Source organism: Vanessa cardui, chromosome 26 (genome assembly GCF_905220365.1).
Source record: "Vanessa cardui chromosome 26, ilVanCard2.1, whole genome shotgun sequence".
Lineage (NCBI taxonomy): Eukaryota > Metazoa > Arthropoda > Insecta > Lepidoptera > Nymphalidae > Vanessa > Vanessa cardui.
Window position 1 is genome coordinate 290,777 of NC_061148.1, and position 1,048,614 is coordinate 1,339,390.

A 1,048,614-nucleotide genomic window follows, 5' to 3' on the forward strand; every position below is an offset into this window, starting at 1 on the left:
AAATAAATAAATGAATAAAGGAAATACTAAGTTTCTTGTCGGTTCTTCTCGGTAGAATCTATTTACCGAACCGGTGGTGGTAGCTTCACTTAATACAGTTCTTAAATTTCATCGAAATTCTGCCACATATGCACTCCACCAACCCACATTGGAACAGCGTGGTGGAATATGTTCCAAACCCTCTCCTTAATGGAAGAGGAGGCCTTATCCCAGCTGTGGGAAATTTACAGGCTGTTACTTTACTTTAAAAAAAATGATTTAATATATTTGATATGAACGAACATAATACACTTTTATACAAAGACTTAACTGTTGACTAAAACGATCACCAAAACTAAAAATTCACGTTCAATTGTATTCTTCTTTCTTTTTTTAATTTTAAAGCCTTCGAATGGCGAACTGCTGGATAGACTTGCTTTTGTGGAGAAGGATTTAAAGATCAATCAACGACTGTGAAGCGAGCGAGTACAAACGGCTCAATATTTATTTAAATACCCGAAGTTCCCTCTGTGTTTTCCTTCCATGAGATAAACGGTAAAGTATCCAACTCAGCACTAAATCGTTTGAAAAATATATAACAATGCAACAGTTTGTAAACGACTGCAGGCTACATTCCTCTAAAGAAGAAGACGTGAAATTTTCACCACGCTGCTTCTGTGTGGGATGGTGGAGCATTTCTCCATCGTCGTCAAACATATATCACATTTGTAATTCAGTTGAACTTGTTTATATTTGAACCCAAAATCAAAGTTAACATTTGAATGTTTTAACAATAAAGCCATGAAGGCTCTTAAAAGATATAAAGGTATCTAAGCTAAAACCACTCGATAGATATGTTTATACATGTTATTATTAATTTCACTTTATTTAATTCGAATAAACTGTGACAAAAGCGGATTTTTTGTATTGGATAATTATAATGCTTACGCTTGACAATCATCATACATCAGGTAGGTATCGTTGCAGGATAAAACGCACTCTCCAACTGTTTATTATATAGGAGAACTTTGTACGAGTTCGTGTAAGCAGGAGGATGTAAAATTTTGGTTCCCAAGGATATCATTGATGTTAAGAGTTGTTAACATTTCTTCCAGTGCCAATGTATGCCATAGGCGATGTTGTTACCGGTTACAACGAATGTCCCATTAGTGCAAACGCTTATACATTTTATATAAACGTGATGACAATTGCCAAATCTGCACGAATCGCGTGATTTCAACGCCGCAAAGCCTTGTTTTAAACAATCTATTATATTAATAACAATAGACACACATACACTTACATTAACACTAAAAACGCAATGTAGAAAAGTTAAAGGAACCAAAATGTAGGGCATGGTACTTCAAGCTTGTCTTTACCGAATTCTGTTGACCTGAAGAGCACGCACACAGACGCGAAACAACCCCTGTGTACGGCACACACCCACACAGCCCCTGGGCCGGGCGCACCAAGCTTCAGTATCGGTTTGACCGCCGTGCGGTGCGGACGTGTCGCGTGTTCGAATGATATTACGTACGATTTCATGCGGTTAACAATTCTGTGATTTAAATAAAATAAACGCGGGAAGTGCTCTCTGTGATACGATGGAATACAATTGATGTGTGTGTGATCTGATTTTGGAACGTAGAAAAAAATGTAAGTTATTTTTGTGATTTGTGGTTTGTCCGTTTCGATTTCACGTTTCGTATAAATAAAGTGCCGATTATCACATGTTGACAGCGTATTTACCTAAATTTGAGTATTATTAGACAGTGCGATTTATTAAAGTTCACAGTAAAACGTGAAACAAACTGTTAAGAAATATTGTGAAATGGAAATTTTGATTTTCCCGATTGTTATATTTTTTTATCATTAATTAAATTTTTATTTGAATATATTGGATATAATATTATTATAATTAATGCATGCGATATATATTTTTTTATAAATCTCCAAATTTCTTTTTATGATTTTATATCATATTAAAATAAGCTTCGAACTTTAAGTGCATTATAGAAAATTTATTCCTGCTTCCCATACATACAATTACATTAAAACGAAATGACTAACATACAGATTTAGTGTTGGAGAGCGAACGGCCAACAATTTAATTTGCTCTACATAGAGCTTTACACAAAATCTTTGCTAGATTATTTAACGTGCGCTTCTGATGTTTTTAAATTTAGAACTCTTTGGAAATATAATTTTGTTACAATACAATAGAATACATACATACAGTTACTGAAACGAATTCGATTTTTATTTAAATATCGAACACTTTGGACAGTAAATTAAATAAAAAAAAATGTAATGTATTTGAGAATATGGACATGACTTCGTATAAATTGGCATTTGTGAGAATGGTTTATAAATAAACGGAGAAATGTAGAAGTTTTTGATAAACGATTTTGCAGTAAAAATCTTGATATATACGTTTGTTTATCATATTAGATATGTCTCAATGTGCTTCTTACGAGAATACACATAAAATGCTTTAAATTATAGTATTAATAAATACCTTTATTTAATATTAAAGTTATTGATTTCAGGATTTACCATGTTTTTTATTTTTGTTCGGTGGAGTGTAGTGGAGTGGAGTGGTAAATATCGCGAAATCAATAACTTTAATAATAAAAATAACCATGTTAATTTAAAACCTTTATTTACGATATATACTTATTATTGTTTGTTGTTATAAAAGTTTTTGATTCGAAAACATTTTAATTGCTAAACAATATTGATATACGAGTTACAACTTATGTTTCTGTACTTGCGTTTGTAATTAAATTTCTGAAAATTTGCAAATAATTTTTGATCTAACAATAATAAATTGACAATATCGTATCTACATTATCTATACTGATAATATAAATGTGAAAGTAACGCTGTCTGTCTGTCACATTTTCAAGACTAAACTAATGAATCGAATTTGATGAAATTTTGTGTAAAGCAAGTTTGAATACGACAGGTCACAGGATATAGGTTACTTTTTCACCTAACTCATGATAACCGAACTCCCTAAAATGCGATCGAATTCGCGGATGTAAGCTAGTCAAGATAATACAAACAAATTGAAAATATACTTAATTCAATAAAAATAAAGCTGAGGAGAGTCTAGTAAATCAGTAATTACTCATTTCCACCAAAATTATAACTTAGGAATCATTATTAATATTTATATGTTTTCTGAAAATCACCTACCAACCGGGGGCTTTTTTATCATCTGTAATATATTGCGACACATTTTATCCTTTTGTGTGTATTATTCATTATTAATAAGTACCTCCCACTCAATTTTAATAGGCCAAGTTATTTTTAACATACCCTATTAAAATTTAAAGCTCATATCAAAAATAACATTGGTAAATAAATAAAATTACTGAATACATGATTATATTAAAGAAATATAAAACATTATTCGAGGCTCATATACTTTAATAGGCTTTCGAGAGCAATTTTAAATCGTCGTAAAAGGTTAATCAAGTATACTACCGCCAGCGGTAGTATTTAGAACTTTTTTGTTCTGATCTGAAGAGATTGAGCCAGTATAGCACAAGGCCATAACATCTTAGTTCACAAGGATGGTGGCAAATTGCTTTACATGACTTACCTAAATTATAAAAGTAAAGTAACAGCCCGTAAATTTCCCACTACTGGGATAAGGCCTCCTCTTCCTTTAAGTAAAGAGTTTGGAACATATTCCACCACGCTGTTCCAATGCGAGTTGGTGGAATGCACATGTGGCAGAATTTCGGTGAAATTAGAAACATGCAGGTTTCCTCACGATGTTTTCCTTCTCTGCCGAGCACGAGATGAATTATAAACACAATTTAAGCACATATATACAGTGGAGCTTGCCTGGATTTGGACGCGCAATCATCGGTTAAGATGCACGCGTGTTACCACTGGGCCATCTCAGGTCATAACTACATCATCATAGATGATTAAAATTTCATACTGGTGATGACTGCTTACCATCTGGTGATACATTTACCGGCTTACCTGTACAATAAAGCCTTACTCGAATATAAATGAAATATAATTTCAGCAATATTATTTATGGAATATTAATACGCAAATAAAATGTGTACAAAATATTTCGAACCGACTCGGATTCCGCATCACGCTCAAGATGTCCCCATTACACTAAGTGATATTAAGTTACGTGTTCAAGCTTAAGATACATTAGCTTAAGATCATTTCTATTAATAACAAAACAACAACAGCCTGTAAATTCCCACTGCTGGGCTAAAGGCCTCCTCTCCCTTTGAGGAGAAGGTTTGGAACATATTCCACCACGCTGTTCCTATGCGGGTTGGTGGAATACACATGTGGCAGAATTTCTATGAAATTTGTCACATGCAGGTTTCCTCACGATGTTTTCCTTCACCGCTGAGCATGAGATGACTTATAAAGACAAATTAAGCACATGAATCAGCGGTGCTTGCCTGGGTTTGAACCCGCAATCATCGGTTAAGATGCACGCGTTCTAACCACTGGGCCATCTCGACTCACTGTCTGTCTGTTGTCGACTTCTATTAATATTTGACTATTAAATATTATATATGAATGTTTTTATTGTTACATAAACACACTCGTGGTTCCCACGAATTCTGATGAATTTTATTAAAATATATGAAATTCTACGATAAATCCATCATCAATGGGCGTGGTGGATTAAGCTCTAATCCTTTCCCAAAAAGCTTTTATGTATATTTTATTAACAAACATACAAAGATGATTGAAAAACATATGACATAATAAACATGAATGTATTTATTCTCAATAGACGAGCTTAAATTAAAAAAGTCCGCGCTGCAAAAACGAGCTTCTGTCGCGAAATTTTCCAAACTTATTTATTAGTATGAAATATCGTTCATATCGGACAACGTCATAACCAATTCCACATAGTGCTACATATTTGCATTTATATCGTGGATTTAAGTAAGGAAATATATATATTTTAATTTGAGCTTAAAAATAAAAATACAACGCTTTATTCGAGTGAGCTTTTACAAGCACTTTTGAATCATTTTGAATCATTTTATGGGATTCGTTTAAATGTTAAAATGTGTTTGTAGTTTTGGATTTTAACGCGAGGAAATGGCAAGAAAGTCATAGTCAATACATGTGTGACAAGATGTTAAAATATCAACGAATAATAACTTCACGCTTTCTTATCAATACAAGGTTTTAGTACACACATATTATGTATATGTATGTATGTGTGTGCTAGATTAGAATTGTGTTTTGTGTTTTTTTTCATTATACAGTGTTATTTATGGTAAGTGGTCACCATCACCCATAGACAAAGACGCTGTAAGAAATATTAACTTTTCCTTACATCGTCAATGTGCCATCAACCTTGGGAACAAAGATGTTATGTCCCGTGTGCCTGTAGTTACACTGGCTCACTCACCCTACAAACAATAACACAACAATACTAAGTACTGTTATTTGGCAGTAGAATAACTGATGAGTGGGTGGTACCTACCCAGACGGGCTTACACAAAGCCCTACCACCAAGTATTATTGCTATTAATTAACTTGTTAGTTATTAAACCATTTACTTGGAGACTAGGCCATTGCTTTCTACCTTCGTATGTTACAGCCTGTAAATATTCCACTGTTTACTAATAACTTAGCTAAGACCTGCTCTTCCTTTTAAAGAGAAGGTTGGAATCCTACTCCTCCACGCTACCCCAATGAATATACAAGTAGAAGAATCTCATTGAAGTTAGTCACAGTCAGGTTTCCTCATGAAATTTTTCTTCACCTTCAAGCACCAGTAGAATTAAAAAATATATAGTTAGTACATAAAAATTTAATGGTCCTCACATGGATTTGAATCCGCTATCAGTTAAGATGCATGGGTTCTAACCTTTGGGCCATTTCGGCTCGACAAATCTTTTCTACACAAATCCTTAGATATTCCCTTCTTACGGACATCACTCCTGACTAATTTTCACTGTTAGTTAAGTAGCATTTCCCTTATAGGTGCATATTAATATTTAAGATTTCTAGTACATGAAATTGCAATGCGAAATTAGAGATTTTCATAGGAATGCCAATTATTTGAAGAAACATGTTGGATTTGTGAAGTCATGAGTGATTTATGACCGATAGAAAAACGATGATAGCTTCGATGTTTTTGTGTAGTTATAAGCTGTTTAAGAGATTTTCGGAAATCGCACCCTAAAAGTTGTAAGTTTTGCATGAGATAATTTATAATCAAAAGTTATACATATACACATATTATGTTGAATTATGTATGTTCTTCTTCTGAAGTTATATCGATACATAAAAAAAATAAATATATCTACACTTTTATTAAATATAGGATTCGAATTAAGACCCTCGGTCCACATCTTTAAAAACCTGCTACTAACCCAGGCAGGCAAAATTAAGACAAATCAAACGAGCAACATAAATAACAGTTTAGAATATAAAATGTAATATAGATATTAAATTACATCACATTGCACCGGTTTGTCTGAATATAATATCGGTATAAAAATTACATCCGGAAATAGGTCGAGTGTTTTGTAATGGGAATTCCTCATAATAAGATTATGCAATTGTGCCTTTTCATATATAATTTAATTGTATTTGTATATTATAAAGGTCTTTTATTTTTTGTGGTTCAATTTTAATATTTTAGGTTCGGAACATCACGGTGTTCCAATACAGGTTGGTGGAATATGTGGCAGAGTATAAATGAAATTAGACACAGGCATTATTGCTGCATTACATTGCAGGTTTCCTTACCGCCAAGTACGAGATGAATTATAAAGACAAATTAAGCGTATGAATATTCAGTAGTTTGGGTTTGAACCCGCTATCAGCGGTTAAGATACACGCGTTCTAACCACTGGACCATCGGCTCTTTGTTTCTGAGGCTCTTTAATTTGTCAATATATAATTTCCTTCACTATTTTCAATTCTTATGAGTAATTTCTACTAAGTTACCCCAAGGATCAGATGTAAGATGTTCTTAGTATTTTAGCGTGTAATTACAATGCTCTTCCACCAGCTGAAAAATATATTTTACTAAACTCACTGTAGATAAATATAACGTCGATGTTTTTTCTCATCTTAAAATTATTTGTTCGTAAAACGAAAGCGCTTCGTCATCGCGTTTAAATCAGGCAACATTAATCATAATAAAATTTAACCAATTCTTATTATATGTGTTGTCAGTATGTATCTCATAATTTCTTCGTACAAGTATATAGTATGGATTATTTTGCTGAAAATGAGAAGAAATTTTTTTTTATAATCTATAGTTTAGATTCTAAACTAACATTTTAACTCGACCTCCATGGTCGAGTGGTGTGTGCACCGGTTTTTATGGGTACGCCACTCTGAGGTCCCGGGTTCGATTCCTGGCCGAGTCGATGTAGATTACCATTAGTTTTCTATGTTGTCTTGGGTCTGGGTGTTTGTGGTAGCGTCGTTACTTCTGATTTCCATTTCACAAGTGCTTCAGCTACTTACATTGGGATCAGAGTAATGTATGTGATGTTGTCTCTTATTTAAAAAAAAAAAAATAAAAATTATAAATTCGAAAGTAACGCAATCTGTTTGTCTGTCAATCTGTCTGTCTGTCTTTCACGACCAAACCGCTTCACCGAATTTGACCAAATTTGCTATGAAGCAAATTTGAACTCCAAGAAAGGGAATAGGCTACGTCTTTTGCTTAATCCATGACAATCAACACCCTAAAACACGAGCAAAACCATGGGCGACAACTAGTATCTAATAAGCTGTTAAAATGAAGTCATAGAATATCATTTATCAATATCAATTATATTAATAGCTGCGCGACGCAGTGTCACGCGCTTTCATTTTGGAATATTGACGTGACAAGCGTGAATTTCACGCTGTATAGATAACTATCTATAGGCTCTGCGCTTGTGTGTGTGCATGTGAGATACATCACATTATATAGTTAATTATTTGATATAACAATTCGATAGCTTTTGTTGTTGTGTTTTGTTAAGCGCTGCGATGTTTCAAGGTCAAAATTGTTTGCTTTACACTTAAACAATTAATTGACGCATTTCTAACGCACAAAAGTAAATCAAATGAAAAGGATTTATTCAATATACGAGCATAATATGTACTTATTGATTGTCAAATTAAGAATGAACTCGAAAAACAAAATACTGTGAAATAATTTCAGCATGTTTGTATATTTGTAATTTTTTTCATAACATTTTTCAATTTAATAATTGGAAGACGGCAAACTTTAACTCGTCGCCCCTTAAATATATTAATTACTTGAGTCATAAGATATAATCGTGTTATAAGCGTATTTATTTTAAAACTAATCTCATATTAATCCCAAGTTAATCTAAAGTTTTACCAACATTGAGCAGTTTAAAGGTGATTTTTTTTATCAAATGTTTGCTTTGACGACGTATTAAAAATTTAAAAAAAAAATCTTCGAAACTTACGTAGCTTCGCATCTAGTTCTTTTGAGATGAGAAAATATATATTTTGCTACAAGCTAAGCAAACCACTATGTTATATGGATAATGTTTTTATGTTATATTTAATCAGCAAAAGTAACAATATTTGTCCTGTCCGTGTAAATATACGAACATTCATGGCGATCGCTTGTACTGTATAAACGTATATTTGCGGTAGTTAGACACCTAGAGGGGAATTTGAATTAACTAAATAATATAAAATCTCCTTCATTCAAAAATATGTAAATAAAAAAAAAGTTGTGCTCATACAGCAAATTATTTTTATTTCTATCACCTAATGATATATCATCACCGCCGATACACTGCTAAACTCTGTAAGAAATATTAAGCATTCCTGACATCACCAATATTAATCAACCTTGGGACCTATGATATTTTGTCCCTTAATATAGGCAATATAATTAGAATTGATGTTTGACGGTATGTGATGAGTGGTACATATTCAAGCAGGCTTTCACAAAATCATCCAATAAGTACAGAAGTAGTAATAATAAGACGATCGCCTCCTGGCTATTTCTATTCATATGTAATATATGTATATAACTAGTTTGACAAGAAATAAGACCTACAGAGTTTCTTTCACCGGTTCTTCTCAGGTCTGGGTGTTTCCTTTTCCGAACCGGTGGTGTGTTTATTTGACTATCAATAAGTTAGTGTAATGCTTAAATATTGAAGGAATTTGAGTTTGAATAGATACTGAGATGCTTATCTTTGAAGCTGCAACAATATCAGTGAGCCATGTAGAAAATCTTGGTATGCTCTAAGACCGAATTCACAATATTGAAATCCAAAGAGCAACCAAAGAAAATAGTGCTGAACATCTTTGATTAGGCGAGGTCACGAAGGGCTAAAATAAGGAATGGAGCGTTGGACGTCCACACCGCAAAATTGTCATGATACAAATCTGGAGCAGATGGCTTGCGGAGTTGCATACCCAACATTAGGATAAAAAAGACTTTGAATGAGAACGACGATGAACGTTTTGTAAACAAATTATTTGATCTAAGCGTGTATGTTTTGTATAATCTCTCTCTCTCTCTCCTGTGAATTTATCATTCCCATCTGATGGTGGGGTCTGCCTTCCTTTTCTTTTGCTTACACTTCGCTTTATTTGACGAATCGTTTTCAGTAACATTGCAGGAACTAAGATCTTTTCTGACCACATCCATCCATCTGGTTTTTAGGTCGCTCTCTGTATAAGTCTTGTATAAGAATTCTATATATTTAATCATAGCTAATATTTGGCTAATCCTAGCGTCAAACGCGTCCTCGCGTCTCAATAGTTGAACTATGCTTCATTTCAAACTAAGAAAAAACAAAAGAAAAAAAATTAATACATAATGCCTAAAATTAAATGAACACAACTATTTATAACACATTCAAGGAAATGACACAGACTATATATTGAATCATAGCTAAAAATTATGTGAAATACGCTTTAGCTTTCTACTTTAGACAATATATAAGAGAATTCACGAACAAAACGCAGCAAAATATAGAAATACATTAATATTTTTCATCGGAATACAAATGAAAAACCGAACTTCCGAACACAAATATTTTGATGGTAGAAACAGAATTTTTAATTTAGAAATTTAGGTCAGTGCGAGATTTATACGCTGTAGAACCGATTCGTATTGTAAATTGTTTAAAATTAAAATTGTTATTGTGGACTTTTGTTATGTGTCCATCTGTCTGTCATTATGTTTATAACACACACACACGTAAACGACATAGAACAACTTTAAATTAAAAAAAAATACTGGCACACAGTAGTCGTGATATAAGTAAAACCTCCTTGCATGAGAAAAAAATCATTCAAACGCTATGTCTGGAAACGTCAGTCTTTAATGCGACCTTGTAACTTTATTCTTATCGCTTCTAAAACTTTTAAATCGCATCCCAAACTCTTTACGTTGCAAAAGAGACATTTGAAGATGTTAATGATGAATTTAAGTTTGACCTTGAAATTTTGGTCTCACACCAAAGAGGTTTGATATCGTGTCATGAGCAATTTGCGTTAAATTGAGATTATGGAGAACTTGTTTTCAAATTTGTCCTTGAAATTTTTGTCTCACTACACCTATTGAAGTTTCATTTCACGTTTACAAATGATTCATACTAAAACGCTGAATTCGTGAAACTTGCAATAATATTTAACCTTGAAATTTTACACTCCGAACTTAGCTGAAACACCAGTGTAGTTACTGAATACATTTCTAAAATTCATTTTCGACGATTTTTTATGTTGTGGCGTTTTCTATATCTTTTAACACAGAGTTGTGTTTTTAATTTTCGAAGTGTAACTTCTTATGTGGCTATGCGATGGTTGATGAATGAAGTATAATTGAGAGTAAAATTTAGAGTTATGGCGTAAAGAAAAATGGAAAGAGAGTTGTTTTCTTGAGAGACGTCTTACTTGTATCACATTCACAACGCTGGATACGTTTATAATAACGAAATAAAAATTACTGACGTCAATTAAAAAAAATATATATATTATTAAACGTAATATATTTAATGTAGCAATAATAAAGACCTAATTAAACTACTTATAATATCGCATATCCAAGAGAACCCACAGAAGTATTATCAGCGAGAAATTTATAAACGCGATTATATATCTTAACGCCTTGAGAATAAATACCATATTCCAACGAGAGTTGATGTGTGGCCCCACTGCAAGCGACATATAGGTCAAGTATAGCAAAGCGTATCCGTTCCACTTTAAGTTAATACCTGACCGGTTTAAAATGGTATAACTTTAGTGGCATTTGCAGTGAAGATATGAGCTTTTTAAGTCGGTCTTATTATTGCGTAGAAGTGAAAGAATGGCTATTAAGTGTGGGAGCTATATTTAGTTTGAAAGAATTTTGTGTATGGAAATTCTTTTCTTTTCAAACTCTTAATAAGATAAGTCGGTATAATAGCGGTTCTTAAATGTTTTTTTAATGACAATAACGTGGGCTATATTGTTCGCTATTTTTCACTACGCAAAGATATTTTCTCTCGAAACTAAAATATTTAAGATCATATTACAATTACTGTCATACTTAAGACTAATATGGCAAATCAACTTTGTCTATTTGTGGCATCATCGCGATTAAATAATTGAAGCGAGCGTAGTGAAATTTGATACAGGGGTAAGTTGGGTGGAGGCATGTATAAATAATTCGATTAGCAGGATTTACTGAAGTATTAATCTACGTGGATAATACGACAAGGAATTGGCATTGATTTTATTGGTGCATTGAGTACAGTACCACTTTGTAGGACACATAGGAAACACATATGTAAGATATAGCTTCATATTTCCCACGGCCTCGCTCGTGAATGAAGTTGTCGGTAGTTGTTTGTTAGCATATGTAATAAATTCTAGTTGTAAAAGTATAAGAAACAAATGACTATCACATTTATCATATTACGATGTACTAAATAATTAAAATCGATTGTATGAATCTTGAATGTTAAATTATTATTTTCTTTGTAATATGTCCTAAATGAGTGACTGTTCTTAATGCTTAAGTTCCGGCGGTAGACTCTAACGGGACTATCCATTTTATGCAGGAGATTTGCGAGTGCGAAGATAGATGTATTCTTTATTCAAACAGTTCTTAATTGATTGGACGATACTACGTCCCGGAAAAGAGTTAGCACTAGCGCGCACTGGTAACTTTTGTCACGGTGACTGTTTCGTCACTCTTGTCAAGTCCGTGAATATGTACAGATGCAGACACAAATGTCACCCAATTGTCACGTCGTAAACTGCGCGCACCTCCATACGTATTCACGGAATCGACAAAAGTGACGAAACAGTCACCGTGACAAAAGTTACCAGTGCGTGATAGTTCTTACGATACTGGGAAAGAACGAACAGCATGACATATATTTCGAGATATAGGACTGTAAACATTCCGAGTTTTTCAACTACATTACTACTACAATTTTGTAAAATTATTGAGTAATTGTGTTCAAAGACTCGAACCAAGTTTGAATGTATATACTTGGGATTTACATCCTTTTTATTATTTATTTACAACGAGACTCAATACACCCAATAGTCGAACTACACTTTGTTATAAATATACTATCGGCCCGCCCCGGATTCGCATGGATGCAATACTAGAATTTGTTTATTTATGACATCATATTAAAAACTTCTAAAATATATTAAATTCATGCGTGTTTATTTACTATATTGTTCATGTATTGTACACAAAATCTTCCCCTCGAATCACTCTATCTATTAAAAAAAACCCGCATCAAAATCCGTTGCATAGTTTTAAAGATTTAAGCATACAAAGGGATATAGGGACAGATAAAGCGACTTTGTTTTATACTATGTAGTGACATCTATAAATAAAAAATATTTTTTTTTTAAAAACAATTTTAGAACCGCTTTTGAAATCGCGATAACTGGCACTGAACTCGCTGACACCGCTTGTTACGGATTCGAAGTTCTAACGAGCCCTCTTGGCCAAACTAAGCTTCCGACTGGTGACAGGCTAAATATATCCAAGTCTGAGATACAATCGTGTTTAAGATACAAACCGGCCTGTATGTTATACTAAACAATATTCATAGAGGTCTGACATCAACTATATGAATTTATTAATTTATCTTTATGTGTAATATTCGTTTCATATGTATTTCATATTAATTACGTCATTAAATAAAAATCATCACGCACGAACATATATGAACCTAAAAAACATACACACATTCACAAAACACACACACGTACATAAACAAGATCTTTACAATGGCAGAAAGAAGTTTGTAAGTTGATAGTGTTAATAAACCCGTGCTTCGAAAAACACGTAAAGCGGCCTTGCGCCGGAACACTATATGGTTTTGGTGGATTGCTGTTTGATTGGATTATATGAACCTATATGTAGGAATGATGGAATAGAGAGTACACGTTTCATGTATTTTTTATGTTATAGCTAGGCAAGATCAACAAGCAGGCAATTGGCGCTGTAAGAAATATATTTTTTTTATTTATTTTTTTTCTTTTTTTTGTGGTATAGGTTGGCGGACGAGCACATGGACCACCTGATGGTAAGTGGTCACCATAGACAATGACGCTGTAAGGAATATTAACTATTTCTTATATCACCAATGTGCGATCAACCTTGGACACTAACAAAATCTCTCTTGAAATTGTGGTATCTGGGCTTGTGCAAAACCCTACCAAGAAAACCCAGTGTTAATATATTGAGTATATATTATTGAGCATTACACATATCCAGTGTAGTCCCTCTTCTCCGTTGAGAATATCTGCCTTACTAAAACCGGTTCGGAGGTCATCATTAGCCGGCATTAACCAAGATGGGTTTGCACAATATCTTCACACAAATTAGTACATCGTGAAAGTAAAAATCATTTTATATACAACTTAAGCTTCTCTTTAAAACGTCGTGAACATTTTTCAACTTAAGCACAAGTTACGTCAGTTAACATGAGCACCTAAGTAGCTATTCATTACTTTATTACTTAGCGCTCTCGCCAGTGAAGATGGGAACATTTTTATCACAACCTTTCGTAGATCTTAGACTTTAATGTCTTAGTACTGTCAGTCTAGGTAGTTCCCACTCACTAGTTATTCTATTTTCAAAAATCAAATCAGAATCAATACTTTATTTAACTAAGCTTCCTATAATCACACGTAATTAAATCGAAATCAAAATCAAAATAAACTTTATTCAAGTAGACTTTTACAAGCACTTTTGAATCGTCATTTAATAATTAAGTGAAGCTACCACTCGTTTGGAAAGTAAATTCTACCGAGAAGAACCGGCAAGAAACTCAGTAGTTATTCTTTTTCAACAGTTAATACAGTTTTAGTTAAATATATGTATCCTGCCTGGAAGTCAACAGGTATTAGCTCCACGTTTTTTTTTATCATGTATTAAATCTTGTATCGAATAATATGCATTTTTATCAATGTATGTTTTACAAACGGTTTGAATTTACGAAACGACAAAATTAAAAATGTCTAATAAAAGATATATGTAAATTATTGAATACAAAAATTACATAACATGCATAAAATTTATACCCCTAGAGCACTCAAGCATAATGTAGTTTCCTCCACGTGAAAACTTATTATGAATCATATAATATACAATACATATATGTTACTATAGATATCATTAATTATATCGGACATTTAATTGATACTATTATTTTTTACTTAGCAATCGAAGTATTTTTTTATTTAAATACATTTTTGGCGCCGAAAAATACATTTATATTATTTATCAGTAGAATGTTGTAAACTCACGCGTGTGACAACCGGTGTTATTAATAACATACTAGTTTTATTTTGATAGCGTGATGTCAAACCTGTGAACACATCGCCGTGGAAATTATATTATTGTATGTTACGAATTATACGGTTTCCAAGATATTTTCGTGCCGTAGAACTAATTCGATTCGTACCAACATGTATTAGCAATGATCTTTTATAAAGCGTTACACAAAATTATTTAAGCTTTGAATCAGCGACGTTTGTTTATAGTATTAATACAATTTGACTCAAACATTTCACAGTACATACAAGCCAGTGTACATCAGGCACAAGTGTCATAGCATCTCAGTTCCCAAGGTCGGTGTAGTATTGATATAAGCGATACTTAATATTTATCTTTATAGTTCCGATTCTATACTAAATATACTATAGAATTTGTTTATTTACGGCATCATATTAAAAACTTCTATAATTATCAGTGTTTCTTTACTATATTATCCATGTATTGTATACAAAAACATTCCTCTCGAATCACTCTATCAGCATACTAAAGAAACAGACAGTCGTAAGCGACTTTGTTTTATACTACGTAATGATATCTAAGGGTACATTTTAGTGGGCTTACTAGTACATCATTACACGGTATAAAACAAAGTGGCTTACGACTGTCTGTTCCTATAGTATGCTGATAGATACTATAGTCTATGTTGGGCTTCATCCCAATGAGTATGAGGTAGTGGCACGGTCATGCTCTGAGATATCTCAAAAGAAAACTTTACTTACACACGAATTTATATACATACATACACACACACTCATGAAATCTTACATACAAAGTCACACAACCACACAGAACACACACCAGACGAAAAATTTCAACACTTGATAGTGACTTCAGTGTTAATTTTTTTTTATTCAAGTTGTCACGACATTCGGAAATGTCCACCAGTGGAACCCTAATTTATGACGACATACATAGCAAGTAATCGCCAGATCTAACCGCGGATCATAATGATTAGAAAATAATTGTTACGTTTTTTTCAGTTTTTGTAATAAAATGTGTTCTAGTATTTTCATATTATTAATTTTATTAGGACTTTGCTAAAACCCGACTGGTTATATAGTCCCCACTCATGAGATATTACACTGGGAAAAAGCAATGTATGCCAGTGTAACTAGTCACAAAAGGGACGAAACATTTTAGCTCCTAAGGTGAAGCTTACCATGAAATATCCCGCTTGTACGTACAACTCTAATAACTAAATTATAATAATAAGAATAAAATATCAGCAAGTGTCAATAGGAATAGTTTTAACTTATATCAAACTAGCTGCGCCCGCGGCTTTGTACGCCTTTGAATATAACAAAAAATATATATTATTGTAGCCTAAGTTACTCCCTATTATATCAGTTATCTGCCAGTCGAAATCGATACAGCCATTCCAGAGATTAAAACAGACAGACACCCAGACAGACAGAGCGACAAAACCTGTAAAAAATGTAATTTTGGTATACTTATCGTGTATAAATACATATACATTGAGTAAAAAAGGGCTATTTTAATATTACAAACAGATATTCCAATTTAATTATATGTATAGATAGGATTGAATAGTGCAAAAAAATTGTAATCATTAAAAAATCCAGTGCATACTTTACATAAATATTTTATCAAGGCGGTTCAATGGTGTAACACAAAAATCAATGTTTTCCGAAATCCGTCCAGCGTCCACAACGGGGTCAACCGCGCGCCTATAAATACTTCCACGGATCTATTTAGTCCAGGAACTTGTTCGCGAAACGCATATGTCATGTGCTATTTTATAAATAAATTACTCCGACTGATGTTTGTGAAATGGTTTACTTATTTAATGTATTTATTCATGTCGAATTTTATGCTGATGTTTTAGTATTAATACTTAATTGATAACACAGAAATGATTGTTGGATTGTTACTTGTGAGATGACGTCAGATTGGAACGCATGGAAGAAGAAGATATCAGGTGATGATGAACTTATTTTCTTAATTTATAAAATATATTTAACGTGGTGGTACGGCTTTGTGCCATCCCGTATGGGTAGGTACCATCCACTCGTCAGATATTCTACCGCCAAACAATAGTACAGAGTGAATAACCCAGTGTAACCACAGGCACAAGGGACTTAACATCTTAGTTCCTAAGATTGGTGGCGCATTGACGATGAAAGGTATGGTTATTGTTTCTTACATTGCCATCGTCTATGGGCGGTGGTGACCACTTACCATTATGTGGCTCATATGCTCGTCCGTACCCAGTAGCATAAAAAAATGCCAACGATCGTCGAATAAAAAAATTATATGTCCTTCCCCCGGGCTCAAACTATTTCCATAAAAAAATGTTTTGGAGAAAAAATAAACTTAAACTGAAAAGTTTATTTCAAATATCTAATGGCACCAGAACAAATTAGTTTAGATTATTTTTTTTCACAGGGAAAGAAAACTATTTAGTTATAGACCAGGTGACAAAATTAAATATGCGATTGTATTTGTAAAAGTTTATGAAAATCAATTCCAAGATTATTTAGGTTTGAAGCCTCGGTCGCATCCGTAAAAAAATAAATAAGAATTTATGAATACATTGCTATTATTAATACATTTTAAAACATATATTTTTTAAAAAAATATTATTATTACAATACAAAATTATTGAATAATAGTAGTTTCGTTACAAACACTTCACTGGAAAGTTATATCCACAAGTTACGTAAGAATCTCTGCTCAAAGTTTTACATAGTAATGCTCTTATATATAAATGTGTATTATTAGGACAGTAAAGTTCATTTTGTTCATAGTTTAGTTCTCTTTAAATAAAAAGTTATGCGTCGTAAAACATGTAATAACGAATCTCCTTTACGCTAACCTTGACTTTATTACGTTCGTATATCTCATAAACCTAATTTTATCTACTAAATAGCTAACCTTTAGGGCGACTTCCATTCGACTTTCATTTTTTTTTACAGATTTAGCAATAAAATGTGTTCTGGTATTTTTATCTGATTTATTTTATTAGTCGAAGGGCTTTGTGACATCTCACCTGATTATAGTACCCACTCATGATATACTACACAGTGAAACAGCAATATTTAGGTATTTTATCCCGGTTTGAAAGCAGAGTAATCCAGTGTAACTGGTCACTTATGGGGCATAACATTTTAGTCCCTATGGTAAGTTGGCTTACCATGAAAGGACTAACTCGCCTGTCCAACAAACTAAGTAAATATTATAATAAAAACAACATGACTTTTTTTATCAGGTTGTGTGGTGCATTCTTAATCACATCTCAAAATGACCAGTGAAACCTAAATATCATAGTCAGCAGACAATAGATATAAAGAATATTTCTTGCGTTAGCAATATCTATGAGCTAAGTGCACATTTACCGTAACATGCCGCGTTTACAAAAAAACGACTGCTTTTTTCCTGTGTTTTCTCTATCTATCTTTCGTTTATATTTTAATAGTAATGCTTTGAGTGTGCTGATTTCTTCATGATCATTACACAGGATAAAACAAAGTCGCTTACCGATCTATGTCCCTGTGTAAAGCATGTCTTTAAAATTATGCAACGGATTTTTATGCGGTTTTTTTTTTAATAGATAGATTTATACGAGAGAAGGGTCTTTGTATAACACAATACATTGAAAATATATTAAATAAATAAATTCTTTAGCACATTTAGTATCAGCATTGCACCCGTGCGTAGGCGGGGCTGGTCACTAGTACTTTACATAGAAGTAACAATTATAATAACAAATCAAATCAATAGCTATGAGTTGACATAACATCATTATTTTATCCAGCTAATTGTATTCTAAAACACCTCTCAAGTCTCATTGTAAATTTTGTTTCAAAACTAAAAAGTAAGGAAGGTCGTGTCTGGATCGTGGCCGATAAAATTAATTAAGATAATATATTTAGTAACCAAAATAGTTATGAGTAATGAATGAAGTAAGTTAATGGTGAAAATAATACCGTTAGAGGCCACTGCGACGGTCAGTTGGGTATTGGCTAGCTTCCAGATATGACCTCAGTGAAGAAAGCGGTACAAGTCATGAGGGGTAGCGGGTTGTATTATTATTTGGGATATATTGGCATTTATTTTTATATTTAATTCTATTAATATCGAGATGGTTATGTTTTAAATTAATGGCGATTTATGTGATATAGGTATTTATTAATTTTATAGAATTTATATCTATATTTTCTGAGAATCTCGGGTGACTTATGATTTGATTTGTTATCCTAAATATTAAACTTTTGAGAAAGTCTGGAGTTTTTTTCAGAATATTACTTCAACTTTTACGCAGAAAACTTAGAAGTTATTTCGATATACAGCTTCAATACAGATGGTTAGATTCGTATGGGACAGTTTCCCTCCACTTCTATTCAGGATATATAATGTAAACACTATATATAAATATAAAATTTGTTGTATGTATATGAAAGAACTTTATATTTTTAAAGTTGGAAAAGAGTACCTTAGAAGCAACATCTATGACCTGTGGTCGCTTAACTGAGAAAACGTATAAATTAATATTTATGTTGTTCTATTCAATACAAGAACCTTACATTATTTTCAGGATGGAAAACTTTCCAAGGATTTTCTATTTCCGTATATCGTGAATTTAATAATAAAAACAAAAGAATTACATCAAATCGAACGAATGAGTTGGAACGTTCACTGAAGATGTACATTGAAACTCGATAAATTAACGATAAAACATTGAACTCTCGAATACTAATCGAATTGAAAAAGAACTAATCAAGATGTTTGCTTTTCCCGATGAACTCCACATCGCACAGTCGCTTGGTATATTTAAGAAATTAAGATTAAGCCGACGTTTAAAACTACATCATTATACTAATTGCTCTCATTAGTTGAGACCGACTTTCCGCTATGTTCTCGGTTAAAATCGTTCAGACCTGATTTACTTTAAATATATATTTAAAAAAAAACTCTTTCAGCAATTTCTTGTTAACATTTCTTTGTTAAATTTTATAATTAAGAATATTTTCTCTATTTAAAATGTGATAGTTTAAGTCTGTGACTTGCGCCGATACATAAAACAAACGCCTCACCGAAATGAAACTGGGAATGTAATGAAAAATGCTATAGTTTTGAAATCTTATAGTAAATAATAATAGATTTTAAGATCATTGCGAGAGAGTTGAGAATAGTCTTCCAAGTTTTATATCCAATGTCAATTTTCTTTCAATAAAACAGATGAAAGTTTATTTGATCGGAATCGACTCGCTTCTGATATATTTCATCTGCTCGATTTAATAATTATAACAATATATTGAAATTCACATCTTAATTTCTTGTCTTTATTACCCAATATCCTTTATGTATCCCTGACAACGTCTTTACATGACTTGACTATCCAATTGACGATGATCAATTGGATAGTAAAGACATAATGCGTAACAAACAACCAAACTCACATATATGTTTATAATTAGGTAGGACCTTGACTTTGTAGCAACATAAAAGTAACGCGTCATTAAAAGTCTTACTGGCAAAGGCATAAGCTGATAGTAAGGACGTTTTAGAACTAATTCCATCATGACGTTTCAATATTGGTTAGGGAATACACAGGTTGGTATTGCAGGGCGATTTGGTACATGCAGGTTTCCCGTCGATGTTTTTTTTCACAAAAAGTAGTTAAGATTTTCTTCCCTTTATCTAGGTTTTTGTCCTTTATCTAATTGTATATTGCAATTATTATATCTAATTTAATAATTGCAATATACAATTTATTATACAGTAGTTATTAATCAGATTTGAATGGAAATTTAATTAAAAACGAACAATTAAAGTTTAATGCGACATAATTATTCTCTGTACATTTTTTACTCTTCAAAACCATCAAACGTAAAACGGTGTTTCTGTTAAAAGCAATACAGTTGTTAAAGAATTAAAAAAAAATACGAAATAAAAATACACGCAGTATCAATTAAAATAAATGCATACCATTTATTCCTTACACTGACCTAATTTCGAGCTTGCGTCATGTATATTTTTTACCAAAAACATAAAAAGTCTATTTCTGCATTCGCCTCCTGGCCTATCATTTTTTGGCGCGACTTCAACTATAACCCGACTATTTTCGGTCGGGGTTACGGGAACATTTATTACGAAGGTGTAAAGTGTATTATCGATTGGCACGGGTGGCGCTTTTAACTGCGCGGTTAAGCGGAATCGGTTTGCATACATCGCGTACTATGTCATTCCTGTTGCGTTGAAAAAATGATCAAGTCTACAATGTTGTAAGAGGCATGTTGTATGTTTAAATTAATATTTTTGAATCAGTTATTCGAACGAACGAATTCAATACGTTGTTTCCGAATAAATGTTTTTTTTTTTTGCTTATTTTTATTATTATTTCGTGTCAGGCTGATAGGGCTATATAGTAAGTTCTTACTATATGGTAAATGATATCATCAAATCGTCAATAACCTTGCGAACTAAGATGTTTTGTCTCTCTTCTGTGGTGACACTGGCGAAACCTTTAAACTGGAAAACAACAATATAAATAATTGCTATTATTTATATTGTTGTTTTCCAGTTTAAAGGTTTCGCCAGGTTCGATACATGGGACATAATATGACGGTAATCCCTACCCACATGGGTTATATACCAGCTATGCCAGCGTGAAATTTATAAATCTTTACCTATCCAATCCAATCCATCAGCCCATTTCCGTCCACTGCTGGACATAGTTCCTTCAATTGCACGCCACTGAGATCGTTCTTGGGCTACTCGCATCCAGCTCCTGCCTATAGCAAAAAAATCTTTACCTATAGCAAAAAAATCTCAAACCCACTTCATTACGAGGGGTGAATTAAAATAGTAACCAATCTTTCTCGGAACTCAAACAATGGTCATACGAAATATCATCTATATCGGTTCAGCAGTGCATGGCCCATTGGTTAGAACGCGTGCATCTTAACCGATGATTTCGGGTTCAAACCCGAGCGAGCACCACTATATATATGTGCTTAATTTGTGTTTATAATTCATCTCGTGCTCGGCGTTGAAGGAAAACATCGTGAGGAAACCTGCATGTGTACAATTTCATTGAAATTCTGCCGCATGTGCATTCCACCAAACCGCATTGGAACAGTGTGGTGGAATATGTTCCAAACCCTCTCCTTAATGGGAGAGGAGGCCTTTAGCCCAGCAGTGGGAATTTTACAGGCCGTTACTTTACTTTACCATAATATCTGACGGTTTCTTACAAATAAGTTCTAATATATTATACCTAACGTATTATTTAAGGCTTGTGGTCCTATATGTTTGACGCGTATTTTATTTGTCAGAGACTTTTTAGTCAGTCTTAATTCAATGCCGTGGCATTGCTCAATAAATATACAAGACGGATGGAATAATATGTAAAGGAAAATTCAAAATATTCCAAGGTAACTTCAAATTACAAAACAGATATTCGTAAGACTGTCCAGAGGCGGGATCCTGACATTATCCAAGTCTGTTCATTGTTACGGGATATTGTAATTGTGATAATAGCACTTAATTTAATTCAGCAAAAGGATTATTTCCCTGTGAGTCAAACCAGGTGACTTTGGTCATGTAGGGTAACCATGTTTATGGTTACGTAATGGAACATTATTAATGTACCTTCTGAATGAAACGATCGCCTATTAGCTATTTCATTTCATATTAAATTGTGTATATAATATATGAGACAAAAAAAAACTCGCTGAGTTTCTTTCGCCGGTTCTTCTCAGGTCAGGGTATTTTCTTTTCCGAACCGGTAATGTTTCAATTGACCATCAATTAGAAAGTGTAATGCTTCTATATTGAATAAAATAATTTGAGTTTGAGTTGAGTTTGATACTTACTAATAATTTTATGTATTGTTAATATTTCTGTAAATTATGTTGAACTACTGAATACATTTTCGGAAGCTTAAATATATTGATCTTGCTAATGTTATGAGTACGATATGAGAGTGACGGCCGATTGGTTTTCAATTAAATTTAAACATAAATTATTTGTGGTCCTGTTGCTTTTGTTGGACAAAGAGATCCTCTTCCATAAGAAGCCTTACTTGAATATAAAATAAATATTCTATGATAAAATCCTTGAAATGTTTATCACTAAATAAATAAATAAATATGAGACAACATCACATACATTTCTCTTATACCAATGTAAGTAGCTAAAGCACTTGTGTTATGGAACATCAGAAGTAACGACGGTACCACAAACACCTAGATCCAAGTCAACATAGAAAATTAACGAGAATCTACATCGACTCGGCCGGGAATCGAACCCGGGTCCTCGCAGTGGCGTACCCATGATAACCGGTGTACACACCACTCGACCACGGAGGTCGTTTAGCAAATACAAAATTATTATTCTGTTCAATCACAGTACATTTGATCCACTATATCGCGAGCGAAGTTACATTTGACAAGTAATTTTGAATAAAAGGCGAACAGCATGACCGAATACAAAAAAAAAACTTCTATGCCTCCAAACGATATTGAATTTCAGTTAAATATTGTATGAAAACATATTCCTTTAATTTTACACGAAACATTTTATCCCAAAAGAAAAAAAATTACAAAATACATTTATAAATTAAGTTCGTTACTGGGTTCAGTACATTTTAAGCAACAATTAATAATTCCCAAATAGTTCTAACTCGATGGTCATCCTAACCACAGCTGTGAAGGGTCTGTAATTAAAACGTCCGTCTTATTTATAATCCACTAAACAATTACACGAATATCCTATATATTATGTAATAACAATTCAAAATATCTCAATCCTTATTACAATTACATAAGGTCTAACACTCTGTATCATATTATCTTAAAATGTGTTTAGATAAAATCGACCTTATGTCCAAATATATAGTAATTATTTTAGCTTAAATACATAGGTAATTATGTTGGTGAATTTCACAAGAAACATTTAAGATTTTATAATATCGTTATATTTATAGATATAAATATAACGATACTGTTATAAAATTTGTGGAAAACAGTCTATATGTGGATATATATTTTGTGTCGATTAACTAAACGAGCCAAACCACGTGTAACTTATAAAACTATTGTTATTCGTATCTCTATAAAGCTATTTATATGAGTATATATAAATGTATATGTTTTAAACGACTTGTTATATATATATATAATATATTCATGAGGCAATATAACATAACATGGCCGCCATTACTAAAATACAGCGCGGAAATCGTAAAGTAAAATTGGGCAGTCATTTCACAAATTGCATTTGACCTGAGCCCGGGCGATATTAAATTTGTGAATATTTATTATATAATTTGCATTCAATCTTTGCATCCATCGGTTGATTTAACAAGAAGTCATTCCCTTCCGAATTGTGTTAAAATCTACACGCCCATAATCCCGAACCCCTGCGATCAGTTTTCTCGCGTCTTGTGGAGTTTGAGCAATTACGAAGCTGGAAATCGTTCAAGCTCTCTTCAGATTCTAACTCATAGTCTCAGCTATATAATTCAACGTGAATTAGGACAAAAGCTGACATGGCCCAGTGATTAGAACGCGTGCATATTAACCGATGATTTCGGGTCTAAACCCAGGCAAGCACCACTATATACATATATGTGCTTAATTCATCTCGTGCTCGGCGGTTAGGGAAAAAATCTTAAAGAAACCTGCACATGTGTCTAATTTCATCGAAATTCTGCCACATGCGCAACACCGTCAACACCGTGGTGGAATATATTCCAAACCCTCACCTTGATGGGACAGGAGCCCTTAACCCAGCAGTGGGAAATTTACAGGCTGTTACTTTACTTTTTTTTAGGACATCATCTATATTAATATTATAAATATGATTCTGTCTGTCTGTCACTCATTTACGACCAAACCTTGAACTGAATTTGATGATATTTGGTATGAAGCAAACTTGAATTCCAAGAAAGGACATACCCTAATTTATTGCCTGACACATGACAACCAACAGCCTAAAACTTATAAATAAAAATTAATGTTTCATAATTTGTTTCTGATGAAATCTATAACAATTTTGTTTAAGTTTTTCATTGTTTTCTTTTATTTTACACTCGTGATACCTCTTACCGCCTAGTAAGCTTTTTCTGCTCTCTAATATTAAATCTTTGTTAAATCACAGCAGTTTTATGAATTGTAATCAAGAATTATCTGTATTTTCTGTACATCAATGCTTAGCTTAAAATGAGACCATAACCAATTTCCTATGTGCTTTATCGTCCCATAATTATTGGCACAAAAATCGACTCACGCTATTAATATATAAGATGTAACAATAAAAAAAAACAATGGAAAGCTATTTATATTCATACAAGAGTTGACAATGAACGAAAAGTCGATGTTTTATAAATACGTAATTACTATTGTATTTTATAAAACAAGCAGTGCAATAAATTTGATCTTCATTTAATTTAATACCATAACATGCCTGTAAAGTATATGATATAGAGTTTACTTCATTGAAGAGTATTTTGGTTTTCATTTAATCAGCTGTACTCTGAGACAGGCACATTTTTAAAATACAGCTAACACTATTAAAATACGGCATACAAGATCATATTGATGATAAAATCTTAACGGATGGTCTCGGGTTCAAACCCAGACAAGTACAATTGAACTCACATGTTCTTAATTTGTTCATTTCGAGCGTGGTACTGAAGGAAAACATCGCGAGGAAACCTGCATGTATTTAAATTCAACGAAATTGTATCACATGTGAATCCATCAACCTTTCTTCAAAGGAAGAGGAGGCCCTTAGCCCAGCCGTTTGTTGAAGAAAATCTTAATTTTGATCTAGTTGTATCTTAAGACAGAAACAGTGAAAAATTCAGCTTCATGTAAGAATAAGAAGACGTTTTTACTAGAAAACGTTTTATTTTTATTCATATCCTTCATTTACACGTAAAATTACTCATATATTAAAAAAGTAAAGTAAAGTAACAGCCTGTAAATTTCCCACTGCTGGGATAAAGCCTCCTCTTCCATTAAGGAGAGGGTTTGGAATATTCCACCATGCTGTTCCAATGCGGGTTTGTGGAATGTATATGTGGTAGAATTTCGATGAAATTAGACACATGCAGGTTTCCTCACGATGTTTTCCTTCACCGTCGAGCACGGGATGAATTATAAACACAAATTAAGCACATATATATAGTGATGCTTACCTGGGTTTGAACTCGCAATCATGGGTTAAGATGCACGCGTTCTAACCACTGGGCCATCTTGGCTCCTTATATGTTATATATGTACATAAAGGGTACAATAGCACGACCTTGAAATATTATTCACGTCGCGCTAAGTTTTAGTTGAGTAACAATACGCTCGGTTGGAGTTGCGATAGGTTAGTGTATCAAAATGTTGAGCTATAACTTATATTTGCTTGATTATATTTTCGGTACATTTTGTTTCCTCTAAATACGAGCAAATGATCGCTTTTATAGCATCAGCCGGGCTTGCCAAGTGAACTGCGGTCGGTAGCATAATACGTACTGTTTATGATGATATTTTGATGAAATTTCTACGGTTATTAGGTGGTAGTTTGGATAAATTGTGGATTGGCAAATACATGTGCCTATGAGCTATGAATTTTAAAATATTGTCCCTATATATTGGAGCCAAGATGGCGTAGTGGTTAGAAATCGTACATCATAACCGATGATTGCGGGTTCAAACCCAGACAAGCACCACTAAATTTTCATGTGCTTCATTTGAGTTTTTAATTCGTGGTTAACGGTGAATGATAAAATTGTGAGGAAACCATGTGTCTAATTTCAACGAAATTCTGCCACATGTGAATCCATCAACCCGCATCGGAGCATGGAGGAATATGCTCCAAACCTTCTCCTTTGTTGTTGTTAATTGAATTGATGAGAATTAAGATATACTCTTTGTTGCAATACTAAACGAACATACCATTCAAACGGGAATTCAGCAATATACAAAATTAACCAAAATTATTTTGACAAAGTTCTATCATCAGTACATTAGAACGCGATGAAGACGCGATAAACTTCAGACGTCTATTCCTATTGATCTTAACAAATTCCTGTCGTATAATACTCTACTATTGTGTGTATGTTCAAACTTCTATCACATTGATTTGCCAAAGTTCTATCATCATAACACGGCTTAAAAAGTTTGGCCAATCTAGTATGACAAAGTCCAGTCATTTTTATCAATTAAATATATCTAAAACACATGCATGAATTTAACAAACCTGGTTTTAGCGAGTGAACACCTCAAACAATGTTCCTTCAGAACGGATGTATTAAATTTGAAATTTTGATTCGCAAACTTCCTACACTTGATGTTTACTTTATATAAGGGTGTGGTCACACTGTCATACATACATGAAAACCTGTAGACTTCCACAAAATCGCTTATAAAATGCATATGAAATTTCTTTTAGGAGTGTAGTTTGTTTCTGACTTTTTTGGAAATTAGATGGACAAATGTTGATAAGTATTATCAGCAACTATTTAATTTGATCATTAATAAATATTATGAAGTGTTTATGAGAAAGTTTCAGAGACCGATCTAAAATAATAATCAACAAGATTGGAACGCGTGCATCTTAACCGATGATTGTGGGTTCAAACACAGGCAAGCACCAATAACTATTCATGTGCCTAAATGTAATTATAATTCATCACGTGCTCGACGGTGGAGGAAAACTTTATCAGGAAATGCATGTGTCTATGTTCCAAAATCTTAGCCCAGCAGTGGGAATTTTACAGGCTGTTGTTGTTGTTGTTGTTGTCTCATAGTCTAAGGGTAGGTCCATCAATACTTTATGTCTCTTAAAGCAAAGCTGAGCTAATTTGAGCTGTTTTGTAGACTTAGCAAGACATAGAAAACGCTCAGGAAAATTGAATAATTTAAACAATACGCTAACTAACACACCACGAGTTTATACAAAAGCAATGGGCGTCACCAGTTTTGACACAAACTTCGACTCGAATTCGCAGGAGTTTCAGAAGCAAATATTTATAATTATACCTTTCCTTTTTAAAGTTTATTTTACACTAACTGATACTTCATAATTAAAAAAATATAAAAACATAAGTTTTCATGTTAAGAGTGTAAAATGTTATTTCCATACAATGAAATCCTACAAGAAACATACAATTAGCTTCATTTTTTTTTTTTTTTTTTTTTTTTTTTTTTTTTTTTTTTTTTTTTCATAAGTTCAATATGACAAATGTCATTGTTATAATCAGTAAGGATTATTTAAGTGTGAAATTTTTGGTTGGTTGGATGGGTACCCCATTCCGAGGGTTCAAGTCTCAAACGAGTCGATGTAGAAAAAGTTCATTAGTTTTCTATGTTGTGTTGGGTCTGGATGTTTGTGGCACCGTCGTTACTCCTGATTCTCCATAACACAAGTGCATTAGCTACTTACACATTGGGATCAGAGTAATTTATGTGATGTTGTCCAATATATATTTAATTGTGCCTTATAGTAAAGTGCAAATAATTTTCTTATTTTTAGGGCCAAATAACAACCACAAAATCTATACATACGTATAATACGATACAATTTAGATGTAGTATCGACAAAATTCGTAAAACCGATCACATCCAAATTAAGTACGCTATCCTAAATTATCATATGACCTATTATATTCGACAATTTGACACGTCACTGATGCGAGAATCTATAGCGACGAATATCGTCGAGTGGCGCGATAGGAAGCTATTTCTATTGGTTGTGTAAATCGGTAGGAATCGGTTCGATTGAATTTGCCATAACATCTAAGTTGTGTCGTACTATAGATACTTGTGTCAAACAACTTGCTACAGGTAAAGTATCAAAATTGTTCTGAATAACGGACACTTTAGTCTCCGAGAAGCTTAATGAATCCGAGTTGCTTTGCTTAATTTTACCGAAGGCCGAGACGAGAGGTTGTCTTACAAAGTATCATTTCGTTGTTGTTGATGTAAAATATATACAATTTATTTTAATCGCATTTAAGAAGAAATAACACAAATGAAAACGGCTCGGACAGGATGGGAAGTGTATCTTCCTTTCTTCATCTTTAAGTTTTTTATTAATAATAAAAAACTTAAAGATGAATTTGTCAAGCATTTTATTCGCGTAATAAATATATTTCTGAAAATATTTATTACTAAATATATAGAAACTTAATTCTTAAGTAATCAGTGTTTCTTTACTATATTGTCCCTGTATTATATACAAGCACTTTCTTCTCGAAACACTCTATATATTAAAAAAAGCAACATCCAAATCCATAGCGTAATTTTAAAGATCTGAGCGTACATAGTGACAGACAACGGTAAGCGACTTTTGTACTATAAACTATGTAATCATAATGATTCTATATTAATTTGAAAGTCTTTTAAATACCCAATGAAGTGAAAATATCAAACATCGTATGATATTCTGAAAATATGAAGATAAAAAAGAGTAGTTTCCGTTATATTAGAATCAAAAAAGACTCAGATGGTAACAGATCTTGACAACTCTTAACTGGAATTAAATGGGTTTAAATTCACTGTAACTTCCAACAGGAGTCAACATGTAGGATAGTTTTAGCTCGAATCAAACTGTAGTTCTCAAAGGATGGCTAAACAACTATTTCCTCATATCCAACGCAAATAAACTCGACTGACAACTTATTAAAATAAATACTAAACTATCCTGGGGACGAATAAAGTGTACAAGGGTTTGCTTATGATAAAATTAACGACACTTCTATGTAAATTAGTAGAAGGTATTAACTAGTGAGCTTGCTAGGGTGGTTTTTTTATGGTATAGGTTAGGTAAGTGGTCACCATCACCCATAGAAAACGAAGCTGTAAGAAATATTAACTATTACTCACATCGTCAATGTGCCACCAACCTTGGGAGCTAAGGTTATGTCCCTTGTGTCTGTAGTTGCACTGGCTCACTCGCCCTTCAAACCGGAACACAACAATACTGAGTACGGTTATTTGGCGGTAGAATAACTGACGAGTGGGTGGTACCTACCCAGACGGGCCTGCACAAAGCCCTACCACCATGTAGACAGTATAATTATATACATATACACTAGATGCCACCCTCGGCTTTTGTTTGTAATGTGTTAGGCAAAAAAAAAGTAGTGAATGACCCTTCTTGGAGTTCAAGTTTGCTGCATACTAAACTCCATCAAATTAGGTTTCACTGTTTGGTAGTGAAAAAGTGTCAGACTGACAGAGTTACTTTCACATTTATAATTATTATAAGCATTAATTAAATAGTTTGGTTATAATATGCAAATTTACGTAGGTTTTTCTATATGAGATTAGTAAGATACGTACTTTAGTGATAAAGCCGCCCAGTCATAGTGTAACCACTAATAGTGTTAAGTTCATTTCCGTTATTATTCCCTCTGCAATAATATTGATTGACTCGCTGTACCGGCGATTTCGTCAGCGTTTGAGTTTTAACCGTGTTTGTATAGTTATACAAGCTATATAGCACTGCAAGTTATGTCATAATCGTTTCAGGTATTTCACAGATGAGATGGAACAAACAGACAGACTGACAAAAATAGTAAAAAATGATATTTGATATATGTACCATGCATACGTATGCATTTAGTAAAAAGTGGTTATTACATTAGAAAAGATATTAATATTCATTATTTCATTTAACATATCAAATTTTATCTACATGTACTTTTATTACCCAACTTAAAAAAGACAAGAAATACGTTTTATTTGATTTGATTTGAAAATAGAAGTTTTATAATATAATTTCTCAGGGAGCACATCAACTCGTTAAATGTGTCGCGCGATGAGAATGATAGAATGAAGACTGTAGAACTAGTAGCAGTACTTGTTTTGTACATTACTCTCTTATAATAGCAGTTGGCTTATTGTTTGACCTTCAAATCGGAAGTCGGTTCGGAGGAGAAAAAACAAAACAATTGACCTATCATTGCCATATGTCTATAGCTGTATAATCCATGTTTAAATTTAGAAACAAAATAATCCAACAAAAGTATTTTGGAAAATTCTTTAAAGAATTTTGTAGGTATAAGTTCCTACCAACCTGTACATATTACGCTTTTTAGTGACCACATCTCATTTGATCAAGACTTTGGATCTTATCCTAGCACGTGTATTCTCGTGATCATCTTTAAATTGACCTTTGTGTTGTTCACATTATATTTGTAAAATGTCATATCTATATGATAGTCAGAATTTGGCTTAAATACCCATAGAATTTTTGTTCTATTCATCATTGGTAGAAATCATTGTTATAAATTCATAGTACAAGATCAAGCCGGTATATAGAAAAATATTTATTGCAATCGAAGTTAGGAGGTAGCTGAAATACTTGCTCAAATGTTTCTAGAAGCAAAGAACAAAAAAAATAAATGTTTCTTATGGATTAGACCGTGTCTCCCTTTAAAGGCTTATTACACCGTTCTGCATACATGTTGATTAGCAGATAGATAAGTAGATTTGCATCTGACCCATCCAGGTTTCAATAATAATTCAACGATAGCTTTTGAACTCACAATTATTGCTTAAAATTCACGCAAAACCCAGTCGTAATGAAACTTCACAAGTTCCAAGCGGTATAATTATTTGATGACTCGACTAAAAACGATACATTCGTTTAATCTAACTTCACGTGGAGTTCGGAGAAAGATCAAAGGATATATTTCATTAATCATTCTATGTTAGTTAAACACACCTGCTTGACTTCTTGATTAGTTTTAAAGTGCTCCCGATTTCCATAATCATGGAACACTTGTTTTTCTAAACCATTACTGATGTTCTTCATATCTTGATGATATGCTAGGTTTTTACTAACCCTTGCTCATCATCTACATCTGTCGGAAAACAGGATTTAGAGATCGTACATGGAAACTGGAACCTAAATGGTTGATCCACTTATTTGAGTCGAGATGGCGAGATAATTGTGCGTTGATACTAAGGCAAGCACTTGTTGATTGTTCATGTGCTTAATTTGTCTTTTTAATTCATCTCGAGCTTAACAGTGAAGGAAAACATTATGAGGAAACCTGCATGTGTCTAATTTCCTAGAAATTATGCCACATGCGTATTCCACCAATCCGCATTGGAAAAGCGTGGTGGAATATGTTTCAAACCTTCAAAAGAAAGCATTAACGCAGCAGTGGGAAATTTACAGGCTGCTGTTAATTAAGCATAAATGGTATCATAAAGAGTTTGATCCTGCGCCTAAAATAAACAAAATAAATAGATAAAGGTTGATTCCAATTAATAAATGAAGAGAATATTATCCTTATTATATCGATGATTGGAAGCTTCGAAGTATTATTAGAAGCGTCAGTCATAAGGTATAAGGCTGTAATACATATGGAATTTAATTTTGTTTCACGGACGGACTATTAATAGAGTTAAATAAGACCCTCGGAATTGCTTCGGGCCGAACCTTTTGCCCTTATGTTGTCAATTTAATATGTAGCGTCCTGTTCTGTAATTAAAATAATTAATATATTCATAGCACCAATGTTCAAGAAACTAACTTTGTTTATATTAAAGGAATATTTCAGTGAGGCCTCTAGTATAATGCGGTTAAGCTGTTTTGGCCCGTCGATAATAATATTTTATGGAAATTATTATTTTTCATTTGGGTGCCTAAGTAAATAGGGGGTAAATGGGGGGGTGGGTCATTTGTTGTCCCCTAGAAGTGAGTTAATTCGCTTTGGGGTAATGATCAGAATTACTTTCATTTGGTGAGGTTTTGTGCAAACCCGACTGAGTAGGTACCACCCACATATATTCTACCGTCAAGCAGCAATACTTGCAATTGTTATGGTGGGTAGGTGAGCCAGTATTACTTGCTACAGTTATAATGGATATAATATCTTAGTGACCAACTTTGGTGGATTGGATCACGTTATTGATGTAAGGTATAGTTAATGCTTCTTACAGAACCAATTCGCGATGGTGACCACTAACCATGAGATAATGATTTGGACCACCTACATCCAACTATCTTCAAAAAACTAAAAAATCACCAGATGATAAGTAATTACCATCGTATCTATATCATCAAGTTAAACATCTGTGGTCCTAACTCCTAGATGAGCCCACGATCTCCAATCAAGAAGCATGTTTTCAATCCACTAGTCCATTCTTACCGTGGAAGGACCCCTCGTAATATCTAGTATCTTCAAAAAACTACTGTCGTTGAAATACTTAACAATTTCGAAACTGCGTCCCCATTTTAAAATATACACAAAACCTTTGTCGTCTCTTTGTTGCGATTCTCACTGACGGCTTTTTTGATATTTATAAAAATGAAACGTTCCACTAAAAGGCTATGTCGAAATGAATTGTTGCATGACCAGCACCGAGCAACTTTCTATTTATCTTAGGTGGATGAAAATCTCTATAGAAATGGGAATGTTTATCTCTATACGTTAAAAGATAATAAAAGATAAGGTTAATGTATGAAATAAATTTTAAGTTCACAGAAATACACTGTTTGTTTTAAGACTATGAATTACAATAATTAAATATATAAATAAATAATTAAACAATACGAAGTAACGACGGCACCACAAACACCCAGACCCAAGACAACGTAGAAAACTAATGAACTTTTTCTACATCGACTCGGCCGGATCCAACCCGAGACCTCGGAGTGGCGTACCCATGAAAATCGACATACACACTTTTTGATGTAGTTATTAGTAACTGTAATTCTAGGAATTTGTATTGTATTACGTGCAACTCAGAAGACAGAATGAAAGGCTGTTGCATTGGAAAATTTGTTTCAAAACTTTGCAAAAGAATTATTATTTAGCTTCGTATTAAAATCATATTTAAGAGTTATTATGATTTCGAATAAATTACAAAAACTTATTTTAATCGTACAAAAAGGATATATTTAATTATCAAAAAGAGGAGTTACAAATGTTTATTATATTGAAAGTATCACAAAATCGGAAAGAAATGGCTGAGACTAATGCTTACGTTTTACATAAAATGCAACCAATCACAATTCCAAGGCACCTGTGTACCAGTTGGTCAACTATTTTATATTGGTTACGGTACAAGCTAAAAGCTATTGCTTTTAGCTTGTACCGTAACTATGTTTAGTTACTTTTGTGTGTGTGTTACTATGTTTAGTTAGTAAATATGTTTAGTTGAAAATTGTAGTTGAAAATAATTGGAATATATTCCACAAAACGTATAAAGTGCGAGCTGATACACAATTGGTAGAAGTTCATCCGATAGATTTGGATGTACATGATTTTGTCTTTCACACATGATTCTCTGAATGATACAGAAATGTAAGAAATTAATGACACTAGATCCTTACTAGTCTTTAATAACTAATACTATTTTTAATGTTTTGTTTATTTTATACCGTTTGTTGATAGATATCGCCCAACTGAGAGGATCTGTGCGAGAAACAGATGGGATATTTCTTTTCGTATGACAGGCAAATGAAAAGCAATACTATCCTTACATTTCCAAAGTTCCATTACCTTGGGCACGAAGATGTTATGTCTCTTGTGACTGTAGTTACACTTGCTCAACCTTGAAACCGGAACACAACAAGATTGAGTACTGCTGTTTTGGACGTAGAATTTCTGATGTGTTTGGTACACATCAGAAATTCTACGTCCAAAACAGCAGTACTCCAAAGGACCTTGAAGAAAATGAATCTTAAAAGGCGTTTCATTTCTATAATTTAATATTATTTCAAAAGCCGCTGGATTTGTTTTCACCTTCAATATGCATATAAACATTTAATCGCTTCAGCGCTTTACTTGTGGAACAGCTTACAGAGCGGTATTAGGATTTGTGGGTTCTGTCGACTCGTCATATCCAATACTTTATATCCTTATTGTAATTGAAATATTAGCCTTATTAGAAATTATTCTGTAATCAATGTTAGATTTGTTAAGATAATTAGCTTGGTATGTTTTAGCAAGTAGTAGTTAGTTAAGTAACTCTGTTTGTCTATATATCTTTCGCTCTTTCACGGCCGAACCGCTGAATCGAATTTTATAAAATTTGGTATGAAGCAATCTTGAACTCCAAGAAAAGGCTACTTTTTTGCCTCACACATGACAACCAACACACTAAAACGCGAAAGAAAACGCGGGCGAATACTATAAATAAATCACGACGATGGAATTAGTACCTGTTGTTAGTATTCCTTGATTTTTATATTTTATACTATTGTCATCCCTAATACACTAGCCTACCTGCTACAGGCTATATAAGGTGTGCAATTCCAAGACAAGGGTCCACTTATCAGCTCGCGCTGGACGGTCATCATGCTGTCGGCACGATAGATAATTAATATTTCGCTAATTGTTATTATCGACAGCCAGTTTAATAAAAGTTATTGTTAAATTCTTTATTTTGTTACAACATAAAATAAGAGTGTTTTGTTGGTAGATTATTTTTAATAAATTACCACTTCTGATTCTTATACCATGTTATTTATTGAAAAGAATTTATAGTGAATTTGATGTTAACAATCCATGGAATCAATATTCTGTTTATGTGTGTTTTTTTAATGTAGGAGTTTTTAATCTGTTAATTATGAAATTAATTTAGTAATGGTATCACTAAATTTAATCGGTAATAAATAACAGTTGCGGGTAAAACACGATTTTATCAATGTGACTTATGGTCATCGTGTCCACCCCAATGAGCTGTAACTCGATGGTTTTCGAGTAGCCATTGAAAAGCATCACTATATATCTCCTACAGTGGCATCATTCTAGGTTGAACTACATTTTTTGTTAGGTTGGAATTATTGGTGGCAAGGCTACCTGCAAACCTGCTTCGGTGGATTGCATTTATCACAAAATCGTCATCAGCAATGCTTAGTATCGTTGTATTCCAGTTTTAGGGATGATTGTGCCTATCGATCAATCTATCAATCAAACTAAACTTTATTCAAGTAGGCTTTTACAAGCACTTTGGAATCGTTTACAATTAATGAAGCTACCACCGGTTCGGAAAGTTGATTCTACCGAGAAGAACCGGCAACAAAATCAGAAGTTACTACTCTTTTTTAACGTTTAAAAATACCGGCCACAAGGGATTATACGCCTGTTGCTTTTACAATTTAAAAAATATATTTTTTGTTACAGTGTCCAATATATACAGGCAGTTGCAACTACTAACCATCAGCTACCCCGGTTTACAGTCTACCTATATAAGAATAGAGAAATATGTATTGTCATCAAAACATTATCAGCTAAGATTATCAGTTAGTTCTTTTAATTTACAGGCTTTCATTTTACAACTATGATTTAATACACTAGAAGCTCACGAATTAGATTCACCAGTTACCACTATCACAATTGTTACAAAACAATACCAACTTCCCTTCAAAGGGAGAAAGGCCTTAGCCCAGCAGTGGGAAATTTATAGGTTGTTGTTATTGTTATATATTTCGTGCTATTATATTCATTTGAAGCTATACCATTTATGGGCGGCGCAGTATGCGTCCTGAATCCGTTGCGCTCGTAGCAAATTCTCGAAGTGTTTGAACCTGTCCGGTCAGCTAGACCATATATATACCACATATAGGACCATATATAGGACGCACACATGATCAAATGCGTTACTGGCTAAACCACGTGCGCAGCGAGCTGCCAGTCAAGACGCTTAAGCTGGAATCCGATTGTTCCTTTACCGTTGATTTTCCTTATTTCATTTAGATACGTCTTTAAAAAATTTAAACAAACCAAACCAAATTAATTATTATTTAAACGATACAACTAATTAGTATATTTTATGAAGTATTATTACACTTTACACTTTGTATATTAAGCATTATATTTTTAATCTGGCAATACTAACATTAACAGATACTCGTAGTGGCGGGAAGATTGTTGCTTGTATATATATTTTTAGCTGCGTATCAAGTAAATCATTATTTAAAATGCTTAATAAGTTATATAAGAGAACCTAATAAATATGATTTTCTTTCTGAGATAGGAGAAAGTTCTTATAGTAGAACATTGGCATTTGGCATACAAATTATTTATTTCAATGCCAATCCAACAATCATTTATTCATTACAGCGAATATTCTTTAGCATGAATGTTTTATTACCACTATCTAACACGATTACTATCCCCTATTACAGGAGTGGTAGAAATGTTCCAAAGCTCTTGAAGAACATCGTTTAGACCTGTAGCATTGACAGGTAAACAGGTCACCTACCTAAATGTCAATTCGCACGCACGTGCAAGTTGCTTATGATTTTATTATTTTGCCATTTCGATTAATTAATTCGCTATCGATATTTGCTGCACCATTAAGTTACTCAATCGAATTAATTAAATCAAGGTAACGCAATATCATATTATAATATGCACTGAATTGATGCCGGAATTCAATACATCACGTGCGTAATTAACATATTTATGAAATAACTTCGATATAATGTTTGGTGGTAACCGATTAGTTCGTGTTATAGCGTGTTTATAATTCGATTCACATTATTTTTAGGGTTACATACCCATCCGTCCGTCTGTCTGTCACCAGGCTGTATCTTAAGAATCGCAATAGCTAGTAAAGTAAAGTAAAGTAACAGCCTGTAAATTTCCCACTGCTGGGATAAGGCCTCCTCTGCCATTAAGGAGAGGGTTTGGAACATATTCCACCACGCTGTTCCAATGCGGGTTGGTGGAAAGCACATGTGGCAGAATTTCGATGAAATTAGACACATGCAGGTTTCCTCACGATGTTTTCCTTCACCGCCGAGCACGAGATGAATTATGAACACAAATTAAGCACATATATATAGTGGTGCTTGCCTGGGTTTGAACCCGCAATCATCGGTTAAGATGCACGTGTTCTAACCACTGGGCCATCTCAGCTATTTTCGATCGCTAGACGTTTGAACTTTTCGCAAATTATATATTTCTGTTGCCGCTATAATAATAAATACTAAACATGAAATAAAATTTTAAAGGGGGTTACCGTACCAGAAACTTCATTTTTTGGATATTTTCGCTTGATATTGTTTAACTAGTCAGTGGTACAGCACCCTTCGTGCGCAAATCCAACTTGCACTTGTTCTAATTTATTAACTTGCATATGTTGGCAAACTGTAAATACATTGGAATCTACTACTATGGAATACTTTCAGATTCCAAGCTGTTATTGAAAATTTTTCAATAGAAAAATACAATTGCTGCCCATCTGTCTAACACGGCATTTAAATCTGGAACCTTGGCCTTACATCTACTATAACGTGATGCCAATGAACGAATACTTTTCGCACTTAAAAAAATAAAAACAATTATTCTATCATAATCGTTCCATCGCTTTGTTAGTATATAATAAGAGCTAGAAATTATTCAAGGGTTAATATACTAGTTTATTTTTAATTACTTGTGGTTGTTTGCGGTTCTTTGGCGGAGTCCACATTCCTAACTAGTTCAACCGCCACCATAATAAGCGACATACACAACAACATAACTTCTGCTCGGATTAGCTATGTCTAATAATTTATTTGTTTCGGCGGAAGAATAAAAAAGTGTTTTACTTTAAATTTAAATTTGAAATTGGTATTATTTAATTCTAAAGATTTGCTTTCATAATTTGTCCTATTAGTTTTATTGTACCTTATCTTTTTTGTGTTCAACATTTTTTTTTTTAAGTAATAGATGGAAGATCTTTGGCGCTGTAAAAAATATCAACCATTCCCACAAAACCGATGGTCACCATCCAGATAAGACAAAGCTGTGGTGACCACTGACCATCACGTGGTACATTTGCTACCTATAAAAAAAAATGCGTATATTGCTAATTATATAGTGGTGCTTGCCTGGGTTTGAACCCGAAATGATCGATTAAGATGTATGCGTTCTAGCCACTGGGCCATCTCAGCTCATACATTTTATTAAACGTCAAGTAATATTTCCAAATGAAAATGACTTTAATATGTAAATAGTCTTTAGTGACGTATATCTGTTTAGGTTTTGTGAACAGTGCAATGTCACTCTGATCCGACGCCAGTTACCAAACAGATCTGCCGAAAAGCAATCATTATTCATATCAGCAATCACGGTCAACTGTCACTGTTACCAATAATTCCTACGTAACGGCCTATTTGACAAATATATTCACATAATGTGATGGTTTCAAAGTGTGACCCGTTTACAATATATCGATACGATTAATATTTATTGTAAATAAGTGAAACTTCTTTAATGTTAATTTTCTATATAGTCTAGAAACGAATGCCCTTTAACTTATGCAACAGAGTTGCATACGATTTATTTTTAAATCAAAATAAAACATCTTTATATGCAATGAGTGTAAAGTTTCAAGGTCGGATCGGTTTTCGAACTAAATCGACTTAGTTCCGATTTTGATTTTTAAATTATTTTAGCTTTGAAACAAAATGTGACAAATGCCAGAAAAAATTACTCTATTTTTAAATAGTCACGTAAAGTTACAAGTAATTATATGACAAATCACAGCACTGAACGTTGAAATACTGGGCACTTATCTGAAATTACTCGGTTAACATTCAATAAGCACCTGTACTGAAACCACGCCGGACAATCGTGACCCAGACTTTGTATACAATACAGTGACTATTTTTTACTTTCGGTGAAAAAAATAAAGTTCCATACCATATAACCCTACACAATACCAAACCATACGTACCATTGAGTTGAATTTGATACCATATAGTCTTGTTGATATGATGCATACATTTTTTTATTGTGATTGTTACTGTCTCACTCAAATTAAACCAAATCAAAATATACTTTATATGAGTAAGCTTTTACAACCACTATCAACTTGTCATTTAACAACTATATTAAGTGAAGTATATTCAACCGAGAAGAACCGACAAGAAACTCAGTAGTTACTCTTTTTCAACATTTAAAAATACAGTTATGTTAGTTAACTATGTATGTAATAGGTACCTACTCCACCTTAATACTGAAAAAAATAAAGTTCCATACCATATAACCCTACACAATACCAAACCATACGTACAATTGAGTTGAATTTGATACCATATAGTCTTGTTTTGGCCCGTCGATAATAATATTTTATGGAAATTATTATTTTTCATTTGGGTGCCTAAGTAAATAGGGGGTAAATGGGGGGGTGGGTCATTTGTTGTCCCCTAGAAGTGAGTTAATTCGCTTTGGGGTAATGATCAGAATTACTTTCATTTGGTGAGGTTTTGTGCAAACCCGACTGAGTAGGTACCACCCACATATATTCTACCGTCAAGCAGCAATACTTGCAATTGTTATGGTGGGTAGGTGAGCCAGTATTACTTGCTACAGTTATAATGGATATAATATCTTAGTGACCAACTTTGGTGGATTGGATCACGTTATTGATGTAAGGTATAGTTAATGCTTCTTACAGAACCAATTCGCGATGGTGACCACTAACCATGAGATAATGATTTGGACCACCTACATCCAACTATCTTCAAAAAACTAAAAAATCACCAGATGATAAGTAATTACCATCGTATCTATATCATCAAGTTAAACATCTGTGGTCCTAACTCCTAGATGAGCCCACGATCTCCAATCAAGAAGCATGTTTTCAATCCACTAGTCCATTCTTACCGTGGAAGGACCCCTCGTAATATCTAGTATCTTCAAAAAACTACTGTCGTTGAAATACTTAACAATTTCGAAACTGCGTCCCCATTTTAAAATATACACAAAACCTTTGTCGTCTCTTTGTTGCGATTCTCACTGACGGCTTTTTTGATATTTATAAAAATGAAACGTTCCACTAAAAGGCTATGTCGAAATGAATTGTTGCATGACCAGCACCGAGCAACTTTCTATTTATCTTAGGTGGATGAAAATCTCTATAGAAATGGGAATGTTTATCTCTATACGTTAAAAGATAATAAAAGATAAGGTTAATGTATGAAATAAATTTTAAGTTCACAGAAATACACTGTTTGTTTTAAGACTATGAATTACAATAATTAAATATATAAATAAATAATTAAACAATACGAAGTAACGACGGCACCACAAACACCCAGACCCAAGACAACGTAGAAAACTAATGAACTTTTTCTACATCGACTCGGCCGGATCCAACCCGAGACCTCGGAGTGGCGTACCCATGAAAATCGACATACACACTTTTTGATGTAGTTATTAGTAACTGTAATTCTAGGAATTTGTATTGTATTACGTGCAACTCAGAAGACAGAATGAAAGGCTGTTGCATTGGAAAATTTGTTTCAAAACTTTGCAAAAGAATTATTATTTAGCTTCGTATTAAAATCATATTTAAGAGTTATTATGATTTCGAATAAATTACAAAAACTTATTTTAATCGTACAAAAAGGATATATTTAATTATCAAAAAGAGGAGTTACAAATGTTTATTATATTGAAAGTATCACAAAATCGGAAAGAAATGGCTGAGACTAATGCTTACGTTTTACATAAAATGCAACCAATCACAATTCCAAGGCACCTGTGTACCAGTTGGTCAACTATTTTATATTGGTTACGGTACAAGCTAAAAGCTATTGCTTTTAGCTTGTACCGTAACTATGTTTAGTTACTTTTGTGTGTGTGTTACTATGTTTAGTTAGTAAATATGTTTAGTTGAAAATTGTAGTTGAAAATAATTGGAATATATTCCACAAAACGTATAAAGTGCGAGCTGATACACAATTGGTAGAAGTTCATCCGATAGATTTGGATGTACATGATTTTGTCTTTCACACATGATTCTCTGAATGATACAGAAATGTAAGAAATTAATGACACTAGATCCTTACTAGTCTTTAATAACTAATACTATTTTTAATGTTTTGTTTATTTTATACCGTTTGTTGATAGATATCGCCCAACTGAGAGGATCTGTGCGAGAAACAGATGGGATATTTCTTTTCGTATGACAGGCAAATGAAAAGCAATACTATCCTTACATTTCCAAAGTTCCATTACCTTGGGCACGAAGATGTTATGTCTCTTGTGACTGTAGTTACACTTGCTCAACCTTGAAACCGGAACACAACAAGATTGAGTACTGCTGTTTTGGACGTAGAATTTCTGATGTGTTTGGTACACATCAGAAATTCTACGTCCAAAACAGCAGTACTCCAAAGGACCTTGAAGAAAATGAATCTTAAAAGGCGTTTCATTTCTATAATTTAATATTATTTCAAAAGCCGCTGGATTTGTTTTCACCTTCAATATGCATATAAACATTTAATCGCTTCAGCGCTTTACTTGTGGAACAGCTTACAGAGCGGTATTAGGATTTGTGGGTTCTGTCGACTCGTCATATCCAATACTTTATATCCTTATTGTAATTGAAATATTAGCCTTATTAGAAATTATTCTGTAATCAATGTTAGATTTGTTAAGATAATTAGCTTGGTATGTTTTAGCAAGTAGTAGTTAGTTAAGTAACTCTGTTTGTCTATATATCTTTCGCTCTTTCACGGCCGAACCGCTGAATCGAATTTTATAAAATTTGGTATGAAGCAATCTTGAACTCCAAGAAAAGGCTACTTTTTTGCCTCACACATGACAACCAACACACTAAAACGCGAAAGAAAACGCGGGCGAATACTATAAATAAATCACGACGATGGAATTAGTACCTGTTGTTAGTATTCCTTGATTTTTATATTTTATACTATTGTCATCCCTAATACACTAGCCTACCTGCTACAGGCTATATAAGGTGTGCAATTCCAAGACAAGGGTCCACTTATCAGCTCGCGCTGGACGGTCATCATGCTGTCGGCACGATAGATAATTAATATTTCGCTAATTGTTATTATCGACAGCCAGTTTAATAAAAGTTATTGTTAAATTCTTTATTTTGTTACAACATAAAATAAGAGTGTTTTGTTGGTAGATTATTTTTAATAAATTACCACTTCTGATTCTTATACCATGTTATTTATTGAAAAGAATTTATAGTGAATTTGATGTTAACAATCCATGGAATCAATATTCTGTTTATGTGTGTTTTTTTAATGTAGGAGTTTTTAATCTGTTAATTATGAAATTAATTTAGTAATGGTATCACTAAATTTAATCGGTAATAAATAACAGTTGCGGGTAAAACACGATTTTATCAATGTGACTTATGGTCATCGTGTCCACCCCAATGAGCTGTAACTCGATGGTTTTCGAGTAGCCATTGAAAAGCATCACTATATATCTCCTACAGTGGCATCATTCTAGGTTGAACTACATTTTTTGTTAGGTTGGAATTATTGGTGGCAAGGCTACCTGCAAACCTGCTTCGGTGGATTGCATTTATCACAAAATCGTCATCAGCAATGCTTAGTATCGTTGTATTCCAGTTTTAGGGATGATTGTGCCTATCGATCAATCTATCAATCAAACTAAACTTTATTCAAGTAGGCTTTTACAAGCACTTTGGAATCGTTTACAATTAATGAAGCTACCACCGGTTCGGAAAGTTGATTCTACCGAGAAGAACCGGCAACAAAATCAGAAGTTACTACTCTTTTTTAACGTTTAAAAATACCGGCCACAAGGGATTATACGCCTGTTGCTTTTACAATTTAAAAAATATATTTTTTGTTACAGTGTCCAATATATACAGGCAGTTGCAACTACTAACCATCAGCTACCCCGGTTTACAGTCTACCTATATAAGAATAGAGAAATATGTATTGTCATCAAAACATTATCAGCTAAGATTATCAGTTAGTTCTTTTAATTTACAGGCTTTCATTTTACAACTATGATTTAATACACTAGAAGCTCACGAATTAGATTCACCAGTTACCACTATCACAATTGTTACAAAACAATACCAACTTCCCTTCAAAGGGAGAAAGGCCTTAGCCCAGCAGTGGGAAATTTATAGGTTGTTGTTATTGTTATATATTTCGTGCTATTATATTCATTTGAAGCTATACCATTTATGGGCGGCGCAGTATGCGTCCTGAATCCGTTGCGCTCGTAGCAAATTCTCGAAGTGTTTGAACCTGTCCGGTCAGCTAGACCATATATATACCACATATAGGACCATATATAGGACGCACACATGATCAAATGCGTTACTGGCTAAACCACGTGCGCAGCGAGCTGCCAGTCAAGACGCTTAAGCTGGAATCCGATTGTTCCTTTACCGTTGATTTTCCTTATTTCATTTAGATACGTCTTTAAAAAATTTAAACAAACCAAACCAAATTAATTATTATTTAAACGATACAACTAATTAGTATATTTTATGAAGTATTATTACACTTTACACTTTGTATATTAAGCATTATATTTTTAATCTGGCAATACTAACATTAACAGATACTCGTAGTGGCGGGAAGATTGTTGCTTGTATATATATTTTTAGCTGCGTATCAAGTAAATCATTATTTAAAATGCTTAATAAGTTATATAAGAGAACCTAATAAATATGATTTTCTTTCTGAGATAGGAGAAAGTTCTTATAGTAGAACATTGGCATTTGGCATACAAATTATTTATTTCAATGCCAATCCAACAATCATTTATTCATTACAGCGAATATTCTTTAGCATGAATGTTTTATTACCACTATCTAACACGATTACTATCCCCTATTACAGGAGTGGTAGAAATGTTCCAAAGCTCTTGAAGAACATCGTTTAGACCTGTAGCATTGACAGGTAAACAGGTCACCTACCTAAATGTCAATTCGCACGCACGTGCAAGTTGCTTATGATTTTATTATTTTGCCATTTCGATTAATTAATTCGCTATCGATATTTGCTGCACCATTAAGTTACTCAATCGAATTAATTAAATCAAGGTAACGCAATATCATATTATAATATGCACTGAATTGATGCCGGAATTCAATACATCACGTGCGTAATTAACATATTTATGAAATAACTTCGATATAATGTTTGGTGGTAACCGATTAGTTCGTGTTATAGCGTGTTTATAATTCGATTCACATTATTTTTAGGGTTACATACCCATCCGTCCGTCTGTCTGTCACCAGGCTGTATCTTAAGAATCGCAATAGCTAGTAAAGTAAAGTAAAGTAACAGCCTGTAAATTTCCCACTGCTGGGATAAGGCCTCCTCTGCCATTAAGGAGAGGGTTTGGAACATATTCCACCACGCTGTTCCAATGCGGGTTGGTGGAAAGCACATGTGGCAGAATTTCGATGAAATTAGACACATGCAGGTTTCCTCACGATGTTTTCCTTCACCGCCGAGCACGAGATGAATTATGAACACAAATTAAGCACATATATATAGTGGTGCTTGCCTGGGTTTGAACCCGCAATCATCGGTTAAGATGCACGTGTTCTAACCACTGGGCCATCTCAGCTATTTTCGATCGCTAGACGTTTGAACTTTTCGCAAATTATATATTTCTGTTGCCGCTATAATAATAAATACTAAACATGAAATAAAATTTTAAAGGGGGTTACCGTACCAGAAACTTCATTTTTTGGATATTTTCGCTTGATATTGTTTAACTAGTCAGTGGTACAGCACCCTTCGTGCGCAAATCCAACTTGCACTTGTTCTAATTTATTAACTTGCATATGTTGGCAAACTGTAAATACATTGGAATCTACTACTATGGAATACTTTCAGATTCCAAGCTGTTATTGAAAATTTTTCAATAGAAAAATACAATTGCTGCCCATCTGTCTAACACGGCATTTAAATCTGGAACCTTGGCCTTACATCTACTATAACGTGATGCCAATGAACGAATACTTTTCGCACTTAAAAAAATAAAAACAATTATTCTATCATAATCGTTCCATCGCTTTGTTAGTATATAATAAGAGCTAGAAATTATTCAAGGGTTAATATACTAGTTTATTTTTAATTACTTGTGGTTGTTTGCGGTTCTTTGGCGGAGTCCACATTCCTAACTAGTTCAACCGCCACCATAATAAGCGACATACACAACAACATAACTTCTGCTCGGATTAGCTATGTCTAATAATTTATTTGTTTCGGCGGAAGAATAAAAAAGTGTTTTACTTTAAATTTAAATTTGAAATTGGTATTATTTAATTCTAAAGATTTGCTTTCATAATTTGTCCTATTAGTTTTATTGTACCTTATCTTTTTTGTGTTCAACATTTTTTTTTTTAAGTAATAGATGGAAGATCTTTGGCGCTGTAAAAAATATCAACCATTCCCACAAAACCGATGGTCACCATCCAGATAAGACAAAGCTGTGGTGACCACTGACCATCACGTGGTACATTTGCTACCTATAAAAAAAAATGCGTATATTGCTAATTATATAGTGGTGCTTGCCTGGGTTTGAACCCGAAATGATCGATTAAGATGTATGCGTTCTAGCCACTGGGCCATCTCAGCTCATACATTTTATTAAACGTCAAGTAATATTTCCAAATGAAAATGACTTTAATATGTAAATAGTCTTTAGTGACGTATATCTGTTTAGGTTTTGTGAACAGTGCAATGTCACTCTGATCCGACGCCAGTTACCAAACAGATCTGCCGAAAAGCAATCATTATTCATATCAGCAATCACGGTCAACTGTCACTGTTACCAATAATTCCTACGTAACGGCCTATTTGACAAATATATTCACATAATGTGATGGTTTCAAAGTGTGACCCGTTTACAATATATCGATACGATTAATATTTATTGTAAATAAGTGAAACTTCTTTAATGTTAATTTTCTATATAGTCTAGAAACGAATGCCCTTTAACTTATGCAACAGAGTTGCATACGATTTATTTTTAAATCAAAATAAAACATCTTTATATGCAATGAGTGTAAAGTTTCAAGGTCGGATCGGTTTTCGAACTAAATCGACTTAGTTCCGATTTTGATTTTTAAATTATTTTAGCTTTGAAACAAAATGTGACAAATGCCAGAAAAAATTACTCTATTTTTAAATAGTCACGTAAAGTTACAAGTAATTATATGACAAATCACAGCACTGAACGTTGAAATACTGGGCACTTATCTGAAATTACTCGGTTAACATTCAATAAGCACCTGTACTGAAACCACGCCGGACAATCGTGACCCAGACTTTGTATACAATACAGTGACTATTTTTTACTTTCGGTGAAAAAAATAAAGTTCCATACCATATAACCCTACACAATACCAAACCATACGTACCATTGAGTTGAATTTGATACCATATAGTCTTGTTGATATGATGCATACATTTTTTTATTGTGATTGTTACTGTCTCACTCAAATTAAACCAAATCAAAATATACTTTATATGAGTAAGCTTTTACAACCACTATCAACTTGTCATTTAACAACTATATTAAGTGAAGTATATTCAACCGAGAAGAACCGACAAGAAACTCAGTAGTTACTCTTTTTCAACATTTAAAAATACAGTTATGTTAGTTAACTATGTATGTAATAGGTACCTACTCCACCTTAATACTGAAAAAAATAAAGTTCCATACCATATAACCCTACACAATACCAAACCATACGTACAATTGAGTTGAATTTGATACCATATAGTCTTGTTGATATGATGCATACATTTTTTTATTGTGATTGTTACTGTCTCACTCAAATTAAACCAAATCAAAATATACTTTATATGAGTAAGCTTTTACAACCACTATCGACTTGTCATTTAACAACTATATTAAGTGAAGTATATTCAACCGAGAAGAACCGACAAGAAACTCAGTAGTTACTCTTTTTCAAAATTTAAAAATACAGTTATGTTAGATAACTTTGTATGTGATAGGTACCTACTCCACCTTAATACTGAAGGAGCATGTTATATAATTTATACTAATATTATAAATGTGAAAGTAACTCTGTCTATCTGTCGCTCTTTCATTACCTAACCACCGAAAAAACAAATTTCATTAAATTTGGTATTAAGCAAATTTGAATTCCTAGGAAGGACATTGGCTACATTTTGCCTAACACATGACAACCAAACCCCTAAAACGCGAAGAAACAGGCGACAACTAGTATTACCTATAAACGAGACTTATTTTTATAAATTGTTAAAGTGCGTTTTGTTGGCGTCAGTTAATTGCTAGATAAGCTTCGCTTCATAGATTCACCGTGTCTAAATTTAGCCTGATGACGTGACAAGCGGGAAGCTCATGCTCCTGCAGTTCATTAAAATGCAAGGTTACAACGAAACGGTATCGTGTAAACGTCTCAAAACCACTCGCTCCGAGCACAAATATATTAAAGATTATATAGGTCGTGCATCGTATCGCCGGCGTTCTATTATTTATCATCTGTGCATGAGCTCACCGCCCGAGAATTGTACATGAATTTTATGATGGAAGTACTATTCCAAGATTAAATAATTATATTGTGAAAAAATTATAGCATCCTGTCTGATTATTATTTTAATTACATCAGGGATTTAGTTACATATTCCCGAGCTTAACATATCGACCCGGCTTTGCATGAGTGCAATACTGATATTAAATATACTACAGAATTTGTTTATTTATGACATCACACGGGAAACTAATGAAATTATCAGTATTTCTTTACTATATTGTCTATGTATTGTGTACGAAATCCTTCCTCTCGAATTACTCTATCCATTAACAAAAAACCGCATCAAAATCCGTTGCGTAAATTTAAAGATCTAACCGTAATGATAAGAAAGGTACTGAAGTAGAGTTGCCTAATCGTAAGTGCCACCAAAACCAATAGATATTTGGTCGTTTTGGAAATGGGATATTATGACCTTGGTAGTTATACTAACAGAACAATACTAAGTATTTATACTTGACGTGTTTTAATACGTCATCAGTGCTGGTACTAAACCAAACTTACTTGGACAAAGTCCTAAACTTTATATTAACTAATTACATTATAACACTTTACGATATAAAAATACAATGTTTATTTATTCGTACCAATGTATGTATACAATGTATCCAAAATATGACACACCTGAATTTTATTTAAAGGTTGTGGATTTAGGGGCATGTATTATGTACTGATTCTTTATATACTTGATTTCTGTTTGTAATAACTCTGTCTGGAATACATTGCTAGCCTTCTTTGAATATACGAGTAATCTTCCGATACTTCACATTCATTGTAAGCCTAACTTCGAAAAATAAATTTCGATCACACAAACCGCCACCGCAATATTAAACTCTGAATGGGTCATTAATAATGATTGTTGATACTCTCGACCGCAACAAGTTTAAATATTCAATTAATTTATTTTTTGACAATTGATTGTTATTAATAAGAAAAACCAAAATTATTGTCATTGTTATACGGTGCTTATCTGGGGCACATTTTCTTTTATGTCTATAGAATTGGACTTTGAACTTTATATATATAAATATAACAACCTTTTTTTATATAAACCGGTTCAAGTAAGTTCTTTTAGATGAAGCTCTCGTGCTCGCAAGCGGACGGCAGCGTTTCACGCCATTCGTCGATTGCTCGAATTTCCTATGTCTTCCTAAACTACATTTTTACTATATTTATTACTATTATTTTAAAACAACATAAATTTCCCACTGTGGGACTAAGGCCTCTTCTCCATTCGAAAAGAAGGTTTGGAGCACGCTTCTCCAATGTTTGTTGGAATCACATGTAGTAGAATTTCGTTTCAATCCGAGATTATCGGTTCAGATGTACCCGGTCTAACCACTGGGTAATATCAGCTCTTTTGACGTGATGTATTATAGTATTTTATTTATCTACTTGTATGCAATTGTTCTTTTTGCTTGTTTCAATACAGCTTTTTTTATTCTAAATTGATAATAAGTACACAATGCACTAACACAACTTGACCATACCTTTATTATTTTAATGCAATTTATGTATTAATGGGTACTGATAACAAAAAAAAACTAGGCGAAAATAAGAATAATCAATATAATATTAAGGTAAAGAAAGTAGCAGTCTACAAATCCTGACGCTGGACTAAAAACCCAGCTGGACTCAAGATGTTTTCTTCACAGGAAGAGATAAACTATAAATTGACCTATTATAATAATTGTGGCGCTGTACGAAACCAAAGCGCGGATACTAAATAATTGTCTATGAAACCGGATAGAAAGGTTATTATGGTTATTTTGAATTGTTAGGAAATTGTAACTACGGAACGGAAGGCTACCGTTTAATGCAAAAGTTTTCACAGACCTTATTTTGCAAAGGCAGCGTGATTTTGTAAGGCCAGCGTTACTCACGTGTGAAATTTTGAAATGCGACTCATGATGGTTTTAATTTTGGCCCAGTGGTTAGAACGCGTGCATCTTAACTGATAATTGCGGGTTCAAACCTAGGCACCACTGAATATTCATGTGCTTAATTTGTGTATATAAATTCATCTCGTGCTCGGCGTTAAAGAAAAGCATCACAAGGAAAGTAGCATGTGTCTAATTTCATAGAAACTCTGTCATGTGTTTATGCCATGAAACCGCATTGGAACAGCGTGGCATATGTAAACTTTCTCCTCAAAGGTAGTGGAGGCCTTAGTCCAGCAATAGGAAATTTACAGGCTGTTGTTATTATTGTATTCTATACATTTTTTAATTATTACACTCCAATTTACGCTCCCGTTTTGCGGAGCTTCGAGTTTCTTTTTACAGAGCACTTCGTTGTTTGAAGTCATATGATATTTATAGCAGTAGATATTTATAAATATATGAAATGTTTCAATAAAAATGAATTAAACTTTACACTTATTACCTTAAAATTTATTCCTGCGTTGATCATATGGCTTCAATACATTTGAAGCTTCAATATATTTTGGGCCATACCAGGGTCGACTTATTTGAAAAGTTTATGAATCCTACCTATTAATTCATTTTAACACCAGTCAAGTACCATTCCCACGGCCATAAATTACAATGTAAGATCATTTATATATACCAAATAAAGATATGGAACCAAAATTGATCCCTATGAAACTCCCATTCTAAATACACACCTAGCAGTCTGTCTTATGATGTTCATATTTGTGTTATGATACACAATTATATCAAGACCTACCTTTAATAATATAGTGATAATAATAGATAGAATACATTATATAAAAACATTCGTGTGTCCTACAATCGAACTCTTCGTAAAAATCTAAATAATTCGAAATAGAATACCAAGAATCAAGAATGTACAAATATATTTGTGTGATTTTCTCTCCTGCGTATATGTATATGTCTTAGCAAACCCGCTTCAATGTAGACCTCTAATGAAAACTTCGTTAATCCAAAACTTTCCCTGAAAAGGTATTTAATTTGGGAGATTCATAGAATTATATTTTAACTGTTGAGGATAAAATGTTTTATCAGAAACCAAATTAAGTCTAAATTTACAAAACACATTTTCAAAAAAGAATCCCTGATATAAACCGTCCACATTTTAACTAGGTAAAATAATCGATTTATTTTTCTACGAAAGATTTTTATCGTAAGCTAGTAACTGTCCGTGGCTGTACCCGCGTGTTAAAATACAGGTAAGATAATCTAACGAAATATTATAGAAGACGTAAACACCAAATAAATAATTTATACATATTTTTAGCAGCCAGAAGGAAGCGCGGTAATACACAAAGAGTATCACAAACAAATACTGCAAACTTTAATAATAAAATAACATCAAGTCAAATCAAAATGGCGCACGTGACCTTAATCACGACAAACCCCAATTACCACCATCGTCCGTACCACCGATAACCAGACAAATCTCACAATACTTCCGAGTTATTTTTCCATCATATTATTGGCGATGCATAAAAACTCCTTTCATATACATGAAAACTCCTTACAATATATATAATTAAAAAAGAAATAAACCAACTCTATCAATAAGACAATATAGAAATAAAAATATTCCTTATTCAAGCAGTCTCATAATACATCCATTATTGAATTATCATGATACAAAATGAAATGTACAGCTACTTATCCGTTCGGAAAATATATTATATTAAATAGAATCGACAAGTCGCTCAGTAGTGGCTCTTTTTCAACAGTACATACGTAATTGGATACCACTGCGCTATTAATTATCCTGCTTGAAAATCTATAAGAGCGAACTCATTTTTTATCTTTTATTATAATCTTTTCCGCGTACGTTTCATTAACTAATCTTTTTAACGTGAGATTTAAATTAATTATTCTTTATTTAAATTAAATAATAACTTTACTATACTGTATTTAGAAATTCAGATGAATAAATATAAATATAAATATATGAGACAACATCACATACATTACTCTGATCCCAATGTAAGTAGCTAAAGCACTTGTGCTATGTAAAATCAGAAGTAACGACGGTACCACAAACACCCAGACCCAAGACAACATAGAAAACTAATGATAATCTATATTGACTCGTCCGGGAATCGAACCCGGGACCTCGGAGTGGCGTACCCATGAAAACTGGTGCACACACCATTCGACCACGGAGGTCGTCAAACATTAATTCAGAATGTGTCGTGAACGTGTCATAAAAGTAACAAGCAATTCACATATTACATATGATAACAATATGAAATTATACTTACAAAGTGACCACTTACCATCAGGTGGCCCAACCGTCCGCCAACCAATAGCATAAAAAAAGTTTAAGCATGCTCCAACTGTGTTTTTTTTGATTCTTTTCCCACTGTGCTATATCCTAGAGCAAGCATGTGTGTGCAAAACAATGTACAAATTTCACCACTGGCCTTGAATTTGAACCTAGGACCTCTAGATTTATTAACTTATAGACTTGACCAGCGAGGTTAAATAAAACACAAGTAAATATATATAACCTTATATAGATTATATAACATTCCGTGGTCTACATTTACGCTTCACGTTTTAAATGTTGGAATTGTAAACAAATTATATAAGGTCAGTGAGCAGAGGCAAACAAAAATTAAGGCTTTTTCTAAGCGTTAGCTTTCTATGTAAATAAATTTATAAAAAGAGTTTATTTATATTTAAATAAGGAAATAACAATAGGTGTTGAATTAAAGCGTTAACACGATACCGTTTGCAGATTCATTTTATTTTAATTTCACACTTGGTGAAATCGAGAGCAGAAATGACCCAGTGGACAGAACGGGTGAACCAATGGACAGAAAGCAACACTGAACTGTCATGTATTTAATATGTGTTTATAATTCATGTCATGCTTGATGGTGAAAGAAAATATAGGAAACCTGTGTGTGACTAATTTCATATAAATTCTGCAACATGTGTATTCCACCAACCCGCATTGGAGCAATCAGGAATATGCTCCAAACCTTCTCCTCCAAGAGAGTAGGTCTTAGCAAAACAGTGGGAAATTTACAGGCTGTTGCTGTACTGTATGTACTTATAAACTAGTCTTAGTTTTTCGAATCAAACCAGTCTCAGAATTGATAAGATTTTGCAACACACAAAATAATATACAGATATATCAACAGCAAATATGATATGAATATATCTATATGTAAAATACCAATCACAAACATAATTGCCTGTCACAATCAGAATTCAAAGTCAGTAATCATCAACTAGCAAATGATTTCTGTTAACAGGATATCAGCTGAGCAAAACTGAGCATAGTTAATGGAAAATTTTGATTAAATATAGGATTAAAATCCTTGAGAGTTTTAATTTACGCAATGTACTCGTTTTATCTGGTCAGTGTGACGCCACGCCAGGAATAGCCTTAGTACCAGCAATGCGTCTATTTATGTCCGGGTAACATTCTTCAGAGCTTTGAGCTTTCAGACCGCGCGGAGCTTTTTATCGAAGAGTGAAAATATATTTTTTTTATTTTATATAACTTAAATTATTTAACAATTTAAAAAAATAAATGGAATTCCTTTTTTAAAAAAGAAATTATTATATAACTACACATGAAATATTAAATATAAATATATCGACAAAAACAACTTGTAAATTTCCCACTGCTGGCCTAAGACCTCCTCTCCCGTTGAGGTGAAGGTTTGGAACATATTCCACCTCGCTGTTCCAATGCGGTAGGTGGAATGCACATATGGCAGAATTTCGATGAAATTAGACACATGCAGGTTTTCTCACGATGTTTTCCTTCACCGTCAGCCATAAGATAAATTATAAACACAATAAAGCACATATAAATTGTGGTGCTTGTCTGGGTTTGAACCCGCAACAATCGGTTGAGTTGCACGCGTTCTAACCAATGTGCCATATCATATGTGCATTTTTATTTATACATATATATTAATACGTGAGCGAGTAATCGTAAGTTACGTTCAAAAACATTATTAAATTTAAATAAATGTCTCTGATTTCTTTCCAAGAACGATGTTTTCTTCATATTCTCAGTTTCAAAAGCGCTTCAAAGAAATTTACTAACAATATCCGGAGGAAGCAACATTTTTTCTCGGCTAATTGTCGAATGACGGCTTTTGACGGTCCTCGTTATTTGTTTGAAAAATCTTTGCCATTATTGTATAGGAATATGTTTATTTCGAGGACACTTTGTATTACATCAAGTATTTACTTAAATGAGGAAAACATATATACTTATTACGTATCAAAATCAATATTTGTTCTATATCACATTAAATGTTGATTATAAATAATGAAAAGTTGTTTTAAATAAATTTTATTAAAAAAATATCAAATACAAAGTTAAGCCAATTACAATATTGTATTTGAAATTATGCTTTATGTAGTTTGAGATACGGTTTGATTTCTTTTAAATGAACAATAAAATATAATTGTAGAAAATTACAAATAAATTTAAATTTCGAATGAGACCATTATTGATGAAAAAGATACATTTATATCACTTAATTAATAAAGAGAATCGATAAACACATGTTTATAAGTTAATTTACCTCTTTTTTATAATATTCAGGACAACAAATGCACTTTTTATATTTAAATAAATAATATGAAATGAATGCTAAGAAAACAAAAACAACGATGAATGTAAAAGAAAACTTCGAAACTTTTAAAATAAAATTGTACCATGTAGAGTCTGGATAAGTAAATAGTTTTTGTTAAACGGAAAGTGCTTTAAAAATATATTTTTTTCTTTTTCAGATCCCGCGGTTTGAATGACGAAATGAAATAAAATCCGAGCTCTAAGTGAAAACCACTGTGTGTCAGTGTTGTAGTGCATTTCTGTAATGGTGTGAGTGAGCGTCACATATACACGATGGTGATGAAAATTTTGCTAGTTTTGCTGACGGTCGTCGCTTGTCACTTCGCCGCCGCTGAAAGAGGTACGTTTTTATTTGTCATATTATTTATGATATACGGTTATATTTGGTTCGAACTGGTATGAGAGTCAGTTTTAACTAGTTCTAACCGGATTTAGAATAAGCAGAAAAAAATTCAATCCAGTCAAGTTTTCATCACTTATATGTAAAAGGTCATAAGTTTAATTCGTACTTTATACTTTTCCAATAAAAATGTTTTATATACTTGCATGGGTTCACCCATACATTAACATAATTTCATTGTATGTACACATTCATAAGCATATAATTGAGTCAGTATCAATAAAGCGTTTAAACAAACAGGTCGTTCTCATTACCTAAACGCGATACTCACAAACCACCTGGCCTCCATAAAACTATCAATTCTAAATGGTGTGTGGTACCAAACCCAAATATCGTTTTGGTCCTTCGAGCCGGATCTGAACCAGCGACCTATATGAAATAATGTATGTCATTTATTTATAATTAAAAGATATGCCTTGTCGATCGACGATATATATTCTATTAATAAATGATAATGTACGCAAAAATATGTAACTCAAATAAATATCGGCCGTAGGCGTTCTCCTTCGTAACATAATTGTTATAATTACTACAAAATGTTTCGTATTTTTTAAAACAAAAATATGAAATAAAACTTTTGTTCGAAATTCGTTTAATGATTTCGCAACGAAATTGCGTATGAATAAATACTGCGGTGTAATTTTAAAATAACAAGATTTTATTACATTTTTTATAACTAACGTCATATATATTTTTAAAATTATAAATATATAAATACTCTTTCACTTATTTCGAGAAATTTCATATCAATAAAGTCCATTTCACGAGTATAACTCCTTCGAAACAAAATACTCGAACCTTATTGGTCAATGTGTACAGCTACAGATAAGTGAGACGAATCAGGCGTGAAAGGCAATTCTAAGAATTGATTTAGTCAATGAAAGTAACGCATATTAACCAATGGGTGCACAAGGGATTGCCTTTGGGAGCTCGTTTTCAACCGACTTCAAAAAGGAGGAGGTTATCAATTCGTCTGTTTTTTCTTTTTTTTTTTTTTTATGTTTGTTACCTCATAACTTTTCACTGGGTGGACCGATTTTGATATTTTTTTTTTTGTTTGAAAGGTATTGCTTCCCGTGGGGTCCCATTTTTTTTTATTTTTTTCCGATGATGGTATCCATATGAAAACGACATAAGTCTTAAATTTGCATTATGTATATGCGCGACAAATAGGTGAATAACTGAAAATCACGTTAACCAATTTTGATATTTCTTTTTTTATTATAAAATATATACTTCAAGGGTAATTTGGTGAAGCTTTGGTAAGGTTCTGAGCACAGGATCCATGGCAAAGTAACGGAACGAAAAGGAACGGAACAATTCTGAGGAGCACGTTAGCGATACTCGGTCGAATCTTTTATTTATAGGTTATTTGGATATTTGAGTCACCTTCCGTATTGTGGTGGTGGTGTTTATGTAATTATCATAGTCGAATATTATAATCAACTAGCTACCCACCCCGGCTTCGCACGGGTGCAATACTGATACTAAATATACTACAGAATTTGTTTATATACGACATCACATCGCAAACTTCTAAAATTATCAGTGTTTCTTTACTATATTGTTCATGTATTATATACACAAACCTTCCCCTTGAATCATACTATCTTTTAAAAAAAAACCGCATCAAAATCCGTTGCGTAGATTTAAAGATATAGGAACAGAGAAAGCGACTTTGTTTTATACTATGTAGTGATGGAACTCCTATACGGCTCGCAGTTAGGGTGCGATATGGGGCAGAATTTCTTACTATCTTTAATCAAATTTTGTGTATGTGATGTGATGTCATATGATGTACGAAATATAGTTGGTCTTTTTCAAAGTTTTTTTGCTGAGTTCGATTACAGCTCTTTCGAGGGATCCTTGTAGTTCACACCGCGTGACGTATTAAATCCGCATTTTCGAAAGTCTATTTTTGCTTTATTCGCAAGTTTCCTTTGAAATTGTCCTCGAAGTAGTTTCTGACTTATATAAACGGAACGCTTAATCTATCCATATTAAAAAAAATTAGTTAGTCAACATCAGCTTCACTTAAAATCAAAAAATAAATAAAATTTTAACAAAAAGAAAAACCGACTTCAAACAAAACACTATTTTAAAACAAATGAATATGCACGAAAAAGTAAGAAAAATAATTGCGTATTCAACATATTTTTTAGAGTCTTCCTAAGTTAAATGAAATGAAAAATATTAGACTACTTAAAAGTCGATTAACGATTATATCATGTAGTTATAATTATTGTTATATTTGGAGTCGGTGTCAGCCAATAAAACCCTACAGTATATCTATCAAAAAACATCACGAGAATACTTTAACAAATATGTTTTTTACAAATTACCTTTTACACAATAATATACTGGATGGCACCGTGGCTGACACCGGCTCCAAATATACCAATAACTATAACTACATGATATAATCGTTAATCGACTTTTAAGTAGTCTAATATTTTTCATTTCATTTAACTTAGGAAGACTCTAAAAAATATGTTGAATACGCAATTATTTTTCTTACTTTTTCGTGCATATTCATTTGTTTTAAAATAGTGTTTTGTTTGAAGTCGGTTTTTCTTTTTGTTAAAATTTTATTTATATTTATAGGTTTTTTGGATATTTGAGTCACTTTCCGTTTTTTGATAGATATACTATAGGGTTTTCTTGGCTGACACCGAATCCAAATATAGCAATAACTATAACTACGTTATATAATCGTAAATCGACTTTTAAGTAGTCTAATATTTTTCATTTCATTTTACTGAGGAGGACTCTAAAAATATGTTCAATACGCAATTATTTTTATTACTTTTTAGTACATATTCATTAAGATAGTGTTTTGTTTGAAGTCGGTTTTTCTTTTTGTTAAAATTTTAATGGAATATAAAATAGGTACATACACCGAATTCAGACTGCAGAAGTTAAGGATTAAGGTTCAAACCTGGATCTATAAAAACGTTATTGGTTTTTTTGTGAAGCACGCTTGAACTCCAAGGTACATAGCCTGTGTACAATCGGGGTAAGAAAAGGTTCATCACCTTACGATCTATTTTCGTGTGCTCAGTGTGAGGTAAGCAATCTGCTTTACCGATCGAGAATGACATATTGCGTCGCAATGATTTGATGTTTAGATCCAAAAGGTACTAAGAGCTTAAGACTTGATAAAGGAATTAATTTTAAAATTGACGAAGGTTTTCTTACTCTGACTATACCTTACCTGCCTACTTCTTATGCCGAACACTAATGATAAACCCATAAAACACAAGTGAAGGTCACGACTAGTAATTGTAGCTAGTGAATAAAGCAAACAAAAAATCCCATATATTTTTTAACATATAAATAGTCAATAAAGATTCCGTAAACGCGATAAAAATGACGTATTTTTTATAACAGTTTTCTGAACGTAACAAAAAGATAAAAGAGCGAAATCAAATGGTATCCCTTGGATAGATTATAGTCGGAGCAATCAATCAAGCACCGAAAAGGTTCATTGTGAGCGCTATAATAGATAATGTTAAAAGTTATAGATGTCATTAATCATTTCGTTTGTTGTAATAACGCCATCTTTATATACTTTTTATTTATTTTGAAATTTAAGGTGGCTTACGTTTCTTATAAATCCAAGTAAACATTTGATTATTGATGATAAAACTTTCAAAGTCGAATTTGAGTTCGAAGTTACATCTTAGAAAATATATTTATTGAATAGCATGTACTTTATTTAATATAACAAAATAATAACAACAACAACAGTCTGTAAATTTCCCACTTCTGGGCTAAGGCCCGCTCTCCATTTGAGGTAAAGGTTTGAAAGATATTCCACTACGCTGTTCCAATGTTTGGTCGAATACACATGTGGCAGGATTTCTATAAAATTAGACGCATGCTGGATTCCTCACGATGTTTTCCTTCACCGCTGAGCACGAGATGAACTATAAACACAAATTAAGCACATGAATATTCAGTGGTGCTTGCCGGGTTTTGAACCCACAATCATAGGTAAAGTTGCACGCGTTCTAACCGGTGGACTATTTCGGCTCTTGGGTTGGTGAATAACCAAGAGCTAAATATTATACGACATATGCAGACTTCCTCACGATATTTCGCTTCATCATCGAGCATGAGATTTATACTTATATAATAAAATAACATTTAATTTGAGTAAATTTGATGATGAGTTTGTTTTCCACTTTGAGTCTTGAAGCAGACCGTGCTCTAAGTACCTTAGTTGCACTTTATTTCACGATTTGTTTTTCACAACAAACAAACAATATTGTAACTTAAACAACATCAACTGTTGCGACATCTCTTAAGATCGTTTAAAGCTTCTTTAAATTAAAAATAAAGTTCCACGGTCTTATTTATGAATGTTTCATTTTTCATTGTTTTCTGACTCTATCATCATTAACTTCAAATTCGAAAGAATAATGTGACTTCTTCATCGTCTTCTTTTCTCTTCGTTCTTGGTGGTAGGGCTTTGTGCAAGCCCGTCTGGGTAGGTACCACCCACTCATCAGTTATTCTACCGCCAAATAACAGTACTCAATATAGTTGTGTTCCGGTTTGAAGTGTAAGTGAGCCAGTGTACCTACAGGTCAAGGGACGTAACGTCTTAGTTCTCAAGGTTGGTGGCACATTGACGACGTAAGGAATAGTTAATATTTCTTACAGCGTCATTGTCTATGGGTGATGGTGACCACTTACCATCAGGTGGCCCATATGCTCGTCCGCCAACCTATACCATAAAAAAAGACAGACAGAGTTACTTCTGCATTTATAATATTAATAGAAATATAATATTAATAGAAATATTTTAATAGAATCAATGTTTTAATGGATTTTTATATTAATTAATAAATGTTTTACACAAACAAAAAAACATACATTGTACATTAAAATGTTACGAATCGTATATCGTTGATATATAATACCTCTTTTGTTTGTTCTAGAGTTATTATACGTAAGCGATAGTCTGTAACGATCATTTTTTAAAAAACATCACGAAGTGAGCTTAAAAGCTTTCAGGAGTTTTAGTGTGTCCAACTCCGTGACGTCAAATAAAATAAATGGATAAGCTGTGGGATTATTTACATGGACTTTTAATTTTATATACTCTCATAATATTAACACGAACTCGTCAGTGGACACTACCTTTACTGAGTATTACTGCTACTACCACTATATATATATATATATATATATATATATATATGTGCTTTATTTGTGTTTATAATTCATCTCTTGCTTGACATTAAACCATTTGTACCATCAACGTCCGTACAACATTTAAATATAAATAAATAAATACATACTACTTAGAAAACATCACATACATTACTCAGATCCCAATGTAAGTAGCTAAGCACTTGTGTTATGCAAAATCAGAAGTAACGACGGAACGACGACAACCATACACAAGACAACATAGAAAACTGATGAACTTTTTCTTAATCTACTCGGCCAGGAATCGAACCGAACCTCGGAGTGGCGTAGCCTTGAAAACCAGTGTACACTACTTGATCATCATCGGATCAAAAGAGTATAAAATATGAAAAGAGCAACTATGCGAGTTCTTGCCGTTTCTTCTCGCTAGAAGCTACTTTCCGAAACGGTGGTAGTATTTAATTATTGACGATTCAAAAACGCTTCATTATGAAATTCACTTGAATAATATTGATTTTTCCAAACCGATACGACATGGGAACTTTCAAGAAAAGAGCGTACTCCTTTCTTAAAGGCCGGCAACGCACCTGCAAGCCCCTCAGTGTTGCAGATGTCCATGGGCGGTGGTAGTCACTTTCCATCAGGTGAGCCTTATGCTCGTTTGCCACCTATCTCATAAAAAAAAATTGATTTGATGTGATAAAACTCCTACAAATAAAAAAAGTAGAGTAACGAGTTAAGAAATTAATGCCTAACATAATACGAATTATTACCAGAAAATTCTACAGGATTGCACAAGTACAACAGTAGACATAAACCAGCAATATCGCAATTATAAGTGACTAAGCCTTCAAACTTTCCTTAATCCTTCTAATACAATATTATGCTTCAAAGTTGGGAACTTTGTGACCTCGACAACCACGTTTTTAGAAATTGAACTCTATGACTATTGTGATAGGGTATATCTTCCTAAAGCAGTTCATTATATTTGAAATAATTGTCAGTTTGGTATCATGTTGACTAATGCTGTAATTACTGTTTTGAATGATCGTCTCTATGATTAGCGGCTCTGTCGATAATTTTCTTCTCAGTATAATTATTACTTATTAATGGGAGTTTGGAGTATTAAGATATTAATGTCGTCGAAAATGTAATATTATCTATATTAATTTTACAAATGTGGAAGTAACTCCGTCTGTCACGGCCAAACCAATCACCAAATTTGATGAAATTATTAAGTATGAAGCAAAGTTTAATTCCAAGAAAGGACATAGGCTACTTTTGTTTTCCTAACACATGACAATAATCACCTTAAAATGCAAGCAAGCAACAGCCTGTAAATTCCCACTGCTGGGCTAAAAGCCTCCTCTCCCTTTGAGGAGAGGGTTTGGAACATATTCCACCACGCTATTCCAATAGAATAGCAGCCTGAAATATTTTACGTTGATAAGCAAACCTTATAAATTGTGTCGGAAAATCGTCTGTAAAAATGGCTCAAGGTCGAAAATAACTGTCTTACTCATAGTTAGTAAGAGATGGCCCAGAGGATAGAACGCGTGCATCTTAACCGATAATTGCGAGTTCAAACTCAGGCAAGAATCATATAATATTCAGGTGCCTAATTTGTGTTTATAATTCATCTCGTACACGGTGATGAAGGAAAACATTGCGAGGAAACTTGCAGGTATCTTAATTAGTAGAAAACCAATATCGCAATGCTAAATGAAAACCGTCATATTACAGTATTCCATCTATTCATATCATTCAATTTCATTTATCATTTTATTGTACTAATAAATACCAAGTACCCAAAACACAATTTAGAGAAATCACTTCGTCTGAATATAATTTTATTCCAATATATTTGCTGTCTTGTTGATTGTCAATTATGAATATATGAATCGCCCGTTTATTGAAGAAGGCTATAACTTCACGCTTCAACGCACACGAGATCGCGAATAATATTGTGTTATGGAATGGTAAAGAAGCTCCCAGGGCTAATGCGAGGCGTGATACTTAATTTGACTTCAAAATTATGCCACCCATGAATCAATAAAACGCGGAAGGAAATGACTTCATATAAAAGTAAATCAGCCGCAAGATTGCCCAAGATTGCGGGGAATTTAAATAATATGAAATATTCGCGTTACGTACTAATGTGGAAATATTCACAAATTTAATATCGCCCGGGTTCAGGTCAAATGCAATTTGTGAAATGACTGCCCAATTTTACTTTACGATTTCCGCGGTGTATTGAAGTAACGGCGGCAAAATATTTATTTCATCAATGAACGTGATTTTTTTTTTCATGAGTTATTTTTATTTTATCTGTTATTGATAAAAAAAGAATATGTATTTTTTGTAAAACTTGTCTTTTATATTCAAAATGTATTTTATGATAAATATTATTGTATTTTTATTTTTAAAGTTGAAAAATATTGTTATAAACAAAAAAAGTAAAATATATTACTTCTGTCGTAATATTTACCATATTTACAGTATTTAATTACAATAAAATGTATATTTATTTATATTACAATAGATCTCTGAGTGGATATCAGAGATTGACAACAGATCCAGATCATATGATAAAATTCTTTAGAGACCAAAAAAAAATAAAGAAACAGGTGAAAGATATATAAAAGCGAAAATATGACTCCCATTTCTGATACAAAAGCCTCATAATTATTTAACATCAGCGTGAGTTTGAAAAATGAAATGTCTGTTGTCTTTCAAAATAGAAAGTTTAATATATATGTAATTATACTGATACTTGCGTGGGCGAGTGTTCCTGCCCACGCGTTAACCTAACGTTTTCATTTGCGTAATGAGATTTGTTGAATCCTTACACGTTTCAAAATTTTCAAGTAGCCGCAAGTAATTTCTAGTTATTAAATAATTTGGAAAATAGGAAATATAATGTATATATATATAGATATATATACAAAAATATATATGACAATTTAGTACGATTGTTGACGTGAAAATTTGATGCCTTGGGTAGTCTTGCGAGGAAAGACGGTGACATTACTCTCTATATCTCTATCTCTTGCTCTCTACTCTACTACTGCCTTTCTGTGCGTGTATTGTAAACTTCTGTACCATTTATTATTTTATACTCTAAGTTTTTAGTTATTTTAGTTATTAACTTGTATGAAAGAATGTTTCATTAAACATCATTCATGCCAACAAAATAATCTTATTATTAATTGAATCTCCATTTTCATTTAACGTGTCATGTATCTACTCGTTGTTTTAGACCCCTTATGTATGCTAAATAATAGTTAAAATATTTACTAACATAGTTTTTTAAGCCTGTAACTAACACTGTGGATATTTATCTGTTAAAAAACATTTATTATTATTATAAATCACCGATAGCAAAAACGATATATACAAATCTTTTCATAATAGTTATTTAAATGTGTATATATGTTTTGCTTCCAACGGTACCTCAGTCATTATTCGTTATTTTATCGAAATCCCTCCGGGACGGAACGATTCGTGTGTTTCTCTCCTAACTAGTAATTCAACCTTAATTTGGAGATTATTGGCGCTATTTTTAAGTAAACTGCAAATTTAGTTCCAAGCTTATACAAATATATTTAAACGTATTTAATATATAAATCAATATGCTAAGTCTATTTCCTTTATGAGGTTGGATTGGTAAAGTCTGACTGTCTGTTTTATTGTATATTTGTTACCTCACCAAGAATAATAAGCTGTAGTTAATGTTAATACTCATATAAGTGAGATCCTATCAAAAATATAAATGTAAAATGAGAGCCAAATTCAGAATTATGATGTATACCTTGGTTGTGACTTCAATGACAAAAGAATTGAGATCTAAATGGGTGCAAAGTACAATTGTCCTTCCTGAAATTTATTTATAACTACATAAAATATAATTTCTTCCTATAACTTAGAATATTAATTGTAGCATAAGATCTGTCTTAGCTTTTATTACTTGAACTTGGCTGGCACGCTACTGCGTGTCTAGATGTTAAATTCTTTTGGGAAATTAATGATCTTGTACTTTAATAAAAAATCAAGTTTATTCTAATGATTTTTATCGTATAAATAGCGTGAAACTAAACCAGAAACAATAGAATGACGAAATTTTTGCAAAATATTATTTGAACGCGATTGTAGTCACATGGAACAGCTAGCATATTTAAGATATATATTTAATATATTTGTAATAATAACAATGATCTAACTACAGGTGTACTTAAACAAACTATTTTAGAGATTAAAATTCTTGGGGCGTAATGAGAATCAAACTACAAGGTCGAATGGAAACAGCGTTCTATATTTATGGTTTTAATGAAACGCTTCTAACGTAAAAGATCTTATGTTACAGTACTGAGTTAATGAAAGCGCAGACAATGAACACTCAAATATCTTCAAATGTTATCAATCTCATATCAATATTGGATCCACTTTAAGAACAATATGTTATTACTAGCTATTACCCGCGGCTTTGCCTGGGAAATTGATTTTATTTCCTGAATTTAACTCCAAACTCTATTTCTGGGGACGACCCCTTAGGGACAGAATTTCCAAATTTCTCTCCTTAGTAGGCGTCTACTTAATAAAACGATCGTCCTCACCAAATTTCAAAGCCCTAACTTTTATAGTTTACGCTTGGTGATGATGAATCAGTCAGTCAGAATTTGTTATTTTATATTTAAAACATTATCTTAAATCACCCCAAAAATTCTGTTTAATTTCTGAAATTTAATTTTTTCTCAAAGGAGACGCCTTGAAGTTAAAAAAAGCACCTCATCTGGATCGTATTCATTTCTAATTTCGGTTCTACCCGATCTAACTTCATTAGAGTCTTTAAAAGACCAATCTTCATTTGCATTCGAGAAAAATAAGCTTAAACCTTCTGGTAAATTCGAAACACGTTCTTCTGGTATTAAAGAAAACAACGGCCTATTTATTTACTTCGTTCCGTTTTCCGTTTCATAATTATTCTCATGTTTCTTTGAAAATTTTAGATAAGGAAAGAATTTTCTTTTCTATAATGGAAATAAGCGTATGTACACAAGAAATTAGATACGAAACGTCTGAAGGAATTTCATTATGTTCCGTTTGAAATAACAAAAATTCTAATTATTTAGAATTTGCATTTTACCCTCATGTATTAATAGACTAAGAGCCTGGATCGGCAGACTTACGGTATAATATCAAACTCCATATTACTACCAGGTATACTGCTTCACCTGCTATTGGGGATATGAGGGGTCACTGTTCCCGTCGAGGGTTCCTTTGAGCATTCCGTGCAGTCGAAAGGCAAAACATGAACCTGACAGTAATATAGAGTTTGCTAAAATACCGTAAGTCTGCCATCACTGGCTCTTAGACTATAAGTCATGTAAGGTTGTCGTGTCATTTGTATGGGGCGTTTAACATTTTATTATGCTTATAATTATTTAAACGACATAGAAGCTAATATACTTCAGCGCCATCTGGCGATGAGTGACAAAGAGTAAACTTTTATGATGATCAAACATACCATCATTGAACTGTCTAATATAATCAATGGCACCAATAAAACCATTTAATATGTTATACATATATAATTGCACTGACGCATTTAACATTTGAACCAGACGGAATATGATAACACGAACTTTGTTTAAAGTACCAGCTTGTAAATTTCCCACTGCTGGGAGGCTCCTCTCCCATTGAGAAGAGGGTTTGGAACATATTCCACCATGCTGTTCCAATGCGGGTTGGTGGAATACATATGTGGCAGAATTTCGTTGAAATTAGACACATGCAGGTGTCCGGTGTGTCAGGTGTCACAAAAACGCAGAGCTAGAAACGAATTATATACACAAATTGAGCTCATGAAAATTCAGTGGAGCTTGCTTGGATTTGAACCCGAAATCATCGGTTAAGATTCACGCGTTCAAACCACGGCGCCATCTCAGCTGTGAACTTTGTTTGGCGGTGGAATAATTATTCCAATGGTGGCATTTTCCCAGAATATATTAAAAGAAATCTTATCATAGATAAGAAATGGATACAGATAGTTTTTGACTTAAAAAAAAAGTTTCTATAATGCTTAGGATGATAAGAAAAGAAAGAGCTACCGTTCTTTATAAGCATTGGTGAAATATCTTCTTCTTACACTAGTTCTAGCCAATAAATTACATGACAGTGCGAATCCTGAATTTTCAAAGCTTTTCCCGTGTCGCCGATCGTATTTAAGTCCTAAATTACCAAGTAGTGTCGCCGTTACTGTCACTTGAAATTTACGATCTTCTGAATTTCACCTAATGAGAAAGATATAGGTGAAAGACGGCTATCGCTTAATCTCGCATAGTAATTGCGTCAACCCTTTTCTTAGGTTTAATAAAGTGCTTTTAAGTTAGTCGTTACTATTCTCCTATTTTTGATTGTGAATAGCAAAAAAAATAAAACAATCCTGTAAAAAATTAACAGTTCTTCAGAAAATTTGGAATTTAAGTCATCAAGCTGTTCCAGTGTATGTAAATACTCATGTGGTAGTATTTTACATGACGCATACGCGTTACTTAGATGTTTTACTTCATAAGCGACTTAATCGATCGAGACGAGATGAATTATTATCACAAATCAAGTAGATGAAAATTCAGGGACGCCTGTCTATATAATTTGCTATGTTATTTACTGGGCCATTAAAAATGTTATCTTTTTTTGTATACATGAGCAGTATTACTTGGAAAATTTCAGATTAATTAAATCTATTTACAACTAAAAAAAATTTCATAATCCACTACTTTACCACTACTAAGGAAAGACATTTTATTCTATTTAGAATTATGTTTTAAATGAAGATTTTAGAGTTTGGTCCAACAACAGCTTCATTGCAGGTCTTGTCAAGATGTGAGCCCAAGATTTTTGATATACACTTTTTTTAGGTCCTTTATCGCTGAACTGAAATTATATCGGGTTTTTAAGATTACGATCCACGTGTTCTAATAAATAAATAAATAAATGTTGAACAACATCACATACATTACTCTGATTCCAATGTAAGTAGCTGAAGCACTTGTGTTATGGGAAGTCAGAATTAACAACGGTACCATAAACATCCAAACCAGTGAATTGAACCCAGAACCTCGTTCGTCGACCAAGGAAGTCTTCAAATTCTATTAACGGGACCATCTCATGTGTCACGTGATGTCTATAATCACGAACAAAAAAGATATACCGACCCTATAGACCAGTGTTGTTCTCAATATAAGGGGTGATGTATATTTTTAACAAAAGCAATTTTTATCTTATGTGACCCCTTCTTATCAGGTATTTTTCATTTACCAATATAAAAGACCTAATTCAAGCTCCTACATTTAATCTTAATCCTCAAAGTTTTCGTACCCAATCTTAATGGAAACACTCATAAAGTAAATATATGTATTAATTAAACAGTGTGTGAGTTCATTACATAATGTAGACAGTCAATTAAGATTCTCTTTGTGTGTTTAAGAGAATTAGTTTAAATTGGGATGAATTCATTTTTAATGTTTACTGTGATTATGGTGAATATTTTATAATAAGCGAAACCTCACTTGGTTTGAAATACATGAAAAGAATAAAAAATAATATATTATAAGTACTAAGCATGATGAGATGTTATTACACCACGCTGCTACAAATGATGATATGCATGTAGCAGACATTCGTTTCACATAGTATGCAGGTATCCTTACAGGGTTTTATTTAACCACTAAATACATGGACGCTCAGTAATCTTTATTTAAGATCCATGTATTTATCATATCTAGTCTGCTTAAATATTTATTTATATTGACAAACTGTATACATATCATTACAGGACGGTGTCCTAATTCGAAATTACAGCATTTTAAACAACAATATTTAAAATATCTATCTATGGTATAGTATAATAATATCTAAGTTGTATTTTATATATTTCAAGCAGCAATTATTGTGAGTTCACTCAGGCTGCGACAAAACAAATCCACTCTGTCTGCTATCACATTGAGAGTACGTAACGTGCGCGTCAGTGGTGCTTCCTTGAGCAACTTGGTTCGCCCGGTGGGCACCGCTAGCAACGACGGTCGATGTCTCCGCCACACATCTATCTGGAGCGCACAGACTCAACTGGCTGGCATCAGCATTATAGACTACACCAATAAGAGTATGTTTTATAAAAATATGATGTACTCTTTTCACTGGTTACAGTGCTAGTTCATTTCTTATCTGGAGAGATTCTGATTCAACAAAATTAAATTCTGATGCTTCGAGCATTCTTCTCTTCATTGGTATTTTTATTAAGTCCTCTCTAAGAATGGTTTTATTTGTTATCTCTTGCTTAAGAACGATAAGATTGAAATTTTGGGCAAAACCCTCCTTTACATTTGAGATACATATAATATATTATAGCAACATGTCCCACGCCAGCGTTCTCGTTACATTCGTAAATCACCCCAGCGCTAGTGTGACCTCAATTTATAAGACAGCAGGACAAGTTTACGAGGGTGGCTCTGAGCGAATTTTACATCTGCACAAGATTTACTGGCTGGTTTTCTTTGATTTATTAGTCAACTCTTATGTCACTCGGCTGAGGTAGCTTCTAACTCGTACGATGATTTTCAATTGACGTTATGTGTTTCAATATAACAAAATGAAATATCTACGAATTTAGGAATGTTCCTTTTGCTAGTACTGTATCTGGTACCGTAGGGTATACATAACACAGTCTTTGTACCTATTATCTGTTCTTCAACGCTATAATTTAAGTTTTAAAATCAATTCGATATAATATATGGGTTATTTATCTGACTAAATCAAAGGAACGATCAAATTAACATAGGACACATATAATAAAATTATTGCTTCTAATCACAAATTAAGATCAGTTTTTAGATATAAAAAAAACTGAATTAGAAATAGAATTCCATATAATAACAATGTCGAAGTATTTCATATAATATTATTTAATAGAGACACACAAATTTACAATTTAAGAGAAACAAGATAGATATCCATACTAAAAAACGTAAAATGGAACGCAATCCTTTAATTTGGAAGAAAGAATTCGTTGTTTTATTTTATTTCGAAATTCAAAAATCATAGCAGAAGTCGTAACACTCACGTCCTAGTTTTACGCTCAAGGTGCTTAGCCAATTAAGCCATGTGTCCAATTGGCTGCCGGAACGACACTCTCGCTACGTACGTTGAGTCTATTTGGTCTACACACACAGCCAGCGAGTGTGTGTGAATTAACTGCTGGCGGCGCGATAAAACACTTTTTCGACGAAAGTTTAGAAAGTTGCAGGAAAATTGTTGAAATGTACATACCCTTTAAAAGATTATTATTTTTAGTTTCCATGAATGTAACTATAAGAAACGACCTAGTGTTTAGAAGATTTTATTTTAATCAGTAATTTAGGAGCTGAGATGGCCCAGTGGTTAGAACGCGTGCATCTTAACCGATGATTGCGGGTTCAAACCCAGGCAAGCACCAATATATATATGTGCTTCATTTGTGTTTATAGTTCATCTCGTGCTCGACGGTGAAGGAAAATATCGTGAGGAAATAGCATGTGTCTAATTTTAACGAAATTCTGCCACATGTGTATTCCACCAACCCACATTGGAACAGCGTGGTGGAATATGTTCCAAACCCTATCCTTAATGGAAGAGGAGGCGTTATCCCAGCTGTTACTTTTTTTTTACTTTACAGTAAGTTTGGGTATTAAATCCAAAAACAAATTATGCTGTCGTTGTTGGATAAGTAAGTATAATGTGTTTTTAATTTGTGTGTCTAATTCAACTGGTCTTAGCGGTGGTAGGACAAAATCGTGACTCACCTACAAAAATGACTCTCGAAAGTAGAGGAGATCCCAATGGGATATTAATGATATTTAAGTCTCTGCCAAACCTAAAAGTTTGAATAATAGGTGCCTTTATTAAACCAAAAAAAATACACGTTGAATAATTTTTAATCATCTCTAAAGGCTATAGACGGTGCCGAAAGATCGTACTTATTCCATTTGCTGGTAAAATACTGAAATATAAAAAATGATTTTTATAAAAACAAAATCACTAATAACAAAGTTGTTCGAAATGTAAAGACTCGCTAACAAGACTATCTTGTGAAGCGAATTATATCCAATTTTGAAGCCGAAGTAGAAATCTTTGTACAATATAAAAACATTACTAATGAACTCTCAAAAATTTATAAAAAATACAATTGATATTGTTCACAATTCACTCATCTTTATCATATAGATAACATTCAAATAATAGGTAACTGTAACAGCCTGTAAACTTCCCATTAGTGGACTCAGGCCTCTTCTCCCATTAAGCGGATTTGGAACATATTCCATCACGCTGTTCCAATGCGGGTCGGTGAAATGCACATGTGCCAGAATTTCGATGAAATTAGACACCGGCGAGCTCGAGATGAATTATAAACACAAATTAAGCACATAAATATTCAGTGATGCTTGCCTGGATTTGAATGTACGTAATCATCGGTTAGATGCACGCATTTTAACCACTGGGCTCTACTGATACCAAAAAAATGTCATTTTATATATGTCATAATATATATTAAAGGCGAATTATGGTCGTAGTTGTATGTCGAGATTGATAAGGTCGGGTCTTGACTTAATCAAACTAATTTGGTCACTCTAGAGCGATATTGGACCGGTCTGGAGACGTAAGTGATTCAGAAACCACAAAGTGTCCTCAGGTTGTATCGTCAAAGCCTTTTGGCGATAACGCTCTGGTTTTAATTAATTAAAACAATATGCTGGAAGATCCTCAAGATTTTGGAAGGAAATTTGAAGATGTCTTAATGGTATTAAAGTTTAAATAGATTTATCTTGAAATTAGTGATACAGAGTTTAGACTGACCGGTTACGGATATCATCATTGATTAATCTTTTGTATAATTATAGTATTGGTGTCAGTTATTATTCGCCAAACAGAAAAAAATAATTTAAAATAAGATAAAATATTTTTCCTTTTAGTAAACTGTTATAAATGACGCCCTCCAAAGTTATGGTGTACACTGCTTTTCATGGGTACGCCACTATGAGGACCGGGGTCGATTCCCGGCCGAGTCGGTGTAGAAAAAGTTCATTAGTTTTCTATGTTGTTTTGGGTCTGGGTGTTTGTAGTACCGTCGTTTCTTCACATTTATCGTAACACAATTTAGCTTACTTACTAACGATTCAATAATATATTTTTAAACAATATTTCTTGACAGTTTAAATACACATGAGCGTTGACAATAATGAACGAATGATTAATACGCTCCATATAATAGTAAGCAGTGCATGTACACGCACACATGAATGAAACTGCATTAAATGTTTTGCCAATTCCGCGATACAAAGGCATTGTTTAAATTAAAGTTAAATAAAACAGTTCATAAACAATATGTAAAGTTCTATTTGCTGAGTAATGTAATTTAATTTTGTCGCTCATTACTTGTTCTGTTTAATGTAAAACTTTAGTATTAAAAGTCCGATTTATATTGGAGCTTTTATTAAGGGCTGCTTTACGTAATACTATTGAGCCGAGATGATTATAAAACTATTGAAGTGTCCATCTGTTTGTAAAATTCTATACACGGTACCTTTACCAAAATATATTTTTTACAATTTTTGTATGTCTGTCTGTTTTCAACCGACTTCCAAAAGGAGGAGGTTATCAATTCGTCTGCATTTTTTTTATGTTTGTTACCTCATAACTTTTCACTGGGTGGACCGATTTTGATAATTTTTTTTTTTGTTTGAAAGGTAGTGTATTTTTTTTTCTGATGATGGTATCCATGTGAAAACGGCATAAGTCTTAAATTTGCGTTATGTATATGCGCGACAAATAGGTGAATAACTGAAAATTACGTTAACCAATTTTGATAATTATTTTTTTATTATAAAATATATACTTCAAGGGTAATTTGGTGAAAGTTTGGTAAGGTTCTGAGCACAGGATCCATGACAAAGTGACGGAACGGAAGGGAACGGAACAATTCTGAGGAGCACGTTAGCGATACTCGGTCGAATCTTTTATTTATAGGTTATTTGGATTATTTGGACCGGCTCCAAATATAACAATAATTATAACTACATGATATAATCGTTAATCGACTTTTAAGTAGTCTAATATTTTTCATTTCATTTAACTTAGGAAGACTCTAAAAAATATGTTGAATACGCAATTATTTTTATTACTTTTTCGTGAATATTCATTTGTTTTAAAATAGGGTTTTGTTTGAAGTCGGTTTTTCTTTTTGTTAAAATTTTATTTATTTCCAGCAATCTCTGGTTTTATTTTAGAATTATATATAAAGTAATAATAATGTCACGCTGCAAATATTCAGACACTCTTACTCCGCTATAACGGCGAATAATATTCAAACGCGAACGAACTCGTCGGCAAAGCTAGTATAAATTGTTAACAGGTAAGTGTCACGTGATCTATACAGATTTAATCAACGGAGATAAAAGCGATTCCATCTCCGTACGAAGAAGAACAAAATACCTATAATTAATTTAATTCATTCATCAGCCATAATGGATTATCTTCATTACTTCTTAAGAGATCATTCCGTATTATTTGATCCCTTAAAAAAATAAGTATCATTTCTACATTCATTTAGAGTAAGAATAATTCCTCGCATTAATTTACTTCGCTTGCTCAGCTTAAGGTTAAAAGGTGACTCGAGGGATTTCAGCAACTGTAAGGGAAGATAAGGTAAGTTGTCCCTGTTTCTAGATGAAACGCTGACCCACAATTAATAGCTATGTTAAGAAAACGTTATGAAGATTTGCGAGTCTTGTTAATATTATTAAAAAAAAAGAAAAAAATCTTATTTATTACTATAAATTGGATTTTCTTTTCGACGGAATTGATTTTGTCAACATCTCTCAAAGAAGGCTTTGGTTCAACAGTGGGATGTGTATATACTGTTTCTTTACTCTTTTAAAATTAAAATCAATTTCAAAATAAATTTTATTCAAGTTGGCTTTTACAAGGACTTTTGAATCGTCATTGAACAATTAAGTGAAGCTACCACCGTTTCGGAGAGTAGATTCTACCAAGAAAAATCAGAAAGAAACTCAGTTTTAACGCTTTTCAACCGACTTCCAAAAGGAGGAGGTTATCAATTCGTCTGTATTTTTTTTTTTTTTTTTTTTTTTTTTTTATGTTTGTTACCTCATAACTTTTTACTGAGTGGACCGATTTTGATAATTTTTTTTTTGTTTGAAAGGTAGTGCTTCCCGTGGGGACCCATTTTTTTAAATTTTTTTTCCGATGATGGTATCCGTATGAAAACGACATAAGTCTTAAATTTGCATTATGAATATGCGCGACAAATATGTGAATAACTCAAAATCACGTTAACCAATTTTGATGATTCTTTTTTTATTATAAAGGATATACTTTAAGGGTAGTTTGTTGAAAGTTTGGTAAGGTTCTGAGCACAGGATCCATGACAAATTAAGGGAACGGGAGGGAACGGAACAATTCTGAGGAGCACGTTAGCATTACTCGGTCGAATCTTTTATTTATGGGTTACTTGGATATTTGAAACACCTTCCGGAACGTGGTTATGTTCATGTAATTGTCATAATCGAATATTATAATCAACTAGCGACCCGCCCCGACTTCTCACGTGTGCAATACTGATACTAAATGTACTAAAGAATTTGTTTATTTACGACATCACATTGCAAACTTCTAAAATTGTCAGTGTTTCTTTACAATATTGTTCATTTATTATATACACAAACCTTCCTCTTGAATTACACTATCTATTAAAAAAAACCGCATCAAAATCCGTTGCGTAGTTTTAAAGATATAGGGACAGAGAAAGCGACTTTGTTTTATACTATGTATTGACGGAACTCCTAAACGGCTTACAGTTAGGGTGCGATTTGGGGCAGAATTTCTTTCTGTCTTTAATCAAATTTTGTGTATGTGATGTGATGTCATATGATGTACGACATAGCATACGAATAGCTCTTTTGCAAAGTTTTTTTACTGGGGTCGATTACAGCTCTTTCAAGGGTGGTACCTTGTAGTTTATGCCGCATGACGTATTAAAGCCGCATTTTCGAAAGTCTATTTTTGCTTTATTCGAAAGTTTCTTTTGAAATTGTCCCTGAAGTAGTTTCTGATTCATATAAACAGCACGCTTAATCTATCCATATTAAGAAAAAAATGTTAGTCTACATCAGCTTCACTTAAAATAAAAAAATAAATAAAATTTTAACAAAAAGAAAAACCGACTTCAAACAAAACAGTATTTTAAAACAAATTAAAATGCACTAAAAAGTAATAAAAAAAATTGCATATTTAACATATTTTTGAGAGTCCTCCTAGGTAAAATTAAATGAAAAATATTAGACTACTTAAAAGTCGATTTACGATTATATAATGTAGTTATAATTATTGCTATATTTGGAGTCGGTGTCAGCCAACCCTATACTATACCAATCAAAAAACAATACGAGAATACTTTAAGAAATGTTTCTTACAAATTACCTTTTATACGATATTATACTGGGTCAATCAAGAGGCTCGTATCGCTTCTTTCTTTTGATTGTTGAAGCGTGTGCCTGTGGCTGACACCGGCTCCAAATATAACAATAACTATAACTACATTATATAATCGTAAATCGACTTTTAAGTAGTCTAATATTTTTCATTTAATTTTACCTAGGAGGACTCTCAAAAATATGTTAAATATGCAATTGTTTTTATTACTTTTTAGTGCATTTTAATTTGTTTTAAAATACTGTTTTGTTTGAAGTCGGTTTATCTTTTTGTTAAAATTTTATTTATTCAACATTTAAAAACATTACTTTTTTCAATAGAGCTATTTGAAATATATAATACGTGTCACGAGATCTGAAAGCGTGTAATTTAAATGCTAATAAAAAGTCAAATAAATTGAATTAAGTTTCTTCAACTCTCAAACATTTAAGACTATTGAATTAAGTAAAGCGTCTAAGTTATCTGCAGAGGTAATTGTAAGTTCGCTGTTTATTATATAAAGAGTTCAACGAACAGTTGTATATATACAGTACGCTTAAACTTGATTCTCAGAATATTATAGCATTATTAAAACGGTAAATTTATGGAATATTTTATACTAGAGGTGGGACTGGACTGCTATGGGGTTAATTTTAGGACCCAATTTATTCAATTTCCCTAACATTGGATAAATTCATGAATTTAAAATGATTGCTGTCATTTATGATATTGCTATTTTTGGTTAGGTGAGATAGATTAAATTATTGAAAATTTTATGTATATTAGCTGTGACTGCGTCTTTATGTGCTTTTGAATTTAACAATAAAGTTATTGTAGTATTCTAAGTTACTTCATATTACATCAACTTTCTGCCAGTGAAAGTCCCGGCGAAATCGGTCCAGGCGTTCCAGAGCCATAACAAACAGACACATAAACGGACACACAACAAATTAAAAATTGTTAGTTTTTTTTGTTATATATAACGATGATTTCTTTTATATTACAAACAGACACTCCAATTTTATTATATGAATGCCGAGATGACTCAGTGGTTAGAACGTGTGCATCTTGTCCGATGATTACGGGTTCAAATCCAGGCAAGCACCACTGAATATTCATGTGCTTAATTTGTGTTTATAATTCGTCTTGTGCTCGGTGGTGAAGGAAAACATCGCGAGGACACCTACATGTGTCTAATTTTATAGAAATTCTGTTACATGTGTATTCCACCAATTCGCATTGGAAAAGCATAGTGTAATAAGCTCCAATCTTTCTCCTCAAAGGGAGAGGAGTAGTAAGAAATTTACAGGCTGTTGATGATGATTGATGAATTATTTATTTTAATTCTTAAAATATAAGTAAATATAATCATATATTAATACAAAAGTACGTCATGTTATTGTGAATATTTAGTTAAACATTGACACAGCAGTATCGTTGATAAACGGCGTGATTTTGTTTCGTCCGTAATACATTTTAATAGGTGAAAGCTTAAATGAGCATTATAGTAAATAACTCTCTGTAATATAACCGCCGCAATAAATAACCAACCAATTTTATCATGATCCTATATGTCTTGTCAATTGCGACTTCATTAAATATTAATGTTATTTTATTATTTAATGATTCAGTTATTTAATTACTGTTCTTAAGCAAAGGGTTCAAAATATAGTAGAGGTCTCAATAAAAATTGAGACCTCTACTATATTTTGAACTTTTCTTCCATCACCCATAGACAATGACGCTGTAAGAAATATTAACTTTTCCTTACATCGTCAATGTGCCACCAACCTTGGGAACTAAGATGTTATGTCCCTTGTGCCTGTAGTTACACTGGCTCACTCACCCTTCAAACCGAAACACAACAATACTGAGTACTGTTATTTGGCGGTAGAATAACTGATGAGTGGGTGGTACCTACCCAGACGGGCTTGCACAAAGCCCTACCACCAAGTGGTGGTGAGAATTTATTGCTAACTTGTAGTCGACCGCGGCTTCGCTCGTGTTTGTCATGTGTTAGGCAAAAAAGTAGCATATGTCCTTCCTTGGAGTTTAAGTTTGATACAACCACAAATTTCATCAATTTTCATTGATTTGGTCGAGAAAGAGCGACAGACAAAGTTACTTGCTCCTTTATAATACTAGTATAGATTACTTTGTCTCCTGCGTGTCAGAGTTTGTTTCTTCGTGTTTCCATGATATTGATACTCAACTCTAAGAGCAGACGCGAGCAAGGATTTAATAATATCATTTTATATTTCAAAATGCTATGCGCGGTATCTTAAAAATTTAGCTCCGTAAGGTTTAACTGGATCAAATATTTGTGCCGAAAAATTCATCACCTTCCTCGCGCGTTGGCCTAAAATATTTTATCTATGAAGTTTAAAAGCTTAGGTTATATTCACTGTTTCGAAACAAAATATGTGTTTGAAATAGAACTGATTGCCATCATTGAAGTTCTACATTACAATTACATATCATTATCATTACATATTATAAAACAAAGTCGTTTACCGCTGTCTGTCAAGCAAGCAAACTTACAGGACAGACATCGGGAAGCGACTTTGTTGTGTACTATGTAGTAATATTAATGAACATGTTATATAAACCCGTACTTCACGTGTGAAGCCAGCTGATAGATTGATATTAATTCAAGATGAAGGTCATATGAAATATCTTTAAGCCCTCCTTTATTTACTTGTTAATTTATTCAGTCACGTTAGTTCTTTATATTACGAGAGTTAAGTGACTAAAAATTGTCAGATACTATTACCCCAAAACTGTACGAAACGATGGATTATCTACTTCGAAAGTCTGATATCGAATATTTTATGTAAGAATTATATTGGTAGATTTTTTATTTTGTTCATGTAAAACGTAAATTAAATGTTTATCAAGTAAGTAGTGTTGATAATCAGGTTGATGGAAAAATTGCGGCGCCATTCTCGGATAATTATGTTAGTACGAGTATATCTTCTTTTTAGGCTGCGTGTGCAAATTCAAGCTTGTCCTGAAATGCTTTCAGCGATATTTTGACCGGCTTCTTCAACACTCTGTCCTCGATTAGGCTCAGGGCAGTCGGAATATATAGTTCTGTTATATTTTGAATCTGTCCGGATTAGCGGGTAGGCAATCGACCGCATAGTCTTTAAAATCGAGTTTGTCTTGTACTATTATAAAATAATGAAATTAGGTAGGCTTGGATTATCATTTTGTTGTACCACGCTTCTAGACAAAATACTATTTTAATCTATCATGGTTGTTACGATCGTTTTTATTTCACGTAATTATTTATTAAATTTAATTTTGGGTTACATTTTGTACTTTTTCGCCAACAAAAGAAGCAACAACAGCCTGTAAATTTCTAAGTCTAAGGCCTCCTCGCCCTTTGAGGAGAAACTTTGAAACATATTCCATTTTTTCACTCGTTCAATAATTATCCAATCAGTGATTTTCCTCCAGTTTCAGGAAAAATAAATAAATTCATATTAACTTTCATCACATAATAACAATGAATACAGTAACTCCGTAGATATTATTTGGACAAAAGAGAACAAAAATATATAAACAGAGGCTACAGAGTAGTTTTATCAAAAAAGTCTATGAAAATACCCAATAGTAATGCTTTATTAAAAACACTTGCCAACAACAACAATTTGGAGCAGAAAAACATTTTAATTAGAAAGGAAATTAAAGTAAGTGAGGGAACATGTCAGCTGCTCCATTTATTTAGACGATTCGGATGAATCAGCGTCGCCTTAGATAAAAAATTAGTCTACTTCCACTATTAATGCTAAGACTACGCGGGCGAGATTACGCACTTTGAACGAAATGGCAATAACTACATAAATTAATTGTACAATTGTCTGTTTTATTTTGATTACGCTGACTGCACCTCTAAAAAAAATTATTCACCAAATATTCTTGTGAGAATGTTCTGAAAACAAAAAGATTGACTATGTGCACCAAATTGTACAAGTAAAATGTATAGTAATAATATATATTAATAATTTGTATGAAAATGAAACTTTGTTAATCAAATCACAATATTTTTTACTCTCGTAGGCTCATAAAGGTTATTTTAAATGGTCATGTTACGGTGTTGAAATGAATTTATAGCCTTCTATATTTTCAGTTCGGATAGTATATTCTACTGAGAAGCATCAGTAATAATCTCAATATCTTTTCCACCATTTTAAAGACAGGCTATCCTGCCCAGAAATCATCATCATCATCATTTCAGCCGAAGGGCATAGGCCTCCCCAAAAGATCGCAACAATGCCCGGTCTTGTGCAGCCCGCAACCATCTGCTTCCCGCAACCTTCACCAGATCGTCGGACCATCTTGTGGGGGTCTAACCACGCTGCGTCTTCCTTCTTCCTTCTCGAGCTCGTCGGCTCCCAGAAATTAATATAAATAAAAAATCACTGCATTTTTGTCATAACGTAATTTGACAAACATTTTTAGTATTCATTGTGAGTGTCTTCTATGCCACCGGGTCAAGTTCTATCATCGGTTGAGAAAATATTTGTATAAATCTTATAGATGTTTGTATTTCCGAAGTCACGATGTAGAGTTCTTAAAAGAGGATTTTTAAGTCAGATGTATACGAGTATATTTATTTTGTTAAAGTGTAGGGATACTGTCATGACAGGGGTAGTCTATAATTGACTAGCCTGTTCAGGATTCGAATCGATCAAATAGAAAGTTCTAGATTTTAGTGTCGAGTTATACCGGTTCGGATTTTGGAGGTTAAATGTGTCTCAAAAGGCATGTTAACTCTTTCGTCATGTAGGATTATAACCGATTTCATCTCATCGGACTTTAAGTATGTAAGAATAATGACTTCTGGGCTGCATCATATAGGAAAATATCAACATGACATTTTTATCATGTTCATAGTTTTTAAACCGACTTAAAAAAGGTGGACCTTTATTTTTTAGTGTTAAGTAATATTAATTTGTTTTTCAACGGTTTTTTTTGAGATGGCCCAGTAGTTACAACAAGTGCGTCTTAACCGATGATTTCGGGTTCAAACCAGCACCGCTATATGTTTGTGCTTAATTTTTATAATTCATCTCTTGCTCGGCGGTTAAGGAAAACATCGTGATGAAACCTGCACATGACTAATTTCATCGAAATTCTGCCCCTTGTGTATTCCGCCAACCCGCATTCGAACAGCGTGGTGGAAGATGTTCAAACCCTCTCCTTAATGGAAGAGGAGGCAGCCCAGCAGTGGGAAATTTACAGGCCATTATTGTTACTGTTACTGTAATTTGTTTCCCTTCGTTAATTTTTGTATTTATCTGTAATTATATTGAACACAAAGCTCGATTTATTATTACAAATACAAATACACAAATCAGATATAATACAATCTAGTCTAGAATCTACTATTGGACGTAGTATTTTGTTTTATCAGTTTCAGAATTAATCTACAACGGTACTATTTGAAATATCTAATTGTACTTCATAAGCAACAACAATGTTGTCATTAATTTTAGTCATTACATTGAATTTAGAATTATTATTGCATGATTGGTTCCGTGATAAACGCGTTTGTTGACAATTACGCTACCGATTTGAATTATTGGGATTGATTTCAATATACGAGTAACTACAGAGTTTATTTATTACACGAATGTGTAGGTACTAGCTGTGTCGGCGACTTCGTGCACTTTTTAATTTAACAATGTTATTGTTTCTATTCAGAGTTTTATGATAACTTTTTAATTCAGTATTAGGCAGTTTTTCTGATATTAAATCGTTGGAGGATCGCCTGCGCGCGGACTGGACAGTATGTTGATACTACTATTAAATTGTTAAAAATATAATTTTGGTAAATATACCGTGTATACATATGCATTTATTAAAAAGCGGTTATTTTAATACTACAAGCAGACACTCCAATTTAGAATATGAAATAAATTTTGATAAGAGTGAATCTAATTCACTAGAAACTCTGATCATGAAATAGAAGAATTGTAAACTCCGTTCTTTGCTGAAGACAGGCGGCAGTATTCTCCTTAGAGAAGACGAGTGTCTTTAGTCGAATCTCCTAGACGTTATGATGTATATATAGTACGACACAGCTTAGATGTAGCATCGGCAAATTCAATAAAACCGATTACTGCCGATTTATACAAACAATAGAAATACCTCCCTATCGCGCCATTCGATCCTATTCGTCACTTTAGATCCCGCGTCAGTTCAAACTCAAAAATATTAGGTCATATAATATTACAAGTTATTACGTTTGTGTAAATATCATATTCACATAAGATAAATATTGATAATTTGGGATAGCGTACTTTATTTCGGATGATGATGGATGAATTTTGCCGATTCTACATCTAAGTTGTGTCGTACTATACTTTAGAAACATTGCGTGTGCAAAGCGGATATAATAAGAGAATTCCCACGATTTGTCTATTATATCTTCACCTAGACTGTATACAAAGTTCGTTGGCACTTGTGAATCACTATAATGCTAGTATATTATGTAGGTTAAACACAAATATATATTTTAACTTCAACAAAACCGACTAAGTTGACACTTTACACTATTTTGCTTTTAATTTCTTATTTAATCTAGCTTACTTAATTTTATACCATCTAGAAAAATATATCAAATACTAGTCGTCAACAGCTTTGCTCCCGTATTATGGTGTTCGTTGTCATGTGTTAGACAAAACGTGGCCTATGTTTTTCAAATTTCATCAAATTCGGTTCAGCGGTTTGTTCGTGAAAGACAGACAGTGTTACTTTCCAGTTACAATATTAATATAGATTTATTTTGTATAGAATTAATTTTAAGTATTTGATGTTATCAAACATCGTTATCGAATAGACTTATTCACATTGGTTTATTAGAGATAAAGTTTACTATTAAAATTAAGCATGTTTCTAGTTTTCTTTAAGTTATATACACGTAAAACTTCAATTCTATAAAATCAGGTAAAGATAAAAACTAACCTTATTACGCAATTCTATATATAACACAAACCCACTTCTGATTAAGAACATAGATTCTGAGGAGAAGAACTATCAAGAAACCAAATTAACTTCATCAAAAACTTATAATTATTTAAATAAACGCGAGAGAAACAGCGGTTATACGGCAGTTTCTAAGTATAAATCGCTACCCAATTTTCTAGTTTCAAAAGCGATTGGATTTTCTCCTCAACAATATTGCATATATGTCGAGTCCACTCACATTACATAGCGCCGTGTAGATCCAGCGCTACTTTGCGGGAACACTTAATTCTAAAGGACACTTCCAATCTATCCCTCCTCAATGACACCATCAATCTTGAGATACGGATTACAGTTCCCCAATAAATACTTTGAAAGTACTAGGACAATGGAGCATTCAAACTTGGTGCGGAAATCGTTTTTGGATTATCGACCTTATGTGTATAGCAATACGATTGTTACGGGCGAAACATGTGTGGAGTTGAGGAATTTGTTATTATTTTGAGGGTGTATTAAAAGCTCAACGTATTGAGGAATTCTAAAGAACATAAGTCTATGAGATGGAGTCCTCAAGATGTTATACACATTGGCGGCAGGAAAATTTCAACTTGGCCTTTTAATAGTAAGATTATAATTTATTCGAACATCTAAAATTCCGCAAACAATGAACTCTAGATCAGTTTATTTTTTGTAGTGACATTACATGTGTATGTAATTCGTAATAATTGTGTAATTATTCTCATGCCCAGTGATGGAAAACGCCGTGAGGAAACCTAGAAGTGTATTAACCCCAGTAGCATCAAAGTCACATACAAAAGGGCGTATACTTCTAATTTTGATCAATAGATATAGAGTTCCGGTGTTATAAGATAGTAGCAAGCCGTCCCGGCTTCGCACGGGAGCAATAATCATAGTAAATATACCACAGAATTTCTTTATTTACGACATCACATAAGACACTTCGAAAAATATCAGTATTTCTTTACTATATTGTCCATGTATGATATACAAAACCTTCCCCTATAATTACTCTATTTATTAAAAATACCGGATGAAAAACCGTTGTGTCGATTAAGCGATATTAGTAAACATATCTTCATCGTATCCGTTTTACTACTACAGATAAAAAAAAGGATTCTCCGTTTCCTCCTCAATCACCTGCCTGGATCGAATCCAGTAAAACTTGGCATTAAGATGTGCATTCGTATGGATGTTTCTTAAAATTTGAACAATGGCTGAAAATAAAGAACGAACGATATTACTATTCAGAAAGAACAATAACCATAAAAGAAAACAGGTTGTAAATCTATCACTGCTGGTTTGCTATTCCGATAATGAGAAATATCGAAGCGAATTCCACTACGCAGATACACTTCGGTGTATTGGATAATGTATAATACTAACTAACGTCCGTAACTTCGCTCACAATTTTAAGATTTTCCGGCCCTAAACTCAAAGCTCTTAAAATAAAGCAACGCCAGATTTTTTAACAATACGTTAAATTTTTCGTCATATTCTATCCAATAAAAATAAGGTACTGCTGTTATTGTGATGCTGACTGTTTAAAGGACCTGTAAGTACATAAAAAATATCGATAATATGAATATATATGAAGAGCCTAATAACGCGTTTATTTAAGAAAAAACATATGATAAGAAATATAAATGAAACAGCGAAAGATAAATATAATTGTATAAAAGGAAAGATAGATTATGTTGATACAAGGCAAAAATACTTTACTAATTTTATTTTATTATATGTCATGATTGTGATTCTTGAATCGAATGAGTATTTTCATTAATTCATATTTGATTACAAATACGAGTATAATTGTAATAAACCGCACCAGACCCATTTATCAGCTCAACATAACAACCCATTATTCTAACCCTTTCTGAAGGAAATAAACCTGAAACATTTGCGAAAAAAAAACATTTATCACGACAATGGGACCCGTTAACCAATTTATTCGGCAATGCTACAAACGAATTGATTTAATCCCTTGTATCATATACATTACTGATTTAAACTCGAAATTGAGATGTTGCTATGAGTTGACGGGGTAATGTATGTTGGATGGAGAATTCGCGTCGAGCTGGAGGAAGTTTGTGGTGGCTCAAGTAGCGGGGTGTCATGAAATTACTGCGTTTCGTAGACGATAATACCGCTCCAAGACGGCCTCGGTTTGAAAGGGTGTTACGTAACACCGTAAGGTATTGCCTTGGAGTTATTTATTGTAATTTACTTTGTGTTACACTAAAGAGGTTCATATTTAAGCTAACCTCCTTTAAATACTAGTATTTCATCGAAACGTTGCTTCGGAATTTCACTTACTTTTTTTTTTGGGATCTATGGAAGTAACATCTTAACATGTTCTAGTAATTAGCACAAAAACTGTAGTAGACTACATAGCTAACATTCTCCAATAGTTTGATCTCGTTGATTTCTACCAAACTTAGATACATAATTGTGTTTATAATTTATCTCATGCTCGTTTGAAGGTAAACAAAGCAAGGAATCCGCTGAGTATCAGATAAAGATCTTCCAAACGTGATTCGATAAACTCAGCCCTAAACATCGTGGTGATTTATACGTTTTCTAGCTGTTAGCCATTTTGTTTCAAATACAGATGGCGCCACTGTTGCTTAAGAAGGATAATTGCATGACTTTTGAAAATTCGACGCTTCCCTCACTGGGATGTTTCACTCAATTGGAAAACACCCAAGGCGTAGTAACCGAGGGGTACGTTTTACTTGCGTCGCATTTTTTGCTATAATCTCTCTGTAATAGCTGAATTTTAATATAAGATTGTTGCTTTTTTATCGCCTCTTAGGTTACCAGATGAAGAATGATTTATGCGCCGTTGTAAAAATAAAATTATTAATAAGATTGTTTCTTTAAACACTACTCTTTTACATTAACAACATGTAAATTTCCCACGTCTGGGCTAAGACTTTCTCTCCTTTTGAGGAGAAGGTTTGGAGTATTTCCTACCACGCTGCTCCAATGCGGGTTGGTGGATACACATGTGGCAGAATTTCGTTGAAATTAGTCACATGCTGGTTTCCTCACGATGTTTTCCTTCACCGGCGAGTACAAGATGAATTATAAACACAAATTAAACACATGAAAATTTTGTCGTATTACCTGTGTTTGAACCAGCAATGATCGGTTAAGATGCACGCGTTCTAACCACCGGGCCATCTCGGCTCTTTAGAAAACTATAAATCGTTTTTCAAAGAAGCTAAAATATCCACGAATAAAAGAGACAAGAATTTTAATGAGAAAGTAAAGAAACGTTTTGTACTTAAACCCTGTAATGATGGCACGACTGAATAAGCACATTCTAGGTAAAGGAAGGAATTGTAAATAATAATAGTATTTGAAGCTGTTAAAAGAAATCAGTTATATTATTTAACTAGCGACCCGCCTCAGTTTCGCACGGGCAATACTGATACTAAATATAATACAGAATTCGTTTATTTACGACATCACATTGAAAACTTCTAACATTATCAGCGTTTCTTTATTATATTGCCCATGTATTATCATATACAGACAAAAACCTTCCTCTCGAATCACTCTATCTATTAAAAAAAACTGCATAAAAATCTATCTAGATCTAAGCGTACATAGGGAAAGACATCAGTAAACGACTTTGTTTTATACTATTTAAAAAAGATGATAACTTCCTCACGTCACGGTGTAAGATACGCCCTTATAATCTTCAATTTAGTTATGCTGTAAACATATACAACATGTACAACGCTGGGTTATAATGTAGGCGTTTAAGTTCATATGAAGCGATTACTTCTTATTCATCTTGTATTCACTGTCTGCCCGTGTGTCGACTCTAAATGAGATGTTTTATTTCGTGATTTATTCGCTTCGTGTAGACTTGTGAAGAGCAATTATTGTGTACGTTTATTATTATTTCAAATATCAAATATACATATAATCATAGCATAATGTGTATAACATTCAAACGATTTATTTTTATTTATATATTAGTTTAATTAGTTATGTAGAAATATATGTATACCGAATTAAATAGAAAGTGCTTTTATAAGAATTATCTTCATCTTGAAAACTCAGTTACTCACATATTCATCAGTTATTCTATCGTCAAAGAGTACTTAGTACTATTATACTACGACTCAAGTATGAGTGACCCAGTGTAACTACAATGCCGTGTTCTCGTTTAAAGAATGAACAAGGAATATAACAGCTTAAGTTATCTGAGAAATGTATAGCTTAAGTTTTTTACTTGGTGGAAGGGCTTTGTGCAGGCCCGTCTGGGTAGGTACCACCCACTCATCAGTTATTCTACCGCCAAACAACAGTACTCAGTCTTGTTGTGTTCCGGCTTGAAGGGTGAGTGAGCCCGTTTAACTACAGGCACAAGCGACATAACATCTTAGTTCCCAAGGTTATTGCATTGACGATGTAAGGAATGGTAAATATTTCTTACAGCGTCATTGTCTATGGGTGATGGTGACCACTTACAATCAGGTGGCCGATATGCTCGTCCGCCAACCTATACCATAAAAAAGTATATATTTTAGAGAACTAATATATAATATATATTTATAGAGTTTATAGGTTGGGGGACGCTTATGATGTCTTCTTTAATTTAAATTAAACAAATATTTATCGATGTTTGGGATTTTATGATCTGGAAGTCAATATATGTATTTTAAAATATTAAATGCATGTATTACCTTTGTTATAAGGAAAAATACCTCCCAAAGGATAGTCGGGATATTTATTACAGAACCGTTGCTTTTGTAACGAACTCCCTATGTATATGTGCGTGCTTATATACTTTTATATGTTATGTATATCATGAGCGAATATTGACGCTCTGCAATATCTTTTATATATGGTGATATATTACAAATAACGAGTGTGGTGAGCTTGTGGTCGTTTAAATATTTATTAAAACATTATGTGTACTACATGAAAGTACATAATTAATCAAATATATTTTTTAATATAATGAATATAATTTTAATAACATGATATTCATAATCAACTGCAAATAATACTTAAACAATACTTCGAACTTATAAAAGAGATAATATCAGTTTTTTAACGTAAGTGCTATTTTTTCTTTTCCTCAAAGGGAGATGAGACTTTAGCCCAGCGGTGGGAATCTTGCAGACTGTTGATGTGATGATGAAACGGCAAGCATTCCAAATTAAAAATTACTATTCAAATTGATGCAAAAATGACAGAGCTCTAAGTTTTATATTAGTTTTACATTTGCTATATAAAAAAAATACCGAAATGAGAAACTCCTTTTTTGAAGTCGGGTATTAGGACTTTGTGCATAATATTGTACTACTTAAATCGATTTCCGATTTTTAGCTAGAATTATGTTCAAAATGTACAATTAAAAAATGTAATTATATATAATGACTTCTATTCTTTTTGTTTATTTTAATAACGGTCGTTAATTGGTTTTTGATTTTTTAATAAATTGTACTTAAATTCCGACTTGGACTATTGTCTCCCTTATTGCTTCCTGCTTCTTTATATGTTATTTTATTGTTTTTTTAATATTACTTTGCTATTGTACTGTTCGCGTCCCGAAAATGTCAACTCAAAATTTTATTATATCGTTTAAATAAAATAAAAATGATCATTTAATAATCTGCCGTGTGCCGAGCGGTTAAGATTTATTTTTGGTCGTAAACAATTCCCGAAGGCGTTGGCTTTGAACGTTGAATAACAATATGATGAAAGTAGGGACAAATTACGGATTTAACGCATTTATTTCAGAAACAGACCACGACCTCTTACTTTTCATGACATAGTACACAAACACAGTAACACTCTGTAAATTTCCCACTGGAGGTTTGGAGCATAATCCGCATGTGTTGGTTAGATACACATGTGGTACAATTTCGTTGACATTGTACACGTCATGCAGGTTTTCTCACGATATTTTCCTTGATCACCGAGCACGTGATGAATTATAAACACAGCACATATATTATAAACACAAATGAAAATTCAGTGGTGCCTATCCAGGTTTGGACCCACTATCATCAGTTAACGTGCACGCGTTCTAATTATTCATTTACTTGATGTGTATTTATAATCCATCTCGTGCTCGATGGTGAAGGAAAACATCACGAGGAAACCTGCATGTGTCTAATTTCATCGAAATTTTGCCTCATGTGTTTCCACCAACCCGCAGTCCAACAGCGTGCTTTAGCCCAGCAGTGGGAAATTTACTGGCAAAATTAAATATTCATATCAAGGATCAGCTCCCAGATAGACTTGTACAAAGTTCAACCACCAACTAAAAATATAAAAGACGTTTCTGATGCTAAAGACAGAAATAAGAGGTTACAAATAATGTATACTAAAAACTATGTCACATATAACTTATATGTATTCAAATTGTCTTAGCTGAATAAGAGAAAAACTCCACCTTGAATATAGTAAGCATTTTCGTACGTTTGATAAAATTATCATAAGAAAATAGTTTTCGGTCGGGCTGTTTCGGAGATAATACTTAGGATTTAGATAGAGACATGTTCTGGGCGACCTTTGCGACCCTAAACAACTAACACGAGGACACATGATAAGGGAAATAGTTATTTCTGTTCGGTGGAATTTATGTATAACTTAAAAAACTAGTATGCTAAACTGTGCTAAAGCCTAGTCTTCATTTGAGAAAGTTACCACATTTTATAACGCTGCGTTAGCACACGGTGAATGATACAGATTTGTATTTAAAAGATGCATTTCCTCTGAGTATTTCTGTTTATCAATCATGATATGAATATAATAATAATCAATTAATTATTAAAAGTATAACTTCTCGCTTTATTTATTTTTTTGCTGAAAGGATTTTACAGATAATTGCGATACAACGGCAAAATGCTGCTAATCAATCCAACCGGCTAAGATAACACAGTAACTATTTTTAATTCATATTTATATACATTTAAGGACTATGTTAATAATTCATATGTAAACAAAACATAATATCTCATTTATGAAAATTCATTGATATTTGTCGGTGAATCCACTATGGTCACAACATTTATAGACATTGGGGGTTTTATAAAATATTTACTATTTCCTACATCAACAATGTGCCACCAACCTTGGGCTCTAAGATATCATGTCCCTTGTGCCTGTAGTGATATTGGCTTATCTATCCTTCTAAATTGAGTAAACAATACCAAATATTGATGTATGATATATAATTTATGTTGTATGTAATTATGAAGAAGTACCAAACCAAAGAAAATTATAGTGTACCTATAACCCTGTAAATATTCAAATGATCAATTATTGGGTCATTTGCGTTTTGTTATAATGAATTTATTTAACACCACAAATAATAGCCAAATGTATACATATATAGCGACTACACATAGTAACTAAGTTTAACAGGGGAACATTTTTATTCGTTATTCATTTCAGATTCAGCAATGAAGCATAACGTCGTATGGCACATAAAAATTATAATTTTCTCGATAAGAATCGAACCCGCAATATTTGGTTAAAATTCATCTGTTATAACCATTAAACCCTTCTGGCTTTATTAAAAACATAATACCTAACTTTAAAAACGTATGTAACATAAACAAAAAATAATACATTCTGTTCCATACAAAGGGAAGTTATTTCTGATGAGCATTCCTTAGAGACCATAGCGTTACTAATAAAGATTCAAAAGGAATCTTAATTACTTTCTGGTAACTGAGAAGCCTTTAGACTTTTGACAGTTTATAGGACTTTAAAATTCTCCCCAATAAACTACAAGAAGTCGGAATTAAAATATTTCGATTATGTTTTAATTTATAACTACTTTAATGAAGTTTGCTCATACAAATAATTTGTCTAAGTGACAATCCGTTATAAATGTAGATCCTACTGAGAAAACTTGTTAATTGTTATTATACTTTATTGTACAAAATACAAAAATCTTAGATATAGAAGTAAAAAAATAACTTGAAACAAAAAATGGAAATCATTCTCATAACAAAACTATAAGCAATTATTTTATATGTGCACAATGGGCAGATTTATGGTTAATTAGCCATTTCTTCAAACCCAAAACCTCGAATATAACTCAGTGCTCTTATTCACCTATCATAGTGTTAAAATATCTTATACATTTTTAATGTATCCTGAATGATTACATTGAGTATCAATAAATACTATCTCCAAGTTATTTTATAATTAATATAATATAACTGCCGAGAGCCCAGTACTTAGAACCTACCACCTCGTTCTATTTGTCGTCACAAACATCATGTTTGGTAACATCGGAAGAGTAGGAAGGTAAAATCTTTAGCGAACACATCAGTCTATTTAGTTACAGATCGTTCTCTGGGTCTGAACCCTCTAATGTTAAGATTTATAGTTGCATTTACTGTGAACTCTGGAGGCCTTCGAAAGGTGCCCAAATCAGCGCAGATTTCCTTGGAATTTGTCAGCGATGTCATGCAATTGGTTCATAACAACAACAACAGCCTGTAAATTCTTACTGCTGGGCTGAAGACCTCCTCTCCCTTTGAGGAGATGGTTTGGAACATATTCCACCACGCTGTTCCAATGCGGGTTGGTGGAATGTACATATGGTAGAATTTCTATGAAATTTGTCACATGCAGGTTTCCTCACGATGTTTTCCTTCACCGCTGAGCACGAGATGAATTATAAAGACAAATTAAGGACATGAATCAGCAGTGCCTGCCTGGGTTTGAACCCGCTATCATCGGTTAAGATGCACGTGTTCTAACCACTGGGCCATCTCGATTCATTTTGTCAATTTTGGTAACTTCGCACATCCACCGAAGTATCTTATTCAGCAACTTGCATGGCCTGCCATGTTTCGCTATTACTGGTGAGGACTGGTCTCATACATAAAAGAAAATAGAATTTAAGTGGCGTAACAAGTATATAAAAAATGGATAGCCAAGGGCATATCAAATTAACAGAACCCTCACAACGGAATACCACAAAGAAGTCAAGGTCCATACTCCAAATTGTGTTCAACTTGACTTCACTTCCATACTCCGAATAGATTTTCGGGATGAGCATTAAAAACTCTTTTACGAATGGCTGACTCTAAATGAATAGGCCGCTAAAACTGCCGTGACGTCGAATTTTCCGCCTGTCTAAGTTCCAAAAGGTTCAACTAATCCATCCGATTATAAATATTCGTTGCCTACTAGCGAAACGTTTAAGCCGTTTTATAGAATTACATTGTGGAATTAGTTTGAATTAATTTCTTAGTGGATCTTGAATTTTGACAGGTTTAGAGTTAAAGGCTTTAGAACGGGAATCGTTTGTTTTTGTATGTCCCGAATCGCTTGAACTAGAATTTACTGGTGTTATTTTACATTTATTAAAACAGCAATGAAGTTGTCTTAGAACCCTTCTTTTCTTTAAGAATTACGGAACCCTAAAAACGAATTGAATTGAAATTCAAAAAAGACAATTGAGAGTAAATACAAATAGCCGGTCTAGCAAAACGTGGTGCATGTTTTCTTCGTACGTTAATATAATTAATTAATTAATGAGCCGAGATGGCCCAGTGGCTAGAACACGTGCATCTTAATCGATGATTTTGGGTTCAAACCCAGGCAAGCACCACTATATACATATATGTGCTTAATTTGTGTTTATAATTCATCTCGTGCTCGGCGCGGTGAAGGAAAACATCACTGGAAACCTGCATGTGTCTAATTTCATCGCTTCATTTCATTTCATCAATTCTGCCACATGTGCATCCACCAACCCGCATTGGAACAGCGTGGTGGAATAATATGTTCCAAGCCCTCTCCTTAATGGAAGAAGAATCCATTAGCCCCGCAGTGGGAAATTTACAGGCTGGTACTATGTACTTTTTTTAATAATAAATAATTAAAGTGATGGAAGGAAATTGTATTCGTTTTTAATATTCTAGTTGCTTTTGTTGCTTATAACAAAACAACGAGCGATCTAATATTTCAAATTTTCAAGATTTTAAACATTATAATTGACGCCACGAAATTGCAAGTAAGATACTTGAGTGAAGTGAGCAGCAATTTCAAATGTAACGCTATGACATATGTATTCGTCAGTCCGCATTGCAGTAGCTCGGCGGATTAAGCCTTAAATCCTTCTCCGTGATTGAGGCCAAAGTCTTGCAATGAGACACTTACAAACACAAGTTTGTTAGCACGACATAATAATGGCATTCCTCTCTTAACATTTATGTTAGATATTTCGACTCATGTTTGAGGTTCCGTATTTTTGAAAGGAAAAAGGAACCCTCATAATACTTTCGTCTGTCCAAGTATCAAGAATCTTTCTGACAGGAATACGAAGAGTTATAATTAATCCTACATACTGAAAAATCAAACCTTTATTATATTTGCTTGATCTTTTATTTACAATTGTGTAAAAGATTTTAAAAAATCATTGACCACATAAGTCTCCTGATATCATCATCCGCCTGCCCTTATCCCAATTTTACTTGGTGTCGGAGCAGCATGTCTTCTTCCATATTTCTCTATTTATTTATTTGTTTATTTATGTACCAACAGAGTATACAGAAAATTATATAAATGAAAAATGTGTACAAAGGGATAACTTATCTCTAACAAGAGATCTCTTCCAGAAACCTTGAATCTAGTGGAGATTATCTGTAATACATATTTATGGTGTAGGTACAATATCAATTAGTTTTATATTATTATGTCTATCTGACCTCATCTCACAAGTAATAATCTTTCTGGTCATATCTTCTTCCACACAATCCATACATCGTTTCTTTAGTCGTCCCTTGCCTCTATATCCATTCACATCCATAGTCCAGACCTTCTAAAGAGGATAGGAAGAAGGTAAGAAATAAGTCTTCTGATATTTCTTGCCTATAAAGAAAAATTATATTGTTTTATAGCATTTATATCGTGTTACTTTCTTCTTTCAAACTTAAAATTTGTTTTCGTTGTATATTTCCGTAAAGTGGAAGTTTAGGTGAATTTAATTAACGACGGCGTTAGACAATTCTAATTAAGGCGATACACAATATAACGTAATTATGCAGACGTTACATCGATACCAGGTGTAGCCGACTAACCAATCAGAGACGTATGAAAAATATATAGAATTTGACATTTTTTAATGTTTTCCTACATTTCAATGGTAAGAACACGTAAATATTAAAGTAACTTGAATAGTAAATACGAGTAGATACAAAAAAAGTCATTCGCTCTCTAATTTCTATAAGTTGTTTCTTTCCAAACGAGTGGTAGATTTTTTTCTGGACAGTTAATTAGTAAATTGTAATGCGTTTTATTTTAAAATGACTGTCCCAAACACTTGCTAGGACAGATTAGTTGATGGAACTCCAAATCGGAATACTTATTATAGTATTTTTGTTTTACGGTTAGAAATATAACATCTTCATTCCCAAGATTAGTGGTTGATATGGTTAAAATAAATATGATTATAATTTATAATAATAAATATGAGACAACATCATATACATTACTCTAATTAATCCCAATGTAAGACCTAAGACAACATAGAAATCTAATGACAATCTACATTGAATCGGCTGGCAATCGAACCCGGCACCTCGGATTGGCGTACCCATGAAAACCGGTGTACACACCACTCGACCACGGAGGTCGTCAATAATATTTCTTGCATTTCAATGTCTGTAACCGGTGGTGTCTTACAGTCAACCTCAACTTAAACCATGAGAAACTCGTACTAAGCCCAATTCTTCTCTCAAGATCTCTACATATACACTGGCCAGCAGTTGGACACGACATGACATTACGTAGTCACTTTTTACAACTGAAACAATTCTAATACATACAAATAATTTCTTAGATATACAAGATGAAAGTCGGCACGTGTTCATTTTGCATAATAATAACTGTTAACATTGAGCGTTTTAATCACATTCGAGCTTCGTAAATGTATTCTGCGACCGTTAAAGACAATGTGTTCTCAAATCCCCTACAATTGGAGCGTTTCTGAGTTTTTACAGAACGCACTCAACTCAAGTATGAGTATAAAGGCGGCTGCACAATGGATGTTTTAACCAACTTAAATTAAGCACGACAATTTTTTTACGAGTGTTTATTTAACTTTGGCATAATGGGTGCAAATAGTCATCACTACATAGTATAATACAAAGTCGCTTTCTCTGTCCCTATATCCTTATGTATGCTTAAATCTTTAAAACAATGCAACGGATTTTGATGCGGAGTGGTTTTTTTAATAGTTTTTTTATGGAACAATTTGGCCCATACAAAATGACGCTGCAAGAAATATTAACTATTCCTTAGACCGTCAATGCACCACCAACCTACAACAAGCAACCAAGGGACATAGTAACTTAGTTCCCAACTAAGATACTATGTCCCTTGTGCCTGTAGTTACACTGGCTCACTCACACTTCAAACCGGAACACAACAATACTGCGTACTGTTGTTTAGCGGTAGAATATCTGATGTGTGGGTGGTACCTACCCAGGCGGGCTTGCACAAAGCTCTACTACCGAGTGGAGTGATTTAAGAAGAAGGTGTATAATGCATGGCAAATTTAGTAAAGAAACACTGATCATTTTAGAAGTTCCTACTGTGATGTTATAGTTTTTGGAAACAAATTGTCAAATATCAGAATAGTTTGATAGGGTTGAAATTCGTCTCAGGATCCAATAAATGGCGTGTGGAATGATTTACCGTCTAGCCTAGTCATAGATCTCAAGGACCTGGTTTTAATCCCCGAGTCGATCAATGTTAATTTATAGGGAACTCAGGAGCAGGCAGGAGTCCCACGATTCATCGTATGCGAAAATGCTACTTAAAAAACATCGTTAAGTAAATTTAAGTAAGCAAAATATTCTTGTGTATTCCAAAATACAAGCAAACAAGTTTATTAAGAACACCGCAGTATACCGAGCTCTGAGATTTTAAATAACCCGAGAGTACAGCACTTTATTACTTCAAATCTCCACATATTCCATGCTGATGGATTTGTAGAAGCGTCTAGAATTTACAGAATTACGTGACGTTTTCAGAAATATAGCATACATTAATAAACATATACTAACTTCTTCCTATAGGCTATTAATGACACATTTCGATATTTGAGCAGATATAGCCCAGTAATCGCACAATGGTTCAAGTATTTTTATCCGTCAACCCATCTTGGAGCAGCATGAAATAAGCTCCAAAAACCGAAGCCGATGTCTGAAGCGGGATATTTACTGACTGTTTGTTTACTTTTTATATATCATTTATTTTATCTTATGGGTTTCCAAGTACAAATACTCTATTAATATACTATTTATATATACCAAATGTATATAGTCGTATTATATCCAATTTAAATTGGCTATTGATCTCGAATGTATTTTTTTATGTACTTTTATGTCTAATACTAAAAAATATTGTATGATGGCAAAAAAGGCGACTTAAACAAAAATATATGAAAACAGACTATGCATTATTCAGCAGAAAAATACCCAAATCAAATTGTCACGTCAGTGTAAATTCACCCTAACCCTCCCCTAAAGATTACGTGTTAGTCGATCAAATCAAATTGTCTCAGTCTGCTTCACCCGGGAGTCGAATTGGGGACTGGGGTGAGTAACGACATTGTCCCACTAATGCCCCGGATATATGAGCCCCATGTCTTGTTATCCTGATGAATCCTGGAATGAATCCAATTTAGATTTGGATTAATTATGATCACTTTAATAATAGTTGGGATTCAATACGAGCCTCGGTCAAACCAGTGTAAGCACCTGATGCTTCATTGTGCTTAGTTTTTATTTATAATTCATATCGTGTTCTGGAACGATAACATATCGTAGACGTATGTGTTAAATTTCATTATAATTCTGCAACAAGTATATCCAATGTTTCTAATACAATAATTTTCATGTGAAAAATTGTTGTATTATTCAGTACTAAACAAGTTAAGTAATTGATATGTATATAGTTTAAGTTAGTATATATAAATCATATAAAATGTCATTTAGGTAATTTTTTTAAAAATTACTTGATTAAAAAAGGAAACACTTAAATAACTTCATATTATGTTTGAAGTTCTTGCGTGGAGATCTACGTCCACTCATAATAAATATATATCATTCTGGTGAAGTGGTATTATAATAAAAAATATTAATGAATATCCACCGAAACTCACGGCCATATACGTTAAATATCAGAAAGTCTTAAGCGACATTGACTATAATAAATAAAAACACTTTAAAACCAAACACATTAGAATTGTTTATCGAACACACTCTTAAAAATTTCAAGAGTGACAAACGGTTCCTTACAAAATTACAAAGTCGCCAGATTTCAGATTTCCATATAATTACATAAAAGACGTGAATTATGGAGGCAAGAAAACAAATGGAGAGGGTCACGTACTGAAAGGGCGATAAAAAGATCGTCACCATGTCTAAGTAATGGTTGTCCATAAAATATCTGAAGGCCGATACGTGGGGGACACTTTATTGTGTTTCTGTGATAAGGAAGTTTCCAAATGTGAAATAAAAGAAATAAACGTTAAGCCATTTCAGTCCCTTTCTGACGCTAAATATAACATACCTACTCCTATATATGTTGTGGATTTTTCGGGATTTAGTTATGTACATAGAGTATATTTTCCTATGTAAGGTAACGCACCTGCAAGTCTACCGCTGTTTCAAATGTTCATGGGTGCTAGTGGCCACTCTTTATCAGATCAAACAAATAATATATAACAACGCTGCTCGTTTGGAACTTTTGCAATAAGTATGATAATTCTCAAGACATAATGATGTAGCTTCAAATTAAATTTAATCGTAAATTATGACGATTTAAAAGCGCAGATGAGATATCATTTATCTAACTCTGATGGTAATTTTACGTGTAGGGTCTTTTTTATGGTATAGGTTGGCGGACGAGCATATGGGCCACCTGATGGTAAGTGGTCACCATCACCCATAGACAATGACGCTGTAATAAATATTAACTATTCCTTACATCGTCAATGTGCCACCAACCTTGGGAACTAAGATGTTGTGTCCCTTGTGCCTGTTATACTGGCTTACTCACCCTTCAAACCGGAACACAACAATACTGGGTACTGTTATTTGGCGGTAGAATAACTGATGAGTGGGTGGTACCTACCCAGACAGGCTTGCACAAAGCCCTACCAATAAGGGTATGTGTTTCTAAATGAAAAGATTCCATAGTGATTAGTTGAAAATACAAATAAAATACAAGTCGTAAAATATTTTTCGAAGGAAGTAATCCAAGAATGTAAAGATTACGAAAGTAAAGATGTTAATAAATTAAGAGATGAAGCGAACGCAACGCTTAATTCAGTAGACAAGAGAAATGAATCTAACTATTGTGTGTTCAACGAGTGAAAACGCAAAACAAAAGAAACGTAACGTAATATTAAATGAATCGCTTATGCCGTCATAAACCCGCGGGAATCCATAAAAACGTTACAACATAATCTACCGAAAATCCTTTAAGGAGAGTCAGAAGTTTTTTGATCCGACAAATTTCTTCGCATTCGCTCTTTTTATGCGAATGTTGTCACTGAATAAATGCAATTCTCCGCTATACTTTCGGATTTCTGAAACGAATTTCGACTTATGGAATGGGAAATATGCGGTTTTGTACTTGGTGATATCGCTTCGTGCAAAACTGATACCGATGATATTTGTAGCGCTGTTTTTCATCGTAAATGGTTAGTGAACGATTACAGGCACGAGATAGATAAAATTTTGGTAAAACATTATAATTATTTTTACAGCATTACTAAAGGTCTAAGACACAGCCTATGTTTAATGGTTTTTTGTCATTTGATTTGCAAAAAATAATGGTCTAATGCGACTAAAAATCAATTCAAAATTTGCTATTATTCAGCACTTAAATTTGGAAATGAAAATAGAATTTCTTCTAATTATTGTATTAACAACATAGACATCGTTTAAAACGAATGCATTACTGAAAATTATTATCAATTTGGTCCTTAATTTTAAATAAACTACTCAACATAACCGGATAAGTAATGACCTAATAAATAACATTTTTAAAATTGAATTTAATGCTTACTTTATTCGAATGGTATGCCGCTGTTCCAGCGCGGTGTCCTTGAAGCAAGGAGACGTATAAATCAACAATAAAGTGACAAGTCTCCTTATGTTGTTTATTTTCTTTACTCCGTGAAAGTGTTCAAATACTCGGATAGAATGTTTAAGATATAACGTATTGTATATTTGTAAATAATAAGAAAATATCTATGAATTTTGAACAGCTTTGGAGATTATTCTTTATCTGTTTCGTAGGGATATCGTATTATTTTGATCCAAGTATGATATAGAACTTTCAGGATTCTCAGAGGCTCTTGAGTCGTATCTTATCTATACATATAATAAAATTGGAGTGTCTGTTTGTAATATTAAAATAGCCCATTTTTTACTCAATGCATATACATTTATATACGGTACCTATACCAAAATTAAATTTTATATATATACATATATTGTTAACTTCAAACGCGTACAAGGTTGCGGGCACAGCTAGTATCTTATAATAGCGACCCTCCCCAGTTTCGCGCGGGTGCAATGCTGATACTAAATATACTATAGATTTTTTTGTGTCTCTTTACTATATTGTCCATGTATTATATACGAAAGCCTTCCTCTCGAATCACTCTATCTTTTAAAAAAACCGCATCAAAATCCGTTGCGTAATTTTAAAGATCTAAGCATATGTACATAGGAACAGAGGGAGGTAAGCGATTTTGTTTTATACTATGTAATGATGTATATCAATTAGTATATATATGTATTAAGTTAAAACTATAACTTATATTAGCATCAGCGTGTTTTTGACTTCTGATTACTTTTGTCTCAAATAACTATTATTAATATATTAATACGTATATTAATACATACTTTTAAATTAAAATATCATTTTTCTTACATAGATATCAGATGAATTATAAATACGAATTAACAGTTTATCCTGGACTTAATTACTAATAACGTTTGTATCGGGTTCTCGTATCTCTTATCAACAACTGCTTTTTATGTCTATATGCTGAAATGCCAATTTTATGTCAGTACATCCAAAGACTAATCAACGATTTTATGATTAATAGTAATATAAATAATGGGATGATATAAAAAGTTTCCTTTCTTGACATCATCAATGTGATCATTCTGTTTACAACCAATCTCGTAAACGCTTTTCAAATGACAGATAAATGGATCTGTAGGCTTAATGGTTGCATCTAGATTTATGAGGGGGGAGCAATGGGGTTCAACTTTATCGAATAAATATTTGTTTATTTGTAAGTGGACATTTGAAAGGAATATTTGGGTTTAAATTATTATGTGAATATTATAATGAGGTTTTGCAATTAAACCACAGAGCACGACTCTGAAAATTTATTGACGTTTTATTAATGGCGAAAAATTTTGAAGAAGCAAGTTTGGAAACGTATTGGAAAGGTGTACATCGCTTTTCGGTTAGCATCCGATCTCTCTATTATCGTTAGAATGCCATGCTTTTGTAACACTCGTTTATGAAGAATATATACCAATAAAATATATTTTTTTTAATAATATGTTTATTTGATCATTTATAATATACAATCTATCACTAGCCCAACTTTTTCAGTTTCAATAATAAATATAAATAGCTTGTACTATAAATAGTTTAGAGTGTTCAAAGGCTCGCCTATTATTTGTATTTTAGTTAATTGTATTTGAAATTGTAAATTTAAACAACTTACAAATTAATTATCCGATTAATAAAAAAATATTTGACGCAAATCATGTTCTATTTTAGGAATGTTTGTTCTACGTCAAATAACGACAAGGTATTTTAGTTTTCCAAATTACAAAGCCAGTTATCTAGAGGTATAAAAATAATAACCTTTCGCTATTAAAGCTGCTGTTTTATTGAATATATAACAGAAATCAAATATTTTCACAGTGACATTTTTTAATGACATTGGGAAAAACACTTGATCAATAGTCCCATATGTGAGTCAGAATACTTATTTAAAATATTGTAGGTTTTTCTAAGTTTGAATCGGAAGTATGATCAAATGAATGTGCTCAACCGTATTTACAAAAGCATAAAACGGTATGTTCTTGGATTAAGCGCTATTCAGAGCAGCAGTTCAACCGATTATGTCATTCTTTGGTCAATAAATTGTATTAATACTTTCGCCACGATCCGCAAATTACTTTATAAGTCCGAATAAATCCGAACTCAAACAGTTCCAAGTTAAATCGTCTCGACATTTATTTACACGCAGAACTTTTCTTCTTACTAGTCGGACTATCTCTGATACCAGTTTCAAGTTAGTTGATATTTTGTTTACTACTTCCTCTTCGCGTTTTCTTTAATCAAGTTTCGAAGTTTATAAGTATTTGCCGAGTTTGCTTTGGTTCGGTTTTAACATCGGCTACCGAGGATTGGCGGTTAATTCGTATCGAAAGCAGTAAAATTGCTAACGGCTTAAAGGATTCTAACTTTTTGTAATCTTAAGATTATGTACTTTTTTGCGAGACTAAACAACGAATAAACATTTTTAAGGGTTTTATGCTAATGTTTGATACTGGCTAACTACTGAATCTTTAACCATAAATACTGTTGTTTTAAAAAAATAAAAACCATAGATAATACTATTAATAATCCTATACTGATTGATGATTGCCTTGAATGTTTGTACCTGTAACATTTTGATAAGTCGCTATGTCATCTATTACTTTACAAATTAGTAAGAGAGGAATCCATGAACTTATTATTCTAGATATTCTAGTACTGAGGATTTTCGTTATAGTGTTCTTAATAAATTTACACATTTTAAAATATATTTATAAAATCACGATAGAATGATCAAAACGTTTATTATATAAGATTATACGGACGATAAAAGAGCTTGCAGTATTCCTGTTTATATTATAGATTTGTTTGTATAATTATGATTATATATAATTATGTACGATTGATTAAGCAGACTAATTTTCTTGACAGTTTTTGTAAAATATACATTTCAAAGTTGTGGTAACTGTATCTTATCTTGTAATATAACAATTTTAACGTACGTATGTAGGAGTTGAATCGAATGAAGAATATGTTATAGTTTCGTTATATATATGTATACGTACATACAGTTATATACCAATAAAAATTTTTTTTACAGTTCTTATAGTATCAAATAACTGTCACCGAATAAAATTCCAATTTTGAAATAATATCATCGCATGAAACGCAGATATGTTGGTACAAACTACATTCGCCTTTTGATGTATTCCGCCAATTAAGCGTCGCAGCGAATATCTAGGACATTGAAATTCTCGATAGGATATACATGTATTGGGCGGTCGTCGCCTCGAACCAATAACTCTTTAAAGTTTACTGGTAGTTTCTATAGTATTACTAATCCTATGAACGTAACGAGGCAAAAGCTCATGTAGTGGAAAACATTGATCATATAGAGAGCATACGTCCTTCAACAAACAACAACAGCCTGTAAATTTCCCACTGCTTTTCTAAGGCCTCCTTTCCCTTTTTCAGGAGAAGGTTTTTGGAACATATTCCCAATGCGGATGGTGGAATACAAATGTGGCAGAATTTCTATGAAATTCGACACATGCAGTTTTCCTCACCCTGTTTTTCCGCCGAGCACGAGATGAATTATAAACACAAGTTAAGCACATGAATATTCGATGGTGCCTGCCTGGGTTTGAACCCGCAATCATCGGTTAAGATGCACGCGGTGTAACCTCTGGCCCACCTCGGCTCAAGTCCTTGCTGCTTTATTATGATGAAACAGTCTTTGGTAACAATGGTATCCTTCAAACGTGAGATAAACTTAAATTGCATATTCAGCCATATTTTGGAGCGGACCCATCTTAAAATCTACACAATTTATAAGTAGTATAACCATTTATTTCATTGGAGATAGATATTACCTCTTCTTGTAGAATATTTTTTATAGAATCTACACTCCAAGCCGTAAGTAGATTTCAAATAAAATCTGTTCAAATAGAATACCATAGAAAAAAAAATTGTGACTTTTTATTATTATATATAGCCCATATGTAATTGTATGATCATCGCAAACGTGATATTAACAAACTCCCACACCAACTAAATCCGTACGGATGGCATATTTAATAAAATTGTAGGTGTAATCCGCCGAGTTGCCGATAATACATTTCATTTTGACTTATTTATAATTCAACTATATTTATAGTTTACAGGTTAAAAGTATATAACAATGAAGGTATGTAGGTAGAGTATTTTATAAAGCAACTTTCATACTTTACGAGTACACTCAGTAACAGCATGTAAATTTCCCACTGCTGGGGATAAGGCCTCTACCACTGTGAAGAAGGTTTGAAACATATTTCACCACGCTGTTCTAACGTGGAATGCACATGTGGCAGAATTTCGATGAAATTAGAAACATGCAGGTTTCTTCACGATGTTTTCCTTTACCACAGAACACAAGATGAGTTATAAACAAATTGCCCAGTGGTTAAAACGCATGCAACCGATGATTGCGGGTCCAAACCCAGACAAGCACCACTGCATATTCATGTGCTTATTTTACCATCATGTATAGCTAGCTTTAAAATCTTTATTATTCTGTATTGTTCTTAATTCTCAATAATACTTTAAATGCCGTAACTGTTTTGAATATTTATTTGTATATAGAAAAACACAATCTTTCTTGTGAAAAATTCTTATATCATCATTAATAATAATGATGATACATCAATGTTTGGTCCAATTATAGAATCGATATAATTAGTACCAATGAGTTACTTTAATATAGTGCCTCTATTTCAATATGGCGTCGCATTTCCGGAAAATAAACGTCTGATGTCAAATACAAGTTCTTACTTCAGAAATATCTATGTATATTTTATTAAAACCGCTATTAAAACGTATACGTCAAAAATTGATCTGTTCGCGTTCATATTTAATACTATTCCGAACGAAATGACGTCACGTGACGTCGGAATAAAGCCACTCGTGATCTGAAAAGAATTTTAAATTTAGTAACTATGTTACCGATATATTTAAAAAATCAATGATTGATTTGTTCTTGTGTTAAACGGACTTAAATGGTCTGACGTAGTGGTTAGTACGTGAATAGACAAGCTGGTTTTCATGTGTTCATATTTATGTGAAAAAGACACATGAGAGATGACCAATGATCATTGGTCTTACATTATAAATACGAAAGTTTGTGAGGATGGATGTGTTAGAAGTACTTCTTTTTGCTAATATATGTATTTATATTATAATTATATATTTAATAAAATCATAGTGTATCCGTTTTCGTAAAAGTGTAATCGATATTAAACCGTCATTGGTATGGCTGTATTAAATAATACATGATGTTTTCCCGCGTAGACGGATTATTAAAAAAACAAAAAAGAGTCGCGCATGGAAACGACATTTAAAAATTATTGTAAAAATTCCATTTCTTAATAATATAAAAAATAAAACCAACTATAAATAAATACAATACATTCTACGTATGGCGTATTTATTAGATGTATGTAAGTTTTTCACAAAAGCTACTGGACGGATTTGGATGAAATTTTATGACAATATAGGTTATATATCAGAATAACACATGGGCCATAATTTATAATGAGTTTATGTAATTTGGTCGGGGCAGGTCGCTAGTAATATCTATAGTGATCAATTCGCATTAAGACAGCGTACTCTAAGCTCCAAAACCTTCCAACTTCTTGGAACCAATTCTTGAAAAAGAGAGACCTCAAGCAGTGACAGGTTTATTAACATTAACAGTCATTCATTCCTTTGTAATAAGTCTTGATTATTTGTTCATTCCTAATGCTTTCATACCTCATCTACTCAACATCGTCATATGTTATCAAGAGAAAAATAGGAGGATATGTCAAGAGTATAATATAATAGGTGGTAGCTTCACTTAATATTGTTGTTAAATAACGATTCAAAAGTGCTTGTGAAAGCCTACTTGTAAATTATAATTATTATAAGTATATAATGATTTTGAGTTCATAGGGTATCCTCCCGTGACTTGGCAACTCTCGAAGATTTGTGATTATATAGTAAAAGTAAAAGTAAAGTAACAGTAAAGTAACAGCCTGTAAATTACCCACTACTGAGCTAAGGCCTCATCTCCCAATAAGAAGAGGGTTTGGAACATATTCCACCACGCTGTGCGGGATGATAAGAGGTGAGATGAATTATAAACACAAATTAAGCACATAAGAGATATACATACTCGTATATATAGTGGTGCTTGCCCGGGTTTGAACCCGAAATCATCGATTAAGAAGCACGCGTTCTAACCACTGGGCCATCTTGGCTTGTAATTATATAATTCCAAAAATTGCTACAAATCTATCCATCGAAATATACCAAAACTTTATAAACATCTATAATATTTCTCACCTGATCCAAATAGTAGCAGAATATATCTAAATGTTCCGTTGCTTGAGCCATTCACAAATGATTACTCACTCAGTATTCTATAGAGAAACTACACCAAATTTAGGGGAGGAGAGATTACAGGGTAACGTGTCGAAATGAATCATTGGCGAGGAGATAAGGGGGTTGTGACGTCAGCGGGTTTTTATAGGGGCGCTTTATGTACAGGTTTAATGTTTTGTCTGAGGATTACTCTGTCATGTTTAGTTCGACTCTCTTATTTGATTATTACTTCTGTTTCTCTTGTCAAATAATTAATGGTTCATTTGTTTATTTCCCTATTAAATTTTATATCGTTGTTATTAATTTTATTTAAATCTTTCTATAGTTTCTTTGATGGTGAAATTCGTAATGGAATAATAAATAAAATTCTTTTACAATTGGAAGCAATGCTTTGATTCTAGCTTAGTAGCATTGGATAAAATGTTAATATTTTTAAATAGTTTAATATTTAAACAAACAAGCTTAACCATATAAGGTTGACAATAATAAATTCTGGATAAAATCAGGGCGAAAAATAGTAAATATATCGAATTACTTCAGAGTCTGAACGCCGGCCTTTGTCTAGAGACGTGACCTAATTTACAAGAAACAACCTATTTCTCTCGAAACTACATTACCTAACGACATTTCAAACGAAAATCACTCTAAACACCCTCCAAACAGAGCCTGGTTAGCACGCAAATAAAATTTGGCAGTCTTGATTGGATACGGCGGACCTAAACCCGATTGGGCCATTAGAATTTGAACTTTATTGTTATTGCTGTAAAGATTGATTCAATTGAACGAAGATTTCGTACATTTTCTTACATGAAACAATGCTATTTTTTTCTTGCAATGTAAACGAATTTGGACTTTATTGCTCTGATTATAGATGCGCTTGCGTCAGCATTCGCTGTTGGGTTTAGTAGAGGGCATTTGGTTTCAATCATTCGCGGGATAAAATTTGGGATATCTTTCCGATATCTATCGCGTTTCCTTGATTTTAAGACATTGACGTAGGTCACTCTATATTACTGAATCTCTCTGAATCACTGTTAAGAATAAGTAACGATTCGAAATGCAAAACGGTTTGCTTATCTGTGTGAAATATTACTTTGTGATGCTAAAAAGGTTACAATTTTATATTTCTTAATGTTTTAGTATAAATTTAAGTTCTATATATTTTTTAAAAATGTTTCTGGATTGGTAATTTGATTATTTGATAGTTTTAAGTTTCACTCTTCGTATAATATTAAATAGGTAAGCATTTTTTTTCAAAAAATATTGTTTGAAAATATGTAAATATTATAAAGATAATGTAATTATTTATCCTTTAAAAATAATATAAGTTATACATTTATTTATCCAATAAAGCCATTAAGTACGGTACACAAACAGTTTTTATGTTGTGTTGACAATTTCTGTTCAAGACCTAACGGTATCAATCCCAAGATGTAAGTACTCATCGATTATATCATTAATCGTAATATACACATCACGGTCATAAATAAAAAAACAAATTCCGATTTTTGTTGTTTTAATTACATTGAGAGCCTGTTGCTAAGAGTTGAGAGCATTTTAATATACATATAACGACAAATATTACATGTAAGCCTGTAAATTTCCCTCTGCTGGGCTAAGGAGTCATCTCCCTTTGAGGAGAAGCTTAGGAGCATATTCCACCACAGTTCCACAATCCGGGTTGGTGGATTCACATGTGGAGGAAATTCGTTAAAATTAAACACATGCAGGTTACCTCACCATGTTTTCCTTCACCGCCGAGCTAGAGATGAATTATAAGCTCTAATCTAAGCACATGAAAATTATCACTTTCAACTTTCCTTTCAGAGATTTCTTCGTGAGGATAATAGTAAGGATAGAATCCTGCATTATTCACTGTAGAACATGCTGTGTGTGCTGTGCTCTGTTATAGAGAGTTTCTCGGATTCGATAACTCAAAAATTGTTCAATTTTGGATCATGTATACGGTTGGTTAAAATTCTTGCAAATAGTCACCCCTATTACCTCCTAACGTACATGCGTCGAATTACCAATAACCCTGATTATTCAAGTCAACCTTTCGATATTTTTCAAACTTTGCAAATCAATTAAGGAATTACAAATATTCCTATTTGCACTTATCTATCTTTTTAAGCTTATCGCTCGTATTAGGAGTTAAAACGACTATAGCCAGAGGGGTCAGAATCGATTCAGCGACTTTTAGATAGCTTCGGCCTGTAAACCATTGCGCTATCGACGCTTTAAACTCTAACGCTTTTATTATTCAATATGTAAATATCAAAGACCACTCCACACTTTGCAGTAAATAAAAAATCATGTACCTTATGAATGTTTATTTGTAAAAGATTGAATAAACATAAATATGATAAAAGCGAACCCCTATATAATCCAGCTAAAAATTTCCCATTCACGACATTACGCTGCCGAATTTCTAAACGACAAATATAAACGTCTATGACAGATAACATTATTTCGTTTTCACAATGGAGGCCGTATCGAGACCAGAAATGGACCAGGTTTAATTTATACAGGGTGTTTTTCATTATTCGCTCGAATGAAGTATGGTAAAGAAAGCTCGTTATTGGGTTGTAAATTTCGTTTTATATCTTTATTTATTCTGTGCCAGCGTGTTGGATCGCATCTTTGCTCGCGAAATGTTAAAGGGAATTAAAAAAATTAACTGTTACTATTAAGATTTTATTGTTATTCTCTTGGTAGAATCTACTTTCCGAACCGGTGGTAGCTTCACTTAATTTTAAAATGACGATTCAAAAGTGCTTGTAAAATCCTACTTAAATAGAGTTTATTTTGATTTGATTTGATTTGATTTAAGAAACACAGAGCACTTGTTTGTCTTAATACAATAAAAATTTTAACAAAAAGAAAAACCGACTTTAAACTAAACACTATTTTAAAACAAATAAATATGCTCTAAAAAGTAATAAAAATAATTGCGTATTCAACATATTTTTAGAGTCCTCATTAGTAAAATTAAACGGAAAATATTAGACTACTTAAAAGTCGATTTACGATTATATAATGTAGTTATAGTTATTGTTATATTTGGAGCTAAACGAACAGACGAATTGATAACCTCCTCCTTTTTGAAGTCGGTTGAAAAATGAGACATTTCATTACCATGGTTATACATATCATAGTTTTATGTTGTATGTATTAATGCATATACCAGGTTAAGGTAAGTTTTAATTTCATTTTACTTAAAACTCTAAGAAAAATTTTGAATACGTAATTATTTTTTTTACTTTTTAGTGCATATAAATTTGTTTGAAATAGTGTTTTATTTGAAGACTTTGTTTTTTAAATTTAATTTAATATTTATAAAATGTAATAATGTTAATCAATAATTCATTTTAATAAACACATAACTCGATAAGTTATTTATTATGATATTATTATTGGAGGATTAAATACTAGAATAATTAATATAATGTATTAATAACATTATGATTAATTTTGAATTATAGATTAATTACAAATTATGAATAGTCAATTTACTCGTATTGTGGCCTTGTTCAATGGCTGGGTTTATATAAAGTCTGCACGGGAGAGGCAGCGGACGTGCTGATCATCCCGCAGTCTCTCTGTTTTCCGTGCTGATGGCGGCCAACACAGGGTTTTTAGTGAGTACAATCTCACATAACCCGACATCCCCCCCAGAAGTGTATCTATGAAGATTTTCCCTGTGTGAAAAAAAAGGTTTATATAAAGTCTAAACCTCGAAGTTCCTGGGATAACTCTTTGTTATCCCCATTGGGAGTTGGAAGGTGGACTTACAATTATCCGTAAGCACGTCATGCCGTTTATCCAGTCTTTAAATTTTTTTAGACGTATTGTATTTGTCATCCTATTGGATTATGAGGGTGTAAGAACAGGAAACATGGCTGATGTTTTTGTACACACTAGCATACTTCATTTCTTCAAGGCCGTTACAGAATCGCTTGCGTATACTACCGTGACGACCTGTCAAAAATCCCTCTTTGAATTGTCGTCGTTGCTGAAATTACTATTTACTTGACGATAGGGGCTTGCAAGCCCTTGTGAGTAGGTATAACCAACAGGTTTCACGTTAGCCAAGCAGCGAAAGCTCGGATTGTTGAAAGAAAGAAAAGAAAGAAAGAAATGTTTATTAGGACACGAGACACAATGACAAGATTAAAAAGTATAAAATAATTATAAAAAAGAAAAACAACAAAATTGTCGTGTTCCGCTTTGAAGGCTGAGTGAGCCAGTGTAACTACTGCAAGGGACATAATGACATAGTTTCCAAGGTTGTCCGCACATTGGAGTTGTAAGGATTTATAAAAATTCCTTACGACGCCAGTGTCTATAGGTGGTAATCTTATTTATCATTTAATAAAATAATAGTCCGAAGGATATGAGAGCTTTTGATTCGTAAACAACCCTCTCTCTCTTAATCTCAATCTTAAGACAACAATGTCTAAATAAAACTGGACGTGTGCATAGAATCACTGTCTGATAACTTTCGCCCAAAATGATTTCCCTTTAATTAAAACCTGTTCCGTACTTTTCCGTCTGATCATTTCATTTTTTGTTCTCTGTTTTTCAGAGGTCGATATTGAAAAACTGATTCACGCGATCGCCCCACGCCTTTTGTTTACACGCTCATATTTATAAACTACCCTAAAACATCGTTACAAAAACAACCTAAACTCGTTAAGTTAGAGTTCATATTGGTTCAACGAAAAAAATAAGACAAAAATGAACCTTCATTTCCTAAATCACTGATTGAATTTAACGTGGAGCTGTTGTTCTTGGTAATGGGTTTGATTCGGGTATTATTGAATTTTTTTATTCCATTTTAATATTTGCTCCTGATCGCTGGTAAGGATTTGTTTGGAGAAAAGGTGATTTTTGTAATACGTTAATTCCAAGAGACCCGTCTGTTCGCTGTCTTTTGATTTAATGCTTTTATAGATCTACAAATAAATTTTGATAATGATTTGATCTTTGTTGTCTTTGGTTTGAAATCTTTTGTCTGTTATATCAGCCTAAGATTAATATTGAAAATCTTTATTTAAAATTTGAGATACTATAAATTTATCAAATTTGTTTTGCCTTGAATTCTATTGTTGTAGGTCTTAATTCTAGATCAGGCTTTGGTGTTCACACACTTATTAAGTGCAATAAATCCGTGCAACCGTGTATACCACGAGTGGAGTTAAAATGTAATAATTGAATGTGTATGGATGAAAAATATAAAATTAGAATTAAACGTAAACAACGTATGCCTCGGAATGTAGATTCAGTTTTAAAACATACGGATAGGTTGTAATGGAACCGACAAGAAGTCTGACGAAACCATTACAAACAATAAAAATTCTCTTAATTAACTCGTAACGTTAAAAAAAACAATAACTTGAAAATAATTCCACTAAATCCACCTGGAAAATGAAAGGCTCTTAATTAACGTACAATTCCAAATTCATTCCAACCACACTGATCCAGCAAAATGCCATAACAGAGAGCGATCATTACTCAATAAAAAAACCAATAGAATCGCACGATGCCTCACGTACTGACGATATTTCAGTTTTCCGCTAAAATTTAGACATTTCGTGGAGACGTGCTTGGAAGAAGCGTGTGATATACGGATTTTATTACCGGTTTAATATTCAGAGGCTAGAAGTATTGCTTCGCTAATAAATAGCTTTGGTATCATCGTGCTTTCATTTTCTAGAATGCTGATAGAGAATTCCAATTTATAAATAAAAAAATGTTATTGAAATGATTGAGAACACTCTTACTTTACTAGAAACGTTTTATAACTGAGTACACTCTAGGCTTTACTAGTCTAGTGTACGGGTTATTTGAGTACCAAGAAGTTTTTATATTTATGATAATTTAGTTTATGTAATGTATAAAAAAAATGTTTTAGTATAATAGGTAGTATGCACCACATTAAAGCAACGTTTGGAATAAGCATACTTCCTTAAACAGATAAGATGAGGAACGATTCTTTTTTTATTATTATAAAAATGGTCCTTCGAGCCGGATTTGATTGTTTTATTTTTATTTCGACTACGTAGAAAAGCTAGGTAAATGCATGGAACATCTGATGGTGAGATATATCTGCTACCCATAGATATAATTTTTTTAATTTCTTTCACCCGTCCTACCGGAACACAGCAATACGTATTGCGTAGAATATTTAATTATGTATGGGCCAAACTTACTCCTCAAAGGGAGAGGTGGCCTTAGCCCAACAGTGGGAAATTTACAGGCTGTTGTTGTTTTGACTAGGTGGTATCTATTAGTCGTAATATTTGTGTTTAAGTTGATTTATATTTAAATAAATATTAATATAATTATAAAGTGCATGGTTTGCAGCGTTCAATACATGCTGGATGTTTTATCCTATTATGGTTACGGAATTATATTATCTAACGTGTACGTTTAAATTTGCATCTCGTTTGGGGATTTCGCGCAACGAAATTCCATAAATGTATATTTACGTGAACACATTTGTGTGTGTTACATGGGGATATATGTGTGTGTATGTGAAATTAGCATTCAATTTATTAATGGTAGTGTTACTGTCGTAATGTGATTGAATTATGTCATAGATTTTTTTTTGCGTTTTCAATGTGGAAAAGTTATGTCAATTCTTAAGGCATGAGTATAAGTCACAACATAGTCCAAACTCACAACATAGTCTGTGTAGCCTCGTATTCGTTGTTATGTTTTTGTATTTTAATTCAGAATCATTTATTCATTGTTTATTTATTACTTTTTACGTGACATCTATCAACATTGTGTTTTTTTTTTTTGGAATAGGTTTAAGGTAAGTAGTGACCATCACCCATAGACAATGACGCTGTAAGAAATATTAACTATTCCTTATATCGTCAATGCGCCACCAACCTTGGGAACTAAGATGATATGTCCCTTGTGCCTGTAGTTACGCTGGCTCACTCAACCTTCAAAGCGGAACACAACAATACTGCGTACTGTTGTTTAGCGGTAGAATATCTGATAAGTGGGTGGTACCTAGCCAGACGGGCTTGCACATCATTAAGAAATTGTTAACTAATATTAAGTTTGTATAATTCAATGGAAAACAGTAATTGGCTCTGCCTGTATACGGAATTTTTAATGTTTATATTTTGTATAACATGTTGTTTGAAAATAAATAAATCAACAAAAAACTTTAAAAGACACATGATTGAACAATAAACTATTATAAAACGTAGTATATAAAGCTATAAAATATAAACAGTATAAAATTATAAAAACGACAAGGAATACTGAAATAACACTTCCCTGAGTTTTATATGAGTAATTTAAATTTAATTTTAAATACCTTGTGGTGTTATTTCTGCCTTGAAAAGAACAAGAGCTCAGTCTTTCTAGTTCTTGTCATTAGAAACTACATTCCAAACCGTTGGTAGTCTTAAATTTAATTTAATCTTTGTTTATTTAAAAGTACTCGTAGTAGACTACGTGAAATATTCGATTTCTTTTTTTATACTTTTTTACATAAATATTGGCCAACATTACGTACATTACTCTGATTCCAATGTAAGTAGCTAAAGCACTTGTGTTATGGAAGATCAGAAGTATCGACGGTACCACAAACACCCAGACCTGGGACAACATAGAAAACTAATGAACTTTTTCTACATCAACTTGGCTGAATCGAACTCAGTACCTCGGAGTGGCTTACCCATGAAAACCGGTGTACACACAACTCGACCACGGAGGTCATCGTATTTATATTTTGATTCATAGATAGAAATATATGTATATGGATGAAAAGCGTTAGTGAATGCACAGTAATTGCGTGATAGAGTAGCTAATTAAGGTGAAATTGTATAATAACTTTACTGTTTAACCTTTGAAATAATATAAAATATTTAAAGAAACATTGCAATGCCGTTCGTAGCAATTACAAAAGAAATTGCCTTTTAATTGCGGACTTTATGTTTTTTTTTTATTTCAAGTATATTTATTAGTCGCTTAAATCGTAGTCACATTCGAAATAGATGATTAAATTAGTTTTAATTGACTAGTAATTTACTCTGTGGTTAGATATAAACCGTGGCCACTGATCGAGCGATTCCAGTACTAAACTTCAAACGGGCTACTAAAACGTTATTGGATTTCACTGAAAGTTTATTATTTTGGGAGTCAAAGTCAAGAAACCTGCATATGACAAATTTTAAAGAAATTCTGCCACATGTGTATTCCACCAACCGGCATTGGAACAGCGTGGTGGAATACGTTCCAAACCTTCTCCTCAAAGGGAGAGGAGGCCCAGCAAATTTACAGGCTGTTGTTGTTGTTGTTGTTGTTATTTATTTATTTATGAAACAGAACTGTGCGCATATCATTATATGATATGATTGTTCCAATTTTATATTACAGGACGATTAATAACAATATTTATAATAAGTCTCTACGTCACTAAGGCTGCAACAAAATAAAACCCTGTCTGATATAACATTGAGAGTACGTAACGTGCGCGACAGTGGCGTCTCCTTGATCGACTTGGTTCCTGTTGGGAACTGCTAGTAACGAGGGTCCATGTCTAAGCCAAACTGTCTGGGGCACAAATACTGGCCTAATACATCAGCATTATGGACCTGGATACCTCGATACCTCTCGATATCTTAAATATATAGATTACTAGTCGCCCGCGGCTGAGCTCGCATTTTAGGGAGCGCGATTGTCATTTGTTAGGCAAAAAACAAACTAGGAGTTCAAGTTTTCTTCACACCAAATTTCATCAAATTTTCTTTATTGGTTAGGTTGTAAAAGACAGACGGACAGAGTTACTTTCACATACATAATAATAATCCCTTCTTACCCTTATCCTTGTATTAAGTGCTGTAAATGCCTGTAGTGGTGTATCACACTGCACTGGTCCGTGTACTTTTATTACATAAGTGTTTTTGTGTATATGCCGATGGTGTTTCAAATAAATAAATAAATTAAGTGTGAACACTCCCGAGCCTCTGATAACACGTTAAGCTGTTTTTTCTCGCGCATGACGTCATTCCGGTAGTTTTTAGTGAGGTAATAAAAAGAGCACCTGTGCTGGCCCGGGTTCTTGCGCTTTATTAACCGACTTCAAAAAAAGGAGGAGGTTCTCAATTCGTCGGGGCCTTTATTTTTTTTTTTTATTTTTATGTATGTTACCGAATTACTCGAAGATGGCTAAGCCGATTTGGACAATTCTTTTTTTGTTTGAAAGGGCATGTTTTACAGGTGGTCCCATTGTCAGGAGATCAGGATCTGATGATGGGATCCTGGCGAAATCGAGGGAACTCCTCAAATTTTATAGGCACACCTATAGTGATTATATATGCTCCCGAAAAGTGACATTTGATGAAGTGGAACTGATGATGAAGACCACAACTGGTAATCAGAACCTATTAGTAAGTAACTACTTTACGGGTTTAGTTCTATTTCTTTAAGATAGTCTTCAAGCAATTGATGTTAGTAAACATGCATATGATGAAGTCTAGCTATGGTGGATTACCAGGAGAATTCCTCAATGGTTAACGGCATTGCATCAAATCAAATCAAATCAAATCAATTTTATTCAAGTAAACTTCACAATGAAGCGTTTTTGAATCGTCAATAATCAAATACTACCACCGTTTCGGAAAGCAGCTTCTAGCGAGAAGAAACGGCAAGAAACACGCAATTTTTAATCACCTTTTGAAGTCGGTGCCAACAAAGTAAATAAATTCCTATATTGAAATCATTTAATTTGTATCGATAGTAAGGTTTGTCCAATGGTATCATCTATACAATAAATAGATTTAGTTTTTGTATGTATGTATTATGTACCTATATTAGCAATGTTGGCACCGACTTTGAGAGGTGATTAAAAAATCGTAAATTGGATATGGATGTAACTGATTATTTTTTTCTTTTTAGTTCATTTTTGAAGGCGGTTTTTCATTTATTTATAAAAACTTATAATACGTAATACGTCCTTGATTTGTCTCCCTTCAGATTGGTTTGTGTGACACCAATGTCAGGGCATCATCTTCGTTATGCTTTATAATAGTGAATTTAAGTTTAGTAATTGAATTTTTGATTTAAATACTCTGCCTCGCTTACTTATTGACAATATAATAGCAGATTACTTATTGAGGATAGCCATTGAATGTTTGCGCAAATATTGGTCACCAAGACCAACAGCCACGGCCAAACTTAGCGAATTAAAAAAATCATTCGCTGTACATTTTCCTAGGTATCATTTATGAACTGCGTTTGAGAAAATGATTTTAAACACTTGATGTGCTCGAGAGAGTAAGTTTCATGGTTTGGTGCTAGTCCTTGCCTTTTAAGGCACGCGGTAATTAAAACGTAGTGTTTAAAGTGTAGCCTGTAGTGTACTCTCAGTAATGAAAAAGGTGCAAACATTTATCACTTTTGTGTCTTAGAAAACGTAATATCGCTGTTAGTTTTTCTTGCTTTGTGCGATAAGTGTGCGGCTTTCAGTACTAGGCTTACTTCTGCACACTTGCGATGGAAGTGTCTCATAGTTTGTCTAAGAATTCAGTGATTTAACGGCGACGTTTGGACTGCAATTAAAGCAAGATTCAATGTCGTAATCTTGTGTGTTTCGAGAACCTAATTTGTGTTTTCATGTAATGCTTTTTTGAGGAACATATTACGATGTTGTAATCTACAGATTAGTAGTACTTTAGTAGTGTGACGCGTTGTCAAACTCAAACTCAAATTACTTTATTCAATATAGAAGCATTATACTTACTTATTGATAGACAAATTAAATAATCGGTTCGAAGAATTGATCTATTGGAATATAATTTCGGTTAGATAAGTTTGTTATTTTAATTGGTATTTTTACAAATATATCTTTTTATAGAATGAGCGATATTTATGTTAATGTAAGTTGTTGAATTTTTGATGGTGTCTTGAGTCATTTTATATAATATGATAAATTTAATAATGAACGACAATTAAAATAGTTTTTAAAATAAACTCGTCTCAAGACTATTTTGTCTTCCGTGTATAGCTCCCAGTCAGACACTTGAAAATCTCTCGCAAACAGAAGCTTTGAGGAACGGCGCGAATTTGATATGCTTGCTTGACTTTAGCTCTGCTATTTAAACTAGTAAAGCAGTTTTCAGTTTGTGTTTGTTTGAGAAACTAAAAGTATAATAATAAAAGTTTCACACTTAAATATTTCTATGAAGTACTGTAGCTTACATAAGATACTAAGTAGGAAGTTTATTTACGAAGGTTTGATGAGTTCATAGTACAGTCAGATTAAGAAAACCTTCGTCAGTTTACAGCGTCATTCCCTTGTCCAGTCTTAAACTCTTAGTACCTTTTGAATCTAAACATCAAATAATAGGTAAAGGAGATTATCGCTTATACTGAGCACACGAAATTAGATATTAAGGTGATGCATCTTTTCTTATCCCGACTGTATATTGTAAAATATTTTTTGTGTTGGTGGTAGAACTTTGTGCGGGCTCTGGATATCACCCATTTACCAGATATTATACAGCTAAGCAGTCGTACTCGCTATAATTCTGTTCCTGTATGAGAGAGAGCCATAACATCTTAGTTCCCAAGGTGTATGAGTATTGGCAATCTTAGTTCCCAAGGTGTGTGGGGTATTGGCAATTAAGGTTATAGTTGATGACATGATGACAACTTATCAGGTGGCCAATTAGGATGCCCGCCTACCTATATAAAAAAGTCCTAACATAATTAATCAATCATGATCTATATATAGTTTGTTTAAGGGCCTAGATGTCATTTTTGTTCTCGTTACCAAAAATAACTGGAGAAAACGGTAATGATGTATGTACCTGTAATTGGACCATGTTGGGCTCAAATGTACCAACCCACACAATCTATAACATTCTTGTTTTACCTTTATTAGTGAATTTGTTATTGGGTACATTTCTACCCAACTTAAGTGGATCGTTCCGTATGATTTATAAGAAATTAATATCAGAAGTATAATTATTCTTCATAATATTGTGTATGTACATATATACATGTGAAACATTGCTAGCGACCTTCCCCGCATTCGCACGGGTGCCATACTGATATTACATAAATTATTTTGAAGACTTTTTTAAGGTACATTACTGTATTATATTATTTTGATCTATCTTATTGGATTCAGCCAGCGTTTGCAATGTAAGCACCAAAAATGTGTTTATTTACGACATCACATAAGAAACTTCTACAAATATCAGTATTTCTTTACTATATTGTACAAAAACCTTCCCCTCAAATCACCCTGTAAAAAAACTGCATCAAAATCCGTTACGTCATTTAAAAGATCTAATCATACATAGGTACAGACAGCGGTAAGTGACTTTGTTTTAAACTATGTAATGATGTATCATGCTATATATTTAGCACTATACATTGTTTCGTTTTATGATAGTGAGAATCTCTTTTTCGAAGCACGTCAAGCATTTCTCGATAAAGATTTCCTACTGTGGATTCTCAAGAACTAGACGAATGTATGTATGTATATCTGCCACACACTGGCAGAAGTTTTATTCTCACACAGGGTTGATTAAGTACAGGATGTACAGCGTTACCTATTTAACTGCTATGATGCTTAGGAAAATTGAATTTTCTTAATATCGAAACGTAATTAATTTTTGGCAAGACCCTGTCTTGAACCCATCACACAAAGGTTACAAAATCTTCTTATAATCACCTTATATATTAAAACAATTTTCCCTTTATTTTTTCTTAATACAACCAAATTGAATTGCTATACGTTTTTCTTATCCTTCTTATTCTAAACCGACCCTTTCGTTTTATCCGCATAAATGACACTCTTAGCTATCCTCTGTAAACTGAATACGTCTTAAGGAGCGTAAAGCCGCTAAAATGTAAGTTTATGTTTGTTATTGCTTAAGGGAAAGCTGATGTCGGAGGGTCGGAGATGCGATGATATAAATAAAATCGCTCGTGGCAGAATTTCATACTACTCGAAGGTTTCCTTACAATCTATTTTTATGTCAAGGGTGACAAAAAATATTATAAGCACAACTTAACCTTTAAGTACTGACGTGCATTTTTTGTAACGTTAGTACCGACGTGAGGCCTGAGAGGCCGCGTATATAATATCAGTTTTTTTATGACAAAAGTATGAGTTGAAAATTTTTTCTTAGATTATGTTGAAAACTAAAGGGTTTTACGAAAAAATGAGCATAGAAATAAATTCTACTTAACGAAACGTGTATAACACAATAATATTATTTGGCTTCAATTTCGGGAAAAATTTAGACCATTCGATATAAAAAATCAAAACACAAAAAATACTCCTTTCAGAATAGCAAAAAATAGCATTTCTCACTTATGACTAATATAACTCTTAGATAAAAAATAATATATTGACATAAACCTTCTGAATAAAAAACATCCACAGTCCAACTACTCCTTAAATTTTAAGCCCTATCAGGTCACACTTGTTTAGCGCACTACAAACAAACGTATTGATTACACGAATAGTATGTATAGATCGATTTTTTTTTTAATTTAGGTTGGTGTGAAAGAAAATATGAAGCTGAGGAGACACAATTCTTGACTTCCACAGCTTCAACCACTCTTGCCAAACTCATTCTACGTTCACGTGCAACCTTAGGCTACAAAGTCTTGAAAAAGATTGGTTTCTTGAAGTCTCTTTGTCAAAGATACCTCTCCAGCAGTTGGAGTAAAGTATCCATAAGAAAACAAATAAATAGATATTAAAGTCCGTTTTCAAATATTATCGTACATACGTCTGGGCAATTAATAAAACCGTTAAACTAATCATTGTTGACACAAAAGTATTACAATGTTCCCCTAACTGTTATCGACAAACATATCATACCAATATCGATACCTTCTTAATCAAAATGGCCGCCTTCCATAGACGCGAAGCTCCACTGGAATGTCATTAACAAGACACACTTTTCATAGACCTTTAGAAACAATATCACATTGATTTATCGTTTAAAAATAAACGCCGCTTGACGTCATTGCCTATTAAGTATCCAATGATCACGCGACACTTGACTTATTTCTGTAACAGTATCATTAATTATTTTGGTACCTATTTCTTTCATTTAATTTCGTTAATCTATATGTAATGGTAAGGCTAGTGCTTCCCGGATGTAACTTAAAAGTAAAATATTTGAAGTGAAAAGTCATGAGTATAAATCTTTATCCAATATATTTTAATTAAGTAGGCTTTTACAAGAAATTTTTGAAATGTCATTTAACAATTTACATTAAGTGAACCACCGGTTCAGAATGCAGATTCTATCGAGAAGAACCAGCATGAAAATTAGTAGTTACTCTTTTCCAACATTAAAAATACAAAGTCTTGTTAGTTAAATACAATTATATATATGAATTGGTATATTTATTATATATTTTCTAAGCAATTTTCTTTTATATCCTCGAATCATGGATAGACATGATAAGTGTAATTATTTTAAATTATACCATAAAAATGTAAAGGACAAACAGTGTATCTACATAAATCACATTAGGGAAGAGTCCGAATAAGGAATATATAAGTAAAAATAAACTTCTTAAGTCTGAAGCATCACTTTATAGTTACATACCTAACGTATGGTATGCGTAGTGGTGACTTACCATCACAAATCAAATTTACATTGAATATACATCAAAATTAAATAAAGTAATTTTAAAACTATTATGTACCTACGTGTCAAATATGCACATTTTTTTCAGCAGTTTCCCGCGGCTTTCCTAGTGTGGAAGTTTCGTATATTTACAGATTAACAACTCAGAGGTTTTTTCACGCCCTTAGGGGTAGAATCTACATAAACGCTTAAATACGTTTCTACTTATTTTTTTTTAATTAAAATATGACGGAGTGCCATACAATCTTTCAATACCTATTTCACTCCCTCAGGGTTATAATTTCCAAATTCTTTAATAGTTTTCACTCGGCGACAATGGACCAGTCAGTCATATTATTTTATAAGTATAGATTCAAGCATTTCTTTGGTCAAGTTACTATGAGTAATTATACAGATAGATATTTTTTTGTATATAAAACAAATCAAATCTTTCGTTACGACGATGACCTTACGCTTCTCAACACGAGTGTTTGCGTGTGAGCGCTAAGCGCCTAACCGACTGTCGGTTATACGGAGTGTTAAGCTTTATCAACACGCTCGTATTTATGCAGCCTAAAATGTTTCAGATTTTCAGACACGGATATTGAATTTAATATTATAATAGCCTTAAACATTCGATAGCAAATAAGAACAAATTTCGCAAACTGTAATTGAGAACAAGAAAGTTAAGTGCTATTCCCAACTTGAACTCACAAGCTTCGTTCACGATTCTTGTGTTCTTACCACTGGACTACATAACAATACAGTAAACAGTAACAGCCTGTGAATTTCCCACTGCTGGACTAAAGGCCTCCTCTCCCATTTTTTGGAGAGGATTGGAACATATTCAACACACTGCGCTGTTCCATTGCAGGTTGGTGGAATACACATGTGGCAGAATTTCTATGAAACTTGACACATGCTGGTTTCCTAACGATGTTATTCTTCACTTCAATCAGTGGTGCTTGCCTGGGTTTGAACTCGGAATCATCGGTTAAGATGCACGCGTTCTAACCACTGGGCCATCTCGGCTCTTACCAGCTCATAATCCAATGTAATGAATAGGATATTTCAATCAACGGTAAAGTTTCCACGGGAACAATATAACCTGACATTATAACAACGCATTATATAACGTATGGATTGTGTTTCCGAACATTCAGGAAATCATAGCAATTCTACTTTTTTTAAGCCTAAGACAAAGATTCACATTTGCCGTACCTTATAGACGATGGGAAAATGACTAACTATGATATTACAATCAATTATATACCCTATTTAAATACACTATAAGTGCATAATCGTTTGAAGTCATTTTAACATTATAGTGCATTCGATTTTAAATTTTATGTTCGAGATAGTTAAACTTAAATTGGATTGCAGATTTTCAATGTATGTCTTAAGCAAGTTTCGTGGGAAAATTCGCTCCATTGTTTTCCCTGTTCTTTGTAACCTTCGGTCTAATTCGGTTCAATGAACCGGTCCGTGACGTGTTAAATTATTTTTAGAGGCGAATTTTTAATGTTCGCTCTCTTCGCTAGACTTAAATCTCTTATCAGATATTGAATATTTTTTCATTTCTTTGACCAAATATTATGAGATTTATGTTTAAAAATCCTGATACTTACGGTCAGGAAACTACAATTGTAGTAAATTACTAGATGTACTTTACACAAACTCATCACAAATTTTACTATCACTAACTCCCTCACATCATCTTAAGACAAATTTAATCTAAATCATTCCAACGGTTTCAACGTGAAGACAATGTCCCTTTCGTATTCAAAATCAAAATCAAAGTAAACTTTATTCAAGTGGGCTTGTACAAGCACTTTTGAATCGTCATGTAACAATTAAGTGAAGCTACCACCGGTTCGGAAAGTAGATTCCACCGAAAAGAACCGGCAAGAAACTCAGTAGTTATTCTTTTAACTTTACATTAAAGTATTAGTAGAGATATAAAAAAAATATGTATGCCGACGAATCATTAATATTTTGAAGATCCTGAACCTTCTACAGCTCAATAGAAGAAATGACTGATTAATTGGCTGATGATGAGTCTTAAGTATTCACATAATAAATATTTAAAGAAATTTTACATCAAATCGACGAAAACAAATTATATTTTCTAAATGAAACCTTGAAATTGTTCGGTAATCAAACAATGCTCACATCTCCGCCTTAATGGTGATTCGTTCAGACATGAAAAAAGTTGAGTGCTTTCGAATATCGCTCATTTTCTCTCTGGGTGATGTCATAAAAAAAAAAAAAAAACATTTCTGCACCGTCTCCAAGAGAGAATGTCAAGAACATACATACGGAAAGATCTATAACAAAGCTGTCTACAAGACCAAATTTTGAAAAGATTGGATAGACTTTGTAATGGGCTAAATATATATTTGAATATATATTTATTTGAAATATATACTAATTATTATATTATGCTATATTTGAATATATATTGGGCTAAAATAATGTGCTAAAATAAGCCCATGTAGGGCTTATTTTAGCACAATCAATGTCAATTCAATCAAATTTAATATCCTTCATATAAAAATAAGTTGTTAATTCAGTAATCTTTATATCTCTACATTTGATAGGCTATTTATTGAGAATGGTTACTTACTTAATTTAGTTGTATATGCTCGCGTTTTAGCGTGTTGGTTGTCATGCGTCAAGCAAAGAAATACCCAAGTTTGCTTCATACTAAATTTCATCGAATTCGGTTCAGCAGTTTCGTCGTGAAAAAGTGACAGAGAGGTAGATATATTTACTTTCACATTTGTAATAAAACTACTCACACAACATTAATTTATGTCACTATATATTACTTTATCAATCGATACATACTCGTATATTCAAAATCAAAATAAACTTTTTTCAAGTGGGCTTTCACAAGCACTTTTGAATCGTCATTTAACAATTAAGTGAAGCTACGACCGGTTCGGAAAGTAGATTCTACTGAGAAGAAGAAGATTCTACTTGTATCGAATAATACGCCTTTTTTACCAATGTATTTTTATAAACGATTTGAATTTACGAGACGGCAAAGTTAAAAATGTCTGCGGAGTTTTATTATAGAAATGGATACCTTGCCCCAAGGAAGATTTATTATTTATCCGCTTATAGTATATAAATTACCTATATTAACCTTTTACCGCCCATCTACGAATGTAGCTTTCTTCTCCCTTGCCCGTTTAAAATCAACCGCCTTTTGTTTTTCTCGTGCCAGGCAGTACCAGTCGCCGCACCACGCCACGAGAGGAAGTGACGGGAGTCCCACTATACTGTGTCGATAACCGAATCAATAATCATACTAATAAATGTTATTTGAATTAAAAAATCAAAATTGTACTATATATTATTATTTCTATTAAAATTATATAAGTATATTTAAAATCATGACACATTTATAATATGAATGTAGTTTTTTTATGATATATTATTATATATTTTTATGATTATCTCATATAAATATGAGACAACATCACGTACATTACTCTGATCCCAATGTAAGTAGCTGAAGCACTTGTGTTATGGAAATCGGAAGTAACGACGGTACCACAAACACCCAGACCTAAGACAACATAGAAAACTTATGGTAATCTACATCGACTCGGCCGGGAATCGAACCCGGTACTTCGGAGTGGCGTACCCATGAAAACTAATGTACACACCACTCGACCAGGGAGGTCGTCAAAACAATATTAGTTTCAATAAAATATCTTCACAAGATCGTATCTGATTCAGCTGCGGTATCGCCGTATCGAGGACCACAGAACACAATGTGTATTGGAAATCGCTACAGCCATTGTCTTAGTTAATTGCAAAGTCAGTAGCACCGCTTTCAATCCAAGTTTAATCCGTAGTTTAAAATTGTGATTTTATGTTTATTTATAGACTATCTTTGCCGGCGACTCTGACTGACGTCGACTGAATTTAACAAAGTGTTGTAGCCTAAGCTACTTGCTATTACATCAGCTATCTGACATGAAAGTACCATCAAAATTGGTACAGCCGTTCCAAAAAAACAGATAGACAAAAATTGTAAAAAGTGTTATTTTGGTATTTGTACTGTGTATACATTCATATGCATTTAGTAAAAAGCGGGTATTTTAATATTACAAACAGACACTGCAATTTTATTATATGTATAGACGTTAGTGCTGTATCTTCTTTTTTCAAATCTCTAATCATTGATGAAAGAGTGAGTGAAAATTTTATTTAACTAAACAACGTAAACTATTTAGTGGGCATCAATACCCAGAGTTATTGGCGTATGGAATATTCATAATTTCTTAGCCAACCATTGCGTCACCAGCTATAGTAGCTTAATGTACCCGCCCAGTCTTAACTTTGAATCACATACTCAAACCGGAATAAACTAATACTAAATATCACTGCTTTATGGTAGGATAAAATATGAATGGGTGGTACCTACCTAAGCGGTTTTGCACAAAGCTTTACCATTAAGTAAGGTAATTTGCGCTAGAAGTATTGACTAAACCATTAACTACTAAATAAATCCGTCATTGAACTCGAAGTCCAGAATTTAAAATACAGAATTATTAACAAGATACTTATCAGTAACATAATTTTGTTTACTAGCGACACGCCCCGACTTCGCACGGTTGCAAGACTATCATCAGTGTTTCTTTACTATATTGTACATACATTTCTGGTTTCGAACGGATACAATACTGATACGAAATACACTACAGAATTTGTATATTTAGGACATCACATTAAAAACTCAAAAATCAAAAAAAAACAAAATAAACTTTATTCAAGTGGGCTTTTACAGGCACTTTTGAATCGTCATTCAAACTTCTGAAATTATCAGTGTTTTACTATATTGTGCATGTAATATATACAAAAACCTTCCTCTCTAATCACTCTATCTATTAAAAACCGCATCAAAATCCGTTGCGTAGTTTTAAAGATTTTAGCATACATAGGGATATAGGGACAGAAAAAGCGACTTTGTTTTACACTGTGTAGTATTTCCTCATTCAACTAAATAGTAACCACAGTTTCATATTTTTAATGTAAAAATGTACGCAGACTTCGCGGAGTCGGAAACAACTCCAACAAAGTTTGAACATGCTTATAAAATAGAAAACAAAATTATTATTTATAAACTATTTGTCGTCGAACTATTCTGAAATTGTTTTAAAACATTAATTCTATATTATTATTTAGTTGATTTTTTTTATTTACTTTATCTATACTTCTTTACTAACATTATAAATGTGTAAGTAACTCTGTTTGTCTGTCGCTCCATCACTACCAAACCACTGAACCGAATTTGATAAAATCAAAATCTAAATGAAAATAAACTTTATTAAAGTAGGCTTTTCGTCATTTAACAATTAAGTGAAGCTACCGCCGGTTTGGAAAGTAGTTTAGAAAAACCGGGAGAAACTCAGTAGTTGCTCTTTTTCAACATTTAATAAATATAGTTATGTTAGTTAAATGCAATTAGATATGTGATATCAAGTAAATTTTAATATCGGGAAAACATGTGACAACCAACAACCGTAAACGCAAATGAAAGCGCGGGCGATTACTAGTATTATATGAAAACATTATGCGGAGGGCTCTACATGTTCTAGATATCTGCAGCCAAAAAAATATAACATAATACAGCTATCGTAACGTTCTCCTGATCGATTTGATTTGCCATTTCACAGCTTAACTAATGAAGTAATAATGCCGAGTATAGTAGTGTAGCTTCAGATAAACAGGAACATCAAATATGGTTTACAATATTTATTTTTACAGTTTTCTTTACAATCATCCATTATCTTCCGTATTTAAAGGCAGATTAACAATTCCCATGTCAAATTTAATAATATTCTATTTCTACTTTTATTTATAAAAATGTCAAACAAAAAAGTATTCATTATATTCATATAATTCTGTGACTGAATATAGCTCAACAACTAGAAGTTATATAACATTTAATGATTATATTTAAAATACTTTATAGGCTTACAGTAGGGTACAAGTGTAATACATTCTCATATCTTTTGAGATGATTATTCCAACACGGGAAGAATCGAGATTCAGAACTAACATCGTAACGTACTGTCTGAAGTACGGAAGTGTAGGCTCTGTCAACTTTCAATAATCTCGAGTCGTAGCACGATAGGTTTTTTTGGTTTATTTTGCTTGGAAGCAAAGCAGTATGGCTATCAACATTGTTTTTCCTGACACAAGTAAACAATGTTTTTTGAGGTTTTTCCGAACCTATACGTATTGGGAACCTTCAAGAAAGGAGTACTCCTTCCTTAAAGGTCGGTAACGAACCTGCAAGCTCCCCGGCGTTGTAGATGTCCATGGATGGCTGTAGTCACTTTCCATAAAGTGATACTCCTGCTCGTTTACCAAATCAAATCAAAATAAACTTTATTCGAGTAGGCTTTTACAAGCACTTTTGAATCGTCATTTCACAATTAAGTGAAGTTACCACCGGTTCGGAAAGTAGATTTGACCGAGAAGAACCGACAAGAAACTCAGTAGTTACTCTTTTTTAACATTTAAAAATACAAAGTAATGTTAGTTAAATACAATTATTTAAATTAATATATCCTGCGTGGAAGTCAACAGATATTAGCTCCACGCTTTTTTATCATCTCTAAAATTAAAATCTTGTATTAAATATGCTTTTGCTCTACCAATGTATTTTTTACAAACGATTTTAATTTACTAAACGTTACAAAGTAAAAAATGTCTGCTGTCAAAAAACACATAAAAAAAAACAGTCTGTATGTAATTTCTATATATGTTACTTTGATCATCATTTAAGGCCGACATACGTCGATTAATATACAATCCACGTAAAGCATTCGTAAGTGAGATTTAAATACATACAGCGCCATCTATTATTCTACAGTTGAAACACCCATTCTCAATGTTACCGGCTCTCATCAAAGGTATGAATGCCATTAATTTATTCTATCTTTAATTGGCAGACTTCATTTACCTGCCTTTGATTATATTTCATTCTATTGCCAATACTCAATGGAGAGTGAAAACGAGTTTCATACAAAGAGATCATTATTGTATTAATTCTTTTAGCATTTGTCTCATTAGAATTGCTTTTTAAATAAAAAAAAAATTACGACTGTAAGACTTTCCTTGCTTAGGTTTTATATATTAAAAAAAGTAATATAATTTTTAATTGACCTAATATGTAAAGTATGTTTTATATGACAATATTATTAATAACTACATATTTATATCCTCCTTGAGATATGAGACGGCTGTCGTTGAAATATTTCAAAATGAGATATTTTTTACTATTTGTGCCTCGTGAACATATTCGTAGATAATGTCGAAATATCGAGCTCCACCAAATAAAAACAAAAGAAATATACTAAATATCCCCCTTCAAATACTTGTAGTATAATATTTTAATTCATTCAACAACCATTTTACTTAAATTAGGGGGAAAGACAAATCTACGTGATAGAAAAGCATATTCTAGAATGTACATGTCAAAAAAAAACAGTGGAGTATTAAAAATAAAGGGCTATTAATTTTACCATAACAAAAAAACTTTGATTTTCTCATATACAAACGAATGGGTCCAATAAACGAAATCATAACAATCCTTCCATCAGATAAAATAACACATTTCAAAGGACTCTCATCAACTTAAAAAGTCCAACAATAAAATTGACTCAATTCTTCATACACATGAAAAATTAAATCCTTATTTTTTTAAAGGTTTTCTGGACGGTGAAAGAACGAATGTTCAATCTGTGTGTAAATAAATATAAAACGCATTAACCTCCTCTGTGTAATCGTGTAAACAAAACAAAAATAAACTCATACAAATATGTTTTTTAGTTTTAATCTAAACTGCAGTATTTTTAAACAGAAAGTAATTCAAGCCGGTGAAAGCATTTGCATCGCTTAAAATAGCTTAAATTCGTGTTTTAGCGTAATTTGTGTAATTTACACAGCGTAATAGCTTAAAAGATAGCGTCTTAAGCTATTTTCTTTGAAAAGCCGGATAAAGGTCCACCCACACTTTATTTATGAGGTAGTTTTAGGATAATCACATACTATTTATCCGTTTACAGACTGTAATATGCATGGTTAGTTAAATATGAGGGTGGTTCCACACGGGACTATGTTTCAGACGAATTTGTAACATGATATGAGTCGTATAAAATAGTCTTTGTACCGTCCGAATCTAAGGTGTTAATATTTTGACGACCTCCGTGGTAGAGTAATGGGTACACTGGATTCCATGGATACGCTACTCCGATGTCCCGAGTTCGATGCCCGGCCGAGTCGATTAAAAAAGTCCGTTAGTTATTCTATGTTGTCTTGAAGAATACCTTACCTGAACTCTATCCGGTTCTGTTGGATTGTCATTCCGTCGATTTAAGAAATACAGGAAGAAGAGTGTGTTGAAAGTCAAACTCAAATAGGCACTAGATTTCTTCTACTGAGTTGGTTTCCATTTTTGATCAAATGAAACATGTTTTTTTAAAACAATTATTACCTTTTGTTATTAACAATATGACTAATGATTTCTTTTTTTATCAGGTACGTTCGCATCCATAGCAAGCATTCATAATCGTAAGTCAAACACTTGACAAATAAAATAATGGTATTTAAAAAAAAAAGAGTAAACAAACGAAAAAACCGTTAGCATACGTTTCAATTAAAATTTAATCAACGGTTAATTTTGAAATATGAACGTCGAAAATTGAATAACAAACATTTGTTAAAAAATATATATGTGTGTATTTTTTTTTTTCCGTGAAACGAACTCACTCCGAATGAAATGTAAATACCGGTTTTATTTCGTTCCGATTTGACGAATGCGAAAATTTTATAACGAATTTTACGGTTTTACACATTTCAGTAATTATTGTTGGGCATTCATACGACGACAACAGCCTGTCAATTGGCCACTGCTGGGCTAAGGTATCCACTCCCTTTGAGGAGAAGGTTTGGAACAAATTCCACCACGCTGTTCCAATGTGGGTTGGTGGAGTACACATTTTTTTTATGACGTAGGTTGCAAATGAGCAGGAGGCTCACCTGATGGAAATTAACTACCACCGCCCATGGACATCTGCAACACCAGGGGACACCTGCAAGCAGGTGCGTTGCCGGCCTTTAAGGGAGGAGTACGCTCTTTTCTTGAAGGTTCCCATATCATATCGGTTCACACATGTGGTGAAATTTCTACGAGATTAGATACATGCAGGTTTCCTCACGATGTTTTCCTTCACCGGGCTGGAATATTGTTACATAAGTGTTCTCAAAGATGTCGAGAAAGGAGAAGCGACTTCATTTTTTTTAATATTACTTTTTCCCTGGGTGTCATTAATATGGCTCGAGGCGGACGCATAAATTCCAATTTTAACGACACCTGCCGTCGCGGATGGTTTTATGCAGTGGTTGATCGCGAGCTGCGAGACTGTTTATCTGCTACGGAAAATGTTTTTAAATGTTTGCCTTATGTAATTTATTACTTATTAACGATAATTTATTTTTCACAACCGACAACGAAAAATGATCCACACCTGGCCGTAACTCTAATAAAAATTAAAACACTAATAAATAAAGCATATTATTCATTATTAGAATCTAATTAATAATAATAAAAAAATGTAGACTTATGTTTTTACAAATTCTAGGCAGGATATATATATATATTTAATTGTACCTTATAAAAATATTCTTACGATTCTATTAACTACTGACCGCCTTGCAAGTTTTTATTGGTAGCATATGATTTTGGCATCTCCTTTCCAAACCTGTAGCTTATATATATTCAATCAAGATTCCAATAGCAGTCTGTAATTAGGAAATCGCAAATATGTTCATGTACTATGAGATGTACAATGGTGACTAAACCACGCAAAACGTTGAGACTAAGATACGCTTGTGTGCGATTGCCTCCAAAACGATACTTGAAAATAATGGAATAAAGATTGCGCACACATTTGTGCAACATATTCCTTAAGTATGGCTGATCTACCGATATAAGACGTTTGATTTGTATGATGGATTTCTTAAATATATATAATATATATGGTAATAATTATTACGCAAACAAATAAAGGTAGTTTAACCCCAACACTTTAAGTTTCGCCCGGTAGGTAAGAGTTCCGGAGGCCCGATCCCCTTCACCCAAAACTTGATGGTTGTGCAGAATATGGTTAAATTACCCCAGAAGGGTACCATCTGCGACGGCGCTAGAGAACTCCTCTCTGGGCATCCATCATCAGGACGTACACAACCTGAGCAGGGATGCCCAGACTGCCCTCCAAATTCTGGAGGGGGCAATTTTGCGCTCGCTACTGTTCGATAGGCCTGCAACGCACCTGCAAGCCCCCGGTGTTGCAGATGTCCATGGGCGGTGGTGATCGTTTTCCATCAGGTGAGCCTCCTGCTCGTTTTCCCCCTATAACGTAAAAAAGCTATCTTTATGATTTTATTTGTTTGTTATGGTAACTGATCGTCATGAAATATGCCATACACGTCCGAACAAAACATAACATCCCCCAATTACATATCCAAGCAAAGCCACAAGTGCAAACTAGTATCTTATATCAATAACGTTTAAACGAGTGACTTAAATAAATATATCCCGCACAGACACAACCTTGTACCAACTTTAATGTAGATATAGATTTTTTTACAGCTGAAAAACAATTAAAATCCAATCACTCTTTCTTAGGACAGCCGTTGTCATAGATTATAAAGCTTGTCATTATTGTTTTTACTTTTTAAATATTCATTTATTCCACGACAGGGAATGTTTCAAGGACAAAAACAGTTGGAATATTCCGTAAATATTGCTGGGCAAAATTGTCCTGTCTTATTAAGTAATCTGGTTTGGATATTACTCCACCATACCACTTCATTGTTTGGTAGCAATATAATTTTATTTCCTCATGACATTTTCATGGGCATGAATTAAATTTAATTATTAGAAACAAAAAAGTTCAGTGATTAGAACAGCGTTTAATTTGACTAATGATTGTAGTTACAAATTCACTACAATATTTTCATGTGCATAATTTGAGTTTATACATGTCATTTTTGGCGGAGAAAAAATATCATGAGGATACCTCCATATGCTTAATTTCAATGAAGTAATGCTGTACACGTGGAACAGTTTGGTGGAATGATCTTCAAAACCTCATCAAAAGGAGAGGAAGCATTAATCTAGTAGTGAGAAATTTACAAGCTGTTACTTTAGGATATTAGTTATTATATACATCAATAAGACCCATTAATAAGTTGCTGGGATGTTTTAGTGAATTATAAAATATTCGTTAGGATACAAATACCCTACCATTTTATCAAATAATGCTCAACCAACACGTCTGCGATGAATCGCTTGCCAAGTCTCTTTGTCCCCAGAAGATGCGTTTGACCCTTAACGTGTGGCCGGTGGCTTACTGACGCATCAACGTCACAAGAACCTCGCTTGGTTAAGCCCTGGAATTAATTCCTTTAATATTAAATCAAGTTTAACACACGATAACACAATATCAGTAATTATTGATAACTATTAGGTAAACTAATTATACATAAACTATTCGTATTATGGATAGTTCCGCAAATTATGGGATGTAGGATGGTACACTAATTGACCAGGGTCAAATTGCAGGTGATTACTGGCTCACTATAGGGTAAGGGAACAAAAATGTTAGATGTTTGGCGTTATAATGGCTGGTCAAATAAACATTTAATTTGTTTATATACTATTAAGGAATGTAATGCTTTTGCCAATGATTTTTCCAGATCGATAAAATTATGGAACCTTTGAGAAAAGAGCTAGTTGATTTATTTTTATTGACGGAAATGCACATAGCTTCTTTCTTTTTCTGGCTGGTTTTTTTGGTATAATCTACTTTCCGAACCTATTCCTTACATCGCCTATGCGCCACCAACCTTGGGAACTGAGAGGCTATGTCCCCTGCGCCTGTAGTTCACTCACTCACCATTCAAATTGGAACACAACAATACTGAGTACTGTTGTTTGCCGTAAAATATCTGATGATTGAGTGGTACCTACCCAGACGGGCTTGCATAAAGCCCTACTACCAAGTAAATTTTCAAGATTTACAACTTATTACTGTTATAGTGGTCAGAATACAATATTACTAAGTATTCTTGCTTGGCGGTAGAATATATGCATATACCTATGCAAACGAATTTGTTCAAAGCCCTACCAACAAGTCTAATCACTCACTGAAATAAGTATATATATTAATGACAATAATTATGAAGAGGTAATTATTTTTTCCATCCCCAAAACTCCACTTAAGTAATCAAAGCAGAATTTAACTTATAATAAAACGTCTTTTATATAAATAAATCAAAGATTTTTTTGTTAAAGCTATTACACGGTCCAATAATCTGCTTCAAGCACGCATAAAGGGACATTAATTATGATTCAAATATATTTTTATAAATCCCTTGATTATTTATAATTCTATTTTGACTAATTGCTCGCTTTTGATTTGTAAAAGCGATTATTTTTACTAGAATGATTACATTATAATTGATTTTTATATTTTTCTTTATATTTTATACAAATACCGATTAATTTATGTTAGTATTAATGTGGATTGACATTAAAGTAAAATAGTAAAGTAACAGCCTGTACATTTCCCACTGCTGGGATAAGGCCTCCTCTTCCATTAAGGAATGGGTTTGGAACATATCCCACCACGCTGGCCCAATGCGGATTGGTGGAATGCACATGTTGCAGAATTTCGATGAAATTAGACACATGCAGGTTTCCTCACGATGTTTTCCTTCACCGCCGAGCACGAGTTGAATTATAAATACAAATTAAGCACACTTATTTACTAATGACAATGACATTACTAAAGGCTAATTTATCCTAGCTTATCAATTATTTATAAAAGAAAATATATTAGTAGTAACAGCCTGTAAATTTCCCACTGCTGGGCTAAGGCCTGTTCAGCCTTTGAGGAGAAGTTTTGCGGCATATTCCATCATGCGGTTTTACATGTGGCTGAATTTCGTTGAAATTAGACACATGCAAGTTTCCTCACAATATTTTCCTACACTGCCGAGCTCGAGATGAATTATAAACACAAATTAAGTACATGAAAATTTAGGAGTGCTTGCCTGAGTTTAAGCCCACAGTAATCGTTTAAGAAGTACGGATTGGAACCATTGGACCAAATCTTAAGAAATATATTTTTTTAAACCTACATACACAATTATTAGACAATAGTTATTACGTCGTTGAAGCTATTGATCTCGATTCGATAGCATCGAAGTCAAATCTGATATTTATTTTTGTATCATGGAAAATATTTCAGATAATCGAATTCATCATCATCTCAAATTTGATATGATATAATTAGCAATATCGTGATGTCATCAAACTAAATATGAAACAATATTGGAAGTAACATTGAGAATATTCCAGACCACCAAAATTCCACCTTCGAAAATCAAATCGACGTAAACATTAGCATCATTGACGTCAGCGCCAGTTATAGCCAGGTCAAATATAATGAATATTATGTAACATTGAAAATTATCTAGATAAATATCTAGGTATATTGAATATCAAAATGACGTAATTACCAAATTCATTGACGTCATCAACAGCAAACATAACATAAGATCAAATCCGATACTATTTTTAGCACAGAAAATTAACAATTGCTGAAATGGCCTTGTGGTAAGAAAGCGTGCAGTTTAACTGATGATTGTAGGTTCAAACTCAGACAAGGAAAACATCGTGAGGAAATCTGCATGTGTAAAATTTCAACACAATTCTGCCACATGCGAATCCGCTAAACCGAATTGGGGCAGCGTGGTGAAATATGCTTCCAACCTTCTCTTCAAAGGAAGAGGAGGTCTAAGCCCAGCATTGGGAAATATACAGGCTATTACTGTACTGTACTGTAGATAAATAACCGAACAACCAAAAATTTTTGTAACTGTCATAGATAATTGACAAATTCGTATGAAAAGTTGGGGTGAAGAGCTAGTTTACAAAACATTCCACCCGTACTCTCAATTCCGTTGTAATTTGCCGAGACACTTCAGTCTCACCTAGTTTCTGAAGTTAATTCAAAAGGCGTTAGCTCGAAGAAAATTTAAACAACACTTCTGAATGGGTCTGAAAATCCGTTTAGTGGGAGTCGAGGACCCAATAGAAATGAAATGCCAAATAGTAATTTGGTTCCTTCCATTTCTTTTGTATTAATCTAAGGGTACCTATAAGTTGGTAATAAAATAAACAAAATCAAAATTACTGTAAATCCTATTTAATTATTTATTAATGAGTAGTTGTCGCCCGCGGCTTCACTGGCGTCGTATGTGGTTGGTTGTCGTGTGTTTGGCCAAAAAAGTATCCCATGTCATTCCTCGACTTTCAAGTTTAGCTTTATGCCAAATTTCATCATTTTTAGTTCATTTGTTTGCTAGTGAATGACTAATACTGAATAGCGACAGACGGATAGAAGGAGTTACTTTCGCATTTATAATATTAATATAGATAATTCTGAATATTTTCAAACGTAAAACTTATGAAAGAAAAACGTTACCCCGACTCTTTAGCTACTTGCCGATTTTTATCTAAATCTACGTTTCATTTGTTTTATGAGTTGGAGATAAAGTATATTTTTAATTCGCATAAAAGTGTGTATATTTAGCGTCTTATTCTGATTACTTCTTATCAATTATTCAATCCTTATCTAAGTAATATTGCAACCTTATTTTAACGGTGTATCATTAATTAATGAACAAGACGTAACAAATACACCAAATTATGCAAATCAACATGCTCATTCAATTACATGCATATGAATAATTACTTAAGAGTAATCTGAGGTGAGTTCACTTAGAGATAATCCAGACGATTGAATCATCGTAATATTATAAATAACATATCAGTGGTGTTGAAGTAAGGGGATGGAATCAAATAACGATGCAGCTGGATCATGCTCTTCTCTCTTTAGATACATAATAGGGTAGTGTTTATTTATAGAAGAATATGCAGACGACAAAAAAAGCGTGGACTTAATACTTGTTCACTTCCAGGCATGATAAATTAGATACACACATATATATATATTTGTATTTAGATAACATGACTGTACTTTTAAATATTGTAAGAGAGTAACTACTGAGTTTCTTGCCGGTACTTCTCGGTAGAATCTACTTTCCGAATCGGTGGTAGCTTTACTTAATTGTAAAGACGATTCAGTAGTGCTTATAAAAGTACTGATTTTGATTTACATAATACAACCCCTTATGTCACTCCGTTTCTATAATAAAATTCAGCAGACATTTTTAACTTTACCATTTCGTAAATTCAAATCGTTTTTAAATACATTGGTAAAAAGGACATTATTCTATACAAGATTTTATAGATGATAAAAAAGCGTGGAATTAATGCCTGTTGACTTCCAGACAAGATATATTAAATACATATATAATTGTATTTAATTAACATGACTGTATTTTTAAATAATAAAGAGTTACTACTGGTTTTTTTGCCGGTCTCCTCGGTAGAATCTTCTTTCAAACCTGGTGGCAGCTTTAATTATAATAGTTGTTATATCTCCATTCAAAAGAACTTGTAAAAGCACTAATTTTGATTTTTTTGATTAATATAATGAACTCCATATATCACGTATGCATTTGTTAAAGAACTTGATCTATAATTTCCTGATTCCTTTAGAAGTACATATAATTATAATTTTTATTTTCTAAAATTCTGTACATAAATTAAATCACAATTTTCACGTAGGTTTTGAGTTAGAAATATCCAATGTTTGCATATACAGTCTTGTCAATGCTACATTCGTTTTAGGTCTATAAATTGAAATTTCACAGCAAACAGGATATAATATCAACATGATGTAATAAAAGATATTGAAGCAAACTCTGAAATTAAAAATAATCAAAATAAAAATCTCCGTTAGTAAAATTTGTGACGTTATCTCTCATGTTACTGAAATTTCAACTAAACTATTTAATTTTTTTGTAATAGAATATTGGTGAAAACGACCATACATTCTAAATAGGCAGCGATCAAATATTCCACCAAATATTTTAAATGAAGTACCCCAGAGATTAAAAATAAAGAAGGCTTTAAGACACTTCCTTGTGGAACACAATATAAAACACTTATATTTTTCTCTTTGCTTTTTGTTAGATAGATAATCTTTTAATGGATTCAAAGATAAGCCTCTAATTCCAACTTCTTCTAATTCGTATACAAGGATTGAGACTGGAATAGTATCAAATGGTTTTATAGATCAACGAATACTTAAACTAGATTAGAGATGCAAAATTTTCTATGTTTTTGAATTCATCAACATCAACAGCCTGTAAATTTCCCACAGCTGGGCTACGGCCTCTTCTCCATTTGAGGAGAAGGTTTGGAACATATTCCACTACGCTGTTCCAATGCGGGTTGGTGGAATACACATGAAGCAGAATTTCTTTGAAAATAGTCACATGCAGGTTTCCCGACGTTTTCCTTCACCGCCGAGCAAGAGATGAATTATAAATAATTATAAATTAAGCATATGAATGTTCAGTGATGCTAACCTGGGATTGAACCCGCAATCACCGGTTAAGTTGCACGCGTTCTAACCACTTTGTCATCTCGGCTCACATCTTGTTGAATTAAATACATGAAAATATACGTTATACTCAATAGTTTATAAATGAAAATGAAGCTAATTTATTTTTAACATGACCATTTCATTTGAGTTCATTGAAGATGTAAGTGCATATAACAGACACAAATAAAAATAATATCTTTAATGCTGATCACATAGGATGGTATAGTAGAGTAATATTTTATAAAAGTATCCCACTTTAAGCTCTAATACTTAAAAGATTTCAGTACAATGAGGCTAAAAAGAATCTTTTCACATTACCAAAGACATAAGTGCAATATCAACTGTAAACGAATACTTTGATGCCACACACAAGACGGGACACAACCACTCAACTAAGAACTTTGATTTACTAACTACAGTAACTCATGCGAAGGATACTAGAGTTCATTAAAAATTGGTTACATGAAAACGTCCAAATAAAAGTGAACCCTCTGACAAAGTCACCAGACCCTTTTACGGTCCAAGTTATGTAGAAAGATCGGGGGTGGGTGGACCAACCAAAACTAGTCAGCACACTAACAGAACATCAGAAGAGAAAATTGTTCTCAGCGGACTTGGGATAGTTAAAAAGAATTGTAGGACATTTGCGTCATTATGTTTTGTTTGTTATTGTCTCAGGAATAGGGTTTAAATTGAAATACGAGTCACAAAGGCATACTCATTTAGTTTTAAGTTTTGTTCTTATTACTTTGTATTCAAATCCAATTCAAAGTCTGTTTCTTGTTTAAATACAAGCGGAATAAAGTAGTGGTTTTTTGTAAACAATTTTAAAAGTATAAATACGTGGAAATCATTTGGTTTTCATGTAACGTGTTTTATTTACAACGGAAAATATTTTTACATTTCTCTAATGAACATGACTTTTATATAAGTTGTCAGCAGGACAAATATTATAGTTTAAAAACATTTATGGAAAAGTATGTTTCACAAACTCTGACTGAGTCTGATGAATACAATTGAGGCTGTATCGCGACCAATCAAGTCTCGATAGCGCAGCGGGATAAGGGCCACTTAACGTAGTTAAACTTGCAGGTTCCATTCTGACCCAACCCCTCTAACCTATTGTCGTACTCATCAGCTTCACATACTTACTTTAGTATGCCATTCAAAAATAATTTGAAAGGAAACATAAGTCTACCAAATTCAAAGAGAAGACACTGTACGTCTCTTCTAAGCCCTTTTAGGTAGGTTTATATTCCATCTTCAAATAGTACCAAATAATTCATTTCATGGATCCAATTTAATTTTTAAATAATGTTATTTAAAATAAGGAGCATATTAATTTTGAATCCATATAAAATCATCTTTGTTACATAGTATAAAACAAAGTCGCTTATATCTGTCCCTATGTATGCTTAGGTCTTTAAAGTTACACAACGGATCTTGATGCGGTTTTTTTTTAATAGAGAGAAAGATTCGAGTGAAAGGTTTTTGTATATAATGCAAGGAAAATATAGTAAAGTAACACTGATAATTTTAGATGTTTCTAATGTAATGTCGTAAGTCGTAATTCTGTTGAATATTCAGTATCAGTATTGCTCCCGTGCGAAGGTGGGTTAGGTTAGGTTAGTGTCTAACAATTCTTAACATCGATATAAATAGCTTCTAATAAAATATATCTATCGTCGAGAACAGTTAATCATTTTTAAAGATACTTGTTGTTAATAGACAACAGTTGAAGATAAATATTATCCTGAGAAATTAAGGAGTACCCAAAGTATTATCCAAGCAGCTCAATTAATATGTTAATTTCAAATAGTGGTCGCCTCCGTTAAATATAAGTTTATTAAAATTATTTATTGTTTTCAGACATTAAAGTGAACTTACACTTTGAACAAAGAGCGTTAATAAGTCAGTTTTAAGCGTAACTCTTTGATTAAACTTATAAAGTACTATTAAAATCAAACAAGCGTATTGTTTTGTAATTGCTTTCAATTAATTATAACTTCTAACTTGTTAGCGCGAGGGAATAATTTATTTAATTCGTAATGTATGAAATACGACTTAATATAATGTCTGTAAACATTTATGACTTCAATTATTATTGTTGCTCAGGGGATTATAATTAAAGAAACTTATAACTATTATAAAAACTGGCAAGAGACCTGGTGGTCAGTTGTCAGTCGCTACCACTCATTGATATTGAAAATGTCAGAATTAATAAGAATTCCTTATACCGCCAATGCGTTACCAACTTTGGGTACAAAGTTATATGTTGAGGTATGATATAGGCTGGCGGACGAGCATATGGGCCACCTGGTGGTAAGTGGTCACCACCACTCTTAAACAATGGTGTATGTACACCAATGTGTCACCAACCTTTGGAACTAAGGTGTTATGTCCTTTGTGCCTGTCATAGGCACAAGGGACATAACATCTGGCTCACTCACCCTTCAAACCGAAACACAACAATACTTAGCACTATTTTTTGGTGGTAGCTACCCAGACGAGCTTGCACAAAGCCCTACCACCAAGTATTGTGTGGCTGATGTACTGGTAACTTATACTGGTAAAGTACCCTCTGTGCCAAATCAAATATGTAACAAAATATTGTCCTTAGCCAGATTTAAACGCGTGACCTTCGGGACTGGGTAAACATGTTCACCAACGCGTTTATATTAATTAATATGGAATGATAATTAATATGTTAATTATGCTATTTAATTATTCTGTTTGTCTATTGTATTATTATTTTATTTATTTAACTATGCCTATGTACACATATATTTTAATTGTGGATATAATATTTTGGAGGTCAAAAGTTACCTTATTCACTATTTCTTAGAATTAGTGACGTATTTTCAACGAAACCCTATAACCCGGCGAACCCAACACAATCGTTAAAGCCAAGTCAATCCTTGAACACAATATCATGTCTAGTACTTCGAAAAACTTAGTCTTATGTAATCGAAATCGAAGGACAGACTGTGTCTTTTATTATACACATACTATACTTACATTGCATGAGATGTCAATGTCACACATTTATCGAGCAGCATTGGACCAGCATAGTGTAACTCCAAGATTTATCTTTAAATTTAGACGAGTGTATCTGTGGAACTTTTACATAGTGTTACTTTAAGTGATTTTTCTATAAACTTATAGGAAATTTATAGGTCGTATGAACAAGCATATTCTTTTTTTTTTACTACGTCTTGTCCTCTTCTACTGCTTCTTCTAATTGATGGGTTTAATTTAAGTTTCTTGCTAATTCTTCATTATTAAGATCAACAAAGAGCCTTAGTCCGAAAATACCAAAAATATCGAACATATATATAAATAAATCCACTGTTTTTGTCATAGATTTATGAAGTATTCTTTAAAAAAAAAATCAGAATTATTTAACTGATTAAAAATTAAAACAGACAATCACTTCCGACCTATACTGATAAAAACAATAGGAAGGCAAGTTAGCAACTGATTTTAGATCACTTTCTCTGCCTTAGATGTCGTCACTTTAAGTGTGAGCTATTCCACTCAGCAACCAGATCAATCATAATACACCCACACAACTCCTAATAGAGAAATACGATATAAAAACCCCTATTAAAGCGACGTTATATGCGAAAGTGATTCCTGGGCGTCACAAAATTACGGACGCATACTTCAGATTTTTAGTGGATAGTTTGGCGCTGAGCCAGGAATCCCACATACCACCCTGTTTAGTGAAGAGCAATGCGTAGATTATTTTTTCGATGAGAAAATATCAGAGCATGTATAGACGATCTCTATGGTCGAGGTTAGTTGGGTGTTCATGGGTACGCCACTCCGAGTCGATGTAGAAAAAGTTAATTTGTTTTCTATTTTGTCTTGGGTCTGGGTGTACTGTCGTTACTTCTGATTTTCCATAACACAAGTGCATTAGCTACTTCAGGATCAGAGTTATGTATGTGATGTTGTCCAACATTTATTTAATTATTCATATTAAGTTCGCAGTCCGTTATTAACCAAGGATATTTAAGCTTTAATTCCAAGTGTTTTTATAAATGGATCGCCTTAGCGCCACTAGCTGTGACAGCGCGTTGCGCTATCCAACACGCGTTTACGATACCTTTTATATTCTCACATAAAACAGTCGTAAACTGCTTGGCAGTTCCACTACATCATGTTTATAGCAGTTCGTACAATAAAACTGTGTTATCTTGTCCCTTAAACCGAACGTTGTGTCAATATATTCAGGTAAATCGTCCGTTAAACTAAAATAAACTATTTACTATGGCAATAAAGTTCAAAATTGACTGTTATTTTATAAGGTACTCAGCGGGGTGGGGTGACTGTAATAATGCTTGATATAAGATTTTTTTCTATCTAAATTATTTGGGTTTAATGGTTAATTTAATGTAATGGAAATTTTATATGAATTTTCTTGAAATTAATGGCGCATAAGATTAAGAATAGGTTCATTTAGGAAATAGCTATTGAAAAATGAAATAAACCAATGTAGCATAACCAAATTCTAGATTCCTGAATAGTACTGAAAAATTATCCACAAAAAAGCCTAATGTAAAAATAATGACTTAGTGTTGACCTGAACTGAGTCTCAATCCAGGACCTCGTGTTCTATGGACTCATAATCTAAACTAGACCCAAAACAGCCAGATAAAGGAAATAATTTCTTAGTTTCCGAACATGGCGCATTCGTGATGTAATTCATTTTTAATATTACTTCATTGTCTTTCTGCCGTGTTGACGTTTTCATGATACGTATCCAATTTTACAGGCCACCCTATTATTATGAATAATAAATATATAGTCACGGTTTTATTGAAAAACATATATAGTCCTTAAATCTAGATAAGGAAAGTTATTTTAATCGAACACATTACTAGTTTGCTCATAAGAGGTTATATGGATTAGATGGCTATCGCTAGAGAAAGTTTTAGACCCTTTCAGAATATCGGACCCTGAAATTCGGGTTGCTCTTAATAAAATAGGCGACTGTTGTGTTGGTCTAGTGCCTCGTATGTCTGTAGGTCAAAGATCGCAGTGTAAGCTCACCTCGGGGAAATTAAAATGAATGTGTCAGTCAAGACGATAAAAAAATTTAGGTACTGGAGCGGTGATCGACTATATTCTTATAATATCTTGGGGATCTTTGAAGCTTATTTCACCACGTAACGTACTTCGGAAGATATCCTAATGGTTGATTGTCATCCGACCTAAATAAACAAACACGAGTGAACATTACTACAGATCAGCAACCGCCTGTGAATTTCCCACTGCTTGGCTAAAGTCTCCTCACCCACTAAGGTGAAGGTTTCAGAACATATTTCACGCTGTTCCAATGCGGGTTGGTAGTATACACATGTGGCGGAATTTCTATGAAATTAGATTAGACACAGGTAGGTTTCCTTAGGATGTTTTCCTTCACCGCTAAGCCCGAGATGAACTATAAACACAAATTAAGCACATGAATATTCAAAATGCTTGCCTGGGTTTTAACCCGAAATCATCGGTTAAGATGCACGCGTTCTAACCACTGGGCCATCTGAGCTCTAACATAACTTCAGGACGTTATAATTTAAAAGACATGCATCCAAGTATGAACCTATACTTTATTCAGGTAGATTCTTATGCCCACATTTCAAAAGGACATCAGTGTCACCAGTTCTAGTTGTAATTTTTTTCGAGAAAAACACAAGACTTTGTAATATAATGCTCTATAATATAACATGCCTAATTTATGGATGTTTTTTGTACATAAGGCTCAAAATTATTAATTGGGAAAGTTTAAAATATTCGCGGTATTTTGTATAAGAAACGAATACCTTGCCTTGGAAGGATTTATTGACTTTGTTGAGTCATAAACTCGATCGTATTACTGCTCGCAGTCATAATTTATTAAAGCGATTTTAATTATTTAAAATAATCACAATAATATTGTTACTACACTATTATTTAGAACAACTAATATATAAATAGTTTCAAGAGTGTAAATATGTCTGTTTCATATTTTGTAGAATAAAAAAAAATTTCAATACCTGTAATGTAAATAAAATAACAAATAGCAGATTATAAATAACAGAATATTTTATCGTTAAAACCATTGATGAAATTTCTAAATTTGTTTTAAATAAAATTAACGAACCAAACAAGAACGTTTCTAGAAAGAAAACTTAAGAAGTAAAATGAGAAATAAGAGTTGGAAATAGCGAACGGTATTACGTCCAAAGAAATTAATTAAATCGACTAAGCGAATATTAGCAAACTTTGACAAATCGATCATTAATCTTAAGAGAGGGAAAAATAGATTTGAAAGCCAACGTTTTGCTTTCATTTTAGAGGTGAGAATTAATTGTTTAAAATCTGTGAGAGCAAAATTTCATATTGGTTGAATGTAGTATGTCCAACTTTAACTTATACTGTTAAACTTAATCTTGAATAATTTTTTATCGTCGTCATTTATATAATCACTACATACTATATAACAAAGTCGCTTTCTCTGTCCCCATATATCTATCTATGCTTAAATCTTTAAAACTACGCAAGGGATTTTGATGCGGTCTTTAATAAAGTTATTTGAGAGGAAGGTTTTTGAATATATTACATGGACAATATAGTAAAGAAATATTGATTATTTTGGAAGTTTTTAATGTGATGTAAATAAACAAATTCTTTAGTAAATTTAGTATCAATATTACACTTTCGCGAAGCCGGGGCGTGTCGGTAGTGTTAGATAAAATCCTTATTTCATGTGTTTAACAAGAGCTTAAAATTTATTTAGCGTTGAACTTTGTATTTATAGACACAGGTACAGTGAGAGTAAGAAAACCTTCGTCAGTTTTTAAATTCATTCATGTATCAAGTCTTAAACTCTTAGTACCTTTTGAATCTAAACATCAAATCAATTCGACGCAATATGTCATTCTCGATCGGTAAAGCAGGTTATCGCTCATACTGAGCACACGAAAATAGATCTTAAACTGACGAACCTTGTCTACCCCGATTGTACATTACAATCTTTAATATCTAGAAATACGTTGCGTTAATTACAAATCGAGCAAACGACGACGGGTGACTGTAAGAGATTTTTTTATTAAAAAAAGTAACGTGGGTACTTTATTCCATTTTTTCGTCATCGACCTTCATATAAATTAAAAGTGAGGGAGTCGAATCCCTACAGACAAAAAGGGTTAAAAGGGTCATTGTTATTTGTTTGTGCACATGAATTTATAAAAACTCCTAAAGCGTTTTCAATTAAGACCTATATGGACATAAATTTTGATTTCAATTCTGTTGAAATCATAAATATTTGCTTTTTATTTATGGAAGTAATCGGTATGATTCGATTCGAATTAAATTCAACTTTATTGCAGTTTATTAAAGGCACTTTTTGATTGATCAAATATGCTGTCAATGCTTTAAAATTTTCAAATTATACGAAAAAAATAACAGCGACAAATTATTTTCTTAGTTATTAAATATTTAATGCTTGTATTTGAATTTTACATACATATTTACTTGGCTTTGTGCAAGCCCGCCTTGGTAGGTACAACCCACTCATCAGATATTCTACCGCTAAACAACACTACGCAGTATTGTTGTATTCCGGTTTGAAGGGTGAGTGAGCCAGTGTAACTGAAGGCACAAGGGACATAGCATCTTAGTTCCCAAGGTTGGTGGCGCATTGACGATGTAAGGAATAGTTAATATTTCTTACAGCGTTATTGTCTATGGGTGATGGTGATCACTTACCATCAGGTAGCCCATATGCTCGTCCGCCAACCTATTCCATAAAAAAATGTATAAAAAAAACGATTACAAATTCTTATAATCTAATAATAGATATTCTTGTCTCTATTCTATTCTTATAATCTTACGATATTTCTATACAAATTAATATAATTTACCGTGACTGTTTGTGAATTTAAAATATCGGCATTTAAAGTTACATTATAAAAGAGGCAACTAATATTTTGTCTACAGAGTTCTGAACAAAATATACAAAAAGATTATTACAGTCAAGATTTTAAGATAATCTTAGGCTTTATTTAATTAAATTCTATCGAGTGTATTTAAAGTTACAACATCTTAAAGTTCAAATATTTAACGCTAAATTAGTCTTAATAGTTCATAATTAACATCAATCTTACTAATTTCAAAAATTATCGAAATACAAATTTCACTCCACTAAAACAGCGACCGTATGTACATATACATGTACATATACAAGATAATATAATCGAATATGTTAATTTTGTATACTTCAAAATGTGAATTATTTACGATTGGAAATTTAATAATGTATACTAATGTGAATTTATGGAATTTATTAATTAATAGTTCAAATATCATATTTTGATAACGAACATGTTTATCGAAATTATTATTTTATAGTTTTATATAATATGACATCATTGCCTATATGAATTTAAAAGGAATAAATTTGTTCAAATTATGCAATCATTTAATTATTTACGATATTTAATCTTCTACAATATAGCCCATTTAGTTTGTGTTATCTAAAAACAAGAATAATACGTTTCTAAAATGGGTATTTTTTATTTCGATAATAAATAGTCTTTCTAAATTTGAATTTAAAAACGTTAATACTATTAATATAACAAATTTAATGTTTAAAGAATATTCTTGTTAATACTCTTCAAAAATACCTTAGTATTGTTCTGCTAGAGAAAACCCAAGAGACATTTCTAAAACAAGTATTTTATAGCTCTTATCGCAAACGTAATAAGGACGAAAATGAAACAAATATTACTGCTTTTGGTACTATCATTTATCCGATATTACCGTAGCATATGTAGCCGTAGCTCGTAGCACGTAGCAGATAACACTGCAACGTAGCCCGGCTACGAAATATAGGACCATGATAAGAATAGACGTCTTTTTCAGCTAAAGATTTGCGAAGGTATGTAACTAGTTGGGCAAGTTGTGTAATAATTTCAGCCTTAAATTAATATGAAGGCTTTAAAATTTAATTTAAAATTTTATTTAATTATATATTTTTTGAAGCGACTCCTTGTGACTCCTTTTGGGTTTAAGTAATTGGCTTAGATTCGTTACTTGAATTTAAAATAATTCGTATAATTATGCTTTTATTCTTTAAGCTTGGCAACGACTCTGAAAAGCTTTGAAGTTATATACAACCTTTTTATAAAAACCGGTGAGTTGATGTTCAATTCATAGAGGTATTTTTGTATTTTTAAGTCGGTCATTTTTTTAATTCTTTTTTCAAATTTATTGTAAGAATCAAAGAGAAAAGCAGTTTCAGTCTTGAAGAGTTTTACCCAAAACATAACCAAAATGCAGTATTATTATAGCAACTCAAATAGCTTATTACCTTATGAAAAAATATATATAACGACATCATTTAAAATTTATATCAAAGAGTTGAGAAAACAATTATAATTATCTATTCTTAATCTGTATTTACTAAATAAATCTTCCTGCACCGATTACATAAATAACAAAAAATATACTTAAAAAAATGCCAAAATACGAAAAAAATTAAGTACTCTCAAATTGGCCATAACGATGAAATGGAAACACATACATCAAAACGCTCAATAAAAAAATAATACTCCTTTAACACAATACAATTATTACAAAGGAATCAAACAATCGACACTGAAACGCCGACACAACAACACAACTACACAAAAGGTTCAACTCTCAGTCAGCCCTTAGGAAGGGATCAAAGCCTCGATCAGGCATCAACACCTGACAAAAGCAAAAACTGAACTAATCATTTCAACTGAACTCGGACTACAGTTAAAATAACGATAGTTTTAGAGGTTAGTCCAAGTTAAAGGAACCAGGACAATTTTAATATTAAGTTAGATATTTATGAGAGCCGAGACGGCCCAGTGGTTAGAACGCATGCACTGGGCCCGCAATCATCGGTTAAGATGCATGCATCTTAACTGATGATTGCGGGTTCAAACCCAGGCAAGCACCACTTAATATTCATGTGCTTTATTTGTGTTATAATTCATCTCGTGCTCGGCGTTGAAGGAAAACATCCTAAGGAAACCTACCTGTGTCTAATCTAATTTCATAGAAATTCCGCCACATGTGTATACTACCAACCCGCATTGGAACAGCGTGAAATATGTTCCAAACCTTCCCCTCAAAGGGAGGGGAGGCCTTAGCTTAGCAGTGGAAAATTTAGAGGCTGTTTTAGTTGTTATTGTTGCTTCGGAAATTGTATATCCGATTTTTTAATGTTTCAAAGTTCTAAAGTATTACACGATGATGCTGAGTTTACATATTTATATTATAACTTTAGACTTAAAGTATAATCGCTTCAATTTCAAGACTTACTCCAAGCCGCAAGCAACTCGTGGAGTAAGCACAGCGCACGACTCCCTCCGGTTAATCGCGCTTGTTCGACTGTTTATCTTGCAGTACCTCAAGGATTCATCAAAGCGTTTTAGAGCTGCACTATGCCGTAACTAAAACAATTTAACTTAGGTAAAATTCATTTTGCATTTCTTTACCGGAGTTAAAGTTTTACTTGATATTATTTTATTATTTATATTTCATTTTCTAAGTGAAATATCGCTTGAGAGATACCGTATATGTTCTCTTAAACAAATACATATGAAAAAACATATCCGTTAATGTTTAAAAACTGAAGGATTGAAATCGTAAATGGAATATTTTGTATATTTAAATGAAATGGTTCCAGCAGGAAATCAATGATGTTCTAGTAAAAAGATATGCTATTAACGCGCGAAAAGTGAAGACTAGAGTTACTTTCCCATTTATAATATTAGTACATATATTTCATATCACTTTCACAATGGTGTTTTCCGGTCAGTTACATTTCGTTCGAAGCTAACACGGGTTGTGTTTATATAGGCGCAGTGAGTTCGGGCGTCTCTAAAATAAACTAAATACGTGAATTTTCTCATGCAAACGACCCTTAGCCTTGCTTGGCTGAGCGATTTACCTTTTTCTATATATATTATTCAGTCATGAACATGCTGTAATAAATTAATCATATTTTATTCATTAAATGCTACGTAATTAAAGATCTTTGAGAAAAAAGCAAAAAAAGTAAGTAAAGTAAGAGTCCGTAATTTTCACACTGCTGAGATAAGGGATGCCCTTCCATTAAGGAGAGGGTTTGGAACATATTCCACCACGCTGTGCCAATGAGGGTTGGTGGAAATCACTTGTGGCAGAGTTTTGATGAAATTAGACACATGTAGGTTTCCACTGCCGAGCCCGAGTTGAATTATAAACACAAATTAAGCACATATAAACAGTGGTGCTTGCCTGGGTTTGAACCCGCAATCATCGTCTAAGATGCACGCGTTCTAACCACTGGGCCATATCAGATCTTTGAGATTCAATAATTAATTTTATAAGAATTATTTACCATTTCTTCCATTGTAAATACGCTAACCTTGAAACTAAGACATAAATAAACTGGTGTTGTAATAAGCTGCATCAGTGCTACTACTTACAGGTGGTCTCACCATGCACTATCATATTACACACTGTAATTATTAAAAATATAAATAAAACATAAGCATTATAATAAAAAATAAGGAGTTAAATACATAATTATTTAAACTATTGTGTAATAAATAATAAAACCAATAACAAAAACTATGTAACTAGAATTGAGCAAAAATTCTTTACGCAATTAAAATTACGCAAGGCGGCAAGAGCTGGATGCGAGTAGCCGGAGAAAGACCACAGTGGCGTGCACTGGGAGACGCCTATGTCCAGCAGTGGACAAAAACGAGCTGATGATGATGATGATGATGACGAATCTTCTTTTTTTTTTCGATTGATTCAATATATAATTTAGAGTCGAGATGGCCCAGTGGTTAGAACACGTGCATTTTAACCGATGATTGCGGGTTCAAACCCAGGCAAGCACCGCTGTTTCATGTGCTTAATTTGTCTTTATAATTCATCTCGTGCTCAGCGGTGAAGGAAAACATCGTGAGGAAACCTGCATGTGACAAATTTCATAGAAATTCTGCCACATGTGCATTCCACCAACCCGCATTGGAACAGCGTGGTGGAATATATTCTAAACCTTCTCCTCAAAGGGAGAGGAGGCCTATAGCCCAGCAGTGGGAATTTACAGGCTGTTGTTTGTTGTTGTATAAGGATTTATTCTTTACAGTGCCAACATATAAACAAGTGGATGTTTATCAGGTAACCTATATGTCGTCGACCTATATATCAAATAAAATAAGCATTACATCCCCGGATTCTGTCGCTACGATTTTTTCGTGACTAAAACTTATTCACGTAATTCACCCTTCGCAATATTCCATCGACAAAATATTTGCTGCTAAGAATATTTCGGTAATGGGTCTATTATGTCGTTTTGTGTGAAGAACCACGAATGAATGAATGGACGCGCCAATGAGTGAACGAATATAACGCTTTTATTTCTCGTGTGTGATTAGTTCTTTGACACGCTAACGGTATATATACGTACATATACATAATTGTATCCTTATTTCGGTCCGATTTTATTCAGAGAATTAATAGTCGAATTTCATAGCCACGTTTCGTTTGATATTTATTTGGTGGTAAGAATATCATGATGAGTGAGTGATATCTAATCTTGCTTGTATTTCTATACAATTTGATTAGATTAGATACCACTCACTCATCAGGTATGATATCAGTTAATTGCAAACACAAGGGCCAGAACATATCAGCTCGCAAGATTAGTGGCTTTTTAGTTTCTAGTTAAATAAGGACTAATTTCTTAAAAAAAAGTAAAGTAACATGCCTGTACATTTCCCACTGCTGCGATAAAGCCTCCTCTTTCATTAAGACAGGGTTTGAAACAAATTCCACCACTCTGTTCCAATGCGGGATGGTGAAATAATTTCTTACGGTACCAATATCTTAATAGAATGGTGACTATACATCAGATATCTCAATTGCCAATCAGCCTAAGGAACACTATAAAAAATAAGCCCGTTACGTCTGTTTTAAAAAAATATAGAAATTTAATGTTTTGTGCCTATTAATTAAACAATTAGTATTATATCAAAAGATATTTTCACCTGTAGTCTGAGAAATAGCATGCCTATTAGTTAATACAACTATATATACTGAACAAGCATTCATTTGTTTCATTTAGTTTATTAATAGGTGAACATTAAAGTGTAATTTAATATATCAAATGGAATTCTGTTTATTCCGGTTAAAACCGGATTAAAAATTTGTTTAGACGTATTGAAAGATAATATTTACGCAATTAACAATACATCGTAGCCAACATCTCCCTACCGTAATAAAGATTAGCGTAAAATCGTCATATATTATTACAATAGCGATCAACCTAATCCAATAAACGGGTGATGAAATAAGGGTAACGTTTCATTGGATATAATGCTATATAAAGCTATAATCAACTAAAAAAATATTCTTTATTTTTGGGTAAGAATTTTGTCAAAGTCGTACCAAAAGGCGTTATCTTCGAGTCATTTAGTTGTACAGATTATAATTGGTGTAAATATTGATATCTAGTAGTTACCCGCAGTTTTGCTCGCGTGGTAGTTGAATATATACATTATAACATGAAATATTTCATGAATTTAAGAAACCTTTGTATAACGTTGGTATTTAATATTTTTAACTTAAAAAATGATGAACTTTCATGCAAACTTCGAATCCTTATTTCACCGCCTTAGGGGTCGAATATCTAAAATTAGTGTTTAGCCTTCCTTAGTGGGTCTACTCAGTAAAAATATCTTATTCACTAAATTTCAAGGCCCTAAATTTAATAGATTATGCTCAGCGGCGATGAATCAGTCAGTCAGAACATATATTATAATATATAGTCTCTATAAGATTATACCTTTAGAAGATTATGACAAATCTGAAAATATACGTACATATATAACGTATAACAGGGTAAAATCTGAACGAGTAAAGTTATTTCAGGGGGTAAACTGTACAGTGATTGTTATCTTCAAGAGACAGTCGAGGAGAGTAGGCAGCAGGGTGCAATGACTGGCGTATCTTATCTCTACGTGTTTCTTTTTTCAACGATATCTCGTCAACAAAGAGCCTCTTCGTTAGCGACAACGTAATGGATCTGAAATGGCAACTTCTTGCAACGTTTTGCAACTCTTCTGAAATATACATTTGTTTCTGAAGAACTTACGTCTGTGAGTAAGTGTATCAATATTTTTTATATCCATAATAGTCTTATTGTGGGTATAAAATATGGAAGTGTTATAGAAAAAAATCCAATTATTTTCCAAACTCTGTGTTGCTTACAAAAAGAAGTATTTGATAGGAGAGAAATATTCATACAAACATATGACATGGCTTTCACATTACAGAACTATGCACAGTATCACCACCATTGTCATCAAATGTATATACATTGTCATAAGCCGGGGCGGGTCGCTAATAATAATGTATAATTTAAGTGGAACCACGCATATCCTAAATTAGTTCTTCTTAATTTGTTTTAAACAATATACTCATGTAGTATATCTACATGATGGAAAATGTATAAATTTAAGTGAATATAATCTTTTATTAAAATTAATATATAAACATTATTATTGGTAATGTATTTTTAACGTAATGTACTATTAAATTTGACTGGAAGATACTTCCTAGATATCATTATGTCTGCCTACATACTTTTTACTTGCCTCATGTAATAATAATTTTGATAAATACCATATAAAAAATTAAATTGAAATACACAGTAAAACAATATTTATGGCGTCATATAGTGCGAGTTTTGTACCATGTAGACAGCCTACCTAATCCCGTGAGCACGGACTGCAAATTAAATTAGACAAGCGTCGGTCAGAACGAGGTGAACGTACGAATGAATGAACGATTGAATTAAAACGATTCGTCAATTTGTGTCTGGTTTAATTTTTGAAAATTTTCTGACAATTTTTTGGATATTTGTCATAATTATCTTGTTGTGGATGCTTCTTTTAACATGTAAAATATAATTGTTGGTTATTATATTTCAATTTGATGTAGGTCGTTATATTTCCTTATTATCTTTGACAGCTTTTATTTCATCATCATCCTCCTGCCTTTATCCCTTCCATACTTCTCTGTCAGACGTCATCTCACAAGTAACATTCTTTCTATCCATATCGTCTTTCACACAGTCCATCCATCGTTTCCTCGGTCGTCCTCTACATCTATATCCGTCCACATCCTTGCTCAATGTCTTCCTCACATTATGTTCATCATTCCTCCGCATTACATGGCCCCTTGAGCTTGGCCTTGATGATTGACAGCTTTTATTTATCAGTTTATTTTATTTATAAAATATTTCAATCAATTAAGACATCATTAATTTTCTGTGTTTCATATCTGCCGGGCCTCCTGTGATGTCTTGAAAATTTTAATCTAAGAGAGTCTGTGAGATATATTTTATTTTTATTTTAAGTTACAAGTTAATTATTTCTTGGAATTCTAAATTAAAACCTACACAAACAAAAAAAACAATACTCAAGCACTTAGGTACGAATTTGCCTCCCTAAAATAGTGGCGTAATATGTAGGTTCATTCATTCATATAAGACCCTACAATGTTGGAGATTTTTTAAGATTTTGTTGTATGTAGAAGAGTTCCAAGACTGGTGGTACATTGGATAGGTGAGAAATGGCTTTAACTTCAAATTAATATATAATTATATTAGATAAGTTTTAATAATTTAATGAGTAATAACAATTATCATCACAAAATCATATCATACCCTAAATGTTGGTCCAGGAAAAAGCCTTATAAGGAGTTTCCGTTACTTAAAAGCCTTACTGCGTATCACGTGATTCACTATAATAAACTCAAAGTACCGTCACATTTAATATCAATTATTATAATTACTGAATTGATTAAAACATTCAATAAATAATGTAAGAGTTTCTTTTTTAATTATTTTTACTTAAACTGTCACCAAGATCCGAGATGGGTCAGTTGTGAAGGAAAACATCGTGAGGAAACCTGGATGTATCGTAAAAATTCTGCCACATATGTATTCCTCCAACCCTCATGGGAACAGCGTGGTCAAATACTTTCCAAAACCTTCTCCTCAAGCAAGAGGAGGCCTTAGCCCAGCAGTGGGAAATATACAGGCTCTTGTTTTTGTTGTTGTACTCTCTCCCAGTCAATGAACAATTAACAAAATAATAAATCATTACCAATGTTTAATTCATGAGTAAAATGGTTAATTGAACTAACATAATATATAATTAGGATTAATTAAAAAAAACAGTTACTCTAAATCCTATTTTCAATACAAATTCGTGCGTCAAATAACGCATCCCTTATCGTTAAACAGAGCCGAAATATATGCGTAATAATTTAAATTGACGTTGTATTAAACCTATCAAAATATTAGCATGGTAAAATCACCTCTATTACGAAAACATAAAGCCTATATTGCTTTTCTTTAATTTGAGCAGGATATGAGTTGTCTGTTTAATTTTCTCTTGTATTAAGATCTTGCATTACGGTGACATTAATCACTTTGATTCCGTGTTGTAGATGATGGATTACAAGTTTTATTAAATTTTATGTAAATATATCAACCATGCAGTAAATGAGCCAGTATAATAAAAAAACACAAGGGACATAACATCTTAGTTTCCAAGGTTGGTGGGGTAATATCGGAGTTAAGAATGGTTAATATTTCTTACAGCATCATTATCTATGAGCTGTGATCACCTTTGTTCACAGGTAGGCCATTTGTCCGTCCTTATATGTCATAAAAAAGTTGATATTTACAAATATTGTTCGTGAATACTAAAAAAGAGATATAAGCAATGAATTAGCAATGAGATTTTCCACATAGATTTAGAAATTAAATGTATTTATTTGTTAATAAATATCAATTTAAATATTTAAATTAATGACTTCTTAATGTGTTGCTGACGTCACAGTAACTATTTTGATCTGACAGGTTTTCAGCTTATAGAATAAAAGACGACGAAGATCCAACTCAATCTATCAAACTAATATATTACAATAGTTTTAAATAAACAAATATTATGTAGGACTTATTGTAAAATAAAATATTGTTCCAAATTCGAAATATTTTAAGTAGCAAAGTATTCAGCTTACGCCAAAAATTTGTCTCTCAAAGAAAACAATTGAATTCGGAAAGATACAGAATAAACAAAGGCGGAGAATGAACAAGATAGAAATATCATTAATTACCGATGTTCCGACGTTTAACTCGAGACCAGAAACATGGAAATCTCGAACTTCGCTCATTTTCATCTCTTAAACCATCCATAAAACTTTACGCCTGCAACTTTTCACATTTGGCAGCCATATTTGACAATTAACCTTTAAAAATTATCCCTCACAAATGTGGGTTAGTTTTGGCGAACTTCAAAAAAATATCTGCCATAGAACTTTCGACCTTATGCCTTTTGAAATAGAATAACATTAAACGAATTCATATTTTGCATATGCTAAACACGGATGGTGGGATATAACAATTCCGTTATTTATAACTCGTTTTAAATGTAGTGGCGAATTCTTGCTTTTACAGAAGTTTTCTAACAATTTAATGTCAGTGTTTTAAATATTTTTGAGTACATTTCGTTGTTTTCACTTGAGTTTTTATGGCATATGTATATTCAAATAATAAAAATGAAATAAGTGGTTTTTTATTATAAATTATCAACCTTCGCACGGCTTCGCATGGGAGCAATAGGAGATACCAAAATATACTACAGTATTTGTTTATATACGACATCACATTGGTATCTTCTAATATTATCAGTGTTTCTTTACTATATTGTCCATTAATTATAAACAAAAATCTTCCTCTCGAATCACTCTATCTATTAAAAAAACGGCATCAAAATCCGTTGCGTAATTTCAAAGATCTAAGCATACATAGGGACAGACAGCGGGAAGAAACTTTGTTTTCTACTATGTAATGATATCACTGCCGTTACTAAATACAGTATGCAGTTTAAATCGCTTGGTCACCTGTGTCGGTTTGTTGATGTACCAATTATATTCAATGAAAATGTTTAGTTTAATTTATTATTATATGTGAGAAGTAAATTAGTTGTCACATTGCGTTATTACAAATTCCGGCTTTTGGCTACAGCCGTCCCAGCTAATAACAGATTTACGCTGAATTGCATAAATAAATAATAATGTCTGTGGATGAAAACAGGTAGCTCTTAAAAATTCACCTTAAATTACCCATTGTGAGATGTGAGATATTTTGTCGTTCATATCGAAAATATTACTCGTAATTTTTCCTATATGAACTATTTTTTTCTGTGATCATTATCAGATATTCTTGATCTATATTGGGCATACATATAACTAGCAGGCCTATCCAGTTTGATACTCAATAAACTACAGAATATCTTGAATAAAAACATTAAAACAAAAACCGTTTCGTAATTTTGAAAATCTAAGCATACAGGGACAGATAGACAACGAGAAGTTGTTTAAGTTTTTATATACATATTTTCATCGAGGATAAATAAACGATAGCTCAAAATCTTAGTACATTCGTTGAGATAATTTTTAATAGATATAATGTATCGATAAACACCTTAAATTATGTAAAACAATAAATTAAATGTTAATCGTAACAACATTCGTATTTAACGCTCAATATGTCGCATAAATTCTCAAACCTAACGTTTTGATTCTGATTTAATTGTGGGATTATGAATTAATACCGCGGAAAGCAATAATTTCGACCACATTCGACCATCATTCGTTGATGAATTAGCGAAGTGAAATCGTAACAGATTTCAAATCATGGTCGTAGTTATGTGGTTGTGGTCAAGTATTGGATACCGTTGATTTAAATTTCGATCGAGAAATGTAATTATGGTTTATTTAATTGACGGGATATTTGAAGATACGTTTAAATAACACGGACTGTTAAATGTTGTTGAAACGTCGGTTTTGAATCAGGCAATTAATCAAATTAATTTTGTTCAAGTGAACTTCACAATGAAGCGTTTTTGAATCGTCGATATTTAAATGCTAAAAACGTTCTTAAGCTATTCTTTACCTCGCACAACCACTCTGTGGAACTAGACTTGCAAGAACCTGCAAGAAAAGAGGTACGCTCTTTTTTTACTTAAAGGCTGGCAACGCACCTGCAAGGCCCCCGGTGTTGCAAATGTCCATGGGCGATGGCAGTCACTTTCCATCGGGTGAGCATATATGACATATGACAATTTTCCATATAACATTAAAAAAAAAAAAAACGTTTCGGAAAGCAGACTTGAGCGAGAAGACACGATAAGAAACTCGAAAACTTGCTTAAATAAACAGATTTACAATTTTACAAAAATGAGTGTCCTGTGATGGAACCCGATCGTAAATCAAAGGATTTTTTCTAAGAAATATTCTTTTAATGAATAATAAGTTTTATTTATTTATTTAGTCTGAATAAACTTTTTCAATTTAGTAAATATTAAATTGATTATATTTCCCGGTATTTTATTATGTATGCGAATATCATTGCCCAAACTGGTAGTTCAGTTTGCGTTATTATATCGAAAATAATATTCAGTAATTTAAATATATTATTTGTTTTATTTAAGCCCTAGTGTAGTGGTGTATTTATGCTTGAAGGCATTCTGTACCAATCAATCTTTGGCTTAATCAAAAGTATTTAATTGGTAGAAAACGTTTACATGTAGCTTGGTTACCGTCAAGTAGTATTACTCAGTATTGTTGTGTTCCGGTTTAAAGGGTGAGTGAGCCAGTGTAACTACAGGCACAAGGGATATAGCATCTCACTCCTCAAATATTATTGAATAAAATTCTTTTCTTGAAGTTGGTTGAAAAACTTAAATAAAGTAACCCGCATGGAAGTAACATAGGGGTATATTCTCGAAAAATAGTGGGAAATTTAAAGGACGTTAATTTAGTTTACACTTAGAAATAGGAGTCAAGATGGCCCAGCGGTTTAAACCCAGGCAAGCACCGCTGATTCATGTGCTTAATTTGTCTTTATAATTCATCTCATGCTCAGCGTTGAAGAAAAACATCGTGAGGAAACCTGCATGTGACAAATTTCATAGAAATTCTGCCACATGTGTATTCCACCAACCCGCATTGGAACAGCGTGCTGGAATATGTTCCAAAACTTCTCCACAAAGGGAGAGGGGGCCTTTAGCCCAGCAGTGGGAATTTACAGGCTATTGTTATTTAGAAATGTATATAAAGTATAAAACATTTATAAGATAAGCTTTATTGACTAGTTGTAAGATACTTGTAGTCATCAATAACCTATTAAAAAGCATTTTACACAATTTTACAGCGTCTTCGCTATAATTTACTCCTATAAAACTCGCTTCAATCTTCTCAGCAATTCCAACGTAATTTGAGGACAAATGACCAACAGATACTTATCTATACATATAAAATTTAAGTGTCTGTTTGTAATATTAAAAGCCCTTACAATATAGCGAAAATTATGCGTTAAATTGCAATTATACAATATCACAGTTCACAATATTCCGACAGTTTACAATCTGTATCGTCAGATTGTAATCTAACGATTTTTGTAATCTTACGGTGACTGTGACTTACGGTGACACGTTACATATATCAAAATATTATTTTTTACAATTTTTGTTTGTCTTTTGGTTCCGGCTAATCTCTGGAACGGCTGGTCCGATTTGACCAGACTTTTTCTGGCAGATAACTGATATACAACAACAACAGCAACAAAAGCCTATAAATTCCCACTGCTGGGCTAAAGGCGTCCTCTCCCTTTGAGGAGAAGGTTTGGAACATATTCCACCACGCTGTTCCAATGTGAATTGGTGTAATACACATGTGGCAGAATTTCTATGAAATTTGTCACATGCAGGTTTCCTCACGATGTTTTCCTTCACCGCTGAGCATGAGATGAATTATAAAGACAAATTAAGCACGTGAATCAGCGGTGCTTGCCTGGGTTTGAACCATCAATCATCGGTTAAGATGCACGCGTTCTAACCACTGGGCTATCTCGACTCAACTGAAATAACAAGGAATAACTTTGGCTACAATATATATTTTTTTGTTAAATTGAAATGCGTACGGTCCCGGGCACAGCTAGTCATCTTTAATATCAGTAAGATCTTCAATCCTGGCAAACTTAAGAGGAACTTAAAAAAACTGACGTTGATTCGATAATTTAATAAAAATTTATGTAATCAAAAGTGATCGAGACGAAAGTTCTGAATAAATTGATGCTTAAAAGCATTTAAAACATTTCAATCATTCTGATTCAATTATAGAAACGTCAGTTACATTTTAATAAAACTGAAAAAGATATTATGAAAGAAATTTGCCTCCTCGCTTAACGAAGCAAGTTATATCACGACCTTCATGGTCGAGTTGTGTGTACGGTTTTCATGGGTACGCTTCCGAGGTCCCGGGTTCGATTCCCGGCTGAGTGAAAATAGATAAAGTTAATTAGTTTTCTCTTCTCGCGGCTTCTCTCGCGTGTTGGTTGTCATGTGTTAAGCATTTCTTGAAGTTTAAGTTTGCTTCAAACCAAATTTCATGCAATTCAGTTTAGCGGGTTGTTCGTAAAAGAGCTACAGACAGACAGAGTTACTTTATATTTATTAGATTAATATAGATGGTACAACATTGTGAAGAATAAAGTAATGATATTATCAAAATAAGTCAAAAAGGCACTTAAAAGTGAGTTTTGAATCGTTATTTTAAATGTTTTATGTTAAATATAAAGATAATTATAATTTTATTAAGAAACTCAATGATAACTCATTCGTTTAATTATGTATCATACGTGAAAATTAACTTAACAAAATCCTTTTTATTTCTATTATTGTTAAAATGAGATTAAAATTCTATAATCCGCAAGAATTTTATGAAAGAAACGCATACCTGGCTCAGGAATTTATAGACTTACTGACTAAACCTGGGATAAAGCTAAAATTGCCGGCTACCTATAAATTTATGAAAATTCATAAAAATATGGAATTTCTAATTAAACAAGACGTTACGGATCTTCAAAATGTGAATACTTTAATATAAATTATCCAATATGATCTACGCACTGTAGCCTTATTTCATTATACGACAAATCTAAATTGTACCTTATTGCGACGGTTTTAGGATTAAATTCCTATGTTTCCTTTTCCTTAAAAGATAATAAAAGCTCAGAAAAATGATCAGTCTTCACACATTGTAATAAGTACCTTAATCTTTAAATATTAAAGTTGATTATTACCTGTTGTTTGTAAATCCGCAATCGTGCAAGAATGAACCTTATCTGTACGGAAATACAGTTTATATATTGTATTTTATTTTAACTGTGATACATTATCTTGGAAATAGATGCAAAATTTGGGCTTCCCTGTATTCAAATACGAATAAATCTCAACCCTAAGCCTATCGTGATAAGATTTGAATTTCAATACTATGCTATTGGATCATTTATCAAGTGGGATAGAGAACGTCAGCTTCTGATATTCGTAACGATAGCCCCAAAAAGGTGATATTTTACACCAAATATACTCTCTTTATATACGATAATTTAGCAAAATCATATAAAATTTTACTCTAGTTCTCTTTCGAAGCTTAATACTTTTCTTGAAGTACCCAAATATTAAAATGGGAACCAGTAGTTTTTTTAAAAAAATCTAACACATGGAAAAATCTACATATTGTTGATTATCAGACAGCATGCCGTAATCGTTTAATCGAACAGAGTTGCTTGTTGGTTCATCTCCAGTGGTAGAACCCTTCCTTAAAGGCCAGCAAAGCACCTGCAAACACCCCGGTCTTGCAGATGTCCATGGGCGGTGGTGATCGCTTTCCATCAGGTTAGACTCCTGCTCGTTTGCCCCCTATAGCATAAAAAAATAAATAAATCCTACATTTATTTTAAATACACTAATTTACAAGTACGATTCAAATATGCTTGTAAAGGCGGACCAATAAAGTATATGACTTAGTGGAATTAAGGTAATAAGATAATATAAAATGGGAATGAAATGTTTATTAAAAGGGAAAATTTAAACCACGTAAACCACAATCAGACCGAACAAGCGTTGAAGCTTAACCATTCGAGGGTTCGATATTAAAAGTAACAGGTTGAGGCAATCAATGGAATCTGTTTTTAAAATCTTTACTCTTCATTTAAATAACAGCCAATACGGCTCAGTGTAAATATAATGGGTTCAAATTAACATAAATACTTGTGCTTCATAATATTAAGTATTATTACCAAAATAAATTGGCGAAAAAAGTTCCAAGCTTCTCCCTTACGAGAAGATTCGATATATATTTACGAGGTATTAAATTACTTGATAATATAAATATAAATGACAGCAATATTATGATTATTAGTACCTGAGACAAAATTATTACTTTTACAAAATTTGATTACCAATCTGGTTCGTAGAAAGCTGACATACTCACCTATGTCTCATATAGAAGAGATTTTGTATAATTGAAAATTAAAAACAAAACAACATTAAGTTCCATTTATTTACCAAATAGTTTTTATATAAAATTGTCTAATTTGACAATGGCCATCTGATGGTAAATGATCACCCTAATAAACCATTTGCATCGCCAATTCGTCACCAGCCTGGGCATCTAAGCTATGATGTGTTGTGTTTGTTAAACCAGTTCAGTCAAGCGTCAAAACCAAACAACAATACTCAGTATTCCTACATGTCGGTAAAATATCTGATGAGTAAGTGATACCCAAATGAGCTTGCTTATAATCCTACCTCCGAGTAAATTGAAACTACAGAACATTTAATTCCCAAACACATTAAATGTGTTCCATTTAATAGAAGACATCACTTAGACGTTCACGTTAAAATAACAAATAAATCAACACCGTGATGTTAGTTCCATGTAGCGGTTCCGATATGAAGCAAAAAGGATTGTACCGGGAGATTTATTATTGGGATTTTTTGTGATTTATATCCCCTATGGTGAAGTATTGGCAAAGTTGGCCATTGTATCGAATTTATGTAGTTTTATTTGATATGGATTAAAGATACTGTATATTAAACGTTACAAATATTTGGATAATTCTTGATAAAAGGAATAAAAGTTATATCTTCCGTGGCTCCTTATCTCTAATTTTTTTTATATAATAGCTGAAGAGAGTACGATTATCTAATGTTAAATGGTTAATAATCTTCGCCCACAGACATTGCCTCTGGGAACTTGGGAACCAAGATTTTATGCCCCTTGCGCCTGTAATTACTGTAGCTCACTCACCTTTCAAACAGTTGTATATATGGCTCTTAGCTGGTAGAATATCAAATGAGTTCTTCTTTAATGAAGCCTTGGACCATTGCCCGTTAGGTCTTAAGCAGAAGGAGTAGCTTATTTCCTTACTTGGAGTCGTAGATTTTTTCATAACAAGTTGCATCAAATTCGGTACAGGGTAATTTTGCATTTACAATAATAGTATAGATTATTTCCACACCAATATACTTGCTGATAAACTTTAATATATTTTCGGGATCCAATCTCAGTCTCCACCCTTTTACGAAATCCCAATCACAAAGTATGTGACTGGACCCATATCACTAATAAGTTTTACACAAAATTGAATCTTGATGCCCACAAATTAAGGTCTAAATTAACACAATCGAATTAAAACCAAAATAATAACAATTGGTAAATCATTAACCTGAGAGTCAATTAACGATACGTAATGGTTTCGGACACGCGAATATTCAATTAAAAGGTATTTCCAATGCTTTTTAATGTAATTTGAACTCTATTTCTAGATGATTAGGGTTGAAACGATACATTTATAATAATTAACTTTTCGTTTCCATTTGTCTAAGTTTCCAGAAATCGTTACGGAAACGCAGGAATTGTGACGATTCTTTATTGGAAATGCTTTTTGCAATAATTTAAATAAACGAGAACTTCAAATTGGAAAATAATCAAGAATATGAGAGAACATTTTCAGCAAATGAAATTTGATGCAAATACGGATACAAATTAAATCAAGCAATTTAAATAATGTAAATTTTAAAATCAAAATGCGATCAATGGGGCAGCGACGTGGAATGGCGCGTCACTTTTTCCTCAAGAAGACATAAATATCTTTAAAAATCTTGGTTCAGCGATGGGCCAACTGTTACTTAACAATATGAAATCAAATAAAATTTGAAAAATGCAATGCTTTACCAAGTCGTTAAAAGGTCTACAGATTATCAATTTATATGGTGGTAGGGCTTTGTGCAAACCCTTCTTGGTAGGTACCATCCACTCATCAGTTATTCTACCGCCAAATAATAGTACTCAGTATTGTCGTGTTCCGGTTTGAAGGGTGAGTGAGCCAGTGTAACTACAGGACAAGGGACATAACATCTTAGCTCTCAAGGTTGGTAGCACATTGACTATTTAAGGAATAGTTAATATTTCTTACAGCGTCATTGTCTATGGGTGTTAGTGACCACTTACCATCAGGTGGCCCATATACTCGTCGGCCAACCTATACCATAAAACAAAAAACAAACAAACATCAAATTAATGAACTACAGAATTATAGGTCTTCGATGATGGTACAGAATGTAAACTATTTGACGCACAATATATCTGAGCCGGGTGGTTAGAACGCGTGCATCTCAACTTTATTGTTCTTGTACTTAGTTTTTCTTTATAATTCATCTTGTACTCAGAGGCGTAAAAAACATCATGAGGAAAGCTGCATGTGTCTAATTTCATAGAAATTCTGCCACATTTATTTCCACAAAACCCGCATTGGAAGAGCGTGATAGAATATGTTCTAATTCTTCTCCTCTAAGGTAGAGGACGCCTTAGCCCAGCTGTGGGAAATTTACAGGCTGTTATTGTTGTTTGTTGTATGAATCTTTACTTAATGATAAATACCGTTTTGATTTTAGAGTAATTTCAATTGTTTTAACGGTTTACACGGACAAGCCGATATTAATTTAGATTCATTTACCGATTACAACTGATAAATGATTAAGTCTGGCAATGTTAATAAACATGGAAAATTTATGCAGTTCAAAATTTAATTCGTACTTCAACTAAAATTTAAAAAAATATTTTTTCAGATTTCGACAAATGATATCATAACATTTTAAATTAACATGGTAATTTGCAATGTACTTTATTTTTAGTTGGTTGAGCGATATTCCGACATTATCTACAAATGTCTTGTTCACGAGAATATATGCTATTGGTTGCTAGACGAGTATATAGGCCACATGATGGTAAATGGTTACCAACGCACATAGACAATGGCGCTGTAAGAACCATTAACCATTTCTCTCATTGCCAATGCGCCACAATCTTTGGGAACTCAGATGTTATGTCCCTAGTACACTATGCCTTTAGTTACACTAGTTTACTCACTCTTTAAACCGGAACACAACAATACCAAACACTGTTGTTTGGTGTTAGAATATTTGATGTGTGGGTGCTATTTACCCAGAAGGGCTTGCACAAATCCCTACCTCCAAGAATCATAAAATATCCCGTATTAAATAAATAGCTGCAATAAATGATATCATTTCAAGGTCAATTTTATATCTATTTGTTTCAATTGATGATATTTTATGAAATAATTCTGTCAGTATATGACACGAGCATTTCTCGAGAGCTCTCCAAAATTACATCGACAGTACGCCCTCAGCTGAGCCGTGTAAGGCACACGATACACCATGTAATCTGTCTAGTTCTAAAACTTTAGTACCGAAGTCGATCCATCACTGTCACGGTTTAGTTTGGTATCAGGTGTGACGGGCGATGTTTGCACGAAACGTACGCGGGTGAGACAACATTACATTTTTACACGGGTAATATGTTTTTACGTCATCTGTATGACAAAGCAAAAAAATATATAAATAATTTATAAAACATTAAACCGATTTCAAAATTAGAAACAGCTAGGAAAAATGAAAATAAATATGAAATTACTGAACCGATTTTAATGAAGTTACATTGTTCCCGTTGTGCAAAAACATACAAACATATACTTACGAAATTTAGCACATGTGCTTGAAAGCCTAAATGAGTCATCATACAATGTTACAAACTCAAAACTCAAATCAAACTGAAATAACTTTATTCAGATCGTCGAATTAACTACCACCGGTTCGGAAAAGGAAATACCCTGACCTGAGAAGAACGGATGAAAGAAACTCAACGGGTTTTTTTTGTCAAATTAATTAAATACACATAGTATATATGAATAGAAATAGCCTGGAAGCGATCTTTCTACAATATGCTAACAAAACTATGTGAATTACCTTTTCTAAGATATTCTGTTATTTATTTTGGATTCGATAATTTTCCACAGAGACTTTGACTTTTCCCATTCTAGGCATCTTGACTGTCGACTACGTATTACAATAGAATTTCGAGACAACATAATAGTTCTCAGAAACATTTAGATTCGTTTGATGTTAATCTAAACGTAATTTAGTCAGAATTCAATTAAATCGTTTGAAGATCTTTCTCATAAAGCGTTTGTAATTTATTTGGAAATAAGGAGAATTCAATTTTAATTGAAAACCAATATTTTTATACATTACTAACTACTTTAAAATAGTTAGGAATAGTAGTTATTACTGGCTAACTAGCATAACTCACAATGCAGTTTGTGAGGAAGTACTAGATACCTAAACTTGTTGAGAAGCCCATATCGCCAATATTATCCCACCAAAAAGCAAAAAAAGTAGTCTACATCCTAGGGACTCAAGCATACTTCGTATCTACCCCACAGACAGACGATAGGACTGACGGACTTATAACATTAGTACATGTATAAATAATAAATATTTCTTTTATTTTCAGGTAAGGAATAGCGGTAGCTGACATACTCTATGATGAAATAATTAATGGATTAGTGTAAGAAAGTTTGGATCGCACTAATTTCAAGTAAGTAAAATTTATTAGCACAGACACGCGTCCAAATGGCTTATTTAAAACTAGATGTGCCCGTGACCTTGTACGTGTTTGAAATTACAAAAAAAAAAAAAAATATTGTAGCCTAAGTTACTCCTTATTGTATCAGTTATCTGGCATTGAAAGCCCCCGTAGAAATCGGTCTATTCAAAGATTAGCTGGAGACACGGGAAACAGACAGACAAACAAAAATTTTAAAAAATGTTATTTTGGTATATGGACCGTGTATACATACATATGCATTGAGTAAAAATGTATTTTAATGTTTCAAACAGACACTCCAATTTATTTTAATTATATTCGCTATTCTTTTTTCAATATGATAATTAAAGAACATACTTCTAAAACACAAAGTGTTTTTGGATATTTTCATAATAACAGTGGGTCACAATGCCCTTGACTTAGTTTACGGTCATAGAGCCTGTAGGAATGACGATCGAACTTAATGAATGTAAAAAAAAGTAAAGTAACAGCCTGCTGGGCTAATGGCCTCCTTTCCCATTAAGGAAAGGGCTTGGAACATATTCCACCACGCTGTTCCAATGCGGATTGGTGGAATGCACATGTGGCAGAATTTCAATGAAATTCGACACATGCAGGTTTCGTCACGATGTTTTCCTTCACCGTCGAGCACGAGATGAATTATAAACACAAATTAACCACATATATATATAGAGGTGCTTGCCTGGGTTTGAACCCGAAATCATCGGTTAAAATGCACGCGTTCTAACCACTGGGCCATCTCGAAATTTCTGCTTGGGGCTTAATTGCAGAGTAACTTTAGATTAAAGCAACAATTTGTAATGTTGCAAACAAAAAAACAACAACGCCACAACTTGCAACAAAATTATAAACTTAAACCCATTAATGCCCAGTTTCGTCCAAAGTGATCTAAAATTTTGCAGATATATTTATGTGCTTACTGATTTCTTCAAGTCTGTAATTAAAATAGTGGAGAAGAGTAATCAATGAGTTTTTGTCGGTTGTTCTTGGTAGCATCTACTTCCCAAACCAGTGGAAGCATTAATGTAATACTACTCTGTATCTTGACAACTCAAAATAATTTTTACGAGGTTACTTGAATTTTTTATATGGATGGATTTTAAAACTGTCACCAAAATTTAAATTTAGTTTTCGGAGATATTAAAATATATATTAGAAGACATATAACTAAGGGTGCACGTTTGAAGATAATTATACATAATATTAGCTTTACTATATTAGTAGTGGCCAGGTTTACTAAAGACGGAGAGCTTCATACGTTACTGATTATAATATAATATTTGTCTTTCTGACTAGAATTAAGAGCCGGAAACGTATAGTGAATATTACACGTGGATCTTAACTGAGAACTAAACGCATTGTTCACCTCCCTTTTGACTAGTACTTCAATCTATAATTATATATTACTAGGTGCCGCACTTTTGCTCGCGTTTTAGGTAACACGTAGCCTAAGTCCTTCATGTTTGCTTTACACCAAATTTCATCAAATTCAGTTCATTGGTTTGCTAGTGAATGACTAATACTAAATAGCGACAGACAGACAGACTGATTTACTTTCACATTTATAATATTAATCTAGATTATTCTTTATTATATATTCATGAAACGACCAGAAACTTTAAAATGTCAAATTTGCTGGGCGTTCCACAATGGGCACATTTATACACCAAAACAGTATAGTGGCATAAAGACCCAAGTAATATCAAAACTCCATATAGATGAGACGTCTATGAAATTTTCAAATTATTTTTACATGGAGTCAGTTACGCTAATCTCTATACCCTCATGAGATCGTGATTAACAGAAACCGCATGATCAACTTCGAACAATACAACGATAGCAGACTTTTTCCCCTCTCTAATTGCTACTGGTTGTGCTGTGGTTGGAGTTTCATTGTGACGCCATAATTGCTCGTAGAAGAACCGATTAACTGGAGCCAATTTTTACTAATAATTGGTATTTATATCTGTACTTATTATAAGCCTATAAGGTATGTTAAATATTATATTTCTAAATAATCAATAAAGGTTGTATAACTTCTAGCTGTTGAGTGATATTCAGTCAAAGAATTATATAAATGTAATGAATACTTTTTGGTTTGACATTTTTATGAATAAAAGAAGAAATAGAATGTTATTGAATTTTACATGAGAATAGTTAATCTGGATTTAAATACGGAAGATAATGGATGATTGTAAATAAATATTGTAAAATATATTAAATATTGTTAATTATTTTATGTTCCTGTTTATCTGAAGCTGGATCTACATTATATTATAGCTAATGCTTGTGATATGACATTGATGCATTACATTAACTGGTTTGATTCCATTTTCAAATGGTTTCAATTTAAAGCGGATGAAACTGCAAAAGGTAATTATATGATCAAATCAAAATATACTTTATTGAAGTTGTCTTTGAGTGCTTTTTCAAATGAATACATTTACAATTCTGTTCTGTATACTAATTAGTGTCATGTGATGGAATCCGAGCCCAGGCGTTTTTTTCTAAAAAGTACTCTTTTAATGAATGATAACGGCCTGACCATCATTTCCAAGATCTAAAATAAGAGAAGCAAGAGAAATATACCAACGCCATATTGATGAGATCATCAACATCGAAAATATTACCAATTAATATGGAATAACGACTCAGAATATTTACAATTAAATCATGCGATATGTACAATTGTTAATTAAAAACGCGAAACGATTTCGGAATAGTGCCGTTCCATTATGTTTAATTGGCGCCTTTTGTGTAATATGTATCGGACGTTAATTCGGCGATAATTGAAGAGCTTATGCTATTCGGTATGTCCAAGTATTATTTCAAGGCATTTCAAATTAATTGCCATCAATTTGTGCGTATTTCAACGCTACATATTGCGACGTGATAAATTTTAATTGGTCGTTTTGGAACACCGTAAGAGAACTCTCTCTTACATTGCTTACAGATTAAACTGGAATTAGTTACGCAAGGAAAAAGCCGTTAGGTTCCTTCAGACGATATTTCCCTCCATTTTTCTGTTTCTCTTCATATGTGTAGGAGCATATTCCAACACGCTGTTCCAATGCATGTTAGTAGATACAAACGTGGCAGAATTTCGTTGAATTTACATACATGCAGGTTTCCTCACGATATTTTCCTTCACCGGCGAGCACGAAATGAATTATCAACGCAAATTAAGTACATTAAAATTCAGTGCTTGCCTGGGTTTGAACCCGCAATCATCAGTCATGATGAGCATGTTCTAACTCTTACCTTACCTTACTGACCTACTAGTTCACAGTTGACGAAACATCGCATTAAAGCATACTTAGTTCACACGTCACTAGGACACAGCTAATATCAAAATGACGTCATACGTCAAAGTCAAATGATGAAAGAAATACGTCATTCGGTTAACGATTGTAAGTAAATGATGAAAAAAATCACATTTGAAAACCGGAGCGGGTTGCTAGTTTACATAATATTTAGCACAAGCAACTTCTTTTTAACTGTGTTTTCCACGAATCACCACACTTTATGCATTTCTTGAATTCCCATATTGCTTAATATTTATCCTCCCAAACAGCAATACTAATTGGTTGACTGAGGCAATGTAATTACAGGCACAGGGGACATAACATCTTCGATTCTGTGGCTGGCGTAAATTGACGTTGTTACCACAGTCAATTCCGAACACAAGACGTAAGACAAATAAACAACTATGGCATTAAATTAATGCAACATAATTGGTCCAGATCTTAAAATATTTAAGCTAGTCATAATGTTATAAACATGGACGCTTTGATAATTAACCAATCGGAACCTTGGATTATAAAAGTTGCATATGCAAAAGTTATTAGGAAATCGCATGGTTTATCATCTAAAGATTGTTATCTTATCTATCTTATCTTAAAAAATCTTTAGATAAAAGTCTTTAGATTATTATTTTTTGAATTAATTATTTGATGTCATCAGACTATAAGAAATAAATATGAGCATCTATTCTAATATTATCTTTGAGTGGTGGGGATGGCATTAGTTTCAGGACCACTTGCCGCCCCCCGACATATTAAATAAAAAAATAAATAAATAATTTATCATATTTCTTATAGTTATGTAATACTGTTATAGATATTTGTGTGTGGTGGTGACTATTGGACATGGTCTATTTGACCACAGGTCTTTTCATAGAAGATTTACGTATTCTTCTGCCGTAATTCTTCTCTCCTTACAATATTAACTTTAGTTTTTGAAATTCTCTATAAACGTCACTATTTTCGTTATAAGATGTAAGATCAAATAAGAGATCATTTCAAACTTTGAGAAACAATTCTTATGAAATAATAATGTTGCAGTTTTATAAAACACAGACAGTTAGTTAGGCGCCAGTTCCGTTTACATCTCCCGATACAACTACACATTTCATCCGAACTAGATATTGCTATGAAATTGATTTCTCAGTGTCGTGTAAACCCACTAGTACAAGATACAATGACACACTCGCTATCAATAAATCCAATTACATAATAGCAGTTTCTACTTTATAACAATGGATATAAGGTCGAGTTTTAAATAAATTAATTTCCCAATGGTACAGGATTTTCATAATTTACGGCTGTGCTATAAAGGGTGTAGTGATTTGTTAGGTTGGAACGTTATAAATCAAAGGCTCGGAACACACCTGGATTTGTAAACTTCGATTGGCCTAAAGGTCAGTTTTAGACAGTTTTTGTATTAGTTCAGTGATTTATTGCGGAAACTTCAAAGTTTGTTTAAAAGATTTGCCGGATAGAGCCTATTGCGCAAAGCATTCGTTCTTGTAATTGATAAGAATTTAATGATTACGTCATAGATTATGTCATTGTTTGGTAAAACCAATGACAGCTAATTTCATTCAATCGACATTTCGACGTTCAGTCTAAGAATTAAATAAATTATGTAGTTATTCAAACTCGTATCAAAATTTATTCATCTAAAACAGTTAATTAATTAAATATATAAAATTACTTGACGTTTAATCTATACTCAACTCTTTCACGACCAAACCGCTGAATCGAATTTGATGAAATTTTGTAACGGACTATACTATATACATGAGAATGAATGTGATTGATTTAATACATTTTTTTTTTTAAAGTATGTTGTAGAGCAACTATCCGGGTTCAATATAAGTCGTCGGTGAACCATATAAAGCACGTATTAAAATGTAATCAAAATTGGTCGCGTTGTTTTGGAGATATTAAAAACATGCATACATACATACATACACACATAAATACATATACGGAAACATAAAAACATACATAGAGATTACATTACATAGTAATTGAATACATATACATGTAATAAATAAGGATGATAAAAGGAATGGCATTATAATAAACATACTTTTTTTTAATATACATTATTGTGGATAACGTTCGTGTAATAAATAATATGTTTCATGTATTGATTTTAACGTTAGACCGCGCCGAATGTCATACTCATCGCCAGGCATATATAGGGGCTATGATGCCCAGCGACTCGGTGCAATTTGAACGCGCGGAGCGACGCGCTCGCTGCACCGGCCGCGTGCAATAATACAAATTATTATTACAAATGACGGTATGGCAGGCCGTCATATAAATGAATGTTCTCAATGAGACATCATATATATTATATAAAATTTAATAATGATATCAATATGATATAAAACGGTTTGATGGTGGCCGTATTGAAAATATTTAATTGCAAATACGTATGTACGGGGCGATACATACTGATGTCAGAGGTTTACCTCAATGACTATTAATTATGGAATATACTATATTGAAGAGTTTACTCTTCTTGTAAAACTGTGTCGATCGACGGACGCAAGTTCGTAAAGCGGTCGTTCTAAGAAATCTATAAATATTATCAGAAAACAAGTTTGCATACAAACATTGTTTTGGTACGATCACAGGTTTGCTGTGATGATTGACGAACATAAGTTCGTGTAACAATTAAAATCTAAACTCTTCTTGTAAAACTGTGTCGATCGACGGACGCAAGTTCGTAAAGCGGTCGTTCTAAGAAATCTATAAATATTGTCAGTAAACAGATTGCATACAAGCATTGTTTTGGTACGATCACAGGTTTGCTGTGATGATTGACGAACATAAGTTCGTGTAACAATTAAAATCTAAACTCTTCAATGTAAAACTGTGTCGATCGACGGACGCAAGTTCGTAAAGCGGTCGTTTTAAAAAATCTATAAATATTATCAGACATATGCATAAAAGCATACTTATTGGTACGATCACAAAGACGATGATCTATTTGTTTTAAGATTATTATTGTTTAATAACAAAACCTTTATAATATATTTGTATTGTGCACATGCATAATGATCGCGCACGAATACTGTACTGCATATACTCTGGTGGATTCTTGATGATTCGACGCTTGGTTTGAGGCTGTGCGGCTTGATCGCTGCATTAGTGTCCCTCGTGGCGATGTCGTCTTGAATTTGCTTCGGTGATACAGTTGCGGGGTTTGAGGTTACTGTATAACGTCTTCGGCGATACGGTAGTGTCCCCCCTTCTGTTGCCGAGGAGGCTGCCTATGTGAGATGGTTTCGGGGTTCGAGGTTACTGTATAACGATATGGTAATATCCCTCACTCTGTCTTACTGGGTTGCTAGAGTAGTGTATGTACTATGTGGTACTGAGCTATGGCTGGTTGACGTTACGATGGCGTTGTTGATGTCTTTCATCAATCGGTAGTACCAGTATCACGACCGAATGCTGCAGGGCGTTGCGGAGGCTGTAATAAGCTGAAGTGATACGTTCATGCAGTGACGGGCTCAAATAATGGATTTCATCCAGGCTGCAATAACTATATACACAATCATGGCGCACTAATCGTTTTATACGAGAAGTGTCGTTTGTAGCAAAATGTTCGTCCTTTTAGGGACGCCCCTTTAGTTTAGTGTTAAGAATATCATACGAGACATGAAGTAGGACACCTAATTTAGTTATAAGTCTGCATATCACATTGAAATTGATTATCACATGCAATTAATGATCTGTGCTTTGTGCTGGTTTGGGTAAACTAGTATCGGGTGTGTGCCTGTTGTAGGTTGAAGTTAAGTTTTATATCCACTTTAGGTTTAAGTAAAACGAAATATGTGAAGCGTATAATAGGTTTATAAGCTAGTTAAGGAAACGTACGGTTTAGATATAAGTCTTAGTTTTAAGTTTTAGTTATAAGAGAGTACGGCGATAACGATCACACAACTATACGGTTATGATGTATATATTTATACTTTATAATCTACTACGGTAGAAAATATAACAAATTGTGTTATATTCACTCGTATGATTCCTACGCGGTAATCTATGAGTTTCATCGAATTTTATTCCACTATGTTTGGAATTATTACGTATTATATATATACGATATAACAACACTCTGCGTTAGTGGATATTTGAACGAAATACGTATTCCTTACATTAGGCCGCCTGACAGTGCGCTTGAACTGGTATGAGAGACAGTGATTTGATGCTGTGATAATCCAGGGTTGAACCCATGGCTACAGTTTTCCTCAGCGATAACTGGTTTACTATTTATGAGACTTTGATCCTCACATTGATTATTATTTTTGTGGCATTGGCTACTCTTTATACACCTCAGTTACGACTGTGAAAACTACCGAACCACGGTTAAGTTTATAAGTAAGACTATGAGTCTTCTATACACCTCAGCTACGGCTGTGATATCTGCTGGACTACGGTCTAGTTTATTAATAAGACAATAATATTTTATACACCGCAGTTACGACTGTGAAAACTACCGAACCACGGTTTAGTTTATTAGTAATACTATGAGTCTCCTATACACCTCAGCTACGGCTGTGATATCTGCTGGACTACGGTCTAGTTTATTAATAAGACAATAATATTTTATACACCGCAGTTACGACTGTGCAAACTACCGAACCACGGTTTAGTTTATTAGTAAGACTATGAGTCTTCTATACACCTCAGCTACGTCTATGATACCTGTTGGACTTTAGTTCCACTTTATACGTATATTATTTTACAAAGTGTGTGCGCACTATAAAAGTGCACGTCCCATGTTCGAGGAAGGTTCGCCGATCAATGGTTGGAATCTACTGTTGATGGCGGGCGCGGTGCCAATTCAACCTCCCCCCCACTTTTATATTTTTCAAAATTAGTTAAATATAAAATGATGGGTTGGAGCGACATCCTTCAGCTACTCGTAAGAGGTGCTAAAGGAAATGGGACCGGAATCTCATACATCTGATTATTTATTATTTTTTTTTTAATTAAACAAATTATTATTATAACACGTATTTAAATGATTAACCTAGTTTTATTTGACTCCGCTATAGTCGATTGAGCATGTGATCTCTGACGCTCTAAAAGAACACGGTTATTACGCATACATAACGTATATTGGGTCCAAACCATCTAGACGAAATCACGAGCCAAAACGCAATTTAAAATAAAAACGTAAAATTATATATTAATACTTTAGGTAGGGATTAGTTACAATTTCGTATGAAGCAAATTTGAATTCCAAGAAAAGACATAGCCTTCTTTTTTAACTAACACATGACAACCAAAACCTAAAACGCGAGTAAAGCCGCGGGCTACTATTAGTAATGTTATAAACTACCTTAAAAATGAGGTTATCAATTCCATTGGTTCAACCGTTTCGGAACCAATTACAGATTTTTCGTAGGTATGTTCTCGAATTGGTCACCAATAACTTTATACACAATTATTGAAGTAGTATTTGTATTTATACATATTATATAAATTGATAATAAGTGTATTTCTATTTGAAATTAATTATAAGTAATAGTAATATTATTTGACAATCATTTTATAGGTAATGTACAGTATTCATCTCAATCTGGTTCTGCCTCTGAATTAATGTCTGTCAAAACTTTTCTTTCAGTATTGAAAGCATCAATAACATGTACAATACTTTTATAAATTTAAAAATACAAATAAGAACGGTTATAGTATTTTACAAAAACAAAAAAAAACGAAATTCTTTCATACGATATCATTACATAGTAAAGATAAATAAAAATAACGCTGTCGTCACATTAAAAGCGTTCAAACGTAAAACACAACACATTAAACCGGTCATGTACACTCGCGCGAAAAAGTGTTATCGCAGAACAAAATGGAGCACATCCGTCCGCTATCTCCGTATACATTTTTACTCGCGATTTTACGAGAGCCGCGCCGTCGGACATCAATTCCGTTCAGTAACGGCCGCAGCGCGTATACATTGTTGTGTGCGCCTGTACCCAAATGTCGATTGAAATTACGCTGTTATTCATATCGTGACATATAAACGAACCTTTTTTTTTGTTTGCTATCGGATTTTGATTTACTAACAAAATGTTGAATTTTAATGGAGTGCGCAGCGCCCCGTTTATATGGAGAAGATTAATTTATTTTTATTTTTCGTGGAGTTTATGACTCAATCAAGCAATTTTTGTTTTGGAAAGTAGACTTTTACGACCAATTACGTATAATTACTTTTAAAATATTATATTAATCGTAACGTTTTTATGTGCGACTTAAAACTCTATCGAAAAAAAGACGATTGTAGATTTTGGTACCTTCCAAAATGAAATCAATCGTATCGAAAACCATGTATGTATCTTATACCATCTTATCAATTCTCAGTTTTATTGGCATTATATTAAGGTCGACTTTCGATCAATGGGCGTCTAGTATTTATTAAACAGTACATAATGCAAGTAATTCAATTAAACACACGCACACCATCATCACCCACGCAGTGCTTCCAGGATGTTTACATTACAAATCATAGCAACCATCACCTCATGGCGTCATTATAACATGATTCCGATGAATCGAATCATAATTTGTATGTTTAATAATAACCGAACTTCGACCATGGCGGTGAATCTCAAAGATCACCGTGCGTGGGAGACCATGATAGTGGGGAAGGGAATGCGCAAACAGAAATTTCCTATGTTATAGTTATAGATACTCATATAGTCCAATGTGATGCAAATTTGAGTTAATCAGAGAGAGAATAGGAGACAAAAATCTGGCCAAGAAATAGTGGCCCAGTGGTTAGAACGCGTGCATCTTAACCGATGATTGCGGGTTCAAACCCAGGCAATCACCGCTGTTTCATGTGCTTAATTTGTCTATAATTCATCTCGTGCTCAGCGGTGAAGGAAAACATCGTGAGGAAACCTGCATGTAACAAATGTCATAGAAATTCTGCCACATATCCATTCCACCAACCTGCATTGGAACAGCGTGGTGGAATATGTCCCAAACCTTCTCCTCAAAGGGAGAGGAGGCCTTTAGCCCAGCAATGGGACTTTGGGAATTTACAGGCTGTTGTTGTTGCTATGGTAGTTCAGAGCTATGCTCTATTTTTTTTATGTTGTTGCAAACGTGTCATTGTCTTACCTAATGGAATGTGATCACCACCGCCCATGGACATCCACATCACTGGGCTTACATGTGCGTTGTCGGCCTCTAAAGAAGGAGTACGCTCTTGATGGTTCCCAAGTGGTATCGGTTTGGAAGATCAGGGATGAAAGCTGGTTAGTCAGTGTGATAAGAAATTGGCGTTAGTTATCAAAACGAAGATCTCTATTTCGTTTTGTGTGTGTGTGATACAGTGTGTTCGTAATTAAGCGATCTATCGATATGTATCTTGTCCTTCTAATTACACTGGCTCAGTTACTATTCAAAGTGAAACACACAATACGTATCGTTGTTTAGTGGTAGAATTATTCATAGAGTGGGGACATCGACTAAACGGGTTAGTACAAAGCTCTACGAATGAGATAATTTGCAAGAGCGATAATTGTTACTATCAGATGTACCCCTAATGTAAATTAAGCAGCCTGAAAATGTTTTACTGCTGGACTTTTTTCTTTGAGAAACATTGGGTCTCATTCCACCACGCCGAAAAGAAGATTCTTTGATACACAGCTGAGTTGCGTTCGACGGTTCTTCTCAGGTCCTACGCGTTATATTCTATATTCAATAAAGATTTTTGACTTTGATTTTGACATGTATGAATATGTGACGGACGCAAGCTGATATTTTGATCACCCTCGAGTATTTCAACGCCTTTTTCATCATTACATAGTATAAAACAAAGTCGCTTACCGCTGTCAGTCTGTACGTATGCTTAGATCTTTAAAATTACGCAGCGGATTTTTATGCAGTTTTTTTTCTAATAGATAGAGTGATCCTAGAGGAAAGTTTTGGACAGTATAGTAACGAAAAAAGAAAAAATCTGTAGTATATTTAGTATCAGCATTGCACCCGTGCGAATCATGGGTACGGTCACGCTAGTTTTATTGATAATAATATTATGTTTGTCCAGATTGGAACCCGCGAACAAGAATAAGATCAAGTTTCCTATCCAGTAGGTCAACTGAACTTCTCACATGTGCCTGAAATATAAATAATTGAAATCAATGCATTGAACATCATGAATTATTCGATCCGACTGATCTGCATTGGAATAGTTGAGTCGTATGTAATATCTAATTATACCGAATTATTCTCTGCCCCAAATAGCACTGACGTGTTCCGTTGATGCGAATTGTGAATATTTTCAGCTGTAACGATCGGATGCGTTGTGTACGACCACAATGCTCAGGGCTGCCTGGATTCCACAGCTTCCAATTTTGCGTGATATTCATGAAATTATGTTCAAAGTAAGGCAAATAAAATGATGTGTTTATGATGAAAAAACATGAGACAAATAAGTGCATCTGCTATACAATACAAATTTATTAGACAAATTCGTAAAATTATTGTGCGCAATATGTGCAGATTTAATAGACGTTTTGATGAGAATTAAGAAAAATGTCTTCTTAAGTAAATTATTAATTGTAAGCATATTTTATTTGCTTATGGGTCATTTTATGCCCTACAAAATTTTTCTTTGGAATTGAAAAATTGAATATTTTTATACGTAAAATTAACATAAATTACTTTATGTGGTATATATAGACAATTTAATAAAAAAATAATGGAAAGAAAGCACGAATATTGGCACAAGTTGACTGCGGTTTATATTATACCAAGATTAAATAATTTTGTCAACGGTACAAATGTGTCCAGTACTTAAGAAGATTTTAAACGTAAAGTTATAAAAATAATGTAAAAATATACATGGAACTTTCACATTCATGATTCTCACAATTTCATGCCCAGAAATAATACAATAATATATGTACATAACTTGATGAGAACCTTAGGCTGTTTTTGTTTATTTTTGTAATAGCTTACTATGAATGATGAAAGAAATGACCAGCAGTGAATCATTAAATATCCAAGGTATGCTAACATCCACAAAATGATTATTTAAAATTTATTCGTAAACAATATTACGTACAGTACATTTGAAATGTTTACTTTTTTATTTCGTTTGACAACCCTAAAAATGTAGGTCAGATCAGAGAATCGATCACAATACCAACGCTTCTGATAAAGTGGATAAATACAAGCTAATAATAGCACGGGTGCCAGATTTGACAAATTTTTGTAACCAAAATCATATCGTATCGTATAATCGTATCACTACGATTTATGCACTAGCTGTGCCCGCAACTACGTGCGCGTTTGAATTAAACTGAAAATTATAGTAAGTAGCTTAAGATACTCCTTATTACATAAGCTACCATTGCCAGTACCAGTAAAAAATAGTCCTACAAATTCGTTGACAGACAGACGTACAAAAATCCTAAAAAATGTTATTTCAGTATATTTACCATGTATATAAACATATGCATTTAGTAAAAAGCAGTTATTTTAATATAACAGCAAGTCACTCCAATTTATATGTATAGATATATACAATGTACGAGTATGTCATCATTTCATAGTGTAAAACGGAGTTGCTTACCATTGCCTGTTCCTATGTATGCTTAGATCTTTAAAATTGTGCAACGGATTTTGATGCAGTTTTTTTAATAGATAGAGTGATTCGAGAGGAAGGTTTTTGTATGTAATACATGTATAATATAGTAAAGAAATATTGACAATTTTAGAAGATTCCAATATGATGTCGTAAATAAACAAATTCTGGAAGCTATTTAGTATCAGTATTGCACCCGTGCGAAGTCAGAACTGTTCGCCAGGTCTTAAGCTAGTGTACAATTAAGGAATTTGGTATGAGCCTAGACTTAATGGTAAAACTTCGTGCAAGGCCCTCAGGTTAGGTACTATCGACTCATCACTTGTTCTAATTACAGGCAAAGGGTCCCTTTCAGCTAAGTTATCTCACACACCGTCAAAGTCTATGGCTACCCAGAGATCAATTATCATCAGGTGGCCTTTGCAACAAACGGTACAGAATTTGACTCCAGTATTCGTACTTACAGATTCTTTAAGAACATTTTCAAATGTAACACAAGCAGTCGGTATAGGTATAGTATAGGTATAGTGTAATATATGGGTAATTATTTTTAAATTTAAGTCGCATTAGAAAAGCTACGTTGTTTAAGCTTGACGTAAAAGAGGAATCGGGTAGGTTACTATTTAGTGGTGTTTTCCATCTATAGATATGGGCAAGGCAAATACGAAGCCTTTAAGGTTTCGTTTCCATATTTCCCGGCAATTTTGAATTTGAAACTGTTCTATATTCGAATGTGTTCCAATTTTGAATCTTAAAACAGTTGAAAGTATTAGCATTAATGATTTGAATCTTTACGTAAACTACGTACGAAAATGAAGATTTGTAAAGAAAATAAATGTTCGCGCTATAATTTATAATAATATATAATTTTCTAGTATTGCCTGGGTCTACCTACACTAGTTTAGGGCCAAATACATACAGACCAAGTTGTGTGACCAATTATTATTTGCTAGTCCTCTAACAGTAGTATTTCCAAAAAATAAACAATGAAGGTTTAAAGTATGAAAGTGGCACCAGCATTGAGTTATTATTGGTCTCATTGATATTTTAATTTTGCGTTCTAAGGTGAAGGAAATCACTGTGATATAACATCAGATAATATTCTGCCACATGTCCATCCATGAATTACAAATGGAAAACCTTGGCATTAAATTGAGACATTTACTTTATTAAACTTTTTTATACAACAAAACTAAAGTTTAATGTAACGTGCCCCAATAAAATAATCCTCATCATTTATCTCTGTCGCTCATTAGCGAACAGCACACGCTAGAAAGGAAAAAAAGAGGGGGAGATGTCAATTACAAAAAAAGCAAAGGAAGTCGGAGTACATTGATTGATGAACACAAATATCTGGAAATGTAAACGGACCTTTATGTCGGAACTAGTTTTTTGTAAATATTATTTGTAGAATATATAATTGTTATAGCAACTTTATAATTTTTGGAACATATGGACTTAAGTATTATTGTTATTGTCTCAGAGAAAAACTGGCGATGTTTGCCAGGATTTGAACTCGTGATCTTCAGATAGGATTCACGTGTTCTATTCCCTAGTTAAGTTAATGGCTTAATATTATATTAATGATATTTGATAAGTGGCAGAGGTTATACGAGAAAGTCTGAATAGGTAACACTGACACATCAAATTCTCAGCATTTTCATGGCATCGGCGATGTAAAAAATGGTTAATATTTATGGGGTGATGGTGACCATTTACAGACATTTGCCCCATTAGCCCGACCATTTATATATTTATTAATTAAATTAATATTGAAATGACCCAGATATATACTATCAATGTTTCTCGCGCTTGTAATTTGATAGACTCGTCTGAAACCAACCAACTCAAAACGGAGCATTCTTGTTTATTGATATCGTATGATGCATAAATAGGGTCCCGCAAAAAATGATAATAGACCACCTATCCAAGATATTTATGAAGAAGTCAAGACAAATACACATAACGCAAGATAACGCCATTCTATAGCTATGATCTCACAAATGGCGACACAAAATCCGTGAGAAACTACACAATAACAATATTATCAAATGCAACGAAGCGTGTAATGCTATGTATATTACCGAATATCCCAAACGAATTTCGGCCTTATGATCATGCAATAGAGGCATTAATCCCATGAACTTCCAAATTTTGAATCGGTCTATACTATCTCGGAACAATTTTCTAAACAGTGTATGTCGTATTTATATGGCAATAGAGTTCATTTTCATGGCTCGTTCCTGTAAATATAGCGCAAATATGAATCTTATTGATATGAGTATAAGGTATATGAAAACACTTAGATTTTAAATGCAATTTCGAATGCACTTAGCTAAGAAAGGAAATGTGCTTGGATTTTGAATTCTATCACATAGAGTTTAAGTGCATATTTACTTGGTATTAGTTTAACTTAATACCTGGTTGGAAGCGAAATTAGGTAGTTTTCGCGAGTGGCTTTGCCTGCAGTTTGCTTCGATTTCCTTGTTTTAATACAATTGTTTTTGAATACCTTTTTGTAACCACTTAGTTAAACAAGTCAATGAACGTCGGAAACCACATGTCATGGACCAATTTAAAAGACCTCAGATACAATGTCATCTTATACTATTAATTCGAGATGAAAAGGTTCATCTTGTGATGGTTTTTGAAACATAATACTTGAAGCCTTTGAAGGGATGTAGGGACTTTGATGGTTGTTTTTCTTTGATATTTTGCTATAAAAAGGATATTGTTACTACTAAATCTTGAGGTCATATTTTTTATGGAATAACAACTGTTTGATGAAAAAAATATTCCACTTCGCAGATGGGAGGTAATTTTATAATTTTAATTCGTACTAGTCTAATGTAACAAGCAATAGACTTACGTTGCTTTCATTATAATATTAGAAATTTTAAATAATTCGATCCCAGAACTTAGAGTATATTTAAGGGACCATAATTAACTATCTGACAAAACAAATATATTGTATCAAATCAAAATGCACTTTATTCAAGTAAGCTTTTACAAGCACCCTTGAGTCGTCATTTAAACTTAAGTGAAGTTAACTTGATGCCACCACCGGTACGAAATGTAGATTCAACTGAAAATAACTGGCAAGAAAATCATTAGTTACTTTTTTTTTAATGTCAATCAATATTTGATGTGTTTTAAATAATCTTCTTGTGACACGCAACACACAAACACTCAAGAATCGTTTTAAATCAAACTTAAATTTACAGCGTATTTGATTATAAAAACAGACTCGTATGAATCGAATTCAAATTTAATTGTTTATCAATTTAGATTTGATTAACGGGAATTTGTTGTAGGAGCAGTTAATGTACAGTGAGAGTAAGAAAATCTTCGTCAGTTTTAAAATTCATTCCATTATCAAGTCGTCAACTTTTAGTACCTTTTGTGACTAGCACTAAACATATAAAATTAAACTTACATTGTATGATAACTAGGTTCAAAATAATGTAATATCTTTTAAATTAGATAGATTATCTTCTACTGAATTGTCAAAATATGTCTAACGGTGTCATATATTCTCGATCGGTAAAGCAGATCGCTCATACTGAGCACACGAAAGTAGATATTAAGGTGGCGAACCTTTTCTTACCCCGACTATACAAAAATAATTTCGCGTAGATTGAACCTGGAACCCACAGCCAGATAAGCTAGCCACACCACTAAACAATACACTTAAGAATACACCTATTTTATAATGATGTAGGTGAGAATGAGCTGAGCCAACGAAGCATATCGTGTAATAATATTCCGAGCATGCTCCGTGGGAATTGTAAGGTCATCGCCTATAAAAAATCTTTTATATACCAAGACCACTATATCTACTTTATATTAAACTTTAATATATCTCGTGGTTTTACTTGAAATATATACAGACCGTTATATGTATATGTAACTAACGAAAAAGTAGTTTATAATATTTGATATAAATATTCGTAGTATTTTTCTAATGGCTTTGCACTGTAAATAGATTTTGATTAATTTATGATACAATGTTTCACTTAGACGCATCTCCATATGATATATGTTATGGGCTACCTGACGTTAAGGGGACACAAACACACATAAACGTTGGCTCAACCTTCGAAACTAGATTATTATATTACCTGTAGTTCCAGTGGTTCAGTGATCCTTCAGTTCGGAATATAACAACATTAAGTATTGCTGATTGTTGGTAGAATATATGATGGGTAGATGGTACCTACCCAGACAGCGTTGCAAAGTAATATATATACTCGATAACAACAAATACATTACTCTGATCCTAATGTGAGTAGCTAAAGAACTTGCATTATGGAAAATCAGGAGTAACGACGGCACCACAGACACCCAGACCCAAGACAACATCTAACCCGGGGCCTCGGAGTGGCGTACCCATGAAAACCGCTAACTATTCGATCAAGGAGGTCGTCTATACATTTTTTTTTTTCGAATAAAGCAAATGTTTGTTAACATACAGCCAAATATTAATAAAAATTCTACACAATATTATAAATTTAAACTGTTTTTTTTTATTAAATACTTGATTAAGCAACATTGTTGTAAGCGGAGCGTAACACACGTTCGTACGAACGCGTCCCGTGGGAAAGCTACTAGGGAGACATGAGGTAGCAGCTGTTTCGCGAATAGTGTTAGTTACGTCATTTGCATGGAAAATTAGTCGAGTTTTACATCTGAATAAATTTACTCGAGGTTTTAAAATCGTTTTAGAACTGTGTTTAATTCAATTTACACTTTAAAAAATGGATCTCTTGCTTAGATTTAGGGATTTTTTGGCCAAAGTATTTTGTAATGGTGGTTGAGGCGCTGCTTTAACTAGATATGAATTAAGTCGTGAAATGTGACTGAGACTGTTATTATATAAGTTCAATATATATACATCAAAGTGATAGTACAGAATCTGAAAATAGTAAAAAATACAAAAGTAAAGCCTAGGAATATTACATTACTCGCAAAGGTATCTTCGCTTTTTTATGAGAAGTTGCAGTTCTTTCCGTCCCGCTGCCTCGATGCAGATTCATGAATTCTTTTATAGAATAGGTTGGCCGACGAGCATATGTGACACCTGATGGTAAGTGGTCACCATCACCCATTGGCAATGACGCTGTAAAAAAATATTATCTATTCCTTACATCGGCAATGCGCCACCAACCTTGGGAACTAAGATGCTATGTCCCTTGTGCCTGTAGTTACACTGGCTCACTCACCCTTCAAATCGGAACACAACAGTACTGAGTACTGTTATTTGGCGGTAGAATAACTGATGAGTGGGTGGTACCTACCCAGGCGGGCATGCACAAATCCCTACCACCAAGTTAGGATTACTTAGTTATGATTTACTATAATTTTAATGTCTTCCATCGAACAAAAAATATATTAATATAAGCATATGCTATTTTTTTGTTGTTTGTCTGAATTTTAACTCGAAACTTTGACTATTATTCAGAAGTACAAGGTAATGATTGATATTGATTAATAATGTGGTTGAGATCAGCAAACACGCCTGTGTAGATACCACCGACTTATCATATTACCACCAAACAGCAATACTTAGTATTGTATAGTTTAAGGGCTGCAACAACAGCCTGTAAATTCTCACTGCCGGGCTAAAGGTCTCTCCTCTCCCTTTGAGGAACATATTTCACCACGCTTTTCCAATGCGGGTTGGTGGAATACACATGTGGCAGAATTTCTATGAAATTTATCACATGCAGGTTTCCTCACGATGTTTTCCTTCACCGCTGAGCACGAGATGAATTATAAAGACAAATTAAGCACATGAATCAGCGGTGCTTGCCTGGGTTTAAACCCGCAATCATCGGTTAAGATGCACGCGTTCTAACCAATTGGCCATCTCGACTAAAGGCTGAGTGAGCCAGAATTTATTACATAAGTTATATCACCACTTCACTGTCAGTGTTGGTGATATGAAGGCACATATTTCTTACGCCTTTATACCACATATTATTAACCAGTCTGTCTGCCTAGCAATTATATATTTATACTTTCATATTGAAAGTCAGTTTAAGTCAGATTTTATCTCACTCATTAGTACATTTAGATTTCGATCAGATGTGCCAATGTTTTTCCCACATATACATCTGTCCTATATAGTATATATAACTTTTTAAGCTCGGAATGTTATTACATTTTTATATAACAATATATACGTCGAAGAGGATTTTCATTTGATACTAGTTGTTGCCCCAGACTTCTAGGTGATGAGCATACAAATTAGTTTGTGTCCTTTTTTAAGGTTCCAGCTTGCTTCAACGGTTTGACGGTTGATCAGATGTACAGACAGACGAATTATTTAATAGTTATTAGTTATGTGTAATAGTTATTAGTTAGTATAAGAATTTTCGTGGAACACAAAAAAACAATGTTTATCAAATTGGCAAATTGTGGTTTAAATAAACAAAATCGAATGTACTCCAAAATCGTTTTTAAATTTAATATAAAATCCCAAACAAATCTATTTAAAAGTGCTGTCGAAATATAAATATTTCATTGTGCGATGATATCTGACAAAATCAAAAACCATTAAAAAAAAACATTATTTAAAAAATACTTGAAAGACATTTATGAAATAAGTTAAGCTTAAAGCAGAAATAAGTTAAATTTATTGACGAAACAAAAGACGCGAATAAGGAAATTGTTAAGAAATAAAAACCGTTGGAGGCGTTAAAAGTACACACAAAGGCTGACCATCCGGCCGTGAATCCTTAGCGTGGCTACCGCTGTCGCGCGTCCGTTGTAAAAGCCTTATTATACCTTACGATACGAAAGCGACCACTTGTGCAAAAAGACAATAGGCTATTTGACAATGCGAAAAATAAATTGTGAATTATTGTAATCAGTGTATATTATGAGTTTAAAAATGGTTATTTACTAAAGTTGAAAATAATACTTAATTTATTCAAAAATCCATAAATAAAAATGCATTTTTCAAACGTTTGTCACGTGCCACAAAACGCTCCTGATTGGCCGGGCTTATGATGAAGTCACTTTCTTGTAAACTTTGCTTTTCTACTATATGTACCACAGATTAAAATACAGCAAAGTGACGTCACCGACCCCATTGCAGTGCCATATTGTGTAGTAGTGTTTTTGCGCGATATTTAAATATGGAATTTTTAATATGATATTTTTCGGCAAATATATATTAGAAATAGAAAACACCACTTTTACTGGGTTCTTTGTTCCAAGCTTAGGAGGTCCAACGACTTATTTAATTACTAATAATTTTTGAGTTTATTATAGAGCCCATTAAAACGACATGATTAATATAATTATGTATAATATGCAATATACAAATAAATATTATAGTTATTTAATATGATAATAATTATTCAATATTAAATGTATTTTAACAATTCAAGGAATGACATACGAATACCATTCTATTCTGAAATTGTAATTTATTTATAATAATATATTTCAAAACTCTTCTTTAGAGGAGGCCTTCACTTTCACCTGAGGCGGGGTTCTTGCTAAAAATACTATATATTGTAAAAAGTAGTATGTATTACCTTTCTTTTTCTTAATAGTCATAATACTTCTTTTTTCGAAATTGTACTTAAAGCAGCATTGTGCAAGAAATAAAAGGCTTTTTTACTATTATTTTATTTATTTCAAAACTATAAATCTCATCCGAATAAGTATCAAATTCGTAACAAAATAATATAACGTTTTATAACACGACACGACTTTTTGTCGCACGTTGTAAAAGTAGCCTCAAGGAGTGCGCGTTCGGGCGTAAATCCTGTGGTGACGGCTCATACAAGGTCACGTGGTAATGGTATTAGTCTTGAGAAAGTTCGAAGTAAGTAATGTGTTTTATATAAATATCTATATAAGCTTATATCGACGGCTTTGTTGTGCAATCTAATAATCCTTTAATGTACAGACTTACAAAGAAATAGAAAGGACTTTATGTCGAATTGCTTTACTTTCACTAACGATATTTATTGAAAACGCTCTGTAAGTTTTTTGTTGTTGGTTAATGACAATGATAATAATATTATTCCATGTTAATTTAGTAGCGATCTCGATTAAAGCCTTGATTATCAATAAACATAATATACTTTACTCAAGTACGCTCTTCAAAGTATTTTCGAATCCCGAATTAACCCGCCTATAACTGGCTTGGAATATAGATACCGCATAGAAAACCTAACAATCAATTTGTAATATATTAAGTAGTAGTATGTGAAAAGTCATTTGTGTAGTCAAAATACATCCTTTTTCATTACATAACAATATTACATAACACATCATGCTTATACTAACTGAACTGATGTTTATTGAATATCTATTAAACTAGCTACCTGCCTCGACTTCGCACGGTTACTTGATTTGTATCCTTATTATTATTATATAGTTTCACCCAAAACATACATCCTCACAAACAAGACCATAAAAAAATAGATACAATCAAGAAATTCAATGAATTTTGTGAGACAGCTATTTCAAGTATTGTTGTTTTATATTGTATTTAAAAAAAAACATTCAAAAAAAGAATAATGTCGTGTTAACCATTGGTTTTTTTTGTAAGCGGCTCTGTCACTTAAACTTTTAATAATACAATCCAAGGCATAATATTACTATTAAAACTGTCTGTATTCCAACCGATGTTGGCATTGTAACTGTATCTCTCAACCCTCTACACGCTCCACTCAGCCGTGAATCCTATAACGAACGTTAACAGTGGATATGATAAGGAACTTGAATAAAAAACACTCCCCTCAGTGCGTCAGTCTTTGACGCCATGTTTAATTTGTGTGATGACGCCAAACGATGTCAATCTCTTTAGAAGTTCATCTACATAACAGTGATTTAGGATCTATGTACTGTGTGTGAATGTTAACGAAAGATTAGTATTACATTTATTTATGAGACACTAGCCCGTCCCTTTTATTTGTATTTTTTTATTGCCTTTTTTCTATTTCAAGTTATTTACACAAATCCCATAATAGATTACATACTAACCTGACACCTAAACCTTACTTATAAATTCTTCTATTTATTTGTGAAAGTCGCACTTATCATTATTTATTATACATAAACAGATCTTAGCTGAAGTTAGAACTCGTTGTCTTTGAAGAACTTTATGCAAGGCCGTTTAGGTGAGTAATACCACTCATCAGATATCTATACCACCAAACATCTCTCCATAACACTTCAGCCCCAAATGGGATTAAAATCAAGGATCTCGAGGTCTGCAGTTTTATCAGCTAACCACTAAACTCATGAGGCAGTTAATTAAATATATATGAAGTCCATTGAATATGTATTTGTAATAGTTCATTGAGTAGTGAAGGAAAATTATTATGAGGATACCTGCGGTTTCTGAAAAAATTCTGTCAAATATCATGAACGTGGTCTTCAAGAGGCTTCTCATTAATGTTTTATAATTATCAAAATTTTGTTTATTTATTTTTTATTTTCGTTATGTTATATATTCTTACTCATTGCATTTAGATTTATAAGTACATTTATTTATTTTATATGTATTGATAATATAATTTATTAATTTATGTATAACTTTTGTATTCTATATAGATAGACTCATATTATTTTATTAATTAGTACAGCACCACTCACCTTATATTCTATGACCTATCCTACACTTTCGGTTGCCTGGAAGAGATCGCTATGTAGCGATAAGGTCGCCAAAATTGTACGCTTGTTCTATCAAGGCCAAATCAATGTTATGTTTATATTTTTCTCTGTGGTGTACAATAAAAGAATGAGCTGAACTATACCTCTTCAAGGATCATTGCTCAGCACTCTCACCGCTATTTATAAGCTGTACATTTACAAACTTTAAAATAAAACTAATTTACATGTCCAAGAATTGTACGAATTCCTTGAAAAAATTTCAAACTTTAATTGTAATAGTGAAATTTATTTGTAAGTAAAATTTTAACATCCTATTCCAAGAGGGACCACTAACTTTGCTTTCAGTGAAGGGAAAACAACTTCTAGATTTACCTACAGTTTTGAAATTCAATTTCACCTCCACTTCCTTACGAATGGTTATATTAAAGGCGTCTTCGAAAACGTCCCAACTACAAGATATTCAAATGGTAGAACTTCTTTTTTTATCCATTTTGTAAAGTCCATTAACGTAAATAAAACTTTATCATATTGCACGTTTCTGGGTGTTACTTGCTTGAATTGTGGTCAGATAGTGCTTGGATTATTTTATGGAAAAGTTTTTCTATTAAATACAATTCAGATATTTTATGCTATTGCTTGGCGAACGAGCATATGGGCCATCTGATGGTAAGTGGTCACCAACGCTTATAGACAATGGCGCTATAAGAATTATTAACCATTCTTTTCATCGCCAATGCCACCAATCTTGGGGAATTAAGATGTAACGCCCCTTGTGCCCGCACTGGCTCACTCACCTTTCAAACCAGAACACAACAATACCAAGTACCCCTGTTTGGCGGTAAAAATATCAGATGCTTGCACAAAGCCCTACCACCAAAAAAGCCCGCCATATTGTTGTGTTCGGTTTAAAGGGTGAGTGAGCCAGTGTAACTACAGGCCCAAGGGAAATAGCATCTTGGTTCCCAAGGTTAGTGGCGCATTGACGATGTAAGGAATAGTTAATATTTCTTACAGCCTCATTGTCTATGGATTATGGTGACCACTTAACATCTCGTGGCCCATATGCTCGTCCGCCAACCTATTGCATAAAAAATGAGTCAGTACACAGGCATAAGAATCATAACAACTTAATTCCCAAGTTTGCATTAGAGATATGGGGAATGGATAAAATTTCTTACAGCCTTAATATTGGAGAGCGATGAAGACCATCCATGATTCGATGCTATATTTGCCCGCCATAAAAGCCGCCTCAATCCTGAAAGTCAGTAAAACTAGTCAATTACAGAAATAGAAAGAGACACGTATAATAAAACAAGGAATCACATCGCATGACGTCAGCATCCTCAGCTTTCGAATCAGGACGCACGAGATAACCATTGTAGCATGAAAGGATTCAGAATTTTGGAACTGTGAAATTGAATCCGTCGTCGGGAGTCACACTAAATGTCGTCTGTTTCTTACGTTATGTGATTTAATTTGCCTGCTCGTTGGAGCGATTATTGCGTGAAATGACTCGACTATATAAGTGATATACTTATTGATGCAAAGTATGTGAATTTTCTGCAAGATTTGTATCTGCAAACGATTTAGGGCATTATTGACTTGAAGTATTATCATAGCAGTTTTACCAATATCATAAGTAGACAGATATTTAGTACTATATATTTCATTTACAAAATATCTTCTTATGGTCATATTTATTGAGGTAGCTATATATCAAAATACATTTTAGTATACATAAATGTATAGTTTTTTATTATACTTTAGTATAAATACTCTTATATTATAGCTTCTATCTCTTCTCTGTATCTACATCTGCATTTCTCTTTTGGTTTTAAGCTTCTATCACCAAAGGTCTGTGAGAGATCGCTATAAGCAATATGACAGCCTGTGCACACCATTTATTCTATTTTTTTTTGTATTTATCTTCTGTATTCATATGTTTTGCTATAGTATCTTAAATAAAATAAATACAATTACTATGTATACTTATTTAATATCACTATACACAGAGACACATACCAGATCACAAAATGAAGTTTGAGTTTGTCCTCACAGAATTTACCATTTTCTATGACAGTGTTATAAGCAGGGGAATAATAAATCACTCAGCCCAAATGCTACACTAACTTACATGGTCACACTTTGTATGATATATCTTTATTTTTTTCAGTATAGACATTAGAGAAACGCAGACGAAATAGATTTTAATATCGTAGCTTATAACGTATAGGGCTATATATGATGATATAAAAAAGAAATAAGTAATTTTGTATGATGCCGCCCTGGGTTTTCACGAATGCAATGAATAAAGAAAAAGACATAATTTTTGATACAACTATTTTTTAAATTGGATCATTAGTTCCGAAGATTACTTGCTCAAAATCAAAATAAACTTTATTCAAGTGGGCTTTTACAATCACTTTTGAATCGTCATTTAACAATTTAGTGAAGCTACCACAAACTACATGCTACATACAAAAAGATATTTTACTTCATTTTTATATCAATAAATATATTGTATATGACTATTATAAATGCGAAAGCAAGTCTTGTTAACTCTTCAAGCTTAAATCGCTGAAACAATTTTGATTAAATTTGGTACAGAGATAGTTTGAATATCAGGACATTTTTTTTTAAATTTACCCTATAAGGGGGTGAAATGGGGTTTGTGGGTAACTACAGGTAAATCTTGACAATAAAACGTTCGCTGATTTATTTCTTATGTTGAAAATTGTAACTGATAATTGTAATTTAGACAAATATGATTACACTAATATACTTATACGGCTTCTGCACCGGGTAACTCATTTTCCGGACCAGTGGTTATTTTAATTGACTTTAAAAAAGGAAGATATTATAATATGTGAGACGTGTGTTGTTTTATTATGTTCGCCGTTTACTCAGAGACGGCTAGACTGCCGGATACCTTTAGTCAATTATGTATTGTATACATATAAAACCTTTTTTAATAAAAACTCAGCAAAGCTTTCATATTCAGTATAATTTATTTTCTATCTTATTATTTTTTTCTTTGCTTAAGCACATGAAAACCGTGTATGTATGTTATCCAAGTTTAAGATTCACCGTTAGGTCATATTGGGTCTACAGTCTGAGTTTCTTCTAAGTTCTAATATATTAATACTTTACACAGTAAGAGTACAGTAATGTATTTTTAGGATTCCAAAATCTTCCATATCATTTTTGAAAATCCAGTCTCTAACCTCGTAGCAATTTGTATACAATTTCATGATACCCAGTTGAGTGGTTATAGCAATCTTAACAAACAAACACACATACATTTATAATATTAGTTAACATCAAAAGAAAATTTCCGAGCAGAATATTAATTTATTACGATAACTTAATAAAATACCAGGATATTACCGAGAAGCTTTATACACGATTTTTATTTAATCGTTTTTATTAAAAAAAGTATGATTTATTATGTTTCCAGTGGAGAGTCTTCACGACTGTTCCGTATAATTCCATCTTATTTAATTCCCCTCGTAGACATGAAGTTATCTTAATATAAAATTTCTTAGATTTTATGAGACATGCTTCAAGCTTCGACGCTAATTAAAACGCCTGACGATTTGAAATTTGTATAAAAATGGCGTTCGTCAACCCGTAAATATCTACCCGTCCTCGAGCACTCTCTGCATTCAACCGGGCTCGTATCGTAAGTGGTCCTCCGGGCCCCCTTCTATTATTTTAGAAGGGCCTTTTACAAATTCAAGTCTTGAGAAAAATAAGAAACTCCTGGCTCATTTTAACTCCCATTCTTAGTTTCATTTCTGTAACCATTAATTATTTTTGTTTTTGTTTTTTTTTTTTTTTTTGAATTCGTTACTCTGAATGGAATTTTTAAAACGCATCATGTTGATGAGGCTTTATGTGGGTATATTCAGGTGACATCACTCATTTAGTAATATGTTTACCGTCACTATCAATGATGACGAAAAAACACAGAATGGCGAAGAAGTTCAGTAGTTTTGATCGTTCCCGACATAAATCAAAACGTAATACTGTGTAAAACTAATTGGTTCTAGAGGCTTCTTTCGCATTCTATAGGTTGGTGAAAGTTGTAAAAAATAATCCATGGCATTCCTCTAGAAAGATCTAAGCTTGCACTAACCAAATTTTATCTACTTTGTTTGATAAAAAACAGCGGTTTATTCGTAACAGATAGATAAGATATACAGAATTATTTCAAGTTTAAAATATTACAAAGGAAAAATTTTTTTTATAGATAACATATACAGGGATAACATATACAGGGTTACATACAAAATTATTACAAATAGTCACCCCTATCACCTCCAAACGGATATACGTCGAATTACCAATAACCCTGTATATGTATAATAGACGAGATACACATAAGTCACAGCCTACCCGAGGATATATTTGTATAGGACTTTCCTATAAATTATTCATAAAATGTAAGCAACAAATTATTCACATTTGTTACACGAAGGATCATTTCAGTCAATTTGTCTCCCAATTAATTCAATTCATACCTAAACTTACAGAATAGGCACGCGTATATAATATATAAAACTGCCCCAGGTACCTTTGAAAGTATGAATACCTGAATTTCGTAATTAATCCGTAACGTTAACAACCGTTCTCCACTTAAATAGTGAATGAAAATGGGCTGTTTTTTCTCCTGTGAAAAAATGAATGGGTACACCTGAAACTTACCCATTCAACCGAGTGAATGCCACTTTTGAGCCTTACGGGGTAATAGCTTGGTCTATTGCGTTCATTGTGGGATATATCATTGGTTCAGTACATGCTTATTGCGTCTTGAACAACCCTTCGTAATTATAAATTAGAATACGCAATCACTTTATAGTTCATTCTATTTAGTGATTTTCTAATCAGATTTGCTATCGGATTTTAGCCCTTAATACGATATGAAATAGTGATAGAATCATCTGCAGTCCAGTTGTAAGTTACAACATATTGAATGGTATTAAAACATCTATGTGATTGTAAAATGTGGCCATCAAATGTCTACACATATAAAACCTCCTTTAAAAATAATCGAACTCAAAATATTCTTAATTTAAATAGAACTTTTAAATCATCTGACAACTTCAGTAGTTACTTGTTTCCACCATTTTAATTACAGAGTACAATATGTCAATAAAATACAATTATTTTCTATAAATATATCTGCCAAAAAAAACACTAAGTTCACGCTTATTTCATCTTAAATATTTAAGACCATATATCTTGTTTTGAGTAATACACTTATATATATTTAGCAATATTTTTAATGATGTATATGTTCTGTAATTTTAATAAATTATTGGTATAAAAAATAAAAACATTGAGTCTTGGTAATAAATTGAATACATAAAGGTATTTTCATAGTTATCGTTTTTTTTTTTTATATTAAACTGCACAAACGTAGATTTTATATATGACTAGTGTTGTGACGTAAATTAAAAAAAAATATGTAATTGGAATGACATAGATTGCCTAATATGGCTCTCGTATTCAGCTGCGGGCGGTATTGTTGAATCTCGTTACGATTTCATTTTATATAATATTTCTTATTCAATATAGCTTCGAAATTTAAATAATAAAAAAAAATGACAATCTAAAAATATATTTCATATTTCGAACACGATGTTGAAAATGAGATGATGAAAAAAGTGCGGCCATTTCGACCGTCGAAATATTTATTTATAGAGGTAGGTGGATGAAGGGTTGACGTGCTAATGGATAAGGCTGGGTGTACATTAACCTGATACGGGATAGGAATAGTTTCGCCGGAATCCTTCTAAAAGACTGCATGTATAATATATGACTGATGTGTGAATACTAAAACACATTTGATGTAGTAGTATTGACGGGTCTATGAATACGGATCGAAACGTTTTCCACACTTGCTATTTCAATACTGCATAAATTACGTAATCCATATGTTTACATGGGCTATCTGTATTCGAGGGCTATTCGAGCAATCTATAATAAGCCCAAAAGATTAGTTAAGATGAAAATTAAAAATTTAAAATAATAACCAACGCTTCTCAATTTATTTTTGACAATGTTGTGGATGTGCAGAAAGTCATAATAAATTAAAAAAATAATAACAGCCTGTAAAACGACTGGGCTATGTCGACTCGAAATCAAAGGAATCGAAAAATACAAATTAGTACGTAGTACCTTTTAATACTAGGCCATATATTTGCATACATTTTTACAACAATATATCAAAAAACATTCGAAACCATTAATTAAGTACATTGAAGTGGATCGTTAAATAGACAGATTTGATTGATTGCACACTTTTGAATTGAGATGTTCACCTCCTATTTCCGGGGTGTTTGTTTTCGAAACGGCGAAAGATTCTGACAATCAAATAAGCAAGTAGGTAAAACTTCTAAACAGATTAATAAATCAAGCTGAGATGGCCCAGTGGTTAGGACACTTGCACCTTAACCGATGATTGCGGGTTCAAACTAGGCAAGCACCACTATACATATGTGCTTAATTTCTGTTTACAATTCATCTCGTGTTCGGCGGTGAAGGAAAACATCGTGAGGAAACCTGCATGTGTCTAATTTGATCGAAGTTCTGCCACATGTGTATTCCACCACGCATTGGAACAGCGTGGTGGAATATGTTTCAAACCATCTCCTTAATTGAAGAAGAGGCCTCATTCCAGCAGTGGGAAATTTCCAGACTGTTACTTATAAATAAATTGTAATACATATTATTCTATTTTCTTACGCAGTGCACCCCAGTTAACTTCTCAGTCGGCAAATTTTACTCCAAAATCTTGAACAATCAACGCCATTTTTCAACTAATTTACACAAAACCTCAATGAATTATACATCTAAACCCTTCTCATGAATCACTTTGTCCATTAGTGAAAACCATGTTGAAACGCGTTCGGATATTTTTGGGTTTATCGCGTTCAGACAAATATATGCGGTGTATTAATGCAGTACTTTTATATTTACTTGTGCATAAGTTCACTTGTTATGGGATGTCGAAATTTTTTAGTGGCAATAGGACCTTAATAAATTAACGACCTCCGTGGTCCTGGGTTCGATTCCCGGCTGAGTAGATGTAGATTATCATTAGTTTTCTATAATGACTTGGGTCTGGGTGTTTGTGGTACCATCGTTACTTCTGATTTTCAATAACACAAATGCTTTAGATACTTACTTTGGGATCAGAGTAATGTATGTGATGTTGACTGATATTTATTTACTTATTTAAATAAAAAAATTAACAAAAAAAAAACGACTTCAAACAAAAGACTATTTTAAAACAAATAAATATGTAATAAAAAGTAAAAAAAATAATTCCGTATTCAACATATTTTTTAAAGTCCTCCTAAGTAAAATGAAACTTAAAAGTCGATTTACGATTATATATGGTAGTTATAGTTATTGTTATATTTGGAGCCGGTGACACCGGCTCCAAATATACCATATAGCCAAGAAGTAGAAGAGAAAAAGTTATGAGGTAACAAACATAAAAAAAGGAAAATACAGACGAATTGATAACCTCCTCCTTTTTGAAATCGGTTGAAAGAAGCGGGTTATATTGCAGGGAAACACAACTTAACTCACATTGATTAACATCTGAGTTTCTTGACGGTTCTTCTTGACATAATCTGCATTTAAGACAATGATCTCCATGGTCGAGTATGTATTTGAGTAGTTAATTATTTCCCTATGTTGTCTTGGATCTGGATGTTTGTGTTTTCCATAACACAAGTGCTTTAGCTACTTACATTGGGATAAGAGTAAAGTATGTGATGTTGTCCAATATTTATTATCTACTTTTTTTTACATGACAACTAATACCCTAAAACGTGAGAGATTATATTATATAAAAACCTGAGGTCGGAAATCGGGTATCAATTATCAATGACTTCCACAGTGTTACTATACTAGAAATTCACTCGAAATTATCAAAACGATTTCGTAGCAAACAAATTTCCTTACATGTCCGCATATGAAGAAGGCACGGTACGCTATTGGATGCAAAATTTATTGCCCATCGCTTCACAGGCTGCTTACTAGGCAGCGAGCTTACTTAATAAAATTGCACACTGCTCGATATTTAGAACTGTCTGCAGTTTATTTGAATAATGGTCTGGTCGGTGGATTGCTCGCACCTGTTCGTGAGTGACGTTGAGGTACTTACGACCTTTATACTTCGTAGAACAACATCTCGACGTTGACGTGACATGGCGTCCATTAAACAAAACACTCGTGATAGCGTGACGTTGCGTGTCATTGATAATAATGTTAATGCTAATTATAACCACGGCGTAGTAATGTAATTCTAAATAGTAGTTTAATTAAAAACATAATTGCCCTCGTTAGTCTAGTAGCTTTGGTTCGTAACAAAAATATATGGTTTTACCGTCGAGAAATTAGTAGTAATTACGCTTGAAGGTTTGTTATCTCATAGGTAGGTGGGCTGACAGTTGGGCCACGTGATGTTAGTGATCACTGCCCATAGATATTGGCCTAATTATTCTTCATATCTCTTATGCACCTACTATATATTATTATCATTTATATTTGCCTATAATGATACTCGCCTCGCTACCTACCCTTCATGCCCATACTGGTAAAATATTTGATGAGTGGCTTGTAACTTACCTTGAACTTATAAGAAATTCAACCACTAAATGAAGAGAACACAAAAGAATGACTTCGTGCACCAAAACCACGCACCGATGATGGTGGTACCCTTAAAACAGAGCACCCTATCTGAAAACAGGTAGTATGACAGCATTCGTACATTTATATAATAAATCAAATTGTAAATGAATGATTATCGTAGAGAAATTTTTCAGATTTCAACAAAATTTACTTCGTATAAAATTATCGCTTCGATAATTAGTTTCTAGACGATGAATAAAACTTGGTAAACGAGCATTTTACTTTTAAGCTTCCAAGTTTAATAAATATTCAAAAAAATCATCACTTAAATCTACAACTCAAATGTTCCTCAAGTATTAAGTAAAACATTCTTAAAGCTTTTAAGCCCTTTAAGCCTTTTGAGGGTGTATGCATGCCCTTCCATGTGCACGCATGCGCGTTTAATTTTTAATTTATTTGCTTTCTTTTAAAACATTTAAGTCGCTTCTCGAGTTTTCTGTATGTTATTTTTATGTATATTACAAGAAGCAAAGTTAGTGAACAAATAGATTTTTAGTATTATCAAGGAACTTATATTATATAAAATATATGTATAGTCAAGTCATTTATAAGACAACGTATTTATAAAATATTAGCTAAGAGATGGTACGCACGGTAAATTTTTAAGCTATTGCCCATACTTAATTATTATTAAGACTGTATGCGTCTTTTAAATCGAAGCAATGTCAATGATAAAACAATTGAAAAAAATGTCTAATTACAATGAAATTTTAACTCATATGTATCCATCAACCTGCATTGGAGCAGCGCAGTGAAATAAACTCCAAAAGTTCTCCAAACAGAAAATACCTGTGGCCATAATGGGACAGTTACAGACTTACTTTATTTTATTTTTATCGTTTATATAGATTTTCGTTGATGCATCAAAGATATGAAAGCATACCCACATAAAGAATACCATACCTTTAATGAAGAATACAGGTATAAAACTTTCTCCAGGAAAAATAAAGATATGTGCCAACTGTAATCGACGTTTAAGGGCGTCTTCTCGCCGAGAGCATTTGCCTGTAACGTCACAATCTGTCACTCCATTTTGAGCATTTACCTGTAGACGAGTCAAATTGTATCCATACAGGTTTCGCATTGTAGATGTTCAGATCTCACCTGTGTAATGCTCGAATCTGAATCGTGAAACGCAGGCGAATACAACCGGAAAGACTACCCCAAGTCTATTCATTCAAACACAGACATACCAACATCCATCCATGTATACATACATATATTATGGTTTATCAAACAAACGTCAACATGAAATTACAATTGTCCGCAGCGGTGTCCCGGCGAATGGTCGAATGAAAAATATTCAGTGTTTTAATTCAAATGGAAATTTAGTACATTTGAATTCAAATGAGGACAAAATGTCGCGTGAATTATTGTCAGTTCTTGTGCGAAATTCTCTTTGGATTTATTAAGGCTCTTTTATGTGACTGGACATACAATTATGATGCCCCGGTAGCTCAGCGGACTATTTAGATGGTACTACACTAAACCCAGGTGATCTTTTTTTATGGTATAGGTTGGCGGACGAGCATATGGGCCATTTGAAGGTAAGTTGTCACCATCACCCATAGACAATGACGCTGTAAGAAATATTAACAATTCCTTATATCGTCAATGTGCCACCAACCTTGGGAACTAAGATCTTATGTCCCTTGTGCCTGTAGTTACACCGGCTCATTCACCCTTCAAACCGGAACACAACAATACTGTTTTTTGGCGGAAGAATAAGTGATGAATGGGTGGTACCTACCCAGACAGGCTAGCACAAAGACATAGATCAGACATATTCTTTTAGAAAAAAACATTCGTTCGAGGGAGTGTTCCTTTCTAAGCGGAATTCCAATACGCAATATTTTGGGGTAATTCATTAATGACTTTATTTTTACTATCGTTAACATTTTTGTTTGGATGTGTCTTTTTAAATCAAAGAACAAATTATAAGATTCAATATAAACGAAAAAAAAAAACATCTGATTCCGTTTTAGTATTTAGTTAGACACTTATGGAGTTATGGAACGGGTCTAAGATACTTTATATATGTTCAAGGCATTTCTGTGAACTTCAAAAGGGCACAATTAATTTTTAGTCAGTTGGAAAAGAACCTCAGATATGTGATGAACCGGCGAAAGAAATTCAGTGGGATTTAATATTCGATTAATAATTGTTTATAGTAATTATTTGACAGATTTTTTATATTATCTAAAATATAACTCTGTGTTACATTTTACTACAAAAACAAATAACTAGTATGATTTTATTTGCCATAAAAACTACACATATTGCGATTTCCAACTTGTTCCGTCACATTTTCAAACTACATCGTAATGAACGTTAAAAACTCGAAAAACTTTATCGTTTGATACTTAGTAAGTCCTGTGTTACGTTTCAAAACTATGAGCACCAGTTTACATAACATTTATTAATGAGGAACAGTGGTACGTGAATACGCATACGTGTGTTTGCAATAAATTTGCAAGGCCTTGTGACGTCACATATACAATCTGTACTAATATTAAAGTAAATCTCTCTGTCGCTCTTTCACTACCAAACGAATGAATTTATGAAATAACATAGCCTACTTTTTTGGCTAACATATGACAACCAACCCTTAAAACGCAAGCGAAGCCACAGGCGATAACTATGTATATTAACTAAACCACGCGTTAGAATTAGAAGCCCATGAATATTATGAATCTCTTGATTATGAAAAGAAAACAGAGAGAATAATCAAACTGAAAGTAAGGGTTGAATATAATTCTATCATCCAGCCATCCATCAAAGTGCATTGGAATAGTGGAGTACTCCCCAAACTCATTCCTTAATATGTCCTTATATATCTTTTTCAAAATCGGTCTTTGGCAAGACGGTATTAACAGTTCCTTCATTAATAAGTATCCTTCGATTGAAAAAAAGAAATAATATTCAAAAATCGAATCCATATACATAAGAAACGTCATGTATATCGAATCAATAAAAATAATTAAATGTTCTGTAAAGCAACGAATATGAACAATACGCTTTTATAATTTCTTGAATAATTCATTCAATTCAGAATATTTATATCAGTTGTTCTGAATAAATGTATTACTAATTTATACTTGTATTAATAAAAAGGCAAACAGATGCTTGATATGTGGTTTCTTCTGCGCTCAATCAAATACAAAGGCATTACTCATACCTTTTTTGCTTCTACGCCCCTGGTAGTAGAATTTAGCTGTTCATTTCCCACTGCTGGGCTAAAGCCTCCTCACCCTTTGAGGAGAATATTTGGAACATATACCGTCTTGCTATTCCAAAGCGGGTTGGTGGAATACACAGTTGGCATAATTTATATGATATTAGACACATGCAGGATTCATCACGATATTTTCCTGGACCGCAGATCACGAGATTAATCATACAGACAAATTAAGCACATAAATATTCAGTGGTGTTTGCCTGGGTTTGAACCCGCAATCATCGGTTAAGATGCACGCGTTCTAACCACTGGCAATAGAATTATTAATACTTGTTTTATCCATTTAAAAATAGCCAAAGGTAAGCAGAGAGGGACTGCCCTTTTTTGGCTTAGTAAATTACAAATAGACAGACAGACATTTCAATTTTATATACATATGTACAGATAAGCCTGTACATTTCCTTTCGTAACATTGTAATTAAGCACTTCAAATCTTATGATTAAGCTCATAATTAGAGCTCGCAGTTCCTCTCGACCATCTCTTCAAAATTCACGGACAAAAAACGGCTTAATACTGAAATCGACAAATTTCTTTTCAACGGACTAGTTCGAGTTGGGATTTTTGTTTTATAATGCCGTGTCATCTAGATTTAGTTTGCTGGTTTCACTGTAATAGTTAGATTCGAAAACCTTTAGAAATAACCATTGGGTTTCTTTTTAATTTGGTATATAAGGTAGAGTTTGTCACACTCGGTCAAGACATTCCATTTATGGCTTGAAGGTTGTTTTTCTATCCATACTTTTGGATCGACCTTTCTCTATTGCAGATGGTTGTGTTCATTGCCTAATAACCATTATCAGAGGAGTAAATTTTGACTAAAAGAAGGCAAATTCTGTTTTTATAATGTTTGGATTTTTTCCATAATTTTCTCGATAAGTTTTGGTATATGAGGTGTCGTTACATTTGTGTGTGGTAAGAGACTTGTGATGGCGTATTTCTGATGAAATTCTGTGTCATATATATTACTAACCGACATTTAAGAATAGCTATGAAATAAGCTTTAGCGAATCGAGATGGCCCAGTGTTTAGAACGCGTGCATCTTAACCGATGATTGCCGGTTTAAACCCAGGCAAGCACCGCTCATTAATGTGCTTCATTTGTCTTTATAATTCATCTCGTGCTCAACGGCGAAGGAAAACATCGTGAGGAAACCTGCATGTGACAAATTTCATAGAAATTCTGGCACATGTGTATTCCACCAACCCGCATTGGAACACCGTGGTGGAATATGTTCCAAGCCCTCTCCTCAAAGGGAGAGGAGGCCTTTAGCCCAGCAGTGGGAATTTACAGGCCGTTGTTGTTGTTGTTGTTGTAAGCTTTACAAAGCCTAACCTATCCAATCATATCCAACACAATTTCGAAAAAGTTTATATCGATCGCGAAAAAGTAACTTAACTGCAAAAAAAGCAACTACAAATACACGTATGTATATTTTAGTTAGCAAAATTGTAACTCACCGACACGCTTCGTCAAAGTTTCAAATATTTCAAATTCATTTCGCGAGCGTGCTAGTTCGTGTCGACAAAATATTTACGGAATTAACAGAAGCGATCGCTATTGTAAAGTGATCGAACACTGGAGACTTATAAATATTTATTTGGCTTAAAATGAATTCGCGTAAAATTATTTGGAAAATTTTCAATCATGTGATGGTTGTAGATGAATCTCTGATCGCGAAGAGAATACAATTGTACATACATTGTCAAACTCATACTTGTGATTATTTCTAAAGATCTAATTTTGGATACGGTAGCTATTCTCAAGTGCAAAGCTACGTGCAATCGTTTGTCCTTACCTAGAAGTGCCTGTATTTCTTTCTTCTTATCCGAATGGACGGTCTTACGGACGGAAGGATTTCTAGGTCTAAAAGATCAAACCTAAGTATCTCAAAAGCCGTTAAGTCACATGCAAAATTAAAAAGTATCAAATGCAAATTAGTATCATTAATACGTAGTACAAAACAAATACACTTACTGCTGCTCAATCTTTAAGATAAATCTGGTTTCTTTTATAGATAGATTGATTAAAGAGGAGGGTTTACATGTATAAAACATGCAAAATATAGAAGAGAAACACTGATAATTTCAGAAGTTTGTAATGTGATAGCGCAAATAAACACATTTTTTGCACTTAAATTGCAAATGATGACTGCATCGCGATAGATCAAAATAATGTATTATGTATTGTATGTATGCATGTATGTATATATTGTATATCTTTTCTAGCTCTTTAAAAAACTATACGATGGTATATGTTTAACTCTTAAGGATAACCCTCAATAATCATTTTTTATCCTTTACTTTTTAACGAGAAGTAATGGCTGGTTTTTGAAACCATTTTAAGCAATAAAGTATATTTAACCCTTACATAATGTCATGTAACATATTTAGTGTCAGTATTGCACTCGTGCGAAGGCGGTTCGGGTCGCTAGTTACGTTATAAAATCGACAATGTGTGATTGCGCAAATAAATCCCAGGAATGTGAACGGTGTGATGTCTGGTTGTTTAGAATATTTTTCCGTTATTCAATAATACTTTCAGCGTTTTTGAAATATGAAACATTTCTGTGAATACATACAGTAACATACAATCCGACTGTGTTGATTTGTTTTGCGTGAGATTTATCGAAATTTGAATTGTGTATACGTTTTTTTCTTTACGTATAAATAATCTATAGTGTGTATGAAACTATTTATAAACATACATACGTAATTAATGGATATAAATACATATTTGAACTGCTGGGTTAAATCTATTTTCTGCCTTCAAGGAGAACATTTGGAGATAATTACACGACTATGGTACTTTGTGGAAAATAGTCTGGGTAGGGTAGTCTACTATTATATTATTGTGTTCTATTAAGAGTAAAGAGTGAGTCAGTGTAGCTATCGTCATAGACAAGGGACATAACACCTTAGTTAGTAGTAGGGGTATAAGAAATTATGACTATTCCTTACGGTGCATTTTCATCACCTTACCATCAGGTTGCGTTATTACCCGATCCCCATACCCATTTCATAAGAATTTCAACTAATATAATCTTCCACCTAGACAAGATTGTATAAATAATGAATGACTATATAAGAAGCCTGAAAGTAGCATCAATCACAGAAAGGGTTAAAGAAAACCGTTTAGGCTAGGACATGTTAGAAGTAGAGAGGAACACTGTACTTAAAGAGAGATGTATATGAGTATAGAGAAGATGGAGAAGAGGATTTGAAGGATATGAGATGGATGTGAACGTTCAGATGACGAGATCATAGAGGAGAAAGGGGAAGAATGACATGCTGCTCCCCCCAAATAGGTTCTGATACGGGCAGGAAAAAGGAAATAAATTACTTGGAATAAGTAATAAATATGAGTTTTAAATGTAATAATTGCAAAGTTACAAGTAACTATTCATAGTCGTAGCGAACACCCTGAAGTAAGTACGAATTGATTTTGCAGAGACGGAAAATCTTTTAATTTTATTATAAAATAAAATTAATCAAAAGCTTATAAAGTTCTTCGAATCTATAACGGTATGAAATGGAAATCAGCGATTTTCATGTCCACAGTTTCCCAAAGTATTAAGCCTCGGGAAGGATTATTTCTCCAAGAATAACATTTTGATTAATTTTATACTAGCCTTCTTAGATTCACGAAAAATCTTTTTTACGAGCCCATTTTATGTGGTCAGTAGTTCGTTATTGCAATATTTTGCTTTACAATATTTTTAATTTTTAAAATGTATTCTCAAATTAAAAAGATTTATATCTTTAATGGCAGTATACAGCTTTAATCAACACCTTGTTTTTAATAATATCTTATCTATATTTATAATAAAATTGTACTGTCTGTTTGTAATATTAAAGTAACTGCTTCTGACTAAATGTCTATATACAAGTACATATACCAGAATAACTTTTTTCAATTTTTGTCTGTCTGTTAGTTTCTTTCGATTAATCTCTAGACTAGATGGACCGATTTTGACGGGACTTTTACTTGCAGAAAGATGTAATAAGGATTTGCCTCCCTTTAAAGAGAAGGTTTGGAACATATTCCACCACGTTGTTCCAATGCAGGTTGGAGGAATACACATGTGGCGGAATTTCTATGAATTTAGTATAAGCACACGAATATTCAGTGGTGCTTGCGTGGATTTGAACCCGCAAACGTCGGTTAAGATGCACGCGTTCTAACCAATGAGCCATCTCGGCTCATCTTATCGAAGTTATCAAAGTTTCATTACAATCTGATAACTGTTAATTAAACGCATACTGTCTGCAGCTCAGTATGAGTTGCTTGTATTATATGAAGTTGTTTGTAAACTATTATCCGATAATAGTTTCCAGGAATACTTGGTATTTTTGTATTCTGCTTCAAAGTCATGGAGTACCCATACTCCTTTAGCTGGGAGATAAGGTTTTAAATCCCAAGATTTCTGCTACTATATATGTAATAATAGAGCCCTTTATTTCCAAAATTTACACTAGATAAAAGTTTACACAGGAATTAAAGGCCTAACGTAAAGGCCTCATCCAGTTCTTTCCACTGCTGCCTGTCTGCTGCTGCTCTGATCCAAAAGGGTCCTAGGGTCAATTTTAGTTCATATTCCCATCTTCTTACTTTGTGACCTCTACTCCTTACTCCATCTCTTGGGTACCAAACTGTCACTTGTTTGCTCCATTTTTCTATTTTACAGCGAAGCATATGTCAAGTCCATCTCCATTTAAGTTGATCGATTCTTGAGAGTATATCCGTCAGTTTAGCTGCTATATACATATGTAGGAAATCATGAATAATTTGACCTCGTAAAAGGTTGTGACCATTTAATAACACATTTGATCCATTCCAGATTTTTCTTTTATACTGCAGTACTATCGAGTAGCTATTTGGAATGGCATAATCAAAAATTTCGAGTATTTTGATTCCTCATTTCCCAGCGCACAGTCGAGATGTGGAATGCCCTTCCACTCCAGTGTTCCATTGTCTGGTTATCCTAAACATTACAATCCGGCTAGGTATGCTCTACTTGAGATTGAACCAGTATTTATCATCAGCTATATAAGATAGGTATTTTTCTAATCTTCTCCTATTATATGGGGATATGTTAAACAGGTATAGAAATCAAAATATCAAAATTAAAATATACTTCATTGTAGTAGTCTTATAATCACTTTTGAATCGTCATTTAATAAGTATACTAAGTGGATTAAAGTAGATTTAGAAACCGGCAAGAAACTCACCTTTTTGTCGTCTGCATAATCTTGTATTAAATAATACGCTTTCTTTACCAAAGTATTTTTTAAAAATGATTAAATTCCATGAAACGGCAAAGTTAAAAATATCTGTTGATATTTTAGACAATCTCGTTATTTTTATACTCATTTCCAGGTTTAGTTGTGACAAAGTTCCACAATGTTATCCGCATAACTCCATTAAAAGTATAGTTACTAAATATACGTTCGGTTTTACGCAAAGCTTAAAACATTTAGACAGGTCAGCGTAAAGCAATATACGTTTAATTTGACAACATTTAAACACTCCGACTTGTCTGATTCTAGATTAGTTTTAAACTCATTGTCAGTTATAGTTAGGGAAACTCAATGTAGCATTGTATGTCTAGTGTTCGCACGTGTGACCTAACTTTACAATAGGATTTGTTAAATTACTAAATACCTCCATTGTTGGGGGTGCAAAATTTTGTTTAAAACATTTAAAAATATCTGTCTGTCTGTTATATATATTTATGCTAGAAGTCGTCCGCGGCTTTCATCGCGTTTTAAAGGCTCGATTATTATGTGTCCGTCAAAACAGTAGGCTATGTCCTTCCTCGGTGTTCAAACTCAAACTCGAATTGCTTTATTCAATATTGAAGTATTACACTTTCTTATTGATGGTCAATTGAAACACTACCACCGGTTCGGAAAGAAAATACCCTGACCCGAGAAGAACCGGCGAAAGAAACTCAGCGGGTTGTTTTTTTTTTGTCTTATGTATTATATAAATAAACAATTTAATATGAGATGAAATAGCCAGGAGGCGATCGTTTCATTCCCAAGGTGTGTTATCGATCATAAACTCATTAATTGTATAATAACCTTTTGCACACAAGCGTTCCTTAATATTTTTCTTTAATTTGGCAACAGAGGCATTTTGAACGCTTTCTGGGATCCTGTTGTAAAAACGTATACATTACCCCACAAAGGAGTTACTGACTCTATGCAGTCGAGTAACAGGAGTAACAAGTTTGTGTTTGTTCCTTGTACCAATGCTATGAGTATCACATTTTCTCATAAAATCATTAATATTTTTTCGTACATACATAAAATTGCAGAATATATATTGAGAAGAAACAATTAATATCTTGATTTCTTTAAATTTATTCCTTAACGATTCTTTAGCTCCTAGGTTATGTATTGCGCGAAAAGTCCTCTTCTGCAGCACAAATATAGACATGACATTATACTGTGAAAGTAACTGAAATATACTAAGTGAGCCGTATCAACATCGATACATAATCTATTTTTTTTAAACGCAAATGCCGGAGTCTACTACTACATACATACCTACATACATACCACAAAATCTACTAGCCAATCCGTTAATTCAAGTTTGCTTCACACCGAAATCAAATAAAGTTCATTGGTTATCGGAAAGAGCGACAGACTGATAGAGTTCCTTTCACATTTATAATATCAAGCATCTTTACGATATTTTAGGATAGATATATTTACTCGCAAATAGCAAACAATGAGGCTCAGCTAAACTTGTTATTATTAAAAAAAAGCAAAGAAACCTCAAATTACACGTTACTGATTTTTCAGTTTGACACGACACGTGCTGTCATTAGTACTATATACTTTAAGTATGAATGTTTTATTTGATTCAATTCTAGCTGTCCTTGGAACTTTGCTTGTCTTTTAGGGGATGGACGTTACTTGTTAGGTATTAAAAGTAGTCTATGATCTTTCGAGTAATTCCATCTTGCTTTCTACTAATTTTGGAACAGTGGTTTGACTGTAGAACAACAGAGAGAAAAAAATACTTTCAAATAAATAATTTTGCAAGTTGCAACACAAAAGTAACTCTGTCAGTCTGTCTGTCATTCTTTGGCTACCAAATTGCTGAACCGAATTTGATGAAATTTGGTAGGAAGAAAACTTAAACTCCAAGAAAGGAAATATTAAACTTTTGTCTGACATGACGACTAACATTCTAAAACGCGAGCGAAGACGGGTGATTAGTAGTTTTACATATTTTGGCTGTGTGTAACATGCTGACAATAGGATACGAATTCATTGCACGTATTAATATACAGATAGTCATCTTGCCTTCTACAAGTATGAAAATAAAATAACAGGCTGCGTATGATCCCCTGGGTATCCCCTTCCTCACTTGAGGAGAAGGATTTAGTTGGAGACATATGTAACAGAATTCTTAATTCAAATTAATATAATGTTATAAAAAAATATATTATTATTTATTATTGACAAATATTATTATTTTAAAATTTATTATTATTTATTATTTTTCAGTCAATTCAAGTATAAAATTGAAAGATGTAACTGTTTTGTTGCTAAATTTTGTACTAATAGATTATATATATATATATAGATTTTTAAGAAAAACATTGTCTTATTAACACCGTTATATTAATCTTATTATTAGTTATGTTAAAAGTTATGGATTCAATAACAGTAAGCATAGCACTGTAACTTACCGAGTACTGTACCATCTCTCATTATATATAGTTCTATATGACCAATGTTAAACTTTTGAGAGTTGAATTAAAAATACATTATTAATTACGGAATAAAACTGAGGTAAAAGTCCTTTATCGGAATGAATAGTTCAATTTGCGAGTAAGTTGAATCAATACGCTGTTCCGTCGGAGATCAATGAATAGAATTATAGAAAATTTACATACGTAAGTTAGAAAGATTTAAATACGATTGAAATAGTTTGAAATACAAAGCGAAAGATTTTCCGTTTAGAAAAAGTTAAATTATCAAAGAAGTTCTTATATATATATATATATATATAAATGTTGATACCGTGAAACTTAACCAATAGTGGGTAGGAAGCTGTGAGTATCACGAACTTAAAGAAGACTAGATAGAACATGTCTATTGGATAGTAAAATGTAAACGTATAATAAAATTGGAGTGTCTGTTTGTAATATCAAAATAGCCCTTTTATACTCAATGCCTATATTTACACGGTACATATTATATAACAAAATAACATTTTTTACAATTTTTGTTTGTCTGTCTGTTTGTTCCTCTGAAAGAGCTGGACCGATTTTGACGGTACTTTCTCTGGCAGATAACTGGTATAACAAGGAGTAACTTAGGCTACAATTATGTTTTTTTGTTAAATTCAAACGCGTACAAGGTCGCGGGCACAGTTCGTAATAATAATAAACTTGTAATCCCTAGTTTCCGTTTGCATATGGCAAAGAGAACGTTTTTGGCCAATGGTATACGCATATATAATAAGATACCGGAAAATATAATCAAATTATCATTTACAAAATTTAAAAAGATTATCAAGACCAATTTAATAAATTAATGTCAATAAGATTAATTTATTAATTTGGTTCATTAAAAGAGTACTTTTTAGAAAAAAGTACCTGGAGTTAGTCTTGGGTACCAACACAGAACAGCATTGTAATTCTGTCTATTTGATAAATAAAATTTTAACAAAAAGAAAAACCGACTTCAAACAAAACACTATTTTAAAACAAATGAATATGCACGAAAAAGTAATAAAAATAATTGCGTATTCAACATATTTTTTAGAGTCTTCCTAAGTTAAATGAAATGAAAAATATTAGACTACTTAAAAGTCGATTAACGATTATATCATGTAGTTATAGTTATTGGTATATTTGGAGCCGGTGTCAGCCACGGTGCCCTTGCCCCAACAATCAAAAGAAAGAAGCGATACGAGCCCCTTGATTGATCCAGTATATTATTGTGTAAAAGGTAATTTGTAAAAAACATATTTGTTAAAGTATTCTCGTATTGTTTTTTGATAGATATACTGTAGGGTTTTATTGGCTTTTATTTTGATTTTAAGTGAAGCTGATGTTGACTAACTAATTTTTTTTTAATATGTATAGATTAAGCGTTCCGTTTATATGAGTCAGAAACTACTTCGAGGACAATTTCAAAGGAAACTTGCGAATAAAGCAAAAATAGACTTTCGAAAATGCGGATTTAATACGTCACGCGGCGTAAACTACAAGGATCCCTCGAAAGAGCTGTAATCGAACTCAGCAAAAAAACTTTGAAAAAGACCAACTATATTTCGTACATCATATGACATCACATCACATACACAAAATTTGATTAAAGATAGTAAGAAATTCTGCCCCATATCGCACCCTAACTGCGAGCCGTATAGGAGTTCCAACACTACATAGTATAAAACAAAGTCGCTTTCTCTGTATCTTTAAATCTACGCAACGGATTTTGATGCGGTTTTTTTTAAAAGATAGTGTGATTCAAGGGGAAGGTTTGTGTATATAATACATGAACAATATAGTAAAGAAACACTGATAATTTTAGAAGTTTGCGATGTGATGTCGTATATAAACAAATTCTGTAGTATATTTAGTATCAGTATTGCACCCGTGCGAAGCCGGGGTGGGTAGCTAGTTGATTATAATATTCGACTATGATAATTACATAAACATAACCACATTACGGAAGGTGACTCAAATATCCAAATAACCTATAAATAAAAGATTCGACCGAGTATCGCTAACGTGCTCCTCAGAATTGTTCCGTTCCCTTCCGTTCCGTTACTTTGTCATGGATCCTGTGCTCAGAACCTTACCAAACTTTCACCAAATTACCCTTGAAGTATATATTTTATAATAAAAAAAGAATTATCAAAATTGGTTAACGTGATTTTCAGTTATTCACCTATTTGTCGCGAATATACATAATGCAAATTTAAGACTTATGTCGTTTTCACATGGATACCATCATCGGAAAAAAAAATAAAAAAAATGGGACCCCACGGGAAGCACTACCTTTCAAACAAAAAAAAAATTATCAAAATCGGTCCACCCAGTGAAAAGTTATGAGGTAACAAAAAAAAAAAAAAAAAAAAAAAAAAAAAAAAATACAGACGAATTGATAACCTCCTCCTTTTGGAAGTCGGTTGAAAAGAGCAACTATGCGAGTTTATTGCCGTTTCTTGGAAACGAAACTGAAGCAGTAGTAGTATTTAATTAAGCGATTCAAAAGCGCTTCATTGTGAAGTTTACTTGAATAAAATTGATTTGATTTATATAAAAACCGATCCTGTCACATTTTAAATACCTAACCTATAATGATGATGACGTCACCATACTTGAATATCATGAAATGATTTTAAAAGTTACACATATCTGAGAAACAAAAGTTACCAATGGTATTTGACTCGATTTATTGCGCTAAAAGAGTTCTTATATTTTATAATGGTATAATTACACGAACGAACAAAAAGTATTTCGTCATGTGTGGCACATTTGGTCGAACGGATGGTCACATCTATTCTTCTCTAGATCTAGTAAGCACCAATCGAACGATCCTCAGGTATATATCGTGAGAAAACTTCCATATGTAATATGAAAAACTGTTTATATATAAACTAATCACTGTTGAGGAAGAAAAGCCTAAGCGCCACAATTATATCATTGCGAAATGACCTTTAAATTTTTCTTGCTACTTTATACTTTCGCTCAGCAACAGAACTTTAATAGGTTATCACTAGTCGTGATAAGATTGCAATCAATCACAATATGAATTATATTAGCGGAATTTTATGAAGTGGCAATAACTCTCATTGTTCTCTTGTCGTTAAATAAAAATACATTGTTAGAAGCACTAAATCTTATAAGTATAAAAGAGTTTACATTGTTGGGTTATGGGTCTTACAAAGATATACTATGAATACTGGACAAAGAGGAATTTTCTTATCGAAATATGTTCTACGGTAATTGTTATTAAAAATATAATTAAAAAAAAAAGATTATTGTAAATTGTTTAATTAAATATTATTAATAAACTAGCGGCCCGCCCCGGTTTCGAACGGAACATAAGATTCTTTTTATATTTACGATTTATTTATATATGTTTTGTTGCCTTTTCTCGAGATGTTTAACAATTGTCGTTGTATTTCAACTTTTTTATACAAAAACCTCAATCTATATTAATATTATAACTGTGAAAGTAACTCTGTCTGTCTGTTTACTGCTTTTTCACGAACAAATGACCAAACTCCAAAAAATGACATAGGCTACTTATTTGCCTGACCCATGACAACTAACACCCAAAATCGCGAGCGGTTACTAGTAAATAATAAACCTAAATCTTCGTTATGAAGCCTATAGTCTATTATTGAAAACCGCATGAAAAACTGTCGAGTAGTTTTGGAGTTTGGACTTTGTTTTATAATATGTAGTGATAAATAAGAGTTAATATATAAACATAGGGTTCTGTTAGTACAATAAATATTTTTGTATGTATAGAAACGAAATAAATATTGTACGCAGCACTCCCACTAGGGAGTATAAAGAGACACGTGGTTTGTTGACATAAGAGAGCGCTATGTTTCCGCCACGGCCCAAGGCGCACCAAAATATACTTAAAATAAACACGTTCCATTTTTAAATTGATTTTAATGTATATTTTTTATTTTCAGGTAACTTGACTTGATTGTATAATATTCAACGAGGTTGGTGAGTTCTTTCAAAAATTCCAATGGCAACTTATGTTTTCCTGTACTGTGTCATATCCTAAGATTCGAAAATAAAAAATAGATCATCGAAAAGATAAAATAATAAATGCATCCGTCAAGCTGCCAGTAACATTAGTCCAGGAAATGGCAAGGACATTCCCATGTTTTACAAAGCTTGGTGGAAAAAGTTTAAGTAACGTGTAGACGTTGATCCTGTCATATTTCGTGTCGTAATAACGAGATATCCAGTCGAATAATGAGATGGTTTTGTGACGAAGACTTGACAGCACCCCATATTTGTCCAATGCTGGCTAAGGCCTCTCCAAATGCACGCCATGCCAAACTTGACACACACTTGTGTATTATGTCCTATTTATATTATTGTATGAGTTGGCTGATCTTTGTTCATAATTTAACGAATAACATGTACAATAGCATATTAGAAAACGTTGTCAAATCATTTAATTGGTGTTCTTTTTGAAAGCCCGCCTACTTGGGTATCACCAAAAATCTAGTGCCAAACAGCAGTACTTTTTTTATGGTATAGGTTGGCGGACTAGCATATGGGCCACCCGATGGTAAGTGGTCAACATCATCCATAGACAATGACGCTCACTTACCCTTCAAACCGGAACACAACAATATTGCGTACTGTTGTTTATCGGTAGAATATCTGATGAGTGGGTGGTACCTACCCAGACGGGCTTGCACAAAGTCCTACCACCAATTAAATGATTTGACCAGAACTTATCGTTGGTACGTTTTTAATAAGATAAGATCTTGGTTCCTTATTGTATTGGTAACATGAAATAGTTTATGTTCCTTACAAAATTGAATCTTTTCTAATATCTGTCATTAAAAAAAACAAATCACAAATTCAAGAATATCTTGAGTCCCAATAACTGTTACTACTACATATGTTTAAGACAGAAATGTCTTAAGTGCCTGTATGCGTACATGCAATACAAGTCATTCAATATTTTTTATCATTTTAATTACATTCTATTTATTATATAAAATGCTATATACGTTCAAGTTAAGATTGAGATTGACTAGCTGAGAATTCGTGTTAACTGTTTGGGAAATACTTCATTTGTTGTGCAATGAAATAAAAAATAAATAAATATAATGTAGTTTCACTGTGTGCTTCCAGCGACATGGCCACAGAGTAGCCTACACTGTAAATAGTTGGCGGCTTTGTAAGGCTCCGACGAATTCGTGATCAGACTTCGCTGGCTTAAAAGATTTACGCAGACTCACTTGAATTTTTCAGAGAAACTTTAAATCGTTTTTAAGTTAAATCCAGATAACGGCATGCGAATATTAATGTTTTATTTTTCTTTTCGAAATTTTCTCGTGAACTTTAATAAAGTTAAAAAATGTCGATGGAGTCGATGGCTTTGGAATAATAATGTATTTTGATAACTTATTTACATCATTTTGGAATGCGGCCTACTTTAAATCATAGCTGAGTCCAATATAATGTAAGCTATACTAACTACGAGCCGAGATGTCCCAGTGGTTTCGGGTTCAAACAGGCAAGCGCCATTGTATATATGTGCTTAATTTGTGTGTATAATTCATCTCGTGCGGTGAAGGAAAACATCATGAGGATCATCTAATTTCAATGAAATTCTACCACATGTGCATTCCACCAACCCGCATTGGAACAGCGTGGTGGAATATGTTACAAACCCTCTCCTTAATGGGTGATGAGGCTATTAGCAGCATTCCCAGCAGTAGGAAATTTACAGGCTCTTACTTTTTTTACTATACTAACTATACTAATATCATTGTGAAAGTAATCTCTGTATTTGTGTGTCTGTCGCTTTTTCACTGCCAAACCTCAAAACTGAATTTGATGAAATTTGGTATGAAGCAAACTTGAGTTCCAAGAAAGGATATGGGCTACTTTTTTGACCACCGACCCCTACAACGCGAGCGAAGGCGCAGGCGGCAACTAGTGTTATAACACTTTATTATTCATAGCAAACATAACACACATAAATCTATGCAGTAAGAAAATAATGTATTGTGAAACGAGCGGACTTATGACTAGTCATTTCTTTCAGGCAACTAAATCTGTCATTGATCATAAAAAATCTGTAGCGATTACCTTGCCTTGGGATGTACATGTAACCCAATGTGTAAGCGACCTAGAGTACTATAATGTTAGAATTTAAGATTACTGGCTGGCACCTACCTACCTAAATCAAAGTCAAAAATCTTTATTAAATATGGAAGTGTTACACTTGCTTATTGATAGTCAAAAATCTTCCACCGGTTCGGGTTTTACCACCTGGACCTGAGAAAAACCGGCGAAAGAAACTCATCTTATATTTATTTCCGACTTGCACAAGGCGCTACTCAAGTAAACTAACTTTGGAAATAACATAAAGCTATTTTATTATGTACAACATATTGGTAGGATAATTATCTAGACAACATACAGCATATTATACCTGATTGTTATATAAATAAACAAACATATAAAATTACAGTAATGATGTCGAAACAAATAAAAACTTCGACACGTTTCAGCCCACCATTACAATTTAACCCCCTAATGCATAAGACATAAGGTTGAATTTCCTAACGATAAATTAATGCAACATAAACCATTATTGCGATTATATTTACGATGGCAATTTACTTTCAGTGTGAACTTCTCTTTATTTACTTATAGCTTTGATCGGTGGGTTTACTTGCGGTAATTTTGTTTTGTTTATGTAATTTATTCGTGGCTATCATTTGAGAGGTTGTCAGGTGTTCTGCCTGCGTTCCAAGAATCATCAAATTTGGTTTAGCATATGTATGTATACCATAACGTTTTTTACCATGTAACATAACGTTTTTTTAACGTTTTTTTGTACCTGATTTTGAACCCACAATCATAGGTTACACGCGTTCTAACCATTGGGTCATCTCAGCTTTTTTGCGAACGCTAGTTTACTGATAAAAAAAACGAGTAATAGGCCGTACTTGTTACAGTTTCTTTTTAGGACTTAACTGGGAAAATATTCAATTATACCTTCAATATCTTGATGAGAATTTATAGAAAATATTTCTATTAAAGTTTCCAAGTCTGAATAAAAACTTATTCGATTTTAATGACCGTCTAGCCGAAGTTTTAGAGAGCAATCGATTTACTAGAAATGAATTTGCATAAGTTAGGCTTTTTAAGTATTATAAAACATGTTATGGGTATGAAGTCGTATCCTTCAATGCGTCTGGTATATGCTCATTGTAGGGTCTCATTACAGGAAAATGTACTTTATTCTATACACATTTATGTTGTTATTTGATTGTTCGGTCCAGTAACTAAATACGTATAGGTTTGGCTAATAAGTTTACTGAGATTTGTATGATGAAAAATTCACAGTCCGAGAGTCTCGTTAGAAATGAGTTTATTCTCATGTCTCGTAAAGCATTCCTGAACTCTACGGACTTTTTGTATCATTATGAGAATCAGGGAAGAAGAGTGTAGCTGTGTTTACGTACACACTTAAAGGCCGGCAACGCAGCTGCAAGGTCCCCTGTGTTGCAGATGTCCATGGGCGGTGGTAGTCACTTTCTCTCAGGCGAGCCTCTTGCTCGTTTGCCACCTATAACATAAAAAAACACTAGGACACGATAATGCGCAATTGATTGGTCTTAAGATTCGCTACCGTATAGAAGATATCTTTTTAAGGATGAAAATAATTTCACCAGACACTGCATGTATGTTCAATTGTTACTGTATGTCTTCTAAACTACCAATAATTTGAATGATAGCAGTAGCAGCGTCTTAATTGTCTGATTAAAAGCTGATATCACATAATTTTAAACTGCATCCTCCAGGAGTCATAAAGTCTTGCTTTCATAAAAACCCAATGTATATAAAAGCGAAAACGTTCACTGATTAATCATAAATTGTCAGAAACTGTAACACCTACAAACTTGAGGCAGAGGTTCCTTACAGGATGTAGATGTTGACTAAATATTTATGAAATCGGGTTTTAGGAAACTCTGTCTCATGAACGGGAATTGGAAGTTTGTGTTTTATAGTATATTATATCCAGTATTCTGTAAAATAAAAAGTGTATGGAAATTTTTAATACAAGTCAGATTTATAGAAAATGAACCAGTCTATCTACTAACATCCCTGCCTCTAGAACTGCTAAAAGTAGTTTTAATACAAATTTCTTTTTTAATAAAGTATCTCATCACTTAAATACAGATAATATAAAACACAATAGAAAGTTCTTATACAGTACAGAGTTTTTATGTCTATCATTAAATAAGTATGTAAAACTTTTATCCCATCCCTGATACGAAACATCCATCAATGTTAGACAAATCCTTCCATTGTAACACGCTCAACAACTTCACGAAAGTTTATAAAACTTTCAATGTTATATACCTATGTTATGTACTGCTACTCATATCATAAATCTGTAATAGGATGATGTTATATTACATTGTTCCAGCTATGTAGCTCTTCGGATGGAAATATTCCATTGCTGATTGCGAATATTTGTGTGGTAGAATTCCATTGAAATTATACATATCTACGTTTCTGGTGGATGGTTTATGGTGATAGGGCTGTGTACTGACCCATCTAAATAGGTACCATCCATTCATCAGATATTTAACAACCAAGCAGGAGTGTGCTGTACCACTGGGAACAGTAATATACTGTGTTCCGGTTTGAAGATTGAATGAGCCAGTTTAACTACCGGCACACATATCTTAGTTCGCAAGGTTGATGGCACATAACCGATTTAAGGAATGATTAATATTTAGACTTACAGTGCCATTATCCATGGGTATTGGTGACCACTCACCACTAGGTGGCCCATTTAATATTATTAAAATAAACATTGACCCCAATTCGATCGAATCTACGGACGTAAACTGTTCACTAAACAAATAAAAGTGGCATAAACCATGATGATATTTGTATTGTATAATACACGTTACAATTCAATGAAAACGCCTCACAATATTACCGAAATTCCATTAAAAATATCCACATCCTTCAGCCGTGAGCATTGAATTATAAAATGCCAAGATTTCAAAAGGAAATTCCGTATTCTCAATTCCAGTATATAATGTAGGAGTTTCGAATCGCAACATAGCTTGGATTCTATTAAGAATCATTTTATATTTGAATATTGCCACCTGACATCGTTTCAGGAATACAGGATCTCTGAATTTGAGTACAATTTTAAATCCAATACACTTTTTTGCTTCTTATTATTATAGATGTTCCAGTATATTGAGATCGTAGCTTCGTTCACCTATGGTCACGTGTTATTTCCAACGGCAGTAAACACATATAATCTTAAATCTGCAATTGATTTGAGACTGTTATTTTGATTTCGAATAGTTATCATTTCAGATGATTGTGAATATTTCATTGGAGTTTTAGAAATAAAAACAAAAACAATTAGCAATGGAAAACTGTTGCCTTATAAATAACTGGCAATCCCGCCCAGTTTATTAATTAAGAACTATTTATATATTTGCTGTTTATATGATTTCTTATGGATTGTCATTTACCAAATGTATAAATCTGTCTGTACTTATTTTCTCATTAGAATAGGCCAGATATACTAAAAATATATATTGGCAGTGTATAATATATTACAAGACCAGTATTGGCACACTAACAAAAAAATATATATGACGAAGCCTTAAAAATATATTTAAGTCAACACTTGCATTGTTTTCCGCCAAAACTTTGTATATCGCATTATACGAACATACATCTCTCAATATTAAAACACTTAAACTACAACGACGCCATTACTGAGACGATTTCAAGCAAAAATGATTCTTATTGTCACATATTTATACACGACACCTACACATTTTCTTTGCATTGCTATAAAGAACAGAGGTCTTTTATTACTAGCAACGCGTTATTAAAAGACATCATTCCAAACTGCCTACAATAAACAACCCATTTTAGGCGCCCTCTATAAGATTTATAACCGCAACGCGAATTTTATATCCATCCCTTTCTATCGCATACACATAAAGTGATTGTATCTCTTTCATCACTGAAAGCGTTCTGGATTTAATTCGGCTAAAAGCAACAATTTATAACTCTGCGAACGTCATACTGTAAGTTGCCAAATGCGTCCAAAACTCTGTTTCAACAAATTGGTACTTTGGGTTCTTTTAATGTCGCGATTAAGACTTGATTATTCTTTTTCAAGTGTATTTTATGTTAATAAAATAATACTAATAATTTCTTAATTGTCACTCCATTTTATACTGGGACTTTATATGAGAGATTAATATTTGATTTTCTTGTATTGAAAACAGATGTTCTAATAATATGTTTACTGTCATATACGTTTCATAAACTCAAATTGATTCTGCACATTATTCAATACAATATTATACAGACGATAAAAAACGTAGAATTAATACTTGTCGACTTTCAGGATATATTACATACATATATACATAAATAATTATATTTAACTAATATGACTATATTTCTAAATGTTGAAAAAGCGTTACTCCCGACTTACTTGCCTGTTCTTCTGGGTTGAATCTACAATCCAAACCGCTGGTAGCTTTACTTAATTATAGTTGTTTAATAACAAATCAAAGGCAACTTGAATAAAGTATATTTTGATTTTGATGTTTAAATTGTGCGTGTTACACATATGAGAGATCTAACATGTTATCTTCCAGACTTGAAAACATTTTATGGAATAGCTTGGCGGACGAGCTTATGGGCCACCTGATGGTAAGTGGTCACCATCACCCATAGGCAATGACGCTGTAAGAAATATTAACTATTCCTTACATCGTCTATGCGCCACCAACCTTGAGAACTAAGATGCTATGTCCCTTGTGCCTGTAGTTACACTGGCTCACTCACCCTTCAAAACGGAACACAGCAATAATGCAGTATTGTTTTTTATCGGTAGAATATCTGATTTGTGGGTGGTAATGGTAGCCCAGGCGGGCCTGCACAAAGTCCTGCCAGTTGCCACCAAGTAAATGTAAAGAATGATGAATATATTTTACCACAAGGAGGTACGTTAGCTCTTCTTGTCTTTTCAATGAGATTTGTCTTTGTCATTATAAACTATCAATTTAATCAAATCTTACATATTACAGAATTCCATTCAATACATCAATGTCTATACTACACACTCCTTGTGGGTAAGACTCTTATCCTGCGACGATAAACGACATGAATACTTGAACAAAATATGTTTTGACCACTCATCCGTTTCATTGAGATTTTTCAGCCTAAAATGAATAAAAATATGTTCATAATGAAATAACGTGAAAAATAAAAACAGTTTTAAAAAAATACAAAACGTTTAAGGCTCGAAATTCCATGATTGCCCGTTAAAATCGTGACCAAAGGAATTTTTAAACACATCACGAACCTTTTTGAATTTTATCAATATTTCGAACGAAAATACGATTTACTTTTAAATAATTTTATTATGAGAACGTTTTAAATTTTGGCACCGGCGGTTCGCACGCGTGTCACACCGTTTAAGTTTTAGGACGAAAGGCTGTATTCCGTGGGCGTATGTCCAAGAATGTTCGTTCTTTTGTCCGAACGATTCAGCTCGAAAATCTAAATATACTACCTAATATATACTAACGAATCTCCTCTGTTTCGTGCCATTTATTGTACTTTTTTACGGTATTGACTAGTTAGATTTTCTGGTTAAGGATAGCATAATTACAGTTTAATTTTTGATATTAAAACCGCAAAAAAAAATGGGAAGCAAGGGGAAATTTACAGGCTGTTGTTGTTATTGTTTGTATATAAAATTTAGCTACCTATACCACATAGCTGCTGCTGGGCTTATGCCTCCTCTTTCTTTGAGGAGAAGGTTTGGAACATATCCCACCACGCTGTTCTAATGCGGGTTAGTGGAATACACATGTGGCAGAAATTCGATGAAAATAGACACGTGAGGAAACCCATCCTCACGATTTTTACGTTCATCATTTTTTCAATCATCGGTTAAGATGCACGTGTTGTAACCACTGTGCCATCTCGACTCTTGTTTGGTATTAAAACGGTTTATAAACTTTGCCACCTGATGATACCACATAGAGACATTGCATGAAATACACTACATTCTTAATAATTACCACACCACCAACCGTGGGACTTTGAAATGGTATTTGAAACATACATACCTTAAGCAACATAAGTTATTGTGTAGAGAAAGTCAATCTAGTGATTGGGCTATTCTACCCAAACGGGGCAATACATAACCCTCTCGTCGAAGTTTTGATATTCTGTAATAAAACAGTAATATGTGTTTCAGTTTAAAGGGTGAGTAAGCACACAAGGGCAATAACAATAAAGAAGCCTATTCAGGGTACAAGAACTAGTTAATAATTTATGCCGTGTCTATAGTTTATAGTGATCACTCGCTAACAAATGGTCCATTTAAACATCTGCCATGTAGCTATAAACATAAAATGTTGTGACACTATATTAAATATAAATCCGAGCATTACCTCAATTTACATAAGTGTATCACAGTGTACGTGTGACGTCACAGATCTGACACAGATCTAGTAAAGTCACAGAAGTATCACTTAAATATTCACTTCAATATCATTATTTGTTTCATAAATATACACATTTAATAAAATTTGAGTGACATTTTGTATTAAAATAACCGCTTTTTACTAAACGCATATGAATATCAGTCCTAATAATAAAAAAAAATTTTTGTACCTCGGTTTGTTCCGGCTAATCTCTGGCACAGCTTGACCGATTTTATAGGACTTTCAAAAGCAGATAGCTGATGTAATCAGGAGTAACTTAGGCTACTTTTTATACTCAATAAATTAAAGTAAAGTCTAATATAAATAAAATTAAATATTTTTATCTTAAGCGTAATTTTAAAAGTTATTAGTTCATTATCATATTATTTGCAATACATATTTTCTTACGTTTATATAAAATCGAAATACTGGAAGTTCTTTGTTGAAATTTGTCCCTTTGATGACACGTCAGATCATATTTGTCACGACACTGGCGTTACTGTCGTAAACGGGGAAGTTTCTCGTCGTAACTTTCCGAAAATATGAACTGACGGATATAGAAATGACTTACAGTATATTTCACAGAAAAGAAATCGATATATGTATTCAATGCAACTAGGACCTCAAAATGTGTATAGATTTTAGAAAATTATAGATTTTTTTAGAAAGAAAGAAAGAAAGAAAGAAAGAAAGAAAGAAAGAAATGTTTATTAGGACACAGTACATAATAAAAGAATAAGAAGTATAAAAATTTAAAACAAGGAAAGAAAAAACAACAAAAAATTATATACATGTAAACAAATCAAACACATAAAAACAAAACTTAGTATTTTTTATTAAAAACTATATTTAGATAATCAAATACAGTTCACTTGGTGAAAGGGCCTTGTGCAAGAACTTTTGGGTAGGTACCAACCACTCATCATATATTCTGGCGCCACTCAACAATAGGTAGAGTTGTTATATTCTAATTTTAAGGCAAAGCTAGGTAAGCCAGTGTAATAAGGCAGATAAACATCTTAGTTACCAAGATGGTAGAGCATTGGCTACTTAAAGAATGTTTTTTATTACAATTCCAATATCTATTCACTACCATAAAGTAACTTCTTACACAGTCAATTTTCCTGAGATACTAAAAATCTACCTAGAAATGACAAGACATATAAAAATAAAGGTCTAATACTAGTCGAATATATAAATAAACTTTTCTTATAATGTATGTCATATTATATTTTGGTGTACAGAGTGCACTATCCAGTAAAACTAATTCCGAGTACTGTCGTTGTATATTTCGTTGTGGTTTACGATTTCCGCAGCACATCATAAATAAGAAAACTTACCGCTCAGAGTTATGCCGTTTCCTTGAAGAATTAACTTTTTATTTGACCTCTGTTCCTTTACTTGGGAATATTTTCTTCTGCTAATGGCTCGTATTGTTCAAACTTACCCCATTTATATTTTACTGGCAAAATCCGGCGGACGACGTATCCGTATATACATTACTAGATTGTAAGGACCAACAGCTTATAATATTCACTATCAGATTATAAAAGGCAGCAGATAAAGCACATGCAACATTAAAGAGCAGGAATACAATTTAATTTAATTATTGACGTATCAAAAAAACATTTCGTTTCTCATTATTATTCCTTTTCAATTTATTTGCTTTTCGCAAATGTTTCGCATCGGTCAGGACATAATAGTTTCGATTACATCAGGTACTTAGCGGAAATTTACATCCAATCAACATAGAAGCAGCAAGGTTCACCTTATCCCAAGAGTAGAGCTCAAAACCCTGCAATGTGTTAAGATATTTTTACTCTTATTCTTATGTTAATAATAATTAGTATTAAAAGCAAATTACATGTCACTTGTTACTGTTCGTTTATTGACAACGTTGCTTCATTCTAAAAAGTAAAAGACAATTTTATGGAACATCGCAACATTTGATGGTACAAGATTTAGACGACAAAGATGTTACGTTTATGACATCTTGCAAACGCAATATGGTTGTGAATTTTGGAACAAAGAATACTCATCTTTATTGCGCATTATGTACAAAGTTTACAACCTATGAAACAACAAAGAGGTTTTATGGTTGAATCAAAATACATTGAATGGATCAAGTGATCTTCGAAACGTGTACCTATTTACGTTGTTATAGATACCTGGTGGTGGATCTTTAGGTATGGTATCACTAGATGGAATATGACTGGTAGCTACTATAAAGATAATAGCAATACTTGGTATTGTTATATTCCAGTTTAAAGGGTGAGGCAAATATGTAAAGGCCACAGAACATCTAAGTTCCTAAAATCGATGGCACATAATGTACGCTACATTTATTGCCCTATTCGATATCAATGTCAATCAGTAACGGTATCCTAATGGTCCACTTACCATCAGGTTATCTATTTGACAAATTACTTATATTTTTTGATATTGAAAACTCAGAAGTAACTTAATTCGACGGTTAGATAATTACTTCAAAAGTTAGTTAGCTAAACTGTATGGCTATATTTCAATATACCTATAAAAATACTGGTTTTTACATAGAAATTATTTTAATCTAATACTGGGTAAAATTTCAAACTTCTATAAATGTAATAATAAACCTATGTATCTCAACTAACAAATCACTGGTCACGAACATTGTTTTGTTAAATCTATATCAATAGCAATAAATCTACAAGCTTTTTTTTAGTTAAGTGAAATCTTTTAAAAGCGAGTACCAACTGATGTAATGTATGACATTTAGTGAAGCTTTTGACAGTGTGAACCATTTATTTCTATTTTACCAATTGGTTGGTGGTGGATTATCTTGATTGCAGTCTTATTTATAGCAACAAGCGTTCGAATTAGTTATCAGTGGTATATTTTGAGCAACTATTCATTGCGTACCACAAGGTGCTATTCTTTAGCCAATTATTTTCAATGTCTCTATTAACGATATTGGAATTATATTGAAAATCAGACGAACTGGCATGTTTGTCATAGGAATATAATATTAACTTACCAAATATATATTGTTATATATTCTGACAGCAGTGATTTGTTAAAAAATATTCATTTGAATGTACTCGTATAACTCGCAAAAGTGCTTGCAGCTTTTTCACATTCCACGATCTAAATCGAATCTAGGACACGCCGCTGCACTGCCAAGGGCCTGCAGGTTATACAATATGCACTCTGAAAAACATTTTGAACAGGACAATAATGCTATTAAATTATTTAAATTTGAAAAAAAAAACTTTTTCAATTTTAAAGCAGTTTTATTGTATTTTTGCTTACTCTGTATTTAAATATTTAGTTTACTACGTTTGTTTATATTTTAAAGTTTTCGTTTATTACGTATAAGCTGTAATTATAGTATTTAACATAATTAGTATTTTAAGTGTGTCTTTTGTTTGGTCCCTGATTCTTTTCAACAAATGAAGCAGTCCACAAGATAAATTCAAATGCCTATCAAACATCTGTACAAATCTAGAAAGGCCGCGAATCTAGTACGAATTCAAAAATGGAATCCTTGCATCTGACAGAGCTGAGATATCGACACATCGGACACATTCGATTCCGCTCAATACACAGAACTGCCGCATCCTTATTTATGCAGCTTATTCCAGCGTCGAGAGCTGTTCACAACAGCTTTATATCTGGTATAATATTTTTACATGCATCAAGTATTTTATTTTTTCGTGATTTTTTTGTAATAAATCAGCAATTAAGTCAATGAAGCTATGAAAAACAGACACCAAATTATTGCTCCTGTTACTCGAATGTATATATTTATTATATATCTCTTCTATGGGTCATTTTCTTTCTGTTTCACGGTGTTTTGGAAATAGTACAATAGTCGAACAGCAAAAATAAATAATAATGTCTAATGAATGTTTGACTCATTATTTTTTTTCCAGACTTAGTTTTCTAGTCTAAAGTCGCATTTTTTGTAATACTACTGGACTACTTTTGAAGGATTTTTAACTACAGGTCACCCCTATTTAAAATTAACTTAATGAATTTCCAAAATTAATGACTTATATGAAGATACCACTTAAGATAGATGATGTTTGTTCAATTTTTAAATTGTAATTTCGTTAAAATTTCAAGTGTTCTAACCACTGGGTCAGTTCAGAAGAGCATTCTATTCCCATGTGCATCTGTCTATATTATTATGACAAAATTTACACATTTAACATTTGAAAATTTCATGAATGGACACGACTGGCACAGTTTTATTATGTATATACATGTATAAAGGCGAACAATGAATACACGATCGCTTGAATGCCACGTGCTCTCTTGAATCTTAAATGTAGCGAGTTTAACTCGACGGACTCGTATATACGAAGCTGTTCTTGAATCGAAATATATTTAATCTTTTATGTAAAAATGATGATATATTTGTATGAGAATAGGCTGTGAAGCTGTTTTACTAAAAAGGTCGGCACATATAATGCTTTTCATTTTCTTCCACTTTATTGGAACTTCTGCCTATATTAGTGTGCAGCACATTTTTCTATACCATATATTTTCGTCTTTGAAATCTTATACTTATTAAAGAGCTGAGATGGTTAGAACACGTGCATCTTAACCGATGATTACGGGTAAGCACTACTATATATATATATATGTGCATAATTTGTATTTATAAATCATCTCGTGCTCGGCGGTAAAGGAAAACATAGTGAGGAACCCTGCATGTGTCTAATTTCATCGAAATTCTGCCACATGTGCATTCCACCAACCCGCATTGAACAGCGTGGTGGAATATGTTCCAAACCCTCTCCTAATGGAAGAGGAGGCCTTAGCCCAGCAGTGGGAAATGTACAGGCTGCAATTGTACTTATTAAAGTCAATCCCAGGTTGGGTCGATAAAAAGTTAAAAGGCTTTTTATCGGGAAAAATCAGTCCAAATTCTTTGTGTCAAAAACTCGTACAGCATTGGATTTTTCCGGTCATATTTTCCATACATTTACCATCCGAATTTTGAAAGTGAGGAAGTAAAAATTGCAACTACGTTTTCGGACACATTTGAGCACCCTAATATGTCCTGCATAGTTTCCTGGTCACCCTTGCGATAGCCACCGTTATTGAGATCGATCAGGACAACACCATTCACATAATTTGGCAATTTTACTAATCTTGTTCGATCGAGTATTGAGTTTATCATTTCAAATACCACTTTTTCATATTCAATTATTATTTACTAGAAAATAACGTTACCTGATATAATTCTAAAAATAGCGTCTTCACTCTCTTCGTTACGAAGGCTTCCTTTAAACTCAAAGTATTCATGTCTTGTAGTTTTAACCGTGCGTTAGTAATCAGTCAGGCAGGATATTGCCTTTTATATGTAGTCAGAAACGTTGTCAATGGAAATTGAATCCGTATCAGATTCAATTCTCAGTTTTAACAGCTCTCTGGGCACGCGATCTTCTTAAGTAGTTTCGTTCGATTATAATTATGTAACTCGCAGTCTGTTTCAAATTAAATTTTAATTATATTAAAATTCACGTTGCATACACAAGGATTATAATTTATTCTACCACGTTTCAAAATGACAGAATCTCATCTAACACATGCAAGGTAACGGTTACATATATAAAGAACTAGTCATTTGTTCGTTTTTAGGGTTTTTTGGTTGTCATGTGTCAGGCAAAAAGTAACCTGTCTCCTTTTTTGGAATTCGTGTTTCATCATCATCATCATCATCATCAACCCGTACCCGTCCACTGCTGGACATAGGCCTCTTCAAGTGCACGCCACTGTGGTCTTTCAACATTCGTGTTTGCATCATACAAATTTCATCAAATTTGGTTCAGCGGTTGGTCGTCAAAGATTGACAGATAGATAGACAAAGTTACTTTCACATTTATGATATTAATATTGATTTCAACTCCTCAAAAGGAATATTATCGTTTTGTTTTTATAAATATTTGTCTTGCAGCTCATCAACATCAACTCTATTATAATTTGAGTGACTTCCTCAAGATTTCCAATTAGCTGTAAACACAGAAGTCTTTAACTATTTCACTGGAAACGCCACGTAATGCAATGCCGATATAACTGTTTGCAATCTACGTATTTTATCGATCGTAAAACTTCAGAAACGGAAATTGTTTTAAAAGACATCATGTACTATTTTCAAATACGAATGGGTGATGGTTAATGATTGTGTCTGATTACGTATACATATTTGAATAGCAATAAAAAATGTTTTGGAAATTTTTGTATTGGTGTTTGATCTTTTTGCAAGCCCGCGTGAGTAGGTAACACTCACTCTTGAGATAATTCATACAATGTTGTGTTCTAGTTTTAAGGATGAATTAGCCAGTGTATATGCAAACTCAAGAGATATAACTCCTCAAACGCAAGGCGCATTGGCATAAGGAATGCGTAATATTTCTTACAGTGCCAATATTTATTCAATATTTATGGGGTATGACGACCACTTGCTATCAGCGCTTAAAACGATACACAGTATCACGTTAATTATATCTAATCACAAAACAATAATCTTATATTTCGATATTAAGGTCCAATAAGCCATGATTGATAAGGGATTTTATACCTAAAGTTATAACTAGTTATTATTAGTTTTCCAATAACCATGAACCTGATATAAGTAGTACTAATGTTCCATATTATATGACCACAATATCGAAAGAGATAAAAACAAAGATATCATATAAAGGAGAAACTCAAGAGAAATCGACACATCACATCAATCAACGCAAAAATCACAATATCATACAACGAAATCAAACGAGATTAAAAACGTGAGAACGCAAGAGCCAAAATACATATTTATTGGAATCGGGATGTTTATTACAACAATATATTTATACATTTACAGCCTGCAAAATTCCCACTGCTGACCTTAAGCCTCCTTTCTACCTTTTAGGAGAAGGTTTGGAGAAATAGACATGAGGAAGAATTTAGGTGAACAGAATGTGAATTAGACACATGCAGGTTTCCTCACGATGTTTTCCTTCACCTCCGAGTATGAATTGAATTTTAGCTCCAAGTGCACGACTAATGAATTCAAATTGAATCAATCGTTTCCCTTGATTGATTCATATGTGCCATCATCATACGCAACTTCTGCGATACTTTCCTTCCAAGCACGAGAACAGTTCAGCTGTGCTAGCTCAGGCTATTCAGCATTCAGTATTATAGTACATTATAAGACATTAATACACGCCGTCTTATTGCCTCTGGTAACTGGCGGGCTAATTAATATATCGCAGAGGATCGGAATTGCAATGCAACGGAGAAATGCTGTGAGAATTCTTGCCAACATTCCACGCGGTCATGGTTTGTGCAGTATGTATTCTGATTTTTATTTGTATACTAGCGACCCGCCCTGGCTTCGCATATTCGTCTGTATATTTACGACATCATTTTAGAAACTTCTAAAATTCTCAGTGTTTCTTTACCAAACTGTCCATATACACAAGAAAGAACCTTCCTCTCGAAACATTCTATCTATTATTAATAAAAAACCGCATCAAAATTCGTTGTATATTTTTAAAGATCTAGGCATCCATAGGGACTGACACCGTAAGCGACTTTGTTTTATACTATGTAATGATAAGCTTTCATTGTACATAGTTTACAACTATCTGACAAAAATCTACAGAATTTCAGTACCATTTCATCTCTGCTTGTCAAATTATTTTCTATTTTGGTAACTATTGATTCGCAAAATTCGCGAAAAGTTAAAATAATAATAGTTTCAATTATCTAAACTTCCAATACTATACATTCCAATTTGAACGTTTAAGGTTAGGAATGAAATCTGGTCCAATACTAGAAATACCTAAAGGATCAAATGAAGGTTGCTTACAAATTAATTGGGAAGGTACCACTGATAACGTATTCTACTTTAGTAATACTTAGTATTTTTGTGATTCAGCTTATAGGATGAATTAGTCAGTATAACTGTACAAGGGACATAAAATCTCAGTTCCTAATGTTGGGCATTGTTCAAGACTCCTCATTTGCGTGTGAGCCTATCCAAAAAAAAATAGTAGGTTTTCGAAATTTCACGATTGATTCGGACATCAAGTATCAAAACTATTTCTTATAAACATAAAAAATGACGTCATTCTAATCTAAATCTTCCTCGAATTATTTAATTCCGAAGTTTGTCGAAAATTCCATTTATACTAAAAATAGATTTTGATCAGAGTAAGCGCTATTTATTTCTTTGTTTTAAACTAAAAACAAAGTCCTTTGTGTATCGACCGTTTAGAACTGTAGTGTCCTTCTGGAACTAAGATTTATGAGTGACCTGTTGAAATTCAACTCACCCCGTACTTAGTGGATTGCTTTCGGAATCCTTGGACTTTGTAAATGATCGTGGATTAAGTATCTGGATTTTTGTTCTTTGTTTGAATTTGTATTACTGTGACATAGTTGTATTTGGAAATCGAAAATATATAAATAGTTTATTGTTAAGGTGTTTTTTTGGGGCTTTTTTTAACCGATGACTGCGGGTTCAAACCCAGGCAAGCACAGCTGATTCATGTGCTTAATTTGTCTTTATAATTCATCTCGTGCTCAGCGGTGAAGGAAAACATCGTGAGGAAACCTGCATGTGACAAATTTCATAGAAATTCTGCCACATTTGTATTCCACCAACCCGCATTGGAACAGCGTGGTGGAATATGTTCCAAAGCTTCTCCTCAAAGGGAGAGGAGGCCAATAGCCCAGCAGTGGGAATTAACAGGCTGCTGTTGTTGTTGTTGTAAGGTTTTTTTAAGGTTATATGCCACGTGAGAAGTGTTTATGGCAAAGTTAATATCATATAATATCATATTTTGATAGTAGCAAAAGACTGAACACAAAGTAAAATAAAATTCTTGTACCTGAATAAAAAGTCTTTTAATAGTGATTATATAATTATTTACACTTTGGATCAATCTATATATATAATAAAATTGGAGTGTCTGTTTGCTATATTACAATAACTGATTTTTATTAAATGTATATGTATAAAAAGCAGTGTACAGGTATATATAGCAAAATAACATTTTTTTTTAATTTTTCTCTTTCTCTTTATCCGTCTGTTTGTTAGACAAGACAATAATTATTATTTTTTACCAAATGTGAAGTGTTTTAGTACTTATACGACACAACGTTGATAAAACATTATGTAGATTTTGAAAATAACAATTTCTGATTACATCGATGATTTTTAATGAATTTATCTCGATTTTATTTAGACAATTCCTATGATTTAGTAACTAAACCAATAAAGTCCTTAAATCCAACATAGTAACAAAATTTCAATTTGAATACAGATGGCAAATAATAAGATCCATTCATTCAACAGCCATTGATTCAGATGTTAGCGTCACAGACATTAACGTAACATGGACGAGAATTAAAATTAAATGTTTTCTATTAAGTTTCAAAGAACCAAAAGACCGGGAACAAAATGAATGAAACAAGTTCCATGAGTCGTATTTCAAAGTTTAAAATGAAACCGTTGCCTTCAGTAACAAAGGAGTTTACGAACTTAAGAAGGATTTTAGACGCAAATAGAATTATGCATAAAAAACAGTGTGACGTTAAGGTGTTTTAATTAATTAACATTACTCAAAACTAGCTAAATTCCTAATTCGAAGCTGTAATTAAATGTAATGAAAATGTATCAATTGAAATATTACGGTATCTACCAAGTATAAAGCTTGCCTCAGAACGCCTCGTTCTACCAGTAATTTAATTTTGGAATATTTCTGGAGATATTTTTGAGTATGCGTGTGTGTGTGTGTATTATTAATTTAAAAAGCTCTGTTATTTTACTATTTTCAAGCGATCATAGTTTTTCTCATATGCGAGTCCTTTTAAAGTTAGGTATGTTTCTTTTACTACTACTGTTTCAATAAATAAATATTTTGTTTATAAGTATTCTGTTATACAAAACACTTATTTGTTTTTTTAATTAGTTTGCCACTAAGGCGCAAAGCTAAGGTCCACTGCTAGTAATTTTTTCTTTATTCTTTATGGAATAGGTTGGCGGACGAGCATATGGGCCAGCTGATGGTAAGTGGTCACTATCACCGAAAGACAATGACTCTGTAAGAAATATTAACTATTCCTTACATCGTCAATGCGCTACCAACCTTGGGAACTAAGATGCTATGTCCCTTATGCCTGTAGTTACACTGGCTCACTCACCCTTCAAACCGGAACACAACAATACTGCGTACTATTGTTTAGCGTTAGAATATCTGATCAGTGGGTGGTTCCTACCTAGGCGGGCTTGCACAAAACCCAACCACCAATATATAGTATATAATAGAAATTTTCAAATTAAACACATAAAACAACGATTATTGTATTTGGTATTTTAATTAATTTAATAAAATTATTATTGATGGTAAAACATACAAGTATTTATCCTATTAAAACACCTCTGCGAAATTAAAAACAAATAAGGTTTTATATATGAAAAATGTTGTCCGATGATCATAATTTTATGGAACTAATTTTGATAATAAATTCAAATTAAGAACAAAAAAAGCGAATGCACAAATTATCTTCCCTCACATTTATATTAAGCAAAAAAAAAATAGTCGAAAAAAAAAAGTTCCAGAAAATTCCAGAAAATGCTAATACAGACGAATGCAATAAAATATATCTGGAAGCGGTCCCAAAGGATACCGAGAAAGGAATGACACTATCAAAAATGTTATTCCGTTGAAAGTGACGCTTCGGGCGTCGACTGGAGATAACGAGACATACGTTCAGATAGAATGAACGTACTCCGAGATACTGCTGTTGTGTCAAATTATCCTTAAATCTCAAAAAAATCCAACGTATATTACTTTCAATGTTTGGGATATTTTCTTTATTCAAGTAGACTTATCAAAGCAATTTTTATCGTGTACAACACGTGTTCCCGAATTGAAACAGCGTTGTCGAAAATGTCCAAACCCTCTCCTCAAAGAGAGTAGTTCTTAGCTCAGCAGTGGAAAAATTTAAATAAATAAATATCAGACAACATCACATACATTACTCTGATCCCAATGTAAGTAGCTAAAGCACTTGTATTATGGAAAGTCAGAAGTAATGATGGACCCAAGACGGCATAGAAAACTAATGGTAATCTACATCGACTCGGCGGGGAATTGAACGCGGGACATCGGAGTGGCGTACCCATGAAAACCGGTGTACACAAATTTCGACCACGGAGGTCGTCAAAAAATTTTACCGGCTGGTGTTGTTGTTATACTGTTGAATTGAATGTACAGCAACCTCCAGTTCAGAAAATAAATTCTACCGAGAAGTACCGTCAAGAAACTCATTAGAGACTTTTTTCCAATTATCTAAATTACATTGCCATTTTCGGTTACCAAACGCAATGCGATATGAATGCAATATTATTAAGCTGTTTTTGTTTTATGGAATAGGTTGGCGGATGAGCATATGGGCCACCTGATGGTAAGTGGTCACCCTCGCCCATAGACAATGACGCTGTAAGAAATATTAACTATTTCTTACATCGTCAGTGAGCAACCAACCTTGGGAACTAAGATGCTATGTCTCTTGTGTCTGTAGTTACACTGGCTTACTCACTCTTCAAACCGGAACACAAAAATACTAAGTACTTACTTGATACTAAAGTTGTTTAGCGAATATCTGATGAGTGGGTGGTACCTACCCAGGCGGGCTTGCACAAAGCCCTACCACCAAGTAAACACCTCTTTAATGCTCAGGCCACATCGCTACTTTGAGAGACCCTGACTTCTTCACCATTTTCAGAATAACGACGGCTTCTTACTGGCAAATAATGAGACGCAGTATTCATTCTACTACAACAGATACCATTGGTGACCTTTTCTCAAAATTTTGGAATAGTCTGTGGTAGTCATACATTATTTTAATTAATGTTTTTTTTTCTTTCTTTAAATTCAAACATTTTAATGTCTGTATATTAACTATGGATTTTATTAATAACCTGAAATAAAAGTTATTATTATTAATATAAATAAAATTTTAACAAAAAGAAAAACCGACTTCAAACAAAACAGTATTTTAAAACAAATTAAAATGCTCTAAAAAGTAATAAAAATAATTGCATATTTAACATATTTTTGAGAGTCCTCCTAGGTAAAATGAAATGAAAAATATTAGACTACTTAAAAGTCGATTTACGATTATATAACGTAGTTATAGTTATTGTTATATTTGGAGCCGGTGTCAGCCACAGGCACACGCTTCAACAATCAAAAGAAAGAAGCGATACGATTGATTGTTGAAGCGTGTGCCTGTGGCTGACACCGACTCCAAATATAGCAATAATTATAACTACATTATATAATCGTAAATCGACTTTTAAGTAGTCTAATATTTTTCATTTCATTTTACCTAGGAGGACTCTCAAAAATATGTTAAATATGCAATTATTTTTATTACTTTTTAGAGCATTTTAATTTGTTTTAAAATACTGTTTTGTTTGAAGTCGGTTTTTCTTTTTGTTAAAATTTTATTTATTTTTTGATTTTAAGTGAAGCTGATGTAGACTAACATTTTTTTCTTAATATGGATAGATTAAGCGTGCCGTTTATATGAATCAGAAACTACTTCAGGGACAATTTCAAAAGAAACTTTCGAATAAAGCAAAAATAGACTTTCGAAAATGCGGCTTTAATACGTCATGCGGCATAAACTACAAGGTACCACCCTCGAATGAGCTGTAATCGACCTCAGTAAAAAAACTTTGCAAAAGAGCTATTCGTATGCTATGTCGTACATCATATGACATCACATCATATACACAAAATTTGATTAAAGACAGAAAGAAATTCTGCCCCAAATCGCACCATCGTCAATAGATAGTATATAACAAAGTCGCTTTCTCTGTCCCTATATCTTTAAAACTACGCAACGGATTTTGATGCGGTTTTTTTTAATAGATAGTGTAATTCAAGGGAAAGGTTTGTGTATATAATAAATGAACAATATAGTAAAGAAACACTGACAATTTTAGAAGTTTGCAATGTGATGTCGTAAATAAACAAATTCTTTAGTATATTTAGTATCAGTATTGCAATCGTGAGAAGTCGGGGCGGGTCGCTAGTTGATTATAATATTCGATTATGACAATTACATGAACATAACCACGTTCCGGAAGGTGATTCATATATCCAAGTAACCCATAAATAAAAGATTCGACCGAGTATTGCTAACGAGCTCCTCAGAATTGTTCCGTTCCCTCCCGTTCCCTTAATTTGTCATGGGTCCTGTAATGAGAACCTGACCAAACTTACACCAAACTACCCTTAAAGTATATCCTTTATAATAAAAAAAGAGTCATCAAAATGGGTTACCGTGATTTTGAGTTATTCAGATATTTGTCGCGCATATACATAATGCAAATTTAAGACTTATGTCGTTTTCATACGGATACCATCATCGGAAAAAAATAAAAAAAAAATGGGACCCCACGGGAAGCACTACCTTTCAAACAAAAAAAAAATTATCAAAATCGGTCCACCCAGTAAAAAGTTATGAGGTAACAAACATAAAAAAAAAAAAAAAAAAAAAAAAAAAAAAAAAAAAAATACAGACGAATTGATAACCTCCTCCTTTTTGAAGTCGGTTGAAAACTATAATACATAATAATATAATATTATCGTACTGTTTAATGTAAATGATGTGGTGTTTGCAAATTAAGCGAGGCGGGCATTAGGGAAATATAATCAGATCCCGTGGTGGGCGGCACAATGGTCATGTTAGAATATCAAATCAAAATATATTTCATTCAATTAAATTTTACAAGTTTTTTGAATCGTCAATTAACAACTATATTTAGTAAAGCTTGCATATAGAAAGCAACAATATAGACAGTTAAATTCCTGGAGGAGGATATACTACTTTTTTAATTCACCACTTGAGTGGGTATATTAGGGGGTAACTGTTTGTATTCTGTAGGTGAAATTTTATAAATTTCATATGGCTATAATATCAGGTCCAATTTCGTAGTTGATGTTAAATATTGCAATTGAAAAGTAAATTAATTAATTAACGGTAAATGAATGTGGTCTTAATATGTCTTTATCACACTTATCTGTGATTGGATAAGCTTCCAACTGTCTCTGTCAGTTGTAAATACTTCTTCAATAACTGATCTATCAAATCATAAAGGCGTGATAATCATAAATGCATCATAATAATTCAATAAAAAAATATTTGAATTATTATCATTCATATAACTCACGCACACATAAACATATTTAAGTATGAGTGTCACTCACACCAATGCAAGTCAAACTTTTAGCGTAAAACGCAGCTTTGTAGTTGATTAGATCTTGCCTTAATATTGCAACTAGTAGTTGTCCGCGTTTTAGGGTATTGGTTTCGCATGTGTTATGCAACAAAAGTAGCCTATGTCCTTTCTTGGAGTTTAAGTTTACTTCATACCAAATTTCATCAAATTCGATTCAGCAGTTTGGTCTTAAAGACCAACACACAGACAGACCGAGTTACTTTCACATTTATAATATTAAATATAGATAATCGCATTACGGCGGGCTTATACGAATTTTTATAGGGATTTATTTTATGTATAAACTATTTTTTATACGTAGATGATGAATAAGCTAACCATTCTTTTAGTCTGTGTGTATTCCGAGATAAAGGCACTCTCAGAGTGCGCGATGCGGGGATCTAACATCTTTTGTTTATTTCGCGGCGCATAATTTATTTTACTTTATATTCTAAGAGTTCAAAGTAGAAGAAACAACTCTAATTAAATAACTATTCCTCGAATTACATTATTATTTTCTCGTTGTTGTTTTATGCAGTTTTATACAAAAAAAACGTACAAATATCATTATGAATGTAGCATATTTATATGTACAGTCGGGGTAAGAAAGAACCTTAAGGTCTATTTTCGTGTGCTCAGTACGAGCGATAAGCTTTTCCGATCGAGAATGACATATTGCGTCACAATTATTTGATGTTTAGATTCAAAAAGTACTAAGAGCTTAAAACTTGATAAAGGAATGAATTTGAAAACTGACGAAGGTTTTCTTACTCTGACTGTACATAGAAAATATAGTCTGAAAATTGAGAATAGTATGCCTTGTTACAACAACAACAACAACACCAGCCTGTAAATTTCCACTGCTGGGCTAAAGGCCTCCTCCCCCTTTTGAGGAGAAGGTTTGGAACATGTTCCACCACGCTGTTCCAATGCGGGTTGGTGGAATACACATGTGGCAGAATTTCTGTGAATTTTGTTACATGCAGGTTTCCTCACGATGTTTTCCTTCACCGCTGAGTACGAGATGAATTATAAAGACAAATTAAGCACATGAATCAGCGGTGCTTGCCTGGGTTTGAACCCGCAATCATCGGTTAAGATGCACGCGTTCTAACCACTGGGCCATCTCGACTCAGTCCAAATATACATGAATGCCTTGTATTCATGTATATTTGGACGAATAGTGAAATATTTTTTATAATGGACGTTATGGTCCCGCTTATAACTCGTCATTTAACAAACTCACTAAATTAACACTCTATTTATAATATATATTTAGTTAGGATATAAAATTTAATAAAGAGTTATTTATTTTAATTAAAAAAGTGTTATTTTAAGTTTATTTAATTTAACTGTTTGTTTTATTTCAGGTAACATTTATTTTATTATATCCAACGATTGGTGAGTTAATTAAAATATGTACATAAACATACATTTTTCAAATACATATATAAAACACTCTTTCATAATACATAGTCATAATGTTTCGTTTCATCATTCTGGATCGAGTAAAGTTATGCCTCCTTATTATCAGTACACCTATAAACGACGGTTTTAAAAAGTACCATTAGTCAGGACAGAAATCCTGATTGCTGTGTTCTAGTTCGAAAGATGAGTGAGCCAGTGTTACTACAGGCACAAGGGACATAACATCTTAGTTCCCAAGGTTGTTGGCGACGATGTAAGCTTGAGCATTTAATGTCAGATGTCAAACTATATCAAGTAATTTATAGACCTGATTAAACTATAGGGAAAGTTTATTAAACAATAAATTAATTTTAAACATAACACGAACATTATTTAAAAGTAATCAATGAATTTGATGGTTATTAATTAATTAAACACAAGCTAATTACAGAGTATTCAATATTTGTTCTACATAACTCACATAGCTACCAAAATATAAATTTAGTCTTAATTAAGGCTTGTACGTCAATGTATTAATTAAGAGACTTTAAATAGAGGCGTCTGTAACGCACCAGCCCACTTCTGGGCAAACAATGTCTTGAAATTTGGAGTATATACACGGTGCTCCACTATGTGCTAAATGCTTTCGGAAATTGAGCCTTACTAGTATCACTTTAAACTGCATTATCTTATAGTAACATTATGGCGGTTAAGTTTTTTATTACTTCTACTATCACTATAAATATATGATAGAATTTTTAAAAGACACATTTATATCTCAGAAAACAAATTATAGACAAAATAAGTTTTTGGTTACGAAAGCGTTTTGTTTTTCGTATTCCATCCTCTAAGCCACGTCAGTTATCTAAATATCAATATTATATCTAGTAATTTGTTTAATTAAGCCAGTATTTAATAAACACGTGGGTATTTCTGAACTTAATTGATCCAACTCTAGAGAAAACCCTTTCAGAATAAATTAGCCCGCAAGACACCATTAACGGGGTCTTATGTTTTGAACATATTCTTTGATTACTAATAGCATTATAGCATATACTACAGCTCGTCTTGAGCACTGGGCACTTCATCTCGTACTCATTTCTTTCTTTTTCACAAGGCTTGGTAAAACAAAAGAGGACTACCTGGAACCACTGATGGTCTGCTGTAACTACAGCTCATTGATTTTTTTTTTATTCCTTACGTCACCAATTCACCACCAACCTTAAGAACTAAGATGCTATTTTCCTTGTGGAACACGGGATCACTCACCCTTCAAGCCTGAACAGAATAGTACTGTTGCTGCTTAAGTAAGCAGTAACGTACGTGATAATTGACTGGTACGTACCAAGACTTCATGTAAACTAAATCTACATCGTCTCTGTTGTAGAAGAACAATCGTAAGAGTTCGAAAATCGTTTATAGTAAAAAAATAAAATAAACAACAACAAAAAGTAACATTTCGAATATGTTTCTATGTGTGGTTTTATTTTCACGTAGGATCATATCAATAATAAGCCATACAATTAATGGAAAGGCACACCATAGCCATAGGCAAACGTCTGCGAAGATGTTTACAAGTATACAATTAGCAATAATTAGCAAACAGAAATATACTCCCTATTTCCACTGCCTCGAATAGAATCCAAGATCAGGAACAGTAGTTGAAACCAGAATTTCCAAATCGAAAGAGAAATTCAACGGAATATTTCTGCACACACACTAAAATTACGTAGCTACTTCAAACATTGCTAGATGAAATCATTTTGCATAAAATACAAGCAGAAATAATATCCAGCTTCTATGACGTCACATCATGAATATCACGCTAATGTTGATAAAACATATGTAGTATTCTATGGTAATTCAACTCTGGCGCTACTACTGGAACTAGAACGAAACGCGATGCCAAAACAACAACAATAACAACAGCTTGTAACTTTCCCAGTGCTGGGCTCAGGCCTTCTCTCCCGTTGACGAGATTAGGAAAATTCCACCACGGTGTTCCAATGCGGGTTGGTGGAATGCAAATGTGGCATAATTTCTATGAAATAAGACACATGCAGATTTCTTCACGATGTTTTCCTTCACCGCCGAGCACGAGATGAATTGCAAACATAAATTAAGCACATGATTATTATTATTTTATTTATCATTTTGTTAACACTACCTACGACGTGACGTACGTAGCTACTGGCGATCAAAGAATACCAGCGTTGAAGCTCATTTAACAATGGTTTCAACACAAGCTGAGTGATTTACCAATTTGGGCATCACATTATTTTTGTCTTTTGTTACTTTATAGAATTTTTTTTATGATTTGTAGGACGTGTATGTCCAAATAAAGATTTATTTGATTTGATTTGAATATTCAGTGCTTGCTTGAGTTTGAACCCGCGATCATCGGCCTGATGTGTTCTAACACTGGGCCATCTCACCTCAATTCTCGTTCGTACACAATCACATCGTAATTAGAATATCCTAGCTAGCTTGATTAACAACGCCCTCATATAGACAGCTGGAGCTTGCACGGCACCGTGACATGTTAACTATACCACACGCCGAGCTTGACATCGTGATCGCTAAACGACGTGATCAACCGCCTGACAGCTTGAAATGAATCCCTTATTGGAAAGAAATATGGATTTGTGTTACTGTTTGTTTAATTAATTTGATTGCAATTTTAAACAGTTCAACAATGTTGTTTTGTGATTAAGCGTTTATTGATAGTGTCATTAATGATGCATGCATGTGCTGAATTAATTATGAAATAATTGTAACTTAAGTTCCATGTTCTCTCTTTTAAAGAGATGTGAAGCTTCTTCCATCACGCTGCTCCAATTATTTTCAGTTTCTTTAAGATGTCATCCTTCAATGCTGAACGTCCTTTATTTTTATAATGCTATCCTAACAAACCTGATAACATTATTAAATTATTATAGCGTCAAATCCAATTTCATCAGAGATCTTGAAAATATTGGAAATCGTGTTGAAAGATTCTGTAACATACATACAGATCAAGTTTAAAAAAGCATGTAAAAACCATAGTCAAACTGTATATGTAAAAATGGCTCTATCTGTCTATCTGTTACACTTTCTAAGTCACTAAACCTATTTTGATAACATTCGATTCAAGGGCGTAAATTAATTTTTAGTTAGTACTCGAGGAAAAAAAATTCAAAATTATTTATGGTATTGTTTGGCGGACGAGTAATGGGATACCTGATGGTAAGGGGTCACCACTGCCCGTAGACAATGGCGCTGTAAGAAACATTAAACATTCCTCACATTGTGAATGCGCCACCTACCATGGGAACTAAGATAAAGTAAAGTAAAGCCTGTAAATTTCCCACTGCTGGGCTAATGGCCTCCTCTCCCATTAAGGAGAGGGCTTGGAACATATTCCACCACGATGTTCCAATGCGGGTTAGTGGAATGCACATGTGGTTGAACTTCAATGAAATTAGACACATACAGGTTTCCTCGCGATGTTTTCCTTCACCGCACGAGATGAATTATAAACACATTAAGCACATATATATATATATATATATATATATATATAGTGGTGCTTGCCTGAGTTTGAACCCGAAATCATCGGTTAAGATGCACGTGTTCTACCAAGTACTGTTGGTTGGCAGTAGAATATCTGATGAGCCGGTAGTAAAAAAGCCCTACCATTAAGTAAACTAAGCCCTACCACCAATTATGATGTTGGTTTGTTTGCTGTGAAGGATAATAAATTTCTGGCATGTAATGATCGTAAATATTGTTTCAAGTTAAATTTAAACAAACCTCGTTTCACTCACCTGATGAGACACATCGATACGTGTCGCCAGCAGACGGACGTGTTGACCCGCGCCGCCCGTCACGTCACGCGATAAAACGTGATCACCACACGCCGTGACAAAGTAATTGACAGTTCGAAATTATATTCGAAGCGGACTTATTTGAAATTGTAATGAAAGCTGTTATGTATTAACTTGTTTTTCTTCTTATATAAAAGTAGTTTTTAACTTGTAAGTAATCCTTACAGCTATAACCTGTCAGTTGCTCACTGCTGGGCTAAGGCCTCTTCTCCCTTTGAAGGAGAAGGCTAGAACATATTCCACCACGTTGTTCAAATGCAGGTTGGTGGAATCCTCAATCCATACTTTCTCGCCAAAACTACTGGTAAGATTTAAATGAAATTTGATACACAAATAGTCTAGAGCCTGAAAAAGGACAAAAGCCATTTTTTTGGAAAAAATGGATAAGACCTCTTTGTACACCAATCATCAACGTAATATAAAGTTAATTTGTAAACATATTCATATTCTGCTAGAGCAAAGCCAAAACAGCTAGTCTTGTATAATATATTACAGCTTGACCAACTTCTCGGCTACAGATTGTTACTACATTTTTTTCGTTCATTTTTCGACAACTTGGGTTGCTCGGGATTTGCGGGTTTATATTAGATCAATGAGGCAAGTTGCTGTTTCTATACTTTGGCAACACTGACCAACTCCTATCATAACAGTAGTCAGATCTGTGTGTATATGTAATCTATTATTAAATAAGATTAGGAATTGTTTTACTCTTATCTGCATTTTTCCAGTGGTCATGTCAATTCAATATTCATCACAGTAATGGCTGTTTTCATAGTCTTATACTAATCTATATTGTATAATCGAGGTTGTACCACTTAATCGATTTATGCAACACTGCAGTGAAGATGATACAGATTACAATCTAAATTATACTTTATCACAAAGAGATAAAGCTCAAATTATAAAAATAGAATTGGTTCCTAAGGAACATGAAAATTCAATTCTAGTTCACGCAACAGTAACTACAAAGGAAAATTAAATTTTAACTTCATCTAAAATCTTTTGGAAATAATTTTGGTTCTTTGAAGGTAATCTTTTAAGGGTATTTAAGTGTGTTATTTTGACTTCACTTTGGATCAAGAGAAAACCAATGATTAAGTAGAGCAGAACTAAATAACAAAAGAGGCAATAATCTAACGTAATTCTATTGTTTTTAAGTGAAATTTCTATTATTTGTGTAAGCGACTTCAAACGTTTATTTTGGTCAGTTTCTCGTACATTTTATAAGCTTTTCAGATGATTAAACTATATTTAAATTATTTAAAAAGAACAGTGGACCTATTCTATAAAAATAAACTCCAAATTCACCGTGAAAAGATCAATAAATGTCAGGAAGTGACATGAAGCATCAAACGCTATTTTGATTATCGCTGAGTCGGTATACAAAATTCCACCAGTGAGTTACGAAGTGAGAAAAACAATCTTATTCATATTCTTCCTTGTTCATATTAAATTGTTAATTCGTGTATTTTATAATCAGTCCACACATATGTATATACTAGCTGTGCTCGCGACCTTTTACTCGTTTGAAACTAACAAAACAAAATATTATTGTAGCCTAAGTTGCTCCTTATTATAAAAGTTATATGCTAGTGAAAGTCCCGTCAAAATCGGTCCAGCCGTTCCAAACATTAGCCAGAACAAACAGACAGACAAAAATTGTAAAAAATGTTATTTCGGTTTATGTACCGTGTATAAACATATGCATTGAGTAAAAAAGGGCTATTTTAATATTACAAACAGACACTCTAATTTTATTATATGTATAGATAATACTAGTATATACGCTTATATTTGTTGTATAAAGCAAAGATTTAATGCAGTCCTAATATAGATCAGGGAAAGCGCGTAGAAACGGCGAGTTAACCTTGTATAATCCTCATTTTAAGCTTGAAGTAATTTCGTCAAATTGATGCGATAAATTTTGGAAAAGACGATCCAGAATGCGTGTGGATCCAATTACAACTCCCAAATTTACAACTTCAGACTTTATATTTTTTTTTATTTTATGGTATAGGTTGGCGGGCGAGCATATGGGCCACCTGATGATAAGTGGTCACCATTACCCATAGACAATGAAGCTGTAAGAAATATTATCTATTCCTTACATCGTCAATGTGCCACCAACCTTGGGAACTAAGATGTTATGTCCCTTGTGCCTGTAGTTACACTGGCTCACTCGCCCTTCAAACCGGAACACAACAATACTGAGTACTGTTATTTGGCGGTAGAATAACTAATAAGTGGGTGGTACCTACCCAGACGGCTTGGCTGACGGTAGGGCTTGCACCTGCCACTAAGTAAATATGATTGTACTGTGTAGTATATGATTGTACTTTTTCTTTTTAATAAATTTCACTCTTCAAAAACCTAAGACAATACAGTTTTAGCTGAGTTGGTAAGAGATGCAGGTCCGACCTGCCAAAACAATTCCAAGCGCCATTTAATGTTCAATTAAGAATAATAGTAATGATTGAAGTTTTAATGTAATCTCTTATCTTTGAGGATAATTTTGAATTGCTTAAAGTATTTAAATAATAACAGATTTACATTTGGGCAGGGATTTCTTTAATAAGTTATTTATGACATTTTATGAAATGTCTAAATGGCAGCAAATTAAATATAATTTCTGTAAACGAGTCTATAATTTTGACCGATTTAAAAAAAGGAGATTATAAGTGCGACGTGTATGTATTTAACATAGTTAGAGTTGAATAATATTTAAGTATGATAATCCATTTTGGCTTCCAAGCACGTGTGGTTATTTTCGTAAGTATACACTTACTTACTGTATGTTTATCCATGAATTTCTCGAATTTCACCCAAAAGTCTAATCGAGATTAGGTACTCTTCATCTTGGGAACAGTATAAGTTTCATTAAAATCGGCCGAGTAGTTTCAGAGATATACGTAAATTACACGTAAAAACATATAGGTAGGTAGTTGTTTAGTAATTATTATTGTTATATTTAGTTAACTGGCTGTTTTAAATATTTAGGTCGGTTTAATTTTTTTATAAATTATAATTCAGTATTCGATTATTATGATAAATAATTAATCGTGTATAGTGAATATATCATTAGTGTAATATCGTAACTAAACGTATACAAACATATAATCGTTTAATATAACGCTCATTACACTGTGATGATAGGTTCAAATAGATTGATATGAACATAGACTTGCGAAGAAATAGAGGTGACAATCACAAGTTAATATTTAATTTTGTAGAAATAAATTCTCAAGAAAAAAAAAAAAACAAATATAAATAAATATCAAAACATGCAATAGCCTGATGATTTAAAGTAAATTCTTCCAGACAACCTCTATTAAAGAGAGGTTACAATTCCTTTGATCATGTTTTTTATCTTCAATCGATGTCACTTTAAATTATTTTTAAAGATATTTTAATAAATTTTTTACTTGCATTTTAGGGTGTTGGTTGTCATGTGTCAAGCAAAAAAGTACCCTATGTCCCTATGTCTTGGAGTTCAAGTTTGCTTCATACCAAATCTCATCATAATCCGTTTAGCGGTTTAGTCGTGAAAGAGCGACAAACAGACACAGCTACTTTTCACATTTTATATATAACAAAATAAATCTTCCGTACTCTTTATATACGTATATAATATTCATAGCTATTGTGTGTATAAGCTGGAACAACGCCGGTTGTGTGTTCAAACGTAATCCTGTAACCGCGTTGGATTACGCCGTTTTAATCTGACACGAATGAATAGGCCTTTATTACAGATTGTTCTCGATCGCTGCTGATTTAAAGTAAAATATATTAAAGATGCTTCAACTTTATTATGTATATATCACGACATTGTATAAAACAAAGTTGCTTTCTCTGTCCCTATATCCCAATGTATGCTTAAATCTTTAAAACTACGCAACGGATTTTGAAGCGACATTTTTAATAGACAGAGTGATTTGAGGGGAAGGTTTTTGTATATAACTCATGGACAATATAGTTGATGTTGATGATTTTAGAAGTTTGTAATGTGATGTAGTAAATAAACAAATTCTGTAGTATATTTTGTATCAGTATTGCACCCTTGCGAAGCGGGGGCGGTGCGCTAGTGTATAACAAAATCAATGCCCCATTTTGTACACCGAATACATAAATTCTTAGATTAAAAAGCAAATGGAAAACATTATGTAACTTATTGTGAAACAATATTTAATTGTATAAAGTGGAAACTAGTTTTGACTGTATGTTTGTCTGTTTCATTTTGATGAAATTGTATAAGAAACTTGAACCTATAGGATAGGCAGTTATGTCCTCCGCTCGAGACAAATGGTTCCGGTAGGTGAAGCAAATAGTTTCGGTGTTAGTTTGTTTATAGAAATAGATAAAAAAACTTTTTTCTTACATAGTGTACTAGCGACCCGATTTGGCTTCGCACTTGTATCATATTATGACCAAATAACAAAAAATCATTATAAATTGTTTCCTATGTGTTATTCTGATGTAAAGCCTATGTTACTTTAAAATGTCATCCAAATCCGTTTCCTTATCGAGTTACACCCTTGTCGAGTTATAGCAGAAAGCAATATACGTCCACAGCAAATGTCCATTAACAGGATTTCACTGCGATTCATCAGAAATTTTGACACGTACAAAAGGTTTACTGCCACATGATCTAAGTGTCTTCTACCTCCCAGTGGAGCACTTACTCTGGGACCTTTGTTAACTGACGTGTAAAGTCGGGTCTACACTGCCATCTCGATGAACACACAGAGAATATTTAAAATTGGAAGCTAAGACTGGGTATCCAGTAATCAAAACATATGTATGTAATGATGTATCTCAATAAATAATCTTTACTAACCTGATTATTATCCATTTTATAGCTTCTGGTTCTAATCAAGATAGTCAGTTCATGATCAAGAAAGGTGCATTAAAAATTAGAAGTGACAATACATAAAATTATTAGTAAAGGATTGTTTATAAACCGTTAAAAACGGAAAGAAAGAGACAAAATGGTCGTGAAACAGAGGGATATAGCGCTTCTTCCTTTTCTGACGATTTATGCCAATTCATTTGAATGAAAGTCGCGTAACAAAATTTCGTTTAAAAAAATGCTATTATTATTTAAGTCTACGCAAAACAAGCTGTAAATTTCGAGTTTTTGATAATGTTAAATTCATAAATGACATAAACGAAATATCTTAGCATTGGAAAGTCAAACCAATCACATAATATTTAAATATAAAATTTACATTGGAAAATATTTTCCAATGAAAATATAATTTATATAATAATACGCTGTGAAATTTAAATTACCGAGACCGTCCAAAAATGATGATAATGTCAGTTCATTACACAGATAATGGGTCGCGATAGTTACTCATGATGCAAGCAGTGCGATAAAAATATTGGACATTTCGAATTTCGAATTTTAATGATTATATAACACTTACAATTTAGGTAGCTCATAGGTTTCAAGTAAATTATTAGTAATATTGGACTCGTCAAACTAGAGGCTTTTATCAGTAGCATCAACGGATCAAATCCAGATGTTCTAAATGATTGTATTGGCATCAATATCAGTTGCAAAATTTGAAATCCATATGACAATTTCAAGTAGATTAATTTTAGAGGATTTGTTTAGAGAGATTTGGATATCTACTGACATGAAGCTTATACTAAGAGTGTATATTTTTTTGTTATTTTGTTCATAATTTATTGGATAACAGAAATTGACAGAATATTGGTAACCATTAGTAGAATTAATAATTCAGTCACCATTAACCTAGAAATTGTCATATAAAAATAATCACTGCTGGAACTAGTCATCTCCTTTTGAGGAAAAGGTTTTGAATGCTACTTGGTTACATACGATAGATTTTCATGAGGTATGTGTATCTTTACGATGTTATCTTTCACAATGCGGACAAGAAAAGAGGAATCTTATACAAAAATTAAGAATTTTAGTTAAGATTTGTATATTTTAACCAGATTGTCCATTTTGTTTGTTAGCTATAGCTTGTGTTCATAGCTGTCAAACCACTATCATATCGGTCATGATTTTTAAACTGATTGCTATCTACTTAAAACCTCTTTCAGTTATCTGATTTATAATCAAATTTAATTGAAATTTTATAACCGACGAATTATTCGTCAATTTAAAATTCGAATTCGAAAAATGTATTAAAAAGTATTTAACGAATTCAGAATTCAGAAATGGTTCCTGTTACAAAAATTTAAAATTTGAAAATAGAATACGACGAAAATATTTTTGTCTAAACCATTATTCGTCAGAACAATCTAGACTTTTCCATTTACAGAAAACATTTAAATTCGAACCAATTATAGACGAGTCAGAACTTATCAGCGTTATTCGTTTCCTGTTCAAAAATGTCCAACTTTCAGGTGACATTTGCAGACATATTTGCAAAGGCTTTTTGAACTCACTCATTTTTATCTATTTCGGCTGCAAAATATTTACAGCCAGCAGCAGTACCAAGTACAAATCTGATATTTGGGGATTTTTATAGTCTGTGTTGGATAGGTAAGTCTGTAAATATATCTCCTAAGCTTTGTCTGCTTCTTGCTGTTAAATAATTTAAATCCATTTTACTTCGATTTTTAAATCGAAAAAAAATAGTGATCAATAAGGAATATTCATCAATACACTTATTGTATTTTGATTTGAAGGCAGTATATGTATAAATTCAATCATACTTAATTGTCATAATCTGTAACTGGAATTGAGGAAAAGAGTAACTGGTGAGTTTCTTGCTGGTTCTTCTCGGTAGAATATTCTTACCAAACTAATGAAGGCTTTGTATTTAATTCAACCATGTAACATGACTTTTTTATGAGGCTATTTGAATAAAGAATATTTTGATTTTAGCTGAATAATTCTTTAATTAAAGTAGTAGTAGTAAATATTCGATTGAAGTCATATTACAATTTAACTAATCTCATAATCTTTACATAGTATAAAACAAAGTCACTTTCTCTGTCCCTATATCCCTATGTCTTTAAAACTACGGAACGGATTTTGATGCGGTTTTTTTAATAGATAGTGTTATTCAAGGGGATGGTTTATGTATATAAGAAATGAACACCATAGTAAAGAAACGCTGATAATTTTAGAAGTGTGCAACGTGATGTCGTAAATAAACAAATTCTGTGGTATATTTAGTATCAGTATTGAACCCGTTCGAAGCCGGGGCGGGTCGCTCGTATCTTTATAAAAAAAGTATTTGTAAAGTTATAGTAAAGTCACCAGTACCTTTACAGACGCTTTGTGTGTGTGTGTGCCTTCGTCGTATCTTTTGTAAAACAATCTCTCACGTTCGTATTTCAAACCAAAACAACCGAAACACAGTAATACGCAATATAGCTAAGTTTAGACAAACGTATACCAAACTTTGTCACTATTAAAGGAGACAGTAAGTTATTCAAATACCGTCTCCTCTTAAGATTAACGTTTGTCAAATTGTCTTCCGACCACAGACTGTATACAATGTCGACTAAAAATAGTCTTAAACAAATGAATTTCTAAGATCAAAAATACAAATTAACTATAGTATCAGGCCGATTAGGTCGTATTCTTTTGTATGTAATGTGAATCTGTCTGTTTGTTACACTTTTTCTTCTTAATCACTGAGCCAATGTGGTCTTGAGCCTCGAGGACAAATATAGGCGACATTTTTACCCTCAAGGGGTAAAGTTTTAGAGGGTTGGAATGCAAGTTTTTGTCACAAAGGTACAAAAGAAGCCGCAGGCCCAGTTACTTTTAAATAAAATTAATCTATTCTAATATTATTAAGAAGATCGATTTAGTTGTGTTTAAATAATTAATTTTGAAATAATAAATAAATTTCAATAATAATTTGCCTAGAAACAACACTGACGATATTTTATTTCAAGCTAGTTTATATCAAAATATTGAAGAACACTTTTCAAAGTGAGTTATTTTTGTTGTTTATCTATTATTTATAGCCAACTGAAACCTCTCTAAAACTCAAGAATACGGTCAGCCTTAATAAATATTTGATAATAGATTTTAAAGTTTGGTAAAAAATACGAATGAGATGTATATGGAAAGTACGGACGAAGCATTGATATTTTAAATACATTTTGTCTATGTATGTATGTATTTTGTACATCAAACGTGTCAATTATGTCAAAAGTATCAAGATCATTTCCTTTTGGAATTATTGGTACTATTTGACAGTTAAGTCTAGCTTGGAGCAACGCGCGCTTATTGGTCAATTGATCAAATCAAATAGCGCGGCTTCCTGTTACACATTTGTTTCTCTTTTATGCTATAGTTTTGCGGACGCACATATAGGCCACTTGATGGAAAGTGATCACCACCGGCCATAGACATTGGTGCTGTTAGAAATATTTACTGTTCCTTGCATCGCCTAATTAAAATGTTATTTCACTTGTGCATGTAGTTACCCTCCAAACCAGAACACAACAATACTGGGTACTGTTGTTTGATTTAATATTTGATCAGTGAAGGGTACCTACTCAAACGGGCTTGCACATACCGCTACCACCAAGTAAAGGAACACATTTTCGTTTCATTTTACAAAATCACTCGCAAAGATTTCTCTTAATAGTTACACAAAAAATATTGCACAGCATTTCTTTTTGTTTTGATTATACAACGTATGCATACGATTTTGTAACCTTTATTATGAAAACATGCTAATACGTATGTACATAATTATAATTTTAAGTAACCCTCGTAAGAAATCATAATTTTAAATTTTAATAAGGTCCAAATTTCAAATCCAGCCACAAAGCCTTTACATACCTTACTAGAAATAAATAAAAATACCGAACTAGTTTTAGTTATTCATTTAAAATTCATAAATAAATATCTACAAACTCCATTTACAAAAGCTTACTAAAGTGTCACTTATAGCGGGACACGGTTTCAGTTTGAAATTAATCTATCTAACAGGGCGCAAAGGATTACGTACGGAACCTGTACCTATTCAATTAAAATCTACATTAGTTTTAGTGTTTAGCTTATCTAAAATTATCTTTTATTAATTGAAATTAAAATTGTAACTGGTGAAGCAGACATTGAAAATAAAAACCTATATAACAATTTCGAAGTGTTAAATGCATTTAGATTTAGCTTAGGAATGAAGTCTTTTCTTAATTTTTTATTACTTATAAACTCAAACTCAACTCAAACTCAACTCAAACTCAAATTCTTTTATTCAACATAGAAGCATTACACTTACTTATTGATGGTCAAATTAAACACTACCGCTGGTTCGGAAAAAGAAAACACCCTGACCTGAGAAGAACCAGCGAAAGAAACTCAGCGGGTCTTTCTTTTGTCAAATTAATTAGATTCATAACATTATAGTAGTAGGGAATCGTGTAAGGCAATCTGGGTAGACAGATCCACTTTCCCCTGTTGACTTCCAAGCAGGATATATTAATTAAAATAAATGTATTAACTAACATGACTTTGTATTTTTTAAATGTTGAAAAAGAGTAACTACTGAGTTTCTTGCCGGTTCTTCTCAGTAAAATCTACTTTCCGAACCGGTGGTAGCTTCACTTAATTGTTAAATGACGATTCAAAAGTGCTTGTAAAACTCCACTTGAATAAAGTTTATTTTGATTTTGATTTTGACTCATACTAGAGATGTTGTGGATGCTAATTTTATCACATCAAAATTTGCAGATGTAGATCTGCTAGTAGCAGAAATTAAAATTTGGAGCATACTTGATGTCAGAACCCTTGACAGATGCGAATATTAGCAACATCCCTTATTCATACTACCACTATTACTTTACTTTTACTTTACTTGTATTATATTCTACCGCCTTTCAACAATACTTAGCATTGTTGTGTTTTATTTTCAACCGACTTCCAAAAGGAGGAGGTTATCAATTCGTCTGTATTTTTTTTTTTATGTTTGTTACCTCATAACTTTTCACTGGGTGGACCGATTTTTTTTTGTTTGAAAGGTAGTGCTTCCCGTGGGGTCCCATTTTTTTATTTTTTTCCGATGATGGTATCCATATGAAAACGACATAAGTCTTAAATTTGCATTATGTATATGCGGGACAAATAGGTGAATAACTGAAAATCACGTTAACCAATTTTGATAATTCTTTTTTTATTATAAAATATATACTTCAAGGGTAATTTGGTGAAAGTTTGGTAAGGTTCTGAGCACAGGATCCATGACAAAGTGACGGAACGGAAGGGAACGGAACAATTCTGAGGAGCACGTTAGCGATACTCGGTCGAATCTTTTATTTATAGGTTATTTGGATATTTGAGTCACCTTCCGTAATGTGGTTATGTTTATGTAATTATCATAGTCGAATATTATAATCAACTAGCTACCCACCCCGGCTTCGCACGGGTGCAATACTGATACTAAATATACTACAGAATTTGTTTATATACGACATCACATCGCAAACTTCTAAAATTATCAGTGTTTCTTTACTATATTGTTCATGTATTATATACACAAATCTTCCCCTCGAATCACACTATCTTTTAAAAAAAACCGCATCAGAATCCGTTGCGTAGATTTAAAGATATAGGGACAGAGAAAGCGACTTTGTTTTATACTATGTAGTGATGGAACTCCTATACGGCTCGCAGTTAGGGTGCGATATGGGGCAGAATTTCTTACTATCTTTAATCAAATTTTGTGTATGTGATGTGATGTCATATGATGTACGAAATATAGTTGGTCTTTTTCAAAGTTTTTTTGCTGAGTTCGATTACAGCTCTTTCGAGGGATCCTTGTAGTTTACGCCGCGTGACGTATTAAATCCGCATTTTCGAAAGTCTATTTTTGCTTTATTCGCAAGTTTCCTTTGAAATTGTCCTCGAAGTAGTTTCTGACTCATATAAACGGAACGCTTAATCTATCCATATTAAAAAAAAAATAGTTAGTCAACATCAGCTTCACTTAAAATCAAAAAATAAATAAAATTTTAACAAAAAGAAAAACCGACTTCAAACAAAACACTATTTTAAAACAAATGAATATGCACGAAAAAGTAATAAAAATAATTGCGTATTCAACATATTTTTTAGAGTCTTCCTAAGTTAAATGAAATGAAAAATATTAGACAACTTAAAAGTCGATTAACGATTATATCATGTAGTTATAATTATTGTTATATTTGGAGTCGGTGTCAGCCAATAAAACCCTGCAGTATATCTATCAAAAAACAATACGAGAATACTTTAACAAATATGTTTTTTACAAATGACCTTTTACACAATAATATACTGGATCAATCAAGGGGCTCGTATCGCTTCTTTCTTTTGATAGTTGGGGCAAGGGCACCGTGGCTGACACCGGCTCCAAATATACCAATAACTATAACTACATGATTTAATCGTTAATCGACTTTTAAGTAGTCTAATATTTTTCATTTCATTTAACTTAGGAAGACTCTAAAAAATATGTTGAATACGCAATTATTTTTATTACTTTTTCGTGCATATTCATTTGTTTTAAAATAGTGTTTTGTTTGAAGTCGGTTTTTCTTTTTGTTAAAATTTTATTTATAGAGGATAAGTTATGCAAGTCAATGTTTCAAGGGAAGAGCAGAGATGGCCTAGTCGTTAGAACGCGTCCATCTTAACTGATGATTTCGGGTTCATAACAAGGCAAGCACCACTATATATATATATATATATGTGCTTAATTTGTATTTATAATTCATCTCGTGCTCGGCGGTGAAGGAAAACATCGTGAGGTAACCTGCATGTGTCTAATTTCATCGAAATTCTGCCACATGTGCATTCCACCAACCTGCATTGGAACAGTGTGGTGGAATATGTTCCAAACCCTCTCATTTATGGGAGAGAACGCCTTTGCCCAGCAGTGGGAAATTTACAGGCTGTTACTTTACTTTACTTTTTTACTGTTTCAAGGGACGTGACTTCTAAGCGAAGGTTCATTGTGCACTGGTGATCTAAGAAGTGGTTGATAATCCTTATAATGCCAATGTTTCTGAGCGGTGATGACCACTTAACACGTTGACTTATTTTCTCGCATGACTATATTTAAACAAAGTATCGAGAAAGCCAATTGGTTATATATTAAAAATGTTACCTTATTGTTAGTATTGTACTATCAAGCCATTTGAGTCGTTATAACTGTAATATCATAATAACAGGGAAATTCTTCGTCACCCCTCAGTAGACGAGAGCCGTTATATGGCTGTTGAGTCACCGTTGGGCAATTTGCATATCGTAACATTACTATTATTTCTTATAACGCGTTAAATGCGCCTCCCTTTTCTTGTTTCAACAAAACACTCGTCCAATTCGTAGCAATATAAATAAATATTGGACAACATCACATACATTACTCTGATCCCAATGTAAGTAGCTAAAGCACTGTGTTATGGAAAATCTTAAATAACGACGGTACAAACACCCATGACATCACAAAGATTATGAACTTTTTCTACATCGATTCGGCCGGGAATCGAAATCGGGACCTCAGAGTGGCGTTCCCATGAAAGCCGGTATACACACTACTCGACCACGGAGGTCATCGAATATTTATTTTTCTGCTATTTGCTTTTATTTTGAACTTGCAATTTTTTTTCATTTTCTTTTATAAATATTAACTACGCGGTTAGGTGGATATCTGAAATCGTTTCGAGGCCACTGACAGCGTGTGAAATCAGTTTTAGATTTTCTAGCTGGCTTTTTCGGTTTCGTAGTGTGAGTGCAAATAAAAGCATAGTCTATTTATACTGAAGAGTGAGTGCACTCACCCTTTGTTAAAATTTTCCCAACGATCATATGTTAACACAAATCGTTACGTACTTGCTTTCAGATTATTAATTCAATTAAGAAGTTTATCTAATCATTATCGTTGTTACAAGTACACACAAACAGGGAGTGGAAGTTTTGTCAAATGCCTAACAGCGAGGTGACTTGAGCAACTCTGAACATACCTCGCTTACCGAGTTATTTGCATATTGAATTAATGTTGTGGAAACATTAGGGAACTCCTTGGTAGAATCTATTAGATACTATTGATTATCTATTATTTGGATAATATCTGTTTAGGTAACTTTCGCCATTAGGTAATAGAGCGTCGGAAATGTTGGAGATGGATTAGAGATATCTACAGATATGTGCACTACAGTAATTTGTTTCACAGATATCTAGTAGTGCTATAAGATACTAGTTATCTCACGTGGCTTCGCTTACGTTTTAGGGGTTGGTTGTCAGGTGTTAGGAATAAGGGTTTGCTTCATAGGAAATGTCACTAGATTCGGTTTAGTCAGAGTAAAAGATCAACAGACAGACAAATTGTAGACTGTTGATGTTCCAAACGTCAAACAACATAAATTCTCTTATCAATATTACCATTCATTGATGGTTGCGTTTAAATCCAAGCAAGCGTCAGAAACTGTTCAGACAAACCAGAAAGATAACTAAATAATAATATTAATCACGGGTCACCCGCGAAAAACCAATGACAGATTTTGTTTTTTTTTTTTTATTTACGGAATAGGTTTCCGGACGAGCATATGGGCCACCTGATGGTAAGTGGTCACCATAATCCATAGACAATGACGCTGTAAAAAATATTAACTATTCTTTAAATCGTCAATGAGCCACGTAACTTGGGAACTAAGTTACTGTATCCCTTGTGCCTGTAGTTACGAGTACACTGGCTCACTCACCCTTCAAACCGGAACACAACAATATTGCGTACTGTTGTTTAGCGGTAGAATATCTGATGAATGGGTGGTACCTACCCAGGCGGGCTTGCACAAAGCCCTACCACCAAGTAAATAAAATATTAAATAATTAAAATAAAAGTTTGTTTAGATTTAATGTCATTGTAAGCTACAAATCATTCTTATTGGCGCTAAAAGTTTTTTTAACAACAGCCTGTAAATTCCCACTGCTGGGCCAAAGGCCTCCTCTCCCTTTGAGGAGAAGGTTTTTGGAACATATTCCACCACGCTGTTCCATTGCCGGTTGGTGGAATTCACATGTGGCAGAATTTGTATGAAATTTGTCACATGCAGGTTTCCTCACGATGTTTTCCTTCACCGCTGAGCACGAGATGAATTATAAAGACAAATTAAGCACATGAATCAGCGGTGCTTGCCTGTGTTTGAACCCGCAATCATCGGTTAAGATGCACACGTTCTAACCACTGGGCCATCTCGACTCTCAATCTGTTCAGACTTATAAAAATCGGCTAACGCTATCAATATATGAGATTAGTATGTAGACATAAGAATACTGACATAGTTTCAAATTTACTTATAGAACATTAAGGGTATATAATATATCAAGTTCCTTGAGTCATTAATGATGCGGTATATAGAACAATTAAAATTAATTGCGCTGGATACAAAAGACGTTTATTCTAAGCAAGGCGAACAAACATTTATACATATTATATCAACCGTAATGAGGACGTATATGAGTTTATTTTTCAATTTTAATAATTTATTTCTGTCGTGTTATGAGAATTCTGAAATCCGAACATTTTTCCAGGAAAATCATAATGGAAGTTATCAGTAATGATTTATTTTTAACAGGCTCTTATTTTATATGACTATGTTACAGGATTCGTTAATGTATTTATGTATTATGTATTCTTACTAGTGAAGGTAATTACGGAATAAATTATACGTGTACTTTGAGTAGGTAGGCAACACTGGATTTTGATGTGCCTAATATTTGTTTATAGTTCTTTGTTATTCGTATTTATTTATTTATTATGCCCATCAACAATTACTACACTTATACGTATTATACATAGAACATTATTATTTTAGTTAATATAAAGTGTGCGACTCTTTAAGACTACCACGGCGTGCATTTAAGATACATAAAACAAGTATATAATTTTTTAGTTAGAACACGTGCATCTTAACCGATGATTCCGAGTTCAAACCCAGGCGAGCACCACTACATATATGTGCTTAATTTGTGTTTATAATTCATCTGGTGCTCGGCGGTGAAGAAAAACACCGTGAGGAAACCTGCATATGTCTAATTTCATCGAAATTCTGCCACATGTGCATTCCAATAACCCGCATTGGAACAGCTTGGTGGAATATGTTCCAAACCCTCTCCTTAATGGAAGAGGAGGTCATTAACCCAGCAGTGGCCAATTTACAGGCTGTTACTTTACTTTACTATAGATTTAACTACATACATTTCATTTGATAAATAAAGCATTAATATTGGACAATTTAGGACAAAATCACGAGAAACTTGGGGATGTCGATAAAAAATTGTCATCATTACATTTATACAACTATAGTACTAGCATTGAAGCAAATATTCTCCTTGAGAATATGAGACCTTACTCTATTGGTTTCTTACTGTATTTATTTACTATAAGTAACAAATAGATATTCATATTCAATATAAGACTCGTGATTTCGTCGAACATAACATGGCTGTTATCATAGCTCCGTAAACGAGAAAAAGGTAAAATATCAAACCGAATCACATTTCAACCGACATATCGCAGGCAATTCCCAATAATTTATGTCGGGCGAGAGACAAAAAGTGTCTACAAATCACCTTCGTTGCTGAGAGGACGATTTCTCATAAGGATTGCCTCATGATAGCGCGTGATGGTTTACGAGCCACCGATAGCTTCGCGGTGGATATATCGATATCAAATACTACCTATGTTTCCACTTAAATTATTGGAAAAATCTAGAGACAGGTTTTTAGTTGTTATTACCAAATGGCTTGGCGTTTAGGGTGATTGGGTAAGAATAGGATAAGAATCTTTGTTTTTAATAAGCTATTTGATAATGCGAAAAATAAATTGTGAATTATTGTAATCAGTGTATATTATGAGTTTATAAATGGTTATTTACTAACGAAACTTGAAAATAATACTTAATTTATTCAAAAATCAATAAATAAATATGCAAATTTTCAAACGTTTGTCACGAGACACAAAACGCTAATGATTGACCGGGCTTATGATGAAGTCACTTGTTAACCTTGCTTTTCTACTATATGTACCACAGATTAAAATACAGCAAAGTGACGTCACCGACCCCATTGCAACGCCATATTGTCCAAGTAGCGTTTTCGCGCTTTATTTGTATATGGAATTTTTATTATGATATTTTTCAGCAAATGTACTAGAAATAAAAAAATCAACTTTTACTGAGTTCCTTAACATCTACTAAATAATATAAAATGGATTTAAAAAAAACAGTCAAATAGCCTATTGTATTGTCAGTGATTGTATTATTCGCACAGAATATTTTCGAAAATGTATGATGTAGATATACAGTTTTTAATTTATGTTTCTTTTGATCAATAATTGATTTGTATGTATTATGTGTATGTTGTTAGACTAGCTTATTTAAACTTTTACACGAAAATTCTGAATATTTTGACGGTATTTCACAAATCGACTACCAAACATATTATGACTTAATCAGAAAAATTACAGTCAATTGTCATAACCAGTTATTAAAAGCCATAAAAGTATTTAGTTCTTTTATAGATGTTGTGGTTTAATTTTTTCGTGTTTCTGAATCACAATATCATTTGTCACAAAAAATATATATAAGACTAGTAATACTCGAACTGAGATGGCCCAGTGGTTAGAACGCGTGCATATTGACCAATTATTGCGGGTTCAAACCCAGGAAAGCACCACTATATATATGTGCTTAATTTGTGGTTATAATTCTTCTCGTGCTCAGGCTGTTACTTTACTTTTTTACTTTCTTTTTTAGTAATACACATTATTAAAGTATTCTGTATTGAGAGCGAGTGGTGTTAGATTCAGACATTCAGTATTAGTAACGTTATGTCACAATTATTTAACTATTCATTTGATAATTGACTCCTGTCATAGAGACCTAATATTTTAAAATCAAATATCTTTAAGAGTTGCGTGATAAGTCGATACAAGCTGAAGCGTCATTGCAAACACATGCACGTATATCTTTGAATATGTATCCAATATATTTTATCCAACACGCACGTTACGACATCTACTAAACATAGCCGGGCTATATATCATAACGGGCTATAAGGCATCTCGTACGTCATGTGTGAAGTGTTACGAGGGTATTTTAAATTAATCGCACATTTGAATCCAATAGGCACAACATTAAGACAATGTTATTAGATAATAATGGTGTGTTCAAGTATTATTGGTTATGGATATTTAGTTTAACTAGCTGTAAAGCATGTGTATGATGTATGTTATGTGCAACTCTTGCAGATCCAAATCAATAACTAAATCTATATTAATATTATAAATGTGAAAGTGACTTTGTCTGTCTGTCTGTTGCTCTTTCACGACCAAATTGCTGAACCGATTTTGATAATATTTTTTTTAAGAAAAGGTTTGCGGACGAGCATATGGGCCACCTGATGGTAAGTGGTCACCATAACCTATAGACAATGACGCTGTAAGAAATATTAACTATTCCTTGCATCGTCAATGCGCCGATAACCTTGGGAACTAGATGCTATGTCCCTTGTGCCTGTAGTTCCACTGGCTCACTCACCCTTCAAACCGGAACACAACAATACTGCGTACTGTTGTTTAGTGGTAGAATATATGATGAGTGGGTGGTACCTACCCAAGCAGGCTTGCACAAAGCCCTACCACCAAGTAAATATATATATATATAAATATAATATTATGAAGCAAACTTGTACTCCAAGAAAGGATCTGTGCTATTTTTTTGCTTGATATATTATATCCAACAACCTAAAACGCGATCAAAGCCGTAGGCGACTACTAGTAGTCTTATAAAATAGCCACAAGATGAGACAGTCACTGACAATCGTTAATATTTCTTACCGAATAAATGAAACCTATGTATCTATCAATCAAAAAGATAACATATAATTTTCAACAAAATATTGTTCAGTCAAGATATTCACTTATTTAAAAAATATCAGCAACGAGAAACAATACACAATTTTACAAAAAGTCAAACTGACGTCACTGAAACCACAGAATCGAAAAGATTTTTCCATTGATATAAAAAGGAAATTTATCAAAAAATAACGTTATTTTAAGCGTTTACGTCTAAATGTGTCAACAAATAAAAGTGAAACTAGAGTTTGTAGACGGGGCTTTTAGAATAACACGGCTGATTAATAACGCAAGTGTCACATTAAACGCAGACGTACATATTTTCAGCGCTAACATCATTATTAATAGTGGGCTCTTCGTATTTTGACAAACGTTTTTACGACGGATATTTTTTATGGGTATACACATACATATAAACTTAGTCTAGTCTACATTTGAAACGTATAAAGTCTTTTCAATATTTATTTTTACTAACAGAAAGGGTTACTAGTTAATTTATTGTCCGTTCTTCTTATAGTATCTACTTTACCGGTGGTTTTTCACATAATTCTAAGCTGAGACATGACGATTCATAATTGTTTTTTTGAGCCTACTTGAGTAAAGATTATTTATCTTTTACCCGCACCACCTTGATGTCCGAAAATCCTCAACAACATGATTTTTAAGACATTTCTGCCTCGCACAACCACTTTGTATAACCAGCTTTCGCATGCGATTTTGCCGAACCAATACGACTTGGGAACTTTCAAGAAATGAGCGTACTCCTTCCTTAAAGGCCGGTAATACACCTGCAAACCTTCCAGTGTTGCAGATGTCCATGGGCGATGGTAATCACTTTCCATCAGATGAGTTTCCTGCTCGTTTGCCTTCCCAAGCTTTGCCCATATAAAATTAAAAAATCCTATGTGCAGAGAAGCATTGTTATTGCGTTGACATTCATAGAGGCAGTGTAGTATCAGCTTTCTGGGTATAACGTCACAGTATCATTTTTGGAATGGCGTGTTTTATCTATAATTAATAACCAATGTATCGATTTATTTAATTAGGTTTAGTATATTATTAGTCTTCGTTGCAATCTGTAAAAGTTTCTTCTGTATTTTTTTAATAACTCGCACCAAAAATACATGTCGCATCAACTTTATACTCATAATACATCAAAAATTTGAAAGTAGAATGTTTTTGTAATGATAGTCAAAGCAACCTCAAAAATTAATACAAACACACAATACTTATAACCAAATTAACCCACACTATCGTAAGAAAAATCACATCGAAACCAAATTCGTAATTCTTGCGCAATTTTTTCATATGTGAAATTGAAGCGACCCGAATTACCACCGTCGAGGCTGTTATGTCGGCGCTGACGTCATTATTTACGTCATCATTTCCATGTTATGGCAGTTTAGGCGTTAACAGGGCGGTGGATTTGTGTTTAGTAGGTTGAATGAATAAAGTTTTGATGTTTTCGCCAGGGAATTGTGGTCTTAGTTATTCTTTATGAGTTTATTTACGTTAAACCATACTCGATTGCTACATTTATATATGATTGATGATAATTCTTCCCAATATGATTCTTATTTTAAAATTTGGAACAGTTGAAATATTAATGATTCATTTGATTTGAGAATTTATATAAAAGGTGGTACGCATATTGAGCTTTGGAGCATTCAACGTAACCAGCCCATTTTTTTTTAATCAACTTACAAATTTTATGCATTTATCTCTCGCTAATCCGTTTGCAAATTTTGGGCTTTAATGAGTTTCTTATAGACCTAATTATTAAAATGTTTCTTTTTTATTTCGAACTAGCCTTTGAAATATTTCCTATAAAAAAAAATCAGTTAAAATATATCTTTGAACATACATAAAAAACTAACAAATTGAGAGCCTCTATTCATCCAAGATGTTAAAAAACGTGTTCCATTTTATAAACTTTCATACAAAAAATGTCAACGCGTACCGCTCATTATAATAAGGGGTAAAAATGATGATCCAAGTTTTGTTTAACGAGCGCTGCAAACTTTTAATTCCGAGGTAATATAATACGATAATTTCAACTTTGCATCCCATTTTTAATCTAGTTGGAGAAGATAACATCTTGTTTGCATTTTTGAGTACATATTCTTTATGGAGCTAGTTATAAGTTCATAGTTACTGTTAGTTATATCCACTGAAGTTTTTACACGAAGATGGATAGATAATGTTAGTCTTTTGAATCGGAACCTTATGCCTCTACAGGATATCAGGAGGTAATTATTATAGAAAATCGATTGGATGGTCTAGTGGCTAACTTACATGGTCGCAGATTTCAAGGTCCGCAAAAACTCCAAATAGGTTAGGGCTTTTTTGAAAAAGACTGGTACTATTTAGTTATACCAAAAAACAGCTATTCTTGGTCTTTGTTGTATTATGATTTAAAGAGTAGAAATTCAAGAGTTTCTTGAAGTATTTAGACTAAACTTTTTGCAGTCGAATCTGATTTGCTATTATTTAGATAATTAGAGTTATGAATATATAGAAAGAGCACATATATTTTCGAACACATTTTGGTAGTTGGGATGGTTTCCCAAAAATTATGGTGCATTAACAATGTAACGAATGGTTAATATTTCTAAATGATGACCATTTACCATTAGGTGGCCTATATTCTAGGCCGTATTATTATCAAGTCCTTGTAAGCAGATATCAGTCTTATTCATCAAATCACAACACAAGACCATATATCTCTTTAGCTATTAAGCCCGTTGCAAGTTATTGGTCCCTCAAGGCTCGTAGCGTAAAGCTATCGCGAAGGCAAAGAAAAGTAAAGAAGGCAACAAACAAATGAAAAAAAAGTAACATGCTTGGCTTTGTAATATTAGTATTTATTTATAGTGTAACTAACCCGTCCCGTCTTCGAACAGGTGTTATGCTGATACTAAATATACTACATAATGTCTGTATATATTGTTCACAGTTTTTCAGTCATTAGACCGCTATGTTCCTGTATTTGAAATCCGTAATACTTTCGAAAATATTCATTTAAATTTCATACTACTCTATCTTAATCTAAGATCTATTTTAAGGTGAAGAATACTAGAGTACATTCTTTTGATCTATCTCGTAGGGTTTTGCTAGCGTTGTTATCAGTGTTTCTCTACTGTATTATGCATTTATTATAATATATAAATCTTTCTCTTAAATCTGTTAAAATAACTGCATAAAAATCCTTTTTTTAATTGTAAAGATCTAAGTATAACTAGAGACAGACTTTGTTTTATACTATGTAATGATGATGATATAGTTGCCAATGGAAAAATATATTACACATACTTTAAAACTTGTATTAAATAACAAATATTATTACATAAAGTTGGTACCAATATTTGTGAAATTGGAACAAATTCACAAATCAATCTTTACATTGGACGATCGCGAGTAAATAAGAAAATACTCAGCGCATCCATAACGAAGTTACCACAACAGCGGTACAAAATTTACTTCAGATGTTGGCTGCATTTCAAACAAATTAGCTGATCTTTCCTTGGCTGGTTATATCAAAAGTTTTCAGTTGAGTTAGCTGAATGTAGTTTTAACTTGGTTTAATGATCTTGTATCCTAGTCGGGGTTCTAATATGATTAGGAACAGTTTAAGTGTTGACATGCTGGTAATTAGCAGCCGAATGGTTTTAAGAATAGCCCTTCTGGGTAAGAAAATATAGAGATTAGACAACATCACATACATTCTGATCCCAATGTAAGTAGTTAAAGTACTTGTGTTATGGAAAATGAGAAGTAAAGACGGTACCACAACACTCAGATCCAAGACAACACCTAAAACCAATGAACCCCTTCCTCATCGACTCGGCCGGGAATTGAACCCGTGACCTCGGAGTTGAACCCATGAAAACCGGCGTAAACACTCGACCACAGAGGTCATCAAGTACCTATATTCTACCCCTAAGCAACAATATTTGGTAGTTCTGATCTAGTTTAAAGAGTGACCAGTGTAACTTAAGGTATAAGGAGTATAACATTTTAGATCCCACGTGTGTTGTCTAGGCATGTGTGTGTGTAGCTTTAGGATCAGAGTGATGTATGTGATGTTGTCCAATATTTTAATTTATTTATTCAAGATCGTGTCGATTATTATAGAACATCTATCCTCTAGTAAATAAAATTCTGTAAAGCAACATAAGATGTCAGAATGTAAGTTTAACCCTTTCAGATTCCACGGCTACAGACCGTAGGCGTTTCTTGTTTAAAACGAGAGTGTGAATTTGACCCCAGCAGAACTTTCCGTGTTGCGAGTGAAAGTTTTAATTTGCTGGTTATGTACAGTCAGCGTATTATGCATGTTAAGGATTTTGTTTGAGTACAGTTGGAAACAAAAATGATTTAGCGATTTTGACGTTTATTTTGTTTTCATTTTTAAGTAACTTTATCCGCGTTATATATTTTATTTATTGTTACTTTGATTTTAACTTTGAATTGTTTGTTTTTGTGCTGTCTACTTCTAATATTTACTGAATATTAAAGCTGTACCTCATGTAGCTTTAAATAAATTATTTAATGTGAAAAATTTATTACCTGTTATGATGTATGATACATGTCGAAACAACTACTAATGAAATTGAATATCGAAGTTAACTAAAGATTGAAATTGTCTTTGAAAATCAGCTTATAGTCTTGATAAATTATCTGGGTAAATACAGATAGCAAAACATATTGTGGAGCTATAAAAATACCAATCATATGCAACTGGAATAAATAAATTCATTAAAAGACATTTATTTAATTTCTTTTGCTGACCCTACGAATGAAATATCAGGAATCCCCTTCAATATACGGCGAGACGTGATTAATACGAGTTGTTTGCAGTTCAGTGAAAAATGTTAACTTCGCAAAGTTTTCACCTTAATATATGTAGTCATCTTTGCATTTTAAATTCCCCAAGCCTCGCTATATGTTAGAGAGACTATTTAATTTTAATATTAAAGCAATTTTCTCATCTCGCCATTATTTATTTTGACAGCGTTTGAATAAAATGTGTGTTGAATTTTGTTTGAGATTTTCAAATCGAAATATTCTATATTGTACTTCAATAAACATACATATACATCAGTCATGCTTAAGAAAGATGCTCAAGAGATGCTTTATTGCTAAAACAGTGATGTCTTCCAGGCAACCTTAAGGTAGAGGAAAGAAACTGATAAAAAAGGGTGTGCATAGCTGAGATAAACACAATATATAAATATTTACAATGAAAATAATGTATAGTAATTGATATCTAACAATAAGAAAAATATGCACATATAGTATGTATATATTTTTTCTGCTTGGGTGATTCTGGATTACGACAACTCATAAAAGTATATTGAGTCATCTAAGTCACTGCTCCTTACATTTGGTTTACCATTTTACAATTTTATGCTATTATTATGTTAGCATATGGGCCAACTTATGGAAAGTGGTCACCAACGCCCATAGACAATGGCACTGTAAGAAAAATTAAGCATTCCTTTCATCGCCAATGCGTCACCAACCTTGGGAACTAAGATGTTATGTCCCTTGTGCCTATGGTTATCTGTTATTCTCAATTTTACTTATTATCCAAACCAATTATTTCTGACAGAGGATTAATACGTTTTTCAAGAGCTAAAGTTATTAATAAACCCAAAACATTGTTTTGCTCTCGATATTTGAAAAACGGAAGTATATTTGCTAATTAATAGCAAAGTATTCCAATATATATATTTAATAAGGAAATAGGATGTTCTTATATTAATATGTAAAATTAAAAATAAACCTTTTATTTAGTCTCCTTTTAACAATAATATCAGCTTAAAAACAGAAGACTGTCAACATTTTTAATTATATATGGATATAGAGGAAGGGGACGATCGAAGAAACGGTGGATCGATTTTGTGAAAGATGATATGGCAGAAAAGAAAGGCAGGCAGTAAGGCAGTATGGAAGAAGAAGACATGGCGCGCTGACCCCAAGTAGATTGGGATAAGGGCAGGAGGATGATGACGATGGCAAAGTTTTTAATTAATTTGAAGAAATTCTTACACAATTCGTAAACAGTCAAAATCCACATGTTAGTATTGCTTTTTAAAATAAATTTTATCACGTTGTGACACTTAATTCGATGAAATATTTTTTGGTGTATTTCTGGCTTCATATTAGTAGTCTTTTTCTGAACCCCTAGCTTAATTTTCACGATTTCCATTCGTGGTTAAGACGTGAAAACTAGCTTTCGAATTTTTAATAAGCGCAAGGATATAGCACATTTAGAAATATGTTTAAAACCATTAAATAGCACAAAATATGAATCACACAAAGTCCGACGAGTTTATGGACATAAAAATATTATTTATATTTTCAAAATGGCATCTGTATCATATTTCTGCTGCTCGCTTCCGGAAATGACGTGAAGGATGGATCTTGTTTTGTTACTTTCCTTTGTATTTTAATGGGGATACTTGGGTAGTGGAGGAAATGGGGCTTTATATAAATAATGATTTTTCAGCGTTGTGTTATGAAAGTTCCAGCTATTCTCGCAAATTAATTATGGTGATAACTAATCCTTGCATGACTGGCTGGGTATATTCGGGTACCATCTCAAGTACTCGATCAAGAAAAAGGAATATACTGTAAATGTCTCATTTCTTTCTTTTGAAACTTCCATCGTGCTAACTAGATTGTTTAGTCATCAGCATTTTTTTCTAGATTCGAATTCATAGCCCACATGTATCTTGTGCACTATAATTTCCTTTGCCGTCTTTGAGATTGACTGACCTAGCCAAAATTCAGCGACCAATTCACCAAAGTTACAAGTTTACATCCTCTGGGATGCACCATTGGGATTTCCACCAATTCTAGAAAGAAATTTATTTTGAAATCTCTAAAATATAAAAAGAAATTCTTGGACATATTTATCTATCATTTTAAATTGGAGAAACCTTTATGGTTTAATTTGATATGATATTAACGTAGGCTTTGCTGATATTTTTTATCTGTATCCGTCTTAATAATTAAAAATTGAAGATCAAATTTCTAAATATTGTCTATTAAATGACATAAAATAAACTAACATAAATAAAAAAGAAATCTTACTCAGACATAACATTATTTTTAGATAGCGCAGCTGGTTGGAAAAACATATTTCTGCCCCAATATATCAGTGTCGGTCAAGAAATACAAAAAAGAAGGTATTATATGTACAAAGATAATATTTTAACACTCAATCAAACTCAAATTCCATTATTCAACATAGAAGCATTACACTTACTTATTGATTGTCAAATAAACACTACCACCGGTTCGGAAAAAGGAACACCCTGACCTGAGAAGAACCGGCGAAAGAAACTCAGCGGGTCTTTTTTTTTTTGTTATAATTTTTTGTCAAATTAATAAGGTACATAGTAGTATATGATTAGAAATAACCAGGAGGCGATCGTTTCATTCCCAAGGTGTGCTATCAAACATAAACTCGCTAATTGTATAATAACCTTTTGCACACAAGCGTTTCTTAATAATTTTTTTAAATTTGGCAACAGAAGCATTTTGAACGCTTTCTGGGATCCTGTTGTAGAAGCGTATACATTGCCCCACAAAAGAGTTACTTACTTACTTACTGCCTATGCAGTCGAGTAACAGGAGTAACAAGATTGTGTTTGTTCCTTGTACCAATGTTGTGAGAATCACATTTTCTCATAAAAACATTAATATTTTTCCGGATATACAAAACATTAAAAAACTTTCATAACAATTCATCTTCATATATATCTAGATATTCTAAGTTACAATTCTCCAATGTAAAAATCCACCGAATAAACTGTCTTTATTCTCGTCGCCTGTTCACGTTTCATATGACCGTCATTTCCCATCTGTCAATGAAGACATCAATTATTCTAGCACGTTTTCAGAATAACTATGGAACTCTCCGTTTCGAAATGCTCGACCTGGCCCAGTGGTTAGAACTCGTGCATCTTAACTGATGATTGCGAGTTCAAACCCAGGCACCAGTGAATATTCATGTGCTTAATTTGTGTTTATATTTCATCTCGTTTGTGGTTAAGGAAAATATCGTGAGGAAATGTGCATGTGTCTAATTTCATAGAGATTCTGTACCATGTGCATTTCACGAACCCGCAATGGAACAATGTTTCAAACCTTTTCCTGAAAGGGATAGTCCAGCAGTGGGAAATTAAGAGGATCTTAATGAAAAAAAATATGTCTTGTTTTCTAGTAGGGCTTTATTTTAAAGACTACAAAATATTCATTATTTCATACGATACAGTGTTAAAAATAAAACGCTGTCTACTCAGATTATTGTTGGTTCAAGCTGGAACGTAGAGTAAATTATACTAAAATATTTGATATTAAGTGTTAGTAAAGTTTTATATTTCATTTACCCTCTAACTTGGTACCTTTTCAGTAAACTAATACGTGGTATTAAATATGAAATTATTTATTGTAAGATTTTTTTTAAAAATATTTAATAGTGGTAGGTTTGGGTTTAGGAAGAGATGGAACCAAATTCAAAATGAATGAACTGAATTGTGATATATAAACAAGTGTAATACATAACGCTTGTATTTTATGTCATAATACTTTATAAGTATTTATACATATATAATAAAATTGGAGTGTCTGCTTTTTACTTAACGAATATGTATGTATACACGGTGAATATACACACATTTTTTTATCATATTTGTCTGTCTGTTTGTTCCGAGATGAGTCGAGATGGCCAAGTGGTTAGAGGGCGTGCATCTTAACCGATGATTGCGGGTTTAAACCCAGGCCAGCACCGCTGATTCATGTGCTTAGTTTGTCTTTATAATCACATCGTGAAGAAACCTGCATGTGACAAATTTCAAAGAAATTCTGCCACATGTGTATTCCACCAACCCGCATTGGAACAGCGAATTTACAGGCTGCTGTTGTTGTTGTTGTTGTTGTTCCAACTTATCTCTTAGCCGGTTGGACCGATTTTTGATATTTTTAGAAGTTTCTAATGTGATATTGAAACAAATTCTATTATTCGTATTGCACCTTTGCGAAGTCAAGGTATACCATATATATCATAATTCGTTATAATTACAGTTACTTTACACCCTAACACGAAATTTGTATTTAAAAAACAAACAATCTGTTTTAAAAACAAAATCACATTTATAAAAGCCTGTATAAAGTGTAACGTACACCCGTTATGAAAGTTGAGGGAAACTCGTCAAATAAAAGCAGGTGTTGTGGACAAACGCGTCGGGATTGACGCGGGCAATGTTACGTGTACTAATTAGTGTTGAACAAACAAACAAACATACAAAAACGTAAACAGCCGCTTTGTTCGACGTAATGAGATATATTCGTCGGAAATTTCGTCTGTGACAGTTCAAATTTCGACATATTAAATGTCGACATATGAAGCGAAATTTAATTTCATATTTTTCGCTCGAAATTCAAACGCGATATTAAATGTTAGAGGTATTTATAATCTTTGTGTATAAAATAAAATATACGTGATACGTTTTATTATAAAAAGTTTTAAATTTCGAATTTTGATTAAAAATTCCATTAAAAAAAAGTGCTGGCACAGTAAGATCTATCACTCACATAAAAATTAAATGTATACATACATACTTAAAATATATACAATTATGTACTAAAACTAGTTACTGTATAAATATTGAACGCGTGGAATGGTGGCAAGAATGCTAGCAGCATTTCGCCGTTGAATCGCAATTCCGATACTCTTTGCAAAAAACGAATCAGCCCTCCTGTCACCAGTGGAGGCAATGAGGCGAGGTGTTATACTTTTGATGAATATACATAATATTATACTCATACTATATATAATATACATTGTCGACCTCCGTGGTCGACTGGTGTGTATATCGGCTATCATGGGTACGCCACTCCGAGGCCCCGGGTTCGATGAGTCAATGTAGATTATCATTAGTTTTCTATGTTGTCTTGGTTGTGGGTGTTTGTGGTACCGTCGTTACTTCTGATATTCCATAACACTAGTGAGTTAGCTACTTACATTGGGATCAGAGTAATGTATGTGATGTTGTCCTATATTTATTTATACTTTATATGAATTATTACATCACATAATGTCGTAGATATGTTTTGGGTTTGATATGCTTTGTTAATTAATCTTTGTTAAACTTTAAATGAAATGACATAAAAGTAATGGATCCATGACAGGTGACAGCGACATTTAAACCACCCACCCAACACGTTTTTGTAGTCAGGCAACTGATGGTAAATGGTCACGAATAGATATGACAACGCAAGAAATATTAACTATTCCATACGTCGTCAAAATGCCACCATCATTGGGAAAGGCAAATTTTACATTATTATTTTCTTGGTGGTAGGTTTTTGTGCCCGTCTGGGTGGTACCCAGTCATCAGATTTTCTATCAAACAACAGTACTCAGTATTTGTAGTGTTCCGGTTTGAAGGGTGAACATAACATCTTAGTTCCCAAGGTTGCTGGTGCACTGACGATACAAGGAATGGTTAATATATCTTAATTATCAATGTGCGGTGGTCACCACTTACAGTCAAGTGGCCCAAATGCTCGTCCACCAACATAAAAAATAGAGCACAAAGGGGTAGATATTTTTTTCTTAGAGATATAACAATATCTCTTTGCCCATAATTTTATTAGCTTACACACTTTCCTAACAGAAATACGAGAATAACTAGAGGTTGCTATAACCCAGACTTGTGTAAATCTAAATCAGACCGCAGACAAATTTAACTTTGCCACTTAATAAATTCAAAGCATTTGTAAAAAATACATTACTACTGCCTGTTCCTATGTATTCTTAGATGTTTTCATCGTCAAGTAGCAATAATATAAGCAATAATACTTTTGTGTGACCCAGAGTAACTGCAGGTACATCTTAGTTATGGGAACTATGGTTGGTGGTGGTCCCAATTGCTTAGATCTTTTAAACTACACAATGGATTTTGATGCGATATTTTTTAATACACAGATTGGAAAGGAAGATTTTTATGAGTAATACATGGACAATATAGTAAAGAAAAACTGATGATTTTAAAGTAAAGTAACAGCCTGTACATTTCCCACTGCTGAGATAAGGCCTTCTCTTCCATTTTGGGTTTGGAACATATTCCACCACGCTGTACCAATGCGGGTTGGTCAAATGCACATGTGGCAGAATTTCGATGAAATTAGACGCATGCAGGTTTCCTCACGATGTTTTCCTTCACCGCCGAGCAAGAGATGAATTATAAACACAAATTAAGCACATACATATAGTGGTGCTTGCCTGGGTTTGAACCCGCAATCATCGGTTAAGATGCACGCGTTCTAACCACTGGGCCGTCTCAGCTCTGATGATTTTAGAAGTTTTTAATGTGATGATTTAACTTTACAAATTCTGTAGTATATTTAGTATCAGTATTACACCCGTGCGAAGCCGGGGCGGGTTGCTAGTCCAAGTATAAGCGTATCAAACGAGATCGGACGTTGCGATAAACGAAGCCTGCCGTCCATTTCGTGGGATTACTTAGTTTAAGTATTCTTATTTATACTGCAGTATCTGTCCGGTATCGGCTGGGAGATTGCGAATGAAATATTGAAATGTATTGAATCTAACAGTCCACGAAATTTCGACTGATATACGGTGGACCAAATCGATTCTGACAACCTTGCGTTTTATTCCGTCGGTGGATAAAATTCTGACAAGCAAATATTTTGTCATCTCATAGGAATTCATTTAAAAAAATAAGCACAATTGTTTGCATGTTTTGAGTGCGATGATATCATTTATTTTTATTTTTTCTTGATGATAATAATGTAATAATGATCGGTCAGTTTAGTCTTAAGACGTGATAGCCTAATAAGGTGTTACTAGGTAGGCCTTTGTCGTTGTAAGCAAGGCCGTCTGGGTAGATCAATCCACTAGTCATATATTCAACCTTCAAACAATAATACTCAGTTCCAGTTTGAAGAATACGTCAGCTGTTATAACTAAAGACAACAAGGGGCATAACATCTTAAATACCAAAATTGACGACACATTAGGTTTTTAAGGAATGATAATATTTCGTACTGCGCCAATATCTACCAATGACAGCACTTATCGTGTGAAATAAAACCTCTAATCTATTAAAAAAAGAAACAAATGTTACATCAGACTGTAACAGTTTATTTTGGCAACACAAACGAAACTAGCCGCGAATCTGATATGAATTCAAGAATGGAATCCTTGCATCTGACAGAGTTGAGATATCGACACATCGGTCACATTCGATTCCGCTCAATACACAGAACTGCCGCATCCTTATTTATGCAGCTTATTCCAGCGTCGAGAGCTGTTCACAACAGCTATATTTGTGGAATGATATTTTACAGCGGAATAATAATAATAAAATAAAACGAATACAAAAAATGTGTATTTTCGACTATTAACAAGAGAAAAAATACATGGATGTAAGTTTCACAAACACCTTCGCAATTACAGTTGACAAGATTAATTTTTATATAGCTTAAGATTCAATTTGTTCCTAATGTAATAACATTGTATAAAAAAAGTCGCTTACCGCTGTCTGTCCCTATGTATGCTTAGATCTTTAAAATTACGCAACGGATTTTGATGTGTTTTTTAATAGATAGAGTGATTCTAAGGGAAGGTTTTTGTAGATATAAAATACAAAAATAATACAGTAAAGGAACAAGAAAATATTTGTAGTATATTTAGTATCAGCTTTGCACTTTGCAGCCGTGCGTAGCTGGGACGCGGTAGAATTTAAATCAGTACCTAGTTACTATTTTATACGAACAATAACATTACCTTAGATCAAAATCCTTTAAGTTATTTATATAATACGACCAAATCTTTTTTTAAACATTTATAACAGAAAGCCTTAAATTAAGTAGATGAACCCTTCCCAGTGGTTAGACCTCGTGAATTTTAATCAACGATTGGCAACAAGTACTTTTGAGTTTTCGGGTGTTAAATTTGTATTTATTATTCACCATTTATATACGTAGTAAGATACTCTGCATTCACATAGTTCTTTAAATCTTCTCAAGAGCAGACTTTTGACCAGCAATGTGACATTTAGAGGCAGACTCTCAAATAGGCCACGTTGGTTGTACATTGACCATCAGTGTACCACCAATCTTGGTAAGATATTATATCCTTTATTCCTGAAGCGACACTGATCCACTCACCCTTCAAACCAAAACACAATACTACTAAGTACCTATAACTAATATCAGAATATATTATGAATGGGTGGTATCCTAGTTGACTTTCAGCTTTAAGCCTGGCGGTAGGGCGGTAATGCGTTTGCTTTAAATCCGTGTTGTGACCTAAAGTTAGCAACTAAATGACCTAAGTGATCCTTAACAGAAACAGCACACATCTATTCAGTTAATCGAAGCGTTGGCGACATAAATAAGTATCGGGCTTGACTTAATGGGCTCGTATGTCGCGCGATCCAATTGATACTTCAATACGACCTCAGTCGAGTTACGGGTACAGCGGTTTTCATGGGTACGCCACCCCGAGGTCCCGGGTTCGATTCCCGGCCAAGTCGATATAGAAATAGTCCATTAATTGTCTCTGTCGTCTTCGGTCTGTGTTGGTACCGTCGTTACTTCTGATTTTGTATAATATTAGTGCTTTAGTTATTTACATGGAGATATGAGTATTTTTTTTTATGAAATAGTTGGCGAACAAGCATATGGGCCACCTGATGGTAAGTGGTCACCATTACCCAGACAATGACACTGTAATCTATCCCTTAAATCGTCTATGCGCCACTAAGCTTTGGAACTAAGATGTTATGTCCCTTGTGCCTGTAGTTACACTGGTTCACTCACCCTTCAAACCGGAACACAACAATACTGAGTACTGATGTTTGGCGGTAGGTTTTATCACAATATACAACTATAAAAACAAGTTTTACCGCGACATGAAAACTTGGATGTTTTTGAACGTCGAAGGCGGTTAATCACAACGAAACTTCGACTATTATGTCAAGCGGTTACGGATGATTGCCAAAAAGTATCCGAGTTTCTGGATTAGCCGCCGATTTATGTAGCGTTGACGGTAATGTCTCGGATAATATTCCGGACGTTTCACGCAACAACTGATTTCGGAGTTTAACGCTGTTGTGATCTTTTTATAAACGAGGCATTTATCATGTCTTTTGTCTAAGTAGCCTATACGAAGCTACACATACGCACACATGTATAAGAAAGTCCACACTAATATTATAAATGCGAAAGTAACTTTGTCTGTCTCGCTATCATGCCAAAACGACTAGTCCGATTTAAATGAAATTTGGCACACAAATAGTCTAAAGCCTGAGAAAGGGCATGCTTTTTAATTGGAAAAAGTATTGTTAACAAAGAGGTCTTATATCAATGTAATATTTTAAGTTAGTTTATAAATACAATCCCATTAAATCGCAAGCACACATCTAGTAAAATAATTTAAAAGTTAAGTTCTTTTTTTTGGAATGATTTCTGTTTCTTCTTAGTTACCGTCAAAATAGTAAAACTTGGTATTAATGTAAGCAGCAGAGGCAGAAATGGAGGATCGGAGTAAGCTTAAGTAATAATAGGTATAAAGGACAGAGGTATATTACAGGAACAACTACTGTTTCATTGGTATAGGTGCATAGATACAAGGCCACTGAGCCGATAGATTGGTCTTGTATTTTTCTGACACATAATTCTGGAAGTTGGTAAAGTGTGTACTTCTATCGAAATCACGTAATGCCATTAGTGTTGCGCCTGAACTCTTTACAATGGTGTTTAATTTGTAATCCTATCGGAAAATAAGAGTGAAAGAATAGAGACCTCACTGAAAGAGAAAGAGAGGCAGAAGAGCTGTTTCCGTACATCTATACACCCTTGTGCACTGTACTATAGGATATATTAGTATGTTAGGATGTCTTAATTAATTCGTCTCTCTTTAGATTTATAGCTGTGATCGTAATCGGTCAGGACGACATCTTCAGCAACAGTGTTTCTGACGTCGTCCTGACCAAACTTCGATTACAATTCACTTAAAAACTCAACTCAAAAATCTCATATACAGAACTAGCGACCCGGCTTCGTACGGGTGCAATACTGACACTAAATATATTATAGACTTTGTTTTTCTACGACATCACATTAGATACTTCTAAAATGATCCAGTGTTTGTTAACTACATTGTTCATGTATTATATACAAAAACCTCCCTCTTGAATCACTCTATCTATGAAAAAAGAACATCACAATCCGTTGCGTAGTTTAAATGATTTAAGCATATATTGGGATGTAGGGACAGAGAAAGCGACTTTGTTTTATATTATGTAATGATGTTACATTTGTCTTTACAATTAAAAATATTAATCAAACCGTTCAAGCAGCAAGCCTCACTAAAATGCGTAATTAAGAACCGTTGATACAAGTCCTGTTTTAGAGGTCAGAATTGAGTTACCAAGTTACAATCGTGTGTGAAAATGAACAAAGTTATATAATAAAAAACTCGTTCAACAAAAGGTTGTGTTTCTGATTTGAAAAAGTTTTTTTTTCGCTTTACTTTGTTAAATTTTCTTAGTAGATATCATTATATGTTATATTATTTTAGATCCATACTGAAACATAGTAGCAAGAGCGTCATCGTTACATAATAATTTATGATCCGTAATGAAACATAGTATCAAAAGCGTCATCGTCATATAATAACAGATTATACTTTGTATGAGCACTATATTTAGTAGAATATATCATAATTACATCCGTGGAAAGATCTTTTATAAAACCGACTTCTTAGAAAACTACAATCAATATAAATTAAGAAGTAAAAGTTTCCATTAATACTTTTAATTAAATTTTTAACGATGGATATAATAACGTTTTTATTATTTTAAATGTCATACTTGCCTTATAATACACGAAGATTTTATTGTATACCATGACTTGATAAAAAAAAGGCCACCTGATAGTAAATAGTCACCAGTGACCGAAGAAATTGGCATCGTAGGAAATATTAGCCCTTAAAACGCCAGTACGCCACAAACCTTGGAAACAAAGATTTTAAATCCATTGTGCCTGTAGGTGCACTGGCTTACTCACTCTAGAAATAGGAACACTGCATTGCTTGGTATTGGTGCATACACTAACCCTTACTACCAAGTTGATGGTTTGATGTCTGTAAAAGACCAGGAGGCTAATTGCAACTAAATTTAATGATTAAATTCTAATTAGGTTAGAAATTATCGGCAATAACATTGTATAAAGCTATTATAATAATTTATGTTTGGACTATGAACAAAAATATAAAACATACCTAAGAGATAGACGAATGACTCCAAATGAATATGATTCAATAAAATGTCTGCCCATAATTGAATGTACGATAAATAAACGTTTTCGTACATTCAATCAACCTTTCAACTGCCTCTTCCAAATATAAAACTACCTTCTTATAAATATATAAACAAAGCAATTCATATATAATATTTTTTATCGAAGCACCAAATAATCGGTCATCTAGGTATCATTATTTAAAGAAATATACACTCACAATACATATAAATTGTACCATGTTAAGAATTCTTTTATCTTGTTAATATTGTGTACCTCAAGGAGCTGAGATGGCTCAGTTATTATAACGCGTGTATCTTAACGTTGGAGAGGAGGCGTTATCCCAGCAGTGGGAAATTTACAGGCTGTTACTTTTTTTTACTATTGTGTACTTCATTAATTATTATTTTAATATTTTATTATATCAAAGCAAAACAATAAACAAGACAATTACGACTAAGTTATCTTTTAATATCAGTCGCTTTAACTTAAGACTCTTGAAATAGAAATCATTCTTTTGAAATAAAGATAAATGTCTCGCAATTAGCTTAACGGCTTATTTTCATTTAATATTTATAAAACTGTCTACTTCGTCTAGATATTCCGCTCGTACCGAAACTTATAACAAAGGATACTCAGTGTAATTGGTGACAAATAATTGCGAAAACATTTCAAAAGTTAAATGACCTCTTACAAGCCACTTGCCTCCTCGAAATATAGTTACTTTTCAACTAAAATTCCCCAATAAATATCTGTCACATTCGACCTTTTAAAAACTATAGCAATAAAAAAGAAATATTCCTGAGAAGTTCACCCATAAAAGTGCAAGTCTGTAATTGGCCGACGTTTCGCCGAAAATTTATGTGACGTTCGGCGTTTTTCGGCAAAAGTCGGTCGTCTTCGGCAATCTTGATTTGAGAAGTTCTAGAGTCGAGTCTTGAAATTTATGGCTCGGAACCACCTTGGAGTATTTTATGATTGGTCCAACATGGATATGAATATCTAACAGCAAATTTGCTTCAAATTATAAACTTTTGTTTTTCTTATTTTAGATTTTATTTTTTTCCTGTTTATTTTGTTTTGAAGCAGTCAATAAATCCTGCATATACATCTGAAAAATAGTAATTTCTCTCAAAGCAATAATACTTCTTAATTCAAATTCAACTCTATCCTGTTGTGTGTGCTCTTAAAGTAAACAATTATTCCATAAAAATCTACTTCTCTGATTCTTTTAAATTTAAACAAACTAAAATTTCGAAACAAATCAGGAAATCTAATAAATTTCCAAATTCAAAAAAGGCAAAATCTTGTTTACATGAAGTGTTAAATAAAACGTAAATTGAATATTGTCCAATAAACGGCAAACTCGAAATGTATTACAAATGTAATTGTGAAAGGTTTAACAATATTACGGCTGTAATCTGTAATCCTCCGGGTCCGGAACGGACAAGAGGTCAACTGACCTAAGTTTATTTAATTTGGGATGGAAATCCGTTGTTTGAAACTGTTGAATTTCATCCAATGATATCTTGAATTTGAGAAGCGTCCAAATGGAAATGCTTTCCGCCATCTTCTCTATACATTTTTGAAAAGCCGTTGTTGCCCATAATTATGCTACTTTTTATATAAGTGCAAATCTCCTGTAGTAGGGCTTTGTGCAAGCCCACCTGAGTAGGTACCACTCATCAGATATTCTACCGCTAAACAAAAGTACGCAGTATTGTTGTGTTCTGGTTTGAAGGGTGAGAGAGCCAGTGTAACTACAGGCACAAGGGACATAGCATCTTAGTTCCCAAGCTTGGTGGCGGATTGACGATGTAAGGAATAGTTAATATTTCTTACAGCGTCATTGTTTATGGGTGATGGTGACCGATTACCATCAGGTGGCCCATATGCTCGTCCGCCAACCTATAAAATAAAAAAGTGCAACTATTAAAACGATAAATTGCTTTAACTATAGAATAACAGATACCTGATGCTGATGCTTTCTTTGAAGACGCAGAGTATTCTAATAACTCTTATCTAGCAATCAACAAAAGTCATGAAAGGATAAACTTACTCAGGAACGAAACGTCACAAAGATACTAACATTTCTTGTATAATAAAATATCACAACGAAGCTCCTTCGGGCTAAAATATTTTATTTTAAATTAACACGATCATTTTTATTATTACAGTTATACAGTTTTTAACTTTGCCGTTTAGTAAATTCAAATAGTTTGTGAAAAATACATTGGTAGAAAAAGCATATTATTCAATTCAAGATTTCATAGATGATAAAAAAGCGTGGAGCTAATATCTGTTGACTTCCACGCAGGATATATTAATTTAAATAATTGTATTTAACTAACATGACTTTGTATTTTTAAATGTTAAAAAAGAGTAACCACTGAGTTACTTGCCGGTTCTCGGTAGAATCTACTTTCCGAATCGGTGGTAGCTTCACTTGGTTGTAAAATGACGATTCAAAAGTGCTTGTAAAAGACTACTTGAATAAAGTTTATTTTGATTTGATTTGAAAATACGGGATATTTACCATGTATTTTAGTTTTGTTTGGTAAAGCTCGATGTTTTGTAGTTTTAAAGATTTAAGCGTACATAAGGATATGGGGACAGAGAAAGCGACTTTGTTTTATACTATGTAGAGATAAGGTGTGTCTATAATGCTTCGTAAACAGTTTTCATGTCAAATAGTCTAATTTAATCGCGAAATTTTAATATTGTTACCAAGTTCCAGGTTTTGATGTATGATGCCGAGTCACGAAATTATATATTAATTAACGTGTCGTGTTGTGGTATATTTAACAACTTGAGCATTTAAAACGGCTGAAGTTTCAGCGCGATAAAACTTTTAATCTACCATTAATGTAGTGCCAGCAACGGAATTTTACACGTTCAAAAAGATGTATGAAGAAACTTGGGTAGCGTCAGCATAAAATTTATTAAGACGATATTTTATTTTGATGACACTTTTTAGAAATAATTTTCGCATTTAAAAATGTTGGTTATAACATTTCCTTACTGTTTTATATGAAAATTAATAATATTAATATCAGTTAAAGTTTGTATTAATTGAGCCGAGATGGCCCAGTGGTTAGAAGGCGTGCATCTTAACCGATAATTTCGGGTTCAAACACAGGCAATACCACTATATATGTGTGCTTAATTTGTGTTTATAATTCATCTCGTGCTGGGTGGTAAAGGAAAACATCTTGAAGAAACCTGCATGTGTCTAATTTCATTGAAATTCTGCCACATGAGCATTCCTCCAACCCGCATTGGAACAGCGTGGTGGAATATGTTCTAAGCCCTCTCCTTAATGGGAGAGGAGGTTATTAGCCAAGCAGTGGGTAATTTACAGGCTTTACTTTCATCTAATGCTTTGTGATGTTGTGTTCTAGAGACCATCATGATTACGTTTCAACCTTCGAATAAAAATGTTTGAAAATTATTCAATGTTATACATCAATGTTATTTGTACAAAAATAAAAATAATTGAATATAATAAGAACTATCTTTTGAAGCGTTGTGAATGAATTACACACTCGGTATATAATGATTATGTACTTCCCCAATGCTTTTATTTATAGGCCTTATTTTTTTGTAACAGTATGTTTTGTTGACGGTACATAATCATAAGTTAACATCGCGATAAATTAATAGATATCATTAACAAGACTTGTTCAAACTTATGGAAATGTAACATATATTTCATAAAGCTGTTCAAATATATACAAACTGTTTGAAAGACTTACATTAAATTTAAGTACATAGTTTAAAAGTCCTTTTAAAATATTGTCAGGAATATTGTAAGGTACAATAAAATCAAAAATCTTTATGTACAGTTAGGGTAAGAAAAGGTTCGTCACCTTAAGATCTATTTTCGTGTGCTCAGTATGAGCGATTATCTGCTTTACCGATCGAGAATGACATATTGCGTCGCAATGATTTGATGTTTCATTTAGATTCATAAATAAAATTTTAACAAAAAGAAAAACCGACTTCAACCAAAACACTATTTTAAAATAAATAAAAATGTACTAAAAAGTAATTAAAATAATTACATATTTAACATATTTTTGAGAGTCCTCCTAGGTAAAATGAAATGAAAAATATTAGACTACTTAAAAGTCGATTTACGATTATAAAAAGTAGTTATAGTTATTGTTATATTTGGAGCCGGTGTCAGCCAACCCTATACTATATATATCAAAAACAATACGAGAATACTTTAAGAAATATGTTTCTTACAAATACTATAAAAAAATACAGAAGAATTGATAACCTCCTCCTTTTTGAAGTCGGTTGAAAATGTACTAAGAGTTTAAGGCTTGATAAAGGGATGAATTTGAAAACTGACGAAGATTTTCTTATTTTGACTGTACATGTACTATACTGTTTTTCTTAAATATTTTATATCATGTTTTATGTCTTTAACTATTTATATTTTATCTTATATACAATTTATCATTCTTCAATTACATTCAATATCAAAGCTCAAACAATATCCAGTAATTTCTCTCACAAATTGTTTATTTTCGTTAATTATTTGTTAATTTTATTTCCTGGAAAAACAACCGCCGCACATTTTAACATGAAAGCTAATTTATTTATTACTACTAGTCGCCCGCGGCTTAGGGTGTTGGCTGTCACGTGTCAGGTACAGCCTATGTCCTTTCTTAGAGTTTAAGTTTGCTTCATGCCAAATTTTAATTTGTAAGCTGAGATGGCCCATTGGTTAGAACGCGTGCATTTTAACCGATGATTGCGGGTTCAAACCCAGGCAAGCACCGCTATATATATATGTGCTTAATTTGTGTTTATAATTCATCTCGTGCTCAACAGCGTGGTGGAATATGTTCCTAACCCTAACTAACATATAGTGCGACACAACTTAGATGTAGCATCGGCAAATTCAATAAAACCTATTACTGCCGATTTATACAACCAATAGAAATAGCTTCCTATCGCGCCATTTGACGCTATTCGTCGCTATAGATTCCTGCGTCAGTTCAACTTAAGAAAGCAAGTGCATGTAAATCGATGTGTCAAATTGACGAATAAATTTGGTCATGTGATATTACAAGTTATTATGTTTGTGTAAAGATCATATTCACATAAGAAATAAACATTGATAATTTGGGATAGCGTGCTTAATTCGGATGTGATCGGTTTTACGAATTTAGCCGATGTACATATAAGTTGTATCGTACTATACATTTTTAAAACTAAAGTACATTTAATTATGAATTCCAACTAAACCAAGTCTAGTTAGTCGAAAATCTTAGAAGTCTAGTAAGTGAGCTGTGATCCGGAACTCGTCTACTAAGACACGTTCTTGTAATCGAATATTACACTAGCAGTTTTTACGGCTTTCCTCGCGCAGTTTGACCTACTTTACGCCTTGTGTTATCACGACGGTATACCTTGCTAAAAGTAAAATACATATATAAGAAAGTATATTTACTCTTATACCTAAAATTTTGCCAGTTTAGAATGTTTTGTTAATTTAAGTTTTTTTCTACGGAAAAGTTCATTCTTTTTTTAATATAATATTACCTATAGATATTAAAAAGTCTTGTGAAAGGCACTGAATCGAAATAAAAACAAAATAAACTTTATTCAAATAGGTTTTTACGAGTACCTTTGAATCGTCATTTAACAATTAAGTAAAGCTACCGGTTCGGAAAGTAGATTCTACCGAGATGAACCGGCAAGAAACTCAGTAGTTACTCTTTTTCATCATTTAATAAACACAAAGTCATGTTAGTTAATACAATTATTTAAATTTGATATATCCTGCCTGGAAGTCAACAAGTATTAATTTCACTCTTTTTCATCTTATACAAAATCTTGTATCGAATAATATGCCTTTTTTACCAATGTATTTACGAAACGGCAAAGTTAAAAATGTCTGAACTATTTGAAGAACCAGTGTAGTTCCAGGCACAAATGGCACAACACCTTATACTGGAGGCGCAGTAGTGATGTAATTTTACAAATGTGAATGTAACTGTCTGTCTGTCTGTTGCTCTTTTAAACCAATGTACCGAACTTGAACTCCTTAGATATATACTTCTTTTGTCTAACATATGAAGACCAACACGCTAAAAGAAGAGAAGCCGCGTGCGACAACTACTCATTAATATATCAGCGTTAATATCTTAAATATGGAGCCGAGATAGCCTAGTAGTTGGACCGCGTGCATCTTAACCGATGATTGCGGGTTCAAACCCAGGCAAGCACCGCTATATATATGTGCTTAATTTGTGTTTATAATTCATCTCGTGCTCGGCAGTGAAGGAAAACATCGCGAGGAAACCTGCATGTGTTTAATTTCATCGAAATTCTTCCACATGTGCATTCCACCAACCCGAATTGGAACAGCGTGGTGAAATATGTTCCAAACCCTCTCCTTAATGGAAGAGGAGGCCTTATCTCAGCAGTGGGAAATTTACAGGCTGTTACTTTACTTTTTACTCACTTTAATATCTTCAAGCGATGGTCACGTTAGGACGTCCATAGTCTACCTAAGAATTTCATATAAATAAATACCGTTTCAAATCACTTGTTCAGCACTCTCACTCAATTCCACCAAGTCTGGGATTAAGTGGGATTTAATCCGCCTCTTGTTTGTTGAGACACGTCCCGGTAACTCAATAACACGCTTGTGTGGCAGAAACATAAACTTCACTAGTAAAACAAATGGTTTCACAATATTAAATAAATAAAATCCTTGTTGGTGTACGGAGCTTTGTTTATGTAATTCGTTGTACATATTCGGTGTTTATCAGCTGTTTAAATTTGGGTTTTAAGATGAACGGTTATTTATGATCCAAGGAATATATAAAATTAATTAACTAAGATACAAAATTACTATTTTTAAGTGATCAGATTTCAATTGCAAAACATAACAAAGCCGAACCACATTGATGTCCGAAAATCCACAACAGCGCGATTACTTAGACATTTTCTGCCTCGCACAACCACTTTGTGGCACCACCTTTCCCCGGCGGTTCTTCCGAACCGATACGACATGGGAACCTTCAAGAAAAGAGCGTACTCTTTTCTTAAAGGCCGTCAACGCACCTGCAAGCCCCATCTGTTGCAGATGTCCATGGGCGGTGGTAGTCACTTTCCATCAGGTGAGCCTCGTGCTCGTTTGCCACCTATGTCATAAAAAAACAACAATGTTATTGATTGGTTAGTGTACATAAAAAAGATTAGATTAAAGTTAACATTCAGTATTGCTCAGATTTCAATCTATGTCTTCAATTAAGATTCATATGTTCTAACCAGTGGGTCATCTTAGTGTATATTTCTCTTATCAATATTAATAATTATCTGCGTCTTTTAATTTTTTACTTGTTCATCCCTTTTTTATTTAGACTGTGTTTGACGAGTTATTAATTTAAGAACTTAATTAAAATACGATATTATAGTGAAATCTTATTTCAATATTAATATTATGTTGATAATAATAATCTTCTTGAGCCGGGATAGCCCATTAGACCGCATGCATCTTAACCGATGATTCCGGGTTCAAACCCAGGCAGCACCAATGAATCATGTGCTTAATTTGTGTTTATAATTCTTCTCGAGCTCGATGGTAAGGGAAAACATCGTGAGGAAACCTGCATGTGTCCAGTTTCAACGAAATTCTGCCACATGTGAATCTACTATGCTGCTAACCTCCTCAAAAGGAGAGGCCTTAGCCCAGCAGTAAATTTACAGGCCGTTATAATTTTTAATAATCTTCTTAAAATTTATTCCGAGTTAATACTCAAGAATAATTATTCAGACAAGACAGTCGCAGACAGTCTGATCGACCTTGTATATATTTGCGGCTAACCAGCTATTAGTTACACAGTTCTAATATCACATGTCACATGTCTAATGCAGAACACGGTATAAAACTGTTATAAGTTATAAGATGATAGCGGATTTGATGAAATTAAATACATATATACTACTAGGCATTTTCAACATAACATATTATAAAATAAATAAAATTTTAACAAAAAGAAAAACCGACTTCAAACAAAACACTATTTTAAAACAAATGAATATGCACGAAAAAGTAATAAAATAATTGCGTATTCAACATATTTTTTTGAGTCTTCCTAAGTTAAATGAAATGAAAAATATGAGACTACTTAAAAGTCGATTAACGATTATATCATGTAGTTATAGTTATTGGTATATTTGGAGCCGGTGTCAGCCACGGTGCCCTTGTCCCAACAATCAAAAGAAAGAAGCGATACGAGCCCCTTGATTGATCCAGTATATTATTGTGTAAAAGGTAATTTGTAAAAAACATATTTGTTAAAGTATTCTCGTATTGTTTTTTGATAGATATACTGTAGGGTTTTATTGGCTGACACCGACTCCAAATATAACAATAATTATAACTACATGATATAATCGTTAATCGACTTTTAAGTAGTCTAATATTTTTCATTTCATTTAACTTAGGAAGACTCTAAAAAATATGTTGAATACGCAATTATTTTATTACTTTTTCGTGCATATTCATTTGTTTTAAAATAGTGTTTTGTTTGAAGTCGGTTTTTCTTTTTGTTAAAATTTTATTTATTTTTTGATTTTAAGTGAAGCTGATGTTGACTAACTAATTTTTTTTAATATGGATAGATTAAGCGTTCCGTTTATATGAGTCAGAAACTACTTCGAGGACAATTTCAAAGGAAATTTGCGAATAAAGCAAAAATAGACTTTCGAAAATGCGGATTTAATACGTCACACGGCGTAAACTACAAGGATCCCTCGAAAGAGCTGTAATCGAACTCAGCAAAAAAACTTTGAAAAAGACCAACTATATTTCGTACATCATATGACATCACATCACATACACAAAATTTGATTAAAGATAGTAAGAAATTCTGCCCCATATCGCATCCTAACTGCGAGCCGTATAGGAGTTCCATCACTACATAGTATAAAACAAAGTCGCTTTCTCTGTCCCTATATCTTTAAATCTACGCAACGGATTTTGATGCGGTTTTTTTTAAAAGATAGTGTGATTCAAGGGGAAGGTTTGTGTATATAATACATGAACAATATAGTAAAGAAACACTGATAATTTTAGAAGTTTGCGATATGATGTCGTATATAAACAAATTCTGTAGTATATTTAGTATCAGTATTGCACCCGTGCGAAGCCGGGGTGGGTAGCTAGTTGATTATAATATTCGACTATGATAATTACATAAACATAACCACATTACGGAAGGTGACTCAAATATCCAAATAACCTATAAATAAAAGATTCGACCGAGTATCGCTAACGTGCTCCTCAGAATTGTTCCGTTCCCTTCCGTTCCGTTACTTTGTCATGGATCCTGTGCTCAGAACCTTACCAAACTTTCACCAAATTACCCTTGAAGTATATATTTTATAATAAAAAAAGAATTATCAAAATTGGTTAACGTGATTTTCAGTTATTCACCTATTTGTCGCGCATATGCATAATGCAAATTTAAGACTTATGTCGTTTTCACATGGATACCATCATCGGAAAAAAAAAAATAAAAAAATGGGACCCCACGGGAAGCACTACCTTTCAAACAAAAAAAAAATTATCAAAATCGGTCCACCCAGTGAAAAGTTATGAGGTAACAAACATAAAAAAAAAAAAAAAAAAAAAAAAAAATACAGACGAATTGATAACCTCCTCCTTTTGGAAGTCGGTTGACAAAGTCGCTTACCACTGTCCATCTCTATGTATGCTTAGATCTTTAAAATTACGCAACGGATTTTGATAAGGTTTTTTTGATAGATAGAGTGATATGAGTTTTTGTATATAATACATGGACAATGTAGTAAAGAAACACTGATAATTTTAGAAGTTTGTAATGTCATGTCGTAAATAAACAAATTCTGTAGTATATTTAGTGTCAGTATTGAACCTGTGCGAAACCAGGGCACTAGTTTTGTTATAAAGCAGCTTGTCAAACACAGCGCGTCAGATTAAATCTTATGTTTTACTCCAGGATAAGCCGGTTTCTAAAATAATTATTAAAATTGATAAAGGCTAGATTGTAGACTCAATCAATTACAACCAAAGTAATCCATCCTCTTTCTAGTATTGGTATATGTATGTAGATTTATATATACAATTGTGATTTTTTTTCGATTCAATTTCTATTTAGACCACACAGCGCTACCACGCGATAAACACAGAAATGTTATTTCTGAAAAAAAAAGCCTTAATTCCGTCGCTTGAGAAATTTTCTGTTTATTCTGTTATATAATAGGATTTTGTAAAACCTATTTAAGTGTAATTCTATTACCGATACAACTTTATCTCGGGAAATTAGTAAATGCTTGCGTTTGTTTTGTTTATTCTCTCATTTCTAAAACATATACACATATAACTAAACTGTGGTGTCTGTTTGTAATATTAAAATAACCGCATTTTACTATATGTATATGTATAAACGGTACATATACCAAAATAACATTATTTACAATATTTGTTTGCCTTTCTATCTGACTGTTTGTTACGGCTAATCTCTGAAATGGCTAGACCGATTTTGACGAGATTTCCACTGGCAGATATCTGATACAATAAGGAGCAACATAGGCTAGTTTTATTAAAGAATGATATATAAAATAATTATAAAATCAATCAATCAATCTGCAATGTGCCTCCCACCAATGACTCAATATCTCACAGCTAATAAGTTATTGTAAATTCTGTGAGTTAAATTCAAACGTACGACGTCGCGAGCTCAGGAGATTTATATTTACACACACAAACGTAAATATAGATGTTGTCTATGTAGTGTTTAGGTAAACATTGTATTATCTCGTACTCTCATTATTGATCTGATATTCAAAGACACTATAGCTGATACACATACGTTTATTTACCCCTAATTGTTGCCCTCGGCTTCGTTTGAGTTATAGCGGTATACATATGGTATAAAAATAACACAGCCCTTAAAGTTCACTTGCTTCTAACTTATTTTCATCAAATTTAGTTTAGCGGTTTGAACGTGTAAAGCAACAGACAGACTTGCTTTCACGTTTGTAATATTAGTATAGATGGGCTGTATTATTTAAACCTTAGAAGTTCTATAAGAATATTTGAAATTCGAAGCCTTCACAAAACTATGAAACGAAATTTTTGTATGCTGTTCTAGTGTATATTGGCGAATATTAGATCAGTCAAATATTCATTCCATAGGTGATAATGGTGAAAATTTATGATATAAAAATCAAAATAAACTTTATTCAAGTAGGCTTTTACAAGCAATTTTGAATCGTCATTTTACAATTAAGTAAAGCTACCATCGGTTCGGAAAGTAGATTCTACCGAGAAGAACCAGCAAGAAACTCAGTAGTTACTCTTTTTCAATATTTAAAAACAAAAAGTACAAAGTCATGTTAGTTAAATACAATTATTTAAATTAATATATCCTGTTTGGAAGTCAACGGGTATTTAAACTCTCATATGCATCGTGCATAAGCATTTTAGACCATCGCGTTTTTTCGTTCTATTTTCAAAATCGGATAACACTGTATGTAGGCAAAAAATTTAAATGACTCTAAGCATAACTGCATTGTGGTAGAGTTTTGACATTCAATAAATACTGGTGGCGAGATTTCGCTTTTATTCAACAGAGTTTTAGGAATTTCGTGACCAATGATAGGTTTTGTTTTGATTTAATTTCACTGAAAACTAGCAACATATGTTTGCACGTTTTCAATTTATTTTATTATTATGCAGTTGTAGTTCTGCTTTCTATATGGCCAGTACCGTTTTTGTTACATCGTTATAATCTAGTAAATTGTAATCAAGAATCTACGATTCTTACCGTAACCGATGTACAGCTATCGTCAGCAAAAATCGGCTTTCTCAGCGAATCATCTGGATTTGAAGCCACACTCTCAATCTAATACAACTACATTTGTGCATAGGACTGGAACTTAATTATAAATGATAATAATATTACGATGTATAATCCCCTATAATTCACTTTTCAATTATAATAATTTGATTATGAATTTCAAAAGCTATATTTCCACATAAATCACACATTGAAATACTAACTCAAATATCAAAATTTAATACAGTTGATACAAAAGCTAATTTAGTAACACACATACAATGAACACACATTGAAACGAACGCATACATTGTATAAATATCGTGGCGATTCAAATTGCACACACACATCCAAGAATAAATACATTCATAAAAACTTACACGCACACATAAATATCATAATGACTCCACTCCAGTTCACTCGCGTTATATAACAGATAGGTTCGTGTAATGCCTCGTTCTGATAAAGTAATACTGCGTCCATAGGAAACAAATACCGTACGCTTCTGCAGTTACCAGTACAAATACTGGCTCCGATGTTTTAAATAACTCCGATCCACCATTTAATTGAATGTGACATTCCGGGATCGGCGGGAATCCCGGGATTATTCGTTTTCGGTCGCTGCTGGACGCGTTTGTTTTAAATAACGTTGTTTTTCAATAGATATCCGGTTATTTCCGGTTTTTATAGAAATGATAAGCAATTTAGTATCATTTGTTAGTTTTGCGACTTTATTTTAAACCACTTTTATGCTCGTTTGAGAGTATATCTTCTGCTATTATAGGTAATTCTAATGTACAAAATTTATATTATATAAACATGCTAGTTCTGGCTTCGAGATTTCGCTAGTTTTGTAGCTGTTCCCCAGATGTCAAGAATAAAAAAAATAGCCTGTATACTTTCTTGGACTTTTAGCGTTTTTTGGACAAAATTACATCAAATTCTGTTCAGTGGTTTGGTCGTGAAAGACCTACTGATAGAAATAGAAAGATAAGCAGAAGAGATAATATTTAATTAATAATATCAGAATAGATTTTACAAATATGACGTATTCAAATTATACTATATTAATAAGCGATATGAGATACATAGGTCTCCCCTTAGGCTTTAAAACGTAAACACATACTTTGCCCTATTACTGAATTATACTCTATTGCATACATAGAGTCAAAACCCAATTGTATCAATATAAATTAAAACCACAAAAACATTAAAAAACAATTTCAATAAAACACACCACAATAGATTTTTAAAGCCATTTATACACTGTTTGTTGCAAAATGTGTTTATAAAATAAAGAATATGATCATTTACTTGGTGGTAGGGCTTTGTGCTATCCCGTCTGGGTAGGTTGTGTCAGTACTCAGTATTGTTGTGTTCCGTTTTGAAGGGTGAGTGAGCCAGTGTAACTACAGGCACAAGGGACATAACATCTTAGTTCCCAAGGATGGTGGCACATTGCGATGTAAGGAGTAGTTAATATTTCTTACAGCGTCATTGTCTATGGGTGATGGTGACCACTTACCATCAGGTGGCCCATATGCTCGGCCGCCAATCTATACCATAAAAAAATATATATTGACTGTACGTATATCAATATAACATATAGACTCAAGTTACTGGCACTCGAGGGCTGGAAGAAATCTCTTAAAGAGATAAGCTTTCCTTTGTAAAATGTTTATTTTTCATCTTTCATCTGCGTAATATCATGATCGCTACAATTATAATAAACTTAATATAATATCATATGATAAATATGTACATAGAAAATACTGCTTAGTAATTTTGCTTAAACAAATGCTATTTCAATATCAGAATGTAATTAAATCATTATTGAAACAGTTAAATAAGTCTTTTTTCAAATGAACGCGTTATAGGAATCTTAACGTTTTTAATAAAATTGTTATACAATAAAATATATACATCTTGTTTAAAAACCAAATAATACTAACACCATGTTCTATCGAGATAGATCATAGTGTTTGTGTTATCTATATTAATATAATAAATGTGAAAGTAACTCTATCTGTCTGTCGCACTTTCACGACCAAACAATTAATGAACTGAATTTGATGAAATTTGGTGTAAAAAATACTGGAATTTCAAAAAAGTATTTCAAAAAGGAAAAGCAGAACTACGTTTTTTGCCTAACACATGACAACCCTAAAGCTAATGATATCTAAGATGATATTTTTAATCATAATTTTAATATTTTTCACGTCAAATTGAAATCAGTAGAATCGTGAACGCTTAACCTAATACCCTGTTTTCTGACCACACTCAGAATTCTCTGAACTGTGACTACAAAAGCCTTTTCAACAATGACATTGTAAATAATTCGACTGCACGACAAAATTCAGCTGAAACGTACTTCGTTTTTAAATAACAACTTATTAAAATTTTCTATTTTACTGCTGAATTGGGAAGCACAAACGCCACAGGCAACGGTTTCTGGGTTCAAGTCCCGAGTCAGGGCAAATAGTTATCGATTTATCGAAAATACATGCAGGTCACCTAGAAGTTGGTGTTAATTATTTTTAGCCATGTCAGGTTCTTCCAGTGTTATTCGAATATAAGTTAGGGTATGGAGAGCTCACTTGTCTTAAAAAAAAATGTCGTGTAGATTTGATAAAGGGCGTTTAATAATTTGTATTTTTGTTCGCAGATCATGCATCAGCACTGGCCGGGAATACCGCTCGCTTAAGATGCCGTATAGATGGCAAGTCCTGTGGTGAGATGCACAGCATAAAATGGTACAAAGCTGATACAAGAGTCTACGTATACTCTGCCTCTAAAGATGCAGCGATCAACCGACCTGAAGGAGATATGATGGACAGGTATGTATATTATTTATTTTAAAATACAGGACTTCATTCGAATTCTAAAATCATGAAACTATTAATATTAATACAACTTAGTATTGCAGAGATGGTCAATTTGAGATTAATATAATGAGCCTGATTTAAATAATTAGCAAAGTATATTATGAACGCGTTGCTATATATTTTAATCAGGCACTAAATTACAATGAGTATTAAAATGACTCAAAATGTTTTTGTCACTTCATAATAGCGATTGTATCGTTTTCATACTGACTTTGAATTTAAATGTCAGAATGAATACTATTGAATTACAGCTTTGATCTTTGTTTGAGGACGTGCTGTTAAAATGTTTATAAAATATGACATAACAATGTTCATTGTATAAGGTTACTGTGACGTGTCGTATTCAAGATACACATTTGAAAATTGGGGAATAAATTATTCATAGGTATTTCAAGATTTTTATTATATTATTTTAGTAAAGTTTTATAAGAGCCCACCTCTCTATAGCCTTAGCCCAAGCATCTGTTTGCAATATAATGTAACAACTCTATCTATACCAAAACACTCTGCTTTTTATCGAATATGTCAGCTGCCTTCTGCCATTGAAATAGTCTGCCCCATCTACCCACCAAAAGGAAATATTTTTATATCGCTTGCACAGTCTTTCCAGTACTCGCAGGAATATACATAATATAATTTGTTTATGTCTTGTCCAGCAAGTATTCTAAACGGTATCAAGGGACGTGCACCCGTTTGAGTTAAGCCTTTACTAAGATCATTTGGATAGTCAACGTACAGCCATTGAATGTTTTTAACAGGAGAAGATTACACTACAATAGTTGATATGTGTAACGTACAAATGTTCTCTCTCTCTCTCTCTCTCTCTCTCTCTCTTCAATAGAAAGAGAGAAGTCCATCTGTGATACTTACCTTGAATACGTAAATATATCACCAAAGAGTATTAAATTTTATATACCTTTAAATTTTATCTTCATAATATGACCTCGCATTTTTACTTATCCTAGTTTCCGTCACGTTCTGACATAAATGTTTTAACTGAAGTTGCTCTTGTTATTATATAAAGGAAGTGTGCTAAATTATCATGTGGGTTGAATCGTAATTTTGGGCTTTTGATAAATTTAAATGAAATAAAATATATAATTCTTTTTAAAAATAGTTTAATTGTCCACTTTAAAAATTAGACATTCGAAATTTAAAATACGTTAATTATATCGTTCGGAATGCTAGTAATGTAATAAAATATCTAGAGTAAAATAAAAAAACATTTTTAGTATGAAAAAATATTAAAAAAACTTTTACCGGTTTTTCTGAAAACTTGGTAATTTATCGTTTGTTTTTGTTTCTTACAAAATGAACGATGATTTTTTTAGGGTACTTGGTAATCTGGTGGTATTTAAAATTTAACATAATTTATCATGCATTACAAAAAATGTAAATATTGTAACTAGGTGGTAGACTATTCCCCGTAATATATTATACCACCTTATCTTCGTTGTGGAATGATTTGAAAAGTGAGCTAGTGTAACTACAGACAAAAGGACAGCTTAGTTCCAAAATTTAAACCCCCAAAAAAACCATACCCTCAAAAAGATGGATACAGATGTTTTCATACAATTTAAGTAAAGTAAAAGTAAAAAAAAGTAAAGTAACATTCTGTACATTTCCCACTGTTGAGATGAGGTCTCCTCTTCCATTAAGGAGAAGGTTTGGGAACCTATTCCAATGCGGGTTGGTGGAATGCACATGTGGCAAAATTTCGATGAAATTAGACACATGCAGGTTTCCTTACGATGTTTTCCTTCACCGAAGAGGACGAGATGAATTTTAAACACTATTTAAGCACATATAAAGTTCCAGATATAAATTAAGCATATAGTTAAGCATATAGTGGTGCTTGCCTGGGTTTGAACCCGCAATCATCGGTTAAAATGCAAGCGTTCTAACCACTGCGTCATCTCAGCTCCTACAAACAATTTCCTGAACTATAAATTTAAATAACGACAAATGTGACCAAAATAGAGACGTATGCATTTTTTTTATCCGTAAAAATACATCACTAGAAGATAAACAAAGAAATCATATAAAATTTAACTCCTCTAGAATATGAAAATGATTCAATATATTATTTTAATTTATTTACGTTTGTCGCCCGTCCGTCTACAATAAAAATGCATTAAGAAATAAATTTGCATAATTTCGATCTTTATTGCAATTTAATTGACTTTATAGAACTTTTTCAACGTAAACTTTTAAACGTAGTGTAGGACGTCCTCAGGCACGGTGGAGTGACGATATACGCAAGGCGGCAGGCAGGAGCTGGATGCGAGTAGCCGGAGAAAGACCACAGTGGCGTGCACTGGGAGAGGCCTATGTCCAACAGTGGACAAAAATAGGCTGTTGATGATGATGATGATGATAGAACTTTTTCGCAAAATTCTTCCAGACATTGTCCCGCTCCAGTACTTAAGGTAGATTTATCATGTTATTTGGCAGTCTTCCAGGATGGAAGTAATTTAATTCAACTCAGAAATTAGCGAAATTAGCTCAAAAAATATCAGATATTTAAGCGGAACGTATATTTCTATATTAAGTGGTCAAATTTTGGTAACGCTTCCTTAAAAACGCTCTCATTTATCCACATTTAAATGCAGTGTTGAAAATCTTTGGCGTGTTGGAATTAAATCAGCAAATGTTCTGCATACAATAACAGCAGCCTGTAAATTTCCCACTGCTGGGCTAAGGCCTCCTCTCCCTTTTGAGGAGAAAGTATGGAACATATTCCACCACGCTGTTGCAATGTGGGTTGTGGGAACACACATGGGGCAGAATTTCTAAGAAATTAGATACAGATTTCTTCACGATGTTTGCCTTCACCGCCGAGCACGTCATGAATTATAAAAACAAATTAAGCACATGAATATTCTGTGGTTCTTGCCTGGGTTTGAAAACGCAATCATCAGTTAAGATGCACGCGTTCTACCCACTGGGCCATCTCGGCTCTTCTACATGCATAATTTAATAAAGTGAGAAAGAAAGCAGAACGTATCAGTCTCATTACTGGATAATGATCCTGCTTAGGATTTTGGAAAGACAAATAAGCAAATCATATGACACTTCAAGGGGCAATTCAAGCGTTTCCAATCAGTGAATTTAAAGGTATACTGGCTTAATTATCTGATGTATAATTTTACATGGATTGATGTCTAATAATTTCTTCTTACAATATGTAAAGAGCTGAAATAATCTATTGAAAAGAATACATTAATACATTGTAGGTGCTGATCTTATCAAGCATTTCGTTTTGAAATACAGTATTCATAATTGATCTTACCGATTCAAAACCTCGTGAAACCTGCACGTAGCAGAATATTGCAACATGCGTATCTATCAAAGCGTATGGAAGACGCTGAAGTAAGCTCAAAATCATCTCAGCGCCGAGAAACATTAACCGGCTTTTACTAACCAATTATAAAATAATTCCAATTTATTAAGCAGTTACGTTCAAGGCGCTCTATCTTTTTATATAGTTAAGCTACTAAGTTATGTAAGTTATAATACCATATTATATATACTGGTATTAAAATTGTGTGCCAATAAAATGCCAATCTAGATGAATATATAAAAATTATGATATCGATACCACACAAAAATGACAGACCTATATGTATGTGGTCTAAGTAATTCACTCACACAGACACATGAAATAGCTTGTACGTCGTGTTTACCGGTCAGTTATTGCCGTATACTAAGAACACCGGTTATGTCAATCAAATATGAGTATACAAATACTAGCGGTATTACTTGAACAATAAAGCGGTTAATGCCTTGAATAATTTACACTAAACATCGATCATTGTTGTAGGGCTGTTAGATTTGAGAAAATATCCGGAATTGTACATAATTTCCTGTAGAGGTCATTGACTTGAACATTTGATGTTTGTGATGTTCAGTAATTACGTAATACGGAACGAAATAAATCGGCCAATGAAGACATAACAATTACGCCATAAAAATATGGTATCGGTTTTTTATGAATTATGTATCTGATACCCAAAATGCCAAATAATGCCAGTGCCGCGGCATTGAAAATACAAGTTGCCTTTACGATCGCCGACTTTCGAATGAAAAATGGCATTTAAAAAAAGAGAATATGTAATATTTAGAAAAATATTACAAATCTCTTTTCCTTGCAAGTAACTCAAAAAAACACATGTAACTCAAGTGAAACTGTTTATTTAAAAATGCTACCCTAAAATAGATGGAACATATAATAATATATTTATTTCCACTTTTAAAATAAATCAAAACAAACTGTCTGCAAATTCCTGGAAATTATTAACCGATATTGGACAACCCTAATTCTAAATGTCATGCAGAATTTGTAAATGGGTTCTTGTTACGCGAAAATGAACATTATGTACGGGTGTTAAGAGCTTTTACACACGCAAACATAACTAAAGGTTCGTTGTAAAACTAATAGAATGTGGAATGAGATCCAAATGGCGTGTCTATTACGTGTGATTGCTATTAGTTATTTATACTTGTTATCAAATGCCAGGATTAAATAGACGGTATTTACCCGGAAAATATTTATGTATTTTAGGGTTGGATGTTTTGTTATTTTCGTCGGCTTATTTTTTAATACACGACTTGTACTGTTTTGTTCTTTGAGAATCTGTGCTTTTGGGGATAACGTTTTCTCTAAAACTCGGAAACTATTATTATTACAACTACACAAAAACAACGGCCTTAAATTTCCAACTGCTTGGCTAAGGCCACATTTCCCTTTGAGAAGAAGGATTGGAACCTATTTCACCACGCTATTCCAATGCGAGTTGGTGGAATACACATGTGGCGGAATTTGTATAAAATAAGACATATGCAGGTTTCCTCACGATGATTTCTTTCACGGCCGAGCTCGAGATGAATTATAAACAAATTACAAGTATATTTTATGCTTTTTCTGCCGTGCATAACCACTGTGGAACCAGCATTCCTAGCGATTATACCATACCGATACGACTTTGGAACCTTCAAATAAAATATATTGAAGATATCCATGGGCGATTGTAGTCACTTTCTTTCAAGAGAGCCTATTTTGCAACCTCTATCATAAAACAACTATAAATTTCTTTTTCAAAAATCATCATTGGCATTATTTTACACCATCATTGCTCCCGATAACCCTTTAGTTCATTCTGATCATATAATTTTGTAATATTATTATTTAAGCAGATATTACTATAAGAATTAAAAGCATAAACAGTTACTGCTTTTATTGATTGCATTCAAACCAACGACTCGCTTTAATGCAAATGTCCTAACCACTGAGCTAACTAAAATAAAAAAATAAAAACAAATCTGAATTTATTTATTTGTATTATAAGGTTATAATACATATTATTTCCATTATAATTACCAAATCGTTTCCATTTAAAACAATTTCCCACAAAGAGCTACTTAATCTCCATGGAGGATTTAATTGGAGATTGATCTTTTCCATAAATATTAACAAAGTTAAAGCATAAAGCCATATAGTCAATGTACTGCCAACTGGTGGAATTAACTTGTTCTCTCATGTCTGCAGTTACTGGAAACTTTATACAAATTGCTTATTTGCAATTCGTTCTGTGTTTAAAATGAATACATGTTATTTTCCTTTTTTATATTAACGGGTATTAATAAACGAAAATAATTAATAATTTACTTTGATTAATAATATTCATCTCATGTTCGGTGAGGTAAATATGAGGATTTTATATGATAGTTAAATTATAAAATATGTACATTCAGCAACCTACAATTAAGAAGCCCAATTAACGATCTTTTTTTTCAAAATGGGAGGGCGACTGTATCAACATAAAACAGCTATACAAAAAGCCATTATGATGCTAGTGATATAATACAAAAATGTGCAAATAAAATAAAGAAGATGGCCGCTGATGAGTAAGACTGATGATGTGATTGGTTAGAGAAGAACGGAAGAGAGATAGACATTTCCGCCTTTAATAAGAAGGAACCAATAAAAAAAGATATTTTAAAAATAGATTAACAAGTAACACAGTCCCATCCAGTTTTTTACTGTTTTTCTACGGTTTATTATTTGTAGAATGTACATTTTAAACCGTTAGGGTTATACGCTTTATTTAGTCAGTGAGTCATGAGTACCTTCATGGAGTTCAAACTTCATAACACATCAAATTCGGTTCAGTTCAGTTAAGGCGAGAAAGAGACAAACAGATTGAGTTACTTTCGCATACGTAATATAAGTATCGATAAATTCATAAAAAATATTTCTCAACATTCGTATCTCTCAATAAAATCGCCTGCGAATGAAGTTGAAACTGTGTTTGTACGTATGAAATAAGTTCCGAATGTCAGTATGAATATATGTTTCTCATTATCACTTTTATAAACAAAATAATACAATGATTTCGTTGTTTTGAAAACAAACTTTATTGTTGGCAGTTTTCATATTTGCACATACGAACTTTGTCGTTGAGCTCGTAGCTATTTCGTAGCACGTCTACGGATTCGTAGCACTCGTAGCTTTACATATGGCTTATAATAATGACTTTTGAAAGTCAGAACTTGTAGTTTGTATAGAGTTTGTATCTTAAAGAACCTGTGCAAGTGTAGGTAGTGAAGTAATACAAAAATTATGTAATTATTTATATACATACATATATTTATTAAGCGTCGTTTTCCGAGCGTAAGTTTTAAAATTTAGGGTCATATTATTTGATGACCCTAAGTAGGATGTGTAGATTTTATTGGGTAATTAATTTGTAGGAAGTAATTTTCGAAATTCTGTCCCTGTGGGGGTGAAATACAGGTTGTAAGTTTGTATGGAACTTTTTAAGTTAAAAACATGAAATAAATTACACACCAATGTGGTACGCAAAGAAATCTATATTTAACGTAATATCTTAAGTAAATCTGTATATATATTCGAAATATTATTGTTTATATTTTACACTGTACTACCGGGCCAATATTTAATAATTCAAAACAATGGACATTATTTGACTACACTGTGATTTATACAACTTTTCACACGTGCTGTGTGCCTTAAGTGCTGTGCGCCAGATCCATTCAAATCAAACATCTTGGAATAAAATTTATTCCGTCTTTCCTACTCTTACCAGACCATACTATTAAAGATACTATTGGTTTAAGGCATTTAAATAAGCTTATGACTTATATGTATATATATTACAGACGATGAAAAAGCTTACTAGTAGTTACTATTTTACACTACTGAGTGTCTTGCCGGTTCTTCTCAGTAGAATCTACTTTCTGAAGCGGTGGTAGCTTCACTTAATATGTTTGTTAAATGACGAGTCATAAGGGTTTTTAAAAGCCTACTTAAAGTTTATAAGTATAAAGTATATTTTGATTTTATGTACTAAGGTAAATTTATGTAACAAAAGTATATACTTTTCTTTTATAAATAGTTAAAAAAGGAAACCTTATATTTTTTAATAAGACGAAGAAGAGATAATGAAAGCCGCACAAATCTATCAGAGATATTTCAATTTGAGTCCAAGGATTATAGGCAATAGCTTCAGAGTGATATACTTATTTAGCTATAATGAAATCGTGTCTACATCTAATAATTACAAGATAACTTACCTGGCTCATTCAGTATAGGAGTTTGAAAGTTATCATTTCTCACATTCTATTTTCTTGGAAGGCATGTAATTGTTCCTGTGTCTAAACTCTGAATGACGGAATAGACAGGGCGTTTGTAGTTTTGCAAGTAATTCTATGCTATAATATCACCCAGTATCTAAACACATGGTATCAGAATGACCGGCGTTTGAAATAAACTTAAGGCATTTCTAGTTTTTCTACCGGGAAACTCAGTAGATACTCTTTTCTCACTTTTTAGAACTTTTTACAAAGTTATTCAACCAACTCAATTTTCAATCTCAACTCATATTTCGATATGTTTACGTGTACATGCGGTATGTATATGTTACACTAAAATAACGTGTGCATAACGTATAAAAACATTAGCACACATACAAATAACACAAAATATATTCAAAAGTACGAATATACCTATTCCTGTAGCGCGGTTTTACCAACTTGCCTAATGCTTTTAAAATATTTACGCGGGTTCCGTCCATGCCGTCTGTTCGTGTAATTATAGACTAAGGTTCTGTTAAAGGATTTATAATATAACTGACGCTATCTATATCGACATTATATACTATTGGAATTGTTCTTACGAAAAAACTATTCTTCATGGTTTGAAAATATTTTGCCGCTGTTAGAGTAATTATTTCATGCCTTTTTTGTTATATATAAGTTCGTTTCAATTGACACTGTGTTACAGATAAGGAAGAATCCATAGAATCACCAATAAAATATCTAAAGACTCGAAGGAGAAAACAAAATTTATAGTGCTAGTAATTTAATAACATTTTTTTTCTATGTTAAACCTTAACAACTTTCATTAGTGCTCCTGTGGGTTGATAAATTATTGAGCAACACGATTCAATGGGCAATAATTTGTAACTCATTTGCCAAATTATATTTAATCTCACTTTATGTTGAAAAATATAGTAATAAAAATAGGTTTGTAATATTAACGAGACCTTACTTCATCAATACGCCTCAAACATTAAAAACTGAGGTGTTATACCTCTTGTGCCTATAGTTACAATGGCTCACTCAATACAAAACATTGCTATTTGTTAGCAAAATATCTGCTTGCACAAAACTGTAAAAAAGCGGTTACGGTAAAATGCAATAATCGTAGATGTTTTTGCCCACATCTCAACGATTTCTCGTTAAAATGTGATAACTTCTGACCAATAGTCCAAAAAACGCTCCCTAATATCTAAAGTTACCGAATGGAGTCACGGGCATAGTTCGTGTATTACGACGACATTAACTAGAATCTAGTATTTGTCCGGCTGTAGCAGCGACACTAGTAACTTGATTAACTAAGTTGCTGATAATGTCGCTACGTGACAGTGAACTGGTCACGTAAGTTGTGTGGTACAAGTTCCAAACTTAAGCCTTTATAAATACATATATTGTATATAATTATATTACTAGTAGTCGCCCTACTTGACTAAAAGCAGCCTATGTCCTTTCTTCGAGTTCAGTTCTTTGGTTTGCCACCACGCTATTCCAATGTAGAATGCTCATGTGGCAGAATTTCGATGCAATTAGACACATGCAGGTTTCCTCACGATGTTTTCCTTTATCGCCGAGAACGAGATTAATTATAAACACAAATTAAGCACATATATATAGTGGTGCTTGTCTGGGTTTGAACTCGCAATCATCGGTTAAGATGTATGCGTTCTAACCACTGGGCCATCTCAGCTTAAATTTTTAGATTACACAGATCTGAATAAATGTAAAGGCAATTTTTCAAGCTTATCTGCTATTTTTAATAAACTTTGAACGACTTCAAAATCAGGAGTGACATAATTTTACTGGATGTTGTTTAAACTGATTTGGAGAACATTTTTTTATGAATTCAGCCCAAAAAAAGCTTTTAAGTTTTTGTTTACGTAAATAAAGAAATGACTTCAAACTTGTACCACGCGATAAAACTACGTGGAATTTAAATTTATATAACTTAAGTCCTTCGAGTTATGAGAATTAGTGTCCGCACTTTGTACCAATCCTTGTTGCTCTGACTATACAATGGTCACTTTAAAACATACTAAATATACTAAAAGAAATTATTTGTTGAACAACTATATTGCATCAAAATCATAAAGTAGGCTTTTACAAGAACTTTTGAATCGGCATTTAACACTTGTATTAAGTAAAAGCTAAAGCTACCACCAGTTCGAAATGTAGATTCTACTAATAATAACTTATAGTTACGCTTTTTCAACACTCAATACAGTCATATAGTTAAATACAATTATATATATAATGTTTGTTTCTGTTAAGTATTTATTACTATTTCTGAAACGATTGCCTCGTGAATACTACTTGCTAACATTTTACTTGTAAATGCCGTAGATAGGTTAGCTTATTTGCGTACCACCCACTTGCATATAGTTTTGTCCCCGTTTAAGGAACGTGAGCCTCAATTCCCAAGGCATTAGGACAGATAAAGGTATAATTAATATTTCCTACAGTGTCTACCAGTTTGAATTAGTATTTGTGTGGGTATTGTGTAAGGACTAAGGAATCAGTGTATCCAAAATTTTGTGTAAAATATCCTGCATAGAAATTTTAAACGAATAACTGTCATAGCCTGAATCAGTCAGAAAAACCTTTAAACATTATATGAAATATATAATTTTAAATAATGAATTTATTTAATGAAAAATATATTTATTGTTATAAAATCCAAATGTGAAATTTTAAGCTATAGATATAATCTGTCAAAAACGTGGACTCATAAAAAATATATAAATTTAATGTTAGACAATTCTCAAGTATATAATATCTGGTAATGAGAGATAAAATGGCCTAGTGATTCAAAGGATCAAACTCTGGTGGATATTAGAGACATTTCAATTACTTAATTCGTATCAGTGATTCATGTCATGATCGCCATTTAAATATGCATCTGATATTCACCAATCCACATCGAAGGACCACTGAGGCATGGGTTCTTAAACCTTTTCCTCGAGCTAAGTAACCGTAGCCCAGCCGTGGCTAGTTTACAGATTAATATTTCACCAACTATACAAGATAAAATCACAAAGTTCAAAACAAACCAACACTTTACCCCAGTAATCATTACAACTAAGCTAATTAGTGTGAAATGCAGTTAAAACTAACTTCTAGCTGTAACTGTTAAGGAAACAGGCGTAACAACAGTTAACTTTAGTAAAATGTTTTAGTAATAACAATTAGTGGCTATGATACCTATTTCGTTTTGCTATGTTCAATCACGAGGCCGTTTACTCGATTACGTTGCAGAGTTGGGTTACGTGTTTAACCCGCTTTTATCCAAAGAAGACTCATTATGAGTATAGAATTAATTCGTAATATCTGATTGTTATTTAAAAGAATAGTTTTTGGATTTTCTGTCATATTTTGCAAAGCAGGGCTGATAGATATTAGTAATTGTGGATATTAATCTCGTTGTAAATTTAAAGAGGAGCCTTGTGAGTTTTTGGTCGTTTATTATCACTGGAGGCTGTTTTTAAAAACAGTGGTAGGATGGAAGTCTTGGGGATCAATTCCGATATGACTTGGGAACCTTCTATGAAAGAACGTACTCCTTCCTTAAAGTCTGGTAACGTACCTGCAAGCATCCCGGTGTTGCAGATGTCCATAGGCGGTGTTAGTCATTTTCCATACCTGTTTTAAAATAAGAATAAATAATAATAAATATTGCAAAATTTTGTTTTAAGCTCCTTTATGATTAATCATTTATTTTAGCAAAATTCACATTATTAAAAACTCTAATATATATATCGTTTTAGTAAGTGTAGTGTAGTTGTCTCCTTCTCTCACAATTAAATTCAAATCTAAAAGAAGAAGATAGCAGGATTACAAATCACCCCTAAAACATTTATCAATGATCGAAAATTGTGTACTGAATATTTCTAACAGAACTGCTACAGTATTCAATACAAAATCAGTATCAAATATACCAAGAACATGTTACGTATTTGTGTTGCAATGCGACATTACCCGATTCTGCCTCCAATAGCGGACCATGAGTCCATTAACAAGCCTAATTGCGCCGTCCGTTTGTGCCTCGAGATATCTGTAATGGCCGGACAGATTTCCACTGCAATACAAACGGTATTTGAAAAATTGTTTTGTCAACGTTTTTCGATGGAAATAGGTTTCAATGGTCTATTGAATTTGGTCGGATAATAGTTCACTATTCGTGATATCTGTTGTAATTATGAACGCTATTTCATCATAATTCTTTGTGGGTAATCAAATAAACAATAGGCTGCTTATTTTTATCCATGATTTTAGGAATTCGTTAAAAAACTGTCAAGGGAAACAGATGTGATTTAAAGTTCTTGTAAAACCTACTTGAATAGAGTTTATTTTGATTTGATTTGATTTGATTTGGTACCAATGACCAGTGATCGTTAATTTACATTTACTTATTAATTTACATTAATTGGTATTGTCAATTACTGATTACCGCCTTCATGGTTTTCTGTTTGACCTAAACGTTGATTTCATCTACCCTCTGTCTCATTTACTTTATAGTGGTCAATAAAGTATATAAACAAAAATTTACAAGCATTTATTTCCAGTTGATTTTTCCACCTAAATAACATACTAACGAATTAAAACGTTTATCGGGAACGTTCGGAAATTCAGACGCGAAGTCCGCACGGTACTTTATCCTAAATCTCGATGTCATTACGAGACCGCTGGACACATCGATTTGTAATGCATATAGAACCAGTAATTGGATAATTCAATGCATTGGGTACAGTGGGCTCGGATTTAAAATGTATTTTCAGATCGTTTAGAGTTCAATTCTATTTCGATTAATATGTTTAAAATTTTTTGAGGGATTTTCGAATGGTTCTAAATTTGAAAATTATTTTTGAATTTTTGCATGAAAAAAAAAAACAAATCGAATAAGTGATTGGTATATATGTAAAGTCATTATATTAACCAAAGGTCTTAGAGATCCTATATGCGATAAGACCGCCTTGGTACACCATTTGTTAAATATTTTTGCTTACTTATGTGTTATGCAATCAGTATTAAATCAATACTTAATATTATAAATGTGACAGTTACTCTGTCTGTCTGTTTCTGTCTGTTGTCTGTCGCTCCTACTAAACCAATGAACCGAATTTAATGAAATTTGTTATAAAACTTGAACTCTAAGGAAGGACATAGACTAACTAGTAAATCAATAAATAAATTTCCTCTCTTATCAATCCGAAAATTTTGGCAAAAACTACCAATTGCCACTGTCACATATACCTTCGAACTCTTCTCCACTGAAACGAACTTCATATTACCATTGTACTATTAATAATATCACGAATATGAGAATCAAGATCATTTCTTCCACGTACGTGCAAATTATGGAATGGTCTTCTCCCAAACGTTTTCTTGGGACGCTATAATCTCAAACTTTAAACGTTCAAGGCCGACATCACACCATTCCCTTCATGTTAAAGTTGCCCAGAGTGGATCAAGTGAACTCCCTATATTTATTAAAGTTATTGATATCGGGATATTTACCATGTTTTTTTTTTAATTTTTATATCGATATTTCGACATTATCTACGAATGTCTTGTTCACGAGACGAGTCTCGTGTAACCATGTTAATCCAAATTCAGAGTGTGTCTCAATAAAATTTTAACGTGATATTTTATTATTAATACAACAATAAAAACTTTAGCTTATAAGCTTTTTCCTAATTTTAATTTGTATTTTTACTTCACGTATTCATTTGTATTTTACATAAAAGTAATAACTTTTTCACTTTTATTTTCTTTATGTTTAAAATTATTTTTTCCTGTACATGCTGTGGTCTCCCATAATTGAAGGAGCACATAAGTTGTGTAACCTTTATACCGTTTTATTTTGAATGTGTAATTAGTGTGTATACTTTGTTGGGGACTCATAAATAAATAAATAAAATCCCTATATTTGGTTTAACCCCCAATAAGTTTTGTATCCCCTATAGTTTTTATATCACTCTAAAAAAAATTTCATTAGTGATTACCGTCATTATTAAGCAGTGAAATCCTCTCGTTCATTGATATTATAATTAGCACCGATAATTACGATTACCCACGGAACCGTACGAATCAAATTTTCCAAGCAAAGCGAAATCCCAGTCTACTAATGTAGGTAGTGAAATTTGCCGATACCAGCTGAATTGGCTGTGAAGCGATAATTACTCCGACTATTTTGAACATCGGCGGAAATAGTTTAAGTATAATCGAATAAAGTATATGGAGACGGCCATGATGGGATAGGATCTGTCATTTCCGGTTTAAATGATTAAACAGCTAGAGAAGTTATAGAACAAATAGAAATATTAACTATTCCTTGCACTGCACTATAGAGCCGAGAGGGCCCAGTGGTTAGACAAGTGCATCTTAACCGACGATTTCGGGTTCAAACCCAGGCAAGCACTAGTGGTGCTTAATTGTGTTTATATTTCATCTCGTGCTCGGCGGTGAAGGAAAACATCGTTAGGAAACCTGCATGTGTCTAATTTCATAGAATTTGTCACATTCTGCCACATGTGCATTCCACAAACCCGCATTGGAACAGCTTGGTGGAATATGTTCCAAACTCTTTCCTCAGTAGGAGAGGAGGCCTTAGCCCAGCAGTGGGAAATTTACCGACTGTTACTTTACTTTTAGTAAAATTGTATATCCCAAATAGCACAATTGTTATGACTTTGTCTTCCCCTCCCAACCCTACGCCAAGAAACATTAAAGAAATAGTTACATTAAATAACATAACCGAAAATAAAATATCATTAACATAAGTATTAAAATCGTTAAATGTTTAAATATATACAAATATGAATTAAAAAAAGTTACCGTATAAATATTAAAGCGTGGAATGGTAACAAGAATGTTAGCAGCGTTTCCCAGTTAAATCGCAATTACAATCTTTTGGGTTAAAAACGAACCAGCCCTCTATCACCAGTGGTGGCAATAAGGAGAGGTGTTATATTTTGTAATGAAAAAAAAATAATAAATAATAAAACTATACTGGAACGTTAAGGTAGTGCTTTTATATCTGATAGCGCCTCAGGATATGAAGTCTTGTCCACCCAAAACCTATATATTTAACAATGTGCATATTTCCTAAAATGATGGAAAATAAATTTTAATAAAAAACTAAGTGTAAAGCTTATCCATATGTTATAAAAATAATTTCTATGGTCCCAAAATTTCTCGAGGAAGATTAAACGCCTTCTATAAATTTATGTCTGGGACGTTTAAACTATTAGGTGCCTTCGGATTCCCAACAATCCTTTCATTGAAAACAGCCTTAGACTTAATAATTTAGTACTAATTATACGCTTGGATAACTTGTGAATATGTACATGTTGGAATAATGATTTGTTAATTAGTATATTAGTTTATTAATAGGATTAGTCAATTTTTGTCTTAGAGATTATAAGATGATAACTCCATATAAAAGATCGGTTATGGTCTCACTTTAAAGAGAAGATTCTTGATTGAAATTAACAATATTGGCGCTTAGGCTGTTTAAAAATAACAAATATAAAACGTGCAAACAGACGTCGTCAGTGAAATTAAATCAAGACAAAACCTGTCATAGCTTTTAAAATATTACTAGCATTACTTTATGGAAGATAATTTCTTATAAAAGACACAGAAAATATACACAGTTTGATACAGATAAGGAACAAACAGCTTCAGATTTTGTTAGAAGTATTATTTAAATTTAGGACTCCTATGAACCCTTCGAGCCGTATGGAACATATTTATCTCAAGGTAATTGTTAAACAAATTGATATTAGACAATTCCATAGAATTTTACTTGGTGGTAGGGCTTTGAGAAAGCCCGCGTGGGTAGGTACCACCCACTCATCAGTTATTCTATCACCAAATAACAGTACTCAGTATTGTTGTGTTCCGGTTTGAAGGGTGAGTGAGCCAGTGTAACTAAAGGCACAAGGGAAATTGGCCATGCACGGTATTGGTAATATTTCGGAGTGCCAATGACTACCAGTGTGGCTACCAATTTAGCATAACACATACATAATACTCTAATTTCAATAATACTATTCAAAGGTACTGTAAATTTTCCTAAGCGTCGTATTCCCTACATGGAGACACTACTTTATCCTATTAAATAAGAGATACATTTCGTAGGAATACCGAGACGATAGTATAGAATTAAGATCTTAAACATACCTTCACAGAAAGATTCACGCGAAAATGTTTTCATTCTAATTTAGTTCTTAATTCCTTGTACTAAAGTGTGTTTTTGTTTGATACAGTAGTTTACCTTGAAGCAGGTTTGAAGCGATAGTGTAAATTATGTGTCTCTAGAATTTGTAGTTTGTTCTCGTTTGTAATTCTTTCCTTAATAATAATTTAAATACAACTAAATATATAAATCGAGGAAAACATATTAAATATATATAAAAAAGTTAAATTCTCTTGAGGAATAAACTTAAAAAAAAAAATGAACATTATTACGATAGTATTCCACTCCACTTAACCCTTATCTGGTCATGGGGTCCATGACGCCACACTTTGAATAAAAACTTTCAGAACCAAAATTTCAAACCAAGTTTATTATGAATAAATAATACTTTGATAAAATTTGTAAAACCGTTTCATAAGAAAATCATTTCTAAATTCTATGATCTATATATTTTCGAATATTATCGACCCTTTTCTAGCACGTATAAGAACGCGCAATCTATTATAATCAACTACAATCCAAAAAACACACTGGACGATTTAGATAAAATTCCAAATAAAATTAAATATTCTGAAAAAAAAACATGAACCATAAAATTCAATTCTTACAAGCAATTATACTTCCGAAACTATCGAACATATACCGAGCACTTCCAAAAGCCACTTCAAGCTATTCCCCATTGAGATAACATCCAAAATTGAAACTGGAACACTGCAAGTTGAAAAAATATAAGTCGTTAGCATGCCTTACGTAGTTCGAACCAGTTCTATCTGGATCGAACCGGAATTTTCCAGCGTATATCGATTGAGGTCAAAGTGTAGGTATTTATGTTTTATTTATTAATGCATCAGTATTGCGCTCGTTTAGCCACATTCCTGCCCTTTAACTTTTTACAGATCCAATTTAGGTAAAAAAAAGTCGGAGTCGGTAAGAGTCGCTTCACAGCGACTGGTCGGAATTGCTGTTTTATTACCGGCGACACCTTTTAAATTGGTACGTTGACTGGGCGTGAAAAAATGTGACGTAGTTTTCTAATACTATTTTTTTTAAATATAATCGTTTTATATCAACGAATACTAGAAAGGCAGAAGTTTTTCTGTTATAGACGTCTACATCTTAATTGAAGAGTTAAGGATAAGTCAGCAATCCAAATCCAAAAACAATTTTTAAAAATATGTAATTAATTTGCGAAAAGGAATAACTACAAAGTTCCGTTCAGATTTTTCTAGGTAGAATCTGCATTTCAAACTGTTATAGACTTCAAGTTTATTCCACGGCGGTGCATCATTTTGAAGTTGGAGAAATATACTTGCCAGATTTTCATACACAGGATTGCACAGGCATATTCCCTCAAGATATGTTACGCATGTATTTAGTCATCATTTTTAAGCAAACATTAACTATGTTAAGTAAAGTTTTAAAGAAATAAGCTGAAGATATACCATTCTTAACTTCATCTAATATTATTAAAAAATAAAAGCAATCAAATTTTCGTGATCTAATTTGGAGTAATTTAACTTTCGAGAAACAGAGACAAACTTATTGAAACTAAAATTCAAAGGTATTCTAATTGACTTTTGTAATTACTTTTCAAATTATTTCATGCTTGCCCTACTTAGATTCAGTTTGTGACGAGATTCTAAACGTACTCTCTTGTACTTTTATCGTTTTTGTGTTATTGTTTATAATAACATCTGTTGGGTCATAAAAGGGATGAATGAAACTGTAAGTAGCGGAGATGAAAATGCTGAGAGGAATATGTGATACGCGAATGGATAGAGTAAAAAATGAGTATATGAAAGGAAGTTTGAAAGGGGCACCGATAGCCGAGAAGTTATGTGGAAGGCGGCTATCATGGTTTGGTCATATTATGGGGAGCAATGAGGAACATATTTTGAGGAAGGCTTTGAGGCATGAATATGGATGGATATAAAGGAAGTGAATGACCAATGAAACGATGGATGATTGGAAAGAATATTACTTGTGAGATGACGTCAGATAGGGTACTATGGAGGAAGAAGACAAGGGCATAAGGATGATAATATTAAAGATATGAAATAATGGATTCCTATTCTAATGTTTATCATACGCAAAACTTCGATCTCACCTTCTCTTCAAATTGTTAGGTTTGTATAAATTAGTGATTTTCGTTACGTAAGGAAACTATTCATGATTCAGAGTTTTCAATTATGAATGAAGTTTGTATAAGCAAGCTTCTACCAACGTTCAATTAAAACCATCCGCCCAAAATATTGGCATTGTAAGAAATATTAGGCATTCCTCACATAGCCAATAGACCTACCTAGGAAGTTAAGATGTTATATACTTTATGGCGTTAGATTCACTGGCTCCAACTGGTTCAAACCAGAATACAGCAGAGTAAAAATTGACTTGATGGCACAGACTTGAATTTTGTTAGCACAAAGCACTACCATTAAAAAAGACTCACGATTTCTGAATCGAAAACCGGCATGATTTTTCCATATTCACAGTACTCTGTGACGTATTATTCCGGACCTTCTGACATGTCTTGCGAGTTGAAGTCTTCCATCGGTCTTCCCAATGTTTTCCGAAGCCTCATGTATGGTACAAAACGCTTGCAACATCTCGTCTCCATATATTTCTCTTATCTTACCCATGAGAAATTGCTCTTGTCCCAGGAATTGTAAACTAACGATCTTCAATATATACAGTCGGAGTAAGAAAACCTTCGTCAGTTTTCAAATTAATTCCTTAATCAAATCTTAAAATCTTTGTACCTTTTGAATCTAAACGTCAAATAATTGCAGCGTAATATGTCAATCTCGATCGGTAAAGCAGATAATCGCTGATATTGAGCACACGAAAATAGATCTTAAGGTGACGAAGCTTTTCTTACCTCGACTGTATATAGAAAGTATACAAATAAAACAAATATCTCTTGTATTTTAACTTCGGTAGCGATTAAGAATTTCAAAATTAAAACTGCAATATATTTTCGCCAGCGGACTTTATGAAACATAGAATTGCTCTAGCGTCAATACGAAATGTGATATCTTCAAAACGATTTCCACCGAGTACAATATGAAGTTAATATTGTGCTTGGATTCTATTTCAAGGAAATAATATAAAATGTAGACGGTAAGGATTGTTTTTAAGGATTCCGTACTTTCTTAATTTCCACATAAGTTTTGTGGATATTGTTTCTTTAACCTGTATTCATTTTAAAAGGAACGCGAAATTCAGAACAGAATTTTTAAAATTCAAAAGGTAATATGTAACATTTTCTGTTTGATCAAAGTCAATTTAATTAATAAACGATATAAGAATCAAAATGGAAAATCACTTTAATTAAATAATCAGTTCAAATGAAACTAATTTATAAGAACTATTATGACGATGCTTTCTATTGCAATAATAATGATATAATTTAACTTATCATATGTTTTAAGCCCAGCTGTGACAATTTGAGTAAAATATATATATTTATATCATGATTGTAATCGATTAGGCATTTCAGATACTATAATTAATTAAGGTATACGAAATTACATTGATTCCAAGTAATTAGAATAATAAGTATAACACTTCACTAGTTTCACTAATAACGTTAAAAGTTATTATAGAGCACTGATCGATACATTTTCATTACGGCCCTACTCAGCTTTTAATAAGGCTTGGAGTCTAATCAACAAAGCTGTCTATAACTACATTTCGTTTAAGATAGAATTTCGATCGACTCATCGTAGTTATACATCGACTCAAAAACATCATTGTCAAAAATGTCGTAACAGTCAACAGTAATGCATACAATATGGCTATGAATAAAAGTTACATAATACGTTCTTTCTTCAAAAAACCACTTCGCTTTACACGTAAAAACGATTAACAGTAACGTATCCGACTTCCGTCCGATATAAAAATCCTTTTTAACCGCTTTCAGAATAAACACGTGGCTGTATTCAGTACGCGTTGACCAAACAGTTTTGTTAGGCGCGGACACTGTTTATTGTCACCCTAAGGGCAAACTGGAATACATAGCCCACTGGTACAAGTTATAAGCGGACTGCGAATAAGGATTTTGAATTATACTTTTCACATTGGTACACTAGAGGTATTCTGTAAGGAGACACTCGAAACTCACCGCAGAATACGCCCGTGAAATCTCAGAATGTCATACATGCCATTGACATGACACATGAGTGAATACTAATATTTTATACTAACTAGCGACATACCCAAAATGACCATCGGTTAAAAAATAAAACCAAGATCGGCTTCATTAAAGTGCTCTAGGGAAGGCCTATCTCCGGATGTATGAACACCTGCTGATAATGGTGGTATCGAAATGGAAGTATCTGATGAGCCAGAAATATTAATAAATTACTTCTATTTGAATTTTAATTATGTCATATTCAAGAAAATAAATGATAAATATGATATTTTACGTAAAACCCAGACAAGTAAATCATCTCATCAGTTTTGTTCCGAAAAATCTACATTCAAAACCGGTAATAAAATTACATTCGATAAAATCTTGTAAAGTGACAAAGTTGCATTTAAGAGCTAATTAGTACGAACCAATCAGGTGGTAATATATTAAGTTTTGATATTGAAAACAGCCAATCAAACACATGATAATTAGTCAACAACCAATCAAATACATGTTTTTTTTGTTTGATTGGTCAAACAGTTCGAAATACTTTTTAAGTCTCCAGCTTCTTAACAATACTGTTCTACCAAATAAAGTCAGGAATGGATCTCCAATAATCCGTTAATCGCTGTTCACTTGAGTCACACTCCTGGAACGGACCCTAAATAAATACCTATCCACGTTACGAATACAGAGCTCCGAGATTTACCGAAGAACCATTCACCAGCACGTTTGGGTGTTTCTTTGCATAATCGTATATAATGGCTATGTGTTCAATTTAACGATATTATATTACACGGACGAAAATATAGACAATGGATTTATTTCGACGATATAATACGAGCATGCAATACAAGACTATGTGTGTATTATATCTGGGACAGTAAATTTGAATTTAGAACATGACTGTAGAACATTGAACGTAGATAAAAAAAATCAAAGAAATCATGGAACCGTTTTAAAAGTGTGTGTACGTGATACACACACACACACATAATCAAATAGACTATAACTTCGGTATCAATTAAAAATATTGATGTTTGTCTTAAGTCTAGGACATTACGTGTTTAAATGAGCTTTAAACTAGTTGGTTTAAGTAAACTTGACTCATGTGAACACATCTGATTTATATTTGGTTAAGATAGTACTTAGAAAGCATGCTTCGAGGAATGCGGCTTCAAACCCAGACAAGGACCATTAAAATTCCACATCATGCTCAATTTATGTTGTGAATTCATCTCTTGGCGGTGAAGGAAAACTTCGTGAAAAAACCAGTAACCAGTGTAAATAAAAATCTGCCACATATTATATATATAATTCACTAACCGGCATTGTTTCTCCAAAGTCTTCTTTCTCCAAAAGTGAGAGGAGTCCCTAGCCCAATAGTAGAACATTTACAGGCTATTAGCTTTTTTTTAATTCACAACTAGTTAATGTTAGTATGTAACTATGATGACCCAGTGATTAGAACGTGTGCATCTTTACCGATTAATTTGGGTTCAAACTCAGACAAACACCACTATATGTAAGTGCTTAATTTGTGTTTATAATTCATCTCGTGCTGGGTGGTGAAGAAAAACATCGTGAGGAAACCTGCATGTGCCTAATTTCATCAAAATTCTGCCACATGTGCATTCCACCTTGAATATGTTCCAAAGCCTTCCCTTAATGAGAGAGGAGGCCTTAGGCCGGCATAGGGAAATTTACAGGCTGTTACTTTGTTACTTTTACTTTAATGTAAGTTTTACAAATTTTCTCCTTTTAATTTGGACAAAGCAAACAGTAGCATTGCAAACCAACGAACCGTTGTACGTTACCGAAACATCCACAAAGAAAACAGCATTACGCGATAATTAAAATTTACCCAACAATGGCTTGATTTGGAAAATGTGGACACAGTTGAAACAGGCTTAACATATTTATAACGTGGCTACGAATTCGCATAACACATTAACATATATTATTTTAAAGTTAATGTGATTGGAAACGCACGTTTTACCGCGTACAAGGTAACGCGGGTTATTCAATTTTTGTATATATTTTTTACGTAACAAAAACTTGACCTCTGAATAACTTTTGGGTAACTACGTGACAAGGATGTAATAAATTTAATGGGGTAAATATTTCTTGAAGGACCATTGAATATTGAGAGTTTGGTCGTCTGTGGTTTAAATAGGAAATAAGGTTTATTTAATAATTTACGTGTAAAAACTCTTTGGTATATAATGGATAAATTGTAAGAATGGACGAGGAAACCTCACCAAAATACAAAAGACATAATAATGCACGAGATTGTCTTTTTTTATGGAATAGGTTGGCGAACGAGCACATGGGTCTGATGGTAAGTGGTCACCATCACCCATGGACAATGACGCTGTAAGAAATATTAACTATTCCTTTTATCGTCAATGCGCCACCAACCTTGGGAACTAAGATGCTATGTCCCTTGTGCCTGTAGTTACACTGGCTCACTCACCCTTCAAACCGGAACACAACAATACTGCGAACTGTTGTTTAGCGGCAACTACAGTCACCGTGTCACACACAGATGCAATCTTTATTTCTTCACTGTTTTAATCTGATGGAACAACTAATGTAAACAATCAGAAAGTTTGACGACCTCCGTGGTCAAGGCACACTGCACACTGGTTTTCACTGGTACGCGAATCCGTGGGTTCGATTCCCGAAACGATGTACAAAAAAGTTCATTAGTTTTCTATGTTGTCACGGGTCTGGGTGTTAGCGGTACCGTTGTTACTTCTGTCTTTTCACAACACAAGTGCTTTAGCTCCTCACATTGAGATCACACACACACACGACCAACGGTTCTACAGCCCTTTAGTAGAAATTATTAGTAACTAGCTTTTACCCGCGACTTCGTTCGCGTGGACTTCAGGTTCGTCCGTCTAGTCTAGTAATCGCTTAAAATCGCTTCGTAAATAATCCATTATTTCTCGTACAAAGTAAAGGATAAAAAATGGTTATTGTGGGTTATTCCTAAGAGATAAACATATACCATCACGGACTTTTTTGTAGACCTTTTTAAGTTGTACAATACTGTAGTACGTTATTTTGATCTATCTGTAGGATTCAGTCAGCGTTTGCAATGTAAGCGCAAAAAATGTGTTTTTTTACGACCTCACATTAGAAACCTCAAAAATTGTAGCCTATGTGTTATTCTGATGTATAAGCTATATTGTGGTAAAGTTTCATTCAAATCCATTCAGTAGTTTTTACGTGAAAGAGTAACAAACATCCATACATACAAACTTTCGCCTTTATAATAGTAGTAGGATTATATACTACATATCTAAACTATGTATACATACTTGTGAACTCTTCAAGTCAATTAAGCAGGTGCCTAAACTTTACATAGTTTAAAAGAAAGCCGCTTATTGCTCTTTGTCCCTATGTATGATTAGATCTTTAAAATTACACAACGGATTTTTAAACGTATAATACAGTAGACAGTGATTGTTTTACAGGTTTCTGAAGTGATTTCGTGAATAAACACATCGATTGCGATTACATTGCAAACGCTGGCTGAACCCTACGAGATAGATCAAAATATTGTAGTACAGTATTGTACACGTTACATAGGTCTTCAATTCCACGATGGTAGGCTTTCTGAAGACATTCTGTAGTATATTTAGTATCAGCTTTGCACCCGTGCAAAGTCGGAACGAATTGCTAATCATAACATATAAAATGGATGGAATCCGTATAAAAATATAATAAAATACGTTTATAAGATATACCGAATCATATTATCCTGCCAATAACAAAAATGTCTATAAATATTCAGTCAATTGCTAACGAGACGTAAACGCGTCCAAAATATCAAATATAGTAAATTTATTAAAGCCTTAACCAGTCAAGTGTATGCCATTTGACCCAATAAATTCATAAACTAAGTATTTTCGTATGACACAACCTATATAAAGAACGGCTTTATCACGTATTTACACAGTCTTGATTTCAGAATTCATTGCTAAGTTCGAGTGTTGACTTCAGATCAGTATTGCATTGTATAAAACAAAGTCGCTTAACACTGTGTGGCTCTATGTATGCTTAGATCTTTAAAATTACGCAACAGATTTTGATACGGTTTTTTTATAATAGATAGACTGATTCGAGAGGAAGGTGTATGTTTATAATGCATGGACGATACAGTAAAGAAATACTGTCGATTTTAGATGTTTATAATGTGATGTGGTAAATAAACAAATTCTGTTGTATATTCAGTATCAGCATTGCACGTTCAAAGCTAGGGTGGATCGCTAAATATAACATAGTTAACATACTTCTTTTTTTATTTGATTGTGTGCTTAACGAAATGAAAGAGCGGTACGTGGGCTGTGGTTGAACAGGATAAACATAATATATAAACATATTAATGCCCTAACATGGTTAGGACCGGAAGAACGTAACGTACGTAAAAAATAAACGTGACTCCTCTTCCACAGAGTAATGTATGAACGAGTACTTTTTAAATATATTTTGGTAAGAATTTAAATTGCGTCGAATACGTTATTTGCGGTTTGTTGAAGGTGCTCTCGAATTTTTCTTCACCTTTGTTTATACAGTTGGCTAAGTGAGGGGCATTTTTAATTTATAAAGCTGTGGCTTCAAATTAAATGTAATCCCATTTTCCTTACATTTTCAAGTAATTTTATTTCCAACGAGCTTTTAAAGGTTTCGTGTGGAAAATGATTATATTTTTTATCGTTACGTTTTATTATTTAAATTGTATGTGAATAGTTAATTGTAGCAACAATTACAAGTTTGATTCTGATTTATTGGAACGTTTGTATTTACTTCTGAAATTCAACCTTTGAAGATGATGACTATTCATAGGACAGACAACTTCTGCTGTCTATGCTTTCGATTAATATAGAATATCAATAATCTGTGCTAATATTATAAATGTGAAAGTAACTCTAGTTTGTCTGTCTGTCTGTCGTTCTTTGACTATAAACCAATAAACCCAATTTTTATGAAATTTGGTATAAAGCAAACTTGAACTGCAAAAAATGACATAGGCTACTTTTTTACCTAACACTTAACAACCTGGGCCTTAAAACGCGTCCCAAACCGTGTGCGGCAACTAGTATAGAAATAATTGTTTATATGTCAATATATATTCTTGGTAAGATTTTGTGCAAGCATTTCCAAGCACTACTAACTCATCATGTATTCTATCACCACACAGCAACACTTATTAATACTAAGTTCGGCTTGAAGGATGAGTTAGCTAGTTTAACTAAAGGCAAAAAGAACAGAACATCATAGTTTCGGAGGTTGTTAGCACATTCGTCAAAAAAAGCTTAGGTTAGATTAGATTTGTTCGGTAGCCCATTTGCAAGTCAGAATAACCGTTAAGAAATGGTTTTATATATTTATATTTCTTAAAATATATTGGAACGATTTCATCCCATACCAAATTCAGGCTAAAACATACTCTGCGTGCTCAAGGGACACATCTTAACATATAACTCACTTAGATAAGGATTTATGTCATCCTTTTATCTCACACAGTACATGTGTAAGAAATGTTTTTGATATCTTTGGAATCACACATCAGCAGGCTCGTTTTGGTAGTAAAATTTATATTAATGTAAGACCAAGTTACCTTCATTGCTTTGATATACATTTTAAAACAATATTTTGACAGCAGTCTTTCCCTTTTTAAACGACTTTTATAAAAAGAAGGTTATCAGTATGATATGTATCAAAATCAAATCAAAATCAAAATATATTTATTGTTCTTACATCAAAATACATATCTCACAGAGGCCCTGTAACCCTAAACTAGGAAAATCCGTATCTTAGGGGCCAGTGACTTCCCAATCAATGTTTTAGCTCGACTTTAAATTTAATGCTTAAATCGATAAAAAAAAAACAATTTAATGCTAAAATTGCATAAAATAAATAGAAATAGTGTACGAATAAAAAGAGAAAAAAGACAAGAAAACACAAACAAAAAAAAATATGTTTAAGTAATGTGTAAAGCAAATTTTACTACCTATAATTAATATATGCATGCATTCGTGTGTGTGCGTGTGTATATGTGTGTGTGTGCGTGTGTATGTGTGTGCACGTAGCATTGTTAGAATTTAATTATATTCGAGTATGATGATCTATTTAGGTACTTCCAAGTTCGTATCCACGAATTTTTCGAAAACTTAAAGTCGTATTGAAATGATCATTTTTAATCTATGTTACTTACATTTCAACTTAGGGATCAGTGTAATTTTTATTAAAATCGGTCTAGTCTATCATAGATACATATTTTTTATTTTTAGTTCACTAGCTGTTTATTATTCTTAAGTCGGTTTAACTATGTAGTTATAAAAATATTTTTTTCTTAACACATCAAACACTGTTAAGTCTATCTAAAACATTTTTTAATTACATAATGGTCCATTACTTTTTCCGAGCAAAACCGAATATAACATTCGCCATCATCATCCTCCTCTATTCTAAATCTACTTGGGGTCAGCGCAGCGTGTTTTCTCCTTCCATACTTCTCTGTCCGACGTCATCTCACAACTAACATTCTTTCTAACCATATCGTCTTTCACACAATCCATCCATCGTTTCTTTAGTCGGCCCATACCTCTCTTTCCATCCATATTCACGCTCAAGGCCTAAAATAAGAGTATAACATCCTTAGGAAAAAACTGGTTTAATCCAGTAGAAAGCGGATACAACTAAATTCGAACTGGAAATTAAAAAACAAAACCGTGAATCAAATATTATCCAAATTGATGATAATGTAACGTAACCGAATCGAGTACTTCTCGAATTTTCAATTGAAGAACAAAAAGCGATTCTAATTGGCACAATGAAATGGTACATAGAAATGAGATCCGAATAAAACAGTGCAATCGAATTTCGAACGTCGATTAGCATAAAATCGATACATCAAGTAATTGGCGATATAGCAGAATCTATTACTATTGTTAGAGAGGATACTAATTCAGGCTTTTACGGTTTTTTTTTATCGTTTTGCATTCACGATTCGAGTACGATGCTCTAACGTGGAAAATCGAAGAGATTTATCGGGCATTTTGAATGCTCTGTTTGGAAAGTCTCCAATCAGCCTGATAAATCTTTTGTCATTTTTACTGAAGTGCTGAATGAATTATTCAAATCATCGACGAGATTTTGTTATAATGTTACGTCTCCTGATTGGTTGTCATCACGTAATATTATTTCTATCGACATATTTCCCTCCCTATTTATCTGAATTATGCATTAATTAGTATATTTACTTTGAAGATTGATTTCAATTTGAATCAAATTAGTTGGTTCGTTGGTTGTCAAAAAAATATTGGTACTGATCATAATAAAAATACATCTTAATATTCAAATGACGACCTCCGTGGTCGAGTGGTTTGTACACCGATTTCCATGGGTACGCCACTCCGGGGACCCGGGTTCGATGTAGATCATTAGTTTTCTACGTTGTCTTGGGTCTGGATATTCGTGGTACCTTAGTTCCTACTGATTTTTCATAACACAAGTACTTTAGCTATTTACATTGGGATCAGAGTAATGTAGGTAATGGTTATATTTATTTATTTATAAATAATTTCATTATTAACAAGTTTACCATTTAATAGAACTACAGTTCAAGTGTCAAGCACATTTTGTATTCGTTTAATCTCATCGTACAGTGGAATGGCAATCTTAGACAGAGCAATCAGGCTTTAGAAGCAAAGTATTACCAACATATTCTGATCCATGAAAGTAAAAAAACAATGACTGCATTGGGAATTTCTTGACAAAACAACTCTATACTGTTCTTTGACCTGTCTCGAGGTTTGATGACCTAATGATTATAAGACTTCAGCCAGACAAGGATGATGACGCCACACCTTTAGACGTACTATGCTTACTGATGATTCAAAATTCTTTAGTTAATTAGTGTGAATATTTTATAACATTTTTATATATAAGATTTTAACTGGGCCATAGTTGATTAATTGAACTGAGTTTTGATTGCTTGAACCCGCAATCATTACAGAATCACTGAAAATTCATGTACTTATTTTGTGTTTATAATTCATCTCGTGCTCGGCGGTGAAGTAAAACATTGTGAGGAAACTCGAATGTGTACAACTTCATAGAAATTCTGCCACATGTGCATCCCACCAACCCGCATTCGAACAGCATGGTGGAAAAAGCTCCTAACCTTCACCTGAAAGGGAGAAGAGGTTTTAGCCCGGCAGTGGGTTACACACTATTGTTGTTGTTTTTTTGTACAAGATTTTGTGTTCTACAATTTTTTTATGGTATAGGTTGGCGGACAAGCATATGGGCCACCTGATGGTAATTGGTCACCATCACCCATAGACAATGACGCTTTAAGAAATATTAACTATTTCTTACATCGTCAATGTGCCACCAACCTTGGAAACTAAAATGTTATGTCCCTTGTACCTGTAGTTACACTGGCTCACTCACCCTTCAGACCGGAATATAACAATACTGAGTACTGTTATTTGGCGGTAGAATAACTGATGAGTGGGTGGTACCTACCCAGACGGGCTTGCACAAAGCCCTACCACCAAGTATTTGTATATACAAGACTTAAGTTACAAATTTTCAAGTAAATTCTGACGTAATAACGTACCGACAACAAGCACTTAAATAATTTGCAAATGAATACAGAAATACTTGCACAACAATACACATAGTAGAGGTTCTTGAGTTTAAGTATACATAAATACTCTAGAAATAGGTACTATTGTTGTTCACATCGTTGAAGTGTTTCAAACTATTTAGTTTAGACCGGTATTAACAAGCTCAGGCTTGTTTTGAAAGTTGGATAACACTAATGATGCACTTTGGAAGTGCGCGCTCTTAAACTAGCCCCAAGGAACTGAAATTTAATTATGAAGCTATGAATATCAAATTTTAATATATAAAGACGCATTTTGTTGAGACAAAGTGGCATTTCTTGGTAATCGCTTCAAGCTTGAATAGCTTAACGGTGGAAATGTAGACTAGTGAAGTACACAGGTTCTATTCGGTCCTCCCTGCCTCACCAGCCCTGCGTCTAATTTGAGGCCTTAAAAATAATATTTTTATAAATAGAATGGAAATAATATTTTGAGTCATTTTTCTATATCCTTTTTATTCTTTAGGTATTAGCATATCAAACAATTAATGTTTTTACATAAGAACTACAAATATGAATTAAAATTAGTAACTGTATGAAACTTGACCGCGTGGAATGGAAGAATAGAAGAAATCTTTTGTTTGAGATAAATAAGTTTACATGTATATGTTTTTATAAAATCTTTTGCAGATTTAAAAAAAGAAAGATCATCAATTGGGTGCAATGACCTTTCAATACTTTACAACCTTTCTCATTTTTTTTTATTTTGTGATTGGTCTCGTTTAAATTTGACAAAAAAATATATATTTTCACTGATTTTAATATGTAACTTTTACATAATCTTGAACGTAACATCAGTGGACTTTACACCACGAATACTCCTACTGTTTTAGTTTCTACATCCCTTCGATATTAATAATACTCGTGAAAGTTTAGAATTTCTGTAATAGTTTACTCAGTGTTCACCACTAAAACATACTGGAAATTTTCTCAACAACTACTAAAATAGAATTGATTATATCGCCTTACATATGCTGTTAGAGCTGAGATGGCCGAGTGGTTAGAACGCGTGCATCTTAACCGATGATTTCGGGTTCAATCCCACTAACACCATATACACATATGTGCTTCATATATGTGCTTAATTTGGGTTTTTTGTAATTCATCTCGTGCCAGTGAAGAAAAAAGTGAAGGAAATCTGCATGTGTCTAATTGCATCGAAATTCTGCCACATGTGCATTCCATTCCACCAATCCGCATTAAAACAGCGTGGTGGAATATGTTCCAAATCTTCTCCTCAATGGGAGAGGAGGCCTTAGCCCGACAGTGGGAAATATACAAGCTGTTACTTTACTTTTACTTTTTACTTTACATAATTATGCTGTAAGTTATTAACCATTATGAATTTAATTTATATACGACATACGTTTCTCTACGAAATCTTCGCATTTTGTTCGTGGAATTTTGACAACTATTGCTATATACTATATATACAAGTATTGCTTGCAATCAAAGATTTTATTAATCATTACATAGTAAAAAAAAAAAAGTTGCTTACGCAACGGATTGTTATGCGGTCTTTTTAAGTAGATAGAGTGATTCGAGAGAAAGGTTTTAGTAAAAAAAACATGGACAGTATAAGTAAAGAAATACTGATAATTTTTGAAATTTCTAATGTGATCTCGTAAATAAACAAATTCTGTAGTATATTTATATTTCATTATTATCATTATATTTATAGTACATTCAGTATTTTATCCGTGCGAAACCGGGGCGGGTCACTAGTTGTTATTAAATTTAATGTTCACACTCGTTTGTGGTAAAATATTGAGTTTATTTATCAGAATAGATCATCTTTTAAATTCTGTTATGTCCCTAAGTTAAGTTAAAATAATAAAACACAATGTTATGATTAAATATTCTTTCACATTGTTTCAGGTAAGCAGAATCGTTTAATATCTGTTCAAAGCGTAAGAAAATATTGGTAATGTATATATGTCATCTTATTTTTTGTACTGTTAAAGTAAATTAGAAGTAAATGTTCCTCTGCGAGACAACAGCCTTCTTTACCTTTTTGATAGATATCAAAAAGTAAAGAAGACCTACCAGATGGTAAAGCAGACAGATAGTTGGAGTAATATTTCTTCTTAAAAGGAAAAAGGACAAAAATGGTTCTGGATTTTCAGGTAGTTCTTCAGGATAGCTACCTTAATCATATAGAAGAATGATTTACATGTGCAGCCTTTTAGCAGATGAGCTAGAACATATTGATCTTAAGTCGTAATGTCATTACCACTAGATTTGATAGTTGGTTGGCTGATGGAACTTAATTCGGATGACGAATTAAAACTATAAATGAAGACCAAAGGTTTAATTTGGCAATAATCATTAAGCTTTGGATTTATTAATATTGTACGTGGTAGTTGAAATAACATTACAAGGTACACTTTTGTCTACAAGTATACAAACTCCAGTGGAGTAACGTTATGAATAGGCCTTAAATGTCCCTTAAATAGATTTTGCCCTTCAAACATGCGACAAAATCAAAAATCAAAATGAAATTAAACTTTATTCAAGTAGGTTTTTACGAGCACTTTGGAATCGTCATTTAACAATTAAGTGACGCTACTACCGGCTCGGAAAGTAAATTCTGTCGAGAAGAGCCGGCAAGAAACTCAGTAGATACTCTTCAGTCTGATGATATATGTCTCTCTGTCTAGTAGACAGACAGGCAGGCTGTTACTTTACCAAATTGCTGATCTGACCAACTACTCAGTTATACCTTTCAATTATACAAACTCTCATAACAAAAACTAAGAAATTTCAGAGGATTAAACAAAAAACTTGGTACAAACTAATTAACAGTTAAACCCTGCTTTGTCTGATAAGAGTGAGGAATTGTGGAAGTTTGAATTCGTTTTAAATGATAACAAATTAAATATGGTTCTTGACTGTGGGAAAATTAATACTTTCATTTCATTTCCTGAGAACGCCAGAATTAATTTTCATCAAGGAGTTTTTATTACAACTATATAATTTTTCGCACAAATACAGGTTAATGTAACCCCATTTTTCTGAAGCCATATTGATGAAGCGCTTATAAACTAATACTAGTGCGTCGCCCGTGAATCATTGAGTTTGTTTAAAAGATTTTTTTAGATTGTTTTTACAACAGTTAGTTTCAAAATAACCATATAAAAAATTAAATTAATTTGTTTAATATCAAATAGTATACATTAGTTCAGTTAGAAGTGGAGTTAGTTGTAATTTACTTTAATTGTTTATGTTTCCATTTTTTTTATAAAGTTATAGTACTGCTCTCTAACCCTATGGTCACCCTGTAACCAGTAACCGTTTCGCTCTCTAAAATTTTTTCTTTGTTATAATTGCAATCAATAATTCTCTTTAGTTTTTGCATATCTACGGTTGAAGCTCTTTGGGATAAGACCATAACCGATCTTTTATGTGCAGCTTTCGTTCCAAAATCAATGGGACATTTTTTTCTTAGTATGAGATATTCTACTTACGATATACATATATAATACATAAGATTATAAATTTTATTATTTATTTACATAATGAAAATCACTAATTATGAACACAGACCAGACTAGACCTATTTATTAAAATTAGCCGCCAAAATTGTTCCAGACACTTTCGAGTTAAAAAAAAAGGAATAATCTATACAAATTACAATAATATCCTAGCGGACACTCGAAATGTACTTCGACTTTATAATTGTTGGAAGGCTTCAATAAAATACAAGAATAAATTAAATCAATGCAATTTTATTCTCCAATCAACAGTAATTATTGTGGAGAGAGAATGAGGGCGTTTAAGTGATTCCAAATAAAGTAAAAGAAAAGTTGGAATCCAAAAGTTTCCCCCACTTAAAATACGCGTCGTCTGAATATTATTTAGCTTTACTAACCGCTTATCACACTGTTGTGTAATTATAATATATTGTTTACATTTAATCACCATGTATTATAAAACAAAATCCCCCAGCCGAGTCTGTTTGTCTGTATGTTCGCGATAAACTTCTAAACTACTGGACGGATATTCATGCGGTTTTCATTCATAGATAGAGTAATTCATAAGCAACGTTTAAGTATATAATTTATTAGGGTTATTATGTAAATATGTTGAAATAGAACAACAATTGTTAAACGTGTCGGAAGTAAGTAAGAAGGGAAAATTAAAATGAAACTTATTTGAGACCATGAATAGCTGGGACGGGTCATTAGTGTATATTTATAAATTACTTGTTTTACCTAAGTGGGGTTGTCAGTCAGAAATGCTATGATCAAATATGTTAATTTCTCCTACTGATCCTTAATTACTAAAACGTAATATACACTGATAACATAGGCTCAGAAATTGCTGTTTGATTGTTACTTAAAATTATCATCACATTATTACAATTATGTTAGTATTGGTAAGGCTTCTTGCATCTAGACATCTTGTTAGGTACCACAAATTTATCAGATATTACTTAATATTATTGTATTACGATTTGAAGTTTTACATTATTATCTATACTCAGTGGTGAACACTTACCATCTAGTGACCCATTTGCACTTCAAATCCTATAAACGGACGATACTAATCAAACAAAGAGTGTTTGTAATATTTATTTAAATACAATTCGTGACTTTAAATCAATAGAATCATCCTCGTAATGTAACCAAGAATTACAAACACGCATCGGTGTAAATGCGACCCACAAAGACACAATGCATAAAGAAGGCAAAACTTGGCATCGCGTTATAACTTCTTGATTTTTTTTTCTCACTCAGCGCTGGTATTTTAAGTTTCACCAAAGCATTGTTGTTCGTAAGAATCGACTTAGCGCTTTACGCTTGAAGATATTTGAAGATAAAAACCGTGTTAATTTTGTTTGATTTATGAAGAAAATATAAATAAAACTTAATAATCTGAAAGCGCGGTTTCAATAAAATATTGCTTATTTAAGATAAGCTTTTGACGATCTCAGTGGTCGAGAGTTGTGGACACCGGTTTTCATGGTTACGCCACTCCGAGGTCCCGGTTTCGATTCCCGATCGAGTCAATGTAGATTATCATTAGTTTTATATTCTGTCTTGGGTCTGGGTGTTTGTGGCACCGTCGTTACTTCTGATCTTCCATAACACAAGTGCTTTTAGCTACTTACATTGGGATCAGAGTAATGTATGTGATGTTGTCTCATTGCCTCATATTTATAATAAAAAAGAATCAATACGAATTGGAAAATCTTCAAGAAAAGAACTTATCTTAATCCTTAAAGTCTAGCAACGCACTGCTAATTCCCTGGTAAGGTAGATGTCCACATTCGCCACATTTCCTATTTGTCAAGGCACTCACGCAATAAAAAATATTACATATTTTTAAAACACAGTTTAACAGGTAATTTATATTAAGAAAAAAGTACATATGTAAAAAAGGACTCGCCGTGTTTTCTGATATCAGTTATCCTTATAAAAATGTTATTTGCGTCTTTATTGATATTAGCTCTATAAATATATTACTATTTTTTTTATTTAGTGACAGTAAATAAACACAGGATTTATATTTGACATACAACTTTAACTAATAATGGAATACAAAAAGAAGTAAGTGAGGCAAGTATTTAAGAACAATCAGTAACTAACTAAAATTCGCAGAAACTACATAGAAGTGCTATAAAAGGAACATATTATACATATATATATATGAGACCGATGATAAGGGTTGGTACATATCTATTGGGTAGGTAGCATTTTGCAATAATTTGTATCAATGTTATGCTAGATTTGGCTACGGATATCAAGTTTTACTACTGATATTTTTATAGTAACACTAGTATTTATCTTTTGCATTTAACATAGCCTTCATACATGTAAGCAAGCCATGAGTATTTATAATATTTATAATAATCGGATATTTATGTAGTAAGGCTAAGGTCATGAAAAGTAAAGTCTATATCCAACTACTGCCCTAAAACTCAAGTTTGAAATATATTCTACCACGCTGTTTCTACAATTTCACATAAATACTAATACGAAAGTACATTCGGGGTAAGAAAAGGTTATGAGCTATCTGCTTTACCGATGAATGACATTGCGTCGCAATGGTTTGATGTTTAGATTCAAAAGGTACTAAGAGTTTAAGACTTGATAAAAGAATTAATTTTTCAAACTCAGACTCAAATAACTTTATACAGTATAGAAGCATTACACTTTCGTATTGATGGTCAATTAAATCAATACCATCGGTTCGGAAAAGAAAACACCCTGACCTGAGACGAACTGGCGAGAGCAACTAAGCAGGTTTTTTTGTCGCATATATTATATAAACTTAATTTAATAAATTTAATATGAAATGAAATAGCCAGGAGGCGATCGTTTCATTCCTAATGTGTGCAAATTGTTATCATAAACTCATTAAATGTATAACCTTTTGCACACAAGCGTTCCTTAATACATTTTTTTAATTTAAAAACTGACGAAGGCGTTCTTACTCTGGCTGTACAAATGTAATAATATTAATTCATAAAAGAATATATGTTATATGTTAAATATGATATACATTTGAAAGACTCGAATAAAACAAATTCTCCGCTATTTGGCTGGATCGAGTGCCCAGCATCCCTCAGCATGATAAGGGTGTCATAATTCTTACGAGACTAGTGTTAAGGGCACGGTACGATTGTAAGCGATTTGCGATTATTAAAATTACAGCGAATAGCGCATGCTAATTTTGTCTTAAGATCGTGAGTACAAAAGGTAGTAAGTAGTTCCCACTTTCCGTGGATATTAATACCGTATGATTTGTTAATGAATTCTTTTAAAACCAATGTACGCCGACCAATATCTCATTATATATGCTATGACCCTTGTATCTGTAGTTATATTAGCTTAGTCGCCTTTAAATCCGAACAGAAAAATACATAGAATTGCTGCTTGTTGGTAAAACAATTTTGGGCGGCCTTGCATAAAACCTGAGCAACTTTTCTACGATTTTGTATAAATTGTATTTATATGTCTGAACACCTATAATTAAGTATTACCTAAAATTCAATTTTTTACCGCCAAATAAAAATACTTATTAATCTTGTATTTCGGTATGAAGGGTGGTTAAGAACAAATACAGAGAAATGCCATCTTAGTTTCCCAGGGTTGATGTAGATATCTAAAAAGTTTAGATTTATATAACTCGTTAATTTTTATGAAATAGGTGAGCGGACGAGCAAATTGACTTACCTCGTGGTAAGTGGCCACCATCGCCCATAGACAATGACGCTGTAAGAAATTTTACACATTCATTATTCGCGAAAGCACCAGCAAACTTGGGCATTAAGATGTTATGTCCATTATACCTGTAGTTACACTGGCTCACTCACCCTTCAAACCGGAACACAACGGTACTGGGTATTGCTGTTTGGCGTTTGAATATCTGATAAGTGGGTGGTACCTCCCCTACGAGAGAGCCTTGCACAAAGCCCTACCACCAAGTGATGTATTGATCTTCATTCCTTCTGTCAACATGGCTATGCATAATTAAAAATTTATTTAAAAATAATCAAATGTAAAACACAATTATTAATCAAACCCATTGATATTACATTACTTTAAAACAAACTAAGTAACTACTACAACTCTAACAAAATGAAACATCTTATTATGTTAAAAGTATACATGATTATATAGCCTTTTCACATGCAAATTTCATTTAATCGCGATCTATTCACACAAACCCTTAACCTTAGTCCTTGGATTTACATACCGCATTTCACCCCGGCCTACTCAGAGTACGGTTGATTTATGCCGCGTCTCCCCTGTCTTAAGATATGCCTTTGATTATAAGAGGAAGCGACTTAGGAACTAAGCTGGATTTAATTAAACACACAAATTTCGACAAAGTTCTTTGCTATACTATAATTATTACATAGTATAAAACTAAGTCGCTTACCGCTGTCTCTATGTATGCTTAGATCTTTAAAATTAAGCAACGGATTTAAAAGCGCTTTTTTTAATAGATGTAGTGATTCGAGAGAAAGGATTTGTATATAATAAATGGACAATATAGTAAAATTTTATAAGTTTCTAAAGCGATGTCGTAAATAAACAAATTCTGTTGTATATTCATCAGTATTGAACCATTTTTATTTCGGACATTTACAGATACAGTTATATACATTAAGAGACTGTAAATTTCCCACTGCTGTTCACATGCGGGATGGTGGAATACATATGCGGCAGAACTTCGATGAGATTAGACACATGCAGGTTTCCTCACGATGTTTTTCTTCACCGCCGAACTCGATATTATAAACACAAATTAAGCACATATTCAGTTGTGCTTGCCTGGATTTGAACCCGTAAACATCGGTTAAGATGCATACAACCTAAACTCAGGCCATCTCGGCTCATTATCGAAGATTATCATCTACATATAAACAAACATACGTCTTTAAAGCATCAGTAGATTCCATCTTATTGCTAGAGACAAAATAGTATAAGTATTCATCAAAAAATGCATGATTGCTTTATATTATATTCTCCAGTAGCAAGTTTGATTTGTATTTTCAACTAGCTGTGCCCGTGACCTTGTACGCATTTGAATATAAAAAAATGTTATTATAGCCTAAATTACTCCCTATTCTATCAATTATCCAATGGTCCAGCCATTTCAGAGATAAGACGAAACAAACAGACAGACAGACTGACAAAAATTGTAAAAAAAAAAATATTTTGTTTTATGTACAGTGTATACATACATATGCATTGAGAAAAAAGGGCTATTTTAATATTACAAACAGTCTAATTTTATTAGATGTATAGATAATCGTTATATCTTGTACCACACAGCAATGGCCCCAGTTGTCGCTGGAGAAATGGTGAGTTTTACTTTTTTCCCCTCATGTGACAGTTTTTCAATGTCTCCGAAACGATTTGATTTATTTCCTCTCACGAGTTCTTCCTAATTGATACGGATATTTCCACCGAATTTCCGAATGTTCGGATCATAATATTTTTTTGTCGTCGTCGTAAATACTCAAATTGCACGTTGTCTTATTATTTGATGCTAATATTTTATTTCTATCTCATTACAAGTATAATGATGTTTTGTATGACTCGTATGCCTTTTTCCAATATTTATTACATAGTAATAAACAAAGTCCCTTACCGCTATCTGTCCTTATGTATGCTTAGATATTGATGCGGTTTTGAGAGACCAAGACACAGTAGCATGCGAAAGCGAGCGTGACGCCCACTGATGAGACGGAGGCCACTAGGTTTTTAGTGGGTATGCTCGGCCCACGCGGTGCGCACAGGGCATACTGGACACCGGCAAGTCCCGCTAATAACAATACTATGAACTCAACTTTCAATCAGTAATCCAGTTGCGGTGATCCATTATAGTGATGAGCTCAACATTGACAGGCTAGGAATCCTGTATTTACGACTACAGTACTTTTTTAACAAATAAACATTAATTATTGATATCGTTTTCGCATAAAGTAACAGCCTGTAAATTTCCCACTGCTGGGCTAATCGCCTTCTCTCCCATTAAGGAGAGGGCTTTGAACATATTCCACCACGCTGTTCCATTGCGGGTTGGTGGAATGCACATGTGGCAGAATTTCAATACGACGCATAGCATTCGTCTTATTCGTGAAATGTCATCACTTCTACGGAGGTACGCTGTTATGCGAATGCCTTCTAAGTGTCATAACAAATACAATCAACTAATTGTCAAGCGCGACTTCGCACGCGTTTTATGTAGTTGTTAAGTATTAAGCAAAAAAGTAGCCTATGTCCTTCCTTGGAGTTTAAGTTTGCTTTCAGATTTCCATCAAATTCGGTTCAGTAGTTTGGTAGTGAAAGACCGACGAACAGATAGACAGAGTTACTTTCACATTTATAATTTTAGTATGGCTTTGCATATATCGTTTGCTGAGTTCATACAGAAAGTATTACAGTAACTTTAAAACAATGAATGCTTTAGCAATAGAATGATTATCGACGACCTCCGTGGTCGAGTGGTGTGTACACCGGTTTTCAAGGGTACGCCACTCCGAGGTCCCGGGTTCGATTCCCGGCCGAGTCGATATAGATTATCATTAGTTTTCTATGTTGTCTTGGGTCTGAGTGTTTGTGGTACCTTCATTACTTCTGATTTTCCATAACACAAGTGCTTTAGCTACTTACATTGGGATTAGAGTAATGTATGTGATGTTGTCTCATATTTATTTATAATTAATTTAAAAAAAAGAAGTGCCGATCAATTAGCATTGCGTGGACCAGTCCGCTATATAATAAAAAGAGCCAATCATAAAGAGGACCAAGTTCAAATGTCCCGTTGCTAAAACCGGAGCTGAGATGACCCAGTGGTTAGAACGACGGATATACCGATGAGACTGAATAACCAATGATTTCGGGTTTCAAACCCAGGCAAGCACCACAAAATATAAGTGCTTAATTTGTGTTTATAATTCATGTCTTGGTCAGCGGTGAAGGAAAACATCGTGAGGAAACCTGAATGTTATCTAATGTCATCGAAATTCTGCCACGTGTGCATTCCACTAACCCGCATTGGAACAGCGTGGTGGAACATGTTCCAAACCCTCTCCTTCCTGGGGAGGAGGCCATAGCCCAGCAGTGGGAAATTTACAGGCTGTTACTGTACTGTACTGTTGCTAAAACCAAAGAGTAATTACTCACTCAGCCCAAATGTTACGCCAAGTTAAGTCGTTACACTTTGTACGATATAACGTGATTTGTCACGTTTTAGTATTGACATTAGAGGAACGTGGGGTGAAATTAACTTGTGATGTCAGCAATACGTTCATCCAAGTCTATGTGATTCGAGCAACGTTACTCTAAACACAGGAATACACGTGTATGTACATTGATTCATACAAACTAGGTGCATGGTACTGTATGTCACACATATACGATTGATTAATATATCAATTCATATAATTAAATATAAGACAACAGCAGTATTGGTCTCTTAATATCTCGCAGCATCTATCATGTAGCTACATTATCAATGATTTTATCATCAATTAATATATTCGATGATTTACAAGTTATGCGAAAATAAATTTAAATGTAATTACAATTATAATATATAATATTTATTTTGGAAAGTATAAGCTTTTGAATTGCATCATTAAATCCAATCGAAATATTATGTTTCAGATTTTGCGGAAAATTGATGTTATTTTTTTTTGTTCAAAGATTCCACTGATAATAAGTTATGTATAATATGTTGTAAGGAGAGGTTAATATTTCTTACGGCGCAACAGTTTATGGGCGATAGTGATCAATCACCATCACTTATTTTTCTGCCGCTTACCTATTTTATAAAAATAATCTAGTTTCGTAGTATTTTTTCAGGTAGTGGATTAAAAAAATACACCCACAGATAGAGGTCACTAAATATTATTTCACATTTATTTAACTCGAACTAAGATATATATTTTATAATATATATAAGTACTTTTATCACATTTTTATATACTTTTTATACTTACATACTTCAATTCACTTACTTTTATTTCCTACGTGACCATTTCTTTTCAACCGACTTCCAAAAGGAGGAGGTTATCAATTCGTCTGTATTTTTTTTTTTTTTTTCAACCGACTTCCAAAAGGAGGAGGTTATCAATTCGTCTGTATTTTTTTTTTTTTTTTTTTTTTTTTTTTTTTTTTTTTTATGTTTGTTACCTCATAACTTTTCACTGGGTGGACCGATTTTGATAAATTTTTTTTTGTTTGAAAGGTAGTGCTTCCCGTGGGGTCCCATTTTTTTTATTTTTTTTTCCGATGATGGTATCCATGTGAAAACGACATAAGTCTTAAATTTGCATTACGTATATGCGCGACAAATAGGTGAATAACTGAAAATCACGTTAACAAATTTTGATAATTCTTTTTTTATTATAAAATATATACTTCAAGGGTAATTTGGTGAAAGTTTGGTAAGGTTCTGAGCACAGGATCCATGACAAAGTAACGGAACGGAAGGGAACGGAACAATTCTGAGGAGCACGTTAGCGATACTCGGTCGAATCTTTTATTTTTTTTTTTTTTTTTTTTATGTTTGTTACCTCATAACTTTTCACTGGGTGGACCGATTTTGATAATTTTTTTTTTGTTTGAAAGGTAGTGCTTCCCGTGGGGTCCCATTTTTTTTATTTTTTTTTCCGATGATGGTATCCATGTGAAAACGACATAAGTCTTAAATTTGCATTACGTATATGCGCGACAAATAGGTGAATAACTGAAAATCACGTTAACAAATTTTGATAATTCTTTTTTTATTATAAAATATATACTTCAAGGGTAATTTGGTGAAAGTTTGGTAAGGTTCTGAGCACAGGATCCATGACAAAGTAACGGAACGGAAGGGAACGGAACAATTCTGAGGAGCACGTTAGCGATACTCGGTCGAATCTTTTATTTATAGGTTATTTGGATATTTGAGTCACCTTCCGTAATGTGGTTATGTTTATGTAATTATCATAGTCGAATATTATAATCAACTAGCTACCCACCCCGGCTTCGCACGGGTGCAATACTGATACTAAATATACTACAGAATTTGTTTATATACGACATCACATCGCAAACTTCTAAAATTATCAGTGTTTCTTTACTATATTGTTCATGTATTATATATACAAACCTTCCCCTTGAATCACACTATCTTTTAAAAAAAACCGCATCAAAATCCGTTGCGCAGATTTAAAGATATAGGGACAGAGAAAGCGACTTTGTTTTATACTATGTAGTGATGGAACTCCTATACGGCTCGCAGTTAGGGTGCGATATGGGGCAGAATTTCTTACTATCTTTAATCAAATTTTGTGTATGTGATGTGATGTCATATGATGTACGAAATATAGTTGGTCTTTTTCAAAGTTTTTTTGCTGAGTTCGATTACAGCTCTTTCGAGGGATGCTTGTAGCTTACGCCGCGTGACGTATTAAATCCGCATTTTCGAAAGTCTATTTTTGCTTTATTCGCAAGTTTCCTTTAAAAATTGTCCTCGAAGTAGTTTCTGACTCATATAAACGGAACTCTTAATCTATCCATATTAAAAAAAAATTAGTTAGTCAACATCAGCTTCACTTAAAATCAAAAAATAAATAAAATTTTAACAAAAAGAAAAACCGACTTCAAACAAAACACTATTTTAAAACAAATGAATATGCACGAAAAAGTAAGAAAAATAATTGCGTATTCAACATATTTTTTAGAGTCTTCCTAAGTTAAATGAAATGAAAAATATTAGACTACTTAAAAGTCGATTAACGATTATATCATGTAGTTATAATTATTGTTATATTTGGAGTCGGTGTCAGCCAATAAAACCCTACAGTATATCTATCAAAAAACATTACGAGAATACTTTAACAAATATGTTTTTTACAAATTACCTTTTACACAATAATATACTGGATCAATCAAGGGGCTCGTATCGCTTCTTTCTTTTGATTGTTGGGGCAAGGGCACCGTGGCTGACACCGGCTCCAAATATAACAATAATTATAACTACATGATATAATCGTTAATCGACTTTTAAGTAGTCTAATATTTTTCATTTCATTTAACTTAGGAAGACTCTAAAAAATATGTTGAATACGCAATTATTTTTCTTACTTTTTCGTGCATATTCATTTGTTTTAAAATAGTGTTTTGTTTGAAGTCGGTTTTTCTTTTTGTTAAAATTTTATTTATTATAATTTATATTTGTAGAAACATTTAATAGAAAGTACTACACTGTTTCCTTATTAGCTGTAAGCTTTCCTTATTTAATAATGAAACAATCATTATCATTACTTTATAGTGAAAACAGTCCTAGCATATGCAAAATTAAATGACTATTTATTGTATTACTAATACATAAGTACTCGCCCACAGCTTCGTTCGCGTTTAGGAGCTTATAACTAAATGTTAGGCATAATGTATTCTTACTTAGAATTTCGCATTTTTTTATAGCAAATTTCATCTTAATCTGGCAACATTACTTTCACATTTATATCATGATGGCCTCTATGGTTGAGTTGTGTGTACGCCGGTTCGATTTCCAGTCGAGTAAATGTAGAAAAATATCATTAGTTTTCTACGTTGTCTTGGGTCTGGGTGTTTGTAATACCGTCGTTACTTCTGATTATTCATAATGCTTTAGTAAAGTAAGTAATATTAAGCTTTAGTAATATAAGTAATATTGGAATCAGAGTAATATATGCGATTTTATCCAATATATATTTACATATAACATTAGTATAGATGACAAGATATAAATGTACATGTTGTACATTTATATCCGCAGTGATAATAAATTATTTGTAAGTCTTTGACCTACAAAACGAAAGCTACACACAAACACGCCCATAGTAAATGACATCCATAAAATAAAAGGTATAAATAAATGATTCTCATACTTTTAAAGGATTTGGCGATGTGACAAGTGCTTTATTTACTTAAAAAACCTGCCGCCAGAAACACACGTAATTCTTAAGACGATAATCCTCTGAAAGCCGCTTGTTTACTGTGTCGAGCCATGAACTTGGATTAACTTATAGAAAGGTACGATTTTTATAAAAATATTGTTTAATCTTTTGTCAGGTTAAAATGTTTTGTTAGGCCTAATAAAGTCTGTAATGTTTTTTTTTTATTGAAAATCAATTAAGATTTTTTTTGGTGGATTATCAATTTTCACGAGAATTTTTAAAGGGATTATGAGTCAAATATTTATTAACTACTTAAACAAAAATATTTGCCATAGTATTTTAGTATCCTTTTGATGTTAAAATCTATGGAAAAATGTTAATACACATTGATGATTTTTTTTCAGAACCGACATTTGAAATAAGCGTTCTTAATGCTTTCTTCCAATAGGTTCGTATGTACGCTAAATTCTCATACTCCACGATTAAACTTAGTATAAAGCTGGGAATAACCACCAAGAAGTTTAATTAAATTTATACAATATCATTAACACATCATACATCCGCTGACTCGCTTCATCGAAGACCACACCGTCGCTCCATGAGGAACGCCATAACCCTTTGCCTAGAGAGAAAAATGTATTTTCATGAATACTACAACAAACAACAACAACAGCCTGTAAATTCCCACTGCTGGGCTAAAGGCCTCCTCTCCCTTTGAAGAGAAGTTTTGGAACATATTCCACCACACTGTTCCAATGCGGTTTGGTGGAATACACATGTGGCAGAATTTGTATGAAATTTGTCGCATGCAGGTTTCCTCACGATGTTTTTTAGCACGAGATGAATTATAAAGACAAATTAAGCACATTGATTCATGTGCTTGCCTGGGTTTGAACCCGCAATCATCGGTGATGATGCACGCGTTCTATATGAATACTAACTCCATGCTTTTTAATCATCTATTGATCTCGTAAATGTTGTGTCTTTATTTATAATTAAAAGTAATGACGTAACTATGTACAGAATTACTATAATGCTTAAGTCGCTATATGTTAATCTCGTGGCCACAACCTTGTGTGTTAATCTGGGTTCCTGTGAGCTTTGAAGCTAAGTCTTTAAAAATTGCTCAACCTCACAGATGGTTTCATATCTCGCCAATAACAAATTACTGTTCTTTTTGTACAATAGTTTTCTTGTGGAATATTTCTTATTATTTACATTTCATTAATTGAAAAATAGATAATAATTATTTTTAAATTTGAAAGACAGACAAGCATAGGCACTTTTTGTTTGAATTTAACGTGTATAAACAAACACCAAAAATGACATAAATAAAAAATTAAGATGTTTCCCGCCACTAATTTGTGTCAACAATATGTCTTAAGATTCCTTTTGTCTCTTAATATGATATGTGATATCACGATAGTTTATGATGTTATACATACACACCGCCATACTACCGACATACAAATATCTTAGGTACTTATGAATTTAATTTTACACTTTTAAATATTTCAATATCGTGTTTATAAAAAAGTAATGAAAATATCATAATGTAAGTTTTATTTTTTATTTTATTAGAACTTGGCGTTGCTCTACTGTGCTCCTTGCAGATGCGTTATTAAAACATGCTTGTGTTTTTTTATACGTTTTTCTAGAACGTTATTACAATGCAAGTGTCAGGGTTCATTATATTTAATATTATTTCAAGAAGATAGTTAATATGAATATTTATATATGTATTACGAGAACGACTTTTACGATTTTTGAAAACCTATAATAATACTAAAACTTAAATTCTATAAAAAAATTACTTCTACTAAATTTATTATAATTTTTGCGTTCGATCCAGTTCGTTCGTTAAATTTAAGGACTCTAAATATGTCATTCTTATGCAATGCTTACTTGGTGGTAGGGCTTTGTGCAAGCCCGTCTGGGTAGGTACCACCCAATCATCAGTTATTCTACCGCCAAATAACAGTACTCAGTATTGTTGTGTTCCGGTTTGAAGGGTGAGTGAGCCAGTGTAACTACAGGCACAAGGGACATAACATCTTAGTTCCCAGGGTTTGAGGCACATTGACGATGTAAGGAATAGTTAATATTTCTTACAGCGTCATTGTCTATGGGTGATGGTGATCACTTACCATCGGGTAACCCATATGCTCGTCCGCCAACCTATAACATAAAAAAAAATATGGACGTGAGGCTGCATTTGAAGATGTAGAAGACGCGTTCATTGATCCCGAATGTGTCTAAGGGAAATTATGAACTTCCAATGTTAGAATTCCCCTTCCTTTGGAAGGCTTAGCTTACTCCTACGTCGCTTCAATGGCTAATGGTCACATGTAGCAGGTTTTCATCTGCTACGGTTTTCTCCACGATGGTTTCCTTCACCGGCGAGCAAGATATAAAAAAATATTTTTTATTTAATTCGACAACCTCCGTGGTCGAGTATGTACACCGGTTTTAATGGGTACGCCACTCCGAGATCCCGGGTTCGATTCCCAGCCGAGTCGATGTAGAACAAGTTCATAAATTTTAGATGTTGTTTTAGATCTGGGTGTTTGTGGTACCGTCGTTACTTCTGATTTTCCACAACACAAGTGCTTTAGCTACTTACATTGGGATCAGAGTAATGCATGTTATGTTTTCCATTATTTATATTTATATACACTTGAAACCATTGGTTTCAATTCATCTGCTAACCACTAATCATAACGACTTCATCACAAGCACAATTCATTGAGCGAAACCGCGCAAAACAACTCACATACAACAGTGATGGATCCATTTGAAATTTACTTAAATAAATGTCATATTTCATAAAAATATGACAAAAGAATAAAGGTTGATCGATACGAGCCGCAGATGTGACTAATTTCATTACGCGACAAATAAATTACCTCATACAGCGACGGAAGCAACTTTATTAATAATAATTGATTATATCTTAATCGCTCACATATACAAGGATATATACGCAGTGTAATAAATCGCTTACTAAACCAGAAGTCGAACCAATTATTTATGTAAAAGTAAGGTGTAAAATAACAGTCTGTATATATTGATCTATTAGGCTCAAGCTTCTTCTCCCTTTGAAGAAAATGTTTAGAGTTGATTCCACCATGCTGCTCTTCTGCGGGTTAGTGTAATTCTAGTGTAAATTAGGCTTTATATAAGCTCCTCTGGGTAGGTACCACCCAACAACAACAACAGCCTGTAAATTCGCACTGCTGGGCTAAAGGCCTCTGGCCTCTTCTCCCTTTTGAGGAGAAGGTTTGGAACACATTCCACCACGCTGTTTCAATGCAAGTTGGTGGAATACACATGTGGCAGAATTTTTATGAAATTTGTCACATGCAGGTTTCCTCACGATGTTTTCCTTCACCACGAGATGAATTATAAAGACAAATTAAGCGCATGAATCAGCGGTGCTTGCTTGGGTTTGAACTCGTAATCATCATTTAAGATACACGCGTTCTAACCACTGGGCCATCTCGACTCTAAAGGTACCACCCACTTATCAGATATTCTATTGAAAAACTACAGTAGTCATTATTATTGTCTTTCGGTTTGAAGGGTAAGTGAGCCAGTGTAACTATAGGCACGAGGGACGTAACATCTTGAGAAGTGGTTAATAACTCATATACATAATACAATATAAAAGAAAACATTGCCCATAGGCAGTGGACTCACCAGTCCATTTCAAAGTCTACCTATGTGATATGGAAAAATATGTTGCCACATCTGATAAATAATTTGAATAAATACTTAACCAGCTTTAACGCAGATGGAGCAGCAGCATAAGAAATAACCTTTAGGCAATTTCGAATGTTTAACGACTCAAAATGGATTTAATCAAACGCTTTATTATTATTATCGTCTTAATTTTCATGGTTCTTTTTGAGAACGCTTCAATCTACCTCGTATTTATTTAATTGCCCTCCCACTCCCCTACAACCTTACGCTTTTAGATCTCCCCCCTGAAAGTCGTAAACCATGGCCTGTGAGACTATACCGATGAGGCCATCAGTACTAACAGCTCGCATTGCTATTTTGAACATATTCTTAGAAAAGTCTCATAAGGTCATGAAGGCGATAAATTGTGAATATTTGATATAGAAACTGCATAAATATTTTATCATAGCTAATTTTAATTATATAATCTTTATTATATAATTAAAATTAGCTATGATAAATTTGAGTCGAGATGGCCCAGTGGTTAGAACGCGTGCATCTTAACCGATGATTGCGGGTTCAAATCCAGGCAAGCACCGCTGATTCATGTGCTTAATTTGTCTTTATAATTCATCTCGTACTCAGCGGTGAAGGAAAACATCGTGAGGAAACCTGCATGTGACAAATTTCATAGAAATTCTGCCCTATGTGTATTCCACCAACCCGCATTGGAACAGCGTGGTGGTGGAATATGTTCCAAACCTTCTCCTCAAAGGGAGAGGAGGCCTTTAGCCCAGCAGTGGGAATTTACAGGCTGTTGTTGTTGTTTGTTGTAATCTTTATTAAAGAAAGATGATAGTAACTCTATCTCCCTGTCGCTCTTTAAAGACCGCTAAACAGAATTCGATGAAATTTGGTTTGAAGCAAACTTGAAATTCAAGAAAGGGCATAGGCTACTTTTTTTTTCAAACACATGACAAAATTTGCTGCTGCAGCTCTCCTGGAAATTACTTCACAGGTAAAGAGAGAGATCTTGCCCTACAATCCCTTTGTAAACATACTAGACGCCCCGATCTGTTCCCGTTGACAGTTTCAAGGCTAGTGGGGTCATCGTTAAACATACACTGAAAAAAATCATGCTAACGCCTTCGGCAGCTCAAGGTCATCCCGGCCATCTGAAACAAATTAACCCTTTACCTAAAAAAACAATACAGAACAAGTAAACCCTTCAGCTTGTCGTCATTTTATTAACTTTGAGTTTATTATATTCTTTATTTATATATAGTTGTTACTCACGGCTTGGCTCGCGTAGAATACGAATAAATTTACAAATTAACTTAAAATATTAATTTGATGATTGGTATACAAAGAGGTACCTCTTTGTTTCAAAAAAATCCTATGTCCTTTATAAGGCTCTAGACTATTGGGGATCCAAATTTTTCAAATCAAATCAAATCAAAATAAACTTTATTCAAGTAGGCTTTACACGCACTTTTGAATCGTCATTTTACAATTAAGTGAAGCTACCACCGGTTCGGAAAGTAGATTCTACCGAGAAGAACCGGCAAGAAACTCAGTAGTTGCTCTTTATTAACATTTAAAAATACAAAGTCATGTTAGTTAAATACAATTATTTAAATTAATATATCGTGCGTGGAAGTCAACAGATATTATTAGCTCCACACTTTTTTATCATCTATAAAATCTTGTATTGATTAATATGCTTTTTCTACCAATGTATTTTTTACAAACGATTTGAATTTACGAAACGGTAAAGTTAAAAATGTCTGCGGAATTTTATTATAGAAGCGGATACCCTGCCCCAAGAAGAACTTATTGACTTTGAGCCCAGTAGTTTTGGAGTGAAAGCGAGACAAATAGACAGACAGAGTTACTTTCGCATTTATAATATTAGTATGGATGAAATGAGGAACATAATAATCATTTAATTTTAATCTTTTAAGCGTCTGACTCCATATTATACATAGCGTCAAAGCAACATAAAAATATAATTTTATTTTCTTCTAAGCACATTTTCATTGACCCAAAATACTTTAATATTTAAAATAAGCTGTCTTGGTTGCACTTGTTTATGGTAATTGTCTTCGTTGGTAAAATGTTTTGGACACTCAGTCTGATATCGGTTGTTTATATAAACCTATTTCCTGACCAGATAATAAACCTCTTTTACCATAAAATAAAATATATTACATTTAAATTCAAAAACCGAAGCGTTTTACTTGATAACTTTCCAAATATTTATTTATATGATATGAAACCGTTAGAGTGCAATCTTGCACTTTAATGCTGTATATTTTTTTATCTGATTAGATACATACATATATGTATGTTAGATATCACTGTACATTATTGTATTTTAAATATATTGTTTTTTCATTGTTATTTATTTACATATTATGTTTTTATTTGCTATGTGCAGCCCTTCCTCTTTCTATATCTGTTTATTTCCTCTACCATAAGGGTATTGAAGAGATAACTGTTTTAGCGATAAGGCCGATTCTTGCGCATCTTAAACTTGACTAATCTATGTGATTACTGATGTACAATAAAGAGTAGTTTGATTACCGCTACACAACAGTACGCAGTATTGTTGTGTTCCGGTTTGAAGGGTGAGCCAGTGTAACTACAGGCACAAGGGACATAGCATCTTAGTTCCCAAGGTTGGTGGCGCATTGACGATGTAAGGAATAGTTAATATTTCTTACAGCGTCATTGTCTATGGGTGATGATGACCTACCACCAGGTGGCCCATATGTTCGTCCGCCAACCTATTCCATAAAAAAAGAATTTTGATTTGATTTTGATGTACGAGAATTAAATAAATTAATACAATTCTCAATGGATTCTCCACGTAAGAACGCGGTCGTCTGCTAGGCAATACATAATTTACATACCACTAAAAGGCAGGTTGTATTAACAGTTTATGGCTGTGGGGGTGGCTTTATGGTGTCATAAAATTTGTACCCAAACCCATTGTACGTACAATCATATGTGCTACGCTTTCTTAACCAACTGCGCAGCCATTAATGGTAATGCCACACTTCTTGTAGCGGCTTCTTTAAAATTTTAGGGATCGGTTGTATGGTGTTAGGGAAAAATACTTAGAGTTGTGGTTTGCTTCATAGCTAGTCAAATTCTGACTTAGATCTTGGAGTATTAAAACCTACATTTAAATTATAGAATCTCACCTTACTGCCTCGATTGGTGAAAGGACGGCTGCTGCTAGCATTCTTGCTACTATTCCACGCGATCAAGCTTTATATCGTAAAAAAGTTTTTAGTATAAAGAATGGAAACATAATAATGTATGTTACATGTTGTTATGTCTACATATGTTATGTAGGTATAAAATCTAACAATACACACAAAACATGTATAATTAATTCCAGTTCATACGTCAAAACTAACTTCAAAGTTGAGTTAGCCAATATACATACTTACACACGTTATTTCCAATTAACAATATTTTCTTTAATATTATTTTAAATTTTTAATGTATTTTTTATGAATCTGCGTGACGTTTTATGGTCCATAACCTTACTCGATAAAAAAAACTATATAACACGATAGGATAGCTTTAATTGGTTTCGTATTTTCATGTATAAAAAAGTAGCTTTAGGTAATGAGCTATATATTATTATAATCTATATTTATATTATAAATATGAAAGTAACTCTATCTGTCGCTTTTTCGCGACCAAACCGCTGTACCGATTTTGATGATATTTGTTATGAAGCAAACTTAAATCCCAAAAAAGGACATAGGCAAATCTTTTTGCTAAAACGCAAGCAAAGCCACGAGCGAACACTAGTGTTGTATAAATGAAAACAAAGTGAAAACAAATGATGCTATAAATTACAGCAACATACAATGCATATTGCTTGCTAATAAAACATGATATAAAATATTTGTATACAATTAACGACACATAATAGTATTTTATGAGTATTTTAACGTAAGTCGTATCGCGCTATTTTATTGCCGAGATTACTACTGGAAATAACCTACATATTTAGACTTCACACGGATTCCATATTGATCGGTTATTTAACGATTTTGTTATAGAGTCTGTAATTTAAAAGTAACTACAATAATTAGTTATATATATAAATTAAAAATAACTAATCGACTCAAATGAAATTATTTCATTAAATATGGAAGAAATACACTTATTTATTGTCAAATTAAACGTTATCGGTTTGAAAAAGAAAAAAGCATAACCTGAAAGAATCGGCGTCAGAAACTCAGTACATTAATGTAATGCTAAAATAAAAGTAGCCTAAGTTACTCCTTATTACATAAGCTATCTGACAGTGAAAGTCCCGTCAAAATTGACGACCTCCATCGTCGAGTGGTTCGTACACCGGTTTTCATGAGTACGCCCATCTGAGGTCCTGGGTTCGACGCCCGGCCGAGTCGATGTAGATTACCATTAGTTTTCTATGTTGTCTAGCGTCTGGGTGTTTGTGGTACCATCGTTATTTCTGATTTCCATAACACAAGTGCTTCAGCTACTTGCATTGAAGATCAGAGTAATGTATGCGATGTTGTCTCATACAAAAATTAAAAAAAACTGACATTTGGTGTGTATACCGTGTATATACATGCATCTGTTAAGAATGAGAACGCAGTTCTCAAAATTTCACAAATGAAATCACAAATGAATTCTTCATTTTTTAACCACAAATCCACTTCAGCTCTTAACGTCTCATAATAATTATTTAACATTAGCTCGTAATAATATTAAAGGTGAACGAGTAAGACAAAGCGTAAGAAAAGGGCAATTCGACAAAGAGAATTATATCAAATTTAACGACCCTTAGCAGCCTTTTTAGACCATCGTTTCACTTCCGAATGTAAAGTAAGGTGCTAATGACTCAGATAAGTTTATTTAATGCAGTTAGCGAAGAAACCCTTTGATAATATAATTTACTAGCAAAGGTAGACATTATCCTGTATATATAGTTCGTATATCGTATTCGATCGCTTGAACAGCTAAATTTGGAGCGCTGCAGCGCTGTATAGTTGAGAGTGTAGTATAAAAACCTTCTTGGTGAAATTCAAACAATTCTTTTTCCAATTTGTTTTTAATTTCAAACACATTGTGTAACAAAATCCATGTTTATCTACAGATAAAAATACTATTCAGTGCCTATATCGAAATAAAATTATTATAATATATTTATTGTAAATATATTTTTGAGTTATAATTTTATAATATACATTTATAAGGATGCAAGCGGTTCAGTATACAAACTCCACCAAGAGCAAGCAAGCAAGAAACTTAGTTGTTACGTCCTTTACAATATTTGAACTATAAGGTTTCTATATGATTTAACACATTGTTTTTTATTGTATATATTGGCGGACGAACATATGGGTCACCTGATGGTAAGTGGTCACCATCACCCATAGACGATGACGCTGTAAGAAATATTAACTATTCCTTACATCGTCAATGCACCACCAACATTGGGAACTATGATGTTATATCCCTTTTGTCTGTAGTTACACTGGCTCACTTATCCTTCAAACTGGAACACAACAATACTGAGTATTGGGTGGTACCTACCCACAAAACCCTACCATCAAGGTTCCAGAGAGAGATTAAAATCAAAAGAGTAACTTTAAAAAAATAATAATAATAATATTTGTTATCTTTGCAATTGATATACATAAAAATAAATTAATAAATCATGCTACTTTATTAGTATTAAAATACTTTAAAATAAAAAAAAAAAGTAATTTGAATAACGTCATGTAACATAATAAACATACTACGAAGCCTTGTCAAAACCATTCAGAAGTCAGTTTAAGCTCATCAAGCTCATCAGGATCACAAAACTTAACTAAGGTTAACTAGTTTCAATAAGTATTAAAAAACGAGGGAAATTTTAATCCCTCAATAACACATGTCAACTAAACAATGATATGATTAAATTTATTTACATTACAAAACGCGACTAAATAAAAAAGACACAACATTATAATATTCTAAGAAATGTAAAGAAATATCAATATAATGGTAATAGGAAGGAAAAATTCCGTCCCTAATAATCAAACTTCTGGAATAAGGGTAACGAAAACAATTGGAAAAGTCATCGGGCTGGCGGCGATTTTATGCGTCAATAGACCGAGACTCGGAAGAACCGACCTACTTTACTACTTACCCGGTTTTTAAGACGTGTACACGAAATAAAAATACTCAAAAGAAATCCCAATATTTCTTTACAACTTATTGTGTATCTGTTTTAAAATCTTATCTTATATATCTTGAGAGCCGAGATGGCCCAGTGGTTAACGCGTGCATCTTAACTGATTTCGATTGATGATTTCGGGTTCAAACCCAGACATGCATCATTGAATAATCATGTGCTTAATTTATGATTATAATTCATCTCGTGATCGGCCGTGAAGGAATGCGTGTGTCTAATTTCATAGAAATTCTGCCACATGTGTATTCAACCAACCCGCATTGGAACAGCGTAGTGGAATATGTTCCAAACCTTCTCCTCGAAGGGAGAGGAGGCCCAGCATTGGGAAATTTACAGGCTATTGTTGATTTATAAGTATATTTTAATGGCGGGTTGAAGTAAATAAACAAGTTTGACCTTGGATTAATACGTCATCACTGCTCAAGTTCTGAAATAATCCTTGGATTACTATGGATTCGTAAAAAAGGTCGTTTTGAATATTGGCAAAGTTACCTGAACTTTGGAAGTAATATTAAAATGGATATAAGTTGTTGAGAGGTATAAAGTTGTACCATCATTACATTGTTCCTATGTATGCTGAGATCTTTAAAATTACGCAACGGATTTTGATGCGGTCTTTTTAAAATAGATAGTGTGATTTGAGAGGAAGGTTTTAGTATACAATACATGGAAAATGGAAAAAATCATTTTGAAGTAGAAAAATACCATGAATCAGTATTAAAGAAAATGCTAAAGGAATCATATACTTATACTTTCTACCTGTCTTCGCCAAGACTAAACTTATTACTGGATTAAACCTGCAATCATCGGTTACCGGGAAAAGCTTAGGACCATCGTATACAAAAATATTATGACAGCAATACTGATGGTTGATAAATTCCGTGGTCGAATAGTGTGTACACCGGTTTTCATGGGTAAGCCACTCGGAGGTCCCGGGTTCGATTACCAGCCAAGTCGATGTAGAGAAAGCTCATTAATTTTCTATGGCGTCTTGGGTCTGGGTGTTTGTGGTACCGTCGTTACTTTTGATTTTCCATTACTACTACTGCTACTTACATTGGGATCAGAGTAATGTATTCAATGTTGACTAACATTTATTTAAAAAAATAAATAAATCCGACAAGTAAAAAACCTTGTAGGACCATTTCCGTCACCGCGAGTCAATTCATCTTTCGTTGGGCAAGATGCCCGCGCCCATAATAAAATCCCGCAAATTCATTTCGCTTTGCCAATTAATAAATTCAAATTTCATATTAAAAACACATTTTATATTCAACTTAATAATTAAGAATTTTAAGTCATAGTTATAAGTGTTAATTGTAATACATATATACTAGCCGGGGAACCGTACATTCGAATAAAATTACACACAGACACACCCACACACATATACCAAGTTCACACGCACAAGCACTATTTATACTTTATATAGTTATCAAAATACATATTTATTAGATTAAATACATATTATATACATATTTATTATATTAGAGTCTATAGACTCTAATATAAGATTTTTTTTGTAATAATACATATTTAAGATCCTTCAAATAATCTTGTATCAATTTAGGCTTATGGGCTTGGTTGAGCTGGTGTTCAGAATCCACCTTTTCTGGTACCCGTCGTTCCAACAGATATATCTTATCTATGTAACTTGATTGCTGGAAAATAACCTATTGAACTACTTCAGAGTTCTTCTTGGTAATATTTAGACTTAAAAGTACAGTCAGAGTAAGAAATCCCTCGTCAGTTTTTAACTTAATTCCTTTATCAAGTCTTAAACTCTTACTACCTTTTGAATCTAAACATCAAATCGTTGCGACGCAATACTTCATTCTCGATTGGTCAAGCGGATTATCGCACATACTGAGCACACGAAAATAGATCTTAAGGTATAAACAGTATATATCACCAAGCTGGAAGAACTAGAAAACAGAAAATATCAAGTTAATTGTGCCGACCTGCTTCGTCTAAAATATTATTAAACCCCTTTGAAAATTAAAGAAAATAATTTTACGATGTTCCATCAGAAGCATTGCCAGTATTAACTAGATTAAACTGGTTTTATTTGATATTTATCTTTCAAAATAGGAAGGTCCATTTCAATTGTATGGATGTACGCAACTTTTAGAAACACAACGACAGGACCTATTTTTATGGAAGGGTTTTATTAGGGTATTGTTATACACATACAAACAATAACACATTTATATATACGGAATATATACATTGAGAGTTACAACAACAACAGTCTCTAAATTTCCCACTGCTAGCCTCCTCTCCTTTCAAAAAAATCAAAATCAAAATAAACTTTATTCAAGTAGGCTTTTATAAGCACTTTTGAATCGTCATTTTACAATTAAGTGAAGCTACCACCGGTTCGGAAAGTAGATTCTACCGAGAAGAACCGGCAAGAAACTCAGTAGTTACTCTTTTTTAACATTTAAAAAATACAACGTCATGTTAATTAAATACAATTATTTAAATTAATGTATCCTGCTTGGAAGTCAACAGGTATTAACTCCACACTTTTTTATCATCTATAATATCTTGTATCGAATAATATGCTTTTTCTACCAATGTATTTTTTACAAACAATTTGAATTTACTAAACGGCAAAGTTAAAAATGTCTGCGGAATTTTATTATAGAAACGGATACCTTGCCCCAAGAAGGATTTATTGACTTTGCGGAGTCGGAAACTTGGCGTTATAAGCTTATCCTTACTCCTAGTGCACATACAATGATTATCACTGATTTTATCAAAGTGATCAATGTTACTGTGAATATACATAATATTGTTGTTAATATATTGCGACGCAACAGTGAGTATTCCCACTTTGTTAAAAACATCCCGAAGAGAGTCTCTAGCTCCAAGATTATAAATAAACCGAATTGCTCTCTTTTGTAAAATAAAGACAGATTCAATATCTGCAGCGTTACCACAAAGTAATATTCCATATGACATAATACTGTGAAAATAACCAAAATAAACTAAACGAGAAGAGAAGTTTTGGAATTCCACCACGCTGTTCCAATGTGGGTTGGTGGAATACACAATTTGGCAGAATTACTATGAAACATGCAGATTTCCTCACAATGTTTTCACCGCCGAGCGCGAGATGATTTATAAACACAAATTAAGCTCATGAATATTCAGTGGTGCTTCTCTGGGCTTGAACCCGCAATGATAGATTGAGATGCATTCGTCTAACCACTGGGCCATCTCGGCTCGATAAGGTACATTTAAATCAGAATTTTAATATAGCTACTCACTAATTTGTGATCACATCGGATCGTCGCAAGAATGCTTGCGCTGAATTGCATTTCCCTTTCAAGTAGTGAAAAAAGCATCATTCTTCTTGTCGCCATTGGGTCCAATAAGAGCTATATTTTTTGCATTGTATGTATGTAATACCTTTTAACCGCCTTCATTAATAGGAGGAGGTTCTTAAACCGACGCTATCTGTGTGTAATATCAATAATCGTTTTCACTACATGTATGCATGTACGTATACCAAAATAACATTTTTATATAATCTTTGTCTGTCTGTCTGTTTTTTTTTCGGCTATTTTCTAGAATGGCTAGTCCGATTTTTACAGGACCTTCTCTGATAGAAAGTTGATGTAACTTAGGCACAATACAGATCGCAGATTTTACTATTACTTATAAATTCTGTATTAGGGAACTTTTACGATATAGCTTTATTGGTAGGAGACGTCGTTTTACAAACAGACACTCCATTTTTATTATGTGTATAGATCGTTTTATAATTATAGTAGTTAATATTACATACCAAATTTTAACAATTCACGGTCTTGTCTGCATACAAACCAATCAAATCTAATCATTTTCATTCAAGTAAACTTTACAATGAATCGTTTTTGAATCGTCAATAATTAAATACCACTTGAGGTTCGACTTTATTGATACAGAATACAGGAATGAATACTATATGAGAAAGAAGCTGGTTACAAATAATATTGTACTAGAACAGCGTATAACAATAGCACATTGCTTATAACAGCTACCTGGCGAGCTATTTATCTCAGAAGAGCATCATCTCTCATTGTATAACAGTCTTACCAGCATCAGGATTACCTTCTCGTGCATATATCAAGCTCATTGCAAGCATAAATGCATAATGTAAACCAGCTTATTTAACAGAAATATGCTATCAAAGTACACATATTAATGAGGATGGATCCAATATCCGTTATCGAATGCAAAATGAAAAAACTCAATATACTTTATTCAACTAGGCTTTTACAAGCACTTTTGAATCGTCATTTAACAACAACAACAGCCTGTAAATTCCCACTGCTGGGCTAAAGGCCTCCTCTCCCTTTGAGGAGAACGTTTGGAACAAATTCCACCACGCTGTTCCAATGCGGGTTGGTGGAATACACGTGTGGCAGAATTTCTATGAAATTTGTCACATGCAGGTTTCCTCACGATGTTTTCCTTCACCGCTGAGCACGAGATGAATTATAAAGACAAATTAAGCACATGAATCAGCGGTGCTTGCCTGGGTTTGAACCCGCAATCATCGGTTAAGATGCACGCGTTCTAACCACTGGGCTATCTCGACTCATTTAACAACTAAGTTAAGTAAAACTACCACCGGTTCGGAAAGTAGATTTGAGGTGACACTTACTATCAGATTTCCTGTTTGACACAGAAATAATTGGCGCTGTTGTTGCGCACGTGTAATTATATTTCTAAACACTATTTCTGCTTCACACAACTTTGTGTGTATTTTTCTGAACCGGTACGACTTGGAATCCTTCAAGAGAAGAGCGTACTCTTTCGTTAAAAGCCGGTAGCGTACCTCCAAGCGCACCCGTGTTGCAGATGTCCAAGGGTGGTATCCACTTTCCATCACGTGACCGCGCCGTTCATTTATCATCTATAACATAAAAAGAAATAGTATATAGACAAGGATTATAACATCTTAGCTACTAAGGGATTGTTATTACCTGTCAGTTTGTCCATCTATACTGGTTGATTAAGTTACCTTATCGGTTTAAATTCTGAATTTGAATATTTGAAAAAGTTGAATAATATTTTAAAATAAGAACAGAAACAAATTATTCATCATGAGTCTCTAGTATATTAATAAAGTATCAAATAATATAAAACGTATAAATCGTTCAGTTCAAAGATAAAATTGTTAAAGATTCTATTTGTAATTTCCCAAATTAATCATGACAAGCGTCAATCACTAAATATTTTGACCCGAATGTTCGTCTAAATTTATATACCATTGTACAACTCGACCGATACATTTCCAAATAGCGTAGGTCAGTCATAAATAGAAATTTCCGTGACGTAAACTCGGAATGATAAACAAGAATAATGTTGAATCGAAATGATAATAAACTTTCCAATTAAGCGCGCTTTAATAATACAAATAAATAATCTCGATTGGTTTCTAAGAAAGTTGGACGATACTAAAATTCATTCATTCAATATTAATTCATCATTTTCATCTTCCTGTCCTTATCTTTCTTCCATGTTTTACTGTCATTCTCATGATATGGCTGCAAAGAATGTCAGATAACGAATCACAGAAAAACAACAAAATAACTGTTTAACTAAAATTTGGTATGAAGTAAATTTCAACTCCAAATAATACTATTTTTAGCTAACATATGCCAACCAAGCCCCTAAAATGCATGCGGAACCGCGGGCGGACGGTTTTGATTTGAAATATTTACATAAAGTAGCAAGCAGCCTGTAAATTTCCCACTGCTGGGCTAGGGCCTCCTCTCCCATTAAGGAGAGGGTTTTTTGATCATATTCAACCACGTTGTTACAATGCGGGTTGGTGGAATGCACATGTGGCAAAATATCAATGAAATTAGACACATGTAGGTTTCCTCACGATGTTTTCCTTCACCGCCGAGCACGAGATGAATTATAAACAAAAATTAATAATGGTGCTTGCCTCGGTTTTAACCCGCAATCATCAGTCATCTCAGCTCATATTTACATAACTACATGTAAATTAATAAACCACAACATCATGTATATATATTAAAATAATACACATTATATACTAATGGCTTGTGTAATATATAGCCTATAATTTGCATTAAAGGGAGTCAATTAGTCACAAACGTAATTCGATACCTTCATTAAGCTAACGATGACTATAAGCAACAAGATATAATCTTATATATTAATCTACAATAATAATATAATACGCGATACTACGTCATTACCATGTACAATAATAAAGCCAAATATATGGACCATAGATAATCCGATCGCTGGTATGCTTAGAGGTCATTCCACTTGGTCTTGGAACTCTGTGCAGTCCATAAGTACCAACCACTCATTATATTTATATATATAGTAACACCCTAATTTTCCACGGCTGGGATAAAGGCTCTTCTCCCTTTATTTTTCCCTTTTTTTGAAGGCTATATTCTACCACGCTGCTTCTATGCGGGTTGGTGAATTCACATGTGGCAGAATTTCGTTGAAATTAATCAAGTTGAAAAAGTCGCTGCTACTACAGTCCACAGATTAAATAATAAATGTCAGTGCTCTCAGCTTCCAACCTAATGAAAAATCAGACGTTGATTATAAGCAGACTTTTACCTCAAGTTTGAACGAACAGGTGTGTATTTTTCGTACACACTTTCTTGCTGATGCTGAGCGACTATCAGAGGAGACCTCTGCTTATTAGCCAATCGGTGTCGGAGTATTTTTTATAAAAGACTGCTGAATGTTAGTGATTACCCATTGATGAAAAAGTCACTATATTCAAAACAGTAAACTGCGTGACGCTAGCTAACAGTCTGAGGCAGATTTTACATAAAATATGTACAATACCTAACCCCCCATTTAAAATAAATTAGAAGTAAAATATATAGAACAACTTTCTTAAATAAAATGGTACCAAATTACCTTGTCCTTCTAATTACACTTACTCACCCCTTAATTGGAACATAACAAAACGAAGCATTGCTATTTGATGCAATGAATGCTAGAGTATGGTACCCACTTACGAGCAAAGCGCTACCACCGATAAAAGAGCACTAGAGTATCCATACTGAAAGAGACCATACTGAAAAGCAATATAGAATATCTTACTCAGCTCTTAACTATAATAAATTTCATATGTTAAGCTAGACTTAATATCCTATGACGTAAGTTATATTTAAGTCCAAAGTTTTTTTTTTTATATAAGGCTGAAGGCAATGGCTATTTTCCAGTCCGTAAGCCATTTAAAAGCTATCATAAAATGTCAGTCTTTATGTTGGGTGTCGTAAAAGTTTTAAATATCCTCTCGTTTAGAAATATAAACTTGCTTATTTAAGATAATAGCGGAGGCTACATAGCTTCCTCCATTGAATTTGAATAAAGAATTTTCAGCATGGATATGCTAAAACATTCTGATCATATTATTGGTTCTGCTAGGTTTTTGAATCTTGGACTCGAGATCTCAAATCAAATCAAAATAATCTTTATTAAAGTAGGCTTTTAAGACAAGTACTTTTGAATCGTCATTTTACAAGTGAAGCTACCACTGGTTCTGAAAGTAAATTTTACCGAGAAGAACTGGCAAGAAACTCAGTAGATACTCTTTATAACATTAAAAAAATACAAAGTCATGTTAGTTAAATACTATTATTTAAATTAATATATCCTGCTTGGAAGTCAACAGGTATTAACTCCACGCTTTTTTATCATCTATAAAATCTTGTATCGAATAATATGCTTTTTCTACCAATGTACTTTTTACAAACGATTTGAATTTACGAAACGGCAAAGTTAGAAATCTGACTATGACACTGGATATTGCTCTAGCGTCGTAGTCTTAGTCGAGATTGATGGAATAATCGTATTGTTCTTTGTAAATGTAATTTAGAATCATCCGATAAACAAGAATGCCGATTAATTATTTAACCACGACAAAAACAGCACACTCATTCAGATACAATTAACTCGAACTGATCCTAACAAAAGTTTTCCTTATTATAGGAAAGGTTTATCAATGTAATAAGTGAAATCGTATTGATTCAAATTAATGAGGAAAACGAGTTTTTTTGTGGCATATGGCGAACGAGCATATGGACCAACTGATGGTAAGTAATCACTACCACCTCTAGACAATCTTTACATCTCCAAAGTACCAGTAATTTTGGGTAATGTGATGTTATATCCTACAGTTGCACTGGCGCGTGCAAACTTTCATCCGGAACACAATAATACTGAGTACTATTGTTTGGCGGTATGAATGTCTGGTGAGTTGGTGGTACCCAACCGGGCTTGCACAAAGCCGTACCACCAAGTAAAGTGATCTATAAAGTGAAACAAAGTAGCAATTAAACATGAATATTAAAATCTTTATTTAACGTGATGTTACACAACGATAAAAATGGGGAAAAATTAAACATACATTGGCCGATAAATGACCTTCGATCATAATATATACTACTGATACTGTAGAACTCTGTCATTGCATAATACGTTTTAAAAGTAACAACTTTCAAGGTTACGTCCTCGACTGTAGAAATTCAAGGTCAAATTTTAAAAAAGAAATTAAATTTTTCGCTGAAAATGCAGATAATGTTATATTGTTTTTTTTTTAAAGATACATTTACATTAACAAAACAGTTCAGTTGCAAAACTATTACACATAGTTACGATGAAAGTTTAAAGCTTTGTAAGCTCGGTCTAAATATACATTGTTGTGTTAGAACGAGAAAGCTCAAGAGAGCTTCATTCAACATATGATTATGAAACTTATACGTCAAGTTACAATTAGTGAGAAATATTTTCATAATATGTGAAAGTAACTCTGTTTGTCTGTCTGTCGTTCTTTCACGACCAAAACTTTGAACCAACTTTGATAAAATTTGGTATGAAGCAAATTTTAATTCCGAGGAAGGACAAAGGTTACTTTTTTTTGCGTAACACATGACATCCAACATATATATATGAAGATAATTATTTCATGGTCGGCAACACTACATGAAAATTTCGTATGATATTGTCCTGTATCCTGGTAGGCTAGTGCCACTAAAGGCCACAAGTCACAAATACATCCCTATATTCTCCATGTTTGTGTGATCGATTTCATCACGACGTCAAAAAACGTCACTTGTAGAGAAGACATATTGTATACTTAAGCCTTAAAATACTGTATACAATTACACTAATAATCCTATGGGACAGCCCTGATGGAAGGAGAGTGATCAAGCCAAAACATACCATTAGCTTTACCGTCTTTTGGATTACTGCATAGTATAAAACAAAGTCGCTTCCCACTGTTTGTCTGTTCCTGTGTGTTTAGATTAAAACTACGCGACGGATTTTGACGGATGGATGCGACTGTTTTAATACATTGATTGATTTAAAAGGAAGCTTTCTATGTATAACACACGCATAATTTACTAGAGAAACACTGAAAATTTGCTGTCGTAAATACGCACATTTTTTGGGATTACATTGCAAACGCTTGCTGAACTCTACTATATAGATAAAATAATATGGTATCATGCATCTTGGTACACCTTAAAAATGTCTATAAGCATCAAGTGAAGCCGGAGCATATATATATTCTAATTACATAACAGTAACAGCCTGTAAATTACCCACTGCCTCCTCTTCCATTCAGGACAGGGTTTGGAACATATTCCAACACGCTTTTAAATAAAACTAATTATAACGGATGAATCGCGTATATTATTTTTAAACATCCCGACGTTTCGAGCACTTTGCAGTGTTCGTGGTCACGGGTAGACTAAGATGACATTTGTCTATTTGAAGAACAAAGGAAATATTATTAACAACTACCGCCAACGATTTCTCAATTGATATCTTGAGTAACGTTCCGGTTGCACGCAGAAGGCACTAACTGTATCTTTAGGTCTTGCAGTCTGTTGGATTTGGGATTTTAAATTTTTAATAAGTGGATCCCAGGTGTTAGAAAGTCTCCAACCATCTTCTCTATTGAAGTTCGGATGTTTTTGAATTTCAATAGCCTCGCGTATCATTCTAGGAATGAATCTGTGTTCTCTAGCGAGGATCTGTGGTTTATCAAATCGGATAAAATGGTTAGGTTTATCCAGAGCATGTTCACAGACTGCAGACTTAGAAGAACGCCTATTTTTGACATCTCCTATATGTTCCTTGACCCTATGTGCTCGAAACGTCGGGATGTTTAAAAATAATATACGCGATTCATCCGTTATAATTAGTTTTATTTAAATGTGTAATAATCGCGAAAATTTAAGACAACATTATTCCAACACGCTGTTCCAATGCGGGTTGGTGGAATGCACATGTGGCAGAATTTCGATGAAACACATGCAGGTTTCCTCACGATGTTTTCCTTCACCGCCGAGTACGAGACAAATTATGAGAAAATTAAGCACATATATATAGTGGTGCTTGCCTGGTTTTAAACCCGAAATCATCGATTAAGATGCACACGTTCTAACAACTGGCCCATCTCAGCTCTAATTTAAACAACTCACATTTACATAACTCGGGTTTGAAATTTTCAACAACTTTTTAATGATCAGTCTCAGATTTCCAAGATTTTTATGTCTGTATGAACTACTTATATCACCTATATAGTTACTTAGTCAAACGATGAAGCATCCCTTCTTTAATAAAGTCTAACTGCATAAAACGTTTCTATGAAATATATTAAAAGTTTGATATGAAAGTTAGTAACAAGTAAACAACGAGAAGCCTCGGGTATGAAGGCTCGGCAGCAACGCTACAACTTGTTCGAGTTTCCTGAAATTTGTTTTAACATATCTCAGAGAAGTAATATTATAATTTTTACTTATATCTTTATTTAACTGTATGTTGTTTGCTGTTTTATTACTTACTAGTTTTCGCTCGCCTGCTATATTCCTTTACGGTTATATATTTTAGGAACCAAAAATATTAGTATCTTATACTGGGGTTCAAGCTTGCTCATCAACTCCGGTTGATTGGTTTAGCCGTAAAAATCTAACAGACAACTTTCACATTTTTAACATTTTTATGGATATGGTTTTTTTTTAAAAAAAACTTATATTTTTTTCTTTCGTACCATTTTTCCCACATGGTCACTAATCGTTCTATTTCAACTTATATACCCAAAAACCTTAAACATTTATATATCTAAACCTTCCTCATGAATTCCTCTATCTATTAATGAAAACCGTATGAAAATCAGATCTCTAGTTTTGGAGTTTATCGCAAACATACAGACAGACAGACGTAGCTGGGGGACTTTGTTTTATAATATGTAGTGATAGGTAAGTGCACTATTGGGAGGTCAACACCGCACGCTTTAACAGTTGAGAGATATATCCGGAATCGCCAAGCGTTACCAATCTTGGAATCTTAATAGTCCTTTATGTCCCTTATGCGCGCCTAAGCGCGTTGCTAATAATATTATACCTAGCCTTAGAAGAGCTCTCCTCTTTTTCAGTCTTGCCTTTTATCTAAACGAGTAATGAGAAACGATACACTTGTGTGAGAAGATGCAGACAAAATCGAATATTGACATTTTGGCATCGAATTTTCTCCCTAAAATCAAATCAAAACATATTTTATTCAAGTAGGTTTTTACAAGCACTTATGAATTGACATTTAATAACTATGTCAAGTGAAGCTACTACGGTTCGGAAAGATTCTACCGAGAAGAACCAGCTATAAACTCAGTAGTTAATCTTTTTCAACTTACTTAGTCACCTTTAAAATTGTCTACCATAAATATTGGCAAGGATGACTTTATACCCAAATAGAAGGTTACTTACCATCGAAACTACCCTGAACGTGAAAAGATTTGTTGATAAAATTTATACCGACAAATCTGAGTGTTGTTTGTCGAAATCCCGTTACTTTAGGCTAAGTTAAACTTGCTCCAACTGATCTTCATTCAAACCTACGGAAATCACTACATAGTACAAAACAAAGTCGCTTTCTCTGTCACTATATCCCTATGTATGCTTAAATCTTTAAAACTACGCAACGGATATTGATACGGTCTTTTTAATAAATAGAGTGATTCGAGAAGAAGGTTTTTATATATAATATGTTGACAATTAAGTAAAGAAACACCGACAATTTTAGAAGTTTCTATTGTGATATGATCATTGTCGAAGAGTCGAGATGGCCCAGTGGTTAGAGCGCGTGCATCTTAACCGATGATTGAGGATTCAAACCCAGGCAGGCACCGCTGATTCATGTGCTTAATTTGTCTTTATAATTCATCTCGTGCTCGGCGGTGATGGAAAACATCGTGAGGAAACCTGCATGTGACAAATTTCATAGAAATTCTGCCACATGTGTATTCCCCGCATTGGAAATGCGTGGTGGAATATGTTCCAAACCTTCTCCTCAAAGGGAGAGGAGGCCTTTAGCCCAGCAGTGGGAATTTGCAGGCTGTTTTTGTTGTTGTTATTGTTATTGTTGTGATCATTGCACCCGTGCGCAGCCGGGGCGAATCGCTAGTAAGCTGAAAAAACAAACAAAAAGTGACACTACACGATGAGGTAGAGAAAAATATATTTCACTGAACAAAAAACGGAAAAGTTGATTCATTAAAAACCTTATTAGGTTTCCGCGTAATCCAAAGATTCGGAGTTTAATAATAAAATTTTACAAACTCACAACTTTTCTACAGTTGTTTTCGCTCGTAGTCTAACAATTTACCAGATTGAGTTAAGTTAAATTAATCCGTTAATTTTATGATTAAATTAAGTTTCACTACATTTTTTATAATAAATGTTCCTTGAAAACAAATTCGTAGTAAATGATTATAATCGTTTTTATGCACAATAGGGGGCTAGAAATAGTTTTCCATCCTATTTGGTGAAATGATTTCTTCAAACACGGGACAGCAAAATCTAATTCAAATATACTGTATACTCTATACTTTATATTTTAAAATTAATCTTTATCTGTATACTAGTAGTCGCCCCCAGCTTTGCTCGCGTTTTTTGGTGTCACGTGTCAGGCAAAAAAAGTAGCCTTTCATGGAGTTCAAGTTTGTTTCATACCTAATTTAATCAAAATCGGTTCCGTCGTGAAAGAGAGACACACGGAGGGAGCTACTTTCACATTTATAATATTAAACATTATATTATATTAATTTATAATATTAATTATACATGTAGTAGTGACAAGGTATCGAGAAAATGAAGCACAGGTTCAATATATATATACACGTCAATTAATCTCTATGTCCCTTATGGAAAATCAACACACGAACCAAAATCGTTTGATATGCAGAGGTCTACCAGTGTAAACATTTTAGAAGATTACTATATACAAACATACGAACAAGTGGTACCTCTACATAATATTAGATACTTTTATTAACATAAGAATTAATAACATTAAATGTTTAAATATATATAGATATGAACTAAAACTAGTTACTGTATAAATCTTGACTCCTGTCACCAGTGGAGGCAATGAGGCGAGGTGTTATACTTTTGATGAAATATTAGTATAGATAATAAGTGCAAATTTTGTTTCAGGATGTCAATCGCTCACGAACCGAACGCCACTTACGCTGAGCTGGTGATTACAAACGTGCAGCCTGACGACGAAGGCGTATATCGCTGTGAGATAACCTACCTACAAGTTGGCGAAGACTGCAACACAGTACAAGTCACCGATTTTCATACATACAGTAAGTCGTTATATTATACATTTAATAATTAGTCCCTTAAAGGATGGATTAATTAGTTACGGAACTGTACAAGTATAGTTTGGACTTTAAGCACAGGTAGGGCCTGTAATTACTGTGGCTCATTAACTCTTACAATGGAGCTTGTAGTAATTACAGGCACTTCATGATTTTTGAGCTGTTTTTTACTTAAAGTGGCAAAAACAGGTAGCTTAGTGTATTATTTTTTTATTAGTTCTGTTAATCGTCACTAGATTTCTTTTTTCCAATGTTAAAAGAGCTTAAGTACTGTTATGTCCATAACTGAATGTGGGAATCGGTTTCTCATTGCCGAACTAGAGGTAGCATCACCCATTTATCAGTAAATTACTTTTTCATGGTAAAGGCTTGCGGACGAGCATATGGGCCAGCTGGTGGTAAGTGATCACCATTACCCATAGACAATGAAGCTGTAAGAAATATTAACTATTCCTTACATCGTCAATGTGCCACCAACCTTAGGAACTAAGATGTTATGTCCCTTGTGGCTGTAGTTATACTGGCTGACTGCCTGGTATTGCAAACTATTATAACATACAAATAAGATGAGATTTTTTGTTACAATTTATCTTATAGAGTTTTCTGTTCTTTACTATTTTTTCCATTATATTAAAACCTTTACTTAATGGATGACATAATTTCCCAACGCGTACATACTTTATTTGCTAATCGTTTACGAATACTCGAAACAAATACATAATTATATCAATTTAATTAGAGTTATTTGTTTCGTCAGATCTCAAGTTTAAGTGGTTTCAAAAACACTATCGTCACAGGAAATTAAACAATGTTGTCAGCTGTTACAAAAGCTCGTGTTTTGTGCAACATTGTATCCCTTGCTTAATTAAGTTAAGTAGTAATATGTTACATTTCGTTCGCTGAAAACATTGCGTAGTTGTCATTTCAAGGTTTAGTGCTATCAACGTACAATATTGTATTCGTGTTGGAATTTTAATAAGACCATATGTCATTTCTTTTAATGTACATAAGATTAGTAGTGTATTTATAATTTTAAAATGGTGTTGCTTCATAAAAAAAACAACATCCTTAAAGGCCGGCAACGCATCTGAAATCCCCCTGATATTACAGATGTCCATGGGTGATGGTAGTCACTTTCCATCATTTGAGCCTCATGCTCGTTTGCCACCTATTAAATAATAAAAAAAAAACAAACTCAAAAATGAAGAATTTTCATATTAAAGATAGACCAAAGACGCGTACAATATGTTCGTGGGGATACCAATTTTTATTCGTATACATTTACCCATATTTAATTTATGGTGTAAAATACATTGTTGTCAATTTACCAAGAACCATAGGATCTAAAATATTATTTGTGTCTCTGATTGTAATTGAGCATAAATTATAGGCTGATTATTAAATAATATAAACGAATACTAATATCTATGCAACGTTTACAAGAGTACACGCCACAGTGCAAGCTGTTACGCGCAAACGCAGTGTGGACTAAGCTCAAGGTCAGTATATTCGCGTAGTGAGTTGCTGTGTTTTGCGCGAGCATACTCTGGGTTGCGCATAAGAGCCTATGTGTTATAGTGTTGTATGTGTGTTGTTTAATGAAATTACCGTTAGCCGTCTTAAATTTTTTTTTTGTGTATATACAATAATAACGCATTTACAAACTCGAAATATCATGTTTAAGTATTGAGTTTACCAGAGTTGAAACATTACAGTCGAATTAATGTGATTCAATTTGATTTCAAGTCTGTTCATACTTGCTAAATCATTTTAGATTAAACAATCGATCGACTATAACGCAATATCATGAATCAAACCCCTTATATAAATATAATATTAATAATATCTTATACGAAATGAAATGTTGTATATACAATGAATAGGTCAGTCCAAAATATATTTATTATTTCAGTAACAGAGGCTAGAAGACCAATATTTTATATACAGGGATAATTCTTAACACGTACCGTAAGTAGCTGAGTCAATCGAAATGAACCAAATCCGTTTTAGTGTTGTGTCTTACTAGTGACAGGACATAAATATCGATTCGACATCGATGAAATATTTTCATATGATTTTTGCTACAATTTTAACTTATGTATTGATGCATTTATATATAATATATTGTATAGGTATGCACGCTGGTGTTAAATATTAAAATATTTTTGTTCGAACACTGATTAATTAATTTAAGTGTTAATGTTATGGTTGGTTCTCATTTCAGAGGTTTAAAGCTCATAAACGAACAAATACAAATATTTTATTCAGAAATATTAATTAACTTAAATAGACAAATAAATAAATAGTATTAGTACTCATTTTTAAAATATCACAATAAAATTTAAAGTCATAAAACAAACTTGAATCATGTTGAAAAACACATACCAATAAAATATATAGTAGAAATATACAGTCGATAAACTCTGCGACAACTCAAAAACGTTACATCGTAAAACAGTGACCCTCCCAATACAAATAAAACTATCGACATGATAAATATCGACAATATTCAACTCTATTTTCAACAGCACATTCCGACTAGGATATTGCGATCGTACCACCCGAGGCGATGAGATTTCATCGTTATATTTTATCTCTTTCATACAACACATTTTTTATACATTCGTCTCTTTTACTCGACTATGAAGAGGAATGGTATATTTTATTTGATACTTGGTTATTTTGAGTTTTCTTATGGTTCAAGATTATTTCCTCCGATGCTGTAGGTGTTTGTTTTATTTTTACTATACATTTTACTTAATGTTACATTGTACTTACAGTGTTACAGTGTGTTAAAAAGTTGAGTATTAATACATTCTCACGCTTATTCGCGCAAAAAAGTTGCGTATTTAAGCAAGTGCGTATGAGTGGCATGTTGATGTGGTGTTCAATTTTTTTATGAGCAAATATTTTTATTAGACGATTTAATTTGATTAGTTTAATAACATAAATATTACTTAAATGAAGAACTTTTTACCGTGAGCCATGAAAATATAATACAGCACTTAAATCCCACAGGCAATAAAAATATCTCAAGAATATTTTATTTATTTCTACTTGTATTTAAAACCACTAAAACATGTGATATTCAAGAAGTCAACATCAACATCAACCTCAACAGCCAATAAATTTCCCACTGCTGGGCTAAGGGCTCCTCTCCTTTTGAGGAGAAGATTCTGAACATATCCCACTACGCTGCTCTAATGCGTGTTTGTGAAAACCACATGTGGCAGAATTTCTATGAAATTAGACATATGCAGGTTTACTCACAATGTTTTCCTTCGCCGAGCACGAGATGAATTATAAACACAAATTAAGCACATGAATATTCAATAGTGCACGCGTTCTAACCACTGGGTCATCTCGACTCAAGAAGTACTCTGGTACAATTGAAATTGATGACTGCGCAAAACGGACTGCGCAAATAAGCAGTTGCGTGTAACCGAGCAATAACAATCAATTGTTAATTATTTCACTCCTCGTTAAATTAGACGTTGCACGGTTATTTTCACGTATCGAAATTATGATCGCTTATTTTCTCATAACGATAGAAAGTATGTATATAAACAATTTAAAAAATCTTAGAAGCGCCATATTAGTATTACACAGAATGCATATAAGGCATTCCATATGTAGAATTTTATTTGTCAGAATTGGATTCAAGTTATTTTGCAAAAAAGACAAAGCATCGCATACAGCATAAATGTTCCACCAAATAATAAATGAGACGAGAAAGAAAATAATTACGAGTAAATTATAGGAAAGCAATATAGTTTAACCCTTAAATAGATTTCGCGGTCCATGTAGCCCTTTGTCAGACGAAACGAGGCAATTAATGTAATTAATCGGTGGGATAAAGCTACACACTCACAAAACATATAGCGCTATACGGTACTATGTAATGCTATGCAGTTTCTCTTTATTAGATAAATTAATATTTTTTATAACATAAGTGGTTTGTCAAACCACCTCAAATTCTATTATCACCATTACCCACAGAGAAAAATTGTGAAATATGTTAATTTTTCCTTCCATTATTATCAATGCACCACCAACCTTGTGGTCTCAAATATTACGTCTCTTGTGCCTGTATTTATATTGGGTCATTGACCCTTCAGTCCGGAACATAGAAATAATAAATAAGGCTGCTACTTGGTGGTAGAATATATGGTAAGTGGTTGTCGAGCTCTCACAAAATCCTATCACGAATTAAAAATTTAAAAATAAAAAAATAGGGAACTGGATGACTTAATATGCTACTTGATGATAAACTCTCATTTTTATTTACATCTTTAAGCATATTGAATTGGAATTAAGTAGTATTCTAATATCTTTTAAATGTAATTTAATGTATTATGATCATGATATATATGACGTTACGTAAAATTCAGAATATCAAAATACAAGGTGAAATTCAGCGCAAACATTGATAAAACTAGCTCTTACCCACTTCTTTGCTCGCGTAGAATATGAATATATTTTCAAATTAATTTTAACTATTACGTTGATGATTAGTATACAAAGAGATATCACATTTTTGTTTCCAAAACAGTAGTTTATGTCTTTTCTCAGGCTCTAGACTATTGGTATACCAAATTTCATTTAAATCGGTTTAGTTTTTCCATGAAAGTGAGACAGATAGACAGAGTTACTTACATATTTATGTTATTAGTATGGATTACAATTTCCTAATAGATGAAAGAAATTACAGAGATTGTTGATTACTTAATTATATGCAAGAAATTCCATCCGCCATGCAGATTGCCTGCACAAGATTAAATTATACAAATGGACGTTTATTATGATTTGAACCTATTACTTCCGCTTGAAATTTACATATTTTATCCTTTGGTCTACTACTCGATACTAGAATATCTATGCTCTTGATAAAAAATTGTATCGAGCTATATCGCTTTGTATTTAAGTGGATAGCCAACCTTAAGATAGTTCGGGTTTGGGTAATAGCTTAAATATATTGAAACTATTTAATTCAAGGACAGAAATCCACTCATGATTAAGTAACGAAGTTATTGAAGCAATATCGACTGAAATCAGCATAAAATATATTAACTATTATTGAATTAAAATATAAGAGATATGACGATAAGACGACCTCCATGGTCGAGTGGTGTGTACACCGGTTTTCATGTGTACGCCACTCCGAGGTCCTGGGTTCGATACCCAGCAGAGTCGATGTAGATTATCATTAGTTTTCTATGTTGTCATGGCTCTGGGTGTTTGTGGTACCATCGTTACTTTTGATTTTCCATAACACAAGTGCTTTGGCTACTTACATTGGGATCAGAGTAATGTATGTGATGTTGTCACATATTTATTTATTTATAAGAGATACTCTAATCGGAAGAAAATCTTGCAAAACCACCCAGTAGACGGAAACCACGTGGTGGATTAAATCGCGAATTTATTTTCTTGGAGATCTTTACGTAGCTGTAATATCACTGAGTGTTGACTATGATTTTTATGAAATAGGTAGACAGACTGACATATTAGTCACCATCACCAATCAGTAGCGGATTTACAAATCTGCCGCTAGTAGGCTAGTAGGCTATTCAAGTTTTACCGCCCCTACTTTTTTTTGCAACATTTATGATTTGTGTCGATCATCCTCATTACATCGTTTTCTTCCCGTTAGTAGTATGAATATAAACTGTGTGATATTTCTGTCAGTTACTAGATTATTGTTCCAACCCGCTATGTAGTGACGAGTATATGGATTACGGACGTAATGTGTATACTTATAATTATGAGTTTTTTTTTATTTCTGTAAGATAATAAAAAAATTGGGCTAAATTTGTCGCTTCTCTATATCTGCCGACCTAGGCCCCAGCCTACTTAGCCTATTCGGACGACATCCATGGTCGAGTGGTGTGTACACCGGTTTTCATGGGTCGCCACTCTGAGGTCCCGGGTTCGATTCTCGGCCGAGTCGATGCATATTACCATTAGTTTTCTGCGTTGTCTTGGGTCTGGGTGTTTGTGTCCGTCGTTACTTCTGATTTCCATTATACAAGGGCTTCAGCAACTTACATTGGGATCAGACTAATGTATGTGATGTTGTCTAATATTTATATTTATTTATATTTATTGATAAATCCGAAATGGTCACCGATCATGGACATTAAAAATTTGATTTATTTCTTACAGCGTCAATGCGCCACCGACCTTGGAGCTGAGATGTTATGTCCCTTGTGCCTGTAGTTACTTTAATTTGCTCACCTTTTTCCTCAGTACATAACAATACTAATCATTGCATGACAGTAGTACAAGATGAACTTGGTGGATTTTGGACATGGCAACCATTACCAGGGGGAAACTAACCATTTTTGATTATTGATTCATTCTGTCACCATATGTATATAGAGTTTTGTATCAAAGATTTCCAAGTGCTAATCGATAAGATTAAATCTTTTGTTTATTATAAAGTTAACGTTCTCTTCGAGAACACTAATCTCCTTTCCAATCTGAAAATTTCATAAAACAATAATAAAATGTAAATTAATTCAATAGCTATTAAATAACAACGTCGAAAATACATTAAAATCTCATCTTAACGAAATACGGCGCTGTTGTCGGTCGATTGAGAATATTCTTAATTTACATACAAATGTAAATTTTACTAAGTAATTGTTAAAATAAGATGGGGTTCGATGTACCCCGAGGTGATCTCGGGCTGATTTCACGGCGTTTACGGTTTAAGTGGTCGTTTGAGGTCCTTAATTTATTAACGAGATGACAATCCCAGACCTTAAATATATAAGGGTATTTGTTTAAGTCTGGACAGACTTACTCGTGCTATCACAAATATATTTTACTTTACTTAATAATTATTATTAGTAGTCAAGAAAATCCTCTCGAAACTATCGGCGTTTTGACAAAAGAAAGTTTAAAAGCAATGTTTCTCAAGATCACATGAGGAGAAACAAGGAAACATTGATAATAATATTATTTATTTATTTGAATTTTTTAATTTTAATTATTCGTTAACCATAAATTAAGAGGAATAAAAGGCGGACTTAATAACAGAAGGCATCTCTCTCTGCCAGTCAATCAGAAAACCATGGAGGCGATAATCATTAATTGACAATACTAAAAACATAGGTACATACTTCTTTTATATACTATATAAAACAATATATTATACAACAACAACATATTGTTGTTGTTGAATAGTATATTGCTTGTTGTCTTTAAGACAAGACCATAATCAATCTACGTATAGCTATCATCCCATAATCATTGGGACGAAAATTGGGTCACGCTATTAATATAATTAAGATAAGATTACATTATAATTCAAAAAAGCACGGACACAATATAATATTACAGGTAGAGTGAAAGATTAAAATGATCAGTGGCCTGAAATCTTATTAATTAACTATCCCTAATACTAGTCAATGGGACACCCAGCTGGAGAAATCAATCTCATCAATCAATCAATCCATCAATCAATGTTATATGCCTTGTGTCTGTAGTTATACTTCCTCAGTCGCCCTTCAAACAATATTAAGTATTACCATTTAACGATTGTTGTCGAACTCTGTGGTCGAGTGGTGTGTACACCGGTTTTCATGGGTACGCCACTCCGAGGTCCTGGGTTCAATTCCCGGCCGAGACAATGTAGATTATCATTAGTTTTCTATGTTTTCTTGGGTCTGGGTGTTTGTGCCGTCGTTACTTCTGATTTTCCATAACACAAGTGCTTTAGCTACTCACATTGGGATCAAAGTAATGTATGTGATGTTGTCTCAATAACTAATCTAGACAGTATTCACACTGAGTCATATTAATAAATTCCTTTGTAACCAGGAATATTTCCATAAAAAAAGTAAGAGTAAACTAAAAAGAATTTACCATTTTGAAATAAATTCAATTGAACTAAAACTAACTGTAAACTCCATGGGAATCTCTGAAATAAATCACCCCTAAAGGCGGCCGAAAGTTTTCAATCGCTAAAGAGTTAAATTAAAAATGTTTTTTTCTGAAAATTTTACATAACCAAGTTCAATCGAAATGTTTACCAGACGTCTACTTAGCTAACGTAGATATTCTTTTAACTTATTTAAAAGAGGTTTTATAACAATTTTAAAATAGGTTTTTATAAGAATTTTGTGTCTGTAATATTAAAATAACCAGGTACTAAATACATACTAGGTACATATACCAAAAAAGTTTCTTTTTTCAAATTTTTGTCTGCTTATTTATTCAAAGGAAACGGGCAAGAATTTGCTCGCACAGGTAGTTCAAAACAAAATAGTATGGTAGGAGAAATAGTCCTAATCTTTATACATAATTATGACTTGCATTTTCTATAAAATACCATTACAATTATTTGAATACAGTTATTGACATTACTTAAAAATAACTACTGCCAAAAGCTTGCTTTCCCCATTGAATCGCTGTTCCAAAAATTTGGGCAAAAAATTGACCAATCAGCTGTGAAGGCAATGGAACGGGGTATCATACGTTCAATAAAAAATATTCATTATTATTCTTAAGAAATAATACTCAATTGGAAATAAAAGATGAAAAGTTAATATACATCATTCAATCAATAATGATCGATTATCATCCATGTGATACTCCTCGTTAAGTAAGGGCGATTGCGATTGAAAAATTCAAATTGAAAGTACTTTCAGTAAAGAAACGTTACACTTTATTTCAATTGTCAAAGTAAAAACGTCCACCGGTTAGCAAAAGAAAATCTTCTGAGAAGAATTTCATTCCTGAGTTATCTTCTACGATCTCCTAATTTTATAACCTTTTGCACGCAAGCGTTCCATAATATTCTTTCTAAATTAAGAAACAAATTAGACGAGACGTTTCCACCTTAAATAGTAAATTCAATTTACACTAAACTCTATTACAGTCAAGTTGAAGAACAAACCGAGCTGTTGGGTGGAAATATATTTGTAAAATAATAAGTAACTCGCTCAACTGGACACAGTGTACCACGTTTCCTGGACACACTTACTCACTTTAACGTTATCGTGCGAAACATCATACATCATACCCATTGCGCGCGTTGTTCTGAACATCCGCTTCCTCGCTATAACCATAGCGCAATGTATAATGTGAATTTTGTTGTCTTTTCACACGATGGATTGTAGGTACCATTTCTTTTTGGCCTATTTGCGAACATATTTCATATTGGAAAGTAGGTCATATTTTCTTTGATGTTTTATTTTGATGAATGTAAATGTTTTTTTTGAAGATATAGCTTCATTTGTAATTAACTACTGAACTCAGATAGTTTGCTTGTTTCACTCTTTTACATGTACTTGACTGTCTGATCAAGTCATTTCACACGACACCATACAAAATTAAAATATAATTATTCACTTTTTAATCGTCAAACAAAAAACAAAAAAAAAGTAACACAAAATTAATAAAATACAAAAATAAAAAAGTAGATTTAAAGTGTCGTACAACGGGCGGACTTATGGCTTATTAGCCATCTCTACCAGACAACCCAAATATATCAAGTGAAGCTAATACCAATTCGGAATGTAGATTCTACCGAGAAGAACCGGCAAGAAAATCAGTAGTTACTTTTTTCCACATTCAAAAATAAAAACTCGTGTTACTTATATACAATTTATGTATGTAGTGATGTAGAACAAAAATTAAATACTATTAACGTCACACAAGTTATCCTTTTCTTAGTCCTTTCTTTTGAGAAGGTTTAGTTCTTACATCAGGCTGAATTGTAGATCAGTGGAAATACACTGACCTTCTTACAGATTTCTCCCAGTATACGACTTCATCATTGAAAGTGATATGTTTTATAAATACAACCTCCGTAGTCAAATGGCGTGTACACCAGTTGTCATGGGTACGCCACTCCTAGGTCCAGGCTTTGATTCTTGGCTGAGTCGATGTAGAAAAAGTTCATTAGTTTTCTATGTTGTCTCAGATCTGGGTGTTTCTGGTGCCGTCGTTACATTTTATTTCCCATATCATCACTTTAGTTACTTGCATTGGGATCAGACTAACATATGTGATGTTGTCCAATATTTATTTGAATTAGAATATTGTTTTGTATAATATCCCATCAATAATTTAAACATGGCGATTTTTACAGCCGCCATTTTGGATGTCTGATCTCCATTCGATACTAGCAGCATAGTCAGTTTTGTAATCTTCTAGTTGCCTAATGAAGCTTGTCAGCTAAGTTATACTAGGCATGTTATATAGACAAGGAAGATGTGTATGGCCCCTCATTACTAAGCAGTGATGTCTTCCAGGAACCTTAAGGCAGGACAAAGAACAAGCTAATAAAAGCGTGTTAGAAGATGTAGCGTAGGACATGAAATGTAAACCAATCTTCTGCAGCTATAAAGCATTTATTAAATAAGAAACACAATTAGTAACGTGAGCTAGTAATTGATTTTCTTTTTAATCTAGAGACTATTAATTTTAAAATATTTAACATATCCTAAGATTTACCAAGTGAATTATGTAACTAATGAAATATAAATAAATAATGAGCAATTCAAATCCCAAACCTTTTCGAAAATTGTAAATCTTAAATTTTACTGGAACATCTAAAGATTTACCATAGTTTGTTGTTTTACAGGAACATATATGTATGTTCTTATATTATAATTGTATCTTTTTACTTTATATATTCCTGTCCTAAAGTCTTTATCACCAAAAATTGTCTGTGTGAGATCGCTATAAGCAATAAGACCGCCTTTGCGCACTATCTATCCTAATATTCTGTTTTTTTTTTGTGTGTGTATTAATGTATCGCGTAAAACGTTTTAAATAAAATAAATATACGTGTAAAATCAAAATACACCAACAATTAAAATTGATAGCGAACAATATCGAATTATCATAATTTAGATATCTAAGTACATCTACGTAAGTACTAAGTATCGGCCTCGTCACAGGGATTGGAAATCCGTTCCCTGTTATTACACATCAAACAATATTACAGCCTTTCAAACACTTTGTAGTTTGACGTCTTGTTAATTAAAAAGTGCTATTCTCGTTCATATCTCACTCGCAAAACGTTTAAAAAGGATTAATGTGATACGCTATTTTGATGCGTGTATCCTTTAAACATCATAATTATTATAGTCAATATCGGATGTCACTATTTGACATATGACGTTTTTTTTTAACGTTTCGAGTTTATTCTTTATAGCGAACGAAATCTATACATGTAATTGGATTAGAGTTTCCGTTTGTAATATTAAAAACTGCTTTTTACTAAATGCATACATATGCATACACGGTACATATACCAAAATAACATTGTTTACAAATTTTATCTGTCTGTTTCGTTTTTCCAGCTAATCTCTGAAACTACTAAATCGATTTTGAGAAATGAAAAATGAATGGAGAAATTAGCCTACAAAATAACTTTTTTGTTAATATAAAATTTATTAAATAGATTTTATGTGTTGTCTGTACAATCGCATGGGTTGTGTTATATTCATCAGTTGTGGTTAGTATAAGTAACAGTCCGGAGTCTTGAAGTCGGAAGTGTATGATATACAGGAGTACACATATGTTGGCGCATACTATATGTCCTGCGTCGTTAGCTGGAACCAAAATCTTACTCCAATTCCTAAGGGTTACAATTGCTAGACTGAATCCAAATGCAGGACCGATGATAACGTTACGTTCTTTCTGAGGAATGACTGACATGATGAGGACTGTTGTGATAACGACATTAGATATTACTAGTAGTTGCCCGAGGCTTCGTTCGCATTTTAGGGTGTTGACCCTTTCTTGGAGTTCAAGTTAGCTTCATACCAAATTTCATCAAATTTAGTGCAGCGGCTTGGTCGTGAAAGAGCGACAGATAGACAGAGTTACTTTCACATTTATAGTATTAATATAGATCATTGTGCAAATACATAAATGGTAAATGGGCGAATTGGGCACCAATCATTGGTGCTGTGAAATATATCAACAACAACAACAGCCTTTAAATTCTCACTGCTGGGCTATAGGCCTCCTCTCCCGTTTAAGGAGAAGGTTTGGAACATATTCCACCACGCTGTTCCAATGCGGGTTGGTAGAATACACATGTGGCAGAATTTCGATGAAATTTGTTACATGCAGGTTTCCTCACGGTGAAGGAAAACTCCTTCACCTCTGAGCACGAGATGAATTATAAAGACAAACTAAGCACATGAATCAGCGGTGCTTGCCTGGGTTTGAACCCGCAATCATCGGTTATGATTGCACGCGTTCTAACCACTGGGCCATCTCGGCTCTATCGATATTAACCATTCCTCAAATCGCCAATGCGCCAACAGACTTGGAAACTAAAGCGTTTTGTCCCTAGTGTCTGTTGTAACTAATCAAATACCTCTAAACCCACTGAACCCACCAGGCTTATGATAATAAACAGGTTCCGTATAAAGTCGTATCAATATTTTATTCACTAACGGTTTTCCGTTTTAAATATGATTCAATTTTTCCACTTGATTTATTTCCATTTGACGTTCATGAAAAGGAATTATTTATGAAAGTTTTAACAGATTTACTGTTTGGTTTCAGTTTTGAGGTTTTATTTTACGATAGATTATTTTATTTACAAATGGTCGGCTATTCACGAAAATATTACATGTATTTAATTATATAACAGTATCATTAATTTTAGTTTCAATGACAATGTGAGTAATGATAGCCTAGTAAATGGACACTTAGGTATAAATAGAGTTGAGTTTAAATGTAGTCAAATACATTTTTTATTCATTAACAGCCTGTAAATTTCCTGCTTTGTTCCGGCCTCTTCTGTCTTTGAGAAAATGGCTGAGAGCATGTCCCACCTCACAAATTGCTACCAGTATAATTGGTGCATGGTGAAAGGAAAGGGCCGAGATAGTTAGAACGCGTGCTCCTCGATGATTGCGAGTTGAATACTCATCATGACTATTTCGTCTTATTGTTTATTTTGATTTTCACTTGGTGGTAGGGCTTTGTGCAAGCCCGTCTGGGTAGGTAACACCCACTCATCAGTTATTCTACCGCCAAATAACAGTACTCAGTATTGTTGTGTTCTGGCTTGAAGGATGAGTGAGCCAGTGTAACTACAAGTACAAGGGACATAACATCTTAGTTCCCAAGGTTGGTGGCATATTGACGATGTAAGGAATAGTTATTAGTTATATTTCTTGCAACGTCATTGTCTATAGGTGATGGTGACCACTTACCATCAGGTGGCGCATATGCTCGTCCGCCAACCTATACCATAAAAAAATCTTTTAAATTTACTATTTAAAGATATCAATTTTTATCGAAATCAAGTTATTATGTAACTAATCCGACGGATGGCTACGATCTCAGTTAATTTTTAATCAATTTTTCTCTCCAAAATCGCCAGAACTTTGCTTGTAAATATTTTATGTACGTTTGGGTATTACGTTAGCTTTTACCGATTTTGATGCTTTTTATTCGCACTGGATTCAATGGAATATTGGATTCTATGGATTTTTATTTAGTTGAAAAGTTTAAGGGAATTTTTTAAAATATCAGTATACAAAAATAATAATAATATAGGTTAGCAAACGAGCAGATGGGCCACCTGATGTTAAGAAGCCATCATCGACAATAGAAAATGGCGCTGTTAGAAATATGAACCACTAGTTATCGCATGCAACTTTGCTCGCATTTTAGTCTGATGGTTGTCATCAACATACAGCAGACAGACAGACATAGTATATATTAGTATAGATTCCTTATATCGTTACAACAACAACAGCCTGTTAATTTCCCACTGCGCGACTAAAGCCTCGTCTTCCGTTAAAGAGAAGATTTGGAACACATTCCACCATGCTGTTCCAGTGCGGATTGGTGAAATTATATCGTCACCAATCTTAAGTATTAAGACGTTATGTTATTTGTAGCTGTTATTACTGACTCACTCACCCTTCAAATCAGTTATATATCTGATAAACGGGTGATACCCAAAAAGTTAAAAAAGCCCAACCAATATACATAAAAATCATTGTTATAATTAGTTTGACTATAAGCCAATCTATAGAGCATTAACAATTACTCAACTCTACTAAACTCTACTAGAATCTACTAGTATAAAGTCTACGAAGAAATTGTTATCAAAATCAACATTTAAACACAGAAGTGTAAACTAAAACAACTAACAAATTCACATTGCAGGTGTTTTCTAATACTGCTATTCCGGAATCTGAATGTTTCATAAGACAAATGTCCCCAAGACAATTTCAGACAGTGATCTAGCTAAGCTAGGTTTCCTAGGTATTGTGCCCGATGTAGGTCATGCACAATGGCCTATTGTTCTCAATGGAAACCTTTACAATTGCAATTAAATTTTTCTTTTAATTTATATTTCTTCACGATCTTAGCTTTTGATTTGAGTTTGTTACTAATTATAAATTAACAAGTTTATGAGGCTACTTATAAAAATCGTTGTTCGAACATAAATAAAAAAATCTTCTTCAATATTTTATATTAATTTCAAATGAAAAAAAAAAAGAAATAGTATTAAAAATATTAAATACTTTAAAAATGTTGTACCCAACATCGCAAGCATTACTTATATGTATGCACGTAGCTTGTGTTATGGAAAAGCAGAAGTAGCGACGGTACCACAAACACCCAGACCCAAGACAACATAGAAAAATAATGAACTTTTCTAAATCGACTCGACCGAGAATCGATTCTCGTCTATATGAAAACCGGTGTACACACAAGTCATCGTTGTTCGAACATAAATAAAAAAATCCATTTAATTAAAATACGTAAAGTAAAGTAACAGCCTGTAAATTTCCCACTGCTGGGCTAAGGCCTCCTCTTCCATTAAGGAAAGGGTTTGAAAGATATTTCACCACGATGTTCCAACGCGGGTTGGTGGAATGCATATATGTAGGTTTCCACACGATGTTTTCCTTCACGGTCAAGCACGAGATGAATTATAAACACAATTTAAACACATATGTATATATAGTGATGCTTGCCTGGGTTTGATCCCGCAATCATCAGTTAAGATGGACGCGTTCTAACCACTGGGCTATCTCAAAGTACGTAAATAACAGTAAAATGATATATTACTATGAAATTTCGAATAAACACATTATCATCATTATATATACTTGAGTCGGTTAATACGAAGTAGTTCAATTTGATATTTTTGATAATTCGAGAGTCACTGTTAAATCAACTTTATAGTAAGGCAATAATAACCAAATAGACTATTTATTAAATGTGTGTAATAAACATTTTTAAAATGATCGCCACATCCAATGAGAAGTCGTAATCGCTTGGAGTTTCAGGTCTTGATTTAGTGATGTCTTTTATAGATAAAATTTGTCGATAAAATTACTATAAATGTTGGTTTATATTTTAGGTACAGTTTTATAACTCATGGAATGTTTATAAAATCATACTTAAATATTAGGAAAGAGGAATATTAAAAAAGATTAGCAAGTGTCAACCACTTTTTTTTTACTTCATAAAGATGTCTTTATGAACTATCAATGTCACTTACGTAAAGATGCGGTACCTCGCATACTCACAGACGGTTACCATAGATTAATATATTCAGAATTACTAACATATATTTAACTGACACGACTGTATTTAACAACTTATTTAATGTATCATTTCAATTTTAAATTTGACAAGTCGCCAGTTTTTTGTTGTAAGTAAATAAATAATACTTCAGACGCACCAGATAAAAAAGAAACGAGGAAATAGAATCTCGCTAGAAATTCTCATAGAATTTAAAAAGTTTTGCTTCAAAACTGGAGCAAAGATTATTAATATAACTCTATATCAATGTCAGAAGGAATTGTTGATGCATTTTTCGTATTTTACACGGAGTTGCAACGCTGTATTTATTAATTGGAACAGTTGCGTTTTTCCGAGATGTTTTCCCGTGGAAATATAAAATTTGCCTGTAGATTTATAAACGTTTTATGAGGCTCATCACTACTTCAAATCATAAATGAATACTTTTTAAATTCAAACAAAATATATAAAATAAAAAAAAATCTTTACATATCGATAGTTTACTACCCATCACTAATAAATGGAAGGGACGTCTCATTTCACGTGACATTACTCGAGTTGACCCGCGCAATGACCATGGAATGGTCCAAGAATCAAACAATTTTATATACATTTATGTACTTTTATTATTCATAACGCTTTTATATTTATATTTAATTAATCTTTTAAACATTATACATATTTTCAGACTCTCAATATTTTATATTTAATCTTAATTTGTAAAAAAAAAACACAGAATATAGAACTAAAAATATTAAATACTTATATTGTACAAAATCGCAAGCATTACTTATATGTATGTACATAGCTAAAGTACTTGTGTTATGGAAAATCAGAAGTAGTGACGGTACCACAAACACCCAGCCCCAAGACAATATAGAAAATTTATTAACTTTTTCTATATCAACCTCGGAGTGGCGTACCCATGATAACCGGTGTGCACACTCAACCACGGTCGTCACTTGCCAATATAAAAGTCATATTAAACGTTATCGCTACAGCCTATAACTTATAAAGAGTTTAAATTCAGACGTTTCCCTGATTACATGTGATATGTGTGGTGCCCTTTGACACTTAACATTTAAGCGAAAAAAACGTTTCGCTCATAACATTCACAATAAATACTCTTTATAAAATAAAATAAATTAAAACACGTATACGTCCCAGTACGGTCGAGAGATTTTTTGCTTTTGAAATACTTCAGTTTGATGATTAAATTATATTATGTACAGTTGTTACTGATTCAGATACAGCTCGTTTAACTACAAGCATGAGGGTCATGGTATATTACTTCCCAAGATTAGGGTGTATCATTACATAGTATAAAACAAAGGCGCTTACCGCTGTCTGTCCCTATGTATGCTTAGATCTTTGAAATTACGCAACGAAAATTTATGCGTTTTTTCAACCGACTTCCAAAAGGAGGAGGTTATCAATTCGTCTGTATTTTTTTTTTTTTTTTTTTTTTTTTTTTTTATGTTTGTTACCTCATAACTTTTCACTGGGTGGACCGATTTTGATATTTTTTTTTTTGTTTGAAAGGTAGTGCTTCCCGTGGGGTCCCATTTTTTTTATTTTTTTTTCCGATGATGGTATCCATGTGAAAACGACATAAGTCTTAAATTTGCATTATGTATATGCGCGACAAATAGGTGAATAACTGAAAATCACGTTAACCAATTTTGATAATTCTTTTTTTATTATAAAATATATACTTCAAGGGTAATTTGGTGAAAGTTTGGTAAGGTTCTGAGCACAGGATCCATGACAAAGTAACGGAACGGAAGGGAACGGAACAATTCTGAGGAGCACGTTAGCGATACTCGGTCGAATCTTTTATTTATAGGTTATTTGGATATTTGAGTCACCTTCCGTAATGTGGTTATGTTTATGTTATTATCATAGTCGAATATTATAATCAACTTGCTACCCACCCCGGCTTCGCACGGGTGCAATACTGATACTAAATATACTACATAATTTGTTTATATACGACATCACATCGCAAACTAATAAAATTATCAGTGTTTCTTTACTATATTGTTCATGTATTATATACACAAACCTTCCCCTTGAATCACACTATCTTTTAAAAAAAACCGCATCAAAATCCGTTGCGTAGATTTAAAGATATAGGGACAGAGAAAGCGACTTTGTTTTATACTATGTAGTGATGGAACTCCTATACGGCTCGCAGTTAGGGTGCGATATGGGGCAGAATTTCTTACTATCTTTAATAAAATTTTGTGTATGTGATGTGATGTCATATGATGTCCGAAATATCGTTGGTCTTTTTCAAAGTTTTTTTGCTGAGTTCGATTACAGCTCTTTCGAGGGATCCTTGTAGTTTACGCCGCGTGACGTATTAAATCCGCATTTTCGAAAGTCTATTTTTGCTTTATTCGCAAGTTTCCTTTGAAATTGTCCTCGAAGTAGTTTCTAACTCATATAAACGGAACGCTTAATCTATCCATATTAAAAAAAAAATTAGTTAGTCAACATCAGCTTCACTTAAAATCAAAAAAATAAATAAAATTTTAACAAAAAGAAAAACCGACTTCAAACAAAACACTATTTTAAAACAAATGAATATGCACGAAAAAGTAATAAAAATAATTGCGTATTCAACATATTTTTTAGAGTCTTCCTGAGTTAAATGAAATGAAAAATATTAGACTACTTAAAAGTCGATTAACGATTATATCATGTAGTTATAATTATTGTTATATTTGGAGTCGGTGTCAGCCAATAAAACCCTACAGTATATCTATCAAAAAACAATACGAGAATACTTTGACAAATATGTTTTTTACAAATTACCTTTTACACAATAATATACTGGATCAATCAAGGGGCTCGTATCGCTTCTTTCTTTTGATTGTTGGGGCAAGGGCACCATGGCTGACACCGGCTCCAAATATACCAATAACTATAACTACATGATATAGTCGTTAATCGACTTTTAAGTAGTCTAATATTTTTCATTTCATTTAACTCAGGAAGACTCTAAAAAATATGTTGAATACGCAATTATTTTTATTACTTTTTCGTGCATATTCATTTGTTTTAAAATAGTGTTTTGTTTGAAGTCGGTTTTTCTTTTTGTTAATTAATAGATAGTATGTTTCGAGAGGAATGCTTTTGTATATACTACATGCACAATTTATTCACGAAATACTGATATTTTTGGAAGTTTTTAATGTGATATCGTAAATAAACAAGCTCTGTAATATATTTAGTATCAGTAGTGCGCAGTGGCGTAGCTAGGTGAGGAAGGGCCCCGGTGCATAGAAAAAGAAAGTGCATTTAAAATTATAGATACCAAATAAGAAATCTTGTGCGCAGGGTTATGATTTTCTAGCTTCAGAAGCTTAAGGTTTGGTTTAGAGGGCCCCCTGAACTCCGGGGCCCTGGTGCACTGCACCACCTGGCCCTACGATAGCTACGCCATTGGTAGTGCGCCCATGCGAAGCCGGTGCGGGTCGCTAGTTAGTTATACGAACAACGTATTTTACAATAGTATAACAGTACCAATGTTCAGGACCAATGTATTGGATAAGAGGGGGGAGGTGTTGTAGGCTGCCCGCTATTGAGTGTTTTTCTTGCTTCCAACTAGATCAATAAGATTTCAAACTATTTTCAAATCAAAATCGTATTGTTTACCAAACGCAAATTTTCAAACTTAACAATAACTGCGCGTTCGAACTTAGTTTTGACGTCGGTAATGTAAATCTTGAAGCCTTATCGAACTGTGTTAAATTCAAATACATTTGTTAGTGAATTGCAAAGGTAAACGTTTTAGTTATGTATTTTTGAGATTATAATGTAAAATGAATTTACTGAATCTGCTTGTAGCCGCTGAAAGAGCCAGATAGAACAGTGGTTAGAATGTGTACATTTTAATCAATGAATTATCATGTACCAAATGTCGGTGAGGTAAAACATAGTGAGGAAATCTACATGTGTCATTTCAATAAAATTCTACTACATGTGTTTTTACACATTCCTCCAACCTGCATTGGAACAGCGTGGTGGAATATGTTCCAAACATTCTCCTCAAAGGGAGAAATTTACAGGCTGTTGTTGTTTGAAATCATCATCATCATATAACTAAAATACTAGATGAACTACATTTCATTTCAAAAATCAACAACAAATATTATACATAACAAGATCAGTAGTATAATTTATCATGTAAATGATAGCCAAAAAAATAAATTCAGTAAAAAAAATTTAAAGAATTAGTAAAGTCATGACTTAAAAAATTTAATTAATTAAAAAATTAATAATAATCATAAAAGCAGTTTCGACAAAGGTTAATTTAAATATTATTTATTTAAATAGGCCATCACAAACGCTTTTTAATCGTCATTTTACAACTTATTTCGAAACGCAAAAATATTATGTCATCAACTTCAATTAATTACTTAACCAGATAATCCTCTATAACCCTCAGCAATTAAGCTCCCTGAAGGGGTAGAACCGTTAAATCGTTAAATCATTGAGAGAAATACGTTCCTCTATTAAAATGTAATTTTATTTCAAACGGAACAAATGCTTAGATTTGCGAGGCAATCGTAATGTACTTAGCCTTATCTGAGAGGGGGAAAAATGTCGGGAACCATGTCCGGAGCTGGGAGCCGGTATCTCACTCAAGGCATGACGTTTGATTAATTCGCATAAATTGACAATTGTTCAAAGAGTATTTAATTATTTTCCAACCAAAAGAGGAAACCGGATGGCCTTGAATTGACGCGATATCTTTGTACCCGACTAGGTAGATTAGCACCTCCTCATCAGATATGGCATCGCCAAGTAGAAATACTTAGTACTGTTTTGATACGGCTTCAAGGATGCAATACAGATATATAACATCTCAGTTCCCAAGCTTGTTGACGTAAATTATTTGGCATGGTTAATTTTTTTTACTGTGCCAATCTTATGGACAGCGGTGACCATTTACCATCAACGACGATAAACTGGCTACCCACCTGGCTTTGCACGAGTGCCTTCTAGACAGAGGTAATGAGAATTGCACTTAGAAATAAACAAATTTAGTTATAACGTTTAGCTATAAATATGTCTAAAGGAGAAGTATGAATATATAAGGCACCTAAAAACTCACCCCCTCCTCTCTCTCCCGCAAACAAAGGGGAAGACAATTGCGAAAAATAATATTTCATAAACAACAAACGGCCAAATATAACAAATAATTCAAAATACCGTAGCGTCTTACAATTTCAAAGATATTCGGAAACAAAATATCAATTTATATCCGCGCTTCTGACATAAATATGGTTCTCATCTTCAGCTCAGATGTACGGAACTAATGCGGGAAAATGCATCGAATTACAAGCGATCGTATGAAGCATTACGAAATGCAAAACGATTTGATAAAAAATAAACAGGGATATCGTCTATCCATTATGAGAAAACTTGGTGACATGGCTTTGCGTGGGCCTTTCGGATACCCAATTATTTGATAACTACTATGATACTAGTCGTTGCCCGCGCGCTCACATTTGTTGTTGGTTATCATGTGTAAGGCAAAAAAGTAGCCTATGTCCTTCCTTGGACTTCAAGTTTGCTTCATACCAAATTCATCAAACTCGGTTCAGTGGTTTGATCGTGTGAGAGCGACAGACAGACTGAACAAGACATTTATAATATTAGTGAAGATTAAAATTATTTGTGGCAAATATCATAAAATTTGCATGCCCATAAAGGTCGTGTAAACTCATAGGAAAAAAATGCATTTGAATGGATGATATCTTTTGTTTAGTTAATTACAAGTACAACAATGCAAATAATTACTTTTTTTAAATTCGATTCTCTGAATAAATATATTTGAAAAAAGTTATATAAAATACTTCCCTTTAATTTATGGTAAGTTAATCGGAAGTACTTTATAGAAACAGGAAGTATTAATAGTAATTCGATTAAAAAATTCATAATAAATTCGTATTTTTAGTATTTCCAGTCTTGTCTATCTTCAACGTGAATCCACAATTTGTCTTACAAAACAGAATACCCTTTCAACAGCCAACTTGTCTGCTTATTCGAGCGATATTTCGCTTAAAACGGAACAGAATTTTGGCGTGAAAGAAAACTTAAATCTGCGTCGGATCTTTGGTTTAAAATATGGAAGATAGTTTATGTTTGTATCTGTTTTGCCTTTATTTTACTAGAACGTTTCGATGTGTTTGTAATATTATTCCATTTGCGTTTTCGAAGTATAGCCTGTTCGTGATTGGAATGATATTTGAATCTGTAAAATGAATACTTATATCAGATAAACTCTTTCGTAAGTGATCTATAATTGGGCAAATATCTTTATCCTTCAACACAATATTATAAAATATGAAATATTTAACCAATTCCATCATGTCTTAAGATGAGGAGACTTTTCATACCACTTTAGCCTTTTTCAAGCCAGTCAAACTTGCATGAAAAAGGGTCAAAGGAAAGTGAAATGCAATTTCATTTTATACTCCGTCTTTACAACTCCAAATTACATTAAACGAATGTCTTTAAATTCAATTTACTTGGTGGTAGGGCTTTGTGCAAGCCCGTCTGGGTAGGTACCACCCACTCATCAGTTATTCTACCACCAAATAACAGTACTCAGTAATGTTTTGTTCCGGTTTGAAGGGTGAGTGAGCCAGTGTAACTACAGGCACAAGGGACATAACATCCTAGTTCCCAAGGTTGGTGGCACATTGACGATGTAAGGAATAGTTAATATTTCTTACAGCTTCATTGTCTATGGGTGATGTTGACCACTTACCATCAGGTGGCCTATATGCTCGTCTACCAACCTAAACCATAAAAAAAATTCGTTTTGAATGAAACTCCAAAATTTCTATCAATATATACAGTACATATACATGGTATAATATAGAAAGCACAAAATGTAAATAATCTTTTGATTGATTGGAATGAATTGGATATTTCTTGTGCACGATGTTAAGCCGTTATCCGTTAGGTCAACTGGATCCAATAATAGGTTGTCGCAACTATCGATACTAATAAACGAGCTCTGAATCCTTAATTAGCTGATAACAATACTAAAGAAATAGGTCAAGTTGATTAGCCCTATTTCCAACTCAAATGCAAAAGAGAAAAGTATTCAATCTAGACGATGAAAGTATTTGAAGACATTAAAAATGCACAATCATCGTCTATTGCAGAAAAAAGCGAGAAAATGAGAAAAGAGGTTACATGAAGCGAACATTAAAAAGATAGTTCTAATTAAAATCCAAGAAATGTTGAAACCAACCCAAATTACAGTGAAATCGACCACAAAGAAAAAGGCATTATTTGAGTTGAAATTGCAGACATATCTTGTGAATTCAAACATACCGAATATCACGCCTACCCTGGAATCTGGCCAGATTTGGTAAATAAATATGTATGGAAAACCACACCCTCGAATGTAAAATACGGTTCAAGGAAATTTAAAGGCATCACTAGGTATAGAAAATAATGTTCTATATATTTTCGCTGGAGAATGAGAGACGTCAATTTAAAGTTAAGGTTTTGGTACCGTAATAAAAATTGAGCCAAAATTTGTAAATTTCAATATGAAGTTTGATTTGCAATCAAACTACCAAAGTTTATCGAGTAATTGAAAGATCGATACGCACAAAACCATTCATTTAGATTCAATAAATTAATAAAATAAATCAAGAAACGGAGGTTTATCGTACTTCTGCTTAAAATAATACTGATGATGTCAAGATATTATTAACATTTGTCTTTTAATCGTGTGTAAAGATCGTGGGAAGACGTCAGAAATTAAACTGCAAAAATTGAGCACTCTATTTTTGGGTTATAAAAAAAATTAATAACCTCCTCCTTTTTGAAGTCGGTTGAAAATTAATTTCTATGCTGAATATACATAAAATTGTAATTCTGTAACCGCAACTTACCAAAGTCGATATCCAATCCACTAAAATAAAACAACAAACTGAAATCAAATGCATCACCAGCCAAGAAAAGTATACCCAAAGATTTATTTCAGGCCATTTCGGTGATTATCTCAACAACGATTCGGCTGGAAAAATGTCTTGAACTGTTATCTTCTGGGTTGATGCCAAGAGCTCTTGTTGTATATAATATTACTGTATCCTTTTTATGTCACACGTTGTAAATAGATTTCGTATGGGATATTGATGGACCTGCATTATCTGGATTTGGCGTCGAATGATAAATATTCACGACCTCTTTGGAATTGTATGGAGATTTTCATAAACAAAATGATATTAAAAACTGAACTTCAATATATTCATATCATACTTACGAGATGGCCCACTGGTTATAACGCGTGCATCTTAGCCGATGATTGCGAGTTCAAAACCAGACTGGAACCACAGAATATTCATGTGCTTAATTTGTGTTTAAAATTCATCTTGTGCTCGGCGTTGAAAGAAAACATCTTGAGGAAACCTTCATGTGTCTTATTTCATAGAAATTCTGCCACATGTGTATTCCAAAAACCCACATTGGAACAGCGTGGCGGAATATGATTCGAACCTTCTCTTTGAAGGGACAGGAGGTTTTAGCCCAGCAGTGGGAAATTTACAAGCTGTTGTTGTTGTTGTAAATCTATTAAAGGGAAAAAATTTAAGTAAAAAGAAATTTTTGATCAAACACAAAAATGTCTCTAAAAATTCTTCAAAAAGAATCAAACTTAACGAACAAACGGTGTTCAAATTAGACACTAATTTAGAAGTCACCAGACGATAAGTAAATACGCTTGAAATGTTTCAGGGACAAATATAATTGTCTTGAAAAATATCTTTGGCTCGTGGTATTTCAAAACATTTCTGTCTCCAATCAAAGAGGTCCTTAGACATGATGCTGCATTCAAGGATAGAGGCGCTCATTACGATTTTTATTACTAACGAGATGTGGACGATATTTCGATTTTCTTCCTTGTGGTCTAGACGTTAATGCAATTTTATTTACAAAGGAAATGCAAATTATCCTCTAAGCACTTACGACCTTATTAATAAATGACGTACACTGGGTGAATAGCTACGTCATTATTTCTTTACCCGAGCAAACCACTGTAGTTTTATGAGCTTAATTTATATTTCTTAAACATCGTTAAGCAGTGGACGAAAATAGGCTCAATGAAAGATTGTTGAAGAAATGCGTGTGCAATATAATCCACCAACAGTCAAGCTGTGTAGTGGGCTTATCTCTAAATCCTCTAGGCTAGAAAATGAGGAGGACTTTGACCTCGGACCTTGCATTAATTAAATGTGATTAGAACTGAAGGACATCTCTTTTCCGAAAATTCATCAAAATTCTAAACAAATATAATTAATGTTTCTGCTTTGACCAATTACAGTTTGTTAAGATTGTAAATGAGAAATTATTTTCCTGTATTTGCGAAAAGCGCCACAATGTTTCTATGAATAATTTGATACTAATTTTGTATTTTTTATGCTATTGTTTGGCAGAGTATATGGGCCACCTGATGGTAAGTGGTCACCACCAACCATAGACAATGGCGCTGCGCCATCAATCTTGGGAACTAAGATGGTATGTCCCGTGTGCCTGTAGTTATATTTGTATGTAATGACACATTTATTTTATCTATATGAATTTGGGATATAAATCAAAAACAATTGCTAATATGTTGATTCAATTTAGACTATCTTATTTGCAGAATAAATGTCAAAGCATAATTCTCCTACAATTTTAATTGGACAAAGCTGGAAATAAAAGCTAGTCAACTATAAAACCTTATAAAGTAGAGCCTCTTAACTTAGATAGTAGTCCAAGTATAAATTCAACTTTAAAAAGTAATTGCTTACTTGATTTTAAATATATTTATTCAGATTTATCTTATAGTAACTGTAGTTGTACTATAGTATAAGATTCTTTATGCACTAACAACCCATCTCAAATTCGCATAGGTAAATTTGATAAAAAGTTTTTCCAATTTTTCTTCTTAAAATATAATATTCCAAAAATCCTTTCTTATCAGATACCAACTTTATAAAATAAACCTACCTTTAAAGTTTCCAGCTTTCTAGACGCAGTAGTATTATTAAACAACCACCAAGTGTTATTGTAGGTTGTTGCACCACCCACCCATTTTATGATACCACCAAGCAATAATACTTAGTATTGTTGTGTTTTGGTCTGAACAGTTAGTAAGTCAGAATTATTATAAGCACAAGTGATATAGCGCCTTAGTTGGTGGCGATATCTTTTTAATATTTCTTACGGTGCTATGGGTGGTGGAGACTTACCATCAAGTGGTTCACTTGACCGTCCGACTACCTATATAATAAAAAAATCATAAAATATAGCAAAGATTTCATTAGCAAGCATTTTCTTGGTGGTAGGGCTTTGTGCAAGCCCGTCTGGGTAGGTACCACCTACTCATCAGTTATCCTACCGCCAAATAACAATACTCAGTATTGTTGTGTTCCGGTTTGAAGGGTGAGTGAGCCAGTGTAACTACAGGTACAAGGGACATATCATCTTAGTTCCTAAGTTTTTTGGAACATTGACGATGTAAGGAATAGTTAATATTTCTTACAGCGTCATTGTTTATGGGCGATGGTGACCACTTACCATCAGGTGTCCCATGTGCTCATCCGCCAACCTTTACCATAAAAAAAGATAAATGATTTTATAAGTATGGTTAGATTTGTTTTTGCTATCTCAAATTTATTTTTGTTATTGCTTGAAATCACTTATTATATTTAAAAACAAAGTGACTCTACAATAAATTATAAAATAAACTCTAGATTGTAATAATTTTTACGTTTATCAAAACATAATATAATACTGTAGTACGTTTATATTTGTAAGTCTTACTGGTATCGCACTTGGACAAACTTTTGACAATTTAATAAAAAAACTTTAACGGTGAAGTTACACTTGTTAGGTAGTTGAATTAAATTTAAAATTTCAAAACTCGACCAGCACGAGTACCTTTACATTGAAAAACTAAAACGTTGAGACTTTACATTAAACAGTTATTATTTTACCTTCAAATAACTGAAATTTCTTTATCGTAATGCAATAGGTGAGTGTGTCAATATAGTAATTATAGGCACTTACAACAACAGCGGCTAAAGGCTTCCTATCCCTTTAAGGAGAAGGTTTGGAACTTGTTCCAATGCGGGATGGTGGAATACACATGTGGCAGAATTTCTACGAAATTTGTCACATGCAGGTTTCCTCACGATGTTTTCCTTCACCGCTGAGCATGAGATGAATTATAAACACAAGTTAAGCACATGAATCAGCGGTGCTTGCCTGGATTTGAACCCGCAATTATCGGTTAAGATGCACGTGTTCTAACCATTGGGCCATCTCGACTCCGTCTTATATATAAGCACTTAACCTTGAATATATTATCTTATGTACTATCTACTTGAGAAAGCCTATATCTAGATCCGAAATACAGCGCGATTTTTAAGACATTTTCTGCTTCGAACACCTACTCTGTGGAACCAGCTTTCGCCGGCGGTTTTTCGGACCCGATATGACTTTTGAACTGTCTCCTTTTTTTTCTTTTTGAATCGGAAATCATGAAGATTACTGTTCAAACTTATGTTTTCAAATTATTGTATCAAATTTCGAATTCGAATTGTCGAATACATTTAAAAAACACACACAAACACTTACACAGTATTTTAAAAGTTTACATAAATTCAAACAGCTGTAAATTAACACAGATCTATAAATATATAGAAGTCTCTATTTTATAAAAATACCTTATATTTTTCAACTTCAAATTCGGTATATTCCGTAGGTATTTGCTTCGACTCGTAAGAAATCTGTCGAACGCAACGTTCTGGTGGCATCCAGCAGCCGACTGCTAGTGATGCCAATTTATAATATCGATATGACGGGAAAGATTTGGACGAATGCATGATATTTGCATTTAAAAAAAGAAAATATTATGTAATTAATAAATTACGAATTTCTTTTTTCAGTATGAAATTTTCGAATGTATTATTAATTTACACGATGGGTCTCGGTGTTACAATTAATAGATCGAAAAATTAAGCGGAATTATGTCTTAATTAAAATTTCGATTTATATTTTTATAAGTGGCAATATCTTCGGATGAAAGGGATTTCTCATCAGGTAGCCGCATTTCTCGTGTACCTATACGGTATCAATTTCTTCCAATTTCAATAACCAAATGGATTTTCCGTTTAGTCGAATAAAAATAACTTTCCATATGGGTTCATAAATAACGGATCATCACGAAAATGAAAATTGATTAAAAAATTAAAAAAAAAATTAATCGATGTCGTCCTTTATTCGTGTAATTTGTTAAAGAATAAAATAGGGACGGAACTTACTGCATCACACTACTCTGCACTGAATTGGTGGATACACAAGGGGTAGATTTTCATCCGACATAATCAGTTCATCACCACCTCACTTTATATGTATGTCACATAGAGTAAGCTACAAATATTATATAAGTAGATTTTTTGACCGATACTACATCGCCTCTTATCGATAACGCAGGCGTGGCTGCATTACTTATGGCGGTAGGCCAACTTCACATCGATATATCGCAACACTAATGTGCTAGTTCCGATCATGAGATTTATCGTAACGGAACTACATTTAGTCACGTTTGAGATACAGTACGATATCTTTATTGGCTCTCAGTGGACTTAAAATGTAAAAGATTTATCTTAATATATTTGAATCTAGCATTTAGATTTTAGAATTTATATTCCATTCTATTTAAATTTAATGCATTCTCATTCCCATTTAATATTAACAGATCATTTAATACTAGTAGTAGCCCGCGGCTTCACTTGCGTTTTAAGGTGTTAGTTGTCATGTGTTAGACAAAAACCTAGCCTATATCCTTTCTGTTTTGTCGTGAAAGACTGACGCACAGACAGATAGTGTTACTTTCATTTTTATTATATTAATATAGATTTTAGAATAATATATAACCAGTTTGATAAACAAATCTAACATACACGCACACTAACATAATTACTTTAATAGCATGCTTAAAAGCATGCTACCCGATCATACGGATTCTGCTATCACGAGCGCATTTTTATACGATAGCTAGAGTTGATAAAATCTTGAAACCGAATGTGATTGTTCTAAATATATTTATGAAACCTTTAGGTTACTGGTCAATAACTATCATATACTAGTTAACAATTAAATGTTGTAACAATTTTTGTAAAAATGAAATAAGTATTTTCTAAAAGGTAAATAATAGGAGATAATATTTTTTCTCAACGAGATTGTTTTGTATAAATAAAACGAAATCGTCAAGGGACGCCAAGCAGACGAGAAAGATAAATAAAAAATATAGAGTCTTTTGAATAAAATAAATATATTTTTATTATAATTGGACCATTGTGCGTTTAGTACAAGTAATTGTTGTTAAGATTTAAACGAGAAAATTGAAGTCATGACATGATCGTAAAATAACAAGCATGATACTAAAGTGTATAGCTTTACATACTTTACACATACATATATACTAAGATTACTATAACTACATTCTTAATTGGACTGGCAAATCGGCAAATTGACAACACCAACTATAAAATATAAACCATTTCATACATCAACTATACAGCAAATCTTGGAGATAATTAAATACCTCGTGCCTTGTTACACTGACCCACTCACGCTTTAAACCTGAACACTATTATACTAAGCGTATTGGCGGTAGAATATATTGTGAGGTATAGATGGTAACTGCTCAGATAAAGTTGCACAAACTGCAAAAAATATAAATCAAAATATACTTTATTCAAGTAGGCTTTTACAAGCACTTTTGAATCGTCATTTACCAGCAGATTTCACAATATATCTATAATAGAATGAATATAAGATTTTTTATGCTATTGCTAGGCGGATAAGCACATGGGCCACCTGATGGTAAGTGGTCACCACCGCCCACAGACAATGGCGCAGTAAGAAACATTAACCATTTATTTCATCACCAATGAGCCTTGGCAACTAAGATGCTACGTCCCTTGTGCCTGTAGTTACACTGGCTCACTCATCCTTCAAACCGGATCATTAAGAACTATTGTTTGGCGGTAAAATATCTGATGAGTGGGTGGTACCCAGACTGGCTTTCACAAAGCCCTACTTCCAAGTAAAATATATAAATATAGTATTACGGTTAGTTCCGATCAAATGGAATTTTTCCCAAAATCTTCATACTATTGACTTTTCAATCCGGAAGTGAGATGGCGTCACCTTCATCCGACCGAGACCGGAAACGTCAAACTTTACATCGGCTTCCTGTTATTGAATTTCAAACTAGTTTCACGTTACGGATTCACTTCATTTTCCAATTTTAAAACGGGAAAGTAGTTTTTGCGGCTTTTACGAATAAATTGGAATATTATGCAGCGATGTTTTGTGAACGAGATTTATTTAAGAAATATATTAAAGTTTATGTTTTGCTCAATCTGAGTAAATGGCCAAGCAGCATACCCATTATATATGAATTTATTCTCAAGACAGATTCACTTACATGAAACGCCTTAAAGATGCTTAGTTAACAGATACAATAAAATCACTGTGTGTATTTTAATCGCTACAAAAGTGGGTATTCTCTAAAATATATTTTGAGAGTTGCGAATTGAACCCGTTAACTGAGCTCACATTTTTATATAAGATAATCTATATACATATAATAGAATTGGAGTGTCTGTATGTAATATTACAAAAGAACTTTTTTACTCAATGTATACACGGTACATATATTGTCTATTTTTTTCGACTAATCTCTGGAACGAAATTTCGTCAGTACGCAACAATAATTTTTTTTGAAATTGAAACTCCCCTAAAAATATAAGAAATATAATTAGTCAACCTTTCCAAATAGGAAAATTAACTACGTTCTCACGTTCTATCGCTTATGAAAATGAATGAAAATATATTGTTAGAATCAGAAGTGGAAATCACTTTAAAAAAACAACAATCGTTTTTCTAATACAGTTTAATTATTTTAACAATTTACACAATTAGCTTTAGACTGATTGTGTAAATTTTCCCTGCCTCGCACAACTACTTTGTGGAACCAGCTTTCGGCGGTTTTTCCGAACCGATACGACATGGGAACCTTCAAGAAAAGAGCGTACACCTTTCTTAAAGGCCGGCAACGCACCTGCAAGCCCCCTGGTGTTGCAGATGTCCATGGGCGGTGGTAGTCACTTTCCATCAGCTCACCTGATGGAAAGTGACTACCACCGCCCATGGACGCCCCTCCAGCTCGTTTGCCACCTATATCATAAAAAAGACCTAAGAAATAGAACATCAATTACACATAAATAAAATTTTAACAAAAAGAAAAACCGACTTCAAACAAAACACTATTTTAAAACAAATGAATATGCACGAAAAAGTAATAAAAATAATTGCGTATTCAACATATTTTTTAGAGTCTTCTTAAGTTAAATGAAATGAAAATAATTAGACTACTTAAAAGTCGATTAACGATTATATCATGTAGTTATAGTTATTGATATATTTGGAGCCGGTGTCAGCCACGGTGCCCTTGCCCCAACAATCAAAAGAAAGAAGCGATACGAGCCCCTTGATTGATCCAGTATATTATTGTGTAAAAGGTAATTTGTAAAAAACATATTTGTTAAAGTATTCTCGTATTGTTTTTTTGATAGATATACTGTAGGGTTTTATTGGCTGACACCGACTCCAAATATAACAATAATTATAACTACATGATATAATCGTTAATCGACTTTTAAGTAGTCTAATTATTTTCATTTCATTTAACTTAAGAAGACTCTAAAAAATATGTTGAATACGCAATTATTTTTATTACTTTTTCGTGCATATTCATTTGTTTTAAAATAGTGTTTTGTTTGAAGTCGGTTTTTCTTTTTGTTAAAATTTTATTTATTTTTTGATTTTAAGTGAAGCTAATGTTGACTAACTAATTTTTTTTAATATGGATAGATTAAGCGTTCCGTTTATATGAGTCAGAAACTACTTCGAGGACAATTTCAAAGGAAACTTGCGAATAAAGCAAAAATAGACTTTCGAAAATGCGGATTTAATACGTCACGCGGCGTAAACTACAAGGATCCCTCGAAAGAGCTGTAATCGAACTCAGCAAAAAATCTTTGAAAAAGACCAACTATATTTCGTACATCATATGACATCACATCACATACACAAAATTTGATTAGATAGTAAGAAATTCTGCCCCATATCGCACCCTAACTGCGAGCCGTATAGGAGTTCCATCACTACATAGTATAAAACAAAGTCGCTTTCTCTGTCCCTATATCTTTAAATCTACGCAACGGATTTTGATGCGGTTTTTTTTTAAGAGATAGTGTGATTCAAGGGGAAGGTTTGTGTATATAATACATGAACAATATAGTAAAGAAACAGTGATAATTTTAGAAGTTTGCGATGTGATGTCGTATATAAACAAATTCTGTAGTATATTTAGTATCAGTATTGCACCCGTGCGAAGCCGGGGTGGGTAGCTAGTTGATTATAATATTCGACTATGATAATTATATAAACATAACCACATTACGGAAGGTGACTCAAATATCCAAATAACTTATAAATAAAAGATTCGACCGAGTATCGCTAACGTGCTCCTCAGAATTGTTCCGTTCCCTTCCGTTCCGTTACTTTGTCATGGATCCTGTGCTCAGAAACTTACCAAACTTTCACCAAATTACCCTTGTAGTATATATTTTATAATAAAAAAAGAATTATCAAAATTGGTTAATGCGATTTTCAGTTATTCACCTATTTGTCGCGTATATACATAATGCAAATTTAAGACTTATGTCGTTTTCACATGGATACCTTTCAAACAAAAAAAAATTATCAAAATCGGTCCACCCAGTGAAAAGTTATGAGGTAACAAACATAAAAAAAAAAAAAAAAAAAAAAAAAAAAAAATACAGACGAATTGATAACCTCCTCCTTTTGGAAGTCGGTTGAAAATCAAAATTAAACAATAAGATATAACATAACCATTACTTATTTTAATAACTAACGTTTATCACTTCATATACGTATATAGCCCTCGTTTGTGAAGATACCCTTTTCCTGTTACAATATATTAAAACATTTTTAATAACCCTTCAAAGGTTTTAGAATTGATAACAGAGTTCCTCGTTTCCCACTCATTATTCAAACGTTAGAACCCTGTCACATTAACTTTATAATTGTATCATAGTTATGAAACGTATTTTAACCAAATTTTCATACAGCTGGCTGTGCATGAAAATTTCGGAACTGTGACCTAATTAGCGAGAAATAATCATGCCGTAATCAACGCTTTGGCTATTGTCGCATCTAGTTTTACATAGATGTTGAGAAACTAGATGTGCCTTTTATTTTGTTAACTTGCTATTTCTCTTTTTACTGTTTAGGCATATGACTACACTCCACTTGATGTTGATTGGAGTATGACACATCTTGTCGAAGACCTCGAGTTTTCGTAAGGCTGTTTCGATACAATTCCTTAGATGAAGGTCGTTAGTACCCAGGATGGAAAAGTTTTCTTCTTATCACCAACGTAGTGCTACGTAGAACAAGAAGGTGAAAAATGTGACGTTTTTGAAGTGCAAGCGTTTTATTCGCATTAAACTCGACAAGATTATCGGAGCTGTATTTGGAAATGAGTTCTAATATCCTACCTAGTTCAACAACAAGATCCCTCTGCTTCTCGCTAGTTTCTCTCACCAGGATTTTGCGCCTCTTTTGTAATCTCAGTGCACAATGTAACAAACACTCTAACTAACCTAGCGTCAAAATTTTCACAATTTACTTTCTTATTGAATTGTAATCCGATCGGATTTATCTGAAATCTGTTGAAAGATATTTGCAATTCGAGAAAATTAAATGACACTACTTACTATGATCACCTCTTCTTAATACACGTACGTTTCCCATTGACGTTCCACATTCAATAATTGTTCGTAACATATAACATCCATCGTATGAGATACAACATTAAGACCACCGATTAATCGCTGTGAACCATCGATACCCTGTATGAAGGAGACTTCACTTCTGGCTAACGCTTCGAACAGTAAAAAAATAGTAAAGTAACAGCCTGTAAATTTCCCACTGCTGAGATAAGGCCTCCTCTTCCATTAAGGAGAGGGTTTGGAACATATTCCACCACGCTGTTCTAATGAGGGTAGGTGGAATGTACATGTGGCACAATTTCGATGAGATTAGACACATGCAGGACACATTTCCTCACGATGTTTTCCTTCACCGCCGAGCTCGAGATGATTTATAACATAAATTAAGCACATATATATAGTGGTGCTTGCCTGGGTTTGAACCTGGGCCTTCTCAGCTCTCTCTCTCTCTCTCTCAGCTCGAACAGACACTAGGCTAATTTGTTCAGAGAATAAATTTAATCTCTTTACTTCTTGTGATTAATAAATAGTTTAAGCATTAGAACGTTTTATTTGCGCCTCTTAGGTTCTGTATTTGTAACAAGTACGCGTATAATTTTCGTAAACAACGCACAACCGATCCAGTGATAACTATATCGTGTATTTCATTGTTAATTTCAATACTATCTCAGTATCGCAGCTGCACTTAATAAATAATAGCAATTCCCAAATACAGGTCACATTTGTGCACTAAATTTATTTGTTTATTGTTTTGTACATTGTAGGTGTGAAGATAGCGGAAATAACTGTTGAATTTATGCCGTCTATTGTACAGAAATGAAAATTGTATATTAATTTGGTCTATGTTTGAGATTACTGTGATGTTTGTGGTGGTTTATTTTGAAAAGATATATACATTCGTTTGACAAAAATTGAAGATTACTGATGTTTTGGTTAGCAATAAACGAGAGCTTCCTTTGGAGACATCTTTCAACGAAGTTGCTATCGCTTTATACTATGTATTAAACTACAGATACAATAAAATAAACAATATTTGAGAATAGTTAAATGACAATAAGAAATTTGTTGTTAAGACACCGTGTGAATATAAAAGATTACAATAATTAAATTTACTTTTTTTTTATCAAACCGAAACAAAAAGAAAGAAAAAAATATAAAAGTAGTACGCTCTTTTCTTGAAAGTTCCCAAGTTGTACCAGAAAAATCGCCGGTGAAAGCTGGTTCCACAGAGCGGTTGTGCGAGGCAGAAAATCTCTTAAAAATGGCGCTGTTGTGGATTTTCGGACATCTAACTTAGCATTTACTTTAAATAACAAATAAAAATATTGGTTAATATGAAATTATGTAAGAGATTTTACTAGATTTTACTTTAGAATCGAAAACCGTTCCTCTTGAAATGTATCGACTCTGCGAAGTCAAAAATTTGGTGTTTAAAGTTTATCTTTACTTCACGAGATACAATGATTGATCGATTCGTAATGCTTGCTTTGAATGCTTTAAAATGTTATCATAATCGTTATTTTATTATGATACAGCATAACAGTAGTACGACACAACTTAGCTGTAACGTCGGCAAAATTCGTAAAACCGATCACATCCGAATTAAGTACGCTATCCCAAATTAACGATATTTATTTCTTATATGAATATGATCTTTACACAAACTTAATAACTTGTAATATCATATGAACTAATATATTCGTCAATTTGATACGTCGATTTATATGCACTTGCTTTCTCGAGTTTATTTGACGCGGGAATCTATAGCGACGAATAGCGTCGAATGGCACGATAGGGAACTATTTCTATTTGTTGTAAAAGTCGGCAGTAATCGGTTTTATTGAATTTGCCGATGCCACATTTAAGTTGTGTCGTACTATACATAATTGTAACAAGGATACATCTGTATTGATCTTGTTGCAAGTACTGCATGAACACTTTAAATATGTAAGTAACTGTCTGTGTGTCACTCTTTCACGACCAGACCGCTGAACCGAATTTGATGAAATTTTGTTTGATAAAAGTTGAAATCCAAGAAAGGAATATCAAATTTTTCTTTAACTTCTGTACACACCCTACTGACTACTCTCCTACACTATTCTGGGTTGGCTGGCAGAAAATGCTGTTATAGCGTTAAGTCCGCCCTTTGTACATGTTTTATTTGTGCAATAAAGAATAATAAAAAAAAAGGGCATAGGCTACTTTTTTGCCTAACACATGACAACCAATACCCTAAAACGCGACCGAAACCGCGGCAACTACTATTTGTAAATAATTTTCTTTATAATCCATTATCCTTCAATATTGTATAATATTATCTTTACATAGCGTTTTTAATCATTTTAAACGCTGATTTATGTTACAAAGAAACAACCTCGTAAAAAATCCTAAGCAAATTACTTTAATTTACGACCGATGGCCATTTTAATATGGTGTCGTTCTTATCTCGTGTTTTATGGTTGTTGATATATTTTTTCGTCATTTTTAATTTTTGTTAAGTCTATATGTATATAATAGGATATAATTGAGGGTTCTTTATATAATTTTCACTAGCTGTGCCCGCAACTTCGTGCGCATTTAAATTAAACAAAAATATTATTATTCAGCTGATTTTAGTATAACTTATTAATTCCATATTTCGCATATACCTACACAAAATATTTAAAAATTCCTCTATTTCCTAAATGGATAATTTTTTTTAGTAGACTTATTGCAAAATGTATTCATATAAAATTTTTGGTGTAGGTACGATTTTCATCTCGCACGTGAACATGCAATGTATAGGACAACCTATGGGTAAAACACTTAGTTAAATCTATATCAGCTTGTCACAACAAAACTAAAAGTTTTTGTGATATCAAGTCGTTGATGCCACCTGACGTAAAAACAGAGTAGTGACATGAGGGCGCAGTATTTGGATATTTCAGCGTGACTATGTAATTGTTTTATATGTAATTCTAAAATAAAAGTAGCCTAAGTTGCTCCTTATAACATCAGCTATCTGCCAGTGAGTGACCCGTCAAAATCAGTCGAGCCGTTCCAGAGATAAGCCGGCACGATCAGACTGACTGTTAGACAAAGATTGTAAAAGTATCTAGCCTTACAACTTTAGAAGCTTCTAATCCTACAAGATATATCAAAGTAATCTGTAGCGGTTTGTATAGTTTAATGATACAAAGCTATGGATTTTTTATGTATTGTCATTCTGCAGTACATTTAGTATCAGTTTTGCACCCGTGCGAACCCGGGTCGGGTCGCTAGTTTCTTATACATTACCAGCCAAATACGTTTAATGTAATATGAATTTTTAAAATCAATTTGCTCTCTGACCAACCAAAAGCGAGCTTCGAAATTAGGTCATAGGCTTATCAGCGAAGCCTAGGTCTAATATATGTGGCATGTGTTTTGGCGGACCGCCTGAAAACCTTGTGTTTACTGAATGTCCTAGGTATTATATGCTTACATGAATATTCAGTGCAGCTTGACCGGTAACTTGCTTTCCTATCACGGTATTTCGTGCTCTGATTTCTGTTATGAGCTTCATATATAAATGACCCTGATGGGCCAGTGGTTAGAATATGGGCATCAAAACGAGTTCAAATCCTGATAAGCACTATATTCGTGTTCGTGTTCATGTGCTTAACTTTTAGGATTATGTACCTTTAAAGGAAAATTGATACCCGTATTTTTGTCTGTCCATCAAATCAATATTTTCTCAGGAAGCTGATAACAGCAGGAAAATATCGCAATCATTTTGTATAGCCAACAACAAACAACAACAACAACAGCCTACTAAATTCCCACTGCTGGGCTAAATGCCTCCTCTCCCTTTGAGGAGAAGGTTTTGGAACATATTCCACCACGCTGTTTCAATTCGGGTTGGTGGAATACACATGTGGCAGAATTTCTATGAAATTTGTCACATGCAGGTTTCCTCACGATGTTTTCCTTCACCGCTGAGTACGAGATGAATTATAAAAACAAATTAAGCACATGAATCAGCGTTGCTTGCCTGGGTTTGAACCCGCAATCATCGGTTAAGATGCACGCGTTCTAACCACTGGGCCATCTCGACTCTTGTATAGCCGTTTACACCGAATTTCCAAAACATTCACAAAGGGACGAACACATCACCTATACGGTACTTCCTGTTAACCTAAAATTATTTGTATGTTTTTGGCATTTGGCAAAGAGCGCGACTCCGAATCGAACTAGCCCGGTTTTGTCTATAATTCATCTCATGTTACATACAAATTTCCATTCACACAGATAGAAATCTGTATATAACAACCTTATTACGGCATTAAGGGAGTAAAACAGAACGATGCTAAATTTGAACCAATAGAATTGATCGAAATCGCACCTGTCTGTTTTTTATCTTCTTAATTAAGACAAAGGACATTGCTTGTTTTTTTTATCACTTGTACTGCACAAAGTAATCATAGCATCGGGACATAAGACATAACGCCTATCACACATACTGGTGTTTGCATCTGGGCAAAGCCGGGAGCGGAAAGTAGTATATCATAAGGACAACAAAGTAAGACGCAATACACATAAGTTAACTCGTTATCAAAAGCTTAAGTTATAAATTAATATCTAGCCTTAACTTAAAGATAACTCAAACTTCACACATGAGCACGAAATTCCGAATGTAATTAGGGACATTTCGAACATATGGCGAAAATTTATGTAAATATACCCCGACTGTGAATTACAATTTAAATTTGAATAATTATTTACGTAAAAGTAGTTTCGTCTGGAAAGTTTTTATATTTTCAATAATAAACTTCAATTTTATAATTAAATGAAAATTTGATAGAAGAAAAAAAAACAAGTTTATTTTAGTTTATATTTCATCATTAGAACGATACTTTGTATTTATTAAAGTCATTAAATTAATATTTACTTTTTTTTTATTTTCTAAGAATAGACAAAGGAATTTTTGAAAAAGAGAAAAATTTTATAAATTTTCTCAAATTTAATATCATCGATTTTATTTTTTTAATATAAATCGAGTCAAAGATCTCTCGTAAAGGGATCGTTCGAAATATTTCATCAAATATTTGTACAAAATTCATAAAAATGTATTTCATGTGGAATTCATCAAACAAAAACTCTTTATTTGGGTTTCACAACTTTAAAATGAAAAAAGTACGCATCTCCGAATATGCCTTTCAAACGATTGCAAATTTGTTTTCTCCTGAGGCAATATTCAAGTCAGAGAGATGCCATATAAAATGTAACCTTATAAATACTGGGTTAAGGTTTACGATCAAATGGCGAACAATGTACATTTCAATGTAGAATCAACATAACTCATTCCTTGCAGAAACTTGACAAAAGTTGAAATTTTATCGAAATTCGAAATATTTCCTCAACATCGAGAGTCCGGATGATTTAGTGATAAACTTTTGTATATACAATGGGTACGATTCGTTACAAACTTCATACCGTTATGACCCTTGTGTTTATCAATAACAATTTATGAATATTATTTGTGACTATTGATTTTCTTAAAAATATTACCTTAAATTTGGCACTGATTTGAGTTTTGAGCACTCGATATGAACATAGTAAGCAAACATAATATATGGTTATGGGTTTAAACTATGTACAAATAATTTGTATACTTACGATATGTGACAATGTACAGTCGGTGTAAGAAAAGGTTTGTCACCTTGAGGTCTATTTTCGTGTGCAGTACGAGCGATAATCTGCTTTACCGATTGAGAATGACATATTGCGTCACAATGATTTGATGTTTAGATTCAAAGGGTACTAAGAGTTTAAGACTTGATGCAATGAATTTGAAAACTGATTGTACATCGACTTAATTCATAACCAAAACTTAATGTTTTATCCGGTTTGAACCGACCAGTTTTGGTCAAGTATCAGCCAGCAGAGCCTTTATATTTGACAGCTATAAACTAATCAAATCAAATTCTGTTATTAAAAATAGAAGTATTACACTTAGTTATTGATAGTATAATTAAATACGACTCCAGAGTCAGAAAAGAGAATACAAATTGATTACTTATATTCAATTCATGAACATTATTTGAAAAATAATAATCCGTGTATTACACAAGTGTTCTTTCTTTTTTTTATTCGGCAGTAAAATTCCTTATAAATAACAAAATATAAATAAAATTAATTAAAGTCTTTTTTTGTTTAAACTATGTTAATTAAACAGATATAATAATTCCAGCTTCTTATGTTCAATTCACTAACGATATGTTATGAGTTATGTTTGTGTACCATTGCTTACGACTTCGCTCCCCTAACCTAATTCACACATCAAACAGACCTAAATCTCATACGAAATTAATTCCAAACGCCACAATAATACAAAGTGAAACAAAACTACGAAACGCTGACAAATAAGCGCTATGACAGATGTCAACCGGCGTCAGTTTTCCCGCCAATTTAGATAACTGTCATGGCGGATCGTACATGCAATAGTAATATTTATTTTATTGATTTCTCAAATGTTTTTATTAGATTTATTCTATAGGCATAACATTTTACTTTTTTACATAACAGTGATAAATAAATAGATATTATATTTAAAAAAACATACATCTAAAGAATTTACTCCTACAATGTTATTCAAATAGCCTAAATATTTACTGAATGACTTACAATAATTATAATTTTAAGTTAAATATCTCAAAAATGTTTTTCTATAGTAAGAAGACTTCACCGAGATCACTATTTTTCGTGATTCTAGTTCTAAATTAATATATATAAGAGGCGCCTTTTGTTTACGACCAATCTGTCATCACCACTCGATATTGTGTACAAAATGAACTGAAAAATAACTATGAAAAATCCAATCGAATAAACTTATATCCTATCAATCAAAACAAAACACAAACAAATCCATTATTCTGCTTACTTACGGCCCTTGTCACAGTTTCATAAAAAAAAATAAAGGAAGTTGACAGCTACCGCGTGACAGTTTCCCATTTGGCGCGATATTTGACAGATGCGTCATTGAATAGTTTTTTTTTTTTTGTTGTCGATTGTGACTTTCGAATTCATCATATTCTGCCAACTTCGTTCTAAATAAACAACCATTTTCAAATATTGATAAAAACAGTGTTGAATAAATGTTGTTTTAATTTTAAATACTTCCAATTCAATTATGATTTCTATGATAATAATATTTAAGCGTTGTCAGAAGTATTTCATAAATATAATATTATCGTAGTTACCTTAACAATTTATTACTATAGAACATTTTATATAAATGGTTTTTTTTGTTATTATAAATAAATGTTTTTATATAAATAAACTAGCGACCGTCCCGGCTTCGCCCGGGTTCACTACTGATACTAAATATACTAAAGATTTTTTTTTTATTTACGACATCACGTTACAAACTAAAATTATCAGTGTTTCTTTACTTTTTTGCCCATGTATTATATAATAAAACCTTCCTCTGGAATCATTAAAAGTTTAAGCATACCTGAGGATATAGGGACAGAGAAAGCGTCTTTGTTTTATACCATGTAGTGATATGTCACTGTCAGTGGTTCTTTCATAATATAATCGAATCCGAAATCACGTCTTTGCAATTCGATTGTGTAAAGAATCGTCAACCGAATCAATACATCATAATTATTTATTAAAAAATGTAATTCCAGTAAGAAAATTACGTAAAACAAAATCAGAGCAATCAAGTAATGACATTAAGTAGACTCCCCGTGATTGGACGAAAAGGGATGACGTATGGAAAAGTGTTCGAAATTTGAAGTGTTTGAATTTCGAAATAAAAAATACCGTTACAAGGAAAAGCAAGCAATTGACGTTTTGTAAGGTGTTTTTAACCGATTATTAAATAAGGGGGTCTATCAATTCGACTTGTATATATAACATTTTTAGAATTATATTTGAGTATGATAAGTGCATGTTTGTGTGTTTGTCCACGAATTTCTCGAAAACTAAATACATATTGAGATGATCATTTTTAATATATCACTTCAACTTAGGGAACAGTGTAAGTTTCATTAAAATTGGGCTTGTAGCTTCATATATATATATATATATGAAGCATATATATATACTAGCTGTTTCTAATTTTGAAGTTTTTTAAATTTTTTCCTATAAATTATTTTACATTGTATCTCTTATTGAAAATATCAAAAGTAATTGATAGTTGTTTTATATTCATGTATTATATAAAATTAGTTCTTTGTTGTCAACTTTTAACTATAAATGGAGTGAATAGGGTGAGAAAGGGTGAATAGGGTGAACATGAGCGGACTTTATACACCATTACAATTTTATACTAAACGTTGATTATGACTTCAATAATTTATTTGTATAACAATATGGTCAAACCTTATGATGATTATTTACTCAACAACATAATAAATAAACTTTATGAAATACTATAGTCAACAGTACCCTTTATTATTACGCTATATCTTAAGACACATTCTGATACGACATGAAGGAGTTCAAATGCAGGATAAACAGCTATGAACACAATAAATTTATAACACGATAGAGAACAGGTAATATTTAGCTTAATAAACCTATAATTCCTTATATAAGTATGTGGTCATTACAAGGAAATACTCATTTACATATTTTTTTATGGTATAGGTTGGCGGACGAGCATATGGGCCACCTGATGGTAAGTGGTCACCATCGCCCATAGACAATGACGCTGTAAGAAATATTAAGTATTCCTTAAATCGTCAATGCGCCACCAACCTTGGAAACTAAGATGTTATGTCCCTTGTGCCTGTAGTTACACTGGCTCACTCACCCTTCAGACTGGAACACAACAATACCGAGTATTGTTATTTGGCGGTAGAATAACTGATGAGTGGGTGGTACCTACCCAGACGGGCTAGCACAAAGCCCTGCCACCTATTTGTTTTTAACATTCACTTGTTAAAAACAAATCATCATCCTCCTGCCCTTATCCCAATTTTATTTGGGGTCGGCGCAGCGTGTCTTCTCCTTCCATACTTCTCTGTCAGACGTCATCTCACAAGTAACATTCTTTCTAACCATATCGTCTTTCACACAATCCATCCATCGTTTCCTTGGTCGTCCTGTACCTCTATATCCATCCACATCCATGTAATAACAAATAAAGAATTAAAAACCTCACTTTAATAAACAAAACGCTGTACCAACTAAATAGTCTTTCAGCGGAATAAATAAAAAACATCAAGCACTTTGTCTACGCGAGTGTACTTTTCAAAACGAGGAGAATAATGACAAGGCACACTTAAAGCTTTTAAGCTCGTTAGCGAGCGTTTGGTGTTTCAAAAATAAATTAATAAATTGCTAATAAGAAAAAATGAAGTCACTTTGTTTTCATTTAATCATATTACAAACAATTAATAAATTATATTAAAAGCATTTACTTGGTGCAGCTTTGTGCTAGCTGTTTGACAGTGTACCACACATACATATACTTACCATACAAACAAATTCCGCTAAATAATTATACTTAGTATTCTTATATCCCAACCAAACCACTGATGTAGAGGCACGAGTAAGCATCTAAGTTTTATGGTAGCATAAGTCGTAACTTTATAATTACTTTCATAATAATATAACTATTTTTTTAATATTGGAAAGCATCACATACATTACTCTGATCCCAATGTAAATCAGAAGTAACGACGGTACCGCAAACACCCAGACCCAAGACGACATAGAAAACTAATAAGCCCTTCTACATCGACTCGGCCGGGAATCTAACCCGGGACCTGAGTGTGCCGTACCCATGAAAACCGTTGTACACACCACTCGACCACAGAGGTCGTCAAAATTTGATTCAGAATGATCTTAACTTTATTTTTTGTCCACAGTAAAACCTAAATCAGTTGAAGTCAGAACCGGAGATGGGCTGGTGTTATCTGAAGGGGCAGTCTTCGGGCCTTTATTGGAGAGGACGAAAGTCAACATCACTTGCTTGGTGGTGGGTGGCAAGCCCCAGCCGAAGATCACGTGGTACTTCAACGGAAAAGAGAAATTAGACGGTAAGTCGAAACCATCACTATTACTAGTTATTATGCGCGATAACCTCCTAAACTACTGAACCGATAATCATGCGATTTTCATTAATAGATAGAGGGATTCATAAGGAAGGTCTAAGTATATAATTTATAAGTTGAAATAGAACGACAATTTTTAAACATGTCGGAAAAATGCAAAAAAAAAGTTATAAATACAAGGTAAAAATATTTAAAAATGTTATGTCCACCCGTGCGAAGCCGGGACAGATCACTAGTGAATAACAAATAAATGAAATCGTTTGATAAATCTCTTATTTAATTTTGTCTCAGTTAGTTGTTTTTTGATGTTTATCTAAAAAAACTTCTACCAGAAGATTCTGTTTTAAACTATTTGTATACAATATTATATCTACTTTCTTATTCGTATATTATAAATAGATAAAGACAAAACAGTTCAGTATATTTCTCTCAGTTATTTTGATTTTGTAAAACCACGTTCAATAAAAGCACACAAAGTTAAGTCAGGCTATCTCACATTTTCAAAACGACAAATAAATAACAAATACAGTTATTGTTTAATGTTACAAATTATATATTTACAAACGAAAGAGAATTATTTATTTTGGTTTAAATTAAGGAGAGCAGTTGGCTAATGGTATTAAGAGGTCGGACCTCACATTCTGATTATTCAAATTTTAATTCCTTCTAGAAAAACGATTTAGAAAAACAGAATGATATAGCTATTTAAGGGCGATTTTTTTTGTGCTATTGGTCACCACCGCCAACAGACAATGGCACCATTTCTTTCATCGCCAATCCGCCACCAACCTTGGGAACTAAGATGTTATGTCCCTTGTGCCTGTAGTTACACTGGCTCACTCACCCTTCAAACTAGAACACAACAATACCAAGTACTGTTTTTTGGCGGTAAAATGTCTGATGAGTGGTTGGTACTTACCCATACGGGTTCGCACAAAGCCCTATCACCAAGTATATGATGATGATTTGTTCTTCCTTCTTTATAGATGTATGTAATCCTTTGTGTGTGGCTTCCTGTGCCATCTGAATAAAAGTGATCTGCTTATATATATCATATATACAAGAAAAAATACCCTTCACCACTTTGAATGGTGGGTGGCTTCACTTAATATAAATAAAAGTTATTTAACTACGATTCAAAAGTGTTTGTAAAAGCCTGCTTGAATAAAGTATATGGGGACTTTTTTGCCGAAATCTTCATAATTCGTTTGACAAATTTTTGCCGACTACTAAATTAATACCGCGCACCAAATTAGCAGATATATAATTAGTTTCATGGATGTGTTTTCATACCTATTCCATTATCTAACTGGGCCGTTGAGGACTTAAATCGAACCGGTTATCTGCCGATAAATTACAAATCGCTGCTAATTCTCCATTCAATAGAGAATTTGATTTGGTTTAGCCTGTTTAGTGGGAGTTTGGCGTACAATCAGGGCATTATCTAGGCACTTGGTCAGAATTTGGTGTTAATTTTTATAATGCACTGACTGAAACTCTGGGCTTTTATATTTGATGTTTTTGTCTTAATACTAATAGTTCCGATATTATTGGAAATTCGTCATAGAATATATCAAATGTGAAAGTAATAGGTACAGATTATAGATACAAAGATATTTTCATTGAATTCGTTTAAGTAACAAATCTTCTGTTTAAAAACTAGCCAAGTACGAGTTGGACTATTGTTTTGTCCCATTAAATAATTATTATATTTGGTATTTTGTTTTTGCTGTTATAGTGACAACAGAAATACATAATTTGTGTAAAATTCAATTGTCTGACTATAGCGGTTTTTGGGATACAGCCTGGTGACAGACAGACGGTCGGAAAGACATCGAAATCTTAGAAATAGGATCACGAGTATGAGTATGAGTATAGCTGTTCTTGAGATACAGCCTAATGATAGATAGAAGGACGGACAGACAGCAAAACCCCAATTTTACCATTTAAGTACGGAACCCTAAAAAATAGAAAAAAGGTTATTTTTTTAAATCCTTTGTATATATTTATTATGAATAGTAACATTTAAAACAACAGAACCGTGCTGAACTGGAGCGTGAAACGAAACGCGATGTGTTTACCGCGGGGACGCGGATTCGATTCCTATTTATTGTATCCGCACCGCCTCTGAATACAAAGTGTTTGTTTATTTCGAACCGGTTTAAAACTTTATTTATTTACTAACGCTTGCACGTAGATTGATTTTTGGTTATATTTTTTATAACTTCGTTTTTAGTTACATTTTAGTTATTTGTGGTTTATTGAATATTTAAAGGATATACTAGACTGACAAGTTTTCTCTGTAACGATGGCAATTGGAAAAATGTATTTGCCCCGTTTGTTTTTACTATCATTCGTCTGTCTGTATATTTGTTCTGTCTTATCGCAGATACGACTGGACCGATTTTGCTGAGACTTTCAGTGGTAAATAACTGATATAATAAGGAGTAACTTAGGTTGCAACGATAACTTATTTTGTTAAATTCAAACGCGAACGAAGTCACTGGCCAAGCTTTTATACAATATGTATTTAAATTTGACTTTAAAGATTATCATTGAAAAAAGAAAATTTCTTTACAATTTTAAAGTCAAATATGCATAAATACGTATACGTAGTAATTAGGTCAACGCTACCAAAACCGCCAGTTCCGATTACTGCTTTTGATGTTTCATTCCCTTCTAAATAACTTTAGAAAGAGTTTCATTGATAAAAAAAAAAGATATAAAAATTGTGTATATTAAATGGTTTGAATACAATTTTTGTAAAGGCAGTAGGAAATGATTCTCTTAAATGCCAATGATTACTGACACTAACCAAAGACTGTAGGTTCTACTAGACTAAATAAATCTTAATTGCCAATAGTAATAGTAAAACAAATCACTATTTATTAAACGATACTCATCTACAGAATTTCAGCTCAAGTAAACCTTAAAGTAACAATAAAGTAACAGCCTGTAAATTTTCCACTGCTGGGATAAGATGCATGTGTTCTAACCACTGCGCCAACTCAGCTCAAAAACCTTAAGTTAGACTAAGTCTTCTTTAAGATAAGCATATCTGTGTGACATTTACAAGCTATTACTAAGTGATTCGAGCGCAAAAAATACCATTAGCTATATTAATGACATTCAATATTGGAAAATCGATTTGAAAAAAATTAACGAGATCTCATTTGTCAAACTTGAAGCGAATATATTAAAACCATGACTACAACGTTATGGTAACGATCAAGATATACGCAAAGCTTACCACCTCATATATGTATGTAAACTGATCTGTCCCGGCTTCACATGGGTAAAATACTGATACTAAATATCTTAGAAAACATGTTTAGAAACCTCTAAAATAATCAGCGTTTCTCTACTATATTGTGCATCGTCACTACACAGTATAAAACAAAGTCGCTTTCTCTTTCCCTATATCCCTATGTATGCTTCAACAACAACAACAACAACAGCCTGTAAATTCCCACTGCTGGCCTTAAGGCCTCCTCTCCCTTTGAGGAGAAGGTTTGGAACATATTCCACCACGCTGTTCCAATGCGGGTTGGTGGAATGTACATGTGGCATAATTTCTATGAAATTTGTCACATGCAGGTTTCCTCGCGATGTCTCCCTTCACCGCTGAGCACGAGATAAATTATAAAAACAAATTAAGCACATGAAACAGCGGTGCTTGCCTAGGTTTGAACCCGCAATCATCGGTTAAGATGCACGCGTTCTAACCACTGAGCCATCTCGACTTTTTTAATGCTTAAATCTTTAAAACTACGCAACTGATTTTGATGCGGTTTTTTTTTTAATAGATATAATGATTGACGAGGAAGGTTCATATGTAGATATGACTGAAAAAGATAAGATTAACAAAACACTACTCATTTTAGAAGTTAAAAAGTACTGTCTTATGTTTTCTTGCGCTTAAGTTGCGTTTCATTTCACCCGTGCGAAGCCGGGGCGGTGTATAATAGATGTAAACCTTCCTCTTGAATCAATCTATATATTTAAATAAAACCCCATATTTTAAATAACCACAACACGCCGAAATCCGTTGCGTAATTTTAAAGATCTAAGCATATAGAGGGAAGTGACTTTGTTTTATACTATGTAACGATGATGACAAATTTGATTAAAATTAGCAACATCTGGGTCTTTAGTTGTATTTCCCTCTAAACTTGTGACAGGCTTGGTTACCAATTTATAATCTAAATAGTTAGGTTTTGACACTTCAATCTAGTAAATTTCAAAGTCAAATACTTCATTTAAATATGCCATAATAACTATAGCACGAGGGACATAACATCTTAGTTGTCAAGGTCAGCGGCTTGTTGGAGATGAAAGGAATGGTTTATATTTTATAATGGGACCACACTCCATGGCTGTGTTAATAGTCATCAGATGCCATTTGCAATATACATACATCATTAAAAAAATCGAGATTAAATAATATCAAATTTAATCATCCACTAAGATGATCAAGAAATCCAAAAGTTACATTTTCATAAACAAATTAGATAGATCTGTTATAAATAAATATTGGACAACATCTCATACATTACTCTGATCCCAATGTGCTAGCTAGCTAAAGCACTTGTGTTAAGGAAAATCAGAAGTAACGACCGTACCACATCCAGACCCAAGGAAACATAGAAAACTAATGAACTTTTCGGAAAGTCGGAAAGCGAACCCGGAACCTCGGAGAGGTGTATCCGTGAAAACCGGTGTACACACTACTCGATCACAGAGGTAATCAAATTTAAATTATTTGCAAAACGTTTATACGAAAATCAACTAATTCAAACATGACGCTTCGTCTATAATCTATATTTAATATTAAATTCGTTCATATATTTTAATTAGTTGAAGATTATCAATTTTTATAGCAAAACTCCTTTGAAGTCTAAATAGCATCGAGTAAAGAAATATTTTAAAACATCACATTGATATTGGAAAAATATTCCTGGATCATGTTTAGTATTCCTCAAACGCGCTTGATGTACAGCATGCCGTCACGATGCATTTCTGATCTTCGGTTTGCTTTTGGATGTCGGTTACTTTGTATGTTAAGAGGAATTCCTTCTTTATTACATGTTGTTAAAAACGTGTCAGGCGAAATCGAAGTGAGAATGTTTCACGTAATACGAGTGAGACTTAAAATAGCAAAGAGTTTTGCAATGATATCCAACGTTTTTGGAATTTAAGGTGATGTTAACGAAGAGTAAGATTTTGGAATTATATTTATAGAGCCGAGATGGCCCAATGGTTAGAACTCGTTAATCTTAACCGATGATTTCGGGTTCAAACCCAGGCAAGCACCACTATATATATGTACTTAATTTGTGTTTATAATTCATCTCATGCTCGGCGGTGAAGGAAAACATCGCGAGGAAACCCACATGTGTCTAGTTTCATTGAAATTCTGCCACATGTGCATTTCACCAACCCGAATTGGAATAGCGTGGTGGAATATGTTCCAAGCCCTCTCCTTAATGGGAGAGGAGGCCATTAGCCCAGCAGTGGGAAATTTGCAGGCTGTTACTTTACTTTTTACTTGATTATAATATTATAAATGTGAAAGTAACTCTGTCTGTTTGTCTGTCGCTGTTTCAAGACGAAACCACTGAACCGAATTTGATGAAATTTGGCATGAATCAAACTTGAACTCTAAGAAAGGAGATATACTGCTTTTTTGCCTATTGGCAAACATGGCAACACCGTAAAATGCGAGCGAAGCCACGGACGACTAATAGTTTTACATAAGGAACCAAAATAACTGGTCATTTGTTAAGTACTTTTTCAATTTTAACTATCCATATAAAAATCTAAATAAACTTTATTCAAGTGGGCTTTTACAAGCACTTTTGAATCATCATTTAACAAATAATTGAACCTACCACCGGTTCGAAAAGTAGATTCTACCGAGAAGAACCGGCAAGCAATTCAGTGGTTACTCTTTTTCAGCATTTAAAAAATACAATCATGTTAGTTAATACAATTATTTAAATTAATATATCCTGCCTGGATGTCAACAGTTATTATATATAATTGGTATATTTTAAGATGCCCCAGAAATTATTGTCTATAACACGTTTTCCAAGGCACTTTTTCTGGATATTTTTGTCTTAAGGAAATATGGGAGTGGGAGTATAAAAAATATGTTCACGCTCAAACTTATACACCACAATACTGTAATCAGTGTTATGGTTTTTGGTACAGCCGAAATTGGTTAAAAAGACAAGATGACCACAAACATCTGGCTAAGGTTACTGATTACAATTGAACATCTGTTTTCAGTGTATTTTTTCTATAACTTTATCATAAACATCTAGTTTGAAGCGATTGATCTGAATACATCAGTTCAAGTGATATTCAGCAACGTAATCCAAGTATTCATGACGGTTTTAACCCTAAACGACCTTATTTGATAGCCTTAATTCCAATGGGGATGTTTAAATATTAATAATAGTCAAATATACAATCAGATCAGATGTCTCAGCTATTGATTGTGACTATATTAATGAAGTTGTCGCTTAACTACTAGAATACATAATATTTGAAAAACATAACTTCATATTACTCGAATAATTTCTATCAATGTCAATTATTATATGACGTTCCCATCATCACGTGAGCCTTGAACAGATCTGGTAATTCTGGTAGTGTGGAATATCAAAATACTTAGTAACAGAAACAGCTTGTAAATTTCCCACTGCTGGGCTAAGGCCTCCTCTCCCATTAAGGAGAGTGTTTGAAATATATTCCTCCACACTGTTCCAATGTGGGTTGGTGGAATGTACATGTGGCAGAACTTCGATGAAATTAGACATGCAGGTTTCCTCACGGTGTATTCCTTCACCGCCATTTATATAGTGGTGCTTGCCTGTGTTTGAACCAGAAATCATCGGCTAAGATGCATGTTGTTGCAACCACTGGGCCATCTCAGCTCATCAAATACTTAAACTATTACCAAAATATGCCCTCACTTTCAATTAATTTTAAAAATTAACTGACCTATTTGAACGAGGCATAATTTTATTTATTTTAATGCTTTATTGCACAATACAAAAGTATTAACAAAAGGCGGGCTTAATGCTACTGCATTCTCTACCAGCCAACCTTAGGATGTACAAGAAAGAATGATATAGGTGTACAAAAAACATAATTATCAGGATAGTAGTTCTCTTGCAACGCATTCACCTCCCAAGAGATCAGCCAAGCAATTTTGATATCTAACCGCTTGTAATACAAATGATCCACTTATTCTTACGATATCTCGAATTACTTCTATGAATATATAAAGGTCTGTCCGTTGGTCGAACGAGATGTCGTTTATTTAATATGATTTTTATCTAGCAACATTTGGCTCTGTACAGAATAATATTGTTTCTATAGAATTTGACGGTGATGGTCACTGAATAGACAATGTTAGTGGTAATCGAAGGTCATCGGATCCTGAGACAACAACAAGAATATTATCACTTGTTTGTTTCTCCAGATTGGCAATAATGGACAATATTTCCAATGTTGAGGTCTGTTACCTCGTAAGTTAATGAGTATACCAGCAAGGTACTCTTTAAAAAATTGTACAGCTATAATAAATAACGAACGACTGTTATAGAAATGTTCTGTATCAAACGCAAACTGCATCACTACATAGTATAAACTACTACTTTCTCTGTCCCTATATGTATGTCAAGCATGTATGTCACCTATGTATATAGGGATATCATTAAAACTACGCAACGGATTTTGATGCGGTGTTTCTTAAAACAAAGTGTGTTTCTAGAGGAAAGTTTTTATATATAACACATGAATTATTGTTGACAAATACTGATAAAATTTTAGAAGTTTCTTATGTGATGTCGTAAATTAATAAAAACTGTAGTATATTTAATATCAGTATTGCACCCGTGGGAAGTCAGGCGGGTCGCTAGTTCAAATTTAATCAAACAAATACATATTGAAAACGTATTACCTAATAAGAATAGTATGACAAAATATTTGGCAAAGGAAGATCTTCGAAATCGTCAAACGCAAATCGTCGGTAATAGCGCATCCATACTAAAAACATCTCACCTGTCTCACGCCAAACAAGAGCTCGTTCAACCATCACTGCCGTTTTTAGCTCCACCGCGCTTTTACCGTCGAAATCTTGAAATTCTTCCGAGAATTTCTATGTATTTGACATGCATTGCCAGAGTTCTCGACGATATATAAAGTGCTCGAATCCTTAAACATTTTTCACTTTACGCTCCTGTTTCGACGAGTTATTTTATTTATGCTTTAAACAAAGATATTGACAGATCGCTCTGCGTTCGCCGAGTGAGAAATCTTCCGTCAAAGTGTTGTATAACGTTCTTCTGTTCACGATCAGAGCGAAGTAAAACAACCTATACATATCTGTGCTATATTTATGAAGCTTGCTTTTCATTTTACCGAGATGGCAGTGGTTAGAATGCATCTTAGCCAATAATTTCGGGTTCAAACCCAAGCAAGCACCATTGAATATTCATGTGCTTAATTTTTGTTTATTCATCTCGTGCTCGGTGGTGACGGAAAACATCGTGAAGCATGAAGAAGCATGAATATAATTTCATAGAAATTTTGCCACATGTGTATCCATCAACTCGCATTGGAGCAGCGTAGATATGCTCCATTCCTTCTCTCTCAAAGAGACTCCCTTAGCTCAGCAGTGGGAAATTTACAGGCTGTTGATGATGATGATGACTTTTTTATTAACCCACTAATTTCTTGTACAACTACACATTCTCATATTTTCGCTAGAAGCAAGTAACCTATTTTCGCTAGTAATGTATCCACACTAAGCGCGTGTTTGTACACCATTTCAACGGCTGCAATTGCAGATCAGCTTTTGAGGTCATTCCTTTCCTGAACTAGATCAGACCCGTTTTTGTTCAAATTCCCGTAGCGTTTTATGTGGAAAACTTCTAAAGTAATATTTTTGTGTGGTTTCTCTATTAACCCAAAATAAGTTATTGTCGAATATAGCACGCTATTGATCCAAAAAATATGAATTTATAATAAATGTGAAACAATCCGTTGTAGTGTATAAGTGTATTAATATTTAGTTAATGAGATATACAGTCAGAGGCAGAAAGCCTTCGTCAGTTTTCAAACTAATTCCTTTATCGAGTCTTTAACTCTTAGTACCTTTTGAATCTTAACATCAAATCATTGCGACGCAATACGTCATTCTCGATCGGTAAAGCAGGTTATCGCTCATAGTGAGCACACAAAAATAGATCTTAAGGTGACGAAACTTTTATTACCCCAACTGTACATAGTATTGTCTCCTCCATGATATGTTTAACGCCTGCGTAATAGCAACACAGACTTATAAAATAAAACAATGTTATTTTTATGAAATAGAATTTAAATTAACATTAATTATACACACAAAGGGTATATTATCATAATTATATTATAAAGAGGTATATTCTTTTTGTTTTATGAGATAGCGTTTATTTTCACAGTGAAAAGATTTCGTAGCGAAAAACTGATTAAATACTAACATTTCTTAAAAATACACTGGCTTTAGTTCTACTTGTATAAATTCCATTCAGATTAATATTTTATAACTAAGATATATATGCTATGGTATGCCTCGACTATTCGTATATGTAAATATTTTTATAAGGAAGGTTAAATATATTATTTACGTTTTAAAGTAGCTCTTAAGCTTAATTATAAACAATTACAAAATTGAAATTAAAATAAACCAGTTAACATTACTTCATTTGATTATTTACTGTTAGATGATTTCTATCATAATTATAGAATTATTTGCACCACACTTTTCTAAGTGTGGCACTTAGTGTGGTAGCTTTAATACAACTCTGAAAACTGGTTTAAAAGTCTGATTCAAAAGTGCTTGTAAAAACCTATATTAAATAAACTATATTATGATTTCGATTTTTATTCAAAAATTGTATTAGTTAACTTTCGCTTGAAGGGACCCAACAATCATAATTAATATCATACTTAATAAGAATCAGAATAATTTCACCCCATGGAAGAATTTCATCCATATTGCATGACTCACCTAACTTGACAGGAATTATAATCACAATGATATCATCATGTGCAAAATCGAAATCAAAGCCAAAGTCTTAAAAATTTTACTTGACAATTTTTTACTGTTAGAAAAACTTAAACTGGATTGGAATTCACGACCCCCAGTTCACCACGTACCACTGTACCATATCTGTCCTAATCAAATTGTTCTCGAATAATCTTTAACGAGCAGAACAGTTTAAAAACTTTCCAAATTTATACGAGGTGTTATCTGACATGCAGATTTTGCAAACTTTGAACGTCAAAGCCGTTTGATGAAAGTTTCGTTATTGAGAGAGTTGTGAATAATCATTACATTTATATCGCTTTCATGTATATAAGGATAAAAAGTGCCGAATTAACATAGGGTTATATTCTCGTTGGACTTTTAGAATTAAACTTAATACATAATTTACTTGGTGGTAGGGCTTTGTGCAAGCCCGTCTGGGTAGGTACCACCCACTCACTAGTTATTCTACCGCCAAATAACAGTACTCAGTATTGTTGTGTTCCGGTTTGAAGGGTGAGTGTAACTACAGGCACAAGGAACATAACATCTTAGTTCCCAAGGTTGGTGGCACATTGACGATGTAAGGAATACTTAAAATTTTTTACAGCGTCATTGTCTATGGGTGATGGTGACCACATACCATCAGGTGGCCCATATGCTCGTCCTTCAACATATACCGTAAAAAAAAACTTAAAGCGTCTAAATATTCGTGATAATTTGTGCAGGCTGTGTACGCAAAACCTGGTTAGAACTCAGAAGATCTTCTCTGAGATTTGAAGATTACGACAATTGTATTATGTTGTAATATTTTGTTGGACTATAAATAAATAGGGTATATAAAAATCTTTATTATGTATCAAAATTTATAGTGATCTGATAGGGTTTACATAGGAAAAATTTTGTCGACCGATATACCTCATACATTTTATTTAAAACAAAGATATTTGGCTGCTCCACAAAACATTTGAGGGCCTTAAATTCATTATTACCAATAAGAATAAGTCGATTCAACACATGATCGATTAAAATCAATTTACGTGTAAAATTATAAATTCAAATCCAGACTACACTTGAAATATATCGAATGTCGAATAGGAAAATCTTTAAACTCATCTCCCGTATCTAAATAAAACGTCCGAATGGAACAATCCAGAAAAAAATTCTATCTGAACTGCAATATCGAATATCAGGGAAACCTAGTCGCTGTTGGATCGAATATTTTCTGCGCAGTTTACTCAACGAAAAAAAGGCGAAAAAAAAAAATTGAGGGCAAACCATGAAAGGTAACGAAATTCAAACATGGGGAGTTTATTGAAAACTACAGCATGAAAATTTGAATGTGGCAGTTTAAGCCGTTTTTCTAAAGTGTGTTCTTGTAAACGTGAACCTATATACCTTTAAAGAAAAATATCTCGTCTGTGCTTTTGAGGGGCGAGGATTTTCTTCCTCAGGAGTCAATTGTCAAAAATCAGGTCATTCTTACCATAAAAAATGTATTGTCATCGGAACGAAACCAACATACGAAATTCGGAACGGAAACTTCGAGGGATAAAGGGAAGTGGTTTACTTTAGCTGGCAACATTTGACCTAAACAAACTAACGTTGCAAGTTAAATAAAACCTTGTAAAAATGGAGGTAGAAACTTTGTTACACTTATTTTGATCACGATAAATCATTATTTTTTTACTAACTAATTATAATTAAAGAATCTGAGATGATAATGATCTACACAACTACTTCACGCTTAGCTTTAGGGCTGTGTGCAAGGCTTTTTGCGTTGGTACCACCTATTTATCAAATATTCTTCTGGCCATCAGCAATTCAGGTAGGAACTGTGTTCAGGTTTAAAGGATGAATTATTCAAATTACACACACATAAGATATCCCATCTTACTTCTCATGATGAGTGGCGCATTTGCTAAACCAGAAATGGTTAATATTCCTTACAGCGCCCATATAAATGGGCGGTGGTGACCATCATCTCTATCACCCTATTTTTGTCCACTGTTGGACATAAGCCTCTCCATATTCACGCCACTGGTCTTTCTCCGGCTAACTCGCATCCAGCTCCTGCCTGCCTTCTTGAGACGTTTTTGGTGACCATCAGATGGGGTAAATGCCCATCCGCCTATAGCATATCTCTAAACGGGAACCAAGCCTTTACTAACAATCCCACTCTTGAAGTTACACAAATTGGCAACAAATATGGAAAAGATTACATCTGATCTTTTTGAAATGAAGAGACTTCGGTACCGAACATCCTAAAAGTTACTCAATGTATTTCATGGAAAAGGTTTTTATATGATTTAGTTCAATGAAACTTTCCGGTACGCAGCACACGTATATAACAAGATACAAACGCATATGACATATCCATTTCTATAATAAAATTCCACAGACATTTTTAACTTTGCCGTTTCGTAAATTCAAATCGTTTGTAAAAAACACATTGGTAGAAAAAGCATATTATTCGAAACTAGATTTTATAGATGATAAAAAAGCGTGGAGTTAATACCTATTGACTTCCAAGCGAATATATTAATTTAAATAATTGTATTTAACTAACATGATTTTTTATTTTTTAATTGTTAAAAAGAGTAACTACTGAGTTTCTTGCCGATTCTTCTACTTTCCGAACCGGTGGTAGCTTCACCTAATTGTAAAATGACGATTCAAAAGTGCTTATAAAAGCCTACTTGAATAAATTTTATTTTGATTTTAATTTTTTTTACTATAATATACCTATGTTTCTGTAGTTAATGTCATATGGCATATCTGACGGATAGGATTTTTCTTTTCGTCCACCTTAAAGGTTATTTACCACACGCATAAAGTCTAATCAAAACAAAGATTTAAACAATAAGAAAAATCACTTTACGATTTTACTTTGTTAAACTTGCCTCATCCAAAAACGCTTCCTCTGTGAAGAGCGTTGGAGTGGTAGCTTGTAGAGAATTCCTTTAAGCCTGTACCGTTGGCATAAAGGTTGAACCTATCTATCATGTAAATATAGGGGAAAATTGTAAAAGAGGAAGCTGTAGAGGACGAGAAGGATGCCTCTTTCATTATATTAAAGGCCTACATAAAGATAGTATGAAGACTATTATGGATATATGTTACAGTAGTTAAAACACTTGAATCGTAAACGAGTATTAATGTTTTTGAAGCTGAGCAAGCATTATATCAGTTATAAGTTCACTTCTTATAATTCGGTGTTTATATTTTACTAGAGACTCGCTCAGCTTCGCACGGGTCCAATACTAATACTAAATATACTACATAATTTGTTTATTTATGCCATCACATAAGAACCTTCTAAATTTATCAGTGTTTCTTTACTATATTGTTCATGTATATACAAAAACCTTTCGCTTGAATCAATCTATATATTAAAAAAAACGCATCAAAATCCGTTGCGTAATTTTAAAGATCTAAGAATACATACAGACAGGGCAGGACAGACTTTGTTTTATAATATGTAAAGATAAAGATATCTCTCACGGCGATGTTTTTCAAAAGATCATAGCTAAAGAAAATACACAGGAATGTATTCTGTATTCCCTAACTGACGTAATCCGATGTATGTAGCTGTGGGATACCTACTCAATAGATATCATGTTTTACGTTCTTACTGAGGCACGAGGATGATTACTACTGACAAACTCTTATCCTGCGCTGTTCCTGAGAATACATTGAATGAAAAACCTTAATGACGTTACTCAAATCGTCATGTCTTGTACTTAAGCCTTTTTACACACTGGGTTAATAAGATGCCTTCAAATTCAGGTGTTTATTTCGCTTTGAACCAAAATTTAATTTGCTGGTAACATCTAACAGCGTCCAAAGTACTTTTATTTCGTTTTCAACAAACGTCAATCAATTGTCATATAAAATTCATTCAAAAATAAACGATAAACTTTTAGAGCGGCCGGTCGTGTCATTCACACACCGGTCTGAACGAGTTTAAATTCAAATTTTTCATGTCATTCCGATGAATGTTGAAGTATCCATTGATATCGGACAGCGTGAAAAAAGACGGAAACGCTGACGAATTCATTGTCCCTATAAATACAGCCAATACTATAAAGGTTACCTTCAATTTCTAAATCTATTACAAATTGTTTTACGTACATATATAAATGATTTTACGTGGTAGTTGGCTATTGAGAAAGCCAGTCTTATAACATACTAGCGGCCCGTCCTGGCAACGAACGGGTGGGGCAAATTTTTTTTTTATATTTTTGATGCGTTTTTCCGGCATGTTTAATAATTGTTGCTTTTTACCTCAATGTTTCTATTTCAACTCCTTTACGCAATAAAACTTAATTATATACCTAAGCTTTATGAACACTTCTTTTTTTTATAAATTAGTGAAAACTGCATAAAAATCCACTCAGAAGTTTTGGAGTTTATCGCGAAAATACACTAATACAACGGGGGACTTTGTTTTATAATATGTAGTGATTATATCACTGATCAGTAACGCTCAGTATGATTGTATTTCGACGTAAAGGACATTTGAAACTGAGGAATCCTGTATTTTACATAATATCCTAAAATTAGTATTAAAAAAAAACCTTTTCCTAGCATGACATAATGCTTGGTGTGATTCAGCCTCATAACCATCGGTGATTCGTAATTGAATTAGCTTCTTCTTAAAAGCAAACATTTCTTTAAATGTGTGTGTAAAAGATTTACACACATTAAAGATAAATAAAATGTATTTCACACACACGCTAACATTTTAATTATTAGAATTAAACAAAATGCAAGAACCTTAGTTTAAAGCGGTAACGTTTTAATCAGTGCAGGCTATTGTCAGCGCTCCAAATAAAATACAACGCACGGGACTAATCTTAAGCATCGGTTGGAATCGAAAACATAGACCTTACTGGATGTCCTATACAATTATTTAGCTAACATTTATTTTATCGTATGTCTTATCTGGTAATGAAGTAGGTTTAATTTATTGTTATATATTTTCTAATTGCTCATTTAAGTTTGTTTTACAAATTGTGTTTAATGGAATATTTGTCACAAATATCTGACAACCTCCGCGGTCGAGTGGTGTTTACACCAGTTTTCATGGGTACGCCACTCCGAGGTCCTGGGTTCGATTCCCGGCTGATTGTAGATTATCATTAGTTTTCTGTTGTCTTGGTTTGTGGTACCGTCGTTACTTCTGATTTTCCATAACACAAGTGCTTTAGCTACTTACATTGGGATCAGAGTAATGTATGTGATGTTGTCTCATATAATTTTCATTTTTTTTATTAACTATTACGGGAATATCGTGATATTGGTAGAAGAGACACATTATTAATTTTTAATAAACGTTACACTCCCGCTTTTTTCGAAAGGAGGAGAAGGCTAAGGCCTGTAAATTTTCTTTGGAAATTGAAAGAAATTGGAAAATTTACAGGCTGTTATTGTTCACTATGTGCGGTATCCATTCCAGAATTTTATGTCTTCGAATAAAATCACAAAAGCGGACTACGCTAAGCCATTGTCGATTTATTAATTTAATTAAAATTCTCTCACATTCAGTTCGTGTATAATAAAGATAGTTTAACGTATCACAACATATTATCAAACAAAATACCCCTGGCCGCGTCTGACTGTTTATATGTTTGCGATGAACTCCAAAATTACTAAACGGATTTTTATGTGGTTTTCGCTAATAGACAGAGGAATTCATAAGGAAGGTTTAAGGTTTTATTATAAATAAGTAAACATGTCGAAAGAAGCAACAAAAAATATGTAAATAAAAAGTAAAATTGTAAAAACGAACTTATGTCCACCACTGCGAAGACGGGATGGGCGCTTGTATAATAATAATTATTGAATATTAAAATGCTTAAAATGTTTTAGATTAATTTATTTCTTTTGCCAAATTGCAATCAAATATTACCAATTGCAACCAATAGTAAGTCGTAAGGACTGTCCATGGACAATAGTAGTGTAAAAAGTAGTAAAGTAAAGTAACAGCCTGTAAATTTCCCACTGCTGGGATAAGGCCTCCTCTTCCATTAAGGAGAGGGTTTGGAACATATTCCACCTCGCTGTTCCAATGCGGGTTGGTGGAATGCACATGTGGCAGAATTTCGATGAAATTAGTCTCATGCAGGGTTTCCTCACAATGTTTTCCTTCACCACCGAGTACGAGATAAAATATAAACACAAATTAAGCATATATACATACAATGGTGCTTGCCTGGATTTGAACCCGCAATAATCGGTTGAGATGCACGCATTCTAACCACTGGGCCATCTCAACTCAATAGTGTAAGAAATGTTAACTATCCCCTACACCCGTTAATGTACCACCAACCTTGTGTACTAAGATTACCATCATCTTAGTACCCAAGGTTGGTAGCACATTCAGACTAGAACACAACAACAACACAACAATAGCGACAATTATTATGATATATTAGATATAATTAATGGATGGTACCTAAAGATATATAGTTGGTTATCATGTGTTAGGAAAAAAAGTATGTCCTTTGTTGGAGTTCAAATTTGCTTCCTACCAAATTTCATGAAATTCGTTTCAGCGGTTTGGTCGTGAATAATGTATCTTTAACAATCATTTAACTTGATTTGTAAGTTCCTGTGTGTTAACCATTATTCTATTTTCTAACAGATTAAGCTGAACTTATGTGTAAAATACACATAAGTTTGCTTAAAGTTAGAAGTTTGACTTTTCACACAGACAAACTGACAATTATAGAATTATGGAACGCAATGAAACGTGTATATGTAATTAAACTGGCATATTTGCCATAAAAATTATTACTCAAAGTATGATCATATTTTGGTTTGTAAGGAGAAAACGACAATTGTGACATGAACAAAATCCGGAAGCCTTACTAGATCCACTTACCAACTAAATATTATTTTACTTAATTAGCACTATTCCAAGCAAGTGCATACATGCTAGTAGAAATAATTTCTTGTTATCAAAACAAAACATAAAACCTAAACCTGAGCCGGCGACAAGGGAAATCAAATGCTCTGAGTTTAATTAAAATTAATTAAAATTCGTAATGAAATAGCTCGCGGCATTAGTTCTATCTCTTAATATGCATTGTGTTCCACCTAATTATAGCTTCTATAGCGTACTAAAGCTTAACGAGCTTAGAACTATTCTGCATTCAGAACTAGATTTCTAAATAATAGCATAAAATAAATAAGCGCTTAAATTAAATATAAAAAATAATTAAACAGCAACTTTGTCTTGTCAAGAGTCTAATGACAATCTTCCAATTTGACAAAAATTTGATGAAATAAACTCCAAATATAGTCTTCGAAGAAAGTAGAAACTTGCCTAATTGTAGACTTCGAGATAGTAATAATAATCTGATCTATTGGAGTCATTCCTTACTCACTGTTCTCCAGTTTACAGTTTGGTATTCATAAACTCACTTTTATTTTAACACAGAAAGCAGTCATACTCAATACGTACAAAAATTCTTATCCAATATTTCGGAAATTCTTATCCAATGATTAGGTAGTCCTAAGCGATTATTATTCTGTTTTGGTTAATTTCCGCAAAAAAGAAAAATGAACCTCGATAAAACTGGAGCGGTGGATATTAAAATAAATAAATAATAATAATATATTTTCTCAATGAAAATGTGAGAGTATGTTGCAATTACAGTTTTATGCACAAATACAAAATAAATCGAAACAGTAATCCGTTTTACGTCAAAATCTGTTTCACGTGCCAGGTCCTCCAGGACTTTTTTTCTGAATACAAATGATCTGAATGAATCCAACTCCAACTGTTTAGCTATGGAAGATAATTGACTCCACATCAAATCACTGATGATATCTGATTTAGTGGTATTTTATGCAATCACGATTGGTACATTTTTGAATGCTAGCAGAATTTCTCATTTGAATTCTAATACCGATCCCCTGGGAAAAACTGTTCGAGCCCTGTCACCAGTGGAGGTAATTAGGCGACATAATATACTTTTAAAAGTTTTTGCACAGCTACAAGTCGAGATGGCCCAGTGGTTAGTGGTTAGATTGTGGGTTCAAACCCAGGCAAGCACCACTGATTCATGTGCTTAATTTGTCTTTATAATTCATCTCGTGCTCAGCAGTGAAGGAAAACATCGTGAGGAAACCTGCATGTGACAAATTTCATAGAAATTCTGCCACATGTGTATTCCACCAACACGAATTGGAACATCTTGGTGGAATATGTTCCAAACCTTCTTCTCAAAGGGAGGGGAGGCCTTTAGCCCAGCAGTGGAAATTTACAGGCTGTTGTTGTTTGTTGTTGCACAGTTACTCTAAGATTCAAGTAATATATTTTCCCTCGAAGATGGGTAATGTAACATATCAGCGTGTGTATCCGAAGGACGAAGATCCATATCCATATTAGCGATTCACAAGAGAAGTTGCATCTCGTAATTGAGTTCTGGACCGCATGCTTTGTCGCCAGATTCCGCTTCTAATAGAAGACTATATGTCGGGTCCAAGTTTAATGAAATAGCGGAACAGCGTACATTCCAGCTAAATTAAACGTTGATTGTTCGTGTAATGATTTAAGTTTTAGATTTGTTTGGGTACTTTTTGATACCTGTCAAATCAGAAGAAATAAAGTTATATAATGTAAAGCCTTTTTTATTTTCTATTTTAAATAAATAATGAGAAGATCAGTACTGGCTGAACCCAGCGCGTTCTTGCGAAGGTTTTTCAGTACGTAATGCATATAATCAGGCTCAAGTCTGTGACCTTGTTGTTTAATAAAATGCTCAAATATGCACTAGAGAGCATGCTCACGAATACGCCTGCTTGCCATTTTATTGCGCTTTAAATCGCTTTAGCGCTTGAAGAGTCGTTCCATATGCGTTATTACTTTATGTCAAGTTGGATACATTTAATTATATATTTTTTTAATAATAATATATGTCTCTCGTGGCTTGAGTGTGACTCAAAGCTCACCAACTTGTGGAGATTTTAGCCGTATTGACGGAAACTTGGTCCAAAGTTGTCGTAGAGGGCTCACGGTTATTATTACACTTCCGTCAGTGCGCTGTTTTCGTCTAACTGACAACTAACTCACTACATAAGTAAGATATACTATGGGAAACTTTTGAATTCAATGAACATATAATTCCCAAGACGTTTAGATTAATACGAACCAACCGTGGAACGCTGTGTGAATTAAATTTAAGTGTGCTAATAAAGTTGGCGTTAATTAATTCGTTTTATGAAGCAAACAAACCAATTAGACAAACTCCAGATTTATTTTACTAGATTAGATAGATTTGGAGCTATTTCCAACCATGTGGGAGGGGGGATGCAATTTGTTTGAATAATGGCATGAATAATAAATACAAATTATACTTGAAATTTCAGTTGACATATTTGGTTAACGTCTTAGAACCATTAGGTCAGCTTGGATGTAACAATTAATAATAGCTATAAATTATAAATCTTTCCAAGAAATTGAATCCATATTATTAATAGTAGCAATTCGTAAACAGCTTGTTTATTATTATTTAATTTAATTACTGAATAAATATAAGAGGTTCTCAAAAAACGATTTGAAGGAAATGGTTTGAAGTTAATTAAAAAATGGCAATGCTGTTACAATTACAATAATTATAATCATCTTAGTTATGAGTGTAATTAACGTACCGTTTTATCTGAATTTATATTTCCCGATTCATAAGGTGAGCTATATTGGGTTATAATAGAAAATATGAAGCGAATCCTTAAATATCCATTGATTCGGCGGTGAAATAAACTCCAATCCGTTTACAAAGGAGGGGATATCTTAGTCCAACAGTGGAATTCTTACATATTACTTAACGCTTACGGACACAAAAATTCTGTAAAGGAATTTCCTTGAAAAAAAATCCAGATGATATAAAACAGTGAAAAATTCAAAGCGAAATAAAAATTCTTCGAGAATATTTCGAAATCTGCGAAAGAGTTTGCTAACTTTTAAAGAGCACTTTATAGATCTCTGAATAAATGATTGAATTTAAACCCATTCCGAGTGTGAAAACTGAGATTTCTCACAATAATGCACACAAAACTTACCACTCCAAGAATGAAGAGAATTCGGTAAGGACTAGACCTCGACTTTCCTTTCAAATGGATGGTGTTATGCAATATAGGGTCATTTTTAGTTTAGTATTTTGGGTAATTTTCCTTACTGGATTGAGAAATGGTATGCCTAAGGTCATAACAACTATCTTCCAAAGATCTTTGGACAGGTGATAGATATATTTTGTTCTTGGAAGAATACTACACTACCACTTGGTGGTGAGGCTTTGTGCAAGCCCGTCTGGGTAGATACCACCCACTCATCAATTATTCTACCGCCAAATAACATTACTCAGTATTGTTGTGTTCCGGTTTGAAGGGTGAGTGAGCCAATGTAAGTACAGGCACAAGTGACATAACATCTTAGTTCCCAATGTTGGTGGCACGTTGACGATGTAAAGAATTAATATTTCTTACAGCGTGATTGTCTATGGGGATAATGACCACTTACCATTAGGTGACCCATATGCTCCTCCGCCAACCATAAAAAAATATATATATTTCTTAATATATAATAATATATTAAGCCTTGGTTTTGGATTATTATGGATAATGAATGAATATCCGAATATTTTTTTAATTAATTTATTTGATTACACACATATGTAAATTCTAAATCCTTCACAAAATATTTGGCAGATAACGTTCCATTTTCATTGTTCAACGGTAATTTTCCATCAGGATTTTCTTTTAACAAATCACATATTATGTTAATAAACTGTATTTATAATATAATTTGTTTCAAAACAACACTGCACGAAACCGTCCAATGTGAGACCACATTTTGTGTTTCTCTCGATCCAATAATACTTGACGCCTCGTTCAAAAATCCGGATAGAATTCTGAAAAATACTAAAATAAGATAGAAAGGAAGAAATATACAGTTCTTGGAATTTTATCTATATATATTAGACTAGAAGTTTTATTTTTTAATTATCAAATTTGTACATACCTGTCTTATATTCTTGCTTTTCTATTCTTTGTAATACACGTGAACCTACAGCTTCAAAATATATTACTATGTATCTACCGAGTTTCTTGCCGGTTCTTCTCGGTAGAATCTACTTTCCGAACCGGTGGTAGCTTCACTTAATTGTAAAATGACGATTCAAAAGTGCTTGTAAAAGCCTACTTGAATAAAGTTTATTTTTATTTGATTTGATTAGACTATGACTTTTAACTTCTTCTAATAATTGTTTTCTGCTGCTATTATTATTATTTGTATTCTATGATAGTTGTGTTATAATAATGTCGTTGTCGTGGATACAATTTTATTTTCTTTCCACCGACCCTATTAATTCTTTAATTGAATTTAAAGTTTTTGTTTATTCGTGCACCAATTTTTAGTAATGAGTTTCTTCTCTCAAAGCTACTTGAATAAAGTATGAATTGATTTTAATTTTAGTATATTTGATTTTGAGTATTTCGAAATTACTAACTTAAATCTGAATACTAATCAGACTTTTTAGAATCAGAATTTTTTAAAATTAATGTTGGTAACTTTCATTACACAAACTCTTGATCCTAATCTATATCTGATCTATAGTTGTAAAGCTACTAGATTCAGTTGATAGACTTCAAAACTAATAATAAAAATCAAATTAAAGTCTGTCCAGCCTAAATAGCAGTATATTTCGTAAACATAAACACTCAAACCATGCCCCTAATTACAATTTAATTAACACATAACAAAACTATCTTAGATATATCAACGTGAAACTGAAAAACAATTAACAAACTAATAAATTCAAAAAGTTAGAAACAGCGTTTTAGGGAAATCGCAAAACGATTTTAAATACAAGGGACTTTATATTTATTGCGTTTGTACAAGAGAAGTTATAATATTATCTCTGTTTGTACGTACCCTTACTGATCTTTATATTTTATACATTTATGTGTAATATTTGAACTGGTAAAAGGGCCAACACTACCTATAGACAAAGTCTCTGTAAGAGTTATACTTAAAACACGCTAGATGAAAACATTGTGTCGGGCTTTTGAAGGAAAAAATAAATCGTAAATTATTATGACAATGTGTTTCAATTGCACATCAGGATGATAATGACGATTTAAAGTACTTTCTTAATATCCCGAAACTGGGCAAAGATATCGAGAAATAGAAAAACGCTTTTTCAAACAGTGAGCCAATGTGATGATAACAGATGTGTGAGATTTACAACTGACACGTGTCAGCATATTTTCTTTCCCCACTGAGCAGGAAGCTAATAAACAATTAATGATTGAGTTCTTCATAATTTATAATAGTAAAATAATAATAAATAATAAATATGAGACAACATCACATACATTACTCTGATCCCAATGTAAGTAGCTGAAGCACTTGTGTTATGGAAATCAGAAGTAACGACGGTACCACCACCACCCACACCCAGACCCAAGACAACATAGAAAACTAATGGTAATCTACATCGACTCGGCCAGGAATCGAACCCGGACCTCAGAGTGGCGTACCCATGAAAACCGGCGTACATACCACTCGACCATGGAGGTCGTAAAATAAAATCATGAGCGTACTCGAATAAACTGACATATTATTTAGATTTTTGGTTGCAGTGGAGTTCATAAAATATTTCTAAGCCCACTGCTGTTAGCTTATGAATGCTCGAGGTTTGATAACGATTTGTAAACACACCAGCCTTTTGTTGAACCAGTTAAACAAAGCAACTAAGACGATGAGCTAGCTAAAACTCATACCGTCAGCAAAACAATCCTATCTCGGTTCAAAATATTTCATTAATTATTTTCTCTCCCCAAAAATTATGATAAAACCAATTTGTTAAATCAAATCTTATACCATAACATTATTCCCAAATAACGACTAGTTTATAATTAAGAAAATATTTTCCATTTTTATCCTGATCGTTTAGGATAAAGGATAGGATAGGATAGGATTTTATTGATAACTAGCTGTACCCGCAACCTTGTACGCCTTTGAATGTTACAAAAAAAATATTATTGTAGCCTAAGTTACTCCCTATTATATCAGTTCATCTGCCAGTAAAAGTCCCGCCAAAACTGGTCCAGCAGTTCCAGAGATTTTATTGTCCACGTATTATACACAAAAACATTAATCTCGAATCACTCTATTAAAAAAAATCGCATCAAAATCCGTTGCTTAATTTTAAATGTCTGAGTATACATAGGGACAGATGAAAGTAGGTGACTTTGTTTTATGCTATGTAATTATTAATGATTATTCCTCTTTCAGCTCGAACGATAACCGACCAATCATCAGTTCAACACGTCCTCCCCCTCACAGTCACCCGAACGGAATTGGGAGGGCAGCTGACGTGCAATGTTTCCTCTGCAGCTCTGGATTCGCCGATATTGCGGAGAGTGAAACTTGACGTCAAAGGTAAGTTCTTTTTAAATGACTCGGATTTTTTTTTTTTATGTTATAGGTTGGCGGACGAGCATATGAGCCACCTGATGGTAAGTAGTCACCATCACCCATAGACAATGACGCTGTAAGAAATTTTAACTATTCCTTACATCGTCAATGTTGGTGGCACATTGACGATGTATATGTACCTTGGGAACTAAGATGTTATGTCCCTTGTGCCTGTAGTTACACTGGCTCACTCACCCTTCAAACCGGAACACAACAATAGTGCGTACTGTTGTATTATCATAGTTTTAAAATTGGAACAGCAAATTTATGTAGATGAATTTAAATTAGAAATCGAATTTCGAACGTTTAAAATCTCATGTCAGTCAATGTCGAAAACGATATTAATTAAAAGAAACTATGTGTTGACGAAACAGTTAATAATAAAACAGAAACTTTTTGTTCATAAAAAATTAGTCGCCGAGCAATCAAATAAATTGAATATTTTGAGTATAATAGTAATAATAATCAAGAACGAACGATACTTGGTTTAAATAATGATTGATAAAGTCGAGTTGCATATACGAAGAAAAAAACAAAATTACTGTTGCAAATACCCAAGAAGTATTTCTATTGTTCCTGTAGTTAACTGGCTTTCACACAAACCAGGAACAACATTACTAAGTAATACTGTTTAGCGGTAGAATATCTGATGAGTACCCACTCAGATCTAGCCAGACGGACTTACACAAAGCCAAAAATTATCATCAGGCTTACCATTAGGTAGACCATTTCCTTGGGACGAAGGATCCTATACTGGAAAAAAATGTATTACCCAATAACAATTTGTTCGTAGTTCAATAATTGGCACTGAACATTGTATCCTTAATAAACTTCTGATAAATCAGAGCGGTTTGCGAAACTAGTTTTTGTGTTAACTTAAATTCACTTTTAACCGTCATTACACAAAAGTTTTCTAATTTACTTAAAAGCACAAAATAATTTGTAACGTAATTAATCGGTGAAATAAATGTTCAAGTAAACAATTTAACAAAGTTTATTTAACTCGAATCATGTTTAAGGAATGAGAGATGGATGAAAGTAATTTACTGTGGCCATGAAATATTCTTAGGCTAAAGTAAAAGTAACTTATAAATGTCTCAGTGCTTTTTTTTTCGTTGGAAAAATGCGTTACTCACTTCCCCCACGTAATGGAAGGCGGGGGGGTGCTCCCCGCTGTCCTGGACGCCTAGTGCGCCAAGGTCCACCGGGTTTACCCACTAAAAAACCAGCGGTACCCTCTCCGTCTTTCGGGGAGGGCCTGTGGATGAGTTGTGGAACTTACTTCACCACGTTAGGCCAATGTGACAACTCACATTACGTATGCAGGATTCCCCGCAATATTTCAGTTTCAAATTTTATTTTGTATGTAGTATAACGATAAATTAACAATTACCAAATAGTACATCTTTTACATGATGCTTATTAATTAACTGATTGTCATCCTGCCCATTATTTCGACTATGAATAATTTCAAGGAGAACTAGCCATCTGCATATGACATATGAAATGCATATGTTTCCTCACTATCAGACTCTAATGGGTAGGCAAATCCCAAACAATTGGAGAGAGTTCCAGAGCCGTCCAATGCTTTACGTGTTTTCTGAAACATGACACTGTTCTACCAACTTCCAAGTTTCCAGCTGTAACTGGGGACTTATCAAGAGAAAAATACAATTATCGTTCTGTTTTTGAGTTTGAATCCAGAACCTTGAGATGTGCTTAGCGGGACAGTTAGACCTACGAAAAAATAATCACAAAGATCTTACACGAGATTTATTTCCAAAATGACAAAAACAGTTGAAGCATAAATAAAAATTATCAAAAGTTTTCCACCCTTTTTAAATCATCTTATAACTTTTCACTTAACTCCCTCGAATTCGTCCCAGCCTAGTAATATTTAACGTTTTTGCGCGTTTTAATTTCGCGAAGAAATAAATTTTCATTAAGAACATTGCTTGATACCAAGTAATTAATGGACGTAATTATCCCGGACACGAGAGATAAGAAAGGTTCCGTAGCTATTTTAGCTAATACTCTTTGAACGCGTTTACTTTTGGTTAGGCGTCGTATTTTATCGACTTATTGTTATATACGAAAAATTAAGTAATAGCCTGATATAGATTCCGCTTTTATTAAGAAGAAAGATAAATTATTTTTTATCTTTTTATAATGTTGATTGAAAAATGGGCATTTTCGAGAGCCAGTGATTATAACGCACACATCTTAACCGATAATTGCCTGAATTTTCATGTGCTTAATTTGTGTTTATAATTCATCTCGTGCTCAGCGGTGAAGGAAAACATCGTAAGGAAACCTGCGTGTGATTAATTTCATCAAAATTCAGCCACATTTGTATTCACCAACCCGCAATGAACATATACTCAATATACTGTTTACTTCTCCTTAGTGGGAGAGGATGCCTTAGCACAGCAGTGGAAAATTTACCAGTTGTTAAGGTAAGGGCATTTGGGGTAACTGCCACTGAACCGAATTTAATGAAATTTGGTATGAAGCAAACTTGAGCTCCAAGAAAGGACATAGCTACTGTTTTTGCCTGACAAATGACAACCAATCTCTAAAACACGAGTGAAGCCACGGATGACAACCAGTATAAAATAAATAGAAATAGCCAGTAGGCGATCATTTCGTTCCCAATTGTAATGATTGATTTACACAACACGACATCACAACGTGTAACGGAACGACATCGTAACGTGATTCTATCTGGTAGATTTGCTTCTTTTGTCTAAGATCTGTATTTATGTCATACACAAACATGTCCGATATCTCGCTTCAAAGGAACACAATTATACGAACCTACATCTAATTAGGAACTAATTAAGCTTACTATAATATATATTCTCTTCCATTTACTATATTATATAGATTAATTAATATTAACAGATATTATATTGAAAGAAGTAAATACCGGGCTACTTAGTAGTTCTTTTCGGAAGGATTACATTCCGAAACGGTGGTAGCTTCACTTAATATAACATATAAAATGACGATTCAAAATTGCACGTATAAGCCTACTTGAATACAGTATGTTTTTTTAATTTTTTATTAAAAAAAAATAGCTATTATTGAATATTCGTGTTTTATTATTTCGTTTAGTGGTTGATTTCGATTATAGATCACGTTTCTTAATTCAAATTCTTGATTCGATAAACAAAATAACAATATTAATTTTATTTTACTATTGGAATTTTCATCATTAAATTGTGTATCACGGAGTTAGTTTCACTTAATATAGTTGTTTTAAGACTCAAAAGTGCTTGTCAAAGCCTTGAATTAAGTATATTTTGACTTTTATCTTAGGTATCAGTGTTAATTGCTAAAGTGCTTATTAGAAATTTAGTGAAATATGCTTATGTTATTATTATTTCAATTATTTTATACGGGATTATTGATACAGCTTGATATTTCGATAATATCTACGAATGTATTTAACTTTGAAATTTTATTAACATAAGAATTCATAACATTAAATGATTAAATACATACAAATATGCACTAAAACTAGATATAGTATAAATCTTGACCGCGTGGAATGGTGGCAAGAATGCTAGCAGCATTTTTATTCAATCGCCATTCCGATCCTCTGGGCAAAAAACGAACCAGTCCTCCTGTCACCAGTGGAGGCAATGAGTGTTTTGATGAAAAATGTCTTGTTCGCGAGAACTTTAGTGTTCCGTTGTTAATAACTAACAATAAAAATAACCATGTTAATTTAAAATGTTATGTCATTATTTCAGTGACTTTCAAAATTGTTCATATAATACTGAAAGTTTTCATATACATATATAAGAAGGCGGAAGAGTCAATGGTTCACCTGATGGTCTGACCTGAATTATATACTATACATTGGCACTGTAAAAAATATTGTTCATTCCTTAATTCGCCAATACGCCGTCAAACATAAAAGCTAAGATGTTATGTCCCTTTTGCACAGACACAAAGAGTAACTACAAAGTAACTACGGAGTTACTCTGGGTTGTTCAAATCGGAACACAACAACAACAAGTATTACTGCTTGGCAATAAAATATAAGATGAGATACGGACACCTCCGGGCTTGCATATAAATCAAAATAAACTTTATTGAAGTAGGCTTTTACAAGCACTTTTGAATCGTCATTTTACAATTAGGTGAAGCTATCACCGGTTCAGAAAGTGGATTCTACCGAGAAGAACCGGCAACTCAGTAGTTACTCTTTTTCAACATTTAAAAAATACAAAGGCATGTTAGTTCATACAATTATTTAAATTAATATATCCTGCAGCAGCAGCAGCAACAGGTATTAACTCCACGCTTTTTTATCATCTATAAAATCTTGTATCAAATAATATGCTTTTTTTACCAATGTATTTTTTACAAACGATTTGAATTTACGAAACGGCAAAGTTAAAAAATGTATAGCCTCACCAAGTACACAGTATCAGTATATAGGATAGTGACGTATTTATGTCAAAGATATAAAATTAATTACAATTCTTGATGATATACGTTGAAAGAAATAAATAAAGTGAAAATCTTCGGAGTGATTTATGACGTCATCGATAAAGATGTACCGAAAAGTGACACTTGAGTAGTTACTTCCTCAAATTCATTTATCACTCCACTTTATATACCGTCCAACCGACCCGCCTATCGACCCTGTCGATATTGCAAGGTGGTAAAATTTCCGACCCCTGATGTGCTAGTGATGTAAAAGATATCGATGTTTATCATATTTTATTTTTCGTTTCAAATGAAATTGGTTATTATTCATTCGAAATTTAAAATGAATTCGTTTATGAATACATTTTGATATTTGATGGGTGATTTTTTATGGAATTATATTGAATTACTTGTTAGGTAGCATAAATATTATAGATATATATTTATCTTTTGTACAGTAGTAACAGTAACAGCCTGTAAATTTCCCACTGCTGGCAAAGGCCTCATATGCTCATAAACTTCTCTTCCTTTGAGATGAAGTTTATGAGCATACTTTCCGAACCGGTGGTAGCTTTATTTAATTGTAAAATGACGATTCAAAAGTGCTTGTAAAAGCCCACTTGAATAAAGTTTATTTTGATTTGATGTGATACACCCCCCCTCCCCTTTTCAATGCGGGTTGATAGGTGAATCCATGTGGCACATTTTCGGTTAATTTTGACATATGCAGGTTTACTCATGATGTTTTCCTTCATTACCAAGCTCGAGATGAATTATAAAAACAAAATAAGCATATGAAAACTCGCAATCATTGATGAGAATATACGTTCTAACCACTGGGTCCTATCGGCTCACAAAAAGCAGGCTTTCTAAAAATATTTCTTACCTGATGATAAAATAAGCGATTTGTTGCTGAGAATTTTCAAAAAACCAAAAACACCTAATCATTCATTTATATAAGCCCTACCACTAAGGCGGTAGAACTTTGCAAATCTGTGTTGGCAGGTACTGACCACTGTTATTCTACCGCTCGCATTGCTTAGTATTGTTGTGACGATTCGCATTGCAGTAACCCAGTGGAACTTAAAACACAAAGGACATACAATCGTAGATCCCAAAGATGGTGAAGGTGATATATGGAGAGATGGTGACTTACCCAGTGGCCCATATGACATAAAAACTCCATTCGAATAATTATAATTTGAAGTCAGTTCAATGTAATTTAAATAATATTTGTTTGTAATGAAATTGTAGAAGGCTTTTAATTTTAAAACATCATTATTAATACTCGATGTTAAATTATGATAATAATATTCCCGGCTCAACATCGCTCCGTAAATATATTTAAACGAAATTAAATGTACATGAATTAATGTTTCATAGCATGTCATTCCGTATCATTGTTATCTTGATGTTGTCAAGGATACCTACATATTAACAGTGAAGGTTTTTTCTACTACTAAAGATAGATAAAAATAGAAAGCCTATTTATTAAGAAGGGTTTAGAAATTTGTTAAATATATAACACAATGCTTCGAACTATCAGGACGGTAAGATATACTACAAAGTAACAGTGGTCGTGTAATGTTATTATATATCATATTGTAATTGTATATTATGTCCTTTTAGAATAATTTCCTATGATTGATTATTTAAATATTAAATTATTTAAAATAAATATATGTATCAGAAATAACATGTCCCAAGATGATCATATATATATAAAGAACATAGTAAATACGCACACATACACAAAGGAGTAGAGAGCACCGGCAGATAGAGTCATTATGTCGTAAGAGTTCTACGGAGATATCGGATATATTACAACAACAACAACAACAGCCTGTAAATTCCCACTGCTGGGCTAAAGGCCTACTCTCCCTTTGAGGAGAAGGTTTGGAACATGTTCCACCCCGCTATTCCAATGCGGGTTGGTGGAATGCACATGTGGCAGATCCTCACGATGTTTTCCTTCACCGCTGAGCACGAGATGAATTATAAAGACAAATTAAGCACATGAGACAGCGGTGCTTGCCTGGATTTGGACCCGCAATCATCGGTTAAGATGCACGCGTTCTAACCACTGGGCCATCTTGACTCCCGATATATTACGCATTAATAATAAACTGTAATTTTAGATAACTTATTATAGATAGTAACAGAAAAAAACAATGAAAACCAAAATAATATTACTTATGAATAACAAAAGTGAATAGTAACTAGAATAGCCTCGATAGAATCCTTGAGTATCAACGCTTATTTGAAATTACTAAAGACAAAAGTTTTTTCAAACGTTCTTCGCCGAATTTGAATCTGTGATCTTACGTTATAGACATTTCTACCTCAGATAATCTACACTCTTTATAAGTTTAGTTAAATTAATGTATTATTTGCACGTTATGAATCAATCTATTTGATATCATAAATGTAATTTATATGCGCAAATCAAATTCGAATTTACGATATTATATTTATTATATCAGTGAAATTCAAACATGTAAACTTAATGTACATTTATTATAGTGTAGTAGGTATAGTATCTACGACTAAATATGTATAACTGAAAAAAAAAACATTTATAAAATGTTATAAACGTGAAAGTAACTCTTTCTGACTGTCGCTCTTTCACGACCAAACCGCTGAACCGAATTCGATGAAATTTTGTATGAAGCAAACATTAACTCCAAGAACCAACACCCCTAAAACGCAAGTGAAGCCGCGGGCGACTTCTAGTATATAATATTATTCAAGTAAGAAATTATGAAATAAAAGAAAATATATTTATCGATATAAATTATAGTTAAAGGTACATCACTAGCGAACACTATCTTGCCACTTATTAGCAATACAGTCTCGCAATTTATCGGGTGGGCTCAGAAAATTGCTCGGCGGTGTACTCCGAGTGAGCTAAGTGATGGCTTAATGTGCTCTTATATGTAAAATATAGGGAACGGTCTATACTTTCGAATGCCACTAAATGTACACCGCAGGCGTATTGGTAATATTTCTCTTGGCATGTGACGTCACACGTGGCTCGTGCTATCACTGAATTATAAGCTTCGAACTAACTTACTCATAACAAAACGATTTATGAGTTATTAAACAGTTGTATTTGTATTTATAACCTTTATATGTTCCATCGTTGGGTTACAAGCACTTTTGAATCGTCATTTAAAAACTATATCAATAGACCACTGGCTTGGAAAATAGGTTCCGAGTAAGTAACTCAAAAGTCACTCATTTTCAATATTTAAAAATACATACATACATACTAGGTGGTAGGGCTTTGTGCAAGCCAGTCTGGGTAGGTACCAAGCACTCATCAGTTATTCTACCGCCATATAATAGTACTCAGTATTGTTGTGTTCCGGTTTGAAGGGCGAGTGAGCCTAACTACAGGCACAAAGGACATAATATCTTAGTTCCCAAGGTTGGTGGCACATTGACGATGTAAGGAATAGTTAATATTTCTTACAGCGTCATTGTGTATTGGTAATGGTGACCACTTACCATCAGGTGGCCCATATGCTCGTCCGCCAACCTATACCATAAAAAGAGTCATGTTAGTTGAATATACTTACATACTAAAAGTCAAGAAGTATTAATTCCACGCTTTTTTATCGTCTGTATACATGGGCAGGCTTTCTCATAACGGCATCGAAAATAACATGCATTTTATTATATACACAACTTTGCCTGAAAAATAAGTGACACTTATATTTATATGGGTTTATACTTACGACCTCACTATCAATCAAGCCTATAGTAATAAAATTATCATAGTAATGTCGATATTCAATTTTTCTCACATAATGTATTCTGCGTTAAACTTAAAAAGTAAATCTTTAAATAAAACCAAACTTATCACTCGGCATTATTACCTAGAGCTAGATAGCTATCATCTTAATCGATGATTTCGGGTTCAAACCCAGGAAAGCACCACTAAATATATGTGTTAATTTGTGTTAATAATTCATCTCGTGCTCGGTGGTGAAGGAAAACCTGCATGTGTGTAATTTCATCAAATTTCTGCCACATGTGCATTCCACAAACCCGCATTGGAACAGCGTGGTGAATATGTTCCAAACCCTCTTGTTAATGGAAGGGGAGGCCTTAGCCCAGCAGTGGGTAATTTACAGGTTGTTACTTTACTTACTATTATGACCTACCTTTGCGTATATTTACTAACAAATAAATATTATAATATTTGCATCACAACCAAATGAACGATGGTTGTGTGAAAGAAGATATTGTGTCAGAAAGAGAAGTGTAGAAGTAGAGGATATGCATACCGATTCCAAATAAAAATTGGGTTGAGGGCAGGAAGATGATGATGATTACCACAATCACAAGGTTACATCTGATTTATCTGTTTTATATAACACATTTAAGTTGTTTCTATAAATTACCATTAATTGATAGACTGGATTGGTTTCCAATAAATTTAAAGAACTGTTAAACTATTGAAGATATACATTTCGGGATATTTACCATGTTTTTTATTTTTGTTCGGTGGAGCTCGATATTTCGACATTATCTACGAATGCCTTGTTCACGAGACTGAAGTTTGCGGGTAGATATTGATAATGTTAGAAGTGTCCATATCGAACTACCTCCTTTTTCGTACTTTTGCTGCTGTGAAGTGGTGACCGGTGTTTATAAATTCCTGTCTGATGCAACACAATTAAATGAAAAAAAAAAAACTTTAACAGCAACAGCTACTTGGTGGCAGGGCTTTGTGCAAGCCCGTCTGGGTAGGTACCACCCACTCACCAGTTATTCTACCGCAAAATAACAGTACTCAGTATTGTTGTGTTCCAGTTTGAAGGGTGAGTGAGCCAGTGTAACTACAGACACAAGGGACATAACATCTTAGTTCCCAAGGCTGGTGGCACATTGACATTGTAAGAAATAATTAATAATTCTTACAGCGTCATTGTCTATGGGTGATGGTGACCGCTTATCATAAGGTGGCCCATATGCTCGTCCGCCAACCTATACCATAAAAAAAAGAAAAATTAATAATATCTAAGTCACAAAATACAATTACGATCGAGACATACTTGAAAATCGTAATAGAATACAGTTTCCCTCAGTCCCCATTCCCAACCCTCTTGTACTCAAATTACGAAACAGCTTAAACAAACAATAAATATCCAAGTTTGCGCAGGACATTAGTTGAGTTAAAGCGATTACTTGCTTACAAACATCGATATATCGACTGTTCTCAATTTATAACATGACCGCACTATTTATTTCGACAGAGTCGGATCGTGGTATTTATTTAATGGGACATCAAATAATCTTATTACGATAAATAATGTTATTATTTTCTAACAAGATGATTGCTTATATATATGGTAGACGAGGATGATGTACAGTATAACATTGTTTACTTAGATATCTTATTATATAATAAAAGAACTATAACAATACTATAAGCTTATTAAATTTCGAAAATCCAATTACATTAAGTCGTTCTTTTTTTGAAATTCTGATCAAAGACGACCTCCGTGGTCGAGTGGTGTGTACACCAGTTTTCATGGGTACGCCACTCCGAGGTCCCGGGTTCGATTCCCGTGGGTCTGTGTGTTTGTGGTACCGTCGTTACGTCTGATTTTCCATAACACAAGTGCTTTAGCTACTTACATTGCGATCAGAATAACGTACGTGATGTTGTCTCATACAAAGTCAAATTTCACTTTAATTTGAATTGTGATTGGTTGATGCAAGCATGACGTCATTTTAGACCAATGAGCGCTTAGTTTTTAATCTTACTTAAAGTTGTGTGTGTTGATAATCATACATATGAAAGCCTCACACCTATACCATTTGGCTAAACGAATATTTTTTTTGTCGCCTCCTCTCTGTTTCTCTTTAAAAAAAATAAAAAAAAAATACTGTTTTTTAAGTATAAAAAGAGTCCATCAATGTGTAATTTAGATGGAGCGCACGCTATTATTTAATTAATTAGAAAGAGAAAGAAAACCAAATTCCTCGTGAAGACGCCATCTAAAAATTATTTTGTTAATTACATTAATAAAAGCCAGTTAATAAAGGCATAAATGCTAATTTCACGTACCCTGTACAAAAGTATCGCAGATATAGCCTTTATAGGATACTTATTTTAGATGATACTTTTTTGGGAAAACTGATATAAGATACTTATCTGTAACTCATGTAGCATTTTATGGTGTTATCATCTCACGCTACCTCACGACGAACAAAAGAAAGCTCATAAATGTTTAATATGTGTATAATTAAAAGATTCCCACCCTTTAAAATATTATTTAAAAACATATTTTTTCTAAATTTGAGGTACAATGTTTATATTAATATTTACATTGAGGATTTGTTTGGCCTTATATAATGTAGCTAAGAAATTTAAAAGAAAAATACAAAACGATTCATGTTTTTAACACAAAATACACATAGGTTGAATTTAAAAAAATGTTAAAAAAAAATTTTTATGTAATTTAGAAATATTTTTATCAACCCGACCTCGTATTTGAACCAATGATCTATGGCCTCATATCCAGCCATAACACCAAGAGGCAGTTATATACAATCGTCATAATTAAATAATTTAAAAGACACAAAAACAAATCAAATCAATACAAATACATACACAAGTAGTAGACTAAATCATAAAGTAATAAAGCAACTAAGAATAAATGCAAACCGCATAAATAATTACATTTAGAGATATTATAAATAGTATCGTATATAAATATACAAATAAGTATTGTTAAAAGGCATTGACTACTTTATAATAATTGTTACATAATAAAATATTTAATTACACAAGCAACTACGACCCTGGTTTTGAGATATATGGGTAGGTCAAAACCCCTTACAGTGTAAGTAATGGGCCAATCATCACATTCAATGGTTTTGAGATTGGTTCGAATTATAAGTTAATAGCGTTTTTCATTCAATTACAACGTCATTTTTGACACATGATATTGACATTTCAGTCTACGTCACAACTATTGTTAATAACAACAGGCACAAGGGACATATCATCTTCGTTCCCAAGGTTGATGGCACATTGACAATGTAAGGAATAGTTAATATCTTTAACTGCGTCATTGTCTATGGGTGATGATGACCACTTTCCATCAGGTGGCCCATAAGCTCGTCCGCCAACCTTTACCATAAAAAAATAATAATAGCAAATCGGCCTCCTGATAATAAGTGGTCAGTGATGTCCATACTTTTACGCCGTATTTGATTTTAGTTATTTTTTCCATAAATAATGCGTCACCTACCTTGGCAACTGACATGTTATGTCCCTTTAGTTACATAATACAAAATTACCTGTCGATCTACTTTTCTACATTACTATATATTTTCTTCTTGTTCGTGCTGGACAAATCTCTTTACTGCCAACCGGATTCCATCCATCATCATTCCATCTTTCCTAATTAGATAATTTTCAGCGAATTTTCAACAGCTTTATATCTACTTCGTATAATAATGTTCCATAAAATAATATCCTAAATCTCAATTAATACAGTAGTTGGGATTCTTGAATCCTATCCAGAAGAGAGGTAAATACAAATGGGTTGGGCAATACAAAAGTTTACTCAAGCTTGATTTATTTTATTCGTGCTTGGCATTGAAGGAAAACATCGTCAGGAAACCTAAGTCTTGAATGAAATCTCAATATAATTCCAAATAATTTTAGCATGAACAATATTTTTCTATTATTTCTGCAAAATAAGCTAGCTGTCACCGGTCGAGGTGACGATGTAAGGAATCTGTAAACTTGGACCAGTGCCTATTTCATAAGTATTAGGCCGCAGGCGTTTCAAGGAGACCTAACGTAAATAATAGTCTAGGCGTGTCAATTACTTTTTGATTGCCTTTGATTTTGGACGCTGTCTGCTGAGGAAATATCTACTCCCATATCGAATATCCTTGTTAGGACTGGTATATCCTATAAAATTAAGAAGATGTAATACTTTTAGATGTGTTGGGATTTTGTAGAGCTACTTAAATTGGATGTATTTTTAGTCAACTTTCGATTTTGTTCTCGTGGAAGGTTTGTTTTAGTATCTTGTTTGGATGACAGACAGGAAAATCAAACCCAAAATATATTTTATTCAAGTAGGCTTTTACAAGCACTCTTGAATCGTCATTTAACAACTACATTAAGTGAAGCTACCATCTGTTCTGAATTAACCTTACTTACTCATTATTGTATCAGCTGAACCAATGAAAGTCCCGTCTATATTGGTTCCAAAGATTAGCCGGAAAATTGCATGTGCGCTTTGTAAAAGGCGATTATTTTTACGTTACAAACAGACACACCAATTTTATTATACGTATAAGTATATTAAATAATATTTGAATTCATTGTAAGCCAAAAACAAAATCATGGACAAAATTATTTATTAACAAATGAATTAATTGGTACAAATATTTTCATTAATTACATTTGTTCGCTCATTAAAAGTATCTTCAGTAAGTTATGATGATAGAGGCCGGGGTAATGAAATTATTTTTCGATTACCGAAGAATTGCTATTATCAACCGATCGAGCAGATGGCGTCTACATCACGCTTCACGAGACAACTATACATATAATAAAGTTAGAGTGTCTGTTTGTAAGATAAAAAAAAAACGCTTTACTAAATGCATATGTATATGTAGATATAGATCGCTATGTAGCGATAAGGTCGGTAATGAGTATAATAGGCTACAGCATTTTTTGTTTTGTTAAATTAAAACGCGCTCGGAGTCGCGGGCGCGGCTTGTATTAACAATAAAACCAGCTACATATTGTTTTTATCGTCAATATATCTTTGATTAGTTGTAATATGAAGTTAATTTTTCTTATGTTTTTATGATAATAATAAATTTCTTGCTTATTGGAGTATGAACGTCGACCTTAATTAACTAGATACGTAATCTTCTTATATGGGAACTATATGTCATAGTTACAAGATATATTTAGGGTAGGGTTTGTGTCAACCCCTATTAGTAGGTACCAGCCTATCATCAGATCAACAACCAAACAGTTGTTGGTATTGTGTTCTCATTCGAAGGGTGAGTGAGCCAGTGGTATGTACGTGTGAATGTAGCACGAGGGATATTATATAGCTATACGACCAATGACAATTCATCATCATCATTCAACCTATATCATTAATAAGGGAGTATTCACTCTTAAGTATATATATATATATATATATATATATATATATATATATATATATATATATATATATATATATATATATATATATATATATATATTTATTTATTTATGTACAATGAACTCAATCTCCTCATTTCAAGCATAAAATTAGTCAGGACGGCTGCTCTTAAGAAATTTTCAAAATGATCAACTACGCAAGACAAATAATAGCACACTATCCCGCATTTTCATAAACCGATACAGGAAATCACACAAAACCAACAATAGTTCTGGCGCTGGACAAATAGCCTTACAAAGTCTTCGAAGTATAGAGCTTCCAACTTTTAGACACCGTTTAAATTCTAAGAAAATTCAGTCAGAAAAACCTTTAATCGGCCTGACCTAGGATTTGGAAACAGGACATTTACACGCTAGATCAAAAGGCAGTCCTGAATTTAACCCACTAATTAGTAACACAGCAACACTATGCCGGAATTCGAACGTAGTCTGAAATAATTTAAAAATTAAAAAATATTTTAAAGGCAGTTTTAACTTGGGCATTTGTTATGTTCGACAAACAACAGCAGCCTGTAAATTTTGGCCTCCTCTCCCATTAAGCAGAAGATTTGGAACATATTCCACCACGTTGTTCCAATGTGGTTAGGTGGAATTCACATGTGGTAACATTTCTATGAAATTAGACACACGCAGGTTTCCTCGCGATGTTTCCCACACTGCCGAGCGCAAGATAAATTATGATCACAAATTAAGCACATGGGTTTGAACCCGTCATTGAAATCATCAATTAAGATGCTCTAACCACTGCGCCATCTCAGATCTTCGCTGGCAAATTAATAATTTTAATTTTATTAAATGAAGCATATTTCTCCGGAAATGATTGCATAAGTAATTAATAAGGCAGGAGATTGTGTTCGTTGATTACCAAGATATCAATTTAATTGTACATTATATGATTTTCGACTGTATTCCCTCTGTTACAGGCACACGCAGTATATTAACTCAGGATAAAACTGATTAACAGCGATTATTTAAAATTTAACGAATTTTAACATGATTCATGGATACACTTATGAATTATTTTGATGTTGATAAATTTAATGGAAAATATCAATATGTAGAAACATTAAACAGCTCAGTTTCATTTACTGTTCATCATCATATAAAGTTTTATTGTAATAAGAAAATGCAAATTAATTCAAGATAAATCTCACCCTTTTGAGGGGAAACTTTTGGAGCCTACTCTACCAAACTGCGGTTTAGTGGAAGTAAGACAAGTTTCTAAAAATACAAAATTGAGTCATATGATATCTTATTTATATAAATATCTTGTCAAAATAATAGTAAAAATAAAACCATTTAAATACATTAGCGTTGAAATAAAATGAAACGATAATTATTTGTTGAATATATGCATAATACGATGAACTTAAAAACATCAGTCATGATCATCCTCCCCTTATCACAATTTCATTTGGGGTCGGCCCAGCATGTCTTCTCCTTCCATACTTCTCTGTCAGACGTCATCTAACAAGGAACATTATTTATAACCGTTTCTTGGGTTAGTAAAAATTATAAGTCATCATTTCTAATATTCGTCTTTTTTCCACAGTTCCACCAAACAAGATCGCCATAACTGGAATAAAGGATCACGCAACCCAGGGCACCCTGCTGACTCTGATGTGCAAAGTGTCCGGCGCACGTCCCGCTGCGAGCATCGAATGGTTCAACGGCACGCAGAAGCTCACTCCAGATAACCGTAACATACAGGTGAGTTCTGAATCACATACATATATAAGTTCTTAAGATAAGTACCAAATTTGATCATCCCAGACATTGAGGAACCTGCCTGTCTGTAAATTTCCTACTGACAGGGCTAAAGCGTTCTTTTCCTTCGAGGAGAAGGTTTGAACCATATCCCACACGCTGTCCCAAGTATGGGTTCTCTTTCGCGATGTCATATGACAATCGTGAGGATTGTGATTGGGGATTTAGGACGTTTTCTATTCTCTAAAATAAGCCTATTTTTCAAGAGTGTCTCAGTCACGATCAACAGGACATATTTTGTAAGGTTTGTTGACTGACTTAAACAGCTCACCCATGGTATTCATATATAAAACACTGATTTCCTGCAGCTTCACTTGCATGTGTTAAGAGGGAGTCAGTTATGTTGTACTCTTCTGTACCTCTGGCAAAATTTGCGCAAAATTTTATGAGGAATAGTTCGATACTAATAATGTCTTTCGCAAGTTTAATCCTGAACGATTTTGACTACAGTCACTTATCTCAAGAAGACAGACGGATAGCTTTTAAGTAAAACATATTAATTATTATTTGACAATGTAACAAATGTTACCACATTTTAAAAGCGACATTAATGTCATTTGCATTCGGCCTCGTAACCGGGCCGTTATTATTACCCTGATCAAACAAACTCTACGATATAAAGGACTGTGTTTAAAGTCAACCCGAGTTCTCTTAAAATAACAATTTTAAGTTTAATTACTGACTAATTTATAACGGGGCAAAGTTTTGTACAAATCGACAACCATTTCAAGGTACGTTGGATTAAACGCTTACCACACTAACCTTTTTAATCGCGCGTTTTAGAACTATAATGTTTTGACATGAATAATCTTTGAAGGGCTAGGGTAATAAATATATAGGTGAGGGTTTGAAGGGCTTGTAAACATTATTCCATTAATGGACAATATAATACAATACTCTCGACTTCTTTTTAGGAGAATAAAGGTAAATATCCTTTTGCTAGAACACAGTGAACACAGACCATTAATTCCATCGTCTGCATATCTGTATTACAGATGATTCGAATTTACGAAACGGCAAAGTTAAAAATATCTGCGGAATTTCATTATAGAAACGGATACCTTGCCCCAAGAAGGATTTATTGACTTTGCGGAGTAAAACATAATCTACCGTCGAGGCAAATAAAAGAACGCTAAATAGTAACATAAATAAAATCGTAAAGTAAATAGTTATATTGTTCCTGGGTGTGTCACAGATACACTAAGATGCAATTAATTATCACACCACTACATATTATAAAACAAAGTCCTAAGGCCGCGTTCTATCTATATGTTCGCGATAAAATCCAAAAGTACTAAACAGATCTTCATGAGGTTTTCACTAATGACAGAGGGATTCATAAGGAAAATTAAAGTACATAATTTAACAATGTTATTCTGTAAATAAGTTGAAAAGGAATATAAAATATAAAAAAAGGACTTATGTTATTGAACTATGTTAGTCGTTAGTAGTAGGTATTATAAACGACACGTACACACAAGGGAGAATAGTGCGTCATACCACATGCCGTGACGTCATAAGACGCCATACCCTAATAGACGTTTCACAGAAAACGCGATTTAAAATCAGCAGTGAGTGAACATTACATCTTAAATGGGGAAACTTTTCTAGAATTAAGACAAACGCATTTGAAATAATTAAATTAGGGTCCCGCCAGCCCCTTCGCGAAACCCGAGCTCGCGGAACCGTGTCATCTAATTCGGATTGATTAATTAATGAAGCACTTAAACACTTTGTTTTTCAATGAAGTTATTTCATTTGTATGTCTTATAGGTTTTATGATGAAAGTAGTTTACATATCTAATATCTATAAAGAACAAACAATAATTACAGTCTATCAATTTCCCACTGCTGGGCTAATGTCCCTTTGAGGAGAAGGTTTGGAGCTATTTCCACCACGCTGCTCCAATGCGGTTTGGTAGATTCATATGTGCAGAATTTCGTTGAAATTAGACACATGCAGGTTTCTTAACGATGTTTTCCTTTTCCACCCAGCTTGAGATGAACTATAATCAATCAATAATCAAACCACTGGGCCATCTCGGCTCAGTATTTATATGTTACACATATATATATATATATATATATATATATATATATATATATATATATATAGTATTACTAGTTTGCCTAACCCTAGTTTATTGAAGGTAATATCGTACACCTTGTACGATATTGAACCCATGAATGTTAGCAAACGTGTACGACAATCTGGTGGATCTAAATAAACAGTAGTTTTTTTTACATATTTAAATGGCGTTTGTCTTCCATATCACCTGATGGAAAGTATAGATAAAGACGAAGGTGGTTCACGCCTATCCAAAAGAAACCTGTTCACTGTACTCTTAAAGACTCCGGAGTTCAAATTATTGGAAGTATATAAAAAAATAGACGCAGGCAGGTCGTTCCAAATACCAAAAACTCTTACCAAAAACGACCTGACAAATCGTTTAGTAATAACGTAGTTGCCTGGTTTGCCTTGAAATTGGTTGCCGTAATTCTAATTGGTCAGGGCGACATCATTTTACCCTATAAACATATTGATTATAATGATCAATGCCGCAAATAAAATACTCACGTTTTTTGCATTGACTGTTAGAACTTAACACTGCAGATTGAAAATCGAAATACATGTTATGTCATTCAATTCAAAATTGAACATTATTTATTTTTTAAATTGCTGTCAAAAGTTTTACCGGATTTATCCAGCAGATATTACATAACATCAAGATACAATTGGTAACAGTTTTAAAATTTCAGTTTTCTATTTATATTCCCCCAAAAGGGGAAAGTTTTAGTGAATCAAATTTTTTTAAATTGTAATCATTTCTAGTTTGTTTAAAGTCTTTGTTTTTTTTTTCGATGTTTCTGAAAAATCCCACCATTGTCGCTGCTACTAATTTAAAAAGAAAATCAATAGAAACTCCTTACAACAGTTCCAAGAATTGCACTAACAGTCATTTCCAGATTACGGCTTAATATTAAAAATTAAAATCAGTAACTGGTTTTTTTTTTCTTTTAATTTCGTTTCTTTAATTTAAAAATGGATCCGAAATGTTAACAGTCAGTTGTGTATAAAATGCTATACATCTTAATATAAAGCCAAATGGCTTGGCCGGAACGAATATTACGCGGTCCAAGCGCCACCCACCTGCAACTGGAGACACGGAACAACAAATATATGGAGACGTTCTCACTATACATATTTTTTATCTATATTAATATTATAAATGTGAAAGTAACTCTGTCTGTCTGTCGCTCTTTCACGACCAAACTGCTGAACCGAATTCAATGAAATTTGGTATCAAAACAAAGTACGAATTCAAAGAATGGACAGGCTCCTTTTCTTACCTAACACACATGACAACCACCACTTCAAATTTAACAACCATAACTGACTAGATTTACATATTTATCAAAACTACAATGGTGTTATATTAAAAATTTCTATGTTCGACAAAAAATCCAAAAGCTTACTTAAAATCAAAAAGACACTATTACATACCGATGGAATGAACATTACATTCATATTTATTATTGTATTTTTCTATTTAAAGTAAAGTAAAAAAGTTTAAAGTCGTCTTAAATTTTCGCCATTACACATTAAAATAAAACTAGCTATAACGGATTTGAATCGCGTATATTAATTATTTTTAACATCCCTACTACTGTCTACCCGTGACCACGAACGCTGTAAAGTGCTCGAAACGTCGGGATGTTAAAAATAATTAATATACGCGGTTCAAATCCGTTATAGCTAGTTTTATTTCAAGTTTAAAGTCGTCTCCATTCTTCTCTATATTCCAACCCCAGCGGCCGTCGCCAATAAGTCAAATTCAATAACTTCCACAAATGAAACGTCACACTTGGTTTCTCACCGAAAGGGATTTTTACTTGAAAGCTATTTATCTGAATTTAATCAGAATTGATTAAAAGGGTTTCCGTCAATATTGTCAAGGAAATAATGAGATTGCCTTCATTGTTCATTCTATGAAGTTGAAATTACAAAAAATACTTTATTAGTGAGCATTTTCTTCGAGAAAGAAGTAACTATGTTGTATTCAAGTCAATTAATTACGTAGTATTTTAATGATATACTATGTGTAATAATATTATTATAATTTACATGTTGATGTTGATTGAGCCGAGGTGGCCCCGTGGTTAGAACGCGTACATCTTACCGAGTTTGCGAGTTCAAACCTGGGCAAGCGCCACTTATTTTTATGTGCTTAATTTGTGATTATAATTCATCTCGTGCTCGGCGGTGAAGGAAAACATCGTGAAGAAACCTGCATGTGTCTAATTTCATCGAAGTTCTGCCACATGAGCATTCCAGCAACCCGCATTGGAACAGCGCGGTGGAATATGCTCCAACCCTTCTCCTCAAAGGGAGAGGAGGCGTTGACCTAACAGTGGGAAAAATACAGGCTGTTACTGTACTGTACTGTACATTGCGACTTATCTCGCTTATAAGGGCTTGTTGGTGGTTGAGAGGTGATGATGATGATGATTAACGTCGGGAATGCGTAACAGTCAAGATTTGCGTAACGAACAAGCCCAGATTTGAACCCGCAATCGTCGATTAAGATACATGTGTTCTAACCACTGAACCATCTCTGCTCTTGCACACAACACAACACAACAACCTGTAAATTTCCACTGCTGGGCTAAAGGCCTCCTCTCCTTTTGAGGAGAAGGTTTGGAACATATTACACCACGCTGTTCCAATGCGGGTTGGTGAAATACACACGTGGCAGAATTTCTATGAAATTTGTCACATGCAGGTTTCCTCACGATGTTTTCCTTCACCGCTGAGCACGAGATGAATTATAAAGACAAATTAAACACATGAATCAGCGGTGCTTGCCTGGGTTTGAACCCACAATCATCGGTTAAGATGCACGCGTTCTAACCACTGGGCCATCTCTGCTCTTGCATAACTTAAAAATGACTAATACTTCACTGAGTAGTATAAATATCAATAAAGATTTTATCTAAAATTTTAATCATCGTTAATTGAGATATTACATAATTAAGGCGCAAACAATTTAATTAAAAATACATCCCTTAAGCCCTCTATCCTTTAATGTCAACTTTGAATGGGGATTTCGTTACGCGAAAACTTTAGATCCTTTGATAAAATAAAGTTTAGATAAAAAACAACTTCTTCAAAAAAATAATCAAACGGAGTCTAATCTTTGTGTTGAGTGGACATAACGTCTAAGATACTTTTTTTACATAAATTTATTTAACTTAAGCCCGTAGGTAGGTACCACCCATTCATCAGATATTCTACCGCTAAACAACAGTACGCAGTGTTGTTGAGTTCCGGTTTGAAGGATGAGTGAGCCATTGTAACTACACGCTCCTTCTTTGGAGTACAAATTTGCTTCATACTAAATTTCATCAAATTCGATTCAGCGGTTTGGTAGTGAAAGATCGACAGACAGACAAAGTAACTTTCACATATAATATTAGTATAGTTTTACAACTACAATGAATATTAATCAATAACTACTAGTAGTACACGATAATAGATAAGCTTTTAAAAGTTCTTTTATCTTTTGTTTCCTTCGATTGCAATATACATATCATATATACATATTTTGTTGGTGGTAGGGCCTTGTGCAAGCCCGCCTGGGTAGGGACCACTCATCAGATATTCTACCGCGAAACAACAGTACGCACTATTGTTGTGTTCCGGTTTGAAGGATGAGTGAGCCAGTGTAACTACAGGCACAAGGGATATAGCATCACAGTTCCCAAGGTTGCTGGCGCATTGACGATGTAAAGAATAGTTAATATTTCTTACAGCGTCATTCTCTATGGGTGATGATGACCACTTAACATCAGGTGGCCCATTAGCTCGTCCGCCAACCTATTCCATAATATATATATATATATGTATATATATATTTCTTAATGAAATTACAAATAAGTGAAGACGCGGACCCAGCTAGTATTTGAACGTTATCCATTAACTATGACCCACATTACCCGACTAAGATACGGAGTCGCGTAAGAAAGAAAGCAAATAGTTTTCTTTATAAACTTCTTTGTGATTATTTTAATCGAGGACATCTCTGTAAATGTGGCTCGTTACTCATTCTCTCATTTACTTCAAGCTGCGCAACTTAATGTACCGACGCATATCACAGGATCTAGCGATAAATAAATAGGATTTATACAAAAAACGACCTCCGTGGTCGAGTAGTGTGTACACTTTTCATAGGTACGCCACTCCCGAGTTCGATTTCCGGCCGAGTCGATGTAGGAAAAGTTCATTAGTTTTCTATGTGTTCTATGTGTTGTGTGTGTGTTTGTGGTACCGTCGTCACTTCTGATTTTCCATAACACAAGTACTTTAGCTTTGGCTACTTACATTGGGATCAGAGTAATGCATGAGATGTTGTGCAATATTCAAAAAAAAAAATCTTTGAATTGTCCAGTCGAAATAGCCCTAAAGGTTACAAAATTACCATGAATGTATGTTGATATGTAGATGTATGAAATTCTTCGACGTCGATTACGAATAATTATTAACTCAGATGCTTTTGTTGTATTTGTGAGGTGTGAACGCCGTGACATAACGAGTCACGTGATCGGAATCGCTTGAAGGGACAACTGTCACATTATATTAATTCTTTTCGAGAGCGACAAGTCGGAGGCTAAATATTATAAGAAGGAGAGATACAGTTCGGGCCTTCCAAACGGGACCTTTGGTTCACACAACTTTTTTAATTACTGCTAAAATGATATACCTACTTTATAAATTGTTACTGAATATAATACAGGAATTGTCATAATTGTCATACTGTATTGTTGTACTAAATTGCCTGAGACCTACGCCCTGAACCTTGTACCAGAATATCCTACTGATAACGAGCCTGCCACTGATCTTTCGTAGCCGCCGTCATATATATAAAATTTAATAACGCTACCTCGCATCCCTTGCGTCGGAATTATAACGGTTTTTTTTTGTGTGAGATCCGGGAAAATTGCCCGATTCCAGTTTTTGTTGTAGACGTTCCACTAACCGTACTTTATTACAGATACTCAAAAATAACGACTTTATTTGAACCATCACATAGACGACGCTTTATTTCAAAAGGAATGTACTCCAAACACAGCCTCTGAATCTTCATTATTTAAGATAAATACAATTTAAAGTTTCCACGGTGTAAGATCACAGATTCAATTGAAAACCCAGCAATTTGATAACATAGTTACGTTTATAAACAATATTTAAATTGATCTTGAATTTATAAAGCGTTTGTTTGATCGTCTACGTAGCATGATTAGAGCTAATTCCACTACGCTGCTACAATACGGGTTGGTGGTGTACATATGTTAAAAATTTCATTGACATTAAATACATAAGGTATCCTTGTGATGTTTCCCTTCACTACTTTGATGATTATAAACACAGATTAAATATTAGATGTACGCGTTCAAAAAATATAGTCCATTTCGGAGTCTTAGTTAGTCTATAGTTAAATACCAATAACCTATAATATTATATTATGGTTTACGCCAGTTTTATGCCAGTTTATGCCAGTTAATCACAAATATAGGAAAATGTAAATGTATCTTAAAACCTATAGTTAGTTCTGAGGCATGATCTAAAGGCCAGCAGTGTTTAAGAATAATTTTATCACCAACCTTCTGAAAATATATTTAAATGCCATATTTGTTATCTCGCTTCTACACACAATATTCTAATATCAAAATTCGAAACGTAATCATTGCTATATCACTCTAGGTTATTTCGAATATATTCCATTTTCGAAAATATACCAACCAACCAATTACTATTTTTTTATGGTATAGGTTGGCGGACGAACCATATGGCCACCTGATAAGTGGTCACCATCACCCATAGACAATGACGCTGTAAGAAATATTAACTATTCCTTACATCGTCAATGTGCCACCAACCTTGGGAACTAAGATGTTATGTCCCTTGTGCCTGTAGTTACACTGGCTCACTTACCCTTCAAATCGGAACATAACAATACTGAATACTGTTATTTGGCGGTAGAATAACTGATGAGTGGATGGTACCTACCTAGACGGGCTTGCACAAAGCCCTACCACCGACTATATATTTCGATCTATACAGATATCAGGTACATTTGATCAGATACAAAATTTGTACTAATTTCACCCTCTCTTAATAAACACATATGTAAATATAAAAAGCCTTTTCAATATGAGCACATTAATCTATCAAGTCTCAGTGTCTTTAATTAAGAATCCCTTTGCACAGGAAATTAAATTTTCCAACCCGACATATGTGTTACTGGAAGCGTTCACTCGCGATGTTTGTAAATATATTACTTATATTATATATGTTAATAATTAATTTTAATTATATAAAATCGAAATTAAACACATACACAATTGATCATATATTTATATGTATATGTAATATATACAACACATATGTTTGTTATTTATTATTCGGCTTTATGAAAGGAAAACATCTGTGATAATAAAGCTTTGATTGTTTAAAATGCAAAATTGCATATATATCATTACAGGACATAGGCGTCTCAATTCGATATTACAGCACGTTTAATAATAATATTTAAGATAAGTCTCTACGTTATATAGAGTGTATTCCAGGTGGCAATTCTTATGAGCGCACTCGACCAACATCATCCTCCTCACATTATCCCAATTTTATTTATGGTCGGCTCATCATGTCTTCTTTCATACTTGTCTGTCTGACGTCATCTCATAAGTAACATTCTTTTCAGGTGTATCTGTGGATACCCTTTTTCAAAAACAAAATCAAAATATATTTTATTCAAGTATACTTTTACAAGCACTTTTGAGCCATTTAACAACTATTTTAAGTGAAGCTACCACCGGTTCGGAAAGTAGGCTCTATCGAACCAGCAAGAAACTCAGTAGTTACTCTTTTTCTCCAATGATACCATTATATACCTAAAACTACAACCAGTGTCTCTCTCATTATAAATTATAACATTTGAATTTATACCCTGAACTTCTTTTTTTATTATATTTTCGTTACATCATAAATTTTGTGGAATACGCTGACGACAGTTATGACAAGGGAAAATAAAAACGTCCAAATGTTCGTATATTTTTATTTTGTCTTAATATACGATGGAATTGCATTGTTACGTTATTTTCGCAATCAGAATCGTGCTCGAGGTTTTGATTGGGAATAATAATAAATAAAAATATAAATAACAAATTGCATTTTATATCGAATAATTTAAAAAAAAAACAATTGTCTTTTTGGCGCGAAATTTTTTGGTACAGCTTCAAAATATAAACATCAATATGAAATGTTTATAGTTAAAATATAATATGACAATCTATAATTTCATAACTTATAGATCCAAATCAGGGATCTTCAAATATATTTATTTTAAAATTACACTGTAAAAGTTGTTCCGTGGAGTACAAGCTTTTCATACCAAATTCACTTCAGTAGCTTTCTCGTGAACAAGCAGATAGACAGAATTTTTATTGCATTTATAGTATAAATATCGTGTTATTTTAAGTACGTTATTACGTTTGACAATGATGCTCCAATCTCTCTATCTTTTGTTACAATGCCAATCGTCCAATTGTTTTCTAATGACAGCTCAATCATTTTCAAAATAAGAAATAGTGTCCGTCTCCGCAAAAGCCAATAAGTCCTTCTTGGGGCAAGGTATCCGTTTCTATAATAAAATTCCGCAGACATTTTTAACTTTGCCGTTACGTAAATTCAAATCGTTTATTAAAATACATTGGTAAAAAAGGCGTATTATTCGATACAAGATTTTATAGATGATAAAAAAGCGTGGAATTAATACCTATTGACTTCCAAGCAGGATATATTAATTTAAATAATTGTATTTAACTAACATGACTTTGTATTTTTTAAATGTTGAAAACTGAGGTTTTTGTTGTAGCTTCACTTAATTTAAAAATGACGATTCAAAAGTGCTTATAAAAGCCTACTTGAATAAAGTATATTTTATTTTTTTGTTATCTGCCAGTATTAAATGCTATGCCATATAAAATAATATAAATTACAGATATACAAATTATTGATCAATTATTAACAATAATAATTGTATATAATAAAGAATTCAATAGTTTCTGTTATATTCATAATATGTAATAATAATGTCAGATAATTAATAATATAGAATTACATAACACCGTATTGGAGGCTGGGGTTAATCTCTACCAATTGTCATCATAAAGATTTTTCTGGGACAACTGTATAATTAAACGATTTTATGGATTTAAAATAAAACCAGTTATAACGGGTTTGAATCGCGTATATTAATTATTTTTGACATTCGACGACATTTGACGTTCGTGGTCACGGGTAGACTGTCGAGAGCTCGAAACGTCGGGATGTCAAAAAGAATTAATATACGCGATTCAAATCCGTTATAACTAGTTTTATTTTGAAAATTTAAGACAACACGATTTTATGGATTTTAATTTCACGTGTAAACATTAGAATCAAATATCTTATCAACAATGAATGCGACATCAATTTTCTCTACATCGCAAATGGTGGTGAATTAGGTTGGTGCAATTTTTCATCCTGTCAGCGAGGAGTTCTTTGAGATGAAGTGATCGACGTGCGCTAATTTACCCCACTCTACCCTAAGGGGAACTTTAGACATAAAAGTTAATAGCATATAACATATATTATATGACATTATATGCTTTATGGTTAATAAAACTATTATAAGACAATTTTTTTATGGTATAGGTTGGCGGACGAGCATATGTGCCACCTGATGGTAAGTGGTCGCCGTCACCCATAGACAATGAAGCTGTAAGAAATATTAACTAAGATGTTATTTCCCTTGTGCCTGTAGTTACACTGGCACACCCTTCAAACCGGAACACAACAATACTGAGTACTGTTATTTGGCGGTGGAATAACTGATGAGTGGATGGTACCTACCCAGACGGGCTTCCACAAAGCCCTACCACCAAGAAATGTGTGACAGTTTACCTTTGAAGGCTTATATTTTATTAAAGTAGGCCCTACAAAGAGTCATCATCGCAATTTAGATTCTATCAATAAGCAACGTCCAATAAACTTTATAGTTACACTTTACTACATTAAATACAAAGTTATGTCAATTCAATAATATATCATGTCTGAAAGTCAACAAGTCTTTGAGTCAAGATATCTGTGAATTTTAAATAGATTATTTCTAATTCATCACATGTACAAAGATTAAAATAATTATTGAAAGGAAACCGTCATATATTAGTTAATTATTGCTACGTGTATCTGGTTGGAGGACAGCGTATTCGAATATGCTGCAAGTCTTTCCATTATATATTTACGTAAATACGGGATATAAACGGACCATAATACTTTTTTTTATCATATCCAGTATTTGATTTATTCATCAGGTAATATCAGGTGGTATTATTAATAACAGAGTATAATAAAACAATTATTATTAATAAATTAAAAAAGTTATAACATCTATTGTATAAAAAACTAACCGCCCGTTTCGGCTTTGCACAGGTGGTGGTATTTATAAGTTTTTATTGCTTTGACCAACATGTTAGTTAGTAATGCTGTTTGGTGTACAGGGTGTGGGTTAGGCAAGATTCACTTTAAGATCTATTTTCGTGTGCTCAGTATGAGCGATAATCTGCTTTACCGATCGAGTATGACATATTGCGTCGCAATGATTTGATGTTTAGATTCAAAAGGTACTAAGAGTTTAAGACTTGATAAAGGAATTAATTTGAAAACTGACGACGGTTTTCTTACACAGACTGTACAATGCGCTACAAAGTAGAAATCTTATTACATAAAAAAATCTGATATGGATACTATATTAAAACAGGTAAGTCTGGAACAACCTTTAGTCTAGAAAATCTAGCAGAACGCGTCCCTCATCATTAATCACTCGGGTTAAAAATTAATTTTCTTTTATAAAACTTCCATCGAAGCAATCAATTTTCTTCGATAAATTAAAATAGATATATTTTATTAATTACTAAGGATGATAGAGAAAAATATTGTTTGCTCATCTAGAATTTCAACATAATTTGAAAAATAAATAAATTAACACCTGGGCAAAGATCACTTGGTGGTAGGGATTTGTGCAAGCCCGTCTGGGTAGGTACCACCTACTCATCAGTTATTCTACCGTCAAATAACAGTACTCAGTATTGTTGTGTTCCGGTTTGAAGGGTGAGTGAGCCAGTGTAACTACAGGCACAAGGGAAATAACATCTTAGTTCCCAAGGTTGGTGGCACATTTACGATGTGAGGAATAGTTAATAGCGTCATTGCCTATGGGTGATGGTGACCACTAACCCTCAGGTGGCCCATATGCTTGTCCGCCTACCTATAACATAAAAAAAAGATCTAAGCTCCTCCTAAAAATGTTTGAATTTTACAAATATCCTATCGACGCCTACCCGCCCCGCCTTCGCATACTTATAGATATCTATATTAATATAATAAATGTGAAAGTAACTCTATCTGCCGCTCATTTACGACTAAACCGCTGTACCTATTTTGATGAAATTTGGTATGAAGCTAACTTGAGCTCCAAGAAAGGACATAGGCTTCTTTTTTTATCTATCACATGACAACCAACACCCTGAAATGCGAGTGAAGGCGGGCGATTACTGGTACTAAAGATACTAAAGAATGTCATAATATACAAAGTTCATAGCTGGCTGAGATGGCCCAGTGGTTAGAACGCATGATCTTAACCGGTTTCGAAGATATTACAGATTTAAAATGCAGGAACATAGCGGTTTGTATTATTTAATGACAAAAAACTATGTAAAGTAAAGTAACAGCCTGTAAATTTCCCACTACTGGGCTAATGGCCTCCTCTCCCATTAAGGAGATGGTTTGAAACATATTCCACCACGCTGTTCCAATACGGGTTGGTGGAATGAACATGTGGCAGAATTTCAATGTAATTAGACACATGCAGGTTTCCTCACGATGTTTTCCTTCACCACCGAGTACGAGATGAATTATAAACACAAATTAAGCACATATATAATATACATACATATATATATGTGCTGGGTTTGAACCCGCAATCATCGGTTAAGATGCACGCTTCCTAACCACTGGACCATCTCGACTCTCTAATATGTTAACCATACTTTATATCATCAGTCACCAACCTTGGTAGCTATGTTATGCCTTTAGTGTTTGGTTGTTGGGTCACCCTTCAAACCGGAATACAACAATACTATGTTGTTTAACGGTAGAATATAATATGATGATTGAATAGTAGATAGACCCTTATACATAGATTTCACAGAGCCTTACAAAGTATGTTGTATATTATTAAATTTGTTTTTATAAATATATACTGATATACAAACCTCTTTTATAAATGAATTTTACGTAAAAACTAACCGTTTTAATTAACAGCGTAATTTGAACGAGCTGTTTTAATTATTAAAAGAAAATACATAGACTAAGATTTTTACTTAAAATTCAAACTTGAGTAAATAGAAATTCTAAATGCTAATTTTATTTTTCATGTTACAAAATTAAATTTAGTATGTTATTTTGATTCTACTTATATTATCAAAAATATCTAAAGTTAAAGTAATATATAAAATGTATTCAAAAATGATCCAATCAAAAATTTTAACGTCCAAAAAAGAAAGTGACTTTGACAATATAAATAAAAGAAAAATTTCAAAGAAAATGTCGAAACACTAACAGCTCTACAATATAAATACAAAACATTTGTGACTTGAAAATACCATGAAATGCAGCCTACTATCGTAATCGGATTAAGGCGTAGTAATGTTTTGATGTCGATAATATATTATATCGATAAACTATATCTGTATCTAATTTTATAGAGTAAATTGACATAAATATGATTATGATGGTTGAAATATTATGCTGACCAATTAAAAAGAGATATAAAGATAGTATATTTAATTATTAGGGTATATACCCGATGTGACATATATTTATTTTGATCGATATAATATACCTATATAATATATATTTTACTGAACAAATTTCTTTAGAAAAGTACAATTTAAAGTATTAAGTCTAAAATTTTTAAACTCTGGTGAACCGTTTTGTGGAAAATAAAATGATGAAAATTTTAAATAATGTACATTTTTAAATAAAAGCCAAGCCAAGTGGGGGAATTATTTACGAATGTTTGATATATTATGTAGGCGATGCATTTGATACGGAACCAAAATATTCAAGGTCATGATGATTGGCTAATCGATTACAAAGCCTTAGAAAATAAACAAAAGGCGATATGATGGAAATGATATATGTGGAAAATGGGATGTAACCGGATGTTAACGTAAAACAAAAGGTCATGGAAACCTCTACCCATTAAAACGGAAAACATTATTCATATGTATATTTATAGTAATAAAACTAATTTAATAAAACCATTCTAAAATATAATAGTAGTAAAGTGTATTTAACTTCTATACATACATATAAAACTATCGATAAATTTTATCGACAACCATCCATCCCTATAGAGAACAACAAGAAAGAGTAACTAAAACTCGGCCAAAGTGAAATTCCAACCAATTAGTTCCTTAAAAGCGTTGAAAAATTTCTTCATGGAATATACTGTACGCGATATTTTCAGGCTGTAAACATTTATCTAGATTATTTTAATAGTGTTTACTAGTATTGGCCTGAGATGGCCCAGTGGTTAGAACGCGTGCATCTTAACCGATGATTGAGGGTTCAAAACCGGGCAAGCACCACTATATATATGTATATGTGCTTAATTGTGTTTATAATTCATCTCGTGCTCGGCAGTGAAGGAAAACATCGTGAGGAAACCTGCATGTGTCTAATTTCACAAAATTCTGCCACATGTAAATCCACCAACCCGCATTGGATCAGCGTGTTAAAATATGTTTCAAATCTTCTTCTCAAATGAGAGGATTCCTTAGCCCAGCAGTGTGAAATTTACAGGCTGTTGTTGATATTGTAAAAAAAATGATCGATCTTGTGGGTGCTTACAGGGTGTACCAACGAATTATATTGTATACGTTGCTTGCGTGGAGTAGAGACCAAGGCGGGATGGGTTTACCTATAACGCCGATAAGAGTTACGTTACGCGCCAATGGAGTTTTCGCATCAATAAATAACTCAAACACGTTTTGAATGTTATTTGTGTGATAAACAAACAAACATACATATATATACAATAAGACCAGAAATGATAGTTTTTCATCTTAAAATTGATATCCTAATGCTCAATCAAATGTTTCATCATTAAATGATTATGTCTCTGTATACTTAGATCTTTAAAATTACGCAACGGATTTCGATGCGGCTTCTTTAATAGATAGAGTATTTGAAGAGGAAGGTTTTTGTATATAATACATGGACAATATAGTACAGAAACACTGAAAACTTTAGAAGTTTCTAATGTAACTTAAATAAACAAAGCCTGTAGATATATTCAAACCATTTTGTATCAGCGTTGCACGCGAGCAAAGCAGGGCGGGTCGCTAGTATATACGTACGTGTAACACTTTATTGAGATATACTCAATATATATATATAATACGATAAAATGTAAATAATTTGTTTTTGTCTGAAGAAGTATCTGCAAATCCCAACCCAAGTGCCAAGCGCTAAAATGTTTACACACTTGCTTACTTACTTGGTGGTAGGGCTTTGTGCAAGCCCGTCTGGGTAGGTTAAGTAGGTACCACCCACTCATCAAATATTCTACCGCCAAACAACAGTACTTGGTATTATTGTGTTCCGGTTTGAAAAAACCAGTGTAACTACAGGCACAAGGGACATAACATCTCAGTTCCCAAGGTTAGTGGCGCATTGGCGATGAAAGGAATGGTTAATACTTACAGCGCTATTGTCTATGGGCGGTTACGACCACTTGGTGGTCCATATGCTCGTCCGCCAACTAATAGTATAAAAAACACAAAAAGGAACCGAATTATACTATGTAAGGCATCTGAGCAGCCTTGGATAATTTTAAGGCAGTTATACTTTTAAAAACAGGTGTTATCTATATATCCATATTATATGTAACTCTCATTAATAATATTGTTTTCTTTGTTTCATGTTTGGCTGATCAGAATAAGGAATTCGAATCGGTAAGTAATTTTATTTATTCTTAATAAAAACTAGGCTTACAAAAAAGATGAGAATTTATAAATCATACTAGAATGATAGTAGCTCTGTCTATCTATCTGTCACTCTATCACGATCAAACCGCTGAACCGAATTTGATTAAATTTTGTGTGAAGCAAACTTGAACTCAAAGTAAGGAAAAAGGAATTTTGACATTTTTTTGCCTAACACGTGACATATCTTAGTAAATAAAAAGAAATATAAAAGAAAGTTTTTATTTTGATATTTCTATAATATTATATAATAAAGTAAAGGTCCGCAAACGAACTAAGCAATAAAAAACAAATTTTGAACCTTGTCAAAACAAACCGCTTCAAAACGCTTGGAGCGGAATTTGTTCCAAATTATGCAAGTTTCCTCAGCGCTGACCAAATATGTCCTGTATATATCAACGAATCGTTAAAGATATAAATATATAATAAATAACCATTGTAATTATTTGTTTGTGTGTTTGTTTCAATAACGTTAAAATATGGTACCACCTAATACCACCATAAGAATAAAAAAGTCATGACAAACTCTTCTCTTTCTCATTTTGTAAATAATCCCTTTGAGGAGTAAGTATGTAGGATTTTCTACCACGCTGCTACAATGCCGGTTGGTGGATTCAAATGTGGCAGAAATTCGTGTAATGTACGTTTCTTCATGTTGTTATCCTTCACCTGACAAAATGATTTATAAGCACTTGAATATTTAGCGGTGCTTGCCCGGATTTGAACACGGAATCATCGGTTAAGATGCACGACCTAACCACTGGACCATCTCTGTGCTTCAATAAATCATTGAATAATAAATAAGCGTCAACAAATTATATAATTATAAATATGTAACAACAAAATACAGTCAGAGGCTTACCCCAATAAATTAATTTGAAACTTTCTTCAAACAAGTGAACATTAAAATAATGAAGTAACAACAGTGACACGTTACACGCCCACATCCCTTATTGTTTATGCATAACTCATTAATTGTTATCTAAAATGCAAATACTTTGGCTGAACTTTGTCATTCGATCGCTGGAAGAGATTAATCTCAATTAAATTCTGAAGTTGGAAATGTACCCATTAAACTGGTACCAGGGTAAATGCGATTGGTAGACGAAATCTTGATGGTAGGGCTTTGTTACTTTAAATATAAATATTGAACGACATCAAATACTTTACTCTGATCACAATGTAAGTAGCTGAAGCACTAGTGTTATGGAATATCAGAAATAACGACGATACCTAGACCCAAGACGATATAGAAAATTAATGAACTTTTTCTTCATCGACTCAGCCAGGAATCGAACCCGGGACATCGGAGTGGCGTACCCATGAAAACGGGTGTACAAACTACTCAAACACGGAGGTCAACTTTGTAATGGTATTATCTAGTTTGAAGGCTAAGTCGGTGTAACTACAGGCATAAGACAGCATCTTAGATCTCATGGTTGATGTCGCATTAACAATGTCCGATATGGTTAAGTTGATGAGTCATAACGATTGCTTCCCATCAGATGGCTTGTTCGCTATTCTGCTTACATACTTTACATTAAATAATTACCAATAAAACGATGGATGGATTGTGTGAAAGATAGCTGGAAATAATGTGCTTGTGAGATGACGTCAGATAGGAAAGTATGGAAGAAGACATGATGCGCTGACCCCAAATAAATTAAGATAAGGGCAAGAGGGTATGAAAACTTTGATTCAAAAAAAGTATTAAAAAAACGAGAGCCGCTTACGCTTTCTGTCCTTGAAGATCCTTTACGAGTTTGTTGCTGCTCATATGACGCATTTTCAACCAACTCGTGTCATCAAATATCTGCCATGTTAAAATCAACGTCTTCTAGTTATCATAATATGCTCGACTTATGGACCTTTTACAATCTGTAGATGTTATTTAGAGGGTATTAGTTAAATAGTTCTGTATTCTTCTTTCAAATGTCAAATCAATGATGACAAAAAGAGAAAAATAATCAAGGGACATCAAAGATGAAACCATTTATGTTTAAGTTGACACTATAATTATCATTTGTATTATGGTTCGATATAAATCTCGTCGTTCTTGAAGCTGTCACTTCCATTAATTCTATATCCGCAACGAAACTTCGTAAAGATAGACTGACAGTTCAAAATTGTTAAGAGCCTCAAGGGTGCGCAATTAAAATTTTATACCAACAACTCGGTATAAACTGTAGGCCGCATTAAATACTAACTTTTAAATTGTTACATTTCTTGATGGTACGTCAAAAACATTTGAAGGAACACTTTCCACTTAATGCAGCTTTTGTTTGTGTTTAATTATTCACGTTAAGATTTTACACAAATTCATTTATAACACACTAGCGTGAATACAATTTCCACCAATGAAAAATCGATCTTAATCCTGGCTAGATAGAATATCGTAATGTTTCGTTCTAGTTACAATTCCAAATTCAAAATAGATATTTTTTGTTTTTGAAATAAACGTTACCATTTTATAAGTGTTATTTAAGGTTGTGAAGAACGTATAAAGATAAAATTAGTACCAAACACTCACTTCACTTGGAGCTATGAAAAAATCAGACCTCTTCTCCGCAATGCAAAAATATGGCCGTTTGTGTCACGTATCCCATACATTGGCGACGGGAATCAAAATCTATAGGGCACTTTCCGTTGATTGAGAATAATAAAATTTGGTAAGAAGCAATACCTTGTAGAAAAAGTATAGGAAATAGCCGAAAACCGTAAATTTGCTACAGAAGTGTCTGATTATCTGGAAATACGGAACCCTCCCTAAATTACCGGACACTATTTTATAGTACTTCTAAGATGTAATTGGTTTAAAGTGATATTTCGTAACCTGCAAGATCGTATAACATGACCAAATTAAGTATTCATCTTGACTATACTTAGTCGTATTATCATGCTAGCGTATTATCTATATTGATATTATATCTGTGAAAGTAACTCTGTCTTGCCTTTCGCTTTTTACTCACCAAACCGCTGAACCGAATTTGATGTAATTTGGTACGAAGCAAACTTGAACTCCATGAAAGGACATAGGCTACTAATTTCGCCTAACACATGACAACCAACACCCTAAAACGCGAGATAAACCGCGGGCGAAAACTAGTATAATAATATTTTTTGTCATTTTCAGAGCGACAAAACATTCGAAACACAATCGAACCTGACATTCGAAGCGACGCGTTATGAAAATGGAAGAAAATTCATCTGCAAGGCTGTGAATGACGTCATGCTGGAGACGAAAGATCATCCAATACATGCAACGCTTGAATTGGAGATTTGGTGTAAGTGTATCGATTACTTTTAAAATAAGCTATTTTTTTTTTTATTTTAAGAAATAGGTTGGCGGACGAGCGTATGCGCCACTGATGGTAAGTGGTCACCATCACCCATAGAGATTGACGCTGTAAGAAATATTAACTATTCCTTACATCGTCAATGCGCCGCCAACCTTGAGAACTAAGATGCTTAGTCCCTTGTGCATGTAGTTACACTGAACACAACAATACTGCGTACTGTTGTTTAGCGGTAAAATGTCTGATGAGTGGGTGGTACCTACCCAAGCGAGCTTGCACAAAGCCCTACCACCAAGTAAGCCACACAAAAAAACATGTTAATGAGAGTACTATGCTTATTATTTGACTATTTTTAAAAGTAAGTCTGCACTATGATCTAGGAAATCTGCTGCGAATCCTACACTGCTCTTGTGTCTTAGCTTGCTGTTTTCCTTCTCCAAACATAATATCAATTATAATAACAATTGAAACATAAACTAGTACCACCCTAGATTTGATTATGCATATTAGATTCGTATTTGACTCCACTGAATCAGCCTAGAAAGAATTTAATTGCAAGACTTAGAAGAAGAAGAGAAGGCATTTTAAGAAGTCACAAACACATTGCTGCAGATATTTGTTTGAAAAAAGAAAAATATGTTCTAGTCCAGATTATATACACTTTATCATTAATAGAAATCTATTCAAATTTCAGATCCACCAATCGTCCATGTCGGTCCACCCAACATCACAGTCGTTGAAGGACAGAAGATTCTTCTCAAAAGCGAATACGAAAGCAACCCGTCATCACTAACAGAAGTCATCTGGTAGGTTTCAGTTATTTTAGAACAGAATTACGATTTTTTACAGTTTCCAACACCACTAAAGGAAAAAGGAACATCATATTCGTTGTAAGTGTTGCTGTTTGTGTAGAGCATAATAAAAGTCACTAACTAGTTCACGATTTATTAACGAGACGGTACAATTATACGGACTGTGACTCACTTGATAGACACTCTGTTTTACATATGCAATGCTTCGACTTTTATACATGATATGCCAAAGTGTATGAGATACACAGATGTGAAATATTTTATTCATAGAATATGTAACTTTACTAACTGTTTACTTTAATACCTATGTGCATATACGGCACATAAGTATATATGTTTGTTCATCAAGAACCTTCAAGAAGGTTACTTGGAGCTAAAAAAAATCAAACTTCTAAATGTACGCGACCAAGGATGTGACCTTATATGTTATATGTCCCATTCGTAAAGAAGATACTCCGACCTAGAATCATGAAATTTGTAAATATAGTAGGTAATAATAAAGGTAGGTACAGTAGGTTTATTTAAGTATTGTAGGACTCAACAGAGCACGTTAGCTACATCTAGATGCTTAGGAAATCAAAGCCGAAGAACAAATATCACCGATTTCAGACAAATAATACGTAGTGCATATTAATCTATTCATATAATAAAATTGGATGGTCTGTTTGTAATATTAAAATAGCCCTTTTTTACTCAATGCATATGTATTTATACACGGTACGTATACCAAAATAACATATTTTACAACTTTTCTCGGCCTGTCCGTCCCTTTGTTCTGGCTAATGGAACGACTGGGCCAATTTTGACGAGACTTTCCATAGATATTTGACCAATAAAGAATACTAATGTAACTAAACCTACGTTTGGATTTAAAGATGTCAATAATCAAAAGTCTAATTAATGAAATTCTAATGAAAGTACGTACAATAGAAACACATCATTCTCTTTAATTTCCTCAAGTTGGATAAACAGTCGTTTCTAATCTAAATGCGAGTAATAAAAACATCAAAGTGAATCCAAACGTATTAAATTAAATACATACGCTAAGTTCGGTCGGAGATAAATTTCAAGTAATCGTCTTAAAATAAAGAATAAAGAATCTTATTTCTCGCTTGGTTGGAACGTAATACGTAGTTATGTTTTAGAGATCCTTGTCTATTAAATAAGAATCTATCTGAAAAATAATTAAATTGTAGCCAAATTCGGACATCACTATATTATGACCAAAACTGTTATATAACGGGTTTTGTTCTACAGTAATTTGGGGTAACAGTCGTTTACAACGACTCCAAACAAATATATTTGTATCTTATATGTGCTTTTGGAGGTGCTTGAATAAAGACAAACTCCCAAATCAGTGAAGATCCACCCATCGACCATCAAGAACCATCAGAATTGGTAGAGTTTTTCAAATTGCCCTTCAATAATTCGATGCCAAGCATTTATATGCATATTCAGCAAAATCACATAAATCAAATCTTTGATAAGATACAAGAAAAGAAAGAGCAGAAAATATGTGGAGATACACTCGTACTATTTATAAACGAATATTGGTCGGTCTCTTGATGTACATATATTGTATGTTTTGACGTACCTCCGTGGTCTTGGGTCTGGTTGTTAGTGGTACCGTCTTTACTTCTGAGTGCTTTAGCTACTTACATTAGGATCAGATCTCAGTCTAACGTTGTTCCATAAAAATTAAACATACGGAACCCTTATCATAAAATAATTATATCGCAATAAAACTAAGTTCAACATAGCAAGTTTATAACATATTCTGTAAGAAAGATAATTGCATATCAGCCTCTTATTTGAGATACTGAAGAACTTTAGCTTATCGTAATTATTTTATTCAAAGAATCCTATTATTCATATATTTTCTTTGAAACTAATGAATATTTAATATTAAATTTTATAAGGGAAAGCGTAAAATTTTAGGTGACGAGCATATGGGCCACCTGATGGTAAGTCACCATCACCCATAGACAAAGATGCTATAAGAGATATAAACTATTCCTTACATTGTCAATGTGACACCAACCTTGGGAACTAAGATGCTATGTTCCTTGCACCTGTAGTTACACTGGCTCACTTACCCTTTAAACCGTAACACAACAATACTGCGTAATGTTGTTTAGGCGGGCTTGCACAAAGCCCTACCACCCAGTAATATATTTCTTATACACAAATATAATATTCAAACCCTAGGGTTTTCGCTAGTGTATCGAATTTCCCGTCTCGTCAAACTATCATAGTGAGGGATTAGTGAGTGCTCCTTATTTAATGATCATCTGTGTTCTATAATATATCGTTACATAATATAATTAAGTGTTTAATAAATCACCAAGAATTCGTGACAAAGATGAAGTCAGTACTATTATAATCACAGGGCATTATTTTCGATTATATTTCAGAATTCAAATTAATGTTAAAAAATGAGTAATAAACTATGTTATACTGTACCAATATTCGACAAAGCATAACTATAATTGTATATGATTTTTACATGTAATTTGATTTTGATTAATAAAGAGTAACGACTACAACAACAATAAAAAAACGGCCCGTAAATTTCCCACTGCTATTAAGTTAACATATCCCATTTGAGAAGAAGGCTTGGAACATATTCCACTACGCTGTTCCAAATGCGGGTTGTCGGAATAACCGTGTGGCAGAATTTCTATGAAATTAGACACATGCAGGTTTCCTCACGATGTTTTCCTTAAACACCGAGCACGAGATGAATTATAAACAAAAATTAAGCACATGAATATTCAGCGGTGCTCGCCTGGGTTTGAACCTAACCACTGGGCAATCTTGGCTCGGAGTTACGATTAAATTTCTTGCAAATTTCCCTCAATTATATCAAACTTCTCAAACGGCGGCAGCTTGATAAAATAACCTTGTTAATTAAAGACTCAAAAGTGCGTGTAAAAGCCTACTCGAATAAAGTATTATTGATTTTGATTTAGAAGCGATTGGAACGATTTCCAATTAATATGACGTGTCATACAACGACTCATCCCGAGTCTAGGGTTTGTAATTAATTATCGGAAAGTTGGAAATGGTCTTAATCTCGTTATTTGCATACGAAGAGAATTTATCGAAGCTAACTTTTCTGCTTATGATGTATTGTGAAGGTTGTCTGAAAAACCTTTAATTTTTAACAATCAGTGATCCTCTCTTAAGTGTTAAATGATATCTGACAAATACTGATTCCTAAGTCCAAAATATCATATCTTTTACAATTCTAGGGAATAATTGTCCAATGACGAATGGGCCTCAAGTTTTAAAGTCAAACAAACATAGCTAACTATATAATTTCTACTTTTTATAAATGTATACCAACAAACAAAACGTAAAGTTTCTTACTTAAATAATTTAAAACCGAACTATGTAGATTATGTACCTTAAAATTTAATTACATTACTTTTATTTGATTTTAAACTAAAAACTCATTGAATTGGTTTCAATTTTTCTACTAACAATTCTTGCTACAAATATCTTAAGATGAAATCAAATAATCCGAATGAAATTCGTTTTTCGTTCGAACTCAAAAATTGCGGTGAAAGTTGGAAACCCGCTTTGTGTAACACAAATAGAAATTTTCATTTGATTCGATACACTAGACCACACCAAATAACAAAATATTTCTGATGCTCGATTGTTATTTACATATATGGCTGTTTGTTAATTAACTTGATTTTAGTACTTGTAAAATTTATATCAACAAAAAAAAATGATTTGATTTGGGTTACACGTTAATTAGCTCTTAACGTGACAGATCTGTATTAATATTATAAATGTGAAAGTAACTCTGTCTGTCTGTCGATCTTTCACGACCAAACCGTTGAACAAAATTCAAAGAAATTTGGCAATGAAGCAATGAAGCAAATTTGTAAGGAAGGACATAGGCTACTTTTTTGCCTAACTCCTGATAACCAACACCCTAAAACGCGAGCAACGCCGCCTAACAACTAGAAGTTAGATAAATCTGAATTTGTATGTTAGGTGATCATTATTTCCTCTTAATATTGTTCGTTCTACGTGTATGCCTTTTATTTGTCTACGCTGTGTAAAAGTAAATCTCACTGAAATAGTAAAACTTACTTCAAAATATTGTGAACCAAAATCTTATGAAACAAATTTAATTCACAAAAATAATAATTGATGTACATCTAAATACAGAGTCAAGTGATTATCAATTAGATTGACAAGGCACAACTAACTAATGAAATGTCCCTTGTATCTGTAGTTTCACTTGCAACATCCTTCAAATCTGAACTCAACAATACTAAGTATTATTGTTTAACGGAATATTCTGTGAACACTCAGTAATATCAACAATTATGATGTAAAGGCATCGTTTAGTATAACTCCTATGACTTTATGAAAAAATCCGTAACAACGACCAAACATTTTTATACCAAATATTTAACGATGCTTTAAGATAAAATTTTGTTAATAAGCTTGAATAATTAACAACATTAGAAAAAAAATCTACTCCACGTACTTTACGTTTAAATAGTTAATTCAAACAATCGTCATTCTCATTTTCAGGTTTCGCGACGGTAAAAAGGTGAACGTCAACAATTCACACTACCAGGGCGGTACCATCGACCAGCACTCTCTCATCATCCTCGACGCCAGCGGTGACGACATGGGAAATTATACCGCATCGCTTGCTAATACGGTCGGAAATGGCACAACGAACGAAACGATCAGTGTTAATGTACTATGTAAGTATTACCAAATATGGACAATAGTCACACTAACTAAAGGCTCTGCAACGCAACTGCAAAAGTTCAAATTTAGGTAGTAAGTTGCCTTTTATGACGATATATTTGACGACCTCCGTGGTCGAGTGGTGTGTACACCGGTTTTCAAGGGTACGCCACTCCCAGGTTCCGGGTTCGATTCCCGGCCGGTTCGATATAGATTATCATTAGTTTTCTATGTTGTTTTGGGACTGGGTGTTTGTGGTACCTTCGTTACTTCTGATTTTCCATAACTCAAGTGCTTAAGCTACTTACATTGGGATCAGAGTAATGTATGTGATGTTATCTCATATTTATTATTTATTATATTTTCTTTATTTAATTATATGTCATAAATATAAATAAGAAAAGTTTCCGACTAATTGGGAACCTTCTTTTTTTCTCTTTCTTTCTACATTTTAAGACTGCTTAAAATTAAATTTGAGATGTTGTTGTTATAACATATTACTTCGAAAGGAAGAATGGCTGATATGTCTCATTGAATAGAACGGATTATCAAATTGGAAATTGTTCAAAAAGCCTAATTAGTTATTGGAATTAAAGAAACAATTTTAGTTAAACGTAGATTGATAATAAGTTATCTTTTCCTAGTATCGTGACACTAATAAGCTGCCCTTACAAAATATGTCCAAATTGAAATAATTTCTAAACTTAATCTTTTTTTACTATTTTATAGTTAAGCCTCAAGTCCGCCTTATCATGAGCTCACCAAGCCCCATCTTGGAAACTGACCACAAGAACGTGACACTCACGTGCGAGGTGGTGACTGGAAACCCTTCAATCCTGGATGAAGTCATATGGTATCTGGACGGCGAAGTGCTGAAACATCTGCCAGAGTGTAATGGCACTGACGGTGAGAAAAATAAATTTATAATTTTTTGATATTGGAGTATTGAACGCTTACCCTTTTTATCAGTCCTGGGTCCTATCATCAACTGCCACGAACTGACTGAATCTTACATAATAATCAAATGTTCGATATTTTCGTCTACCTTTGTGCGTTAACCTACTTAAAATTTGGGAACACACATGGAAATTAAATATGAGATTATACAAATATTATTATTTTTTTGTCATTTTACTGGAAGTACCAGTACAATTCAAATGTAGTTTACATGATATTATTGAGCTTCTATAATTCCTAAATAAATTACCCATGTGATAATAATGTATCTACTCAAACTATTAACGAGAAGCGCTGGACGGTTTTGACTAAAATTCCTTAACTTCAATTTACTCTTAAAGTTATTAATTTCGGTATATTTACCATGTTTTTTATTTTTGTTCGTTGGAGTAGTCTCGTGAACAAGACATTCGTAGACAATGTCGAAATATCGAGCTCCACCGAACAAAAATAAAAAACATGGTACATATCCCGAAATTAATAACTTTAATAATAAAAATAACCATGTTAATTTAAAATCTTCAATTTACTCTATCTAATAAATATGATGATTACCATTACAGATGCTCTTTGCAATGAAGTGGACCCATCAATGCTACTCCTCCAGGACACCACCAAGAGTTTCCATGGAAACTACTCTTGCAAGGGAAAGAACTACGCTGGTTGGGGTAACGAGAGTGAAAAGACGGAGCTTGTTGTTAATTGTAAGTCATATATCAATATATTAAAGTGGATTAATTAAACTATTGGACTTGTTTTATGGTATAGGTTGGCGAACAAGCATATGGGCCACATGATGGTCAGTGGTCACCATCACACATAGACAATGAAGCTGTATGAAATATTAACTATTCCTTACATCGTCAATGTGCCACCAACCTTGAAAACTAAGATGTTATGTCCCTTGTGCCTGTACACCGGCTCACTCACCCTTCAAACCGGAACACAACAATACTGAGTACTGTCATTTGGTGGTAGAATAACTGATGAGTGGGTGGTACCTACCCAGACGGGCTTGCACAAAGCCCTACCACCAAGAACTCAACTCATTATGAAGAAACTCTAAGTGTTTAGGTGCTTGCAATGTATTTATAATTTGTAAAGAAAGCAAAACAAAATAAATTAGTCAGTCATCAGTTAAGACCTAGAATTGAACAAAGTATTTTCTACTATTTGTCAAAAAAATGAGCACAATGCATTTCACTTGTCAATATTTTCCTTTAAAACTGAAAACTGTATGTAACAATTGAACACTTGTAAGATAAAATGGTGCTCGTTTGCTAAATCATCTTATCTTAAAAGATTAAAAGGGACGCTAAAATTTTCTCAGATCCTCCCGGACCGGCAAAATTGACATACTCTCCATGGCGAGTTATCAAAGGGAAGTCTCTCGTTCTCAGCTGCAGCATACAAGAAAAGGGACGACCGGAAACACACAGGTATAATTTAACAATGATCTCATGAGTCCATGTTGAAAGATAGGTCATTAATATGATGTTTCAACGTATCTTAATACTCGAAAATTTTGAATCTGATGGACTACGAGTTCGATCAATTACATTATTCTATCAGACCTGCGTATATGGTGCGCTATCATAGGAGACCATTAAGCTTGTAATTCAAAGATGACGACCTCCGTGGTCCAGTAGTGTGTACAGTGCTGTACAGTTTTCACGAGTACGCCATTGCGAGATCCCGATTCGATTACCGGCCGAGTTGATGTAGAAAAAGTTCATTAGTTTTCTATGTTATCTTGGGTCTGCGTATTTTTGATGTCGTTACTTCTGAGTTTCCAAACCACAAGTGCTTGAGCTACTTCCATTGGAATCATACAGATGTATATAGACATAAGTAATGTATGTGATGTTGTCCAATATTTATGTATTCATTATTATCTGAATATATTAAGCATTGTTATTAATATAAGTACGTCCGTGTAGGTTCCGCTGGCTTCGAGGCAGTCGTGCGATCAGCGACATTGTGTCTCAGAACTGGACCATCGATCCAGTTACTCTCGACCACCGTACCAACTTCTCGTGCAGAGGAATCAACTCGGGCGGAGACGGGCCGCAGGCAATAGTCAATATCGATGTCTTAGGTAAGTAATGTTTATCAGGTAAATTATAATTGACTCTTACCTTAAAGGTAACTGACCGTATTTTGTGGAATCAATAGTACTTTAGCGTAAGTAGTCATGGATTTAGCTAAATACATATAAACGTATCATACTTTTATGTTCCAGCACCACCAAGTTTCAAATACGCCATGAACCACTATAGCGGAGCTTTGTATAAATCTCAGGTAAGTTTCATTTAATATTATTAATTAATTATTTATTTAAAGTTTAACTCCAATGTAGTTTTACAGTTTAATCATTTAAAAGTGTATTTATAAAAATAAAAATTTTTAAAAAACACAAAAGCATACAAAAATACTAAAATTATTTAAAACGGGATATTTAGTATGTTTTTTGGTGAAGCTCGATGTTTCGATATTACCTATGAATGCCTTGTTCACTAGACTGTTTCGTATTCACCAAATAAAAATAAAACCTTGGTTACTATCCAGTTTTAAATATATATAGTAATAGAAATAACCATGTTAATTTAAAATCTTGCATACGAAAAATACTTAAAAACATAAACATATGTGCGTTAGAAGTAAACTCCTTTATTAATTGATTTATTTTGTTTTAGTGATTATAATATTTTTTACCTGTATGAAAATTTATTACAGAATATATCGCTATCGTGTACAGTGGAGTGTGCTCCACTGTGTACTGTGGAATGGCTCAAAGATGGCCAACGCATAGATCCAGAGAAAACAGACAAGTATTACGTCGTGGAAAGGAAAATAGAACCTCAAGTCAATAGAAATGACTTTGAGGCCACAGAATCTACTTTGGTAAGACTACGTTTATTTGATAGGAGTTCTTTATTCAATTATCATTTTTGCCCTTCACTACGGAAACTATTATATTTCAATTGATGGATATCTTAGAATCGACACATTTATCAAGGATTATTATGGGAAGACTCCTTTCTCTAGGAACAAGCATCCGAGCAGGTTTCTTTCTATAATCACGATGAACCCAAATAGGCTTAGCAGGAGAAATGTCGATTATGGGTGATTATACTTAATTAATAATCAAATACAATAATTTTTGGACTTATTCCGGGAGTATAAAAATATTTACAACTAGCCGAGCAACTAGGCTTGGCACGGGTGCAGTTTTTTAATAAAAATGATATAAAAATCTTATCATTGTGTGGTTTCCCCTTGCAAACATACAAATTTTACATCTTAGTAATGTTAGTGTATATTTACTGCCATCTTGGTCTAGTAGCTCAATAAATTAAGAAACAGTACAAAGGTTAAGATCCAGGTCAGGTAAAAATATGGGTTTTTGAAAAATTTTAAGTAACAGCCGCAGTCAGTTAATTTGAAATATATGCACTCCCGTGCCTCGGTAAAGTGTTTAGTCCTGCGTCTGAAATCATTCCAGACTTATCAAGTCACACAGTTAATTCCTTCAGAATTTACTGTGTACTTTTATTTGTGCACTATAATATGTGCTAGGTAGCTTCTCCTTTGGGATTTGCTGCCATTGACAAAATCAGTAAAGAACATTCACCAACAATTAACCTATCCTGTGGTAACCTGTCCTGTCGCAGCACTGGAACATGTCAGCGTGGCCGGGCGGCGTGCTGTCCCGCGGCGACTCCGCGCGTTACGCGTGCCGCTCGTCGCGCAACGACGCCGGCCCGCCCGTCACCAGCACCACCAACTTCGCTGTCGAATGTCAGTACACACTAGTAGATACTAGTCAATTACACACACACACACACACACACACACACACACACACACACACACACACACACTCACACACACACAAACACACACACGCACGCACGCACGCACGAACGCACACACACACACACACACACACACACACAGTCGACATATATCACGTGAAGTGACAGAACATAATAACAACATTACCTATAATAATGACTTTACTTGAATGATACCGTAACACAATCAGACGAATATAGAGTATATGTAACTTCAAAATACCTTTTATTATTAAGAAAATATATGAAGTTGTTTTAATGTTATATTCAGTTGATAGACTAATATTTTATGCGGTATATGATTGATTACCACTAAAAAAAAATCATTAATACAAATTATTTATTCAAGTCAGATTTATAAGTCGATGAAGTTCCAGTTACTATCATGTACACTTTAATAATGTCAATGTTACAGATGAACCAGAGAACATAACAGTCACACCGAGCGTCGTGTCAGTCATCGAAAACGAAATACCAGCGAAAGTCGTATGCTCAGCCAAGTAAGAAAATATTTTAACTTTCAACCTTCTTAACCGCGCGAGTATTCTACCCAGTGACGATGTAGAGACCATAAAGTTCAACAGCAACATACACATAGATATATATCTTCAGTTTCGAGCTGAGTTAGTTATATATTTATATTTGACGACCTCCGTGGTTGAGTGGTGTGTACACCGATTTTTATGGGTACGCCACTCCGAGGTCCCGGGTTCGATTCCCGGCTGAGTCGATGTAGATTATCATTAGTTTTCTATGTTGTCTTGGGTCTGGGTGTTTGTGGTACCATCGTTACTTCTGATATTCCATAACACAAGTGCGTTAGCTACTTACGTTGGGATCAGAGTAATGTATGTGATGTTGTCCTATATTTATTTATTTATATTTTTTTACAAAGGAATGCTATGCAGTAGTTTTATCTAGCATTGTTCCATCCTATGAATCAATGCATATATAAAACCATTGCAGCTGTATTAGATCACATTGATATTATATATTCTACGTAAGAAGTAACAATGTAACTCCAATATAAAACTGAAACAAAGTCAGGAAAGATTTTATTTATTTATTTAATGCCACACTGTATAAATATCATTACAGGATTTTAGTACCTTAATTCGATATTACAGCACTTTAAAAAAAAAAATTAAAACATCTATCCATGTTATAATAATATATATAATACTAAATTGTATATGATATATTCCAAGCAACAATTATTGTGAGTTCACTCAGGATGCAACAAAACAAATCCACTCTGTCTGCTATCGCATTATCAAAATCAAAATAAACTTTATTCAAGTAGGCTTTTATAAGCACTTTTGAATCGTCATTTTACAATTAAGTGAAGCTACCACCGGTTCGGAAAGTAGATTCTACCGAGAAGAACCGGCAAGAAACTCAGTAGTTACTCTTTTTTAACATTTAAAAAATACATTGTCATGTTAATTAAATACAATTATTTCAATAAATGTATCCTGCTTGGAAGTCAACAGGTATTAACTCCACGCTTTTTTATCATCTACAAAATATTGTATCGAATAATATGCTTTTTCTACCAATGTATTTTTTACAAACGATTTGAATTTACTAAACGGCAAAGTTAAAAATTTCTGCGGAATTTTATTATAGAAACGGATACCTTGCCCCGAGAAGGATTTATTGACTTTGCGGAGTCGGAAACTTGGCGTTATAAGTTTATCCTTACTTCTAGTGAATATACAATATCATTAATTCAAGATTTATACAGTAACTAGTTTTAGTTCATATTTGTATATATATATTTAAGCATTTAATGTTGTTAATTCTTATGTTAATAAAGATTGTTTCTATTAATAGTGCATAAACAATATCATCAATATATCATGAGTACGTATTATTATAAATCGCTATACGTGGTCGCTAGCGGTTTCCCGATGCCTAACTACGCGTGGCGGCGCGAGCGCGCGTCGAAGAGCGCGGCGCGTGCGCACAACGCGAGCGCGGCGCTGTCCACATCCAGTACGCTGCTGCTGCCCGCCGCCGCGCGCGCGCACGCCGGCCGCTACGTGTGCGAGGCCTACAACCGCCACGGCGCCGTCAACACCACCGTGTTACTCGACGTCATGTGTGAGTGCCGATATGTGACCTTGATAAATGCCGATATGTGACCTTGTAAATGACCTTGAAACGTTTTAATCGAAACCTGTAACGTACGTCAATAAATCTAAATATGCTGCAGATATCATGTTGTTAAAACTTAATAAAGCTTGGGACATGCACAATGTTTAGAACATCATCTTAACTGATGATTGCTGGTTTATGTGAATCACTGAATATTCATGTGCTTAATTGGTATTTATAATTCATCTCATGCTCGGCTGTTAAGGAAAACCTCGTGAGGATTCATGTGTCTAATTTCATAGAAATTCTGCCACATGTGTATTTTACTAACCCCGTATTGGAACAGTGTGATTGAATATGTTCCAAACCTTCTCCTCTAAAATGAGAGGCCTTAGCCCAATACTGGGAAATTTATAGACTGTTATTGTTACTTAATAATTGATTTCAATAATCCATACGTTTAATCGTCACTCCTATAATTTTTTCCAGTTATACCGGAGTGTGGAATAAAGCAAATAGAGATGGAAGGCGATCAAGTCTTAGTTTGCACAGCGCACGCTAATCCTTCAGAGGTAAGTTTTCATTAACATCAAAAAAGTATAACTACTGATTTTCTTGCCGGTTCTTCTCGGTAGAATCTACTTTCCGAACCGGTAGTAGCTTCACTTAAAATAGTTTTGAAATGACGATTTAAAATTGTATTGTATACAAGTAAGTTACTTTTAACCCATTTTATGGTAAGTAAATACTTTTGGTAATATTTACTTGGTGGTAAGATTTTCTGCTAGCCCGTCTGGGTAGGTACCACCCACTCATCAGTTATTCTACCACCAAATAACAGTACTCAGTATTGTTGTGTTCCGGTTTGAAGGGTGAGTGAGCCAGTGTAACTACAGGCACAAAGGACATAACATCTTAGTTCCCAATTTTGACGATGTATGGAATAGTTAATATTTCTTACAGCTTCATTATCTATGGGTTATGCTGACCACTTACCATCAGGTGACCCATGTGCTCGTCTGCCAACCTATACCATAAAAAAATTGAGGTAGATACCACAGATTCTGAGTCAAACAACCAATTTACTCACTGAGTGAATCGAAGTTTGGTATCGTATTGGCCGTGTCATAATCCAATGACAAGTGATGACTTTCTCAATCTTTCCACTACGAATATATCATTTTATATCAACGTTCCAAAACAAGCGATCTGAGTCGTCATGTCCCTTGTCTAAATTTACATCATCTATATTTACAGACACTCGCTCACTCGCATTCGAATCATAATGATGCAACATAGTTCTATTTAAATACATGATACGTTAACAGTTCATTTGGAAAAAAATTGGAAGATTTATTTGTAAAGCATATCGTGATATGTTCCCAAAGAAATGAGTGATTTTCCAAGTATTTTAAAGTTCGTAAATACATGTGGTTTTCCTAGGTATCGTTCTCGTGGAAGTTGAAGAACGACAACGATAGCTTGTCTGACGAGAAGATCTGGCAGAGCGGACCGCAGAGCTTCTTGCGTCTGAGCGCGCGTGTGTCCGTATACCGTACATACTTGTGCGTGGCGAACAACAGTGTGGGAGTGTCCCGGCCTTGTGAGCGAGACGTTATGGGTAAGAAAGTTATGTTATGGGAATTAGAAAAGATTTTTAGTTATGAATTTAATTGATTGCCGACTTCAGTGGTCAAGTATTGTGTACACCGATTTTCATGGGTACGCTCGTCTGAGGTCCTGGGTTCGATTCCCGGCTGAGTCGATGTAGATTATCATTAGTTTTCTATATTGTCTTGGGTCTGGGTGTTTGTGGTACCGTCGTTACTTCTGATTTTCCGTAACACAAATGCTTTAGCTACTTACATTGGGATCAGAGTAATGTATGTGATGTTGTCTAATATTTACATTTATATTTATTTATTGGTTTTATTATCTATACCACGGTATGTTCTGTTATCATATTGTAAATATATAGTTAGACATTGTTTTTAATGAGTGATTTTGTCCTGCAGCCAACTTGGAAAGCTATAGTGAGTACATAGAAAAAAGGATTGAATAAATTCCCTTATACAATTCCCTCCTTTGTTCTAATCTATTTAACGATTTAATTTAAGGAGGTACATATTACAAACATAGCGATTTGTAAATATAATCGACTTTCAAGATCTAAAATGGTTTCGAAATCTTTAATTTAGTTAAAACTTAGTTGCTTTAAGATCTGTAAAATAGTTCATCCGATAGATCGCGGGTATACCGTTAAACTGTTGCTTACACGTACAGAAATGGACACTAACACCAATTAAAATAAATTATCATATATGTAACTCTAATCAAAGAATTCACCGCATTCTAATTTTCTGAAAGCAAATTGAATATTGTACAAGAGACAATAGCCTAGGAATCAGATATTTTCAGACTATTTAATATTTCACACACAATTCTATGTTTGTATTTGATTGGATGTAAAATAGTTACTCATTCGTATTTTATCTAATCAGGTACCAAAGTGTGGTGGCGTGACCAACAGAAGTTGATGTTGATCGGTGGTATCGCGCTTGCTGTTCTCGTGGTGACGGTCATACTATGTGTACTCATCATATGCATCTGTCGCAGGATGCGCGCTAAGTCCAAATGTGAGTTCCGTTACTTTGTGTTTATTGCTTATTTTGTGAACATGACTTTGACCACGAAAAGATTGACTGTTTATAGTTATGGCACTTTTTCTTTCTTTTATTTTAAATAGATAGATGAGGTGAGAGAAGATTAAACTATTTTTCTCAAATCATGAAGTAAAAATTTTACTTCAAAAATATTTTTCACAGGCTCTCATTTCATGGTCAAGTTACTGTTGTTACAGCTAATTGTTGTTTTCGATATGTCATTGTTGTCTATTTGTTTATTACCATAATTCATCACTTTTAATATAATAATAATTTCATACGATGTCTGTGATTGTTGTTGATGTTACTGACGTTTGTTTTTTCATTTGTTTTCGTGGTCGCTGCCTTCTTAAACACTAAACACGGAATACTAACATAATTATAGATAATAATCCCGTCGAACTCGAGGAGAGAGAAAAGTAAGTATCCATTATTTTTTTCATTTATAACTTATTTGAGAATGATTTATTTTATCCCCGCTAATAGATCATTGATATATCTTAATTATGTACATAGAACCAAAGCTATATTATTATTATCTGTTTTGGTTGTATGTTCATTGTGTTATTTTATTTCTTATACATTCTTATCATACAATATATTGTTATCATTCATAATATATTCAATATCAGATATAATCATATTTTGTTCTTTCCTCAGATTTAAAACAAGTATTATATATGTATTCAATTATAATATTATAGTAGTGTAGACTTAACATTGTATCGTATTATATATTAGATACTGAAGTTCTTTGTTTGTAATTAAAATTTTCAGCCACGCCATTGGTCCGAGCAGATTCTTGGCACACATTGTCAATGCCTCCGTCAAGGTCACCTCTAATAGTGCCCGCACTTCGCTCTTAGTCTAGTCGTGATCAAGGATATACAAGGTCGCTGATCGTGCGTTCCAATTTTTCATGACCACGAGACATTGAGTCAAGAAATTTTTAAACGCACGATACCGTTTGAGTTTTCGGCTGTATTTAGCTAAATGCTTGGACCAACGGCCTCTCTAGAACCCTTTTAGGGCTTTCTAACATCCATAATCTGATAACGATGCATGTTTTTATCGATACTATACAAATTAACACAGTTTTGATAGGATTTATATCATTATATAATTTTTTATTCTTGCGTAGGTTCCTAACCGCTCTAACACCAGATGTTTTGAGACTGACGACAATAAATACTTCAGGTATACATACTAACAAATATTTATATTCTTCATAGATGGAGAATGCTTTCTTATTGTTTACTGCTATGTTTCTTCGAACTGTTGCATTACTGCCGTTTCGTGTTTGATGGGAATTTTGTGTTTTTGTAGATATAAAATTAATGTAGTATGTTAAAAAGTTTTATCACTGCATGGAGATTTCGGAAAGCATTCTTCTTGTTTTATTTATGTATCTTCTTTGTACTGTTTATTTATTAAATATTTATATATTTATTGTATGTTATGTACTTTCATCATGAATATAATATGATATCAACATCATTATATAAATGTTTTTATATTAATTTTATAAATATTTTTGGTTTTTTAATTCTGTATTCTGATTCAAATTTTTTATTAAAATTTTTATAAGATGAAGACACCAAATAATAATTTGTTTTGAATGTTTTAAAACCAGAATACAGTATGAATATATCATAAAATACTTATAAATCATCTCAGCTCCCTAACAAGATTTTGTTTTTATGTTTTTTTTAAACAGTCCGGATGGTAGCTGTCTAAACGAAGTGTCCATAGCTCAGTCTATTATATCACAAGCTTTACCCGCTTTATCACCGCGTTTAAATTTATCATTCAGTCCCAAATCACCAGATAGAACTAGACTAGTTGAATCACAGAGCTATCCTCATAATTTAGAAATGACAATCAATGAAAGATCAAATAATTCACAAACTAGCGTCATACAATCAGACACAAATGACGAAAATATCCAAGTTAATAAAGAAGCTGGAATAGAAAATTCTGAAAATCAGAAAAATGAACCTAAAATTGATACGAATAAGGTTCAAACTGTAGTGACGCCAAATAAATGGCCTTTAAAACCAGGAGTTTTAGTACATGTAAATTCTAATCATACGCTCAGTCCAAAAAATCAAGCGAGATTACATAATAGACCACAAACAGATAATAATACAGACGAAAATAACTTGGGATTATTAGAAAGAACTAGAAATGAAGAAACAAGGGTAACGCCTAAACCTGAATATTCTAAAAAGGCCGGGAAACCTAGAAAGAATACACAAAATGTTGTCACGGGAATTTTAAAGACTCTAAGACGCAAAAGTGATTCTTCTGACGATGAAAGTGGAAAGTATAAGAAAATTAATAAATCTAATAAAAGGGCTGTGTCACTCGTGACTCTAAACAAAAGCTACGGACCAAAAAGAAGTATACGATCTTTTTTTCTAAGTGAAACACCAAACGTGATTGTTACTGAAGGAGGTAGATATCATAAAGATTTAACGGTATATTGAACACCGACGTGTGAGATTATATTTTAAATTTATCACTGAGAACTATCATCTAATTTCTTTGTTCCCTTATGAGCCATATTTTTTGTATGATTTCATTGTTTATTTTCCTGTTTCATACTTACAAATATCATCTCATACATGATCACACATCACTATCAGAATATATTTAACGCACTGCTTTCACATTCAATTGATCACGAGATATGTTTAATTTAGTTCTGAGAAAACGTTTTGCACAAAAATACTTTAACAATATTTTTTTTGCATGAGCATTGTGTATCCTAATTCTTTTAATTGCTTTTTATTACTTTTATAATTTTTTTTTTGTTTTGATTGATGGCATGATTTTAGTTGTATCGTTTAAAAGACCTGATAGAATTTGCACAACGAATGGTAAAATTGAACTGACCAAAGAACCGCCGAGAGTCACAAGAAAACGAAAGAAACCTGGCGACAGTAAGTAGATGCACGTGTTTATGCTTTACTTGACGTGACATTTTTGTTTGTACTTGAAGCCAACATTGACGTGTGGAGTGTTTTAAACACTTATGGCATTTATTTCGTGTGTTTGTACAGATTTACGAAATGTTAAATAAAATATTATTCAATATAATTTTTTAAAATAAATTATATATTATTAATGAAGGAAATCTAGATAAATATAGTGTTAAAAAACTCCTTTCTGAAGTTAAAATATTCATAATAAATATAGTTCTTGATTTATAATTTTGGTTTACACTTTCAGGCCCACCTACGAATGGCGTAGATAATGCAGCAAACGGCAACCTAGGAACGGACAACCCTGGTCTCTACGAGAACCTGCCGTTCCACGGTCTCCAGCAACCTCCTAATAAAGTATGTTGACATAAAAATACCAAACCAACAGATTTTTAACATACAAACATTGAAACATAAGAAAGAAAAGAAGTTTTTATTATCCTTCTCTGTTAAAACTTGAGATGATGATAACGCCTTGTTGTGTCAAATAAATAATCATAAAAAGATTAATATCAATTACATTGAAGCTCTTTTTCTTTCTTAAAAATTTATTTAATTTAATAACTCATTATTTTAATTTAATCATTAGATCTCGTATTTTTTTGTTTTATGCTTTTTCTATTAATTTGCATTTGTTTTTTTTTTTTCATGTTTTGTTTTGGCATGAATAACAGCCTGTACAAGCGATACAACCTAGAGTTGTAGAAACTAACCAAAAAACAACGAAAGGGATCGAAGCCTTGCAAAAACAATTGACAACGAATCCATCATTTACCCCCCGGATCGTATGTCCACCATTCGTACAAAACTCAATAAGTTACCCTATAACCCCTTCGAGTACGCAATATCAGTATGGAATACCAGTACTATCGCCAATACAGCAAATGTATCCCTTGCACCAGACAGTATTACTTAATCCATACTTACCACCAATGCCACCGTCGTATTTAAAGCAGTTTCCAACTATAGAAGAGGAAACTATAGATCAAGATAGAAAAAAATTTAGCTCATTGAACACTAGAAATTTTAAATCAAAACCACCCAAGTTTCAATCAATGAGAATAGTTAGAAAAAGAAATATAGAAAGATTTTATCCCAATACAGAGTATGGAGAAAATTTCACTGAAATCAACAATAACAAAAACAATTCAGATTCAGACAATGATAAAATAGATTCCGAAGATAATATTTACGAAAACTTTCCATCGCTGCTCAAAATAAATTCTAATATTAGTGGTGTAGAACATTTTGAAAATTTAACAGACTCGATACAGGTTTGCGAAGAAAGTGTGAACCAAATTAGTGCTTCAACGTCATCATTAAATAGACCAATCCCAGCTCCAAGAACTAAACTGTCACCAATAAAACCTACATCGACGTCTGATCATGTTTATGTTAATTTATCGATGCCACTAATAAAAACTGGTTACACTAAATCACACGACACAGTTGATGCACCTATGAGGTCTTCAAAGTCCGAAGAAAATGTGTCGAAAGCGAGATTTCAAAGAAATGAAAATAAAAATACTTTAAGCATTCCAAAGAGAACGTTAAGTCTAAAGAATATAAATGATGAACAAACAAATTCAGACGAAGATCAAGTAAGAATAGACAAAGAGAAGAGTCCTACAAAGCCCAATATAATTGGAGCTACGCCAAAGAGAACCACACCAATAATGTTACCGTCTACTTCGTTGGTTAAGTCTGTTGTAAGTCAGTTGAATGAGCAAGGGATGAACCGAGCTAAACAACCAATAAAACAAGTGATAGTACCAAATAAAACTTTACAAATACCAAAATTATCGGAAAAACCGATACCAAAAAGAACTTTAGTGCAACGTAGTAATTCTGTACAAATTAGTTTGCCAAATGATAGTGAGATCGTTCAGGTATAAGCGCTTTGTATGTTTTCGTTTTTTTCTTTCATTTATCACTTCATATAACATACTTGATGTTTAACATACTAACATAACTAACCTCTCATTTCCAGAATACTAATATACTACAGCAGCAATATCTTCAGAAAAGAAATCATTTCACAAATCTTAGTTCGAAAGGAAAAAATAAGAAAAATTTCCAAATACCTTTACAAAAACATCACAGCTTTTGCTACTTTCAACCGATAAGAGTAGATAAGAGAATACCCGTAGATCAAGAACGTTCATACAACAACACGATAGGTCCAATGATATACCAGCCTCCTGAAACCCAGTATTACACAAAAACATTAAACAGAACTCGAGAAAAGCATAGTCAGAAATTAAATCGATTAAAAAAATCCGAAAGTCTGCGAGAAAAGCTATCATGTGTAGGAGTATATGATAACTACGAGAAACCCAATTACCCAGAACCAGAATACAACGATTCAGAAAGAAAATCATACTTGCAACTACTTAAAGGGAATTACATATCAAATTCAACGAGAAACTTAGGTCCCGAACACAATTACAACACAAATTTTAACACAGTGGGCCCAAAGGACGAACGGCCTAAGCATAAAAAATTAGTTTACGCAGATTTAGCTTTAGGTAATCATAATTTAAAATTTAAGAATACAGTCAATTCAAATAGACATTTATACGATACGTATACTATAGGTAACGTCGATAATCCTAATAAAGATACTAACAGTAGTTATAAAAGTAACGTACCGAGTAGCCAAAGAAAGAATAGTCAACAGAGAAGCGACTATGCAACTCTGAAGTTCAATGAAATCGACGTCTAAAGGTAAGCCAATGATTTGTATGACCTAACAAATAGTTACTAATGATGTTATTACGTTAATTTGTATTTGATTTTAAAGATTTGGAATATCTAAGTCTCGTCTGTAATTCAGCAGATTTTTTGTCCATAGCTTAGTAATTATGTACGTCAAATATATGCATGATTTTGGACACAATTTTCAAGGCTTCTAGCACAATAATATTCAAACTAATCTAGATAATTGTTTACTATTTTGACAATCAGCATTTGGGGTTAATTTTTACGTACAACTTCAAACTCCTCATCCATAAGTTCTTATATATTTTTGTTATATATTTCGATAAATGTCTTATTTGTATAGTATATATTTTTCATCTCTTATATGCTGAAGAACAATGGTAATATCGAGTCCTATTATTCCAACAACAACACAAGTTTTAATAAGGATAAATCCCATCGAAACCTTTCCAAACATTTGACGAAGTTACGAATTATAATTTTCATTTGACAAATTAAATATGTTAGACCATGAAATTAAGCAAAGTAGAACCTTTATAGTGTAACGTATTTGAATTATGAAACAGTCTAGTGTTTTCTGATTAGATACTGATATCATGTAAAATTTTCAATTGTCACTATCAAACTATAGATATCACTGAATACTTCCTAAGCAGACAGACGTAATATACATATACTGTATATGCATACTAATATCGACAAAGAAAACCTCAAACTTAAATTTTGATTTTGTCTTGTAATAAGACACGCCAATGAAATGGACAGCAATGTCTCAAAATGCGTTCATTTCTTATTATTTCGTTAAAATGTTTGTTCCTTCTTATAAAGCAACCTTCACACATAATCTAAATATAATAGGACTTGCTTTCTTACAAAAAAAATCTATCCAATTATTAACTTTAATAATTAAGCATGTATGGTGACGTGACGTTTGTCTTTCTGTTTATAGGAACGCTTTGCCAAGAGCGACACGTACATTTTTTAGAAGAAGGTAATATTTATAAACATTCTCTAACTGTATCTAACGCTAAGCGAGCTGTATTTAATTATATTTTGTATATGTTTATATGTTATATTGTAATCATATAGCTTCGCAGGGTGGTTTAACTAATTCTCGTTTTTTTTTTTAAATATATATATTTTATTTTCATTTACAAAAACAGCCTACAAATTTCCCACTTCTGAGCTAAGGCCTTTTCCTTTGAGAAGAAGGTTTGGAATATTCCACCACACTAATCCAATGCGGTTTGGTGTACATTTAAATAAACACTGACTGACAAATTAAATTGTTTTTAATTTATATAAATATAATTTCAAAAATAATAATTTTATAGTTATTTACAGTTATAATTAAGGCCATAGGAAAAGTTTCTAATATAAAACATTTTCATAACAATTTTTATGTAAATATTAGTAATTAAATATTTTTGTCTTCCTGTCATAAACCAATTAATAATCTAATACCGAAATTTCCTTTCTTCGTTCATTAACATGTTTGAATATTATAATCCAATAAACTTATGCAAATATCTGCTGAATATAAGACGTATTTTAGAATAACATTCAAAAATTTTATTATTAATTATTTTACGACTGAATTAAAACCTAGACGTATCTAGAAACGAATTCACGATATTTTTTTTAATTTTTGTCATGTAGGTATATTTTTCTTTATTAAAGGTATACTGAGTAAGCTTCCTTATGATAAGAATTCACTGCTAATGGTGAAGAAATATTAACCATTCCTTACATCGCCAAAACTACCAACCTTGAGAACTAAGATGTTAAGTACCTTAAATCAGAACACAATATATTGCTGTTTGGCAAAAGAATTTATGATGGCACCGATCTACCTTGCTCGCAGCACTACCACACATGTGGTAGATCTTATCTCAGATTATAAAATGAAAGGCAGATGGACCGTTCGAAACAATATATCGAAGTATTAATAATCAATTTTCTGCGAGCGCCATCTTCCTTTTGTTTTTTTTATGGTATAGATTGGCGGACGAGTATATCGGCCACCTGATGGTAAGTGGTCACCATCACCCATAGACCATGAAGCTGCAAGAAATATTAACTATTCCTGACATCGTCAATGCGCCACCAACCTTGGGAACTAAGATGTTATGTCCATTGTGCCTGTAGTTACACTCTCACTCATCCTTCAAACCGGAACACAACAATACTGCTTACTGTTGTTTAGCGGTAAAATAACTGATGAGTGGGTGGTACCTACCCAGACGGGCTTGCACAAAGCCCTACCACCAAGTTTTGTTTTGTCTACACTCCCTGACATAAAAAGGGTCCACATGTAGTTTTTTATATATTAATAATTCAATTGTAATTGATGTTCAATTATATGTTTTTTCACAGCCTTTCAGAATAGAAGACCAGTTCATATATGCAGATGCTGACATGAAAGATTACGGGCCAATCAATTACAAGGCGGCTTCAATATACGCCCAAATGAAAAAAGTCAAAAATCAACAGAAATTACAGGAGATCTATGAAAAGGAACATCCTGAGGAAGATATGCTATGATCAATGTTAATCAAATAGGTCTTTGTCACTGAAATTCGATGTCTTGATTTGAAATGAAATTTAGAAAAAATATTAGATTAATTGTAACAATTTTGTATTTAACTACGAAACTAATTTATTTTTGTTTTATATCTAATTAACATCTTGACCAAGAAATATTACTAATTTGTTAGTTATTATGTATTCTTCGATGGTATAAAGATCGTACTGGAAATTGTTTTGAATATATCAAGACTGTTTATAAACGAAAATTATAATCTACAAAGAAAAATATGACCCCCACTCTGTACAGCTCACTCGGTGTTGTAAATAATGTAGTTTTTTCATATACTTTAATGTCACATAATTCCACCATCAACACTTATAATTTTGATTATCCCGACACACTTGGGTAGTTACTTTTCTTTACTAACTTTCTTACTTATGGATGTGAAATAAAAAAATTTAATTTATTAATTTAATCATTTGATATTTGTTTAATCTATAATGCCTTGGCATAAGAATTAAACTTTAGAAAATAAAAAAAAAAAAACTGTCAAAAATAATTTAATCAACTTTTTAAATTTCGAATTCTAGAATTCGTTTTTTAAAATAATAATTTTTAATTCACATCTTTAAGTTGAAAAGTCCGCAACAGCGTAGGCAAGCTTCAGTAGGGAACACTGCTAGTTTTATCACCGTCCGTCCATACGGGAATTCTGGAAACCTAGTTGATTTAGCTAAACCCATTTCTGTAAAAAAACTAGTGTAAAATATACTTAAATGTATAGTTAAAATGTTTCTATCGCATAAGTAGAGTAGCGCGGCGCGATAGTCGCGCGACAAAACGTAGTTGTGTTCACGGATAAGTTTATACGAAATAATGGCCCGTAGTGTAATCGGCATTTATTTTTTGAACGCTTTGAATTTTTGTTAATTTTAAACATTTAAGTTTTATATTAAATATATAACTCTATCAGAAAACTTTACAAGACAAAGTTTTACCATTTTTATTTTGATATTTAATTACTAAGAAAATTGTACATGATATTCTACACTAATCTTTTTGAGATATTCAAAGAAATATATATGCAAATAAGAAAGTGAGTTGGTTTGTACACTTCGACTCAATTCATCATCAAATAGGTTCAAAACCCCTCCCCTAATAAGTGGGCAAATCTGCAAGCCAATATTATTTTGTAACGGATACATTGCGAGCATAAAATGGTGTTGTTGTTAGTTTTCTGATAGAGATTCTTTAATGTAATTTTAATATAATTTCGTTCGGTTTGAACATTTTGTGAGACTTAACAATTTTTTTTTTAATTTATTCTACTAATGTAAATAAAAATGTAAGTGTAATTTTTGTACGTGTTCATACTTTTTTGGTATCGTTATTTTATTTTAACAAAATTTGTATGTTTGATTCCATTTTCAAATTTAACGGTTGTTTATTAAAACACAGCACACTAGTGAATAAGTATTAAAAGGAACGGATTGAATTCGACAATTTAAAAATAATACTTTTTTTATATTCGAAATTTAAATTAAAATATTAATTCCATTTGAAAATAAATTTAAATTAGAAATGATTCTAAATTTAAATATAAATAATAAATGTCAAATTCAATCCGCGTTGCGAATCTAGGTGAAAATAAAACGTAACAGATTTTGTACATAATGAAACTTGTTAAAATATTGTCAGATAGTATTAATAAATAATTTATGGATTTTGTTATATTGTTTCATTTTTAGAACTTGTTCCATTTTTAAATATATCCTTAGTGTTTTTTATTGGATTTTTTTTAAGTAAGTTAAGTATTTAATTGCTATTTTCATTTTACTTAAAAAATATATTTTTTTGAACTAGCAATCAGCCTCACAATAATTTTTAATTACAGAAATAATTAAACGGGCTTAAAAATATTTGAACTTTATATTTAATATTATATTTAATATATAGAATGTATTTAACAAAATTATAATATCCTTTTAAACTCTAAATCAGCGAAATAAAATAAAAGTATTTTTTTAAGCCATTAGTTTAACTATCAAAGAGAATAAATATTTCACGTAATTTTTTTTTTTATTAACTTAACTTAAACTGATAAATAAGTCTATTAGACTTGTTTAAAATTGTTTTAATCAAAGGGATATAATTTTAGTTTTTTTTATAGCCTTAAAATTAAACCTATGGTTAAAGAAAAAAATATTTTTTTTATTTTTAGTGGATCTAAATAAAAGCTTGTTTTTTAAGAAGTTATTTTTACCTTTCATTTATTATTTCACCATATATGTGCAGCATTTATCACAGATCTGATTTTTCTTCGAAATATGAATATTACAGTCAGGTGACGATTACATATCTATTAAAATTATCATAAATACATATAGGGATATATATATGTATTAACATTAAATTATTAAATATATACGAGGATGAAATAATAAGTGGAATGGTGAGAAGAATGTTAGCAGCATTTCCCCGTTGAATCGCAATTCCGATCCTCTGGGCATACGAACGAACCAGCCCTGTCACCAGTAGAGGCTGCTGAGGTGTTATAGATTTAATTAAGCTTTTTTACTATTACTCTAAGGGCTTCAGCAGCAAATGATGTTGACACTAATTTGTCTATTAATTCCCAGCTATTCAAAAAATGAAATATCAAAACCAAAATATCCTTTATTCAAGTAGGTTTATTCCAAGCATTTTTGAATCGACATTTTACAATTAAGTGAAGCTACCGATTCGGTAAGTAGATTCTACCGAGAAGAACCGGTAAGAAACTCAGTAATTACTCTTTTTCAATATTTTTAAAATACAGTTGTGTTAGTTAAATACAATTATATTTGTATTTAATATATTGTTACATTAAAAATTATTTTCATAATTTTAACTTTTTTTTTTAAATTATATAAAACGTCAAAAAAGTGTCAATTCGCTAAATTCCGTGCCATTGACCCATTTCCCACTTAATTTACGTCGGTGTTGCTAGTATAACGCTTCAACTTGGCATTTTCTAAAATTTTAATTAATAAAATAAATTACATTTATTTTAAAGGTACATTAAAACAATTATTAAAATAAGATTTTAATCATCTAATTCATTTGTTGAATTTGATTAGAGGTCATTTCACATCGTTTCAGATTAATTTAATAGCTGTCTTCCAGTTTAAAGGTTAGTTCTTCGATGTAGGTGTCGGAGTCTAGTTATGATAAATTTACTTTGCCTCATATTTGGCTTTTCTTAATTTTAATAATTATTCCAAAATTATTTCCCTGATTTAATTATGGATATAATTCCTTTTTCATTAAGGGTATTTTGGTGGTGATACTGGTCACACTCGTTAACCTTTCAAAGGTTCGTGAACTTTCGATTTCGTTCTTTTTGAATTTTGCAACTATCGGCTTCACACCGATTCCAAACTTCCAATTCGATATACTGAATATATCGAATTTATATTAACAATGAAGTTTTGAAGTTTGACAGAACTTTATATCATGTTTACCGACTCGTAAAAATTTGACCCTTTGAAATGGTTCTCCGGAGTTGAGATCGTCAATTTGTGTAAGCAGGACTTTGAACCTCCAGAAGGAGGTTTTTTTTTTTTTTATTCGGATTTACCCACCATGTGGACTTCTCGAATGGAAATATTAAGAGTGAACAGCTCCAGGTTCCTGGTTGAGTGTGCCCAGATAGCGGCTGGTGCAACTCTAAGGACGGTAGGCCTGTTCCCTGAGCCGTTGTCGGTATCCACGTGTAGCTGGAAACTTTGGTGATGTACCCCCTTTCAATTATATTATAAATTTCGTTTACACCGGTCTGGCGAACGGTGTATTCTTTCAAACCACATCAACTAATTTATTCGTCAGTGGCGCCTAATTTTCAACCTTAAATTTTAGATTAGTAACATTGAATTTTCAAGCTTGCCTTTTATCCCAAGTGACCCACGCTGAGTCTAGCTGGCATAATTTTATATAATAATCATTATAAGAAGTAACATAAGTAACTAGTAAATTAAGTAATTGGTTGTTTATAATACTATGTTACTGTGCATTAAAAATTTTATAACCTAATATTGTTTCTTTACACCCAACCACCCAGAAAGGTAACAATATCTTGCCTAGAAGTCAACGATGTAGATTCGGTTTCGTCCACGAATCATTCTCAAAGAATAGCCAAATGTGGTGAAGATTTGTGCTCAAGTTTTCTTTATATATAAAATAGCTTTCGGTTCCCTACGACATTGGTAATATTCCTTATATTTCCATTGCACAGTAAACCTTTGGAACTAAGATATGTCTTGTGCCTGTTACACTGGCTTACTCATCTGATGAATAGTTGATACCTACTAAAACGGGTTTGCATAAAGTCCTATCATATATCACAGTCCAGCTGATATCTCTATTGTCTCACTCAGACACCAGAGAAGGATTCTATTCCAGATAGGCTTTATGTGCCATCCTTAAAAACATTATTAACGCGGGCCAAACAGCCTCTGGTAATTATACCGGCGCATTGAAAAAGAATCGGGCCCTCACCCCCTCTTTCCTATCCCTCTTTAACTAATATCAATAAGGGTAAACTATATTTTTTTTATTTTTTATGGTATAGGTTGGCGGACGAGCATATGGGCCACCTGATGGTATGTGGTCACCGTCGCCCATATACAATGACGCAGTAAGAAATGTTAACTATTCCATACATCGTCAATGCGCCACCAACCTTGGGAACTAAGATGCTATGTCCCTTGTGCCTGTAGTTACACAAGGTAAACTATAAATAAAATAATGGTAAAACTATAGATACCAAATAAGAAATCTTGTGCGCAGGGTCGTGATTTTCTAGTTACAGAAACAGAAGGTTTAGTGCTTCAGCAGCAGTTCATCAGTTTTAACTGATGATTTACCGGATTAGTAAGATTAGTAAGCTGAAGTGGCAGTGGGTTGGTCATATTTGTCGTAGAACCGACAACCGTTGGGGAAAACGTGTTCTAGAGTGGAGACGGGCACGGTGGAGTGACGATATACGCAAGGCGGCTGGCAGGAGCTGAATGCAAGTAGCCGGAGAAAGACCACAGTGTCGTGGACTTGGAGAGACCTATGTCCAGCAGTGGACAAAAACGGGCTGATGATGACTGTCAGAGAAATTCAACAATTTTTCTTTTGTCGAATCTCAAGTTTTAGGAAATTTTTACTCTAAAAAATATATATCATATTACAAGGATAATAAAACAAAATAACCATTTATTATTTTAAAATATTTATTTAAGACAAAACCTAAGCTAACAGTATCACAGTCATGCTTTTACTAAAAGTAATTTAAACTTAGTTTTACACTATATTATTATACAGTCATATATTGTAGTATATATATGTAAAATGCTCTTTTTTCTGGGTCAACCACGTGGTAACTATGTCGATATGGCACTATGACCAATCAATGCAAACTCCTTGGATTGCTTAGGCTATTTTTTCCTTCCATTTATTATATCCTCTGAGAAGTGGACTGATACTAACAATATAAAGCAAGAAAGTATGAATTACATTTTGTTTTATTTAATCTGTGGAGTTTTTCTAATTAATTTGAAATTCGCACTTGAATTATTGCATTATCAGAAAGTGAATTTATATGCCTTCTGGCTGACTTTATCACTGCATAGCTAAGCCAAGAACAGATTTAAGTAGAATGTATTCATTTAAACATCGATAACTATAAACACATGAGTTTTCGAAATGGAGAATTATTTCAATAGTTCTATTTGACTTTCATAAGAATATTCAAACGACTTAAATATGCTATGAGCTCTCTATCTCAGTAAGTTAAGCTAATCTCAAGTTGAGCTCCACAATCTGATGTAACATCGACTATACTATGTTTTCACTTACTTGATTGTTAACATAATATAATATAACAAAAAAATTGTTGTGATTGTTGTCTGTTACATAACTTTACTTTAAAATGTACACAGTCGTCGTTACTTCTCAAAAGATCGAACTTGTAATATGAATTTGCTTTAACAAAACTAACTCCACTAAGCCTAGTGTTACAATGAATTTGAACTTTTTAGGACTGTTATTTATGTAATTTTTTTTTATAAACATGTTAAATTAAGCACTAAGTTTAAGTATATGCTTAATTATTGTACATTTTTTTATTGATATGATAACTTAAGACTTTACATTAATATATTTCATAGTTGAGCATTTTAGAGCAAGCCATTGTACAGTTAGAGCAAGAAAACCTTCGTCAGCTTTCAAATTAATTCCTTTATCAAGTCTCAAACTCTTAGTACCTCTTGAATTTAAACATCAAATCATTGCGACGCAACATGTCATTCTCGACCGGTAAAGCAGATTATCGCTCATACTGAGCACACGAAAATAGATCTTAAGGTGACGAACCTTTTCTTACCCCGACTGTACAGTATCGGTTTCTTTTGATTGAATTGTGTGCGTTTTCCTTTGCATGTGTGTAAATGTTTGTGTTTATAAAAGATGACAAGTATTATGACAATTCAGCTAGTATTTTACATTATTTCTTAGTAAGGCACTTTAGGTCAATGCATTGTATGAATTTGAAGTAATTTGCGTTGATTTGTGTTTGTGTGTGTATGTGTGTGTGTCTTTGTGTATATGATTTTTTTATATGAATGGATGTATTTTATCGATTTATATTATTTCTAACCGAATACTTAATCTATACATAGTATATACATTTATTAAAAAATAATTCGAATAAAAATCAAAATATTTCCTAAAGATATAAAACTTGGGGTGACTCTAGCAGCCTTAAGGATGGAACATACTCGCGCGACAAAGCATCGCAGCGTTTATAAAGCTTCGTCTACATCTTCGCTATAAAATATATTGACATATATCTTATATCGCTCAACTTGATCGCGCTAGTGTGTTCCGATCTCTTACATGTCTAGTTCCTTAGATTATTTTATTTAAGTCTCAAATTAAGTAGAAGTCGTATTGACCTCTCCCGAAGTATACATAATCTGAGCACCACTTTCTAGCTTGTAAGTCTGTTGAGCAGCATGCTGGGTACGCCAGTTTGGACTTTGTGAGTTTGGCACACCTCTGGCAGAGATCTAGAAGCTCGTCCTGGAAAAGAAGAGCAAAGTTAAAGTATAGTCACACCTCTTCCTTTGAAACGGTTTTGGTGGCAATTCCGGCTCTAATGCCCTGTGGGCAGACAACTTGACACATACAAGTTTTCTCAGTATATATTCCTTTACTATCGAGAGCGAAATGGATCATGCCCAAGCACATTGAAATTCAGTAGTGCTTATCTGGGTTAGAACCCGCAATCGACAGTTAATATACACAGTCTAACTACTTGGCCATCTCTGTAACTTGGCAATAAGGGATACAGAAACGGTCATAGGCCATATTTCTATAACTAATAAACATATTAAATTCTTACATCTGTATGACATTCAGCTGACTCGGTGAATACACCGCTACCGGGTGCCAGCCAGGGTGGTCGCGCGTTCGATTCTCGGACGACAGCCGCTATACACACCACTATGAACAGCATCGCTACACCGTTTTTCTGTGAACAAAATAAAAGTATTTTATTAAATTATTGAAGTATACTAGTGTACAATCCAGTGATGTAATCCACTGCTGTTAATTGACGGATATGGCTACTACTTATTTTGCTTTTGAACGTTAAAAATCTCTACAAAAATGGATCCAATTTTCAGTTACTCCCCATACAGGGGGTGTAACTCAGTGGTAGAGTGTCTGCTTCGCATGCTGAAAGTCCTGGGTTCAAATCCCAGCACCTCCAACTTACATATCAACTATATTACTTTTATGATAATTTACTTTTTGAACTTCATAATTAAGTTAAAATGTTTGATGTTATGACACTTAATTTTAAAGTAAGTTAAACTTAGAAAAAATATGTTACTTATAAACGCTTATGGTACTTGTTTCAATTGAGAATTTAGAAACAGTTCGAAATCCGCAAAGAAGTCGTAGGACCGTTAGGGCTGAATTTCAAATCCTGAAGAACTGGTGTCCCGTCGGTAAAATGGGACCAAAGTAGGATTGTTAATAAGACATTGAATGGCATCTAATTACGCTTTAAAAGAGTTATCTATGTAATGAAATGACATTTCATTATGCCAAATTTGCTGCGCTCCACGCGTTTTTAATCTGTAACTGAAAGTCAGTTTGCCGCGCATTTGATGGTTGAATGACAGAATGACAGATAATGTTTAGATTACTTTGAACTTTGATTTTGTAAGAAAATAAAGACATATAAAGAGGAGGCGATATTAGTGAACTTTAAATGTCGTTTCTTTGTATTTTCAGGTAAGATAAAAGTATAATTGTAATAGTTTAATGATAATTGTTATGATATTGTAAAGGCGTGTTAAATAAAACAAAACTTTGTATTTTCAGAGAAACAATTTGTGGTTTATTTTGAGCATCCTCAATAACCTATCTTATATCTATATTAATATTATAAATATGAAAGTCTCTCGCTCTTGCACTACCAAACCGCTGAACCGAATTTACTGAAATTTCGTATGAAGCAAACTTGTAGTCCAATAAAAGATAAAGGCTAATTTTTGCCTAACACAAACGAACCGTGGTTAGCTAGTCATATATATAATGAGTATTTCAACGTATCAAAAAAGCTTATTTAACTAACTAAACTGGATCGAGATGGCCCAGTGGTAAGAACGCGCGCATCTTAACCGATGATTGCGGTTTCAAACCCAAGCAAGCACCGCTGATTCATGTACTTAATTTGTCTTTATAATCCATCTCGTGCTCAGCGGTGAAGGAAAACATCGTGAGGATAGGACAAATATCATAGAAATTCTGCCACATGTGTATTCCACCAAACCGCATTGGAACGCGTGGTGGAATATGTTTCAAACCTTCTCCTCAAAGTGAGAGGCCTTAAGCCCAGCAGTGGGAATTTACAGGCTGTTGTTGTTGTACAATCAAAGTCAATCAAGAGTATACCATTAAAATTATTGGACGTCAAAACAGCGGTTTCTTGTTATTATTTATCACTACGGCCAAAACCCTCTTAAATATATTCCGAGTATTGATATTGATATCTTAGCAAACATAAACAAAACAAGCAATAAATAAGGAAAATATTTTAAAGATTTCATGGCATATTGTTCTAGAAATGTATCGTTTGCCAATCAAATGCCAACGACCTGTATCTAGTATGTGAATGTTTAGCTAAGATTTTGGGTCATATAATGTTGTCTTAAATTTTCGCGATTACACATTTAAATAAAACTAGTTATAACGGATTTGAATCGCGTATATTAATTATTCCCGACGTTTCGAGCACTTTACAGACTGTCCCGTGACCACGAACGCTGTAAAGTGCTCGAAACGTCGGGAATAATTAATTTACGCGATTCAAATCCTTTATAACTAGTTTTATTTCATTATGGGTCATAGCCGACAGTATGCTTCGCTAAAATATCATATACTAGATTATTTCTTTGGTTTATTATTTACTCTTCTTCTATACATATAATAAAATGTGTGTCTGTTTGTAATATTAAAAAAGTCACTTTAAATGCATATGTATGTGTAAATGGTGTATAAACATAAGACAGTATAACATGTCATTTTTTTCAGTTTTCTCTATCTGTCTTTTTATTTCGGCTAATCTCTGGAACGGCTGGACCGATTTTGATGGGATTTTCAGTGTCGGACATATTTTCATTAAATTAGCGCGCATGAAATTGCGTGCATATCTTATGTAACTATTTCATAAACGTTGTTAATATAAAACACCTATAATACCATACGTAAAGAATAAACTTGTAACCCCCGGTTTCCGTTTGCATACGGTAAATAGAACGTTTTTGGGCAATGGTATACGCATATATAATAAGATACCGGAAAATATAATCAATTTACCATTTTTAAAATTTAAAAAGATTATTAAGACTAAATTAATAAATAAATCATATTATTCATTAAGAGTACTTTTTAGAAAGAAAGGCCTGGAGTTAGGCTCGGGTTCCATCATTAGACACTAATTACTGTAAATAACAGCATTGTAAATCTGTTTATTTGAAAAGAGCAACTATGCGAGTTTCTTGCCGTTTCTCCTCGCTAGAAGCTGCTTTCCGAAACGGTGGTAGTATTTAATTGTTGACGATTCAAAAACGCTTCATTGTGAAGTTTACTTGAATAAAATTGATTTGTAAACGCTAAACATGGCCAACCGTTGAACTGTCTGTTATATATGATCACATATATATACACATATATATGTATGTTTTTAAATTTTGTATATATATATATATATATATATATATATACATATAGATATGATTACATTTTATAGATCTAATATCGGAATATCTCGATAATACGGATTTTGCGGATACACGTTGTAGACTATAAAAGCATTTTATAAATCGTCTACAATTGTGCACAGGTGTCAATCGAGATTATCCTGCACCTGCACGAAATTATTACTTTGGATTAATTTGATAATGATTATATTTGATGACCTCCGTGGTCGAGTAGTGTGTACACCGGTTTTCACGGGTTCGATTCCCAGCTGAGTCGATGTAGAAAAAGTTCATTAAATTTCTGTGTTGTCATGGGACTGAGTGCTTTAGCTACTTACATTGGGATCACACTAATGTTTGCGATGGTGTCCGATATTTATTATTTATTTATTTTATTTATTATTTATTTATGTTAGATTATATATCAGAAGGTTAGCAGACGCGTAAATTGGCAAATTTCTTGCATCTCTTGCAAACTCAGTTAAAAAGTCGCATGTGCCTGTAGTTACACTGGCTCACTAACCATTCAAACCGGTACAGACTACAATATTAAAAGTGGGTGATACCTACCCACATAGGTTAACTTCAACCTACCACGACAATATCTTGACATCTACATCTACATGCATATCTCGTGATCATTATAGATAAATATAAAATAATCCAACGCAATGAACCAGCATTGGTTTTTTCATCTAATTATATAAATTGAATCAAATCTATAACTAACATAAATGCAAAAATAACTGTATCTGCTGCTATTTCAAGGGAAAACTAAACCGGATTTGATGAAATTTGGTATAAAACGAGCTTGAACTCCAAAGAGGTCATAGGCCTACCCTTAAAACTTGAATGCAGACACAGGCGACACCTAGTATTTTTTAAATTCTAGTTGTACTGCACAGTAATGTTGTACGAATACATCAGCAATATTTTTTTAAAGATTAGGACGTCAGAATATTTGATAAAATCATAAATATTACCCTTCCCAAGAGTAGAGGTTTTTGCTCATTGTAATGAGCTGTAGCTCATATCGTAATAACCAACATGATAGTTGCTATGTTTTATTACGTCATTGAATACATATATGTTATCTGTGTTATCTTCATGATATAAACGGTCCATTGACGACTTCGCTACCGACCAGCTGCCTAAACCGTCATATGACTACTTATTGTATCATATTACAATACATATGAGTATATATCGCAAATGAATTTCTGAATTAACAGCTTTCAATATTTATTGAGTGTCTTCTGAGTGAAATCAGAACTCAAATACTAAATGTGAATTGAGGATCTGAGGATTATCGAAGCGCCTTAAAAGCTTAATCGAATACTGCACAACAATTATAATCAAAATATACTTTAAGATGACGAATGAAAGAATTATTGATCCAGGAAATTCTAATTTTATTTGGAACAATGCCTTACATATCGTAACAAAACGAAGACAACTATAGCGCGATTTAAAATACTACTAATGCCATCTATTAATGACAACAAATAAAAATAGTTTGATTGACATAAACATGAACATGCCGCCCGCCAAAGGGCGTTAGGCTTATTAACTAATAACTATTAAAAAAAAGTAACTAATTAAATTATAATATAAACTTTGACTACTACATAAAATATTTTACTAATCCTCAATTTGTAGTAAACACAGCTTGTGAATACACTGTTTGACTCATAGAAGCACTTTCTAATCGTATTGCTTCAGTTCTGAATTAAAAGCTTTCATTGGTTCGGATAGAAGATTCAATTGAGAAGAACCAACAAGTAGTTATTCTCTTCCACCATTTAAATTACTGAATTATATACTAAGTCCACGCTGTCTAACATAAATTATAAACTACTATTAAGTAACACTCCTTATTTATCAATGTATTTTATATGAGCTTTAATTTTTTAATATAATATTATTAAACAAAAGAAAACCGTGTCCCATGAAGGATGTACTAACGTTGTTAAGTCTGAAGCCAGGCGTTATAAGTTTATCTTAGCTTCTCGTGTCAATACAATGATACCAAATATATTTAGAACAAAAATCCTCGTAATGATTTCACGAATACAACAATAATATCATGAGTAGATGATGTTTGTCCAAACAGTTACTTAATCAATAAAATTTATTACAATTGATAAAACAATGGGGTTGATAAAGTAAGATATTTGGGTCAGTGTTGTTTTCGATATGTACCATTGTAAATATTATTGGGTCAATAATGACGCTTGCTTCTGATACAATGATTGTGAAACAATCATCCATTATACTTGTATTATCTTGATGGTACCGTCCTTAGCGAAATGGTCCAGAGTTATGGAACAAATCACGTGGATCATGAAGATCATGGGTTCAAATAAATGACTTTGTATTTTTAAATGTTGAAAAAGAACTACTGGATTTCGTGTCGGTTCTCCTCAGCAGAATCTATATTCCGTTTTATTATATATTCGTTTAATATAATGTTTATTATGAACTTTTTAATATGGTTTTTGAAAGCTTATTTGAATAAGGAATATTTCAATTTAGATTTTTAATTTTGAAAATTATTGACAGTAATAATATATTATGGAATGCTATAATCTTAGAGAATGATGAGATGCCGCGCGTTATGGGAGAGGTTATACTATATAGGTACGCTACGTAATCTCACATTTTTTAAATTTAGACTATGAACGTTATAAGTTTGAATATTATCTTACAACTAGCTTTACCCGCCCGCTTCGCTGGGCATTACATAAATGTTAAATTAACACCCTCTAAATTTCCCACTGCTGGGCTAATGCCTATTCTCCCTCTGAGAAGAAAGTTTTCGAGCATATTTCACCACGCTGATCCAATGCGGGTTGGTAATTTCCCAATGAAATTCGGCTAAATGTGTATTTATACATTCATTAGTACATCTATACATTTCATTCAATTTAGACACATAGGTTTCCTTCACCGTCGAACAGTTTGAAATTTAGTTGCTTGACCGGGCTTTGAACTCACAATCATCGGTTAAGTTGCACGCCTATTAACCGTTGGGCCATCTCGGCTCATCTGGTCGATGAGCATTTGTCACAGCAAAATTAATTTTCGCTTTGTAATTAATTTTTGATCATTAACGATGCATAAATAACAAAGGAATAAATAAAGAAACATGCGAGATTTTCTTTATTTAATGTTCGTCATCTATTTCCCCTTTTTCAATGAAGTTCTCGACAGGCTGCAGATTGTTCATGAAACCCATAAACTTATTTGTTACATCTCCTTTTTGGTGAATCCGGAAACATATAATTCATGAGTATTTTTTCGTTGGTGTAATCTCGATGTAAAATTGATTGTACCTTATTATTTAAATTTCTATAGACTGTAAAAGTTTGCATCACGCCAACACGTCGAAACTTGCGTCAAAGAATACGTCAAAGAATCCATCTATATTCGTGCATATGCCTTGGACTTCCAGTGTACAAAGATGGAAGTATTGCTCTTTGTCCAATATCATGTTGTATCGAATGTAGTGTAATTGTTCGTTCTCGATCTTAGCGTACATGTTAACTATGATTTTTTGAAACAGTTGACGACATTTACGACACAATGTCGACAAAGAAAGGGCTCTGGTGGTTGAACCAGTTATGGTAAATAAAGTTTGCTAGTGGAGCAGCACATACCAGCAGTTTATTTTAAAGTTGATAGCGTGACACACTATATTTATTGAAACAATGCTCAGATCGAGATGCATCTTGTTATAATAACTCCTAAATCGTAATTGAAGGCTAAATTATTGAGATTGGTTCTAGTTCTTGACTTAGTCTGTTTTTATCGTTGATCAACCCAGTCGTTGGACTCGCTCGTCAGGTTTTTCAGTAGCTCTTGAGCAAGATGCTCTTGTTCGAAGATCTGCAACTTGATCATTACGTTGACTTACTGTTTTGGTAGCTCTCAAAGAATAAATTCCGATTTTATTTCCTTCTATACGTATTTTTTGTCGGTGTGGTGTTTCAGTAGCTCTTTCGGTTGTATGACGCTGCGTATTTCTCGTCGTCGTTTTGATATTTTGTTTCTTCGGTGGCATTGTAAATAATTTGAAGAGTGTAGCTGCAGTTTTCTATTTATATATAAGTTACTTGTAGCTTTTCTTACGTTTACATTTACACTAATGATTCAATAAAGTTGTGAGTATAATTTTCTATACTTTAACAATTACGATTATTATTCCCTTTCTTATAATCAAAAATGCTAAAAGCACTTCTACCCGTATATATAATTTATAATTATCTCAGATAAAAATGATGAATATTATAGTTGTTATTATTTTATGCTAGCGTAGATGTCAACAATGAATTGTCGAAACAGTTAACGACACTTCTGAATATGATTAGATTGATTATCTATAATCATTATACGATACGCATAAAAATCCTTACAACTAACTCTCTTCGATGTCACAGACCGTATCGTGATATTAGTTTGATACAGTCTAAGTTGATATACATCTTCTTCACGCAGAAACAGAATTGGATAATCGTAGAATTCGTCATACGATTGGTGTGTTTCAGCAAAACCTTGCATAATTTTGTCTCATTTAATGATAACAATATGTCGTTTCGTTTCTATACCAACAACTACAGCTGTGACTTCTGGAGTCATGGGAGCATTAATGTTCATTCATAATGACTTTATTATTTTATATTATAATTATCTGTTGTTTCATCGTTTAGAGCAATATTGAAATATTTAACTAATTAAGCGATGACTTCTCGATGATTTGTAGTATTGAACATCGTCGATCTGAAACTTAATCATTACGTTGACTAACTGTTTCGGCAGCTCTCAGAAGAAATTAGGATTCTATTTGCTTCTAAACGTATTTTTGTTGGTGTGTTGTTTCAGTAGCTCTTTTGGTTCTATGACGCTGTACTTATCTTGTACCTATCTTGTCGATATTCCGATATTTTGTTTTTTCAGTGGCATTTTAAATAATGTGAAGAATGTAGCTCCACGTTTGTATTTATACAAATAAGTTATTGTTTTGGTTATTTGTCTTACGTTTGCATTTTAAACTAAAGATTTATTGTTATTGAAGTTTTGAGTATACCTACCAATTATGATCATTGTTCACTTTCTTATAATCAAAATAGCTACATCCCGTACATGTAATTTATAATTATCATATTTTAAAATAAAAATTATAATTGTTATGATTCTTTTATGTTTATTGACATATGACGCATAATAAGTTAGTTGTTATTACGCTTTTTGAATAGATTTTCTTTTTTATTTCATTATTTTTTATCAGTTGATCAAATGAAAATACTTGTACGTACTAATTTTAATGACAATCGGTTGAACAGTGTAAAACTCTTTTTGTCGCAGCGCCACCTGGTGGCGAGTTACATCAATGGGGATAGCATGATCTCTTCCTATTTCAAAAAGCACATATGCATAAAATTTTTCATAATGATCGGTCAAATAGTTTCTGAGTCTATAGATGGCAGACATACAAACACATCCTTTTTTAAATATATAAATAGCCTATCATTTGCGCAATCGCGTGTTCTTACCACATACAATTTTTTGTAAAGATCAACTCAGCCGTTCTCGAGTTAAAGCGGGACATACAGACAGACAGACAGACAAAAATTTCAAAAATGGTAAAACTGGTATCAGTCTGTCATAAAATTAATACTTATGACGAAATTCGACAAAAAAATTGAGTGTACAGACAGACTCTAGAGATTTATATAGTAGTATAGATATAGATGAGCTTATATTTGAATTAAGGATTCATCTCAGATAACGCTATCATGAAACTTGTATTGTCTGTTCTATTGTCAGCGGATCTCATGGAAGGCAAACTAATTACGCATTCTATACTATACGGCATAAGTGTACAAAGATTTTTGGTTAAGCTGGACGAGCTAATAAATCTCATGTTAAATAATCAACAAAAGTACTATAAGAAATATTGGCCATTCCTTACATAGCCAATGCACCAACCTTGGACTAAGGTGTTGTGTTTGTATCTGTAGTTACACTGGCTCACTCAACCTTCAAAATGGAACACTACAATTCTGAGTACCGTTTTTTAGTTTAGAATATTTGATGACACCAACTCAACAAATATTAGTATACTAATACCTACCACTAAGGCCTACCACCAACTGAACCTAATCTGATGGAGCGGCAAATCCAACATGACTGGATGGAATTCAGGCACTGGTTCAACGGCTTTACCTGGGGTACTTTTAACTTCCAAGCTTCAGGCTGTTTCTGAGAAAATAGCTGACCCAAGAATTTCTTTGTCGGTCTAACCGTGCAAGTTGTGTTTGTTGTTTGTGTTAGTTGTGTTTTAAACGTGAGCTGCAAATCTTCGTAAGAAAAGAAAAGGCTCTATTCTTTAGAAGCATATAATTTAAATAACTATAACTGTTTTAATCTATTTTTGTATGACGATAACTGTTTTAATCTATTTTCGTAAAATGATTTAGGCCGTTTTCAGTTTCATATCGCGTTTGACCGAGTGTCCTAAATTATTATCGAATTTAAAGGTCATTTGAAAAGCTACGATGTGTTTCGTGATATAAATGATATTTTTGGCCGTTGTTGTTGGCCGTTTCGGGCCCCACGATACAGGTCTCCTAGTGTGGGGTCCAAAGATAATCAAACATTTTAAAATTGCTAAAACCATAATGCACCAAAACCAATGGAAATCATTGAAATCGTTTAAGCTAAGTTTAAGAAGATTAATATTGTACCATATGTTATAATCTATTATGTAAGCATTGTGTTTTTTCAATAAAGTTTATTATTATTATTTATTTTTTTAACTTTTTTCATGCTCTCGTTTTAACGAGGTTATATTCTCCGTTTTTGCGGGATTCTATCCAAACAAAAACGGACTACCTAATCACTTGATAAAAATTTCCGCACAATCCTACATGTATTCAGAATGACTGCTTTCTGTAATAAAATAAAAGTTAGTTTGTGTATGCCAAGTGCTTGTAAGCTGGAAAACAGTGAGTGAGGAATGACTCCGGTTGATGAAATAATAATGGGTATAGTTTTTACGTTTTTTACTTTCCACTGAGATTTAATTTCGATGGACAAATCAGTATACTTGGCAATTTTTTCAGTGAAAGTTGAGGCTATGTTATGAGTATTTGGTACAGCGATATCTATAAGGTAAACGGTCTCCCTTTTCTTATCATGTAACATAATGTCTGGTCTATTAAAATGTACAGTTTTATCAGTTATTACAGTCCTATCCCAATAAAGCTTAAATTCACGTGACTCGAGGATGATGTCTGGTTTGTATTTATAATAAGCAGTTTTGTCATTGACAAGTTTGTATTTGAATGCTAGGTATTGGTGAACAATTGCAGCTATTTGATCGTGTCTATGTTTATAGTCTGTCTGTGTTAATGTACTACATGCTCCTGTGATGTGCTGTATAGTTTCTGAGCTATTGTGGCAGTGTCGACAAAGGTCTGATTGTAGTGTGTGGTCTTTGATGATGTGCTTTCTATAGTTTCTGGTATGTATGATTTGATCCTGGATTGCCATCATGAAACCCTCTGTTTCAGGAAAAAGATCACCGCGTTTGAGCCACGTGTTAGACGCTATCTTGTCTACAATTGGGTTCATCAGATCGCGGCGGTGTCTTCCATGAAGTGATTTTTGTAGCCAGATATTAATTTTTTCTTGTGCGGAGAAAACTGCTTCATTTTTCTGTTTTGTGTGGTCTTTTAGATTGAGAGGTGTCAGTTTTACGTCTGCATGAACTACAGCAAAATGGAGTGGGATCTTAGTGGCTTGGTGATGAAAGAATGCTCGAATAGAGGTAACTTGTGAGTTGTGGAGATTTTTAATATCAATAAGGCCTCTACCACCTTCTTGTGTTGGTAGCGTTAGCCGTTCAATACAGGATCGTGGGTGGTGCTTTCTGTACTTTGTCAGTGTTGTGTTTATAAGACGTTGGAACTTAATAAGATTACTTTTAGACCAGTGTATTATGCCGAATGAATATGTTAATGTTGGAATGACAAAGGTATTTATTGCTTTTATTGTGTTTCGGGCATTAAGATGTGTTTTAAGTATTTTATGCAATCGTGATTTAAATTGTTTTTCTAATATTTTCTTTATTTGTTTCTCATGGATTTGTTTAGTTTGATTAAAGCCTAAATATTTATAACCAGATACTTCATCTACGGGTTCTATTATTTCACCTGTTTGAAGGCGGTACGAGTTTTGTTCTATTTTTCCTTTGTTAATAGATTGTATACTACATTTATCTATGCCAAATTCCATATGAATATCTATTGAGAAGTTTTCTGTAAGATCAGCAAGATTGTTTATTTCACTTAAACTATTTCCATATAATTTGATGTCGTCCATGTAGAGGAGGTGTGAAAGAGTGTAAGCCTCACTATTGAATGTAAGTCTGTAGCCCATATTGGAATTGTTAAGAAGTGTAGATAGGGGGTTTAAAGCTAAACAAAACCAGAGGGGGCTCAACGCATCGCCCTGGAATATTCCACGCCGGATTTCTATTATTTCTGTTTCTAAACTATGGTTGCCATTAAACATTTTAAGAGTGGTTCTCCAATGAAGCATTGTATTTTTTAGAAATTCTATAATATGCGGGTGAATTTTATAATGTTCAAGTATGTATATGAGCCAGCTATGAGGTACAGAATCAAACGCTTTCTTATAGTCAATGTACATAGTGTATATATTTCTTTTTTTGGTGATTGCTTGCTTAGAAACAACTGCATCAATAGTCAGCTGTTCCTTGCAGCCTAAACTACCCTTCCTACATCCTTTTTGCTGTTCCGCTAAGATATTTTGTGAAATCACATGACTATAAATTAATTGGCTAAGACAAGATGTAATGATCTTATATATGCTCTGGAGACAAGTTATGGGTCTATATTTAGCAGGATTTTTTAAATCAGTTCGGTCTTTTGATATCATATATGTTGACCCTAATGTGACGTAGTGAGGCATTGTTTCAGGTTTTTTAATAAAGGCATTTATATGGCAAAGCAAAAACGGATGTAAATATGTAAATTTTTTGTACCAGTAGTTGTGTATTTTATCAGATCCAGTAGCTTTCCAATTATGTGTTTTGTTTATAACTTGTTTCAGAATATCAATATTAATTTCATCAAACTTCATTTCAGGTAAATCTACTAATAATTCCCTATCCCGTTTAATCCAATCGGTTTCATGGTGTGTTTTCGGATTAGACCATATGTTAGACCAAAATTGATGTAATTTTTTTTCTTCTGGCATATCTGTTACAGTTACGATATTACTATCTTGTATATTACTGTTAAGGTTTCTATAAAATAATTTCTCATTGTTATTAAATAAGCCATTTTGTTGTTTTCTAAGAGTGGTTTCTTTATATCTACGTAAGCGATTACAGAGAGCGGTTAGTTTTTGTTTCAGAGTATCGAGAAAGTGAATTAGTTCTGTATTAGCATTTTCATGTCGTGAATGAATTTTGTAAGCTTCTTTAATTTTGTCTACTTCGAGTTTTATTTTCCTACTCGTATTACCGTTAATGTATTCTGTCAGTCTTCCAATTTTTATTCTAAGGGCCGCAACTTTATCCTCCAATCTTTTTTGCCATTTAGGAGTAGGCCTTGTCCTGTGTATAGGTTGGTGATCACTAATTTTACATCCATTGCATATAGAAGCTGTAACGCCGCCACAATATATAGCATTTTGAATTTCATTAAAATCGGATTCTTGTGATATATGAGCAGGGAGAACGGATAGGTTTATATATTGTACTATACTAGCAAATTTTTTGGAGGTCTTTTGTTTAGGAATACTGGGTCTAGCGGTGGGATCTAAGTTTTTATATTTATTTAAAAGTAGCAAGAACGTATCTTTAATTTGATTTTGCATATCACTAGTTAGATTAGATAAATATTGTAAGTTATTGCTATGTTCAGTATGTTGTACAGTGTTATGGCTAGCAACATGTAGTAGAGTGTTTTCAGATAAAATCGGTAGACTTATAGGGGTAAGAGTAAGTAAATTGTTTGGAGTTGCTGTTGTTGCTGTCTGGGTATTATCTAAAGCAAAATTCTGTAATTGTGATATTTGCACAGGAGTGTTACGTTCAGAAAGATTTGTGTTATTATTGATATGACTCGCTAATTCTATTGCAATTTCATCTTTTAATTCTTGAAGTCTATCGGTGTTTATAAGTTTATTATTTATAATTATTCTACGTTGGTCCGCTACGCGTTGTTCAGATATGTGAGAAAGGTTAGGGTATTCTAAAATAAAGCATTGATGTAATAGTCGTCTGTACGCGGTTTTATTTGTTTCAACTTTAGTAATTCTGTAATAGCTTCTCATAATAAACTCATTTAAATCGTTATCCCAGCGCATTCTTTGGCTACCGCTTACGTTATTTCTGATCGGGCCAGGATGCTTTTTTAAGTAGTCACCCGCCTCTTCACGTATCATTTGAATTTGTTCAGTAGTTAATAAGTTATTTCGTACTATAGCCCGGCGCTGGCCTCCTACATGTTGCCTGCTGGCCTGCATATCCGGGAATTTTTCAGTGAATCTAGAATGAAGTTCGGGAAGGTACGTTCTTGTATTAGTTTCCATGGATGTTAGAATGAAATATGTGCGTAGGATAAAGATATTCATAGCTTCTGTCCATTTCCTACGTGCACGTTTGCTAGCTTTGGCGGGTGCAGACGTTTCGGCGCTTGCCTTCTGCACAACATCCGTAGCTAATAACGACGATATCGATTCAGTGGTATCGGAGTCCGAGAGACTAGCGTCGGTCGTCTGATAGTTAAGGATTCCCACCCGGAGATTCATCTTGCCCCTGGCGCCACGGGTTAACAGCCTACTATCATCGGCGTCCCCCATGGAGCTACCGGGAACTAGGGGCTTATTTAAAGGATTATTATTCATACTTTTGTTCTTTTGGACGAAGATAACTCATCATACTAGTCCAAATTTGATGAGTGCACAGTAAGCTTCCTAACTGAGCCCATGGACGCCGCCGTTGGTATACTTTATACTCTTCCGCCGCCGTCCTGTAACCGACATCCTGTGCTGATGCCAGTTGTACTATCCAAACCTTAGTAAGACGTTCACGCCTAAAAGCTTTAGATAGTTCCCCTGATGGATATACCGCCATCGATCGGTCGCCATTGCCTCGTTAGTTTATAGCAGGGTGCACCACGAGCAGGTGAGGTTGGCTTGGAGTCTATCCCCCCTAATTAGACTCCCTTACACCCCTATTATTATTATTATTATTGTTGATAAGCGATATCGTAAAGGTTTACATAAGGAGCTTCTGAAGCTTTGATGCGTTAGTTTATTTCTTAAATATCAGTTAGATCAAAGGTCAAATCAAAGTTTATTTTAAACATATATATCTTAGTAACAGATAAGGGAGTGATTTTAATATATGGTGTTCATAGTTATCTAAGTTACAAGCCCATAGCAGCCTTATAGGAAAATTTACTTTACTCAATGATATTTGTTTTTTTTTTATATATAAATTATAGGATGGACAAACTAATGACTGCTGGTATGTGGTCACCACCACCTATAGATATGGGTACTGTATCAATAAACCACCATCAATTTTGGACAGGATGTTATATTACGTGTGTCTGTAGTTACACTGACTCACCCACCCTTCAATCCAAAACGCAACTTGAATAAAATACGAGTGAGTGGTATCTACCAAGACTGTAATATGCTGATGGTAGATGTTCAAGGGTCATGATTATTACCAAGACTTTAAATATTAGGAAACAATTGATTCATAAATTATATAATTCATAAAATCCCAATCCTTTATTGAAATTATTCATGATTTGAGAGTATTCTTAGATTTTTAAGTCACTTCTTCTAAACGTACTTATTCTAAATATTTATCCTATCCTAATAAATATTTGTGAAATGATTATTATTGATTGTAGCAATCAGCCACAAATAAAAAATTGTGTGTGTGAAATAATAAATTAATAAATGTAATTACATAATATTTATTGCCATCGAGATGCATTTTCTCTTCGAGTTTCAAATCGCAATGAGTCTAAAGAAGTTTAACTTCTAAAATTACTTACTATGGACACACTAATTCCATCATCAATGCTTAACATATAGTAAATATAACTTATTTCACTAGTCTAGTCCCGATAACAGGAATAAGTTAGAGAAAATTAGAGAGTATCATATGGTTACTTATATTATACTCGTGTCAGTCAGGAGTTTGAGACTTGGAAATATTTAGACATGTCATATAAAATATGTTGCGAAAGATATTATATCTTTCGCAACATATCAATCATAGAGTTAATTAGTTTTAAGTAAGTCCTAGTTTTATTTTTGTAATGCATTATATTCCTTCTGAGATAGTCATCTTATTGACTCATTTCTTTAAGTGAGAATAGAAAAAATAATAAGTAAATTTCTAAAGCTTTCACAACTTAATAACTAAACCGTTTATCGAGAAGATTTCCATCCGTGTTGCTAGAAAAAGACAGTAAATCTGCTTCTCTCACACATGCGAAGCCGCGGGAAAATTTTCTTCAATATCAAAATTGATTTCTTATTTATTGTAAATAGGGTAATATGGCGCTGCCGTATGTAGCCATAGCGTCTGTACGCTATGACTGGCACACATGCAGGTGATTGCCTGGAGTTGCCAGTAGTATTTGAGTAAAATGCATTATTAGGTGAAACAGCTCGATAAAAACAAGCCTCAATCGAATATATACAAACACTATTTTTAATTACTGAATAAAACGACCACTCATTTCTCAGACAAAGACTAATGATTATGTGTGTGTGTATGTGTGTTGTGCTGTTGTCCCTACTGGCCTTTACAGCGTCACCGGGTGTTGGGGTTGAGAGACTCAGCCTTAAAGTCTTTGGGGATTGAGAGTTACATTAATCCTTATAGGACGATATAGGGCGCCTCAGCCCAGACCGTAGTCGATGGGGACAATATCATAATTTTTAAAACGAATATTATTTTCTTTGACAAAGAATAGCGCGATTCCGAAAAACGAATAAAGTGAAAAACGCCATCTATTGATACAAAAGAGAACTAAATGAATGTTTAAAAATTACACAAGTACAAAACGCATTAAGTGCATACAAACAGTTAACAAACATAAACATTGTGTGTACAAGTACATATATTTGTATCTGGACCACACATGATATCAATCACTGTTAAAATTACTTGAATGTGAATTGCATATTGTTCATTAAAATTTATAGTATTAATATTATCTATGACAATTATTTGACGATAAATGATTTATTATTAAATAGTACTATGCTAGTACTATGACTTGATAAGCGAATGTAGGCCGCTGGGCGTTCTACAACATTGATGGTTGATAATTTTTGATAAACTTGATTGATGATCTTACATCTTAGCCCTTATATATTGAAAGCACAGAGCCTTTTTAGCTATCCCTATTAAATAACCGATGATTGCGTGTTCAAACCCAGACAAGCACAAGACAATATTCATATGCTTTATTTGTCTTAATTCATCTCGCTGTGAAGGAAATCATCGTGAGAAAACCTGCACGTGTCGTAAAAATTCTGCCACATGTGTATTCCACCAACCCGTATTAGAACAGCATGTTTGAATATGTTCCAAACCTTCTCCTCAAATGGAGAGGAGGCCTTAGCCCAGCAGTGGGAAATTTACAGACTGTTGTTGTTGTTCTTGTAATCCAAGTCGCTTTCGATATATATACTATACATTAAATAACATACACAATGAAATATATGAACAAAGTTAAGTGATAATAACAGTTTTAGGCCACTAAAATTATCTACTTCCACTGAAAATAAGTGGTCGCCATAAATATATCAGTACTATAAGAAATATCAACCATTTCTTACATCTTCAATGCACCACAAATCATGGAAACTAAGATACCATATGTAATTACAACCTCACCTTTCAATCAATAGCAATCACTACATAGTATAAAACAAAGTCGCTTTCTCGGTCCCTATATCCTTATGTATGCTTTTAATCTTTAAAACTACGCAACGGATTTTGATGCGGTTTTTTTAATAGATAGAGTGATTCGAGAATAAGGCTTTTATAAATAATAAATCGGCAGCTTAGTAAAGAAGCAATGATAATTTTAAAAGTTTCCACTGTGATGTCATATCTTTGCAACCGTGCGAAGCCAGGGCGGGTGGCTAGTACTTAGTATCTTCAAAACGTACATTCAAGATAAGCGGATATTTATCAATTCGATTATCAATTATATAATAAGTAGATTAGTGATAACACATAATCGTAATGTCCTAGCCGTTGCACACCACCTCGCCAAAGAGGCATCTTGTAAAATAGGGTAAGTCGATTTTAGCCCCAGTGATTATGGAACTATAGCTGCACTTGGTAAGGCTTTGTGTAAGCCCGTCTGGGTACCACCCACTCATCGGTTATTCTACCGCCATATAACAGTACTCAGTATTGTTATCTTCCGGTTTGAAGGGTGAGTGAGCCAGTGTACTGGCACAAGGGACATAACATCTTAGTTCCCAAGGTTGGTGGCACATTGACGATGTAAGGAATAGTTAATATTTCTTACAGCGTCATTGTCTATGGGTGATGATCCACTTACCATCAGGTGGCCATATGCTCGTCCGCCAACCTATGCCATCAAAAAAACGTAAAAATTTGCTTATAGTATCCTTCTGAAGAGCTCTAGCCCTGGATGAGCTGGAAAATAAAGACGATTCTTGATTCACTAAATTTTTGTGATGTTACAAAGATTTAATAATAGACAGCGCATAAAAGTCACTGTCTTGTTTGAGAGTGGTATTATAAGTGTATAAGAAAAAAACAGGTAACAAAAATTAAAGAAAATTGCTATCGACAAACTCCAATTATTTTGAATAAACGCGAATTTTCGCGGGAGACTAGTTAATATAAATATCCTAACATGATGTTTTCCTTGCCGATTATGCTCACGATGGTCTAGGCAAAGATTTGTCCCAGACGTAATAATAATCAGCAAAAGTCTGTACTCGCCTAATAAATATATATTTACATTGTTCATGATCTAAATTGTGACTTCAGGAATAAAAGACCTATTCAAATAATCATGGTTATTTCTTCAGTGCGGTACATGGTCTAGGGGAGCCCATATTAAGTAGGTACATAGCATTCTGTTTTCAATACCCATCATATAAATATATTTATCACTTACAATATATCAAATAGACGTTACGGACTCCGCATGACAGAGACACATATGTTTTTCTTAGCCGCACCGCAAGGAGACGCATGCGAGGCATATTAGACCTCGCTTCTTATAGAACGTGTTAAACCAGCTTCAAACAAACTTTACTAACATGAGTTCTTGGTATCATATAAAATAATAATCTGTGATCCCAATGTAATTAGATAAAGCACTGATTTTACATAACACAGGAAAATCAGAAGTAACGATGGTACCACGAACACTCAGACCAAAGACAACAGAAAACTAATGATAATCTACATCGGCCGGGAATTCGGAGTGGCGTACCCATAATAACCGGTATATACACCACTCAAAAAGTTGACAGAAAAACCTTCTATTTTTGGTTTTAGTTAAGCTGTCACTGTAATATCTCAGGAATACAATCGTATAATGTAACCGCTACGACAAACGAGGCATTCAACTTCGTATGGGAAATACTATAGATATGAAATTTCAGATAAATATGGATACATCTTATGTGGAAGGCGGCTATCATGGTATGGGCATGTAATGCGGAGGAATAAAGATCATATTGTTAGAAAAGCCTTGAGCATGGATGTGAACGGATATAGAGGTAGAGGTCGACCAGGATACGATGGATGGATTGTGTGAAAGACGATATGGTTAGAAAGAATGTTACTTGTGAGATGACGTCTGACAGAGACGTATGGCAGGAGAAGACATGCTGCGCCGACCCCAAATAATATTGGGATAAAGGCAGGAGGATGATGACATCACCATATATAGTATCTGTATCCTGTAAAAGTTGCTGTACTCTTCCCATTTATATCATTATTATGATCCTTTACACAAAGGTTGCCTGGAAGAGATCGCTACTTAGCAATAAGGCCGCCTGTTGCACCTCATGCAACTTTTGTGTAACAAAAATGTTATTTTTTAGTTTTAAGATTGGGTGCAATAGAGAATAAATAAATATTAGTATCCCTCTTAAATGATAAGACAAATATTCCGGTCGAAAGTGATCGAAAGCGGCTTCTATCGAGAAGAAACGGCAAGAACTCACATAGTTGCTCTTTTCCAAAAAATACTCTTTTAATAAATCGTATGATTTATATATTAATTTAGTCTCAATAATCTTTTTAAAATATCTATATTAATATTATAAATGTAAAAGTAACTCTATCTGTCTGTCTCTGTTTCACGACCAAACCTCTGAACCAGATTTGGTGCAATTAGGTGAGAAAGGACATTGACAACTTTTTGACACATGAGAACCAACACCCTAAAACGCGAGTAAATCTGCGTGCGACTATTAGCTTCTTATAGCCAGAACTCGTGCAGAAATACAATTATAATTAAATATCTATTATATCTGTAGACTAGAATTATCTCGTTGTGATAAACAAATTTATAATATTATAGTTGCATATCAATAAATAGTTCAGTCTAGTAGTTGTAACGTCTGTGTTTATGTTTTCATTTGACTGATAAGTAAATACATACGAGTATATAGGTAGATGAGTGTTCTAATACATAGAGATTCGTTTTTTTATCAAATGATTCTTAGCATTAACGCTAAGAGACCATAACTAAAGCAACGTATTAAATAAATGTTAAACGATCCCCTTGGTCGAGTAGTGAGTACACCGGTTTTCAAGGGTACGCCACTACTAAATATACTACAGATTTTGTTTATTTAAGACAATCACAGTAGAAACTTCTAAACTCCGAGGTCCCGGATTCGATTTCCGGCCGAGTCGATGTAGATAAAGTTCATTAGTTTTCTATGTTTTCTTGGGTCTGGGCGTTTGTGTCCTTACTTCTGATTTTCGATAACACAAGTGCTTTAGCTATTTACATCAGAGTATTGTATGTGATTTTGTCCGATATTTATTATATATTATTATTTTTGACGGGATTTTCACTAGCTCTATGGAGCTAAGGAGTACGAAGTAACAAAGGCTACAAAGGTTTTTAGTTAAATCAAAAGAGACTCGAACGGCTAGTATTAGTAATAATGTAATGAACGACCAACACTGCATAACACACATGGCATCACGATATCAAAAGCGGTCCTTTCTCTAAGATCAGTTTCAACGCCAACAGATGTTATACACCAAATTCATTGTGCCAAGCCGTTCTCAAACATGTTTATGGCAAATATTATTTCCATGGGAAGAAATTTAAACACTGATAAGTTCCTTTGGACTGCTGTGCTAGACTGTAGGTGATGGAGGCAGTAAAAACATATATGTATATTACTTTAAGACTAATTAACGCTGAAATCGCCCAGTGGTTAAAAGGCGTTCCTCTTAATCCAATCATACCACCGCTGAATGTGCTTAATTTGTGGTTATAATTCGTCTCGTGCTCGGCGGTGAAGGAAAACATCGAGAGGAAACCTGCATGTGTCTAATTTCATAGAAATTCTGCCACATGTGTATTCCACCAACAAAATAAAAATCAACTTTATTCGAGTAGACTTTTTCCAACACTTTTGAATCGTCATTTTACAATTAAGTGAAGCTGCCATCTTACGATATGTGCCATATACTATTATATATTTCAGTGCCAAATTTTACTCAGATCTACTACTACTACTCAACAGTAGTTCTGGCGTATAGTCATATATATTTAAGGGTGCACGCTTAATTTGTTTGTTTTCATAATTAATGAATAGAGTAATATTATTTGATGGCTTATTTATTTTTAAGAGCAAAACACCCCGAATGGTGTTGTGTCGTGGCAACACGAGTCGTTATTATTTGACAAGCATCTCGAAATCGTTGGTGACTTGCGAACCCATTTTTCTAAAATAGTGTTCCAAATGTCAGATCAACCACAAACATCTGTTCCTCTGACATCCATATATATTATTATATGGAAAATCTTAAGGCTTATTTTTCTTAAAACTTATACTCTTTACATCTTATGGTGGTATAATGTTACAAATGCACATATATGTTACGTAACGCATACGGAGCCAGTATGTCTGGCTTCATTTTCTCTTATGTGTACAGCCTGAAAATTTCCCACAACTGAACAAAGGTCTCCTCTCCCTTTGAGGAGAATGTAGGAGCATATTCCACTGCTGCTGCTTTAATTCAGGTTGGTGGATACATATGAGGCCGAATTTCATTAAAATTAGGCAAACGAGCCAGGACCAAAAACTGTTTAAACACATACAAATATATAACTTTGTGCGTGCTTTTTTGTGATGAGTTCGACAAACTTTTCTAATGCTAAAAGTTTCGGCGCTGCTGCGTTTTACTCGAAATCGATGCTCGATTCCTAGAATTGATGATATGACGTCACTGTGGATACAACTTTGTATATGTTTATAATAAAATTATTAAAAACTGAAGAAACTTGTCCGAAAAAAAATCATGTTGCGTATGGAGTGTCCATCACCCCAAAAATGTCGATACGACGTCAAATGACTCACCAGTCATGTAAAACTGAAGCACAACAATTCGAAGTATTTTTTAAAAACTACTTGGTATATTTTGATGATGGGCGATGATTGTGGGTTCAAGCCCAGGCAAGCACATTTTTCCGTACTCAATTTTTGTTTATAATCATCTCATTTTTGGCGGTGAAGGAAATCATCGTGAGGAAAACAGCATTTGTCTAATTTCAAATCTGTCTGTCTAAGTTCTAAATTTGAAAATTAGGCACATGTGTGTCATCCAACTCACATTGAAGCATGGAAAATTTGCTTCAACCTGAAAGGTCCTGAAAGGTTGAGGACCAGCCCAGCAGTGAAAAATTCACAGTAACTGTAACTCTACTATTGTTCTCTAACATAGGTAGTTAAAGAATTTGTTCTTAAACCATTAGTTATTTCTATGGAGGTGATTTTATGAGAGTTTGGTATCCGTCCTAGATGATCTATATGGTCAGATTACCAGCCTAACTCTGGATCAGTTTGCTTCTTATATACAAGTAAGTGTAACCTAATAATTAATTAATAGTGTGGTATTATTATACACATGTGTGTGTCTGTGAACATGAAGGGTTCCCGAATTACTGATCTTTTTAAATTCTTGCTTTATGTAGAATCCTTTATATAAATAGCTATTAATCATAAGACGATTATATCGTTTTTATTATATTTAAAGGTACGTTCAATGTATCTCACAAATGTTTATATTAATATCTACGAATATACATATATATGATACTTACATAATAACCTATTTACATAAGAATTGTTTACCTTTAACCAATAAATATTAAGAATTGCTAAACAAATCAAGAACACGTGGAATGTCATTAAGTATGCTTTTTCCCGTTGAACAAAAATCAAATCCTCTAAGTCAAAAGATTATCAGCCCTCGAATCATCAGGGAAAGCAATAAGCTGAGGTTATACTTTTGCTAAGATTTTTTTTGCATAATAATTCCTACTTATAATTGTGTTAAAAATCGAATATCATTACTACTAGCGAAACTTAAGCGGATATCTATCAAGAAAGTAAAGCAAAACTTATCTATAATAGAAATAGATAACTTAAATTAACAAACAATGAAGATAAAAAAATAACATATAAAAACATCCGGTTGTTTTAACTGATTTAACTTTGCTGAGATAAAATATTGTTTAAATGACTTATTCCATCAACCCATATTGGAACAGCGCGATGGTATATTTTCCAAACCTCCGAGGCCTTAGCCCAGCAGTGGGAAATTTACAGGCTGTTTTTTTATTGAATAGGCTGGCGTACGAGCATATGGGCCACCTGATGGTAAGTGGTAACCATTACCCATAGACATTAACGCTGTAAGAAATATTAACTATTCCTTACATCGTCAATGCGCCACCAACATTGGGAACTAAGATGTTATGTCCCTTGTGCATGTAGTTACACTGGATCACTCACCCTTCAAACCGGAATACAACAATACTGCGTACTGTTGTTTAGCGGTAGAATATCTGATGAGTGGTCAACCTACCCAGGCGGGCTTACACAAAGCCCTACCACCCAGTAGTTGTTGTTGTTAAATGACTTCACTATGCCCTTACAGATCGCAGCTTCTAACTTGATATTTTTTTAAAGTAACGTCAGTATGAGTAGATCTTTTGAGTTATAATATTAACTAGCGACATACCGGTCTTCGCGCGGTTGCAATGATGATACTAAATAAAGTGCAGAATTTCTTATATACAACGTCCACAGATTTTTTGTCATTAGACAGTATGTCCTTACACTTTCTCTGTTAACTTAAATTACATGCTGTAAAGGGCCATATTGATCTATATGAAATGCTCAATGTGCTTAAGACACTGTTTTGGATAAGGATCAATGTGGTATTGCTTAATATCACTTCGAAATTAAGCCATTATTATTCGTAAAAATACACTTAAACTTATTCCTCGACCGTTTTAAGGTTTAAAAAATTGTAGTACATTATTTTGAACTATGTTATAGGGTTTAGCCAGCGTTTGCAATGTAAGCGCAAAAAATGTATTTATTAACAATATCACATTAGAAACCTCTAAAATTATGAGCGTTTCTCAATATTTATACATGTACAATTGTGCATGCATTATTAATACATATAAACTTTCATGTTTAATTACTCATCGTAATTTTAAATATCTAAGCATATAAAGAGACAGACAAATAGCGGTAAGCTATTTTGTTTTAAACTATGTTATTATTGTGTTGAATTTAAAGACATTTTATTAAATTAACGAGAAAAAGTTATTACTGAGTTTCTTGTCAAACTTTAATAATGGTTCAAAAGTTTGAGCTTTTACTTGAAAAAAGTTAATTTAGTTATTTTTTCATAATTAATTACTTAAGAACGAAAAGCAAAAATATTCCATTATATTTAAAAGATAAGTTACAGCCTGTTACTATTTCACTACTGAGCAAATATATGTATCTTTTAAGGAATATTAATTTTATAATTTCATCTGACAAATTTCACGGTGGTTTTAACCGACTTCAAAAAAGAGTTCAATTCGACTGTCTATGTTATTTTTTGCTAGATATATTGTAGTGTTTTCCTGGCTGACACCAGCTCCAAATATAACAATAATTGTTACTAAAACTACACATATACTACATAATGAGTAAAAAAGTAACATGATTATCAACTTGAAGAAGAATACGCTTATAATTATTTTTACTTTTTAGTGCATATTATTTGTTTTGAAATAGTGTTTTTTTTTAAGTCGATTTTTATTTTTGTTAGAATTTTTGTATAAAAATGAAATACGGTTTTGAACCCGGAATCTTTAGTCAATATGACCGTTTTAGCCACGAGGTCATCTCGACTTTTATACATGAGCACACCTGTAAACATTGGAAACAACTACAAAAATAAAACATTCAGATAACCCTGACCGTTCGCGAATAAGCGACGGTTTGTTTTTAGCGATTATATCACTGTAACATATGATTTTATACTGTTATATTTATCTCGCACGTATTATAATTAAATATATTTGATTAATCAAAGTATTTTTCTTTTTTTTTTGTTAAATCAAAGTGGTAACAGTGGCAACGTACCCAGGTACAATGCCACAAGACAATCTTAGGACATTTTGGAATTAAACGACGTATTCTTTTTGTAATTGAAATATTTTTCATTTCAGTATATTTTGTTAATTTAAATTTTTTTAAGTATCTTAAATATAAGAAGGCTTTTTTTAAATGGTATGTAAGGTTCACTAAAGTAACATTTAAATTTGCTTTAAAGTTATTATTTAGTTATACAACTTTAATTTTACTTATGAACTATTGTGTTATTTTCTGTACAATTTAAAAAATATATAAATATTCGATTTATTAGCGGAATAATTAAATATTTTTAGACCATTTATTAATAATTAATTAGTTATTAATTATATTTTAATTTAACTTATTTAAACAGATTATTATTTAATTAAAATTATTCTGTTAAGTCATTTATAATCTAAATAAATACATTTAAAAATACAAAGAAATTTTAAAAACATTTAATAAATTAATTAAAAAAAAAACACCTAGCAACATTAAAAAACTTACCATAGATAAACAAAACGCCGCCATTTTGTATTTAACACTTCCGCACTGAATTCGCACTGAACTATAAAAAATATGTATATTACGGTCTGTCTGTCTAGTTACGCGTGTTGACTGGGTATGCTCGCGTTAGACAGGCGTCGGCTATAATATGTGTTTAAGTCTCTTATCTCAGAAACACATTGCCTCCGCGTGCTTTAGTAGTGATCCAGATAATCTTAGTATTTTTCATAGCGTCTGCGTTTTCGAACTGTGACGTCATGTCACGGCGTCAGGTGATCGACACTCCTGTTTTTTTTTTTAAATTTATGTCACTTTGTTTTTTATAGACAAAATTAACGATATATATAAAGCAGATACTATTATTGGTGGTGAGTTTTGGTAACACATTTTTTACATTGGCAAATGTCATATATCCCTAAAAAAATCAAAATATACTATATTCAAGTAGGCTTTTACAAGCACTTTTGAATCGTCATTTTACAATTAAGTGAAGCTACCACCGGTTCGGAAAGTAGATTCTACCGAGAAGTACTGGCAAGAAACTCAGTAGTTACTCTTTCTTAACATTTAAAAATGTAATGTCCCTAACAGGCATTGAAAGATAAGAAGGGGAAAGGAAGCATTGTGGAAGTGGAACATTTCCAGGCTTCTCAAAGTAGTAATAGTATAAATACGAGTACTACAAATATCGAGGAAGTTAGTTTATCAAAGATATATAAAATATCTCGAGATCTCTTGATATGTTTGATAAACATATAGCAACACATGGACGATTTTCCGTCTATCTCCAGATACAGTGTAATATATATTTATTAAGCTTATCAATGATAAAAAAATAAAAGGGCTTGTTGCCAAACTCATCATCATCGTGAACGCTGACGTGTACGTTTTGTGTTTCCTTGAAAAGATCTATAACGTGATCTCCATAATTGCATAATCAACGTTACTGTATTGTAATCGAAGATTGCAATTTCGAATATAGTACTCAAATGATTAATATGTTATCACTTGCGATGATATCATATGCAACGTATTCCTTGGAGGCTGATTATCTATCAAATACCAAACTGGATTATTCAGAAATGGTTTGTTTTGGCAGAAGGATTTTGACTCCTTAACACCGGGTGACCATTTAAGTGTTTGATGAGATTTCATTATGAGTGTACAAAGCTACTATAGAGTGTGATAGAGTAATTTCCTTTAAGTGGGAAGCTTAATCATTCCTTACATCGCCAATGTGCCCCCAACCTTGGGAGCTAAGATGTTACGTCCCTTGTCAATGTAGTAACATGACTAACTCACCCTTCAAACCGGAACACAACAATACTGGGTACTGCTGTTTGTCGGTAAATTGTCTGATTATATATTTGAAGGTACTGGAGCATAAAATTTCGATGGTATGGCAATCCAAACAGGGTAGGATCTTGTATCATATCTTTTCGATTTTTCGTGCTTTAAGAGGCTCGAGATTCTCAACCTAACTTTTTACCAAACTCTGATATAGTTTTGGGAATTTATGACTGGACAAAATTATAAACTTTGGAACCAGCAACGTAAGGTCAAGCCTTATAAGCTAAGCTAAAACTGTATAAAGTATTTATGACGTAATGTAAATAATAAAATGAATTATGCCATTAAACCTTCCTCATGAATTCCTCACGAAAATCATATGAAAATTCCTTCGATATTTTAATGACTTCAAATAGTCACACAGATGTAGCACAGACTTTTTTAAATAAAATTTGAACACAGTGGTGTGTAAAATGGTACTTTTAGGAAAAGAGGTTTTCTATCTTCATTTGGATTTGGAATCCTCCTCTTCCAAAATGACATCCTGATGTCCGCCACCATTAACTTTCCTTGTAAAAACCCTTATTCCACCAGTGCATTACCAACCTTGGGAACTAAGATGTTATATGCCTTGCCTCTAGTTATACTGGCCCACTCGACATTTAAATCGGAACACAACAATACTGAGTATTTCTGAATGATGGTAAATTATCTGAGTGAACTACTGTATCTATGGGATTACCGATATATCTAAAACAGAAATAAATAAACAAACAAACACACCGAAAATTCTATATTAGTACGGTAACCACGGAAATGTATTCAATTAAGACTAGTAACCCAATAATCTTATCTATATTGGATCTGCATTAGCCGTCGGAAACTTTGAACTCTGATTAACTTGGTGTTATCGCCCACTATATACCTACATTGATATCATTATCATCTGTATGCATGTAATTATAGTTACATATGAAATTGATTTTGATTTTTTCATATAATTACATTTAGTAGAGGTCGATTAAATTGCACTTATATTAACACTAGTTTTCGCCCGCGGCTTCGATTATATTTAAGGCGTTGGTTGTCATGTGTCAGGCAAAAAAAGTAGCATATGTCCTTTCTTGGAGCTCAAGTTTTCTTCATACAAAGTTTCATTAAATTCGGTTCAGCGATTTGCTCGTGAAAGAATATTAATATACAGATCAAGCCAAATGTATAGATTTATTTTATAATTTATACAAGACTACGTTCCACACATCTAATGCGTTTTGAGCCAAGATACGATCTCATAGGAGATACCTCAGGACAAACGTCACTCTCGAGCCGGAAAGGCTTTAAGCCTAGTACTCGCTCCAAAGCCCGGTTATGCTGTTATGGCCAGAACAACAGCACAAAAACACAGACTCAAAAATATACAAGTGTTTAGACTTGTCATCTTTCTGAAAATCTATAAATTTGGTATCACAGATCTTGGTCGATTTTCCCAGGTTTGGAAAGAATTAATCCCTTATCTCTAGGGTTAGGTTTTGTCTTCTCTGGAGAAGTATAGACTTATTTAAGCCTTCTATTCTTGAAGATGTAAATAAGTATGAACTTGTTTCAACCCTCTAGTCAACAGCGGGTTAGTTGGTATGGCAAAATTTCACGTGTAGATTACCTCACGATGTTTTCCTTCTAGGACCTTGGACGTGTTGAATTATAAACGCAAAAGGAACACGAAATTTAATACATACCGTAATTTTCCATACCTATTTCGAATCGTAATCAGTAAAGTGATTAAAATGACTAAATAAATAAGAGATTATTATCCTTTGAATAATTATAATATAGAAGACTAGGTGTGGGGCGCGGCTTCGCTTGCGTTTAAGGGAGTTGGTTCTCATGGGTTAAGGCAAAGGCAAATGTCCTTCCTTAGAGTCCAAGTCTGCTTCATACCATATTTCGTCCAATTCGGTTTAATGGTTTGGCAGTGAAGGGGCGACAAACAGACAAAGTTACTATACTTTCACATTTATAATATTATTATAGATTATGTAACGTTACGTCCAGCAGTGGGATATACAGGCTGTTATATAGAAGGCGTGTTTAGAAGACCATATCTGAATTCCGAGTCGAGATGGCCCAGTGGTTAGAACGCGTGCATCTTAACCGATGATTGCGGGTTCAAACCCAGGCAAGCACCACTGATTCATGTGCTTAATTTGTCTTTATAATTCATCTCGTGCTCAGCGGTGAAGGAAAACATCGTGAGGAAACCTGCATGTGACAAATTTCATAGAAATTCTGCCACATGTGTATTCCACCAACCCGCATTGGAACAGCGTGGTGGAATATGTTCCAAACCTTCTCATCGAAGGGAGAGGAGGCCTTTAGCCCAGCAGTGGGAATTTACAGGCTGTTGTTACATCTGAATTCCACGTCCACGAGCAAAGTCGTCAAACAAGATCACTCCCGAATAAATTAACCATCCGTAATCTCGTGTTAAAAATACCCGTCTGTTTACAAATGAGTCACCCACAGACAAAACAATGAACTGGTCATTAACTCACGTATCTTGTTTTCTCCGAGAGTTCGAAAATAATTATGTTTTCTATTTATAATGAGAAATTTATTAAGTTCGTCTGGTACTTGTTTATATCTTGAGGAAAATTTGATTTATCTAGAGCTGTGTCCTCGTTGTATCTCGCGGAGTCTTTTGTGTTTATTTATTGATCGATGCTAGCCCAACTAGGTGGAAATTTCTCGTTCTATATAAGATTGCACAGCTATTTATAAATTGGCCTATTAAAAATTTAAAGCTCTTTTTTATAAAACGGCATATTATCAGTACAAAATTATATTAAATATAGAAAATCGTTGACATAATATACAGATATTATGATTGATTAGCAGGATATTTTTGACTGTATTATATTTAAATACTCCGAAATTAAAATGGTGATAAAGGGCGACTTTTCGAAGCGATGGTAGGTTTACATTTAATTCAACAGTGTAACATAACTATTAAGTTTTCTGTTTTTTGTTTTTAGAGGATAATATTTGTGGAGTTTATTTGGATACTTTATTCCATGTTAATGATAGATTAAGATCTTCTTTATTTTAATTGCATAATACACTAATGAAGTGTACAACATACTTCATTAGTGTAATTTTTGATGTTTTTGGTTTCGTGATACCATTCTTTGTTATGCCATTTGTATTTCAAAACAATAAATAGAAGGATCTGGTATTTTTATAAACATAGAATTTGGAAAAAAAATTGGAAATTACAAAATCACTCTTCCGAGTATTTCGACGAGCTTCGATAGGATTTTAGATTAAATGGTCTGAATCTGATTTTTCTATAATCTCCGGGAATTGATTGGTCCAGTGTACGGGCAAACCATTGGGGCACGAAGCGTACACAAGCGTTCCTAGAACTCAACCAGTTTTTTTTCAGGAAAACATCGTGAGGAAACTTGCAAGTGTCTAATTTCATCGAAATTCTGCCACATGTGCATTCCAACAAACCGCATTGAAACAGCGTGGGGAATATGTTTCAAACCCTCTCCTTAAAGGAAGAGGAGGCCTTATCCCAGCAGCGGGAAATGTACAGGCTGTTACTTTACTTTACTTTACTAAACCTTCTGGAAAGGGTCAGAAAAATGTTTTGGAAAAAACTTGAAATGTATATATTCTGTAAAAACGTTAATTTCAGTACAGATGGCTGTCCTAATCGTAATCGGTTATAAAACCCTCACGTTCCATGTTGTTACGTCACTTGATGAGATAAAAGGTCCAACGTACATATCACGACACAATATGACGGCATAACTAATACTGACTAAATCATCGCACAGATGTGGATGCACCTTTATAAATTCGTCCATTTTTTATTGAATTGTTCTACGCTGTTTTTGTTTAAAGGGTGAGTAAGCCAAGGTGGCATGGGGCATGTCATCTCATTTCGTATAGTTTTTTTTATGGCATAGGTTGGCGGGCGAGTATATGGGCTACCTGATGGTAAGTGGTCACCATCACCCATAGACAATGACGCTGCAAGAAATATTAACTATTCCTTACATCGTCAATGTGCCACCAACCTTGGGAACTAAGATGTTATGTCCTTGTACCTGTAGTTACACTGGCTCACTCACCCTTCAAACCGGAACACAACAATACTGAGTACTGTTATTTGGCGGTAGAATAACTGATGAGTGGATGGTACCTACCCAGACGGACTTGCACAAAGCCCTACCATCAAGTATAGTTGCTAATGCATTTTTTATATAAGAAATGATCAAAATTTCAGTAGACCACTTACCATCAGATGGGTCAATAGCTTGTTGGGCAACGCATTTATAGAAAAGAGTCACGCAGGGGTGTATTTTAGAGACACTATTGTTAAATGTCGCATGCTATGAAGTTCTAAGTGTCGCTCACCTCAGAAAGATTAGCGTCATCTACACTTGAAACTGAGATGGCCCAGTGGTTAGAATGCGTGCATCTTAACCGATGATTGCGGGTTTAAACCCAGGCAAGCAACACTATATATATGTGCTTAATTTGTGTTAATAATTCATCTCATGCTCAGCGGTGAAGGAAAACATCGTGAGGAAACCTGCATGTGCCTAATTTCATCGAAATTCTGCCACATGTGCATTCCAACAACCCGCATTGGAACAGCGTGGTGGAATATGTTCCAAACCGTCTACTTAATGGAAAAGGAGGCCTTGTCCCAACATTGGGAAATTTACAGGCTGTTACTTTACTTTACTTTTACTTTACACTTGTAATGAAATTGCAGTGTCTATTTGTAATATTAAAATAATCCAATTATGTATGTATACTCGCTGCATATACCAAAATATTTTTTTTTTTATTTTTGTATGTGTGTCCGGCTAATCTCTGGAACGGCTGGACAGATTTTGACGGAACTTTCACTGACAATTACTTCAATAGTTATTTTTTAAAAAAGGGAAAAAATATTCCGTTAAATAACTGTTGTTGAGTTTAATTGTCTTCAAGTATTCTTATCAAAAGCAATAAACGTTAAATACACCAATAAATAATATTTTTTAAGGCGATAGTTTTGGAAATATTGCGAGTTATTTCCATAAACACATGATAAGATATGGCGTTAGCATAGACTTAAGAAATAGATTAATAGATATTTCCAAGCACTGATCGCCTTACAGAATTATTTTAAGCGAAAAGCTATATATACTAAGTAAAAGTAATATTTGGTATAGACTATACAAAGACGAACCAGCAGGAAACTAAGTCATTATACTAAAATATTGAATATGATTTACTCTTTATTTTACCTTAATTTTACAGTAAAGTGTTTGGAGACTCTTTGATAATAAGGCTTTAAGTTTTTCATAACGATTCGAATTCCATTAACATATCAGAAAGTTTAAAAAACAAACCAATTATCACTAAATGTTATGATGACATAATATGTTATTATTTATTCTTGCCCCCGGGCCCCTCAACGAGGGGCCCCGGGCGGTCGTGAAAAATAATAATAGATGCTTTAATCTAAGTTTATTTTTAAATACATTCTCCCGGTTTCCTAGCGACAATTATCTCGTTGCGATAATTGAATCCCCGATAACAAGGTCAAAGAATCATAAAAACAAAAAATACATAATTGAGTTCATCACCATGTTAATAATATTTAATTAGGTGATCGATTTAATTATTTTTATTTATTGATGATTTTTTTGAAGCCGAGATAGCCCAGCGGTTGGAACGTATATCTTAACCGATGATTGCGGGTTCAAACCACCGAATTTTCATGTGCGTGCGTTGTTTAAAGATTAGCGTCATCTACACTTGTAACTGAAATGGCCCAGTGGCTAGAACGCGTGCATCTTAACCGATGATTTCGGGTTCAAACCAAGGCAAGCACCACTATATATATATGTGTGTGTGTGCTTAATTTGTGTTTATAATTCATATCGAGCTCGGCGATGTAAAACATCGTGATAAAACTTGCATGTGTCTAATTTCAACGAAATTCTGCCACATGTGAATCCAGCAAAGCGCATTGGAGCAGCGTGATGGAATATGGTCTTAATCTTCTCCTCAAATGGAGGCCTTTGCCCAGCAGTGGAATTTACAAATTGTTATTATTATTATTATGAATTTTAAACATTTTTGAAACGAATTTTGTAATTTATTGAAACAATTGTATGGTAATTATCGTATCTCCTTTTGATCATATCCCATGACCAACAGAATGTATGTTAAAGTGCAGTGCTTTTGCACATATTTGTGCGCTGTTTCTTGTGCAGTTGTCTAATAGTTTTACTTCGATTAAAAGAAAATTACAACAACAACAACAGCCTGTAAATTCCAACTGCTGGACTAAAGGCCTCCTCTCCCTTTGAGGAGAAGGTTTCGAACATATTCCACCACGCTGTTCCAATGCGGGTTGGTGGAATATACATGTGGCAGAATTTCTATGAAATTTGTCACATGCAGGTTTCCTCACGATGTTTTCCTTCACCGCTGAGCACGAGATGAATTATAAAGACAAATTAAGCACGTGAATCAGCGGTGCTTGCCTGGGTTTGAACCCGAAATCATCGGTTAAGATGCACGCGTTCTAACCACTGGACAAACTCGACTCTCGGGCCATCTCGACTTGTTTAAGAAAATTTGTAGTATTAATATTTATGCTAAATAACTTTGAACAGTAGGTTTTCATCTCGACTTAATATAAGGGCAAAATTTTCATTAAGTTACCTATATATTTTGTTCCAATGCCACCGTCACTTAGAACAAATGATTTTATCAACACAGTATATACTAATCAATATATATATAATTAGAATAATTTATCATAATAAATGATATTGATAATTGATAATTAAAATTAAAAAAATTCAATGCATTGAACAACATATTGTATGTTATGTGGGTCAAAGATCTTAAAAGATAGATAAGATTTTATTTCAATTTAATTGAAAATATGTTTAACTAGCAACATGCCCTGGCTTCGCACGGTTGCTGGAACTAAATGTCTTACAAAGTTCACTGTTTTTCAATAATTCTCTACTATATTGTGCATGTATACATATAAACCTTCCTCTTGAAACAATCTATCTATTAAAAAAACCGCATCAAAATCCGTTGTGTGATTTCATACTAAGCATATATAAAGACAGACAGCGGTAAAGGTCTTTGTTTTATACTATGTAATAATAATAAAAATGATTTGACAGGCTTTTAAACTTATATGCCTATTACTGTCTTAAAGCTATTTTGTATAACGAATTTATTATATAAGGTACATACATATATAATGATTATATTGATTATCATTAATTAACACCTGAACATTTTTTATTGTATAAGCATCAGTCATTACTTTTATGTATTTGCCAATACACTTAAAACTTTAAGGACTTAGATGTTATGCCTCTTATGCTTGATACACTGGCTCACTCACTCATCAAATCTCTATACTACGAAACGGTGGTACAATGTGTGATAAAAAGGTACACCCAAACGAGTTTGCCACTAAGCCAGTGTATAATATGATCTAGATAAATAATGCCACGTAGCAATGATCACTTCAATTAAGTTATACTATAAACAAGTCATTAAAGCAAGTATCAAGATTTTCGATTAGAATCAGCAACCTAATTAGCAACCACGGGCTATGCACAGCTTTATCGTTTAAAAACGCAGATTAAATTAATTAATATATATTAATATGACAGAAATGATAAGGATATAAAATCTAGTTTATAATACGTGATAAAGAAATTAAAATATATCTAAATTAACATATTCGCAATAACTCGTTATCATACAATGATTGTTTTAAGTCTATGATATACTAGCTGTACCCCCAACTTCACGCGCTATTAAATTTAACCATAATATTACTGTTGTATCTTAAGTTACTCCAAATAGCATGAGCTATCTTCCAGTGAATGTTCCGTCAAAATCAGTCCAATCGGTTTCACCCGCACCACTTTGATGTCCGAAAATCCACAACAGCGCGATTTCTTAGACATTTTCTGCCTCACACAACTACTTTGTGGAACCAGCTTTCGCCGGCAGTTTTTCCGAACCGATACGACATGGGAACCTTCAAGAAAAGAGCGTACTCCCTCCTCAAAGGCCGGCAACGCACCTGCTAGCCGCTGCAGATGTCCATGGGCGGTGGTAGTCACTTTCCATCAGGTGAGCCTCCTGCTCGTTTGCCACCTATAACATAAAAACGAGCCGGTCCTTAGATGAGCCGGAATAAACAAACAGCAAACAAAACTTTGAAAAATATGTTATTTTATACATAATGCGCATTTAGTAAAAAGCTGTTATTTTAATATTACAAACAGACACTCAAACTTTACTATATGTACATATAGATTCGTCACACTGTTATTGAGCTTTAAATGTGTGACACACAAAAATGTCGTAACCCCTTTCACGTGTCCCGGATGGTGTTCATATCTCAATGAAAGTATTTTTTATGGTATAGATTGGCGGATGAGCATATGGGCCACCTGATGGTAAGTGGTCACGATCACCCATGGACAATGACGCTGTAAGAAATATTAACTATTCCTTACATTGTCAATGTGCCACCAACCTTGGGACAATTGACAATACTGTTGTTTAGCGGTAGAATATCTGATGAGAGGATGGTACCTACCCAGGTGGGCTTGCACAAAGCCCTACCACCAAGAAATTTTGCTTTTAGGAGCAATGGAAAATTTATAGACTGTTATAATTATTATTTATTAAACCATGGTTTTGGGTACAAATCGGGTCGATTCAAAGTTATTAGGATTTTCTGTCATAAAACAGTAACAACTCAAAATCTGGATGCTACATTTGTATACACACCCGTGCCTCATATAGCACGTAAAGTCTTTGGTCTGGCGCTTGAACTCTTTGCAGTATCGTTGGATTTGCAGTCCCAAAGGATTCTAAGAGAAAACGGCTGTATAAAATCATCTTGAATAAAAATGAATCCCCATTTGCCTTGGATATATAACTCGGGAATTACTTTTCAGATTATTCTCTTTTTTGTATGTTTCTTTATATTTGAAGGAAGTTTTTACGGGGAGAAATATGTGCAGAAATTTTGAAATTTTCGGTAAACTTATGAACTATTTATGAATTTCTTTATGATTCCAATTCGAAAAGAATATTCATTAATAACAGCCCGTAAATTTCCCACTGCTGTGCTAAGGCCTCCTCTCCCATTAAAGAAAGGGTTTGGAACATATTCCACCACGCTGTTCCAATGCGGGTTGTAGGTAATGCACATGTGGCATAATTTCGATGAAATAAGACACATGCAGGTTTCCTCACGATGTTTTCCTTCACCGCCGAGCACGAGATGAATTGTAAACACAATTAAGCACATATTTATAGTGGTGCTTGCCTGGGTTTGAACCCGAAATCATCGGTTAAAATGCACGCCTTCTAACCACTGGGCTATCTCGACTCGACAGGACATTAATAACAACAAAATTGTCGATATTGACTATTGAGGAGTTCTTCAATTTCTGCTTAGTCTTAAAATGATAAGTGAAGAATGTTTAAAAATTCTTATAGTGCCAATAACTCTGGATAGTAATGAACACATACCACCTGGTGGTCCATTGACTTATCAATCAATGCTATAAAAGGGAATTTCAGTGGGTTCCCCAATATTTTATTCGATTTGATACCCCCTCAAGCACGACTTGTATTTGCCTTTGGGTGTGTATATTTGCTGGGACAGAAGGTCGAGAGGCGAGATGGCCTAGTGGTTAGAAGGCGTGCATCTTAACCGATGCATGATGGCGGGTGCAAACCCCGGCAAGCACCACTGAATGTTCGTGTGCCTAATTTGTGTTTATTATTCATCTCATGCATGTATCTAATTTCATAGAAATTCTGCCACATATGTATTCAACAAACCCGCATTGGAGTAGTGTAGTGGAATATCTTCCAAACCTTCTCCTCAAAGGGAGTGGATGCCTTAGCTCAGCAGTAGGACATTTAAAGGCTGTTGTTGGCCGTTATTAGCTGTTGGGAAACTTCATATAACTTGCAGGACACAAGTGAAACAACAACAATTTAAAAAATATATATCGTCATAAAAACTTAAATTGACTCCGTTAGGTTCTAATTAGCAACGCGATGTAAAAATATCAGCAATCATATAAACAGACTTATCAGTAAATACTTCAAAAACCAGCCATGTGCGAGTAGGACTCGCACATGAGAGGTTCCGTACTATTAATCTATAAAAACGGCAAAAAAAATCATTTCTGTTGTTTGATCCATTTAAATATTTATTTTTAGTATTTCTTGTTATAAAGGCTACAGAAAAACATCATCTGTGAAAATTACAACTGTCTAACGGTCACAGTTAAATGTTTAAATGTTGAAAAAGAGTACAGAGTGTCTTGCCGGTTCTTCTCGGTAGAATCTACTTTCCGAACCGGTGGTAGCTTCACTTAATTGTTAAATGACGATTCAAAAGTGCTTGTAAAAGCCCACTTGAATAAAGTTTATTTTTATTTTGATTTTGATTTTTGAGTTCATGAGATACATCTTGACGAACGGACAGTTTGACGGACGGACAGCAGAGTCTTAGTAGAAACGGTCCGTTTTATTCTTTGAATACGGAACCCCAAAATGACACACTGTATTAACCGGAACTTTAATATTGTTTTGCGGTGAAACATTCGACCGTGTATTTTCAATGTTTTATCTGAAGGTTAAGAATTTCACCCGGATTCACTTGGACTTTGTATCCAGTCTTTTCTACCTGTTTTATCAACGTGCCGTTTATTTAAAGGCGAATTTATTTAAGAATAATTAATTTTCAGACCAATATTAACTTTCTCATTTGTTTCTTTTGGGGTAATATTATATTATATATAATATTCTTTAGGAACATATTGTGAGGAAGGCCTTGAGTATGGATGTGGATGGATATAGAGGTAGAGGACGACCAAGGAAACGATGGATGGACTATATGGTTAGAAATAATGTTACTTGTGAGATGACGTCTGACAGAGAAGTATGGCAGAAGACATGCTGCGCCGACCCCAAATAATATTGGGATAAGGGCAGGAGAATGATCATTAGGATTATTTAAAAAGTAATTGCTAAGTAAATCGTAACAGTCTGTAAAGGTATATGGGACGTCCCATTGCTAATTCAAAGCCTTATTTTCCGTTAGAGAAAAATTTGCGTTTGAGGATACACATTGAACAGAATTACATCATGTAACATTTTTGTAAGGTTTCCTCACGAGGTTTTCCTTCTCCGCTACGAGATCAATTGACACCAATTAAACACATGGAAATATAGCTCGGGGGTTGAACCCCCGATCGGTTAAGATGCAGATGTTCTAATCGCTGAACCATTTAGGTTTCAACATATAACTCGAGAGCTGAGATGGCCCAGTGGTTAGAACGCGGGCATCTTAACCGAATATCGGGTTCAAACCCAGACAAGCACCACTATATATATGTGCTTAATTTGTGTTTATAATTTATCTCGTGCTCGGTGGTGAAGGAAAAAATCGTGAGGAAACCTGCATGTGTCTAATTTCATTGAAATTCTGCCACATGTGCATTCCACCAACCCGCATTGGAACAGCGTGGTGGAATATGTTCCAAATCCTCTCCTTAATGGGAGAGAAGGTCTTAGGCCAGCAGTGGGAAATTTACAGGCTGTTACTTTACTTTACTTTTTTTTATATAACTCGATAAACCGTATCTAAAATAAAGGTTAATTATTATAATATATGTTAAAGATAAAAAATCGCAGATAAGATAGTGATAAATGACTTATATTAAAGATAAGAATACTATGTCATATGATAATATACCACCTGCTGATCATATATTGTATCACACAGCAATACTATGTATAGTTGTAATGTAGTTTGGCCTTAGCCCAGCAGTGGGAAATTTACAGGCTGTTGGGAGGTGAAGGGTATGTGAGGCAGTATTACTACAAAGGGACATAAAAGGAACCACTGGGCCATCTCGGCTCTACATTGATGAAGTTTTCTACAGGCATTATTACAGAATCCTATGGGGGTGGGAGTTTCTAGGGAAATTGGTTGTTTCTCTCTCTCTTTACAAATTTTTACTTATATTAATTATTCTTATTAAAGGGTATTAAAATCGGTATTTAGGTTTATGTTGATAAGTTAAGCAGGTGTTAAGTTCGTAATGGAGATAGGTACGTCTCGTCGAGTGTATTTTTGTTATTTCCACTGAAAATTTTTGGGGTAACACAGCGGAAATTAATCTTTTTTTTTTATTTCAAACTGAAATAACTTTATTCAATATAGAAGCATTACACTTTCTTATTGATGGTCAATTGAAACACTACCACTGGTTCGGAAAAGAAAATACCCTGACCTGAGAAGAATCGGCGAAAGTAACTCAGCAGGTTTTTTTTTTTGTTGTTTGTCTCATATATTAAATAAATAAACAATTTAATATGAGATGCAATAGCCAGGAGGCGATCGTTTCATTCCCAAGGTGTGCTATCGATCATAAACTCATTAATTGTAAAATAACCTTTTGCACACAAGCGTTCCTTAATATTTTTTTTAAATTTGGCAACAGAGGCATTTTGAACGCTTTCTGGGATCCTGTTGTAAAACCGTATACATTGCCCAACATTGCAGTAGAGTAACAGGAGTAACATGTTTGTGTTTGTTCCTAGTACCAATGTTATGAGTATCACATTTTCTCATGAAATCATTAATATTTTTTCGTACATACATAACATTACAGAATATATATTGAGAAGCAACAGTCAATATCTTGATTTCATTAAATTTATTCCTTAAAGATTCTTTAGCTCCTAGGTTATAGATTGCGCGAATAGCCCTCTTCTGTAGCACAAATATGGTATGGATAGCGGCTGCGTTGCCCCACAGCACAATACCGTATGACATTAAACTGTGAAAGTAACTGAAATATACTAAGCGAGCCGTATCAACATCGGTACATAATCTAATTTTTTTGACCGCGAATGCCGCAGAACTCATTCTACTCGTCAATCCGTTAATAGGGGGATCCCCACTGCAACTTGGCATCAACAGTAAGGCCAAGAAACTCAGTAGAATCAATAGGATCCATTGATTCCCCGTTGATGAATACATCGGCTTTTACATTTTGTACCTTTGGTGTACTAAATTTCACAATTTTAGTTTTATTATTATTTAGTTTAAGATTGTTTACGCTAAACCAATGTACTATATCAGCTATAGCATTGTTTACGTCGTCGCACCGTATCTGTTTTCTATTAATTTTAAAAACTAAGGAGGCGTCATCAGCAAACAATACTATATCATGTTTGTTCCCAACAAGAAAGGGCAAGTCATTTATGTATGTGAGAAACAGAAAAGGTCCAAAAATTGATCCCTGAGGAATCCCCGTACCAACTGAGATCCCAGGAGACCTTTTTCCTTTAACGTCAACCCTCTGAATTCTAATGTAAGGCATCCCGTGACTCTTCCCAGGCTTCATAGATATTCTTAATAAGCTCGATACCAGCGTCTGTAGTCGAGCGACCCCTCGTGAATCCAAATTGTTTACTATGAAGCAGATTATGTTTGTTAAAGTGTTCTAATAATTGATTTAGAATTATTTTCTTAAATACTTTGCTCAGGGTACGTGGAATTGAAATTGGCCTATAGTTGTTATTTCATTTACTAGTTAACTTTAGAAATTTCTAAAATTGTCAGCGTTTTTTTACTATATTGGCCATATATTATAGTATACAAAAAACTTCCTCTCGAACCACTCTATCTATTAAAAACCGCATCAAAATTGGGTAATTTTAAAGATATACATTGATGATGTTATGAATATACACAATAATAGGAGATTTTTCCAGAAATTTCGACATTTACACTGTTGACTTAAAGAACAGCAAGATTAAAACTACTATTACCCGATTACACCGGGTTGATAACTCTTTTGTGGGACAATGTAAATAAATACTTTTAAAATATCCCGGTTTACATGCAAATATAAAAATGTAATATTTGAAAGGATCGTTAGGGATAAGTTTGCACATCTTGGGAAGAAAACGTCTGTTTCCAGTAATTGAAACAGAAAATAATTTTATTATTGATACCCATTGCTAAATTTAAAGAAAAATTTGCTGAATTATTTTCAGTTGCGATGTATCTATTTTCGACAGGAGGGCTGATTCATTTTGCCCAGAGGATCGGAATTGCGATTCAACGGGAATTGCTAGCATTCTTGCCACTATTCCACACGGTCAAGATTTATTCATGAACTATTTTTAATTCTAATTTGTACATATTTAAGCACTTAATACTATTTATTCTTATGTTAATACAATTAATATTGATTTAAGGTTTAGATCTTGACTTTGTTTGTTATTTTTAAAATGTGTATTCCACCATGCTGTTCCAATGCGGATTGGTTGAATACACATGTGGCAATTTCTATGAAATTAGGTTTAGGCTTCCTCACAATGTTTTCCTTCACCGCCGAGCACGAGATGAATTAAAACGACAAATTAAGCACATGAATATTCAGTGATGCTTGCCTGGGTTTGAATCCGAAATCATCGGTTACGATGCACGCGTTAAAACCACTGGGCCATCACGGCTCATATATTATAATCGTTGAATTAGAAATATGGAAATCGATGTGTGCGGTTTATAATATGGCCTTATTTTTTATTTACGATGATTTAGAATATCCACATAAACATATAAATATTATCAGTATATGTTTTCGTATGTTTCTCGTCCTCCCGCGGTCAACAAAGGCCAAACATACATTATTTATTTGTGTTAATTTATCGCTTACTTTCTTTTGACAATGTCATATCAACAAAGCACAGTTTATCGCACATAAACATAATATATAATCACTAGCCGAAAATATAGATCATGTTATGTGTCACGTTCTCCGAGACGGTTTGAAAACAGACACAATTCTCGCCGTGATCGAGTTGTGTGTACACTGGTTTTCATGTCCACTCAGAGGTCCGGTTCGATTCCCGGCCGAGTTATAATCATCATTCTCATCATCATCATTGCATCAGTTATTCAACTGCCAAATAATAGTACTCTTGAATTAATTAACATACAAATAAATTAAAACTAATTGAAGGGTGAGTGAGCCAGTGTAACTACAGGTAGAAAGGACATAACATCTTAGTTCCCAAAGTTGGTGGCACATTGACGATGTAGGGAATAGTTAATATTTCTTACAGCGTCATTGTCTATTGGTGATGGTGACCGCTTACCATTCAGGTGGCCCATATGCTCGTCCGCCAACCTATACCATAAAAAAATACATTAGTTTTCTATGGTGTCTTGGATCTGGGAGTTTGTGGTACCGTCGTTACTTCAGATTTACATAACGCAAATGCTTCAGCTACTCACATTGGGATCAGAGTAATGTATGTGATGTTGTCCAAAAGTTATTTATTTATTTAAATTGAAAGTAATCCCGAAATACTATATAAAAATCAAGTTGCCGACACGGAAAACTCGACTGATGTAATATAGTCAGCATTGATAGTCATTGAAAGATGTAGAGTCGAGATTGCCTAGTGCATCTTAACCAACGATTGCGGGTTCAAACCCGGGCAGGCAATACTGAATTTTCAATTTTTAAATATGAATACATTAGAAATATCGCCTAGGTAATTACAATATAAAATAAATAATAATATATTTGTTTAGCTTGGCATTACGTGTTATGTCATATAGATCGTCATTTAAGTTAAATAAATCGCTTCATATGAGTCAGTCTTAAAACCAAGGAGCGCCAATATAGCGCCAATGTTCGAGATGGCCCAGTGGTTAGAACGCGTGCATCTTAACCGATGATTACGGGTTCAAACCCAGGCAAGCACCGCTGATTCATGTGCTTAATTTGTCTTTATAATTCATCTTGTGCTCAGCGGTGAAGGGAAACATCGTGAGGAAACCTACATGTGACAAATTTCATAGAAATTCTGCCACATGTGTATTCCACCAACCCGCATTGGAACAGCGTGGTGGAATATGTTCCAAACCTTCTCCTCAAAGGGAGAGGAGGCCTTTAGCCCAGCAGTGGGAATTTACAGGCTGTTGTTGTATAGCGCCAATATAGCGCCAATAGTGGTTTCACGTAAATCTCAAATCGTACCTCACATAATGTTGCCAACTGACTTAAAGTGAAACGCTATTTTGACTAACTCATCAATTAAAGAAGGCGGAATGACCCACATCATAACAAGCCGGGATTAGTCACCTCTGTTTACAGATAAAGGCGCTATAAACAAGTTTGCAAATTAATTTAGATTCTAGACAAAATCCGTCTAGATATTATCGTGTGTAGCGTGATCGTAATTTACCTTGACATCATAATTTCGAATAAGATTTTAAACGCAAAATTTATCTATCTACATATATTAACTTGGTCTGGTTAGGTACCACCCACTTATTGGCGATGCAAGTGGTGGTTAATATTTCGTGTGGTGGTACCCAGTCCACCTATTATATAAAAAACGGATACAAATGAATCCTTGTATCTTTATATGGTGCAAATTATCAAATCTACTTCTGGGCGTATTCTTAGGAGGATAGTTAATTGTGCAGGAGAATTTTATTGATTATGTTTGTGCAAACTTAGTTACACCCTCTTTCCTCTTTCTCATACTTGACGAGGTACAAGAGTTTCATTTGTATTGTCAAATACGTCACCCGTATGCTACTGTTTTTTTAATTTTTCAAAATATTGACCTCCATATTCACTCATGTTTAATCAAAATATGCTTTATTAAAGTAGGCTACAAGCGCTTCTGAATCGTCATCCGAACCGGTGGTAGCTTCACTTAATATAGTTGTTATATTAAGTGAGGCAACCGCCGGCTCGGAAAGTAGATTTTATCGAGAGAAACCGACACGAAATCCAGTAGTTTTTCTTTTTGAATTCTTCATAACAAGAAATAGTACAGACTAAATTAGTACTTGACCGAAATGAAACCGCAATCTTCTATTATAATTCAAGTATTCTAACCATTGAGAATCAGGGTTTTAATTATATTAATCCAAAACGAATATAAAACGTAAAGTCAGAGCGGAGAGCTAGTCCTAAATAAAAACATACTTTAGACTTTTTAAAGTATATTATAATTCTATTTTAAACACGATATCATTCAATTTATACGAAAACAAACCAATCAAGTAACACCTCTTATCAATCAAGTAATTAATATGCGACATTAATTATACTGTTTATAATATTTGTTTAATTAACCTCAGTGCAATGTCAGATACTTCTCTATACCTGTGGCTAATTATTCAATATGAGTCTCCTACTAAATAGCTGTGAACTTCGTACTGAGTTGGCGAGACGACCTCTGCTTAGAGTATTACGATCTGACGTAATATGGGCGTGGGATAATACATACGAATGTATCAGCTGTGTAGCCTACCACAGGAGGCATAAAGGCAATTAAAACAGCTCTGACATTAAATCAACGCCACATCATTGGTCTCGATCTATATAATTTTGGCAAAAATGACGTGTTTGACATATTTGTTATCAAAACTTTGGATGTTACAGTAGATATATGTTGTTAAGTCGAATGGTATAAATAAATATATATTAATCAAGAACTGTTTGGGCGAAATATAGACATATATCATATGGAATGTGTGTATCGGTTTGTTTCAACAACAACAACAACAGCCTGTAAATTCCCACTGCTGAGCTAAAGGCATCCTCTCCCTTCGAGGAGAAGGTTTGGAACATATTCCACCACGCTGTTCCAATGCGGGTTGGTGGAATACACATGTGGCAGAATTTCTATGAAATTTGTCACATGCAGGTTTCCTCATGATGTTTTCCTTAACCGCTGAGCACGAGATGAATTATAAAGACAAATTAAGCACATGAAACAGCGGTGCTTGCCTGGGTTTGAACCCGCAATCATCGGTTAAGATGCACGTGTTCTAACCACTGGGCCATCTCGACTCACAATATCGGTTTGTTTATCTTCCCTTAATTTTTGATAGGAATCTATACTGATATTATAAATGCGAATGTATCTCTATCTGTTTCGCTCACGGCCAAGCCGCTGAATTGAATTTGATGAAATTGAGATGAAGAAAACTTGAACCCCAAGCAGAGATATATACCCAAAACGAAAAGGTCCATACATACTACACTATAGTCTTGAATTAAAAACAGGACAGGACAGGTGCTTTAGCAAGGGAGATTCCTTTAGTAAGAACCAGAGGAATACACCTCAATCCGTCTTTGACGTCACAATTGGGCCTTCATGAGCAGCTCCTCATACGAAATTAAAATTCATTGAAAAAAATAGATAAACATGGAACACTTAATTGGAATGAAGTTTCTTAAATGACAGACACCGTGAAAGAAATTAGAAGCGTTTGAGAATATTTCAATTACAGGAAATACATTTTTTTTAATTTCTTGTCAAATAAAACAATAACAATATACCGCAGAGAGAAAACTCAAAACGCTTTTTCCTTGCGGGACAATTATTGCCAGTTCACTGTATCGTAAACTTCGTAACGGAACTTCATTCCAATTTTTTTTTATAAATCATGTATAGTCGGGTCACAAACTATATATGTATGTACTATTTTGGACGAGCATATGGATCACTATATGGTAAATGGTCAACACTGCCCATAAACATCGTCGTTGTTAGAAATATTAACCATTCCTTACATCCCCAATGTGCCACCAACCTTGGGAACTAAGATGTTATATCCCTTGTGCGTGTAGTTACACTGGCTTACTCACCCTTCAAACCGGAACAGAATAATATTAAGTACTGTTGTTTGGCGGTAGAATATCTGATGAGTGGATGTTACCTACCCAGACGGGCTTGCACAAAGTAAACTGATATGTTATGTAAATTTTATTGTATTGGATTTATAATATTGAAAAAATATAACTACTGGGTTTCTTGCCAATTTTACTTAGTAAAATCTACATTTTAAACCGGTTTTAACTTTAGCCATCAGTCATGTAAATCTTTAAAATGACGATTCAATATGCTTGTAAAAACTCGAATAAAGAATATCCTTATAGATTTCCAATAACCCTTATCTGCACAAATCATAATGATATCAGCTACATTAGTTTTTCACGCAATCATGCCAAAAAGGCATGCAACGGTAGTTACTTTGTTCCAAAAAATTCCTAATTCCTAAGCATGATTATCATATATAGTCACAAGTTATTAGCGAGTGTTTCATTACTTTTATTATTATAAATATCTTCATTAGCCCAAAGAAAAATGTCATAATACGTAACTAAAACAGACAAGGCGAGTCTTATCCAAATCATTTAACAATCCAATTCTGAATCGTGAATGTTGCAGAGCTTTTCACCCACAAATTAAGCTTGAATCGACCCAATAACAACAATATATACAGCCTGTCATTTTCCCACTGCTAGGTTAAGGCCTCCTCTTTCGTTGAGCAGAAGGTTAGGAGTATATTCCATCGTGTTCGAATGCGGGTTAGTGGATTAACATGTGGCAGAATTTCCTTGAAATCAGACATATGCAGGTTTCCTCACGATGTTTAACTTCACCGAAGAAGATGAATAATTTCAAACACAAATTAAAGCCACATGAACAAAGCACCACTTAAGGTGCTGGTTTCGAACCCGTCATCAACGGTTAAGATGCACGCGTCCTAACCAGTGGGCCATCTCGGCCTTACACGCAGCCCTAATGCCGTTTGCTTCCCATGTGGCAGAATTTCTTTGAAATTAGACATGCATATAAAACCACTCAGCCACACAAAAGCCTTCGACTAAACCATCATAGCAACAAGTATTGGCATCCAGGTTTAAATCTATTCTATTCTGCTTTCGAAATGGCGGTAGAATTGAAATACTAACAATTCAAAAATGCTGTTACATAAAGTTTACGTAAAAAATAGATTTGATTTGATTAGATTATAGTAATACCAAGTATAGATAGCGAAACAGGTATCTTAATAAATTAAATTGCAAGATTATTTAAGCCAGCACAATAAATGTATACGATATGGTAATATTATTTTATCACATATTAATATTTTTTATTGGATCATATCGAAGGAGTGATGGCCACTCCCACCGACTCTACACCATCGGCTGATTAAGAGGTCAAAGATCAAGTGATGAATTGTTATCAAGGTTTTCTGAACGAGAATCATGCGATTTCTGATAACGTTTATCTTATAGTAATAATTATTTTGTTTGTTTTCACGTTAATTTGTAACTGATATGTACATTTAGATAATGACATTGTAGAAATAGATGATTTTTAATTGTTTCACAATTATAGTTTATTGATGAAATAATTGGTCGTTGAACAGCAGTGTGTATTTTAGTTCCGGTTTATATTAGAGCTGAGATGACCCAGTGGTTCTTAACCAATGATTTCGGTTTCAAACCCAGGCAAGCTCCACTGAATATTCATGTGCTTAATTTGTGTTTATAATTCATCCTGTACTCGGCAGTGAAGGAAAACTTAGTAAGGAAACCTACATGTGTCTAATTTCATCGAAATTCTGCCACATGTGCATTTCACCAAACCTGCATTGGAACAGTGTGGTGGAATGTGTCCCAAAACCCTTTCCTTAATGGGAGATGAGACCTTAGCTCAGCAGTGGGATATTTACAGGCGGTTACTTTCCTTTAATATAGCCTGAGGTTTTGTATAAGTAAAAATATCGCCAATAATTACACAAATGTATCTAAAAATGGCGGCAGACAAAGATAAGGGATCAGTCTAGAGGAGCGTGCTTGACCATTTCCATATGACGATAACGAAATGTCTAAATATAATAAAAAATTATGATAAAACTTAACGAAAAACAAGTTATGCAAGGTAACGGTTACAAAAGTTTTACCCTCATAATCATATAATGGAAACTTTGAGGATTGGCCAATGGATTATTGGGTGATAGGTCACCCGCCTCCATAAACATTAGTCAAAGCCCAAATATGATTGAAGGAAATATAAATATTTTTCCTGGCAACACTGACCAGAGTACCCACCCTCAGTGCCTTTATTTCTCAAACGATTACCTTTTGGCCGTTTCTATTCATATACAATATGTATCTAATTAATTTGGTATAAAAAGACCCGCTGAGTTTCTTGCCGGTTCTTCTCGATAGAATCTTCTTTCCGAACCGGTGGTAACCCACTTGAATAAAGTTTATTTTGATTTTAATTTTCTTTTTTTTTAGTTTAGAATAACCAAGAAAACAAATCATATTGACTTTGATTATTTTGCATAACATTTAAACAATTATATCTTTGTTCATAAATTCGCGCAGGGTATGGAACATGTAAGCTCTAAATATCTGATTCATGTCTGGGTTTTGACGTCACAAACTCAAACTCAAATTGTTTTATTTATCGTAGAAGCATTACACTTCCTTATTGATGGTCCAATTGAACACTACCACGGTTTCGGAAAAAGGAATACCCTGAACTGAGAAGAACCGGCGAAAGAAACTCAGCGGGTCTTTTTATACCAAATTAATTAGATAAATTTTGTATATGAATAGAAACAGCCAGGAGGCGATCGTTTCATTCCCAAGGAGTGATATCAAACATAAAATCACTAATTGTATAGTAACCTTTCGCACACAAGCGTTCCTTAACATTTTTTTGTTAATTTGGCAACAGAAGCATTTTGAACGCTTTCTGGGATCCTGATGTAGAAGCGTATACATTGTCCGACAAAAGAGTTACAGACTCCATGCATTCGAGTAACACGAGTAACAAGCTTTGCTCCTAATGTTCACGCTGATGCTCAATGTTTTAAAGGAACATATCAATGTGCCGAACTAATTAATGGGTTTTATACTAATCATCAATGCAAACAATCGAGAGATTACCTGCGCGAGTTTTGATATACGCCCTAAAAACTGGCCAAATATCTATTTTCTATACTTCAAGAGGACTTGACTATACATTTATTATTGTTCTCTTACACAAATAACCAATTACAACAATAATTACATAAAGTATTAAACATATTACAATATCATATTGTCTTATCTAACTCAATAAGGCAATATTAAAAAGCATATTGTAATTGTTTCACAAACAAAGTCAGAGGCTCACGTGTAGCGTGTGTGAGCCTTATCATGTCGTTATGTGTGCTCGCGGGCTTGGCGCTTGCACTGAGGTGGCATGATGGAGGCTTGTGACAATGATAATGAAAATTAGTGGACTTTACACGTGTTTGATAAATAATAATGTCTGAGTTTAGTTTTAGAATATATTCAATAAAATTGTAAATTTATTTTCTTATTATTATTTTTTAAAAGAATATTATAGGAAAAAAGTAACAGTAACAGCCTGTAAATTTCTCATAGCTGGGCTAAAGATCTCCTCTCCCTATATCTATATTTCATTCTCCTCTAATTTATATATATTTCACCACGCTGTTCCAATGCGGGTTGGTGGAATACATATGTGGCAGAATTTATTTGAAATTGGACACATGCAGGTTACCTTACGGTGTGTTCTTTGATAAAATATAAACAGAAATTAACCACATGAATATTCAGTGGCGCCGTTCTAACCACTGGGCCATCTCGGCTCTATAACAGCAATGTCCCAAATTAAAGAATTACCAAAATTCCTAGTTAGCCTTCAAGGGTTATCACCTGTGTTGGGATGGGTTAAGAATTTAGTTTTCCATTTCGTGACAAGATTAACTGATCTCGAGGCTTATTCTAATCTAATCGAAATTGACGCCTTCTCAACTTGAATTTTGATGAAACTCAGTTTGACATAGGAATAGATTAATTCAAAGAATGAACATTCATTTGTATTATGATCAACATATGTATTTTGGCATCAGGAATATGTTGTCCAATATTTTGAAAATTGGAAGTATTCCATTGCACAATTATTGAAATCAGTTAAGGCATCAACTACCTCATTGACTTAGATATATAAATAAGGTCATATATGCCGGAGGTTTAGGTACAAACTCTAGGTTGGATCGATAAAATGTTAGTAAAATTTCCGTCAAAAAATTTTCCGTAACAGCCTGGAGTCTGATATAAGTGCATCAGAATTTCATTATATGACTGGCGTTCTTGAAAACGTTTAAGACTTAACACGAATTAATTGATTTGTTTTTTAGAATCATCGATCACTTTTCGATACTGCTGATGCTTACTTTGCTTTGGATTTTGTTGCACTTTTTTCCTCTATCTTTGGGTAAATCTTGGTCTTCTGCATACATTTATTGACGACCTCCGTGTAGCATAGTGTGTACATCGGTTTTCATAGGTAAGCCGCTTCGAGATCCCGTTAGTTTTCTATGTTGTCTTGTGTCTGGGTGTTTGTGGTGCCGTCGTTACTTCTGATTTTCCATAACACAAGTGCTTTAGCTACTTACATTGGGATCAGAGTAATGTATGTGATGTTATCCAATATTTATTTATTTATTGACGCTTAGTAAGGGTCGCTTATTAAGACACATTTAAAGTAATAGGTATGAGAATGATGAATTTATTATTGTTATTATATACAAAATATACCTAAGCTAATGAATTTGTTTAAAAAAACATATATGGAGGTGCTGGGATTTGAACCCAGGACTTTCAGCATGCGAAGCAGACACTCTACCACTGAGTTACACCCCCGGATGTATAACATTCTGAAAATAAGGAAAATTTCACTGACAAATAAAAATAGCAAAAATGTATTGTATTACATTTACAAATTAAATGTGACAAAAGGAATTACAAATGAACTAAATACAATTATACAAATATTTTTTTATTTATAAAAAATTAAGGGTCAACTATTCTGGAAGCAGAGTTCCATGTAACCAGAATCATGAAGGAAAAACGTATAAATGTACATTAGGTTTACAGATAAAAAACGACCTTTCGGATTTAAAAAAAGCACCATACCTACATATATATACTTAGACGCTAAGAGACACAGGAGAAGTTATAACGCGCGTATAACCGCGCACAAATTTTAATAGTTTTATAATTACTAGCAACCATACATACATACTATTAATACAAGAAATAAGAATAAACTTGTAACCCCCAGTTTCCGTTGCATACGGTAAATAGAACGTTTTTGGGCAATGGTACACGCATATCTAATAAGATACAGGGAAATATATAACCAATTTACTAGACAAAATTAATAAATAAATCATATTATTCATTAAAAGAGTACTTTTTAGAAAGAAACGCCTGGAGATAGGCTCGGGTTCCATCATAGGACACTAATTATTGTAAATTGCACATTTACAACAGCATTGTAAATCTGTCTATTTGAAAAGAGCAACTATGCGAGTTTATTGCCGTTTCTCGAAACGAAACTAAAGCAGTAGTAGTATTTAGTTATCGGCGATTCAAAAAGACTTCATTGTGAAGTTTACTTGAATATAATTGATTTGATTGATTTGATTTGAACCAGCCCCGGCTTCGCACTGGTGCAATGATTTGATATCAAAGTAGAAACTTCTAAAATTATTATTTTCTTTGATAAATTCTCCTCGAATCACTCTATCTTTTAAAAAAACCGCATCAAAATCCGTTGCATAGTTTTAAATATTTCAGCATACATATGTAGATATAGGGACCGAGAAAGCAAATTCCGATTTCTCAATGTTGGATGCCGATACGGTTTTAACTTATAGAAAAGAGCAATAACCGAGAAAGGTTTGTATAAATATATGCACAACTTAAGCAAAGTGAACATAAATTACTTAATAATAATGTAATTGTTACAACTATGTTGCATTATCATACATTGTAACGTAATTATTTATTTAAGCTGTTTAATTATATTGTTAATTAATATTTTTAAGGATCATTGCATTTCGATTATTAAGGAGTGAAATTTGAACGATGATTGACTAATCTAAGAGGTAGTTTGTAAATTTTTTATTGTGATTGGTCTGTTAGCCAATCAGCGCATGCGTTACGACCATAATGTTAATATTAGCCAATCAACGAACATTAAGAGTAAGGTCATTCGCGACTTACCTAAGCCGGATTTATGATGTCTTTTGTAAAAAGTACTTCGGTAATAAAGGCATATTATTCGATACAAGATTTTATGGATGATAAAAAAGCGTAAAGTTAATACCAGTTGACTTCCAACAGGATATATTAATTTAAATAATCGTATTTAACTAACATGACTTTGTATTTTTAAAATGTTGAAAAAGAATAACTACTGTGTCTTGCCGGTTCTTCTCGGTAGAATCTATTTTCCGAACCGGTGGTTAACCACTTAATTGTAGAATGACGATTCAAAAGTGCTTGTAAAAGCCTACTTGAATAAAGTTTATATTTATTGATTGTTTGACTTTTCGCTTTCGTCAATTACTGAGCGATTTCATGAAAAGGGACGGAGGTGTGTAACAGGGAATGATGGAGAGGTATTTTATCTGACCTGACTGAATAGGCTATTTGACAATGCGAAAAATAAATTGTAAATTATTGTAATCAGTGTATATGATGGTTATTTACTAACGAAAGTTGAAAATAATACTTAATTTATTCAAAAATCCATAAATAAGAATGCATTTTTTTAAACGTTTGTCACGTGACACAAAACGCTCCTGATTGCGTAAAACTTTCTTTTCTACTATATGTACCACAGATTAAAATACAGGAAAGTGACGTCACCGACCCCATTGCAGCGCCATATCGTCCAAGTGGCGTTTTTGCGCTTGTAAATATACTCTGAAATAATTAAAATGGTGCAAACAAGTTAAAAAACCTGAGATTCCTGACGATTCTTCTCGGTAGAATTTACATTTCAAACCGGTAGTAACTTTACATATAATTCAACACTGTATAAAGACTTCATTCAAACTTGCTTTCATGAGCCTCCTTACACATCATCCTCCTGCCCTTATCCCAATTTTATTTGGGGTCGGCACAGCATGTCTTCTCCTTCCATACTTCTCTGTCAGACGTCATCTCACAAGTAACATTCTTTCTAGCCATATCGTCTTTCACACAATCCATCCATCGTTTCCTTGGTCGTCCTCTACCTCTATATCCATCCACATCAGAGCCTCCTTACACAAAAATACATTTAATTAAAATCACGAATTAATAAAACAACATAAAATATTTATTTACATGAAATAAAACACTTTGTCATACATTTGATTTTATTGACAATCACGTCTCCTTATAGTAATGGGGGGCGACTTCCAGAAGCCAGTTTTGGTTTATGGCCATCATTTCTCTCATGCAGGTCTTGTCGCCGGAACTTTGGACGCTCGCGAAAACGACCCTGGGCACCAAGAAAAATTTAAATATGCCAAACAACAAACAACAACAACAGCCTGTAAATATCCCACCGCTGGGCTAAGGCCTCCTGTGCCTTTGAGGAGAAGCTTTGGAATATTCCACCAAGCACCAGTGCGGGTTAGTGGAATACACATGTGGCAGAATTTCTATGAAATTAGACACATGCAAGTTTCCTCACGCTGTTTTCCTTCATCGGTGAGCACGAGATGAATCAATCACAAATTAAGCACATGATTATTTATTGGTGCCTGCCTGGGTTTGAACCCGAAATCATCGGTTAAGATGCACGCGTTCTAACCACTGGGCCATTTTCGCTTAATTTACGAGGTCTAGTACGAGGGTCCAAGTTCTCTTGAAAATTTAGTCGTATAGATATTATCGATTAGGAAATAAAACTAGTGATTTGAAAATACTATATTAGTAATTGATATGAGTACTGAATTAATAAATAAATATAATATGAGACAACATCACATACATTACTCTGATCCCAATGTTAGTAGCTAAAGCACTTGTGTTATGGAATCAAAAGTAACGACGGTACCACAAACACCCAGACACAAGAAAACATAGAAAACTAATGGTAATCTACATCGACTCGGCCGGGAATCGAACCCGGGACCTCAGAGTAGCGTACCCATGAAAACCGGTGTACACACCTCTCGACCATGGAGGTCGTCAATTTCAACAAAAATAACTACGTACAAACAAAAGGGGCAATCTTTACATTATTTATTGGTACAAACATGGTTTCAGTACACCTACCATCGACATTATCACTTACCACTTAGGCTGCTGTACGTGGTACAGGCAGCTGTCGGGACTGATGTGCAGGCTGGCTCCACGGACGCCGCGGTACGAGCCGTCCGTCGCCAGGTAGGCTGCCTGCGGGAACAGCCCCGATACCACCGCTTTCATTATCCGCCCACACTTGCCTGCGGATTGAGATTCTTTTAATTGATTGTAGGTTTAGTACTAATAGAATTATTAGTTATAACCGCACGAAAATCCGTTGCGCAGTTATAAAGATTTAAAGGTTTTGTTGACTGACACTAACTCCAAATATAGCAATAATTAAAACTACATTATATAAACGTAAATTGACTTTTAAGCAGAATAATATTTTTCATTTTATTTTACATAGGAGGCCTCTAAATAAATAAAAGTTTTAATAAAAAGAGAAACCGACTTCAAACAAAACATTATTTTAAAACAAATGAATATGCACTAAAAAGTAATAAAAATAATTGCGTATTTAACATATTTTTTAGAGTCCTCCTAAGTAAAATGAAATGAAAAGTATTAGACTACTTAAAAGTCGATTTACGATTATATAACGTAGTTATAGTTATTGTTATATTTGGAGCCGGTGTCAGCCACGGTGCCCTTGCCCTTGAAATAAATAGTCTAATTGACAAATATATCACCTGATGGCAAGTGGTCACCGCCACCCAAAGACATGGTCTGTAAGAAATGTTAACGATACTTTATATCCCCAATGCGCCTTATTCCTTAGAAACCAAGATTTTACGTCTGTCACGTTATTGTTACACAGGTATTGTCGTTTGATGGTCAGTGAACAACTGATGCGGGAATTGCGTTTCTTAAACATATTTACGATGCTTGGGAGAAATAACAGAATACTATTGGAGTATTCTGTGATTTATCAAAAGCATTTGATTGTGTAGAACACGAGACGCTTCTTTATAAGCTCAAATATTACGGTGTTAAAGGTAAGGCTCTTGATCTCATTGCTTCATACTTAAGTCAAAGAATCCAACAAGTATTCATTAATGGAATAAGTCTTCTGGATCTACGTTGAAAATGGGTGTTCCACAAGGTTCAATTTTGGGTCCCTTTCTATTCCTAGTATATATAAATGATCTTCCTTTCTATGTTAAAGGTATTTGAGATATAATACCTGTTGACTTCCAAGCAGGATATATTAATTTAAATAATTGTATTTAACTAACTTGTATTTTTAAAATGTTGAAAAAGAGTAACTACTGAATTTCTTGCCGGTTCTTCTCGGTAGAATCTACTTTCCGATACGGTGGTAGCTTCACTTAAGTGTTAAATGACGATTAAAAGTGCTTGTAAAAAAAAAGTTTATTTTGATTGTGATTTTTTTTTTTGAGTACTGAGCAGTGGTCGATTCATAGTAGTGCGTCGACATACATGGTAAGTACCAACTCATTATTCATAAGTAAATACAATTAAAGAATCCAGGCGACTTCTCTATTGGACCCCGTGTTTACCAGGGGTTTCTCGAGAGGATATATTTATTATCTTATATATCTGGGACATCATCTGTCATCGTAGATGACGCAAGTGATCATGAAACTGTGTTTCATCTTTGAGACGAGACAATAAAAGTTACTGAATTACAAAGCATTCAATTTACAATATGACAACGTTTATATGACGGTAAAGCGCGGAAGAAGATTATTCTATTGTGAAAGGGAAAGCTGTAGAGGAGCATATAGTCTTCATTCAGACGGTTCTAGAAAGAACGGTAACTGGAAAGGCTTCGCGGTGTAAGAAAGGGGGGGGGGGGGTAGGTGACTTAGGGCGAGTTTACCATTACAGTTTATCACTCCCAGCAGCTGTGCCGAAGGCTGCCATCGCAGTGATTTAAAACCTTCTACAGATTAAATATAGTCAAAGTCAAAGTCAAAAACCTTTATTAAAAATAGGAGTTTAAATAAAACTAATTATAACGGATGAATCGCGTATATTAATTATTTTTAAGTCTACCCGTGACCACGAACACTGCAAAGTGCTCGAAACGTCGGTATGTTTAAAAATAATTAATATACGCGATTCATCCGTTATAATTAGTTTTATTTCAATGTGTAATCGCGAAAATTTAAGACGACATTATAAAAATAGAAGTGTTTACACTTTCTTATTGACTGTCAAAAATCTACCACCGGTTCGGAATATAATACCTCAGACCTGAGAAGAACCGGCGAAAGAAACTCAGCAAAGCTAAGATTAATATTTACCTGATCCCAGGTCGGGGCCTTCGTACTCTTTATTTTTGAGCTTGAAATGATTTTTGACTAGCTTCTCTAAGCTGCTTCGTATCTCCACAGCCTGAAAAGATATTTCATCATTAGTAATGGCGGTTTTTTTTTATAATCAATTTCAAATTATATTAAAATTATAACTACACTACTAAAATCAAAAATCAACATCAAAATAATCTTTATTCAAGTGGGCTTTTGAATCGTCAATTAACAATTAAGTGAAGCTACCACCGGTTCGGAAAGTAGGTTCTACCGAGAAGAACCGGCAAGAAAATCAGTAGTTACTCTTTTTCAACATTTAAAAAAAAATACAGTCATGTTAGTTAATAAAATCATTTAAATTAACATATCCTGCGTGGAAGTCAACAGGTATTAATTCCACGCTTTTTTATCATCTACAAAATCTTATATCGAGTAATACGCCTTTTTTACCAATGTATTTTTTATAAACGATTTGAATTTACGAAGAGGCAAAGTTAATTAAAAGCAGTACATTTTCGTCGTCCTTTCTAATCCGTGGTGGATTAGAAAGGGCAACTTACTATGTCAAATGCGTTTCCATTACAGATTGGTGCACACGCATGGTACTGGCATACTATGTTTACCTTTATAGCGCACGAGATTATTAACATAAATTTACTTCAACTAACTGAATAACTGGACCGCGAAGAACTTCTTCTAAACTTTCTTCTGAGTCGAGATGGCCCAGTGGTTAGAACGCGTGCATCTTAACCGATGATTGCGGGTTCAAACCCAGGCAAACAGCGCTGATACATGTGCTTAATTTGACTTTATAATTCATCTCGTGCTCAGCGGCGAAGGAAAACATCGTGAGGAAACCTGCATGTGACAAATTTAATAGAAATTCTGCCACATGTGTATTCCACCAACCCGCATTGGAACAGCGTGGTGGAATATGTTCCAAACTTTCTCCTCAAAGGGAGAGGAGGCCCAGCAGTGGGAATTTACAGGCTGTTGTTGTTTAAGAACTTCTTCACGAATTTGCGGCATTATTATTAAAATTTTATTTTTTATATATGGGTAAACGGGCGGCTAAACTATTAGAGCTGTCTAATATAAACAATGTCATAAGGCTTTGGGTCTTACAAAATGACTTACCAATAATTAGGTCTTTAATAATGTTTACTGACTATATCGTTTTTTGTTCTTTTTTTTGTGTGTCAAACGAGTTTACTTGTATTCTAGAATGGTCTCCAATAAGTTAGTACGATAATTAAAATCCTTTGACGCCGTTACATTTTGTTTGCTTTTCAACATTAACCTATCACCACCACCACCCCTTATAGAGATCAATTTAACCTTTAAGTACTGACGTGGTTTAATCAGATCATAAATGATGACGTGACGTCTATTAGACGGTTACTTAAAAAACCGAAATGGGTTCTTAATATTCACTAAAATTCACATGATTTAATTGCAATATGATCCGTTTATTATTGATTTACTAAGGAAAATTAAAAAACAACAACATTTTCGTATGAGATTAACATTTATTAGGTACTAATCAAAATGCTACTATTTAAGAAAGCTTTCATTTCTTCATGATAGGTGGGTTTTAGTTCAACTTTATTTGGATTTTTATACTTTGTGCAAATCTATAAAAGTTTTTGATTTAATAATTGTGTTAATCAACGTCGTGTCATATAGTTCAAGTCATAAAGATTCTGAGTCGTTGAATGTTTTGGGTTGACGTCGAGGGTTTTCAACAATATTGTGACTTCGCTCGACTCATAGATAATACATATATGCTGTAATCTGGCTCGACTGATCAATCATTGCGTTGGATCCCGAAGCTACAGAGAAGGGCGTGGGGGTAACTTTAAAGGCGCCGAAATAAAGCTCATATATGTTTTGTCACCGTCTGTGAGACACCCACGTCAGTACTTAAAGGTTAATCAGCACACCCCAAACTTTAAGAACCAACTATGCCCTTGTGCCTGATATTATAAAAATAAAAAATATGAGACAACATCACATACATTACTCTGCTCCCAATGTAAGTAGCTGAAGCACTTGTGTTATGGAAATCAGAAGTAACGACGGTACCACAAACACCCAGACCCAAGACAACATAGAAAACTAATGATAATCTACATCGACTCGGCCGGGAATCGAACCCAGGACCTCGGAGCGCCGTACCCATGAAAACCGGTGTACACCCCACTCGACCACGGAGGTCGTCACATTACACTGGCTCACTCACCCTTCAACCCAGAACACGACAATACTAAGTGCTGTTTGTGTGTCAAATACCAAAGGGCGTCTAAAATTTAATACAATTTTGCTTATACAGGTTTAGTTAAGATATAAATAATACAAGCGTTTCACCTTTTCCATGACCCTGTAATTAATAAACATCTTCTGGCACCAGTCTTTGCATGCTTTCTTAGACTTCTTATCGCCATCGGCGCGCAATTTTAAATATGAGTCGAAGATATTTAAATACATTATTATATCGCCTTCGGCCACCTGGAACAACAATGTAACCTTTAAAAATGTTTTTAATGAAAAAGACACAGGCAAACAGACAGACAAAAAATACTCAGATAGCATCAGCATTAATATTATACATTAAACAATATGTATGAGCAGAGATGGCCCAGTGGTTAGAACGCGTGCATCTTAACCGATGATTGCGGGTTCAAACCCAGGCAAGCGCCGCTGATTCATGTGCTTAATTTGTCTTTATAATTCATCTCGTGCTCAGCGGCGAAGGGAAACATCGTGAGGGAACCTACATGTGACAAATTTCATAGAAATTCTGCCACTTGTGTATTCCACCAACCCGCATTGGAACAGCGCGGTGGAATATGTTCCAAACGAAGTTGTTCCAAAAGAGGTCTTAGGCCAGCAGTGGGAAATTTACAGGCTGTTGTTGTTTGTTTGTTGTTTGTTGTAAACAATATGTATATGTCGCAGAATCACATAAATATCTATCTTAACGATCACGTTGTCGTCCGATTTGTTGATTTGTCTGATAGGCTATTTGACAATGCGAAAAATAAATTGTGAATTATTGTAATCAGTGTATATTATGAGTTTAAAAATGTTTATTTATCAGCAAAACTTGATAATAATACTTTAATTATTAAAAAATCCGTAAATAAAAATGTATTTTTTCAAACGTTTGTCACGTGACACACGCTCCTGATTGGCCGGGCTTATGATGAAGTCACTTTCTTGTAAACTTTGCTTTTCTACTATATGTACCACAGATTAAAATACAAGAAAGTGATGTCACCGACCACATTGCAGCGCCATATTGTCCGAGTAGCGTTTTCGCGCGTCATTTAAATATGGAATTTTTAATATGATATTTTTCGGCAAATATGCACTAAAAATAAAAAACACAACTTTTACTGGGTTCCTTAACTTCTACTAAATAATATAAAATTTTAAAAACCAGTCAAATAGCCTATTCAGTCAGAACGCAAGTCTGGCGCTGTAGATATCCCAAGACCCAGAGACCAAGAGTCTCCTCCAACAAAGGAACATACACTGACCAGAGACCACAGACTGAGACTTTGAACCATTGACATCTCTCAAGACGACCTATAATGTGTGTTATTGTCGTTCTAATAACTTAGGCCGTATACATGTAAATTCATAATTTCTTACATAAATATATATATATATATTAATGTAGTTAGTTTGGCATATACTCGTTATCAGACATGATATTTAAAATATAAAGCTAGTCGTTTAAGTTCGTAATATCTTTCTTTCGATATTGCCTGAAAAAAAAACACTATTTCGCTGTCATGTGTTACGTCATAATGTTGCCAGCATGTACATTAAAAAAATCCTAATTAAATTTTTTGATACTTAGAATCAAATCAAATCAAAATAAACTTTATTCAAGTAGGCTATTACAAGCACTTTTGAATCGTCATTTTACAACCAAGTGAAGCTACCACCGGTTCGGAAAGCAGATTCTACCAAGAAGAACCGGCAATGTTAGTAAAATACATTTATTTAAGTTAATATATGCGTGGAAGTCAACAGATATTAGATCCACGCATTTTTATCATCTATAAAATCTTGTATTGAATAATATGCTTTTTCTACCAATGTATTTTTTACTAACGATTCGAATTTACTAAACGGCAAAGTTAAAAATGTCTGCGGAATTTTATTATAGAAACGGATACCTTGCCCCAAGAAGGACTTATTGACTTTGCGGAGTCGGAAACTTGGCGTTATAAGCTTATCCTTACTCCTTGTGCGTATATTATTTTGTAAAAAAATGATCGAGTAATTTATTTAAACCCTTAGATTGTTTGGTTACAATATTCAAAGTAATAACCTCAAAATTATTCCTCCTAGACATCCGAGCGGCTATATTGCCCCTCCCCGACCCTGGCTTCGTGAAAACACCATCTATCTGCAGCATCGACACGATGGACAGCATCTCGTCTATACAACCGAATTCATCTGGAAACAACGACAACATAATTATTTACACCGTAGCGACATCTAGTGTACTTAATGAAAAGCTATTAAATTTGGAATTTGTCAAATCAAATAAATATGGACTTCAAAACTTGGGACTTATTTAAAACATTTTTTAAGGATTTCGAAACCTATAGCAGGTTCTGTTGACTTAATATCTTTGTAAACTGCAAGTCATTTAGATTTGTCGTCAAAACGTTGTAACTTTTTTTAAATTTCGATAACAATTTACTTTAATTTTGTTTACGTTTTTTTACAGTACCGCTCTTTAACAAGCCAGTACTTTTATTCGTCTTTCTAAAATTAAGGCTTTATTAAATAATAACAATATAGTAAATTGTAATCAATAATCTTCTTGAAATTCCAAGACATTTAAGCTGAAAGTAAGCTGAAACTTGGTATATTTAATGCGCCACCAACCTTGGGAACTAAGTTGTTATGTCCCTTGTGCCTGTAGTTACACTGGTTCACTCACTCTCAAACCGGAACACAACAATAGTAATGTAAAATTGTTTAACGGATTCAACGACTCGCAAAACGTCCGAATTTGTTAAATTCACTTTTATATATTAATAAGTTTATTTATTAATCTATACTAGTATGATAAATGTGAAAGTAACTCTTTCCGACTGTCGTACTATCACTACCAAAGAACTAAATCCAATTTGATGAAAATTGTATAAACCAAGCTTAAACTCCAAGAAAAGACAGAGACATTTTTTGGTCAAACACATGACAACCATAATGTTGTCTTAAATTTTCGCGATTATTACACATTGAAATAAAACTAGTTACAACGGATTTGAACTCGTAGTCTACCCGTGACCACGAACGCTGTAAAGTGCTCGAAACGTCGGGATGCCAAAAATAATATACGCGATTCAAATCCGTTATAACTAGTTTTATTTCAACATGAAAACCAACCGATAAAACCTGCCAACAACTATAGTCTGTTCGCGTTAAGAATGCAGTGAATTGTCATTGTTTACCGGCACTTTTGACCAATCAAATCTTTTCTAACATTGAACAGGTAAAGACATAAGTTCGAACGTGACGGTTGTGGATTTAATTAATTATTATTAACTGAAATTTTTATAATTTAAATTAAATTTTTATTTTAATTAACTGATATTAAAGAAAATGAATATCACACCACTTTGTAAAAATAAAAGTGCGATAAATGCTGCGACCACGTCTTACAAGAAATTGCCATGTTGGATTTAGATAATGTTATGGAACTCGCTCCAGAAAATTATTTTATTATAAACACTAACAACGACAGTAATAGTGTAAGTAATAGTGATTAAAATATTAATGACTTAATTTCGATTTTTTACGTTAATGTGTACTTTTTAAATTCATTACACTTAGTCTTTAAAACAAATATAATTTGTTGGAATTTTAACACAAATATACATACACCTTTACCCTTCTTTTAAAAATATTTGATTGGTCAAACAATAATAAATAAATAATAAATAAATATGAGACAACATCACATACATTACTCTAATCCCAATGTAAGTAGTTAAAGCACTTGTCTTATGGAAATCAGAAGTAACGACGGTACCACAAACACCCAGACCCGAGACAACATAGAAAACTAATGATTATCTATATCGACTCGGCCGGGAATCGAACCCGGGACCTCAGAGTGGCGTACCCATGAAAACCGGTGTACACACCACTCGACCACGGAGGTTGTCAAATTTGATGAAAATTGAATAAACCAATCTTAAACTCCAAGAAAAGACAGAGAAGACAGTTTTTGTCAAACAATTGACAACCAACCGTTAAACCGGCCAACAACTAGCTCCTTAATGTTGTCTTAAATTTTCGCGATTATTACACATTTAAATAAAACTAGTTATAACGGATTTGAATCGCGTATATTAATTATTTTTGACATCCCGACGTTTCGAGCACTTTACAGCGTTCGTGGTCACGGGTAGACAAAGGTGGCATTTGTCTATTTGAAGAACAAAGAAATATTATTTGCAACTAGTCTACCCGTGACCACGAACGCTGTAAAGTGCTCGAAACGTCGGGATGTCAAAAATAATTAATATACGCGATTAAAATCCGTTATAACTAGTTTTATTTCAACATGACAGCCGATAAAACCGGCCAACAACTAGTAGTGATATGATAAAATTTTAACAAAAAGAAAAACCGACTTCAAACAAAACACTATTTTAAAACAAATAAAAATGCACTAAAAAGTAATAAAAATAATTGCATATTTAACATATTTTTAAAAGTCCTCCTAGGTAAAATGAAATGAAAAATATTAGACTACTTAAAAGTCGATTTACGATTATATAACGTAGTTATAGTTATTGTTATATTTGGAGCCGGTACAAACATAAAAAAAAAAAAAAATACAGAAGAATTGATAACCTCCTCCTTTTTGAAGTCGGTTGAAAACACGTATACAACTTATCCTCATTGAAGAAGTACCCTGACTCACCGCTACCGCAGAGCATCTTGGCGAGCATGGGTTTGAGGGGCAGCTCTGCCATCATGGCGCCGAGAGGCGTCAGCTCGCCCAACTTGTCTATGGCCTGCAGCGCGAACAGCGTCTCCAAGCTCGCCAGTAGACTCTTCGCGGGAGGGGGGGTCGGAAACGTGAACCTTCAAGGGGGATGACGACTTGTGTGACGATTTGTACCAGGTATGGCTTTTTGTAACACAAAAACAATGTCACACTTAAATATTTGCCATAATCGTAGTGGAAATTGTACGACACAATGTGACAATTAATATATTTGCCATACTTGTAGTGGAAATTATACGACACAATGTGACACTTAAATATTTGCCATACTTGTAGTGGAAATTATACGACACAATGTGACACTTAAATATTTGCCATACTTGTAGTGGAAATTATACGACACAATGTGACACTTAAATATTTGCCATACTTGTAGTGGAAATTGTACGACACAATGTGACCATTAATATATTTGCCATACTTGTAGTGGAAATTGTACGACACAATGTGACAATTAATATATTTGCCATACTTGTAGTTGAAATTGTACGACGCAATCTGACCATTAATATATTTGCCATACTTGTAGTGGAAATTATACGACACAATGTGACCATTAATATATTTGCCATACTTGTAGTGGAAATTATACGACACAATGTGACAATTAATATATTTGCCATTGTAGTAGAGGGAAAACGTGGCGCTATACTTGAATCTGAAAATATTTTTGTGGAACAAATCGTTCGACACTTGTTATGGGTGCGAGCGCTATGACCATCATTTTTCTTTTTGCCTTTACGTAATTAAGCCCCTAAAGAACCGCCATACTGATAAAAATGACCTAATATTTTTTGATATCATCTCCCGGTCTATATGTATGTATGACTCGAGATGGCCCAGTGGTTAAAGCATCGTAACCGATGATTGCGGTTCAAACCCAGGCAAGCACCGCTGATTCATGTGCTTAATTTGGTTTTACAATTCATCTCGTGCTCGGCGGTGAAAGAAAACATCGTGAGGAAACCTGCATGTGTCTAATTCCATAGAAATTCTGCCACATGGGTATTCCACCAACCCGCATTGGATCAGCTTGTTGGTTTTGACGTATGTATATTCTGCAGATGTACTGATCGTGATAACTTATGAACATAATGTATAAGGTTTACCATGATCGGACCTGCTGTCCGTTGCATGTTGCGAAGATGAGAATGCTGAGAGGAATGTGTGGTGTTACGCGAATGGATAGAGTAAGGAATGAGTATATAAGAGGAAGTTTGAAAGTGACACCGATAGCCGAGAAGTTATGTGGAAGGCGGCTATCATGGTATGGGCATGTAATGCGGAGGAATGAGGAACACATTGTGAGGAAGGCCTTGAGCATGGATGTGGATGGATATAGGGGTAGAGGACTACCAAGGAAACGATGGATGGATTGTGTGAAAGACGATATGGCTAGAAAGAATGTTACTTGTGAGATGACGTCTGACAGAGAAGTATGGGAAGAGAAGACATGCTGTGCCGACCCCAAATAAAATTGGGATAAGGGCAGGAGAATGATGAATGATGATGTATAAGGTTTATAACGGTACAAATGTCAATCTGGGGGGGGAGGTTATATATCTACACGATGGTTTCCTTCATCACAAAAATCGAGATGCGTTAGACTATATCGTGCAACCTGTGTGCAAATTGATTCGAAACTAGGAATACATGGCAAAGTACAAATACCTCAAGATATTGTGTATTCCGAGGGCCCTCAGCTGCAACAAAACGGCCGACAGGTCGCTGCGACACATCTCCGGGGGGACGCTCTCTATGAGGGCCCAGTAAGCCTCCTCTGTGTACAGCCTGTGCACAGATAACACACAATCAGAGCCCATTTATCCTTTGCGTGACATACGACAAAGTTAAAGCTGGAATAACCGTTATGTCAGTGGACGCGGCTTCTCTCTTTCACTCACATTTTTACTCTTTCTTTTTTAAATAAAACTAATTACAACGGATGAATCGCGAAGACTGTGTGTGTAGTCTACCCGTGACCACGAACACTGCAAAGTGCTCGAAACGTCGGGATGTTTAAAAATAATTAATATACGCGATTCATCCGTTGTAATTAGTTTTATTTAAATGTGTAATAATCGCGAAAATTTAAGACAACATTACTCTTTCTCTTTCTATTTTTTTACCTATTTTTTGAATTGAAGGATTTTTAATAAAAGTATATTTTATTGTATGAGCTTTTTAACTTACAATACATAGTAAAAACAACATTGTTCTAGGGGAGTGTTCCACGACACATTTCTTTTATAAATAATAAATAAATATGAGTACAACATCACATACATTATTCTGATCCCAATGTAAGTAGCTGAAGCACTTGTGTTATGGAAATCAGAAGTAACGACGGCACCACAAACACCCAGACCCAAGACAACATAGAAAACTAATGGTAATCTACATCGACTCGGCCGGGAATCGAACCCGGGACCTCAGAGTGGCGTACCCATGAAAACCGGTGTACACACCACTCGACCATGGTCGTCAAGGCTGTCATCAAGTAGGATGGTCATATTTTTCGTAGAACCGATAATTGGGGGAAATGTGTTCTAAAGTGGAGATTGCGTCTCGGCAAACGTAGGTAGGCAGGCAGGAGTTGGATGCGAGGAGCTTTGGATCTGGATCTTTCTTCAGAAAGACCACAGTGGCATTCACTTGGAGACCTCTGTCGAGCAGTGGATGAATATGGGCTGCTGATGATGTTTTTTTTTATGGTATAGGTTGGCGGACGAGCATATGGGCCACCTGATAGTAGGTGGTCACCATCGCCCATAGACAATGACGCTGTAAGAAATATTAACTATTCCTTACATCGTCAATGCGCCACCAACATTGGGAACTAAGATGTTATGTCCCTTGTGCCAGTAGTTACACTGGCCCACTCAAACCGGAACACAACAATACGGAGTACAGTTATTTGGCGGTAGAATAACTGATGAGTGGGTGGTATCTACCCAGACGGGCGTGCACAAAGCCCTACCACCAAGTATAGTTAAGCTGTAATATCATATCGGTCCATATGTATCTATTTAATTGGAAAGCTTCGTGAGTAAGATGACCTAGTATTATGACGCCTTATCATAAAAACGATCCTTTATCAACATAAAAAAAAATTATAATTTATATATTTTTTTTATATAATTCTCATTTTTTTTGCAAGCGGTATCGTACTTATGACGTCACAGAGCGAGGTACACAGTTAATTCGTACGATATTGCCTGAAAGAGATAACATGTATGTATGGAGTGATTGAGTCGAGATGGCCCAGTGGTTAGAACGCTTGCATCTTAACCGATGATTGCGGGTTCAAACCCAGGCAAGCACCGCTGATTCATGTGCTTAATTTGTCTTTATAATTCATCTCGTGCTCAGCGGTGAAGGAAAACATCGTGAGGAAACCTGCACGTGACAAATTTCATAGAAATTCTGCCACATGTGTATTCCACCAACCCGCATTGGAACAGCGTGGTGGAATATGTTCCAAACCTTCTCCTCAAAGGGAGAGGAGGCCTTTAGCCCAGCAGTGGGAATTTACAGGCTGTTGTTGTTGTTGTTGTTGTATGGAGTGATTACCGGTAGCACTTCCCGGGGCAGGTTCGCCCGGCTCTACCGGATCGCTGAGTTGCATTCTGCCGCGACACGGGGCACACGGACACGCTCTCTACCCCCACCGCTGGGTCGAAGTGGGGCAGCTTGTGGAAACCGCTATCGATCACTGGAAAGCATTACACTTGTTACATTACTTATAACCAAACACAATCTTCCGACCCTCGTTTAACCCTTATAGTCCAAGATTTTTAGATATCCGCTCTGCATAAAATCCTTCTACGTGATTTTTCGATTGGATTATGTCAGAGGGTGCCTCCTAAGTATAAAACCGAGTTTCTGTCGCCCGAAACTGCGAGCGTTAGCCGCCATCTTGGAAAAAGTTTTCTTGCATATCTTGCACCGATTTTTGGTGCTAAAATGCCTGGACTATTATCCTAGTAGAATTTTATAATATCCATTCTTAGCATATATCAACACCCTTTAAGGAACCTACCTACCAAATTTAAAGAGTGTAGATGATACTTTTGTTAAGAAAATTGTAATGTAACACGTGTATTATCGTTTACAAAATCAGTGTAATAAATAAAAGTATATAAAAAAACAAACTCTTCAAAATTATATAAAAATAGACCTTAAAGTGTAAGAATATAATGTAACACATAATTAATTACGTTGACGGTACCTAAGGGTAATTTGGGTATATAATTCATCTCGTTCTCAGCAATGAAGGAAAATATCGTGAGGAAACCTACATGTGTCAAATTTCACAAAAATTCTGCCACATGTGTATTCCACCAACCCGCCTTGAAACAGCTTGGTAGAATATGTTCCAAACCATCGCCTCAAAAGGGAAAAAGTCTTAGCCCAGCAGTGGGAAATTTACACGTTGTTTTTACTGTTCTTGGTAATTTACTAAACTTCAAACTTAAATTATTGACGCTCGACTAAAAAATATATATTTTTAATACATACATAATTTACTTTGTCCATAATGAAACAAAACTCACCATAAACAACACCATTAATGGTCACACTGGTCTCGGCGATGTTGGTCGCCAGGACAACTTTTCTCACGTTCCTGTCGGCCGTCTGGAACACCTTTATCTGCTTGTAGTGAGGCAGGCTGCCGTACATCGGCAGCACAGACAGGTTGGCTGCCGCAATGCCACTCGGAAATGTCTTTCTGTATACATTTTTCTCATTATTTTCTTTGGCGTACTGCTCTAACGTATCCAGGGCTGTTAGAATTTCTTCCTGAAAAAATATAGTTTATTTTATAAGATGCTAACGGTACAATGATATATACTTTATTGTACAAAGTAACTACTGAGTGTCTTGCCGGTTCTTCTCAGTAGAATCTAAATTCCGAACCGGTGGTAGCTTCACTTAATATAGTTGTTAAATGACTATTCAAAATTACTTACAACTACTTGAATGAAATTTATTATTATTTAGATTTTTATTAATGATTTTTAAAAAAAAATAATTTAACTGTAGAAACGACTTTTAATATAATTTAAACTGGCAACACTATACAAAATATCTTTTCCTATCGGATTATGAGTGTTCCACACTCTCATACTAGACAGTGTAACTGTGTTTGTGCATGTAGTGTCTCGGGTGATCTCTCTCGTGATTGGTCATCATCACGAGTTGATGACGTAACACTTACCTGTGACGTCAGAAACGCTAATATGTCACCGAACGGCTGGTTTTCGTGTATCTTTATAACCGTATCCACTGTTGCCTTCACATAATCCGGTACGGGCTCTGTAAGAACAATAACAAATATTAAAAAATAATGATTTAACACTTATTATACATTTATGTACCTATTTATTAAATTCTATTGTTATATGAGTATTATATGTATTATTATATTTTATATAGTAATTAAAGTAACAGCCTGGAAATTTCCCACTGCTGGGCTAAGGCCTCCTCTCCCATTAAGGAGAAGGCTTGGAACATATTCCACCACGATGATCCAATGCGGGTTGATGGAATGCTCATGTGGCAAAATTTCGATAAAATTAAACACATGCAGGTTTCCTCACGACGTTTTCCTTCACCACCGAGCACAAGATGAATTATAAACACAAATTGCTTGCCTGGGTTTGAACTTGAAAACATCGGTTAAGATTCACGCGTTTTAATCACTGGGCCATCTCGGCTCTTCATATTTTATATGCTGTATATAATTTATCAAACTTATTGTACCCTTTCTTAAATGTGTTTTTTACAACCAGTCCTCTGCCCAAAGTTTGCGTAGAAATCGTTGTTTTAGCGATAAGGCTTGATGAAACTTTTAAATCACTACCTGGCCCGGCTCCGCACGGATGCAATGCTGATACTACTAATTTGTTTATTTACGACATCACATTTCAGACACTTCCAAAATTATCAGTGTTTCTATACTACTATCTATGTATTATATACAAAAACCTCTCGTATCACTCTATCTATTAAAAAAAACCGCATCGAAAATCCGTTATTTTAATGATCTAAGCATACGTAAGCATACGTAAAGAATGTGGTAAACGACTTTGTTTTATACTATATAATAATAATGATATTGCATTGGTGTAATAAGACTAAGAATAAATAAAAATAGCATACAGATTACATATAGTTAGAAATGGCTGAGTTGTTAGAAGGATAATAGGCTATTTGACTGGTTTTTAAAATCCATTTTATAATATTTAGTAGAAGTTAAGGCACCCAGTAAAAGTTGATTTTTTTATTTCTAGTACATATTTGCAGAAAAATATCATATAACAATAATCATCTGTGGCACATGTAGTAGAAAAGCAAGGTTAACAAGAAAGTGACTTCATCATAAGCCCGGCCAATCAGCGTTTTGTGTCACGTGACAAACGTTTAAAAAAAATGCATTTATATTTATGGCTTTTAAAAAATTACCTATGATTTTAAATTTTCGTTAGCAAATAACCATTTTTAAACTCATCATATACACTGATTACAATCATTAACAATTTATTTTTCGCATTGTCAAATAGCCTATTATGAGTGAAGGACGAAATGGTGATAATAATGGTTACAATATTACCTTCGACATAAAATATATCTATGGGGTAAGTCCGACCCACCATGGACATAATGACGGATGAACTTCTCTTAGTAGTTTTCCCATCGTTTATATTGAAATACTCCTTCAGGAAATCCGCGTCCATCGTAGCTGAGGACACTACGATCTTTAAATTTTTTCTTTTCTGTAAAGTTCATAATACAATTATATATTAAAAAAAAAACTGTATAGTAAAAATTCGATTTAAGGATACATTCATTTCTAAAGCATACTATTAACCTGTACAGACATTAAATTAATAACATAAAAGCAAAACCCAGCTCCGCACGGATGCACTGCTGATACTAAATATATTAAAGAATGTCATTATATAAATAAAATAAATAATTAAAAGTAAATAAATATTGGACAACATCACATACATTACTCTGATCCCAATGAAAGTAGCTAAAGCACTTGTGTTATAGAAAATCAGAAGTAACGATGGTACCACAAATACCCAGACACAAGACGAAACTAATGAACTTTTCCTACATCGACACGGCCGGGAATCGAACCCGGGACCTCGGAATGGCGTACCCAAGAAAACCGACACACTACTAGACCACGGAGGTCGTATATACAAAGTTTATAGCTTTTTGTCATTAGACATTTTTTTATGTACGAATCTCATAGCAAAGCTTGTATATGTATATGTATATTTGGGAATCCCATTAAAACATTTCGTAACTCATAAAACTTATATTCCTATTGTAAACAACAATACGAAGAAAACTTGGGCAGACGCGATCACGTTTTCTACTAAGATTTCACCCTAAATATTTATAATCATGAGATGCGAGAAACGAAAACGAATCCCCATAAAAGCAATACGACAGATAATCACTGAAGTATTACTCTGCAAAAACTTTTAGATTGTTTGTCTGTATGTCAACAATACACACACTGTGATTCCCTACATATTACGAACAAAACCAAACGATAGCGTGATTTAAAAGACTACTAGCGCCATCTAGTTTTACAATCAAACAACACTAGAAAATATAAAACATTCGGTATTGTAAGTTTTATTATCATTCGCATAGAGTAGAATTTACAATGAAGGATTTGAACATAGTTACGTACAATGGGTTCCGGGAGGAGCTTTTGTTTATCAAAAAAATGCCAGCGATTTTCTTAGAAATTTAATAATTCTAAAATAGAACTGACTCGATATTTATATTTTTAAAATGAACGTAATCATAGACAATCGCGGATAGTACTCGGATTCAAATCCAGATCAACATTATTAAGCACTTATACTATATTTGTTTATAATACAATAGGCACTTATTTTACTTAGTGGTAGGCCTTTGTGCAAGCCCGTCTGGGTAGGTACCATCTATTCATCAGATATTCAACCGCCAAAGAACAGTCTTGGTATTATTGCGTTTTGGTTTGAAGAGTCGGTGAGCCAGTGTAACTACAGCCACAAGGGATATAACATCTTAGTTCCCAAAGTTGGTGGTGCAATGGCGATGAAAGGAATGATTCATGTCTCTTAGAGTTTAAAAAAAAATAATGTAATCATTATTTTTAAAAAAAACATTGAAAAAGGTTTTATAATTTTGGCGCCAAATATAAAGTGACGTGCAGTTTACAATGAAATAAAAACAACATAAATAGGTTTCGAAAGTACTAAAAATGTGTTTGGTAGAGTTTCGTGATCGAATAATTCATATAAGTTCACATAAGCAAAACGATCTGTTACTGTCGTAAATCAAATACAGTGAAACCTGGTTAAGTGAGACTTCAAGGGACCTGCAATATTGTTTCACTTATAGAGATATTCCACTTACCCGGTGTCTCAGATACCCAGGCATAAGTAAATGTCTGCCTCATTTATAGAGGTGCGATCATTAAATAAAACAATGTCTTATGAAAATATGAGGAATAAGTTAGCGAACAAATCGGTATTATCTCAGTTACAGAGGTTTATGTGTTTAAAAAATTGCTGTCGCATTTATAGAGGTAACTGTGGTGATAGAACAAAATAACTAATTCCAGTTACAGAGGTTTGCTTCGGCCCACTAACAGTGTTAATTCAACGTCATTGACGACCTCCGTGGTCGAGTGGTGTGTACACCGGTTTTCAAGGGTACGCCACTCCGAGGTCCCGGGATTTTATCATTAGTTTTCTATGTCGTCTTGGGTCTGGGTGTTTGTGGTACCTTCGTTACTTCTGATTTTCCACAACACAAGTGCTTTAGCTACTTACATTGGGATCAGAGTAATGTATGTGATGTTGTCTCATATTATTGTCTCATATTTGCATGTGGTCACACGATAATGGACTTATTCTAAATGCAGAAAAAACTAGCCTAATGCATGTTCGTTAATGTCCGTTCTAGTCATAATATCACAGATATAATACCTCGGGTCATTGCCCACGATCATCACTGTTTACACACTCAATGTAAGGGCACTAAATGCTATTGTCCACCTCTAAAATTAGTTGAAGAACAAAAATATCTTGGCCTAATTGTAGATAATCGTTTTAACTGGAGTAAGCACGTTGATAAGGTATGCGATCAGTTACGTGTTTTTATGGCAAAACTATACATAATAAAGCATAAGGTACCCTTCCCCATATTACTTATGATGTATAGGACCCTAGCAGAAAGTATCATATCCTACGGCCTGGGTAGTTATGGACGTACATTTAAAACTTACCTAGACCGAATATTTAAAATACAGCAAATAATATTAAAAAATATAGTACCGAAAAATTCAAATTAAAATAAAAAACAAAATTTCTCTTTTCAAATATTGTAAAGTCTTACCAGTGTATGATCTAATTAAACTCGTTATACTCTCTAACAATTATTTTAATAATGAACTAAAAAATCCTTATATTCATAATATGACTACCAGAAATATAACCAATAAAAACTTAACCTTTCCAAGAACCAAAAATCTATACGGGAAAAAATCTCTTAACTATGTCCTACCTATGTTTATAAATGAGTTACCAAAAATATTAGAGAAAAAATTACAGAAAAAAATATCAAAAATGTCCTAAAAAAATATTTTTATCAAAAATTATAATATACTATGTATGTATATATATGTGTATATATATGTAAATGTGTGTATGTGTATGTATGTGTATGTGTATATGGTATGTATATAAATAAAAAAATATATATAATTAAATGAGACATTTGGGAACAGCCTGTATTGTTTAGTTTTAATAAATAGTATATGCGAATACTTTTCTTAGCCAATACAAACCAGAAAATGGTTTAATGGCTTGTAAAATATATTAATGTGTATGTTTTATTTTAAAAAGAAATAAATAAATAAAATATATATATATATATATATATATATATATATATTTAAAGTGATGGGACCACAGCACTAGTTCCAGTTGAATACTAATATTACTAACCTTAGCTATCTTCTTCAACAATCCCATCAATACATCCGTCAGTTGAGATCTCTCGTGTACCTGGAAAGAAATATATAGCTCAGTGAAGACTTTATTATTTATCATTATTATTACATAGATTGGTTTGTCTGGAAGAGATGGCTCAAGCCACAAGTCCGCCCGTTGTACAACATTTTTATCTACATTTTTAGGGTTCCGTAGTCTACTAGGAACCCTTATAGTTTCTTTATGTTTGTCCGTCTGTCTGTCCTGGCTCTTTCTCCGCCGTTTCTGCACCGATTGCTACGAAAATTGGCGGAGAGATGTATACTGATAATCCAAAAATTGGTTTTTAAAATTATCGAAAAATAATTATATTTTACCCCCTCCCTAACTTATGACGTGCAGTTGCCCTAACTAAATGGTAATGTATGGAAATAACTACCTATAAACTATGAAAATAAGTAGGAATGTTACATACCTACATAAAGGGCCAGGCCAGGGTAGAAATTGAGATTGCTAAATTTCCATCTTATAGCGGAACTTTCATGTGCGTGTCCGACACGCTCTTGGCCGGTTTTTTTAATCTATATTCTATTTTACGTTTTTGTATGTTATTAATTTTGTGTTACTTTCTTTTTTTAGTTTTTGTTTGTGTTGTGCAATAAAGTATAGAGTAAATGAGTACGTACATAGTATAAAACAAAGTCGTTTACCGCTGTGCCTATGTATACTTAGATCTTTAATTTTTTTTTAATAGATAGAGTCATTCGAAAGGATTTTGTACGTACATAATACATGAACAATATAGTACAGAAACAAGTATCCTCGCTAAGTTCCCCTACATCACCAAGCTCGAGATGAATTATAAGCACATTAAATATCAACGGTGCTTACCTGGGTGTGGACCCTGGAAAATCGTTTGAAATGCCATCTCGGCCCATCAATACTAACTGTGCCCGCGAATTCATTCGCGTTTGAGTTAATATGACTGTTGATCATTTCGCAGATTTTACAATAGCTTATTAGTTCTGTATTAGGCAGCTTTTGTGATATTAGTCGTTGGTGGGAGGCATGCGCGATGTACTGAACTGTATTTGGATATTGCTGCTTGATTTTATTATTATTTGCAATATAAATTTTTAAAGAAGCCTATGTTACTCCTTAACACATCAGCTATCTGCCAGTGTAAGTCCAGTCAAAATCAGTCCAGCCGTTTCAAATGTTTGGCGGAACAAACAGACGGACCGTCGGAAAGACTAGTTTTATAAAAAATATTGTTTTGGTATATGTACCATATATACATACATATATACTCAGTCACAGGCGGTTACTTTTATAGTACAAATAGACTCTCCAATTTAATTATATGTATAGATTAATAATTTTTAATTAGTACCCCAGTGGCTCAGTGTAAAAGCAGGTGAATATTAAGCGAACATCGCACTTTTTTATGGTATAGGTTGGCGGACGAGCATATGGGCCACCTGATGGTAAGTGGTCACCATCACCCATAGACAAAGACGCTGTAACAAATATTAACTATTCCTTACATCATCAATGTGCCACCAACCTTGGGAACTAAGATGTTATGTCCTTTGTGCCTGTAGTTACACTGGCTCACACACCCAAACCGGAAGACAACAATTATGAGCACTGTTATTTGGCGGTAGAATAACTGATGAGTGGGTAGTACCTACCCCTAAAACAAAGTAATTCCACGTTCCATTTATCGTGCCGTATAGTATATTATAACCAATAGCTCAGACGATCGTTAAATTTTAAAGGTATAAAATAAAGTTTCCTAAGCCCACGTCCAACGGATGTTGTGATTGGGGTCATTGTTATTTATCGTCCTATTTATATGTTTTTTATTATAGATGTGTTATGATATTTTATGTGTGTTTGGCTGTTGCATCATAGCTTCTAAAATGACCCGATTTTTAATTAGGTTGCTTTTGAAAAGCGACTTGATTTAGGTACTATATACTGCTACAGATAAAAAAAATATGTTCAAGTATTTGAAGGACATAAAAATTTATCCACATATAATGTTAAACTTTCAAAAGATGATTTATAATTTTATATCTCATGACTATAATGATATTACAGAAGAGCTGAGGTGGCCCAGTGGTTAGAACGCGTGCATCTTTACCGATAATTGCAGGATCAAATCCAGACAAGCACCACTATATAAGTGCTTAATTTGTATTTATAATTCATCGCGTGCTCGGCGGTGAAGGAAAACGTGAGGAAACTGCATGTGACCAATTTCATCGATATTCTGCCATATGTTCATTTCACCAACCCGCATTGGAATAGCTTGGTGGAATATATTCCAAACCCTCTTCTTAATGGAAGAGGAGGTCTTATCCCAGCAGTGGGAAATTTACAGGATTTATAACTAACAGAAGATAAAAAGAAGCATAGTTTATATGTATTTACCTCGTCAAGGACGATACACGAATACTGCATCAGAAGTGGAGACGCGAACATCTCTCTTAGCAACACGCCTTCCGTCATAAACTGGAAAAAAAACAAAAGAAAATAGATATCATATAATAATATTTTCGTATGGATTCTTAACCCATGGTTACGGGTTTTTTTCACATACATTACTCTGATCCCAATTTAAGTAGCTAAAGCACTTGTGTTATGGAAAATCAGAAGTAACGACGGTACCACAAACATCCAGACCCAAGACAACATAGAAAACTAATGATAATCTACATCGACTCGGCCGGGAATCGAACCCGGGACCTCGGAGTGGCGTAACCATGAAAACCGGCGTATACACCACTCGACCACGGAGGTCGCTGAGGTGGTTACGGGTTAAGAATCAATTTTCATGTGCACAATTTGCGTTTATAATTCATCGCGTGCTCGGCGATGAAGGAAAACATCGTGAGGAAACCTGCATGCGTCAAATTTCATTGAAAACCTGCCACATGTGTATCCATCAACCTGTACTAGAACTGGGCATATTCTAAGCTTTTCCTCAGTGGGAGTGGAGGCCTTAGCCCAGCAGTAGGAAGTTTCTATTACTATTATAATATTATATATGTCGGCGCGAAACCACGAATTTAAGAAAAACACGTGTCCAGAAATGATTATTTTAATAATAATAATAATTTAAAACTGTTTGATTGTTAAATTAATAATTTTAAGTGAATTTTGAAATGTTAAATTAGTCTAAAATATTTTACAGTTTGTAAACAGCTGTTATGTTGAGTGAATAAGTCTACCTATTTTCAACCGACTTCAAAAAGGAGGAGGTTATCAATTCGTCTGTATTTTTTTTTTATGTTTGTTACCTCATAACTTTTCACTGGGTGGACCGATGTTGATATTTTTTTTTTGTTTGAAAGGTTTCCCGTGGGGTCCCATTTTAATTTATTTTTTTCCGATGATGGTATCCGTATGAAAACGACATAAGTCTTAAATTTGCATTATGTATATGCGCGAGAAATAGGTGAAACCGGCTCCAAATATACAAATAACTATAACTACGTTATATAATCGTAAATCGACTTTTAAGTAGTCTAATATTTTTCATTTCATTTTACTTAGGAGGACTCTAATAAATATATGGAATTCGCAATTATTTTTATTACTTTTAGTGCATATTCATTTGTTTTAAAATAGTGTTTTGTTTGTAGTCGGTTTTTATTTTTGTTAAAATTTTTATTTATTTTTATAAAAGATCAAGCGTCCGTCGGTATCAACAGACTTGGTCGAGCCGTGGGAGCGATCGGACCGTCTCACATTGGAATAAATCAGAGAAGAATATTTCCTGAGTATAATTTCAAACCTCCGAGGATGGATAAAGATCGAACCCCTGACACTCGTGACGTCAGCTATGCTGAAGTCATGTTTTTTAAAAACGGGCTCGGACATGCTTCTCCGTTATATACTATTGAGTAATTAAGAGTTAAAAGTGTAACAAATAGTATATTTATATATTAGTTAGGATTGGGTTCAAGATCAAAGTACACTTCTTATTTAACTTATAAGTACACAGCAAGTACTTTATACAAGTTAATTATAAAGATATAAAATTAATAATAGTTAAAACGTAAATCCAACTAGAAATATGGGAACGTACTGGATGGCTGTCGGGATATACATAAGTCGACTATATTATCTAATAGTCTAGTTATATACATTTGAAAATAACCCTAACGGTAGGTTGGAAATGTAATAAAAATTGTAGAGCGAAAATAAAATATCTAATCATAATGCTGTTATCACGAAGCACAGCCGCGTTATCGTAAAAAAAAACCCTTCAACTCTTTTCAAGATGGCGGCAATCAAGCTCGGCCATTACAAGTTAAGCTTTACTAAACCCTGCTGTTTTTTATTTATTTATTTAACAGTTTATTCAAATTTGCCAGATACAGTACAGATACAAATATATAAGTCACAGGAAAGCAAAATTTAAAAGGTATGCTTATCCCTATAAGAGATTTCTTCCAGCATACCCAGAAGAGTGAGAATAGACAGAACAGTGAAAGGTAGACAGGCAAGAGTTTACAATTACAAAATAAAACTAAAACAAATACTAAACTAAAAATGAGAAATATATAATATATAATACATTAAAGTTTACATATATAAATACTTATAATATACATACATATAAATACATATACACTACTTAATATGCCAAAATTAGGAGATTGATAAGAAATGCTCTTTTAACTTCTTTTTAAAAATGTGAATTGAATTAGAAGTGCGAATCGTGCACGGCAGAGCGTTCCACAAACGCGCTGCATGCACTGTGAAAGCGGAGGTGTAAAAATTAGAATTATGAGAAGGGATTTGTAGTAGGAGCTGGACATTAGGACGGCAAGGAGAACCAGGAGGATGCAAGAACTTTTGTATATAATTAGTATATCAGCCTAGTATAGTTAACAAATTAGCCGAGACGGCCCAGTGGTTAGAACAACAACAATAACAGCCTGTAAATTCCCACTGCTGGGCTAAAGACCTCCCCTCCCTTTTGAGGAGAAGGTTTAGAACTTATTCCACCACGTTGTTCCAATGCGGGTTGGTGGAGTGGTTAGAACGCGTGCATCTTATTATTACTGGGCGAACCCAGGCAAGCACCAATGGATATTCATATGCTTAACTTTTGTTTATAGCTCATCTCGTGCTCCGTGAAGGTGAGATGAACAAGATGTATTATCTTGTGGAAAGCTGAATGTGACCAATTTAATTGGAACAGGGTGGTGAAATATGTTCTTCTCGTGCTCGGTGGTGAAGGAAACATCATTAGGAAACCTGCATGTGTCTAGTTTCATAGAAATTCTGCCACATGTGTATTTAGCAACCCGCATTGGAACAGCGTATTCGAATGTTCCGAACCTTCTCTTCAAAAGGGAGACGAGGCCAGCAGTGGGAAATTTACAGACCGCTGTTGTTGTAAATATAGTTAACAAATGTGTGTGCCAACAGAGATGTATTCTCTATTCCGCAACTCTGGTAATCCAATTCACAACTGGACCGCAAAAAGTTCAGCTATAAAACCAAATGTCTTTACGTGCTAACCGAGGCAAGATACTGAATAAAATTAAAAAAGAGTAACTTCTGAGTTTCTTGCCGGTTCTTCTCGGTAGAATCTACTTTCCGAACCGGTGGTAGCTTCACTTAATTGTAAAATGACGATTCTAAAGTGCTTGTAAAAGCCTACTTGAATAAAATAAACTTATTTTAATTTTGATTTCTTTTTTTTTGAATACATCCAGCAACTTCAAGCTGTGACTGATAACGTTTCGATGATCTTGGGATTTCATCCTAGAACCTTGGCATCTGTGTCGAAATATCGCGCCACAACAACGAGGCAGCACCGTAACAATAGTTCATTGTTGAATAATTAAACGTTTCTTTAAATTCAATATGGAGATTAACTATTAGTAATGGCATTCACAGAAACTTTACATATAATAAAATTTGAGTGTCTGTTTGTAATATTAAAACCTCTCTTATTAAAAAATGCATATGTATACACGATTCATATAGAAAAATAACATTTTTAACAATTTTTGTCTGTATGTTTGTTCGTTGAATCTCTGTAAAAGCTGGACCGATTTTGATCATACTTTCAATGCCAAATAGCTGATATAATTAGGATTAACTTAAGCCACTTTTATTTTTGAATTATATATAAAGTAATTATAAAATCTAATCAAAATTCAAACTCGTACGAAGTCGCGGGCACAGCTAGTTGAGTATAAAATGGTTTCCGTTTTCCTTTTCCATTACAATAAGGTTTTGCCCTTTACCCTTTACAACCGGAAATGGTTCGTATTGTCCAGAATATTCTCACTTGGCAAGTAATATAGTAATAATTTTGACGACCTCCATGGTCGAGTGGTGTATACACCGGTTTTCATGGGTACGCCCTCCGAGGTCGATGTAGATTACCATTAGTTTTCTATGTTGTCTTGGGTCTGGGTGTTTGTGGTACCGTCGTTACTTCGGATTTCCATAACACAAGTGCTTTAGCTACTTACATTGGGATCAGAGTAATGTATGTGATGTTGTCTCATATTTATAATATATTTATATAAGTAATACTAGTAGTTGCCCGCGGGTTTTAGCGTCTTTTAGTATTGGATGTCATGTTTTAGGCAAAAAAGTAGCCTATGTCCTCTGTTGGAGTTCAAGATTGCTTCATACCAAATTTCATCTAATTTGGTTCAGCAGTTTGGTCGTGAAAGAGACAAACAGACAGAGTTACTTTCACATTTATAATATTAAAATATAGTATAGTATAGCAACAATTAATAACAGTTCAGAATAAACCCCGAATGGACTTATCAGACGTTTGGGGAATCACCGTTTCAATATAAAGCGCAGATGTTTAAGCTTGTTATTGAAAATTAAATCTTATATCTTTATAATAAGATTTATTTTATATTGTAATTAAAATTGTGCTTACAATTACATGGATTTTTAAGGATATCATTAAACGTGATTCTAAGACCACGTGTTATTGTCAATGAGTTGTCCTTCATTAATACTATGTTATAGTACGACACAATTTAAATGTAGGATCGACGATTAACAAAAACAATCGAATGTTATTGTTTATACAATATTGCAAGTTATTACGTTTGTATAAAGACCATTTTCCCATGAGAAATTGATGTAAACTAATGATTTTAAATGCGCACTTCATTCGCATATGATCGATTTTCACATTCAAAAATAGAAATGAAATTAACAAGCTATTTGCTTTTCGACCAAGATCTCCGGGGCGCTAGGGCCGCCATCATGAATTAAGGGGTAAAATTTGTTTCTCGGCAATAACTCGGCTATTCTATGAGAATCGAAAATTTTTATGAGAACCTTTCTTGTAGCTTATTTTGTGCTTTACAGTTAAGTCTTAAACATTTTAGCATATCATGCATCATTATCGAGATATCGATTGAAAATGAATAAGTGTCGAAAAATTTGTATGACTTGCGTCTTCTAAGATTTCGTCTAAAGCATATTCAGACCTACAACTTCCTTTTTAATTATTTTTGACAAAATTTACGATTGAACAAGCCGCTGTCGGTTGTATCTAACGATCTCAGTCGGTTCTAGCACCACTCTCTATCATTAAATCCTTGTTAAATCTCAAATATCTTGTAAATTGCAATCTAGAATCTTCTTTATTTATCTTCCCACCTATGGCTAAAGCTCTTGATAATGAGAACATAACCGATTTTTTATGTGCAGCTATCCCATAATCACTGGGGTAAAAAACGGCTTACGTTATTAATATAAGTTTAACCTTTCACTCAACTTTGAGATAATATTATGTCTTTGAAACGGGAAGACATCAATACTGAGTATTGGTGTTTGGCGGTAAGTATGTAATGTATGGGTGGTACCCACACATATGGTCTTACACAAAGGCCACCCAGTAAACATACAAATACCAAATATATACTGATTAGACTACATATGAAATGCTAATAAGGTTCAAATCACATCTGAGTCAAGGGTACCTGACGTGATCGATGTCTACAAAAAACCGGTTATCAATGAAACTTTGGTCCAGATGTGATAACACCTACCGATATACATGTGTAAGGTTTAATATACGATGGTTGTATTTACGTACGTATGTATAAATAGATTAAACAATTAAAGATTTTTTCTAGCCTGTATTTTTAGTGTTGCGATTTCAAAATCAAGCAAGCACCAATGAATTTTCTATACGTATAATAAAATCGGAGTATCTGTTTGATATTAAAATAAAACCTTTATATACGACACATATACCAAAATAACATTTTTTACAATTTTTGTCTGTCTGTCTCTCTGTTTGTTCTGGCCAATCTCTGGAATGGCTGGACCGATTTTGACCGGACTTTCACTGACAGATAAGTGATATCATAGGGAGTAACTTAGGCTACAATATTAATTTCTTTTTGTTAAATTTAAACGAGTCGCGGGCACAGCTAGTGTGTAATGTATATTGTATTTGTATTTATGATCCATCTCGTGGAAAAAATCGTGAGAAAACCTGCATATGCCGAATTTTATTGAAATTTTATCACGTGTGTCCATGATCTCTCATTGGAACGGCGTGATGGAATTAGCTTCACAACTTTGTCCTCAAAATAAGCCTTAGCCCAACGGTGGGACATTGACAGGATATTATAGTATTATCGTTTTAATTATGTCGAAAACATTTATTAAATCAAACTTTTTCTCAGATATTCAACAATGATTACAGTAACTCTGTAATTCTGACCACTCAGCAAATTCTAATAAATGCAAACGTATGTCTAACTGTTTAAAGACTTAAACTACATTTCGACAAATTTCGACATTCTTGGGTCGGCCATTGAAATCAAAACCGAAGATCATGCATACACCTTTACATGCGTATGTGTGTGTTCTTTTACTTGTGTTAATACCAAGTCAACATCACTAACAATTTGTGGTGATGACCATCTACCATCTAACTACAACCTAATATAATCCGCGAACTGGTAATACAGTCTTACCACAATTCCCGTCTCAGGCGTCCTCATACTTGTCATGGCTGCACTGTAGCCGACCTCATCCCCCAGTTGAACACCACGCTCGTCAGCCACGCGGCACGCCAGCGACAAAGCAGCGGCAACGCGAGGCTGCGTCACGCATACCCTGTGACCGATTTCGTAGAGGTACTGCCAACAAATAAACCAACTTAAATACATTTTACAACGCACAGCTTAATCTGGCGATCTTGCCAAAAGCCACTGGTGATGATTTACCATATGATAGTCCAAACCGCGATGGCCCTGTAGTTAGAACGCGTGCACCTTAACCGATGATTGCGGGTTCAAACCCAGACAACCACCAATGAATATTCATATGCTAAATTTGTGTTTATAATTTATTTTGGCGATGATGGAAAACATGGTGACGAAACTTGAGAGTGTCTAATTTCATACAAATTCTGCCACATGTGTATTCCAGCAACCCACAATGGAACAGCGTGGTAGAATATGTTCCAAACCTCAAAAAGAATGAATGAATGAAAACCATACATAAATCTAAATAACACTCCAGTTAAATAAAATATACGCGTATCCTGACACATATAGCTTCATAATATAATCAACATGTTGTATTATAGAAATTTAAGCTACTTTTTTGGATAACTGTTCTCAGCAGAGCGGAAACTTTTAACGAAATTTATATTTATAATTTAGATCTAAGTAAATTACTTATTAAATAATCATACTGGTCTTTTGTATAGCGATAATATCTTATTGGAGGTAACACTAGTATTCTTGTTAAACGTATATTATATTAATAACAATACTTTAAACATAATTATACGCCAGTATTATCAATGGGGATTGAATATCATTGGTATAAAACAAAGTCGCTGTCTGTCCCTATTTATCTTTATAATTACGCAACGGATTTTGATGCGGTTTTTTTATTGCATAAGAGTGATTCGAGAAGAAGGTGTTTGTATGTAATACTTGAAAATATAGTAAAGGCACACAAGACAAAATCTGCAGTATCTTTAGTGTCAGCATTGCACCCGTGTGAAACCGGGGCGGGTCGCTATATGATAAAAAATCAAATCAAATAAATTTTATTCAAATAAACTTCACAATGAAGCGTTTTCGAATCGTCAATAATTAAATACTGGTAGTATTTAGTCCATTTCGGACACAGGTTTTCGGAAACACCATCATATAGGTATTGACAATCCTTCACTTCACATTCGTCTTAAATGAAACCTCTGATTTGATTTTAGCTAGCAGACTCATCTTTCTTTAATATATCGGACAAATTGCATCATAAATGTTTGCACGCTGTAACGCTCGTTAGGGTTCCGTACCACGGACGTATAACGAACCCCTTTATAAAGACTTCTGTATCTCATGAACCGTAATAATTAGACTCTTGAAATTTTTAATGGGATGAATACATATACTTCTGTATTTTGACAACATAATCTCAAACACTTAAACAGAACCAAATAAATAGTTAATAGGGCTCCCGTAGAAGACTCATGCTTATTTGTCAATTTTGAAAATAATGGTACGGAGTCCCGTGCGAATTCGACCGGGACTTAGACGGTATTTTTATGCTCAAATTTGATCTGTTACAATACAGACGCACACGAGAAGTATTACTTCTTTATATATTGTTTAAAATCTACCACCAGTTCGGTTCAGTCCCGAGATACTCAACGGGACATATTTCAAGATTTTATTTACAATCCAATGATTCATATTTCTATTAAAAAAAACTTGTAGGCGATCGTTTCTTTGCGAAGACGTTTTCATAATATCTACACAAATCAAGTGTTTATCTAAGGCGTAAATAACAAATAAACACATGTATGTATATTTTACACGTTGAAAAATCTTTGTATAACAAGTTGCAAAACGCGCGTTATCTCAAAACAATTACTATCGAGTGTATGGAAAATACATAAAGTAACACAACAATGGGGAAATTACGGCACGCCATCGGCTACACCATAAAATTTCACAAAAATAAACTTTAATGGTTTGTAGAAATGGCAGAACGTTTTATGATTATATCAACATACCATCACTTTAAACTTCTTTAATAAGACATTTTACCAAGAAGTTCAAGAAAAATCACAAAAAAAATTGGTTGTAACCATGCAACCAATCAAAACATTATAGTTGCCAGCAAATTGTTGGGTATAGACTTCATCCAATATAAAGAGAAGGATTCGATATATATATTTTTAGAACCAAAAGTAGGAAGTAGGTTAACCTCTAAAACAATTATCTTTAATTTGAAATAACAATCAATCTACCACAAAAGAAAAACATTTAGTCTACAACACAAATAACCATCAATAATCACATTACACCGTAATAATTATATTCGCGATCTCAATGTGTCAACTACGAATCTACCGCCCTTTTTGTTTTAAGGGAAGTTGTGTGACTTGACGCAGATGTTGCTTGTTTATTCCAACAATATATATTCAAGGACTTTCTGAATACAGAATAACACGCGATACAAAAGATCTTTTAAGAAGTAAGGAGAAATTAAAAATCAGCCACAAATAATACAATGTTGTTGGAACTGTGTTCGAACTTTACTCATCATCCTCTTACCCTTATCCTGATTTTATTTGGGTTCGGCGAACTTGTTACTGAGGTTGGTTAGTTCCAACTTTATTATTAAGACAAGGAGTATACTTCGATTCAGTTTGAGGGCAAAAGAAAAAAAAATGTTGATCAATTGAAAACCTTTTTTCCCAATCTATTAATACAGAAAATATTATTTTCTTTTCTTCTCGGTATTTTATCAGAAAGTGTCTTAAGACACCTCAATACTTATAAAATCATATGTAGCATTGATTCTATTATTGGAATTTAATATTTAACCCATATAACAATAAAATCGATTTAAACTTGGTATAAATACATATTTCCAATTTTACTGGCAAATCACTGAACGTGTTCTAAGCAGTTTATATCACGACTCCAGGTCTTCACTTTATGTAAGGCGTCATTTATTTGTATATATGTATATACATAACGTTTGTGTGTGTGTGTGTGTACGTGTGTACAGGTAGCAGTGATTAAATTATAAAAAATGCCTGGATAATTTAAGACCAGTCATGATGCTGGTGTAAGATGGCGTCATTCGACCTATTGTTAATCAAATTAATGAATATTAGTGATATCATAGATCAAGGCAGCTCAGTGGATAGAGCGCGTGGATCTTAATCGAATGACACGCGTTCAAATCAATTTTGAGATTTAAATGAAACAAGTTTATAAGATAAACCCTATCAACGTAAGTGATCTACTCCGAAAACATACCCTCCTTTATTTTTCTTATGATCTTGTTTGGTGTAAGGTAAAGGATCAGTGGTTACCACCATCAACATTGGCGTTTTAAAAAATATTGACGACTCCTACCACCAACAAGAGCAAAAATGGCCCAGTGGTTAGAACGCCTGCATCTTAACCGATGATTTCGGGTTCAAACCCAGGCAAGCACCACTACATATATGTGCTTAGTTTGTGTTGATAAATCATCTCGTGCTCGGCGGTGAAGGAAAACATAGTGAGGAAACCTGCATGTATCTAATTGCATAGAAATTCTGCCACATGTGCATTCCACCAACCCGCATTCGAACAGCGTGGTGGAATATGTTCCATACCTTCTCCTTAATAGGAGTGGAGGCCTTAAGCTAGCAGTGGGAAATTTACGGGCTTCTACTTTACTCTACTTCCACCAACAATGCCCTCCAATCTTGGGATCTGATGATCTGGAGTTCGGTAATTGACTGTTAATAGTAAATCACTAATTGACAGATGTTTCTATATTTATGAATTCAACTCTGTTCTTTTTGTTTTTCGATAACTGCATTGTTTCTATAATTTTATTTTCTCGATGGTTTTCTTGGTTAAATATTGATGTTACATAGTTTCAATTTGTTTAAATTTATATATTCACTGTAGTTTATTAGTTTTTGATTGTTATGTGAAAGATCACAAGACTGGTTTAATGTAATTGTTGCGAGCATGCCGTGTACACAGTGCACGCGCTTTGGAATGCAATCTAACTCAAAATTGTGTAAGATCGTAATTTTTAGTGTAACATTTTTTATGATATAGGTTGGCGGACGAGCATATGGGCCACCTGATGGTAAGTGGTCACCATCACCCATAGTCAATGACGCTGTAAGAAATATTAACTATTCCTTACATCGTCAATGTGCCAACATCCTTGGGAACTAAGATGTTATGTCCCTTGTGCCTGTAGTTACACTGGCTCACTCACCTTTCAAACCGGAAAACAACAATACTGAGTTCTGTTATTTGGCGGTAGAATAACTGATGAGTGGGTAGTACCTACCCAGGCGGGCTTACACAAAGCCCTACCACCAAGAAAATCTGAGTGTATTCTGTTTGTGCATATACGATTCTACACATATAATAAAATTGGAGCGTCTGATTGTAATATTAAAATAGCCCTATTTTTTCTCAATGCATATGTATGTAAAAAATAAATATATATAAAATAAATGTGCGCAATGATGAGTCGGGTCAACAAATAAGGCGAAATGTAGTACACCTAAAAAGGAAGGAATGAAACAATAATTCTACGAAATGAGATCGTTTGGAATGAAAAAGTAATTTTAGAGATTTTTGCAATTGTGACGATTTCGTTCTGGATGAGCGATATATCAATCGAAATCATTCCATAACCTTGGGTTAAATACCACGTGCCTGTCAAACTGGCTCACTAAACCAAACAGATTGGAATACAACGATCAGTCCGCGCTAGCATTAATCTCAAAGTTCAATGACCCAATAATTAATTTACCTCATAGCATCGTTAGACGGTCGTCTGATTTTTTCTAACCAATCAAATTAGCCGTAAGAGGTCGTATGAATCATAATACAATACAGATAGTGGTATCGATACAAACACTTGACGTGTCCGACAATAAGCTCGTTACGTTACAGAGATAGTGTTTGTAAATACACTTATTATATACAAGCCAACCGCCCCGACTTCGCACGTGTGTAATGCTGATACTAAATAAAGTAAAGTAACAGCCTGTAACTTCCATAAGGAGAGGGTTTGGAACGTATTCCATCACGCTGTTTCAATGCGGGTTGGTGAAATGCACATGTGGCAGAATTTCGATGAAATTAGACACATGCAAGTTTCCTCACCATGTTTTAATTCACCGCCGGGCACAAGATGAATTATAAACAAAAATTAAGCACATACATATAGTGGTGCTTGCTTGGGTTTGAACTTTGGGTTAAGATGCACGCGTTCTAACCACTGGGCCATCTCAGCTCCTAATATGTGTGTAGTATATTTAGTACCTGTCTGATAATAAATATACTGATACTAAATTTGTTTATTTATGACAATACATGATCAGTGTTTATGTACTATATTATCTACGTATTATATACAAAAATCCTCCTCTCGAATCACTCTATCTATGGAAAAAGCATCATCAAAATCCGATGCATAGTTTTAAAGATCTAAGCATACATAATGCCAGACAGCGGTAAGCAACTTTGTTCATACTATTTAATGATGATGATTAATAAATCTATCTATCTATTCACCTATCTATTTATAAACTCTCGCACTCTCTATTAACCGGCGATATTATGAGCAAAAAATAGGCACCTAATTAATTATTCATAAAATATATTAAATTCCACTTATTGTGAGATACTTAATTAGTATATATATTTAGTTATAGGTTAATTTTTTCGTCACTAGAACCGACACAATTGCGACCGCGAAAGAATTATAAAAAGCCGAACCCCCGCCCTCTTTAATATTAATGACATAATAATCTAAAGGAAAAATATAATACGCCTATTATTTTTCAAAGTAACAATTTTTTGAAATGTACCTATAATTACAAAGGTTCTACGATTACACATCCCACATATTCCTATTTATGAAAACATAAGACATGGTCGGACCCCTCCCCTTAAACCGTCTTAAGTAATAAAATAATGGCCACTATCGCCTGACCATTCCTTACAGAGACCCTTAGAGATAGTTAATATTTCTTACAGCGTCATTGTCTATGGGTGATGGTGACCACTTACCATCAGGTGGCCTTATGCTCGTCCGCCAACCTATACCATAAAAAAAAAAAAAAATTTAACAAAAAGAAAAACCGACTTCAAACAAAACACTATTTTAAAACAAATTAATATGCACGAAAAAGTAATAAAAATAATTGCGTATTCAACATATTTTTTAGTCTTCCTAAGTTAAATGAAATGAAAAATATTAAACTACTTAAAAGTCGATTAACGATTATATCATGTAGTTATAGTTATTGGTATATTTGGAGCCGGTGTCATCAGCTCTTTTTGTTAAAATTTTATTTATTTTTTGATTTTAAGTGAAGCTGATGTTGACTAACTAATTTTTTTTAATATGGATAGATTAAGCGTTCCGTTTATAAGAGTCAGAAACTACTTCGAGGACAATTTCAAAGGAAACTTGCGAATAAAGCAAAAATAGACTTTCGAAAATGCGGATTTAATACGTCACGCGGCGTAAACTACAAGGATCCCTCAAAAGAGCTGTAATCAAACTCAGCAAAAAAACTTTGAAAAAGACCAACTATATTTCGTACATCATATGACATCACATCACATACACAAAATTTGATTAAAGATAGTAAGAAATTCTGCCCCATATCGCACCCTAACTGCGAGCCGTATAGGAGTTCCATCACTACATAGTATAAAACAAAGTCGCTTTCTCTGTCCCTATATCTTTAAATCTACGCAACGGATTTTGATGCGGTTTTTTTTAAAAGATAGTGTGATTCAAGGGGAAGGTTTGTGTATATAATACATGAACAATATAGTAAAGAAACACTGATAATTTTAGAAGTTTGCGATGTGATGTCGTATATAAACAAATTCTGTAGTATATTTAGTATCAGTATTGCACCCGTGCGAAGCCGGGGTGGGTAGCTAGTTGATTATAATATTCGACTATGATAATTACATAAACATAACCACATTACGGAAGGTGACTCAAATATCCAAATAACCTATAAATAAAAGATTCGACCGAGTATCGCTAACGTGCTCCTCAGAATTGTTCCGTTCCCTTCCGTTCCTTTACTTTGTCATGGATCCTGTGCTCAGAACCTTACCAAACTTTCACCAAATTACCCTTGAAGTATATATTTTATAATAAAAAAAGAATTATCAAAATTGGTTAACGTGATTTTCAGTTATTCACCTATTTGTCGCGCATATACATAATGCAAATTTAAGACTTATGTCGTTTTCACATGGATACCATCATCGGAAAAAAAAATAAAAAAATGGGACCCCACGGGAAGCACTACCTTTCAAACAAAAAAAAAAAATATCAAAATCGGTCCACCCAGTGAAAAGTTATGAGGTAACAAACATTAAAAAAAAAAAAAAAAAAAAAAAAAAATACAGACGAATTGATAACCTTTTGGAAGTCGGTTGAAAAGATCCACGTGTACCACAAGATAAACGATCATGAGACAATATGAATCAGTAATTATCATGACCTTGTTAGATAATGCTAATGACCTTTTATCGAAAAAAAAAACCGAAACATAAATTATTACTATGGGATATTTTTAATTAAATTTTTTACTTGTACAATCATTATGTTAAAAAAACAATCATACGATATCCTATAATTGCTGCTGTTCAAACATGTATTAACTCAACTAATTATAATTCATGTATTCTGGTTTTTTATAATATAGATAGATAGGCGAGATAATAAGCCATCTGATGGTAAGTGATCACCATCGCCTGTAACACAACGATACATATTACTGTTTAATGTTAGAATATCTGATGAGTGGGAGATACCACCAAGTAAATTAATAAATCAATGTCAATAAACAAAATTTTAAAAACGACTTCAAACAATACAGTATGTCAAAACAAATTAACATGCACTAAAAAGTAAAAATAATAATAATCGTGTATACGAGCTGAGATGGCCCAGTGGTTAGAGCGCGTGCATCTTGACCGATGATTGCGGTTTCAAGCCTAGGCAGGCACCGCTATATACATGTGCTTAATTTGTGTTTATAATTCATCTCGTGCTCGGCGGTGAAGGAAAACATCGTGAGGAAACCTGCATGTGTCTAATTTTATCGAAGTTCTGCCACATGTGCATTCCACCAACCCGCATTAGAACAGCGTGGTGGAATATGTTCCAAACCCTCTCCCTTAATGGAAGAGGAGGCCTTATCTCAGCAGTGGGAAATTTATAGGCTGTTACTTTACTTTACTTTCTTTTTACCTTTATACTTGTACAAATTAGTAGTCAACTAACTTTTTCTAATCATTAGTATGTAGCATTAGTTATGATTATTGTTATTTTTAGAGCCGGTGTCAGCCACGGGCACGCACCTCGCAAATCAAAAGAAAGAAGCGATAAGACTCCCTTGATTGACTCAGTATATTGTCGTAAGTATAATAGTTAATTAAAAATAAATAATATGTACTGTACATAAATATGATTATGATTTGACCATTTTTATTAATGAGTCGAGATGGCCCAGTGGTTAGAACGCGTGCATTTTAACCGATGATTGCGAGTTCAAACCCAGGCAGGCGCTGTTTCATGTGCTGAATTTGTCTTTATAATTCATCTCGTGCTCAACGGTGAAGGAAAACATCGTGAGGAAACCTGCATGTGACAAATTTCATAGAAATTCTGCCACATGTGTATTCCACCAACCCGCATTGGAACAGCATGGTGGAATATGTTCCAAACCTTCTCCTCAAAGGGACAGGAGGTCTTTAGCCCAGCAGTGGGCATTTACAGGCTGTTGTTGTTGTTATTAAAATATGAATAACATCGTATCGTAAATATATTGTAGTGTTTTCTTGGATGAATATCGCGAAAATACCACAAAACTTGGTAACTAAGATATTATGTCCTTTTACGACCTCCGTGGTCGATCTATGTATACACCACCACTGCAAGGCCCAGGATTCGATTCCCAGCCGAGTCTGTGTAAAAAACGTTCATTAGTTTATTATATTGTTTTGGGTCTGAGTGTTACCGTCGTCACTTCTGATTTTCCATAACACAAGTCCTTTAGCTACTTACGAGATCAGATTAATGTATGTGATGTTGTACAATGTTTATTTATTTTTGCATTCGTAACATGTTAAATTAGAACATAGAAATATTAAACAGAGCTATTAGAGAGTGCTTTTACAATATCTGATAGCTGATCCATCCAGACGTGTTTGCACAATGCTACTAAGGATATTCCCATCAGCGGTACTCCATCTTCCATCAGTTGATACCAGCTGACACTCTATTTCAATTCTTTATTCCTTAAATATAATAATAATAATTAAAACCGATATTGCAAATACTTTCTGACATTTAAAGGCCGCATAAATAGAGTCTCTCGTAATCGCATACGCATATTGGTATTATGAATATGTGTGTTTGAACGAGCTTATCTCATGCACTATTTCCGTGGTCCGTTTAATTAATTATATTTTTATATTTAGTTCGTTATTTACTGATGAAATGCCACTTTAAGATAAGACAGCATATAACTTATTTTATATAAAGACGACGTGCATTAAAAACCCGTCAGTCCCACCGCTGGACAAACGATTCGAAGAGTCTCTAACCTAACCTTCATATTCATGAGACAAAATTTCATTTTACTAGCAATATTTCCTGTAACCGATTGGAAGATTAATTAAAATACTGTTACCCAGGTTTGAACCGGCAACCTTCAGTTAAGATGTGTGGCTAACCACTGACTATAATCGCGGCTTCGCTTGCGTTTTAAGCGTTGGTCATTCACAGGTGACATTGGTGACCTGTTCTAGGCACAAACATGTTCCACATTAAAAACTACTTTCTTTTGTGTCATGCTTGCTTCATTTTTTTATGGTATAGTTTGGCGAACGAGCATATGGGCCACCTGATGGTAAGTGGTCACCATCGCCCATAGACAATGACGCTGGAAGAAATATTAACTATTCCTTACATCGTCAATGTGCCACCAACCTTGGGAACTAAGATGTTATGTCCATTGTGCCTGTAGTTACACTGGCTCACTCACCCTTCAGACCGGAACACAACAATACTGAGTACTGTTATTTGGCGGTAGAATAACTGATGAGTGGGTGGTACCTACCCACTCATTAGTTATTCTAACCAAAAACCCATTAAATTTCGTTCAGTTTTTTGGCTCAACGAATAGACAGATAAAAAGAAACACTGTCCCAATTATAAAATTAGTATAGTTTAAACACGGGTGAAAATACAGGTCGATATATGTATAACATTCTAAATCAGTATACAGGTTTTTTATTCAAGCAGCTACATCTGGTGTTAGTCATTCGACCTTGGTCATAATACCTAGATTTAGGAGCTAAAATAAAATACACTCAACGCGAATGACACATTCGTTTTTAAATTGTAAATCTGTGAACACTTATAAAAATAAAATTTACTCGATTAAAAAGATAATAATTCTAAATGGCGGTCATGACAACTACCGTGCCGAGTAGTTTGTACACCGGTTTTCATGGGCACCCCACTCCGAGTTTCCCGGCCGAGTCGATGTAGAAAAAGTTAAAAGTTTTCTATGTTGTCTAAGATAACATAGAAAACTTGATAGAAAAAAGATACGACATTGGAACCTTCTTCCTCAAAGGCCGGCGACGCACTTGCAAGCCCCCTGGTGTTGCAGATGTCCATGGGCGGTGGTAGTCACTTTCCATCAGGTGAGCCTCCTGCTCGTTTACCACCTAAGCCACAAAAAAACTAACACCTACACCCAAAACAACTTGTATTGGGTGTGAGTGTTGCTACTTTTAATTTTCCATAACATAAGTGCTTTAGCTACTTACATTGGAATCAGTATTCCGAAATTGGGAATTTTAAACTTTTAAAAACATTTAAAGATGCATGTCAAAGAAACATAACATAAAAAAGGCACTTAATACTAGATTATATTAAAGATACAAAAGTGTAGACCTAAACCTATTATTTGTTGATTTCTAGATTTCTTAAATTCTCATAATTTAATTGTGCTTTACTGACATACTGTGTAAATTAAAATTGTGCTCAAGAGAAACTACAGAGTTTCTGTTTTATCATTGAACCGATAACATGACAATTCGAAAGTGCTTTTATGAGCCGAGGTGGCTCAGTGGTAAGAACGCGTACATACCGATGATAGTAGGTTCAAAACCAGGCAGTTTATAAATCATCTCGTGCACGGCGTTGAAGGATAGAATAGTGACGAAAACTTCCTTTGTGTCTAATTTCATTGAAGTTCTGCCACATGTTAATCCACCAACCAGTATTGAAGCAGCGTGGTGGATATTCTCCTAACCTTCAACAGGAGATAAGGCCTTGACCCAGCAGTGACAGATTTACAGGCTGTTACTGCGGTTGAATAAAGAATATTTTGATTGAGGTATTTGGACCTCTTTAAGAAGTCATCAACACGAATCTTAAATACACTGTATATTAATTAAAAATAATTTGTATTCACAGCTATAGTCATTGCACCACGTGTAAATAGTTAACACGTAATTACTAATGCGTATTATATTTCCTAGCCGTTTTGATAGCATAGCACATGATATACATTGTACTATATTTAGGAGATTCCTTTGTCCATACAACTGGCTAGTAAAATAAAAAAAAAACAAAAGCGCGCGAAACCGAACTAAACCGCCATTATTATTTCTTTTGTAAGGTCGATATTGGCGCGACTCATAATTCGATTTTGTTATTATTTTTGAAAAAAGAATACTATCAATGGCTCAATAAATCAAAAAAATTACTAATATTCCTATTAAGCTTATTATGCTTATGAGCTTATCACTTTGTGCTAGAAGTGGGTACGACAATATCCCAAGTGGTCAGGATCGATTCTGCGACTTTAACATATCAAGATAGCCGCTAAACTATGTCATACAAATGACATGAGTCATTTTGATGAGTACTTTTAATTAGACTAATATTATAACAGCTGATGAAAAAAAGGTAAATAAAGTGATGAAAGAAAAATAATTATTTTGGGAATGTTCCACCACGCTGCACCAACGCAGGTACATACATCATTAAATATGAAACAGAAAATTAATTATTTCAGTGATATAGGAGTTCGAAGCTATGACCTTCGTTTAAGATTAACGTGTTCTAACTAGCGGACTAACCTTATCAACTTCTTGAGCTTAAAATAAGATATAACAACCTTTCTTTACATCACTAATGCATAACTTTCCTTTTACCTGGATTTAGGCTTAAGTGTCATCACAGGACACTAATTATTGTAAAGAACAGCATTTTAAATCTATTTATTTGTAAAGAGCAACAATACCGTTTCTTCTCGCTGGAGGCTGCTTTCCGAAACGGTGGTAGTATTTAATTATCGACGAATTAAAAAAACGCTTCATTGTGAATTTTACTTGAATAAAATTGATTTGATTTCAACTAAGATGTACCTCATGCCTGTAGGAACACTGACTAACTACCCTTCAAACTAGTACACAACAATAAATGCTTCTACTTGGCGGTAGAATTTAAATAGAAGGAGCTTGCATAAAACCTATTAAAAATACATTAAACGATTTACGCGCATACATACAACATACTATATGTATATCACAACAAAAGCGATAACTTATCACTTGAAAGTACTAAATCGCTGTTGAGTACCACCCACTCAATAGATATTCTACAAATAAACATTGTAACCTTGTAAAATAAAAAAAACAGCATCCAGATTTTAAAACACGTCAATTTAAACCTATGATTCCGAGTTCAAAATTGGGGCAAGAACTAAAGATTTGTCATATTTGACAGCGTGAGGAAACCTGCACGTTCCAATGAGTATCTTACACGTGTTACCACCAACCCGCATTAGAGCCGCGTGGTGGAGTAAGATCTAAAGCTTCTCCTGTACCCTTAGTACGAGTTTGACAGTTAACTTCATGTAATTTACTTTCGGTTTTCTTTTCATACAAATCCTATCAGCGCCCCAAGCGTAAACGCAGAGGAACTAAAATCGGCAGTACGAGTTTTTATTACTAACGTTATCGACTTCGAAGTCGAAATAACGCGCGGTTTTCGACATTTTGGTAGTACGAGTAACACTTTTGACAGATTTACGCATGTAAATTGACGTTTTCGTTACTTTCTTATCGAGTTTGAACTCACTGAATTTATTTCGGTGAGCGTCAGTGAAACCTATTTTTGAAAATTAATTACTAAACATGTGAGGCAATATAATTCTTGAAAACTAGCTACAACTGTTACGGTAGTCTTTTAGAACATTAAAAAGCAACGAAACTGAATTCTGCGGTGAAATTTATCTTTAATTTGCCGTATTTTAAACTAACATATTTTCTTGAGAATTGCCTTAGAAAATGTTAATATTTTTTTGCGTTAACATGTGAAGAAGAAATGAGTAATAAATATTAACTTATTTTCAATATATTTACAAATATGATACAAACGCAAGGTGAGTCTAAATATAACATATATTTTTAAATGGCATGCTAATGTATTATTTAATTACATCGAAAATAAATGATAATAATGTAAAAGAATATAATTCAATTATCATAATATCATAAAATCGCTTAAACAAAATAGTAAAACAAGTTATAATTGAAATATGTATATTGTTTAAATGAGTATTTTCCAAAACATCAAAAATACTTAACTTATTTTTGTTATTATTCCTAACAATATTGGTAGCAGTTGAGAATGCTTTGAAGGTATGATGGGGATCATGCAAAGTATAGTTAACTGTCATTCTTTAGTGTAATCATTATTAATAAAAATATATATATTTTTCAGGCTATGAGTGAATCAATCCTTTATTTGGAGCAGCTATACTATTATTAATGATGATTTGGTGCAGACAATATCCAAGAAACAAGTGACCATGCATTGAACAGTTATCTACATCTCTATATAATTTCCTTTTCATTTAATTTAAACAATAAATATACTGAAAAATGGATTTGTCTCTTTATTGAATATCTATTATTTTCTACGATATTGTAAAATGAAATTGAATTGAGAATGATTTAAAAAATATGTATTATTATATTAGAAACATCTATAGGTACATTATTATACTATTATGTATGTATATATTAAATAATATATACATTATTATTATACTCAATAAATGCTTATAACTATTGTTTTGAATTCTCATAAATAATCAACATCAAAAACACTCATTGCTTAAAACATAGAATGCTATTTATCCTTTTTCAATAGTAGTATAAAACAGACAATTAAAACTCTAAATTAAAACTCTTTATTGTTTAATGTAAATCAGAAACTTTGTGTATGTAGTGCATATAATTATATTTTAGGAAAAATAAAACACAAATTAAGAGAAAGTAATTGTTAGGTATTTGTTTTCAATATATTAAACTTTATTTTCACAATGATTCTTGGAGTTAAGAGTGATAGAAGTAATGTCACACTGGAAAATCAATAACTATTGTTTTGATTTCTCTCAAATAATCGACTTCAAAAACACTCATTGCTGAATAAAATAGAATGTTGTTACTTATACTTTTTCAATTATGGGGTATATTAAAACAGTCAATTAAAACTATGAACTCTTTGTTGTTTAATGTAAATAAAAACCTTTATATATGTTATATACATAATTATATTTTAGGAAAAATAAAAAACAAATTATGGTAGTAACTATTAGGTATTTGTTTTCTATATATTAAACTTTATTTTCACAATGATTCCTGGAGTTAAGAGTGATAGATGTAGCATCACACTGGAAAATGCAGCACAGATGTATTTGTATTATCTAGGCTTGTATTTCTTCTTTGGAACTGTAATCACAAACAACATTTTTTAATAATACATTCACAAACATATAAGATAGTCATGATCATGGAATTATTTAAATCTAAGTGAACCCTAATTGAAATATAAATAATAAGGTCCATAATACATAATGGCAATTAGACATGCATATTAGTGTAGTATTTTGAAATAGTTTGTATTTCATTAGGATAATATCAAAATAACAAAATAATTTAAGCATAACTTTGAATTGAGATGAAAGTCACTTCATTTAAAATTAAACTTTGTAAACAGGAAATAAAAACAATAATTTAAATATAGAATAAAAGTGTTCGCAAACTAATTTTAGTTATTAATAGATGCTCTAAATATGTATAAGTATATCAACGTAAAATTGTAAGGAGAATTCAATTAACAATATTTGTAGGTTAGTTATAGTTTAACACAAATTCCTCTATATTAATAACAATATTCACTGTTTATTAGTTTTTAAACGTTTAGAATCTTTATTATAAACTTACGGTCCTTACAATTATTACGTATCGTTTTATTTACTTAATGTAATAATAAATTTATGTTTACGTACCTCTTGATGAATTTTATAATATAATTAATCTTTCAAACAATGTTTCAGTGTAATTTCTTCTCTTTTCACTGCTATTATAACACTTAAAAATTAAAGCATTCACCGTTTTATTTCTTATTATAATGTAAACATTGTAAAATACGATAATATAACCTTTAAATTTTTAAAGACATTAAACAATACTTTGCGAGAAATGTCAAATACAATAAAAATGACAAAATATTTTCTTTCACTCTTTTTAGCGCGTGTAAGTGAGACGGAAATATGAATTGTGTGGTAGTCTTTTTCGAGTAGCTCGATGGCTATCATGGTTTTAACGCAAACGAGTAATGTCAAACTTATACTATCGAATTCAAATACTTCGTAAACGTTTTCGAATAGACGATACGTTATTAACGCAAGAAGTATTGAAACTCGTACTAGGGGTACTGATTAGGGAGAGGTCTTAAAACAGTATTGAGAAAATAACTATTCAGCTATTCTGTTATAGAATTTTAAAACCTTTTTTCTAAGGGTTAACGCATTTTATTGAATCTACAATAATAAAATGCGTACATCTGTCTGTTATATTTTCATGTTTAAGTCACTGAATCGATTAAGATGAAATTTGCAATAGTAATAATTAAAATCCCCGAGAAAAGGCATACGCTACTTTCTTAATTCATTTGTCAAAGGGGTGAAATGGGAACTGTGATGTGTGCTATATGTAAAGAATTATATTTCTTACGCAGGTCACGCAGAGTCGAGATGGCTCAGTGGTTAGAACACGTGCATCTTAACCGATGATTTCGAGATCAAACCCAGGCAAGCGCCACTTCATATATGTGCTTAATTTGTGTTTATTATTCATCTCGTGCTCGGCGGTGAAGGAAAACATCGTGTGGAAACCTGCATATGTCTAATTACATTAAAATTCTGCCACATGTGCATTCCACCAACCCGCATTGGAACAGCGTGGTGAAATATGTTCCAAGCCCTCTCCTGAATGGGAGAGGAAGCCTTAGCCCAGCAGTGGGAAGTTTACAGGCTGTTACTTTTTTTACCTTACTTTACGCAGGTAAAGCCGCAGATCTCTCTAGTCTAACAAAAAAACAATCTTCACCCTGAACATAGCTAATAGCATTGATACTTCAAATAAAGGTAGTTAAAAAAAACAGCCAGCCGTGCGTAACTTTTTTTATATAAAAAAAACGAGGTCGGTCTCCATCACTGACATTATATTAAATAAAAATAATGATAACAGATACAATAATTGCTTTTAAATAATCATACATACCCGTGTATATTATATAGTGTATATTATCTAAACTAGACCGTATACCAATGATATTCTAATAAACAGATATGTTATACCCATACTAAACAACAGAAAAAAGTGTGCCGCGCCGGGGACCGTTTATTTTACATTTCGTTACAAATAAAAAGGATACCTTGATAAAAACAATAAGTAAAAGGGACAACTAGATGTTTTAATTACGTAAAACGTATTATGATGAAAACGACTAAAGGCAAACGTCCCAATTAGGACGTTTTCTAGTCTTTACTTTTTGCACGTTAATGACATATCTGTTTACTAGAACATCGTTGCCGTATACACATTGATACTTCGAGCGTTAAGACTGTCTTATGTTTAAACTAACGACAAATTTGTCTTAAACATTCAAAATAGATAACACAGAAAATATCAACGAATATATACTTTATTTCAATGGCAAGAAGAGTCATAATAAACGAAACAGATTTACATATTTCATACGATTTTCTTACACAAAATATTATTGTAACACCCAAACATTACTCATTTATGACATCACACAATTCTCTTCAATTTATACATATAATAAAATTGGAGTGTCCGTTTGTGATATTAAAATAGCCCTTTTTAACTCAATGCATATGTATTTATACACAGTACATATACTAAAATTACATTTCTTACAATTTTTGTCTGTCTGTCTGTTTGTTCCGGCTAATCTCTGGAACGGCTGGACCGATTTTGACGGGACTTTCACTAGTAGATAAATGAATATAAATAAGGAGTAACTTACACAACAATTTTTTTTTCTTAAATTCAAACGCGTAAAAGTTTGCGGGCACAGCTAGTTTAACTTAAAATAAGACAATAACGACTTCGCAGACATTCAAAACACTATTCTTATATATCTATATATTATTTTAGATCTCAACCAATCATAGCTCGTCGTTTCAAGGTCAAAGGTTTATAGCGCTTACTCGACCTGCCATTGAAATGGTCTGAACACTTATTTAACCCATAAATACCATTAATTATTTAAATATATAAAATTGTATTGATCACAGCTTTCCCGTTTATTAAAATACAAACTCCGCACACAATACAAAATGCATATAATAAAATATTGACTGGTCATATATACAATATACATTATACACATCTCATTATATCCGTCCTTGTCGAACTATAAGATAATATGTAGAAGGAGACAAAATGTATATGGAAATTTCGAAAGCTACGGTAACATTTAATTTTAAAATTTGAAATAAATCAACATTAAAATACAACAAAAAGATATACATTATATTTATATAAGCTCTTAATTATAAATGTCTATTTATCAAGCTTTTAATAATATGGCATTATTTATGTTTATATTACATAAAAGATTATTATTTAGGAAAAAGAAATATTTACTGGAAAACAAAAATACAATTCTATAGATAAAAAATAATATTTAATCCAGTAAACCATCTAATCGTGACTGAAATGAAAAGTAAATCTCTTTGTGATCTCTATAAAAACGATTCTATGTATATAATATTGTAACGGATTACTTCCGAAAGGTAACAACTAAATTAAGAGCACAAATTTGGAACTCACCTTCACTTTCATACCATTGTATTACCCACCACAAGATTTTGAGTACGATACTTGATTTCAAATATATTCAATTTAATTTTACTATATTCGATAATCTTCAACATTTTTTTTTAAGGAATAGGTTGGCGGACGAGCTTATAGGCCACCTGATGGTACGTGGTCATCACCCATACACAATGACGCTGTAAGAAATATTTACTAATCCTTACATCGCCATTGCGCCAACATCCTTGGGAACTGAGATGTTATGTCCCTCGTACCTGTAGTTACACTAACTCACTCAAACTTAAAACCGAACACAACAACTCTGCGTACTGTTGTTTAGCGGTAGAATATATGATGAGTGGATGGTACCTACTCAGGCGGGCTTGCACAAAGCCCTAACACCAAGTGAACAACATACAAGGAACTACTGACGAACAAGATAAATAATAATCCGCAGAATCTTAAGTCAGAAGGTGTTATGAGCCATCCTAACTAATATTATAGGCACAATACTGCTCTATATACAACTTTTAAATTAAAGACTAAACATTAAAAAGAAATGATTGTTTTTTCGGACTAGGAAACCTAAAACACTTCACTTTTCTCTACTTTAATATGCATGTGTTGTATTATACATATAAACCTTTTTCTCGAATTACTTTGTTTTCAGATGAAAACCACATCAAAATCCATCTCATAGTTTAAAATATATAGAAACGGCGGGAAACGACTTTGTTTTATAGTATGTAGCGAATCTGTTTATTTGTTATACTTTAAACAGTAAATAACTGAACTCAATAAGCACCCCCCCCCAAGTCACCCCTGTGGGGAAACATAAGTAAACTGAATATTAGTTTTTCCTTATGCTTAACATCTAAACCAATACAATTCGCTTATTGAGAATATGAGCACAAATTCAGTTACCTTTCGGAATAATTCCAAACATTCAATAATATAATTTATTTGAAACGAGGCTTACAATAATCCCTTATCATCTATCACACCCTAAACGAAAATCAGTCGGGGTCACGTGGTATATATAACACCAAGATAATCGTACGAAATCTGCCTAGATTTTTATTTTCACCGGAATTCATTTATTACTTTAACCCAGATCTGAAGAGATGTTATTTATGAAACAAATTCCGTAGCCATCAGCGTATCCGAACGTGAGCTGTCAATTTTTGAATTTGTTTTTTTTTTTTTTAATGCGAAGGCGATAAATTATTCTGCCTTGAACTAACAATTTTATATAGTTACATATCGACAATGCTCTTCGGTATTTCTATGTTATATCATAACATTTGTTAATCAAATTAAACAGTGAAAAGACTTACATACATATATCCATATGTAATGGTAGGTTTGTATTATTAGGCGGCAATAATTATATAAATCAAATTAATTTTATTCAAGTAAACTTTAAGATGAAGCGTTTTTAAATCGTCGACATTTAAATATTACCACCGTTTCGAAAAGCATCCTCCAACGAGAAGAAATTTTAAGAAACAGTTTCTCTTTTGTAGTAAACAGATCTATAAACTTGTTTTACAATAATTAATGTTCCTAAAAATCCAGGCGCTTTTTTTTCTATAATGTATTCTTTTTATTTTTGAATTTAGAAAATGGTAAATTGATCATATTATGGTAGAGTAGCGATATTAAATTTTTAAACTTGTATAAAATCTATACTAATATATATTATCAATGCGATCAATATATATGTATTTGCCTGTTGCTCTTTCAATCAAATTACTGAATCAAATTTGATAAAACTTTATTCGAAGCTTTGACCTCGAAGGACATAGACATATTTTTAAGCCTACCAGCTGACAAGCAATCGCTAAAACGCGATCAAAGTCACGGGTCACAATAATAGTAATTAAACTTAATTAAATAATACCGAAACAATTAAATCAAAATCGAGTATCGATTCAACGAATTTTAATTAGTAATTAGGCGGCAACACATCAGTGATTACTTTATTAAGGCTGCTTTACTGAAACCTTAATAGTTTGTCCATTAGTTGAACTGATTGATATCTGACCTTCGCGACCCGTACAGCCCGTAAAGGCTGCGAAGGTCGATCTTTATCAACCATCAATCGCCCAGTAATAGTTACCTTCATAAAGGTATATTAAAGTGAAATATAAAGGAAAATGTTTTAAACGGTATCGCAGGATACCAAGTTGGAACGACTGTCCTTTGTAGAAGGAGACAGACACAGGTAAGAAAGAGAAAGGTAGCCTGGTAGAAAAACATTTAAATCCATGAAAAGCGTTAATAGCACAATGGTTTACGGCTGCCTAGCGATGTAAAAGTCGCAGGATCGATCCTGACCCCTTCATAAAAAGTAGGAGTGAATAGGTATATTAGCAATTTCTTAATCAATTTGGGACATTTCTAGTATTTTTCTTTAAAAAAAAGCGAATTTAAACAAATACACAAATAAAGTTAAATTAAACTAAACTTCTAATGTTATAAATTACAGTTATTAACTACGAGATATTTACCATACTTTTTATTTTTATCTGTCGGAGCTCTCGTGAACAAGACATTCGTGGATAATGTCGAAATATCGAGCTCCAATGGATAAAAATAAAAAAAAAACATTGTAAATATCCCGTACTTAATAACTGTAATAATAAAAATAACCATTTTAATTTAAAATCTAATATTATAAATGTAAAAGTAACTGATGGATGCGAATAGCCCAAGAACGATCTCAGTGGCGTGCAATTGAAGAGGGTTATGTCCAGCAGTGGACGGAAATGGGCTGATGGATTGGATTGGATTGGATTGAAAAGTAACTGTCTGTTTGTCTGTCGCTATTTCACAACCAAACCAATAAACTGAATTTGAAATATGATGTGAAACAAACTTAAATTCGTAGGAAGGAGATAGGCTACTTTTTTTGCCTGAAAACCAATCCCCTAAAACACAAGCGAAGTCACGGACAACAACTAGTATTATATAGAACCGTATACTACATATATGTATATTAGAAATAGATGGAGGAAGAGAAAGAAACGGTTGTCTGAAAGATACATAACGATAACTTGTGTCAAAAGAATTTCGTTCCATAAAATTATACAAACTTAAGACGGAATAGTTCCATCGTAAATCTAATGTTACCACGTTTATTTCTAATTCAACCTTCATCACGGCATGAGTCGTGAAAATAAATCAAACAACTTTGTATTTGGTATAAACATTACATTGTACATATTTGTATTTAAGTCTATTACTCCACTAAGCATATGTCTATTTTAAGGCAACGATATGTCTGTATGGAAGAAATTGCTAATTAACAAAATATGGAAGACCGTAATTTGTTCCCCATCAAGAGTACTTTTGGGTACTATTTAATTGTGTACAATAATTTATGATACTATTTATAATGTTATCACGTCAGATTCCATATAATTATCTTGGTGTTAAAAAAATATAATCATACCTTATTGTATTGGCACAGATTCCCTAATATCACATAGATTTCCCAGTTTTATGGTAAATGGAAGCCATACTATCAAACTAACATCAACAGCAGCCTGTAAATTCCCACTGCTGGGCTAAAGGCCTCCTCTTCCATTAAGGAGAGGGTTTGGAACATATTTCACCACGCTGTTCAAATGCGGGTTGATGGAATGCACATTCGATTAAATTAGACACATGCAGATTTCCTCACAATGTTTTCCTTCACCGCTGAGCACGAGATGAATTATAAAGACAAATTAAGCACATAAATCAGCGGTGCTTGCATGAACCAATCAAATCACGATGTTTTCCTTGCACTATCACGAGATGAATTATAAATACAAATTAAGCATATATAGATAGTGGTGCTTGCTTAGTTTGAATCCGCAGTCATCGGTTAAGATGCACGCGTTCTAACCACTGGGCCATCTCGACTCAAACTAACATCAGATGACTTACATTAATAACATTGTAACTATTCCAGCTCTGGAAGTATTTAATAACTTTATTTGTATGAAAAGTTTAAGTTATTACAAAGATTGCATGCCAGCTTCCCCCTTGAATCGCAAATCCGATTTTCTTAACTATCAACGAACCTGCTCAGTAACCAGGGGTCACAATAACTAAATAATGAAACGTAGTCTCTAATTAAACAATGAAATTGAATATTTTATAAACAGTAGTAGTAGTAACGCTATCAATTCATCGTGCAATAGGTGTTTCAACTGCAAAGATTACTAAGATATAATTATAAACATAAAAGTAATCGTATTTCAATATTTATAAAAGAGGTTAATATTCTGTGTATTGCTTAGTCAAATGCTTAAGCTGAGATGGCCCAGTGGTTACAACGCGTGCATCTTAACCAGTGATTTCGCACCACTATATGTATATATATGCTTAATTTGTGTTTATAATTCATCTCGTGCTAGTGCAAGGAAAACATCGTGAGTAAACCTGCATGTGTCTTATTTCATCGAAATTATGCCACATGAGCATTCCACCAAAGCGCATTGGACCAGCGTGATGGAATATATTCCAAAAACTATCCTTAATGGAAGAGGAGGCCTTAGCCCAGCATTGGTTATTTTATAGGCTGTAACTTTACTTTACTTTTAGTCAACTATGCGTTTTATATAAGTTTATAACATATAGTTTAACGGATTTGAAGTATTCCTATTAACGCGACAAGTGTTTGTTTCTTACAACTGATAAGCCCACAGATATAAAACACCTGCAACTCTTCTTTAAGCTGATATTAATCTGAGTCATATCCGTTATTGCATATATATTAGATATAGTCATATATTTTTAACATCAAATTATAAACATCTTTTTTTTAAAATAAGATATACTATGTATACAATCAGATAGACGTTATTTTAGTTAAGCTAAGATTTTTATTACATATAATATGTAGATGAAAAAGATTGGCATGTTTGGCTGATCAGAGAATCAATTAATATCGGGTCAATATACTGGACAATTAAGAGTTGTAGTAATTATCTATAAAGGTCCCCCTATTGGGCTAAGGCCTCCTTTCCCTTTGGGGGAAAAGGAAGCCTTATCTACCGCGTTCCTTCAATACGAGTTGGATACACACGAGGCAGAAGTTCATTGAAGTTAAAAACTAAACTATTATCACTTAAAAATGCGTTTAATTTAATCAATACTAATATTAAAAATGTGACAATAACTATGTCTGTCTTTGTGTCTTACGCTCTTTCACGACTAAAACAAAGAACTGAATTTGGCGAAATTTGATGTGCAGCTAACTTCAACTCCAAGAAAGGACATAGCTATTGTTTACCTAACACATGTCAAGCAACTCCTGAAACGCAAGCAGAGCTGCGGGCGACCGAGTTTTATAGAAATAAAAATATATAAAACCCATAGTTCCCCATTACAGAGTTCATTCAATGTATCAAGTATTTCATGGCCAGGATAACTTGGCACGAACTGGGGCATAGTTTTTCCATCTGATTAGTTTTTTGTATAATGGTCTGATTTATTAACGATAACATTAATAGCTTAGCGTTATCTGATCATTTATATATTTATATTTTAATATCTTAAGACGCCTTTGTGGGAATTGATCGATTAAAAAACAAATTATATTAACTTTAAATTGTCCCTTTGTTCACAATAAATGTTACTTTGACTTAATTTTTTGTAATGTATAGTTAATTAAACTTTAGATAAATTGCATTATCTAAACGCCATGACTTTAATTGGCTTTTGGAATGCGGGCCCATGACAAGAAGCAGGTAAAAATAAAAAAAAAACAACCCACACAAAGGGTCCACTTACAAAATCCCTTCAATTTAAAAAAAGAAACGACAATTTATCAAGTGTTCTAAGTGATATGTCACCATTGCCTTATGCGTTGGCAATCGAAATATATAAACCTATATTAAATCACCAATGTATTCGTTACACTAACTCACTGACCCTTTAACCTGAATATAAACAATACTATGTATTTCTGCGTGGTCTACTGCCATATGAGTTGTTGGTACCAACATTGGCTAGCACGAAGGAGTAGCTTCAACATTTTCATCTACACATTATACAAAAATAATAGCTAGCTAAAATAACATACGTCTCGAGAAAGTGGGATCTTGTGCCATTATACCAGTAAATAACAATTTAAACAATTACCCATCAATTATTATGTATATAAATAAATTATAATATAAACACTTACAATAATAAAATATAAATATAATTTGAATTTATTCGATACATAACTGGCAACACCTTGTGACCATATAAGGCATGATACAGATGTATACAAACATACTGTATCTCATTATCACCATATATAAACCCTCAATACATTGATAATTATTTTAATAACAATAATAATTATATTTGATAACGATCCCGACTATATTTGATAAATATTTATAATATACATTTAACAATAAATATTTAGAGGTAATTAGTTTTGTGGTCTGGTGCTGAAAGGTCCTAAGTACATTTTTAAGTAAAACGGTACCCAAATATTTCCATTTGAAAAGAAGTCGTTTTCGCTATATATTATTTACAAAATAGCAGACAATAATAATTAAATAACAATTACATCATTAAAACAATAACAAAATATAAATTTAATTAATCTATAGATATAATAAAACCGCTTTATATTAAATGCATACATATGCATCAATTCTATTCGTATTAAAGAAAGTAACGTTTATTGATAATAGAACTCTTAGCACCAAACCAATAAGTAATCAGTGTCTTCTTCTTTCTCATGACATATCAGTTATGACAGAAGGAGATAAATCGATGTTACGCTGAACAATTTAAAAATAACTTATACTATTAATCTGTTTAAAAACAATGGCTGAATATCGAACAGATGACCAGATACTTTTAGTTATATTCGATGGAAGTTTAATTTATTAATTTACTCATATTTAAAAAAAATAGAATATAATTAAAATATCGAAAATATAACACGTGATATTGGCAAGCTAACTTTACCATTTATTGATCAGTAGAACTATTCATTAAGAATTCACTTCGCACCTCACTCGTTATCGTGAAATTCGAAATGTGACAATTTAAACGTTACAATTATTATAAAAATTAGTCATAGTTGCTCTCTCACATTTCACGGTCGTTTTCTACGGTGATTTTCGAATTCGTTCTCACAAAATAGCTCTACAGATCATCTCTAAATACATAACAAAGCATGTACATCATTAAAATATAAAACAAGTTTTGGATTATTCAACCGTCCATCGCGTTAATGACATGAGATTTGATATTCTCGATTAAATATTCGGATGTCGCCACTGTCACCACCAGACAAACGTAACCACTGTAATGAACAGCTTTCAGAAACGCCCAAGTTTTATCACAAAACACAGCTAACGATAACAGATGTAAATAACTATGAGGATTCACGATCCTCCACACGCTCGTTGCGAAGAAAAACGTCCCAGACATAAAAGTACTTTCGCGTCTCGATACATCGTACTCGGACGAATTCTCCAATAAATTCTGATATAAATCTATGTATCTATTCCAAGCTAACGAAGACAGCACCATTTGACCCGAAAACAAGCCAATAACCTGGACTATCCTCTGTAGAGTTACTTTCGTTTTATACGATATACCTATTTCAGCTGTGTGGTCCCTTTCGATATCCTCACTTGAATTTATCTCTTTCAACTGATGATAAGGCAGCGTACTGACTGGAGTGTCTTTGTATCCTCGTCGAGGTGGGTTATTCTTCAAATAAACTAGTATACCTATCATCATAGCTGTAACACCTAACGAGTCACATATACCGTCGACCCAGTAGCCAATAGTTCCGACTTCTGACCTCTCACCTTTTATATGCTTTCTCTCTCTAGCGACGTGACCGTCCAAATCGTCTAAAAACATTCGAATTTGGAACAGTACAACGGCAACTCGACGAGCGGCAAGACTTTGAAAAGTCAACAGTTTCGCACCAACGCATGCTATGAATACGTGAAAGAGGGATATCATATTCGGTGTCAGAAATAGCATCTTCTCGGATATACCCAAACCTATATCAACAATCGCACATAGCGGTCCGTATATATAATGATTAATGTGGTCCACCATTAAAGCTTTGACCGTGGGGTGGCATAATGGGTTTATATGACAGGGTATCCACGTTACATCTTCATAATTCTGTTGCACTTTCAATGTACCGTGAGTTGATGTCTCTTGCGTTACATTGTCTGACTGTTCGAATATATCTATCTTATAATTCCTTATACGTAGAAATAGGAAAGTGTCCATGTAAATGCAATATATAACAACTATTATAAGTAAAAATGTTAATATTTTACTCGCTTGAGACGAAGGCCACATCATTTTGATTATATATATTATTTTTATTATATAGATAGATTTACGCATGCGGTGAATCCTCGGCTATCTTTAGCCTGAGGGCGTGTTGCAGTTGATCTTGTATATAATAAGGCTTCCAAGTCAGCTTATAATCATCTCGATAAACCACAGATGTTATAATAATGCGTGGGTTACGAAACCCCACTCAATATTCTATTTATAACACCATGAATTCTACGCGTTTTGTTTCACGAAAATTGAATAACATAATTTCAACAGTTCTATCATCTATCGAACTTTTTAAACACAAAAATTGTCTCGTATAAAAACGTCCTCGCTTCATTTGAACTTACTGTTCAACCGATGCATATAAAAATAAATATTTTCACTTTGTTTCATTATCACTGCACACATTTCAAACATCGCTTTACAAAAACTAGTTTTATGACGGTTTCGGAATGTAAAACTGTTCTCAAAATCGATGTTAAACGTTCACAGCGGATATCGTATCAAAACACTGGCTCAGTATCAAACAATGGACGAGAACAAAAGTCTTACAATATACGATAGTTTAAACATTTAAAAAACACAATAACGGACGTTTAATACACAATGTTTACATAACTTTTGTCGTTTTAACGTGTGCGGTGCGACCGCAGCATGCGTGCGCATCTTGCTGCGTCTAGAGACCGAATGGCGACCGCGCCGTGGGCCGTTGCCTCCAGCCGGTACCAGAAGCGATGGCCATGCTAGGCGCCATTCCCGCCGAAACTACTGTCAAAGTCTGACCTTGCGTGACTCGAATTTTTATACGGTCAGCGTTTAATTCTAACGATAATAATATTATATAAATTCTACAATTATTAACAATTCTCGAGACGATTATTTACGAAAAAACAATACGTTTTCTGTTTTATTTATAAACGTTATTTTTACATTATCATTAAAGCTTTTGCAATTATTATTTTTTTTGTTGTAATTTGGTTACGAATTATTATTTACGTTTAATTAGCTTATAAAATACACACATACTAATACCGGGTTAAGCTTTTGTTGTATTTTTGGGTGATTTTGGTGTTTTTAACTACCGTATCGAAAAAATCACTGAGATCGGGTTTGTCATTTCGAATTATCTGAGTAAGACAATGTGTGTATTGACACGTTGGACTATAATATAACAGTTAGGTGGTCTGCCTTGAGAACGGTCGCCTATCGTGGCCGAAATCGGTCGAAAGAACATTATAGTCATAGCCATTATAAACTAACACATTATGTGTTTGATAATAAACTATCCATTAATATAAAAACAAGTCAAGTAAAGTTTCGTAACCAAGCTATTTAATAACTTTAACGCACGGGTGTACGTAATCCCTGGCATTTTGTTTATTTTCGTCAACTTATTTACACAAAAACCTTAATAAGTTATATACCAAAACTTTCCTCATGAATTACTCTATCTATTAGTGAAAACCGCATGAAAATCCGTTCCGTTCTTTTGGAGATTAACACGAACATACAGACCTTGTACTTTGTTTTATAGTATGTAGCGATTGTACACCACACATAAAAAATAAATAAAAACAACATGGTAGGGTCAGTACACAGTTAAATTGTTTTGACAGATACGAATGTAAAACTATATTGGTGCGTTCTTTGTGATGAGTCCTACAAACTTTTCTAATGCGTAAAGTTCAGCGCTGCTGCGTTTTCGAATGCTCATTTCCTGAAATTGACAATATGACGTCACTATGGCTCTCCGTACATACAACTTTAATTTTAGTAATTTACACGACCTCAAAAATGTCGATATGATGTTTTGTAGTTTTTTTAGAAAAGTTAATTTAACAAATATGTTCACTTGTCCGACAAAAATACGCAGCGTACGCAGTATGCGTACGAAAAATATTAAATTTAAAGTTATATGTACGGGAAGACATAATGTCGTCATATCGACATTTTCGGTGTGGTGGACAGTCTATACGACCACGACAGTACAACAAACTTCACTACTATTACTTCCATACTTTTATAACATCTATACTGATATACGAGAAATAATTCGCTTTAAGTATTAAATTAAAAAAAAACGACATGAATTTATAAATCGACAATGTTAAAAATATCTGCTGGATTTCATTACACAATTACAGATTGTATTAGTATTAGTATCTTTCGTTCTTTCACGTTGTATTAAGCTACTAGACCCGCCCCGGCTCCGCATGGTTGCAATTCTGATACTAAATATACTCCAGTCTCTTGCAATGTTCACAATAATCAGCCATTCTCTACTATATTATGCATGTATTATTCATATATGTGTACACCGTGATCTTGAGTCACTCTATCCATTAAAACAAAAACATCAAATCCATTGCGTAATTTCAAAGTTTTAACCATACATAGGGATATAGGAACAGACTAAGCGACTTTGTTTTATATTTTGTAGTGATTATATCACTTCCAACAAAGATAACAGAAATACTTTCTTTTAAAAGAACATATGACCTTTTTTTACACACATATCAATATTTTGTCGGACGTACTAATCTTCCACTCGTATCATCAATAGAGACTTCAGAATTTGTATCCGTTTAATCTCTTACGTGACTCCAGCATATTACCTACACTTACAGGCGGAGATAAGCAAAAAAAATCTTTACACTGATATATTAACTTCATACAATGGCAATTTTTTAATATTTAGTAACAGCCTGTAAATTTCCCACTGCTGGGTTAAGGACTACTCTCCCATTAAGGAGAGGGTTTGAAACATATTCCACCACGCTGTTCCAATGCGGGTTAGTGGAATACACATGCGGCAGAATTTCGATGAAATTAGACACATGCACTCCTTACGATGTTTTCCTTCACCGCCGAGCACGTGATGAATTATAAACACAAATTAAGCACATATATATAGTGGTTCTTGCCTGTGTTTGAACCCGAAATCATCTGTTCAGATGCACGCGTTCTAACCACTGGGTCATATCAGCTTTTATTATTTATGTTTGTAAATTTCCCCGATTTAGTATCCGGTTCAGATAGCCTAGTATGTCCTGTTTCATTATCATCCGTCCACTGGTGTAGTTTTTATAAAATTACAAACATACTATACCATTACAATGAGTTGTTACTTGGTGGTATGGTTTTATGAAAGCCCGTACATACCTATTACTAACATGATTGTATTTTTAAATTTTGAAAAAGAGTAGCTACTAGATTTATAATAGAATCTCCTGTCCGAACCAGTGGTAGCTTCACTTAATATAGTTATAGTTAGTTATACCGCCTGGGTAGGTGTCATACACTCATCAGATATTCTACCGCTAAACAACAGTACACAGTATCGTTGTGTTCTGGTTTAAAGGGTGAGTGAGTCAGTGTAACTACGGGCACAAGGGACATAGCATCTTAGTTCCCAAGTTTGGTGGCGCATTGACGATGTAAGGAATAGTTGATATTTCTGACAGCGTTATTGTCTATGGGTGATGGTGACTACTTACCATCAGGTGGCCCATACGCTCATCCGAAAACCAATTCCATAAAAAAAAAGTTGTTAAGTGACGACACAAAAGTGCTTGTAAAAGCCTACCTTAATAAAGTATTTTGATTTTGATTTCGTTTGAGACCTGGTTAGGTAATAACCTCTCATAAAATAATATACACACTAACAACAACAGTTAGTAGGTAATGTTAATGTAATACCAAAGTTAATACATCCTTTTTCGTTATATTTAACTGGGCATATTAAATACAATTCATAGCTTCAGTGAAAAAATTATAAATATTACTCACCACAAGATTATATTAATAATTAGTTGTGGTGTGTACACCGGTTTTCATGGATACGCAACCCCGAGGTCCGAGGTAATTTTCTATGTTGTCTTGGGTCTGGGTGTTTGTTGTACCGTCGTTACACCTGATTTTCCATAACACAAGTGCTTCAGCTACTTACATTGGGATCAGAGTAATGTATGTGATGTTGTCTCATATTTATTTACTTGTTGCCCGCGGCTTCGCTCGCGTTTTACGATCGTAACGTGTTAGGCAAAAAAGGTAGCCATCCTTCCTTGGAGTTCAAATTTGCTTCTGCTTGTTTGGCAGTTACAGAGCGACAGACAGACGTAGTTACTTTCACATTTATAATACTAATGTAGATTAAGGTAACAACGATTCCAACGCGCGTTTGTGATTCGATTTGAATAATTATTATTTTGATTTAATTTGTTAGATTGCTGGCTGAAGGTCTATACGTTACTATAGGAACAAGGGCCATAGCACTTTAGTTCCAAAGGTTGGCGTCGGTTGATGTAAGGGATGGTGTATATTCTACACAGCAATGTCTATGAGAGCTGAGATGGCGCAGCGGTTAGAACGCGTGCATCTTAACCGATGATTGCGGGTTCAAACCCAGGCAAGCACCGCTGATTCAGGTGCTTAATTTGTCTTTATAATTCATCTCGTACTCGGTGGTGAAGGAAAACATCTTGAGGGGTGCATGTGTCTAATTTCATCGAAATTCTGCCACATGTTCATTCCACCAACCCGCATTCCGCCACGCTTCCAGGAATATGTTCCAAACCCTCTCCTTAATGAAAGAGGAGACCTTAGCCCAAGAGTGGGTAATTTACAGGCCGTAAGTTAACTTTTTAAATGTCTATGAGTAACGCTGACCAGAGATATTAGAGCTCCCTGTTCGTAACCATAATCATTGGATACAGTTATCGTTAAAAATATTCAATGTTATTTAAATAACTTCAATTTAGTTTAATTTATATATTTATTAATTTACTTATATAAAAGAGCAGACCCAACTGTATTAATATAATTTTTACAAGCATTCTGTGTACATGTACTAAGCTAAAAGTCCGTAATTTTAATGTATGATTTGATTGTATTCTTTTTGTTTAAATAAATAAAATAAAGTAAAATGTATATTCAATCTAAAAATCTTTTTAAGGTTTGAAATTAATACAGTTATTTTTATTATTACATTTATTTACGAGGTTTTATATTTTGTTTGTGTGTTGTATTTTTTTTTTTTTTTTTATTTGGCGAAGCTCGATATTTCGATATTATCTACGAATGTACACGAGACTGACTGTTCTCGAGTTTTATTTTTACATAGTGTTACTTAAAGATATGACTAATTATTTCAAACATGTTTGTTTTATCTGAAACCGGTAAAATATTTTACAAACATCCTTATCTATATCCATAAAATCCCTGTCGCTAACCACTTGTCCCTTTTACCAGCCCTATTTTATTTAATAAATATAAAATTTATTACATTAATACTATCTGAATTTAAATCTACATTCAGTCAATGACCATTATTAAATGACCATTAAAAATCACTAACGATCTAGAAGAAATCATTTAAACGTCATTGATGGTTAATTAGACATTCAAAAGTTAATTACCTATTTAATTATAAAAACAAATAACATTAACAATTTTCAATAAATTAATAATTAAACAATACTTATGATTTATAATTATCTTTGAAGGTTAAGAAAATCATGATGGATATTTAAAAGCGATTTTTTAAAATAATTCTTTTTTTTTTAAAATATTTCTTTTGTTTTTTTTTTCATGTGGTATAGGTGGGCGAAGCACATTGCCAATTAAATATTAACAATTCCTTATATCACCAACTAGCGAATATAGTACAAATTTTTTCGTGTTTCTTTACTATATTGTCCATGAATTATATACACAAAAACCTTCCTCTCGAATCACTCTATCTATTAAAAAAACAGCATCAAGACCCGTTGCGTAATTTTAAAAATCTAAGCATATATAGGCTATAACTGCGGTTAGCGACTTTGTTTTATACTATGTAACTATGAATCTGCCCCGGCTTCGCACGGGTGCGATGCTGATACTAAATATTTACGACATTACATTAAAAACTTCTATAATTATCAATGTTTCTATATTATATTGTAAATTTATTATATACAAAAACCTTCCACTCGATCTATTTAAAAAACCGCATCAAAATCCGTTGCGTAATTTTAAAGATCTAAGCATACATAGGGACAGCGGTAGGCGACTTTGTTTTATACTATGTAAAGCCTTTTGATACTTTATTATCAAAGCATTTCTAAACAAAACAAATATATGAATAAATAAATCGAATCGCGATCCTATACTTATTATCACTTTGTCGCTAATAAATTGTTTTCATACATCGTGCGCCTGCGCATATTATGCAGTCACGCGCTTTTATCACTTTGCTTCAAAACTTTAAAGGGAATTATTATTTGACTTAAATGTTATTTAAAAAACTCACGTAAAAAAATTACTTAGATATGTTACTTATAACACATTATTTCATGAAGTAAATTGCATTGTTTGATTTTGCTTACTCTCTAGTTCAATTTAATGTATGCTTTATTGGTTTTGAAAGTTTTTTTCTTTTTTAAATATCTTTCTGTCATACATAACTCAGCAACTAACTAGTACCTACTACTAGATCAAGTGTAATAAACTCCAATTAGTTTTTTTTATTATGTATTTATACAACACATGCAATATATTTTTTTAAAGATAAAAATTAAAAAATATGGTTTTGTCCAATACAACAATTATTCTCCGTAAAGTTGTTATGGCCGAACCTCACCAAATTGAAGTCTACCATATGTAGGTATTTTATAAATTCAATTATTTTTAACACTGCCAGCAATGTAAAAACTTTGCAGATGCTATTTTCAAGCTATTACCATACACACTCATAGCACAAACATTATGCTTAATGGTAGAAGTAAATGAGATTATTAGTGCCTCCTTAAAATAACCCATTAATATTGTTCTTTAAAAAAAAATAACCGATAAAGCAAAACAAAAGACTTACCTGTGGTACTTGTGTGGATTTCCCGCAGCCTGTTTCCCCAATAAGAACTAACGTTTGGAACTTCTCTAACAGATACAAAATATGATTTCTATATTGAAACACCGGCAACTTCTTTCTTTGAGCTTCGAATGGGAGATGATGGTATCTATTATAAACAAAGTTACTCTTGGCATCGCTATCTATTGACAATGCCGAATCTGCATTGGGATTAACAAATGTTTCTATCACACCATCTTTGTTTTTTATCGGATAAAGTGTATCGTCCCCTGAAAGAAAATAACTTTGTTAATATTTATAACATTTCTTTTCGCTTTTATTTGTACCTATAGGGCACAGACTTCGCCAATGTGACATGCAATGGAGTAGATATGAAATAGATTGTATACAGTCAATGTGATATTATAAAATTTATAATATTGAAAATATATTCATGATGACTTTCATTCAATTGAATATTTATATACCAATCCTGTTTTTAGGAGTATCATATAACAGGTAGGACTAGCAAATGGGCCAGTGAGAGAGCGGAAACCACTGACAATAAACAGTACTATAGGAAATCAATAAGAGCCAACAGTATTGGTTAAATTGGTTTTTGGTTGGACTAAGTTCTAGTTTTTACAAAACTATAAATGTCATATTAATAATAAGGGTTGCGGCTACAGATTCTACAAAAAAAAAACATTTTTTTTTTATTTATCATTCAGCATGTACTATGTATAATTTAGAAGTGTCGAAACTAAAAAAAAAAAAACTTTTTTTTTTAATTTATCATTCAGCATAGCTAGCCAGCCTACTTAGAAATGTCGATGTTAATGATCATTATTAGAATAATTTAAAAGGTTAAATATATTAACTAACAAACAAATTAGTTCAAAGAAATCTGGTTTAATTCGTTATTCAATAATAATACACAATTTTATTTCATAATTTATTTTGTATAGAAAAACCACTTACCCGGTCTTAAAAACACTGGTTTTTGTGAAAGCATCTTGTATAATAAAGATTTAAAAGTTCTGTCCTTATTAACTCAATATCCTTTTTAAAACCTTCATTCGTTCAAATGATTGCTGCATTAAATATCACTTTTTAATCATTTAATAAAATAATAATATAGTTTGTAAACAAATCTTTCTGAAAAACACTGATGTTCTTGCTTAAATTTATGACAGTGAAGTCGAAGTTACCAGTATTTCGTAATTTAATAGTATTACCACTTCTTAATTCTTTATAATTCCACTTTATAATCGGTATGTATGTATTATGAAATGTATTAATTTACTTTTAATAATTTAACTAGTCGCGTGAAATACGTCGTTTGATGTTTGTATAATATTTGTTAAGTTTATCAAGATGACACAAAAAAATATTAATTTTAAAATCGACTTCAAAACATAACACAAACTATGTCTTTAATTTATCTCAAAGAAAAATCAAAATGTAATATTTGGTACGAGTAGTTTTACAGTAAAAAATGCAGTAATATTAATGATAATGAAAATTGTAAGCTAGTTATCACCCGTGGTTTTACTGATAGTTCAGGTGATAGGTATAATAAAGTAACCTCGGGGCTCAAACTTATTTTATACCAAATTTCATCCAAATCGTTGGTTTAGTCGTCAAAGCGAAACAAACAGACAGACAGACAAAGTTTGTATCGCATTTATAATATTAGTATGTATTTCTACAGTTTTTAGAATCGACGTAATAGGTATAAATTATTAAATTATAACAATTTAAAATAACCTCTATTTTGATAAAAATAATAATATCCTTTCGGTGTCAAGTTTCAAATAGAAAAAAAATTATGACTGATAGTTTGCTGCTTCTTGGGTATATAATAAAATAAAAATAAGAAATAATGTATAATTTAATTATCTAAAATAACAATTAATTATTACAATCATCCTGCTAGTTTTGGATATGTATTTAAATTACTCGGTGGATTTGCTGCTAACAATTTTTTTACAATATTATCAGGTAATGTATTATATCCTGTAGATGATATTCCATATAATGCTGAATAAGCAGGATTTACTTCTTTAATGTAAGAATTATAATAACTTGGATTTGGTTGATACACTGGAGTATTGTAATCAGAATTAATGTATGTATTCAATATTCTCGAATGATCTACATCAGGGTAACTTTGGAAAGAGTTATCTAAAACAGTAGCCGTCATTGTCGTCTTAAGAAGATTTTGTATTGGTTCCAGGATTTGGTTATTATCCATGCCTAAATTTAAAATATTAGCAACAGACAAGTTAGCGTTTAAATCTTGAATTGTTTTTAATTGTTCATTTTCAACGCCATTGCCATCGTGTAATAATGTAGCTGTAACAAATGTACCGTTGGTAGAAGTTAGTTTAACCATTTCTTCATCATTTAGATCTTTGATATTTTCTGATATCTTTACTGCATTCGATACACTCAGTAGTGACTGGTATAGTTGATTCGGATTACTTCTCAAGTACGGTTTTTGTATTAGAAGATTCTGCATATTATAAACGAATTCATTGTAAGGTATTCTATATTTCACGTAATAGAATGGTTCGTAAAATGGCTGCGATCGCTTCAGCATAAATGTTAATTCAACATCTCCATATTTCCTTGTTACAGAATTCAATTTCACTAAATTAGATACACTAAGTGACTGTGACAAATCAGGTAATTGAACGCCATAATTTTCATGTTTTATTTTATCAGCAGCAATTGTATTAATACTACTATCATAATTATTGTATTGTGACGTCAGCGTGTTAGGGACAGTCAGTGTATACTGAGGTTCTCGTTTAAGTCCCAAAATATCTGTATTCCGATTTAGCGATTCCTTATAGCTTTGATATGGATATGGAGACAAATTAACATCATTAACACTAACATATTGTTGTTGAATTTTATTTAGAAGTTCAGATTTTTTGTTGTAATTTGCTGAATATTGTGGATTTTGTGAGCTGCTTTGTTGAAAAAAACTTATTATATTGTCTTGAAGATGATTTTTATTCATAGCAGTAGGGTAAGGGTTTATTATTTGCGAACTTGAATCTATATTTGTAGGCGTTTTGTGGGAAAATTCATATATTTTATTTTCAAATCCATTAGTAGAATATATGTTATTATTGTATAGTGGTTGTTCTGGACTTGATGACTGTAAAAGTTTAGTTAAACCATTCGCAGCTTTCGGCTTATTAGAATCAAATGATAATGAGTTTAAATATGGATATATTGATTGAAAATCATTGTTATTTAAATTACTATGCCCATAGCTTTGTATATTGTTATTAGCATCTGTTAATATTTTAGTATCTTTTTGATTCGCATTTGTATTATATAAACTATTTAGTGACGAAAAAATATCTTTAACCAACAAATTATTAAAATCTGGTATATTACTTGGCGATTGTTGTGGAGAAGCGTTTCCATTTAGAGGATAATCCAGCTTATCATTATTTACAAAAGAATTTAAAAGTCCATTATATTTTTGTTGTTTCCTAGAGTCCAAATTTTCTACAGGATAGGCGTTTGATACCCCATTTGCTTGATTAATAACTGAATTTGGTTTGTAAGTCTGAAGTATATTCATTATATCGTAATCCTGTTTTGTTTCATGATTTAGATTAGATTGAGGCTTAGTACTTTCTTTCCAAATTTCGGTTAAAGGAGTTTTATATTCGGAAACTCCTTTTGTCAAATCATGTTTTAAACCATTTAGTGGTATTAAATTTTGTAACATAGTATTATGTGATAAAATGTTAAGTTCATCGAAAAAGTTTAAGTTCAATGGAGACGAATTTATGGCGTTACATTTTCCAGTTAACTTACAGTAGTTAGCTACTTGCGTGTAAGCGTTATTTATGAAAGTAACAAGAGTTCCTAAAATATATTTGCATTTGTACATCATTGAATTTTCAGGTCGAACTTTTCCCTTCGAATCGCCTTCATTTTCATCTCGCTGTACATGGTCATTCATGTTTGATATCAATTTATCTAATTGATTTTCGAAATTGCTTAAATTGTTATCTAATTTAAATTTATCTTTTGAAGATTCTATTTCTAGGAATCTCATTACCGTCGATAACGCATACTTCAGCTTTTCAGGTTCCAACATAGTGGTGTCTTGTGGCAGGAAATTTGTCAATATATAAATAGCTTTAAGTAAGGTGGCAGTATTTGGACAACGTGAATTCCATTCGTCTTCCAAACTTTGCCTAAGGTTTGATGGCTGTAAATGATATTAAATGTAATTAACAAAGTAACATAGTATAAAATTGTCTCTATAATGTTGGTAAGTATGTGCTTATACACGGTCTATCTGATAAGTGGTCACTTTTCCCCATATTAAATGTATGAATTATTAACACAACCATACATCACCAATGTGCCAGCGATCTGGGGATCTCTGATGTTATGTCCCTTGTGCCGGCAGTTGCCCCAGCTCATTCACCCTTTAAAACGGAACACATCAATACTAAGTAGTGTTGCTTAGCGGTAGAATATATGGTGACTGGGTGCTACCATTACATATATGACAAACATAGTTGACCTAATGAAGATTAATCAGCATTTTAAAACTGATAACAGAAAATTGTCTAAAATTTATTTTGTACACCACGTTCGTTTTGTGACTTGTGGTGAAAACATTGTGAGATAAGATGTTCTAAGTTTTACGACGAGGTTTCACTCCTTTACATTTGCTAGCATTATACATACTCAAGAACCCCGCTTTATCCTTATTGGATAAATGTAATGTTGGTGATGTTATGTGCTCATAAAATATAACATGTCTTTTATAATTACTGTACAAAATAGGGTACAATGAAATGCTTTAATTCCTGATGACGACACTATGTGTACCTCGAGCCTTAAGCCCTAAATTCTTTTGCATTTACAGTATTGCCATGATTGATAGAAACACCATAGTATATAATACAATAGTGGAATATATATTTTTATGGTACCAATCCAGTAATAAATTAGTATATATTGATAATAAGATTTACACATTTACCTCATTTTCCAATGCCTTAAGGGATGTAAGGTAACAACACAATATTAAAACAAGCAACATTCCTCCCACTAGTCACCGTAGAAAATAAGTAAATTTTAAGCAATCTGCTATAAGACTGCGTTGTTAAATTAGTGAGTGTGAAATCGACGGAAAGTTTAATTATATCATAGGAAGTGATGTTAAGCTTTGATTACTGTTACGTGTAATAGATTAGTTAAAATTTATAAATATCACATGTGTTTCGTGAAATATCCAAGATCTTTGCCATCTTCTCGTATACTAGCTTTCATCATCATCAATATTTAATAACAAGTGGATCTCTTTGTTTTGTAAGCATTTATGTCTTAAGGCTTTTTTAGATAGTCCATGAAAACAAATGCCAATAAAGTATTTAATATTGTTACATCATTAATTAATTGCTATAAAGCGACATTTGCTTTACCTTTTTTGTCAAACTATATTAAATAACGAGTGTCGAACGATTTGTTCCACAAAAATTCTTGTATTTTCAGATAGTCGAAAAAAAAAGAAGTAGGCGGTAGCGTAATGCCATACTTCTTGTGTGTGACTTATAGCCCACCATACCGACGCGAATACATTAATTTAAATAAAACAATTCAACTATTTGTACCAGGCAAATTTTTAGATAGCTAATCATCGTCGAGTAGCCATTCACGAAAATCACCTTGCCGTAGTTTTACAACAGTTCCCAATGCCTGCTATACGACGCTTTGCCAAACGATTCTCCGTCACATTTTGCCAAATATTTTCTAAAAATTCAAATGCAATACTGGTAAAAATCGTTTGGCGTTTTTCGTTTCGTTTTATTTAGTTACTATTGACATATTTTAAATTTATTTATTTCTTATTTTTTTAATATTTTATATATTATTTTATTTTATTTTTTATATTATATTATACATATATATATTTTTTAAATTTTTAATATGGATTATGCCGATCTACTCAACATTAGTTCAAATTCTTACCGTGTAAGAATTTGAACTTCGATATTTCAATGTCCTTCAGTAACAGTCAAGTAGACGCTATCTTGATTTCGGAATCATTCTTAAAACCTTCACTTCCCTCCGTTCAATTCTCCTTACCCGGCTACAAGTTAATAAGAAACGATAGAACGGGAAAGGGTGGGGGTGGGGTTGCTATCTATCTAAGAACGGGAATCCCATACACGATTGTACTGTCCTCTCCTAACCAATACTCCGAATCCGCTGAATTCCTTTTCCTTGAAATTATCCTTGGCCACTCCAAAGTACTCCTAGGTGTCCTGTATAGTCCCTCAATTCACATTGATTATTTCTCCTCCCTAGACAATATCCTAAACAACCTTTGTCCTCTGTACCAACATCTTCTATTGTTAGGAGATTTTAATACATGTTTAATAAAAAATGATTCTCGTTCGAATAAGCTTCTATCTATTCTGTCGTCCTTAAACTTACATTCCCTCCCTCTGTCTACTACACATCACTTTCCTAATACTACACCTTCTCTTCTCGACCTGATTATTGTTTCTCTTCCTGATCATGTTGCCACCCACGGTCAATTACCCTCCTGCTTCTCCTATCACGACCTCATATTTGTCTCCTATAATGTCCGCCATTCCAAACGAAAACCTTTATTTACCTTTCGTCGTAGCTTCAATCAAATCGACAATGACGAGCTAAAGCGTGATGCTGGTAACATCGACTGGACACCTATCTTAGACGAAGATTGCATTGAGAAGAAGGTCAGCCTCTTTAACACCAAATTGATGGACCTGTATGATTGCCGTGCTCCTATTAAGCGAGTTAAGTTGAAGCACCGACCAGCTCCCTGGATCACTTCCGAAATAAAGGAAATGATGTCAAAGCGTGATAAAGCTAAAGCTCACCTTAGAAAATGGTCGTCTGATGATAACTTGGACCGGTACAGATTACTGCGAAACCGATGCAACAAATTATGTCGTGAAGCGAAGCGTAGATACATCCACGACACTATTCATAATTCTGACAGTAAACAGGTCTGGAATTTCCTAAAAACTTTCGGTGTTGGTAAAGTTCCCGTTTCTGGTGACAATTTAGTGGATCTCAATGCTTTAAATTCACATTTTTCTACATCCCCTATTGTTTTGGACGATGTAATTAAATCAAATACTATTTCGGACTTGTCCAAACATGTATTACCGCAATGTTCTTCCTTCTCTCTTCAGCCAGTTACCGAAGATGATGTAAAGAAACATGTATCATCGATTAAATCAGCTGCAGTTGGTAGTGATTCGATTTGTTCCAGAATGATTCTCCCTATTCTCTCTGAGCTCCTTCCTGTCCTGACGCATCTGTATAATTACTCCATATATACCTGCACTTTTCCGTCAGTATGGAAAAATGCTCACATTATCCCTCTACCTAAAATACCTAACCCTAGTTCTCCTTCACACTATAGACCAATTTCAATCCTCCCTTTCCTTTCTAAAGTTTTGGAACATATCATTCACGAACAGTTGGCGTTTTACCTCGTGTCTAATCGTCTCCTGAGCCCTTGGCAGTCTGGTTTTCGAGCTGGTCACAGCACGGTTACAGCGCTTCTAAAGGTTACGGAGGACATTCGATACGCTATGGAGAATCGTCAACTTACTGTAGTTGTATTGCTTGATTTTAGCAATGCATTTAACTCGGTAGATCATGATGTTCTTTTATGCGTTTTACGATCTTTAAACGTGTCATCCTCTGCGTGTATCTGGTTTGAATCATATCTTCGAGGACGCTCGCAGTGCATTCAGTTGGGTGAATTAAGCTCAAATTGGAGCGCGCTTAATTCGGGCGTTCCTCAAGGCAGTGTGCTATCCCCTCTTTTATTTTCTGTCTTCATTGATACTATATCAGCGGTAATTTCTTCTAAGTTTCACCTTTATGCAGATGATCTACAATTGTATCGCCACTTTAGTGTTGTGGATGTTACTACGGCTATTACTGGTATAAACGAAGACCTCAAACGGATTCACAATTGGGCTAACAGTTTTGGCCTTGTCGTGAATCCCGCAAAATCGCAGGCATTAATTGTTGGAAGTCGGTATATGCATAAATGTCTCTCTTTAAATAGCATTCCTCCTTTAGCATATAACGACATACCAATCAATTATACCGAGCATGCCAAAAATTTGGGTCTTCTTTTCAGTAGTGACCTGTCCTGGTCCAAGCATATCAATGAGGTAAGTAAAAAGATTAATTTCTCCTTTCACTCCCTTAAACCTCTTCAATATTTCCTTCCTACAAAAACAAAAACTCTTCTTGTTCAATCTCTTTTGCTTCCTCTGATAGATTATGCTGATTCCTGTTTTCTTGACGCTACTGAAGAACTGCTTGATAAACTTGAGAGGCTACAAAATTTATGCATCCGCTTCATTTTTGGTCTACGCAAATTTGATCATGTCTCTAGATTTCGAGCTGAACTCAAGTGGCTTCCTATACGTCTTCGCAGGGATACTCACGTTCTATGTCTCCTTTATAATATACTTTTTAATCCCTTATATCCCAATTACCTTCGAGAACGTTTCAAGTTCTTGCATCCTCCTGGTTCTCCTTGCCGTCCTAATATCCAGCTCCTACTACAAATCCCTTCTCATAATTCTAATTTTTACACCGCCGCTTTCACAGTGCATGCAGCGCGTTTGTGGAACGCTCTGCCGTGCACGATTCGCACTTCTAATTCAATTCACATTTTTAAAAAGAAGTTAAAAGAGCATTTCTTATCAGTCTCCTAATTTTGGCATATGTATTTATATGTATGTATATTATAAGCATTTATATATGTAAACTTTAATGTATTATACATATATATATATATATATTTCTCATTTTTAGTTTAGTATTTGTTTTAGTTTTATTTTGTAATTGTAAACTCTTGCCTGTCTACCTTTCACTGTTCTGTCTATTCTCACTCTTCTGGGTATGCTGGAAGAAATCTCTTATAGGGATAAGCATACCTTTTAAATTTTGCTTTCCTGAGACTTATATATTTGTATCTGTACTGTATCTGGCAAATTTTAATAAACTGTTAAATAAAATAAATAAATAAATAAAATTTTAACAAAAAGAAAAACCGACTTCAAACAAAACACTATTTTAAAACAAATGAATATGCACGAAAAAGTAATAAAAATAATTGCGTATTCAACATATTTTTTAGAATCTTCCTAAGTTAAATGAAATGAAAAATATTAGACTACTTAAAAGTCGATTAACGATTATATCATGTAGTTATAGTTATTGGTATATTTGGAGCCGGTGTCAGCCACGGTGCCCTTGCCCCAACAATCAAAAGAAAAAAGCGATACGAGCCCCTTGATTGATCCAGTATATTATTGTGTAAAAGGTAATTTGTAATAAACATATTTGTTAAAGTATTCTCGTATTGTTTTTTGATAGATATACTGTAGGGTTTTATTGGCTGACACCGACTCCAAATATAACAATAATTATAACTACATGATATAATCGTTAATCGACTTTTAAGTAGTCTAATATTTTTCATTTCATTTAACTCTAAAAAATATGTTGAATACGCAATTATTTTTATTACTTTTTCGTGCATATTCATTTGTTTTAAAATAGTGTTTTGTTTGAAGTCGGTTTTTCTTTTTGTTAAAATTTTATTTATTTTTTGATTTTAAGTGAAGCTGATGTTGACTAACTAATTTTTTTTAATATGGGTAGATTAAGGTTCCGTTTATATGAGTCAGAAACTACTTCGAGGACAATTTCAAAGGAAACTTGCGAATAAAGCAAAAATAGACTTTCGAAAATGCGGATTTAATACGTCACGCGGCGTAAACTACAAGGATCCCTCGAAAGAACTGTAACCGAACTCAGCAAAAAAACTTTGAAAAAGACTAACTATATTTCGTACATCATATGACATCACATCACATACACAAAATTTGATTAAAGATAGTAAGAAATTCTGCCCCATATCGCACCCTAACTGCGAGCCGTATAGGAGTTCCATCACTACATAGTATAAAACAAAGTCGCTTTCTCTGTCCCTATATCTTTAAATCTACGCAACGGATTTTGATGCGGTTTTTTTTAAAAGATAGTGTGATTCAAGGGGAAGGTTTGTGTATATAATACATGAACAATATAGTAAAGAAACACTGATAATTTTAGAAGTTTGCGATGTGATGTCGTATATAAACAAATTCTGTAGTATATTTAGTATCAGAATTGCACCCGTGCGAAGCCGGGGTGGGTAGCTAGTTGATTATAATATTCGACTATGATAATTACATAAACATAACCACATTATGGAAGGTGACTCAAATATCCAAATAACCTATAAATAAAAGATTCGACCGAGTATCGCTAACGTGCTCCTCAGAATTGTTCCGTTCCCTTCCGTTCCGTTACTTTGTCATGGATCCTGTGCTCAGAACCTTACCAAACTTTCACCAAATTACCCTTGAAGTATATATTTTATAATAAAAAAAGAATTATCAAAATTGGTTAACGTGATTTTCAGTTATTCACCTATTTGTCGCGCATATACATAATGCAAATTTAAGACTTATGTCGTTTTCATATGGATACCATCATCGGAAAAAAAAATAAAAAAAATGGGACCCCACGGGAAGCACTACCTTTCAAACAAAAAAAAAATTATCAAAATCGGTCCACCCAGTAAAAAGTTATGAGGTAACAAACATAAAAAAAAAAAAATACAGACGAATTGATAACCTCCTCCTTTTGGAAGTCGGTTGAAAAGACACTGGTAACTACGACAAGAAATATTAAACAATGCATTTTTTTTATGGCATAGGTGGCAAAGGAGCAGGTGGCTCACCTGATGGAAAGTAACTACCATCGCCCATGGACATCTGCAACACCAGGGGGCTTGCAGGTGCGTTGCCGGCCTTTAAGAAAGATGTACGCTCTTTTCTTGAAGGTTCCCATGTCGTATCGGTTCGGAAAAACCGCCGGCGAAAGCTGGTTCCACAAAGAGGTTGTTCGAGGCAGAAAATGTCTAAGAAATCGCGCTGTTGTGGATTTTCGGACATCAAGGTGGTGCGGGTGAAACTTAGAATTTTAACGAGATGTCCGAAGGTGAAATTCAGCAGCCGGGATTAAACCGAACAATTCCTCGGAACATTCCCCGTGAAAAATTCGGTAGAAGATGCAGAGTGATCCAACATCTCTACGCAAAGCCAAAGGATCAAGGAGATCGGAAAGGGCTTGATCGTCGATAACTCGAGCCGCTCTACGTTGGATACGGTCAAATGGAAGGAGCTGGTACTGGGGAGCACCCGCCCAGAGGTGAGAGCAGTATTCCATGTGAGGCCGAATTTGCTCCTTGTAAAGTTTTAGGCGATGGGCCGACGTGAAATACTGTCTCGCCTTGCTGAGCACACCGAGCTTTTTTGAAGCCAATTTGGCTTTGCCTTCCAATTGACCGCGGAACTGAACGAGGCTCGAAATATCAACGCCAAGTATTCCGATACTACCTGTAGCGGCTATAGGGATGTTCTCAAATCGTGGAGATACGACAAATGGTGTTTTTTTTAGCGGTTAACGCGCAAACTTGCAGCTTTTTGGGGTTGAAATGGACTAGATTTAGTCGGCCCCAGTTCGAGATTTCGTTTTCGAAGACTCGATTTCAGACACAAGTTTGTTCCGGTTTTCTTCGACGCATTCCCGAGAAATATTAGCGCGGCCAGTGTACAAGGTGTCAACGGTACTGTCGTCTGCATAGCAGTGAATGTTCCCGATTTGCAACAAATCATTGATATGCAGAAGTAACAAAGTGGGTGATAGAACGCAGGTTTGTAGAACACCAGCATTGACGAATTTTAAGTCAGAACATGCACCGTCGACAACGACCTTGATGCTCCGATCTGCCAAAAAGCTAGTAATCCAATTGCATAATTTCCCGTAACTAACCGTATAAAACCGTACTGGCGGTCACTAATGAGCTGGTTCTCCTCTAGATACCGCAGGAGCTGGCAGTTTATAAGGGACTCCATTATCTTGGAGAGCAAGGAGGTGATGGCTATAGGCCTATAATTGGACGGATCTGAGCGGTTGCCTTTGTTAGGGATCGGATGCACCAAAGCTGTCTTCCAGGAGTTCGGGACGACGCCTAATGCGTATGATTGCCGGAAAAGACGTGTTAAGACCTGTGTCAACTCGGGAGCACATGCCCGTAGCACGATTGGAGGGATGCCATCGGGTCCACTCGACTTGTGAATGTCCAAGGAAAGAAGTGCTTTCCGAACTGCACTTTGCCGAAATTTAACCTCCGGCATCGTCGTATCACACCGCGAGATTGATGGTGGTGACTTTCCTTGGTCATCCAGAGTTAGACGCGAAGAGAGAGCCTAAAAGATCTGCCTTCTCCTTCGCGGTATGGGCCAATGACTCACCGTGTCTGTGCAGAGCTGGAAAGGAAGGCTGACAGAAATTCCCTAGGACAGCCTTAGCGAGAGACCAGAACGCACGTGTTCCTGATGGGAAGCGCACCAGTCTCTCGCCAATTCTGCCAATGTACTTCGACTTCGCCTGAGCAATCACGTTGTTATGCCCTTATGTTGCAGAAGTATACAGCGAGTGTGGTTGGGGTTGCCTTATAATTGCCTCCCCCAGAATTCGGAGGGCAGCCTGGGCATCCCTGCTCAGGTGGTGTACGCCCTGAGCATGGATGCCCAGAGAGGGATTCTCCACCGCAGAAGCTGATGGTACCCTCCTGGGGTAATGTCACCAAATTCTGCACAACCATGTTTTGGGGGAGAGGGATTGGGCCTCCGGAACTCTCACTTACCGGACGAAACGAGGTAGCATAGCTACCACTTTACGCCGATTTTGAGTGTGAGAGTTGTACTTCCCCGGGCGTGCCGGTCCATTCGACTGCAACCGAGAGGTATGCAGTGTGGCCCTACCACTATATGCATCATAAACTTCGGGATTTTATGTTTTTTGAGCCTTTGAGAATTGTGTTACACTGGCTCGCTCACATTTTCGAAACGGAACAACACAATACTAAGTAATGCCGATTATGATAAGTGGGTGGTATCTGCCCAATTGGGTTTACAAAGCCCTACCGCTTTGTATACCGCTTTTATAAAGTATATTAAATTGTTATATCGCATTTTTCAAACTTTTAAGTAATAATTGAGAATAAAAATATTGTTTTTCTTTTAAATAGTTTATTGTTTCACACTAAAAAAAATATTATAGTTACATATGTTTTTGCTTTTTACTCAAACCAACACATCCACACAACGAACTTTTCTACAGTTTAATTAATGTTTCTCTTCCTGCTATGTAAATAATAAATTAGCTCTTTAATGACGAGTTGATTGAATTATCACATCGTAAAAGTCTAAAAATGTTTGGAACAACCTATAGTGCTCAGTTGCTTTACCAAATTTATTGAATATTTCCTAATAATATCCGCAGCTTCTTCTCTATTACAATTTGAGTTGCGAAGATGTCCTTTAGGTGACAGGAAGTTATCATTTAAGATAAAAGGCAATAAATTCGCCCTGGAGACGTATTTTCTCTTAAAATTATCATCACTATCAATATTCATATCATCGTTATCAAGTTTATAGTTTTCGATTATGTCTGATCTTAATATTGAAAGGAAATCTTGATTTGAAATATCAGCTTTTAAACGATAGTATTTATCGATTTCTGTTAATAAGTAAAGCATTGTTGCAGGTATTTGTGTATATTCTTCTACAAGATCATATAAATTCAGCAAGTTACGGCTCAAAAGTCTTTGCATTAATTCTATCCTTTTCTTCAACGCTGTCAGCTCCTTGTTCAAATATATCTTATGATATAGCTTATTGAAATAGCTCAATTTATCATTCATTGTTTTTTCATTACCAATATTTGGATTATGATTAATGTCTATAGAATGTTGAATGTTTTCTTTGTTTTTTGTTAATGGTCTATCTAAGTAATTGTTATTTAATTTGTGCTCATCATCAACATAATGATTTGGTGGAATTTTATGATTAAATTCAGTTGACTCATTATAGTGTGGTAAATGATTCCATTTTTCATCATAACGTTTTAATATATCATTAATTGATTGGGGTAGATTATCAGTTTCGCTGTTCTTTATAATATCTGTACTGTCATGCAAAAGATGTTCGTTCTTCTCTTTAAGTAACGAATAATTTTTGACCTCCTTTTCCAGTTCTGGTTTGAATTTTTCTATAACGTATGGCTTGATTTCACTTGCTGAAGGTTGATTATCAAGTTTAGTATCAGATTCAAGGTTTGAAGAACCTTTGGTAACTAATCCATCTGGTTTTAAATGATCTGTAATGACATTTATTTGAGGGTCTTTCCTAGATAGTATTTCTGAGTATGTGACATATTCTGGGTCTCCTTTCACTTTTGGTATTTGGGAATTGTATTTTTTTATCAAATTTACAATATTTTCCGCAGTTTTGCCATCGATCTCTTTTTCTTCGTCTTCGATTATATTTGTTCTCAGTATTGCGAGAAAATCTTGAGAGGAACGGTGATTTATTAAATTGTAGTATGTATCGATTTGTTCTAGAGCGTTAAACATAATTATAGACATTTGTGCGTACTCTTTCAATATCTCGTATAAATTAAGCGCATCAAGACTTAACAGCTTTTGTATAAAATCTATTTTCAGCGATACTTTTGAGAATACTTTGCTTAAGTAGATATTCAAATATTTTTTATAAGCTCTCTTATTCAAATTTTGCTCACGGTCACGTTCACCACGATGGTCTAAAGTAGTTTTATAATTGATGTCAGTTGGTTGGCTATAGTTTTGTAAGATCCATTTGTCATAAATTCGCTTTAAATTCAATGCGTCATTTGACTGGCGTATTGTATCAGTATTGTATTTATTTTTAATGTCTTCATTGTCCTGCAATATTGGTACATTCTGGTATTGTTTAAATTGTAAACTGGAATATATGTTTGTCGGACTTCGAATATCAATTGCATTGCGTTTTCTAGTATTTGTGGTGTCATCGAATACATGTTTTGGGTGATTCACTTCTAAGTTCATCGATTCATATTTATCTATCAATTTAAGGCTTTCCGTTGCTTTGTTGCCATTGTCATGTTTGTCTTCGATTATATATTTTTTTAATATTGCGAAAAAATCTTGATGTGAACTATGATTTATCAAACTATAGTATTTGTCGATTTCTGCTAATACGTCAAACATAGATATAGACAGTTGCGCATATTCTTGTAAAATCTTGTACAAGTTAGGGACGTCTAGGTTTAGCAGTTTTTGTATAAAATTAATCGTCACTGATACCTTTGAGAACACTTGGTTCAGATAGATCTTTAGGTATTGTTTATAAAGATTTTTGTTCATAATGTGCTCAGCCTCATCGTATTGATGTTTTAATGGAATTTTAGTGTATAATTCCGATTTGTCATAGTTTGGTAAAACCTTCCAATTTGGTTCAATGGGTTTTATTTTTAATTTATCATTTGACTGGACTAAGGAATTACTTTCATACAGTTTTTTGACATCGGTATTATCATTTGATAGAAGTTTATCCCTTTTTTCGAGTTCAAAGTTGGCTTTTGGGTCGATATTTGCTTGTACTAGGAATTGACGTAATTTTTCTTTCTCGTTCGGCATCGACTCTTTTACTGCGCTGCTAGGTTTTAAAATCGATTGAACATTTTGCAGACTTTGTACTTTATCGCGTCTTATATCGTCTGTATTGGGGTTTAGTAGAAGTTCATTCTTAGCTTTTTGTTGTAAGTCTATTTTATATAATAGATCATTGTTTATTTTTAATCTAGGTTCATATAGTTTTGTTATTCCATGTGGCGTTTTATAACCCACTGGTGGTCTACGTGCTACTTCTTGTATAATATTATAATCTTTTAAATGTTGTTTATTTGCTTTTGATTCAAGTATAAACTTGTTCCAGGGATAAGATTCCCGCATTCGTTGAGTGCCTATTTTGTAATTTACATACATGCTTGAATTATTTTGACCCCGATTATTTTCATTTGCTAAATATGACATTACTGGTGTAGTTATAATTTTCTGAGACCGATCTGGAGCCATTTTTAGGTCACTGAGCAGTTTAGTTTGGGTATAGATTGGTTCTCGTTCTTGCGTCGTACGAGTTTCTGATAGCTTGATAAGATTATTTGTGTTTTCATTCGGGTTTGAATGTTTTGTTAGTGATGTTATACTTGTGTCCTGGATATTTCTTTCCCACTTGTTAGCTATGTGTTGCATATCTATATTGGGTTTTAATAGACGTTCATTATTATTTTTTTGTAAGTCTATTTTATATACCAGATCATTATTCACTTTTGACCTAGGTTCATAAAATTTCGACATTTCATATGACGTTATATAGCTCGTTGGTTGTCTATACGCTACTTCTTTTTGTAATATGTTATCTTTGTAATTGTCTTTTAAATTTAAATTTGCTATGGATTCAAGCGTTTCCTTATTCCAGGGATATGTTTCACGCGTACGTTTATTGTCTGTTACATAATCCACATATATATTTGAGTTATTTTGATTTGCTAAATATGAACTTAATGATGACGTTTTCGTTTCCTGAGATCTACCTGGAGCTGATTTAATAGTACTGAGTAATTCAGTTTCGGTGAAGATAGCTGGTTCTTGTGTTTCTCGCATCTCTGTGAACTTAAGATTACTTATATCTTTACTTGACACCCCTTGTTTTTCTTGGATTGGTATACTGTCCTGATTATTTTGTTCCTCCTTTTCAGACAAACTTTGCACTTTCATAATATCTCTACTAACAAATTGGTTTTTATCAGCTGATAGTGGAATCAATTCGTTAATAGAACTCGCAGATTGACTATCAGGCCAAATATAAGTAGTTTTAATTTTACTCTCTTCGCCATTTCTATCAATATGTATCCCATTAGGATTGTTTAGTATATATTTTTCGAATCCTGTTTTATATGCATCATTATTAAAATTTGTAACGACGTTTCCCTCATCTATGGGTATTTTTGTAATCGTATATTTGATTACTCTACCTTCGTTTGGTTGAAATTTGTTATTGTTTAAAACATATCTCTCCAGCGGGATATTTACTTCTTTCATATAATTATATTTTCTTAAGTCTATGTTATTATGTAATCCTTTTAAATTGCTCATTCCATCGGCCTGATCGTTTGATAGTTCGACGTCCTAAAACAAAAATAATAAGTTTTAATTGGATTAAGAAATTACACAAAAGAAAAATCTGCCCCTGAACATGACCAACACAACAACAACGGTCTGTAAATTTCCCACTGCTGGGTTAAGGCCTCCTCTCTCTTTGAGGAAAAGGTTTGAAACATATTTTCCGCGCTGTTCCAATAATGGTTGGTGGAATACACATGTGGCAGAACTTCTATGAAATTATGCACATACAGGTTTCCTCGCGATATTTTCCTTCATCGCTGAGCACGAGAAGAAATATAAACACAAATTAAGCACATGAATATTCAGTGGTTGCTTGGATTTGAACCCGCGATCATTGGTTAAGATGTACGCGTTCTCACCACTGGGCTACCTCGGCTCACCTCGGCCCATGAATACACCATATGATAATATTCTACTTTAAATTTGGAGCCTATTTTCCACTAATCTTCTAGGAAATAAGCGAGCACTTAGTGGCTGCAGACGCGCTTTTGGCTTTGTCATTCTACCCGGGGATGTAATAATAGGGGGCAAATAGGTAAGGTCTCCTTACATTGTTAACGTTTATTCCTGAGATTCAAATTAAGCACGTGAAAACTGCACGTTTTCTTATGGCGTCGATAGTTGGACCTTTAAATTGGCCACCTAACGGTAAGTCACCACTTTCCACAAACATTGGCGCATGAAATTTTGATCTTTTCTTAGATAACAAATGTGTCAACATCCTAGGAGATGTGGGAGAACTAAGATGATATCCCTCGTGCCTGTAGTTCAGTCAAAAAATGTCTTTTTTAAATGAAATTTAGACTCCTTGAATCAAAAAGTAACAATTTATGACTTAATGAATATGAATTAAAAATATTTATATAATAACAAAATTTGAAAGGAATGAGAGGATCCTTTTGAAGATGTTTAACCTTTTATCTTTGATTCCACTTACTCTATCGGGTATTAGGGGTTCCCTTCAATATAAATATCGAGTCTCGCTGTCTATATTACGTATATTTTAAGAAACACTTTTTATAAACAAATATACTTGTCCTTATCACTCCACAGCACCAACGTAAACTACAAATAATCCTAGGGTTTGAACCACCTAGCCTAGATGCCTAACTATAGTAAAACAATATTAAAAATATGATCTTTTTTTGTGCTATCGGTTGGCGGACGAGCATATGGGCCACCTGATGGTAAGTGGTCACACCACCCATAGACAATGACGCTGTAAGAAACATTAACCTTAGGAACTAAGGTCCCTTGTACCTTGTTACACTAGCTCACTCACCCTTCAAACCGAAATAAAAATATAAAAAAAGGATATTAAAATTTACTTACAAAATTTGACGTTACAAAAACAATTTCAACAGCAACAAATAACACCAAAATCTTCATTTTAAGGGAACAAGAATATAAAAATCTGTTTAATATATATATATGTTAAACTATAGTGTTAATAATCGATAAATGGATACATTAAATGCGCGTAATTATACTTTCACGGTAAACATATTTGTTATATAAAATTATTTTCGTGTTATCAATTTATATTATATGAGGCGATAAAATTCAATTCAATAGATTTTCATGTAGTAATTTATGGTAATAGTGCATTTCAAATCAAAATATACTTTATTGAAGTAGGCTTTTACAAGCACTTTTAAACCATTTAACAAACTATATCAAGTGAAGCTACCAGTGGTTCGAAATGTAGATTTTACTGAAAAGAATCGGCAAGGAAATCAGTAATTACTTATATTCAACATTTAAAAATACAAAATCTAAGCGTGGAGCTAATACTTTTTGATTTCAACAATAAACAACAACAACAACAGCCTGTAAATTCCCACTGCTGGGCTAAAGGCCTCCTCTCCCTTTGAGAATGTTTGGAACATATTCCACCACGCTGTTCCAATGCGAGTTGTTGGAACACACATGTGGCAGAATTTAGATGAAATTTGTCACATGCAGGTTTCCTCACGATGTATTCCTTCATCGCTGAGCACGAGATGAATTATAAAGACAAATTAAGCACATATATACAGTGGCGCTTGCCTGGGTTTGAACCCGCAATCATCGGTTAAGATGCACGCGTTCTAACCACTGGGCCATCTCGACTCTAATTTTTGATTTCAAGGCAGGATATATTACATACATATGTAATTGTATTGAACTAACATAACTGTATTTTTAAATGTTGAAAATGACTAACTACTGAATTTCTTGCAAGTCTAATGGAGTCTGTATTCCGAAACGGTGATAGCTTTATTTAATATAGTTTGCTAATAAGATTCAAAAGTGCTTGCAAAAGTCCTATTTCAATAATTTACATTTTAATTTTGATTTTATGATTTTGAATGACAACAATTATCAAAAATCTATACTTCAATTATACTTACTAATTGTCAAACTAAAATAAGAACAGTTACAATTATTTAATTATTACTTGAAACACATTTCCGAAATGTTTCTGTCGACGGTACCAAAAATAAAAAACTTAATGAAAACAATTAATAATCATCCAATTTATTTCGATTATATACAAAACACTTATATACAATCAAATATATATAACACAACAATCACATACAAAACTAGACTACAATTGTCATAACGTTTTTCACGATGAAAAATGGCGGATAATTTCAATGTGTTATATATTATATTTAACGATTCAATCACAATATTTCTTAAGATTATTATTACAATAACTCTGTCGAGGTATATAACGCCGTTAACTGACATCTAATCGATTTTCACAATTGTTGGCATATTAATAAGAAAAACATTATCTATAGACATATATATTACATACAGTTTACATTTTTACTGCGTTTTGCTCAACTATACAGATAATAAAATTGGAGTGTCTGTTTGTAATATTAAAATAGCCCTTTTTTATATACCAAAATAACACTTTTTACAATTTTTGTCGGTCTGTCTGTTTGTTCCGGCTAATCTCTGGAACGGCTGGACCGATTCTGACGGGACTTTCACTGGCAGATAACTGATATCATAAGGAGTAACTTAGGCTACAATAAAAAAATTTCAGGGTGGCGGGCACAGCTAGAAGTTCATAAATGACGGCATTATAGACCAAGGCAGAACTAAGCCTGCAATTTCGTTCGAAAACGCTGGCGTACGGTTTTTCTTGGATGACCTTGAAATCGATTTGAACGAAACCGCAGGCAAAGTTATCAAGGCATTAGGATACGACTTTCGATGTGAAAATCTCGATCCAGTAGCCATCCGGGTCTTGGATGAAGGCGAGTCCCTTCATTTTACCATCCTGTGGTTTCTTAATGAACTTCACACCTTGCTCCTCAAACCTGCAAACAAAATATTACAAGATATTTATAGTATGACACAAATTAGATGTAGCATCGGAAAATGCAATGGAATGAAAATAAAACCGATAACTGCCGATTTACACAACCAATAGAAATGGCTCCCTATCGCGCCATTCGACGCTATTCGTCGCTATAGATTCACGCGTCAGAGAAAGCATGTGCATGTAAATCGACGCGTCAAATTGACGAATATATTAGGTCATGAGATATTACAAGTTATTACGTTTGTGCAAAGACCATATTCGCATGAGAAATAAATATTGATAATTTGGGATAGCGTACTCAATTCGGATGTGATCGGTTTTACGAATTTTGCCGATGCGACATCTAAGTTGTGTCGTACTATACTTGTATGGAAATAATTATTTTCAACGTATATCCCACTCGTTTTCGGATACATTTTTAGAAGAGGGAGGGGGGGGGTGCGTTTGTTCGGTCGTAAATTTTAGGTATGGAAATGTATCCTATGTTCTCCCTGGGGTTTAAAGTTACACACCAAATCTCATCAAATGCGGTTCAGTGGGTGATTTTAAGGGTGAGTGCCAGTAATGCACAAGTCATAATATAGCATCTTAGTTTATAAGGTTGGTGGTGTATTGGCGATGTAAGGAATGGTTTACATTACCTAAAGGACTTGTCTATGGTAGTTAGCTTATAGTTTACCTTCCGGTATCATAAGTTTAATGGAAATCGAATATTTTTGGTTTGAAATAGAGTCAGTGAGTCAAAAAAAAGTCGGTATATTTACCTTTTGCAAGCTTCATCGACGTCTGGGACGAGTATACCGATGTGGCCGAAGCCCCGCGGGTCTGAGTTACCGTTGTGGTACGCTGAATCGTCACTCTCAGTTCCCCAGTTGCTGAAAAGGATAATATTTATCTCAAATAATGCCCATAAATTTTCTTGTGATATATAAAGGAGTACCTATTATTAAAACGCCATTTTAAAATGAACTCTTCAGATTTATACAGTAATACAAATAGTCATTAGTCTTCTTTACATGCCAATAGCTAGTCAGTATGTTTTTTTTATTTTAATTTACAACATCCACAGGGTCACAGTTGGCTATATCTTTTTTTACATTTCGTATTAAAACATTTTGGCATTTTATATTTTTACTAAACATCAGCTGATCTTCGCTGGACTTCAAAGTTGTCTTCTTGTTGGAAGACATGGACTATTTTTTTTTTATTTTAAAATAATATATATTTTTTATAATAAATAAAAATAATAATAAGAGCTGAGCTAAGCTTAACCGATGATTGCGGGTTCAAACCCAGGCAAGCACCACTATATATATGTGCTTTATTTGTGTTTATAATTCATCTCGTGCTCGGCGGTGAAGGAAAACATCGTGAGGAAATTTGCATGTGTTTAATTTCATCGAAATTCTGTCACATGTGCATTCCACCAACCCGCATTGGAACAGCGTCGTGGAATATGTTCCAAGCCCTCTCCTTAATGGAAGAGGAGGCCTTATCCCAGCAGTGAGAAATTTATAGGCTGTTACTTTACTACTACTTTTACTTTAAATAATATATAAGTAATTCTTATAATCCTATTTACTACAATCCAGTCGGTCCTGCTCCGCGTTCGATCAAAGAAAGTACAGCCTCGGCGACTCTGATGTCGCGTTTATGTATAGTTTACTCAGCATGTTGGATCCGATCCAAACCATTAAAGGAATCAAATAATGCCCAATAACTTTTTTTTATGTGATAGGTGGCAAACGAGCATTAGGCTCACCTGATGGAAAGTGACTACCACCGCCCATGGACATATGCAGCGCCTAGCAGGTGCGTTGCCGGCCTTTTAGGAAGGAGTACGCTCTTTCCTTGAAGGTTCCCATGTCGTATCGGTTCGAAAAAACAGACGAAAGCTGGTTCCACAAAGTTGTTGTGCGAGGCAAAAATTATCTTAGAAATCGAACTGTTGTGGACTTTGTCTAACTGTCAAAAAATTCAGTTCCATAGACAAAAGATTACTTACTATGTCAATTCTAACGTAGCTTTCCTAGTCATAGCCCATTGTGTCCTCTGGGTTTCATCCTTTGGCACCTCAGAGGGATTCTCGTAGCCCATGAAGAATAAGGAGAATTTCATCTCAGGGAAATGTAGCTGTTTCAACAGCGTCATACCGAGGACGCCCGTGTAGAACGGTATGGACTTCCTAGGATCCTTGACGCGGTACATTGTTTGTTGGAACATGAAATCCTGGAAAGATTTAAGATTTCCCATTTTAAAATTTATTTAGTATTAAAATATAAATGAGATATGTATAGTAAGACACAAATTAGATGTAGCATCGGAAAATGCAATGGAATGAAAATAAAACCGATTAGTGCCGATTTACACAACCAATAGAAATAGCTCCCTATCGCGCCATTCGACGCTATTCGTCGCTGTAGATTCACACGTCAGAAAAAGCAAGTGCATGTACATCGACGAATATATTAGGTCATATGATATTACAAGTTATTACGTTATTACGAGAAATAAATATTGATAATTTGGGTTAGCGTACTCAATTCGGATGTGATCGGTTTTACGAATTTTGCCGATGCGACATCTAAGTTGTGTCGTACTACAACTATATATAAGTTTTCTATTATCATAATAAGTTGAATTATTTTACAAGCAAACCATATTTGATCAGAGGAATTATAAAATTACAAGAATATAATATATTATAAACTTTAGTTGCCCTGGAATATGTTTATTTCTTTTTGCAGCATAAAACAGCCTGATAGTAACTATTCATTTATTGTAAATGGAGCATCAACTTTGGATTTGAAATGGTCTCTTAGGCGTACAAATTGATGTGTCGATGTACCAAGTGGAATTTAACTATCACAAACAAATAAGTTACTATTCAGGCTTCAATGTTATTAAGTATGGGACATTTATCATGTTTTTATATTTGTTTTTTGAGCTTGATATTTCGACATTGCCTATGAATGTCTTGTTCAAAAACAACAACAACAACAGTCTGTAAATTCCCACAGCTGGGCTAAAGTCCTCCTCTCCCTTTGAGGAGAAGGTTTTGGAACATATTCCACCATGCTGTTCCAATGCGGGTTGGTGGAATACAAATGTGGCAGAATTTCTATGAAATTTGTCACATGCAGGTTTCCTTACGATGTTTTCCTTCACAGCTGAGCACGGGATGAATTATAAAGACAAATTAAGCACATGAATCAGCGGTGCTTGCCTGGGTTTGAACCCGCAATCATCGGTTAAGATGCACGCGTTCTTACCACTGGGCCATCTCGACTCAATGTCTTGTTCACGAGAACAAAATTTAAAAACTTGGTAAATATTCCGTAATTAATCTTATATAGCTACACATGGGTAACAAATATATACTACAATAAATTTTAAATAGTTGAATAAAATTTTTGTTTTTTAATATATGGATTGTATAAAATCATTCAGACAGTGTATCTCCAAGTTCCAACACATGCTTATCTCAAGAGTTCAACAATTATAATAATTTTACAATGTGATTTATTTATAAATTTAATAAGATAAGATATAATAATAATGGAAATAATTATGTAACTCATACCAATATGTTAGTAACACAATTATTACATGATTATTAATTTTGTATGTAGATTAATGTATGAAATATTATCAAAATTAAAATATACTCTATAGTCTATAGTATAGACTCTATACCATAGGGGCTTCATTGAATTATTTAAAATATCACTTTACTAGTAGTAGATCCTACTGACAATAACTAGCATTATCAACTGACTTAATTGTTATCGGTTACTTTTTTCTAGTAAGAAAATTAAGGATTATGGTAAATAAGGCATATTATTCTGTACAGTACAGTAACAACAAGTAAATCCTTTTCCCCGGCAAGTAACCCACAGCTGAGTTAATGATTCTAATCATGTTGGTGGTATTAAGTTTACTTCTCCAAGGTCCACTGGTGGGTACATGTGGGAGTTTTGATATATAAGATGAATTATAAACACAAATTAAATACATGTTACTTAAATGGTGTTCAGAAACATCAGTTCTAATTTTAAATTGCATAAAAATTGTTTAGCTAAATAAGTATTTCAAACGTTTTGTTTCTTTGATGGATAGAAATATTTTATTACTTTATAGATTTTCCTGTAATAATTATGCTTTTTGAAACAAATATTACAATAGTTATAACAACAAGATAATTTAACACGTTTTAATATAAAATTACTAAAACTTGTATAGATATTGAAATTAATATAAAAAAGATAGGTTGGAATGCGATAAATACCTACGAAAGATCAATAGGTCATATCTATTAAAAAACCACTAAAATGTAGGTTTAAATATGTTTTTTGTTTACCTTTGTTGCCGGACATGGTGTTTGGCATAATGATTCGATTTCTTGGGCCGAAATACCTTCGCTAGCCATCGTTCTAAAAAATAAAAACAATACAAAATTAACCGATGTAACCTCTTCCCTTTTAATGAAGTGTAAGTATTAATTATATCCTTAAATATTTTTATGTGATGTAATTTTATTTTACCTAATACTTTGACGAAGACCTGTAAGACTATTATATCGCAAGAAATTAAGAAGAAGCGAAATTGATAAGCGAATTGAAGGCGAAAGTGACATATCAAATCACAACTCAAATGTCAATTATCAAATTACCAGGGCTGCCAATGCCTATTCACCTAATTCCTCAAAAATCTTAGTGAAATTCCTCAAATTGGGGAAAAAAAATGTCCTTCGTTTTTGTATAAAAGGCATAAGTATAAATTCGCCTCATTTTCCCCACACCAATCAGCGATCGACTTGCGATTCCCCGCAATTTGGGGAATTCCCCATACATTGGCACCGCTGCAAATTACATACTATGTACATAGATTAAATATGTCTATATTTACTAAAACGTTTATTTAACTAATTTAGAGATTTCCAATTTTTTTTTCAATACAACAATAGTTTTTATTTTTTTTGTAGTTTTAATTTTATTATTAGCAAAAATATAATATTTTGAAACTTTAGCTGAGTAGTAATTAAAAACAAAAATTAGTACAGAAGCACTCTTTCAGTTTCGCATTTTATAATAAAAGCCTATTTATTTTTAATAGCAGAGATTAGATAGGTTTGATAAGGTAGGACAATAAAATTTTATTATAGTAAATCTTTTTTTTAATCAATCTTAATCTTATTTTTTCTTCCCTTCTATAAAAAGTATAAATGATATAGTGTATCTATAAAGTAAAAATGTGTATTGTTAGTGACACTAACCTACATTATTAATCATTACTATTGTTCATTTGCCCAAAACCTTTTCATTGAAAGTTGGCAATATTGTTCTCCTCCAATATTTCTATTAAATCACTCACTAAAGTTATAGGTTTTGATTTTTTTTTCAGGATTCTTATATAGTGTTAGTCCAGATACCTAATTATTACATTATTTAATTTTGAAACTCAATTACTTAAGAAAATGTCAATGAGAAAGATAGTACAATATTTTAAGTACGGAAAAAAAATATTAGTTATTTCTTTTTGTGTTTCTAAAAAACAGATTTATATAATATTAACAATAGAAAATGGAAAATTGACTTGTTAAAAAACTTAACCAATTCAAAAACATTTTATTGAATTAAATATGAAACAAGCCTTAACTAAATAACAAACTTTATAATTATTTCTATTAATGTTTAACATCCATACTCGGTATATAATATTTATCATAAATATACTTCAATTCTTCCAACCAAACTATATCCCTTTCCACTGTTGTAGTCTTACATTGATAAGCAGATATCATTCTAGTATTTTTTAAATCATCAATAAATATATCACCGATAACACTCACATTTGAACCTTCAACAAAATCAAAGGAATTGTTATACTTTTTTTCTATGGAATTTAATAAAGCCGCCATGGTGGGTGCGTTATCGTCACCTCTTTGTGAAATTGTTGCAAGATTTTTCACTAAGTCTTTCATGGTGGTATCGGATACAGCTGTGTTAGTTTTCATTGAGTCGTAATATACTTGCACACAGCCAGTAGGATCGCTTAATTCAAAATTAGTTGATTTTGTTGTGGTATTGTACATTGATGTAACAACACCGTGTATCATAATGTTCTTAAATTTAATACCGAAGATTTCGTAAATGTATTTGTTTTCTTCAGATCTTTTAGCGCGAAAAATATCTTGTATGTACAATTTTAAAGGTTGTTTTTGGTAACTGTCCATTATTACACTTAGTGTTAGGATAACTTTTAATTAAGTATTTCAACTTTTTATGTGATCTACCGGAGCAAAACATAATTTAACAACAATTCCTGTCAACATTGTATTTCGAATTTTGACATTTCGACATGGCTACCAACATAGGAGCGGTTGAAAAAGTAAAAATAATTCACATATTTTTGTAAATTTTAATTGCGAATATAATATCGGTCGATTAATATTTATTAAATATTTAATAAAAATGTATTTTATTTTAATACCTAGAGTTCTAAATGAAAAAAAGTCTGTTACATATCTACTTCTACAATAGTTGTAATTACGCAGTTTGACATTATTGTACTTAATGAAAATTATAACTCTTATTCTTCTTATCATTAATTTGTAAAATCAATTAATTTTTATGTTGACGACATAGCAAGTATTTTATTTCTGGATTACGGTAAAAAATTTACTAATACGAAATAAATTTCTTTTAAATATTGAGATAAGTTGTCTAAAAAATTATATAAAATAAATTGTAAACATTACAGTTAAAAAAGAAATATTTTTATAAAAAGTTATCAGTTTGGAGATGCTGGGATTTGAACCCAGGACTTTCAGCATGCGAAGCAGACACTCTACCACTGAGTTACATCCCCTGATAACATAAGTTCTGAATTTATGCATAAGTATATATTACGTATTAAAAGTAAAGTATACATTACGTCATAGTACTGTAATTTCAAATTTTAAGTATGTAATTAAAGTGACCATATTTAATTCTTGCCAATGATTTCCTGTTCAATGTCTATGTACTTTAATTTATGTTTTTATAAATTTACGAGGATGAACCTTTTTTTTTCAAAGTTTAATATTAATTAAAACTTAAAGCAGAAAAAAAGCCAAATAATATCACGAACTTAATAATTAATATGAGTCTTATGCGATGTTGTATATCTATTACTTTACAATGCAAAGCGTATAAAAAAATACAGACTAATTGATAACCTCCTCCTTTTTGAAGTCGGTTGAATATATTAAGAATACTAAAACTACTGTTACATTTGACGATTTCGAATTAAATATTCAGCTGCTCAATTTACAAAAAAAGGTTTGGATATAAATATAATAAGTTCATATTTTTTTCAATAAGTCTCTGAACGTTTTATTGTTGTATTTAAATTGTAATTGTACTAGTAATTTTCTTTTAAATAAATTTTCATTTTCCATCAACAAAATAAGTAAAGTAAAAAGTAAAGTAACAGCCTGTAAATTTCCCACTGCTGAGATAAGGCCTCCTCTTCCATTAAGGAGAGGGTTTGGAACGTATTCCACCAGGCTGTTCCAATGCGGGTTGGTGGAATGCACATGTGGCAGAATTTCGATGAAATTAGACACATGCAGGTTTCCTCACGATGTTTTCCTTCACCGCCGAGCATGAGATGAATTATAAACACAATTAAGCACATATATATAGTGGTGCTTGCCTGGGTTTGAACCCTCAATCATCGGTTAAGATGCACGCGTTCTAACCACTGGGCCATCTCAGCTCTAACAAATAAGTAGTAACTTTATATTATCAACAAAATAAGTAGTAACTTTATATTCTTTCCGAGCAGAATACAATATCAACAAGTAACGTTACTATTATTAATTTAATGTTTACACAAGAACCAATCAGGAGCACTGACAAAGAGCTAGGTACAAAGCGAATACAGAAGGATTGTATCGTAAACAACGACAAACTGATTGAATGCTAAGTGCAGTTTGTAAGTACCGATAGTGTTCGCTACCTCGATATTGTATCGTTTCTATAATAAAATACTGTGTATATTTTTAATTTTGGGATTTAAATATATATATTTGTATAAATTATTATTAAATAAAGATACTAGGCAGTATGGAATACGCCTTTTATAAATGTAATCAAAATTCTTAATTCAAATTTTTAGTTTCTTTTTCAACATGTTTTATTCGATTGGAGCGGAATATCGAACTCTAGGTTTAATAATATCGGTGATATTTATTATGCATTTGTGAAAAAATGGCGTTTTGATAACGTAATCCGTTATAGTTGTTTTCATAAATTTTATAAGTTAAGGTAAACTGTACACACACAGACGTACAGTGTGCAACTGTGATCAAATGGTAAAAGGAACTCCTTTTTCTTTTTGTTTAGAGTTTAAAACACGACACCGTCACGATTATTGCTGTTTTTGTGTTGTTGATTCAAGATTCTCATTTTAAAAAATCATCAAAAAGATCATTTTAGCTATCTTAGCTCTGTATGTCTGACTGTAACGAATTATTTGATGACGACCTTTTACAACCTTTAACGGATTACCCACCATACTCCGTTAAAGAGTTTTATATAAAATACCAAATAGTTATCGTCGTATTCATTAATATTATATAGGTAATTTTATTATTTTGGTAATTTTGCTTGAATTAGTGTTGTTAACAAACGGGGACTTTTTTACAGCTACAGCTATCATGCTTTATATCTGGTAACTAAAAGTTATTGGTACACTTTTAGGTTCTTTTAAAAAAAATTCTGAATAGTTATTTCCGACTTATCTGTTTATGATCATTACGAACGGTCTTACCTGATTGAAGGGAAGTGCTTAATAGAGGTATGATTGCCTTTTTTGTTCATAAATATTCAGACAACGCAGCCTGTGAAAAACAGTAAAACTCCATTGTCTTTTTAAGGCTTCTATTTTTATTGGCCTTTTTATTGGTTCTTATTTTTTTTTATGGTATAGGTTGGCGGACGAGCATATGGGCCGCCTGATGGTAAGTGACCATCGCCCATAGACAATGACGCTGTAAGAAATATTAACTATTCCTTGCATCGTCAATGTTCCACCAACCTTGGGAACTAAGATGTTATGTCCCTTGTGTCTGTAGTTACACTGGCTCACTCAGCCTTCAGACCGGAACACAACAATACTGAGTACTGGTATTTGGCGGTAGAATAACTGATGAGTGGGTGGTACCAACCTAGACGGTCTTGCACAAAGCCCTACCACCAAGTATAGTTATAATATAAACTCTTAATAATATCAAATATATATATCAAACTACACTTGAAATAACTTTTTACAAAATTTGCACATTGGTCTAAGATCGACGTACCGAGATTAGTATAACATTGTTTACAAAACAATTACTAACTGTAATAGATTTTTAGTGTTCCGATATAAATAGAGTAATAACGCGATATATTATAACTATTATTTTTTTTAGAATTATCTTCAAATTCTATGCAAAATTTGGTAGGCCGGCGGTATTTTCAAACCGACTTTCAATACGACTTGGGAATACCAAGAAAGGGAATACTCTACTGAAGTCAAATTAAATTCTCGTAATTTTAAGCGTCGTTTTTTAATAGTGTAAAAACAATATACGATAATCCATCTATTGATTTGTATTGTAACGGCCTCCGTGGTCGAGTGGTGTGTACACCGGTTTTCATGGATACGTCACTCCGAGGTCCCGGGTTCGATTCCCGTCTGAGTCAATTTTGATTATCATTAGTTTTCTATGTTGTCTTGGGTCTAGGTGTTTGTGTCGTTTCTTCTGACTTTTCGTAACACAAGTGCTTCAGCTACTTACATTGGGATCAGAGTAACGTATGTGATGTTGTCTCATATTTATTATTATTGTAATTTCGTGAATATGTTTCACGAAGACTGTGACCACAACCAAACCAAACAATCTTGATACCTCCTCGTCATATATATATATACGAGTATACATATACACATACACATAGTATTCTTGTATACACTAATAAGAATTTATTGATAATTGATACACGATTGCAAATGGAAACAATTTCCTTTTTCCATGTTCTAAATCTCTGTCAACGTGTACGGACAGTTTCACGATGATCGGTTGGGTAGTTAAAATTGTAAAGAGTTACATATAGTACGACACAACTTAGATGTCGCATCGGCTAAATTCGTAAAACCGATCACATCCGAAATAAGTACGTTATCCCAAATTATCAATATTTATTTCTCATGGGAATATGATCTTTACACAAACGTAATATCATATGACTTAATATATTCGTCAATTTGACACGTCGATTTACATGCACTTGCTTTCTCTGACGCGTGAATCTATAGCGACGAATAGCGTCGAATGGCGCGATAGGGAGCTATTTCTATTGGTTGTGTAAATCGACAGTAATCGGTTTTATTTTCATTCCATTGCATTTTCCGACGCTACATCTAATTTGTGTCGTACTATACATAGTAATAAACAGACCAATTCACGCATTTTTATGATTAGTTAGAATAAGACCGACATAAATTAAATCAAATAAAAAAAAATCTTTATTCAAGTAGGCTTTTACAAGTATTTTTGAATCGTCATTTTACAATTAAGTGAAGCTACCACCGTTTCGGAAAGTAGATTCTACCGAGAAGAACGTGCAAGAAACTCAGTAGTTACTCTTTTTTAAAATTTAAAAAATACAAAGTCATGTTAGTTAAATACAATTATTTAAATTAATATATCCTGCTCAGAAGTCAACATCGAGGGAATAACGCTTAATGTAAAGAATAGATGAATATTTTGTTTTGATTTTTTTAGACTGTTAATACTAAATAAAAAATCATAAATTTTAACGAAAAAATGGACATAATATCCATCAAATGTAATTACAATTTACGATAAATAGATAGACAGACGAAAAAATATTTCTTTATTTAACTAGGCGAATAAAAGCACTTTTGAATTCTCATGACAGTTATAGTGTTGTATGAAATCGTAAAAAAAAAGATTACAGAGAAAACCTACAAGAAACTAAGTAGTCACTCTTTTCTATCATTGTAATTAAAGAGTGAATCAATAAAGTACAATTAAATTTATTTACACATTCAGCTTAGAAATGAACAAATACCAGCCCTTTTTTTGTCATTAAAATAAATTATATCTAATCTTACATTGAGTAATAGGTACATTATATTTCTTATTACTTATTTATAATTGTTTTTTTGACATTCTTTTTTAATTTGCAAATAAAAACAACTCGGGCATATTATTACAAAAACGAATGCCGTGGCCCAGGAAGGATGTATAATTTTTGCGAAGTCGGAAACTAGGTGCTATTGTTTTAGATAATATAGTTTACCTATTTTATGTTAAAATAAGCTGTTTGTTGTCAAATATATCTCTAGTATTATTGTACATATACTGTAAAGCAAGTATACTCACTTTAAAGACCGAAGTTTGTAACCGACTTTTAATAAATAAAAATTTTAACAAAAAGAAAAACCGACTTAAAAAAAAAAAAAACTCTTTTAAAACAAATTAATATGCACGAAAAAGTAATAAAAATAGTTGCGTAGGTACTCAACACATTTTTTAGAAGCATCCTAAGTAAAATGAAATGAAAAATTTAAATAAAACTAGTTATACCGGATTTGAATCGCGTATATTAATTATTTTTGGCATCCCGACGTTTCGAGCACTTTACAGCGTTCGTGGTCACGGGCAGACTAAGGTGGCATTTGTCTATTTGAGGAACAAAGAAATATTATTTACAACTACCGCCAACGATTTCTCAATTGGTATCTTGAGTAACGTTCCGGTTGCACGCAGAAGGCACTGACTGTATCTTTAGGTCTTGCGGTCTGTTGGATTTGGGATTTTAAATTTTTAATAAGTGGATCCCAGGTTTTAGAAAGTCTCCAACCATCTTCTCTATTGAAGTTCGGATGTTTTTGAATTTCAATAGCCTCGCGTATCATTCTAGGAATGAATCTGTGTTCTTTAGCGAGGATCTGTGGTTTATCAAATCGAATAAAATGGTTGGGTTTATCCAAAGCATGTTCACAGACTGCAGACTTTGAAGAACGCCTATTTTTGACATCTCCTATATGTTCCTTGACCCTGGTACCGATACTCTTCTTTGTTTGGCCTATGTAAGATAAACCACACTCACATTCGAGTTTATATACTCCCGCAGTTTGTAAAGGAATGTTACTCTTTATAGGTCTCAAGAACTGGCTCACTTTTTTATGAGGCTTGTAAACGGTTTTAATCGAAGCTCGCTTCAAGATGTTGCCAATCCTGTCTGTAACTCCCTTCACATATGGTAGAAATGCAGGTTGTCGCTCAACTGTGGGTGGCTTGATACGGCTTCTGCGATGCTGGCGAGGCACGGGCAGCTTGTTCTGGTGGAGTGCAAGCTTGACCTGACGTAACTCGTCCTCTAGGTGTTCAGCATCGCAGAGATGGTGGGCTCTCTGAAACAAAGATTTGCCAACGGTAGCTAACTGACTAGGGTGGTGGTGCGAGTCACCATTGAGGTCAAATAGACAAATGCCACCTTAGTCTGCCCGTGACCACGAACGCTGTAAAGTGCTCGAAACGTCGGGATGCCAAAAATAATTAATATACGCGATTCAAATCCGGTATAACTAGTTTTATTTAAATGTGTAATAATCGCGAAAATTTAAGACAACACTATGAAATGAAAAATATTAGACTATTTACAAGTCGATTTACGATTATATAACGTAGTTATAATTATTGCTATATTTGGAGTCGGTGTCAGCCAAGAAAACCCTACAGTATATCTATCAAAAAACAATACGAGAATACTTTAACAAATATGTAAATATGTAAGCCGTTTGGAAGTTCCATCACTACATAGTATAAAACAAAGTTGCTTTCTCTGTCCCTATATCTTTAAAACTACGTAACGGATTTTGATGCGGTTTTTTAATAGATAATATTAGTGATTCGAGGGAAAGGTTTAAAGGTTTATATTTGTGTATACACAAACATTTCCCTCGAATCACTAATATTATATTATTGTATATATGAACAATAAATAAATAAATATGAGACAACATCACATACATTACTCTGATCCCAATGTAAGTAGCTGAAGCACTTGTGTTATGGAAATCAGAAGTAACGACGGTACCACAAACACCAAGACAACATAGAAAACTAATGGTAATCTACATCGACTTGGCCAGGAATCGAACCCGGGACCTCAGAGTGGCGTACCCATGAAAACCGGTGTACACACCACTCGACCATGGAGGTCGTCAAAAGTCAAGAGGTCGTCAATTGTCAAAAACAATAAAGATACACTGATAATTTTAGAAGTTTAAATAAACAAATTCTGTAGTATATGTAGTATCAGTATTGCACCCGTGCGAAGCCGGGGTGGGTAGCTAGTTGATTATAATATGCGACTATGATAATTACATACACATAACCACATTACGGAAGGTATCTCAAATATCCAAATAACCTATAAATAAAAGTTTCGACCGAGTATCGCTAACGTGCTCCTCAGAATTGTTCCGTTCCCTTCCGTTCCGTTACTTTGTCATGGATCCTATGCTCAAAACCTTACCAAACTTTCACCAAACTATCCTTGAAGTATATATTTTGTAATAAAAAAAGGAATTATCAAAATTGGTTGACGTGATTTTCAGTTATTTACCTATTTGTATATGCACATAATGCAAATTTAAGACGTATGTCGTTTTCATACGGATACCATCATCGGAAAAAAATAAAATTAAAATGGGACCCCACGGGAAGCACTACTTTCCAAACAAAAAAAAATCATCAAAATCGGTCCACGCAGTGAAAAGTTATGAGGTAACAAACATAAAAAAAAAAATACAGACGAATTGATAACCTCCTCCTTTTTGAAGTCGGTTGAACATTGAGTTTATCAGTTCGACATATATGTATGTAACGTTGTTAGAATTGAATTATTTTTGAGTATGGTGATCCATTTAGCCAAAACTATATGTTTGTAAACTGTATGTTTGTAAGTGTTTATGTGTTTGTTCACGAATTTCTCGAAAACTAAAAGTCAGTTGAGTCATTTTTAATTTAATTTAGATACACTGCAACTTAAGTAACACTGTCAGTTTCATAAAAATGATCTAGTAGTTCCATAGATATATTATTTATTTTTAAATTATTCATAAATTATAAATTAATCGGACAGCTCTTTTTTGCAGGATAATAACCGTTGCAATATTTTAAGCGTGTTTCAAATCAAACTGTCTAAAGTCATAAGACTTTTTTTTTTAATTTTTTTATGTTATAGGTTGGCGGACGAGCATTTGGGCCGCCTGATGGTAAGTGGTCACCATCACCCATAGACAATGACGCTGTAAGAAATATTAACTATTCCTTACATCGTCAATGTGCCACCAACCTTGGGAACTAAGATGGTATGTCCCTTGTGCCTGTAGTTACACTGGCTCACTCACCCTTCAAACCGAAACACAACAATACTGAGTACTGTTATTTGGCGGTAGAATAACTGATGAGTGGGTGGTACCTACCCAGACGGGCTTGCACAAAGTCCTACCACCAATTACTTACTATGAAAGTAAATAAAGTCTATAACTAATCGAGCAGTATCAACATCAGAGTTGTCTAACTTTTCTAACCGCGTACTCTGCGGAGCTCAGTCTCCCTGTCAAGGACGATAAATGAGGATTCCACTGAAGTCTCGACTCTATAGTGATTCCTAGAAGTACTGTATTGGATACATTTAGATCACTATTGTTAAAAGTTAACTTTAGAGAGCATTTTGTTTTTATATTTACATTAAGAGGGTTTTTATTATTTATGTACAGTCGGGGTAAGAAAAGGTTCGTCACCTCAAGATCTATTTTCGTGTGCTCAGTGTGAGCGATAATCTGCTTTACCGATCGAGTATGACATATTGCGTCGTAATGATTTGATGTTTAGATTCAAAAGGTACTAAGAGTTTAAGACTTGATAAAGGAATTAATTTGAATACTGACGAAGGTTTTCTTAAATTTAATAGCATTGAAAATCTTTGTTGGGTTTCAACCCAACTTGGAAACTAAATGATATATCTATTTCACGACAAAACGTTGTTGTTTTTTATTTTAAATTCTGTATAATTTTATTTGAACAATGTTCTTTTACGAGCCTACCATAGAAAAATAACAGAAATTGTTCGTTGAATTTTTTTTTGGTGTAAACCTATAATTTATTTTTATTCTTATAATAAGCTACGTAGGGCGGAACAACAAATAAAAATCTAAATAATATGTTTCACTTAGATTTCACAAAAATAACAATAATAAAGAACAGTAAGTAATACCTCTAACGACTAAATGTAAGATACGGTTACGGCCTACGCCATTTTGAAATCGCGGCAAATGGCCGCCCGTTAAGGCGGGAAAATGTATTTGCTTAAGAAATTAAAAGTCGGGGATTTTTTATACCAATAAGTAACAGGCGTTGCATTAATTTTATCTGAGCTATTTTGGAGAGCAAAATTGCTTTTGAACACTGATAAAAATTATAATACCAGCCAAATGAGCCCCTTGAAGTAAAAAGTATAAATAAAAACTAAAAATAAAAGAAAAGTAAGGTCCTCTAAAAGTCTAAATGCTGACAGAATTTCATTGATATTTGACAAGCAGGTTTCCTCACGATTAATTTTGGAATACACAATCGTCGGTCAAAATGAACGCGTTCTAACCACTGGGCGATCTCGGCTCTAAATAAGTAGTAGGTTTTTACAAGCAATTTCGAATTCATTTAATAACTATATTAAGGGGATTGCAACGCTCAACCGTAAAAATAGGCTCGGTTAAAGGAAGTTTGTAGACGAATCATTTAATGCATCTATTTAAAAAAAAATGTATAAGTAAACTAGAGAATATGGGAATAAGTTTGTGTTGTTTAATTTTTTTATAAACTTGTCCAAATTTTGCCAAAAAATTGAGAAAATAGATCTTTTTAAACTAAATATTAAATTGTCTACATAACGGCTGGGTCCATCGTTATTTAACAATTAAGTGAAGCTACCACCGGTTCGGAAAGCAGATCGGACCGCGAAGAACCGGCAAGACACTCTTTCATATAACACTTGTTGAAATATCCCACTGAGTTCTGTAAGAAAAATATAATATTAACTTCTCATAGAGTAATATGATAGAAGTTATCTTAGTAGATTTAGTTTATAAGAATTTTACATTAACAGAAAAAAAACAATACAAACAAATGTCCGCGCAAAACCGCGGTATTGTAATCTATTCATACATTAAATATTACTATTGTGTATTCTGTTCGCGTATCGTAGTGTAAGTCGTCTCTAGTGTGAATTTACCCTTAAAGGGGTGATAAGGGCATCGCACTTTGAATGCAAAACTAAATTTATCGATATTTCAAACATTAATCACAGCTCCTTGGCTTAAATGATTTAGCGACGAGATTGCTATGCAAATTTATTGTTTGGTATTGCATAATTTTATACATTGTTCAAAAAAGATCTCATTAATGATCGTAATATAGATATACTAAAGTCGAAATTGTGCATTAGTAACACCAACAACAACAACAGCCTGTAAATTTCCCACTGCTGGGCTAAGACGTCCTCTCCCTTTGATGAGAAGGTTTGGAACATATTCCACAACGCTGTTCCAATGCGTGTTGGTAAAAAACACACGTGGCAGTATTTCCATTAAATTAGACGCATGCAGGTTTCCTAACGAGGTTTTCCTTCACCGCCGAGCACGAGATGAATTATAAATACTGTTAATGTGGCACGGTTGCAATATTTTTGTCAATTGTTTATATTATGTATCATTATTAAGAACCAGATTCGCCGCGCTAAAAGCTAAAGCTAAAACAATTAATATATTATATCATGGTTTGTCTCATTTGCCCCTGAAACACTTGGAGTAGCAATACAAAAGCTTTCATTATCAGTACAAAATAGAGTAAAAACAATAAAAGTAAAAGGGAAATGCTGCTAGTCTTCTTCCAATTATTCCCACGCGGTCATGATTCATACAATATCTATTTTTAATACTCATTTGTATATAACACTGTAAAATTGTAAATATCATTAAATTATAATCTATTTCGCGATATTGTAAACTATCGAAAAATTGTGAACGTTTTTTGAACTAACTATAAAAACATATACCATTTCGATAGTTCATAAAAGATTATGTTAACTTAGTTTAGACTTTTTATAATTTAACTGACATTAAATTTGATAGATTATAAACTACCGAATAATAATGCATTAAATTGTAAGCAGTGAGTTGAGGTTCACAATTTCGGGAAATAGGTTATCTATAATTTACGAATTTATTTACAATTTTACTGTGACATATACATATATATATATATACACACGACGCGGCAGCTGTTGATAAAAGTAAAGTAAAGTAACAGTCTGTAAATTTCCCACTGCTGGGCTAATAGCCTCCTCTCTCTTTAAGGGGAGGGTTTGGAACATATTCCACAAAACAAATTAGACACATGCAGGTTTCCTCACGATGTTTTTCTTCACCGCCGAGCACGAGATGAATTATAAACACAAATTAAGCACATATATATAGTCTTGCTTGCCTGGGTTTGGCTGTTCATAACATCGATTTAAATAAACATGTACATAAACATAATCTAGATTATGATGTATTACATGATATACGATTCAAGTTGAATATAAACAGCGGTAACAAAGGGCCTAAAACGCGGATGCAACTGTTTTGTCCAAATTCATTAGCAATTTCAGTTTCGAGCGTCGACACTTGTGGAATATATTAACAAGTGTGTCGTGAGATATGAAGATTAATTATTGGAGGAGGCTTTTTATGTGAAATATAATGTCATTGTGACTCGACCCGGTTTTGCACGGAAGCAATACTGATATTAAATATGCACAGAATTTGTTTATTTAAGTCATCACAGTCGAAACTTCTAAAACACCACTCCGAGGTCCCGGATTTGATACGAGTCGATGGAGAAAAAGTTCATTAATTTTCTATGTTGTCTTGGGTCTGCGTGTTTGTGGTGTCCTTACTTCTGATTTTCTATAACACAAGTGCTTTAGCTACTTATATTGGGATAGATAGATACAGAGTAATGTATGACTTCGCAAAGTCAATAAATCCTTCTAAAAAAAATGGTAAAGAAAGGGCATACTATTCGATACAAGATTTTATAGACGATAAAAAATTAATTAATATGACTGTATTTTTTAAATGTTGAAGAAGAGTAACTACTGAGTTTATTGCCGGTTCTTCTCGGTAGAATTTGCTTTCCGAACCGGTGGTAGCTTCACTTAATTGTTAAATAACAATTCAAAAGTACTCGTAAAAGCCTACTTGAATAAAGTTTATATTTGTTTTTATTATGTGTGATGTTATCCAACATCTATTTATTTATTACTTTATTGAAGTCCCTTGTGCCAGTAATTACACTGGCTCATTTACTCTTCGAACAGGAACACATAATTATTGTTGTTTAACGAACGAATATCTAAACTGGGTTTACACAACCCTTCTGCCAAGTTACTAATGTAGATATTATTGATACTAGACTCTATATTAGTAATTAAATTCTCTATCATTTTCAGGTAGAAGAAATATATGTATATTGTATATTAGGTTTAAGAGCTGAGATGGCTCAGTGGTTAGAACGCGTGCATCAAACTCAGGGAAGCACCACTATATATATGTGCTTAATTTGTGTTTATAATTCATCTCGTGCTCGGCGGTCAAGGAAAACATCGTGAGGAAACCTGCATGTGTCTAATTTCATCGAAATTCTGCCAGATGTGCATTCCACCAACCCGCATTGGAACAGCGTGGTGGTATATGTTCCAAACCCTTAATGGAAGAGGAGGCCTTATGTCAGCAGTGGGAAATGTACAGGCTGTTACTTGACTTTTACTTTTATATTAGGTTTCACATCAGCAAGAAATTGTGAAGGTTACAGAAGAGACAGACATCTCCTCTTTACAGAAACAAGTACTAAATATAACTCATGAAACGCAAATAACAATCTTCGTACATCCCAAGCGTTGATGTCTAGTCTATAATGAGAATAAGTTTCTAAGTAAAACAGCTTAAGCGTACCCGTTCTAAACTTCACATCGAATAAATTTCGCCGCGGTATAACTGTGTAAATGTTTTAAATGTGTTTTGTATTAGTTGGGAAACGTTGCATTTTAATTAATAGCGAAAGTTAATTGTTATAAATTAAAAGCGTTAGGTTTTGTTGTGCCAGCCAACTGGTTTGACTAATCGGTTATTTGAGTGCCACTATTAAGGTTTTATTTTGGTGTTTTGGATAGAAGAGTGAGTGATCTTTAGCTCGAATGTTCATTGATGGTGGTAATAAATATTAGCATGAAAATTTGCCTCTGTCATCTGTTTGAAGATGGAATAAAATCAAATAAATCTTTATCCATGTATGCCTACATAGGTACATACAACGGTGCTCTTATTAGCCAATAAGAGCGCCGTTGTAGTGTTGAATGAATCAAAATCAAAATAAACTTTATTCAAGTGGGCTTTTACAAGCACTTTTGAATACAATTAAGTGAAGCTACCACCGGTTCGGAAAGTAGATTGAACCGAGAAGAACCGGCAGGAAACTCAGTAGTTATTCTTTTTCAACATTTAAAATATCATATTAGTTAAATATAATTATATATGTATGTAATGTATCCTGCCTGGAAGTCAACTGGTATTAATTCCACGCTTTTTTATCATCTACAAAATCTTGTATCGAATAATATGCCTTTATTACCAATGCAAATAAAAAAATAACTCCGGTTTGGAAAGTAGATTCTACCGAGAAGAACCGGCAAGGATGGTGATGCGTTTTTTGTAATAGATAGAGTGATTCGAAGGAAACGTTTTTGTATATCATATATGGGATTACATTTCAGAAGTTTCTGATGTGATGTTGTAAATAAACAAATTCTGTACTATAATTAGCATCAGCACGCGTGCGAAGCCGGGGCGGGTCGCTAGTATCTTGTTAAATGACGATCCAAAACTTAAACAATGTATAAGTAGGTAGTAAGAAAAAAATCATATTATTATCAAGAAAATAACGACATACAACAACAACAACAGCAGCCTGTAAATTCCCACTGCTGGGCTAAAGGCCTTCTCTCTCTTTAAGGAGAAGGTTTTGGAACATATTCCACCACGCTGTTCCAATGCGGGTTGGTGGAATACACATGTGGCAGAATTTCTATGAACTTTGTCACATCCTCACGATGTTTTCCTTCATCGCTGAGCACGAGATGAATTATAAAGACAAATTAAGCACATGAATCAGCGGTGCTTGCCTGGGGTTGAACCCGCAATCATCGGTTAAGGTGCACGCGTTCTAACCACTTGGCCATCTCGACTCTATATTTTCGTAAATAACGACATATTTACGAATAATACATGAAAATAAAACTATACAAAACTCGCCTTGACATAGTTACAGTAAGTTGAACATTGATATACAAGCTTTTAATTATCTCAGGGAATTCTTTTACTAATATAATATATCATATATGTTGACGAAAGGTAAAATATTGTTTATTAACTTGAAAACACACACATTGATATGAAAGTTTTATTAGTGAAAGCAATTTGGTCGAGATTTCTATCTGAAAATTGATTATAATAAAAAAATATCGTAACATACTTTATTTACGTAGTTTCCTTAAGCAAATAGATATAATGAAACTGAAATGTTGTGTTTAACTTGGTCTATTAGAAAATTTAAGGAATCATGTCAAAAAATAATTGTTGAATAAAGCCATATGCCTTATGGCTTATTTAAGTTGCTCCAACTTCGCAAATCTTGCTCAAACTCCTGGGTGATCGAATGGTGTTTATAACGGTTTTTATGGGTACGCCAGTCCGAGGACCTGGGTTCGATTCCCGACCGACTCGATGTCGATTATTATTAGTTTTCTATGTTGTCTTGGGTGTGGGTGTTTGTTTTACCGTCGTTACTTCTGCTTTTCCATCACACAAGTGCTTTAGCTACTTACATTGGGATCAGAGTAGTGTATGTGATGTTGCCCAATATTTATTTATTTCCATATTTATATATTTATCAGTTTCCCTCACCGCCGAGCACAAGATGAATTATAAACACAAATTAAGTACATGAATATTCAGAGGTGTTTCCTGGGTTTGAACCCGCATTCATCGGTTAAGATTCATTCTAACCGCTGGGCCCTCTCGCATCTTATTCAAATACAACCATTATAATAAGAAAAGTATATTCATTTAATTAACGGAACTGTTATTATTTCTGCTCGTATCCAATTTTTTTATTATGAATATTTTACCTTAGCACCGGGAGTTCTGAGATTCAGTTTTTTCTTATATTGTATAAGAAGTAGTTCTAAAGTGAAACCTAAAAAGAAAGTCAATGAGGCTAATAAATTCCTCAAGGTTTTGTCCCAGTACATATTGTAGCGCGCTGGCTCCCCGCCAAGCGAGTCAGCGGAACACGTGATGCACTGTTTCTAGTGATGAGCTATATCGATAGATTATTATCGATACATTTTCGCTTCATTTATTTGGAAGCTAGTAGGTGCCTGCTGCTTTAATCGCGTTTTCCGCTGTTGGTTGTCATGTATTAGGCGAAAAAAGTAGCCTATAGTATAGTAGCCTATAGTTCTTGGAGTTTAAGTTGGCTACATACAAAATTCGGTTCAGCGGTTTGGTCGTGAAAGAGCGACATACAGACAGATTTACTTTCACATTTGTAATATTAATATAGATTGTGGAGGTATTGGAAAGTAGGAGAACGTAATTATACTAAATGTTTGTTCGGAATATGAGAATATCAAATAACAGTACTCAGTATTGTTGTGTTCCGGTTTGAAGGGTGAGTGAGCCTGTGTAACTACAGGTACAAGGGACGTAACATCTTAGTTCCCAAGGTTGGTGGCGCATTGACGATGTAAGGAATAGTTAATATTTCTTACAGCGTCATTGTCTATGGGTGATATTGACCAATTACCATCAGGTGGCCCATATTCAAGACCGCCAACCTATACCATAAAAAATGTCTCGATCGAAACCAATAGTCCGGGGCGATAGGCACTTTTTTATTTTTTAATTTAATTTAAATGTACTACCCTCTCTTATTGATTATCAAAATTTTATCATAAAGGTTAACCAAATTTAAATTTGGAAAGCAGAGGACCAATGATACACGATGGTAAATGTTTTAAATGTTAGCTGCAAGAAACAACTCGATAAACATTCCCTTATAAAAAGTGTAACTGTTTGATGGTAGAATACGTTCAAGATCACCACCATCATCATTATCATCACCATACATTTGAAATCAACTTCTGGGCTAACAAAGGATAGAAATCAAAACACTCAGTTCTTACTTTCTGCATCCAATTGAGTTCCATCACCTTCAGATCATGCCTTAATTTATGGAAGTAGAGGGCGCTCTGTACATAAAAGATAGATAGATAGATAAAAACTTTATTGCACTCAATATCATATAAAATAACAGTACATATAAAATGTTTCATTACAGAAAATTGAAGGCAAGAATTTCAATATCAAAACGAAATGAAATCAAATTCAAATATATAGAATATCGATAAATGAGATCACATCACTACAAGAATCGTTTGCAATAATCGACAGCCCATAGACCGCAGCGAGTGCCTTATCTTCAACGGAACTAGCTATATAGACTTGCAATTTTGTTGGGTTCCGTATTCAGTGTAAACGGTAATAAGACTTCCGTTGATGTAATAAAATGTTTTGTCATTTCTGAAATAAATATTTTTATGAAATATTGTATTTATGAGAATTTCTTTAGTGTAATTTGAACTAGTTTTCGAGTTTGCGAACTATTGTTAAATTTTTGCAAAATGTTTTCAAAACTGCCAGCGTATTTCCTGCGTTATCGATTTGAATTTATTTTTTGGAATTTAGTTCTTACGCGGCTTACAGTAGAGTGAGCTGGTGGAATCTTCACTTAAAAAATAAGTCTTACTCTTCTCTTTTTTTCTATCTCTCTATCTTTTTCTATTGAATATGGTATTGCGTTTTTATTATTATTGAATTCATACGGAATTTTAATACAAAAGTTTTCTTGTCTTTGAGTTATTCTAAACATTGTTCATTTATTTCATTGTTTTGGTTATTTAACATATGTATAATGTGCTAGTTGGTGCCCATGGCTTTGCTCGTTTTATGGGTTATGTCTTTCCTTGAACCATACCATTTCCATACCAAATTTCATCAAATTCGTTTCAGTGGTTTGAAAGAGTTACTTTTACTTTTATAATAATAGAATAGATAGAGAAAACTCGTTTTAACTGGATATCTTACGCATCTATCTTTTTTACATTTGTTTTGATTCCTTATCTAAATCTAATCTGTGAATTATTTATTGCTAGTGGAACCTCTTACGATGACTTCTCTCACCGCATACCTATATTAATATTATAAAGAGGAAGCATTATATGTTTGTATGTATAAGCTACATGGAATATTATATATGTCGTTCACTAGTTACTAGTAAAAAAGTGAAAAATGTTTAATTAGATAAAGAGGAACGTCTCTCTCTGTCCTCTTTGTACTCTTAAATCTTTAAAACTACACAACGGATTTTGATGCGGTTATTTTGTTGAGTGATTCGAGAGTAAGGTTTTTTTATATATAATACATGGTAGTTTGTCATGTGATGTCGTAAATAAACAAATTATTTTATTTAAAATACTTTATTGACCAACAACATAAGTTGTGACAAAAGGCGGACTTAATGCCTGAAGGCATTCTCTACCAGTCAACCTTTAGGCCAAACAGAAAGTTATGAAGGCGGTAACAATAAATTTTACAATAAATACGATAATTTTGTAGTATATTTAGTTACAGTATTGTACCCGTGCGAATCCGGGGCGGGTCACTAGTTTAAAAAATAAACATGAAAAAAAAGCAGAAACGATTTACAGTATAGAGTTTAATTTATTGTAATTATTTCAAAACTTTACTGAAAAACAAAATTCAGTATATTTGGAAAACCATTGGGGTTTATTGCTCTGTTAATCCCGGATTTTTTAATTCGATTCTGATGAAATAGGTTCGATTTACGGGCCGTAAAGTCAATCAGCCAGTTAGTTATTTATTGATACTTTATTGTATTATATAAGAAAATGTAAAGAACTAATTACTGTGTGGTACAAGGGGCAGTTATCTAATTAGAAATTTCTGCCACGCGAACATATAAAAAGGAAAATTACACGTGTGTGCAGTAATAGATTTACTTCGTGGGCGCGCACGTTATAAAATAAACATATGTTTCTTAGTGTTCTAGACTTAGAACTTTTCGCTGCACGGATACATTTTAATAATACTTATATGTTATACTTCTTTATCACACAAATTTTGTCTCTAACTGGCTAAGTCCGCGACTTCGTGCACATTTGAATTTAACAAAATAAGTTGTTGTTCACTTCACGGATTTTACTATAAATTATGAATTCTGTACTAGCTTTTGCGATATTGTGGAAAGCGCGGTACTGGACAGTATTTGGACATTGTTAGTGTAACTTTATTATTACTTTATATATTACTCTGAGATAAAAGTAGCCTTAGCTACTCGTAAGTATATCAGCTTTCTGCCAATGAACGACCCGTCTAAATCGGATTGATTTTCCAATGATTAATTGGAACAAACAGACAGACAGACCATAACTGTAAAAATGTATATGTAATATACATACCCGTACATATGCATTTCGTAAAAAGCGGATATTTTAATATTACAAACAGACACTCTTTTATACGATGTTATAGCCTTTAATAGTATGTACATACCTTTAAATTCTTCAGCCTTATCATTTAAGAAATAATTGGAATTGTCCTCAAGATAGATAGAATAGAATTGGAACACTAACCCAACTCTCGGACAATAGGAGATAAGCTGAAGGATAAATGACGCCGAGAGACATTCCTTACCACCACTGCGCCATCAGCCGTGGGAAGAAACAATAAGATTTTATAACTTGATTATGTATCTTGTGCCTGCAGTTACGTTAACCCACTCTTGAAACTGCAACATACATCTGACTATTGTTATTTGTCAGCTGATTTTAATGACATAATTGGCAAACGAGCAGGAGGCTCACCTGATGGAAAGTATACCACCGCCCATGGACATCTGCAACACCAGGGGGCTTGCAGGTGCGTTGCCGGCCTTTAAGAAAGGAGTACGCTCTTTTCTTGAAGGTTCCCTTGTCCTATCGGTTAGTTATTGTTTATTTGTTCGTTAGATTATATAATATGTGGAAATTACCCAAATCAAATCGAAATATACTTCATTGAAGTAGGCTTTTACAAGCACTTTTGAATCGTCATTTAACAACTATATTTATTGAAGCTACCATCAAAATCAAAATAAACTTTATTCAAGTGGGCTTTTACTAGCACTACCGGTTCGGAAAGTAGAGTCTAATGAAACGAACCGGAAAGTAACTCAGTAGTTACTCTATTTCAACATTTAAAAATACAGTCATATTAGTTAAATATAATTATATATGCATGTAAATCCTGCTTGGAAGTCAACAAGGGGCTTTCACAAAAACCAACTAAACAACAACAACAGACTGTAAATTTCCCACTGCTGGGCTTCCTCTCTCTTTGAGGAGAAGATTTGGAACAGATTTCACCACGATGTTCCAATACGAGTTGGTGGAATACACATATGGCAGAATTTTTATGAAATTAGACACATGCAGGTTTCCTCACTATGTTTTTCTTTACTGCCGATATCGAGATGAATTATACACAAATTAAGCACATGAATATTCAGCGCTGATTGTCTGCGTTTGAACCCGCTATCATCGGCTATAATGCTGTCACTTTTTTATCCACGCGCCTTCTGTTTTAAGAAACATTCTTACGTAATATATAGTACATGTGTAGTATATAGATTCAGTTACTGCAACAATTGGTAAGCTCTCACGCTCCGTAACTTGACTAACAAGCCTAAGAGTAAGTCTTGCTAATGTGACACACGGTACATAAGAATATGCAACATTTTATTGAAAACAAACAACAAATACATTTTTGTTTATGTATGTTTATGTACTTACTATTGTTGTTAGTGAGCCAGTGTAACTACAGGCACAAGAGTCATTACATCTTAGCTCTTCAGGTTGGTATTTAGACGTATGACGTATTTTGAATAAAGTAAATTTTGATTGATTAATTTTGATTTGATATTGGCGATATATGTCAATGGGCAGGTATGAACACTTTTCATCCGGTGGTCCTTTTTATTCCAATAAGACATAATAAGAAAGAAATAAAACTGATTAAAGAAGAAAATATTGTGAGGAATTTTTCTGATTAAGTTCTGCGATACGTGTATCCAATAACGCAGACTGCATTGGCATTATGTAAGGAAAGGCCTTCTTGGAAGGAGACCTCTTAATGTATAATATTTAAAGACAGATCTCTCTCAGATCACTCTCAGATCAGAAGCTGTATCACGATAAGCCTATCAGATAAAGACAATCTTATTATTTTTTTAAGAAATAACAATAACACTATACAAAATTATGAGGAACAAAGGCGATTGGTCGCAGACGTGGTTAGTGGTAACGCAGTTGATTACGCCACAATAATGGCGTCGTTCGACATTCCCGCCAACTATCGATATGAAGCTTCACCAGACCGACTGTTCCCTCGTAATTTAAAAGATGGCGCTAGTCATGCCTCGTATTTATATATTAGGTAATAATGTTTGGGTTTGATTCATAAAACAAAATATTTTAAAACAAATTAATATGCGTATTAAAAATATTTTCAGAGTCCTTCTCAGTAAAATGAAATGAAAAACATTAGACTACTTAAAAGTCGATTTTCGATTGTATAACGTAGTTATAGTTATTGTTATATTTGGAGCCGGTGTCAGTCGCGAGCACGCGCTTCAACAATCAAAAGAAATAAGTGATACGAGTAACTTGGCCCAGTATTATCGTATAACACCAAGCCAGCCAATAGCTGAGACCGGTATTGGTAATAATAATAATAAAGTTGTCTGAACAGTCTGTCCGTGTGTACGACATCTCACCGCAGATATTTAGCGTTTAGATCCAGCGCGTTACGACAAGATGTATGCCAAGTTTCTTGATGGATATCCAGCTCGCCTGAATTTAGCATCGCCTTGTTACGGTTTATTTTAATGTCAGACTATTGCTGTGTAAGCGTGTATTCGCTTATAACTATTAAATGTACATTTCAAATACATAGCTCAACTGATATAATAATAAATAAATAAATATGGGACAACATCACATATATTACGCACTGCGCGCACTGGTAACTTTTGTCACGGTGACTGTTTCGTCACTCTTGTCGAGTCCATGAATATGTATGGAGGTGCGCGCACGTTACGACGTGACATTTGTGTCTGCATCTGTACATATTCACGGACTTGACAAGAGTGACGAAACAGTCACCGTGACAAAAGTTACCAGTGCGCGTTAGTTCTTACTCTGATCCCAATGTAAGTAGCTAAACTACTTATGTTATGGAAAATCAGAACTAACGACAGTACCACAAACACCCAGACCCAAGACAACATAGAAAATTTTCTACATCGACTCGGCCGGGAATCGAACCCGTGACCTCGGAGTGGCGTACCCATGAAAACCAGCGTACACAATACTCGACTACGGAGGTCGTCAAATATCTTACAAATATAGAATCTAATGTATTACTAGTAGTCACCCGCGGTTTTGCTCCCGTTTTAGGGTAATAGTTCAGGCAAAAAAAGTTCCCATGTTTCTTGAATTTCATCAAATTCGGTTCAAAAGTTTGGTCGTGAAAGTGCAACAGACTAACAGACAGACAGAGTTACTTTCACATTTATAATACTTTAGATCGTTGTATTAAAATCTGATAAATTCGTTCACACAGAAATTTCACGCTTATTACATAGTACGCTCTTAATAGTTCGTTTCAAATATGTCATGTTACTATGTCATGAGTCGAGATGGCCCAGTGGTTAGAACGCGTGCATCTTAACCGATGATTGCGGGTTCAAACCCAGGCAAGCAACGCTGATTCATGTGCTTAATTTGTCTTTATAATCTCGTGCTCAGCGGTGAAGGAAAACATCGTGAGGAAACCTGCATGTGACAAATTTCATAGAAATTTTGCCACATGTGTATTCCACCAACCCGCATTGGAACAGCGTGGTGGAATATGTTCCACATCTTTTCCTCAAAGGGAGAGGAGGCCTTTAGCACAGCAGTGGGAATTTACAGGCTGTTGTTGTTGTTGTTGTTGTTTGTTATGTCATGTTACAGAATTATACATATATTATGTGTATAACTAGTGCCCGCGTCGTTGTACGCGTTTGAATTTAACAAAAAAAAAATATTGTACCCTAAGTTACTCCTTATTATATCAGTTATCTGCCAGTGAAAGTCCCGTCAAAATCGATTCAGCCGTTATAGAGATTAACCGGAACAAACAGACGTAACAAAATAAAATATACATATGTATGTTTCATTGAGTAAAAAAGGTCTATTTTAATATTACAAACAAACACCAATTTTATTATATGTATAGATAAACTAAAATTCGGAAAGTAGATCGTACCGAAATGCTTTCAAGAATTGAAATTTTATGGGCATTTTTTTAAATTGATTTGAGATTGATGAAGTTATGAAAAGACTCGTTGAACGGTCAATTGAAGTTCCAGTCGCTCTAGATGAACAGCTGTTCAATGGAATAAACAAAATCGCTTGATCAAACAGTAAGCAATTTAATGATTTTCATTCAAATTCAATGATACAATTATAGCACGACACAACTTAGATGTAGCATCGGTAAAATTCGTAAAACCGATCACATCCGAATCAAGTTCGCTATCCAAATTATCAGTATTTATTTCTTATGTGAATATGATCTGGACACAAACGTGATAACTTGTAATATCATATGACCTAATATATTCGTCAATTTGACATGTCGATTTACATGCACTTGCTTTCTCGGATTGAACTGACGCGAGAATCTATAGCAACGAATAGCGTCGAATGGCGTGATATGGAGTTATTTCTATTGGTTGTATAAATCGTCAGTAATCGGTTTTATTAAATTTGCCGATGCTACATGTAAGTTGTGTCGTACTACACCAATCTTTCAAATATTTATTTGATTTAATATACTAACTAATAGTAAGATAATGGGCGTGTTATGCGGAGGAACGAGAACCATGATGATGAAGGTCTTGAGTATTGATGTGGATGAAGGTACGAAGATACGATTACCAAAGAAACGATGGATGGATAGTGAGAATGACGATATGGCTAGAACTAATGTTACTTGTGATATGACGTCGGACAGAGAAGTATGGAAGAAGAGGTGCTGCGACGACTCCCTATAAAATTGTTTTAAGGGAGGAGGATGATACTAGTTAACAGTCCCAAGCGGTGTAGAATAATAATCTATATAATTCGTTTATGTTCTATGAAACATACAAAGGAATTTTCTCGTTTTTTTGGAGATAAAAAAAGAACATATCACCTCAGTTTCACCAATCTCAAGAAAGGTTCAGGAACGTGTGGAGGAAAAAATTGGACAAAAATTGGACAAAAATTGTTTTTTATCAAGAGGCTATATGCTCTCGTTGCTGCTCATTTCTGGATCAAATATTAAACGGGTACTTCTTCAATATATACTTCTGACAGCCGTGAAATATAGAGTGATGCAATGAGATAGAGTTACTGTTTGATCCAGCTAAGAGATGTAAGACAAACATTTCTTATGAGGTCAGATCAATTGCATCCAAGTCGCTTTTATACTGGTCTGTTATTACTATACATACTAATGTTAAAATAACCTCAATATTAACATTATAGCTCGAAATAGATTCACCGCACTGAAATATTATTAAGCTGTACCAAGTACTTTAATTATTGAAACAAATTTGTTTTTTTAGTATAGTATGTATTATTTTCACAAAAAAAAAACATAATCAGATTAATTGTTTATTTAATAAAAACAATAAATTATTTACATTTTATCTTAATTATAGTTTTTGTTTACAATATATTTCGTCATCACATTGTCTATATATACATACATAAAATTGGAATGTATATTTATAATAACACAATAACCTCTTATTAGTAAATGCATACGCATACACAGTACATATATACCGTTATAACTTTTTTCAAATTTTATCTGTATTTTTGTCCCGGCTAATCTCTGAAACGGCTGGACTGATTTTGAGGAGAAGTTCTCTGGTAAATAGCTAATGTAATAAGGGATAACTTAGCCTACAACAATAACTATTTCTCCAAGTAATAATAATCATCTGTTTTAACAATGACATTTAAAAATGTACTGAGCTAGCAATTATATTCTAATAAACAGATATGTTATACCCATACTAAACAACAGAAAAAAGTGTGCCGCACCGGGGATTGTTTATTTTACATTTCGTTACAAGTAAAAAGGATAGCTTGATAAAAACAATAAGTAAAAGGGATAACTAGATGTTTTAATTACGCAAAACGTATTACTACATAATTATGATGTATTATAACGTATTACTACGTAAAACGACTAGAGGCAAACGTCCCAATTAGGACGTTTTCTAGTCTTCACTTTTTGCGCGTTAATAACATATCTGTTAACTAGAACATCATTGGAGCTAGCTGTCAAATAAAGGCGGAAAACTGATATACCTACTCATTTCAATTGCAACATTTTGTTTTACGTGTATTGGTTTGACATTGAACTTTTGCCTCTGAGTCAGTTCACCTACCTATTACGAGTACATATAAAAGAATACTTTGTTGATGTTTCAAATAAACTCGTATTTTCTACAGTACGTTACTATTAGAGCAGTCTTAAAATACTATTTCGAAATTTGAGTAGAAATCCTTTAAATTAATATGATTATTGTAACAGGATATGATCGATAAACATGTTCGCAGCTTTTTTCCGGCTTTCGGTAGCTTTTTACAGGAACTTATTCATTGCTTAATAATTACTAAATACAATACATACGAAATTTTATCTCACATATCCATGAGTGATTTCTCGAATTATTCAATGAAATCTTGAGTGAGGTGAGATGGTTCAATTTAATTCTTGTAACGATTGATGAGATCGATGTGACGATTGTTATCAGATCGTTGATATAATACTCATTTCAGTGGTATTTTTCTTGCAGTCGACGTTTTATGGAATCGATATCTACTAGCGTAACCTTATCTAGAACTTTATATAATAATATTATATACAATAACATTTAACTAAAATGCTAGTAAAGTTTTATAGGTTTAGCAATTTTTCAGTTAGGCATTAAAATATATCCTGATTTATTTGTATAAGTATAAATAAAACTAATGTATTATTACAACTGTCGATTATCGAACACGCGTTAAAAAAAAACTTAAGTTCGAAATAAATTATATAATACAGCGAACAAATTATGTATCTTTAGCATATGTATACGAGATGATAATTAATTTTATCTATCTAACTAACACATCATTTGAAATGTAAATATTTATTGATCCTAGTCATAAAACTTTCCGAGAGAATTGGTTTTGCGGCGATACGATCTCTTAAACTGGCTATAGTTGATGCCAAATAGGAAGCTGGACTTGATACAACAAAACTAACAGGACGAGGGGACGTCACAACATAATTGGGTTTCAAATTATTATAAATATTTTTTCCACCAATCAGCACCACGCTTTCAGTTGTGGAATCATATTTAACCTCTTTGTTGCTTCCAGCTGAAACGTCATCAATATATAATGGGGTAGGACTTGGTGCTCTTGTGAAAAGATCTTTAATATCGTCGTAAGCAGGTCTGACTGGAACTGAAACGGTCGTTGAAATTTGATTGAAATTAAATTTAGATTTATAAGGTTGGTAGTTGTAATCAGCTGTATAGTCGTAATATTCTTTAGAATTGTACTGATCTTGTTCCTCTTTCACTGGTATTGTATGTCTGTTTTGATTGATATTTGCATTTGTGTTTGGTTTGTATGAGCTAGGATTTGGATTATAGTTATTTATGTTGAAATAGTCTTTGTTAACTTTGTCTTCGTCGTATCTAACATTGGCGTTGTAGCCGTTTTCATCGGCTGTGTAAGAAACGATTTGGATTCTGCCGTCCGGTAATCGAACTCTGTATTCTCCATTAGTAGCCGAACCGCTGCTTTGTTGCGAATGTGAGAAGTCATCACCAGTTTTGTGATCCCTTACGGTGTAAGAGAAAGCGTAATTTTGATTCTGAAAATAATAATAATAATAATATTTAATTAGCATAAATATAATATTGAAATCATGTTGCTGTTGTTTTAAAATAAACAATATTAATGTACGTTATGAGCTGAGATGGCCCAGTGGTTAGAACGCGTGCATCTTAACCGATGATTGCGGGTTCAAACCCAGGCAAGCACCACTATATATATGTGCTTAATTGTGTTTATAATTCATCTCAACGAAATCGATCGAAACCTGTGTCTAATTTCATCGAAATTCTGCCACATGTGCATTCCACCAACCCGCATTGGAACAGCGTGGTGGAATACTTTCCAAACCCTCTCCTTAATGGAAGAGGAGGCCTTATCTCAGCAGTGGGAAATTTACAGGCTGTTACTTTACTTTTTTTTAATGTACGTTACAAATTATATATACCTACAATATTTAATGTGTAAGAATGAGATATAATTTGAAATAATAGTTATATTATTGTTACTTCTGATGGAGATTCTAATATAATTAATTAAATCAACACTAGAGAAGATGGATCTGACAGTGGTTAGGACAGGCAGAAATAAAATAATCAACACAATAAATATTGGACAACATCACATACTACTCTGATCCCAATGTAAGTAGTTAAAGCACTTGTGTTATGGAAATTAGAAGTAACGACGGTAAAACACTCAGAACCAAGACAACATAGAAATTTAATGAACTTTTTTTTCATCGACTCAGTCGGGAATTGAACCCGGGACTTCCGAGTGACCCATGAAAACCTGTGTACACACTAATCGACCAAGTTGTCGAATTAATTGCTATATTTGTTCATTAATCAAATTCCAATAGTTTTATGTATATTGTACCAAAATATTAAAATAAACAAATATATTTAAATACATATTTAAAACCATAAAATTAATTATCAATATCGTACCTCGTTACTATCGTATTCAGGATTGTGGTTTTCATTGGATACGTCGTTGTTTTCGTAACGGTTATCGTAATCCAGGTTTTTCGGCTGAAAATTAATCTATATAATAATATTGTAAGTAATATATATTTATGTAATAATTGTTATATTTATGACAATGGTTTTATCGGTGTAGTGGCTAGCTGGTGAGCTGATTTCACGGTTCAATAAAGATTACACTATCTTTTTAGTTGTAGGCTACTAGTGAAAATTCTTTGTCACAGAAATAGAATTGTTTTTGGGACAAATTTAAGTCAATAGACTATTAAGACAAAAAAGGGATATCACTGAATTATTCTGCTTAATTTACATTTATATTTCATATCGTGTTCGTTGAAGGGGAATAGCACGTATCCAGGAGCATTAGAGCATCAGGTAGAGAAAGTTCCAAAATCTTTCTCCTCAAAAGGGAGAAGGGACCTTTTGGCATCAGAATTATAGTATTATGCTGTGATTTTTTAGCCTCAATTAACAATATTGTCGATTAAGTCCCTTTCCAGAATGGTAAAGGTAGGAAATACTACATTCCGTAAGTCTTCCTCACCAATTTTAGACATGTTGCCCATTCCCAATTCAGAATGTGACAACGGAAATATTACAAAATATTTTCAAATACATAAGAGCATCCTTAATTACGTTCATAATCAAATAAGACCAAGTAGAGCAGTGAAGTAATTGAAACTATATATTTTACATAAAACATTCCTCAATGAATAGCCCGTTTACAAATAAGGCTATAATAATAACTCACTTCTGACTAGAGGTACTCATAATTGGCGCGTTTAACCATGCAAATTATTCAAATTTATAATGTAGATATACAATTAAACACGGGCACGTGACACAGTTTGTTTTTAATGAGTACGAAATATATAAACGTACCTGGTAATTGTTGTAGAGTTTCTGTTTATGTAAATTCAATAGGTTTTGTTGAGCGTTATCCGATAACGCTTTGTATATTGGCGGTAATGCTGTTCGTCCCTGTAAAATATAAAGTAATCATTATTTTTAATACAATAATCATTGATTTGTACTTTTCTTATAATTGTGTATATCGTAGGTATGCTTTTGATTGTTACTTATACTAGTGCTTAATTGAAGTGCATGTGGTGTTTATCTTTTTTTTATATAAGTTTTTTATAATTTTATTAATATAAGTTGGCGGACGAGCGTATGGGCCACCTGATGGTAAGTGGTCACCATCACGCATGTATAATGACGCTGTAAGAAATATTAACTATTCCTTACATCGTCAATGTGCCATCAACCTTGGGAACTAAGATGTTATGTCCCTTGTGTCTGTAGTTACACTGGCTCACTCACCCTTCAAACCGGAACACAACAATACTGAGTACTGTTGGCGGTAAAATAACTGATGAGTGGGTGGTACCTACCCAGGCGGGCTTGCACAAAGCCCTACCACCAAGTAAAGATATCTAGAATAAAAACCAATATATCTTGACACTAATTGAGAAGAGTCTATTTTTTTTCTTAAAACTATTCAACTCATATTAACTATACGGGAAAACCCGTTTGACTAGGTACCACACATCATATCCCACCATCAATCAGCTACAGTATTAGGGATATCTTGGCCGGCAAGGGTAGTGGCGCATTGGTGTGAAGTAATGGTGAGTATTTTTTACACTATATTGGACAACATCACATACATTACTATGAACCCCTATGTAAGTAGCTAAAGCAATTGTGTTATGGAAAATCAAAAGTAACGACGACACCAGACCCAAGACAACATAGGAAACTAATGATAATCTACATTGACTCGGCCGGGAATTGAACCCGGGAGCTCGGAGTGGCGTACCTATGAAAACCGGTGTACACACCACTCGACCACGGAGGTCGTCAATGCATCATCAATGGTAGTGGTGATGACCATTTACCATTGGGTAGCCTATTTGTTCGTTCTATTACATAAATCAACTTAATTTCTATCTTTATTTTTCAGCACGCATTCAATTTAATTTTATCATTATAAAGGATACCCTATATCTTTATCATTACATAGTATAAAACAAAGTCGCTTACCGCTGTCTGTCCCTATGTACTCGTATATTAGATCTTTAAAATTACGCAACGGATTTTGATGAGGTTGTTTTTAATAGATAGAGTGATTCGAGAGAAAGGATTTGTATACAATAAATGGACAATACAGTAAAGAAACACTGATAATTCTAGAAGTTTCTAATTTGATGTCGTAACTCTGTAGAATATTTAGTATTAGTATTGCACCCGTGCGAAGAAGAAGAAGGTGGGTTGCTAGTGTTATATATAAAATGGAATAGGAGTTACCTTTGACCCCAACACGGTTCGATCAATCACAGTGAAATTTGGCACGTATATGAATCGTTTTATGGAGAAGGTTTTAGTGAGATTCGATTTGCGACTGTGAATTCGAACCGGTTGTACTGATTTCGATGAAATTGTATGTATTTGAGTTGCTTTAGATTAGACTAATTAGAGGATAAGTTAGGAAACTGTGTAGCAATTAAGTAGAATTTAACGTTAAACAATTCAAAAATATCTATAAAAACTCTTTGAAAAACATTTCGATAAAATAAATAAAGTATTATTTTGTATTACAAACATAAATCCATTGGGAATTGAACTCAGTGCACAGAGAGCTACGATTGAATAGAAATGTGCATTTAAATAGAACAATTACAGAATGACAAACAACAGTTGTGGATTTATCGTGAGGCAACACCTGTGTGTAGTGTAATCAATCATACGCCATAAGGGCGCATGCAAAGAAAAAATAATAATATCGCATTATTTCGACTAGGAACGCTTCTAAAACAGCGATTTTTGTAAGAAATATGTAGTGCAATATTATTTCGAAATTCGTTTATTTGTCTGTTAAAAACCATCGTACCGCCTTGATATAAAATTGTTAATTATTGACTCCTTTAAGTCATAATTAATAAATCGCATGGGAGTGGTACTTTCTTCTGACTTAAAAGTGAATATCTTTTAAATGTCAGCTTTCTAGACTACGTCTTTTTGTTGTGCATTAATAGATATTTAGGTTAAAAGATTTTTTAATTTTGAAAATTCGTTATACTAGCTTTGCCCCCGAATTTAGGCCCATTAGAATTTAACAAAAAAGTTGTTGCTGTAAACTAAGTTACACTTTATTACATCAGCTATCAGCTAGTAAAAGTCTCGTCAAAAATGGTCCAGCCGTTGAATGATATGATTGAAATATAACGGATTTAGATTTATAAAAGTTCAATGAATTAAACATTTGAACAAAACTTTACGGAACATGTAGTAGTAAAATACATCACAATTAAAAAAGATATGCATGCAAATCATTAAATTTATATATTACAGAATATTTACTATGATAAAAGTTAAATATTTTTTTTATATGTATGAATAATAAATTTCGCCGTAAGATTAAAAATATATTCTTCGATGAAACATTTTTCTAAATATTTTCTCGCAGACAAGGGATTTATTAGATCAGCTTAGTGAACGACGTTCTATTTACATGGAGCTTATTCTAATGTATCAACGCGAACATAGACAAAATTAAAGAAGAAAAGGTACTCACAGAGTAGGAATAGGCAACAACAACAATCTGTAAATTTCCCACTGCTGGGCTAAGACATCCTCTCCCTATGAGGAGAAGGTTGAGAACATATTCTACCACGCTGTTCCAATGCTGATAGGTGGAATACACATGTGGCACAATGCGGCAGATGAAATTAGACAAATGCGGGTTTCCTCACGATGTTTTCCTTCACCGCCAAGCATGACACGAATTATAAATACAAATTAAGCACATATATATTCAGTGGTTGCCTGGGTTTGAACCCGCAATTATCGGTTAAGATGCACGAGAGCTAACCACTGGGCTAGGCTACATGACTTGTAGAAAAATATCTTAACGCTATTCTAATGGCCCGACACTTGTATTCAACTCGCCCTAAGGCAAGTCATGCTGGATAGCCACAATAAGGAAGATGCCCTACTTAGCCCTATAGATTGTCACTCAAGCTCAGTGAAACTTAACTTGCAAAAGTAGGACATATTATACCATAACTACAAGTAACGCTTGTTTGTAATCAAATAAAGATAACTTCAGAGGTCTTGAACATTTATTCATTGGACTGTTTTTTTATCTAGTTATTAATTCTGTTTTGTACACCCCCACCTCTTTCTATATCTGTTTCTCTCCTCTACCTTAAAGTTGCCTTTAAGAGATCGCTATTTCGTGTATAAATTATTTATTTGTTGGTGTACAATAAAGGGTATTTTGATTTGATTTGTTTAAGATGTTTTGACGTTTAAAAAAGCACATTTTAAATATTAGGATTCGTTATGATGTTCATTTAAGCAAATCTATAAGGAAATCCGAAAAAGGAAATAGCCAATAGATTATCTGATGGTAAGTGGTACCATTCTTACTATACTAGCACCCTCAATAATTGCCACAAAAAGCAAATAATAAGCAATACTTACAACACCAATGCATTATCAACCTTGGGAACTAAGACCATATCCCTTATGTCTTAATGTCTCACACGTGGATACGTTGTAGGAACTCTAAGTATTTAATAACCTACCCAGGCGGGCTTGCAGAAAGCCCTACCACCAAGTAATGACTGTTAATCGTTCAAATATAGAACCAAATATTTTAGGTGCTTTCCAAGAAACGGTGGTTTAAACTGTACCAACTTCCAGATTGGAATCTGACTGCTACTGAAAATTATTCGAAAGGAAAACCCTTATTGGTATTGGACAACATCACATACATTACTCTGATCCCAATGTAAGTAGCTAAAGCACTTGTTATGGAAAATCAGAAGTAACTACGGAACCACAAACACCCAGACCCTGTCTTGGGTCATAGAAAACTAAGGAGCCTTTTCTGCATCAACTCAACCCGGAATCGGAATGTCCTACCTACCCATGAAATCCGGTGTACTATGTTTTTTATCGCCAAAAAGCAATACTTATAATAATTGTTCAAGTCAATTAAATTCAAGAGTAAGCCGCAATAAATTGTCAGTTATTTATTTCCACGTAAAGAAACGTTATCAAAACAAACTTGGTATTGTGTGGCTTAGTTGTAATTCGACAATTATTCTTAATTATGATTTGAACTCATCTATTCGAGGGCCATCAATTGGTATTAATTCTTCTGAAACACAAAGAGCTTTTAATTACCCTCTATAAAACAGTCTTTGTGTAATTAAGTTTGAATTTTTGTTTATTTTACGAATATTTGTAATTATATTCGATTCTTAATAAGAGTTGGTTTGGTTGTTCATTTGGATCTTTAAGATCGCTTTCAAGTTTGGACAAGTGTCAATTTTTGAGGGTATTTTTGTTTTTATTTTCATGTTCGGTAAAGGAACAAATATTGACAGAAATATTATGGATGTTTGAAACATTGTCATTTTTATTCATGAATATGGTCTGGAGTTGTGTTGTGAAATAAAAATGTCCATGAAATATAAAACATTCCTTCTAATGTGGAAACCTCGGGAACTACATAGAGGAAACTTGTCACAACCTTCAGTGCTCCTGTTTGGCGGTAGAGGATATGATATCTACCCAAGTGGACTTTTGCAAAGCCCTAGCCTTTAAAGGTGAAAGGTGACAAGATTTAACGGTGTGTATTTTTTTATTTTAATGTCATGATAGGGTGCACATACAGAGAGAACTGTTATGGCTGATTGAAATTTTGTCATATTTATTCATGAATATGGTATGGAGTGGCCAAAAATAAAATATCCCACGAAATATTAAACATTCCTTCTTTCCTTGGGCCTTGGGAACTAAGTTGAAGAAATTTGTACCTGTACCTACATGGTCATATAATTTTCAGTGCTGCTTTTTGGCGGTAGAAGATATGGTACTTAACCTCAGAGGATACCTATAATCCTGTATCAATCATGTAAATAAAATCACTCAGTAACAAATCAAGTACTTACCTCATAATTATTATATCCATTATTCCTGACAAATCCATTGTATCCTCTATTTTTAAGCGTATCGGCATAAGGGACGCTGTTGTAGGAAGTTGCTTGATATTCAACATTATTAAAGGCGTCTGGGATTTCCTTATCATAAAGATTTTGTCCAAAATTTTGGTTATTCAGATAGGGTTTGAAAATATTATTGATTTGGGAAGATTGGGCTATGGAATTGTTTGGTGGGTTTGGATTGAGGTCGCTTCTGAGTATTGATTCGATGAGAGGTCGCGATGTCACCACGAGAGGCGTACGAGGTGATGGTGGTGAGTCATTTGGGAACAGGACTGGTCCTTTCCTGTAACATAAATTTGAGATTTGAATTTTATTGACTATTCTAGTATATTGTGCATATATATTCAGTGTGTGTTCTGGAGAATCTTTTGAGTTTTGTTATTGTTTAAGTGTCATTTGATGGATACATATTTGCCTAACTTTATACGGAATAACCAAAGGTAGTTCAGTCATAAGACATGATATGCTGTTAACATCTTTAGGATACGAAACAGACGAATTTTTAACTGAACATACCTTTACGAAATTTTAACTTAGGTACTCCAGATCAAACACCCCAGGCAAGCACCACTTTATATATGTGCTTAATTTGTGTTATGATTCATCTCGTGCTCAGCGGTGAAGGAAAACATCGTGAGGGAATCTGCATGTGTCTAATTTCATCGAAATTCTGCCACATATGCATTTCACCAACCTGCATTGGAACAGCCTGATGGAATATGTTCCAAGCCCTCTCCTTAATGGAAGAGGAGGCCTTATCTTAGCAGTGGGACATTTACAGGCTGTTACTTTACTTTACTTTACTCCAGATTAGTAGAATGTACGAAAGCCACTACATTAAGGAGGTATTATAAATAAAAACATCTTTGATTTTTTTTAGCTTTTCTCTAGATACATTTAATCAAAGCCAAGATCGTTTTCATTGATAATTACTAGTTGCTAATGGGAAATCCATAGTAAGAGCAATCAATACAACAGACGGACGGAACTTTTAACTATCCAAGCTAACGACTGTTGTTTAATGAAAATAGTATTAAACTTGTACAAATGGCTTAAAATAGATCTTATATAGCAGTCGTGGTGGAATTGGTCATTAGTTTACTGACTTGTAAAACATTGCCCGTCGAAAATATATTGCTGGATGAAACTGCTGTGGATTAGGTGTCAAAATTTCGTATGTTATTTATTTATGACAACTTTTAATTAAAATTATCATAACGCACCTCTTGACCAGCAATTTTTTTTGTTGCAAAATCGCACTACGTGTTTTTCCCATGTGAAAAGTGAGGTATGTGGGACTCGGCAAAGCCTAGGACGCCGAGTGCGCCCCGACACACTGGAATACCCACTAAAAAACCAGCTGTACCATCTCCGTCTTTTCAGCGGGCGCCACAGGTACGCTTATCACATGCACATAAACAGTACTATCTATACATAGTTTAAGGCATCCACACGTATACTTCATTTGTTTTTATACTTCATTTCATATTTAGCGGTGAAGGAAATTATAAACTTTTGAATATTGTAAATAATATAATTGACCAAACAAGACCCACAGAGGCTTCTTTCGTAGGTTCTTGTCGGGTCAAATATTTTCCTCAATGAGTAAGTGTAATGCGTTTATATTGAATTAAGAAATTTGTATTGATTTGAACGAAAATCTGACACATAGGTATCCAGTAATTAAGTACCTACAAATCTATTCGAGAAACGAGGCCTATTCACAGTTAGTAAGTGGTTATAGATAGTACTTAGTCATTAACTGACAATAACACAGACAAATAATTATTAGTTTCTTCACTCACTTGGTTGGTTCCACTTTTGTTTCCTTCAAGAACTGCGCCTCATACGGATGGTAGTTGAAATTTCTTGGTCCGAGAAGACTCGCCGGAGTCGGTACTTCCTGCGCGATGGCTCCAGTTATCACGAGGAACAAGGCGATCATGGTTTATCTGAAATTATTTTTCAAATCAAAAAATTTCTAGAAAATTCCTTCGGTATTGGGAAAAGTGAGGATCTATTAATTCCAAAAAGTAAGTCGTTTTAAGAAGTTAAGAATAACTCACAATGAAAATAGACTCTACGGTGTGAGAGGGATGAAATTCAAACTAACACCTAAATATTAATCTTGCACTTTAGCACAAAAATATTTAGGCCCATTAACAAAGGAAGGACAATTTATTAATATTAATGTTACATTAATACATATAATTAAAAAAACACATTCAATTAAATTTAACGCTTCGATTATCACTGATACTCAGTTTCGTAGGTTTTTTAAATGCAATAATAGGATTATTACCGGAATTAATACACATTAACTCCACACTTAATTAATATAATATATCCAGGGTAACATTTATTTTAGCCATCCATCTTCCTTTATTAGTCAAAGCGTAATAACAAAATAATGAACATTCTCCCCTAACGTATTATTTGAACGCAACCTGACACCTCGTTAGAGTATACATTACCCCATTGATTACGTGGTGTTAATGAGCAGTGCAACTTAAGCTGTAACACGTCAATTGTCCCGTACTAAATAGTAATTGTGGTTCTAACGATCAAGTAATTGTGGATAATTCTCGCTAATAAATCGATATTATTGCATTCGATGTTTCGAAATTAAAATTAATTTTGTTTGTACAGAGGAAGAACAGTTTAAAAGCCAAAATTGGGCTGTCTGAAATTGAGATTTAAATTACTTGATTTAAAACTCTTTTTCCAAAAGCACTCTGATGATAAATTTGTACTCCAAAAATAGTACTTGATCTTGGAGAAGAAGAAAAGTTAAAGAACCAAAAGTATGAATTTTGATAATGACATTTACAATACTTAATTTTAAACTCATTTTCCAAAAACACTCTAATGATTTTGTACGCCAACAATGTGTGAAACTTCACTTCAAATTACTCATGAAATCGTAACGACCGAAAAATCCTATTTTAATTCGTGCAATCTTTAAGTGTCATAATTATTAAAACCAACTAGATTCCAATGTGTGAAAGGGAGAGAAGATCTGATGTACTTTTCTAACGTTGAGTTATTAACATGTATGAAACGCACTTTTGCATATTGTATAGTAGTATTAGTTGGAATGTCGACGACGCATAATACTCTCAAACATCTTACGATCGTATTCTGTTTTTATCTCATTCTTCAGAAGATATCGTTCCTTTCTCCATACGGAGAAACGAACTCCCTTCAGATTAAAGAGTTTCAAAAATAAGATACTATTTTATAATTATGTTAAATTTCTTTCGATAAAAATATGACTTTTTTTCCGAAAAATTGGCAAAATTTGAACATTTAGCTGTCATTTTTTTTTGACATAAGACGTTTTGACTAGCTAAAAATAAAGAGACAACTTCAAAATGGAACGGCGCCTCTTAAAACGTAAAAAAAAAAATTTCTTATGATATTTATGTATCTGTTGAAGGCTTTAAGTTTTCATAACACAAAATCCCAAACGGTAAGTTAAAACACTTTCAGTTCAATTTAAACCTAATATATAAACCTTCACAACACCGAATGCAGCAATTTGTCTGTCCGTCTGTCAGAAAAGACGGATTAAGTTGTATTTCATATGAGATGTTCTGTTTTTGGGATGAAAATAAAGTAAATAATGTCTAACTTTGATAGATTAGATAAATGTTTAATGATTTGAAGTCCTGAGTGTATTGTTTCTCCTTTGTTTGAAATAGTAAATTAATTTTCTAATATTTAAAATTGATTTGATGTTAGTAAGTATATATGCAATAGTAATCATACCAAAGAGCCGAGATGGTCCAGTTGTTAGAACGCGTGCATTTTAACCGATGATTGCGAGTTCAAACCCAGGCAAGTAATTCATCTCGTGCTCGACAGTAGGACAGAAAGGAAAACATCGCGAGGGAACCTGCATGTGTCTAATTTCATCGAAATTTTGCCACATGTGTATTCCACTAACCCGCATTGGAACAGCGTGGTGAATATGCTCCTAACCTTACTCAAAGGAATAGGTCAGGAGTAGTAAATTTAAAGTCTGTTAAGGATGGATCAATTCTTACAATTCACCAATGCGCCATCAACCTTGGAGCTAAGAGATATCATGTACCTTGTGCCTGAAGTTAGACTGGCTCGCTCGACCTTCAAGATCGAATACAACGATGCATTGCTGTTTGGTTGACAGGTTTCCAGAAAGCCCTACCACTAAGTAGATTTGCAATGTTTTTTTTTTATATTAATTAAATGTTTGTTTATTCTTTGGTTGCTTATATAACACATTATGTTATGGAAGAGTGGGTCCCTCTGACACGAGTATGAATCATGCTCACTAGAGAGACCCAACCTTAAATATACTATGTAAATTGTGGTAACGAATAAATAAAAAAAAAATAACTTATTGATCCAACATGTAATACTGAGTTCAATCTCAATTAGAGAGGGAATGTTGTTAAGAACAATCATCTACCAAGAACCAACATAACTATTCACATGCATCCCAAAAAAATGTTCACAGCAGGTAGGTCGTCATTACAAAGTATATATACGGGGTATTGGTATTTCGACGTATATCCGTTAAGAGGTGATAGAGGTGACTATTTGTAATAATTTTAACCCACATATGCGTGCAAAAATTAACCATTTTTGACTTATCACGTTTTGTAGCTATTTTCAAAATTCTATACGTCGAATTACCAATAACTCTGTATATATGGCTTACTTAGCAAACTTACCGATAAACATTGGGATATGACCAAGCGAATGAATACATCTTGTTTCAATGAAGTCATTATAGTGATTATTTTTATCAAGACCCCGAGGATTTGGATTTCGAGGCCGAGAATATCACCCTGTTTAATAATCCTGATTCTATATATGTATGTTATGCATAAATTCATATCATATATTCTTCTGACCAAATGTTATACTTTAAGATTTTACGAAATTATTATACGAATTTGAGTTATGAAGTGAGTCAGCCAGTCCTACTACAATTATATCTAAGATATTTTGATTCAATACATAGTAACAGATCGGCGGTAGGTACAATAGTCTTTAATTGGTGGTAGTATTTTGCACAAGCTCAGAAGGTACCACGCGCATTCATTCTATCGCCAAAGAGCAAAACTTAGTATCATTGTATTTAGTTGAAGAGTAAGTCAGGCAGTGTAACTCCAGATATACAAGACAAAATATTTTAGTTCCCCATAGTCACCTGCCACCACAGGTGACTATGGCGAACTAAAGTGGTAACCTACCATCGAGTGACCACATTGTTTTTCTGCATATTGTAAGTAAATCAAATAAATATATACCATATAGTCGAAACCATCGATTTATCTGGTGGCCTATTTTCCAACACCTATCTGATATAAATGAAAAAGAAAAAAAAATACAATTAAACTCGAACAAAAGTTACACGTATCGTACAACAGTTATAAATGTGTGTAAATTGAATAAAAAACTTTGAAAACATCGTATTTACCGCGGTGATTGCATCATTGTTTTGTGAGAATTCGCTGTCACATATAGCCGCCATATTGGCGTTGTCACGGTAACGTTTGTTGGCGTGAGAAAATGGCGGATATTGTTGCTTTATTGAAATGCAGTAAAGAAAAGTGTGACGATGACCATGTATGCAATATATTTTATATTAAATTTATATTATTCATATTTTGTCCCTATGTCCCTTTGTACTCTTAAATCTTTAAAACTACGCAACGGATTTTGATGTGGTTCTTTTTAATAGATAGAGTGATTCAAGAGGAAGGTTTTTGTATATAATACATAGACAATGTAGTCAAGTAACACTGATAATTTTACAAGTTTGCAATGTGATGTCGTAAATAAACAAATTCTGTAGTATAAGTATGAGTATTGCACCCGTGGGAAGCCATTCATTCATTCATCCATTCATTCAGTCAAAAAATTAAATCGACTTCAAAATTAGAAACAGCTTGTAAATTAAAGATGAAAAAATATATCTATGAAGCTACTAGACTGATTTTAATGAAACTTATACTGTTACTTACGTCAAAGTATACCTATATATTAATAATAATCATGTCTATAGGACTTTAAGTTTTCCAGAAATTCCTGGACAAAAATACATACACTTATAATTTAGCACACGTGCTTGGAAGCCTAAATGGATAATACAATTCTAGCAATATTACAAACATACATACATGTCGAACTGATTACCTCGTTTTTTAAAAAGTCGGTTAAAATAGTGTAATAGATTTCAGAACGTCATTCATATGACTTTAATATTAATCAATCAAAATCAAAATAAATTTTATTCAAGTAGGCTTTTACAAGCACTTTTGAATCGTCATTTTACAATTAAGTGAAGCTACCACCGGTTCGGAAAGTAGATTCAACCGAGAAGAACCGGCAAGAAATTCAGTAGTTACTCTTTTTCCACATTTTAAAAATACAAAGTCAAGTTAGTTAAATACAATTATTTATCCTGTGTAATTAATATATCTTGCTTGGAAGTCAACATACAAGACTATTTATTATTTCTAATACTATCGTATTAGAAATAATAAAAGACGTTTGCTTTGCTTTTTCAAGTTGAATTTCACTTTGTCCAAGCCCTTTCTGATATGTACAAATCATCATATATTCCACCGCTTATCAGAAATGTTTAATATTGTTGTGGTTCGGTTTGAAGCAAGCCAGTGTCGTAACATCTTAGTAACAATGGTTGTTGGCGTTGGTGATATAATGACAAATGTTCCCAAGGCTGTTGGCGTATTGGTGACATGATGAATGACTAACATTTCTTCTAGTACCACTGTCTATATGCCCCAGTGACCAATTAAGTGGCCTTTGCGTAGTTGCCAAACAATAAAATGTGGAATCTATGTCTTACAAATATAATTTCCATATTACAAGAGAGTGCTCGCGTGCAATATTCTCTTATTTCCATAGCCTCCTGTGACGTCACCAAAGTGACTGGATTATGCGTGGATGTAAAACTGCCAATATCTACCTCAAGAACTAATGAGTCTTATCAACTTGGGATTCAAACTCGGTTAGAGGGTTAGTTAAAGATTAGCTAATTTAATTAATTCCACAGCTTTTTAGTTCCAGCTTATCAAAAATGAATGATGGAAAATGTATTAAATTGTTAAATAATATTTTGGTGGACAAGGGACTTTTAGAGTGGTATGCAGTCTGACAAATGGAACACCTAGTGGTAAGTGGTCCCCACTGCTTAAAGACTCATAGACATTGATGCCGTAAGAAATTTTAATCCTGACATCACCAATGCTCCACCAACCATGGTAACTAAGATATCATATCGCTTGTGGTGATTATAGTTACGGTGACTCACTCACCCTTCAAACCGAAACACAACAACACTAACAATAGTTGCATATATTGACATATTCATTTTCCGACAGTAATATCGTTCGTCATGTGAGTTAAAAATAATTAAATTAAGTCAAAAATTATCATTTAATTATTAAAAATGAAAATCTAGTGAGGATATTTCAGTAATGTTATCGGTTAATTTTATTCATTAAATGATAATTATTTTATGATTAAAATGAAATATTTATTAATGAATTGTGAAAGACAGTGTAATAAAAGTTTGGGTTCACATTCATCATTTATTCTAAAAAAAAGTATATTTGAAATATTTTATTATTCTATTATATATTGAACTATACCTGAATACAGACAGACGTATAACATATAATAATTTATCTAGTTTTAATTTTACTAATAAATTAAATAAATAAATTGTTACTTACTCTCAAAGTATCCTTTAAGCCACAAACACAATACAAAAAACGCACTCTTTTTTTAATACACAGATAATATAAACATGTCAAAAAAATGACGTCTTGATCTTAGTAAAGATTTAATTTAAAAAAAATAATAATACAAAAGATGGCGTCTGTTTCAATCAGCTGTTATTTGCGCGCGAGTTCGACTTAAAATGTTAATTGTGTCGATGTCAACGACTTTTATTGTTGAGTCTACAATAAGCTAAAAGTTTTGTAATCGGGTTGCATCTCTAGATAGACGTAAGACGAAATGTTTTATAACGATTTATTAGCTTCCTCAGTAATATTTTAGATACAGAATTTTTCACGGGGAATGTTCCGAGGAATTGTTCGGATTAATACCGGCTACTGAATTTCGCCTTCGGACATCTCGTCGGAATTTAAAGTTTCACCTGCAACACCTCGCGATTCCTAAGACATTTTCTGCCTCGGACCACTTTGTGGAACCAGCTATCGCCGGCGGTTTCCCGAACCGATACGACATGGGAACCTTCAAGAAAAGAGCGTACTCCTTCTTTAAAGGCCGGCAATGCTAGCCTTTTGGTGCTGCAGATGTCCATGGGTGGTGGTGGTCACTTTCCACCAGGTTAGCCTCCTGCTCGTATGACACCTAAATAGCAAAGATTTTCTCATGGTGTTTACCACCGCTGCTCTATATATTATATTTGACGATCTCCATGGTCGAGTAGTGTGTATACCGGTTTTCATGGGCACGCTACTCTGAGGTCCCGGGTTCGATTTCCGGCCGAGTCGATGTAGAAAATTCATTAGTTTTCTATGTTGTCTTGGGTCTGGGTGTTTGTGGTACCGTCGTTACTTCTGATTTTCCATAACACCAGTGCTTTAGCTACTTACAATAGTATCAGAGTAATGTATGTGATGTTGTCCAATATTTATAATTATATAATAATAATCAATGCAAATATTATACATGCGAAAGTAACTCAGTTTGTTTTGAACCTTCACAGCGAAGTACTGAACCAGATTTTTATGACATTTAATAAACAATCCTTAGTTCATGGAAGGATTCTTTCCTGCCGGTTTTTGTCGGTAGTATCTTCTTTCCGAACCGGTGGTAGCTTTACTTAATATAGTTGTTAAATAACGATTCAAAAGTGCTTGTAAAGGCCTACTTGAATAAAGAATATTTTGATTTTGATACAGATTTTTTATCTACAGCATATAATGCCGCAGGTGACAACTAAAAAGTAATAATTTCCGTAGTGCCTGTTGGTGTTGACACACGATCTACTTAACCTTCAAAATAGAACTACACATTACTAAAAATATTATTATGGTACAAAAAGTGACGGGGAATCTTAATAAATGTATATACACTTATTTACATAAGAAGGACTAATTACATTTTAAAAAAATACGTATATGAATCATGAGTGCGTGGAGTGGTGGCAAGAAAGCTAACAGCATTTGCCCTTTAAACGGCAATAATGTTTCGTTAACGTAGTCAAAAATTGAACCAGCCCTCCTGTCACCAGTGGAGGCAATAAGGCAAAAGCAAATAAGGCATGTTTTACATTTAATTCAGAGCGAAGATGGCCCAGCGGTTAGAACGAGTGCATCTTAACGAATGATTACAGGTTCAAACCCAGGCAAGCACCACTGAATTTCATTCATGTACTTAATTTGTGTTTATAATTAATTTCGTTCTCGGCGGTGAAGGAAAACATCGTGAGGAAACCTGCATGTGGCAAATTTCATAGCAATTCTGCAACAGCGTGGTGGAATATGTTCCAAATTGCTTTCCATTAAGGAGAGGGCCTTAATGGAAGAGGAGGCCTTAGCCCAGCAGTGGAAAATTTACAGGCTGATAGTTTTCTTTACTTTTTATATTTAATTAAGCTTTTCGAACTACTACTACTACTACAAAGTTTCAACAACAAAGTATTGTTGTATACGCCACAAATTAGATGTAGCATCGGCAAAATTCGTAAAACCGATCACATCCGAATTAAGTACGCTATCCCAAATTATCAATATTTATTTCTCACGCGAATATGATCTTTGCACAAACGTAATAACTTGTAATATCATATGACCTAATATATTCGTCAATTTGACGCGTCGATTTACATGCACTTGCTTTCTCTGGCGCGTGAATCTATAGCGACGAATAGCGTCGAATGGCGCGATAGGGAGCTATTTCTATTGGTTGTGTAAATCGGCAGTAATCGGTTTTATTTTCATTCCTTTGCATTTCCCGATGCTACATCTAATTTGTGTCTTACTATACGCCATCCCAAATTATCTATATTTATACATATACATCTAAGTTTTGTCGTACTATAATTAATAATAAATTTAATGATAGAAAATTATACGTACGTACTTTAAAATCGTTTATTATATTTAATAAAATATCTGCCCATATGTAACGTGTAAAGAAAAATAGTGCTTAAGTAATATAAAAAAATGAAGTCAAATGAAACAGCTTGTTAACAAAAACAATTTCCTAAGCAATCACGTAAACAGCTATAAGGCATGGGAAAATATTTTTTTACATTAATTAAAATTCTAATTGGCAACTTATTTTCTTACGGCCGTTGTCTGCGTTTAATTGCTTTGGCTACTTATGATTTTATTTCACTAGAATTAGCGATGAGATGGCACAGTGGTTGCAACACGTGAATGTTAACTGAAGCGGGTTCATATCGTATTTTTATCGTCTTGATAATCTGTTTAACTCATATTGAAGCAGCGGGCTGTATGCTATAAATCTTATCCTCAATTTTTTTTTATGGTATAGGTTGGCGGACGAGCATACGGGCCACCTGATGGTAAGTGGTCACCATTACCCATAGACAATGACGCTGTAAGAAATATTAACTATTCTTTACATCGTCATTGTGCCACCAACCTTGGGAACTAAGATGTTCCATAAAAACAAAAAAAAAAAGTGGTGCTTGCCTGGGTTTGTTGACCAAGTGGTTGCAATTGCGTTGTTGACCTTTAAGAAATGTATGCTCATCGTATAAAGGTCGTAACGGATAAAAAAATGGACCAATTTCAAAGAGTAGTCTTGCGATGCAGGAATTCCTGAAACATCGCGCTTCTGTGGATTTTCAGATATTTATTTGGTGCGGATGAAACTTCGAAAAACTTGTTTGTGTTTTAGTTGCGAGAATAACTCTACGGAATCAAGAATTTATTTCTCCACTAGCGACCCGCCCCGGCTTCGCTCGGGTGCAATAAAGAAAATGATATAATATAAATTCGTGATATAAATAAATGCTCAAGAATAATACACCTTTTTACTATTGAATATTTTTATTTTAGAATTACATATCTAGTTCCAGAGATTATCCCTACATAGAAACAAACAAAAAACTATTTGTAATATTAGTTTATAAGACTATGAAGATCGACGTTCTTACTTCTTCTTTCTCGTTCTGGCACGAAAGTTTCTGTTAGTTGCTAAATGTTTACGGAATATCTATATTACGAACCGTTTAGTACTTTTCTGTAATATTAACATGAATAAAGTAAATTTTGATTTTGATTCGCGTCACCGAATTGCTTTCCCTTGTTTTGAAAAATTACGCATATTATTTTAGTAAGGCGTTGGTTGTGAAAGTCTATTCGATTAAATTGTGTTCTATTTCTTATACCATATCAGTTCTGAATGTTGAATTTACTGAGACGAACCGCCATTAAAGTTAGCGGTTTTTACTCTAACAATTTAAATCATAGTATTTGTTCTTTATTGTACTGTTTTTCCACCAACCCGTATTGGAACAACGTAGGGGAATATGTTCCAAACCTTCTTCTCAAAAGGTTAAGGAGACTAAGGCCCAGCATTGGAAAATTTACAGGCTGTTGTTGTTATTCAGTATTGGTGCGTTTTTCTTAATAGATAGAGTGATTTCAGAGGAAGGTTTATATGTATAATACATGCATAATATAGGACTGTTAATTTTATAGTTTCTAATGTAATCGAAAATGAACACATTTTTTGTGTTAGATCAAAATAATGTCCTACAGTATTGTACACTTTAAAAAGGTTTTAAAAAAAGTCCGCGATGGTGTATATTTATCTCTAAGGGATAACTAAAAAAGCAATTTATTGAAAGATATACTAGCTGTCGCCCTTCGCTCGCGTTTTAGGGGCTGGTTACCATATGTTAGGCAAAAAAAGTAGTCTGTGTCTGTTCTTGGAGTTATTTTGCTTCACATCAAATTTCATCAAATTTGGTTCATTGGTTTGGTCGTGAAAGAGCGACAGACTCACAGACAGACAGAGTTACATTTATAATATTAGCATAGAAGTATAGATTTTAAATACAGAGACGATTAGCTGTTTGTATTGTCTAATAATAAAAAAAGTTATGGACACTACATAGTATAAAACAAAGTCGCCTGTCCTGCCTTATATCGAGATTTTGGGACAGAGAAAGCATACATAGGGATGTTTGCTTAAATCTTTAAAACTACGTCACGGATTTTAATGCGGTTTTTGTAATCGATAGAGTGATTCAAGAGGAAAGTTTTTGTATATATTCAAAAATAAAAAACAATATCAAAATAAACTTTATTCAAGTGGGCCTTCACAAGTACTTTGGAATCGTCATTTAACAATTAAGTGAAGCTACCACCGCTTCGGAAAGTAGATTCTAACGACAAGAACCGGCAAGAAACTCAATAGTTACTCTTTTTCAACATTTAAAAAAATACAGTCATGTTAGTTAATAAAGAAGCACCGATAATTTTAGAAGTTTCTAATATGATGTCGTAAATAAACTAATTGTGTAGAACATTTAGTATCAGCTTTGCACTCACACAAAGCCGGGGCGGGTAGTAATGTATATAATCAATTCAAAGATTATTATTCAAAACCATTAGCGGAAGGATAAGCTTATTATAGAAAGTAAGATAAAAATTGTTAAGCAATTTTTTGACCTAATATTATCTGGATTAAGCCCATTGAGAATATTTTAACAATGGTCAATCAATAGACGGTGCGCTGAAAGGCAGTCTGACTGGCTTTATATTAAAAATGTAAAGTTACAGCTTTTTGAATATATAATGGTTCTGTATATAATTTTTAGGACATCAAGATAATATACAGGATTATTGGTAACTCGACGTATATCCGTTAGAAGGTAATAGGGGTGACTATTTGCAATAATTTTAACCCCCATATGCATAATCCAAAAGTGAACCATTTTTGAGTTATCACGTTTTTTAGCTTTTTTCGAAAATTGTCAAAAATGCAACTTAAAATTTTTTTTAAAAAAAAGTATCAATTAAAATCATTTTTTTTCTTTTGTTTTATTACAACGATTACATACTAGATATTTGTCAATATTAAACAATAACTATCGTTCCAAATTTAAAAATGCGAGACAGAAAATGAATTTATTTCAATATTTTTTTGATTTTTTTCTTCAAAAATGCCTTAAAAACTAAAAAAATCATTATCAAACTTGGCCTGCAGATTATTTTAATAACATAAACGTAAATAAATAACTTTAAATTAAAAATAATTTCTTAGCTTTCCAAAAATGTATAAAAAGAAGGAAATTATTTCAAATCAATCGAAATAAAATCACCAGAAAGGACGCTGGTGGACATTTGTATTCGAACATGAACGAATTCGTACTAAAGGTCGCTCTTTAAAATTCTCACAAAATTAACTAAAAATAAAAAGAAATGAAAAAAAACTTACTTAGTTACTAAATTGACACACTTAATATAAATTTTAAATAAAATTTAGAAAAAGATACAGTTCAATAGCTAAGTTATAAAAAAGATATTTTGTAATATAGCTTAAATAAAGTATTAATAAGCGAATCCGAGAAACTTTCTATAACAGAGCACAGCACACACAGCATGTGAATAATGCAGGAATCTTTACTTACTATTATCGTCACGAAGAAGTTTCTGAAAGGAAAGTTATTTTTTGGAAATTCGTATTCTAGTAATTGTGATCGACCTTGTACGCCTTTGAATATAAAAAAAAAATATTGTAGCTTAATTTACTACCTATTATATTGTTTATCTGCCAGTGAAAGTCCCGTCAAAATTGGTCCAGACGGTTCAGAGATTAGCCGGAACAAACAAAGAGACAGACCGACAAAAATTGTAAAAAATGTTATTTTGTTATATGTACCGTGTATACATAAACATCTGTTGAGTAAAAAATTAAATTAAAAATTTCAGAAATCCCCGCCACAAAAAACATAAGCTACCTTTAAAAAGTAAAAAATAATAAAAGAAAATTAATCCTAAAGTACCTATATGTATAAGTATGTATTAATTTAAAAAAAAAAAAACTTCGCGTTGGGGGACCGCTCCTAATTAATTAGTGTCACATGCTTACCTATCTCATCTTTTATCTAATACTTATTTTTATTTTGAACAATAGCGCTCGGTCCCCCAACGCAAAGTTTTTTTTTTAATATTATTATTTATAAACATATTTTGTAATAATACATCCAATACTTAAATTTCCTCTAGATTATACTTTACTATATCGCTAAATAAGAGAACGCGTGCATCCGATGATTGATTGATTGATTGATTGATGATGATGACGATTGTGGGTTCAAATCCAGGCAAGCACCACTTAAATATCAATGAATTTTGACTACTAGTGTAACCATTTTTTAACTTCCTTAAAATGAGGGGAGGCCTTAGCCCAGCTGTGGGAAATTTACAAGCAATTACTTTCTTTTTATTTCAACGTTGAATATAAAATATTATACTCAAATATAGTTTCATACCTACGAAATAAAAAATTTAAAAAGTAGGAGATGAAATCTGAAAAGTGTTCCGTGTTTAAAAGGAACCCTAAAAAAAGTGATAAGTAAATTATAACGGAAATATATATTTAGTGCAAACAGATCACGAAACGGCGGTCACGATGCTTACGTAACGGATTACACTTCTCAAACTTCCGTTCCTTTCCGTCGGATTACGACTTCATCTTTGGAACTTGTTAATAAAAGTTTGAGAATCGCTGTTTTTTTTATACGAGATATTATAGCACATTAAAAATATACTATCTGTTGGAAACATGTATGAATTTGCCTATTTCGATCACTTTGTTTTATTTCCAAAGTTTTTTTTATCGATGACAATAAAGATCCTGAAAAATAATGGTTTTAATATAGAAAATAGGGAATTACTTTGTTTTTATTTACATACATACATACTAGCTTTTTGCCCGCGCTGACTGGCAGAGAATGCCTTCAGGCATTAAGTCCGCCTTTTGTCCCATATATATATTTATATATACATACATAGATATATTTATATATACATGGTGTTCAATAAAGCCTTTAAATAAATAAATAAATAAATAAAAAGTAATAAAATATTTCGATTCAAACACGTATTATTGAAATCAGCCAATCGTGTGTAAATATATCTACATTTTGTTTTCACTCAAAATCGTCCGACTACGGCGAACAAACATAACAACAACAACAACAACAAGAACAACAACAGCCTGTAAAATTCCCCCTGGTGGGCTAAAGGCCTCCTCTCCCTTTGAGGAGAAGGTTTTTGAACATATTCCACCACGCTGTTCCAATGCGGGTTGGTGGAATACACATGTGGCAGAATTTCTATGAAATTTGTCACATGCAGGTTTCCTCACGGTGTTTTCTTTCACCGCAGAGCACGAGATGAATTATAAAGACAAATTAAGCACATGAAACAGCGGTGCTTGCCTGGGTTTGAACCCGCAATCATCGGATAAGATGCACGCGTTCGAACCACTGGGCCATCTCTACTCTAACATAAAAAAAAAACATAAAAAAATATACCGGTTGAATTGAGAACACTCCTTTTTTTGAAGTCGCTTAAAAATCCTAATTGATTAAATGGCTTGACTGTGGAAGTGAAACAAGATTGCTTTCCCATTTATAATATCAGTATTTGCATCATACCCTAATATGGACTTATTAGCGACCCGCCCCGGGTTTACACGGATGCAACGCTGATAGTAAATATACTACACATTTTTCTACTTTACTATATTCTGTATAACATGTAATATATGATAACCTTTCCATCGAATCACGAACACTTACCAACAGGTAGTCAATTTAACTGTCAATAACTAAATCTCAATCGATTACCTAAGATGCATTGCATAGTCTACAAATTTATTGTATATAAATATTGGAGTACCTGTATCTTTCCCAGAGTTGATTACCATCATCATTATCATCATTACATAGTATAAAACAAAGTCGCTTACCGCTTTATTTCCGCGGTTTTCTTTAATAGATAGAGTGATTCGAGAGGAAGTTTTTTATGTTTTTTATAAGGTAAATGGATAATAACAAACAATAACAAATAAAGCAACAAGAAACATTGTACGGTATATTTTGTATCAGCATTGCACCCGTGCGAGCCCGGGGCGTGTCGCTAGTATCAGGATAGACTAAAGACGCATTTAATTAAACTACCTACAAAGTTCCAATCGTACGAAAAGTGACAAAGGAAAAGTTGACAAGTTTATCGTAAAATATATTATTAGATGTCTGAAATAAAATGAAAGTAGTCGTCTTCCCGGAAGGTAACGCTTTATTGGTCGTCTCGTGGAACAAATTTGCTCATAATAGAAAACCAAAGATGGCAGATTGCGATGAAAAAACACGAGCTGTATACCTTTATCAAAATCCAAATCAATCATCAAAGTATTCTTTATTATGGTCATTTAAGAACTATATTAAGTGAAATGACATGTAATAAATCCAGCATTTGATATTACCTTGCCAATAAGTATCATTAACATCATATCCTATCCTATAATTATTTTTACTTGGTGGTACGGCTTTGTGCAAGCCCGTCTGGGTAGGTACCACCCACTCACCAGTTACTCTACCGCCAAATAACAGTACTCAGTATTGTTGTGTTTCGGTTTGAAGGGTGAGTGAGCCAGTGTAACTACAGGCACAAGGGACATAACATCTTAGTTCCCAAGGTTGGTGGCACATTGACGATGTAAGAAATAGTTAATATTTCTTACAGCGTGATTGTCTATGGGTGACCACTTACCATCAGGTGGCCCATATGCTCATCCACCAATCTATACCATAAAAAATCTCACAGCTGCAGAAGACGACCCAAGAAATGACGGATGGATTGTGTGAAGACGATATGGTTAGAAAGAATGTTACTTGTGAGATGACGTCTGACAGAGAAGTATGGAAGGAGACATACTGCTCCTCCTGCCCGTTTACCAATTATATCATAGAAATTAGTCACCATTGAGAATGGTCCCGACGATCGGTAGGATAATCAACCACAAACAAAATGGCGTGTAACTTCAATGATGAATTGCTTTAAAGCTATTGAACTCATAGTATCCTCGAAACTCAATTCTACTGTGAGTTAGCACTTTACACGTGAGGAATATGATATATGGACGGACGAAAGTTTATAAATGGTAATTTATCAGAAAATTTATAGAACTTTCGACAATATACGTAAAGGTACGGTTTAAACATTTTCATATTATTTTATTTATTTATAAATAAACAGCCTGCTAATGTCCCAACAACAACGGCACCCGGTCAATATCCCACTGCTAAGTTAAAGCCTCCTCTCCTTTTGAGGAGAAAGTTTAAAGATATTCCACCACGCTGTTCCAATGCGAATGTAAGATGAATTAAAAGCACAAATTAAGCAAATTAATATTCAGTGGTGCTTGCCTGGGCTTGAACCCACAATGCACGCGTTCTAACCACTGGGCCATCTCGGCTCTCATAAAAAAAACCAAATCAAAATCCGTTGTGTAATTTTAAAGATCTAAGCAAACATAGCGACAGACAGCGGTAAACGACTTTGTTTTATACTATGTAATGATTTTGAGCTTGGTTTTGAACTGCAATCTTCGACAAAAATGTGATCTAGTTATGGACCATCTCAGCTAGACACACTATTGTAAAACTTGGAAATTGCTAGACGATAAAAGCATGAATCAGTGCGTAGTCCAATTCTACGATGCGGATTATCGCATATCGTCGCCACCGTAAATAATAGCGGCGTTTGTCAAACGCCATAGACTAGACTAGAGTTTACGTTAACTAAAATATAGTCGGATTGGCTATTGGGTTACCTGATGGTTAAGCTGTAATGTTACCACTTATATATAGATGTTTTATGATATATGAACTATCCCTTTCATTATTCATGCTAAAATTTTATGTTAGTTGTGTCTGTTACACTGGCTCACCTTTCAATCCATATTACAACAACAGATAGCGGTACCTATAATATTTGATGAGTGTGAGTGAGAGAAAAGGTGTTCAAAACCTTTGGTACGAAATTAGCAAACAATACATTTGCTTATTTCTATGTAATTATATTTTATTATGAAACTACAATGAGAAAAGGTTTAAAGAACTTTTTTTTACGAATTAAATATAAATATATGAAATAACTAAACTTAGCCAATGTACCTGGAAATTTTAAAAACTTAACGTATAATAAGTATAGGGGCTTTGTGCAAGCCCTTCTGGGTTGGTACCACTCTATCATCAGATATTTACCGACAAACAGCAGTACTCAGTATTATCGTGCTCAGATTTGAAAGGTGAGTAAGCCAGTAGAAATACAAACAAGGTAAAATCTTAGTTTAAATAAAACTAGTTAAAACGGATTTGAATCGCGTATATTTATTATTTTTGACATCCCGACGTTTCGAGCACTTTACAGCGTTCGTGGTCACGGGTAGACTCGTAGTCTACGCGATTCAAATCCGTTATAACTAGTTTCATTTAAATGTGTAATAATCGCGAAAATATAAGACAACATTAAAATCTTAGTTCTCAACATTGGTATTTGGTCATCTACCAATATCATAAAAAAGTTACACTGTAGCCTGAAACATATGTCTTTAAAGATTCAAATAGAGATTATTATTAACAAAAAACAAGTGTGTTGTTCACAGTGTGCTGCTATCGTTATTTTTGGTTCGTTTATAATATTTCACAACGATATTATCTGTATAATGCAAGGTATATTGAGCGAGCATCTGACTTGCAGCCTCCATTGTTTCAGCGCTGGCATAGTTCCATGTTTCAACCCTTATAGTCTTATAGATCAGTTTATTAGGTTCCGTATTTATTGGTTCTCTATCTAGTTTGGTTTAAAAAGTATTTTTTGAAGACTACAGATCAGTGTTACAATTCATCACGTAACTATTTTTAGATATATCTTTGATCGATATTTCTAACATTGTGTCTTAAGTTCGTTTTATATTGTATGTTTCTCCATACGTATAGTATCTTAAGCAATTGTTTTTAAAACTGAAGACGTTATAAATATATTAGATTAAACCTTAAAATATCAAATTAAATTTTTCAAGGAATAGTTTAAACGTTATAAATATTTAAGAAGCAAAAGTATAAAGTTTAAAACACGTCAAATAAAGTCATTTTACTTATAATTCTAGGATTTAGGAATAGCTTGACACTTAAATTGTATGTGATTGAAATTACAGAACCTCTTTCAAACGCACTGAATATGCACATATATAAATTCCTTTTGTGGAGCTGGTTCTTGGTTTATGGCCTTGGACTAGAATGGGCTAAACTGGAACGTGAAAAAGGAAGGAAACCACTAATTAATATAGTGTAGTATAAATTAAATAAATGAAATTATATTCAATACAAGATTATACATACAACATAATAAAGCGTGGAATTAATCCCTTTGGACTTCCAGGGTATATTACAAAAGTATATAATTGTATTTAACTAAAATTACTGTATTTTTAAATGTTGATAAAGAGTAACTACTGATTTTCTTGAAAGTTCCGTGTTTCGTTTCGTGACGGTAGCTTTACTAAATATAGTTGTTAAATGACGATTCAAAAATGCTTGTAAAATGCTGCTTGAATAAAGAGTATTTTGTATATGTGAAATAATGTTCTTCTTAAAAATAAAGGATGCCTAAGCAGTAGGAATTCCTACCACATCTTTATAGATCCAACTCCATCAATACTAGATAACGGAACTATGAAATTTGATAAAGAGTTATGTTACTTTTGATAATGAGCATAGAAATTATGTCCCAAATATATTAGTCCAGACAAATGATGTATGTCAGATCTTTGCGCAAGTAATAAGTAAGTCTATTATTATTTTGGCTCAAACCCAAAACTTAAACTAAGCCGGTCTTACATTCATAAAAATTGCATTCCGAAATGGAACGTTCATTCTGAATTATATTAAGATTATATATATATATATACCCATGTATACAGTAATATTATAAAGGTAATTGTCTGTCTGTCAAATTAAACTGAATTTTGTCAAATTTTTGCCTATAACATGAAAACCAACACCCTAAAACGGTAGCGTTGCCGCGCGCGACTAGTACTAGTAGTATATAACAGTAGTAAATAATTTAATTTCTTTTTATGGTATAGTTTGGCGGACGAGCATATAGACCACCTGATGGTAAGTGGTCACCATCACCTATAGAGAATGAAGCTGTAAGAAATATTAACTATTCCTTATAACCTTGGGAACTAAGATGTAATGTCCCTTGTGCCTGTAGTTACACTGGCTCATTCACCCTTCAAACCGGAACACAACAATACTGAGCACTGTTGTTTAGTAGAATAACTGATGAGTAGATGGTACCTACCCAGACGGGCTTGCACAAAGCCCTACCACCAAGTAAAATATAAACGTGTTAACATATAAACAAATCTTTTTAAGATACTTAGATATACAAGGTTATTGGTAATTCGTGTATTACCGTAAGGAGGTATTAGTGGTGATTATTTGTAATGATTTTAATCCCCATATGCATAATTCAAAAGTGGACCATTCTTAAGCTATAACGGTGTTTAGCTTTTTTCAAAATATGTCAAAAATCAAATTATTAAAATATATATATAACAATTGAAATCGCACTTTTACTTCTGATTTATAAAAATAATTAAACAATGATAATTTATCAATATTGTTTATACAATAATTGTCGGTAAAAATTTAAAAATGCGAAACGGAAAACTATGTTATTTCAATACCTTTTGTGTTTTTTTTTGATTTTCTTTCCATAAAAATGCTTTAAAGGTTAAAGTAAATAAAAATTTTAACAAACAGAAAAACCGACTTGAAACAAAACATTTTTTGATTTATTTCAATTAAATATACATTTTAATTTTATATTCTACTTTATTAAGAACGATGCAATACTTTTAGATTATACTATAGAATAATAAGAAGAAAAGAATATATAAATAAAAATTTTAACAAAAAGAAAAACCGACTTCAAACAAAACACAATTTTAAAACATAAATGTGCACTATAAAGTTATAAAAATAATTGCGTATTCAACATATTTTTTAAGTAAAATGAATTGAAAAATATTAGACTGCTTAAAAGTCGATTTACGATTATATAACGTAGTTATAGTAATTGTTATGTTTGGAGCCGGTGTCAGCCAAGAAAACGGTGTCAAAAAAAATAACCTCCTCCTTTTTGAAGTCGGTGGAAAACAAAAAAATCGTTATGAATTTAGATTTGCAGGCTAAATTAATACAAGTAGTTACTTTAGTCACTGGTTTTTTACCGTTAAAACTATATTCAATATCTATCTTAGCTTAAAGCTACATATAATATGACCTTATAAATACCTAAAAACCGCTTTCCATTTGTTGTCGAAATGCTTGGCCCTTGGAGGAGTGGTGCAAAAAACTTCATCAAAAGTATAACACCTCGCCTCATTGCCTCCACTGGTGACAGGAGGGCTGGTTCGTTTTTTGCCCAGAGGATCGGAATTGCGATTCAACGGGGAAATGCTGCTAGCATTCTTGCCACCATTCCACGCGGTCAAGATTTATATAGTAACATAAGAATTAACAACATTAAATGCTTAAATATATATAAACAAATATGAACTAAACACTGCTTTAAGGGGATTGCATCGAGTATGTTTTAATTGCGTGTTTTGGTTATTATTTTTTATATTTATCGGAAATTTAATTAAGACGTTCTCCTATATATTGATGAGAATTATAATAGATAGATTATCTGCACGCGTCTCTGGCTTAGCGCGAGACCTTTAGCTGATCAAGACGTTTATTTTAAGATTACGTGTAATGAAAAACGTGTTGTATCCACGACGAGGAATCATTAGTTTATATATTCCGTATGAAACGCTACAAACACCGAGATGGCCCAATGGTTAGAACGCGTGCATCTTAACAGATGATTGCGGGTTCAAGCCCAGGCAAGCATCACTGATTGTTCATGTTGCTTAATTTGTGTTTATAATTCATCTCGTGCTCGGTAAAGGAAAATAATATCAACAATAGCCTGTAAATTCCCACTGCTGGGCTAAAGGCCCCCTTTCCCTTTAAGGAGAAGGTTTGGAACATATTCCACCACGCTGTTCCAATGCGGGTTGGTGGAATGCAGATGTGGCAGAATTTCTATGAAATTTGTCACATGCAGGTTTCCTCACGATGTTTTCCTTCACCGCTGAGCACGAGATGAATTATAAAGACAAATTAAGCACATGAAACAGCGGTGCTTGCCTGGGTTTGAACCCGCAATCATCGGTTAAGATGCACGCGTTTCAACCACTGGGCCATCTCGACTCAACATCTTATTGACGCGATAACTTTGCTTGACTTTAAATAGGTTCTTAGTTAAATTGAACGCGCACGAAGTCACGATCACAAGCTAGTATAAAAATTATAGTATTATAAGGAGAATTAGTGTGACTTCTCGAACGCCACGCGTCAAGCTGACAGATGGCTTTTAAAATTCTTTCTCTTTTTGGCGGGAGGTGGCGCGAAATACGGTCAGGCGTATTGTTTTACTGTTTTGTAATATTATTAGAAAACTAGAAATTGATTGAACTATTTTGTAGTTAATGATTGATGATAAATTTGTTATAAAAGTAATTTTGTTTTGTTAATAGTATAGTAATATAGTGTAGTTGTACAAAATAGCTAATTTCATTCAGACTAATGTTCATTAAATATTTAGCTGAAGTCATTCCGAAGGATTTATTCATGAAGTTGGAAGGTCAATTTATTTTATTACTCAGCGATACTATATAAAAATTATAGTCGTTTTTGAGACTGCTAAATATACTTTACGTAACATTATCATACGTAGTATTACTTATTTTAGATTGTGTATTATATGATGAACATTTAAGTATAAATTATCTATATTATATATTATCTATATTATTTATTAGACTATACCAAATGTCAATTTGACATTGACGTTTGATTGTCAATTGTCATCCCGTATTCATGACGTTTCCTATATATATATATATATATATATATATATATATATTCTGTAGAATATCTGTCCGCACTTTGTAGAATTGTTTTACCAATGAATCTAACGTAAATCTAATCTATTATAAACTATTAGATTTTTATTGGTAGAATGCTCAAAATATACATTTTTTTGTGTAATTTAATAGTAATAAATCAATTCAAAAATAATAAGTTGTTATGTTTAATTATTTTAGGTGAAATGTAGGGTGCCTAATACTTTTGGCCCAGGCTGTATAACGGAATACGATACTATATACTATAGATCTAGTATATAATATAGTATTGTATTGTATCTATGTTAGTAACAGCTTTTAAATTTTACAGGTTTCCTCATGATGTTTCCTTTTACCGATAAACTAGAGATGAATTATAAACACAAATTAAGTACGTGAAATTTAGGGCTGCTTGTCTGGATTTGATTTGAACACGTAAGCATCGGTTAAGCTGTACGCGATCTAACCGCTGGGCCATTTCGAATTTTATTAGTGTCATTAATGAAGACAAAACAAAAAATAGAAAGTAAATCTATATTAATATTATAAATGTGAAAGTAACTCTGTCTGTCTGTCGTGCTTTTACGACCAAAGTTGATGTCTGTACATGAAAGATAAATAAGAAAAACTTTATTGGGGGAACTTTATATACGCAATAGAACCCAAAACAATGATTTTTAGAATTTTTGTCTGTTTGTCTGTATGTCTGTTTGTCTGTACGTTTGTTCGCGCTAATCTCAAAAACGGCTTAACCTAATTCAATGTGGTTTATACTATTGCTCTGCGGTTTTCTTTAATTAACATTTAGTCTTTGTTTTTTTCAATCGGTTCATAAATAAATAAATAAAAATTTTAACAAAAAGAAAAACCGACTTCAAACAAAACACTATTTTAAAACAAATGAATATGCACGAAAAAGTAATAAAAATAATTGCGTATTCAACATATTTTTTAGAGTCTTCCTAAGTTAAATGAAATGAAAAATATTAGACTACTTAAAAGTCGATTAACGATTATATCATGTAGTTATAATTATTGGTATATTTGGAGCCGGTGTCAGCCAATAAAACCCTACAGTATATCTATCAAAAAACAATACGAGAAAAAATATGTTGAATACGCAATTATTTTTATTACTTTTTCGTGCATATTCATTTGTTTTAAAATAGTGTTTTGTTTGAAGTCGGTTTTTCTTTTTGTTAAAATTTTTATTTATTTTTTGATTTTAAGTGAAATTGATGTTGACTAACTAATTTTTTTTTAACATGGATAGATTAAGCGTTTCGTTTATATGAGTCAGAAACTACTTCGAGGATAATTTCAAAGGAAACTTGCGAATAAAGCAAAAATAGACTTTCGAAAATGCGGATTTAATAAGTCATGCGGCGTAAACTACAAGGATCCCTCGAAAGAGCTGTAATCGACCGCAGCAAAAAAACTTTGAAAAAGACCAACTATATTTCGTACATCATATGACATCACATCACCTACACAAAAATTGATTAAAGATAGTAAGAAATTCTGCCCCATATCGCACCCTAACTGTGAGCCGTATAGGAGTTCCGTCAATACATAGTATAAAACAAAGTCGCTTTCTCTGTCTCTATATCTTTAAATCTACGCAACGAATTTTGATGCGGTTTTTTTAAAAGATAGTGTGATTCAAGAGGAAGGTTTGTGTATATAATACATGAACAATATAGTAAAGAAACACTGATAATTTTAGAAGTTTGCGATGTGATGTCGTAAATAAACAAATTCTGTAGTATATTTAGTATCAGTATTGCACCCGTGCGAAGCCGGGGTGGGTAGCTAGTTGATTATAATATTCGACTATGATAATTACATAAACATAACCACATTACGGAAGGTGACTCAAATATCCAAATAACCTATAAATAAAAGATTCGACTGAATATCGCTAACGTGCTCCTCAGAATTGTTCCGTTCCCTTCCGTTCCGCTACTTTGTCATGGATCCTGTGCTCAGAACCTTACCAAACTTTCACCAAATTACCCTTGAAGTATATATTTTATAATAAAAAAAGAATTATCAAAATTGGTTAACGTGATTTTCAGTTATTCACCTATTTGTCGCGCATATACATAATGCAAATTTAAGACTTATGTCGTTTTCATACGGAAACCATCATCAGAAAAAAATAAAAAAAAAATGCGATCCTACGGGAAGAACTACCTTTTAAACAAAAAAAAAAATTATCAAAATCGGTCCACCCAGTAAAAAGTTATGAGGTAACAAACATAAAATAAAAAAACAAAAAAAAAAACCGACGAATTGATAACCTCCTCCTTTTTGAAGGCGGTTGAAAAGTTACATCAATCTAAAGAATCGCATTATCACATCAATCAATCAAATCAAATTCAAAATAAAATATCACATTATTGTATTCATTCTTACCGTAACAGATGATTTCATATTCAAATCTATTTCAACATCTACTAAGCACTTTTTGAATTACTCAAATCGAACATTCCATTCAAAAGATATTGAACCCAAAGCACAACGGTATAAATTTATTTGTAGTTTTCGGTTAATTTCGCTAGATGTCGCTGTACTGTATCACAATTTGAAAAACGCGGTGTTAAGATTTTTGTGAAAATAATCACCCTCCCTCCCAGGCAACGGACGACGTTTTGCACACTAAAATACCCGCTCTTAGGGTCTATCCCTGAATCGGTGGTAGTCGTTTCGCGTGAAAAAAAAATGAACGGGTATCGTAAATTAAAATTAAAATCTTCTATATAAATCTCTTGAGTCTGTCTGTGCACTCAATTTTTCGAGTCCAGTCGAATTTCTTCATAAATATTCTTATATGACTGATTGACATCAATTTTACCATTTTTGAAATTTTTGTCTGTCTGTCTGTCTGTCTGCCTGTATGTCCCGCTATAACTCGAGACCGGTTGAACCGATCTTTATAAAAATTGGTATGCAGGAAGAACATGTACCTACTGCTCAAATGATAGGCTATATATATATATATATATATATATATATATATATAAAGTATGTGTTTGTGTGTAATTAAATTGGTATGCGTATATTTTTCTACTCGGAGAAGGATTGTATGTTATCCCCATTGATATAACTCGCCACCAGGCAGCGCTGCGATCTATACTTATTCATCGTACAAACGATTGTCCTGAAAATTAGCATATACATGTACTTTTAAGGAGGAATTGATTATGATATCCACATTGATGTAACTTGCCACCAGGCGACGCTGCGATATATAGACTTCTGCACCGTTCATCCGATTGTCATGAAAAAAGTATGAACAATTATTTTTCACGGACGAAGTAACTATTCCATCCGTATCGTTAAAATCACCAACAGATCTATCGACTTCTATATCGATCATCCGATAATTATAAAAAAATAAATATAATTCATAAACAAATAAACTAACTTAATTTCCTTCATTTCTCAAATTAACATTAAATAATAACAACAACTATTATTATCACTTTAAGATAATTATGAATTGTATATACGGGAATAAATGATTAGCTATTGTGTTTATAAGAAAGTGAACAATGATCGTAATTGGTAAGTATACTCAACTCTAACTTTAATAGCAATGAATCTTTAGAATTAAATGTTAACGTAAGACAAATAATCAGTAACTTATTCATAAAAATATAAAACTGGGGCTACACTTGACGTTATTTATAATGTCATCGTAGAAACAAAATACCGGAACATCGATAACAAAATAAAAAATAAATTTTACTACGACTAATGCTCAGCGAAGCGAGCGGGTAAAGCTAGTTTTAAATAATTTGTGATTAATTCCGTATCCTAGCGTACTAAATAAGCTTTGCGTGTAAGTGTATATCGTACCTCAACAAGAGACGTGTGAGGCCGCACGCTATACAAAATCGCATAAAAATAGCAGCTAAGGTGCCTCGTAAAAGTAACTAAGCAGTTTAGAGGTTAAACGTGCCCCCGCATAACTTCGTATAACATGAGATATAAAACTTCTAGATGTGGCACACAACATAAAAAAACATTTTAAAGTTATATTTCTTTGTATGAAAATTCAAGGTCAAATTTGAGATAAAAAAGGGTTAAACCTCGTGGATAAGTAAGCATAAGTAGCACCACTGAATGTTCATCTCCATAATTTGTTTTTATAACTCATTTCGAGCTCGGCGGTGAAGGAAAACATCGCGAGGAAATTACACATGTCTAATTTCATTCAAATTCTGTCACATGTGTATTCCACCTACCCGCATTGGAGCGTTGTGAAATATGTTCCAAAAACTTCACCTCAAAAGGGAGAGAAGGCTTTAGCACAGCAGTAGGAAATTTACAAGCTATTGTTGTTTTTCGTTGTTTTCGGTATAAAGAAGGCAATAATATGATCAACCCATACGCTTCGTATCCTTATAAATACTTTAATAAAACTTATAAATAAATCAAGGATAGTCGAATATGATGAAAGACATCTCAGGTAATAAGCAACATTAAAATTATATGCTCTCAGGAAGTGAGTTGGTATAACCTGACATCGAAATTAAATTAAATACCGTACTTCCTCAGCTTCCTTTATATGTTTCCGTCCCTTTTCACGGTATCAGCCCTAGAATTTTACTTTGCCGATTCATAAATTCAAACATTTGTAAGAAATGCATTAATAACATTTACTTGGTGGTAGGGCTATGTGCAAGCCTGTCTGGGTGGATACCACCCACTTATCAGTTATTCTACTGCCAAACAACAGTAGTCAGTATTGTTGTCTTTGAAGGGTGAGTGAGCCAGTGTTACAGGTCAAGAGACATAACATCTTAATTGCCAAGGTGGGTGGCGCGATGTAAGGGATGGTTCATATTTCTTACCATCTGGTGGCCCATACGCTAGTTTGCTAAACTATAGCATATAAAAATATAATAATACATTACACACATGCAAGTACAGCTATTGTTTGAAATGCTACGATGCTAAATATATCGATATCTGTATGATTTACTCGACTGCATAGTCAGTAACTATTTTGTAGGGAAATGTATACGCTTCTAAAACGGGATCTCAGAAAACGTTTAAAATGCTTCTGTTGCCAAATTTGAAGAAAATGTTAGGGAACGCTTGTGTGCAAAGGGTCCTATACAATTAGTGGCTTTATGTTTGATAGCACACCGTGGGAATGAAACGATCGCCTCCTGGCTATATCATCTCATATACAATATGTATGTAATTAATTTGGTATAAAAAGACCCGCTGAATTTCTTTCGCCGGTTCTACTCAGGTCACGGTGTTCCTTTTTCTGAACCGGTGGTAGTCTTTAATTTGACCATCAATAAGAAGGTGTAATGTTTAAATAATAGTTTGATTACTTTTTTTTATGGTATAGTTTGGCGGCTAGCATATGGGTCACCTGATACCATCAACTGATACCTGATACCATCACCCATAGCAGTGACTTACAGTTAAATATCACATTTCACTTTTCACACGATTGTGAAATTTTGCGAATTATCTTTTGCAGGTTTCGAGTATATTCTCAGAATTGTTCCACAATTGAGGATTTGTTGTCGACGCATACGTTCCACGGATATGAACTTAAAGTCTTCTGAAACACGTGGAATATTTGTCGATTGCAATCTATATTAATATTATAAATGTGAAAGTAACTCTGTCTGTCTGTCGCTCTTTCACGACCAAACCGCTGAACCGAATTTGATGAAATTTGGTGTGAAGCAAACTTGAAATCCAAGAAAGGACAATGCCTCCTTTTTTGCCTAACATGACAACCAACACCCACAAACGCGTGCGAAACCGTGAGTGATTACTAGTTCAATATATATGATCTATATTGAGGCGATATAGTCCAATGTAAATTTATGAATTTGAATCAGAGATTGTGGGTTCGAATCCAGATAAACGTCTCTTAATTTTCTTGTATTTATTTGTGTTTAAAATCAATTTCGAATGTAATAGTAGGGAAAATCGTGAGGAAACCTGTCTACTACAAGTGGATGTGGAAAAGCTTCTTTTGAAAGTTTTATACATAGTTATAAATATCGTTATCATATATAGACACAACAACAACAGCCTGTAAATTCCCACTGCTGGGCTAAAGGCCTACTCTCCCTTTGAGGAGAAGGTTTGGAACATATTCCATCACGCTGTTCTAATGCGGGTTGGTGGAATGCACATTTGTCAGAATTTCGATGAAATTAGCCACCAGCAGGTTTCCTTACGATGTTTTCCTTCACCACTGAGCACGAGATGAATTATAAAGACAAATTAAGCACATGAATCAGCGGTGCTTGCCTGGGTTTGCACCCGCAATCATCGGTTAACCACTGGGCAATTTCGACATATAGACACATCCAGTATATATATTTCAAAGTAAACAGTATCAAATAAACAATAATTTAAATATGAACGGCGACACGAGGGTACCAGCTGATACGTACCCACGTGTTTGGGTTCAGAGCCGCGTTTACCTGATGTTTGGAAATGAGATTTTTATCATCCCCTAACTAAATTGTTTTTATGTACCAAGAATATTGGACTAAAAGGGGTCACAGATTTAAGTCATATAGAAAGTTACACTTATTTTTTTATACGGACGGCAAACCCATTTAAATAGTCACTCCTACCCATAGAAAATATTAAAAGATTAAAGTCGGGTATTGTGTACACCGGTTTTCATAGGTACGCCATTCCAAGGTCCTGGGTTCGATTCCTGATCGAGTAGAAGATTCATTAGTTCTCTATGTCGTCTTGGGTCTCGGTGTGGTACCGTCGTTACATCTGATTTTCCATAACACAAGTGCTTTAGCTACTTATATTGGGATCAGAGCTGTCACCAGCGGCCTTTGTCATGTAGAATACGAATATATATAAAAATTAACTTTATATATTTCGTTGATGATTTGTCTACAAAGATGTTTTGCCCCTTTATTTCCAAATGGTAGACTATGTCCTTTCTCAGACTCTGGACTATTAGTGTACCTACCAAATTTCATTTAATTCGGTCCAGTGGTTTTGGCGTGAAAGAGAGATAGCCAAACAGAGTTACGTTCGATTTTATAATATTAGTATGGATTTAAGTGGGCTTTTATAAGCACTTATTTATTGTCATTTAATAAACTATAATAAATGAAGCTAGCGTATTGGAATCTAGATTCTACCGAGAGAAGAATCCGCAAAAATTCAGTATTACTACTTTATAATTGATTATATACAAAGAGAAAATAAATACGAAATACGGATACAGTCTAAATAAAGTAAAGTAAATATATTTGCATGTAAATTTCCCTTCTTTCATTAAGGAGAGAGTTTGGAACATATTCCAACACGCTGTTCCAATGCGGGTTGGTGGAATGCACATATGGCAGAATTTCTATGAAATTAGACACATGCAGGTTTCCTCACGATGTTTTCCTTCACCGCCGAGCACGAGATGAATTATAAACACAAATTAAGCACACATATATAGTGGTGCTTGCCTAAGTTTGAATCCGGTTGAAGGGTAAAATGCACGCGTTATAACCCCTGGGCCATCTCAGCTCTAAATAAAAGTGTATACAATTTTAGCAATTAGTTACGAGATAAAGACTCTCAAAAACTGTCGAAGACTTGAATCAAATGTATTACTAAGCACTGGCTAAAAGAAATCCACTTCGTTTTATATGGAAATCTTGAACATCACAAAAAAAATAAATGAAACTCCAAACGATTGAATATAACACGGTATATATTTAAATGAGCAAATCCACAAAAGTTTGCGCAAAAATTTTTAACACGGCTCAGAACTCGTGAATTCGAGCGAGTTAAATTTTAAGTGAGAATTTCACTCTTAAAGTCATAGTAATAAGGCCTCGTTCGCTGTGCACGCCTATTTAACCCCGTAATAACTTTAAACCTGAGCAAATCCTTTGAAGGCGTCTTATTCTGAAACAAGATTTTATTTAATAATCAATAATTAAATTTCCCTTTTATATAATGTTTTATATAAATATAGAAGTATACATTTTATTATTTAATGTATAAATGTATTATATATTAAATAATAATCTTAATATTTTATCGTTTTTCGTATTAGTTCACTCACACATTTTTATCTCCGGCCCACGATCAATTCAAATATATTAAAATACGAACTGTATGTTTCATGTAAGCTTAATATTTGTAGTCAAATTTCTACGCAAAGAAAATTTAAATTTATGACATTAGAATATCATAATAATGTCAAAGATAAAAGTTGAAGTTGTTCAAACGGCACATAAGCAGAATAGTAAAACGACCACCCAAAGATATGTTTTATTTTTATTTTATAGAAACAACAATAGATGGTTGTTATCCGAACCGTACAATCAAGAATTCAAAATCAAAATAAACTTTATTCAAGTAGGCTTTTACAGGCACTTTAGAATCGTCATTTTACAATTAAATGCTTTATTTTTACTTACCACTTACTATTAAACATACACAATATGTATATACAAATATACACAATATGTATATTCGACGACCTCCGTGGTCGAGTGATGTGGTGTATACAACGGTTTTCGTGGGTACGCCACTCTGAGGTCCTGGGTTCGATTCCCGGCTATGTTGTCCTGCCTATGTTGTCTTGGGTCTGGGTGTTTGTGGTACCGTCGTTACTTCTGATTTTCCATAATACAAGTGCTTTAGCTACTTACATTGGGATCAGAGTAGTGTATGTGATGCTGTCTCATATTTATTATTCTTATTGTATATAGGTTTAGTGTATATACTGGTATTTAGTTCAATTAATTGTAATCTAATCATATTTAGTAGCGGAAAGAAAACCGTTTAAGTTAACACGTGATATTTTTAACTTAAGATTTAAGAGTGAATATTTATTTTAACTGAACACCAGAATAAGTCGGTTTCACGGAACAAGCGGGGCATACAAAGCACTTAATATATGCATTTCCCGCATATATCATACGTATGTAATGTCATGTATACACAATGCAGTAAATATTATGATTTTGTGCTTAGTAAATAAGGACAAAGATCGTATATAGAGGTCTGGCCATACGCGAATTAGGAATATGTGCTATATGCACCGTTGGTTATATAATTTGTTATTATTATTATTATGTACATATACATATATATTTGACGGTATATATAGGTTCATTGATGAGATTGGAACAGCGTGGTGAATATGTTCCAAACCTTCTCCTCAAATGGAGAGGAGGTCTTTAGCCCAGCAGTGGGAATTTACAGGCTGTTGTTGTAAGTACCTGAAATACATTTTGCAGTTAATATAGATAAATATGGCCCTTTACAGTATGCAATTTAAATGAGTCGACCTCAGTGATCGAGTGGTGTTTACACCGGTTTTAATGGGTACGCCACTCCGAGATCCTGGGTTCGATTCCCGGCTGAGTCGATGTAGATCATCATTAGTTTTCTATGTTGTCTTGGGTATGTGTTTGTGGTACCGTCCGTTACTTCTGGTTTCCATAACACAAGTGCTTTAGCTACTATATTGGGATCAGAGTAATGTGTGTGATGTTGTCTCATAAAAAAAAGAATGTTTTCGAAGAAGTCTAATGACAAAAGGCTATGAATATAAAGCTTTGTATATAATGTCATTCTGTAGTATATTTAGTATCAGTATGACACCCGTGCGAAGCCGGGTTGCCAGTATATCTAGAGTTTTAAATTTTTCAAGTAAAGAGTATTGTAATGTATTCGAACTAATATCGTAATTTGTGTAGCAGTACTGAAAATTTCACACTGTTGGTCTAAGACCCTCTCCTCCCTTTGAGGAGAGGGTCTTGGAACATATTTCACCACACTTTTTCCAATGCGGGTGGATTACTCATGTGACATAATTTCTATGAAATTAGACTCATGCAGGTTTCCTCACCACGAGGTGAATTATAAACATAAATTAATGAATATTCATTGATGCTTACCTGGGTTTGAACCCGCGATCATCGGTTAAGATGCACGCTATCTAACCACTGGGCCATTTCGGCTTTAGGGTATCAGTTTGTGTGCAAATAAAATCTCTTACTCGGTTACCAATTTAAAACTGATCTCGTTGTTACAATAATAACCATAGTATCGGTTTTCGGAGTTAGCGTTAAACGAGTTATTGATACATAAAACTTCAGTTAATAGCTGAATTTACTAAACTCAGTTTAATTACGGCTTCAATTTAATTTTCCCCACAGATACATTGTTATCAAATATATTAACTTAGTATCGTTGTCTATTTCAATATTGCTTTGTCACTTTCTATCCCGTAGATTTTACATTAAAAGAAAAGAGATATCACTGTTTTAGTAATCGTTCCCTTTTTAACAAAACACCTTACATGCAATAACGTATATATATTTAATTAAAAAATTAAGATAATATAAAAGTATTGTTTATTTATATAACACCAGTTGTAAGTCGCGGCTTGACTCGCGTGTTGCTTTGTGAGGGATACCCTCTCCCAACTTCTAGAATCTTCTAGATGATACTGAAAAGATTTCGACCGAAAAAAATCTATAGGGCCAGTCTTGAACCTTCGAATTTGCAGCCTTATGTTTAAATAGTACTCCAATGCTGCATTCTACCTTAAAACACAAGCTACAAAGCACTTAATACTATACCAAGCCATCGCCCCCCCCCCCCCCTAGAAAAACTACCCCCCCACTCGCGGTCGAAGCGGAAACCAGTATTTCATAATATAAAGCGACTGAACATTTTTATGTTAGCCGAGCTTGAATACGATAAGGCGTGTATTAAATTGTTTTCATCTCGTATTACACTGTCTCGTGACGTATTTCAACGTCAGAGTGACTGCTAAGGCATCGGTCTGACTGACGGCTATATTTTAGCTTGGAATCACAGGTGGTAATTCTATTATAAGTTATTGTTAGCAAATGAGTCGAGATGATTGCGGGTTCAAACCCAGGAAGGCACCGCTGATTCATGTGCTTAATTTGTCTTTATAATTCATCTCGTGCTCAGCGGTGAAGGAAATATCGTGAAGAAACCTGCATGTGACAAATTTCACATAAATTCTGCCACATGTGTATTCCACCAACACGCATTGGAACAGCGTGGTGGAATATGTTCCAAAAACCTTCTCCTCAAAGGGAGAGGAGGCCTTTGGCCCACCAGTGGGAATTTACAGGCTGATGTTGTTGTTGTTGTTTTGAATCGTCATTTAACAATTAAGTGAAGCTACCACCGGTTCGAAAAGTAGATTCTACCGAGAAAAACCGGCAAGAAACATTTAAAAAATACAAAGTCAACTAACATAGTTAATACAATTATTTAAATTAATATATCCTGCTTGGAAGTCAACATGTATTAACTAACGACGACCTCCATGGTCGAGTGGTATGTACACCGGTTTTCATGGGTACGCCACTCTGAGGTCCCGGGTTCGATTCCCGGCCGAGTCGATGTAGATTACATTACTTTTCTATGTTGTCTTGGGTCTGAGTGTTTGTGGTATCGTCGTTACTTCTGATTTCCATAACACAAGTGCTTAAGCTACTTACATTGGGATCAGAGTAATGTATGTGATGTTGTCTCATATTTATTTATTTATATTTATAACTAAGGAACTAAATTGGTGAACGTATAACTCTGTAATTTCATATCTTAAGTACATCTTAAATATTATAGTTCTATTTCCTAGAAAACATTGTTCGATGGCATAGCTATGTATATTTCCGCTTGCAATTTCAAACCGTATCCGAAAAAGAATAAAGGGTGACATCAATCTCCGTAGAAAAAAACACCATTAGGGAGTAAACTGTCCCCATTAAGGGGACTTACGTATAATGTCTGCCTATTTGTCAGCTCGTAATTCTGTTACCTCAGCCAAACGACGTAAGTAGTAAGTCCTTTCGTTGCGACCGATTAGAATTCTCACCTGCGCGGTTTATAAGATTTGATTTTAATATTTGTCTAAATGACAGATGCTGAAATCGGAATTTTTTGTTGCTGAACATTTACTAGCGATCCGCTTCGACTTCGCACGGGTGCAAATATGACATCAATACTGTGGCGGATTTGCCAATAGGCTAAGTAAGCTGGAGCCTAGAGCGGCAGATTTAGAGGGGCGGCAACAACAACAACAGCCTGTAAATTCCCACTGCTGGGCTAAAGGCCTCCACTCCCTTTGAGGAGAAGGTTTGGAACATATTCCACCACGCTGTTCCAATGCGGGTTGGTGGAATACACATGTGGCAGAATTTCAATGAAATTAGACACATGCAGGTTTCCTCACGATGTTTTCCTTCACCGCTGAGCACGAGATAAATTATAAAGACAAATTAAGCACATGAATCAGCGGTGCTTGCCTGGGTTTGAACCCGCAATCATCGGTTAAGATGCACGCGTTCTAACCACTGGGCCATCTCGACTCTTATCTCTTATATGTCATAAAGTATATATTTTATACAAAGATATTATTTCGTAAACAAAGACTTTTCTCTTTTATTTAGTTCATCTGGTATATAACCGTTGCGAATGTGCAATAAATTTAAAGTAGCATGCAGTTAAGACACGGTAAGTATTAAAATCTATTGTCTAGGTTCTAGAGAGGAAATACGACGTACGAGTACCTACCTTTATTTAAATTAAATTTATTATAAGTTATTTTAGTAACAATAGTGATATCATATAATGTTATTGTTGTTGTAAAATGAAGGTTCTTCTTGGTGGTAGAGCTTGGTACCACCCACTGGCATGGGCCACCTGAGTGGTCACCACCGCTCATAGACAATGCCCCTGTGAGAATTATTAACCGTTCCTTAACGCCGAAGCGCCATAAAACTTGGCAATTAAGATTTTATGTCCCTTGTGCCTGTACAGCGCCTGTGCCTTTAGCCCAGAAGTGGGAATTTACAGGCTGTTCTTGTTGTTGTTGACATATAAGAACCTGAAGGGGTATAAGTTGATGCATACATATATGTGTATACAGTTTTAAGGAAACTTATAAATGTGTAAAATATTGTTCGATTTTTTTAATATTTGTCAATTAATTCATAAATATATCGCGATGGCTTAGTAGATATTTCACATGGATTTCAACCAATGTAGGTTCTAATCCAAGCACGTCCACGAGCTCACTTTTAAAGCTTAATTTGTCTTTGTCATTTATATGGTGAGGATATTTGCATTTATTTACTGTATATCTGTCATATGGGGGTGGGGGGCGTGTGTTGTCAATTTCCCAACTCGCATTGGAGAAGCGCGCAGACTTTAAACTTTTTTATGTTATAGGGGGCAAACGAAGAGGAGGCTCACCTGATGGAAAGTGATTACCACCGCCCATGGACATCTGTAACAATGGGGGTTTGTTTGATTCTTGAAGGTTCCCAAGTCGTATCGGTTCGGAAAAACCACCGGCGAAAGCTGGTTCCACAGAGTGGTTGTGCGAGGCAGGTGTGCTAGGTGGTGCGGGTAAATTTTTACTAGTGATATTTAAGTTTGATTGTTGATTTGATTGTTATGAGCTTTCAAATCAACCCTCACGCATACGGAGCCATGATTTAAAACTAGTATGTAATTATACAATAGTATACATATCGTAAATGAAGACGGCTTGTATAAAATTAAATTGTAATCTATTTGTCTGTCATTACACGAACTCACGGATTACTCATTCTTAATCCTTCCTTGTTAATTGTCATGATTCCTTTTATTTACTTCCATTTTCCTCTTACATTAGCTACTAATTATTTATCCAATACAAATACAGAATTAGGAATTGTTTCATATAAGATTCCCTTATAACTAATTGAACTTCCTTTTCTTTCAGCATCGTCATTAGGGATCTAAGGTCTTAACATATTCGTTGAAACGTAAGTCCGTTTGCGATAACGAATCAGCCCTCCTGTCACTAGTGGGGACAATAAGTGGTAACACGTGACCATATGATTATATGGAACTTGTAGGCTTCTAAATGCATTGCCCGACTCATAGAGAGTTTGGGGTCTTTCCTTAAAGGTTTTCAAGTAATATTGGTTTAGATGTTTCACTTTTACTTCTAACTATATTCTATTACATAGAATACTAATAATAAAAACTGGGTGCCTTCAAACGAGGCATGAAGAGGCATCTTGCGGGCCGGCATGGCGAAGGTGACTAGTGCAGCTCATTCTTGCTGTGCGTACTAGTCTTCTTCGCGTTTGGATTCCATTTCCACTTACCATCAGGTGGAGTGGAGTTATATACCTAACTGCATATTATAAAAAGAAATTGTACTTCTTGCTGGTATAGTGTGATCCGATGACCTAGGGATCAGCCGCGGAGTGTAAGAGATAGAGAAAGTAGACGAGGTTGCATATTCACTTCACCAATTAATACTGGAAAGGAGTCCAAAGCGGACCTTGCTCCCTACGTCAATGAGCTCCTCTAGGACTAGGGAGTTTATAGTACCTTAGCAACATCTTTAGGAATTGGAGGTGCTATGAGGAAAGTAGCATGAGAAGGCGAGCTCGTGATACCCTCGACGAGAAAGAGAAAATATCGGTGTTCTCAGGAATATTGGGCGTCTTGGGTACCGGCGACCACATCAACCACCCCACTTTATATGGAGTAAACATGCAAAGTTATTTTTCCAGCGAAAAAAAAAAAAAAAGAATTATAGATCCGAAATCTTATATAACTAGCGACCCGCCCCAACTTCGCACGGGTGCAATGCTGAAACCTACTAAGTATACAACAGATTCATTCTTGTTTCTTTACTATATTATCTATCCGTCCAAAACCTTCTAAAATCAATCTATCTATTAAAAACAAAACCGCATCAAAATCAGACAGATAGACAGCGCTAAGCGACTTTGTTTTAGACTATGTATTGATGAGGCAATTTAAAACTAATAAGTATCGATCTCACGCCCGTGTTAGTAGCCAATGGATGAGATAGGTAGGGTTTTGTGTAGCGAAATGTATGAAGGGGTTTCTTATAAGCAATATAGAGGCCGGATTCCCGTAATATTGGTTTATTTCGTCAAATTCCAACTCAACGCTTCGGAAGCTGCGACGGGCACTTACATTGATACTAGTGATGGGACTTGATTAGTTATATCGATACTGAAACTATTGTAAAATAATAGTCGGATTTCACACGTCAAAACGTTATTGTTTGGTACCTTGTTAGCATTATTTTATAGTTATAAAGGATTTACAATCTTTCTTAATAATAATTGACTATCTAATTTAAAAAGTTGTGATACATTACATTAGTGCTATAATCACAACTCACCCAGTCTTCATTTACTCTACCGCCAAATAAAATATTTAGTAAGAGTTATAGAGTAGTTGTATTTCAGTTTGAAGTTTTAGCCAGCCAGTGTTACTACAGACGGAAGAGTTATACCATCTAAGATCGGAACACATTGTAAAGGACGCTTAATATTGGCCATAGTCTATGGACGCTGGTCACCGAGTGCGACCAACTGGGCCCAATTGATTCCACGACAGTAAATTCAATTTAAAAAATGCTTTAAATTTCGAACATTAATAAATTTTAGACATAAAAAACTGTTATTAGTTTGTGATAATTTGTAAGTTCCAATTTTAAACTTAATCATTTCTGGAGTCCTATTTTATGTACCTTTTTTATCATAATGTATAGATTTAGCGTATACACGTGTCATAGATAAAAGACAATAAATTAAAATACTTAAAACAATTTAGATAGAAAATAGTTCTTACTTCGAATTTATCTTAACATAAATAAATCACCAAATCATACATATTGAAGTAAACTACTTACGTCCAAAAAAAAAACAAAATGAACACTTTTTAACGAATTACAAGTCGTTCTAATACCGACCTTACATTCCGCGCCCAAAATAAAAAAATAACGGCAATTTCATTCAAATTCGCGCGCTATTGTTTTTTTCTTTTTATTTTTGTTCAGCCAGTTGCATGGTTAAAGGAATCTTTTAAATATAGTTTAAAAACTCTTAGGTAAAAAAAATATTTTCAAGTATTTTATATCAGCTTAGACCAGAGATTTAGAATAAGCTAAATACCACATGTTCTCCTCAACACTTTGTCATCGGCTAATTTCAGGGCAGTCGGAATTTTAGTCCATTTATATTTTGAATCTGTTCAGACCAGTGGGTAGGGCAGACCGCGTGATCTTTTGCCTTCGATTTTCCCAACTACAGCCAGACAGTCTGGTTGTCTCTGGTCATTTTGACCAAATTATCTTAGAACTCGTTGGTAGCATATAATGGGTAGTCTGTATAATCTTCAGTTAGTTAGTCGAGAATAAGCTTGTTTGTTCTTTTTACTGTCCAAGGTGTAATTGTGGAGGTAATACATCCCTATCTATTGATTACAACCGTAGAAGAGTTTTTATACTTATAACGGTATAGTTACACGAACAAAAACTACAGAAATACTACGCAATTTGGATCACAAATTTCGGACAAGCTTGATCTAATGGCTTGACTACACATATGTTATAAAATATATTTATGTGTTTGATTGACACCTATATAATATATGGATTTATGTGTATGTGACGTAATAAATATGCTTGTTGTAATGTGAGTGTAACACCATGATATAACTATAATGACGTTGTTTTCCATTACATCGATTGTTTAAGTCGTTTTGTAATCAATTGTATATTTTACTTTACTTGTTTGTATATGTAAGTAAATTGTATAACATATTTCTTTTGTTTGGATCAAGTCAATATATTTCTCGCCTACAATATTAAATATTTCTTTTAAAGAGGAATTGTTACCATTATTTTTCAAACACAAAACATAGCCTTAAAAAACTAAAACATTTTGACGTACTATAGAAATGATCATTATTTAATTTAAATTGTAATAATAATATCGAATTGTATTATCATCAAATCACAATAAACCTTATTCAAGTAGGCTTTTACTACTTTTGAATCGTCATTTAACAATTAAATGAGGCTACCACCGGTTCGGAAAATAAATTCTACCGAAAAGAACCGGCAAGAAACTCAGTAGTTACTCTTTTTCGACTATTAATATTATCGATAACATCGATAAGATAAGTCGCCATCCCGAAACCGTTTGCTCAGCGGAAACCGCATTTTGTGTAAGTCGTTCGGCGTTACCGAAATTAGATTTGGTTTGTGAGCTGTAAGTCTGATTAAAAGGGCTCTAATACAACTGTTCCTAGAACCCATACCAGCTGACCTGGTTCATATCTAAGAAAATTAATTAATTTTATGTACGTTCAATCGTCTTCAAGAAATGGATTAAGGATTTTTATTTTACTTATACTTTGTTATATTTAGAGTCGGTATCAGCCAAGACAATATATCTAGCAAAGAACAATACGAGAATACTTTAAGAAATTTGTTTTTAACATTAAATTTCCTTTTATACGATAATATCGATAATATACTGTGTCAATCAAGGGACTCGTATCACTTCTTTCTTTTGATTGTTGAGGCGCGTGCCCGTGGCTAACACCGGCTCCAAATTTAACTATAACTACGTTATATAATCGTGAATCGACTTTTAAGTAGTCTAAAATTTTGACATTTCATTTTACTTAAACTACTCAAAAAATTATGTTGAATACTCAATTATTGCATTAATTTTTAGTGCATATTAAAAGAGTTAATACCCATCTTCATACTTACTGTCGTATTGCTGATGTAAGGAATGGTTAACCTTCCTTCCACCGCCTATTTCTTTGGGCGGTGGTGACTACTTGCTATTTTTTTTAGTATAGGTTGGCGGACGACCATATGGGCCACCTGATGGTAAGTGGTCATAGACAATGACGCTGTACGAAATATTAGCTAATTCTTACATCGTCAATCGTCTACGTCCCTTGTGTCTGTAGTTACACTAGCACTCACCCTTCAAACCGAAACAGAACAATACTGCGTACTGTTGTTTAGCGGTAGAATATCTGATGAGTGGGTGGTACCTACCCAGGCGGGCTTGCACAAAGCCCTACCACCAAGAAATTTACCTACCAACAAAAAAAGAAAAATAATTCTTATTTACATGAAAGTCCTAAGAAAATGCCTTTCTCCTTGTTTAATATTTATAACGTAAGAACCTAAAGGAAAAATTGAATATGTAGTTGGTAGGTTTTGTAGACGTTCGACAACAAGAACAACAACAACAATTAGACATATCCTTCAATAAAAGAAGTACACACACTTTAATAATTATTTATTAATCGCGTTATCAAACCGTTTATTAATACAAATGTTTACTTCATAAGCGGGGACTACCCGGCAGGTGCAGGAGGTACCATGAAAATAGTTTATCTCTCCGAGCGTATATCAGTAATCACGCAATTGCGCGAGGTTTTCATATGTTAACTTTGTGTATATGTTACCGTAAGATTACAAAAATCGTTTGATTTGATTACAACATAGCGAAAAATAATGCGTTAAATTTTTGCAATTCAAAAAATTCGTCAGATTGTAATATAACGAATTTTGTAATTTTACGGTGACATATATATGTAATCTTATGTAAGAACTATCAAGACTGATCAATCCTTCGTAAGAAAACATAAAACGTAGTCTCAACCCCTCCAACTACGTCTTACGGCAAGTTTGCTCATCTACCTATATAATTAAAAAATAGATTTTTTATTTTTTATTTAAGTACCGTTATGTGGAACGGAAATCAACATCGGAAATTAATATCAGAATTAATTAAATGTAATAAGTGTACAATATATAAAGGTAAAAGTAAATATTGATGTTCATACCGTATACAAGCCACTTTCTGCCTTTATATGTGTTATTTGTCAAGTACAGTCGATGAGAAATGTGTAATACTAATCGAATTAAAACAAAATGTTAGAATGATTCGAGTCCAAGGTAGTAAGGAGGTTTTAATCAGTAAATGAGTCGTGTCCTATACCGACTTCTAATACAGATACTAGCTACTACTACAGATACAGCACTGCTGGGCTAAGGCCTCCTATCACTTTGCGGAGAAGGTTTGGAACACATTCCGCCACGCTGTTCCAATGCGGGTTGGTGGAATACACATGTGGCAGAATTTCTATGGAATTAGACACATGCAGGTGTCCACATGATGTTTTCTTGCACAGTCGAGCACTAGATGAATTATTAACACAATTAAACACATGAATATTCAGTGATGCTTGCCTGATTGTGACGCCATAATCGGCTAAGATGCACGCGTTCTAACCACTGGGCCATCTCGACTCTAAAATAATAAAACTAAATATTAAATTACAACATAGTAATACTAAAAAACATGTTCACTGTTCATTATATGTTTATTGTTCATGTTTTTCTTCATTACCGACACGAACATCAACACAAATTTAGCACATGGGAATTTAGTGGTCTTTCTCTGGGTTTGAACTCGCAATCCTGGTTTACTTGGTGGTAGGGCTTTGTGCAAGCCCGTCTGGGTAGGTACCACTCATCAGTTATTCTACCGCCAAATAACAGTACTCAGTATTGTTGTGTTCCGGTCTGGAGGGTGAGTGAGCCAGTGTAACTACAGGCACGAGGGGCATAACATCTTAATTCCCAAGGTTGGTGGCACATTGACGATGTAAGGAATAGTTAATATTTCTTACAGCGTTATTGTCTATGGGCGATGGGGACCACTTACCATCAGGTGGCTCATATGCTCGTCCCCCAAACTATACCATAAAAAAAAACAAAAAAAAGACGCTTTCCAACTGAGCTATCTGGGTAACAAAAAATAAACATCAATATTCATATACATTTATAGATGTTAATTATTTAAGGGTTGAAGTACTCTTGAATATTCCATTATTAAGAGACTCTTCTCTCCTCCCTGAGGAGTAATGGAAACAGAACGGTATTCGACCATTATTTATTTCATTTTCAAGTTACCGCAAAATGTGTAAGCGGCTCGGACCACAGCTGAATACAACGACGGAAATACGGGAACCTCAATGAGGCCATATTTGCCCCGTTTATGTAGACACATTTGTACCATAGGGACCATATAACCAAAGCCTCATTTTCCCTTCGAAACGGAATACAGGAATACTTAGTCACTAAGTATCTAATCATATATTGACGACCTCCGTGAGTCGAGTTCGATTTCCGGCCGAGTCGATGTAGATTACCATTAGTTTTCTATGTTGTCTTGGGTCTGGGTGTTTGTGGTGCCGTCGTTACTTCTGATTTTCCACAACACAAGTGCTTTAGCTACTAATATTGGGTTTAGAGTAATGTATGTGATGTTGTCTCATATTTGGCTCACATCTGTCTCATATTTAAAGATATATATAGCACGAATCAAATCAAGAATGATAATACTTTTTATTGCATACCAATAATTGCAACCTATAGTCGCGACTACTGGACACTGGCTTGCTAGTGTACGCACCAGCGTAAGGTGCGGTGAAGGCGAGACCATTCTTCGCCCTCCTGAGTCGTGCTCCGCCAGCCACGAGCGGAGCAACGCACGGGGGGGGGGGGTATCAACGGACGTGCTGCGAAAGCGATCCCGCAGCCTCTCCTTTTCCGTGCTGATTTTCGGCCATAACAGGGTTTTAGTGAGTACAATCTCACATAACCCATCATCCTCTCCATCCCCTCCAAGAGTCGGGTAACTATGAAGATTTAGGGTAAGTAAAAAAAAAGTAATAAGGAAGGACTTCGACACTAAATCAATTTAACCAATTAAATGCGTAACACGAGGTGTTCGGGCGCGGTCTCATTCGAGAGTGTCGTTCGAGATGGCTTTTACAATTCATTGACAATGACGCTTCGCTAGTTTGACAGCTTGTCAACCTGACATTTGACGGATCGCTGTCAAATATATTTAAAATAAAAAAAATAACATTTGTTCCGTTCAATCTCTTTTGTGTCTTCTCCATCCTACGTGACATTGGCGAAATAATCTGTGCCCTGTCGGCACGACTAAAAGCCATTAAACCAAGAATTGAATTGAATTGAAAAAATGAGAACAGGTATAATTAATATATATATAAATCGATGTTTAATTAACATAGTGATATAATGTTATGTTAGTTGTTTTATTATAAAAAAATATTTCATGAGTAATCAAAATGAAGTTAAAAACAACATTGTATTAATATAACATTACTAGCAGTACCCTCGACCTTGTACACGTTTGAATAAGAATTATTGTAGCTTAAGTTACTCCTTATTATATCAGTTAGGTCAGTGAAAGTCCCGTCAAAATCGGTCCAAACAAAAATTGTAAAAAAAAATTTATTTTGGTATATGTACCGTGTATATACATATGTATTGAGTAAAAAAGTCTATTTTAATATTACAAACAGACACCCCAATTTTACTGTATGTATAGATGACAATTCATAATATTAATTCTGTAAACTAAAACTAAATACAAAGGACCATAGTCACATATATTGCCTTAACGTGAGGTCACCGCAACACGGCCAATGGAGCCGTTTTATATAAACAGATTATCCGGCTTAATACACAATTAAACTAAATAATAGATTTAACTTCGCTCCTAACATATTGTGATATAAATGTATTCTATTAATAAATCCTTTGAACAGAGAATTATATTTACATAGGGATTTACATGAGTGTGGTAAGTGGTCACCACAAATTTGAAATAGCGAATAGGTTGTACCTTTTTCCAAACAGGTGGTAGTGTTTAATTTAACCATTAATAATAAAGTGTAATGCTACATTGAATAAAGTTATTTGAGTTTGAGTTTGAGTTGAGATGTTTGTACTGTTTAAAAAGCAGACCCTTATTTTCAAGTGGAAACTGGGCCCCGCGATCGGTAGGGGCCCCTAATATTTTCAAAATAAAGATTCTGACTTTTACGAAGGTAATAAATCACTGGGTATTTGAACAAAGAATTATTTATTCGCAAATTGAAGTAGAGTGAAAGTTTCTTTGTCTATTCGAACAAAACAGTGTTCCGTGTAAGTCATAGGGGCCCCATCACCCTAATATGTCTAGGGCCTCTAACAGATTAAAAATGGTCGTCTTGAAAAGTTATCTATTTCATATATCTCTAATGCGTCGCTTTAGTTAGTGACTAAAATGATTGCCCCTTGCGCATAAACCAAACAGGGATATTTGTGTGGTGGCAAGTGAATCAGTGTAAATATATACACTGGCTCACTTACTATTCAAATTGAAAAACAAGAATACTAAATATTGCTGTTTGCCAGTACAATATGTGATGGCTGATGGTACCACCCAGTTCTACCGCCTAATAATAATATTGTATATAATAATGTTGTCTTAAATTTTCGCGATTACACATTGAAATAAAACTAGCTATAACGGATTTGAATAGCGTATATTAATTATTTTTAACATCCCGTCTACCCTACCTTTACCCGTGACCACGAACGCTGTAAAGTGCTCGAAACGTCGGGATGTTAAAAATAATTAATATACGCGATTCAAATCCGTTATAGCTAGTTTTATTTCATTTTAAATAATGTTATATAACTGTAATTAATAGTTAGTTTAAACATTATAAATAAATAATATTAAATAAATAAGTGGCTCCTTTATGAGCTGTAAGCTAAAAATACAAAAACTATAAAATTCTCTTCCTCACTGTACATACAGGACTAACACAAAGCAATCTCACACAACTTAATAATGAATCACACTTTATTTTGAGCCTTATACCTTTGTGATAAGGTTGAATTCAATCAATTGTCTGTTTATTTACAACGCATCACACCCGACTTCACACGCCTGGCTGTTTGCTACGCCTTTCATTGTGTAAATATAAATTTGTCGCACTTTTATTTAGACGTTTGTTGGACTTACATGTACTACGTTCTAGACTTTTTATTACAATTGTTTTAGTAATAGTAACAACCCGTAAATTTCCCACTGCTGGACTAAGGCCTCTCCCTTTGAGGATAAGGCTAGAGCATATTCCACCACGCTGCTTCAATGCGGGTTCGTGGTTTCACATGTGGCAGAATTTCATTGTAATTAGACACAAGCAGGTTTTCTCACGATGTTTTGCAAGCACATGAAATTGTAGTGGTGTTTGCCTGTATTGATTAAGATGTACGCATTCTAACCACTGGGCCATTAGGGCTCTTAAAAATAATGTTATTTAAAATGCCGTATTAATGCCGTATATTTTTAAGTTAAACGATCACGAGATCTAATTTGTTATCAGGGGTAAAATTTTGAGTGATACACTTTTAAAGGTTCTTAGATTTAAATTGATTTTAATATTTCAATTATTCTTTGAAACAGGATGTTTGCTTCCGGTAGTTTCCCAGCGGTGGGATATACACATATAACCTGCATAAGAAAGAATGTTTCTGTACAAAACTACAGTATACAATGATATAGTTCATAGATGTATATCCTTCCTTGTCTATCTTACTATAAAATACCTTCAGACCTTTAATTGGAGTATATGTAAATTTGAAAACATATTTTTCTCGAAAACTGATTGGTTGGTTTTCCGACAGAAAGTGAAATTTTCTTTTTTATTGGAAATTTTATGAGCTTCATATTTGATAACCACAACTTTTTCCATAATTATTACCGTTCGCGAGATAATCGCGAAGAACTGGTTGTCGCTTTGACCCTGGACAACTTTATTAGCGGCACATAGTTCAATGGGGACTTTCGGGATTTTGTGAAGGTTCATCCAAAAATCCAGTTTACCCCTAATTTTTTCGAAGTGCCTTTAATCACTAGACAACAAGGACAATAAAAATGACGTTATATATTACACCAGCACTTCTTAAATCAAGTTGATTTTTAAGAATTAAGTGTAATTCTTCTAAAAGAGTCGAGATGGCCCAATGGTTAGAACCCGTGCATCTTAACCGATGATTGCGGGTGCAAACCCAGGCTAGCACCGCTGATTCATGTGCTTAATTTGTCTTTATAATTCATCTCGTACTCATCGGCGAAGGAAAACATCGTGAGGAAACCTGCATGTGACAAATTTCATAGAAATTCTGCCACATGTGTATTCCACCAACCCGCATTGGAACAGCGTGGTGGAATATGTTCCAAACCTTCTCTTCAAAGGGAGAGGAGGCCTTTAGCCCAGCAGTGGGAATTTACAGGCTGTTGTTGTTGTTGTAATTCTTCTATAGAGAAAGGAATTATTTTTGAAACTCGAGACTAGCATACCATTCTATTGGAACACGTTTAGTATGTACACGTTACAAGCAAACAAATATACGTAATATTATTGTTTCAGATTAACTGTAATCCTACTAATTTCTCGTGTAACGCTAAAGGTAGGTGCTTATAATGAATAACTATATTCATTTTACGGCCACGACTGACGTACGCATTGCGTATGACAGGGGAATACGTAGAGTCGCCTCTAAATCATTACAATTTAAATTTTATTTGAATTTGTTGTGTGTGTATGATGGCCCAGTGGTTAGAATGCGAGCATCTTAACCCATCACTGAATATTCATGTGCTTAATTTTTGTTTATAATTCATCTCATGCTCGGCGGTGAAGGAAAACATCGTGAGGAAACCTGAATGTGTCTAATTTCATAGACTTTCTGCCACATGTGTATTCCATCAATCCGCATTGGAACAGTGTGGTGTAATGTGTTCCGAACCTTCTCCTCAAAGGAGGACTTAGTTCTGCAGTGGGAAGTTTACAGGCTGTTGTTGTAAGTTGTGTGTAAAATTTCAAAGTCAATTTATTTTATAACGTTCCTTAAAACAAGTTTCAACATGAAACGTTTCTGGTAAACGAGTCACGTAAAACGTTGATTCGAATTTATTATCGCTTAAGCGATCTCTCAGACAGAATTTGGTTAGAAGTTTCGTAATATGTTACATCCGTGAACGTAGAATATATGTTGTTTCATCCACATATAATGCGTTGATTACGGTACACTATATGTACATTCAGATACATAGTATAAAACAAAGTCGCTTACCGCTGTCTGTCTCTATGTATGCTTAGATCTTTAAAATTACGAAACGAATTTTGATGCTGTATTTCTTAATAGATAGAGTGATTCGAGAGGAAGGTTTTTGTATATAATACATGGACAATATTGTTCAGGTATACCGATAATTTCAGAAGTTTCTAATGTGATGTCGTTAATAAATAGAATTCTGTATTATAAATAAATAAATATTGGATAACATCACATACATTAATCTGATTGCAATGTAAGTAGCTAAAGCTCTAGTGTTATGGGAAATCAGAATTAAAGACGGAACCACAAACACCCAGACCCAAGACAATGTAGAAAACAAATGAACCATTTCTACGTCGACTCTTTCGACCTCGGAGTCACAGACCACAGAGGTCGTCAAATTATTAATTAATTATTATAGTCACAGCGTCGCTAGTTGAGATTAAATATTTTATCAAAAACTCTAAACCTTGCTCGCAACAATTTGAACATAAGTTTAATGACTCCACGCTGCCGCTGTTCCTTCTCATTACTCTTTAGTAATAAACGGGGCGCTGCTCGGATGGTACATAATTTGTGTCCTTTGATATTCCCACTGAAATTGGGCCTAAGGTCTCCAAGTGTCCGGGACAGGCGGGATCGTCCCGGAAACGCTTTGTCCCGCGGTCAGTGATTATGGTCGAAAATCAAGTTTCGATGTATAACGCCTTTGAAATATCTTTTTGATATAATTTCCTGTCGATTTGTTTTGATAAACAGGAATATGGTAATTACAGTATTTTTATGGTCTACTAGTAGTTGGCTCCTGTTTTGGTGTGTTAGTGTTATGTGTCGGGCAAAAAAGTAGTCTATGTCTTGGAGTTCAAGTATGCTTCATTTTCAAATTTCATCAAATTTGGTTTAGCGCTTTGGTCTTGGAAGAGCGACAGACAAAGAGTTATTTTTACATTTATAATATTAATATAGATTTATCACCTGGTAGGAAAGTAATACTTGAATCTCACTAGTATATATGGGACCTAAATAGACATTTCATATAGACATTGCCGCAGTAAGAAATTCGAACAAGAGCAATGCGCTAACAATCTTGAGCACTAATATGTTGTGTTTCTTGTACCTGTATTTGGCTCACCCTTCAAACTAGAGGACAGTAATTTATTGTGTTTAGCTATAGATTATATGACCAGTGGATGGTATCTACCATGGGCTTGCAAATACCCACAACAGAATAGACTATATTTTAATTCCAAACGAATTGCTATCAAAAATAATTGCTATTAAAACTGTATAAAATAGATAGAGGTAGGGCTTAAGAGAAAGACAGGGATAGGGATGGAGAGAGCATGACGCATGTAAACCGTGTAAAAAACGCTTCAATCGTCAAAAAACAAGTCGTGAAAAGTTAACGATTGTGCAAACATGATTGCAACACGATGAAAATTATATTGAAACAAATTTAATTGGTGCATTTGAAATATAAATTAATATAAAATTTTATTAAATCGAACAAATCAAACCAAATTGAAGTATATTTGTTGCGTCAAGTTACATATTTCAAAGAGGCCCTGTAACCCTCAACTAGGAGAACCCGTATCTTAGGGGCCAGTGACTTCCCTAAGTATTTTTGTTCAATAGTGTACAAAGAAAAAGAGATAAATGTTTATGACTTTTTATTTTATTTTATGTGTAATTGTTTATGTCCTGAAAATGATCATGAAGTGGTGACCCCAGTTGCCCCACCTTTCCTTTTTATTACAGCCCTCCCTCACACCGTAATGAACGAGATTGCGTAATGCTATTAAGTATTATGCTTCTTTTTTTCAAAAATCGCTAATCGCTCGTATTTGTTTTGTGACTCAAAATGACTTGTGTTAAATTTAAAAAAATAATAAAAATTAAATCATTATAAAATCACATTTAATATTAGCACAAGTAATAGAAAAAAATTAAATTATTTTTCGCAAGAACAGACGACAAAGCAAGCAAGCAAGCAGAGCAATATACAAACAAAACCGGACAAGTGCCATGCAGCGTACTGAGGGTTCCGTATCACAGACAGGGGAAGTACCTTATTTAGTTCGCAGTGGTAGCATTATCACTTATAGCGATATCTTACAAATATAATATAAGTAAAATTAAGTAAGAGAATGGCTTGTAATAAAATTAGGCTAAACTACTAATAATAAAACAATAAAACCAAGTCCGTCTGGGTAGATGTCATCATTAGATATTCAGCACCAAACCACCTGGCAGTATTTTTGACGTATAGTTGGATGCTGTGCTCTCGAATACAGTATCTCGATCGTGGTATTGAAGTTGGGAACAAAGTTACGTCTGACAGATAAATTGGTCGTGTTTCCGCACACAATGCACTATCTAGCGTAAAGAAAGTAAGGCATGAAAAGGCCTACGAGGGTTGGAGGGGCTGTAACAAAACAGAGCCAACTAATTCGTAGTCACAAAGGCGCAACGAGTATGGTGACTAACGAACTAATGTTTGCTAGACGTATCGAAAGCGGTTCTCTGATGGAGCGTCAGCAAAAAAAATATTTATATATTTTATTTTAATTTAAAGGTAATATTATTTCAGGGGGCGATTTTGAAATTGTGTAAGTCAATTACAAGTTTTTTTTTAAACATACAAGCGTTATTTTTAGAGTTTATTTATAATTTTGTTTGACATTATAATTAATGTCGTAAGAAATTTGTTCAAAAAAAAAATCAAAATTAAAAAAATATTTTAATCAAGTAGGTTTTTAAAAGCAATGGTGTATCGTTTAACGACTAAATTAAATGGAGCTACTGTCAGTTCGAAGTGTTGATTCCACCGAGAAAAACTGGAAAGAAACTGAGAAGTTACTCTTTTTCAACATTTGAAAAAAGTTGATATCAGTTATATCAGTAAGTATTAATATTTCTTATTGTAATAAATTATTAATACATATTGGCAGTGGTGCCCACTTACCATCAAGTGGCAAATTTAGCAATTATTTTTTTTTATAGCATTCCATTATGGAACTAATTTCTATGTGCATAATACCAAGATTTGCATTGTTTTTAATATGTAAGATTTAAGTTACATTTTCCAATTCTTTTATAAGTAGTATTTTCGTAATGAGGATTTAGTTCAAATCAAATCAAATCAAAATATACTTTATTCAGGTAGGCTTTTACAAGCACTCTTGAATCGTCATTTTACAATTAAATGAAGCTACCACCGGTTCGGAAAGTAGATCCTACCTAGAAGAACCGGCAAGAAACTCAGTAGTTACTATTTTTCAACATTTGTTCGTCACTAAGATAAATTCACAATTTCAAACATATTGATCGAATTTGAATACCTAATATTCACGAAATCTATGGACTAGATTATCTTGACCTTCCACTGTAGTCTAATGTAAGAATATTAATTAAAATGTCGTACTTGTTTTTTTTTTTGCTAACGGTACATCGTGTCTCGGTATAAGGGTGAATTAACCGAGGCACAGGGTCGCAGTGGCGTGGTCCGTTTGACCCATTGTTTGAACTAACTTAATCTATACCTGGGTTAGTGTTACGACAGAATTTAATAGGCAATCTGTTTATTAGACAAGTTCAGAAGTTCTTCAAAAACTTATTTTGCTTGATGTTCATACTTTACATAATGTTATGAGTAAAAAATAAAAATGGCTGTTTACATTGTTTGTTTGAAGACTAAGTCTGTTTTAAATGACTTAGTAATAGGGCTGAAAGCAAGGTAGGTAGGTACCACTCACTTTTGACTTAGAAGCTTAATGGAGTGTGGCTATGGCTACCACCAACCATGGACATCTGCAACACCTGGGAGCTTGCAGATGCGTTACAGTATTGAAGAAATGAGTACGCTCTTTTTTGAAGGTTTTTGGTTCAATACTGTAGCATCATTATCATCTTCCTGTCCCTCCCATCCTCCCCTTATCACAATTTTATTTGGGGTCGGCGCAGCATGTCTTCTCCTTCCAAACTTCTCTGTCAGACGTCATCTCATAAGTAACATTATTTCTTACCATATCATCTTTCACACAATCCATTCATCGTTCCTTTGCTTGTCCCTCTACCTCTATCTTCATCCACATCCATGCTCAAGACCTTCCTTACAATATGGTCCCTATTCCTCCTCATAATATGCCCATACCATGAGCCGGTTTCCACATAGCTTCTCAATTGATTACTGTAGCATGGTTTTTTACTTTGATGTTATCGTCTGTGATTTCTAAACGAAATTGCAGCGAATATTGGCGATGACGCGTATTGTCGACCGGCGGAGCGAATTTTTACACTTTTCATTTATTTCTAAACTACAAAATAACGTCTCTAAAAACGAACAATAAAAACCGTTTCTATTTTTTCTATATGAATACATTTTTTTACAAATAAAAAGGTCGATGACGCATGATAGCGATTGCTATTGACTGTCGGGAATGAATACCATTTCCGGTCCGACACGTGTTTCATCAGAATCTGGCTTACGTGAAAATTATATTGGAACTTTTTTTTTTGCTTCGTGTGCTATTATTGAAGGTTGGATGGTAACAGACAAAAACATAGGCTTCGAAAATATTTTTGAAATATATTGACTAATGAGTCAATCAAGCTAAAGATCGTGCAAAATGGAATACTTAGTCGGAAGCCAAACCCTGGCAATAGCTGGGATTAATAAATGCCAGGTAGAAGAAGAAGATTGACCAATAATTTAAGATTAAGGATCTCACCAAGTAATCCACTGCATCTCATCTCCATTTCTCGTATCCAGTTGACTTCTTTCTTCTAGTCATTGATTCAACTATCTGCTCTTACCGAGACAAGACCCCAACTTCAGTTTTCATTCCAAGTTTCAACCGCATCACCTAAAAAAAGTAAAAGTAAAGTAACAGCCTGGTAAATTTTCCACTGCTGTGCTAAGGCCTCCTCTCCCATTAAGGAGAGAGTTTGAAACATATTTCACGCTTGATGTTGTTCCAATGCGGGTTGGTGGCACAGGCTGAATTTCGATGAAATTAGACACATGCAGGTTTCCTCACAATGTTTTCCTTCTTATATTTATTTATTATTCTTATATTTATTTATTATTACATATATATTTCCATCTTATAAAATTTAATAAGCTCGGTTATAAGAACATCAAATAACCTACGTTAATATTGTTGATTTTACAATCTTAACGAAATCATAATTTAACAAACAAAATGTTTTCTTTCGTAATTTCCATCGTGAATAATTTAACACTCCCAATACCCGCGGAACCCTTTTCAAGGACCCCCGTCATTTCGTTTCGGACTGTTTTCTACTCAACTCTAATTTATAATATGTATTTAATTAAATTGATTTATCCTAATTAGAAATACTTGTTATATAATATGAGTATACTGACTGTTTTTCCTGGAATATAATTTAGATTAAATTCATATTTCTATTTTCGTTTTTAAATTGTTATTTTCAAATTTTGTTTTTTAAGGTTGAAAAAAAAAAGCTTAAAGTCGCAAGAATGTCGCTTTTTCAGTCCCTATGTCCCTCTGTAGGCTTAAATCTTCAAAACTTCGCCACGTATTTCGATACGGTTTCTTTTAAAAGATAGATAAATTTGAGAGGAAGGTCTTTGTACATAATACATGGACAATTAAGTGACGTCGTAAACAAACAAATTCTGTAGTATATTTAGTATTAGTATTGTAACTGTCTGTAAGTCCATCTGGTAATGATATTCTTCTGCCAAACTAGGTATTGTTTTGGTCCGGTATGGTGAGCCAGTGTAACTACAGGCACAAAGGACGTAACATCTTATATTAGTTCCCAAGCTTTGTGGCGCTTTGGCTATGAAAGGAGTGGTTAATGTTTCTAACAGCGCCATTGTCTATGGGTGATGGTAAGCATTTATCATCAGGTGGCCCATATGCTAGTCTGCCAAGCAATAGCATAAAAAAGTTTAAAATTATTATATTTTCAAACAGATAATTTTTTCAGAACACTTTTCTCCGTAGTCGATCATTTCTACCAACTCACTCGTAAACTCACTAAGATACAAATAAATAAATTAAATCGGCAAAAAAATAGGAAGAGCGTGTAACAACCCATCGGTAAGTGTAATTTAATGTTCCGTATACCAGAGTGGAAATAATCAGATTACCCATTTGTGAACATGTTGAAACTTCTGAACCGGTAGGTAGTTATTAAAGATCCATTTTGATGTTAGCTACCCATCTCGTATTGGTAAAATAAGGTTCCAAAAGCCTCATATAACAAGTTGTGTTGTGGAACCTTGTTTCAGTAACTGAGCGAAGTCTAGAAGTGTGTTCGAACTTCAAAGGTCAAGTTTTTCGACAGCAAATGGGACAAAACATAATTTGACATAGGCACGAATATTGAGATTATTTTTTTTCTTCAGGTTTTAATTTAAATAAAAATATTTTCTTGCGTTTTTTTAAAGTGCAGAATAGAATATACTTATGCTAAGTTTACCGCTGAACACAAGATACTATACAAATTTTTGGGTAAAATTTCAAGTATTCTCAGCACTAGATCATATTCAATTATAGCCCTTTTTATATTGATTAGGTTTTGTAGCCTTGAAATTTTGCCCCCAAAAATAAGTCTTACTTTCAAAGAAACGTCTTTGGAAAACTAACAAGTAAATCTAATTACTAAGACGTTTCTTTTTCTTTAAGGACATTTCAGGGAAATCCTCGCAAACTATACTTAAAAACTTAGACCCTTTGAGACGGAAAGAAAATAAACAAAAACAGACCCTTCTAATTCTATCTATATATCTTACTTCGATTCCTTTGAGTGGAAATAATTTGAAATTTAACTAGAATAAAAAATATGTCACTGAGTTATATTACTGGTTGGATCGAAGCTATTTATTATTATCAGTCTGTAAATTTCTCACTGATGGGATAAGGCCTCCTCTTCCATTAAGGAGAGGGTTTGGAACATATTCCACCACGTTGTTGCAATGCGGGATGGTGGAATGCACATGTAGCAGAATTTTTATCATATTAGGCACATGCAGGCTGTCTCGCGATGTTTTCCTTCACCGCCGAGCACGAGATGAATTATAAACTCAAATTAAGCACATATATGTAGTGGTGCTTGCCTGGGTTTGAACCCGCAATCATCGGTTAAGATGCACGCGTTCTAACCACAGGGCCATCTCAGCTTACGTCATTTTACGTTTGAAAAAAATTCCGACCTCATACAACTTTGGTACCTTCAAGAAAAGAGTGTATTCCTTCCTTCTTCTTCTTCTTTAAAGGCCGTTAACGCATCAGCAAGCCCACCGGTGTTGCAGTTATCCATGGGTGGTGGTAATCACTTTCCATCAGATGATCCTCTTGCTCGATGGCCGCCTATAACATAAAAATTATAGCTTACATCAGAGTGTACTGGTAGATTGTCACGTAAGAAATAAGCATTACACCTGTCAAACTTTTCAACGTAGAAACGTTTTCAATTTTGACACTAAGTTTCTGTTTTAATTAATTATAGTGTCCGTTTGTAAACCTTTCATCCCGAAATGGATAACAGAAATAATCTTTAACGGAACGTATTGACATTGAATTCATTCCAGATGAATTATGACAGATATTTCAAATTGATACTAGACATATACATATAGTAATATTTCATACAAATCTGTGGACAAACATATATATTAATCTTACATGACATGACAAAAAATCATCATCATCATCATCAGCCCGTTTTCGTCCAGTGCTGGACATAGGCCTCTCCAAGTGCACGCCACTGTGGTCTTTCTGCGGCTACTCGCATTCAGCTCCTGCCTGCCGCCTTGCGTATATCGTCACTCCACCGTGCCTGAGGACGTCCTACACTACGTTTACCAAGACGCGGTCTCCACTCTAGAACGCGTTTTCCCCAACGGTTGTCGGTTCTGCGACAAATATGACCAACCTACTGCCACTTCAGCTTACTAATCCGGTGACAAAAAATAGTCTGGACTAACTAGCTTTTCGAGCATCACAAATATTAACCGCCCAGATAGAGAATCCCAAACATTGATGTAGTTCAAGACTTAGAACATTGATCCCAATTTTGCAGTGTTATACACTACCCAGACAGGAAGACATTAAAACAAGATCAGACAATACAGCGTGTTCGCGTTAGTGTCGTAATCAAACTAATAAAAAATTCACCCACACAGACAACCTTTTAGTTGAATAAATAGTTACAATTCAATCAATTTCGAATCAGAGAGTTATTGAAAACAAACATTCAAAATTATTCAGTGCATACCGGTTGTCAGAGCTGTGCTGCGTTTGAATCAAGATAGCACTCGCTCAAGTAATATTTCGTTAATTTTTTCCACAGTTTATTTTACATGATCATTTGGTGAGCCCGTGTATTAACAGTCTGGTTGGGTATCAATTAGTATTATTAAGAGGGTTTGTTTTCGGTTTGAAGATTAACTTTGGACATAATAATTCCCAAGGTTGGAGCATTGGCGGCAGAATTGGAAAGGAATAGTTGATAGTTTAATCAATATAGTATACCCAATAAATTTCCCACTTCCGAGTTAAGGCCTCTCCCTTTGAGGAGAAGGTTTAGAACTTATTCCACTACCCTGCTCTAATGCGGATTGGTGGATACCTATGTGATAGAATTTCGCTGAAATTAGTGACATGCAGGCTAACCTTCACCTCCGAATACGATATTAATTATAAACAGAAATTAAGCACATGAAAATTCAGTATTTCTTGAACCAACATTCGTCTGTTAAGATGTACATGTTCTAACCACAGGGCCATCTCGGCTCTTCGCAATGTAGTAATAATTAAATATTACTACATTGCGGATTCATGTGCAATATAGTTATATTTTTTCTTGACAATAATGTATACAAGGGGTTGCTACCATTTACAATCCCATTAGTGACCAACTTACCAGAACACACTCCAATTCATTTAAAAAAAAAAAAAACGGAAAAATATACTCTTCATACAATAATGATTTTTAACATACTATTTAAAAGCGACTTCACTATCGTAGTCTACAATTTGTTGAACCGCCTCTTGCGCAATCTACCTTTTCGCGCATGCGCAAAGCGATTCTGCAAAACATTCAGTGCCTATAGCAACAAATATAGTTCAAAAAAACATTCTGTATATTACATTGATTTTCTTCTTTAAGATAAAACAAGCCAGTAATATTCATACAGATATATCACGTTATTTTCTATATATGTTATTGTGAACTATATATTAGAAGTTATGAAGTTTAACAATAGCCAGTTAATATTATTATAATATTTATTTATATGATTATATAAAGTTATACTTGTGGTAACACCCGGGCGATTACCGCTAATAATGATAGAGGCAACGCGAGGAAAACTAATTGCCTTAGGTGAAAATCTGTCACATTTGTACCCACCAATCCGCATTGGAATAGCATGGGAGAAGCTCCTAGCCCAATCAGAAAAGAGGTCTTGTATATTTAAACATGGAAAGTAAGCTTATATAGCACATCGATACGAAACGGACGTCGAGCGTTGGCGTTTTATGGAAATAAAATTCTTTGTCAGTCCTCAGGGGTCTCTTTTATTTTCCTGGATAACGAATCATATTAGGTAACCCGGGATCCAAGCTTTCGCTGTGGTGAGTTTCATTTAAATCCGTTCAATGGATGTCACACCACGTGTGTGTAAACATACGGACTGTCAAAATATACGTTCATTCTATAAACCTATTTTTGGTATCAAATAATCAATTTTTCCAAATAGAATACTCGACTTCTACTCCCCGAATTGAACTTTATGGTGGAACGAAGGAGTGGTTCATTTATATATTATTATGTATTACTAGTAGTCGCCCGCGGCTTCTCTCATTAGGGTGGTAGTTGTTTTTTTGTATGCTATTTTTAGCATATGGGCCACCTGATAGTAAGTGGTCACCATCACCCATAGACAATGATGCTGTAAGAAATATTAACTGTACCTTAAATTGCCAATGTGCCACCAACCTTGGAAACTAAGATGTTATGTCCCTTGTGCCTGTAGTTACACTGGCGCACTCATCCTTCAAACCGGAACACAACAATAATGAGTACTGTTATTTGGCGGTAGAATAATGGATGAGTGGGTGGTACCTACCCAGATGGGCTTGCACAAGGCCCTGCCACCAAGTAAAGGTTGTCGTGTATTCAAAAAAGTAGCCTATGTCCTTTATCAGAGTTATTGATGTAGTTAATCAATAATTAAATTTTTATGTATTTAATAAAAAAAAATAATCATGAAATACGATACTAAAACATGCTGGAAATACGCAGACATTTTCTTAGTGGGACTAAAACGCCCCGTACAGTTAAACACAAAACATTTTTACGGTATTCATAATCAATTCGTAAGCAAAATATGAATATTAATAAAAAAGTCTGGGACGTAAAATGTAAAATAGCCTTGCGATAAACGAAACAATAAAACGCTACAAACAACTGAACGAAATTGAATATTATTATATTAATGATCTATCCATGTCATTGATTGACCACAGACTGATAAACAAAACATATGTATGTTGGTACATAATATGTGTCAATAGTATCATACTACCATATAACTATATAGTTACATGGTGGTATGTAATCCAAGCAGGATATATTAATTTAAATAATTGTATTTAACTAACTTGACTTTGTATTGTTTAAATGTTGAAAAAGAGTAACTACTGAGTTTCTTGCCGGTTCTTCTCGGTAGAATCTACTTTCAACCGGTGGTAGCTTTACTTAATTGTAAAATTACGATTCAAAAGTGCTTGTAAAAGCCTACTTGAATAAAGTTTATTTTGATTTTGATTTTATAAGATACTTTATTGTCATTTGTCATTATGCGTATTAAATATAATACATATCATAATACATTGCGTATTAAAATTACGCAATGTATTATGATGCGGTTTTTTCAATTGATAGATCGATTTAAGAGGAAGCTTTATATGTATTATTCATGTGCAATATAGTTGAGAAATACTGATTGTTTTAGAGGTTTCTAAAGTTGAAAATAAATAAAATTTTAACAAAAAGAAAAACCGACTTCAAACAAAACACTATTTTAAAACAAATGAATATGCACGAAAAAGTAATAAAAATAATTGCGTATTCAACATATTTTTTAGAGTCTTCCTAAGTTAAATGAAATGAAAAATATTAGACTACTTAAAAGTCGATTAACGATTATATCATGTAGTTATAGTTATTGGTATATTTGGAGCCGGTGTCAGCCACGGTGCCCTTGCCCCAACAATCAAAAGAAAGAAGCGATACGAGCCCCTTGATTGATCCAGTATATTATTGTGTAAAAGGTAATTTGTAAAAAACATATTTGTCAAAGTATTCTCGTATTGTTTTTTGATAGATATACTGTAGGGTTTTATTGGCTGACACCGACTCCAAATATAACAATAATTATAACTACATGATATAATCGTTAATCGACTTTTAAGTAGTCTAATATTTTTCATTTCATTTAACTTAGGAAGACTCTAAAAAATATGTTGAATACGCAATTATTTTTATTACTTTTTCGTGCATATTCATTTGTTTTAAAATAGTGTTTTGTTTGAAGTCGGTTTTTCTTTTTGTTAAAATTTTATTTATTTTTTGATTTTAAGTGAAGCTGATGTTGACTAACTAATTTTTTTTTAATATGGATAGATTAAACGTTCCGTTTATATGAGTCAGAAACTACTTCGAGGACAATTTCAAAGGAAACTTGCGAATAAAGCAAAAATAGACTTTCGAAAATGCGGATTTAATACGTCACGCGGCGTAAACTACAAGGATCCCTCGAAAGAGCTGTAATCGAACTCAGCAAAAAAACTTTGAAAAAGACCAACTATATTTCGTACATCATATGACATCACATCACATACACAAAATTTGATTAAAGATAGTAAGAAATTCTGCCCCATATCGCACCCTAACTGCGAGCCGTATAGGAGTTCCATCACTACATAGTATAAAACAAAGTCGCTTTCTCTGTCCCTATATCTTTAAATCTACGCAACGGATTTTGATGCGGTTTTTTTTAAAAGATAGTGTGATTCAAGGGGAAGGTTTGTGTATATAATACATGAACAATATAGTAAAGAAACACTGATAATTTTAGAAGTTTGCGATGTGATGTCGTAAATAAACAAATTCTGTAGTATATTTAGTATCAGTATTGCACCCGTGCGAAGCCGGGGTGGGTAGCTAGTTGATTATAATATTCGACTATGATAATTACATAAACATAACCACATTACGGAAGGTGACTCAAATATCCAAATAACCTATAAATAAAAGATTCGACCGAGTATCGCTAACGTGCTTCTCAGAATTGTTCCGTTCCCTTCCGTTCCGTTACTTTGTCATGGATCCTGTGCTCAGAACCTTACCAAACTTTCACCAAATTACCCTTGAAGTATATATTTTATAATAAAAAAAGAATTATCAAAATTGGTTAACGTGATTTTCAGTTATTCATCTATTTGTCGCGCATATACATAATGCAAATTTAAGACTTATGTCGTTTTCACATGGATACCATCATCGGAAAAAAAATAAAAAAAATGGGACCCCACGGGAAGCACTACCTTTCAAACAAAAAAAAAATTATCAAAATCGGTCCACCCAGTGAAAAGTTATGAGGTAACAAACATAAAAAAAAAAAAAAAAAAAAAAATACAGACGAATTGATAACCTCCTCCTTTTGGAAGTCGGTTGATAAATATATTTTATGCGCTTATATTTTGCAAACGCTGAATGAACCCTACGAGATAGATAAAAATAGTGTACTACAGTATTGTACACGTTAAAACGATTTTCAAAAAGTCCGCGATGATATGTGTCCATCTCTTAGGGATAACCCATAATAACCATTTTTTATTCTTTACTTTTTACGATAAAAGTAATTTTAAGAAAACACCATTCTTCCTTATATAATTAAGTACTAGTACATTTCTTGGCAATAATTACGATTTATTACGATTATAATAATTACTTTACGCTCGGCGATGATGACTCAAGAGCCGAGATGGCTCAGTGGTTATAACGCGAGAATCTTTACCGATGGTATCGGGCTCAAACCTAGGCAAGCACCACTGAATATTCATGTGCTTAATTTGTATTTATAATTCATCTCGAGCTCGGCGGTGAAGGAAACCGTGAGGAAACCTGCATGTTTCTAATTTCATATAAATTCTGCTACATGTCTATTTCACAAACCCGCATTGGAGCATCCTGGTAGAATATGTTCCAAACCTTCTCCTCAAAGGGAGAGGTTTAGTTCAGCAGTGGGAAATTTACAGGCTGTTGTTGTTTTCGATGATGAATCAGTCAGTTGGAAGATGTTATTTTATAAATACAGAATATACTTCGAGGTCTTAAGCACCATGTGGAAGGAGTATACGTGTAACGACACTTAAAACCAATAACTTTTCAGTTTCAATTCAATCGCTGAAAAAAAAAACGCAATAAAACTTTCATTACAACAAATGTATCGAGTTATTGGCGCAATAAATTTGATTTACAAGGACAAAATGCGTTGTCAAGTTATTTCACCAACAAAACACTTTACAGAGTAAGGTAGGATGCACATTGGATGATTTTCTAAACATCGACCATATTGGTGAAATAAATTATTCTATTCTATCAAAGATATTGGACATGGCCACGTGGTGAGAGTGTGTACATCTTAAGCGATAATTGCGGGCTCAAGGCGACCTCTGTGGTCAAGTGGTGTATTCACCAGTTTTAATGGACCACTCCGTGGTCCCATGTACGATTCTCAGTCGAGTCGATGTAGATTACCATTAGTTTTTTATGTTATTGGTCAGAAGTAACGACAGTACTACAAACACATAGACATGTTTTTATATTGTCGTTACTTCTGTTTTTCCATAACACAAGTGCTTTATCTACTCCCATTGGGTTCAGAGTAATATATGTCTTGCTGTCTCAAGACAAAAAAAGCTACTTACTTTGATAATCGTAAGACTGAGACAAGCATCACTGAATTTTCACGTGCTTAATTCGTCACGTTAAATCACGTTAAAACAGCGTGGTGAAACATGTTCCAAAAACCTTCTCCTCAAAAGGAGAGGAGGCCTTTAGCCCAGCAGTGAGAATTTACAGGCTGTTGCTGTTGTTGTTGTTGTCATTCGTGTTTATAATTCATCTCGAGTTCAGCGGTGATGGAAAGCATCGCGAGGAACTTTAATGTGTCTAATTTCAACGAAATTCTGCCACATATTAACTCATCAAACCCAGCAGTGAGAAATTCATAGGCTGTTGATAATTATGACAGAGATTATGTGGTATTTTCTTCGTGATTTTTAGTTTTTATTTACGTGTGAAACGTTTGTATATTGATGTGTGTGAAAATTGACTTGAAAACCCGGCTTCGCTCGCACTAAAACAAAGAAGGTCTATCATTTAGTACTTATCATATAACATATAACTATTTCAGAAAGGTGATTATCAATTCATCATCATTTATTATATCACCATCATCATGTCATTGAATTTTATGAATTCAACATCGAAATATTTAGATAATACGAATTTTACGAATTGTTGATAGGTCTCCTGCACGAAATTATTAATATAGCTGTTATATCGATACTAATACTCAATAATAAGCGGCTGTATTTACACGAGAGAATGTATAAATGGAGAAAGCAATAAGGTCGTATAATCGGAACGTACTGGGAATCGAGAAAAAACATTTGATACAAATCACTGCCTCTTTGTATACGATAGTGATTGGAAATGTCGATAGATTTATCGATATTAGTCCATTAGCTGCAAGTTGGATGTTTTTCGATAATGTTCTTTTTTTTTCTTTGAATAGTTCCGTAAATGGTAAAGTACTTTGTTAGTATGGAAAAATTAAGTTTAATCTTAACAACTGATTAATATTTTAATGCAAAACTGGAAGGGAAATCTCACCTTTTTCTTGGTGGTAGGGCTTTGTGCTAGCCCGTCTGGGTAGGTACCACCCACTCATCAGTTATTCTTCCGGTAAATAACAGTACTCAGTATTGTTGCGTTCCGGTTTGAAGGGTGAGTGAGCCAGTGCAACTACAGGCAAGGGACATAACATCTTAGTTATCCACCTAAGGTTGGTGTCACATTGACGATGTAAAGAATAGTTAATATTTCTTACAGCGTCATTGTCTATGGGTGATGGTGACCACTTACCATCAGGTGACCCATCAGGCCCGCCGCTAGCTGTTTTGTCGCCCGCGTGCAATACCTATTATGCCGCCCTTTTTTTGCTGCAAAAACGCATACCACTATTCCTCCACATGAGGTGGGGTGTATACCTGCTAAAAAACCAACGTTAGCGACCCACTCTGTCTTTTTGGAGGATGTTACGAAATGTGTATGTTTGTGCATACTACCGTGACGTCCTAACGGCAGGCTCACCTCTGCGGAGTTCCACTTCCTAGGGAGTTCTCAAGGTACAGAAACCCTTAACCCCGGGACACTTATGGCGGGAGGAGAAGACATCCATAGCGAAGACCCCTTCTACTGGTCTTCTTCGCGGGTAAGCAGCACTGTTCCCATGGTCCCGTAAGATAAGAGCCCTGTTACGAGCAATAAGGGAGTCCAACCAAATAGGTGTATTTTCCATCAAAGTACAGAATCAGCAAACAAATCCCATACCATTGCATCAAGGTGTGAGACGAGGGGACGTTATTTCCCCCAAATTGTTTACTAATTCAATGGAGAATATGTTCAAGACGCTGAACTGGAAAGGACGTGGCATCAACATCAATGGCGAATACATCTCTCACTTAAGATTTGCAGACGCTTGCTGATTCTTCTATGCGTATCGGCCTACGGATGAACTTCGATAAAACCAACGTCATGTTCAATGAACATGTTCTACCGGAACCGATTGCGATACACGGTACCATCCTCGAAGTTGTTCAAAAATATATCTACCATGGGCAGACTTTGCGATTAGGTAGAAACAACCTTGAGGAGGAGGTGAATTGAAGAATTCAGCTGGGTTGGGCAGCGTTTGGAAAATTACGTCGAATCTTTACATCGTCGAACCCACAGTGCCTTAAGACGAAAGTCTTCAACCAGTGCGTCCTACCCGTCATGACATACGGAGCCGAAACATGGAAACTCACGGCAAGGCCGGTCCACCAGTTTAAAGTCGCTCAGCGTGCTATGGCAAGGGCTATGCTCGGCGTTTCTCTGCGGGATCGCATCAGAAGAAATGAGGCGATCCGCCAGAGAACCAAAGTCATCGACATAGCCCACCGGATTAATAAGCTGAAGTGGCAGTGGGCGGGCCATATTTGTCGCAGAACCGATAACCGTTGGGTAAAACGTGTTCTAGAGTGGAGACCGCGTCTCGGCAAACGTAGTGTAAGACGTCCTCGGGCACGGTGGAGTGACGACTTACGCAAGACGGCTGGTAGGAGCTGGATGCGAGTAGCCCAAAAACGATCTCAGTGGCATGCAATTGGAGAGGACTGGACATATCCAGCAGTGACCAGAAATGGGCTGGATTGGATTAGATTTATTTATTTACAATAAATAAAAAATACAATGCCATAGAGCGCACGCAGGCAAGGTGTTTGGTTTGCTCATCAATGCCAACGTAGGAGGACCTCCGTTGGCATTTATGAGCTTTAAGCTGAGTTGGACAAAATGTTGCACGAAGCTCCATAAAGAATGAGGCCCTGACCCTTCATATGTGTCTGCACCTTAATTGCCGTCTCTTGGAGGGCGGTAGATGCTCCTCGAGGAGACCTCAGCAAGGACCGTGGATTAGGAGGCCCTCCGTATTAGTTACCAGACCAGCATCTCGATTCGATCCACCGTGAGCGACACTCCGACTTTAGGGCCGCCATCTGAAAGGTTCGCCCCGTCACCGTGACACAACACACCCATTCCGGGCGAGGTCGGTGCCCGTAGGAGCCAGTCAAACCAACTTCAAACGCCGGACAAGTCGTCCATCGCCCCCTCCTAAAGGATCACCTGATCCTGGAGGTATGCCCCAACGGCCTTCTGAGATAGGAAGGCAACTCGTGATATCGAAATGGTACTATGGTCTCGAAAGGAAGACGGCGAGCTTGAAGTCTAGCGAATATCTGCTGATGTTAAGTAAAAATATAAAGTATAAAACGCCAAAGTGTATAAATGTAAAATATAAAAAAGGAATGGGCCTATGAGCCCGTGGATGCCGTAAATTAAATTAAGAAAAAAAGAAAGGAAGACTATTGAAGTCGTTCGCCAAGTCCGGTGATACCGTTAGGACTACGTTCCCTTGGACCACCGCCTCCATTGTCCGTCTTCAGGGTGTTTTAGGGCATCGATGGTTGAATGACCCGCCCTTTTTCCCGAAAATAGCTCCCCGATCAGTCACAGGAGATCTGGCGGTAGTTATTCCGTAACAGGAGCGCCGTGTGTCCGGAGCTTCCCTCGCAAACCACGATAGGGGCGCCCCTTTGCTCTCTGTTTACTTAACGCCTTTTCTAACTCTTTTTTCAACTGACGATGTACAGCCCACAGGTGTACCTCTAAGTTTGCGTTGAGCACGTTGCGCCTGCGACAGCGAACGTATGCCCTCCGCGCCCGGTTTAACGGTGCCCGTAGCTCTGCTATTTCGAGCGACCACCAATATAACTTACGGCGTGATATACCCTTCAAGCCGCCCTACGACAACGCCCTACTACAAGTAACGGATACCTAATCTACCAATTGATAAGGAAGCTTAAAGGGGATTCTCCTTACTTCGACAGTATTGTTTTTCATAGGATAACAGACGACGGACTTTTAACTTTACTGAGTGCGATATTTTTCGATGCTTTGAATAATTTATTTTACTTAAGGATTTGTGGGAATTATAATAATGACTTGAATTAGGTACGTGATGTATTGCTCAATTTGCCGCCCCCTGGACGTGCCGCCCGCGTGCGGTGCACGCGTCGCACCCCCGCTTACGGCGGCCCTGTGACCCATATGCTCGTCCGCCAACCTATACCATAAAAAGACCTACCTATACGTATGAGTGTTATAATACTATAACAATATATCTACGACTCTATAGCAATTTTAGAACACAAATATGTATTAAATAATAACAGGTTCTAATAAGTCACGACTGTTTTTAGGCTTTTAATACTTTTTCGTAAGTCAGGTTAGTTAAAGATATAAATATATAAATATGAGACAACATCACATACATTACTCTGATACCAATGTAAGTAGATGAAGCACTTGTGTTATGGAAATCAGCAGTAACGACGGTACCACAAACACCGACTCGGTCGGGAGTCGAACCCGGGACCTCAGAGTGGCGTACCCATGAAAACCGGTGTACACACCACTCGACCATGGAGGTCGACAGTTAGGAGGACACTATGCGGTTTTCTTCGGAGTTTTCTTTTTAACCGCACTTAACTTATAGCCCTGCAAATTTATTTAAATCCAGCATCAATTTATTAACTACTGAAAATTAATGTTGGTTTACAACAGTACAAAATTACATTTTATCAAAATATATTTATGCCCTTATATTTTAAAATCCTTAATATGTTATTATATCGATATAAAGAAACCCATCCCTATACTATTCCCAGGTAGGCCATTTGAGCTGAGTCAGCGATGACCAAATTACGTCTATTTATTTGCCCCTAATTCGAGCCTGGATCCCGTGGACTACGGCAGGTGTCCTGAAATGAGGAAAGATCAAACACCTGCTACATTTCATGTGCTCCTGGTACCTTTATTTAGTTATTCATGATTTTTCATTATGTGTACGTATGTTTGTTTTTTAAAAGTTTTGTTCCTAAATGTTTCGTCCATTGCGTCCATGAAAAAGGTCGTACTAGGCAGCAAAAATGAGGTTTAAGTTGATACATCCTTTTATATTTTAATACATAATAGATTTAATATTTCGTTACTTTACTATTTAAAAACAGACACTCCAATTTTATTATAAATGTAGATTACGAACTAGTGGGTCTCTCACGAACACAAAAATACAGAGTACTGATGATTGGTGGTAGAATATCTAATAAGTTGCCGTAGCAAACCCGTCTGGGTAGGTTCCACCCACTCATCAGTTATTCTACCGCCAAATAACAGTCCTCAGTATTGTTGTGTTCCGGTTTGAAGTGTGAGTGAGCCAGTGTAACTGCAGGCACAAGGGACATGACATCTTAGTTCACAAGGCTTGTGGCACATTGACGATGTAAAGAATAGTTAATATTTCTTACATCGTCATTGTATATGGTTGATGTAGACCACTTACCATCAGGTGGCCCATATGCTCGTCCGCCAACCTATACCATAAAGAAACCTACCTATACGTATGAGTGCTATAATACTATAATATTATATCTAGGACTCTATAGCAATTTAAGTACACAAATATATATTAAATAATTACAGGTTCTAAATATTGCACAACTGTTTTTAGGCTTTCGATACTTTTTTGTAAAGCAGGTTAGTTAGGAGGCAACAATGCGGATTTCTTCGGAGTTTTCTTTGTACCCGCACTTAACTTATTGCCCTGCAAATTTATTTCAATCCAACATCAATTTATTAATTACTGAAAATTTATGTTGGATTCCAACAGAACAAAATTATATTTTTCCAAAATATCATACAGTAAAGTAAAGTAACAGCCTGTAAATTTCCCACTGCTGGGATAAGTCCTCCCATTAAGGAGAGGGTTTGGAACATATTCCACCACGCTGTTCCAAAGCGGGTTGGTGGAATGCACTTGTGGCAGAATTTCGATGAAATTATACACATGAAGGTTTCCTCACGTTGTTTTCCTTTACCGCCGAGCACGAGATGAATTATAAACACAAATTAAGCATATATATATATATATAGTGGTGCTTGCCTGGATTTGAACCCGCAATCATCAGTTAAGATGCACGCCATCTAACCACTGGGCCATCTCAGCTCTTAATCGAAATATATGTATGCTCTAATATTTTAAAATCCTTAATATGTTATTATATCGATATAATGAAACCCATCCCTATACAATTCCCAGGTAGGCCATTTGAGCTGAGTCAGCGATGACCAAATTACGTCTATTTATTTGCCCCTAATTCGAGCCTGGATCCCGTGGACTGCGGCAGGTGTCCTGAAATGAGGAAAGATCAAACACCTGCTCCATTTCATGTGCTCCTGGTACCTTTATTTAGTTATTCATGATTTTTCATTATGTGTACGTATGTTTGTTTGTTAATAAAAGTTTTGTTCCTAAATGTTACGTCCATTGCGTCCATGAAAAAGGTTGTACTGGGCAGCAAAAATGAGGTTTAAGTTTATACATCCTTTTATATTTTATATACATAATAGATTTAATATTTCGTTACTTTACTATTTAAAAACAGACACTCCAATTTTCAACCGACTTTTACTGGGTGGACCGATTTTCATATTTTTTTTTGTTTGACAGGTAGTACTTCCCGTGGGGTCCCATTTTAATTTTATTTTTTTCCGATGATGGTATCCGTATGAAAACGACATAAGTCTAAAATTTGCATTATGTATATGCGCGACATATAGGTGAATAACTGAAAATCACGTTAACCAATTTTGATGATTCTTTTTTTAGTATACAGGATATACTTCAAGGATAGTTTGGTGTAAAGTTTGGTAAGGTTCTGAGCATAGGATCCATGACAAAGTAACGGAACGCAAAGGAACGGAACAATTCTAAGGAGCACGTTAGCGATACCCGGTCGAATCTTTTATTTGTAGGTTATTTGGATATTTGAGTCACCTTCCGTAATGTGGTTATGTTTATGTAATTATCATAGTCGAATATTATAATCAACTAGCTACCCACCCCGGCTTCGCACGGGGGAAATACTGATACTAAATATACTACAGAATTTGTTTATTTACGACATCACATTGCAAACGTCTAAAATTGCCAGTGTTTCTTTACTTAATTGTTCATGTATTATATACACAAACCTTCCCCTTAAATCATACTATCTATTAAAAAAAACCGCATCAAAATCCGTTGCGTAGATTTAAAGATATAGGGACAGAGAAAGCGACTTTGTTTTATACAATGTAGTGATGGAACTCCTAAACGACTTACAGTTAGAGTGCGATATAGGGCAGTATCATTTACTGTCTTTAATTAAATTTTGTGTATATGATGTGATGCCATATGATGTACGACATATATTAGCTCTTTTGCAAAGTATTTTTACTGAGGTCGATTACAGCTCTTTCGAGGGTACCTTGTAGTTTATGCCGCATGACGTATTAAAGCCGCATTTTCGAAAGTCTATTTTTGCTTTATTCGAAAGTTTCTTTTGAAATTGTCCCTGAAGTAGTTTCTGATTCATATAAACAGTACGCTTAATCTATCCATATTAAGAAAAAATGTTAGTCTACATCAGCTTCACTTAAAATCAAAAAATAAATAAAATTTTAACAAAAAGAAAAACCGACTTCAAACAAAACACTATTTTAAAACAAATAAAAATGCACTAAAAGTAATAAAAATAATTGCAGATTTAACATATTTTTTAGAGTCCTCCTAGGTAAAATTAAATGAAAAATATTAGACTACTTAAAAGTCGATTTACGATTATATAATGTAGTTATAATTATTGTTATGTTTGGAGTCGGATGGTCAACCCATACCATGCAAAAAGAGTGAGTGGTACCTACCCAGGCGGGATTGCACATAGCAAATACAAGTAAATTGTTATATACGAGTGAGGTTATTTCTTCTATAAGTAAATTAATTTGTTAAAAAAATGTAAGGTTACCTAGAAGACTGCGTCCAAAATGTACTTGGACGACATCATCATAGACTTCGAAATATATAGAGCTGTACATATTGATATTATTATTCATTTCTATGATAAAAATATAGCAAACGTGAATATCAAACGACCTGTCATTTCTATTTCATATAAGCCTATGACGATATTCGCGGGCATATAACATAAGATCACTTAGATATTGGAGTCATGTGGAAGTGATATAGTTAACATATAAATTAATAAATACTTATATTCATTAAAAATCAATCAAGCAAGTGCGAGTTGGACTTTCGTACTAAGGGTTCCGTACAAATACGCAACACCCACACATACATTTTGACCTTCTCGTAGGTTTTTCTTTAATTTATTCGTCAGACAGAGAGACAACAACTTGGAAATAAAAAACGTATACAAATAGTGGTCGATCCATGAGGCAGGGCTCCTTAGAAATCAACGCGGGCAAAGCAACTGAGTTCATGAATATTGTTCTAATAAAAGTATTACATTAATATAAAGAAATATGTGCTGTAAATGTCTTACAGATAGGCTCAGGCCTTATTTTCCATTCTGCTCTAATTCAATAACATTCAAACCTGATGGTAAGTGTCCACTATCGCTACCACATTAGTGCTATAAGAAAACACATATCAAGTATTTCTTTTTGATGGTAGATTTTGATGTGTGGGTGGCACTAACCCTCCAAGCTACCATCAAGTCTATTAACCACTGGGCTATGTTTTGTTTCACTAGAATTGCATCATAGCAAATATGCCAAATTGCCAAATATGCCAATTGTTTTGTCTTGCTATCCTATACGTACCTTGTTTGTTTTTAGCAGTGTGTTAAAGGGATCTAAAAGATCAATATTTAGGTAAGCTGTTCACACTTGGTTTAGTTCATTGTTGTTGAGATATCTTGGAATTTGTAAGTTCAGTAGAACTTGGTATCACTTTGAGTAAGCTCGTCTGAGGTACAATTCGCTCACCAGTAAACAGTAAGGTTTACTGCAGTTGTTTTGATTTGAAGAGTAAGTAAGACAGTGTCATTGTTTTATGATATAGATTAGTGGACTGACAAAAAGGTCACCTAATGTTATCTGCATCACAACCCATAGACTTTCACACTAAAAAAAATATTAACTACTACTTGTTGTCCGCAGTTTCGCTCGTGTTTTAGGGATTAGTTAACAAGTGTTAGGCAAAAAAGTATGTCCTTTCTTGGAGTTCAAGTTTGCTTCATACCAAAATTTATAAAATTCGCTCAATTGGTTTGGTCGTGAAAGAGTGACAGATGGACAGACAGAGTTACAGTCAAATTTATTATATTAGTATAGATTAATGACATTGCCAACACGCCACCAACCTTGGGAGCCAAGATATTATATTGTGCCTGTTACTCATGGATCACTCGCCATTCAAACCTCAACATAATAATATGAAGTACTGCTGATTGTCAGTGTATAATATGCTGATTGGTTGTTACGTACCCATACTCAAACTCAACTCAAACTCAAATTACTTTATTCAATATAGAAGTATTACACTTTCTTTTTGATAGTCAATTGAAACAGTACTAACGGTTCGGAAAAGAAAACACTCTGACCTGAGAAGAACCGGCGAAAGAAACTCAGCACATCTTCAAAAACATACATAACTCGGTAATATATTAGATATGTTTGTGGTGCCATTTCCATTTTCCATTCTATGAAATCTAATAAAATAAACATCGATCTAGCTGTTCATCTTTAATCCGAAGAAAACATACGGATTGTTTCTAGTACTGTTATAAAACAGCGAACGTCAGCGTCTTGTCAGCGAAAAAAACAATTTTAATCTCCATAATGTCAGAATCCGTTTAGACGTGGCGACTTGTCGTATCGAAAACGTGAGGCTATTATTTCAAATTACTTATGTGTTTTAAATGAGAGTTTTTTTTTAATGAGATATGTGGCAAACGAGCAGGAGGCTCACCTGATGGAAAGTAACCACCACCGAGAAGGACATCTGTAACACCAGAGAGCTGGCACCTGTGAAAGCTGAATCCACAGAGTGGTTGTGCGAAGCAGAAAATGTCTTAGAAATCGCGCTGTTGTGGATTTTCGGACATCGAGGTGGAAAAAGTAATCGAGAGTAATCATTTGAATTTTAGGGCAAGCAAAATTTGTAGGTAAGATTTGAAATGTTTTGACTTTTTACAGAGTAATCGCCGTAAGCAGAGGCTTACGGCGATTGGCCATTTATGTACATATGTGTGTATATCCTATAGATTTTTGTAATTATTATAATCAAAATCACATGCCATTTATTGCCCTTGGTTTGCTGAGGTCAGTTATTCTTGCAAAATTCTAGAATACCTCTATTTTTTCCAACATCAAATTACTTATAAAAGAAAAGTAATAAATTATAGGACAATATTAATATATTGTCCTACAATTTATTTTTATAATATACTTTTCTTTCTTTACTCTTCTTTCTCTTCTTTCTTTTTCATTAGAAATAATTTTAGAAGTTTCTAATGTGATGTTGTAACATTTTTGTAGTATATTTAGTATCAGTATGTTACCGAAGCCGGGACAGGTATGTATAATATTTATGCCTCATGACGATAATATCATAACAAACAAATTAGTACGCAGGTGAAATTTAAAAGACTAGAGTTATTTCAAAGCTCCGTCTGCTTCTTAGACCATCTTAACAGACCAAATAATATAATCATTAAAGTTTTATAGAAATATGAAATACAAATTTATCTATACATATAATAAAATTGGAGTGTCTGTTTATAATATTAAAATATCTCTTATTTACTCAATAATGTATGTATTCACGGTACATATACCAAAATAACATTTTTGTACAATTTTTGTTAGTCTGTCTTTTTGTTCCGATTAATCAGGAACAGCTGGACCGATTTTGACGGGACTTTCACTGTTAGATAACTGATGTAATAGGGAGTAACTTAGGCTACAGTAATTTTTTTTTTTTGTAAAATTCTAACGCGTACGAGGTCGCGGGCACAGCTTACATATACAACACAGGTAAGTCAGTCAGTTTCTACACAGTACAATATCGTGTCGTAAGGTCTAAGCAAGCCATCATCCCTCATTCACGTCTGTCTTGTACTGTGATATACGCGTTGCTCATTCATATTGGATTGCCTATTTTTTACAGACATGCACACTCTTTTACGTTTCCATCTCAGGCTGTACATAGTTTTTTTTTTTCTATAATAAAAGCATATATCAAGCAAATAGGACGTGACGTTTCAATTGATATTATATTACGTTAGCAGTACGTACGTTGGGGTGCTTTTGTTTTTTTAATCGTATTTTTCGGTTGATAAATTGAATAGCAAATTGTAGTGGATTTTTTCCATATATTCGGCTGTTTCAGGATTATTAATTAGTTCGATTGAACATCTATGTTTAGTGTTACTATTAGACATTATAATCAGTTTAATTACGGACCGTAAGCAAGACTCAATGGTAGTTTTTATGATGCTTACAAACTCTCCTCTAGAGAGACCGCGTCTTGGTAAACGTAGTGTAGGACGTCCTCAGGCACACTGGAGTGACGATTTCCGCAAGGCGGCAGGCAGGATCTGGATGCGAATAGCCGGAGAAAGACCACAGTGGCGTGCACTTGGAGTGTTTAGCAGTGGACAAAAATGAGCTGATGATGTCATGTGATGTGTACTCTCCCAGAAAATTTAACGTCATAATGATCTTTTGTGGTAAAAGAGAAGGTTTGATGGCCTTATATTCGAAGCTGTGGTTGTTGGGCTTTGTGCAAACCCACCTGGGTAGGTACCGCCCACTCATAAGATATTCCACTGCCAAACTACAGTACTCAGTATTGTTGTGTTCCGGTTTGAAAGGTGAGCCAGCGTTACTACAGGCACAAGGGACATAACATCTTAGTTTCCAAGGTTGGTGGCGCATTGATGATGTAAGGAATGGTTAAAAAAAAATTCAGAGTTATTGTCTATGCGTAATGGTGATCACTTCGTCCGGTGGCTCAAATGCTCATCCACCGACCAATAACATAAAAAAAATCGCACGTATCATAGAGACTTTATGCTGTTTCAATTAGGAATGTTTAAAGTTTAAAAAAATTACGAACTTAGTTATAAAAATAGTCACGTATTAGAAAAGACTAGCCGGCTTGGCTTCGTGAGGGTCGAATTTATATAAAACCTCTTTAAGAATGGCTTAACAGCATCACTAATTTTGCAGGTTGCCAATGAGATAGAGAAGCACATACAGCCGTTGGTTTTGCGCCCGAACTCTTTCCAATCGAATTGAATTCATATTTCATCGATTAATAAAGGTAAAAAAATAAAATGTCGTTTCCATACTTATATGATCTTTCAAGAAATGCGCAAATCTTCAGCACTTATGCAATAAAATTTCAATCGTTTTAAGTTACCTTAAAACATGTGTAGTGGTAATACGAAGTATTATAATATCTTCGTTTAGAAAAATAGCTGGAAATAAAGCTATTTAAAAAAATGTAAAGTCATATTTTAAAACTGATTTAAGAAAAGCTGACTGTATTCGATATTCAAATATTAGAATTTATTTTAATTCAATTTAAAAAATACAGATTATCGTTGGCATAATAAATAAAAACCTTATCCTGAGAATACATCCTTATTACTTTTTTATATCTCTGTTAGTATCTACATATTATGCTTGTACGTTACTCATAAAGCTCAGGCGACCGCGTCACGCATACAAAGAGCCTCCTTAGTACCACATGTGTGTTTTTGTATCGAATAGTTTACTATGACCTCATAATTTTAGCATAAAGTTTTATAAAATGCAATTAATTATAAAGAAAATGTATTTTTTAGAACACTGTCATATCTTATGGTAGGTATATGGTAGATTTGGTATTAGATATTATTCAATTCATGACTAAACGCGTTGGCGAAAGGACATTTCAAAACCTTAGCTAAATGCCTTTGGACATTTTTTAAACAAATTAATTGTCTTTCATATACAATTTAATTTATTATTATTAACCAACTAGCTATGTGACATTAAGTAATGAAGAAAATGATGAATATGTACAATTAAGAAATTATTAAAATTGGCATTCGTATCAATTTGAAGGGTAAGTGAGCCAGTGTAACAAGAGGTACAAGGGACATAGCATCTTGATGCCTAAAGCTGTAGATTAATAATTCTTTCAGTGACAATCTCTGAAAGATGAGATATACATGACAAAGTTCGTTATTAAATAAAAATAGGAAATAATTTACTGTCAAATGTACCTTATAATAGTAATATCCTGTAATTTCCCACGGTTGGACCTCCTTTCCGATTGACGTAACGGGTAGGAGCATATTCCAAGATAATAATAATAATAATAATAATAGCCTTTATTTAACTATCTTTCATACAATTTTAGTAAAATAATCTTATTTAATTATTTGACACCGGTACATGAAGATTGTCTTGCTGTCCAGCATAGGCCTCCCCTAGAGCTCGCCATCGGATGCGATTCTGCGCTTGTCTCGTCCAAGTATGTCCCGCTATTGTTTTGAAATCATCTTCCCATCTACGACGCTGTCTCCCTTTCCTTCGTTTGTATTGTCTCGGGCACCACTCTGTTACGTCCTTACACCATTTATCCTTATTACTCCTAATCATATGACCTGCCCACCTCCATTTTAGTTTTTTAACACAGTAAGTAACATCCGTAATTTTAGTTTTCTTTCTTATAGTATTAAGTTTTATTTTATCTTTTAATTTAATGTTAAGTATGCTCCGTTCCATACTGTGTTGGCAAGTTTCTAACTTATGTATGTTATGGTTAGTTAAGCTCCAGGTTTGGCAACCATATGTCATAACCGGCAGAATACATGTATTAAATATTTTGCTCTTTGCTTTCAGTGGCACGAGTGGGTTTTTCATGATCTCCTTGAGGGACCAGTATCTTTTCCATGCCAAAGTGATTCTGTTATTAATTTCTTTTGTTGCCAAATCTGTTGGGGATATGATCTGTCCAAGGTACGTGTATTCCTTTACGTATTCTATGGTTTTTCCATTGACAATTATAGGGGTGTTTTCATATTCCAAGACGATGCTCCAAATGCGAACGAAATTGGACACATGCAGGTTGCCTCACGATGTTTGCCTTCACCGACGAGCTTGAGATGAATTATAAAAATTAAGCACATGGAAATTTAGTGGTGTTTAGGTTTGAACCTAGTCCTAACCACCGGGCAATCGCGTACTTTATTACTTTTATATGTACTTATATAATATACTCCATTATTCCTTAACCAGCTAATCTCTGAAAGTTACAGATAGTACTACAATAGTTTTAGTTCTAAAGATAGATAGATATGTTTCCAGATAAACAGCACTTTCAAACCATTAGCTGACAGCTCATTTTAAATTCCATCCGCTTTAAGCTGCTGGAATGGCTGCTTTTTGTCTTCCTGCAATATAAATTATGGAATTATTTATTCCGGAATATAAATTGTTCTGTTGAATATATTTTTCCGTGAATACGATTGATTAACTTAAAATGATAATAATTAACATTTGTAATCAAATCGACTTTAAAAAATTATCTGAATTTTCGCAAAAAGACTAATTGAGTTGAGATCAGATTGTATTGAGGTTATATTAATACATATGCAAATTTGATTCATTACAGTAAAAAAGATCACCTGATGGTAAGTAGTCACCATCTCCCATACACAATGACGCTGTAAGAAATATTCACTATTCCTTACATCACCAATGTGCCACCTGCCTTGGGAACTAAGATGTTATGTCCATTGTGCCCGTAATTACACTGGCTTACTGACCCTTCAAACCGGAACACAACAATATTGAGTACTGGTATTTGGTGGTAGAATAACTGATGAGTGGGCGGTACCTACCTAGACAGGCTTGCGCAAAGCCTTACCTCCAAGTAAAGTTATGTACTAAATAATAGACACAATAATAATAATTTACAATGTCTTAGAAAAAAATATGTTATCAAAAATCTTATTGTATATATTTAAATGATAACAAATAATGAGTTTTCATAATATCAATTGAATAAGACGAAGATAAAGGGAGGAAAAGGTCGCGTAACTACTGATATTCTTGCCGGTTCTCTGTAGAATCTTATTTCCGGAACAGTGGTAACTTTACGTTTAATATAATTCTGTAAAATGAAGTTATTACTTCTAAAAATACCCTTCCTAAATTTTATTAATATATATCCAGTATCCCAATATATATTTGTACATATAATATTTAAAAAAAATCGTAGGATTTTTTCTGTTTTTATCTGTACCTATAGCGTACATATTATTTCGCAACTGTCATGTACGATGAAGATACGATGAAGATTGATCGGGACGGTCGAGATTACAGGCTTAATTTAATTTCGAAGGCATAATAGTAGATTTTGTGTGAATCCATTGAACAGCACCAATAGTTAAATTTCAAATATGACAACAAACGTCACTGTCAAAAAACAAATGACAATTTTTTTGACATATATATTTTTTAATTTGTAATAATGACAAGGTATCATCCTGTTCAGCCTAATTTTTTTTTCGAATCAATGCCTCTTATATGCATCATACGTTTTACTACTAATGAGTCGAGATGTGTCAGTGGTTAGAACGCGTGCATCTTAAGCGATGATTACGAGTTCAAAGCCAGGCAAGCACCACTGAATATTTATGTGCTTAATTTGTGTTTATAATTCGTCTCGTGCTGTGAAGGAAAACATCGCGATGCACCTACATGTGTCTAAGTTGATAGAAATTCTACCACATGTGTATTCCATCTTAGGAGGCCTTAGCCCAGCAGTGGGAAATTTACAGGCTGCTGTAAAAAATCATGAGATGAGATGAATAAAGACAGTTCCGATTTGCTTGTAACCGATAGCAAAACTTTAATACAATGTTTGTCCAGCAGACAAAGTTTGAGCAATTTGTAACTGCAGTTCTATTCTCTAAGAACGTATTTCACTCGTGAAACGCTGAAAAGCGACTCACGGTGATATGCCATTTTGATTCGTGTAACATTCAAAAGTTTTAATTATTATTTACAATATCGTATATCTCCTTTAATTATTTTATGACCTTGTTGTTTTTTTAGTGTGTTCTTATTTAATATAACTAGTGTAAGTTTTGGGATGTTATGTGTATAATAAGATTTATATATGTATAAAAAAAATTGTAACCTCATATTAATGAGTGACTCATCTATCACACATCAAGTGAATTGTTTGTAGAACAAAATATTTGTATATGTTTTAATAGCAACGATTTAAAAGACGTTCTATTGTTTTAGCTTTTGTATATTTTTATCTTTAAAATTAAGAAATCGAAATATTCTTTCATTACTTGGTGGTAGGGCTTTGAGCAGGCCCGTCTGGGTAGGTACCATCCACTCATCAGTTATTCTACCGCCAAATAACTCAGTATTGTTGTGTTCCGGTTTGAAGGGTGAGTAAGCCAGTGTAACTACAGGCACAAGGGACGTAACATCTTAGTTCCCATGGTTGGTGGCACACTGGAGATATAAGTATTAGTTAACATTTCTTACAGCGTCAATGTCTATGGGTGATGGTGACCACTTACCATCAGGTGACTCATATGTTCGTCCGCCAACCTATACTATAAATAAAAAAAAATCTTTATTCTAATATAAGATATGTAAAAGCACTTATAAATTCTCATGTTACCTCATGCATATAATAAAAGTAATTATGGGTTTGGAAAGTGGATCAACGTATTTAATAAATCGAGCTCAAAAATTATAAAACCGGAATAGCTCTACTTTGTAGTAAAACTGAAATTGTATTTGAAATGTTTAAAAAGAGTACCTTCTGCGTTCGTTACAGGTTCATCTTGGTGGAATCTAGATTCTGACTAGTATTTCATTCGATATGACGATTGAAAAGTGCTTTGTAAGCTTAATTGAATGTAAAAATGACATAGGCGGCAAACGAGCAGGCGGCTCATCTGATGGAAACTAATTCCCACCGCCCATAGACATCTGCAAGGCTAGGGGAATATCAGGTCTGTTGCCGACCTTTAAGAGGAGAGTACGCTCTTGTCTTGATGGTCTAAGTCGTATCGCTTCGGAAAAACTGCCGGCGAATGCTGATTCCACAAAGTGGTCGTGCGAGAATAATGTCTTAAAAATGACACTGTTATGGATTTTCTTATATTAAATAATTATCATTCATTACACAGTATAAAACAAAGTCGCTTACGGCTGTCTGTCCCTATGTAAGCTTAGATCTTTAAAATTACGCAACTGATTTTATGCGATTTTTTTAATAGATACAGTGATTCGAGAGGAAGGTTATTTGTATATAATACATGGACAATACAGTAAAGAAACAAAAGACAGTACAATAAAGAAACAAAAACCTGTAGTATACTTATTAGGTATCAGCCGCACACGTGCGAAGCCGGGACGATTCGCTAGTTTTTATAATATCAAAACTCAGTAATAATAACGATGACGTCACGTGTGTCGTATTATGTTAATGCAGTCAGCCTGCCTGCTTGCTAATTGAGCGCGAAATAGTTGTCAGTTCGCGATAAAGTTTATTTTGTATTATAATTTTGAAGTTACATGTTAAATGTAAATGAGATTTCGAATTATGTACAGAGTCATTTACTTGTAGTGGCTTTGTGTGCGTGCGTCTGGGTACCACTCATCATATATTACTGCCAGACATCAATACTTGGTGTATAGTGAGTCAGTATAACAGGCAAAATGGGCATAACATCGTAGTACCCAAGTTTTATTGCGTATTGTTTGTGTAACAGCCGAGATGGCTCAGTGGTTAGAACGCGTGACAAACCCAGACAAGAACCACTGAATTGTCATGTGCTTAATTTGTATTTATAGTTCATCTCGTGCTCGGCGGTGACGGGAAACATCATGATAAAACCTGCATGTGAACGGAATTCTGCCACATGTGTATTCCCCAACCCGAACAGCGTGTTGGAATACGTTTCAAACCTTCTCAAAGAGAGAGGAGGCCTCAGCCCAGCGGTGGGAACTTTACAGGCTGTTGTTGTTGGTGTAAGAAGTGTTTAATATTTACATTACCACTATAGGCAGTGATCACATACCGTCATATGGGCTTACTTATGCTATAAATTATATCAAAAATAACAAATGAAAATCATATTCGTGGAACCGTTATAATTCAAGCAACTTTATCAATTGAAACGAAATCAGAGAAATGGTTACCACCTGGCTATTATTATGACAACATCATACAACATGTATTGTTAATCTCTATAATACACAATACATAATATAATCTTTAATTAGAGAACTATTAATGTAGCTTTGGGATTAAACCATTTAAGGGTCTTTTGTGACGTAGAAGTTGTTGATTAAGTTGCGCAACTGAAAACGCTGTTATGTATCTTGTTTGTGTCGTTTTAAAGATGAGTTCCTAAGTCCGTATATTTCCCACTGCTGGGATAAGGCCTCCTCTTCCATTAAGGAAAGGGTTTGGAACATATTCCACCACGCTGTTCCAATGCACATGTGGCAGAATTTCCTGCATGTGAAATTATTCACATGCAGGTTTTCTCACGATGTTTTCCTTCAGCGCCAAGCTCGAGATGAATTATAAACACAAATTAAGCACATATATACAGTGGCGCTTGCCTGGGTTTGAACTCGCAATTATCGGTTAAGATGCACGCATTTTAACCACTGGGCCATCTCAGCTCAGTTAATGCCAATACGCTATTCGAATAAATATATTTAGTTTAGATATCATTAACTATTTTTGAAAACATTAATTTTTATTTTTGGTTTATCTAAACTATTTACCTAAACTGTCTTCAGAAAAATCCAGCCCTATATGGTATGTTTTATACAAAATAGAAGTATTAGTTTATATATGAATACAAAGGATGAGAGCAACATTAGGCAGCCGTTGCATAGGATTTTGCAGCATCTGATCATAATACTATGTTATTGTAACATAATTAAAGACACGTGATACTAACAAGAAGAATGATCATACTTCAGAATATTATCGAACTGTAAAAGTCATCATAATCGGTTCATCCGTTTAGGAGCTAGAGTGTTACAGACAGACATACATTTACTCTCGTTAAATTCTCTTTTTTGGATCCAAACATAAAAAGGTAAACTCAGAATGTCGTCACGAACACAAACTAAACAATAATTCTCGTAGCAACTGCCTTGCCTTTGCTACGAATAGCTACGCACAGTTTGTTTACCCATTGTGGGCTTTCTTTTGATACCGCGTAGAGTTGTTAACAAATAGAGAAATTAATTCAAATATTTTTATTTTGTTTGAATGTTATAATGTTATATATGAATTATTAAAAGTAATTGAACAAATGTTTATGATGTTAGTAATAATGTAATAATACTAGAAGTTATTAGTGTTATACAAATAAACCTATATAGTATAAACAATAATGATATTTTTCCTTTTACGTGTTTTAAATTTAAGTTATTACAGGTTACTTACTGTTGTTACTCTAATGATATAACTTCGAATCGTCATCTTACAAACTATATTAAGTGATGTTGCCACCGGTTCGGAATGTAGATTCTAGAAAATTCCACCGAGAAGAACCGGCAAAAAAGTCAGCAGTTACTCTTTTTCAACATTTAAAATAAAAAAGTTATGTTAGTGATATATAGTGATATCTTTGTATCTGAATGTAATATTATTTTGTATCCCAACAAACGCTACATGTGAAAAGTCCTATCATTTAATGATTACAAGGGATTACTACCGGTCGAATTTAAACCGAAAAGTCACGGGAATGTATGAATAAACATGAACGGTCGAATTAAACGCTTTGTTAAACTCACTCAAAACTACAGTTTAAAACTAAGTTAAAGTATTTGTTTTAAATTATTCAAATGTGGCGTTTTTTTTTAAAGTTTGCATTTCAGATGTACGATATAATGTCGATTTATTTTTGCTTATGACGTATTTTGTAATCATTTTGAAATTATAATTTTTATGGTGGATCCATAAATGGAAGATTGTTTTTTTTATGGTATAGGTTTGCGCACAAGCATATGGGCCACCTGATGGTTAATGGTCGCCATCATCCATAGACAATGACGCTTTAAGAAATATTAAATATTCCTTACATCGTCAATGTGCCACCAACCTTGGGAATTAAGATGCTATGTCCCTTGTGCCTGTAGTTACACTGGCTCACTCACCCTGCAAACTGGAACACAACAATACTGAGTACTGTTATTTGACGGTAGAATAAATGATGAGTGGGTGGTACCTACCCAGACGGACTTGCACAAAGCCCTACCACCAAGAAAAAATTGTATCCAACTGATGCAGGTTTTCTCTCAATGTTTGTATTACACTGCACAAAATAAAAACACAGATTAAACACGTGAAAATCATAGCTTTTATCGATAATGAGCCATAGTCATCTCGACGTAATAAATGCATACAAGTATATTTTTTTCCAATATTTAAATAAGGACTTAAATACCTAACTATATACTCTATACACGAACAAATATTTGTTGCGGCAGGATTATGCTCTGACAAGTTAGACCGGACCTGAGGTTCGGGCCATAGGTTAAAAAACCAGTGGGTTATCTTAGGGGCGTTCCTATTCGGATCAAAGTTCAACTATCCCCCATAAAAATAAAACTCATCTATAACGTAACTGGAGTACAATGATCCTCATTTATATCGACTACGATACTATTCCAATGCAACACTGAACGCTTTGGATTGTAGTGTAGTCTCTTTAGTTGCGGTAAAGTTACTGTAGTGTAGTATAGTAAAATTAACGCGCTATAAGAGTTCCAGTCGTAGTGTCATCTGTCCGTGGAAGAGGTTAGTTTTCCAGGTCTCTGTACTTATTTTATAAGTGTCCTGACTGATTAATCATTGCCCAGCGTAAACCATTAAAGTTAAAGTTAGGTAAAGTAGGATAGTCTTATTAGTTAAACACCCACTCAGGAAGAAATTTGGGAAAATCTACCCCTAAGGGGGTGAAATAGGGATTAAAATTTGTATCTAAATCCGTCATTTTTTAAGTTTTAGATATACCCTTAGTGCTAAAATAAGTTCTTAAAATATCATAATATTTTAAGTTTATCTATAATCATATTTCACGCGAGAAAAGCATTATTTCAGTTAGGTAGGAATTCTTATTGACGAAATGTTATTTTACGCGGTTTACAGTAGAAATTACTTTTTTCTCTCTTTCTTTCTGCCTCTTCTATCTATATGGTTATTTATAATATTTTAATAAAAATATTATCAATATCATTTAATAGTTCTCAAACGTAATTTATTTTAATAATATATATGTACAATCACCCCTTACATTTTTTGAAATTATTTCGCCTTCAATCAGAAATTACTATCCACCTCGACGAACAAAGTAAATTTTAATTACCCACATAGTTCGAAGTAATATCTTTATGTATATTTATAAGCATGTCCGTCGGTCACTAAAGAATCTTGTCACGAATTGTTCTAATGAACTTATTTACATATCGGTCATGTCTACGCGTGACGCGTGACGCGTGACGCATAATTATCTCAAAACGATAACAAGACGCTGTGATCATCGTTTGTAATATTAAGGACAAATTTTCGAAATAAGAAAATATGTTATATAGGTCAATTAGGTCACGAATAGTAGTTTTCAGAAGCTGTTATTGTTGTTCCACAGTTTGTCAGAGATATGACAATATTCATATAACAATAATTCCTGAAATTCGAGCCGGTAGACAATTTTGTTATCATAATAATTGGCGACTGGTTTTTTTTATGTCATTTAAATATGCGGCATGGCAAACGAGGCACAATAGGTAATCACTACTGACTCTATGGTCTATAGACAGCGGTAGAGCAAGATATATGACAACAATAAACAAAGCCTGTCAATTTCCTACTACTGGGCTAAGGCCTCGACGGCCTTGGCGATTTACGTAAGGCGGCTGGCAGGAGCTGGATGCGAGTAGCCGAAGATTGATCACAGTGGCGTGGATTTGGAGATGCCTATGTCCAGCATTGGACGAAAATATGTCCTCCCCTCCCTCTGAGGAGAAAGTTTAGCGCAATTCCACCATGCTGCTTTAATGCGGGGTGGTTCATTTACACATGGTAGAATTTCGTTGAAATAAGAGGTTTCTTCAAGACGATTTTCTTCACCGCCGAGCTCGAGGTGGAATGTAAACACAAATTAAGCACGTGAAAATTCAGTGGTGCTTGCCTGGGTTTGAACCCGCAATCATCGGTTAAGATGCACGCGTTCTAACCAATGATCTCTATGTCGGCTTGTTTTGATTCTAGAGCAAGCACTACCAAGCACTAAGCACTACCAAGTATATATGTAGCAGAAAAAGTCTATATAGAGGTATGTATGTACCCGTAATTTTGACCTCGTGACCCAATTGTTAATACGTGTAGGCAATTCATTTAGAAATAAATAAATTTTACTGTACAAAACACACGTCCGTACGAAGGCCATAATCAAATTACTGGAGGAGTCTCTGTAATCCTGCAATCAGGTGAAAAGCTACAAAATCCAATTCTGTATGCCTTTTTATTTACATTTTTTCAGTCTAAAAACGTTAGCCAAGAGCTTTTTCCAGTAATTCAACATTTCTATACATTACGGGCTCTATTAAGTTATCGTGAGAACTTAGTGAAGTTATTTCAGATATATAAATTTATACAACGATCTTATATTATATTATTAATATATATTATAAATAAATATACTAAAAAGTATGAGTAAATATCTCACAGCTGGGCTAAGGTCTCTAGTGAAATTTGATGACACTGCTATGTTGTGTTTGTACACCTCGCAAAATGAAATTATGAAAAAAAAAATGAAACATATTTTATTTATTCCCTATTTTGAAATCTCCGTAAAACTTTTAGTTATTACAAACACAATATAACAATCGAAGCGAAGGAAAACATAAACAAAATCGACACAGCAAATTTGTTAAACGCAAATAGTATTCGAAAACAAATTAGAACTTAAAGCTCTAATATTTGAACAGTGCACATAATGTAAACAAATCTGTGTGTTCGTATGTAATCGATCAGAATTCGAAACGTATATGCTTTCGAAGTTCATTCTATTTTCGTCCATAATAATAGTCTCATGAATATCGATTTCCTTGAATAAACAAAATACAATAAAGTCACTTTTTCCATAACGATTTCGACATACTTTAAAGTATTACTGTATAATCTATACATATAACAAAATTTTAATTAGTTATTCTACCGCCAAATAACAGTACTCAGTATTGTTGTGTTCCGGTCTGAAGGGTGAGTGAGCCAGTGTAACTACAGGCACAAGGGACATAACATCTTAGTCATCCCAAAGTTGGTGGCACATTAACGATGTAAGGAATAGTTAATATTTCTTACAGCGTCATTGTCTATAGGTGATGGTGACCACTTACCATCAGGTGGCCCATATGCTCGTCCGCATATGCATATGCATGTATACACAATGCATATACTATTTTTTTATATATTTTGTCTGTCTGTCTATTCTATCTGGCAGATAGCTGATGTAATAAGGAGTAACTTAGGCTACTATTATTTTAGACGCTTTTAACGTCTTTGAAGGGAGGCCCCACCAAATACTTGATATCACAAAAGCTGGATAATACAGATTAAGTCACAATAAGTTTCATAAGGAACTTTTTTGGTAAATTCAATCGAAGTCATGGGCCAAGCTATTATTAAATATATTAGAAGCAGAAATAAAATCTGCATCTATTAATAATAATAAATATAATAATAAATATGAGACAACATCACATACGTTACTCTGATCCCAATGTAAGTATCAGAAGCACTTGTGTTATGGAAATCAGAAGTAACGACGGTACCACAAACACCCAGACCCAAGACAACATAGAAAACTAATGGTAATCCACATCGACTCGGCCGGGAATCGAACCCGGGACCTCAGAGTGGCATGCCCATGAAAACCGGTGTACACACCACTCGACCATGGAGGTCGTCTATTATTTTAGTAAAAAAAAGTAACAGCCTGTAAATTTCCCTCTGGCTGGGATAAGGCCCCCTCTTCCATTAAGAAGAGGGTTTGGAACATATTCCACCACGCTGTTCCAATGAGGGTTGGTGGAATGCACATGTGGCAGAATGTGTGAATTATAAACACAAATTAAACACATATATATAGTCGCGCTTGCCTGGGTTTGAACCCGAAATCATCGATTAAGATGCACGCGTTCTAACCACTGGGCCACCTCAGCTCTTATTATTTTAGTACGAGATATGAACTTGGGACTTCAGGTTCGGTAGGTGTGCCTATAACCACAACCCTATGACGTCAATTTGTAATTACATACACTATTTGGATTGTCATGTACTGATTTGAAGGTTCACTGAGCTTAATACCATGGGACTTATACAGTGTTAGTTCAAATCCCATAGTATACATATTATATTATGTATGAACCAATTAATAAATTCAAGATTTGTACCAAGATATAATTAATAGATACTATAATATACTTTCCGAACCGGTAGCTTCACTTAATATAGTTTGTTGAATGACGATTCAAAAGTATTTGTAAAAAACTACTTGAATAAAGTATATAATAATATAATATTTATCAAGGATTATATTCAAGCTAGGAATAGTCCCAGGCTAATTCTGTCTATCTGTCGCTCTTTCACGACCAAACCGCTGAACCGAATTTGATGAAATTTGATATGAAACAAACTTGATCTCCAAGAACATAGGCAACTTTTTGCTTGACACTTGCCAACCAACAGGAGAATAACAGTTAATAAGAAATTAAAGAAAAGAGCATACTCCTTCCTTTAAGATCGGCAACGCACTTGGAAGCCCCCGGTGATGTCCACGGGTGGTTGTAGTGACTTTCCATCTGGTGAGAATCCTGCTCGTTTGTCACCAATCTATCTAAAAAATATGTTCAAATTTTAAATGTGCGTCGGTTAGTCAGGGACATAACATCTACAACACTTCCGAAGTCCGTGGACGGTGACCACTTACATTCGGGATTATGTCTTCGATTAAATATTTAAAAAAAAAACTAATTATAAGTTAAAGGAAGTTATGTTCACATACCTAGGGAATGGAAAGATTGCCTCCTGGCTATTTATATTCATATTGAATGATAAATGAATGTAAATAATAAAATCGGTAAAACAAAAACTCGCTGACATTTTTTTGCCGGCTCTTCTCAGGTCAGGGTGTTTTCTTTTCCAAATTATTTTCCAGTGTTAGTGTTTAATTTCACTGTCTATGAGTAAGTGAAATGATTCCATATCGAATGAAGGAATTAGAGTTTGAGTTTTATACTCTTTTGTTTAAAAAGTAACCTAAAAAATTATAAGTACCGCTGGTATTATCTTGTACATGATGTCGAAAGACATTTGGCATAAAATAGCAATTGTTTTATTGGCAAAGCGAACTGGCAGAGTATTTGGCAACGATTTGACATTCACGTTAAGCACTAATACTTTGAAGCTAATGTTTATTTGAAGGAATCGTTTATTTGTATTAAAGATAAACGCAAGGGATTGACGTTATCTCGTGTATTACTATTGAAATGCAATAAATTGTTGCACTTTTGTTTGGTAAGACATGTTCTGAATCACGCTTACGTTTGGTTCGCTGCGAAGTATATAGGGTATTGATTTCAACCTATCCGATCCGTAGGCGTCCTAAGCACGTCTTACACGTTCCCGTCGACAGACTCACTGTCGACAACACTACCCAGATAGGTACAGACAACACACACCGACCCCGCCGGCGGGGTCGAGGTCCCTATTTACCGACACGTCGGCGCCTAGGCGTACGACGTTGAATGCACACGTCATTCCTCCCTGGAGTCGACGACGGCGTCCTAAGCCGAGGTTCGGCCTCATAGGAGGCACCCTTAGGATGCGCGTATTCTGAGCCCTTCAGTGGGCTCCCATCACTAGCCCTGAGCATTTAGCTCGCCTACCCCACCCGGTGACGCTGTAGAGGCCAATAGGGCCAACAGCAATACACATTTCGAAAAAAAAAATGTATCTATACCAATTTATACAAATTAAAAATACGAAAGGTACTCTTCTTGGTTCATTTTCACAGCCGAAATGTATTGCAGAATTATCGATAATATCGACAATTTTATTATTAATAAACTGTTGATGCTATCCCTAACACAACTATTGATAGACAATTGATTGTCTATCGACTGTCTATCGATAAAGCAGTATCGATATGTAACACAACGGCCAAATCACTGAACAGTATTTAATGAAATGTGAAACAAGTTAGAAGCCCAAGCTAGACCTGACGTCCAACCACTAAATTTGAGCTAAGCTTAGTTTAAGAAGTTAGTGTAATTTATACATACATATAATAAAAATTGGAGTGTGTTTGTAATATTAAAACAAGCGTTATTTACTAAATGTATATGTATGTTTACACGGTACATATATTAATATAATTTTTTTTTTGAAATTTTTTTCCGTCTGTATACTGGATCCGAGTAGCCGGAGAAAGACCACAGTGGCGTGCACTTGGAGAGGCCTATGTCCAGCAGTGGACAAAAACGGGCTGATGATGTGATGTGATGTCCGTCTGTATGTCTGTCTGTTTGTTCCGGCTTATCTCTGGAACGGCTGGACCGATTTTGACGGGACTTTCACTGGCAGATAACAGATATAATAAGGAGTAACTTAGGCTACAGCAATATTTTTTTTGGTATATTCAAACGCGTACAAGGTTGCGGGCACAGCTTGTTAAAATATAATCTATTTTGCTCATGCGATATTTATTTAAAAATGCTAAAATTTCAATTCAAATTACGACACATATCACCTTGAAACAAGCCTTCAAACGAAAGCCTCTTTCAGTGAGAAGAGTGTCTATTAACATCCTTAGCGTGACGCGCGTTCAAGTGTGTATATTAAATATAAAGATACATTTTTCCCTGGTTTACAGTAGATATAAAGTACAATTTTATATAGTGTAAATTGTGAGAAAAATTGATTTGAATATAAAAAGGATGGTAAGTTATGGACGGTAAGTCCAGAGTGGTAAGTTCAGAATGGTAAGTCCAGAACGGTAAGTTCAGGACGCTATGTCCAGGGCAATAAGTACAGGGTGGTATGGTGATGATGGTCATTATAGGACGGTAAGTCCGGGATGGTAAGTCCGACATGCATACCGTTACGGAAAGCGGAATGTTTGTTTTGTTTTTAGTTATGGTTCAGATGGCAAACGAGTAAGAGGCTCATCTGATGGTAAGTGGTTGCTATGGACATTTGCAATACCAGGGGGCTTGTTAGTACGTCGCCAAGTTTCAAAGTCGTACCGGTGCGGAAAAAACCGGGGAAACCTCACACTTCTTAGCCAGAGCTCTACTTCCGTGTTTGAATGATACGTATACTCTTTCTGGGATAGCCCAGTTAGAACGCGTGCATCTTTAGATACATAGATATATAGATAAAGTCTTTATTTGGATCACACCACATGAGTAAAAATAAGAAGAGAAAAAAGAAATGACAAAAGTAACACAGAATTTAAGTTAATTTATGAAGTAGAAAGAAAAATAAACAAAAAAAATAACTGACTTACAAAAAAATTTGCATCTAATTTTATTTAATCTATATCCATTAAATATAATAAGATGTAAAATGAGAATTGCATTATTATGGTAACACATAGAAAAATAAATAAATAAATAAATTAACAAAAATGAACTGTAAAGTGGTGTGTCAGCCAAAACTTTACCGATGATTGCGGGTTCAAGCCCAGGCAAGCACCGCTAAAATTTCTTGTGCTTAATTTGTAATTATAATTCATCTCGTGCTCTTTTCATGTATACATGTGTCGAACTTCATAGAAATTCTACCATAAGTGAATTCCATCAACCCGCATTGGAACAGCATGGTTGAATATGTTTCAAACCTTCTCCTCAACCGGAGAGGAGGCCTTAGCCCTTAGGCCCTTAGGCCTTAGGCTTTTGTTGCTGAATTGAACGATGTTACTATCGGTCGATGTTATTATAATCATAAGTATCTATAACATCGCCGTTTTTATTTAAATTGACGTACTCATATCAGTAATCCTTTAAAGGTATATTTATCAACTTGTCAATATCAGTTAATTAATAAATTTATCTGTTAAACAATGATAAAGATTTAATAATTTAATAAGATTTTAGATTAGAAAACTTTCGAACGGACGAAATATTTGTTCCTTTGTCTAGACGAGATTTAAACTTTGCAGATTAAAATGAGTTATGTATTTGATTGAGTTTAATTAATATGAAACGTCTGACATTGGATTAATGTTTATATTTGAAAATTAATTTTAATTTAATTAAACTTTATTTATGATGCAAAATGTGTCATTGCCGAAGATGAGTTTTTATGTTCATAGTTTTAAAAATTCTGACAAATGTGGATCCACCTTTATTGAGATATTGTAGTGTTAGTACAACCCTTCTCGTTAAAAGTTGAGACCTCTTCAAAAGATGGTCTCAGCTCAGCAATGCGTATTGCCTGTAACTATCATTCACATTTTATACTAAGCTAGTCGTAGAGTAGTAGAGTCTTGGTTGACAGGTAAAAAGAGTAGTAGCCCTTTCTTGAAGTTCAAGTTTGCTTGCCAATGTTAGTTCAACAGACAGACAGTCGGACAAACAGTTTTACTATATAATTTAAAATACTAGTATGGATTAAAATAAATATAGCTTTTTTATATTGATATAGTATATTTAGTTATGAAAGTAACTTCGTCTGTCGAACTGATCAAAATCTAAATATATCTTTTCAAGTAGGCTTTTATAAGCACTTTTGAAACGTCATTTAACAACCATATTAAGTGAAGCTACTACTGGTTAGGTTAGTTAGGTTATGTTCTAACGAAAAGAACCGTAGTAAAATATTTCAACATTTAAAAATACAGTCATGTAAGTTAAAGTCAGCCATGAAGTCAACAAGTATTCTTTTCACGCTTTTTTATCGTCTGTATAATCTTGTATTAAATAATCGCTATCAAAATCTCGGACCTGTATCAAGCACTACATAATATAAGGCAAAGTCACTTTCTTTCCCTATATCTCTATGTATCTTTAAAACTACGCAACGGATTTTAAATAGTTTTTTTTTAATAGGTAGAGTGATTCGAGAGCAAGGTTTTTGTATATAATACATGGACAATATATTAAAGGAATACTGATAACTTTAGAAGTTTCTACTGCGATGTCATAGCGTTTAGCCCGTGCGAAGCCGGGGCGGGTGGCTTGTTATATATACAGGAAAAGCGTCGCTAAGGATTTAATTAAAAACCAGTATTACAATATTTCATTGGAAGTCCATCAAAATGATTAAAATAGTAATTAATATGCAGTTTAATTAGTCTGAACAATAATAGAGCAAGTCGCCCAATAAAGGTAAGGACGACAAGGGCCGTGAACGAAATGAGGGTATAAAATTAAAAACTGCGATGGCGGGAGTCTCATTAACTTCTCCTGACTAGAATTAAACTGTTGCAGACTTAATGAATGGCTTTTAACTGAATTAATGAAATTTTATGGATGCGGTATATTAAATTAATTTGTCATAATTGAACCTTGAAAGAATATTATCGATGTATTTTGGCTCGATGACCTCCGTGATCGAGTTGTCCACCAGTTTTCATAAGTAGGCCACTCTGAGGTCCCAAGTTCAATTTCCGGTCAAGTTGACACAGAAAAAGTTAATTATTTTTCTATGTTGTCTTCGGTCTGGGTGTTTGTGGTACCGTCGTTACTTCTGATTTTCCAAAACACAAGTGCACAGAGTAATGTTTGTGATGTTGTCCAATATTTATTATTTTATCAAAAAGACAAAAAACTTACTTTAAGCTTTATGTTACTTCGTGGTAGGGCTTTGTACAAATCCAGCTGAATTACCAACTCAGGATATTAAATATTACCGGCAATCAGCAAATCTGGCTAGTGTTGTATTCAGTTTTAAACGTTGACTACGGGCGCAAGGAACATATCAACTTATATTCGAAGATTGGTGATACATTACTGATGTAAAAAATGGTATACATTATTTCATACATTAACAATAAAGTTGTCTTTTCCGTCTGCTTACCTATACCATAAAAAATGAAAGTTTAAATGATCTTGTGGTTAAAACACTATGTCTGATTAAAATCTAAATGAAATTTTATTTCACAATTTTCATTGGAGTAAATCTCTAACCTGCTTTAAAAATTTGATTTCTTAATATTTGTCGAGAAATATTTAACTTCAATTTAATTTAATTTAATTTAATTAAATTTTTTTTTAAATATAATTTATTTAAAAAAAATCACACACGTTATGATGTTTTGATATCACTAGTAAATACAGTAGATAGCTGATTGTGTTACTCGGTATGTGATATTGATGCTATGTTGTCATTTCAACATTAAACAAGTACGAAATGCTCCATATTATAATGAAAGATTACGTCAATACTTTATCGGGTACCTTAAAAGCTAGAGCTAAAAGTAATTTTTCGCTAGAGTAATTCAAAATAGCATCCCTTAGCATAAAATTTGTGCTTTGAAAGCACATAATGTCATTAGTCCAGCGCCTGATCTCTTCCTATACATCGATTATGAAACATAAATATCCTGCACAGTAAAATAGTGTTCTTGAAAATCAGTAGGAAACTATTTCCATAATAAATAAAATTACAATTAAAAATATAAAGCCGCATCTAAAATTTCGTAATCCATGTAACCTCATCAGGGGTATTTCTATTGTGTCGGCCGTAACAGTCGCCCCGGAGAAAAAAAGCATCGTAACCCAAAATATACCACTACTATTGGTACTATGTCTGAATAATTTACTACAATTTGAATATTTCTTTGAATTTGTAAGAATAAATAAAATATGGAGATTTAGTTCCGCTATAAACATCTTTGGAGAGCCTTGAATATTTATTGTTTAGTTAAATTATTTATATTACTTTGTATTCAAGTACAGTTTATAGTGATTAATGGATAGTATTCCTTAGCAGTAATTATAAATGGACAACATCACATACATTACTCTGATCCCAATGTAAGTAGCTAAACTTGTGTTATGCAAATCAGAAATAACGACGGCACCACAGACACCCAGACCCAAAACAACATAGAAAACAAGTGATAATCTACATCGACTCGGCCGGGAATCGAACCAATGAAAACCAGTGTAAACGCTACTAGACCATAGAGGTCGTCGAATAGATTGATACAAATATGTAATTTTAAATAATTATTTTTAATTTTAGTAATTTTATTTATCAAAATAAAAAGTGTTATTTTTGATAATTACAAAAGAACTGATCGGAAAATATAAATCTTTACTGATTATTGTATATTACATAAGCTTAATTAGTGCTTACACAAAAAGCCTGCGGAGGTTTCGTGTCTGCTATACACTATTGTGCCTCAGAAATTACGTAAGGCTGTTGACACTGAGCCTCAATTTTCGATCTTATAAGATTGCTATAGCTCTTGATTTTATGAGAGCAAATAGCGAGAAATCGTCTCATTAATGATATGTCCCTTAGTTAGCTATTTCACAGACAATGTCCTTGATCGAAGTCAGTCAGGAGAACAACATGATCCTTGATAAACTAGTCCAAACAATATTGATAAGTCTGGTCAATTTTAACCAAACATCAAAGAATAATCTCGAAACGTTTACGTCACGATAGATTGATGACGTCATTCCCCCAGATTATGTCCACTTTGGTAAATTAAAAAAGTTACTTAACGAGTCGTTACGTTAAATAGCTTCAGAATTTTTCTTAAGAATTTTTACACTGAGGATTAGTGTGATGGCAGTTTAAAATTTCCAACGAAATTTAATGATTAAATGGGGCTTTTTATACAAGTAACTAGTTATACCACCCGGTTTTGCTTGGATGGTTAAGGTTCTACGTAAAACATACAAATGCTTGTTTTATATGTATGTGACTTTGCTCTGCATTTTTTTTATCACATACTAATAGTCGATAGCGGCTTTTTAAGGAATAAGTACATAAGAGGAAGTTTGAAAGTGACACCGATAGCCGAGAAGTTATGTGGAAGGCGGCTATCATGGTATGGGCGTGTAATGCGGAGGAATGAGGAACACATTGTGAGGAAGGCCTTGAGCATGGATGTGGATGGATATAGAGGTAGAGGACGACCAAGGAAACGATGGATGGATTGTGTGAAAGACGATATAGCTAGAAAGAATGTTACTTGTGAGATGACGTCTGACAGAGAAGTATGGAAGGAGAAGACATGCTGCGCCGACCCCAAATAAAATTGGGTTAAGGGCAGGAGAATGATGAGTCGATAGCGGCTTCGCTTGCGTTTTGGGTGGTTGTCATGTGTTAGACAAAAGAGTAGCCTATGTCTTTCTTGGAACTCAATCGTTTTTTTTAATCTCATTTTAAGAACTGAACCAAAAAGACTTTGTAGTTCTCGTGGGGCTACCTTATACATTACAAAACTAAACGTTGACTAACTTAAAACTAATAAATTCTACGATCCAAATTATCGCGCACCATCTTATACATATTTTTTGCTGCCTATAAATTAATAAATAAGTAGCCTATGTCCTTTCTGAGAGTCGAGATGGTCCAGTGGTTAGAACACGTGCATCTTAACCGATGATTGTGGGTTCAAAGCCAGGCAAGCACCGCTGATTCATGTGCTTAATTTGTCTTTATAATTAATCTCGTGCTCAGCGGTGAAGGAAAACATCGTGAGGAAACCTGCATGTGACAAATTTCATAGAAATCCTGCCACACGTGTATTCTACCAACCCGCATTGGAACAGCATGGTGGACTATGTTCCAAACCTTCTCCTCAAAGGGAGAAGAGGCCTTTAGTCCAGCAGTGGAAATTTACAGGCTGTTGTTGTTGTTGTTTGTTTTATGTCCTTTTTTGGAGTTCAAAGTTGCTTCATACAAATTTTAATCAAATTTGGTTCAGCAGTTTAATCGTGAAAGAGAGACAGACAGAGAAACAGAGTTACTTTCACATTTATAATATTAATATAGATTAAGCAAAAATCAATGAGGGTTTTGAACCTACGAACTTCGTTTACGAATCACGTGTTACCACTGAACCGTATCGTCTTTTATGAAACAGGATATTTATTACAGCATTATAATATGAATTCACTCTTTAAATTCAATGGAATTAATTAAATCATACAATTCTGAAGCATCTCTTTACTCTTAATACATATACAAAAATGCTGTCTTGTCATGCTGTCCGTTCTTGTATTTAAAAAAAAATACTTGGTGGTAGGGCTTTTTGTCAAAACGTAGTAAGTACCTCATATATTACAGCAGTTAGAAACTGCTGTAATAATTAGTATTGCTGATTTTAAAGCTGAGTGAGCCACTACATAATTAAGATAGGTATGAGAAATAATGCTATTATATATTGCATAAAATTGCAACTAAAGAGTAACGGATAAAAAAACAAAAGATTCCGACGAATTGATAACCTCCTCCTTTTTTGAAGTCGGTTAAAAAATTGGCTATCCATAAGAGATAGAATATGTCTATGGTATTTCATAGGGGACGTTTGTGAAGACCTTTATAAGATGTACAATACTGTAGTAAATTAGTTTGATCTATCACGTAGAGTCCAGTCAGTGCAATGTAAACGAAAAAAAATGTCTCACAACATTACTTTAGAATCTTTTACATTTATCTATATTTCTGTATTATATTGTGCATATATTATCTGTATAAACCTTCCTCTTGAATCGATCTATCTAAAAAAAACCGCATCAAAATCCATTGCATAATTTTAAAGATATAAGCATACATAGTAACAGACAGTTAGCGACTTTGTGATACTACGTATAAGGAAGAAAAAGCTTAAAATACAATTAATAATTACCATATTGAAATGAATCGAGCAAAGTCGCGTTCCAAGTTTGTATTGTAAATAATACATATGGAACGGTTTTACCGAATCGTTGAATTTCAAATAAGGTTTTTCGTAACAATAAAAGCAATTTGAATTGTCTCGTAATGAATCGGCTGGAAATATTGTTTAATGAGTCCTATAAGCGTTGCGGTGCTCCGGCGAAGTGTTGTAAGTCGTGTATTTAAGTTTTTTACTATTTTATAGTTTATGGAATACCTGCCTGAGTTTGAGAGGGATAAAAAGAAAATCCGTTCAGCCGTTTTGGTGTTTTAGAGTTACAATCATTCACACATACAAACTTTCAACAACAAAATGTTTTTTTTTTATGTTATATGTTGGCGGACGAGCATATGGGTCACCTGATGGTAAGTAGTCACCATCACAATTAGACAATGACGCTGTAAGAAATATTAACTATTCCTTATATCGTCAATGGGCCACCAACCTTGGGAACTAAGATGTTATGTCCCTGGTGCCTGTAGTTACACTGGCTCAGTCACCCTTCAGACCGGAACACAACAATGCTGAGTAATGTTATTTAGCGGTAGAATAACTGATGAGTGGGTGGTACCTACCCAGACGGGCTTGCACAAAGCCCTTCCACCAAGAAATGTATGTGTCAGTAAATCCCAGTGGGATATATAATTATTTTCATTTAATAATAAGCATTATTTCGGCGTTTTTATCATGAGGCAATAATTATTTTATACCTGTGTTTAAAGCATGTTCAAGGCGACCATACTGTAAAGAGATTAGACAAGAATGGACATACTCATACTCATTGAGTGATCTTGAAATGTTGACTCTATTGGAGCACTTAAAACTATTTTAAAAGTTTCATCGAATTAGATCCAGCAAAAAATTAGATTTTGGCTATTCGACAAATCAATGAATGATTATTACGTATAACAAAATTTAATTTCATTTAGACTAAAATATACGCGTTAATCAAAATTTATTTAACGAATAAAAAATATGTTTTTTTTATTAATAAAAATTTCAAAAATGGACTTAGACCCTTTTGTCTGAACGACCAACAAAGATATCATTATTCCTTGACACTCTATTGGGATTCAAATTGATATACGGTTTTAAATCATATTTTCATAAGGAAATTGTACTTGAATTTGTATTTTTCATTTCGAAACGATATTGTTTTATGGAAGTAAGTGTATTGGTTTTCGGAGCACATTATTACGAATGTATTGCGATTTTATAATTGAATAGGTTTCTTTTTAAAAATTAGACTCTATTCACGTGAAACGAGATAGCCCAGCTACAAATAAATAAATTTTGGACAAAATTTACACATTCATTACAACATATGAATAAGAAAACTAATGAGTTTTCTACATCGATTCGAATCAAACCCGGGATCGCAGAGTGGCATAACCATAAAAATTAGTGCACACTACTCGACCACGAAGATAGTCGAGTTATTCCAACATGCGCTAATTACCCGAAGATTGTCTGTTCAAACTTTGGCCAGCTCCTTTAAATTTACTTTTGTCTAATTTTTATGTAGTAGCTCTTAATCTGAATTAAAAAAAATATTATAGACTATTATGTTACAATATTTACTTTCTATTCTTATCCACCAATAAAGTATAGAGAAAATCAGTTCAAAAACAGAGGAGAAAGGTACTGAACTCTTTCTCTTGTGATTGATATAATATGATTCTTAATTCCTGTTACATAAAGTTTCGAATTGTGTGAATTAATCCATGAATTGTACTGTCACGAATAACACTGTTAATGACATAACACTTTTAATGACATTTAGGTAAGGAAAATGAAAATTGGGCTACCTGAGGGTAATTGGTCCCAATCACCCAATATATGACCAATGCTTCACCAATCTTTGGACGTAAGATGTTATATCCTTTTAATTTGTTGGACACTTTCATCCTTTAAACTGGAATAAAAATTTCGGTCTTGGAAAGCTGATCATGATCTTTCTTGTACTGGAGATAAAATATACTGAACATTTCTTGGCATTTTTGAAAATCCAATAAGATTATCTTGTCCGGGATTGCACCTAAGTCGGCTCTGTAAGCTAGCCAGCCTACACAACTAAATAGAACATTTGGAAAATAACCATTATAACCAATGTCCAAGACAAAATTTTGGCGTTTAATTTTTCCTTATACTTATAATTTATTAAGTTTTAATAAATACCATTCTATCAATCGTGATTATAATAAATTAATGAAAATCTTATTAAAACCAATTCTATTATGAAATTTAATATCCGAAGAAAGACATTTCTTTTACGGAGATTTTTATTAAAATATGTTTTTTAATCGCTTATTCATTGACTTCGAAATGAGTCACTTTACTCGGTAATAAATGAAGGCGAAAAATTTTTATATTATCATAATTATTATACGCATAAAATGTTGGTTCATCTCTTTGAGGTTTATAGGATTCGACACTGTTTTATTGCCATATATATAAAGTGGCCTGTTGTAACTCGCTGTTAGGTGATACAGCACATCACTGTTTCCCTTTCTATCTTATTGGAAACCAGTCGACTACATATCATACTACAAAAGTGTGTGTGCAAACACAATTGCATTATGTGTCCAAACTCTTGTAATCAAACACGACCAGAAATACTTAAGGTGCGTATGGTCTTTCGCAGTTTTAAAGGCGTGTAAAGGTAAGATGCACCTTACTGGGTTGCTGATGAGAATTATGCGACACAAAACCCCAATAGCTTTCAATTGAAACCAGTGCCTGAATATCTGCTGCCATCTATTAAGCTACTAGAAGCAGCAGTCATAATAAAAAAACAGACTGCAGAACCTAAGAGGTTCCTTGTAATGTCTGTAAAAAGATTTAAAGGTTTAGACAAGTAATTCTCAATTGTAGCTGATATTTATTTTTCACTATAGTCATTGGTCATGCACCTGAATTATTTCTACTTCTAGGTTTTAGAGTCCTATTGGATTACAAGTAGAAAGTGATAGAGCGTGTACAATATATATGTCATGAGCACTTTACTAAGTTCTCTCAAAAAGGTAAGGCTTGATGCAAGCTTGTCTAGGCTGGTCATCGCTTATTTTACCATCAGAGAACAGTACTTACTATTTTATTTTCCGGTTTGAAGAACGTTTGAGCAAGTGTTACTACATACCCAAAGGCGTTAGTTCCAAAATTATTGGCACATTGACAATCAAAATCAAAATTAAAATCAAAAATCAAAATAACCTTTATTCAAGTAGGCTTTTACAAGCACTTTTGAATCGTTATTTTACAATTAAGTGAAGCCGGTTCGGAAAGTAGATTCTATTTAGAAAAACCGGCAAGAAACTCAATAGTTACTCTTTTTCAACCGACTTCAAAAAGGAGCAGGTTATCAATTCGTCTGTATTTATTTTTTTATTTTTTTTATTATATTTTTTTTTTATTGTTTGTTACCTCATAACTTTTTACTGGGTGGACCGATTTTGATAATTTTTTTTTTGTTTGAAAGGTAGTGCTTCCCGTGGGGTCCCATTTTTTTTCCGATGGTGGTATCGATACGAAAACGACATAAGTCTTAAATTTGCATTATGTATATGCGCGACAAATAGGTTAATAACTCAAAATCACGTTAACCAATTTTGATGATTCTTTTTTTATTACAAAGGATATACTTTAAGGGTAGTTTGGTGAAAGTTTGGTAAGGTTCTGAGCACAGGATCCATGACAAATTAAGGGAACGGGAGGGAACGGAACAATTCTGAGGAGCACGTTAGCAATACTCGGTCGAATCTTTTATTTATGGGTTACTTGGATATTTGAATCACCTTCCGGAACGTGGTTATGTTCATGTAATTGTTATAGTCGAATATTATAATCAACTAGCGACCCGCCCCGACTTCTCACGGGTGCAATACTGATACTAAATATACTAAAGAATTTGTTTATTTACGACATCACATTGCAAACTTCTAAAATTGTCAGTGTTTCTTTACTATATTGTTCATTTATTATATACACAAACCTTCCCCTTGAATTACACTATCTATTAAAAAAAACGCAGAGAAAGCGACTTTGTTTTATACTATGTATTGACGGAACTCCTAAACGGCTTACAGTTAGGGTGCGATTTGGGGCAGAATTTCTTTCTGTCTTTAATCAAATTTTGTGTATATGATGTGATGTCATATGATGTACGACATAGCATACGAATAGCTCTTTTGCAAAGTTTTTTTACTGAGGTCGATTACAGCTCATTCGAGGGTGGTACCTTGTAGTTTATGCCGCATGACGTATTAAAGCCGCATTTTCGAAAGTCTATTTTTGCTTTATTCGAAAGTTTCTTTTGAAATTGTTCCTGAAGTAGTTTCTGATTCATATAAACGGCACGCTTAATCTATCCATATTAAGAAAAAAATGTTAGTCTACATCAGCTTCACTTAAAATCAAAAAATAAATAAAATTTATATTAATAAAAGTAATCAAAATAATTGCATATTTAACATATTTTTGAGAGTCCTCTTAGGTAAAATGACACCGACTCCAAATATAGCAATAATTATAACTACATTATATAATCGTAAATCGACTTTTAAGTAGTCTAATATTTTTCATTTCATTTTACCTAAGAGGACTCTCAAAAATATGTTAAATATGCAATTATTTTTATTACTTTTTAGTGCATTTTAATTTGTTTTAATATACTGTTTTGTTTGAAGTCGGTTTTTCTTTTTGTTAAAATTTTATCAACATTTAAAAAATACAAAGACATGTTAGTTAATACAATTTATTTAAATTAATATATCCTGCTTGATATTTACAGGTATTAACTCCACGTTTTTTTTATCATCTATAAAATCTTGTATCGAATAATATGCTTTTTTTACCAATGTATTTCTTACAAACGATTTGAATTTACGAAACGGCAAAGTTAAAAATGTCTGCGGTATTTTATTATAGAAACGAAATGTATAGTATAAATGTGAAAGTAATTTTCACTATCAAACCGCTGACACTAATTTAATGAATTTGGTATGAAGTCACTTGAACTCCATAGAAGGACAAAGGCTTTTTTGCCTAACATGCCAACTAAACCCCTACAAGTCGAGCGAAGCCATAGGCAACAACTAGTAATTTTATATAATTTGCTGTTATTTTTTACATGTAAAGTATGAAGGCTTTTCCCGAGAGATAATCGTTTATACTTCACGTCAAACACAACTATTAGTGATCTTTAAACAACAAGTCATGTGCGCGACCTGTGACGTCATTACCGGATTGATTGATGCTGTTTGTTGAGCGTGTAGGGTGACGATGGTCTAAGGACTATTTGGATAATTGGTATAATATAATTATTATAAGAAGCTGAGGCAGCTTTATAGGTACACCTGGATGTTACTTCTTGTACATAGGGAGAGAGGGTTTTGTGCTGGTCCGTTGGGTAGACACCATTCACTATTTAGATATTCTTTTGCCCAGCAGTAACATTATTGCGTTCCTGTTTAAGGGATGAGTGAGCCTGTGTAACTATAGATACAAGAAACATAACATCTTGATATTATTGGTGGTGGATTAACGATATAAGGAATCGTTAATAATTATATTTATTACATAGCGAATGTCTATGGACGGTGAAGAAGATTTACCAGCAATCGACCAATTTGACTGCCTATATGCCGAATAGAGTAGCTACTAAGTTTCTTGTCGGTTCTTCTCTGTAGTATCTGCATTCTAAATGGACGGTAGTTACGCTTAATATAATATGTTAAATGAAATTTAAAATGTGCTTATAAAAGCCTACTTGTCTAAAGTATATTTTGACATTGATTTTGATTATCAGTTAAGCCATGTAAACAAAAAAAAGGCGGGCTTAAGAGAATAACCATTTAATACTCAAATAAGAGAAAATCGAAACAATTTAATATTTATGACAGTTGTTTAATGACTACCCAAAAACTTTTATGATTGATGTCCTGAATATTTACACGCAAATTATGGTGTCATTAATAACCGATAAAAACAACACACTGAAGTGAAGCAAGGACGATCTCTTGACACGGATGAAAGTGAAAAAGTTACACTTACTCGTACTACTTGTCAAGACGAGGAAGGAAGTTGGGAAAAGGTAGTTTGGTGTAAGATTTCCTCGTCCAAAATGTGCATTTGTATCATAAATATACCAAAACAAGTATGTATGAATAATATAGCTAGTAATTATAATAAATATGTTTAAGGATCTGATGATCATTATCATCCCTTATTCATCATTATACACTACTGGATGGCTCTTCAATAGCACACCTCAGAGCCTAATCTTTTTATTTCCAACCGCTATCAGCCATTTTTGGGAACGTATTTTGCTTAATGTTTAGTGATGTCATCGAAGTAGCATGCTAGTACAATATTAAATACTAAACAGCCATTTCGCTATCGGGTTTTTTCCGTCGAGAAATCAGGAACTGGATTTTTTATGTGAGATTGCATAGCAGTTTCAATTTCTTTTATTTTGATTTTAAGTATTTGATGATTATAATTACTTGAGTTATTTTAAGAAATATTCGTCTCTAAAAATATCAATAATAAAGTTAAAAAAAAAACAGAACAAACAATCAAAGTAATCGAAAATAACTTTATTATTTAATTACGTTGATTGGTAATTAATACTTAATAAAATTTTAATATTTTCAATGATTAATTATAAAAACCATCTTTAAAATTCTTGAATATCGCATTAAGATGTCTCTAAAACTAAAAGTATATCTAAAAAATACAAACAAGGCAAGCAAGGCAAAAAGCTTGAAATTAATACTCGTGGACTTCCAGGCAGGATAAATTACATACATATATGTCGGCGCGAAACCACGAATTTAAGGAAAACACGTGTCCAGAAACGATTATTTTAATAGTTTAAAACTGTTTGATTGTTAAATTAATATTTTTAGTGAATTTTGAAATGTTAAATTAGTCTGAGATATTTTAGTATTTGTAAACAGCTGGTATGTTGAGTGAATAAGTCTACCCACCTATTTAGTTGTAAAAGATCAAGCGCCCGTCGGTATCGACAGGCTTGGTCGAGCCGTCGCGACGCGTCGGAGCGATCGGACCGCCTCATATTGGAATAAATCAGAGAAGAATATTCTCTGAGTTTAATTTCAAACCTCCGAGGATGAATACAGATCGAAACCCTGACACTCGTGACGTCAACTATGCTGACGTCATGTTTTTTTTAAAATTTGCTCGGGCATGCTGCTCCGTTATACATATATAATTGTAATTAACTAACATGACTGCATTTTTAAATGTTGAAAAAAAGTATAAACTAAGTTTCTTCAAAAGTTGTTAAAACCTAGTTAAATAAAGCATATTTTGATTCTGATCTTGTAAATAGGTACGTAAAACAGAACCCTTTCTCACAATCGAAGCCACAAGTGAGAACTAGTAATGAATAAATCAGAAAACGAATAAGTATACATCGTCACGTTCGACCACTCTTAACGTCAACTTGATTTATTGTGATAGAAGTTCGTCGAGATTTAAACTTAAGAAAAACTACGTTAAAAGATTTCTCTATAAACTTTCGAATCTGGAACTGAACCCGTTTTTCATCGAAAAACGAAAATGAAGTCTTCTTGAGAATGCATTGATATTGGGAGAAAATACTTCAAAAACCTTATATGTATATTATTAAAAATTAATTAAGTAGAATAAATAAGCGAGAAATAGTTTACGATTTAAAGAAAATATGAAATAAAGTAGTACCAGTAATAAAATAATTAGACCCAGATGAAGGGAAGAGATAGCGGTTATATCACTTTTTTTTATGGAATAGGTTTGCGGACGAGCGTATGGGCCACCTGATGGTAAGTGGTCACCATCATCATCAAGATGGAAAATGTTCCAAACCCTCTCCTTAATGGAAGAGGAGGCCTTTATAAGACATTCTCTGCTTCTCACAAACACTCCGTGGAACCAGCTTTCGCTGGTGGTTTTTCCGAACCGATACGATTTGGTACCTTCAAGAAAAGAGCGTTCTTTATAAGCCGGAACGCACCTGCTGGCTCCCGGTCTTATAGATGTCCATGGGCGGTGGTAATCACTTTCCATCAGGTGAGCCTCCTGCTCGTTTCCCCCCTATAACATAAAAAAGTTAAAATAAACGCCCTAGATTTTACATAACAGTTTCAGGTACTGCTGATCCAAAATGTGTAAATTTAATCTAATTTATTAGATTCCCGCATCGAAGGTTCCTGGAGGAAAAAGCTGACCTTTTCCTCGAAATCAGGAGTGCTTAGAAGTAGGTTAGGGTAATATATACAGGGATTATATATACTAATGTAAAGTATTGATAATATTTTAAAGCGCTTCTGTCTATGCTGTGGGACTTACGAACTGTATCGTGTCGAATATATTACCAATATTAATAATACTCTTTATTTGAAAAATATGAGCATTACAGTATTTACAGAAAGTCACTTATATCTACTCTAATTACCTAACATTTTTTAAATTTTCTTACTAATTTAACTAAATCGTACTACTAATTAAATAAAATTTAGTAAAAATAAAATAAAAAATTGATCGCTTAAAAAAATAACTTGATTTACATTTGTTTTTTTTTTAGAATAAATGAAACAGTTTCTGTTACAAAGCCTATAATGGTATACCGTATTGGTTTTGAATTTGAAAAATACAAGCGGTAGGAAAAATTGGGTTAAGCTGAAAGCATTGTCACTATTATAATAAAAATATGAGAAAACTCGGTTATTGGTTTTTAAATTTACCCTTGTTAACATAACCAATATTTAAGCAAGGCAAACAAACCTAAATATATCACAAATAAAGATTTTAATATTGATTAAGAATGCTAAAAATTAAAATTGTTGATTATTATATTTAAACAATTAAAATTATCGATGTTTTTTCATTTTTTTTTTTGTATAAGTTGGCGGACGAGCATATGGGCCACCTGATGGTAAGTGGTCACTATCACCCATAGACAATGACGCTGTAAAAAATATTTATTTTATTTAAAATACTTTATTGCACAACACATTACACGACAATGGGTAACAGAGAGACAAAAAACAGAAATGGTGCGCAAAGGCGGTCTTATCGCTTATAGCGATCTCTCACCTTTGGTGACAGGAACTTAAGACGAGAGAACAGGTAAGTGCAAATAGAATTAATAGATGATAATAATTTAAGTAGACTAATTACAGTATAATAATAAACTACACACAACTACATCCAAATAATACACATATAATAATATAATATATATTATATATCAAAATATATACATAATTATAAACTACATATTATTTCATACTTACATACATTCTTGGGATATGGACAGATAATAGTTTTTCAAGCGATGTTTAAAGATGGACAAGGATTTTGATTGCCGAATATCGTTGGGTAGTGCATTCCAAAGTTTGACGGTTGGACGAAGTTGTTTGAAATATTAACTATTCCTTACATCGTCAATGCGCCACCAACCTTGGGAACTAAGATGCTATGTCCCTTATGCCTGTACTTACACTGGCTCACTCACCCTTCAAACCGGAACACAACAATACTGAGTACTGTTGTTTGGTGGTAGAATAACTGATAAGTAGGTGGTACCTACCCAGAGGGGCTTGCACAAAGCCCTACCGATGACGATTATAATCGACAACCTTCTCGCACATGGATACGTTTGTCCGAAATAATTTCGGATCAATAGTTAGCGACATTGCTCTGCAACATTTGCCACACCCTGTATAGATTTTATATTATTGGAATACTGTCATATCTTTCTACATCAGTGAACCTATCTCGTTAAACCAATAACGAATATACTACACTACCTCGCGAAGCTAGGCGTGTTTCACGTTGTATATGTATTCAGTGCGTACGATTCTATATATAGCTGATTAGGTATTCAAGCGTTTATTTCCTTCTATTTGTATCTATAAATAGATCTCTTTTGTTTTGAATAATCCTGCAAACATCGCTGTATATTTAGACATGAGATTGTATTAATATCCTCAGCGTGTTTCTGGGAAGGTTTTTGGTCACATGTTATAAATATAATTCAACGTATAGCTTTGATATTGTAACGTGTTGTTTGATCTGTTAGCTGCAAAACAATAGAAATAAAGAAAGAAGAAAAAAATGTTTATTAGGACACAGTAAAAGAAAAATATACATCAACAACAACAATACAAAACAACACAATGATAGTTAACGTGTCCTAAAGGTTACCTAAATGTTATTCAGCTTCCAAGTTGGGTTCCAAGAACCTAACGCTGATTTTCAATAATGACTGAATAATCAAGTCGATCGAAACTATATATAAGATTGACATGAAATTTAGCGTTGATACATTTTACAACACATACATCCATAGGGAACGATTTTTAGACATTTTGTCTTTAAATAGGGGTAACTTTGTATGATATTGATTGAGCCGTGATTGCCCAGTGAATCGAGATGGCTCAGCGGTTAGAACGCGTGCATCTTAACCAAGAAGCAGCACGGAAAAAACATGGCCCAGTAACCTTCACGTTAATAGTGTGCCACATAAGTATTGCAGCAAGGCGGGATACACTCCGAACCTTCTCCACAAAATGGTCTTAACCCATTTGAGAATTTACTGGTTTGATTTAATTTTTTAATAATACAATTACATATGGTTAATTTAAATTTCGAATTCCTCAAACGTAATAAACTTGCCATTGGCCACAAATACAGGAACTAGTTAGCTGTATGGCTATTAATCAAAGTAACTTAATGGAGTCTTAACAGATCAATTAGTTCCTCAGCTGGCATATTGCCACCTCACTATATCACCGATACTAACCAGCTCATAATGAACCCAGGTCTCGTAACAGCTATTTTGGTTACATAATCCAGATTATTGTCCAAATAATCTTCGTACATGGAATAAATACTAGCCGTCGCACGCGGTTTCGCTCGCGTTTTACGGGTTTGGTTGTCATGTGTCAGGCAAAATCGTAGCCTATGTCCTTCCTTTGTATTTAAATTGGCTTCATACCAAATTTCATCAAATTCGGTTCAACGGTTTGGTAGTGAAAGAGCGACAGACAGACAGAGTTACTTTTACATTTATAATATGAGTATAAATTATTATTGTAATAACAAGAGTAGCTTTAATTTTTAACTTAGAAGACAAGCTGACAAGAAAATGAGCCTAATAGTAAGTTGGCCTTACAGCCCATAGATATTTGCTTTGGTACAAAGCTCACGAGCTAAGATGTTATGTCGCTAACAATATTAAGTTATGCTGTTTGATGATAGAGTAGTGATGAGAGGGTAGTACCAACACAGACGGACTTGCCTAAGGTCAAAAGGGGTCCGATAATCACTTACAGTTAAACTAAGCTCAATCATGTATTAGAACTTAATTTCTATCTGTGTTATAATTTTAGTATATCTAAAGATAGCATACATGCAATATAAGTTAAACAGAATGAAATCATTAAAAACAAAATAATATTGCAAACAATTATATATTGCAATCGTATAACCTTATAATTATGTGGGTAGTTATTGAAATGTAACGTCACTTAAGACAGGTAACCGATGTGGTATTGATTTTATAATGATATGAAATATGCGATATTATTATGTTAGTCTTTGTATAATGTAAACTAATTACCGAAATTAGCTCTCGTCTAATGTAGCCCGGATAGCTCAGCCGGTAGAGCATTGGACTTTTAATCCAAGGGTCCAGGGTTCGAGTCCCTGTTCGGGCGCCATTTTTATCACCCAAACATTTGCACCTATAAATCAATTATATTAGTTCACGAATATGTGTTAAACACTTGGCACGTCTACAATTAAAATTTAATGAATGCAATGTATATCATTATTAAATAAATTTATAATAAAATAATATCTTTGCTAAGAATCGTTTGTATATTCTATGTATATTTTTATTACCTTATTATAGTTTTTACTTGGTGGTACAGCTTTGTGCAAGCCCGTCTTGGTAGGTACCAAACGCCAAACAACAGTACTTGGTGTTGTTGTGTTCCGGTTTGAAGGATAAGTGAGCCAGTGTAACTACAGGTACAAGTGGCGCATTGGCGATTAAGCGTCCGTGTATATGGCTATACTAAAATACTAAACTAAAATACTAATCTAAATAAGGTGGTTCCTGGTGGTGATTTCATTACTGAATTATACATATTTAAAAAAGGAAGGAAAGGAATATTCAATGACGAAACTTTTGACAGTTTCTCAACAATTATCGTCGCACGTTTGATGACGTAATAAATTTTAGGACACGCAATCTCCCCCAATATCGACTTGCAGGAACATGACTTAGAGTCTGTCGAAGCGCGCCATTTAACACTGGCGTGTCGATGTCAATTGACACCCCGTATTAATGACACTTTGACACATATGTGTATTAAATATATAAGTCAAAGTTACACTCGCTTGTTGACGGTTCGGAAATAAACATCTCGGAAGAAGAAGAAACTTAGCGGGATTGTTTTGACGTTATATTTACAGTTATAGCTTCGTATGTACGTCGCAATTTCTGGAAAACTCGTTCATATTTTAAATTTCTTTCAATTTATATTTTAACGAATATTTTTGGTTTAAGATTATATATTGCTCAAAATGCCCTCAAACATATCAAAATGTTATGTTTTACTTAAGTAGGATTTTTTTTACAGATTTGTAGATGTTCGATCCAAATTGAAACTATGTGCCCTAAATATTATCGACTGGAATATCCTTGCTCTTAATAACGAATTTAATTTAGTCAGGGTGAAACTTTGATATTGATAGTAAAATAAAATTTATAGTCACTCGAAATAAACAACGAATTATATAAATTAAAATGCATATAAAGTACAATAATCGTAATGCACTCGTCATGCTGCATAATGTAGAAAACGGCGAAGAGGGTCATAAGGGTCATAAAAGAACGTCATGCCGGGATGCTGTCACGCTGTAAAACCAAAAAGATATATAACTCTCACATGGAACCGTTTTATCATCGCCGTTAAAATTTATCTCTAAGTAAATAATATATGCTTAAGAATAATATCAAATTCATTGGAATATATCCACTTCGATGCGTTGGCATGTTGACAAACTGTGACAGCGGACACACGATGGTACAGAGTAGCTTGTTACAGAGAACACGGCATGTTTGATTTAAAAACCACAATAAAACACCAAAAATTTAAGTGTTATTACTCGGTGGCAGGGCCATGTGCAAGCCCGTCTGATTAGGTACCACCCACTCATCAGTTATTCTACCGCCAAATGACAATACTCAGTATTGTTGTATTCCGGTTTGAAGGGTGAGTGAGCCAGTTTATCTACAGGCACAAGGGACATAACATCTTAGTTCCCAAGGTTCGTGGCACATTGACGATGTAAGGAATAGTTAATATTTCTTACAGCGTCATTGTCTATGGATGATAGTGACCACTTGCCATCAGGTGGCCCATATGCTCGCCCGCCAACCTATACCATAAGAAAGTGTCTTTAAGAAGCATTTGACATGCATTTTTTGAGAAACTTGAAAATTCAGACATTATACTGAGACGTCATATTGTATGGCCAATCTTGAACGTGATTGGTCAATTTATTTTCTGCTAGTAAATTTCTCACTGCTCAGCCAAAGTCACGATAAGGTTTGGAACTAAATTATATAGATGTTGTACCAATATTTATTAGTGATTGAATTGTAAAAAAAATTTATCTTACCCATACACAATTAATTGTAAACAAAAATAACAACAGCAGCCTGTAAATTTCGCACTGCTGAGATAAGGCCTCCTCTCCCTTTGAGGAGAAGTTTCGGAGCATATTCCAATTCGGAATATTAGAATACACATGTGGCAGAATTTCTATGATATTAAACACATGCAGGTTTCCTCACGATGTTTTCCTTCACCGCCGAGCACAAGATGAGTTATAAACAAAAATAAATCAAATGAATATTCAGTGAGTCTTAAATGAATTTGTACTCGCGATTTTTGGTTAAGTTACATGTGTACCGTTAATTTGTCGAATTAAATACCGTGATTCCTTCGTTTACATTTTCTCACATTTCCGTCGTCACGTATTTAATCCAATCAAAAGACAATACATTGTGTGTTTAATTCGTGGCCAATTAACGAGAATTATTTTATTTTAATATCAAAATGTATAACTAAGGGTTAGCATATTATTTACATCTTAGCTGATTATGAAACAAGTGGAATGTATCATTATTGAAAAATTGTCGCCCGTGTTTACACTAGCGTTTTTGGGGTTGATCTTTTAATGTTGGGTATAAAAAAGTAGTTTCCACCTAGATGTCCAAAATTCCACAACAGTTCGATTTTCTGCCTCGCACAACTCTGTGGAACCAGCATTCACCAATAGTTTTTTCGAACCGATACTTAAGAACCTTCAAGAAAAAAGAGTACACCTTCCTTTAAGGCCGGCAATGCACCTGCATCCCGGCGTTGCAGATGTCCATGGGCAGTGGTAGTCACTTTCTATCAGGTTAGCTTCTGCTCGTTTGCAACCTATCACATTAGAATGGCTGTCTTTTCTTGAGGAACAAATTGCTGCGGACCAATTTTCTTCTTCAGTTTAATTGTATGGGACGTAACAGACCCAGACACAAGAAGAATTTATATTGTTATTATAAGATGAAAATGTATCTCGCACTGTATTCAAAATATTTTCTATGTATCTTAATATTATATATTAGTTTAGTTAAACAACTAATGCTCGATAGTACCCATAAGTTTATTAAGACAAAAATATCATACATGTTTAGCAGGCATTAAATCACTTACTTTACACATTTTAATCTATTAGTAAACAGTAAAAAATATATTTATGAATAAAGTATCAAGTGATCATGTGTCATAGTATCAAATGAGTACTGTTCGTCAGTAATGCGTCGAGGAACGTGACCTCCGTGACCTCCGTTCCCCCTCGAAACAGCTGATCCTCCTTATTTCATTATGACTTTAATTATTATCTCGCTTAGAACAGATAGTTGAAATAGCATTCAATATCATATATTACATACACAAAAAAAAACAAAACCAAAAATAAAAATCAAAATAAACTTTATTCAAGTGGGCTTTTACAAGCACTTTTGAATCGTCAATTAACAATTAAGTGAAGCTACCACCGGTTCGGAAAGTAGATTCTATCGAGAAGAACCGGCAAGAAAATCAGTAGTTACTCTTTTCCTACATTTAAAAAATACAAAATCATGTTAGTTAATACAATTATTTAAATTAATGTATCCTGGGAGTCAAAGTCTTCTGACAACATCTGTCTGTTCATTATTAAAAACTCCATAACTACTGCCCGGATTTTCATGAGGTTTCCGCTACTAGTGTTCAAAAAGAACCAACAAAAAATATTGTCCACCCGTGCGGAGCTGGGACGGGCCGATAGTTACCTAATATATATCAAATGAGACTTTCTATCTTAAGTCTTTCAAATCTAATGTACAAAGTATCACGATGATATTTTGTGTATGAATATTTACATATATACAGTTGTGGTAATAATATATACAATAATGTAAGTTGTGGTTGTCACCTTAAGATCTATTTTCGCGTGCTCGGTATGAGCGATTATCTGCTTAACCGATCGAGAATGACAATTTGCGTCGCAGTGATTTAATGTTTAGATTCAAAAGGTACTAAGTGTTAAAGACTTGACAAAGGAATGATTTTGAAAACTGGCGAAGGTTTTCTTACTCTGACTGTACTTTCAAAAGAAAATCTGAACATTTTATACGTATTTGAGATTTTATGAATTGATTAAAAATGATTGCAATCTCTAAAATATTAATCTCACTCTGTTATCTTATACAGTAGAAAATAAAAATAGGGTAAGTACTAAGTACATAAGCTTGTTGTCCATAACCTACCTACCAAAAAACTGACTACCTCGTTAGTCTACTGGCTAGATCTATGGATATAGATCAAGTTCAGGACTAAAACGTAGAATATCGAACTGGTAAAAATTATATGTGGAAAATTCTCAGTGTACGGGACGTTTAAGACCTCGTATTGAAACATAATACCTGTACGGGGTTCATTAGACCCCGTAACGTTAAAGAAACTAAAACTTGATGTGATGTCATCGAATTTTATTTCTTCAATGCGATGCGTGTTAAAAAAACCCCCGTTTTAAAGTAAATACACCATAGCATTCTGTTTTCAATGTGCATTTTATAAATATATTGTTGGAATGAACAAGCAACATCTGCGTCAAGTCACACAAATTCTCTTAAAAAAAAGGCGGGAAATTTGTGGCTGACACATTGAGATCGCGAATATAATTATTACGGTGGAATGTGATTATTGCTGGTTATTTGTGTTGTATACTACATGTTTTTCTTTTGTGGTAGATTGATTGTTATTGTAAATTAAAGATAATTATTTTAGAGGTTAGCCTTCTTACTTCTAAAAATATTTATTATTTCTACAGGCACAAGAGACATAACATCTTAGTTCCCACGGTTGTTGGCGCATTGGCGTTGAAAGAAATAGTTAATATTTCTTACAGCGTCATTGTCTATGGGCGATGGTGACCACTTACCATCAAGTGGCCCATATGCTCGTCCGCCAACAATATCTGATGAGTGGGTGGTAGCTACCCAAATGTTCTTACACAGGCCCTATATTATACCTACAATATATCAAATAGATGTTACGGACTCCGCACGACAGAGAAATCTGTGTTTTTCTTAGCTGCACCGCAAGGGAGCCACATACACACATAAACACAGGCGTTTGTAGATTGTTATATTTTTGTAACTATCAAAGATTTATAAGTATATAGCCAGTACTTAAACTTTCAACTTTAAGAGGAAAATTTGGAATACCTTTGTCTGTAGTAGAGAATAGTTTCTCTGTAACAACATTACTCTGTGGTTGATACAGGATAGCTCTTTGTCATGTCACTACTATTGTTCGATTAGTTATTTGACTGACTGATGACGTGTGTGTGAAGAAATTTTATATATCGTCATATAACATATATTAATTACGATCGTGTATTGTTTCCGTCGTTTTTTCATATTGGTATTGGTTTGGATTCTTGGATTACATATTTCAAATAACAGATATGTGGTTGGGAAACCACGTATTTAAGAAAATCACGTGAAGAAAATTATTATTTTAATTGATTATTAAATTAATAATGTTTAGTAAATTCCGAGATGTTAAATTAGTCTGAAATACTTTAGCCTCCATAAAGAGGAGTTATATTGAGTGAATAGTCTTTTTTATGCTATTGGTTGGCGGACGAGCGTATGGGCCACATTATGGTAAGGGATTACTACCGTCCATAGACAATGGCGCTGTACGAAACGTTAACCATTCCTTTTATCGCCATTGCTCCACCAACCTTGGGAACTAAGACGTTACGTCCCTTGTGCCTGTAGATACACTGGCTCACACACCCTTCAAACCGGACCACAACTATACCAAATACGGTTGTTTGGCGGTAGAATATCTGATATGTGGGTGGTACCTACCCAGACAGGCTGCAAAAAGCCCTACCAAGAATCTAGTTGGTGCGATGGGACCTCCAGTTTAGAATAAATCAGAAGAGAATATTTCCTGAGTTTAATTTAATACCTTCGAGGATGGTTATCCAAACACTGACATTCGTGACGTCAGCAATGACGTCATGTTTTTAAAAAAAGATCTGGGACAAGTTACTTCATCAGATATATATGCAGTCGTATCCACGTTTCTATTATGTTTACACAAAACATACACTATGCGTTCTATTGAATTAAGTGGCAATTACGATATTTGGTGTTTAAAATCTTTTCAGACATCAACTTTTCCTTTTTGAATAGTTTGCGTTGGAATATTCCGACATCTGTTCGCAATTTTTATTGATAACTTAAACAATATAATACTTAACATAAATTTGATCGCTTATAGGAAGTTTAACTTGAATACGCCCATTGACTACATCAAAATTACCCATATTCGTACAGATTCAGTTTAGACCTAAATCGATAATATTTTAAAAATGAAATAAACATTATAAAAGAGCATAGTGTAGTTATGTTCAATCAAAATTTCACCAATTGAAAGAAGCAGACAAAATACCTGGGCCAATATTCATTACTCTGATTCCAATGTTAGCTAAAGCACTTATGTTATTGCAAATCAAAAGTAACGACGATATAATAAATACCCACATCCAAGGCAACATAGTAAACTAATGAACTTTTTCGACATCGACTCGCCCGGCAATCAAACCCGGGGCCTCGGAGTGGCTTTCCCTTGAAAACCGGCGTACACAATACTCGACCACGGACGTAGTCAATCATGATCAAGATCATGATCTTTTTCCATCCGTTCCTTTCGATTTTAAATGTATTTTAAAGCCTAGTTAGTTGATAACCTGTCCGGAAGCTTCCTTTCTTTTTCCGACTCCTATTTATCACATGAAGACTTTTCTCTCCACTGGTTGGCATTTGTTCAAACGATATAACTTGACCATTATTAAATTGGAAATGGTCATAGAACACTGTAGTAATAAATAGAAGTATATTAATCAAAATGGCGGTGTAAACAGGAACGCTTCTAAAGGAAATAATTTTCAATATTTTACCAAGTATATATTTTCTGTCTTCACTTTAAAGTCTAGTCGTATGTATCGACATATGTCAGGGTTGCTGCTTTTGGATATATATAGTATGATACCATTTCAGGTGCTAAGATTTCAATTTTATATATTAAAGAAGATTGTTAGTATCGGTCAAAGTATCGTGTATGTTGATGACGATGTAAAAAAGTAAAGTAAAGTAACAGCCTGGCAATTTCCCACTGCTAGGCTGCTCCTCTCCCATTAAGGAGAAGTCTTGGAACACATTCCACCACGCTGTTCCAATTCTGGTTGGTAGAATGCACAGTTGGCAGAATTTTTATGTAATTAGACACATGCAGGTTTAAACACAAATTAGGCACATATATATGGTGGTGCTTGCCTGGGTTTGAACCCGAAATCATCGGTTAACCATCTCGGCTCATGACGATGTAATCCTTACTAATTTTGTTCATGAGTCATTTTAAACAGATTATTACCAATTGTATTTCTTTAATACAGGTAGGCGGATGAGCTATTGGATACATATTGGTAACTACTGCCCGTAATAGATAATAAATATTAATAATTCCTTACATTTCCAATGTCATCAACGTTGGGATTTGAGATATTATCCACTGAAAAAATCCTATGTAGTTATCCAAAATTTTAATTTCTTCTTAAAGGCATAATAATAATCTGGAAAAGAACCCAGGTCTCATCAGTTACCATACAGCCATTATTAATCATTTTTATTGCTGTGTCCCGGTATTAAGAGATGAGTGATCCAATGTTAGTGTATATATTTAGTAAAGAGCAATTGAGAGCTATTTTGAAATTTCTGCACAACTATGAATGGTGTCAAAATAAGACCATAACCGATCTACAGGGACAAAAATGGGCTTACTCTATCATTACATATTATAAAACAAAGTCGCTTACCGTTGACTGTCCCCATGTATGCTTAGATCTTTAAAACATTTTTTTTTTTGTGATAGGTGGCAAACGAGCAAAAGGCTCACCTAATGGAAAGTGACTGCCACCGCCCATGGACATCTGCAGCACTAGAGGGCTAGCAGGTGCGTTGCCGGCATTTAAGGAAGGAGTACGCTTTTTTCTTGAAGGTTCCCATGTATCGGTTCGGAAAAACCGCCGGCGAAAGCTGGTTCCAAAAAGTGGTTGTGCGAGGCAGGCAAATTACGCAACGGATTTTGATGCGATTTTTTTTAATAGATAGAGTGATTCGAGAGGAGGGTTTTGGGTACACCATATATGGACAATATAATAAACATTCATATTATTTTTTGAATTTAGATGATTCTAATGTGATGTCGTAAATTAACAAATTCTGTATGTATATTTAGTATCAATGCGCCCATGCGAAGCCGGGGCGGATAGCTAGTTAATATCTAAGATTTTGTCCAATATTTTGAACACATCGTTGTTTCAACCCTGAACTTACACGTCGAATGCAACAGAACGTCACAAGTTTGAAAATATTTGAAAATAACTATCTCACATGTTTCATCTGGATCTAGAATTGATAGATAAAAATCTGGCTCCTGTTTTCCTACGTGTAAAGATACATGACACGAATATTGTCAATAAAACGTGGATGCACGTGCCTTTAATAATTTATCAAATTACAAGCTTACCGGGTGGGTTATTTCATCGGAAAACAAGTCTTGGTCTTTTATTTATAAATCAGAAGCGTAAACATCGCCTTGTTTTTTTTTTATGACGAACTCTTCTATGTGATGTATTTTCGAAAAAACTGCTTTCAACTTGTATATCTCTTATACTCAAAATAACAACAACAACAATCAGTATATTAGCCAATTTACTGACTGTAAATTGGCAAATTAAATTAATAAAAATTTTTTAAATTACAATTTTGAAAAATTCTCATGTGCAAAATTAACCTTAATAGGAGTAAAAAATTTGATAAAATAAAAAAGTTGATTTGATTCAGTCGTTCAGTGTTATAATATATATATATATAGGACATGCAAAATTAAATGAAAGTTTCCTATGGGCGCTTTAAAGCATAACCGCTTTTCGTAACCGTCGGTAAAATTTTGTCTGCAGTGCGTATTAACAGTAAAATCTGTGGAGTCGATTTTGTCAATAAAATATGCATATATTCAACGTAGTATAGACTGCCTGGTTTAGTAGATAGCCGATGAGGCTTCATATCCTCTACTGCAGGATGAGACTCCAAATCAAATCAAATCAAATCAAAATAAACTTTATTCAAGTAGGCTTTTACAAGCACTTTTGAATTGTCATTTTACAATTAAGTGAAGCTACCACCGGTTCGGAAAGTAGATTCTACCGAGAAGAACCGACAAGAAAGTCAGTAGTTACTCTTTTACAAAATTAAAAAAATACAAAGTCATGTCAGTCAAATAGAATTATTTAAATTAATATATCCTGCTTGGAAGTCAACAGGTATTAACTCCGCGCTTTTTTACCACCTGTTAAATCTTGTATCGAATAATATGCCTCTTTTACCAATGTATTTTTTACAAACAATTTGAATTTACGAAACGGTAAAGTTAAAAATGTCTGCGGAATTTTATTACTCCGAGTTTGTCCATTAAAAAATATTAGGTTTTACAGAAATTTTTTAGAATACTATATTATATACTACTAAATATTGATTATAATCGACGGTACTAGTAGACCAATTTTTACAAACAACTAAGCTGAATAGTTTTATGTCCAGAGGATCGGAATTGCGATTCAACGGGGAAATGCTAACATTCTTGCCACCGTTCCACGCGGTCAAGATTTATACACTATTTTTAATTCATATTTGTATTTTTTTAAGGACTAATAATTCTAATGAAATTTAGCTTGTAATTTTTTTTTACTGAAAAAGCGACTTTAGAATGGAAATCAGCCAGTGTTGCTGTTATCATCTTACCTTTACGTACAAACAAAATTACACGAAAAATAAATGTTTAGTGTGTATTAAATAACACACACAATGAAATAAATTACTAACATTTGAGACTAATTAAATGACAATCACAAAAAAATATATTAAAAACTCTATTGATAAGTTTGAAATATTTTTTGAAACTGCAAGAGGTTGAGAGAAAGAGGGACAAATAGTAAGTTCTAGAAGGTTCTAGAACGTCTTTACAATACATAATGATTACTGCCTGTTCATATTATTAAATTAAATATTACAAACGTATGAAATAAGAAAAGCATATTGATCTGTGAAGAAACTCATCGAATTTCTTTTCACAATTTAAATTCATCAGTCGATGGTTTCATTGCGAAAGTGTCCTTTCTGAACTAATTTATATAATTTACCTTTCACAGATAAACAATAATTCTTAATATATTTTTTAAAATAATTTTCAATGTCCTTTTTTGACCTGATAACATGTAAGCAAAATTAGATCTTTAGTTATAAATATATGAAATTACAATAAATGCCAGTGTATACAAAATTATATAAATTAACATGAAACGATTAAACCATGAACGCATAATGATCGTGAGAATGCAAACAGCATGTCCTCGGTGGATTGAAATTACTTGTCTCAGTCGAGACTTGCAAGTCGCTTGATGTTTAAATATGTTTTATTGACAGACGACGCAGACTAACTCTACATCATATATTTCGCGGTATATATGCTGTTATCTAACTAAATTAATTATTGGAACTATAAAATAAAATTTGTTTCATGTGCTTAATTTGTCTTTATAATTCATCTCGTGCTCAGCGGTGAAGGAAAACATCGTGAGAAAACCGAAAAGGAGGAGTTTGTGGTGTGCAATAAAGAATAATTCAATTCAATTCTAATGTTAAAATCGATCAGACATCAGTGAACGGCATTTAAGTCTACCGTCGTGGTATATATAGTAGTAGCTACCACCCACTATTTACACATATCCAAAATTAGTATTTGGGTGGGAGTTCTGTGGTGGCAGATGGTGGTGACTATAGCATCACGACCATTTGTCCGTTTACATAAAACACAGTATCAATCTGTTATCAAATTCTAAATGATCTTAATGTTAATAGATATTAAGTTGACATAAGACGTTATAGATTTATAGCATGTATAGAGGCCTCTGATTGTACTTACGACGTTTTATTCACAGTGAACGATTCTATTCATCCCTATGTTCCCTAATAACCGGTAAATGTGATAGCAGTTGGTTATTACCACATCATTACTCCGCTGTATTAGATATAGCGTTCTGTGCTATAATAACATATTATATTAAAGATACATTCATAATTATTTGAATACCATAAAGATTTCTTTTAGTTAAAATTATTTTTCATAATATTCAGAACTCTAAATAAATAAGTCGATGGAACAGTGGTTAAAACGCGTGTAGGTATCTTAAACGATGAATGCGTGTTCAAACCCAAGTAAGCATTACTAATTTTTCATGTGATTAGTTCGTGTTTATAATTCATGTCGTGCTCGGCGGCGAAGGAAAACATCGTGAGGAAACCTACCATGGCAACCTGTTCTCAATTATAGGCATCATATAAATATATTTATCACTTTCTTCAATATATCAACTTGGATGGCCCAGTGGTTAGAACGCGTGCATCTTACCCGATGATTCTGCGTTCAAACCCAGGCAAGCACCACTATATATATGTGCTTAATTATGTTTATAATTCATCTCATGCTCGGCAGTGAAGGAAAACATCATAAGAAAACCTACCATAGCATCGTCAATATTATAGGCATCATATAAATATTAGGTTGGGGAAAAAGTCTTTTCGCATATAGTATGTATGAACTTGTAATAAAATCTCTTTGGCTATACCATTTGTATCTGGCTGGTTTTGGTATAATTAAAAAGTTTTAATTTTAAAAAAGGCACTTCCAAATTCAAATTAGGAATTTGTGTGATTTTCATTTGTTTTTGTTGTTGTTAAAATGAGTGAATCTATAGAAGAAATTCGATACATTTTAAAATTTTACTATAAAAAAGGTAAAAATGCAACTCAAGCCGCGAAAAAAATTTGTGATGTTTATGGACCTAATGCAGTATCTGTGAGAGTAGCGCAAGTTTGGTTTAAGCGTTTTCAAGCCGGAAATTTTGATATCAAAGATGCATCTCGCTCTGGTCGCCCTGTTACGGACAAAATTGATGCCATTTTTGAAAAAGTGGAGCAAGATCGGCATTTTAGTAGTTACGATGTAGCTGAAGAACTGGCAATTGACCACAAAACGGTTTTGACTCATTTGAATAAAGCTGGGTACACAGAAAAGCTCGATATATGGGTGCCTCATGAACTCACTGAAAGAAACCTAATGAACCGTGTACTCATTTGTGATTCTTTATTACGACGTAATGAAACCGAACCATTTTTGAAGAAGCTGATAACTGAAGAAACTGAGAAAGAATGTGCGAAAAAGATCGTGGTCAAAGGCCGGTCAAGCTTCACAGACTGTGGCAAAACCCGGATTAACTCGCAACAAGGTAATGCTGTGTGTATGGTGGGATTGGAAGGGCATCATTCATTATGAGCTTTTACCGCCCGGCAGGATCATCGATTCAGAACTGTATTGCGAACAATTGATGAGATTGAAGCAAGAAATTGAGAGAAAGCGGCCAGAATTAATCAACAGAAGGGGTGTGGTTTTTCACCATGACAACGCTAGACCTCACACATCTTTAGCCACTCAACAAAAATTACGAGAGTTTGGCTGGGAGGTATTAATGTATCCGCCGTATAGTCCTGACCTTGCACCTTCAGATTTTCATCTGTTTCGGTCTCTGCAGAATTCCTTAGGCAGTGTCAGGTTAACATCACGAGAGGACTGCCAAAACCACTTGTCGCAGTTTTTCGATCAGAAGCCCCAAAATTTTTACAGCAATGGGATCATGTCACTACCAACAAGATGGCAAAAAGTTATGGAACAAAATGGCACCTACATACTTTAGTCAAATGTAAATAAACTATAAAAAAAACTTTGTGAATTTTCATATAAAATACGAAGAAACTTTTTCCCCAACCTATTATATATTTATCAATTTCTACAGTATGTATATCAAAAAATTTTACGGCCTCTAGAGGAAAGACAAATCTATGACATTTTTAACTTTGCCGTTTCGTAAATTTAAATCGTTTATAAATAAATAAAATTTTAACAAAAAGAAAAACCGACTTCAAACAAAACACTATTTTAAAACAAATGAATATGCATGAAAAAGTAATAAAAATAATTGCGTATTCAACATATTTTTTAGAGTCTTCCTAAGTTAAATGAAATGAAAAATATTAGACTACTTAAAAGTCGATTAACGATTATATCATGTAGTTATAATTATTGGTATATTTGGAGCCGGTGTCAGCCACGGTGCCCTTGCCCCAACAATCAAAAGAAAGAAGCGATACGAGCCCCTTGATTGATCCAGTTTATTATTGTGTAAAAGGTAATTTGTAAAAAACATATTTGTTTAAGTATTCTCGTACTGTTTTTTGATAGATATACTGTAGGGTTTTATTGGCTGACACCGACTCCAAATATAACAATAATTATAACTACATGATATAATCGTTAATCGACTTTTAAGTAGTCTAATATTTTTCATTTCATTTAACTTAGGAAGACTCTAAAAAATATGTTGAATACGCAATTATTTTTATTACTTTTTCATGCATATTCATTTGTTTTAAAATAGTGTTTTGTTTGAAGTCGGTTTTTCTTTTTGTTAAAATTTTATTTATTTTTTGATTTTAAGTGAAGCTGATGTTGACTAACTAAATTTTTTTTAATATGTATAGATTAAGCGTTCCGTTTATATGAGTCAGAAACTACTTCGAGGACAATTTCAAAGGAAACTTGCGAATAAAGCAAAAATAGACTTTCGAAAATGCGGATTTAATACGTCACGCGGCGTAAACTACAAGGATCCCTCGAAAGAGCTGTAATCGAACTCAGCAAAAAAACTTTGAAAAAGACCAACTATATTTCGTACATCATATGACATCACATCACATACACAAAATTTGATTAAAGATAGTAAGAAATTCTGCCCCATATCGCACCCTAACTGCGAGCCGTATAGGAGTTCCATCACTACATAGTTTAAAACAAAGTCGCTTTCTCTGTCCCTATATCTTTAAATCTACGCAACGGATTTTGATGCGGTTTTTTTTAAAAGATAGTGTGATTCAAGAGGAAGATTTGTGTATATAATACATGAACAATATAGTAAAGAAACACTGATAATTTTAGAAATTTGCGATGTGATGTCGTATATAAACAAAATCTGTAGTATATTTAGTATCAGTATTGCACCCGTGCGAAGCCGGGGTGGGTAGCTAGTTGATTATAATATTCGACTATGATAATTACATAAACATAACCACATTACGGAAGGTGACTCAAATATTCAAATAACCTATAAATAAAAGATTCGACCGAGTATCGCTAACGTGCTCCTCTGAATTGTTCCGTTCCCTTCCGTTCCGTTACTTTGTCATGGATCCTGTGCTCAGAACCTTACCAAACTTTCACCAAATTACCCTTGAAGTATATATTTTATAATAAAACAAGAATTATCAAAATTGGTTAACGTAATTTTCAGTTATTCACCTATTTGTCGCGCATATACATAATGCAAATTTAAGACTTATGTCGTTTTCACATGGATACCACCATCGGAAAAAAAAATAAAAAAAATGGGACCCCACGGGAAGCACTACCTTTCAAACAAAAAAAAAATTATCAAAATCGGTCCACCCAGTGAAAAGTTATGAGGTAACAAACATAAAAAAAAAAAAAAAAAAAAAAAAAAAAAAAAAAAAATACAGACGAATTGATAACCTCCTCCTTTTGGAAGTCGGTTGAAAATACATTGGTAAAAAAAGGCGTATTATTCGATACAAGATTTTGTAGATGATTAAAAAGTGTGGAGTTATTACCTGTTTACTTCCAGGCAGGATACATTAATTTAAATAATTGTATTTAACTAATATGATTGTAATATTTTAATATTGAAAAAGAGTAACTACAGAGTTTCTTGCTTTATTCTTCTCGGTAGAATCTACTCTCTGAACCGGTGGCAGCTTCACGTAATTGTTAAATAACGATTCAAAAGTGCTTGTAAAAGCCCACTTGATTAAAGTTTATTTTGATTTTTTGATGTTTTTCTTAGCTTCACCGCAAGGGAGACACGAGGCATATTAGACCTCGTTCCACATTTTAAGTGTTGCCTAAATACTGAAAGCCCACTGGTTCATCACCGATCGTTATCCAATGATGATTAATATTAAACTAAAATTCACTAAAATCATATTAATCAACGTTTACAAAAACTGGATATTAATCGTGAAATCTTTTAAAACAAAAGATCAAAACAAACGCAGCCGCGTGAAGCCGGTAGTCATAAATAACGAGCACGCTGCGTGATTTATGCCACGCGACGGGTTGAAAATTTCATGTGTATCAACTTTTTAACTTTATTTAACCGTGTAACATAATCTTAAACTGAAGTTTTATTTTATGTTTCATATAAAAACTCTTTGTAATAACTTTTTGACTGTTTTTTTTTTTATTTACATACATTACTTTGATCCCAGTGAGTAGCTAAAGCAATTGTGTTATGGAAAATCAGAAGAAACGAAACCACAAACACCCAGTCACATAGACTACTAATGAACTTTTTCTAGACTGACGCGGTCGGGAATCGAACCCGGGACCTTGGAGTGGCGTAACCATGAAAATCAGTGAACACACTACTCGACCACGGAGGTCGTCATTGCTATATTTACCATCAATGCTACTAATATTATAAATGAGAAAGTTTGTGAGGATTGATGAATGTATGTTTGTTACTCCTTCACGAAAATACTACATAACGGAATTGGATGAAATTTTGTAGTAGTATAGGTTATACATCAGAATAACACATACGGTAGAATTTATGATTTAATGTAATTTGGTGATAAAATAACGATACATATCAAGTACCCGTGCGAAGCCGGGGCGGATTGGCGGACGAGCCGGTGGTATGGGCCGATGGTAGGTGGTCACCATCACCCATACAAATGACGCTGTAAGAAATAGTAACTATTCCTTACATCATCAATACTTCACTAACCTTGGGAACTAGGATGCTATGTCTAATGTGTGCTTGTAGTTATACTGGCTCACTCACCCTTAAAACCGGAACACAACAATACTGCGTACTGTTGTTTAGCGGTAGAATATCTGATGAATCGGTGGTACCTACCAAGGCGGGCTTGCACAAAGCCCTACCACCAAGTATAATAGTTATTAATAATAATAATGTTTTATTTCCTCTCTCATGCAATAATGCAGTCTTTATTATTGGAGTGTTTTGACAGTTAGGTAGAGGGTAGGGTCGATTTCCGTCGTACAGATGAGTCCTAAATTGGAGATCATAGCATAGTCCAAGCAGCAAGGTGTATGGATTTGAAGAGGGTCACGACCGAATGAATGAAGAAGAACCGAAAATGGGGGTTAGAGAATAATTTTAGGTTTGGAATGATGTCAATAAATATATTCACTTGGTGGTTGGGATTTCGACGACCTCCGTGGTCGAGTGGTGTGTACACCTGAGTCAATGTAGATTATCATTAGTTTTCTATGTTGTCTTGGGTCTGATTGTTTGTGGTTCCGTCGTTACTTCTGATTTTCTATGACACAAGTGCTTTAGCTACTTACATTGGGATCAGAGTAATGTTACATACATTGTTATAATAAATGATAAATATGTTGTCTCATATTTATCATTTATTATTTGTGCATCAGCTCTACCAGCATCCAGTAAGACATAGAATTTTTAAGAAATCAAGTTTAACTATATATATAAAATATTATGTCTTTGGGACGGTAGCGTATTAATGATGCATTTGTTACACTTCAACAGGTGGTAAATTCGACTTACATATAACATAAAAAATTGAAACACGATATAATATTAAAATATTCCATACAATTCATGCTAACAAGTACAGAATAAAAAGTAACAAAAATTGGGCTATATATCACGCGAAAAATACTTTATAATTTATCTGACTGAAAAACATGTAGCAATGGTACGCATATATAGCTATTTTATTTATTTACTTGACTTCGTTGCTGTATGCTGATGGTTTCTGGTTTCTAGGTACTGGGTACAAACATTAAAATGAGCCAAAAATATTGCTCTTCTGTTTAGAAATTCTCAGAATACATTGTGTAATTACATTGGTATTTAATTGACATGACAACCGAATGATCGATCTTTGTATATCAAATTTTGAAAAGAGTAAAAATTAGTAGTTTTTTTAGGGCTTTTCTCGGTAAAACCTGCATTTCGAACCGGAAGCTGTAAAATCCTACGAGTAAATTTTCATAAATAATGGCAAAATGTAAGTGAAAAATAAATATGAGCGAAATATAATATGCCCTGTAGAAAATCGCGTAGGACAAAAAAATATTTAAAAACCTTGTTTTCCAGACATCGAGTTTTTGTTAAATGGAATCCATCCACTTAACAACATCCACATCCTCCTCTGCTAGCCTAAGCGAGAAAGGGATAGCAAAGTCTTTCCAAAAACTAAAATACGCTGGAGTTTACAATGGAACTACTATCGTCTAGACATATTTATTTATTTGCGCAAACTATGCAAAGACAGACGTTGACATTTTATATCAAAAGCCATTCTAAGACGAACAGAGTATACAATGGTGCAAATAAAGTTAATAAATAAAATGAATATTTGTATGGCTAACTTGTATACGTTCCTTAACTGTTAATGTAATTGTGATCACTTACATACTTAATTAAATTAAAGTAACAGCCCGTAAAATTCCCACTGCTGGGCTAAGGCCTCCTCTCCTATTGAGGAGGGAGTTTGAAACATATTCCACGACGCTGTTCCAATGAGGGTTGGTGGAATACACATGTGGCAGAATTGCGATGAAATTAGACACATGCAAGTTTCCTCACGATGTTTTACGTCACCGCCGAGCACGAGATGAATTATAAACACAATTAAACACATATAGTGGTGCTTGCCTGGGTTTGAACCATCATCTCACTTATACACTTAGTATGTTTTAAATTTGTTTTTCTTATTTTTTTTTTTGTAACAACATCCTTGCGCTCGGAATTTCTCGTGCCATTTTTTATACTTTAATACATTTAGAGTTTTATATTCTACTTTGTACTGAACATCAGCAGATCTTTGCTGGACTTCAAGCTAGTCATCTTCGTGGAAGATGAGGCACAGACTAAGTTTACTTTATAGATATTTTTTTAATATGATATGATTTATAATAACTAGGGATAGTGTCTCTCCAATTGAACGCTTTTTTTGTTTAATGGAGGAGGCTCACCTGATGGAAAGTGACTACCACCGCCCATGGACATCTGCAAAATTGGGGGGCTAGCAGTTGCGCTCTTTTCTTGAAAAAGTGGTAAGCTTTTTAATCCTATTAAAAGCTTAACTATAATCTTAGGGTGGTATGATTTGTTTACTAAATTTTTCTGTACATTAAGCCGTATAAGGATCTTAATCCTCCGCATCCATTTTTCGTCAGTCATTCGTCTTTGAAACAACAACTTAAGTAATTAAGGCAAGCTGAGGCGTCGTGAGTCAGGTGACACTTTAAATGACAAGCTTAGAACTTACGCTGTTTTATACTAACAGACCGAGAGCCGAGAGCTGAGATGGCCCAGTGGTTAGAACTCGTGCATCTTAACCCATGATTGAAGGTTCAAATCCATGCAAGAACCACTGTGAGAAGAGAATATTTTCATGTGGGTTTATAATTCATCTCATGCTCATCTGTGAAGGAAAACTTAGTGAAGAAATCCGCATGTGAATTTAAACCAAATTGTGACACATGTGAATCCAGCAACTTAGAGCAGCATGGTGGAGTGTGTTTCAAACTCTTTCCTCAAAGGAAGATGAGGCCTTAGCCCAGCATTAGGAAATTTACAGGCCGTTTATGCTGTTGTTGTAGAATTTTTCAGTATGACATTTATCAGACATTTGTTTCCTAAACGCACTGAATTTAATAGTAGTTATTTCGTGTCAAAACATTTGGCCGTTTTTAGGTGATGCTCGTTCAAATTACTCGGCACTCTTTCTACTTATTTCCTGCTATAATACCACATCTCAACGTATCTCAATATTTTTATTTTTTATCAAACTTGTCTATATGGTTGACTAGTTCTTAGTTTTTACCACCCCGAAAATGAAAAATTTATCAAATCAAAATGATTGAAAATTAGCGTTGGGTTCTTGGAACCCAGCTTGGAAGCTGAATGGTACACCTATTTACTATCATTGCTTGTTTATTTTAATTTTTTATTTCTTCATTCCTATCTTGTTGTTTTTATTTGTAGATTAGGTTACTACTTAGGCAATTGTACAGAATTATTTTTAAGTACTAACAAGGGAAAAGCTGATCTATTACTTACACGCATTTAATGTTTATCATTTTAAATCTGAATCCAAATTTTGTGTCCAAAAAATGATCCCAAAAATGTTCACCCAAACAAAACATTCAAGGACTAAGTAGCTTTACAAATGCGTTGTAAAATTTTTCATTCAATAGAACAATGAAACTAGACAAATAAGCGAAACAGTGCATCGCGCTGTAAATCAAGTCCCGCTGCGTGATTTACGCGATCGAGGAACACGTGTATATGTAACCCTTATTGCAACTAAACTAATACAGAATACGAGAAAAATTGGCGTAGCGGTGAGACTGTTTGCATTTTTATATTGTATCAAGACGTTCAGACTAGAACAACACTTTGATTGTTTTAAAAATGATTTGACATAAATATTATACAATAACAGCCTGTAAATTCCGACAGCTGGGCTAAAGGCCTCCTGTCCCTCCTGTTGAGGAGAAGGTTTGGAACATATTCCACCACGCTGTTCCAATGCGGGTTGGTGGAATACACATGTGGCAGAATTTCTATTAAATTTGTCACATGCAGGTTTCCTCACGATGTTTTCCTTCACCGCTGAGCACGAGATGAATTATAAAGACAAATTAAGCAGATGAATCAGCGGTACTTGCCTGGCCCGCAAGCACTGCATAAATTAAATATTATAATTAACTGTATGTATGTACGAAAAAATATTAATGATTTTATAATAAAATATGATACTCATTGGTACAAGGAACAAACACAAACTTGTTACTCCTGTTACTCGACTGCATAGAGTCAGTAACTCCTTTGTCGGGCAATGTATACAGTGTATAGCAATGTAATTATACAATTAATGAGTTTATGATCGATAGCACACCTTGGGAATGAAACGATTGCCTCCTGGCTATTTCATATTAAATTGTTTATGTAATATATGAGACAAAAAAAAGCCCGCTGAGTTCCTTTCGCCGGTTCTTCTCAGGGCGTTTTCTTTTCCGAACCGGTGGTACTGTTTCAATTGACCATCTATAAGAAAGTGTAATTCTAGATTGAATAAAGTTATTTAAGTTTGAGTTTGAGTTTGAACTAGCGACCAGACCCGACTACGGTCGGCTGCAATGCTTACACTAAATATATAGATTGTCTTACATATATACGTTCACAGTTTTTCAGTCGTGGTACAAACCGTATATTCACATATACAAATCGTAAATATCGTATAATTGTAGGTTATCCCTAAAAGATAGATAAACAGCATAATTGACTTTTTGAAACATTACTTTAAGCCATATCGTAGGGTTAAACCAGCGTTTACATTGTAAGTGCAAAATAAAAATGTCTTTATTTACGACATAACTTTAGAAAGCTCAAAAATGATTTGTGTTTCTCTATTATATCACAGTAAATCTTTATTCTCGTATATACTAATACTTTTAATTTACAAATAATTTATTAACATAAGAATTAATAACATTAAAGGCTTAAATATATACAAATATGAACTAAAACTAGTTACTGTATAAATCTTGACCGCGTGGAATAGTGGCAAGAATGTTTCAGCATTTCCCCGTTGAATCGCAATTCCGATCCTCTGGGCAAAATACGAACCAGCCCTCCTGTCACCACTGGAGGCAATGAGGCGAGGTGTTATACTTTTGCTGAAGCTTTTTGCATCTCAACTCGAAGGGCCAAATTACTAAATTGTATATAAAACTTCCTCTTGAAGCAATCTACCTATTAAAAAAACATTGTTTTATAGTTTGTAATATCTTATTAGTTAAACTACAAAAACGAACAAACAAAACACAGACAGTGATAAACTTTTCACGCATGAGAAAATAAATAATAATAATAATAAATATGAGACAACATTAATCTGATCCCAATGTTAGTAGCTGAAGTACTTGTGTTATGGAAAATTCTGATTTTCGTAGTAACGACGGTACCACAAACACACAGACCCAAGACAACACAGAAACCTGAGAATGATAAAATCTACGTTGACTCGGCTGGGAATCGAACCTATGACCTGGACCTGAGACAGAGTAGCGTATCAACGGAAACCGGGGTACACGCCACTCGGCCACGGAGGTCGTCAGGTCACTTTGCTTGACCTTAAATTAGTCGTAAATTCGAATCCATCAAAGGCAATTTTGTAACCGTCCACAGAATATACAGAAAACACTTTTCCACTTTAAAAAATTTCCATTACGAAAGATAAAAATAGATAATGACAAAAATTATAAACACAAGACAAAATTATCTTGAAAAGGGTGACCAAGTTTCTGAAGATTTTTATTTCGAAGTCCGATTTGTCTGGATTTCGTGAATTTGAGGATATCCATGGATTAATAGATTTATTCATTTCTGGAAGCACCTTTTCTCCGTGGTAAATACGTTAATGCATATTAAATAATTTAATACATATTTTATAGTTTGTAGTATTTTGAAGTTTTAACTCTTAGCCGGTTCATGCATACTACGATTTACCTCTGGTTACCAGGAGTGAACTCAGACATACTAATAAAATAACCTAAATGTACTAGAATGCTTTGTGTTTCTCTATTTTTGTATGGAAATAAATAAATAATAAATATTGGACTACATCACATATATTACTCTGATCCCAATGTAAGTACCTGAAACAATTGTGTTGTGGAAAATCAGACTCTGTAGTTACTCTCTTTCAACATTTAAGAAATACAATCATATTACTTGAATACAATTATAAATGTATGTATGTATAGTACGACACAACTTAGATGTAGCATCGGCAAAATTCGTAAAACCGATCACATCCGAATTAAGTACGCTATCCCAAGTTATCAATATTTATTTCTCACGCGAATATGATCTTTACACAAACGTAATAACTTGTAATATCATATGACCTAATATATTCGTCAATTTGACGTGTCGATTTACATGCACTTGTTTTCTTTGACGCGTGAATCTATAGCGACGAATAGCGTCGAATGGCGCAATAGGGAGCTATTTCTATTGGTTGTGTAAATCGGCAGTAATCGGTTTTTTTTTCATTCCATTGCATTTTCCGATGCTACATCTAATTTGTGTCTTACTATAATGTAATGTATGTCGAGTCAAGTCCGATCTTCTATTTCAAGTCTTAGCTACCCTTATTTCAAGGAAAGCGAACGGTTGGCTCGCATTAACGTCACCTAAAATTATGAAGGTGGATCATCAATTTTTAATAAAAGGTCATTTGAGACGGCACTCGAAATAATATTACTGTAATTTTGTATAATTTAAACTAAGTTAATACGACCTAATCCGGAGATCGTTAATGCGATAAAAAAACGTAATCACTTTGACTTTTTAAGTTAGCAAGGGTCCTGGAAATCGTTTCTTTGTATATCATGCGAATATTATGAAAATTAAAAGAATGTTAAGCCGATGAGAACGGTCAAGAAAGTCGGTACTTGGGCTTCTCTATCTTTTTATTACATTACAGAATGTACCATGTACCAGTACAGCAACAACAATAGCCTGTAAATTCCCACTGCTGGGCTAAAGGCCTCCTCTCCTTTTGAGGAGAAAGTTTGGAATATATTCCACCACGCTGTTACAATGCGGGTTGGTGGAATACACAAGTGGCAGAATTTCTGTGAAATTTGTCACATGCAGGTTTCCTCACGATGTTTTCCTTCACCGCTGAGCACGAGATGAATTATAAAGACAAATTAAGCACATGAATCAACGGTGCTTGCCTGGGTTTGAACCCGCAATCATCGGTTAAGATGCACGCGTTCTAACCACTGGGCCATCTCAGAATGTCTTACAGTAATTACAGTTTTTCAGTCATTCTCTTATTCATTGTGCACCTGTGATCATGCGCATAAACAAAAAAAGAACTTACTTCAAAGAAACATTATTTCAAAATATGTTATGTTATGTCAAAGAAACATTATTTCAATACAAATGAATATGCACTAAAAAAATAAAAATAGTTTTCTTCTACAACTCAATAATCAACTTACTTTCTCTCTTTATTAGTATGTTTACCAACTTTAAATCTAATTCAACACATATCGATCGCTAACAATGTCGAAATTTTTTTTAGAGATTTTTTTTTGCCTCTCTATATTTCCTTCACTGCCAAGCATGAGATGAATTATAAAAAAAATTAACAAAAAGAAAAAAAAATACAAACGAATTGATAACATCCTCCTTTTTGAAGTCGGTTGAAATTATAAACCCAAATTAAGCACATGAATATTAAGTGGTGCTTATCTGGGTTTGAACAAACAATCATCAGTTAAGATACACGCGTTCTAACCACTGGGCCATCTCGGCTTCACTATTAAACTATATTTAAACCTTATTATAATAATTTTGTTACAATTACATTTATTTATAACATCTTCGAATTATTTGTTATATTTTGGAACCCTTGTTATTTCAGTATTCCATCTGAAATAAATTACAAAGACCTAATGATACCGTGAGCTGAATTACATTTAAACATCGCGTACCTTTCGGGGTAATTTTCTGCGCTATTACAGATTTATGCCAATGAATAGAAGTATTTTCTCATTTATTTGAGCGTACAATAGTTATTGGGCAAAGTTACTAAAAATAATATCATCATTATAATTATCTAGGCCTTTGATAAATTATATGAATATATTTTATCTATAGATATTATAAAATTGGAATGTCTGTTTGTAATAAATGTATACACGGTACATATTGCAATATTTTTTTTACAAATTTTGATGGTCTATCTGTTTGTTCTGAATCGGCTCGACCGATTTAGACTGGGACTTTTTGGGATGTAATATAACAATAATAAATATGAGACAACATCACATTACTCTGATCCCAATGTAAGTAGCTGAAGCACTTGTGTTATGGAAATCAACGACTGTACCACAAACACCTAGACCCAAGACAACATAGAAAACTAATGGTAATCTACATCGACTCGGCCGGGAATCGAACCTAGCACCTCAGAGTGGCGTATTCATGAAAACCGGTGTACACACCACTCGACCATGGTGGTCGTCATGGAGTAATGGAGTAATGGTAATAATCAATATGGAGTAATTTAGGCTTTTAAGAATTATTTAAAAAATAAAAATAAAGAAACGCTGCAAATTTGAAATACGGCTCAGTGCCGTGCGAGCACAGCTTGCTTTATTATAAAGAAGTTGTCACCCGGGATTTCAGAGGCTTTTGAGGGTTTGACTAAGACGAAGACTTCTCTTGCTTCTAGCTGTTGAGACTTCGCTGTCCGTCCGTCTGTCACCAGGCTGTATATCAAGAATCGCGATAGCTAGACGGTTGAAAATTTCCCAAATCATATATTTCTGTTGTCGATATAACGATATAAAATAGTTTAATATTAATCCCATACAACAACAGAATTTTTGTGCCCTTTTTTGTTCGTTTATACATTTTACTATAATATAGGTTATACATCAAAATATGGCTTACATATAGGTTACAATTTATAATGATTAAATGTAATTTGGTCATAGTGTAATGATAATTAGTAATTACTAGGTACCCGCGCGAAACTGGGACGGGACGCTAGTGAAGTTACATATCCCAATTATACTATTACAAACAAAGGTAAAAGTGGGTAAACGTTACTGCTGGTCTAATACCCATTTTATAGCTATGCATAAGAATTTATGATCCAATTTCCTTTCCGTTTCTCTTCATAACAGAATTATTTTTGTTACATTTGATTATTTATCTGTCTGGATAGACTGTATAAGCTGAGAAAACCCGAAAAAACGGCCCTCTTGTGACCACTAAACGCACACTAGTGAAGTGGTAGTAAGTGTCGTAGCTGCCACGCACACCAATATATATTGTTGGAATAAACAAGCAACATCTGCGTCAAGTCACACAACTTCCCTAAAAAAAAAATTGGAGGACTTTCGTGGCTGACACATCGAGATCGCGAATATAATATAATTATTACGGTGTAATGTGATTATTGATGGTTTGTGTTGTAGACTAAATGTTTTTCTATTGTGGTAGATTGATTGTTATTTTAAATTGAAGATAATTGTTTTAGAACCTCTAACCCACTTCCTACTTCTGGTTCTAAAAATATTTTTATAAGTATATATTATACAACATCACATACATACATACAAACATATATATATACATACTCTGATCCCAATATAAAGCTAAAGTACTTGTGTCACACAGACCCAAGACAAATTAATGAAAATTTACATAGACTAGACCGGGAATCAAACCCGGAATAGAGTGACGTACCCATGAAAACTGGTGTACACTACTCGACCACGGAGGTTGTCAAGTAATAAAGTCGGGTATTTTTCGTATATATATATAAATTAATTTTATTGATTGTCAAATAAAAAAACAACACGTCTAATGTATTGCGAATTTCTGCTTATATATGTGATAGAATTCATTTCGCCGCGTGTAGGCTTTCTCACGATTCTGTCATCGCTAACACGCGATCAATTATAAACACAAATTGAGGACGTAAAAACTCAATTGTGTTTGTGTGAGTTATTATCAAGATTTTGATTGCAACTTGCCTAGCATACCTTCATTTTGTAATATTGGATCTCAAAAAGATTGTGGTTAAATCTTTATTTATTTTAAGACTAGTAATTGCATGTGACTTCGCTCACATTTAAAGGCAATTGTTATGTGTCAGGCAAAAAAGTAGCCTATGTCCTTTCTCGGAGTTTAAGTTTGCTTCATACCAAAATGCATCAAATTAGGTTAAGCGGTTTGGTCGTGAAAGAGCCACAGACAGACAGAGTTACTTTCATATTTATAATATTAATATGAATTTGAGGAAGTTAAAAAACTGTAAATTTCTATAATACACTCAGTATCGCGCTTATATCAATCGTTTATCCTCGACGCTTGGAAGTATACTTTTTATTGTACATATATTGGCAATTTCCCGCGTCCGGTTGTTTGCCCGAAGTTTACATATCTACCGAATTTTTCACGGGGAATGTTCCGAGGAATTATACGGATTAATCCCGGGCGCTGAATTTCACCTTCGGACATCTCGTCAAAATTCGAAGTTTCCCGCACCACCTTAATGTCCGAAAATCCACAACAGCGCGATTTCTTAGACATTTTCTGCCTCGCACAACCACTTTGCGGAGCCAGCTTCCGCCGGCGGTTTTTCCGAACCGATACGACATGGGAACCTTCAAGAAAAGAGCGTACTCCTTTCTCAGAGGCCGGCAACGCACCTGCAAGCCCCCTTGTGTTGCAGATGTCCATGGGCGGTGGTATACTTTCCATCAGATCAGCCTCTGCTCGTTTGCCACCTATCTCATAAAAATCAGATTAACTTAAAATAAGACCTAAATTTATAACCTCTTTATATTGACCTCATTGGTTTATATTTCATCCCTTAAAGTAGAATAATATAACGCTGAAATACCTATCAACTAATTTTTTTTCAGTAAACCAAAAATAGAGTTTCAAGTTTGCAACTTAAAAAAGGACAGACTATACAAACTTTTACAACAAACTAAGATCATTTTAAATGGGATCCAACATTATGGACCACCGTTTAAATCTCACGGGTCCTTGTTTTCATTCCATTGAACCCCTTGTAAGTCGTCGACCTCTAAGTGTCAACGTAGACCTCTTTGGGTATCACCCATAAAACGCTTCGAAGTTAAAACATGAAACATACTTATAATAATATATTGATTCTATTTTTAAAAAACGTCTGTTTATAATAAAATAATATTTTTAAAATTCGAATTTTTATTTAGTTATATGTTGAATAAATAAAAAAAAATCAGATCGTGACTGCTCGTTGACAAGGGTCGAATACAATCAACAAGCTTAAACTGTTTATATATGAGATGAAATGTTCTAGAGTTGGAATAGGAATTATGCTTGTATATATATATGTCGTGGAAAGCCAATCATTTTGATTAAAAGAAGCTTATTTGATTATTATAGTAGTGGGTAAACGCGGTGACGTCATGGAATGTTAAAGTCACGTGGACAGAGTCGTGTTGGAGAGTATGGGGACTGGATAACGACACTTGCGTTTGAGTAACTGATCAGCCCACACCTCCAAGGCGAAACTGTCGATTTACCTACTTAAGAACCAAGTTGTAAAATCCGTAATAAAACTTCTATCGCTATACCACGTGTTATTTTAATTCATCGTGATGGACCCCGTACCAACGAACACCGAAAAGGACCATTCTACCGCTCAGCCATCGCTGCCGCCGATACATAGATTATATACTTTACGATCATTTAAAAAGTAAAGTAAAGTAACAGGCTGTAAATTACTGCTGGGCTAAGGCCACCTCTCCCATTAAGAAGAGGGGTTTAGAACATATTCTACCACGCTGTTCCACGCATGTCGCAGAATTTCGATGAAGTTAGACACATGCAGGTTGCCTCAGTCTTCCTTCACCGCCAAGCAGGATCATTCATATACTCATAGATTTATCGACTGGAAACAGGTTACAATATGTAATGAAACTTTGAATTATTAATAATAACGCCAGAGTTACTTGGTATTAGGGCTTTAAGCAATACAGTCTAAGTAAGTAGCGCCACTTAATCAGTGGTGCACGTAGTAATATATTCTAATGCCAAATATTATTAGTATTGTGTAGTATAGTTTGACACCTCAGTAAGCTTGTGCATCTGATAAGGTCTTTATTTTTTTACGAGAAATAAAAAAAAATATGAACGTTTTATATAATGACATTATATAGCAGTGGCGGATTTACAAATCTGACACTAGTAGGCTAGGAGGATATTCAATTTTTGCCGCCTCTACTTTTTTCTTGCAACATTTATGATTTGTATTCTATCGTCCTCATTACATCGGTTTTTCCCGTTACTAGTACGATTATAAACTAAGTGTGATTTCTGTCAGTTACTAGATTATTTTTCCAGGTATGTAGTGACAGTGTATACATATAAGTTTTTTTTTAATTTCTGTAAGATAATAACGAATTTGGGCTAAATTTGCTGCCTCTCTAAATCTGCCGCCCTCGGCTCCAGCTTACTTAGCCTATTGGTAAATCTTCCACTGTTCTGTAGAAAATTAAGTATAAGTATTGCAATCGTACGAAGTCGAGGCGCTAGTTTAACTTATATTATAACAATTACTCTATTCGTAAGAAACGACAATTTAATTACATTTCCGTGTTGTGATACCAGTCACAAGGTTGATGAATCTGATTCAGCCTTACGCGCTTAATAATTCAAAACAATCAGACGAGACAAATCATCGAATGACAATCAAATCAGATGTAACATTTAGGCAAGGTTTACAATTTGGCAATATATTTTTTAACTTTGTCTTTTTACAACAACAGCCAGTCAATTTCCCACTGCTGGGCTAAGGCTTTTTTGAGGAGGAAGTTTCAAGCATATTCCACCACCCTGCTCCAATGCTGGATTTACATGTGGCAGAATGTTGTTGAAATTAGACATATGCAGGCCGAGTTCGAGATGAATTATAAACAGAATTTCAGCAGTGCTTGCCTGGGTTTGAACCCGCAATCATCGGTTAAGATGCGCGCGTTCTACTGGGCCATCTCGGCTCCCCTTTGTGTATTTGACTCAGGTTATACATCATTACGTAATTTATATTCAAAATTAAACGTAAGGTCACACGTTCCCCCATCTAGACAAAACAAAATGCCTAGAATCCAGTGGCATATTTATGAACCCCAATGGTGCCATTTGCTAAATTATAGTGCAATATCTCTGACCCAGTAGAGCAGTTTCGTCGATTATAATTCTGTAACAAGATGGAGTACGCTGAGCTTATTTTTAGGCCTAAAACTTTATATAGTTTTAATTTTTTTTTTTATTTTTTATTTATAATTCTTTATTGCACACCACACACAGAAACAAAAAAGAAAGTAACATAAAATTAATAAAATACAAAAAAAAAAGGATTAAAAAAAAAAACAAAACAAAAGAAGTACATTAAAAGTGTTGTACAATGGGCGGACTTATGGCTTTTTAGCCATCTCTTCCAGACAACCCAATCAAAGGGAGAATCCAAAACCATCGGCGTAGGCGGTGCAGTCATAAACTTACATACAAATAGTTACACACTAATACTTATACTTCTTATATATATATATAAATATATATACATATATATTATATATAAATAATATATATCTCTATCATACACTAATACATACTTAAGATAATAAAATGATATAAAAATACATAAAATTACATAATAAATGTTGTATAAAATAATTAATTAAAGTCGTCTGAATTATTATTTAGGTAATAGTTTTTAACGGCTCTTTTAAAAACTGAAATAGATGGAGCCTTTTTAATGTTTACTGGAAGGGCATTCCATAACCTTATGGCCTGTACAGTAAACGATTTGTTTAGAAATTTAGTTTTGTGTACAGGCATTTTAAGTGTTAGGTACCGCTTAGATCTTAAAGACAAAGGATCACCAAGAAATTCAAATTTATCTTTTAAATATGTAGGAAAACTATAGTTAAATAGCGCACAGTACAGAAGAGAAAGAATATGTAAGTTCCGGCGAAGACGTATAGGAAGCCACTTGAGTTTTGAACGATATTCGGAGACATGGTCATATTTTCGTAGGCAAAATATGAATCGAATAGCAATATTTTGAAGTCGCTCAAGTTTATTCAGTTGGTCCTCGGTGAGATCAGGATAGCTTGCATCTGCGTAATCTAGAATTGATAAAAGGAGAGAGTTTGCTAGCATAATTTTGGTAGGAATTGGAAGTACAGATTGGAGTCGTCGCAATGAGCTCAACGCAGCGAATATTTTCCTACTGACCTCTTTTATTTGTACTGACCATGATAGCGTCTGGTCTAAATACACACCGAGATCTCTAACGTTAGAGTAGTAGGCTATTGTAGTACCTCTGTATTCCACAGGTGGTAAATTTAATAAATCTACCCTAGAGATCATGCCTGGACTACCAATTATGATTGCCTGCGATTTACTTGGATTGATGTTAAGTCCGTATCGCTTGCTCCACTCAGAGATTGAAACAAGATCGTCATTAATAGCATCAATCGCTGCAGGAAGATCTTGAAGTGATGCATGTCGATAAATCTGGATATCGTCTGCATACATATGGTAGAGAGAAGAAATGCTTGAAGTGATAGAATTAATAAAAATTGAAAAGAGTAAAGGAGATAAGACGCCACCTTGAGGAACCCCTGCCTGAACATCACACCATGAGGAGAAAGACTCATTATGGCGAATACGATGTCGTCGGCCTTTGAGGTAACTTTGAAACCAATCTACCACTGATGGAGATATGTTAATAGAACTTAACAAACTCAAAAGGATGTCATGATCAACACAATTAAATGCGTTGCTAAAATCCAATAAAATTAAAATTGTGAGTTGTTTATTATCCATGGCTGCACGAATGTCATCAGTAACCTTCACCAGAGCAGAGACCGTACTATGACCCGCGCGGAAGCCCGATTGGAGAGAGTTGAGGATGGAGTGATTGTTAAGGAAAGTGTTTATTTGTTGAAAAACTATTTTTTCTAAAATTTTGGAAAGAAATGGAAGAATGGAAATCGGTCTGTAATCGGAGTTGTTAATAGGATTAGGTTTTTTGGGAAGTGGTATGATATGAGCACCTTTCCAAGCATCAGGGAATGTGCTACGGGTGATGGAGTAATTTAGGATGTGCACTAAAGTAGGAGCAATAATGTCAAGGATGGGAATAATCATTTTACGGCTTATGCAGTCAGTACCAACGGCATTCGAAGACGTGGATAATATGTTCTTCTTAACATCACATTCAGTGATAGAGGAAAATGTAAACGGTGGAAATATAGAAGTTGGTTGCGAGGAAAGAATATTAAGCGTGCAATGCTTATCAACACTATCAAGTACAGAATGTGAAGAGAATTGCTTATTTAAAAGCTCAACGTCAATTTTAATGGGAGAGTTATGTGCTGATTTACCAACTCCTAGTGTTTCAAGAAATTTCCAGATTTTTGAAGTGTCGCCGTTTTCGACAGATTTGTGAATGTAGCGTCGTTGAGCGTCTCTACATGCTGTATTGCATCGATTCCGAGCTTTCCTATATTTGTCGCGATTGATGTCTGTGTCATGCATCTTAAATTTGTTTTTAGCATGGTTTTTTTTTTCAATCATCTTTTTTAAGTCGTCTGACAACCACGGCGCTGGAAGGTGTTTCAACTTAACCGGTCTCAAAGGGGCATGGGTGTCGTATAATTGAGTAAGCAGCCTATTAAATTTATCTATTTTGTCATTAATTGACTCAGCAGAGAGTACCGACGACCAATCCAACTGGCGAGCATCATCACAGAGTCGAATCTGATCCATTCCTGCAAAATTACGATACAGAAGTGTTCTAGATTTAGCTTTAGGAGGACGAATTTTATACGAAAGAAAGATCAGGTCATGATAGGAAAATGCATCAGCAGGGCATTGGCCATATTTTGAAATAAAATCGGGAGAAGAAATCATAATAAGATCCAGAAGGGATGGAATACACCCAGGAGAATGGTGTGTAGACTTAAGAGGTAAAACATGTAAATTGTAGGAATCAGTTATTTCTAATAATTTCTTACACCGAGAGTCATCTTTAAGTAAACAAGTGTTAAAATCACCCATAATAATGGAGTGACTGTAGGTAGGGATAAAATTATGTAAAACGTTTTCAAAAGTGGTAAAATAATTAGACAGAGAAGAAGGGTTGTAAAATACACCTAGGAGAAGTTTAGAACAGGACAGACTTACTTCGATAAGCAAATGTTCGATCGCATCGGGCGAAGGTGGTTGGGCAGACGAGCTGAGTACTGAGAAAGGGATACAGGTGCGTAAGTAGATTGCAACGCCACCACCCCTCCTCCCGCTACGATCATTGCGAATCAGTTGGAAGCCGGGCAACGAGTAAGATGTCGATGGTAAGCAGGGCTTTAACCAAGATTCAGAGATGAGGATGGCATGAATATTGCGGGAGTCAAATGATGCAAGCATATCAGGATAATGAGCCGGAACACTTTGGGCATTGATGTGAATGACATTAAAATTTTTTACACAGTCGGAAAAACATGAATCGAGGGTGACATTTAATGAAGGATAAGATGTACTGTGAAAGCTATCATCACTAGAGTATCCATCAGAGGATGGGGAGAGGAAAATATCACTATGAATACTACCATTAGACGACATACCAAAAAAAAAAAAAAAAAAATTAAGAATATAAATAATAAATAAAATAGTCTGATACTAAAAAAAAAAAATAGAAATAAATATATTAATAATAAATAAATATAATAAGATTAATATATAAAATTATAAATTATAATATACTAAATAAAACGACCTACTAAACCAAATAACCACAAAGCTAATATAGCTGCCAGCCATGATAGTTGTTACACTTAAAGCATAAATATACGTAGAACGAATTCAAGAATATGAAAGTAAACATATTGTAAAAAAAAAAAAAAGATAAACGTAAAATACAAGAACTGTAACAAGTATTATTGTAATTTAAGTAAAAAGATAAAATAAAAACAAGAAAAAACTATAATAATTAAGTAATATAACTTAAAATAAGTGAAGATAATGTTATTATATTTAAGGACTTAATATTACAGTGAGTACTCACTCCCTATTATTTAAAAACGTACTTATAAATTAGAATTGAAGCATACGTCAGCTGTCAAATGCCAGTGTAACATGAAATTATTGAATTATAATTTCTATCATTAAAACAAAAGAAAAAAAGAAATGTGGGTAAAACGAAGTTGTATACAAAAGGAATATAAAATATCTAATGAAAAGGAGGAGTTCTACAGATATAGAAAAAATTTTGCTCTTACTTATAGCTACCACTTATAGTAAGACAAAACAAAGAAAATATATATATTGAAAAAAAAAAACAAAAATGACGACTATTTCTTCGCAATCCTCTTGATCCTCGAGATTGCTGGTTTGTTAGGTTTAACAGCTTCAGCATCAGCGTACACTACTTGTGCCGTAGAGTCGCCTGGAATCGTGCTTGAAACTGCATCCAACTCCATCATAGTTGTTACACGGTGCCTTGATCCTTCTGCATCAATGACCATGATAGTACCATCTCTGGTCCAACTCTTCGTTACGCCAAAGCGTTGTCGTGCAGCCAAGAAAACCTTGTGGCGTGCTTTTGTAAGGAACTCGGATACAGTGATACCGGAGCCCTTAAAACTGGTCTTGGAAGACCAAACCTGGTTTCTCAGAGTGACATCTTTAAATCTAACTAATATCACTCTGGGCTTATCCTTATTAAGACGACCTAATCTATGGCATACACTAAAGGAGCTGGGAATGATTTGTGGTAATTTAAGTCTCTCACTCATTAATTTGGACACACAAGCAGCCGTATCTTCTTTATTCGTCTCAGGGACACCATGCAACAGGAGAACCTTCTTACGGGAGTGCATCTCCAAGTTATCTTGCTGTTTAGACAGGAATTCAACTTGTAGTTGCAGATTTTGAAGTGCGGTTAAGACAAAGGAACGAAACATATTAAATTGTGAGTTGATGTTCGACATGGGGCTGGTGGCAGGAGTTGTACCTTTCAATTCCTTTTGAAAGTCATTCATTCTTGCATTGAAGACTAGTGTAAGCTCATCAATTGTGTGCTTAATTGACTCCATAGTGTGGTGTAAATAATTATGTGTTGTATTTTACTCACAGGAAAGTTGCAATGTTCTATAAGGATATCAGTATAATAGCTGGCAGGTAATTTGTGATCACAGGTACATTAATACAATTTTAAACTAAGTATATTTTATTTTATTAATATTAAAAGCAAAGTAAAAAATTTAACGACTTTACTTTACGACTACCCGCATAATTTTACTTAATTCTTAAAAAATATATATGATAAAGTACGCTATAATGAGTCATAGGTCTACTACAGATAAATGTTATGATTCTGTAATGTACAGTCAGAGTAAGAAAACCACGTCGTTAACTCTTAGTACCTTTTCAAACTAAAGTACTAAAGAGACAACTGCTTATAAAATTAAACATTCATAGTGTAATAACTTGGTTCAAAACAGTGTAATATATTTGGACTACGTCTAGTTTTATAGTAAAGAGTAAAGTAAAGTAACAGCCTGTAAATTTCCCACTGCTGGGATAAGGCCTCCTCTTCCATTAAGGAGAGGGTTTGGAAAATATTCCATCACGTTGTTCTAATGGGGGTTGGTGGAATGCACATCTGGCAGAATTTCGATGAATGAATGACACATGTAAGTTTCCTCGCAATGTTTTCCTTCACCTTCGAGCACGAGATGAATTATAAACACTATTAAGCACAAATATATAGTGGTGCTTGCCTGGATTTGAACCCGAAATCATCTATTAAAATGCACGCGTTCTAACCACTGGGCCATCTCAGCTCTTAAAATTATCTAAATTACAAAAATCACCTGAGCCATCATCATTAACTTATCTTACTAATACTATAAATGTGAAAACCTGAATGGATGTATGTTTTTCAATCGCGCCAGAATAGCTGAATGGATTTGAATGAATTTGTCACAGAGGTAGCTCATGGTATGAAGTAGATTATATAGGCAACTTTTATTTCTAAAATATACACAACCTTATCAATCAGTAAAATGACGTCATTAAATTATTATTTATAGATTATAAAGGATTGAAATATTTATTGAATGAATATTTGAAGGCTTAAAAGCTAACGGATTTATGAACAGAGGAAAATTATTTACGATCGAACGTTTAAATTAGAAAAACATTTTATCGATTTTATTCTGTTTCGTTCTTAAATTGATTTGTGACATACACATGCAAAGATGCACACACACACAATCAAACACACTCGTATTTGTAACTAAAATTTCGCATATAAATAAATAAATCAATTCCCAAGCAGTGTCACGGTAAGTTTCTAGGCTCTCGGAAAGTAGATTCTACCGAGAGGAACCGGCAAGAAACTCAGTAGTTTTTAACATTTAAAAATACAAAGTCATGTTAGTTAAATACAATTATTGAAATTAATATATCCTGCTTGGGAGTCAAAAGGTATTAACTTCACGCTTTTTTATCATCTATAATATAGTATATAATATAGTGACAATAGCCAAATTATTCTATATTTCTATAATAATATAAATGAGAAAGTCACTCTATCTGTCTGTTGTCAGGTCTCTACCAAACGGCTGAACCGAATTTGATGAAATATAGTATGTAGCAAAATTTAACTCCAAGGAAGGACATGAGCATAGTCATAGGCTTTTTTTTTTTTTTTTTTTTTTTTTTTTTTTTTTTTTTTTTTTTTTTTTTTTTTTTTTTTATTTGTTTATTTGTTTATTGGGAAACAAACAGTATTACAGTCAATCAATTGAAAATAATTCATATAAAAATAAATACATAAACCAATTAAGTTTCCACCGATTACAAGTTCATTTAGAGCTAAGAAGAATAAATAAATAATTGAATAAGAAGAATAAATAAATAATTGAATTGAAGAATAAATAATTTTTGCCTAAAACGCCTAAAATACGAGCAAACCAGTGGGCGACAACTAACTTTATATAAACAAAAGATCATTAAAATATCATATTCAATATGTTTTACATTAAAATAAATAAAATATTGAAGGTATTTTTACGTTCATTACTTCGGTAATCTCTGCGTCGGATGTCGTCTTATTTAACGACAGACTCGGGCCAAGATCATCTCGTGAAGGCTTTTATGTTTACATCATGTCATTTTTATTTCCATTATTATAAAGGCATTAAATATATAGAGCAAAAGTGCATTTATAAATATGGTTATTTTAGGGTTCCGTACGCAAAGGGTAAAAATGGGACCCTATTACTAAGACTTCTCTGTCTGTCCGTCCGTCTGTCTGTCACCAGGCTATCTGAAGAACCACGGTATGAGCCTCTGTTACCTCTATAAGAACGAATATCAAAAACTTAGTAAAGTAAATGTTTTAGGAGTGCTTCCAAACAAAAAGGCAATTTTTCCGTGATACGGAACCCATCGTGTTCGAATTCGATTCGCACTCAGCCAGTATTTTATCAATTTATCTGTATTTTAATAGATTTTTGTCAACTTGTATATTTATATGTATAAGTTATATATCTATATATCCTTATAAAATAAGAGGTTTTGTCTGACTGACTAATTCATCACCGCCTGGCGTAAACTATTAAATGTTAGAGCTATGATACTTGGTGAATAGGGTCGATTTATTGAGAAAATAGCCACCAAGGAAACAATTTTATAAATTATATCCCTAAGGGGATGAAAGTTTACATAGAATTCCATCATTTTACATAACCCATGAACAAAAATGAGAAAAAATTAAAGAAGCATTACAATTTTCAAAAACGCTATATTAACCGTATTCAAATATTCTATATTTCTAAATTTTCTTATTTCTAACATCAGAAATAACGAATTTCAACACACTTTCATCCACTATTTAAGCCCTTATGGAGTTTGTTGTGTAGTTAAGTTAAGCTTTTAAGTGTGTGTGTTTAAATCAGGGCATAATTATCTTCGTAGTTTAATTGTCAGTCCTACTTCTTTTGAACAAATAACAGGGGCAAAAAAAAATTAAAATAATCTTTATTCGTGAAATCTAGATTCCAATACGGTATTCCTGTGCGAACGTTCTTTCTGCTGAAGTTATTACTTAATGCGTTGTATTATATTATGTATGTCATGTACGCAAAAGAAATGGTTATTGATGGCATTTTTGAAACATTTTAATTTATCAGGGTTTCCCTACAATATGCATGTGTTATACATAAAAACCTCTTTCTTGTGATGCTCTATATATTAAGAAACCGCATCAAAATCTAGTGAGTATTATTACATACTAGCGGTCCATCCCGGCACGGGCGGACATAAGTTATTTTTTACCTTTTATTTGTCTATATTTTTCCAACATATTTAACAATTATCGTTCTATTTCAACGTACTTATACAGAACCTTAATAAATCATATACCTAAACCTTCCCTATGAACCCTTCTGTCTATTAATGAAAATCGCATGAAAATCCATTCAGGAGTTTTGGAGTTTATCGTGAACATACAGACAGATAAACACGGCCATCTGTTTTATAATATGTAGAGGTATACATAGGAACAGACAGACAGCGCAACGACTTTTTTATACTATGTAATAAAGATATCAATAGAACAGTTACCTTATAACCTAGAATCCCTATCGCTTCCAAGTTCTAAGCCAATTAGGCTTAAGATAAGGATTTTTCAGCATAAGTAAAGAGATATTATATGCAGTGACTCTCTTGGGTCCGTGAGGACTAAGATTTGGCGAGACGCCAAAGTGGCTTCAACTGAGATCTCGAAAGGAAACTGTAAAACTAGAATAGAATTTATTAAACTAGAAAAATCCGACTGAGATCTGCTATGTGTTTGTATCAATTGACACGGTGATTTAAATTAGTTCATTGTTGTATACAATTTAGTGTCTTATTGGGCTATTAAGTGTCCAATTGCAATAGTCTGTGATTGCAATCTTTTTATTGCTGGACTATTGACAACTTTACTTTGTATTTTCATTTAAAAGTACTCAAATATTTTTTATTAAATAACATTAAGTGATTAAATATGTACAGATATTAACAAAAATAGTTACTATATAAATTTTGACCGCGTGGAAAGGTGACAAGAATGTTAGCAGCATTTTCCCGTTGAATCCCAATTCCGATCCTCTGGGCTAAAAACGAACCAGCCTTCCTGTCAACAGTAGAGGCAATAAGGCTAGGTGGTACAATTTTAATTAAGCTATTTGCTCTTCGTTTCCAAGGTCCATGAGATTCTACAGAAAATGGGACATAGAATTAATTTGAGATAAGACACGAATATTTCGATATTTTTTGCATCAAATCAATATAACAACAACAACAGCCTGTAAATTCCCACTGCTGGGCTAAAGGCCTCATCTTCCTTTGAGGAGAAGGTTTGGAACATTTTCCACCACGCTGTTCCAATGCGGGTTGGTGGAATACACATGTGGCGGAATTTCTATGAAATTTGTCACATGCAGGTTTCCTTACGATGTTTTCCTTCACCGCTGAGCACGAGATGAATTATAAAGACAAATTAAGCACTTGATTCAGCGGTGCTTGCCTGGGTTGGAACCCGCAATCATCGGTTAAGATGCACGCGTTCTAAGCACTGGGCCATCTCGACTCCCAAATCAATATGGTGTAGTTATTTTAACTGTTATGATACTTAACCTTTATTTCTATCATATTTTTTCAGTTAACCAATCTATACTAATATTGTAAATGTGAAAGTAACTCTGTTCGTCTGTGGTTCTTTCACGACCAAACCAATGAAGCGAATATGATGAAATTTGGTATGAAGCAAACTTATACTCCAACGAAAAGCATTGGCAACTTTTTTGCCTAATACATGATAACGAACCCCTAATACGCGCGTGAAACCGCGGACAACAAATAGTGCAAACAATATTAAATTACAAGCTGAATTAAAAAGATAAATAATTAATTGGTTAAATGGCAAATTTTAATCACTCACCTTCATTAAAGTCTGTATATATTATACTAGGATATCATAATGGGAACGTCACTAATAATTACCGCTTATAAGAATAAAGAACTAAAGAATGCTGAAATAAGGAGACGATTTTAAAAGTGGTATTAAATAATACGAGACAATGGACGCGCCGGGGGCGAGTGAGTGAATTCATTTGCTTCTCAACGGACGGTTAGGCTGGACTGTTTCATGCAGAGGATACATTAAAAATGAAAAAGTGAATCGAGAATTAAATATATGAATAATTATGTAATTACATTAAAGTTTCTTTGAACATGTAGCTTAACAGGAGGACAGCCTGGAAAAACTGATAATATTTGGACATTTGAAGAAGAAATGTGCCGTATGGTCCCGGTGGATAGTCACAGTATAGGCGTCTATAGGATCCAGCGCCCAGGCTTGCCTACGTATGGCACATAGGGTACAGGAGAGCCACATGCATGGTGTTCACAAAACTTATTCAAGTAGGCTTTTACAAGAATTTTTGAATCGTCATTTAACAATTAAGTGAAGCTACCACCGGTTCGGTAAGTATATTCTACCGAGAAGAACCGGCAAGAAACTCTATAGTTACTCTTTTTCAATATAAAAAAGTACAGTCATGTTAGTTAAATACAATTATTTATGTATGTAATGTATCCTGCCTGTTATATTTGTTTGCAATATTCGTTGACTTATAATATTAAATATCAAAGAATTATATTTGATACGAGTTTTGGCAAATTAGCTACAGAACTTATATTCAGAATTTTATATGTTGCATATACCATTTTTATTTTTCACATGTGGTACCACTCAGTTGCTATGCCATAGCTTACTGCTATTCCTATATAAGCGTTATGTGCTATAGAAGAATTAACAAAAAAATAAATTTTAATAGTTAAGATTTTTAGCATTTAATAGTTTGATTATCATAGAAAAAATAATTTTACAGAAAAAAAATTGCATTAAATTAAAATGCTGCGCATTGTATGACACCGTCCATTTCATCTCGCTAGAGGAAATATCATTAGCAGTGTCGCTGAACAGATTCCCGACTCCTAAGTGCGTCCGGTTGATATTTATTTATGAATCTCCGTTAATATATATCGCACAGATGAGTTAAGATGTTAATAAATTTCTGATCTATTTAGTAACGGGCTATTGATATCCCACTGATGGGCTAAAGTCTATTAGCTCATTTATCCATTTGAGTAGTTTTTGGCCTTATTTAAACAGTACAATGCTGATCCTAAATTGGCGTTTCTTTGCGAGATCGCGTCCGAAATGAGGCGATTCGTCAGAGAACCAAAGTCATCGACATAGCCCACCGGATAAGTAAGCTGAAGTAGCAGTGGGCTGGCCATATTTGTCGCAGAACTGATAACCGTTGGGTAAAACGTGTTCTAGAGTGGAGACCGCGTCTCGGCAAACGTAGTGTAGGACGTCCTCGGGCACGGTGGAGTGACGACTTACGCAAGGCGGCTGGCAGGAGCTGGATGCAAGTAGCCGCAGAAAGGCCACAGTGGCGTGCAATTGGAGAGGCCTATGTCCAGCAGTGGACGAAAGAAGGTGTTGATGATGATGATGATGATATAAAAAGTATGTTTTTAATAACAACATCACTTTCAAAGCTCCGAAATGATCAGTGTTTCTTTATTACTCAATCTTTGTATTAAAAAACCCGCATTAAATTCCGTTGACTAATTTTAAAGATCTAAGCAAACATAGGGACAGACCGTGGTAAGCGACTTTATTTTATACTACGTAATGATGATAGCGATAGTACTTAATCAAACTGGTGCAGTGGATTAGCAATCTATCAATATTTAATCACATGAAAATTAGGCTGTTCTTTCCCGTATTTAAACCAAGTCTCGGCTAAGATGTTCTAACCACTAGGAAGACTGATACTGGGATAATTTTGTTTATTTCATCAATATATTTAATTGTTTGTGCGTTGAATATGTATCTCGCCCTTTGAGAAGGTTTGTAGCATATTCCACCACGCTGTGGAACCAGCTTTTGACGGCGGTTTTTCCGAAGCGATAGGACCGATTGGGAACCTTCAAGAAAAGAGGCCACTGGCAATGCACCTGCACACCATACGATGTTTCAGATGTCCATGGAAGGTCACTTTCCATCAGATGAGCCTCCTGGTCAAGATGGACATCATCCAGAGGATCTAGGAAACTGTGGCGGAATTCATTGAAATTAAACACTTGCATGTTTTTCATGATGTTTTCCTTCACCGCTGAGCTCTAGATGAATTATAAACATAAATTTAGCACATGTATATTCAGTGATGTTACATATTACATATTCAGTGTTGTTATGAATCGGTTTGGATCCACAATCAACGGTTAACATGTGCGCGCTCTATCCACTAAGCTATTTCGGGTCTTACGTTAACCTGCAATTATATTGATTATTTTGACATTTACATTTAAAGACATTGTTTAAACATTAATACTCTTGTTTATACAAACTTGTTTAGACAAACTTGTAACAGCGTACCGTCTCCGCAAAATCAATTCATCCTTTCCTGAACAAGACGCTCGCTTTTATAATGAAATCCCTTCAATATATTTAGCTTCCCTTTTTTATATAAGTAGGAAGATTTACTAGGTGATAAAAAGCCTTTTTATTTTAGACAACATCACATACATTAATCTGATCTCAATGTAAGAAGCTAAAGCACTTGTGTTATGGAAAGTCAGAAGTAATGACGGTACCACAAACACTCAGACCCAAGACAATATGGAAGACTAATGAAGTTTTTCTATATCGACTCGGTCGGGAATCGAAACCTGAACACGGAATGTCGTACCCATGAAAACCGTATTAATGTATTATTTTATTTTTATTTTTTTATTTATCCATTAAACATACGAGTACATTTTATTTTATGTTCTACTGTTATTAAATACGATGTAACAAAAGCCTCATTGGATTTATCTGTACATCGATTGTTTCGTTGTCAACACATATGAAATTAAAAATATACCATACCACAAAACAAAAGAAGATTTGTGTGTGTGTGTGTGTGTTTTTTTTTTATCAAACAGCGATGACTGGAATGTCGCGATGACTATTCATCATCCTGCTTAAAACAATATCGTTGAGCATATAAACGTGTTCCATGAAATGACTGATTATTTTATACTACCTTCGCACGGTTTAATGCTGATGCTAAATATACTACAGAATTTGTTTATTGATGACATCACATTAGGAACTTCTAAAACTGTCAGCGTTTCTTCGCGATATTGTACAAGTACAAAAACCTTCCTCCTGAATCACTCTATCTATAAAAAAAAAAAAACAACTTCAAAATCCATTGTGTAATTTTAAGATCTGAGCATACATGAGGACAGACTGCGACAAGCGACTTTGATTAATAATAAGTTTAATTATTAGATTGATCGGTCAGCGCGCCGCACGATAATTGTTGACGTCACCATCCCTCATGACGAAAATCTCGTGAAGGTTGAGAAGGATAAACAAATAAAATATCTTGACTTAGCTCACGAGGTTGTCGACATATGGGAAGTGGATACAGCCGTTATTGTGTCGATAGTCGTTTCAGCGAATGGCCTAATGGCCAAGCCTCGACCAACACCTTAAGAGGCTCTCGTTAGGTAGCTGGGTCAAGGGCCTGATGCAGAAGGCAGTACTCCTCGGCACGGCACGTATTGTGAGGAAGTTCCTCTCGCTGGAGCCCTGACCACCGGTGGCTTGTACCTTGTTCCCGCCACTGGTTGGCCTCTATATTTTATATTTTTAAATATATTTTGTATTTTATGTTTAAAAATGTGAGTGCGAATAAATAAAAAGTTTCATTAATGTACTCATTATATTTATTTCGTATATATAATACGAATATGTCAGTGGTACAAACAGCATCACATACCTGTCAAACTGCAATACTTAATATTGTGTTTCAGTTTAAAGGATAAGTGAGCCAGTGTAACAGGCACAAGGTAATGAAATAGTTTCCAAGGTTTGCAATAAGTTATGTAAGGATTGATTAATATTTTTTAACAGTGCTATTGTTGATGGTAGTGGTGACCACTTAAAACAAGACCAACAACAGCAACAACCAAAGCCGGTAAATTTTCCACTACCTACCTACCTAAACCTAAACCACTACGCTGTTTTAATGCGAGTTGGTGAAATACACATGTGACAGAATTTCTATGAAATTTACAGATGGAGGTTTCCTCACGATGTTTTCCTTTACACAGATTAAGTGATTAAGTGTAAAGGAAAACTATGTGATTAAGTACATAATATTTTGGGTTTGAACGCACAATCATCGGTTAAGATGCACGCGTTCTAACCACTGGGCTATCTCGGCTCTTTGTGGGGAAAACTTACCATCATATGTTCCATTTGTCCTTCAGCTAGTCAGTTTTGCAAAATATGTATATAATATATAAAGTATTTATAGTAATATTAAAATACTTCTATTTTGATATCGTTCTAGACAGATTAGGATGGCTAGGGTTGTGCAACACAGCTGGATGGTTGTCTTGATCGTGATTGGAGTCTGCTGTATAATTTATTCAGTACACAAGATCCCATCTGGACCTGGGTCATGTCGAACAGTATCCTAGAACTCCGGATAAGAATCTAACTTAAATCAGCTGATAGTTTGGTTCATCTGACTAAATTAGCAAATTTCCTAATATTGCATTAAAATATATTAATAAAAAAAATTTTGAACAAATTAGATATTTATGCAATGAAATGCGAAACTATGGCATTTTTTATTGTCTTTAAAATAAAAAATACACCAATTAACTCGTCAAAGGGAGAGCCCAGCAGTGGGAAATTTACAGGCTGTTGTTGTTGTTGGTCTCTGACTCTGTTAGTGTGACTTGAAGCTTCAAAAGAAGTGATATATGGTTGACATATGTGTGTATCTTTGCGTCTGACTACAGCATCAGTGAAAATCGCATCCAAATCAGCTAAGCCGTTACCGAAATTAAATAAATAAATAATAAATATTGGACAATATCACATACATTACTCTGATCCCAATGTAAGTAGCTACAGCACTTGTGTTATGGAAGTTCAGAAGTAACGAAGGTACCAGGAACACCCAGACCCACGACGACATTGAAAACTAATAAACTTTCTACATCGTCTTGGCCGGGAATCGAACCCGGGACCTCAGAGTAGCGTACCCATGAAAACCGGTGTACACACCACTCGACCGCAGAGGTCGTCAAACCAATACATATGCAAATAATTTATCATTTTAAATGCTTTGTCATATAATAATCTGACTAAACGCAGTGTTCACATCCAATGCTGAAAATTATAAAGGGAATATTAAAATAAAATAAAAGAGTCGAGTGTCTGTCTGTAAGCCGTTGCGAGTATGAGGGCGGGTCGCGAAGGTCACGTCGACGCATTAGAATGTGTGCGATATTCGCTAAATACCGCGATACATGACTACTTGATACTTTTTAATTTGTTTTATTATTTACTTAATAATTATCTATACATATAATAAAATTCGGGTGTCTGTTTGTAATATTAGAATAGCCCTTTTTTGCTCAATGCATATGTATGTTTACGCGGTACAAGTATTTCAACTGTAAATGGTACCAAACATTAAGTTGATGGAAGCTGCAACATGACAGCGGGAGGTTGTATGTGCAAGGGCTGCACGAGGTACTGGACATTGCTGCGTGACTTTATTGTTATTCTAAATATAACTCTAAGTAAAAGTGTCTAAGTTACTCCTAATTACATCAACTACCTGCTAGTGAAAGTCCCATCAAAATCGGTCCAGTCATTCCAGAGATGATCCGGGACAAACAGGCAGACGTACAACAATTTTAAAAAATGTTACTTTGGTATATGTACCGTGTAAACATATGCATTTAGTAACAAGCGGTTATTTAATTGTTACAAATGTATAAATGCTAAAAAATAAATCAAATTAAACGTTTATTGTTACCACATTCAAGAACAATAACACACACACACTTGTCATAATATAGCACATACTTCACCCACCCACACATAGTAAAACAAAGAATAATAAAACAAAATAAACTATAAAATGAACTATAGAGAGTCTGGGTTGTTAGACAAAGTGCATTCGTAAAATGACGAAGAGCTTTCGTCTAAATTATTCCATTCAATATATCAATTTTTGATCACGTGACAAATCTACTATATTTGTCATTTCAATACATTTTGTTTAAGGTATAGGTTGGCGGACGAGCATATGGGCCACCTGATGGTAAGTGTACCAACACCCATAGACAATGACGCTGTAAGAAATATTAACTATTCCTTACATCGTCAATGTGCCACCAACCTTGGGAGCTAAGATGTTATGTCCCTTATGCCTGTAGTAACACTGGCTCACTCACCCTTCAAACCGGAACACAACAATACTCAGCACTGTTATTTGGTGGTAGAATAACTGGTGAGTGGGTGGTACCTACCCAGACGGGCTTGCACAAAGCCACCAAGAAACAACAGTCCACAAACCTATACAACGCCAATCACAGGTCACCAGATGTTTCATCGTGTTTACACTGGCTCACCCTTAAAACCGGCATATAGTAATATAAACTATTGATGTAAAGTTCATCCAGGTTCCTATACAAAACCCTACCTCTAGTATTAATACATATATTAGCACCGTAAAATTGTAAATTCTGTTAGATTGTAATCTACTAGTGACTCGCCCCGGCTTCGCACAGGTACTTGATATGTATCGTTATATAATGACCAAATTACATAATATTGTTATAAATTGTAGCCTATAAGTTATTCTGATATATAATCTATATTACTGCAAAATTACATCAAATTCTGTTAAGTAGTTTTTTCGTGAAAGAGTAACAAACATACATGCATCCATGCAACTTTCGCATTTATGATAATAGTGGGATTTAGTGAGATTATGAACCGAAATATGCTTTCAATTTAACGCATTAATATTCGCTAGTTTATAATCTAACTAATTAAATTTCCGTTCAATTATAAAGACTAACCTAACCGAAATATTATGAGCTATCGAAATTGTAAACGTTGACTAAACGTTACCAATTTTTCGACAGTTTGCAATTGAACGAAATAGATTATGAGATGATATATAGAAATAACATATATGTTGTAAACATCTTTCTATTACTGCATGGAGGTCTTTATGAAGGTCATACAAATAAATTATAACATTCAAAGTCATAATATTAAAGGATATTCGGATAAAATAAACGTTGAAATTCTATCCCATATAGACAAAATACATTAACTTCATAAACCTGTAGCTGGATATAAAAATAATTTTATGTTTAGAGAATGAACGCAAACTGAAAGTCTTCAGACGGGCATTGAACCCTGTCCCTTTGTTTCAAGAAACACGACATCTGATAAGCTTTATAGTGCACAGTGCACTTATCTAAAACAATTCTTTTCAATTTTATCAAACTATAAGTGACCGCTATCTTTGTGTTTCAAGCACTCGCTAAAGAAACTGTTTTTAAATGCTTTGATTCTCGATCATATAACATGGCGTCTTGATCGCTTTTGATTGGTTGTTAATGACGTAATAGTAACGCTTTGGACCAATGGGCAACGAGTATTCGTTGGATCCGCCGGCGACGATAGAAACGAGATGGCCCAGGTGTCAAACCTAGGCAAGCAGCACTGAATTTTCACGTGCTTAATTTGTGTTTTTAAGTCATCTCGTGCTACGGAAAATATCGTAAGAAAACCTGCATGTGTCTAATTTCTGAGAAATAGTGACAAATATGAATCTACCAACTCTCATTGGAACAGCGGTGGAATATGGTCGTAAGCTACTCAAAGGAGAGGCATTAGTCCATTGGGATATTTCCAGGCTGTTAACGGCGACGAGGCAATTCAATTGGTCAATGTGATAGGTCATATTTTGAAAATGTATACACTCTTACTCTTACTTATTTCATTGAATTGCATGCGAAAGCAACTTAGTTCTTCGATGTCTAGCAACGCCTCTGTTTTATATGTGTAACGTATTTATGCGCGCTTTGCGACTAACCTGCCATGTCATGTCAACGCTCTCTTGTAATGACTCTGTCTACTCCGCGTTAGCAAGTCCTTCTATTTTACAGCATTTTTAGTCAATTGAACCTTTTTTAGACGTCTATCTTTTATTTGAGGGATACACGGAAACTTAAACACAAGTTTGTGTTGTGTTGCAAGCTTTTCCTGCTGCCGCCACCTTAGAAAAAATGAGCGAATGGCTTCTAAATATATTTCTGCAACTACTGACCTTACTGAAAAAATTTGAAAGATTGATTTGTAGCAAATTCCCTACAATTATGTTCATATTATTTTTCACAGTTGCAGTCCCACAAATTTGGGGTTAAGCTTCTACTAAACATTCCTAAAATAAATTGCATCTCAGAAACGCAAGATTTTAATGAACTCATTTGACATATTCTACTATAATATTATTCCTGATTAATATTGCGATTTATATAGTTATTATCCCCTTTCTGTCTTTACCCGCATTTACCCGTTTTCGTTCTAATATTTTGTATTTGTCTTATGATCTCTTGTATTGAAATAACTTTTTTTTTAAATAAATTAATCAATTTGACATATCTCATAGTGCAAAGTTTGTGGTTTGTGGTTAGTTACCATAAGGTCAATTTGCCAGTCCATCTATTAGTTGAGATAAAAATACATTGAAATAATAATATAATAAAGTTAAATCCTTAGGACCGGCATAAGCTATATTTAATCCAGTTAAAATAAAAAGGTTTTTCTGGAAATCAATTTTACAATTTGAGTAGAGAAAAAGCTTAACGTATACGTTTTTATAATTAATCTGTTATAAACTTAAATTCAAAAGAAAATTCTGATTAAGCTTTCATCGATATATATTCGTGAATCTAAGCAGCGACCCTGTAAATATACATATTAAAAATCAAACCAAAGTAAAGTAGGTACCCTTTACTAGCGACGGCCTCGGCTGATTCTAAATATACTACAGAATTTATTTATTACGACACCATCTTAGAAACATCTAAAATCATCAGTATTTCTTTACTATATTGTCATGTATAGTATCCAAAGCTCACAAAAATCGTGTTATAAAGATTAAATATGAAACTACCGTCGATTCAAAAATTATATTCTACCGAGAAAAATCGCTAAGAAATTCATTAGTTTTCCAACATTTTTATTATACAATTTATATGAATAAAAAGTAAATTTATGTATATCCTTCCTGGAAACAAATATCAATTGCATGCTTTTTAATCTAGGAATAATGTAATAAAATTGAATTGTCTATTTGTAATAGAGAAATAAACGTTTTTTACAAAATACATATGTACATTTTTTTTAATATACTTAGATAATACAGATAAAATTAAAACGTATGTTTAAGACTTCTTACAAACTTTCAACCCCTATTTCACCCCCTTGGATTTCTGAAATTTCTTCGTTAGTAGGTGCCTACTCAATAAAACGATCCTACACATTTCACGACCCTAACTTTAATAGTTTAGTTTCCGATAATTAATCGGTTAGTCGGGACATTAATAATAATAATAATACATATGCTTTATTCATAAAAAATGATTTACAGATTAAAATGAGTCCTGGTTCCATTGTGCTCTTCCATTATTTACTTCTTAAAGCTAAATTATACATATGATAACTTAACTAAATTTCACATACAGAAATAAAAACAATGAAAGATAAGGAGAATTAATGTATGTGTGTGTGTGTGTGTGTGTGTGTATGTGTGTGTAAGTGTGTGTGTGTTAGTTGTATGTTTGATGTTTGTGTGGGTGTGGGTATGTATATATATGTTTGCGTATAAATTGTACAAGACGTGCATCCCACCCCCTTATGGCTTTAGAAGCTCTTCAGTTTTTTGGTAGTCTAGCCAGGATAGAAACCTGAGAACGATCACTTTTAATTCTTTAAGGGATAGACAATAGAAGTTTCATATTTTATTAGCCTGATTATATATGTAGATGGACAAATAATTACTCTGTCTTCTAGCCAGAGCAGTGCAAGCCCTTGGAAGCACAATTACATTATTATGCATTAATACATCATCATTTCAGCCGTGATACGTCCACTGCTGGACATAGGCCTCCCCCAAAGATCGCCACCGGTCTTGTGCAGCCCGCAACCAGCGTCTTCCCGCGACCTTCACCAGGTTGTCGGACCACCTCGTGGGGGGCCACGCTGCGTCTTCCGGTCCGTGGTCGCCACTCGAGAACTCGTCTGCTCCATGGGCCGTCAGTTTTTCGAGCAATGTGCTCCGCCCACTGCCACTTAAGTGTGGCAATTCTTCGCATTTATATATACTAAAAAATATACTGTCAAATATAAAAAAAACACTTCTTCTCTTAAATTGGTTAAGCGGCTATAAACAAAATCGTTACACCAAAATCATATTATTAATAAAACATCATCGGTTATAAATAATCCCACCTTGAAGAGGGGGCACATAAAGGAGATCACGTGACACCGGAAGTGATGGGACGGACATTGATTGGATTTCCTGTACCGGATATTGTAGGGGTAACTTGTTTGATAAGCCGGTTTATCCATAGTTCAGTTTTAATGAGTTTGTATCGTCATTTGCGCTAATATTGTAAAGATAATGTGTTCGTCTATTCCGGATTAAAAATTAAAATGTATAAATGTCGCTTTAGTTTGATGGACCAGTGGTTCAAACAGGCAAGCACCATTGAATATTCATGTGCTGAATTTATGTTATAATTCATAAAGGAAAACTTGGTGAGGAAACCTGCATGTGTCTAATTTCATAAAAATTTTGCCACATGTGTATTCTACCAACACGCATTGGAACAGCGTGGTTTAATATGTTCCAAGCCTTCTCCTCGAAGGGAGATGAGGTATTTAGCCCAGCAGTGGAAAATTTACAGGCTGTTGTTGTTGTTGTTTTAAGGACTATTGAATCGATTTTACATTTAGGTTACAGTTTGAATGAAACGTAGTTACTATGAAATTACATAATACAAGTGACTCCCCGGGCTTTACTCGGGTGCAAAGCTGATGCTAATTGTACTACAGAATTTGTTTATTTAAGACATCACATTAGAAACTTCTTAAAATATCAGTGTTTCTTTACTATATTGTCCATATATTATATACAAAAACCTTCCTCTCGAATCACTCTTTCAATTAAAAAATCCGCATCAAAATCCGTTGACTCCTGTCATTGAAGTTAACAACCAAGGCCTATGTATTAATGTGATGGGATTTAAGCATACATAGGGATATAGGAACAGAGGAAGCGAATTTGTTGTATATACTATGTAGTGATACAGAGAAAATTATCAGATGTACAGAACTAGCTGAGTCTTGATTAAATTTGGACAATTAATATACAAAACAAATCTTTCAGTAACATAATTTTAATAATATTTCGTTTAAATAAAAATTATATAAGTAGCTCTACCTCACGAAACAGAGTATTCCAAGCAATTTGACGGAGAGAAGCTTTCCGGACGATTAAACTTTATTAGGCTGTAATATATTTAGAACAATCCTTAATAAATATAGGATTGTTTTACTTTTAGAAGGCCTTAAGGGCCCATATATAACACATGCATCTTGTGCAGCACTAAGTATTAATCGTGGTTAATTAGTGTTTCATCTCTGATTTTCGATTTTGGAAGGAATCGTTACATTTGGTAACGTTACGTTACGTTACAGTTGTTTTTGCATCCATGGATAGTAAAAACTCCTTACCTCCGTATCGAGTAGTGTATACACCGGTTTTCATGGGTACGCCACTCTGAGGTCCCGGATTCGATTCCCGGCCGAGACGATGTAGAAAATTTCATTAGTTTTCTGTTGTCTTGGGTCTGGGTGTTTGAAGTGCCGTCGTTAATTCTGATTCTCCATTACACAAGTGCAATAACTACTTACCTTGGGATCAGAGTAATGTATGTGATGTTGCCCAATATTTAATTATTTATTTATATTTAAAAACCAGAACAGTATGCAAAAGAAAATTTATAATTAAGGCTTATTACTCGAAATAACATTATATTAAATATAAAAATGTTGATTTAGTAATTCTTAATTTCTTGGCAGGATGTATCAATTTAATTATAAATATAAATATAATAAATAATATTTTGATTTGAATTAAAATCCAAATCAAAATCATGCGGTCTTTAGGTCCAACGATGGGACCTTCGCTAATGTACATATATATATATATTGGTTTAGTAAGTTAGGTGTCATTAGATAGGCATCATAATTCACATTTATTAGTACAAATACTATGAACATATATTGTCATACTAGGTTAGCCAAAAAAGTAGTCTATGTCCTTCCATGGAATTCAAGTTTGTTTCAAACCAAATTTCATCAAATTCGGTTCAGTACTACCAAATGTAGTAAAAGAGCGACGAATACAGACAGACTAAATTGCTTTCACATTTATAAATTAGTATGGATTTTATTATGAGTATATTATTGCAATGATTTTCACCTTAAAGTTTCACTTTAAAATCCGTCTAAAACTGGTACAAACCGCCAAAATCCGGTATGAATAAAAAAAACATAGATTTTCTATAACCGTAGAGTGGAGTGCATCGAGTGTTATTCCGGACGATTGGGTCTTGGGACGTTTTACGGACGGTTTCATTTTATTGGCCCTTAAATTGTGACCTAGGATGGTGCTATGGGTTACACAGATTGTGGATTTTTGAATTCTAGTTTTTAATTAAACACGTTCGAAATTCAAATTTGAAAATGGAACACTATTGGCCCTTAAATTGTGACCTAGGATGGTGCAATAGGTTTCACAGATTGTGGATTTTTAATTTCTAGTTTTTAATGGAACACGTTCGAAATTCAAATTTGGAACACCAAATTTAATTGCAGTCAATAATTTGAGTGATATCGTTTATTTTCCGTTACATCACGCGTTGATTTGATCGATGATTCTCATAATGTCTGATAGAATTACTTTTATTGTTCATAAGAATGTTACAATATAAAATTCACAACACCATTCTTATTTTGAGGACAATGAATAAAATAGTTAAATGTTATACAGTTGTAAATTGAAAAAATTTAGACATTTTAGTATTTTTCAAGAATAGGCTGTGTTGATGAACTTAATAATGTGTAACACAAAGAAACCATTAATTCTTTGTTTGAAATACATAGCTTGTATATAGCTTTACTTTATGAGGACACTGAATTAATTAGTTAAATGCAATAAATATGATTTTTAATTGATAAGAATAAGACGTTCTAGCATTTATCAAGAATATATGTCGATCAACTCAACTATAAAATACATGGATAAAAATAAAGATATACATAATATATCTTTATTTTTTATTGAAATTAAAAGTTCCATAACGTGCGAACCGTGTAACCAGGCTCAGTAAAGTGATTACTAACAAGCCGTCATTTTTCCATCGCGTCTAACCTGCTATGTCGTTTATCTGATGCGTTGGGATTGAAACCTATTGATTGTTAGTTTTATCGATCGTTCACTGATAGTGTGACCGCACATTATAGATTTAAACCTTTTGTTTACTTTAGTTAAAGAGCTGATACGTGAATGTATGTTATTTCTATTTTAAAACTAGCTGTGCCGCGAATTCGTGTTTCAATTCAATATAGTTTGTTCAGATCGCAGATTTTAGTATAACTTATTAATTCTGTATTAGACAACTTTTGAGATACGACGGCGGAGTGATTGGGCGTAGTGTGAGCTGTATTTAGACATTGCAGCGTGACTTTATTATTTTTTTAAAAAGTAGCCTAAATTATTCCTTATTACATTCATCTGCCAGTGAAAGTCCTGTCAAAATCGGTCCAGCTATTCCAGTGTTTAGTCGGAACAAATGTAATTAATTTTAAGAAGTTATTATACACTAAAAATGTTTTAGTATATAATAACTTCTGGCAAAATTTGCTTGATGATTTGGATATCGGCGAATGTTCATTAGTAACCTGTTTGTATTCCTCTATTGGACTGTCTCTCTCTCTATTTTGAGGAGAAGTTAAGGACTTCTTCATTTTCTCACAGACGATGTAAGGATTAATTAATATTTCTTACAGTGCCATTGTGTATGGGTGATGGTGACCTTACCATCAGATGGCCCATATACTCGTCCGCCAACCTATACCATAAAAAAAAGAAATCCAACACCACGCAATGCAATTTAATGGATAGTGGAAACGTTTGTTAAAAGACGAATAACTGAATCATCATCATCATTACATAATATAAACCAAGTCGCTTACCACTGTCCGTCTCTATGTATGCTTAGATCTTTAAAATAACGCAACGGATTTTGATGCGGTTTATTTTAATAGATAGAGTGATTCGAGAGGAAGGTTTTTGTATAATACATGGTCAATATAGTAAAGAAACACTGATAATTTTAGATGTTTCTAATGTGTTGTCGTAAATAAACAAATTCAGTAGTATATTTAGCTTTAGATTGTTTCTTATATAAAGAAGAATACCCATAAAAAAGACAACCTCCCCATTTTATTTCCTTTAAAGTTAAAAACATATAGCCATATAGGTAATATATGTTGATAAGACTAGTTTTTACGGATTTGAATCGCGTATAATAATTATTTTTAACATCCCGACGTTTCAAGCACTTTACAGCGTTCGTGGTCACGGGTAGACCTGAATAATTAATATACGCGATTCAAATCCTTAAAAACTAGTTTTATTTCAATGTGTAATAATCGTGAAAATTTGAGATAACATATGTTGATAAGAGTTATAAGACTCTGGTAATCTTTTTAATCGTATAATTTATCTACGGAACCCTAATAGCGAAATAAGAATAATATGAGAGTCAAAGCTAATGGCGACGTGTAAACATCCCCCGACTCAAAAATACATTTTTCTTTTTTCTAATGTTTTAATAATACTTCCTCGCGGTCGCAGAGATGCGAACGAATATGGAATCGGATTTTGTTTATTTATTTTATGCAATATATATTCAATGTTTGTATTGCTATGTTTGTCCTTGTCAAATATTATAAGCCAAGTCTAAACGATATCCTTTTATTCATGCAGTTGAATTTTACGCGATTGGTCAATTCAGATGACTGAATTTGGGTATTATAGGGAATATTTGCTTAGATTAGATTCCTACTGCCCGATAATCTTGTCCGTTTGATTATATTTTATACATCATAATGTTTTGTTGATGAGCCGAGATGGCCCAGTGCTTAAAACGCGTACATCTTAAGCGATAATTGCTGGCCAGACCACTGAATTTGCATGTGCTAAATTTTTGTTTATAATTCATCTCGCGCTCGACGGTGAAGGAAAACATCGTGAGGAAACCTGTATATGTCTAATTTCAACGAAATTCTGACATGTAAATACACCGACCCACAATGGAGCAGCGCGATGGAATATGCTCCAAACCGTCGAAGGGAGAGGAGGCCTTAGCCCAACAGTGGGAGATTTACATGCTATAGTTGTTGTTGTTGTTATTGACGAAGTTTTCCCGTCGGATTTCGGACACGCTCTGTATTCTCAAAAAAGACAACAGCCAAAATGAATTACAGTTGAAAAGTATAACCTCAAATTGAGGTTTCTCTATTTTCTCTCAAAATGAGACACCAAATCTGACAAGATATTAAACAACAATAGTTGAAGGACAGTTTAGAACACAACTCGTTTCAATCTTCGTATTGTAAAACTGAAACCAAGTTGTTACTGAGGTTTCTTGCGACAGAAAAATCCACCTTAATAACTTTCTATCGTCCCCACTCGGATCTGCAATATAAACTTACTTTTTAGAAAGAAACGCCTGAGTTTGGGCTCTTGCTCCATCACAGGACACTAATTACTGCAAAGAATAGCATTGTAAATCTGTTTATTTGAAAAGAGCAACTATGCGAGTTTCTTGCCGTTTCTTCTCGCTGGAAGCTTTCCGAAACGGAGGTGGTATTTAATTATTGACGATTCAAAAACGCTTTATTGTTAACTTGAAAAAAAAAATGGATTTGATTTAAAACAGCAGCTATAGCTGTATGTGAAAAAAATATTGTACTAAATAATTTTAATAAAATTGAAAGCAGTTTCCACATAATGCTAGCGCCTGACATAGCGAGGACATCATGAAACTCTCATTTGCCGGTGCCTTCAGATTTCATCCACTGCTTTGGTGGGTTTCTTTGAATTATTACGTAATTATCCATCCATATATATATGTACATATATATTACAATAAATTTGTAATGGGGTCGTGTCTGTATATGAAATATTGAATAAAAGGGAGATAAAAACTTTTTTTTCATTACATAACTTGTGTTATGAATTGTGAAAACTTTCCTGCCAAAAATAGCCTTTGGTTTAAGGGTAGAGTGAGTCAGTGTAACGTAGTTCTCAAAGTTGACGCATCAGCAATTTAATAGAAGATTATTATTTAATACAAGATTATATAGACGATAAAAAAGCGTGAAATTAATACTTATTGTGTTCTAGGTAGGATATATTACATGTATATATAATATTAACTAACATGACTGTATTTTTAAATGTTAAAAGAGAGACTCTCCGAACCGGTGGTAGCTTCATTTAATATAGTTGTTAAATGACGATTCAAAGTGCTGGTAAGTTTTAAATTAACATGGTTATTTTTATTATTGAAGGTATTGATTTCGGGATATTTACCATGTTTTTTTATTTTTGTTTGTCTTGTTCACGAGACATTCGTAGATAATATCGAACTATTGAGCTCCGCTGAACAAAAATAAAAAACATGGTAAATATCCCGAAATCAATAACTCTAAGTATATTTTGATTTTGACTTCGAGTACAAGTGACATATAGATAATTTAAAAAATCTTTGCTTAGATTTATATGAAATTTTAAATGCTAATGTTTGCAAATGTAAAATGGTGGACGGTGAAGTTTTATGTGTGATTGTGAAATATCTATTGACCCGTTGAGAGTAACATCTCGTTTGTATAAATCTGTTTTAAAATTGACGAGAGGAAAGCCTGCCTCTTTTGCGGTTTGTTTGAATCCTAGACGACTTGTTGTTTAGTATTACGGTTCTTACTCATGTGAATCGGGTTTCGTTTAAATATAATATAAAAATATATTATTTTAATTAACCTGAATAAGCGGACTGGCAAATGGTCCACTAGATATTGGCACTGTGAGAAATATTTATTGGTCATCGTGGTCTGCTCGCAGTTACACTTCAAACCAGACAACACAACAATACTAAGTAATGGTCTCCCCAGACTGAGTTGCACAAAGCCATACAAACAAGTACAGTTGAAGTTGTGTTCGAAACAAAACAAATCGAACGCGTTCGAAATTCGAATCGAAATATGAATTAAGCCCGATTAGTTTGACATTTCGGTTACAACCAGTAATCCTGGATTTAAAAAGCGAACACGATTTCTAAATTTGAATTTCATGAACGTCGTACGTACTAGAGATCTTTTGAAATTAGAACGTGAGAATTTCATCGCGGCATATTTCACGTTGAATTTTCTCTAGCACTCGCAAACGGTTCACAGGGCTGCCGCGTTACAGAGAAACGTCTTTGTTGAAAACGTCGTTGGTACAGTGTTACTCAGTCTTTACATATAATAAAAATATAGGGTCATGCTAATGTACTATATATTAAAAAATATGTAGTTTAAAGGATCTTTGTATTAAAACTTATAATAAAATTACAATTTTAGAAATAAACTCTCATCGATCTTTTCAATTTATAGCATAGAAATTCCATTACTTTTACATATGTAAATAAACATGATAATGCAAGTACAATTATATTACAATAGGATTATATTTTAAAACCTATTTAAAAAAGTTACGTAATAATATTAAATTATAAAATCATTATTATTGTTATTTAGTACTTAATCTGTTAAAAATTACAAAATATGTGAGACAAAAATATTTGAAATCATTACATACTAAAAAATCCTGTTTGTTTGAATTTAATAGCTTTAATTTGTTTATCATAAATTTATAATTTACTAGCTAATTAAATGAAAGATACATTTAAAATTATATGAGATGTATTTGTGACAGCCCTAAAGCGACTGCTTTCTGTACCGCCCGTAATTTATTTTTAATTGGTCAGTCGAGCTTCGCTTTTTGAATTTCAAAAAATTATAAAATGGAACGTGCGATTAAATGTGACTGATTGGTGTGATTTTTAATTTTCAATCACGAAGACGTTCCTTTTTTGAAAATCAAATCGAATTTCCGTTATAAAAATATTCTTATTATGGCACTAGCTATGCCCGCGACCTTATACGCGTTTGAATTTAACAAAAAAAAATATTATAACCTAAGTTACTCCCTATTATATTAGTTATCTGCCAGTGAAAGTTAGGTCAAAATCGATCCAGCCGTTCCAGAGATAAAACGCAACAAACAGACAGACATACAAAAATTGTAAAACGTGTTATTTTGATATGTTTTTTCATTGAGTAAATAAGGGCTGTTTTAATATTACAACAACAACAACAACAGCCTGTAAATTCCCACTGCTGGGCTAAAGGCCTCCTCTCCCTTAGAGGAGAAGGTTTGGAACATATTCCACCACGTTGTTCCAATGCGGGTTGGTGGAATACACATGTGGCAGAATTTCTATGAAATTTGTCACATGCAGGTTTCCTCACGATGTTTTCCTTCACCGCCGAGTACGAGATGAATTATAAAGACAAATTAAGCACATGAATCAGCGGTGCTTGCCTGGGTTTGAAGCCGCAATCATCGGTTAAGATGCACGCGTTCTAGCCACTGGGCCATCTCGACTCAATATTACAAACCGACAATCCAATATAATATGTATATATGATGTTCTTTTTTTGAAATTCCTACCATTGATCTAATTGTTGTCGATGGCAATATTCATTTCGTCAATCGAAGCTTATGATAGGCTTAAAAACGATACAAATGGAATTGCGGAACGGCTTAGTATCCCTTTGTTTTAAGCCAATTGTCAACTCGAAAAAGGTTTTATATCATTTCATTTTGTTTTATAAAACCGTACTCATACAAATGTGAAACTATAGTCAATTGAAGGCACAATAGCACAAGAGCCAAACAAACATTTGATATCCAATTGACGAGATATAATTAGTGGCGCTTGAATAATCTATGACATTCATTATGGGTTATCGATAAAATGGCGTTTTGAACGTTGGATCTGATATCGAAAATTTGAATGTAAAATTAAAGTAGTTATAAGTGGTTACAGTAAAATCTTCTCCTCAAATGGGAGGGAGAGTCCCAGCAGTGGGACATTTACAGGCTTATACTTTACTGCTTTAGATAGTTGTGAAATACTATTGTAATAAAATTGGAGTGTCTGTTTGTAATATTAAAACAGCCCTTTTTTACTCAATACATATGTATGAATACACGGTACATAATTTTACCAAAATAACATTTTTTACAATTTTTGTGTACCTGTTTATTTGTTTCGGCTAACCTTTGGAACGGCGGGACCAATTTTGACGGGACTTTCACTGGAAAATAACTTATATAATAAAGAGTAACTTAGGCTATAATAATATTATTTTGTTCAATACAAACTCGTACAAGTAAGTGTTATTAATAAAGACATGTATTAATTAAGAACTGTTTGTAGCGTAAAATATAGCTAAGTTATTAGCAAATTGCACGAAATACGTAATTCTATTACGTATTTATAATTGAGCTGATGAAGCTATCGTAATTAAAGATCATATTATAACAATCATTATCATTATTGATAATTTGAGTTCAAATTTCGTTGTTTCAATATAGAAGTTGTGAACGCAGCTTTTCTCGCGGGAAGTTCAATGTTATATATATATGTATATTGATGATAAGATATATATACGCATATATTTACATATACGATTATGTTTATTATCTCAGAGTTAAGGCAAGCATTTGTGTAAATGAGGAAGAAAAATGTATCGAGAATTGATCCTTGTTGAACCCCATTTCACTAGAGAATTGTATCAGATCTTTACGTTCAAATCAACTTTTTAAGATTATTATTTTTAAGTTAATTTAATATATTTTTTAATTTAATTAATTTAATATTTTTTTTTAAATTAATTTAATAACAAAGCAGAGCTCTTCGGTTTGTCATGACTTACTTATTCAAACGCCTTTGATGAGTCATAATATATTAAAGAATCCTCCGATTTTTAGTAAACTTTACTGGAAAGAACTGTTACAATATAAAATATTATGTATATTTATGACAACAGATATGAACATGATGACAGAAGTGAACGTTACAGTCAGACACGAAAAATGAAGAAATTAGTCAATTTATATTATAAGCAAAAGCAAATGAAAATTAAGTGTTGCTTTTACGGATTCAAATACAACAACAACAGTCTGTAAATTTCCCACTGCTGGGCTAAGGCCTCCTCCCTTGATGAGAAGGTTTACAACATTTTCCCATACGCTATTCCAATGCGGATTGGTGGAATACACATGTGGCAGAACTTCTATGAAATTAGACACATGCAGGTTTCCTAAGTATGTTTTCATTCACCGCCGAGCACAAAATGAATTATAAACACAAATTAAGCACATGAGTATTCAGTGGTGCTCGCCTGGGTTTGAACCCACAACCATTGGCTCGCGAAAACATAATATGATACCTCACACCTGCAACCCCACCCATCATACAAGGAAAAGCTGATGATGGAGACTAGCTTCTATGTTTATGTCAGTGCAACATAAGTCAAGTTATATATATTGTTGGAATAAACAAGCAACATCAGCGTCAAGTCATACAACTTCCCTATTTAAAAAAAAAAAAGGCGGGAGATTTGTAGTTGACACATTGAGAATTGCAATTATAATTATTACTGTTATTTGTGTTGTAGACTAAATGTTTTTCTTTTGTGGTAGATTGATTATTATTATAAATTAAAGATTGAATTGAGAAATTGTTTTAGAGGTTAACCTACTTCCTACTTCTGGTTTTAAAAATATATGTATATCATTGAACAGATGTATTATATTATCTTTTTATTTTATAATATATGAAGCTAACATGATCGCGAGCATTGGATGTTTTTAAATATTAAAAACACAATCGTCGCCGGCTGGCATGTTTTTATTATTTATAAAAACATATGATACTATGTATCAATCCTGTCGTTGTCATATATTATGTGATATATCTGGTGTTGCTTTCTGATTTCATCGATTTATATCAGTGGATAGGATTGTATCTCAGTTAAATAAATAACTTTTGGACAACATCACATACATTACTCTGATCACAATGTAGGTAGCTAAAGCACTTGTGTTATGGAAAATTTGAATGGAAATGGAGAAGTAACGACGGCACCACACCACCCAGACCCAAGAAAATATAGAAAACTAATGATAATTTACATCGACTCGGCCGGGAATCGAATCCGGGACCTCAGAGTGGCGTACCCAAGAAAACCGGTGTACACACTCGACCACGTATGTCGTCAAAGTTAATGACATTAATCGAGTCTATATAATCGAGAATATTTTTAATATCTGAAATTTTCAAGATTTGTAAATAGTAATTATTTATTATAGAAAGAGCCGAGATGGCCCAGTGGTTAGAACGCGTGCATCTTAACCTATGATTTCGGGTTCAACCTAGGCAACCACCACTATATATATGTGCATGTGACTAATTTCATTGAAATTCTGCCACATGTGCATTCCACCAACCCACATTGGAACAGCGTAGTAGAATACGTTCCAAGCCCTCTCTTTAATGGAAGAGGAAGCCATTGGCCCAGCAGTGGGAAATTTACAGGCTTTTACTTTACTTTACTTTATTATGCAAAAGTCAGGTTAGTTTGGGCGCCCAGTGTTGGGCAAAGACCTCCTCCATGTCTTTCCATTTTTGTCTGTCTCTCTCCCGCTGCGCTGTCATCCCTATTTATTCAATTATATCATCTTTCAACGCTTCTTGCTTAATTTAATTCTTGGTTTAGAGTAAGAAACCTATAGATTTCCTTTTCGAATCCATGGGAAAGAATTTAGTTTATATATAAAATTTTACACAGTTCTAAAGGACTGCAGACGTTAGTATTTGATAATGACATCTTAATAAACAAACAGACAGTCGGACAGATGACAATGAAGTTAACCTAAAAGTGTTTCTTTTGTCTTTAAGAGGTACGAAACTCATAACATAGCAATTTATTTTCAAGGTGCCACAACCTATGCATATAATATTCATTCCCTTGAACCCTGTAACAAGATCAAGTCACCCCCTTAAATTTAGTACACCACAAATCAAAGATTCGTAAATGAACTCATTGATTCATCTCTTTTTTTAAATCTTTATTTATGCGAGGGTTATGTCAATAATGACCATGTCACCCCCATCGTTCCAAACTACATCAACCTCTTCTGTCTAAAATCTTAACTAATTTATATAAATGCCCAGCCTCTCTGGAGGTAGGTGTGGCCAGGATACTATTAAATATCCCCACATTATTTACACTGCAAAAGAGAGTATCAAAATACATTTCACATTCAAATAATTGATGTAATAGATTATGTAAGTGGGTTACCCACCCACCTAACCTAACCTAACCTACCTCTCTTTTTAATTTAATCTCATGTGTGGGTAATACCCAGTAAGACACAAAGCCCTACCAAGAAAAGACGAAATAAAAAAATTCACTTATACTATTACATTTTGTGTCTATTTTATTTGTCAGTGTTTTACTAACAGTGAATTATGACGTAGTTATAATACCTACAGTTTAAGTAGGTATGAATGTACATATCTAAGTCGTCTTGGATGTGTTGGAAATGTTAATGTAACAGCAATGCCACTGATACTACCTAAGTGATTGGACGTTCTACTAGAAGGCATTAAAATTTCATTGTCAATCACTCCTTAGCTTTGGTTCAAGTTATAAGCTTCAGCGGAGTAAGTTATTTTTAAGTTTACATAATTATTATCACTTCACACGTGTTTTAGTTTGTTGGTTGTCACGTGTTAGGTTAGGTTAGACAATTAATAATGACTGAAAATTAAAAGCTATTTCGGTCTACAAGAACCTAGTTTTTTTTAATTATTTTCTTAATACAATTTTAAGAACAGTCTCCCACTACTCCTCCTGTCTTATTTATATTAATAAATTCAGATTCTACCAAAGGCTCTATCGAAACCTATCCACAATTATAGTTGTCGCCCGCGGCGTTACTTGCGTTTCAAGGGTTTGGTTCAAGGGTTGGTTGTCATGTGTTTGGCAAACAAGTTTCCTATGTCCTTTCTTGGAATTCAAGTTTGCTTCACATGAAATTTCACAAAATTCGGTTCAGCGGCTTGATCGTGAAAGAGCGTCATATAGACAGACAGACAGACAGAATTATTTTCACATTGATAATATTAGTACAAATATAGATTAAATATTCGAAAAAGAATCTGTATAGTATTATAAAAATACATATATCGTATATTTTCTTGGTCATATGTCATATCATTTGTGCAATTCCGTTTGGGTAGGTACAATTTAATCACATATTTTACCCTCAAACAGCAGTACTCAATAGTGTTATGTTCCGATTTGAGTGAGTGAGTCAGTGTAACTACAGGCACATGACTTTCATGGGAATTCTCAGGGTTGTTGGCGCATGGGCGATTAAAAGAATGGTTAATATTTCTAACAGTGACATTGTCTATGGACGATAGTGACCACTTACCATCAGGTGGCCCATGTGGTCGTCCGCCAACTTATATCATAGAAAAATACAAATATGCGTTGACATCTGGTCCGTTCAATAGTATTGTGATGCTTTTACGTTTATTTTTAAACATAAATAATGGTGATATTCGGATTAAATCCATGTTTAAATTACACAAACAATTTAAAAAAATATTTACAGATTTTCGTTTATTGTAACATACTTTTATGCATGCATGATTTTCTATTTTATTTTCAAAATAAAAGTATTTAAAGTTTTTTTTACGGTGCGTATGTTATTCATTTGGAAACGCAAACACAAACCAACACAAACTAAATTTCTCGACACGTCATATCATGATGCTACTTCGAGATAGAAATGTCAAATCTACTACTATTGACTTACAGTCCTGATACATAAAATATATCATTTTTATAAAATTAAAATCGGTCTATCAAGTATTAAGCTAAAACAATTAATAAAATTATTAATTTATATAACACAATAACTATCAAAGTGTTTTAATACGGAGCAAAAAACACATATTTTCCTCATACTTTCATTATGTACCGATTTCTATTTTTTTATGACATAGATGGCAAACGAGCAGGAGACTCACCTGATGGAAAGTGACTACCACCGCTTATGGACATCTGCAACACCAGGAGGATAGCAGGTGCGTTTCCGGCCTTTTCTTGAAGGTTCCCATGTCGTATCGGTTCGGAAGAACCACCGGCGAAAGCTGGTTCCACAAAGTGGTTGTGCGAAGCAGAAAATAAAAACTTCTTAATTGTCACGCTATAAAAATCGGTATTATATTATATATGTAACCTCTTCTTCTTTTTGGTTTTAGCCCTTCTGTGCAAGTTACTCATCAGATACTCTACCGCTACACAGATTGTAATCTGGTCTGAATCTAATTGAGTCTGTGTAACTACTGGCACAAGGGAACATCTTATCTCCCAAGGTTTCTGGCACATTGGCTGTAATAGTATAGGAACAGCCTGTAAATTTCCCATTGCTGGGATAAGGCGTCTCCCCCTTCAAAGGTTAGGAGCATATTCCAGCACGCTGTTACAGTGTGGGTTGATTGATTTACATGTGGCATAATTTCGTTGAAATTAGACACATGCAGGTTTCCTCATGATGTTTGCCTTCACCTCTGAGCCCGAGATGTATTATAAACACAAGTTAAACACATGAAAATTCAGTGATGCTTGGGTTAGAAGCCGCAATCATCGGTTTAAATTTGCTTACCATTGGAACATCTGACGATGGAAGGTATAATGTATATATTTTATAGTAGGTAACATTGTCTATGGGCTTTACTAACCACTTATATCTCAGAAAACAGTACTGAGAAAGAACTACATATAATTACAGTTACTAATAAAGTCATTAAAAATATTGTAACCTCGTTGTAATTATTTTATGCAATAAACTATTTGGCTGAAAGACTAATAGCTTGCGCCGCCCCCCAGCATCCCTCAAGGCGGATGTACCAGTTTAATTGACTTACTATGTTGAAAGAGAGTTGAAGCTATTGGATTAACCTCTGCTACTAAACTATATAAATAATTAATTTCATTCATTAATTAACCCCCACTTGCGAATTGGAAGGGGACCATATATACTAATCCTAGAACACGTCACTTTTTGATTGTTATAAACACTATATATATATATATATATATATGACGCCCTACATGGTCGAGTAGTGTGTACACCGGTTTTCATGGGTACGCCACTCCAAGGTCCCGGGTTCGATTCCCAGCCGAGTCGATGTAGAAAAAGTTTATTAGTTTTCTATGTTGTCTTAGGTCTGGGTGTCTGTGGTACCGTTGTTACTTCTGATTTTCCATAACACAAGAGATTTAGCTACTTATGTAAGTATCACATACGTTTTTATTTAAACATTATTGAAAAATTAAAGAGCTGAGATGGCCCAGTGGTTAGAACGCGTGCATCTTAATCGATGATTCGGGTTCAAACCCAGGCAAGCACCACTATATATATATATGTGCTTAATTTGTGTTTATAATTCATCTCGTGTTCGGCGGTGAAGGAAAACATCGGGAGGAAACCTGCATGTGTCTAATTTCATCGAAATTCTGCCACATGTGCATTCCACCAACCCGCATTGGAACAGCGTGGTGGAATATGTTCCAAACCCTCTCATTAATGGAAGAGGAGGCCTTAGCCCAGCACTGAGTAATTTGCAGGCTGTTCCTTTTTTTTTCTTATTGAAAAATTGAGTATAGGTACTAGATTTTGTTCGTAACTTCGCGTAGAAGTTGAAAATATTTGTAAAATCCATGTTTATTAAACTGCTGCTTAGATCAGTAAGGGTGGAACATCAGAACGTTAGATAAGAGCGTGTATATTTATTTGCAATCTGATTGTGTATGTTCTATACTTTAGGCGAATTAGATCATTTTTTGTCGTGATTGGTAGTGATACTTTTTTTAAAAATGTGTAATCTTCTAAGATATTTTGAAATCAAATGATACAAAGGGCAATTTTCAAGAATGAAATCAAATCAATCAAAAAAAGACACCAGAAGTAATATTTAAAATGTCCTGAAAAGTAATAAATAACAAACAGTAAATCGATCTTCCAATAAAACATTTCCAAAAGGCCAATGCATTTTTAAATACCTACTTGTTTTTTTATTACTGACTGCATATGAAATACTAGAAATATACAACGCACAGCCAAAATTCTTGTATTTGACGTGATAACATTTGAGATAGGTAGTTAGAACCGTGTTGAGCACTAAGATATTATTTTAAATTTATGAGCTAAGGGAGTTATAGACGTTGAAAGAAATCCGTATTTAAGTTCAAATTAATTAGTTAATTTGTGTTTATAATTCATCTCGTGCTCGGCGGTGAAGGAAAACATCGTGAGGAAACCTGCATGTGTCTAATTTCATTGAAATTCTGGTGACCTTATTTATTAATATTATTTTAATAAGTAAGGCAAATTACCTAATATCATTTTGAGCACTGACCGATGATTTCGGGTTCAAACCCAGGCAAGCACTACTATAGATATGTGCTTAATTTTGTTTATAATTCATCTCGTGCTCGGCGGTGAAGGAAAACATCGTGACATTTCACCAACCCGCATTGGAACAGCGTGGTGGGATATGTTCCAAGTCCTCTTCTTAATGGAAGAGGAGGACATTAGCCCAGCGGTGGGAAATTTAAAAGCTGTTACTTTTTAATGACTTAAAGACACAACAATACTGTGTTGTTTAGCGATACCAATATCTGATGAGCGGGCAGTACCTACCCAAGCGGACTTGCACAAAGCCCTACCACCAAGTAAATCATCAGTCTTTTTATAATCTTGGTCAAAAATCAAAATCAAAATCAAAATAAACTTTATTCAAGTAGGCTTTTATAAGCACTTTTGAATCGTCATTTTACAATTAAGTGAAGCTACCACCGGTTCGGAAAGTAGATTCTACCGAGAAGAACCGGCAAGAAACTCAGTAGTTACTCTTTTTTAACATTTAAAAAATACAACGTCATGTTAATTAAATACAATTATTTCAATTAATGTATCCTGCTTGGAAGTCAACAGGTATTAACTCCACGCTTTTTTGTCATCTACAAAATCTTGTATCGAATAGTATGCTTTTTCTACCAATGTATTTTTAACAAACGATTTGAATTTACTAAACGGCAAAGTTAAAAAAATATACATATAATATACGGAGCAATATCGTATATGATGTTATTAAAAAATTTTACCGAAATGCCCCATATATCGTTAGTTTTTTTAATATTTATAGTTTTAAATACTTTTATGACATCTATTGCAGAAACCGTTTCAAATGAAAAATCAATAACGCACTTAGAAACACTATTATTTAATAACCTAGCTGCATTTGATGTAGATGATTTTAAATGAAATGTTATTTTATGGGGTACTTTATCAAAAAATGATTCAAATAAATTAGCAACCTCTAATTCAGAACTCGTGTATCAACTACCTGTGTTCAATTCTATTGGTATCATTTCCTTTTTGGGTTTTCCACTAACACTACTAATAACATCCCATGTGGCTTTAATTCTATTATCAGAATTCAGGATTTTTTTCTTTAAATATAAGGACTCAGCAGAAATGCATACTGTTTTAAAAATTTTGGAATATTTAATGACGTATTCTAAAAAGGCTACGCTTCGATTCCACCGCCTCATATCATATAAGTCGTATAATTTATTTCTACTTTTATAAATACCAACAGTAGCCCAGTCACTAAACTTTAATTTTGTGTTACTATAACATGATTTCATTTTAAATATATTGTTAAATTCTTCTAGTATTACTTCAAAAAATGAATTATAAAGCTCATTTGGATCCTGTGTCGTAAGATCTATATTAGACAATTTATACGCCACAATATCTTTAAAACAATGTAATTTGTTAGCCGTTATTGGCCTGTATGTTATTTTTTTTAAATGATTTATTTCTTTGTGTTTTAATGAAAACTTCTGACCACAATGGTCAGAAGTTAAATTATTTATAATTGATACTTCATATATTTCACAGTCACAGAACACATTATCAATACACGTAGAAGTGCCGTCGGTTATTCGCGTCGGTTCATTAAGTCTATGAGTTAAATTAAATGACATAAACAAGGCGACCAACCGAACACTTAACGTAGTTTCTTTAAGTAAGTCGACGTTAAAGTCCCCACATACAATTATATATTTATTAGTTTTACATAGCTTTTTAAGAATGTCCTCCATAGTGGTTTCAAACAAATAATAATCTCCCGATGGGGGCCGGTACACGCAGACTATAATGTACTGTGGAAATTCCACGCAGGATAGTTCGATAGTACGTTCGATAGAGAGGGCCACAATATCTTTTCGAGATTTACAAATGATATCATTCCGTACTAATATTAATGAGCCACCGCGAATAGCACTCCCTCTTACGAACGCACTTGACAGTTTAAAGTTTGAAATATTAAATATGTCAAATTTTTTAACCCAATGTTCTGTGAAACAAAATACATGTATTTTATAACACTCCGAAAATAATTCTATTTCATGATCTTTGCCACCTATGCCCTGTATATTTTGATGTATAATATTTAAGTAAGAGGGCGCAGATGTTGTCGTTTTATTTAGTTTAAACTATTAATTTGAGTATTTTTAATTTTGTCGGTGTTAATATAAATTAAATTATTATTTTTATTATACATATGATCCTTGGTAACATTACTTGTAAAATAATTTTTGATAGTGTAGGCAATTAGGTTACCAATTTGTCTTTTCGATTTCATTGGTAGGTACATAGTATCCTCTGTCCACTTAAATCTATGAATGAATTTATTAATGTCAAATAACATTAAATCATTACTGCAATGTCGAGTCAAATTATATAGACATAGGTTTAAGTCATAAATATGTAAATTCTGTGCATCTGTCAAGGTATGTGAATATGGAAATAAACTAATTATAAATTTGCATTTCTTTTGATTTTGGATTTCAATTAATAATTTAATATCCTTAATTAAACTCTTTTTGTTTAGAGACAAACTGTCACCATGCATTAATACTACTACATTATTAGAACCCAGATGCATAGAATTTATTTTATTTATTTGGTATTGATAGGTTGCCCCGGGTGAGCATGTGTTAAATACATTTTTTATTTCACTTTTAATTATTGAGCCAAAGCCCTGTCCTAACTTATCCGATACTACAATAACATCTTTATTTATTTCTAACCCCAGTTTATTATGGTTATGGATCCCTGGTGCACATTGACTCAATTTGATAGGTGATACTTTGGTATTATTACTATTAGGAGGAACCAACTCATTTTCCTGAGTATGCATACAGTTACATTTATTCGATAAGGATTCAAATTTTTCTAAGTTGGAGGTGCATAGCTCAAGAAGATTGTTGGCTGTGTGTATGTGTTCCTCTATCTGTTTTTGAGCCAATTCATATTTTTTATTAACAAAATCTAAAGATCTTTGTAGGCTAGAAATTTCTAATTGCAGTTGTTCAATGTCATTTTCATATATTATTTTAGGTGCTAGAGATTCTCTTTGGGGCTGTTTTTAAAAAAGGAATAATCATTGTTGCGTCATAATATATAATGTATATTCATAGTAACATTGATCACTTTGATAAACGCTGTGTGAACGCCTAATATATTGGACATCGTCTCATATAATCATCTGTTCACAAAGTATGTAGCTAAAGCACTTGTGTTATGGAAAATCAGAAGTAACGACGGTAAAAATACCCAGACCCAAGACAACAGAAAACTAGTGAACTTTCTCTTCTTTAGCTTCGTCTTCTTATATATTAATAATAAAATTTTGCAGACATTTTTAACTTTGCTTTTTAGTAAATTCAAATCGTTTGTAAAAAATACATTGGTAGAAAAAGCATATTATTCGATACAAGATTTTATAGATGATAAAAAAGCGTGGAGTTAATAACTGTTGACTTCCAAGCAGGATATATTAATTTAAATAATTGTATTTAATTAACATGACTTTGTATTTTTTAAATGTTAAAAAAGAGTAACTACTGAGTTTCTTACCGGTTCTTCTCGGTAGAATCTACATTCCGAACCGGTGGTAGCTTCACTTAATTGTAAAATGACGATTCAAAAGTGCTTGTTTTTACACGCACTTTTGAATCGTTGCCTACTTGAATAAAGTTTATTTTGATTTGATTTTGATTTTGATTTGATCATTTAGTTATATTATATGTTTGAACGTGTAAAGACAGCCATGTTTGTTTGTATTATACATTCTTAATACCTCATTAAACACCATGAATAATACATTGTGAGATTTGATGTTTATATACTCCGGGTGTCATAAGCCGTATTGTTGATATATATGTCATAAATAAAGTTCAAACCGATTAACTGTTTAATTTACGCGTTAAGTTAAACTGTTGTATAAGGAACTAGCACCCCGCCCCGGCTTCGCACGGGTGCAATACTGATACTAAATATACTACAGAATTGTTCTTATTATAATTTATTAACGTAAGAATTAATAATATTAAATGCTTAATTATATACAAATATGAACTAAAACTAGTTACTGAATAAATACAAAATGTTATTATTATTTGTGATTCAACGGGGAAATGCTGCTAGCATTCTTGCCACCATTCCACGCGGTCAAGATTTATACAGAATTTGTTTATTTACGACATCACATTAGAAACTTTTAAAATTGTCAGCGTTTTTCTAATATATTGTCCTTGTGTTATATACAAAAACCTTCTCCTCGAATCACTCTTTTTATTAAAAAAAACGCATCGAAATCCGTTACGTAGTTTTAAAGATTTAAGCATACAAAGGGACAGAGAAAGCGACTTTGTTTTATACTATGTAATGATACAGGTACCACTAAAAACGCAAGCAAAATCGCGGTCGATAATTAATAGTTCAATAAAGAATTTCAAGCATCTTAAGGCTAATCGTTTTGTATGTGTATTATCCTGCATTATTCCGTCATTTTTGGTTCCCTGTTCAACACCGTCCGGAGAGTTTTTGCGTTAGTATAATTACTTCACCCTAGACGGATGACATGGGCAAGTTTTTGTGACAGTATTAAACGCTTAAACTAACATTATGACTATCATAATGGTCTAAATGATAGACGACCCGCTTAGACATCTCATTTGACTCTGTGAGAGAAAAGTTACTCGTAATGTTGAACCTTTATATACATATATCGGCGCTATTACATCATAATTATAAAGATTTATTGGTTAATAAGTAATAAGTTTTTTTTTTTGTTTCTTATGTTTTTTTATTAACATGAGAATTAACAACATTAAATGCTTAAATATACATATACAAATATGAACTAAAACTAGTTACTGTATAAATCTTGACCGCGTGGAATGGTGGCAAGAATGCTAGCAGCATTTCCCCGTTGAATCGCAATTCCGATCCTCTGGGCAAAAAACGTAAAAAACAATATAGCACCACGTATTCCGTCATATATATGGATAGAAAGAGATAATAGTGGATGGATTGCAACAAAACATATATAATAAAGTAATCGTAGGGATGTCGTCGTATGTTTAAATAAAGTGAATTCGAAATTTAAAAATAAAAATTCGAAATTCAAAACTTTCGAGTAGGCATTCTTGGATTTTTAATTTACAAATGATATATACGTGGTAACTAAATGCTGCCTTACATAATGGGAAGTGACTACCACCCATAAATATCTGCAGCACAGGGACCTTGCATGCGTTGCCAGCCTTTGAGGTATATGTAGGCTCTATCTTGAAGGTTCTCAAGTCGTATCGGTGTTAAAGGGCGGTGGTGACCACTTACCATCAAGTGACATTCGTCAGCCTGAGTATATTATAAAAAAGGGATATAACTTTTTGATTTTATTTGGCAGATGAAATTGAATATTATCATGTAAATCTTCGATTTATAAATAATTTATAAGGAATCCTATAATCAAATTAGCAAGACTAATCTTGGCTTGAATATTTCATTAAATTTATGAAAAGACAATTAATAATGACTGAAAATTAAAAGCTATTTAGGTATATAAGAACTTAGTATTTTTAATTATTTTATTAATACAATTTATAGAACCGTCTCCTATTGCCCCTGCTGTCTTATTTATATTAATAATTTCGTATAATTCTATACATAATTATAGATTACTTGTTGTCGCCCGTGGAGTTTGGTGAAAGACAATTTGGTGTTTGGCAAACAAGTAGCCTATATTCTTTCTTTTTTTTTTATTATATAGTTTGGTGGACGAGCATATGGGCCACCTAATGGTAAGTGGTCGCCATCGCCCATAGACAATGACGCTGCAAGAAATATTACAATTCCTTACATCGTCAATGTGCCACCAATCTTGGGAACTAAGATGTCATGTCTCTTGTGCCTGTAGTTACACTGGCTCATTCACCCTTCAAACCGGAACACAACAATACTGAGTACTGTTATTTGGCGGTAGAATAACTGATGATTGGGTGATACCTACCAAGGCGGGCTTGCACAAAGCCCTACCACCAAGTAAAGTTGGAGTTCACGTATGCTTCATACCAAATTTCATCAGATTCTGTTTAGTAATTTGGTAGTGAAAGAGCGACAACAAGACAGACAGACAGAGTTTCTTTCACATTTATTCTAATATAGATTAAAAATAAAATGTATAATACCTAGCGCGCACTGGTAATTTTTGTCACGGTGACTGTTTCGTCACTCTTGTCAAGTACGTGAATATGTACAGATGCAGACACAAATGTCACCCAATTGTCACGTCGTAACGTGCGCGCACCTCCATACATATTCACGGACTCGACAAGAGTGACGAAACAGTCACCGTGACAAAAGTTACCAGTGCGCGCTAGTTCTTAGTCGAAAACATATATTCACAAATTTCGATATAAAATTCAAAGACATGAAGTTTAATGGGCGGCCATGTTTGATATTACGGGTGCGTTCACGAAATGTGTTCCCAATAATAATTTCGTTCAAAAGTAAACTTATCCATAATAAATTATAGATCGTTAAAAAATAATTAATCATTCCTTACATCGTCAATAACCGACCTTGGGAGTTAAGATGTTATGTCCCTTATGCCTAAAGTTATATTTGCTCACTCAACTTTTAAATCGGAACACAACAATATATAAATAATAAGTGTTCGCTCGCGTTTTAGGTGGTTTTTTGTCATGTGTTAGGCAAAAAGTAGATTATGTACTTCCTTGGAACTTAAATTTTCTTCATACTATTTTTTTTTATGTGATAGGTAGAAAATGAGTAGGCGTCTCACCTGATGGGAAGTGACTACCACCGCCCATGGACATCTGCAGCACCAGGGGGCTTGCAGGTGCGTTGCCGGCCTTTAAGGAAGGAGTACGCTCTTTTCCTAGGTTCCCATGTCGTATCGGTTCGGAAAAACCGCCGGCGAAAGCTGATTCCACAAAGTGATTGTGCGAGGCAGAAAATGTCTTAGAAATCGCACTGTTGTGGATTTTCGGACATCGAGGTAGTGCGAGTCTGACTAAATTTCATCAAAATCGGTTCATTGGTTTGGAAGCAAAAGAACAACAGACAGACAGAGCTACTTTCACATTTGTAATATTATTAAAGATTGCTATCAAGACCAAGTCGGCAACAAAGCCTTACAAAAACTCTAAAATGGAATGGAAAAAATGTAGTTTTACTGGCGTCTGTAAAAGCAAAACAGGTTGTTAGTTGTTAAAGTTATTAATTTTGGGATATTTACCATGTTTTTTTTATTTTTGTTCGGTGGAGCTCGATATTTCGAAATTATCTACGAATGTCTTGTTCACGAGACAACAAGAGTCTCATTATCAGATCAGAACAGAGTGACTAAAAAACATGGTAAATATCCCAAAATAATAAGTTTAGTAATAAAAATAACCATGTTAATTTAAAATGTTGTATGCCATTACAACAACAACAACAACAGCCAGTGTTAATTCCCACTGCTGGGCTAAAGGCCTCCTCTCCCTTTGATGAGAAGGTTTGGAGCATATTCCACCACGCTGTTCCAATGCGGGTTGGTGGAATGCACATGTGGCAGAATTTCTATGAAATTTGTCACATGTAGGTTTCCTCTCGATGTTTTTCTTCACCGCTGAGCACGAGATGAATTATAAAGACAAATTAAGCACATAAAACAGCGGTGCTTGCCTGGGTTTGAACCCGCAATCATCGGTTAAGATGCACGCGTTCTAACCACTGGGCCATCTCGACTCATTAGTTTGCCATTAAATTATCTGAAAATAACATTAAAAGCCCATTGGTAATATGCACGTTGGATAACAAAGTTAATTTAAAATAAGGTGTTTATGTTTTCGAGTTATAAATTGATGTTGTTGTTTACCGCTTACTCGGAAATAAGCACAATAGGTAATTAGATGCGAATGTCTTAGAAAGCTTTGTTCTGTTAAGTTCCCTAGTCAGCTGGCCCATAGCAACCAACTGGCTATGGAACTATCCTTAGACAGTTGGGACTTAGCTAGCCAGTTTATATTTCCATTGATTGATTTCACGTAGTTATTTTGTAAAATAACTACGTAAAATCAATTCTTCAATTCTTATACAATCAATAATTGTATACAATTGTACACAAAACCTCTCACAGAAACATTCCTTCCTTCACATGAAAGTGTGATTTCTATGGATAATATAAAAAAATGAAAGTAATATAAAACGCGTTACACAACAGCCGATGCTTTATAATGTTATGTTTGTAAATCTTCAATTCAATATGAAATTATAACCTTTATCTACATATGATGAATTTTATATTATATAAAAATATATAAAAAAATATGATATAGGTAGGTGGATGAACAAATATATACCTGATGCATAAGCGGGCAGTCACTGACAACGGCAGTTTAGGAAACATTAATACGTCCTTATAATGCACCATCTAAGGATTACTTGCAATCTTGGGAAATAATCTGCTATGACATTTGCCCCTGTAGTTACACTCACTTACTTAACCTTTTCTTTTCAAAACGAAACAAAAGTGAGTACTACTAATTGGCGCTAGAATATTTCAAGGATAGTGCTACCTACGCCTTACCAACTAAAAAAATCAAAATCAAAATATACTTTATTCAAGTAGGCTTTTACAACTTTTGGATCGTCAAATCAAATCAATTTTCTTCAAGTAAACTTTACAATGCAGCGTTTTTGAATCGTCTATAATTAAATACTACCACCGTTTCGGAAAGTTGTCATTTAACAACTACATTTAGGGAGCTACCACCGGTTCGGAAAGAAGATTCTGCCGGGACGAACCGGCAAGAAATTCAGTAAGTACTCTTTTTTTACTTACAATTACATATGTATGTATGTATGTATGTAATTTATCCTGCCTAAGTCAACAGGTATTACTTCCACGCTTTTTAATCGTCTGCATAATCTTTTATTGAAAATAATATGCCTTCTTTACCAATTTTTTACAAACGATTTGAATTTACGAAACGGCAAAGTTAAAATTATCTGTGGAATACAGAACCAAATTGAATAATTGATCAATATAGCTTAAAGGTTGCAAAAGAAATATTGACAGTATGTCATGAACTATCAGAAGATATTATAGAAGAGGGAAGAATGTATTTTATTCCAACAATCAGACAAAGTATGTAACCGATATACATCCCTGTATCGAAACGTATCGATTGTCCTGAATCGTCCGTAAATGGCGCGACTTAGGGCCAATCTTCTGTGCTAATACTTAAACAGGGTGACTACGGTCAGCAGAAAAAATCATTAAAATAATATAGAGAAAAAAATATATAATTAGAATTGCTTATTGATTAATTTCAATCAATGGTAATGAAACTTTGATTTATCTGCGTTTACTCGATTACTAACTTACTTGGTGGTAGGGCTTTGTGCAAGCCTACCTGGGTAGGTACCACCCATTCATCAGATATTCTACCGCTAAACAACAGTATTGTTGTGTTCCGGTTTGAAGGGTGAGTGAGCTAGTATAACTACAGGAACAAGGGACATAGCATCTTAGTTCCCAAGGTTAGTGGCGCTTTGACGATGTAAGGAATAGTTAATACTTCTTACACCGTCATTGTCTATGGGTGATGGTGACCACTTACCATCAGGAAAGGGATTATATAGATGACATTTTTTTGTCATATTAAGAGGTTCATTTTTGTGGGTTTGTAAAGAAATAAATGAGAATTATTATATTTAAGAATATATGTATTATTCTTTGAGCTGAGATGGCCCAGCGGTTAGAACGTGTACATCTTAATCGATGATTGCGGGTTCAAACCCAGGCAAGCACCACTGAATATTGATGTGCTTAATTTGTGTTTATTATTCATCTCATGTTCGGTGGTGAAGGACATCACGTGCATTCAATCCGAATTGAAACAGCATGGTGGAATATGTTCCAAATATTTTCCTCAAAGGGAGAGGATACCTTAGCCCAGCAATAGGAAATTTACGGGCTGTTACTGTTACTTTATTATGTTTAAAAGTCATGAAAAAATTATCATATCATAATATTTTTTAGTCAAGAAGGCTCATGAAAACACTTTGAGACGTCATTTTATACTATTGAAATAAATGTAAAACTACTGCCTGTTCGTAAAGTAGATTCCACCGAATAGATCTGTCAAGAAATTATGTAGTTTTTTTATCTTTTCCGCCATTTTATATTCTTTTATATAGTGTAGATTTTCTTTTATTTGTCATTTTTTATCGGATATTGTCTTTTTTTTGGTGACTTTAACTTTAATTCGATACAATTACATGATTTTATATTTTTTATGGTATAGGTTGGCGGACTAGCTAATGGGCCACCTGATGGTAAGTGGTCAACATTACCCATAGACAATGACGCTGTAAGAAATATTAACCTTGTGAACTAAGATATTATGTCCCTTGTGCCTGTAGTTACACTGGCTCACTCACCCTTCAAACCGGAACACAACAATACTGAGTACTGTTGTTTGGTGGTAGAATAATTGATGAGTGAGTGGTACCTACCCAGACGGGCTTGCACAAAGCCCTACCATCAAGTAAAACGTTGTACTTTTCATTGAAATTTTCGTTTTGTAAACACAAAAAGCAGAACATATAACACAAAGTTTCATGTTCAACGTTAAACATTAATTCTGGGTAAGGTATTCAATATAATACAATATCTAATTTTTAGTGATATTGTATAAATATTATACAATATCACTAAAAATTTCTTTATTCTTATTTCATTTGGTAAAAAGAATACTCTGTATCTCGCCTGTTTTTCTTAGTATCTATGAATATTCCGAACCAACAATACTTTTTCATTTAATTAAATCCCCTAATATAGTATACATTTTTTTTTGCCGTATAGATTTCCACCCAGTTGCAAGAAAGCCACCACAGCGCGACTTTTAAGAAGGTAATGAGTACATGCCTTCCAGACTAAAGTCTTCCCGCTAAGTTACGATGGTATTGCTGAGTAATTAATATTATTCGTGCCTTGAATCTTTTATAAATCACAATAATAATTTAAAAAAAAATAACTTCAATAATCTTCAATGATCTGCTAAATAAGTTCTGCTAACGCTACACCCAAGTTACCCCGGCTCAAGATATTTCGCCCATTAAAGCTTCGGAAAGTGGGTACCGACCCTACCGGAGGAATTTTACTAAGACCCCCTTCCCCACTTCGTGTAGATTAAACTGTTTTTCAAGTTCTATTACATTTCGGTTAATATTGTTTCGTTGATGATTAGCAACTTGATTGGAAGTAATGTTATTTATACTTAGGACATACAAACATACACACATACTACAATTTATTAAAACTACTCTATAATTTAACCTGTATTGGAACAGTGTGGTGAAATATGTTCCAAACCCTCTCCTTAGTGAGAGAGGAGGCCTTATCCCAGCCGTGGGAAATTTACAGGCTGTTACTTTACTTTTAAACTGTAAACCATAAGAAAAAAGGATTGTCCACCATTGATTAACAAATTAACAGACTGTTACATACGTTAAGCTATACACTGATGTACGCTGAAGTGACGGAGTAGGTTCCACTGGTAGATGTTCTTGGTACCTGCCAGTCCCGAATAATTTTCGCATCATATGGGGGAACTGAGAAAATGCGATATTCCAAAAAAGTTAGACTGATATATAGGAAGGGTTGCCATACAAATAAATTTAATAAATAAATAAATTACGTTCTATTTTCAAAATACAATTAACATGCCCAAAAATAAATACGTAATGAAAAACGAGGAAAAAAAGTCACGTTACCTGCAGGTAATTAGCCTACCTACATTTTAACTAGATCCTAAACAAACAACGAAATCAGAGGCTCGCGCTTAGATAAATAATTTAAGCATCTCTGAGGTCGGGTTTGCGTTTTCGCTTTTTTTTTAATTATAAATTGACTAGCTGGTCTTGTGGCGAGGTTATGAGACGAGGTCCTGGATTCAGTATCCTGGTTGAGAGTTTCTTGCCTTTTCTTCTCGGTAGAATCTACATTCCGAACATGGTAGCTTTTTTATGACATATGTGGCAAACGAGCAGGAGGCTCACCTGATGGAAAGTGACTACCACCACCCATGGACATCTGCAACACCAGGGGGCTTGCAGGTGCGTTGCCGGCCTTTAAAGAAGGCTTCAATTATTATAAAAAAAAAAAATGTTAAATTACGATTTAACAGTGCTTGTAAAAGCCTAGTTGAACTAAGTATATTTTGATTTAGATTTTTTTTTTATTCTTACAAAGTTGTTCAATTTTATTTTATTTATTGTTACAGCACCACCCACCTAATGTTCTATGACCTGTCCTACACCCTTGGTTGCCGGGAAGAGATCACGATGTAGTAATAAGGTCACTAAAATTGAACGCCTGTTTTATTAAGGCTGGATCCGTGTTGTATTTTTTCTCCGTGTGGTGTACAATAAAATATAAGGTGAATAATAATATATAAACACATATTATTATTTTTTTATGCATATGCAACTAGCTCTGTGACCTAGATACACAGGAATATAATAAGGCTCGATATTCAGCTTTGAGATTGAAGACCAAGATAAAAATATATTATTATAATAGCTGTGCCCGAGACATTGTACGTGTTTAAATTTAACAAAGAAAAATATTATTGTAGCCTAAGTTATTCCTTATTATATCGGTTATCTGCCAGTGAAAGTCCCGTCAAAATCGGTCCAGCCGTTTCAAAAATTATCCGGAACAAATAGATAGACAGACAGACAAAAATTTAAAAAAAAATGTTATTTTGGTATATGTATGGTGTATACATACATATGCTTTGAGTAAAAAAGGGCTATTTTAGTATTACAAACAGACACTCCAATTTTATTATATGTATAGATTTATGATACATATAAAATTCGGTCTTAAATCACTGTTTATTGGTGAAACCCATAAGTACGTCGAAATATAAAAAGTCTAAGCGTACAAAGGGCGGGAGGCGACTTTGTTTTACTGTGAACAGATTAAATATACATAGGGTAAACATCAGACCCATTACTTAAAATAATTGGTAGATTTATCTTTATTTATATATTTTTTATTGCTCACTTACCTTAATTTTCACGGCGTCCTCCAATCAGAAGAGGGATAAATGCAAATAAACAAGCATTACATTTAATTCACGTGATATGATTGGTCGAAATCATACTAATATATATGTGAAAGTAAGTTTGTTTATTTGTATATGCGTGTGAGAGACAGGCTCTTTTATTGAGAAATAGAAGAGCAAGATATAGGCTTTTATGCCTAAAACATGATTGAAGCCGCATTTGCGTTTTTAATGACAGGAAAAGATTTTTCGAAAATTTTAAGTATAGTTAGCGGACGAGCATATGGGCCACCTGATGGTTAGTTGTCACCATCACCCATAGACAATGACGCTGTAAGAAATATTAACTAATCCTTTCATCGCCAATGTGCCTTCCCCTTGTGTCTGTAGTTACACTGACTCACTCACGCTTCAAACCGGAACGCAACAATACTGAGTACTGTTGTTTGGCGGTAGAATAACTTATGAGTGGGTGGTACCTAACCAGACGGGCTTGCATAAAGCCCTACTACAAAGAAATGTGGAATAGTGTTGAATTATTAATAAATATATGAATCAAGAACTGGTTTTAAGTGCATAATATGGCAAGTTATTAGGAAATTACATGGAATACTTAAATCTAAGAAAAATCTATCTGTACTTCTATGATTGCTTAACCAATATGTCAAGTATGCTGCTTAACTTAACCCTTGAAATAAAATCAAATATATTTTATTCAAGTAAACTTTACAATAGAGCATTTTTGAATCGTCAATATTTCAACTCTTCCCGTTTCGGAAAGCAGCCTCCAGCAAGTCGAAACCGCAAGCAATTCGTATAGTTTATCTTTTTAAAATAAACTAGAGATACAATTATTGTTTCTACGTTGGAAATCGAGCTCAAATTTAAATATATTTATTCGAAAACATATAATAAAATTGGAATGTTTGTTTATAATAATGAAATAAACAAATCATTTAGGTATTATTTTTATTATTATTATTATTATCAATATAACAAAATAATTGAAACATAAAAATATAAACAGGAAATGAAAGTAACAATTTATAAATAGATAATGTCTTTGCAAATTCATTTTACTTATAAATAGTTAGTAATAGTTGTTCTAAATATGTATAAGTATGTTAACGTAAAATTGTAAGGAAAATTCAACTAAAAATATCTGAAGGTTATGTTACTCACAGTTAAACTCAAATTTCTTTAATTATAAACGATATTAATTGTTTATACTTGTTTTAAACTCTAACATTCTTACTTACAGTCCTTGCAATTATATCGTATATTAAGTGTAATAATAACTTTATGTTTACGTACCTCTTGGAAATTAAATATAATAATTTTAAGCTCCGATAAATAAATCTTTAAGTCAACCATGTCTCAATGACATTTTTTTCCCTTTTAACACTTACAAATTAAGTAAATTACAGTTTTATTAATTTTAATAATATAAACATTGTAAAATAAGAAAATATAACCTTTAAACTTTTAATACAATTTTAACAAAAAGAAAAACCGACTTCAAACAAAACACTATATTAAAACAAATAAAAATGCACTGAAAAGTAATAATAATAATAATTGCATATTTAACATATTTTTGAGAGTCCTCCTAGGTAAAACGAAATGAAAAATATTAGACTACTTAAAAGTCGATTTACGATTATATAGCGTAGTTATAGTTATTGTTACATATATTTGGAGCCGGTGTCAGCCACGGGCACACGCTTCAACAATCAAAAGACAGAAGCGATACGAGCCTCTTGATTGACCCAGTATAATATCGTATAAAAGGTAATTTGTAAGAAACATATTTCTTAAAGTATTCTCGTATTGTTTTTTGATAGATATAGTATAGGGTTGGCTAACACCGACTCCCAATATAGCAATAATTATAACTACATTATATAATCGTAAATCGACTTTTAAGTAGTCTAATACTTTTCATTTCGTTTTACCTAGGAGGACTCTCAAAAATATGTTAAATATGCAATTATTATTATTATTACTTTTCAGTGCATTTTTATTTGTTTTAATATAGTGTTTTGTTTGAAGTCGGTTTTTCTTTTTGTTAAAATTTTATTTATTTTTTGATTTTAAGTGAAGCTGATGTAGACTAACATTTTTTTCTTAATATGGATAGATTAAGCGTGCCGTTTATATGAATCAGAAACTACTTCGGGGACAATTTCAAAAGAAACTTTCGAATAAAGCAAAAATAGACTTTCGAAAATGCGGCTTTAATACGTCATGCGGCGTAAACTACAAAGTACCACCCTCGAATGAACTGTAATCGACCTCAGTAAAAAAACTTTGCAAAAGAGCTATTCGTATGCTATGTCGTACATCATATGATATCACACCATATACACAAAATTTGATTAAAGACAGTAAGAAATTCTGCCCCAAATCGCACCCTAACTGTAAGCCGTTTAGGAGTTCCGTCAATACATTGTATAAAACAAAGTCGCTTTCTCTGTCCCTATATCTTTAAAACTACGCAACGGATTTTGATGCGGTTTTTAATAGATAGTGTAATTCAAGGGGAAGGTTTGTGTATACAATAAATGAACAATATAGTAAAGAAACACTGACAATTTTAGAAGTTTGCAATGAGATGTCGTAAATAAACAAATTCTTTAGTATAGTTAGTATCAGTATTGCACCCGTGAGAAGTCGGGGCGGGTCGCTAGTTAATTATAATATTCGATTATGACAATTACATGAACATAACTACGTTCCGGAAGGTGATTCAAATATCCAAGTAACCCATAAATAAAAGATTGAAAACAGACGCAAATATGTATACACCGTACATATACGATCCAATTTTTTTTTCAATTTTTTCTGTCTGGACTGGACTTAAATGGACTGATTTTGGCAGGACTTTCACTGGCAGAAAGCTGATGTAATAAGGAATAACTTAGGCTACAATTCATAAAGCTAGCGACTAATAACATTTATTTTCTTAATTTCTATGACCTCCGTGGTCGAGTAGTGTGTACACTGGTTTTCACGAGTACGCCATTCCGAGGTTGGGTTCGATTCCCGGCCGAGCCATGGAGAAAAAGTTCATTTGTTTTCTACATAAATTTGGTCTGGGTGTTTGTGGAACCATCCTTACTTCTGTTTATCCGTAACTCAAGTGCTTTAGATACTTAAATGGTATCAGAGTAATGTATGTAATGTTGTCCAATATCTATTTTTTTATGGTATAGGTTGGCGGAAGAGCATATGGGCCACCTGATGGTAAGTGGTTACCATCACCCATAGACAATGACGCTGTAAGAAATATTAACTATTCCTTACATCGTCAATGTGCCACCAACCTTGGGAACTAAGATGTTATGACCCTTGTGTCTGTAGTTACACTGGCTTACTCACCCTTCAAACCGGAACACAACAATACTGAGTACTGTTATTTGGCGGTAGAATAACTGATGAGCGGGTGGTACGTACCCAGACGGGCTAGCACAAAGCTTCACCACTAAGTAAAGTATCTATATATAGTGATAAATCTGTTACATTTTCCGGTATTTATGAAACCGGAACACATAAATAAAAAAGTGATATTTGATAAAGCATTCACGAGTGGGCGGTACACCCGGTCTTAAGTATCGTTCTCTTTTGTAGATTACAAATAATCGTTACAATAATAGAAATTTTCATTCTGTATGTTCGTTCGATCGTGTATCTTATTGCGTCAAGCAAAATATTGTCCTAATCCTATATAGGGTTGCCAAACATTTTATTTACTGATATAGATATAATAAAATACCTAAATACATATGTAATTATATATGTACCATATAACACCTACATATTAATGAGTGTGCAATTATGAATTTAATTGTAAATTAATATTGTTATTATAATCTAAAAATATCATGATAATATAATAAAATATATGTTTACACATAATTGTATGTAACTAACATGACTGTATTTTTAAATGTGGAAACAGAGTAAGTACTGAATTTCTTGCCAGTTTTTCTCGGTGGAATCTACTTTCCGATCCGGTAGTAGCTACACTCAATATAGTTGTTAAATGACAGCTGACTTAAATAAAGAATATTTTGATTTTTTTTAGTGCTGTATTTAACTAAACTGAAACAAAATTAGTTTCACATATGAAGAAACGAAAAATAGTTTACTATGTAATTCTCTATAAAGTATAATATAATGTACCAATATAGACTTTTGTACGATATATAAGATTTTAAATTAACATGGTTATTTTTATTATTAAACATATTAATTTCGGGATATTTACCATGTCTTGTGAACAAGTCATTCGTAGATAATGTCGAAATATCGAACTCCACCGAACAAAAATAAAAAACATGGTAAACATCGCGAAATTAATAACTTTTTATACAATATAGTCAACGTGGGATGTTGTAGAACCCTAAAAGCACCCTTTAAAGATAGCTTTTAGAGCAGTTGAAGATACACTCAAGATCAGAAATTATTTTAAAAATCACATAAAATATCAAAAGGATTTGAACCAGCAGCCCTCTGATATTACCCAATTATTTTCAGCCAATTAGGGGAAGTGCCCGACCTGGAAACGCTTCTGGTATAACGTTATTTGATCTTAACCGTCGCATTGCTTGAAGGGATTTCTTTGCAGATTTCCAGCTAATCAAAATGACATTTGTTTGAATTAGGTGATGTGGCTAATTTGTTTTTTGTAATCATCGAAAACTGCTTGGCTTGACAATTTATTTTTTAATGATAGATAGACGAACATCTAACCCATATACTGATTATGATCTCCTTCATATTCTCAATAGTTTCATAATTACGTTTGAAAAGGTACTTTTGGCCTTATATTATTTGATCTTTTTACCGTCTAAAAATGTGGTGATGGCCTTCTTCGGTAGAATTGGAGAGGTTCTGGGAACATGCGACTGTGAAATATTTGTGGTCTCTTCAGATCCATTCGTAGCTTGACCAAGTTATCCTTATAGGATAAAGGACCCCCCCCCCCCCTACACTATTCATTATTGTTTACAGCAGCGATTGATCTTCCCAGCTGCCCTCCTGCTCATTGTTTTACGTTTAAAGGTAAACTGGAATATACAATTCCAATAACTAAGCTTATGATAGAAAAACTAAATATTTTTTGGGCCCTACGTTAGATATCAAGACTTTAAGCTCAGCATTATATATTAATAATTATAATAGGCATAACGTATTGAATACAATTTTAATAATAATAACTTAATTAATAATCTCAAATTCCTGAATTTGTCATTGATGTAGAATTTTCTATGTTGTCTTGGGTCTGGGTATTTGTGGTACCGTCATCACTTCTGATTTCCATAATACAAGTGCTTTAGCTGCTTACATCGAGATTAGAGTAATGTATGTGATGTTGTGCAAAACATATTTTTTTATTTATAAAATATATAATACAAGTTGTATGTTAAAATAAATAATCCCCTGTTTTGGCAACCCTGCAAATACAGGCGATGAAATTGTTACAATGTGCCGAGAACGCCCCACAAATATTATTATTAGATTTTGTTTTTGTTCTATACACACATCAACATATTTTTCTCGAGTTACTTCTGGTTAAGTAGCTAACCTTTCGGGCTGCGATTATAAAGCCCCAGGTTTGAATCGGGTTTAAAACCAGCAAGATATAGAGAAGTGTAAAGATGAAGTGATTTGGTACGAACGGAACCTTTTTATCTCGCTGGAAAAACCCATTACGCCAACGTGATATTTCCCCCACGTGGAAGTGGGTGGTGTGTGGGATTCGCCGGTTGCCCGGTACACCGGATTACCTGCTTAAAACCCTCGGTATCCTCTTCGTCTCTTGGGTGGGCACCACGATCAGTTACAGAGCCTAGTTAATTCACACAAGCTAGCAACTTGATTATCGAATAAATTAATTAATCAGCTACTTGGCTAGTTAATAACATTATTTTACTCGTGAGAAAACCCCCTATAAGACAAAAAATCATTAAAATCTGTTGTTCTGATTAATGGGAGTTCATTGACCTACACACGTTAAGAATAAGAATTTAAATATAGATATATAAATCATAAACCTTTTATATGATGCGTTCATATGAATATCAAAGTTCCCTCGAACTCTGTAGAGCTTTTAAAACACCTACGAGCTTTGTAGTAAGCTTAGAAAGTTCCGTTTCAATAATAGGTAGTTGTTTAATCTTATTACCCAAGTATTTAAGCTTGCCTTACATTCGTAACGGTACCTGATAACCGGGTGGTAATCACATACAAATAATTGTAGTTAAATATTTAATTATTATTTTTTATTTTATTTTACACAATTTTTATACCGTTACCAAGCCTAAACCAAGCCTAGACCAAGCCTAGTAATAGAGTGCCATATATGTCACAGTTATCTAACAAATTTTAGAGTTCAGACCAGTCGTTCTAGCTAGGTTTTAAGAATGCTCTATGATAAAGATGGTCAGTTCTCCCCCAAGAGCGAATTATTTTTACGAACCAGAGGTGACATTTGAATAAAAAAATACTTAATATATTTAATAGAATATTTAAAAAAATAGTCACATAAATAAAAGAGTTTTAACAACTGTCTGTTTGTTACAAACGAAATTAAAAAAATGTTATTTTGGTGCTTATACCCTGTTTTCACACATATTATGCATTTAGTTGAAAAGAGCTTATTTTAATATATTATTACAAACAGACACACCAGGGGGTATGTGGGGCGCGCAGGCGCTTCATACAGCTTCATTGTCTATGACCACTTACCATCAGGTGGCTCATATGCTCGTCCGCCAACCTATCACATAAAATAAAAAAATAAAATATAAAATAGTTTCTTCTCTCACCCTAATAACCCGGCGACAATCATTTAATGTGCTATCCGAGGCACTGGACTGTTAAGAACATGTTAGCCGAGAGTAGACTTGTAGGTTTTGCAGTGCTACTACAGAAACTCAGGGCCTCAGCAGAGCCATGAGTAGCAATAGAAGACTGTTCTCTGTATTCTATATCGTCCATCTAAAAAGAGAGATAAAAGAGTTACTCTTAATTTCTTATAGGTTACGTTTTTAAATGTTTTATTTTTTTTATTATTATTCCTTTATATTATTTTTAAATTTTAATTTAAGTTCGTGTACCTGGGTTTGAAATTGCCTGGAATAAAGAATATTTAATCTCATTTTTTTAATTTAATTTAATACTTACAATCTCGTGCTAACGCGAATTTATTGATAAATAAATTTTCATAAGCTTGAATTTGGGAATTCGAAATATGATCCCTTATCAGCCACTAGACCAAAGTTAAGTATGATAATAATGGAAATAAAAATGACAAGATGTAAAAAGCCTCCACGAGCTGATCTGGGCCCCGAGTCTGTCGTAAAATAAGACGACATCCGACGCAGAGATTACCGAAGTAATGAACGTAAAAATACCTTCAATATTTTATTCGTTAAAAACCTTTAAAATTATAAATCAAAAAGTTTTTTTATACTGTCGCATAAATAATCGTGTTATTTTATTAACTATAGGTATATGCCCGCGACGTCGTGGTCGTTTGAATTTAACAAAAAATGTTATTTTTGTACCCTAAGTTATTTATTACATCAACTATTTGCTAGTGAAAGTCCCGTGAGAAAAGATCTAGCCGATCTAGCCTAAACAAACATACACTGTCGGCCTGTTTGTCAAAAATTTAATGCATTAAGTCAGAAGCGGTTATTTCAATATTACAAACAGATATTTTCCTTGAAAGAGAGTCTATATTTGAAGTGTGATATAAAGTTACTAACTTTATTTTATTTCATTAAAAAAATTATTAAGGATAAGAACCCCAGACTTATTTGAAAATCACAGATTTACGTGTTACTTCTATTACGACGACCTCCGTGGTCGAGTGGTGTGTACAGCGGTTTTCATGGGTACGCCACTCCGAGGTCCCGGGTTCGATTTCCGGCCGAGTCAATGTGGATTATCATTAGTTTTCTATGTTGTCTTGGGTCTGGGTGTTTGGGGTACCGTCGTTACTTCTGATTTTCCATAACACAAGTGCTTTAGCTACTTACATTGGCATCAGAGTAATGTATGTGATGTTGTCTCATATTTATTCATTTATTAACATGTATGTTACAAGGGAAAGACTATAAGACCATGATCAGGCCTGTTGTCCTATATGGATCAGAGTGTTGGGCTACAAAAGGGATGACTGAAAGACAATTGCATGTTGCGGAGATGAGAATGCTTAGAGGAATGTGTAGTGTTACGCGAATGGATAGAGTAAGGAATACTCATTCCTTACTCTATCACATCGTATGTACTCACATACGATGAAGTTTGAAAGTGACACCGATAGCCGAGAAATTATGTGGAAGGCGGCTATCATGCGTATGGGCATGTAATGCGGAGGAATGAGGAACATATTGTGAGAAAAGCCTTGAGCATGAATGTGGACGGATATAGAGGTAGAGGACGACCAAGGAAACGATGGATGGATCGTGTGAGAGACGATTTGGTTAGAAAGAAGTTGTGAGATGACGTCTGACAGAGAAGTATGGAAGGAAAAGACATGCTGCGCCGACCCCAAATAATATTGGGATAAGGGCAGGATTTTAAAATCGAATTATATAGCAACCTCTTTATTTTATTTCTTTTCGGTATTAAACGATGTTCCTTGTCAAACATTTTAAGGATTTTGAAGTCTACATCATACCTCCACTTCTTTTTGTTATGGTATAGGTTGGCGGACGAGCATATAGGCCACCTGATGGTAAGTGGTCACCATCATCCAGGACAATGAAGCAAGAAGTAAAGAATATTAACTATTCCTTACATCGTCAATGTGCCACCAACCTTGGGCACTAAGATGTTATGTCCCTTGTGCCTGTAGTTACACTGGCTCACTCACCCTTCAAACCTGAACATAACAATACTGAATACTGTTATTGGGCGGTAGAATAACTGATGAGTGGGTGGTACCTAATCAGACGGGCTTGCACAAAGCCCAAAGTAAGTAAAGAAATACGTAAATTCTGAGGTGCATTTATTTTAGAACTTAATATGTAACCGTTGATATATATAAACGTGCAATACACCCGTTTTAAATGTGAAGTCACGATATTCGCTATATTTAATTCCGGAGTAAAAAATTAAACAAAAAAATTAAAACGTCGAAACGTTCCAAGTGCGAATTAGCGGTGCAGAAAAATGCTCTCTCCCACTTGAATTTCATTTGCTAATTGGAATTTAACGCGTCGGCTTTTTTGTGTCGACTCTCACTGGGGTCTGATCGAGGAAATTCGTTTACGTGATTTTATTGATTAAACAAATGTATGTGTTCTGACGATTTGCGAATTTCCTATTTAATATATAGAAGGAAAATATTGAGACGATTCTGAGTGATTTTTGAGTTGGACAAATTTTGTACATTCACCAGCGTAGAAGTAGCTTTGTTCCATGGACGTTCCGAAGAGTTCCTTATAATTAAACTCAAACTCAAATAACTTTATTCGATGTACATTACAATTTCTTATTAATGGTCAAATTAAACACTACCACAGATGGATTTACCAACAGTTTTTTGCACTTGTTACTTTTTGGAATGGACTGGCAATTGGGTTACTAATGATAAATGATCCACTGACTTTGGTACTGTAAACAGAAATTATTCCTCACATCGTCGATGCTTCACCAACCTTGCCAAGATTTATTACGTACCTTGTACCAGTAGTTACACTGGCTCTCCTATTCTTCTAATCGAAAAAATAATACTAAATATTATTATTTGATAGTGGAACATATGTAAGTGTACAAACTCAATGAGCTTTGTAATACTTTTGGTAACGATCGATTTAGAAGCCTCTTTAAGAATAATAATAGGTATTAGTAAAATCATTTTTAAATTAAAAGTTTTATCTGATACCTTTTGCCATAGCTTTCCTTGAAATTGAATATATTTACAGATTAACTTTAAATATTACGATAACTGAAGACATCTTTTCATACCTTGTTGGCTTTATTTCGCTCCTTAGGGTTGAGTACATATAAAGAAACTCATAATTATGCGTTAAAAATGAGTAGAGTAATTACTTTACTCATTTTTATTCAGTATCCCAAAAATAGAGTTTCATATTTATATTTTTAAAAAATGACGGATTCTCATACAAACTTTCAATATCTACTCACCCCTTTAGGGGTAGAATTTCTATAATTCCTTCCTTAGTGGGTATCATCCCACTAAAACGATTATACTCACCAAATTTCTTTCTTTTCTAACTTTAATAGTTTACGCCTGGCGATGATGTATTATCAACAGTATTTAATTAACATGACTTTGTATTTTTTAAATATTGAAAAAGATTAACTACTGAGTTTCTTGGCGGTTCTTCTCGGTAGAATCTACTTTCCGAACCGGTGGTAGCTTCACTTAATTGTAAAATCACGATTCAAAAGTGCTTGTAAAAGCCCACTTGAATAAAGTTTATTTTGATTTGATTTGATGAATCACTCAGCCAGAACGTGTCTTTTTGTAAACAGACATAAAAGAGCCAATTTTACTCAGTAGTTAGAAGGCGAGAATCTTAATCAAAGATTCCGTGTTCAAAGCCGAGGAAGTGTGAAACACTCCTAAATGGCACTAATCCGCATTTAAACAGCGTCCAAACCTTCTCCTCGAAAGACGCTTTAACCAGATCCGGATCAAGGTTTTCATTTGTCTTGACCTCGCTGAGGTTGGGGTTATAGTAAACACCAATAAACCACACAGTAATTGTGCTTTATTTAGTGTAATTATTGATAAAATGTTTAATTAGAATAATATCAAATTCACTTTGAAATGACAAAGAAGATGTTTTTTAGGGCGGGCTTGAGCCTCTTAGGACTGAACAACAGCTTGTAAATTTCCCACTGCTGGGCTAAGGTCTCTTCTCCCTTTTTGGGAAGAAGGTATGGAACAAGTTCCACCACGCTCTTCCAATTATTGAATACACGTGTGGCAGAATCTCTATGAAATGAGACACATACATGTTTCCTCAATGTTTTCCTTCACCGCCATTAAGCACATGAATATTCAGTGGCGCTTGCCTGGGTTTGAATCCGCAATCATCGGCTTAGAGTCACGCTTTCCAACCACTGGGCTATCTCCTATTTAACTGATTTGACTTCAATTCAGCGATGGGTCATTAAAACGCTGATAAAAATGTAAAAATGTAATTATTCCCAAATTTTACTTCAAACATTTATCAAAGAAAAACCATTATATTTGAATAATATCACAAGTTCATCTATAAAACATCTAAAATGATCCAAATTACGATAATCATTTTAATGTCATTTGAAAGATTAAACTCGTAAAATATATTTATTCGACCTTTTAATAAATCCTCTTTACTTTGATCTTTAATACTGTGTCCGCAGTTTAAAGGTTGTATAGCCATTTTAATATATATCTAACTAGCGACCCGACCCAGCTTCGCTTGGGTGCAATGTTGATATTATATATATTGTCCATGTATTACAAAAACCTTCCTCTCGAATTACTTTATGTATTGAAAAGAAACCGCATCAAAATCAGCTGTATAATGTTAAAGATCTAAGCGTACATACTGACAGACAGCTGTAAGCGACTTTGTTACTATCTATTTATTTATTCAATTGGAGAACATACAGCCGTTGATAAACAAAATAACAAATACTTAATAACTATTAGGCCAATAACAGTTCTCACATATAACGGAGATGTCTCCGTTAAATGTGCTTAATGCTATGCTGTGATGTCACAGCATAGCATCAAGCACAGATATCACAGCATTAAAGAGACTAAGAGACATATAAAACTAAGTATCATTATAAAAAAAACCGCCAATGAGACATGTTAAAAAATTAAAAAAGAGAAAAATGGTTAAAAATAAAAAAATAACTATGTCTTTGTAAACATTCCTGTCATGTATCGCTTAACATTATTATGCTTTCTGCAGAAAACATAAAATCTTCACAAACTTCGATACTATTACTATGTAATGATAATGATAAACTTTATTTAGAACTGAGGAGGTTTGAATTGGTAGGGTTTTGTGTCAGCCTGTTTGGCAGCCATCAAACAAAAAGTATTACTCGAGTACCAAATATTTTTCGTCCCATTTGCTGTCGAAACACTTGGCCCTTGGAGTAGTGCTGCAACAAGCTTCATTAAAAGTATAACATCGCTTCATTGCCTCCACTGGTGACAGGAGGGCTGGTTCGTTTTGCCCAGAGGATCGGAATTGCGATTCAACGGGGAAATAGCATAGGAAATAGCTAGCATTCTTGCCACTAAACCACGCGGTCAAGATTTATACAGTAACAATTTTTAATTCATATTTGTATATACTTAAGCAGCTTAAGTTTATTTATTTTTATGTTAATAAATATAAGTACATATGTACTACGAAGTAATTTAAAATAATACTATTGTTTGGTGGTCAAAAAGATGTAATTAAATTCTATCACAATAATAACTCGTGTGGAACCGGCTGTATAATGTCCTCTAGAGAGTAACTGTGTAATCTTTAACATAAAAAAACATTAAAAGCTAGATCTGAATATGCTAAAATACCTTCGATATAATAAAAAATATCTTTATTATGACCATAAAATTGTAGGTTTTTTAATGACTGACGACAATTTAGCGTTTCAATGTTTGCAATGTAAAACAGTGTACAGATGGTAACGAAATAAAACGTAGCTCTTATTGTAATGTATATAAGGTTGAAAATCAAGTGAATATAGTCAATTTTGTCTTTCGTACGGCAGCTGAAGTATCCTCTTCGTTAAACTTTCCGTTGAGGACGGCTGTATATAGTTACGATCGTTTTGAATATATTTTTATTCATCCTGAAAGCTATAAATTTTCAATTATGAATATTTGACTATCCATAAACTCAAGTGTATAGGTTATAACGCCAACTACTGGAGATATATAACACTAAATCGTAATGAATTATCGATTGTTAGTTGATAGTTCATATTGTTTGTAATAGATGGCGCTACAAGATTTAATATTTATTTGAGTATGTGTATTAAATTTTAAATTACTTTAAAATTTATAAATACATAGCGAAAAGACTAATTATATTTCATAAAATTTAAAGTTATATTTTATAGTGTATATTAGCGCCATCTATTACATTTGTAGGTTAACTATCGATTTTAATATTGACATCTATAAAAGAAAGATGGCGTTGTAAGACGTCAAAATTACCTCGATTTTTAAGTTTTATCTATTAGAAAGTAAATTATTTGCTAGTATATTTAACAACATAACAATCAAATGATTAACTATGAAGTAAGCTCCAGTTAAATTTAAGTTTTTTCAATATATTGACTCGTATACGTATCTTTGAATCGTCATAAAACCGTTAAATATTTAGCTGTAATCGGGTCGTGAAGTTATACGGAGAACCGGTAATGAACTGTACGGTTAGTTTCATTAACATATAATATCTATCATTCTTTTAACATAAATATATTTCCAAATATGAAATATTTCAATACAAAATATATCAAACTAACGACCCGCCCCATCTTCGTACGTGTGCAATGCTGATACAAAGTATACTACAGATTTTTCTTTAGTTGCGTAATTTTAAAGATCTAAGCATACATAGGGACAGACAGCGATACGCAACTTTGTTTTATACTGTGTAATGATAATGATATCTATAATTATTTCAACTTAAATATATTTCTAAATATAAAGGAATACAATACAAAATATATCAAGTATTAAATACCCTAGTAGAAAGTATAGTATTTATTTATTGTTGGTTTTATTTTTATATTATTGCCCTGAAGTTTACAAATCGAATTTTTTACAATAATTTTTAAATGTCGTTCAATGCGCGACTCTCTTTTGTTTTTTTTTAATATTCCGTTTGCGCGGGAAAACATCTTGTATTATTTTATACAGCCATACCAATGATGTTCTAAAATCGATTTTACGAAAACGGACACACTAAGAAAATATGAGTTTATTAAATATATAATTATAATATAAATGTATTAGCATAAAGAAATATTTCTAACACAAGGATGCTAGTTCGAACTGAGTATATTACAAGACCTGTATTTTAAATAAAAAATAAAATTCAAAATATTCTAAGTCATTCAGTCATTCAGTCAGTCACACATTTAATTAAGCGCTATATGACATAGCGCTTAATTAAATGTGAACCCATCACCTGTTTGAAAAGTAAATACTACTGAGAAGTACCGGTAAGAAGCTAAGTAGATACTTATTTCCACCATTTTGATAACAGAGTATGTCAGTAAAGAATAATTAAATTTTATATATCCTGCCTAAAATGAATACTAAGTGCACTTTTTTTATCATTAATAGAATCTTGTAATGAGTTATTTGAGTGACAGAGATGGCCCAGTGGTTAGAACACGTGCATCTTAACCGATGATTTCGGGTTCAAACCCAGGCAAGCACCACTATATACATGTGCTTAATTTTGTTTATAATTCATCTCGTGCTCGGTGGTGAAGGAAAACATCGTGAGGAAACCTGCATGTGTCTAATTTCCTTGAAATTCTGCCACATGTGCATTTGACCAACCCACATTGGAACACTGTGGTGGAATATGTTCCAAGCCCTCTCCTTAATGGGAGAGGAGGCCATTAGCCCAGCAGTGGGAAATTTTCAGGCTGTTACTTTACTTTTTTTAGTAATATTATTTTCAAGCTTTAAATTTTTAATAGGCCAAGTTAAGAATAACTGTGAAATCGATGTATAGGATGTATTAATTTTGCAAAGTCCGAAAGTAAGAGTTAATAGTTAAAACTTTTCTTCCTTATATTTTTTTCTAATCAATTTCACACAGATAATAAAATATAAGATAAGGTCATAAAAATATTTTTTTTAAAAAATAACACCGACTTCAAAGTGATCACTAAAACAGTAATAAAATAATTTGATTTAAACACGTATTATCGGCCGATCGTATGTAAATATTTCTACATTTTGGTTTTCACTCAAAATCGTCCGACTTCAATAATACCTACGTGGTTAAATCAAATTATTTTATTACTTCTTTAGTGATCACTTTGAAGTCGGTGTTATTTTTTTTTTTAAATATTTTATTTTACTCTTTTTATTGTTATTTTCTCAAAATATAAATTAAAAGTCCTTATCTAACAAATGGTTATTTGTTGATTTTTTCAAATAGCGCTGAACCTATTTCAATAAAACTTATATCTTGATGATGATGATTGATGCATGATATACCAAACAATAACATAACAAAAGAAATGTTTAGTGAACCTGTACTTCTCTTCATAAAAGCTACGAAGAGGAGTATAAATCCATATATTAATGTTCAAAGAACTATTTCCTAACTCCTAGTAATTGAGGACTTACACCTTCCATCATCAGCTCAGCAGTATAATATTATGATTGCCAGAAGCAAATGCCAATATAACTTCAGAAAATATATGAGGGTTCCCCTCCATTTCTCCAGGATCCCCTCATCAGAACCTGTTCTACTTAATATGGGACCAACTAGAAGGTGCCAGGAGAAATAGGGGAACATACATAAAAAAAAAGATTCCGACGAATTGATAACCTCCTCCTTTTTTGAAGTCGGTTAAAAATTAACGTTCGATTTCTGAAGACAATACTGACAACGGTTTGTTGTAAAAGTAATTACGAATTAATATTCTATAATTACAATATTACAAATTATTATCATTTGCTTACATTATTATCTTGTTAACTATTTATTTCATATATAAATACGATCGGAAAGAGTGCCTCGTCTTTCCGAGACATGAATATGTAAACATTGATGACTGCTAGAAAGCGCACTGTTATTATTTTATTTTGGAATTACAAACTCAATTTCTGACTTAATTTAATAAAATCAGTGACTGATTATTTATTAATCCACCTACCTAAACCTTTATCATATACTAGTGACCCGCTCCGGCTTCGCACGGGTACAATACTGATACTAAATATACTACAGAATTTGTTTTTCACGACATTACATAACAAACTTCTAAAATTATCAGTGTTTCTTTACTATATTGTCCATGTATTATATACAAAAACCTTCCTCTTGAATCACACTATCTATTAAAAAAATCCGTTGCGTAGGTTTTAAGATTTAAGCATACAAAGTGACGTAGGGACAGAGAAAGCGACTTTTTTTTATACTACGTAATGATATCTATCTATACTAATATTATATATAAGAAAGTAAATCTGTCTGTTACAACTTAACGCTTCAATCGTTGTCTATACATGAAATGGCTTCTGCCTTTGATCGGTTTAGCTACCATAACGCCTTGGTCCCCAAGGTTGGTGACCACTTACCATCAGGTAGCTTCTTTGCACAACAGCCTATAACACAAAATAAAAAAAAAATTATAATAACTGGTCTGTTACGGAATAATTGCTCGTATGCAAACCTGGACTATTTTAAGATGTTATTTAAAAAAAATGTTTATAGTGAATTAATTATAATATCTTAATGATTTTTATCGCATTTTCAATATATTTTTTACCCTTTTTTAAATATCAGATTTTTGTATACTAATTAATATTCTTAATTAACCTGATCTATTGGAAATGGGTGTTCATAAATATTTAAGTAATTTTAATAGTTATATTTGCTATTTTTTTCTTGAATGCGGGAATGTTTTTTTGCCATTTATGGATGGCGTCCCATAATGATGAAACGGGTACCACCCATGGAAACCAGTCTGTAATAACATTTGCTCACAAACCGGAAGTCTGAAACACAACGATTCAATTATAAATTGGTTCTATTTACTTCAGACATATAAAAATGTAATTTTTTTTTGTAGATGATGATTTGGTTCTAATGATTGCCACCTATATACAAAACAACTTATACAGTGTAATTTTACTAATAGTTATTTTACATAACTATAATTAATTTTTTAACACTTTGTAACTCGTCACAGTCACAAAGGGTACCATTGAAAATCAGCGTTGGGTTTTCATCCAACGTAAAAGCTGATAGTTCCTTTTCGGGTCATATCACGATTGCAGACAACTTTAACTTTGCCGTTTCGTAAATTCAATATGTTTGTAAAAAATAAATTGGTAGAAAAAGAATATTATTCGATATAAGATTTTATAGATGACAAAAAGCATGGAGTTAATACTTGTTGACTTCCAAGACTAACATGACTTTGTATTTTTTAAATGTTAAAAAAGAGTAACTACTGAGTTTCTTGCCGGTTCTTCTCGGTAGAATCTACTTCCGAACCGGTGGTAGCTTCACTTAATTGTTAAATGACGAGTCAAAATTGCTTGTAAAAGCCCACTTGAATAAAGTTTATTTTAATTTTTAACTTTGCAGACATCGTTAGTTAAGATTTTGTTTGTTAATTTATATAATTTTGAGATCTTTTTTATTTTCTTTTAATTTTTTTATTTATTTTTTTTGTATTTTTGTTTCTTTAATAATTATTTGTTCTGCATAAATATTTTCTTATTCTAATTCTTAGTATAGATTACAATTATCACGTTGATCCGTCCTAAGGTATCAAATTCTATTATTTAATAGAATTTGACAATATAGATATCAACACATATACTAACATCCATTGTTATATAATATGTATTTAGAAGTAAATCACTGTATATATATGTATGTTAAAATCAGGTACAATAATATATAGTATATATATATATATATATATATATATATATATATATATATATATATATATATATATATATATATATTACATATTTATTATTAAAGATTTTTAATTTGCAACTTTATTGGAGATTTATTTATACACCTACAATCCTTACCAATATAATTTCTTATATAAAAAAACACTTATCAAAAAATTGTAAGTATATACTTGAGTGGTTCTTATGCAATATAGTGTATGTAGGTATACATTGGCATTGATAGGTACGCCATTCACTCGATTGCCTATAGTAACAGTGGCTTATTCATCCTTCAAACCGGAACACAACAATACTAAACCTATTATGCGGTAGAATATCTGATGAATGATACGGGCTTGAAAAAGCTCCGCAACGTCAAATTCATTCAATATTTATCCTGCCAGGCAGCCTCACGATCTATAAAAGATTAGTAATGATGATGCGGTATGTATACAGTGTTACTTTATTACTTTACAACAACAGCCTGCAAATTCCCACTGCTGGGCTAAAGGCCTCCTCTCCCTTTGAGGAGAAGGTGTGGAACATATTCCACCACGCTGTTCCAATGCGGGTTGGTGGAATGCACATATGGCAGAATTTCTATGAAATTTGTCACATGCAGGTTTCCTCACGATGTTTTCCTTCACCGCTGAGCACGAGATGAATTATAAAGACAAATTAAGCACATGAAACAGCGGTGCTTGCCTGGGTTTGAACCCGCAATCATCGGTTAAGATGCACGCGTTCTAACCACTGGGCCATCTCGACTCCTGGGCCATCTCGACTTTAATACTTTATATATAAAATATTAATATATCTGATTAACAGATTTCGATAAAATTTTATCAATTTTTTCAACACAAAACAGGCGTTTCAACTATTCCACAGACGGATATACGTAATTGACTTAAACCATAATAAGATCGAATTTTACGTTTCGTTCATAATCTTAAGGCAGCGGAAGCTGAATCGTTTTATTACTCAAACAGGTTTCAGAACCCGTATTATCGTAGACTCTGCCTTAATTCATAAGATTCACACACGCGTTCAACATATAAACAACTGTCTGTTACATAGAGGAGAATTTATTCAACGCAAGATTATGTAGATACTAAAAGTATCCTACGACTTTCAGGTTAACAAAAATATCCTTTTTTGAGGAGCAAGCTTCATCAGTCTTCGACTTAGGTTCATTGGTTTGACTAAACCTATACTGACGGATTAGTTTATATATATATATATACCTATTGGAATTATATGTTAATATTATTCTAAATAAATTGGTGGAAAATCAGTTCCTCGGAATAAAATATTATAAAACTTTAATTAAAATTACAAATTACTCAAAAAGTTTAACTTATTACATTGATTGCGCCAAAATGTAATATAACAAAATAATAATTAAAAATATATATAGTATTAGTATTCTTACATATTATATATTTATGCTTTACATAGTATAAAAAATATAAGTAGGTTTCTTCTAATAGATAGAGTGATTAGAGAGGAAGGTTTTTGTATATAATACATGTATAATATAGTAAAGAAACACTGATCATTTTAGAAGCTTCTAATTTTATTTACGACATCGTAAATAAACAAATTCTGTTGTATATTTAGTATCAGCATTGTGCCCTTGCGAAGCCGGGGCGGGTCGCTAGTATACTTGTAATATAAATTAGGAATGTTTATAACGCTGTCGCATGTGTATGTGTTCAAGCGTTCGCTCGTAACTCGTACCGTGTTATAATAACCGGTCGGTACCCGATACGAATGAAATCTTGAATGGAAGCAAACCAGCGGTATCTTGATGACTTCGTTTACACCGTTGTTTGTATGTGTTAAATTATAATAATTCCGTTGTTTATTTAATTTTTTTTTTATTAAAATGTACTTTGCAATGTTTGTTTATACAATGCGTTTTAATGGTATGTCAAGTTAAAGTCAAAAACATTTATTCAAAATGGAAATGCTTACACTTTCTTATTGATAGTCGAAAATGTACTACCGGTTCGGAATATAATACCTCAGATTTGAGAAGAACTATAATCTATTTTTTTTTATAATCAACTTATAATATACAAAATTGAAGGTAGGAGCACTTAGGTAGGAACACCTGTGCCCTTCAGAGAAATTAATTATTTTCAAAAAAAAATTGTTCTTCGATGTTTTGTTCACGGCATGGCACGAAAAAAATATCACTCAATATTAAATAATATAACATAATTAATAATTCGATGTTACAGCTAGAACATTCGTGTTATAAAAAAAACATTTCGGTGTGAATGCAGCCGCGAGTTTCATTCATGCGACTTTAATAAATTAATTTGTAACATAATCAGTTCCTTAATTCTGTTCTCAACGAAATGACGGACGAGTTTTCTGCATTATTAGTAGTTTTTTTTATCATCTCATTCATGATTTGATCGAGGTTTTATTTTTTAAAACAGGTATTTACAACCTGTATTCAATAATTAAAATGTTATAACAAGATATTCCACTACTGGAATTTTTTTTCTCTAAATGTGGTACACCCGAAGCCTACTATTATTAAAGAAATTGACACTTTTGGTTAAATAAGTGAAGAACACGTACAAAAGGTATACAGTTTAGCGACCTTTAGTACATATTCGTTTGTGTACGAATACCAAATCCACCAGCGTCCTTTCTGGTCATGTTATTTCGGCTTCTATGAAATAAATTCCTAGTCTTTATTATATACTTTTTTGGAAAGTTAAGAAAACGATGAGTATTGAAATAATATCGTTTTCCGTCTTCCATTTTTAAATTTGGTCCGATAATTATTGTTTTGAAAAATATCCCCTGTTTATTCGTTTTTATAAATTCGAAGAAAAAATAGATTATTGTTGATATCTTTTTCTAAATAAATTTTTGAAGTTGCATTTTTGACCAATTTTTAAAAATGGATATAAAACGTGTTAACTCAAAAAAGGTTCACTTTTGGATTATATATATTTAAAATATTTTAGGGGTTAAAATTATTGCAAATAGTCACCCCTATCACCACCTAACGGGAGTACGTCGAATTACCAAAAACCCTGTATTTGACGACTGTGTTTGATGTGGTGTGTACACCGGTTTTCATGGGTACTCCGAGGTCCTGAGTTCGCTACCCGGCTGAGTCGATGTAGATTATCATTAATTTTCTATGTTGTCTTGGGTCTAGGTCTTTGTGATACCGTCGTTACTTCTGATTTTCCATAACAAATGTGCTTCAGCTACTTACATTGGGATCAGAGTAATGTATGTGATGTTGTCTCATATTTATTAATTATTTATTTATATACAATTGCACTATTGAAAATTCTTTCTCTTGTGGTAGTTACCACTCACCACAGAATAATATTTCCAATATTGTCAGTATGTAAATTCTTCGTCAATAAGAGTACAAATCGTGGTCCAAGGTTTAATAGGATAAGGCAAGAAAAAACTATTGGGTTCAAACTTCTCAGTAGCGTGCTGAAGTTTATAAGTTTCTGCTGTAGATCACGTAGAGTAGTTTGTCCTCGCGCTTAACCTCCAGCCGTGTCGGATTACTGCCTCATTGAACTATGAAAAAATAAGAGTTTAACCGTCTATTTGCAAGCGTCATTGGCGATTACAAGTTTACACTGCAAAGACTCAATCTTATATTCAGACGATTAATATTTATCAGCCATGCGGTTTAATACATATCTGAAATGGAATGAAGCACCATAATTGGAATATATGATTTAAGATGATAATTATAAATCTCATTTCTGGATGACACTATTGTGGCGTTTAAGCTCTTGTTCACTTTTAAGGATGACATACATAATTTAATTTATAACAATGTTATAATGGATTACAATATATAGGAATTAGAAGTCGACCTTTGAAGATTAGCCTTTTGAAAAAGTTCGACAGTTGGGAAATTTCTTGATTTGGAGTAGCACCATTATTTTCTTGGTAAAGTGGTGGTAAGGCACTTGCAAGCCTCACTGTGCGGCAGATGTCCATGGGCGGTGGTAACCACTTACTAACAGAAGAGCGTCTTGTTCGTTTACCAAAATAAAAAGATTGGTGGTAGAATTTTATAAAAACATGCAGGTTTCCTCAAATTTTTTTCCTTTATTACATGAAATAAGTCTGTGTCTTAATCCGCAATTCATCATGGCTCATCTCAGCTCGATGTAATAGAAAAAAAGTTGAATAACTATATAAATTAAATAAATGTGAAAGTAACTCCGTTTGTCTCTTTGTTTCATAACAAAACCAGTGAACCTAATTTGATGAATTTTGGTATGAAGCAAACTTGAACTCAATTAAAGGATATAGGCTTCTTTTGCATAACACGTGACAATCAACAATTCTAAAATAAGCGAAGCCGCGAGTGACTACTAGTATTCAATGAAGTATTGACAAACAACAAAATATTGTATTTAATTAAATATAAAATCTATACATATAATAAAATTGAAGTGTCTTTTTATAGTATCAAAATACCCCTTTTTTACTCAATCGTACATATACCAAAATTACATTTTTTACAATTTTTGTCTGTCTGTCTGTTTGTTCCGGCGAATCTCTGGAACGGGTGGACCGATTTTGATGGGACTTTCACTGGCAGATAATTGATATAATAATGAGTAACTAAGGCTACAATAATATTTTTCTTTTGTTATATTGAAAGGCGTACAAGGTCAGGGGCACAGCTAGTTGTAAATATAATTCCTACAACGGTGAGCGCGTGAAGCGACAAGAATGCCGGCGCCGTTACTTGAGTCGCAATTTAGCTTCTTTGAAAAATGAATCTGTTGTCACGAAGAAGGCAATAAGGGATGTTAAATCTTTAAAAAATATACCCTCCTTACTCCGATGTCCAAGTTTTTCAACTGCAAATGGAACAAGGAAATAATCTATATTGATGTTATAAATGTGAAAGTAACTCTGTTTGTCTGTCACCTTTTCACGAATAAACCGAATTTGATTTAATTTGGTATGAAGCAAAATCAAACTCCAAGGAAGGACATAGACTATTTATTGCTGAACCAATTTTTTTGGCCAAATCCCTAAAAGGCGATCAAATTTCGTATTTTCAAACACCTTTTTTTTTTACTGGGAAAACGCATTACGCGTTTCCTTCACTTGATGTGGGGGGGTATGTGGGACTTGTCGGTGTCCAGGACGCCAAGTGCGCCCAGCACACCATAATACCCACTAAAAACCGGCGATACCCTCCGTCTTTTCAGTGGGCGCCACGGGATCGCTTTCGCATACTGTGGCGATCCTTTCAAATACCTACTTTAATTTTAGCTACTTAGATTTGGGGGAGTGGCTCTGAGCAAGCAAAGGTCAGTACCAAGTATTTTTATGTTTCAATTTGAAAGGTGAAAGAGCCAGTTTTATAGGAACATATTAGTTCCCAAGATTATATTAATGATTTTGAGAATGTGTGCTGGAAAAGACTAACTACTGAGTTTCTTAGCGGCTCTCGATAGAATCAACTTTCCGAACCGGTGGTAGCTTCACTTGATATAGTGAAGCTCTACGTTCCAAACCGGTGGTAGCTTCACTTGATGTAGTGGTTAAATTACGACTCAAAAGTGCTTGAAAATGCCTACTTGATACATATTGGTGACGAAAGGGATGACTAAAATTACTCTCGGTTTCAATTTTGATGAGTTGTCATGACCCTAGCTTAACGTATGACATACGGAAAGATACACAAATATATATTACAAAAAAAAATGATCCAGCTCATAAAATTTTCACACGACAGATTTTCTTCTGATAACAGATTTACCAGTCTGCATAATTATATTGAATAAAAAAAAGGAACCTCGTAACGGTCACGATAGGACTATTTAAACATTCATCAATAGTATTCGCTTCAATTTGATGAAAATTAAAAACTCAAAATAATATACATCGAGTAGATTACACAGTTCCGTATACCTTAAGTAATATTATGAGCCATTTAATTAAAAGAGCTGTTCGGACTATTTACAGTCCCGGAGCTCGAGACTCCCATTGGGATATTTATAATAAAGTTGCGATGCTTACAGTTGCAACACAGTATACAGTATTATGTATATTAAAGAACGTTAAATTTAGAGATCATTTTTGATATTTGTTCTAAACACAATAAGTTAGATGACAATGTATATCACCAAAATGTTCATCGAGTATCATACCAAATATACGTCGTTGGGAAGGAAAAAAATTAAACTACAAAAGCCGGAACAAACAGACAGACACACAGACCTAAACCAAAGTTGAAAAATATGTACAATGTAGTAACAAAACGGTTAATTTAGTATTTATTCTTGTTTTATATGTATAGAAGAGTGTGTACATATATGGCAAACCGCGTTGAAGAAGATTGTGGAATAATTTCGAAAACTTCTCCTTAAGGGGGCGTTTTAGTCCAGCAGTGGGATATTAACAAGATTTGTTACTAAATTTATCTTTCTAAAAAAATAACAATAGTAGTTTCAGCGTTAGCACAATATTATGCAAGAGCCTTCATATATACATTAAAAATCATCACAGAGACAAGAAATGCATATATATACGTATATTTCAAGGTATTAAAGACCTATTTTATTGCTTTGACTTCAAAGAAGGCCCATCCCGTTAATTTACTAAGCTCGAGGCGGTTGACTCGACCCTAGCTAAAACTTAGGCGAGTTTAATTAATTACTAGAATTGCGACCAACTTGGTGTTTGTTCAACAAACTTTGATCCAACATTGTGAGGTGATAACGTGTATTTCTTATTATTGGCGTGTTTCCCAACAGTATTACCCAAATTATTATTAGACTCTATGAAATACTTTAATCGTGCTTTGTTGGAATCAACTCTATTTTTTGTAATATGGTCAAGTGTTTTGGCTAATGGGCCATCTGATGGTAAGTGGTCACTATTTCCATATATGTTGGTACTAACCTAACCATTGTTTATTTCACCAAAGACCGAGTAAGCTTGGGCGCTAAGATACATCTTATAATTTTTTGAGGTAGATTATCCAATCTTAGGTGGTAACTACCTAGCGAGGCTTGCACGAAGTTCTATTATCAAGTCAAGTGTCATTATGTATGATAAAAAGAAATCGTGATGCAATCTATATGATTCAGAAACATTTTTCAAAACCTGTGTTTCCAGAAATAAATATTAGAATCACCATTTGAAAGAAAAGAAGGCTCTCCAATAGTGGGAATTTTACAGGCTGTGACTATTTTGCTCAACGTTCAAGACAAATTTAATTGGACTAGTAGATAAATTTAGAGCCCAAAGCGCTTCGCAGATGTTCATTGAAGATTTATTTTTGAACAAAATTACAGCTAATAATAATCCAGGGAAGTCGATTGCCTATAGATACTCTATGAAGGTAACTTTATATAGCACTGTCTATAATACAGTACAACCCACTTATTATATATGCTACAAATATTAATACTCAATATTGTTTCTGTTTCAAGGGTAAGAGCGCCAGCGTAACCTCAGGCTTGAAGGCCTTACATCATAGTTCCCAAGGTCACTGCCTTACTGGAGTTATATGTTACTAAAGTGAAATATTTACATTCAAGTGGCCTATTTGCCAGTAAACCTACCTGAAAAAGTATAGTACTTCTTGGGTGAAATTTAAATATTAGTATCACAGTATTATAATAGGTTGGGGAAAAAGTTTCTTCGTATTTTATATGAAAATTCAAAAAGTTTTTTTTATAGTTTATTTACATTTGACTAAAGTATGTAGGTGCCATTTTGTTCCATAACTTATTGCCATCTTGTTGGTAGTGACATGATCCCATTGCTGTAATAATTTTGGGGCTTCTGATCGAAAAACTGCGACAAGTGGTTTTGGCAGTCCTCTCGTGATGTTAACCTGACACTGCCTAAGGAATTCTGCAGAGACCGAAACATCGGCGGATGCATTAATACCTCCCAGCCAAACTCTCGTAATTTTTGTTGAGTGGCTAAAGATGTGTGAGGTCTAGCGTTGTCATGGTGAAAAACCACACCCCTTCTGTTGATCAATTCTGGCCGCTTTCTCTCAATTTCTTGCTTCAATCTCATCAATTGTTCGCAATACAGTTCTGAATCGATGGTCCTGCCGGGCGGTAACAGCTCATAATGAATGATGCCCTTCCAATCCCACCATACACACAGCATTACCTTGTTGCGAGTTAATCCGGGTTTTGCCACAGTCTGTGAAGCTTGACCGGCCTTTGACCACGATCTTTTTCGCACGTTCTTGTCGTATGTGATCCACTTTTCATCACCAGTTATCAGCTTCTTCAAAAATGGTTCGGTTTCATTACGTCGTAATAAAGAATCACAAATGAGTACACGGTTCATTAGGTTTCTTTCAGTGAGTTCATGAGGCACCCATATATCGAGCTTTTTTGTGTACCCAGCTTTATTCAAATGAGTCAAAACCGTTTTGTGGTCAATGGCCAGTTCTTCAGCTACATCGTAACTACTAATATGCCGATCTTGCTCCACTTTTTCAAAAATGGCATCAATTTTGTCCGTAACAGGGCGACCAGAGCGAGATGCATCTTTGATATCAAAATTTCCGGCTTGAAAACGCTTAAACCAAACTTGCGCTACTCTCACAGATACTGCATTAGGTCCATAAACATCACAATTTTTTTTCGCGGCTGGAGTTGCATTTTTACCTTTTTTAGAGTAAAATTTTAAAATGTATCGAATTTCTTCTTTAGATTCACTCATTTTAACAACAACAAAAACAAATGAAAATCACACAAATTCCTAATTTGAATTTGGAAGTGCCTTCTTTAAAATTAAAACTTTTTAATGATACCAAAACCAGCCAGATACAAATGGTATAGCCAAAGAGATTTTATTACAAGTTCATACATACTATATGCGAAAAGACTTTTTCCCCAACCTAATATAAACATGTAAAAAGGAATGCTACGCAAAATTTTATGCCAGTATTCGTTGCGTGGCAAATGAAGGATAAAAACGCCGTTTAAATACTAATTAATGCCTCACACTTGCCTTGTCTATATACTTGTAAACCGTCTAAGGATTGTAGTATAGTTAACAAGCGAAGCGAGTGCGAAATAATTTATAAAGCTACGGCTAGATCATTGCAAACGGCTAGTTAGTACTATCGATAAATTGTCAACCTTCGCTCATGATTTAAAGGCTAGTTTTGAGATGTTAGGTATAAAACCATACATATGTCTTCTCTCGTAATTCAAGCTTACTTTATACGGAATTTCATCAAAAACGGTTCAGTGGTATGGTCGTCAAAGACAGGTACAGCTTACGTATTTATAATATAAGTATATATTTCACTACTTGCTGTATTATATTGTTTTATTGTAAGATGTTTATTTATTTTAGGAATGAATGTGAAGGGCCTTTACCCTTACTCGATAGTCTTTAAAAAAATTAAAAGCAGTGTTATATTTTGTTTTCTACATTCTTAATTAAAATTTAGTTCTTATCGTTTTTCAAATATCACTCTTGCCGGACTTACCTCTGGTAAGACCGATTTGTATGCCGTGACGGCAAACGGCATGGCGCTCTCTTATGTCATTATCCCTCTTTGCCCTTCCCCTCTACTCCCTTGTTTTTGCCTGGCGCATACTTTAATCTTCATTGCTATGTATTATGATGTAATTATAATTATTTTAGTAATAAAACAATGTTTTAGGAATTATTTTTACCGGGCTTAGAGAGTGATCTGATAAAATTTAAAACAAAATCAAAACATACATTCATTCAAGTACGCTTTAACAAGCACTTTTGAATCAACAATTAAGTGAAGCTACCACCGGCACGGAAAGTAGATTCAAATGAGAAGAACCGGCAAGAAACTTAGTATTTACTCTTTTTCAACATTTAAATTCCAGTCATAAAAAAGCTTTATGTCCCCTCCAGGAGACCTATCTCCTTCTCTTTCTCTGTTTCTTTTTATTATATAATTATTTTATCAGTTTCTAAGATTTTTCTTGTAACTGACTTATTCTCGAACGTTATATATTGAATTAATTGTGTCTATGTATTTACTATACATAACATTATGTATCGAAAGCAACTTGGATCCCACAGAGTATCTCACAATCTTTTATTTATTATTTTCCTTTAATTATAAACTATTTTAATAATCAATTTCGATATTTTAAATCTGTTACGTGATTTTATTTTAATTGGAAACAAAAGGCTTGTTGCCAATTATGGACTCGATAGTCTGTCTGCAGCTTTACGTTTCTCCCGCCTTGCTCCAGCACGAGTGTGTTAATACCTTAAAATCGATACATAACCCCTGACCTGGCCAAACTTGTGTACATAACATAGTTCTATAATTGTTATTATAACCTTAATTCTGTCCCCAGTGTAATTTGATGAGTTTCGGGCTAAATTGAAAGTTAGTAGGTAATTATTATTCCGTAAATATCCAAAGGGTTATTAATTAAATTCCAATTACTTCTGGAAGACGTTGACACTGAGATACAAAATATTTTGGGCTTAAGTAGATTTGGCGAACTTTTCAGAGTATCGCTTTGATTTATTAAATGATATTTAAGCGTTACATTTTAAGCTGTGCTTTGAAGATACGTGAAGGTTTTTATAAGGTATTCTAGACATTGAAGAGGATGGAACTTATATGAGTAACACATATATTCTTAAGGCAAAAATTTGTTAGTACGTTTGTGTATCTGTTGGAAGAGTGAGTGCGTTAGTGTAACAGGCATAAGAGAAATAATTACCAAGGTTGGTAGAGTATTGGCTATGAAATAGTGATGAGCGATGATTATACGGATTCACATTTGCCAGTCTACTATAGCCTGTAAATTTCCCACTGGGGCTAAGGCCTTTTCTCCTTTTAAGGATTCGGAACATATTTTACCACGCTGTTTCAATGCAGGTTGGTGGAATACACATGTGGCAGAATTTCTTTGAAATTACACAAATGCAGATTTCCTCACGATGTTTTCCGAGCACGAAATGAATTATAAACACAAATTAAGCACATGAATATTCAGTGGTGCTTACCTGGGTTTGAAACCGTGATCATCGGTTATGATGCACGCGTTAACCATTGGGTTATCTCGGCTCGCAAACATAGCTATCAATAATTAAAAGAAGCTTTTATAGTTGTATCTGAAAAGCGACAGAACCAATGTATTGATGATGGTGTCCTCCTGACCGATTTCCGACCAATCTCAAGGAAGACCAGCTAACGCAGAGCATATTAGTTAACTAGTGTGCAGGTAAATAGCGGCGCACTCTCGTAATCCGAGGTTATGGGAATTCCAACACGACTGGAAGAGTTTAGAAGCAGGACTAACGACTTTATGCTCTCAGGAGGAGGCGAGATGGCCCAGTGGTTAGAACGCGTATGTCTTTACAGATGATTGCAGGTTCAAGCCCAGGATATTACTACTGAATATTTATGTGCTCTTTAGGAAAACATCGTGATGAAATCTGCATGTACAATTTGAACGTATTTCTACCACATGTTGAATCCATCAACCTTCATTGGAGAGGATTCCTTAGCCCAGCAGTGGAAAATTTACTAGCTGTACCTATCTCAACTTCTGGACTGAGAATAATGAATTATTGGCAGAATCACCCAATATTCATAATCAACTCACACATAATAAAAACCAATTAAGTAATTCAACAATTGTCAACAATTATAAATCGATCAAGCATACATAGTCCTATTCAAATGTAAGGGTAAACGTGTGTATGTGTAAACATATCTGAACGCTGATTGGTCTATCCAGCATGACGTGATAACCGACCAATCAGCGTTCAGTATTCAGACAGATTAGTAAATCTAACTGTGCTCATCGTTTCTTCGCCTTTAATTACACAAGTCCGCTCAGCTTGCATTTTGTATACATTACAAATTGTATTAAGGGATTTGCAACTGGAATTATCTGTTGGGTGCACTGTAATTGAAATAAATATTTGTTTTACTTGTCTTGATGTAGATTTCAAATCTATAACTTAAATTGGAGTGTATGTTTGTAATATTAAAACAGCCCTTTTTTACTCAATGCATATGCACATATGTATACACGGTACATATACCAAAATAACATTTGTTACAATTTTTGTCTGTTTGTTCCGGCTAATGTCTGAAACGGCTGGACCGATTTTGACGGTACTTTCACTGGCAGATATCTAATATAATAAGGTTAACTTAGGCTACAATATTTATTTATTTTTGTTAAATTCAAACGCGTACAACGTAACGGGATGATAGTATCCTGTATTATACAAATTAAAACTTTCTAATCAGAAAAAATCAGCTCATTACTGATGTTGCAGTGAATCAGAGGATGTCGACTATTTTAATTGTTCCTGGGTGGGCCATTAACAATGGATCGGTCCGGCCGTTTCGCGAAATGGTCGGCTCAATGATTTAGATTTTGGCTTCAACTGGAAATATTGTTTGAAGTATGGCCGTATCAATATTATTTATGTTCGTTTTAGATAAATATGTTTATTGTTTATTTGAGATATAAAATATATTTTGAAGCCTTCAGTTTCTGTTGTTATGCTGACATTGTACGTAATCATTAAGCATAACATATTAACTGCGAACCTTCAACTATGTTAATACAATATTTTTCACTCTATGCTAAGTTAGTGTTTAGTTCTTCAGAGGATAAAAATCATTATTTCTACGAAATTTAACAACTATTTTATTTGTCCTATTTTTCCAAAAGTTCCATATTGATGATGTTTTGAATAGGAAGTGTTTCCAAAATCTATAATTTCTTGCGTAACGAAAATGTCTCATGTGAATCGTATAAATATTCCAGAGGCGTTGAGCTGATCTTGCATTGATGATTAATAAGAAGACGTTACCTACTTATGAGTTTTTCCTTTAGCTATCAGCCACGTGACGGTACGTCCAGAAAACCATGCGTTGGGTGGATTATGATCCAATGGGTCGGCCAATCTGAGACGCAAATATTTTAGACCATTCCTAATTTCCAAACCACTATTACAATTTTTCAATATAATATAATCAATTTACCTTTTTCAAAATTTAAAAAGACAAATAAATCATATTATTCATTAAAAGAGTTCTTTTTAGAAAGAAACGCCTGGGGTTAGGCTCGGATTCCATCATAGGACACTAATTACTGTAAATAACAGCATTGTAAATCTGTTTATTTGAAAAGAACAACTATGCGAGTTTCTTGCCGTTTCTCGCTAGAAGCTGCTTTCTGAAACGGTGGTAGTATTTAATTATTGACGTTTTAAAAACGCTTCATTGTGAAGTTTACTTAAATAAAATTGATTTGATTTGATCAATAAAAACTTCGAATGTTTTTATCGATACTTTTTGGAATACCTCGTACCTTGGGAATCTTTAAGAAATGATATAAGCCCATCAATGGAATATCTGAACATTGAAATCACATCGACTCAGTCACTCACTCTCATCACTCATCGCATCTTAACCGACGATTGCGGGTTCAAACCCAGGCAAGCACCGCTGATTCGTGTGCTTTGTGTTTATAATTCATCTTGTGCTCAGCGGTGAAGGAAAACATCGTGAGGAAACCTGCATGTGACAAATTTTATAGAAATTCTACCACATGTGTATTCCACCAACCCACATTGGAACAGCGTGGTGGAATATGTTGCAAACCTTCTCGTCAAAGGGAGAGGAGGCCTTTAGCCCAGCAGTGGGAATTTACAGGCTGTTGTTGTTTTTGTTGAAATCACATCGCAAAAGACATATATAACATTCAGAACTTCAATATAAATAGATAAAATTAATGTATCGTTACTTTCTTTAATGACACTACAAATTCAAAAGTTATTAGACAAAATGCCACCAAGCAGAACTCGGGCCAGTCGTGTATTGTAACGGGATCAAAGCCAGCTAAACCCGTAGTACTATAATAAAAGGTTAGCAGAAAACCAAAATTTAATTTCATGGAAACTACATCGAATAAGGGTGAAATTAGCCAACATCGTATTTTGGGGTGTAATGGATGTACACGTACTGGAAGGGATATGTTTATCTATTCTAATATTATAAATGCTTAAGTTCGATTGATGTAATTGGGTATGAATCAAGTTTGATCACTAAGGTCGTAGGATGACCTTTATATACCTAGCACCAACTAACCAGGTAACCAACCTCGTACAATGCCTTGAGCTAAAATATCACCGTTATTCAATTGATGAGCTGAGATAGCCAGTGGTTAGAATGCATGCATCTTAACCGAAGAAAACGGTTGTTTTTAAAATAATCTGTAGAACAAATTTCATAATGATTTTTTTGTTTTTAAGGTATTTTTGAGGAAAATAAATTAAATAAAATTTGAAATAATATCGTTTTAAGTCTCGCATTTTTTAATTTGGCCTGATAATGATTGTTTAAATATTGAAAAATATCCGGTGTTTATCCGTTTTTATAAATTAGAAGAAAAAAATAGATTTTTATTGATATTTTTTTCTAAATAAATTTTTGAAGTTGTATTTTTGACAAATTTTGAAAAAAGCTAAAATACGTGATAAAAAAATTGGTTCACTTTTGGATCATTCATATAAGGGTTAAAATTATTGCAAATAGTCACCCCTATCACCTCCTAGCAGATGTACGTCGAATTACCAATAACCCTGTATATGTGCTTTATTTATGTTTATAATTCATCTCGTGCTCGGCGGTTAAGGAAAACATCGTGAGGAAACTTACATGTGTCTAATTTCATCGAAATTCTGACACATGTTCATTCTACCATCCCTCGTTGGAACAGCGTGGTGGAATATTATCCAAACCCTCTCCTTAATGGGAGAGGGGATCTTAGCCCAGCAGTTGGAAATTTACGGGCTGTTACTTTACTTTTTTACTATTCAATTGTCATGGCGATCGCTTGAATAGTAAAAAAATAGATGTACCGCAGCGTTATCAGGCGGTGCTTTAAAATTAAGTGTATATAGTACACAATATATTAAATATTTACCATAATTTACCATAAGATATTATCGCATAATCTTGATGGTCGTTAAAATATCCAAAAAGGTATTAATATACAATTTATGCAAATAAAAAAAATATGTAAATAATCTTATACAAATACATCAAAAATGAAAATCTTCCCACTAGTGTGTAATTTAATATTTATATAATATTTTATGTATGTTGAGCAACACATAGTAGATACATACCGAACCTTAATAATTTAATACATAAATCACAAATATTTTGGTTTTATTGTAATATAAAATTTAATAAAAAAAAATTCTAGATGTTCCTTCCAGTCGAGTTAATTCTTTGTTAAAAAGGTCCAGTATCATATACGGGACGCGGTCAGGGGTCGGCTTTGCGGCGACTACACGCTCTGCAAAGTTACATCATAGCTGGCCAAGGTTTTATACGAGTTAATAATTCTATTTCGAATATTTAATCGCTGATTTTAGGACGACGTTACCGGATTCCAGTACGGGATTGACATAGAAATGATTATTGTTTTATTGTTTTGAAAATATCTATCTATATTTATAATAAAGACTATCGCCCCATCCCGGATTCACGTAAGTGGACATAAGTTTCGTTTTTTTTTAATTTATTTTCTTTATTTATTTTTGTTGCTTGTTCTGACATGTTTATCAATTGTCGTTCTATTGCGATTTATTTACATAAAACCTCAAGAAATTATATACTTAAACCTACCTTATGAATCCTTTTGTCTATAAAGGAAAACCTCATGAAAATCCATTCAGTAGTTTTTGGGTTTATCACGAACATACAGACTGTCAGATGCGGCTGCGGGACTTTGTTTTATTATATGTTTTATTATATGTATTAATTCACTGTCTTTAAAAGTTTATGGATTAAACTTTGAGAAAAAATTTAGTCTGTAGAGTCAGTCGGCCGGTCAAAGAGCTCACGGAAAATGTTTACAAGTGTTCAAAAAAAAATTGAATATGGTATATGATGTCAGAATTAAATATATAAAAGTGTTAACCTAACACACACACTTAGAAAACTATTTTAAATGTTTTTTTTTTATGGTATAGGTTGGCGGACTAGCGTATGGGCCATGATGGTAAGTGGTCACCATCACCCATAGACAATGACGCTGTAAGAGATATTAACTATTCGTTACATCGTCAATGTGCCACCAACCTTGGGAACAAAGATGTTATGTCCCTTGTGCCTCTGGTTACACTGGCTCACTCACCCTTCAAACCGAAACACAATAATACTGAGTACTGTTATTTGGCGGTAGAATAAATGATGAGTGGGTGGTTCCTACCCAGACGGGCCCTAGAACCGGGTCGCACAAAGCCCTACCACCAAGAAAATGTGTAATTAAAAATAGATTTTAAGTTCCACGTTTGAAGTGTGTTGTCTTTCTTCATAAAAATATTCGTTGTAATCAAAATCTGTCGCCCAAAAAGCAAATTAGGTTACTATGTAAGGAAGCTATCTAGACCACGCTGTAATGACTAGCTCTAGCGTCATGTTTATCTCTCCTCTTATAGTTTGAACAAAGCTGCGAAAGTGGTGACCATGATGCACCATTTCGTATAGGATAATCCCATAAAATTGAAAAGATGTGTGACATCTTTTCAATTTTATGACATCCAAACACACTTTTACCTGTTACATCAACAACAACAACAGCCTATAAATTTCCTACTGCTGGGCTCTCCCATTGAGGAGAAGGTTTGGAACATATTCCATCACGCATCACGCTTGGTTCATCACGGTTGGTGGAATACATTTGTGGTAGAATTTCTATAAAATTAGACACATGCAGGTTTTCTCACGATGTTTTCCTTCAACGCCGAGCATGAGATGAACGTTATTTTTAAACATTAACACAAATTAAGCACATGAATATTCAGAGGTGTTTGCCTGTGTTTGAACCCGCAATCATCGGTTAAGATGCACGCGTTCTAACCATTGGGCCATTTCGGCTCATACTTTTGCATCATCTGTCATGATTTGGTAAATTATAATTGCTCGTCAATATCAAAGCTAGTTAACTATTTTTGTATATCACAATATGTGATATGTTTTTAAAACAATATATGTGTGTATTGATATGGATTAAACAAGAGTATAATAATAGTTAGTAATTCGAATTTTATTTCATAATAAAACAGTTAAGTTCGTGTATTGAAATTCGGTATTATAAACAAATATTTAAAATAAATTGTTTATTTATTTCGAAAACTAAATAATTATAATAGGTATTATCACTCCTATTTTATTATGAACTAGGTAATTCTATGTCATTTAATATGAAACTACGGATGAATTTATTTTATTTATATTAAAATAATAATAATTAAAATGTATACCTACATCATTTCATTCACTTTATCTGTAGTTATAAATTAAAAGCAACTCACTCGGTAGTAGGACTTTGTGCAAACCTGTCTGGGTAGGTACCACTCACTCATCAGACATTCTACCACCAAACAACAGTACTCAGGATCGTTAGTTAGTTGTAAATAATATAAATAATTACTAAAGTTTTTTTTAAATTACTAAAGTTATTAATTTCGGGATATTTACCATGTTTTTTTTATTTTTATTCGGTGGAGCTCGACATTATAAATTATACGAATGTCTTGTTCACGAGACTAGACTAGAAAAATAAAAAACATGGTAAATATCCCGAAATTAATAACTTTCGTAACAAAATAACCATGTTAATTTTAAAAAAAAATTATCTTAAAGCTTTTAAAAACTGAATATAGTAATCACGAGAACTCACTTCATACTCGCTATCAGCGAGCCAAATGGTTACAAGAAATGAATCTAAACTGATGGTTCTAAATTCAAACCTAGACTAAGCAATACTGTTGTTCATGTGCTTAATTTATACTGAAAATTCATCTCAGTAATAAAGGCAGACATCGTGAGGTAATCTTCTGCACGTACTGGGTTACAAGCAGCCTTTTTTTTATAGGTTGGCGGACGAGCATATGGGCCACCTGATGGTAAGTGGCCATCGCCCACAGACAATGAAGCTGTAAGAAATATTAATTATTCCTTACATCGCCAATGTGCCTCCAACCTTGGGAACTAAGATGTTATGTAACTTGTGCCTGTAGTTACACTGGCTCACTCGCCCTTCAAACCGGAACACAACAATACTGGCTACAGTTATTTGGCGGTAGAATAACTGATGAGTGGGTGGTACCTACCCAGACGGGCTTGCACAAAGCACTACCACCAAGAAAAGGTCTTTGCTCAGTGGGACCAGGCTTTACAGGCAGACATGGTTGTTATTATTCTGATACCTTTATCGAGACGTTCCTTAATATAGCAAACTCCTTGTCACCCTACGGAAGGCTACCCGCTGGCAAGACACATAAAACTTACGCTATTATGCAAAGTTCGCTAACTATGTAAAGACAATAAACGTATGGAGGAGATGAGCCAGTTTTCGAGATAAAATTCAAAGCAAAATATTGTTTAAATTACGTACTGAATTATTTTTAATTTGGCAAGTTCTTTTACGTTTGTTGTTCGTATAACGCATTAGTGTAATTGTTTTGACAATATTAATAATTTTTTTATATAAAATCACCCCTTATTTAATGGCTTATATGATTTTTATTAATCTATTGCTCAATATATTTATTAGGTTATTATAATCGTGATATAAAAATTCAAAGTTTACTCTTGGTTATAGGAGAATTATTATGCTGTTTTTCGTACAATAAATAAAATATACAATAGATATATTGTATACATATAATGAACTCCTAATATATATAGTAAAAATTGTGTTATAAATTGTAAATAAAAGAATGAACAATAAATTGAATAGAAAAACCAAAATTGAAAGACCCATGAATCTTCCCAACTAATATAACTAATTAGTGGATGTCTACATATAATGTATGTATATATAAGAACCTTCTCCTTTTATTATCGTCCATTAAAAACCGCAATAACAGTAAACCACAACAAAGACAAACGATACATAAGAAAAACTCGACTTAAATTGACCAATATTAATTGCTCCATAAATAATTGAAATGACATTCTGAGAAAGTATCACGCTATCAGTACATTTGTTTCTTATATATGATAAGTACAAAATCAAAATAAACATTATTCAAGAGGGCTTTTACAAGCACTTTTGAATCGTTATTTAACATTTAAGTGAAGCTACCACCGGTTCGTAAAGTAGACCTCTACCGAAAAAAGCCGGCAAGAAATTGAGTAGTTACTCTTTTCAACCGACTTCAAAAAGGAGGAGGTTATCAATTCGTCTGTATTTTTTTTTTTATGTTTGTTACCTCATAACTTTTTACTGGGTGGACCGATTTTGATAATTTTTTTTTTGTTTGAAAGGTAGTGCTTCCCTTGGGGTCCCAATTTTTTTAATTTTTTTCCGATTATGGTATCCGTATGAAAACGACATAAGTCTTAAATTTGCATTATGTATATGCGCGACAAATAGGTGAATAACTGAAAATCACGTTAACCAATTTTGATAATTCTTTTTTTATTATAAAATATATACTTCAAGGGTAATTTGATGAAAGTTTGGTAAGGTTCTGAGCACAGGATCCATGACAAAGTAGCGGAACGGAAGGGAGCGGAACAATTCTGAGGAGCACGTTAGCGATATTCTATCGAATCTTTTATTTATAGGTTATTTGGATATTTGAGTCACCTTCCGTAACGTGGTTATGTTTATGTAATTATCATTGTCGAATATTATAATCAACTAGCTACCCACCCCGGCTTCGCACGGGTGCAATACTGATACTAAATATACTACAGAATTTGTTTATTTACGACATCACATCGCAAACTTCTAAAATTATTAGTGTTTCTTTTTTACTATATTGTTCATGTATTATATACACAAACATTCCTCTTGAATCACACTATCTTTTAAAAAAATCGCATCAAAATCCGTTGCATAGATTTAAAGATATAGGGACAAAGAAAGCGACTTTGTTTTATACTATGTAGTGATGGACCTCCAATACGGCTCATAGTTAGGGTGCGATATGGGGCAGAATTTTTTACTATCTTTAATCAATTTTTGTGTATGTGATGTGATGTCATATGATGTACGAAATATAGTTGGTCTTTTTCAAAGTTTTTTTGCTGAGGTCGATTACAGCTCTTTCGAGGGGATCCTTGTAGTTTACGCCGCATGACGTATTAAATCCGCATTTTCGAAAGTCTATTTTTGCTTTATTCGCAAGTTTCCTTTTAAATTGTCCTCGAAGTAGTTTCTGACTCATATAAACGAAACGCTTAATCTATCCATATTAACAAAAATTAGTTAATCAACATCAGTTTCACTTAAAATCAAAAAATAAATAAAATTTTAACAAAAAGAAAAACCGACTTCAAACAAAACACTATTTTAAAACAAATAAAAATGCACTGAAAAATAATAAAAATAATTGCATATTTTACATATTTTTTAGAGTCCTCCAAGGTAAAATGAAATGAAAAATATTAGACTACTTAAAAGTGGATTTACGATTATATAATATAGTTATAATTATTGTTATATTTGGAGTCGGTCGATAAAAATGTCTGCGCAATTTTATTTAACAAACGGATACCTTGCTCCAAGAAAGATTTTTGACTTTGCGGAGTCGATAAATAAGACCGATGTCTGCAGAAATCTAAGTGTGTATAATGTGCCTCGTAAACAACGTTGGTTTTGTTTTTTTTTTATGTCATAGGTGGTAAAGAAGCAGAGCCTCTGGAAGTGGGGTAGACCCTCCATATGACGGTCTGACGACCTGGTGAAGATCGCGGGAAGCCGCTCATAACAGACTTTTGTAGATATGTTCAGCAACGGACGTCTTACGGTTTTTTTTGATGATGGTACCTGATGGTAAGTGGTCAACATCACCGATAGACAATGACGCTATGAGAAATATTTACTATTCCTTATATCGTCAATGTGCCACGAATCTTGGGAACTAAGTTGTGTATATGTCCCTTGTGCATGTAATTACACTGACTCACTCACCCTTCAAACCGGAACACAACAATATTAAGTACTTTTGTTTGGCGCTAGAATATCTGATGAGTGGGTGGTACCTACCCAGACGGGCTTGCACAAAGCCCTACCACCAAGTAAAAGGGATAATGATGATGATCTCTTTACGTTTATAAATAAAATAGAATTAACAATGACTGCAGTACTGAGGTACTAAACACTAGCTGTTGATCCATGATTTCGATTGTGTGGATTATGAAATATAACTTTAATTGAAATAATTTTGATATCATTCAAATTAACTAATTAGTTATAAAGCAATGTAACGAAATAAGCTAATTACAAAGCGGGAGGGTCCTGTATTACGATTATTTGAAGGAAGGTTGTGCGTTCAGTGGCTGACAATTTTTTATGTGACTTAATTAGTGTATATAATTAAACAAGCGCTAATATCTGACATAGGTACTCCTACTAGAGATGAAAGTATATAAATAATAAATATTCGGTAACATCACATGCATTACCCTGATCCCAATGTAAATAGCTAAAGCGCTTGAGTTATGGAAAACCAGAAGTAACGACGGTACCACAAACACCCTGACCCAAGTCAACATAGATAACTAATGAACAACGACTCGGCCGGAATCGAACTCGGGACCTCGAAGTGTAAAAACCACCGGAGATTACGGAGCTCATCAAAGCTTTTGTAATATATTATCGTAAACTTTTTTTCAAGCTTGTCTGAGTATAAACCGTCAAATAGAAAAACTTAATACGATTGCGTTCCAGTTTGAAGACTGAGTGAGCCAGTGTATCAGGATATCAACTTAGTCCCCAAAGGCTGCGGTACATTGGCAATTTCAATGGGCGATAGTGGCCACTTACCATCATATGGTGTATTTATTCGTCTACCTAATTATTTTATATTTATAAATTACTTTTATAGCATAGAAAGTTCGTTACCTAATACGAAGAGATTAGTCGCCATTTTGGGTAATGTCAACAATTGACACATATGTCGTGGGCGGCTTACGTGTAATGTGAAACTCGTAACCTGCTTACATGCGGTTACGTCACGTCATTCAAGATTGGGTGGCGGGTTGTGGTTTGATTTAAAAAAATCAATCTCAGGTTGTAGAATACGAACTAATATTATAAATGTGAAAGTAACTATGTCCGTCGCTCTTTCACGACCAAACCGATGAAACTTTTCTTGGCCCTACCAGGCTTTGTGCAATCCCGTCTGGGTAGGTACTACCCACTGACCAGTTATTCTACCGCCAAATAACAGTACTCACTATTGTTGTGTTCCGGTTTGAAGGGTGAGTGAGCCAGTGTAACTACACAAGGGACATAACATCTTAGTTCCCAAGGTTGGTGGCACATTGACGATGTAAGGAATAGTTAATATTTCTTACAGCGTCATTGTCAATGGGTGATGGTGACTACTTACCTTCAGGTGGCCCATATGCTCGTCCGCCAACTTATACCATAAAAAAAACGAATTTGATGAAATTTGGTATGAAGTAAACTGGAGCTCTAAGAAAGGACACAGGCTACTTTTTTGCCTGACACATGACAACTAACACCCTAAAAGGCGAGCGAAGCCGCGGGCGACTACTAGTTTCTAATAATGTGTCTGAAGTATAAAGAATTTATAACGATATTATTATTATATATTACTTAATAATTAATAAGTAAGTAGATAGTAATAGACCACGATCTACCCGTGACCACGAACGCTGTAAAGTGCTCGAAACGTCGGGATGTTAAAAATAATTATTATACGCGATCATCAAATCCGTAAAAACTAGTTTTATTTAAAGTAGATAGTAAGTGAGATTGTAAGTAGGTAGTAAGTAAATAAGTTCTAATATTCATCTAAAGCTCGGCGGTGAAGAAAGACATCGTGTGAAAACCTGCATGTGTCTAATTTCATAGAACTGCCACATTTGTATTCCATCAATTGGAACAGCGTGATGGAAAATGTTCCAAACCTTCTCCTCAAAGAGAAAGGAGGCCTTAGCCCAGCAGTGGGAAATTTACAGGCTGTTGTTGTATGTCCTTATAAAAAGTTGAAACATTCGCTAGATATAACGATACGTTCGAAAAATGTGTTTTTATTTTGTCTATTCGCTTATTCATTATATTTAATAATAATTAATTATATTATCTGGTACGCCACAAATTACAATGATATGTTTCATTAATAATGATACTTTTCATTGCAATGAAATATTTATTAATATCTATACTTATATTATATTTCTATAGATGTGTTTGAAATGCTTCAAAGGAAATCATACGCTATTAACAAAAGCATTTAGGATCAAAATCGGGAAAACATAATTTGAAATCGGCATAGGAAATGTCATAGAAATACATAGGTCTTAAGAAGTTAAAAATATTTTATACTTATTCAAGTTACTCTAAAAATGAGTTATAATTGCTTGCTAAGTTAGTGTAAGTTATTTTCAATAAAGAGCTTATTGTTTATATAAATAGAAAACAGAATTTTCCTGGTATTTACTATTTTCCAATAATTACGAGAACCTTCTCTAAGACGAGTGGAGAATCTGTAAGAACATTAGTAGTATGAAAATAGTAACTAAGTGTTGCTAGCTTCTGTCTTGGAAATCACTCGAAGCGGTAAATCTTCAACTCTCCCAAGTCTTCTCAGCTTTATCATCCAATCAGCAAAGATCATTCTACTTCTAATAAGTATTTTGACAGGAAAGAATTGTCAACAACATATACGCTTGAATTAGCCAGTGTAATTAGCACAAGGGATATAAAATCTAAGTATCCAAGGTTGGCTGCGCATTGGTGATGCAGGAAATGGTAAATATTTATTACAACGCCAATGTTGGGCTGTGTTGAGCAATCACAACTTGTTCATGTAAACTACGCAGGACATATCACAATGCACAAGTGTGTTTGGAAACACAGATACACTCCATAACCTCACTCTCTTGACCGGAAACAGTTTTGTTGCAAGACCAATAGATTTACGTGCTTTCGGATGGGACACTGCCAAATTCCACACTCCGTAAGACTGATCCTAAAATTAATCCATACAAAAAACCCAATTTTCTCAGTCCAACCTTCTGCTTGAACCCAGTACCTTGAGATCTGCAGCAATGAAAGTATTGAATAGTTTTAAGTCAATATTCTCCAATAAAACATCGTGAGGAAACCTGCATGTGAACCAACCCGCATTGGAACAGCGTGGTGGAATATGTTCTAAACCCTCTACTTAATGAAAGAAGAGGCCTTAGCCCAGCAATGGGTAATTTACAGGCTGTTACTTTACTTTACAATATTCTCCATCCACCATGGTAACTGTTACTTGTAATCGATCTACTTGAATCGAGTCATTCACTATCGTCCAAATTGACTATCGAATATACTGTATAATTAATTAGCTTATAATAAGTGACCGTTGAAACGAGAATACCGTTAGATGTAACAAATGTGTCATCTGGTAAGTCGACGTCATTTTCAACGGTTACATTTCGTAATCGTATTCTCTATACTTCCGTTTACAAATTCGTTTCCCATATAAAGTTGATTTTAGATAAATATTATGTAATTAAGTTTTCGATTAAAATGAACGAGTTATTGATGCTGTGTTTTAAATTAATTCAGATATGTGACGCCTTTAATTAATTAATTGAAGATATTTTTTATTTAAGTCTTAGTCCAGTGGTTAGGTTAGGTTAGATTACGGGTTCAAACTCAGGTAAGTAACAATGAATATTCATGTGCTTTATTTGTGTTTATAATCCATGTGTATCCACCGACTCGCATTGGACTAGTGTGGTGGAATATGCTCCATACTTTCTCCGTAGAGGGAGAAGAAGTCTTAGTCTTCGTTATTTCTAATCAAGTGAAAATGGGTAGAAAATATGAATCGTAAACGAAACCTGTGGGTTCAAAGCCGAGTAAGTATTTTGTAAGAAATATGTATATCTATATTTAGTACAGTATACATACTATATCTTACAGTAACGTATGTAGTATGTATGCATTAATCCAGCTGATAAAAAAACAGTTGAAAGAGAGTTCGTTTTAGTCCAAAAAAACAAAAGTACTTCTGGAATCTTTAACTATTCTTAATGTTTTTGTTTTTTATATTAATTTATTTATTTTTGAATTCCGACCAGAGAAGCATGGAAGGAGAAAACATACGCCGAACCCAAATGAAATTGAGATAAGGGCGGGAGTATGATGATAGCATCTGGATTTTTCCAGTTCTTCTCAGGTCTGAAGTTCTTTCAAACCATATCATATCAACTAAGCGTAATCTCTATATGTAAAAAAGGTCTTTGAATTTGATCACTTATATACAGACGGATGAATTGTCAAATATTCTACATTTATTATCAGAACCACCATAAATCACCATTGGTTCACACTCATTGGCAATGTTTTAATACACCGCATGATAAAGGCTTTGGTACATTTTTACGGCAGGCTGCCTGTCTGACGTCAACCCTCTTCAGAAATTCTTTTGGTAGGTTGATTTCTTGCCACTATTCGGGTTATTGAAGCGTTAAGGTTTGATGTTCGGTTAAATGTGGATTTAACGAAATTACAAAGTTCAAAGTAAAACGTTAATAATGATTGTACATCAGTTAAAGTGTATTATTTAAAAGTAATAAATTAAAAAACGTAAGACTTCTTAGATGGTTAAAGTAAAGTAAAAAAATAACAGCCTGTAAATTACCCACTACTGGGATAAGGCCTCCTCTTCCATTAAGGAGAGGGTTTGGAACATATTCCACGATGCCGTTCCAATGCGGGTTGGTGGAATGCACATGTGGCAGAATTCCTCACGATGCTATTCTTCACCGCCGAGCACGAGATGAATGATAAACACAAATTAAGCACATATATATAGTGGTGCTTACCTGGGTTTGAACCCGCAATCATCGGTTAAGATGCACGCGATCTAGCCTCTTTAGCTGATAAACTTAGCTCTTAGATGATAACATATATGAATAATGACACTGTAAAAAAATCCGCTGATTTTCTGTCGCCGATTCTTCTTAGTTCAGAGGTATTTCTTTCCGAACGTGTGGTTGATATTTTTCTTGGCAATTAATAAATATTGCTTTCATAATATCTATATTAACGTTTTAAATTCGAAAGTCACTCTGTCTGTGTGTCTGCTGTTATTTCATATATAATGATTTGACGACCTCCATGGTCGAGTGGTGTGTACACCGGTGATGTATGTGATGTTGTTTCATATTTATAGACAAACCACAGAACTGAACTTGCTGAAATTTGGTTAAACACAATATCAAACTCAGCGGAAGAACATATGTATTAAGTTTAGTACTTTTTTCACCTAACATATGACAACTAACACTCTAAAATCAAGGAAAGCCGCGGGAAAAAACTACTAAATAAATAAATGTACTTACATACTTTATACTTTATTGTACACACACAAATAAAACATATAAAAACAACATAGTAATCCTATATAAAAGAGGTGTACAATTTTGGCGACCTTATCGCGACACAGCGATCTCTTCCAGACAACCATATAAATGTGTATTTCGTTGTATTAAATATATCCTAATATTAAAACTATATAGCGGACATAAGGTATCAATCAGCTGATACCCACCAACACACGCAAGAGACACAAGTTACTATAAGCGTTAAAAGCTAACAGTTAACAGGTTAGTCAACGGTGTAAAAGTCGTAGGTTTGACCCTGACCTCAGCAGCCCACACCTAGAACAAAGTTTACGTTAAATTGAAATGTTAAAACGATTATGAGTAACTTTTCAAAACATGTTTTGTAATAAGGTCATCTATACATAAAGTAAAATTGGATTATCTGTTTGTAATATTAAAATAGCCCTTTTTTAATAAATGCATATGTATGCATTATGTATGTATATATTTTAATCAATGCATTTTTTACAATTTTTGCCGTTCTGTTTGTTTCGACTAATCTCTGGTTTGGCTGGACCGATTTGGACGGGACTTTCACTGGCAGATAACTGTTATAATAAGAAGTAACCTAGGCTACAATTTTTTTTTAAGGTGAGATTCAAAGGCATATATGGTCGCGAGCACAGCTAGTTCTACTATAAGATATAAAGCGCAATTGTTGGCATATGTCGCTAAATAGTATAAAACAAGCTTCCTTACCGCTGTCTGTCCCTATGTATGCTTAGCTCTTTAAAACTACGCAACGGACTTTGATGAAGTTTTTTTTAATAGATAGACTGATTCGAGAGGAAGGTTTTTGTATATAATACATGGACAATATAGTAAAGAAACACTTAATTTCAGAAGTTTATAATGTGATGTAGTAAATAAAGAAATTTTATAGTATATTTAGTATCAGTATTGTACCCGTGCGAAGCCGAGGCGGATGGCTAGTATCACCATCACAGTAAGTGGTCACCATCCATATAGGTAAGCGCCCTAAGAAATTTTAATCATATTTTGCGTCTCCAATGCGCCACTGAGCTTTAAAACTAATTGTTATATCACTTATGTATGTACTTTCATTATAATAATAATATGGAGTTAATTTGTTTTAAATTTATATACCTGAATTCCTGCTAGTTCAAGAATCTATATTCTAAAATAGTAGTACCTATACATTAAAGTTAATTGTCTTATAATATGATTAACTATATATTTACTTGGTGGAAGGGGCCTTGTGCAAGCCCGTCTGGGTAGGTACCACCCACTCATCAGTTATTCTACCGCCAAATAACAGTACTCAGTATTGTTGTGTTCCGATTTGAAGGGTAAGTGAGCCAGTGTAACTACAGGCACTAGGGACATAACATCTTAGTTCCTAAGGTTGGTGGCACATTGACGATGTAAGGAATAGTTAATATTTCTTACAGCGTCATTGTCTATGTGTGATGGTGACCACTTACCATCTGGCGGCCCATATGCTCGTCCACCAACCAACCTATGCCATAAAAAAAAGAAAATATTTTTTTTATATGTTTAGTGTATGTTAGCTTACAAACGAGCTCACTCAATATTATTTTGAGGGAATTATAATAAGTGCACTTGCAAGTCCCAGGTGATCGAAAAAATAATAATTAAAGAAAATTAAAACCCCTTATAAAATTAAAAATAGCTGAATTTCGTTTTAAGGCCTGGAACGCATTTACAAGTTTCCAGGTGTTGCAGATTAGTGGTCACCTTCCATTAAGACTGCTCTTTTTTATAGTATGCCAGAAAAAGATTAACAGCTGTGCTGAGATATCCAACGCCCCCTGTGTGCCACCTATCACATCATTGTGTGCGAAGTGCGTGCACTTTACTTTACTCCTTATTTATTTATAGATTTTCTTTATTATATATTATTTAAATAACACTTTTATCCGAGGCATTTTTGTCAATGCATTATAACGCAGTCAGATGTAAATAGCCTTTTAATTTATAGCCTATTTTACAGCACCGTTCAATCAGATGAAAAGGCTAGGCTATTAATTGAACATATAAAAATCTAGTTGAAGTCGATGCCAGTAAAAATATGTTAAAGTTGTCACCCTCTTTAATGTCGTAGTCAGTCAATACACGAATCACAAGACATTGTTCTAGGAAACGGTAATATAAAAGCCACATGTTAGACCACCCAAAATGTTTATTTAGAATTTTATTACATATGAACATGTAATATCTATAAAATGTACGTTTGTTTATCAATTTCATATTTCGTGTAACATCCTGGTTTGTACGTAATTATTTTTTTAAGAAATGTAATGTCTGTTGAGTATGTATTACAGATGTAAAGATGAAATATATCAACATTATTGTATTCGAATATATATAAGTGAATTATATTAATTCAATATACAAATATGAATTAAAAATAGTAATGACCGTATGGAATTGTGACAAGAATATATAAGTATATTCATATTATATTTATATTCAAACTTTGTAAGCTAATTGGCTTGTTAGCTAATTTAGTAAAAATAATGTTAACTAGTTAAATTTATTTACTTGACTTTTATTGATTGAAAAACTATTAAGTTCCATTGCGTAATATTTAATACACGTTATATTTAACTGTAAAATCAAATATAACTATGTCATACAATAATTATAATGGTCGAACACACACACACCACACGCAGTCTTCATTTTTTATCTTCCCGCGCTTTTGTGTTGTCACTCGAAATGACAGATGCATAATTACACAGATAATATATTTAACCAAATACATATAAACCTAATATTCATTAATATTTATACATATAATAAAATTGGAGTGTATGTTTGTAATATTAAAATAGCCCTTTTTTACTCAATGCATATCATCATTTTTTGCATTTTTTGTCTGTCTATTTATTTCAACTAATCTCTGAAACGGCTGGATCGATTTTGACGGGACTTTCACTGGCAGATAACTGATATAATAACTAGTAACTTAGGCTACAATAATTTCTTTTTTATTACATTCAAACGCGTATATGATCGCGGCACACACACAACACACACAGCTAGTGTTATTACAGATATGTGTACACTTTGATAACATTAGTAAATTATATTAATGTGATTGCACAATGAGTTTTTTTAAATGATTCTGTATGTCCAAGTATATCTAACTTGTATGGCTGCCTATATTAAGGCCACGAATTGAATCCTTGAAGATTTTTCAAATAAAAATACACGATAAGCTCGGCGTGAGGCGCCTAATCCTATCCGGTCGGATCGCTGTCCATCTAACTTTATTAAAAATAAAGGAAGCCTTATTCGATGAGATTTAAGCACTTTTGAATCAATTAACAATATTTACTAAGCTAAGACCGGTAGGATATTTTTAGCTATTAAACTATGTAATGATAGACTGTATTTTTATATACATTTCCCACTGCTGGGGTTACGTCTTATTTCTTTGTGGAGAAACTTTGGAGTATATATCACCACGTTGCTTCTGATAGGTACACACACGCTCCTGGGATACACATATGGCCGAATTTCATTGATATTAGACACATGCAGGTTTCACTGCCGCGTACGTGATGAATTATAAACACAAATTAATCACATGAATATACAGTAATTGCCTGGCTTTGAACCCGCAATCATCGGTTAAGATGCACGCGTTCTAACTAAATCATTGAGTCATCTCGTCTGTCTGTTGTTCCTAAACAATATTTTTTTATGGATATTATTACAAATTGTATGTAAATCATTATTTAAATGTGCCAAATTCTGGTTACGAATGGATAGAGCGGCCTAATTTTTTTAAAGGTAACAAGAATACTTCTCCGAAACGTTTTTATAGGTGACTCAAAAATTTTGCATATTCAATATTCTATGCAGTAAAGATCTTTGACCGGATGTCGAGAAATTTATTCCAAACAGGTTTATATACATCACTTCGATAGCAATGTAAAATAGTCTTTATTTCCCCAGTGCGTAAGGCTCAATGCACCTGCATAGTGCTGTGATGTCATTGATATTAAATCTATATACAACTTACACTGTTCCCACGGGTGGGGTGATAAAAAACGAGTTAGGTTTTAATTTTTTAGTCTTTTTAGTAGAGAGTGTTTTTTCTCACGATCTTATAATCTTAAGCTAGTAGATGTTCATTATCAGAACAATTCTGGTAGAGTTTTGATGACACCAATTATTCTATGAATAAACAACAGTACGCAGTATTGTTGTGTTCCGGTTTGAAGGGTGAGTGAGCCAGTGTAACTACTCACAAGGGACATAACGTCTTACCAAGGTTGGTGGCGCATTGATGATGTAAGTAATAGTTAACATTCCTTACAGCGTCATCGTCTATGGGTGATTGTGACCACTTACTATCAGGTGGCCCATATGCTCGTCCGCTAACCTATTCCATAAAAAAAACTATTATTCTACTAATATATCAGTATATATGTGATCTAGTTTGAAATGTGATTGACATACAATCCACAGTCACACTTTGATCAAATATTTGGCAAAGCATTGGTGATATGTCACTTGAATCATCAGCATCGTCATATCAGCTGGATGACATCCCCTGCTGATCAGACGTTCCTCAAAGATTCCACGACGGCTGTGTTTTGCGCTATGCGCATCCAACGGCTTCTTTCTTTCCTTATTTTTTTTTGATACTTTGGATAGTGTTTTACTATTTTTTTTTTATAATTACTTATGTACCTAGTCTTATATGCGGTTTCACTCACGTTTAACGGGTTGGTTTTCAGGTATTATCATAATATCTTAATAAATTATAGCCTGTGTGTTATTTTGATGAATATGAATGAAAGATATACTCGTGAGGAGAACGCGAATGTTCCCGTTTAAAAAATTTTCAAAGACCTATAAGGTTTTGTTGTGATTTAATTTGACCCTGATAATATTTTTTTCATTTATATATAGAGATAGCGCCACTCTCTAATAGGCAATCTATTTCCACTATCTAAAATTAATTCTGTAAATCGTAACATTTTAGTAAATTTCAATTAAGAACCAAAAAAAATGTAATCAGATGTTGCAACTAACTTCTAAACCTATTAATGCAGCTATATCATCCTATATTTTGCATTGATTATAAAATTTGCAATAAGGGCATATTTCCAAGGGCATCGGTTGTTGCTCTTGCACCGGATCCCTTTCCGGTCGCGTCTCATATGTGCACTTCCCTTTTAAAATGATGGCTTTCACCGATATCAATTTGAAGGACACCATCAACATAGCTGTTCTACGATAAATAATGTTTAAATTTGTTAATTTCAAATACTTAAGGTGATAAGGAGTTTACTACATTATTCTTTTGATCAATAATTTATTGAATATTAACAGCATTATTACAAATCATAATTACAATAATAGTAAATGTCCCACTGCTGGGCTTAGGCCTCTTCTCCCTTTTGAGGAGAACGTTTAAAGGCATAAGGTAAGGCAATTAATATACATTATATTATGTTTGAAATAAACTAAATATTATTTTTTAAATTTAGTGCTATCTCTGATTAGATAAGCTTTTTAAAAATATCATAATAAATAATGTCAATTAACTATAAATTTTATTTAACAAAACCAACGTAAATAAAACAGAGTCTCAATTGTATTATGTTAAGTGATCAAGCCACGTGTCTGCCTCGATCGAAAAGCTTCGGTTGACTTCGGTTAACTTCGGGCACGCGAAGCGAACCTGTTGTGCTACCGGTTGGTCCTTGACCTATACTAGTTTAAAGAAGCCTTCAGATTACACGCGGTTGACACGCTGGACAAACGTTTTAAGACATGTATTACGATCTCCGTGGTCGAGTGGTGTGTACACAGATTTTTATTATATTATCATTTTTCTATGTTGTCTTGGGTCTGGGTGTTTGTGTTACCGTCGTTACTTCTAATTAACCATAACAAAAGTGCTTAAGCTACTTACTTTGGGATCTGAGTAATGTATGTGATGTTGTCTCATATTTATATATACAATATAATTTTGATGGAAATAATTAAATTATTTGTTTTTTTATGATGTAGAAATAAAATAGTTTATATTGATTGGACAATATCTTTCCATCTTAAATTAATCATAAGGAGTTGTTTGTATTAATACTTACTAATCACGGTTATACCATATTATATAAATAATAATATATTTTTCAGTCAACCTAGTTAGGTACCATCACTTCATAACTAATATTATACAGCCATTAGTATTATTGTATTCTTTGATGTGTGAGTAAGCCTTCAATGGATTGTTTTTTTTTATGTGCCATTGCCTGTGGATGATTGTTCCAAGATCTTTTCGGCCATTTGTCAATCTGCCATCTTATGAAAACTACTAAATAACTTAAAGTAACTATCGCAAATCTATTTACTTTATTTCGATGATAACAAAATCAAAATATACTATAGTGTTTTTACACGAGCCATTTTAAATGTCATTTTATAAAAATATATTAAACATAATTCTAAATAAAACAAACGCAAACAACACAAACGTATCGGAATGTATATAGAGAAGAATCTAAATAACTCAGCAATTAATAGTTTCAAACACTTCCAATACAAAGTAATGCTAGTTAAAACATTTGTATTCATATAAAACTAGAGCTGAGATGGCCCAATGGTTAGATTGCATCTGACTGCGGGTTCAAACCAGACAAGCACCGCTATATATATGTGCTTAATTTGAGTTTATAATTCATCTAGTGCTCGGCGGTGAAGGAAAACATCGCGAAAAAACTTGCATGTGTCTAATTTCATCAAAATTGTACCACATGTGCATTCCACCAACCCGCATTGGAACAACGTGGTGAAATATGTTCCAAACCCTCTCCTCAATGGAAGAGGAGGCCTTATCCTAGCAGTGGGAAATTTACAGGCTGTTACTTTACTTTTACTTTACTTTACATATAAAATAGAACAATATATATTTTTTTAATTAAAAAAAATCTGCTATTTAATATATAATCATTCGTCTATTACAGTCTTGTCTGAAACACCTCTAGCAGTGTGAACGTGGTCCCATCGATACACTTGATTTATTTTTAGAGAAAGGATTTGAAATGGGTGACTTTTAAATAGACGGCCATTTTGTTTTTTCCTACCTGTTAACCAATTTGTTCTTTTTAATTTTGTAATCAAAAATGCTTCGATAAAAAATTGGTATTTAAGGTATTTCGTTTACAACGTGATTCCAGAGTGTTCTTTGGTTTTTTTAGATTACTATTTGTAGAGCGCAACTTCGCTTGTGTTTTAGGTGTCTTTAAATGTTGGGCATTAACCCTAAGGAAGAACACTTTGTTCTTCCTTAGGGTTACAACTTGCTTAAAATTGCAATCAAAATCGATTCAGTGGTTTAGCCGTGAAAGTGTAATATAGTATAGATATCGCGACATACATATATGTGGAATGATCTAGAACTTTATATATAATAATGGGTACGCCACTCGAGGTCCCGGGTTCGACTCCCGGCCGAGTAGATGTAGATTATCATTAGTTTTCTATGTCATCTTGGGTCTGGGTATTTGAAGTGCCGTCGTTATATTTGATTCTCCATAACACAAGTGCTCTATCTACTTACATTGGGGTCAGAGTAATGTATGTGATGTTGTCCGATATTAAAAAAAGTATCTACGTTATATAGAATATATTCCAGGCTATGATCCTTGTCAGGCTGAAACTGCAACAATACAAAAACCTGTCAGCTATCACGTTCAGATTATGTAATGTTATAAGTGTTGGAATTCTGTGCCTCGGAGAGCACGTAAATCTGGTAATAGAAATGTTACTGACCGTCCTGGATTTGCCGTCCCGTTGGACTATAAAACAGTAAGGGAATATATTGTCATCTGTATGCACTCACATTTGTGCACTCCACATATTATCCGTATGCAATCAGAGTGAATGTGTAATAAAAATAAAGTGAAACAATCAGAAAAACAATACCAGTATCATCAGTTATTCTTATAGGTACTTACTTACTTGGTGGTATGGCTTCGTTCAAGCAGATATTCTACCGCCGCAGTATTTAGTATTGTTGTGTTCCGGTCCGAAGAGTGAGTATGCCAGTGTAAATACACACAAGGGATATACCGTCTTATTTCCCAAGGTTGGTGGCGTATTTATGATGTAAGGAATGGTTAACACTTGTCCATTATCATTATCTACACCATCAGGTGGCTCATATGATGGTCTGATAAACTATGTCATAAATAATATCAGCTGATTATATTTGAATTCATTACAATTAACTTCATGGAATTATTCAGTGTTATTACAGGCGCAATAAATCATACTGTGATGATCTACAGGTTATAGTCATCTACCATAAAAAACTCATACGATTAACTGCCCTTCAAAACGATTCAACATAAAACGCAAACAGAACCAGTAACAATATTATAAAATAAAATACAAATTAAAATCAACATTTAATACCTTACCATACCTTACCTTGAACCTTTATAAAATTGATATATGCACAGGCTGCTACCTGATGGTTATTAGTCAGTCAGAGATATTGGCGCTGTAATTTAATCCAATCACAACTAACCTATGGAACTAAGGTGTTATGTTGTGCCTCTTGATTTACATTGACTTACTCGCCCTTGATATCGAAAAACCAACAAGCAACCACAGCCAGTAAATTTCCCACCGCTGGGCTAACGACTCCTCTCCACTGAAGGAAAAAGTTTGCAACATATTCCACTATGTTATTCCAATGCGTTGGTGGAATACACATGTTGCAGATTTTTTATGAAAAAACACACATGTAGGATTCCTCGTGATGTTTTCCTTCACAACCGGGCACGAAATGAATTATAAAGACAAATTAAGCACATGAATCAGCGGTGCTTGCATAGGTTTGAACCCGCAATCATCGGTTCAGATGCACGCGTTCTAACCACCGGGCCATCTCGGCTTTGGAAAGAAACAAACATTGCTGTTTAACGGTTGAATGTCTCTCTGATGAGGTGATACTTACCCAAACGGGACTCATTATGTACTAGCGATCCGCCCCGGCTTCACACTGTTGCAATACTGATACTAAATATTCTACAGAATTTGTTTATCTATGTTACATTAGACATTTCTAAAATTATCAGTGTTTTTTAACTATATTGTTCATGTATTATATATCGTCCTCTTGAAACACTCTTAAGACTCACTATTAAAAAAACCGAATCATTGCGTAATTTTCAAGATCTAAGTAAACATAGAACAGACAACGGTAAGCGACTTTGTTTTTAACCGACTTCAAAAAGGAGGAGGATATCAATTCGTCTGTATTTTTTTTTAATGTTTGTTACCTCATAACTTTTCACTGGGTGAACCGATTTTTTATTAAAGCTAGCGCTCCCCATGTGGTCCCATTTTAATTAGCTGATGTTCTGATGTTGGTAACCATATAAGAACAATATATATATATATATATGTTTTAAATTTGCATTATGTATGTCCGCGATAGATGGATGAATAACTCAAAATTACGCCAACCAATTATGTAATCGTAAATCGACTTTTAGGTTGACTGATATTTTCATTTCATTTTACTTAGGAGGACTCTAAGAAATATTTTAAGACGTAATTTTTTTTATACTTTTTAGTGCATATTAATTTGTTTTGAAATAGTGTGACGTCTGCAGTCGGTTTTTCTTTTTTATGAAATCCCTCAAAATGTAGTTTTAATCGCCCAGCTAATTATTTCTATAAAATTTAAACATAGGATGAACCTCCTGGATTCAATACCATCGTTACTTTGATCTTTACCAAATTTAGCAAATTAGTATCAAACCTGCTACTTTAAAATATTACGTGAACTTTGAGCCATGGAGCTTTCAATAGTATGTTAAATTAGAACATAACAGACAACAGCTTACAAAGTACGGACATCTGCCAAAAACGAGCTATAAATTACCCGCCCTGCGGCTTGGTAGCGTCAGCAGAATAAACATTTTCTTAATAAATTTTATTTATTTTTATTAATGTATTATGAACATCTGGACCAGATGGCCCAGTGGTTAGAGCGCGTGCTTAACGGAGGAACGGGTTTAAACCCAGGCATCAGTGAATATTCATGTGCTTAATTTGTGTTTAAAATTGATCTCGTGCTTGGCGGTGAAGGAAAACATAGTGACCCGCATGTGTCTAATTTCATAGAAATTCTGCCACATGTGTATTACACCAACTCGCATTGGAACAGCGTGGTGGAATATGTTCCCAACCTTCTCCTCAAAGGGAGAGGAGGCCTTAGCCCAGCTTTGAGAAATTGACAGGCTGTTGATTTCATTTTTTTTTTTTTGGCTATCTGATTTATAAATATATATTTCAACGTAATGAATGAAAAAAAGACGAATATGTCCTTAACATGTTTTATGTTATATTAACATTAATAATCATAAAGCCTCCTTAGGTATTTATATTTATAATCATATATAGATAAAGTACTTTTTTGTTAAAAGCTGCAAAACACAAAATCTAAATATACTTTATTCAAGAAGGCTTTTACAAGCAGTTTTGAAATGTCATTTAACAACTATATGAAGCTACTATAAGAAGAAGATCGGGCATGAAACTCCATAGTTACTCTTTTTCAACATTTAATAATACAACGCCATGTTCATTAAGTAATGAAATAAGTATGTAATATATCTTCCATGAAAGTCAACAAGGATTAACTTTCACACTTTATAATCAACTTTATGATCTTGTATTAAATATTATGTCTAATTTATCAATGTATTTTTTACTTAGTGGTAGGGCTTTGTGCAAGCCCGTCTGAGTAGGTACCACCCATTCATCAGTTTTTCTACCGCCAAATAACAGTACTCAGTATTGTTGTGTTCCGGTTTGAATCGTGAGTGAGCCAGTGTAACTACAGGCACAAGTGACATGACATCTTAGTTCCCAAGGTTGGTGGCACATTGACGATGTAAGGAATAGTTAATATTTTTTTCAGCGCCGTTGTCTATGGGCGGTGATGAACACTGGCCTTTAGGTGGCCCAACCTAAAGCATAAATATTTTGTCATACCACAGGATAGTTTATTGACAGGATTTCTTTTTGTTTTAAAAGTGTTTGTTAAACTATTCAATATAGTATAAAACAAAGTCGCTTACCGCTGTTTCTCCCTATGTACGCTTAGATCTTTAAAATTACGCAACGGATTTGGATGCGGTTTTTTTTAATAGAAAGAGTGATTGGAGAGGAAGGTTATTGTTTATATTTCTGGTGATGGTGACCACGTACCATCAAGTGGCCTATATGCTCTTCCGCCAACCTATAACATAAAACGTATTATATAATTTAGTTAATATTTACCAAAAATATTATTCTAATACACTTTATAAAATTGAATATAATATTTTTTTCTGCTAACGCTACCAAAATCTTGGCATTATCTTATGAATCTCGAAGGGCATACATTAACCAACCCTTACCAGAATGTGCCTATACATGAGTGCAAGCCCCATTGTTACAGGCTTAGTATGTAGAAGTTATATTGTTTTGAGGCCGTTTGAATTAGCCCTCAAAATTTTCATAAGAGATACGGGATCATCCGTCTTTAAGACGAAAATTAAGAGGAATTTGTAGTATTTGCTACAAATATCTTGCAAGACTTAGTAACAGTGATGAAAAAAATTGTTTTTGTTTTATAATCTACATTAATATAATAAATGTGAAAGTAACTCTGAACCGAAATTGATGAAATTTGCTTTGACAATTTAGAGCTCCAAAGAAGAACATTGGCTACCTTTTAAGAGACTTCAAAAAAGAGGTGTTCTCAATTCAATCGTATATATTTTTTTTATGTTTGTTCGCCGATTACTTTGCCATTTATGAACCGATTTTGATGATTTTAGTTAGAAAGAATTTACTTCTGATACCGGCTCCAAACATAATAATAACTATAACTACGTTAGATAATCGTAAATCGACTTTTATGTAGTCTAATATTTTTCATTTCATTTTGCTTAGGACTCTAAAAAATATGTTGAATACGCAATTATTTTATTAGTTTTTAGTGCATATTTATTTATTTGAAAATAGTGCTTTGTTTGAAGTCAGTTTTACTTTTTGTTAAAATTTTTATTTGTCTGCCAAACAGATGACAACCGACATCCTATAACGCAAGTGAAGCCGCGGGCTAACTACTAGTTTTACATATTTTTTGATGATAATGATATATAGAACAAAATAGCTTGTAAGAGTCCACTCATATACAGTTTATTTGGAGTTTGAAAGCCAACCCCATACATATATGCTACTTTTTACTTTATATCACTAGACAAATATACTGCTATATTATATCCATTAAAACATTAGAAATAGAATTGATTTGAGAGAGAGGAAAAAAGGTACTGGACAAAAAAAGTTAAAAAAATTAAAGAACATTGCTATCAACTCTCAAACTCTATCAAAATCTCTAATTTTAATTAAATTAATGTATTACTATTGGACATGAAAAAAATCATTTAAAAAAGGTGTCATCATTTTCACGCCAAATGTAGATGAGTAACTTGCAGCTTACATTGAAAATCAAAACAAAACCTGTCATTGGTTTCGAGATTCCTAAAAAATCTTTTGAATAAATGAAAGGTTTCGCGTGAGACCTGCTAGTTATTTTATAATCAACTAGTGACCGGCCATGACTTCGCACGGATGCAATGCTTATCAGCATCAGCTAAATATACTAACTAATTTGTTTATTTACGAAATCACTTTAGAAACTTCTAAAATTCTCACAATTCCTGTAGTATATTATCTATGTGTGATATACAAAAACCTTCCTCTCGTATCACTCTTTCTATTAGAAAAACCCGCATCCAAATTCGTTGCGTAATTTTAAAGATCTAAGCATTTATAGGGACAGACAGCGGTAAACGACTTTGTTTTATACTATGTATTGATGATGAAAAGTCTAACAAACACTTTTAAAACAAAAAGAAATCCTGACAATAAACTATCCTACGGTATGACAAAATATAGCTTTTTTATGCTTTAGATTGGACCACCCGAAAGCCAGTGTTCACCATCGCCCATAGACAACGGCGCTGTAAAAAATATTAACCATTCCTTACATCGCCAATGCGCCACCAAACTTGGTAACTAAGATGCTATGTCCCTTGTGCTTGTAGTTGCACTGGCTCACTCACCCTTCATACCGGAACACAACAATACTGATTACTGTTGCGTAGCGGTAGATTATATGATGTGTAAGTGGTACCTACCCAGACGGGCACAAAGCCCTACCACCAAGACGGTGTGAGTGTTGATTAAGAGTTGCAAAACATATAACACATTGAAAGGTTGATATTATATCTCACAGAGGAAATTAAATATACACCGTAAAGCAAGCTATATGTATTCCATACATTTTGTATCAAGTAATTTAGTTCTATAAAAGACAATTTCAATATAAAAATTTTAGTCTAGACTACGGGTAAGTATAGTGAGGAAAGTATAAAAAATTACGAAAATTACAATCCCTTATAGTTGTGTTGCAAGGAAACAGGGTCGGGTCGAGTCGGAACAACGCTTTGTGGAGCTAGGGTTGACAACGATCAAATTTATTTATTTTATTTGGTTATTTAGAACTACATTAATAAATTTGATCGTACAATTTTTAGTTTATCATAGTTTTTATGTGGTTGGTGTGTAATAAATTAATGGTTACATAATAATTTATAATTAAACAAGGGGGGACTTCGCACGGGTGCAATACCGTTTATTAAATGTACTACTGAATTTGTTTATTTGCGACCACATTAGAAACTTCTTAAATTATCAGTGTTTCTTTACTAAATAATCCATGTCTTGTTATAACTATTAAAGAAACCGTATCAAAATCCGTTGCGTAATTTTAAAGATAGGGACAGCGGTAAGCGAATTTGTTTTATACTATGTACAAGTGATAATACTGAACAATGAAAATGAAAATTTTAAATATATGAATTGGCAAATCAATGATCAATCTGCAGATTTTATCAAAGTGTCTGTCAACAACAAGTAACTGTCAAAAATCAGTATTATATATAACATTGTTGTAAATACATTTTGATGCAAAGTGAAAAAGCCTGAGTCAGTGAGGCACAAATTCCCAAGGCTGTTGGCGCATTGAGGATGGTAGGATTGTTTTATATTTCTTACTGCGCCATTGTAGTATATCGCGCATTGTATATGTAGAAACGATCCTGCTGAGTTTCTTTAGCTGGTTCTTAGGTCTGAAGTGTTAAATTCCCAACCGGTGGTAGATTTTTGACTATCAATAAGAAATTTTTGACTTTGACTTTGTGTATGGGAGCTGGTGACAAATAACTATTAGGTGACCAATTTGAACAACCGCCTCTAAACAATAAAAAATCAAGTCACTTACATCATGATGTATGTGACTATGTAGATGTGTATAAATATAATTATATACTTATAATATATGAGAATTTTATCAAAAAAATCAAAATCAAAATAAACTTTATTCAAGCAGGCTTTTACAAGAACTTTTGAATAGTCATTTTACAATTAAGTGGATAGCTCCACTTAATTGAATCTACTTTCCGAACCGGTGGTAGCCCACCGGTTCGGAAAGTAGATTCTACCGAGAGGAACCGGCAAGAAATTCAGTAGTTACTCTTTTTAACGTTTAAAAAATACAAAGTCATGTTAGTTAAATACAATTATTTAGATAAATACATCCTGCTTGGAAGTCAACAGGTATTAACTCCACGCTTTTTTATCATCTATATATAATCTAAATCATGACACAGTATAATTAATAAAAAAACTAATCCTTTTAAAATAACAATATATCAATTATTTGACGTCCAGTAACCCTTTTACAAAGAGGGTAATTATCACCAAAATAACAGAGCATCACAGACATCAACTATAATTATATTAAAATTAAATAAAATGATTAATTATTACCCTGATCGACAACCCTAGCACAGGCGAGCACTTATCTCACAAAGAGCACGGACCCCCGCAGGTAAAGCATAGCGCTGCGCGCGGCGTTGCCTGCGCGAATACAGTCAGAGCGGAAGTGCTTACTTCCATTACAGTTTTATCCAACGGTGTAAAGCATCGCATTCACTATTTCGTTTTATTATTTGGGTTCCGCAGTGAAATGTATAAGCCTTTCACTAACTATAGATAAAGGATGTACTACACGTAACTCATAATATCAATATATAGACGACCTCCATGGTCGAGTGGTGTGTTCACCGGTTTTCATGGGTACGCCACTCTGAGATCCCGGGTTCGATCCCGGCCGAGTCGATGTAGATTACCATTAGTTTTCTATGTTGTCTTGGGTCTGGGTGTTTGCGGTACCGTCGTTACTTCTGATTTCCATAACACAAGTGCTTCAGTTAACTTAACTAACTTACGTTGGGATCAGAGTAATATATGTGATGTTGTCTCATATTTATTTATTTATATTAGATTGATACACATGCGAATGCCTTATTATCCTTATTTATTATTGAGTGATGGACTGTTATGCTTCAAGCGCTATTTAAATTTTCACGTCGGCTCTTTTGATTAAAACTTTATGTGTTTGAGTGTGATCGTGGTCTTAAGATAACCATGGATTGCCTGGTATAACTCTACACCATGAATATAATAAAACCATTTATAGAGAGGGAAATTTATAACTTAAAATATTTACATATAATTAAATCAACGAATCAGATATATCAAGGTTTTTTGTTTTACTCAACATTTTTGTTTATCTTACACCAATTCTCATCTGATGTTGGTTTGTAAAATTAGACACCAGCTCGACGACTGACTTCCCACGAAGAGGATGACCCTTTGCTTTTTGATGAGCGAGATGGCCCAGTGGTAAACCTTAACAGATGATTTTAGGTTCAAAAACCCCGGCAAGCACAACTATTATTATGCTTAATTAGTGTTTATAATTCATCTCGTGCTCGGCGGCGAAGTAAAACATCATGATGAAACCTGCATGTGTCTAATTACATTGAAATTCTGACACATGTGCATTATACCAACCCGCATTGGAACAGCGTGGTGAAATATATTCTAAACCCTCTCCTTAGTCTCAGAAGAGGCCTAGCCGAGGGGAATTCCCAGGCTGTTACTGTACTATACTGTACAACATTTTTGTATCACTAAAGTTACCATAATAACAACTCGTCAGATACTATAAATATAGAGGGGTATTGGTGAGTCGACGTATTCACGTAAGGAGGTGATAGGCTATTTGCAACAATGTTAACCCAAGTCTACATTTTTGAGTTATCACGTTATTTGGCTTTCTTCAAAATTTGTTAAAAATACAACTTCTAAAATTTATTTCAAAAACACTATCAATTAAAATCCTTTTGTTTACTTCTGATTCGTAAAAACGATTAAACACTGGATATTTGTCAAGATTTAAACAATAATTAACGGTCCAAATTTAAAAATGCGAGACGGAAAAGGAAATTATTTCAATATTTTTTTTTCCTCAAAAATGCCTTAAAAACATAAAAAAAGCATTATGAAACTTATCCTGCAGATTATTTTGAAAACCTAACCTTTTTCTTAGCTTTCCGATGTATGAAAACTAATAATTTATATCAAAGCAACCGAAATAAAATGACTAGAAAAGACGCTGGTGATAATTTGTATTCGAACATGATCAAATTCGTATTATAGGTCGCGCTTTAACATTCCCACAAAATTAATTAAAAATAATATCCAAAGTAAAAAAAAACTTACTTAACTTACCAACTGGATACAAATTTAAAATAAAACTTAGAAACAGTACAATAAATAATTTAAGACATTTTGTAATTTAGCCTAATTAATGTATTAATAAGCGAATCCGAGAAACTCTCTGTAACACAGCACACACAGCTTGTTCTACAGTGCATAATGCAGGATTCCATCCTTGAAATTATCCTCACGAAGAGGTCCCTGAAAGGAGAGTTATTTTTGTGTAATCTGTAATATTCCTATTTACCCTTTTAGCTCATCAACACAGTTAAGACTGGGGACGATAAATAGCTCAAGGAGTCAGGATTGATCCTGAGAGTTTTAAGTCGCTAGGCGGCCCGAAAACCATTGTTGATACTGATACTGATGCTTTTGGCACGATCTGGTGATTAAGACCAGAACTACGGATTCAGCCTTATCTATAATCAGCCTTATACTTACTTGACTGATTACTAATACCAAAAAATAATTATAGCAAATTTCTATAACTGCCTCTCTTTATTTTCAAATCAATTCAAATCAAAATAAATTTTATTCAAGTAGGCTTTTACAAGCACTTTTGAATAGTCATTTTACAATTAAGTGAAGCTACCACTGGTTCGGAAAGTAGATTCTACCGAGAAGAACCGGCAAAAAACTCAGTAGTTACTCTTTTTTTTATTTGTTATGAATGTGATTTATTATTGATTGTACAGTGATATTTTACCCGTGTGAAGTCAGAATCGGAAGCTAGTTTAATATACAAGAGAAATTTAATAACAGCGTGTATTCTAAGTGTCGCATTAGGATCATAATGCTAGAAAATGGCTGACATCACGTGAATGTCCCGCACGGTACCCATACGATGTCGTTAATATAATGGTCACCATTTTCTCCAGTTTGTAGACTTAAGAACGTTTTAGAGGTGGAATTTGGAATACATTTGAGATCAATCAAAATATTTTGTTTTGAATATGTTTTTCAACGTCTTTGTTTGTGGGTAGCTTCTTAATCGTCCTGGTCGTTCAAATATTTTATTGGCCCTCTTTCCTTTAAGTCCTATAAGTCTTGTTATACATTATATATAGATATACTCGTAACATATAATCATCATCAACTCAGGTTCTTATTTTGGGACTCACGTGTCATAAATGAAATGAAATCAAAACGTACTTTATTCAAGTAACCTTTTACAAGCATTTTTAAATCGTCATTTAACAAAATATATTTAGTAAAGCTATCGCCGGCTCGGAATGCAGATTCTACCGAAAAGAACCGACAAGGATTCTTTTTCAATAGTTAAAAATACAAAGTCATGTTAGTTCAATAAACATATATGTATATTTGTATGTACATAATTTACTTAACAGCCCGTGTTTTCTTTCACTTATTTAGTCGCCAACGCTAACTTCAATATTTATTATTTGTCTTGTCATGTCTATAATATTATTAGCTCTGTGATTTCCTTGAGAGAATGTATCCCAATCAAGAGGGACGTAACGTCTTCGAACGACTGTGTTTTAGGTTATCCTTTATGTTACGCTTATAATGTGAACCAGTTCTTAATTTAAAATGAATTATTTGTAACCTATGGTTAGTGTTATGGTCCATAGTTTTATTCTTAAGCATTTAATTTTCAGGAATTTATAGGAAGTCTATAATATGATTTATATTTATATAGTATGTATGACAGATATTTCAAGGCATCTTGTCAATATATCGTACTCCAAATGAGCTTATGACCAAAATTGGTATAATTTTTTTTAGAGATATAATATCAACTTCAAGAAGTAATTTAAATCTAGCTAAGATTGACTACTAAGGAATCCTTATTAACTATTCTTGTTCGTATACACATATACAGACATATATATCCATATAAAAATTTGCAGTATCTGTTTCTAAAGTTATAATAGTCCTTTTTTCACGGTACATATACCAAAATATCATTTTTAACGATTTTTGTCAGTCTATCTGTCTGTTTGTTTCGGCTAATCTCTGGAACGGCTAGACCGATTTTGAAGGGTATTTGGCTGTCAGATAACTGATACTAATAGGGAGTAACTTAGGCTACCATAATATATTTTTAAATTTTCCAAAACTAAATTACCAACTATCAAACAAAATTAAAAATTACTAATCTGTACCGCCAACCGCTTATTGTACAAAATAATAATAAGTCTTAGATAAAAGATGAGATAGGCAAGCATATGACACGATTTAATTAGGAGCGGGCCCCACCACGAAGTTTTTTTTAAATATTAATATATACTTATACATATTGGTACTTTAGGATTAACTTTCTTTTGTTATTTTTTACTTTTTAAAGGTAGCTTATGTTTTTTGTGACGGGGGTTTTTAAAATTTTTAATTTATTTTTTTTATTTTATACTCTTATTTTACAGGTAAACATACTTATAATATCTCTGGTTAAGTTGTAAACTTATTAAAGTTGTTGTTTTTTTTTATGTACAAGTCATAATCTTGCATTTGTAACCCCACTTGAGCATATTTGCAGATATTTTTTCTTCCCCACTTTAACCCCCCATAACTTTTAAACAGCTCAATCTATTTTCATCAAACATGTCTAAGAACACTCGCCCGTAAAACACTTGTAATACAAAAACAACTAATTTGAAATCGGTTCACTCGTTCGGGAGCTATGATGCCACAGACAGACAGACACGTCAAACTTAAAACACCCCTCCTTTTGCGTCTAAGTATATAAATAATAAATATTTCATAGCAAATATAAGTTAGTTTTCAATTTCATTCACAATGTAACATCTGGCCATTGAAAGAATGAGTAAAGTAACTCTTACCAACAAGTTATCCAACTTTAACACTCTTGTATCGTCAAAGTTTTTATTTGAGTCGTGCGGTGCACCGTCGATGTTTTATTTGAAGGAACTCGATATAACAAACGGTGAGTCGAGATGGAGAGGTTATAACTCGTTGTTAATCAAATCAAATCAAATCAAAATAAACTTTATTCGAGTAGGCTTTTACAAGCACTTTTGAATCGTCATTTCACAATTAAGTGAAGCTACCACCGTTTCGGAAAGTAGATTCTACCGAGAAGAACCGGCGAGAAACTCAGTAGTTACTCTTTTATAACATTTCAAAATACAACGCCATGTTAATTAAATAATTATATAAGTATGTAATATATCTTCCCTGAAAGTCAACAAGTATTAACTTTCACACTTTTTTATAAATAATAATAATTTATTTATTTAAGCATCATTTTGAACAAAAACAAGATGTGAACGATAATAATTGCGATAGTAGTTACTATTTTTTAACATTTAAAAAATATAAAGTCATGTTAGTTAAATATAGTTATTTAAATTAATATAACTTGATGATGATGGGTACATAGGCACCAATGAATTTTCAGAGGGATAATTTGTGTTATTCATCTCTTGTTCGTCCATGTAAGAAAGCACCGTGAGGCAAGTGCCTAATTTCAACGAAAGTCACCCATATATGAACTCACCAACTCACATTGGAACGGCATGGTGTGTATACTCCAAACAGTCTATAAAAACGAAGAACGCATACCACGGATTGGTGTATTTACAGGCTGTACTTTAGGTACTCTTTTTTTAACTAACGGTCAATATTTTAATCGTCAGTCAAATTTTATTTAATGAAAAATAGAATCTTTTTTGTATTCATAAATTGGTCAAAATTTTAATAATATTTAAATCGTTGACTCTAACGGTTTTAATCAAAAAGAGAAATAAAATATATATATATATGAAAAACGTATCCAACAAAAAATATATGTTTGCCAAATTTTCTGAAAAGCGATACATCATATGTCAACGACAAATATATAGGGACCCTCTAGGGGCTAACTTGAATAGAATAAAGCTTACTTTAAATAATCCTCATCATCAATCAAAGTAATTTACTCATATATTTTTAAAATAATTTTATAAAAAATATACTAAGCCAATAAATCTACATTCGATAGGACTGTACACAAGATGTCTGCTTTGGTACCACCACACCTTATATCGCCAAACTGTAAAAGTATAGTATGGTATTCAGGTTTGAAGGGTGAGTGAATCAGTGTAACTACAGGCACAAGGGATCTTAGTTCCCAAAATTAATGGTGAATTGTGACATGGAATCGTTAACATTTCTTATATTGTCTATGGCCGGGGGTGACCATTTGCTCTTTGACCTATCTATATCATAAAAAAACTAAATGTTTATATGGTCGAATTTTGTTCAATAAACCTATGTACATAAAACTAACCAGGAAACGCAGCGCGTTTGGGAATATGTTTCAAGTATATACGATATTACTAACGACTCGCGTCGGCTTCGCACGGGTGCAATACTGATACTAAATATACTACAGAATTTGTTTATTCCTTTTTTAATAGATAAATAAATATCAGACAAAATCACACAAATTACTCTGATCCCAATGTAAGTAGCTAAAGCACTTGTGTTATGGAAAATCAGAAGTAACGACGGTATATAGAAAACTAATGAATTTTCTACATCGACACGGCTGGGTATCGAATCCGGAACCTCGGAGTGGCATACCTATGAAAACGATTTTGTATGCGACATCACATTAGAAACTTCTAAAATTGTTTATTTCTTTACTATATTGTACATGTATTATATACACAAACCTTCCTCTCGAATCACTCTATTAAAAAAAACAGACATACAGTAAGCGACTTTGTTTTATACTATGTAATGATTATTTAAGGAACTAAATTTTGCAGTTGCCTCATTTTAAACAGACTACTCCCATACGTCTGACAAGTTGGACCATTCTAGTACATAAAAAGCCTCATTTATTAATGACTTCAATCATAAGCTCGAAATGAATTCATTTGCAAATGAAATGGACCACAACGAACTAAGTATTTGCTAAATCCTTGCATCTCGTAGGAAATTGATTTACCAGCTCAAGGTAGCAGTTATGATTAACTTGGAAACTACTTACGATACGAACAGACAGACAATTTGCTATTAAAACAATTCTTATTATTAATTTTAGATACATTATGAAACGTAATTCTCAATTCCAATTAAATACAGAAGTAATTTTAAAACGGCGTCATTTAATTCGGTGCTTATGATATCCTTACAAAGTAATCAATGACTGTTCTTATTTACAAGACACAATTATAATCAGTGCATCATATAATGATCAGAAGTAGCATAGTTATATATCATATCAATCTATACGTGTAATAAAATTGGAGTGTCCCTTTGTAATATTAAAATAAACCTATTTTACTCAATGCATATAAATCTATGCACGGTACATATACCTTAATAACATTTTTTATAATTTTTGTCTGTTTGGTCCGCTTAATCTCTGGAAAGGCTGGACCGATTTTGACGGGACTGTCAGTGGCAGATAACTGATATAATAGGGAGTAACTTAGGCTACAATATTCTTTTTTATTAAATTCAAATGCGTACAAGGTCGCTAGAATTAAACTATAATAACTGAAAAGATTTGGAAAAAAAAGGGTTCACACATGACAGACAACAAAAAGATTTCGAACTATTGGGATATGAAGGCAACAGAGGCAGTGATACCCATTAAAAAATCAACAGTATAACATATATGCATACAAGCAAAGTCGGGGTAAAAGTCTAGCATATAATAAAGAAAACCATTCCATTATACAAAAGAAAACTGAAATTACCGATCGATTTGTAGAGGAAACAAACAATAGGTGATTCCAGATCGCAGCGATTGTTTTTAATAGGCCAAGAGCTGGCTTCCGTTTTAGTCTTGTTTCCTCACTTCCTGGAGGGGCTTGCCTTTCTCGAACTGCCTTTGTCAATACAGAAATTATGTTTTTCTTTGATTTTAAAATAAAATGCTTTCGAGCTTTGATTTCTTGGAGGAATTTTCTGGATTCAAACTCTTGATGTTTTTTTTTTTATTATTGTTTGTTAAAAAGTAAAAAAAAAGTAAAGTAAATTATTTATAAAGACATTATAGTAAGTAATAGCCTGTAATTTTCTGCTGGGATAAGGCCTCCTCTTCCATTCCACGCTGTTTCAATGCGGGTTGGGCGAATGCACATGTGGCAGAATTTCGATGAAATTAGACACATGCAGGTTTCCTCGCGATGTTTTCCTTCACCGACGAGCATGAGATGAATTATAAACACAAATTAAGCACATATATACAGTGGTGCTTGCCTGGATTTGAAACTGCAATCATCGGTTAAGATGCACGCGTTCTAACCACTGGGCCATCTCAGCTCTCAATAACAGATAGATCGTAGATACTCGTAGAAGACTTGAGTATTGTAGGCGCTGCTTCTATAATCTATGTCTAGGTTGGTATTTAGTATTTATTTCATTGCTATGTAGTATTCCTTTCATTGATAAGCATTTAATATTTACTAAATAAGCAATAGCAGGCCAGTTGCTTACTTTGACCAAAATGATAATTTTTAATTGTCCTACAGGATCACTTCCGAACACACATAAAAAAAAGTCAAGTACAAATATTTAATTTAAATATTATTTCGTTATTGAATTATATTTATTATTTATTGCCTCGTTCTATTAATGGGTAGTTAAAGGTTAGATTCCAAGACTGTAACCCCAATTAGCTAATAAAAATTATTGGGTTTTTCTATCAGAAAATTCTCCGTAACAAAATCTAAACTCTTTCATTTCAAACAAATTATTTTTCCAGAAATTTTGACGTACATTCTGTTAATACTAGGAACATGAATAAACTTTTTACTCTTAAGTCCCCAGTTTCATAGGGTTAGTGACTCCTTTTTGGGACAATATTTTTAGAACAAGATCCCAGAAATTAAATTCAAAAGAATCGTTAAAGAGCGTTTGTATGCTAAAGGATATTACAACTGTAATGACTTCTTAGTAGATCTTACACCTTGGGACATCTTGGGACTGAAGTGATCGCTTCCAGGCTGTTTCAAATAACGAAAATATATTTATTATTGTACATGAAATCTTAAAATCTATACTATATCTATACTTGTGTGCTTAAAATGAAATTGAAAACAAAATATATGCCGCTAACTTTCGCCGGTTCTTCTAAAGTCCGAGGTGTTAATTTCCGAACTGTTAATAGATTTTTGACTACAAATGAACAAGTCACTTCCATATTGAATAAAGATTTTTGACTTTCTAGTCTAGTCGGATTTGTCGTCATATTGGATCAAAAGAGTGGGTAGTGCACCTGTGTTTGGGCAAACATTTGTGGACTATACTATATCCTGCGTGCCTAGTCTCACTTGAAATATACCGGCGTGGCTGAAATCGGTCTGGAAATCATCATCATATTTGTGCTGACTATTAGATCTGCCTTTTTACCAAAATTCTTGACATAAATAATAATGTGATTACAATTTATCCACAGACATATCTGCGCCTTTGTTATGTCATACTTATTTTAATGCGCCTGTATTTTATTGCCGGCGTCACAATCTAAGAAATATTTATTAAGACATTAAACTTAAATAAAAAACGTGTAGAACTCTCGCAAAGGAAGTTAAATCGTCTCATCTTTCTCCAGTCGCGTCCGATTGCCGTCCTTTTCAACTATGTGCAAGGAAATTCTAGAGAGAATGCACACTTATTAAACGTACATTTGAACACCTCGTGTAATTTCTTATATACTCTGATTAGCCGCTGTGGCCAAAATCCTTTTATTTGGAGCTTTTTGGTAACAAATATGATGTCCTAATGTAGCTACGAAAGTCCGTAAATTTTGGGTGCAACAGCTGATATTAAAGTAGCCTTATAAGCAACAAATAGTATATTATAACAATGTCTAAACTCGAGTAGACTATAATAGTTTGGTGACATGTGCATTTACTTATGCCGTTTTGTGCCTTGAAACACGAGAGTGTATTCGCGATCAGTTAATAACTCTGATGCTGCTGAGAATAACTTCTTGGAAAAACTAAAAAAAATCTGACTACTATTAAAGAATATAATATGCAGTTCTAGTATGGAACAGACAAGCTTTATAGCACACAAGTACTGTCTCAATTTATTCTGGTTAAAATTGTAATGAGTGTGCAAATTGGTCTTATTTTTTATCAGCTATCTCTTTCTAACCTTTGATGAATGGTGTTTAAACTAAAATGGTGCATCATATATGAATATCTTGAACAGTGTGTAAGTGTATCATAGCTGGACTAAGCCATCTTCTCCTTTTGACCACGTTTGAGGTTTATTTCACCACATTGCACTAGAGTTTTGCAGGTTTCGAAAAACTCTCACAATCAGAAATTGCAATTCAACTTTTCCAGCAGCAACTAAACATTTGACGACCTCTATGGTCGAGTGGTAGTGGTGGTACACCGGTTTTAATGGGTACACCACCCTGAGGTCCCGGGTTCTATTCCTGGCCCAGTCGATGTAGATTACCATTAGTTTTCTATGTTGTCTTGGGTCTGGGTGTTTGTGGTACCGTCCATACTACTGATTTCCATAACACAAGTGCTTCAGCTACTTACATTGGGATCAGAGTAATGTATGTGTTGTCTCATATTTATTTATTTATTTATATACCAGTAATAGATACCGACGTTTGTTATGCGTTGGATATATTTTCAATCACCTAGATCGTATGACATGACGTGGCGTTATATCCCACAGAGTAATTAGCGTAATCAAAACATGATTTATCCTACATGAATAATTAAATTAAATAGTGTGTACACGGGAAAGGGTAATTCATTCTGAAAAGGCAATTTAGCGGTGGTTTTTGGCAAGCGTGTTTTAACATGATAACAGTGCGTTAACATGATTATGATTGTTAATTGATATAAAGGAAGAAGGTCGTATGAGGTCATATTTTTGTTTTATTGACAAAGGAGGGTAGTTACATTTTGTTACTGAATTTTGTAATGATTGGTTAAAGCGGTTTAAGTATAAGAGATCTGTGTATCAACCCATACTGGAGCAGTGGTAAGGAATGATCTCTAGTCCATACCAAAGAGAGAAGACCTTGGATCAGTCGTGGGACTTTTTACCAGCTGAGGATAAGTGGTGATTAATGTTAATATTAGCGCCATAAAAATAACCAATCCTTACCTCATAAATACATCTTGGGAACTAACTTGGGCATGTAGTTACACTGACTCACTGACTCTTCATACTGAACTAAGTATTGCTGTTTGGCATTAGGATATACAAAGAGTGGGGAACACATGAATCGATCGATCGACTTGCACAAAGCCTTCCCACCAAGTAAAGTTACTTTTTGAAGGTACAACATTTTATTATAGTATAACTATACTCGTCTATTCTCTTACACAATTTCTTAAATCAAAGGTCGTATTCTGCGTATAACCACTATCTACTTGACACTATAAAGTATTTCAGATACGAAAGCTTTTGACGATTACCGTTAACATTTTTTCTTTAAGCTTTTCAGGAATACTCTGTTGCTATATTAAATTTTATTACAATATAAACAATTGAGTATAACTTTAAATTTAATCATTTATAAATCAATGATCTTATAAATTATTGGCTTTGTTTATCAGTGAAAAACTAATATTTTTATATCTCTGAACCACCTAAGTATGTTAGTCATTTGCGTGTTTATATTTGACTATAAAGTTAAAATCTACTTAAAAAAAAAACAATGGCTGTCAAACATACAACGTAAAGTGTAGACCGGTGTCTCTAACCAAACGAATTTTTGCATAAAATATTCTTAAGGAAAGAAGGTGAGCACTAAGATTGGATTTTTATAAATCATCAGAGTTCGTAAAAATAACGGTATTTAGATTTCCCATTAAGAGTAAAATAAGCTAAAAATTATCACCTAACAGGATGAAAAGCTATTTGGTTTGGGTATAATAATAACGGTCTTCGTTATAGAAAAACAAAGATTCATCCCTTAAGAGATGTAGAATGGGACAAACTTGAAAATACATTATTAATTTATTTTATTAAATCCGTCAAATTATTGAAATTCAAAAACATTTTTTTTTGAGAAGAACTGTATATTGAAATAATATGCATTAGTTCATTATATACTTACATATGTAAAAAATATATGAAATAATATTATAGTCTTAAAATATATTTCATTCCACATCGTAAACACTTTCATAATATATGATGTATAACAACATACATCAAATAAAACATTTCATAAACACGAGATGTAACTCATAATACATTTCAAACTCCGCAAAGTCAATACATAAGGATGCATTAAGTTCCTGGAACCAGGTCGGTACTATAAGCTATATAGGCTAATTAAAAAACATTCAATTTAATAAAACCTCATTTGTAAAAGAATGAAATTTAAAATACATTCTTATTTCAAACATAACATCTTAGTTCCCAAGATTGGTGGCACATTGACGATGTAAGGAATTGTAATATTTCTTTCTGCGTCATTGTCTATAGGTGATGGGGACCACTTTCTATTAGGTGGTAAAAAAAACCTATTCTGGCTAGCTGAAGTAGGATTTGTAAGATAAATATTACATATTTCTATTGATCTTTCACTTGTGACAGAAGGGATTCGCTACGGACACACTTAATGAAAAAGGTATTTAATAAAATGTAAATTGCCTACTGGGTTGCCAGTGGTTAATTTGTAAGTTACTTTCCGATTCTTCTCTGTAAAATTTACATTGCGTTATAACAACAACAACAGCCTGTAAATTAACACTGCTGGGCTAAAGGCCTCTTCTCCCTTTGAGGAGAAGTTTTTGGAACATATTATTCCACGCTGTTTCAATACGGATTGGTGGAATACACATGTAGCAGAATTTCTATGAAATTTGTCACATGCAGGTTTCTCAGGTTTTAATCAGCGGTGCTTGCCTGGGTTTGAACCCGCAATCATCGGTTAAGATACACGCGTTCTAACCACTGGGCCATCTCGTTGCGTTATAAACGACGACTCAAGTATTTGAAAGCTATAGTGTCTATAATAGTTTTAAATTAATGTTTTTATTTATATTATAAGTCTCAAACTGTTTCAGACGTTTAATGAACTCGCCTCTGTTTATATTGGTTTAAATGGTCGATTTAGTCTGGGATGTATTTAGAATGACGTCTAAATAAATATGACTTTTGTTTATGTAAATTCTATTGTCCAGTTAGAAAATCTGAGATACATGTGATGAGATTATACACCTAGACCTACCCAATGCATCACTCTTTCCATTATTAGATCTGTCTAATATAAACGATGTCATAAGGTCTTACAAAATGACTTATGAATAAATAGGTCTTTAATAATGTTTTACTGGCTATATAGATTTTTGTTCCTTTTTCGTTTGTGTGTCAAACGAGTTTACTTGTAAACTAGAATGGTCTAGAATAAGTCAGTACGATAATAAAATCCTTTGACAACGTTACATTTTGTTTGCTTTTTTCTACATAAATCTATCATCCATTAATGAAAACTAGGAAACTCGCTCCAGGATAAGTTAAGCCTATTCAGCATCACTAGTACAAGATTAGTTTATTGATAATATATATGTATTTCAACCCCAAGTGTCTATTTACGGTGTTCAACACACATGAGATGATGGATTATAAACACAAAATTAGGTACATGATAACACGGTAGAGTCATATCCGGGTTTGAAGTCGCGTTTAAGATTCATAGTTTTAAATTTCTGGTATTTTATGACAGATTTAAAAAAAAGAAAGATGTTCTTCTTTTATTTATTTTTTTAATTAACCTTATATATTTGTAATTTAAAAATCGATTTGAAAAACGATTATATTTTTAATATAAACTAGCAACCAGACCCGGCTTCGACGTATTCAATGCTGATACTAAATCTAGTAGAGAATGTCTAAATTATCAAAGTTCGTTTACTATATTGTCCACGTATTATATATACAAAAACCTTCCTCTCTAATCACTCTATCCATTAAAACAAAACTGCATCAAAGTCCGTTGCGTTGTTTTAAAGATTTAAGAATACAAAGGGATATAGGGACAGAAAAAGTAACTTTGCTTTGTACTATGTAATGACATATAATATTTGTTTAACGAAACCACAGATATATTTAATAATAATAACATTATGAACACAATCCAATTAGGAGAAATTGTCAAAGCTGGCCTGTTGCCAGATTTAAAAATTAAAAGTAACGATTTTTGTAAAATTGTGTGATATAGTTAAAAAGGTCGTAAATGATTCGCACGGGAATAAAGGGATTTATATTTCTTAAGAAACGGCCCGCCCCGGTTTCGAACGGTAGACATAATTTTTTTTTAATAATTTTATTTTGTGTTTTTTCTTCTGACATGTTTAACAATTGTCCTTCTATTTAACCCATGTTTGAAGGGTGAGTGAGCCACTGTAACTACAGGCACAAGGGACATAACATCGTAGTTCCCAAGGTTGGTGGCACATTGACGATGTAAGGAATAGTTAATATTTATTACAGCTTCATTGTCAATGGGTGATGGTGACTTACCATCTGGTGTCCGATATGATGTTAATTTAAGATCTTAGAAATTGTTAAACTTTTGAAACGTAATCATAATTTTCAAAATCATAAAATTCCAATCGTTGAAACGTCAGTCGTCTCCTAGACTACATCAACAATACATACGTCAAACGAAGTGGTATTATAGACCGAGGAAGTATTAACAATGACAAGCCTTATTGATTTATAGGCGTTAACTTGATAAGCTTAGAACTTTAGAGCTTGATAATTGTTTATTAACAACGAACAAAAAATAATAGAAATGGTATAAATTATTTTCATTTATTTAAATGAAAGTTAATAATATGAAGTAATTAAATATATACAAAAAATAACTAAAATTGTTACTGTATAAATCTATACCGTGTGGATTGTTTTAAAAAGTCTTGATATATAAATTACGGAGAAATAAAATTAAATATATCCATACTTAAACAACTGTCTATCAGAAATCGAAATCAAATGTTATTAATAAAATTATAATAATGCGAAGAAATAAATTTCGCTACATAATAAAATAAATGTGTTTTTTACATTATTATATTAATAATAATCAATAAAGTATATGGTATATGGAACAGTCATACACAGGAGAAAAGACTGCAATGGTTAGGGTCATGAGCGCATAAGAGAGCAACTATCATGCCGATAGATGTTTCTCGTAAGAGATAATACTCCTCGAGGTGGTAAATTAAATCTGATATTTGTGCTGTAAATAAAATTCTACATTCCTCATATTCAGCTAATATTGTAATAAAAATAATCCATTCATCTATCAGTATAGCTAAGGAGTTTGATTGTCATCGTTTATCCCCACTCCTATTAAAATCACTTATTCAAACTACGTATTCCCAAGGTTGGTGGCACATTGACGATGTAAGGAATAGTTAATATGTCTTACAGCTTCATTGTCTATGGGTGATGGTGATCACTTATCATCAGGTGGCCCATATGCCCGTCTGCCTACCTATACCATAAAAAATTGTAAAATTGTTGAATAGTTTTAGTTTCATAAAAAACATACTTCTTTTCAATAACATAACATTCTATTTAATCCTGTAAATAATAAACAAAGTTACTCATAATAACATACTTAGATAATAATTATGGTGCGCGATTTAACGCAATATGTGTCATTTCCAGCCTCGTTCATAATCTGTGGTCAACAGATATCATACCTACGGCAATTTTAGAACAACTACGCGATGAATACGATCCCCAATTAAATGATCGATTGGCAGAAATAATTATTTAACGAAATTATTTCAATCGTATCGAGAAGTTAATAGTTAAATCGTTAAATTTAATTAAATACAATAGTAATGATTGAAAATAACTTTACCTAATTCACTATTCGACTTTACTCGAGTATAAGAGCTGAGATGGCCCAGTGGTTAGAACGCGTGCATCTTAACCGATGATTGCGGGTTCAAACCTAGGCACCACTATATTCATGTGCTTAATTTGTGTTTTTTATTCATCCCGTGCTCGGCAGTGAAGGAAAACATCGTGAGGAAACCTGCATGTGACAAATTTCATCGAAATTCTGCCACATGTTCATTCCACCAACCCGCATTGAAACAGCGTGGTGGAATATGTTCCAAACCCTCTCCTTAATGGAAGAGGAGGCCTTATCTCAGCAGTGGGAAATGTACAGGCCGTTACTTTACTTTACTTTTTACTTTACGAATATGAAGATTTAAGTCTATGTATATATGCACTACAAGTTCCGTTTATTCCCTATCCCTTGGGAACTCTGAAATATCCTAAAAATAGTTTTAGTTGTTGTTATAACCTACTTGCATGCTAAATTTGTAACCCCTTATAATTAAAGTTACGGAGATAGAGCTACTTTGGTTCGAAAATATACATCCCATTTATTTCCTATTCCGTGGGAATGTTGAAAAATCCCTTCTTAGTGTGTCATACGTGTGCCAAATTTCAAGTCTCTAGGTCCAGTGGTTTAGGCTGTACGTTGTCTGTCAGTCACTCAGTCACTCAGTAAGGGAACAGTTTTATATATATTGATATAGCTCGAGTTTATTAAATTACCTCGGTTATGTTTTAAAGTTACTTGGCGATAGGACTTTCTTTTGGGACTTTCTTTTTTTTACCTGTAATAGCTCATTAATAAACTATCTTTAATTTGTATCAATAAATATAAAAATACTTTCTCATAGTCATACTTTATGAATACTTTATCAAACTCAGTCTCAAATAATTGTTGGTAGGGCTTTGTGCAAGCCCGTCTGGGTAGGTACCACACACTTATCAGTTATTCTTCCGCCAAATAACAGTACTCAGTATTGTTGTGTTCCGGTTTGAAGGGTGAGTGAGCCAGTGTAACTACAGGCACAAGGGACATAACATCTTAGTTCCCAAGGTTGGTGGCACATTGACGATGTAAAGAATAGTTAATATTTCTTACAGCGTCATTGTCTATGGGTGATGGTGACCACTTACCATCAGATGTCCCATTTGCTCGTCCGCCAACCTATACCATAAAAAAACCTTTCATTATTATTTATGCATTATACTTGCTTATTAAAAGCCAAATTAAACACAAGCACCGGTTCGGAAAAGAAATCATCCTGAACCAAAAAGGACCGGCGAAAGAAAATCAGCGGGTCTTTTTTTTTTAAATTAAATACATATTAAATATGAATAGAAATAGCTGTCTTCGAAAATATTCATTTAAATTATATTTTGTAATAGAAAGATATATTATTTGTAGCATATTAATAAGAGGAACGCTACTTCTAAATACAGACTTTAAAACGTAGCTAAAGTAGTTGTACTTTACACTGTATCGGAATAAAATTTTTCAAACCTACGTATTCTATATCAATAACTTCGTGCATTTCTATGACAGACCATCGAAAGTTATCCGCTATTTTAGATTGTTAAAAGTAATTTATTTTATCGACAACATATCCACAGAAAATTCGTCTAATCGAAATATTTCGATATTAAATCCACAAAATTCTATGAAATGACAGTTCAACGGGCGGCCATTTTGATTTTTACGGGTGCGTTCAGTTAGTGTGTTGCAAATAATAATTACTAGTAATAAATACGCCAGTAGAATGTATATATAGTATTTATTTGTTATTGGTTCTATTTTTATAAACTATTATTGCCCTGAAGTTAACAATTCGAATTTTACAATAATTTTTGAGTGTCGTTTCCATGCGCGACTCTCTCTTGATTTTTTAATAATCCGTTTGCGCGGAAAAACATAATGTATTATTTTATACAGCCATACTAATGACGTTCTAAAATAGATTACACTTTTACAAAAACGGATACACCAAGAAAATATGAGTTTATTAAATATATAGCATAAAGAAGTATTTCTAATAGTAGTAGACTCGATCCAATCATATTTTCAATAAATTATAGATCAATGTTTATAAAAAAAAAAAAATATTATTTGGAACGTTCATTGAAAACTTGAGAGAATCCGGGGTTTTAATCTAGTTTAACCATAACAATAGACGAATAAAGTTTTTATTATTAATATTTATAAAACAATAATAATTTAGGTTAAAATATTTATATTGAAGTGAGCTAGTAACATTAATTTCCCGGTATTAAATTGACCCAGATAATTACTGTTTTGTAGAACGCTGTATCCCGGAACATGGCGTTATACAAATTTGTTGTCTAATATTTTCATCGTGTGGTTACCGATATGGAACTAAATTAAAAAGCAAGTTTATATCTATCGATAAAAGTTTATCCTACAAAATGTTATCACTACTTATTATAAAACAAAGTCACCTCATCTGTCTGTCTGTTAGCGAAAAACTTCAAAACTAAGAGCAGATTTTCATGCGGTTTTTACTAATAGTTAGATCTATTAGGAAGGTTTAGGTATATGGTGGTAGGGATTGGGCTACCACTTGGTGGTAGGGCTTCGTGCAAGCCCGTCTGGGTAGGGACCACCCACTCACCAGTTATTCTACCGCCAAATAACAGTACTCAGTATTGTTGTGTTTCGGTCTGAAGGGTGAGTGAGCCAGTGTAACTACAGGCACAAGGGACATAACATCTTAGTTCCCAAGGTTGGTGGCACATTGACGATGTAAGGAATAGTTAATATTTCTTACAGCGTCTTTGTCTATGGGCGATGGTGATCACTTACCATCAGGTGGCCCATATGCTCGGCCAACCTATACCATAAAAAAAATATAGTTTATAAAAGTTGTGTTAATAAGTTGAAATAGAACCACAATTGTTAAACATGTCGGAAAAGTACAACAAATTAAAAATATAAAAAAAAACGTTCGTCCCATGCGTAGCCGGGAATGGGCGCTAATTAAATGATAAGTTAATTTCATAATATTCCAAGTGTCCGAAGCATCCAATTGAGATTTATCTCTGATGGGTAAATGGGTGAACTGTACGAAATCACCATAGTCTATAGGCATTGCAACTGTCTATCCAGTCACCTAGTCATCTAGGTTCACAGATGACAGATCCTACGAAAGAAATGTCTATTAAAAGTATTTACAATTAAAAAACCTCGAGAAATTTACTATATAAAAACAAATAAGGATTATAACATTTCAAATTAGAATTTCATTAAAGAAATAAATATATGCTGTGCTTGCAGTACACACATTCAGAAGGTAAAAACGAAGTATGTACACACACACACACACACACACACACACACATACACACACACATGCGCGCGCGCGGGAATATAGAGCGGTCGTGGAGGGGAGGAGGTACTAGGAGCATTGTGATGTTAGGCATCATGGCATAGGAGTCCATTTTCACCCAAGGAGCGCCAATTATAAAAATAAATAAATTAATTAAAAACGATCGGTGTCGAGGGATGTACACAACAACAACAAGCGGATGGAACGAAGTTACTATATATTATGTACGAGTAGGCGCCCGCGGCTTCGCCCCCAATGTAGTGGTTGTTTATCATATGTTAGATAAAAGAGTAGCCTATGTCCATTCTTGGAGTTCAAGTTTGCTTCACAAGAATATTCATCAAAATCGGTTCATTGTCTAATTGCATAGAAATTCTGCGACATGTGTACTATGTACATCATCCCGCATTGGAACAGCGTAGTGGAAGATATTCCGAACGATCCCCTCAAAGGGAGAGGAGGTCCAGCAGTGGGAAATTTACAGGCTGTTGTTGTTGTTTTTGAGAGGTCACAGCAATATTTCCTTGCGTCTATTTCTGTCAGTTTGTAAAACATCTTCGTTCTAATTATTAAATCAAATCGATACAATATACAAGTTATGTAGAGATGAACCGTTCAGATAACTTAATGCGTTCTCGGAAACGCCCACAAGAAACGCCAGAAGCTAAACTTCCTGCAGCTTGTAACAAGAACAAAGTACAATATCAATAACTTGGGATGTGACTTGTTTATTCAAGACTTACCCATAAAACATATGCGAGACAGTTATCAAAAAACGAACAAATCTCCAATCATCGTACGCGTTTGAATTTAACCAAAAATGTATTATTAGAAGGAAATTAAAATCACAAATAGCAACACTGTGTGTGTGTGTATAATGACGACTGGTTGGCGATAATCGTCTATTCGCTTAGCTGTCAGAATATTTAGCGATTTGCCTATCATAGAATGAAAATGTCTGTTGGCCGCCATTGAAATATTTAAACAATATCATTTCTTAAATCTATTTCTAATAATATATTGTTGTAGCCTAATTGACTCCTTATTATATCAGTTATCAGCCAGTGAAAGTCCCGTCAAAATCGGTCCAGCCGTTCCAGAGCTTAGCTGGAACAAACAAACAGAGAGACAAACAAAAATTGTAAATAATGTTATTTAGGTATATGTACCGTGTGTACATATGCATTGAGTAAAAAAGGGCTATTTTAATATTACAAACAGACACTCCAATTTTATTATATGTATAGATTTAAATCATTGGTGAAGAAAATAATCGGTGTTTTTAATGGAGCAGGAGACACACCTGATGGAAAATGTTTACCAGCGTCTATAACCTCTGCAAGTCCAGGGATCCAGGTACCTTACCTCCTTTTATGAAATATTCCCCTTTTTTGAAGATTCCGAAGCAGTATTGTTTCAGTAAAACCACCAGCGTAAGTTGATCCCTGGGATTAGTTAAGCGAGGCAGTTGTGAATTTTTGGACCTGATGTTTTCCATGAAATTTCCAAATTTAACTTCAAAATTGTGTATGAACAATTATCAAACCATTCAACATTGTTACGTATCATATAGTAAAACCTTCTCCGAAATACGCTGGACTATCTGGTATCAGTTTGAGTTATGTTAAACTAGCGACCGTCCCGGCTTCGCACGAGTGGATGTAAGTTGTTTTATTTATTTATTTTTTGCTTTTTCCAAAACATTTTTAACAATTTTCGTTTTATTTCTATTATTCTGCCACATGTGCATTCCACCAACCCGCATGGGAACAGCGTGGTGGAATATGTTATATGAACCCTCTCCTTAATTGAAGAGGAGGCCTTAGCTGTTACTTTACTTTCATTAGTGATATTGGAGATTGACTTTTGTCAGTAATATTGGAGTTCATCGGACGGACAGACGCGGCAGGGAACTTTGTATTATTATGCAGTATATGTAGTTTTTTAGGCAGACATTTATTCATTTAGATAAAATTATTACCGTCCATTTTTAATACAGATTTTATCATTTATCAGAATAAATACTTGTCATAAATGAATGGAATTATTGATTTGTGATTCTTGTGAAGAAATTGACAAGCAATTTGTGATTCATACATCATTGGCTCTGTTTTTATTGAATTTCTTTATTCCGCCATAAGTTATAACTGCCTCAACTGATTTGATGTATGAGCTTTTGTGAGAATCCTTACGTCATCATAAGGGACAATGGATATATATGTAAAAGTATTAAGTAACAGCCTGTAAATTTCCCACTGCTGGGCTAATGGCCTCCTCTCCCATCAAGGAGAGGGTTTGGAGCATAATCCACCACGCTGTTCCAATGCAGGTTTCCTCACAATGTTTTCCTTCACCGCCGAGCACGAGATGAATTATAAACACAAATTAAGCACACTATATATATATATATATATATATATATATAGTGGTTTAGTTTAGTTTAGCCTGGGTTTGAATCCGAAATCATCGATTAAGATGCACGCGTTCTAACCACGGAAGTGATTCCATGGCACTCCTGAAGAGATGGGTCTTCCAACGAACGAGGAACCGGTAACAATCACATGCTTCGAAGCTTAAAGAAAGTTTTGTCTAAGGATTGCGGGTTCAAACCTAGAGAAGCATCACAAACTTGATAACCGACCTCTGCTTCTATCAGCTCGATGTGTTTGAATGTAATTGGCTGAGTAGTTTCATAGGCATATTTTTATGTATAACCGACCGATCTTTCTTTTGATTGATGAGGGGCATGCTCGTGGCTGACACCGACTCCAAATATAGCAATAATTATAACTACTTTATGTAATCGTAAATCGACTTTTAAGTATTGTAATATCTTCCATTTCATTTTACTTAGGAGGACTCTAAAAAATAAGTTGAATACGCAATTATTTTATTACTTTTTAGTGCATATTCTTTGTTTTAAAATAGTGCTTTGTTTGAAGTCGGTTTTTCTTTTTGTTAAATGTTTAGTTCACTAGTTGTTTCTAATTTTGAAATCGATTTAATTTTTAAGTGATAGAGTAAATCGGTATATATAATTTCAATCATACGTACATATCCACCAAACCATTTTAATTTCTTTTTTTTTTTGTTATTCTATTTTACGTTTTTGTATATTATTAATTTTGTGTTACTTTCTTTTTTCGTTTTTGTTGGTGGTGTGCAGTAAAGTATAATTAATTAATTAATTAATTCATTCATTCATAAGCGACGTGGTGAAATGAGCTACAAATCTTGTCCCAAAAATATTCAATTATTTTTACATCCGACACGATATATCGTATAGTGTTATAAAACCAAAAATCCCTACATTATCTAAATCAGTCCCGGAACAAAAGTATACCGCTGAGTTAAATTCACAGTTTAATTACACTGAGTTAAATGACAACATTCGCTTTGAGGATAAGCAGTAATAACGTAATGCTGTTCGACTGCGAACGATACCAAGCGAGGCGAACAAAGCGATTGAAATCTTTAGTCTTTTAATCATAATTAGTTTTTAATTTTTTCGTTTCAGTCCATTTATTGCTGGTATGATTATTTTCTAATTTATTCAGTAGGCTGTTCTGAGGCTACATCGATTATAGGCTAAGATGATACCATTGAAGTTTTTAGTTGTAATTTTTATTATCTTGTATTGAATATAGAACAAAATTAACAAAAAGGATATTAATTAAATTAGGAATTCGAAGGCATTGATCTTACCCCTTGATAATCTTAATCGAAGGAACTATTACAATAACTAGATTTATACCTATTAAAGTAAAGTAAAGTAACAGCCTGTTCATTTCCCACTCCTGGGATAAGGCCTCCTCTTCCATTAAGGAGAGGGTTTGAAACATATTCCACCCAACTGTTCCAATGCTAATTGGTGGATTGCACATGTGGCAGAATTTCCATGAAAATTATAAACATGCAGGTTTTCTCACGATGTTTTCCTTCACCACCGAGCACGAGGTGAATTATAAATACAAATTAAGCACATGAATATTCAGCGGTGCCTGGATTTGCTGGGCAATCTCGGCTCTCGTCTCTAGATAATTTGACATCTAAGCTATAAAAAATCAATTATATCTTCGCATTCGAACCATACCCTAACCGAACTTGTAAGATTAAAACACAAAAGAGCTAGGAGTCGTGTAAGAAGGATTTGTAATTAAACGCCTTACAAGCAATTTAACTTATCAGGACTGACAACAACCATTTGCTAAGCAACATATATTCACCCTTTGGTTTAGGGGGATGCTACCCCGTTTTGACTTTGGTTATGATAAAAGAGGGTCGGAGTGACAATGAAACACTTTCTTTAATAATCCACTGTTACAATGTTTCCATTTTTTTAGAGTGAATGTGTGAATAAAAATTTGTCTCCTTTTATTTTGTTTTGGTATAAAAGGAAGATTTTTCTATTGCTTTTTGAACTAAGAATTTTTACTTACAGTTGAGTGGACTGGTAGAAGTCACACAAGCCTTTTCCTCTCTTTCTAATTCTTAGAAATATCTCTATCTCTTTTTATTTTATACGGTTTATTATTAAATATTACATACAGTCGAGTATCCCACGCACTTCTCGATTCGTTATTATCTTGGACCTACATTAAGAAAGGTAGCAAAATACTCTTGAAAGAAAAAATTGATGACGTTTGGCCAAAACATAAACGAACATAATTATTTCAGCCAATAACGAGGAAGTTAATGTGGCCGTTGAGCCCCCAACTACCAATGACAGCGATCATTCCGTAATTTGAGCGTATTTTATCCAATGAGTTCCAGCCAACATATCGGTTAGTAATTTGCCATTTACTTCGCCATCAATCAACGTCAATTTTGCAGGAATTTCGGCGCTACTTAGTAGTTTGGAGTGTTTCATATGAATAGCTGCCTGGTAACAACAATTTTGTACTCTTTGTGATACAATATTTGGAAACTATTAAAATAAAATCCAATCAAACTAATTTAAAAGTGTTAAGACATTTTTCTCAAATTTCATGATGCATAATTTATTGATCATTCTAAACAAGAAGTATTTACTATAAAATACTAATTACTTGTCCCAACTTTGTAAGAGCAGAATAAGGATCTACATAAATTATTTATATCACACATATTGTTCCATTGGTTTGGGCTACAAATATTTCTTCCTATAGAGTTGATTTTCTCTGAGATCTTCAATAGACGTTGTCCTATTCCAGTCATTTTTCACAAACAATAAATAATCTGTACCTACCTCATGCAGCACTCCGTCCAATAATGTAAGCCGTGTGATAATCGTTCTGCATTTTTGGGTTTATCGTAATCTGGCTGTATCTGTTTTTGTATGTACAAGATTGTAGTTCTTCACACTTTAGCTGAAACATTGAAGTATTGCACCGGTGTCTTCTAAAGAAATTGGCATACGTGCCTAAATAGAAAATCAATATGTCTGCCAATTCCACTATTTACAGAGTTCATGAAAGTTTCAAGCCAAATCACAAAGTCTGAAGACAAAGTGCCCGAAATTGGTACTTTTCGACTCACATTCTATATTCTGTTTATCCGTTTCCATTGACGATACGAGACGAGATTTCATCGAAAATTGACGGAACGTTATTCGTAAGAAGAATCTAGTACCTCTTTATTATTATGAACTTATCTGTATGTGATGACAAAGGCAACAGGCAAACAGAACTTTTTTCTTCTTTACTAAGTAATGAAGTGATATATTTTTGTTTTGTTGATATTTGTGTTGTACGTGTTCTTAATAAAATAAATGAGATGGTATACATACAAATAAGGTGAATTTATCATCGTAAATGTATTTTAATCAGAAACCATTAGATAGAGGTATAAACGGACTGTTTGATTTATGTGAATGTACCCAAAAGACTGCCTTTCAACACCATATGGTGTAAAAGCAAGCAACTAAGGGGGTTATTGACAGTCCCAGCTGTAAAACACTTTCCAGATCCTTACTAATAATGGCTTTAGGAGTTTCACCCATTAATTAAATTAGACCACATTTAGATATAGGATTATTGGGATGATTAAAAATTATGCAATAATTGTTTTAAAAAACTACACATGTGATTTTCGGAAAAAGTAACTGAGTTCCTTTCGGTTCTTCTAGGTACAATCTTCATCGATCCTCCTCGGTATAATTTTGTAAAACAATTTCCTGCAGAAATAGAGGGCAAATTGGTGACTTAATTTGACTATCTTGGAGTATAATGCACAAGTCCAAGGTCACTCAGCAAAGTAGAGCATTATAAGTATAAAAAAATTAAAACAAAAAAAAAAGAACAACAAAAATAAAAACATATTAACCAAGTATAACTACACACTAACTACAATACTATTAATATAAAACAACACATTGATAACGGTGTCCTAAACGTTACCATTTACCAAGTTGAGTTCCAAGAACCCAACGCTGATTTTCAACGGTACCCTGTTGTGACCGGCTGTGACAAAATATGTAATAATAGATTATATAAAAAAACTACAATATTAATATACAGACATTTACAACAACAACCGAAGCACTTTGATGTACATTCATGGAATACTGTATGTCGTGTTGTATAGATGGAAACGTATTCCAAGTTTTATGTAAGCGTTCACTTAGACGAAAGGAAATATCAGGTTGGTTCATTGAATTTTACGATTTACAGTGTATTTATTATATTGTATTGTTTTAAACCAATAAAATTTTTCAAAGGAGTAGAAGGAGAGTTCGAATTTGAACTGCGAAAGAGCAGTGCTCTTTGAATTGTGGTATTTCGGTTTGAAGAGTGAGTGAGCCAGTGTAACTACAGGCACAAGGGGCATAACATCTTAGTTCCCAAGGTTGGTGATGCATTGGCCTGATGAGGTGGCTTATTTTCAAATAAAACTAAACAAACATGTAAATATACACTTGATAAAATAAAATAAATTGGGCAACATCACTGACATTACTCTGATCCCAATGTAAGAAGCTAAAGCACTTGTGTTATGGAAAATCAGGAGTAACGACGGTACCACAAACAAATACCCAAGACAGCATAGAAAAGTAGGTAATTAATTTTTTCTACATCGATTCAAATTCGGACCTCGGAGTGGCGTACTCATGAAAACCGGTGTATACACTACGCGACTACGGAGGTCTTCTGACTTGATGTTTTAACCTACATGGATAAATTATACAGGCGAAACGTACTGATGTAGGTAGCTTGGTAAAAACTCATAAAGAAAAGAAACAAGTACAACAGAAGAACAATTATTACCTGTTTCAGTTACAACACTAATTTCTTTTAATAACTTATTTTTAATATAATCTCCAGGAGAATATGGAATTAATAGGTACTACACAATACGAATCTATTAGACACGTCTTTTGATAAAAGTTAATTGAATTTTGCTACAATTAATTCTATGAAGATATAATCTTCGTATGTTTGGTTATATTTTGCATAATTCTAAAATGTTTTCGTATATCCTTAATGTAAAAGTAACAGCCTGTAAATTTCCCAATGCTGGGCTAAGGCCTTTGGATGGCCTTTGGAACATATTCCACCACGCTGTTCCAATGGTTGGTGGAATGCACATGTGGCGGAATTTCGATGAAATTAGACACATGCAGGTTTCCTCACGATGTTTTCCTTCACCGCCGAGCACGAGATGAGTTATAAACACAAATTAAGCACATATATATAGTGGTGCTTGCCCGGGTTTGAACTCGCAATAATCGGTTAAGATGCACGCATTACTTCTAGAAATGATAAAATAATGATTAAATTTAAATATCATTACATATTTGGCAAGGAAATATATAAAATACACGCCACGCAAATATAAGGACGTATAGAGAGGCTGAGAGTGGGTCAAAACAGCGTTATAATGTTCCCAGTCACGAGATAAGAGTCGGTTGAAAATTCCACAGACATATTTAACTTTGCTGTTTTATTAATTCAAATCATTTGTAAAACATACTATGGTAAAGAAGGCATTAGTCAATACAAGATTATACAGACGATAAAAAAGCGTGAAATTAATACTTGATGAATTCCAGGCAGGATATTATTACATACATATATATTAATGTATTTAACTAACATGATTTTTGAATGTTGAAAAAGAGTAACTACAGTTTCTTGTCAGTTCTTCTCGGTAGAATATACTTTCCGAAATGGGGGTAGCTTCACTTGATATCTGTTCAATGTCGATTCAACTACTACTACTTACTACTTTTTTCCTGAGCCTTATAGCTTATTGATATAAATTGTCACATTATTTTCCTTACTAATAGGCACCCAAACGAAGCCGGGGCATTACATGTGTAAATCAGGGCTGATTAGAGCCGGGGGCATAAGGCCCGCATGTTGTATTTGGGCGACCCACGGCTTGTTTTCCAGTTACGGCAATCGAAAATATTACATGACGATTGGTAATTTTGAATGATGTTACACCTAATGCACACTTTGAACATTCAACCAATAATTGTGTTTATGTTAATTAGAATGCAATAAAGTAAAAATAAATAAATAAAGGAAGGAGATTCTTAGACCACTTCAAGTATAGTGATGAAGCAGATGCAGAAAATTTTGGGAAATTAGGAGTGATACAAGTATGAACTTATTTAAATGCCAGTAATGTCGCGATTACACATTGAAATAAAACTAGCTGTAACGGATTTGAATCGCGTATATTAATTATTTTTAACATCCCGACGTTTCGAGCACTTTACAGCGTTCGTGGTCACGTATAGACTAAGGTGACATTTTTTAGATTCAAATCCGTTATAGCTAGTTTTATTTTAAATGCCAGTGTTGAGCACGGATTGTCAAAGTGTTCGCAAGTTGAAAACATGTAAACCAAAGTCCAGAATAACCTCTACAGATAAGAAGTGATTATACCAAAGCGAATTCCAGATTCCTAAATCATCAACAGCCTGTAAATTTCCAACTGTTGAGCTAAGGGCCTGCTCTTCCTTTGAGGAGAAGGTTCGAGCATATTCCGACATTGCTCCAATGCAAGTTGGTGGAATACACATGTTCCAAAATATCTTAGACACATGCATGTTTCCTCATGATGTTTTCTTTCACCGCCGAGCACGAGATGAATTACAAACACAAATTATACACAAGAATATTCAGTGGTGCATGCCTGGGTTTGAACCCGCAATCGGTTAAGCTACGGCTCAAAAGCTTATATATACCATGTAAATTATGTCATCAAAACACCAAGATATTCTAGCTCGCTCAGCACATATCTTCAAGTTGCCAAGCAACCAGATCACATCCGCCGGCTAATTGCCTGAAAAGCATTCAATAAATAATAGGAATCCGGAACAATGATTCGCGTTGGATTGCCGAGCTCGCAGTTTACAAGTTTTTATCTCCAAGTCATAAGAGATCGCTATTTAATATAAATACTAGCAGTGAACCGCTGTGTCATATACTATTATCAGTTTTTTTTACCCTGCCGATATACTGTTATTATTTCTACCACGCAAATAATGCTTAGTATCCTTGTGCTCCAGATTTAAGAGAGAGTAGATTAGTGCATTTGAATGGGGGGGGGGGAGAGAAAAGATTATGGTTACCACGCTAGGTAAGGGGGTGGGTAGAAACTGGATGAGGGAAGCATAGGACGGAGCAAAGTGGTGAGCTCTAGGGGAGGCCTATGTCCAGCAGTGGACAGCCGTAGGCTGATGAGATCACTGCAACTACAGTCACAAGGTCAATATCTTAGGTGGTGGAGCATTGACGATGGTCGATGTTTATTAACTATGGTGGTAACTAGCTTGCTTGTTCAAATTCATTTTATGATGTATATTGGACGGCAAATTTCATCACTGCCAACCAACAATGGCTAAGATGTACGTGTGTCCGTTGTGCCTGTAGTAACACTGGCTCACTTACTCTTCAAACCAAGAGACAACATTACTTTGGCGATAGAATATTAAATTAATGGGCGGTACCTACTCAGACGAGCTTGGACAAAGCCCTACCAAGCATCTGTTCATCGATTTTAAGACCTACAGACAGACAAACAGAAGTAGAGATTATTTAAAATAATAATATATGAAAAATCGCTAATATTTTTGAACTTGGACCATTGACGTCTATATAATAAAGGAGTTTGTTAAATCAAAATCCATTGTTTTAATGAAAGCGATTGATTTTTGTTGTTCTCCCGGTTCTTTTATTACATTAAATTTTTTAAGAGTTTTTATAGATAAGATATAATATAAAAATATATATATTTTAGACAAAGCATTGTACATAAAAAAAAATCGGCTAAGTTTATTTTTTATTTTCGGATCCGGTGTTAATTTCTGAACACATGGTAGATTTTTGACTATCAATATGATGTTATGAAAGTCTTATGTCATTTCAAGAGTCGAGATGGCCCAGTGGTTAGAACGCGTGCATCTTAACCGATGATTGCGGGTTCAAACCCAGGCAAGCACCGCTGATTCATATGCTTAATTTGTCTTTATAGTTCATCTCGTGCTCAGCGGTGAAGGAAAACATCGTGAGAAAACCTGCATGTGACAAATTTCATAGAAGTTCTGCCACATTTGTATTCCACCAACCCGTATTGGAACAGCGTGGTGGAATATGTTCCAAACCTTCTCCTCAAAGGGAGAGGAGGCCTTTAGCCCAGCAGTGGGAATTTACAGGCTGTTGTTGTTGTTGTATGTCATTTTCCATATACCTACGAATTGTTTTCATGTGTTATAATTTTATATATTTACAATCAGTTTATAATTAACGAATTTTGACCGGCTTTGCACAGATGATTTATTTTTTTAAAAACTTATATGATGTAAATAAAAATAGAAATATACCACATGAAATATACAATCTTAGTTCTCTGAGTTTAGTTGCGCATTGGCGATGTAAGGAATGGTTTATATGTCTCACAGCGCTAAGTCTATAGTAGGGGAGGTTTTACTTGGTGGTAGCGCTTTGTACAAGCCCGTCTGGGTAGGTACAACTCACTCATCAGTTATTCCACTGCCAAATAACAGTACTCAGTATTGTTGTGTTCCGGTTTGAATTGTGAGTGAGCCAGTGTAACTACACACAAGGGACATAACATCTTAGTTCTCAAAGTTGGTGGCACTTTGACGATGTAAGGAATAGTTAATATTTCTTACAGCGTCATTGTCTGTGGGTGATAGTGACCACTTACCATCAGGTGGCCCATTGGCTCGTCCGCCAACCTATACCATAAAAAAGGTGGTGACTACATTCTATCAGGCCCATTTGACCTATAACATAAATAACAAAATATCATTTCTAACAGAACAACATTTGTAAAGTACAGGCTGAAAAAGGGTTCTAAATTTAAATGTTGACATATTTTTTCGTGAATATAAATACGTCGCGCCAGTTTCAAAATGATTTAAAAGACATATAATAAAAAGCTATAATCTTCTCGTATAAAATGTTTTAAAACACAAGCGTTGAGCCAGCGAGGCATTTGTTTATACTGGGTTCGCAGTTTAAACTACGTTATTTTTCCATCTCCTTGCTGGTGTGCCTTGCAATCGTGTGACCATGAAATCGTATTATTTAGGACATCTTTTGTCTCTCTCTCGCTTTAAATCTCTCTTTCTTTATATTTCTGTCATCCTTGGAAGTCACTTAAACCATATAGGTCTTCATCACTACATCATTCAATATTTGTCCAAATATATTTTAAAGAAGAAATAATTAATTATAGATGTCCTAGTAGCTATCATTACGATAAAGTGCATTTTTTATATTGCTATGTAAAAAATATATCATTATCATTCCATAAAACAAAGTCGCATATCGCCATCTGTCCATATATATGCATAAATCTTTAAAATTACACAACGGATTTTGATGAAGTTTTTTTGATAGGTAGATTGATTCAAAAGGAAGCTTTATATGTATAATACATGCGCAATATAGTAGGAAAAACTGTTTGTTTTAGTTTCTAATGTGATGTTGTAAATAAACACTGTTTTTACGCTTACATTGCAAATGCTGGCTAAACCCTATGAGATCGATCGAAATAATTTACTACTAAATGTGTAGTAGTATATTTTGTAGTACATTATTACTACTGTATTGCACACCTTAAAAAAGTCTTCGTGAGAAGTCGGGGCGGGTCGCTAGTATATATAATATGATGATTATTATGTCTCATAATTGCAAGGCTTCTACAATAATACTCAACATCTGTACATATATACTCTTTACAACGTTAAATGAGAGAGTATACATTACATTAAGGAACCAAGTTCCTTTTTTATATATGTTTAATCGCTTTCCTTCATTACCCGAGCAGAAAATAATATATATAAAAACTTTATGGTACAATTAGAGAAGTAACAAAATTTCGCGGCGGCATAAAATAAAGATAAAGACTGCCTTAACACTAATAGTGTTGTATATTGGCAACTGTATCTATTATAGATATAGATAAACTTATAAGTAAGAGTAGAACAGATATATTTTTCTGTCTATATGCATACTAACTTCAAAGTTTAGAGATTATATGTACTGTATTGATAATATGTGGTTCAAATCTGCCTCCATGGGTAGCATCATTGTTCGAAATTTGAAACGGTAGTAATATTCTGTCTGAAATTTCTTTCAATTATTTTTTCATACTAATAGTCGCCAGCGGCTTTGTGTGCTTATCATATGCTAAACAAATAAAGTAGTCTATGTCCTTTCTTGGAGTTTACTTCATAGCAAATATCATCAAATTCGGTTCAGCAGTTTGGTCGTGAAATAGCGACAGACAGACAGACAGAGATTCTTTAACATTAATAATATTAATATGGATACTTCTTAAATTAGTCAAGAATATAATGTAGGCCTATAAATTATTTCAAATGTAATATTTATAAATAATTATTAAAGTTTGTATAACTTCTAGCTGTTGAGTTATATTCAGTCACAGAATTATATCAATGTAATGAATACTTTTTTGACATTTGTTAATCTGGGTTTAAACACGGAAGATAATGGATGATTGTGACAAAAACTGTAAAAATAAATATTGTAAACCATATTAAATAAAAGTTAAAAAAACGGAACAGCCCGTAAATTTCCCACTGCTGGGCTAAGGCCTCCTCTACTATTGAGGAGAGAGTTTGAAACATATTCCATCACGCTGTTCCAATGCGATTTCGAATTTCGATGAAATTAGACACATGCAGGTTTCCTCACGATGTTTTTCTTTACCGCCGAGCACGAGATCAATTATAAACACAATTAAGCACATATACATAGTGGTGCTTGCCTGTGTTTGATACAGAAATCATCGGTTAAGATGTACGCGTTCGAGCCACTGGGCCATCTCAGCTCTTAAATAATATGAATTATTTGATTTTCCTGCACACTTTAAGCTGGGTCTTAAATATGGTCACCCTAGCTAAGAGCAACTTGTCCCGTAACTGCTCAATTCAGTCCGTATGTCCGTTTGTCGCCGACAACCGAGAAAAACTATTACATTTTTATTCATTCGACTTTACTGATAAATATTTATTTAGCGACCGAAGCCTGGGACGCGATTTTACAAGCAATTTTAGGGATAATTTGTTTACTACTAATAACAATTGACGACCTCCGTGGTCATGGGTACGCCACTCCGAGGTCCCGGCTTCGATCCCCGGTTCGATGTAGAAAAGGTTCATTATTTTTCTATGTTGTCTTGGGTCTGGATGTTTGTGGTACCGTCGTTACTTCTGATTTTCCACAACACAAGTGCTTTAGCTACTTATATTGGGATCAGAGTAATGTATGTGATGTAGTCTTATATTTATTTATTTACAAGCTGTTCCCGCGATCTTGTACGCGTTTGAATTTAACAAAAAAAAAACATTATTGTAGCCCTTTCACTCCTACTTCGTAAGAGTCCCGTCAAAATCGGACCAGCCGTTCCGAAGATAAGCCGGAACAAACAGAGATACAAAAATTGAAAATAATGTTATTTTGCTATATGTACCGTGTATACATACATATGTAGTAAAAAGGGGTATTTTAATATTACAAACAGACACTCCCATTTTATTATATGTATATGTATAGATTTATCGGGTAGGTGATTTGCCTGATCAGGTATTTGGCGATTTTTTCATAGATATATGAAACAAAAAATCGTGCTATATCCCTATGCTATATCCCTATACTATATCCCTTATTTATCTCATCATGGGACAGGAAAGCTATATCCAGCAGAGGTAAGTAAATTAAATAGCTATTCATATGAAAAATATTCGAAATCCTATTCGGAGTCGCCAATTCAAAATGGCGCATGACGAAACGTATTGGCAAATATATCAAAATAATGCCAGCAATAAATAATGACATTTACGCAGGCTTAGTAAATAGTAGGGGGAACCTTTGATATAAATTTATAACTATATTTGTAACATAGTAACATTATTGAGAAATAAGTTTGTATGTCCATTATGTTATATATTGATTTATGTATGTTAATACTAAAAAAGTTTTTTAGTAGGCATTTATAAGCAGTTTTGAATGTGTATTAAAAAAAGCGAGCGTGTTTTTATTTAATTTTTTCCTTATACTATAGTTATATTAGCGTTTGATAATCATCAAAATCGGTTCAGTGGTTTAACCGCGAGCAACATATAAACAGACAGAGTTAATTTTGCATTTATAATGTCCCGGGTTCGATTCCTGACCGAGTCAATGTAAAAAAATTCATTAGTTTTCTATATTGTCTTAGGTTAGCTGTTTGTAGTACCTTCGTTACTTCTGATTTTCCATAACACAAGTGCTTTAGCTACTCACATTGGGATCAGAGTAATGTATGTGATGTTGTCTCATATTTAGTTATTTACAATTCGAATATATACCATAAAAAGTCTTGTTCTATAGTATATATTTCAACTAAAGAGGTCAACACTGGGATACATATGACTTCAATTTACTTCTAAATATATATCTTCTGCTTCTTTAAGTCTAGCTCATGGTTGACTTTTTACTCGTAACTATTATAAACGATTCCAGTCTACAGAGTTAGCTACGCATTCCTCAAGTGTAAGCAGACTAGTGAAGAAATACCACATTTTATTTTTATTCGGATGCCATTCGTTCAAACTCGGCTTAAAGTTCTAGGGAATTATATTCATTTGTTTTAAAAACTTTATTGCATAATATATGTAATTAGCTAGCGAGTCGAGATGGCCCAGTGGTTAGAACGCGTGCATCTTAAACGATGATCGCGGGTTCAAACCCAGGCAAGCACAACTATATATGTGTGCTTAATTTGTGTTTATAATTAATTTCGTGCTCGGCGGTGAAGGAAAACATCGTGAGGGAACCTGAATGTCTAAATTCAACGAAATTCTGCCACATGTGCACTACGCCAACCCGCATGTGCACAGCGTGGTGAAATATGTTCCAAGCCTTCTCCTTAATGGGAGAGTAGGCCTTAGCCCAGTAGTGGAAAATTTCCAAAAGAAGATCCGCACCGGCTTCGCAAAACTAAATATACTACAGAATTTGATTACTTACGACATCACGTAATAAACTTCTAAAGTTATCAGTGTTTCTTTACTGTATTGTATATGTATTATATACGAAAACCTTCCTTTCGAATCACTCTACCTATTAAAAAAACCGCATCAAAATCCGTTGAGTAATTTTAAAGATCTAAACATACATACGGACAGACAGCGGTAAGCGACTTTGTTTTATACTATGTTATGATAATGATAATACTACTGGGTATCCCGAAACTTCAAGTCTGTTTAAAATATATTTTAGAAATTTCGAAACCTATAATAGATTTTGTTGTGACTGCAGTCACCCTTTTTTTGGCGCCAAAATGATGTTACTTTTTTTAAAGATTTTTTTAATGTACAATAGTATTAAGTTAGAATTAATCGTTTTTTCTTTTACATATAACTGTCCAGCAACATTTTACCGAACTCTGAAATAAATCCTTTTTTAAACTCTAACGTAGGAATTTAGTATATGCAATCAAGAAAAATTTATAATCACTGGTACAAAGATAAGCTAACACTATTAATATATAAGATATGGGTAACCGAAAAAAATAAAATGACGCGCAAAGTCGGGCTAAACGCTTATAGCGATCTCCCACATATGACCTTTTGTGAAAGAAGGTTTATATAAGAATAGGTAAGTGCAAATATGAGACTTTATATAATAACTATTACTTGAGAATATTTTTATTAAAGTACTAGCTGTGCCCGTGACTTTGGATGCGTTTATTATTTACATTGGTAAAAAAGCATCCAAAATAAAATTTGATAGCAAATTCGATACAAGATTTTATAGATGATAATAAAGCGTTAATACCTGTTGACTTCCACGCAGGATATATTGTATTAACTAACATGACTTTGTATCTTTTAAGAGAAAAGAGTAACAATTGGGTTTCTTGCCGGTTCTTCTCTACTTTCCGAACCGGTGGTAGCTTCGCTTCATTGTAAAATGACGATTCAAAAGTGCTTGTAAAAGCCTACTTGAATAAAGTTTATTTTGATTTGATTTGATTAACAAAAAAGTTATTGTTCGTATATTTTACTATAACTTAACTATTTGTTATAATAAAATAATCGCTTCTTACTAAATGTATACACGGTACACGTATCAAAGTAACATTTTGATACAATTTTTGTCAGTACGTCTGTTTGATCCGGCTAATCTCTATAACGGCTGGACCGATTTTGATTGGACTTTAGTGCGGATAGTTGATGTAATTAAAGAGTAGCATAGATGTTTTTTTTTTTTGATATATTCAAAAGCGTATTAAATCGCGGATAGTAAAAATATTTACAATCTTAGTTAACCAAATTGTTTCATACAAGTCAATTTTACATAACCGCGCAGTTATAAGATAATATATTACTAACCGGGTGTAGTTCGAACTCGTTCAACGCATAAAAGACACCGCTTTTCCTATAGATTGTAATTATACGTAATTCCAAAAGATATTATCTAAATTGAGATCTAAAATAAAAAAAATTACAAAAAGAAAAACCGACTTCAAACACTATTTTAAAAGAAATGAATATGCACTAAAAAGTAATAAAAATAATTGCGTATTCAACATATTTTTAGAGTAGTAAGTAAAATGAAATGAAAAATATTAGACTTCAAAGTCGATTTACGATTATATAACGTAGTTATAGCTATATATATTTGGAGCCAATGTCAATTGATAACCTCCTACTTTTTGAAGTCGGTTGAAAATATACTACATTATATCATACTACTTTTGAAACGTGTGGGAGGGGGTGGTTTGAAGTCTTAGGTTTTATTATAATTCGACGACCTCCATGGTCGAGTGGTGTGTGCAACGGTTTTCATGGGTATGCCACTCTGAGGTCCAGGGTTCGATTCCCGGCCCAGTCGATTACCGTTAGTTTTCTATGTTGTCTTAGGTCTGAGTTTGTGGCACAGTCGTTACTTCTGATTTCCCATAACACAAGTGCTTTAGCTACTTACATTGGGATCAGAATAATGTAAGTGATGTTGTCTCATATTTATTTATTTATATTTATTATTATTATAAAAAACAGTCTCTCCTTTAAAAGATTCAAGCTTTCTTCAAATTTCATAAATTTGCTATAACACACAGACAGACAAATTGTCTTTGTCATTTATAATATAAGTATAGATAACATGTTACCTATTTCAAATCATTTTTATTAATGTTCAGTTTTTAGTTTGGCTGTGAAAGAGTCATGCAGACGGACAGAGTTATTTTCCCAATTATATTATTAATATCATTATAGTTATAGTGGTATATATTATTATAGTAGTATCATTATAGTATAGTAGTTATAGTATAAGTTTTTGTAAATAATATATGGACAATATAGTAAAGAAACACTGATAATTTAGTCAATTTCTAATATATTTAGCATTACTATTGAACCCGTGCGAAGCCGGGTCGGGTCACTAGTAACGTTAAAAGTATCAAATGTTTGTTCTTTATTTAATTGTTTAAGTTTATACAAAATAAAAAAATGTTTCAAAAACTTATTAGGCACGGAGGTTTAATTTTCTATACTGTCGTGTAAGGAGAGGGCGATGGTACCCAGTGGACCAATTGATCCTGTTACTTCACGCTGAAATTAAGTAAATACGTTATTATTTTGAATTTTTGTTTTCCATAGAAATATTAAGAATTTTTTCTTAGATTTTCCTCATAAGAGTAATTGTAATTTTCTGTTTTTTATTTCGCAACAACAAACAACAGCAACAGCCTGTAAATTTCCCACTTCTGGGCTCAGACTTCCTCTCCCTTTGAGGAGAAGGTTTGAAACATATTCCACCACGTTGTTTCAATGCGGGTTGATGGAATGCACACGTGACATAACTTATATGAAATTAGACACATGCAGATTTCCTCACGATGTTTTCCTTCACCGCAGAGCACGATATGAATTATAAACACAAATGAAGCACATGAAAAATCAGCGGTGCTCGCCTGGGTTTGAACACGCAATCATCGGTTAAGATGTACGCGTTCTAACCACTGAGCCGTGTCGACTCTCAATGTCGCATTTGAACCTTAAAATGAAATTCGTCGTATATATAGCGAGTTAACAAAATGTAATTCGTGTATTTTATTTAGAGGTAAAGTAACAGTTTGTTTGTTAAAGTCACGGAGGTTTTTTTGAATATCTTTTATAACAGACAGACAGACAGACGGGAGGATGGTCCTTAAGAGCATAAGTTCATCAATGAATGTACATCTTCAAAATACACATCTACAAAGTTTACCTAATAATAATAGTATATCTGTAAAATCGAATATAATATAATTTATAATAATATGTACAAGTAGACTCATAAAATAATTTTGAAACGTCTATTCAAGTAGGCTTTTAAAAGCACTTTTGAATCGTCATTTTACAATTAAGTGAAGCTACCACCGGTTCGGAAAGTAGAAGGAAGAACCGGCAAGAAACTCAGTAGGTACTCTTTTTTAAAGTTTAAAAAATACAAAGTCATGTTAGTTAATACAATTATTTAAAATTAATATATCCTGCTTGGAAGTCAACCGGTATTAACTCTACGCTATTCCAATTAATTGAAAATCTATCACCGACAAGAAACGAATGAATTACTTGTACTTATGTAGCCATTATATAAGATAAAAACAATAGCAAGTTTGTCAAAACATCTCATATCTACAATATAAGAAAAGACATAGACCCGACATGGGTACATTTTTTACCATAATGCTTAACAGTGTATAGAAAATCAAAAGGCTGTCACCCCAGACAATACAAGGACAAAAAAACTATTAAAAGAGCGTTTAAATCCTAACTTAGGGCAGCTACTAATCACAAATCTAGACAGTGAAAAAGTGTTCTAGAGACAGATCACCCTAACTCTTTAGCCTGTATGCGTTCTACCGTTTGATAACATAGATTAAAAAAAACAGATGGTACAAGTCGTTTATAAAATCAGTAATTATTATTCACTACTTGGTGGCAGCTTCGCTAATGGGCCTGATGGTAAGTAATCACTTGATTTTATTGGAAATATCAATCAATAGCGACCCGCCCGGCTTCGCACGGTGCAATACTGATACTAAATATGCTACAGAATTTGTTTATTAACGACATCACATTAGAAAATTTGCTATATTGTCCATGTATCATATGAAAAAACCTTCCTGTCTAATCATTCTATCTATTAAAAAAAACCGCATCAAAATCCGTTACGTAATTTTAAAGATTTAAGCATACCTACATAGGGACAGACAGCGGTAAGCGACTTTGTTTTGTATGATAATAATTGATTTAATAGTCACGTCAACCATTAGTTGTCTCCTTTTCTCTTACATATTTCTAAATATTCTGTCCCTCTCGCACTTCAAGCAGTTTGGTGTTAATAAAATATCACTGTATCGCTGTCGAATGGAAACATCTACTACTGTATTATATTAAATACTAGTGATGTATTATGACCAAATTACATAAAATCACTATAAATTGTAGCTTAGTATTTTTAAGTAAAAGTAAAAGTAAAGTAACAGCTTGTGCATTTCCCACTGCTGAGATAAAGCCTCCTCTTCCATTACAACAAGGTGAAATATGTTCCAAACCCTCTCCGGGTTTGGAACATATTTCACCATGCTGTTCCAAAGCGAGTTGGTGGAATGCACATCTAGAAGAATTTCTATGAAATTAGACACATGCAGGTTTTCTCACGATGTTTTCCTTCACCGCCGAGCACGAGATGAATTATAAACGCAGATTAAGCACATATATATAGTGGTGCTTGACTATATTAGTGCAAAATTTCATCTAAATCCGTTCGATAGTTTTTTCGTACAAGTGAAACAAACATACATACATCCATACTCATAGACTTTCCCATTTACAATATTAGTAGTATTAAAGTAAGGCTAGTATTGGTGAATATAGTTCTATGCAAATTTGGGATAAGCCTCCGTAAGGTTGGTCCGTTAGCCTTCAGGCTTTCGAAATGATAACGACATAATCGATAGGTGTCTGTTAAGTGTGTTATAAGTTTTTGTTTTTTTTTTTAATATTCTTCTTTCACTTTTAATTAATTTTCACATAACGTTATATCAGATGAGGAATATATTATATTGTTTAATATAAAAAAAGATATATTTAACACGGATTGGTGAAAAGGATAACATACTTTCATATATATATGTATATACATAAATAAATAAAATTTTAACGAAAAGAAAAACCGACTTCAAACAAAACACTTTTCTAAAACAAATAAAAATGTACTAAAAAGTAATAAAAATAATTGCATATTTAACATATTTTTTAGAGTCCTCCTAGGTAAAATGAAATGAAAAATATTAGACTACTTAAAAGTCGATTTACGATTATATAACGTAGTTATAGTTATTGTTATATTTGGAGCCGGTGTCAGCCACGGGCACACGCTTCAACAATCAAAAGAAAGAAGCGATACGAGCCTCTTGATTGAACCAGTATCATATCGTATAAAAGGTAATTTGTAAATCATATGCACATGTAACATATTTCTTAAAGTATTCTCGTATTGTCATCGTATACACATGTAACATATTTCTTAAAGTATTCTCGTATTGTCATCATATACACATGTAACATATTTCTTAAAGTATTTTCGTATTGTTTTTAGATAGATATACTGTAGGGTTGGCTGACACCGACTCCAAATAGAGCAATAATTATAACTATATTATATAATCGTAAATCGACTTTTAAGTAGTCTAATATTTTTCATTTCATTTTACCTAGGAGGACTCTAAAAATATTTTAAATATGCAATTATCTTTATTACTTTTTAGTACATTTTTATTTGTTTTAAAATAGTGTTTTGTTTGAAGTCGGTTTTTCTTTTTGTTAAAATTTTATTTATTTTTTGATTTTAAGTGAAGCTGATGTAGACTAACTAATTTTTCTTAATATGGATAGATTAAGCGTTCCCTTTATATGAGTCATAAACTACTTCGAGGACAATTTAAGGGAAACTTGCGAATAAAGCAAAAATAGACTTTCGAAAATGCGACTTTAATACGTATTGCGGCATAAACTACAAGGATCCCTCGAAAGAGCTGTAATCGACCTCAGCAAAAAAACTTTGAAAAAGAGCTAATATATGTCGTACATCATATTACATTACATCACATACACAAAATTTGATTAAAGATAGTAAGAAATTATGCCCCATATCGCACCCTAACTGTGAGCCGTTTAGGAGTTCCAACACTACATAGTATAAAACAAAGTCGGTTTCTCTGTCCCTATATCTTTAAATCTACGCAACGGATTTTGATGCGGTTTTTTCAACCGACTTCCAAAAGGACGAGGTTATCAATTCGTCTGTATTTTTTTTTTTTTATGTTTGTTACCTCATAACTTTTTACTGGGTGGACCGATTTTGATAATTTTTTTTTGTTTGAAAGGTAGTGCTTCCCGTGGGGTCCCATTTTAATTTTATTTTTTTCCGATGATGACTCCAGATATACCAATAACTATAACTACATTATATAATCGTAAATCGACGTTTAAGTAGTCTAATACTTTTCATTTCATTTTACTTAGTAGGACTCAAAAAAATATGTTGAATACGCAATTATTTTTATTACTTTTTAGCGCATATTCATCGTTTTGAAATAGTGTTTCGTTTGAAGTCGGTTTTTCTTTTTGTTAAAATTTTTATTTTAAATAAATGTATAATATATTTATGTAATTTTGTGCATGTTGTGTCTCACTAATTTTTATAATCATGTAATTGTTGTCTGTGGAAACTTACCTAGCTGATTTATGTACTACTGTATATTAATATAGTATAATTACTATCATTGTGTATTTCCTAAAAAAAATAATAATTTAATATGACATATCTATTCATTAGATAATCTATGAAATGTTGGTTCAAAGCTTTGGTGCGTCGAGTCATACAATATTCGATGTACCAAACTATATTTACTATGAAACCACATTTATCATACTTTGAGCCTTATGTTCTACATAATAAGAGCGATTTCCCCATGTGTCCATATATGAATAGTGTATTTTATTCGCATGTATGAATTTCAAAGACGTTTGACACACGCCTGTGTCATACGTTACGCTTATACCTATCAATGTTTTGAAGTTATTCTGAAAATTGTTAAGTGATTTTATGCTCTATTCTCGTTGATATAAATACGATTTTCCTTTGTATTTCGATGGTAATAAATATGAATATTTTATATAAAGGCAAGGATATATATTATAATGTATAATTTCGTATTAATCAACAAGCTATGTCAGCGAAACGTACGTAGCTTATATGAAATACGAGTCGGCTAATCAATTTCTACTAAAAGCAGAATGCAATAATTACAAATAGATTATTGCATGTATATATAACAATAGCATTTTCTTTCACTTAAATTTCTTTAAATCCCTTTTGTTACAGAGTGAATATTATCTTATTTTTATTTTATTTTTTATGGTAGAGGTTGGCGGATATGGCTTACCTGATGGTAAGTGGTTACCATCACCCATAGACAATCAAGCTGAAATATTAACTATTCCTTACATCGTCAATGTGCCACCGAACTTGGGAACTAAGATGTTATGTCCCTTGTGTCTTGTTACACTGGCTCACTCACCCTTCAAACTGGAACACAACAATACTGAATTATTTGGCGGTAGAATAACTGATAAGTGGGTGGTACCTACTGAGACGGGCTTGCTCAAAGCCCTACCACCAAGTAAGTAAATATTATCGTCTAAGGGAAGATATATCAAGGTCAAATTTGACGTTTCTTTACTTAACTCTACAAGAGTAGCAAAAAGTTTGCCTTCTGTTTTAAGCAATTAACAAAATAATCTATACTAATAATTAGTTGTATTAATAAGCTTATTCTTAACTTTAAGTTTGTAATTCGTATTTGTATTTTTATTGCTACGTATTATTTTTTCAATTTTTATTTTCATTGTATTTATATATTTTTAATTGAAACTCCTTTAATTGAAGGAGAACACAACTTGTAACCCTTATGTTGTTTTATTTTAAGAATACGTATATAGTGTGCGTATTTTGTTGTATACTTATACATTAAATCACTATCACTAATTTTATTCATTTAATCAACTTCAACAAGGAGGTTATCTTCCAAGAAAACCCTACAGTATATCCATAAAAAAACAAGACAAGAATACTTTAAGAAATATGTTTTTTTACAACTTACTTTTTATACGATAATATACTGGGTCAATCAAGGGGCTCGTATCGCTTCTTTCTTTTGATTGTTGGGGCGCGTGCCCGTGGCTGACACCGGCTCCAAATATAACAATAACTAAAACTACGTTATATAATCGTCAATTGACATTAAAGTACCGAGTCTAATATTTTTCATTTCATTTTACTTAGGAGGACTCAAAAAAATATGTTGAATACGCAATTTATTACTTTTTAGTGCATATTTATTTGTTTTAAATTAGTGTTTTGTTTGAAGTCGTTTTTTTTTTATTCTTATTTATAAATTTAAAACAAAGTCACTTACCGCTGTTTCTGCCCATGTATGTATGGATTTCGGGGCGGTTTTTTTAAATAGATAGAGTGATTCGAGAGAAAGGTTTTTATAAATTGGACATTATAGTAAAGAAACACCGATCATTTTAGACATTTCTAATGTCGTAATTAAATATAAAAAAGATAAGAACCGCCAAGAAACGAACTAGTTACTCTTCTTCAACATTTTAAAATGTAGTCATATTAGTTAATTACAATTATATAGGTGAATCTACCACCGGTTCGGATAGTATTTTCTACCGAGAAGAACCGGCAAAAAACTCAGTAGTTACTCTTTTTCAACATTTAAAAAATACAATGTCATGTTAGTTAATACAATATATTCTGCTTGGAAGTCAACAGGTATTAACTCCAAGCTTTTTTATCATCATAAAATCTTGTATCGAATAATATGCTTTTTTACCAATGTATTTTTTTATAAACGATTTGAATTTACGAAACGGCAAAGTTAAAAATGTCTGCGGAATTTTATTATAGAAACGGATACCTTGGCCTAAGAAGGATTTATTGATTTTGCGAAGTCGGAAACTTGGCGTTATAAGCTTATCGTTACTACTGGTGCATATACAATGATTATCACTGATTTTATCAAAGTGATCAATGTTACTGTGAATATACATAATATTGTTGTAAATATATTGCGACGCAACCGTGGGTATTCCTACTTTGTCTAAAACATTCCGAAAAGAGTCTCTAGCTTCAAGATTATAAATAGACCGGATTGCTCTCTTTTGTAAAATAAAGACATATTCAATATCTGCAGCGTTACCCTAAAGTAATATGCCATATGACATAATACTGTGAAAATAACCCTTAAAGAATACGTATTTAGTGTGCGTATTTTGTTGGAGACATACATCAAATCACTATCACTAAATTTTATAAAACAAAGTCGCTTACCGCTGTCTCTGCCTAGGTATGTATGTAATTTAGTGCAGTTCCTTTAAAAAGAAAGTTTTTGTATATAATACATGGTCATTATGGTAAGGAAACACCGATTTTATCATTGATTAATCATTTTAGACATTTCTAATGTCATAAGTAAATGAAAAAAAGGAAAACCGTCAAGAATTTAAACTAGTTACTCTTCTTCAACATTATAAAATGCAGTCATGTTAGTTCATTACAATTACATATTATGTACAGTATATATAGTATACTAATATCTCTCTCGCATTTATGATATTACTTGATATTAGTAACTTCTATCATGAATGATATTAGTATCATGATATTAGTTACCATTGATTGGTAATTAATGGTGACTAATTCTACTAATATTATAAATGCGAAAGTTTCTGAGGATGTATGCATGTATGTTTGTTACTTTTTTCTCGAAAAAAGTACTGAACAGATTTTGATGCAATTTTACAGTAATATTGGTTATACATCAGAATAACACATCATCATCATCCTGTCCTTACCCCAATTTTATTTGTGGTCGGCGCAGCATGTCTTCTCCTTCCATACTTCTCTGTCAGACGTCATCTCACAAGTAACATTCTTTCTAACCATATCGTCTTTCACACAATCCATCCATCGTTTCCTTGGTCGTCCTCTAACTCTATATCCGTCCACATCCATGCTCAAGGCATACATCAGAATAACACATATGCTGCAATTTATAATAATAAATAATAATAATAAATATGAGACAACATCACATACATTACTCTGATCCCAATGTAAGTCTGATCCTAAAGCACTTGTGTTATGGAAAATCAGAAGTAACGACGGTACCACAAACACCCAGAACCCGGGACCTCAGAGTAGCGTACCCATGAAAACCGGTGTGCACACCGCACGACCACGGAGGTCGTCAAGTAATACATAATGATTTAAGATAATTTGGTGATAGTATAATGATACATATCAAGTATCCGTGCGAAGCCGGAACACCCGTTCCTAGCTGGCTAGTAATTTATAAATTAACATCTCATGTAAAAAGATATAAATAAATAAGGCAAGAGGCTCTTCAAAATATAAGAAAAAAGATTAAGGAACGTGGAATTAGTATTAATTCAGGATATATAATTATAATATAATTTCTATGAAATTTGTCACATGCAGGTTTCCTCACGATGTTTTCCTTCACCGCTGAGCACGAGATGAATTATAAACACAAATTAAGCACATGAAACAGTGGTGCTTGCCTGGGTTTGAACCCGCAATCATCGGTTAAGATGCATGCGTTCTAAACACTGGGCCATCTCGACTCAATAATTTTTTTTTCTTTGGAAATAAAAGTACGTTAATCTTCAAAATAAAAAAATTTAGTACTAATTTTTCCGTTATTACAAATATATCTATCAACAAATAAAGATAATTTGATTTGATTACCCTCCCAAATTAAAAAAAATACAAAACCAATACACAAAAAACTTGTACCAGAAAATTCAGCAAGTTTCTAAGGAGGTTTTACTATAAAAGATTATATAAGAAGCTCTTTCACCCGATTTAAATTTAGATTATCACGAACAAGCCTGTATTTTATCTTCTTATATACAAATATATGGCATGTTATTTTTAGGCATTATCCGTTTAAAAAAATATCATTTACATATTCCAATTTAGACCAATAGCTTTTAAGATATTACAAATTGTTAAAAATGTGGGGCGTGCCTTAGTACTGATTACTGGCGCGAAGATCGCTTGGCCCGATACAAATTATATTAAAATATTTACTTGTCTCCTTGTACAAAAAACTAGTCAATTATTAATTTTACTTGTAACCTTATCCTTACTTACCGAGCTAATTAACTAAGCTTAAAAAAAAGTTGCATCAAAATCTGTCCATTAATGTAAATATTATTGAAAATCCTCAGAATGAAATACCATTTATTAAGAATTTAAAAACCTACTTACTTAATTTTTTATTTACTTTTATACATTTCAATGTTACAAATAATAATAAGTAAATAAATAATCACGAACATATCCAAACTATTATTACAATATAAACAGAATATAAATATAAACATTAAAAACAAAACAATTTGTAATCTGTTTAAATTTCGAACGAAGTGTAAAAACATTTTAAAATAAAAAAATGTTTCAATAAAAACAGCGTAATATTCACTCGCATTAAAAACCCAATCCGGTACAGACTAGATTCGAACGCATTCCGTGTCAGAACAACAGGATATAACCCGACAACGAACGAAAGTGTTATAACGTTCCATAATACTACGAAATAAGAGCGAGTATCGTTTAAAAGTGTACATTTTTCATTGCACGGGTTATACGCGCCGTTGCCGTACTTGTGCCGAGTTGTCCGGAGCCGATCCGGTAGCAGTTTCCTAGAAACGTTTGAGAGGGTTATACGCGTATTTTTAAAACAATTCATAATTAATTTCTTGATGTTATTGTATTAATTTTAATGTAATTGTGACGATAAATGTGTTAGTTTCTATTTTGAGTGACGGCCATTTTGTTTTGGCGGTGAATTTAAAATGTCGGAAGGTAATATTGCTTGTGTCTTGTGTTTATATGAATGTAATTGATGTTGAATCTCATTAACTCGTATTTCTGTTTATTTTTAATATAATATTGTTAATGTTCCCCATTTCGCTTAGAAGTTACGCTTTCATTATTCAGAGTTGAAAAGATGTTGCGTTACGATTCAAATTGAACCTTATTTCATTTATATTAAGGTTCATATTTATATTGATATAAATATTTCTATACAATGTAACCTTATAAGTCAAATTAGAAGCAGATTATATTATTATTTGTAGAAAAAATAAGAACCGCAATATAATTGTTGGATTTCATTTTTGATAAATGTTAAATCTGATGCAGTTTTTTTTTTTAAATATGTTTATTGCTTTATGACTAAGACGCTGTTTTATTATGGTTCCATATTCAAAAAAATGTTTTCGTGTCTTGTGAATCTATATCTATACATATAATAAAATTGGAGTGTCTGTTTGTAATATTAAATTAGCCCTTTTTACTCAATGCATATGTATGTATACATGGTACATATAACAAAACATATTTTTTTACAATTTCTGTCTATCTGTCTGTCTGTTTATACTGGCTAATCTTTGGCACGGCTGGACCGATTTTGATGGGATTTTCACTGGCAGATAACTCATATAATAAGGAGTAATTTAGGCTACACTTTTTTTTGTTAAATTCAAACGCGTACAATTTAGCTGGCACAATTATCATATACGTATAACAATGTAATGGGAAGGTTTTGTATGTCTGTTTGTTCGCTCTAACGACAGAATTACTCAACCGATTTGCATGACATCGTACGTCATAATATAGATTTCGAGATTGACAAAGTCATGCTAAATTGATAAAATTTATTCTATATTTTGTTATTTTCTTATGTTGATTCAATATTGATTCTTATTATTTGTAGAGTATATTCAAATAAATTGTATTATTATTATTTGCTATAAGGATATTTATTACATATTTTATTAGCTTAAGTTAAAATATATTTACGTTATTTTATTACTCAATAAATAAAATGAAGTAATATATTATAAAATTATTGAATTTGTGTGAAAGAAATGCTTACAAAAAACAGTCTTGAGCGTTGTCTGTTTGTAAAAAAATTTGCATTTCGTAATTTGGATCAGTAGTTCAGATGATATGTCTGTGTGAGAGCGTAAGAAAAGAAGCATATTTACAGTTAAAGAGATTGCTCTGAGCGATACTGATGCTATTATATGTACCTGTGTATGTGTAACTAGTTTTTGAACGCGGTTTTGCCCGCGTTTCAGAGGATTGATTGAAAACAGCCTGACTTTCTTTGCGTTATATATAAAATGCCTACTTGGTGGTAGGGCTTTGTGCAAGCCCGTCTGGGTATGTACCACCCACTCATCAGTTATTCTACCACCAAATAACACTACTCAGTAATGTTGTGTTCCGGTTTGAAGGGTGAGTGAGCCAGTGTAACTACAGGCACAAGGGATATAACATCTTAGTTCCATGGAATAGTTAATTTTTCTTACAGCGTTATTGTCTATGGGTGATGGTGACCACTAACCATCAGGTGGCCAATATGCTCGTCCGCCAACCTGTACCATAAAAAAAATGTAATAAATAGACATAGTTGCTTTCGTATTTATAATATTTCTTGATGGTAGCCGTGATGGTCCAGTGGTTAGAACGCGTGCATCAAAATCAAAATAAACTTTATTCAAGTGGGCTTTTACAAGCACTTTTGAATCGTCAATTAACAATTAAGTGCGTCACTTTACCACCGGTTCGGAAAGTAGATTCAACCGAGAAGAACCGGCAAGGAACTCAGTAGTTACTCTTTTTCAACATTTAAAAAATACAAAGTCATGGTAGTTAATACAATTATTTAAATTAATATATCCTGCGTGGAAGTCAAAAGGCATTAACTCCACGCTTTTTTATCATCTACAAAATCTTGTAACGAATAATACGCCTTTTTTACCAATGTATTTTTTATAAACGATTTGAATTTATGAAACGGCAAAGTTAAAAATGTCTGAATCTCAATCGATGATTGCGGGTTTCAATCAAGGGAATCACCACTGTGTTTTCAATTTCTTAATTTGTGTCTATAATTCATTTCGAGCTCGGCGGTGTATAAACATCGTGAGGAATCCTGCATATGTCTAATTTCAACGAAATTTTGTCACACGTGAATCAACCAAACCGCAATAGAGCAGTATGGAATTTGCTCCTAGCCATCTCCTCAAAAGGAGAGCTTAGACCAGCGAAATTGGAAAGTGAGAAATTTACAAGTTGTTACTTCTACTAGGTACTCGGTGGTAGAGGTTATGTACCTACAGTCATAGTAAGAAAACCTTCGTCAGTTTTCAAACTCTTAGTACCTTTTGAAACTATAGCACTAAACTGACAACTGCATATAAAATTAAACTTACATAGTATGATAACTTGGTTCAAAATCGTGTAACATCTTTGGACTACGTCTAGTTTATATCAACATGAAATCTTTTTAAAGGCGTAATTAGACATTCCATATTTAAAGTAGACATGATATCTTCTGTCAGTGTCATATATGCTCGATCGGTAAAGCAGATTGTCGCTCATACTGGTGAGGTACTGGGTACATCTTAAGGTGACGAACCTTTTCTTACCCCGACTGTATTGGTCGAACAGTCTAGATAGGTCATCAGATGTTCTACCGCCAAGCAGCAATACTTAGTTCTGATGCGTTTCGGTTTGAAGAGTTAGCGAGCCAGTTTAACTATATACATAGCGTGGTAGTATTCCTTATAGCCATATGGGACCTTTAATTACACGGTGAATATGCTGTATTCAAGTACTAAATAAAAATAATTATAAATGCTAACATACTTTTAAATCTGGTTATTTGAAAGAGAAACTATACGAGTTACTTACTGTTTCTTCTCACTGGAAACTTTCTGAAATGATCGAAGTGGTTGTACAGTTGAAATATTGACGATTAATAAAAAAATTTGAAGTTTACTTTAAACAATAAACATTACTTATCGCCAGCGGCTTCGCTCGTGTTTCACGTTGTTGGTCATATCTTAAGCAAAAAAGGTAGCTTATGTCATTTCTTAGACTTTAAGTTTGTTTAATAACAAATTTCATCAAATTCGGTTCAGTAGTTTAGTTGTGAAAGAGCGATAAACAGACAGAGTTACTTTCACATTTATAATATTAATATAGATTTTATATGAAATAGATCTTATATGAAAATTCATCAATATCTACACTTCAAGCCATTGACAAATGTATGACAATTCAAGAACGTAACATGTGATTAAAGTACTTCTATTAACTACTTGAATTAATGACGTTTTGATTTTGATAGAAAAGGATAAAATGACTTAACTGTTTTTTTAACACGTAGAATACATTGATAACTTAATTATAGTCTTATGCCATACGGATACTTGTAACATTTAATTATTGATGTCACTGTCGCATAATTCAGCGATTTCACGGTCGAAGTCTGTAGTAACTTTCGAAATTCTTATTAGAGAACAGTCATGAACAAATATAAGTCGATTGTAACCTACTTCTATGAATCTTCGTATTGTTGGTGCAAATCATCAATCAATGAATGACATATTTCTTGTCTTTTTTACGAGTTTTACACTGACGCAGCGATTACTTTAATAGCTGTCTTTAAAATTATCTATACATGTAATGACACTGTTTGTAATCATCACTTTTTACTAAATGCATACGAGTATGTGTACATACACGTCACATATACGTAATTTTTTTTTACATTCCTATCTGTCTGTCTGTTTGTTCCGGCTAATTTCTAGAACGGTTGCACCGATTTTGATGGGTATTTCACTGGTGTAAATTTGCTGTAATAAAGATTAAATTATCGCATGTGACATTGGCGAAATAATTTGTGCCCTCTTGGCGTAAAGAAAAGCCATAAAAAAGGGAAAAAAAAGATTAAATTAATTTACAACAACAACAATAACTTTTTTGTTAAATTCAAACGCGTACAAAGCCGCGGGCAAAGCTACTATATTTTACGTTTATCTTACTATCACCACATTCTACTGTACAATTGATAGATGAACGGACAAATACATCTGATGCTTAATGCCCAACACCAACATTGGCAATGCGATACATATCAACCATTCTTATATCACCAATGCACCACCAACCTTGGCTGAGACGTTATGTCCCTTGTGCTTCCACGAAACAATTATACAACAGAAATCCATTTGTTGTTACTGACCGTCGCGGATTCACTTGGATACAATAAGGGCTTATCTACAACTTATATTGAAGAACATAGTTGAATGCTCGGCCTTTCTCTACTGTAATATGCGTATATCACACATCAAAACCTTCCTGTTCAATCAATCTGTTTATTGATAAAAAATGCTTTAAAATCCCTTGCAAAGTTTAAAAGATGTAAAAACTTCAAGCGATAGAAAGCGGCTTTGTTTTACACGATACAACATACAATACTAGAATAAAATTCAGCCCAAGCGAACTAGTCAATAAGATGTGTTAATTTATGTCATTTCATCCCCTAGTCTTGCTGCGCCTTAATTAGTAACCTGAGTAGCGCACGCTTTATAATTAGGTACTTCAATTTCTTGTAATTTAATTTGTTCGATAACATACCATATAATATTTTATATATTTTATTCCGTATCTAAACTTGCCAGACACTCTTTATTTGCCAAAAGTTCCAGGTTGCGTCTGCTGTGATTAAAATCCGAATGAGTATTAAATAAATAGAAGGCAATCAAAAAGTTTTTAACATATGTTATATGTTTTAAGCTTCAATAGCCCAATGGTATACAGGCTTAGGGATGAAGAAGGCAAGCTTGATCTTGACCTTTGGCCTATTTTCGTCAAGCCTTACACAAGCTTTGAGTCTAATTTGAGGAGTAAATAGGAATCCAGCCATCAGAATTTGCTGCTATTCGTTTTAAGGCTAACCAGTACCAGCTCCTTCCATCTGACCGCATCCAACGTAGAGCGGCTCGAGTTATCGACGATCAAGCCCTTTCCGATCTCCTTGATCCTTTGGCTTTGCGTAGAGAAGTCGGATCACTCTGCATCTTCTATCGAATTTTTCACGGGGAATGTTCCGAGGCATTGTTCGGATTAATCCCGGCTGCTGAATTTCACCTTCGGACATCTTGCCAAAATTCTAAGTTTCACCCGCACCACCTTGATGTCCGAAAATCCACAACAGCGCGATTTCTCAGACATTTTCTGCCTCGCACAACCACTTTGTGGAACCAGCTTTCGCCGGCGGTTTTTCCGAACCGATACGACATGGGAAACTTCAAGAAAAGAGCGTACTCCTTTTTGAAAGGCCGGCAACGCACCTGCAAGCCCCCTGGTGTTGCAGATGTCCATGGGCGGTGGTAGTCACTTTCCATCAGGTGAGCCTCCTGCTCGTTTGCCACCTATGCCATAAAAAAAAAAAAACCTAAAAGTGAAGTCAATATCTCCAGCAATATTCATTGCGTGATCTGATTTGTGCCTGATTACACTAATACACTACAATAATGAGATCAATATTATGTTTAAGTTTGATTTAAAGAAATAGATTTACACATGCACTATCTATATACTATATGACGACTTCAAAATTATTAATGTACTAGCTGTGCTCGCGCCCTTGTAAGCCTTTGAATATAAGAAAAAAAAATTATTGTAGCCTATGTTACTCCCTATATATCAGTTGCCAGTGAAAGTCCCGTCAAAATCGGTCCAACCGTTCTAGAGATTAGCCGGAACAAACAGAACGCCAAAATTGTAAAAAATGTTATTTTGGAATATGTACCGTGTATAAAACAACGCATTGAGTAAAAAAGGGCTATTGTAATATTACAAACAGACACTCCAATTTCATTATATGTATAGATGTAATCATTATTCCAACAGAAAGTACAAATATTTATAAAGCGCGAAAACCGAACTAATTATTTTGTTGATTGTTGATACTTAGCATGAAATTGTCTGAAATATTATTTTAATTTTAGAAGCAGTTAAATTGGCTATATCGACGGAGCGAATGATATTCCTAATCAAGGATAAATCATGTATATGGGACAGAATGGATCCCAGTTATAGAGACAAATTCTGCAGAGAGAAAGCGTGGTACGAAATATACAAGGAATTATACCCAACTTTCGACAATTTGAAAGAGGGACAGAAAATACGTATTGGTTTGTATGTTATTACTTACAACTAGCGCGCACTGGTAACTTTTGTCACGGTGACTCTTTCGTCATTCTTGTCGAGTCCGTGAATATGTACAGATGCAGACACAAATGTCACGTCGTAATGTGCGCGCACCTCCATACATATACTCGACAAGAGTGACGAAACAGTCACCGTGACAAAAGTTATCAGTGCGCGCTAGTTCTTAGAGTCGACATATTTATTAATTTACGAGAGAAATCTTGACACAATGAGGGCACAGATTTATCAGATATATTTAAATAGGAACTGGAATTCTTTTTGCATTCGATAGGATTTTTTTCAGAAGGCACCTAAAAGTAGATGTCTAATTCATTCTAATGTATAGAATTTGAATTCTATTTTATTCCTTTCACCTTAAATTGAATGCTGGTTGAATGATAAGTTGGTTCCTTATTTGTTAACTGACTAATTACAAGTTACAATTAGAGTTAGGAAAAATCATTTATTATTTACAGGGTTTCCAATTTGTATTGTATAAAATACCTCATTCTTTCAAAATATAACTTCAAATCCGAATTGACGATTTCAAATTATTATATTCCATACTTTTTATAATAAATAATTTCATTAAAGTTTTCTGTATTTAATAAACATTATAAAACAAACTAGACTATGTAGTATAGAAGTTTTAATTGAATTTTGTATTTAATTATATAAAATTTCAGGTCAACAAATATCAAAAAAATGGTTCAACATAAGAGACGCATACGTGAAATCAATAAGGGGTCCAAAAAGAAGACCGTATATATATTCCCAGGCCATGTCTTTCTTAGACCCGGTCATTTTGGGGGACAGACAAGATGCCCAAGACTATTTAGAGGAACAGTCCATGGATGGTGAACCAGAGATTTGGTTGAACGAATCATCCTTTGTAGATGTAGATGTTAATGAATCTCAAGCGAAAAAACCAAGACACGAAATAAAAGAGTATTTAGATGTCAGCGAAAATGATACAATTGTTAATATTTTTAGTAAAATGATTAATCGGGAAGAGGATGAAGATAGAGCCTTCTTCACATCAATAACACCAACCGTTAAAACGCTAACGGATAGTGCTAAAATTGAATTTAGGATAGAGGTGATGAAATTGTTACAGAAATTGAAAAGCGATACGAACAATGAAATAATTATCAAAACGAATGATTCTGATAACGAATAAAAGCATTGTTGTCTGGATTGATTTAGGATATGTAGATATATTTGTCTGATCTCAAAGAATGTTTGTTTAGTTAGAGACAAATTATATACGTAATTGATTTAGGTTAATACTTCTTTTAAGGAAGTATCATGTTGATAAAATAAATAGTTTATTTATTTATGTTTCATTAAAGAAATGAAGAGAATTAATCGATGATTGCAGGTTAAAACCCAAGCAAGCACCAATGAATATTCATGCGCTTAATTTGTATTTATAATTCATCTCCTGCTTGAAAACATCGTAAGGAAACCTGCATGAGTATGATTTCATAGCAATTCTGCCACATGTGTATTCCATAACCCACATTGGAACAGTGTGGTGGAATATGTTATCTTGGCCAGCGGTGGGAAATTTACAGGCTGTTGTTGTAAAGAAACAAAAACGCGTATTGAGCAAAACATTGCGCAATGTTATATGTGCAGACCGTGACTTATGCCACAACATGACTCATGGCGAATACAGAGAGACCACATAGTTAAATTCATATCGACTATCATACTCGACCACAACGCTTTGTGTCTATGAAATACAGACAGGTAAATTTGACTCGTAGGGATCGTTATACCTTGGATTGATCTGTTTTTTCGTTCACTAAGCGTTTTTGTTCTTTGAGCCATATGACTTTACTCAGCTTGGTCTTTGGAAAAAATTAGGGTACCCAAGTATTCAAAGTGCTCATTACTCAAATATTATTTTTATTTGTTGATATGCGATAAAAGCTGTAATCTTGCAGCATTATAGAACAAATTACGACAAGTTATAATGTACAGAAATATTTGACAATCGATGTTCGATTTGGGGCAAATTCTACCCACAATTTGACACCGTATACTACCCTATGACCTCACAAATTGAATCGAAACAATACGCTCTTTAACCGTTTCCATATCCTCCTAACACAACAATTCTGTTGCGGTTTCATCGAAGTTACTTCGAATATCATCGATAACGTATCCGTTATTAATTAGTAGTTCACACCTGGTCATTATTATCCAGATGTTAAGATACTTTAACATGAGTCATCCGAGACGGCCCAGTGGTTAGACCGCGTGCATTTTAGCCGATGATCGCGGGTTCAAACCCAGGTAAGCACCACTGAATATTCATGTGCTTAATTTGTGTTTATAATTAATCTCGTGCTCGGTGGTGAAGGAAAACATTGTGAGATAACCTGCAACTTTCTTATTTCTGAAATTCTGTCACACTGCCTATTATGATTAATTTCAACGAAATTCTCCGGAACGATTCCATGAGTATCCGCATTAGAGAAGCGTGATGGAATATGCCCCAAGCCTTTCACTAAAAGGGAGAGGAGGTCTTAGCCCATGTATGGGAAATTTACGGGCTGTTTATGATGCGTCGTCCTCTGTATAATTATTGTACTAATTTGATCATTCGAACTTTATGATATTGCACAATCGAGTTCTGCTTCTAGTTTAAATTAGTTCTGACGGATTAGCTCAAAGCAAAACTAATACATTTAACGGGAGAGCGACTTGACTACTCTGAGTGAAATTGATGTTAAGTAATATGTGTATGCCATTAAATGAGAAGTTTTTTATAACAGATAAAACATACATATATATTATATTGACGACGTCCGTGGTCGAGTGGTGTGTACACCGGTTTTCATGGGTAGGTACGCCACTCCGAGGTCCTGGGTTCGATTCCCGGCTGAGTCGATGTATATTATCATTAGTTTTCTATGTTGTCTTGGGTCTGGGTGTTTGTGGTGCCATCGTTACTTCTGATTTTCCATAACACAAGTGCTTTAGCTACTTACATTGGGATCAGAGTATTGTATGTGATGTCTCATATTTATTTAGTTATTATTATTCTATAATATGTATACAGATACAGCGCATTACAGAGAAGGTCAATCAATAGTAAATAATATTAATATGTAAGCACTTACGCTTCGCATTTTCACTTTAGGATATCATTGACGTAGTGAGGATGCATTTATACTGTTGTTATATATTTAAAGGGCGTATATATTCAGTATGACATTCTTTAATTGGTAAATATTTAGCTAAAAGTTTTTTCCAAATGTTTATTTCTTGGTTTGACTGGACAAGTGTTACAACTGAATTTATCATGACTAACACATATCTTGCTTCCATGTTTTATACATTGATTTGTAACTTTTTTTTTTAAGGTAGTTTTAGATCGGCTTATGAGCCATCTGATGCGATATGATCACCAGGGCTCATAGACTAAGTCTATGAGTCCATTGACATAAGTCCTATTGAGCCTCATGACATAAGTCCTATGAGCCTCATGACATAAGTCTATGAGCCTCATGACATAAGTCTATGCGTCTCATGACATATGTCTATGAGCCTTGGTGAACGTATCCTCTATCAGAGTTGATAGAAATATTAAAACTTCCCTCATATCGATACTGCGCTACCAACTTTTGGGAGCAAAGATCTTATGTCCCTTTGTGCCCATAGTTATAGAACACAACCGCAGCTTGGTAAAACATCATTTGAATGTCCATCAGTAATTCTCATTTTGATACCCAACATTATATAGCAAGTGGAACAGAAAACTTCATTAGCGCGATTTAAAAACAATGAAGACCGCAATGCAGGGATCGAAACAAAAGGCGTACGTCCAGATCGGACCTATGCGTAAACTATCACAATGATCCCTCATAAATTAACAAGTCATTGTAATTTAAATTAAAGTAGATATATGATACGAAACAGTTTGTAGAAGGGTTAAAACCACATATGATAGTATCTGGCGTTCTTTATGGTGCCAAAATTCGTCTCTTTATAATCTGTCGTGAATTAATTATGTTTATGAATTTGCATTTGTATTATACGTAAAACTTTTTTAAAGCATAAAAATTAATGATTAATTTAGACTGATGTATATATGTGATAGCTACCATTAGACTACAATTTATTCATTATATTATGACCAGAACGTAGTATGTATATTGACTATGTATAAATATGTTGTACAGTAAAAGATATAATTATTAGTCGTTTAGTTTCTGTAATGATAACGCACATTTAAACATACAGGGAATACAAAAACGATCAATTGTTATGTCAAAATAATAATATGTTACACATGTTTACCACTTGCAATACTTGAAATGAAAACGTTACTTTGAAAATAAAAAACAAATATGTTAAAGTAAAATGTAATAATACCATTATACTTGTATTATAAATGCACAAAGAATAAAAAAAATATATTTCGTATATTCAAAAATGATTTTTATTTAAACCTCACAAATTCAATTTAAAAAAAAAAACATAATTATAATTAAAAGCCGTCTGTCATTTTGCCTTTGCCTCGAGTAAGAGATAGATAAGTTAATATACGAGCTAATAAATCAAGGAATTATCAATAATTTCAGATCGCACATAAAAGCAGAAATATGAATTATGATTATTTAATAATAATTAATTCAATACCTTTACCTTACTTAAATCAAACGTTACGATAAAATGTATCTGTGAAATATTTTATTTCCCGCCAATTTTTATGCCGATATTTAATACAGATTAAAAATATCGAAGTGAAATTCAAGTTATAAATGGGAGCAATCGCTCCTTCCGCTGAAATGAGTTTTTAATTGTTCCAAATTCAAGTGTAAATGGTTTTTTTTTGTTGAATGTTTTCAACATTCTTTGTATATCGCACACTTATTCCCACGTGCCGGCTTGTTGCGTATAATTTTGTGAATATTAATATTAACACTTTTAATATTAATAATTAAAACAATATATTTAATTCCAAAAGTATGACATTGTTTTTTTTATTCATTTTTTGCAGCACACGGCGCTATATATGCCAGCATATATAGCGCTTCCCCAACCAAAAATAGCCAACTTCGCACGACTGATACCAAAAATACTACTATGTATATACTAATACGAGGTGTTTTCAAAAAGTATCGAGAATTTTGAATTTTCGCGGGTTACGTATACTTTTTTTCGATTTTCGATCTTTTAGTGGCTTTATGTGCTTATGTCTCTCACTTATGCCGACAAGCTCGGCCATTTTGAATGTTCACTTAATTGTTGACAGCTGCTTTGCTTGCACGTGTTTTGGATCGTCTTCGATTTTTACCTATTAAAAAAATGGATCAAAGAACCTGTATCAAATTTTGTTTGAAAAACGAAATTAAGTGCGCGGGTGCATTTGCACAAAATAGTACACTAATCTAGCTCCTAGGTTATATAAAAGGTTTAATGAAAGTTTAAAATTTCAAAATTTAAAAACAAAAAATCTGACCAGTTATAATTTGAAAGGTAAAACTAAAACATGGTTAAAACAATTTAACTACTATGAAACAGAAAAACTATTAAATATTGATAAATAACAATATAAGATTGACGCATACACTTCATCACACATACATGCACATACTCACACACACACGATTTATTAATTAAAATAATAGTAATTAGTCTTAAGAACTTATTGTAATACCCTTTAGAATTGTACTAATTTCATCATTCGAATAACGTTGGGAAGGAACTGACTTCTGACACACGGTTAACACTACTTCAGAAGTCAGGGCTGCACTATTGTAAGATCTAACAAATAGTTAACAATAAAGTATTTTTATTATTTTTTTTTTACTAATTATCATTTATTTTCTCTCATATAATATTACATTTTTAAATATAAAAAACAAACATATAAAATATATTTAAAAATATAAAATATAGAGGCCAACCAGTGGCGGGAACAGGGTCCAAGCCACCGGTGGTCAGGGCTCCAGAGAGAGGAACTTCCTCACAATACGAGCCGTGCCGAGGAGTACTGCCTTCTGCATCAGGCCCTTGACCCAGCTACCTAACGAGAGCCTCTTAAGGTGTTGGTCGAGGCTCTTGGCCATTAGGCCATTCGCACAACTATCGGCACAATAACTGCTGTATCCACATCCCACATGTCGACAACCTCGTGAGCTAAGTCAAGATATTTTATTTGTTTATCTTTCTCAGCCTTCACGAGATTCTCGTCATGAGGAATGGTGATGTCAACAATTATCGTGCGGCGCTCTGACCGATCTATCACCACTATATCAGGCTTGTTGGCGACAACAGTCCTGTCAGTGATTATAGATCGGTCCCAGTACAGTGTGATATGACCATTCTCGAGAACTGGGTCGGGCACATACATGTAGTATGGTACCTCTGATACCACAAGACCGTATCGAAGTGCAAGTTGTTGATGGATAATCTTGGCCACTTGATTATGTCTGTGCAAATACTCTCCATTAGCAAGACGAGAACAACCGGAAATAATATGTCTAAGGGATTCGCCCGGAGTGTGACACGCCCGACATATGTCCACCGTGCCATCCCTCACAACATACTTCCGGTAATTGTTCGTCATGATAACTTCGTCCATAATCGCACAGACAAAACCTTCGGTTTCACCAAATAGGTTACCGAACCGTAGCCAAGATACGGACGCCATAAAGTCCACATCGGGTCCATGAAGGGCCCGATAGAAGCGTCCGTGTAACTCCTTGCTCTTCCATACCTCCTTGCGGTTCTCAGTACTTAGTACTACAGGCTTGCGCCAGTTCTCTTTGCCTAAGGAGAGCGGAGTTAGCCCCTTGTCCATTATAACTACATCTCGGTGCATATCCAAGTCAGTGTGGAGGAAATACTCCCTGAGATTGTATACCTCACGGTTATGTAGGGTCTTGGCATTTAAAAAGCCACGGCCACCATATCTCCGTGGGATATACAATCTCATCACCGAAGACCGAGGATGATGCATTCGGTATGCAGTCAGTAGGACACGGACTCTCCTATCCAAGGCGTCTAGTTCTTTTTGAGTCCACTTGAGTATGCCGAAAAAGTACATCAAGACCGGCATGACCCAACCATTGAAGGCGCGAACCTTATTGCCACCTGATAAAAGACTTTTGAGTACTTTTTTCAGGCGACCAAAGAAACGCTCCCGCAATGATTGTTTCATGTCGGTCACATTGATGCCTAACGCTTCCGACATACCCAAGTATTTGTATGATTCGTTTGCGGACAGTGATTTAAAGTTTATGGAATCTGAAAGTTGTAATCCGTCAGATTCCATAATCTCTCCTCGTTTTACATGCATAACCGCGCATTTGTCAACTCCAAATTCCATTCTAATAGAATTACTAAAAGTTTCTGTTACCTTTAGTAACTCCACTAGTTGTGAACCTGAAGGTGCAAAGAGCTTTAAGTCATCCATGTAAAGTAGGTGGGATATTACTTTACCTCCTCTCCGCAAACGATAGCCTAGCCTTGAACCCTCCAACAGAGTACTTAGAGGGTTCAAGGCTAAACAAAACCACAGTGGACTCAAACTATCGCCCTGGAATATTCCCCGCTCAATCCTTATTGGTTCGTCATCACCATGAATCGTTCGGCATCCTGGATAGCGAAGAACTGTCCGCCATTGCCTCATACATGATCTCAAGAAACTGAATAGAGTTGTATCTAATTTATACAACTCCAGCACCCTCAAGAGCCATGTATGTGGCACGGAATCATAGGCCTTCTTGTAATCTATCCAGCATGTCGACAGACTCTTTCGAAAACGACGAACCTGTTGGCTAATGGTCATATCAATGAGGAGTAGCTCCTTAGTGCCTCGTGATCCATCCACACATCCATTCTGAGAGACAGACAAAATACTATTATTCTGTATGTGACTATTAATCTTATCTCTCAGAATGGAGGTAAGGAGCTTATAGACCGTCGGTAAACAAGTAATCGGTCTATAATTTTTAGGATCCGTTGCACTACCTGACTTATAGAGCAGGTGGGTGACTCCGGTGGTAAGGAACTGTGGAAGCGACCCAGATTCTAGAGCTGACTGGAACTGAAATGCCAAGCATTCATGCGAGCTGCGCAGCCATTTGAGCCAGTAGCTATGCAGTCCGTCCGGTCCCGGAGACTTCCAGTTGGGAACAGAGCGAACTGCGGCGGCTACATCTTCAGAAGCGATGGAAATTTTTCCCATCACTTCCAAAGGCTCGCACGCTTGCCTGACCTCCAGCATCCAATCACCTTCAATGTGGTCGACGGGCACCGACCAGATGTTGCGCCAAAATGTATTCGTGGCATCATCATCTGGGCGACACCCATTGCTCACACCCTGGTCGAGTCGCTCCCATGTTCTGTACACCCACCTTTGATCGCTCTGGAATTTGCGATTCAAGTAATAACGGTCCACTCGCCGCCTGTACCGACGGATGCGGCTTGCCCATGCATAAACTTTTTGTTTAAGGAAGTCAATACGCTCCACCACATGGGATGGATACTCTTGCGGACCGATACCAGTCCCCAAGAATGCCCGCCCCAGGAAACGCATTACACGTGGACGCGTATTCCCTTCCTTAAAACAATATAGTTTTCCAATGAGCACTCTGGTCTCACTAATTCGCTTCTCAATCCTGCTCTGCCAGGCTGGTGCAGCAGCCTTTGGTCGTGTAGCTCGTTCGTTGTCTTCAAATGTAACACCGGCTACACGACATGCTGCAACAGCCGCACAAAACAGAATTGAGTGCGTATCCTCGAGATTTTCACTGCTCTCAAAATAATCTGCGAGCAGTGAATCCAAAGTGCACACTAGGTCTCTATTCCGTTTAGACATGGGCAAACGTGGCAACCGTGGCCTAAGCTCGGCGGGAGTGTTACGATACTCCCGAATCGCATCCCCCAGTGCGCTCCTCAATTGATCACTGTACTTACTTGTTGTAATAGCTATGTCACCACCGTCCTCATCATCATGTTCTGGGCCCTGTGGTATTGCAGGAAGTGGTTCCTCAACCACGGGCGTTGACGGGCCGGAAGTTACACCGCTATTACACGTTTCTGAGCGAATCCGATCAAGCACGGTGTCACTCAGCCTGTTGTTACGCAGAATGACCCGCACCTGATCCGACAGTCGTTGAGCCGAGACGTTGATAGCTGGTTCAAGCGCCTGAAACAGAGAGAGCATCCTAACACGGTACGCTGTGAGGTTAGTTCCCCCCTCTGTAGCCCCATAGTATGCGCGCATGACATTTTCATTAATGGATTGTGTCCATCGCATGCGCTGCACACCACCACCGGAAGCGGGGACCCCGTTCGAGACCGGTTGGCCTCTGGCTCCCAAGCCCGTCGGTGGCCGGCGTCTCCCCGCTCGACGTACAGGTGTTGGCGACGTCGGCGGGGAGAAGTACTCGTCGCTCGAGCTCGACGCAGCTGCTGACACCAGACTACTTCCTTGTGCGGGGTCCTGTGCCTGCGAGGCGGAGCTGAGCGGCGGGTCCGGGGATGGATAATTGTGCGCTCGTTTTCTGGCTCTTGTCAACATTTTTCATGGGTTTTATACATTATTTATTTTAGTTTGACAGTGTCACTTTCATTTTCGTTGGAATTGTTATTATATGTATATTTGTTCATTTTTGTAGGATTTTGTTGTTGTATTTTATTATTAATGGTCTAAAAATATATGTTTACACTCTTTTTGATTATTATAGATATTTTTAAATTAATTTATTTATATAATTTTATGACAGCCCATTTTTTTTCATGTTGACGTATTAGTTGGTTGCCAGTTTTTTATTATTATTATTAATATTATTGTTGATTAATGTTGTCTGAACCGAAATCCGTACCAAAATTGCTCAATTGCGACCAAAAACAGCATCGCACGAACATTGCTAAAGAGATGTTGGACTCTGTCCCCGACGACTCAAATTTGCTCCAGAGGGTCATATCTGGTGACGAATCGTGGGTTTATGGTTATGACGTGGAAACCAAAGCTCAATCATCTCAATGGAAGTTGCCGCACGAACCAAGGCCGAAAAAAACGCGCCAAGTTCGGTCGAATGTGACAGTTTTCTCCGATTGCAGCGTAGCATTATTTGTCAAAAAATTTCAAACAATTATTGTTTAATAAATAATATTTTGTTTTTTTTTTTAATGTGTTTATTGACGTTTTGATAACATCCTTTCTATGAATTTCGTAATCATTTTAGTGAATATTATGTAATAATAAATTGTCAATCAGGAAAAACGATTTTCTGTACCCACTAAAACTATATTGAGTAGTGAATCTTAACAGATGATTTCGAGTTCAAAGCCGGGCAAGCACCACTATATAGTGTTTATAATTCATCTCGTGCTCGAGAAGCTCGTGCGGTAAAGGAAAACATCGTGAGGCAACCTGCATGTGTCTAATTTCATCTAAATACTGCCACATGTGCATTCCATCAACCCGCATGGGAACAGCGTGGTGGAATATGTTCCAAACCCCCTACTTTATGGGAGAGGACTTATTTATTTAACTTAACTTAGCCCAGCTGTCGGAAATTTACAGGCTGTTTGTGGGAATTTACTTTACTTTACTTTACTTTTAGTTAATGTTTGCTTAGGTACACATTTCTCAGATATTCTAACACTAAACAGAATTACTTAGAACTGTTATGTTGCTTCTGAAAGTGAATGAGCAGAATCATTACATTTGAAGATGTATGTAATCAACTACGTCGGAGAGCATTATATAAATAAGCCAGTATGTACATATATTATGTAGTATGTTTGAACATTTGTAGTCAATAATAATATTATTAACGAAACAAAATTACTTTTATAACAAATTTATTGCAAGGATATAAAATAATCATTAATAACAAAATATTTCAATCAATTTCTGGTTTTCTAATATTATTACAAAAACAGTAAAACAATGATACGCCTGACCGTATTTCGCGATACATCCCGCCAAAAAGAGAAAGAATTTTAAAAGCCATTTGTCAGCTTGACGCATGACGTTCGGAAAGTCACACTAAGCACTAGCGCCGCTGGTAACTTTTGTCACGGTGACTGTTTCGTCACTCTTGTCAATACCGTGAATATGTACAGATGCAGACACAAATGTCACCCAATTGTCACGTCGTAAAGTGCGCGCACCTCCTTACATATTCATGGACTCGACAAGAGTGACGAAACAGTCACCGTGACAAAAGTTACCAGTGCGCGCTAGTTCTAATTGTCCTTATAATATTATAATATCCGGAACTAAAGAATCAATATCAAATTTTCACTGGTAAGCTATATTATTCCTGATTTCCACAGAATATATATATCATGATATAATTGTCGTACAGGGTAAGTCGTTAGTATGGTATAATTATAATTAATTTTAATAATTCTATGTATTAATAATTGGTATCAAATATGTATACCAGTTGTCACTCGCGGCTTCGCACGCGTTTCAGGATGTTGGTTGTCCTTTCTTGCAGTTCAAGTTTGCTTCATACCAAATTTCATTAAATTCGCTTCAGTGGTTTGGTCGTGAAAGAGCGTCAGACAGACAGACAGATAGAGTTACTTTCACATTTATAATAATATAGTATAGACATTGGAACAACACTAACACAAAACATTTTATTACTTATCTGTCCTCTGATTAACAAAAAAAAGCCTTTTATTATTATAATAGAAATAACATTGAAAAAAGATTCAGTGCATTTTTTTCCACATAGACATTGGAAAGAAAATCTCGAATTTCCAAATTGTATTTCTGTAAAATAAGTTTTAAAGTGTACATTTTAAAACTCATTTTCCAAAAGAACCGTTATGGCGTTTAAGCTTTTCGTACTAACCACTGACGAAATGTTTTCCTTTAATTTTCAAACATGATTAAAATAATCATTTCACTAGGTAAAACGAAAATTTAACACAAGTTTGGAATGTTGTACTACAAAGAACCGGTTAGAAACTTAATAGTCAGTACTTATTTAGAGTAATTTTAATTATATTTACATCAATGATTGACAATTAAATTTATAAAAGAAATATAGCTTTTTATATACAACCAAAATCCCACTAATATTATAATTTTTAACGAAAAACCACTTAACAGATTTGGGTTAAATTTTACATTAAAATAACACATGGGCGTGGGCGATCTTAAAAAAACCAAAGTAACCAGTGTGAGTGAAACAATCAATTGAATTTCTTGTAAGAGTGATAGAGATAGCATTATTTTTAATCAATATTAATAAAAGCATAAGTATATAATAAAAGGATGGACTTGGCATTTCATAGTACACTATTTTTTTGAAAAAAAAAAAACTGTTTCAGAATATTTTCCTATCTATAATAGAATCTTTAACATGTACTTTACCTTCGTACATTCACATAATAAAATAAAATAAATTAAAACTAGCGTTTATTCTACCACAAAACATGCTCACAATATTCCAATTATATTAAATTATATATTATTTCCATTTTATTAATTATCCGTTTCATTAATTTAATTGCATATATAAATATATTATTATTCTTAAAACATGCAGCTAATCTTTTGTGGAAGTCGCCTCTTTGGCGTAGGCCTCCCCCAGCTTCCTCCAGTTGTCTCTATCTCGAGCTTTTCTTCTCCAGTCTGGTCCACCCCTTTCCCTAAATATGTCTTCCCATGGCTTTCACGGTCTACCTCTACCTCTTTCGTACATTCACATACAACAACAACAGCCTGTAAATTCCCACTGTTGGGCTATAGGCCTCCCCTCCCTTTGAGGAGAAAATTAGGAACATATTCCACCACGCTGTTCCAATGTGGGTTGGTGGAATACACATGTGGCAGAATTTCTATGAAATTTGTTACATGCAGGTTTCCTCACGATGTTTTCCTTCACCACTGAGCACGAGATGAATTATAAAGACAAATTAAGCACATGAATCAGCAGTGCTTGCCTGGGTTTGAACCCGCAATCATCGGTTAAGATGCACGCGTTCTAACCACTGGGTCATCTCGACTCTTCACCGCAGCTTAACCGATGATTGCGTGTTCAAACCCAGAAAAACACCAATGAATATTCATATACTTAATTTGCGTCTATAATTCGTCGCGTGCTCGGCGGTGAAGGAAAACATCGTGAGCAAACATGCATGTATCTAATTTCTTAGAAAATCTGCCAAATGTATATTCTACCAACCCACATTGGAGCAGCGTGTTGGAATATGCTCCAATCCTTCTCCTTAAAGGGAGAGGAAGCCTCAGCGGGAAATTTACAGGCTTGTTGGTGATGATGATGATGCCTCACGCTCTTTTGTTTTTTTTTATTGAATAGGTTGGTAGACGAGCATATGGGCCACCTGATGGTAAGTAGTCACCATCATCCATAGACAAAGACGCTGTAAGAAATATTATTTTATTCCTTACATCGTCAATGCTCCACTAACCTTGGGAACTAAGATGCTATATCCCTTGTGTCTGTACTTACACTGTTTATAACACAATGTTGTGTTTAAAAGTATGCTTTATAAATATATATCTAATTGGTAGCAAAGATATCGCTCACGACTCCACTAGCACCAAAATTTTCCCAATTATATGATATGCAAAATGTAACTTATATTATATCTATACAAACAGAGTTTGACTAGATGATTATTAGAAAGTTCAATATCAAAATAAGAGCAGCCATTGCTCGATCCAGTCAAACCATAAACATATAATTATAATTATTAATTATATCGAATCTGTCATTTAAATTCAAAGGAGTAGATGCTTACTAAGCGATCAAAGATTACTAAGCTTATCCAACAAGAATCAATGTTAATTATAGTCTATGTTTATCTATTGAGGTATATTATCGGCTGATATCCTTGGCTTCCGGTGTAAGATTAGTGTATGGTACAAGATTTTGTCTAGTTTTCGATTATTTTGGGGGCATTTTTTTATTACAAACCTCTTTGCAGTATCGATTGTCGTAAAAGAAGCATATTGGTATGTAGTTGCCATATATAAGTTAAATTCAGCATTTAATATAATATATGCACATAGAGTACAGTCAGAGTAAGAAAACCTTCGTCAGTTTTCAAATTAATTCCTTTATCAAGTCTTCAACTCTTAGTACCTTTTGAAACTAAACATCGAATCATTGCGATGCAATATGTCATTCTCAATCGGTAAAGCAGATTATCGCTCATACTGAGCATACGAAAATAGATCTTAAGGTAACGAACCTTTTCTTACCCCGACTGTACATATTCTGTGCTGCAAATTCACAGCTGTAAAACAAAGATAGCGGCGAGTTACTACAAAATATGAGGCAACATTTATTTTTATAACAGTAGGTTTCCTACAAAACATCGCGTTTATTCGAAATATTTGGAATTTGTCGATAGAAATTTTGTTAACGATTTTCTTTTTTTTTTTACTTATACAGCCGTAGTGCCGCTTTCTAACCATCCAGCAGTTCGTTCTTTAATAAATATTTAAATGGCCATTACGAATTTATCTGCACATCTTTGGCGAGAGTTATGTTCAGCTATCGTCCTATAATCAAAGTCCAAGTCAAAGTCAAAAACCTTTATTCAAAATAAAAGTGTTTACACTTTCTTATTGATTGTCGATAATCTACCACCGGTTCGGAATATAATACCTCAGACCTGAGAAGAACCGGCGAAAGAAACTCAGCGGGATATATATATTTTTTTTTTATAATGTCAATTTACAATTTACAACAATAAACATATTCTTGCTATTTGAAACAGCCTGAAATTGAATATTGTTGAACGTTTTCTGGGATCCTGTTGTAAAAACGTATACATTGCCCAACGTAATCATCGGTTTACACTATTAATATTTAAGATATTTAAGGGCAAAGTATAAATATACAAAGAAACTTTCATGGTAATTTCAAATAGAATAAATCTCAAAACCTACAAACGTATTGGAAAGACCTATCATTGACCTTTGGAAGAACCAAGCTAGATCTTTACTCTCAGGGTAAGCTAGACACATTAGGGTCTAAGGAGGTTAATATATTATATATACAAATTAAATCAAAATAAACTTTATTCAAGTAGGCTTTTACAAGCACTTTTGAATCGTGATTTTACAATTAATTGAAGCTACCACCGGTTCGGAAAGTAGATTCTACCGAGAGGAATCGACAAGAAACTCGGTAGTTACTCTTTTTTTAACATTAAAAAAATACAAAGTCATGTTAGTTAAATACAATTATTTAAATTAATATATCCTGCTTGGAAGTCACTAGGTATTGACTCCACGCTTTTTTATCATCCATGAAATCTTGTATCGAATAATATGCTTTTTCTACCAATGATATATTGATTTTTTCAGCGCAACTTGTACCACAGCGTTTCTTGAACGAGTAATGAGGCTCACGATTTGCATATTATACGTGTTTACATAACTATTGATTTTGTAATGATACTTAATGAAGCGAGCCCTTTGATTAGAGGCCCAACGTCGACTATGATTGGGTGCTAATTAATGTTTTCGTTGTAATTACTGTAATTCTATTATTTATTCCCTGTTTCTTTTTTAAGAAATACCGACAGATGATCGGTTTTAAAAATAAATAGGACTTCACAGCCGTTCGATTGTGATATTTAAAATTGAATATAAATTGGCAAAGAAATATTTCAAAACTCATATTAAAAAGTTTTTAAGGTAGAATGGATGAATATTTGTTACCATTCATGCAGAAACTGCTAAACAGATTTAGATGAAATTTTGAATCAAGAAATCTTAAACATGAACACTTATAGCTGTCAAGTATATTATTAAAGATACCTTAAAATATAACAAACCTCACTCACATTCATAGCCTATCAAAGCCTTATTTCTATTAAAGTTGATAGAAAAAAGCAGTTAAACACCTACATAGAATCAATTACACTATCTTTTTAATTTAACAAAGATCTTAAATTAAAAAAAAAAATCTAAATACTAAAAAAAAAACGTCGTATAAAGCCCGCACATGCCGAGACCGCACAAAAGGACGTCAGGAAACACCGCTCATTCGTCCATAGAAATTAATTGGACACAACATGTTTACTGCAGCACGTTAAATTTCATCCTCAAACTGTATGACCTAGATACTAATAATAATAAAAAAATGTTTTACAGAAAAAAATAAAATTCCTTTTTTAAAATTCATTATTCTTTTTCCGAGTAATATTGATGTTTAATGTTTCAGGAAATAATGCTTTATCGTGTTAAAACTACTTTTCAAAAGAAAAATGCTCATAGAAATAAAAGAGATTGATTCTCACTATTTAAAAACAAATTATTTATGTTTTTTAATGCCACAACGGACATACAAATACGCTATGTAACAATATATGGATACCATAACACGTTGGTACTGGCATATATTTTCATTTATTCTGTTCCTGCGGTACGAGGCTTTTAAGATGAATGAAAATTATCGTAATACCCGTGTGTGACTTATGATGACTTATGTGATTAGACCCCGTAAGGTTTAAGAAACAAAGTGTCAAAGATACAGCTTATTAAGGTAGGTACACCATAGCATATTGTTTTCAATGCGCATCATATAAATATATTTGTCACTTTCCTACAATATATCAAACAGACGTTACGGACTCCGCACGACAGAGACTTTGTTTTTGTTTTTGACAGAGTTTTTGTTAGTCACACCGTAAGGGAGACACATACGAGGCACATAAGACCTCGCTCCGCATTGAACGTGTTAAAGGGATCATATTGATGTTTGTGGGATTCTGGGTTAAAGTAAAAGTAAAAAGTAAAGAAACTGTAAGTTTCCCACTGCTGGGATAAGACCTCCTCTTCCATTAAGGAGAGGGTTTGTAACATATTCACGCTGTTCCAATGCTGGTTGGTGGAATGCAAATGTGGCAGAATTTCGATGGTATTAGTCATATGCAACTTTTCTCACGATGTTTTCCTTCACCGCCGAGCATGAAATGAATTATAATCACAAATTAAGCACATATATTTAGTGGTGCTTGCCTGGATTTGAATCCGCAATCATCGGTTAAGATGCACGCGTTCTAACCACTGGGCCATCTCAGCTCGATTCTGGGTTACCACTTTAAATTTGCTACCCAAAATTTGTCTCGTCACTAGGGTCTGTTACTTCGTTAATATCTCTTACATACACCTAGTTAATCATGCATACATACATACATACATACATACATGTAAATAAATATTAAAAAATAATTTCATATTTATGTACGAATGTCGAAATGATAAATGGGTCGTTGAAATCAAAGGGAAACCGGTTTTTAACGTTCATACAGGAAATTTTACACCTACCCTCCTTTCATGAGAGCTATGAAGCAAATTAACCTACTTTCATTACTAAATTATTTAATGCTTACGATTTTACTTTTATTCAACTGAGTAAGCGTGCTGGTCAAATCGTGAAGCTTAAATAAGCCGATTGAACTGAAATTCCGGTAAATTTTGATGTGGAAGTTGCTTTTTTGGGTAACTAATGGTTATCGTGTTAATCTGTCAAGAAAATTCTGCCTTCAGTGAAAGCATTCGCTAACGGTTCTACGAACTATGGTTCACCTGTATCGATCACGATCAGATCGTTTCCCATAAATTATGATAAAAAAAATAAAATTAATTAAATTGTCTTCTCTAATTTTCATTATATCTATGGACACATTACCGGATAAAACATATTAAAAAAAGGATTTGAAATATATGTCTTCATAACACATCCAGAGAGCCATGATATGAGTATATCAGTTATTGATTTGTGTTTTATAATAATAAAGAGTTAATATTATAATCGAATCGAATTTACGCAATTCGATGATAATCGGCTAAAAAAAAACAACTTTTTTTGTGGAATAGGTTGGCGGACGAGCATATGGGCCACCTGATGGTAAGTGGTCACCATCACCCATAGACAATGACACTGTAAGAAACATTAACTATTCCTTACATCACTGCGCCACCAACCTTGGGAACTAAGATGTTATGTCCCTTGTGCCTGTAGTTACACTTACACTCACCCTTCAAACCGGACCACAACAATACTGAGTACTGTTTGGCGGTACAATAACTGATGAGTGGTTGGTACCTACCCAGATGGGTGTAAAACACTATATACTATGTAGATAAATAAGTAGAAGAGCAGTAAGGTATCCAGCCAACGTTCACACACACTACTGAGCGGTTAAAAAATAATTAGTTAGTCTTTGCGAAAATGTTCAATAGTTTGACAGTTTAACAATTTTGTCAAAGTATTTTTATATACTTTATATATATACGGAGCCCTACATCAAATTACGTTGTCATTAGTTCCACTTCAAGATACCATTTCATTAATTTGCCTACAAATTGCCTAGAAAGAGACAGACAGACAGCTCTCTCGCGAGCTAATTAAAGACTTGAAAAAAAAAACGGCAGTAACAAAAGTCGATGGGATTCCAATTAACTGGAGTAGTCTCTGAGCTTTTGAGAAAGAAAATAGCTATACTGTGGTTATATCAGGGTAAAATAGCATTGGAGACGAAAATATCTATAAATGGGCTAAAAATATGTTTGCTGTTTCCATACCAAATCTTTTTTTTAATCTAATCTATTAATATCCGTCTGCCCCTTTAAGGAGAAGATTTAGACCACCTTGTTTCCACCACGCAATGCAATTTCATTGAAAATAGACACATGTAGGTTTCCTTACGATGTTCACGGTCAAGCACGAGAGGAATTATAAATACAAATTGAGCACATGAAAATTCAGTAGTGCTGTCTGAATTTGAATCTGTATTCATAGTTAAGATATACCATTTAACCACCAAGCTACCTCGTCTCAATTATTATTGTATTTAAATTGGTAGGTATATATAGTATACTATAGTAAAATGGGCGGTCAGAAGATATAAGATATTGAAATTTATGGCTGTTGAAATACTTCATTTATAATTCTTAAAGACAATCAATGAACAATAATTCTTATTAAAAAAATAATAAAAATATTATATAAAGGTACACGTTAGCCTTTATTGTTTTGTGTGTGTGTGTTGTGCTAAAATATATTATTATTATTAGTTGATTTGTGTGTGTGTGTGTGTGTTGTGTAAAAATAAATTATTATTAGTTGACGTCCGCGGCTTCACACGCGTTTTAAGGATTGGTTGTCTTGTGTCAAGCAAAAATAGTAGCCTATGTTCTTCCTTGGAGATCAAGATTGCTTCATAACAAATTACATCATATTCTTTTCATTGGTTTGCTCAAAAAAGAGCGCACAGCGACGGACAGACATATATACTAACATTTATAACATTATTATAGACTAAATATATTATTATAGATTTAAAATCTATCTCAATACTTATCCGGGCTCTATAATGCGACCAGTTTCCATCGTAATAATGTAATGATATTTATGTAATACATATTATATTAAAATTATTTTATATTATATATATTTTAATATATTAAAATTGTTTCTTTTATATAATATTATTAAGAATATCTAATGTTGCACTATTTATACCTGCTATATAACACTACCTCTTACAGCTGTGGCTGGAAGAAATTTCTTTTAGAAACAAGCCCGCCATTGTCAACAATAATTTCATGTGTAAAATTACCATGTAAAATTTCTCAGTGCAGTATTATATAATATCTATCTCACCCTTAAAACTGACCCGGGCTCTGAGATGGAACCAGATTTGTGGGACTTTCGGCAATGATATTCCAGACCATATACATCGACGCAGCAACACAAAACATGTTTCCTTCAGCAAACCACTGATCAGCAGGTGTATTAAACCAAACAAGCAATTGTGATCAATTAAATATTTTAATTAATTTTATGATTGCGACTAATTAGAATCCATTAACTTTCTTTAAAGTTGTTTTATGATTATAGGTAGGTTACTATAATAAAATTCCGCAGAAATTTTTAACTTTGCCGTTTAGTAAATTCAAATCGTTTGTAAAAAATACATTGGTAGAAAAAGCATATTATTCGATAAAAGATTTTATAGATGATAAAAAAACGTGGAGTTAATACCTGTTGACTTCCAAGCAGGATACATTAATTGAAATAATTGTATTAAATTAACATGACGTTGTATTTTTTAAATGTTAAAAAAGATTCTTTCCGGTTCTTCTCGGTAGAATCTACTTTCCGAACCGGTGGTAGCTTCACTTAATTGTAAAATGACGATTCAAAAGTGCATATAAAAGCCTACTTGAATAAAGTTTATTTTGATTTTGATTTTTTTGATTTTACTAGGGCGCCTGATGTTAAGTAGATGGTTGGTAGCACATTGGCTATGTAAGAAATGGCTAATACGTTCATCCGCCAGCTTATAGTTAAATAATAAGTAGGTATATTAATTATATAATATTTCTGTTTAGTTATATATTAATTTTATAAGACTTAAATCATAATACACAAATATCTAGATGATTAGTTGTTTCCTGGCTTTCCTCGACTAGTAGGATATGTTTGTCAGGTGTTATATCGTTGTATAAGGCTTCGATTCGAATAAAATAAACCAATTTGTTAGCAAAATTTGGCAACCTGATTGCCTGTATAGCAGGCAAAGCTGAAGGTAGGATTACTTAATTAAAAACTACACGTGCAACTTAATTTATAGCTCTGTAAAAATTGACAGAAAATGAAAGTCACCTAGTGGATTAATTTATGGGCTCTATTTAAGGAGAGGAGAATTTCACCAACTGCTCAGTTGGCTAGTGAATGAAATTCTGCTCAATTTATTCCTTCATCATCGAACAAAAATTTAGCACTTGAAAATTCATCATTGCTAGATGGGATGACATGTGCATGTATCTTTTATCAAGATTCTCCAGATTATCAGAAGCTCCAAGCAATTATGATATCTATAGACATATGCTCGTCTTCAGATCATTTACATTCCGTCAAAGAATTTAAAAAAGGCGGAAAGCTGCTACTTATAAAATAGCGAACAGGTGACATTATAGATAATTATTGGTTTTTACTAAACACGCAACATCTGACGAACATGGCACGAGCTCTGAGCGTTTTGTTCATGATAAATCTAACATAGAAAACCCACACACACATGCAAACGCACACACACTCACAAGTACGAATCTCATTTGAAGTCAAAAGAGAATTGATTTAAGCCTTTTATGCCAACAGATACGAATTTCAATTACCTGATGGTAATTGGTAATTATTGCTCAGATACATTATTTATAAGATATATTGACCTTTTCTTCACCAATGTGTCACCAATCTTGGGAAGTAAGATGTCCCTCGAGCCTGTAGTTACACTGGCTTACTTACAACAATGCTGTTGTTTTAAAGTAGAATATCATCTGATAAGTGAATGAGCCTAGATTAACAGATCTAACCCAAGTAATGAAACCAGATGAACAGATCCAAACTAAGTAAATACGATGTTTTCCTTCTCCTTGATAAACTGAAATTAGTATGTGAAAAGATTGAACGTGCAGTCTTTAGTTCTATAATATAATCTATATAATTTGGCCACTCATCCAATGGAGATCCTTTTTGATATAATATGTTATTGATGATATACTCATTCACTCCTAATACACTCCTAATACATTTTAATATGTTTAGATTTACGTTATCTTCGTGAAATTTTATTTATCAATACATAATATAATAAAATTTGAGTGTCTGTTTGTAATATTAAAATAGCCCTTTTTTATTCAATGCATATGTATCTATACACGGTACATTTACCAAAATAACATTTTTTGCAATTTTTGTCTGTCTCTTTGTTCCGGCTAATCTCTGGAACGGTTGGTCCGATTTTGACGGGACTTTCACTGGCAGATAACTGATATAATAAGGAGTAACTTAGGCTACAATATATTTTTTTGTTAAATTCAAACGCGTACTATGTCGCGGGCACAGCTAGTTTAAAATAAAGATATAAGGTTCGCCTCCTTATCTTGTAAAACAAAAAAATACACGTTGTATTCAATCTATTTTTGTACTTTAGTCTAGACGAACTATTATTTTTAAAGAGTTTTCGAGGTAATACTAATTTACCATTTCGTATTTTTTAAGGCTAGTCGTAAAATATTCAAAGTGAACCTGTATCTTATACATTTTATACTTCATTTTCAGATATATTCGGCTCTAGTAATGGGTTCAAACCCAGATCGAGTAGATGAAACAGTTTTTTATTTATTGGAAACACCATCGGCATATTAAAAAAAAAAAGAACCAATTATACAGACCGATGCACTAATACCACTTATAACTCTAGAACTATTAACAACACTTACATAACAATAAATAAATAAAAATTTTAACAAAAACAAAAACCGACTTCAATCAAAACACTATTTTAATACAAATGAATATGCACGAAAAAGTAATAGAAATAATTGCGTATTCAACATATTTTTTAGAGTCTTCCTAAGTTAAATGAAATGAAAAATATTAGACTACTTAAAAGTCGATTAACGACTATATAATGTAGTTATAGTTATTGATATATTTGGAGCACCACGGCTGACACCGACTCCAAATATAACAATAATTATAACTACATGATATAATCGTTAATCGACTTTTAAGTAGTCTAATATTTTTCATTTCATTTAACTTAGGAAGACTCTAAAAAATATGTTGAATACGCAATTATTTCTATTACTTTTTCGTGCATATTCATTTGTTTTAAAATAGTGTTTTGATTGAAGTCGGTTTTTGTTTTTGTTAAAATTTTTATTTATTTTTTGATTTTAAGTGAAACTGATGTTGACTAACTATTTTTTTTAATATGGATAGATTAAGCGTTCCATTTATATGAGTCAGAAACTACTTCGTGGACAATTTCAAAGGAAACTTGCGAATAAAGCAAAAATAGACTTTCGAAAATGCTGATTTAATACGTCACGCGGCGTAAACTACAAGGATCCCTCGAAAGAGCTGTAATCGAACTCAGCAAAAAAACTTTGAAAAAGACCAACTATATTTCGTACATCATATGACATCACATCACATACACAAAATTTGATTAAAGATAGTAAGAAATTCTGCCCCATATCGCACCCTAACTGCGAGCCGTATAGGAGTTCCATCACTACATAGTATAAAACAAAGTCGCTTTCTCTGTCCCTATATCTTTAAATCTACGCAACGGATTTTTATACGGTTTTTTTTAAAAGATAGTGTGATGCAAGGGGAAGGTTTGTGTATATAATACATGAACAATATAGTAAATAAACACTGATAATTTTAGAAGTTTGCGATGTGATGTCGTAAATAAACAAATTCTGTAGTATATTTTGTATCAGTATTGAACCCGTGCGAAGCCGGGGTGGGTAGCTAGTTGATTATAATATTCGACAATGATAATTACATAAACATAACCACATTACGGAAGGTGACTCTTTGAGTCACCTTCCGTAATCCGTATCCAAATAACCTATACATAAAAGATTCGACTGAGTATCGCTAACGTGCTCCTCAGAATTGTTCCGTTCCCTTCCGTTCCGTTACTTTGTCATGGATCCTGTGCTCAGAACCTTACCAAACTTTCACCAAATTACCCTTGAAGTATATATTTTATAATAAAAAAAGAATTATCAAAATTGGTTAACGTGATTTTCAGTTATTCACCTATTTGTCGCGCATATACATAATGCAAATTTAAGACTTATGTCGTTTTCATATGGATACCATCATCGGAAAAAAATAAAAAAAAACTGGGACCGCACGAGAAGCACTACCTTTCAAACAAAAAAAAAATTATCAAAATCGGTCCACCCAGTGAAAAGTTATGAGGTAACAAACATAAAAAAAAAAAAAAAAAAAAAAAAAAAAAAAAAATACAGACGAATTGATAACCTCCTCCTTTTGGAAGTCGGTTGAAAAGTAATACAGTCTTAAATAATTAATATATATTAAAACAAGACGTGTTAGAGAGCAGAGATGGCCCAGTGGTTAGAACGCGTGCATATTAACCGATTATTTCGGGTTCAAACCCAGGCAAGCACCACTATATATGTATTTGCTTAATTTGTCTTTACAATTCATCTCGTGCTCGGCGATGAAGGAAAACATCGTAAGGAAACCTGCATGTGTCTAATTTCATTAAAATTCTGACACACGTGCATTCCACCATACCGCATTGGGACAGCGTGGTGGAATATGTTCCAAACCCTCTCCTTAATTTAAGAGGAGGCCTTAGCCCAGCAGTGGGAACTTTACCAGGCTGTTACTGTAACGATACCTACTCTATTTTATTTAAACTTCCACAAAATTAGACAAAATATACTTGGGCTTAATTAAAATATAATTATAAGCCTCTAAAAATATATATTTTATCAACCGACTTCAAAAAAGAGGAGGTTATCAATTCGTCTGTATTTTTTTTTTTTTTTTATGTTTGTTACCTCATAACTTTGTACTGGGTGGACCGATTTTGATAATTTTTTTTTTGTTTGAAAGGTAGTGCTTCCCGTGGGGTCCCATTTTTTTTAATTTTTTTTTTCGATGATGGTATCCGTATGAAAACGACATAAGTCTTAAATTTGCATTATGTATATGCGCGACAAATAGGTGAATAAGTCAAAATCACGTTAACCAATTTTGATGATTCTTTTTTTATTATAAAGGATATACTTTAAAGGTAGTTTGGTGAAAGTTTGGTAAGGTTCTGAGCACAGGATCCATGACAAATTAAGGGAACGGGAGGGAACGGAACAATTCTGAAGAGCACGTTAGCGATACTCGGTCGAATCTTTTATTTATGGGTTACTTAGATATTTGAATCACCTTCCGGAACGTGGTTATGTTCATGTAATTGTCATAATCGAATATTATAATCAAGTAGCGACCCACCCCGACTTCTCACGGGTGCAATACTGATACTAAATATACTAAAGAATTTGTTTATTTACGACATCACAATGCAAACTTCTAAAATTGTCAGTGTTTCTTTACTATATTGTTCATTTATTGTATACACAAACCTTCCCCTTGAATTACACTATCTATTAAAAAAAACCGCATCAAAATCCGTTGCGTAGTTTTAAAGATATAGGGACAGAGATTGACGGAACTCCTAAACGGCTTACAGTTAGGGTGCGATTTGGGGCAGAATTTCTTACTGTCTTTAATCAAATTTTGTGTATATGATGTGATGTCATATGATGTACGACACAGAATACGAATAGCTCTTTTGCAAAGTTTGTTTACTGAGGTCAATTACAGCTCATTCGAGGGTGGTACCTTGTAGTTTATGCCGCATGACGCATTTTCGAAAGTCTATTTTTGCTTCATTCGAAAGTTTCTTTTGAAATTGTCCCTGAAGTAGTTTCTGATTCATATAAACGGCACGCTTAATCTATCTATATTAAGAAAATAATGTTAGTCTACATCAGCTTCACTTAAAATCAAAAAATAAATAAAATTTTAACAAAAAGAAAAACCGACTTCAAACAAAACAGTATTTTAAAGCAAATTAAAATGCACTAAAAAGTAATAAAAATAATTGCATATTTAACACATTTTTGAGAGTCCTCCTAGGTAAAATGAAATGAAAAATATTAGACTACTTAAAAGTCGATTTACGATTATATAATGTAGTTATAATTATTGCTATATTTGGAGGCGGTGTGTTTGTGGCACCGTCGTCGCTTTAGCTACTTATATTGTGATCAGAGTAATGTATGGGATGTTGTCTCATATTTTATATAAAAAATAAAAAATATTTATTATTAACTGTACCTCTTTTACCTTACACCACACTAGCCCAGCTTCCAGCACGCGCCACGACAGGTGCGCACGCGCATCGCTCCATATATAGACAATACGTAAGGTGCAGCTAAGCGATACAGTATTGGAGTTAACTGTTTGGTATTTAATTATAAAAAAATCTACAAAAAATATAGTTATATATTATTAATGAAAATGCAGTATTTATATTGTTGTTGTTTTTACGCTAATTAGTAGCTGATGGCATCTGATCACCTGTAACCATTTTTGTTTTCAATGTAATGTATTGATCCTTTATATATTTAGTATAGTATTGTTCTAGCTCTTGACTTTCATTTTTAGGGGTAGCTCGTCAGGTATTAGGCATACAAAAAGTGGAGTTCGAACTCCGTACCGGATTGAGCTGAGATGGCCCAGTGTTTAGAACGCGTGCATCTTAACCGATGATTGCGGGTTCAAACTCAGGCAAGCACCGCTGAATTTCCATGTAATGACGGTGAAGGAAAACATCGAGAGGAAATGTGCATGTGTCTATGTTCAATGAATTTCTTCCACATATATCCACCAACCCGGTTTGGAGAACAGTGGTGGAATAAACTCCAAAACCTACTCCTTCCTTTAGGGAGAATTAAAGAGAGAAGAGACCTTAGACCACCAGTGGGAATTTACAGGCTATTAATGTAAGTTATATAAAATTTTGTCTGATCTGAGCCATCTCGGTTCTTTTATTTTACTTTTATGTAACTTATAATATTTATATACATCTCCAATAACAAATTGTAAACAATTAAAACATTCTCAGAGCTCTACTGATTTATCAAAGTTATATTGAATTTTTATTGGGCACTTTTCGTGATAGAATACAAATACAGCTTAATGAAACATTTGCGTTAAATAAAAGCAAATTGTTGGTATCGAAGTGTGATCATCATCCCTAATTGTAGCATTAATGTTTAAATGTATCTGTTTGTTTGTTCTGTTTACACGTTAACAGATCGTTTTGATCGGCTATGATGGTTGTGTACTGAAGGTAGACTTTATATATGAAATGAAGATTCGATTGCTACCGTGGTCGAGTGGTGCGTGTTTCGAGGTCCCGGGCTCGATTCCTGTCCGAGTCAATGTAGAAAATTTATGTTTGCTATGTTGTCTTGGGTCTGGGTGTTTGTGGTATAGTTGTTACTTCAGATTTTCCATAACACAAGTGCTTCAGCTGCTTACAATGGGATCAGAGTAATGTCTCATATTTATTTATAATGACATCGAACTGTTATTGATTTAACGTAAACTATTAATGTTTTATGTTAAACAATAATTTAATATATTTATTTATAACATATTCAAAGTCTGATGCAGAGATTTATCCCTGAGGCGATATAGGGTTTAATTATGTATATTATTATAAAATACACTGAACATATATGTATATGTCGGTCGTGTAAATAATTTAAACATATTAAATTCATTCAAATATTAAATTTAGTATAACATATATGCCACATATAATGTGCTTACACATTGAAATACAATAGCTTTTGATTTAAAAAAATATATTTTGACTGGGGGCAGGAATGAATATATGACATATATATTTCATCTGTCTGTACTCCCTTCCCATACAAACGAAGTATTATCACAAACCAACAAAATATCTTCACGTATTAATATTCGATCCATACAATACAAACTTATACTCCAAATAACGTCCTTCAAGACATCAAACGCACATTTCGATGTTACATACAAACCTTGATGCAAAGGTTATGCCCATAACCTACTGTTGAGCAGTAAAGGTGAATAAAACCCCACCTGCCTCGCAGGTGTCATACCACCTGTTCTCAACATCGCCTAGAAGTGACATTGTCGTTTTTTCTACTCATCCTATTTTATAATTAATCATTAAAATTATACAGATGTCATACATAACATATATTTTAAGTATCTTTGTTTATTATTTACTAGCTGTAAACGTGACTTTGTGCTCGTTCGCATTTAAGGGGTCAATCATTTATTACGTCTAGGTCCCCCCTAGACGGGGGTTTGACCATGTCTTATGGGAAGGAGTTTTGATAGTTCTTACGTTAGTTAAAAAAATGCGCAAATTTAAATATATTTGAAAATGCTTACTCTTAGAACCTTTGAAATTACAAATAAACATTTAATAATTAAACCGACATTTAATTAATATTCTTCTTTAAATTCTTACATAAATATAAACAAAATAGGGGGGGGGGGCGTTTTCGGCCTATTCTTATATAAACATCATAGGGGGGGGGGGTTCAAAAACTAGTGAAAATAGTGTTACGTAATAAATGGCCCCTAACAAAAAGGTTATGGTTCAGTTCGCAGATTTAACTATACTTTAACATTCTTTATTTGGCTTTTGTGATATTATATCATTGGTACATAGTAAGTTTGTGTACATTGTGCTATAATATGTGTATAATATGCACTGGTATTTTTTAAACTGCCTTGTTCTAGTGTCTTTCTGGTTCAAATTTCGGGTTGGCTAGTAAAAAGTTACCGGTGTTTGTTAAGAAATTGTTAGTAAAAGTTCACAGTCAGAAATTTGGTAGTGTCTTTAATCACATTATTCGGAAGAATGGAGGAATAAACAGTATTTACAGTTGTTTTACGTACACAAGTATTACAAAATACATCTTGCGCATTTGCACGCAATGTTTACTCTACGTTTAAAATATCCCATAAATATATTGTAGCCAAAAAAGGTGATATCTTAGTTTTTCATTGCTGGGCTAAGGCCTTCTTCTATTAATATCAACTCTTTTTCTATTGTCATAACTAAGTCGGTGCTTAATTTGTGTATATTATTCATTTTGCGTTCGGTGGCGAAGGAAAACATCGTGAGGAAATATGCATGCGTCTAATTTCAACTAAATTCTGCCACATTTGTATTCCATCAATCCGGCATAGGAACAGCGTGGTGTGATGGTCCTAATCTTCTCCTCTATCTTAGATAAGGCCTTAGGAAAGCAGTGGGAAATTTACAGGATGTTTTTGTTATTGTAGTCTACCTGGGAATCGAATCCAAATATATGATAATATGAGACTAACAAGACATTACACAATGAAGAAAAGTATGATATGTTTTTCTGTTTCTTTGTTATGACAAAACGCCTAAATTAATTTGCTATAGTTTCTTTCCTCTACCATTGTTTGGGACCCTAAAAGACAATGATAATGGTTTCCTGTATCGGCCATCGAACTCAAAACTATTTATAATTTGACACACTTAAAGAAACAAGCATTACGTATTTATGTTTTTATAGAACGCAGTAGTTTGTTTTCTTACATTTCAATAAATACAAATTAAATGGATTCAACGGTTAAAATAAATAACATATACGCTTAATTACGTTTATATGACGTAAAACTTTAATACTGCATATCTAAAATCTATATTTAATATTATTAATGTGAAAGTAACTCTGTGTGTCTGTCTGTCTGTCGCTCTTTCACGACTAAACCATCATCATCATCCTCCTGCCCTTTTCCCAATTTTATTTGGGGTCGGCGCAGCATGTCTTCTCCTTCCATACTTCTCTGTCAGACGTCATCTCACAAGTAACATTTTTTCTAACCATATCGTCTTTCACACAGTCCATCCATCGTTTCCTTGGTTTATTTCACGACTAAACCACTGAATCGAATTTGATGAAATTTGGTATGAAGCAAACTTGAACTCCAAGAAAGATAGGCTACTTTTTTGCCTGACACATGACAACCAACACGCAAAAACAACTGGTAATTAATATGACCTACCTGACTTCTTTAGTACTGGTGTATAGGACTGTTCCACAAATTCAAAGTCACACAGAGAAATGGAATACGTTGCTAATGGTTTCTCTGTGAGATAAATCCAGAACAACATTCGCCAGAGAACTAAAGTCACCGATATCTTGAGAATTAGCTCATTAAATTGGAAGTGGGCTGGTCATTTCTCCAAAAGCCTTAATTGATTGAGAGTGAAGACCACGCTAAGTCGAATGTGTCATACAGTGTGGTGGTGAGGTGTTTAAGGTGAAAGGACGATTTAAAAATGTCGGGTACGAGAAGCATTTTAGCTGCTTTCGGATAGTAACGATTGGAGTTTATGGCTTTCGTCAAGTAGACGTCAACGAAAAAAATCTTTATAGTTATAATTGATACCAATAAAAATAAAAGCTTACTTAAATTAAGTCTGTTATCATTACATAATGAAAAACAATGTCGCTTACTACTGTCTGACCCAATATATGCTGTGATCTTTAAAAGACGTAACAGATTTTGAAGCGTTTTCAACCGACTTCCAAAAGGAGGAGGTTATCAATTCGTCTGTATTTTTTTTTTATGTTTGTTACCTCATAACTTTTCACTGGGTGGACCGATTTTGATAATTTTTTTTTTGTTTGAAAGGTAGTGCTTCCCGTGGGGTCCCATTTTTTTATTTTTTTTTACGATGATGGTATCCATGTGAAAACGACATAAGTCTTAAATTTGCATTACGTATATGCGCGACAAATAGGTGAATAACTGAAAATCACGTTAACCAATTTTAATAATTCTTTTTTTATTATAAAATATATACTTCAAGGGTAATTTGGTGAAAGTTTTGTAAGGTTCTGAGCACAGGATCCATGACAAAGTAACGGAACGGAAGGGAACGGAACAATTCTGAGGAGCACGTTAGCGATACTCGGTCGAATCTTTTATTTATTGGTTATTTGGATATTTGAGTCACCTTCCGTAATGTGGTTATGTTTATGTAATTATCATAGTCGAATATTATAATCAACTAGCTACCCACCCCGGCTTCGCACGGGTGCAATACTGATACTAAATATACTACAGAATTTGTTTATATACGTCATCACATCGCAAACTTCTAAAATTATCAGTGTTTCTTTACTATATTGTTCATGTATTATATACACAAACCTTCCCCTTGAATCACACTATCTTTTAAAAAAAACCGCATCAAAATCCGTTGCGTAGATTTAAAGATATAGGGACAGAGAAAGCGACTTTGTTTTATACTATGTAGTGATGGAACTCCTATACGGCTCGCAGTTAGGGTGCGATATGGGGCAGAATTTCTTACTATCTTTAATTAAATTTTGTGTATGTGATGTGATGTCATATGATGTACGAAATATAGTTGGTCGTTTTCAAAGTTTTTTTGCTGAGTTCGATTACAGCTCTTTCGAGGGATCCTTGTAGTTTACGCCGCGTGACGTATTAAATCCGCATTTTCGAAAGTCTATTTTTGCTTTATTCGCAAGTTTCCTTTAAAAATTGTCCTCGAAGTAGTTTCTGACTCATATAAACGGAACGCTTAATCTATCCATATTAAAAAAAAATTAGTTAGTCAACATCAGCTTCACTTAAAATCAAAAAATAAATAAAATTTTAACAAAAAGAAAAACCGACTTCAAACAAAACATTATTTTAAAACAAATGAATATGCACGAAAAAGTAAGAAAAATAATTGCGTATTCAACATATTTTTTAGAGTCTTCCTAAGTTAAATGAAATGAAAAATATTAGACTACTTAAAAGTCGATTAACGATTATATCATGTAGTTATAATTATTGTTATATTTGGAGTCGGTGTCCTAAATTATGCTGAATTAATCCTATGCTGAATTATCCTAAAATTTTTTCACCACATGACCTATCTTAAAGCCTCGTTTATACGAGGTCAGTAACAAGACAGTACAGTAAGCTAAAAGCTAGTCCAGCAACTTGCTACTGGACACTCGTTTAATATTTGGTTTAAGTATACTCACGACCTCCGAGGTCGAGTGGTATGTACACCGGTTTTCATGGGTATGTCACTCTGAGGTCCCGGGTTCGATTCCCGGCCGAGTCGATGTAGATTATCATTTGTTATCTATGTTGTCTTGGGTCTGGGTGTTTGTGGTACCGTCGTTACGTCGTTTTCCATAACACAAGTGCTTTAGCTACTTGCATTGGGGTCAGAGTAATGTATGTGATGTTGTCTCATATTTATTCATCAGGAAAACTATAAAAGTACGCTCTCTATTCTCAATCTTATTTATTTAAATACTTTATTGACCACACCGCACATCTTCATCAGGACTTGATGCCTGAAGACATTCTCTTCAGCCAGTCAACCTTTAGGTCAAATAAAAATGACGGCGATAATTAATAATTAATGGATAATACATAATAATAAACATATGTACATATGAAACAATAAAAGGAAATATACACATTTACATATAGAATCTACAAAAAATATATATATTCTCTATAGTAAGCAGCCATAGATAGAAGGAGCTTTCTGGCAAGACTTATAAAGTAATATTTTAAATTAACATGGTTATTTTTATTACTACTCTAGAGTCTCGTGAACTAGACATTCGTAGATAATGTCGAAGTATCGAGCTCCACCGATCAAAAATAAAAAACACGGAAAATATCCCGAAATTAATACCTTTAGTTATAAAGTAATATTGGGTCAGTATAGATACGAAAGCATAGTGAGAAATAGAATTGTACACAGATTAATTAATATAAATTAGTACTACACAGGAATTGAACCAGTACCTTAGGATATGCAGCCTTAAGCTAACCACATATCCATCGAGGCAGTCAATCATAATATCATTTTGGACGGGGACGCTTGCAAAGCGACGTATAACATTTCCAGAAAGTTTCTAAAGTAATAAATTCTATCTATCTGCGTCTTTGTGCTGAGGACGGATGGCCGCCGAAGTTAGTGCTCCACTGAAATCTAGACTCCGAATAATGAAGCTGACTCGTGAAGGCTGGACTTCTTAGCTTTGTTCTCGATAAGGTAATTCACTGGCTCGAGTTTCTGACTTCGGACATATTTCATGTTTAATCACACCCTGATCGTCATCAATACAAGTTTAACACGTTGGCTGTGGCACCATTTTTTTATTTCTTCCATTCCTGCCTTACAGGGCGTTTAAGACCTCGTATGGCAAATTTCGATACGGGGCTTATTAGACCCCGTAACGTTTTAGGAATTGAAATTCGATGTGATCGAATTTTACTTCTTCAGTTGCGGTACGTAGTCAAAGTGAGCCCATTTTTTAAGTAGGTATACCATGGCATTCTGTTTTCAATTGGCATCATATAATCACAGATTTTACAGACTCGCAACAGATAAATCTATGTTTGTATTAGCCGCGCCGTAAGCGAGACATATGCGAGGCGTATCAGACCTCGCTCCGCACTTGTTAATTTACTTGGTGGTAAGACTTTGTGCTAGCCCGTCTGGGTAGGTACCACCCACTCATCAGTTATTCTACCGCCAAACAACAGTACTCAGTATTATTGTGTTTCAGTTTGAAGGGTGAGTGAGCCAGTGTAACTACAGGCACAAGGAACATAACATCTTAGTTACATAGGTTGGTGGCACATTGACGATGTAAAGAATTGTTAATATTTATTACATCGTCATTGTCTATGGGTGATGGTGACCACTTACTATCAGGTGGCCCATATGCTCGTCCGCCAACCTATACCATAAAAAAAACTTGTTATTAATATTTTAATTCCAGATATCCTACTGGGTAGTTTATCGTAACCGAAGATGGCGGCTTGATAGCTGCCTTATCTTGATAAGGAGTTTGGGGCTAATTCAATGATCCGGCTATAACACGAGTTATTTGATAAACAATAATAATTAAACATATATTTACTTAATTGTAGTGCTTAGTGGATATTCGAATGCTCAGCAACAATAGAGCTGAGATGGCCCAGTGGTTAGAACACGTGCATCTTAACCGATGATTGCGGGTTCAAACCCAGGCAAGCACCACTATATATATGTGCTTAATTTGTGTTTATAATTCATCTCGTGCTCGGCGGTGAAGGAAAACATCGTGACGAAACCTACGTGTGACTAATTTCATCGAAATTCTGCCCAACGTGCATTCCACTAGCCTGCATTGGAACGGCGTTGAGGAATATGTTCCAAACCCTAACCTTAATGGAAGAGGAGGCCTTATCCCAGCAGTGGGAAATTTACAGGCTGTTGCTTTACTTTTTTTAAACAACAATGCTTAGTTTTATTATGTTCTGGTTTAAAGGGTGAGTGAGCCAGTGTACATCCACAAGGGCTGGCTATCACTTATCACAAGATACGCCGCGAAACCTATTTAAAAATATTATCTTTAAGACCAGTAAAGAATTATTCTTTAACGGAAAATCAAAATCCCTGAATACAATAGTTAATTATTATCAGAAAGTAATAAGCGACAGTAACAATAGTAACAATAATGACTTTCTTCAACTAATCATCGTAAATAAATATTTTATAACTCATATGCAAATGAAGAATATAATATCGTAATAATTTTGAACTGCGTTTTCAACGTTTCCGTAGTGTAGCGGTTATCACGTGTGCTTCACACGCACACGGTCCCCGGTTCGATCCCGGGCGGAAACAAATGATCATAAGTTATAATATTTTTTAAGTTTCAATTTTCATTTCATTTTTTTTTTACTCTATACTCGCTGTTTTTGAGCGATACCTTCTTCCTTTTCATACGTTAATGAAGATGTCCTAATCTTAATATTAATGAATTCACCTGCTTAGATAACAGTGCTTAGACAAATGTAATATATTTAAAATTAAATCATCTAATATTTTTAAATATATATATCATCGGCGATTATATTTTATTCAACGACAATATTAAAGTCGATTACTTATTACTCTTTTTATGTGTTTCTTGGTGAAGGACTCAGATCAGATCGATAAAAGATAATGGAGTTTTTCATTCGAAAATTTCTCAATCACAGCTCTGAATCTGTAAGCTGAAATGTGTACACTGCTTTGCCTAAGAAATCACAAAAAGTTTTTCATCCATATTGTTGGATTTGCAGTCCGATCGGTTTATGACGGTGAGTCCTCACTGTACACAATATAACGTAATCCTGTGTTACTTTTGCACTGTAATATGACTTACACAGTTCGATACTCTCAAGAGAGATCTTGAGATTGGACTTCTAATAGCAGGGCGTCAGAGTAGCATGCTAAAGCGAAGGCTCCGCCGAAGATATGGAGAGGTACCACGGGTATTTTAGTAAGTATTTCGGTGACAGCATGAGTCCTACATTTAATACGCCCCCCCCCCTACTTTTACGTAGCTCCCTGTAAGGTTTTCCCAGCGAGATCCAAAAATAAAAAATGACCTTGAAATCGGTCAGAAGTATTATTATCATCGTCGTCCTCCAACTACGTTTTACCAAGGCTGTGTAATTTCTTTAATTATTGACGTCATCAATTTCATTATTTTGATTTATTTTCAATTATATTTCATAATACATTTCCGGGATTATTGATCCAGATTGCAAAGTTAAAGCTCGTATACATCTCCCGTTGTATATCTTTGTAAGTAAAGCTGGAATAGCGGAATATATATCTGAAATCGCTATACACCGGTCCGGATATCCGGCTTCGTCAGTTTATCCGGCTTTTAAAATCCCATTGACAGACGATCTGTCATAGAACCATTAACGTAAGAATTTTCATAGAACACATTTCCTGTCTGATGTTTTATTTATTTCAAATGACATTTGTAATTGTAATAAGAAAAATAATTGATAATCCAAATATTTCATTAATTAAAGTGAAAACCAATACTGAACTATTTATAGTGACTTCTTTTTAGGTAGGTAAAAGAATTTAAACAAATATTTACTTTATCCCATGATTTACTGGGTGGTAGGACTTGTACCATTCTAGGCTGGGTACCATCCACACATCAGATATTCTATCTTAAGAGATCAGTAGTGTTGCAGGCATAAGAGACTTAAAATCTGATCTTCCACGGTTGGTAGGTCATTACAGTGGTAGTCCATCACATATAAGAAAAATAAAATGGTGATTTCTTGAGAGCTGGAGCTGCTATCGAACGTTTACGATTCAGTTTGAAACCTTATTGAGTCAGTTTACTGTCCTTGCGCTGAGATGGCCCAGTGGTTAGACCGTGTTGAACATTTTAACCGATGATTGCAGGTTAAAACCCAGGTTAACACCACTATGTGTATGTGCTTAATGCTGCCTGAATTGGAACAGCGCGGTGGAATATGTTCCAAACCCTCTCTTTAATGGAAGAGGAGGTCTTATCTCAGTAGTTCGAAATTTACAGGCTGTTACTTTACTTTACTGTCCTTGCGCATGCCACCATTCCGTCGTCACATCAGGTTCCTTCTACCAACGAATAAATATCACAAAAGTTAAATGTACAACAACAACAGCCTGTTAATTTCCCACTGCTGGGTTAAAGACTCCTCTCCCTTTGATAGGAAGGTTTGGAACATATTCCAACACGCTGTTCCAATGCGGGTTAGTGGAATCTACAAACTGAACAATAACTGTTTTATTAAATTCAAACGCGAACTAAGTCGCGGGTATAGCTAGTTTCATTAAAATAAATCCTTGTATTGAGCAATGAGCTTTAGAAATTAATGTTTCTAAATGGTTATGCATTAAAATTATTACTAAGATATAGAACTTACGATAAAAGCCGTTCCTGTAAATGGAACTGAGCTCGAATAAAAACCGAGCACGGTTAAATAAAATTGAGCACTATAAAACGAAACTAAGCACAAAGCAAGTCAACAACCAATCTGATCGCATTGCGACCGGCGCGGATGTCCGGTTGCATCAGATTGTACGGCTTTTAAACTTCGTGTGACGAATGAATTCCACTTTATATTGAGTTTTGAATTTGTTTCTTTGAATAATTTAATTAAATTTCCACGCAAAATTATAATATATACAGAAAGAATAATATCTAAGGTAATAAGGTATAAAGGTGAGGACAAAATTATCGTCCCATTTTTGAAATGAAGCCTCCACTTGAAAATGTCTTGGATACCACGCTGTTAACAAAAAATTCATTAACTTCTCATATCTCTAATCATTCATTTATCAAGTACTAGCGACCCGCCCTGACATCGCACGGGTGCAATACTGATACTAAATATACTACAGAGTTTGTTTATATACGACATTATATAAGACCTTTCTAAAATAATCATCAGTGTTCGTTTACTATATTGTTCAAGTATTATATACCAAAACCCTCCTCCCAAAACACTCTATCTATGGTAGCTTCACTTAATTGTTAATTGACGATTCAAAAGTGCTTGTAAAAGCCCACTTGAATAAAGTTTATTTTGATTAAAATAAACCGCATCAAAATGTAATATATGTGTATGTAATGAGTCGAGATGGCCCAGTGGTTAGAACGCGTGCATCTTAACCGATGATTGCGGGTTCAAACCCAGGCAAGGCTGTTTCATGTGCTTAATTTGTCTTTATAATTCATCTCGTGTTCAGCGGTGGAGGAAAACATCGTGAGGAAACCTGTATGTGACAAATTTCATAGAAATTCTGCCACATATGCATTCCACCAATCCGCATTGGAACAGCGTGGTGGAATATGTTCCAAACCTTCTCCTCAAAGGGAGAGGAGGACTTTAGCCCAGCAGTGGCAATTTACAAGCTTTTGTTGTGAATGTAATGATAATGAAAACATATTCGTTTAGTAATGTTTTTGAACATGCTTTAAATAGGTCTTTTTAGTGGCAAAGAAAATCATTGTAAATAAATTTGCCTAGGTTATGGTTCGATCTATCATCAACCCCCATAGCTAGTAGTAGTAGTCTAGCTACAGGTAAGGTTCAAGCTCTCCTGCAGAAAAGATACGTTTACATTTACGATGTATTAGCACTAAAGGAAAACGGTTTGAATTTTATTATAATGAGAGCTCAGTAAAATCTTGGAAAAGGTAAAGACGCTAAAGAAAAAACATCCTCAGTTTGTTTTGATTTAATTTACAAAATAATCAGATTAATGCAGCGGCTGAAAAGTTTATTAAATATTTTCTATGTATACTTTGGTGTATAGGTACACAATGACTATTTTAACTGCCTCGTTTGTTCAACAGCTTGATATACATATGGTTGTAAATCCAAAGGTTGAGTTCAAATCCCAGATCGAGCCAATAAAAAATATTGGTAGTGAGTATACTCTAGTGCCTCGTAATTTGAGGGTCGCATCGCTGGACCATTGGTCATGGGGATGAACTCTTTCCGATCGTGCCGAATTTACTTTCCAATTAGATTATGAGGCAGGCGAGCATTCTATCATTAAACCACCGAAGCGAGAGCTGAGACAGCCAGTTAGAACGCGTGCATCTTAACCGATGATTATGGTTTCAAACCCCAGCCAGCGCTACTAAATTTTGATGTGCATGATTTGTGTTGATAATTCATCTCGAGCTCGCCAGTGAAGGAATAAATCTTGAGGAAACCTGAATGAGTCTAATTTCAACGAAATTCTGCCACATGGGAATCCACCAAACCGCATTGGAGTAGCTTGGTGAAATAGGGGAGGGGAGATCATATACCAGCAGTGGGAATTTTAAAGGCTATTACTGTCAGTTTATGTGAATGAGGGAATACGGTGCATCTAGTTGAAGATCGAATTGTGCACAATTACATAATATGTCCTGATTAGCTGACATCATCAAAAATGGCCACTGTGGCTGATATCAAAAATAATTATAACTCACATTGAAATCATCAAATAATCTCGATAATTTCTCCAAAGCTTTAAAAATATAATTGTATCTGAAAATGTATTTTCCTTTGGCCTTTAACACGAGCGAAGCAGAATAAAAGAATGTGTTTAGCGGAAATATTCCAGTACGTTTGTAACGCGCGCTTTCTGCAAAATCCGATTGACTGACGGGAGATTGAAATTTTTCGAATTCCCTCCCCGCATCAGATGTGTGAATGGTAAAAAAAAATCGGCTGTTCTGTGCGGTTTGCCTGTTCAATTACGTTTTAAGCCATCAGCTCGTCAGACGTCACTTTGAAATACTTGACGATACGGAAATATGTGGATTACTTGTATATTTGTTTGATTGTTGGAGAACTAAAACTACCAGGTATTTCACTTGTAAATGTTTTTTTTTTTTTTTGAATGGCAAAAGTCACCTCCTTTTCAAGTGAGGCTTAAAAATCATGAGACATTAGCACTTTAGGATTGCATTGCCACAAGATTTGATCTACTTGGTAGGGCTTTGTTCAAGGTACTTTCTAACGATAAAGAACAATACTTAATATTTTTTAGCTCCGTTTGAAGTTCGCGTTCGTCCGTTCCAGCCCCCCATTGAGCCAGTGTAAAAAACACAAGGAATATGATATTTCCGAAGGTTCGCATTGGTGGTATGATAAATGGTAAATATAGTACCAATATGTATGGGCAGTGGTGACAACTCATCATCAGATATCCTATTTGCCTATCCAATATCATAAAAAAATGCAGTGTCAGATATTTGCTGATATTAATTTGTGGGCTTGTAAGGCCCTGTGTTCAAGTTCCATACAAGGACCAGATACACAAAATGACATGTGGAGTCTTATCATCTACAATTTAACCTCTCAATAGCCGGCAAGAGTTGGAAGTTTTCTATGAAATACTCCCATAGTTCGAAAAGCACGTTTCATCAGAAACAAACTGAGCTTACTAGTTGCTTCGAGCTTGACGTCACATTTCCAAAAGACGTTGGATATCCTGATGGATGGGTTATCATAGATTTACATCCGATACAAAGGATTCCTCTCAATATGCTCGTATTCCTTCATCGCTGAGCATCATGTACTTGTACTATAGATATTTCATTGTTTTAATAAATGACAAAACTATATTCTACAAATATTTTAGTGACTCGATTGCTTCTTATCCTTCAGATTACAATATTTATTTTGGAAAATATGGTTTTATTTTTACTCTAAATTAAGCTATATTTAAAGTCGGACAAGCAGTCATTCGTTTGGCTAGATACGAACAAGCAAGGTGTGCTAACAAATAAACGCAAGCATAGAATATGTATATATTACAAATTAACTTAAAATATTAAGTTTATGATTAGTTTAGAAGGAGCTCTTTCCTATATGCTTCCAAAAAATGTTGGTTCCGTTCTCCTTTCTCAGGCTCCAGACTATTTGTATACCAAAATTCATTTAAAATGCTCCTGTAGTTTTGCAGTGAAAACGAGATAAACAGACAGAGTTACTTTCGCATTTATAATATTAAAAAGAATAGTATGGAGTTGTTCGTAAGTGAATTAATGATGAATATCTTGTAAGCTCATAAAATGTTAATAAACTGATCAATCAATATTAAACTGAGTTGAGATGTTAGAACGCGTGCATCTTAACCGATGATTGCGAGTTCAAACCCAGGCAAGCATCACTATATATATATGTGCTTAATTTGTGTTTATAATTCATCTCGTGGTCGTCGAAGAAGGAAAACATCGTGAGGAAACGTGCATGTGTCTAATTTCATCGAAATTCTGCCAAATGTGCATTCCAACAACCCGTATTGGAACTGCGTGGTGGAATATGTTCCAAACACCCTTCTTAATGGAAAAGGAGGCCATATCCCAGCAGTGGGAAATTTACTGTTTCTATACTTTTTTTTTAATATTAATCTGCTTGAAATTATTTAATATATTATTATTATTTACATGACTATTTTATTTCTTGACCCATAAAAGCAAATTGTATTCATTCAATTAAACGAAATTATTATTCCCCAGAGCGGACGTCAACACGTGACGTCACAGGAAATCCACCGGAAGTGCCGCCATGACGGCTTAAGCGTTGGCGAAAAAATTACGCTTTTCGGCGGGAAAATGGCGACTTCCGCTTCCGACGCCAAATTGACATGAAGTGTTGAATTCCTAGGATTTATAAAATGTATAATGTTACATAATTGCATTTACAATAAATGATAAATAAAAACGTTCATAAATAACGTGGCCCAGCATGACTATTGAAAAAGTCTTACTGAAAGAAAACCAATAAATAATCTAGTTTTGTTCGTTAACTAAATATATTACATACTATTATAATTTATAATAATATTATAAATGTGAAAGTAACTGTCTGTCAGTCGCTCTTTAACTAATGTTGTCTTAAATTTTCGCGATTATTACACATTTAAATTTAAATTACGGGGTAGCCATGGGTTCTCCAGTATCCCCCGTGGTCGCCGATTTGTTCATGGAAGACCTGGAGGAGAGGGCTCTTCGCTCCGGACCTATAACACCTAGGTTTTATAAACGGTACGTAGATGACACTTTCACAATATTACTTAGTGATCTGACATCTGCATTTTTAGTACATCTTAATTCTATAAATAAAAACATTAAATTTACTATGGAATTAGAGGCAAATAATTCTTTAGCCTTCCTTGACATCCTTATTATCAAGAATCCTGACAATACATTAAGTCACACAGTTTATAGGAAACCCACACACACCAACAAATACCTCAATGGTGACTCGCACCACCACCCTAGTCAGTTAGCTACCGTTGGCAAATCTTTGTTTCAGAGAGCCCACCATCTCTGCGATGCTGAACACCTAGAGGACGAGCTACGTCAGGTCAAGCTTGCACTCCACCAGAACAAGCTGCCCGCCTCGCCAGCATCGCAGAAGCCGTATCAAGCCACCCACAGTTGAGCGACAACCTGCATTTCTACCATATGTGAAGGGAGTTACAGACAGGATTGGCAACATCTTGAAGCGAGCTTCAATTAAAACCGTTTACAAGCCTCATAAGAAAGTGAGCCAGTTCTTGACACCTATCAAGAGTAATATTCCTTTACAAACTGCAGGAGTATATAAACTCGAATGTGAGTGTGGTTTATCTTACATAGGCCAAACAAAGAGAAGTATCGGTACCAGGGTCAAGGAACATATAGGAGATGTCAAAAATAGGCGTTCTTCTAAGTCTGCAGTCTGTGAACATGCTCTGGATAAACCTAACCATTTTATCCGATTTGATAAACCACAGATCCTCGCTAGAGAACACAGATTCATTCCTAGAATGATACGTGAGGCTACTGAAATTCAAAAACATCCAAACTTCAATAGAGAAGATGGTTGGAGACTTTCTAACACCTGGGATCCACTTATTAAAAATTTAAAATCCCAAATCCAACAGACTGCAAGACCTAAAGATACAGTTAGTGCCTTCTGCGTGCAACCGGAACGTTACTCAAGATATCAATTGAGAAATCGTTGGCGGTAGTTGTTAATAATATTTCCTTTGTTCTTCAAATAGACAAATGTCATCTTAGTCTACCCGTGACCACGAACACTGCAAAGTGCTCGAAACGTCGGGATGTTTTAAAAATAATTAATATACGCGATTCATCCGCTCTTTAACTACTAAGCCAATGAATCGAATTTGATGAAATTTCGTGAAGCTTGAATATTCACTTGGTGGTAGGGCTTTGTGCAGGCCCGCCTGGGTAGGTCCAGCCACGCATCAGACATTCTGTATTGGTTATGAAGGAATGAATAATATGCCTATAATATAGGATAAAAAAGCGTGAAATTAATACCTGTTGACTTTCAGGCAGGATACATTACATACATACTCGTATATAATTGTATTTAACTAATGTCATTGTATTTTTTAAATGTTGATAAAGAGTAACTACTGACTTTCTTGCCGGTTCTTCTCGGTAGAACCTACTTCCGAACCGGTGGTAGCTTTACTTAATTGTTAAATGACGATTCAATAGTGCTTGTAAAAGCCCACTTGAATAAAGTTTATTTTGATTTTGTAATGTAACGAGTATTTACCAAATAGACTTGCACGAACCTGTACTACAAAGAATACAACACAAGAGGAATGATCAAAAGGGACCAGTATTGGACACAGGGTGGCAGATGAGTACATTACTTGGTGGGAGGGCTTTGTGCAAGCCCATCTGGGTAGTTACCACACACTCACCAGTTATTCTACCGCCAAATAACAGTACTCAGTATTGTTGTGTTCCGGTTTGAAGGGTGAGTGAGCCAGTGTAACTACAGGCACAAGGGACATAACATCTTAGTTCCCAAGGCTGGTTGCACATTGATGATTTAAGGAATAGTTAATATTTCTTACAGCGTCATTATCTATGGGTGATGGTGACCACTTCACACCATCAGATGGTCCATATGCTCGTCCGCCAACCTATACCATAAAAAAAATTTCGTTTGTCTTAGAGCGTACGATTCGATTCTACCGAAAAAAGGTGATCATTGACGATTCAGATCGAAACATACTTGTGTATATACCTTAATATGTTTATCAAACGACTAAATATTTAGATAAGGAAACCTTTTTTAACCTATCACTGCGACGATGGAGTTAAATAAAAATAATAAAGAAATAAAATTAGAATTGTCTTGTCAAGTATGACAACTTGTTTCCGCCCGGGATCGAACCGGGGACCTTGTGCGTGTGAAGCACACGTGATAACCGCTACACTACGGAAACGTTGAAGACTCATTGATAAATATTTATAACGTTCCAAAAATTAACTTCATTCAAGCATTTTCTGCTTCATACAACCACCCCGTGGAACGAGCTTTCGCCAGCGGCTTCCGAACCGATACGACTTGAGAAACTACAAAAAAAGAGCCTACACTTTTTTGAAAGGCGACAAATCCTCCGTGTATTGCAGATGTTCACGTGTATGTGAAGTGGTAGTCACTTTTCATCTCAGCCTCCTGCCCATTCGCTAAACCAAAAAGAGGTCTGCCCGGTTTTAGGGTTAAATAGCTAAGCCGAGTTTGACGAAATTTGCTGCGTCGCAAACTTGAACTCCAAGAGGACATGAGCTTATTTAATGCCTTACCCCTGACGTCGAACTCCTAAAACGCAACTAGACGACAACCAAACATAAATAAATATATATATTTCTTGGTTATAAAATTATATTTAATTAAAAAACTTTAGATACACAAAAATATGATGATTGGTCCAAGTCCAGGCGAGATCTGGTTATTTTTTGTTTATAATTCATGTCGGCCTTTCCATGTGTATCTACCATCCCGCAAAGGAGCAACGTAATAGTAATAATAACGTAGGAATAAGCTCCTCACTGGAAGAAGGTCTTATAACCCAATGATGGGAAATTTACAGGCTCTATTTTTTTTGTATAGGTTGGCGGACGAGCATAAGGGCCACCTGATGGTAACTGGTCACCATCACCCATAGACAATGACGCTGTAAGAAATATTAACTATTCCTTACATCGTCAATGCGCCACCAATCTTGGGAACGAAGATGTTATGTCCCTTGTACCTGTAGGTACACTGGCTCACTTACCCTTCAAACTGGAACACAACAATACTGAGTACTGTTATTTGGCGGTAGAATAACTGATGAGTGGGTCGTACCTACCCAGACGGGCTAGCACAAAGCCCTACCACCAAGTAAATAATATAAACTATAAACAAATATATGAAAAAACCTCAGACGGGCTTTCGAAATTTAAATATAAAAGCTTTGGCTTAAATTCAGGATCCATTATAACGGTACAAATTAATGCAAAATGACTATTTCTGTATTATAGAAATAAATCGATGATGTAAACTGCATCGTGCCATCTTTATAGCAAAGCCTATTTCAAGTATGTGACGTTGCTGCATAAGGTAATGATAGCAGAACTGGATACAATCGTGTCTAATCGATGCTCTATTCATAGTCCAGTTTAACCGACTTTCAATAGAGGAGTATTGCTTTGACAAATTAAGATATATTTGTATTTATTTATATTTGCTCTATAAGTAGTCGAATTTAATTTTGATCAAAATATACTTAAGTCAAATAAGTATAACTGTTTTAGGTACCATCCACTCATGTTTATAATTGTGGTATTTAAATTATTTTTATTGGTTTTAGATCATGAATCATGATCATGATTCTAGCGCCAAACAGCAATACTTTATAATTTTGTGTTTAGTTATACATAAACAAAACTTGAAGTAATTATTATTTTTTCTAGAAATATTTATATTTTCTAACGATGTTGAAATTATGTTAAGTGCATTATAGCTAAAATTTAAAACAGTTCTTTAGGAAGCTTTTTTGAAATCACTCGCAAAATAATATTTTAAATTCGAAAATGTTTTCAACCGACTTCCAAAAGGAGGAGGTTATCAATTCGTCTGTATTTTTTTTTTTTTTTTTTTTTTTTATGTTTGTTACCTCATAACTTTTCACTGGGTGGACCGATTTTGATAATTTTTTTTTTTGTTTGAAAGGTAGTGCTTCCCGTGGGGTCCCATTTTTTTTATTTTTTTTTCCGACGATGGTATCTGTATGAAAACGACATAAGTCTTAAATTTGCATTATGTATGTGCGTGATAAATAGGTGAATAACTGAAAATCACGTTAACCAATTTTGATAATTCTTTTTTTATTATAAAGGATATACTTCAAGGATAGTTTGGTGAAAGTTTGGTAAGGTTCTGAGCACAGGAACCATGACAAAGTAACGGAACGGAAGGGAACGGAACAATTCTGAGGAGCACGTTAGCGATACTCAGTCGAATCTTTTATTTATAGGTTATTTGGATATTTGAGTCACCTTCCGTAATGTGGTTATGTTTATGTAATTATCATAGTCGAATATTATAATCAACTAGCTACCCACCCGGGCTTCGCACGGGTGCAATACTGATACTAAATATACTACAGAATTCGTTTATTTACGACATCACATCGCAAACTTCTAAAATTATCAGTGTTTCTTTACTATATTGTTCATGTATTATGTACACAAACCTTCCCCTTGAATCACACTATCTTTTAAAAAAACCGCATCAAAATCCGTTGCGTAGATTTAAAGATATAGGGACAGAGAAAGCGACTTTGTTTTATACTATGTAGTGATGGAACTCCTATACGGCTCGCAGTTAGGGTGCGATATGGGGCAGAATTTCATACTATCTTTAATCAAATTTTGTGTATGTGATGTGATGTCATATGATGTACGAAATATAGTTGGTCTTTTTCAAAGTTTTTTTGCTGAGTTCGATTACAGCTCTTTCGAGGGATCCTTGTAGTTTACGCCGCGTGACGTATTAAATCCGCATTTTCGAAAGTCTATTTTTGCTTTATTCGCAAGTTTCCTTTGAAATTGTCCTCAAAGTAGTTTCTGACTCATATAAACGGAACGCTTAATCTATCCATATTAAAAAAAATTAGTTAGTCAACATGAGCTTCACTTAAAATCAAAATATAAATAAAAATTTTAACAAAAAGAAAAACCGACTTCAAACAAAACACTACTTTAAAACAAATGAATATGCACAAAAAAGTAATAAAAATAATTGCGTATTCAACATATTTTTTAGAGTCTTCCTAAGTTAAATGAAGGAAAAATATTAGACTACTTAAAAGTCGATTAACGATTATATCATGTAGTTATAATTATTGTTATATTTGGAGTCGGTGTCAGCCAATAAAACCCTACATAACCCTACGTATATCTATCAAAAAACAATACGAGAATACTTTAACAAATATGTTATTTACAAATTACCTTTTACACAATAATATACTGGATCAATCAAGGGGCTCGTATCGCTTCTTTCTTTTGATTGTTGGGGCAAAGGCACCGTGGCTGACACCGGCTCCAAATATACCAATAATTATAACTACATGATATAATCGTTAATCGACTTTTAAGTAGTCTAATATTTTTCATTTCATTTAACTTAGGAAGACTCTAAAAAATATGTTGAATACGCAATTATTTTTATTACTTTTTTGTGCATATTCATTTGTTTTAAAGTAGTGTTTTGTTTGAAGTCGGTTTTTCTTTTTGTTAAAATTTTTATTTATGCTTACGTTAAATAGCATCTAGGCCGATCATACCGTCATATAAAGACTTCAGACAGACTACACTTTTAAACTATAAACAAAATATTACATATAGGTATGTTCTTTGTTTTAAAAATGTAATTGTAAATCTAAAATAGTGGAAAATATTAGACGTATTATTGATTTTAGCCGGTTTTTCTCTGTAGAGTTGACTTTAGGAACGTAAGTTTAAATTTTTTCAGCGCCATAGTCTATTGGTGGTGATGACCACTCACCAACAGGTAGATATTTGCCTGGCCTACCTACCTATAGAAAATTTGAGAATTCGAAAATCAGAAAGAGTTACTAGAAAAATGGTCCAGACTATAGATAGGAGTTCACACTACGAGTTTATAAGTCGTTCTGAAATGATCAATGTTTTTATAAAAGTTTTTATCACGAAAACAACTGCTTTCTTACGTAACGGTTCAGAAATATATCAGTTCTTGGTATTTCGTATATTATCTGTACAGGTAGACACGAACCGTTTAACAAAGAAATAAATATATGATGACTCTTCACACTGCACGAAAACATACATACAATACACCTCTCTCTTAGACGAAAATAAGTATCGTGGACAAAATATTTGTTATTCAAATATGTTACTTATTGTCTTAAAACAACAAAAATGTATAAATGAAAGTTAAAAATGTAAAAAAGAACTTATTTCACCCGTGCTAAGCCTGGAGTGGCCGCTAGTATTGCGTTAACTTGAAAATATTGATAATAAAACTTTTCGAGAAATAAATGTAAAATGAACTAAATCAATATACATAAAACTTTTCAAAAATATTCCGCATAATATATCCATAAATATATAAAACTAGTAGTCTTTTTTATGATATAGGTGGCAAACGAGCAGGAGGCTCACCTGATGGAAAGTGACTACCACCGCCCATGGACCTCTGCAACACCAGGGGGCTTGCAGGTGCGTTGCCGGCCTTTAAGAAAGGAGTATGCACTTCTCTTGAAGGTTTCCGTGTGGTATCGGTTCGGAAAAACCGCCGGCCAAAGCTGGTTCCACAAGGTTTTAGTGTATAAATATTTGTTTGGTTGTCGTGTGTCAGGCAAAAAAGTAATTATGTTCTTTATTTGAGTTTAAGTTTGCTTCATACCAAATATCATCAAATTCATCTCATTCATTCACCTGCATGGTCGTGAAAGACCGACAGACAGACAGTTAATTTTACATTTATAATATTAATATAGATTAATTCTTTAACTGCACCAGTTTCACTCGTTTCAAATTCACTCTATTGACGCGACAAGCTTGAATTTCACGTTAAATATTCGAATTAATTTCATCCGTTAAAACGCTAGTTTATAAATAAACAGGTAACATTAAAACGTTTACGAATTTGAAATAAATTTCACCAAAAACATAATGTTGCATTCATTTACGTTTGGGTTTATTTAAAAGCATTGCATTCCAAACTATTGCTTCACCATTGAATTTCGGATTGAAACATTTTGAGCTTTATTTACGTAATAAAGTTTAATTAGTCTTGTATAAATGTTTAAATTACTTTTCATGTATAGATAAACTACTATATTTATAAGGTGATAGGTGGCTTTGCGTTAGTCCATTTCAATAATAACTCAAGAGCCTCGACCAACACCTTAAGAGGCTCTCGTTAGGCAGCTGGGTCAAGGGCCTGATGCAGAAGGCAGTACTCCTCGGCGCGTATTGTGAGGAAGTTCCTCTCGCTGGAGCCCTGACCACCGGTGGCTTGGACCCTGTTCCCGCCACTGGTTGGCTTCTGTATTTTAGATTTTTAAATATATTTTATCTACTTTGTATTTTATATTTAAAATGTATTATATGAGTAAAAACAATTAATAAAGTAATTAGTATATATATAATCAAATAACATACAATATAACATCTAATTTTTCAAGATGTATGACGCTGTACGAGTTCAATAATAAAGTCATTGTTGTTTCCAAAGTTACTTCTTATTATATCAGCTATCTGCCAGTGAAAATCCCGTCAATATCGGTCCAGCCTTTCCTGAGATTAGCCGGACACAAATTTACACCTTAATGTCCGGAAATCCACAACGATTTCTTAGGTTTTTTCTGCCTCGTCGAACCGATACGACATGGGAACATTCAAGAAAAGAGCCTACTCCTTTCTTAAAGGCCGGCAACGCACCTGCAAGCCCCCTGGTGTTGCAGATGTCCATGGGCGGTGGTAGTCACTTTCCATCAGGTGAGCCTCCTGCTCGTTTGCCACCTATATCTTAAAAAAAAAACACAAAAAATATAAAAAAAAATACTTTGCTAGGAGTTGTGTTGTGATAGTCAGGTGGCCAATTTAACAGCCTGCCTAGCTATATAAAGATAAACATTAACTTTTTAATACAATTGTATCTAGTGGATTGATGTCGAAAATAAACACCATAACAGGATATAAGCTATCAATGTCTAAAGTTTTATCGTTATCGATACATTATACACTACAACATACATTAGTGACTTTTATATACATATATTAACGGCTGTCTGTGCTATATATGCTATATAATAATACGTGTGCAAGTAAACACACCGGATGACAAAAAGTCCAGGATTCAAACAAGAACACATTCGAGACGTTTAGATACTGAGATTTTTTTTTATTCTATCTAGATTAGTAACTTACTGATTTAACTGTTCATTTATACATATCACAGCATAAAAACATTATAATAAATGCATATGCATAAATAACGATCGCGGTTGAGTAGTGTGTCTACCGGCTTTCAGAATTTAAGAATATAATCTTTAGTTTCAAATATCTTCCTACATTCAAAGAAACAAATTTTACTTGTTTCTTACATTAATATAAATTGATGATTGATAATCAATTAACGTACATTTAAATGAATTAAAATGTTTTTTTTATTGATTTCTTAATTTGCAATATCAATATAATATCATTAGTTGAAATTTAATTAAAAGTTCATACAACCCAAAGATAAGACAAAATAATTAAATATAAATTAAGTGGTGTGTTTCGATTATTAAAATCAAATTTTGTACTTAAAATAATTATATACTTAAAATAATATAATTCCTGAACATCAGGCTCAATGGCGTCCAGTAGTGGTCTATTACCAGTATTTGACTGGCTCATTGATCTCGTATAGATAAATATTAAATAAATAAATCCTTAATTCAAGAGACTTTTACAAGAACTTTGCGAGCCGAGATGGTCCAGTGGCTAGAACCCATGATTGCGGATTCAAACCCAAGCACCTTATAATATTCATGTACTTAATTTGTGTTTATAATTCATCTTATGCTCAGCGGTGAAGGAAAACATCGTGAGGAAACCTGTATGTGTCAAATTTCATAGCTTCTGCCACATGTGTATTCCACTAACCTGTATTGGAATAGCGTGGTGGAATATATTCCAAACCCTTCTCCTGAAAGAGAGAGGAGGTCTAAACACAGCAGTGAGATATTTACAGGCTGTTGTTGTTGAAAGCTCTTTTAAATCGTTATTGTATCTAGATATAATCGTTTAAAACTCAACTGATTAACAATTGCGGTTTTTAAAAATATGACGATAACAGCCCTAAATCTAGAAGTTGGAATAGTGTGTCGAAAAGTATGTAAGAGTTTCAGTATTTACAATTGTGGTTTGCATTCTGCCTATGGAGGACATCTGTGTTTGCGCATTAACATGTATACTATTATAGTACGTCCTGCGTAGTCAAGTGATCTCTCTTGAGATTAGCTGCCGTGGACGAGAAACTGTCAGGATAATATGTCTAGCAATGTACGATAGCGACACATTATCTTATAATATGAAAACCATTGTACGATTATTATCATTACATTAACAGCTTATAAATTTCCCAATTCTGTGCTAATGCTTTTCATTATATATCCATGGTAGGCTCTGGATTAAAAAGGATGCTTTTTGATTAGGTACCAACCACTCATCACATATTCTACCACCAACAACAGTTCTCAGTATGGTGTTTACTATTTCTTACAGCGCCTTAGATAATTGCCTATGGGTGACTTATCATGAATTGGCCCATATGCTCGTTCACCAACATATGCCATAAACAAATTCTCTCTTAGTGCTCAACTAAGTTGCTAATGAATTCCTGTGGAAATTTTCATTGAAAGATCGACTGTGAAACAGAGCCCGCCACAGGGGGAGAAACCGAGGGAGAACTAGTCATCTAAACATTATACATACAGCAACTATATCCAATATGATAACCAAAAATAAAATAACGATAAAATTTAAAGGTTAGAAGCTAAAACATATATAAATAATATATATCCACACTATTTACTATCTATCAGAAAGATAACGAATAGACAAGGCATTGATGTCGCAAAACGAAAAAAAAAACCTTCCGACGTCCGGTGAAGCGAGTTACTGGACAGTGTTATGCGAGAGTGCGCCAATGGCGAATTCTTCCATCGATACGAAAAATAATATAATCATTCAAATTTCTATTAATTTATTACAATTATATGTATTGTTCTTAATTAAAATATATATGTAAAGCAAGTGATTTCATTACGTGATTTTTTTTAATGGTAACACTGTCATATGTTAATGATGAAAATGTTTTGTACTTTTTTTATGATATCTAAAGCGGATAAGCATTTTTAAAAAAAGGTTTTATATAATTCAATACTATCTGTGTAAAATCAATAACTATTTTACTATTCAATTTATCGTTTATATTTTGTTAACTGCCATGATTTACGAATGCTCTGATCAATGAACAAACATCTAAAAATGGCTTGCATATAATATATGTCTTGTATTGCAATAGTAATAGAATTAAAGTCAGTCAGAATTCAGACTAGGTACGGTGAATTTTATTTATAATAACTTGATTTACGTAAATCTAAATTTATTTATTAAGAACACTCTATCTAAAATTTTTCGGATAATCTGCCACCACTATATTTTGACGTATCTTTGATTTAAGAACTATTATTTTTCTTAGTTCAGAGGTTTTTCTCACCGAATCGATGGTAGATTTTTGACAATTAATAAAAAAATGTAATGTGTCCATATTCAATAAAGATATTAAAATTTGAATATTCCAAACACTGTTCATTTTATAAGTCTGTCTGTCAAACTAACGTAAACCTAAACTTTTGTACACCGTTGATTTATTTGAACCCACAACTTTTAATTAAAAGACCTTTCTACTGAACCATCAGCGTTTACATTATATATTCCATGGTGAGTCGAGGTGGCCCAGTGGTTAGAACGCGTGCATCTTAACCGATGATTGCGGGTTCAAACCCAGGCATGTGCTTAATTTGTCTTTATAATTCATCTCGTGCTCAGCGGTGAAGGAAAACATCGTGAGGAAACCTGCATGTGACAAATTTCATAGAAATTCTCCCACATATGTATACCACCAACCCGCATTGGAACAGCGTGGAGGAATATGTTCCAAACCTTCTTCTCAAAGTGAGAGGAGGCCTTTAGCCCAGCAGTGGGAATTTACAGACTGTTGTGGTTGGTGATGTAGAATCAGAAAACTACACCAAAAACATTAAAATGAACTTGCAATAACGATTGCATGACACCATCCAAGCGTCATTACGACCGGTTTAGAAGTAAAAAGCGACAGGTCGATAGCCGCAGGTGTAACAGACGAACAGATGTGATACACGCATATATATACGTATAATGTAAAGTATATTCGGGCCACGGAAGTGTATTCGTGTTTTGATTTTGTTATATTTTCGTAAACAGGTTCCCCATACAAGTTCCATAACATAAATGTGATAACTCGCTCGAGTTCTGTATTAACTTTGGACGATTTTAAGTTGAATTAGAAATGATTTCGATCGTAATTTTAGCTGTTAATAAATAATATAATTAGGATTCCAAAATGTGAATCAAATGTAGACTTAAAAAGTATAGAGACGTCAAATTTTTATTCCATCAATAAATTTTAATCAAAAGCTCGTATAGTATGAATAGTCCATAACGCGCCAATGACTATGCCAATAATAATATGCTAAGACTTCTCTATCAGTTACGATACCATTCCGATTCTATCTGCATCTAACTAATGTAATATAAATTAATTCTTAATTTTTTTTTTGGCTAAATCGATGTTACTATTTATTTATGACTTTATTTTATTTTTCATTTGGTGATTTTAGTAATTTCATTCTATTATTTTTTTTTATCTTGTAATCGGTCAATTCAAAATTCTTTGGAGTTTTGGTATTTTAATTTTCTTTTTTTTTTGTATTTATATATTATGTAACAAATATATGCAATTTAAGTGTCTTAATTAATAGAGCAATGTCGCTTTGTTGGAGGGCCTTAATAACTGCACCACAGTTTTCAGTACTATCGCAGTTATTATTGTTCACATCTTGTTTTTGTTCAATATGATGCTTAAATAAATAAATTATTATTATTATATAATTATTATCTAACTTACACCGGACCACAACTAGATTAAGTCAAAATACGTTATACAAGTAGGCTTTTACAAGCACTTTTGAATAGTCACAGAAATGTATTAAGTAAAGCTATCATCATTAGCATTACAGACTCTACCGAGAAGAACCGGATGGAAACTCAGTAGTTGCTCCTTTCCTCCCTTTTTTATATTTTTAAATGAAAAGTGATGTTAGTTAAATGTATCTTTTACAATATCCTGCCTGAAAGTCAACAAGTTAACTCTGCGCTTGTTTATCTCGCGTTCCATGATATACTTTTTTTATAAGAATATTTTTATTATAAATTATTGTAATTTATGAATCGTTAAGTTTAAAATATGTTCTATTTCAGAAAAGTCAATTTTTATTTTCTAGTAGTTAGGCGGACGGAGCAAATGTGTCCTCTGACGGTAAGTGATCACGGCCGTCCAAACATTGGAGTTATAAAAAATATTATAAAATTCCTTAAGTATTCCCTAAGCCAATACCCCACCGACATTGGTATTGTCCCTTGTGCGTGTAGTTACATCGGCTCATTCACCCCTCAAACATTAATAGTAAAATATCTGATAAGTGGGTGGTACCTATGGTAGACAATGGACCTGATGGTAAGTTACTACTGAGAAAATAATACACGATATGGCGTCGATTACATTTCGATTCATATACGATAAATCATTAGTAGAGTTTGACCCAAGACTAATTTCGGGTATTGCCAATGTTAATAGAGTGACAAAGTATTTAAAATAAGGTTTGACTCACATGAGTGTTGACAAACACAGTAATATAAGACTTTATTCTCTCATTCTCATAATCCATTGCAACGGTAATCAGACGTCAGAGATAATACAAGCGCAGTTCCAACGGTTTTACTCGTTTTCCGAAGCTGTGTAGCTTTAATACTGTTTTTATTGACCTACTTTAAAAAAACATACATTATTTTCCATTTGAAAATTGAATCCAAACTAATCTTATAAATGCGAAAGTTACTTTGTCTGTCTGACTCGATTTAAATAAAATTTGGTACACAAATAGTCTAGAGCCTGAGAAAGGATATAGGCTACATTTCAATTGGAAATAGGTGTTGTTAACAAAGAAGTTTTATATCAATGTAATAGTTTAAGTTTATGTATATATATATTCATATTTTCTACGCGAGCAAAGCGGGTAACAGCTAGTAAAACTATATGTTTTTTCAACTTTTAATATGAATTGCCCAAATTGGAAGGTGTGGGTGAGTAGGTATTAGCTCTTTATTTTATATTTTACTAAGAAACAGCAATACGTAAGATTATTACAACCTTTTGATAGCCGTTGGTAAAGGCGATGTAAGTGATGGTTAATATCAGGCTATATATAAGGTCAATGACTATGGCCATTTGTGTACTCTACCATCTTGTGGACGATTTGCCAGACAACCTACCTTCCTATTTTAAATTTTAAAAAATGCAGAAATTTACGCTGTTTAACTGTAACAGTAATTAGTGAATATCATCTTAAGAGTGTAACTATCATCTCATCGGTTCTTCTGGAAATAGTTTACACACCACATTCCTGACATTTGCTTCTCATATAACTGTCATGATTGACTTTTTACAATACAAAAGCGTCTTTAAAAACGTATATTTAAAGTCGTTTTTGATTTGACATGAAAAAAACACATATGACATTCTATTATTGAACAATGAATACTAAAATATTGTGGTAATTATACTTACGACAAGCATATGACTGAATTATTTATAAGCTCATTTAATCCAGTGCTTATAGGAAGTTCTGAATCGCGCTAACAAGATTTTTTGTTAAGTGTATATATAGTTCAGAATGTCATTTGACGTTAAAGAGTCACTCGCGACGCCGACTGCGCTGGCTTTGATCGTATTATGATACTGACCTCGTTCTGAACCAGGGTACGACTTCATATGAGTCCCCTCAAGATAGATACCATTTGGAGGCCATAATAGTTCAAGTTTCAAGGCGAGGTCTGGTTATCTCCCAGCATTAAGTGACCTTGTAGGAATTTGTTTCTTTCTACTTGTCTTTACTCACTACTACTTGGTACTTCGAAAGCGTTAGCCGTCACTTTAAGTGACTGTATGTACGAAAAAATATCAATGATTTTATGAGAAAATGTGATATTCATAGCATTGGTACAAGGAACAAACATAAACTTGTTACTCCTGTTACTCGACTGCATAGAGTCAGTAACTCCTTTGTGGGGCAATGTATACTATTTTACAAAAGCCTTCAAAATGCCTCTGTTGTCAAATAAAAAAAAAATAGTAATAAACGCTTGTGTGCAAAATTATACAATTGACGTGTTTATAATCGATAGCACACCTTGGGAATGAAACGATCGCCTCCTGGCTATTTCATTTCATATTAAATTTTTTATATAATATGTGAGACTATATATAAAAAAAACCCGCTGAGTTCATTTCGCCGGTTCTTCTCAGGTCAGGGCATTTATTTTTCCGAACCGATGGTACTGTTTCAATTGACCATCAATAACATTAATATGTAATACTTCTATATTGAATAAAGTAGTTTGAGTTTAGACTAAGTCATCTATAATAATATTATAAATACGAAAGTAGCTCTGTTACCTCTTCACGCTTATGCTGAGCCAATTTAAATTAAATTTTGTATTGAGCTGGTTTGAGATTAGTAAACATAGACTACTTTTAAGTTACTCCTTTAGGGGTAAAACTGAATTTACGGTTTGTGTTACAGGTTAATTTTAATAAAAATCGCTCGAGTTAAACCAACTAGTACCAACTAAGTAGTAGTAGTAGAGTAGTTTCTTTATTTAACACAGCATCTCTGTTGGTGGTCACTAATGTGCTATAACGTATCCTATAATATTGGGTAATGAGATGTTATGTCCCTTGTTTATAAATAAATAAATAAACATTGGACAACATCATATACATTACTCTGATCCCAATGTAGGTAAGTAGTTAAACCACTTGTGATATGGAAAATCAGCAGTAACTACGATACCACAAACACCAAAGACAATATAGAAAACTAATGAATTTTCTACATCGACTCGGCCGGGAATCGAACCTGCAACCTCTTAGTGGCGTACCCATGAAAATTGGTGTACACACCACTCGACCACGGAGGTTGTCAGGTTTATATAAACTGGATAGTTAGGTTATCCAGTTTATAAAATACTATCTATAGCAGTTTCACGGTAGAATATAAGATGGTACCTACCCACGAAGCCTAACCAATAAGTGTTTGGTTTAATACAATCTGGATAACAAAGAAGGTTTTTGTAATCTTCAATCAGAGGAATTATATATTTTGGCAAAGTCATAACTTAATTTCACCAAGCTCGTCAACTTCATTAATACATGAAGTTGAAGATCTCGTCTACGTGTTTGCGTACTAATCTCAGGACCTCCTTTTTATTTTTAAGAATCAAAACTCTGCTCAATATAGTCAAATACTTGTGATTGAACTGGAGATTAAAACCACCACACAACAACAACAATGGCCTGTAAATTTCCCACTTTTGGGCTAAGGCCTCCTCTCTATTTGAGGAGAAGGTTTGGAACATACTCCACCACGTTGTTCCAATGCGGATTGGAATACACATGTGGGAGAATTTCTATGAAATTAGGCACATGCAGGTTTCCTTCGCCGCCGAGCACGAGATGAATTATAAACACAAATTAAGCACATGAATGTTCGGCGGTACTTGCCTGAGTTTGAACCCGCACTTATCCGTCAAGATGCACGCGTTCTAACCACTGGGCCATCTCGGCTTATCACAAAATCAAAATAAACTTTATTAAAGTAGGCTTTACAAGCACTTTTAAATCGTCAATTTACAATTAAGTGAAGCTACCACCGGTTCGGAAATTAGATTCTACCGAGAAGAACCGGCAAGAAACTCAGTAGATACTCTTTTTTAACATTTAAAAAATACAAAGTCATGTTAATTGAATACAATTATTTAAATTAATATATCCTGCTTGGAAGTCAACAGGTATTAACTCCACGCTCCACATATCACCATTTCTATTTAATACAAATAAGTATTCTAAATCAATCTTCGAAAACACCCATCCATTACTTCAACATCAAATGCACAAATTGTTTTAATTATACTTTTTATAGACACAAGAACTTGCCGTCGCAAGCTTCAAATCAGATTCAAGAACTCTATCTTATTTATGAGATAAGATCTTTCATTTCCGTTACACATCTTATATTAAACTATACAAAACTGTTTATGATATATGTTTACACTTATCTGTATATGTTATAATCGACCATTCACTAAAACATATAAAATAAATGTAATGTATGTACGTTTTTTTTTATGTTTTCTGTATTTTTTTTTATTTGAATATTACAAATTCCAAATACAAAAATACTAAAGACGATAATTAAGAATACAATTAATTAAAAAAAAAAAATAAAGTTTATATGATATTGCAGATTGAAGTTTTTCTTACTGTTGTGTTTTTTTTTTAAATTGATTGAAGGCTAATCTAATATAACATCTGTAAATTTCCCTTATCCATACAATCTGGCACTGCAAGTATTAATCACTTGTAATCTGTTAAATCGTCTCAAATCACAGTACTTGGTGGTAGGGCTTTTGTGACTCATCAGTTGTTCTACCGCCAAATAACTGTACTCAGTTACGTTGTGTTTCGGTTTGAAGGGTGAGTGAGCCAGTGTACCTACAGGCACAGGAGACGTGACGTCCTGGTTCCCAGGGTTGGAGGCACATTGACGATGTGGGAAATGGTTGATGTTTCTTGCTTCGTTGTCTGTGGTTGATGGTGACCACTAACCATCAGGTGGCCCATATACTCGTCCGCCAATTTATACCTTAAAAATATATCTAAGATACGATAATTATGTCTGTAAAAGTGATATGTTTTTACACTCTACGCCAACCAGACATTACCACCAATGCGACGACCGTGACTGACGACTCGGTTATAGTGTGTACCCCGTTTTTTATGGGTACACCACTCCAAGGTTCGAAACTGATTTGATGTAGAAAAAGTTTATTATTTTTTCTATATTGTCTTGGGTCTGGGTGTTTGTAGTACCGTCGTCACTTCTGATTTTTCATAACACAAGTGCTTTAGCTACTTGCTTTGGGATCAGAGTAATGTAGGTAATGTCCAAATACTTAAAAAATAAAAGAAAAAGGGTATCAGGACTTTTTCATGGTAATATCTTAACGACTAGGCTAGTCACTAAAATTACCCGAAATTAAGATAACAGGAAAAGTATTGTTAAAACACTTCTTCCAAGTTAATTAATAAATTTATGAGGTCTGGCAAGATGGCGGACGACCCATTAACTGGGCCATTAATTAATGTACCATTTAGGGGATTTCCCTGGAGGGAATGGTTAATTGCATGCGATAAAATCTCGTTTTTTCTAACTTGGCCTTGTTTATTTAATTTAGATAGTGTTTTTTGTGATTCTATTTTGACACTATCAATTTTATCAATTAATTATTTTATCATTTTATTTTTATAATATATTATCATATATTGTCACAGCCCGTCACAACCACACAGGGTACCATTGAAAATCAGCGTTGGGTTCTTGGAACCAAACTTGGAAGCTGAATGGTAATCTTTAGGACACGTTAAGTATCATTGTGTTGTTTTGTATTGTTGTTGTTTTTTTTGTATATTAAGTTTGTGAGTAGTTATAGTTAGTTAATATGTTTTTATTTTTGTTATTTTTCTATCTTTTTTTGTTTTAAATTTTTTATAATTCTTATTTTTTATTATGTGTGTTTATTATGTACTGTGTCCTATTAAACATTTCTTTCTATCTTTCTTTCTACTTTATTTTTTGTTAACTAATTAAATGGATACATTACATACATATATAATTGTATTTAACTAATATGATTATATTTTTTAAATGTTGAGAAAGAGTAACTACTGATTTTCTTGCCGGTTCTTCTCAGTAGAATCAAAATGTAGATACCGGCCTTATATATCACAACAGTCAAATCAAATCAAAATAAACTTTATTCAAGTGGCCTTTTACAAGCACTTTTGAATGGTCATTTTACAATAAAGTGAAGCTGCCACCGGTTCGGAAAGTAGATTCTACCGAGAAGAACCGGCAAGATACTCTGTAGTCTCTTTTTTTCAACATTTTTACAGGGAGACCATACCTTGACTTGAGAGTACACCGAAGATACAGAGACACATACCCTCCCATACATAAAAGGGGAAAGGTGTAACGCGTTTTTTTATCGCGAAAAATTTATACTATTATTATATATGGGAAAGTAACTCTGTCTGTCTATCGCTCTTTAACTACAAAACCACCGAACCAAATTTGATGAAATTTGGTATGAAACAAACTTGAACTCCAAAGAAGGACATGGGCTTTTTGCCTAATGCATGATTACCAATCTCTAAAACGCGAGCTAAGCTGAGGGAGACAACTAGTTAGTCTATATATGAACCAAATTAAAACACACTTTATAATGATTTTATACAAAATTTCCTTGTATAATGTTCTTAAATTATACAAGAAAATTAATACCACACCATAGTAATATAACTTAAGAAGTATTCCGGGTAAGTTATAATGCTACTTTACTTAAATAACGGCTTCAACTCAACTTTTCCAACGATAAAAGTAAATGCATTTTTATTCGTAATGAAAAAAAAAATGTCTAAGATCCTCTTAAAAATTGAACGAGTGTATTTAATATACATTTAACCCTATAGACGATATAGACAGACAGATAGACTGGTTGAAAACATTTTAAACTATTCTTTATATCCAAAATCCAAATACTAATGACATATTTTCAAAGAAGACAACTTTCAATAAAGAAGGCACAAAAAAAACGAAAAAAATTAAAATTTGAATATCGAATTTTCGACGTCATCACTGAAAAAAACTCCAGACACAGCACAAAACTCAATCAGATAATATTACTATATATTATTAACTTGGTGGTGGGGCTTTGTGCATGCCCGTCTGGGTAGATACCACCCACTCATCAGTTATTCTACCGCCAAATAACAGTACTTAGTATTGTTGTGTTCCGGTTTGAGGGTGAGTGAGCCAGAGTAACTACAGGCACAAGGGACAAAACATTTTAGTTCCCAAGGTTGGTGGCGCATTGACGATGTAAGGAATAGTTAATATTTCTTACAGCGTCATTGTCTATGGGTGATGGTGACCACTTACCATCAGGTGGCCCATATGCTCGTCCGCCAACCTATACCATAAAAAAAGAAAAAAATGACATTATAGTGCACGATACAGATACGTATTGCTTATGCAGTTTAAAGCCTGTGGCGTTTAATAATCTAAATTTCGTTAGTACAATAGAATTATAAGCTCAACAAAATATAAATAATCTCATAAATAACTAAATAATTACGATGTATTAATTAACCCTTAATCAAAGCAACGCAAATTAATAACAGAGCATATTGAGCCGTAGGGGACATCACTAACCGGTTGTAACTGCATTAAACCGGATAATAACGTGAGTTACAACCGGATTGAACCGGTGTTTAACATAAATTATAACAATAAATAGGTGTATCGTTAATTGAATTATTAATTAGTCCAGTGAGGCGAAAGTTAATCGTTATATGAATTTAATTGATATTATTTAATATATAATTAGATACATAATTTTAATTAATAAAAAAATATTCACGATACTATTTTAACTAATATAAATATTATCGTGTTATTGTGTAAAAGTAAACTTTTTAATCATTAATATGTGTTATAGCTTTGTGCATTCTCCTAAGTATCTAAATCAAAAATCAAAATCAAAATAAACCTTATTGAAATGGGCTTTTACAAGCAATTTTGAATCGTCATATAACAATTGAGTGAAGTTACCACCGATTCGGAAAGTAGATTCTACCGAGAAGAACTTGCAAGAAACTCAGTAGTTACTCTTTTTCAACATATAAAAACTATAATCATATTAGTGAAATACAATAAATGTACGTAATGTATCCTGCCTGGAAGTCAACGGGTATTTAATTCCAAGCCTTTTTATAATCTATAAAATCTTGTATAAAATAATATGTCTTTTTACCAATGTATTTTTTATAAACGATTTGAGTTTACGAAACGGCAAAGTTAAATTTTGCTAGAATATCAGATGATTAGGTGGTTCATAGTCAAATGCATTTGTACAATTGCACCACTTAAATTATAAATTTGACATAATATCTGAATTAAAAAGTAAAATCAGTTCAATGGTTTTGGAGTTGAGCGATTATTAAACAAAACTTTTCTCGTCATAATCTTAGTAGGTATACATAGTTTATCTTTTATGGTATACGAACGCCGACGACCGTAGGGGCCACCTGATGGTAAGTGGTCACCATTACCCATAGACAATGAAGCTGTAAGAAATATTAACTATTCCTTACATCGTCAATGGGCCACCAACCTTGGAAACTAAGATACTATGCCCCTTGTGCCTGTAGTTACTCACTCACCCTTCAAACCGGAACACAATAATACTGAGTGCTATTATTTGGCGGTAGAATAACTGATGAGTGAGTGGTACCTACTCAGACGGTCTTGCACAAAGCCCTACCAAGTAAATTATGTATCAACTGTTCATTAATCTACAGTGTTGGATCTAGTTGCTCCGAGTGTTACGTTATGATTTTTTTAACAACTGAACCGAACCTAGTACCTGACATTCTGAAGCCATATGAACTAGTTAATGGACGAGCATATGATGTTGCCATAATTGGTTGTAATTTCAGCCGCGATACAAAATCAAAATCGAAAAATGTAGGTACATATCGCGTCCCGTACCCCTCAAATATTTATGTTTAAGTTGATACTGTCATAGCGTGGCTACAAGGGAGACAGCTGAAAATCAGCAGAGGGATAAAAATCCCTCATAGCCTGAGCTGTCTCCTTTTGACTGCACACAAGTGTTATATTAATTATATTTTTTCTTTCTTTATTATTATATCTTTCTTTGTTTATGTTGTTTTTATACCCATTTTTGTATATATATATTTTTTTATATGTGTGTAGGTCAATAAATGTTTTTTCTTTCTTTCTTCTTATTTCTTTCTTTCATATATGTACTTTATTCAATAAGACTTCACCGCATCGTTTTTTTTTTGTTGGATAGACGCTTTACTTTATATTTCCATGTGAGAGGCGTTTCGCGAGTACCCAGGAAGACCCTAGTACACCGGCATACCCACTTAAAACCCGTGGTATCCTGTTCATTGTTTCTTCGGTGGGCGCCACATGAACGCTTTCACATGGTACTATGACGCCCTGAGGGTCGGGTACGGGCGACGTCACCCCTACTGAAATATTACAAAATAACTTAAAGTACAATTATTTATACAACAAACTTATCTACTTAAGATAGGTACCATCACTTTTTTGGGTTTTATTTGGAATTTCATCATTGAATGACTTTAGTCGAAGAGCTTTAATAATTTACAACAATAACGGTCTGTATATTTCCCACTGTTGGGCTAAGGACTCCTCTCCCTTTCCTACATATTCCACCACGCTATTCCAATGCGGGTTGGTAGAATATACATGTGGCAGAATTTCTATGAAATTTGACACATGCAGGGTTCCTCACTTAGTTTTCCTTCATCGCCGAGCACGAGATGAATTATAAAAATAAACAAAATTTCATAAATTATTGACACAAGTAAAGGCGTCTGTGTGCACAATATTCGGGTACGCTTGGTTTGACGATTTGTGGTTTTAAGTCTTCTCTAAATAGGAATAACGATCAGTGGCATACAATTGAAGAGGCCTATGTCCAGCAGTGGACGAATATACGGTGATGACGATGATGATGGAATAAGGAGACGCTCCTTCTTTTTTTATGGAATAGATTGGAGCACGAGCATATGGGCCAATGACACTGTAAGAAATATTAACTATTCCTTACATCGTCAATGCGACACCAACCTTGGGAACTAACATGCTATGTCCCCTGTGCCTGTAGTTACACTGGCTCACTCACCCTTCAAACCGGAACACAAAAACACTGCGTACTGTTGTTTAGCGATAGAATATCTGATAATTGGGTAGAACCTACCCAGACGGGCTTGCACAAAGCCCTACCAAGAAAACGCGATCGATCGATAATTAATATTCTAATCAAATATTTCATAATCCGAAATGCGTTTGAAATAAATACATTTCCAACATTTGAATAACACGTAATTTAATGAAATCGTAACGAGTGATATTAATTTCGAATGATAAACGACAAACATTTGTACGGTACAAGTGCTACCATTTGATCCCGTTTATTGTTATTGGTATAATATCAACGAATTTATATGTTTCGAGGACATATACGCGTTATATAGTAAGATGGGTTAGACAAAATTGTCATAACAATAATATTTAAATGGATGATACATGTGTATAGTATTATGTCGTTAAATTTGATATGGTTGCAATTTTGAGATTGATTATGGTAATCGTTTTATATTTTGATCAAAATTAAAATAAAATTTATGCAAACTGTCCTTTACAAGCACTTTTGAATCGTCATTTAACAATTAAGTGAGCTACCACCGATTCGGAAAGTAGATTCTACCGTAGAAGAACCGGCAAGAAGAGCAAGAAACTTAGTTAATCTTTTTTATACACTCTTGTTTAATAGATTAGAACTTCTTCCAATTATAATATTCAAAAATATCAAGCATTATTTTAAATGAATCTTTTTTATGTTTTGTTTCGTAATATTGGATACTCAGCGTGAGATCAAACTGGTATTTAATTTAAGTCTAACTTAACTGCCTCTTTAGTCTAGATATACGACAGGCCGTATATCCTGAGGTCCTGGGATAATACCAACAGTTTAAAGGTTATTAAGTTTTTGTCTGTGTGTATACCTCGGGCAGAATGATACTATTACATACTAGCTGTACCCGCGATCTTGTACGCCTTTGAATATAACAAAAAAAATATTATTGTAGTCTAAGTTACTCCCTATTATATTAGTTATCTGCCAGTGAAAGTCCCGTCAAAATCGGAACAAACAGACAGAGAGACCGAAAAAAATTGTAAAAAATGTTAGTTTGATATATGTACCTTGTATAAATACATATGCATTGAGTAAAAAAGGGCTATTTTAATATTAGAAACAGACTCTCCGATTTTATTATATGTATATATAACTCTCTTTCACATCTTCGATAATTATATTTCAGTAAATTCACACAAACCATTAAATATTTGTCATCATCAGTCATCATATATAACATCGTCCGTTGGCGAAATACGTTTGAAAATGTATTACATTATCAGTTCATACCGTTTAGACAGATAGAAAGGCAGATAAGGCTGGGTTCCTTTATTATAGGTAGTATAGGTAGCATTTTTATTTATTTATTGTAAAAAGATAGGTAGACTTTTTACGAAATCATCTGGAGGCGTTCGTGCCCTTATTTGACCGATTTCTTATAAAAATCTAACTAATGACAATATATTCCAAGCATAAACCATAATTGCCTATGTACATAACTGTTAAAGTTATCCCCTGTTGTATCCCATTACTGGCAAAAAGCTTTCCGTTAAAGAGAAGATTTCATGAGCTAATTCCACCACGTTGCTTCAATGACACATATGTGGCAGATTTCTATTATTGAGGCACAGGCAGTCTTCCTAACAATTACCAACGGGTAAAGGAAAACATTGTGACACACAACAAGCATGAGAATTATAAACAAAATAAGCTCATCACAATTCAGCGGTGAATAAGAGATACCTCTGAGAATATTTACTTCGTTGCTATTTATATCTTATCTATTAATATATTTATACATAATAAAATTGGAGTGACTGCTTGTAACATTATAATACACTTTTTACTACAACAACAATATCAACAGCCTGTAAATTCCCACTACTGGGATAAAAGCCTCCTCTCCCTTTGAGGAGAAGGTTTGGATTATATTCCACCACGCTTTTCCAATGCGCGTTGGTGGAATACACATGTGGCAGAATTTCTATGAAATTTGTCACATGCAGGTTTCCAAACGATGTTTTCCTTCACCGCTGAGCACGAGATGAATTATAAAGACAAATTAAGCACATGAATCATCGGTGCTTGCCTGGCTTTGAACCCGCAATCATCGGTTAAGATGCGCGCGTTTTAACCACTAGGCCATCTCGACTCTTATACACTTTTTACTAAATACATATTTATTTATAACAAACATTAACCTAAAGGACATTTTTTAAATTTTTTTGTCTGTCTATTTGTTTTGGCTTATCTCTGGATCAGCTGGACCTATTTTGACGGGACTTTCACAGGAAGATAGTTGACATAATAAGGAGTATCTTAAGCTACTTTTATTTTAGAATGACGTCAAAATACTGTCCAGTACCTCACGTAACACTCGCGCGTGCCACCAATCTGCCGTCATACCAGTTGCTTCCCACCAAAGAGTTCTTATTCTAAAAGCTGTTTAATACAGAATTAATAAGTTGTAGTAAATACAGTAAACTGAACTACAGTTCTTTTGTTAAATTCAAACGCGTACAAAGTCGAGGATACAGCTTGTCTATCATAATAAAAAGAAAAATATTATTTCGTTTTAATATCGGTAGTCGAATGTTTTTATTAAGTTTATTCCGTATTTATTTACTCGTTTTCTTTTAGTATAAATATTACAAATGCTTTTAATATTTATCAATATCGATATTCAACATCCGCCTCAGTCCTATTAAGTTTCACTCATTTTCCTACATTGATTTACTTAGTTTGTGCCACCCGTTCATCAGGTATTCAAAAGAAATTCTTAATATTGTGGTGATCCGGTTTGAAAGGTCAGAAGGCCAGATAAAAACAGGCAAACCGAATTGAAGATGCTGAAATTCTCAAAGTTGGTGGCGCATTGGTGATGTAAGAAATGATTAATATTTCTTACAGTGTTAATGTCCATGAGCTGTGGTGATCTGAAATTTTAAATTCCTATTTGACCCCTTAGGGATTGAATTTTCGGAATTTCTTCCTTATTCGTAGGTCTACTCAATTAAACGGTCATACTCACCAAATTTCAAGGCCAAACTTTAATATTTTACGACGAATCAGTCAGTCAGGACTTTTTATTTTATATATATTAGGTTGGGGAAAAAGACTTTTCGCATATAGTATGTATGAACTTGTAATAAAATCTCTTTGGCCATACTATTTGTATCTGGCTGGTTTTGGTATCATTAAAAAGTTTTAATTTTAAAGATGGCACTTCCAAATTCAAATTAGGAATTTGTGTGATTTTCATTTGTTTTTGTTGTTGTTAAAATGAGTGAATCTAAAGAAGAAATTGGATACATTTTAAAATTTTACTATAAAAAAGGTAAAAACGCAACTCAAGCCGCGAAAAAAATTTGTGATGTTTATGGACCTAATGCAATATCTGTGAGAGTAGCGCAAGTTTGGTTTAAGCGTTTTCAAGCCGGAAATTTTGATATCAAAGATGCATCTCGCTCTGGTCGCCCTGTTACGGACAAAATTGATGCCATTTTTGAAAAAGTGGAGCAAGATCGGCATATTAGTAATTACGATGTAGCTGAAGAACTGGCAATTGACCACAAAACGGTTTTGACTCATTTGAATAAAGCTGGGTACACAAAAAAGCTCGATATATGGGTGCCTCATGAACTCACTGAAAGAAACCTAATGAACCGTGTACTCATTTGTGATTCTTTATTACGACGTAATAAAACCGAACCATTTTTGAAGAAGCTGATAACTGGTGATGAAAAGTGGATCACATACGACAAGAACGTGCGAAAAAGATCGTGGTCAAAGGCCGGTCAAGCTTCACAGACTGTGGCAAAACTCGGATTAACTCGCAACAAGGTAATGCTGTGTGTATGGTGGGATTGGAAGGGCATCATTCATTATGAGCTGTTACCGCCGGGCAGGACCATCGATTCAGAAATGTATTGCGAACAATTGATGAGATTGAAGCAAGAAATTGAGAGAAAGCGGCCAGAATTGATCAACAGAAGAGGTGTGGTTTTTCACCATGACAACGCTAGACCTCACACATCTTTAGCCACTTAACAAAAATTACGAGAGTTTGGCTGCGAGGTATTAATGCATCCGCCGTATATTCCTGACCTTGCACCTTCAGATTTTCATCTGTTTCGGTCTCTGCAGAATTCCTTAGGCAGTGTCAGGTTAACATCACGAGAGGACTGCCAAAACCACTTGTCGCAGTTTTTCGATCAGAAGCCCCAAAATTTTTACAGCAATGGGATCATGTCACTACCAACAAGATGGCAAAAAGTTATGGAACAAAATGGCACCTACATACTTTAGTCAAATGTAAATAAACTATAAAAAAAAAACTTTTTGAATTTTTATATAAAATACGAAGAAACTTTTTCCCCAACCTATAATTTAGCATGCACCGAAGCTAGAATCTCAGGTTTCACAAACCCAGTGATACACAACAACAACAACAACAGCCTGTAAATTCCCACTGCTGGGCTAAAGGCCTCCTCTCCCTTTTTGAGGAGAAGGTATGGAACATATTCCACCAAGCTGTTCCAATGCGGGTTGGTGGAATACACATGTGGCAGAATTTCTATGAAATTTGTCTCATGCAGGTTTCCTCACGATGTTTTCCTTCACCGCTGAGCACGAGATGAATTATAAAGACAAATTAAGCACATGAATCAGCGGTGCTTGCCTGGGTTTGAACCCGCAATCATCGGTTAAGATGCACACGTTCTAACAACTGGGCCATCTCGACTCAGTGATGCAAACGCGTGCTAATTTACAATGATGTTAGCATTTACTATTATCGTCTTGATCAGTCCTTTGAAACACGTGTTAAAACAAATAACCAGTTTCATAAGCAGAATGGAAAAAGCATAATGCATGCATAGGATATGCTCCTTTGACTCAAACATTCCAGATGAGTCAAGTTTCTTGGCTACTTCTGTGAATTTATCTAAAAAATCTGTAAAAGTAAATATAGTCCCACTATTTTCGGGATCATCATCGTTGTAATCCCGTTCTCGTCTACTGCTGGACATCGGCAACTCCAATGGTTATCCACTGAGCTCTATCTTCTATTCTTTATTACCATCCTCCGCAAGCTTTTCTGACGTCGTTTTGAACCTGGCCAGTGTTCTATACAATGCTTGCTGCAGTTTTGATTCCTGAACTCGTATCTTCGATTGACTTTTCTGTGTCTTCATGGGATTTCAGATTACAAATCTTTAAAGCCAAATCTATAACTTCGGATATTTTTGGTTCTTAACCAATTAATTGAACATATTATAGGTAACACCATTTTTGTACCACGTGTTAGAACGAGCAGATATATGAACGAGGCTACTATACTGTTATAGCTACAGCGACTTTGATATATACATACATATATGTACTTCAAAATCAAGCAATTTTAGAATAAAATTAAAGTCTAGCGACACTCAATTGGTCAAAAATTGTTTGACACTACACAAAAGTTATTATTTTCTAAATTAGAAACCACATCACAGCGATAAAAGGTAACAATTAATTAATTTAGAGAGTAAACGTTAAAATTGCTATCAATTAACGAAACAAACTTTTTTTTAGATTTGTTTGTATTTGTTAGCAGATTTGTTTCTGAATGTAGAGATCAAAGGCTTTCTCGCAACCGACACGGTGTCGACGCAACGAATTAACTTTTCACGTAAATTTCTAGGAAGGATCAGCAGCTAATTATGTAGGTTTATATAATTCCTCTTAATTAGCATCAAATATAATGCCTTGCGTTTCCTTCTTTTTAATACATTACACACTGTTCATAAAAATAATTATTTTTTCGTTTTAGGGTAGATTGAAATGGCAGAAATCGTCACCTAATAGGTGTAATTTTTCCTCTCTTTCTATTTGTGCCTATCTCTTTTTATGATATACAGTTTTAAATAAAACCATCTGTGCTGTGTAATTTAACAAAACACATGTTATTGTAGCGTAAGTTATTCCTTATTATATCAGTTATCTGCCTGTGAAAGGCCCGTCCAAAACCATGGCTACCCTCGATTTGTTTATACACCCAGGGTATCCAGCTTGATACGGCAGACACAAACATTTCAAAGAGTATGTTATTGATTTTGTTAAAGTTTAGTAACGTACGACTAATTAATATCAGGACCAACTAAAAATAAACCTAATGTCCATTATGTTGACCCCGCAATTTTTGAATTCCTATTAAAAAAAAATGTGCTGAAAAGCACCCAGTATGTGCTATTATGTGCTGCTTGAAAAAAAAAATTACTCAAAAAGTATCATTTTTTGAGAAGGTAATTTTTTCAAGCGGCTCGTTATACCACATACATTTAAAAAAAAATGTGAGCACATTGTAGCTAATCAATTTTTTTTAAACAAAATATGATAATATTTTCGAAATTTTGTTTTTTACTTGTAAAATCGCAAAAAAATAATATTTTATTAATTTACATCTGCATTTGTCAGCACAATACGGCACGATTTTAATAATTTCGATAAAGTAAAGAAGCGGTGCCTAACGAACTTGAAAAATAGGACCTCCTCATAAAAATGACATTTTTTTGAGCAAAATTTTTTTCAAGCGGCACCTCATAGCACATATTGGGCACATTTCAGCACATTTTTTTTTTACAGAAATTCAAAAATTGCGGTGTCATTGTAATGGACATATTTATATGCATAATGTTTTCGTATTCAAAGTTTTGGCAAAATATCGAGAAAAATAGTCAATCATTAGATTCAGATCATTCTGAACCAATTATGAACATTATTTACGATACGAAATACTGGAAGATCAAAAAAGACATTTTTTTGATCTTCTTTATTTATTTCAAGTACAGTGATGAATAGTTGAAAAAAATGGCTGAGCCATTATTGCTGAAATTACTTGGATGGATCTAAAATGTTTTTTCATGAAGTAGTTATGCCCAATACTTTGTTTGTAGTTTCCAATATTAAGAATCGAGATGGCCCAGTGGTTAGAACGCGTGCATCTTAACCGATGATTGCGTGTTCAAACCCAGGCAAGCACCGCTGATTCATGTGCTTAATTTGTCTTTATAATTTATCTCGTGCTCAGCGGTGTCGGAAAACATCGTGAGGAAACCTGCATGTGACAAATTTCATAGAAATTCTGCCACATTTGTATTCCACCAACCCGCATTGGAACAGCGTGGTGGAATATGTTCCAAACCTTCTCCCCAAAGGGAGAGGAGGCCTTTAGCCCAGCAGTGGAAATTTACAGGCTGTTGTTGTTGTTCAAATATTTGGCCAATGCGGCGTGACTGCGTGGTAATGTAGATACTGAATCAAATGTATTAGAAAGAGATGAGTGGTCATCGTTATATAAAATTTTTAAGTAACACTGTTAATAGATAATTTGTGTGCTAGGACTATAAATGTATGCTGTGCAACTTCTATCTATTTTTCATCCCATATATCATCGTTTCCGTAGTGTAGCGGTTATCACGTGTGCTTCACACGCACAAGGTCCCCGGTTCGATCCCGGGCGGAAACATATTTATTTTTTAGTTGAGAAAGCATTTCACTAAGAATACAGTGAACAGTTATTTTAAAGTAATTTCGCTCTCCACCTCACGGCACGCGGAATTCGTAACAATACTCTCAAAATGGACTTAACTGTCAGCTGCGAACAATACAACGCCACCGGTTATATTACACTACAGGACAATTTAAAGTATACATATAGTCAATATATATTTTCAAATATATGTTGTTAATTATTTTAGTTATTATTTTATTTCACCTTCATATAATTATATATGTTTTGCAAATGATAAAAAAATAATTAAATTCGATATAGCAGAACTTAAATCTAAGTGATTTTCATTTGCTAATATTATTAAATTAATTGTGTAATTACTTCTTTGTTTAAATTATAAAGATAAATAAATCAAATTCTGCCTTAAGCTGTTTTGTATTTTTTAATTTTCATAACATTTTTAGTCCGAATTTTTTTAGAATTTAATATTTTAGGTAGCCTCTAAGTCTAAGGTCTTTCGTGAACGATGATATTTTAATGTCCGGTCAAAAAGGACGTAAGTTATTCCGAACCGAAACCAAATTAGAAAGATCATAGCTTTTTTTGTAATACATTTATAAAATATCAGTCGACATATTTTTAAAATAAATATAATCCTTGGGTATTTTTTTCACGTTGATTGCATTTAGAAAATCACACAATGTTTGCGTGTTTATAATCCACCATGGCGGTAAAAAGATCGTGAGGAAATCTGCCTGACATGTAAAATGATCCACGTGTGTATCAAACAAACTTGAAAGTAATTATCCTAACTAATATCTTAAGAGTGTTCATCTGTTTGTCATGGTATTACTTTTTAACTACTTACGCATAAAAAATGAATGACGTTTGCTATCACTTATTTTCCAAGGTTGATTAAATGATGATGGTGACCACTTACCATCAGGTCACACAGTTGCCTTCCACCTAACTATTTAAAAAAAAATCATAAGGTGTATATTTTACTTGCACGCTGTTGTACTTACCACCTGCTACATTTTGACTAAATGTTAAGACGTTTTTAGTAAAAAGGGCGTTTCAGATATGAAGGATCCATTGCTGCTCTCCATACAAATGTAACATTTCTTTAAATAGAAATGCACCAATGGACGGTGCATTTTTAGTCATGGTGATGTATTTTTTTGGCCGTCAAGTATTAAGACGCTTTTAAAATGGCATCTTTGTATGTTGAGTTTTATTATCCTTTTTTTAAAGGGTCTTGTGTGGATGTTTAAATGATAAGTGGAATGTAGTTATATAGATACGACTAACATATATATGTATATATATTTGGAAAGAAGTTCTTTTACTAGGTTAATTAATTGAACTAGCAGAATTTGACAGGTAAGGATAAAGTCTTATATAATCTCTCCTTCTCTTTTTCTATCGTTTCATCTCTTTCTGGTATATATATTAAATAATATTAGATTTTAAATTAACATAGTTATTTTTTTAGTAAAGTTATTCATTTTGGGATATTTATAGAACAAGACAAGGGGGATTTCTCGGGAACAAGACATTCGTAGACAGTGTCGAAATATCGAGCTCCACCGAACAAAAATAAAAGACATGGTAAATATCCCGAAATTAATAAAATTAATAATAAAAATAACCATGTTAATTTAAAATCTTATAACTTAAATGATATTGTTAAACCTATTTTTGTTAATATTTTAATTCAAATCATATACGTTTCACTACTCATGCAAAACAATATGCTTTTTATTGCTGAATCAAATAAAAAACATTTGAAAGTGTTTACATTCACACGATTTAAATACCAAGTACTACCAATACATACATAATTAATCAAAATCACATACATACATAAACGATCGTATAGTAAAAAAAACAAAATGCTTTTTGTTCTTTTCTAAAAAAAAAACTGATATACCATTTTGTAGAACTTTTTAAAGTACACAATACTGCAGTACATTATTTTGATCTATCTAGAAAGGTTTAACCATCGTTTGATATGTAAGCGCAGAAATAAGTATTTATTTTTACTATATTGTCATGTCAATAAATCCTTCTTGGTGCAAGGTATCCGTTTCTATAATAATATTCCGCAGACATTTTTAACTTTGCCGTTTCGAAAATTCAAATCGTTTGTAAAAAAAATACATTGGTAAAAAAGGAATATTATTCGATACAAGATTTTATAGGTGATAAAAAAGCGTGGAGTTAATAACCTAACCTAACCTGTTGACTTCCCAACATGACATATTAATTTAAATAATTGTATTTAACTAACATGACTTAGTATAACTACTGAGTTTCTTGCCGGTTCTTCTCGGTAGAATCTACTTTCCGAACCGGTGGTAGCTTCAATTAATTGTAAAATGATTCAAAAGTGTTTCAAAGCCTACTTGATTAAATTTTAATTTGATTTTGTTTTTTTTTTATTCTATTAAAAAAAAACATATCAAAATCGTTCGCGCATTTTTAAAGATATAAGCATATATAGGGACAGTGGTAAGCGACTTTGTTTCATACTATGTAATGATTAACTTGGTGATAAGGGTTTGGAGGTCCATAGGTAGTTATAACCTACCGCAAAACAGTAATAATTAGTCCTATTGTGATCCGATTTTACGTGTGAGTGAGTTCTGTAGCCTAACTAAGGATGTATAGTACGACACAAATTAGATGTAGCATCGGCAAATGCAATGGAATGAAAATAAAATGGATTACTGCCGATTTACAAGACCAATAGAAATAGCTCTCTATCGCGCCATTCGACGCTATTCGTCGCTATAGATTCTCGCGTCAGAGAAAGCAAGTGCATGTAAATCGACGTGTCAAATTGACGAATATATTAGGTCATATGATATTACAAGTTATTACGTTTGTGTAAAGATTATATTCGCGTGAGAAATAAATATTGATAATTTAGGATAGCGTACTCAATTCGGATGTGATCGGTTTTACGAATTTTGCCGATGCTATATCTAAGTTGTGTCGTACTATACTTCTATCGAATCGATGTTCAATTGTCTATAAGTTAGTGATATGATTTTTATTTCGAGTTAATCTATATTAATATTATAAATTTCAAAGTAACTCTGTATATCTGTTTGTCGCGCTTTCATGACGTAACCGCTGAACCGAATTTGATGATTTTAAAGTAAAAAAAAGTAAAGTAAAAGCCTGTACATTTTCCACTGCTGATATAAGGCCTCCTCTTCCATTAAGGGTTGACATATTCCACCACGCTGTTCCAATGCCGGTTGGTGGAATGCACATGTGGTAGAATTTCGATGAAATTAGACACATGCAGGTTTCCTCGCGATGTTTTCCTTCACCGAGCACGAGATGTATTATAAACACAAATTAAGCACATGTATATGGTGGTTCTTGCCTGGGTTTGAACACGCAATCATCGGTTAAGGTGCACGCGTTCTAACCACTGGGCCATCTCAGCTCTATGAAGCAAACTTGAACAACACCCAAAAAGGCGAACCAATTCGCGGGTTACTACTAGTTACACATATTTGAATACGCATATTTTCAACACCAAGCCCCCCTCAATCTTAAAACTATAAAAGTTACGTATTAAACTCGGAATAGGGCTATTAAGAAAGTATATTAATTTTTATACCTTAGCCTTCTGGTCACTCACTAAGTCACTATCAACCGTGGGAGGGTCACACAGTACCCATTGACTGTGACGGCTGGGGTTACCGAGATAACATTATACAGGCTGTTCAAAATTTATCAAGGCGATTTAATTGAAAAATATATATATCACTTTTTTTTGTTATAATATTATAAATGTGAAAGTAACTCTGTCTGTCTATTACTCTTTCACGATCAAAACCACTGAAACGAATTTGATGTAATTTTGATGTGAATCAAACTTGAAATCCATGGAAAGACATAGGCCTTTTGCCTAAGGCATGACAACCAAGCCAATAAAATGTAAGCGAAGCCGCAGGCAATCTATAAAATTATTGTCGTAGTTTAACAATACTACAATTACTTTGACAGTTAATAATGTGTATTAAATGTATCAGAAATCGAACCCAATACCCCACGATCCAGTTCAGTGGTCGTATGTACTAACGAGGCACTTACAAACATAACAACATATTACACAGATGTTAATTAGCCAAACATTGATCGGTAGGAATGTGCCACTAATCCTTGTACCGATATTCAAATCACAGCCTTTGACCATTAAATCAAATATATATATATATGACAAAATAGTAATTAATATGTCTGTTCATGATATTCATTATGTTCTGTACGGTTTTCGATGTATTCGAATTTTGAATTGGACAATTATTCGGCGGTCGATACTGTTTTCAGAAGAGTGTCTATGTGTGTGTTTATTTGTGTGTGAGTAATGAATGTCAATCAAATCAAATCCAAAATTTATTGTACACAAAATCAAAATCAAACTAAACTTTATTCAAGTAGGCTTTTACAAGCACTTTTGAATCGTCTTTTTACAATTAAGTGAAGCTACCACCGGTTCGGAAAGTAGATTCTACCGAGAAGTACGGACAAGACACTAGTTACTCTTTTTTAACATTTAGAAAATACAGTCATGTTAGTTAATACAATTATTTAAATTAATATATCCTGCTTGGAAGTCAACAGGTATTAACTCAACGCTTTTTTATCATCTATAAAAGTAAACATACCTTTTTTGTCCCGTTTAAGAAAGATGCACAAGAGACGGCCTTATCGCTAAAACAGCTATCTCTTTCTGACCTTGAGGTAGAGGAAAGGGACAGATATAGACAGCGGTCGAGTATTACTTAATAAGCAATTATTAAAATTTAACAAGCAACCGCCTTTTTTATCAAATTCAAATATTCAAGAAGAATTAAACTTCAAAATATCATTTATATTTTATGTGATATTCACACGTGAAACACTCTGTATATTTATAAGTGAAGACGGCTAACCACCGCATGGATTCGAACCTATGAACAATCTCATTCATACCCCGTGGGAACATTATAATTACTTGGTGAATTGTCTTACATTAACGCCTACAAAACTCAAGATCTGTAACATAGTTACGAAATACAATACCGTGCTGATCAATCAGACTACTTATTATTGATAATCTCTTTGTGATAGAACTTTTGACACGATCTTTGGGGAGAAAACACCCATTTAGATATTCTACCAACAATAGCAATACATAGTGTTGTGTTCCGGTTTGAATGACGAGCTAGATAAAGGTTACGAGCATATTCCACCACGCTGCTCCAATACGGTATGATGAATTCACATGTGTCAGCATTTTGTTTAAATTAGACACATGCAGGTTTCCTCACGATATTTTCCTTCACGAACGAGCTCGACATGAATTATTAATACAAATTAGGCCCATGAAAATTCTGATTTACATTAATATAATAATCACATTACATTGTAACTACAGGTACAAGGAACAAAACATCTTAGTTCCCAAGGTTGGTAATATTTAGTACAAGGTATATAAGCCCTGACCACCATGTACTGTTACCAAACTATTAAAAAGGAAAAGAAAGTCTAACTAGTGTACTAAGTCATATATCAACGATTACAAAGAATGTGATCGCTTTTATGAACTTATACTTCTTTTGGCGCGATCCGAAAAATATGCGACGCGCGCGCACAGTGCGACTTCATACCTGCGTGAAGTTGGTCGATAAACAACCAATTAGGTGCCAAGTCACTCGAAATTGACAACTTCACACGTTATCTTATTTGACAATAGTTATTTTATTGCAAACTAGCGACCCGCCTCGGCTTTGCGCGAGTGCAATGATATGCACTTTTTAAACTATAATATTTATATAATATATATAATAATCTCTCTATCTATTAAAATAAACCGCATCAAAATCCGTTGCGTAATTTTAAAGATACGTACATTGGGACAGACACCGGTAAGCGACTTTGTTTTATACTATGTAATGATAAATAAGTAGATTATTATAATGTTATTCTAATTAAATATTTACGTGCAATTAAAAATATTTCAAATCACGTAAAAGAAGTAGCCCTTCTCACGCTCGTACATACAATGTCTAAACAAATGAATAAATATCACGGTTCAGACTACTACACATGATGGTAAGAGGTAGTGTTCGCAAACGCGATGGCCAGTACATTCAGGGAAAATAAACTGTACTAGTCACTTTGGCTATGGCGGCCTGTAAGATGCCTCATCACGCCTTGAAGAAATCCAGGTTTTAGGAGGAGAGGAACACTTGGGCTGGTTCCATTTTAGTATATTATGTGCACTGTGTATATACATGTATTGAGTTTATTTTTTTATGTTCCATTTTTAAATTTTATAAAAAAAATGCTTATAACTAAAAGCACTAAAAAGTATGTGAATCTATATGTATAATTTTAGACAATTATTGTTTACTTTCACTATAATTTAGTGTTATATTATTAATGTAATTATTTAAAACATTATAATATTAGTTATTATAAAAAATTAGCTCACATTTTGTTGTTCAAAATGTTATAAGCTGTTTATGATTTTAAAAACACATTGTGAATCATTCAAAAAAGTATTAATCGAATATCGAATTGAAAATAGCGGTACATGTTTCACAATATAAACAATTTCAATTATTATTAACGTAATATAATTATAATTAAGTATCAACTAATTAAATTATTAAATATTAATGATGTTGTGTTTGAACTGACAAAGGTTTGACTTTACACATTGTTAAATATGTACCTATAAAATAAAATCCTGACTGACTAATTCATCATTGCCGAGCGTAAACTATTAAAGTTAGGGCCATGAAATTTGGTGAGCAGGGTCTTTTTCTTACGCCCACTAAGGAAGAGATTTTGGATATTCTACCCCTAAGGGGGTGAAATAATAGTTGAAAGGAAGTACGTCATTTTTTAAGTTTCAAACTTGAAACTTAATTTTTGGGATGCTGATGATAATATTAACAATTAGTAGAAAAAAATTAAGCGTTTCTGGATATATTACAATAGGTCTTAAAGTATCGTCATATTTTAAGGAAATTTATAAATATCGGCGGCGGAGGCGTATAAAAGGCAAAGGTAGAGATTGTATCGAGAAGTACAGAAGATCTTGTTCGTAATTAATAAACTCAAAAACTATGTACCGTTGATAAGATATTTTACCACTAAACAACAATACGTAATATTGTCGTAGTTTGAAAGGTAAGTGAGCCAGTAAACTATAGGACCAAGAGACATAACATCTTAGCTCCCAAGAGTGATAACGCATTGGCGTCAATGTCTATGGTGGTGGTGACCACATACCATCAATTGGCCACTTAGCGTCCGACTACCACTAAAACTACAATTACATAAAAAAAGTAAGTTTTGTTTCAGCCTGGATTTGAACCCAAGCTGACTACCTTATTTCACAGAAATTAAATTAAAAGCACAGTTAAGTCATCTGCATAGTTCATACAAAGCGTACCGCGAATATAAATAACATCGTAGTAAGTCAATACAGACGCATACATGATATTAATTCACATAGTAATTAGTCTAAACCGGCGCCATTTTGTTTCATTCATGAATGATATTTCCGCATTCAACGCGCGGAAGAATTAATAATATTATAATTGCTGGAAACCTTTCAAAGGAATCTAAAGAACTGTTCATAATGGATGTATCAATTGTCCGTCTAAATTACAGGTCTTGGTGTTTAGACTTCCTGGGAACTGGCCTGGTTGAGAAAAACTTCCATGGTATTAAGTAATTAGTTAGGGTCATCAAAACACTGGACAGCGGAAATGGAAAAACAACAACAGCTTGTAAATATCCCACTGCTGGGCTAAAGCCTCCTCTGCCTTTGAGGAGAACGTTTGGAACATATTCCACCGTGCTGTTCCAATGTGGGTTGGTGGAATATTATTTATAATCAATTTTGAAAACCATTGCAGGAATTTTGGTAATCCTACTAATCCTACTAATATTATAAATGCGAAAGTTTGTGAGAATCGATGTATGTATGTTTGTTACTCTTTCACGAAAAAACTACTGAACAGATTTGGATGAAACTTTACGATAATATAGGTTAAACATCAGAATAACACGACAACTTAGGCTAGGCTACAATTTATAATGTTTTAATGTAATTTGGTTAACGATACAATAGCGTGGTGGAAAATGCTCCAAACCATCTCCTCAAACGGAGAGGACGCCTTAGCGGAACAGTGAAAGATGTAAAATACAGGCTGATGATGATGATGATAACGATACATATAAAGTACCCATGAGAAGCCGGGGCGAATCGCTAGTCTTCCATAAAGATGTCCAAGGTAAGACTTTTCTTACGAACAGTAATACTAACTTAGTGGAGGTTCGCCTTGTTTTGTTTCCAGATATAAACAAAAATAATCAGTTGTAATCATCAAGATCTGGACCAACTCGACACTATCTTTTAGGGGAGATTGATTGAAATAACTAATTTATAACTTGTTAACTTGGTGGAGATTTCTCAAGTTTGAACTTACGACCTTCCACTTATTTCACCCTTTGACTCGCGTACTGTATCATCATCGAGCCTAATCATATTATTATAGCACATATTAGTTATTCCCTAGTCTTATTTTTATGCAATAAGTATAAAACTTTTTGCAACAGTTAATAAAAAAAGTGAATATAAAATATGACAGATAGACTTACTCAATACCCAATCGAGTAGAACGTTCTCATGCAAATAGTGTTAAATTATGCTTTCGGATACCATTTATAGAAAAACGCGTGGGAAAATTAATTTATATTAAAATTAAAGCACCAGTGGTGCAGTGATTGGAAAGTGTGAATTTAAGCTAATGGATTGCGGGTTCGAATCGAACTGAGAACAAAATTCACCTGATTAATTCCAGGCAGGATGAATTACATACATATATATAATTGTAATGAAATAACATGATTATATTTTTAAATGTTGAAAAAGAGTAACTAGTTACTATCTTGCCAGTTCTTCTCGGTAGAATCTACTTTCCAAACCGGTAGCTTTAGCGTAGTATAAATTGCATGGAATATTACATGTCGTATGAAAATATGCCATATAAATCCAACATCGAGTAGCTTGATTAAATATACTTAATTTCTTCTCCTCAATAGGAGAGAACTAAGCTCAGCAGTGGGACTACTAGCTATTACTTTTAGTTCTTATAAGGAAATTTAACTTACCGCCTACTTTGATATAAAAATATGCAAATTTGAATTTACGCTAAAGTAAAAATTCTTGCAACGAGACGCTTATGGTTTAAAACGGTGGTAGGTCTTCGTATAGGCCAATGGGTGTAACCCCCATTTATATTCGTTAAGTAGATGAACCAGCATAGAATAAGCTTTCATTAGTTTTCATGGTGGAGAAATAATTGTTCAAGTGTGTTTAATTTGTATATAATTCAATTTGCAATTTTGCCTGGTTTGTTAGAGAAACTATACAGGGGTAGTATAAAAGATATTTGGGTGCATATATATGAAACTCTCATTGATTAAGTTTTAATAGTATAATTAGATTTACCTTAATTCTGTAAGTAGAAGCCCAGTCAGGATTGGAGAACCACACAGGAGGAGCCGCAAATGTATTGTATCAAGAAAATGTCAGTGATTTTTGTGGGTACGAATTACATAAATACCGCGAACTTTTTCAAAGTACCCACTGCGTAAAGAACGATTTTATTATAGATAGGAAAATTGTTAAAATGTATCCAAATCATTCTATATTAAAATTATTATGAATATGAAATTGAAACTCTGTCAGTCTGTCTGTCATTCCGACCAAACTGCCAAACCGAATCTGATGAATTTAGTATGAAGCAACCTTAACCTCCAAGAAAGGACATAGGCTACTTTTTTCCTAAAACATGACAACCAACACCCGAATACGCGAGCAAAGCCGCAATTGGCTACTAATTTGGGTATCAGTAAAATCTTTGACAGGCATTGGGGTAGTCTGAATAGGTACCAATCCTCAAACAGTTTTACATAATTAGTTTTAGAGTTTTAGTATATTCTTAAATTAAAAGACGATTATAATTACACAAATTTAAGTGGAATCCAAGTAATTTTTCAATAGGATGCACATATTCGGCGTAGCCAGCTCTGACTCCTGTACCGTGACGTGAGTCATGACACAAGTGGGGTCAACGCGGTGCGTGGGAGTGTTTTTATCGTCTTTTGTTTAACAATCGTTTTTCGGACCTTCGAGTTATCTGATGGGCGATTTTATAGGGAATACATTTCTTTTGTGATATTAATTAAATTAATTAATTTTAAATACATGGATTATTATTTATATTACGAAGATTGGTAGACAGATGCAAAAGATAAATTATTGAGATAAACATCTTGAGGGATGCGACGCTTCGAATGAAAATCTATCAGAAATAACCACCATTTGACGAACTCCGTGGTCGATTGGTGTGTACACCGGTTTTCAAGGGTATGCCACTCCGAGGTCCCGGGTTCGATTCCCGGCCGAGTCGATATAGACTATCATTAGTTTTCTATGTTATCTTTGGTCTGGGTGTTTGTGGTAGCTTCGTTACTTCTGATTTACCATAACACAAGTGCTTTGGCTACTTACATTGGGATCAGAGTAATGTATGTGATGTTGTCTCATATTTATTATTATTATTTATTGGAGCGGTGTACTGAAACTTGAAAATAACTTCTCAAAAATGGGAGGATCCATACCCCAGCTGTAGGATTCAAACTTGCAAATGTAGGTTGTATAGTACGACACAACTTAGATGTATCGACAAATTCAATTACATATCACTGCCGATTTATACAACCAATAGAAATAGCTCCCTATCGCGCCAATCGACGCTATTCGTTGTTATAGATTCTGACGCGAGAATCCCAAAACGCAAGTGCATGTAAATCGACGTGTCAAATTGACTTTTAATATTATTACAGTTTCGTAAAGATCAAATTCACAAGAGAAAAAAATATTGATAATTTGGGATAATGTACTTAATTCGAATGTGATCGGTTTTACGAGTTTTGCCGATGCTACATCGAAATTGTGTCATATTATACCTTACCAAAACGTAAACAAAAACGCATGGACGCAACTGTGCATAGAGAATAATACAATTATTAATAAATGAAATTAAAAAAAATGTATCCGGATTTAGCCGATCCATTTTTACTAAATTGTATATGAAACGTTACGCATGAGATTTAAAAATAAAAATAATCAAACAATCGGTTTGAATTGCGATCTCTATTAAAAACTAAAACTCATAGTACATTGTTGAATCAAGTTTTTTAACTCAGTTTAAAACGAATACAAGAGTTCGGTGATAAATAATAAATAAATACGAGACAACATCACTTACATTACTCTGATCCAAATGTAAGTAAATAAATCACTTGTGTTATGAAAAATCAGAAGTAACGAAGGTAACACAAACAGCCAGACCCAAGAAAACATAGAAAACTAATGATAATCTATATCGTCTCGGCCGGGATTCGAACACGGGACCTCGGAGAGGCGTACCCTTGAAAACCGGTGTACACACCACACGACCTCCGTGGTCGTGTGATGATTACGGTATTGTATGTTTATCTTCTGATATAATTATACAATGATTCTGCTTAACGTTTGTTAAATATGACTTTCTGTTTTTTAAGGAAGAGCGACTTCTACTGGCACGGGAGCTCACGGCACTCAAAAGAAGTCAACCTTTGAGAAGTTATTGTACTTGGTTATTGATGAAATAAACATTTATTATAATTGTTTTAATTCACCTATTTCTAAATACTACTACTACTAAATATGTCTTAGTCGCTTTTTCACGACCAAACTGAATATGATGAAGCAAACTTGAACTTCAAGAAAGGAGCATGTCCTTTTTGCCTGACACATGACAGCCAAGATTCTAAAATGCAATGAGAAACCACGGGTGACAACTAGGACAACTACTATCAGCTACTAGTATTATATAAAGTGACGTTACTAAGATCCGTGAACAACTGGGTAGTAAGAAGAAAGTTAGCCTTAAGCAGTGATGAGTTCAATGCAGATTTTTGTACAAACCACTTCCTAAAACATTTTTACTAAAAAGTCATTAAAAATCTAAATAATTATAGAAATATTCGATATTCAAGAGACTTTTACAAGCTGTTTTGAATCGATATAACATTGCCGTGCTGTCCACAGCATGTTATATCAAATCATCCTCAATTGTTATTTTACTAAGCCAGTATTTTGTTGCCAGCATCATTTTTAGAATTTCCTATTTTATTTAAAGAGTTTTGAAGTTTCATGTGTCTGCAATTTTTTATTTCCATGCAACATCACAGACTAATATCAGGATTACAACTTAATTGCCTTAAGTGGAATATAGGAATTTGAAACTCGCCGCAAAAAACATGATATTTCAGACTGTCTTATTGACTATGATAGTTTTTTTTTTTTATGGAATGGCGGACGAGCATTTGGGACACCTGATGATAAGTGGTAATCATCACCCATAGACAATGACGCTGTAAGAAATATTAACTATTCCTTACATCGTCAATGCGCCACTAACCTTGGGAACTAAGATGAAATGTCCCTTGTCCCTGTAGTTACACTGGCTCACTCACCCTTCAAACCGGAACACAGCAATACTGCATACTGTTGGGATGATTGGATTGGGTGGTACCTACCTAGGCGGGCTTACACAAAGCCCTACCACCAAGTAAATAGTTATAGTATTCATGGGATACATGGATTAAAATGGCGTGAGTCGTTCATCACCATTTTACGAGTGAGTGAGAGGGACGGCTGTATTATTTATCTTTCTGTTTCCTTATTACTTATAGTTGCATGACAGTTATCTTCATCAAGGAAAAATTGATTGACGTCGGATTCTAGATTATTATGGTGATAAGACAATAATTCTAATATCGAGCCTTCTTTCCACGACGTTTCCAATCTTTGTCCATGTTTTCTGGTTCCACCATGTTTTCAAATTCCATTAACTTACACTAAAACCTTAAAACCTAGAGAAATATATGAAGCTGGTAAACTAAATTACTGGATAAAGCTGGATGGGATTAAAGGCTTAATCACAGAATAATATGTATTATTTTTAAGATATATAATTAAAATTTTAACAAAAAGAAAAACCGACTTCAAACAAAACACTATTTTAAAACAAATGAATATGCACGAAAAAGTAATAAAAATAATTGCGTATTCAACATATTTTTTAGAGTCTTCCTAAGTTAAATGAAATGAAAAATATTAGACTACTTAAAAGTCGATTAACGATTATATCATGTAGTTATAGTTATTGGTATATTTGGAGCCGGTGTCAGCCACGGTGCCCTTGCCCCAACAATCAAAAGATGCGATGCGAGCCCCTTGATTGATCCAGTATATTATTGTGTAAAAGATAATTTGTAAAAAACATATTTGTCAAAGTATTCTCGTATTGTTTTTTGATAGATATACTGTAGGGTTTTATTGGCTGACACCGACTCCAAATATAACAATAATTATAACTACATGATATAATCGTTAATCGACTTTTAAGTAGTCTAATATTTTTCATTTCATTTAACTTAGGAAGACTCTAAAAAATATGTTGAATACGCAATTATTTTTATTACTTTTTCGTGCATATTCATTTGTTTTAAAATAGTGTTTTGTTTGAAGTCGGTTTTTCTTTTTGTTAAAATTTTAATTATTTTTTGATTTTAAGTGAAGCTGATGTTGACTAACTATTTTTTTTTAATACGGATAGATTAAGCGTTCCGTTTATATGAGTCAGAAACTACTTCGAGGACAATTTCAAAGGAAACTTGCGAATAAAGCAAAAATAGACTTTCGAAAATGCGGATTTAATACGTCACGCGGCGTAAACTACAAGGATCCCTCGAAAGAGCTGTAATCGAACTCAGCAAAAAAACTTTGAAAAAGACCAACTATATTTCGTACATCATATGACATCACATCACATACACAAAATTTGATTAAAGATAGTAAGAAATTCTGCCCCATATCGCACCCTAACTGCGAGCCGTACAGGAGTTCCATCACTACATAGTATAAAACAAAGTCGCTTTCTCTGTCCCTATATCTTTAAATCTACGCAACGGATTTTGATGCGGTTTTTTTTAAAAGATAGTGTGATTCAAGGGGAAGGTTTGTGTATATAATACATGAACAATATAGTAAAGAAACACTGATAATTTTAGAAGTTTGCGATGTGATGTCGTATATAAACAAATTCTGTAGTATATTTAGTATCAGTATTGCACCCGTGCGAAGCCGGGGTGGGTAGCTAGTTGATTATAATATTCGACTATGATAATTACATAAACATAACCACATTACGGAAGGTGACTTAAATATCCAAATAACCTATAAATAAAAGATTCGTCCGAGTATCGCTAACGTGCTCCTCAGAATTGTTCCGTTCCCTTCCGTTCCGTTACTTTGTCATGGATCCTGTGCTCAGAACCTTACCAAACTTTCACCAAATTACCCTTGAAGTATATATTTTATAATTAAAAAAGAATTATCAAAATTGGTTAACGTGATTTTCAGTTATTCACCTATTTGTCGCGCATACACGTAATGCAAATTTAAGACTTATGTCGTTTTCACATGGATACCATCATCGGAAAAAAAAATAAAAAAAAATGGGACCCCACGGGAAGCACTACCTTTCAAACAAAAAAAAATTATCAAAATCGGTCCACCCAGTGAAAAGTTATGAGGTAACAAACATAAAAAAAAACAAAAAAAAAAAAAAAAAAAAATACAGACGAATTGATAACCTCCTCCTTTTGGAAGTCGGTTGAAAACGAACACACGCACTGACATGAGGGGTAATTCTATTAAATCAAATCAAAATAAACTTTATTCAAGTAGGCTTTTACAAGCACTTTTGAATCGTCATTTTACAATTAAGTGAAGCTACCTCCTTTTTGGAAAGTAGATTCTACCGAGAAGCACCGGCAAGAAAGTCAGTAGTTACCCTTTTAACATTTAAAAAATACAAAGTCGTGTTAGTTAAATACACTTATTTAAATGAATATATCCTGCTTGGAAGTCAACAGGTATTAACTTCACGCGTTTTTATCATTTATAAAATCTTGTATCGAATAATATGCTTAATTTATAACGGTTGCGATACATCCTCGATTCTATTTCGATCCAATTTCGATGAAACTGCAACTGTACCTCTGTCTTTAAAGAATATTAAAACGGCTAAAATTTAATTGACATTTTGTTAGTAGAATTGACCTCCTGCTTTATATTTAAAATAACTTTTGCCTGTAAAGTGTGCGCACTTTGTAGTGCAAGGGGAAAGGCAAGTAGGGCAACTATTAGTTCCCATTTTAACGCATACTTAGCTAATAATATTTTTACATATATAGCAGTTTTGTTATGATAGAGGTAGACAATCGGCAAACGTTCTAACTGTTGGTAACTAAAGACCCTTGAATATTGTACTTTCAATAGTTCGGGATGTCCAAATAAAATTATGTTTTACAATGATGCTCCAATCTCTCTATCTTTTTTAGGAATGCCACGCAATCGTCCAATTGTTTTATCATGATAGCTCAATTATTTTTAAAATAAGAAATAGTGTTACATGCCAGTCTTAAATGCTATGTCATATAAAATAATATTAATTACAGTCTTACAAATTTTTGATCAATTAATTACAATAATAATTGTATATAATGAAGTAATTTCAATAGTTCCTGCTATATTCATTCATAATACGCAGCAACAATCAATAATACAGAACCAAATGACAACATCGTATTGGAGGTAAGGGTTACTCTCTAACAATACTGTAAGTAATATAAACCATTCCTTACATCACCAATACGCCAACCTTGGTGGCCAAGATGCTAAGAGCTAAGACCTTGTGCCTGTTATATTGGCTCACCCTTCAAACCTAACAACAACTAAAATTTCCGCTTGTATTAAAATAAGCCCCACCAGTAAATACACTTGTGTAGATATTACTTAGCTGATTGGTAGCACTATTTGTGTAACGATCGCTGTAATTGTTCCTATTTCTTTATTATTGATTTTCAATTTGTGTAAATTAAGTAATATCAGTTTTGTCAATTTTTTTATGTATTGCCTCAAATAAAGTTATTCTTATTCTCTTTATTTATGTTTACAAATTACTTTTACGAATCGTTGAAGATTCATCTGACTATCGATTTCAATATAATATTATTCTGTCAGATAATAAGGCTCAAGATCTCACTGATGATATAATTATCACGCAATTTTAAAGCATTGTCCATACACAATTTAACTCATTCAAAAATATAAAGAAATCTATAGAAATAACACCAATTCATAAATTTCAACGGAAAACTCCGTTATTCATTGAAATCTTTATTTCGAACGTTTAAGTGGGTTACGAGTAGAGGGTTCTTTTTTCGAATCCGGTGTGCGAGCGGGATAGATATACACCTGCGGTACACCTGCGCCCGCGCAAGCCGACACGAGTGCATCGGTTATTTCTTGGGTTTTAAGGTACCGTGGTCGAATATCGATGTTTTATTATAAGAATTACAGTATAGCTTAGCTGACTTCCTGGCATAAGTGACTCGTTATCCTAAGTTATAAGAACTGTGCCCTTTTCTTCAAACCTTCATGGATTATAAAATATCGCTTAATGGGTTATATTTATTTACTTATTACAAGTTTTTGGAGATTTTATAGATTGGTTGTCAGATTTTAGCATTAATAAAGCTTTGGCTTCAAACTTCATACCGAAATTTATCAAATTTGGTTCAGCATTGTGGCCCTGAAAGAACAACAAAGTGAGAATTAATTTCACATTGATAACATTAGTATATAACCTTTTTTACGTAAAGTTTTTGACTATTTTCAGGATAATTAGGAGTTCAATAAATGCATAATCATATTTTAATTTATTAAACTGTTTAGATTAGATCAGTTCAGCCGCAAAACCTAACCGCTGTTTACAGGATATAATATAATAAATACATGCACAATACACACTCTCTCATTTACTTATAAGGCAAATCTGACACGAAGAATGTCAAACTCAGGATCAACGATTGCTCGAGAGTGTTAACTTTCAAACTTCGAACTTCTATAGGGAACTTCTTATCAGAAAAATCTATGTCGTTTAATTGGCTTGGAATCTTGGTCCTTGTAATGACACAACCTTACTGTGGAACAGTTGTACAATGTACTAGTTGTTACCCGTGGCTTCGCTCGCGTTTGAGAGGTTTATTTGTCATGTGTCATCCAAAAAAGTTGCCTATGTCATGTCCTTGGAGTTCAAATTGATTCATATTAAATTTCATCATAAATCGGTTCAGCGGTTTGGTAGTAAAAGACTTACAGACAGACAGAGTTACTTTCACATTTATAATAGTAGTATATATTATGTTAGTTCTTAAAGTTAAATGTATCTAACACTAAACATTGCTATAAAAAATATTGTTACGGAACCACGCATTAAAAAATCATCTCTAACTTTTTATATCAACGTAATTTCTGTTGGCGCGTAAAATGACTCGTGTCATTATATCGACTTTGTTGTTTTGTTGTAAATAAAATTGTTGTTGAGTAATAGCGGCTTAGTTTTGTCTGTTGTATTTTTAAAAGTAATTAGGTGTTAGAGAAATCTAATATGTTTAACACATACAGTCATATGAATATACAATACATTTATGTGAGCTGTATATTAATGTAAAGCTTCCATGTATATCCTTGTTCTAGTAAAGCAATAAAATATTTATATTTTATATGTATATGTAATGTATGTATATGTTATTTTTTAATTTAGATTTATAGTATATTCATATATTGTTTTAAATTGTTAATTATTTATTAATGACCGCCTTCATGCTTTTCTGATTAACCTAAAAGTTGACTGGCAGAGAATACCTACAGGCATTAAATCCGCCTTTTGTACCATAAACTTTGTGGTGATCAATAAAGTATTTAAATAAAATAAATAAATAAATAAAGCGAAGTCGGGGCGAATAGGTAATATTTCTACATATAATGACAGAGTCCTTTCCCGCCGAAAATATCTTAGATCTTTTACACAACGCAACGGATTTTGAATCGTCATTCAACAAACTATATTAAGTGAAGCTACAACCGGAATGTAGATTCGACCGAGAACCGGCAAGGAACTCAGTAGTTACTCTTTTTCAACATATGAAAATACGAAGTTATGTTAGTTAAATACATTTATATATGTATGTAATATATCCTGCCTTGAAGTCAACAGATACTAGCTCCACGCGTTTTTATGATCTCTATAAACTTATATTGAGTAATATATGCCTTCTAATAATTCTAGTAATTATATGCCTTCTTTACCAATGCTTTACCAACGAATTTTTTTACAAATGATTCGAATTTATGAAACGGTAAAGTTAAAAATATCTGTGGAATTTTATTAGAGAAACGGATACCTTGTTCCACAAAAGATTTATTGATTTTACCAAAAATGCCTTTACATTTATAATACTTACCTAATACTCTCAAATATTTAAATATCGAATACAAAAATAATATGGCATTCAAATAAACTCTTCGTATATAATATTAGTAATTAGTTAGATGTTATATCCACTAAAGAAAACCTACCATCGCATGTTGCAATGTTGCTCATGTTCTGATCACGTGTAAGTGGGGCATTTAATGTTCCCCTTTTTAAATATATTAGGCTGTGCCCGCGACTTCGCTTGCATTTGAATTAAATTAAAATTTTATATATCATTCTAAAATAAAATGAGCCTAAGTTCAGCTATCTGCCGGTAAAATTCCCATCAAAATCGTTCCAGCCATTCCCGTGATTTGCCGGAACAAACAGACCGATAGACAAAAATTGTAAAAATTTTATTTTGGTTAACTTCCAATTTTATTATATGTATTGAATCATGTATGTTGTCCTTATAGGCTTTTAAATTATATTAAGTAGCCTTTCTCCTAGACCGAGAGTCAGACTACCATCATACCAAATTTTATCGAAATCGATTCAGCTGATTAAACGAAAAAGTAAAACAGACAGTTACTTTCCCATTTATAATAGTATAGCTGTATAAGATTTTTTTTTTTAATTAACATTGTTAAAAAAATCTCGTGAACAAGACATTCGTAGATAATGTCGAAATATCGAGCACCACCGAATAAAAATAAAAATAAAAAAACATGGTATATATCCCGAAATTAATAACTTTAGTAATAAGTATAGCTGGTCTTGCAAATGGAGTATCGGGTGGTAGGTGGCCTTTCATCACCAATGAGCCTTCTTAAGTGCAAAGATATATTATGTCTCGTGTCCTTGAGGTGACATTAGCTCACTCATCCTTCAATACTAAGCGTTAGTACGTGTATTTATATACGGGAAATAAGTATTTTTTTCAGAGCTGAGATGGCCCTTGGTTAGAACGCGTCTTCATAACCGATGATTTCGGGTTCAAACCCAGGCAAGCACCACTATATATATGTGCTCAATTTGTGTTTATAATTCATCTCGTGCACGGCGGTGAAGGAAAACATCGTGAGGAAACCTGCATGTGTCTAATTTCAACGA

At 33.6% G+C, this 1,048,614-nt stretch overlaps 9 protein-coding genes and 7 non-coding genes across 16 annotated transcripts; 6 read left to right on the plus strand and 10 right to left on the minus strand.

Moving 5' to 3' along the window:
- Positions 1 to 1,475: 1,475 nt before the first annotated feature.
- On the plus strand, positions 1,476 to 478,440 carry LOC124540759 (hemicentin-1). The gene is made up of 27 exons (XM_047118466.1): positions 1,476 to 1,635; positions 54,765 to 54,946; positions 286,349 to 286,520; positions 353,017 to 353,171; positions 396,472 to 396,642; positions 420,042 to 420,188; positions 435,443 to 435,600; positions 451,762 to 451,779; positions 454,943 to 455,093; positions 455,800 to 455,911; positions 460,478 to 460,656; positions 461,372 to 461,548; positions 462,163 to 462,303; positions 462,930 to 463,038; positions 463,540 to 463,697; positions 463,842 to 463,900; positions 464,336 to 464,503; positions 465,274 to 465,400; positions 465,872 to 465,956; positions 467,360 to 467,562; positions 468,046 to 468,128; positions 469,000 to 469,177; positions 470,058 to 470,192; positions 473,454 to 473,563; positions 473,881 to 475,095; positions 475,197 to 475,933; positions 478,304 to 478,440. Exons 2-26 carry the CDS (start codon positions 54,880 to 54,882, stop codon positions 475,929 to 475,931), a joined length of 5,013 nt encoding a protein of 1,670 aa, XP_046974422.1. The 5' UTR covers positions 1,476 to 1,635; positions 54,765 to 54,879; the 3' UTR covers positions 475,932 to 475,933; positions 478,304 to 478,440.
- Positions 478,441 to 485,404: 6,964 nt separating this feature from the next.
- On the minus strand, positions 485,405 to 511,147 carry LOC124540857. Its single transcript, XM_047118621.1, has 3 exons — positions 511,007 to 511,147; positions 485,887 to 486,015; positions 485,405 to 485,564 (listed from the first exon to the last, which is right to left on the minus strand). Exons 1-3 carry the CDS (start codon positions 511,028 to 511,030, stop codon positions 485,412 to 485,414), a joined length of 306 nt encoding a protein of 101 aa, XP_046974577.1. The 5' UTR covers positions 511,031 to 511,147; the 3' UTR covers positions 485,405 to 485,411.
- Trnaa-cgc lies at positions 486,184 to 486,255 on the plus strand. Its single transcript has one exon. It is a non-coding gene; the product is annotated as a tRNA-Ala (tRNA).
- A 24,740-nt stretch (positions 511,148 to 535,887) lies between the features above and the next one.
- Trnaa-cgc lies at positions 535,888 to 535,959 on the minus strand. The gene has a single exon. It is a non-coding gene; the product is annotated as a tRNA-Ala (tRNA).
- Positions 535,960 to 538,421: 2,462 nt separating this feature from the next.
- On the minus strand, positions 538,422 to 602,319 carry LOC124540706 (probable ATP-dependent RNA helicase DHX35). Its single transcript, XM_047118384.1, has 16 exons — positions 602,100 to 602,319; positions 601,143 to 601,408; positions 567,689 to 567,853; positions 561,126 to 561,206; positions 558,702 to 558,761; positions 555,290 to 555,452; positions 553,895 to 553,992; positions 553,230 to 553,476; positions 552,247 to 552,388; positions 550,345 to 550,464; positions 548,587 to 548,750; positions 545,971 to 546,098; positions 543,993 to 544,133; positions 541,620 to 541,710; positions 539,396 to 539,546; positions 538,422 to 538,594 (listed from the first exon to the last, which is right to left on the minus strand). The coding sequence occupies exons 1-16, from the start codon at positions 602,131 to 602,133 to the stop codon at positions 538,480 to 538,482; spliced, it is 2,166 nt and encodes a 721-aa protein (XP_046974340.1). The 5' UTR covers positions 602,134 to 602,319; the 3' UTR covers positions 538,422 to 538,479.
- Positions 591,571 to 594,994, minus strand: LOC124540705 (ceramide phosphoethanolamine synthase). The gene has a single exon (XM_047118383.1). It carries the CDS (start codon positions 594,350 to 594,352, stop codon positions 593,189 to 593,191), a length of 1,164 nt encoding a protein of 387 aa, XP_046974339.1. The 5' UTR covers positions 594,353 to 594,994; the 3' UTR covers positions 591,571 to 593,188.
- Positions 602,320 to 603,020: 701 nt separating the features above from the next.
- LOC124540806 (putative uncharacterized protein DDB_G0282133) lies at positions 603,021 to 606,272 on the minus strand. Its single transcript, XM_047118525.1, has 2 exons — positions 606,151 to 606,272; positions 603,021 to 605,364 (listed from the first exon to the last, which is right to left on the minus strand). The coding sequence occupies exons 1-2, from the start codon at positions 606,208 to 606,210 to the stop codon at positions 603,046 to 603,048; spliced, it is 2,379 nt and encodes a 792-aa protein (XP_046974481.1). The 5' UTR covers positions 606,211 to 606,272; the 3' UTR covers positions 603,021 to 603,045.
- A 15,212-nt stretch (positions 606,273 to 621,484) lies between these two features.
- Positions 621,485 to 626,329, minus strand: LOC124540720 (lactoylglutathione lyase). The gene is made up of 5 exons (XM_047118403.1): positions 626,212 to 626,329; positions 626,028 to 626,100; positions 623,673 to 623,896; positions 622,432 to 622,542; positions 621,485 to 621,662 (listed from the first exon to the last, which is right to left on the minus strand). The coding sequence occupies exons 1-5, from the start codon at positions 626,301 to 626,303 to the stop codon at positions 621,539 to 621,541; spliced, it is 624 nt and encodes a 207-aa protein (XP_046974359.1). The 5' UTR covers positions 626,304 to 626,329; the 3' UTR covers positions 621,485 to 621,538.
- A 996-nt stretch (positions 626,330 to 627,325) lies between these two features.
- On the minus strand, positions 627,326 to 627,950 carry LOC124540751. Its single transcript, XM_047118454.1, has one exon. It carries the CDS (start codon positions 627,900 to 627,902, stop codon positions 627,354 to 627,356), a length of 549 nt encoding a protein of 182 aa, XP_046974410.1. The 5' UTR covers positions 627,903 to 627,950; the 3' UTR covers positions 627,326 to 627,353.
- A 515-nt stretch (positions 627,951 to 628,465) lies between these two features.
- On the minus strand, positions 628,466 to 628,537 carry Trnaa-cgc. Its single transcript has one exon. It is a non-coding gene; the product is annotated as a tRNA-Ala (tRNA).
- Positions 628,538 to 653,024: 24,487 nt separating this feature from the next.
- LOC124540762 (probable serine/threonine-protein kinase clkA) lies at positions 653,025 to 662,901 on the minus strand. Its single transcript, XM_047118470.1, has 5 exons — positions 662,761 to 662,901; positions 660,902 to 661,238; positions 655,818 to 655,916; positions 654,900 to 654,983; positions 653,025 to 653,989 (listed from the first exon to the last, which is right to left on the minus strand). Exons 1-5 carry the CDS (start codon positions 662,898 to 662,900, stop codon positions 653,237 to 653,239), a joined length of 1,413 nt encoding a protein of 470 aa, XP_046974426.1. The 5' UTR covers position 662,901; the 3' UTR covers positions 653,025 to 653,236.
- Positions 662,902 to 768,317: 105,416 nt separating this feature from the next.
- Trnak-uuu lies at positions 768,318 to 768,390 on the plus strand. Its single transcript has one exon. It is a non-coding gene; the product is annotated as a tRNA-Lys (tRNA).
- A 183,827-nt stretch (positions 768,391 to 952,217) lies between these two features.
- Positions 952,218 to 960,035, plus strand: LOC124540877. The gene is made up of 3 exons (XM_047118664.1): positions 952,218 to 952,412; positions 958,421 to 958,606; positions 959,309 to 960,035. Exons 1-3 carry the CDS (start codon positions 952,403 to 952,405, stop codon positions 959,800 to 959,802), a joined length of 690 nt encoding a protein of 229 aa, XP_046974620.1. The 5' UTR covers positions 952,218 to 952,402; the 3' UTR covers positions 959,803 to 960,035.
- A 32,672-nt stretch (positions 960,036 to 992,707) lies between these two features.
- Positions 992,708 to 992,780, plus strand: Trnav-cac. The gene has a single exon. It is a non-coding gene; the product is annotated as a tRNA-Val (tRNA).
- Positions 992,781 to 1,001,626: 8,846 nt separating this feature from the next.
- Positions 1,001,627 to 1,001,699, minus strand: Trnav-cac. The gene has a single exon. It is a non-coding gene; the product is annotated as a tRNA-Val (tRNA).
- Positions 1,001,700 to 1,028,976: 27,277 nt separating this feature from the next.
- On the plus strand, positions 1,028,977 to 1,029,049 carry Trnav-cac. Its single transcript has one exon. It is a non-coding gene; the product is annotated as a tRNA-Val (tRNA).
- Positions 1,029,050 to 1,048,614: the final 19,565 nt, after the last annotated feature.

Bases quoted from the DNA above. Each gene is read 5' to 3' on its own strand.
- LOC124540759 (XM_047118466.1), top strand. From the start codon at position 54,880: ATGGTGATGAAAATTTTGCTAGTTTTGCTGACGGTCGTCGCTTGTCAC. The intron at 461,549-462,162 runs GTGAGAAAAATA...TTACCATTACAG, and splicing joins AGAGTGTAATGGCACTGACG to ATGCTCTTTGCAATGAAGTG. The intron at 473,564-473,880 runs GTATGTTGACAT...CATGAATAACAG, and splicing joins TCCAGCAACCTCCTAATAAA to CCTGTACAAGCGATACAACC.
- LOC124540720 (XM_047118403.1), bottom strand. From the start codon at position 626,303: ATGTCACTTTCGCCTTCAATTCGCTTATCAATTTCGCTTCTTCTTAAT. The intron at 623,897-626,027 runs GTAAACAAAAAA...AAATCTTTCCAG, and splicing joins CACCATGTCCGGCAACAAAG to GATTTCATGTTCCAACAAAC. The intron at 621,663-622,431 runs GTAAATATACCG...TTTTGTTTGCAG, and splicing joins GTCGATGAAGCTTGCAAAAG to GTTTGAGGAGCAAGGTGTGA.
- LOC124540877 (XM_047118664.1), top strand. The intron at 958,607-959,308 runs GTTTGTATGTTA...ATAAAATTTCAG, and splicing joins GGGACAGAAAATACGTATTG to GTCAACAAATATCAAAAAAA.
- LOC124540751 (XM_047118454.1), bottom strand. From the start codon at position 627,902: ATGGACAGTTACCAAAAACAACCTTTAAAATTGTACATACAAGATATT.
- LOC124540706 (XM_047118384.1), bottom strand. From the start codon at position 602,133: ATGCTTTCACAAAAACCAGTGTTTTTAAGACCGG. The intron at 546,099-548,586 runs GTGAGTCAGGGT...CGTTGTTTCCAG, and splicing joins CAAGATGCTCTGCGGTAGCG to ATGAATTCGGTTGTATAGAC. The intron at 539,547-541,619 runs GTAAATATTAAT...CTCAATCCGCAG, and splicing joins AGGCCCCGACCTGGGATCAG to GCAAGTGTGGGCGGATAATG.
- LOC124540762 (XM_047118470.1), bottom strand. From the start codon at position 662,900: ATGATCGCCTTGTTCCTCGTGATAACTGGAGCCATCGCGCAGGAAGTA. The intron at 655,917-660,901 runs GTAAGTACTTGA...TATATTTTACAG, and splicing joins ATGGATATAATAATTATGAG to GGACGAACAGCATTACCGCC. The intron at 654,984-655,817 runs GTACGTTTATAT...ATTAATTTTCAG, and splicing joins AACTCTACAACAATTACCAG to CCGAAAAACCTGGATTACGA.
- LOC124540857 (XM_047118621.1), bottom strand. From the start codon at position 511,030: ATGGCGGCGTTTTGTTTATCTATG. The intron at 486,016-511,006 runs GTAAGTTTTTTA...TTTTGTTCACAG, and splicing joins CGGCGTTTTGTTTATCTATG to AAAAACGGTGTAGCGATGCT. The intron at 485,565-485,886 runs GTAAGAATTTAA...CTTCTTTTCCAG, and splicing joins CAGCTGAATGTCATACAGAT to GACGAGCTTCTAGATCTCTG.
- LOC124540705 (XM_047118383.1), bottom strand. From the start codon at position 594,352: ATGCGTAAATCTATCTATATAATAAAAATAATATATATAATCAAAATG.
- LOC124540806 (XM_047118525.1), bottom strand. From the start codon at position 606,210: ATGTTGCTTGTTTTAATATTGTGTTGTTACCTTACATCCCTTAAGGCA. The intron at 605,365-606,150 runs GTAAATGTGTAA...TATCATTTACAG, and splicing joins TTAAGGCATTGGAAAATGAG to CCATCAAACCTTAGGCAAAG.